Source organism: Ovis aries, chromosome 9, assembly GCF_016772045.2.
Source record: "Ovis aries strain OAR_USU_Benz2616 breed Rambouillet chromosome 9, ARS-UI_Ramb_v3.0, whole genome shotgun sequence".
NCBI classification, from domain to species: Eukaryota; Metazoa; Chordata; class Mammalia; order Artiodactyla; family Bovidae; genus Ovis; species Ovis aries.
The window spans coordinates 47,289,978-48,443,410 of NC_056062.1; the positions used below are offsets into that span (position 1 = coordinate 47,289,978).

At 39.8% G+C, this 1,153,433-nt stretch overlaps 5 protein-coding genes, 3 long non-coding RNA genes, 2 other non-coding genes and 1 pseudogene across 30 annotated transcripts; 6 read left to right on the forward strand and 5 right to left on the reverse strand.

The window, feature by feature from the left end:
* Positions 1-204: 204 nt before the first annotated feature.
* LACTB2 (lactamase beta 2) lies at positions 205-34,445 on the reverse strand. 2 transcript variants are annotated; one of them, XM_004011730.5, is made up of 7 exons: positions 34,294-34,445; positions 27,482-27,645; positions 19,518-19,644; positions 7,844-8,022; positions 4,658-4,806; positions 1,477-1,558; positions 205-840 (listed from the first exon to the last, which is right to left on the reverse strand). In XM_004011730.5, exons 1-7 carry the CDS (start codon positions 34,413-34,415, stop codon positions 797-799), a joined length of 867 nt encoding a protein of 288 aa, XP_004011779.1. In that variant the 5' UTR covers positions 34,416-34,445; the 3' UTR covers positions 205-796. The 2 variants fall into 2 exon arrangements, with proteins under 2 accessions (XP_004011779.1, XP_060249776.1); XM_060393793.1 differs by having other exon boundaries at positions 205-1,558.
* A 3,718-nt stretch (positions 34,446-38,163) lies between these two features.
* Positions 38,164-63,772, forward strand: XKR9 (XK related 9). The gene is made up of 4 exons (XM_027973467.2): positions 38,164-38,297; positions 43,155-43,683; positions 56,922-57,124; positions 63,076-63,772. Exons 2-4 carry the CDS (start codon positions 43,412-43,414, stop codon positions 63,702-63,704), a joined length of 1,104 nt encoding a protein of 367 aa, XP_027829268.1. The 5' UTR covers positions 38,164-38,297; positions 43,155-43,411; the 3' UTR covers positions 63,705-63,772.
* Positions 63,773-112,706: 48,934 nt separating this feature from the next.
* LOC101115217 (zinc finger CCHC domain-containing protein 9-like) lies at positions 112,707-113,987 on the reverse strand. The gene is given in 2 exon segments (XM_042254571.2): positions 112,707-113,779; positions 113,781-113,987. Coding segments are annotated over 2 exon segments (816 nt in total). The 5' UTR covers positions 113,940-113,987; the 3' UTR covers positions 112,707-113,122.
* Positions 113,988-118,230: 4,243 nt separating this feature from the next.
* Positions 118,231-118,303, reverse strand: TRNAC-GCA (transfer RNA cysteine (anticodon GCA)). Its single transcript has one exon. It is a non-coding gene; the product is annotated as a tRNA-Cys (tRNA).
* Positions 118,304-178,968: 60,665 nt separating this feature from the next.
* LOC106991338 (small ribosomal subunit protein eS1-like) lies at positions 178,969-179,842 on the forward strand (annotated as a pseudogene).
* Positions 179,843-215,635: 35,793 nt separating this feature from the next.
* On the forward strand, positions 215,636-464,556 carry LOC132657216 (uncharacterized). Of its 4 annotated transcripts, none has more exons than XR_009595063.1 (8): positions 215,636-216,751; positions 219,734-219,874; positions 220,613-220,742; positions 241,598-241,659; positions 249,096-249,118; positions 280,605-280,710; positions 353,562-354,238; positions 461,478-464,556. It is a non-coding gene; the product is annotated as an uncharacterized LOC132657216 (long non-coding RNA). The 4 variants fall into 4 exon arrangements; XR_009595061.1 differs by lacking the exon at positions 241,598-241,659 and having other exon boundaries at positions 216,059-216,751; positions 461,478-461,622; positions 463,083-464,556; XR_009595060.1 differs by lacking the exons at positions 219,734-219,874; positions 241,598-241,659; positions 249,096-249,118 and having other exon boundaries at positions 216,660-216,751; positions 461,478-461,622; positions 463,083-464,556.
* LOC114116494 (small nucleolar SNORD12/SNORD106) lies at positions 370,294-370,382 on the forward strand. The gene has a single exon (XR_003590398.1). It is a non-coding gene; the product is annotated as a small nucleolar SNORD12/SNORD106 (small nucleolar RNA).
* Positions 449,739-817,683, reverse strand: EYA1 (EYA transcriptional coactivator and phosphatase 1). Of its 15 annotated transcripts, none has more exons than XM_042254309.2 (19): positions 817,252-817,683; positions 803,774-803,881; positions 623,114-623,163; positions 621,426-621,544; positions 598,442-598,519; positions 586,155-586,224; positions 585,684-585,826; positions 581,821-581,943; positions 562,974-563,056; positions 562,367-562,553; positions 528,908-529,047; positions 527,389-527,472; positions 496,406-496,495; positions 468,417-468,475; positions 468,160-468,320; positions 466,901-467,015; positions 466,668-466,789; positions 462,443-462,543; positions 449,739-451,775 (listed from the first exon to the last, which is right to left on the reverse strand). In XM_042254309.2, the coding sequence occupies exons 2-19, from the start codon at positions 803,804-803,806 to the stop codon at positions 451,695-451,697; spliced, it is 1,839 nt and encodes a 612-aa protein (XP_042110243.1). In that variant the 5' UTR covers positions 803,807-803,881; positions 817,252-817,683; the 3' UTR covers positions 449,739-451,694. The 15 variants fall into 15 exon arrangements, with proteins under 15 accessions (XP_042110243.1, XP_042110240.1, XP_042110242.1 ...); XM_042254306.2 differs by having other exon boundaries at positions 581,821-581,958; XM_042254308.2 differs by having other exon boundaries at positions 585,684-585,829.
* A 6,326-nt stretch (positions 817,684-824,009) lies between these two features.
* LOC105607365 (uncharacterized) lies at positions 824,010-825,539 on the forward strand. The gene is made up of 2 exons (XR_001435123.4): positions 824,010-824,140; positions 824,222-825,539. It is a non-coding gene; the product is annotated as an uncharacterized LOC105607365 (long non-coding RNA).
* Positions 825,540-1,105,982: 280,443 nt separating this feature from the next.
* On the reverse strand, positions 1,105,983-1,107,846 carry MSC (musculin). The gene is made up of 2 exons (XM_004011735.5): positions 1,107,135-1,107,846; positions 1,105,983-1,106,242 (listed from the first exon to the last, which is right to left on the reverse strand). Exons 1-2 carry the CDS (start codon positions 1,107,642-1,107,644, stop codon positions 1,106,156-1,106,158), a joined length of 597 nt encoding a protein of 198 aa, XP_004011784.1. The 5' UTR covers positions 1,107,645-1,107,846; the 3' UTR covers positions 1,105,983-1,106,155.
* Positions 1,107,847-1,108,004: 158 nt separating this feature from the next.
* Positions 1,108,005-1,137,563, forward strand: LOC105607367 (uncharacterized). Of its 3 annotated transcripts, none has more exons than XR_006060834.2 (4): positions 1,108,005-1,108,509; positions 1,109,131-1,112,604; positions 1,112,990-1,113,808; positions 1,128,424-1,137,563. It is a non-coding gene; the product is annotated as an uncharacterized LOC105607367 (long non-coding RNA). The 3 variants fall into 3 exon arrangements; XR_009594956.1 differs by having other exon boundaries at positions 1,109,131-1,109,394; XR_006060833.2 differs by having other exon boundaries at positions 1,109,131-1,113,808.
* Positions 1,137,564-1,153,433: the final 15,870 nt, after the last annotated feature.

Genomic DNA, 1,153,433 nt, shown 5'->3' on the forward strand with positions numbered 1-1,153,433 from the left:
CTGTCCATGGGGTTTCCCAGGCAAGAATACCTGAGTAAATTGCCATTTCCTTCTTCAGAGGATCTTCCCAACCCAGGGATTGAACCTGGGTCTCCTGCATTGCAGGTGGATTCTTTACCAACTGAGCCAGTATATACTAAAACCTAAATTAATAAAACATATTGGTTGTACTAATGGATTACAGAAATAATTATTTATACACAATGACTTTAATTGGGAATTTAATGCTTTTCTATTACCAAACGTTGATTTACATGAATCACTTGTAGGATGCCATTAGAAGAAAATACATATGATATAGAGGAACAGAGTTGATATTTAATCATGATATGATTGAGAGAAACATGAAAACAAGCCTCTAATCTACTGATATAGACAAAGGTTGTAGAAAAGGAAGGATGACATTGACATCTGTGCTGTTAACTGAAGCAGCTGGGAAAAAAAAGTATTACTGACCACTGGTCATAGATAAATGATCTCTAAAAATAATACCCAGTTTAAATGACATAAAACTTATTATTTTAAAAGAAACCGTTACTTTGTTTATTGAAAATGCATAAACAATTGGATTTCTGCATTTTTGGTAAAATGTTATAAGAGCTTGGTTAGATAAATAGCTAATATTGTAGGTACAAAATGTGATTTACACATTTTAGAATAGATATAATGTTATTTAAAAGTATATCTAGGGTTATTTTCAGTGTTCCACAGGCTATATTCTCTGTAAATAATTCATAGTTAACAGAACATCTCATTCTCCAAAATCAAAACAACATAATCTTTCATTAAGCTGAAACTAAAGATGAGCTTTCCATTTCTTCTCAGGATCTGTGCTGCTAACTGTGGAAAGAAAATTACAGAGTAAACATTTAACAACAGACAAGTAAAATCACTGGATTTTAAGTTATCTTGTAACTAGAAAGAGCATTAATTCTTAAAAAAATTTTGTTGCTCAATATAAAGTTGGGGTTTCTCTTGCGGCAGGGGTGGGGGGTACAAATAACGTTGCTAAAACTTCTACACAGGATCCAACTTTGCACCTCTTGCTTTTTAAGCAGCAAACTTCTAAGATTATTAAGTTGACAAGTCAACACTAGTGAACAATTACAGAATTACTGCTTTAGTATCTTTGAGTTTACTACCTTTACTACTGCGAAACCTCTGGCTGTTCCCAAATCTACATGTAAAGTTCTTTGTGGTCACTCCGGCAAAAGCGAAGTTTTCTTCCCGCTACATTCGGGTGGGTGAGGACTGGAGCCCCCACGCAGGGCTCTCACTCCTGTGGGAGCTTTTGTTCTAATGCGTCGTTCCCTGGCCTTTTGCTACTAACCCTTCCTAATGACTGTCTCTCCCACTCACAGTGACATTCAAGGGAGAACTCTGGTAGGTGGTGTTTTTCCTCACAGGAAAACTAGTTCATTTGTTAACAAATATGTTCAGCACCCAAAATTAAAAAAAAATTAGAAGAATACTTACATATTTTTCCTTCTTTTTCTAATTTTTTCAAATGTAGCAAGACATTATGTTGGGCCATTTTATGTAAATGCTCGGGAGTATCCTAAAGGAAAGATGAGAGTACATTTTCATTTTTAATTTTAATTAATTTTTTCTGGCCATACTACACAGTGTGCAGGATCTTAGTTCTGAACTCTCACCCTCTGCAGTAGAAGCACAGAGTTCTTACCACTGGACCGCCAGAGAAGTCCCTACAACATTTCTTTTTCAAAAAAATAACATGGTTAATCTTTTTGAAATTTTTAAAGAAAAAAGACAAAAGATGACAGTCTTTGTTGTTGTTGAGAAGTACTTTTAAAAAAATATTTTAACTGAAGGATAACTGCTTTACAAAACTTTGTGGTTTTTCTGTCATACATCAAGAATCAGCCATAGGTAGGTCCATGCCCCTCCCTCTCAGACCACGCTCCCATCTCCCTTTCCACCCCACCCTTCAGCCTGTCACAGAGCCCGTTTGAGTTCCCTGAATGAAACGGTAAATTCCCATTGGCCATCTGTTTCACACAGGGTATTGTAAATCTCTATATTACTCTCTCCATACATCTCCCTTTATCCCTCCTCTCCTCCCACCTTGCCCATAGGTCTGTTCTCTATGTCTGTTTCTCTACTGCTACCCTGAAAATAAATTCATCAGTGCTGTTTCTTCAGATTCCATATATGTGTGTCAATATATGATATTTATATTTCTCTTTCTGACTTCCTTCACTCTGTGTAATGGGCTCTAGTTTTGTCTACTTCATTAGAACAGATTCAAATGCATTCCTTTTTATGGCTGAGTAGTATTCCATTGTAGATATGGACCACAGCTTCTTTATCCTTTCATCTGTCAATGGACATCTAGGTTGCTTCCATGTTCTAGCTACTGTAAATAGTGCTGCAGTGAACACCGGGGTACATGTGTCTTTTTCAGTTTTGATTTCCTCAGGGTATATGCCTAGGAGTGGGATTGCTGGGTCATATGGTGGTTTTCCTGGTTTTCCTCTGGTGATCATATGGGGGCTTCCCTGGTGGCTCAGAGGATAAAGTGGCTACCTGCAATGTAGGAGACCTGGGCTCGATCCCTGGGTTGGTAAGATCCCCTGGAGAAGGAAATGGAAACCCACTCTAGTATTCTTGTCTGGAGAATTCCATGGACAGAGGAGCCTGGTGGGCTACAGTCCATGGGGTCGCAAAGAGTCAGACATTACTGAGCGACTTCACTTTCTTTCACTTTCACGGTGGTTTTATTCCTAGCTTTTAAGGAGTCTCCATACCGTCAAGAAGACAGCTTTAACTCTAGGTTTTTATACAGTAATAACCAAAACTATTTCATCCTATATATGTCTCACTTTGGGTCACTGCTGCTGCTGCTGGTGCTGTTAAGTTGCTTCAGTCGTGTCCGACTCTGTGTGACCCCATAGACAGCAGCCCACTAGGCTCCCCCATCCCTGGGATTCTCCAGGCAAGAACACGAGTGGGCTGCCATTTCCTTCTCCAATGCATGAAAGTGAAAAGTGAAAGTGCAGTTGCTCAATCATGTCTGACTCTTACTGACCCCATGGACTGCAGCTTACCAGGCTCCTCCGTCCATAGGATTTTCCAGGCAAGAGTACTGTATAATTCACTAGCTTGTTGTATTGTTTAGATTCCACATTATAAGAGGTAATATACACTTATTTGTCACATACACTATTTGTCTTTTTTATTCTTTAAATAAGAATTTTTCAAAGTCAAGCTTCTTAACTAAATTGACTATCTCCATTTCTCAGCTCCCTGAAAATGTTTTGTTAAGGTCATCAAATTACATTTTAATGAAAATTCAAAGAATTCTTTTAAGTCCTCATTTTGCCTGAAATCAGCAGCACATCAGGCTTCTGTCCTTCACTATCTCCTGGAGCTTGCTCAAACTCATGTCAAACTCAGTGATGACACCCAACCATCTCATCCTCTGCCGCCACCTTCTCCTTCTGCCCTCAATCCTTCCCAGCATCAGGGTTTTTTCCAATGAGTCAGCTCTTTGCATCAGGTGGCTGAAGTATTAGAGCTTCAGCCTCACCATCAGTCCTTCCAATGAACATTCAGGGATTGACTGGTCTGATGGGACGTTAAAGACCTTTACTAAATGAAACTTACTCAGGTTCCTTTTCAAGTTCATCTTTAGTTACACTCTCAGGTATCTTATGGCCATGGAGTCTTAAAACCCAGATAATCTTATTACATTCTTAACCCCTAAGCTATACTGCCTACATCAGTTATCTAATACACATTTGCTCAGAAACTGAATCCTATGGATGGATTGCCACATGCTGCTGTTAAACAAGAATGTGCTCAGAGGCCACTGTGTGAGGGGCTCTTTCTCTACTAAATGACTCTCCTCATGCTCTTCTTTGAGGCCTTTCTCCTTTTAATCCTTTGGGCTTCCCCTGTGGCTCAGCTGGTAAAGAATCTGCCTGCAATGTGGGAGACCTGGGTTCAATCCCTGGGTAGGAAGATCCTCTGGAAAAGGGAAAGGCTACTCACTCCACTATTCTGGCCTGGAGAATTCCATGGACTGTATAGTCCATGGGGTCTCGAAGAGTTGGATATGACTGAGCGACTTTCACCTCCACAGGCACTGCTACTAATTCTCACTGCTATTAGCCAGGATCTGTCTCCAGCAGATCACCCCTTCTCATTCGCTGCCGAGTAGGACACTAGATAATCAAGATGGTCAGAGTAATATACGATTGTTGTTAGCCGCTCAGTAGTGTCCAACTCCCTGCTATTCCATGGACTGTAGCCCACCAGGATCCTCTGTAGCCTGATCATGGAATTTTCCAGGCAAGAATACCGAAGTTGGTTGCCATTTCCTTCTCCGTGTAAAACATAAATCATAACAAAGCCTCATCACCAGGCTGTTGGCAATGACCTCCTACAGAATGAAGTATAAAAGGCTTAATAAAGGCTCAGAAGGGTTATTCTCTGGGCCAGTGTTTATCAACTTCTGCGTTCTAGAAACTTGAGATTTGATGATCTCAAATCTATACAAGTGACTAATATTACTTAAAAAATTAACAGACTCATTCTGCTCCATGATGTGATGAGTTTACCACATTAATAATCTAGTGAATAGATTCTTCTATTAAAATTGTGGCTATGTACAAATAAGATAAACAAAATTTACCTTGTAAATACTTTTTACAAGTTCCATTGCTGTGAATGACTTTTCAAAGTTTTCATGAAATACTGTAAGAATCTGCTGTTCTCGGATGTTTCTGTGAGAAATGTACTGTAGAATTTTAGCTTCGGCATTATGGATAACTGGGCCATGTCCTGAATCAGAATAATTATAAAAATTATTTCAACCAAATAAAAAATTTTAAGTACAACTGAAGTTAATTCACTCTACTCAAAAAAATATTTCAAAGTGTACTGGAAAAGGCACACTAAATATACAAGTGAGAATTATTTGGAAAACTATACAGGTAATAAGAGATTTAAAAATTACATACCAAGATAAAAACTTTTAGAGAATTACGTCAAAATCTATATAAAATATTAGTGTTCATTAGAAAAAGGTAGAGTAACAATTAAAAGATAACAATAAAATTAACAATAAAAATAGTAACCACAACAGTAACAACAGGTAGTATTAACAGTGTTTATTATTTGCCAGTTGTTCAGTTGCTGTGTCCGACTCTTTGCAATCCCGTGGACTGTAGCATGTCAGGCTCCTCTGTCCTCCACCGCCTCCCAGAGTTTGCTCAAATTCATGTACTTGAATCAGTGATGCCACTCAACCATCTCATCCTCTGCTGTTCCCTTCTACTTTTACCTTCAATCTTTCCCAGCATCAGCTAATGAGTCAGCTCTTTCCAACAGGTGGCCACAGTGTTGGAACTTCAGCTTAAGCAACAGTCCTTCAATGAATATTTTGGGTTGATTTCCTTTAGGATTGACTGGTTTGATTTCCTTGCTGTCCAAGGGCTCTTAAGAGTCTTTTCCAGCACCACAATTGAAGAGTATCAATTCTTCATGGCACTCAGCCTTCTTTATGGTCTAACTCTCACATCTTTACATGACTACTGGAAAAACCATAGCTTTAACTATACGGACCTTTGTTGGCAAAATGATGTCTCTGCTTTTTAATACACTGTCTAGATTTGTCATAGCTTTCCTTTCAAGGAGCAAGTGTCTTTTAATTTCATAGCTGCAGTCACTGTCAACAGTGATTTTGGAGCCCAGGAAAATAAAAAGTCTGTTGCTGCTTCCATTGTTTCCCCAATATTTGCCATGAAGTGATGGGACTGGATACCGTGATCTTAGTCTTTTTTTTAATGTTGAGTTTATTTGCCAGGTACTGCTCTAAATGCTTGATACACTTTATTCTTACAAGAATCCCATGAAGTACGTATGTTTATTTCCTCCTTTCAACAGCAGAAACTGAGGCATAGGAAGGGTAATTAATCTGCCTGTAGTTACATAGCCAAGTGGAGCTGGGATTCTGACTCAGATGCTTTTAACCACTCTGTGTTCTTAACTACTATGCTTATCAAAGATTGAAAAGTGGAATATATAAAGTAACTTCATGGAAGTGATGAAGAGCTATTAACAATTCACAAGGACCACAGGAGAACTTTGAGTTTTATGTACAGGCTAGCAGTTCAGAAACATTGATACCCAGATAAGGTCATAATGAAATTTACCTTCTCTTAAAACAGTGAAAATGAATATATTACACCAATCTGCAAGAGAGGTTTTTTTTTTAAGATATCTGAGAACAATCACCAGGGGTAGGGGCTTCCTTGGTGGCTCAGTGGTAATGAATCTACCTGCCAATGTAGGGGATGTGGGTTCGATACCTGGGTTAAGAAGATCCTCTGGAGAAGAAAACGGCAACTCACTGTAGTATTCTTGCCTAGAAAAGCGCACAGACAGAGGAGCCTGGCGGGTTATAGTCCATGGGGTCCATGACTTAGCAACTAAAGAGTAACAACAAGAAACCAAAAGTAGACTGACCTGTTATATAAAGAGCTCAGGCTTTATGATATGGACTACCATTTACTAGCTGTATGGCTGTGAAAGTCTCTGAATCTTGGAGCTTATTTCTTCAGCTATCTGCTTCACTGAGTTTTTGTGAAGACAGCTTTGTGAAGATCCTGACACTGTACCTGCAGGTAGGGTAGTAGGCTTTAATATGTGGTAGCTATGGCTATGGAATACCATTGACAAATGGGCTCCTGCTGTACCAATAAGCCAGTTCACTGGATTCACTAAAGCCAACACTCCAAGAACCTGTACCAGGCACCCTCTCATTAGCTTTGCTCCAATGTGAGTGCATCAAACGTCTACTCTCTTCTTTTTCAAAACAGTTGTCAGCCTCTGCTTCTTTGATGTCATACATTAATCCAAATGCCTAGTCCAACCAACTGTATGTTTCCCACCCCTCAGCAGTGGGAACTCATGAAAGAATATGAAGGTATTGAAGACACTGTATTTACAGAGCTTTTCATGGCTCTCTGGCTCGGAACAAGTCAGAAGGACTTGAGAGAGTCAGTAATTGAGTCTCTTTTTCCCTCCTGGGTCCTTCTGTTGGGTCCTGTATCTTTCTTAGGTTTTAAGAGGGAGGGGAGATTCATACTGTAGAGCAGGGCAGTGATAGCTGATATACTAATAATAGGTATTTTTTTTCCTGAGGAACTGAAATAAATGTACAGTCTCACAGTTAATATGGAAAATATTGATTTCCATGCATGCATGCTTGTTACTTCAGTTGTGCCCTTCTCTTTGCAACCCTACGAGCCATAGCCTGCCAGGGTCCCCTGTCCGTGGGATTTTCCAGACAAGAACACTGGAGAGGGTTGCCATTTCCTTTTCCAGGGGACCTTCCTGACCCAGGGACCAAACCCACGTTTCTTAGTCTCCTGTATTGGTAGGCCGGTTCTTTACCACTAGTGCCATCTGGGAAGCCCCACTGATTTCCACAGTGTGAGTTAAAAAACTAAAGCTCAGAGGTCAAATGTTACTTGGTCACATGGCTAAAATTCAGTCCACAGCAGAAATCAAGTTAACAAAACTAAAGATAGCTCATGAAATGAAAACATTTTCTGGTCCCAATAAGTTTATTTCCTTTGTTTAAGAGTTCTATTAACAGCTGGGTAGATGTTAAAAAATAACCCTATCTTTAAAAAAGTTATTAATACAACTCTCAGTCTTCTTTTTAATTGCATTGCTAGACAAGACTTAGGGGTTAATTTAGAAAGAAGCAGTTTATATATATCTCTTCAAGGCTGAAGACACACACAAACCAAAAGGAAATCTTTCTCATCATTTGAAACAAATGGTTTGCTAGGTTAAAAGAATGACCCACCTGGATATATAACTTTAGCTTTGATTTTTAATAACTCTTTCAGGGAGTTCATATAATCATAGAGGTCTTCAAATACAGTTGTTCCTTCCCCTAGGATGCAATCTCCAGAAAACAGAGCATTTTCTTCTTCTAGGACTAGAGCCATATGATCATCAGTGTGGCCAGGTGTGTATATAACTCTAGTTCAAAGAAGAAATAGCAACAGTTGGAACTCGTAGGCTTGGAAGAAATTTTGAGTCATAAATTATTCTCTTCTTCTTTATGGAAAAGACACAAATAAATGATGTCAACACATTTTCTGAAAAGAGTGGAGTCTTAACCACTGGACTGCCAGGAAATCCCCTACATGAAGGTTTATGACCTTACCAATAATCAACCAGTTAAAAAACTAAGTCTAAATAATTTGTTCTGCAGGGTACTTGATTGCTCAGCCACATACAGGCAACCCTCTCTAGTGGTCATTTTTTTCTGTTGTTACTCCTGTACTTTGAGCTGTATACTTTGAATTACTGCAGATTTCACATTGTTTTCCTGTTTACCGTTCCACCTCACAAGGCTATGATCTCTGAAAGGCTGGACTCCTGTCTAATTCTCATCTTTATATTCCCAATGCTTAGCACTCAGTAGTAGCTAATATCAATATATTGCTTTCCATGTGCCAGGCACTGACTTCAGGAATTTACAAGCATTATACACTTAATCCTTCCTACTAGTAATGGGGTGGGTACTATTAACCTCTTCATTTTCTATTTTAGATAATGAAATCACAGGAGATAGCAAAAAATGTCTGATGGAATAAGATTTAAATTATGTTTTATTTAGCTTGAGAGGTTAATTATCCTTACCTCTTTTTTAAAATAAAACTTTATTTTTTGGCTGCAAAAACAGAGCTCTGTTTTGATTTTTTAAATTAATTATTTTATTTTTTCAGCTGCTCAGTGCAGCATGAGGGATCTTAATTCCCTGGCCAGGGATCAAACCCATGCCCTCTGCAGTGGAAGCATGGAGTCTAAACTACTGGACTGCCAAGGAAGTCCTTCTCTTTGCCTATTCTAAACAGTATTGGATTTTATTTGCCTGGAATACTTTAGATAATTTTTCTCAATAATGGACTTTTTTGGGGGGAAGATAGGGCAGATATAATTGCATATTTGCATTTATTATATAGGAATTGAGCATGTGTTTCTGGTTAAGACTGGATTGAACACCTGCATCTCTTCTTTTCCTAAAACATCAATAAATTACCATAAAGGGATATGTGAAAAATGGCATAAACCCATAGGAGTGAGGAGAATGGACCATATCATTAGAATTCTAGAAGCTAAAAGAAGTGAGGAGAATGGACCATATCATTAGAATTCTAGAAGCTAAAAGAAGACATATGAGTGAGAAATGACTTATTAGATGAGAGAAAAACTGACATCTAAGCTGGCAGATGTGAAAGCTGAGACCCAACCAGATTCACACTGTAGAAGTCTCCAGTCTCTGGACGTGGGGCACCAGGAATCTAGAAGTAGAGGGGGGAGTGGAGATTAAAGGAAGAAAGATTGGCTGAGAGTGTATTTAGCAAACATTCAGGTCTTCAGATTCCCCTCTCATTTGGAGCAGCCTGACAAGCACCCCAACCCCACTGAAGGAGAAGACTGGAGATTTAATCTTCAACGAAGGAAACTTCAATGAGGGTGAAACATAGACACCGACAGAGGTAGTGAAACTCTTCTAAAAACAGGAAGACCACGTGAATACACATGGATCCGCAAGCCTTCTTTCCACACTCAGCTCCTATAATGCTGGCAGCCAGGCCTTTACTCTTCATGAAGATGAGAAAAGTCTTTGCTGGGAAACATTCCCAGCTCAGGCAGAAAGACTCTGATTCCTATGTTGGAAGTTCCTCAACTAAACAATTCATCTAGATGGAGCCACAGGGTGGCGCACAACCTACAGGAGCCGTTTTCAGAGCTCCCAAAGAGCTGTCATCTCCCTTAGAAGACATCCTGGGGGAGGGCATGGCAGCCCACTCCAGTGTTCTTGCTGGGAGAATCCCAGACAGAGGTGCCTGGCGGGCTATACTCCACGGGGTCACAAAGAGTCTGACATGACTGAAGCAACTGTGCACACATTCACCCTTAGAAGACACTGGTAAACACCAGATCACCAGGTATCTGAAGAGAACCTTTCAAACTGAGGAGAGCAAATAAAAACAAGGAAACCAATTTAGAGGCTACAAATTATAAGGAAGAAAATTTCCAACAAAAACAAAAACACACACAAACCTCCCCTCCACAGCCACAAAGAAAAACAGCCCCACTAATGTCCTAGGAAAGATGAGAAGTTGCAACGATGAAACAAGAAAGAATAGTATGAACAGAGCATTTATGGGGCAAAAAGATCTCCTGAAAGCTAAAACTGTGAGAAGAGAAAGGGAAAAATTGGATTAGGAGATTAAAAACCACCCAGAAAGTACAGCAAAAAGGCAAAAAGGATAGAAACCAGGAGAAAAAAAATAAAAGTTAGGGGATGAGTCTACGCGTTCTAACAAAACAGGCGGGGTTTAATAAATGAAACAGGACAAAACAGATTACAGAAAACATCAGTGAACAACTTCAGGAAAATTGTGAGACCTGAAGGACACATGTTTCCAGACTGAAAAGGCCTTTCAAGGATCCACCATTATAAACTTCCTCCAAGGTATACCACTGGGAATTTCCAGAACATAGTGAAGAAGAAAAAAAACAGAAAGAAAAAAAACAAACAGGTGGTCAAAAAAGTTCAGCAATCTGAAAGGTTTCAGATTTCTCAGTCTTGATACTGTATTAACTAGAAGGCAATGAAATCTTGCATATGAAACCAAGAAGGAAAAAAGATTTTCAACCTGGAATTTACAAACAGTGCATTTTAAGTCAAGTTGGATTAAACAGAGACATTTTTAGATATGAAAGGTCTTAAAAATGCACTTTCTCAGAAAGCTATTGGAGGTGGGCTCCACCAAAACAGGAGTATCAAGAAAGAAAATTATGGGGTACAGGGGACAGGTAATCCAAGACTGGAGGGAGGCAAGGGGAAGCCCCAGGTGAGCATGAAGGGAATTCTGGGAGGATCATACAGTCAGCCTGGAAGAGACCCATCCAGGACAGCAAGTTAGGAGGCTCTGAGGGAGGTTCATCCAGAACACAGAAGTGCAAGAATCCCAGATACATTTAAACACTCTGAGAGAACATTTATGTGATTGGAGTTGAATTAATGATAAGTATATAGAAAATTATTCAAGTAACAAAACAATTATTAACTGCAGGAAAGCACGAAAGGAAAATTAAGCACAGCTTACTACATGGTTCAGCTGTAAATAGTATCTATAGTCCTAGTAAGGTTAACATTGAATACTGAGCTAACCAAAATTATGACCCCAGAAGACGGGGAGACAGGAATGGAGCCCGTAAGTAAGAGAAGTGTGAAAACCAACTCTGATTTTTTTCAGAGTGGGAAATTAATTTTTTAAAAAACAAACCTAGTATAGAATGGACTTTTGGACTCTGAGGGAGAGGGAGAGGGTGGGATGATTTGGGAGAATGGGGGGAAACCAACTCTGATTTTTTTCAGAGTGGGAAATTATAAAAAAAAAAAAAACTAGTGTAGAATGGACTTTTGGACTCTGAGGGAGAGGGAGAGGGTGGGATGATTTGGGAGAATGGCACTGAAACATGTATACTATCATGTAAGAAACGAATTGCCAGTCTATGTTCGATACAGGATACAGGATGCTTGGGGCTGGTGTACGGGGATGATCCAGAGAGATGATATGGGGAGGGAGGTGGGAGGGGGGTTCAGGATTGGGAACTCATGTATACCCGTGGCAGATTCATATCAATGTATGGTAAAACCAATACAGTATTGTAAAGTAAAATAAAGTAAAAATTAAAAAAAAATAAAATAAAAGTGACTAAGAAAAGTGAAAAGAAAAAAAAAAATTAAATGGGAAAGTCAAGATGCAGCAACGGATCAAACAGTCCTTCAAGATTTGTTACTGTCACTGCTCCACCCTCTTTCATTTTTTCTCCCTAGAGGTGTCCACTTTCACCCCCTTTGCTAATTATGTATGTCATGTGCCTGAATTTTTTTTGAGTGTGTGTGTCTGTCTGGCCTAAAAAAGCTACCTACCGAAGGTAATTCTGCATTCCTCTCTGCTTCAAGACCTTGAAAAGCCTACCTAATGGTCTAATAAACATATTTTCAAGTTTGGTTTTAGATTCTAGCAAGTTATGATGAGTAAACCTTCTTCTGGGCTTCCTATGTGGTGCTAGTGGTAAAGAATCTGCCTGCTAAGGCAGGAGACATGAGACTTGGGTTCAATCCCTGAGTCAGGAAGATCCCCTAAAGGAGGGCATGGCAACCCACTCCAGTATTCTTGCCTGGAGAATCCCATGGACAGAGGAGCCTGGCAGGCTATAGTCCATAGGTTTGCAAAGAGTTGGACATTACTGAAACAACTGAGCGTGCACATGCAGGTAAACCTTTTTTTAATAAAGTAAGTTAGATTACATGACTTTTTAAAGTCTGAAGTGAAGTGAAGTCGTTTAGTTATGTCCGACTCTTTGCAATTCCATGGACTATAGCCTACCAGGATCCTCTATCCATGGGATTTTCCAGGCTAATTGAGAATTTAAAAGAGAATCTATAAAAAATAGACAAATAAGTTTAAATTATATGTCTTATTTAAGCTTAACTCACAGGGCTATATTAAGAGTAAGCAACAATGAAACTTCACTAACAAGATGTGTAACTGTTAGCAACTAAAGGCTCAGTATTTTTATGGACTACCTCTAACAAACACTTAAAAGTCAGATAGTTTCACTATAATCTACACCAGAACTTAGGTAAAGAAGGAAAACTTATGACTGCCAAACCTGATAAGGCTGCATAAAAAGAAAATTAACTACCCAGTCTCATTAATTAATATTATTATAAAAATCTTAACCAAAATATTAGGTTAGCTAAAAAGTTTGTTGGGTTTTTCCCATAAGCTGGCATGGAAAAACTTGAATGACCTTTTTGGTCAACTCAATATTAACAAATAGAATGCAAAAGCAAATTTAAAAATAACATAGTGATCAAATAAAGTTTATAAAAACTGCAAGGGTGTTTCAATAAGATCCCTGATAATAATAATAAAGCTATGGAGAAAACTAATAAGACCACTGCCCTAGACATTGCAAAGATGACAAAATTCAAATCGTAACAGTATTTAAGAAAACTGACACCACTCTAATAGCATGAATGATAAATTAATAATAATTAGATTTCAACAAAGGAGCCCAAAATGCAGTACTTGGGTGGAATCTCAAAAATGACAGAAGGATCTCTGTTCGTTTCCAAGGCAAACCATTCAATATCACAGTAATTCAAGTCTATACTCCGACCAGTAATGCTGAAGAAGCTGAAGCTGAATGGTTCTATGAAGACCTACAAGACCTTCTAAGACTAAAACCCAAAAAAGACATCCTCTTAATTAAAGGAGACTGGAATGCAAAAGTAGGAAGTCAAGAGATACCTGTATAACAGGCAAGTTTGGCCTTAGAGTACAAAACGAAGCAGGTCAAAGGCTAACAGAGTTCTGCCAAGAGAATGAACTGATCATAGCAAACACCCTCTTCCAACAACACAAGAGAAGACTCTACACATGGATATCACCAGAATGTCAACACCAAAATCAGACTGATTATATTCTTTGCAGCCAAAGATGGAGAAGCTCTATATAGTCAGCAAAAACAAGACCGGGAGCTGACCATGGCTCAGATCATGAACTCCTTATTGCCAAATTCAGACTTAAATTGAAGAAAAGTAGGGAAAACCACTAGACCATTCAGGTATGACCTAAATCAAATCCCTTACGATTATACAGTGGAAGTGACAAGTAGATTCAAGGGATTAGATCTGATAGACAGAGTGCCTGAAGAACTATGGGAGGAGGTTCCTGACATTGTACAGGAGGCAGTGGTCAAGATGATGCCCAAGGAAAAGAAATGCAAAAAGGAAAAATGGTTGTCTGAGGAGGCCTTACAAATAGCTGAGAAAAGAAGAGAAGCTAAAGGCAAAGGAGAAAAGGAGCGATATACCCATTTAAATGCAGTGTTCCAAAGAATAGCAAGGAGAGATAAGAAAGTCTTCCTCAGTGATCAATGCAAAGAAATAGAGGAAAACAACAGAGTGGGAAAGACTAGAGATCTCTTCAAGAAAATTAGAACTATCAAGGGAATATTTCATGCAAAGATGGGCACAATAAAGAACAGAAATGGTATGGACCTAACAGAAGCAGAAGATATTAAGAAGAGGTGGCAAGAATACACAGAAGAACTAGACAAAAAAATTGTCATGACCCATTTAATGATGATGGTGTGATCATTCACCTAGAGCCAGACATCCTGGAATGTGAAGTCAAATGGGCCTTAGGAAGCATCACTATGAACAAAGCTAGTGGAGGTGATGGAATTCCAGTTGAGCTATTTATTTCAAATCCTAAAAGATGATGCTGTTAAAGCGCTGCACTCAATATGCCAGCAAATCTAGAAAACTCAGCAGTGGCCACAAGACTGGAAAAGGTCAATTTTCATTCCAAACCCAAAGAAAGGCTATACCAAAGAATGTTCAAACTATTGCACAATTGCACTCATTTCACACGCTAGCAAAGTAATGCTCAAAATTCTCCAAGCCAGACTTCAACAGTACGTGAACTGTGAACTTCCAGATGTTCAAGCTGGTTTTAGAAAAGGCAGAGGAACCAGAGATCAAATTGCCAACATCTGCTGGATCACTGAGAAAGCAAGAGAGTTTCAGAAAAATATCTATTTCTGCTTTATTGACTACGTCAAAGCCTTTAACTGTGTGGATTACAACAAACTGTGGACAAATCTTAAAGACATCACCTTACCTGCTTCCTGAGAAATTTGTATGTGGGTCAAGAAGCAACAGTTAGAACTGGACATGAAACAACAGACTGGTTTCAAATCGGGAAACGAGTACGTCAAGGCTGTATATTGTCACCCGGCTTATTTAACTTACATGCAGAGTACATCATGCAAAATGCTGGGCTGGAGGAAGCACAAGCTGGAATCAAGACTCCTGGGAGAAATATCAATAACCTCAGATATGCAGATGACACCACCCTTATGGCAGAAAGTGAAGAAGAACTAAAGAGCCTCTTGATGAAAGTGAAAGAGGAGAGTGAAAAAGTTGGCTTAAAACTCAACATTCAGAAAACGAAGATCATGGCATCTGGTCCCATCACTTCATGGTAATAGATGGGTAACAATGGAAACAATGAGAGACTATTTTTCTGGGCTCCAGAATCACTGCAGATGATGAATGCAGCCATGAAATTAAAAGACACTTGCTCCTTGGAAGAAAAGCTATGACCAACCTAGATAGCATATTAAAAAGCAGAAACATTATTTTACCAAAAAGGTCCATTTAGTCAAAGCCATTGTTTTTCCAGTAGTCATGTATGGATGTGAGAGTTGGACTTTAAAGAAAGCTGAGCGCTGAAGAATTGATGCTTTTTAACTGTAGTGTTGGAGAAGACTCTTGAGAGTCCCTTGGACTGCAAGGAGAGCCAACCAGTCAATCCTAAAGGAAATCGGTCCTGAATATTCATTGGAAGGGCTGATGTTGAAACTCTAATACTTTGGTCACCTGATGTGAAGAACCACCTCACTGGAAAAGGCCCTGATGCTGGGAAAGACTGAAGGCAGGAGGAGAAGGGGACGACAGAGGATGAGATGACTGGATGGCATCACTGACTTGATGGACCTGAGTTTGAGTAAGCTCTGGGAACTGGTGATGGACCTCAGAGAAGTCTGAGGTTTTGCAGTCCATGGGGTTGCAAAGAGTCAGATACGGCTGAGCAACTGAACTGACTGACTGAGATGATACCACTCTAATGGCTGAAAATGAGGAGGAACAAAGAGCCTCCTGATGAGAGTTTGAGAAGAGTAAAAAAGCTGGCTTAAAACTCAACATTCAAAGAACTAAGATCATGGCATCCAGTCCCATCACTTCATGGCTAATGATGGGGAAAAGTGGAAACACTGGCAGATTTTATTTCCTTGTGCTCCAAAACCACTGTGGATGGTGACCACAGCCCTGAAATTGAAAGACACTTGCTCCCTCGAAGAAAAGCTATGACAAATCCAGACAGTGTACTAAAAAGAAAGACATCACTTTGCCAACAAAGGTCCGTACAGTCAAAGCTATAGTTTTTCCAGTAGTCCTGCACGGATGTGAGAGTTGGACCATAAAGAAGGCTGAGTGCTGTGAAGAATTGATACTTTTGAACTGTGGTGCTGGGGAAGACTCTTGAGAGTCCCTTAGACAGGAAGGAGATCAAATCAGTCGATCCTAAAGGAAATCAATTCTGAATATTCATTAGAAGGACTGATGCTGAAGCTGAAAGCTCCAATATTTTGGTGACTTGACCTGAAGAGTCAACTCATTGGAAAAGACCTTGAGGCTGAGAAAGACTGAAGGTAGAAGGAGAAAGGGGCAACAGAGGGTGAGATGGTTGGGTGGCATCACTGACTCAAGGCACATGAGTTGAGCAAACTGTGGGAGATAGTGAAAGACAAGGAAGCCTGGCGTGCTACAGTCCATGGGTTGCACAGAGTCAGACATGACTTAGCCACAGAACAAGAAGAAAACAGAAATGAGTATAACTTAGAATGATTTCTCCCTTACCAAAAAAAAAAAATCAAGTCCTTATAAAAAATTCTGCTAAAAATGTAATAGCTATAAGGTACAAGAACATAAGCTACTAGTGTAAGGGGAGCAATTACTTTTGAGAGGCATTAAGAACTGACATTAAGAATTTTATGCCTTTATAGTTTCTAACTATATGCTTTATATATTGCAAACAATTACAATTTTATAGTTACACCAATGTCAAGTTATTAAAGAGATGTTAGAAATCATCTCTGGTCTGATTAAACCTGCTGCAACCTGTTAATGAAAGTATTCATGTTATATGAAAATGATTCCAGTAGGTATATTTCTAGCAAATATAAAATTATGAAGACAGTCTACAGAATGGGAAAACATTTGCAAACCATATATCTGATAAGGAGTTAACATCCAAAATAAATAAGGAACTCAAACAACTCAACGGCAAAAATCCAATTAAAAAAATGACCAAAAACTTGAATAGACATTTTTTCAAAGATAGATGAAAGACCAACAGGAGCATGAAAATTGTTCACTGGTCATTGGGGAAATCCAGATTAAAACCAAAATAAGATGTCACCGGATGCCTGTCAGAATGGCCATCACCAACAACACAAGAGATACGAAGTGCTGCTATGAGTGTGGACAAAAGGAAACGCTTGTGCATTATTGGCAGGACTGTAAATTGATACAGCCACTACAGAAAACAAGATGAAGAACTCTCGAAAAATTAAAAATAGAACTACATATCACCAGCAATTCTACTCTCAGGAATAGATGCTCAGGAAATGAAAACACTAACTTCCAAAAATATCTGTAGCCCAATGTTCACAGCAGTGTTATTTACAATAGCCAAAACATGGAAGTAACCTAAGCGGCCACTGACGGATAAATGGATAAAAAAGTTGTGTTATACACACACATATACACACAATGCAGGATTATTCAGTCATAACAAATGAGGAAATCCTACCATTTGGGACAATGTAGACGGACCTTGAAGGTATTATGCTAAGTAAAATACGTCAGACAGAGAAAGACAAATACAACATGATCTCACTTATATGTGGAATCTTAAAAAAAAAAAAAACCCATCAAACTCACAGAAAAAGAGATCAGGCATAGTTACCAGAGGTGGAGGGTGAGGGGAGGGAGAAATGGAGGAAAGGTAGTTAAAGGTACAAATTTCCAATTATAAGGTTGGTACAAGGCAAACAATGTACAACAAGGTGACTAAACACTGCTGTATGATCTATAAAAAAGCTGTTAGGAGAATAAATCCTGAGTTCTCATCACAAGGAGAAAATTGCTCTTTTTTTCTTTTTATTCTTCTTTCATTTCTTTTTATCTATATGAGTTGATGGATGTTAGCTGAACCATAATACGTGTAAATCAAACCACCATGGAAAAAATAGTGTCAGTGTGTATCATATCTTACAGACAATCCTATGAACAATCACAATAAAATGCATTTATGAACAGACCCAGTGGTGTTTTTTCTTTTAATTGAGAAAGACTCATTTGGAAAACCATTCTTTTCAGAGTCTGCATATGGCCTTTTCTGTCATAAAGTGCTTGCAATGCCTCTTTCTCCACCTGCTGGGTTGAGGGAGGTGAGCATGGCGACTTCGAAAGCAAGGACTGAGGGTAATGGAATCACAAAATGGAAGGAGCTTGAAACCTCACTTGCAGGAGAGTCCCTCACTATTCACTACCCACTTTTGGACTTTCTGTGACTGAGAACTAAACTTCTTCCGTGTTTTAGCCATTACCCATTTCTGGGTTGGTTGACCACAGCAACTAGAATTAACTAATATTAATTAGTGAAGCTAAGGAGTTGATTACCTGAGGTACTTATGTACAAAAAACCTTAAAATTTAATCTGTGCTATGACAAAACAATAAAGGTTATAGGAAAGTTAGGGGAAGGAGCAATGAATTTTGTCCAGAAAGGGTTCTGCAACTAAGTAATGGGTGGATTAGGTTTGAAGAATGAACAGATAAGAATCTGTCAGGGAGACAAGTTGAGGGGAAGGGGCAATGCCTGGTACGGGGGATGGTACGAGCCAAGGCCTGGATGCACACAATGTCCTTGTAACTGTGCCTACGAGGACAGTGATGAGAGCGAAGACCAGGAACCTGTGGGGCCAGACTGTCACACATCAAGGGAGCAAACATCACCTTGTGTGCAGGGAGCGCTATTCTACGTTCCAGGTGACACGAGGTACAAAGGGCTAGATTAGGAAGCCAGGAAGATTGAGTAAGAGGTAGTGGTTGTACACATGGTGAAAAAGGCTGCACTGCCAAATATTTCTGAGGTTAAAAACTAACCCGATTAAATGTAGCAGGCAAGGGTGGGGAGGGGAGAAGGAGGAATAATAAAGAGTGAAGAGGAGTCAGCTTCTATCTTAGCAGAAAAAAAAAAATTCTATAAAGTACTAAGAAAAGTAACTATTCTGAAGTCGGAAAGCAAGTACAGTTGGTGGGGGAGAGAAAACCAGAATTAGTTCAGCTTTGAAGTTGAATCTGAAATACCCTTTCAAATCCCTCAGACAGGTCTCAGGAGAGATGAGTCTGGCCTGAAATGTGTTTACTTTAGGGACGGGGCAGCCTTTGGAAATGAGAGCATGAGAGAGCCCTGAATTTACCTAATGGGAAGGTCCCTTACTCACCCTAGCGGGAAGCTACTCGATTTTTTAACATTTAAATTTGATTTATTAACAAAGGTCCTCAATTAATTCAAATAAACAATTTTAGAAAGGTAGATTGAGTGAAAAGTCTTTTCCTCTGCTTATCAAGCAACCTGTTGTCTCCGCCCAGAGAAATCAATGTCAGCACATCTTCTGTATCCTTCCTGAGATATCTTCACTCAGACAAGCAAATGTGATGAAATCTCCCTTCTCCCGCTTTTGTAACACATAGACATAGATCCCCATCCTGCCTTCCCCAGCTCAAGGACATTGACTTACCTTAGTGTGGCACCTTCAGTCTTAATTATATCTCCATCTTTCACATAAACATACTGTTGCTCTCCATTGCCTATAATTTCTTTTCTCTCAGGATTCCGTGGGAGTTTTTTAACGCAATAGGTAGTGTCTAGTCACAAAACATGTAAAATATATGAAAGTCACATTTTAAGTGATAATTCAGCCTTTTACAAGATCAACTTCCATAGAGCCACAAACTCTTGAGTAAATTAGCAGTAAGAGGCAACAGAAATTGGGATGAAGCATACCTCTGAGATGGTAACTATTTTTTCCCACCTTAACAAAGAGATTTTTATTCTATCATACCCTTTCAGATCCACATAAAAACCTTTGTGTTTTTCTAGTCACTCTTATTTTTATACAAAATTTGGAAATAGCACTTCACAGTCTCAGCTAGCTTTGAGATCAAGATGGGAACTGAATACTGTATAGCACCAGGAACTCTACTCAAAGCTCTGTAATAATCTATATGGGCAAAGAATCTGAAAAAGAACAGATATATGTGTGTGTGTATATATATATATTTATGTCTGTCTGTCTATCTATAAGATCCTCTGGAGAAGGAATGGCAACCCACTCCAGCATTCTTGTCTGAAGAATCCCATGGACAGTGGAGCCTGGGGAGGTGGGGGGGTGGGGGGGCTACAGTCCATTAGGTCACAAAGAGTGGGACACGAATGCATGCATAAGTGAATTACTCTGCTGTACATCTGAGACTAACACAACATTGTAAATCAACTATACTCTGATATAAAATGAAAATTTAAAAGAAAACGGGTGTTTAAGGAGCAGCAGTACAGAACCCAGAAACTTTTTTCTATCTAAGTGCCTGCTGCTGCTGCTGCTGCTGCGTCGCTTCAGTCGTGTCCGACTCTGTGCGACCCCATAGATGGCAACCCACCAGGCTTCTCTGTCCACGGGATTCTCTAGGCAAGAATACTGGAGTGGGTTGCTGTTTCCTTCTCTAATTTAAGTGCCTAACAAAATAAAAGAGATACGGCATCATGGCAGAACTTAATAATAAAAGGATGAGAGCATAAGGTTCCTTCTATGAATGCTGAAAGGAAGCCCCAAACCCAGGGCTGAGATATGAAAACATTAAAATGACTGTAAACCATAATACCCTCCCTGACACAAGGACAATCAATTACTTAACCAATCAACACCTGAGTGGGCAATCATATAACCAGTATATTACGTATAGTGAATACAAGCACCATGATCCCAAAGTGCTTAAAAACTGTCATAGTTGGGGAAATAAAACACAAACAGGCAATAATTAGAGGACTACACTGAGACCTATTTCATGGATATACTAAATGGACAATGAAGCTAATAAAAGCAACAAGTGTTTGGAGAAAGGAGCAACAGTTAGGCAGGGGTTCACAGACAAAACAGAACTTGAGGTGTGACTTACAGAATGAGTAGGATGGGAAAAGGTTCAGAGAAAGACCTGTGGGGAGTGGTGCTAGTAAAAGTACAGAGACAAGGAAGAGCTCTGTGCACGTGCCAAATGTGACGCTGCCTACTTGTCCATAGCAAAACAGTTCAGCTCAGTCCAGTTTAGTCGCTCAGTCATGTCCGACTCTGCGACCCCATGAATCACAGCACGCCAGGCCTCCCTGTCCATCATCAACTCCCAGAGTTCACTCAGACTCATGTCCATCGAGTCAGTGATGCCATCCAGCCATCTCATCCTCTGTCATCCCCTTCTCCTCCTGCCCCCAATCCCTCCCAGCATCAGAGTCTTTTCCAATGAGTCAACTCTTTGCATGAGGTGGCCAAAGTACTGGAGTTTCAGCTTGAGCATCATTCCTTCCAAAGAAATCCCAGGGCTGATCTCCTTCAAAATGGACTGGTTGGGTCTCCTTGCAGCCCAAGGGACTCTCAAGAGTCTTCTCCAACACCACAGTTCAAAAGCATCAATTCTTCGGCACTCAGCCTTCTTCACAGTCCAACTCTCACATCCATACATGATCACTGGAAAACCATAGCCTTGACTAGAGGGACCTTAGTTGGCAAAGTAATGTCTCTGCTTTTGAATATGCTATCTAGGTTGCTCATAACTTTTCTTCCAAGGAGTAAGCGTCTTTTAATTTCATGGCTGCAGTCACCATCTGCAGTGATTGTGGAGCCCAAAAAAATAAAGTCTGACACAGTTTCCACTGTTTCCCCATCCATTTCCCATGAAGTGATGGGACCGGATGCCACGATCTTCGTTTTCTGAATGTTGAGCTTTAAGCCAACATTTTCACTCTCCTCTTTCACTTTCATCAAGAGGCTTTTTAGTTCTTCTTCACTTTCTGCCATAAGGGTGGTGTCATCTGCATATCTGAGGTTATTGATATTTCTCCTGGCAATCTTGATTCCAGCTTTTGTTTCTTCCAGTAGCATTTCTCATGATGTACTCTGCATATAAGTTAAATAAGCAGGGTGACAATATACAGCCTTGACGTACTCCTTTTCCTTTTTGGAACCAGTCTGTTGTTCCATGTCCAGTTCTAACTGTTGCTTCCTGACCTACATACAGATTTTTCAAGAGGCAGGTCAGGTGCTCTGGTATTTCCATCTCTTTCAGAATTTTCCACAGTTTATTGTGATCCACACAGTCAAAGGCTTTGGCATAGTCAATAAAGCAGAAATAGATGTTTTTCTGGAACTCTCTTGCTTTTTTGATGATCCAGTGGATGTTGGCAATTTGATCTCTGGTTCCTCTGCCTATTCTAAAACCAGCTTGAACATCTGGAAGTTCACAGTTCACGTATTGCTGAAGCCTGGCTTGGAGAATTTTGAGCATTACTTTACTAGCGTGTGAGATGAGTGCAATTGTGCGGTAGTTTGAGCATTCTTTGGCATTGCCTTTCTTTTGGATTGGAATGAAAATTGACCTTTTCCAGTCTTGTGGCCACTGCTGAGTTTTCCGGATTTGCTGGCATATTCAGTGTAGCACTTCAATAGCATCATCTTTCAGGATTTGAAATAGCTCAACTGGAATTCCATCACCTCCACTAGCTTTGTTCGTAGTGATGCTTTCTAAGGCCCACTTGACTTCACATTCCAGGATGTCTGGCTCTAGATGAGTAATCACACCATCATGATTATCCGGGTCATGAAGATCTTTTTTGTACAGTTCTTCTGTGTATTCTTGCCGCCTCTTCTTAATATCTTCTGCTTCTGTTAGGTCCATACCATTTCTGTCCTTTATCGAGCCCATCTTTGCATAAAATGTTCCCTTGGTATCTCTAATTTTCTCGAAGAGATCTCTAGTCTTTCCCATTCTGTTGTTTTCCTCTATTTTTTTGCATTGATCGCTGAGGAAGGCTTTCTTATCTCTCTGTGCTATTCTTTGGAACTCTGCATTCAGATGCTTATATCTTTCCTTTTCTCCTTTGCTTTTCACATCTCTTTTCACAGCTATTTGTAAGGCCTCCCCAGACAGCCATTTTGCTTTTTTGCATTTCTTTTCCATAGGGATGGTCTTGATCCCTGTCTCCTGTACAATGTCATGAACCTCATTCCATAGTTCATCAGGCACTCTATCCATCAGATCTAGGCCCTTAAATCTATTTCTCACTTCCACTGTATAAGCATAAGGGATTTGATTTAGGTCATACCTAAATGGTCTAGTGGTTTTCCCTACTTTCTCCAATTTAAGTCTGAATTTGGCAATAAGGAGTTCACGATCTGAGCCACAGTCAGCTCCCGGTCTTGTTTTTGCTGACTGTATAGAGCTTCTCCATCTTTGGCTGCAAAGAATATAATCAATGTGATTTTGGTGTTGACCATCTGGTGATGTCCATGTGCAGAGTCTTCTCTTGTGTTGTTGGAAAAGGGTGTTTGCTATGACCAGTGCATTTTCTTGGCAAAATTCTATTAGTCTTTGCCCTGCTTCATTCCGCATTCCAAGGCCAAATTTGCCAAAGCAAAACACTGGCTGGAAATGTGGAGGGAAAGTGGGGTAAGTAAGATGAGCTCAGATCATGGAGGGCCTTAAAGTGCCCTTCACAGAACAGAAGGATTTAAACTTCACTGTATGTGGCTACTGTACACTCTTTAGTAAGAAAATGAAATAGTGTTAACAGGTAGATGAGTATGATGGCTGAAGGTGGGGAGACTGCAGGGGGAGAGGTAAGAAAGACAGGGGTGGGGTGAGGTGACTGCAATAAATCCACTGAAAGATAGTGAGCATCAGGGCTAGGGTGGCATTAGTGGAAATATAGGAGAAGAAAACATTCTGAGGAAAACTGACAAAGGATAGAAATCTGGCTGGTAGGGAGGAGACAGAAATACCGCAAATAAAATAAAACAACAGCAACTAGACCTTCCCTCTTCTCAGCTCTAAACCCCATTACTTTGCATCTTAAGAGGCAGAGGCAAAAAACAGTATGTCATGCTGGGAACTGACATTACACAATAAGGCTGTCTTCATTCTAGAGTGAGATAGTGAGGCTTTTTGTTTTTATTTAGTAATCTACACAATTTTGCCTTTCAGTGAAGCAGTGGAGATATTTTACCTCTAGTTATGAGATCTTTGGCAGACGACCCTTCCAAAAAACTCACAACTATCTCAAAATTACAAAACAAATGTCATATGATAAAATAAGTCTGTATCATAATGTGCAAATTTGAAAACACATATCCTATTCACAATAGCAATCTATACAGGCAAGATGAAGACAGGCATGCTGAAAGCAATCATATTATTACTGAGATGGAATTCACATACTATAAACTCGACCCTTTTGAAATGTGCAACTCACTATTGTTAGGTTTGTTTTTTTTTTTAAAGTATATTCAAAGAACTATACACCATGAGCACTACAAAATTTTAGAATGTTTTCAAATCCTCCTACTCAATGGCATTCACTCCTTATTCTTTCCTTCTCCCTGCTCTTGGCAACAACTTATCTAATTTCTGTCTCCATCATATAATTATTTAAACAGGAGGAAACCCTCAGTCATTTGTTAAGGTTTATGGATTATAACAACATTGTTGATGCTAATTATTTAAGCTGATACAAACATGTGATATTGCTCATGTATAATACTTTCTAATAAAAACACATTCTAATTGAAAAGCAGGAAGCAACTGTTTGACTCCTAAGGCTTGGATGTTAAACACATGGCAAAGGCCCAACTTTAGCTGCAAAATAATAATTATCAGAAAACAAAATATACTTTATAAGATTTACCCCAAACCAAACCAAAACACTCAGACAGCCAGAGGCCATCTAGTTCTCACGTCTGGTAAAATTCTGGTTCCCTGTAAGCCACTGCTGCTGCTAAGTCACTTCAGTCGTGTCCGACTCTGTGCGACCCCATAGATGGCAGCCCACCAGGCTCCCCCGTCCCTGGGATTCTCCAGGCAAGAATACTGGAGTGGGTTGCCATTTCCTTCTCCAATGCATCAAAGTGAAGAGTGAAAGTGAAGTCGTTCAGTCTTGTCTGACTCCTAGCGACCCCATGGACTGCAGCCGACCAGGCTCCTGCGTCCATGGGATTTTCCAGGCAAGAGTACTGGAGTGGGGTGCCATAGGAGTTCCCAAATCACATACTGATTGTATTTTACATTTTGTAAGCAGTTTGCTTAAGAGGCAGTCTTCCCTGGTGGCTCAGATGGTAAAGAATCTGCCAAGAATGCGAGAGACTCAGGTTTGATCCCTGGGTTGGGAAGATCTCCTGGGGTAGGGCATGGCAACCCACTCCAATATTCTTGCCTGCAGAATCCCCATGGACAGAGGAGCCTGGTGGGCTGTAGTCCATGGGGTCATAAAGAGTAGGACATGACTGAGCAATTAACTTATCTTCCCACAAAAATCTTATAAATGGCATTTATAATTTTGGTGTGTCCTGTTAGAAACATAGGTGGCTAGCACTGTAAAGTAGTTGAAATTTTCTGCCATGCTAACAGCTAAACAAAATTATAAAAAAATTTAAACTAATAATTAAAATATGGAACAAAAAAAGTGAAATGGAACAAAAATGATAGTGATTAACCATTGAGAGAATACAGAAATATATGGAACTTTGGGGAGGAGACCCTGAAAGTTACCTCTGAACAATTTTTTAGTGCTGAGCACCTCAAGGTCTGCATGTAGCTGGTCTAGTTTCCACAGAGTTCAGAATGAAACACTAGCCACATCTCAAATAAGCACTAAAGTTTTTGTGGCTATAAAGCTGTGTCAAATTTCTCCTTTTAAATCAATATAATAGTTAATTTATTAAATAAATATTATTTTGTAGGGAACTCAAACCTATTTTCATGTTTAATTTGAAGGAAGTGGGTCAGATGGCCATTAATAGGTGAATGGATACACACAGATGGTGGTATATTCCTACCATGAGTTACTGTTTGGCAATAAGAAAGGGACAAACTACTGACGCATGAAACACAGGTGAATCTCAGAGACAAAATGTGGTGTGAGCGAAGCCAGACAAAGAGTGGTTCTGTATTCTTCCATTATAGGAAACTTCAAAACACACACAAAACTAACCTATGGCAAAACGAAGCAGATGTGTGGTTGTTGAGGGTGGCCACTGGCAGATCTTTTTGGGGTGTTGGGAGAATTATCTTGATTGGAGTGGTCACATCAATGTTTGCCAAACTATACACTACACAAGGGTACATTTTACGTATGTGAATTCAAGCTCAATAAAGCTGATTCATGAAGGAGAAAAAGGGGGCCATAAGTATTTTAATTCATCACCCTGACCCTCATGTTAAAAGAACTGACCAGAGGTAATTAAGGGTCCTCAGTATAGTTTTTCACTTTGCAAAATTTAATGATGGACAAGAAAAACAAAGGCGAGGACAGGTCAGACTAAGAAAAAATAATTTCCTGCAGTGGATAGTCCCCTTGGATTGGAAGAAAGGAAGTGAGAAGGTAAGACAGGTTAGACAGGTTTTCACAATCGGCATCCTGGTGATATTGGTGCTGGGCCTGAGAACATCTTGGTGTCCCAATTAGTCTCAAGGCCTAAAAAGACAGTAATACAGATAATACTAGTTGAATGCTACGTGCATCCCTTGTGTGAATGAACTTCCTCAACTTCCTTGTCTTTCCAGTGCCTTGGACAGGCCAAGCACAGTACTGTTTCAGTATCTCTGGCCCTGCAATGCCCTCAGCCAGGTAAGCCCCGCTCTCAGACACTGTACAGCTTACCGCCTCTCCCTCCACCCTGGATCTCTCTGCCACTGCCCTCCTCTGCTTAACCCTTTCTCCCCTTGCTTTCATGTTGTCACTTTACTTTTCTTTGTAGTACCTGTCACCATCTGATCTATGATCCATTTACCATTTACCTTCCCTGTGAGAATAAAGCTCCATGTTTTGTTCACTGCTAGGTTCCTTGCATCAAGAATAGTACCTGCATATAGCAGTCACTCCAGTGTTTGGTAGAGGAATGGATGGGTGGATGAAACTATGTGTGTGATGGGATGAGGGAATGAGAAAGATGGTGAAGTGTCAGTACTTAAGAGGTTTCAAGGACAGAGAATTACCAATATGATACCCCTTCCCCAGTAGTTCAGTTTATCACGGTGACTGCCTTATGCTCTGGAAGACATATGGATAAGAACACACCCACCTCACAGTACTCAGGCCACGTGATCGGCACAGTGTTGGGCACACAGTAAACATTCAACAGTAGCTGCTTACTATTTAATCTGAAATAGTAAGTGTCACACAAACTAAATTAAAACTGACCTTTGTTATGGGCATCGGGGAAAAATACCACGTAAAAGAGATCAGAGGTAGAAAATAGGACTTTTCTTTCCTTCTTTGTTAAAATTGGGGCTAGTTTTCAAGTTACAGTAGTTTCTGAAAGTACCATTTAATTATGGGGTATTCAGTAAATGGTTTACTAGCTTACTTAGCTCTGTTAACTGAATTAAATGATCCTGAAAACACAGTTTTCTTCAATGCGCTTAATGAATATTTTCTGTTTACCATTATTGATGCTTTTACAAATATCTGCTATGCCTCCAGTATGATCACGGTGCCAATGGGTCACTATGATTTCCTGGATGGCTGTGTTAAATTCCGTCAGAGCCTGCTTTAAACAGCTGATATATTCTGGGATTGATGGTTCTCCAGTGTCGATGAGGATCCTCCTGAAAATTAAATGGAAGATAATCACACAATCAGAACACATAGTATCAATATATTTCTCACACAGATAATTTACAGCACGTGTAAGAAACTGCATAAATTGCCTTGCTTCTAAAGTGCTTGAAAACCAGATGCATATAAGCTTAACTATAATCATCTCACCTTAAGAAAATTCTTTGAAAAAACTTAAAAGCTAAATGCGAGTCTCAACGAGGAATAACAGCAATGACATTGAACACTTACATAGCATTTAAAAGAATAAAACAAGAAAGAAGGCACAGTTCCAGGGATCTTACATGTTTTTACAACTGTATTCCTTGTAACAAACTCTGAAGGTAGGCTTTTTATTATTATATCCAGAAATTAAGTAACTGGCCCAAGGTTACTTTGCAAAGAAATGGCAGAACCAACATTCAAGCCCAGGTATTCTGATGCCAGAATATGCATGTTTATTCACTCTGCTCTCGAGATTTTTTACAGCATCCTCAAATGTCTGAGCAATAAGGAAGAAGCTGATTCAGTGGTTTCCCTAAGGAAATGTAGTCTTCTGCACTATATACAAAATGAAGTACTGGGGTTTCCGTATGGGAAAGTGAGGGCAGCAGGGGAGCAAGGGGTGGGGGTGGGGGAATGTTTGAGCTGTTTCCTTCCTTTACTTAGACAACTTACTTTTTCTGCTTTGTGGTTCTGAACCCTCCTTCTGCTTTGTTTGCCCTTCCTCCCTGTTTTATCAACCTGAATATTCACTGGAAGTACTGACGCTGAAGCTCCAATACTTTGGCACCTGATGCAAAGAGCAGACTCAATGGAAAAGACCCTGATGCTGGGAAAGACTGAGGGCAGGAGAAGGAGGCAACAGATGATGAGATGGTTGGATGGCATCATCGACTCAACAGACATGAGTTAGAGCAAACTCTGGGAAGACGGTGAAGGAGAGGGAAGCCTGGCATGTTGTAGTCCACAGGGTTACAAACAGTCAGACACGTGAGCGACGGAACAGTACTGTTTTATGGGGGCAACAATCTTTCTCTCTGAAGTGAAGAAATAATGGGGACATTTTCCTCCTCAAGACCCAATTCACCAACTTCTTAAATTCATGCTGTTTCACAAGAATCCCTCTCAAGCTGAGGCTGGGGGAGACAGGATTCATCTTGATAAAAAGTCTGTTATTCATTTGTGCATTAATTCCTCAATAGCTGTTTATGAATGATCTACTATGTGCTATGCTTTTCTTTTTTGTTGCTTTTTACATTTTTAACATCAAAAATGTGTTATGCTTGTCTCACAAGGCAAAAACCCATCTTGCCCTGGAAAAACCTGAGTTTAAGTGTTAATGATATCTCTTCTGTGATTTCTGATGTTGGCTGAATTGCCACACTGGAAACTTCTGACAGTGATAACTGGATTAAAACCTTTAATTATACTATCCTAGACTTAATCTTCTGAGAAGGCAATGGCAACCCACTCCAGTACTCTTGCCTGGCAAATCCCATGGACGGAAGAGCCTGGTAGGCTGCAGTCCATGGGGTCGCTAGGAGTCGGACACAACTGAATGACTTCACTTTCACTTTTCACTTTCATGCACTGGAGAAGGAAACGGCAACCCACTCCAGTGTTCTTGCCTTGAGAATCCCAGGGATGGGGGAGCCCGGTGGGCTGCCGTCTCTAGGGTCGCACAGAGTCAGACACGACTGAAGCGACTTAGCAGCAGCAGCAGACTTACTCTTCACTGGTCGCATCAAATATTAAATTATATATTCATTTTGGGGGCTATCTGATGATTTATGGTATCTACAAGTCTCTAAGACAAGAGAAAACAAAGCTTTTGTTAAAGGTGTATTTTTTCTGCCAAGTTCATAGGACACCCTTAATACACTACCTGAAACACTATAGGCACTTAGGCACTTTTCTACTATGAATGAATGAAAGCTTTCTTTTTTCTCTTTTAATTAAATCCCATTTAAAACAGTAAGAAATACTATGTCTCCAGAAATTAAAAAAAATACCATAAGTGTTTTATTAAAGCACAACTTAATCAAGACTAAGTTGTATTAATACTTTACAAACAGGACCTCATTTTATTAAGCATCCTGCAAGGAAAAAATGAAGTTTCACTTTTCATCTACATTTAACAGTGTCTCTTGAAATGTCACTTTGAAGTTCTTGCCACCAAGGACTAGGGCCTGTTTCCTCATCCTTTGAGTAGGGATGTACACTGGGTTTTCCTATGGCCAATGGACTGACATGAAAGTGATTGTAAGCCTTTGCCTCTAGGTCTTTACATACTTCCTCTCATTCCACTGGAACCCTGCAATCAGCCAGTGAATACGTTAGGCTAGCCTGCTGCAGGATAAGTGACCAAAACACAAAAATAAAAACCATACACTGCTACTTTGGCTACGTGGGGAAGAACGGATTGAACAGGGACAAAAGTAAACGCAGACAGGCCAGTGAGAAACTATTTTAAAAGCATAAGCTAGAGTTGTACTGGCTTGGACAGGTTACCAGCAGTGGAAATGTTGAGATCTTTATAATGGCTTGGATATGTGTGTGCAGGAAGTAAAGAAAAGTGGACAAGGAGGGTACTTAAGTACTTACCTTGATTATATATGAGGATGGTTCTGTTTACCAAGATTCAGACAACTGGAAGAAGACAGGTAGTTTCGAGTATCCAATCAGAGATATAAAAAAGCAGTTGGCTACCCTTGTCTGAAGATGAACCTGGATTTGTCTACAATGCAGCTATAAATTCGGGAGTTATTAATGAATACAACAGGTGAAGCCCAGGAAGTAGTCAAAATCCTCTGGGTAGAGAATACAACGATGAGAACAGAAGAAAGAGTAAGACTGTCTCCTGAGGAACTCAACAGCTTAAAATATCTGGTAAAGAGGATGATTCTATAAAGGAGATTGCTGGAGAGTAGAATAGCTAGAGAGGTGAGAACAAACCAGGAGAAGGCCGTGTCAATAAATCAGGGAGTGGTCCACAGCATCAAAAGATACTGAAGTTCAAATAAGATGGGAATGGTAAAATGCCACTGGGTTTAGTGATACAGGAGCCACCAGTGATCTTAGTGGAATAGATGGATCTCACTTATCAGAATCACCTGGACCCAATTACTTTTCATTTCTAGCCACCTAACATCTACTAGACCTGCCTTTTGAGAAACCTATATGCAGGTCAGGAAGCAACAGTTAGAACTGGACATGGAACAACAGACTGGTTCCAAAAAGGAAAAGGAGTACATCAAGGCTGTATATTGTCACCCTACTTATTTAACTTCTATGCAGAGTACATCATGAGAAACGCTGGGCTGGAAGAAGCACAAGCTGGAATCAAGACTGCCAGGAGAAATATCAATAACCTCAGATATGCAGATGACATCACCCTTATGGCAGAAAGTGAAGAAGAACTAAAAAGGCTCTTGATGGACGTGAAAGAGGAGAGTGAAAATGTTGGCTTAAAGCTCAACATTCAGAAAACGAAGATCATGGCATCTGGTCCCATCACTTCATGGGAAATAGATGGGGAAACAGTGGCTGACTTTATTTTGGGGGGCTCTAAAATCACTGCAGATGGTGATTGCAGCCATGAAATTAAAAGACACTTACTCCTTGGAAGCAAAGTTATGACCAACCTAGATAGCATATTCAAAAGAAGAGACATTACTTTGCGAACAAAGGTCCGTCTAGTCAAGGCTATGGTTTTTCCAGTGGTCATGTATGGATGTGAGAGTTGGACTGTGAAGAAAGCTGAGCACTGAAGAATTGATGCTTTTGAACTGTGGTGTTGGAGAAGACTCTTGAGAGTCCCTTGGACAGCAAGGAGATCCAACCAGTCCATTCTAAAGGAAATCAGTCCTGGGTGTTCTTTGGAAGGACTGATGCTAAAGCTGAAACTCCAGTACTTTGGCCACCTCATGCGAAGAGTTGACTCATTGGAAAAGACTCTGATGCTGGGAGGGATTGGGCAGGAGGAGAAGGGGACGACAGAGGATGAGATTGCTGGATGGCATCACCAACTCGATGGATGTGAGTTTGAGAGAACTCTGGGAGTTGGTGATGGACAGGGAGGCCTGGCGTGCTGCGATTCATGGGGTTGCAAAGAGTCGGACACAACTGAGCGACTGAACTGAACTGAACATCTACTTTATACAGCAGAGCAGCAGCACTGGCACATTAACTTATCACAGCTCAGTTGCATGGGCTCAACATCATCTCTCTCGCTCTCATCTGTGAGTGATTCCACTGGCCATTCATAGTAGTCTAAGTAGTGCAACATCAAAGACGGTGAATCTGTTCTTCTCTCAATCAGCTTCAGGTTCTTCATGTCTTTTAGCACCAGCACTTTGCCACGCTGAGTGTGATTCTAGTGTTTAAAGATACAGTATGGATTTTTCATACAACATTGTCCCCAACCCCCGCCAATTTCTTCATCTGGTTTTCAAACAGAACCAGCCATCTGTTTCATCACTGGAGGAAAAACAGGCTGTGTTGAACTTTTTGAGACACAGTACACTGATCTCCTATGTTGTGTTTTCCTGAGAGACTTCCAAGGATAATTTTGACTATATGCAATTTTCATCTTAGGTACTGACTTTAGAACTCATTTAAGATGACACACTGAAAAGTGAAGAGCACACCTATAGACTTCCTGGGGTGAGTGGGTCTAAGCCAACCCCGACTCTATGCTAGATATCAGGTATTTTTTTCTGCCTAATTTTCTGTTCGCCTAGACCCCGGAGGCAGCGTAAAGCTCTGACTCTGCGTTGTTTATCCTGACTCAACTTTTTGCTTTCTGCTAGATGGTCAGTACTTCCAGATTCTCCAAGCTGCTGCTTCTAAAACCGATTTACCAGAAAAAGGCAAATACAGTGGATACTTCAAATGAAAACCCAATAAACTACTTATTAAACTGTTTATTAATCAACTAATTTTACTAATTGTAACATGTCTGCTGCTGCGGCTAAGTCGCTTCAGTTGTGTCCATCTCTGTGAGACCCCACAGACAGCAGACCACCAGGCTCCACCATCCCTGGGATTCTCCAGGCAAGAACACTGGAGTGGGTTGCCATTTCCTTCTCCTATGCAGAAAAGTGAAAGTGAAGTCTCTCAGTCGTGCCTGACTCCGAGCAACCCCATGGACTGCAGCCCACCAGGCTCCTCCATCCATGGGATTTTCCAGGCAAGAGTACTGGAGTAGGGTGCCATTGCCTTCTCCGTAACACGTCTAGTTCATGGCAAATAGATGGGGAAACAATGGAAACAGTGAGAGACTTTATTTTTGGGGGCTCCAAAATCACTGCAGATAGTGACTGCAGCCATGAAATTGAAAGACACTTGCTCCTTGGAAGAAAAGCTATGACCAACCTAGACAGCACATTTAAAAGCAGAAACATTACTTTACCAACAAGGTCTGTCTAGTCAAAGCTATGGTTTTTCCAGTAGTCATGTAAGGATGTGAGAGTTGGACCATAAAGAAAGCTGAGCACCAAAGAATTGATGCTTTTGAACTGTGGTGTTGGAGAAGACTCGAGAGTTCCTTAGACAGCAAGGCGATCAAACCAGTCAATCCTAAAGGAAATCGATCCTGAATACTCATTGGAAGGAGTGATGCTGAAGCTCCAATACTTTGGCTACCTGATGTGAAGAACCGACTCATTGGAAAAGACCCTGATGCTGGGAAAGATTGAAGGCTGGAGAAGGGGACGACAGAGGATGAGATGGTTGGATGGTATCACTGACCGATGGACATGAGTTTGAGCACGCTTCCAGAGTTGGTGATTGACAGGGAAACCTGGCGTGCTGCAGTCCATAGGGTCACAAAGAGTCGGCCACGACTGAGTCATTAAGTTTAACTGACGAGCACGTCCAGACTGAATAATTAAATTCTGGGCTCAAGGTAAACTATATCTTATTTTCAATTTTTATTATCTAGAGTAAGGACTACACAAAGATTGCTCAATGCACTTGCTGTGCAGTAACTGACATGTTACCGTTCCTCCATCATACCACTAAAACAGAATGCGTCTGAACAAGACAAAAATCTTGAAAATACAGACAGGTTATTCCATTCGCAGAATAATTTAAAATAGTTAAAAATATTTAAAATAAAGTCACACAACAGTAACAAGAAACAAAGTTCGCTCTTCTTTCCCCAAGCTGGCTAGCTTTTTCCCTGACTCGAGCAATTTGAAGCAAGGAAATCCTGCTCTCCGCTATAGAGTTAAGAAAAAGGCCTCAATACAACCTCTCGCTTTTGCGAACGGAAGTCAAACTCAGGGCCAACCACCAGTGAAAGTCAGGTGAGGAAAGTAAACGCATTCTTGGATTCTTAACTCCAAGCGATCCTAGTGTCTCAACAACTTAACCTCACTCTGGCTTTCAAAATCAAACAAAGTAAATTGGGTCTCGAAAACAGGAAACATGTCCGTTTTTCCTTAGCCATTTGTAAGTTAAGACAGTTGACTACCCCGGGTGGAAGTGATTTTGGGGAGGGGGTGTCCGAATCGGGGTGGGCTGGGGCAGGACCCCACAGTGCAGGCTGCAGGCGCACAGCGTCTCCACCCGCCGCGAGCAGTCCCCGCAGGCCCAGCTCCGTGCGTCCCGAGGGGCGGTAGGTATGATGGCGAGGGTGGAGAAACGTTTACCTGGGGCCGGTCCCCACCAGGTAGGTGTTGGTGCCCTGCAGGGTCATGGGACCCGGGTTACAGCCTAGGACGCGAATCACCCGACTGGACAGCCGTTCTATGCGCTGCAAAGTGGCAGCCATCTCCTCCCCTGCCGCTCGCCGCCGCGGAGCAGGCAAGACCGCCCAGGCGCGGAACCAGCAACAAGGCCGGGGGCGGGGCCGGCGGTCACCTGACGCCGCGCGAGTGGATGGGGCGTGGACCCGTAGCTGTGCAGGGGGCGGGGACATAGGTCACGTGGCGTAGCACGAGCGAAGTGGGCGGGCCGGGGAAATCAGCCCTGGTGCCGTGGGCGGGGCCGGAGATCACGTGTTGACGCGCGAGCCCAGCAGGTGGGGGAGTCGCGGACTTGCGGTGAGGCGGGCCAGTGGCACGTGACTCTAGCCGAGTTTCGTGGGCGGCAGCGCGAGGTTGTTCGCTGGCACGAGGCGCGCGGCGGCCTGAGGCGAGACTGGACTCCGGCCCTTGCGTACTGCCGCCTGTCACAGAGCCTGGTGGTTTTGCAGGAGTTTGTTTTCAGGCAGGCTAGTTTGTTCGACTGCGAAAGACACATTTTAACCCGGGAAGTCTTGGAATGGAGCAAGGGGTAGGCAGGTTTCGGGTTAGTTACAGAGCACGGAATCCCGGGAAGGGTAGCTAGTCGGGTTTTCAGGTCAGGGTGGGTGTGTGAGGAGGAACTGGTTTATCTTTTATAATAAATAGCAGTGAAAGTGAAGTCGCTCAGTCGTGTCCGACTCTTCGCGACCCCATGGACTGTAGTCTATCAGGCTCCTCCGTCCATGGAATTTTCCAGGCAAGAGTACTGGAGTAGGTGGTTTGTTTAGCACTTACTGCTGTGGAGAAGGCAATGACAACCCACTCCAGTACTCTTGCCTGGAAAATCCCGTGGATGGAGGAGCCTGGTGGGCTGCAGTCCATGGGGTTGCGAAGAGTCGGGCACGGCTGACCGACTTCACTTTCACTTTTCAGTTTCCTGCATTAGAGAAGGAAATGGCAACCCACTCCAGTGTTCTTGCCTGGAGAGTCCCAGGGATGGGGAGACTGGTGGGCTGCCGTCTATGGGGTCGCACAGAGTCGGACACGACTGAAGCGACTTTGCCGCAGCAGCTGTGCCGAGTGCATTTTACAAACGTTCAGTTTAGTCGCTCAGTCGTGTCTGACTCTGCGACCCCATGAATCGCAGCAGGCCAGGCCTCCCTGTCCATCACCAACTCCCGGAGTTCACCCAGACTGATGTCCATTGTGTCGGTGATGCCATCTAGCCATCTTTTCCTCTGCTGTCCCCTTTTCCTCTTGGCCCCAATCCCTCCCAGCATCATGGTCTTTTCCAATGAGTCAACTCTTCGCATGAGGTGGCCAAAATATTGGAGTTTCAGCTTTAGCATCAGTCCTTCCAGTGAACACCCAGGACTGATCTCTTTTAGAATGGACTGGTTGGATCTCCTTGCTGTCCAAGGGACTCGCAAGAGTCTTCTCCAACACCACAGTTCAAAAGCATCAATTCTTTGGCACTCAGCTTTTTTCACAGTCCAACTCTCACATCCATACATGACCACTGGGAAAACCATAGCCTTGACTACTATCTCCTTTAATCTTCACAATGTGAAGAAGGCAATATTTTTATGTCCATTTTACAGGCACAAAACGGAGGTTTGCAGACATGCCCCAACCTTGTACCAACATCCCACGCCTCACCTGCAGTGGGTTCAAGGAGCTCCGCTCCCTTTTGTGCCACTTGCAGTACCCCCACCAACCCCAAGACTAGGGGAGACGCGAGCGTGTGTGTTGGGGGTGTGGTCTTGGTGGGAGGTTGTGTCCAAGACATAAAGGACTTCTGTTTCTTTGTAAGGAGTCCTTTTCTAATCTGCTGAGCAGTTAACTACCCTAGTGTTAACTAACCTTCCCCATATTAAAAAACAAAACAAAACAAAACCAGTTACTGTTTATCTAAGGGAATGCACAGATCTCATAATCAGTTTCATTCCCTTATGGGCAATTGTATGTATGTAAAAGATGTGGAACACGTGTGATATCCTAGCCCATGCCTTTTTCAAAAGAAATGATAAATTGATACATTAGATGCTAGTGGTTCTAAAATTTAGGCCTTTTTAAAGATAATTATTTATTTCTAATTGGAGGATAATTGCTTTACAATATTATGTTGGTTTCTGCCGTACATTAACATGAATGCCCCATAGGTACATACACACCCCCTCCCTCTTGAATCCGCCTCCTACCCCATCCCACCCCTCTAGGTTGTAGGGCATGCATTTTTAACATCCTTTTTGGCAGGTGCTTCTGGAGAAAGGATTGTTGCTCTGTATGCAGTATTTATATTACAAATCGAAAGTTTAATATTCCAGATTTCTTGAAAACACACCTAGATTATGTGTGGCAAATTTCTTTCCCTGTGTCTTTAAGATGTACTTTTAATAGCAAAATGTTTCAAAAACCTTCATTGAAACAATCATGTGAATTATCTCCTTTGCAATGGGAAGGCAAGCAACAAGTCCTTTAAAGACTTCTTGGGATAATCATCAAAATTCCCTATATCAAGTATTTTCAACTCAACAATATTTATTTGTCTGTTATCAGTAGCTCTTCCAGCAAGAAGCTGGCTTCCCATTTTAAAACCTCTCTCCTGGAAAGTCAGCAAACCTTTGAGAAGAGAGTGGAACTATTTTTGTGGGCAGCTCAACTTTCTTATTCCTTAACTTTTTTTTTTTTTTTCTCGTGAATTAGAATTTCCCTTGTGCCTTCCATCTCAATCCCATTTAGTTCCTTGCCAGGGTCTTCATTTGGTAGATGAAGAAATGGGCCCAACAAATAATTTAAAAGTGACTTGAGTCGTAGAAGGAGAAGTTAGACACTAGCAGAAGAGCAGAACAGAGTGTAGGTGATGAACTTGGTTTAGAGGAGTTTAAGTTGAGTTCATTGTGGGATATCCCCATAAAGAAATCCACAAATAGTTAGATGTATGGCTTGAGCTAGGAAGAAAGATAGAGGCTGCAGATTCAAAACTGAGTCTTTGTGAATATCAATGTAACTTGAAGTTTTAAGTTCCCATGAAAGAAGACCAGTGAGTTTTACATTCTGTTCAGTTACAGTTACAATAATTGATCAGCTACCTCTGACATGTATTGTCATTGATGTGCGGGAATGTGTGTAAAAATGAATAGGATAGCTTTATAGAGGCTTATAACTAAAAAGGAGATGTACATGATAATATTTTAAAGCATATTCAGGTGAATCCTATAGAAGTATAGTGAAAGTGGTGAGATTGCTAGAAGGAAGGAGAGAAATTAGGATGATCTGAGAAAGCTTAACAGTAGTGGATGTTAGCTGATTCTTAAAGGATTGATATAACTTTTATCAGGTAGCTGGAGGAAGAAGGGTTTTCTGGACAGTAAATAACCAAGCAAAGGCTTGGAAATAAGAATTGTAATGTTTATTTTGGTAATAGAAACCAATGATCATATGTTCTTGGGGCATAGGGTTTGAGAAGGTATAAAATTTGAAAAATTAGGTAGGTAGGGCTCTATTAATAATACATTGTAAATTCTTTATTAGAGTATTTAAAATTCAGGAATCTCTCCCTTTCAAACATGAATTGTCCGTTTAGATATGCTGTGAAGCATATTGTATTTTTTAAAAGAATTAATTGATTATATAGTAAAAACTTGTAAACTCATCAGCCTTAAAAGGAGCCATGTAATTCCTTCCCCCAAGGTGATAGTTAAAAAAAAAAGGATGTACTATGGTCACAATGATATAGACTCTTATCACTGGATTAGAATATTGCACATGTGACTAACAGGTGATTTCAGTTTCATTTTGGTTTGGATCTTAAAGGTTTACACACTCTTTAATAATGCTTATTTTCTGTGAGGAAGAAAAAAAAATTCCCAGGATGAAGATTTTCCAGAAGGAACTTTGAATTAAAGAAGTCTTTTTATATGTGGCAAGTAAGTCTGTATATTATGTGTATTAAATTTGATTGACAAATGAGCATTTGCTGGTTTGTACTTCTTCAGGTATCTGCTTTATTGCAAAGAGAGGAAGAGAGCTGTACAGTGAGCAAAGTTTATATTTTTTGGCTGGCAGCCAGATAGTCACACAGGTGGGTTGACCTCTGAATGAGAAACTGGATTGAAACGCCTATTAAGTCAGTGTTCCAAATTCTCTAAGTGAAGTGAAATTTTGTAGATTGGCATTATTTCTCATAAGGTGGTATTGGAACAGTGATCAGTTGTAGGGATAAATATGAACATCCTTCATACAAGTTATCCGACTATGTGGTTATTGAAGGAAGTGCAGGCCCTTTTTTATGAGAGCTGCTATATTTATTAAGTACTTTGCTGTGTAGTTTTCTTTCCAGTTGGCATTATGTTCTGCTTCACTAAATTGGGAATTTAAAAGCTGCCAGATCAGATTAGTTTATTGAGTCTGATATTCTGCCAATAATGCAATTTCTAAGTTTCTTAGAAATTATTTTTTCCCATCTTGTAAATCTTGATTCAAATGGCTAGAGTTTTCCTTTTCCATGCCAGGTAAAGTAAGCTATATTTGTGGGGAGAGTGTTTAAGAATTGTGTACAAGGAGGTCTACCTCGTTTTATTGCACTTCACTTTATTGCACTTCTCAGATATTGTGGTTTTTATAAATTGAACGTTTTGGCAACCTGCATGGAGCCAGTCTACCAGTGCCATTTTCCCAACAGCATTTGATCTCTTTGTGTTACCGTGTTCAATTTTGGTAATTCTCACAGTGCTTCAAAATTTTTTTTATTATTGTTACATTTGTCACGGTGATCAGTTATCTTTTACAACTGCAAAAGGATTTTGTCTTGCTGAAGGCTGAGATCATGGTTAGGAGTTTTTTTAGCAATGAAGAATTTTAAAATTTAAGTATATACAGTTTTAAAACATAATTAATGTGTTCTTGCCTGGAGAATCCCAGGGACGGCAGAGCCTGGTAGGCTGCCGTCTATGGGGTCGCACAGAGTTGGCCACGACTGAAGCGACTTAGCAGCAGCAGCAGCAGCACACTTAATAGACTACAGTTACAGCTTAAACATAATTTTTGTATGCACAGGGAAACCAAAAACTTTGTGTGACTCACTTCATTGTGATATTTGCTTTATTGTGGCAGTCTGGAACTGAACTCATAGTGTCTCCAAGGCATGCCTGTACATTAAAATTAGTTTACTCATTAGAGATAACTCACACAAATACCAACATCTCTAAGCCTCAGTTTATGATCTGTAAAATGGGGCCGATGATAATCTTACAGAAATTTGTGAGAATTAAATAAAGTTTGTAAAACATTTCACACATAGTAAATACTCAGCGTCTATCAGAATACTATCTATTCTTCTACTATGGGCTTCCCTAGTGGTTCAGATAGTAAAGCGTCTGTCTGCAGTGCACTCCTGCATTGCAGGAGTTCGACCCAGGTTCGACCCCTGGGTTGGGAAGATCCCTTGGAGAAGGAAATGGCAGCCCACTTCAGTATTCTTGCCTGGAAAATCCCATGGACCTGGAGCCTGGTAGGCTACTGTCTGTGGGGTTGCAAAGAGTCGGACACGAATGAGCGGCTTCACTTTCACTCTTTGTTTTCTTCTACTATATATGGAAATATTTTTTTTCCTAAATAGGAAGCTTAGGAAATTGCAGTTTTTTTAGATGATGTTAAACAGGACTTGGATACATATTAAACACATCCAATATATTCATGTTAAGAAATTCATCAACATTTTGGGGAATTTTGTTCCACATACTCAAAATCTAGTACATTAGACTTCTGAACTCACTGTTCCTTCCACCTGGCAAGCTTTCTCATATAATAGCAATATGGCTAATTTCTTTACTCAGATGCCATCTTAGTGAGGCCTGCTCTGACCATTCTAATTAGAATTACAACCTGTGACGCACCTGCCTCTACTCCAACTCCCGATTTCCCTTAAAATGCTCTGTTCTTTCTGTAGCACTTATCACCTTCTAATATGATGTCTAATTTTACTTATTTTTATTATTTGATTATCTTTCTGTGCTAGGATGTAAGTTCCACAATGGCAGGGATTCTTGTTTCTTTTACACATGATACATCTCAAGAGCTTAAAATAGCACATCATAGGTATAAATATTTAATTAAACAGAACTTTTTGATGAAGTCTTATCCTGCTAAACTCCATGCTTAAAGTGACATGACATCTTTCATTTAAGATAAGAAACTGGCTGCAGGGAAATTCATGCCCTATTAGATGAGAAATACTTAGACTTAAAAAAATTTTTTTCCATTCTGTTGGCCACAACATTCTTGGTAGGAAAAGTAGCAATAATGACTGTTTTTTTTTTTTTTTACTGTAAGAACAGTGAACTATCTTTTAATATTATTCTGAAAACTTTTAAAAGAAATTACATACAAGTGCTAAAATGACAGGAACACTGCTAAGTATTAGATTGTGTGTGTTTTTTTAAATAACATCTTCCCCAATACATAGGGTGTTAATCTACTCAGGCTGCCTTAACAGAATCCAACAGATAGGTGGATTAAATAATATAAATTAATTTTTCCCATAGTCTGGAGACTGGAAGTCCAACATTGAGGTGCCAGGAGGGTTGGTTTCTGTTGAGGCCTCTTTCTTTGGCTTGCAGATGGCTCTTTTCTTGCTCTGTCGTTTCTTATAAGGACACCACTCCTATTGGGTTAGGGACCCATCCTTGTGACTTCTTTTAACCTTATTACCTCTATAAAGGCCTGTCTCTAGGAACAGTCACTTTGAAGGTTAGTGCGTCAGCGTATGAATTTTGAGGGAAACTGTTCAGCTCATAAATATAGAAAAGAATGAAGAACAAATCATCTATAATACCGTTAATTCCCCAGATGAAACTACTGTTAACGTTTTTCCTACTTCTCTAGTCCTATTTCCTTTACATTTTCAAAGCTTTGAGATTATAACAGTATTTTTTCCACTTAACATTCTTTAAAGTGAAGTCAAAGACTGCAAACTCAGATGCTTACAGGTATCAGGCAGACAGGCAAAGTAATAATGGTAACTAACAGTTATTAAGCTCTAATTGTATCATGTACTTTTCTAGAGGCTTGTATGAATTTTATATATATATATATATACATATATATATATAACCTTTCTTAACCTTAACAACAACCCTCTGAGATATATACCATTATTATCTCCATATTTCAAATGAAGATAAGGGATAGGGAGGTAAAAAGAACATGTTTAAGGAAATACAGCTATTAGATAGCTGCATGGGCACTGAGACCTCACTGTTGAAATGACTGAAGTGGGGTTACTGGCTACTGTGGTGAACTTGAGAGAGCCTTTGCCGTCTAGGGTGGGTACCCACTGCTCATGAAGAAATGATAGTCTACTGTAGCAGATCTTTGAGTTCTTTGATAGCAGTGAAAACTCTGGATTTTTATATGAAATCTTGGCAATTCATTAGTACAATTAAAGAAATCCCTGTTGGGTTGAACAGATGTCATCTGCAGATTGCATTCATGTTTATAAAATAGGCTTCATAATAGTAATATCTACCTTCTAAGTTTGGTGTAAGAATTATATGAAGACATTTTATTTGCAACATATAGGTCAATTCCTGGCGTGTAGTAACTGTTATTAATATTTTCTCCAGTCATCAAGATTCTTTAGAAGTATCATTTACTACTGTTTTTGTTTTAAGAAATTATAAAACACATTAGTGCATATCTGTTGTAAAAAACTCAAACAATATGAAAGAATATTTAAAAGATTGAAATTGCACTTGTTTCCCACTCCACTCCTTTCCCCTCTCCATGTATATTAAAAAAGTATATACTGCAACATGCTATATTTATCCTTCTGGTACTTGCTTCTTTCATTTAATATGTCTTGGAGACCTTGTGAAATCAGTTTATATGAAGCTACTTCATTCTTTTTAAAGGCTGCATAGTATATTCTTTAGTGTGAATGTACCATAATTTATTGAATTAGATTTCTCAATTGTCATTTGGGTTGTTTTCAATTTTTGCTGTTTTAAAAAAGGTTCTGCAAAGAGCATATACCTTTGTGCATGTTTGTAAATATTTCCCTAGGCTTGATTCTTAGATGGAATTGCTATATCAAAGCACATTAAGAATTTTCACAACTGCTGGACCTTTGTTAAATATATTTTTAGTAGCTTTGTGATATTTTACTTTATGAATCTATCATTATTTAATTCTTCTTGTTGATACATTTAGATTATTTCCAATTTTTTGCCACTATATATAGTCCTTTAGTAAATATATTTGTGAGTACGTTATGTTTTTTAAAAAGCAAATAGTCTGAGAGGAAGTTGTCAACTATTAAGTGTTATGCTCCGAGCCCGTATCTCTGAACTGACCGAGAGAGAGAGCAAGTCCACCACGGTACTGCAAGGGCAAGAAGGGAGTTTATCTCTAGCGTGCTAGGGCCCAAGTCTCATCCCACACAAGGGAATCCGACAAGAGCCCCGAACAAAGGAGTATGGTGGCTTATATACAGGCAGTTCTTTGTCTCAGTTACAGGAGTAGCTGGCGTTACATGATTGGCCAGGCAGGATGAGCGCATATCCTGTCTCTTTCTGGTAAACATGACTCAGGTCCTAGAGACCGTCGTTTGGTCCCTAACATTAAGTATATTTCTAACACTTTACTTTCCCAAAGCTATATATTGTAAGAAATGTATTTAGTGGTAATATATTATTTTTAGAAAAAGTAGGGCTTTGATAAAGTCATGGCCTAGGATTTTTAATGTTAGAATCAAGATTTTTTGAAATTTTTATGTTTTATTTTAGGTGTTTTCATCTGTAATGAAGATCACTGTGAAACAAGATTGAATAAAGCCTAGTAACAACTGGACTAGAGGTTTAGAATAGAAAGTTAAAATTAGTCACTTTGGTTTTAGTGTTCCAATTTCATAATGTTTATTCTTTAAAATATTTAGGGAGTGAAAATTAAAATTCAGTGCTATACCAAAGAATGCACTAATATGTGTTTTTTTCTTTATGTATGAGAGGAGGAGGTAAATAACCAAGAGATACAGTGATTCATAATGAAATATACTAAGTTGAATTTTATGATGTCAGTCCTTGGCATTATGATCTATGTTGCTGATTTAATTGTGGACATCTGGGTGTCTGTCAGATTTTTTCATGAAAGACAGTATGTTTTTGGTGTTTTAACAGTAAGCTTTATGCTCTTTGGAACACTTGTGGTCCAGTGTTTTAGTTATTCTTGGTTCAAGGCTGATTTAAAAGAAGCAGGCCGAGAAAGTCATCATTGTTTTCTTCTACTTCATTGCTTGCAAGGTGGAGTTTTTACAAGGTAAGCATATACTTTTGATCTTTACTACTGTTATTCTCTGATTCAGACAGAAGCTACTTTCTGTATCTGGTTAGTGAAATGTACGAAGTTTCTCTATTTGCATGTAGGACAAAGGTTACTTGCTTCTCACTAGCAATGCTTGCATGAGTCATTGTACTGTCAGAATTTCCAAGTTCATTAATAGAATGTTTTAATTTACCGAATTAAGTTGCTTTTTCTAATATATTATCACATTTTTATGAGAAAGAAAAGGACTCATTTCTATGTCTTGTGAATCTTTTCTCCTCTATTTTATATTTTAAAACTGATTATGTAAATACAGCCTATCACTTGCAACTCTGATGGAAAGAACTTACTTTTTTAAGTAACTTGTATTATTGATTTAATGAGATGAAATTTTTACTGCGTAGCCATGTGGTTAGCTAGGGTACAGAATCACTCAGAACTAAAAACAAACTTAAAAATAGAGTTGTTTAAAACCTATTTTATGGTTAAAGAAAGTAGAATCTAAATGAGCTTGGAGAATTCTGATTATCCATATATCTAATTTCACATCTCCTTTTCTTTCATTTTCTTAAGAGATTTAATTCTGTTCAAAGCAATATATGTATTAAAGGTAAGGAGAAGAATTAAAGACAAATATTAAAAGGATAATGTACTATTTTGTTACAGTTAGGTTTTGAATTTGAGCTATTTTAATAGTCATCTTTCCTGAGAAAGATGTTAGTGGTAGTAGAATTCTAGGTAAATAGTTATTTTCTCTCTGTATGTTATGTTCTGTCGTCTTTTTGTTTCCATTGTCATAATTGAGTAATTAGATCAGTCTTGCTGTTGTTCTTTAAAAGGGTTTTGTTTTCTTTCCCCTCTGGTTGCACTTATGATTTTTCTCCTTATATTTGGGTTTCTCCAGTTTATGATATATCCATGTAAAAAATTTATTTTTATTTCTTTCACTTGGGATTTGCTTGCTGTCTTGATGCTGTGAATTATTAGCTTCCATGAGTTCTGCACAATTCTCAGCCATTATCTTTTCTAACATTTTCTATACTATATTTCTGTCTCTTTTCCTTCTGGACTCCAAAAAAATTTAAGATAGATTTTCTTGCTATATCCAACATGATTGTTACTGTTAGATTGGTTATCTGAGATCTTTTTTGTTTCCTAATATAAGTCTGTATTGTTATAAACTTCTCTCATAGAACAGCTTTTGCTGTGTCCCATATACTTAGTATCATTGTGTTTTCATATTCACTTGTCTTCAGGTATTTTTTGATTTCCTCGTTGATTTTGTCGGTGACCCATTGATTGTCTAGTAGCATGTTATTTTTGTTTTTTATGCGTTCTTGTAGTTGATTTCTAGTTTTATGCCATTGTGGTCAGAAAAGATGCTTGATATAATTTCAATACTCTTAAATTCATTGAAACTTGTTTTTGTGGCTTGTCATGTGATCTATCCTGGAGACTGTTCGATGTGCACTTGAAAAGAGTGTGTATCTTGCCGCTTTTGGATGGAATGGTCAATATATAATCTCTTAAGTCCATCTGGTTTAATGTCACTTAAGATCAGTGTTTTCTTATCTGGATCTTACATCTCTCCCCTGATGTAAATGGGATGTCAAGGTCCACTATGTCAGTTTCTCTCTTTATGTCTGTTAATATTTGCTTTATGCATTTAGATGCTCCTATGTTGTGTATTTATATATTTACAATTGTTATATCTTCTTCTTTGACTGATCCCCTTATCATTATGTAAGTCTTTTTTTGTCTCTTGTTACATACAGTCTTTATTTTAAAGTCTGTCTTGCCTGATATAAGTATAACTACCTCAGCTTTCTTGTGATTTCCATTTGCATGTAATACTTTTTCCTATACTTTCTCTTTCAGTCTATATGTCTTTAGCTCTGAAGGTAGGTAGCATATACAGGTCTTGTTTTCGTGTCCATTCAGCTACTCTGTGTCTTTTGACTGGAGCATTCAGTCAATTTACATTGAAAGTAATTATTGTTAGATATGTCTTATTGCCATTTTGTTAACTGTTGCAGTTCTTTTTCGTTTTTTTCTTCTTTTGCTCTCTTCCTTTGTGATTTGATGACTGTCTTTGGTGTTATGATTTGGTTTCTTTCCCTTCTTTTGTGTATCTATTATAAATATTTGTTTTGTTATTACCATGTGAAAGTGAAGTCGCTCAGTACAGTCCAATTCTTTGTGACCCCATGGACTGTAGCCCACCAGGCTCCTCTGTCCATGGGATTTTCCAGGCAAAAGTACTAGAGTGGGTTGCCATTTCCTTCTCCAGGGGATCTTCCTGACCCAGGGATCGAACCCTGGTCTCCTGCATTGCAGGCAGACGCTTTTACTGCCTGAGCCACCAGGGAAGTCAACAATCTGTTTATCATACTGATATGTGATTATTTTAAGTTGATGATGTTTTAAGTTCTAACAGTTTGTAACAACCATGCACTTTTGCTTCCCACCACTCATATTTACTGTTTTTGATTTCATATTTTATATCTTTTAAGGCTTCCCTGGTGGCTCAGAGGTTAAAGCGTCTGCTTCCAATGTGGGAGACCTGGGTTCGATCCCTGGGTCAGGAAGACCCCCTGGAGAAGGAAATGGCAACCCACTCCAGTATTCTTGCCTGGAGAATCCCAGGGACAGAGGAGCCTGGTAGGCTAAAGTCCACAGGGTCGCAAAGAGTTGGACATGACTGAGCGACTTCACTTACTTTATATCTTTTTGTTTTTTTGTGTTCCTTAGATACTTATTATGGATATAGATGATTTTACTCCTTTTGTCTTTTAACCTTCCTATTAGCTTTATGAGTGGTTGATTTACTACCCCTACTGTATATTTGCCTTTACCAATGAGATTCTTCCTTTCATAATTTTCATATTTCTAGTGGTGGTCTCTTTTCTGCTTAGGGAAGCTTCCTTAACATTTTTTATAAAGCTGGCCTACTGGTTCTAAACTCTTTTAGCTTTTGCTTGTCTGTAAAATTTTATATCTCTCCTTCAAATCTGAATGATATCCTTGCCGAGTAGAGTATTCTTGCTTATAGGTTTTTTTACTTTCATCGCTTTGACTACATGGTGCCACTGCCTTCTGGTCTGTAGAATTTCTATGAAAAAGGCAGCTGATAGTTTTATGGGAATTCCCTTGTACATGTAACAGAGATTCTACATTCTTACTGATTTTTATGCTTAGTAATTAGAGATGCTGGAATAAGTAGATAGTCATTTGGAAAAATAAGTAAATTATAAGTGGACCTTCACACAAAGGTCATACTTAGCTTATGCTCTAGCATGGTATGTGATCTTGAAAAAAGTTTAGCCTGTTCTGTAATGAAGGTGAAATCTTTAGAAATATATTGGTAGAAACATAGAGAAGGGTAGAGTATTGGGAGAGTTTTAAAATGTTGCAGTTTATGTCTTCAGTTTCTCAGTCTTTGATATGACAGGACATGGGCGCTAACTCCTAATCAGAAGAAAATCTGAAAGCATAAACTGGAAGAGTTTTGTTTCCAGAGAGACACTAAGCACCACCCACCTGCAACCCGCAACACCAAACCCAAACCACAAGGACAAGAAAACAGATTTTTTTCCCATTTGCCATTTAAATGAATAGACCACAGGTTGTAGAAATTGACTAGAATGGAAATAAGAGGAAGTAATAACCAGTATATGCAACATAAGAACAGTAAAAGTTTTGATTCACTTTAGAGTTGGGATAATTTCAGGTTGCATATTATAGACTATACAGCTAGGTAAAATACCAGACATCAGGATAAATTTCAAATGACTCAAATATTTAATGCAAGAAATGTACTATTAGAAAACATAGGAAAATTCCTTTCAGCCTTGAAATGGAGAGGCTTTCTAACCATAACTCAAAATCCCCAAGCTATAAAAATTATAGATTTGACAATAAAAATTGCACACAATAAATAAAAATATCCCAACAAACAAAAGCAAAGCAAAAAGGAAAACAGTTTTCATAGGGGAAAATATTTATAATTTTTAATAGAAAAAGACCTAATCTTTTCATATTTAATGAGCTTCTGAAGTCAAAGAGAAAGAGGTCATCCTCCCGGTTGAAAAATGGGGAAAAGAATGAGGATATTTTTGAGAAGAGGAAATGCAAATGGCTCTTAAGTTGTCTGAAGGATACTATACCTCATTCATAATTTAAAAACTGCCAATTAAAACTTCACTGAGATACTTTACCTACCAGATTGGTGAAAATCCAAGTGATAATACACTGTCATGGTAAAGTATGGGAAAATAGGTATTCTTCTACTTTGTTGATGGGAGTATGGATTGATACAATCCATACCAGTTCATAAACAGTTTGAGCATATTTCAGGTGCACATATCTTTAGGCCAGAGGTTCCTCTTCTGGGAATCTATCATGCCTGCATACATGTAAAATGACATATGCATAGCTTTTCAGTTGTAGTATTGTTTATGACAGCAACATACTGGAAACAAGCTGTTGGTAGAATTTATATATCTATGCAATGTCATACTACAATAATTATTACAAAGAATGATAAAATACTTTATATACTGGAATGGCAAGATCTCCAGGATGTACTTTTAAGTGAAAAGACAGGGTGTAGACAACAGGTATGATATAATACAGTCTATTTTTAAAAGGTGGTAAAAAGGCATATTTACATGTGCTTGAATATGCATAAAGAAACTCTTCACAATGAAAAAAAGATCTTCATGACCAAGATAATCACGATGGTGTGATCATTCACCTAGAGCCAGACATCCTGGAATGTGAAGTCAAATGGGCCTTAGAAAGCATCACTATGAACAAAGCTAGTGGAGGTGATGGAATTCCAGTTGAGCTATTTCAAATCCTGAAAGATGATGCTGTGAAAGTGCTGCACTCAATACACTAGCAAATTTGGAAACTCAGCAGTGGTCACAGGACTAGAAAAGGTCAGTTTTCATTCCAATCCCAAAGAAAGGCAATGCCAAAGAATGCTCAAACTACCACACAATTGCACTCATCTCACATGCTAGTAAAGTAATGCTCAAAATTCTCCAAGCCAGCCTTCAGCAATATGTGAACCGTGAACTTCCAGATGTTCAAGCTGGTTTTAGAAAAGGCAGAGGAACCAGAGATCAAATTGCCAACATCTGCTGGATCATGGAAAAAGCAAGAGAGTTCCAGAAAAACATCTATTTCTGCTTTATTGACTATGCCAAAGCCTTTGACTGTGTGGATCACAATAAACTGTGGACAATTCTTCAAGACATGGAAATACCAGAGCACCTGACCTGCCTCTTGAGAAACCTATATGCAGGTCAGGAAGCAACAGTTAGAACTGGACATGGAACAGCAGACTGGTTCCAAATAGGAAAAGGAGTATGGCAAGGCTGTATATTGTCATCCTGCTTATTTAACTTCTATGCAGAGTACATTATGAGAAACGCTGGGCTGGAAGAAGCACAAACTGGAATCAAGATTGCTGGAAGAAATATCAATAACCTCAGATGTGCAGATGACACCACCCTTATGGCAGAAAGTGAAGAGGAACTAAAAAGCCTCTTGATGAAAGTGAAAGAGGAGAGTGAAAACATTGGCTTAAAGCTCGACATTCAGAAAATGAAGATTGTGGCATCTGGTCCCATCACTTCATGGGAACTAGATGGGGAAACAGTGGAAACAGTGTCAGACTTTATTTTGGGGGGCTCCAAAATCACTGCAGATGGTGATTGCAGCCATGAAATTAAAAGACGCTTACTCCTTGGAAGCAAAGTTTCCAAGACGCTTACTCCTTGACCAACCTAGACAGCATATTCAAAAGCAGAGACATTACTTTGCAAACAAAGGTCCATCTAGTCAAGGCTATGGTTTTTCCAGTAGTCATGTATGGACATGAGAGTTGGACTGTGAAGAAAGCTGAGCACCGAAGAATTGATGCTTTTGAACTGTGGTGTTGGAGAAGACTCTTGAAAGTCCCTTGGACTGCAAGGAGATCCAACCAGTCCATTCTAAAGGAGATCAGTCCTGGGTGTTCTTCGGAAGGACTGATGCTAAAGCTGAAACTCCAATACTTTGGCCACCTCATGCGAAGAGTTGACTCATTGGAAAAGACACTGATGCTGGGAGGGATTGGGGGCAGGCGGAGAAGGGGAAGACAGAGGATAAGATGGCTGGATGGCATCATCAACTTGATGGATGTGTTTGCGTGAACTCCGGGAGTTGGTGATGGACAGGGAGGCCTGGCATGCTGCGATTCATGGGGTCGCAAAGTGTCATACTCGACTGAGCGACTGAACTGAACTGAACTGAAAGAAACTCTGGAAAGGGTATACATGAAACTAGTAACCATGAATTGTTATGGTCATGAGGGAGGGTGAAGACTGGGTAGTTAGGTCATAGGAGTGGGATCAGTTCAGTTCAGTTCAGTTCAGTTGCTCAGTCGTGCCCGATTCTTTGTGACCCCATGAATTGCAGCATGCCAGGCCTCCCTGTCAGTATTTTCAAAAAGTTAGTAACTTCTTTTGATTTTTGATTTATGTGAATATTTTACCTATTAAAATAATTAAGAAGAAAAGGAAAAACTGAAGTAGGTTTGCTATTACTGTTAAACAGATACTTGATAAATAAACATTTTCCTCTTTTTGTCTCTTTTTCTTTGTTTTCTTGGTGCAGGAAGTGGCCCCAAACAGACATGAATAGTGAGGATTAAGCAAAAATTAAAGCAGTTCTTAAAAGTGGCCAAATTATCCAAGCATTTGTTTAAACTAAGTATGCAAAAACATGAGATATACTAAACTACAGATTCATTTCCCTACAAAATAGATACATTGAGTTTGTGTTGGTAGATGAAAGACAAGGATGTCAACATAAATTATTTATTCTGTATAAGTGTTTTGCTATTAAGTGTGTTCTTACTGCTTAGTGGTCTATGGAGTAGAACAATACATTTTTCAGAATATAAATTATATGACACTTTTGTATTTCTAGTTTATGTATGACTTGTGATAATACCTTTGTCTTTGCCAAAGGAGACTTTTTCCTTTGATGGATATATGAAAGGAATTTGCTTTATTTACAATATGGAAGTTATTATTGCTGTTTTAAAATAGCTGGTAGAAAAGTTCAATTTGTGTGAAAGAGAGTACAATGGGAGAAGAGTTTCAATTCCTCCATAGGTCCCTAGGCCCTTTTTTAAGGGGTTTCTTAAAGTGTGAAAGTGAAAGTCCTTCAATTGTGTCAGACTCTTTGTGACCCCATAGACTATAGAGACCATGGAATTCTCCAGGCCAGAATACTGCAGTGGGTAGCCTTTCCCTTCTCCAGGGGATCTTCCCAACCCAGGAATTGAACCCAGGTCTCCCACATTGAAGGCAGATTCTTTACCAGCTGAGCCACAGGGGAAGCCTGAGAATGCTGGAGTGGGTAGCCTATCCCTTCGCTAGCGGATCTTCCTGTCCCAGGAATTGAACCAGGGTCTCCTGCATTGCAGGTGGGTTCTTTACTAGCTGAGCTATCAGGAAAGCCCGAAGTTTCCTAAATGGGCATTAAATAGTTGAACAGTTTTTCCTTACCTATTCTTCTATTTAAAGCTCTTTAGAGAGAGGTCATCTGGTAATGTTCAAATTTCCTAGGGTGCAATATATATGAAACTTGAGAGTCTGGGCCCTTCAATCCCTAAATATGTGTGGATTTTCCTAGATATGTTATTGTTGTTGATTTCTCACTCAATTTTATTTTGATCAGAAAACATAATTTGTGTGATTACAGTCTTCTTTAATTAACTGACTTATTTCATTTCCCAGCACAGAGTCTAACTTGGTGAATATTCCATGGGCATTTGAAAATTATTTGTAACTTGCCTTTGTTGAGTGTCCAACTTTTTGAGATCCCATGGGCTGTAGCCCACCAGGCTCCTCTGTCAGTGGGATTTCCCAGGCAAGAATACTGGAGCGGGTTGCCATTTCCTTCTCCAGTAGATCTTCCTGACCAAGACATTGAACACTTCTTCACTATGTGTGGATTCTTTACCACTGTGAGCCACCTGGGAAGCCCCTCATTGAGTATAGTGGTCTATAAATGTAAATTAGGGCAGTATGTTGATAATGTCATTAAAGTCGTCTATATTCTCACTGATTTTTTTCTTTTGGCCTGTCTTTTCTTTCATTTACTGAGAGATGAGTGTTAAAATGCTCTAAGATAGTGGATTTATCTTTTTCTTCTTGTACTTTTGACAGTTTTTGCTTCATGTGTCTTAAAACTCTATTATTAGGTACATTCAGATGTGTTCGGAAAAATTGATTCTTATATCATTATGACATGATCCTCTTTATCTCTGTAAATGCTCTTTGATTTGAAATCTATTTTGTCTGGTGTACTGATATAGCCATGCTACTGCTAAGTCGCTTCAGTTGTGTCCAACTCTGTGCGATCCCATAGATGGCAGCCCACCAGGCTCCCCCATCCCTGGGATTCTCCAGGCAAGAACACTGGAGTGGGTTGCCATTTCCTTCTCCAATGCATGAAAGTGAAAAGTGAAAGTGAAGTCGCTCAGTCATGTCTGACTCTTAGCGACCCCATGGACTGCAGCCTACCAGGTTCCTCTATCCATGGGATTTTCCAGGCAAAAGTACTGGAGTGGGGTGCCACTGTACTAACTATTTTTTGTGATTGCCCTTCAAGCTGTCTGTATCTTTATGTATAAAGAGTGAAAGTGAAAGTGAAGTCATGTCTGACTCTTTGCTGCTCCCTGGAGTATAGCCTACCAGGCTCCTCAGTCCATGGAGTTTTCCAGGCAATAATACTGGAATGGGTTGCCATTTCCTTCTCCAGGGGATCTTCCCAACCAAGGGATCCAACCCGGCTCTCTCGCATTGCAGGCAGATGCCTTTTTACCCTCTGAGCCACCAGGGAAGCTCAAGATGTATAAAGAGAGTCTCTTCCAAATCACATAGAGTTGAATCTTAATTTTTTTATCCAGCTTGACAGTCTTTTATTAATTGAAGAATTTAATCTATTTCCATTTCATATATTATTGCAATTATTGATATAGCTGTTTTCTGGGCCTACATATTGTTTTCTTTTTATGTTTTCTGTTTGTGTTTATTGAGCTTTATGTTGTTTTTAATCAACTTTGGAAAATATTTTTGGCCAGTGTGTTGTCAAGTTTCATTTTTTTCCTGTCCCATTTTCTCTGTTTCTTTTGTGACGTCAATTACACCTTTGTTATGAGGTTCTGTTAGTTTTTTTCCTAATTTTTTCTCTCTGTGTTTTGTTTGCTAATTGCAGTATCTGGGTCATCTGTGGGTATGTTTCTATTAATTGATATGTTTCTATTACCTGGTTTTCTCCTTTAGCATAAGTTATATTTACTCTTAATTTGCATTAAGTAAATTTACTCAAGTAATTTTTTAATTGTGTAATGGGCATTGTGATTGATACCTTGTAGTGACTGTAATTTCTGTTATCTTCCATTGAAGAGAAAGCAAATAGCTAAATTATTGGTAAATTACCTTGATGTATTACAGAGGCTTGGTTTAAGCTTTATTAGGGAATGTCTGTTTTGCTTTTGTCCTTAGTCCTAAGGAGAGTCTCACAGACCTGAAATATGGTCTTTAATTCTAAAACATGGCTCTTTTGGGGTTTCAATAGGATGCCTGAAGTATTTACCAAGCTCCTTGAATTTGATGGATTGCAGACTCCAGACTCTTCCTTATGGTAGCTGCTGAAATCTCTGCCCAGGTCCTATTTAGACATTGTTCCTCAGTTCCTTGGAGTCTCACCCTACATATACATAGTAAGGGTTTGACTGGGGATTTAAGAAGAGTATATAGAGATTTGGGGTTTCTTTTACTCTGTGGCTCCCTCTTTTCTGAGGTCCCTATTAATTTCTAACCACTCTGGCAGATTCAGCCTCAGTCCTCTGACTCTTTGAGCCAATAATAATTTGACTTTCTGCTTGAACTGTGTCTGCTTTGTGCCATTTCGACTGTGCGATGCTGTTAGAGGAAAAGCCACATGTGCTTCTCATGTAGTATGGTTCCCTTTTCTCAAGGGTTAAGTGACCTCATGCTTCTTCCTGCTTTTGGTTGCTCTTTAGTGCCTTGTTATCTTTAACATTTTTGTCTATAATTTATCATTGTCATCAGAAGGAGGGTGAGCTTGATGCAAAGGAATCTATCATTACTAGAAGCTATTGCCTCTTTATCTCAAATAAAATAATACATTGTGATAAAATATGCCAAGAAAGCTCCTTCTGTTTATTTTTCTTTGGCCTCTTCATCATTTATCCCATAAAACTGAAACAATATCCTGTTGATTAAAAAATTATATTCATACTCCCCTTTGCATGAAATTATCCTTAGATAAGCAGAACTTTGTATACATTTGCCACTAAGTGCTACAGATTTGGACTTCCCTAAAGTCCCTGGAAATATTAATGTGCACATCTGTGAACAGCCTCATCTGTTTTTTTTGTTTGTTTGTTTATTTTAACAGGCATTGACATAGCACTTGACATGTGCCAGTTACTGGTCTAAGCATTTTACATATGTTAGTTCCTTTAATCCTCATATCAACCCAATGAGGTAGGTATGATGATTACTCCCTTTTTCAGATGAGGAAACTAAAACATTACTAGGAAGTATTGGAGCAAGGATTTGAATCTAAGTCTCCTGAGTTTTTTGGAGTAATTACTGTTAAACACTGTACTCTGCTAGCTCTCCCACTCTGCTGCCTATATTAATTTGCTCTGAGCATGTACCTATAATTTTTGTGTGTTTTTCAAGTTTTTCAGTAAGTGGTATTTATCCTCTTGCTTTGAAAGGATCGATACCTTTAAGAATAGGAACCGCATACTGTATTGCTTATTAGTCTTACATAATATACATACAGGAACTCCTTATTGTGCCAGATACCCAGAAAAAACTCAAACACAAATTATCTTATGAATCTGGCCTGTAAATCCTGGACAGTGTTAATCATTTTTTCCTGTGCTTTTATAATGTATCAATAGTATTTATATTTCTGTTGAGTTGTTATTTCTTCTGACTCTTATTGCAGCTAGCAGTTTATAGGCTTGATCCTCATACTAGGCTGTAAGGTCATTGAAAGTGGAGGTCATGTCTTCATCATTTTTGTAGACCCTCTACCCTGGCATCTTGTCCACATGGAATATAATGGACTATGTTATTCCAAAACTCTTATGATAAAAATATACTTTTATTTGCTAGGTAAAAAATCCTTGCATATTCATATATGTATATATCATGTTTACAATCAGAATATCTTATGTTTATATCTTTCAACTTTTCAAAGCCTTTTCATATCTACTGTCTCTTTATGGAAAAATTGTCATGAGTTTTTCATTTGTTCATTCCTTCAGCAAATATTTTCTGAGAGCCTGCTATGTCCCAGGACTGTTCTAGTTGCTTAGGATATGCCAATGAACAAAACAAAGTCCCTGCTTTCATGCAGATCTCATTCTTGTGAGAAGGTACAAATAAAAACATATAATGCGTCAAGTGGTAATAAAGAAAAATAATAGGATAAAGAGAATATGATGGATGGTGTGATCTGGAAACATATCAGTAAGGACATGGCATTTGAATAGAAGCCTGAATGAAGTTAAGCAGCAAGCCTGTAAAATCTCTGGGGTTTAGAAGAGTTCCAGGAAGAGGGAGTAGCAAAGACCAAGGCCTTTAAGTTGGAAAAAACAGCACGAATAGTACCCTGGAAGTGTGGGAGACTTGAAAGGGAAAGGCAGTGTTATAGTATGTGTGGGAGTCAGATTACAGGGGCCCTTGTAAGATGGGGTAAAGACTTTGTGTTTTATTCTAAATATTATGGAAAGCATTAGAACATTTTGACTGAAGGGATAGCATCTGAAATATGGTTAACAGGTTCAACCTAGATGCTGTATAGGGAACAAGAGTAGAATCAGAGAGACCAGTTATGAGGCTATTGAAGTAATCCAGGCCAGAGACATTGGCTGCTTAAACTAGGATGGAGGCAGTGGAAGTGATAAGATGTGTTTAGATTTGGATATATTTGGAGTTTGAGCTAAGAACCAAGAGAACCTGCTGGGGAATTTTTATAGGGTGTTAGAAAGAAATTGGAAATTATTCCCACATTTTGTTCTGAGCAACATGATGAATATTAGTGCCATTTACTGAAATAGGAAACATTGACAGAGAGAGCAGGTTGAAGCAGGATATATATCACTGTTGTAACTTTATATATGAGGAAACTGAGGTATAAATAAAGAATTTTGATAAGCTTTGGGCTAGAATCCTGATTGTCTTATTTCTACCCTCGGCTATTTTAAAAATAATTGTTTCGATTATTTTTGTCATTAATTTTACTTGAATGATGATAACTCATGTTAATTTTAAAAATTCCTTGTAAAGAAGAGCCTGAGCAAGGATGTTTTAGGAGTCTTTGAAGTTTTATATATTTTTCAGGATGCTGATGGTCACAGAGACTAATACTTTGTAGATTATGGAGTACAGATGACCCTTGAATAACATGGGTTTGAACTGTGTGGGTTCACTTATATGCAGATCTTTTCAGTAGTAAATATTACAGTACTACCCAGTCCATGGATATGGAACTGAGGACACAGAGGGCCAACTACCAACTATCGATTATGCATGAAATTTTCAACTGCACACAGGCTTGGTGTCCCTAACCCCCATGTTGTTCAAGGGTCAAGTAATTATTTGCTAGATTAAATTGAAAGAAGATTCAGTCTTATCTTCAACCTTGACATATTCGTAAGGGCATGTATTAATATCTGTCTTATAGTTAAGATAAATGCATGAAGTGGACATTGCAGTTTGTCTTTCAGAAAGTAGTGGTTAGGACTAGGAATCATAAAGGTTTGGACTCTAGGTCTGCTCCTGACACTCTGTGTATCTTTCAGCATATCATTCTAGTTCTCAGTCTTACTTTTCCCAACTGTTAATTGGGAATAATACCTACTCATGTCTCATAATTATTTTGAAGATGAAATAAGATCATGTATGCTTAACAGTGCTAGCACGCACTGACACATCAAACATCCAATAAAAATTGTGGAGTCTTGAATCTCAATACTACTGTGAAATGTTTACACAATTGTAGCAGATAAAGTTTGTGGGAAAATTCTAAACTTAAGCACATTTTTTTTTCAGAATTATTACGTATATGAACATACATGAAGAATCTGTTACTGAAGATAAATGTTCATGTTTACTTTACAGGTATTGGTTTGCCTTGAAACAAGGTTATCAAGTGGCTTTCAAGTATAGCAGCAAAACTGAAAACTTCGTGGAAAAAGAGATTAATGATAGGGTGACAGATTTGAGCATGCTAAGGCTGTTTGAGACCTACCTGGAAGGTTGCCCACAACTTGCTCTTCAGCTCTACATCTTTCTGGAACATGGTCAAGCAAATTTCACTCAGTGTAGGTCTTTCTTAATTCTTTGTGTTAGATGGATGCCACTGATGTCTTATGTCAACTGTGTAACTCTTTGGCAGGTTTTATATTTATTTTTATCATTTTTTAAAGAGTTATTTGTTATTTTTGAAAAGAAGTACATAGTTCAAATATCAAAAATGTTTAAAGGTGTACTGTCTCGCTCCCCTTCTTCCTATTCCTTCTCTTTGCCTAAAATGAAACTACTGTCAGCTTTTTAATGATTCTTTCAGAAAAATTTTTTTCAGAGCCTATCTTTATTCTCTTTTTTTCTTTCATAGGATGGTAACATGAAAACTGTCTTTTTTTTTTTTTTTTTACTTAACCTATGTCTTGGAGATCTAAACATATTGGTACAGAAAGAGTGCTGACATTTTATTTTTCTTATCTGCATAGTTTTACAAATTATAGGTGTATCCTGAATTATCTGACAAGCTTCTTTATGTTAATTTAGGTTGTTTCTAATATTTTACTGTTGGAAAAACATTCTGCAGTGAATAATCTTATGCATGCATCCTTCTGCATGTGTGAAGTTTATCCATAGGGTAAATTCCTAGAATTAGAATCATTGTGTACAAGTGCACCTGCTACAAAACAAATGTTAGTTTTGCAAATTGGTCAATATGTTGCTCTTTTATAGCAGATTTTCTCATGGTTAAATGTACATTTTAAAAGGACAGTTTGATATTTCTATTAAAAATATTTTAATAGGTGTTTATTTTGAGATGTTAAAAAACTAATTATTTACTAAAAATAGTTGCACTTTTCATTAATGATGAGGGTTCCATGTGGTCTTGGATTCACCTCAGAGTAGTAGCAGATTTTCCTCTCCCTTGGAGTTCTTTCTATGCTAGATTTTCTTGTGAGATGAGTTCATTCCCCTAAACAGTCTTCCTGTTCCCAGTTTCCCTCTAGATGTAGTCTTTTCTAATATTTTCATATCTGTTAGTGTAACATTGAAATGAGCCTACAGCGTATGAGATCTCTTTTTCCTTGTGATGCCCAGAATAGTTGTATATTATATAGTCCCTGAAGCTAAAGATCAACATTTAGAGCTTACAAGCTGTGCTTTGGTAGATCTGCTGATGTTAACTGTGGCTGCTTCTGTGTGGTGGGATTATGAATGATTTTACTTATTTCATCTTCTTTATATTTTTCTGAATTTCAAAATTTTTATAGTAACCATGTTTTGATAATCAGGAAGAAAAATTCAAAATGTAGAAAAAATCAATTTGTGTATAAAATGACTTCAGAAAACTAAACATATTCTTTTATCTTTATTCCTTCCTGAAAACATGCTAAAGAGGAAAGTAAAGGAGTGAAAACAATAAAACTCATAAGGATGAAGAGAATGTAGAGTAGAGTAGCAGACTAGAAATATCAGTAAATATTTAGAAGATGGAAAGCAGATGGAAAACTTGGGTTATTCAAATCAGTTCCACCACCACCAAAAGGCTAAATTATTTGAATCAATTCTCCTCCTGAAATTATCTGAAACAATTGGGTATATAGTTTCAAAATTCTTCGTAAAAGCTTAAAATAATCTAATACAACAGGCCAAAATATGCATGAAAGTGGGAGTGCAGCAGGGTTGAGGAGGACTGTGAAGGTATTTACACCCTGAGGAGTTTTACAGAAACTTATACACAGCAGATTCAGTTTTGATGGCTTCCCAGAGTCCGGAGGACTGGAGACAAAACTCAGGGTCCTCACGAGGGAGGGATATTTAGTAGAAAATCCTACTTGTAAAGCTGACATGCCAGAAGGCACCCTTCCTCTCCTCAGGGTAAAAGTGAAGCTACCCACTTCTAAATGAAAATTGACTGCATAAACAAAAATAATACTATGTGGCTAAGGAAAAGAATGAAAATACAAGACAGAAATAAATACAAGACAGGTAGAAGATGAATGGAGTTAAACTGTCTTAAATGCCTTATACAGTTCAGGAGAAAGGTAAAGCAGAAATGAATCTGGGCTTTTTAAGGTGTAAAATTAAACAATTAGAACCTGTTTTTTAAAAAAATAATATATTATTAGGAAGACAAAATTAGATATTATTTTATCTGCTTGGGCTGCCATAACAATACCACAGACTGGGCAGCTTAACCAACAGAACTACAGTTTCTCATAGTTCTGGATACTAGAAATATGAGATCAAGGGGCCCAGTCGGGTTGATTTCTGGTGAGGACTCTTTGGGTTGCAGATGGCCACTTTTTTGCTGTGTCCTCACATGTCTTTCCTCTGTGTATGGAGAAAAAGTGATATCTCTGGTGTCTCTTTGTCTACTTACAAGGATACCAGTCCTGTTAGATTCAGGCTCCACCTTTATGACCTTGCCAAACCTAACTTATCTCCCTAAAGGGCCTATCTCAAAGTGTAGTCACATTGGGGGTTAGAGCTTTAACATATGAATTTTGGAAGAATATAATTCAGGCCATAAAAGGCATGAAAATAAGCATTTTTTAAAATATAAAAAATAAGTAATAGCAAATTGTAGGGATAAGAAATCTGACCAATACCACAAATTTCACAAGAGAAATAAAAGTAATATCTTTTTCTTATTTTAATGCTCTTTAATACAAATTTTTAGTATCTGATTGGCTTTTGATTTGATAATGATTTTATAATTTCTGTAGAAAAGGAAAATTCAATCTTTTTTGTAGTACAGTTAACAGAATTTTTATTTTTAAATTTAGAAAAGTTTCTTTCAACTTCACAAATTATTGATAATGTTATATATATATTTTTGGATTATTGTCACATTTGAAACAAACTATACCAATTTATTCAATAATATGGTTTAAGATCAGGGTATATCAAGATTTTTTTTTTTGATGAAGTAACTGATTTTAAATACTGTTTGAATTGACAACACTAATTTATTGTTGATGTCTAATTTAGTAAATAGTGGGAGTCTTGTTTTTTTCTACTGGTGTCAATAATGTCGAATCAGAAGAAGTTAAAAAGAATCTGTATAGATGTAATTAGGCAGTCATTCCATACTGAGAGAAATGCATAAACAAAGGCATGGTTTGGCAAAGACAAGGAAATTCAGTTTGGATAAACTGTAATGTACAGATTAGATTAGCAAAATGAGCAGAAAAAGTATATTGGAAACAGGTAGGTAAGCAGGAAATGGAAAATAATGTCAAACAAATAGCGTCAGGTGGACAAGGATAGATCATCATACCTTAATGTTAAGGAATCAAAGACCTGTTGATGGCAGGATAGTGAAGAGTTAAAGCAAACTCCTTCAAAATCCTAGATCTGTTACTTACTCATCATAATTTTCCAAGCAAATCTTATAAACAAATCCTCCTAAACCTAAACTCTTCTCAACTCAATTTCCCTTTAGCTAGAGCCCCCAAATGATGACAGTTGGTTCAGTACACTTAGGGAAAAATGTGTAAGAGGGAAAATAGAAGTAGAAACAGGGAATTTAAGCAATTACAATTAAAACATCTTATTTTTCCAAATTTTATAAAAGTATATGACAAAGTGAACACATTGCCAGAGCTTTGTCAGGCTTGGAAGGAGTCTGGGCCAGCATGGGTCCCTGAAATTTAAGCTTCACTACCTTCATGATAAATCTTCCTGTGAGGTAGAAATTTTGATTAATTTTAAACTTTAATATGTTTAGTATACATGTTGTGATTTCTAGGGAAGCCTTCAAAGAATAAAAGCAGCGTATCTCTGAAGGACATGTGTTACTAGATTGAAAAGTTGATAAAATGGTCCACACCAAGCCCATCATTACAACATTTCAGAGACTTAAAGATTTTAGATTTGAAAGAAACTAAAGATTGTTTAAATATAAAGAAAGTGAATAGCTTTGAAATTCTTAACTGTAATACTTGAGATTAGAATTTAAAAGATAAATGACTTCAAGGTTTCATTGGAAAATATTTTTAAACTTTGAATTCTATTTCTGTTGAAACTGTATATCAAACATGGAGGGTAGAATAAAGACATTTAGAGAAATTCATGCTTAAAAGTTCAGCTTAGGTACAGTTTTTCTCAGAAATGTCTGGAGAATGTTTGATCCAACCATGAGAATGAAGCAAGAAAGAAATAATGGGAAACAAAATCAACAGTGAAGAAAGGTAAAGGCGAGTTCTGGGAAGACAGGAAAGCAAACCTTGACAACAGCTACCTTTGACCATAAAGATCATATTATTATTTTAAAAAAGCTAATAGATGTATCTGGGGAGTTTAATTAATTTGAAGAGTTTGCTAAAAAAATATTTATGAGTCATGAAATAATAAGCAAAGTAAGGAACAATGAAATGTTTTAAAAATATTGCATTGTATACTTGAAAGTTGTAATGTTGACCCACCAAAAATGTCATGGGGGGACGAGGTATTAGCTAACCTCGTTGTGGTCATCATTTTGTGTATATATGTATATCAAATCATCACATTGTAAACTTGCATATATATCAATAATATTTCAGTAAAGTTGAGGAATTTTTTAAAATTAATAAAATACTTAACAAAAAATTTTTTTAAAGGGAAAGAAATATAAGTAGAATGTAGTAACTTGGCCAAGCAGCTTTTAAATCAATAAGCAGTGTCTAAAGTAGATGAATTTAAAAAACAGCATAGTATGTGTTTTATTTAGAAATAGGGCAATAATGTGAGAAGAAATGCCAAGAGTTGATAGTGGTTTTTTTCTGAGGGTCCCTACTGAGAAGTGAGAAGGGGCAGAGCAACCTACTGCTTTTTTCCTATAAGTTCTATGACATTTATTGATGTTTAAAAATGAAGTATATGTACTAGATTTGGTAGAAATTAAAACCAGTTATAAAAAAGACACCACAGAAGGGCAGTTTGAGTGAACTCCGGGAGTTGGTGACGGACAGGAAGGCCTGGCGTGCTGCGATTCATGGGGTCACAGAGAGTCGGACACGACTGAGTGACTGAACTGAACTGAAGGGCAATTTAGGGGAAATGATGTTTTAATTCATATTTTTGAATTAAAGAAGAAGCAAAAGTCCAACTAATTAGGGCAGTCCAGAATGCTATATGCTAAAACCAGAAGAGTGGACAAAGTCATTTACAATCCGCTTCAATAGATAGGTTTGTCTTAAATCTGCCTTTCTTTTCTAATATATTGACCTCCAATGAGTTTAAATGGGAATGATGAGCATTCTGTATTATACTCTAAATTACTTCCTTCTAATTCCCTACTATCTTTGCTTTCAGTTTTAGGTCCCCAGCTTTGACGGTGGGATAATGACATGTCTTTCCAAAGTAGTAATTAGCTTGCTTTTCTGTTATTTGATGGGATAAAAAAATGGGCTAAAGACGTAAAGCCTATAGAAATTTATAAGTTTTAGATCATATTTGTTCATTTGATCTATCATCTTAAAGACATGGGAAACTGAGCTGTTAATACCTCATACTTATGTTAAAATTTCTCTATAACCTCCTTCCCTGTCTTCCTGCTGTTTTCTTTCCTGAATGCCATTTCTCAGTAAATTAGGTTTATGTCCAAGGCCAAAGTCAAAAAGACTGGAAAAGCTAGGACTATAACTAGTCTCTTAGAAAACTTCTGTAGTAGGCAGTTTGCATTGTACCAGGTGCTCAAGAAGATTTGTCCAGTGAATTTATTCACAGTCTGGTATGGTGGTTAAGTACACCAAATTTGGAATCGTGCAGATTTCAATTCAAATTTCACCTCTCTGCAACTTGCTGGCTGTGTGATTTGGGTCAAGTAATATATGTATTGAGGCTTATTCTCTAAGCCTCAATTCCCTCATATGTAGTACAGAAATATTAATATATATTTCAAATGATTAAATGAGATGAATATACAAAGTACCTGACTTGTGTTTGTGGCTGTGTATATACAGATAAAACATGTATGGTATATAATAAATAATATTGCTATTATTCTTCCTATAACTACATCTTAAAAAATTTTTTTATTTTGTAGATGCAGCCATCGTGGTCTCTTGCTGTGCTGTTTCTTGGTCGACTGTTGATTATCAAGTAGCTTTAAGAAAATCCTTACCTGATAAAAACCTCTTTAATGGACCCTGTCCCAAGCTTGTATATCTCTTTTACAAGTTGTTTACATTATTATCTTGGATGTTGAGTGTTGTGCTTCTTTTATTCTTAAATGTTAAGATTGCTTTCCTTCTATTGTTATTTCTTTGGCTTTTAGGTATATTTTGGGCATTTAAAGAACAAACTGATTTTTGTGTTTCGACAAGCATGGAAATCCTATACAGGATTGTTGTTGGATTCATTCTTATCTTTACATTTTTTAATATTAAGGGACAGAATACCAAATGCCCAATGTCTTGTTATTATATTGTAAGGGTATTGGTCACATTGGGGATATTGATTGTGTTCTGGTTTTACCCACTCTCTATTTTTAATGCAGACTATTTTATACCTGTCAGCATTACTATAGTTCTTTCTCTTCTCCTTGGAATTATTTTTCTTCTTGTTTATTATGGGACTTTTCACCCAAACAGAAGTGAAGAGACAAAACTGGATGAAGTTGATGGAAAACCAGTTCAAAGAGATTGTAGAATGAAGTATTTCCTCATGGAATAAGCTATTCACTTAAGAGATATGTTTGCTTATTTTTCATTTCATTGGTTAGTAAAGAAAAAGTTTGTGTATGTGTGTGTTGCTTATTTTTGCCTTTCTTAATTTGAGACCAGTTCTAGTACATTAATTATGACTGTTAGAGAGTATAATAATGTTTCTATTATTTAATTTCTCTATTGACTTGTAAAGTTGCCATCTTGAGCCTGAACTGAAAGAAAGGGTCTAATTCTCATAATTACAAGGTAGAAGGTAGAATTGAATTGCCTCCAACTTTTCCCTCATTGTTGCTGAGCTAGAACTGGTGTTTGTCTTCTTTCCTCTATTTTCTTCATCCAGTTACCTATCTATCTATCTTTTTTTTTTTCAGTGAGTTGGAGACAGATTGAGTAGAGGAAAAGGAAAAGGAGGGAAGAGGAAGAAAACAGAAAGTTAATCATTTAACCCATCTTAACCATTTTTAAGAATATAGTTCAGTCACAGTAATCCAAGTCTATGCCCCAACCAGTAACGCTGAAGAAGCTGAAGTTGAATGGTTCTATGAAGACCTACAAGACCTTTTAGAGCTAACACCCAAAAAGATGTCTTTTTCATTATAGGGGACTGGAATCCAAAAGTAGGAAGTCATGAAACACCTGGAGTAACAGCCAAATCTGGCCTTGGAATATGGAATGAAGCAGGGCAAAGACTAATAGAGTTTTGCCAAGAAAATGCACTGGTCATAGCAAACACCCTCTTCCAACAACACAAGAGAAGACTCTACACGTGGACATCACCAGATGGTCAACACCGAAATCAGACTGATTATATTCTTTGCAGCCAAAGATGGAGAAGCTCTATACAGTCAACAAAAACAAGACTAGGAGCTGACTGTGGCTCAGATCATGAACTCCTTATTGCCAAATTCAGACTTAAATTGAAGAAAGTGGGGAAAACCACTAGACCATTCAGGTATGACCTAAATCAAATCCCTTATGATTATACAGTGAAAGTGAGAAATAGATTTAAGGGACTAGATCTGATAGATAGAGTGCCTGATGAACTATGGATGGAAGTTCATGACATTGTACAGGAGACAGGGATCAAGACCATCCCCATGGAAAAGAAATGCAAAAAAGCAAAATGGCTGTCTGAGAAGGCCTTACAAATAGCTGTGAAAAGAAGAGAAGTGAAAAGCAAAGGAGAAAAGGAAAGATATAAGCATCTGAATGCAGAGTTCCAAAGAATAGCAAGAAGAGATAAGAAAGCCTTTTTCAGCAATCAATGCAAAGAAATAGAGGAAAACAACAGAATGGGAAAGACTAGAGATCTCTTCAAGAAAATTAGAGATACCAAGGGAACATTTCATGCAAAGATGGGCTTGATAAAGGACAGAAATGGCATGGACCTGATATAAGCAGAAGATGTTAAGAGGTGGCAAGAATACACAGAGGAACTGTACAAAAAAGATCTTCATGAACAAGATAATCACAATGGTGTGATCACTCACCTAGAACAAGACATCCTGGAATGTGAAGTCAAGTTGGTCTTAGAAAGCATCACTATGAACAAAGCTAGTGGAGGTGATGGAATTCTAGTTGGGCTATTTCAAATCCTGAAAGATGATGCTGTGAAAGCTGGATTTAGAAAAAGCAGAGGAACCAGAGATCAAATTGCCAACATCCACTGGATCATGGAAAAAGCAAGAGAGTTCCAGAAAAACATCTATTTCTGCTTTATTGACTATGCCAAAGCCTTTGACTGTGTGGATCACAATAAACTGTGGACAATTCTGGAAGAGATGGGAACATGAGAGCACCTGACTTACCTCTTGAGAAACCTGTATGCAGGCCAGGAAGCAACATTTAGAACTGGACATGGAACAACAGACTGGTTCCAAAAAGGAAAAGGAGTATGGCAAGGTGTATATTGTCACCCTGCTTATATAACTTCTATGCAGAGTACATCATGAGAAACGCTGGGCTGGAAGAAGCATAAGCTGGAATCAAGATTGCCAGGAGAAATATCAATAACCTCAGATATGCAGATGACACCACCCTTATGGCAGAAAGTGAAGAACTAAAAAGCCTCTTGATGAAAGTGAAAGAGGAGAGTGAAAAAGTTGGCTTAAAGCTCAACATTCAGAAAATGAAGATCATGGCATCTGGTCCCATCACTTCATGGGAAATAGATGGGGAAACAGTGGAAACAGTGTCAGAGTTTATTTTTTTGGGCTCCAAAATCACTGCAGATGGTGATTGCAGCCATGAAATTAAAAGACACTTACTCCTTGGAAGAAAAGTTATGACCAACCTAGATAGCATATTGAAAAGCAGAGAGATTACTTTGCCAACAAAGGTCTTTCTAGTTAAGGCTATGGTTTTTCCAGTGGTCATGTATGGATGTGAGAGTTGGACTGTGAAGAAAGCTGAGTGCCAAAGAATTGATGCTTTTGAACTGTGGTGTTGGAAAAGACTCTTGAAAGTCCCTTGGACTGCAAGGAGATCCAACCAGTCCATTCTGAAGGAGATCAGCCCTGGGATTTCTTTGGAAGGAATGATGCTAAAGCTGAAACTCCAGAACTTTGGCCACCTCATGCAAAAAGTTGACTTATTGGAAAAGACTCTGATGCTGGGAAGGATTGGGGGCAGGAGGAGAAGGGGATGACTGAGGATGAGATGGCTAGATGGCATTACTGACTCGATGGACGTGAGTTTGAGTGAACTCCGGGCGTTGGTTATAGACAGGGAGACCTGGCGTGCTTCAATTCATGGGGTAGCAGAGAGTGGACACGACTGAGCGACTGAACTGAACTGAATATACATATTTGCCACATTTTCTTTATTTATACTTCATTGGGTTCTTTCTACCTCTTGGCTAATTTTGAATTGTTTCTTGGATACTATGAGTATCTTTAGATCCTCTTGATTGTTTCTTAGAGGAATATATATATATATATATTTTCTTTTAGAAACTTAAACTCTGAACTCTAAAGAATCTTTATTTCATTACCCTTTAATGTACTACTTGGGAGTCTGCCCCTCATGTATATATAGTTCAGTCAGTCAGAGATTTGGGAAGAGTTAATACATGAAATGAGGCTTATGTTGGCTGTCTCCTTTTTACGATTTTCACTGTCACTCTTCAGTTTCTGTGGTCACTTCATACTCTGTGCTCTGGGACGTTAAACCATTAAGACTGCAGCTTTTCTATCTCGGTTTGTATACACAGTGTGCCGACGGGGGTCTATCTTTACTCAGTGCCATTCCTTCTTCAGAATGTTGACTGCCTTCCAGTGTCTGCCTGCATTTTTTCCAGATAGGTTTTTTTTTTTTTTTCATGTATTATCCAGAGTATATAGTGGGTTTTTTTTTTTTTGAAAAAGGGTTTAAGCAGTAAGAGTTATACCCATCTTTTTATTAATCAGTACCATTGTTAAGTCTTTCTGTAATGTCTGCATTTTTTTCTGAGATTTGCTCAAACATCATGTGTAAGTTCCTTTTGTTTAACATGGTATGATTAACAAAAAGATGGGTATAACTCTTACTGCTTAAACCCTTTCTAAAAAAAAAAAAGAAAAACCCCACTATATTTAAGTCTGTCTTATCCTTGTATAAGGACTTCTCTGGTGGCTCGGATGGTAAAGCGTCTGTCTACAGTGAGGGAGATCTAGGTTCGATCCCTGGGTGAGGAAGATACCCTGGAGAAGGAAATGGCAACCCACTCCCAGTACTCTTGCCTGGAAAATCCCGTGGACAGAGGAGCCTGATAGACTACAGTCCATGGGGTCGCAAAGAGTCGGACACGACTGAGCGACTTCACTCACTCACTCACTATCCTTATTTATTTGATGCTCACAAAACACTGGGCAATATAGTTATTGTTATCACTACCCTTTAGCTGACTTCCCTGGTGGCTCAGACAGTAAAGTGTCTGTCTACAATGCGGGAGACCCGGGTTAGATCCCTGGGTTGGGAAGATCCCCTGGAGAAGGAAATGGCAATCCACTCCAATACTATTGCCTGGAAAATCTCATAGACAGAGGAGCCTGGTAGGCTACAGTCCATGGGGTCTCAAAGAGTCGGACACAACTGAGCGACTTCACTTCCCTTACCCTTTAGCTGGAAAAAGCAAGCCTCATAGAATTTAAGTAACTTGCCAAATTTCACACAGATCCAATCTCATACTTTTGACCTCATCTAGTTTGCTTTCATTCTATTCTTTATCTGATAAATAGATGAACTGATCCATCAACAGCCTAGAGCTATAGTAAATTACACATAATTTGTAAAAACTATTATTAAATTATTTATTTGCCAACAAAACAATTTTTTAAAAGTTTGGTCCCAATATTTTTTAGCTCTAGTTCGGGATGGGGCTAAGGTTGTGTCACTGATTGAATAATTTGACTAACAATACATGTAATGAAAAGGGACAATTTATGTAATGGAAAAAAATGGGTAGAAAATAAAGTACATCTACTGAATATTGCAATCCCCACACCAACCTGGATTGAATATTCATTGCATTCAACAAATATTTTGTGATTGATTTTATAGCAATGAAATAAATGGGTCGATCCTGGATCCTGGTCAGATGTTTTGGCTAGTTAGCAAGCTCTTAAAATGAACTTTTAATATCTAATTATTTTACCTTTATTCATTTTATCTTATTTTCTATATCATTCAGCCATAGATTTATAGCACTTTTAAATCCCTCCTCAATTTAGTGTAAGCTTTTTCTAGATTATTCTGCACATATGAAGAGCTTTTGAAAATTTAGAAAAAGCATAGTAATAATTATGAACAATACTTATAAAAGAGCACTCATGCACTGTCCTAGTCAGAGTTCTCCAGAGAAACAGAACCAGTAAGATATATATGGAAACATCTAAGAGGGGATTTCTTGTAAGAATTGGCTCACATGGTTGTAAGAGGCCGAAAAGCCCCACCATCAGCCATAGACAAGCCGGAGAACAAGCCTGTGGTATAATTCCGTCCAAATCTGAAGGCCTAAGAATCATGAGGCTAATGATTTAAGTGCTGATCTGGGTCCAAAAGCTTGAGAAACAGGAGTCCTAATGATTGAAGACAAGTGGTTATGGATGTTATAGCTGGACCAGAGAGAGTGAATTTGTCATTCTTCTGACTTTTGTTCTTTTTAGGCCCTCAACTAACTGGATGATACCCACCCATGGTGGGGAAGCCATTTGCTTCACTCAGTTCATCAAATGCTAATCTCTTCAAGAAACACCCTCACAGACTCCCAGGATGTCTTACTAGCCATCTGGCACACTTAGCCCAGTTAAACCATAAAGTTAACCCTAACACGTACCTCTATACTTTCACGTTTACTGCAACTACAAATAGAATGCTTCCCTTAGATTGCCTGCTGCTGCTGCTAAGTCGCTTCAGTTGTGTCTGACTGTGTAACCCCATAGACAGCAGCCCACCAGGCTCCTCCGTCCATGGGATTTCCCAGGCAAGAACACTGGAGTGGTTTGCCATTTCCTTCTCCACTTAGACTGCCTGCTGCTGCTGCTGTTGCTAAGTCGCTTCAGTTGTGTCCGACTCTGTGCGACCCTGTAGACGGCAGCCCACCAGGCTCCTCTGTCCATGGGATTTTCTAGGCAAGAGTAGTGGAGTCGGTTGCCGTTGCCTTCTCCTTTAGACTGCCTAGTGGTTCTCAAACTTTAGTGTGCATCAGAATCACCTGGAGGGGCCATTAATACATACTGCTGGGCACCATCCACAGAGTTTCTTTTTAGAAGATCTTAGGTGGGTTTTGAACTCTGTATGTCTAGGAAGTTCCCGAGTGTGGCTAATGCTGCTGGTCTGCACACTCAACTTTGAGAACTGTTGCTGACTTCTGAAGGCTAATATCACTGTTAATAATTTAACATAGCCACTAGAGGGCAGTGGAACCATAGAAAAATTAGATGTGCAAGAGTCCCTGGTTTATGCTATCAGCTACAGTTTTGCCATAGGCTATAAGAAAACGAAAGCCAAACATTAATTTTCTGTGCAATATCATGAGGCTCATTCTCAACTGTAATGTAAATAAAATCTTGTCTTTGCGGTTGTGAGGGTCATAGAGACACAGTGCAGTTCTAACTCTGGCTGATGCTTGTATTGCAATCACAGTAAAAACTGGACTTTTCTAAGTGGGCATTTGCATATACATCTAGTAGTATTGGGAGTTAACATGAACAATTTGTGGTTCCCAGAGAGGTGACATTTTGATAATAGGTTTAGTTACGAAGATAATTCTACACTTAAATGGTATTTATTGTTTTGATACATGCACTTTTTATTTTGTGAAAGTGAGACCTAAGTACTTTTAAAAGTATTAAACCTAGTATACACTAAAACTCAAAAAACATAAAGATTCACAGACTATCAGGAATTTGTAATTCTTTTCTCTCAGATGTATTTTTTGATAGTACAAAAGGACTAGAGAAAAATCAAAAGATACAGTTTGCAGGGTTCTTGCTATATTGTCTTTTGCTTTGGAAGCCCAAAGTCCTGAATTTGATTTCTTGCCTTGTCATTATTACCTGGATGACCTTCATGATTTAATCTAAGTCTCAATTTCTATGTATGTAGAGAGAATTACATAATACAGCTATCTCTCTGGGTTGTTGAGAAAAATCAGCAAGGTATTTGTGATAGTGTTTTATATATTGCAATTATCTTTGGAGTTTCTATTTTTGACATACTTCCACCAGCAGTATATTTTGAACTTGGTTTTTATGTCATTGGAGAAGGACATGGCAACCCACTCCAGTACTCTTGCCTGGAAAATCCCACAGATGGAAGAGCCTGGTAGGCTACAGTCCATGGGGTCGTGCAGTGTTGGACATCACTTCACTTTTCACTTTCATGCATTGGAGAAGGAAATGGCAACCCACTCCAGTATTCTTCCCTGGAGAATCCCAGGGGCAGAGGAGCCTGGTGGGCTGCTGTCTAGGGGGTCGCACAGAGTCGAACACGACTGAAGTGACTTAGCAGCAGCAGCAGTTGATGTCATTATTTTACCATTGTAAAATTTCTCCTGGGCTCCCCTGGTGGCTCAGTGGTAAGGAATCTGCCTGCCAATGCAGGAGATGTGGTTTTGATTTCTGGGTGGCGAAGATCCTCTGGAGAAGGAAATGGTCACACACTCTAGTATTATTTTTTAAATTATGAAAGTGTGATAACACATTTACAGGAAACTTGGAAAATACAAACAAAGTTACATATGGTTCTACTATATATTACAATGATTTTCTTAAGTAGATAAGATTTTTAGTTGGAGTTTTATATCAAACTCTCAAAAATCAATAGAGTGAATAGACAGAAAAGTAGAAGGATATAGTAGACCTGAAAAGCACTGTAAACCAATTCAATGGGATTAGTATTGATAATTTTCACAGAACAGCAGGATACAACTTCTATTCAAGTTCCCATAGACTATAAGCCAGAAGACACTGGAACATATCCAGAGACGTAAAACAAGGTGCAAAAATTTCATGGTCTAAAGGTATCGACGGAGAAGGCAATGGCACCCCACTCCAGTACTCTTGCCTGGAAAATCCCATGGATGGAGGAGCCTGGTGGGCTGCAGTCCATGGGATCACTGAGGGTCGGACATGACTGAACGGCTTCACTTTCACTTTTCACTTTCATGCCTTGGAGAAGGAAATGGCAACCCACTCCAGTGTTCTTGCCTGGAGAATCCCAGGGACGGGGGAGCCTGGTGGGCTGCCATCTATGGGGTCGCACAGAGTCGGACATGACTGAAGTGACTTGGCAGCAGTTAGCAAAGGTATCGAAATCACAATCTGTTCTCTCATCACTGTGGAATTATGTTAGATCAATATCAAAAGATATTTGAAAGTAACCTACATTTGTGACATTTACCAAGAGAGATCTTTGACTTAGCCATTGAAAGCCTCAATAAAGTTGACTAAAAAAACACAGAGGGTGATTGCAGAGAAGGAAGCATTTAAATGAGAAATTAGTATCAAAATGAGAAATTAATATCAGGGATACTTAGAAAATTCCATATATTTGGAAATTAAATGTTCATTTTTAAATATGAGTATATCTAAAAAGTCATAGGGAAAATTAGAAAATATTTGTAACAGAATAAAAATGAAAGAGAATGTATCAGAATTTGTTGTATGTAGCTGATGCTGCTGTGTGCTGCCCAGTGCAGCTAAATACAGTCTCATGCTAATATTCTTTCCTTGGAAATCCCATGGACAGAGGAGCCTGGCAGGCTGTAGTCTTACTGTCCTTCTGGACAACAGAACACCTTCGCTATGATTGCTTTAAGATTAAACACAAGTTTTACCTTTTGAGTTTGTGTCTAGCAGTATGCACGCTAACTAGACTATAAGCTTGTGATTGTATTTCTGTGCCCCTCAGAGGTCTTTGTATAGCATTTTTGGGAGTTTCCAATAGCAACAGAGTACTGTTACTTTTTGTGAACCTCTGGAAAAGTGAATATATCTCATTCCATACACTACTAGGAAAGTCATCTCATTCCTGTTTGGAGCACGAATCAGTCCATCAGTTTGAGGGTTGTGTGTTCAATTCAGTGGTAGGATAAGGCTTAGTAAATACCTATTTCTTAACTGATTAATCACCACTCCAAAGAGTGATTTGTGTTTTTTGGTGGTCTGTGGGCTTCCCTGGTGGCTCAAAGGTTAAAGTGTCTGCCTGCAATGCGGGTTCGATCCCTGGGTCAGGAAGATCCCCTGGAGAAGGAAATGGCAACCCACTCTAGTACTCTTGCCTGGAGAATCCCATGGATGAAGGAGCCTGATGGGCTACAGTCCATGGGGTCGCCAAGAGTCAGACACGACTGAGTGACTTCACTTACTTACTTATGGATGAAAAGCAGTTTTTAAAAAATTTGTGTGAATATTACTGTTTTAGTCTGTTTTTTTTTAAAACAGCTTTATTGAGATATATAAGTCACATACAATTCACCTACTAAAAGTGTACAATTCAGTGTTTTTTACTATATTTACAGACATGTTCAACCATTACCACAGTCAATTTTAGAACATGGGGGTCACAAAAAAGTCAGACACAACAGCAATACAACAACAGCAACAACAACATCTTGGGGAAATGTTTATTTATATCTTTGCTGATTTTTTAGATTGGGTCATTTGTCCTCTTATTATTGACTTGTGAGGATTCTTCATATACTGTAGATTCAAGTCTCTTAATCAAATAGTTGATTTGAAAATATTTACTCTCATTCTTTGATGATGTCTTTTGAAGCACGAAAGTTTTGAACTTAATAACATGTAATTTATCAATTTTCCTTTTGTTACTCATATTTTTGTTGTCATACCTAAGAATCCTTTGCCAAATCCAAGGTCATGAATATTTGCCCTTATGTTTTCTCCTAAGAATTTTATAGTTTTTGTTCTTACCTTTATGTCTTTAATCCATCTGAGTTATTTTTTGTACATGGTGTGACATAAGAATCCAGTGTTATTCTTTTGCATGTGGCTATCCATTTGTCCCAGCACCATTTATCAAGAACTCTTCTTTCCCCATTGACTGGTCTTTGCACCCTTGTTGAAAATTTTTTGGCCAAAGAGCTACTGAATTATTTCTGGATTCTAAATTCTATTCTGTTGGTCTGTATGTCTGTCCTTGCACCACACTATTGTGATTCAGTTCAGTTCACTTCAGCTCAGTCGCTCAGTGGTATCCGACTCTTTGCGACCCCATGAATCGCAGCATGCCAGGCCTCCCTGTCCATCACCAACTCCCGGAGTTCACTCAGACTCGCGTCCATCGAGTCCGTAATGCCATCCAGCCATCTCATCCTCGGTCGTCCCCTTCTTCTCCTGCCCCCAATCCCTCCCAGCATCAGTCTTTTCCAATGAGTCAACTCTTTGCATGAGGTGGCCAAAGTACTGGAGTTTCAGCTTTAGTATCATTCCTTCCAAAGAAATCCCAGGGTTGATCTCCTTCAGAATGGACTGGTTGAATCTCCTTGCAGTCCAAGGGACTCTCAAGAGTCTTCTCCAACACCACAGTTCAAAAGCATTAATTCTTCGGCGTTCAGCCTTCTTCACAGTCCAACTCTCACATCCATACATGACCACTGGGAAAATCATAGCCTTACTGTTGCTTTGTTGCTGTTGCTAAATTTTAAAATCAGGAAGTGTGAATCTTTCTAGCTATTTCTTCTTTTCCAGGGTTGTTTTGGCTGTTCTAAATCCTTTGCAATTCCATCTGAATTTTAGAATTGGCTTGTCAATTTCTACAAAGAACTCAGTTGGGATTCTGATAGGGGTTGTTTTGAATCTGTAGTTTAGTTTGGTTAGTATTACCATCTTAACAGTGTCTCCCCGTCCTTAAATGTGGGATGTTTTCCATTTATTTAGATATTTAATTTCTTCCAATAATGTTTTATAGTTTTCAGAGTATGAATTTTATACTTCTTTTGTAATTTAATCCTAGATATTTCTTTACGATGCCATTGGGGTGGAATTGTTTTCTTGACTTCATTTTAGATTGTTCATTGCCAGTGTATGGAAGCACAATTGATTTTTGTGTATTGATCTGAAATCCTGCATCTTTGTTAAATTCATTTATTAGTTCTAATAGCTTTTTAGAGGTACCTTAGGACTTTCTATATACAAGAATGTGCCCATCTACAAATAGAGATAGTTTTACTCCTTCAAATTTGGGTGCCTTTTCTTTTTCTGTGCTTAGTCCCCTTGGCTAGAACTTCCAGTACAATGTTGAATAGAAGTAGTGAGAGCAGACATCCTTGTCTTGCTCCCCATTTTAGGAGTTAAGAGTTCAGTCTTTCACTGTTAATTATGATGTTAGCTGTGGGTTTTTGATAGATGCTCTTTATCAGATTGAAGGAGTTCCCTTCTATGCCTGGGTTGTTTAATATTTTTATCATAAGGCGGGGGTGACATAATTTTTGTCAAATTTTTTTGAGAAGATTATGTGGTTGAGATGGTTATGTGATTTTTGTTTTTTGATCTATTGATATGACCTATTATATTAATTGGTTTCAGATGATAAACCTATCTTGAATCTTTGAAATAAATCCTGCTTGGATTTTCAGCCATGCATCATGGATCTTCTGTTTCTTCTCCTTCTGGTATTGCCTTTATCTGTATGTTGGTGTGCTTAAGGATTTCTCACATTTCTCTGAGGCTCTGTTTATTTTTCTTTATTTCTCTGCTCTGTACTTTGGCTTACATAATCTCCATCAATCTGTCTTCAAGGTTACTATTTCTTTCTTCTACCAGTTCCAATCTATTATTGATCCCTTCTAGCAATTTTTTTTATTTGTTATTGTACTTTTATTTCCAGAATTCCATTTGATTCTTTCTACTGGTATTCTCTATTTACTGCAACATTGTTGGTATTCTTTTCTTCTTTAAATATGATTTTCTTTAGTTTTGTGAACATATTTATAATGGTTATTTTGAAAATTTTTATGTTGAATCAGGCATCTGGTTGCTCTCATAGGAAGTTTCTGTTGCCTACTTTAGTCTCTTTTGGAGTGTTAGTCATAATTTCCCGTTTCTTTGCATGCCTCATAATTTTTTTTTGGTAATTAGACATTTTAGGTAATATATTGTAGCAACTCTGGGCATTGGTCCCCTCATTCTGGGGCTTGTTATTGCTGTTTGCTTGTTTATTTGTTTAGTGATTGGCTGGGTTATTTTAGTTAAGTTTATCCTCTGTCACCCTCTACCCGCAGTATTAAGTCTCTGATGCTTCTAGGAACAAATTTAGGTTTGCCCAGTCATGTTGGGGTGACAGCAGCACTCACTGAATTTTTTCCACTCTGGCCCTGACCACACTCAGCTGTTAAAACTCTGTTAAGTGTTGGGTGGTTGCTGTATTAAAAAGAAAAAAAAATGCCCTGGGGCATAAATTCCTCTACAAATGAATCCAGTCAAATTATGGCTTTTTGGACAGAATAGTTTCTGAAATCAGTGTTTGATATTTGTTCTGACCCCAGGAAGACTCCTCCTAGATATCTTAGTCCCTAGTTGTCTCCCACAAATTAAATTAGCCAGTTTACAGTCTAGGCTTTTTTCTTCATCACACACACAAATCTCCTCCCAGTTGCCTTTCGCTACATTCTCCACTGTTTTTGAGAGTGCTCTTAGGTTAAATTTCTCCAAGTTGTGTTGCAAATGAAGTAAGTTTCTGTGGGAAGAGATCAGGAGCTACTTGTTTTATGACTGCTTCTTCCCTCAGGTAAAATCTCTGACCCAGGACTCTGGAGCTGTGGGTGGGGACAATGGCAAGCTTCTCTCTGTGTGATACCCCTATTATAGAAGCTTCAGTTCCACAAGTAGGATTTGGGTGAAAGTAGGAGCCCCCACCTCTTGACTGCACTTGCCTGAGACAGCTGGTGCAAGATGGGAAACACTGAAGTCTTGCTAAGTCTCAGGGGAGCCCATATTCCTGGCTGCAGGAGCCCTTGAGTGGAGTGTCTGCCTCATTGAGCCGGGTGTGGAGTAGGGAGAGTGGTCTTGATTCAGATAACACAGACTTTCACCTTTCTTACAGAAACTTTCTTGGGTGTTTTTGGAATAGATGTTTCTCCATTTGTTGTTTACACTTACTATCATTTCCTGAAGTTTTATTTGCTTACTTTTTAATAATTCTCAGTTTCACTAGGGAGTGGTTCAGCGGAGCTCTTTTGCTGACATGTCACTATTCACAGCAGTGTGTTGTTCTTGACAACTGTCCACTAACCTAACATTAAGAAGATTCATACAACTCAAGCCAATAAGAAAAATCTCTTGATTCATTGTAAGAATTCAAGGCCCTTCAGGCACCCATGTAAACATAACTCTTCTTTGAATGGAGTTGCTCAGATAATATAAATCCAGGATGCTCTAGGAGACCCAGCTCCCGGTTCAGTTCTTTCTATCTTTCTAAACACTTTTCTGTGATATAGAAATCTGTATGCAGGTCAGGAAGTAACAGTTAGAACTGTACATGGAACAACAAACTGGTTCCAAATAGGAAAAGGAGTACGTCAAGGCTGTATATTGTCACCCTGTTTGTTTAACTTATATGCAGAGCACATCATGAGAAATGCTGGGCTGGAGGAAGGACAAGCTGGAATCAAGATTGCCAGAAGAAATATCAATAACCTCAGATATGCAGATGACACCACCCTTATGGCAGAAAGTGAAGAAGAATAAAAAGCCTCTTGATGAAAGTGAAAGAGGAGAGTGAAAAAGTTGGCTTAAAGCTCAACATTCAGAAAACGAAGATCATGGCGTCTGGTCCCATCACTTCATGGAAAATAGATGGGGAAACAGTGTCAGACTTTATTTTTCTGGGCTCCAAAATCACTACAGATGGCGATTGCAGCCATGAAATTAAAAGACACTTACTCCTTGGAAGGAAAGTTATGACCAACCTAGATAGCATATTCAAAAGCAGAGACGTTACTTTGCTAACAAAGGTCCGTCTAGTCAAGGCTATGGTTTTTCCAGTGGTCATGTATGGATGTGAGAGTTGGACTATAAAGAAAGCTGAGCACCGAAGAATTGATGCTTTTGAACTGTGGTGTTGGAGAAGACTTTTGAGAGTCCCTTGGACTACAAGGAGATCCAACCAGTCCGTCCTAAAGGAGATCAGTCCTGGGTGTTCATTGGAAAGACTGATGCTAAAGCTGAAACGCCAATACTTTGTCCACCTGATGCGACATGCTGACTCATTTGAAGAGACCCTGATGCTGGGAAAGATTGAGGGCAGGAGGAGAAGGGGATGACAGAGGATGAGATGGTTGGATGGCATCACCAACTCAATGGACATGGGTTTGGGTGGACTCTGGGAGTTGGTGATGGACAGGGAGGCCTGGCGTGCTGCGGTTCATGGGGTCGTAGAGAGCTGGGCATGACTGAGCAACTGATCTGAACTGAACTCCGTGATACAGTGGTAACATGTTTTTGTCTTTCATAAATCAGGTTAGTCTCTCAGTTGTTTCTGACTCTTTTTGACCCCATGGACTGCAGCATGCCAGGATTCCCTGTCCACCACCGACTCCCAGAGCTTGCTCGAACTCATGTTCATCGAGTCGGTGATGCCAACGAACCATCTCATCCTCTGTCGTCTCCTTCTCCTCCTGCCTTCAATCTTTCCCAGCATCAGGGTCTTTTTTAATGAGTCAGTTCTTTGCATTATGTGGCCAAAGTATTGGCGCTTCAGCTTCAGCATCAGTCCTTCCAATGAATATTCAGGACATTCACAAATAGCAGCTGTATTTAGACAGTGTCCTTTTAAATTAGTCTTAATGACAAAATTTCTTGGGTTTAAGATTAGGGTAACTCATCAGTTAGCATTTTAAGCTGTCACTCACCCATTTGTTTATATTATGAGCAATAGCCAAGCTAGCAGGCATAGGCAGTGCAGTTCAAGAGTAACAGCAGAACACTGCATGTGTGACCTTACCCTATTGGCACTTCACGTGGAGCTGCCTGGTTGGTGGAGAGGCAAACCCCTGATGTGCTGGCCTGTGTTACCTGTGATTGTTAGTGATGGATTATGCAGAGGTCTGTCCAGCAGTCTGTGATACGCAGGATCCCTGAGTTTCTACTGCTGGATAGTGATGTGTAAACAAAAAGGGCAGAAGCCCCCTTTTAACTGTACCATATAGGAAAATGTAGTATTTTTATCACAGTATATACTCAAATATCTTAAATCATATGTTATCATTCTCTCTACAAAGGAAAAGATACTTTGCCTACACAGAAAGCAAAACTGTCAGCTATGGACTTATATAACAAGGAAAGTTAAAAGAAATAGTTTCAACAAATTTGGCAATATTGATAAGAGATGGAATTCTTAGATTTATGAAAATCACTGAGATCATATTTTTCTGCATCTTTCACTGGGATTAGAAAATCAAACGTCAATAAAATTTCCCCCTCTTAGCTATAATATGCAAACGCCTGCTTTAATTAAATACTTCATCCCCTCCCTTTCCGTGATTAGTACATTTGGGCTATACAAGGACTTCCAAAAGTCTTTAGAGTTAAAAGTCTTTCCAGTTTTCGGCTAAAATGGGTTTGTTGTTCTGCCATAATTGTCTTGTCAACTGTTTTCTTTTTGGTAATGAAAAAGATAAACTTTTCATGGCATTTTTCATCCACCTTAGGTTCATGCAATATACAGCTGAATGTGCTGTGGTCTAGGTACACTAAGCATCGTTAATAGGATTCTTTTTTTTTCAGGAAATATAATAACAGCTATTTAAAAAAGGGAGTAAAGGGCAAGGAAGAGAAGGAAAAAAAGAAAAAGGAGTCACTCTTCTAAGGACATAGTTCGGTCATGGGATGTATGCAGATGAGTTTTTTCCCCTTTTTATCATGAGGAGTGTTTGAAAATCATCTATCTGATAGTCCATACATCATTCTTGACCTTATCATTTTAATCCAACAGTAAATAGAAAACAAATGCTATTTTTTCCTTGAAGGTATGATCATGACATCTTGCAAAAGCATTTTTGTTAAGTTAAAGGTAATAGGCTCTATTTTTCCTTTTGTCATTGTGTCAGGGAGAGACAGCATTCCAAGGAGTTGTTTTAAATACCCTATCTGTATGCACTGTGACATCTGGTGGCATTGGTGAGCTCACCTGATGGACCACAAAGAACCCTGATTTATGAACCCATAATTGGGTTTCCGATAAACATTTGTCAAAATAATGTATTAGTTCAAACCAAAGCCTTCTTTATTTATTCATATAAAAGAGCACTTAACTTTCAACAAAGAATTGCCTATCATCAAAAACACTCTATAAATGAATCAAATTTATGAAGACACAGTTCTGGAGAGTGACTGCTCAGAGACTACAGCTTATTTTAACTCTTTAGAGGACTTAGTATTCTAACTTGCTGGTTTTCACCACATTCCTTCATATTTTTAAGTTTAAATAAAATATACTTCAATGTTTACTTGTCAAGGTACTTGTTACAAAATGAATCTAGTGACTTAAGATTTATTCAATTATGAATCTTTAGCATCATTTTATAGCTATCTCAAATTCTGTTACGACAACATATTTTTATCCATTCTTACTCAATTTACTTCTAAGTAAGAACAAAACATACATTGCCCTCATATTAGTTTGCCAATTGCTAAGGTTTCTGATAAAGATCAATGATCTTTATTTTAAATTTTACTTGTTTACTCTTTAACAGATTAGTCTTTGTTTCCATTGGAGTTTCACGTCAATAAGTAAGATATGTAATTTACACAGCATATATGTCTTGTATCCTTTACTTTATAGAGTATGTTATTACAGGTTACCTTATGAAGCATTGTTTTAATATTTAATAGTCACTATCTTTTTTATTGTGGCATAATATACACAACATAAAATTTACCATTTTAACCATTTTGAATATACAATTTAGTGACATTAAATACTTTACAATGTTGTACAATCATAATCAGTATTTCCAGAACATTCTCATTATCTCAGACAGAAACTCTACCCATTAAACAATAACTCTTCATTCCTTTCTCCCCACCAGCCAGCCCTAATAATATTTATTCTATTTTTTTAATGAATTTGACTAGTCTAGGTACCTCATATGGTTGAACCATATGTTTTTACTCTTGTGTCTAGCTTATTTCACTTGTAACATTTTCAAGGTTCACCTATCATATTGTAGCATATATCAGAATTTTATTCCTTTTTTATGGCTGAATAATATCCCATCATATGTATACACCATATTTTGTTTATCCATTCATCTGTCAGTGGACACTTGAATTGTTTCCACTTTTTGACTATTGGGACTTATGCTACTGTGAACATTCATGTACATTTATCTATTTGAGTCACTATTTTCAGTTTTTTTAGAGTGGAATTGCTGAATCATGATAATTCTATTTAATGTTTTCAGGAACCTTACTCTCCCCTTTAAAAAATTTATTAATAGTGTCATTCCTTTTGATAAATATTAGAGTCATCTTCAGTCATGGTATTATTTGAAAACATAAGTGTATAAACAGGTTAAGCCAGCTGTTCACATTAATAAGTATTTAAACAAACAACACTGATGGAGGGGCTTCCCAGGCGGTGCCAGTGGTAAGGAACCCACCTGCCAATACGAGTTAGATGGAAGATACATGTGTTCGATCCCTGGGTTGGCAAGATTTCCTGGAGAAGGCAATGGCAACCCACTCTAGGATTCTTTCCTGGAGAATCCCCTGAACAGAGGAGCCTGGCAGGCTACAGTCCATGGGGTCACACAGAGTTGGACACTACTGAAGTGACTTAGCATACACACATGCATGATGGTGTTCCAAGTAGAGTTCTAGCCACTGAGATCACAAAGATAAATAAGATAAGGTCCCTGATCTGAAGGGATTCTTATAGTCCCCAAATATTAAAAAAAATTCAGTCACTAGCAATAGTCTCAAGTCTGCTGTGAAATTTGATGAGCTTTATTTATTTGAGTTATGAAGCAGAAATAAGTTTTCATGCTTTTATTTTTTTTTAAGAAAATATAGAGGCACTATTGAAATTTTGAACCAAATGTGGTAGAGTTTTGGTAAAGAAAGGTTGATCCTGAATTATTTTGTGATTGGAGAATGTGAAAAGGGATTTACATGAAGGAACCTCAGCCTGGGGTTTGTGAGAAAGAGATTAGTGAGTGAAAATTATTAGACATAAGGTAAACTTGGTATATATTCTGCCTATAATTTGGGGGAAAGCTTAATGCATATTGGGGTGGAACATGGTCCACCACTACTTCTGAAGAATGGTGATTAATTTTGAAAAGTGTTCTGAGGCTGTGGTCTTGCTCACTTGTAGCTGGTCATGGGAACTTCTGGGCCTTTGCAGGATAGAGCAGGGATCATCCAGCTGAAGTTCTTTAAGAACCTATGGGTATCCTCTCAGTTTGTGCTCTGCTCCTTTTTAGCATTTCTAGAGGTTTGGACTTGAGGTCAGAATCACCCTTGTGGGCTTCACCTGAAACAGAATTTGAGAGTTCATGGCTGACTGCTCTGGCCCTTGGGAAGTCCTGGTACTGTTTTCCTTCTGTTTATAATAACTAATTTTCATCAACGGTGCATGTATTCAATTTACAGGTATTTGAACTTTTTAGCCTACATGGAAATCTCAGATTAAAAAGCAGATCTAGAACTTATTGAAGAAAAAAAGAAATTCTTTTCTCCTGCCATCTTGTAGTAGATAAAAGTCCAGTGAGCTGTCTCTGACTCTTGTTTGAAGCACAAATGCAAACAGCAGTGGTGCTTCACCTTAAACTCATCTTCGAGTATATTGGGGAAGGGAACTTATACCTGGCCTTGTATTGATCTTGAACATACACTGACTGATAATTGATGAGCTGGATTTAGTGGACACCAATTCTGGGTAATATATTGGCATTTGCTTCTGAAGTCTGCAATGGATACAACTCCTGCTGTAAGTTTAGACTCAGCTTGGTCAGGACCTGGTGGTTCATCCCATCTGGCATGGTTTTACTTCACCTTCCATTGATGCTGCATGGGTCTCAAGTCTCTGCCATGAGCTACCGAGAACACTGACTATCTCCTTATCCTCTTCTGTGGGTCTCTAGGTTCCTCAGCATGGAAGGCCCCACCATGACTGCTATCCTGTTAACTTTTTGCCTAAGGAACCTGTGGAAACCTTTGGGTTACTCCACCAGATGAGAGATTAGGAATGATAATTAGGCATCTTTTTTTTTTTTTTTTTAATTAGGCCTCTTTCTGACTATCTTTTTCTGCCTTCTTTACTCTGTTGGGGATGTATTACTTCTTTACTCTGTTCTAGCATAGTGTTGCCTTGCATAGTGGTTTTGTTCCTGAGACCCAAGGGGTAAAGAGCCCCTTTGCCTTCAATGTTCCTTTTATCTTACCTAACAGTCCACCCTGCATCCCCCCACTTCAGCCTGGAAAGTGTGGGTAGGAAATACTTTTCTTTTGCTGCTTCCCTTCTCTTCTGTCTTCCTCCCTCTTCCCAAAAGCCACTTGCAAAGGAAGAAATAGGTTTTCACACTTCTCATTGTCTAATCTGTACTTTTCTTCTGTGAAAATCTCTGGTCAAGTCAGCCAGATCTGCCTCTTCACCCATAAAGGAATCTTAAAAATCTTTTTTCTCTCACACAAAGCCTGACTTTGAAGACTGTTTCCTAACCTTGTTGACTTGAAAACTCTATTTGGTGGCTCTAGTGATTATCTACTTTTATTTCTGTTTATATTGATGCTGCAGCAATCCTATCCTCTTTACCCCACTTCCCAAGGAAGATGGATACTTTATGATATCTAAATAGTATGCAAAAGAGGAAAGCCTGGTAATATACTTCAAAAAATGTTACGTATGATGTCTATGGATCAAGCAGCTGTTTTAGTTCATCTGTCTTGTATGTGACATTAGCCTATAAGTAAAGATAGGGTTAGACTAGCTGCAAAGAAAGTGTGGCCTGGGTTGATTGATATGTAGGTTGGTAGTACCTAAAATGTCGACCTTCAGATCATCCATTCTCACTTGTCAAACCCTGTTTCCTAGCATTTGGATAAAGCAAATGGCTCAATCCTGCTGTAGCATGAATCTTTCAAGACCTAGCAAAAAAAGAATTTTGAATATTGGCAGATTTTTGCAAGATAATTTATTAAAAATAAAGTTGACTTATTTAAAAAAGCCAAGAAAATACATAGGTTTTAGATAAACAAAGTAAAATATACAAAATAAAAATTTTCACTTGCCTTGTGAAATGTTGAACATTTATAATTAGACTTTATTTAAGATGGTCCAGCCAAGCACCAAAATTATACATGGCAATCTAATGCTGTAATACCATGAGAATGTCTTTTTTTACATCATTACTGTTTGCTTTCTCTACCAGACTGTAAGCAACTTGAGAGTAAGACTGTGTCTTATTCACTTTGTTAATCCCAGGCTCTAAAGTGATAGATAATTGGAACATTGTAAATATTAACACCTATATGCTGTCTGTCTGGATCTTTGCTGATCTCTGAACAAAAGACTTGTGAAAAAGAACAAAACGAGAACAAAAAGGCAATTATATATCTCTTTTTAGGGTTATATGCTTGAAAAAGGCAATTATATATCTCTTTTTAGGGTTATATGCTTGGGACAACACTCCATGACGGGAGGGGGAACCTAATAATTTGAGTTTTAACTTGTATTAAAATGAATTGAATTTGAATGGCCCAATTTAATGCTAGTCAAGGCTTCTGGTGAAAAACAGATTTCTTAGCAATCTAATCTAGTTTATAACATCATGAAAGGCCTTCATTATCATAGCTTTCACAAGCCAACAAGCTAAGAATTCTAACTTTTATGAACCGATAGGAGTGTGAAAACACACAAGGTTTCATTTGATATACTACAAGTACTCTTGATTGTGATGTCTCCTGATATCATACTGAAATACCATGGCAACTTAAAAAAATATTTATACAAATGTTAAAAAATAAAATTAAAAAATCTTGTGAGATGAACAGCAAAAATCAGCCCTTTGATTTTTAATTTATGGCTTGCAAGTCTTTGCCTTTTAGGACTTGAAAATGTTTCAGTTTTTACCATTTATAGCCAGGTATGAAGTAAGGAGAATACTTTGGTATTGAAAGTTTGAAGAATTTTAATGGCAAGAATTAAGCATTGTTGGTTCCAAATGAATACGTGTTTTGAAAATTGTTATTGTTTTATATAAAAAAGTTATTTGTGCATGTAAGAGAAACACACTTTTGTGATAAACCTATTACATTGTCATTGTGCTATAACAGAAATCTTGTTACTTTGTAAAAAGCCCCAATATTATGATTACTGAGTGCTCAGAAATGTTCTTTCAGTGGTTATAAACAGGTCTGATCAATGAGGTAAGCAGTTCATAAATGTCTTTGAGGGATTTTTAGTTTGGGTTGCCCAACTGAAAAAGGATTACTATTTGGCATGTCTATGGATATAATGGTATGCTAGGCAGCAGGTCTGTGGCCTAATTTAGCCAGAGAATGTACATTAACAAATTGGCTCTGTCAATGATGGATTATGCCTGAAAGAAGTTAGCTGAATGCAACCTACTGGCCATGGTCATAGAGCAACACAGGTTTTTTCTTCTTTCCATCAGGCTGACTTTTCTCCTGGCTCAGCACTTAACAAGCTCCACATGCAAAACTGGATGATCCGGTTGTTGTAAAGCAGCCTCAATGTGTGCATTTTGGGAAAGGGAAGAAACACTTAGATTAAATTTTGTGTGTTAATCTTTTGGAATGTGTGTGGATCAGACTCTGGGAAGGAGATGGATAGCTTCATGGTGAAATGTTGGCATACCATTTCTAGCTTCTATTTCTCAGCTAAAGAGGGGAAGTGTTCTGCATCAAAAACAATGATTTATTTGCTACTTACAAAGAAAATGAATGGACAAAATGTCATTGTAATATTTGGACTTAAAGGCCACCATAAAGTCAAGCCACTTAATTAGTTCTTAAGCCAGTTGGTTGCAGCTAACTCTTCATTTCTTTATAATTTTTGTTACATTTAGTAAGAAGGCAGAATATGGCTGTTAGTATGGGGGTCACCTTTATGTAGAATAAAAATATGGAGATTTAAGATTTAGAGCAGTGGTTCAGTAGAAATGACTCCACACCATTCTTTGGGCACTCTTTAATCATACTTTTCAATTTTTCTTTGCATCACTCAGAGGTTGGACACATGTCGTTTTCAATAGCACATCTCTTCTTTATGATGATATACCAGCTTTTTATATTAAAATTGTCAACAAATCCTTACATTTTTGAGAAGAATAGCATTTGGATTGAATAACCAATCCATTTATTACTTATCAGGCTAGAATATGCTTCAGTAACAAAGAATGCCCAAATTTCAGGACTTAACAATACAAAAATTTAACTCTCACACTACGTGTCCACAAATAATGGGCAGAATCTTTGACAAATCTTCTGTCTGGACAGATGCTTTCATGATTACTTGGAAAAGGGAACATGTTATATCATGTCCTGGCTCTTAAAGCTTTCACGTCATAGCCATACACATTTTATTGACCACAGTGAAAGTGTTAGTCACTCAGTCATGTTCCACTCTTTGCCACCCCATGGATTGTAGCCCGCCAGGCTCCTATGTCCATGGAATTCTCCAGGCAAGAAAACAGGAGTGGGTTGCCATTCCCTTCTCTAGGATCTTCCCAACCCAGGGATTAAACCCAGGTCTTCTGCATTGCAGGCAGATTCTTTACCATCTGAGCTACCAGGGAAGCCAAAGCAAATCAGTATTTGCCTACACCAAAGTCTCAAGGATTTCTCCGATGTTTTCTTCTAGGAGATCTGTAATTTGCATTTAGGTTTGTGAGCCATTTTGGATTATTTTGGTCTGTGGTAAGAGGTAAGGATTGCATTTTCTCTCTTTCCAGATGGATTTCCAGTTGTTCCAGAACAATTTGTTGAAAAGACTGTCCTTTCCCCATATAGTTATCATAGCACCTTTGTAAATAATAAATTGACTATCTATTCATCTGTCTATTCTAAACTATTACTGGGCTGTCTCTCTTGGTCCATTGCTGTATATGTCTATCCGTAGGCCAGTGAATAGTGTTTTGATTACTGTATCTGTAAGTTTGAAATAGGTAGTGTTAAGTCCTGTAACTTTGGTCTATTTCAGTATTGTTTTCACTGTTTTAGGTCCTTTCAGTTCAGTTCAGTTCAGTTCAGTCGCTCAGTCGTGTCTGACTCTTTGCTACCCCATGAACTGCAGCACGCCAGGCCTCCCTGTGCACCACCAACTGCCAGAGTCTATCCAAACCCATGTCCATTACAGCTCCATAATAAATATTGTAATTAACTTGTCATCCTTTACAAAGAAAGGATAGAGTTTTGATTAGGCTTGCTTGCTTTTTTTTTCCTAACTTTTTATTTTGCATTGGGGTGTGGTCAGTTATCAACGTTGTGATCATTTCAGGTGAACAGTGAAGGTACTCAGCCACACGTATACATGTACCCATTCTCTTCCAAATTTCTATCCCATGATTAGGATTGCTTTGAATCTTTGGGCCAATTTAGGATGACAAGATTTACTTCTTAACTCAGTTGAGTTTTTCAGTATTTCCTTATCTGTATAGGTCTTTAAATTTTCCTCAACAATATTTTATAATTTTCAGTGTGTGTATCCTATTAAATTTACCCCTAAGTATTTTGTTTTTCATGATAATGAAAATGGAATTATTCTTTAAATTTCATCTTTTAATTTCATGCTAAGATATATAAATACAACAGATTGGTATATATTGGCCTTGCACCCTGTAAGCTTTCTCAATTCACTTATTAAATTTTAGTACCTTTTTGATATGTATTGGTGTCTTCTATGTATATAATAATTTCTTTTTCATGGTAAGATAGTTTACCTCTTCTTTTTCAAATAGTATGCCTTTTATTTATTTTCTTTCATTATTTCACTAGTAGGACCTCAACAGTGTTGAACAGAAGTTGTCAGAGCAGATATATGCCTTATTTCTGATCTTTGAGGGGAAAATATTGTCTTCACTATTAAGCATGATGTTAGTTGTGGGTTTTTTAGTAGCTATAAATCTTTAGTAGATGCTTTTTTATCAAATTGAGGAAGTTTTCTAGCCCCAGTTTTCTGAGATTTAAACGTTAAGATAGGTATTAAAGTTTCTTAAGTATTTTTTATGCACTGATTTTGAGATGCTCAGATGTCTTTTCTCCTTCATTCTTCTAATATGATGAATTACACTGATTTATTTTCAATTTATTTATCAATTCAATAAATCAATTGATTTATTTTATCAATCTTGTATTTTCAAGAAAACCCTATTTGGTCATAATGTATAACACTTTTATGTATTGCTGGATTTAACTTGCTTATATTTTATTAATAATCCTTGAAGACTTATCCAGGCATCATTAATTATTTATAATGCTGAGTAGCATTTTATCGTATGGATATACCACACTTTACATTGATGGACATTTGACTTGTGTTCAGTTTTTGGCTTTTCAAATAAAGTTGTTTTGAACATTTGTGTACAAGTCTTCGTATAAACATATGTTTCCTTTCCGTTGAGTAAATCCCAATAGGTGAAATGGCTGGCTATATGTATTTAACATTTTAAGAAACTGACAAACTATTTTCAAAAATGATTATATCATTTTATATTTCTACCAGCAGTGCATGAGATTTTCAGTTGTTTCATATCTTTGCCAACACTTGATATGTTCATTTTTTTAATATTAGACATTCTAATTGTTGTACAGTGATCTCTCATTGTGATTTAAATTTGTGTTTTATTAATGATTAATAATGATAAGCATCTTTTGATATGCTTGTCATCTGTATATCTTGTTTGGTGATGGGCCTGTTCAAATCTTTTGTCTACTTGTGCTGAATTTTGAGAGTTCTTTTTGTATGCTGAATACAAGTCCCTTATCAGGTATGTACTTTGTAAAGGTTTCTTCTCAGTCAATGGCTTGTTTTGTTATTCTCTTAACAGTGCCTTTTTGAAGAGTAGAAGTTTTAAATTTTGTTGAAGTCTAGTTAATCAATTTATTCTTTTATGGATCATACTTTTTGTTTCATATCTAAGAAATTTTAGCCTAATCTAGGGATCAGCAAACTATAGGTCTTCTATAGGGCAAATATGGGCTGCTGATTGTTTTACATGATCTGCGGTCAAGAATTTTTTAACAGAAATTTTTGTTGAGATAACTGTAAGTTCATGTGAAATTACAGCAAACAATAAAGATGCATCCATATAAACTTTCTCTAATTTCTCCCAGTGGTAGAAGTTTGCAAAACTGTGTAGTTTAATATCACATACAAGTTATTGACACAATCCACAAACCTTATTCAGATTTCTGCAGTCTTTCACTCATTTGTGTGGGTAAATACTTAAACATTTTTAAATGGTTGGAAATCAACCATTTCCAAATCAAAAGTGTATTATTTCTCAATATATGAGTATTATATGAAATTCACTTGTCCTTGTCCAAAGTAAAGTTTCATTGGAACATTTATTCCTTTATGTATTATCTGTGACTCTATAACAGAATGGGGTAGTTGTAACAGAAGCTATATGTGATAATCCCATTATCTTCCACTGTTGCTCAATGCACTATAAATTGCTGTGATGCTGTTGTAATGCTGTTGACAGCATTTTGTGTATCACATATCACTGTACCACGACATTATATTTACTTTTTCATCACCAGGGCATTCCCATCATGTCACATCAAGAAGAGAAAACTAGACTTTAAATATCATGCTTTTAAGGCACAGTAGAGTTTAACCATTTAAATTAACAATTTGTAAACAAATTAGGTGGTGAAGTATTTATTTATTGTGGAATGACTCAACAGCTGTGCTGAAAGAATATAATATATTTACATTGATATTACCAGACTGTTCATCATGATATTCCCAATACATAGGACAGAACAGTCAGGAAAAATTAGAAATTTTCAATGAAATATCTCATCATGGTAAAATTTTTTTCCAAAAATATAAAGTGAGATACAACCAAAACAAGCTTTCAAGTGGTCCATTTGTCAGCCAAGCAAGGATTTCTGATGGTGAGTTAATTAAATCTTGTTTGCAGCAACTGAAGAATAAATGTGGTGAGGGAAAACATTTAAGATTATTAGTTGTTGGGCAAAAGTGATTCTTCAAAGAGTTGACATTACGAGGGACATCGTAGTCAGTTTAAAATGAAGGCAAATGATTTCAAGTGCATTTCCTTGGCTCTTGATGAATTGAAAAATGTTATTGATATTCCTTAACTGTTACTGTTTATTCAAAGATTCAGGGCTTCCTTGGTGGCTCAGTGGTAAAAAATTTGCCCGCAATGCAGGAGACTCAGGGGATGCAATGCAAGTTCGATCTCTGGATCAGGAAGATCCCTGGGAGAGCATGGCAACCACTCTACTGTTCTTGCCTGAAAAATCCCATGGACAGAGGAGCCTGGCAGGCTACAGTCCAAGGGGTTTCAAAGAGTCAGACATGACTGAAGCGACTGAGCACAGCATTCAAAGAATCAATACAAAGTGATAAAGTATTAACCCAATGAAAAGTCATCATGGAACTACTACAGGTGAGAATATTTTCAAGTAAGTTATGAAAACATTAATTTAGTTCAACCTGAAGGGTGGTATTTGCTAAAATGTTGTACATCTGTTAGTGGTAAAAATGTGAATGAAGCAGGAAAGATTTGGTTGAACAAATGAACATAACTTTTGAAAATAAAACTTGTTTAAAGCCTTTGGTTATTTAGTGGTTCTCTGCAGGAAATATTAATATTTGAATCTGTTATTTGTTTTTGAAACAGTAGTTTTAAGAGTAGACTTCATGCACTCTCATGGGCTTCAATTGTGCATTCAGTGAATTTTTATCGGAAACAGAAGCAGAATATCCTAGCTTGCCCTTCCACACAGCAGTTCAATGATTTAGCAATGGTAGTATCCCATTGTGATTTTCTTGAATTAAGGGCTAAGACTGAAATTTTTCTGAAAGCAAAAAACCTCTTTGAATTGTTACTATTTAACACTGAATGGCTTTGGAAATTAGCTTTTGCTGTAACTTAACAAAAAGTTAATGTGCTTACTCCAAAATTACAAGGAAAACAGTGCATATATGAGTAAAGTATAAATGAGGCAAAGTCATTTTGATTTTTGTTTCTTGAATCTCAAGTAATGTCAGGCTTCTTTATACAGTTTCTATACTGTCCAGTGTTAAAACAAGAAATGAGACCTTCATTCCTATGCAGATTTGTAGTAGGTATCTTTTCCAGAAGCATTTTAAAAATTATAATGCAAAGGCAAGAGAAATTCCATATTTCATAATCCATTTAACTTAGTGCAAGTAACCTTCACTTAGAAGTAATCTGCAGTGTAATGACATGCTGAAAGAAAAATACGAAGAAAAGAATCTAGCAGAATTATGTAAATGCCTTCCAAGTGATGAATATTCTTAATTAAAATCATATGATTATGGATTGTTATCAGTATCTGGTAGTACCTATCTAAGTGAAAGACATTTTCAAATATAAAAATGTGTGAAATCTCATTGTGTGTGCTCAGTAGCTCAGTCGTGTCCAACTTTTTGCAACCCCATGGAGCCCACCAGGCTCCTCTGTCCATGGAATTCTCCAGGCAGGAATACTATAGTGTGTTGCCATTTCTTGTGCCAGGGGATCTTCCCAACCCAGGGATGGAGCCCTTTTCTCTTGAGCTGCCTGCATTGTAGGTGGATTCTTTACCACTGAGCTACCAGGGAAGACCGTATAATAACATCTCATTACAGATCAGCATTAAAATATGTACCTTTGCAATTTATTTTTTTACATTAATTTTTTTATATTGAGATTGAACTCACATATCATAAAATCATCATTTTAAAGTGCATACTTCAGTAGTTTTTAATATTTTGACAAGGTTGAACAATTACTGTTTCAGAAAGTTTACATCAGCACCAAAAGCCCATACCCATTTTGTTGTTCTTGTTCAGTTGCTAAGTCATGTCCTACTCTTTGTGACCCCATGGGCTGTAGCATACACCAGGCCCCTCTGTCCTCTACTGTCTCCCAGAGTTTGTGCAGATGCATGTCCATTGAGTTGGTGATGTTATCTAACCATACCCACTAGCAGTTACTAATTACCCCTTCCTCTAACTGCTATTTACTTTCCTCTCTGTATGGATTTGCTTATTCTGAACATTTAATATAAATGAAATTGTTTATCTGGCCATTTGTCTGGCTTCTTTCCCTTAGCATATGTTTTCAAGGCTCAGCCAGTTGTACCAAGTTTCAGTACTTGTCATTTTTATGGTGAATTCCTTTATATGGATACTCCACATTTGTTTATCCACTTACTAACTGACACAAATTTGAATAATTGGTAGAAATTGATTGAAAGTTTCTATTCTTTTTGCTATTATGAATAATGCTCCTATGAGCATTCATGTACAAAATTTTGTTTGAGCACATATTTTCAATTATCTTGAGTATATACCTAGTTGTGGAATTGCTGATTGTCATGGGTTGAATTGTATCCTCCCTCACAAAGGCCATGTTGTGGTTCTAACCTTTGGTGTCTTTGCTATGACCTTATCTGGAAATACGGTTTTTGCAGCTGTAATAAAATTAAGATGTTGGGTTAAGGTGGACTGTAATCCTATGATAGATGTCCTTATAAGAGGAGTGCCAAAGAATCAACACTTCGGAATTGTAGTGCTGGAGAAGATTCTTGAGAGTCCCTTGGATAGAATGGAGATCAAACCATTCAATCCTAAAGGAAATCACCTTGGATATTCATTGGAAGGATTGATGCTGAAGCTGAAGCTCCAATCCTTTGGCCGCCTGATGTGAAGGGCTGCCTCATTGGAAAAGACCCTGATGCTGGGAAAGATTGAGGGCAAGAAGAGAAGAGGCTGACAGAAGATGAGATGGTTGGACGGCATCACTGATTCAATGGACATGGGTTTGAGCAAACCCTGGGAGATGGTGAAGGATAAGGAAACCTGGTGTGCTGCAGTCCATGGGACTGCAAAGAGTTGGACACAACTTAGCAACTGAACAACAATAAGAAGAGGGGAATTAGGACATACAGAGACAGACATACATAAAGGGAAGACAGAAACACAAACTGGAGTGTGTTTAGCCCAATAATGCTAAAGATACTGATAACCACTGAAAGCTAGAAGAAGCAAGGGGGAATCTTCCCTAGAATCTTTAGAGAGGGCATGGTCTGAAATCACAGCCTAATTTTGGATTTCTAACTTTAGAATCTGTGAAAGAATAAATTTCTATGATTTTAAGTCATTCAGTTTATACTAATTTGTTTTGGAACCCCTAGAGGATCATATCACTGGGTCATATGATAATTCTATGTCTAACATTTTTAGGAAATGTTAAACTGATTCAGTAGTAGCTGTGCCATTTTACAATCCCACTAACAGGATATGAGGACTTCAGTTTCTCTACATCCTCATCAACTTTTTTTTAAATTGAAGTCATCCCAGTGAGTGTGGTAGCTGGTGGTTTTAATTTACATTTCCCTAGTGATCAGTGATTCTTAATGATCTTTTCAAGTGCTTGTTGGCTACTTGTGTATCTTCTTTGTGAAAATATCTATTGAAATCCTTTGCCCATTTTATATTGGGTTGAGGTATAAGTGTTCTTTGTACAACCTGGATATTAGATCCTAATCAGATATATAATTTGCAATATTTTCTCCCATTTTGTGTACTGTATCTTCACTTTTGATGTACAAAAGTTTTATGTTTTGATGGAGTCAGTGTAACAATTTTTTCTTTGACTGTTATTTTTGTTGTTATGTATGAGAAAAACATGCCTAATCAAGCTCATGATGACTTACACCTATGTTAGAGTTTTATAGTTTCAGCTCTTATGTTTAGATTTTTGATTAATTTTAAGCTAATTTTTGTGTATGGTGTAAGGTATGGGTCTGAATTCATTCTTCTGCATGTGGATATGCAGCCGTCTCAGCACCATTTGTTGAAAAAGTTATGTTTTCCTCGTTGACTGTTCTTGCATCCTCACCTAAAACAATTTGACTATAGATGAATAGGTTTACTTTTTTTTTTTAATTGAAGTATAGTTGACTTACAATGTTGTGTTAGTTTCAGGTGTACAATAAAGTGGTTCAGTTATACATACACATATCTATCTATTCTTTTTCAGATTCTTTTCCATTACAGGTAATTATAAGATATTGAACATAGTTCCCTGTGCTATAGGTCCTTGTTTACCTATTTTATATATAGCAGTGTGTATACCTCAGTCCCAGTCTCCCAATCTACCTCCCTCCCCAAAATTTTTTCTCAAATTAATTTTGGTAATTTGTGTCTTTCAATAAAATCTTCCACTTTTTCTAATTTATTGACCTACAACTGTTCATTGTATTCCCTTATAATCCTTTATAGTTTTGAATGGTTAATAGTAATATTTCCCCTTTCATTCATAGTTTTAATATTTGAATCTTCTTTTTTCCTTTTATAAACACCTGTCAATATTGTTTAACTTTCATAAAGCAATTTTACATTTCAACTTTAGAATCTCTATTTGATTGCTTCTTATTATTTGGATTTTTTAAATTGATAAGCCTCTATTCAATACAACATCATTTTAATAATGATATTTCTTTAAGCATTATCTTCTTATTCCTTGAACATTTTCAGCATAACTGATTAAGTCTTTAGTTTGTCCAGTGTCTAACGTCCTCAGGGACAGTGTATATTGACAACTTAATCCTGAGTTTGTATAATTCTTTCTTGTTATTTGCATGTCTTGTAACTTCTTGTTGAAAACTGGACATTTCAAATAATATAATGTAGCACTCTGAAAATTAGATTCTGCTCCATCTTCAGGATTTGGTATAACTGCCACTTGTTGAAGCAGTTTTTTGTTTAGCAGCTTTTCTGAGAACTAATTTTGATAAGCTTGTATCTTTTTTGTGTGTGTGTGCCCACTAAAGTTTCCACTGGTTAGCTTTGTGGTCAGGTAATGATTTAACAGAGATTCCTTAAATGTCTGGAATCATTAAGTCTCTCAGTATTTTTCAAGAGACTATAGGTGCTTTTTAAGGCAGCGACATTACTTTGCCAACAAAGGTCTGTCTAGTCAAGGCTATGGTTTTTCCAGTAGTCATGTATGGATGTGAGAGTTGGACTGTGAAGAAAGCTGAGCACCGAAGAATTGATGCTTTTGAACTGAGGTGTTGGAGAAGACTCATGAGAGTCTCCTGGACTGCAAGGAGATCCAACAGGTCCATCCTGAAGGAGATCAGTCCTGAGAGTTCATTGGAAAGACTGACGTTGAAGCTGAAACTCCAATACTTTGGCCATCTGATGCAGAGTAGACTCATTTGAAAAGACCCTGATGCTGCCCTGATGAGGGCAGGAGGAGAAGGGGATGACAGAGGATGAGATGGTTGGATGGCATCACCAACTTAATGGACATGAGTTTGAATGAACTCCGGGAGTTGACGATGGACAGGGAGGCCTGGCATGCTGCGATTCATGGGGTCGCAAAGAGTCGGACATGACTGAGCGACTGAACTGAACTGATAGGTGCTTTTTGAGGCATGCCTTCAATACTCAGCCAAGAAGTTTACACTCTACCTTACACTTCATTTTCTACTTGTGCAGAGCCTTAAGGTTAGTCAGAAGTGAGAGGTTAGGGCATTTTCAGGTCTTGTATTAACATATTTACAGCAGAGACATTACTTTGTCAACAAAGGTCCATCTAGTCAAGGCTATGGTTTTTCCAGTGGTCATGTATGGATGTGAGAGGCAGACTATAAAGAAAGCTGAGTGCCGAAGAATTGATGCTTTTGAACTGTGGTGTTGGAGAAGGCTTTTGAGAGTCTCCTGGACTGCAAGGAGATCCAACCAGTCCATCTTAAGGGAGATCAGTCCTGGGTGTTCATTGGTAGGACTGATGTTGGAGCTGAAACTCCAATCCTTCTGACACCTGATGTGAAGAGCTGACTCATTTGAAAAGACCCTGATGCTGGGAAAGATTGAGGGCAGGAGGAGAAGGGGATGACAGAGGATGAGATGGTTGGATGGCATCACCAACTCAATGGACATGGGTTTGGGTGAACTCTGGGAGTTGGTGATGGACAGGGAAGCCTGGTGTACTGCAGTTCATGGGGTCGGAAAGAGTCGGACACGACTGAGCGACTGAACTGAACTGAGAAGTGGATCTGCACAGTTTAAACACATATTTAAGGGTCAAATATAAATGCAAACATTTTGAATGGAGAGTTATCAGACAGGTCAAATAATAATTCTTTGGGAATGAAATCTGTTCTGCTCTCATTGGGCATGTGAGACGTGAATTTTTTCAAGACTGCTGCAGTTCTGGGTATGGGACTTGTACAAGTTAAAACAAAGCTTAATTTTTCACTGAGATTTAGATGTTTTTCTTGATTAAATGTTTCCTGGATTGCCGCAAGCCTTTGATTAATTCCCAGAGTTATGAAAAAGTTTATTTTGACAATTTTTACCTTTTTTTTTTTTTTGCTGCTTTTATGGAGAAGCAAATTTTTGGAGGTATTTACTCTGCCAATTTCCCTGATGTCACACTGTAATCAATTTTGATGTTAGGAAATACTAACTTTGACCTCCAACTAAGTAAAATATTACCCTCTTCAAAGAATTCCTTTGTTCATACTCTTATCAATATAGAGGGCCTTTATTACAAATAAATTTCACTTTGTTATTTAGTTCCACTAAACGTGTGGAAATTTTTTTCTTTCTTGTTATGTAAATACCTCTCGAATATCCTCATTTTTTCTTCTTGGTCCAGTGCTTAAAATATTTACTCTCTGGCCCTGTATAGGAAAAATTTTCTGATCTCTGGTCTTATCCAAGATCCAGATATTTTCTCTTATGTTTCCTTGAGAAATTTTATGGTTTTAAGTTTTAAATTTAGGTCTATGATCTATTTTGAGTTAATTATTGTAAACACTGCAAAGTATGGATCCAAATACATTTTTTTCTACATAAATATGCAATCATTTTATCACAATTTGTTGGAAAGGCTGCCTTTCTCCACTACTTTCCCTTTGCATGTTTGTCAAAAATCAGTTGTCTATGCATATGTGGGTTTAATTCTGGATTTTTACTCTTTTCCATTAATGTCTTGTCTTTACTATGCCTGTTGGTATTACCATGCCAATACCATACCTGTTCTGATTACTAAAAATTCATATTAATTCTTGAAATCAAGGAGTATAGGTTCTTCAACTTTATTATCACTTTTTTCGGAATTGTTTGGATATTATAGATCTTTAACATTTTTATACACAATTAAGAATTAGCTTTTCAATTCTACATGAAAGTCTTGCTGAGATTTTGATTGGGATTGTGTTCAGTTTACAGGTCAATTGAGAAGAATTGACATCTTAACAAAATTGGACTTCTGGACCTATGAACAAGGCGTATCTCTTCATTTATTTAGATCTTCTTTATTCTCTCAGAAACATATAGCTTCTAATTCCAGGGCCTTAGAATTTAAGAACTACACCTACTAAAGTGATAAGTGGGAGCACATGAGCTCTGACCTATAGGCCAGGTTACCTGCTTTTTCATTCTAGTTTCACTATTTATTAGCTATGTGATCTTGGGGAACTCATTGACCCCACTTTGCTTCAGTTTACCATTTATAAAATGGAGGAGTCATGGTGTGATAGTACTTATTCATAGGACTAATATGAATTAGTATATATATATATTGCTTAGAACACTTTCTGGCACAGTACTATGCAAAGATTAGCTTTTGAATGCTCTTATAAGGAACTCTTATATACATAATTTAACTTAAACTTTTACTGAAGGATGAGTATGCCTAAAACTTACTTATTGTGTTCTTGTGTGCTTGTGTGCTCAGTTGCTTGTCATGTTCGATTCCTTGTGACCCTGAGGATTATAGCCCACCAGGCTCCTCTGTCCATGGGATTCTCCAGGCAAGAATACTGGAGTAGTTGCCATGCCCTCCTTGAGGGGATCTTACAGACCTAGGGACTGAACCCACATCTTCTGCCTCTCCTGCATTGTGGGTGGATTCTTTACTGCTGAGCCACAGGGGAAGCCCTCTTATTGTATGCTAAGTAAGTCGCTTTAGTCATGTCCGATTCTTTGCGACCAGTCTGTAGCCTGCCAGGCTCCTCTGCTCATGGGATCTCCAGGCAAGAGTACTGGAATGGGTTGCCATTTCCTTCTCCATCTTATTGTTTAGGGGCAAGTAAAAATGAAAGATATATAGCAAGTGGCAATAACTGCAAAAATGTTTTCTGGTCAGCACAATCTTTGAATTCATAGGGTGGTAATGAGGCTAAGTGGCAGTAAAGTCCTTTGAGGCTTGTAAATATAAACAGTTTTATAATAATAATAGTTTACATTTGTAAAGAGCTTTTAACTACTTTCATGTGTATTATTTGAGCAAATGGTGACTGCGAATGGCTTTTTTCCCCTGTGACTGGCTTTTAAGCTATTACATAACAGAAGAGAAACTCTAGATTGCTAGCCAAAAAATATGAGCTAGACTATTTCTTTTTGATTTTAAAAATAAGTACACACGAACTTCCCTGGTAGTCCAATGGTTAAGAATCTGCCTTGCATTTCAGGGGGCACAGGTTTGATTCCTGGTTGGGGAACTAAGATCCCATATGCTGTAGAGCAGCCAATTCCATGCACCACAACTTCTGAGCCCAAGTGCCAACATAACACAGCAAAGATCTTGTGTGCAGCCACTAGGACCCAACGCAGCCAAATAAATAAATAATAAAATAAAATAAACACACAAAAATCCTTAACTTTAATGAGTACTTTCTATAACTTTAATGAGTGTATAACTTTGTATAACTTTAATGAGTGCTTCCCTCGTAGCTCTGTTGGTAAAGAATCTGCCTGCAATGCAGGAGACCCTGGTTCGATCCCTGGTTTGGGAAGATCCCCTGGAGAAGGGAAAGGCAACTGACTCCAGTGTTCTGGCCTGGAGAATTCCATGAACTCTATAGTCCATAGGGTCTCAAAGAGTCAGACAGGACTGAGCAACTTTTGCTTCACTTGTACATAACAATAGACTGTGATTTATAATATATGTAGCATAGTGGTAAAGACTACAAGACTCTGAAGCCTGACCCTTTGGGTTCAAATATCTGCTTGTCCCTTTCTAGACATATATCTATGGACAAGTTACTTAATTTCTTCATGACTTGGTTTCCTCATCTGAAACTAAGGATAATTAATAGTACTAACTTATAAGATTGTATGATGATTAAATGAATTAACATATATATGTTTATGCTCTTAGTTACATCTGCTATTTATTATTATTAGTAGTAGCCACCATAGTAGCATTTTGTTGTTATTGCTATCTATTTTTAAAATTTATTTATTTTAAATTGGAGGGTAATTGCTTTACAATATTTATTACTATTATTTTTTATTTTACTTTAAAATTTTGTTGGAGTATAGATGATATACAATGTTGTGTTAGTTTCATGTGTACAGAAAAGAGAATCAGTTATGCATATACATATATCTAATCTTTTCAAGATTCTTTTCCCACCTAGGCCATTACAGAATAACAAGTAGAGTTTCCTATGCTATACAGTAGGTCTTTATTAGTTAACTATTTTATATATACTTTATATATAAAGTAGTGTATATATGTCAATCCCAAACTTCCAATAAGTCAAGTAGAAAAAACATTTTCTCCATAATTCACATCCTGTTTACTACACATCATATTAAGATGACCATATCACATCTAGAAAGCTATATACATTGTCCAGTGATGTATCTAGTTTCTTCTCAGACATTTGGTATAAGAAAAAGCAAAGTATACCTTGGCTACGTTTTTATTGCCCAGGGGCAAAGTGAGTCTTAAATATATATGCTATTAAACACAGGTATCAAGTATAGAATCCTTTTGGCCTTGATGCAGAAGAAATTAGTCCTTCATTGTCTTTTAAATACAGTATGTCTATTACTTTTTAAATAATTTTTTGGCTCAACTCTGTCCCTACTGGGCACAGATTCTTGCTCTTTCAGTTGTATTGGATCATATGAAGTTGTCGTTTTTGTAGGTAAGAAATTTTTGAATATCAGAAATTTCAAAATGTTCAACGTCATACACAATAACATGTAACACATTAGGACAGCTACAGTTATAGAGAGGTGTGTGTGCATGTGTGCGTGTGTGTGTGTGTGTGTGTGTGTAAAAGATGCGAGGGAGGACATGGAAATTTGTGAGCATTTATACCCCTTGATATACCCCAGCTAAAAACCTTTATTCTAGCCTGTAGTTTTAGACACTCAAAATCAAACACAGTTGTCCTAGTGGGCTTTCCTACTTCCACATTAATGTAGAAAATAACATTTTTTAAATTATAAAATTAATGCTTACTTCTTATGGAAAATATAGATAATTCTCAAAAAGGAAAAGAAAACCATTTATGGTCCTATCCATCAAGATAACTGCAACTAACCTTTTGGTATATATACATCCAAACTGCATTATTATCATAGAGTTTACTTTCTTAAAATATGTGGGGTCACACTACATATATTTTTTGTATTATGTTTTTTATTCAGGTTTAAACATTTCAAAGAAAATAAGTTTTGGTCTTCTGAGGTTCTCAGCTCCATAGGTTTACTAATTATATGGCCAAAGGGAAGTTTTATTGCCTTTTTATGCCTCAGTTTCCACAATCTGCAAAATAAGGTGATCATTAAAATAAATTCAGTAATATTGTGAATGTAAAGTCTTAGCATACACCTGGCATAACATACACCTGGAGTATTGCTTTTATTATTAGATAAAAATTGGGAAGTAATGTAGAAATATAAGGTATAGTAAAGGCAGGTGGTAGATACATTTTCTATGGATAACAAACAGGACCAAGGAGTTACAAAACATACTTTTCTCTCTAAAACATGAGAGTTTTACCTTAAATGGGAAAAGAATTTGAAAAAGAATAGATACTTGCATATGTATTACCAAATCACTTTGCTGTACACCTGAAACTAACACAACATTGTTATTTAATCAACTATATTCCAATATGAAATAAAAATTTTGAATAAAAATAAATAAATTGGAAATATTAAAAAAATCAACAAAAATATTTCACCTAAAAATGAAAATATATAAAAAGGTTTTTATATAGTAATTGAACCTAACATGCATGGCAAATTATACCAATGTAAAAGCTAAATCCGTTGGTTAATCAAATAATAGGCGTTAGTTATTTCAATTTGAGCAGAGAAAGTGAGATAGATACTCCTTTAAAAATGTTTGGTGAAGGAAAAGTATAGGAGCAGAGTCTGTTGGGGCACTCTTGATAGGGAATTGAAAAGGTGATGTGAGGTCTATACCAGGCCATCACGATTGTGAGGGAGGCTAAGTGAGGAAAGAGGGGCATGGATGCTACAGATCTTGTTCAAGGTATTAATATCAAGATTCAGAGGCTTTGGTTTCTCCCAAAGGATGGAAACAAGTCTGGTTCTATGCAAGGATTTCTTCTGTATATTCCAATCCCAGGGCACATATTTGGGTAGTGGAGAGGGGTTTATGATAGAAAGGTGGAGGGTTGATAGATATCCACTCTAGAAGCCAGTTGGTCTTGAAAATATGAAGAATTTTTAAGAGAATAATAATGACTGATATTTACTGAGTGCTTTGTAAAATACACGATTCTAACTCATTAGAATATGCTTAAGAAGTATTAATTTATTTAATTTTCATTTCAGTCCTATAAGGTAGCTCTTATTGTTGTCCTTATTTTCAGAAGAAACTAAAGTACATATAGGTTAATCCACTTGCCCAAAGTTACATGTTAAGTTTAAAAACTTCAGTAGAAACCATGTAGTTTTGTTCCAGAGTCACATTCCAAACCACTGTGCACACTGCCTTTCAAGAGTTTGAGGGGTCCTCTGAAGGAGGTTATAGGGAAGGTATGTTTCAATATGGTTTCAGGATTATGAGTTTGAGGATGATGGTTATGGCAGACTCTACTAGTTGCCCAGCCTGTTATCAGTTTTCTTCTCTTCTTCCTTAGTAATAGAGATCCATTATTAACTGAGCGCATTTCTGCCCAGATGTAGAACACAGAACAAAATAAAAAGTATTTAACTTGAAAAAAAATTGTTACCTTGAAGCTAGATGTGGCCATGTTGACCAACTTCTAAGCCAAATAAATACAAGTGGATGTCTTGTGTGAGACTTAAAAGAGTCATTAAAAAGGAGGAGTTATGCTGTTGGTGTCTTTCTTTTCTCTTACTGATATCTTGAAATACATGTGATGACTAGAGTTCCAGCAGATATCTTGCATCATGAGGTGACCTTGAAAATGGAAGGAATGTGTTAAGGTTGGCAGAGTGACACTGTGGAACCCTAGAACAGCTACAGGACTGCTACTTCTGCACTTCATTTACAAGAGAGAGAAATACATTTTAATTTTGTTTAAGGAATGTTATCTTAGATGTAGTTGAATCTAATCTTGAAAGACACAGGAGGGAATAATATTGATAAGGCACAAATCCACTATTACAGGGTGTTCCTGAGACTGATCAAATGAATGAACCTCTACTTGGCCTTCAGTCCTCTCTATCCCTTGACAGCTTTTCTTATATTAATTGACTTCTAAGTGTTGGGGTTCCTCAGGTCTTGGTTTTAGGTCCCTTTCTCTTCTCTGGATATTTTCTTCCTAGGTCATATCTATTTACATGCCTTTATATACTCTGCTGGTGATTTTCATGTTTACGTCTTCAGTGTAGACTCTTCTCAGATACATACACACACACGCACACACACGCACACACACACACACACATATATATATATATATATATGCCTATTTGGTATTTCCTCTTGGATTTTTCACAGGAATTTCAAAGTTAATACGCCTCAAATGGATTTTTAATCCCCATCCCCACCTTGCCATTCTGGCTGATACCTGTTCTTTCTTTGTTTTCTCCTAAGTAAATAGCACCATCATTCAAGCCAGAAACCCAGGAGTCCTTGGTGATTTGTCCCTTCCCCTCAACCTCACCATCTTCCTTCAATCCATCAGTAAGACTCTCAAAGTCTTATTTCCAAAGTATATCTTGAATGTGTTTACGTTTCTCCATCTTGGCTTCCATGATCTCAGCCCATGCACCATCATTTCTTGCATAAACTACAATAATGGCATCAGACTGGTGTTTTTCTTCTTGTTTCATCTCCTTGTAATTCATTTCCACATACAATGAGGAAGGCAAATGGCCTTTTAAAACTGCAAATAGGTTTATGTCTGCCCCTTAAAATACTTGACTGGCTTCCCATTTTATTTATAAATAAAATCGAAACTGTCATGGATTACGAGGTCTTACATGTTTTATGATACTTACCTTTCTAATCTCAGTATTCTTCTTTTTGCTTATTAAACGCCATCTTCTGTGGTCCCCTCTCAGGTCCTTAGATGCTGTTCTCTTTTATGCTTTAGCGCTTTTGCTCGGGGCATCTGCTTGGAATGCTTTTCAATGTAATTTTTATGTGATTATCTCTATTTCAGCTTAAATCTGCAGAAAGTCCTTTCCTGGTCAACCTAAAAATCATTCCCATCCACTTACTATTACTTTCTACTACAGTGCCTTATTTATTTATTTTTCTTTTGGAGTACCTTTCTTATATTATAATTGCATTCTTTTAATTTAACAAATTACCTGTTTATTGACTGTCTCTTACCTAGACTATAACCTTCATGAATGAGGAGATTATGACTTATTTATTGTGATAAAGCAACATTTAAACTATGACTATTTCCCCCCATGTAACTAATATCTGGCACTGTTTATTAAATGAATGATAAAATGAATCTACCTAAAGGTTCTCAGAGATTCTGGAGAAATCTGTGAAATCTGGGGGGTAAATGGCCATATGTATTGGAGGCATTAAACAACATTTGTGCTGGGTCATACAGAATACATCTGATTGTCTGGGACTTCTGTTTGCATTAAATTGCTATAAGCAAATGTAACTGGGGGTTGAGTGGTCTTAGAGACTGTGCCATTTGCAATACCTCTGCTAAGTCATTACTAGAGAATTGGGCTACACACTGGCCTATTGACTGTGTGGATGTAGTTTGGCAAGGCCAAGGCCATGGCTGGCCATCTGTGTCTTAGGTTCTTCTTTCGGTCTGGAATGGTGAGACAAAAACACTCCTGTCTTTCTGAAGCTGATGAAGAACAGACTTCTTCCCTGGAATGAGGCCGAACGGTAATGTGCCTCTAAGGACTGCACTGAGTAAACCTTTAGAGCAGGGTACAGTCAAAACTGATTAAAATCACACTATTTCATAACACTGCTTACAGGCAAAGACATATACCAGGAAGCTGTGAAGAAAGAGAGCTGGCTGTCCAATCAACAGCAGCTTGGATCTGTTCTCTCACCCCTTGAGCTGTTTGTTCAGCACTGCATAGAAACAGATTTCCTGGTTCATTTGACTATTACACATTCAGCTTCCCCTACCCTGTGTCTGACTTAATGATAAGATTCCAGTAGACATCTAAGAGTTTCCCACAACAAGATTAAAAGTTGAGATAACACTTTTGTTTCTCTGTTGCTTCCTTGAAAGGAAATGTTTAGGGGTATCTTAGGAAAATTGAAAAAAAGAATTATACCTCTTAGAAGTCTTTAGTATGTTATTAACACATAAAGAATTGCCATTCTTTCTTTGAGAAAGTGGACAATATTTCCAAGAAGCTGTTCAGTAGTGTTCTAATATTCAATCTTTTCTGAGTGGTGATGGAAAGAGTGTTGTTCCTGGAATTCAAAGAAGGGTTCAAATTATGACTCTGTCACTTAACAATTTGAGGACTTTAGGAAAGTCGCTTAACATCTCTGAGCCTCAATTTCCTTAAGTAAAATAGAAATAACAGCTGCTCTACCTAACTCACAGACTTGTTTTAAGAATCAAAATAATGGATGTGAAGGTACTTTGTATCCTGTAAAGCTCTTTGCAAATGTAAAGTACCATTGTCCTTGCCAAGACTTTTTTCTCTCCTTTCCTTAAAGAAAATGTTGACTTTCTCCAACCACTAGTTAATCATTCCTCTAAGGCCATACTTTTTTTTTTTTTTTTTTACCAGAACAGGTGTCAGGCTCTATGATGAGATTTGGAGGAAAGTGGAGAAGAAACCCTAGAGTCTTGCAGGTGACCTGCCAGCCTTCAAAGAAAGGAAAGTTGGTTCATATAAAAACCTTTTCCTTGTCATATCTCTTCTGCCAAGGCCCCTAAGGAAATACAAATTCTGATAGAAAGCATATACTTGGGAGAATATTGTTAGTATATATTTATTGAAGGGGGATTATAAATGCACTCATTTAATAGACTTAATCCATTACTTCATTATAAAGGAAAACATACATCAACCTGATTAAAAATCAGTTTAATTTATTGTATTACATAACATTTTTACTATTTTTCCAAACAGTATTTTGATTAAAAGCAATAAATTTCATCAGGTCAGTTTTAATAATTTAATAGTTTAATGTCCTTTTATCTTAACTGTCCTAGAAGGTCTTGTCAAATTTTTTTCACATAGTTTGGGAAGAACAGGAATATTTGTGACCATGAGTAATACAAACAGAAGATGAAAGACTCTTTTCTTTATATTTGAATCTGATAACTTCCCCCAAACTATTACACTATTTGTATTTTCCTCAAAACTTAGGAATATACTCTAGTGAGTGTATTTTTTGTAACAAGTAATTTAGTATGTTAAATAATATAATAATTCATACTAAGAGGAGAAATGAGGAATAGATTAAAATGCTGGCAGCAGGAATAATCACTTTAACTTAATAACTGCCCAGGACAGTGAAATGAACACTTTCAGTACTTAGTTGTTGGTTCTGAGTAGTAAGTTTAGCTTTAGTAGCAAACATGAATTCTTTCCTTCCATCCCTACCCCCACCCCACTCAGATTTAAGGTTTTATCTATTCTTAAAATGTAAACAGACCAGACATCTTACCCACAGCCCCAGCACACACACCCAATGAGAAGGGCAAGTTCCTAAAAAAACTCTTTGGTAGGAAAATTCACCCTTTAAAAATATAAGATATTACCAGATAAATTAAATTAGAAAGCTTGAAGTTTTCAGTACATGAAATAAGGAGAACAGTCAGTAGTATTTCAACCCTTTGATATGAATAATAATGGATACTTTACCATTAATTTCCATTAATCATTGCTTGCTGCTAGAGCATTTTCAGGATCTCTATCTGCTAGTTTCAAGGAGAGATTAAAAAATGTCCAATTTACCTTATGGGGATAATATATATTCTAAGGGTCTATTTCTTTTGTGTCTAATGTTCTGTCTGGATCCTTTTAGACTTTATGATCCAGAGTTGTTGACTCCAGTTTCCCAGATAGTTGTCTTAGAGATGCAGCAAAATTAGGGATCTGACATTTATCAAGCTCTGGGTAGCCTTTATTTTACATATTTGGCCTAACTAAATAGATATTTCCTAAACTATGAATTAAATTGAAAATTCAATACCTTGGTTCTAGTCACTGCAGTTTGCATGAAAACACAGCACCAGCTCTTATGTGTATTTCCTTCCCTCCTTACCAAGTGAAGTTACTCAGTCATGTCCGACTCTTTGCCACCCCATGGACTGCCTGCCAGGATCCTCCATCCACGGGATTTTCCAGGCCAGAATACTCGAGTGGATTGCCGTTTCCTTCTCCAGGACATCTTCCCAACCCAGGGATTGAACCCAGGTCTCCCACATTACAGGCAGACTCTTTATCATCTGAGCCACCAGGGAAGCCCTCCTTACCAAAGGAGAGTGCAATTCCAAAGCTGAAGGGTACTTTTCCTTAGCTTCCTTTATCCCTGAAGAAGGGCCCAATACAAAAAGTTCTACAGTTTCTCTGCCAACCAGTCTATTTTTCTATTCCCAATCACTAGTTCCTTCTTTTTCTACTTATCACTAATAGAAATGACTTACAATTTAAATACTCAGGAACTCAAATTGGTTGCTAAAAGTATATGTATACAGGAGACTAGAATTTCTTTTAAGAAAAGATTGTTGCTGGGAAAAGATTCTTGTGCATGGGTGAACATATTTTTATTTAGTATTTAACGATGTTTGCCTATCTCTGTGAGGTAGGTTTATGAGTCTGTCCCATGAGAGAAGTTTTGGATGAGGATGGGGTGGTGGTAGGGGATGGAGAAGAAAGGTTGAGTCCTTGACCAAGTACATGGGGGTTTATATAAAGGAGTTGGGGTGATGCTGATGGAAGAGCACTAGAGATGCTGAAGATAAACTTTGCCCATCTCACTGTTAGGGGAAACACACTGACTGAAACCACCCACCCTGGCCAGGCACCATAGTAACCATTTGCATGAGTTATTGTACCACACAGGGTCCTGGTAAGGAACACGGAACTAACAAGCCACCACCAACCCGAAGAGTTCACAAAAGGTCAAAAGAAGATGCCACTGTCCTAGAACCTCCCACAATCCTTCTCACTGGCATCCATGTTGGCTGAGTAATGTGTATGCCACCTGGAAGGACCCTGAGTCAGATTGAGTGGCCAAAGACAATCCAGAAACTAATCCCATCACCATAAAACCAGAGACTGCGAGCCACTTGGCAGAGCAGTGCTCCTTGGTTCCCTTGCCTTCCTGTTCTCTGTTTGGGCTCTCCTTCCCAGTAAAGTCTCTTGCTTTGTCAGCACGTGTGTCTCTTCACACAAGTCATTAGTAAGTGTTAGACAAGAGCCCCCTTTTGGGTCCTGGAAGGGGGCCCCTTCCTGCAACATTACTACTTTCCCTAAAGTAGAAATAAGATCTCCATTCTCTAAGAACTTGAATTTCAGTTTCTGTAGCAAGAATTTATTGCAGTGGAATGGTGAATTATTAAGACATATTATCAAAATAATTTGTAGCCTTTTGAGAATTTTTCTAGTGAAAAAAGTTAGAGCACAGTATTTTTTAGAGGTAGATTGGATTAACTATAATACCACAGAGAACACTGGGAAAGGTGAGCTATATGACTGTGACTCTGAGATAGTGACGAAGGAAATACAAAAGATCATTTTCATTTAGGAAAAAATAGACCATTTTCATCCATGATATCTTTTAGAGAAGGAATATCTGAATACCTGGTTAACTTCATCCTTTATTATTGCCTCTTTTAATAGCATGGTATCTGGCAGACAGCAAACAGACAAGACTTATATGTTATCTTTAGCACAACTATAAGCACAAGATTATTATTTTCAGTCTAGAATCTAGAGAAGTTAAGGCCTTTGTCTGCTCTTCTCTTTCTCTCTCTCTCTCTTTTTTTTTTTTTGGTTAGGTTCTAAAACTCTGTTCTTAGCTCTCTATTTCTTAGCTTAATAATCTTATTTTCAAGTTTTTTGATAGCATTGTGTTCTTTTGTTAGGGCTGCCATAACAAAATACCACAAACTGAGTGGTTTAAACAACAGAAATTTATTTTCTCACAACTCTAGAGGCTAGAAATCCATGATTCAAGTGGTAGCATATTTGGTTTCTTCTGAAGCTTGTCTCCTTGACTTGCGGATGGCTGCCTTCTGGGTGTGTCCTCATATGATCCTCTCCTGGTGTGTATGGGTATTTTCTGTGTCCTAATCTTTCCTTCTTATAGGACACCAGTCATATTGGAATTAGAATCCACTGCTATGATCTCATTTTACCTTAACTACCTCTATAAAGACTCTATCTTCAAATACAGGTTTGAGGTATTGGGGATGAATACTTTAATACATGAATTTGGGGAGGAATTAATTCAGTCCATAACAACCACCTTGAGCAATGTCTTTTACTGCTTCAGGAGTTCAGATAGAACTCCTCAAAATAGGCCTATGTAAAAGACCAAGACAAGGACTATGAAGATTTGTTAAGATGATCATATCCTCTTGCCAACTACATACCAAGGACCAAAAGAAATTGAGCACCCAAGTCTAAATAAAGTTATATATTTTCATTCTCTCACTCTTTCTCATTCTATATAGGAGCCATGGGCAAGCATTTACACCTTAGAATACTAGGAAGAGCAAAAAAATATGTTTGGTGAATATCTATGATTACATGAAGAGAGCTATTTTGTAGTCTTCTTGAGTTGTGGTGTGTGGTTTTAGATTTTGGTGGGCTTGATTTAAATGAAAGAAGCACTTCTTGAGAGATGTAACTCTCAGGTACAAGGACTCATTAGAGCAACAAGTACTAACTAGTATTAATAGAGATGTTAATCATAGTCACTGAGGTCCTGCAAGATTTCAGTCCTTTCTCAACCCTTATAAGAAGGTTAAAATATTCAGTATACATGGCTTCAGTGGCAAGAGGATTTAATTTTGAGTTGAATCAAGTTCCACATTCATCATGGTTCTCTGAATTCTTTGTGGGGCTCTCTGAAACATGGAGATCTGATCTTTGAAGTTTTTCTAGAAGTTCTCTTTCTTTTGTTTGAGTTATTTGGTGAATGATAAATTGTTAATCTATAGCTCTTCCCCTGTTCCCCTCCCACCTTGCCCTTATCCATTACTGATCATATCCTCAGGCATTTCCCCTGCTGGAGTTCTCAGCGGACTTGGTCCATTTTCTTATCCTTACCTCATTGAGTAGCCTGCTCAGATATCTTGAAAATTTGTTAGCTTGCATTCTTCTCTGAATGCAGGGAGATTTATTTCCTCCTTTTATGTCTTCCTTCAAAGTTTTCCTGAAATAGAATGTTTTAAGCTCGTATAATTCTGTCACAGAATCCTGATAAGTTAGATAACTTTGGGAAAATTATCTTAAGGTTCTAGTAAAAAGGAGCTTCTCTTGAAGATTGACTCACTGGTTCTGTCTTCAGCTCCTGAAAATACCAAATTTCTATAGTTCTTTCATGGGACCACCCCAAAGAACTTCTTTTGTACAAGATTCAGTCACTTTTGTATCTTCTGAACAAATTGCACAGCCATGTCTGTGAATGTCATTGCTGTCCGCTAGAATTTTAATAGATAAGCCATGGGGAAAATCTACTAGACCCCTGGAAACTTGAGGATCCTTTGAAAATTGATTATTCATTTGTGGGATCTATGGACATGCTCTGTTAACTATCCACCTCTTTCCTCTTTCCTCCTCCCCTGCAATGACCATGCTGGAAAATGGAATTCCATTTTTAAAAGGGAATTTTAAAAGAGATTTAAGAATGAATTATACTTCCTTCAGAAAGGTCCAGTTTGTTCTATTGCATATGTGTGTGTGTGTATATATATATACATATATATATATATATATGATTTATTTTGTAACTGATTTTTAAGTTATGGCATATAGTAGAATAAATAATTTAGGAAAAATTAGACCTGAAAATAGCTAAATATATGTTGATAAAAGTACATTTCTATCATACTTATTTTGGGTCTTTGTTTTCTAAGGGAAGACTATATTTGTATAGTAAATTCTCAGTTGTTAAATTTTACTCCCATTTCCCAAGTTTTGACGGGTTCTTGAGTCAAAACTGAGTCTGGACTATAGGAATCATGAGATAAAATTTGAACTAACTAGTTTTGTGTAGTATCAGAAGCTTTATAAAAGGTTTTTAGTCTGTCATCTATCATCAGCAAAATTAAACATTGACTTCTTTTGATTTTTCTACTATTTTTTTCATTGTTGAGCATTCTTCATCCAATGACATATTAGATAACATAAATTTTGCCTTATTTTGGATAGAAGACAGCAGTAGAGCTTAATTTAAGTCAGACAAACTGGCTTAAATGGTTCTTATATTTAAATTATGAGAAATTTAGAGGCGTGGAAACTTTCCTTCTTCTACCAGTATTAAGTCTTTTATATTGATTTATGTTATTTATTTTAAGAATTATAATAGTTCAGGCTGGTTGATTTTGTAGGCTTTCCATTGCTCATATGTAGATCTTTTTCTGCTACAGCTAGTTTGATAAACTCTTCAGGTAACATTGCTGTTCTAGTCTCAAATGATGTGTCAGTAGAAATGGAACTTAGCCATTTGATATGTTGACATAAGTAAAGGATTAGCTTTTAAAATAAAAATGTTCATGTTATAACATTAAAAATGAATAAATTTGTAGTGATATAGACATATACTAAGTGTAGTTTAAGAAGAAAAATAATTCCTTGAAGCTATTTTTTCAGACCATTTTAAGAAAGGTTAACAAGTAAAACACAATGTGGGCCACAGACTCATAATATGTAGCTTCTCTAATAGTGCCTCAACTCTTAAAATTTGTTGGACATAAAAGCGGTGCTAATTTAATTAGTAACTGTGATTGAGTAAATCTACTGTAAAAATGGACTGTGTTCTGGTTTTTAACATGATACCATAAAAGTCATTTGAGATCTGCCTCTGTGGAACATTAAAGTCTCTTTGATGGAATATTTATTCCATGATTAAAAACTGTATTTATACATACATATATGCCATATATGTATATGTGCATATATGTATGACTTGTGTTTTTTGCATATGTATGACTTGTGTTTTATTTGCATGAATAGTTGTGAAATTTACTTCTTAGAAACTGATAAGCAGAAAAGAAATGTAGTATGACACAAACAAACCTCAGTCAAATCTGTATGTGACTGTGGTTACCCAAAGTTAAGATCTGAGATTACCCAATGCTCTTTTTAACTTCTACCCTGACTTTTTCCAGACATATGTAGAGAGAAGAGAATTAATATCTAAGAGACTACTGAGTGTAAGCATTTTACATATGGTACCTCATTTAATTAGAAAAGTTAATTTGTTAGCTGTATTGTGAGATCTTGAAAATATTCCTCAGGCCTTCTATTAAGCTGTAGTGTATTTTCATATGTCACTTTAGCAATCAAAGATACTTCTTTTAAAGCCAAGAAGTTCATTCCTTGGCCTCCACATACACTGTAATTAGACCTTTTGCAAAATGCCAAAAATCTATGACAGTTTAAGCAAAGTCCAGAGAAATGTCAGCACTCCTTATTAATGTATTTGTTGAAAAAAAGGAGTTCATTTTCAAATTGTTAATACATATGAAAATATGCCAAGAGAGGCAAGGTTTTAAGCAGGTAAAATAAAAATTTACTTAATTCTAACTCTGAATTGCTTAATTCAGAGTTAATCTAGAATTTAAACTGAACAGTACACACATTAAAATGTCAAATTCTGGATCCCATTTTAATATTTTTTATAATCCAGTGAACACCTTATTTATAAATGAAAATCACATTATACTTTATAAGGCTTTTTGCACAAGAATTTTGTTATTATTCATAACAATGTCATAAAATACAAGTGCGGGTATCATATAAGGCAGTTTATAATATGTAAGGTGGGAGCAATTGACTAAACAAGTTAGGATTTGTTTCAACTTGGCCATTTGGCAAATTTTTTGTTTTTAAGTTGCGTTGCAAGTTTTGAAAGAATTGACTAAGTTTGCTATGATTTTTAAGGATTTCACACAGCACACGTTTTGTTTTGTGGTGAAGTCTTCCATCTTCAAAGAAGATGGAGATTAATGGAAAGTTTTTTATGAATAAAAAAGTAAATTCCAAGTAGACTTGGATTTTAGATGCATGATTTAACTGTAAAACCAGCAATTGATATATCCCTTAGTTCACAGTTATGCAAACGCGTGATTGGTCTCCCTTCTGTAGCTTTAGTATATGTGAGAAAGAGGACAGCACTGGGGATACCATATGGAGATTGGAACAAGAGCTTTCAAGGTTTAGATAGGGGCTTTGAGTTGACCACCTAATCATTTGATTTAATGCATAGGAAGGACTTGTGGGGAATGCGAATAGTGGTTAGAAGAATAGAGTCTATAACAACCATCATGGTTACATTATCCCTAATGATGTTATCCATTGGGTGACAAAAGAGTCCTGAGAATAAAGACCAAGTTCCCATTCTAAGATCTTTACATACATAAATTTTTCCATCTCTACTTGTTGCTTCTCCACAATTTTTAGTTGTCTTCTTTTAGAAGAATTAAACTGTTTTCATTGCCAACAAAGTTCAATCTGTTTCTATATGAGAAGGATAAATTCTGCTATTGAAGACCACCATAGCTTTTACCAATATATGGTATAAATGACATTTCTTTGGGACTTACTATCACAAATTCTGGTGTAGTGGTTTATCTTTGAAATAAAAAGAGTGGAATTGATTTTCCAAGCATGAACTAAATCCTAGCTCTTCTACTTACCAGATGTGTGACCTTTTGTAAATTACCCAATCTTTCTTTGCCTCCATGTCTTTATTTGGGGTAAAGAAAATAATAGGACTTCTGTACAGATTAAACAGGAAAATACAAGTAAGGCACTTTAGACAATGAGCGCTAATTAAATGTTGGCTACAGCTATTATTGTTGTTGATCTTGCATACTTTTTTTTTTAAAATAGCAAATGAATTTTTATTTAATATTTTAAAAATACACTTTGTGGCAATTATAAATAAATTTCTAACATAATGATAAACTGATACTTGGAACCAACAAGAGGGCCACAAATTCACTTCCAAATGCAAAGCAGTTACCCTATGTTTAGGGATAGTTCACATTAATGCATAATTTTGTTTTTAAGAAAAAAATGATTGTTACAATCAGGTATATAATCACTTAGTTACACCTAAGTTCTACTGGTCAAAAATATATTCTTTTAGAAAATCCATTTTAAACATCTTACACTTTTTTTCAGTGATCTTCTCCAAACAATGGGAGAAGTGCCCCTTGATGGACAGAACTCAGGAATTGGTTTGATCACACCTAAATTATACTGATATCTATAATACAGGCCTCCAAGGGACAGCTCCAACTTGTGAAGCAGGCCCAGTTCAGAATGTTGAACAAACAACAGTACTAATCATCAAAAATTAACAACTTTAGGTATCTTTGTTTTGGGTTTCTGTGGTTTAGGCACATCCAAAATTTCTTCATAGTCTGCACTCATTCCCTTTGCCCAGCGACCAACTGTGACCATTCGATCTGAGTTCTGACTTTTGGGACAATCTTTCTTCATATGTTCCACAGAGCCACAAAGTCTGCAGCCACCACCATCAGCATAGAGTCCTTTGGGATTATCAGGACAAGATCTGGACAGATGCCCCATTTCCCCACAAACAAAACATTTTGCAAAAGGAAATTCACCAAGAGCTGGGTCTACTTTAGCCTTGCACTTGGTTATTTCATGCTCTGTGGATCCACACCTGTAACATATTCCAGTGCCCATTTCTTGGTTCTCAAGGGCAGCAGGGCAATCTGCAATCCCATGGCCAGGTTGTCTACAATGGAAACATACCATTGCATTTTTCTTTGCTGCTTGTCTTTTTAATTGTCTTCCTTCCTGACGACTGTCTTTCTTTAAAGCAACTTCAATTTCTTCCCTTACTTTCTGACTGTCTGTTGCTATCACCTCACCATTGTGAAGCATCTGTGAGTTTTGTCTTAAATATTCCATGAATCCATTCACATCTTCATTTAAATACTCCTTTTTCTTTTTATTCTTTTTGTGTTTTGCTTGGGGGGGCATCATTTTTAAGGGACAGCCTGTTGGCTTCAAGTTGTTTACTCTTTGGAAGATTCTGGCTGTGTCCCTCAGAGGACCCCTTCTTCATAGCCTCCCATGATGTTGCAGGAAAGGGTCGTTTGTTCTGTGTGGTAGTGACTCGTGCCCACCTGGTCATAGCTTCATCAGAGGGGTATCAATCTGGCGCTGGGGGCCCCCGGGGACCTAGCCTCCAGTTCCTGCGCCCTCCAGCCGCGCCCCAGGGAACGGGCCTTATTCCCCAACGCTTACCAGGAAAGCTGATCCTGCATACTTTATTGGATACTTTAATTTCCATGTGTCTTTGTGGGGTCCTTTTTTGGACCAAGGAGTTGAGTATATTTTTTTAACTTTTTGATATGTATTATTAAACTGTTTTTTCAAAAGATTCTACTAGTTTATGTTCCCAAAGGACTTATGAGAGTTTCTATTTCACCTGTACCAAGATACCATTACTACAATTTTGAATTTTTGCTGAGTAATACTCAAACATGATTACCACATTATGCTTTTAATTTTAATTTTCTTGATGATTAAATAGATCAATCTTAAAATGTGTTTATTTGTAAAAGGTCCTTGTCCTGTTTTTCTTTGCAGTCTTATCGTTTTGCTCATCTAGTTTTATGAGGCCTTTGTTTAAGGATATTAGCTTTTGTCACATTTGTTGTAAAGACTCCTTCCTTTTAGTTTTATATTTCATATGTATGGAAATTTTGTTTATATAGTGAAATCTGTTGATATTTTCCCTTGTAATTTCTTCCACTGAAAAGCTCCCATTCTTAAGATTCATGAAACCTGCTGGTTCAGGCTAAGTCCTGATTAGAGTAGTACAGAGCATTATTTGCTCATCAGTTTCAAGAACTTGGAGTTATTTATCTGTGTGAGCTTGAGAAGTCACTTACTTTTACTGTAATTAAAACATCACCAATTATCATAGCAAAAGTTTCCCACTAAATATAAATTTATATTTATATAAACCAACTAGATACCCATTGTCTGCTGATATTGCACATTATAGTTTACAGAACACTTCTAACATGCATTCTATAATTTTATTTCACTCCTCAAAACATCTTTACAGAAGAAGATGGATATTATTATATTTCCAAATCTCAGAAAGGCTTGGATTTTCTAACGTTATGCACCTAATAAACAGCAGAATTTGGACTTGAGTAATATACCAAGTAACTTTTTAAGGACCTAACTTTTTTGAATTTTGAAATTCCAAATTCTTGCTGTTTCAGATACCCACTAAAAAAGCGGAAAGGAAACATTTGTTGAGCTAATATTTATATGTGAGCCTCTACATTAAAGTATTCTTTAATTTCTTTTAAATTTCCCTTTAGCAGAAACTATATCATTTCCTATTAGTAAATACTTCTTTTCATTAATCTCATCTCCATGTTATAAACCCCCCCTGTTTTTTTCTTAAATCATCTTTCGGTAAGGTTGCATTTTTACTCCTTAGCAATCAGTGCTGATTTTTTTTTTTTTTTTTTTTTTTGCCAAGTTAGACTTCTTTCCTTTTCCTTCCAAAGAAAAAAACCTATGTTTGGCTCTCATAAACTTTCAGATTCAGGATGCTTTACATAATCATTATCTCCTTTAATTTTCAAAATAATATATAAGGTTAATATTATTAGGCTTTCCATTTTACTGGTAGCAAAGAGACTTAAACAGATTACCTGACTTGCTTGAGGCCTCACACCTAGTAAATATCCATACTTTAAACCCAGGTATTTCCCTGCTGCATCCTGCCACCTCCCTGGCAGGAATGACTGAAATTCTTTTCACCTGTTATGATCCCAGAAGCGCTTTTTCTTATGTGTCTGAGCAGCTGTAAATGCACTTCTTGGTTCCCATCCCATAAACCTAATTCCATCTCAGGGTCATTCTGCACAGCTTGACTTACACATAAAAATTAACTTTTAAGAGGTTTACTTTAGCTTGATAGCCATCTATTCACTGATCTAGAAAGCAGGTATCCTGAGTGCAATTTCCTTTCTATAAATGAATGCATTGCTCCACTCTTCTGTGAGCTCATTCTTATAGAGTATCACATTTGCATTATTGTTCCAGACTAGATGAGGGCACACCGACCTATAGTTCTCAAACCCTCTTGGTCTTCAAATTTCCACAAACAACTGAGCCTGGGCATTCAGAGAACCCAGACATTGATTTTTTTTCCCCCACTTTTGGAGGAAAAGTAAAAGAAAAGAGAAATAGAAAGTACTTGGCAAAAATGGCCACAAATTGATCTTGGAGTGGAAAAAAAGATTTGCAGAAAAAGATGAAAAGGGCTGAATTCCCACAACACAGACGAAAGATGATTGAAGGGAAAAGTATTTACTTAAAGAGATGATATTAAAAAGGAATTCTGCTGAGAAAGTTTAGTCGTAGCAGAATGTTTAATACAAAGTGTGTGTATATATATATGTGTGTATATTTGAACTTGGAATGCTGTGTAATCACTGAATTATTCTTATTAATAGTACTAGCTAACTCTTAGTTTTCCTGTGTGCTCGACAGTTACCTCATTTAGTTCTCAAAACAACCTTGTGAGTAAGGTACACTTTTATCTGTGCTTTGTAAAGATTTAGAGAGGTTAATAACTTGCTCAAGTTCACAGGACTGGTAAGTTGTAGAAATACTGAACAAATGATTAATAGCACTTACCATGCTCTGTAATTATTTATATGCTTACTACCTGTCTCCTCCACTAGAACAGAAGTCCCATGAAAGTGAAAGTAAAAGTGTTAGTTGCTCAGCCCACCAGGTTCCTCTGTCCATGGAATTCTCCAGGCAAGAATACTGGAGTGGGTAGCCGTTCCTTCTCTATGGGATCATCTTGACCCAGGAATTGAACCCAGGTCTCCTGCATTGCAGGCAGATTCTTTACCATCTGAGCCACCAGGGAAACCTATGTCCTATGAGGGGAAGCCAATCTTCCCCTCTTCCCCTTATCTTTTCACTGCTTCTCAAAACAATTTAAACAAAAGAGAAAAATCACATAATACTTCAGACATGCAAAAAATTAAAAAAATAATTCAATGGCTATTCATAGACGTGCCACTAGATTAAAGACAAGACATATCACCAAATGACAGTTGAAACACTCTGCATAGCTCCCCCAAATGCACTTACTTCCCCAAAGTAACTGCATATTTCTCTTTTAAAAAATAACACATATTTCTAAGCAATATAGAGTATCATTTTCCATTTAAAAATTTTGAACTTTTATTAAAATGTTCATATGCATATATATGTTTTTTAATTTTCTTAATTTATCCATTTTGGGCTGTGCTGGGTCTTCATTACTGGGTGGGGTTTTTCTCTAATCGCGGTGAGCAGGGGCTGCTCTCCAGCTGCAGTGCACAGGCTTCACATTGCCATAGCTTCTCTTGTTGCAGAGCAGGAACTCCAGGTGCATGGGCTTCAGTAAGCTGCCACACATGGGCTCAGTAATGGCGGCTCCCTGACTCTAGAGCACAGGCTCAGTAATTCTGGCACAGGGGCTTAGCTGTTCCATGATGTGGGATCCTCCTAGATCAGGGATCCAACCCGTGTCTCCTGCGTTGGCAGGTGGATTCTTTACCACTGAGCCACCAAGGAAGCCCCATATGTATATATTGTTTTGTAACTTACTGTTAATGTTTGTGAGATTCAACTAGGTTGATATATGACACTTTAGTTCATTCCTTTTCACTGCTACACGCTATTCTATTGTCATAACTACAACAGTATATATCCTTTCTCTGTTGGTGGACATTTAAGTTGGTTCCATTTATTTTAATGTAGTTCAAAGTCATCTTAGCTTTTCAATAACCAACTCACACTGTTAATTTTCACATGTGCTATCACTAATCTATGATTTTCCTATCTGGTTTCAGTTCATTTTCTGAAAAATTTTAATGTAAGGCCTTGTATTTTGCCCCAATTTATTTCACATTTAGATTTTTGAGGTGGATTTTTCACTTAAAAATTGATCTGGTTAAATCTAGCTTCATATAATTATTCAGCTTCTTAATTTTTTTTTTGGACTGTAGTTGGATCACCTCGTATTTTAACTTGCTTTCCATCTTCATGTTATTCACACATTTGATAAGCAATCCTTCTATATATTCATTTAAGCTATTGATAAGAATTATGTTGGGTAGAATAGGAACTGTTACAAAATGAAGCAGAATCTGCAGTTAACCATGCAGTTGTTTTCACTTGCCACAGATCAAAGCAAGACTGGTGAGTTTATTGTTTAGATCTCGATTGGAGAAGGTAAAACATGCTACTTTAAACGACCACTGAAACTGAAGTCGCTCAGTCGTGTCCGACTCTTTGTGATCCCATGGGCTGTAGCCTACCAGGCTTCTCAGCCCATGGAATTTTCCAGACAAGAGTACTGGAGTGGGTTGCCATTTCCTTCTCCAGGGGATCTTCCTGACCCAGGGATCGAACCTGGGTCTCCTGCACTGCAGGCAGACGCTTTACCGTCTGAGCCACCAGGGAAGCAAACAAAATGATGTGATCATATTAGAATTAGCTCTAAAATGAAAAACACCAGCATGACTTTCCTTGACTCTGTCTCCCTGGATTCTCACTCAAGCATCTGATCAACTAATCCAAGTCAAGGATCCTACTTGGGGAGGAATCCAGATCAGGATATTCAATCTGAGGATCTTTCTTGAATAATTAAACGACCAGAGAGTCAAAAAAGATCCTGGGATTGAATATCCTGATCTGGATTCTTCCCCAAGTAGGACCCTTGACTTGGATTAGTTGATCAGATGCTTGAGTGAGAATTCAGGGAGACAGAGTCAAGGAAAGTCATGCTGGTGTTTTTCATTTTAGAGCTAATTCTATTATGATCACATCATTTTGTTTTTTCCTTTTTTACCTGTTTCTGTGGTTTGAATTTAAGGTTCTTACATCTATCGACCACAAGGAGGAGCTATGGTCTAATAAGGGAGAGGCTTGCTTCATGCTGGGAGGGGCAACTCAGAAGATGCTTTCTCAGGAAAGGGGATATAGCTTGGAAAATTATAAAAAATGATATTCATCTAAGAACATTTAAATGCATAATCTAATCTTTATTTTCAAAAGTAAAAGAAATGATGCAATTACTTGTGATTAAAATAAAACTACTTCCATTAAGAAAAAAGTGTTTTCTTTTTTGGGCTTCTTTGGTGGCTCAGCTGGTAAAGAATCCGCCTGCAATGTGGGAGATCTGGGTTTGATCCCTGGGTTGAGAAGATCCCCTGGAGAAAGGAATGGCTACCCTCTCCAGTGTTCTGACCTGGAGAATTACATGGACTGTTTTCTTTTTCAACTAGTTAGATATGTGGGAAAGACCAGTTGGCTTATTCATCAATTCTTCACCTAGAACCATAAGCCTTAGAGTGAACAGGAATCTCAGATCACCTGGTTCACTCCTGTGCCTTTAGGTATTTGGGTATTAGGGTTTTAAGAAATATAATATGGGCTCAATAATCATTCCCTGGTGGCTCAGACAGTAAAGAATTTTCCTGGAAGGCAGGAGACCTGGTTGATCCCTGGTTTGGGAAGATCCCCTGGAGAAGGGAATGGCTACCCACTCCAGTATTCTTGCCTGGAGAATTCCATGGACAGAGGAGCCTGGCAGGTTACAGTTCATGGGGTCGCAAAAAGTCAGACATGACTGACTGACTGTCACTTTCACTTTCAAAAATCTTGTGTTGATGAATGAATGAATAAACGACCATTCATTAATGTAGGCCAGGTAGGTTAATTAAGTTGACTAAACAAGTAGTCAGCCAATGGGAGAAAGATTTGGGAAAAGGAGGATATCACACCAAACCCCAGGTTTCTAATTCCTTGGATTATACTTCATATACAAAATCATGTTGTCCCTTCTGCATTTACTGCTTAAATATAGTTTAAATGTAAGTTAACAAACTACTTTCAGCCATATTCAAAGATGCAGTAGGCTGCTTTGGGGATAGTGATTTTTTAGCCATTATTCATATATAAACAGAGGCTGACACAATCCACATGTTTTGGGAAGTCACTGAGATTCCTGCATTAGATGTCACTTTAAAATGGCTGCCCTCCATTAAAAAGAATTCATTTGAATCAGTTCTAATGAGATGGATGAAACTGGAGCCAATTATATAGAGTGAAGTAAGCCAGAAAGAAAAACACCAATACAGTATACTAACACATATATATGGAATTTAGGAAGATGGCAATGACGACCCTGTATGCAAGACAGAGAAAGAGACACAGATGTGTATAATGGACTTTTGGACTCAGAGGGAGAGGGAGAGGGTGGGATGATTTGGGAGAATGGGAATTCTAACATGTATACTATCATGTAAGAATTGAATCGCCAGTCTATGTCTGACGCAGGGTGCAGCATGCTTGGGGCTGGTGCATGGGGATGACCCAGAGAGATGTTGTGGGGGAGGAGGTGGGAGTGGGGTTCATGTTTGGGAACGCATGTAAGAACTAAAGATTTTAAAATTAAAAAAATAAAAAAATAAAAAATAAAAAAATATATAAAAAAAATAAAATGGCTGCCCTCAAAGATTCTTTTCACTTCCAATATTTTGGTTGATGTAATTCTATTTATTAAATTAAAGAAAACAGTTCATTACAGATAATTTTAAATACAGAGAAGAGTAGAAAGAATTTTACAGTCAATACCTGTATTATCTACCAGACAGATTTTATCATTAACATTTTGCTACCATTGTCATATAACATATCTATCCACTTCTCTTATTTTCTGGTGCATTTCAAAGTAAATTGTTGACATCAGTTTGCTCAGCATGTATAATTTATAAGTAGAATTCAACATTTGTTTCATTCTTTTTGGTGAAATTTTCACCAAAAAATGCAGAAATCTTTTTAAAAAAACTTTCTATTTTGTATTAGGTTATAGCCAGTTAACAAACAATGTTGTGATAGCTTCAGGTGAACAGGGAAGGGACTCAGCCATGCATATACATGTATCCATTCTCCCCCAAACCCCAAGCTCATTCAGGCTGCCACATAGCATTGAGCAAAATTCCATGTGCTATATAGTAGATCCTTGGTGGCTATCCCTTTTAAATATGACAATGTGTTGATGTTCATCCCAGACTCCCGAGATATCCCGTCTCCCCAACCTTCCCATGGGAACCGTAAATTCGTTCTCTAAGTCTGTGAGTCTGTTTCTGTTTTGTAAGTTCATTCGCAGAATTTCTTTTTAGATTCCACACGTAAGGGATGTCATAATATTTCTCCTTCTCTGTCTGACTTACTTGACGCAGTATGACACTCTCTAGGTCCATCCATGTTGCTGCAAATGGCATTATTTCATTCTTTTTAGTGGCTGAGTAATATTCCATCGTATATATGCACCACATCTTCCTTATCTTCTTCTGTCAATGAACACTTGGGTTTCTTCCACGTCTTGTCTATTGTAAAAAGTGCTGCAATGAACACTGGGGTGAATGTATCCTTTTGGATCATGTTATTCTCCGGATATATGCCTAGGAGTGAAAATACTGGATCATATGGTAGCTCTATTTTTAGTTTTTTAAGGAACCTCCATACTGTTCTCCATAGTGGCTATACCAGTTTACATTCCCACCCACAGTGTGGGATGGTTCCCTTCTCTGCATACCCTTTCCAGCATTTATTGTTTATAGATTTTTTGATGATAGCCTTTCTGGCTGATGTGAAGTGATATCTCATTGTAGTTTTGATCTGCAAAAAATGCAGAAATCTTAAGAGAATATTTGCTGAATTTTGACAAATGAATACACCTGTGTAATATAAACTCCTTTCAGACATAGAGCATTATCATCACTCTAGATGGTAGAGTGACCCTCATGTCACATCCCAGAAAATCCTTGTCTCCCACCCGGAGATAACCAAGGTAACCACTGTTTCTTTTTTAAAGATTAGTTTTCCAGTCATAAACTTCGTATAAACAAAATTACACTGTGCACTTTTTGTGACTGGCTTCTTTGGCTTAACATACCATTTTTGAGATTCATCAGTCTTGTTGCCTGTATCAATAGTTTGTTCCTTTTATTTCTGACTGGTATTTCCTTGTATAACTACACCACCAGTTTTTTTTAATCCATTCTCCTATTGATGGATACTTTATTTTTTCCCAGCTTTTAGTCATTACAAATAAAGTTACTATAAACTTTTTTTGTACCAATAATTTTACTCAGGGAACAAACACTTACTGAATACTTGGTATCAGTCATTCTGCTGAATGCATTCCCATCATTGTTGGATTTCACAGTCTCCTGACAACCTGCCAAACAGTTACAATTATCCCTACATTAGAAATGAGAACACTGAGGTTCAGGGACATTAAGTAATTGGCTCAAATTCATACATTCAGTGAACAAAACCAAAACAAAACTGGGAGTCAAAAGCAGTCCTATCTTTCCTTGAAGCCCATGTGACCTCAAAGATAGAGTGTTCTCTCTCTGATACTTGATTTGTCCTGGTCACAAAGTTCGGAGTAGAGTGAAGTTTATAACTCTAGGTTGGGCCTTTCTTTCTGCTGCGTCCTGCTGCTGCTGCTGTGTGGTTTCAGTTTGTCTCTTCTTTATGCCCTCTCCAAAGGTAGAGAAAGCAGGTCAAGGGTTTGCTTTTAATGAGACATTTTCAGATCCATGTGACTGTGACCTTGTGTCACTAGACTAAATACTGGGATAGCAATTCCTTTCACCTTTGCTTGCAGATCATGTTTTTAGCCTCTAATATTTTTGTTTATCCTTTTTAATTGTGATAAACTAAAACATATAATATAAAATTGACCAGATAAACTATTTTTAGTGTACAGTTCAGTAGCGTTAAGCATATTTACATTGTTGTGAAACAGATCTTCAGAACTTATTCATCCTACAAAACTGAAGCTCTACTACTCATTAAATTCTGATTTCCCCTGCCCCCAAGCTCCTGGCCACCACCTTTCTAGGAATTTGACTATACTTCAGAAACCTCATCTAAGTGGAGTCATATAGTATTTGTTGTAATCATACAGTATTTGTGTTGTATAACGTTCTCAAGGTTTATCCATGTTGTAGCATGTAACAGGAGTTTCTCACTTTTAAAGGCCACTTACCTTTTAATTTTTTTCACCTCCTGTTACTTTACATTAAAGAAAAGAGCACAAACTTGTCTATTCTGAGATGCTAGTTCCTGATATAGAGATCCTGAGATATTCTCAAAGAGAAGTGTTGCTCTGAAGAATGAAATGTAGGTGAAATAATATGACCTGATTTCATATTTCTTAAATTCAATGACTTGAAGATATACTGGGCAAATAGAGAAATTTCGTGGTCTAAAATCCATATTCTGTGCTCCAAAGGACTGAATTTTGCTTGCATAAATGTACCTAGGATATAAAGAAGTGTGCTTCCAAAGAATTTCACAAAAAAAGGGAATTTTAATCTTGGTTTTGAAGGCTAAATTTACAGCTTTGTGCTTGGAAGCTAGATTTTCTTTCTCATTTCTTTTTATATACTACTTAGAAATATGTTGCCTGAGAGACTAGGACTCTCAGGAGATTTTAAGGCTTGGTCTTTAAATATGTGCTCAGATAAACCAACATAGTACATTTATGTCTATCAAGCATGGGAGTTACAATCCCTTTAATGAAATTTTGTTAGTACTTGCTTTATCACGAAGACTATTTTATCTGCAGGATTTTAGTGTACCATTGGACAAAAACTGATATTCCAGTGAAATGTGTTTGTCTTCTATTTTGTTTCTCTTCTATTTGTTTTCAGAGATAACTTGCTCACCTTCCTAAGGGAAAATTTTATATCCATCTAATCAACAGAGAAGACAGTATCTTTCTATGGAAAGGAAACTACCACTTGCTGAATAATTGTGTGTGGTTTGCCGTAAGGCACAGTCCCTAAATTTCAAGGGTCTCAGTCCTTAAAAAGAGAGCCACCAGCAGATGGCAATCCCCCTACATGGAATCTCTTTCCAGACAAATGGCAAGTACCTAAGTCATTGGATACCCCCAGTGAAGTCACATGCCATTTCAGAGAAACCTGATAACTTTAACTGGGTAGGAACCCATTTAAAATTATCTCTCAGCTATTATCTCATCTCTTCGTTCCTCCTGACAGTTCTCCCACTCAGAGTTTTGTGTATATCATCCTAAAGGTCAAGAGTGGCTACTATAGTGAGTGCTTTGAATATGGTCCCTAGTTTTGGTATTAGGAGCAGATGTTTTTAACAAGCAACTTATGTTGATAGCTCTCCACAGTCACCTTGATGGGGCTATTTGCTGTACTTAAGTCTATGACCTCCTGCGCTTGGCCAATCCAATGTCTTGAGATGCTAAGTCTTGAATTAACAACTGAACTTGTTAATCAGTTCATTGGAAAAGATTCTGATGCTGGGAAAGATTGAGGGTGAGAGGAGAAGGGGGCAACAGAGGATGAGATAGTTGGATGGCATCATTGATTCAATGGATGTGAGTTAGAGCAAACTCTGGGAGATAGTGAAGGACAAGATAGCCTGGCATGCTGCAGTCTGTGGGATCACAAAGAGTCAGACATGGCTGAACAACAGCAACATGAGCAAAAGTTGAGGCAGAGAATGTTGTTGGTTGTTTTATGTAAATAAGAAACGTGGAGCTTTCTCCTCAAGAAAAGGCTGTGATTTTGAATTTGATTGTTTTACTCTCTCTGTGCCCCTCCTTTCATCTGTGGATTGGTGGTTGACTTCTATAATAACTCTACAGTCTATTGCTTACAAAAGTCCCCCTGTACTGTAGGTACTATAATCTTCCAGAAACTGGTTGAACTCTGGAAACTCTGTAAGATATTTGAGGCCTGTGGCTGATGCTTCATCTTTATGCATATCTTAAGATTTATTCTCTTTGTAGGAAATTTTCTATGATCTTGAGCCTTTTCCTTGATATATATGTATGAAGATGTTTTTGGCTATAACAGAAAACCCATCTCAAGTTAATTTAAATAATAAGGATAATTGTTATTTTCTATAATAGAAAATGGGGCTTCCGTGGTGGCCCAGTGGTAAAAAATCTGCTTGCCAATGCAGAAGACATGAATTTGATCCCTGATCCAGGAAGATTTCCTAGGGAAGGAAATGGTAACCCACTCCAGTATTCTTGTCTAGAGAACCCCATGGACAGAGGAGCCTGGCAGGCTACAGTCCATGAGGCTGCAGAGTTGGACATGACTTAGTGACTAAACAACAATAACAACAGCATAATAGAAAATCCTGAGGTAAAGCAATCTACTGCTGCTGCTGCTGCTAAGTCGCTTCAGTCATGTCTGACTCTGTGCAACCCCATAGACGGCAGCCCACCAGGCTCCCCCGTCCCTGGGATTCTCCAGGCAAGAACACTGGAGTGGGTTGCCATTTCTTTCTCCAATGCATGAAAGTGAAAGTGAAAGTGAAGTCACTCAGTTGTGTCCGACTCTCAGCAACCCCATAGACAGCAGCCCACCAGGCTCCTCCATCCATGGGATTTTCCAGGCAAGAGTACTGGAGTGGGGTGCCACTGAGATTCTTCTATATCTCCACTTTGTCGTTCTTGACTTGACTCCATCCTTAGACTTCTTCTTGTGATCATAATATGGTTTCTAGCAATTCAGCCTCATCTAGCATCCCCAATACTAAGTTGTACACATGTATATGTATATATATATATATATATATACACACACACACACATATATTCAGATTCTTTTCCATTATAGGTTATTAACCATTTCTTAATAAAGAAGTACTTCATCAGATTTCCATGAACTTCTTGGTTAATATAAAAATCACAATATGGTTTTACTCTATAACATATTCAACATTATTTCACTATCTAGTTGAGATTTTTAAGGGGGCTTCCCAGGTTGTGCAGTGGTAAAAAATCTACCTGCCAATGCAGGAGACACAGGAGACCCAGGTTTTATCCCTGGGTCAGGAAGATTCCCTGGAGAAAGAGATGGCAACCCACACCAGTATTCTTGACTGGAAAATTTCATGGACAGAGGAGCATGGATGGCTACAGTCCATAGGGTCACAAAGAGTCAGACAGGACTGAGTGAGCACACACAAGAAGCAATTTAGTTGGTAATAATTTCAAAGTTAAATAAAAATTGCAAGAATAGCACAAAAATCTCCTATATACTCTTTACCTAGAGATCCCATTCAAGTTTCAGCAACTATCCTTTTGATATCTTTTATAGCATAAGGATCCAGGATTACCACCTGCAACCAGTGGTCACAAACAAAAATTCTTTCAGTATCGAACAGTTCCTCAATCTGCCTTTGATTTTCATATCCTTGACTATTTTCAGGTCACAGATCAGTCACTTTGTAGACTGCCCATCAATTTCAGTTTTTCAAGTGTTTCCTCATGGTCAGATTATGCAGTTTTTGACAACAATATTAAAGAAGCGATGATGTGTTTTATCACTGCGTTCCAACTGGGTGGCATACAATGTTGACTCGCCCCCTTGCTGGATGTATAAATGCTGTTACTTGATTGCCATAGTGTCTCCACTATAAAGTTGTTTTTTGTCTTTGTAATTAAGTAAGTGTTTTATGTGGAAATTGAAAGTATATAAATACCAGGACCTACTGTATAGCACAGGGAACTATACTCAATATTTTGTAAAACCTGTCCAGGAAAAGAATCTGAAAAATATATAAATGTATATATAACTGAGTCCTTACTCTGCTGTATACCTGAAACTAACACAGCATCATATATCAACTATATACTTCAATAAAACTTAAATAAAAAAGAAACTACATAAATACCTTTTTCTCACCTCACCTTCATCCACTAGTTTTAGGATGCATTGATGTATCATGCTTAACTTAATTATTACCATGATGGTTTCTAAGTATGTTTTTTTTCTAATTCCATCATTTTTGTACATTTAATAGTCAGTGTCATACTATAAGCAGAGCTTCTGTTCTCACCATTTATTTATGTCAGTGTAGACTCATCAATTCCTATTTTATTCAGTGGTTTATAATCTGTTATTATCATTATTACTTGGCACACTGCATGGCATGTGGGATCTTAGCTTCCCAACCAGGGATGGAACCTGAACCCCTACAGTGGAGGTCTGGAATCTTAACCACTGGATTGCCCCTGTCATTATTATTTTGATGTTCAAACTGACCAGATTTTGCCTAAGGTGCCCCTTCAAGCTAGCTTCTGTGTCTTTGTGACATGTCTTTCCCACTCTTTGGAAGAAAAGTTATGAGCAACCTAGACAGTATATTAAAAAGCAGAGATATTACTTTGCCAACAAAGGTCCGTCTAGTCACGGCTATGGTTTTTCCAGTAGTCATGTATGGATGTGAGAGTTGGACTGTGAAGAAAGGTGAGCACTAAAGAATTGATGCTTTTGAACTGTGGTGTTGGAGAAGACTCTTGAGAGTCCCTTGGACTGCAAGGAGATCCAACCAGTCCATCCTAAAGGAGATCAGTCCTGGGTGTTCTTTGGAAGGAATGATGCTAAAGCTGAAACTTCCAGTACTTTGGCCACCTTATGCAAAGAGTTGACTCATTGGAAAAGACTCTGATGCTGGGAGGGATTAGGGGCAGGAGGAGAAGGGGACAACAGAGGATGATGGCTGGATGGCATCACCGACTCGATGGACGTGAGTTTGAGTGAACTCCGGGAGTTGATGATGGACAGGGAGGCCTGGCGTGCTGCAGTTCATGGGGTTGCAAAGAATCGGACACAACTGAGCGACTGAACTGAACTGATGTGGTTTAAATGGGACAATTTACTAAAGCACTTAGCACAGTACTCAAAAAATGTTAGCTATGATTATGATACCCAATTGGAGGGGTTGATTCTGGCCTTCTAACTGCTTTGACTTTCTTCTCTTTTCTTGGATGCCTTTGTTCCACATCATGAATATTTGCTCTAATGCTGAGAAAAATGGATACATGCAACTCCAAACAGTTGTTGATTAGTAGTATCTGAAAAAAATCTGAGATTTTGGATATTTTAGAGTGATATGATAAATTTAGGATTGTGGAATCTCAGACAGACAACTGAGGAGAGTCAGTATAATATTTTTAAGGGCAAGGACTCTGGAGCCAAATGGCATGGGTTTCAACCCTAGTTCTCCCACTCCCTAGATGTGTGATCTCTGACAATTTATGGCAATCCACTCCAGTATTCTTGCGTGGAGAATCCCATGGACGGAGAAGCCTAGTAGGTTACAGTCCATGGGGTCGCAAAGAGTCCGACACGACTGAGCGACTTCACCTTCACCCTGTGCGTTAGTTTCCTCATCTGGAAAATGGGGTTGATAATGAAAATAATCATTTTGTGAGACAGTTGTGAGAATTCAACAAGTTAAAATGTGTGAATGTACTTAGACTGGTATCAGCACTTAAGAATCTGCCTGCAATGCAGGAGACCTGGGTTCAATCCCTGGGTCAGGAAGATCCCCTGGAGAAGGGAATGGCTACCCACTCCAGTATTCTTGCCTGGAGAATTCCATGGGCAGAGGAGCCTGGTGGACTACAGTCCATAGAGATGCACACAGTTAGACCCTACTGAGGAACTATTACTTTCACTTCACTTCACTTCAAGCACTGTATACACATAAGCCATTCAACTACTGACCTATAGTGGCCTTTCCAAAAGCATGGGAGATATCCTGTGACCACAACCAAATTGTGCTTATGTCCCATTGTTTAGATGTCTTTTCCTTTGTTTGTAGGAAGCTGAATTTTTATAGTACACATATTACATATATATTACAATTACATACAGATGACAACTATATTATGTATATAGTTTTCTTATTTATCCATTCTATTGATACAATATGATTGATTGTGGTGTGGGAGAGACCTTTTCTCTTTAGCCTCATAGCCACATGTACAAGTGAGATGAGAGTGGAGGCAAAGCAGATCACTGATGGGATCCATTGGAGGATATCTGGATGGTTGAGAAGCAGCAATAGGTGCCTCTACTTTCCTCCACATGGCTCACATGCTTATAGAGCCATGGAGAACCAGGTCAGCTGAATGGCTTGACTCAATCCATCTTGTTTGTAGCATAAAACCCCACATAGTATCTCAAATCATTGGTGTTTTTTTTTTTTTTCTGCCTCACTGATTCATGCACTTGAGGTTAGAGCTTTGTACTTTAGACTTGAAATCAGTAGCAAAAGAGATGTTGTTTTTGAAGGGGTATGACAATATTTTGGTTAAATATCAGTTTTTTGAAAAATCTGTGTTGTTTTTGCTTATTTGTTTCAGATAAATTGGACCAGTACAGAGTTAAATGTTGAATATGATTGTTCTTTGAAAACATAGATTGTACTTAATATTGGTTTAGACTTTTCTTAGAGGCAGCATGATGTGATAAAAAAGAACATTTATTCATTAAACAAATATCCATTAAGCTCCTATAAATGCAAGCCAACTCTGCTGGGCAAACAGAAAGCATGTATATACATACACATTGCCTCCCCTACTCCCCAGGTGAAAAGATATTTCTTCTCTTACAATTTCCATCTGGTGGGGAGACAGATTAAGAATCATGTAAATAAAAAGTAATTATAACTGGAGTAAGAATGTGGTGTTGAGAGAATGGATATTAGGATAAATTTATCTACTCAGAGATCTGGGCTTCTCTGGTGGCTCAGATGATAAAGAATCTGCTTGCAGTGCAGGAGACCTAGGTTTGATCCCTGGGTCAGGAAGATCCACTGGAGAAGGGAATGGCAACCCACTCCAGTATTCTTGCCTAGAGAATTCCATGGACAGAGGAGCCTGGTGGGTTACAGTCCATGGGGTTGCAATGAGTCAAACACGACTGAACAACTTTCATTTCTTCTTCATTTACTCAGAGAGGTCATGGAAGGCTTCCTGGAGGCAGTGGCATTTGAGGTGAGATCTGAAGGATGAGAAGGAGATAACACTGCAGGGGCATCAGGGAGAGAAGGAAGGTGAATATTCCATTCAGGGGCCTAGTGTATACCAAGGTCTGTGGCAGGAGGAAGCATGGATTGTCTGAAGAGCAGAAGGAAGGTCAGAGTTGCCTGAGTTCAGAGGCAAGAGGAGTATGGTGATGTCACAAGGCTGTAGAGTGAGGTAGGAGCCAGGGCAGTTGGGCCTCATGGGCCACATTATGTACTTGTGTTATCCCAAGTTGGCTGGAAAAGTACCTCTTAGCTGTTGAGAGAAGTTTAGGTCATGGCTTATGGTATACAAAAAAAAGAAAAAGAAAAAGAAATGCTAAAAAGGCTTATAATTAGGGTTTTCATTTTAATGCTCTGAATATATAAAAATACAATTTAGTATAAGTATGCTGTTCACAAGATAATTAAAGGACTTACAAAAATTAGTCGAAAAATCAGTAAAGATCGGTAATGGGACACCGATTTGAAGTTGTATGGTTGAGCACCTTCTCCCAGTCCTGGCACTATGTCTCTGTGATTCCAAATGTCCTTATTTGGCGATGGTTGTTGTCTACTTACTCTGACCCTTTGCAACCCCATGGACTGTAGCCTGCCAAGCCCCTCTGTCATGGGATTTCCCAGGCAAGAATGCTGGAGTGGGTTGCCATTTCCTTCTCCAGGGGATCTTCTGGACCCTGGGTTTGAACCTGCATTGCCTGCATTGGCAGGCAGGTTCTTTACCATCTGAGCCACCAGGGAAACCCTGTCCTTCTTTGCGGGTAGGGTTAAACTTGAAGTTTGTGGCTTTTCATGAATATGAGCCTTCATGGTCTGCCTTTATGATAGGCTCTGAATTAGGAATTGTTGAAATGTTGCAAATAATGGAAAGTGATGTAGTCAGCCCTGCATGTTGAAAAAAAAAACAAAAAACAAAACCACAACACTGGATGTAAATTGAGCAAATTTTAAAGTGGACAGTGAGAATTTGGAAAGATCAGTTAGAAGATCTCTGCAGGAGTCCTGACTAGAGATGCTAGGGGCAGGTGTTAGGGTGATGACAGGAGAGCTGGAAAGAAACACATGGATTGTTTTAGTCTTTGTTTGGGCTTCCCTGGTGGCTTAGATGGTAAAGAATCTGCCTGAAATGTGGGAGACCCGGGTTTGATCCCTGAGTTGGGAATATCCCCTGGAGAAGGAAAAGGCAACCCACTCCAGTATTCTTGCCTGGAAAATTAGATTGAATATCTAGAACAACCGTGATTTTGGACTTTATAGAATAATGTCCCCATATTGGTGTTAGAATTAGATCACTTGACTGAAGGTAAGCAAAAATTAATTACACCAATACAGCGATTCTTTTTTCATATAATCATGTCTTTCCATGGTCCCATATCTGGATATACTTAAAATTTTCACTTTCCAAACAACTATTTGCATGTACAAGTGGTCACTTAGATATGGCAATAACACAACTTGCACATGGTAATATTTACACTTTGGCTTCGTTTTTAAGGCAGAAATTGTCAACCAACATTTATTGAGCACTTATTATGTTCCAAATGATAAAGGATTTTAATTTATGACCTATAAATTTGTATTTTTCCCCTACTATCTTACAACATTATGGTAATTATGAAAAAGATTAAACTATTCCAACTTAATTTTAAATAGCTTGAAAGTTAAACGTATGAAAATGTAAAAGGAAACAGAAGTTCTTGAATATTGTATAGAAAATGCCCTCTTTTAAGAATCTTCTTAACCTTTTTACCTTGCTTTCCCACTGTGTGCCCAGAATAATCGATTATCCATGAATGATCCTACAAGCATTGGAGTAAAAAAGGCAGAAAACAATGGACAAAGATAATGAAATTTCACATTTTGCCTTGGCTACCTTTTTTTTTTTTTTCCCAGCTAACCCAAGTTAATAAAACTTCACATAAAAGGCTTTGAAATTTCATCATGGGTTTTGTGAAAGAGGTGAAAGTTGACCTAGAGGCCTTGACCTGTATAACTTGGCGGCTACTGAAAGTCTAGCCTCATAATTCAGAGGTCCAGTGACAGCTTTGCCTATAAACTTCAGTCTTCATTTCACCAACTTCTTCAGGTTTAGTCTCCTTGAAAATGCTTACAAAAGTGAAGGATATAATTTCTCTGCTTGGGATAGCAATGGTGATGTTTATGGAACCGTTTGCTGTCTCAGGGGTAATCTCCCGGATCATTCAGATTAACCTTATCGGGTCTCTAGATACCACATTACCCAGAGTGGATGATCTCCAGAATAACCTTTCCAGATCTTAAAGTTTTAACCCTAGCAACATTTTTTATCAAAAAATCTTTCAACAGAATTTCATTGAAAACTATCCAAGTAGGCATGCTTGTTTCAGCCCTTTTGGTCTGAAGTGGCCTTTGCCAGGCAAGAAAACTTAGTATTTTCTGTGAATGATTATAACTAGAAAGTGGGACATCCTGATGTCTCCTGTTTAGTTTTTTCAAAGGACATTTGTTGTGCATCAAAATGTCTCGCTTCTCATAGTTGTTTAGGTTTTGAAATTGATTGCCTGGAAAAAAGGGAGGATTGCTTTTGTTAGTTCATTTAGTGGTAGAAAGAGTTTGCCTAAAGGAGTGGAGAACTTTCCCCAAGAATTTGTCCTTTGGACTGACAGCAGAAAGAATCTTTCATTCGTATTGATCAAAAGTCCTTCTGTATTTGTGTATGTGTTTGTAGGAAAGAGAGAAGTCAAAAGCCCTCTGAAACTGGGATTAACCCTGAAATTTTGTCCTGTTCAAGACATCTACATCCTAATAAAGCTTGCTGTTTTAAAATCTAATTTTAATTATATTAATACATATAATAAAAATTAATAAAAGTAAATTGTTAATAATAAATTACTTCTTAGTACTATAAGGCTAGAGCTTATAGTTTCAGTGCAAGGCTATGAATTTTACTGTCTTAAAATCAAAAAGTAGAAAAATGAAATAATTAAGCAGTTGTGAGTGAAATACAGTGAGAAGGTGAGCCCAGGTGGTTCACAGAAGTTTATGCGGAAAATCTTCATCTGATTTGAATGAATTTAAAGTGGTGGAGCAGAGCAGGGGTGGTTGATAAAACTAATTTCCTATCTATAATGGTCGGAGTACCTCATGGTGGTGGTGGTGGTTTAGTTGGTTAGTTGTGTATGACTCTGCAATCCCATGGACTGTAGCCCACCAGGCTCCTCTGTCCATGGTGGGTTGCCATACCCTTCTCCAGGGGATCTTCCTGACCCAGGGATTGAACCTGGGTCTCCTGCATTGTAGGCAGATTCTTTACCACCTGAACCACGATGATGTCAGTCAATAAGGATAACAGAAGAAAAATTCACTTTGGATTCTTCATCTTGAAACCTGGCCTATGCTTCTGAAAGTGAGCTGTTATAAACCTTTACCCAATGTACATTCATTTGTTTATAAAAATGAGTGTGCAAGTAAGCACTTGAGATTGACCATGAGAAAATGTTGGCTGTAGTCGAAGTCTTGTGAAGTCAGTGATGCTGGTTAGGGTGCTTTTTCACATATATGGCCAAGGAAACAACTGAGGCTATCTTGTTCATAAAATAAGAACCTATCGCTGATTTACTTTATAAAATAGCCACAAAGTGGCTAAGTGGTTCTAAACAAATCATGTAACCTTGCTGGCCTCCAGTCTTCATGTTTTTCTTATTTTATCCTCAGGTCCTAGTATAGTGCTTGGCAGTTAATAGGGATAAAAATGATATATGACATAAATGAGGAAGCTTGGATTGCTAATTTTTAGAATTAGAATTCTAATTTTTAGATTTCTTTTCATTTTTAAATTCTGTGATTCAGGTGTAGTAATTTTGTTTTCTTTATTCTTTCAGTGAGGAAAATCATGCCAATGTTTTTGGCAAAGCTTACCATCAGAATTAACTAGTATGATATTTTCCAAGTTATGGAGGTCCTACAGAAAAAGATAACAAGACCACATCTTCTTTCCTTTCAAATAGCTAGGATAATTTTTATTAATATTTTGTAAAAAAATAAGAAAAATATTTTTCATTGATCAAATGCCGCAATTATATCAGGTGCCACAGAGAAAATAGAACCTTCTTAGCAAGTTTGTAATCTGAATACAATTTCAAGGCACTTGTATTAGTCACTGAGTTTATTTTTTTTAATTTAATTTAATTTAATTTTTTCTGTGTTTTTTATTTTTATTTATTTATTTATTTTTATTTTTATTTAATTAATTAATTTATTAAAAAATTTTTATTTTTACTTTATTTTACTTTACAATACTGTATTGGTTTTGCCATACATTGACATGAATCTACCATGGGTGTACATGCATTCCCAAACATGAACCCCCCTCCCACCTCCCTCCCCATAACATCTCTCTGGGTCATCACCGTGTACCAGCCCCAAGCATGCTGTATCCTGCGTCGGGCATAGACTGGCGATTCGATTCTTACATGATAGTATACATGTTACAATGCCATTCTCCCAAATCATCCCACCCTCTCCCTCTCCCTCTGAGTCCAAAAGTCTGTTATACACATCTGTGTCTTTTTTGCTGTCTTGCATACAGGGTCGAAATTGCCATCTTTCTAAATTCCATATATATGTGTTAGTATACTGTATTGGTATTTTTCTTTCTGGCTTACTTCACTCTGTATAATCAGCTCCAGTTTCATCCATCTCATCAGAACTGATTCAAATGTATTCTTTTTAATGGCTGAGTAATACTCCATTGTGTATATGTACCACAGCTTTCTTATCCATTCATCTGCTGATGGACATCTAGGTTGTTTCCATGTCCTGGCTATTATAAACAGTGCTGCGATGAACACTGGGGTACATGTGTCTCTTTCAATTTTGGTTTCCTCAGTGTGTATGCCCAGAAGTGGGATTGACCCAGTCATTGAGTTTAGAAATGACCACATGCCAGTGTTTGAGAGAGTCTGGTCACATATGTTGTAGCACAGGAAACAGTCAGATTGTCATCAGCCCAGACATGGCCAGAGGGAAGAAAGTTCTCTAAAAGCCTATTCTATTAGTGAGGCTTTAGCATTGCTTTTTATCTTTTTGGTTTGGAATGGCAGCCACCATTTTGTGGTCTCAAAAAATATGGAAGCCAGGTGCTTTGCATTCCAGGCCTGGTAGTTTACCCTGTGAGGGTCAATCACCCATTTTGGTTTTCAGTTAATCCACTTTTGAAAAGTTGATAGTAGCATTTACACCATCAGTTTGTTGTGGCTCCAAAATGAATGACTGTAGAATAATCTGAGAAAGTTCTATTTCTATGACAACTATGTGGATATCCCCAATTTTTCAAGTCTGTGAAAAGATCAAAATAATTTAGAAACTCAGATTTACTAAAATATTCCAAGTGGAACTTGGACCATGTGATTTTATCACTCATTTTCCTTTGCTAAAAGCTTTACTAACAAAAGGAAATAAAAGGAAAATAAGTGCGGGGATAAGAAACAGTGTATTTATCTACTGGCTATGAGAAGTGTGTCATTTGTAAAGTCTCCCATAAGGGTGGTATTTTCTTCCACCGTTAGAGTGGCTGATGGAGTGGGTTGCCATGCCCTCCTCCAGGGGATCTTCCCAACTCAGGGATTGAACCCAGGTCTCCTGCATTGCAGGCAGATTCTTTACCATCTGAGCCACCAGGTAAGCCCAAGAATACTGGAGTGGGTAGCCTATCCCTCTGCAGGGGATCTTCCCAACCCAGGAATCGAAATAGGGTCTCCTGCATTGCAGGTGGATTCTCTATTAGCTGAGCTACCAGGGAAGCACAGTGTATGCTCCAGATTTGTACTAATTACACACAGGGATTCCAAGTAGAAATTTATACCTTACACCGTGTGTGTGTGCGCTCAGTTGCTAAGTTGTGTCTGATCCCATGGACTGTAACCTGACAGGCTCTTCTGTCTATGGGATTTTCCAGGCAAGAATACTGGAGTGGGTTGCCATTTCTTCCTCCAGGGGACCTTCCCTACTTTACTTGTAGAGAAACTGAATCAACAAAGAACTAACATTATTAATATGGGAAAAACCCAAGAGTCAGATGTTGGATAATGATTTACACTAATTTTTTAAATTCATGTATTCATTTCCTTATTCATTCAACCAGTATATTAAGTTCCAGGTACTGAACTAGGTGATGAGGATAAAGAAGATAACTAGTCTCATGTTTTTAAGTTTAATTTCTTTTTTCTTATTATTTACGAAGTTTAACAAATAAGAGGGTTTATAATGGGTTATTCTGATATTTCTGTTAATATGTACATTTCTATTTATTTATGAAGAAGCTTATTCTTTACCAGAGATCCCTATGAATGGGAAAACCCTTCAATACTCTAATATATCTATAATGAATAGAACTATATACAAATTAAAAAATAATAAGATATTAATACAAAGCATGGTGCTTGTATGAGTCTACTGCAAATAGAAGAATCTTTTTAAGGTTGAAACATGAGCTATGTGACTATAGTATTGACTCTTCTCAAATATTTAAAAGTGTGTGAACCATGAGTGTATCTTATACTAATTCTTTAGAGAGTATTTTCTTTTACTGATAACTGGCTTAAGAAAAATAAATGTATTAATTCCAGACCTGAAAAGCCTAGGGCTTCAGACTTGGTCTAATCCAGAGACTCAAATGATGTCAATAGGGTTAAGACTCTTTCTTGGCTTGGCTTTTTTCTGTATTGGCTCCATCTTTTGAGTGGGTTCTTCTTCATGGTGATAATATAGCTGTTAGCAGTACTAGCATTATGCCCTATTTTGCTAACAATTCAAATGGAAGATCATACTTTTTCTCCAATAATTCCAACCAAAATATAAGAATTGAGTTTCATTGACTCTGGTTGGTATGCCTTGGGTCACATGCTTAGACTTGGAGCTGGGTTGATGCCACTCACCCAAGCCACAGGAACTGAGAATGAGGAAAATCAGACTTCTGTTAGAAAGAGAGGGTATGAATATGGCTATCTGTTATATTACTTTCAGCAATATGTAGTATCTAGAAAGGTCCTGTTTGTCTTCTGCCTTATATCACCATGGCAGGTTCCATTCTGGCCTCTTCTCTCTGGCCCAGTGGACATATTTCCCTCTATCTTGCACATTTAGGTTTGCACATTAGTCTGTCTAAGAGACCATGGTTTAAACCAGGGATTTTTAGAAATGTGAAATCCTTAAGTGGAGAATGTTTCCATTTATAGCAGAGAAGTGGCTCTGTGCTATTTGGCCATATGGCTTGCCTTGGATGTGAAGGTATATATTCTTATGTCATCAAAATTCCTTGATTTTAGAGCAGGATATATGTCTTGTGTGCTCATCACAAGGAATTTTTAATATGGTATGTCTCCTTAAAGAAAAAGCATTATGAATTCATATAAATTATATTAGGAAGAGTTTTTCCTTTGAAAATTAAACTTTGCTTCTAACTTGATGGTTATACTTAATCTAATGGATTTTTGAGTGTTCAAAAATAGTTAACATCTGCTAATGACCTAAATCAAATCCCTTATGATTATACAGTGGAAGTGAGAAATAGATTTAAGGGACTAGATCTGATAGACAGAGTGCCTGATGAACTATGGACAGAGGTTTGTGACATTGTACAGGAGACAGGGATCAAGACCATCCCCATGGAAAAGAAATGCAAAAAAGCAAAATGGCTGTCTGGGGAGGCCTTACAAATAGCTGTGAAAAGAAGAGAAGCCAAAAGCAAAGGAGAAAAGGAAAGATATAAGCATCTGAATGCAGAGTTTCAAAGAATAGCACAGAGAGATAAGAAAGCCTTCCTCAGCGATCAATGCAAAGAAACAGAGGAAAACAACAGAATGGGAAAGACTAGAGATCTCTTCAAGAAAATCAGAGATACCAAGGGAACATTTCATGCAAAGATGGGCTCAATAAAGGACAGAAATGGTATGGACCTAACAGAAGCAGAAGATATTAAGAAGAGGTGGCAAGAATACACAGAAAAACTATACAAAAAAGATCTTCATGACCCAGATAACCACGATGGTGTGATCACTCACCTAGAGCCAGACATCCTGGAGTGTGAAGTCAAGTGGGCCTTAGAAAGCATCACTATGAACAAAGCTAGTGGAGGTGATGGAATTTCAGTAGAGCTATTTCAAATCCTAAAAGATGATGCTGTGAAAGTGCTACACTCAACATGCCCACAAATTTGGAAAACTCAGCAGTGGCCACAGGACTGGAAAAGGTCAGTTTTCATTCCATTCCCAAAGAAAGGCAATGCCAAAGAATGCTCAAACTACCACAATATTGCACTTATCTCACACGCTAGTAATGTAATGCTCAAAATTCTCCAAGCCAGGCTTCAGCAATACGTGAACTGTGAACTTCCAGAAGTTCAAGCTGGTTTTAGACAAGGCAGAGGAACCAGAGATCAAATTGCCAACATCTGCTGGATCATGGAAAAAGCAAGAGAGTTCCAGAAAAACATCTATTTCTGCTTTATTGACTATGCCAAAGCCTTTGACTGTGTGGATCACAATAAACTGTGGACAATTCTGAAAGAGATGGGAATACCAGACTACCTGACCTGCCTCTTGAGAAATCTATATGCAGGTCAGGAAGCAGCAGTTAGAACTGGACATGGAACAACAGACTGGTTCCAAATAGGAAAAGGAGTACGGCAAGGCTGTATATTGACACTCTGCTTATTTAACTTATATGCAGAATACATCATGACAAACTCTGGGCTGGAGGAAGCACAAGCTGGAATCAAGATTGCCAGGAGGAATATCAATAACCTCAGATGTGCAGATGACACCACCCTTATGGCAGAAAGTGAAGAGGAACTAAAAAGCCTCTTGATGAAAGTAAAAGAGGAGAGTGAAAAAGTTGGCTTAAAGCTCAACATTCAGAAAACGAAGATCATGGCATCTGGTCCCATCACTTCATGGGAAATAGGTGGGGAAACAGTGGAAACAGTGTCAGACTTTATTTTGGGGGGTTCCAAAATCACTGCAGATGGTAATTGCAGCCATGAAATTAAAAGATGCTTACTCCTTGGAAGGAAAGTTATGACCAACCTAGACAGCATATTAAAAGCAGAGATATTACTTTGCCAACAAAGGTCTTTATAGTTAAGGCTATGGTTTTTCCAGTGGTCATGTATGGATGTGAGAGTTGGACTGTGAAGAAAACTGAGTGCCGAAGAATTGATGCTTTTCAACTGTAGTGCTGCAAAGACTCTTGAGAGTCCCTTGGACTACAAGGAGATCCAACCAGTCCATCCTAAAGGAGATCAGTCCTGGGTATTCATTGGAAGGACTGATGCTAAAGTTGAAACTCCAATACTTTGGCCACCTCATGCAAAGAGTTGACTCATTGGACAAGACCCTGATGCTGGGAGGGATTTGGGGCAGGAGGAGAAGGGGACGAGAGAGGATGAGATGGCTGGATGGCATCAACGACTCAATGGACATGAGTTTGAGTAAACTCCAGGAGTTGGTGATGGACAGGGAGGCCTGCTGTGATTCATGGGGTAGCAGAGTCAGACACAACTGAGCAACTGAACTGAACTGAACTGAACTGAATGAACTCAAAAGGGAATCTGTATGTGTGTGTGTTTTAGTCACTAAGTCATGTCTACCTCTTTTGTGACCCTGTGGACTGTAGCCCTCTAGGCTCCTCTGTTCATGGGATTTCCCAGGCAAGAATACTGGAGTAAGTTGCCATTTCCTCCTCCAGGGGATCTTCCCAACCCCAGCAGTATGAGTTCACTCATACTGTTCCCAACCCAGGGATTGAACCCATGTCTACTACATTAGCAGGCAAATTCTTTACCACTGAGTCTCCTTACTTCCCTAAGGGGATCTATACAGCATAACAATGGTAAAAAGTTAAGATTTGTCTCTGTTTGATTTGTCTTTTATCACTTTGTGGCTTTTACAACTTGTGCTTTTCTTTTGTTTTTGTGATACATACTGGAGACATTTTGAGATCTGGATTGCACTACATTCCAACTATTAATGCAGCACTAATGTGTGATGAGTACAAACTTTATTACTGTGTATATGATAGGACTTACCATTTTCACCATTTTAATGTGCTAGGCATAATGCTAACAACTTTAACTTTCACAACAAGTCCACAAAGCAAATATTTCTATCCTCATTTTACGTATTAGATGATTAAGGCTTAGATAACTATTTTGATGTTATCTACAGGTGTTTTGTAGATGCCCTTTATCAGGTTAAGGAAATTCTTTTTCATTCCTACTTTGCAGAGGTATTTTAATCATTAATGCTGAGTTTTATCAAAGGCTTTTTTCTTCCTTAATTAATAGAATCTATGAATTTAAAAAGCTTTCTTAATGGTGAATTATATGAATATTTGATTGATTCTCAAGTATTGAACTAGTTTAATTTCCTTGGATAAGCCCCAGTCTGCTCATACTGTTGCTTGATACAGTTTGCTAATATTTTGTTGAGGACTTATGCCTCCTCATAAGGAGGTCATATGGACATTGGTCTGTAGTTTCTTTATAATGTCTTATTTCTGGTTTTGGTATCAATGTTATGCTGATTCATAAAATGAGAGTCTTTACTCATTTTTTGGAACATATGATGTAGAATTATTGTTACTTCTTCCTAAAATTTTTGGTAGAAATCTCCAGTGGAACAATCTGGGCCTATAGTATTCTTTGTGGGAAGGTATTCATTCTATAATAGATATTCAGGTTATCTATTTCTCTTTGAGTGAGTTTTGTTCATTTCTTTCTTTCAAGGCACTGGCTCATTTGAGCTTCAGTCAGTTCAGTTCAGTCATTCATTTGTGTCTGACTCTTTGCAACCCCATGAACTGAAGCATGCCAGGCTTCCCTGTCCACCACCAACTCCTAGAGCTTGCTCAATCTCATGTCCATCCAGTTGGTGAAGCCATCTTATCATCTTATCCTCTATTGTCCTTTTCTCCTCCTGCCTTCAATCTTTCCCAGCATCAGGGCCTTTTCCAATGAGTCAGTTCTTTGCATCAGCTGGCCACTGTATGGAGTTTCAGCTTCAGTATCAGTCCTTCCAGTGAATGTTCAGGACTGATTTTCTTTAGGATGGACTAATTTTATCTCCTTGCAATCCAGAGGACTCTCAAGAGGCTTCTACAACACCATGGTTCAAAAACATCAATTCTTTGGCACTCAGCTTTCTTTATAGTCCAACTCTCACATACATACATGACTACTGGAAAAACCATAGCTTTGACTAGACAGATCATTGTTGGTAAATAATGTTTGATTTTTAATATGCTGTCTAGGTCAACTCAGCAGTGACCACAGGACTGGGAAAGGTCAATTTTCATTCCAATCCCAAAGAAAGGTAATGCCAAAGAATGCTCAAACTACCACAATATTGCACTCATCTCACATGCTAGTAAAGTAATGCTCAAAATTCTCCAAGCCAGGCTTCAGTAATACATGAAACATGAACTTCCAGATGTTTGAGCTGGTTTTAGAAAAGGCAGAAGAACCAGAGATCAAATTGCCAACATCTGCTGGATCATCAGAAAAGCAAGAGAGTTCCAGAACAACATCTATTTCTGCTTTATTGACTATGCCAAAGCCTTTGACTGTGTGGATCACAATAAACTGTGGACAATTCTGAAAGAGATGGGAATACCAGACCACCTGACCTGCCTCTTGAGAAATCTATATGCAGGTCAGGAAGCAGCAGTTAGAACTGGACATGGAACAACAGACTGGTTCCAAATAGGAAAAGGAATACGTCAAGTCTGGATATTGTCACCCTGCTTATTTAACTTCTATGCAGGGTACATCATGAGAAACGCTAGGCTTGAAGAAGCACAAGCTGGAATCAAGATTGCCAAGAGAAATATCAATAACTTCAGCTATGCAGATGACACCACCCTTATGGCAGGAAACAAAGAGGAACTAAAGAGCCTCCTGAGAAAAATGAAAGAGGAGAGTGAAAAAATTGGCTTAAAACTCAACATTCAGAAAACTAAGATCATGGCATCTGGTCCCATCAATTTCATGGTAAATAGATGGGGAAACAGTGGCAGACTTTATTTTGGGGGCTCCCAAATCACTGCAGATGGGACTTCAGCCATGAAATTAAAAGACACTTGTTCCTCGGAAGAAAAGCTATAATAGACTTAGTTCAGTTCAGTTCAGTTCAGTTCAGTTGCTCAGTCATGTCCGACTCTTTGTGACCCCATGAATCACAGCACGCCAGGCCTCCCTGTCCATCAACAACTCCTGGAGTTTTCCCAAACTCATGTCCATTGAGTTGGTGATGCCATCCAGCCATCTCATCCTCTGTTGTCCCCTTCTCCTCCTGCCCCCAATCCCTCCCAGTATCAGAGTCTTTTCCAATGAGTCAACTCTTCGCATGAGGTGGCCAAAGTATTGGAGTTTCAGCTTCAGCATCAGTCTTTCCAATGAACACCCAGGACTGGTCTCCTTTAGTATGGACTGGTTGGATCTCCTTGCAGTCCAAGGGACTCTCAAGAGTCTTTGCAGCATGACAGTTGAAAAGCATCAATTCTTCGGCACTCAGTTTTCTTCACAGTCCAACTCTCACATCCATACATGACCAATGGAAAAACCATATCCTTGACTAGAAAGACTTTTGTTGACAAAGTAGTATCTCTGCTTTTTAATATGCTGTCTAGGTTGGTCATAATTTTCCTTCCAAGGAGTGAGTGACTTTTAATTTCATGGCTGCAATCACCATCTGCAGTGATTTTGGAGCCCCCCAAAATAAAGTCTGACACTGTTTCCATTGTCTCCCCTTTTATTTCCCATGAAGTGATGGGACCAGATGCCACAATCTTCGTTTTCTGAATGTTGAGCTTTAAGCCAATTTTTTCATTCTCCTCTTTCATTTTCATCAAGAGATTTTTAGTTCCTCTTCACTTTCTGCCATAGGGGTGGTATCCTCTGCACATCTGAGGTTATTGATATTTCTCCTGGCAATCTTGATTCCAGCTTGTGCTTCTTCCAGCCCAGCATTTCTCATTAAGTTCTCTGCATATAAGTTAAATAAGCTGGGTGATAATATGCAGCCTTTACATGCTCCTTTCCTAGTTTGGAACCAGTTCTTTGTTCTATGTCCAGTTCTAAATGTTGCTTCTTGACCTGCATACAGATTTCTCAAGAGGCAGATCAGGTGGTCTGGTATTTCCATCTCTTGAAGAATTTTCCTCAGTTTGCACAGTCAAGGGCTTTAGCATAGTCAATGAAGCAGAAGTAGATGTTTTTCTGAAATTCTCTTGCTTTTTCTATGATCCAGTGAATGTTGGCAATTTGATCTCTGGTTTCTCTGCCTTTTCTAAGTCCAACTTGAACATCTGAAAATCCTTGGTTTATGTACTGTTGAAATGTGGCTTGGAGAATTTTGAGCTTTACTTTTCTAGCATGTGAGATGAGTGCAATTGTGCAGTAATTTGAGCATTCTTTGGCATTGCCTTTCTTTGGGATTGGAATGAAAACTGACCTTTTCCAGTCCTGTGGCCACTGCTGAGTATTCCAAATTTGCTGGCTTATTGAGTGCAGCACTTTAACAGCATCATTTTTTAGGATTTGAAATAGCTCAGCTGGAATTCCACCACCTCCACTAGCTTTGTTTGCAGTGATGCTTCCTAAGGCCCACTTAACTTCAGATTCCAGGATGTCTGGCTCCTGGAGTGAACCACTCTTGATGACACCGTTGTGGTTATCTGGATCATGAAGATCTTTTTTGTATAGTTCTTCTGTGTATTTGTGCCACCTCTTCTTAATATCTTCTGCTTCTGTTAGGTCCATACTGTTTCTATCCTTTATTATGCCCACCTTTGTATGAAATGTTCCCTTGGTATCTCTAATTTTCTTGAAGAGATCTCTAGTCTTTCCCATTCTATTGTTTTCCTCTATTTCTTTGCATTGATCACTGAGGAAGGCTTTCTAATCTCTCCTTGCTATCCTTTGGAACTTTGCATTCAGATGGGTATATCTTTTCTCTTATCCTTTGTCTTTAGCTTCTCTTTTTTTTCTTAGCTATTTGTAAGGCCTCCTCAACCATTTTGCCTTTTTGCATTTCTTTTTCTTTGGGATGGTTTTGATCACTGCCTCCTGTACAATGTTGTGAGCCTCTGTCCATAGTTCTTCAGGCACTTTGCCTATCAGATCTAATCTCTTGAATCTACTTGTCACTTCCAGTGTGTAATCATAAGGGATTTGATTTAGGTCACACCTGAATAGCCTAGTGTCTTCCCCTACTTTCAGTATTCTTCTGAGAGAATACTATAGTCAAAATTTTGTTCTCCTGTATGTAATATTTTAGTTTTCTATGGCTTCTTTTAAGATTTTAAAAATTTATCTCTGTTGTACAGAAATTTGTTGTTATATGTCTGTGCATGCTTTTGTTTGGCTTTATCCTGTTTGGAATATGCTGAAAATGGACTCATTTAAAACTGGGAAAGGAGTATATCAATGCTGTGTATTGTCACCTTGCTTATTTAAATTATATACAGAGTACATTGTGAAAAATGCTAGACTGGATAAATCACAAGCTGGAATTAAGATTGCTGGGAGAAATATAAACAATCTCAGATATGCAGACGATACCACTCTAATGGCAGAAAGTGAAGAGGAACTAAAGAGCCTTCTGATATGGGTGAAAGAGGAGACTGAAAAAGCTGGCTTAAAACTTAACATTCAGACAACTAAGATCATGGCATCCGGCCCCATCACTTCATGACAAATAGAACAGGAAAAAGTGGAAACAGTGACAGATTTTATTTTCTTGAGCTCCAAAATCACTGCAGACAGTAATGCAGCCAGGAAATTGAAAGATGCTTGCTCCTTGGAAGAAAAGTGATGGCAAACCTAGTTAGAGTATTAAAAAGCAGGGACATCACTTTGGCTACCAAGGTCCATATAGTCATAGCCATGGTTTTTCCAGTAGTCATGTATGGATGTGCGAGCTGGACCATAAAGAAGGCTGAGTGCTGAAGAACTGATGCTTTCGAACAGTGTTGCTGGAGAAGACTCTTGAGAATCCCTTGGGCAGCAGGGAGATCAAACCAGTCAATCCTAAAAGAAATCAACCCTGAATATTTATTGGAAGGACTGATGCTGAAGCTCCAATAGTTTGGCCACCTGATGCGAAGAACTGACTCATTGGAAAAGACCCTGATGCTGGGAAAGATTAAGGCAGGACAAGAGGTTGACAGAGGATGAGATGGTTGGATGGCAAACCCAACTCAATGGATAAGAGTTTGAGCAAACTCAGGGAGATCGTGAAGGACAGAGAAGCCTGGCACGCTGCAGTTCATGGGGTCTCAGAGTTGGACACGACTTAGTGACTGAACAACAACAGCAACAAAAGCCATTTATTTTGGTGCACAGGTCTATGAGCCTTGACAAATGTGTAGTTTGTAGAACCACCACCACCCGCAGGACCTCGTTTTTTCACCCACCCCAAATTCCCTTTGTGCTGCTGCTTAGTTTCCAACGCTTTCTGCACTTCTGATCTTGGCAACCAATGATCTGTTATCTGTCTTACAGACCTGCCTTTTCCAGAGTCACACACAACCTTTAAAAGTGGAGATAGGAGACGTACTAACACATTTCCGTCACCATTTCCCATGACCGTCTCTATGTTCTGCTTGCTAGGGATCTAGGAGGATTCTGTCTGAAATTCCAGGACTGTTTCCTCCCTATCTAATCTCTGTGGACTCATGGATATTTTCTCATAGAGTTAGTAATCTTAGATCTTTGGCCAAAACATTGCTATGTTGTTTTGCATAAAAGTTTGTTCAGTTAAAAACAGTTAGTAGTGATAAGGTAGATGATACTTCCTATTTTACATTGCCTTTGCAAAAATCAGACATGCCTTTATGACAGTCTGGACTGACGCCATACCCGTTGCCATGACTTAGGTCTTCCTGTATGTAGAAAGTACCTGAGTCATGTACTTGTATATTTAAAGTCCCTCTCACCTCTTTCTCTTCTTGTCTCCAAACAGTATATATATGCTGAAAAACGGCAGAAAATTTGATGAGCATAGCAGAATTGGGAGGGAGACATAATTTAACTAGTATCAGTTCTTGTCACAGTGTAGAAATGGTTAACCATTATTGATATCTAGACATACCTTGGACACCACAATAATAATTTCTGGAAGTTTGTTATTTTTTATTATACTCAAACATGACTTTTAACTTGATTCTCTTTTGATCTCTATCATTTATTATAATATCACATCATATTTATTCTTTGCTTTGTCAGTTTTACGAAGGCTCTTGGTCAAAAATAGTAATATTATGATATAACCTGATCTGATTTGACTATTTGAGTTAGCTTAAATACTAAAAATAGAAAGGCATAGAAATAATTTGTGCCAGTTAAAAGGAAATTGTTTCAGAAAATTAACTGTAAGTTAACTTTTTATGATGATTGCCTTGTAGTCTTATGCATAATTTTCTCTTAATTTTCTGGGACATTACTAAAATAGTCTTTGGAGGTCTTGTTCAAGTTAAACCTATATTTTTTTTGGTAACTGGACAAGGTTAATTTTTCAAAAATTTTCTGTGGCACTGAAATAAACATAAACTATGTTCCAAGAGCCTTGAACAGAGACTGCTTCAATAAGGAGTAATTAATTCATGCATTCATACAGTAAACTTGAACTTGTGTGTACTAAAAGGCACAGATATTACCTTCACTTCATCAATCAATGCTAGGTATTGGGGGTATAGAAAGAAGACTTCATTCTCTGCCTTCAAGGAGCTCATAATAACAATGACAGTCTTCAAAAATATCTTTGTGAACAGTTATATTTTTATTCTAGTATAGTTGATTTACAATGTTGTTAGTATCAAGTGTATAGCAAAGTGATTCAGTTATACATACATATATATCTATTTTTTCAGATTTTTCCCTTATAGGTTATTAAAAAATGTTGAGTATATTTCCCTGTGCTATACACTAGGTCCTTATCGGTTATCTATTTTATTCATGAAAGTGAAAGTTGAAAGTGTTAATCTCTTGGTTGTGTCCGACTCTTTGTGACCCCATGGACTGTAGCCAGCCAGGCTCCTCTGTCCATGGGATTCTCCAGGCAAGAATACTGGAGTAGGTAGCCATTCCCTTCTCCAGGGGATCTTCTTGACCCAGAGACCTAACCTAGGTCTGCAGCATTGCAGGCAAATTCTTTACTGTCTGAGCCAGCAGGGAAGCCATATGTTAATCCCAAACTCCTAATTTATCTCTTTCTCCCCTTTCCCCTTTTGTTTCCCAGGTGGCACAGTGGTAAAGAATCCACTTGCCAATGCAGGAGACACAAGAGATGCTGGTTTGATCCCTGGCTTGGGAAGATCCCCTGGAGTAGGAAATAGCAACCCAGGGGGTCTCAAAGAGTCAGATGCCACTGAGCATACAACCATTAGTTTGTTTCCTATGTCTGTGTGTCTATTTCTGTTTTATATATAAGCTCATTTGTATCATTTCTTATAGATTGTACATATAAGCTGTATCATGTGGTATCTGTCTTTCTGCTTGTGGCTTACTTCACTTAGTATGATAATTTCCAGCCATGTTGCTACAAAGTTCACACCCTCTAGCAAGTCAGACAATGGTTTTTATTATGTGACTTTTGCCTATGAGCTAGTCTCCTCACACTCTTGGCTGTTGGCAAAACAGGCTACTTGCAAGTCCATATGATGTTTCCTCTTGTTTGTACATTTGAGCTCATGTTGGTCCCACCTTTGGAAAGCCCTTTTCTACTGCAAATGTCTACTTGTCCTTCAAGATACATGATCATTCTTTCCCTCTGTTTTCACATGTGGGTTAGCTGTCTGGATTAGATGACCCTCTGGTTCCCATAGCCCATTTGTTTACCTTTTGTATAAGATGTATCACATGACATTGAAATCACCTGTTTATAAATGAACTAGTTGAAATCAGGAGCCCAGCTTTATCTTTGTAACATAGCACTTAGTGCAATACTGAATATGTAGTAGGTGCTCAGTAAATGCTTGAGTTCAGTTCAGTTCAGTTGCTCAGTCGTGTCTGACTCTTTGCAACCCCATGAATCGCAGCATGCCAGGCCTCCCTGTCCATCACCAACTCCCGGAGTTCACTCAGATTCATGTCCATTGAGTCAGTGATGCCATCCAGCCATCTCATCCTCTGTCATCCCCTTCTCCTCCTGCCCCCAATCCCTCCCAGCATCAAGGTCTTTTCCAGTGAGTCAACTCTTCACATGAGGTGGCCAAAGTACTGAAGTTTCAGCTTTAGCATCATTCCTTCCAAAGAAATCCCAGGGTTGATCTCCTTCAGAATGGACTGGTTGGATCTCCTTGCAGTCCAAGGGACTCTCAAGAGTCTTCTTCAACACCACAGTTCAAAAGCAGAGGTTCGTGACATTGTACAGGAGACAGGGATCAAGACCATCCCCATGAAAAAGAAATGCAAAAAGCAAAATGGCTGTCTGAGGAGGCCTTACAAATAGCTGTGAAAAGAAGAGAAGTGAAAAGCCAGGGAGAAAAGGAAAGATATAAGCATCTGAATGCAGAGTTCCAAAGAATAGCAAGAAGAGATAAGGAAGCCTTCCTCAGCGATCAATACAAAGAAATAGAGGAAAAGAACAGAATGGGAAAGACTAGAGATCTCTTCAAGAAAATCAGAGATACCAAGGGAATATTTCATGCAAAGGTGGGCTTGATAAAGGGCAGAAATGGTATGGACCTAACAGAAGCAGAAGATATTAAGAAGAGGTGGCACAGGTATACAGAAGAACTGTACAAAAAAGATCTTCATGACCCGGATAATCACAATGGTGTGATCACTCATCTAGAGCCAGACATCCTGGAATGTGAAGTCAAGTGGGCCTTAGAAAGCATCACTACAAACAAAGCTAGTGGAGGTGATGGAATTCCAGTGGAGCTATTTCAAATCCTGAAAGACAATGCTGTGAAAGTGCTGCACTCAATAAGCCTACAAATTTGGAAAACTCAGCAGTGGCCACAGGACTGGAAAAGGTCAGTTTTCATTCCAATCCCAAAGAAAGGCAATGGCAAAGAATGCTCAAACTACTGCACAGTAAATGCTTATTAACTCACAAAAGAAAGTAGGGCAAGTAATATCTTTCCCATCATACAGATGAGAGAACTGAGGCTCTCAGGCAATGACAACTTCCTTAGGGTCTGCCCAGCTACCAAGTCATGGGGCCAAAACACATTTCTAATTTCTTATTGCTAGCTTCACTCAGCCTTTTCCCCTCACACCTCAGATTCCTCTCCAGCACAGCTGCAAGCCATCTGTAAGGGCTATAGTTACATGTTGTTACATGCTGTTGTGGAAGGCGCATTAAGCTGGTAGTTATGAAATCTGACCTCAAATCTCAGCTTTTCTAGTAATTAGGGAGGTGGACCCCAGTGTTCTAGTCTGCAAATGTGAAGATTCAATGGAATTCTTAAGATTTTTAAAAATTCTTTAAAAAGTTCTATCAAGTAGTTATTTTTACTTAATTTATTTTCAATCCCATTTATTAGTAGACCCTGATACCAAGCTAAAACACAGAAATGTGAAATAATTTGTTCAGAGACTCCCTGCAAACTGGTGGTAGAATAGGAAATGAGCCTCTGTTTCTTTTCTATTGCTGCGGTGATATGTTGCCACAAATTTAGTAGCTTGAAACCACACAAGTTTATTATCTCACAGTTGTGGAGGTCAGAAGTCTGGGTGGCTCAGCTGGCTTCTCTATTTAATCTCTCATAAAGCTGGAATCAAACTGTTGACTGGCCTGGGCTCTTATTTGGAAGCTCCAGGAAAGAATAGGTCTTCAGACTCATGCAAATTGTTGGCAGAATTCAGTTCCCTGCGGTTGTTGGACTGATGCCCCTTTTTCTTTTTGGCTACCACCTGGAGGTTGTTCTCAGGTTCTAGGGGCAACTCATATTCTTTGGCCTATGGCTTTCCTTCTTCATCTTCAGAACCAGCATCTGGGGTATACTCAATAACCTTTGCTCCCATTGCATCTCCTCTGACTCTCTGCTTTCTTCTTTTGCTTATAAGGGTTCATGTGATTATACTGGGGCTTCCTAGATGGTACTAGCTGTAAAGAACCTGCCTGCCAATGCAGTAGATATAAGAGAGTGGATTCAATCCCTGGGTCAGGAAGATCCCCTGGAGGAGGGCATGGCAAACTACTCCAATATTCTTGCCTGGAGAATCGCATGAGAGAGGAGGCTGGTGGGCTACAGTCCATAGTCACAAAGAGTCAGGCATAACTGAGGTAACTTAGCACACACACATGCACATGATTGTATTGTGCCTACTTGGTTATTCCATGATAATCTCCCTTTATTAAGGTCAGGTGATTAGTTGTCTTAATTACATCTGCAGCTTCTTTTCATAGCACTACCTATATTTAGCCAGCGGGTTGAATAGCCAGGGGATAAGAATCTTGGGGAACTCTTTAGAATTATGACTAACACAAAGCCCTACCTGATCTTTTTTGAAATACCTGTTTTTAAAAAAAAATTTTTTTTATTTATTTGGCGGTATTGGGTCTTAGTTGCATCACATGGGATCTTTCCTTGAGGTGCATGGACTCCCCAGCTAGGGTGCGCAGGCTCAGTCGTTGTGGTGTGTGGCCTTAGTTGTGCTCTGTGGCACGTGGCGTCTTAGTTCCCTGACCAAGGATTGAGTCTGCATTCTCTGCATTGCAAGGCAGTCTCAACCACTGGGCCACCGGGGAAGTCCTCCAAACTATCTGATTTTTAGGCAAAGGTGCTGGCCCTCATTACTTAGTTCCTAATACAAATTTGTTTTTCTTGAATACTAAGTAATTTTGAATATCTCTATTATTCACATAATGTAATTATAGATATATCTTACTACTCCTGGTCACATACACTTCATGTATGAGATAGCACAAATTTAATATTTATTTTTGATAGAGCAATTATTAGAGCCATCTCTCTGTTAATTCATCAAATGTTTATTAAATATATACTTTGTGTCAGCAACATTAGTTTTAAGTGCTGAGGATACAATGGTGTAAAAGTTGGAAACTACATACAAAGAACCCATTCTTGTATTTGTTCATCACATATCTACCAGCACTTATGTGTCAGGGACTCTTCTAGTTCTGGGAATACAGTGGTGAGGTAAAATATTGCTCTCATGGAATGGTTATCCTAAGTGAGAAATCTGAAACTAAATAGATGAACAAATTAAGAGATATTACATTCTTGAGTGGTTTATTAGTGCCATGAGGAAGATTATAGAGAGCAGTGAGGTGGGGAAATGGGGTGGGCGTGTTGTTGAGTATTGTTTTAGGTAGTATATGGTCAGGGAAGGATTCTTTTAGGTAGAGACCTGAGTAAAGTTTGAAAAATTTAGTTGGGAAGACATAAAAATAGGCCAACAATCAACAATAGATGAGGGAAATGCTATGACAGAAGTGAACATATAAGAAGAATGCTAGAAGAGGATAAGAGCAGACAGAGGACTCCATCTAAGTCAGAGGCCAGGGAAGCCTGGAGGAGGAGTTGATAACTAAGTCAACACTTGAAAGATGGGTGTGAATGACTACGACAGTCAGATGGAGAATGTGTTGAAGGCAGAGTGAGCAGCACATGGGAAAATATGCATGTTATGAGAGGCAGAAAGAAACTTGCCTGTGGTTCAGATTGGTTGTGCTTTGAGCTTAGTAAGTGGAGAAATAATGGGAGATAGGCTAGTGATGAAGGCTGGGTTGAATATTAAAGGATGTTGTTGACTATGTTCAGAAGTTTTATTATTTTTATTTAAAATTTTTATTTATTCAGTTTCTGGCTGTGCTGGGTCTTTGTTGCTGTACGTGGGCTTTCTCTAGTTGCAGCAAGTGGGGGCTGCTCTCTAGTTGCAGTGCACAGGCTTCTCATTGAGGTGGCTTCTCTTGTTGTGGAGCATGGGCTTTAAGTGCTCAGGCTCAGTAGTTGTGGGGTTCAGGGGGATCTTCCCAGACCGGGGATTGAACCTGTGACCCATGTGTTTACAGGCAGATTTTAACCACTGGACCACCAGTGAAGTCCCTAGAAGCTTTAGATGGAAGACTACTTGGAAGCATTTTGAGTCCAAATGTGACATGATCAGATTTATAGTTTTATAACATCACTAGAGGGCTTCCCACGTGGCCCTAGTGGGAAAGAACATGCCTGCCAATACAGGAGACATAAGAAACGTGGGTTCAATCCCTGGGTCAGGAAGATCCCCTAGAGGAGGGCATGGCAGAGCATTCCAGTATTCTTGTCTAGAGAATCTCATGGACAGAGGAGTCTGGCAGGCTACACTCCATACAGTCACAAAGAGTCAGACACAACATAAGTGACTTAGCATGCATGCAACATCACTAGAAGTAGTATGAAATATGAATATGAAAAGGCCATGAACAGAGGAAGGGAGAAAAGTCATAGCCATATATGAAAACTAGACTGAGATGGCTTTGGTGGGGACAAAAGGAGGGGGCAGAATTTAGAGATAATATAGGTGAAGGTCTTCTGAACGTGAGAGGTGAGAGGAACAGAATCAAGCATCTGCCATAGTTTACTGGACATGGCAAATTCATGGAGATAGGAAATACTGGAGGAGGAATAGATTTGGGGTACAAGTTGAGGAGTTCAGCTTTTGACATATTGAATCTGGGTTCCCAAGGGATAGTTAAATGGGCATTTTAAATAGGCAACTTAATATTCTTGTTTGAAGTACAGACTGAAGAAATTAAAGACCATATTGATGGTAGTTGTAACCACAGACATGAATGAGATCACCCAGGGAAAATGCATAGAATAGCAAGAGAAAATGGGCTTAAGAGAAGGGAGAAAAAAGAGCCTTCAGAGGAAACTAAGAAGAATTGGCTTCAGGTACATAATGTCACAAAAGCCAAGAGAGTTTCAAGAATTATTTTCTTTAATACCTTAAAAAATATACATCTTTTGAAATGACAAAGTAATTAAACAACAAAGATAAAATAAAATTCCAGCAACAGGGAATACCAACCTTCGTCAGAGTCCTCATTCCATTCCCCCAAAATAATACAGACCAGTGGAAAGTTTCGTAGTACAAGAAAAAAGAAACCATGGAAAATTTTAAATCACCAAAATGAATGGTCTATAAGAGTGTTTCTAAACAGTGATGGGGGACATTGCATCACAACCATTTGAGGTATGTGTGAAAAATGAAAATTCCTAGTCTTCATCCAAAATACTACAGAGTTATTTCAGCAGATAATGAGAAACATGTATTTTAAACAAGTTCCTCAAATGATTTTTATGTGCATTATCAATTGAGAACCACCCAGGTCTAAGAAACAGCAATTTTTCAAAATATATATTAATGTCAGCTTGAATAAAATAAAAAATATTACTAAACAGTGAAAAGTGTCATTGATAATTATTGGAAATACCAAAGAGGATCAATGAAGCAGATTGTAAATCAATATATAATAATATACCTTTTAAGTTTACATAGTAATTCGTAATAACATATTTCTACAAGAAGAATAATGACATGGAATTTATGACAGAAAAAAACAGAAAATTTTCCAGTAATTAAAAAATTATTGACTAGAAATAGAAAGGGGTAATGCCAAAGAATGCTCAAACTACCGCACAATTGCACTCATCTCACACAGTAGTAAAGTAATGCTCAAAATTCTTCAAGCCAGGCTTCAGCAATACGTGAACCGTGAACTTCCAGATGTTCAAGCTGGTTTTAGAAAGGGCAGAGGAACCAGAGATCAAATTGCCAACATCCACTGATCATGGAAAAAGCAAGAGAGTTCCAGAAAAACATCTATTTCTGCTTTATTGACTATGCCAAAGCCTTTGACTGTGTGGATCACAATAAACTGTGGACAATTCTGAAAGAGATGGGAATACCAGACCACCTGAGCTGCCTTTTGAGAAATCTGTATGCAGGTCAGGAAGCACCAGTTAGAACTGGACATGGAACAACACACTGGTTTCAAATAGGAAAAGGAGTACATCAAGGCTGTATATTGTCACCCTGCTTTTTTAACTTCTATGCAGAGTACATCATGAGAAACGCTGGACTGGAAGAAACACAAGGTGGAATCAAGATTGCTGGGAGAAATATCAATAACCTCAGATATGCAGATGACACCACCCTTATGGCAGAAAGTGAAGAGGAACTAAAAATCCTCTTGATGAAAGTGAAAGTGGAGAGTGAAAAAGTTGGCTTAAAGCTCAACATTCAGAAAACGAAGATTGTGGCATCTGGTCCCATCACTTCATGGGAAATAGATGGGGAAACAGTGGAAACAGTGGCAGACTTTATTTTTTGGGGCTCCCAAATCACTGCAGATGGTGATTGCAGCCATGAAATTAAAAGACGCTTACTCCTTGGAAGAAAGGTTATGACCTAGATAGCATATTCAAAAGCAGAGACTTTACTTTGCCGACTAAGGTCCATCTAGTCAAGGCTATGGTTTTTCCTGTGGTCATGTATGGATGTGAGTGTTGGACTGTGAAGAAGGCTGAGCGCCGAAGAATAGATGGTTTTGAACTGTGGTGTTGGAGAAGACTCTTGAGAGTCCCTTGGACTGCAAAGAGATCCAACCAGTTCATTCTGAAGGAGATCAGCCCTGGGATTTCTTTGGAAGGACTGATGCTAAAGCTGAAATTCCAGTACTTTGGCCACTTCATGTGAAGAGTTGACTCATTGGAAAAGACTCTGATGCTGGGAGGGATTGGGGGCAGGAGGAGAAGGGGACGAGAGAGGATGAGGTGGCTGGATGGCATCACTGACTCGATGGACATGAGTCTGAGTGAACTCCAGGAGTTGGTGATGGACAGGGAGGCCTGGCATGCTGTGATTCATGGGGTCGCAAAGAGTCAGACACGACTGAGCGACTGAACTGAACTGAACTGATAGAGTCAATATTTTTAATGCACTTTTTTGGGTTCACTATACATAAAAGCACATCATAAATACATAATCATAAATGCACTGCTTGATGAATTGTTACAAAGTGAGCATATCTGTGTCACTATGACCTAGATCAAGGCCAGTCCCTTGGGCTCCCCAGGTGGCGCTAGTGGTAAAGAACCTGCCTGCCGATGCAGGAGACATAAGAGACGTGGGTTTGATCCCTGGGTTTGAAAGATCCCCTGGAGAAAGAATGGGAACCCACTCCAATATTCTTGCCTCAAGAATCCCATGGAGAGGGAAGCCTGGCAGTCTCCAGTCCACAGGATCGCAGAGTCAGACACGATTGAAGCGATTTAGCAAGGTGGATTCTTAACCTCTGGACTATCAGTAAAGTCCCTCATTGAGTGATTACTGACTGATTTGGTTGATTAGAATCTATAGTAAGTGGGATGGATATCACAAACTTAGTTTATCATGGGATGCATTGCCCTACAGGTTTTCAGCCTTCATCCTTGATTACTCCCTTTGTCTCCTTCCCCAATCCAATCCTTCTAATGTATTAGAAGGCCTGCCTTCAGATTCTTCCATTCTTTCCCACCCTCAGCTAATCCATTTTTCACAAAGAAACCAGAGTGACCTTTAAAAAATTTAAGTCTGATTATTTCCGTCACATAAAATCTTTTGAAGGCTTCTCATTGCACTGAGAATAAAGTCCGGACTCCTTAACGTGGCCAGTAATGCTTTGGATGAACTTGCTGGGGTTTGCTTCTCTGGGTTCACATTCTATTATTCTCCCCTTCACTCTATGTCTACCTGTTCCTTGACCTCACCTGTTCATACTTCAGGGACTTTTCTTCACAGTTTAACTAGAATGCCTTGCTAGATCATTAGCTGGGTTAGTCTCACTTTCAGTTCAAATGATGCCTTTTCTGAAAGACTTTCTCTGATCATTCCTCTTTTCTTCACATTTTTTTACATCACTTTTTATTATTTGAAATTACCTTATTTGTTATTTGCTTATGATCTCACTCTAGTAGAATATTAGCTGTAAGGGGGTCAGAGCCCTTCTATATCTTGTTCACTTTTGTGTCCAGTTCCAATAATAGTATTGTTTCTGGCTTTATAAATATTTATTCAAAGAATAAATAAACACCATGGTTGAATTTATTCAGCTTTCTTCAGATTTTGGCACCTTGTAAACACAGATTCTCATGATCTTTAGAAGTAGAGCAGTTAAACATATGGTTGTTTTTAAAAGCCAGATTGCCTGGATTCAAACACCAGTTTTACAGATTGCTAAATGGTGTGGCATTGAGGAATTCACACATCTGTTCAAGCCTGTTTCCTCCCCTTCCTCCTCTCATGGGGCTGATACTAATTAGTGTTTTACAGCAAGGGTTATGATGAGGAATATATGAGATAATCCATGTTATGTGCTTAGAACAGAGTATAGTCAGAACAGGTACCTAGTGCTCCATAAATATTTGTTATTAATTCTAGTACAGGGAGTTATGTGGAGATATTGCCATAAATGTGGGTAGAATCCAGTCATCTGTGTGCTAAGCTTTCAGAAAGAGGGGGAAAGTTCTCCTGCTTCCAAATCTTCTACACGCCTGTTACATTGCATGACATTTATCTTTAGCTATTTTTTTTTCTTTCAATTTTGTCATGGTTTATCCTCACCAAGCAGCAGTACATGTTGGACAAGGAGAGATCAGGGTGGAAAACAGAAGACAGAGTGCCCAGAAACGGGGGAGGACTGTGTAGAAGGGAACCAACATGGCGGGTGCAGGGAGCAGACTAAGTCAAGCAGATCTAGAGAGGGCGAGACGCAGGTGAGAGACGGGACACACGGAGGGCTCCCATCCTCGGGGGGAACTGGGAGGAACAAAGCCTTTAGATACAAAGGATCTGGACCTGGGAGCCAAGCCAGAGATTAAGGAATAGATCCTCTAGTTCCTGGACTGGAATATAAGACAGTTAATGCACATAGCTCAGCTGGACTCAGGTTCAGCCAAGAGGCCTTGCAGAGCTCCTGTAAAGGGAACAATATTGGTCTCAGATTTGACCATTTGGTTAAAATATAGCTAGAGGTATTTAAGAGCTGGAATCTAAACAGTTCATAAGATCTTTAAAGTGGAAGCATAGTTGGTATAGTAACAAGGACTTGGGCTAGAGTCAGACCCTTAGGTTTCAGCTTTGCTGTTTACAATCTGTCCTACTTTGGGTAGATTTCTTAACTCCCCTGAACTTCAGTTTCTCTATTTGATGAAAAAGAAAATAATTATGTATGTACTTACTCTCTAAAATTATATATATATGTATATACACACACACACACATATATATATATACATACACATAGTAGAATTTTTTCAGTGAGCTAACCCATGGAAGCATTGCACTGAGTTCTAGGCATGGCATAGATGCTCAATAAATGAGTTTCTCTCACTACTGATTTGGTCATTCATACATTTTAGGTGACTGTTTTTGCATTTCTCTATTAATAATAGTGGGGCTTAGTTGGTAAGGAATCTGCCTACAATGCAGGAGACCCGGGTTTGATTCCTGGGTTGGGGAGATCACCTGGAGAAGGAAATGGCAACCCACTCCAGTATTCTTGCCTGGAGAATCCCATGGGCAGAGAAGCGTGGCAGGCTACAGTTCATGGGGTTGCAAGAGTTGGACACGACTTTGCAACCAAACCACCACCATCACCATTAATAATAGTTCTTTTTAATACTTTATTTTAAAAAAGCATAAGTTTAAAAATAGCATTACAGACAAATACTCATTGACATGGAAGAAAGTGTTTTTCTTAAGAGAAAAATAAAAAAAAATCAAAATATTTCTTAAATTTATTTTTGTAGAGAAAAATGATGGAAAAATCTTTGATGGATCATACAACATATTTTAACATTTTGTTTATCTTTGTGATAGAATTATAGATAATTTTTGTTTTCTCTCTGTAAATTCCAACACTTTCTATTATTACCATTTTAAGCTTTCCTATAATTATAATTAGAGGAAAAATAAAGGCACTTTTTTCAAGTAGAAGTGAAAAATACTTGTAAAAATAATAGCTCTTTTTGCCTGCCAAGGGCAAAACATTGTAGCAGTGAATAGGGAAGGTGTGGGACAAAAGAAGAAGAAATAATAGTGAGTGTCAGGCCTACATGGAGGATCCAGCGGGGTATCACTGATACGCTCTAGGGTTTTCCAGGGTTGTCCCCTGGCAAGTGGGAAGAGGCACTTGCCCAGTTAACTCCTTCTTGTCTTTCCCTTAAATTATTCTGGGAAGTGGTTTCTTATTTCCATGCCATATCACAGTGATTATAGACCCTCCCTTTACTCTTATGATTATTTGATGACTAGATATCTTCTTCACTGAGCTTCTGGCTCTATGGGGGAAGGGGACATATTTGTATGTGTTGTGTCCACAGTGTGAAAACTGACCAAAACAAAGTTCATGTAATAAGAGGGTACCAGGACTGGGAAGGGGAGCCCTAAAAAATTGGAATGTTGAGGTCATTTAAAACAAACTTCTCTTCCTCTATATTTTTCCTAGGGCTTTCAGAATTAATTGTGGCACAGATATTAAGATTCATTTTTGAGATCTTGGAGATTTATAAACTCATTATCTACATGATGGTAGAATTTCTTTCTGGAAGATCTTGATATCAGTTCAGTTGCTCAGTCATGTCCAACTGTTTGGAACCCCATGAACTGCAGCACGCCAGGCCTCCCTGTCCATCACCAACTCCCGGAGTTCACCCAAACTCTTGTCCATTGAGTCAGTGATGCCATCCAGCCATCTCTTCCTCTGTCATCCCCTTCTCCTCCTGCCCCCAATCCCTCCCAGCATCAGAGTCTTTTCCAATGGTCACCTCTTCGCATGAAGTGGCCAAAGTACTGGAGTTTCAGCTTTAGCATCAGTCCTTCCAAAGAACACCCAGGACTGATCTCTTTAGAATGGACTGGTTGGATTTCCTTGCAGTCCAAGGGACTCTCAAGAGTCTTCTCCAACACCACAGTTCAAAAGCATCAATTCTTTGGCGCTCAGTCTTCTTCCCAGTCCAACTCTCACATCCATACATGACCACTGGAAAAACCATAGCCTTGACTAGACAGACCTTAGTTGGCAAAGTAATGTCTCTGCTTTTGAATATGCTATCTAGGTTGGTCATAACTTTCCTTCCAAGGAGTAAGTGACTTTAAATTTCATGGCTGCAATCGCCATCTCCAGTGATTTTGGAGCCCAAAAACATAAAGTCTGACACTGTTTCCACTGTTTCCCCATCTATTTCCCATGAAGTGATGGGACCAGATGTCTTGATCTTCGTTTTCTGAATGTTGAGCTTTAAGCCAACTTTTTCACTCTCCTCTTTCACTTTCATCAAGAGGCTTTTTAGTTCCTCTTCACTTTCTGCCATAAGGGTGGTGTCATCTGCATATCTGAGGTGATTGATATTTCTCCTGGCAATCTGTATTCCAGCTTGTGTTTCTTCCAGCCCAGCGTTTCTCATGATGTACTCTGCATATAAGTTAAATAAGCAGGGTGACAATATAAAGGCTATCTATGCCTTGGTAAATTTCAACAAAATATGATATCTTAATAATAATTACTCCATCCCACTTAGGTTTAGGAATACATCAGTCTTTTTCAACCAAATAATATTGTATTTGTCAGAGTACCTAAGAGTAGAATCTTACATATTACATTGTTGTTGTTTAGTCACTAAGTCGTGTCTGACTCTCTGCCACCCCATGGACTGTGTAACTCACCAGTCTCCTCATGTCCATCCCCAGGCAAGAATACTGGAGTGGGTTGCCATTTCCTTCTCCAGGGGATCTTCCTAACCCAGGGTCTGAACCTGCATCTCCTGCATTGCAGGCAGATTCTTTACTACTGAGCCATGTGGGATATCCTACATATTACATTAATGATAGACAAAATTCTGTCCAAAAATATTGCGTGAGGTATGAGACTTACTGAAGAATGAAAAGATGAATTTCACCTTAAAAGTATACTTACCATACATTAAGTTCCTCTATTAATTTTTATCAAGTGTTTTTTCATTCAGTCATGGAAAATAATATGGAAATTAAACAACACTTTACTTAAACTAGAACTTTTTTGGTGCATTGGCACAAAAATGAAAATTGCTAAAGTTGAACAGCTAGAGATTTTTCTTGGAGAGTGGATATGAAATATGACATCTTATTTTTTGGTAAAACACCAAAAATAATGATGTGGAGTTAAGTGAGTTCACAGTTTTCTAATGAAAACAGTTTAGGGGAAAGAATGCATAAAAGTTAGACATTTAAGGGAAATTTTTGCATTTACCTATCTCAGATTGGTAGGAAATGATTGCAATGTTTTTCCAGGAACTTGTCTACATTTTTGAGTAATTGTTTTCATTTGAAGGAAACAAGAAAAAAAATTTGGATTCACTACAGTAAGCGAAATAAGCATTTTCTGCATGCTTTTCTTAGTTACAATTTATTGACCTTCACTGTGCATGAGTCCCTGGCCAAGGCCTTTAAATATATTCTCATTGTCTTCACAATAGTCTTATAGATGGAGAAACTGATTCTTGCCCAAGGCCACAGATTGAATAGGATCAGCCTGAATTTTCACTGAGATTTCTCTGAGTTTCCATTAAAACATGTTGCACTCTCCAAATTAAAATTCTAAAAATGTGAACATGATAAACTTAGTTTTAACTGCTAAACAGAATTCAAAGAAGCTAAAACAAAGTAGCTTCATCTTCAAAGTGTTCAATTAATGAGTGTATATGAAAAGATTTTAATATAAATGTTTTAATATAAGTCTTTGACAAATCTCTTAGCTAATGGGTCCCTACAGATAATGTTACTGATTTCCAATGACCATACTGGGACTAATTACCTGTTGAGCTAATTATTGTGGTGACATTTTTCTTGAATAGAAAGTAGAATGAAACATTTTGTCAATGTAAACATTCATCCATTCAAAATGTTTTCCCAGCGGATTATGGGGTACTACCTTGTTGATGAGATGAAGAGGCTGAGATAAATCCATTAAAAACTCCTGAAATTGGCTACTGGGAAAATCCCTTATTCAACAGAGAGAGGATAAGCAGTCCCTTAAACCAACAATGGCAGGATGTTCTCAGGGAATCAGGCCTGGCTCTCTGCCCTTGCGTTGTGTGGCACATGACAAACAGTAGTAAAAATTAGCCGTTATTGGCATTTGTCAACCCTCTGGTTCCGTGGCAGGAAAACGGAAACAGAGGCAATCACGCTCAATTTAAGTCTCTCTCGATGTCAGGCTTTTCGGAGACTCGCGCGGACATCAGAGGAGACTCAAAAAGGTTTACAGATGTGCAGTCAGCTATGACAGTGATGCTGTCAACGTGGCTCACGGATCAACTCACGATTAAGATATCAAAAGCGATCCCTGTGCCTTGCTGACAGCTGGTTCAATTGTTTGCACCTGTTTCCCCGGCATTACACATGTGTCTGGAATGGATTATTCTGGCTTGCGCTAGACAGATTTCACCTTTCCTCATCGTGACATCCTCCAGCAGCATCACTGCTGAAGACCAGAGGGCTCTCTACAAGGGCCCACGGGGGAAAGGAGCTGGTGTGCTTTTGGAAATGGGCTATCAGGGCTGACAAGGTTATCATTTAAGGTTGGTTCTTGATAACTAGTTAACAGGGATATATGAATAGTGCTGGCTTCCTCCACCAATCAGGGAAAGCCGTGAGATCTGACATCTGTCTAGTAGGGATGCTCTGTGCTCTTTGGATAGTAGTGTCACCAGGCATCCAGCCATCATGAGTCTCTTGTGGAACTGGACAGAAGAGTATGAGTCACGCTTGGTCTCCTGAACCTTTGTGTTACCCTCTCTCGCCCTCACAGGCAAATTCACTGTGAAGCTGACCAAGGTTAAGCTTCAGATTCTTGCAACTTCAGGGACCCTTTCCCAGGTTCTGAGAGCTGCCCTGGCAAGGGGTTCACATGGTTGCATGATTTCGTAAAATGTGCAAATGTAAGACATTTTAACCACAGTGGGTTAAGACTGCTGTTTCTTTCCACTTTGACTTCTCTGACATCCTTCCCGTCATGTGAAATGGTGTTGGAGTGGTTGTGGGCACTTTGAGTTTCTGGCTGAGGGGAAGTTGAGTTGGGGACACATTTAGTTTGGGTTTAGCAGAATATTTTTTGTGGTTTTGCAGTCACTTCCGTGTGTATTTGAATTATTGCTGGCTTCCAGGAATACTCCTACTGTCCATTATTTTTTTAATTTATTTTCTAATTGAAGGATAATTGCTTTACAAAATTTTGTTTTCTGTCAAACATCAGCAAGAATTAGCCATAGGTATACATATGTCCCCTTCCTCTTGAGTACTGTCCATTATTTATGCCTAATTTTGAATTCAGAGTCTATATTCTTTTTCTTAAGGTGGATCCCCTAAATTGTAAAAGTTTCAGCCTCCACAATATCTGATATCTCCTGATATACCCAGTGATCCACATCCTGTCAGTTCCATCTAGGACTCTGCTACACTGACTCTTGAAAAACTAAAAACCCCAATTCATAGTGTTTGCTGACTTCTGTGGCCAATTTCCATTGCTGATACCAAGCTACCAATGGTTTAACAACCAACTCACAAAATTTCTGAATATATAATTGACCCTTGCAAGCTGGTACAAGATGGCTCCAGGATGCTAGAATTCTCTCTAAGCAGTATTTCTATGAACTGGCCTCTTTTCTTGTTTTCATTTCTAATTATCTTGGTTCAGACTGTCTTCTCTCAATCCCATCCTCCCAAGACTATTGTTAACATTTCCTTATCATGCTTCCAGCTACCCAGCTGTTTTGAGCTCTGTCTATTTTCTAAAATATCACCAGATTTACTTCTTAAAATCTAAGATTGACCATGTGACTCTCTTGCTTTAATCCTCTTCTGGCTTCCCTAATATTGATAAGGGAGAAAGTAAACTTCTGACCTTGTTTACAAGCTCCTTCATGCTTTTACCGGTCTGTCTGGGCTCATCTCTATGCATAGCAACTAGGGCGTCCTGAATGAATTCAGTCCTTCCCGAACATGACGAAGCCATCACTTTTCAGTGCCTTTGTTCATGCTGTGCCTCTGCTTGAATTCTGCTTCTTTTCTTTCTCCACTTGGCAAACTCCTGTGTACATGTCTACACTGGTCTGTTTTACAGACTGTGGAAAAGTTTCTCTGCACTAGGGTCACCTCAAGGATGTCTTTTGAGGAGACTCACTGAATTCATAGAAGTCTACTTGAAAACCTAGGGCAAAAAGATGAACAAAAGAATGAAATATCTCTGCATAAGGAGTTACATTTCCCCAAATTCCCTGGGCACCTGGCCAAACAGTACCAAATAATATATGTTATCTCACTATATAAGACCACTTCTTTCTTTACTGGCTTTAAAGTCACTTATTATGGCAGGATTAACAAAACTGTGTTTCAATATGGACTCCTGAAGCCAGGAGTTTGAAAATTTAACCTCAGGTTTTCTGCCCACATCAGCTTTCAGAGGTAGTCATAAAAATGCTTTCTGCTTACTGAACCTATAGCCTGTGTCACATCATGTCATTCAAAAACCATCTGTGTCTCTTGTCCTTTCAGTTGCATTTCCTATGAAGATTACTTACCCTCATAAGCTCTGGGATCCTCCAGCAGGATTCTGACTCTACTTTTTATAGCACTTATGAGAATGTGTGTAGTCATCTGTTTATATGCCTATCTCCCATGACTGGACTATATGCTCTTTAAGAATAGGCACCATGTCTTTAAAAAAATTTTTTTTAATTTTAATTGGAGGCTAATTACTTTGTGGTGGTTTTTGCCATACATTGACATGAATCAGCCATGGGTGTGCTGTACATGTGTCCCCCCATCCTGAACGCTCCTCCCACGAACCCTCCCCATCCCATCCTTCTGTGTTGTCCCAGTGTACTGGCTTTGAGTGCCCTGCTTCATGTATCGAACTTGGGACTGGTCATCTATTTCACATATGGTAATATATATGTTTCAATTCTGTTCTCTCAAATCATTCCACCCTTGCCTTCTCCTACAGAGTCTGAAAGTCTGTTCTTAATGTCTGTCTCTTTTTCTGTCTTGCATATAGGGTCATTGTTACCATCTTTCTAAATTCCATATATATGCATTAATATACTGTATTGGTGTTTTTCTTCCTGACTTACTTCACTCTGTATAATAAATAGGCTTCAATTTCATCCACCTCATTAGGACTGACTCGAATGTGTCCTTTTTATAGCTAAGAAATATTCCATTGTGTAAATGTAACACAGCTTTCTTATCCATTCATCTGCCGATGGACATCTAGGTTGCTTCCATGTCCTAGCTATTGTAGAGAGTGCTGCAGTGAAATTGAGGTACATGTGTCTCTTTCAGTTCTGGTTTCCTTGGTGTGTATGCCCATCAGTGGGATTGCTGGGTCATAAGGGAGTTCTATTTCCAGTTTTTTAAGGAATCTCCACACTGTTCTCCATAGTGGCTATACTAGTTTGCATTCCCACCAACTGTGTAAGAGGGTTCCCTTTTCTCCATACCCTCTCCAGCATTTATTGTTTGTAGACTTTTTGATGGCAGCCATTCTAACTGGTGTGAGATGGTACCTCACTGTGGTTTCGATTTGCATTTCTCTGATAATGAGTGATGTTGATGTTGAGCGTCTTTTCATGTGTTTGTTAGCCATCTGTATGTCTTTGGAGAAATCTGTTTAGTTCTTTGGCTCATTTTTTGATTGGGTCATTTATTTTTCTGGTATTGAGCTGCAGGAGCTGCTTGTATATTTTTGAGATTATTTCTTTGTCAGTTGTTTCATTTGTTATTATTTTCTCCCATTCTGAAGGCTGCCTTTTCAACCTTGCTTATAGTTTCCTTCATTGTGCAAAAACTTTTAATTTTAATTAGGTCCCATTTGTTTACCTTTGCTTTTATTTCCATTACTCTGGGAGGTGGGTCATAGATTACTTACCCTCAAAAGGTTCTAAGGTTCTCCAGCAGGGTTCTCTCTGTATTTTTTATAGCACTTATGAGAATGTGTGTAGTCATCGGTTTGCATGCCTGTCTCCTATGACTAGACCATGTGCCCTTCAAGGATAGGCACCATGTCTTATTAATCTTGGTATTTTCAATTCTTGAGTAAAGGAGCCCTCGGTAGACATAGAAGTCCTCCTTCAGTGTGTAGAATAAAGAATGGATGGGTGGGTATATGAAGGAAAGGATGTAGTAGGAAAGGCAGAGGTCAAAGTAGGTGGGATAAGTTTTCCCATGTCCATCCATGTGGCAGTCAGAATACTCTGTTCCAAGATGATAGAATCAGACCACAATTCTAGAAATAACAATGAAACCTCTTGGTTTTGTCTGTTAATGTTTATAAGCACAATATCTTTATGAAATTGATCCTTATTCTTGATATGGTAAAATTTAAACCTTAAAAAAGAGATAGAGTTGGGATAAGAGGAGAAATTTTACTAGAATACAAGCCTGGCTTATGCACAATGTAGCTAAACCATGAGCAGCTATTGCATCAGTTCAGTTCAGTTCAGTTGCTCAGTCATGTCCGACTCTTTGCGACCCCATGAATCGCAGCACACCAGGCCTCCCTGTCCATCACCAACTCCTGGAGTTCACTCAGACTCACGTCCATCGAGTCGGTGACACCATCCAGCCTTCTCATCCTTGGTCGTCCCCTTCTCCTCCTGCCCCCAATCCCTCCCAGCATCAGAGTCTTTTCCAATGAGTCAACTCTTCGCATAAGGTGGCCAAAGTACTGGAGTTTCAGCTTTAGCATCAGTCCTTCCAAAGAAATCCCAGGGTTGATCTCCTTCAGAATGGACTGGTTGGATCTCCTTGCAGTCCAAGGGACTCTCAAGAGTCTTCTCCAACACCACAGTTCAAAAGCATCAATTCTTCGGTGCTCAGCCTTCTTCACAGTCCAACTCTCACATCCATACATGACCACAGGAAAAACCTAGCCTTGACTAGATGGACCTTAGTCGGCGAAGTAATGTCTCTGCTTTTGAATATGCTATCTAGGTTGGTCATAAAATTTCTTCCAAGGAGTAAGCGTCTTTTAATTTCATGGCTTGCAGTCACCATCTGCAGTGATTTTGGAGTCCCCCAAAATAAAGTCTGCCACTGTTTCCACTGTTACCCCATCTATTTCCCATGAAGTGATGGGACCAGATGCCATGATCTTCGTTTTCTGAATGTTGAGCTTTAAGCCAACTTTTTCACTCTCCACTTTCACTTTCATCAAGAGGCTTTTGAGTTCCTCTTCACTTTCTGCCATAAGGGTGGTGTCATCTGCATATCTGAGGTTATTGATATTTCTCCCGGCAATCTTGATTCCAGCTTGTGTTTCTTCCAGTCCAGCATTTCTCATGATGTATTCTGCATAAAAGTTAAATAAGCAGGGTGACAATATACAGGCTTGACGTACTCCTTTTCCTATTTGGAACCAGTGTGTTGTTCCATGTCCAGTTCTAATGGTTGCTTCCTGACCTGCATACAGATTTCTCAAGAGACAGGTTAGGTGGTCTCTTTCAGAATTTTCCACAGTTTATTAGTGTTATTTGAGAAAAGGGGATGGACAGGGCCAACTAGGGGAAGAGAAGGTAAGCTAAGAGAGGAGGAAAGGAAAGCAGTGTGCACAAAAATGCAGAATGGGCTGATATGATAATAAAGAAACACTTGCTATTAGGAAGAAACAGGGATGGATCACAGTAATAAGGGAAGAAATGAATATTTGGAACAGAAAGGCAGCAGACTAAGTAAAAAAAAATGATAGGAATTTCTGAAATGGATGAGAAGATTCACAGGCCCTAATTATAGACTGATGTACAGAGCACTTTCTTGTAGATTGTAAATATACATTATATGTTGATATTTCTGAACTTAAAGACAGTGTTTCCCAAACTATGTTCTGTGGAACACTACTGTCTTCAAGATGATAATAGTTAGTTTTGCTGGAAAAATATTCCATGTACCTTATAACCAAGCTTCTTGTAGATGCATTTGCTTACTTATATATTAAAGTAGCTGAGAATTTTAAAAATATTTTTCCCTTAAAATTTTTTTTTAATTTTTAAATTATTTTTAATTTTTATTTTATTTTTTTTTACTTTACTGTATTGGTTTTGCCATACATCGACATGAATCTACCACGGGTGTACATGAGTTCCCAATCCTGAACCTCCCTCCCACCACCCTCCCCATGTCATCTCTCTGGGTCATCCCAGTGCACCAGCTCCAAGCATCCTGTATCCTGTATCGAACATAGACTGGTTATTCGTTTCTTACCTGATAGTATACATGCTTCAATGCCATTCTCCCAAATCATCCCACCCTCTCCCTCTCCCACAGAGTCCAAAAGTCTGTTCTATACATCTGTGTCTCTTTTGCTGTCTCGCCTACAGGGTTATCATTACCATCTTTCTTTCTTTTTTTTTTTTTTAGTTTTTTTTTTTTTGCACTTCTTTTTTTTTTTTATTTTTTTCCATTCATTAGGTTTTCCTTTTTTTTTTTTTTAATTTTAAAATCTTTAATTCTTACATGCATTCCCAAACATGAACCCCCCTCCCCCCTCCCTCCCCATAACATCTTTCTGGGTCATCCCCATGCACCAGCCCCAAGCATGCTGCATCCTGCGTCAGACATAGACTGGCGATTCAATTCACATGATAGTATACATGTTAGAATGGCATTCTCCCAAATCATCCCACCCTCTCCCTCTCCCTCTGAGTCCAAAAGTCCGTTATACACATCTGTGTCTCTTTCCCTGTCTTGCATACAGGGTCGTCATTGCCATCTTCCTAAATTCCATATATATGTGTTAGTATACTGTATTGGTGTTTTTCTTTCTGGCTTACTTCACTCTGTATAATCGGCTCCAGTTTCATCCATCTCATCAGAACTGATTCAAATGAATTCTTTTTAACTGCTGAGTAATACTCCATTGTGTATATGTACCACAGCTTTCTTATCCATTCATCTGCTGATGGACATCTAGGTTGTTTCCATGTCCTGGCTATTATAAACAGTGCTGCGATGAACATTGGGGTACATGTGTCTCTTTCAATTCTGGTTTCCTCGGTGTGTATGCCCAGAAGTGGGATTGCTGGGTCATAAGGTAGTTCTATTTGCAATTTTTTAAGGAATCTCCACACTGTTCTCCATAGTGGCTGTACTAGTTTGCATTCCCACCAACAGTGTAGGAGGGTTCCCTTTTCTCCACACCCTCTCCAGCATTTATTGCTTGCAGATTTTTGGATCGCAGCCATTCTGACTGGTGTGAAGTGGTACCTCATTGTGGTCTTGATTTGCATTTCTCTAATAATGAGTGATGTTGAGCATCTTTTCATGTGTTTGTTAGCCATCCATATGTCTTCTTTGGAGAAATGTCTATTTAGTTCTTTGGCCCATTTTTTGATTGGGTCGTTTATTTTTCTGGAGTTGAGCTGCATAAGTTGCTTGTATATTTTTGAGATTAGTTGTTTGTCAGTTGCTTCATTTGCTATTATTTTCTCCCATTCAGAAGGCTGTCTTTTCACCTTGCTTATATTTTCCTTTGTTGTGCAGAAGCTTTTAATTTTAATTAGATCCCATTTGTTTATTTTTGCTTTTATTTCCAGAATTCTGGGAGGTGGATCATAGAGGATCCTGCTGTGATTTATGTCTGAGAGTGTTTTGCCTATGTTCTCCTCTAGGAGTTTTATAGTTTCTGATCTTACATTTAGATCTTTAATCCATTTTGAGTTTATTTTTGTGTGCGGTGTTAGAAAGTGATCTAGTTTCATTCTTTTACAAGTGGTTGACCAGTTTTCCCAGCACCACTTGTTAAAGAGATTGTCTTTACTCCATTGTATATTCTTGCCTCCTTTGTCAAAGATAAGGTGTCCATATGTGTGTGGATTTATCTCTGGGCTTTCTATTTTGTTCCATTGATCTATATGTCTGTCTTTGTGCCAGTACCATACTGTCTTGATGACTGTGGCTTTGCATTACCATCTTTCTAAATTCCATATATATATGTGTTAGTATACTGTATTGGTGTTTTTATTTCTGGCTTACTTCACTCTGTATAATCGGCTCTAGTTTCATCCACCTCGTTAGAATGGATTCAAATATATTCTTTTTAATGGCTGAATAATACTCCATTGTGTATATGTACCACAGCTTTCTTATCCATTCGTCTGCTGATGGGCATCTAGGTTGCTTCCGTGTCCTAGCTATTATAAACAGTGCTGCGATGAACATTGGGGTACATGTGTCTCTTTCAATTCTGGTTTCCTCAGTGTATATGCCCAGCAGTGGGATTGTTGGGTCATATGGCAGTTCTATTTCCAGTTTTTTAAGGAAGCTCCACACTGTTTTCCATAGTGGCTGTACTAGTTTGCATTCCCACCAACAGTGTAAGAGGGTTCCCTTTTCTCCACACCCTCTCCAGCATTTATTGCTTGTAGACTTTTGGATCACAGCCATTCTGACTGGGGTGAAATGGTAGCTCATTGTGGTCTTGATTTGCATTTCTCTGATAATGAGTGATGTTGAGCATCTTTTCATGTGTTTGTTAGCCATCTATATGTCTTCTTTGGAGAAATGTCTATTTAGTTCTTTGGCCCATTTTTTGATTGGGTCATTTATTTTTCTGGAATTGAGCTGCAGGAGTTGCTTGTATATTTTTGAGATTAGTTGTTTGTCAGTTGCTTCATTTGCTATTATTTTCTCCCATTCTGAAGGCTGTCTTTTCACCTTGCTTATAGTTTCCTTTGTTGTGCAGAAGCTTTTAATCCAACAACACATTAAAAAGATCATACACCATGACCAAGTGGGCTTTATCCCAGGGATGCAAGGATTATTCAATATCTGCAAATCAATCAATGTAGTACACCACATTAACAAATTGAAAAATAAAAGCCATGTGATTATCTCAATAGATGCAGAGAAAGCCTTTGACAAAATTTATCATCCATTTATGATAAAAACTCTCCAGAAAGCAGGAATAGAAGGAACAGACCGCAACATAATAAAGGCTATATATGACAAACTGACAGCAAACATTATCCTCAATGGTGAAAGATTGAAAGCATTTCCCCTAAAGTCAGGAACAAGATAAGGGTGCCCACTTTCACCACTACTATTCAACATAGTTCCGGAAGTTTTGGCCACAGCAATCAGAGCAGAAAAAGAAATTAAAGGAATCCAAATTGGAAAAGAAGTAAAACTCTCACTGTTTGCAAATGACATAATTCTCTGTATAGAAAACCCTAAAGACTCCACCAGAAAATTACTAGAACTAATCAATGAATATAGTAAAGTTGCAGCATATAAAATCAACACACAGAAATCCCTTGCATTCCTATACGCTAATAATGAGAAAGTAGAAAAAGAAATTAAAGAAACAATTCCATTCACCATTGCAACAAAAATAATGAAATACTTAGGAATATATCTACCTAAAGAAACTAAAGACCTATATATAGAAAACTATAAAACACTGATGAAAGAAATCAAAGAGGACACTAATAGATGGAGAAATATACCATGTTCATGGATTGGAAGAATCAATATAGGGAAAATGAGTATACTACCCAAAGCAATCTATAGATTCAATGCAATCCCTATTAAGCTACCGGTGGTATTTTTCACAGAGCTAGAACAAATAATTTCACAATTTGTATGGAAATACAAAAAACCTCGAATATCCAAAGCAATCTTGAGAAAGAAGAATGGAACTAGAGGAATCAACCTGCCTGACTTCAGGCTCTACTACAAAGCCACAGTCATCAAGACAGTATGGTACTGGCACAAAGACAGAAATATAGATCAATGGAACAAAATAAAAAGCCCAGACATAAATCCACACACCTATGGACACCTTATCTTCGACAAAGGAGGCAAGAATATACGATGGATTAAAGACGATCTCTTAACAAGTGGTGCTGGGAAAACTGGTCAACCACTTGTAAAAGAATGAAACTAGAACATTTTCTAACACCATACACAAAAATAAACTCCAAGTGGATTAAAGATCTAAACGTAAGACCAGAAACTATAAAACTCCTAGAGGAGAACATGGGCAAAACACTCTCTGACATAAATCACAGCAGGATCCTCTATGATCCACCTCCCAGAATACTGGAAATAATAAAAGCAAAAATAAACAAATGGGACTCAATTAAAATTAAAAGCTTCTGCACAACAAAGGAAACAATTTTCCCCCTTTTAAACCCAATTTTTCCCAAGCAGATCTTCCATCACTTCTTTCATGGAACATCTACTGAGATGTCAAAGAATGAAAGTTTTCCCCAAAACACATTTTTATGTATTTTTAAAATGTATTTAATTTAATTCACTTTAAGGAAACTAAAGTGTGACATCGAGGTTACCTGTTTATTTCGACCAATCTTAAGTTCAGTTTTCTTCTCTTTGGTGGTGGATGACTGCCCCACCAACTTGTGAGGATGAAGGGAAAATGCATGGAAAATTTTAAAACAGATGCTGGAAGGCAACATGACCAGACCACCAGACTAGGTGTCAGGAGACCTGGGATACCTGGGCTTGACAGCTAATGTTTTCATTAACAGCGTGGATTTAGGAAACTTGATGAACTTTAGGAATTTTACTTTCCTTTGAGAATACTTTCCTTTGAGTATGTATGTATTATATATGTTTGTATTTTCTATATCCTCCTAGGGCCCTGCTTATATAACTTATATGCAGAGTACATCATGAGAAACGCTGGACTGGAAGAAACACAAGCTGGAATCAAGACTGCTGGGAGAAATATCAATAACCTCAGATATGCAGATGACACCACCCTTATGGCAGAAAGTGAAGAGGAACTAAAAGCCCCTTGATGAAAGTGAAAGTGGAAAGTGAAAAAGTTGGCTTAAAGCTCAATATTCAGAAAATGAAGATCATGGCATCCAGTCCCATGATTTCATGGGAAATAGATGGGGAAACAGTAGAAACAGTGTCAGATTTCATTTTTGGGGGCTCAAAAATCACTGCAGATGGTGATTGCAGCCATTTAATTAAAAGACGCTTACTCCTTGGAAGAAAAGTTATGACCAACCTAGATAGTATATTCAAAAGCAGAGACATTACTTTGCCAACTAAGGTCTGTCTAGTCAAGGCTATGGTTTTTCCAGTGGTCATGTATGGATGTGAGAGTTGGACTGTGAAGAAGGCTGAGCACCAAAGAATTGATGCTTTTGAACTGTGGTGTTGGAGAAGACTCTTGAGAGTCCCTTGGACTGCAAGGAGATCCAACCAGTCCATTCTGAAGGAGATCAGCCTTGGTATTTCCTTGGGGGGAATGATGCTGAAGCTGAAACTCCAGTAATTTGGCCACCTTATGCAAAGAGTTGACTCATTGGAAAAGACTCTGATGCTGGGAGGGATTGGGGGCAGGAGGAGAAGGGGACGACAGAGGAAGAGATGGCTGGATGGCATCACTGACTCAATGGACATGAGTTTGAGTGAACTCCGGGATTTGGTGATGGACAGGGAGGCCTGACGTGCTGTGATCCATGGGGTCGCAAAGAGTCGGACACGACTGAGCGACTTCAATTTCTTTTTCTTTCTTTCTTTCTTGTAGCTCAATTGGTAAATGATCTGCCTGAATGCAGGGGACTGGGTTCGATTCCTGGGTTGGGAAGATTCCCTGGAGAAGGAAATGGCAACCCACTCCAGTATTCTTGCCTGGAGAATCCCATGGACAGAGGAGCCTGGCAGGCTACTGTCTATGGGGTTGCAAGAGTCAGACACAACTTAGCGACTTAACTACTGCTACTACTACTAGGGCCCTGGTATCTAGTATTTAAAGTAGCTATATATAGGGCTTCCCAGGTGGTGCTAGTGGTAAAGAACTGATCTGCCAATGCAGGAGACATAAGACACACGGGTTTGATCCCTGGATTGGGAAGATCCCCTGAAGGAGGTCATGGTAACCCACTCCAGTAATGACATGTGGAATCTTAGTTTCCTGACCAGCGATTGAACTCACAGTCCCTGCATTGGAAGTGCAGAGTCTTAACCACTGGACAGCCAGGGATGTCCCTATATGTATTTATATCTCATACATATACAAATAACTTGGTCTGAAAGAGTTATAAGATCCTGAGCTGGGGTTATTTGACAGTAAACTGAATACAAGGTGGGATACAGAGTAAGTGTCCAGGAGTGAGAAATAGAAAGCAGCTGGGAGGGCTACAGAGTAGAAAGGAGTATTCACAGAGGAGAGAGGAGGGCATCATTGACCACCTCCTGCTGGGTGAAGAACTTCTTTGTTGCTGAAGTGCAGAGCCTTGGGGTGGCATCTCCTTTCCTGTTTCCACCTACAGACTTATCACCCCTGTGTCAGCTTGTCCCTATCTTGGCTGCTTGTTTTTGCTGTTCAGTCACCCAGTCATGTCCAACTCTTTATGACCCCATGGACTGCAGCTTGCCCAGCTTCCCTGCCCTCCAGTATCTCCCGAGGAGCTTGCTCTAACTCATGTCCATTGAGTTGATGATGCCTGTGGTGACATCTGTACCTCCTGGCTTAGGTCATGTGCTGGTGACCATTGGCTCTGTGGTACATAGGAAATCCTCTCCACTTTTTTTTTGGTTTATTTGTTTCTTATATTGGAGTATGCAGAGTACATCATGAGAAATGCTGGGCTGGAAGAAGCACAAGCTGGAATCAAGATTGCCGGGAGAAATATCAATAATCTCAGATATGCAGATGACACCACCCTTATGGCAGAAAGTGAAGAAGAACTAAAGAGCCTCTTGATGAAAGTGAAAAAGGGGAGTGAAAAAGCTGGCTTAACTCAACATCCAGAAAACTAAGATCATGGCATCCAGTCTCATCACTTCATGGGAAATAGATGGGAAACAGTGGAAACAGTGGCTGACTTTATTTTTCTGGGCTCCAAAATCACTGCAGATGGTGATTGCAGCCATGAAATTAAAAGACGCTTACTCCTTGGAAGGAAAGTTATGACCAACCTGGATAGCATATTAAAAAGCAGAGACAGTAATTTGTCAACAAATGTCCATCTGGTCAAGGCTATGGTTTTTCCAGTAATCATGTATGGATGTGAGAGTTGGACTATAAAGAAAGCTGAGCATTGAAGAATTGATGCTTTTGAACTGTGGTGTTGCAGAAGACTCTTGAGAGTCCCTTGGACTGCAAGGAGATCCAACCAGTCCATCTTAAAGGAGATCAGTCCTGGGTGTTCATTGGAGGGACTGATGCTGAAGCTGAAACTCCGATACTTTGGCCACCTGATGTGAACAGCTGACTCACTGGAAAAGACCTTGATCCTGGGGAAGATTGAGGGCAGGAGGAGAAAGGGACAACAGAGGATAAGATGGTTGGATGGCATCACCGACTCAATGGACGTGGGTTTGGGTGGACTCTGGGAGTTGGTGATGGACAGGGAGGCCTGGCATGCTACGGTTCATAGAGTTGCAGAGTCGGACACGACTGAGTGACTGAACTGAACTGAACTGATAGTGATTAAAATGGGCTTCCTCCAGTATTCTTGCCTGTGAAATCCCATGGACAGAGGAGCCTGGCAGGCTACAATCCATGGGATCATAAAAAGTGTCAAACACAACTCAGCAACTAAACAATGACATAGTGATTAATAATGATGTGTTAGTTCCAGGTATCACAGATAAGTGGTTCAGTTATGACCATACAAGGATCTGATTCCTTTTCAAATTCTTTTCCCATTTAGGCTATTAAAGAATATTGTACTGAGTTCTCTGTGCTATATAGTAGGTCTTTGTTGGTTATCTATTTTAAATACAGTAACCCCATGATATTTCTTTGTGTGTTTGTGTGGTTTCCACTTTTTAAAAGGAGAATGGTCTGGAACTGGCCTGCTATCCCCCATGTATGTCACTAAGATTGAACTGAGCTCCGTGGCCTGATCAGTGATACATGTCAGTGTAGGGCCATCTGACTAGGTCTTTTGTTCCTAGTTTCCCATTGTTTTTCCATCTTCCCAGGGCCCTGTTATCGAGTCCCTCCTTCCATTTTTCTGGTATGACTTGAGTCCTGATTTGGCCTTTCATCTAATTCCTGTGTTTTCTTTATCTGCCAGAACTTAAACCAAAATCCGATTTTCAGGTTTTTATTAGGACACCTGACATGTGACAGTGTGGTCTTGTCATAGCTTCAGAGATAGTCATAAGCACACCCCATGAGATGGAGGTGTCTGTTGCAAAATAAAAATGTTTAAAATGTGATTCTTTATTTTTAGGTTTGTGAAATATATGCAAATGGCAAAAATACCTGATATAATTGGTCAAAATCTTATTGTTTTTCAGGAAATCAATTTTGTGGCCTCCCACCCCTACTTTAAATGATAACCTAGAATTGCTGTCATCTTCAAGCCTGGGTGCTTGTTCTTGGTTTGTTCCTCTACAGTATCCCTACACTATTAGTCAGGGTTAGACTTCCCTGGGCTTGGGATTGAATGACCAGAGTTTCCTTTCTGCCAAACTGTCAGACTCCAAAGTTAGTTCCAGCTTGTTCTCTTTTCCAAGATGGTTCAGAATATGATTGCTAGCCTTCTGCAAATAAGTATGGTGGATATAGTAGAATCATATCATGTGCACATTTAAGTGAAACAAGTCCAACTCTAGGATTTCAGAGAGAGAGGGTAGAAAAAATATCACAGATTCTACTCACCATTCCACAAATTGATTATGTATCTGAGTGTGAGCAGGAAATGGAAGGGAGAAATCTGTTTCCCTTGATCAGTCTTAGTTCCCTTTTGTTTCTCCATGGTGTGAGCATCTCACAGGACTAAATGTGACTATAGCATTGTTGTTCTTGCTTAGTTGCTCAGCATGTGTCTGGCTCTTTGTGATCTCATGGACTGCAGCACGCCAGGCTTCCCTATCTTTCAACATCTCCCAGAGTTTGCTCAAACTTATGTCCATTGAGTCAATGATGTCATCCAACCATCTCATCTATAGCATTAAAGATGTAAATTTTACTTACACATGGTCCTTAAATGCAATTAATATAATGTTTGTGGCTTAAAGTAATATTCAGTTCAGTTCAGTTGCTCAGTCATGTCCAACTCTTTTTGACCCCATGGACTGCAGCATGCCAGGCTTCCCTGTCCATCACCAAGTTTACCCAAACTTATGTCCATTGAGTCAGTGATACCATCCAACCATCTCATCCTCTGTCGTCCCCTTTTCCTCCCTCCTTTAATCTTTCCCAGCATCAGGGTCTTTCCAATGAGTCAGTTCTTTACCTCAGGTGGCCAAAGTATTGGTGTTTCAGCTTCAGCATCAGTCCCTCCGATGTATATTCAGTTCTGATTTCCTTTAGAATAGAATGGTTGGATCTCCTTGCAGTCCAAGGGACTCTCAAGAGTCTTCTCCAACACCACAGTTCAAAAGCGTCAGTTCTTCAGTGCTCAGCTTTCTTTATAGTCCAACTCTCACATCCATACATGACCACTGGAAAAACCATAGCCTTGACTAGATGGACCTTTGTTAACAAAGTAATGTCCCTGCTTTTTAATATGCTATCCAGGTTGGTCATAACTTTCCTTCCAAGGAGTAAATGTCTTTTAATTTCATGGCTGCAATCACCATCTGCAGTGATTTTGGAGCCCAGAAAAATAAAGTCAGCCACCGTTTCCACTGTTTCCCCATCTATTTCCCATGAAGTGATGAGACTGGATGCCATGATCTTCGTTTTCTGAATGTTGAGCTTTAAGCCAACTTTTCCACTCTCCTCTTTCACTTTCATCAACAGGCTCTTTAGTTCTTCTTCACTTTCTGCCTTAAGGGTGGTGTCATCTGCATATATGAGGTTATTGATATTTTTACTGGCAATCTTGATTCCAGCTTGTGCTTCTTCCAGCCCAGCCTTTCTCATGATGTACTCTGCATAGAAGTTAAATAAGCAGGGTGACAATATACAGCCTTGATGTACTCCTTTTCCTATTTGGAACCAGTCTGTTGTTCCATGTCCAGTTCTAACTGTTGCTTCTTGACCTGCATACATGTTTCTCAAAAGGCAGATCAGGTGGTCTGGTATTCCCATCTTTTCAGAATTTTGCACAGTTTATTGTGATTTACGCAGTCAAAGGCTTTGGCATGGTCAATAAAGCAGAAATCAATGTTTTTCTGGAACTCTCTTGCTTTTTCCATGATCCAGCAGATGTTGGCAATTTGATCTCTGGTTCCTCTGTCTTTTCTAAAATCAGCTTGAACATCTGGAAGTTCATGATTCACGTATTGCTGAATCGTGGCTTGGAGAATTTTGAGCATTACTTTACTAGTGTCTGAGATGAGTACAATTGTATGGTAGTTTGAGCATTCTTTGGCATTGCCTTTCTTTGGGATTGGAATGAAAACTGACCTTTTCTAGTCCTGTGGCCAATGCTGAGTTTTCCAGATTTGATGGCATATTGAGTGCAGTACTTTCACAGCATCATCTTTTAGGATTTGAAATAGCTCAGCTGGAATTCCATCACCTCCACTAGCTTTGTTCGTAGTGATGCTTCCTCAGGCCCACTTCACATTCCAGGATATCTGGCTCTAGGTGAGTGATCACACCATCGTGGTTATCTGGGTCATGAAGATCTTTTTTGTATAGTCTTTCTGTGTATTCTTGCCACCTCTTCTTAATATCTTCTGCTTCTGTTAGGTCCATATCATTTCTCCCCATTATGTACCCATCTTTGCATGAAATGTTCCCTTGGTATCTCTAATTTTCTTGAAGAGATCTCTAGTCTTTCTCTTTCTGTTGCTTTCCTCTATTTCTTTGCATTAATCCCTGAAGAAGCCTTTCTTATCTTTCCTTGCTATTCTCTGGAACTCTACATTCAAATGAGTACATCTTTCCTTTTCTCCTTTGCCTTTAGCTTCTCTTTTTTTCTTAGCTATTTGTAAGGCCTCCTCAGACAACCATTTTGGCTTTTTACATTTCTTTTTCTTGGGGATGGTCTTGATCACTGCCTCCTGTACAATGTCACAAACCTCCATCCATAGTTCTTCAGGTACTCTGTCTATCAGATCTAATCCCTTGAATATATCTCTCATTTCCACTGTATAATCATAAGGGATTTGATTTAGGTCATACCTGAATGGTCTAGTGATTTTCCCTACTTTCTTCAATTGAAGTCTGACTTTTGCAATAGGATGTTCATGATAAGTGCTATGAAAGTAATATTAATCTGAGTTAAAACTACAGGAAAACTTATTCTTCCTTTTTTTTTTTTAATGTATAATTTTTGCTGCTCCGGGTCTTAGTCTCATTCATGAGGGATTTTTAGTTGCTGCACACAAGCTCTTAGCTGCAGCATGTGGGATCTAGTTTTCTGATCAGGAATGGAACCCTGGCCCCTTGTGTTGGGAGTATGGAGTCTTTGCCTTTGGACCACCAGGGAAGCCCCAAAACTGATTTTTTTTGGATCTTTCAGAGCATTCCGTCCAATAGAACATTTTGTGATGATGGACAAGTTCTGTAGTTTCTAGTGTTCAATATGGTAGCAAGTCGCCACATGTGACTATGGTGTGCTTGATTTGTGGCTAGTGTGACAGAGGAATTAAATTAATAAAAAGTAATTTAAACAGTACAATCTCATGCTGTTATATAGAATAATGTTTGTTTTTCATTTTGTTTGGCTGATTACCACACACTTGGCAGTTTGCACATACTTATTTATTAATTCACAGTTCTTTAGGTCAGAAATATGGGCTATTTTGTCTAGTTTCTCTGCTTAGAGTCTCAAAAGACTGAAATCAAGGTGTTGGCTGGGCTGGGCTCCTGTCTGGAGGCTTGGGAAGAATCTGCTTCCAGGCTCATTTCAAGTTATTGACAACCTTCAGTTTCTTGTTGCTGTAGGACTAAGGTCATTGTTCATTTTCTGGCTGTTGGCCAGGGGTCACTTTCAGCAGATAGGGGCCAATCTCTGGTCCTCGCTTCCATCTGCAAGCCAGCAATGGCTTAAGCAAATCTGTGTGGTTCTTTCAGTCTCTCCGAATTCCCCTGCTAATACCAGCCTGAGCAAATATTCTGCTTTCAAAGTTCTCTCAATTGGGTCAGGCTTACCCCAATACTCTCTGTATGTAAAATCTAACTGATTAGGGGCTTTGCACCTGCAAAAAATCCCTTCACAGTGGTAGTCAGAGAGGTGTGTGATTGAATAACCAGAAAAGGACTCTCAGGAGGTCTTCTTCCAAATTTTGCCTACCACAGCCCCTTAAGATTTCTAACCCTTTTGGTCTTCTGAAGAGCATCATGGTGGTTGGCAAGAAAAAGTGCCTTATGAAAGCCAAGAAGAAAGTGGTTGCCCCATTTTCTGGGAATATTGGTATCATGTGAAAACACCAGCTATTCTGGGAAAACACTGGTCATGAGAACTCAAGGAACCAGAATTGAATCTGATGGCCTCAAGGGTTGTATTTTTGAAGTGAATCTCACTGATCTGCAGAATGATGAAGTTGCCTTTAGAAAATTCAAGCTAATTATGGAGGATGTTCAAGGCGAAAACTGCCTGACTAGTTTCCATGGCATAAATCTTACCTGTGACAAAATGTGCTCCGTGGCAAAAAAAAAAAAAAAAAAGTAGACCATGACTGAAGTTCACCTTGTTGTCAAGACTACCTATTGTTATTCGCTTTGTCTGTCCTGCGTGGGCTTTACTAAGAAACACAGTAATCAAATTCAGAAGACCTCTTATGTCCAGCACCAGCAGGTATGCCAGATTCACATGGAGATGATGGTAATCATGACCTGAGGGGTGCAGACAAGTGACTTGAAGGAAGTGGTCAGTAAATTGATTCCAGACAGCATTGGAAAAGACATAGAAAAGCCTTGCCAATCTATTTATCTGCTTTATGATGTCTTTGTTAGAAAAGTAAAAATGCTAAAGAAGTCCAAGTTTGAATTGGGAAAACTCGTGGAACTGCATGGTGAAGTTAGTGGTTCTGGAAAAGCTGCTGGGGATGAGACAGGTGCTAAAGTTAAACAAACTGATGGATATGAGCCTCCAGTCCAAGAATCTGTTTAAAATGCAGGCCTTTTTAATGATGACAAAAGGTCTTATTTGTGGCTAAAAAAAAAAAAATTTCCAAAAATTTGACTCAGCTTGGTTTTTGTAGTTTGCACTAACTTTAACCCCAACTCCCAAGTGAAATATGACCTCACAGTACATAGAGTAACTCCATTGCTTTGGTTTTGAATTCTTTCCTGTTCTCAAGAATCACACTGAAAATGTAGAAACCTAAGAGTTCATGGGTGTGGGTTGTAGGTGGGGCAGTGAAAGAGAATGTATTCCTATATCTACAAAGACTTTAACTTTTCACACTCTCTAGTTAAGATTAGGTTATATATAGATGAGATGGGCTTGTGTGGAGCTGGAGGATCGACAGCCACTTGAGAAGACTTGGCTGGGGGCTACCAAAGGACAACATAATTCACCCGTCTCAAAGTTACCTACCGCTTTATTGTTTGTAGGTTGCTGCTCCATGCCCTAGCATATTTTGAGAGCTGTTAAAGTTAATGACCCCCTCCACAGTTTGTTAAAAAGAGAGATCCTTTCGAAGTGATAAAGTGAAGTTGCTCAGTCATGCCCAACTCTTTGCTACCCCATGGATAGTAGCCTGCACCAAGCTTCTCCGTCCATGGGATTTTCAAGGCAAGAGTACTGAAGTGGGTTGCTATTTCCTTCTCCAGGGAATCTTCCCAACCCAGGGATCGAACCCAGGTCTCTCACATTGTAGACAGACGCTTTACCGTCTGAGCCACCAGGGAAGTCCAAAGTGCTATCAGTCTGTATTAATGGAAGCATTATGTTACGAACCAGAAAAAAATTATTTCCAGTGACTTGGCACTAGTCTTGCCTGAACATATTTCAACTGCTTTTAGTTTGGGATACCACATGTTGAAAAAGAGACAAATTAGAGAAAATGCAGAGAGCGACCAACATGATAAAATGTCTAGTTGAAGGTTCATGGCATGGTGCAGGGGACTGGTAATGGGATATAAATCCTCTCTCGTCAGCACGTCATTTTTAGCAGTGTCTATCTAATGGCTGTCATCACTGCTTAGATTCAGAGACCCGCTGGGGAGGAACTGATGGTTGAGGTATATTCAGAATGTTGTAGTTCATATTCCAAACAGCATCATCATCAAAGCTTTTTTAAATCTTTCCAAAGAAGTAGTGAAGGGTTAAACCCAGAGACTAAATCAGGTATTCACTTTGACCAGTTGGTTCCAAGTTTGGCTGGGTGCACACTAATTACCCTGCCTAATGGACTTTGCAATATTTGAATTAGGAGTGCAGGAAATTCTCTTTCTCAAGTTTAAATAAATATCCACAGTGGTTGAACTAGTTCCAAGAAGTTTGCAATTGGCTTCAAGTTTAAGTTAAAACAATTAGAATGCCAATTTATTTAACTACAGTGAGAAATACAATGACAATCTAAATGACCATGCTTGAGTTGATGAGACCTGTGCATTCAGTCCCTATAGGAAGATCTGCAGTGGAAGCCAAAGCATGATCTGGACATTGCTCCGTGCTGGCACAGTGTTCTTTAAATGATTCCAAAATAGCTGGATGTGTCCATCTACAGTTTTTGATTGAGTTTGGATGACTGGCCAGGTTGCTTGGTGGAATGAGGATGAAGCCTAGGATTCATGAGGTCTCTGTTTTAGCTGTCATTTAGAGTAAATCTGTTAGTAATTCACTAGGTGATGCTTGGTAAATAGGTAAAATAAAAACTGGTAAAAAAAATCTCTAAGATCTTTTACATATAAAACTATTTGATTTTATGAATATGCTCTAAAGGCAGCTATTATACCTAGATAGGGAACTTTCCCATGGCTCAGACAGTAAAGAATCTGCCTGCAGTGCAGGAGATCCAGGTTAGATACCTGGGTTGGGAAGATCCCCTGCAGAAGGCATGGCAAGCTCCTCCAGTATTCTTGCCTGGAGAATTCCATGGGCAGAAGGAGCCTGGCAGTCTAGAGTTCATGGGGCTGCAAAGAGTGGGACACAACTAAGCAATTTTCACTTCACTTTCACATATACATAGATAATTAACTTAGTTCTATTTGCTAAAGACCTTAAGGCTTTTTATAGATATCAGTCAATTCAATAAACAATTGTTCATGGCTTCCTGTGTGCAAATTATTGTTAGACATGGAAGTAAGCATGCTGTCTTCCCACAAGGAATTTAAATGGCTAATTAATAAGTGAATATTGTCATTGTGAATTAATGTAAATATTAATAGCTATGAATGATAGCATAAATATGATAGTATTATGTGAATACTGGCTGATAACAATGTAAAACAGAATTAAATAAAGCCAGCAATAATAGGGGTGCAGATATCTGTGGGACAGGTTATGAAGTAGAGAAAAATATATTTCATTTGGGAAGATTAGAGAAGAAATCACAGACTATAATATTTAAGCCGGACTTTTGAGGATAGGTATGTTCTCTTGATGAAAGTGAAAGAGGAGAGTGAAAAAGTTGGCTTAACTCTACATTCAGAAAACTAAGATCATGGCATCTGGTCCCATCACTTCATGGCAGATAGATGGGGGAACAGTGGAAACAGTGTCAGACTTTATTTTTTTGGGCTCCAAAATCACTGCAGATGGTTATTGCAGCCATGAAATTAAAAGACACTCCTTGGAAGGAAAGTTATGACCAACCTAGATAGCATATTGAAAAGCAGAGATATTACTTTGCCAACAAAGGTCCATCTGGTCAAGGCAATGGTTTTTCCAGTGGTCATGTATGGATGTGAGAGTTGGACTGTGAAGAAAGCTGAGCACCGAAGAATTGATGCTTTTGAACTGTGGTGTTGGAGAAGACTCTTGAGAGTCTCTTGGACTGCAAGGAGATCCAACCAGTCCAACCTAAAGGAGATCAGTCCTGGGTGTTCATTGGAGGGACTGATGCTAAAGCTGAAATTCCAATACTTTGGCCACCTCATGCAAAGAGTTGACTCATTGGAAAAGACTCTGATGCTGGGAGGGATTGGGGGCAGGATGGAGAAGGGGACGACAGAGGATGAGATGGCTGGATGGCATCACTGACTCGATGGACATGAGTTTGAGTGAACTCCGGCAGTTAGTGATGGACAGGGAGCCCTTGCGTGCTGCGATTCATGGGGTCGCAAACAGTCAGACACCACTGAGCGACTGAACTGAACTGAACTGATGTTTATCATACCTGGAGAACCAGTGGTCAGAGTTGGTTATAATGGGATGAGAAATTCAGCTTGCCTGATAGGAGAGGAGGCTGTAGGAAGGAGCTAGTGATATAGTAGCTTCAGGGCCCTCAGTTGCATGAACGATTTCTGCTGTCTTCTATAGGGCTGCCACAACAAAATTCCACAGGTTGGTGGCTTAAACAACAGAAAGCTGTTTTCTAGCAGTTCAGGCAGAGAAGACGATGGCACCCCACTCCAGTACTCTTGCCTGGAAAATCCCATGGACAGAGGAGCCTGGTAGGCTGCAGTCCATGGGGTCGCGAACAGTTGGACATGACTGAGCGACTTCACTTTCACTTTTCGCTTTCTTGCACTGGAGGAGGAAATGGCAACCCACTCCATTATTCTTGCCTGGAAAATCCCACGGATGGGGGAGACTGGTGGGCTGCCGTCTATGTGGTCGCACAGAGTCAGACATGACTGAAGTGACTTAGCAGCAGCAGCAGCAGCAGCAGTTGAGGAGGCTGGAAGTCCAAGATCAAGGTGCCAGCCTGGGTCATGTCTCTGGAGGCCTCTCTCTTTGACCTGTGCATGGCCACTCTCTGTCTGTGTCCTCTCATGGCCTTTTGTCTGTGTATGTGCATCCCTGGTGTGTCTCTCTCTTTTTGTAAGGACACCGGTTGTATTAGATCAAGGCCTCACCCTTATGACCTCATTTGATCTTAATTACCCCCATAAAAGTCCTATCTCCAAATAAGTGTCACTGGGGATAGAGTTTCCTATGAATGGAGGTGTTATATGCAACAATTTATAACAATGTCTAAGGCCCTGAGAGGAGCCCTAGCCTTGAATCCACATGAATACATACATATGTGAAAGGTGAGGGTTTTCCTTTTTTGTTGTTGTTGTATGCTTTAAGAGCAAACCTCTAGATAGGATAGGCTTCAGGGCTTTCCTTTCCTGGTGGCTCATATGGTAAAGAACCCACCTGTAGTGCAGGAGACCCGGATTTGATCCCTGGGTCAGGAAGACCCCCTGGAGAAGGGAATGGCTACCCACTCCAGTATTCTTGCCAGGAAAATCCCATGGACAGAGGGGCCTGGCAGGCTATAGTCTATGGGTTTGCAAAAAGTTGGGCACAACTGAGCAACTAACACACTTTCAGGCACCTTAAAACCTGGATCCTTCTGTCTGGGAGCAAGATATTCATTAGGTTCATTGTTCAGCAGAAGAGTAAGGATGCTGTATGGGCAAACTGGGCACATGAGTGGCTCCCCCATCATCTGACATGGGGGATATGGGGGCTGATGTGAACCCCAAGTTCTGATGAAACTATGAATGCTTTTAGATTGAGGGATCAGTACACAGGAATTAAAGGTGTGAGTCCACATCAATTATCCCAATTTCCTGATCCTACACCACTAGTGTCAAAATGAACTAACACTAATGGAAATCCAAAAGAACAAGACACAATGAAATAGCACCAAGGCATTTGGGTCATGATACACTGTTATCAAAGCTGGAGTAAAGTGCGGTCAGAGATATTTGGAGATGAAGTAGGAGAACCATTCTGATTCTTCTCTTCCTGACATAACACAAATATAAGTTAGATTTGGGAGAAGATTTCTTGGCCTCAGAATCAGAACAGTTAATGTGAGTGAAGTACAAGGACTTTCTGGGACAGGGCACATGTATTCTGTTCCTCTTTCTTCCTTTGAAGGTCCTCCATTCTTCCCATAACACTGTTTCTTGTCAGAATCAGCTGCAGTACTTGTGAAAAAGGAAGATTCCTATGACTAATCCCAGGCTGAGATGAATCAGAATTTTTGGTGAGTGGGGCCCAGTAATCTTCATTTTGAAAGTTCAGACTTGATTTTTTTTACTCTTTAGAGATTGGGATTTGTTGCCCTACATTCACATCATAGTAGGGTACAGCTCTTAATTTCAGTATTTCTATCATTAATATCTATTAATTATAATAAAACTACTACTCTTGGAGTGCTTACTATGAGCTCCATACTGTTGTAAGCAGGCTTCCCCAGTGGCTCCTGCAATGGAAGACCCACAGGAGATGTGGGTTCAATCCCTAGGTTGGGAAGATCCCCTGCAGGAGGAAATGGCAGTGCACTCCAGTATTCTTGCTTGGAGAATCCCATGGACAGAAGAGCCTGCTGGGTTACAGTTCGTAGGGTTGCAAAGAGTCAGACACCATGGAAGCAATTTGGTACACAGGCATGCACTGTTCTAAGCAACATGCTCACCTGATTTTCACGGTAAACCTTCATGGTGATAATATTCTTTCTATCTTGCACATTGAGAAGTCAAGGCTCAGAAAAGTTAAATTTCTCAAGGCTGCATAAGCAGTATTAGTCAAAAAAATAAAGGAGAAGAGCACGCATGCCTGAGACCCTTGCTGGCTTGGGTATTGCTAGTCTACAATAAACTGATATTCTGATGGGATGGAATGCAAGGAAATTCCTGGCACCTGTGGCAGAAGAAGTAGATTACATGCACTTTTCTTGCCAATGCTAATATCCCTCTAGGGCACTTAAGAGGCTATGTGGGCTTGTTTGGTTGGCTAATGTTCACATTTTTGGTTTGATAAGAAATTTAGGCACTTTGGGAACAAGATATATAGTTTTGGAAATTATAACCCCAAACCTATTATACGACAATCTTATTTTATTTTAGTGGGCTTCCCTGGTAGCTCAGACAGGAAAGAATCTGCCTTCTATGTAGAAGGCCTGAGTTCAATCTCTGGGTTGGGAAGGTCCCCTGGAAGAGGGCATGGCAACACCAGTATTCTTGCCTGGAGAATCCCCATGGACAGAAGAGCCTGGCGGGCTATAGTCCATGGGGTCACAAAGAGTCAGACATGACTGAGCCACTAAGCACATTTTATTTCAGTAGTATATGAATCAATAAATACAATGTTTTATTTTTGTAATGCAAAACAAAACAACTCAGAGTCAAAACACACTGGGAATATTGTGATACTCTATCCTTAAGTCCTCCACTTAAAATAATTTCCATTCAGTGGACCAAACAACATAATAAAGTTTCTTGAGGCAACTCTTGCAATTATCATGTAAACTTATAACACAAGCAATGTGTTTACTTCTTCAGCAAATTTGCACTTCAGTTATACCAAATGAAATAAAATAGTCATGTTTATTATATTTAGAATGACTGGAAACCAATTATAACAAATGGCAAAGGAAAAGAGTCCAAGTCAATGTAACTCATTTTAACAAATGTAGTTCTCCCTAAATTAAGAGGTCAATTATTTCATAGATGTTTTATTCTGTAAATAAAACTTTTATTGAATACTTTTAAATGTATTTATTGAAATATAGATTTCTGACTTTTGAATATTTTTTTAAATTTTAAAATGTTTCCAAATATGTTGAAAAATAAATAGAATTCACCTGCTATCTTTCCATTTGTATTTGGATTTTATAAAATAAGAAGCTAGAGACTTTTTCCACAATACACTTTCTCTGCCCAGGATTAAAAACTACTGGCTAGCTATTTGATATATATCATTCATCTTTCTAAGGTTTCTACTTTATGTGCATATGTATCTGATACCCTAAACTAGAATATTATTAAATGCTTTTATCTAGAATCAGTTTTAATTACTAAAAATATAGTATGGACATTTTCTAGGTCATTTCATGGAAGACTTTTTAACTCTTTGATGACTGTATATTGTTACCACTGAACCATTCCCTTATTAATTTTATTTTTTCCCTAATTTAATTTCCTCCTATCTTTGCTATTGTAAACATGTTTTTTCAATGAACAGCCTTACAAGGTATGCACATTTCAGATTTCAATAGATATTGACAACCAAATTACCTTCCACAAAATTTGTATATTTTTCCCATCTATTTGTATATTTGTATTTGTATAATTTTCCCATGTTTGCTGGAACTGGTTGTTTGCAATCTTTTTAATCACTGACAGTCTGTTGAGGACAAATTATATTCTGTTTTACTTTGTAATAAAGAACTGGATGATTCTAAATATTTTGAAATATTTAAAAGTTTTCTGTATATTTCTAAAAGGTACATGTACAGTAGAGTCAAGAAGAAGAAAAATAGATGCTTAGGATGAAAATAACTGCCTATTAAAAATAGTTAAAAATATTTTAACTCTGAAAATAACTGCCATCACATCTTTACTCCCAGATTATGAGCACATTTTATTTGCCAGTATGGGTAATTAGTTCAAAATATATTAAACCTTAACCTCAATTTTTCCTTCTTCTATATGGGAGCTAGACAGAAGAGAATACTAATTCTACTTGTTTGAGAAATTCAAGCTGTTTTGTTTTTACTGTTTGCACTTTGTTTATTGGAAACAATCTTCATTTTTATTGCCCTGTATTATAAATTATATTTTAAACTTTGAAATCTACATGAAACACCAAAGACTATGATTTTGGACAGTTTCTGACTAGTGTTATTCATTTGAGCTTTTTCACTTATGTTCTCATAAATTAAAACTATTTTCTTTTCTTTAGAATAAGTTATTGGATCTTGGTGGATAAGAAACTGAAATGAGATGCTTTTTACTCAATCAAACCAGCAAATACCTTTGCAGGCTTAGTCACAAGACTCAGCACGGAAATAATACTCGTCTCACAATCAGGTTAGAAATGATAACTGAAACCATGGAATCCTTAAGATAAGCTACCTGTGTAATCAGGGGAAATAGCTGAAAGCCTAATAGAAGGCTTTGTGTTGGAGGACAGTGATTGAAGTTCAAAAGGCTTAGCAGAGGTCAAGTTGGCAATGTCAGGTATTTCCCCAAGTTTACTTCATTCAATTAAGTTGGAACAATCTGCTCCTGTGAAAGAGTTAGTGGCTTTTCTTACACTGGGGGATGGGGGGCAGGGGCAGGCAAAGGGATGTTTGGTTTCCTCTGAACCAGAAGCTATGTCTGGGATAAGTTTTAAAAAGAGGTTGAGTTGATTTTTATGAAATCTTTGTGGGAAACTTATGTGCAGTACAATGATTGGAAGTCTAGTGGGTTTACTAGATACATTTAAAAGGGATGGAAGATGCAGTATTTATCTGCATGTATTAGCCAACAATACATGTATTAGCCAACAATGGCAACAATGATAGCAACTAAATTTGTTTCAAACTTACCTTGTTTCTAAATGTGATGACCATTCCTGCATCTGCCACATTAATTGAGCTGGTTTTCTTCCTGTTTAGTCTAAACTACTATTGATTGCTTTGACCCCTGCCCAGCTGAGGGACAAAATGCCCTGGATTGAGGGCTTTCTTAGGACTGCCTGTATTCTCAGCTCAAGGCTGCTTGAGTTGGATGGATTCTAGGGTAGAAAAGTGTCCCAAATTGCTTCCTTAAAAGGTAAGTTTCACACACTTCTGATACTGTCTTTTTTCTTGGTATGTCACTTTTTTTTTTTCCTTTTTGAAATGTACTGTCTTCTTTCTTAGAGTAATTATTTTACAAACATGAGCGAACTTTGTGGAGGAATAGAAATGGGACATACCCTGACTGCAGTGTATGATCAGATTACAAAGATAAATTGATACATGAGAGGTTCCGGAATACTGGGTAATTATGGCACATACCTCCAGGAAATTCACACACACACACACACACACACACACATGCACACACACACACACACACACAGCTTTAAACTCCTGCATATGTATGTGTATGTGATTATATAGATTTTGAGTCTAAGAAAGATTTAGGAGCTAGCACCCATTTTTAAGTTGAATAGCACTAAATGTCATTATCAAGGTGTATATTACAGTTTAAGACATATTTCTAAAAGCTATAATCCTAATAACTTTTCACTAGTCAGATACTGGGTGAAACAAATGTGAAAGTCCTGGGCAAAACATATCTATAAAGTCCCCAGATGATTATTAGAGGCCACCAAGTTTTTGAAGCCTAAAAAATAGTCAGTCTAGAATAATAAGTTAGTTTGTTTTAATTTGTTTGATTGAAGGGGACAACCAAGGATGAGATGGCTGGATGGACGCGAGTCTGAGTGAACTCCGGGAGTTGGTGATGGACAGGGATGCTTGGCGTGCTGTGATTCATGGGGTTGCAAAGAGTCGGACATGACTGAGTGACTGAACTGAACTGAATCTGTTTGATGTTGAAGGAACTGGGCAGTTTTCTAAAGAACCATGAATGCGTGGTTTTGGTAATGAATATGAACACTATAGTAAGAATTGCCTTCTCGGAGCTTCCTGGTATAATCCCCTGACTTGTGAGTTCCATTTTACAGGTAAGAAATTGATATTGTTAGAGTAATTAATCATAAAGTTAATAACTGAAAAACCAGCATTCAGTCCCAAGCCTTCTGGCTACATGTCCAGGGTTCACAGAACATTGATCTGAGTCAAAAATCTTTAGAAATCTTTTCCAGTAGGATCTCTAGTTTAGTGTTTTGTCTTTCTGTCATCCTCCAAGTAACTTTTGAGGTCAGTGTTGTTTCAGTTGAGGTACATCTCTTGAGGTGCTAGATGCTTAACTTTGTGTTGAACGGTAGGCTAAGCCTCAGAGGGATGAATTTTATCCTCCCTTCTTTGGGTAGATGAGATTTACTTGGGAACCATTCAAAGTGACCAAATGTACTTTGTGGACTCTCAGTGTAGTAGCATTTCAGAGAAAGTCATTTTTAGCTAACATTTTTGGGGAGGACTCTAGGAGAAGCAGCAGGATTTTATTTGAGTCTTAAAGAGTGGGATTCGGAAAGTTCAGGAGAGGACATTACAATTCTGGGAATAACATGAACAAAGGAGTGTCTGTATGTGAGTGTGTGTTTTGTAGTTGTTCAGTTGCTAAGTCTTGTCCTACTCTTTTCGAGCCCATGGACTGTAGCCTGCCAGACTCCTCTGTCCATGAGATTTTCCAGGCAAGAGTACTGGAGTGGGTTGCCATGTCCTTCTCCAGGGGATCTTCCCAGATCAGGGATCAAACCTGCATCTCTTGCATTAGCCAGTGGATTCTTTACCACTGGCGTGTACATGTGCATGTGTGTATTTAATCAAACTCACTGCTCAGGAGGAGACTGGTTCAGCTGAGGAGCAGTGAGGAAGAGGGCACAGGGTTCAGGAGATGGGGCCATGCCCTGTCCTTCAAGCAGGCCAGACTCCACAGACCAGTGAGGTGCTCGAGTTAAAAAGTGCCTTTGGAGTCACTGACCTCTTCTGATAGGTGTTATTTATTATTCTCTCACATATGTGCTCTTGGCCCCCACAAAATACTTTAATCTAAAGCTCCAAAATCATCTGTCATTGTCCAGAATAGAATTAAGTGCAGCAAATATGACCATCACTCTGAGACACTCATGGGATTTGGGATGTCGAAAAGACACAAAAGCCTCAGCATAATAGGCAGAGAAGTGGCAGGTTCCTAGCACAGGACTAATTTTTCTCTGGCTGTTTAGTAACAGGTGGTATTTATCTAAGCAGACGGGCCTGGGCAGCTGGTTGATGGGTTTTTCCAGCTGGACATCTTCTCTCCATTTAGTCCAACCACACCTGCTTCAGACAGCAAACAAGAGCCTTTCTCATCTCCAGTGTCTACGTGTTGGGGGCTGGGTGTAGACAAACCATTCAGCTTCCAGTTGTAGTGTTTCATGATGTCCGAGGATCCCATCTGGCCTCCGACCAGAAAAAAAGGAGGTTTTAGGTTTAGAGGTGGGCTTCCCCCTCGCCCCAGGGAGTAGATTTGCCCTTTTGGGTTGCTTTCTTTCAAAAAAGAGATTTCATCATTGACTGCTATCGTGTGATCAGATTTACCTCCCATTAAAACTTCCTTTCCTTAAAGCATGCACTGACATGACTGTGGCTGTCCCTTTGAGCTTTTATTATACTGCATTAAGGAATAGTAGAATAGTCTCATGAAAGATTAATCACTTCCTGTAAGCATCTTGTACCTGCAGACAGGCAATTACTGAAATATGTCTGAGAGAAAGCAAGGAAGGACGTTAAAATGTATCGGCCAGGTATTTTTTGGCAGTGTGACTACAAAACTTGCTTGGGTGCCAGCTTTTATGGAGCCAAAAAGGACTTCTGTGCTGAGTTAATGGATCATAGTTTGTTTTGTACACGAGTAGCAATGTTTTCTTTGTAATGATAGCCAGAACTTTGACACTGCACAGGTTATTTCTCTTGAGGCTGTGCAAGTGTGTGTATTCTTATTTATTTCCCTGTCTAAACTTAATGATAAATCAACCATGTGGACTAAATGTAATCCTGGCAATTTAGAAAGCCCTGTATTCCTAGTGCTGGACCCTCCAGATTGTAGGTGCTCAATAAATATTTGGTAACTGACTATCTCTATATTACAGTATTGTTTGCAACAAAAGAGTGAGATTTTAGGGGATGTTGAGGTCTTAAAAATTTCCCTAGCCAATATAGTGCTAGGTTCACCACTGGCTTGACTCAGAACTTGCTGTTTACTGACTATGCTCCAACCTCTGTTTTAGAGGCTGGAGATTAAGAAAAAGGACATGGTCCGTGCTTTGGAGAAGCTGGGAATTCTTGGCAAGGAAATAGTAATACAACAACATCCTAAACAAAAACAATATTTGTTGAGCACTTGTGTGTTGTTGACATGTAAGCCCTTTGTAAAATATGTATTCATTTAATCCAGATTTTTTGTTTACTATTATTCTAGTTTTTTAGATGTGTAAACCAAGACACAGAGAATTACACCTTTCTGTAATTTATTCAAAGCTATTAAATGGTAGAACTGGGACATGAATAAAAATATAAAACCAAGCACTGAATTTGTGGAGTGCTCTGATGGGGTAAGGACCAGTGCAGAGAAAAGGCTCCCTCCACTCAGTACAATGGGGGTTGGGGAAGTTTCAGGGATAGTTCATGTCCAAGCCTTTTCCTTGTTGCCTCCACTTTCTGGTTCTGGGATCTGGGCCATTTATTTCTCTCCAGATCTGATCCCAGTTTTTTCCAGGTCCTTCAATCTGGAGGGAACATTGTGCTCAACTTTGTGACATCTATCCACTGATGTCTTACCAAGTTACTCAGCTTCCAGCCACTCTAATTATGTCCTGCTGTAGTGGCAAGAAGGTGGACCCCTGCAGTCAGGCACACTTGGATGAAATCTTGTATTTTCTATTTAGAAGCTGTGCAATGTTGGGCAAGTTAACAGGATTAATCACACTTATTGCTTTGATCTCTTTAAAGGATTAATTGAGATAATACATGTAAAATATAGGCTTCCCCAGTGGCTCAGTGGTCAAGAATCTGCCTGCAATGCAGGAGACACAGGAGACATGGGTTTGAACCCTGGGTCATGAAGGTCCCCTGATAGGGGGAAATGGCTACTCACTCCAGTGTTTTTGCCTGGAGAATCTCATGGATAGAGGAACCTGGTGGACTACAGTCCATGGGGGTCTCAAAGGGTTGGACACAGCTGGAGCAACCGAGCACACATGCACATGTAAAATATCCATCATATTGGAGCTGCTCAATAAATGCTAGTTTTATTTCTCTTGTCAGACTATGCCTTTTGTTGGTCTGTTTCTCCCAGCACCTAGCATGGCTCCCCACAAATAGAAGATGATGAAAACATATTTATTCATTTGATTTTATGGGAAAGGAGAAATAATTTATATCAATATTATATTGTTAAATCATCATATAGACAATATCTCCCTGGATTGTTTTTCTCTTTTCCCCATCTATCTCTACCTTCCTTACTTAGTTTAAATCCTAGTTGTCTTTCAGGTCTTGGCTTCAATGTCTCCAAAAAGGTTCCCCTGCTTAAGTGAGGCTTTCCTTCTCCCTCCTACTATAGTATCTTGGGCAATAGGAACTGTAGGTACCAGACAAACTTTGTTATTATTATTGATTTTTAATTATTTAAAAATTTATTTTTTATTGGAATATAGTTGCTTTACTAATATTATGTTAGTTTCTGCTATACAGAAAAGTGCATTAGCTATACATGTACATATATCCTCTCTTTTTTGGACTTCTTTCCCATTTACGTCACCACAGAGCACTGAATACAGAGTTCCCTGTATAGCAGGCTCTCATTAGTTACCTATTTTATGTGTAGTAGTGTATATATATGTTGATCCCAATCTCCCAACTGTTATTATATTATTGACGTGAAATCCATTCAACATAGCAGTAACCACTTTAATGTGTACAATTCACTGGCATTCCATACCTTCCCAATGTTGTGCAGCCATCACCTCTGTCTACTTCTAAACCATTTTTCATCAGCTCAAAATAAAACTTTTTACCTGTTAAGCAATCATTGCTTATCCTCTCCCTGTCAGCCTTTGACAGCTACCAATCTTCTCATCTCTATGTATTTACCTGTTCTGGATATTTCATACAAATTGGATTATACAGTATGTAACCTTTTGACCTTTTGTGGGGACACCTTTGACTTAATATAATACTTTTGATGTTATGCTGCTAAGTCACTTCAGTCGTGTCTGACTCTATGTGACCCCATATAGCACCTATCATAAAAAGCTTCATCCCTTTTCAAGGCTGAGTAATATTCCATCTTGGGCTTCCCAGGTGGAGCTAGTGATAAAGAACTCACTTGCCAATGCAGGAGTTGCAAGAGATAGGAGTTTGACCCCTGGGTTGGGAAGATCCCCTGGAAGAGGGCATGGCAACTCACCCCAGTATTTTTCCTTGGGGAGTCCCATGGACAGGGGAGCCTGGTGGGCTACAGTCCATGGGGTCCTAAAGAGGAGATCAGTCCTGGGTGTTCTTCAGAAGGAATGATGCTAAAGCTGAAACTCCAATACTTTGGCCACCTTATGCGAAAAGTTGACTCATTGGAAAAGACTCTGATGCTGGGAGGGATTGGGGGCAGGAGGAGAAGGGGACGACAGAGGATGAGACAGCTGGTTGGCATCACTGATTCGATGGACGTGAGTTTGAGTGAAGTCCGGGAGCTGGTGATGGACAGGGAGGCGTGGCGTGCTGCAATTCATGGGATCGCAAAGAGTTGGACACGACTGAACCACTAAACTGAACTGAACTGAAGTGACTTGGCATGCAATATTCCATCTTAGATATCTAATACATTTTATTTATTCATTATCCATTGGTGGATATATGGGTTACTGTGAACAGTGCTATTATGAACATTTGTGTACAAGTAGTTGCCTGGTTGTTTTGAATTTTGGAAACATATACATGAGTGGAAATGTTGAGTCATATGGTAAACCTATGTTTAACTTTTTAAGCAACCATCAGCTTTATTATTTTCTAATTTCAACATGTTGCCCAAGTCCAACCTAAAGACAAGTCCAGGATCTGGAGTTAACTATAGTTAGAGAAAGCCCCAGTGGCAGCAGATCTTGAAAACACTGATTCAGGGAAAAAAGATACCAAAGATTGTATGTGCATGAACGCTTAGTCAACTTTAGTCATGTCAGACTCTTTGCGACCCTATGGACTGTAAACCTCCAGGCCATGGGATTCTCCAGGCAAGAATACTGGAGTGGGCAGCCATGCCCTTGTCCAGTGGACTCTCCTGACCCAGGGATCAAACCTGTTTCTCTTACGTCTCCTGCATCGACAGGTGGAGTCTTTACCATGAGTGCCACCTGGGAAGCCTCAAAAATGGTACATATAAATCTATTTTGTAATATTCAAGCTGGTTTTAGAAAAGGCAGAGGAACCAGAGATCAAATTGCCAACATCTGCTGGATCATCAAAAGAGCAAGAGAGTTCCAGAACAACATCAATTTCTGCTTTATTGACTATGCCAAAGCCTTTGACTGTGGATCACAATAAACTGTGGACAATTCTGAAAAAGATGGGAATACCAGACCACCTGACCTGCCTCTTGAGAAACCTATATGCAGGTCAGGCAGCAACAGTTAGAACTGGACATGGAACAACAGACTGGTTCCATATAGGAAAAGGAGTATGTCAAGGCTGTATATTGTCACCCTGCTAATTTAACTTCTATGCAGAGTACATCATGAGAAACGCTGGGCTGGAAGAAGCACAAGCTAGAATCAAGATTGCTGGGAGAAATATCAATAACTTCAGATATGCAGATGACACCACCCTTATGGCAGAAAGTGAAAAGGAACTCAAAATCCTCTTGATGAAAGTGAAAGTGGAGAGTGAAAAAGTTGGCTTAAAGCTCAACATCCAGAAAACGAAGATCATGGCATCTGGTCCCATCACTTCATGGGAAATAGATGGGGAAACAGTGGAAACCATGTCAGACTTTATTTTTTTGGGCTCCAAAACCACTGCAGATGGTGATTGCAGCCATGAAATTAAAAGACACTTACTGCTTGAAAGGGAAGTTATGACCAACCTAGATAGCATATTCAGAAGCAGAGACATTACTTTGCCAACAAAGGTCTGTCTAGTCAAGGCTATGGTTTTTCCAGTGGTCATGTATGGATGTGAGAGTTGGACTGTGAAGAAAGCTGAGCGCTGAAGAATTGATGCTTTTGAACTGTGGTGTTGAAGTCCAAGAGTCCCTTGCACTGCAAGGAGATCCAACAAGTCCATTCTAAAGGAGATCAGTCCTGGGTGTTCTTTGGAAGGAATGATGCTCAAGCTGAAGCTCCAGTACTTTGGCCACCTGAAGCGAAGAGTTGACTCATTGGAAAAGACTCTGATGCTGGGAGGGATTGAGGGCAGAAGGAGAAGGGGACGACAGAGGATGAGATGGCTGGTTGGCATCACTGACTTGATGGACGTGAGTCTGAGTGAACTCCGGGAGCTGGTGATGGACAGAGAGGCTTAGTGTGCTGTGATTCATGGGGTCGCAAAGAGTCGGATACGACTGAGCGACTGAACTGAACTGAACTGAACTGAACTGAGTTTTCCTTATGGGAAATAAAAACAATTCATAACAATCTGACTATGAAACATCCAATTGGGGGGGGGAGGAGTAACCAGTCTTAACGCAGCTCCCTAGAGTCCTCCCAACCCCTGGATTAACTCTGAGCAGCTGGACTGAGATTTCATAATTTATCTGGATTCTTCAGTTTGCAGTTTAGAGTGTCAACCCAAGCCCAGTCTCTATAGCACAAAGAGCTGTCTTCTACAGAGAACTCAGATTCTGACTTACTGAGCAGTTACTGTGTGGAAGTCACTGAAGCAGGTGCAATTTGGGGAGGATTTTGATTGATTTTGTTGTCTGTTAATTCGTTCAGTGAGATAAAGTAATAATTTAAGTAAAATTATAATTTTAGACATAAAAATTATTAATTGTGCCAGGAAACGCATGATGATGCCACATGAATGCTATGGAGGTTGGTCATGGGAAGAAGCAAACACTTCACCTGAGAATTATCAGAGACAGTTTTGATTAAAAAAAGGGGGACTTGAGCTGTTTTTAGGGATATGTTAGGTTTGTATCTGGGGCTTCTTGGGTGGTGCTAGTGGTAAAGAACTTGCCTGCCAATGCAAGAGATGTAAGAGATGGGAGTTTGATCCCTGGGTCAGGAAGATCCCCTGGAGGAAGACATGGCCATCCACTCCAGTATTCTTGCCTGGAGAATCCCATGGACAGGAGAGCCTGGTGGGCTGCAGTCCATGGTGTTGCGAATAGTTGGACATGACTGAAGTGACTTAGCACACATGCATGCAGGATTTGTATATAGAGAGAAGAAAATGAAGGTTATCTCCAGATATGGGATGGTCTGAGGCAAGCTTCTGAGTCTGGCTGTGAATTTGGTCCTGAGCAGGTTTATCCTATCAACAAAACTGAAAGCAAACACAATCACTCCAGAACAAGTGAAGAGAGACAGAGCATCTGAGGAGGGGAATACACTTCCTTAAGAAAACAAAGTACGAAATCTGAGTTGGAATTTGTGGCCAAGTCAATCTGATGAGGGAGGTTTATTGCTTAGAAACCCCAAGTAAAGGAACTGAGTTTCTTGGAAATTGAGTGTCTCCTCTGATCTCAAAACTAGATGTGAAAGTGGTTCTGATTGATAATGGTCTTAAAACTTCTAGGTTCTTCCTATACAAGTCTCCAGACTAATTCCAAATGCTACCCCCATGGAAAGCTAGTCATCACTCTCTCCGGATTCAGGTATGAATCTCCCTTTGATAAACTGTCTAACCACAAAACCAGTAGATGCTTTTGTTCTATAATTAAGCTACGTTCAGTTCATGATGATTAAATATTCACTTTGTTTTTCTTGGGGGGCAGCCTGGAGAAATGAAACCATACAAGTTGTGGACTGGAAATCACAGCAATTATATCCACTATGAAAGGAATGATGTTTTCTCCCAAACTCTCTAACTGCTACCTAGAAAAGAAGGCATACACCTGGTGCTCTTAAATCATAATTTCTGTCATTGAAAAGGGTTTTGGTTTTTTCATTTGGGTAAAGCGCTTCTTGAGCCATTCTGTTTTTATCCATGACTTTGCCTAGCCTCTGTGTAAGTTAAGAAAGTGTCTTAGGCAAGCTCTTGCTGTAATGGTGTAATCAGTCTAGTCCTAGGGTAATAGAGACACTAGATGCTTCCTTGTATCCTAGAAACACATCACCTTGCAGCTAGTTAAAAAGTGATCATAGTTGATAACTGTATTTGACTTTTGTGGTTCCCTGGGAACATTTTCTATGATCTGCCTGGATAAAATCTGGATTCAGATTAGAGTCCCTTTATGGCATTATGTTTTACAGGAGCCTTGACATTAATCTCTTACTTACCTTCCTTGGTAACCAAAAAACAGCCCACAGGCAAAGGAGAGAGCAATAGTCCAAGTGGCAGAGAGGGTTGGGAAAATCCCACAAGCAGGGACTGACTGCTTATTGCAGTGACAGCTGTATTTTGTGACTTTCATTGTCTTCCCCACTGCAGTTTCATTTAAGAATACTTAAGGCGCCAGCTGTGGACACTCAAAATCCTGAGGTTTAAACCAGGGCTCCCCTTACCAACTGTGAAACCTGGGATTGGCTACTCAATATGTCTAAACTTCAGTTTTCAAATCTGCAAAATGGGCATAGAAGTATCACTGACCTCTTAGGGTTTTCATTAGGATTAAACAAAATAATGTACATGGTGCATAGAGCAAAGTGCTTGGCACATTATAAGCTCTTAGTAGATGGTAGCTGTTGTTGGAAGTTTAGATTCACATCCTGTGGCCAACTTATAAGTCTTAGCAACTTTTCTCTCATATTCCCATGTTAAATGGGAAGTTTTATTTTGCCAATATTTTCCATACTTTTAGTAAATATGTGCATTATTACAAAGTTTGGAGAGATTTACATTTCAAAAATGGCTTATATAGAACATATGGGAATTTATAATAGAGCCTAGAAAATGTATGAAAATTGTATTTATATTGGCTAAATTAATACTTGAAGGAAAGAGAGGTTTTCTTTGGCACTGGGCTAACATTTTCTTTTTTTCCCCCATTTTTATTGAGATGAAATTGTCATAACAGCACTGTATTAGTTTAGGAAGTACAACACGTATAAAATTTTCAATCATTACTTACAGATAGAATTTAGTTCAGTTCAGTCACTAAGTCATGTCCAACTCTTTGTGACCCCATGGACTGCAGTACGCCAGGCTTCGCTGTCCATCATGAACTCCTGGAGCTTACTCAAACTGAAGTCCATTGAGTTGGTGATGCTATCCAGTCATCTCATTCTCTATCATCCCCTTCTCCTCCTGCCTTCGATCATTCCCAGCATCAGGGTCTTTTTATTTTTTAGTTTTCTATTTAAAAAAAAATTATTTATTTTAATTGGAGGCTAATTAATTTACGATATGTATTTGTTTTGCCATACATCAACATGAATCTGCCATGGGTGTACACGTGTTCCCCATCCTGAAGCCCCCTCCCACCTCCCTCCCTGTACCATCCCTCTGGGTCATCCCAGTGCACCAGCCCCAAGCATCCTGTATCCTGCATCAAACCTGGACTGGCAATTAGTTACTTATATGATATTATACACGTTTCAATGCCATTCTCCCAAATCATCCCACCCTCACCCTCTCTCACAGAGTCCAAAAGACTGTTCTATACATCTGTGTCTCTTTTGCTGTCTCGCATACAGGGTTATTGTTACCATCTTTCTAAATTCCATATATATGCATTAGTATACTATATTGGTGTTTTTCTTTCTGGCTTACTTCACTCTGTATAATTGGCTCCAGTTTCATCCACCTCATTAGAACGGATTCAAATGAATTCTTTTTAACGGCTGAGTAATATTCCATTGTGCATATGTACCACCGCTTTCTTCTCCATTCGTCTGCTAATGGGCATCTAGGTTGCTTCCATGTCCTGGCTATTATAAACAGTGCTGCAATGAACACTGGGGTGCGTGTGTCTCTTTCAATTCTGGTTTCCTCGATGTGTATGCACAGCAGTGGGATTGCTGGGTCATAAGGCAGTTCTATTTCCAGTTTTTTAAGGAATCTCCACACTGTTCTCCATAGTGGCTGCACTAGTTTGCATCCCCACCAACAGTGTAAGAGGGTTCCCTTTTCTCCACACCCTCTCCAGCATTTATTGCTTGTAGACTTTTGGATCACAGCCAATTTGACTGGGGTGAAATGGTACCTCATTGTGGTCTTGATTTGCATTTTTCTGATAATGAGTGATGTTGAGCATCTTTTCGTGTGTTAGCCATCTATATGTCTTCTTTGGAGAAATGTCTATTTAGTTCTTTGGCCCATTTTTTTGATTGGGTTGTTTATTTTTCTGGAACTGAGCTACAGGAGTTGCTTGTATATTTTTGAGATTAGTTGTTTGTCAGTTGCTTCATTTGCTATTATTTTCTCCCATTCTGAAGGCTGTCTTTTCACTTTGCTTTTAGTTTCCTTTGTTGTGCAGAAACTTTTAATTTTAATTAGGTCCCATTTATTTATTTTTGCTTTTATTTCCAATATTCTGGGAGGTAGATCATAGAGGATCTTGCTGTGATTTATGTCAGAGAGTGTTTTGCCCATGTTCTCCTCTAGGAGTTTTATAGTTTCTGGTCTTACGTTTAGATCTTTAATCCATTTTGAGCTTATTTTTTGTGTATGGTGTTAGAAAGTGTTCTAGTTTCATTTTTTTACAAGTGGTTGACCAGTTTTCCCAGCACCACTTGTTAAAGAGATTGTCTTTAATCCATTGTATATTCTTGCCTCCTTTGTCGAAGATAAGGTGTCCATAGGTGTGTGGATTTATCTCTGGGCTTTCTATTTTGTTCCATTGGTCTATATTTCTGTCTTTGTGCCAATACCATACTGTCTTGATGACTGTGGCTTTGTAGTAGAGCCTGAAGTCAGGCAGGTTGATTCCTCCAGTTCCATTCTTTCTCAAGATTGCTTTGGCTATTCGAGGTTTTTTTGTATTTCCATACAAATTGTGGAATTATTTGTTCTAGCTCTGTGAAAAATACCGCTGGTAGCTTGTTAGGGATTGCATTGAATCTATAGATTGCTTTGGGTAGTATACTCATTTTCCCTATATTGATTCTTTTGATCCATGAACATGGTATATTTCTCCATCTATTAGTGTCCTCTTTGATTTCTTTCACCAGTGTTTTATAGTTTTTTTATATATAGGTCTTTAGTTTCTTTAGGTAGATATATTCCTAAGTGTTTCATTCTTTTCGTTGCAATGGTGAATGGAATTGTTTCCTTAATTTCTCTTTCTATTTTCTCATTATTAGTGTATAGGAATGCAAGGGATTTCTGTGTGTTGATTTTATATCCTGCAACTTTACTATATTCATTGATTAGCTCTAGTAATTTTCTGGTGGAGTCTTTAGGGTTTTCTATGTAGAGAATCATGTCATTTGCAATCAGTGAGAGTTTTACTTCTTCTTTTCCAATTTGGATTCCTTTTATTTCTTTTTCTGCTCTGATTGCTGTGGCCAAACCTTCCAGAACTATGTTGAATAGTAGTGGTGAAAGTGGGCACCCTTATCTTGTTCCTGACTTTAGGGGAAATGCTTTCAATTTTTCACCATTGAGGATAATGTTTGCCGTCAGTTTGTCATATATAGCCTTTATTATGTTGCGGTATGTTCCTTCTCTTCCTGCTTTCTGGAGAGTTTTTATCATAAATGGATGTTGAATTTTGTCAAAGGCTTTCTCTGCATCTATTGAGATAATCATATGGCTTTTATTTTTCAATTTGTTAATGTGGTATACTACATTGATTGATTTGTGGATATTGAATAATCCTTGCATCCCTGATAAAGCCCAGTTGGTCATGGTGTATGATCACCTTTTTCTCAAGCGCACATGGAAACTTCTCCAGGATAGATCACATCCTGAGCCATAAATCTAGCCTTGGTAAATTAAAAAAAATTGAAATCATTCCAAGCATCTTTTCTGACCACAGTGCAGTAAGATTAGATGTCAATTACAGGAGAAAGGCTATTAAAAATTCCAACATATGGAGACTGAACAACATGCTGCTGAATAACCAACAAATCACAGAAGAAATCAAAAAATAAATCATAATATGCATAGAAATGAATGAAAATGAAAACACAACAACCCAAAACCTATGGGACACTGTAAAAGCAGTGCTAAGGGGAAAGTTCATAGCACTACAGGCATACCTCAAGAAACAACAAAAAACTCAAATAAATAACCTAACTCTACACCTAAAGCAACTAGAAAAGGAAGAAGAACCCCAGGGTTAGTAGAAGGAAAGAAATTTTAAAAATTAGGGCAGAAATAAATGCAAAAGAAACAAAAGAGACCATAGCAAAAATCTACAAAGCCAAAAGCTGTTTCTTTGAAAGGATAAATAAAATTGACAAACCATTAGCCAGACTCATCAAGAAACAAAGAGAGAGAAATCAAATCAATAAAATTAGAAATGAAAATGGAGAGATCACAACAGACAACACAGAAGTACAAAGGATCATAAGAGACTACTATCAGCAACTATATGCCAATAAAATGGACAACGTGGAAGAAATGGACAAATTCTTAGAAAAGTACAACTTTCCAAAACTGATCCAGGAAGAAATAGAAAATCTTAACAGACCCATCACAAGCATGGAAATTGAAACTATAATCAGAAATCTTCCAGCAAACAAAAGCCCAGGTCCAGACGGCTTCACAGCTGAATTCTACCAAAAATTTAGAGAAGAGCTAACACCGATCCTACTCAAACTCTTCCAGAAAACTGCAGAGGAATGTAAACTTCCAAACTCATTCTATGAGGCCACCATCACCCTAATACCAAAACCTGAAAAAGATGCCACAAAAAAAGAAAACTACAGGCCAATATCACTGATGAACATAGATGAATTCTAGCAATCAGAATCCAACGACACATTAAAAAGATCATACACCGGGGTCTTTTTAAATGAGTCAGTTCTTCACATCAGGGGGCCAAAGTGTTGGAGTTTCAGCTTCAACATCAGTCCTTCCAATGAATATTCAGGACTGATTTCCTTTAGGATGGACTGGTGGGATCTCCTTGCAGTCCAAGGGACTCTCAAGAGTGTTTTCCAATACCACAATTCAAAAGCATTAATTCCACGCTCAGCTTTCTTTGGCATTGCCTTTCTTTGGGATTGGGATGAAAACTGGCCTTTTCTAGTCTTGTGTCCACTGCTGAGTTTTCCAAATTTGCTGACATACTGAGTGAAGCACTTTCACAACATCATCTTTTAGGATTTGAAATAGCTCAACTGGAATTCCATCACCTCCACTAGCTTTGTTCATAGTGATGCTTTCTAAGGCCCACTTGACTTCGTACTCAAGGATGTCTGGCTCTAGGTGAGTGATCACACCATCGTGGTTATCTGGGTCATGAAGATCTTTTTTGTATAGTTCTTCTGTGTATTCTTGCCACCTCTTCTTAATATCTTCTGCCTCTGTTAGGGCCATACCATTATAGAATTTAGGAACCTTATCTAAGTATTATCTGGATGGTTTTGAATTGTCCCCTACTTATTCACTCATTCATTTATTCATTCATTAAAGTGTTTAAAATCTACAGGTGTCAATTTTCCAAACTTATGATTTAATAATTATTGGTCAAATATAATTTAATAATTAAATGACCAAATCTGGTAATGGATTAAGGCTTTTTGGCTGCCAGATGATCTTCCAAAGAAAAAGTGTTGAAAAATTAGGAGGAATAAACTAGGAGTGTGTGGATTTCATTTTAATTAACATATATTTTGATTCAAATGTTAAGGGAAAACTGGGACAATTTTTTTGAAGCCAGTTTTTTTTAAAGGTGAATATTTGGCTGAATACAAAGTGATATCAAAATAAAATATTAATATTTACATTTTAATAATGTCACCAACTGCCAAAAGATTATTTTTCTTTTGAACTGTAATGAAATGTTATATAGGTCTTTCTCTGCCAAAATCTGCTTTCTTATGTCTTTACCATGTGATTAAAAGACCTTGAGGAAAAAATTTCTAAGTGAAGCTGCATTGTTAAAATCCTGGGCTAGGACCTTGGAGATTTGGGTACCATATTTCCTGATAAAGACTGATGAAAATTTTCAGATATCACAAACTATAGAAATGGCATTTTAAGTTAAAGTCTGATTTTGAAACTTGATAATTTTGTTACTCTAGTGAATGCTGCTTTCAGATTTTTATTTTTCCTTTGGTAGGAAAAGTATTTTTAGTAAAGTTACATTCTGGTTAACTTTCTTATCAATTGGCATACATTGGTACTTTCAATAATTCAGAATTGTACTTCTGAGTATTTTCTGAAAAGAGTAAATAAAATGTCTCATAATTATCCAGACTTTGCATAATTCATAAAACCAACATTTTTTTGAGTTTTTGTGCAGAATATTCATCTTCAATGTATACATCAGGAAACTTGTACTTCTCAGAGAATGAGAGGATTATTTCCCCCTCAGTTAGGTATATTTCATCTTAGAGAGCTACACTGAAACCAGATTTTCATCTGAAGAAGAAGCTGTTACAGAATTATTAAAAGGAGAATAAATCCACCTTTATAATCAGATGGTATCCTAGTAAACAGTGTAAAATAGAATCATTTAGCCTAAGAGAAAAACAATGAGGTTGTTCTAGAGAACAAAGAATTTAGCAAACATGGGAAAACTCTGAGTCAAAAAAGAACAAATAATCTCTTCGAGAATATTAAGGATATAAAATTATAAGAGGAAAACGTACCCAGGAAAAAAAAGAAAATGAGAGCTTGGGGTCTTATCTGAGTTTTCAGTTCTTACTCCAGGCAGGGAAAATTCACCATGGCTACAGATCTTCTCTACGAAGACCACTCCTCATCTTTTTTTATGACCTCTGTTCCCTGCAGTCTCAGTTTACATCTTACAACAGCTCAGGCTGAAGAAGGAATTTGTTTCCTCTCAGCGACAGTTCCATCTCTTCCCAGAAGCCACCTTTCTGTGAGGGGATGATCAGTTAGCTGCAGCAAGTAAGGAGGAGTTTGAGGAGAGAAGAGATCAGAATGTTCACTTAGCATGAGCTTCAGAAGAAAGGGATTAGGTTGTCCCTTTGTATTCCATCCCCCTGGCAGTCAAGCAGATACACAGAAATCTCTCTATAAAATTATCCCCTGGGTCTGTGTCTTCGGTCTGTGTCTTCAGGCAGTGTTACAATTAAGCCTGTCTTGTAATAAAAAGAACTTTTCTGATACTACAGAAAATTGCAAATGCATGGCCATCTATGATGGATGCTATTATTAAATCCTGATCTGTTGGGAATTCAACATGAGGTGAAATAAACAACACAGGAAGAGAAAATATCTCCCGGTGTAGCCTTTGGTGCAGATTCTATTCTTTCTTTTTTAAAAATATTAACTAATCAATGTATTCGGCCACACTGGGTGTTAGCTGTGGCATGTGGAATCTAGTTTCCTGACCAGGGATCGAACTCCAGCCTCGTGCATTGGAATCACCAAGTCTTATCCACTGGACCACCAGGGAAGTCCCCAGATTATTTTCTTAAGGAACATTTAATGATTATAAAGTGTTACAGTGAAGTCAGATAGAGAAGGAAAAATATCCTATGACATCCCTTATATGTGAAATCTAAAAATAAATGATACAAATGAACTTATTTACAAAACAGAAATAGACTCACAGACTTCAAGAACCAGCATATGGTTGTCAGAGGGAAGGATGAGGAGAAGGGATAGTTAGGGAGTTTGGGATGGGCATGTGCGTATGTACTCAGTAGCTTCAGTAGAGTCCAACTTTTTGGAACGCACTGGACTGTAGCCAGTCAGGGTCCTCTGTCCATGGGATTCTCCAGGCAAGGATACTGGAGTGGGTTGCTATGCCCTCCTCCAGGTGATCTCTGATCCAACCCAGGAATCAAACCCACGTCTCCTGCATCTCCTGCATTGCAGGCTAGTTCTTTACCACTGAGCCACTGGGGAAGCCCTGAAGTGTACACACTGCTATATTTAAAATGAATAACCAACAAGGACCTACTGTGGAGCACATGGAACTCTACTCAATGTTTTTTGGCAACCTGGATGGGAGGGGGTTTGGGGGAGAATGGATACATGTACATGTATGGCTGAGTCCCTTCACTGTTCACCTGAAACCATCACAACATTGTTAATCAGCTATACCCCAATACAAAATAAAAAAAAATTTTTTTAAGTGTTACAGTAATGTTTTGGTATAATTTATACCCTAATGCTTTATTATTGTTAATTATGTATATTGAATCTTTCTAGCTAAACTGTATGTTATTATGTATCTTAGCATGTATCTCTTCATGTTTTATTACAATTATTTTCTTAACTGATAAAAGTCTGTAGTAGGTAGTGCAAGGGAAAATAATTAATAGCAAGACCTTGAGCATGACTCATTGTATGCTTGATGCCCAGAAACATGACGACCAGTGGATCCTGACTTGGTCTTATAATGCTAACTAAAGTCTCATAGAATTACATTAAATGAGAAATGCAACTTGACACTTCTGGCTTCAAAATTTAATTTGGAAATAGGGGAATCATGGCATCCCCAAATGGCACACGTCTGCTGACTAAGCAGTGCAAGATGCTGTAACTGAATCCTAAAAGTGAGGCTGGAAATAGAAATAATTGGAGAAAAGAAAAGAAAATTGTGTTAGTAAATTCAGCAACCACTAATCCCTGTTTTTTGATCAAAGGCGTCTAGACACTACCTAACTCCATTCTAACTTTTATGACTGCTGCAAAGGAGTGTGCATTCTTATTATCTTATTTACAGTGTCATAGGATGTCTGTGCAAACAAACATCTCTTGAACACTTGTGCATTTGTCAGAGTTGCCTGTTCTCTGGGCTTATTTAGAAATATGATTTGGTGTTAAAAGACTTCTTCTGGAAGCTGCACTCAGCAGCCTCAGACTTACTACAACTGAAAAACAGACATACCATGTTGTGCTTCATGCTGTGGGTCTCCAAATGTGTAGCAGACACTATAGACATCTTACCTCCGGGACTCTGATTTTGGGTGGATAATCTTGACCTCAAATATTTTTGTCCTTTTGTCCCCCTATCTCATTTATATTTTTCATGTCCTGAATACTTAGTTTTTGAAGCAAAAGTGTGATCATCAGATTTATGCAATCCCATCTTTCCATTGAAAAGAATAATGTCAAACATCTCTGAGAGAATTTATATTCCAGATACTTTGCTTATATAGTCCCTTCATCAACCTTTTAGAGGTAAATATCATTATCCTTGTTTTACAGATAGGCCAATTAAGAATTCAGGAAGACAAGTTACTTCTCTGACCACAGTGCTAGTAAACCAAGAAGTCAGGATTAAAATGAAGTCTGATTCTAAAGCTCTTGTTCTTATTACACAACTACAGGTTCAGGTCTGTCTTGAGAGTATGTTGAATGGGAGACCTCTGTGATGTGATTTGGCTGCCAAGTTCCCCTGCTCAAAAGCTTTTCCTCTGTCCAGGTATGTATGAAACCTTTTTTTGATGTAAAACATTGCAATACTAGGGAAGGGAATGGAAGTTCACATTCACAATTTATGTTAAATTAATTAACTGAATTACCCAGCAGGACTCTGAGAATGTGATGCAAAAGCAATGGGTTTTACTAACAATACAGAGAGTTCCGGGAAAGGCAACTGAACCCTTTGTCAGCTGAAAGCCAGGAAGAGGTTTAATTTGAAGGTCAAGAGATTTTGTGGGGGTCTGGTTTCTGCCACCAGGGGTCAGTGTGCAGGTGCTAGGAATGGAGGCAGGAGGCAGCATTGGGAAAACAAACTTGGATCAAAATGGGAAATGGAAATGGAAACTCTTTTTCAGTTAGTAAGACTTGGCAAAGAGCCCCTGGCAGGTTAACCCCAAACCGAAACTATAAATCAGAAGTTACTTAAGATTAGGTCCATCTGAAGACCTGAATGTATATATCTTGCCTAAATGAAAGCAGCATGGACCCACCATTATGATTGCTAATAAGGGGTACTTTAAATGACAATCTGATAAGTTACACAGAAAGATGCTGACAACAGTCCTCTTAAATTTATTAAAAATTCCTTTATTGATTGCATTTTAGAGTGATCACATGGCAAAGAGAACAGAGGAAGGTCAAAAGAAAGAGGAAGACTAAAAGGTGTATTTTATAAATTATTAAGATCTAAGTATAAGCATCTCATTTTTAAAATGAAAAAGTACTCTTAATGTGTTAGATAATTGTTAAAGGTCATTTCACTCTTTTATTCTTTTAGGTAAGACAATGTATGCAGTGAGAGGAAGGTAACTAGTGAGAGGAAGGTAACAAAGTGATGTTAATATCACTATTTAAGAAAATACATTCTCCAACAAAGTCACACACTTAGTTTTAATGCTTTCAAATATTTTAGTTTGCCCTCAGCTCATTTGGGAACTGTTTTGCTTAGATGCGCTAGGACCTGTATTTTGCAACAAATGTTCATACTCTTTTTGGTAGGCAGAGCTATTTGGATATATATATATATATATTTTTTTTTTTAATATGGTTTGAAAATCAAGAGGGTTTAAAATTTTTGTTAAAATAATGACTCTAGGAAACTGCAAGGTATTTAGATTTATTCTTATTTTCCTAAATATAAATATATTCATTTCGTAGCTGGGAAAACATATTCAAAATGGTAGTTTGCATCCTTCATGATTTAACAGAAGCATACGTTTGCAAAAGAGCACAGTGAAAGTTAATTGCTGTCTACTTGGAAAGCCCGAAGCAGCAGATTTTGCCTCTGGCAAGATAATTTTACGAAAGCGGGAACATAAAATGAGCCAGACTGTCTAACAACCATTACTGTGTCAGATGAAAGCTCCTCTCTCTCTCTCTCTCTCGTCATCATATACATATATATATATATGTGTATATGATGAACTTAAGGGGCACACATTCAAAATGATTGTTTATAACCAAAGCAGAAAAAAAAAAAAAAAACCCGCAAAACTGTAACAGAACACGCTGTATCAAAGAAATCTTCATTTGTGCCAGTGGATTTTGAGTGATGTATTTCTAAGGTCTAAAAGTACAAATTATCTGCTGGCTAAAATATCTTTCTGTAAGAGCTTTGACTTACTTCATGTAGGTCTTTCAGCACTGGGACTTAACATTCTGACCTAACATTTAATGTATTAATCCTAATTTTAATCCAATACCGAGGCTCTCTGTTGTATTGAATCATTTCAGGTTAATTCAGAATTATGTTGCTCCCACCCAGAATCAATAGACCCACTGTTGGTTCTCTGCAAAGTTGACCACCCAGTTTTGTGAGAATCTGCAGTGAATTAGAAAATCTGTCATTGCTGGGGAGACGGGGCAGCTCAGATATGGTCTGTCATTCTCTCTGGCCTATACAATACCTACCCTTTGTCTACCGTCTCCTAAAGTAACCTGGCATAACTGAGCCTGCCAATCAATGAGATCTTTATTCTCCTGGAGGAATGCCTTGCACACCAGCATTATTAAGAAATTTCTGGACAGTGTTTAGTGGCTGAAGAATAATCCTAGGTTCTATTAAAAAGCCATCTGGGTAATTAATAGCACATTTGTTCTCAGCCTCCTCCCAATTTGTCCATTAGTGGAATAAAAGCTCAGGACAAAGGGTAATGTGGTTCAGTTATATTTTACAAGAATTCTTCAGGAAGTTGAAAACACATGATAGTTTTCCAAAGATACATATGTTTATGGGCTCTTAGAGCAGCAACTAGGAAAATCCGTGAGCTTTAAACTGAAGTTTTCTGTTGCCACTGGCTATTTAAATGAAGAAAACTGATATGGAATATTGACAATCCAGTCTTAGAATCGACGAGCGTGCTGCTGGAATGTCCCCGAACATGTATAGACTAGGATGTCTCTGTCATAGTTAAGTTTAAAAAAATCTCCCTGAATATTTACAAATGTGAAAAAAAAACAGGCCTTTTATATCCTTTTACCCAATAGTTGGAGGCTTTTCTGAGCTCTCTTTTTAATGTATTTTCATGAGTAGTAGCCTCAGGCAGCATATTTCTGCACCATTGCCAAATAAACTCTGTTTTTCTTATTGATGCTTTCTATGTTAGCCTGCCTTTTTTCTTAACTGCATGTACAGAGAAACTTTGAAGTCCTAGATATTTGAAGATAAAAGTTAAAAACACCTCAGCAAATTTAAAATGAGGATTTAGTGTGTTTCTTTCTGTCTTTTAGATTTATTTTAAAGCAGTGATCAGCTAAACAGCACAGGAATCTGGAATTTATAGGGATTACATTGCCACAGAGTATATAAGTGTGTGTGTCCCCATGTGTGTGACAGGGGATGTGGTGGAGTAGGAATGGGGCCATGTCAAGGTCACAGCCAGTGTGTTTGCAAATATACTCCAGTAGCTTGGGAAGTGATTTGACAGAGACACAGAGAGACACACACACAAACAGAGAGAGAGAGAGAGAGAGAGGGTGGAGAAAAGGTGGAGAGGAGCAAGGAGGGGACAGGTGAGGAGGATGAAGAGACAGAAAATTTCTCTTAGATAAAGGTCTATATATTTCAAAGGTCTCAGATCCTGTAAGACATTAGTTTTAGTTACTTTTCACTATGTGCCAGGCTAAGTACTTACATGGATTACTTTATACAAGTTTTATAGCAATGCTATACAGTAGAAGTTTGCCTCCTTTTTAGATGAGACTCTGAGAGGCTGAGGTCACACAGCTAGTTAGCAATAGAAGCTGTGGTCCCTGCGGCATACCGCCTTGCTCCCTGGCTGTCTTTTTCTTTCTTAAACATGCAGTCCTCTGCATGGATTAACCCCTTCATCTTGAGTGCCCTTCCCCTAACTCTTTATATGACTGGGTTTTCTCTTTTTAGCAGCAAATATCCATTTAAGAAAACATGCTTTGGGAATTCTCTGGTGGTCCAGTGACTAAGGCTCCACACTTCAAATGCAAGGGGCTCGAGTTTGATGCCTGGTTAGGAAACTAGGGTCCCACATGCCACGTGGCAGAATTGTCCCCTCCCCAAGGACTCCCCCCTCCCCAAAAAAGTAAGAAAACATGCTTTGGAAGGGATAGACCTCAGCTGAGTCCTAGCTTGATTCATTCAATGCTTATTAAGTGTCTATTACTTCCCAGACACTGTTGAAGGCAAGATGGAGAGAGAAAATATTTCCAGCTCTTGCACTCAGGGACTTATAATTCTGTCAAGGGAGAGAGACAGTCAAATCCACAATTGCAAAATTGTTAACAATTCCTGAGGAATTGACTCTTGGACTGAGATCCGAAGGATGACATGGTATTATTAAAAAAACAGAGACATCACTTTGCCAACAAAGGTCCAGATAATCAAAGCTATGGTATTTCTGGTAAGCATGTACAGATGTAAGAGTTGGACCATAAAGAAGGCTGAGCATTGAAGAATTGATACTTTTGAACTGTGGTGCTGGAGAAGACTCTTGAGAGTCCCTTGGATAGCAAGGAGATCAAACCAGTCAATCCTAGAGGAAATTAACCCTGAATATTCAGTGCAAGAACTAATGCTGAAGCTGAAGTTCCAGTACTTTGGCTGCCTGAAGCGAAGAGCCAATTCATTGGAAAAAACGCTGATACTGGGAAAGATTGAGGGCAGGAGAAGGGGGCGACAGAAGAGGAGATGGTTGGATGGTATCACTGACTCAGTGGACATGAGTTTGAGAAAATTCTGGGAAATAGTGAAGGACAGGGAAGCCTGGTATGCTGCAGTCCATGGCGTTGTAAAGAGTCAGACATGACTTAGTGACTGAACAACAGTGACAGCTGTGGAGAAGCTCTTCCCCAGACAGCCATCAATCAGGAAATTACTCCTGTAATTTCCTTCCTTTTGGGAGATTTCACTGTGCCTTTCAGTAGCACTTTGACCCCAGGATGGCTTCAGTACCACAGATTCAGGAGAAGGTCTGGAGGGCTCCATCAACAGTGGTCTCTACTACATCAGAACAGCTTCAGGTATGGGCCATTCTGACCCAGCGAGCACATGAAGGAAACACAGTTTTATTCCTAAACAAAATTCTGTTTTAGAAACACAGACTCTGGGAGGAGCCAAGGAATGAAACTGTTTAAATATCCATTTGTGACTAAGTAGTTTTTCAATTTCACAGAGTTAGGAGGTCAGCTATCTCAGCTGCCAAAGTGTGAGGGGAACACAGAGTCAGAGGCCCCAGGGCTTCAGGGAAGTAGTTCTTGGCCAGGAGGGCTGGGCCTTTCCTTGCAGAACAAATATTTGTTAGCACTTTACACAAGAATACTCTTGAGCTCATTGTATTTACATTGCAAATGATCTGTAAATAGTAAAGCAGTTATGTGTACCTGAAATTTGTCATTTGTTTGAGGATACCATACAGATGATAGAAAATGAGAGAAGTGAGTTTTGGAAGGGAGCAGAGTGCCATGAAAAAGCAAACACAAAACCTCCAGCAGAACCTTTCTTGGCCAGGGCAGATACTTAAAAGGCCACCTCAAAATGAATCCCAAATGAACGCTGCCTCCAGTCTCTCCCTTGGCAGGTTAAGTGGACCTAGACTTATAAACCCAACTGTCAGAACAAGCTGTCTCTGAAAGGAGTAAATAGACAGCCCTACCCTGGCTCTAGTACAGTGGTCTCTGGATCATCACGGGGGAGTTTTCTGCCTGTCAGACCTCCCAGGGCTCAGCCCCTGTGGCCTATACCTCATTGGCAACTTCTGGAAGGGAAGAGAAGGCAGTCCCTGTCTGCTAGAAACAATGTGTCTTCAACCCTTTCAGGGGTTGGATTTTCAGGTCAACATGGGTAGATAGATTAGAATCATGTGTATAGAGCTTTCCTACTCACAGCTTCCCTGGTGGCTCAGATGGTAAAGAATCTGCTTGCAGTGTAGGAGACCAGTATGTGATCCCTGGGTTGGGGTTGGGAAGATCCCCTGGAGAAGGAAATGGCTACCCACTTCAGTATTCTTGCCCTGGAGAATCCCATGGACAGAGGAGCCTGGTAGACTACAGTCCATGGGGTCACAAACAGTTGGACATGACCAAGCAACTGACACTTTCACTGGTGACTCAGATGGTAAATCTTCACAATGTAAGGGAAAGTACTCCAATCTGTCTATGCAGTTTAAATTTTTATTTACCTGTATTCTACATAAGGCTTCCCTGATGGCTCAGCAGTAAAGAATCCGTCTGCCAGTGCAGGAGCCTCGGGTTCTATCCCTGAGTTGGGAATAACCCTGGAGAAAGAAATGGCAACATATTCCAGTATTCTTGCCTGGGAAATGCCACAGACACTGGAGCCTGGTGGGCTACAGTCCATGGGATCGCAAAAGAGTTGAACGTGACTTAGCGACTAAACAAGCAGAAAACAATTTCTACATAAGGATTATTCCTACATGGTGTGAAACTTCTGGAAGTATTTCTACCATTCTCCCAAACCTGTCCCCCAACTGAAACATGAAATCTCTTCATTCTTTCCTTTTTTTTTTTGACCCCACCACATGGCAAGATGTGGGTTCTTGGTTCCCTGAGCAGTGATTGAACTTGTGTCCTCTGGAAGCTCAGAGTTGTAACCACTGGACTGCCAGGCAAGTCCCATTAATGGATTTTTCAAAATGCTAACATTTTTACTTGTTTGAGAAGTTTGCTTACTTGACAAATGATTAGCAAACATATAATCCATCCATTTAAAGTGTACAATTCAATGTTTTGTACTATATACATAGGGTTATGTAAACATCATCACAATCTAATTTTACATCATTTTTTTGGTTCTCTATAGAAGAAAACCCCACACTCTTAGCAGACCCTCCTTATTCCTTCTACTCACTCCAACCCCAGTCATAGGGAACCATGAATCTACAATCTATCCCTATAAATTTGCCAGTGCTGGACATTTCATATAAATGGAATGATACAATATGTGGCCTTTGTGACTATCTTTTATCACTTGTCAGTTTTCAAGTTTCATCTGTTTTGTGGCATGTATCAGGACCTCATTTTGTTTTATTGCTGAATAATATTCCATTATGTGCTGATAGCACATTTTATTTTTTTCTTTACCAGTAAATGGACATTTGGGTCAGTTTTGCTTTTTGGTGCTTATGAATAATGCTAGTTTAAACATTCAGGATTTTTTCTATGTGGACATGTGTTTTTCTTTCTCTTGGGTAGATACTTAAAAACAGAATTTCTAGGTCACGTGGGAACTCTGTGCTTAACCTTTTGAGGAAATGCAAGGCTATTTTCCAAAAAGCTACACAAATTCACATTAGCAAAGGGGTTCTGATTTCTCCACATTCTCACCAGTAATTGTCTATCTAATGTTTCTTTATATTAAGCATTGTTCTTTCTAGACTACTATTTTTCACTTCAAATCCTTTTCTCAGGCCCTCTCCTTCCCTTCCCTGATCAAATCACTGATATGATAGCATGAATTAGTTTGTCAAATGGCTTTCTTGTGAGAGTGGGTGTTTACTTTGCTTCAGTGCATCTCTGTGAGAGGTTGGCTGGGGGGAAAGTGTGGGGAGATGTGGGGATTCGGCTCCAGAAGAATGGGGCCCATGAGGACTTTGTTTCACAGACTGTTTAGCCAAATGCCTGGGTTGGAGACAGAGTCATGGAATTTGGTTGGTAAGCACATCTCTGGTGTCTTGAAGAAAAGGGTGGAGGTATACTAGGCTAAGTACATTTTTTAAGATTTCTGGAACTCAGAGTAATCCAGCCTGGTGGAACTCTGTTTAAGAGCTCTAGCCAGGGATTTCCCTGATAGTCCCATGGTTAAGAATCTGTCCTCCAACGCAGGGGACGTGGGTTCAATCCCTGGTCAGGAAACTAAGATCCCACTTGCTCCGCAGAACAGCTAAGCCCACGTGCCACAATTAGAGAGCTTGCCTGCTCCAGTGAAGACCCAGCACAACCAAAAAAGAAGAAGAAGAAGAAGAAGAAGAAAGCTCCAGCCAGTCACCATTCACCACGACTCATAGTGAGGTCTGAGAATGCTTTCTCTACTGGTCCACAACAGAAAGGGAAATAAAAAATAAAATTAGTCCTTAGCCACAGTATGAGAACCACTGCAATGAACTAATGTTTTTCAGCATTTTCCTTCCTTCAACTATATGAGACTTTGATACAGGAAGGGAGGGGTCCAGAGCATAAGGAGAATCACAATAAGAGCAGGCATTTACCCAGCATCTCTAAATGCTAGTCTCTGTGCTAACCACTCTACTCACAGTGGCTGATTTAGTTGATACAATTACTACTTCCATTTCATTATGCTATTACTATTTCCATTCCATGGCACTGGGGTCAGGAGGTGTAAGTACCAGCTCTGTGGGTGGGTTTCCATCCTGATGGGTTAGCAAGCTGTGTCCTATCTTAGCTTGAAGCCTGTCTACTTCAGGAGGGTCTGCCCTTCTCATTAATTTGGAGCCTGTTCCAGATTAATTTGGAGCCTATTCTCCTCTCCTTGGCTCTCCCAGGGTTGGCCTCTGGCTCTGCCAGCCCTCTCTGCTTGCTGATTGACATGATCCCAGAAATAGGAGGAAGTCCTGTGATGGGAGAAGACTGAGTATGCATACAGAAAGAATCAAGGCAGGAAAAGAAACTGAGAGAGAACCCAGAGACATGAAGAAGAGCTTGGTTGGAGGCCTTTTTTTTTTTTCTTTTACAGATTTTAATCACTAAAGTACTTCCTGAGTAACTTCTATGTACCAGAGCTTGTACTGTCCATTGCTCAAGGTTCTGTGAGCCTGATGGATAATTTATTCTAGAAAGTCATGGATTATATTGTATATAGGGCATAAATAGATTTCTGAATTATTTTGTTATGGATATCTAATAATTCAGTCAGAAAATTCTTGTACTTAACCTATTTTTTTTTTAATTGCTGTGTAGAACGATTCCTGGACTTTCTGGAGAGATGCATAATTTGCCGGCTGGAGAAGACATCAGTCTTTTGTAAATCCGAGCTTTTTCAATTTAAAATGAAATCTTTGGCTTCGTGGGACTCTTCTCCAGGGGACTGTAAAGTGCACTGGTGTCACTATGTAATTTCTTCAACAAGAGATACTGCAACTTATTGCAGTATAGTTGCTTTACAATGTTGTGTTAGCATCCGTGCTGTGCTATGCTTAGTTGTTCAGTCATGTCCGACTCTTTGCAACCCATGGACTGTAGCCCACCAGGCTCTTCTGTCCATGGGATTCTCCAGGCAAGAATACTGGAGTGAGTTGCCATGCCCTCCTCCAGCGGTCTTCCCAAGCCAGGGATCAAATATAGATCTCCCACATTGCAGGCAGATTATTTGCGATCTGAGCCACTAGAGAAGCCCATGAATACTGGAGTGGGTAGCCTATCCCTTCTCCAGGGGATCTTCCTGACCCAGGAATTGAACTGGGGTCTCCTGCTTTGCAGGCGAATTCTTTACCAGCTGAACTACCAGGGAAGCTGTGTTAGCTTCTGTATAGCAAAATGAATCAGCCGTACATATGGGTATATCACCTCCCTTATGGATTTCCATAGACCTTTCTTTAGGGAAAGACTTGTAGAAATTATTGTGGAAAGTGGAAATTTGGGGGAAGAAATAGATGTTTATTAAAGAAGTGCTAAGTGGGAGGTAATCACATGGTCTATTTCTCACGACCTCAGGGAAAATCCAGGGACTTTTGCATGCTTTTGGAGTGAGGTGGGTATTTTCCTTTATCTTGGGTGAGATCAGGGCAGGCTGCCTGGCTATGTTTGGCTTACCTTTGAACCATGCAGCGCCCTTAACTCTCACTCCCAGCTAGTGTAGCCTGGGACATGCTGTTTATACCAGGGAGAAGAGCCTCTCATTCTCTCTGGTATTGTGGGAGGGCTGCGGTGAGGGGTGAGAAGGAGATGGAGTCTCCCTGCCTCCTCTTCTTAGAGAGTAACCATGGGGTTGTGGATCAGTTTCTTCTTTCTTTCCTCTGCTTGTATGTCCACAAAAGGTTACCCTGCAAAAATCAGTTTTTCAGCCAGGATCATCCTTGTTCCATGAAGATTTTCTAAGGTGGACTTGTGTTCCACTCCTTTGCACTGTTTCCCATCACTATAATTATTTTAATGATTTGTAAAGTGGTCTCCTTATTTAGAGATCTGAGGTTAGTGACCCTTAGGAATAGCAACTGACCTTGAGCAGACTTCCCTGAATTTATAGAACTGAGATGATAATTGAGTAGCCTTGACCCTCAAGTTCATTTCCATTCAGGGAACGTCAGTTCCACGCAGATGTGTTGGTCGTTGACATCAGGCACCTAATCAATGGTTTCAGGGAAACAGTTTCTCATGCATAAACCCTTACACATTTGCTGGCTGGAGAACAGTACTCTATGTTCCTTACTAGTCTTTCCGGTTAGTTGCAAGAGACGAGGTGTGCTATGTACAACGATTCCTGGACTTTCTGGAGAGATGCATAATTTGCCGGCTGGAGAAGACATCAGTCTTTTGTAAGTCTGAGATTTTTCAATTTAAAATGAAATCTTTGGCTTCGTGGGACTCTTCTCCAGGGGACTGTAAAGTGTACTGGTGTCACTATGTAATTTCTTCAACAAGAGCTTGTCTTGGGAGCATCGCAGTGGCTGGGAATTAAGAAACTTCTGTTTCAGCTCCAACCTCACTAGCAGCTTCTGTGTGACCTGAGGGAAATTAGTTAACCTCCTTGGATTTTATGTGCTTCAAAATGAGGGTCAGACCATTACCTCATAGTCTGGGCTCAAGACTCTGCAGGGAGCTGAAACCCAGCGCTATCCCCAGGTGAATGCTGCTAAAACCAGGCTTGTTCCTCGATTTGAAAAGCCCTCCCCTGGCTCAGAAATGCATGGTTACTCATCTGTTAGCCTGCAGTCCTTTTTTGGTGGGGGAGGGCACTTATTATATAATACCTTAGAGTTGAGGGGTGAGTCATGATTTTTAAAGGATGTTACATATTTAATCTTCTTATTTGATTTTCTCCATCCCAGGGAGGGCAGAATTTGTTGTCATCTCAATTCTATAAATTCAGTTTAGGGCAGGGAACTTGAAAGAGGAGTTAAAAGTTAGAATACAGTAGCATACAGGGCAATGCACATTCTTCCATAATCTGACCCCATGGAAGGACAGTTTCTATTTACATTTTCAATAAAAAGTACACTTTGGTATATACTGGATCCAGAATCAAAGTAGCTGAGTTTAAATCTTGGTTCTATCACTCAGTGAGGAACCTTAGGTAAGTTACTTTATTCTTCTCATTTTAAGATGGGAATAATAAAAGTACTCATCTCATAATGTCATTCTGTGGACTAAATAAAATTACGTATATATATATATATGAAGTACTTAGTATATTGCCTATTACATAGTAAACTTCCAATTATTATGTTGTTTTACTACATTTTATTTTCTTAAATACCATCAAGTTATCCTAGGACACCATCAGTTATTCTTCTTTTAAGTGTATACTTTAAATATATATAACACCAGTAGTCTTTTATCAGAAAAGTACAAAAAAGAAAAGATAAAAATAATCTATATTCTTTCCACTCAGATAATCCCTGTTGATATCTTAAAAATAAATAACAAAATAATACTCTTAAAAGTTTAGAAACACCAACTTTAATAGATGTGTATCATTAGTAGATTTGGTATTCTCATGAGAGAAATGTATAAAATGGAAAGTTGGAATCTTCTCCCTTTTTGCAGGGTAATTTCTATTACCTTTTGATTATTTCCAGAAAAACGCACCCTTTACCACATCAAACTTTGCCCTTCTCACACATAAGATATCATACAAAGCATACTGTTCTGCCCTTGCTTTTTTCCACTTCTATATCTGAGAGCTTTTCCACCAACAGATCTGTTTAGTTTTCTCTCATGCCCTACTTGCATTCCATAGATGATACATTCATGTATGAATAGATGTATCATAGATGTATCATAGTTTAGTTATCCTATTTCTACTGATGGACATTGGGTAATTTTCAGCTGTAGTTAGTTAGTTTGCAGTTTAATTATGTATCAGTGACTATCGCTGTATGCATGTCTTGGAGAATTTTTATGAAGTATATCAATAAGGTAAATTCCTAGCTATGGGTTTACTGAGTCAGCAGTTTTAGTTTTGATAGTTATTTGATAGATCCTTCTCTACTAATTTACATCAATTTAACACTTCCACTAAAGGCCATTTCCTTTACCCAGTTGCAGGTACTGGGTATCCTCCAACTATAAGCATTTTCAAGAGTAAAAAGTATCATTATGTGATTTATATTTCTGATAAGTGAAGGACATTATCTCTTTCTTGTTTGGATTTTGTTATGAGTGAGGCCAAACAGCTTGTCCTATATTTACTGGGTGTTTGTCTTCTTTCACTATAAACTGCATGTTTTTATACTTTGTCCATTTTTCTGTTAGATTATTTAACTTTTTCTTATTTATTTATGTGACCTTAAACACATAAATATGTGGTTTCGAGAGATATATTAAATCATATGAAAATTTAATTATGTCTTGGAATAAAAAATTTTGCTTAGGAGATATAGTAGATAAAAATTGTGTTTGCTGGCCCAGCCTCTATTTCCTCTTCTGAAAGAAGCCGCCAGATTTTCCTTTTGGATAACAGCATGTTTTTGCTCCACACGTTTTGGGTTTCTCTGTGTCTGGACATGTGATCTAGACTTGCACAGCAAAGCCTTTCAAATTTCTGGCCACAGTACAGAGATGAAGACCCACACCCAAGCAGTGAGAGACTTTCCATGACTTTGCTGTATCCATTTGAGGAAAGGCACTCTTTCTCTCACTCCACTGCAATTACTGAGAAGGGTAAATAGGATGCTTTAGGAAATACAAAACAGTGGAGCCTCAAGTCAGGAAGTAGGAGAAGACAAACATTGATAATTGTCTTGTCGAATACCATGGGCCTTCTGGATAAACTTAGCTTGACTAGGGAAGTTTGATAGGAAAGGATAAGCTGAAGATATGCAAAGGCAGGTGGGAAAAAAGCTATTAGGATGATTGAAATTCAAAACAATCCTGGCAGAGTTTCCTGTGCTATATACAGGGAGCTCTACTCAATGATCTCTAATAACCTATATGGGAAAAGAAATCTAAAAAAAGACTAGACATATGCATAATGATTTACTTTGCTGTACGCCTGAAACAAACATAACATTGTAAATCATCTATGCTCCAATTAAAAAAAAAAAAATCCTGGCAGGGTTGTGAATGCCAGGCAAAGTTTGTCCACAAAGGGGAACTGGGCACTTGTTTTGAGTAACTGCACTATGACCTCTATATTGTGAAATGTCCGAGTCTTAAATAGAGACTGGTTTACTAGCTGTTAGTCATGTTATAGCCTGCGGTATAAGGGACACACTTCCTGGAAATGTGATTCAATATGTCTGAGGGTTTTTTTAAAAAATGTATTTATTTTTAACTGAAGGATAATTGCTTTACAGTATTGTGTAAAGCACAGTATTGAGGGACAGAGAGGCCGGACACGCTGCAGTTCATGGGATCGCAAAGAGCTGAACACGAATTGGTGACTGAACAACAAATTGTGTTGGTTTCTGCCATGTATCAACGTGAATCAGCCATAGGTATACATATGTCTCCTCCCTCTTGAACCTCCCTCCCACCTCCCACTCCATCCCAACCCCCTAGGTTGTCACAGAGCCCTGATTTGAGTTTCCTGAGTCATACAGCAAATTCCCATTGGTAATCTATTTTGCCTGAGTTTTTAAATTTTTTTTATAAAGTCACACACATTGATAGCTACAGAAGCATTGGAAATGAAGGATGGCTTCTGTGTTTGTTTCTCAGTCTTCCTCTCCCTCCCTTTCTCTTTTAATTGGGAATCTCGGATTTGTACTTCATCATAATGTCAGAGGGCAAGGTACTACCACGTTACACATAGTTTAATAGCCAGAGTTCAAGATTAAAACCATGGAAAGCCAGGAGGTAAGAGTACAGTTTCATAATGCTGCTTACTTTTGGCCTTGAACACCAGCTTATGATCATATTCCTTTTGGCAAGCTCCAAGTTTAACTTTCAATAAGAAGAGTTAAGTGGTGAAAATGTGTAAGATAAACTCATAAAATTAAGTTTCTAAAACAAGAATTAGTGAAGTGAAAAAGCATAAAATCAGCTCAGAGTCAGGAAAGCTAGTAATTTATATCCACTTAAATATGGTTTCATTAAACTTTTTTTTTTTTTTTACAGTGTGATAGTAGGTGGGGTGACAGATCAGCAAAATCCAAACCACGTAATAAAACCAGCCCCACTGATGAAAGAGAAAAGTTCACTAAATGTTGATCAAAATGCTTTTCTCTCTTCAGGATAAACTCATTAGAAAAATCAGACTGGAACCATATGGGCTGAAGTTTGACCAATGAGCCATGGACTGAATTAAAGGGACAAGCTGTGTTGCCTTTTCTCCTTATAGGATCTTGAGGATTTGACTGTGAGGTGAGGCTAGGAACCAAGAGGGCCGCCTTCCCATTGTAAGTTCATCTATTTTGGTGAAAGACATTCTCCCCAGCTCCCCTTTCTTCTTTTCCATCTTTTTTATTTCTGTGTATAATAATGACTATATTATTTGGTATTATTGAAACTGAAATATTTTAAATATATGTATTTTTTCTGGCCCTGTGCCTATGCGTGCTTAGTTACTCAGTTGTGTCTGACTCTTTGCTACCCCGTGAACTGTAGCCCTCTAGGCTCTTCTGTCCATGGGATCTCCAGGTAAGAATACTGGAGTGGGTTGCCATTTGCTTCTCCAGGGGATCTTCCCACACTAGGAACTGAACCTGTGTCTCCTGCATTGCAGGCAGATTCTTTAACATATGAGTCACCAGGGAAGCCCTTTCTTGACTACTGTGGAAGCCAAATGTTCTCATTTTAATTACAATTTTTAACTTAAAAAAAAAATGTGGACCATTTAAAAAGTCTTTATTGAATTTTTGTTACAATATTGTAACAATATTTCTGTTTCTTCATACTTTGAGTTTTGGCTGCAGTTCATGTGGGATCTTAGTTCCCCAGCCAGGGGAGCTAAACCTGCACCCCGCCGTACGGAAAGGTGTATTCTTAACCACTGAACCACCAGAAAAGTCCTACATTTAATTATTTTTAAGAGAACATTTTCTAAGGGGTCTTATTACTTCTTTGGTATCTTTATTGGGCCTTACTATTGTTCTTTATGTCAGTATAATTTTGTGTCCACATAGTAAGTCTCCTGTTAGGCTGTCAGCTTTTGCGTATTTGTCATCCATGGTTGCTGCTCCAGAGAAACATCATCGCCTTTTCTAGCTTAAGTCCTCAGTATGAAGTGGTGACTATCACACCTGTGAGTCAGGTAGGGGACATATTTTTATAGCAAATTTTGGGTCATAGTGTGTCAGTATATTGTGGAGAGGATCCCCATGCTGAACACATAGTTGGATTAGATGGGCTTTAATCAGAAGTGCTTTAATTACTGGCTCTTCAACACTTAGTAGGTAGAATATGTTCCCCTTTTCTTGACTACTTTTCCCCTTTTCTTATTGCCTGGCTACTTTTCTTTCATTCTTGTGATCTTAGCCATTTCCTGTGGGGGACCCTCTGTGACTGTTCTGCTAGGTCTCCTCAAGTACTCATAACACTTGGACTTCCTGCATCATCACTAACTGTATCACATTTTACTCTACTTTCTTATGTAATGTCTGGGTTTCCTGGTAGAAGCCTTGCAGGCTGGCATTGAGCACATTAAGGTTTCCCCAGTGCTCTGCACATAGTAGGTGCTTTATAAATACTCGTTTAATAATGAGTAAATGCTCGATTCTTAAGTTGATGCAAATGTAATCACTGCCTTACCATGCCACACAGTGAGAGTGGATCACATTGGCAACAAAATGGTGATACCCGTAGCTTCAGAAAAAGGGCAGCTTATGCTACAGACTTTGATGTGTAAGAAATATCTTTTTATATGGATGAAATTACCTCTATTTTCTAAGTTTCTTTCCTGTCCTGCTATTAGTGCTCAGTTGCTTTAGTATATAATCCAATGCTTTCCGACCCACTGGACGGAAGCCCGCTAGGCTCCTCTGCCCATGGGGCCTCCAGGCAAGAATACTGGAGTGGGTTGCCATTCCCTTCTCCAGGAGATCTTCCCCGCCCTGCGAGTGAATCTGCATCTCCTGCATTGCAGGCAGGTCAGGTCTTTTTTTTTTTTTAATACCCCTGAGCTACCAGGGAAGCCCCTGCTACTAGTAGGACATGAAAACTATCATTATTGGGGCTCCCTTCCTTCTCATGGGCTAACCAAGAATCTGGAAGGTATATGTAACTGGTGCCTGGAGAAGTAAGAAGACCTCTAAGTCTTCAGTCTTTCATTGCCATCACTGCTGTTATAATTGTTCAGACCCACTCACTGCTCAAAGGTAGCCATCTTCACTGTCATCGGTCAAGGGGCACCTAGGGCAATTTCTCTACTTTCATAGTCATCACTCTGAAACCTTGCCACTATCCTGTGGGATCATCTCCGCTCTCTTCCCTGTCCTGTGAAATCTCTCTCTTATTTCCATTAAAACATTTGCTTTCTCCCTTCTTTCTAGCCCAGTCACCTCAAATAGTTCTTGTAAACAAAGACCTTGTAAAACAAAAGCCAGGAGAGGTGGTGAACTCTAAGCAATTTCTTCTCTGCCTTGCAATACAAACGCCACAAAGAAGAAGGTGAAAAGTGCAAGTGAAAGTTGCTCAGTCATGTCCAACTCTGCAATTCCATGGACAATAGAGTCCATGGAATTCTCCAGGCCAGAATACTGGAGTGAGTAGCCTTTCCCTTACTCCAGGGGATCTTCCCAACCCAGGGATCAAACCCAGGTCTCCTGCATTGCAGGTGAATTCTTTACCAGCTGAGACACAGGGAAGCCCAAAGAAGAAGGTATCCAGAGGCTATTTGTTTCACATGAGGAAAGGGAAAAAAGGGGAAAGAACAAAATATATATTAATAACCAAAAAATTAACCTTAACTCTTAAGGACTGAATTGAGTCCCACCAAAATGTTGGTCTTCCCTGGTAGCTCAGTTGGTAAAGAATCCACCTGCAATGCAGGAGACCCTGGTTCAATTATTGTGTCAGGAAGTTCCCCTGGAGAAGGAATAGGCTCCCCACTTCAGTATTCATGGGCTTCCTTGGTAGCTCAGACGGTAAAGAATCCACCTGCAATGCAGGAGACCTGTGTTTGATCCCTCAGTTGGGAAGATCCCCTGGAGGGGGACATGCATCTTCAGCATCAGTCCCAATCCAGTATTCTTGCCTGGAGAATCCCCATGGACAGAGGAGCCTGGCGGGCTACTGTCCATGGGGTCACAAAGAGATGGACACAACTGAGTGATTAAGCACACAAAACGTTGAAGCCTCACCCCCAGCCCCCATGTAACTATCTTTGGAGACAGGGCCTTTAGGCAGTAATTAAGGTCAGAGAGTCCCTTGGACAGCAAGGAGATCAAACCAGTCTATCCAAAAGGAAATCAGTCCAGAATATTCATTGGAAGGACTGATGCTGAAGCTGAAACTCCAATACTTAGGCTACCTGATGCAAAGACTGACTCATTGGAAAAGACCCTGATGCTGGGAAAGGTTGAAGGAAGGAGAAGAAGGGGATGACAGAGGATGAGATGGTTGGATGGCATCACCGACACAATGGACATGACTTTGAACAAGCTCAGAGAGTTGGTGATGGACAGGGAAGCCTGGTGTGCTGCAGTCCATGGGATCACAAAGAGTCATACACGACTGAGTGACTGAACTGAACTGAACTAAGGTCGTAGAGGTGGGATCCTAGTCCAATAGGGTTAGTGTCTTTCGAAGAAGAGGAAGAGAGACCAGCACTTGCTCTCTCCCCTACATGTAAGGATACAGTAAGAAGGCAGCTGTCTGCAAAGCAGGAAGAAGGCTCTTATCAAGAACAAAATATGCTGACAGAATCTGGAGGATTCTCAGTCTCCAGAACTGAAAGAAGGTAAATTTCTGATTACTGGGTGGTAAATTTCAGACCACCCAGTCTGAGGGGTTTTGTGTGTGTGTGTGGCGGCTCAAGCCGGTGAAGACATGGACTTCGTATTCCCGCCCCAGAGAGTCCCTGGGTTGCCCAAGAGAACCAGTCTATCCATTAGGTATCTTGGAGAGCATCAGACTCACCATGGACTTAGGAGTCTATGACACAGTTGGGAACTGAAAAAATACATTCATTAGTTTAAAATAAGAAAATAGCATAACTGAAACTAATAGCAAGTTTAATGAAGGGTGTATAAAGTGTAATATCATACCACTCACGAATGGCTAAACTTAGAATCCATAACAACTTTTATTACATGTGAAAATCATTTATAGGTTAGACTTTTCTCACTTCTCAAGATTTCCCAAGTACCCACCATGATTTCTGAGTATAATAAATTAAGTAAATTATAGTTGGGTGTCTCTTAGTCACTCAGTCATGTCCTGTTCTTTGTGACCCCATGGACTGTATAGCCCACCAGGCTCCTCTGTCCATTGGGATACTCTTATAGTTATTTATAAATAAAAAACCTTTTGGCTTTTCAAACCAAAGTGGTATTTAGTACAGGAATGTGAGTACACTCTTTTATGTTTGATATGGTGTGAGGTGAAATCCCTGAATTTCTAAAGGCCTGTTTCTTCAGCTCCCTCACTTCCTGCAGTGTCCGGGGTCCTCTCTGCTTGAGCACATCGTATAACTCTGATACTAACTGCCTGGAGTTAGTGCAGATATCACTGGGATATGCATGCGCTTCAACAAGGTTGCCCTCAATTCAGACACCAGCCAGAGGCAGTGTACACCCCTGCAGTGTGCACCCCATTTTGTTTACCCATTTATCTGTTAGATGTTTGAATTGTTTGCACCTTTGGGCTGTTGCAAATAGTGATTCTGTTGACCTATTTACATGATCTTCTCAAAGTATTCTTTCCTCCACCATGTCTACCTTACTGATGGGCCCATCAAAAACATTCTTCATTTACAGTGTTTGTAGTTTATAAAATTTGATTTTATAAAGGGAACTGAGGTAAGCAGGCCTGTCTTTGTTCAGTCCCTAAGTCGTATCTGGCCCTTTGTGACCCAACGGACTGTTGCCCGCCAGGCTCTTTTGTCCATGGGATTTCCCAGGCAAGAATACTAGAGTGGGTTGCCATTTCCTCCTCCAGGGGGTCTTTTCCACCCAGGGATCAAACCCACGTCTCCTTTCTGCTGCATTGGCAGGCAGATTCTTTACCACTGTGTCACCCATGCAGCCCCAAAATGAGCCTGTAGTGTGAGCCTTTCTGTTAATCTAGTGAGGAGTTAGGCTATAATTCATGTTTGTTGTAGCTGTAGGTGGCAGAGGCTTCAAAATAGTCTAGTGACCTGGTTTTCAATCTCTTCTCTTGACTCTGGGCTTCCCTAAGTAGTCTTCCTCAGAGAAAATCTGCATCTGGAAATTCCTTCAGCTACAATCCACTATTATTACATGGGAGCCCTGCTCATACAGTGGTAAGATATGAGGTAGGGGAAGCATTGACTAATCTTATGATTTAATCTCAGTCTTTTTATTTTTCTTTATTATTATTATTTTTTAATCCTGCAGGATCTTAGTTTTCTGATCAGGGATCAGACTCTTGCCCCCTGCAATGTGGGCACAGAGTCTTAACCACTGGACCACCAGGGAAGTCCTTTTTTCTTTTCTTTATTATAGTTGACATACAGCACTATATAAGTTTAAGGTATATGGCATAATGATTTGATTTACATACATCATAAAGTAATTATCATGATAAGTTTAGTGAACATTCATCATCTCATAGATACAAATTAAAGATGTAGAAAAAATTAAAGTTAAAATTTTTTTCTTGTGCTGAGAACTCGTTTTACTTTCAACAGCTTTCATATATAATATATAGCAGTGTTAGAGTAGGAGAAGGAAATGGAAGCCCACTCCAGTGTTCTTGCCTGGAGAATCCCAGGGATGGGGGAGCCTGGTGGGCTGCCATTTATGGGGTCGCACGGAGTCGGACACGACTGAAGCGACTTAGCAGCAGCAGTGTTAGATTATGTTGTATGTTGCATTCCTAGTACTTATTTTTATCTGATAACTGAAAGTTTGTGCCTTTTGACTTTCTTTCTCCAATTCCCCCTCCCCCAAACCCCTTCCTCTGGTGACCACAAATCTGATCTCTTTTTTGGAAGTTTTGTTGACCTACAACACTATATTAGTTCCTGTTACATAACATAGAGTAAATCTCAGTCTTTTGGTGGGCCTGTGTTGCTTTACTGTGACCTTCAAAGTGTTTCTTAGCTTCCCCATATAGTCAAAGCTATGGTTTTTCCAGTAGTCATGTGAGAGTTGGACTATAAAGAAGGCTGAGCACTGAAGAATTGATGCTTTCAAACTGTGGTTCTGGAGAGGACTCGTGAGAGTCCCTTGGACTGCAAGGAGGTCAAACCAGTCAATCCTAAAGGAAATCAACCCTGAAGATTCATTGGAAGGACTGATGCTAAGGCTAAAGCTCCAATTCTCTGGCCACCTGATGCAAATAGCCAACTCATTGGAAAAGACCCTGATGCTGGGAAAGATAGAAAGCAGGAGGAGAAGGGGCAGCAGAGGATGAGATGGTTGGATGGCATCACCAACTCAATGGATGTGAGTTTGAGCAAATGTGGGGTGATACAGAAGGACAGAGAAGCCTGGCTTGCTGCAGTTCATGGGGTTGCAAAGAATTGGACACGACTTAGTCACTGAACAACAACAATCCCTTATCACTGAACAACAACAATCCCTTGGCTGGGACAAGAAAGCTAGAGGGGCCTTCGGAGAAGAGCTCTTTTCCCCAGTGGACTAACGCTCTGATAAAGTCTTCCTTGAGAGTAAGCCTTTGAGATGGAGAATGCTTTGTATTTTATGGTGATTACTCTCCCTTGTCCACTGCCAAAGCAACAAGTGGCCTTTATCAGCTCTTCACTGTGGGCACCTAGTGGAATTCTGGAGGTGAAGCCCACAGACATGTGGAGGGGGCTCCCAGGACTGTTGTCCCCAGGAGTTTCTCATTCTGATGCTAGTCCACACTCAGCTTGCCTCAGTTGGTCAAAATTACCATTTATGTTTTCCTACCAGTTTATGGCTTCCGCAGCTTCTGCTTCAGGTAAACACATCTAGGGTGTGACTTGCTGAATTTACCTGTCTTTCAAAAGTATAAGTAGCCCTTTACCCTGTGTTCTTAGTTCTCTGATGGGTCAAAGAAAAGTTGTTGATCTTTAGTTTGTTTGACTTTTTCTTGTAAGGACAAGAGTGACAGCTTCCAGACTCCTTACATATCAGATATGAAGCCAATTGTTATTTTTAAAAACTTAAGAAATTCAAGAAAAAATTTTAATCTTGATAATGTACATTTCAGCTTCTCAGAATCCTCATGGTCATAAAGCTCTTCTCAGTGTCTCTGCTAAATCCTCAAATTGCATTGCTTCTCATTAGTCCCTTATCCTTTGTCCCATCTTAGTTAAAGTTGAGAACATCCATAAACCTAATATTCCCTCATTCATGAAAGAGACTTTTAGGTCTCTCCCAGCTTTATCTTCTCTAAGCTAAATAATGACAAATGTTCTAGACTTCCTAATGTCACTATTTTCTGAATATTTCTTTTGTTTGTTTGCTCCTTTCTGAGTCTTCTGAGCCTTCTGTGCTTTTGAACTCTGATTTTTTTGGGATCTTGGGAAAACTTGTAGCTTTATGAGTAGTTCTGGAAAGGCCTAGATTTTGAAACCTTTCAGGAATTTGTAGTGAAACTGGGGAGTCAGGAAAGTTGTATACAAGGGTTAATAAAAATAGAAGGTAGAAGGTGCTAAGTATATTTGGATGACACAGACAAGAGTGCTATATAATTCTGAAGATGGTGTATCTGTTGAGGGCTGGTTTGGTGAAAAAGTGGTTGTAGAGGATGTAAACTGGAACTTGGGTCTTAAAGGAACAGGAAGACTTTGATAAGTGGAAAATAGTCATTGAGGGAATTCTGAACAGAAAGACTAAAGAAGGCATGAAAGTGAAAGTGTTAGTCACTCAGTTGTGTCTAAAACCTTGCAACTCCATAGACTATAGCCCACCAGGCTTCTCTTTCCATGGAATTCTCCAGGCAAGAATACTGGAGTGGGTTGCCATTTCCTTCTCCAGGAAATCTTCCTGACCCGGGGATCAAACTTGGGTTTCTTACATTGCAGGCAAATTCTTTACCATCTGAGCCACATTCAAAGAATAAATACTTTGGTTGACATAGAATCCTTATAAGAACATACTGGGAAGATACCAAGGGACCTGCTTAAGAAGTATAGGATCCTTCCTGTGGGTGAAAGAGGCACTTTTAAGATATTTGACCAAGGGATGTCTTATTCAAGTCTGGGTTTTAAGAAGATTAAGATGAGGGTGGTATATTTGGCTGGATTGCTATGGACGAGTGAGTGGAAGAGAATTAGAGCAGGCATATTTAGGACCGTAATTGTCATACTTTCAAAAAAGAGTATAGGGCAAATCCATTAATAAGTACAGCGATGGCTACAGTAAGAATGATCAGGGTGCTTTTGTTGTTGTTGTTGTTGTTTTTTTGCCTTAACCTTTATTTCTTAATATCTAGAAATAGACACAGGCAGGGGTATAGTAGGGTGAACTACACTATCCTGAAAGTGGGAACAATCTCCCTCTGTAGATTCTTAGGTCTGCTCTGCTTCCTCTCTCTTAGCCATTAACTATTTCTCTGTCTAGTTTTGGTTTTTATCTTGTGGTCCAGATTTCTCTGACTTGTTATGTTGCTTGGCTGTGATTTTTAAAAGGAGAAAGGTTGCAAATACTTTTTGGCTACCATCTTGAATAACACAATCCTTGGGAGAGGCAGCTTAAACATTACCTCTGTAAATACTTACAACAACTTTCTGAAGCAAGGATTACCTCTTTCTATAGATGAGAAAATTGAGTAGGAGGTATACAACTGGTAAGAGGTAGAAGAAAATTCCAAACCCAGGTCTGTTTGACTCTAGGCTGAACTGCTTTAGGTTTATGGGGCCATCTATATGCACATTTCTGTTAAGTCTATTCAAAACTGTTCACTGGGTCACTGTTTCTGTCAAAGGATAAATCAAGTCACAGCAACAGGACTACAAGGCCCCATGTGACCTGCCACATCTTCCTCATTACTCTTTGATCTCCACTCCCTTTCATCTTCTCCACTTTTATGTTGGCCTCTTTGTAATTCCTTGTACCAACCAGGCTTACTTCCATCTTCGGGTTTTTGCACTAGCCTTTCTTGCAGTGTGGAACATCCTTAACCATAAATATCTGCTTTGTAATGACATCACCTTCTTCAAGTCTGTGCTCAAATCTTCACCTTTTTCTTTGGGACTATCCTGATAATCCTATTTAAATTGCAGTCTGCTCCTTACTCCATCACATCCAAATCCTCTTATTTTTTCTATTTTTTCCTCCACAGTACTAATCACCATCTTCTAAATGATACAATTTACTTTTTTTACAAATTATGTTTATCATTTGTTACTCTCAAGTAGAAGGGAGGCAATTTTTGTCCTTTTTTGTTGTTCATTGAAATATGCCAAGCATGTAGAAAACAGCATCTAGAAACCTAGCAATTACACACACACACACAAATCATCAAATGAATTACTTTTCTTGCTTTTGTATTTCCTATAATTCATCCTAAAACTACTTGGAGTGTTATAAAAATCATGTCACAGCTAGAATGTCTCTTTATGTATTCTCCTGGGAAGTCGATAAAGAATGTTTGTACAAGTTATTGAAATAGGTTGGATTTCTCCGTTTCAGATGTAAAAAGAAGATATGAAGTACATGGACTACCTGTTAGTTTGATATTCTTTGTTGCAAGTTCAAGAAAAATTATTAGGACCTGAAGTTTGCTATCTCTATTATTTTAATTAGTTGATCAGATTTTAATTGCCTGATAATTGTTTCACTCAGTATTACGCATTGCTTTTTTATACAGTGATTTAAATGACAAGATATAGTAGAGTTGTTTCCAACATCAGAAACAAAACTTAAATTGGATACAATGTCACAGCATTCCAGAGTTAGTACCTTTAAATGTGTCCATTGTGGAACCTGGTAGGGGTGGGGGTGGGGCTGGTTGGAATTGTTGCTAAAAGAATTTAGGAAATATGTTTTAGGTCATTTGGTGAGCAGGAATCCTCCACCCCTCAACCACTGAATCCATGTTAAGAAGCCTACATTATTTGTAACTAAGCTACTTTCAATAAAAAATTGCTAGATTAAACAACAGTCACCAAATCCAAGATGCTACCTCCATTGAAGAAGCATTAAAGCTACACTCTGGACTTCAGACTTCAAAAGAGCTCTTTTTCTCATAGTTAGTAATAACAAAGATTTCTAAGGCAGAGCCTTTTAGCACCTTGTATAATTCTCAGTACTTCATAGATCCTCAAATTTAATTGAACATATACTCTCTAATTATCCAATTTCAACATGAGGCATGTCTCAACTGAGGGCCTCCCGGGGACCTGCAGGCATTTAGCATGCTCTTTGGTGAAGGCGCTTCCTCTCTGAGTGATTAGAGGTAATGAGTTCAACTGTCTCAAGGAGTACAAAGTGAAAAGTGTACAAGGACTCTGCTTTTAAGCCTCCAATTATACTGATGGTTTGCCACCTCGCCCCTACCTTGTAACATAATACTTTCTGAGATGGAAAATGAATATTTCCCTATCGAGCTTATGATGTGCATCAAAATTTAGTTCCTGGGGTCAGAGTCAGATGCAGGCACCTCATTTTTCTTTAAAGGACCGGAGATAATGTGCATAATTTTGGGTCCATTTTTGGTCCATTGGTTCTCAAGTTTTCATTATAAGAATTGCCTGAAGGGTGTATTAAGTATATATACCTGCAAGGACTGGGATTACCTCACTGAAGAGAGGAGATCAGGAATTTGCATGTGTTAAGAAACTCCCCAAAGGGATTTACCTGTAGATGCTTTGAGCAACAGGAGAGCTTATCACTGGGTACCATTTGTGTGGAGTTTGAGGAGATCCATGACCATTACCATGTGTAATGCTATGAATATAGCTATTGGAGAAACTTATCCCCTACCGTACTTTTATTCTGTGTAGGCAGTGCCTAAAGATTAGTGAGAATGCACAAAATAAAGAATTGATACATCAGTGGAACTCTGATAAAGCAGATGGTAGTAGTCCCCCTCTTAGCTCTGGTCTCACTTTCTATGGTTTCAGTTACCTGCAGTCAACTGTGGCCCAAAAATACTAAATGAAAAATTGCCAGAAGTAAAGAGTTCAGAAATTTAAAATTGTGTACTGTTCTAAGTAGCATGATGACATCATTCCACTATGTCCTACGTGGGATCCCCAACTGCTGACACCATCTGCTCCTGATATCCACCTGTTGCCATTGTCCTGGCTTGATGATCCACGATCACCTGGAATAGATGACCCTCCTTCTGAGTTAACAGTCACAGAGTCAGTAGTTCTAATGCTATGTCACAGTGGCTATGTTGTTCATGTCACTTCATCTCATCATATAGGCATTTTATTGCCCTACATCATCACAAGAAGAAGGGTGAGTACAGTGCAGAATAAGATACTTTGAGAGAGAGAAAGGGAGACACATACCTCCAGAGAAAGAGAGAGAGGGACTATATTCATATAACTTCTATTGTAGTATACTATTATTATTTATTATTAATTACTGTTGTTAATCTCTTACTGTGCCTAATTTATAAAGTAACCTTTATCATAAGTATGTATGTACAGAAAAAAAAATAATATATGTAGAATTTGGTACTATCTAAGGTTTCAGGCACCCACTTGGAAGGGATCCCTCATAGGTAGGGGACCATTGTACATTGAATTGGTGTCAGAGTGAGAAATCTAATTTTTTTAAAAGGATTTTTTTAAAAAAGGATTTCCCCCCAAAGATTACTTTTTCTTTTATCTCATTGCATGCAAGCTTGCTTGAGCTTGAGCATAAATGAGCTAGCTTCTAATCTATTTTTGTCTCTTTCCACCATACCATGAAATCTATATGTCGCTCTTAATTTTAAGTTTTTATTTTGACCAAAGTCATGGAGCTAGTCTAGCCTACTGCTGGCACTTTAGACAGCCAGGAGAAAAAAAAAGTAATATAATCATAAGCCTGGAAAAAAGGAAAATGCCAGTATTCCACCAAATAGATTAGCAATTATACTAGTAGAAATAAAGGACAGACATGGCTTCAGGGAGTCCTTTTGATCTGTACTTCATGGGGGGAAAAAAAACCTTAATGTGTTCATACATGATTCTCAGTGACTTCTAGAAACTGCTTTTGTCACTGAAATACAGAGCAACCACAAAGTAACAAGAATCAGACAATTTTCCTCTTGTAGTAGCTGTTTCATGTCATTTACAAATTCAGACCATTCAAATTGTCACAGTAATTCAGTGACAAAGTGGTCAGTTTCAAACTTCAATGTTCACGTTTAGAAGGTAGCACCATAACCTCACAAAGACATGTTTCAGAGACATAGTCACTATATATTACCCATTATATATTTTAAAAATATGTCATTGAAGTAGCTGATGTTGATAATTGCTAATAAGCAGTTCAGTTCTTTCAGACTATTGTATCTTTTTTGCCAACTAGAAATAATTATGTATAAAAGTGAACCAAGTTCATTCTCATTTTCACTTTTTGTCTTCTCCAAGAAAAAATATACTAATTTAAGTATCCATTGAATTTAGCATACAGTTTATTCACCCCCAAAACTGTGAGAACATTTCAGCTTATTTCACATTCACTCATAAATTCTCTTTAGACAATTGTTTATTGACTCTTGACAGAAAAAATTGAAATTACTTAATTCATTATAGAAAATCATAGAGACAAAAATTATGTATCATTATTATATTAAATGATTTGAGCCCATCTCATTCTGTTGACAAAGAAATGGACAATATAATTCACCTGAGTGGCGAGTAGGCATTCGAATATTTTTAAAGCACCACGGTGGTGATTCTGTCACCAAAATTCAGTCTCTTTATACTGGTGCCAGATTAAACCTCAGAGACAAGAGTTTTGGGTGAATTAGAAAGAAATAGCTTTATTGCTTTGCCAGGGGAAGGGGGCCACAGCAGGCTAATGCCCTCAAGACTGTGTGTCTCCCCCTGGATGGGGTATGGAAGAGTTTTTTTTTTTTTCTTTTTAAATCAGGCATTTGTAAACAAGAAAGCATACATTAATTACATAAAAAAGCTTTCTGAATAGTAGAGTAAGTCATATTGTCGTTAGCAACAGCAAAGGAGAGAAGGGGACAGCGACGCGGGCACCAGAGTGGGGCTGTGGTTTTTTTCCTTAATTGAAAAAATAAAGTGTCGTTTGTGACTCCTGACTTAAAGCGAGAACAAGACAGCCCCCTACAAGCCCCGTGGGGAGGCACGGAAGGTGGGTGGGTTTGCCCAGCAAGCCGGGTGAGCCGGGGGCGTGTTCATCTTCCATTAGAAACAACCCAGAAAATAGGACAGCTACCGGTAAGGAAAGAGCCCCGGGGGAGGACCCATCATGTACACGTATGATACACGAGTGTAAGAGGAGAGAGTATTCACACGGTCGGTTTGTACATTGGCGAGTTCTGTATGAAAAGCAGGACAGTGTGAGTGAGTTAGCTGTTCCATAGATAAGAATGTTCTTGCTGTTGTTTTTTCCCTTCGTTAGAAAACTTCTTGCAGCATGGAAATAATGAGTGATTAAACTGAATACACGGTCATTCTGGTAATGGGTATTACAGACGGGGAGAGTCAGCAGCCTGTGGAAAGAGGCCTCTTTTGAAAGAAATGCAACTGCAGCTGCTAGGCCGGAGCCCGGGGCCCCTGCCCCCGAGGACGGGGACGAGGACAGACAGCCCCACGCCGGCCTTGCCGGGGGCCACCACGAGCTCTGGCAGGTCGTGGGACTCTCTCGGTGGGTGTGGAGTTGGGGCGGGGGGCGGGGCGCTGTGGAACCAGGCCGCCGGACCCACCGCCTCACCTCCGTTCTTCCCGACATCAGGGACCAAGCTGGGTGGTCGCCGCCCAGGCCCAGATGGTGCCAATGGTCGGATGTGCAGGTGAGCAGAAGGGAGAAGAGGCGATGCGTTGCCCTCGCATGCAATTTGGAAGAATTTGTCTCCCTCTGGAGTCTAAAAAGTCAGAAAGTGAATGGAGCAAACCAGGTGGCCTGCGATGGCGGATCCCAGGGGCCCTGTAACCTCACTGCAAGGTTCAGATGGCCGCAAAACACAGCCGCACAGAAGCACACTGACACACTTAAAGCTTCGCTCCAACTAAATCAGTTTCCCTCGAAGAAATGACTGAAAAACACAACTCTGGAAAAACAAGGCTGAACACAGCATTCTGAGCGTTGCAAGACACAACTGACTTTCTACATGACATGGTAATATTGCCCATTGGTGGATATAGTATTCAGTTAAGTTCAGTCACTCAGTCGTGTCTCACTCTTTGTGATCCCACGGACTGCAGCGCGCCAGTCCTCCCTGTCCCTCACCAACTCCCTGAGTTTGCTCAAACTCATGTCCATTGAGTTGGTGATGCCATCCAAGCATCTCATCCTCTGTGGTCCCCTTCTCCTCCTGCCTTCAGTCTTTCCCAGCATCAGGGTCTTTTCAAATGAGTCAGCTCTTCACATCAGGTGGCTAAAGTATTACAGTTTCAGCTTCAGCATCAGTCCTTCCAATGTATATTCAGGACTGATTTCCTTTAGGATCTCCTCGCTATCCAAGGAGCTCTCAAGAGTCCTCTCCAACACCACAGTTCAAAAGCATCAATTCTTTGGGATATAGTATGACGGAGGTTTAAAATTCCATGCATACAGATTTAATAACTGCAAAGAAAAACAGAATCAAAAAATTTTTTTAAAAAAGGAAAACAACAAAACAAATGCTGCATATACATGATGTCTCTTTGCACTGCACTTTAGAAGTGGAGCCAGAAGCACCCAACCAACCAAGGGCAGAACCCCACCAGTGACCTGATCACCGGCACTCTGCTTGAGGAGTCTTGCACTGTTCAAGCAGCAGGGTGTGATCAGCTCATGGATATTCTCCTGATTTCTTGGTGATGAGGTAATCTGGAGTCAGCATCAACAACCTTCTGGTTTCATCCTGTCTGAGGTCTGCCTCACCTGTGGGCAGCATATAATAAACTTCTTCCACCTGGTGAGGATCTCAGCCTATACAAAACAGCTCCAAGAACATGGCTGAGAACGTAAGCCATGGCCCTCGAGGAAGAACTAAATGCCCTTGATTTTGTTTAGTGGTTAGAGTATTACTGTTTTGCTTGCTTGACTGTTGTCCTTTCTTTCCACATTTTCTCACTTCTCTGATTAAATTGGTCCTTTGACTGAAGTTTTTCTATGGACAAGGAGCAGAATCTGGTCCTCCAGCAGCACACTGGAGAGGGAGGGCGTGGGTGGGGGTCTATTCTGGGAAGGCCTCATAGCCTGCTGCTCAGTTATGTTCTAATGCACAGCGGTGTAGAAACCCTGCAACTAGACACATAGGAGCTGTTCAGTGAATGAGGCGCAGGACCTCTGAGCAAGATGAGGCTTTTGTTAGTGCTTGTGCTATGAGGATGCAGTTCTTGTTGCAAGCATGCATTTGGAAAGTGACTTCCAACTTTTAATGTTTGTTTATTTACTTAAATAAATTTAGTATATTCAAATTTATTTTTATAATTTGATACAGTGTATTTAAATTAAAGCTGTAAAGGATAAAGTCTTTTAAAAAAAAAAGAATGGGTTATACAAAACTTGAGGCTTCCTTGGTAGCTCAGTGGTAAAGAATCTGCCTGCAATGCAGGAAACCAGGGTTTGATTCCTGGGTCGAGAAGATCCCCTGGAGAAGGGAATGGCAACCCACTCCAGTATTCTTGCCTGAAGAACTCAATAGACAGAGGAGCCTGGTGGGCTACCGTCAATGGGGTTGCAAAGAGTCACATGACTGAGCAACTTACATAAAACTCACCCTCTTGCCATAGCGCTGTACATTCCCCCCCCCCCCCCATTTGACAGGCTAAGTAGATGTCTTATCCATAACTAGAGAGTCAACTAGAGTCAGGACCAGTACTGCATTTTGTGGCCCTAAATGCTTGTTTCTTATCACACTGACAGACCCTTCTGCCTTCTCTGTGTCTCTTTTTGCGTGTGTTTTCCATAGCCAGTTCTGTCATACATTCAGCTGTGCACATGTCTGCACTTGCCATGGGAAGGTAAGTCCTTGTATGGTAGAGACAGTGCCGTTGGCCCAGCCTGTCCCCAAAGAGTCTGCCCGCAGCCGCTCTGCAGACATAGTGATTACATGTGGAAATGGGAGGTGCCTTTGAGGGCTAGGAAGAGGAACCAGAGAAGCAGTCAGATGGGCGCTGAGCATGACTCTAACTATCTCAGCTCTGGTTCTGGCCCTGCCGCTTACTAGTGGGGAGACTGGTGACCTTATTTTGCTACATTGTTAAACAAATTTATTTTATTGAAGCATAGCTGATTTACAATGTTGTGTTAATTTTTACTGTACAGTGAAGTGATTCAGTTATACATATATATATATATATTACATTGTTTTTCATATTCTTTTCCATCATGGTTATCACAGTATATTGAATATAGTTCCCTATGCCCTATGGCTAAGTTGGTAAAGAATCTGCCTGCAATTTGGGAGACCTGGGTTCGATCCCTGGGTTGGGAAGATCGCCTGGAGAAGGGAAAGGCTACTCACTCCAGTATTCTGGCCTGGAGAATTCCATGGACTATACAGTCCCTGGGGTCACAAAGAGTTGGACACGACTGAGTGATTTTCACTTTCACTTTCATGCTATATAGTAGGACGTGTTGTTTACTCATCCTGCATATAATAAGTTTGCATCTGCTAATCCCAAACTCTCAATCCTCTCCCCTCTTGGCAACCACAAGTTGATTCTCTGTGTTGTGACCCTATTGACTCTTAGTTCGCACATTAGTGAAATGGAAAAACTAAATCCCAGACTCTTCACACAAGGCCATCACATGGATCAAGTGACATGATAAAAATCTAAGTTTGTGGATTGACAGCTACTAAAAAACAAGATTAGGCAAGATGGCATGGCACAGTCAATGAAAAGAAATGGACTTGGGATCAGAAGGCCTAGCTTAAGTAACCTAAGTGACTGAAGTGACTTAGCACATGTGCACATATCATTTGACTTTCTGAGCCTCTATTTTCTCATCTCTAGAATGAGATTATTTGTACCTGGCATGCCTACTGGAACGATATTGCTCATTATGTAAAGAGAGAGGTACGTGCTGCTTAGTCAGTCGCATCCGACTCTCTGCGACCCCATGGACTCTAGCCCACCCGGTTCCTCTGTCCATGGGATTCTCCAGGTAAGAATACTGGAGTGGGTAGCCTTCCTCTTCTCTTCCCAGTCCAGGGATTGAACCCAAGTCTACTGCATTTCAGGCAACTTCTTTACTGTTCGAGCCACCAAGTAGAGGGCATTTAGCTGCCCCAGACGCAAGGGCTACAACGCTGAACAAGACAGCTTGGCTGCTGTGGTGGCGCCTACAGCCTCCTGGAGCAGACAATGGATTTAAAACTACTTTGTCAATTATAACCTGGTAAGCAAAGGTGTACTACTACATTAGCACTGTACTGTTACTATTACAAAGTAGAACAGCCTTCTAGGTAAACTGAAAAAGTTAACCATTTATTTTGACCTCTCATTCCAGTGTTCCAAATATAGGAAAACTCTCAGGATTTTCTGAACTGGTGTTCAGAGAATACATGAGATCAGCTTTAAGAAGTTGGAATTGTTTGGATTTCCATATTTAATTATCACATATGTATATAAAAATATCTAACAGAATGTTTTAAATGTTTACCAAAAAGTGGATATGATGACCCCCAGTCAGATTCTAAGTGTGTAATTGAATTCTGGAGATCATGAAGGCCTAAGAGAAATTCTAGTACTGTTTCCAGGCCACTGGGATGCCCTATAAGGAATTCCTTGTCAGTTTAGTAAGTATGGCCCCGATTCCATCATGTCCTGATAGGCTGTGCCAGAGGCCATGTGTGCTAAGTCACTTCAGTCCTGTCCAACTCTTTGTGACCCCATGGACTGTAGCCCACCAGGTTCCTCTGTCCATGGGATTTCCCAGACAAGAATGCTGGAGTGGGTTGCCGTTTCCTATGCCAGAGGATCTTCCCAACCCAGGGATCCAATCTGCCTCTCTTGCATTGACAGGTGGATTCTTTACCACTAGGACCGCCTGAGGCCATATAATTGTCCTAATGCCAGGGAGATTGTGGTTGATGATAGTTTAATTACAATAGTAAAGAAAACAAGGAATGGCCCATCATACCTGGTTAGAGTTTGTTTTAAAGAAGTTTTTTTTTTAAAAGTATAGTTGCTTTCCAAGATTATATTACTTTCAGGTGTACAACACAGTAATTTGGTATTTTTATAGGTTATACTCCTTGTAAAGTATAAAAGTTATTATAAAGTATTGGCTATATTCCTTGTGTTGTATATTACATCCTTAAATGTATTTATTTTATACTTAGTAGTTTATATCCTTTAATCCCCTTCACCAACCTTGCCTCTCCCTCCACTCCTTTACATGATTTTAATTTAATAGAATGTTTCAAATAACTGAGGTTGTGGTGGGGTAGGTTTCTGGCTTTTTCACAAGTAATTCAAGTCACATTTACATTAATTTTCTTCTCCATGTGTTCTGTCCCTCTACTGACAGCATACAAAAATTAGCTTTCTAATTTTGTTTATTGTATGTTTAAGCAAATTTATGTGAAATGATCTAAAATAAAAGGCAAAGTATTACATTCAATGGGCAATTTCTCTTTTATAAAGTCTTTTTGTTTTTTCTTACGGATTTTATTATAATTGCAAACAAACAAACAAACCATATTTGGCTTTACATACACAACTGGGTGAAGTACTAGTAGGAACTTCCCTGCTGGTCCAGTGGTGAAGACTCTGTGCTTCTGATGCAAGTGGCACGGGTTCCATCCTCGATTGGAGAAAAAAGATTCTAAATGCCGTGTGGCATGGCCGAGAAAATATTAAAAAAAGAGAAAGTACTAGTAAAGTGAAAATATTGAAATTCATGCTGTAAGAAACACAAGGATGAAAATAGAAACTAGAGGAAAGGCTTGGTAAGCTGTCTGGTTTAACTGGCACACCACTCAGATGCCTTTTCACGTGGGAACATGTTGCATTTGGTAAGTGAAGTTTCTCCTCCCTGGAGAGCAGGAGGTGGCTTCTCCAGCTAGTGCTGTGTGTGGCTAGTGGAAGCTATGGGCCTTGCTAGGTAGAAGTCTGCCTTTGGCATCCATCTGTGAGCCATGAGGGGTTGACATTTGGCAGCCATGTGCTGTGCTCAGCAATGTACTTCAAAGCAGACACTTCCCACAATTTTCAGGTTAGTGAGGACATCACAGTCAAGGCCTGTCTGTTGCTTTGAAAAGCATTGCTGTGTTTTGAATGTGATCTCTTTCACACAAAGCTTTTTTTCAGGTCACTAGGGGAACTGATGCTCAGAAACTCTGTTCAACTCTTGGGGTTGTTTTGTGCTGGCTTTAGAAGTCATCCGTCTGATACTTTCCCATATAACATGAAGGTCTCGCAGCAGGAAGCTTCAATGGCAAATGCTCACAAAGAAAAGAGAAGGGAAAAAGGTCCCATGAACCAGGGAACAATTCCTCAACAATTCCTCCTTTAACTGTAATGTGACCCATATCATTTCACCAAGTGCAGACAGAGTTACAGAATGAGAGTGTGGTATATTTTTCTGGCTAAAATTAGTTTTGGTGTTTTACTTTTTCAACCCAAAGCTTATTTCCTGTTCACCTTTCCACAAACTCTCTGATCAAGTAATGGATCTAAGACCTAATAATCCTGGGCACAGTTTTCGTCAGGGAGACTCTCCTGTGAAGGCTCTTGGCTATTTTCTGTGTCAGGCTTTTGTCTCCCGGCTTCTTGCTCCATCCTCAGCACCTGGAATGATCTGTAGCACGAATTAGGCACATATTTGTTCAGTGAGTGAACACAGATGTCCCCTTTGTCTAAATGGAAGATGTAGCTAAGGAGAACAAAGTTATCAACTTTACCAAAAGTGAGCGATTTGCATTTCTGAGAACCCACAGACTTGGTGTGATAACTAGTTCATTAAGCCTCTGACCTTCCCAAGAATACTTTCCAAGATTATTTCCTTGAAGACAAAATTTGTAAACAAATCAATATGTCACAGAATCTTATGTGAACTCAGAGAAGGCAGCATGAGCTATGTATGGAGAAGAAGATATTTAAATGTGATGTGGAAGTGTGCCCAGCTAACCAGAGGAAGATGGGGACCATCAGAGGAAGTGCCATGAATAGGAAGGACAGTACAACAACTACTAACTTAGTGTTTGAAACTCTTGGGCTTCCCCGGTGGCTCAGTGGTAAATAATCTGCCTGAAATGCAGGAGATGTGGAGACCTGGGTTTGATCCCTAGGATGGGAAGATCCCCTAGAAGAAATGGCAACCCACTCCAGTATTCTTGCCTGGGAAATCCCACGGACAGAGGAGCCTGATGGGCTATGGGGTTGCAAAAGAGTTGGACACAACTGAGTGACTAAGCATCAACAACATTGCAAAGGAAGCAAGGCATAGATGATATGGATTGGTTATGTGCTTTTTGATATGAGAGTTTTCAGGCCCTGTAGACAAAATAATTAACATAAAGGCAATAAATAATTATAGCATTAATTGGCTAAGGATAGTTCATGCAAATTGGAAGGAGTGGAGACTGATATTTATGAAGGATGTGAAAGAACCTGAGCCCTTACAGGCCAAAGGGTGGGGGAAGACTACTAAGGTACCAGACTTTGGGTAGGTGGATGGAGATGTCAGTGAGAAAATTCCACCTAAAAGAGTGAAATTGTTTCTTGAATAGGCCTCCAACTGGGGGCACATGCAGTGTAGAAAATAAAAGAAACAACGAACCAGGGAAATCAGACTCGATTAACCAGGTTACTTTCAGGGACTCGAACCAATCCAATAGGCATCTAGCTACCAAAAGAAAATGATCTGCTTCTCTGTTTCTTGGAGGCTTTTGCAGTGGAAAACAGATTTATGATTAAAACAAAACAAAACAAAACAGAACTGAAGCAGCTGTTTTTGTGGGTCTTAAACCCTGCAAGGGATATTTGTTTCCACATGGGTTAACTTATCTTTGTTTTTTTTTTAATAAAGCGATGGACTTGAGGAGACTTAGACACTAAGAAGGGTGTCCAGGGACCCTGCTTAAATGAATGGTGAGTCATGGTGGTAATAATAGATGGGGACAAGTGGATATAAGGTTCCAAAAACTTGGTTGAGGAACCTGTAATAATGGCTTTGTTCAAGGAATGCTACTGGAAGTTTCAGTGTCTTCAGTCTTGTTAAAACCAGACAGGCTTTACGCTGACAGTCCAGCCTGAACGGACGCGCCTCCTCCACTCAGCATCCGATTATGGGGCAAACAATTCTCTCTGAATGTCATGATGATCTATACCACAGTTGCTGGGTCATAGAACTTACATTCTATGAGACTGGAGGAGACATGTGGAAGAAAGCTATACTGTTTCAGCGGCCCAAGAGGAATGCCTGTTTGGAGAAAATTAGTATAATCCTGGGAGAAAAGTCAACCTATGGATTTTCTTACTTGATTCCAGTAACTTTTAGGTGATTCAGCACTGAGCAGGGTATGATCTCTGTTATGAGGAGCTCAAAGGACTGTGGTGAGTCCTCAACTAGCTTTGCTTGGAGGCTGTCTGGGGGTCATTCATAAATGCAGAATGAAAAGAATTAAAAAATAAAACCTCCTAGACAATAAGAAGCAAAGTAAATGAAAAATGTGATCAAAATAGTAACAAAGACTTTATTTAAAAGCTCAGCTGAATATAAATAGTATAAGAATGCCGGGGGGCCAGCATGAGGAACTCCGCCCATGGCAAAGGTCATGAGGAAGGAGGCTTGGCATACACAAAGGCGTGATCAAGCCTCAGGAAACCCCCTGTTCCCGAGCATCTAACCCCAAAACCAGAGTCTGTTTTATGGTCTCTCCTACACCTCTGACTTTACGGGGGGCTCTCCCCCATAACCATTTCTCTTAGAGAAGGAGTAAACGCACAGCTCCAAGGCAATAAAAATTCTTGGGCGTGACAAGTGTGTTTCAGCTTACGGACTCCTCTGAAGGTGATCTAGCCCACCTGTATAGGTTCCTCCGGCCACATGTGATTGTTTACAGCCTCCCAATCTGAGAGGCACAAGATGTTTTAGACTTACTAAAGGCAAATTCTTTTGGGGAGTTAGAAATTATTAGTATAATGGATTGGTTAGGAATTATATTGGTGAAGGGTTTTTCATTTGTTGTGTCAATAATTGTTGCTAATTCCCTGCTCTGGGTGGGACAAGGATGTCTCAGGTCAAACCTCTCTGCTGACAGACTAGCTTGTGCGACAGGATTATCCATACTGCTGCCACATGATTGTTTACTACCTCTTAACCATAAACAGCACAGAGAGTTTTGGATTACTTTGAGAGTCTTAATTAGCATAGGGCTTTTTCTTCTTGTTGAGTCAATGATTGCCGACAGGCCTCCATATCCTTAGGCACCTGGGAATATACTAATCAATGTATTTGGAATATAGCAAAGGAAATATAGTAGTTTTTGATGTTAGCAATACTAGACTTTTTGAGTTAATGGATTTTCTCTTTTGTAATAGATCACTGTACTTTGTTATAAATCACTGTGTCCTTGCTATGTAAGAATGTAACTTTATCATATCTTAAGACTAAATAGATCTTAAGGGGAGCATTGGTGAAAGGATTTTCAGTTGTTGGGCTGATGTTTGCTGCTAAATCTCCATGTTCCCTACTCTTATAATGAATATAACTAGCATATAGGATGAAATAAGTATTAACCTTTAAGCATATAGGAGAAATAAGTATTAACCTTTAAGATTAATCCTGTTAACCTTGGGTTACATAAATTCCTTTCTTGATTGTAACTCACTACACCCTCACCCTATAGGAATGCAACTTTATTTGGAGGGTGGTTCCTGGTTTAAGAGAAAACACCCTTGGGAAAAATAAGATTTTTGGTTATCAGAAAGAAAGGATCATAAAATGTCAGCAGGTCTCACTCATGGCCAGAAGATGATGTACCTTTTTTATACATTTATGTGAAGCACCTGATTTTGATAAAGGTCAGGACTGCTGACCCCCGCGTGACTCTGTATTCATCCCTATGTGTAACAAAAGGTATATAAGCAAACCCAAAAATAAAGAAATCGGATCAGTTTCCGGAAAGACTGATTCCCCATGTCACTTCTTTCTTGCTCCCGTTTTTTTGGCTGAATTCCCATCTGGAGCATGGATGCTATTCCACGTAATCCAAGTTATTCAGCCTCTTTTTCTCCACTAATCTTCCTACTACACTATCCATGTCTAATCTCTCTATCTGTGATTAAATATGTATTTTTCCAAAGACGCCGACTCCGTCCCCCCACCTTCGAATCACCCTGGATCCACCGGGGCTGAACCCCGGCATAAGAAGACTAATAGAAGAGTGAAAATGTGTCCGGTTAAGAAAGGTTGAAATATAATGTAAACCACAAAATAACGTCAAAGGTGAAAAAGTCAAACCAGACAATTAGAAAAATAATAAAACAAAATTTAAAAATATACACTGTTAAAAAGGATAAAAGTAGCCACATAAAAGGAAATTTAGGATGTTTTTCCAGGAGAATAGTCTGGAAGTGTATACAACTGCATGTTACATGTCATTATCTTTGGGTCAATGAGAGTATAGTTTTTAAAAATTATCCATTTTGCTTGTTTGTAAAATGTGATTTCTCTGAAATTATCCTTCACTGTATATGTAATTATAATTATAAGGAAAACTGGTTATGAAAAACATGAAGTTAAAATAAGTGGACAATATTTAGAAACCAAAAAAGCATTAAATTAGACAAAATGGTAAAAACCATAAGAGAAAGCAGGGAATAATGAATATTCCATAAACTGTACAAACCCAAAATTAAAATATTAAAAGAATTAAAAAGCGTACTATAAGCACATAAATATTTACAAAATTTAAGAGACTATGGGATTTTGGAAAAACACAAGATGAAAAGTCACAAAGAACTCTGGGGTTCAAGGCTCTTTTTTAGGGGCTAAGTTGGGGCACCCTCTTCAACCTGAGTTTCCCACATGGGTCCTTGGGGAGGAGGCCTCTGGGCAGAGAGAAAATCCCTGACCTCTCCATGTCTTCTTATGCTGAGGTTCCTGGCCCCTGTGACCTTTGGAAATAACCAACAAATGGTGTGGCAGACTCAGATTCCCCTTGCTCCATATATACACATAATAAAGCTATCAGGAGGGAAAGCACACTCAGTTTCTGAAAACGCCTTGAGCGAGGCAGCTTTGAGTCTGTGGCCATCTTTCACTGTCTTGGCAGTTTCATCTTGGCTTTGAGTGGCTGCTGCAGCATTTGGAGTCAGACACTGAACCATACACACCCCAAGAGAAGGAAAGAGAGAGGCACAAGAGAATGATTATGGATTAGGCATCCATACAGGCAGTGTATTGAGTTGGCCAAAAAGTTCGTTCAAGTTTTTCTGTTAAGATGGTATGGAAATAAACTTCCTGGCCAACCCAGTACTATTAATAGGACTTTCGCTGTGCTCTTTCTCTTTGAGACAAAGCTGGGTCCTGGGACCCTTCACTGCAGTGCTCATTGTTGTGTTAGTCACTCAGTCATGTCTTGACTCTTTTGTGACCCCATAAACTGTAGCCCACCAGGCTCCTCTGTCCATGGGATTTCCCAGGCAAGAATACTGGAGTGGGTTGCCATTTCTTTCTCTAGGGGATTTTCTTGTCCTAGGGATCAAACCCAGGTCTCCATATCTGCATTTCAGGCAGATTATATACCGCTGAGCCACCTGAGAAGCCCACTGCAGTGGTTGCACCTGGACAAATATCTCCTTGAGCAAGAGAATGCAAAGAAACTATAAGGAATTAAAGATAACCACGTGCATGTGCAATGGGGGCCAATTGTAAGATACAAAAAGGCCAAAACCCAACTGCCACTTGGAGGTGCCAGGAGAAAAAGCAAGGGCATGCGTGAATCTTGTAGACAGCACCTGCTGGGGTGGGCCGACCACCTAAGCCACCCTACTAGCCTGACCCACCGATCCGCCCCTGCTCTCACCCTATTTAAGGGACCAGTTTGCACCCCACCCTTAGAGAGCGAGCAAGGATGCCCTACATTAGCCCCTAAAAATGAGCCTTGAGCCCCAGAGTTCTTTGTGACTTTTCATCTTGTTTTTCCAAAATTCCTTAGTCTCTTAAATTTTGTAAATATTTATATGCTTGTAGTATGCTTTTTAATTCTTTTAATATTTTAATTTTGGGTTGTACAGTTTATGGAATATTCATTATTCTCTGCTTTCTCTGTCTTTTTTTATGGTTTTTACCATTTTGTCTAATTTAATGCTTTTTTGGTTTCTAAATGTTGTCCACTTATTTTCACTTCACGTTTTTCATGTTTTCCTCTCTCTTTCCTTCTCTTGGGGTGTGTATGGTTCAGTGTCTGACTCCAAATGCGGCAGCCACCACTCAAGGCCAAGATGAAACTGCCAAGACAGTGGAAGATGGCAGCAGACTCATAACTGCCTTGCTCAAGGCATTTTCAGAAACTGAGATTTTCATTTTCAGTTACTTGTTCTTCCTCCCTCTTGCTGTAGCTGGAATCCCAATGTAACAGGGCAGAACCTTTGTGTAGGGGTGTTGCTTATAAGCTTAAATTATACACAATGGCCCATCTCTGGGAACCTTGCTTCCCAGGTAATGAGCATTAAGTTAAAATACTTTTGTGTAGCTCACAGGGAGCATCTTGATCAGGCCCACCTATGAATGACTACTGCTGCTGCTGCTGCTGCTGCTGCTAAGTCGCTTCAGTCGTGTCCGACTCTGTGCGACCCCAGAGATGGCAGCCCACCAGGCTCCCCTGTCCCTGGGATTCTCCAGGCAAGAACACTGGAGTGGGTTGCCATTTCCTTCTCCAATGCATGAAAGCCAAAAGTGAAAGTGAAGTCGCTCAGTTGTGTCCGACTCCTAGCGACCCCATGGATTGCAGCCCACCAGGCTCCTCTGTCCATGGGGTTTTCCAGGCAAGAGTACTGGAGTGGGGTGCCGTTGCCTTCTCCGATGAATGACTATAGACAGATAGAAATTAACACATCCTCTCTGGAGGTGGGCAGAAACCAGGAAATGTTTGACTTTACTTCCTCCCCTTTTAGTAAGAATATGCCTGCAACGTGGGAGACCCAGGTTTGATCCCTAGTCAGGAAGATCCTCTGGAGAAGGGAATGGCAATCCACTCTAATATTCTTGCCTGGAGAATCCCATGGACAGAGGAGCCTGATGGGCTACAATCCATGGGGTCTCAAAGACTCAGACATGACTGAACAACTAACACACTTCCTGGTGGCTCAGCTGGTAAAGAATCCACCTGCAATATGAGAGACCTGGGTTCGATCCCTGGGTTGGGAAGATCCCCTGGAGAAGGGAACGGCTACCCACTCCAGTATTCTGGCCTGGAGAATTGTATGGACTGTATCATGGGGTTGAAAAGAGTTGGACATGACTGAGTGACTTTCACTTTCACTATAAAAGAAGCAAAATGGGTCTTTGGGTCATGAGTTTACTTTCTCAGTCAGCTGGTTTTCTGAATAAAGTCACTGTTTCTTGACCCCCAAATTTTGTCTATTTACTGGCCTGGTACATAGTACGAGCCTGGACTCAGTAATACCAATAAGGCTTTGCTGGAATTTTTCATCTGTTTCATCAATTTCTATTGAGTAAAGAGCCCAGGAATCCAGGTTGGTAACATTTTGATCTTCACTATATCTTAAAAAACTTTTTTTATCTTATATTGGAGTATAGTTGATTTACAATGTTGCCTTAGTTTTAAAAAAATTTTTAATTTATATTGGATTATAGTAGGCTCAGATGATAAAAGAATCTGCTTGCAATGAGGGAGACCCGGGTTGGATCTCTGGGTCAGGAAAATCCCCTGGAGAAGGAAATGGCAACCCACTCCAGTATTCTTGCCAGGAGAATCCCAAAGACAGAGGAGCCTGGAGGGCTACAGTCTATGGGGTCACAGAGTCAGACACAACTGAAGCAACTTAGCAGCAGCAGTATAGTTGATTTGCAATATTGTTTGTTTTTAGTCTTTATGAAATCTTATAAGGTAAATATTTTGATGCCAACTCTGCAGATGTTAAATCAGAGGTGTAGAGAGGTCACATCACTTGCTCAAGGCCGCATTCAGTAGCAGAACTCTGATTCTAAAACCCTGGGAGCTTTTAGCACACCCCACCACCTGAGAGTACTCCTCTCTAGATAAGGGGTTCCCAACCTCTGAGCCACAGATAGGTACCTCCTGTGAGATCAGCAGTGGCATTAGGTTAGAAATAAAGTGCACAATAAATATAATGTACTTGAATGATCCCAATCCTCCCCCCACACTCTTGGTCCATGGAAAAATTTTTTCCGATGTAATCTGTCCCTGGTGCCAAAAAGGCTGGGGACCACTGCTCTAGAGTAAGGAGGAAGCCAGTGAGAGTGGAGGATGACACTGAGGCCGAGCCAGAGCAGAGGGCATAAGAACACATCTTGGTTGTCCTGGTCCGTGTGGTGGCCAGGTTGAGAAGGCCCGAATGTCTCGGCTCTTCTCCTGCCAGTGAGGAGGCAGCCTCCAGCCACAGGGACATTGTGGAGGGACCAGAATCAGGCTGGCAGAGGTTCTCAAAGAGAGGCTGACAGACCAGCTGCACTGGCATCACCCGTAGGCTTGTCTGATATGCAGTCTCAGGCCCCACCCTGACCTACTGAGTTTGAATATGTTGGGATGGATACAAGAAATGAAATAAGCTCTTTCAGGTGATTTTCAAACAAAAGTGTAAGAACCACTGCTGTGCGGGACCAAGGAATTGAATGTGGGATTTGGAAGGAGGGAGCTTAGATGTTGGGCTTCTCCAGTGACTCAGGGGTAAAGAACCTGCCCACCAATGAAGGAGTCACAGGTTAGATCCCTGGCTCAGGAAGATCCCCTGGAGAAGGAAATGACACTCCACTCCAGTATTCTTGCCTGGAAAATTCCATGGACAGAGGGGCCTGGTGGGCTATAGTCCATGGGGTCACAAAAGAGTTGGACATGACTTAGCAACTGAACAACATCAGCTTAGGTGTTAGAAGAGAGGGTGGTAAGTGGATGAGGGCTCTGGGCTAAGTCTATAGGATGAAAGGTGGGATTTTGATGGGAAGGATAAGAAAAATTAGGCACTAGGACAATGGGATATGTCGTGGGGGTGGGGAATGGCCTATAGTTAAAATCAAGTGGAATCTCCTCTCATTACCAACAGCTGAGCAGCCTCCATCAGTCCTCCTCTCGCTGAGCCATGCTTACTAGGCTCAGGTGTTCCCACTTATCTCATGGGGTTGCTTTACGGCTGCAGAGCAAATCAATGTACATGTCCTTGACATACAGTCCATGCTCACAAACTAGTACTTGAACTTGGATTTAAATGGGGAGCTGAGCGGTGGAGCAGTAGAGTGACAGAGGGCTTCTTGTGTTTTCTCGGTGATTCTGGCCCACACGGCTGCTTCTGTCGTCAAAACGTTCCGTTCTGGCCTCCAGACAACCTGAAGTTACTGGGAAAGGTAAGTTCTCCACTTGGACTGATTTAAACAATGAAACAAGTATTTTGCCTGCCTTTTGTTGAGGCAAAAGCTAAGAACCTCCCCCAGAGATAAAAGGGACAGGTTTTGTTCAAATTGTACATTTTGAGCTGGGTGGAGAATGGAGCAAGGGGTTGGTGAATGCAGCCTCAGAAATGGGGAAGCATGTGCATGAGGAAAAATGTCAGGAGCTCAGAGGGAAAAGACCTGGATTTCAATCAACCCTGGTCTGTGACTTCACAACTGGGTGACCTCAGCAAATTTTTAATGTCTCTGAACTGTTGGTGGTTCTTCTTCTCTCTCTTTCTAAATAACTTATTTTGGCTGCACTGGGTCTCCATTGCTACTCAGGCCTTTCTCTAGCTTCGGAGAGCAGGGGCTACTCTCCAGCTGCAGGCGCTCAGGCTCCTCGTTGTTGCAGAACACAGGCTCTGGAGCTTTCGGGCCTCAGAAGTTGTGGCATGTGTGCTTGGTGGCTGCGTCGCTCTGGCTCAGTGGCCCCCCGCAGTGGGATCCTCCCGGACCAGGGATTGAACCCGTGTCGCCTGCATTTGCAGGTGGATTCTTACCACTAAGCCACCAGGAAAGCCCTGAACTGTAGGTTCTTGATTTCCAAAAGACAGCTATTTTGAGGATTGAAGAGAAGTGATAGCTGATAAGAAATGCTTCCTGAATCTCAGTTCTGTCTCAGCTTTTGCCCTGAATACAGTGAGGGGAGGGGAAGGGATTCCTGAGTGCGTCGTCCTCTGCAAGCTTTGTTAACACAGGCCCTTTTTAGAAGCCATGTCTTTAATGATCCCTTAAGTGTTTACTTGACACAGTTCGTCCCCTTCACTTGTCAGTCCTTCCCCTTCCCGTCTTCACTGGGCTGGGGAGACTGTTTGCCAAGCCAGCTGATCACTTTCTCTAAGCAACAGAGGACATTTCAAACCTTGTCTTCTGTCCTCATTCCCAAGTCAGGGCAGCACTTTCCGGTTCTTGGCATCTTGTGTTTGGATTTGGGACTGGGTTCCCTTTCTGGCCAGTGTGAGTAAGACTAAGACAAGAAGCAGCTGGGAGGCAACATTGTTTCATGGGCACTGATTTTATTGTAAGGCCAGGGGGATGGCGAAGTGGGGGATGGTTTTAGTTTCTGTAATAGCCTCCTCTAGAAGGATGGCAGGAGGGAAGGAAAAATCAAACAGTTGATCTGTACTCTTGCCCGGGGCTCCATAATTTGCCTTTTACTTTCTGCATTTTCATATTTGAGTCTGAAAAGCAGAGGGACCCAAACAATGAGCAACAGATGTCCTGGTGCAATCCGCACGGTACATGAATTCAGTTAGCATGCAAATTGTCATCCTTGGGCGATTCCTGGGGACTGCTGAAAAGACAACAGTCTTGCTTTGCAAAATAGATAGAGGGCATGATTAAAATGTCTGGATCCAATCATATGTTTAATTACAATCCTTTTTTTAAAATCTCAACTACAATGACTGGTAGCTATTATGACACAATATTGAAAATGTGTATGACGCATGGTGGCACTTGGAAGGCTGATCGGTGGTCTGTGTTTGATCAAAATGATCAAAGCTCCTTGCCATGGAGAGCCCCTCTCCTTCTCTCTCGTCTGATCTACTTAGACGAGCAAAATATGATTTACAGGAGACAGTTTATGTGATTTTCATTCCCCTAGAGCAGGGGCATAATTTTTGCATCACCATTTTCTCTTAGAAACAATGGGAGCTTGACAATGCTTATAAACACACAGTAACAGACCCTGCTCATGGTTGTCTGCAAGGCATCTCTCCTGCTTCAGCTCTCTCATTGACTTTCAAATGTTCGAACACTTGAATTTTATTATTGGTATGATCAGGAAAAAGACCAAAAGAAAATGAAAGTGCTAAGAGAAGGAACTCTTATTTCACCCTATCCATACAATCTGATTATATTTGGGGGACTTCAGAGAAAACTGAATTTCTCATCAGATGATGTGTTCAGCCTGAGGTTTAACTACTTGGTTAAGGATGAGGACTGAATTTCACTGTGTAAGTTGTGGAAGTGGCATCAGCTAAAGCTGCCTTGTGTCTGTTATGAAAAAGAATTTATATTGGAATTTTTTTTCTGTACTTCAGTTGATTCTGAAAGGTGGAGAAATAAGGCATATAATATGCTTCATTAAGTGGTGCTAGTGGTAAAGAACCTACCTGCCAAGGCAGGAGACATAAGAGTCACAGGTTTGATCCCTGGGTGAGTAAGATTTCCTGGTGAAGGGTGTGGCAACCCACTCCAGTATTCTTGCCTGGAGAATTCCCCATGGACAGAGGAGACTGGTGGGCTCCAGTCCATGGGGTTGCAAAGAGCTGGGCACACAGAAGTGGCTTAACACGCACACAAGCCATCGCTATAGTCAGTCTTATTTGAGGAAGAAACAGAGATAAAGAGATGAATAGAGAGGCAATAGAGATAGGGAGTTGGAGAGGGAGAGAGGAAAAAGGCTTGGGGAGGAGGGTGGCTAAAGAAAAAGAAATGGTTAGAACCTGTAGTCTTTTTATCAGCTGCGTCCTGTTACTATAGATTCCCAAGGAAGGGGGTGGGGGTGCATTCCAGGCTAAAAGCTGTTTACTGTCATAAGGCTTTGGTTCCAAACTCTTTTGTTCAAATTCTAGCTACAATAGCTGAGACAGACTCTGGGTGAATTGCAAACACTGATTTTTTTGGTTTTGTTTTATTTTTAAATCTGAAACCCAAGGTCTACCCTAAAGGCATGCTGAATGACCTATTTAGCTTTTACCCTAATTCAGCACTTTAGATCCTGTACCCATAGCTAATATTTATTGAGGTCTTACCTTATGCCAGGCATTGTGTTGCTAAGCCTGAGAGAGGTTTCTCATTTAGTCCTCATAAAACTCCCCTTGGAAGTATAATTTTTTCAATGATTCAAGTGAAGAAAGCGAGGAACTTGCCCTTGGTTAGGGCTCAGAACCTGGGGGTGTAACTACTATTTGGTACAGTGTAAGTATATGCAGATGAGGAAAAAGATAAACCTAAGGGAAAGACTGAAAAAGGCAATAGGTGAAAAAAGGTAATGTGTACTGCCATAGAGTCTTATTATATCACTGTTGTAGAAATTCTATTCCTTAAGCATTGGAACCAATTCTATTCCAGTCTCTGCTTATGTTCAATCTCACTCTCCTCTTTGGGAGAAGGATGGAGGTGGGGGTGTAAGATGCTTCCTGTCGTGAAGTGAGTGCTTTTGGACAGGGTGGAAGGTTGAAGTTTGAGTAGTTGGAGCAGAACTTGAGCTGGTCTTGGAGAAGTTATCTGGGTCAATAATGAGGAGTGTATGCTCCACTTGTGTAGGAAGGTAATTAGAAGGAGGGGAGGAGATGGTGTGACTTTTCATGAAGGATGGGGTCCAGGGTGGAATTCTGCAGGGCCACAAGATCATTCAGCAGACGTGGATGGCTTGTTTTGGGGGAGATGAGGGTTGCGATGGAGGGTCTTATATCAGGTTCCCTTAACTCCTTAAGTTGCAGGAGTTCCCCTTCCCCCTCTTGTGATCTGATAGTGGTTGAACAAGACTGGGTACTGTGACCATGTGGCCTGGAGTGAGCTCTCATTCAATCCCACAGTGGGAAAGATACCAAGATTGGCACAGGGGCAGAAAAGAACCTGGGCTTCCCATAATTTGATCCCACGATTGTCTGATTTTCACGAAAGCCTGCAGGGTTGCTATTGAGCAGAAGTGTTAATAGATCATAAGAAACTGAAAGTTGCTCAGTCATGTCTGATTCTGTGACCCCATGGACTATACAGTCCATGGAATTCTCCAGGCCAGAATACTGGAGTGGGTAGCCTATCCCTTCTACAGCAGATCTTCCCGACACAGGAATCGAACTGGAGTCTCCTGCGTTGCAGGCAGATTCTTTACCAGCTGAGCTACCAGGGAAGCCCATAATATATCATAAAGGAGCTTCAAAGAAGATAACCTGGACCTCCCTGGTGGTGCAGTGGTTAAGAATCCACCTGCCAATGCAGGGGACACAGGTTTGACCCCTGGTCCGCGAAGATTCCACATGCTGCAGGCAACTAAGCCCATGTGCCACAGCTCTTGAACGCTTGAGTTGCAACTACTGAAGCCCATGAGTCTAGAGGGTGTGCTCTGCAACTAGGGAAGCCACTGCAGAGAGAAGCTTGCACACAGCAACTAGAGAGTAGTTCCTGCTTGCCACTAGAGGAAGCTCATGTGCAGCAACAAAGACCCTAGCACGGTCAAAAACTAAATTATTTAACAAAAGACAACCTGCAAAAATTAATGTTGAAAAAGTGGCAGAATGTCTTGATCCTCACAGCTTCATGGATGTGTTAAAGAATATAGCTAATTTTATTTCCTGCGGAATACTTCCCTGTTTTGTTCATTGCTTTTCTTGATGCCATGTTGGGAATGGTCACTAAACATCAATCCTGTGTGTCATGAGCCCGTTGAATGTTTGAAGGGACTCGCAAAGAATTCTCCAGAGCAGTTTACATCTAGTCCCTGACTCTGTGCCCTCCAGTTGCAGCTACCTTGTGATTAGGAGCAAGACTTATAATTTAATGGTGCTTTACACTTTATGAGAGTGTGCCATCTGTGTGTGTAACCAAATATTCTGCCATCTATGGGGTCGCACAGAGTTGGACACGACTGAAGTGACTTAGCAGCAGCAGCAGCAGCAGCAGCAGCAGCAGCCCATCATAGTCAGACTCAGTTTTGTGTGGTTTTCCAGGGCTGGAGATGGATCAGCCCTGCTCATCACCTCACATTCTCCTGCATCTCTCCAGTAAAGCTTTGGGACTTCGGGCTCCAGGTTGTTCCGTGACTCTGGAGTTTTCACAAGTCCTAGCTCCTTCCGTGGGAGTTGATCTTCCCAGCACAGTGAGAGAAGCATCTGTTCCCCTTGGGGTTCATCTAGAACCTTTTCCAAAGGAAGCCTAAACATGTTCCTGGTTGAGAAAACTTAACACTCAAAACGTTTAATTTCGTTCACATTTTAAAACTCTAACATACTATATTATCATCATCTTGGTTTTCTGTGGCTGCTGTAACAAATTGCCACAAGCTGGGTGACTGATAATAGAAATTTACTCTCTCTGTTATGGAGGCCAGAAAACAGAAATCGAAGGACCCTAGAGAGACTTCTTCCTGGCCTCTTCCAGTGGCTCCAAGCCTTCTTTGGCTTGAGGCTACATCATGCCAGTTTTTGCCTTTGTTTTCACAGGACCTTCTCCTCTCTGGGTGTGTGCTTTTTCTTTTTCTGTCTCCATCTGTCACTGGGTTTGTTACCGAAAGGTATCTAATGGGATTTGGCTGCTCGCCGCTCAAAAGCCAGTAAACAGCCCAGGTTGGTGGAAAGGAAAATTGCTTTATTTCAGATGCTGGCAACAGCTGGAGGGTGGGGATAGGGGAGGCAGATATCCGTCTAAAGGCTGACTGCCCCCAACCCCCCAATGGCAATCAGTGGCGACAAGAGCTTTTATAGACAGGAGTGAAGGCGTTGGTGGTGGGGGCAGCTCGTGCAGAAACAGCACAGTCAGCTCTGACAGTCCTCTTCATTCATATTGGTCATTGGTGGTCTGACCAGCGTCATCTTGGTTGCTGTGCAGCTGCTGCTAAGTCACTTCAGTTGTGTCCGACTCTGTGCAACCCCATAGACGGCAACCCACCAGGCTCCCCCATCCCTGGGATTCTCCAGGCAAGAACACTGGAGTGGGTTGCCATTTCCTTCTCCAATGCATGAAAGTGAAAAGTGAAAGTGAAATTGCTCAGTCGTGTCCGACCCTCAGGGACCCCATGGACTGCAGCCTTCCAGGCTCCCCCACCCATGGGATTCTCCAGGCAAGAGTACTGGAGTGGAGTGCCATTGCCTTCTCCATCTTGGTTGCTTTAGGTACAGTTAATCTTCAGTTCCAGGGTCCATTTGTTTGAGTCTAATTCTTAGAATTGTGCATCTTATGTCATGGGTACAGTCTGGTCATCATGTAGTTAAATTCTTCCACCTGGTGTTTACTAAGAGAGCTCACAGGATGTGTCTTAGAACAAAATCTATAGCCCTTGAGAAAGAACTAAAGGTCCTTGACTGTGCTTAATGACTACATCATTATTGTTTGCTCTCCTTGGACTGTTTTCCTGTTTCTGCATTTCCCATTTCTCTGATTAAACTTACTCTTTACCTACAGTTTTTTTTACAGACAAAAGGCAGACACAGGACGTGGCAGGGGGCAAGGACTATAGGGTCTTGCTTCATTTCAGATTTAGTTCCCAATGCGAGTCTGAGTGAACTCCGGGAGTTGGTGATGGACAGGGAGGCCTGGCGTGCTGCGATTCATGGGGTCACAAAGAGTTGGAAACGACTGAACTGAACTGAACTGAACTGGATAATCCAAGATCATCCAGGATATATCTCCAGCAGATCTTCCCGACCCAGGAATCGAACCGGAGTCTCCTGCATTGCAGGTGGATTCTTTTGCCAGCTGAGCTATGAGGGAACCCCTAATCTCATTTCAAGGTTCTGCAAAGTATCTTTCAGGTGTTAGCACATGAACCTATCTTTTGGGGAGACCGTTATTGAGTCCATTGTAATCATGTTCTCTAAATAAGCTGCCTTGAGAAAATGTTATATTCAACAATTGTAATGATGTAGCAAATGTTTAAAGATATTTCACTTTTAATTTTTAAGATGTGGAGTGATTAAAGAATTTGCCTGGTCAGAGATTAGGAAAGATATTTTTATTTTCATTGGGTTTGAAACCTGGGACTGCTAATTACCAGCTGCAGACAGGTCTCTGCTTGTCATGGGAGCTGATCATTTTGGAGATTGGGAGGATAAAACACCACGTGACTCTCTTTGTCAGTTGAGTGGGATGCAGACATAGGCAGAGCAATTTGCTGTTAGACGGATACAACTTATGGAGTGTTTCCCTTTTAGGGGCCATGCTACAAAGATGCTTTAGGGTCCTTGTAACCACCCAGGTTTGCGTCATACCACTTGAATGAAATACTTTTAGTATGAAGCAAATAACTTTGAGTTAGGATTTCTTTATAAAAGATATACATAGACTTGTACTTGATCAAAAAACATCTAATAGTTAGGTGTTCCATAATGAAAAAAGACTCTTTCGTTGCATTTCTTGGCACATACTTTTGGCTTCGGAAATAGCTGTGTCTTGGTTTGGTCATCTGCACTGTGCCTTCTATCATTTGGCACTTCCAGCCTGTAGTAACTAAAAGGAATCAGCAGTTTATGAGAGCATGACAGACTAATGGGAGGGTAGATTTGGTCAGATAAACACATTTGACTGCAAAGTTTTTACCATGCCAAATCATACACCAGAGAAATCTTATTGCATAGCGATCATCCTTAAAGTGCTAAGACCACATTTTCAAAGCTATTTGTTTTAACACTGTCTCATTAGCTGATCTAAAAAACCTTAAAACTTTTGAGTCATTATTTTATCTTACAAATGTTAAGTATTCTTTGTAGACAGGAATTGTCTGCTAAAGTAATATTTGACATCTACTGAATCAAAAATACTTTACAGTGAAAGGCTGACATCTGTTTACTATATAAAAAAGGGTGCTGTGTATTTTTACTAGAAGAATTTTCCTTTAATAAGGCAGCCAAAAGCCATCTACACACACCAAACCAATTTACAGCCAAACCGGTTGAATACCAACACAGTATCATGGATGCTTAGCGATCCATTTTTTTCAGTATTACTCTGATTTGGTATTGAGTTTGTATAGGAGAGATGCTTCTTTTTTTTTTTTTTTTTTTTTTTTTTGAGTGAAAGGAGAGAATAGCAATAAAAAGGTCTGCGTTAATTATTCATTTGGTGAGCTTTAATCTCTTCCGTACTCTCAACTTTGATTTCATTATAATGGTAGTTGATCTTCCTTATTTAAGATCAAACTACCACTGAGTTCTTTTTCAATTTTTTAATCAAGCAGTAGCAAACAGTCTGTACATTTGGCCAGTTCTACCTGAGATCTAAGTCACTGCAATTAGGAAGAGACCAGACAGAAGGCAGTCAACTTGGTGGAGTTTAAATCTGTGTGTAATCTCATACAGGTGTTGCTTCCTGTGCTCTGGAAAAATCCCTCATCACAAAACAGGCCAACTGAGCCACACCTGGGTTTAAGCAGAACATCTGGACCCACTCTTTGCTACTCACTCATGTTCTTCAAATCTTCCCAAAACAAATGGCGCTTTAGCTCAAGTCTGACACCAGAGATTTGTAAACCCTATGTGCACTGCCAAATCCAGTTTGATACAAAACACAGCTACTTTTCTTGAACCAAGTATGTTACAGATATGATACCCCTATCATATATTTCAATTAGCCAAGCCTCAAATAATTTATGGGGGTCGTTTCTACCACTAGTAATAAATTTCATAATGGTATTAACAATTAGAGAATTTTTAAGGAAACTTGAAGTCCAACAACTATTAAATGCCCAAGCATTCATTGGTTATATGCTCTTTGTTTTCTAGTCATACAATCATTGGAAAATCCTGAAAAGTAAATAGGGGTTTAATTATAATTAATGAAATGCCAGTTTCAGTGGGTCCTGGTTTTCTTAAGAAAAATCATCTATCAAACTCCTAAATGTCTATTTTTTACTTAATGGAGCAGCTTAATTTTTTGATGTACAAATCTGGAGGTTTTATAATTAAAAATATGTATTACAGGTATACTGTGGGCTTAGCGTTATGCTGAAATTTACTGATTATGCTGTGATTTACTGAATTATGTTGAATTTACTGATCTAGCAAACTTTTGGTGTAATTTGTATGGCCTTAAATAGGGTCTTTCAGTAAGGGCTTTATGTGGAATTTTGGCTCAGATGGTTACTAGTGAGTTTGGATGGTCAGGATGAAGAATGAATGGTATGGAGTAGGTATACCTTTTCTGGCTCCCATAAATGATGCAGAAACAGTGGGGATTATGTGGAGATCATCAATATATGTGTACATTTTTGATAAACACACTTAAATACATCTTCCAGTGTTAACATTTTGAACTGATATTCAGTTCATTACAATGAGTTTGGTACACTTGTAATGCTATCCTGTATATAGTTTGAATTCCTTGGTTTCAGTAGGTATTAGCCAGTGTTAGTCAAAATCACTATCTCCAAGAAGGCTTGGAAGTGAAGAGGTAGGAGGGGTTAGGGATCAAGGGCATGGTGGGATGGAGGGAATGATGGGGAAGGAGAGGATTGCTAGTTTAGCAGGAAGGACCAAATGATACCTTATATTCCTGAAGGATAGAGATTGAGAGAGAGGGTACCTTTGGAATTCAGAGCAACTTGGATCCGATTCAGATCCTCCCAGTGTAGGGCTAATGGGAGAGCTCCCTGAAGAGAAGGTGTATATGCCTTGACTTGGTAGTGATGCCACTTGGCACTGAATCAGACTTAATGCCTCTTAGCCTTGGAGCCCAGTCACTCAAATAATGAAAGCACTGAAAGTTCCAAAAGTTCTCTGCAACATGATTTGTTTTTGATTGATTGGATGCAGGCTTACGATAGTAAATGTATGAACTAACTAGGACTTCAGGCTTGAGAATTCTCAAGTTGGTAATTTTTGTGAGATATTCTTTGAAAACCTTTGAAGCTGTAATCATTTCCCCCCCTCTGAACCTCATGTTTTTTGACGTGAATAGATAAACTACCCATCTCAAAGTTTAAGTTTTCTTGGATCAGCTTCTTATATCCAGAAGCAGTGAAGTTGAAAGGACTGCAGAGGGCGCAGGGAGTGGGGGAGGAGAGCAAAAGTTTTATGTAGAGACATGCAGACAAAGCGTGAGTGTGCAGAATGAAAGCTCGAGTATTCTAGAAAGTACGCAGAAGGTTGGCCTTTGTAAGATGACCAAGAAATGCAAAGGACTAGTAAATGGCAACCCACTCCAGTGTTCTTGCCTGGAGAATCCCAGGGATGGGGGAACCTGGTGGGCTGCCGTGTATGGGGTCACACAGAGTCGGACATGACTGAAGTGACTTAGCAGCAGCAGCAGCAGTAAAAGAAGCGATTGCTTGAAGCTCACACTTTGGAGAGAAATGGCTTTTACAAGAGGAAGATGTGATAGACTACAGCATGGGATCCCTGCCTTAAAATTGTGTGAGGGTCAAAGAATTTTTGGCAGGGAGAAAGAAGTTCCGAAACAGATACCCAATGGAGAGGCCATGGGAACTTCCAAAGACATAAAGTCAGCAGAGTAACCCAGGTTATAAATAATGGGGGTAACACATTGTCCTAGAGGAAGAAATGAGTTTTGTGAAGGCAGAGACCATGGCAGGCAATATTTCTTTTCCCAGCTCCAGCACAAGGCCTGGCACACAGCAGGTAAGCAGTGCTTGAAGAATGAATGGGGCTGGGGACTATAAAGGTATAAAATTGGGCAAAATCAGCAAGGATGGGAAAGTATTTGTTAGGCATTAGGATAAAAACAAAGAAAAAGAAGATGGTCTTCTGAATAAAAGAAACTATGTGTGCTAAGTTGCTTCAGTCATGTCTCAACTTTTGCGACCCTATGGACTGTAGCCCACCAGCCTCCTCTGTCCATGGGATTCTCCAGGCAAGAATACTGGAGTGGGTTGCCATGCCCTCCTCCAGGGGATCTTCCTGACCCAGGGATGGATCCTGGGTGTCTCCTGCTTTGGAAGGTGGATTCTTTACCACTAGGAAGCCCAAAAGAAATTGTAAAGGATAGTGCAAATTTGTTGGAAAATTAAGCCTGAACTCTTTTTTGGGAAATGTCTAAGTTTCAGATCATGTTTTCCAATCAAAACATACCTACTTGAGAATATAAACTCAAGATAAAATTCAGTGTCCCTGTCAGATAGTTTAGCTGAATATCATTCAGATCTGTGATTGATAGCTACATTCCATGTGTTTCTACAGCCCAAGAGGAAGGTGCTTATCTATTATCCCTAACATCTCGCTGCTTAGTAGTAGCTAGTTGATTCCAAGTTTGTTAAACACCTGAAGTATTTTGGTGAGGCTATGTAATGCTTTTCCATTCGCGTTCTAAAAATGTGTTCAGTCATGTCCCACTCTTTGTGACCCCATGGACTGCAGCACACCAGGATTCCCTGTCCTTCGCCATCTCCCAGAGTTTGCTCAAATTCATGTCCATTGTATTGGTGATGCTATCTAACCATCTCATCCTCTGCTTTCTCTCTCACGTTCTAAAAATGAGAATGCACACACACACACAAACATACACGTATAATTATTTCCTACCTAAGATCCAAGAGAGAAATACATTCTTCTTTTATTTAATTATAACCTATTCCTCCAAGTGCTGTCAATAAGGTATTTTATAGACGGGGACAAATAAAGGAGGACTTGATTGGTTAAGAGACTTGAGTCTGGGACTTCCCTGGTGATTAATTGGATAAGAATCCTCTTCCAACATAGGGGATGTGGGTTCGATCTCTGGTTGGGGAACCAAGATGCCAAATGCCACGTGGTGTGATCAAAAACTAAACAATAATTTAAAGAATTAAAACCCTGGGTCTATAGAATTTTAGTGAAATCCTTAGAAATGATTCTCCATCATCTTAATTCAGGAGACAAGCAGGACAAAGAGCCTGAAATGAAATGCTAAGGAAATCCAGCTCTTAATTTTGGTATTCACTGCAAGGATTGAGCTACAGGTATTATGAAGACCAAAACATTCAGGGTGACAGTCTTTATTCCTTCACAAGCCATATGGGAGGCTGCCTGAGAGATTTTCCTCCCTTGTGTGGCTGGTGGAGGTTCACGCCTGCGAGTAGGTTGAGTAGCTGCCTCTGCATGCTGGATCCAATAAAGAGATCAACCTCTTCACTTTCCCGCAGAGTCTTAGGTGGAACAGAGGTTGGTCTCAGAGTGATTCTTCTATGTTTTTGTTAAATCTCTGAGGTTGAGGTTGATTAACTTTTAGATGAAGCCACACTCTGAAATGAAGTTGAAAATGTCTTAACCTTCGAATAGGAATGGAATTCTCCCCAGTCATTACTAGCATCCACTGATGTTACAAATTTGTGGACGGATGTTATCCATTAAGGTGAAAGCAGAAAGAGGCTGTAAAGTTGACTTAGAAGGCTAAGTACTTTACCTTCAGGGAAGTGCATATGAAAATCTGTGCTGAACTGAATATATAGTCAAAACTTTGAACACCTGGTTCTTAACTGGCCAGGCAAAGTCATATAAAATACTGACATACCTTCTACTTACTGTTATTTTGATCTTCAGGCAGGTTACTCTTTTTATTATGGCTGCTTAGGAATTTAGCCTCAGTGATAGGTCAACCCAGACGGCAGATATTGAATGCCAACCATGTGTTGGCACAAAGCCTGGATGAAGTCTAGTCCTAGGTCCAGACTAGATTTCTCAGGACCTGGTTGGTCTAATTTTAGCCTGGGCAAATGGAAGTAATGGTTAAGTTCTTTAGTTCTTAACACTTTTTCTTGGTGATGTGACAAGTTGACATTTTTCAGAGAGCTCAAAGTCTGCAAGGCACTGCATGCCTGGCTTGGTTAGCTGGGCTGGTTGGAAACATGGCAGTAATGAGGCCAAGGTTCCATTCTCATCTGGTCCACGTTGCTTTGAAGGTGAAAAACAATTCCCTAGCCACAGGCTGTATCTCTAACACTGCCTAGCTTCTTGATTTGCCAATAATCGCCATGGTTCAGAAGGAGGACTACTATAGAGAGAGTGGTGTTCAGGGAAAATCCTCTATCATTCCTGGAAAAATAATTGAAAGTGCATGTACTGTGATGACAACTCAGTAGCATCATTTCTATCCCTGAACAGCCTCGTTAAGGTGACCACACATGAGAGAGTGGAACCTGAGACTACCTTCATAAAAATTAAATTTCCATGTGTGTGTTGAAATATATGAGCTTCCCAGATGACACTAGTGGTAAAGAACCCACCTGTCAATGCAGGAGACATAAGACATCTTCCCTGGGTTGGGAAGATCCCCTGGAGGAGGAAATGGCAACCCACTTCAGCATTCTGGTCTGGAAAATCCCATGGACAGAGGAGCCTGCTGGGCTACAGTCCATGGAGTCACCAAGAGTTAGACATGACTGGAGCAACTTAGCACAACACAGCATTAGAATGATGGAAAAGAATAGTGAATTTTTGTTGAGCATTTCCTGCCTATCTGGTATTCTAAGCTTTTCCACCTGTGTTAACCTATATAATCTTCACAATAGCTGTATGAAGTAGTCTCAGTAGCCCTATTTTATCCATAGGGAAATGGAGCATACAGACCATCATCCACTGATTCCAGGGGCAGATGACAGGCTTGCTCCAGGTCTTTTATATCCACCACTGCACTCCACTTGAGCACTGCCTGGAGGGGGAATGCATTAGCTTGCCAGTCGGCTCTCAGATAGGTGAGAGCTATCCAAGGACTAATCTTGGTTCACTGGTGAATGGGAGCTACCTAATGGTCTTTGATTTTATTGCTGAACTACCAAGTCTACCAATTAGCTAAAATTAGTCCATGAAATTTTCATTCTTTCCACACCTGTGACATGTTAAATTAAGAAAATGTGCACTTGAATGTTTCTTTGCAAATATCTTTGGGTGTTTTTGAAAAAGCCTTCCAAATTGAAAGGTATCTGTACTATCCATCCAATAAAACATCCCTTAAATTACTGCATGGAATAGAACTAGACATTCAAAAATCAAAGACATGACCCTCTGCTGCTTTCCTCCTGTCAGCCTCACAAACAAGTCCAATCTCCCTGATGGAAAAAAGAACCCTCCCATTGGCCCTAGTTTTCCAACAGTCTGTTCATATCCAAATGTCCTTGCTTTTAAGCTTGAGTTCTGACAGCCGCTCTTATTCCTTAATCCACTGCAATGTGTTTTACTGCTCTATTCTACTGAAATAAGTCCCTTGAACAGTATCACTCCTCTATCTTCTCTGGGTCCTTTAATTCCACCTGCCCTCTCCAGAATACTTGCTCTCACTTCTCAACACAGCTTTTATATTTGTTATGCTGTGACATCAAGGTAAGTTTCTTTTACCTCTCCTGTCTGTTTCACTTCCTCAGACTGGCTCATACACAGGCATTGCTTTACATTCTTGTCCTGAGCCCTCTCTTCTCCCCATCCTCTGTTCTTACCCTGGTTGATCTTCTTTTCACCCAGGTACCAAACAGTGGCTTGTGTCTGCAAGATGCCAAAATCTAATCTATGTCATCCTGAATTCTCTTCCAAGGCATTTTTCCATCTCCTTGTTATTTATTTTTCTTCTGACTGGCCTACCAATATTTCAGATTCAGTTTGTCCAAACTATGTCCCTGCCTCCAGACTGCTCTTGAACTTATGCCTTACCAAGCTGGAAATCTGACTTATCGTTAGCTTTTCCCTATCCCTCATTCCCCATATCCAAGGGTTTGCTGAATCCTGTTGATTCTATTTCCAAAAACCTTTTGGAATCAGTCTGTTTTCCAATTCTATGGGAATAATTGAGAATTTTTATCCAAAATTACTGAGCATCTACTGTATGTTAGGCATTAGGCTAGGAGTACAAAGGTAGATAAGAGTTCATTCCCCTATCAGGGACCCTCCAGTTCCAGAGAGGGGACAGAAGGAAACAAGTTACTAGTTCGTATGGTTTTTAGGGGCACCAAGGAGTGGTCATCCTTATGGCTTGGCCATCAGTATTCTTTATTCTAATTTTATTCTTTTGATTTTTTTATTCCAATAAAGAGTCTCCAATGTTTAATACTTTACTCTCTATGACATGAATGTATATTTTTGGGGTAGGGGCATTTTGACAAATCATCATTTAAAAGCTCTCGCTTAAGTAGTGCTTGGATTTGGAGCTCCCTAGCATGGCTATGGAAGTCAGCGGTGGGAAGAACTAGGCTTCTATTTTTAAAAACAAAGCATCTAAGAGGCAGGGATATTAACACACCCTACACTAACATACCCACCACCCTAACGTATGGAGTAAATGATTCATAGAATTGTGACTAGAGCTCTTTCTGTTCACAGAGGGCAGGAAAATATGCAAGAACTGGGAGAGAGAGAGAAAGTAACTGAGGGCATTTGTGATAGTATTAAAGAGTCATCTCTGGGCAAGCATGACCTTCCAGTTTCCATGAGTTCATACTCTGCTGGCCACACTAGGGCTCCTTCTGACGTTATCCTTCCCACCAGATCTTTGCTTTTACTTTGGTCTCCAAGTTACCAGAAGAGATGTTCTGGGGCAGGAGGAGTAGGTTCTTATGGCTACAGGAACTGAGATGAGACTTCATCATCAATTCTAAGAATTGGGGAAATACAAATACGATTCTTTAAAGAAAATCAGGTTTCTAATGTAAACTATTCTGTTATTTTGATATATTTGTTATCACTCATATTTCTAAAGAAACATAAAAGATTAAATGGAACAAACATTTCAGCTATCATTCTGTTCATATGGTCCTTGGAAATGTACTCAAGGAAATTTTGGGAAAATTTTCAACTACCAATTGTGTTCAGTGTAAGTTTTGTTTGGTTATTAATATAATGAAACACTCAGTTTTCTTTTTTGCCAAAATATGTAATCCAAAATGGAAGGTATAACTTCTTAACATCATATTCCAGAGGCTCTCTGGAGATACGTGATATTTTAGTGTTTTCTTATATAATTAATAATAAAAGACTATTTTGAAAATATATTACTGCCAATAGAACAAAGATATTAATCCTAAAATTACTATTCTACTTTCAGGGTAGGTATATTTAAAAATATTTATTTAAGGAAACCCAGCAATTGAAAACATCACCCTATTTTTCTGTAGAACTTTTAAAGAACATGGAACTAAAATGTGGTTTGCTTAGAAAAGTCACTGTTCTTCTTGGTACATTGACACAGTACTCACAACTCTATTTGAACATTTGAAGTCTGTTTTATCATGCTCTGGACAAGATTTTAGATTTTTTTTTAAACTTAGTTAATTGACCTATTTTAAACTCTTCTCACTATGTTCCCAGCCTGAAGAGCAGAGTGCTTTTCTAAAGTGCTGGATTTTTTATGAGGTGTTAAATCAACATTGCCAAATGTGACTTTGCGGAGTTCACTGCACCCTTATAGTAGAGCAATGCAGGCTACTTGATCATTTGTGTATCTTTAATTGCCCACAATTAACCCTTCTTATAAGGAAATGTGTGGGATGTCTTGGTTATATATAAATCATCATGAATAGAATGCGTTTGTATTTATACAGGACCGAGGCCAGCAATCCTCTCCACATATCCCTCCACGTATCCATTTATATTTGTTCTGCAGACTTTAAAATGTTGGCAGGACAGACTGCATGCATGGCATCTTGGATAGTGATGCATTCTTGATACACTGATGGAAAAAAAAAAAGGGTAAACCAGCTTGGATTTCTAGACTTTTGGAAAGAGGGGAAGAGAAGAATTTTGTTTCCAGAACATGGCAATATCTGTTACCTCCAGACAGTCCTCTCCAGTTCAGTGTAAATTGTCTCATATTCATTGTGTTCCATAATCCTCAAAGCTACCCTGAGAGCTGAAGAGGGCAAGTGGTACTCTCACGTCGTAGTAGAGGAAACCATGCCCAAGAGAATTGGCTTGAAAAATATTGACAGTGGTTTTCAAAGCCACTTTCCTTACTAGTACTTTCTTTATAGAAATCTCAGTGTGGTCTTAGGAAGTTTAAGACAAAGCTTAAACAAACCTTGACCTAAAATCACTTTAGAAATAAATAAAGAGAAACAGCAAGTAAGATAGCCTTTAATATTATTTCTCAGAATTATTATGGCTGGTAACAAGTATTCCAAGTGGGGACCTGGAACCAGACTGTTCGGGTGCAAATCCAGATTCTTCTACTATGAATGTCACTTAGGTGAATAAATATTTCTTTTCATAGTGATATCTTTATTCGGAAGAAAACAATGAAAATATTACCTTCTAGGGCTCTTCAGAAGATTAAATGTCAATACATGTAGCAGTCAATAATAGCATTCTTAACACTACTATCACTACTGCTACTGCTGCTGCTGCTAAGTCACTTCAGTCGTGTCTGACTCTGTGACTCCATAGACAGCAGCCCACCAGGCTCCCCCATCCCTGGGATTCTCCAGGCAAGAACACTGGAGTGGGTTGCCATTTCCTGCTATCACTACTACGTTGTAGCGCATGAGATTTTCCAAAGATGACAGTACCTTCCATCCCACATATTCTTCCACAATGTATCTTGCTACTCCCCACATCCAGAGGAGAGTCCGGTTCCTCTTTCCTTGAGTTTGGGTGGGTCTATGACTGCTTCAGAGCTTCCCTGGTGGCTTGGATGGTAATGGATCTCCTCGCAATGCAGAACACCTGGGTTTCATCCCTGGGTTGGGAAGATTCCCTGAAGAAGGGCATGGCTACCCACTCCAGTATTCTTGCCTGGAGAACTCCATAGACAGAGGAGTCTGGTGGGCTACAGTCCATGGGGTCACAAACAGCTGGACACGACTGAGCAACTGAGCACGTGCGCATGACTGCTCCAACACACAGATCACAGTGGGACTTGAATGGCTTGGTCATGAGAAGGGATGCACTTGCTGGAATACTCAAGCTTGGAGTCCTAGGTAACAAGGAAGGAGTCCGATTACTCTGAAGCCCCCATGCTGGGAGGAAGCCAAGTCACACAGGGAACCACACGTAAGCGCTCTGGTCAACAGGCCTAGCCTTTGATTCATCCTAGCCCAGACGTGTCAGTGAAGGAGACTGTGGGCGATTCCACCCTCCTGTTATCAAGTCACCTCCAGCTTTCCCAGCTGAGATCCCAGACATTGTGGGGAAGAGATAAACCTTTCCTGCATGCCCTGTCCAGATTCCTCACTCATGGAATCTGTAAGCATTAAAAATGCAGTTTCTGGTTTTGGCTACAAAATTTTGGATTTTTTTTATACAGTAATAGTACCTGGAACATGACATCTTTCCAACTCCATGAGCATAGTAATCATATGTCTTATTCATTACTTAACATTTGTCATCTAGCATATAATAGTTATTTGTTGAACAATGTATCATATTTTAAATAATTCCTCATTGTTGCACAACTAGATAGTTTTCTATTATTCTCAGTGATTCCACTTATCACTTGGAGTGAATACCTGAGAGTGGAACTGCTGAGTCTTGATATGGAGATACCAGAACATTTAATCACCATTATTGCCCATGAAGAATCATCCGTAGAGAGCCTATCAAAATCAAACCATCAGCATATACTTTAAAAGAACATGTGACAGTTAAATGCAGAAGACTGATTTATAAACCAGAATGATGGCTTTTGAAGAGAACACCAATATATTAAAACAGAAGGTTTGCTAGCCCCGGTGGTTCTTCACTTGATGTCTAGAAGTCTGAGAAAGTTGTGAAAAAGAGGTCTATACGTTGTATCAAATATTTGTGCAAGTCTAATTTATCTTATTTGCTCTTAAATTAGGGCAAGATGTTACAAGCATGATGAGTTCTCTCTTTTGGCCAGACTTATTTTGTGTTGCTCAGGGATTCCAATGAGGAAGTCAAAGGAACTTTGAGGCATAGTTTCTCTAGCAAATGCTGTTAGCAGAGTCACATATTGAATTGTTTCTGAATGCAACACATCCCATTCATCATTTGATCAACTCTGACAAAATATAGTGGTGGTAGTCAAATTTAAGGGTCCAGTAGAAATAAACATTAGTTTATTTATGATGGGGTAACTAGAGAAATTGTTTCCCCCTCTCCATTCACTGAAGAATAAACATAATAGAATGTATTGGGATTTGAGGTCAGAGAAAAAGAGGGTTAAATTCTAGGCAGCTCATCTGTAATATCGGGATATTATCTTGCTGGTTTTTGTGAAGGCTAAATGAGTTAACACATGAAAGATCCAGTCACAATGGATGACATAGAAGTATTCCATAAATGTTATTGGAATCCAAATTTACCTTTCTGTATATCTGTCACTGACTTTCAGAATTAGGGCATCCTTTTCCCTGGATAGTAATAATTCTGGAATTTTTCAAACCACAAGCTAGTTCAAACTTCTGATTTGTAAGATAGAGATAACATCTTTCCTTCCATTATTTGTATTACTGATAACCAAGTGAGCACCACATAAAAATCATCTCATAGCATGAGTTACTAGATAAGTCATTCCTGTTTATCTTATTTTAGTTTTAATTGCAGAAGATGATTTTTCTTTTATTTAATTGAAGTATAGCTGATTTACAATGTTGTGTTAGTTTCAAGTGTATAGCCAATGGTCAGTTATATGTATATTCTTTTTCAAATTATTTTCCCATTTAGATCATTACAAAATATTGAGTATAGTTCTCTGTATAGTTGGTCTTTGTTGGTTATCTGTTTCACATATAGTAGTGTGTACATGTTAATCCCAAACTCCTATTTTATCCATCCCCGTGTTCCCCTTTGGTAACCTTGTTTGTTTTCTATGTCTGTGTGAGTCTATTTCTGTTTATAAATAAGTTTATTTGTATCATTGTTTTTAGATTCCACAAAAAAGTGATATCATATTGTACTTGTTTTTCTCCGTCTGACTTACTTCACTTATTTACTTGACCTAATAACCTGTAGGTCCATCCATGTTGCTGCAAATGGCATTATTTCTTTCTTTTCTATGGCTAAGTAATATTTCATTGTATATATACCACATGGAAGATGACTTCTGACTCTATTCTTCAGCTCTGAAATTGTATCTTATCTTTCAGAACTTGTGTTTTTCCATGCATCCATAGAGGCCATGAGTTAAAATGTAGTTAGGTTAATATTCATTTGTGGCTTAGACAGTGAAGAATTTGCCTATAGTGCAGGAGACCCAGGTTCTGTCCCTGGGTTGGGAGGATTCCCCGGGGAAGGGAATGGCTACCCACTCTAGTATTCTTGCCTGGGAAATGCCATGGAGAGAGGAGCCTGGTATGCTACAGCCTGTGGGATCACAAAGAGTTGGACACAACTGCGAGAGTAACACTTTCACTTTCAGGTTAATATTATTAGAAGTCAACTCAGAATGTATTTGATTTTGTTATCATGTCATTGTATTGATTAAGAAACTGAAGTCCAAATGGATCATGTCTGAAAAAGCAGAAGCAAACTGAGTAACCATCCAACAAAATGTTCTCATTTTATGCATTTAGGGAGGGTATATATTTATTGTTTATAAATCAAAGACCACCTCTGAGGAATTCTGTCTTCTATTCCAGTGCTTTACCTAACAACTTCCCTGTGGTTTTATGTCATACATTAAAAACATTTCTATTTATTTTTGGCTGTGCTCGGTCTTCCTTGCTGCATGGGCTTTTCTCTAGTTGCAGCGAGCGGAGGCTACCCTCTAGCTGCAGTGCACAGGCTTCTCATTGCCGTGGCTTCTCTTGTTGCGGAGCACAGGCAATAGGACTTGTGGGTTCAGTAGTTGCAACTCCCAGTTTCTAGAGCACAGTTTCAGTAGTTGTGGCTCATGGGCTTTGTTGCTCTGTAGCCTGTGGAGTCTTCCCAGATCAGGGATTGAACCCGTGTCTCCTGCGTTGCCAGGAGGATTCTTTACCACTGAGCCACCAGGGCAGCTGCAAATCATACATTTGCTATTACCAAATTAATAATAAAAATTTAGACCCCCAACTGCTAGTTGAGGAAATGCTTCATACTAGATTTGAATAAGGTTCTTATGAAAACATTGGGCAAGATTTAGAAAGTTTGTTTGCTACAAAAGGAATTATAAAGTTATTTTGAGTTGGAACACAGGGTGACTTTATAGTGACAAATCTTCAGGTGATTGTTATAATCTTAGTGTCTTTTGTATACTTTTCATTTTGTCTTGAGTCTTAAGTCCAAACAAAGTCACTGGAATAACAAAAGAATGAAGTAAGTTCCTGGGTAGATTTGAAGCTCAGTTTGACTCCTTATATGGTTAAACTGTATTAAAGTTCCCATTTGTCTTTGGATGAGAGGAACATAAAAATGTACATTAATTGCTGATAAAAGTAAGAATCATTTATTGTCACAAGAAGGATCTGATTTTGTCTTGCTTACACAGGCACTGAGAGCAGGTGCATATTTACATCTACAGAATTTATGCTTTTCTTCCTTTCCCTGGAAGTGAATTATCAAAGTTTTTTTTTTTTCTATGCTCTCCTAACAAAATGTTATCTGATCAGAACAACTTGCCAATCAACCTTTGCCAACTCAGTAATAATCGGGACAGAATATATACTGTTAACATTGCTGAGACCACATCATGGGTTAAAATCAACTGCTTTCTTTAATCATCTCACATATTTGTTGTTCTGTTTTTTGGTGGTAGAAACTTATCATAAGACTGTGGGTAACTTAGACTAATTGTTTTTCTCCAGCAGTTCTCAAGAATAATTTTCCTAGCTCCCTTCCTACAAGTTCTCTCTCTTTTTTTTTTTTTTTTTTGGACAAGAATTTTAACAACTATAACTCTGAAAAGGGCTGAGGTAGAAGTGAGAATTTTACAAATGTTATTAGACACAGTTATATGTTTATTTTTTGCAGTCAAGGAACTAGAAATAGTAAAGCATAAAAGAAAAAGACTATTTGCTTAAAATAGAAGTCAGAATGCTGCACAAGAGCTGTCTATAATATTGGAAATATTGCTTGACTGTTTTGAATCTGTTCCAAGCCTCCTTAGCACCCCCACCCCACCACCTTACCCCAGTCAGGTTACCTATGTTGTTTGTTGATTACCTAGGAGTGGCAAAGGGGATTGTGAAGGGGGAAAGGAATAGAAATAAAAGTGCTTTCTTTGCAAAATAGGGAGTGTCCATTCAACATTTCCCTCTCTATGTATATGAAAGGAAATAAATTAGAAGACCACAGTGAGGGATCTCACCGATTATTTCTAATGCAAAATCTCTATGAATTTTAAATCTGCTGATTTTCTCTTTTCTTCTTTTTTTTTTTTTTTTTTTTTTTGGAGAAGGAAACGGCAACCCACTCCAGTATTCTTGCCTGGAGAATCCCATGGACTGAGGAGCCTGGTGGGCTGCAGTCCATGGGGTCACAAAGAGTCGGACACGACTGAGTGACTTTACTTACTTAATTTTCTCTTTAGGTGTCCAGATGAAGGAAAAGAAGATGCTATCTAGTGTCTGTTGTCCCATGGTGGCCAAGAAAGTTTAAGCCTTATGTGTTCCTCCTGCTTAAACCCTATAGTATATCCACATGATGACAGCAACATGGGAAAAAGTCCGCAACAAGTCTTTCTGAAATTTTTATTTCTTTTGCAATATTGTGTCAAATATCCAGCTGGATTTTCTTCAAGCTGGTTATTTGACCACTGTAGGGTAGAAGGGAGGTGAGAGAGGGAGGGAAGGAGAGAGTGACTGGTGGGAGGTTCAGATTATTTCATCCTGATCTTTTGCAACGTGTGGTGGTCAAGGCTCATTGACTCTACATGGTTGAACCACATGAAACTGCTGTTTTTATTGGTCAAAAAGGTTACATATCAGCAATTTCATATGCTGCAACTTGTTAGGCAGTAGTGAACACCTATGCTTTTGTTATTCCTTAATTTAGCAAGTATTTATTGAGTCCCACTTTATATAAGAGAATGTAAAACACCAAAGCCTTTTCTAGAGTCCCTTGACTGGGGCCTTGAATGCTTTCATTTCTTTTAAGACTACTTAAGTGGTCAAAATTACTTACTTTGGGAGTTAGTGTACTATCTTTCCTTCCCCCCACCTTTTGTCGTTGTTGTTGCTCTGCAGTGCTCTTGATTTTCACATACCAGTGGTTAACTTCTACATGTAATTTTCATCTTAACTTTCCATTTAACATGAGAAAAATATTCCATGTTATAAAATTTTCATAACTCTATTTCAAGGGCTATAAAATATTCCTTTAAGTGGATAGTTTATTGGCCACTCCTATATTTGGGGGACATTTAGATAGTTGGTAACTGTCTTTGTGCATGAAGTTTTTTTTCCTGTTTGCAGGTTATTTCCCTAGGATAGAGTCCCCAAAGTAGAATTACTTGGTCAAAGGGTATGAACATAGAAAAATCTCTTGATACACATGTCAACTGGAAATAGCTGTAGTTTTACTACTGCTTGATATATGAAGTTTGACTCCTCATCAGTCACAGGATATGTTAAAAACTGTTTAAAATGACTTGCTTACATGGTGGTCCCAAACCGTATTCAATGACAATGTCATAGTCCAGATAAAAGAAGAGATTTGGAATTGCTCATTATCAAGAGAACCAATAGCTTTTCTCAGAGGGAATGGCCTTTGAATAAGCTGATATCGAAAAGAAAGGCTAAGTTCCCAACACACACAAGATTTCTTAAAGTTCTGTTAGTAATTACTTTTGCCTTGAGGAAATGAGGGAAAAGGAGACCAAGTGTCAGCCTATGTTTGGGGAATTTTCTAAAGAATATGTTATAGTTTTCACACCCTGGGAAAGAAGAAGTAAAAAGCAGAATATGTTTAGGTTTAGTGTATTTTTGCTTAACATATATAATAAACCAGAGGTATTTTAGTATTGGTCAATAACATCTATCAGCATATTTTAAAATTCCTGCATATTTACTATAATGTATCTTCTCAGTTAAGGAAACCATTTTCCAAATGTTTGCCCTACAGACAGTATACTTTAAATCCAGTGTCTCAAATATTATGTTATATATAATAAAACTTCAGGTATTAAACAACTGACGAAAGGATAACTTTTCATGCTCAGAATATTTTGTTTTCTAAGACAAGAAAAGTCCGAAATACTTGACCCATGTAGGTACATGTACCCTTTAAACTATTCCTAGGTATTCTGGAAAACTAAGGTGCTACTTGGGCTTCCCAGGTGGCTCAGTGGGCTCAGTGGTAGAAAATCCACCTGCCAAGCAGGAGACTCAGGTTTGATTCCTGAGTTAGGTAGATCCCCAGGAGAAGGAAATGGCAACCCACTCCAGTATTCTTGCCTGGGAAATCCCATTGACAGAGAAGCCTAGCAGGCTGTAGTCCATGGGGTTACAAAGAGTCGGACACAACTGACCGACTAAACAACAAATCTTCCTAAATAAAGCAATTGGACTAATGCTACTGAGACTCTATAACTTCTATGGGTCTGAGGAGAAAACAAGCTAATGAAGCATAAGTGCCACAGGTGATGAATTTGGTCAGTGGGGAACTCAGGGAGAGGAGGAACCACAGGGTCAAGGTGTGACTGCGATGTGTGTTGGCCATCTTGCTTGTCCAGATGATGCTTAGAGACTGGCTTACCCAGGGCCCAGTGTGATTCAAGTGGGATCATTAACATCACATGAGCTATAGCTATATCAAGCAAGGGAAAATGTCTGGACCATGAAAATACTCTGCCTTGGGGCCAGGACAAAGCAACAGAGGACAGGTAGTTGTCAGGGTCTTTTGAGCCACGTCCGTGGGAGGCAGTAGAGTACAGTGGTTTGGAGCAGGGATCTAGACAGCTTAGGTCAGAAACAGGGTTCCACTTCCTGCTCGATATGTGATTTTGGGTGAATTCCTAACCTCTCTATGTTTCAGTTTACTCATCTGTGAAACAGGGCTAATAATAGTCCCTACATCAGGGTGGCTATGAAGATTAAGTGATTTAACACATGCTAAGTGCCTAGAAGTACATCAGGAGAAATGCTGGGCTGGAAGAAGCACAAGCTGGAATCAAGACTGCTGGGAGAGAAATATCAATAACCTCAGATATGCAGATGACACCACCCTTATGGCAGAAAGTGAAGAGGAACTCAAAAGCCTCTTGATGAAAGTGAAAGTGGAGAGTGAAAAAGTTGGCTTAAAGCTCAACATTCAGAAAACGAAGATCATGGCATCTGGTCCCATCACTTCATGGGAAATAGATGGGGAAACAGTGGAAACAGTGTCAGACTTTATCTTTTTGGGCTCCAAAATCACTGCAGATGGTGACTGCAGCCATGAAATTAAAAGACGCTTACTCCTTGGAAGAAAAGTTATGACCAACCTAGATAGCATATTCAAAAGCAGAGACATTACTTTGCCAACAAAGGTCCGTCTAATCAAGGCTATGGTTTTTCCTGTGGTCATGTATGGATGTGAGAGTTGGACTGGGAAGAAAGCTGAGCGCTGAAGAATTGATGGTTTTGAACTGTGGTGTTGGAGAAAACTGTTGAGAAGTCCCTTGGACTGCATGGAGATCCAACCAGTCCATTTTAAAGGAGACCAGTCCTGGGTGTTCTTTGGAAGGAATGATGCTAAAGCTTAAACTCCAATATTTTGGCCACCTCATGCGAAGAGTTGACTCATTGGAAAAGACTCTGATGCTGGGAGGGATTGGGGGCAGTAGGAGAAGGGGACGACTGAGGATGAGATGGCTAGATGGTATCACCAACTCAATGGACATGAATTTGGGTAAACTCTGGGAGTTGGTGACAGGGAGGCCTGGCGTGCTGTGATTCATGGGGTCGCAAAGAGTCTGGACACAACTGAGCAACTGAACTGAACTAAAGTGCCTAGAATGGTCCTTGGCATGTAGTAAATGCCAGTTGTTTTTTTTTTTTTCTTCTCCGTATATTAAACATCCAAAGAGGGCTACAGAAAGCTTTTGGCACATTTAAATGAATATGTTTTACAAATTCACTTTTAAACACACACAGTACAGTGACTATAGGGTGTCTTCATTTGGGAATTAAGTCAGAAGTCTAAATCCAAGGTCATTTGCGATGTGAAGATGATGAATGGGCTTTCTGATAAACTCCACACAAGGCCCCAGTGGTCAGGCCACTGCTTCCTTCCTCGATCACTATGCTGATCAAGTGTCTTTTCCTTTCTTGAGAGAGTGCACCACTCAAAGGAAGCATTTGTCGCACTAGGGAATGACTTTGATAAAGTGTCTCTGCCTACCCAACTTTTCCAGTTACTTGAGAACAGACACTTAGGGCAGAGAGCACATAGTTGAGGCTCCATGTGTTAGTGCTTCTAAGATCTGGTGGCTAAGTGATATGGAGCATGGTGCTCAGGACCAGGGGAGAAAGTCAAAGTGAGTCATTCATGGAAAATTCATAGTTCTCCAGGTGCCCTGACATGGTGCGGTTGAATGGCAGGTCAGACACTGGTCAGAGGAAATAGTGCAGAACAAGACAAAGGATTTCTTTCCTTTTTATTACTTTATTTACTTGTTTTTGGCTGTGCTGGGTCTTGTTGCTGCACGAGGTCTTTTCTCTTTAGTTGCAGCTACTCTTTGTTCCAGTGCCCAGGCTTCTCATTGCAGTGGCCTCTCTTGTTGCAGAGCACAGGTTCTAGGTGCCCAGGCTTAGTTGGCCCATGGCATGTGGAATCTTCCCAGACCAGGGATTGAACCCAGGACCCCTGCATTGGTAGGTGGATTCTTAACCACTGGACCACCAGACCCCCCATGCTTTGGAAGCTGTGCCTGAATTCGTCCATTTCTGGGTTAAATGTTGGAGATAGGACAGGTCCTTCTTTGTAATTAGATATTTGAAACAATACTGTAGAACATTCATACCTGTCTACAAGGTCTTTACAGAGGTCTAGAGGACTGCAAGTCTTGGTGAGACTTGCAAAATTCCTTGTGGATTAAGCAAAGTGGTGCCTGAAACACGGACCAAGGAATCTTGGCATTTTCTATATTCCAGAGACCAGATATCAAGGAAAGATGTGTTATTTCATTTCTGAAACCATAACACCTAGAGTTGCAACAAAGATTTTCTGTTGACTTTAGGTCACTTGTACAAGCCTGTAATAAACTGAAGACCTTTTGCTTTTTTTTGACAATTCTGTTGACCAACTATGAAGGCTGTTTTCATAGCTTTCCTCTCTCTTAGAGAATCATTTTTCCTTATTTCTCAATATCACTATCTCACAATAAAGCATCTTTTTATGTGATATCCAAAGTATCTTTGATTTTTTTCTTTAGTATATACTGATCTATAAAAAGTTAAAATTTATACATGATATTGGTTTTTACTTAAATTATGTCTTGACAGTCAAATGGACTCTAATAAACATGAAAGATAGAGTTACTTCAAAAAATGACTTAAGGTCAAAAATTTAACCATCTTATTCAGGGGCTATTAGCTATGTGTGAAAAGAAAAACTGTGGCATGTGAGTTGAAAAGATTCATTAAAATTCATGGCAAATCTCACTGGGAGTGAGTCAAATTGGCAACTGTTGTTAAAACTCAAACAGAATGTGTGTTATGCCTCTAGGTGGTCACTTATTTGGAATTTTTCTCTCACACACAAGCCATATACCTAGACTTTTAAAAATCATCTCCAAGTGTAGTACTTAAGCATGTTAAAGCTCCTCGAAAGTGAATTTCTCCATTGTTTCAGAAAGTTATTTCTGCTTTTACCTCACGCATGCCAGGTAGTTCTCTCAGCTGTTGGGATCACTCAGTTGGTGTGCTGCTGTGTGTCTGAAAGGAGGAGTAGTGAAACAGCCTCACAGATAAGAAAGAAACTAGTTGGAGCCATTGACAAAGATGATGGGAAAGATAAAAGACAACTGGAGAATTTACTGGAGTAGCATGAAAAATAAATTACCTGAGTGAAGTAATGATTAATGAAACCACTCTTAAGAATCAGCTAAAATTGTGCTCTTAAATACCTTTAGGAGTACTTTTCTTTTTGCTTTGTGATCAGGGACATACATTATAACATTACTTATGCTTTAAATTACTAATTTGGAAATGAATTTTTTTTATTAGACTGAAAAAAATTGGAACATACTTTTCCACCATTGCAAGATTCTGATGTAATTTCTTAAGTCCTGCCAATGGCCTTTGGAAGTATGAAACCTCCATGGTAATATAAAGAGTAATTTAATGTATTGTCAAAAATTATTCTTGAGGTTAATTTTATCATTCAAATTGCTGTGTATTGGTGACTTTTTGCAATGGATTACATTATGGACACAAGTAAGTGCCTCCAGTTTGTTTTGCTCACTGATCAACAGAAAGCTTTTTTTCATGGGGAAATGGAAGCAAAAATTCTGCTAGCTGTAAATATTTAACTTGAGCACATTTATAGAATAATGGAACTGCTGACCCAAAAGACTTAGATGAATGTCATGTATTTTAACTCTGGTGAAGGTGAAGAGAATAAAAAAGGGTAAATATAGGTGTATAAAATTGTGTGTGTATACTTTCTAGATGCGGGGAGGAGAAGCAAATAGAGTTCAAGAAAATAAAATACTCTTCCATTTCCAAACACTGTGTTTCATATTAAAGTAATTTATCACGAAACTATAAGTTATAAATCTTTAGCTTATGACTACAGCAAGGCCTTCAGCTTGAACCCAAGCTACACACACTCCATGATTCCAGCATATCTGACGTCTTGTCATGTGCTTATCTGGGGACTATTCGTAAAAAGTCCAAGAAGCCTCCTGAGAATGAGTGAATCATTAAGGCTAAGACAAGGTTGGGAAACAAAATCTATGAGCTATGGCGTCGGGGAGGCTGTTCTGCCTGTGTGTTGCTCATCTTTGTCTTTCACATGCCCTTGTTCTTCTTGGGGAGTATGCCAGATACCAGTGGAAAGAGTCATGGGGAAACCAGTAAAAGAGCCTTTTCACTTTTCTATGAAAATGTCATGCTGCAGTCCCTGGGGTGGCAAAAAGTCACACACGACTGAGCTGATGAAAATGTTTAAGCTATTAGTGAACATAAGGTAGTGACACTCTTGTGACCAGGTTGCAGAGTATGGAGGAAGTGGGGCCCTTGTATGGAACTGAGTGGGTTTTGTGCAGAGCACGACTCAGGGGGACGTGGGTTAATCACCTGCAGAATCACAGGCAAGGGCCTGGGGAGAAGTGTTCTCTTTAGTAGAAAGACTTGCGTGGTAAGGGTGACGTCATGGCCACTTGAGCCTGCTCTGACTTTGGCAAGAGGTGGCTTTGATGTGGTCCACACCTTGGGACATGGCTGGCTTGGGAGACTGGCTGGCTTTGGAGAGTTAACAGCCTCAAGGCCAGTAGGAGGTGTCACTTCTCCCAGTAGCAGGAAAAGTAGGATAGGAAGTAGGAAAGGTAGCCTGTGGGAGCTGGGAGGGTGGTGTCTGTGTTATAAACCCACTGCAGGTATCCAGCAGGGGCTCCCAGATGGGAAGAGGGGAGATCAAACTGGGGGAGAGAGCAAAACCAAAGGAGCAACAGCAAATTCTGTGACTTGTACTCTAGCACATGCCCCTCCAAGTTCATGGAGCCCTGGGAAAGTAGATGTTCTGTATTTTTGATATTCATTTTATATTGCTGAAAGTACAAGCCGAAAACTCATCATTTGGTAATAAAGAATATTTATGTCACTATTTGTTGAATGGCCATTAAGTGTTAGAAAATATCAATATTCACTTAAATGGTAGTGTACTGACTACTGCGTAGTTTCTTCACGAAGGCCGCTATGAGCCCAAGTCTGTAAAGGTGGTAGAACAGCCTGAGATTCTCAAGGCAGTCAGGCAGGTTCTCCTTTGTATGGATAGTATTTCAGGCAGCTGTGTCTGTTCTGTGCATACATGTCTGCTCTATGTGGCCACTTCATTTCTACTTAATGGCTTTTCAAATCAGAGACTGAACTAACTCTCAGAGTGAATGGGTGTCTCATTCCTTCCCTCTAATCTGTAACCCTCCAAAGCAATTCAATAACTATCATTATATCCGTCTGATAGACAGCAAAACTGAGGCTCACAGAAGTCGAACAAATTGCTAAAGAGGGCAGCCCGTAGAGGTAAAGTCTTAATTCAAGCCCAGATCTGTGTCTTCCTACAACCGATGATCTGTAAGGCGTTCTCTGAAGCAAATTGCTGGATCCCATTGTGAACAGAGGGAAAGGACCTTAGGCATTAGAGATTCCCTTTTAGTGCAATTGCCTCAGGGAATGTTAGAACATACCGATGGTGTTTTCTCAGATGTAGCAACCATGATTCAAAGGAGGAGCAACCGCATAACTAAATTATAAATCAAATTCTCCATTTTGGCATTTCTTCAAGTTGCGTCATTGATTCTCTTGACTCCTCCTATATCTAACTTTGTGTAAAAACTATAATGATGACTTTCTGGTCCTGTGAAAGAACACAGCCTCTAATTGAGGTCTGTTTATGAAGCAAGTCTACATGGGATTTGCCACAAATATGGAGAAATATGAACCCAAGTTTGTTTTTTTGGTATGTCTATTAGGATAATAGCTTTGTTCTTGATGTTGTTGTATTTATCTATATACAAACAAATGGAAAAACTTTATAAGAATTATACATGAGTATTGTCTCTTGTGCAGACACGTCATTTTCAGAAGTTGTGGGAAAGAAGATTGGGTAAGAATAGAAAGTGATTCAGAGTTGGCTTGGCAAACCTCGAGGTCTAGCACAGAACCAAATACTGCCCTATCTGGTTATTTAGCTCTCATGCATATGATATTTACTATCTAATTAAATTATAGACTCCTGATGATAAATGCCACCTCTTATTGTTTGTTTGTATATTCTACAGTATACTACAGTATCCTTGAAGCAGGAAATGGCAACCCACTCCAGTATTCTTGCCTGGAGACGCCCATGAACAGAGGACCTTGGTGGGTTACAGTCCATGGGGTTGCAGTCGGACACAACTAAGCAACTAACACATATACAGTACCCTGCTGCTGCTGCTGCTAAGTCGCTTCAGTTGTGTCCAACTCTGTGCAACCCCATAGACGGCAGCCCACCAGGCTCCCCCATCCCTGGGATTCTCCAGGCAAGAATCCTAACTCAGTACATAAAATTGCTTTTGTATTGAAAGGCAAACTTACAACTAACTTGGATCTTAATTCCCGCTAAGGCATAAGTTCTAAAACCACCTTCTCTGTATGCATTTCATTTGACCTTCAAAGTGACCACGTGTAGGAAACCAAGCTATTCTCTCAACCTGCCAGGCATGGACCAATTGTCAGCCTTCCAGGAAGCCTTGCCAGGCTCCTTTCTTTGGGTTGGATGTGTTCTCTTTGCATTCTGCACATACCGAATTGGAGGCATTAATCTCATCTTTTAAAAATTGATTTTATTTTTATTTTTTGTCTTCCCCAGGGGCCTGAGAGCTCCTCCAGGGCAAGGGTCGCATTTATTTCTTCACTCCCAAGTCCTACCACAGTGTGATAGGTGCTCAGGACACATGCGTGTGAATGACTGGTCATCACAGTGCTTTGCAAAATGATAATTCCTTTGTATGTGAAGATATGCTCATTTGCATATGGCAACATTTCTTTTGAAATGGTCAAACTAGCTCTGTCCTAATTTAGAATTGCTTAGGCTCCTCTGTCCATGGGATTCTCTAGGCAGGAATACTGGAGTAGGTAAAAGTCATTAGTTTTGATTTAAATAGAATGTGAGACAACTCTTGGAGTGGGAATCACAGAAATTAAATCCATGTTTTCAGTATGACCATGTTACTGAAATATTGCTCGGTCTCATCCCTACAGGCTTATTCCATTCTGGGAGGTGATGGGAGACCTCACATTCTGTGTGTATGGAATGACCGAAAAAAACAAAACAAAACTGAGAAATCAACAGTTCTCTCCATGGTGTGTAAGTATGACATTACTTGCTTGATTCTCATCTACAGCTGCTGTGTAGAAGGACTGTGGCTGTTTGGCTTTTCTTTTTAACCTAACTTGAGTGATAAGATGACTTGAACAATGCAATTCCTCTCTTCCTCCCTTGTGTTCAGTGGGCTGGGCTGTCAGTATCAGTGGTTTTCCATTGGTTGTGATGCAACATTGCTTAAGGCGAGCCTCCCTGAGTCTTTGAAATGTGAATTTTTCTCTTCTTGTTTTTCATTTTTATAATAATAGGAATATATTTATTAATAAAAAATATTAAGATAGATAATATTTTCTATATGGTCATTTACTTATTTTTAAAAGTAGTTTCAATTGGGTCCATTGTTTGGTTCTGTTTTGAACAGTTATGAGACACTTGATAAAATTACATTATCATGGCTTTAGTCTCAAGCATCTGGAGGCTACTTTGAATTCCCAAAATGGTTTCCTGACTTTGTTTGTGAATTCGGGCTATAAATCACAATATTGTTATTCTATTCTGGCTCTTGGTATAACTAAAATGTAGATACCTATATCCATATTCTATGCATTGAGGCAAGAGGTTTTTCTTCTCCATTTGTAATAACTAATAATTGGTAGTATTTTTCTGAAGTTGGGCCATGTGGTAAGTGCTAAAGGGTTGTGTTGGTGCAGCTTGCTGTAGCTGAATTTATGAGTTACAACTCTTAATCCAAATGAAATACAATTTTATTTGAGGTAGATCTGCAAGTGGGAGAATGACTATTAATTCTGCAATTCCAAAATAACTAATGTACTTGGTTTGAAGCCAGATACACTGTGAGTTCTGGATTTAAGTGCTCTTGTGGGAAATACAGAGAGAGACTTTAACATATGGATTCTCAGAAGAAAATGCAACTGTTCCATACAAGAAATATTGAGTTATTCTTAGTACTTTTTAATGTGTGGTTGACTATATATTTTTGAGTGGTGCCATTTTTAACACTTGGCAAGGCAAGTCAAAGATCTTCATTTCCTGGGGTAATTTTAATAACTCACCCATTCATATGGCAAGTATTTAGTGAGGATTGATGGGGTAGCTGTGTACTTGATTTGATGAGAAATGCAAGGAAAGTGGAGACCGGATCTGTCTTCATTGGATTCACAGTATTGTTAGAACTTACAGCTGATACAAGCATGTGTGTGTATGTACACGCCTATATGTGTATAGGTGTGTATATATGCATGTACTACATGTGTGCTAAGTTACTTCTGTTGTGTCCAGCTCTTTGTCACCCTATGGACCATAGCTTGCCAGTCTATGGGATTCTCCAGGCAAGAATACTGGAGTGGGTTGCCATTCCCTCCTCAGGGAATCTTCCTGACCTGGGAATCAAACTCGTGTCTCTTATGTCTCCTGCATTGTCAGGAGGGTTCTTTGCCACTAGTACCAACGTGGAAGCCTGTATGTAGATGTGTATATATGTGTTGTTGTATAGTGGCTAAGTTATGTCTGACTCTTTGCAACCCCATGGACTGTAGCCTGCCAGGCTCCTCTGTCCCTGGGATTTCCTAGGCAAGAATACTGGAGTGGGTTGCCATTTCCTTCTTCAGGGAACCTTCCTGACCCAGGGATTAAACCTGTGTCTCCTGCATTGGCGGGTAGATTCTTTACCAGTGAACCAGCAAGGAAGCCCGAACATATGTGTAAATGTGTGTATGCACCTGTGTGTGTCTGTATATATATAACAAGTAGAAAGCAAAGTGGAACTGCATGCTAATGTATCACAAATTCACACCGACTCCCTACAATGCTATGAGATTTTGAAGTACCTGCCTTTGAGGAGCTCATAATCTGGTGGGGTGAGTTGAACCAGTGGGTGGGGTGATCATCAAGGGTTGAGCCAACTCCCTTCTTGTGAGAAAGTGGTTGTCATAGCTCTAAGTTCTGCCTATGAAGGAGGTGTCAGAGAAGGAGGTGAGTGTGAGGATGTTCTTGGAAGAAAGTGTAACCACAGTGGGCTTTGTGTGCACACACTGAGACAGGGCAAAGAAGAAAAGAGGCTTCCACGAGCTCAGAGGCCTCCTTTGAGAACTGAGTTACATCTTGCAAGAAGTTCATATATTACAATGACAAATATTCATAATATTTTTAAATTTTAAATTTATTTATTTTAGTTGGAGGCTAATTACTTTACAGTATTATATTGGTTCGTAATTTATATGATCTATGTATGACAAAGAAAGATGAATGAAAAGAGAGGCCAGGCAAGAACATCCCCACAGGCAAAGGTGCAGGAGGTAGAAATTGGTACATAGGGAGCGTGGTTCATTGAAATAGAGGACCTTTTACTAAAAAGAACTCAAACGAGATGGATTTATGGGTGAATAGGCTAAAGGCTTTGGTCAAATGAGAAATGAGAGGTGTTTACAAAATACAAAACATGGGGGACTTCCCGGGTGGTCCGGTGGCTGAGGCTCTGTGTTTCCAATGCAGGGGCCCTGGGTTTGATCCCTGGTCAGGGAACTAGATCTCACATGTTGCAACTAAGAGTTCACATGTTGCAACTAAGATCCTGCATGTCGCAACTAAGACCTGGTGTAGCCAAATAGACAAATAACCAAACAAAATATAAAGCATGATGTAGGTGCAAGTGGCTCCAAGAGGAGACAGCACAGTATATTGGTTAAACACAGACTGAATTGGAATCATAGCTCCATCACCTGATGGCTTTGTGAGCTTGGGCAAGTTATTCATCATCTCTGTGCCTTAGCATCCACACCTATAAGAAGGGGAAAGTCACAGTTCTTACCTCATAGGATTGTTGTGAGGATTAAATGAGTTGATATTTTTAAGGACTTAGAACAAGCCCAGCACATTTATATACATCAATAAAATGATAGACACTAGGTAATAGAAACATATTATGGGTTCTTAAGTGGGAGGTGATAAAATAGTGCATGAGGACATTTATCCTGGTGATGATAGACAGGGCAGACTGGAGTGAGGGGCATACTGGAGACTGGAAGACAAGACAAGAGAATACAGATAACATGGATGTCTGGATGAAGACAGTAGGGGCTTGGAGTAGGCTGGAAGAAACAAAGAAATTTGAATAAAAGAGGAGTCCCCAACCTCTGGGATCTAATGCCTGATGATCTGAGGTGGAGCTGATATAATTAATAGTAATAGAAATAAATTGCACAGTAAATATAATGTGCTTGAATTATCCTAAAACCACCCCGCCATGGTCTGTGGAAAAATTATGAAGACATGCAGTCACTGGTGCCACAAAGTTTGGGTACTGCTGGAATAGACTTCATATTTCAAAGAAAGAAAGAATTGTTAGTACTTGGTGGGGGAGGTTGTGAGAAGTTGTAGCCAGGGAGGACTGGTGTCGAGGGTGTGAGAGGCTGGGAAGAGAGTGGTGCCATGGACAACAAATGAGGGAAGTTATGCATGGATGGACCTCAAAGCTTCAGCCATGAAATCTACAGCACTTTGCCTGAATGTGTTCAAATAGTAATAATCATTAGCTAGAATTTCATCTTCCTTTGTGCTTTTGTGCAATTCTTTGGCCATCTGTTCTGAGAACAATTGTAAATGTCAGTGCTCTTTGAATGGGAAGCAAATTCTAAAAGAAGAGATTTCTGATTTAAAAACATGTGCTTTGAGCATTTAATTCAATTAAAAATAAGAGAAGGCAAAGCCTTTTTAATCCCTTAGAATTTTACTGAATACAGTTGAAAACTTATTTCAGTTGGGGATGGAAAAAACCCCCATAAACAATGAACCACAATAAAACAAAAACTACGTTAAGAAATGACCCTGAGGCAAAGTCTTAAATCTTATAGGTCAATAGGTCAGTATCCTTCAAAAACTGTAATTATAGCTCTTTATTCTTCCACGGGCTTACTGTGTCATGTTAAGGTTATTCACTCCCATTACCATAGCCCATAATGTCACTTAAGGTATCCTTATGGCTTCTCCAGGTATTAAAGAAGCTTGATATGTTTTTGTTTCATTAATCTTTTCTCAGAGGCCAGTGATGAGTTCATCTGACTCTTTTCCATCAAGTTGAAAATTCTTTTCAATTAAAAACTCATCTCTACAGATGGTATTAGCATTAAGAGAGGCCTATTCTGTCTATAATAACAAATATTGAGATATTTCAGGAATTGCTCTATAAATCATTGGAAGTAGAATTGACTAAAGGGTTCAGTTGTGTGTGTGTGTTTTGTTCTGAGTGAATAAAATTTTGAACTGATGAGAATTTGGCCTGTATGCTTTATTGCTGCTGCAATGGATCTGTTTCAGGGCCTGGATGATTTTGTTGCACATTAATGTAAACTATTGTGAATATTTTAACTAAGCTATCAACTATGAAATACTTTATCCAAAACAGTATGATTATAAAGATGATAAGAGACATAGTTTAAACCAGGAGAGAATGCTCTGTTACAGAGGATTAGAAAGACTATTTATTGAATAGTATGGATTTCTTCCAAGCCCCCGTGTGCAGAAAGCATGCAATGCGTGAATAATTCATCTAGAAATTCTATCGTGAAGTTGTATCAGTTTCCACAGTAAAACCTGGCCATGGAGGAGGAAAATACATCAACATCTGTGACAAGCTCTATGAAGAGACAGTGGCAAAGCCTTTCAGGCACCAGGAGCAAAGCAAAATATAATAAATTCACTTAAGTGTCAAATTTGTGTCGGCTGAATAATGACACCATATGTCTGGGCGGCTATGTCACCATAGGCTGCTCTAAAAAAACACATGGCTTTATGGAAACGGCTGTTAGCCGGGGGAAGAAACCTTGCTGCCGACCGCCTTTCTATCAAAGGAAAAAAACAAAACAAAACGGAGGCTGTCCAGTAAATGCAGTTCTGATGATCAGAAATGACTTTTTTTTTTTTTCTAACCAATTTGCCAGCATCTAGAGTGAGCCTGCTATTGAGATTGGGACCTGAAGAGTTAGAGGCTGTCTTGGGTGTGTCCCTTCAGAAATGAATGGGAGTTAAGGCTTTCCAGTTCATCAGCTAAACTGCTCTGTGTGGATCCTAACAATATACCTTGTATTCATCTGGCTCTCTGAGCAACTGACTTCACAGCATCTTATAGTGATTGTCTCACCAATCCTTACAACATCTCCAGGAAGAATCAAGGACTCATATTTGCTCTAGAGCAAACTGAGGCTCAGAAAGCTTATTGGCTACATTAACCCTTAGGAGGCATGGTTCTGGAGACAACACAACCTTCTTTACTCCAGAGAGTCAGTGTTCAACTGGGCATGCAAGACGTGCTTTAAGGGAAGGAGGATTTGTCTTTCTCTCCTGGGCCTCTGCCTCCTTCTGATGGCATGCACAGTGTTGGCCGGGTGCCCACATCCAGGCTACATCTCCACTCCAAAGGCACTGCACGCTGGTCTCACAGCTGTGAGAGTGGTGATTCCACAGTAACACACTGGGATGCTGTTATCATACTCTTCATGCTTAAACACAGAGACCCCATTGCATGGTGATTGCGTCCTGGGTAATGGCTCTAAAGGTCCATCTAGTCAAAGCTATGGTTTTTCCAGTAGTCATGTATGGATGTGAGAACTGGATCATAAAGAAGGCTGAGCACTGAAGAATTGATGCTTTCAAACTGTGGTGCTGGAGAAGACTCTTGAGAGTCCCTTGGACATCAAGGAGATCAAAGCAGTTAATCCTAAAGGAAATCAACCCTGAATATTCACTGGAAGGACTGATGCTGAAACTCCAATACTTGGGCCACCTGATCTGAAGAGCTGACTCATTGGAAAAGACCCTGATGCTAGGAAAGATTGAAGGCAAGAGGAGAAGGGGACAACAGAGGGTGACATGGTTGGATGGTATCACTGACTCCATGGATATGAGTTTAAACAAACCCAGGGAGATAGTAAGGAACAGGGAAGCCTGGTGTGCTGCAGTCCATGGGGTTGCAGAGAATCAGACACGATTTGGTGGCTGAACAAGCAACAATTGTCCAGAACAATATTCTAAACAGCCTGGGACTCTGCAAAGCATCCAGTCTACTGCACACTGGAGTCAGCAGCTCCATCTCAGCTGCACACCACTACCTTCTTCTGTCCCTTGCTTTTTCATCACAATGAGTCCAATGGTACCTAAAGGAAATTGAGGCAAAGATAAAGCCTTTATAATGAGTTATGCTTAATTTTATTCACAAGGGCATAGGTAGGACCAAAGCAATTGTGTGACTCAAGCTGATATAAGGAAAATTACATATGTGTTAGTTTTCTACTGAAGACATTCCCCTAAAGAATTTAAAGATAAAAACTTTTAAACAAAGCACTCAACAAAAGGGTACATATCTGAGTCACTTGGAGGGATTCCCTGTGTGTGTATGTGTATATATGTGAGTGTGTTCTCAGAGTCTGATATACTAGATCTGGAGTACAGCCTGAGATTTTAATACCCCTTTCCACGGTGAATATGATGTGAAATACATGGTGCCTTAGAGGGTTGCACACACACTGGTGCCTCTAACCCTGCTGCTAGGGAGTACAAAACATCAAGTGCAAAGTGAAACAGATAAAAGAGATTTGTGGTTTCCTGGCCAGACAAAGGTGTTTCCCCTTCAGCTGCTGCTGCTAAGTCACTTCAGTCGTGTCCGACTCTGTGTGACCTGAGACGGCAGCCCACCAGGCTCCCCCATCCTGGGGATTCTCCAGGCAAGAACACTGGAGTGGGTTGTCATTTCCTTCTCCAATGCATGAAAGTGAAAAGTGAAAGTGAAGTCACTCAGTCGTGTCCAACTCTTAGCGACCTCATGGACTGCAGCCCACCAGGCTCCTCCGCCCATGGGATTTTCCAGGCAAGAGTACTGGAGTGGGGTGCCATTGCCTTCTCCACAGTGTAATATAAAGAAATGGAGGCGATATGAGAAGTGCAGCAGTTCAAATGGAATGGACTTTAAAACTTGTAAAGGAAACCTGGGGAGCAACCAAAGCTAGGATGTGTCTGAGGAGTCCCTTGTTCCACCACCATCCTTGTCCCATCCCAGTTCTCAGCTGGCTGCTTTCCCCTTTCTTGAAATCAAAAAGCAGAGATTATACACAGGGAAGATGGCCACAAATTCAGAAAGGGTGCCTACTTCTCCATCCCCTTGAACTTGGGCTGAGCCTGTGACTGCTTTAATCAACAAGGTATGTCAAGAGTGATGTCCTGTCATTCTCTCTCTCCTCTGTCTTTGCTTCTTTCTTACCACATTAGCTCTGAGATTACTTCCTTTAGAGACCCACCTGCCATACTGACAGGTGGCCCAAATCACGTGAGTCTGCGCTTGAGCATTTTGTTCAGCATTCTTAGCTAAACTTGTGGCCAAGAACCAACATCAACTGTCAGCTTGGAGAGTGAACTGTCTTGGGTGTTCCAGCTCCATTAAGCCTCAGTCAATCTCCCGTGGAGCAGAAGTACAGCCCATCCAAGCCCAGTCAACTCACAGAATCACAAGAATGAACAAATCAGTGAGGGTTTCATGCCGTTAAGTATTGGGATGGTTTGTTACATAGCAACAGATAACTGAGACAGTATTAGCGTGAAGGTAAAAAATTGGATCACAATTACAAACTTCAGTATAGTATTTTTGGCTGTACCTTCATCCGCTTGGTGGTAACTCCATTCCTGTCATGCTCTTCCCACGTGATTTGTCTAAGGGATATCTAAAACATCTAACCTGTGAACCAGTCCTTTTGGCTACCATGTGACCAAAAGGACTGGTTTCTGTGACCAAAATTGGCTGTATTTTAAATTCTCACTGATGACATCTCTCCTCTGAGATAATGTTTCTCTTCCCTCCTGACATAAAAAGTGGCAGCCTGGCCTTCACCAGAGTCTCTAAGAACCATGTTGGTTGTGAAGGCGACCCTGGACCCAAAGGTGAAGGCCTGGGGATCTGAATCAAGCTGCCAATCTCTGTTACTATTGCACTACTGGTGCCTCTGGAACTTGAGGAAATACTTTGTTATTTAACTAATGATGTAAGTCCCTATGTCTTTATACTTTAAAAGTGTTTGTTCAATTGAACTAAAGAGATAAGTCTCGCTGCTTAGATTCTTTATTATTTTTTAATGGGGAGGACTGAGATATTCTAACTTAGCCCTGAATCAATGTTGATAAAGTTGAAACATTTAGACTACAAAGAGACTGACAAATTGATTAAATGGGGTCCAGTTGTTGTTGGGGGTTGTTTAGTCACTAACTCATGTCCAACTCTTGAGACCCCATGGTCTGTAGACCACCAGGCTCCTCTGTCCATGGGATTCTCCAGGCAGGAATACTAGAGTGGGTAGCCATTTCCTTCTCCAGGGGATCTTCCCTACCCAGGGATCGAACCCACATCTCCTGCATTGCAGGGGAATTCTCTACCGACTGAGCCATCTAATCAGGTTTTTCTCAACAGAAATTCATGCTTTATTTATGTGAGCTAATGTAGCAGTCCTCAACATTTTTGGCACCAGGGACTGGTTTTGCAGAAGACAATTTTTCGACGGACTGTGGTTTTGAGATGATTCAATGCATTATATTTATTGTGTACTTTATTTGTATTATTACACCAGTTCTACCTCAGATCATCAACCATTAGATCCCAGAGGTTGAGGACCCTTGAACTAAAGGATTTGACTAGCTTCTCAATCCTCTAAATGAGTAGATGATGAAAGCTTTTTCTCTTTAGATGTCAGTGACAACTTTAACAACATCCCAGTCTAACAAATAGGAGATATTTAAGAAACAAAGATTGAAAATCCAGCTGAGAATAGATTTTAATCTCTAATGTGCTAATTCAATACATGTTCAGTATCACATTTTCTACACTAATATTTTGGGATTATTTCTGGGAAATATTTATATTATCTTTTTATCTGTTCTAAAGGACTAAAGTAAAAACAGATGGAAGGTATCTGAAGTATAGGGTCATTGATTGAAAATATGAGGCCATACACAAACATGAGATGAGGAAATGGGAAAACAAGAGGAAATAAATAAATATAGAGCAAGAGGATGTAAGAGGGAATGGCCTTCTGAGAATATGTGTATGAACAGCTCAGTTCTCATATATGTGGGTTTGGAAAATTGGAGGGAAGGAGAAAGTCCATGCTTCCTGGGTATCTAGGCATCAAGAGATTAATGAGAAAATGAAGGGGGGAACTTTATGCCTGAAACAGAACCCTCTTTGATGTTCTCCTCTGAGATTCTAGGAGAAATAAGATCAGAAAAGGATTCCACTAACTACTTAGGCTACTTACTCTAACAGTGATATGGTGATTGGACAATGATTAATCCCCTTTGACACTGATGCATTTCCAGTGTCATGAAGCATCTTAGAAAAATGGAAACATCAGAAAGAACTGGGAAGATGGACTCTTTCCATAACATTTTAACCAAAAAATAAGGTTTGGGGGGCTCCGTCTTCAGAAAGTTAAATACTAATGTTGGGGAATTGTTAAATATTTTGAAAAGTAAACTGAGTTCCTTTGAATTATGTTAGACTTGGTAGTTTTCATAGTAGAATATGAATAGGTTCCTGCTTAGTTAACTTGGCTGTTTTTCCTCCTAATGAACATCTGGTTAAATTCTTATATACAAATGTGAAGAAATTATATTTTTTGGAGATACAGTTCTAGCAGTCCACGGGACACTTGGAACTCTCTAACCTGCCAAAAGATGCTCTGATAACTTTCGAATTTTGAGACTCATTTTGTCAGATGCGTTGGCAAGAGGCCTACACTTGAGGAGTAAACCTTTTAGAAGTCAGACCCCTCAGCCAATTTGGAAGATTTTAAATTTTTGTTGGAACAATGAAGTTGAGTTCTAAACCCTTTCACCACATGTTATAAATATTAACAATGAAGGTAATGTGGGTGGTGGAGTTTTTTTTGAAATGGGAATTTCAAATTGGCTGAGATGATAATAAAGTCATTCACTGAGAAATAGAACAGGAGGTTGTTCTAATTTTATATTTGCCTATTTTTCATGAAGGAAAAGGGAACAAGAAGCAGCTTCAGCATAGTAATCAAGTTTATAGTCTCAATACTAATGGATATAATGGGTTAGGCCAAACTACACAAGTATTTATAGTTTGAAATTTTGAGGAGGCATATTGCTTAGTAGTTAAGAAGGCAGGTTTTATGGTCAGTTTCCCTGGGCTTAAGCAATAGTTCTGACACTTACAAACTATTTGAACTTGAGGCATATAGACATTAAGCAACTTGCCCAATTTTCTCACCCTAATGCCTGCTAGAGTTATTAATCAGACTTAGCTTATGAAATAGTTGTGAAGATTTATTTTAGTTCTTGGTATGATATCCAGGGTAAGACACAAAATGCTTAATAAATATTAGTTGTTGCAATCATTATTGAAAATAAAAAAACTGCCCATGAAATACATTTATTCGCTCAAGAAAAAGAATGTCTTATTTGTCAGAATTTGCTAGTATCTTTCAGATACTGGAAAAGAGAGTGGGGAGTTGAGAGAATTTCCACAATCATGCACATGACTTTCAGGAATTATTCCTTAAATGAGAATCTTATAATGCTTAATATGTTGGCTAATGGTTTTAACTTCTTTAATGTTGTTGTTGTCATTGTTTAATTGCTAAATTGTGTCTGACTCTTTTGCGACCCCATGGACTGTAGCCCTCCAAGCTTCTCTGTCCATGGGATTTCCCAGGCAAGAATACTAGAGTGGGTTGCCATTTCCTTCTCCAGAGGATCTTCCCAACCCAGAGACTGAAACTGTGTCTCCTACATTGGCAAGTGGATTCTTTACCACTGAACCACCGGGGAAGTCCTAACTTCCCCTGTAATGCAATTCCTTAAGTAGATGCTGGGCTATAACGCTTCTCTTACCTTGCTGGATATGGAAAATCTCCAGCATTCCCTTTATTTTATTACTGAACCAAAATTATGCTTCCATATTACTAGCCAAGCAACAGGGACAAGACACTCTGTAGCCCAGTGGGAACATGGCACACAGCAGGCAGGCACAGCAGAATGCAGAGGTCAGAAAATGTCATTCCTGGAGGTGAATGCAAGAAGAGAAAACTTTACAGATTGGTTGGTCATCTGCTCAACTTGCAGAAGCAAGCCCTTTGGCTGGAGTCTAATTTGTGTGTTGCCCATGAACATATTTAGTTTCCAAATTGTCATACTGGAGATGTAGGATGTTTCCCAAATTCAGTCAAGGGCTCTGGACATTTTGCCTGGTACTTTCAAAGTTATCAGGGTGTTTTGTTATATTTTTTCCCAGGAAAAAATGTTGAAATCTATTTAATACATGTAGATCACATATTTAAATAGATAATCACCTTATCATTTGGGATGGTGGTGGACCTATATACGAGATGGACCTATATATACCTATATACGAGATGGACCTATATATATACCTATATACGAGATGGACCTATATACCTATATACGGGATGGACCTATATACGAGAAAAGATAGGGAGGCTCATTTAGCAGTGGCTTGAGGACCATCCTTCTGTCCTCTTTGAGCACTATTCCTGGAAGTGGAGTTGGGCAGCACAGTTTATCATCCCTTGGTGGTACTTCTTGTGAGCATCACCCAACTTCCTTTTAAATGTAGATTCCTATGTGACTTCCTCTGGAGGAAAGAATGGTCTGATCACACTCAAGAGCCTTTTGGAGCCTTTGGGAGTTATACTTGTCACTGTGAATTAATTTATTGATGTTTTGAATCGGTCTCATAGGTATTTGGCTCATGTCAATATCTGAGAGCCAGTCACCCTCAGTCAATAGAAACAGAAAAATCCAAGCACTATACATTGGTGGAGTAGGAAAAAACAAGGGCTACAGGGCACTTTTCCAAGACACTATCATGCAGTGTGTCAGGGGCAGTCAGTATGCTCATTGACCTTGCTCACCTGCAGTGAGAGACTGGAATCTTAGGGCAATCCAGCCTTCCTTTCTTCCACCCTCCATCTATAATGATATACATTACCACACTCCCCTGAGGCCAGGCTGGCAGTGTTCTGATTTTTCATAAACTTGCAGAGAGTGGGAAGGAAGTAATTCGATTGACTAAGGAATTAGCAAGTATAGCTGCTGAGATCCTATGAGGTTTCTTAATCTCACCTCCAATTATGACATCATCGGCACATCATCAGAGAAGACTTTTGATGTGTGGTAGGTTTTCTTGGCCCCAATCCAATTCTATGAAAAACTGAAGATGAGTTTTTATTTCTTACATCTCAAATTCTTGGCAATTATCCAGAGAAAAACAGTATCAGAAGGTAGTCACTGTGTTTGTTTAAAGTCTGTCTTATTTAGCAGAGTGATATAAGACTGATGGCTCAGGAAATGTGTCTGAGAGCTACAGAAGAATGAAAGCATATCACAGAAATATGGCTAATATTGAAACATTTCCTCATCAACATGCCATTGTTTCCTTAACATTTTGGATCTTAATGTGATTCTAAGCATTCTTATCCTAGAAGAAATAAATCACTCTCAAAGTTGTTAGGGCCTAGATAATTAAAAGTTTTAATTACGTATATCCTATTTGTTCCCATAAAGTCTAAAGAAAATATTGACTATTTTAATCTTGCCTGTTTAATTCCCCTGAAGGAATATTATTAGAGAAAATCCATATACCTTTTAAGAATCAGCTTGAAATGAGGAATACTTGTCCTTGCTTTTATAAAAAGGGCCAACCAGGGAATTGCCTGGCAATCTAGCGGTAAAGACTTCCTGCTTCCAGGGGGCTGGGGTTCCATCTCTGGTTGGGGAACCAAGATCCTACATGCCATGTGGCATGGTCACAAAAAACAGTGAAGTAAATAAGAAAGATAAAAAAAAAATACTGTATATTTAAGCACATCTGTGGAATCTAGAAAAATGGTATAGATGATCCTATTTGCAAAGAAGAAATAGAAACACAGACATAGAGAACAAATGTATGGGTACCAGGGCATCCCTGGTGGCTCAGATGGTAAAGAATCTTCCTGAAATGCAGGAGACCTGGGTTTGATCCCTGGAAAATCCCCTGGAGAAGGGAATGGCTATCCACCCCAGTACTCTAGCCTGAAGATTTTCATGGACAGAAGAGCCTGGCGGGCTACAGTCCATGGGGTCGCAAACAGTTGCGCTTAACTGAGAGACTAACACTTTCACTTTCGGGGGGAGGGAAGGAGGGTGAGAGGAACTGGTAGATTGGGACTGACATATATACACTACTGACACTAGGCATAAAATAGATACTAATGAGAACCTGCTGCATAGCACAGGGAACTCTCCTGGTTTCTGTGACCTAAATGGAAAGGAGATCCAAAAGGGGGGAAATGTATGTACACACATAGCTGATTCACTCTGCTGTACAGTAGAAACGAACACAGCATTGTAAAACAACTACATCCAGTAAAAATTGAATAAAATAATAAAAACAAAAGGTGGGTGAGCCAACCCAACACAGCTGTGGCTGACAGAAGCTGCTCTGATTTACCTGTAGAAAGTGGCAGCAAACCCCTGAACCCACCCAGAAACTCCCCTAGGTCCCAAACCTGCCAGCCACTAACAAGGTGATTTCTCTGCACTGACACTCCCTTCCTCTCTGCCAGAAATGCAAAGAAGATGGGCAACCTCGTAAACTCCTGGCTACCTTTGCTACCCCTGAAGTCACAAGCTCTTTATTTATCTTTTCTTCTTGAACCCTGAGAAAAGTATATCAAAGTGACTTGGTCAGCCAAACGTTTGTGCACTTAGGAACTGGCACTATGACAAACGCCTGCTGAGAAGAGAAAAGATTTCTGTGTTTCTTAGTGTCATTTTCTCCCTTGAGATGTTTCCAGAGACTTGAAAGGAAGGCTGTACTGAGGAACTGATTAAATTGGCTCATATTAAAATCGAAAGTTGGTGTGAACAACCAGTCCTGTCTGCCTCTGCTCCCAGCCCAGCAAGCCCAGGTAAGTAGGATCACTTATCACAGAAATGAGAGCTGGAAAATACCATTCCTGGCCTCAGCCCCTTCTACCTGGCAAGGGGAGAGTTGTTCCCTGTGGTCTCCATTGTTTAGTCTGGTTGAATTTTAAAACATACTTCAGAAAGAGAGTGGCCCAAATTTCCTTGGGGAGTTCTCTCCTTAGACGAATACTAGTTTGGCTAATAAGTTGAAGATTTCTTTTGGTTTAAGCTCATCCCATTATTTCAAGACAGTCATTGCCTCTTTCTGTGCTTTGTGGTCTCAGGAAATTCTTGAGTTCTCCAGTTTCTCCACATCTGAAGAAGGGGAATTGTCTCATCATTAAAATAGTATTTGGAAAAGATGAGAGGGCGGGGCCATGGTGAGTGTTGAAACCATCTACTCCATGATGAGCTTCATGTGGCCTCAACATTGCTTCAGAAAATCTGCTGCTGCTGCTAAGTCACTTTAGTCGTGTCCGACTCTGTGCGAACCCAGAGACGGCAGCCCACCAGGCTCCCCCGTCCCTGGGATTCTCCAGGCAAGAACACTGGAGTGGGTTGCCATTTCTTTCTCCAATGCATGAAAGTGAAACGTGAAAGAGAAGTCGCTCAGTCATGTCTGACTCTTAGCAACCCCATAGACTGCAGCCTACGAGGCTCCTCTGTCCATGGGATTTGCCAGGCAAGAGGACTGGAGTGGGTTGCCATTGCCTTCTCCGCAGAAAACCTGAGTATTTCCCAAATCAGAAGAAAGTGCTGGTGAATCTTGAGGTTGGCCTTGCCGTGTGGTAGAGATGTTGAGCTCAAGTCCAAGAGGATGATCTGCATCCCAGGGTCTATCCTGGGTCCTGGGTCTGGCGGGCCGCCTGACCTGAATCCTTGAGTGAATTGAGAAGGTCGCTATGTTTGTAGGAAGCGCTGACCAGCACATCCAAGGCCTCTCTCCCTCTTCCAGGCTTTCCAGGTGTCCTTCACATCTCTCCACAGCCATTCTGTCTAGTGCTCTTACCTTCACTCATCCTCCCTAAAATTGTCACCCTGGAGACTTCCCTGGCCAGTCCAGCAGTTAAGACTTCACTTTCCAGTCCAGAGGGCAGGTGTTTGACCCCTAGTTGGAGAACTAAGATCACACATGCCTTGAGGCCAAAAGAACATTAAAAAAGCAAACAAACAAACAAAAACTCCAGAAACACTATTGTAACAAATTCAATATGTTGTTGTTTAGTTGCCAAGTCATGTTCAACTTTTTGCGACCCCATGGACAGTAACCTGCCAGGCTCCTGGCAAGAATACTGGAGTGAGTTTCCATTTTCTTCTCCAGGGGTTCTTCCTGACCCAGGGATCGAACCTGTATCTCCTGCACTGGGAGGAAGATTCTTTACCTTTGAACCACCAGAGAAACCCAAATTCAATAAAGACATTAAAAATAGTCCATGTAAAAAAAAAAAATCTTAAAATTATCACCTTGGAAAGTATTTGCTAAAGCAACCAAAGTGTAGAACTGATGCTGGGGTAGCACTCCTCCTGACCACTTCGGGGCATTTACCTTTAACAGTCTTCAGTGCCTTCAATCTGAAGGAGCACTCTTCTAACCCCAAAATTCCAGGTGCTTGGGACAGAAGTGGAAACTATTTTTTTAAATTTTGCAGAGATCCTGGAGAGATGGGGGCTTATCACAACCCTTCAGAAGTTATGCCATGAAAAGAAAGTGTTAGGCACATTTGAGAGCTCAGCAATATGATTTTTGAACTTCATTCCTGCCTCTGTGAGGCATGTACCATTACTATTCCTATTTTATGACTAAGCAAACTAAGTCTTGGGGAGCTTAAGTAACTTGGCCAAGATTCCTCAGTAAGAGATGCAATTGAAGTTGCACTTTTGTACTCTGACCCTAAACTCCATGTTTGTAAATCACCTGCAGTTTTAGTAGTGGTGGTGCGAGTGATTCTTGCCATGGCAGTGATGAGGGCTTCCTCGGCGGCTCAGAGGTAAAGAATCTCTCTGCAGTGCAGGAGAGTTGCAGGAGAGGTTTCGATCCTGGGATCAGGAAGATCCCCTGGAGAAGGAAATGGTAAGCCACTCTAGTATTCTTGCCTGGAAAAATCCCATGGACAGAGGAATCTGGCGGGCTGTAGTCCCTGGGATCACAGAGAGTCGGACATGACTGAGTGACTAAACAACAAACCACAGCAATGCACCAGGCGTGTAATAAGCCCTTCATGTGTGTTATCCAACTTAATCCTCAGGATTGTCCCATGAGACAGGTAGACTTAAAATATTCCCTTTTTATATACAAGGGAAATGAGGCACAAGGAGGCAAAGGTTATATCATTCCAGGGCATAGTCATGGTTACATAGCTAGTAAGTTGCAGAGTTGTGGGTTCAAAACCAAGCCCACCGACTCTAGCATCTGTGCTCTCCCCACATCCCTGCCTTCCTTGATGACTCACTATCTACACAGAGACAGAGATGGCCCTGCTACCCCAGTGGCCATGATGACATGCACACCTTCAGATGTTGCTCTAGAAACTGGTCCATTCATAATTTACTGTGCCTGCCGAGGACAGAGGCTGGCACCCATAGGAGGCAGCAAGATGACAGAGTGGACCCAGGACCATTTGGTTCATCATGTCTGTGCTCTTTAATGTCATCGCATCTAGTTCAAGTGGGGCCAAATTGGTCTCCCTTTAGTTTCTTGTCCCCACTGCATACCTAAAACAGTGATTGGAAAGCTAACCATATGCTATCTTTCAAAAGGTCTCCCAAATTGACACCACAAGGGTGATGCTAAGGAGAAAGAGTTTAATTGTTTTAAATGTAGAGGAGAGAGAGGGAGGCAGAGAGAAAGAGACAGAGAAATGTGGGGAATTCTAACATGCAAGTCAGCTGGGATAAAGATGCCAGGTGACTATATCCCAAACTATCCAGGAGAACCACTGGCCCAAGAGTGGAAGGAACCAGGCCAGATGCCCCTTAGTAACAAAGCTTCGGCTTCCCAGGTGGTGCTAGTGGTAAAGAACCTACCTGCAATGCAAGAGATGAAAGAGATGTGGGTTCAATCCCTGGGTTGAGAAGATCCCCTGGAGGAGGGCATGGCAACCCACTCCAGTGTCCTTGTCTGGAGAAACCCATGCACAGAGGAGCCTGGAGGTCTACAGTCCATGGTGTCACAAAGAGTTGGTCGTGACTGAAGCAACTTACATATGCACACAAACAGCTTGGCCATCAGTTGGGAAGATGGGATGACAATTCTGAGGATGAGAGTGTATTTAAGGGGCTGTGAGTGCTCACTCAGTTGTGTCTGACTCTTTGTGACCCCATCAACTGTACCCTGCCAGGTTCCTCTGCCCATGGGATTCTCCAGGCAGAAATACTGGAGAGGGTTGCTATGCCTTCCTCCAGGGGATCTTCCCAACCCAGGGATCAAACCCCCATTAACTCTCCTGCATTGGCAGGTAGGTTTTTTTTTTTTTTAACCACTGGTGCTACCTGGGAAGCCCAAGGGGCTTGTGAGTATGGATATAAGGAACTCCTCTACTTCCAGCTCTGTAGCATAAGCAACACTGCTTGATAACTTGCTCTTATCTTACAGGTGAAAAAGTTGTCCTTCCTCATTCTCCATCTCCCAGGCCTTTAGTCTTCCTGAGGTCCATCCTTGTGTTCTTTTGCAAATGCAATTGGTGGGAAAGAGAGTTTATTTCCTCAGGGATTTAAATCTGGAAGGCTATAGCCTGTTGCTGTTGGTGGCACTCTTTTTGTTATGGGACACCTAAAAAAAAAGTATCATGAAGAGCTGCAGGTCTGAGAGATGGAGAGCCTCTGCATTCAGATCCCTTCCTGCATAAACCAGTCTGATTTGAGGTTTCTGACCTTTGTCATCCAAAGAGGGGAAGAGGGGGTGGGAGAAATGGAAAGATTGGGACTGACATATATATACACTGCTATGTATAAAACAGATAACTAATGAGAACCTACTGTATAGCACAGGGAACTCCACTCAGTGCTCTGTGGTGACCTAAATCCAAAGAAAATCCAGAAAAGTGGGATATATGTATATGTACAGCTGATTCATTTTGCTGCACAGAAGAAACTAACCAAACAGGGTAAAGTAGCTATATTCCAATAAAGATTAAGAAACAGAACAAATCTAGTACTTAAAAGCTATTTGATCATTTGCTCTTTAACTCAAAGACTCCTGTTAATAAGTTGGTCATAGAATGTGTTAGATTAATGCCAGATCACCCATAGCTCAAGAAAATTTCTGTGCAATTAAGTACACTGTAGAGCCTCCCAGTGGAGAAGGCAATGGCACCCCACTCCAGTACTCTTGCCTGGAAAATCCCATGGACGGAGGAACCTGGTAGGCTGCAGTCCATGGGTTCGTTAAGAGTTGGGCACGACTGAGCGACTTCACTTTCGCTTTTCACTTTCATGCTTTGGAGAAGGAAATGGCAACCCACTCCAGTGTTCTTGCCTGGAGAATCCCAGAGACAGAGGAGCCTAGTGGGCTGCTGTCTATGGGGTCGCACAGAGTCGGGCACGATTGAAGCGACTTAGCAGCAGCAGAGCTTCCCAGATGGCGCTAATGGTAAAGAACCAGTCAGCCAATGCAGGCAGATGTAAGAGTCTTGTGTTTGATGCATAGATTAGGAAGATCCCTTGGAGGAGGGCATGGCAACCCACTTTAGTATAGTTCCCTAGAGAATCCCATGGACAAAGGAGCCTGGTGGGCTACAGTCCAGTGGGTTGCAAAGAGTCTGACACAACTGAAGTGACTTAGCATGCATACATGCGGTACACTGTGACAACCACACAATTCCGCAGTCAGTAGTACTCTATTTGCAGTTAGGGTGCTACCAGCCTTCAGGGGAATTTGTCTAAAAAAAAAAAAACAAAAACCAAAAAACCCAGAGTTTCCACAGAGAGGTTATGGTTTGGGTCATGTTTTTAGTTGGATTTGACAGGCGAATCTTTCTGAGCTTCTAGGGGTCTATGTGCTAATGGTGTGCCATTTCCAGGGATGGGATCAGGGGTGATTTTTTTTAGAAAGAATTATTTCTCTGTTAATAGAAAAATATTGCACATACAGTTTGGACTTTTTCTAGAGTTGTGAGATAGTCTACTGACCATAATGCTTCTTTTGTCCCCAAAGAAGCCCCTTGGTGCTGGAGAAAATGCATTTCCTCCTCTCAACCACGGGGATAATGATGCTGAGAGCTCACAGCTGGGCTTTTGCATGTATGCACACCTCATTTGTCTTCTTTTATAAGATGAGGTTCAGTCATCTGTCCTGTAACTTCTTCTTTCCTGTAATTGGGTTTAGCATCTTTTCTAACCCAAGTTATTTCCAAATTCTCCAATCTTGGGAGGTCAACTGTGGAGTTATTTGTCAAATAAAGTCATGATTGTCTTGTGATACCTGCAAACTGGGAGATGATGGTGACTGATAGCTTCCGGAGGCAAAGTGGTCCTCTCCAGAGACAGGGGTGAGGCTGAGGAATATCTGAGTGTAGACCAGATTTTTTTTTTCTGGCATATTTATTTCCTGTGTGTGCACACATACACGCCATTCACATGAGAGGTAAAACTGGGAAGCTTTCTTTGAATAAAAGTCCCTCAGGTAGGCTAATGACTCCACTTAAATCTAGAGTCATCTTTGTCCTCTATCTGACGGCTATACTTCTGGGTAGGAATTAGGAATTGTGCACGATGGGGGGATGAGAGGAGAAGCATGGGGCCCCTAAAGTGACTAAATTTACTAGCTACTCTGAATTGGCTTCCTGTATTTCATCTTGGGGGAAAAGAAATTCAGAGCAAGTGACAAAAAACGACTTCTGGCTTTTGAATACCCTCTGGGGGGAAGATTTCTAACCTTTCACAAATTCTTTAAAATAGAAGCTTGAAGAAAATATGCATGCTCTGGTGTGCTTTCCACAAAACTCTGCTCTAAATGTTAGTTGCACAAGGAGTAAATTATCCTGAAAGTTTTTGCATTTACCGTGGATCATTGGATGATTAATGCTAGCCCCCAACACCAACCTCTGCTGTACAGGATAGTGCCTAGTGTTAACATTATACTGTTTATTTAGAAGTTTGCTTAGAGGTCAAATCTTGGTTTGGGTTCTTATCACAAAATTATAAATAAGTAATAGTGGGAGGGACGTTTTGGAGGTGGTGGATCGGTTTATGGCATGTACATAATGTGGTATATACTTACTTTTCAAATCATCAGATTGCATACATTTATTATTCATAGCTTTTTGTAGCCAAAAAAAAAAAAAAAAAAATCAAACTGGCCCTCTTACTCAGCGGACTGTAGCCTACCAGGCTCCTCTGTCCATGGGATTCTCCAGCTAAGAATACTGGGTTGCCATGCCCTTCTCCAGGAGATCTTCCTGACCTAGAGATTGAACCCACATATATGAGTGTTTTTCTTCTCTTGTGTTCTTGTATGAGCCATTCATACACTATTGACCAGTCATATTCTGTTGAATATTAATATTTTGCTTCAAAGATTTGGTGACTTTGTAATACATTATTTTTAAAAATGAATTTTTAGACATATTTTCAGACAAAATCTTTCTAGATAAGAGTACAGAGAATAGTGTGATGAATTGCCACATACCTATCACTGAAATTTAATACATATTTGATTCATTTGAGGAAGAATTTAAAAGTTAATCATAGACTTTTAACATTCCGTCCCTAAATATTTATTTCCACGTTCATCTCTGAAAGAATCCTTCTATAATAACACTAGTGCCATCATGCCTATAAAAATGAATAACTTTTCCCAGTAAACATAAGTGTAAAGTTTTTTTAACTTTATGTAACAATGAAAATATTTTGCATGTTATGTTTTTTAGTTTGTACCCAGAATCTTCTCAAAATTTATATCACTGTCAACAGAAAGTAGGTTTTTTGTTTATTTGTTTGTTTTTTACATTTGGAAAAAACCTTGATACCACATTATGGAATGAACACATTCCTTGTGTTCCATCTTAGAGATTTTATTGAGAAGCTTATTGAATAAATCTGCATCTTTTTTCTCACATTCTTTAGCATAATGTTTTATTGTTCACAATACATGTGTTTTTGGCACCATGAATAATCATTTATTCCTTTATGATTTTTTTTGTGTGGGACTTGATGGCTTACAATGAGAACAGCTGAATCATCTCTCAAGTCATACTCCCGGTGTACATGAGAACACATGATACATTGAACTGTTTCCATTCTATGGGATTTAACTCACTAATGTATCGGGCGGTCAAGTATAAGAATTACAACATTAGACTTTCAAAGCTCTCTCTAAGGACCTTGTTAGGAACCATGTGTTTTCACAGTGTCTGTGAATGCTTTATAAGGACAGCTCTTTAAATGTGACTGATACAAAAGGTCATCTTGGACACTGGGGAAGAGCTCTAGAATTCCAATAAAAAGCATGTGTTGAGTTCCAGCTTACATCTTAGTCACTGTGTGACCTTAGGCCAGACAGTTGACCTCTCTGAGCTTCAGTTTCCTAACTCGTTAGATGGAACAAACCACAGAGTTATGCGGATTAAAGTTTTTGGCAAAGCATACTACTCTATTCACCCAAGTTGATAGGGATTGTGCTACAGACTGAACTATGTCCTGCCAAGTTCATGTGTTGAATCCCTTAGCCCCCAACATGACTGTATTTTGAGATAAGGTTTTTAGGGGGTAATTAAGGTTAAATACCGTTGTAAGGGGGCTTCCTGGTTGTCTCAGTGGTAAAAAAAAACCCTCCTGCCAATGCAGGAGATGTGGGTTCCTTCCCTGGGTTGGGAATATCTCCTGGAGGAAGAAATGGCAACCCACTCCAGTATTCTTGCCAGTAAAATCCCACATACAGAGGAGCCTGGCAGGCTACAGTCCATGGGTCACAAAGAGTCAGACATGACTGAGTGACTGAGCACAGCCACACTGTAGCATATATAAGAGGAAGCTTGGTCTAGAAGGATTGTATTAAATTTCTTATCTTGCCTTAGTTGTCTCTTGTCTGAGTCATCTTGGGCAAGTTACAAAAGATGAAAGTCTTTGGGATCTTAGTTTCCTAATTTCTAAAAGAAAGACATTTTAACAAAATATTTTTCAAGGTCTTACTTTGTCCTTGAGGTTCATTTGAGCATCATGATCTTTTTTCCCTTCACCTGATGCAACAGTGAAACACTTGAGAGTTATCTAGAAGGATTATGAAAGTGTGTACCATGATGCTGAGCCTCACCTGTCTTGAGTAATGTATGCTATTTACTTGGAAGTGAGCCTGCTGGCTTCTCTCTGGAGTTCTCTCCAGCCACCAGGTTTTCTGGTGTCTGGTCTTTATATTAAGCAGTTTGTAGGTAGAAATGATATATTTTTAAATTCAATAGACAGAAGCTATATAGTGAGACTATTAATTCAAGTAAAAGTATGTTAAACTTTACTTTATACCTTGAGAAAGTGTTTTGCTGATTTTGAGCCTGACCTTATCATAGTGATTTTAAACACACACATGTGCATACACAGAGTGGGTTTAGTTGCGGCCTCTCAAGATACATCACCCAGAACCTGTGAATATGATCTTACTTAGGACCATGGTACTTGCATGAAATTAAAAGACATTTGATCCTTGAAAGAAAAGTTATGACAAACCTAGACAGTGTATTAAAAAGCAGAGACATCACTTTGCAGCAGAGGCCCACATAGTCAAAGCTGTTTTTTCTAGTTGTCATATACAGGTGTAAGAGAAGGACCATAAAGAGGGCTGAGCGCCAAAGAATCAATGCTTTCAAATTGTGGTGCTGGAGAACACTCTTGATTTTCCCCTGGACAGCAAGGAGATCAAATCAGTTAATCCTAAAGGAAATCAACCCTGAATAGTCATTGGAAGGACTCGTTCCAAAGCTGAAGCTCCAATACTTCAGCAATCTGATGCGGAGAGCCGACTCATTGGAAAAGACCCTGATGCTGGGGAAGATTGAAGGCCAGAGGAGAAGGGGGTGACACAGGATGAGATGGTTGGATGGCATGGACATGAGTTTGAGCAAACTCTGGGAGATAGTGGAGGACAGGGAAGCCTGGCATGCTGCAGTCTATGGGGTCACAAAGTGTCAGACATGACTGAGCAACTGAACAATGATAACAATTTGCAGATGTAATTAAGGATTTCGAGAAGAGAGCTTCTTGAATTCTTCAAGTGGCCCTAAATCCAATGACAAGTGTCTTATAAGAAGCAGATGAGGGGAAGACACAGGAGAGCAGAAGTCCACATGAAGACATAGGCAGAGATTGGACTGATGGGGCCATAAGCCACGGAGTGCCTAGAGCCAGCGGAAGCTGGAAGAGCCAAGGAAGGGAACTCCCCTGATGCCTTCTGAGGGAGCAGGGCCCTCCTGACACTTGGATTTCAGATTCTGGACTTCCAGAACTATGAGATAATTTATTTATGTTGATTTTATATACAATAGAATATTACTGAGCCTTTAAAAAGAATGAAATAATGCCATTGGCAGCAACATGGATGGATCTAGAGAGTGTCATGCTGAGTGAAGTAAGTCAGAGAAGGAGAAATATTGTTTCACATCCCTTAGATGTGGAATCTATAAAGTATTAGAGCTTCAGCATCAGTCCTTCCAATGAATATTCAAGGTTGATTTCCTTTAGGATTGACTGTTGTGATCTCCTTGCTGTCCAAGGGACTGTCAAGAATCTTCTCCAGCACCACAATTCAAAAGCATTTATGGTCCAACTCTCACATCTATACATAACTACTGGAAAAACCACAGCTTTGGCTAAATGCACCTTTGTTGGCAAAGTGATCTCTGCTTTTTAATATGCTGTCTAGGTTTGTCATAGCTTTCCTTTAAGCCTCCTGGCTCATGGTAATTTGATATGGCAACTCTAAGAAATGAATACACATACTCTTTTCCCCCTGTACTTTCATTATATACAACTTTTCAATAGATAAATACAAAAAATAGATTTAAATGATTTGATATTTTACAGAAGATGGGAATATTTCTGTAATTAAGCTATAGATGATTCTGGCATTGAAGGGTAAATATTTATCACCACGCCAATATACTTTTGGTTGAATATTGGGAGGAATCTTCCTGGTAATCAGAGTTGGCTCAGTTTTGAAAGGCAGTGGTAATGTTAAGATTGGGGCTTTGTGTGTAAACGGAGTTTTTCAGCCTAGGGGACAAAATGACCCCCAGGTGAGAACTACTGCTTTCAAAGATAACAAAGTTACAGGCTCCATGATGAAAGGAAAAGTTCCTGTGAAAAGTATTCAACAGTACATCAAAAACAACAGAGAATTTTTTAAGCAGAACCATTTTCTTAACAATAATAAATGCTCTCTTTTCACTTAAAAGTGGATGTATATGAGAAAATAACACAGCTTTGATTATCATCCTGACAATTTTTAGTGTCGAAGAGGATCATCCTATTACAAAAGGGAGATCTTTGCCCAGAGTGGAAAATTATGTACAGGTATACATGTATGTATACACATACATGTGTGTCCATATATATACATACATGGGTATATGCATATGGGTATATATGCATTGTTCTTTAGTCACTAAGTCATGTCTGACTCTTCGCAACCCCATGGACTAGCCTTCCAGGCTCCTCTGTCCATGGGATTTCCCAGGCAAGAATACTAGAGTGCGCTGCCATTTCCTTCTCCAGGGCATCTTTCCAACCCAGGGATCGAACTCCTGTCTTTTACGTTTCCTGCATTGGCAGGAGGATTCTTTACCACTGAGCCACCAGGGAAGCATGCATATGTGTAAATGCTTTATTAACAAAGAGAGTTTCATAAACCCGCTTTTCCTACTTGGGAATTCTGAAGTTTTAGAGCATCATCATTTCTAATGATGAATGAGTAAAGGAAAAGCCTTTCAGAAAGCTCTCATTTCAGAAAGGATATGAGGTACGTTAGTATAAGAGGACTTTAACTGGAACAGAAGGGCCACCATTGGTTTCCAAGAGCCCTCATTTCTCACACAGATCTAAGATTCCCCCAACTAATAGGAAAATAGAATTTTATTCCTTTATTTTACTCTCTACAAAGTGCTTATTACCTATTTGGAACTTTGTAATCTGCCCCATGCAGTTCTATGAGTCAGACAGCTGAGAATCCGTCTGTTTACTCACACACACAGTTGCCTAATGTGTTCTACAAGCCACGTATAATTACAGTGAATGAATCTTTCTAAAGATACACTTGTGGTGAGCTTGGGTTCTTCTACTTCTAGAAAAAATGTTCATATGTGGGAAAAAAAGTTTCCTTGACATATCTAAAGTCTTATTTAATTCCAGAAATATTTATTTATCTTTACCTTTAAGATATACATTTCTAAAGATGCCAACAGGCTGAAGGTTGCTAAGGGCTGTTTCCCAGCTTGGGGATTGGACCCAATTCTCTGATCTAACAGCTACAGAGACTTCATCAGAATGATGAGATACCTCTTTCCAGAGACAACAGGAATCATGAGATAAGCTCTGGAAACAAATCAAGGATTTTTGTGGAAACAAATCCTGTGGTCCCAGGGAGCAAGGAAAACTGTAGGGAGTAGCTTTTTAAAATTGATATTTGAGTTTCATGAATCACAAGTGTTTCACAGATTGTCTACAGATGTTAAAAGGACTCCAGAGTTTAATTGACAAAAAAGTAACTTTGCACAGAGATACAGAAGGATGGCATCAGGCCATCCAAGCTACTGGGGTCTCTTGGACAGGGATATTTCTCTTTTGAGAAAAAAAAAAAAATGGAGGAGAGTTGTGTATGTGTTTGCCAAGTCACTGCAGTTGTGTTTGACTCCTTGAGACCCCATGGACTGCAGCCTGCCAGGCTCCTCTGTCTATGGGGTTCTCCAGGCAAGAATATTGGAATGGGTTGCTATTTCCTCCTCTGGGCATCTTCCCAACTTAGTGATCAAACCCATGTCTCTGACGTCTTCCGCATTGGCAGGCAGATTCTCTACCACTAGTACCACATGGGAAGGTTGGGGGAGAGTTAGAGAATTCTGTTTCTGTTAATAGTTTGCTCTCATTTGGGGAATTATTAGTGGCAAGTATGTGGTGGGGGCAGGGCAGTCCCCTGAGACTGGAGCCCAGTTTGGAGCCATGTCATTTGGGAAATACCTTTGCAGCCTGAGATCATCAGTAAGACGCACAGTTCTGCCTGCAGAGACCACCACAGGCTCTTGAAGAAGGTGGCACCTGCTCTTGGTCTGGGATCTGAGGCCACATGCTATGGCTCCTCAGTGCCAGCATGTCCATAGCCGTGTGATTGCTGGTGGTATGGGCTGGAGTTTTCCACACTTAATATGACCAGAACGTGTTCTGGACACTTTTGCTTGTAAAATGTCTGGTTTTGCCCACATGAGCAACTCCAAGCCCCAAAATGTAGGTCTCATGTGTGATTACCAGGATGGAACCCTGATGGAAAATTTGAACGTAAATACCAAAAACAATCATGAAAAAATGAACTTTTCTGGTAAAGAAATCAGGAAATGATTCAAAAGATACATTGTATAACCACCAATTGCTTCCCTAACTTTCACAGCAGCCTGCCTGGACATGAAGAGGGGTGGAGGAGACAGTACCAGCCGCCCCCACATTTTGATCTGAATTCCTACATCAGAATCACTGGTCTCTCAAGACTAGCTTTTCCCTGCTGAGGTCTGGGGGTGTCCTCTCTCTCAGCCCACCTTGGCTGCTCTTCTGAGGTAGGGGATGATTCATCTCAGCCTCAGCAGCTTGTCTCCAAGGCCCCTCCTCACCTCAGCTCCAGAGATTACTTTTGTTAGTTTTGGGACAGGGAACCCTGGCACCACAGAGTTATACACTTTTTGTGTCTCTAAAGCAGGAATGGCTTTTCTCCTCCCCCATAAATGCACCGTTAGGCCTCTCAAAACTCTCCTGCCGCCTTCAATTATGTAATTATCACAGTAACGGTAATATATAGGCTTCCCTGCTGGCTCAGATGGTAAAGAATCTGCCTGAGATGGAGGAGACCCAGGTTTGATCCCTGGAAAAGGGAACCCACTCCAGTGTTCCTGCCTGGAGAATTCCATGAACAGAGGAGCATGGCGAGCTATAGTCTGTGGGGTCACAAAGAGTCGGACGAGACTGAACACAGTTATAGAACAGAATCAACTTCTGAATCTCAATAAAGATTTTGCTATTTGTCTTCTGTCTCTCCTCATTGTAGAACATGGTTTTATGGGGTTGGGATCTCTCGCAGAAAACTCCAGTTTTGTATCTCCCTAGCTAATTCTGGAGCATTGTTGTTACTAGGAACATTTATATTTAAACCTATTTCTACTGGTAAAACATCCCACCTAACAACCTTGAGCATTAAACACCTTTTTTTTTATTTTTAGTTTTTTATTTTTTAAATTTTAAAATCTTTAATTCTTACATGCATTCCCAAACATGAACCCCCTCCCACCTCCCTCCCCATAACATCTTTCTGGGTCATCCCCATGCACCAGCCCCAAGCATGCTGCATCCTGCGTCAGACATAGACTGGCGATTCAATTCACATGATAGTATACATGTTAGAATGTCATTCTCCCAAATCATCCCACCCTCTCCCTCTCCCTCTGAGTCCAAAAGTCCGTTATACACATCTGTGTCTCTTTCCCTGTCTTGCATATATGGTTTACTCTTCAGCTTACAACACAGTTTACAGTATCCTCCCAAAGAAGCAGTCAAATTGATCACAGCCACCTGTTCCCTCAAACCCATCTTCCCTTACCTAATCTGCACTCCCACCTTGACCTTTAGGTAGAAGTACAGTATCAGCCTCTTAACCACTGCAGCACTCATTCTGAAGTCACAAACGTGCTTAGCTGTAATGACAGAGGCAGTAACTGCTAAATTTGTCTTTTAAACTAACTGGAATATTTGCCTGTGAATTTTTGAGTTAATACATTTTGACATCGACCTGGTTTTTTGGCCTTGATTTTCTTCATTTCAAATATGTACTCTTCGCTCCTTAGACCCATTGACAGAGGAGTCTGGTGCACTGCAATCCATGGGATCTCAAAAGAGTCGGACACAACTTAGAGACAGAGAACCTTAAAAAGGCCACCACTTTCCCAGTGCTCCCAGGAAACAACTTCCGTTTTAAGGATTTCTCAGGTGGTACTAGTGGTAAAGATCTCACCTGCCAATGCTGGAGATGCAAGAGACATGGGTTTGACCCATGAATCAGGAAGATCCCCTGGAAGAGGTCATGGCAACCCACTCCAGTATTCTTGCCTGGAGAATCCTAAGGACGTAGGAGCCTGGCAGGCTGAGCTTCTTAGAAATCCTCAGAACTAGTTCTCCATGTAAATGGTTCCACCCTGTCATTGTAAACCCTAGACTGTTGTCTTTATGATCGAATTGCTTGGGGGGGAAAAAAGTACCTTAAAGTGGTTTTCTTGCCACACTAGCTATAAGGTAAATCATTCCTCTGCTAAATCATTTCTTTTGCTAAGTTATCTACCTTTGGCAAGAGATCACAGAGAAACTCCAAACAGGGGTATAACCACCCTGCCTGCAGACCCATGGTCTGGCCAGAAGCATGCTCTCCTCCAGACCTCTCCACTTTCCTGTCACCCTCTTGCTGAGCAAGTCTGCTCCCTTACTCATTTGCATTCTGCATTTCTTCCTTCTCCCTGCATCACTAGCTCTCTAGCCCTTTCCCCGTGTTACTGTAATTATCTTCAGTGATGAAGTAAAAGAGAAATGATGAGCCAAGTGTGAACATGATTTTCCAAAGAAAACCCTTGACCGTTTTCCATGTATTTGTGCATTTGAGTCATGTAAACCTTTTTTAAAACTCTTGCATCCATGACTTTGTTTTAGTTCCCATAATTATCTCTTTTATATCAAGTATATTTAAAGTTCATTAAATTGCCTCAGCTTTGATGGAGAATGGAACTCCGTCAAACATGATGGTTTGAAGTGAGGCATAGATTTGCGGAACGATTTCCTTTTCTCTATGCATGGGAAAGATTATGCCACATTTAGCAAGCACCTACTGGAATTCTTAGCTGAAGTTAAATCATGCTAGTATTTTCCTTCAAGTTGAGGCAGCATGGTCGAGGCTGGTGAGTGATTCCATATAGGTGAAAACTTGGCGAGGAGCCTTTTAACCTCAGTCTGTGAATCTGAGCTGGGCCATAATTTCCACACATCCCCCTGAATCCTTCAGAGTACATAGGAGGGGCTAAGTTCTAAAGAGGGAGTCAAATTATTTCTATTTACTCAAGAACTGAACAGAGCTATTAGAAAGAAATCTTTAGGTCTTTTGTGGGATGAAAATAATTCTTCCACAGCTGCAAGACAGTGATGGAAGTTTTGTGAGCCAAGAGGAAAGCAGCTGTAAAGGGCTAGAAAAATCACCATGAGTATTTTTCCACTCTTATAAGTCATTAAAATTGGCTTAAAATATTGGGAGTGATTTTTCTTTGAAATGGCTCCTCCTACCATAACCAAATGGTCAACATAATGGTTTCTCTTCTTTGATTTTTAAAAAGTGGTACACTGAAGCAGGGTAAGTTTACTCAGAAACTTGACAGTGCTGGTGTTTCTAGAAGCATTCATATTCTTGGATACTCCTTCCTTTGGTGATAGAATTTAAAAGAGAATTGGTTTTGAGAGTCTTGGGATTTGATTCTATACTTGTCAGCTATGACCTGGACCATTCCTTTTTTGAGTTTCAGTTTTTTTGTCTGAAAAAGATGGAGAAAATCATATCAAATTGCTGGCTTGTTGAAGAGGTTATGCCAAAGCCTCTAGCTCAGTGCTTGACACACTTTAGGGATTCAGCAAGTGTTAAATGCCTTCGCCATGTTAGTGATGTTATTTTATTAACAAGATTATCTTATTATTTAGTGTAGTACACTAGATTTATAAAGGAGTAAAAGCAAGCATGATAGATGGAAGCAGCAAACCATTTCTTAGTAGAGATTAATTTAGCAGAACATATAATACTGGTGTAGATTGGCAGGTATAGTGTGCCTTCAGGGTTGATTCTTAGTGGTGAAAAGACTGAATCCAAAGGAAAGTACATTTTTTTTGGGGGGGGAGGACAGGTATTAGCAAATGTCTCTTCAAAAAGGCTGCTCCAATTTTGATTCCCCGCCCCCACAAAAGGATTATAGGAGGGTCTAATTCTATAAGCCCTGATCAGAGCTGGATATTTTAAGTGTTTTAATTTGGGGACCACTATGAAACGTAAGATTATCTATTATAAAGTAAGTGCCCTACATATGAACCTTCAAGTTGCAAACTTTCAAAGATGATTTCGCATGTCCAATCCTGTAAGTTACTGCATGTGTCTGGCATACATCATCGCATGCGAGCATCCTCTACACGTGGTTGTACTTTTGTGTACTTTACAGTACTTAGAGAGTATAGTAGTACAGTATCCTTATTTCAAGCGCAGGATGTCCAGAAGCAAGCGTAAAAGCAGTGGTGATGTAGCAGATACTACTGTACTTTTCAAGGTACCATTCTATAAAGTTAAAAACACTTTCTTTATTTTTTGTTTGATTGTTTTTATGTCTTATTTGTGTAAAAAGCATTATACACCTATTACAGTACAATACTATATAGCTTATCAGGTTAGCTCCATCGCTGTTGTTCAGTTGCCCAGTTGTGTTGGACTCTTTGTGACCCCATGGACTGCAGCACACCAGGCCTCTCTGTCTCTCACCATCTCCTGAAGTTTGCCCAAGTTTATGTCCATTGGATCAGTGATGCCATCCAGCCATCTCATCTTCTGGCTGGATGAGATGGTTAGTTGGGTACCTAGACTAACTTTGTAGGACTTACAAATGTGTTTTTGGAATGAAACTCATTTGTATGTAAGGGACTTCCTGTACTGGCAAAGCATTATTACAGGATTTAAACTTAAAAGTGCTGGGCAATTTCCAGAAGCCTCATTCATGAAGTGCTATCTGTATTTTTATAGCAAGATTGACTGTCTTCCTTCTGTTGGCCTGTCCTTTTCCCTGTTTTAATTGCTGGGTGAAAATACCCTCCTCCCTGTCTTCACTCCCATCCCCCAGATTTTATGTCCTTCCAGGCTCTCATAGAATCTTATTCCTTAGCCCAAAGTAACGCAAACAAGGGATAAGCTTGTTATCATCATGCCTCATTACTAGAGAAACTACTCTAGGCTAGTCCCATACAAGATCAATAGAGATCCTGATACTCTAACTAGAGCATGTATAAAAATCAGAGCATTGTGAAAAATAAAGATGCATGGGGTCTTCTCAATAGAGTCTCATTCTATAGGCCTGGATGGATCCTGAACATTTGCTATAGGTCACACAATAGGTGATGCAGGCAGCTCCCTAAACAGACAGTTATAGGAGATTTGTTGTTGTTTTGCAGTCACTAAGGCATGTCTGACTCTTTGTGACCCCATGGACTGCAGCACACCAGGCTTCCCTGTCCCTCATTATCTCCTGGAGTTTGCCCAAGTTCATGTCCATTGAATCAGTGATGCTATCCAACCATCCCATCCTCTGCCACCCTCTTTTCCTTCTACCTTCAATCTTTCCCAGCATCAGGGTCTTTTCCAATGAGTCAGCTCTTCACATCAAGTGGCCAAAGTATTGGAGCTTCAGCATCAGTCCTTCCAGTGAATATTTAGGGTTGATTTCCTTAGGACTGACTGATTAGCCAGCTTTTATCCAGCCAGGCTAAGTCTCTGTGAAGGTGTCTTTTATACTCATGAGTGACAAGTAGGCCCTGTGTATTAGGTTTTCCCAGTTACTGTCCCCATCTGCCTTTAGGCTGCGATGAGTTTTGGAGAGGTGCAGCTAAAAAGCCAACACCTAATGGCAGTTTAGAAAGTATTTTATTGGCTGGGTGATCACTTAGTAGCCTTGAGTTTCAACTCTGCCGAAACTCATTGGCATGGCAGTCTCACATATCTGACCAACCGCTCTCTGCCCTTCGTACTACCTGGCCTCATGACCTGAGAGGAATTGGCAAAACTCTCAGAGACAGCACTGTAATTATGATATGAATCGTGGCGTGGGAAAGGGAAGAGGGAGAGGAGGCATCTAGATTTAGTTTTTGTTTGTCTTGGAGTTTTACATCTCTTTAATCAAGTTTGTCAATGTTATTAACTGATTCAACCAGTCTGGTCTGCTGACTCCTGATTCCTTTAGCTGGCTTGAGCTGCTCCTAGCATGGTTCCGAATGCATGCATATAGTCAGTACGTGTTTGCTGAACATTCATACATGCATACATGCCTTCAACAAACTTCTATTGAGAGTGTGACTCTGGGCAGGCATTTGGGATATGATAGTGAAAAAGATAGGGCTTCCCTCGTGTCTCAGACAGTAAAGAATCCTCCTCCAATGCAGGAAATGTAAGAGACCCATGTTCAATCCCTGGGTTGGGAAAATCTCCCAGAGAAGTGAATGGCTACCCACTCCAGTATTCTTGTCTGGAGAATTCTATGGACAGAGGAACCTGACAGGCTATAGTCCATGGGGTTCAAAGAGCTAGACACAACTGAGCAACTAACACTTTATTATTTAGTGAACAAGATACGATGCTGAACAAGATGGACCTGGTCCTTGCCTAATAGGGTTTACACTCTAATTATCAAGTTCACTACCAACTATAATTCTATCACAAGTCCTACAAAGAAGAATGTATCAACACAAGCTTTAGTGGAAATAAGCAGTCTAACTGGAGGATTAGACTTAGAGCAGAATTCCTTCACAGCATTCAAAACCAAAAAGAAAGAAAATAATGAATCTTTTTGGTCAATATGATAATCTATTTCAGGGTATTTTAAGTCATTCTGAAGAAGAGCTCCCCAGGACTGATGAGTTTGTCTTCTAAGTGAAAAGACAGTGAAAGTTTCTCAGTTGTGTCCAAATATTTGCAACCCCATGGACTATACAGTCCATGGAATTCTCCAGGCCAGAATACTGGAGTGAGTAGCCTTTCCCTTCTCCAAGGGATCTTCCCAACCTGAGGATCGAACCTAGGTCTCCCACATTTCAGGCAGATTCTTTACCAGCTGAGCCACTAGGGAAGCCCAAGAATACTGGAGTAGGTAACCTATCCCTTCTCCAGAGGATCTTCCTGACCCAGGAATTGAACTGGGTCTCCTGCATTGCAGGCAGATTCTTCATCAACTGAGCTATCAGGGAAGCCCATGTCTTCTAAAGTAGCTGTATAATGTATAGGCTTCTTACCACAGCTACATGGTTCATTCTCAAATGCAGGTAGATGTCTTTGCCTGCTTTAGTCTAATATCCAGACATGTGCTAAGTTCCCTGGGATCTTTCCAATATGAGAGCTAATTTTAGGCCCCAGACTTGGATTCCCGCCAGTGTTCAGGACAACCTCCTGAATGTGCTCAGGGAAGCATGATAATTACTGTCTGGAATGATGATCTGGTTTCTGTGACCAGCATGCTTTACAAGCAGATGATCCATGGCTGGATGGCTTGTGAACAGCTTGAACATCCTTACATGGTGGTTTTTTGGATATCACCTCATGGCTGTATTTAGGGACATCTGTTATTGGGGATCCTGTGAAATAAATTAATTTGTGATTTAATGAGTCTGCACATGTAACCTGGATGCTCTCTTTCTCTTTTTTTTTTTTGTCTTTGCTCCTACTATGCAAATAAGTAGTTTTTAATACCCATTAAACTACTCCATAAAAAGTATGTGCTGTTGACCCAGTGACATACTTGAGAAGGATCTCTTATCCTCAGGGAAGAAGCTTCCAATATCTTATTATTGGTACCAATCATTGTAAGAGCAAGGGGTCAGAAGTGGTTTTAGAGCTGCCAAGTGAAACTTCCCTGAGCTAATTTCATAAAGATTCCGAAAACTCAGCAGTACTCCAATTTGAGAATATATAAAAATTAGAATGTTTATGATAGCTTTTGGCATCATAATTTGAGGTGTTCAGAAGCAATGGTTTATGCCCATCACAATCTGAGGATACTTCTTTAATATTATGGAGAGTGGTCTCCTGCTGCCTTTGAATTCCTGAAGTTACTCAGCGATTATCCAGGTCAACTCAACAAATATTATTAAAAACCTCATCTGTCCCAGGGGCTTCCCAGGTGGTGCTTGTGGTAAAGAACCCACCTGCCAATGCAGAAGACACAGGAGACAAGGGTTCCATCCCTGGGTCAGGAAGATTCCATGGAGGAGGAAATGGCGACTCACTCCAGTACTCTTGCCTGGAGAATCCCATGGGCAGAGGAGCCTGACTTGCTACGTCCATGGAGTTGCAAAGAGTTGGACAAGACTGAGTGATTGAGCACAACAACTGTTCCAGGGAGCCTGTGTGGGATGCTGGGAGGTGATAAAGAGCAAGTAGTAAAGTTTCCACCCTCAATATTTCATTAATCTGGGGAATTTGTGGCATATAAGTCTCAATGTAGATTAGTTACCAATATCAAGGTAGTTTACTGTAATACTCCTTTGGACTTAGGACAAGGTGGAATATGTGTGGCTAGTTGCAAGGGGATGAGTAGAACAATACGTCAGCTTCAATATTAGTGACCAGAAAGCATGACTTCATTTTATATCTTTCCTAAAATTTTTGTATCTAATATTATAAAGCAATTCAGAACTGAATGACATCTCTCTGAAAATTATTGCATTGGTCCACATTCACTTCTTAACTTTCAGGACAATTGTTGCCTCTCATGTGTGGCCACCCTTCCTGACCTCTTACTCTTTTTCCTCATCTCTCTCTCACTGTATCGTCTCTTTGCCTACAGCTGATAACGCTCATAGGAAAGGACTTTACCTTTGGAGAATCAGAACTTTTGACTATTATAAAACAACTAAAAATAAATAAATCAACTAAAAACATTTCTTTGCATCAGCATTTGAATCCCATCAGTTATTATATGAATTTCCTAAAATAGAAATGTACTTTTTGCACCAGGGAAAGGTGGGTGGGGAAGGGTAAGTGGGCTGCAGACACCTCAGTCTTTTCCCTTTTTTTAGGGGTTGGGGGGAGAGTTTCAGATCACGTTTTACATTTAGTGTAAAACTCAAGGAGATGAATGATTAAGCATCATTGAAACTAGGAATATTAGATTATTAGCCTTTCAACTGGTAAAATCTCCATATTAATAAAAAATTTACCTCTAATTGAAATTTACTAAAATCTTTGAGATTTGGGAAACTAATAAAAATCCATTTGAAAGTTTCTTAAAGAAGGTGGTTGATGACTTATAACCCATCAGACTTAAATACCTCAAAGTGTGCAAGCATGTATGAGCTAAGTTGCTTCAGTTGTGTCCTTCAGGAAGGAAGGCCCCCATGAACCATAGCCCACCAGTCTCCTCTGCCCATAGGATTCTCCAGGCAAGGATACTGGAGTGGGTTGCCATGCCCCCTCCAGGGGGTTTTCTTGAGCCAGAGATCGAGCCTGCATCTCTTACACCTCCCTGCACTGTAGGCATGTTCTTTACCGCTAGCACTTTCTATAAACAGCTTTTTCCCACAAAACCACAATACAGTCATCAAAATGATGAAATTAGTATTGACGCTGCTACTGTCTCCTCAGAATCCCTTCAGGTTTTGCCACTTTTATAGAGTCAGAATCTAGCATTGCATTTAGTTATTGTGTCTCTTTAAATTCCCCAGTCTCAATCTTCAGTAGGCTGTCCTGACAGCAGTTTTACCACTCTAGACAGTTCGGTGGCAGTTCTACCACTTGGCCAATGCCAAGTTGGCCTGTGTTGAAGCCTCATGGTGAAATGAAATTTATGGTGATTTTTTGCAGGGAATGAGGCAGAGCAACCTAAATCAGTCCTTATACAAGAGTCCAAACAGTTGTCTGGCTAAATTGATAGTTGATAGCCCTTGACTGACTTAACAGGGGGCCTCCATGGCACTACTGGGGAAGTGTAAAGAGAGCCACTTCTGGCAAGAAGGAAGGAGGGGAGACCCCAGCTCCTCCCACTGGGGAGATGGATGGAGTTTAGGATTTTAGGGATGGAAAAAGATGGGAGGTTGCTCCAGGTGATTTCAGGTGCTCACAGAGCCTTAATAAATGGTGCTGGCCTGACTGAGAATTCAAATTCCTACTCCCTGCATGAAAAGCTGGTTGGTATTTGGGGGCTTCTCTGCTGATGAATAGTGATGATCACTTGATGTCAGGTAATGTGAATGCTTAGTTTCCTGACTTTGTTTTAATGAACGAGTGTCATATTTTCTCAAGAGGACTCTTCCTGTTTTAGAATCTGTATTTCATAAAGGGAATTTGATAAAATGGAAAGTGTATGGCTTTGGAGTCAAGTGTACTGCAAAACAGGATTTGACTTCAAATCCTAGCATGGGCATTTGGTAGTGGCATGACTTTAGGGGAAGTTACAGAAACTCTCTGAGCTTTAGCTTCCTCATCTGTTGGATTGTGAGGAAAAAGCTCACCTTGTAGGGATCTAGTGAGGATTAGCGGTAATGTACATAAGGCACCTGACAAAATATCTGGCCAAGAGCAGGCACTGGATAAATTATTATATTGTTATTCATTTCCTTGAATCTGCCATCAGGGCTTCGGTATAATCCTCTGCAGTTATGATTAGGGTTCAGCTGTCTAAACTGAGCTACGGGTGTGGCAAAGGACACCTCTCCCTTGTGTCCATGATTCTCTGGGTGAGCCTGGGCAAAAATGTGTTCTAGAAGCAGCCTTTTTAATTTCTGTGACATGTGCCTTTTTTTTAAAAAAAAAAATTATTGTAAAAACAAATATCGTATATATGTAGAATGTAGAAAAATGATAAAGATGATCTTATTTGCATAGCAAAAATAGAGACACAGACATAGAAAATAAATGTGTGTATACCAAGGAGGGGTGGGATGAACTGGGAAATTGGGATTGTCATATATCCACGATTGATACTATGCATAAAATGGATAACTAATGACAACCTAATGTATAGCGCAGGAAACTCTCTTTGGTGCTGTGTGGTGACAAATGGGAAGGAAATCCAAAAAAAGGGGATACATGTATATGTATGGCTGATTCATTTTGCTGTACAGCAGAAATTAACAGTGTAAAGCAACTATGCTCCAATTAGAAAACTAAAAAAATTATTGTAAACACCTGATTAAAAAAAAATAAGCTCAACATACAGAAACCTCCTATGGCACCTTGGAACCTCCCAAGCAGGGCTGCAATTGGTTGCCTTAGCAGTAGAAAATCCCTCCAAGGCTGTGGTTCTACTTGTGAAATGTAAGTCTCCGAATTGTGACTGAGGTTTGAAAATGAAAAGACTCTTTTAAATAATGGTGCAGGCTGTTCAGATGCCTTGGCACTAGATGAAGTAGAGTTTAAGAGGATCTCATTTTGAACACGTTTTGGCTATAGAAACTGGCGCTCTAGACTTTTGTTGTTGTTGTTCGGGACCTTCTATTTTGTTTGTGGAAAAGCAGGCAGAAAAGTTCTTGAGGTTTGACTGGCAGTGAGTACCCAACTATTAGCATGTTACATGTATACCCCTGAGACGTCACTCCATGTACAAGATGGCTTTGGTTCCAGAACAAAGGGCACATCTATTTGCCTTAAAACGATACTTGATGGTGAACTCACTGCACATTGACTGTTCTGACCTTGGTTTCTTTAATTTTATCACCTCAGTATTGATTTACCAAAGGGGCCGGTGCTTCAGGGGACACAGAGGTGAGTAAAGTCTCCCCACCTCTGTACCCAGCTCTTGCAGGAGGGCACTGAGGGGCATACCCCATGTGTACAAATAACTGCTATACAAGGTACTGGATGAGATATACCAGCCAAGTGCCATGGAGATGCCAAGGAAGGCAATGTGAAATCCAGGGATGGGGACCTGGGACATATTCAGAGAGAAAGACTCTGGCTTTGTGGTTAGAAGATCACATATTGGGTAGCAGTCAAACAGGTAAGAGGCAAGTAGGTGTTAAATAAAACCATGCTCTGTGATTACAAAAACAATTTTGGACTAATAAGACCCTCAATCATTTTAACATGTAAGAATAGAAAAGGAAATGGTGAAGTAGGTCTCCCTAAGACACATCACAAAGACTCTTTCAGAAGGCAACATGGGATTTTTAATACAAAAGGTTACAGTTTATTCACTGAACCCCAAATATATAAGCCTAAATATATCTACCAGGGCTTCCCTGGTGGCTCAGATGGTAAAGAATCTGCCTGCAAAGTGGGAGACCTGGGTTCAATCCCTGGGTTGGGAAGATACCCTGGAGAAGAAAACGGCTACTCACTCTACTACTCTGGCCTGGAGAATTCCATGGACAGAGGAGCCTGGCAGGCTACAGTCCATGGGGTCGCAAAGTCGGACACGACTGAGTGACTTGCACTTTCACTTTTCAAATATATCCAAGTACACAGATTTCTGAAGACCAGTGGATCACTCTAGAGGGTAAATGGACATTTTTCTAGAGATTTTATTAGTCTCAGTGACTCATAAATCCACCAGCCTATATTTAGATCATAACACTTTCCACCCTAAAATAAGGCCAAGCTGGTTTTATGACATATTGATAGGTTCTTGACTGGCTTTCAAAAAACTTGATTTTTCTTTTTTTTTAAAAAGATCTACTTTTTCTTCCTCAAATCATTGGTTGCAGAAACACGGACAGACGTACAAATTAAAATAGGAACCACATCCTGTTCTACCCAAGTTTTATTCTGGGCCTGGACTAGCCTTTACATTTCTCCTTAGAGCTTTGAGTTCTTCTGACTGGGCTAGAATTTTACAGTAGAAAATTTTTCCATCTGACTTTGGCCCTTCAAGTAAACACTGCATAAGCTTTTCATTTTAAATCAGGCCGAGTTTGAAGGGAGTCAAAGCAGATATGTGGTTCCTGTCTCAGCCAGGAACCTCCCCTGGCAAGCAATCTCAGCTGCTCATATTCTTGAGCTGTGGGGATGGATCTAGGCAAAAAGTGATCCTTTTTTGTTGTTCGCCAGGGTGACTGTTGTTCACCAGGGTTCTTGACTGCAGCAAGGGGAGTGAGAATAAGCAACAGATTCCCTTGCTTTCTTTCTCACTCTTTGACTTGGGTGCAGTGGGAGACGGGGTGCAGGACAAGGTTACTCTTTAGATGGGGTGAGGGTAGGGGTGAATCCAGGAGTCAGGCTGGATGGTGGCTTAGGTGTTCATTCCACAAGCAGGCAGAGGGGGATGAAAGTCACATTGATTGACCTCATGAAGCTTAATATTGAGTTAGAGTGATTTCATTGTGTGAAGCAAATGGCAGCTTACTCCACTACTCTTGCCTAGAGAATTCCATGGACAGAGGAGCCTGGTGGCCTGCTGTCCATGGGGTTGCACAGAGTCGGACATGACTGAAGCAACCTAGCATGCATTGGAGAAGGAAATGGCCACCCACTTCAGTATTCTTGCCCAGAGAATCCCAGGGACAGAGGAGCCTGGTGGGCTGCTGTCTATGGGGTCACACAGAGTCGAACACGACTGAAGTGACTTAGCAGCAGCAGCAGCAGCAGCATTGTGTGACAGTTCTCACAGTAACCGTGGAGCCATTTTATAGGAAAAGAAAGCCAGGCTCAGAGATTAGGTCGTTTGCTTGTAACAGGGAAGAAGAGCTGACTTTTGAAGTAGGGTCTCATGTCAAAACTTAAGCTTTGGCTCTTTTGTTTATACTATATCACCACCACCACCACCACCACCACCACCATCATCATTATCTGTATCTGCTGTCCACCAGGCCCTGTGCAAGCTGCTTCAGATACAATAATGAATGAAAAATGGTGTTTTGCTCAGAGAACTCAGTCTAGTGAGAAAGCTGTCCTCCCAAGTAGTTCTGGCAGTGGGCCAGTGTGCTATAACAGGAGGCAAGAGAGTTGGTAGCAAAACCCAGAGCCTCTAGTATGTTGAAAGGCATCCAAATATCTATAGGTTAGTGGTCTTTAAGGTATGTTAGAAGGGTACCAAAAAGATTGTAGTAATTTTGAGTTCATTTTCGGACTCTGACAGCTGGTGATTAAAAAATAGACCAAAAAAAAAAACACCAAAAAACCAAAAAAACAAAAAAACCCACCCAAAGAAAATGCTTGGGAGTTCATTTTATCCTCACAAAATTCTTTAACTATTCTCAGTATTCATTTTCATGAAATGTTAAGTGTCTGGTATGATTTGAAATTTTCAGTTCAGTTCAGTCGCTCAGTCGTGTCTGACTATTTGTGACCCCATGGACTGCAGCATGCCAGGCCTCCCTGTCAATCACCAACTCCTGGAGTTTATCCAAACTCATGTCCATTGAGTCAGTGATGCCATCCAACCATCTCATCCTCTGTGGTTCCCTTCTCCTGCCTTCAATCTTTCCCAGCATCAGGGTCTTTTCAAATGAGTCAGCTCTTCACATCAGGTGGCCAAAGTATTGGAGTTTCAGCTTCAGCATCGGTCCTTCCAATGAACACTCAGGACTGATCTCCTTTAGGATGGACTGGTTGGATCACCTTGCAGTCCAAGGGGCTCTCAAGAGTCTTCTCCAACACCACAGTTCAAAAGCATCAATTCTTTGGTGCTCAACTTTCTTTATAGTCCAACTCTCACATCCATACATGACTACTAAAGGCTAAAAAGGCTAAAAACCATAGCCTTGACTAGAGAGACCTTTGTTAGCAAAGTAATATTTCTGCTTTTTAATATGCTGTCTAGGTTGATCATAACTTTCTTTCCAAGGAGCAAGCATCTTTTAATTTCATGGCTGAAGTCACCATCTGCAGTGATTTTGGAGCCCCCCAAAATAAAGTCAGCCACTGTTTCCACTGTTTCCCCCATCTTTTTGCCATGAAGTGATGGGACTGGATGCCATGATCTCAGTTTTCTGAATGTTGAGCGTTAAGCCAACTTTTTCACTCTCCTCTTTCACTTTCATCAAGAGGCTTTTAGTTCCTTTTCACTTTCTGCCATTAAGTGTGGTGTCACCTGCATATCTGAAGTTATTGCTATTTTTCCCAGCAATCTTGATTCCAGTTTGTGTTTCTTCCAGTCCAGCATTTCTCATGATGTACTCTGCATATAAGTTAAAAAAGCAGGGTGACAATATACAGCCTTGACGTACTCCTTTTCCTATTTGGAACCAATCTGTTGTTCCACATCCAGTTCTAACTGTTGTTTCCTGACCTGCATACAGATTTCTCAAGAGGCAGATCAGGTAGTCTGGTACTCCCATCTCTTTAAGAATTTTCCACAATTTGTTGTGATCCACACAGTCAAAGGCTTTGACATGGTCAATAAAGCAGAAATAGATGTTTTTCTGGAACTCTCTTGCTTTTTTGATGATCCAGTGGATGTTTCAAATTTTAGAAAGATACAAATTTTAATTAGATTTGTGATTTTAAAGTTTCAACTTAAAAATACTCCAAGAATCTATTTCTTTATATAATTTACAAAATTCATATCAGATTATACAATATTTTTCCTTCTCAATTTTGTCTTAGAAAAGCAATGGTTTTTCAAGCTAAAAGAATTAGAATATAGGATGATGCAAGGTCATAGGATGAACTAAGGGAGGGTTAAAATTCAAAGTAGGGTCTATGACTAATTGAATCATGTCAGTGATTCCGCCCTAAATATGGACCATACTTACCCAGATATAAATTTTAATAGGAATTTTAAAATAATCATAAATGTACCTTGTATAAAATCTAAATGTCAAATTCTTTATAAAAATATGTTCAAGACTTTGTGTCCAGGATGACATATAACTAAAATCTTGGTCTCTGGGATGACCCTAATTCTGGGAAAGATTGAAGGCAGGAGGAGAAGGGGATGACAGAGGATGAGACAGTTGGATGGCATTACCAACTCGATGGACATGAATTTGAGCCAGCTGTGGGTGTTGGTGATGGACAGGGAAGCCGGGCGTGCTGCAGTCCGTGGGGTTGCAAAGAGTTGGACACAACTGAATGACTGAACAGAAGTGACCTGGGGTGATTCTGCTGAAATTCATATCCTAGATCTGCTGCTTATTGGCTGTGTGGGCTTTGCAAGTCTCTGAAATTCTCAACCTCAATTTACTCATGGCATGCTGCAGTCCATGGGGTCACAAAGAGTCAGACATGACTTAGTGACTGAATAACAGCAACAAAATAGGGATAATCATAACAGCTATCATATTTTGAGCACTGTTTCAAACCTTTTACATATATTATAACAATTAATTTTCACTAATATTCCTATTTTGTTGATGAAAAACACAAAAATGTATAGAGATTAAGTAACTTGCTTAAGGTCATGCACTTAGAGTATAACCAATTCCAACCCTGTCTCACTGTAGCATCCATACTTCTACCTATTTAACCACTATACTAAACTCTCAGAATATATACCCTGGGGTATCTGCCTGTTAGGTTTGTAATGATGATTTTTAAAAATCCATATAAATGAAATTGGCTCATCAAATTAGATGATCTTATTTAAAGCCACAATACTTGGCACATTCATGTTCAATAAATGCTAGAAGATGAATTATTATTATTATTAGCATGACCTTTATCATTATTTGACTTTTCACTTGGCTGCCAAGATACATTTAAAATAAATAGATTCCCAGCTGTCTTTTACTTTATTATCATAACATCCATTGCAAAGTATGCAGTTGTTTCTAATTCAAGAATTTCTTTCTGGCATTTCCAACCTAGTGTTTAATATTAACAGGTACTTTGATATGTATAGTATCTAAATTGTGTCAGCAAAAAGCCATTGTCAATTTAAAAAAATTAAATGTCTAGTACAATTTATTTTTCCATCTTGCAAAGTCCTAAAATGTATTAGGAGTAACTAGAGATAATTGTTGTTTTTAAGTCACTAAGCTGTGTCCAACTCTTTGCAACCCCATGAACTACACAACACCAGGTTTCCCTATCCTTCACTCTCTCCCAGAGTTTGCTCAAACTCATGTCCATTGCAATGATTAAGAACCTAAATTCAGTTTTAAAAATTAACATGAAGCTGTGTTGAGAATAAGAATGTGCGTAAATGTGATGGTATATAAAGACTTGTGTCCACCAGAGAGATCGACGCATCTACATTTTTATATCAGTGCTGAATGCTTCTTCAAAACAGGAGGGTATCATTTAATACAGCAGCAACATGAAACTCTGCAGGGGGTGAGTGTTTCAATATTTTCTGTTGTCTCCTCCCCATGTCTTTTTCATGTTGGCTCCATGCTGAGTAGCTGCCTTCTGTTCAGCCTGTCTTAAGGGTCTCAGCTGTTGAAATCAAGATCTTCATTGTCATAAACTTGATGTTGTCTTATAACATGCCCTGCTAAGACCTCTGCTTGTGAGATTTTTGGTAGACAGAGCTTCTCTGTAATATGAAAAACATCCTCTGGCTTGGCTATTTTCCTGTTTCCAAATCCACAGCTCCATTCTGAAATCTGAGTTTCTTCCCTAGAAAAGCTTTTATTTTTCTTCTTTATAGCTGGCTTTCTCTTTTCTAACATCACCACACCTGTGTCATATTATCCTGTAACTGCACATTGAGTGCAAATGTATTTTTCTCTTTGAGGGATATAAAGTAACATGTATTCAGAAATATGAACCCATTTCTGCCTAGTCTATGTAATCAATCATTTCATGAATGAATGAAACTTTGGTCCTGTTCTGGTACTTTCAAACAGCTTCTTCATAATAATTCTAGATATTGATAAATTAGTATGCCATCAACTTGTACGGATATGGCTCCCTTATGTAACAAGGATGTGTTTTATAACAGCTTTCCCCTAAAAGATTTTAAATGCAATTAGAGAATGAGATAGGTATGTGTGGATAAATAAATAGCTTAGACTAGATGGCTTCTATGAATAAAAATCAGAAGTGAATTTACAACTGACAAATATGATTCCTAAAACCTGTTGGTTCAAGGAACTTGAGGATTTGCCTTCCAAAGATGAATCAGCTGTTTCTCACCTCTGTGACCAACTGGGAGCATATGGTGAAACCCAATAATTTTAGTATATAACACCTTTCACTCAAGCATCTCCCAAGACCTAATAGATACTGAGCTCCTGCTAGACACCAACTCAATGGTACCTTTCATAAAACAAGCCATGCTCTTAATCATCTCAATCTGAAGTAGGATTTTGGTGGTGATAGGTCTGCCAAGAAATCTTGGCAATTCTTATTTTCATTAGCTATTCTCTGGGTGGGGTGGGGGGAGTGGGGGATGGGCTAAATCCTGCATAAAGAGGATCTTGAAGGTTACACCAACATCCCCAGTGCCAGGGCCATGTGTATAGCATATTCACCACACTCTTGGAAAGCCTGGAGCCTGTGTCTGCATCTGGGCTTTCAGAAAAAAAAAAAAAGAGAATCTTAACCCCACACTCCAATTTCTACCTTGGTTTCCCATTTAAACATAATTAGAGCTCTTTTTTTTTGTTTGTTTTTAACTGGCTCAACAGTGCTGCTCCCTACTGTGGAAACCCTCTTTCTCACCACTCCTGTTTCCAAACTATTGTTTAACCACAATTGCTCATCATCATCCTGGGAAGTCTGCACTGTACAATTATCCCACACTTTTTCCATCCTGTTCTGCTACCCAAAACTCAGTGCTCATTTCTCAAGATTTCAGCAGCAGCATCCTCCAGTTAATAAATATTTATTGTGGGTCTGCCATGATAAGACCAGAGTAGAGATGGTTGTTATGCTTCCTGCTCTGAGTGTAGATTGGCAGACTGGAATGTCTACTCATCTATCTCTCTGTTTCTCTTGGATTCAGCTGGTCCTAATTTTCACATGTTCACCCAACCTATGCACATGTAAGTATTCCATGATCATGAAAAAGGATTTAATTTATAAATGTTGACAGGTCTTGACCATTAATAAGAATTGCATGGACCTTCCTTGGTGGTCCAGTGGTTAAGACTCCATGCTTCCAACGCCTCCACTGCATGGGGGTGTGGGTTTGATTCCTGGTTGGGGAATTAAGGTCCCGCAAGCCTTGAGCAACACAGCTAAAAGAAAAAAAAAAAAAAGCCAAAAAACAATTGAATCTGTAACAGGGGCACACATTTGGGAATCTGCTTTTACCTTCTGAAAGTTGTATCATTGTTGTTTAGTCATTAAGTCATGTCTGACTGTTTTGCGACCCCATGGACTATAACCTGTGAGGCTCCTCTGTCCATGGGATTTCCCAAGCAAGAATGCTAGAGTGGGTTGCTATTTCCTTCTCCAGGGGATCTCCTGACCCAATGATTGAACCTGTGTCTCCTGCATTGCAGGTGGATTCTTTACCACTGAGCCATGGGGGAAGCCCCCAAAACTGTATTAGGTCATAGATAATAAGTTACTCTGTCCATCTTTGGGCTTTTGAAGGCTAACATTTCAGAAGGAGATTGTTAATCATGTTTTGAATAACATATAGAAGTAAGCTAGATATGTTAATACTTTATTAACTACTAAGATCTGCCAGAGTTGTGTGTGTATGTGTTGCTGAAAGTATCTAGAGAGTATCACCCTGCCAATATTGAGGGCTAGGAAGGAAGATCTCAGGGCTCAAGAAGAATAAGTGTGGAGTACCAGACATGGTCTGAGAGTCAGCCCTGGCCCCTGCAGGAATGAGACTGTGGTGAAGATGGATCTGGGTTAGCAGGTCAGAGGTGTGTGAGAGTGATTTCACCCGAGGGAGCCACATATTCAGAGGGGCACCGGTGGTATGGCAAGAAGGCCTGTGAGATGTGACTGCAGAGAGCCAGGGGGTAGTTTGAGAAGAGTCTGAAGAGCTGGGCAGGGCTTGGGTCATCAGGCCTTGAGAACCACGTGAAGGATTTAGTTCTTCTGGACTATCATTTTCTACTCTCTACCATCTCCCATTATTATTGTTACTCCCATTATTTTTTGACTGCACCCCGCAGCATGTGGGATCTTTTTTCCCTGACCGGAGATCAAACCCACACTCCCCCTGCACTGGAAGCTGGAGTCTTAATCACTGGACCACTGGGGAAGTCCGTTCCACCACGATCTTCTAGGATCTTAAACTCCCTTCTCTTGATTGATCTTAAGCACTGGTCTTTGAGATTCCTCAGCCTCTCCCACTACTCCTTCACAGCTGGGAGCACAAAATTAAGAGCACAGAGCACAAAAACTGTTAATCTCAGGGCTGGGTAGAGCATGCTAAGGAAGAGACCGTACAGGAAAGGCCTCACAGAAATGGCAATATTTGATCACCTGCATTTTCCCAGATAGATATGGGCTTTGTAAGCCCAGATGTTGGTGTTACTCTGTGCAAAGTTGGTCGTCAGAGATTTAGCATCTTGTGGGGATGTGATCCGTTTGATCTGTTAGAAAGATATCTCTTAGAGGTAATCGGGAGAATAGCTAGAGCAGGGAGGGACCAGAGACTGGGTGTTCAATTAGGGATAGATTAGTTAATCTTGATAGATTAGGTCAAACATAAGAAGGACCTAAAATTCAGGGACTAAGTTGCACAAAGGATGCTAGATTGCAGAGATTTTTCAAGGAGAAGGATGTATAGGATTTGAGGACCAAGGAAAGCCAAGCGTGACTTACAAGAGTTCTTTCTTGGCTGAGAATAGAAATAATGAAGGCAGTATAAGAAGTGGTGATGTCAGAAGGAAGGATACACTTGGGGGTGAAAAATGGTAAATAAATGGAGGTGAGGAAGAAGAAAGAACTAGTGAGCTTTGAGATAGGTTGGGTTCAGTGTCTGTGACTGACTGGAAATCTAGACTGTCTTTAATTTCCCAACCCCCATCTCTCCCCCATTTCTCCTAATAGCTCACCAGCGACCCATTTCAGTCAATTATAGGACTTCAGTTGAAAGACTTCCAGATTTACATTTCTAGTTTCAAGCTCTCTCCTGACCTCTGGCTTGCATTCCAGATTCCTGCCACACATCTACACCAGAGTGTTCTGGGGGACTTCAAGTTCAACATATTTAATTGGAGTTCCATGTCCCTATCAAAGACCCCTAAATCTGTTAGGGTATCTACCTAATTCTCAAGACTCAAAAGCATTGTTTCCAATACTATCCCCATCCCACACCCAAACCATTGTCAAGCTTAGAAGATTATATTTCTATCGGCTGCTAAGCTTTGTTTCCCTTCTTCCCTATTGACGCCACTCTTGCCTTAGTTTGTGCCTTCGTTGTGACTCGGCTGTTCTCTCTATAGTCAGTCTTTCCTGCTTCCTTTCCATCCTACACATGGATGCCCAACCCGTTCTCCCAAAGCTCAGGTCGTCTAATCATGTTTCCTCTAGACAAGCAATCACAACACAGCTAACCAACCAAAAGAAGACAACAGAACCACACAGACACACAGACACACACACACAGCTTTGATAATTCTCCTTTGCTCTATAAAATGTCCAGTTTATTTTCAAAGGAAGTATGTTCTTTCATGCCTTGTTTCTAGCCTATGTTCCCCTGGTTTCTTCCAGAATGCAACGTCTTGCGCCTGATGCTCTATCCAGCATAATCTGCTTGCTGTTTTCTTCCTGTATTGAATCATTGAATTCTATAACCTATGTGGTTGCTGGAACCCTGATGAGAGGCCAGGAGGTGTACTCAACAAGTGCATTTGTATTTAGAACTGAGGTAAAATTAGCTGTGTCAGAGTGGATAGATACTTTCAGTTTTTTAGGGGGTAGAGCAGAACAGCAATGAAAAAGGTATAAAGCTTATTCCCTTTCATAGATTTATTAACACCTAAAAGTATCTTTGAAAGAAAATATTAGGACACATGTACCTCATCAGAGTGAAAGAAAGCTTTTACCAGGAAGGTTGGGTTGAAATAGAGTAGAACCCTCAGGTTCTAGATGTTTGGTTTATAAACAGTTTTGTAGATTTGTGAACATTGTTCGTAGGGCAACATGGGCAGCTGAAGGAATGCATCATTCTGGAACCTATTGTTAGTGTATTCTTTTTTCATAAGATTATTTTTGATGTCAACCAACTCTTTATTTATCTAACTTGTTATAATATTTTGCTCCTGTGTTATGTTTTTTTGGCTGCAGGGCACGTAGGATCTTAGCTCCCCAGCCAGGGATCAAACCCACATCCCCTGCATTGGAAGTGCAGCATCTTAACCACCGGAGTGCCAGGGAAACCCATGTCCGTGCACTCTCAATTTTCTTTTCTCTTTTCTTCTCTTTCCTCCTTCTCCCCTTTCTCCCTCCTTCCCCCCTTTCCAGCCCCCTTCCCTCCCCCTCCTCCCTCCTCTTCCTCCTCCTCCTCCTTCATCTTCTTTTTCTTAACTATAATATATAAGAATCTATTCCTCTTCTTTTCTGAGAAAGTTAAAATTATTAATTAGATCAGGGGTTCCCAACCTCTAGGATCTAACACCTGATGATCTGAGGTGGAGCTGATGTAATAATAACAAAAATAGAATGTGCTTGACTCATCCTGAAACCATCCCTTCCCATCCAGTCCATGGAAAAATTGTTTCCACGAAACTGGTCCTTGGTGCCAAAAAGGTGGGAGACCACTGAATTAGATTAGGTCCAGTATGTGCTTTGCTCACTTCAGAAATGTGGTATGTACAATTAAAATGAAAAATGTCCTCAGATATACAAAGGAAAAATACAGATAAGTGGAATGCTAAATCCTCAAACCTCACTTTAGGATATTTAGCTTCTACTTTCCTCCATACTAACCATTTTAGGAATTCTGTTATAAATAGTGCAATGAGATGGTTCATATTTTAACCCCTTCCCTCTTAATGTCAGGGAAATTTATAATTATAAAAGAAAACAAACAATACCAGCAATGAAGTCCATCAGTATTCTGCAAGGTGGATATTCAGCTATTGATGGAGTTGATTATAAATATTAGACTATGAATTTGACTAATTTTTCTAATTTACATCAAGCAACATTTGTTTAGAATCCAGGAATGTTAGGGATCTTCATTTCATGGCTGCAGGAGTGACCCATGGACTCCCTTCGTGGCCCACTGGTTAAGACTCCAAACTTTCACTTCAGGGGGCACAGGTTTGATCCCTGGTCAGGGAACTAAGATTCCACATGCTGCATGTACAGCTCCCCCCAAAAATAAAGAGTGACCCAGAAAGTAGGGTGATTTGTCTAATATTCCATAGTTATCTGGTGACATTACTGGGGTATCATTTAGGTGAGTAGTGATTTCTAGCTCAGAGTTGGGGTGGCCATTTCCCTGGACCATCAGGTCCTGAGTCCAGAATGTGGAGAAAGCTCATCAAAGGCCATGATGTATACAACTATGCTGCCCACTTCAGATTTCCCTGATTGCCACATTTTTGCTTTCTTCTCTGGGACAGTGAGATAATGATGGAGGCAAGGATGGTAACAACTGCCGTCAGAACTTGTTCTTTCCCTGAAGTTTCAGGGAATCGTCTTTCATGCGTTATATATTTCAGATGACATTTGAAAACTGAAGCTTGTCTGAATAAATAAAGTCTAGATAGCCTTTGTCTTTTTCTGTCTCCTAGGTGTGGTCAGTTCTTCTCAGTGATCTTATAAACAATAAATATTTTAATTTTTTTAAATTAAGGGTCAGTCTTAGGAGTAGATGAACTTTTCATGTGACCAGAGCCTATATATCACTGTAACAAGAGACTCATTAAAAACTTTCTAGAAACAAGTTCTTAATGTGTGCTTGCTTAGGAAAATAAATTAATGATGCATGCCGGCTATTTAATATTATAATTAGGTGTACATGTAGATACATCATCGATGTGACAGCAACACTTACTGGTAATGAATACATCATTAATGATCACTGATACTGTGAAGATCTTGCTTCATTCTTATTAATCCTTTATTGCGGAAAGGTGGAAAGTTCATTAGACCATATGCATAGCATATGTGTATATATAGCATATATATATATATTAGGTTAAGCTAAATGTTTCTATATATTTTAACTAGTTGTTTTCTCAACATGAAATGATGCTCTTCTATGGGATTGAAAAGAATAAAGGATGCTGTTGGAGGGAATGAATGGCAAGGAGGGAACCTGAGGTCATGTGAGGGGAAGTGGCATGGGGAGGGGAGAAGAGATCAGTGGATACGTGTGAGAGACCTGAGTGTGACCCCAAGGGCCTTTGAGGTCAGTACCTCATTATCTCGCCACTTACCTCTCTTTGCTTCTTGTATCATTACACAAAATTCAAAATTAAGTAGCAACCAAGGTCAGACAGGACTAGAGCGGGATGCTATATTCTTTCCATTCTAGTAAGATCTTCTTTCCTTCATTCAGCCCTTTGTTGCTTTTCTCTCTCTTGCCCTTTTCAGCTCTGCTTCATCTTTCCACTGCTTGAAGCTCTAGTTTGTCTTATCTGTGAAATGCAAACAATAACTCTGATGTTAGAATTAGAGACCTGCTCATATATGAATGAGCACAAAAGTAGCTCTACCCATAGATTCAAGGGCAGTTAACCTGGCAGGCTAACACTCATGGAATAGTCTTTCCAGAAAAAGAAAAAAAGACCCAAACAAACACATTTTATAACTTCAGGGGTGTTTTACTAAATAGACAAACCCCTTCAAAATTAGATTTTTTAAAAGTCTTTATCTATTCTGATTAATTTAAGAAGAAAAACTTGATTTCTACAGAACTTCTTTCTCCAAGATTATTTGTGTGCAAAAATTCTGAAGTATATAAGTTGTACAGGATCATGAGTGTTTGGGTGGGAATTGGGCTGTATGGCTTCTATTCTGCTATGCTATTTAGTTTTAGTGCCAAATTGTTTTATGAAAATCACATTGCCCTGACTCACTCATGCAGAATCTATTTGGTTGTAGGCCATGTTGGTTTACATTAACGTTATTTTAATTTTTGAATAAATCAGGATCTTTTCAGAGGTTTAATAGTCATTCTTAAAGAACCTTTGTTCCAAATAGGCCTCAAATGCTCATAAGACTATTTTCTTTTCATGTGTGATATGTTTGTTTGTGTTGGTTTGCATGGATATTGCAGTGATTTGCATGGGGAAATGAGGAAATTTGTTAAAGCATCCATCTCTGTTAAGCATGGTACTAAATATTTTTTTTGTTATCTTTTCACTTGTGTAAACATGGATTCCTATGAAGAAACTCAGCGGATGTTATTGGTCATTACTTTAAATTCTGGATATGCTCATTGTGTGCCATTTTTCTCTAAAATATGTTCTGCTGTTAAATTCTCTCCCTCCCAAATTATTCTTAAAGAGAGAATCCTCTTGCATAGATAAAGGCAAATATAAGATGTCTTTTCTTTAAAACTTAAGAGCAAAGCAGCCCAAATAAAGGATCTGTAAGAATACAAAATGAATCTTTAAAATTAATCTAGGGACAGACAGAGATCAAATGTTTCCAATTTATCTTGGAATTTGACATATGGCCTATTTACAATAAAAGATAATTGGGGTCAAACCTGATGGCCTTGTGGATTCTTCTGGCCACCCACCTCGCTTAGTGCAGACTTTACAGTGTCAGATAGCAGGTGCTATGGATAGGCAATTAGTACCAAACTCGTGGCTTTTAATCATTTTCTATAAGGCACATCCATATGTTTTTTTCTTGTTTGTTTTTAACTTGCTGTATTTCTTAGCCTGAACACTATGAGAGTTTTATACAGCTTTGGTTAGAATAATTACTCCCTAATTTCTTCAGTATTGTTGTTTAGTTGCTAAGTCATGTCTTAGTCTTTTGCAACCCCATGGACTGTAGCCTGCCAGGCTCCCCTGTCCATGTGGTTTCCCAGTCAAGAATACTGAAGTGGGTTGCCATTTCCTTCTCCAGGGGACCTTGCTCATCCAGGGATCAAACCCTTCTCTTCTACATTGGCAGGTGGATTCTTTACCACTGAGCCACCTGGGAAGCCCCTTCTTCAATATACTATTTGAATTTAAATACACCTTACTAGGTAGAAGCCTTTGCCACTTTTGTAAGTGTTACAGTTTTGTGAGCTATTGAAGTGGACTGAAATGAAGAATTATGATCTTTGTCAAATTACCTTTGTTTGAAAGATGCTACTCGATACTTCGCAGGTGGCACCAGCAGTAAAAAATTTGCCTGCCAATGCAGAAGCCGCAGGAAATGTGGGTTCAATCCATAGGGCGGGAAGATCCCCTGGAATAGGAAATGGCAACCCACTCCGATATTCTTGCTTGGAAAATTCCATGGACAGAGGAGCTGCAAGGAGGGCGGTATAGTCTATAGAGTCTCAAAGAGTTGGACACAACTGAACATGCATGCCATTGTGGAGAAACCATGAATAAGTATTTTTGCCAACGTACTTTTTGTGAAAAATTGTTTCAAGCACCAAATCCTGCATTCTCCTCCTCTGTAATGCAAAATACAAACAACAACAAAATCAAATTCTGCCTTCTTATTCAGTGGGCTATTCAGAGAGCTACTGGTAATGGTAAACTTGGCTTTCTCCCAAACTCCTACAAATCATAGAGATAAGCATGCTTATAGGATGTAGTTTCAGAGAAGGCAATGGCACCCCACTCCAGTACTCTTGCCTGGAAAATCCCATGGACGGAGGAGCCTGGTAGGCTGCAGTCCATGGGGTCGTGAAGAGTGGGACATGACTGAGCGACTTCACTTTCACTTTTCACTTTCATGCATTGGAGAAGGAAATAGCAACCCACTCCAGTGTTCTTGCCTGGAGAATCCCAGGGACGGGGGAGTCTGGTGGGCTGCCATCTATGGGGTTGCACAGAGTCGGATACAACTGAAGCAACTTAGCAGCAGCAGCAGGATGCAGTTTAGAGATGAATGGTCAGGATAAATGACTGTTATATATTGTGTGTATTTGTGGTGGCTGAATAGATAACTATAGACCTGTACCAGTTCCTTTCTTACAAGAACTATTACTGGCTACTAAACCAAGGACTCCAATGGTTATTTGGGGTTAGTAAATATTAAAGTAAATATTAGCCCACTTGCACATGTGTTTTGCCCTTGAGCCAGCCTCCATGAGTACACTTCTATGCATTCATATTTAGCTCTGAGAGTCCTTGACCTTGCCACTTTCTAGACAGAGGTTGTGAAGATTTCAAGTGAATTAGTTTTAAATAAAGGATCTGAAAGATATGATCACAAAGTATCCCATGATACTGTAAGCTAGTTTCAGTCAGTTCAGGTCAGTCTCTCAGTCGTGTCTGACTCTTTGCGATCCCATAGACTGCAGCACACCAGGCCTCCCTGTCAATCACCAACTCCTGGAGTTTACTCAAACTCATGTCCATTGAGTCAGTGATGCCATCAAACCATCTCATCCTCTGTCCTCCCCTTCTCCTCCCACTTTCAATCTTTCCCAGCATCAGCATCTTTTCAAATGAATCAGTTCTTCACATCAGGTGGCCAAAGTATTGGAGTTTTAGCTTCAGCATCAGTCCTTCCAATGAATATTCAGGACTGCTTTCCTTTAGGATGGACTGATAGGATCTCCTTGCTGTCCAAGGACTCTCAAGCATTTTCTCCAACACTACAGTTCAAAAGCATCAATTCTTTGGCGCTCAGCTTTCTTCATAGTCCAACTCTCACATCCATACATGACTACTGGAAAAACCATAGCTTTGATGAGACGAACCATTTTTGGCAAAGTAATGTCTCTGCTTTTTAATATGCTGTTAGGTTGGTCATGGCTTTTCTTCCAAGGAGCAAGCATCTTTTAATTTCATGGCTGCAGTCACCATCTGCAGTGATTTTAGAGCCCCCCGGAAATAAAATCTTTCACTGTTTCCACTGTTTATCCATCTATTTTCCAAGAAGTGATGGGACCAGATGATCTTAGTTTTCTGAATGTTGAGCTTTAAGCCAACTTTTTCTCTCCTCTTTCACTTTCATCAACAGGCTTTTTAGTTCTTCTTCACTTTCTGCCATAAGAGTGGTGTCATCTGCATATCTGAGGTGGTTGGCATTTCTCCTGGCAATCTTGATTCCAGCTTGTGCTGCATCCAGTCCAGCATTTCTCATGATGTACTCTGCATAGAAGTTAAATAAGCAGGGTGACAATATACAGCCTTGATGTACTCCTTTCCTGATTTGGAATCAGTCTGTTGTTCCATGTCCAGTTCTAACTCTTGCTTCTTGGCCTGTGTACAGATTCCTCAGGAAGCAGGTCAGGTGATTTGGTATTTCCATCTCTTTAAGAATTTTCCACAGTTTTTTGTGATCCACATAGTCAAAGGCTTTGGCATAGTCAACAAAGTAGAAGTAGATGATTTTGGAATTCTCTTGCTTTTTCGATGATCCAGCAGATGTTGGCAATTTGATTTCTGGTTCCTCTGCCTTTTCTAAATCCAGCTTGAACATCTGGAAGTTCACAGTTCATGTACTGTTGAAACCTGGCTTGGAGAATTTTGAGCATTACCTTGCTAGTGTGTGAGATGAGTGCAATTTTGTGCGGTAATTTGAGCATTCTTTGGCTTTGCCTTTCTTTGGGATTGGAATAAAAATTGACCTTTTCCAGTCCTGTGGCCACTGCTGAGTTTTCCAGATTTGATGGCATATTGAACACAGCAGTCTCACAGCATAATGTTCTAGGGTTTGAAATAGCTCAACTGGAATTCCATCACCTCCACTAACTTTGTTCACAGTGATGCTTCCTAAGGCCCACTGGACCTCGCATTCCCTGGTGTCTGACTCTAAGTGAATTATCACACCATTGTGATTATCTGGGTCATGTAGATCTCTTTTGTATTGTCCTTTTGTGTATTCTTGCCACCTCTTCTTAATATCTTCTTCTTCTGTTAAGTCCATACCATTTCTGTCCTTTAATGTGCCCATCTTTGCATGAAATGTTCCCTTGGTATTTCTAATTTTTTTGAAGAGAACGCTATTGTTTTCCTCTGTTTCTTTGCATTGATCACTGAGGAAGACTTTCTTATCTCTCCCTGCTATTCTTTGGAAGTCTGCAATAAAATGGGTATATCTTTCCTTTTCTCCTTTGCCTTTTGGTTCTCTTCTTTTCATAGCTACTATTTGTAAGTCCTCCTCAGACAGCCATTTTGCCTTTTTGCACTTCTTTTTTGGGGGATGGTCTTGATTATTGCCTCTTGCACAATGTCACGAACCTTCGTCCATAGTTCTTCAGGCACTCTGTCTATCAGATCTAATCCCTTGAATCTATTTGTCACTTCCACTGTATAATCATAAGGGATTTGGTTTAGGTCATACCTGAATGGTCTAGTGGTTTTCCCTACTTTCTTCAATTTCAGTCTGAATTTGGCAATAAGGAGTTCATGATCTGAGCCACAGTCAGCTCCTGGTCTTGCTTTTGCTGACTGTGTAGAGTTTCTCCATCTTTGGCTACAAAGAATACAATCACTCTGATATCAGTATTGACCATCTGGTGATGTCTGTGTATAGATTCTTCTCTTGTGTTGTTGTAAGAGTGGCAAAACTGTTAGCCTTTGACCTGCTTCATTCTGTACTCCTAAGTCAAATTTGCCTGTTATTCTAGGTATTTCTTGACTTCCTACTTTTGCTTTCCAGTCCCTAAAAAAGGACATCTTTATGGAGTTTTAGTTCTAGCAGGTCTTGTAAGTCTTCATAGAACCGTTCAACTTCAGCTTCTTCAGTGTTACTGATCAGGACATAGACGTGTTATTGAATGGTTTGCCTTGGAAATGAACAGTTATCATTCTGTTATTTTTGAGATTACATCCAAGTACTGCATTTCAGACTCTTTTGTTGACTATGATGGCTATTCTATTTCTTCTAAGGGATTCTTGCCCATAGTAGTAGATATAGTGGTCATCTGAATTAAATTCACCCATTCCAGTCCATTTTAGTTCACTGATTCCTAAAATGTAGACGTTCACTCTTGCCTTCTCCTGTTTGACCACTTCCAATTTGCCTTGATTCATGGACCTAACATTCCAGGTTCCTATGCAATATTGCTCTTTACAGCATTGGACTTTACTTCCATCACCAGTCACATCCACAACTGGGCATTGTTTTTGCTTTGGCTCCAGCCCTTCATTCTTTCTGAAATTATTTCTCCACTGATCTCCCGTAGCATACTGGTCACCTACCGACCTGCGGAGTTCGTCTTTCAGTGTCCTATCTTTTTGCCTTTTCACACCGTTTATGGGGTTCTCAGGCAGGAATACTAAAGTGGTTTGCCATTCCCTTCTCCAGTGGACCACGTTTTGTCAGAACTCTCCACCATGACCTGTCTGTCTTGTAAGCTAGTTGGTGTTCCTTTAAATTACAAAGTTTATTGATTCTTTGTTTAATACTGAACTCACATGCAGTATAATTTTTATTGAATGTGGATGAAAATTAAACTCAATGGGAATATTTATCTGACATCATCCTTTTTTCCCTGTGTATATTTTTAATTTATTTAATAAGTATGAAATAAATGTCAACTAGTGAGATGTAAAAACAGATAACCTGAATGTTGCTATTTTCTGAGCTCAGAGCAGACATCACTAATCAATGATCTTCAGTTTTGCTTGGTGGAGTCTAGTCATGAATTCCCCTCCCTCTCAGTGTACTTCTCCAGGAAGGCATTGCCACTAAAGTGGAGATGGGAAATAAGACATTTGTTACTTCTAATCTGTTATTTAGTCAGTTCTGTGCTAGGCATTGTAGGGAAACACAGGCATGAGACATAATTCTTTAAAGGGCTTATAACCTAGTTAAGGGAAAACAAAAATGCAACAATTAGAGAGCAGCATAAGGCTCCAAAATTATATTTTAAATGAATTGTAATTAGAAGAGGGCAATATTTTAGTTATCCATTATATGTTTAACCACACAGCTGCAATGTTTTTTCTGATCTAGTAGTTCCAAATAATATCTGCCCACTTCCTTGACTGATCAATAATTCCTGGATTTGGGTAGGTCTTAGAGAATATCTCTGTGCCCTTGGACACAATTTTGTAGATGTTTTGAAAGTAATTTTATTTTCTTTGTTTCTCTGGGACAACTTCATTTCAGGATTGACTTGGCTGAAGGTGAGAAGGTAGATAGCCTAATCAAAAGTTACAATGTGTTAATAAATTTCAAAGGCTTCAAATGTTTATGCTCAGAGATGTCTGTGAAGAGCCAATGAAAAGCTGAACTTAGAATAAAATCTCCTTAAATCAGAATAATTTGGAATTTATGATAATTTGGTCAAGGCCTGGGTGGATGGTTACCAGTATGTGAAGTATTTGAAAGGACCTAGAAAAAGTTAATGCTGCAAATGAAGTAATAAGATAAATTCCTTAATTATATAAGAAAACAAACTCTTTTTTAAAAACAATTTTAGAAGTATCTGATTTTACAGTGCAACTGCATGTAGTCAGAGACTTGTCTTTTGAATACTTTTTTGAGATGTAATTATAAATCCTTCTACTAACTAGTAAACAATGGCCTTTTCTAGGTGTTGGTTCTTAACCTCATTTGAACTCCATTATGGACTTAGAAATAACATCAAATTTCATTAAAAAAAAAACTTATTCAGAAATTATGCAAATTTTTTACCTTTTTGTATAGCATGAGATATTATATTTTGATATTGGTGGTTTTCTTTATCTTATTTCCTTTAAAAATTTATTTCCCCATCATACTTTATAGTTCAAAAAGAAGTATTGGATTTTAAAGGTCCTGGAAACCAGGTGGCTTAACATTAGGTATCCAGATAGCATCATAACGCCCTAGCTCCACTTCCTTCTGGAGTGAGGTAAGAGAAAAAAATACGAACTTTGAAGCCAGTCAGACCTGAGGGCAAATCTCAGGTTGGCCTTACTCTCTACGGGTGTCAATGTAGAGACTACATTTATTTCTGCATTTATGAAATGAGAATGATTTCTGGCATCATGAGGAATTATTAAGTAATGATCTAGTAAAATCACTTTTCTAAAAAATTTGGCATAGGACCTGTATATTAGTTAATATTCTTTGGGTTATAAGAAAAATAAATTGAGTCTGGCTAGTGTTACATAAAATCAACTTATTGTAGCTTTTGTATGTCTCTCTCTCTCAGAATTGAAGGTGTTGCTAAATCTTGGGCAGGGCACATCCCAGGCAAAGTTGGGGTTCTCAGCAGTAGGACTGCATGCATATTTTAAGAGGCTTCATTAGTGAGACTCAGTTTTAGCCCTTCTCTGTGTTCTGTGTTTAAATATCTGAATGACTGTGAAACTCTGTGATGAGTCAGTAGTCTGTGTCTTAGGAACCCCTGTAGATGTTTCTGATGATTGCCAGGTTTGAGGGCTACTGGTCTAATGCAGGGCTTCCCTGGTAGCTTAGATGGTAAAGAATCAACCTGCAATGTGGGAGACCTCAGTTTGATCCCTGGGTTGGGAAGATCCCCTGGAGCAGGGCTTGGCAACCCATTTTAGTATTTTCCCCTGGAGATCCCAATGTACAGAAGAGCCTGGCAGGTTACAGTTCATGGGGTTGCAAAGAGTTGGACACAACTGAGCGACTAACCGCACATGGTCTAATGCAGACCCTCTCCTCCTTACCCGGCTGATCTCTGCTGCCTCTAGTTAGAGCAGACTAGAACCAGAGAAAAGTTTATTTCCTGTGAGTCTGCAAGTATAACATTGTGATCTTCTGACTCTTTCCACTGGCATCATAGTACACGGAGGTGCTGTTTGAGATTCCTCAGATTTAAACTATAGTCCTTCTATGTCCCATAGGGAAGCAGCAATCTTATTTTCCCCACCCTCTGAGAAATCCCCCAGCTAAAACCATGATCTATGCCCCTACCCTCCATTCCTGAAATGGCACTTGGAGTATTTGCTTCTAATGCAATGGAATCAATCATTATTTGACTTCTAGGAAGAAGCATTCCTTTTTGGGACATTAACATCTTAAATCAACAGTTAAAAATCTTAGCCAAGAAGTAGTTACTTTGCAAATGAATCATTAGGTACATTCACAAGAAACAGCAGCTCTGCTACCCAGATGGCTTCCCAGATTCCTTATATTCTAACCATTAAAGAAATGGCAATATATTTAGGCTACAGGCCTAGAGTACATGTTGCATCTCCCAAGACAGTGTCCTCATATTGCCAGGTATTATCACTATAGCTGAGTCATAAGATCAGTGTCATCTTTCCAAAAAGTCATCTGTTTCTGCAGGACACCGAAAATGAGAAGACTATGAATACCACAGGGATTTAGTCCATTACCACATTATGTAAGAAATCAAAGCAGTGAATAAGGGATTAATAAATACCTGTACAAAAATGTTGACAAAGGAAGTGAAATTAACTCCAAAATAATTGCTCTTTACTAGGACTAGGACAAATCACTGCTCAAATTATGGGAGAGACTCAAGGGAATCAATCTATCACATATTCTCTAAGCCTGTTTCCTTGTTTGCAAAATGAAGATAATACCGACTTGACAGCATTCTTGTACAAACTGACACAGTGTTTAACATAAAGTTAAGACCTATTAAATATGAATTTATTTTCTCTTTCATATTTTATATTTAGTAAGTCTTAACTTTATGCTAAACACTGTGTCAGTTTGTACTGGGCTTCCCTGACAGCTCAGTGGGTAAGAAATACGCCTACAGTGGCAGGAGACCCTGGTTCAATTCCCGGGTTGGGAAGATCTGCTGGAGAAGGGAAAGGCTACCCACTCCAGTATTCTGGCCTGGAGAATTCCATGGACTGTATAATCCATGGGGTCACGAAGAGTCAGACACGACTGAGCCCTTTCAGTTTCTTTTCTCTAATTTTCCCAATACCTTATCACTAAACTAGGTCTGCAAAAGAGAGGTGACAGCAGCGAAAGCAACCTTGTGAAAGATTAGCTCTTTGTCATTTACTAGCATTTGGACTTTGAAATGGTTTTCTTTCCTGTCCTCATATATAAAGCCATGGAATTAAAACAGATGACCAGTGACAAAAGTATATTCTAAAATACATGTTCATATCATTAGCAGTCAGGAATCTAGAATCTGATATAGTAGAAAGTTAGGATCAGTCAGATCCGTAGTTAAATCTAAGTGGCTCTCAATTCTGATCTCCACCTCTGGCTCTTTCACTTGATCACTGGGTGGGCCTTTTAAGGCCCACTGAATCTCTGCATCCTCCTGTGTAAACCTCGGGATGATGTCCTACCCCATAGGGTTGCTATTAGTAAGTGAAGAAGTTATATGACCTTCCCTGGTGGCTCAGTGGTAAAGAATCTGTCTGTAATGTAGAAGATGCAGGTTCAATCCCTTGGTCCACATGATCCCATAGAAGAGGAAATGGCAACCCCCTCCAGTGTTCTTGCCAGGAAAAATCCCATGGACTGAGGAGCCTGGTGGGCTACAGTCCATGGGATCTCAAAAGAGCCAGACCCGACTTAGTGGCTAAACAATAACAACGAAGAAGGTATTTAAAGTATCCTGAACACCACTCTTCAGTGTGGCACTCTCTTTGATGATGTCAGTGTCCCATCTGCTTTGCACAATGTGGTGGACACTAGCCACATATGATTATTAAGCTCTTGAAATGTTGCTACTACAACTGAGAAACTAAAGTTTCACATTTTATTTAATTTTAATAATTTAAAGTACTAGCTGTTTAAAAATGCCTATGAGTCCTTTTCTATGATCTTTAAAAATTTTATTTTATTTAAGGTTCGATGCATGATACAGGGTGCTCAGGGCTGGTGCACTGGGATGACCCAGAGGGATGGGATGGGGAGAGAGGTGGGGGGGGGGGGTTTGGGATGGGGAAAACATGTACACCAGTGGTGGATACATGTCAATGTATGGCAAAACCAATACAATATTGTAAAGTAATTAGCCTCCAATCAAAATAAATAAATTAAAAAGTTTTTTATTTTACTTAATAATCTGAAGTTCTAAGGGCCTCCCGATGGCAGAGTAGGTAAAGAATCTGTCTGCAATGCAGGAGACACAGAAGAGATGTGGGTTCGATCCCTGGGTTGGAAAGATCCCCTGGAGAAGGAAATAGCAACCTACTCCAGTCTTTTTGCCTGCAAGACCCCATGGACAGAGGACCCTACTGGAGTACAGTCCAAAGGGTCACAAAGTGTCAGACATGACTGAATGACAAAGCAAGCATGAAGTTCTAACAGTCTTAAAATTGAATGTAAATGCTATAGATTGAATGTTTGTATCCTCCTAAATTCATATAGTGAAACCGAACCTCCAGTGTGATGGTATTAGGAGGTAGGGCCTTAGGGAGGTGATTAGGTCATGAGGGTGGAGCCCCCATGGGTAAGATTAGATAAAGGAGACCCCAAAGAGCTCCAGCACCCTTCTGCAATGTGGGGACACAGCAAAAAGAGCACCATCTATGAGCCAGGAACCGGGCTTACTAAATATTGAATCTGTTGATGCCTTAATCTTGGACTTTCCAGCCTCCAGAACTATTAAGGAATAAATTTCTGTTGTTTATAAGCCACTCAGTCTGTGGTATTCTGTTATAGCAGCCTGGACAGATTAAGACAGTAAATAAGTAAAACACCATGCACAGATTTTTTTTTCTTTTCCTCATCTGATCCTCCTAGTCTTCTTCCGTAAACAGAAACCTGGAGGAGAGTATAGGCCTGAAAAGGCTGGTAAGGCAGGTGATGTCCAGGGGAGAAAGTGAACTTAACATTGGGCAGGTCACATACGCATGCTAATTCACACATGGGTGTTAAGTGAGAGTCAGAGAGCCCAGTAGTGAACCCAGGGGTACAAGGCCAGGAACATCAGGGATGACTGTGGAGGAATTCCCCAAACACAGGGCTCTGTATAGGTAAACAAGGAGTTAGGAGGGTCAGCTATTCTCAGGTGGGGCATTCCCTGATTCACTGGGACCTAATACCAGATATCAGAAAGAACTTAGAATGGAACTCTACTTTGAATAGCCAGGAATTGGAAAATTGAATGGTTACTGGCAGATTGAGAGCTATTATACCCCCCGCCCCCTGCCCAAACTAACCAGTCATTAGGTCAGACAGACACAGCACAGGGAAATATAGCCATTATTTTGAAATAACTTTAGAAGGAGTATAACTATAGAAATATTGAATCACTATGGTATTCACCCGTAACTAGCATAATATTATAAATCAACTATATCTCAATTTTAAGAAATAGGCAATTGGTTTTTAATGATGATTAACATGCACACAAAAGTCATCCCAAGAAGCAATATGAAAGCAATGACATCAGCATATAATAAAGTGGAGTTCTTTCTGGGATCATTAATTACAGAAATTGTAGCCATACAATGGCTCAAACATCAGCAATCCCCAAATCTAATTCTCATAATCCTATGAAGAATATCACTATACATTTCCAGTGAACAACTTAATAGTAAGGGATCACAGATATAAAATTATGAAGATTTCATTGCCTCTACAATAAGCATTAGAAAGCATTTACTGGCATGTTGCAAAATAACATAAGTAATTAAAATACATCTACTTATTAAAATGTCAGAATAGTGATGCTATAGCCTCATTGTTTATTTCCTCATGGTTATTTGTAAAATTCAGTAACTTCAAGAAGTTAATTGTCCTTAGTGCAAAATGGAAGAACATGTGATAAATGGGTTGAAAAAATGACTGACAATATTGTAATAAAAGATAGGAATTTAAGTCTTCATTTGGGGAAAAAAATCATAAATGAATTAACCTTTTGCTAACATCAGTTGGAGAGCTATTTTGGAGACAGTTATTTAAGTTCTTGTTGTTGTTGTTTAGTCACTAAGTCATGCTGGACTCCTTGCAACCCCATGGGCTGCAACCCACCAGGCTCCTCTGTCCATGGGATTTCTCTGGCAAGAATACTGAAGTGGGTTACCATTTTCTTCTCCAGAGGATCTTCCTGACCCAATTATGAAATCTGCATCTCCTGCTTGACAGGCAGATTTTTAAGCACTGAGCTACCTGAGAAGCCCTCTTGCTGCTGCTGCTGCTAAGTCGCTTCAGTCGTGTCCGACTCTGTGCAACCCCATAGACAGCCTCCTACCAGGCTTCTCTGTCCCTGGGATTCTCCAGATAAGAACACTGGAGTGGGTTGCCATTTTACTTATGGGTAAATTATAGTCGTAGTTAACATGGAAATATTGGTTAAATCCAAGTTTCTATTGTTGAAAATATCAATATGAAATTCAAACATCAAAACTCAAAACTTTTTCACTTGTTTTAACATTAGTAGCTTCAATCAAACAGAGAACATGTAATCCAACACTGACAAATTGTATACGAAGAAGCTGTAATGAATTTGTAAATTATTTTTCCAAACTATGGATAATATCCAGTATTTGATTTTTTAAAAAGATTATTTGATTTTGGAATTGAATTTGGAGTCAGCTCTCCTGGGTTCTTCAGAGTGGTAGAAGAATTAAAGAACTAATGGGGCACCATACTGTTTTTCATTGTCTCCTGATGGGAGTGCCTTCCAACAACTTAATTGCTCTTATTTCACTTTCCCCAAGCCACCTAATTTTTATCCTTGTCCTTAATTGATCCTGCCATTGGCACCATATGTGTCAGCCCACAAGGAACAATGTCAGTATCATTTGCTGCAAGATGATCCTCACTCCAGGTGGTTTCAGGGCAAGATGAACAAAGGCGAATGAGAGAGTAATTTATTTTTTAAAAACTAGAATGCCAATTTACTAATGGACAATTAGAACTAGAACTGTCACATGGACTAAAATATGCATCAGAAAGAGTTGTGCTGATACCAACAGTCTGGTCAGTGTGACACTTATTATTGTTTTTGTAACTTAGGTGTTCATTTGATTGCAGGCTGTATAGAAGGAAGGCCAAATTTTATCCAAAAAGTGCTTGGTGAGGAAAGGAAAAATTTTAATTTGAACTTCTGTAGTATCAGGCTAATAATAGAACCTGGGGCCATAGCCATTTCCAAATGGGGTGAGTTTATTATGATTTTTAAATAGTGTACTATTGTGTACTGGAAAGTTCAGAGATCTTCATTTAACTACACTAGATCAAAGATAACCCAGACTCTATATATGGGAAACTGTAGCAAGATCATTTTAGCATATCTAGTTATTTGTTCAAGGATGTAGTTCCTAAAACATAGGGACATTAAAAATTAAAATTAATACCTTGAATCTTACTTGGAATAGAACAATCAGCTAATATGATGTACAAGACCTGATGTCTTGTACAAATCATAGTTGATGATAAAATATTCAGTATAAAGAATTTATATTTCACTTTCTGTGTTGAATGCAGATATGAACACTTTTGCATGACTATTTTGGTGCATTCATTTCTACTGTTATTTTAATCAGCTCAACAAATTCTTGTTGATTCTATAACATAATCTACTGTCTAAACAAAGAGTATTTATTAAAATTAACCTGGTATTTACCCTAACATTTTATTGTGTACCTGAAAGACCACATGCAAACACATGTTAGTAATTTGAATCCATTTGTGAAAATGATATATGTATTTGACTCTATCTAAATAACCAGCATTTTATTTATACTATTGCTAATATCTTATTTTCTTAGGCTTGTGCAACATTCATAAGTGCTGAAAAGTTTGAAGTTGTATTATTAAAAATGGATGTGGTTTTCTGTGAAGTTGATAGGGAGTATTATGGTTCTCCTGTGAAACACACATAGACACAAATACACATGGTTTTTCTGATTGTTTCAAAGATACAGAGAAAGGGTTGATGAGGAGTAAGCGAGATAGTAAAATGATTTTCAGTGATACTATATCCTTTAAAACAAATCGCTTGAGTTGTGTCAACAAGCAAGAAGTTAGTATAGTTGAACCTTGAACAACATGGAGGAGAGAGTGGTTAGGGATGCCCCCTCTGCACACTGGAAAATCCTCATGTAACTTTTATTAGCCCTCCTTACCCGTGGTTCTACATCAGCATATTCAACCAACCACATCCTGTAGTACTATAGCAATTGCTGTTGAAAAAAATCTACATATAAGTGGACCTGTGCAGTTCAAGCCTATGTTGTTCAAGCTTCAACTATATATTTAAAAAAAGCAGTACGACTGAGTTCAGATCATCTATCAGCAATCAACTCATTTGTTCATGCCCCCATTCATGTGCCAGGCTCTACACAGAGGTGAATGAAATTTGGTCCTGGCTGTTGTTGAGTACAAGCCAAGACAGGAAGATTATTTCTTTCAGCAATGAATGTTACTTTAGGACACTGATCTTAGCATATTCTTATATTATTATGTACTTTGGTCTTTCTCCATTCAACTTAGCTTTCTGTTTATCACAGCTCTGATTTTTTTTGTTTTAAACCTTTGCATTCCTTCACTGCACTCATCACTTCTCATTGAATTTCTCTGGATACATTTCCTGATAGATAATCAATCCTCTTCTTAGTTTTACTCTTTGATGTTTCTTAATTGTTCTCTTCTGGACCTCACAGCTGCCCATTGCCTAGTTACCAATCCTCTCTTAAACTGGCTGCCTCTGATGGGTCTGACATTTTACTGGAAGGTATACCATACATGGGAAGGTATGGGATCTATAGATCACCAAAATGGGCCCGGGTTCAGGTAAAGATGATGATCATGGTTGCATAGCCATGACCGTAGGCTGCTATTTCCCATGGAGGGAGAGCTTTCAGAAGTCATGGTTTTAAAAGACAAGTGGATTTGTCCCCATCAAAAATGGTCAAAATGCAGGAGAGGTAGAGGGGTAGGGGGAGAATAAGATTATTTTGACAGTTGTTTCAGAGTGTAACTTAGGATAAAAATTCTTAAAGAAGAGCTTCCCTGGTGGCTCAGTGGTAAAGAATCCGCCTGCCAATCCAGAAGACATGGGTTCAATTCCTGGTCTGGGACGATCCCATATGGCGTGAAGCAACTAAGTACATGTGTCACAACTATTGAGCCTGTGCTCTAGAGCCCAGGAGCTGCAACTACTGAGCCCATGTGCCACAAATACTAAATTAGCTCGTGTGACACAGCACCTGTGCAATGCAGCAAGAGAAGCCACCACAATGAGAAGCCTGGGCATTGCAACTAGAGTAGCGCCCATTCTCTGAAGCTAGGGACAAGCCCATGCAGCAACAAAGACCTGGCACAGTCAAAATTAAATAAACAAAATTATCTTTTAAAATGCTACAGAAGATTTTTTTAATTGAAGTACAGTTGGTTCCCACAACAAAGAAGCCTGGTGTGCTGCAGTCCATGGGGTTGCAAGGAGTCAGACACGACTTAGCAACTGAACAACAGCAGCTGATTTGCAATGTTGTGTTAATTTCTGCTGTACAGCAGCAGTGATTCAGTTACACATATATATGTATGCACATTCTTTTTAAAATATTCATTTCCATTATGGTTTATCATAGGATGCTGAATATAGTTTTCTGTGCTATGTAGTAAGACCTTGTTTATCCATTCTATATGTAAAACTACATCTGCTGATCTCAACCTCTCACTCCATCCTTCCTCTAACCACGCCCCCCCCCCCCCCCACCCCGGCCCTTGGCAACTACAAGTCTGTTCTCTATGTCTATGAGTCTGTTTCTGTTTTGTAGATAGGTTTATTTGTGTCATAGTTTAGATTCTACACTTAAGTGATATCGTATGACCTTTGCCTTCATCTGATTTACTTAGTATGATAGTCTCTACTTGCATCCATGTTGCTCCAAATGGTATTGTTCCATCCTTCCTATGGCTGAGTAGAATCCTATTGTCCATATTTGCCATATCCTCATTATCCATTCATTGATGGATATTTAGGTTGTTTCCATGTCTTGGCTATTGTAAACAGTGCTGCTATGAACATGGGAATGCATGTATCTTTTTGAATTAGAGTTTTGTCTGGGATACATGCCCAGGAGTGGGATGGCTGGATTATATGGTAGTTCTATTTTTAGTTTTCTGAGGAACCTCCGTACTGTTTCCCATAGTGGCTGTACCAACTGACATTCCCACCAACAGAGTAGGAGTGTTCCCTTTTAAAAAAGATTTTTTAAATCAAGTTTTGCTGTACATCAGTGGTCCCCAACTTTTTAGACACCAGGGACCAATTTTGTGGAAGACAATTTTTCAACTGGACTAGGGATGGAGGGGAGAAGGCAATGGCACCCCACTCTAGTACTCTTGCCTGGAAAATCCTGTGCACGAAAGAGCCTGGTAGGCTGCAGTCCATGGGGTTGCTAAGAGTCAGATACGACTAAGCGACTTCCCTTTCACTTTTCACTTTCATGCATTGGAGAAGGAAATGGCAACCCACTTCAGTGTTCTTGCCTGGAGAATCCCAGAGATGGGGGAGCCTGGTGGGCTGCCGTCTATGGGGTCACACAGAGTCGGACACAACTGAAGTGACTTAGCAGCAGGGATGGAGGAGATGGTTTGAGGAGGATTTAAGCACATTGCTTTTATTGTGTACTTTATTTATAATATTGCCTCTGATATGACAGGTGGTACTGGTCCATGGTTTGACAGGAGGAGAAGGGGGTGACAGAAGATGAGATGGTTGGATAGCATCACCAACTCAAGGGACATGAATTTGAGTAAACTCCCAGAGATGGTGAAGGACAGGGAAGCCTAGTGTACTGTAGTCCATGGGATTGCAAGGAGTCAGACATGACAGCAACTAAACGAAAACAACAGCTGATCCCTGGCTCAGAGGTTGGAGACCCCTGCTGTATACATATTGATAACATGTAACCTCTTTATCCTTTATAAAATTTAATTCAGGCGCTCCATTAGTCTTTGAGACTTTGCAGTTAGATTTGTTTGGCTGGAGCAATATCCCGAGCCTGACCTTAAAAGGAGGAAAAGAGTCTGGTTGTATTCAGGAAACCTGCACCTTGGTATCATCTGGGTGAACTTAGATTTATTCCTTGATGCTGCTCCTGATATGATGAATCATATTTGCTGTTGGTAGTTCAAGGAATGACACATTTTTTCCTTGATTGTTGGAATCTTTCAGGGTAAATGTTGCTGAACTTCAGATCCCAATATGTAGCAGGGTTTTGAAACTTTGGTGCACATAGCAATTATCTATGTAATTTTGAGAAATATACAAGCTATAGACAGGGTTTCAAACCAGACCTCCAGAATCAGTTTCTGGCAGTGGGACCTGCATGTATGAATTTTCAATAAGTTTTGTAAATATATCCAATGTTCAGGAAGGATTGAAGACTTAAGCTTTCATACCTTTCCTTGTAGTGGTCTCATCTGTGTATGCTAAGTCATTTTAGTTGTGTCCAACTCTTTGTGATCTTATAGACTATAGCCCACTGGGCTCCTCTGTCCAAGGGATTCTCCAGACAAGAATACTAGAGTGGGTTGCCATGCCCTTCTCCAGGAGATCTTCCTGACCCAGAGATCAAACCCATGTCTCTTATGTCTCCTGCATTGGAGGTGGATTCATTACCTCTAGTGCCACATGGAAATTCTGACTATGTGCTCTGCTTTTGACAGTAGGAAAAGCAGAACTGGAACTTAGAAACCTGGATATTTATGAGTGCTGAGGCTGCCTCTGCCAAGGGTGTACATAGAAAAGGAAAGCCGGGGACAAGGTGTTAATATCTTCAGTGGCTGTCCTTGTTGGGGAAGAAGACATAGAAAAGACAAAGAAGTCTTATTTTACTCATTTCTGGAGAGTGGAGTCAGTAGAGCTGATGACCAAGTGGTTATCAGGGATGTTCAAGAGAGAAAATCATGATGAGGGTGGAAGTTAGATTGCAGAGGTCAAGGGCCATTCTTCTCAATCCTTCTATGGAGATTTAAAACCAAAGGAATTTCTGATTCCTAGCCCAGATGTACTAAACTAGGATTTCTGGAAGAGAGGCCTGAACATCCGTAATCTAAATTTTTAGGAAGCTACACAGGGCGGGCATTTAGTAAGTGAAACCAGAGTCCAGGGGCTGGGGAAGAAGTAGAATATAAGAAGTAGGGGCAGGAATATGGAACATTCTTCCAAAATGGTGGTAGGGAGAGGGGAAAGGCAGATTGCCAAGAGGTAGGTTTGTGGCTCAGCTGGTAAAGAATCCGCCTGCAATGTGGGACACCTGGGTTCAATCCCTGGGTTGGGAAGATCGCTGGAGAAGGCAAAGGCTGCCCACTCCAGTATTCTGGCCTGGAGAATTCCATGGACTGTATAGTCCATGGGGTCGCAAAGAGTTGGACACAACTGAGCGACTTTCACTCCACTTCACTTCAGAGGAAGGTAGAGTGGGTGGAAGAAAAGGTTTTGTGCTTTTGTATTTTCTATGGAAAGAATCAAGCATGTTTGAAGGGCAAGAATGAGGTTACAGCAGCAACTGAGAAAGGGTAATTGAAGTTCTTGAGAAAATATCATCAAAGCCTAGCTTGAGGGTGGGGAAGGTGAGATCAACAATTGATTCTTGTTGCATTTTTAAAATGAGTCAGAAAAGTAATTGGTCCTTACCTGTGACTATTTTGGGTTCAGCTGTTTGCATGTTGCTCTTCAATGTAAACCCTTCAATCCACACCCCAGCACTGAAATGATGGATCACTATCAGGCTTGAGTGAGCTAAAATGGACCGGAAGGAGTGATGCTAAAGAAGTTCAGGAAAGCCTGAGAAAATTATTGCATGCTAGTCATTCTATGTGTACTCAGTCACTCAGTTGAGTCTAACTTTTTGCAACCCCATGGACTGTAGTATGCCAGGCTAATACTAGACTGTGTTCCCATTTCCTTCTCCAGAGGATCTTTCCTACTCAGGGTTGGAACCCACGTCTCTTGTGTCTCCTGCACTGGCAGGCAGATTCTTTACCTCTGCACCACCTGGGAAGCCCATAGGTTTATAGAAATGGTGATTAAGGAGACTTGAAGCTTCTGTAGATTTTCAGGTCTATTAACAGGGTCCAAAGCTTCTATAATTCTCCACAAAGATGGCCATTGATGCTGAGCAATGATTTTTCATCACATCGGAGTGCTGAGCAGCACTTATTTATGCTCTCAAAGAAAGTTACCTTTTGCCTCTAAAATGATTGATTTCTCATTTCAGTACAGTTCCTTTCTCCTGCATTAAACTCCAGGAAATGGGGGATGGTGTGTATTCAGCACGTATTGCAAGTAAATCATGAAAACCCTTGCAAACATACCTTATAGCTGTCAACTGAATTATTCTCAATGAATGGCTCTTTGGCAGTGTGTGTTTAAGCTGGTGATAATAAATACCCAAAAACGGGGGTCAAATTTTAACATATGTCCTGTACAGGCCATAGCTTATTTCACCTGGCTGCTATTCAATCTGCTTTTTTAGGTGCAGCAAACATAACCATTCAAAGAAAATAATCTAACTACTAACAAATGATTTCTAAGAAAATTTAGGGCAATGTGGTTGCTTTTTGTCACTGTTTACGCTTTTCTGCTCATTGTGGGGGATGGATGTATACTGCCCCTTTTATTGTATCAAGAATCTGTTAAGGGACTAAGAAATGCAGGTGAACCTATTTAAACTCATGACTTCAGAATTAGGCCTAAGTAGTTAATTTTGTTCGATTTTCTTCTCTTTCATCCAATGGTTAGATATTTTTCCAAGATAAAGTTAAAATCCACTGGTCCCTTAAAAAATATGTAAAATGGACACATAATTTACTTGTTGACTTTAGGGTCTTTTTGAAACAAAGGTCCAGGAGAGAGAACTCAAGGGGATTTCTTTTTTTTTTTTTTTTTTTTTTAGTTTTTTATTTTTTAAATTTTAAAATCTTTAATTCTTACATGCATTCCCAAACATGAACCCCCCTCCCACCTCCCTCCCCATAACATCTTTCTGGGTCATCCCCATGCACCAGCCCCAAGCATGCTGCATCCTGCGTCAGACATAGACTGGCGATTCAATTCACATGATAGTATACATGTTAGAATGTCATTCTCCCAAATCATCCCACCCTCTCCCTCTCCCTCTGTGTCCAAAAGTCCGTTATACACATCTGTGTCTCTTTCCCTGTCTTGCATACAGGGTCGTCATTGCCATCTTCCTAAATTCCATATATATGTGTTAGTATACTGTATTGGTGTTTTTCTTTCTGGCTTACTTCACTCTGTATAATCGGCTCCAGTTTCATCCATCTCATCAGAACTGATTCAAATGAATTCTTTTTAACGGCTGAGTAATACTCCATTGTGTATATGTACCACAGCTTTCTTATCCATTCATCTGCTGATGGACATCTAGGTTGTTTCCATGTCCTGGCTATTATAAACAGTGCTGCGATGAACATTGGGGTACATGTGTCTCTTTCAATTCTGGTTTCCTCGGTGTGTATGCCCAGAAGTGGGATTGCTGGGTCATAAGGTAGTTCTATTTGCAATTTTTAAGGAATCTCCACACTGTTCTCCATAGTGGCTGTACTAGTTTGCATTCCCACCAACAGTGTAGGAGGGTTCCCTTTTCTCCACACCCTCGCCAGCATTTATTGCTTGCAGATTTTTGGATCGCAGCCATTCTGACTGGTGTGAAGTGGTACCTCATTGTGGTTTTGATTTGCATTTCTCTAATAATGAGTGATGTTGAGCATCTTTTCATGTGTTTGTTAGCCATCCGTATGTCTTCTTTGGAGAAATGTCTATTTAGTTCTTTGGCCCATTTTTTGATTGGGTCATTTATTTTTCTGGAATTGAGCTGCAGAAATTGCTTGTATATTTTTGAGATTAGTTGTTTGTCAGTTGCTTCATTTGCTATTATTTTCTCCCATTCAGATGGCTGTCTTTTCACCTTGCTTATATTTTCCTTTGTTGTGCAGAAGCTTTTAATTTTAATTAGATCCCATTTGTTTATTTTTGCTTTTATTTCCAGCATTCTGGGAGGTGGATCATAGAGGATCCTGCTATGATTTATGTCTGAGAGTGTTTTGCCTATGTTCTCCTCTAGGAGTTTTATAGTTTCTGATCTTACATTTAGATCTTTAATCCATTTTGAGTTTATTTTTGTGTGCGGTGTTAGAAAGTGATCTAGTTTCATTCTTTTACAAGTGGTTGACCAGTTTTCCCAGCACCACTTGTTAAAGAGATTGTCTTTACTCCATTGTATATTCTTGCCTCCTTTGTCAAAGATAAGGTGTCCATATGTGTGTGGATTTATCTCTGGGCTTTCTATTTTGTTCCATTGATCTATATGTCTGTCTTTGTGCCAGTACCATACTGTCTTGATGACTGTGGCTTTGTAGTAGAGTCTGAAGTCAGGCAAGTTGATTCCTCCAGTTCCATTCTTCTTTCTCAAGATTGCTTTGGCTATTCGAGGTTTTTTGTATTTCCATACAAAGCTTGAAATTATTTGTTCTAGTTCTGTGAAAAATGTGGCTGGTAGCTTGCAAGGGGATTTCTTGATGATGCTCATACTCCCTGGTGAGAACCAGATAGAGCTTGTTATTAGTGCCTCCTATAGCGGACCATTCTGTTTAAACTCAAGGAGATGCATCTGCTCTACAGTAATGCCAAGTGATTCATGTGTGGTTCTCTTAGACGTTACTCTTGTGAGCAAGGGCTGGGCTTCCCAGGTGGCACGGTGGTAAAGAATCTGCCTGCCAACACAAGAGACATGGGTTCAATCCCTAGGTTGGAAAAATCCCCTGGTGGAGGGCATAGCAACCCACTCCAATATTATTGCCTGGAGATTCCCCATGGACAGAGGAGCCTGGCAGGCTACAGTCCATGGGGTCACAAAGAGTTGGCCATGACTGAGCACAGCACAGAGCACTTGTAAGTCTCCCCAGTTTTGAAGACTTTATTCCTAAATCCTACATAATTTTTAGAAGTTCACTTATTTATATCATTTATTTATTCTGCCAACAAATTGAGTACCCTCTGCTATGTGTCAGACACCAAATGAGTAAGAGAGCCTGACTGCAAAGAAATCATAATCTAGCGGAGAAAGCTGACTTGTAAATGATGCCAGGTTAGTCAATGGTACTTTAGAAATATTGTATTTTTTTGATGTGGATCTTTTTAAAAATGCCTTTATTGATTTGTTACAATATTGCTTCTGTTGTTTATGTGGCTTAGACAGTAAACAGTCTGCCTGCAATGCAAGAGACCTGAGTTCGATCCCTGGGTCCGGAAGATCCCCTGGAGAAGGAAATGGCAACCCATTTAAGAGTGGATTGGAAATCTCCGAGGATCGATCAGGAAGCCTGAAAAACTCTCTGATGGAAAAACTCTTTGACGGAACCTGCAGAAGCAATAAATAAACCCCAAGTCCCCCTTGCCCAAACTAAAGGGCAACGTCACGATGCAAGAATGTCTCCTTAAGCACCCCGACCGCCAACAATGGACCATTGCTTGGCATCTTTCCCTTCCTCTAAATCACTTTCAGTTTAAATGGAAGAGGCTTTCTGTTGTCAAAGGCTCATGGTAGGCTGAGTTTCTCTGCTGACCCAGCCCTGCCAATATCCAAGGTGAAGAACAAATGCATTATGAGGAGAAATCCATCCAGAGACTGATTTTGTTTCCTTTAACAGCCAAAGTGGCTTTCAAAGATCAATATGCCCTTTGCACTGCTGCCAAAAGCAAAGAGCCAGTGTGCCAAATTATAAACTGTAGGAGGGATAACTACAGGAGAGCCTGCCCAGCCAGAGTCCCCTGCCTGGCAGTCCGGCTGCTAGGAACCCGCTGCTTTTGGAGCCATCAATCTTCACCTTGTCACCACTGTGGTGACCTGGCCTCCTGGGCAGCAAGCACAGGTGAGTACCTTCCGCCTCCAGAGGTGCCAGCTAAGGAGCCTCTCTGACCTGGTCACATGCTTGAGTAGGAAATTAAATATGGTGACAAGCAAATGGTGTTGTCACTTCAAATTTCATTTCCAAGGGAGAAATGGGCCCCCGCCTGTACCATCTTTTCTGGATCTGCTGGAGAGGGTCTGGTGTTTTTTTTTGAGGTTTCAGGCAATGTGCTAGGGGTCCTGGTGGTGGCAGAGATATCAAAACCGTGAGAATGAGTTGAAGCTTATTTTGCAAGTAGCTAAATATGGTCTTTCATTAAGCAAATGACATTATTAAAACGTGTTTTTGATGGGCATTCAGGTGGGGAGGGAAGGAAGGAGAGAAAGGGAAGTCTCTCCTGAAAACTGTTATATTTCTCAAAATATCCTCACAAGAAACAAGGGTTACTCACTGGAGTGTGATAAAAATCTTAGGGAAAGCAGTGGGTAACTGACATTGAAGTAATTGAAACAAACTTTAAAACTGTCTAAATAACTTCTGTGAACAACCACAAGGAACTATTTTTCAACCAAAAGAGCTGTGGCTTAAATCTCTGAAATGACACTGCTGGAAATCCTGGTTACTTCACGACCAGGTTAGCGTTGCTGCTGGACTAAGGGTGAGTGGTGTAGAATGTGGTGGAATGTCGTTTGGGCCCATCTTTCAGCTGTACTAAATGAGCCTTGTGGATTGGCATATCAGTGAAATACATGGGGTCTTGAATTTACATGATAAACTTTTTTTCAGCTGTTATATATTCATTTGTTTGTTCATTTATTCATTGATGCAGTCCATGGTTAACTGTCTCCTAATCCACTCCAGGACTATTGCCTGGAAAATCCCATGGATAGAGGAGCATGGTAGGCTACAGTCCATTGGGTCGCAAAGAGTCAGACATGACTAAGTGACTTCACTCACTCTAATAGTGCAAAGCACCAGGCGAGGTGACTAAATCACCGTGAAAAATACCACAATCCATGACCTTAAGGTACCTAGCATCAAGTTAGTAGGAGACTGATGAGCATGGCTGATGAGGAAGCCAAGGTCTGATGCAAACTTGGAAGAGTTTGTGTTAAATAACTTACATTTTTATCAGTAAAAGTTGCTGAGAATGAGCTGGAGATGGTTGGCCATTTGAGGAGCACTGGAAAGGTTGGGAAAGGTCACAGCGAGAAAACTGATAGGGTGATCATTAACAAATGATCTTAGAGCTGCCTAGCGGTAGAGAGGATAGGTGCTATCAATAGGCAGCACTACTCTGTTTGGAGATCAGTTTGAACCTTCCTCATAAAACTGCCGCCTGGCAGATAATGAGGACGAGCAACACCTGAAAAAGTCTTGTGGGTTGGAGGTCATTGAAGATGGTTGTCCAAAACAGGATGCTTTGTCTTCTTAAGGGAAGATAACTCAGGAAGCATGACTTGGGAAATAATTTCCAGCCTTGCCAAGGGCATGAAAGAGGTAAAAATATGAACTAAGAAAAAGTCATTAACATGGAGATAAGAACAGAGTCATGTACCATGGAGGCAGCGGAGTGTAGCAGAATTGCTGGGGCTTATTGTAACTCTCTGTTTAACTTTTAGAGCAGGGGACCCCAGCCTCTAGGCCATGGACTGGTACCTCCTATCAGATTAGAAATAAGGTGCACAGTAAATGTAATGCACTTGAATCATTCTAAAACCACCACCCCCTACCCCGCCTCCACTCCCGTCCATGGAAAAATTGTCTCTCATAAAACCGGCCCCTGGTGCCAAAAAGGTTGGGGACTGATGCTTTAGAGGAACAGTCAAAATGTTTCCAAAGTGGTCATACCATTTTATATTTCAACCAGCAATGTAGGAGCACTCCAAGTTATCCACGTTTGTTAATTCTAGCTGTTCTAGTGGGTAGGAAGTATTATTTCATTGTGGTTTTTATTTGCATTTCCCTTATGGTTACTGATGTTGAGCATCTTTTTGCATTGTTAATCATTTGTATATGTTCTTTGAAGAAATGTCTATTTTGACACTTTGCCCATTTTTTAGCTGGTATTTTATTATTGAGCTATGTTCTTCGAGTAGTCTAGATACTTGCAAGCAAATGTTTCCTCCCATTCTGTGGGTTTTCTCAGTTTCCTGTAAAGCACAAAAGTTTTAAATTTTGATTAGATGCAATTTATTTTATTGCTTATTTTTTCTGTTATATCTAAGAAATCATTGCTTAACCCATGGTCCTGTAAAGACTCCTGAGTTTTTTCAAAGAATTTAATACCTGTAATTTTTACACTTTGGTCTGTGATTGATTTTGAGTAAATTTTTTTTGTGTATGGTGTGAGGTAGAGGTCCAGCTTCATACTTTTACATGTAGATATCCAGCTGTCTGAGCACAACTGAAAAGAACTGAAAAGAACATTCTTTTGTCTGCTGAATTGTCTTGACAATTTTGTCAAAAATAATAAATATACACCAAATGCAAGGGTATATTTCTGAACTTTTAATTGATCTACATGTTTGTAGACTACTATACTAACATGATCTAGGGCTTCACTTTTGAAATAGAAACTTTTGGAATCCAAATTTTCTAACTTTTCCTCTTCTGGGACCCTTATATTTCCAAATGAATTCTAGGATGAGTTTGCCAGTTTCTGCAGAAAAGTAAGCTGGGATTTTGATAAGGATTGTGTTTAATCTCTTAAATCAATTTGGGAAGTAGTAACATCTTAACTGCAGTCCATGGGGTCGTGAAGAGTCGGACATGACTGAGTGACTTTACTTTCACTTTTCACTTGCATGCATTGGAGAAGGAAATGGCAATTCTCCAGTGTTCTTGCCTGGAGAATCCCAGGGAAAGGGGAGCCTGGTGGGCTGCTGTTTATGGGATTGCACAGAGTCAGACATGACTGAAGCGACTTAGCAGCAGCAACATCTTAACAATAATAAATCTTCTGATCCTTGAATGTGAGATGTCTTTCCATTTATTTAAAATTATTAAAATTTTTTAAATTTTAATTGGAGGCATTTACTTAAGCCTTTTTTTGAATTTCTTTCAATGATAATCTTTGTAGTTTTCAAAGTATATAGATTTGTGCTTTATTAATTTATTCCTTTGGATTTTATCCTTTTGATGCTATTATAAATAGAATTGATTATTCATTGCCAATGTATAGAAATATAATCGATATTTGCATATCAATCTTTTACCCTGAGATCTTGCTGAACTCATTTGTTCCTTTTAATGGATTTCAGTGGCTTCTTTAGAACTTTTCTGTGTAGACGATTATGTTGTATGCAAAGTAAAAGTGTTTTACTGCTTTCTTTCCAATCTGAATGCCTTTTATTTCATTTTCTTACCTAATTTTCCTGGTTAGAACCTCCAGTAAGATGTTGAGTTAAAGTGAAAAAAGGAACATAACTTATCTTATTCCTAATCTCAGAGATAGATCATTCAGTCTCTTCATCATTAAGTATTATATTTGCTGTGGGTTTTTTGAAGATGCTCTTTAGAAGGTTGAAGTTCCCTCCTAGATTGAGTGTTTTAATCACAAGAGATATTGGATTTTGTCAAGTGCTTTCCTACATGACCATGCAATTTGTCTTTTATTGATATGGTATATTATATAAATTGATATTTCAATGTTAAACTAATCTTGCATTCATGGGCTAAATCCCACTTGGTTGTAATGTATAATCTTTTACTTCTGGATCTGATGATGTAATGATTGTTCAGAGTGGCGTTATAGGCCCCCCAAAGTGGCAACAACTCAATTTTTTGTTAGCTACTGAATGAATAGATGAAATTTGCTACAGCCATTCATTGGAATGTTAATCCTCGGTGTAAAGAAGTAAAATTCTAATACATGCTGCAAATTGGTTGAACTTGGAAAACAATTTTAAGGGCAAGTACCCAGTCATGGGTTACACAATTCCATTTGTATAAAAGGTACAAAATAGGCAAATCTGTAGACACAGAAAGATTAGTGGTTGCCTGGGGCTGCAGGGTGGGAGAATGGGAGGACAAGGGAGGGGAGGATTGTGGGGAAATAGGGAATAATCACTAATAAAGACAGCTTTTTTTGAGTGAAATTGTTCTAAAATTAATGGATGATGGTTGCATAACTTTAATATGTGAACATATTAGAAGATATTTACTTTTACACCTTAAAGGGGTCAATTGCATGGTATGTGAATTCTCTCTAAAATGGTATGTACATATAAAAAATGATTCTCTATGAACTAGACACCCCAAGTCTTTCACATCTATTATGTTGTTTAGTGATGACAGCAACCTTGTTAGAGGGGATTATTATTGCTATTTTACAAATGAGGAAAACGGAAGTTTAGAGACCTCAGTTAGGTAAGTAACTTGTTCCAGATCAATAACTTGCAAACAACAGATTAAAGCAGGCTGTGTGCTTGTGAAGCCCAAAGTTAACCTTGGATCTCTTCTAGCTGAGGAGACATCTTATTTCAGTCCAACTGACCTCTGTCTGCTGCATTTTTTCCGTCCTTGGTCATACACTTTCTATCAGTGTAGGGAAAGAAAAGTGGAGGCTAAAGGCCATTTAAATAACGTGAGTAGCCTTATAAATTTGTACCTAGTAAAGAAGAAACAGAATGATCGATGCAGGCTATTTAAGATGATAGCTCAACTCTCCATGTGTTTTTCAGTGTAGACACATTCTTCAGGAGAATTCATGTCTATAACTTTAAAAGAGAAAAAGACTGTTGGAGAGAAGAGCTAGTTTCAAACACTGATTTGTGCTGCAGTGAATTAAGGCCGGGGCATAAGTCTCTCTTTTTCTTTCTTAAAACACTTTTGCCATCTGGTTTCAGTGTCCCCTTAACATAGTTTTCAGGCTATGAAATTCTGTACATCTTTATGAAGCTCAAGACTTGACCTTTGAGAGGGAAAAGTCTTTCTTTATTATGCTGACACCACACATCATAACTCTTATTTTGCTTGGAGATCTCATTCACTGTCATCACCAACATGTGCAACAAGAGATACGTCATGTTTATGGCTAGAATATTCCTTTTATTTCCAGTTATAGTTTTCCCATAAAATCTCAACTGAAAATAATCTCCACACAGTCATTGAGTGTTATTGCTTGGAACAGAAATACTAAAACAATTTGCTTATTTAGGATCCTGAGTATTTCCTAACATTTTGAAGTGTTTTGGTCCTCCACAAAATATCTTTTCAGCCAGAGCAGTAGTAATGTAAGTCTGTGGCTTCTCTTGTCACGTATTTTATGGGATTGTGTTACCTCAATAATATGTTTGGTATTCCTCCCACGTGTATTGGCGTGCAATGGGTAAATAATTCTCTATTGACACTCTCGCCTAGATGTTTTATAGCTGTGATTGACATCCTCTCAAGAATTGTTCATTAAAAAATAAAATTTCCCAATGAGATCCAAGAGGGGTAAAAGGCAGGGCATGGACATCACACTGAGATGCAAAAAAGTACTTGTGCTCATCTTCAAAATTAGGTTTTTGTCTTTTACCTGTCATCTTTTTCTGTATGTACAAAGTTCACCCTTGAACTGGGTAAGCAGGTTGGGAGGAAGATCTTGCCCCAGGAGGCCAAGGGCAAGAGAAGCAGAAAGTCCTTGGAGAATACTTAAGGTCAAGCCCTGGGATCAAACTCCAAAGGATTGGGGTGGGAGAAGGAGGGTTGCAAGAGAGGAGGCAGAAAACAGTGTCCAGTAGGGGAGAGCTTGGCAGAACTCACAGCATAGGGGCAGAGGAAGGAGTGATCTGGACAATTTCCATGAATGCGGGTGATTGTCTAAAACTTGGTCTCTGTGATCTGATGCAGTGAAATGAACATGGCTTTGGAACTGGATTTGGATTCAAATTTTGCTTAGTTGAGCAAATAAGTGATTTTACCCCTCTGCACCTGAACTTCTTATCTATAAAATGAATATCTTCATGATCACATCAGTGCCATTACAATAACTACATCTTCCCAAATCCCTGCAATGTGCTATTTATTTTGCAAAGATAATTGTGTTCAATCTTCTGCGCAATCTAAGGAAGTATGTTTTATCTATCCCCATTTTGCAAATGGGGGACACCAGAGCTCAGAAGTTTTAATTAGCTCAAGGTGCTTTCTTATAGCTGGCAAGTCATGGAACCAATATTTTAATCCAAATCTGCTGGACTCCATAGTCCATTAGACTACTGGATTGGAATGACCAAGAGCACTCAGCCAGAGGAATCCTAGACTCTACTGTAGACCTGTGTGAGCATCTCTGGGGATGGGGCCCAGGATTGTACATTTGAACTCACCTCTTTAGTGGGTTCTTAAGTTCCCCATGAGTTTAACTCACCTCTTAAGTGAGTTCTTATGCTCCCCGTGAAAGTGCCTGCCACTCAGGGTGTGGTCTGTGTTCCAGCACCAGCAGTATTAGCATCACCTGGGAGGTTGCTTGGCTGCTGTTTAGTCACTAATTCCTGTCCTACTCTCCGTGACCCCATGGACGGCTGCACACCTGGCACTTGTGTCCTCTGCTGTCTCCTAGAGTTTGCTCAAATTCATGTCTGTTGAGTCAGTGATGTTATCTAACCATCTCATCCTCTACCACCCTTCTCCTTTTGCCTTCAATATTTCTCAGTATCAGAGTCTTCAATGAGTTGGCTCTTCACAACAGGTGGCCAAAATATTGGAACATCAGCAGTAGACCTTCCAATGAACATTCAGGATTGGTTTCCTTTAGGATGGACTGGTTTGTTCTCTCTGCAGTCCAAGGGACTCTCAAGAGTCTTTTACAGTACCACAATTCAAAAGCATCAGTTCTTTGGCACTCAGCCTTCTTTATGGTCCAACTCTCACATCCATACATGACTATTAGAAAACCCGTAGTTTTGACTCTGTGGACATCTGTGTGTATAGTGTAAATTTCCAGCCCCTATCCCAGCCCTGCTGGGGTAGAATATGCATTAGATCTAACAAGATCCCCAGGTGATTCACAAGGTTCGGGGGGACCTGTTTTTTCAGAGTTGTGAGGATTAGAAATACTATAAAGTGTGGCTGCTGCTGCTGCTGCTGCTAAGTCGCTTCAGTCATGTCCAACTCTGTACGACCCCATAGATGGCTGCCCATCAGGCTCCCCCATCCCTGGGATTCTCCAGGCAAGAACACTGGAGTGGGTTGCCATTTCCTTCTCCAATGCATGAAAGTGAAGTTGCTCAGTCGTGTCCGACTCTTAGCGACCCCACGGACTGCAGCCTATCAGGCTCCTCTGTCCATGGGATTTTCCAGGCAAGAGTACTGGAGTGGGGTGCCATTGCCTTCTCCGAAGTGTGATTGGGTGGTAGTTTAGTTGCTAAGTCATGTCTGACTCTTGCAACTTTATGGACTGTAGCCTGCCAGGCTCTTCTGTCCATGGGATTTCCCAGGCAGAATACTGGAGTGGGTTGCCATTTCCTTCTCCAAACTATAAAGTGTCTACCATATTAAAAGTACCCTTCGCTACCATTCCCTTTTTGGTCAGATTGAAGGTGTTCTGGGAGGACCTCCAGTATAGGGTGGAGGAAACGTCTGCTTTGCTCTCTCCTTCCTTTGGGATCTATGCCCAGTGCTGTTATGTTCTTTCTTACATCTTCTACCCATCCTTCCTTTCTGTTTTTTTTTAATATAAATTTATTTATTTTAATTGGAAGCTAATTACTTTACAATATTGTATTGGATTTGCCATACATCCACAGGAATCCGCCATGGGTATATACATGTTCCCCATCCTGAGCCCCCGCCCACCTCCCCATCCTTCCTTTCCCCAAAGCATATCATGCTATTATTCCTCTATCAACACTTTGGTGTAGAGTCAGAAGATATGGGTTTCACTCTTGGCTTGGCTAATTACTGTCTGTGATCTTGGAAAAAATTAAGTTTTGACCCTCAGTTTATCAACTGAAAAAAGAGGAAGATGATGAAAATAATACATTTGATGACACTAAAGAGTCAGTCCTATTTGACCCTATTGTTAGGGTATCATTTGGAGGAGAAAGCAAGAAACATTGGAAGGGAATAAAAGTATTTGAGTCTGTATTTTCTTCTAAACAAACCAGTCAGTTTGGTTACTGGATGTTTGATTTTAATTGGTATAATTGTTTTACAAAAAGTTGTGTTTAATATTATGATTCTAAGGAGAAACATCTCTCTCAGTGAGGTTGAATAACTCCCTATTGTATGATTTATATATTGATTCTTTAGTTCCAACATTTAACTCCACTAAATTCAGTCAGTTACTGGTGCAGTTTGGGATTGTTTTCTCTCAGAAGGGGCTTCCCTGATAGCTCAAGTGGTAAAGAATTGCCTACAGTGTAAGAGATACTAGAGACGTGGGTTCGATCCCTGGGTCAGGAAGATTCCCTGGAGGAGGAAATGACAACCCATTCCAGTATCCTTGCCTAGGAAATCCCCCGGACAGACGAGTCTGGCAGTACATGGAAACACATACATCAGACACAGCTGAACATGTGGGTGCGTGGTCTCTTAGGAAGGACAACAGAGGTTCCATTACTCTCAAGGCTGTGATTAGTTGATTTTTGTTTGTTTGTTGAAGTGGTCTTTTCGGTGCCTTTTACATGTATGTGTAGAGTTGTTTCTGATGGTGTTTTGAGGAAGAGCTTGACCCTGTCCGTATACATACCCCAGTTCACTTCTCTGGAGTAACCTTTTTTAGACATCTGTCTCTGGGAGCTTTTAAACCTAACCTTCTCAAGGAGGCCGTCATCGGATACAGGATAGGTTAGCTCCTCTTCTTTACCTCCTCTGAGCACCCGTGCTTCCTCTCTCTGAGCTGATTCATTGTTATTTCTTAGGGTCAGTGCTCTCTAGACCAGCGGTTCTACAGGGGGTGTTTGGCAACATCTGGAGATAGTTTTGCCTGTCACAACTGGGGGCGTGGCTCCTGGGATATAGGAGGTGGAAGCCAGGGATGTAGCCAAACCTCCTACCCTGCCCAGGACAGGTCCCCTCCCCCAACAAATAGTTATCCAACCCCAAACATCATGGCGCTGATGTAACTCTAGACTGATTTGTCATTTCCGTGAGGACCCCACCATGGCGAAGCCTGCGTTAGTCACCTCTGTCACCCTACCATGCAAACATACCTCTAGGAAGTAAGCATTCAAGAAGTGTTTGTTGAATTACACTTAATTAATTGAATTAATGAATGAAAAAGGATACAACTTTTCATTTAGCACACTAACTGTTAAAACACACAGATCTGCTTTTAACTGTAAGTAGGAGTATGAGGGAAGGATTCATCAAGTTCACTGCAGCACTCTGCTTTTCAAAGTTGGGTTGACAGAATTCATAACTGAGCACTGAAAAAGCTACGTCATACCTGCATTTCTGGAAACAAAAGTACATATCCTAAGATGAAGCATCACTGAGCCAGGAACCTGGACCATTGTGTTAACTTTTCCATCCTCTGAGTTGCTGATGTAACTGAATTGTGTGGCCCTGTCAGACTACTCTGTGGACCCTTGTGAGAAACATCTCCATAAGGCAGGCATGTACTGTAGGGGGTGGTGTTGAGAATTTAGCATTATTACATCCCATAGTGCTGCTTACTGGGCTTCCCTGGTGGCTCAGTGGTAAAGAATCTGCCTGCTAATGCATGAAGCCTGGGTTCGAACTCTGGATGGGGAAGATAACTATGGGAAAGAAAATGGCAACCCACTCCAGTATTCTTGCCTGGAAAATCTCATGGACAGAGGAGCCTGAAGGGCTACAGTCCATGGTGTTGCAAAAGAGTCAGACACTACTTAGCCACTAAACAGCAACAACAAAAGTGTTTCTTATTAAGGGATCATGGGAGAAATTGCCCTCTTGTTTCTGCTGCTTTTATCTTAAACATACTATGAATTACAAAATTGTGTTTCATTTGTTGCATTGGCTACTATGAAGCTTAGATATAAATTTGTGGCTCATTTTCTCCAAGTGTATGGGATATTATGATATGCTAATCTCATCTCTAGTTATCTTATTTTTTTAAATTTTATTTCCTTTTTACCTTTCTTCTCTTTAAGGTCTTTATTCCTCCCCATCCCTTCTCCCTTCTTTCCCTTTTTTCTGTCATGCTAAATGTGCCTTGTAAAAGTTTTTTTCTCCAAAAGGAACATTTTAAGATGTAATTTATTCCATATTTGTGTGCTTATTTTATTACAATTGTAGCTGTTTGACAAAGAAATTTATAGTATGCCTTGGACACACAAAACTTATCAAAATGGTCATCACAAATAAAGACAAACAGTATTTCTATTAGGTTAAGAACATGAAACATTCATGGCACTCTTCACTCACTGTTTCTGGACCCAAGCCCCAGGGAGTCATTCAAGGGGATGCCTTGGGGATATCTAAGAGACAGAGCGAGAAGAGAGCTAGGCCTGCAGTAATCATGTTGTCTCACAAGTCATGCAGCCAGGTTCCTTTCAACTTAGTGCATATCATGGCTTGGCACACATTTTAACTCATTTCTAAGCTTTTGAGGTTAGCTTTTGGGTTCAGCTGCTTTGGCTGTCCTGTACTTATGATCTACGTGAGTGGGCCTTTTGCTAGTGGGGCCTCTCTAGCTCCCTCAGTCTTGGGTATAAAAGTAATTACTATTGAAAAATAACTTAAAAATAAAATTCATGCCATTCTCTGTAAAATTTTGGGTGTGGGGGTGAGGTCTGGGACTGATAAGACAAACACTTCTAATCAACCACTGAGAGGCAGTGACTCTGACTTGGATCCTATGCGAGTGTAAGGACCTATGCTTTTTTTTAATGGAAATGGGATATTGTACATATTCCTTTGCAATTGTTAGTGTTCTCTCATTTGTGGTGCTGGTGATCCTTTCATGTCTTTGAACATTGTTCTACATTTTTAAAATTTAATACAAGATTTTTATGTTTAGAATTTATTTATTGGCTGCATAGAATGTAGGATCTTAGTTCCCCTACAAGGGATGAAACTGTGCCCCCTGCAGTGGAAGCATGGAGTCCTAACTACTGGATCACCAGGGACATCCCCTGTTCTACATTTTTATGTTTGGTGGCTTGATGGTATTCTGTTGTGTGGACATACCATAGTTTATCAACCAGTATTTAAGTTGTTTCCATTGTAAATACTACTGAGGTATGTTTTGTGTGTGTATATGTATATACGTGCTTTTTAAACAGCTTAATTCTGTGATCCAAAGTCAAAATGTTTCATAACTTCAACCTGAAGTTTACTTGAGACACAAATACAAATACATTGGTCCCAATGCAAAGTGATAGAGCAGGGTGATTTTATAATATGTATTTGCATTAACACCAGTTGAATGTCATTTTTATATTTAGTCAGAGAAATATTACAAGTTGTTTAAGAAAATTAAATAATGTAGGTAGTTATCTGTGTATATAGCATATACCTGTTTGGGCTAGGTTCATAAAGCTAGTGCTAAATCCTAATTTAAAATAACAAATTTCAGGTGGCATTTTTTCTTTTCAACCAAGAGGTAGGGTAAATATCTCCGGGATTGAGTTTCAGGGAGCAAATTGTTGATCAAAACTGATGTGCCTCCTTCAGGACAGAACAACCAAAACTTCTTTCCCATAAAAGAATTATGAAGACTATTTTATCTTCACAAATTACAAAAAAAAAAAGGGGTAGAGATAAAAGAGATGGAGAAGGAAAAGACAGACAAATCCCCATAGACATCTGTGATTTACAGGTGGGATTCAAAAGTCCTGCTGTGTGAAAAAGGCACCTTTATGAGGAAACTCTCCTCAGGTTACTTGGTCAGAAACAATCCAAAAGGACTCTGATTGAGCACACCCTTTCAGTATTGTTGCACTGCCACAGCGAATTAAATTCATGCAGGCTGACTTCATGCTATGCATCACTTACAAAATGTTTGCTTGTCTATGCCTCCCCTGCCCCCTCCACTTCTGGATGAACCAACCAAAAGAACTGGTTATGCTGAAAACAAGGGAAGAAAAAAAGTGCAGTGTTAGCGTATCTAAAATATAATAGAGGGACATGCTAGGAGACTGCAGCTATCTTGTTTTGGGGTTGGTTTTCCACTTAGTAGCATAAATATAAATATCTTGCTTCTTATATTCTGGCTGTTATGTAACACAGGAGGCTCGGCTGAGTGCTCTGTGATGACCTAGAGGGGTGGGATGGAGGGGATGGCGGGAGGGAGGCTCAAGAGAGAGGGGATATGTGTACAGATACAGTTGATTTGTGTTGTTTTACAGCAGAAACTAACACAACATGGTGAAGCAATTATCCTCAAAAAATTTTACCATACAGAATTACAAATAATACAGGAACAATAAAGCAATATGCTGACCTCCCTCTTTAATGATAAAAATGTTGGAATCAAGATGCCTTTTTTTTTTAATTAAAAAAAAAAGCTTTTTTTTTAAATTTTATTATTATTTTTTTTAATTTTAAAACTTTAATTCTTACATGCATTCCCAAACATGAACCCCCCTCCCACCTCCCTCCCCATAACATCCTTCTGGGTCATCCCCATGCACCAGCCCCAAGCATGCTGCATCCTGCGTCAGACATAGACTGGCAATTCAATTTTGATGCTACATAAAGATTGGATTTTTTTACGTTGTAAGTTTAGTTCATTTAAAATGTGTTCGTTTTTGCTCCACAGCAAAGTGAATCAGGTCTGCATATGCACATATCTATGCTTTTTGAGATTATTTTCCCATGTTGGTCGTTACTGGAGTAGGAAATGGCAACCCACTCCAGTATCCTTGCCTGGAAAATTCCATGGACAGAGGAGCCTGGCAGGCTGCAGTCGGACACGACTGAGCGACTGAGCACACACACAGTCATTACAGAGTATTGAAAAGAGACCAGATAGAAAGATTGGATTTTGCCTGACACATGGATTAGTTTGAATGGATTTTAAAACCAGGTGTTGAAAAAATCTCCTTGAAGCATGCAGGAGATCAGGAAAGATCATTTTCCCCCATGCTGAGATTTGTAAGCAGAGGCTCTGGGAGGCGTCTCTCGGTGGGGACTTCACCACTGTTGATTTGCAGCAGGAGAGTGAGATCAACACACGTGCCTCCTTGTTGAAGCACTGAGTCATTCTGTGTGCCCTCTGCCGCACCTTTTCAACGTTAGAAGCGTTTTTCCTGCAGGAATATGCTTAGAACTGTGTCTCTTTACCCAAGAGAGGGTGCAGTGGCGGCTGTCCGGCACCCAAACAGCTCTCTCTGTCCTACCATCTCTAACCCTGTCCTCACTGCTGGAGAAATATGCTGGCCTTGTGTAGCACATACTACTAATCAGAGCATCAAGCAGATGTCAGCTTTTGGGGATGACACTAAGGTGCAGCATGTAAACTTGGCAAGCCATGAAGCGACTTTGCTGTCACTCATTAAAAATACCTTTTTAAACTGAAGTATAGTGGATTTATATTGTTGTGTTATTTTCAGGTAGACAGCAAAGTGATTCGGTGATTTACAAATAGATTTTTTCAGATTCTTTTCCATTCTAGGTTATTGCAAGATATTGAATATAGTTCCTTATGCTGCACAGTAGGTCCTTGTTTATCTAGTCTCTATATAGTAGTGTGTATCTGTTAATCCCAAACTCCTAATTTATTCTTACCTCCCCCTCCTTTGGTAACCATAAGTTTGTTTTCTTTATCTGTGAGTCTTTTTTGTTTTGTAAATAAGTTTGCTTTTATCATAGTTTAGATTTCACATATAAGTGATATCATAAGATACTGGTCTTTGACTCCATTTATGATAATCTCTAGGCCCGTTGCCAGACTTTTTGTAAATTGCCTTTCTGTACACTCTTTTCTTTAGTATGAGGGTGGCTCTTGGCAATGCCATCAAGCCAGTCCGACTTGACGGAACAGGCAAATCTATGTTCAGTACAAAACCAAATTAAAAAGTCTCTCTGTCACATCTTCTGATCCGAGGTTGACTCAGGCTTTCCTTCAGTGAGTCTGAAGTAGAGGGGAATGGCTTGAAGGAAAGTGTTTGAAGACCTTGCTGTGTGTCTTTGTCTGTGTACAGCGTGTGTATATGTTATCTGTCTTGGGTCCAAGGGCAGGTCCGGCCTTCCCCTGCTGGGAGCTCAGGCTTCTGTTGGAAAGCAGGTATGCAAAACCTTCTTTAACTTTGCCTGCCACGAATGGTAAGGTAAAAAACACCCGCTGATGTTTAACAGATCTGTCTCCTAAGACACCGCTCCTCAGAACATGGCGTTTGTTGACTCTGGGCAAAGCTTTAGTATTTTCTGTGTGTAAGAAGGTTTGGCCAGTTGCGCTTCTGGAAATGGTCATATTCCCAAGCCAGAAATGTCAGTTACCAGTTTTCTTTCTTTATCTGTTCATTAAACCTTTTAAATGTTTTCTCTTTGCTTCCCAGGAACTAGCGATGACATGTGTCATTTTTCTATCAGTAAACTTCTTTAAAAGAATAAGCCTACGATCGTTAGCAATTCTGTGCTGTGTAGGGTTTCAAATATTTGAGGATTTTATTATTTCTTGTTCACTGAGAGCAAGCAAAATAGCTAAATGTGTACTATTGTTGAGCTCACTTAACCCCTATTTAGTATCAAAGTAAGAATCAGGGTGGTTATTTATATGTGAAGTTGGGTCACAATCTTATTTCTAAGAAATTTATTCAAGGCAATAATTTTATCCTTAACAACTTGTCAGAACAAATGAAAATTTGCTGTGTGGGTTTTCTGATCCATTTGAGATATTATGGCTCTGTGGGGGAAGCTTCTTCTTTCTGTGAAGATAATGAGAAAAAAAATTGTCAGGAGGCAGAAAGCAAAGAGTTCAGAAGTAGGCTGAGTGATCAGCAAAGCGATCACACTGTTGCTGCTGCTGCTAAGTCACTTCAGTCATGTCTGACTTGGTGAGACTCCAGAGACAGCAGCCCACCAGGCTCCCCCGTCCCTGGGATTCTCCAGGCAAGAACACACTATATATACTTATTTGTGATAAATAAGTCACAGTGTGGAAGACTCACTGGAACCCTGGTTCTGCTAGCTGATGCATCTCTGATCGTTTCCCCAGATGCCCCCACCAGCTATAAATCTCAGCCACTAGTCCCCGGAGGATCTTTCCATACCTGGTCCATTTTTGTGTCCCAGTTGAATTACCTGTTCTGTGGCTCCCCAGAGGCTCATATTCCCCATAGAGTATAATCTTCACACAGAGCTCCCAACAGCTCTATTCTCTCTAGATGATGGTAGCTCGGAGTCTCATGAGCATCTTCCTGTGTGGTTCGGAGCCATAGAGTGACTTGCAGTGGGCTTGTTTGGGAACCTGACATGGTGTGTTTTAGAGAAGTTGCAGATTTGTGACTCAAAGAGAGATCTACACATATCAAAATTGAATAAGGATCTGATTGATGAAAATTGGCCACTTTCACTTTCATTGGCTGAGTTCTCTGTTTGTGCGAGGATCTTTAGTTCACACACTATATACGTTTTCTTGTTCAGTCTTATAACCTATTTTCACTTTATGGATGAGGGAGTTGAAGCTTAGGAAGGTTGTCACTTGCCTAGGTTTCCTTAGCTGGGATGAGAAGTCGGTCCTGCCCACCTGTGTGACTCTGTGCATTCTTTCTGCTGGCCATACTGTCTGTATTCCCCAAGAGACCATCCAAACCACTTTCCCATCTATGATTTCCTGCATCTCTGCCCTTCCACAGTGTTCATCTCTCAAGACCGCAACCCTGGATTTGTCATCCTGCTTCCAAACGGGCACAACTGATCATCTGAGGGAGAGGGGAACCAAACTATAAACTATGCAATTCCTTGTAAATACCTCAGCTGGGTCCTCTGCATTAGTCCTCTCAGAGATCCCTGGTTAGTTTTCACTCCCAGTCCTCACAGAAGGATTCCAGACTATCACCACTCTCTTCCAACCCACCTTTTCACCTCTAAACTCAGCAAAGCCTTAAACTTCTGGGAAAAGCTGAGTCCATCAGAAAATTTCACACACTTTATTTACAAGGTAGTGAATCTTTACCTTTGTATTGCTGGTTTCAGGATATCAGTTTCAGGTTAAGGTCAATCCCATTAGCTGATGATATAACTTTATACCCCTGTTGATGGATCCTGTTGATCTAACTGAACTATTACCAGTTTTATCTGATGCATTGGGGAACAAACCCTGTTAACTGGATCAAATCTGTTACCTGGATCCTACAAAACCCCTTACCTCCTCCTATTTCCTCTGGGACCTTATTCCATTAATCCAACTGGTTCCCTGGTGGCTCAATGGCAAAGATTTTGCCTGCAATGCAGGCGCCACACAGGAGGCACCGGTTCGATCGCTGAGTTGGGAAGATCCCCTAGAGAAGTGGCAACCCACTCCAGTTTTGTTGCCTAGAGAATTCCATGGACAGAGGAGCCTGGTGGGCTATAGTCCATAGGGTCACAAAGAGTCAGACACAACTGAAGTGACTTAACACCCACAGCTCAATTCCTCTACCTTTTATTCTCTCGCTCTCTTCAGACATCTTCCCCTCAGCCTAAAACAAGCACATATCTTACCAAATAAGTTTAAAAGACCCATCCCTCCAGCTACCACCAAGTCTCTCTTTTCTTTTCATGAAACTCCTCAAAGAATGTTCTGTACAATTGGTCGTCAACATCTTTTCCCATTCTTTTGCCTATCAGATTTGGCTTTTGTATTCTTACCTGTTCTTATTAATCAGGATCCAACCAGGCCAAAAAATGAACCACTTCAGTGATTTGTTACCAATATATATATATATATATATATATATAATGTGGGGAAATTGATTAGATGGGTAGTGGAATAACTGAGAAACCAGACAGAGGATGGTGAGATATCTTAGATGCCCACAGCTGGAAGCTACTTCCACACATGGAATGGAGGGATGAAGTAAAAATGGTACTATCAGACCTTGGCCTGGAGATGATGCTAGAGGCAAGACTCTTAGGTTGACTGGCTTGTCCAGAGGGAGCTAAAGCCATTCAGGGAATTCAGTCCATGTACTGTCAGACATGTATCCGCAGCAGAGAAGAGAAGCAGAAACACCCAACCTCACTGTTCCCTTTGTCTTTTAATCTCTCATCCATATCAACCATTGGCTAAACTCAGCCCAGCTAGAGACCAGCTGACACTCAGTTCAGTTCAGTTCAGTTCAGTTGCTCAGTCGTTTCCGACTCTTTGCAACCCCATGAATTGCAGCATGCCACGCCTTGCTGTCCATCACCAACTCCCGGAGTTCACTCGGACTCATGTCAATTGAGTTGGTGATGCCATCCAGCCATTTCATCCTCTGTCATCCCCTTCTCCTCCTGCCCTCAATCCCTCCCAGCATCAGAGTCTTTTCCAATGAGCCAACTCTTCGCATCAGGTAACCAAATTATTGCAGTTTCAGCTTTAGCATCATTCCTTCCAAAGAACACTCAGGACTGATCTCCTTTAGGATGGACTGGTTGAACTTCCTTGCAGTCCAAGGGACTCTCAAGAGTCTTCTCCAACACCACAGTCAAAAGCATCAATTCTTTGGTGCTCAGTTTTCTTCACAGTCCAACCCTCACATCCATACATGATCACTGGAGAAACCATAGCCTTGACTAGACAGACCTTTGTTGGCAAAGTAATGTCTCTGCTTTTTAATATGCTATCTAGGTTGGTCATAGCTTTTCTTCCAAGGAGCAAGCATCTTTTTATTTCATGACTGCAGTCACCATCTGCAGTGATTTTGGAGCCCCCCAAAATAATCTGTCACTGTTTTCATTATTTCCCCATCTATTTGCTATGAAATGATGGAACCAGATGCCATGATCTTAGTTTTTTGAATGTTGAGTTTTCATACAGCTTTTTCATTCTCCTTTTTCACTTTTATCAAGAGGGTCTTCAGTTCCTCTTCAGTTTCTGCCATAAGGGTGGTGTCATCTGTATATCTGAGGTTATTGATATTTCTCCCAGCAATCTTGATTCCAGCTTGTGCTTCATCCAGCCCAGCATTTCACATGATATATTCTGCATATAAGTTAAATAAGCAGGGTGACAATATACAGCCTTGATATACTCATTTCCCCTTTTGGAACCAGTCTGTTGTTCATGTCCTGTTTTAACTGTTGCTTCCTGACCTGCATACAGATTTCTCAGGAGGCAGATAAGATGGTCCCATCTCTTGAAGAATTTTCCACAGTTTGTTGTGATCCACAACAAAGGCTTTGGCATAGTCAATAAAGTAGAAGTAGATGTTTTTCTGGAACTCTCTTGCTTTTCCAATGATCTAACAGATGTTAGCAATTTGATCTCTGGTTCTTCTGACTTTTCTAAATCCAGCTTGAACATCTGGAAGTTCTTTGTTCATGTACTGTTGAAGCCTGGCTTTTGGAGAATGTTGAGCATTACTTTGCTAGCGTGTGAGGTGAGTGCAATTGTGTGGTAGTTTGAACATTCTTTGGCATTGCCCTCCCTTGGGATTGGAATGAAAACTGACCTTTTTCAGTTCTATGGCCACCGCTGAGTGTTCCAAATTTGCTGCCATATTGAATGCAGCACTTTCACAGCATCATCTTTTAGGATTTGAAATAGCTCAGCTGGAATTCCATCACCTCCTCTAGCTTTGGTCGTAGTGCTGCTTCCTAAGGCCCACTTGACTTTGTACTCCAGGATGTCTGGCTCAAGGTGAAAGATCACACCATTGTGGTTTTCTGGGTCATTAAGATCTCTTTTGTATAGTTTTTCTGTGTATTCTTGCCACCTTTTCTTAATATCTTCTGTTTCTGTTAGGTCCACACTGTTTCTGTCCTTTATTGTGTCCACATTTGCCTGAGATGTTCCCTTGGTATCTCTAATTTTCTTGAAGAGATCTCTAGTCTTTTCCATTCTATTGTTTTCCTCTATTTCTTTACAATGATCACTGAGGAAGCCTTTCTTATCTTTCCTAGATAATTTTTTGGAACTCTGCATTCAGATGGGTATATCTTTCCTTTTCTCCTTTGCCTTTAGCATCTCTTCTTTCCTCAGCTATTTTTAAGACCTATTCAGACAACCATTTTGCCTTTCTGCATTTCTTTTTCTTGGAGATGGTCTTGATTACTGTCTCCTGTACAGTGTCATGAGCCTCTGTCCATAGTTCTTCACACACTCTGCCTATCAGATCTAATCCCTTGAATCTATTTGTCACTTCCACTGTATATTCATAAGGGATTGATTTAGGTCATACCTGAATGGTCTAGTGGTTTTCCTTATTTTCTTCAATTTAAGTCTGAATTTGGCAATAAGGAGTTCATGATCTGAGCCACAGTAAGCTTCTAGTCTTGTTTTTGCTGACTGTATAGAGCTTCTTCATCTTCGGCTACAAAGAATATAATCAATCTGATTTCGGTGTTGACCATCTGGTGATGTCCACGTGTAGAGTGTTCTCTTGTGTTGTTGGAAGAGGGTGTTTGCTATGACCAGTGCGTTCTCTTGGCAAAACTCTGTCAGCCTTTGCCCTGCTTCATTTTGTACTCCAAGGCCAAATTTGCCTGTTACTTCAGGGATCTCTTCACTTCCTACTTTTCACTCCAGTCCCCTATGATGAAAAGGACATCTTTTTTGGTGTTAGTTCTAGAAGGTTTTGTAGGTATTTGTAGAACTGTTCAGTTTCATCTTCTTCAGTGTTACTGGTTGGAGCATAAACTTGGAGTACTATGATATTGAATGGTTTGCCTTGGAAATGAACAGAGATCATTCTGTCATCTTTGAGATGGCACTCAAGTACTGCATTTCGGACTCTTGTTGACTCTGATGGCTATTCCATTTCTTCTAAGGCCTTCTTGCTCACTCTAGTGATATAATGGTCATCTGAGTTTAATTCACCCATTCCAGTCCACTGTAGTTCACTGATTCCTAAAATGTCGACTGCTCACTCTGCAGTCCATGGGGTTGCAAAGACTCAGATACGACTTAGCAACTAAACAACAAAATAAAACAGACAACTAATGAAAACACATTGTATAGTACAGGGAACTGTACTTAATGCACTGTGGTGACCTGAATGAGAGGAAAATCCTAAAGGGAGGGTGTGTGTGTATGTGTGTGTGTGGCTGATTCATTTTGCTCTGCAGTAGAAGCTAGCACAACATTTTAAAACAACTATATTCCAATAAAAATTAATTTAAAAATATGTATCTCTAGCCCAGACCTCTCATAAAATACAAATCTGTGTTGGCAGCTCCTGGCCTCCATGACCACTTTAAGTTGAACAGCAACAAAACCAAATTCATCTTTCTCTTCAATTTCTTCTTTCATTCTCCTCTGCTTGCTCCCTCATCAATGGATTGATTCACTACCTGTCTGTTAGAAACTGTGTGTGGTCGGAGATTTTCCCTTCCCTATAAGTGATCAACTTGCCTGCCAGAGTTTCGTGGATGCTGGCAGAAGGCGCAAGTCTCCTAGATCAGAGACAAAGGACTTGCTTCCTCAGGACATGATAAGCAGCATGAGCTCCATGGTAGTGTAAGTTTTCTTTGCCCTGCAAGACCCACAGGGATGACATGGAGTGATTCAAGTGAATGCTGGGCATGGGCTAGGTCTGCGTCACTGCCGTGGAGCAGGCTGCTTAGGGACCCCCAGCCTTTTACCATGAGCTTCGAGAAAACCCCCACAATCTGCGCTCCAGAAGGAAACATTATCACTGCTCAGGAGACTGAACAGTGAACATCTGCTCTTTGCTCTGCAGGGAGGCTAAAAGACAAAGGAGGGGCTCTCTTCTGAGAGGAGACTGATGCTTCTCTTTCTGTGCCTTGCTCCCGTGGTGACCTGTGTTTCCCTTGTCCTCTGGTTTCCTGTCCACCTGAAGAGCTCTTCTCATCCTTCAAGGCTCTGTCACCCGACCTGCCACCCTTCTACCTGTGTGACAGCTTTTCCATTCTCAGTGGTCCTAAGAAATCCCATATATTTATTTTTGTGTTTCCCCTGTGACCTGTTGGCCTTCTTACCCAGCTGCGAGTGCCTGGAGGGCCCATGCACTGTCTGATGCCTCTGTAGCCCTATGTTGTAGTAGGGTGTCTGGTGGAGCTCAGTGCCCCCAACCCCTGGGCCACAGACCAGTGCCATTAGGAACTGGGGTGCACAGCAGGAGTTCAGTGGGGACCAGCAGGTGAAGCTTCATCTGCTGTTCCCCGGTCACTCCCCATCGCTCGCATTACCACTTGAACCATCCCCCCACCCCCATCAGTGGAAAAATTGTCTTCCATGAAACAGCTTCCTGATGCTAAAAATGGTGGGGTTCACTGGTCTAGACAGCTCACTGTGCTTCTTCCACAACAATTCCTCTTTGGAACTATCAGAACATTAGTGCTTGTTCCTTCGCAGATGATCTAGGACACTGAGATGACCACATCTGTATTTCTGAGATGAGGCTAACACTGCAGAAGTACTAAATTGTGAGACAGTTAGGAAAACATGGTAAAGTAGCCATTACTTTGTTTTTCTGGAGTACATATTATGTGCCCCTGTGATAGCACTAGGCGGAACATCTACTATACTTCCTTAAGGAGAGAAATTACCCAGCTGTTCACCTGGTTTTGGTTATTTTACTTTCCTGTCAATAATATTGAAAAATATACCCATTTTTATTACAAGGATGAGAAAGAATGAGTTTGGAGTAACCTGTCTTTAATCAAATTTGGATGACATTTCAGGAGATTTTGCAGCTGGCAAGAAGAGAACCTGGCAAGCACATATGCACCCACATTTCAAAATGGTGTCCAATCCCATTTCTTGTTCCTTGAACAGAGTTCAAAGTTGGTCAGGCTTCTTTCCATTTCTGCAAATTCTGGAAATTCCAAAATCATTTTGTTCTAACCTCATTGGAAAAACCATGTAACTGTTTTCCTAATGGATTGATAACCAGTCAAGTATTTTGTCATGCATTTCACATAAAAAGTTAAATCCCATGCACTGGGGGATAAATGGAGGAAAAGCATAAAACCACGCTAAGTCCCAAGAACGGTGACTTTTACAAAATTGCTTTCGGTTTTATAAGAATCTGATATCTGTTATTTATAAGGCACATTACCTGTTTTTTTTTTTTTTTATTACCAATACAATCATTTGGATGATATACATTGGGCAGGGTGTTTGAGTCAGGTTCCTGGAAAACTGCTTAATTACTATTAAAGCTGATTAAATCTAAAGTTTTCTTTTTAACCAAGAAAGTAAAATAAGAAATATTTTTTAATGCTTTGTAGTCTGGAGACATGAGCTATTAAAACTATACTTTTTTAAAAGATGGTGAAGCCTACTTGTGGTAGAATCGTATTTGTTAAAAATACGGATATTGTTGAGCCTTTAATGAAAGGTCATGCAGAGTTTAAGCCAAATTATGAAGTCTGTCTCAAGCTGGGTCTGTGTGTTATAGGAGCCAATTAATGTTGGCAACTGTAGGATAGGTTGCTTAGGTGTTTTGGGGTATCCAGTGCACCACAATTTATGTCCATCTCTTTTTCCTGAATAGTGAATAGATTGCATTGAGGTTTTCGTTTGATTTCCTTGTGCACAGATCAATAAGCTGTAGACGGTTTACAACATTCTAGATATATAACCTCTTTGCTTTAACTATTTGCTGCAACCAGTATTTCTCACCCTAAGTCATCCTGTGAACGGAGTTTTAAGTTCTTTAAGGCAGTTCTGCGAATGAATGAGAGGAAGAGGAGCCAAGAGAGAGCAGCATGAAGGAGAGGGTGGTATGTGCCATAGCCAGCTGAGGGAGCGGGGTCAGGACTGCTTTGCTTTACTGAGTAGTGTTTGGAGATAATGGATGCATACTGTTTTTGCACTTTCATTTGGGCAAGAAAAATAATTCTTATAGCTTTTATCTTTACTTTAAAAAGCTGGATGTGCTTTTTATAGAAAATTTCGTTTGTATAAGACAAAACTGAAAAAAATTGTAAATCTTTGTTTCCTTTAAAATAATCCTTTTTGGGGGGCTCTGCTGTGTATTAGTTAGGGCATGCAGGATCTAGTTCCCTGACCAGGGGTTGAACCAGGCTCCCTGAATTGGGAGCACAGATTCTTAGCCAGTGGACCACCAGGAAAGTTCCCCCTCATTCAAAATAATCTTTTAAGGAAAAGTATATTTTGTAACCTCAAAATATGTTCCAAGGCCCTGGTTATCTCAGTTGATCATGTCCTTAGAAATAGGTGCTCATAGCTTGTTTCCTTGTTGGGGTGGTTTGTTTTCAGGCCATGCTAAGAAGCTATTTTGAAAATGCATGGTATTATTCATGAGGGAGACTTAACTTAGAGAATCTGTAATGCCTAAAACCTAATTGTTACCATTTCTTAAAGAAACAATTTAAAGATCCCATTGATAGTGGATAAATAGTTTAATCCCAAGCTATAAAAAATGATAGTGTGTTATCTTCTGAGATTTACATAATGGACTAAGACTTTATTCCTCCTTTTATATGTCTGTCTGTAAAATTTACTGTCACATAAAGCCAGCTCAGTGGAAGACTCTTAAATACCCCTAGACACTTACCTGCAATTAAGGTAGTTACCTCTATACATAGAGTGCCCTGGGTTAGACCACACAGGCAAAAGTGCTAGGATTTCCCCAGGTGTGGCCAGATGAGGGACTGATATGAAATATTTCATAATTTATTATAATTAGAAACTCAGATACTATATAGATACAGACCAAGAATTAAAGAACCACAAATATCAAAGTACAAAACTTTTTTTGTACCTTTTTTTTTCTTTTTTTTTTCTTTTATAGCTGTGTAATTAGAGTCAGCCTTGGGTTCTAGTCAGTTTCTTGCAAGGTATTTGAAGTTCTCATGCTAATTACTATTTTGTAATTCTGCTGATGGCTGGGCTTTTTTTTTTTTTTTTTTTGATTCTTCTTGTTGACATCAGCTCAGTAGTCTCTATGGATCTAAGAGGACAGCTATCTATAGTAAGTGGCTGCTTCTTCTGCTTTTTCCCCCTCCCTAAAGCTAAAAATACAGATTCTGTGATTATCCTTTCAGCCAATAATTATCTATGTTTATTAAGGGTATGAAGAAAGTGAAAGTGATAGTCAATTAGTTGTATCCGACTTTGACTCTATGGACTGTAGCCCACCAGGTTCCTCTGTCCATAGGATTTCCAAGGCAAGAATACTAGAGTGGGTTGCCATTTCCTCCTCTAGGGGATCTTCCTGACCAAGGGATCGAACCTGGGTCTTTTGCGTTGAAGGCAGATTCTTTACTGCCTCAGCCACCAGGGGAGCCCATATTTAGAGTATACTTATAACTTACTCTTTCTTCTTCATCAATATTCAATTAATGTTGAATAACTGATTCACTTAGCTCCTGAGGTTTTTCGTTTTTGAATATCCTTTCTGTTTACTAAATCTGCTTTATTATTTTTTTAATATAAATTTATTTATTTTAATTGGAGGTTAATTACTTTATAATATTGTATTGGTTTTGCCATACATCAACATGAATCCACCACAGGTATACATGTGTTCCCCATCCTGAACCCTCCTCTCTCCTCCCTTCCCGTACCATCCCGCTTTTTTTTTTTCTGGGTGACTTATGTCCTTTCATTCAGATATTTTATTCCTCTACATTTTCTTTCTTTCTTTTTTTTAAAATTGTCTTCTACCTATCTATCATCCATCCACCCACCCACATACATCCCACTTTATTTAAAAAAAAAATTAAGGTGGACTCTTAAAAGGAGTACAATATTTTTAACCTTAAAATTATGAAATACAGGCTGAATTTAAGTCAAATAGTAGCTTACTTCTGACAAATTAACTCCTGCCTCCAAAGTATGACATGAAATGTTTAATGATACAAAACAAGAAAGTAACATTCTTATAAATGATTTTCTAATAACAAATATGATGCTTTTTGATTCAGTAAGGAATCCAATAGTATCCAAAGGTAAAATTAACACTTTTTTTACATAAATGACAGATTCAAACATTGTTCTTTGGTTTGAAGGAAGTAGAAATTAGAGATTTTTTTAAAAAGGGTTTGAGATCAGTATGTTAAGAATGATTTGGTAGGAAAAATGGCAGCAAAATGGTAATTATTGCAAAGACAAGTGACATGTACAAAAGGAAAATTCTAGTTGTTAGAAGAAAATGAATTCAGCCTAGAGCTCTAGGAAAATCAAAAACAAGGATGTGTCAGACAATTATACCTGGCATAGAGCAAGATCATAATGTTTGATCACTTATGAAAGCAAGCAAATATATCTCTCCTTGAAAAGAATATTGATTGAGTGAAGGTACATAGAACTACACATTGAGCTGAATTGCTGTATTCTTCTCTAATCATAAGTATTGCTTAAAAGTACTCCAAGAAAGGGATGAATGTAGATTTGACAGGTTAGAATCTGTTGCTGTGCTGGGAATTATTAGAGCTATGCCTAATCACTATGAACCAGTACATACTCATTACAACACAGTATACATAATTGTTTTATCACAACTCATAATTATCTCTAGAAAAAAGCATAATTTATTAATATGCATACTGTATACAATGCAAATATGAAGTACACATGCATTCACATGCATAATATAAAAATATATATGGACTAGAGTATTTAGGATCGGTCAATATTTTTATCTTCCAAAGGTAAAAATCCTTCAGGAAACTGCATTTCAGTTGTACAGTTGCTCAGTCGTGTCTGACTCTTTGTGATCCCATGGACTGCAGCATGCCTGGCTTCCCTGTCCTTCACTATTTCTTGGAATTTGCTCAAAATCATGTCCGTTGATTCGGTGATGCCATCCAACCATCTCATCCTCTGTCATCCCTTTCTCCTGCCTTCAATCTTTCCCAGCATCAGGGTCTTTTCCAATGAGTCGGCTCTTCACATCAGGTGGCCAAAGTATTGGAACTTCAGCTTCAGCATCAGTCCTTCCAATGAATATTCAAGGTTGATTTTCTTTAGGATTGACTGGTTTGATCTCCTTGCTGTCCAAGGGGCTCTCAAGAGTCTCCTCCAGAACCACAGTTTGAAGGCATCAATTCTATTTTGTCATCCAGCTCTCACATCTCATGTACATGACAGTAATTATATTTAAAACAAAAAAAGTTTGCTTTTAGATATTACATTTTTATGGTTATGATCTGACACAAAGCCTTTGTCCCATCTGACCTGGCTCCATAGAGGGATTTAATCTACAGTCACAGCTTCTTTTCTTCTTACATCCAGAGGTGTGCCTTTGCTCTGTGTTTGGGGGAGGAACCCAGAGGGGAAGCTGAGGTAGCCCCAGACAATGGCTTTTCCTGTTGTCAGCTGACCCCAGATTATTTGTAGACCCAAAAGACAGCAATTGGAAGAATGGAATCCTTCCAGCTACTGAGGCTGGTGTCATTCATCGTTTCCTAAAACCATTTAATACTTAGCACCCAGAAAATTGTCCATTAGATTATGACAAAAAAGTAATCCCATGCCTTCTCTTTCCAACCCTGGATTTAGTCATTGGTACAGTTGATCAAATTGCCAACATCCACTGGATCATGGAAAAAGCAAGAGAATTCCAGAAAAACATCTATTTCTGCTTTATTGACCATGCCAAAGCCTTTGACTGTGTGGCTCATAATAAACAGTGGAAAATTCTTCAAGAGATGGGAATACAGACCACCTGACCTGCCTCTTGAGAAACCTATATGCAGGTCAGGAAGCAACAGTTAGAACTGGACATGGAACAACAGACTGGTTCCAAATAGGAAAAGAAGTACGTCAAGGCTGTATATTGTCACCCTGCTTATTTCATTTATGTGCAGAATACATCATGCGAAATGCCAGGCTGGATGAAGCACAAGCTGGAATCAAGATTGCTGGGAGAAATATCAATAACCTCAGATATGCAGATGATACCACCCTTATGGAAGAAAGTGAAGAGAAACTAAAAAGCCTCTTGATGAAAGTGAAAGAGGAGAGTGAAAAAGTTGGCTTAAAGCTCAACATTCAGAAATCGAAGATCATGGCATCTGGTCCCATCACTTCATGGCAAAGAGATGGGGAAACAGTGGAAACAGTGTCAGACTTTATGTTTTTGGGCTCCAAAATCACTGCAGATGGTGACTGCAGCCATGAAATTAAAAGACGCTTACTCCTTGGAAGGAAAGTTATGACTAACCTAGATAGCATATTAAAAAGCAGAGACATTACTTTGCCAACAAAGGTCCGTCTAGTCAAGGCTATGGTTTTTCCAGTGGTCTTGTATAGATGTGAGAGTTGGACTGTGAAGAAAGCTGAGCGCTGAAGAATTGATGCTTTGGAACTATGAGTCCCTTGAGAGTCCCTTGGACTGCAAGGAGGTCCAACCAGTCCATCCTAAAGGAGATCAGTCCTGGGTATTCATTGGAAGGACTGATGCTAAAGCTGAAACTCCAGTACTTTGGCCACCTCATGTGAAGAGTTGACTCATTGGAAAAGACTCTGATGCTGGGAGGGATTGGGGGCAGGAGGAGAAGGGACGACAGAGGATGAGATGGCTGGATGGCATCACTGCCTCGATGGACATGAGTTTGAGTGAACTCCGGGAGTTGGTGATTGACAGGCCTGGCGTGCTGCAGTTCATGGGGTCGCAAAGAGTTGGACACGACTGAGCAACTGAATTGACTGACAGTTGAACATAAAATCAGATAGTCTGGGGCACAAGAAAAATAACAATACATCTGTGAAGATGATGCTCCTTATCACTTCTCGAAATGGATGTTTCTAAAGATGATAAGGAAACCTGGATGGCAGGCCCCACAAGGAAATGTAAAGTGACAACAATTCAGTTCACTTTTTTCCACCTTCATTTATTGTTGGTCCAACAATATGTGAGAATTAGTGGATTTAACATCAAAATATCTATAGATACAAGCTCTTCTTTGAAAGCCAGTGACTCCTGACTCTCCCTCAGATTCCATTTTCATTTCTGAGTCTTGGAGAAAGGAGGGATTCTTAACCCTTCCAAAGTTCTAGACTCATTTTATTTGTGTGTTAATGCCAGATCACGTTCCTGTTTTTTTTTTTTAGTTTTTTATTTTTTAAATTTTAAAATCTTTAATTCTTACATGCGTTCCCAAACATGAACCCCCCTCCCACCTAACCCTGTTGGTTTTTATGTCCATCATTCTTAATTGCTTCTGTTTACTTTTGTGCCTTGGATTGAAGGAAAATTTAGGATAAATTTCTGAAAGTTATCTGGTCAGAACATGTCTCCTGAGAACATGCTTGTGTCAGTGGAGAAGAGAACTCCTGGCTTTAGTTTTTCATGCTAAAGGAAAGCTAATAGGCCTGAAAGGATCATTTCCTTCGCCCCCTACCTGTAAGAGGAAACCAGTTGATTTGATTTAATAATTGGTAAGTGGGCTTTCCTGGTGGTTCAGATGGTAAAGAATCTGCCAGCAATGCAGGAGACCAGGGTTCCATCCCTGAGTCGGGAAGATCCGCTGGAGGAATGGCAACCCACTCCAGTACTCTTGCCTGGAGAATTCCATGGACAGAGGAATCAGGCAGGCCACAGTCTACGGGGTCATAAAGAGTCAGACTGAGCAACTAATACAACAGCAATAGGTAAATGCATCACACATGAATGAAACCTACAGAGATATCTAGAGCAGCATTAAAAACAATAGGTTTGTGTTTCTCTCTAAGGTTCTCCTATTCACATTATAAGGAAGTGTGAAGCACATGTGTGGCATGGGGAATAAGAAAAAATTATCCTTGATTATACATTCAAGATTTTTCAAAAAACAATAGGAAAAAAACAGGAGTTGAGATTTACTTGGATTTCACAATGGTGAGCCTCAGATATTTGCTGGATATTCTACCCTCCTGGCTACAGCATTTCATTAAAGTACAAATAGCTGGGTCAGCTGAGACTGCTGCTTGTACAGTAGAACCAGGGGAGTTGCCCAAGATGCTACGCCAGTTCACGGATGTTAAAACAAGTTTGCATTTAAAATAAGAAACCATAACTAATTAACACCAGGCAGGTGGTCTTGATGGAAACTTAAAATCCAACTCGGGTCAGCAGGCAACAGGGAATACAGACTTGGCAGATGAAACTGTAACTGAAATGATCCCCACCACCACCACAAGACCCGCCAAGTGAGACTTGAGCCAATAGCCCTTCAAAAAAGCTTCCTGTGCCAGTCATTTCTGGGAAGATGGAGCCAAGGACAAATGACTGTAGATCTTAAAATGAGCATGATTACATTAAGATCTCAGGGCTTCCACCCCCGCATCCGTCCCCAGCCTCCCTGTACTCACACAGAGTTTTCTTAAATGCCAGCATCCTTCTGTGAGAGCAGAAATGGAGGCTGCTCCCCATGCATTTATAGTAATAGCTGGGAGTATGATGCAGGGAGGGCAGGAGAAGCTTTCAACAGAGGAGAGGGTGTGAAGTTTTGCTGAAATAAGCTGGAGTGGAGTGGAGGAAATATTTAGACCCCCGTTGAGCACCAGAGCAAAATCAGGTACCAATACGGGCCGAACAGAATAACAGCCTGAAGAGCTGAAGTGCTGGGAGTGAAAACCAAGTTTTACTGCCACATGATTGGCAAGAGAAAGAAGCCTGAGAAGGTGAAGATGAGATGGAGAAATAGAGAGGAGGGGGCTGTCTGAGGTGTGATTTCTATCACAGGGCCACGAAGAGATGACTCAGTGATGGATTCCTGCTTTGCTTGCTTCTCCTCCCCGAGGGGCACATAAAGTGGTGGGATGTCAGTGCCGGATGGGCCCTTAGAGATGATCCGGTTCACGGCCTGCGGTTTATAGCTGAAGAAGCTGTGGCCTGGAGGGGAAGTCTCGCCCAAGGCCACAGTGAATTCTTTAGCAGAGCTGTCTTGGAAACCTGAGTCTTGAGCCTTTCCGTTTGTTGCTCTTTTATTCAAGAAGAGCGGATGCTTTCACTGTTGCTGGTTCATTTGCTTTATTGATTAATTTCAAAGGCAAGAACAAAGTCTAAAGAAAACTGGAAATTGGGTAGCAATCAAAACAAGATGGATCATTCTATGTGAAGCGATAATAATTTGAAATTGATAAGTTTTAAGCGGTGAGCATTGTTCTGAAATGAGCACAGACTCGGTGGAAAATGGCTCTCTTTCAGGAAGATTTTACTTTTTCTAATTCTGAAAAAAATTGGTACACTTATTTGAGGAACTGAAAACAACACTGCTTCATATCAGCATCACTGAGAAATAACCACTGCTAATATTTTGCTATTTCCTTTCATTTTATAACATTATAAAATGTTACAACGTTTTATAAAAATTAAGATCATCATAGAATTTTTTAACAATCAACTTTATTGGATTGTTTATTTTATTACTCTGTTGTGTTTAACTCTGTGCAACTCCATTCCAGGCTTCCCTGCCCTTCACTTATCTCCCGGAGCTTGCTCAAACTCATGTCTATTGAGTCCGTGATGCAATCCAACCATCTCATCCTCTGTTGCCCACTTCTCCTCATGCCCTCAATCTTTCCCAACATCAGGGTCTTTTCCAATGAGTTGGCTCTTCACGTCAGGTGGCCAAAGTATTGGAGCTTCAGCTTCAGCATCAGTCCTTCCAAAGGAAATTCAGGGTTGATTTCCTTTAGGATTGACGGGTTTGATCTCCTTGCTGTCCAAGAGACTCTCAAGAGTCTTCTCCAGCACCACAGTTCGAAGGCATCAATTTTTTGGCCCTCAGCCTTCTTTATGGTCCAACTCTCACATCTGTACTTCACTACTGTAAAAACCACATCTTTGACCATACAGACCTTTGTCGGTAAAGTGATATCTCTGTTTTTTAATATGCTGTCTGGCTTTGTCATAACTTTGCAATGAACAAGCATCCTTTAATTTCATGGCTGCAGTCACTGTCCCCAGTGATTTTGGAGCCCAAGAAATTGAAGTCTGTCACTATTCCACTTTCTCCTCATCTATTTGAAGTGATGGGACCAGATGCCATGATCTTCATTTTTTTAATGTTGAGGTTTAAGCCAGCTTGTTCACTCTCCTCTTTTACCTTCATCAAGAGGCTCTTTAGTTCCTCTTTGCTTTCTGCCATTAAAGTGGTATCATCTGCATATCTGAGGTTATTGATAGCTCACCTGGCAATCTTGATTTCAGCTTGAGATTCATCTAGCCTATATTTCACATGATGTACTTTGCATATAAGTTAAATAAGCAGGGTGACAATATACAGCCTTGACGTACTCCTTTCCCGATTTGGAACCAATCCATTGTTCCATGTCTGATTCTAACTGTTGCTTCTTGACCTGCATACAGGTTTCTCAGGAGGCAGGTAAGGTGGTCTGGTATTCCCATCTCTTGAAGAATTTTCCACAGTTTGTTGTGATCCACACAGTCAAAGACTGTAGTGTAGCATGAAGCGAAGTCGCTCAGTCGTGTCCGACTCTTTGCGATCCCTTGGACTATAGCCCACCAGGCTCCTCCATCCATGGGATTTTCCAAGCAAGAATACTGGAGTGGGTTGCCATTTCCTTCTCCAGGAGATCTTCCCAACCCAGGGACTGAACCCAGGTCTCCCGCATTGTAGGCAGACGCTTTACGGTCTGAGTTACCAGGGAAGTCTTAGTGTAGCATACTGAAGTATAATTTCCATAAAATAAACTCATTTTTAGGGAAAATCTTGAGGATCTTATAATTGCAGTGAAAGCCCCATAACACCTCCTTGCCTGTCGTCTTATGCACAGCTGTACCAACCCCAGGAGCCTGCATTTCTTTCCTGGCTTCTGTCTCCCTCCATCAGAGGCTCTGTATCTCTGTCTGTCTATGTCTGTCTCTTTCTCTATCTTTGGTCCTCCAGATTCTTGAAGTCTTCATAGGGGAATCATAGATATTCCCTTCTCTCCTTGATTGTAATCCAGAGGTCCCTCTGTGTGGGCTAGTGCAGGGGAATGACGGGAGAGGAAGAAAAATCTGCACTGTTTCCAGCTAAAGATGTTATTTAGGTATTTTGCTATTCAATAGACAGTTTTGCTCCCTAAGAGAAAGTTTGTTTCTCTGCCTGCACTATGAGAATAATTTAGATATTTTCAGTGTTTAGTTTTTTCATCCAACAAATTGGTATGTTTCACTATGATTTTATTTCTGTTGTTGGTTTTTTGGCTCTTTTTTTTTTGCCCCAGAAACAGCCATTTCTTAATTCCCTTTCAGTCCTACATTAGACTTACTGTTGTGTTCTTCTGAGTCACGGTTTTCACCCTAAAACCATTATAGGTGCCTGTCTAGTAGTAATACTGATGGTGATGATATTTAGAATATAGTGCTTATAACATATCACATCACTGAATTCTTTGAGCAGCTTTGTGAAATAGGCCTTGTCATCCTCATTTTGAAGTTGAGAATATTATTAGCTGTATCTGTCTTTTGTTGCTCATATATTTATATACATATTAAATATTTTTGTTTTTTTCTCTTACCCCTTATCATTTGATGTAAAATTTATTAATAATGATGAACCTTATAGTATTTCAGTAACAGGACATCAAAGGTGAAATAGAAATGTTCCCCAAGAACTTGGCCTTCTCTTGTGGGGAAGAGGTTGGTGCGTTTTCAGTTGTATGAAGGAAAGCTGCCTTGTGGTATGTAGAGTTATGACTTTGCTACTCCCTTTATTTGGAGATTGTGACTTTTAAAGAGATGGGTGTTGGGTGCAAAGTTGACAAGGGGTGGACTTCTGTGGTCTTTTGAAGGACTCAAGTTAGGCTGTCACACCATTAGTCAGTCAAACACTGATCTGGGTGTTACTGTGAAGGTGTTTTGTAGATGTGATTAAAGTCTGTAATCAGTTGACTTTCTTGAGGGAGGTTGTCCTAGACAGTCTAGGTGGGCCTGATTCAGTCAGCTGAATATTAAGAGCACAGATGAGGCCTCTCTGAAGAATTTTGCCCATGGACTGTGGCATAGCCCATGCCTAGGACTTCCAGGTAGCCTTGCTGATGTTTTGCTCTATGGATTTCAGATTTTCCTAGCCAAGTCCCATAATCATGTAAACTAATGTCTTGCAATAAAATCTCCTGATACACAGTTCTTACTGGTTCTGTTTCTCTGGTTGAACTGTGACTGGAACAGAGGAAAAGAAACTCATCCACAGCCAGGCAAGCCAGTAAGTGGCATAGGTGGGACTAGCAGTCCACGCCCTTGGTTCTCCCTATGGGATGGCTTAGATGCCTTCCCTATCAGCTGCTGCTCTCCTCCCTAATCTGGCTGTCCTGGATCCTGTTTCATGTCCTCCACGACATTTACTCTCTGCAGAGTCATGACAGCAAGGAGAAGATTGTTGTTTATCATGTGTTTGTATTAGATACAAGTATATTCCTGAGCAGCTTAGGAGTTAGCTTGTGCCCTTTACTTTAACCAATGACTAGTCAATGATGACTATATATATTTTTGTGAATAATTCATTGAATAGGGAATGTGAGATTTTCAGAATCTTACTTAACATTAAAGTTACTAGCTATATGGAATTCATTTTTTCCTCATTAATTTCACTATAAATAACCACATGGGCTTTTCTACCCTATGTGTTGAGATTTTCACTGGATATAGTTCCTTGAAGAGGTATTCCTAAAATTCATTAGACTGAAGGGGACTCTTGAGTTTTGAAAAAGGGGAATACAAGCGATTTCTTGCTCTCAAAAGGCTTTCTAGAAAATTGTTGAGGAAGAGGCTCTTCACTGGAAACTGTGGGGCTGAATACTTCAATGGTTAAAGAACTGATTTTCAACTTATTAGATGCAGTGCCCCCCTCTGTAAAAGGCACAATTTTTTACATCACATTTGACATCTTGAAATGAGATTCATTGATAATATAACCAACAATATACATATTAAAAAATAATAATATATTAATAATACCCCAACTATAAGGTAACTGAAACTAAAGGAAAACAATGTATAATAAAATAACACCTATTTCTGAATGTTTGGGTATAAAGTACAGTGAAAAAGTAAAAGTGTTAGTCACTAGCTCATGTCTGACTCTTTTTGACCCTATGGTCTATAGCCCTCCATGGTTCTCTGTCCATGGAATTCTCTAGGCAAGAATACTGGAGTGGGTTGCCATTTCCTTCTCCAGGGGATCTTTCTGAGCCAGGGATTGAACCTGGGTCTCTTGCATTGCAGGTGGATTCTTCACCATCTGAGCCACCAGGGAAGTATGTGCTACTTCCCTGGAATGGGTATGGTTTTATGCTAAATGTTCCTTAAGGAGTCAGATATTTGCCTAGTCAGGGACCCTGTCAGTGGTGTAGCTGTAAGTGTGAACTGGAAAGACAAATTATACCAGTGGCTTGGTTGTCTTGAAGAGTGATGCAGCTGGTGATGTGGTTTTCTGATACAGTGAACAATTCTTGGTAGACTTCAGAACAAAATTAATTACAATTTTCCCTCGATTTGCATGGCGGTTGCATTTCAGGAAACATAATGAGATCTTAAGACAGTGCAAAAGTACTTTTTGTTTTATGTAATATTGGGTTAAGTTCCATGCTCAGAAAATTAAAACAGGTTTTTACAAGCTCCAGAGAGCAGAGAATTTCATCCACCCAGAACCACTGAATAAGAGGCAAACACATGGCATGCATTTAGCTAATATTTGCATGAATGTCTGAAAGTTTTTCATCTCCATGAAGTTGAGGGTGGGGGGCATTTGAAAATCACACAGGATGAGGGACAATTTTTCTCTGTGCAGGACCATCCCATACCCACTGAGTGGCCAGCATCTATTACCCTTGCTCACTAAAGACAGTGGTGCTTCTAATTATTCTGAGAGCTCACAAAGTTGCCACCACAAATTTCCCAATCGCCCCTTTGGGTGGTGCTGCTGAGAATCACAGAATTAAGCAATGATATGGGTACAGTATCTGTCCATCAGAAGCTGAGGTAAATTCACTCACAGAAGTGATGCCTGAGCCAGTGGTGATGGGGCAGCCCCGCTACAGGGACCTTCTGCTTTGAAGTATGTGAGCAACAGTGTAAATGTGACCCTGAGAGAAAAGTCAGGCTTTGGAAAGGGGTGTATGACTCAGGACACAGCCACCTCCAGCTCACAAGGACCTTTGTGCAAATTATAGAAAAATCCCCACTCTAGGCCAACCAGCTTGGATAAGAGCTCAGTTTGGTCACTGATATGAGTACATGCAATCCGCAGGGCCTGACAAGGAGAACCCTGCTCAGAAATCGGGTGTCTCTCCCAACCACTTGGCTTGAGCAGCCTTTTTATAGGATGCAACTTGCACACACCTTGCTGAGTTTCCACATGAGACAGAAATTAAGTGTCAAGAGCAAAAGATAAATTCATCATGGCATTGAGAAGAGAACTAAAGGGACTGAGCAATGAGCAAAAAAGCATAAGTGAAAAGAAGATAGGTTTAATGGAATCTATCAACAAGTTGAGGGCGTCATCCTCTCATACTTTGTGTCATAAAGCTGGGTTATACCAGTGACTTAGTCTACATAGAGTTCATGGAAATTTGGAGCATGGAGCATTGGTACTCATTGGGGTAATAAAGTCTTGAGGTATTTGTCAGAATTCTGCTAGCTAAATACACTTAATACACTTAATTGAAATGTACTGGGAAATCTATTTACAGTGTTGCTTGCTTGCTTAGTCACTCAGTTGTGTCCAACTCTTTGTGACTGGACTGTAGCCCGCCAGGCTCCTCTGTCCATGGGATTTCCAAGGCAAAAATTTTGGAGTGGGTTGCCATTTCCTTCTCTGGATTTACAGTGTTAGATGATTCTATATATTTTTGTGGGAACAATTATTCTTGTTGACCAGGAAATCAAACTCCAAAAATCAAAGCGCCTTCCTGGAGGAAACCTGAGAAGGTGTTTATTTTTAAACTAATCTTTATTGGAGTAGTTTAGTTTACTAAACTAGTTTCTGTTGTACAGCAAAGTGAATCAGTTATACGTATATCCCTCTCTTTTGTATTTCCTTCCCATTTAGGTCACCACAGAGCACTGAGTAGGGTTCTCATTGAGCTCTCATTCCCCGGAAGTAGGCATGGCAACCCACTCCAGTGTTCTTGCCTGGAGAATTCTGTGGACAGAGGAGCCTGGTGGGCTACAGTCCATGGGGTCGCAGAGAGCTGGACATGACAGACCGACTAACACTCATTGCGTTATCTATTTTATCCATGGCATCAATAGTGTATATATGTCAATCCCAATCTCCTAATTCATCCCACCTCCCTCTTCCCCTCATTGGTGTCCATATGTTTGTGTCTGTGTCTCTATTTCTGTTTGTAAATAAGATCATCTATGCCATTGCTTTAGATTCCACATATATGCATTAATATGCCTTGAAGGACATTTCCATAAGGCTACTATGGAACCCATAAGCCTGCTCTGACTTATGCCAAAATAGCACATACACACCCCTTTTTTGGGCCCTTGACTGCTCACGGCCTCAGAATTCTCACCCAACTTGACTAGACAGTGTAGAGAAACTGACAGATTTTTACCCTTTGTCTCTGATTTGTTGAGCCTCCACATGGATCACCCCTTTTGTTTGAACTCTTCATTGTCAGTTTCTTTCCTCATGACTTTGTTAGAGGGAAGACATCTCATTTCACAGGTGGCCCATGAGGAGACACCCCAGGACCATCAGGAAACATTCTCCCAAACATATGTAGGGTGGTTATATCAGTAAAAATAGGCTGAATCATGCTGTGTGAAAACTAACATTAAAAATTTCAGCGGCATAACAGAGCAAACTCATTTCTCTTTCACACAAAGTCCTCTGCAGAGCCAGTTCTCCAGGGAAGTAGTGGTTTGGGATTCTGGGCTACTTCCTGGTACCTCCATCTCCTTATGTTCTTTGATTGCTGTGGCATGGAAGAGAGTTAATAGAATATCCTGACCCAGCAATGTTATGCTTTGGCCCAGAAATGCGATGTCACTTCTGCTTCCAAGTAATTGGTTAGACTTGGGGAAATTGTTCTCCTGTGCCCAGAAGAGGAGAATCTTGTGTGAGTGAGCCTTAGTGGTGAAGGAATACCAGCCATGTGTATCATAGTAACGAAGCCCCATAGACTAGATTCACTGGAAAAGACTCTAATTGCTGGGCAAGATTGAGGGCATCATGTGAAGGGAGTGACAGAGGATGAGATTGTTGGATGGCATCACTAACTCAATGAATATGAGTTTGAGCAAACTCCAGGAGATAGCAAAGGACAGGGAAGCCTGGTGTGCTGCAGTTCATGGGGTCACAAAAAGTCAGACATGACTTAGTGACTGAAGAACAACAATGTGGCTTAAACAACAGAAATCAACTTTTTGCATAGTTCTTGAAGATAGAAGTCCAAGATCAAGGTGTCATCAAGGTGTTTTCTCCTGAGGTCTTCTTATGTTTTCCTAAACTGCAGAGCGCAGCTGATCTTTGAGTTTGTCCTCATTCCTACAAGTGGGATCCCTTCATTATGTTATTTGTTGATGGCTCGTTGGACCAAGCTATACCAAAGAAGAACCTGGATATAGGCTCTAGCTACATCCTTAGAGTTTGTAGATGGATTTTGACAAAGACTGAAGATGGGGGAATATTGTCTCTTCTGTCTTCCTACTTCTCCCATCAGCAACCTTTTCCAATTTTCTTGTGCTTCTCTTAGTGTTTAAAAACTGGGCTCATGCTTGTTCCTCTCCCACAAAGAGGTGCATTTTTTTCCCTCATTGTTCCCCCCTCCATCATGGAATTTTACCAGGACAGATATATTACATATCTGTTTATTTATCTTATGTATATCTGCGATCTATTAAAAAAGATAGTAAGGTTTTATTTCACCCTCTAAGAACCAGTTTTGCCCCCTTTATTGTCCCTGTTGAAAATCCATGTTCTGGGCCAACTGGATGAAAGAATGCTTGTCCAGGAGTTGGTCTAAGTTAGTGGGTGAAATGGTCAGTCCAGTGCTGTCTTTTGTGGACTTGAGACGCCTGCAGGCACTACTGGCCCTACACTGGCATGCAGGTTACCCTGTAGAAGAAGGTCCATTTTCACATATCTAACGAAGCCGAGCAGGGGTTCATCATGGTCCAGGCTATGGCAACCTTAAGAAGGGTTTGCAAAGTTGCTTCTTCTGAGATTGATTAGCTTCATGCCCCAGAGTATGGTTGCCTCCCTTCTTTCAGGAATGGTGATTTATATGAGAGTGATACTAATGAATGGTCACAGCCATCCTGGGCTGCATTTATGTGGGCCTATTTTTTTTTCTCTCATGGTTTTCATCAGGAAGAGCCCTCATTATGTTTAACTAGCTTAAGCAGCAATTTCAATATTAACTCCTCAGCATCAAGGGGTCCCAGAGCCCCAGCTGTGGCTAGGTGAGCCTAAAACAATACGGGATTCTAAAACATGGTCATCAATGTGTTTATATTTGTTTTCCTGAAGGAACTCATCCAGGAGCAAGGCTGCTTCCCTTTATCCTTTGTATCTGCTTGTATCTGCTTCCTCACACACTGTGATCGCTTCAGAAAGCTTGCTCTGAGGCCCTCACAAGGTCCTTGACCTATACTCTGAAGTTCCATCCACGTGGGTCATTTCGCTCAGTCATCTTAGTCTGCTTAGTGTCCTCTCATGTCAGTATTCTCATTCCACCCCTTCTGATGGCATCTGGATCTCCTAAAGGAAGCAGCCCCTTTAGTGTGGTGATTGGTGGGTCAGCGACAGGAACCTTTTCTGAGGTCTAGATGGACTGGCCTCCTAACCAGTGCGTGGGGACAGCACAGCATCGAGACTGTCACTGTTTGTCACAATGTATAGAATACTTGGGGCCTGGTTCAAATCCCTGTTCCATCACTTCCTGTGAGACCTTAGAAATTTTTCTCAGACTCAGTTTTCTCATCTAAAAATGGGGAAAGAATAGAAGCTACCTCACATGGGTGGTTGTGAGGATTCAATGGGTTAACACACACATGAAGCATTTAAACTATTGTCTGGTACCTCCTGAAGTACTTGGTAAATGCTGGCTGCTATTCCTACCACCTACTATGACGATGCTTCTGCCACCCCTATTGTTCTCCCCAAGCCTTGTGAGTACTCCTTCATCTGTGCACAAGGGATGGGAGGTGTGTTTTGAGTGTTTTTTCTCTTCTTTAACTCTGACTATAGCATTATAGACCCTGGGCCTCACTCATCTAACTTCTTCAAAACAATAACTCAGAAGTATATAGGTATTTGCCCATTAAATTCTTGCTGCAATTTCATTGTGTAGAGCTTCGGTTTTGAAATTAGATTGGAAACTCCATCAGATTTGTCATTCATTGTCAAATATTATCATGTGCCAGTAATCACAGTGGGGATAGAAGACTGAGTAAGGTATTTCCCCCTCCTCAAGAAACTTACGCTCAGAAGACAAAAAAATGGGTGGATACAAATCACTGGAATAATAATAATTAGAGACATTTGCTCCTTGTCAGACTGCACTGAGCACTTGTCCATTTGTTTTATAACTAACTCCTGAAAACAATCCTATGGCACAGGGAGGCAGAGGTCCTAGAGTTTAAGTAGTAAGTGAAAACGTGAAGAATTAAACCTTGGGCCTTCTGACTTCTGAGCTTGTGGTGTGACCATTCACAACACAAGTCATGAGAGTCTCACAAGTCTGCTGGTGGGATCAGAGGAAGGAGAAGTCTCTTCTAGCTGGTGTGTTTGTGCTGTAGGTGTGCTTACAAGGAAAGGTGTGGTGGCAGAGATAGCTTTTTAACAGTTCATTCCTGGGATTGGTGGGTAGAATTTACATGGGAAAGAAGCATCCTGAGAAGTAGGACCAGAATAGAAGTCCCAGACAGTATTGTGAAGCTGGGCATTTCTAGGGCCCTGGGTGTAATTTGTTTGGATCAAAATAAAGAATATGGGCAGAGAAAGTTCAACTGGAGCCATCTTAGGTTCAGACTCCGTAAGGCCTTGAATGACAGGCAGAGAGTTTGCATTTTTTTCCCCCACTGGGGTAGTCTAGGAGAGTAGAGAGAACCCCAGCCTTCCTAACTGGATACACCTGCATGTGAATTGTAAGTTCTTACGAGGCACTTGGGGAGGATGCCTCAAGCTCTCTGATCTTCAGTTTCCTCACTGATGACTTTAGTGAGGATTTTGTTCCTGCTTCTTTGTGGAACAGATGGAGGGATTCAGTTCAGTTCAGTCACTCAGTTGTGTCCAACTATTTCCGACCCCATGAACTGCAGCACACCAGGCCTCCCTGTCCATCACCACTCCCAGAGTTCACTCAGACTCACGTCCATCAAGTCAGTGATGCCATCCAGCCATCTCATCCTCTGTCGTCCCCTTTTCCTCCTGCCCCCAATCCCTCCCAGCATCAGAGTCTTTTCCAATGAGTCAACTTTTTGCATGAGGTGGCCAAAGTACTGGAGTTTCAGCTTTAGCATCATTCCCTCCAAAGAACCCCCAGGACTGATATTCTTCAGAATGGACTGATTGGATCTCCTTGCAGTCCAAGGGACTCTCAAGAGTCTTCTCCAACACCACAGTTCAAGAGCATCAATTCTTCGGTGCTCAGCCTTCTTCATACTTCCTGCCTAATATTATCACTGTGAGAATGACAATAACTGAGGCAACACACAAGCCCAGCAGTCCATAAATAGCAGCTACCATTATCATATTATTAGAGATGCATTGTTGAGGTTGTTGGGCAAGAGGGTGGTGTGAGTGTGGTTTTGAGGAGCTTTCTCTAGCGCATATGTCTGTGAAGAAGAGGAAATCCTGCAAGTGGGGAGATCAGCAGGAAGCCACCGAACCACTGAGATGCAGCAGAGAAAGAATGAGTGTCTGAAGGGAGGGGCCTGGGGTGGAGCCCTTGATGTGTCAGGAGTGGGGTCAGAGCTGTGGGCTGCCTGTGGGTAACCAAGAATCTGCCCAGGAAGCTTCTGTGTCATCATGTATCAAGGTACACTCAGATATTTTCTCAGTCCTTTTAAACCCATGAGATGTTTACAGTACAGTAGGGTAAAGCTTCAAGGCAGAGCCTAGTTCTAGATGATTCTGACTTCCATGCATCCTGGGCTTCCACCTTAGCACCCTGCCTTGCTTTCTGCTAATGAAGCTTCAGCTGTGCACTTCTCTGGCTATGTGTTCTGAGTCAATGGAAGCCGTATCACTGTCCTGATTTGGTGTTTAGAGCCAGAGAAAGATCCTATGAATATGTCTAATAACCAGTAACCACTAATAACCAGTAACCATGACCAAATTGATCCTCTCAAAAAGTTTTCCTTAGTACTTTGTTGACTTCTATACCACCAAGCTGCTATGCAGCCTGCCCCTTCCCACTTTATGAGTGCTGCTCATTGGGGTTGCATATTTCTGGTAAGTAATTGTTTGGATTTACTATATAAATGCACCTTTATTGTTCACATGCCTTGGCCACTGCATTTCTCTTTGAGTCTGGAACTGGCTTCTAACACGTGAACTGTGTTGTTTTTTTTTTTTTATGACTCAGTCACACGAACCTCTTTTGACAAAAACAAGAAGGGGGTTTGTGGGACAGGCTCTGTGAGCCCACCAGACAACAGGGGCCGCTTTGCCAGTGAGAGGTCAGCCCTGTTTCATGATGAGGCATGAAATATCAACAGCTGGAATTTTTGTTCTTAAGCCAAGTCGGAAGGAGGTGAGGCATGTTAAGACAGGGTGTGTGTGTGTGTGTGTGTGTGTGTGTGTTTTCTTCTTTTTTTTTTTTTTTTTTTTTAAAGAAGACTGAGGATACAGAAAAGCAGCAGCTTGGACAAATAAGAAGGAAGAATCATAAACATGTCCCACTAAGTTGGGGTCCTGACTTGTCCGCTGCAGCTCTGCTCTAATAGCACTGGGATTCCTGTAGCGGAAACCACTCACATGTTATCCCAGAATTTGCAAACAGCAAAGGGAGCTAAAAGATCCCTGGAGTCCACAACTGTGTATTCAGTATCCCAAGCCCTTTGTTAGGTCTGTTTCTAACCATTATTTCTATTTGTGGTTTTACCATTGTATTATCAATATTGACATCTGCCTTCAACACCCAACACACAGTAGGTGTTGTGTCAATTTTCATTTTAAAGTTTTTATTGGAGTGTGGTTGATTTAGAATGTTGTGTTAGTTTCAGGTATACAGCAAAGTGAGTCAGATATATATAAATCTCAACCCTTTTAGATTCTTTTCCCATATAGGTCATTACTGAGTATTGAGTTCTCTGTGCTATATAGTCCGTGGGTGTGTGTTCAGTCACTTCAGTCGTGTCCAACTCTGTGACTCTGTGGACTGTAGCCCACCAGGCTCCTCTGTCCATGGGATTCTCCAGGCAGAGATACTGGAGTGGATTGCCATGCCCTCCTCCAGGGGATCTTCCCAACCCAGGGATTGAACCCGTGTCTCTTACATCTCATTCACTGACAGGCGAGTTTTTTTTACCACTAGTGCCACCTGGGAAACCAAAGTTTTTAAAGTAAAAGTCCTGATGCTTGGACTCCTCTCCTATCTTATGACCAAACCCTGACCTTATATTCTGGTTGGTCCAACACTGAGTTCTCTGGCTTCTTGCTCTGGTTTTGCTTTGGATTACTTGTTGCTTCCTTATATTTACCTCTTCCTCTGGGACTCAAATCCTGCTCTCCTGATGATCTCCCTAGAGCCTGAAGTTCCTCTGCTCTGAAACACCTCTCCTCTGACTGTTACAGATTGTTTTGACACCAACTCTCCTCGCCCTGCCTGCTCCCCAGAACCCCGCACACACACACCTGCCATGTGTAGGCCCTCCCACCTCTTCTCCACCCCTGGGATCCGCTTCTTAGCTGCCCTAAGGTGTAAGGCTGTCTAACCTCTGACTCTGGCTTTTCCCACGCAGTGCATTCCTTCCACTGACTCTGACTTGATTCATGTCGATGTATGGTGAAAACCACCACAACACTGTAAAATAATTACCGCCAATTAAAATAAATTAATTTAAAAAATCTGTGGAAGGCAGCTGGACCTGGGGACATGGGTGTCCAACAAATGTCAGACTTTTTAATGAAAAATGTTTATCTGTGACTTCCAAATGAGAGAAAATTCTAAATCCTTCCTACATGACCTTTTCAGAGCATGTGCTTTGGGTCTCTGTGCTGTGCTGTGCTTATTCGCTCAGTCATATCTGACTCTTTGCGACCCCATGGATTGTAGCCCACCAGGCTCCTCTGTCCATGGGGATTCTCCAGGCAAGAATACTGGGGTAGGTTGCCATACCCTTCTCAAGGGGATCTTCCTGACCTAGGAATCAAACCAGAGTCTCCTGCATTGCAGGTAGACTCTTTACCATCTGAGCTACCTGGGAAGCCCACTCTGAGTCCCTAGTAGTGAATATATTTTGATGATCCCTAATCTCTCTTCAATAAGCTGAACAGGGACCTAACCACGATATTAGTACTGAGGGATGGAGAGAGGGAATTAAAGGAGGTTCCTATGCTTCTTTCCTCATTACTCACCCTATGCAACAGGGCAATATCTGAGGATAACTTTCCAACTCTTAGTTGAGGAAATAAATCAAAGCCTTTGGTGGAAGCATCAGAGTGTGACTTTTTCTCCCTGGTACCATCTCTAAAACTGACGAAGGATAAAGCACCATCCAGTACTTCTCACTGAGCCCTGGGATGCCAAAGGAGCTGAGGCACATGGCCCTCAAGGTCTGGAGAGCTAACCCAGAGTGGCAGGGAATAGACTGTGTTTCATGGTTTGACCCAGCAATTGCACCCCTAATTGGGCACACAGTTGCACTTTCATGCCATTTAAACACTTTAAAGAACCCGTACTCAAGACAGAAGGCCACTGTGTGTTTTCCTGAGGGTGCAGTGAGGGAAGAATGCAGGGGCTCTCTGAGCATAATTAGGCATTTAATTGCACATCTAGACTTCACCGATGGTTTTGCACGCACATTTGATTATGATTCACTTGAAAGCACCCCGCTGATGCTAGTCTGTCTTCCATTTCTCTACAAAGAAAATTAGGGAGGAAAATATTCAAAGCATTTAATTCTTAAGTCTTATTTCTTTCGTTTCTTTTTAGTTCTAACTTCCCTTCAAGTTTCTAGAGAGTTAAAACAACCACTACCAACAGGGAATTCCACATCTGACTCTTATAAAGCATATAAAACAGAATGTACATAACTGTGGGTAGTTTGCAATTAGAGCATAAGTATAGTACAAATGTGGTGTCGCTCATCTACTAGGAGCCCACTTCTTGCTCTCTACCCATATTTTCAGATTGAGAAATCAAGGCATTAGGGTCAAATCTTTGACCTAAGGCACTGAGTAGCATATATATGTCAGGAATATAAATTGCCCTTGACATCATGTTCTTTTCTGTCATCAAGCCAAAAGACCAGTGTTACGTGTTTAACTCTATTCTCCTATTGCAGATGTAAACAATGGCTAACCTCAGAGACTTGGGTTATGCAGAAATATAGACTTGGATATTTTGATCCAATTTCTTTTTCATACCCATCTTCTTGGGTGCAGCACCAAAAAATTTCAAATGAATACTTTGGAAATGAACTCATCTCTTTTCTTCATCCTTTCTGCCTTCCTAATTTGAGTACTTTGCAGAGATTAGTGTTTGGGAATTTTTGTTTTCAGTCCAAGTGTATGTTCCATACTTTTTAAATTGGCGTATTCCATTGACCAAAAGTCACTCAAGTTGTGTTGGCTCTGCTACACGTATACTGTTGGCTGCTGTGTCTCCTAGTTTTTCATAACTTGGCCATCCTCAGAGCAGTCTGTAAGGAGCCATCTTTAACCTAGTTTTGGCTTAATCTGACTTTGGCTTACTGCAGTAGTTAAGAATATCACCCAGAGGAGCTTCACAGCTGGGGCTAGTGGTAAAGAATGGCATCCAGGGTAGACATCGACTGAATGTAAGATATTGAGGGGTAGTTAGGCTATGTCTGAACCATCATCATGAATCTAGGGCTTCCCAGGTGGCTCAGTGGTAAAGAATCCGCCTGCCGATGCAGGAGACACAGATTAGATCCCCGGGTCAGGAAGATCCCCTGGAGAAGGAAATGACAACTCACTCCAGTACTCTTACCTGGGAAATCCTATGGACAGAGGAGCCTGGCAGGCTACAGTCCGCAGAGTGTCAAAGAGTTGAACGTGACTTAGTGACTAAACACAACATATGAGCCATTATTTAACTACATGTTCATCAGAGGTAGATTTGTACTGCACAGATAACAAATGCTTAATAGTAATATTAAATATTGATTTCTAATCCCTTCCTGCTAAGAAATTAGCAAAAATTCAGCCAGATACAGCTGGCTTTTCAAGAAGTCGCTAACAGGAGGTAAGTATGAGAATCACCAGTTTGGGGTGGTATGCCTCAAAATACAGAAACACAGGCCCTCTGAATCAGAAATCCCAGGGCAGGACCCAAGCCTATATTTTAAAAATGTTCCTTAGTGATTCTGATGCTTTTGCTGTGGAGAAGTGGAAGGTGGGGAGACTAGTTTCTGTTCTGGTCCTTCCTGAAATATATTTGTTCTTGCTATGGTGTTAGGTTGGGAGTCATGGAATTTGAAGACCTGAATTCAGCTGAAGACTGCACAGTTTATTAGAAGTTGTGAGAGGGACCTCCCTGGTCATCCAGTGGTTGAGTTCCTCTTAAAATGCAGGGGGTGGGGGTTTGATCCCTGCTTGGGGAGCTAAGGTTCCCCCTGCCTTGAAGCCAAAACACCAAAACATAAAATAGAAATAATATTGTAACAAATTGAATGAAGACCTTAAAAATGGTCCACATTAAAAAAAAAAATCTCAAAGTTGTATGCACCTGTGCCCCAATGTCCTTCTCTGTAAAAGGTGAGATAACAGGATCTGTTGGGATTCAGAGAGGTTGTATGCTTGGCCATGTCTGGCATCACATGGCAGCTTCAAGTCAAGTTCATCAAGTGGGCTGTTCCTATCATGAACTTGATGAGTTCGTGTCCTCCACATCCTATCCGTTGTCCTCTGCTGGAGCAATGTCTTACATTGGGGTCCTTATATTTTGCAGAGCAGTGTCATACCTTACTCCTAATGAGCAATGTGAAAGTAATAAAGAAGTGTGTGTGTGTGTCTGTGTGTGTGTGTTAGTGGCTCAGTCATGTCCAACTCTTTGTGACCCCATGGATGGTAGCCCGTCAGGCTCCTCTGTCCACGGAATTTCCCAAGCAAGAATATTGGAGTGGGTTGCCACTTCCTCCTCCAGGGGATCTTCTGGACCCAGGAATTGAACCTGCATCTCTTGAGTGTCCTACATTGGCAGGCGGATTCTTTACTACTGTGCCACCTGGGAAGCCCAATAAAGAGGCAGAACTTCCTTCAAATATGCCCCTTGCCCTAACTCTCTGCTTACTCTAATCCCAACATTGTTTGCCAGTCTAGTACAGGGAGTAATTTCCTAATGGGTCTGGGCAGAAAGTAGATTCTCCCACTGGGAGGAGGCATGCTTATCCAAAAACTGCCAGTGTGAGATCATTCTGCTATCATCTGTAGGATGAAGGGTCAGTGAGGATGACCACGTGATGTGAATGAACACGCTGTGCTGTGTGGGTGTGTTTGGGTCTCAGCGTTTTGTTTCCCAGCTTTATTGTCAGTTCCCCAGGGACAGCTCCCCCCACCCCATCCAGGGCTTCATGGGGCTCTGGGAACAGGGAATGTGTGTGCCAGGCAGCCCTCTGGCAGAGGCATGGTTTGTTTATCATTCTGGTTTAAATTGCCTCTCTTATGTACTAGTATTTATATGTATAACAAATGGGGACTGGCTAATTATGTGGTTCTTAGTAGGAATTGAGTCTCTGCTGGAACCAGCCCAATCTCTGCCCACTATTTATAGCCTTCATATGTCCCAAATTTTCCAGTTCTGATTTCAAATATTCTATCCCACTGTCTCCAGAAGTACACTTTATGCTTGTCAGACCACATGTCAATTTATGGTTTGAGAAATATAGTCACAGTATTATAACTGCCACCCCAAACACCACATTTTCTGACTGTGAGATTGGAATCCTGCCTTTTCAAAACAAATTGGACATACTTCGGAAGTGTAAAAAAAGATCTTTTCTTCTCCAAATTTTCTTGGTAAGCAGTTGACTCAAGACTTCACCTAAAAACCATGCAGATCTGGGATTAAATGGCTATAATAATAAAGAGCTTGATGACAATTGTTCTTGAGATGGTACCTTTCGCAGAGAATGTGACCAATCGATAGAGTAAACAAATAGTTTGAAAGGGTATATGGAGATTTTCTTTCTGTAAGCTACAGAACTCTGATCTGAATAGGCTGTGTTTCTTCCCCATCATACATGAAGGCAGAACTTCTGCTGCATGAAGTGATAAAGGGGCAGATTTCTAACACTGTTTGGTCCCTTTTTTGTATTGGACAAGATGCTGGACCATTTATCTTAATCCTCTGAAGAGGACCAGGGCATAGGCAGTATAATCTTCATGTCCCAGATGGGGGAATAAAGTCTGGGAGATTTAGAAGCATTCTTGGCTCACTCAGGTGGCAAGCAGTATAGTTAGAACCAGAACACGGGGCATTCTGACTACCAAAAAAAAAAAAAAAAAAAAAAACCACCACACAACTGTTAAGTCACTCAGTACCAAAAAAAAAAAAAAAAAAAAAAAAAACCACACAACTGTTAAGTCACTCAGTCTTGACTGACTCTTTGCAGCCACATGGACTGTAGCCCACCAGGCTCCTCTGTCCATGGAATTCTCCAGGCAAGAATACTGGAATGGGTAGCCATTCCCTTCTCTAGGGGATCTTCCCTACCCAGGGATCAAACCCAAGCCTCCTGCCTTGTAGGCAGATTCTTTGCCATCTGAGCCAATAGGGAAGCCCATGTCTCTATAGGCTTCTCACATTACTCTTCATTTCCCCCAGAATGATAATAGATGAAATTTAACTGGAATTACATCTCATCAGCCCCAAGTTCCCCATTATTTGCTGAGATATTTGCAGATGTAACCAGCATGATAAATGCACTATTGCCTTTGTCACTGCTTCCTACCTTGTGTCACAATACTGGTGTGGATGTCTGCGTTTGGGGGGACAGACTGTGAGTAGGAGTGTTTGAAGGCCACATAGAGAGAGTGTCTTATCCAAACTAATGCCTTATCCATGGTGAAGCCCACCAGTGGCTCTGCACAGCTGGACCAAATCTGGTATTTGCAACAAATAGCACATGAGCATGCCCTAGTCAATGGAAGTGTACTTCCACGTGTCTCAGAAACCAAGGGACAGCTTTCTTGCCCATGTCTCCCTTCCTTACAAATCCCAGCAGATATCACTACTAGAATTAGTACAAGATGGTGACTGCTGGCTCTAGAAAACCCAAAGTCTTTTCACATATGGCAACCTTTATGTCTATGGAAGATGATCTCAATAAAATGCATAGAAATTTAAAGAAATGGGGTATGACTTCTGTAAGAGGAATGGTTCTAGGATCTAGAACAGTGCCTCATCCAAAGTGAGTGCATTGTTGAGTAAATGAATGAGTTAAGAACTCAATGACTCTTTACAATTGTATTCCAGAGAAGTCTACAGACTATTGTAGCATCTCATAAACTGGCAGTCATGATGCCAAGGCAGAGAAGAGTCTTGATTAATCGTTTGTTGAGTGTGGTTAGAGGTGGTTCTATTTTCAGAGGGGCTACCCTGGTGGCTCAGGCTGTAAAGAATCTACCTGTAATATGGAGACCTAGGTTCAATCCCTGGGTCAAACAGATCCCTTGGTGAAGGGATTGGCAACCAGCTCCAGTATTCTTGCCTGGAGAATCCCATAGACAGAGGAAGGAGCCTGATGGGCTACAATCCTTGGGATCACAGAGATCCCTAGATGCCACAGGAAGCATGCCATCTGTGGAACTGAGATATCCCAGCACCTTGTGGGGTCCTGATATTTAACAGTCAGGTCATAGCACAATATCTGAGCCATAGCTTAGCCATGACTAAGAGAATCGCAACTCTGTTCTTGATTATAGAATATCCATAAATAGAAAAACTACCTATTAAAAAATATTGCTTTAGACTTAGTTGTTGAGAGAGCCAAGACAAATAACATGTGATCTTCCTGGTTACAATGATCACTTTATTGATGTTGCTGGAAGCTTTGCTTTATGAATAATTTTCTCCCACCTCCTCGTGAGGGTGCACTAAAGTGGCTTCTTGGGAAAACACTGGTAGAATTGAATGCTTATGACTTTTAAGCTGCTGGAACACTCTAAACAAAGTAAGTTACCGTTAGATAATCCAAAAGATTCTTAGGGAAACTGGGGCTGTATACTGACTAAGCTGTTACATCTTTTCATTTTAAAACTAAAAGTATGCCTGCCTCTGGGAAAGAAAAAGAAGAATTTGAGCATAAAATCAATAAAATGACCTTCAATTAGTCAGATACACTTGAAGTACTGTGCTGTTTATTTTAGAAGGGGGAAGAAAGCAAACAAATAGAGGTTTGTGGCCAGTTTTCTTTGTTGAACTATAAGAGAGATTATTTAAAGAAAAAAAAAGGATCATAAGCTCTTGGCTTTTGAATATGGCTGGAAATCCATCATCATTTTGAAACTCTTTCCACCACATGGCATGCTGGTAAACTTTGGAGTGAATTCTTGTCCAGAAAAGTAAGACTCCAGCCTCCACCGGTTATGGCAAAGATGAATTAAAAAAAAAAAAATGGAGGCAGCATTGTTTTTATTTGCTCTGTATTTAGTAAGACAGGATATATTTTAAAAATCACTTTGCTAGAGTGAGAAGTGAGGATTTGTGGATTAAATCCCTTTTTTTAAAATTGTGATTGGAGAAGGCAATGGCAACCCACTCCAGTACTCTTGCCTGGAAAATCCCATGGACGGAGGAGTCCATGGGGTCGCGAAGAGTTGGACATGACTGAGTGACTTCACTTTCACTTTTCACTTTCATGCACTGGAGAAGGAAATGGCAACCCACTCCAGTGTTCTTGCCTGGAGAATCCCAGGGGCAAGGGAGCCTGGTGGACTGCCGTCTATAGGGTTGCACAGAGTGGGACACGACTGAAGTGACTTAGCAGCAGCAAAAGTCACATAATACAAAACATACTGTTTTAATCATATTTAACTGCACAGTTCAGTGGTGCTAAGGACATTCACATTGTTGTGCAATTCTCCTTGACATCGATCTCACGAATTTTTTACCTTCCTAAACTGGAATTCTGCCCGCATTAAACATTTAAGCCCTCAGTCCCCTTTCCCACCCCAACCTCCCATCCTCCAGCTCCTGGCATCTACCAATGTACTTTCTGACTCTATGAATTCGACTATTCTAGGTACCTCATATAAGTGGAATCAAACAGTATTTGTCTGCACCTAATGTATATTGGAATGCATTTTTTAAAAATTTGGAATATTACTGCTTTACAAGGTTGGGTTAGTTTCTGCTGTACAGTAAAGATGGATTAACTCTTAATAGAAGTGAATTAAGCTTTTCCCTTTACCTCCCGGAGGGTGGCCCCCACCACAAGATGAAGAAGTGATCAGTTACCCAGGGATGGGCTTGACAACTGCTATATGGATAGAGACTGGTTCTACACCCAGGGGTCTCTCATAGAGGTAGTTACGGGAGGGATTCTCTCCTGCTGGTAAACTACTATTCCATCTGGCAAGGAGGTTAGAAAGAAAGGGAAGTAGAAGATGGGTACCAAGGAAGTGGGGTGATATGTGCCAGGCTACACTGCACACTAGCCAATGTCCCTTCTAAATGGGATTCTCAGGCTCCCTGGTTGCATCCATCATTTCCATCATCTCCAATCCACCACAAACCCAGATTTTGAGAGTAAGAAAGATAGATGATCAAGGAATGAAAAAAGTGAATGTTTAAAGGGAAATTTATAGCAAAATTGGTCTGGTTCTGTAAAAGAGACTGAAAAAATGATTGAATGATTTGACTGAATTTCCTGGAAGCTGATGGAGAAGGAAATGGCATCCCACTCTGGTATTCTTGCCTGGAAAATCCCATGGACAGAAGAGCCTGGTGGGCTCCATGGGGTCACAAAGAGTTGGACATAACACAGAAACTGAGTACACACACCTGAAAATTGAATTCCCTATCATCTAATTTTTTCTCACCTTGTAAAATATTTTAAAGCTGTTGTATAGATTCACAACTTGCCTAAGATTGTAGTTTTTTTTTCTAAGTTTCATTCAACGATGCAACTATTAAATGTTGTTCAGTCACTTGGTCGTGTCTCACACTTTGCAACCCCACAGACTGCAGCACGCCAGGCTTCACTATCCTCCACTATCTCTGGAGGTTGCTTAAGCTCATGTCCATTGAGTCAGTGATGCTATCTAACCCTCTCTTCCTCTGCCACCCTCTTCTCCTGCCCTCAATCTTTCCCAGCATCAGGGTCTTTTCCAATGAGTTGGCTATTCGCATCAGGTGGCTGAAGTGTTAGAGCTTCAGCATCAGTCCTTCCAATGAATATTCAGGGTTGACTGAATATTCATTGGAAGGATTATTCCTTTAGGATTGACTGGTTTGATCTCCTAAGTGTAGTTATAAGACATGGACGTTGCTTGATGCTGCTGAACTTGAAATGTGGGCTTTTTGAGGCGGAAGGATGTTGATGATGGGATGGATTCCATTTAAAATTTTTAAACAGTTTTGTTTTCACATGTGGAAACACCAGCTGCAGATTTAGTACTCCATAAGATGTTTGTGAAATCCAAAAGGAATTTGTTGGAACATCATGAAGTTAGGTGACAACTCAGCAGAGTGCCTAGGATGCAGATGGCGCTCAGTCAGTGTTAGTGGGATGAGTGAGTGAATGGCCAGGAGCACTTAGCATTCATTGAGGAGATGAACACAACAGTGCTCTTGACACAGCTATGGAACTCAGTCAATGGGTGGCCTGAGGGAACATTTTACCGTTACAATTTGTTATTGATACAACTCACGGGACAGCTGCTCATTAGAAGACAGGGAATTAATGAGGCCAAGGATCTCCACTGAATGCCTCTAGGGGCCAGTTATCTTTGTTCTGTTCCAAGGCTGCATCCACCACCCATAACCTTTGCCAGCTGTCACACACCAGGGCATGCTCTTTGTCACACAGAGGCCCAGGAAGGAGACAGTGAGCAGATTAGCTCAGGCCCACTACCACTCAGGAGGAATAAAGCTACAGGCAAGCACTCTTTAGAGAGGACCACTGCAGCAACGGGGTAAATGGAGAACAGTCTGTTTGGAGCTAACTGTGGCTGTCACCACATGTTGCGGTTGTGTGTGTGCAGTGCCTAGCACAGTTGACTGGAGACACCCTAGCCATGTTTGCTGAATGTGGAGTCATTCCAAAGCCCTGACTCTAGCAAAACGCTCTGTACACAGAATTCAAAATGGACTTGGGCATATTACAACCACTTACCCCTTCCAGAAACCTCCTTTTGCTAAACCCATATATTTCAGAGGACTTCAGCATTACCTAGTAACATTCTTGGAATAATGGACTAGTATATTTTCTTCCTGGCAAGCCTCACCTTGATCTGCATTATCATTTAGCCCCCATCTGAAAACACCATTCATTTAAATAAGCAATAGAGACCGAAATAAAATTCCATTCATGCTTAACTCTCCAATGTGGTTTGGAAATGCTTTCTTCTTCAGCCAGTCTTATGTTACATGCTGGATGGTCTTTTCTTTGACCACCTCATAAAAAAGGGCTCATAAATACTTTTCATGTGTTATTTAAACTAGCGGTACTCCCCGAGGCACTGCACTCCTATTTTTTTTTTAATCCTTTGTGTATTTCTAAAGCATTTCTAAACCAGTAGCAGAAGTAAAAGCATATTCTAACTTTGAGAGGGCCATGTCCTATCACTATCAGGCCACAAATTTCCTTTACTGATAAAAGAATTTACTTCTCAGCGAAATGTTGCCTGATTTATATGTTTTCTTTCTAAAAATAATCTGGTGTGAGCAGTAAGTGCCAGAGTTAGAACGTAAGTGTCTTTTCTTAACGCTCAGAAATTGTGACTTTTCAGTACAAGGACGTTCTAGGATATTTTGCTAAACAAGAGCTTATGCTCCCACAACAATCTATTAACTTCTGAATAATAAGGCAGAGAAGATAGAGGGGTTGATGTTGCCCTGCATACAGGCTCATCAGTCTGTGCAGCATGGACTTGATGCAAACCTGAAATGGTCCATCTCCCCTTCCTAACATGGCTGGCACTTCCCCGTGCCCTGACTCACACGTTTCTGTTTCCCTCCAGTATCTTAGCTCTTGTATTTTCATTATGCTTGTCCTTCCCACTCTGAGATAAATTTTCATTGGCTGCACCACTGCCTCCGATTACTATGTTCTTCATCGCAAGTTGACACGAATCCATCATTGCTCCTTACTTAGGTCATAGAATTATAATATCTATTAGAGTTAGAAAGGGGTTGACAGTTAGAAAGGGGAAAGACAGGCAGACTAGTCTTTCCCTCTAAGTACAGAAATTCTTCCTTTGATAGTCCTCATGGATACCCCTTTAGTATTTGTTCCCACCATTTTAGGAACAAGTAGTTTTCAGCTTTGCAGGTTGTACTCCTATGGCTCAAACTGAAAGAGAGCCTAAACATGGATTGCATCTTCAAGCCTCTGTTGGCACTTACCTTCAAAGTTTATGAACTCAGTGGAACTTTGTACCTAATTTTGCTAGACTCTTTAAGGATTCGAAAAATGTCAAATCTGGTGGTCTCACTGCCTTATTTGTAATCATCTTCCAATCTATAGATCTATAGATTGGGCTTCCCTGGTGGCTCAACAGTGAAGAATCTGCCTGCAGTGGAGGAGACCTAGATATGACCCCTGGCTCAGGAAGATCCCTGCAAGAAAGGAATGGCCATCTATATATTGCAATCCATATGAACAGATGTGACTTCTGGACAAAATTCATGGACCCATATTTCAAGTTGCTTTCTGGTCTTTACCTGGATTGGTTTTTCTTTTATTCATTTAGCAAATCTTTATTGTTCTTCTCCAGACATTATGCTAGGCACTGGTGGTACAGGCATGAACCAGACAACACTCTTGGTCTCTTAGAGCTTACCTTTGATGGGGTATTTAGACAGCAAACATATAACATGCCCCATAGGTTCCTCAAACAAACTGGCTTGGAAATTAACCTGACAGCTTCCTTCCTCTTTAACTCTTCACGCCCTGAATCTCTACATCCTTGCTTTTCAAATTGTGTTCCCCAGAGTAGCGGCAGCTCTGAGACCTTGTTACTGGGTTGAAACTTTGGGAAGTGGAGTCTAGAAATCTATGTTCTCATAAGCTCTCTAGGTGACTCTGATGCATGCTCACGTTTGAGAGCCTCTGTCTATGTGTAATCACTATATGGCAGTCCCTTGATATCTGCAGGGTATTGGTTCCAGGACCCTTGTGGATACCAAAATCTGCGGATGCTCAGGTCCAGTATATAAAGTGGTTCAGTGGGGTCTCTGCATCCACGGGTTCCACGGTTGGTTGAATCCATGGATGCAGAGCCTATGGATGTGGAGAGCAAAGTGTAGAGCCTCTCAAGTTAGAGCTGTCACAGCCTCTTGATTTCTCTTTCTCTTCTCTAGTCACAAAGTCTTGTTAATCCTCCTTAGGATCCTCTTCCAGGCTTTAAATTTAGAAGTTTCTTCTGCCATTGGAATCTGCTAGGTTTTAAGTTCAGACCCTTATATCTTGCCTGGTGTAACTTCCTAATTGGCTTCTTCCCCATCATTCACTTTCTCTTCCAGTGCATCTTGCATACAGTCAACAGAGTTATCTTCCTAGGTTAAAAATTTTTTTCTTGTCCTGAAAAGCAATAGTGATCAAACAAAAATTCCTGTTGTCTTCTGGTTACCTTCTGGATAAAATCTAAAATTAATGAGACATACTGAGGTCCTGAATTTCAAATGGAGCTGATCTTGCAGCCTTGCCTATGCACCCCTGTGCTTATTCCCTGATTTTCCCTGACCCCTGAATACACCAGCTCTCTATTCCCTTTTGTGATTTTCTCTGCAAATAGCTCTTGGTTGTGACTATGCAGTCACCACATCTCCTCCTATCCCAGAGTCCTGTCCCAGTCTTTTTCAGCTGGCGAAACTCTCCTTCTCCTTCCAAAGCTAGACCGAATGTCATCTCACCTCTGAAGCCTTCTTTGACTTCTCCTGGAGGGTGTCCTTGCTCCCCTGCCTCCCCATAGTGCTCTGTTCACACATAAGGGAAGCACGGCTACGTCCAGTGTCCATTCTAATCAATGAAGATGTGAGACACAGAGGCTGTGTGCTTTGTCCAAGGTCACACAGCCGGACAACAGCGGGTCAAGAAGGAACCAAGGTCTCCTGGCTGCTAATCCAGGATAGTGTCTTCTGTGTTTACAAATCCTGTTTGCTGTGTTGAGTGGTAGGAGTAGCGAGAAATTTTTCTTTTCTTTAGACACTACCAGTGAAATCCAGGACATTGTTTCTAATCCCACTTAAAGTGGGAGCCTTTGTTTTCGCTAAATTGAGAGCCGGAGAAACTTGAGGATCATTTTATGCTGCTGGAGTCTCCTGCTGAATTCCCATACTATCAAGGTTCTCTTACAACATCTGGCCACTTTACAGGGCATTTCATGGAGCAAATCAATTAACATTGAAAAAAAAAAAGTCAGGGCTGAGAGAAAGAAAATATTTGAATGGTAGCATAGCACTCTCTAAATTCCTGAATTGGGATGACTGAATTGCACAAAACATCGTAACTAATCACTTCTACATGATACAACTTAAACAAAATATAAACATTTTATTTTCTAATTTAGAATGGGATCATCAGATTCTTCAAACCATAAACAAAATATAGATATTATTTAATCCCAGTATCCTTAGCAATATTACTAGTTTATCCTCTCTCCAACAGTGGGGTCTGAGACCAAGACTGTTTAGCAGTTAAGACCCCAGGGGGGGTTCTTTTGAGGTATAGTCACTGGATTCTGTCTAAATAGTGTGGAAGAATCTTGGCAATGGCTACTGAATCACTTAAACAGTGCTTGCTGAAAACATAGAAGCTATTTCCAGTTGTTACGTTAAGTCCTGGTAAATTCACTTCAAATCAGTTGTTCCCATAGAGACTCAGTGAGTGTGTGCGCACACACAGAATTGTAAAGTCACTCATTTATCTCTGTTTTGAGCATGTAAACATCACAGTGCTGATATATCTAAAGGACCCAGAATAGTGTTTAATGCATAGTAGGTGCTCTTATACATAGGTTGTCAAATTAATAAAGGAGTGTGATTAAAGAGGGGCTTCCCTGGTGGCTCAGACAGTAAAGAATCTGCCTGCAGAGTGAGAGACCTGGGTTCGATCCCTGGGTCAGGAAGATTGCCCCGGGGAAGGGAATGGCAACCCACTCCAATATTCTTGCCTGGAGAATTCCATGGACAGAGGAGCCTGGTGGGCTGTAGTCCATGCGGTCACAAAGGGTCAGACATGACTGAACAACTAACCCTTCACTGTGATTAAATAATAGTGTTGGTGCTCTAATGGCTGATTAATCTAGTGTCACTATTTGATAAATTCTGTGATATTTTGGAAAGGATTTGAAGAAATCCTCACCCATAATAAAAGAGAAGAGCCCTTCTCTTATGGGGCTGGTGTAAGAGTGAAATGACATTTATGAAGGGGCTCAATCACTAATTAGCAGTTTTACAGAAATAAATATATTTAACTTGAGTCCATTTCTTTATCTGTTAAACTGGGTTTCAAATGTCTGGCTTCTGATTCTCCTAGGGTCCAAAAAGTCATGAATGTGACCATACTGTGAAATAGATGACCAGTCCAAGTTCGATGCATGAAACAGAGCACTCAAAGCTGGTGCACTGGGACAACCCAGAGGGATGGGATGGGGAGGGAGGTGGGAGGGGCATTTGGGACCAGGGGACACATGTACACCTGTGGCTGGTTCATATCAATGTATGGCAAAAACTACCTCAATATTGTAAAGTAATTAGCCTCCAATTAAAGTGGATACATTAACTTTTTTCTAAACATGACCATACTTGCTGTCAGTGCCATAGAATGTAAGATGCTGTTGTCACACACCTCTGTTAAGAGTTGACAAGCCGATGTCCTTCCCAGCCACCTATCTTGACCAAAGTGAGGAGCATTAATGAATATGACTTTGAGATCACAAGGTTTGTTTTGTTTTTATTCACCTCTCAAACTCAACTGAAATTACTATTAAGTACCTTTTAAAAAATTAAAGGCTCTTCACTATCACTTTACTGATACTAACAGTGCTGAGAGTAGAGGAGAATTTTCCTAGCTTTCCAGTTAATGGGAAAGGGTTTCCCTTCTTTTATCCACTCATGGAACCTCTTGGAGGGAGACGTTTTATCTAGTTATTTAACATACTCTTTCCCTAGTCCTTCCCCTCTAGACATTGCCTGCTCCGGACACACACATACAGATATTGAAGTGATACAGGCTTCACACTTAGTTTCTCTCTCTGCTTTCCCTAAGTCTTTTTTCATGCTGTGGATAGTAACGGACTATATATATTCTGTTGGAAATGAGAACATAACAGCAATTCCAACAGAGAGCCTCACTAGTTTGAAAAATTGAGCCAAGCTGCTTGACTTTCTAAACATTCCATCACATTAATACCTTGTAGGTCCATGGGGACCTTCCTCTAAATCTCTCCAAACACTTGCCCGAGTTTGGTTAATCCTCAGCGTAGCCATAGTGAGACATTCCCACATGTTGGAGGGGCTGTGAATGAAGCCCCCATCCAGGCCAGGAAGCTGCTCAGGAACCTGGATGGGAAAAGGAAGTTTCTACCCTGAGCTCTGTTGTCTCTCAGCCCATGTGGGCACAGCCAGTGAAGCCGTCCAGCCAGACCTGGGTAGAAGACAAGGAAGTTTGTTTCAAATAAAAATAAACTTTCAGATGAAACAAGAAATATATTGCTTTATTTTCCATAGCTGAAAGATTCTGTATTTGCCAAATGATAGAATCAAAAGACTCTGTCTGTAGTCAGCTGCTCTCTGTGGCCCCTGCTTGGAATTTCCCCTATGACCAAATTCATTAGTAATAATGGTATTCAACAAACATTTACCAAGAACATTCCAGGCATTTGTCCTAGGGTATTAGAAAAAATAAATGTGGACCAAACAGTACCTCTTGCCCTCAAGGAACTTGCTGTGTAAGAACTGAGAGAGACAAACAAATGATTAAAATAACATGGGAGAAATTTACATGCACCACACATATGCTTGTGAATTCATTGTTCAGTCTTAAAAAAAAAAAAAAACTTTGTTCAGGAAGCCTTTCCTGAGTGTTCTCCACCTAAAATTAGTCCTCTGACTTTCCCTAGACGTCTGTCTGGGCTTCCCTTGTGGTTCTTTTGTCTTCTTGATTATGAAACCTTGCATTATCATTATGTACATACCTTCTTTTCCTTAGTAATCTAAGTCTCTTGAGTATTCTGAGCACCTGGCACAGTGACTTCTACACAATTGCCACTTAATTAATAAATGTGAGTTGAATGAATAGATAAAGAATAAGTCAAAACTTGGCCAATAATGTAAGAGATGTTATACTTTAAAACATAACAATATAAATCTTTGCTCACCACTTACTGTCTTGGTGAGAATGTAAATTGATGCAGTCACTATGGAAAACAGTACAGAGGTTCCTTAAAAAGCTAAAGATAGAACCGCCATATGATCCAGTTATCCCACTCCTGGGCATATATCCAGAAAAGATGAAAACTCTAATTCAAAAAGATGCATACACCCCTATGTTCATAGCAATGCTATTCACAATAAACAAGACGTGGAAACAAAAGGTCCATTAACAAAAAATGGATAAAGAAGATGTGGTACATACCTACAATGGAATGCTACTTAGCCATAAAGAGAATGGAATAATGGCATTTGTAGCAACATGGGTGGATCTAGAGGTTATCATACTAAGTGAAGAAAGTCAGAAAGAGAAAGACAAATGCCATATGATATCCTTTATATGTGGAATCTAAAATATGACACAATGAACTTATTTGCAAAACAGAAAAAGACTCACAGACGTAGCAGACAAAATTAAGGTTTCCAAAAAGGAAGAGGGGTGGGGAAGGGATAAATTAGAAGTTTAGGATTAGCAGATACAAACTGCTATATATGAAACAGATAAACAAGGATCTGCTGTACAGCACAGGGAAATATAATCAATGTCCTATAATAAACTATAATGCAAAAAAAGAAAAAGTCTCTCTATATGTACATACACACACATATACATACCCACACACATATATATATAATGTGTGTATAGCTGAATCACTCTGCTGTATACCTGAAATCAACTATACTTTAATTAAAAAAAAATTTGTTCAGTAAATATTTCTAGTAGCTGGTCAGGTGTAGAAAGGGAAGCAAGGAGGAAGGACAGAAGGAAGGAAGTCTGCATGTGTATGAGCTGAACATCTATAGGGAATTTTCAACTATATGAATGAGACTTTTAAAGCAGTACCACTGATTTAAGTGGATTTTTGTTCTTATAATTCACTTCCATAGATAAACTGAACAACAGATGATGGGATTCCCAAATCATTCAAAGCTCAAATATCAACCCATATCCTGTGTGTGTAATTCATGTTATTCCTTTTTTTTGATATGACAAACTTAGGAAAGCTTATGCCCTATAATCTTTCCTGTTCAAAATTGGTATCTGGTGAATAAATTAGGACTCTTTAATTTTCTAAGGGTAAATCTTTGGTGCTACACCAGTCAATCTTGTCTATGTAAATATGAGGAGAACTTGTAAATAACAAATGAAAATGTATGAGGGACAGTAGAAATCACAAAACTCTATAATATGAAGCAGAAAAGCCAAGGTGTGCATTTTAAAAACTAGGCATAAGGAAAGATGTTAATTCTGGGAAATAACCAGCAGGATCCAGGTGTACAAATAAATGCCAGAGCCTAAGTGTATGGGTGATGACATAATATTAGCCATAATAGAATAAGCATGTGAGAAAAAAGTGTCAATTCATTTTTTGGAGCGCCTTAACCATCTGGAAGCATGCTTACATAGAGCTTAGTAACCGAATGTTTAATTTTCCTTAGATGGTTGCAGGACACATTTGGAACTTAGAACTGTGGCCGCCTACTCTGCTGGGTCCTTCTCATCTTACCAGGCTGGGGAGGTGGCTTTGCAGTGGGGTTTTGGCATGGTGGATTCATGGGCCAGACTGGGGAGAAGAGGGGCTACGTTTTCCCCCATGAGGAAGGTTGGAGGTACTTCGAATCCTACTGGGATTCCCTTTCAAGGAATACCTTGGACTCAACTGTCTTTTTCCTGATGGATCATGTTTTGGATCATCCCTTTCCAAGGATATAATCATGGCCTGTTAACATTTTTTTGGACTTTGATTTGGCTGGCAAAGACTCTGTTTTTGGAAACCTGTTTTCGCTTAATTTCATTTCCTCTTCCCTGTTAAGCACATCATTGAACCAGAAGAGCAGAACCTCTGATTTTTGAAAGTCTGTGTTCAGCGCTGCTGCTCCATTCATTTTGGGGAGAAAACTGAAACACACTTCTGATTTGTGTGGTTCTCTCCACGGGTAAGCCAGAACCCACACCCTGACCTGCCTGAGGTAGTTAACATAAGCATGGAAACAATAGTCATTTAATACTATCATAACATTACATAAGTCATTTCCTTCCCTTCTAGAATGTGAAGGGATATATGAGAAGCAAAGAAAAACTCATATTTTCCACAGGCCTCCAATTACCCTTTCATCTGTCCCAAAATATGGAGGGTGATGTTAAAACCTTGTGTGAGAATCTGGCAGGGTTTTGTATGTGTGCGTTGCCTCTGGTCTGGTTTCTAAAACCAATCTAGAGATCTGGAAGATTTGCCAGTAAGGGCCGATTGTTCCACAGGAGTTGTCAGTTTAATTCTTAGACAGTGGCTTTCCGTGCTTTTAAAGAATACAGAACATGGCATGGCAGGATTCCTGCTTACTCCCTTTTGGCAAGTGTGCTTGGCATCCCTGCAACAAACAAATGAGTGGCACCTTTAGAAAACGCAGGGATTTTATGATCTGAGAGAAATACGATGAAAAGGAATGAAGAAAAGTCTGAGGGACTGAAATTTATTCTCAGACATGCAACTTTGTGAGTCTAATGGGAGACAGCTTTTTCATTGCTCTCAAATGGGTAAAATGGATTGATTTCACTTAATTATTCATCTAACAGACATCTTTTGAGCTCCCGCTATGTGACAGCACTTGTTCAGTTGTCAATTCCAGTCTGACTCTGCGACCCCATGGATTATAGCACACCAGGCTCCTCTGTCCTCCACTATTTCCCGAAGTTTGCTCAAATTTGTGTCCATTGAGTCAGTGATGCTATCTTATCATCTCATCCTCTGCAGGCCGCTTCTCCTGTTGCCTTTGATCTTTCCTAGCGTCAGGGTCTTTTCCATTGTGTTGGCTTTTCACATTAGGTGGCTAAAGTATTGGACTTTCAGCATCAGTACTTCCAATGAATACTCATGGTTTATTTGCTTTAGGATTGACTGGTTTGATTTCCTTGCAGTCCAAGGGACTCTCAAAAGTCTTCTCCAGCACTATAATTTGAAAACATCAGTTCTTTGGTGTTCGGCCTTCTTTAGTCCAACTCTCACATCCATACATGACTACTGGAAAAACCATTGTTTTGACTACATGGACTTTTATTGGCACTATGTGACTGTACTGTTCTTACACTGATGATACACAGACAGACCTGGAGATTGTGCGGGTTTGGCTCCAGACCATTGCATTAAAGCAAATATCACAATAAAGCAAGTCATACAAAATTTTCAATTTCCCACTGCATGTGAAAGTGTTGTATACACTATAATGCAGTCTGTTAAGTATGAAATAGCACTATGTCTAAAAAGTGCATAGGCTTTCATTAAAGATGCTCTACTGCTAAAAAGGCTAACCATTATCTGAGCCTTCAGCCAGCCATACTCTTTTTGCAATAGTAACATCAAAAGTCACTGGTCACAGATCACCCTAATAAATATTATAACCATAATGAAAAGGTTTGAAATGCTACAGGAATTACCAAAATGTGACACAGAGACACAAAGTGAGCAAATGACATTGGAAAAATAGTGCCAACAGAGCGGCTTGATGCAGGGTTGCACAAACCCTCAATTTGTAAACAACGCAAACAAAAATGCAGTCCTTATGAAGTTGAAGTAAAGCAAAGCACAGTATAGCGAGGTGTTCTTGTAAGAGTTATTAAAACTGTGGGTGCGTGCTCAGTTGTGTCCGACTCTTTGCAACCCCATAGACTGTAGCCCACCAGGTTCCTCTGTCCATGGGATTCTCCAGGCCAGAATACTGGAATGGGTTGCCATTTTCTTCTCCAGGGTATTTTCTTGACCCAGGGATCAAACCCACTTATCTTGTGTCTCCTTCATTGTCAGGTGGGTTCTTTAACAGCTGAGCCACCAGGGAAACTAGGGCTCTCCTGAAACTTTAAGTAGTGAGATCATATAGTAGTGAAACAGTGTTTGATTTGAATAGAAAAAATGTTACTGGCACTCAACTTCCCTTTCAAAGTTAAAGTGTTAGTTGCTCAGTGGTGTCTGACTCTTTGCTAACTCCACGGACTGTAGCCAGCCAGGCTTCTCTATCCGTGGGATTTCCCAGGCAAGAATACTGGAATGGGTTACCATTACCTTCTCCAAAAGCCACCATGAAAGTAATTAGAGATTGACATGGTTCTTTGAAAAAAAATGACAGTGATGTGATGACTGATACTTCTTTTATGCTTTTCGACTTTATAGCTGTTATCTTCCAGTGTAGCTTCTGGAAGAGGTGGAATGGATTATGGTGGCACAAAGTGTAAAAGAAATAAGACATAAGCACAGGCTATGCACGTGGCAGCATTACTTCTGAGGAAGGATTTATTGGTCCAGCCAGGTGTTGGCTTCTATCCCTCAATGTGCCAGCTGGAACCCTGGTACCGCATCTCAGTCCCAGGCGTTTGATTCCCTTCAGTGGGCGTTGCTGTTCTGACACACGTGCTCCATGCAAGAGCTTATCATTGGCCAAAAGCGGCAGGACATGGCCAAGCTCACCACCTCCCCCCTCCTGCCTTCTCCCAGTGTCCTCGCTCACTGTCATGCCCCCCATAAACCCAGCATCAAGCAAATAAGAATATGCATAATCCTCAGACTCTGCGTATCTGTAAAATAGCAACAAAGTACTAAAAACATCTGGTGCTCACTGACAAGAGTGGCAGGTCTTGCCTAGAGCAGTCAAGGATCAGATCAGAGAGTAACTGGGCTTTGTAAATCGCTTCTCTCAGCATCCCCAATTCCCCACCCAATATAAGAAATATAAAATTAATAAACACACATGCGCACAGAGATTTTTCCCTCTTTTTTCACCATCTGATAGATATTGGGATAGATTTAGTGTCCCATGTACTTGCCAACCAGTGATTTTAGTGCTGATGTATTTGAGAAAGATGACTATTATTGAATGGATTTTACTTAAATACCAATAAACAATAAGCCTCCTTCCATAACATTATTCAGCAGAGATGAAAGTTAATGCCATCTTCTCCCAGCCCAATGCCCAAGTCAAATATGATCACTAATTGGAATTTTTCACTGGATTGAAACAGTCAACATCAAGCAGTAGTCCTACCATTTCTTTTCCACAAAAAAAAAAAAAAAAAAAAAAAGTGTTCTCATAAAAGGGAAGGGGAGAAATAATTAAAAGGATAAAAAACAACCCTTAAGTAGCATGTGCTCCCTTCTTTCCTATTGAGAAGAAATCGGATTCTCAGCTTGTTAATTAGCTTATAAATACAGGAGTTTCCTGGTTTTTCTCTCTTTGGTGGCAGAGTGTGACTTTGAAGTCAGCTTCACCGTTGAGTGGTTGGACGTTGAGCTAATGAGATTTTACTGTTTTGAACAGCTGGTCAGATTTGGAGGTCCCTTGAGCCTAAAGGCAACTGCTGATTTACAAGGATCCTGTAATATACGCAGTCGTGGCTGATGCTTTTGTTGTTGATTTAGGCTGGAGCAAAGGTGTAGATTTTGTGATGCCATAAAAACGTCAAGTGATTGATTTGAGAATATGTAATACCTATAGGTAGCCCCCGCCAAGCATCTTGTGTGGCTCATATTCAAGACTGTTTTAGGAAGGTTTGGGTGTTCAATGTGCCATGTGTTCTAGAGGAGGCCACTTTGGATGAATTGGCTGTTTACAGCTGGGTGGAGCTGCAAAGAAGCCTTTGAAAATTCAAACTCCCTCCTTCTCTCCCTTCCTTGTTGTTAAGGATGTTAAAAGCAAATTCCAGAACTCATATCTTGTTACCTCTACATCTGTGTATCTCTAAAAAAACAAACTGTTCTTCAAAAGATAAACATCATAATTCTTTGCTATCATCTAATACCTAGTCCATCTTCTTTTTGTTTCTTTTGAATTGTCTTGGAAGTATCTTTTAAAACTGTTTTGTTCATCCCAGGATCCACACAAAGTTACTCATTATCATTTGGTTGTTAAATCTCTTCATCCAGAATAGTGTCCTCTGAGGTAGATACTTTTATTCCCATTTAGAGATAGGAAAACTGAGGCCCAAAAGAACCCACAGGGAATGAAAGGAGACAGTGGTCTCTCCAAACCCAAATCCCTTCCTATACTGCCTCCTTCTCTTTCCTGGCACATTCATTCTTCCTGTTGAGGTTGGGTTGGTTTACTCTCTTCCTTTCCACCTTACTTTTTATTATTATTATTTATTTATTTTTGGCTGTGCTGGGTCTTTGTTGCTGGTGAGTTTTCCTCTAGTTGTGATGAACAGGAACTCCTCCCTAGTCGCAGTGAATGCTTTCTCATTGCAGTGGCTTCTCTTGCTGTGGAGCATTGGCTCTAGCCTGTGGGCCTCAGCAGTCGTGGCTCCTGGGCTCTAGAGCACAGGCGCAGTAGTTGTGGTGCACGGGCTCAGTTACCGTGTGGCACGTGGGATCCTCACGGATTGAGCCTGTGTCTCCTGCTCTGGCAGGCAGATTCTTTACCACTGAGCCACTAGGGAAGCCCTCCGCCTTACTATTTGATCCTCATTGCACCTTGGTAGAATTTCCGATCAGAGTTCAGCTTGTATTTCATTCCTGTTCCATGGGATTGGAGCTTTTTCCTGAATTATTTCAGAATAAAGAGTGGCTGAATCAAAAAAAGTCATGCAGTTTGTCCTAGAGCTTGGAGGTGTGATGCTGCTGTTTCCCTTGGTCACTTCCAAAATCTTTCTGGGTGCTTCAGTCAGCTCCCTGGTTCTTTATGGAAGAAGTGGAAGCTGCTGATGAGGTGATGAATAATTCCCTGGTGGCTCAGATGGTTAAGAATCTGCCTTAATCTGCAACATTGAAGACCTGGGTTCAATCCCTGGGTTGGGTAGATTCCCCTGGAGGAGGGCATGGCAGCCTACTCCAGTATTTTTGCCTGGAGAATCCCCATGGACAGAGGAGTCCGGTGGGCTACAGTCCATGGGGTCGCAAAGAGTCAGACATGACTGAGTGACTGTGCACACAGCACACACAAGACAAGTTTATTTCTCTATTCTTTTACAGAATTAGAGACAGGGCCTCTGTATTAAAGCCACTAACCAGTCTAGGTGCGTATTAGAGACAGGATTTATGAATCATGTGTTCACTAATACCGGTTCAGAACATAGAAGTTCCTTTCAGGTACCAGTGAGAGCACAGAGAGAGCCCCCCTGCTGCTCCCCTCGCCTTGGTGGGGTGGTGGGATCAAAGGAAAACACAGGAAATATTTCCCACATCCATAAAAGCCTAGGCTTTACCTCTCTTCATCTGGTCCAGCATTCCATCTCTCCCAGAGGCAACCCTACCCCATCCCACGCTCAGCCATGCCCTCGCATCCTGTTGAGGAATGGTGGTGTGCTTGAAACCCCAGTGCTGAGGTCTGCCTTGGCTGCGGCCTCTGGGTCTCCTCCGCTGATGTACTCATTTCCCCTCTCAGCCCCCAACCCCTCGCCCTTGCCGATGCTGAGCCCTGCCTGAGGTTGCCCCTGCGCTGTGGCACGGTGCACTTTGGACTCGCTGTGTGCTTTTACACCGAATGGGCCTGAGTTTAAACCACAGGCCAGCCACTTACGCCCTATAGGATCTTGTGCAAGCCCCCTACTCCCATCATCCCAGTCATGCTGTGCCTGCTTTCTGATGTCAGACCCAGGATGGGAAGATCTAGCCCGCAGGGTTAGGGTAGCTAGCTCTTTTTAAAAAAGATGTTTATTTGGCTGCACTGGGTCTTTGTTGCAGCACATGACCTTCATTGTGTTATGGAATCTTTTAGTTGAAGCATGAGAACTCTTAGAAGCAGTATGTGGGATCTAGTTCCCTGACCTAGTATCAAACCCTGGCCCCAAGGCCTTCACTGGCAGCACGGAATCTTAGTCACTGGACCACCATGGAAGTCCCAGTCCTTTCTAATTTTTAGTGTCCATCATAGAGAAACTGGTGTAATTTTTTTCCTTGTTATCTTTCCAGAGTACTAATCCTAAGACTCTAGATAGTGATGTTTCTTTGTAATAATCTTGATTTTATTTAGGTGACATAAAATACCCATTCTTCCATGTAAAACCTGGCACTTCTTCTGTTCATTCCTAAATATCCCTCTCTTGAATTTCTAGTAAGTTGTCATTTATTTGCCCAAGAATAGAGGGTCTAGAAATCCTCTAACAACTTATAGCTAACCCGGGGGAGCTGATGGCCAAGGACTTGGGTGCTGCTGAACTCTGCTTGAAAGCGGCTACACAGAGCCAAATTGTGATCTTAGGCATAGTCCTTCAGGCTGCCAAGTCTGCCGAAGACTCATGGAAGTCACTGAAAGCTATTATACTTGCAGCTGTGGCTTATTACAGGCAAAGGATACAGACTAGAATTAGTCAAAGGAAGAGATGTGTAGGGCAGAGTCTAGGAAGGTCCAAACACAAAGCTTCCATCATCCTCAAGAATGTGTTACTGCTGGGCATCAACATGTGACAGTGTACGTGGAATACTGCCACCCAGGGAGGTTCACCTGAACTTCAGTGTTCAGGGTTTTTATGGGGGCTTCATTACATAGGTATGATTGAGTGATTGCCCACACGGTTGATCTCAACCTCCTGGTCAACTGCATGATCTAAAGCCTTCACTCAAAAACACATGTTTGGTCTCTTTCAGAAAGCTGGTCACACCAGATGTTAGGGTGTGTCACAAATATACAGTAATCTGAGGTGTGAGCTGGCTACCTTTCATCTGGTGTGGCCAGCTTTCTCCCTGAACAAAGACCCTCCTATCACGGATGACATCAATTCCCTACCAGGAACTGAGGGCAAAAGCCACACCTCTTATTGGGAAAGTCCACATTCTTTACCAGACAGCAACTTAGTAAGTCTCTTTTCTGTGCTCACTCTTCAATTTCTGGGGCTGTTTTCCTGGCAAGTCAATTAAAATAAACCAGCAAAGCTGTTATTCTCTAACACTTCCCTTTAATCCTTGGACTCAAACATCATCACTAGCCAGATTAATGTATATGGCATTGTATTAATTCACCTAACACAGTATGTAAGACAAAGTTGGCATTCAGTAGACCAGAAGTTCTAGTCTGTGAGCCCCCTGAAATCATATGTAAAACTTTGCAAGTATGTTTACATTTGGGTTTGGGTGGGGGAATCAGGGTTCATATATTTCATCAGATTTCAAAGAGGTCTATGTTTCATAAAAGTCGGAGCCCTCCTGGCCTAGATAAAAGTGAGTTCTCTCCCCACACATCACCACTGTTGGCCTGTTTCTTCATGAGCTCTAGGAATTTTGTTTGCTAAGAGAAGGAAGCACGGAGGAGACAGTGAGTTCCTGGGCTGGCAGTGTAAGGGCAGTTTTGCTATCTTGGTTTACAAGGCCTCTTGGGTTAATTCTAGAAGCATCAAAGCAACCGTCTCTTCTGTCTTTCCTGTGCTCTGCAGGCCAAGAGTTTCTGGTGCTAAAATAAACAACTGGCACTTTCATTAGACTCCACAGAAGGAAGGAAGAAGTGTATGCTTCATACCTTTTACATTATATAACAACATTACTATGCGATCTTCAATTCTTCAATCTGTTTATTTAAACTTAAAAAACAGTACTAATGCTATAAATGAAATAAACCATGTCCAAACCTGAGCATTTATAATAAGCATGCAGCCAGTAATATAGCCCCTAAAATAATAAACCACTTGCCCTTGATGGTCAAGAGATACATAGAGAGAATAGATAAAGATCTCTATATATCACCTTTAGATTTCATTAAACTATAGCCAGCTGGGGGCGGGGACGAGAGAGGTTCTACTTAAACTATAGAAAAAAATTCCTCACACTTTATTTTGCATCCCTCAAAGCTTTTATATAATCATGAAAATTACAATTTGTTTGTCCCAGTCAGGACTCAACTTTGTTTTATTTTATGGAGAAGAAGAAATCTGGCTACTTTTCAGTTTGCTCTGTTTAGTTATTAAAACATCTTGGCTCTTATCAGACAAGGAAATAAATATTTGATGCTCAGTAATCCTGAGGCATTAATTGAGTTCTGCCCAGCACATGATTCAGTAATATATTCTGAGGGGATACATATGAAATAATTACCCTTGAAATGCATACAGTTTAGTGGAAAAGATTAGTGGTTCTCAACACTCACAGCATTTTACTATAGTTATTGATTTACATGTCTTTATTGTGGACTGTTTTAAAATCCCAATGGATTATTTTTGCATAAATAGAAAAATCTCTTTTAAAATTCATACGGAATCTCTAGGGGCCCCTAAGTAAAGTATAGTGAAGTGAAGTCGCTCAGTCATGTCTGACTCTTTGCGACCCCATGGACTGTAGCCTACCAGGCTCCTCCGTCCACGGGATTTTCCAGGCAAGAGTACTGGAGCGGGTTGCCATTTCCTTTTCCAGATCTATCTTCCTGACCCAGGGATTGAACCCAGGTCTCCTGCATTGTAGGCAGATGCTTTACTGTCTGAGCCACCAGGGAAGCCCCAAGGGGCCCTTAATAGCCCCCCAAAATCCTGAAAAAAAGTTGGTCTTATATTTCCAGATTTCAAAACTTAATACAAAGATAAACTAATCAAAACATCATGGTACTGGCATAAAGACACAAGTATAGACCAATGGAATAGAATAGAGAGCCCAGAAATAAACTCTCACATATACTGTCAAATGATTTTCCATAAGGGTGCCAAGACCATTGGAGAAAGGTCAATCTTTTTAAGAAATGGGGCTGTAGAAACTGAATATCCACATGCAAAATAGTGAAGTTAGACACTTACCTCAGATGACATGCAAAAATTAACTCGAAGTAGATCAGAACATTAAAGCTCAAACTATAAAACTCTTAGAAAAAAAACAAAAGAGAAGCTTTCATGACAATGAATGTGGCAGTAAGATTGTGTTTTAAGCTCTAGTAGAGAAGAGCAGTCAACTATAGGGCTAGAGTCAGAGACCTGGGCTCTGACCCAAGACCACCACTTTCTACCTGTGCGATCTTAAGCACATTACCTACTCGCCCTAGGTTTCCGCTTTCTCCTCTGTGAAAAGATGACAGTCATGAAGCAATAGTGGCAACTAGATAAATTAATGCAGGTATTTAATCAGTGCTAGTATCTGGCATAGAGCATATGATCAACCATTCCTGTCCATTTGGGGTAAGTGGGAGGTGGCATAATATAGTAGTTAAGTAGGCAGGCTTTGGAGTCAGATTTTCTAAGTTCATATTCTTGTTCTACTCTTTACCAGCTCCGTGACCTTTGGCAAATACTTTACATTCTATAACTAAGAATTAAAAAAAAAATTTTGAATACTAGAATTAACAACTACTCATAAAATTGTAATGATCAAATGAAAGAATCCCCTTGTCTAGCTCTTAGAAAAATAGCAGTCTCCAGTATTCTTACAGCTGCTATAGTGCTCAACACAGCATTGGACAAAGAATACGTGCTCATAAAATGAGCCATCATGCTGCCCTAAACAATAGTTTTTAGGAAGTGCTTAACGACAAGGGTAAATAGTAATCATAAGCTGTCAGGAAAAACAGCATGTGCATACCCTAATTCAAAAATAACTTTACTGCTAAAAAATGTTAACCATCATCTGAGTCTTCAGCAAGTTGTAATCCTTTATGCTAGAGCAGGGTCTTGCCTCTATATTGGTGGTGTTGACTGATCGAGGTAGTGGTTGCTGAAGGCTGAGGTGGCTGTGGCAGTATCTTAAAATAACGAAGTTTGCCACATCAATGGACTCATCCTATGAGGAAAGATTTCTCTGTAGCACACAGTGATGTTTCATAGCATTTTACCCACATGAGAACTTCTTTCAAAACTGGAGTTGATTCTCTCAAGCCCTGCAGCTGTCTTATCAACTAAGTTTATGTCACATTTTATATCCCTTGTTGTCATTTCAACAGTCTTCACAGCATCTTCAGCAGGAGTAGATTTCACCTTAAGAAACGACTTGCTTTGCTTAGCCATGAGAAGCCAGCCCTCATTTGTTAAAGTCTGATCAAGATAATGCAGCATTTCAGTCACAGCTTCAGGCTCCACTTCTAGTTCTCTTGCTATTTCTACGACTTCTGCGGTTAATTCATCCACTGAAGTCCTGAACCCGTCAAAGTTATCCATGAGAGTAGGAATCAGCTTCTTCCAGACTCCTGGTGGTATTTTGACCTCTTCCTGCTGGTTCAGATGGTAAAGAATCCGCCTGCAATGCAGGAGACCTGAGTTTGATCCCTAGGTCTGGAAGCTCCCTTGGAGGAGGAAATGGCAAACCACTCTAGTATTCTTGCCTGAGAGATCCCGTGGAGAGAGGAGCCTGGCGGACTACAGCCCATAGGGTCATAAAGAGTTAGACACAACTGAATGACTCACACACACACATGAATCACAAATGTTCTTTATAGCATCTAGAATACAAATTCTTTCCAGGAGGTTTTCAGTTTATTTTGCAGAGATCTATTATAGGAATTATTGTCTATAGAAGCTGTGTATGTGTGTTAGTTCCTCTGCTGCTATGTCACTTCAGTAGTGTCCGACTCTGTGCGACCCCATAGACGGTAGCCCACTAGGCTCCCCAATCCCTGGGATTCTCCAGGCAAGAACACTGGAGTGCGTTGCCATTTCCTTCTCCAATACATGAAAGTGTTAGTTCCTCAGTGGTGTCTAATTCTTTGAGACTCCATAGACTGTAGCCCACTTGGCTTCTCTGTCCATGGGATTCTCCAGGCAGGAATACTGGAGTGGGTTGCCATGCCCTTCTCCAGGGCAGTCTCCCCAATGCAGGGATTGAACCTGGGTCTCTTATGTCTCCTGTTGGCAGGCAGGTTCTTTACCACTAGCGCCACCTGGGAAGCTATAACCTTACAAAATATATTTCTAGTAAGACTTGGAAGTCAAAATTACTCCTTAATCCTTGGGCTCTAAAATGGATGTTGTGTCAGCAGGCATGAAAACAACATGAATCTTGTACATTTCTATTAGAGCTCTTGAGTGACCAGGTGCATTGTCAATGAGCAGGAATATTTTGAAAGGAATCTTTTCTTCTGAGCAGTAAGCCTTAACAGTGGACTTAAAATACTCAGTAACCATGTTGTAAACAGATATGCTGTCATCCAGGCTTTGTTGTTGCATTTATAGAGCACAGGCAGAGTAGCTTGAGCATAATTCTTAAGGGCCATAGTATTTTTGGAGTGGTAAATGAGCATTCCCAGGTGGCTCAGTGGTAAAGAATCGCCTGCAGTGCAGGAGCCATGGGTTTGATCCCTGCATCAGGAAGAACCCCTGGAGAAGGAAATGGTAACCCACTCCAGTAGTCTTGCCTGGGAAGTCCATGGACAGAGGAGCCTGGCAGGCTTCAGTCCATGGGGTTGCACAGAGTTGGGACAGAACTTAGTGACTGAGCACGCACACAGGCAAATGAGCACTTGTGTTTCAAATCACTGACTGCATTAGCCCCTACAAGAGAGTCAGCCTGTCCTTGGAAGCTTTGAATTCTCCTCTGTAGCTATGAAAGTCTAGATTGCATTTTCTTCCATAATAAGGCTATTCTATATACATCAAAAACCTGTTGTTGTGGCCACCTTCATGAATTATCCTAGCTAGATCATCTTGTTGACTTGCTGCAGCTTCTGTGTCAGCACTTGCTGTTTTACTTTGTACTTTTATGTTATGGACAATGGCTTCTTTCCTTAAACCTCATGAACCAACCTCTGTTATCTTTAAACTTTTCTTTTGCAGCTTCCTCACCTCTCTCAGCTTTCACAGAATTGGAGAGAGTTAGGGCCTTGCTCCGGATTAGGCCTAGGTTTGAGGGAATGTTGTGGCTGGTTTGATCTTCTATCCAGACCACTAAAACTTTCTCCATATCAACAATAGGGCTGTTTCACTTCCTTATCGTTCCTGTGTTTATTGGAGTAGCACTTTTAATTTCCTTCAAGAATTTTTCCTTTTCATTCACAACTTGGCTGTCTGGCACAAGAGGCCTCACTTTCAGCCTATCTTGGCTTTCAATATGCCTTCCTCACTAAAATCAATCATTTCTAGCTTTTGATTTAAAGTGAGAGATATGCGATTTTTCCTTTCACTTGAACACTTAGAAGCTATTGCACTGTTATGAATTGGCCTAATTTTGGAAGGAATGATGCTAAAGCTGAAACTCCAGTACTTTGGCCACCTCATGCGAAGAGCTGACTCATTGGAAAAGACTCTGATGCTGGGAGGGACTGGGGGCAGGAGGAGAAGGGGATGACAGAGGATGAGATGGCTGGATGGCATCACCAACTCAATGGACGTGAGTGTGAGTGAACTCCGGGAGTTGGTGATGGACAGGGAGGCCTGGTGTGCTGCGATTCATGGGGTTGCAAAGACTTGGACACGACTGAGAGACTGAACTGAACTGAACTGAATTTCAATATTGTGTCTCGGGGAATAGGGAGGCTTGAGAAGAGGGGGAGAGACATGGGAACAGCCAGTTGGTCGAACAGTCAGAACACAATATTTATTAGGTTCGCTGTCTTATATGATCATGATTTGTGGCACCCCAAAACAAGTACAATAGGAACATCAGAGATCACTGATCACATATCACCATAACAAATATAGTAATAGCCAAACAAAACTTGAAATACTGTGAGAATTACCAAAATGTTGTACAGAAACATGAAGTGAGCAAATGCTATTGGGAAAATGGTGCTGATAGACTTGTTTGATGCCAAGTGAAAGCCGATCAGTCGTGTTTGACTCTTTACAACCCCATCAACTATACAGTCCACAGAAATCTCTAGGCCAGAATACTAGAGTGGGTATCCTTTCCCTTCTCCAGGGGATCTTTCCAACCCAGAAATTGAACTGGGGTCTCCTGCATTGCAGGCAGATTCTTTACCAACTGACCTATCAGAATGCAGGGTAGCCACAAAACTTCATTTGTAAAAAATGCAATTATCTGCGAGGTATAATAAAGTACAGTAAAATGAGGTAAGTCCGTATATTAGTTTCAGGTGTAAAACATAATAATTTGATATTTGTATGTATTGCAAAATGATCACAGCAGTAAGTCTAGTACCATCCAACACTGCATATAGTTACAAATTTATCTTTCTTGAGAACTCTTAAGAACCACTCACTTAGCAACTGTCAAAGTACAATATAAGTAAATATAGTCACTACCTTGTACATAGTATCCACATGACTTATTTAGTTTATAACTGGGAATTTGTACCTTTTGATTCCTTCACCTAACTCACTCACTCCCAACCCCTCCTCTGGCAGCCAACAGTTTGTTCTGTGTATCTATGAGTTTGGCTGTATTTTTAGGGTTTGTTTTTCTTTTGTTTGGTGGGAGGGATTCAACATATAGGTGAGATCATAGTGTATTTGTCTTTTTCTTTCTGACTTATTTTACGTAGCACAGTGCCTTCAAGGTACATTCATATTGTTGCAAATGGCAAGATTTTATTATTTTTTAATATTCCATTGTGTGTATTCATATATACCGTATTTTCTTTATCTATTTACCCATTAATGGACATTTAGCTATTGTTTTGGCTATTGAAAATAATGCTTAATGAACATCATTTTGAATTAGTGATTTTTTATTTTTCAAATAAATATCCAGAAGTTGAATGCTGGATCATGTGGTAGTTCTATTTTTGGGGAACCTCTGTACTATTTTCCATAGTAGCTGCACCACTTTACATCCCTACAAACACTGTACAACCATTCTTTTTTCTCTACACCCTCTCCAACATTTGTTATTATTTTCTTTTTGGTAATAGCCATTCTGACTATGGTGTCAGAATGTGTAAGGTTGTGATAAGGGGTAAGGTGATATGTCATGGTAGTTTTCATTGGGATATCCCTGATGATTAGTGATGTCGAGAACCTTTTCATGTACTTATTGACCAACTGTGTCTTCTTTGGAAAAATGTCTATTCAGATTCTCTGCCTTTTTTTTTTTTTTAACTTTATTTTACTTTACAATACTGTATTGGTTTTGCCATACATTGACATGAATCCACCATGGGTGTATACAAGCTCCCAATCCTGAATCCCCCTCCCACCTCCCACCCCATATCATCTCTCTGGATCATCCCCATGCACCAGCCCCAAGCATCCTGTATCCTGTATCGAACATAGACTGGCACTTCGTTTCTTACATGATAGTATACATGTTTCAATGCCATTCTCCCAAATCATCCCACCCTCTCCCTCTCCCTCTGAGTCCAAAAGTCCATTCATACATCTGTGTCTCTTTTGCTATCTCGCATACAGGGTCGTCATTGCCATCTTTCTAAATTCCATATATATGTGTTAGTATACTGTATTGGTGTTTTTCTTTCTGGCTTACTTCACTCTGTATAATCGGCTCCAGTTTCATCCATCTCATTAGAACCGATTCAAATGTATTCTTTTTAATGTCTGAGTAATACTCCATTGTGTATATGTACCACAGCTTTCTTATCCATTCATCTGCTGATGGGCATCTAGGTTGTTTCCATGTCCTGGCTATTATAAACAGTGCTGCAATGAACATTGGGGTACATGTGTCTCTTTCAATTCTGGTTTCCTCAGTGTGTATGCCCAGCAGTGGGATTGCTGGGTCATAAGGCATCTCTACTTGCAATTTTTTAAGGAATCTCCACACTGTTTTTCATAGTGACTGTACTAGTTTGCATTCCTACCAACAGTGTAAGAGGTTTCCCTTTTCTCCACATCCTCTCCAGCGCTTATTGCTTGTAGACTTTTGGATCACAGCCATTCTGACTGGTGTGAAATGGTACCTCATTGTGGTCTTGATTTGCATTTCTCTGATAATGAGGGATGTTGAGCATCTTTTCATGTGTTTGTTAGCCATCCGTATGTCTTCTTTGGAGAAATGCCTGTTTAGTTCTTTGGCCCATTTTTTGATTGGGTCATTTATTTTTCTGGAGTTGAGCTGCATAAGTTGCTTGTATATTTTTGAGATTAGTTGTTTGTCAGTTGCTTCATTTGCTATTGTTTTCTCCCATTCAGAAAGCTGTCTTTTCACCTTACTTACAGTTTCCTTTGTTGTGCAGAAGCTTTTAATTTTAATTAGATCCCATTTGTTTATTTTTGCTTTTATTTCCAGAATTCTGGGAGGTGGATCATAGAGGATCCTGCTGTGATTTATGTCTGAGAGTGTTTTGCCTATGTTCTCCTCTAGGAGTTTTATAGTTTCTGGTCTTACATTTAGATCTTTAATCCATTTTGAGTTTATTTTTGTGTGTGGTGTTAGAAAGTGATCTAGTTTCATTCTTTTACAAGTGGTTGACCAGTTTTCCCAGCACCACTTGTTAAAGAGATTGTCTTTACTCCATTGTATATTCTTGCCTCCTTTGTCAAAGATAAGGTGTCCATAGGTGTGTGGATTTATCTCTGGGCTTTCTATTTTGTTCCATTGATCTGTATTTCTGTCTTTGTGCCAGTACCATACTGTCTTGATGACTGTGGCTTTGTAGTAGAGCCTGAAGTCAAGCAAGTTGATTCCTCCTCTCTGCTTATTTTTAAAATCAGAACTCAAACTCAGTTGAGTTGTGAGTTCTTTGTATACTTTGGATACTAACCTTTTATTACACGTAAGATGTATAATTATTATCTCCCACTAGTATGTTGCCTTTTCATTTTGTTGATGGTTTCCTTTTCTGTGCAGAAGCCTTTTAGTTTGTCTTGTTTACTTTTATAATTAGTCCTACTTTTTTATTTTTTATTTTACTGTAAGAGCCAGACATGACTGAGTGACTTCCCTTTCACTTTTCACTTTCATGCATTGGAGAAGGAAATGGCAACCCACTCCAGTGTTCTTGCCTGGAGAAGCCCAGGGACGGGGGAGCCTGGTGGGCTGCCGTCTATGGGGTCACACAGAGTCGGACATGACTGAAGTGACTTAGCAGCAGCAGCAGCTCTTGATGTCAAATCCAAAAATTCATTGCCAAGACTGATGTCAAGCAGTTTACCACCTATGTTTTCTTTTAGAAGTTTTATAGTTTCAGGTCCTACATTCAAGTCTTTAATCCATTTTGATGTAATTTTGGTGTATGGTATAAAGTAGTAGTCCAACTTCATTGTTTTCCATTGGCTGTGCAGTTTTCCCAAAACCACTTGTTAAAGAAGCTGTCTTTTCCTATTGTATATTTTTGCCTCCTTTGTCATAGATTAATTGCCAACATAAGTGTGGATTCATTTCTGGCTTCTCTATTCTGTTTCATTTATTTATGGTGTTTTAAATGCCAGTACAATACTATTTTGATTATTATAGCTTTGTGGTACAGTTTGAAATTGGGGCATATGATGCCTTTATCTTTGTTCTTCTCTCTCAAGATTGTTCTGGCTATTCACGGTCTTTTGTGTTTCCATACAAATGTTTTGAAATTACTTGTTCTATTTCTGTGAAAAATGTCATTGGAATTTTGATGGGGATTGCACTGAATCTGTAGATTGCTTCAGGTAGTATGGACATTTTAACAATTATAATTCTTCCAATCAATGAGCATGGAATATCCTTGCATTTCTTTGTATCATCTCCATTTTCTTTCATTAATATCTTGGTTTTTAGTGTTTAGGACTTTCATCTCCTTGATTAAATTTATTCTTAAATATTTTATTCTTTTTGTTGCAGTTTTAAATAGGATTGATTTTCTAGTGTTGATCTGCTAGTGAGTGGGGCCGGTTCCTAATACAGCTGACTGTGGGGTGTCCCAGCTGTGCTGTCCTGCTCGTGAGAGCTGGGTCCCAGGGTGGCTGGCTGAGGAGTCCAGGGTATCTTGGAGTTGGTGTTGGTCTGCTAATGGGCTGAGGACTAGACGGTCCTGGGTCTGGTACAGGCCTGCTGTCATGTTGGTGGGGTCCTGTGTTGGCCTGAGGCATCCCCATACTGGTGCAGACAGACTGGTGGGTGGAGTGGGGTCCTCCAGCTAGCAAGACAGAAGGAGGATTCAAAACAGCGCCTGCCAGCACCGGTATCTTTGTGGTAGTGTTCTTGGGGCTTATCTTTCTAGTGCAGGACCACTGGGCTGCGGTGCCTAATGTGGGGCTTGGCCCCTCATTCCTTGATGAGAACCTCCCCTATTGTAATTTTTGCCTGTTTGTGAGTCTCCCACCCAGGGGTGCGGATCTTGACTCTGCTATATCTCCTCCCTCCTACCTGTGTTGTTTTGCTTTCTTCATTGTATTTTTAGTTGTAGCAGGTCTTGTCTGGTAGATTTTGGTATGTTTCATTAATTGCTATGTATATATTTGTGATTTTCGGTGTGTTCATGAAAGAAAGTGAGCTTAGGGTCTTCTTACTCTGCTTTCTTCATCAGTTTCATAGCTTTTCCTCTTTAATTTCTGATTTTATTGGAGTAACCCCCCCCTTTGATGAGTCTACCTGAAGATTTGTAAATTTTGTTTACCTTTTCAATGAGCAAATGTTATTTTTATTTTTGCTCTGAGTTTTGTTACTAACTTCCTTCTACTAACTTTGGTTGTCATTTTTTCCCCTGGTGCTTTGAGGTGCAAAATTAGGTTGCTTACTTGAGATTTTTCTTGTTGCTTGATGTAGGCCTTTATCACTATGACAATTCCTCTCAGAGCAGCTTTTGCTGCATCTGATATGTTTTGATATATTTTCACTTTCCTCTGTCTCTTTTTTAATTTATCTTTTGCTTTCCTCTTTGACCCATTGGCTGTTCAGTAGCATGTCTCTACTCCACATATTTATGAATTTTCCAGGTTTCTTCTTGTAATTGATTTTCTAGTCTCATACCATTGTTGTTGAAGATATTTGATATGATTTCAATTGCCTTAAATTTCTTAAGGTTTGTTTTGTGCCTGATATATGAACCCTCCTGGAAAATAGAATGTTCCATGTATACTCGAGGAGAATGAGTATTCTTTTGCTTTTGAATGGAATGTTCTGTGTATAATATATATGTTAAGTCCATCTGGTGTAATATGTTGTTTCCGGTCAATGTTTCCTTATTGATTTTCTGTCTGGGTGACCTATCCATTGATATAAGTGGGGTATTAAAATCCCCTATTATTGTTTTGCCATCTTTTTCTCTCTTTAGGTCTGTAAATGTTTGCTTTACATATTTAGCTCCTCTTGTGTTGGGTGCATAAGTACATACAAATGGATGTCTGTTTTCTTCCCAAGATCAGGGACGTTTTCAGCCATTATTTATTCAAATAAACGTCTGCTTCTTTCTCTCATTCTCTCTCCTTTTTCTGGGGTCCCTATTATGTGAATGGGAGTCTGCTTGATGCTGTCCTTTAAGTCCCTTAAATGATCTTCACTTTTTTCATTCTGTTTTCTTTCTGCTGTTTTGTGCTGCTCCTCTTGGGTGATTTCCACTGTCCTGTCTTTGAATTCACTGATTTATTTGGACTGCTGTTGAACCCCTCTAGTGTGTTTTTCAGTATCGTCTTTGGGTCTTTGATGTCTATCACTAGTACTTTCTTGTATTTTCTATCTCGTTTTTAAAGTGCTCACTGTGTTCATACATTCTTCTTTCAATGCTTATGAACATTACTTTGAACTCTTTATCAGGTAAATTATTGTGCTTCATTAAGGTGTTTTTTTTTTTTCCCCCCTAAGGTTTTATCTTGTGGAACATACTCCTCTATTCCTTCATCTTGTTTGATTCTATGTTGGTTTCTATGCCTTAGAAGAAAGAGCCACTTCTCCCAGTCTTGAAGGGTTAGCCTTGTATAAGAGATACATCTTATCATTCAATCCTGCTCTGGTTCTTAGCTGTCTGTCAAACCTTTGTAATTGTCTAAGAGGCCTATTTTATTTTTAATGGCTCCCAGTAGTTAAGGGTGTTGTAAGGACTACAAGTGATCTGAAAGGAAAGATCTTAGCACTGAGATTCAGACTGACAGGAAGCCTGAACTTCAGGCAACACCTTTTAAAGAATACAAGTATATTTAGTCCTATGGGACCACAAGTATAAGCTCCATTGGCCACCAGAGCCAAGCATTCTAGAAATGCCCCTTGGGTGACAGTTGCAAAAATTTGGGCTTCAGATGAGTGTATAAGTGCCTTTCTGGGAGATACTGGCAAGGTATACTGAAGCAGAGGGAGAGAGCAAAGAGTGTGTCCACTGGCCTGTGTTTCCTGAGAGCATCTCCATCAGGGTCTAGATGTGTGCCAAACCAGAAGCCTGCCCCTAGTATTGAAGCTCTAGGACAAGCAAATAGGTTTCTTTTGCAGAAAGACCGGGAGTGTGTTTCTGTCTGCTCTCTGTGCCATGCCCTGTGGGTAGTAGCCAAGAACTGGGTTTCTAGTTGTTACAGTCCTGTGGGATCCAAGAACACAAGCCCGTCTGGCCATCAGAGCCAGGTGATCACGGAGTATCCTCTGGGTGGAAACTGCAAAAAGCACGGTACCAGATGTGTATAAAAGCTCCCCTCTAGGAGATACTGGTGCTCTGGAGCATAGCAGAGGAATAGCACAAAGACAGCATCCATCCTCCAAGATCTCTGGAAGGGATTTAGTCAGCCCTTAGATGTAGCTTTAATTAGAAGCTTGTCCCTCAGGCTACAGCTATAAGATAATAGGTTTGTTTCTTAGAAAGACTGAGTCCTGGGTCTGTTGCTTCTTATTGTGCTCTGGAGGGTGGGAGATGGTAGCCATTTAAAAACTCTTTCTCCATTGGCTTCAGTCCTGTGGGACTCATGAGTTTAAGCCTCACTGGTCTCCTCCAACATAGAGGTTCCTCTGAAATAGAGGTTCCACAGAAATCAGGGCACCAGACAAGGATGTAAGCTCCTTTCTGGATATACTAGTGAGCTGGACTGAAGTGAGCTGGAGAGTGCAGAAAGAATGTGTCCAATGGCCTCTGTTTACCAAGGGCACCTCTATAGGCCTCAAGATACATATGCCAAACCAGAAGGCTTCCCTTCAAGCCAAAACTTCTCAACATGCAGAAAGGTCTCTTTCACAGAGGAGTGTTTCAGTCTTCTGCCTGTACAGTACCCTGGAGATGGTAGTCTGCCAAGAGCTGTCTTTTCAATTGTTACTGTCCTGTGGGATCCAGGATCCAGAGCCAGGTGATTCAGTGGCATTCTCTGGGCAGTTCAGTTCAGTTCAGTCGCTCAGTCGTGTCCGACTCTTTGTGATCCCATGAATTGCAGCACGCCAGGCCTCCCTGTCCATCACCAACTCCTAGAATTCACCCAGACTAACGTCCATTGAGTCTGTGATGCCATCGAGCCATCTCATCCTCTGTCGCCACCTTCTCCTGCCCCCAATCCCTCCCAACATGAGAGTCTTTTCCAATGAGTCAATTCTTCTCATGAAGTGGCCAAAGTACTGGAGTTTCAGCTTTAGCATCATTCCTTCTAAAGACATCCCAGGGCTGATTTCCTTCAGAATGGACTGATTGGATCTCCTTGCAGTCCAAGGGACTCTCAAGAGTCTTCTCCAACACCACGGTTCAAAAGCATCAATTCTTCGGTGCTCAGCTTTCTTCAAAGTCCAACTCTCACATCCATACATGATCACTGGAAAAACCATAGCCTTGACTAGACGGACCTTTGTTGGCTGCTTTTCAATATGCTGTCTAGGTTGGTCATAACTTTCCTTTCAAGGAGTAAGCATCTTTTAATTTCATGGCTGCGGTCACCATCTGCAGTGATTTTGGAGCCCCCAAAAATAAAGTCTGCCACTGTTTCCACTGTTTCCCCATCTCTTTCCCATGGAGTGATGGGACCAGAGGCCATGATCTTCGTTTTCTGAATGTTGAACTTTAAGCCAACTTTTTCGCTCTCCTCTTTCACTTTCATCAAGAGGCTTTTTTGTTCCTCTTCACTTTCTGCCATAAGGGTGGTGTCATCTGCATATCCTACGTTACTGATATTTCTCCCGCAATCTTGATTCCAGCTTGTGCTTCTTCCAGCCCAGCATTTCTCATGATGTACTCTGCATATAAGTTAAATAAGCAGGGTGACAATATATAGCCTTGATGTCCTCCTTTTCCTATTTGGAACCAGTCTGTTGTTCCATGTCCACTTCTAACTGTTGCTTCCTGACCTGCATACAGGTTTCTCAAGAGGCAGGTCAGGTGGTCTGGTATTCCCATCTCTTTCAGAATTTTCCACAGTTTATTGTGATCCACACAGTCAAAGGCTTTGGCATGGTCAATAAAGCAGAAGTAAATGTTTTTCTGGAACTCTCTTGCTTTTTTGATAATTCAGCGGATGTTGGCAATTTGATTTCTGGTTCCTTTGCCTTTTCTAAAACCAGCTTGAACATCTAGAAGTTCATGGTTCACATATTGCTGAAGCCTGGCTTGGAGAATTTTGAGCATTACTTTACTAGCATGTGAGATGAGTACAATTGTGTGGTAGTTTGAGCATTCTTTGGCATTGCCTTTCTTTGGGATTGGAATGAAAACTGACCTTTTCTAGTCCTGTGGCCACTGCTGAGTTTTCCAAATTTGCTGGCATATGGAGTGCAGCACTTTCACAGCATCATCTTTCAGGATTGAAATAGCTCAACTGGAATGCCATCACCTCCACTAGCTTTGTTCATAGTGATGCTTTCTAAGGCCCACTTGACTTCACATTCCAGGATGTCTGGCTCTAGGTGAGTGATCACACCATTGTGATTATTTTGGTTGTGAAGATCTTTTTTGTACAGTTCTTCTGTGTATTCTTGCCACCTCTTCTTAATATCTTCTGCTTCTGTTAGGTCCATACCATTTCTGTCCTTTATCGAGCCCATCTTTGCATGAAATGTTCCCTTGGTATCTCTAATTTTCTTGAAGAGATCTCTAGTCTTTCCCATTCTTCTGTTTTCCTCTATTTCTTTGCATTGATTGCTGAGGAAGGCTTTATTATCTCTTATTGCTATTCTTTGGAACTCTGCATTCAGATGCTTATATCTTTCCTTTTCTCCTTTGCTTTTCACTTCTCTTCTTTTCCCAGCTATTTGTAAGGCCTCCCCAGACAGCCATTTTGCTTTTTTGCATTTCTTTTCCATGGGGATGGTCTTGATCCCTGTCTCCTGTACAATGTCACAAACCTCAGTCCATAGTTCATCAGGCACTCTGTCTATCATATCTAGTCCGTTAAATCTATTTCTCACTTCCACTGTATAATCATAAGGGATTCTCTGGGCAGCCAACCCCAAATTTGGGCACCAGACCTAAAACTCAGGATACCAGATGCATATTTTCTCCCCTCCAGAAGATATTTGCACTTCAGGAGCATAGCAGAGAGAGAGCACCACAATGGTGCTTACCAGCCAGCAGGCCCCTAGATGTGCATTAAATGAGATGGCTCAGGCTAAAGGCTTAAGATTCATGAATGAACCTCTTTAACATAGAGTCTGACTGCTTCTGATACAGAAGGGCTGCTATTGCACTGAGCCCTGGGGTGGATGAGTCTGTATGTGAGTCCTTTAACAACTCTTTCTTAGATGGCTATAGCCTATTAGTCTCATGGACACAGGCTCCATTGGCTTTTTAGTCTTTTTTTTTTTTTTTAATATTTTTATTTGGCTGCCCTGGGTCTTAGTTGTGGCACACAGGATCTTCGATCTTTGTTGAAGCATGCAGGATCTTCAGTTGCAGCATGTGGGATCTAGTCCCCTGACCAAGGATGGGACCTGGGCCCCTTGCATTGGGAGCGTGGAGTCCTAGCCACTGGACAACCAGGGAAGTCCCCTCCCCCACTGGCTTTCAAAGGTAGATTTGGGTCTTAGAAGTTGGGGTGCCCACTGTGGGGTTCAAATCCTTTACTCCTCAGGGAGATACTTTAGGTTTTGAATTCCCACAGTTGTGTGTTGCTGTGCCAGGAATGGAATTTATGGAAAGACTGTGTCCCAGCCTTTCCTGCCTGCTTTGATGGGGAATTTCTCTCATTCACCCAGTGTGTAGGAGTTGCTCGGCTAGGTTTCAGCAATTTTTCAGAGGGAGTTATTCGATATGTACTGCAGATCCAGGGTGTCCATGGGAGGAGATGGGTTCGGGCTCCCCTGTGTCGCCATCTGGAACCAGAACCCAAGCATTCATTTTTATGCCCTGGTCATGATTAGTCCAGCCAGGTAATTATTTTTGGTTCCCATTGCATCTCAGCTGCATTATGCCTAATACAACTTCTGGTGAATAAATAAATCAATAAATAATATTCCTCTGAATATATTCCCAGAAATTGAGTTGTATAGAGCTTATTTATTTAAAATCTAAGATATTAGTATATTTGATATGGAAAAGATATCAAAGAAAAATGAAATAATCGATTAGCATTTTTTTGGTAACACAAAAACATGCTTGTTGAGCTACACTACAAATCAACAGTACTTTCAACTGATATTCCTGAATATTTACCCTGTGATGGCCTGGATACTCTATTGGGATAGGAGATGAGGAATTGTTTTCACTCTAATGAGTTTAAAATGTTGGGTAGGGGGTTAAGAAATGTCAAGGCAACAGATAATACAGAATAAATGGCATAAAGAGTATGTTCCCAGTAATGCAGAGGAGTGAGCTTGATCAAATTTAGCAGATATTGCCAGTTTTACAGAGACTATACTAATGTATACTTCCACTTGTATTATCTCTTTTTCATTTCAGCCATTCTGGTATAATGGAAAGGTATCTCATTACCATTTTGCATTTCTTTGACAAACAATGAAATTGAGCAACTTTTTCTATATTTGTCAACCAGCTGGATATCCTCTTTTTTAAAATTTATTTTTAATTGGCGAGTAATTGCTTTACAATATTGTGTTGGTCTCTGCCTTACATCAACATGAGTCAGCCATAGGTATATATATGTCCTGAACCTCCCTCCCACTTCCCACACCATCCCACCCTTCTAGGTTGTCACAGAACACCTGATTTGAGCTCCCCGCATCATATAGCATATTCCCACTGTCAGTCAGTTGGATCTCCTCTTATAAGGAATGTTCATTCAAATCATTTACCCTTTTTTTATCTTGAGATTTATTTAGTTTATATTGATTTATAAGAGCTCTTTATATATTCGCTTTATGAGTACTTTATCAGACATATGTATTGTAAGAATCTTTTTTCACTATAGCTTGCCCCTTCATTCTTTCAATATTGTGCTTTGAGCAGAACACCTTAAATTTAATTTAGTCCAATTTATAAATTTTGAAGTGGTTAATGATTTTTTGTGCCTTATTAATCTGTCTGGAATTCATAAATATATTTTATATGTATTTTTCTAATATCTGTACCAATTTAAACTTGGATATACATCTCAAGATTTTATTTTTGTGTATGGTGAAAGTTAGGGTCAAGTTTCATTTTTTCCCCTAACGGAGATAAAATTTTCTGATCAACACCATTTATTTAATCATCTTTACTGTACTGTAGTCTCCTAGTCATCAGTGACAGAATATATGGAGTTTTCTTTTTTTATTCTTTTCCATTTTTCCTCATCTGTTCTAGTGCCAATACCACACTAATTGATATAGCTTTGTGACTGGTTTTGACAACTGCTAGTATAGGTCTTCTTGGTCGTATTTATTTTAGCAATCAGCCTGTGTTCTCTCTCTCTCTTTCTGTAATATTCAGTATTCTAATTTATGAACATTGTACATCCTTCCATTTATTTAGGGCTTCAACTTTTGTCAACAATATCCTTAATTTTTAGATTTTTGTTGCAATTAGATAATACACAATTTGGTATCTACTTGTACTTTTTTTGAGTACAAAAGCTGGAAAATGTTAGAAATACCTGCAGAATTTTTAAATAATGTGGATTCTAGATACTACCTCAGAACTACTGCAGCAGTATCTCTGGGAGCAGGGCTCTGAGAGTCTACAGGACCTTTCAGATTTCACAATACTTTGGGTGAAAATGTAAAAAATAGTGCAATTTTTTTGCATAATAATTTGGCAAATTTTATTGCATTAAATAGTCATACCTGTTAACCTTGCACTTATATATCTAGGAAGTTACTTTCTATGAATTATTTGTGCACATTTATAATACTCATCAGAGAAGGCAATGGCACCCACTCCAGTACTCTTGCCTGGAAAGTCCCATGGACTGAGGAGCCTGGTGGGCAGCAGTCCATGGGGTTGTGAAGAGTCAGACACGATTGAGCAACTTCATTTTCACTTTTCACTTTCATGCATTGGAGAAGGAAATGGCAACCCACTCAAGTGTTCTTGCCAGGAGAATCCCAGGGATGGGGAAGCCTGGTGGGCTGCCGTCTATGGGGCTGCACAGAGTCGGACACGACTGAAGCGACTTAGCAGTAGCAGCAGTATAAATACTCCTGGAGTTTCCCCAGTGACTCACAGGTAAAGAATCTACCTGCAACGCAGGAGCCGCAGGATACATGGCTTCAATCCCTGGGTTGGGAAGATCCCCTGGAGGAGGGCATGGCAACCCACTCCAGTATTCTTGCCTGGAGAATGCCATGGACAGAGGAGCCTGAGGGGCTACAGTCCATTGCGTTTGGACGAGGTGGACATGACTGAGTGACTTAGCATGCACAAGGCCCTCCCATATTTGCGTGTACATTTTTAGCCAAGATGGATTCTAGAGAAGAGGTCTATGGGTAGTCGCATCACTTACTATGAGGTGGCGCCCACCCACCCTCTCTTTTGACCTCCAAGGAGCACATGTATAGTCAGGCGGTCTCCTTAACTTTGAGAATGAGGAATATATGGTCTTCTATCTGGTCAATTCCAGCCTCCTCCATCATCCTGCTCTTATGGAGGTTTTGTTTAGCCTGAGGCCCTTCTATCTCCTGCCTCAATTCTGTTCCTTACTGTTCAAGTAAAAATGACCCAACAGCACCTTTATCTCAGCAGCCCCCCAACCCCATCCTGGGAATCACGACCTTCTCAGGACCTTGCTCCAGGCTGGGCACACAGTGGGTCTTCAGTACATGTGGAAAGATTACATGCCAAAGGGAACTATTTTTTCAGCATCTCATTTTCTTTAAAGTCTGTTGATGTTAGGCTGTTTGGAGCAGTCTGTTGTTTTTCCTGGTTCCTGCATTTCCCTTTGTTTTTCATGGAACGCATAGCACTGATTTCCTGTAAGGCTTTGCAAATAAATATCAAGGTCAGGCTGGGAGCGTTGCTGGAGTGATCCTGTCACCTTTTGATTTCACTGGGCCAAGAAATGCTTTCAACCCTGGAGGGCAGAAGTTTTTCAAAACAAGACTGTTCCAATAAGGGCGTGGGCTTCCTCCATCAGCGCAGGCACCCGCCTGCTTACATTTTAACTACTTGGAGAAGAATGGAAATTCTGCAAAACCCTTGGTATTTTTGAACCACTGAGTTGGTTAGGTGATGGGGCCTGTGGTGACTTCTCAGTGAGAGGTTGGTACAGATAGGAACATGGTGGGAAGCGGTGAAAGAGGCCCTTTCTGAAGAGACAGTGGAGGGGGCAGGGCCTCTTCTTCTCAGATCTCCTCTCCCCTTCTTCAGGGCTCACAGAGCCTTTGATCCCTGTGACTTGAGGGGGGTGGGGTGGGAGAGCTGTCCAGACCTCCTGCACAGCAAAGTGAGGGCAAGTGCAGGGGGATACTGTTCAATGGTTTAGTTCTTTTGAACGTCCAAGTTGACACAACAAACTCCCCCCTTCTCCTCCTTCACACTCTGTCTTGGTTTTTCTTCTCTTGTCTTTTCCTCTTCTTTAGTACTTTACCATCTATCTGAGGTGAGCTCCATGCTTGTAAACAGGGAAATGCAAGGGACACTGTCAGAGGGGTTTTGCATTTAAGGACCTTGGAGCACTCTCTGGGTACCTGGTTCATCCCTGAGGATGCAGTGTTCCTTAAGGGGAGGTGCAAGGAGTGGGGTGCAAGTTTGTGGGGACCCTTGTCCTCCTGAAGATGTTACCTGAAACCTGAGTTTGCCTCTTCTTGGGTGTTGAGCCAATAGACACAATCAAACCAAAGATGGGAAGAAGGAGGGATTTATTATTACTTGCAGCCAATAAGAAGAAGCCTGGGGATATTTCCCAAAGCAGGGCCTCCCTGCACAGCAAAACTGGGGAGTATTTACGCTAAGGGTCCATGCATGTTCAAGAATGGGCTTGGGCAGTATATGCATATTCATGAAGGGGGTTGAGCAGAGCAGAATTCAGCATAAAATTGGAGCAGATGTCTACAGAGTTCAGACTTTAGTTGCCTCAGGTCAGGAGGATCAACATCATCATTCTGTCCTTTCCCCATGGATGAGGGCATTAGTTCCTTGAAGAATTCAGATATATTACTCTGTATATCCATCCCTTGAGGAGACATAGGACTCTGCTTTGTCACTGTGCTTTATTTGACTGCCTTTTCTCTGTTCCTTCATTCCCTTAAGATCATTGATCATTGAGACCTGTTCAAGGTCAAGCATGTGGCCTGGCTTACATCACAAAATGCTGAGAACAACATGGCCCTCTTTTGTCAAGAAAGCCATTCATAGTTCTCATTCTCTGGGGACCCTGTGATCTATCTGCTTACAATATTACAAAGGTCCCGTCCCCTGTCTCCCACCCAGGTTATGTTTTTAGAGGATGACAGTAAGGGCCTCCACAGAAGGGTTTAGCTTCTTTAAAAACTCCTTCAGTCAATACCCCATCCCCCATTTTGAAATGGAAAACTGCCATTTTCTCAATTACACGTAAAGGGCTTCAGCCTGATTGATGCATTTCTTGGAACCATCAGGGAAACCTGGTTGCAATTCTGGCTCCTTTAAACAAGTCAGTGCAACACACACACACTCACAAACAGCAAAGTCTTCCAGGTTTGGATTAGAGAGAAAATTTAGAAAGAAGCAACCCCTTCCACATACACACACACAAAGAACCAACACCTTAAATACACACACACACACTTTAGAGAGAAAATTTAGAAAGAACCAACACCTTCCCCTTAGCTATAATCCTGACTGGATTTTACACAACTTTATACTTGGCTGGATCCAACAATATCCTTTCCAGTGTTGACTGGAGGTGGGGGAGGGCGTCAGCAAGGGAACCTTGGAAGCTGGCCCTACATATTAGAATTGCCCTGCCTCTGGGACGCCTGCTGTGTGGGTTCTGAGTTCCTATCCCCAAGGCTGCCCTAGGACAGACCCTCCTTCCGTCTTGCTTGGGTTATTGCAACCACCTCTTGATGTGTCCCAGCAACAGTTATTATACATCTCTCTCTCGTTAATCTGGGGAGGACTGGAGTCTAGGTTTAGTAGCCTGAATGCTGCATGCTAAGTCGCTTCAGTCATGTCTGACTCTTTGTGACCCCGTGGACTGTAGCCCGCCAGGCTCCCCTGTCCATGGGGATTCTCCAGGCAAGAATACTGGAATGGGTTGCCATTTCCCCCTCCAGGGGATCTTCCGGACCCAAGGATCGAAACCACAGCTCTTCCATCTCCACATTGGTAGGTGGGTTCTTTACCACTAGTGCCACCTGGGAAACCCTATCAGCTTCTTATTCTCTTATTTCATTCAGGCCAGTGAAAATGTCATCCCTTTAATGATACTTGTTTCCCTAGCCAACACTCACCACTCTCGCCTCGGGGCTTCCATCATAAACTAAAATTCTTTGCCACAGTTGTCTCCCTAGATTTCTGGTACTCTTTCAAACCAGTGAGGCCCTCATCATAGTCTGCATTTTCTCACATTATCTGTTTTCCCACTAGATGGCCAGCCCCCCAAGGACACCCCTGACACCAGGCACAACTCTTCATTTGCAGAAGGAATTCCCTAGATTCTGGTATGGAATTGAGTTGGGGGTCATAAGGGTTTCAGAGGCACAGGCATGGCCAACCAGGAATCAGAATGGCTTGGAAAGGAAGAGCCAGGAGCTGGGAACACACACTCCACACAGCAAAGCCTTGTGGGGAGCTGCTCTAGGTGGGGGTCTTTCCCTCACACCTGGTTGGCCCACAGCAGTGGCTCTCTGCCTTGGCTGCCACTCAAGCCCCAACCTAGACAAGGTCAATGAGACTCTCTAGGGAGGAAAGGGCAGGGCGGTGGGGGCCGGGGATGAACTGGGAGATTAGGATTGACACATATACACTATGATACTATGTATAAAATAGATAAGGCTTCCCAGGTGGCTCAGCAGTGAAGACCTTGCCTGTCAATGCAGGAGACACTGATTCGATCCCTAGGTCAGGAAGATCCCCTGGAGGAGGAAATGGCAACCCACTCCAGTATTCTTGCCTGGAAGATCCCATGTACAGAGGAGCCTGGTGGGCTGCATTCCATAGGGTCACAAAGAGTTGGACAGGTAACTGAGCACGCATGCACGCACATAAAATAGAAAACAGATGAGGACCTCCTGTATAGCACAGGGAACTCTACTTACTGCTCTGCGGTGACCTGAATGGAAAGGAAGTCCAAAAGGGAGGGGATGTATGGATATGCACAGTTGATTCATTTTGATGTGCAGTAGAAAGTGACACAACATTGTAAAGCAACTATATTCCCATAAAAATTAATTAAAAAAAAGAATCTATAGGAAAGGGCTCAGGGAGTTTTCTGAGCACCCAGGTGATTTCAAGGGGCAGCCCTTTGAGAACCACTGCTGCTGCTGCTAAGTCACATCAGTCCTGTCCGACTCTGTGTGACCCCATAGACGGCAGCCCACCAGGCTCCCCCATCCCTGGGATTCTCCAGGCAAGAACACTGGAGTGGGTTGCCATTTCCTTCTCCAGTGCATGAAAGTGTTGAGAATCACTAGCAGAAGGAAATTAGAGCTTGCAGTTGGGTGGGGTGGGGGTGAGGCTCTGATTTTAGGGAGTTCCCAGAGGTCCCTGCAGAGTCCTGCCGAAGGGGTAGCAGACAGAGGAACAAGGTAGGGGTGAGTTGGCGGACAGCACCAGGAAAACACCCAGAGAGCTGATCTCCTTTCACAGCCGGTGGGCATGCTGTCATCTGTGGATCCTGGGGCTTTATATCAAGCCATGAGAGAAGGCGGGATAGGCCACGGAGTGCTGGGGGCAGAAGCGGGAAGTGGGGGGAATCCATCATCAGGATGGTCAGTGTAGCCATGGTCCAAGGCAGCAAACCCAACCAGTCAGACAAGCCCACAGACCCAGAACCAAACCACTGTGTAGTGTGTAGCCGCTAATGCACTGGCTCTGGGCACACTCCGTCCCTCGACCAGAAAGTTCACTGCTAAGGGCTTTCCTCTGGAAGAGGATCCAGTTTTCTTCTGTTGCCAATAAAAATCCCCAGCGCTGTTCTTTCTCCTTTGCTTCCTTCTATTGCTTCTGACAGAGTTTGCCAGTTAGCTGAGGTCAGGATTTCCTTTTTACAAACAACCTGCTTTCAGTCAGTGGGGCCAAAAGGTTTCCTAAATTACAAACTCTTTCATTTCTTCTGCCACAAGCTCGCCTGTCAGCTTGGATAATTGCACAGAGCGGAGAGAAATGGAAACCTTTCTGAGAGACACTGAAAGAAGGAAGTGCTGTTGGTAGCTCTCTCCTTTCGGATTGTCAAAAATCCATCCTGAGCAGGATGGACAGGGTGACATGAGTCAGCTGAAGGTTTTGTGCCTGTGGGGACTGCTGCGGGGGCGGGTCCCAGGATCTGGGAGGGAATTCTTAGAGGCCTTAAATGAACACCCCGTGTTCGTGGGCACATCTCCACATTCTGTTAAGCAAATGCGTGTGTGCTAAGTTGCTTCAGTTGTGTCCGACTCTTTGCGACCCGGTGGACCGTAGCCTGCCAGGCTCCTCTGTCTATAGGATTCTCCAGGCAAGAATACTGGAGTGGGTTGCCATTCACTTCTCCAGGGGATCTTCGTGACCCAAGGATGGAACCCTGGTCCTCCTGCATTGCAGGCAGATTCTTTATCATCTGAGCCACCAGGGAAGCTCCTTCAGCAAATGGCCTCCTTTATATTCAGTTGAATTGGGGAACATCCAAGCCCTATTCCAGTTTTGAAAAGCAAATTTTAAAAGTTATTACAAAATGTATGTGTGTGGGCATATGTAAATGCGGATTAGGAGTCAAATTTTAAACCAATCTCTGGAAGGATAGCATGGAATTGAGGTGCTATGAGCATTCAGACCTCACTGAACAATTGTATTAACTGGACAGGATGTGAGATACCCTTTGAAAATGGAAAGGGCTGCCTAAGCCCTGGTGTGGAGCAATGGAGCCAGAGGAAAAGTCAGCTTGTACTGACCTGAGAGCCCGTGACCTTTTCATGATTCTGTGTTGTATCCAAGAGTTGCTCAGAGCCGTGACTGCCTGATTCGGCTATGACCTCTCAGAGCATTTAACTTGAGTTTTGTAATCTGTAAAATAAAAGGGGCTCTGCTGGACACTACTTAGGGCTCTCATCTAAGTCTAGTTTAATGTTGAATCAGGGGCCCCAGTAGAGGGTCCTCCAGGCTGTGTGCTAATGCAGGAGGCTGAGAACCTCTGGTCCTGCCTTCTTGCTTTCCTGTCTTCCATAGAGGGGGAGCAGCCAAGCTTGTGGGTAATAAAAGCACTAAGTCTGAAGTCGTCTTTGGAGGTAACGGACAGTTCCCGTCCTCACCTTTCCCTCTCCTAGCGACTCGGACCCACACTCCCTGTGCTCCTGTAGTCCCGTGGCCTCTCTGCTACACTCTCCTTCTCCCCACTCTGCTCAGGCCAGCTTCAGCCTGCAGGGTTCAGCTTTGGGGCAGGGTTTCCTGCCTGCCCTGCTTGCCCCACCTCTCATGTCCACAGGACCGCTCACACAAGTCTCTTTTATCATTGTGATGTTTTTCTAAAATTTATTCATTTATTAAGGGCTGCGTTGGGTCTTCGTTTCTGCTCAGGGGCTCTTCGTTGTTGTGAGGGGACTTTCTCTAGCTGTGGTGCACGGGCTTTTCTGCCGTGGCTCCTGTTGTGGAGCAGGGCTCTAGGGCACATGGGCTCAGTAGTTGTGGCATGAGGGATTGGTGTCCCGCAGGATGTGGGATCTTAGTTTCCCTGGACCAGGGACTGAACTCGTGTCCCTGCATTGGCAGATGGATTCTTAACCACTGGACCGCCAGAGAAGTCCTTTTTTTTTTTTTCTAATTAATTTTCATTGGAGTATAATTGCTTTACAATGTTGTTAGTCTCTACTGTACAGCAAAATGAATCAGCCATACAGAGACATATATCCCCTTCCTTCTGGATTTCCTTTCCATTTAAGGAACAGGATGAAAAAGTCATTAATTCCTGACCTCAAGCATTGGGATGGTGGCTATTAAAAAAGAATTGCTACTCAATGGTTGTCTTTTTCATCCTGTTTCCTAGACTTAGGCCTACCTGGTGGCTCAGACTGTAAAGACTCTGCCTGTAATGGAGGAGAGCCAGGTTTGATCCCTAGGTTGGGAAGATTCCCTGGTGAAGGAAATATCAACCCACTCCAGTATTCTTGCCCAGAGAATCCCATGAACAGAGGAGACTGGTGAGCTAGAGTTTGAGCTATGACTAAGTGACTGACACTATAACTTTCACTTTCCTTGACTAGTCCAGAAAAATGTAATCCGCTTGTAAATGGTCTGTGCCATCAAAGAGCTGATTCTTTAGTTGGAGAGAAAAAAAAAAAATGTCTATAAATACTTAGCAAGTATATGAATGAACAGCATTCAATAATTTGCCAAGTGGTGTCCCAAGCACTTTATTCATATGAACTTACTTGGTCTTCATTGTAATGGTCTGAAGTGAGTGATAGTCACTCAGTCGTGTCTGACTCTTTGCGACCCCATGGACTATAGCCTGCCAGGCTCCTTTGTCCATGGAATTCTCCAGGCAAGAATACTGGAGTGGGTGGCCATTTCCTTCTCCAACGGTCTGAAGTAGGTATTCTTGTTATCCCCATTTTACAGATGAGGAAACTAAGGCACAGTGAAGTTAACTTGGCAAGATAAAATGGGAAAGCCAGGATTTGAACCCAGGCAACCTGATTCCCTGGTGGCTCAGACTGTAAAGCGTCTGCCTGCAATGTGGGAGACCCAGGTTCGATCCTCTGGTCAGGAAGATCCCCTGGAGAAGGAAATGGCAACCCACTCCAGTACTCTTGCCTAGAAAATTCCACGGATGGAGGAGCCTGGTGGGCTACAGTCCATGGGGTCGCAAAGAGTCGGACACGACTGAGTGACTTCACTCACTCAACCTGCCTGCAGAGGCCAGTACCCCACTGGGTGTACTATCTGACAGTGGGTGGGGAGACGCTTTACTCTGGGGGTATCCATTCTCCTCTTGTGTCCCACTGCTCACTTCTTTCAACTCATCAGCCAGTGCTGTTGTTGCTATTGCTGAAAATAAATTCAAGTGTTCTTTTTCCCATCCTAATCTGAATCTGGCTGCTGCTCGCCTGGACCTGGCTGTTGGCCTAATGACTCGTTTCCCCAGTTCTTCTCTTGCCCTAGTTCTTCTCTCGCCCGTCTATAGTCCACTCTCCACCCAGCAACCAGAGTGGTCATTTCAAAGAATGTATCAGATTGGGTCACAGCCCCGTGTAGACCTCTCAGTGGCAAGCCTTTGCAAAATCATCTCTTCTTGGACCCATGAGTGTGATCCTCACTCTGAGAAAACAATAAATAGAAGTCTTCTCCTCCTAGGACCTTTGTGCCTCTCTTTTCTACACCTCATCTTCACACGCTGCCTGCTTCTTAGCAGCTGGTCTCAGTTCATCTGTCTCAGCTCTGTCCGTCCTTTCCAGGGAAGGCCTGTCACTTACATATATTCCCTGTTTTAATTTTCCACAAAGAATGTTTCCAACTAAATATATCTCATTCATTCACTCATGTGTCTATTCACACCTAGTCTGATGTAAGCTCCATCCACAGAAGCAAGGACCTCCTATCTGCAACATCTCAGACAAACACTCCCCCACCTCCACCATGGTGGGTACACAGTGAACCTTTATTGAAGGGGGTATTAGGAACAGTCAGTAAGACTATGGACATTAGAGGTAGGGAGAAGTTCAAGAGAAGGAGCTCACACTGTGTGCCATGATGGGAAAGAAGGTTCTGCAGGAAAGGCTCTGGAGACTGAACATGGCTTGGGTGGATGGAGGGTGGGGGAAGTCACTGATGGCAGTGGGGCAAGCCCTGAGCAGAGGTGAGGCAAAGATTCTTAGGGGCTGTTTAGTCTATTAAAGAGCTCAGTTAACATGGACCGGAGGTTTGTTCGTAAGAATAACAAGAGACAATGTTGGAAAGAAAGTAGAGACTGTATCTGAAAAGTCTAGAATGGCAGGGAGAGAAATGTGGCCTCTCATCTATGGACCAAAGGGTATCATGTTAGAAGTAGCACTTTAGAAAATCCATCCTTTGAGGGTATGCTCTCCCGTTGACTCTTTTCCATACTTTCTTCACCTGAGACCTAAAAGTCCCTCCACTCCCCACCCCTGCCTTTCTCTACAGACATTCTCCAAATGTCTCTCTTGGGCAACCGAGCATGCACGGACACTTCATTATTCAAGCCACTTGGCCAAACGTGTGCCTGTGAAAAATGAACGTCCTCGGCCTGATGAATGAGTCAGATCCCTGCATGTTTGATGTTCACGTGTTCTGTATGTGTGAATGTTGTGTTTCTAAGATGAAATCCCAGGAGGAAGCAAGTTGTGCTGTTATATAGCTCTTTGTCAGTGATGAAGCTGGCCAAATCTTAGAGATGTATGTTGTGGGCGTTCTTTACAGATGAAATGGAATGGAAACTAGTTTCCATTGCTGTCCCTTGGGTATCGAAGTGGCTAAATCTATGCTCTGACATCCAAGATACTTGATGCTGAATTCGGTTCCATAGCAGATAAATCTGAGTGAAGGTCTCGTTTATATAGTTTCAGAGGAAGTAAAGTTTTCCATTCATCTGTTCTTAATGGTGATCAAAGAGACAGCTGTTATTCTCCTAGCTTAGTTCCTTGCAAAGGCTGATAAAGCCATTACTACAGTTGTTCCATACAGCTTCCTTTTGTTGGACTATGACTGTTCTAACACCACCAAGATCCTGCTATTTTACAGAACCAAAGGATGAAGACAATACTGACAGGGAGCTTACAGTACTTCACAAATCAGTTTTATTAATTTAAACACAAATTGAAGAAAAAGTCTGTACACAGTTGTGGACACGACACACCTTTATACAGTAAGGCCAAGATAAACTTTTGTCTTTTCAGTTTGTAGAGTACAAAAACATAAAATGGAAAGGCTAAAAAACTGTTGACTTCTGTTTGCTTCAAGCAAGAGAGGAAAAAACAACTGAATTCAATGATTAAACAATTTGGAGATATTCACAACTGACTAATTCTAGCAGCAACATGAAACCTTAGGAAAGGATAGGGCACCTCTGTAGCTACTTTGGGTCAAAGCTGGTGGGTTTTTTTCCCTCCAATATACTATTAAAGAAAATTCATCCAAAAAGTAATTTCATGACAATGGAAGGCCTTTAGATGAGAGAAACTAGTGTCTAGATAAACTGATGGATTACTTTTGGCTAAACTTTTTAGGGGGTATTACAAAGGTGACAAACTTCATTTCTCAGATTTACGCTTGTCATATAATTAGAAGGGGGTTGAAAAGAGTAGCATTATTTTCTTGGTGATGATGACTGGATCATGTCCCACTGCTGGCAATGAACTTTTCTGGGATGGTGGGGAGTGGAGGGGTGGGAGGTGGAGGGAAAGAGAAAGAACATGAATGTAAGGGAGTAATACAAAGTTGTGCTGATTTGCAGATATGTGATGGCCTTCCTTAAACAAGAAAATATCATCTGGACATATGATAGTGTCCCTTTGCTAGTGTCCAATTCATGAACCATTTATAAAATCTATCCGTCATCTACATTCTTTCTGTGGGAAGAAGCATTTGAATAACTGTCCTTTGCCAAATAGTTATACTACATTAATGCTAAAAATGAAAAAGTGAGGTTGTAAGAGGACTTGTCTTCCCCTTCCAATTGTTTAAGACACTGATGTGTTATTTACCAAGGCCCTCCTAACAGTATTTAAAAAAAAAAAAGTACAGATTGGGAAAAAAATTAGAAAACAAAATCCTATTGACACTTGACATCCATGCTTTTGGTCTTGACAACATGATCTAAAAAAAAAAAAATCCATTATCTACATATTTATACCGAGTACTTGGAGAAGGCCCTGCATGTCTGTGCAGGTCCTCCTCATACTTCACTATCAAGGCATTGCTACCTTTCAATATCATTTTTCTAAACAATATGTAAAAGAAATCATCCATTATTACAAATTTACACCAAAAATTCTTTCTGTACATGATTGTCTCAGTGATGTACATATTATACGTTTAAATTAGACATATTTTAAACTACTTTGCAATGTGCTAAAATTCAAAGTACTTGCTGTGTCATGAGGCCAGGGCCTTCGATCGCTTCTGTCATGCTACTGTCTCTTCAGTTATCTGATGTCAAAAGTCTGTTTGCGTGAACTGTATGGTTCTTGAATTATACCTCGATAAAGCTGTGTTTTTGTTTTTTTTTTTAAAAGTCTGTTCATAAATAAGTAGAGATGTACAGAAGACCCTGGGTATGAGACACCAGAAAAAGTAAACCTTTACAAGAAAAATCCCCCCACTGGTACTCAGGAAACCCATCTCAGTCTTTGTTGTGCAATCAAGTTGGCTGTACTGGAGAAGCTGTGCTATGTCATACGGAAGATGCTAGAAACATTAAGCGTCTGCAGGTCCTTTCTTCACAGGTTCGAACCATGGTTAGTTAATGTGGCCAAGACACACGACACTGTGCTAGAACATTCTCATGGCTTATTTGCAATGGATTCACAGTACTAGGAGTCAACAGCTGTTCTGAAGAAAGGGGTGTGGTGTCCTTCATTTCCCACAGAGGTGGAGGTGAGGACCCACAGCAGCTGGGTGTCAAAATGCTGAAATGATAATTTGGAGTCTGGCGCCCACTTGGGACTCAGCTTGGTGGATGTGTCCCCCGGTCACAGGGTGGCTGTGCAGCTTCAAAGTGCGAGGTGACTGTTACAGGTACTCCAGCTCCAAGGCATGATGTAGGGCCATGAGGTCCGAGTGGCTGGAGACCCTCCAGAAGGGCATGGCGTGCTGCAGAGGGGCAGACAACGTGGTGAGGATGGAGAGCGCTCCCAGCACCAGCCCTGAAGGGCTGCTTTGTCAGCCCACTCCACTGCCCACCCCTCTTTATTCCGAACTGTGAAAACTGCCCGTTAAGATCTCAACAACACATCTGTTTAAAACAAAATCCAAACTTACTCCTCCCCTAAGAATGCCAGAGTGCATTTTAAAATGCAATTCGGGAATCTGTGTTTTTTTAAGAAGGTGATGGGTATTTCTTAAGCAGACCTATACTGCCGCTTGAATGCCTATTCCAAACTTCAAATAAAACCCAGTAGCTGTGAACAAAAATGTGTCAAATATTTGCCTTTCAAAATCTGGATCCACTGGAGCTTTCACGCTGCAAGTTTAAGTGGTTTTCCTTAGTTGGTAGTATTTTACATTTTACAAAATTTTAGTTCTAAAATCAAAATCTGATTAAAACAACTTTTTTTCATTTATTTCCATCAGGCATTGTTCACACTGACCTTGAAACAACATTACCATGTGAGAAAACTTTAAATGAACATCTAAGGTAGTTTTTTCAGCTTTTTTTTGTAGTTGTTTAAAAAATCAATCGAAAAATCTTCCTTAAATGATGGAGATATCTTTGTAAAACATCTGAATTAACCAGAGACAAGAAAAACAGCCCCCTTCCCCCTGCCTCACAAAGTTTCATCATCCATGAAAGATAAAAACATGATTATCAACTTTACGGCTCAAAAACATTATGATATGTACGTATCAGCAAACTCTTCTTAGATAAGAGAATCATCATCTTTTAGAGAATAAAATTCTATTAAGCCCACAGAAAACATTTTTTTTTTTACACAAAAAATAATGTGAAGGTCTGAGTATAATTTGCGATTATAGTTCTAGGGGTTTTTAAACAATTCAGACTATTAGGAGAATATGGCATGAAAACAAATAGAATTTGGAACTGAGGAGTTTTAGAGGGACTATCTAGATAAGTGACAGTAGAAGCTACTGCTTTGGTAGAGATCACATACCTATTGCTATTCTGGGGATGCAAAATATTATTACTTATTGATAATGTCTTTGTCTCAAGTGATCTGCTAAAAACATATACCATAGTCCAATGTCACATGTAGGCCTTTCTGGATTCTATACTATTTTAGGGTATCTCTTTTTGTTATCCTTCAATAACAGTTCAGTATCAAGTACTAGAGATCTTTTTTCAAATATGTATGATGTTCCACTGGGCAACTTTAGATCATAAACATATACTGTACTATTTTGCATTCATTCATGAGAGATTTTTGTGTTTGCAAGCATGGCATAGAAGACATCCCTGACCCACCCTTTCATAGTCTGTGGTTGAGTAGCAGACATGAACGGCAATCATGCAAGTTCACCTCAAAGGAGCAGGAGGAGGTGATTCCCGTTGCCTGGGGAACTGTGGGAGACACTTGGTAAGAGGAGAGGTAATAACTGAGCTAGTTATGAAAGGATGGTCATTCAGACGAGCACTGTACTGGCTGCGTGTGTGAAGGGGCAGAGGATAAAGGACAAATTCACTGTTTCAGTACTAGCTGTGTGAGAGAAAGACATGGCTCTGACATTATTGGCTGTAGGAGTCAAATGATGCAAGACCTGGTTAGTCCTGTTTAAGAGTTTATTGATAGTTATTATGAACATTTAATATTGAGTAATTATAAGATTGAGTCTAGGGAAGAGAACGGGATTCAAACATGTGTTAACAAATAATTATATTGCAAAATAACATTTTCTCTAAGTAGGCACATATCGATGTGAAGCTTTTATGGATCAACAAGAGCTTCCCAGGCCCAGTAAGTACAAAGTAAATAATTTTTTTCCTGAATCAGTGTTTAGCTTGGAACAAATATTTCTTAAATCAGAGAGTGATGGTGGCAAAAGAGGAAAAGAAAAGCAGGTTCTAGAATGAGGAGACCTGGGTTATACTCTCAACTCTGACTTTAGTAACATGGCTTTGAATCATGACATCTCCTTGGAGCCCTAGTTTGTTTATTTGTAAAGTAACGGTTTAGGGGAAATGACTCAGGGTTGCTCCTAGGTTTAATAAAGCCAATAACTTTTTCATTAAAGTATTACTTGTTCAGCACTATAGCTAGAGCAGATTTATAAAATAATATACATACATAACATATCCTCCCACTGCCAAGAACCAGCAGGCAAGACATATCTGCTGAACATTTTTATTACAATGTAAGGCAGTGTGGGATTAAGAATCAAAATGACCTAGCCAGCACATCAAGTAAGAAAAATAAAAGCATCAGAATTGGAAAGGAAGAAGTAAAACTATTTGCAGATGACATAATTTTATGTATAGAAAATCTTAAAGACACCAATGAAAAACTGTTAGATCTAATCAATGAATTCAACAAAGTGGCGGGATACAATATTAGCCTACAAAAATCAGCCTTTGTATACACTAAGACCAAATTATCCAATAATAAAGTGATTCCATTTACAATAACATCAAAAACAGTAAAAGTGAAGGATTTCTACACTGAAAACTATAAGACACAGATGAAAGAAACTGAAGACGACACGAATAATAGATGGAAAGGTATGTCAAGTGCATGACTAGAAGAACAGATATTGTTAAAATGTTCATACTGTGTGTGCATCCTTAGCTGCTCAGTTGTGTCTGACTCTTTGTGACCCCATGACTGTAGCCCACCAGGCTCCTCTGTCCATGGGACTCTCCAGGCAAGAATACTGGAGCGGGCTGCCATGCCCTCCTCCAGGGGATACTCCCAACCCAGGGACAGAACCCAGGTCTCCCGCATTGCAGGCAGACTCCGTACTCTTCTGAGCCACCATCTACAGATTCAGTGCAATCTCTGTCAAAGTTCCAATAGTGATTTTTACAGAAGTAGAAAAAACAATCCTAAAATGTATATGGAGCTAAAAGACCTCAAATTGCTAAACCAATCCTGAGAAAGCACAAAGTGGGAGGCATCACACTTCCTGATTTCAGGCTGTATTATAAAGCTGTGGTAATCAAAACAGTATATAATAAAAACAGATACGTAGAAAATGGAACAAAATCAACAGCCCAGAAACAAAGCCATGTATATATGCTTAACTAATAGAAGGGAGAAAAGAATACTCAATGGAGAAAAGATGGTCTCTTCAATTAATGTTGCTGGGAATACTGGCTATTCACATATAAAAGAATGAAACAACCTATAAAAGAAGGAAAAAACCTAAAAGGGACTAAAGATGTAAATGTAGGAAGCAAGAACCATAAAACTCCTGTAAGAAAACACTGGGGAAAAACTCCTTGGCATCAGCCTTGGTAATGATTTTTTGGATATGATACCTAAAGCACAAGCAAACAAAATAAACATGTAGACTATATCAAACTAAAAAGTTTCTGCACAGCAAAAGAAATGATTGACAAAATAAAAAGATAACCTACGGAATGAGGAAAAAAATTTGTAAACTATATATCTGATAAGGGGTTAATATAAAACTCAATAGCAAAACAATCTAAAAATTGGGCAGAATAGACATTTTTGTAAAGAAAATATACAGACGGCCAACAAGTATGTGAAGTAGTGCTCACCATCACTAATTAGTGAAATACAAATCAAAATCACAATGAGATAATCACCTCACACCTGTTAGAACAGCCTTCATCAAAAAGATAAGGGGTAACAAATGCTGATGAGGAGGCAGGGCAAAGGGAACCCTTATGCACTGCTGGTCAGGATGTAAACTGGTATAATCAGTATGGAAATGAGTATGGCGGTTCCTTAAAATATTAAAAATGGAACTACCACATGACTATACAACCCACTTCTGGGTATATACATGCCTGAAGGAAATGAAAATAATATGTTGAACAGATATCTGCATCTTCATAGCAGAACTATTACCATACTCTAGATATGGAAGCAACCTAAGTGTCCATCAACAGATGAATGAATACAGACATTGTAAGATTACACCACATATATATGCAGCTATTCAGATGGATGAAATGGGACTTAATGGACATGAATTTGAGCAAATTCTGGGAGACAGTGGAAGACAGGGGAGCCTGGTGTGCTACAATCAGTGGGGTGGCAAAGAGGCATACAGGACTTAGAGAATGAACAAAAACAACAACATGGAGATACTCCATCCGGTAACTAGAGCCCTGAAACTGAAACAGTTAACAATAATAGCCTAAACTGATGGGTGTGTGACTAGTTTATCGAGATTAGGCATATATTGAGAAAAATGGGCACCAAGACCTAAATTTTAGGAAGTAGCACATGTTTTTGGGTCATTAGAACCAAAATATTCCCTAATGGGAAGATGATGACATATCCTTTCTGTTCCTCTTGCCTACATGTGCAGTTTTCCAAATTTCCTTCTGCCACCTTTACAGTCTGGTATTTTGTGTTTATCCCTTCTGGTTATACATAAGATCATTAATATAAAAAGCTGGGCGTGTGAACATTCACATGTAATTTGAATTTTGCTGAATTATTAAAAAATAGTTCAAAACCATAAAAGCACATAGCCTTTGCCCTAGGCATTATACTTCTAGGAATTTATCCCACAAATATATTGATACCTGCCCACGCATGAACCACGTAAGAACTGTCTGTAATAGTAAATACTGGAAACCGCCAAAATGTTGAGCCCCAGGGGACTTGTTAAACTATAGCACATCAATGTAATGAAATTCTGATGTGGTCATTCATAAGCATTAGAGATACAGAGCTCCATGTGCTCCTGATATGAAATAACTACCAGGATATATATTAAGTGAAAAAAAAGGTATTAAAAAAAGTATATAATTTGTATAAAAAAATAAAAACTTATCTGTGCTTTCCTATGCATATATGTAGAAAATCTGCATATGGAGATACAAATACTTCACAAATTGTAAATAGATTATTCTGAGAATTTATGAAACTTTCGGCACAGCTTTGCTCTATGACTATTTGTATATCTGCATCCCCTCTGGACAAAGTCTGCACTTTAAAGATGAAATACATTTTAAGATCTGGCATATAGTTTGTGCTCATTAAGTTAAATAAGTGTAATGGCTTTAGAATAAAATTCTGTACTCAGTGTTAGTAATCCCTTTGTTTCATTTAAAACTAAAAGCAAAACTTGCATAAAAAATACTCTTTTTTTTTTTAACAACAGTCCTTATTTTTCTCCTAAATAAACTCAGAATCAAGCATTATGAAGCAGATTCTCAGTTTCATCTTGGTTTTGGGCAAGGTTTGGGATGCACAATGAAAACGGACATTTTTGATGAAGCCGTTGTTATTATGTAGAGTAATGGATGCTTCCCATACCCACTTCCCTCCATGTTATTCACAAGAGATTCATTTTAAGTGGTTCTCTGAAAAGTAAATAAAGTCAGAGTTATAAAACAAGGCCATTTTGCTCCAGAAACCAAAACTGCTGTCAGTGTGCAGAAGACTATTACTTATATTTTGATTTTTAAAAAATGCTTTAACTATTTTCACTGGAAGAATGTTAGGAAAACAAGAAATTTTATGGTTAAAAAAAAGCATGGCAAATTTTGATAACAAAAGACATACATACATCAGAGGAAGATATTGACAGGTAGGGAGATAGTTTCTCTCAACAGTCTTTCTAGGAACAAAGAGGTGCTTGAAGAAACCTCTTACAAGAGATCTTGTTTAGAATTTGCTTATTTCTTCTAGGGTGAAAAACTGAAAGCATTTCCTCTAAGATCAGAAATAAGAAAAGGATGTCCATTCTTACCATTATGATTCAACATAGTTTTGGAAATCCTAGCCACATCAATCAGAGAAGAAAAAGAAAAGGAATACAAACTGGACCAGAAAACTACTAGAGCTCATCAATGAATTCGGTAAAATTACAGAACACAAAATACACATAAATCTCTTGCATTCCTATATATTAGCAATGAGAAATCAGAAAAAGAAAACCTTAATTCAAAAAGATACACGCATCCCAGGGTTCACTGCAGCAAAATTTACAATAGCCAGGACATGGAAGCAATCTAAATGTCCATCAACAGAGGAATGGATAAAGAAAATGTGGTACACATATACAATGGAATATTAGCCACAAAAAGAATGAAATAATGCTACTTGAAGCAACATGGATGGACCTTACTAAGTGAAGGAAGTCGGACACAGAAAGACAAATACTATACCACTTAAACGTGCAATCTAAAAGAACAGTACAAATGAACTTATTTACAGAACAAAGTGTTACAGATGTAGAAAGCAAACTTATGGTTACCAGGGGATAAGGCAGGGGGAGAGAGAAATTGGAACTGACACAGACACACTAATATATATATATATATATAAAGACCTACTGTTGCAAAGAGTTGGACATGACTGAAGTGACTGAGCATGCACATATAGCCCAGGGAACTCTACTCAACACTCTTAATGACCTACATGGGGATAGAATCTAACAGAGAGTGGATATATGTATAATTGATTTACTTTGATGTACATGTGAAACTAACACAACATTGTAAATCAACTATACTCCAATAAAAAAAATTTTTTAAGATCTTTTTAGAATGTTTTTTAAAAAACAAAGGTATCTCTAACCTTTTCTCTTTGAAGGAATGTATTTTAATGATACAAATTATAGAATTAGATCCAATTACTGATGAAACTCCTGGAATTGTACTGGAAAAGAGAGCATCGGTGACAGAGCAGATTTTGAGCATAACAGAACAGGTAATTGGCAGAATACTTACTAGTTTTCATGCCTGGGCTAAAAAAAAAAAACAAACAAAAAACAATACAACACTACATCTAGCAAAAGAACTTTATTTAGGGAGATGAAAAATGTCTCCACAGGTAGGAGGCAAGAGTGTTGTACTAGATTTTTAAAAGGACACAGGAAACTAAGACACAAGCTAAATGGTTAAAACTGATTTAGAAGAAAAGCAAAATATTTTGATTTTGCAAATCATTTTAGTACCCACTCTTGCAGCACTTCACTGTTTCACTGTCAGTTTTATTTAGTGATCTGAAATGCTTGTGAACCAAATTACAAACTAGAATTAATGATTTATTTAAAAAATTTTAGTCATGAGTATGAAATGAGGAGAACATTTAACACAGTTCTATATACCTCCCAAAAGGAAATAAACACTGCACACTATAACAATTTTTCAAAAGCATTAAAATTATTTTTTGTAAATCAAATCATATTTAAGATATCTAAGTGAAGTTTGTAATTTGAAGGAACTTTGTGCTGAATTTCAAAGATATAATTGGCTTCATATCTTACTTTGGTAGCTTTCAAGCACTGTGATTTTGGCCAAAGTATTCACCTTCCTGTGACATCTGAATCACAGGTGCAATTTTTAGGAATCTGAATATTTCTGAAAAATCTGTACAATTTACAAACACATATAAAGATCTTACAACTCTACGTTACAGTTGCATTAGAGTTTCCAAGCTGGTAGGTCTCAAAGTACAGAGTTCCTTTGTAACAGAATAGTGCACTGATCACAAACACTTATCCCAAGAAGCTAAAACAAACTTGAAGCTACAACTTCTCATTCACGGTCAAACAATTTAAAGAGGATGTTCTTTGTAAGCAGTTGTCTAATTTTTTATTTTTTTTTTGGTACAGGTGTGTGTGTTTGTCCTGAATAAAAAGAATAATATGTCCAAGGGATAAATATTGGAAACAATTTTAACTGTTCTTCAGAGGGAATAAATACTCTCAGTACTGTTTCTACTTTCAATTCTAACATCAAACCAATAATTCCTTTTCTTTTTCCATGTTGTGTTCACCCACACAAATATCTAAGAAAGAAAATTTCTCAGAAAGGCTTAGGAAGAAACTGGTCTACAGAATCCTTGATTGGAGACCAAAGCTTTGACTTGTGTCTCTTTTTTTTCATATTAAGTCATCACTTTCATTAAACATTATTCTGTCTACCGCAAGCTAGAAAGCCACGTTTTGGCTTCTCTTTAAAATATTTTGCTGAATACCAGATGGAGAAGGACTAGCCTGGAGGGCACATTCACACCTTGGCCCTGGGCCATCCTGGCATGCAATTCTGCTCTTCAATTCTATGATGCTCAGAGGGGCAAAACTATTCCATGTTCCCATCGCCACTAGGAGGTCCTGTCTAGAAATGGCAGGGGATTACTCAGGAAAAAGACTTGAGTCTGGAGTTGCACCAAATATTCTCTTTAACTCTCCAGGGTTGAGTTTTGGGCACTTTACTTAGTCTGGGAAAGATTTCTTTTTATGAAGACAGCCCAAAGGGCTAACAGATGTACCTAATGACAATGGATGGCCATTGGTGAAGCTGGAATGCAGAGTGAGTGCTTAGATGGCAAATACTGCTTAGAATCAAGTTTTTAAAACGTGTGGGTGGGTTTCCACCAGTGCTGGTCACACTTGGGGAAACTGTAATCCTGGGCATATGGTGTATCTATGAATATAAGAGAAATAATCTATTATTTATAGAATTAGGGTCAATTTCTATGTTTTCCTGGTGGCTCAGACGGTAAAGAATCAGCCTGCAATGCAGGAGATGCGGGTTCAATCCTTGGGTCAGGAAGATCCCCTGGAGAAGGTCATGGCAACCCACTCCAATATTCTTGCCTGGAGAACTCCACAGAAGAGCCTGGCAGACTACAGTCATGTGGTCACAAAGAGTCAGACATAACTAAGCGACTTACACTTTCTATCCTTTTACTGGAATTCAGAGTTACTGAAGGTGAATTTACCATTTTGGGACTCTAAAGAGGCTGGCCATGTGCCATACTGCATCTATGGTGTGGTGCCATTTCTGGAATATACTGGAATATTCCAGAAGAGCTTGCCTCCTTTATGGAAATATATTGTCATTTCTATGAGTGAGGGTGTGGGCAAGAGATGGAAAAATTATCCTATTGGTTAATCTCAAAATATTTAATGCTCTTCAATTTAAGAAATATTAGAGCATGACTGTGCCAAGATTTAGGGAGTTGTAAAAAAGAAATGAAGACTGAGGGCCAAACAAAAATCAATCAAAATATAAGGTTCCCACCACTCAGGAGCTCATACTTAACTGCTGAGACAGGAACTCACACAAATAGTTAATAATAATGGCTGCCACTTCTTGCATACTTCATAGGTATCAGGCTCTGTTTTATATTTTAATAACTTATTTACCAGAGACATATCAATATATCTCTTGTTAGTTGAATGTTATTGACCGGTGTTTCAATATTCACTTATGTAACAAACTGCCACAGTTGCTAGTTTCTGCAAAAGTCCCACAGCCAATAATGTGTTAACTTAATCTAAACCTTAAAATAGCCCAACGAGCTAGGTGCTGCTATTGTCCCTATGTATAGATAAAGAAAGAGAAAGGTAAAGTAACCTGTTCAGAGCTGGTAAATGACAGCTGCAATTCAAACGCAGGCTGTCTGGCTCAAGAATCCAAGTTATTTCCCATAGCTTCTCCAATTAAGGACTTCCCTGGTGGTTCAGATGGTATAGAGTCTTCCTGCAATGCTGGAGACTTGGGTTTGATCTCTGGGTCAGGAAGAGCCCCTGGAGAAGGGAATGGCTACCCACTCCAGGATTCTTGCCTGGAGAACTCCACAGACAGAGGAGCCTGGTGGGCCTACAGTCCATGGGGTTGCAAAGAGTCGGACATGACTGAGTGACTAATATTTTCACTTTTTTCGCTTTCTCCAATTATAGAATAAGTGGTGCTACTCAGTTCTTACAAACAAGAGAAACAGAAAAGGTGGTATATAAACTGGATTTTGAAGAATGAGGAAGACATTCGGGCCCTGGGGAAAGGAGCAACAGCAGCGGGGGAGGTCCTGGGCATGGCCAAAGGAAGGTAAGCAGACCAATATGCCTACAGTGTAAGGTGCAAGAGTGGAGGAGACTGAAAGGTAGGTTGTTACTAGGTTGTGTAGACCCTGAATGCCTGGCTAAGGAATGTGGTTCCTCCTCCTTCCCCCTTTTAAAAATGTGATAAAGGACATTCATGAGAAAGCTTTTGCTAAAGGAAATGACAGAATTATACTTGCAGGGATGCAGAAAAATAGAAAGAAATATGATGGATAAACTGGGTCAAGAGACCTAATAGTTGGGTCTGCTTCCTTCTTCCTTTCTGCGCATCCCCAAAGGGGTAATTCACTGATGATGTGATCAAAAGAAGGTACTATACTCTAGGGAAGAAAAGTTTTGCATCCTAGCTCTGATCAGCTGGTAGAATCTTTCTGAACTGATATTTAGAAGGTTCTCTGAATTGATGTTTAGAAGGTTCATAGGCAGCATCCAGGCTTAGGTAACAAAGGTTTAATCACCTGGTGATGTCTGCCATGGGTGCAGAGAGGGGCATGCTGGCGTTAGCAAGCACATATGCTGTCTCTATTCCAGGTGACAGATCCAGAGCTAAGCCTCCTTTTCTGTTCCCCAAGTCCACATTCTGTGAAGATGAACCATCCATGACCCCTGAGCTTGTGAATATCACTCTTCAAAAAGATTATTTCAATAATGATTTAATTCTACTCTGCCCTAGATCAGTACTTACAGTTCTGGATGCATTCACAATCTGTTTCAGAGAAATGGAATGTGTTTAAATGATCCAGCTCAGAATTTTGAGGACTAAGAAAAATTAAAGGGCACAAGAAACGCCAATGAGGAACACTCACCTTTTTCGCCCCTTGTTCCTCTTCCACACCATCTCCTATGACAACATACACCACTTTTCTTCCAAACCTCTGAATTATTCTCTCAAAACAGCTTTCCTTTCCTAATGAACAAAAGTAAATGATAAAAAAATGTAAACTTTGGGCAAGTCAGCACTCTAGGACTTAAACTTTTTATATAGAATGCTGTTTTTATGCTTCTGATCCAACTCTATCATACTTGTGTGAACTAGGAAAAGCATTCTTTTACATGCCATTTGGGGAGTATGCAGAACAGCACAATACAGCAAAAACTGTAAATGAATTACCCATGTGGTATCCTGTCCCTGGGAAATTGACAGTTTTAGTACTTTTTCCTCTAAGAGTCATTTATTAAAAAGTAGGATCTGGTCATTTACAGTATAAATTTGGTAGAGAAAGTATTGTTTTGTAGTACTTTGACCCTCTGAGCTGAGACTAAACAAAATCATGCCATTCTGCCAATATATTTTAACTTGATTAAAAAAATATTTCACGATCTGTCAAACACTGAATCTAATATCTGATTGAAAGGCTATTGAGAAGGATGAACAAAACTGAAGGATTGGTTTTGTTATGGTAAGAGAAATCAAACACCGGACTTAGTTTTTCCCTTCATTTTCAGGTTGGAATACTTCTTTGAAAGACACTTCCAAGGCCAAATGTGTTGACTGGAAATATTCTTGGAAAACTGTTTCTGAAATGAATGTCATGTAATTTGGGGCCTTACCAGAGCATGCTTGTCTGACCCATGCTACAATACCTACAAGAGCATGCTTGCCTGACCCAGGCATCTAATGTTCAGTAAAGCAATTTCCTAGAGGAAAAGCGGGATAAAGGTAACAGAATACCTTTATCTGTCTATTATCTTTCCCATGTCAAGGCTTGGTTTGGGCTCCAGTGGCAGCTACGCTGTCAGCACATCCCTGTGGTTAATGCAGTCATTGTTGCTTTGTAGAACAGGAACTAGGGTTCCAAGTCCAGGGCTGCCAATAAGGTCATTTTAATGGACAATGGGACAGTTTATAGTTTTCAGATGTGAATGCTGAGCGGGACCTGTACCTCTTTCAAATAAGGATCAGATATACACACGAACAAATTGCTTGTTTGCTTAAACAAATGTCTGCTTTATATTTGTATTTTGTACTAAAATCTCTAGTTTGCATCTGACAGAATGAAATGGAGCCAGCCTTATTCAAAGATGTCATTTCAATGCTTCTGTAGTTGCTCACTAACCTGTGAAATATTAAATCACTTTGAGAAACAAATACAAAGGCTGGTTTTCACTGCAAAAAAATATACAACCGAACACTTGGATGTCATGAAACTTTCTTTTCGCCCTTAGAGCAAAATGTTTGCATATTTTTGTAAAGTTTCCTCTTCACGGGAAAAGGAAGGTAAACTCAATGTGACTTATAAAATAAAGCTGTGATGGACAAATTCTCACCCAAATACTATCTTCCTAATCAGGTTCATTGTGAATACACAATAAGAATTAATAAACTGAAGCTCACATTTAGAGGTTAATTTGAGTTCTTACATGGAATTTTGATTTTGATGAATCCATTTTGTCTGAAAGAACATCACAGCTCTCTGCTGAATGACAGACCAGTCCCTTTCCTTCTTTGATTTTGCCATTTTGCCTACAGGAAAAAATCCCTGGTTTTTCTACACTGATTCCCATATGACATATCTCATTTGATGGCAAGATTAGCAGTAATTAACAGGAGTTTCAATCTCTATTTTTATTACTAAAAAAAAAAATCACAGGAACATAATTCTACCACTGGTTTTGAGATCATTTCTACCACTGTACAGTATTTAAATTGAATTTTTATTCTATATTGAAAAAAATTCCAATATTGCAGACAATATGTTCATTAAAAATACTTTCTTAATTGTTATTATAATTTCCTATTATCCTCACATTTTCAGATTATTTGAGATTAAACTTCAACTTGCAAAACATGTAATATACTACTATTCCTTTCCTTCTAGGAAGTTAAGTACTATATCCCTTGTATATTATATGCTTATTTGGAATATGTTCTTTCTTTCATGTGCCACTAAAACCTTATCTTGGATCCCTGTTCACAAAACATGATTTCTCTTAATTGATACAGATAAAGACCTGAGTTAATGGAAATTGATTACTAATTTATGTGAGAACATGTAAAAATTCTGGGTATATCAGGCTACTAGGAATTCTTTGTTTTATAAGGGTCTTCTAGTTTTCTGTTCTTGGCCTTTCTCAGGAGGCAGCAGTCATTCTCAAACTCCAACTAGTTCCAACTTTATAGGGTTATTTGAATATCCTACAGGTTCTTCAAACTCACATAAGTAGGATCAAACTCTTATTTTTGTCATCAAACCTGATTGCCCCATCAGCTAATAGTGTCAATACTGATCCAGTTGCCTAAAAGAAACCTCTATTGTCAGCCTTCTTCTGAATAAACAACCATATATTCATCCATTTCATTCAACATTGAGTACCTACTATGTGCTAGGCCCTATGGCTACAATGATGAATGATACAGACAGACTCAGTTATCAAGGAGACTATGAACAAATAACTAAACAAGTAATTTTTTAGTGATAGTTTAGTAAATTCTTTGAAGAGAAGAACAAATCAGAGATAGATAGTCTGTTTTGCCTCTTTTTGTTTAGCCGGAAACAACCTTCTTCCCACTTACCAGGACACTCATCCTCTGTCCCTAGGACTCAATTATATAACATTCACCTCATCATAGCAACATATGCTGCTGCTGCTGCTAAGTCACTTCAGTCGTGTCCGACTCTCTGCGACCCCAGAGATGTCAGCCCACCAGGCTCCCCCGTCCCTGGGATTCTCCAGGCAAGAATACTGGAGTGGGTTGCCATTTCCTTCTCCAATGCATGAAAGTGAAAGTGAAGTCGCTCAGTTGTGTGCGACCCTCAGCGACCCCATGGACTGCAGCCTTCCAGGCTCCTCCTTCCATGGGATTTTCCAGGCAAGAGTACTGGAGTGGGGTGCCATTGCCTTCTCCTATAGCAACATATAAGGGCACTTAAAACCCAAATCTACCTTGCCAGCTACCCATGAATACTGCATATTAATCACCCAGAAAAACTCACAAGTCCCTTAGCAGGGAATACATTTTAATTTCTCTGTTGCTTTGTTCTCACTAGCCATCTGCGTTTATAAACTACCTATATATAAACTCTTATATACTCTTGTATACCCAGCTCAAATGTCATACCTTCCCTTTAACTTTCACTGACACTTGCCCTTCTGCCTCCTTCTGAGTGGGACTGAATGCTCCCCCAGTGAAGCGCACACTTGGGCACTTACTGGTAGGATCCCTCAGCGTGTGGAATGGTCTGCTGGACCTTAGACTCGGAGATCTACTCTCTCAACTTTACAAGCTATTAACTTAAACTGACTTACTTACATCTCTGAGATTTAGCTTCCTCAGCTGTAAAATGAAAAGGTTGCAAAGATGGACTTTAAATATGTAAAATGTTTAGTACAATTCTGGGCACCTAGTAAATACTTGATAAGTGTCCATTTATATACCACTGAATACTCTGTCATACTATAGTTATTTTGCTGTCTGTTTCCTGTTAGACAGTGAATTCCCTAAGAACAAGAGCCATGTCTTCTTTTAATTCCTACTTTTGTTTTGTCTTGGTTGATATTTTAAGTAAATTTCACACTAATCTTTCCTAACTACATTTTCTTTTTGTAAGAATCTAATTTTTTGATCCCCATAACAAAAATGAGAACTTAATCATTTACACATGTTAAAGCAAAAAAAAAATACTTCCAGTAATAATAATAGATTGGAGTTGCCTAATTAAAGCTATTAGTTATTTCTGCTTTGTATATTTCTATATAACTACTTGTTTTAGCTTATAAAATAATTTTTGTTGATGCTGCCTAAGAGAATAAAAATAATAATCTAAAAATGATGCTAAGTTGACTGTAGTAAAATGCATAAGTTTTAATGTCAGCCAGTGAAGTAAAATTTTCTGAGTTTAGCTACATGAATTGTGCTTTATATTTATCTTGATATCTAAAGGCAATTTTGACAATAAAATTGGTTTAAACATTATTCTAGTTTTCTGACATTTAGAATCCTGTAAATAAAATCCTATTTGTTGCCTTTCATTTTTACTAGCCTGAAAGCAAAAGGTTGACTGTTATATAAATGATTAAAAAGTAGCTTACCTATTTTAGTTGCACTGTAAATATTTTCTATTGGAAATACAATTCCTAAACCATATAGCAAGACTTTCGCCAATGCTGGGATAAGCTGAGTAGTTGTTACTAAAATATTCACACAGTTCGTTCTATGAGAACAGGAAAAAAAAAAAAGACAGTTGAAAAATAAGTCTCCAAAATGAACAAGCAAAGCCTGTCTTCAGGCAGAGGCCCTACAAAGTGACTTGGGGACAACTTACCGGGAGTGAATGAGCGTGAGGGCTTTTAGAGCCAGTGTCAACCAGGAGTCTGTCAGGGCTTCAATTTCAGCCCTCAGCTGCAACCAGGCTTCCCTCTTGGCTGGACCAAGCAGGCCTGTGGATTTAAAAGCAAAGGAACTACTTCCTTATCAACGAGTCTCGCCAACTTTATAAACAATAAACATTTAAAACTACTCTAATACCTCCCTCAAGCTTTACGTGTACTAAGCAATTTTTCACATACCATTCAACAAATATTTAGTACTGTAGGAGACATCTATTGTTTCTGCATTCCTGACATCCCTTTTTCTAGTTATAGAAGTCCTCTCTTCTATTGAGGGAGCCTACTCACCCCTATTTCTCCAACTGCATAATTTGCACAGAGACACAACACTATCCTCTGGCTCCCACAATAGGCATATGACCTTGTCTTGGCCACTGAAAGTACCTGGAACTTTTTTGTTGAATCTATTGGGAAAGATGTTTCTCTACCCCATGGAGGTGCTGGACTGGTTGAATAGAAGCCTGGGTCTACTGGTGGTCACTTTTGCCACCTTTTGGGAGGGACTGACCCCAGAGGAAATCACAGGCCAAGGATTACTGATTGCATCACCAGAGCATCTGAATTTAGCCATGCTGGAAACCAACAATCACCCTTAAACTTTTCATTGTGTGTTAGTGGCTTAGTCGTGTCTGACTCTCTGCAACCCCACGGACTGTGTAGCAGCCCACCAGGCTCCTCTGTCCATAGAACTCTCCAGGCAAGAATACTGGAGTGGGTTGCCATTCCCGTCTCCAGGGGATGTTCCCAATCCAGGGATTGAACCCAAGTCTCTTGCATTGCAGGTAGATTATCATCTGAGCCACCAGGGAAGTCAATATATTCCTTTTCATACCAAAGTCCTTTTGAAACACAATCAAAAGATGAACTAATACAAGCATCTACCTGATAGAAGGATGCTTTATGATTCATCATAAGTCCTTTAGGCAAGAGGTCAAGAAACTTACTCCAGTAAGTTTACTAACTCACACAACTGCTAAGAAAGGGAGCCAGGACTAGATTAGCCTGGCCAGGGCAGCTGGCTCTAAATCTATTACTTCTCTCATTCAATTACAGCAGAATAATCACTGGTTAGATGAAACTACTCTCAGCAAAAGCTGTTCTACCCCTAAAAATGTGATGTAAATGTATGATGCTCTGAGTATTTTATTGAGACTGTCTTAACCAACCCAGCAAGCTACTGGTGATAGTCACTTGCCTCCAACATTATTTTTGTAGGTATTGTAGATCTCTTTTACTCGTCTGTAGCGGAAGGCCAACTTTCTCATCCAGTCTACACCACCCCGGACACCGGTTGCCAAGCATAAATTAGCACTGGTTGCTGCAGCAGGAAAGCCATCTGTTCCAAAGTTATATGTGCTATTTAGATGCAAGAAAAGCCCAAAGTTAACCAAAGAGAAAGTTCATCTTAGTGAGCTGAGCAATTAAACCATAACTTCCCGATCACGGGCTCACCTTAGGTCTTGTCCGTTGTCATCGGAAGAGACGTCGTCTATATGAACTTGGTCACATTCCTAAAACACAATTAAAATTGATACATGTTAATTTTCAAAAAGGATCTACATTTTTTTGGGAAAAACCGTACACAGCTATTTAAAAACAACCACCTCCAAACACTGAAATTGGTAGTGTTTGCCAACCACGTCAATCAGTAGGTGGCAGTCTTGTTAAATTGACATTTTTACCTACTTTGGGTCCTTTTTCAATGTAAGAAAGGAGCAATGTCAATAAGGACTACTGTTACTCAGGTTCAGAAAACACATTTTTGTGTTTAGAAAGGAAAGTGATTGAAAACAATTAGCATATGTGTTCCATAAACCTCAGGTACCTGAAGACATCACACTGCTCTGAGCTGATTCAGTCAATGCCGAAGTGTAACTGAAACCAGACATTTCGGTAAATCTAACATGCTAGAAAAATTAAACCTGATGCTAACTGCCAATGAAATTATGACCTTTGATTGCTGTTGAGCCACACACCAACACAGCCTGAGGCCAGCGTGGAGCCCAGACCAGAAAATCTGTTACTAGTTTGCTATTGATTTGAGAGATGTGAGTTTTATTTTGCTCGCGCGTGCACATATGTGTGTGTGTGTGTGTGTGTAGGAAAAAAGCATGGGAGACTTCCCAATCTAAAAAAATTAACCATGAGGTGTTTTTTTTTCTTTTACTGTTTTCAAAACTTAACTTTTTTTTTTTTTACTGTTTTTCTCTTATTACATATTCATTTTAAATAGTGGATTTATGAATTGATTATAAAATGATTGGAACAGACCTGATTTTAAAATCCCACACCATGCATAAACTGTTTAGAATAGGGGGTGTAATTGTGGGTTAAAGTCCAGTTGGACGGGTTCACGCTGATACACCTGTTCACATGTAAGCACTCCTACATCTTACTGCTGTGCCCCAGCCTCCAGCATCTTTGTGGGAAGAGCAACACTCAATAAACATTTGCTGAACAAATGAAGGCAAACTATAATTTGGAGACAGACATGGTCTCTAGTCCAGAAACAAGTAATACGCACTTGGCATGTTTTAATATTTTAGCCATGATTCTTCTCTTGGCAGTCAGCCTCCAAATACCACAGTGGCCTTTCTGACACTATTTCCATTAAAAGTTTTAGTGAAAAAAATCTTATAAGAAATCTGCAGGCGTGCATCTTGTATTTTAAAAGGTTCTTTGGACTAAAGCTCTTGTCATCCTTCCCATAGAGTTCACCTCATCAAATCTATCCTATCCCTCTCGTGCTTGACATTCAATGTGTAACAAAGATGCCCGAGATAAAGCACCCTAGGAATAGAAAGTGGATTTTTATGTTGCCGGTTCCTTCTGCACAAATTCTTTCTCTCCATGGATTTGTGAGGAAGGGAGCAGGAGATAGAAGTAGAAAGAAACTCAAACCAGCTGTTGCTTAACAGAATTAAAATCCTGACCCCAACCTCTTCCTTCTAAAGCATCTATTTTCCAGGCAACCCTCTCCCAGCAAGCCACAAGTTCCAAGGAGGAAAAGGCTTTGACCTTGTAACCCGTCCCTGCTCTCCTGAGGTCCATAACCCCAGATAAGAAAAAAAAGGAATAAAAGTCTAGGAGGCCTCGCAGGCAGGACTGTGAATTTAACATTTTAAAAACAGGTCATTCCTGCAAAACTCAATGGGAAATTTCTGAGTTATTATACATAATTCAGAGGGTGAAAGATGAATGATAGTCGTGTTTTTTCAACAACGTACTTATTCTGGGTTTAAAGAATTACTAAATCGTGACTTTCTACCATCTAGCGATTTATCTAGACAGAAATACAAAAATGCCGTTGGTACACGACTCTGTTAGGGTGTGTGGTTAAAAAACATAAATGCGAAAAAGGGTACTCCCGCAAACAAACAGAACCCCCCAAAGCCTCAGTGCTGTTAATGCAGGATTTTTCTCCCCGGGGAGAAAGAACAGAGAGAGGGAGGAAGTTGAGGCATTAGAAGAGGAAAAGATATGTTTAAAAGAATTGAATTTAAGGAATCAAAGCTGACCCAAAGTTACCTGGTTAATTCTAGGGGTGGGAAGAATGCTTTGGAAAAACAGGGTGTTAAGAGGCTTTTCTTAAGCTAATGCAGTTGTAAATCTCCATTACTAACAGAGCAGCCTTATCTTCTAATGACTGTTGATGACTCTACCACAGCTATTGTCTGCCTGAATCCTGTATTTGTTTTGTCCTGCCAGCTTTCCTTAAGGCTTTTTGTTCCCAGGCTGGGCCCTCATTTGAAATACTGTTCAGTATCTTGGTTTACTCTAATTAAGGGTCAACTGCTCCCAGCCTTTTTACCTGTAGATAACCAAACTCACTTCACAATGATCTGATTAAAGCACAGTTTGGTGTGACAGCAACCACAAAACCCTGCTGTTTAGCAGAATTTCTTTTTAAACTTATTCTCTATTGGAGTATAATCGATTAACAATGTTTTGATAGTCTCAGGTGGACAGCAAGAGGAATCAGCCATACATATACCTTAGCCAGAGAATTTCTGTAGAATGATTTCAATCAAGAGAGATAACTAATGAGAATGTACCCAGGGAACTCTACGCAGTGCTCTGTAGTGACCTAAATGGGAAGGAAATCCAGAAGCAGAGGAGATGTACATATAGCTGATTCACTTTGCTGTACAGCAGAAACTCACACAACACTGTAAAGCAACTATACTCCAATAAAAAGAGATTAAAAAATCAAGAGCATTCTTAAAGGGCCTAGTTGGCGCTTTTAGGAATTAAAACATCATTAAAGTGTCTATGTAAAATGTGTTTTTGGAATGAGCTCTCAGTTTACTTAGCAATAGATAAGTAGTCTGTTGCACAAACTTGCAATTGATAACATGACTTGGCGACGGAACAACAATATGAAAGATGATAAGTCACTATTATGAGTTTACAAATGATGGTAAAAATGTCTTGGAAAATAAGCTGTGTATTTTAAAAAAAATTTTTAATAAGAAACTATAATATTACTATTTTGATGCTTACCCATAAAAAACTAATTCCTCAAAGAATGGAGACTATTAAGAGACTGAAATATCATTTCATTTCTCAGCTGAGCCCTGTATGTGAACTTGTACTCAGTGTACTTACTGTTAAATTAGAAAACTGCAGTTCCCTGCATTCTGATATCCTGAAATTATCTCCTCCATGGCGATAAGGCTTCCCTTCTTTCACTTTTCAGAAGCCATCCAGCTTTTTGCCTGTTTTCCTAAGAGCCTAATTTGAGGTTTCCATTTTTGCTGTCTGAATTTGGTTGCTTTTCATTTGCAAATCTATTCTAAACCCAGACAGTTAGGTAACTGAGGGATAGGAGAAAAAATGAAACCAATGAAACAACAACAGCAACAAAGTTTAAAGCCCCACTGCAAGAGTCTATAGACGCAGAAGACAATAATAGAAGCTTTCTATATTTTCAGGTGCCAAAATCTATGCCTACAAACCATAATTAGATGCTTAATACACAGAGTGCAGAATATATATAATTTCATGAGAAAATACATTTTTATTCCCAAAAGACTGAATGTGCTGAAAATGTAATTGAAATAAACTTCCAAAAAGTATGCAGTACGATTTTAAGGAATTCAAGCCATTACCGAATCCAAGTCTTGGGGTAGCATCCACATAGGGGCCTCCCATGGCCAGTGCAACCAATTTAGTGTTAATTAATTAATTGGTCAGGCATTATTCTGGCCTGCTGAGGCTTGAGACACCTAAGGGACCCCAAACACACATGGGTGTCAGGCTTGGGGTCTCATATAGGGGTGTGAAGTAGTCATTTCCTTGTCTCCTGATAGACTCTGCACTCAACATGGATCCGAAGTGGCTAATGGGTGCTTTGGGTTAAAAAGGTGATCATTTATTTATTATTGTGTCTGATTACTTATTAAGGAATACCTGTTCTGGGTATTGCGATAGATGCTAAGGATACACCACTTAACACAAAAATCCTTACCATCTTGGAACTAACATTCCAGTTGGGAGAGACATCCAAACAAGAAAACATGCAAAATGTACAATCTGTTAGACAGTGATAAGTGCTAAGGAGAAACAATATGGCAGGCAAGGGGATATGCAATGCTGTGGGAGTATCTGGGGAAACAGCTTTGCAGGACAAGGAAAGAGCAAGCGTAAAGGCCCTGAGGCCAAAGGGGGAGAGTTATATGGACCAGCAGGTGACAGGGACTGTCGATGCTGGTACTCTACTTCTGAATGGCTGTAGTGTGAGGGTGGGGGAAGGTGACCTTTTGGAGGCCAGCCATCCTTCTCTCTAGAAAATACCCCACAGATGCAAAGGGACTCTGTGCAGTTAATCAGCAGGTCTCAGAGGTAGGAAGGAAAGATCTTAAACAGTTTCTTTTAACCCTCAAAGTACAGATACGAGAACTGATGCAGGGCTGAAAAGAGATCAAGAGATAAGCAGAGAACTATTTGTTGTTCATGGCTTTCCAAAGGGATGTCAATATCAATGTTTTTGTATAAAGGTTTACATCATGTCATGTCAATACGAGAGGAGTATATAATTAACATTTTTATTTAACCAGTTTTAACACATACCCACATCCCTCAAAGAGCTTCTAAGAGTCAAGCCAGTGCTAGGCAAAGTTGTGGTTATCCTTCACTAGGTAAATTTCATAATTTTGTACTGAATTAGACATTGCTAACACATTGGGCCCACTGTTCTCACCCTGAGCTCAGTCCCTCCCTTTCCAGAAGTCCTAAAGCACCAGGAATACACCACCCACTGACACTGGATTACAAAGGTATCCTGTCTTGACAGTCTATATCCTATGAAGAATGGATTTTTCCTTCCCTTGAAGGGATGGATAACAACTCCAATAAGAGCTGTTTTCTATATTTGTGTGGTGGTAAAGAACTCCACCGGTTTTGGAAGAGGCATAAGAGAGGCGGTTTTGTTCCCTGGGTCGGGAAGATTCCCTGGAGAAGGGCATGGCAACCCACTCCAGTGTTCTTGCCTGGAGGATCCCATGCACAGAAGAGCCTGGTGGGCTAGTCCATGGGGTCACAAAGAGTCAGACATGACTGAAGTGACTTAGCACATCTGCAGAGGCAGGCCCATGGTTGTTTCTACTCACACAGACTCCTTTATTGAGCTGAATTACTGATAGTTACTTATGTTGGACACAAAACAGTATTTCAGGTTACAGCCTATTTTATGGCTGCAAATAAATGAAGACTCAGAAAAGCTAAGCAACCTCAGTGCTGAGACACTATACAGGCCTTTGATCCCCAAGCATTATTTCTCCCTAGGATCCCTGGATTTTGCATAATTTAGACTATGGCCCACTCCACAACCTAGGCCCCTGCTGGCTTGTCAGTTGTTTGATGTTTATGGGATTCCTGCTCCAGGATGTATCCTCACCTCTGTTTGCCCCATGCCCACCTGGGGGTCCAGCATTTGTCACCACTGCCCCTCTTTATGCCCAGAGCTCGGAGGTTCAAGCTCCATCCTGCAGTTCAAGTCCCACCCCTTCATCTCTCCTCTTGGCCTCCAAAAGATTGGCACTTCAGAGAGAAATTTTCCCAGGAGGAAAGCCATCATGGAAACTCGGTCTTTACAAGGGTGGAGGGGGCAGACCACAGGGTAGATGAGAGCATAGGTATTAGCATGATTTTGTCACATGTCCTACTAGAAGGCTCGAAGCCTAGGAACAAGGACTCGGTCACAGTCACAGTAGAATTGAATGAGGGCAGGTGGCAACCATCAGGGAAGCATGATGCTGAATCCACAGGCACTGGCCTGCAAGCTCTATTGTACCTGAAATGGCTCCTATGAGCAAGCATCCTTCAGATAAACCACAAACCCAACGCCCAAAGTTCAGCCTTGTCTGGCTTCCCTTTATGTGCCATGCCTTGTGCTTCTCACAGAGCAGTAAAATCAATAAAATCAGCAAGCTTCAGTGACTCTGGGCCCTCAGCTTACAGACATCTCAGCCCTTGTGGGGCTGGATTATAAAATGCTGACATGCATGGCTGGGGAAAAGTGCCAACCCATGAAGCAGCTGAATACCAGGTCCAGTGTTGGGAGCAGGAAGAAAGCCACATGGGGTCCTATCTCACGGCCATGCAGCAAAAGCATGGTCTCCCTCAGAACTCTGGTTGCACTGTTATTCTGCCTTTTTGGTTCTTTCTGTCATTATTCTTGGCACTGCAACTCAAGCTGACCTTTTTCCGATCCATCATCATCTCTGGCCTTCCAGGGCTGGGCCACAGACATGTTCTTTTGGACTGAGCTCCGGGAATAACTCAGATTTTGTACAGGGGCTCATATGCAAAATATTAAGTTATGGCAGAATTTTTCTGCAAATATTTATTCTGCTTTGATACCGTAGTGGTTGGACTTTTCCCTCAAGCCTCTCACTTGTGCCATAATTATGTAAAAACACACCATGCCATTCACGTTCATTTAGGAAAATTAATGAAAAGAATTAAGACAGTTACAATGGGTCTTATTCTCTGTGCCAAACACAGTGACATCACAGTCAGGATGCTGAGGCGTTTACACCCCTGAACCTGACACTAGAAACATAAACTCCAAGTAAACCTGCAGGCTTTGCATAAACAGACTTGAAGACTTGGAGGCAGTCTGCACGTTATGAAAGGGAACAATATAAAAATGTTACAAACATGGCTTGGGAGAAGTTGAGTTATATAAGCCCTGATTCTGCTGACTGAAGCGATATTTGCTCCATTTTCCAAATTTACCATGAGAAAACGAACACCATACTGCCGACTAATTGTTTCAATACCTTCCTTTATGAAGCAAAAATGGAAAGAAAAAGCATCCTCAGAGAAGGAGCTATTTCCATTGTGTCCGTGCATCAGTAAGCCTCCTGAGACTTGCTGGAGTTGGCCAGGGACACGGTGGCTGGGTTCTCTGCCCCCTTCTGTCATCAAGCAATTACATCCACTGCTCTGACCTCTCCACCAAACAATAAGATAACTAGCTTGACACCTTAGACATCTGCAAGTTACCAGAACGTTTTCCTTTTATTCCTAAATATGAAAACTATAATATTTGGAGTACAGGAGTATTTCTAGTACTTTTAAAGACAACTCACTCAAATGGGCTTCCCAGGTAGTGCTAGTGCTAAAGAACCTGCCTGCTAGTGCAGGAGACATAAGAGATGTGGGTTTGATCCCTGGGTTGGGAAGATCCCCTGGAGGAGGAAATGGCAACCCACTCCAGTATTCTTGCCTGGAGAACTCCATGGACAGAGGAGCCTGGCAGGCTCCATGGGGTCACAGTCCACGGGGTCACAAAGAGTCGGACACAACTGAAGCGACTACCACACATGGCACGCATTCACATTAGTTGTCTGGAAGGCAAGCGATTAACAGTGCTTTGAAAAATTAAAAGAAAAAACAAAAGATTCTCCCTGTGGATCTGCTCACACTACCCTCTTTCTAATAAAAAATCCAATTGTACAGATGGCATTACAAGGTGACCAGTATTTGAGTGACAGAGGTTTTTAAGGGAGTGATTTCCACGCGGCTTTTGGAAATAACTCCCGACTGCCTAGATATCTGCATAATTTTGTTGGAAAAATAAGGTAAGATGGGTCAACCCTAGAGATTTTCTGTGACTTGGAAGTTCTATGGAGGGGGGAGGGGTGGTCCAGAAGCAAACTAATTGATGGCAAAGATGTGAAGAGTCCTGCTCCTAATTCACTGACAATTAGATTCAGCTCCTTGAGCCCTGTGGTAAAAAAATTCTGTCTGTACGGCGTAGCACAGGGAAATGTATTCATTATCTTGCAACAACCTATAATGGAAAAGAATCTGAAAAAAATATACATATAACTGAATCACTTTGATGTATACCTGAAACTAACACAAGACCATAAATCAATGATATACTTTGCTTAAAACAGGAAAGAAAGAAATTCTGTCCATCAGTCAATGTGCAGAAACTTGGATTTTACTGGGATATTTTGCTCTGTATAAAAGAGGCTGTTCAATTAGGACACTGTGTATTTAGACTCACTGATCTAAATGGTAAGTCTAAATCATGCGCTTGTAGTATGCTTCCTAAAGCTGTGTCCAAACCCGCACTACACTTTCAAATGGATGCAACGAGAAGTCACAGCACTGCTGTGCCCTGTGCCTGTCACTGTGGACTGGTGGCATGCCTGTGGCACGGGCCGCCTGGAAAGAAGGCTGTGGGGCTGCAGCCCTGTTACTCTGGCTCTCAGCAGCAGGACTGGTCATGTCCGTCTGGGGTGCACCTTGTGACCTGTGGCCCGCCCTTGCTTTCCCACACAATGCTTCCTGGCAAAAGAAAAGGCTGCAGATTACCCATGGCTACAGCACAGGAGATGAAGAACAAAGGGAGTTTTTGAAATCTGCCTCATTCTGTTAGACAGTTTGGGGAACACAAGGAATTAAAATACAGCTGGACAAATTTATCTTTACATTCCCACTTTAAAACTATCTACTCAGCACAGCATCAGTGCCAACACGTGTTAATAAGTCAATATTTAAATATCCCGTTCTGTTTTAATAGGAATAGGATGACACAAATATAGAAGCCAACAAGGGGGGAAAAAAAAAACCAATTTCAAATCTCAAACTAGGTAAGAGGAATTTTAACATCAATTTTTGAGATCTGGTAATAAGATGCAACTTGTAGAGACATATGCTGTTTTTAATTATTGTTTCTTACCTAGAGAAACAATATTTTAATATATTTAAAGTTACAATATCCTGTAGGGATTATCTAAACAAAAGAGATATTTTTCTAGAATATCTCTAGTACCTGTATTTGAAATCCAAGACTTGAATTACAGCAGTTTCAGCAAAGGCAAGACATTAGCTATTTCAATCTTATTCTGTTTAGCTGAATATTCATAAAACATTTAGAGGATAAAATCTTTACTGAAAAGCATGTGAAGATGGCATGTTAAAGCAGAAGATAAAGTGCTTATGCTATGTTTTCATATATGTACAAGGATATACTAAATATTTAAGATCACTAAATAAAAATTATAGGGCTATCAAGCTTCTTATTAATGAATTAAAGAGAAGATGAGAACATGTTTTCAAATTTGTAATATTTTCTTATAGTATTAATTCCTTTAAAAATGTGCTCATTAAAAGTGAGATGGCATGATAATACCACCACAGCACACTTCTCCAAGAATCCCAAAGGAATTACACAAAGCTGGTTTCTTCTTAGCAAGTGGTACAAGGTTAATAAATATGTCAGTTTCACTCTGCTTGGAGTTCCTTCTTTCTAATCATGAATACCTTCTTTACCACATGGTCATATTAAATATATTTGTCTTTTTTCACACCCTCCACCTTAGGGTGAGGAAAAGAAGGCTTACTAATCAAAGCCAGACAGAACTGAAGATAAGTTTTCAAAAGGAAATGGGCTTATCTGAAATTGTTCAACACTGTGTCTCTAAAAGTAATGGATTCATTTAATTGATAATTATGGCATGTTATTACATTTGATCAAATGATATCAACACATAATTTTCCTTTCTTTAAAAAAATACAGTAAATTAAAAAATACAGTGAGTAAAAAGCACCAAGTGAAAAGGTATATGGTGAATGCCTAATAATTTAATGCTGCAAGATCCATCTTTTATTGATTATGTTTTGTGCAATAGCACAAAATACATTTCAGTGCATTCTGTACCCTTACCGCATGATACTATACACAGAAAGCTTTGGCCCAAATATAATAGCTTCATTTATAGTTCAGCTAATATAAGAAGATATGGCATTTTACAAATCTGCAGAGAAATCAGTGAAAATGTTCAGTTCAGGTTAGTCGCTCAGTCGTGTCTGACTCTTTGCAACCCCATGAATCGCAGCACGCCAGGCCTCCCTGTCCATCACCATTTCCCGGAGTTCGCCCAAATGTTATGTTATATACCTTCAAATACAAAATAGGGTAGTGCATCAATGTTTCATAATATGTCAAGTTGTATTACGTAGTTTTTCATGAAAATATCATAGTTTTAATTGTATCATGTAATTTAAAATCAAGTAGTAAGATAAAACAGTAAAGTCTGACAATGTACAAAATAATAATTCAGAGCCTTGAAAAAAAGAAAACTCACACATGTCTAATATAAATGTCACTCTTTTCACTGTCAGGACTACTCTTAAGAATAAGCCTTTGATTTACTGCTGAACTGATTTCTCAGTTTTCAATGGGTTTGCCCATCATTTTGCAAACATAATTTGTCATTGGCCACAGTGTTCTTTGTAATTCCTGTTGCCTTTCTTTTAGATCCATTATTCCTGCTGAGAGTATCTACCAAAGAAGAATTTTTCATAGTGACACCAACTCTAGTCTTGCTGTGAATAATCACATTCTCATAAAAATCATTTTTTTTTTATTGCAAACTTGCTGCCAGAAGCACGGAAACATACTCAAACCAGGAAACCTTTTATCCTTTCCTGCAATCACTTTCTTTTAACTGTCACTGCCATTTGAAGAAAATTAATCATGTACTAATTCATTCACCAAGCATTTAACTAGAAGTTTTCATTTACCTGGACTATTTCTGTTTTGATCATACATAAACCAATGAACTAAAGCTGTGATATTAAACAGGTCATATTTTAAGAGAGATTTTTTAATCTCTGAAACAATATTTCGCCCTAAAATTCAGTGTTTGCAACAAACACAAGTTCTGGTTTATTATCATTCCATGTCTATTGATTCATTTTCATTGACCTTCAAGCCATTTGTCTATAATCTTTAAAGGCATATTTCAATGTAATTGGTTTTTTAAGTGACTTTTTTTGCAGGGGTGGGAAGTAAAATTTAAAAGTTTATTTTTTATTTATTTTTTTTTTAAAGTTTAAAAGAGACCAATTTGTCAATTTTAGTTGACATATACAGCGAGATGACTTTATACTGGTAAATAGGACTCAATTTTGTATCAAAGAATGTGTAGCTCAGAATAACACCCTTAGTTAATAAGTGAATAAAAATTTTCCACGAGGATTTCCTCTGCCATATAATTATTGCTGACTCCCGAGAGAAAAGTTGGCAGAACCGGACGTAGGCACTTAAAAAAATAGGTTCCCCATGAGCTGAAGGAAGGTTCCATCATCACCTTCCCTCACTGTCAGCCCCTTCGTGGGGAGTGAGGACCTCTCAGGAGGCACTTTCTTACTCAAAAAGCTCTCTCTTCTCTTCTAAGTATCAGGGGGTCTGAAATTCCACCCCTTGAAATCTTCCCTTTTCAATCTTCTTTTATAAGACAAAGACTTCCGGTAAGGGTAAATGACTTAAGTAAGCTCCATTACTTTGTGTGAACTGTCTTATCTGGTAAATTTCCTCCAGCATGGGGGTGCAGGGGGCTCTGGTATGCCCCAAACCAATGCATGTCAATAGCAGAGGGAAAAGGAGTTGGGGGCTGAAAACTAAGGAAAAATTTTGTTCATACTCACGGTCTCACTTCCTATAAAACCACGCCCTTTTCCTATGATTAAACATTTCAAGCCACAAAGAATATCTTTTGGTTGTTTGTATATCATTCAGGAAAGTATTATATAGCATTAATATGGTCTATGCTATATATTACAGGACACACATTCTGTATTATTTCATTTTGTTATGTACTCAACTAACAATGACTGACCACCTATACCAGGCACAAAGTATACAAAAATAAATGAAATGCACATATAGCCAGAATGGCTTCATAAACATGGGAGGGGCTGGAGAGAGAGGGTACAAGTGAGTGCCACTAGAATTTTCTCTCAGGGAAGGAACTAGAATTCTAACAAAGCTATGAGAATGGAACATGGGATCCACCATGCTTCTAGCCCTTTTCCTTTCAATCCAGCCTGTGCATCAAATCACTGTCAGATACAGTTCTCTCAGAGTAGGTTTTGTCCACCCCCCACCCCCAACCCCTTGCCCCGAAATACAATTTCCACTCTGGAGGGTTAGCTTCTTGGTGGCAGGTGATACACTTCACTTCTCTTTCTGTATCTGCCTTTTAACCAGAAGGTGATCAGACGCTTGCGTGTGTGCTGAGTGGTTTCAGTTGTGTCCGACTCTTTGTGACCCTATGGACTATAGCTCACCAGGCTCCTCTGTCCATGGGATCCTCTAGGCAACAATACTGGAGTGAGTTGCCATGCCCTCCTCCAGGAGATCTTCCCAACCCAGGGATTACACTTGTGTCTCTGAAGTCTCCTGCACTGGCAGGTGGGTTCTTTACCACCAGCGCCGCCTGGGAAGTCCTAATAGATGCTTAGGAAAAATTAAATTAGAAACACTAAACATATGCCAATGCAAATGGGCATTCGAAGGCTTTTCTACTGAGCCTTAACCTTGCCCATCCAATGCCATGTCTGTCCCTCCTTCACAGCCCATCTGGAGGGGTCACATGCTCCCGGCAGGCCAGTCTCAGCCTGGTCTCCACGCCCCTCTTTCACTGGATAATGACTGTGTCTATTGCTTGCTGGAATGCCTTGTCTTGCCTCTCTCACCTGTCAAGGCAAGGTTCCTTTTCTTTGTCAGCCCTGACGAATGCTCTGGAGCTCGCTGAATAACAGAAGCAACAATCATTAAGAGCTACTATGTGTCTGGTCCCTATACTGCAAGCCTATCCCTTCTCTTGGGGATCTTCCCAACTCAGGAATTGAACCAGGGTCTCTTGCATTGCAGGCAGATTCTTTACCAGCTGAGCTACCAGGGAAGCCCATGTTATTTCCAACCCTCCCTTAAACTCTACATTTGATGGATAAGGAAATGAAGGCTTACAGAGATCGCTTCTGTGTATCCCAGCAGGTAGTAAATTCTTGGAAGGAAGAGATAACTTTTTATGGGTCTTTTTTCTCTCTTTTTTCTAAGTTGGACCTTATTTCTGCCTATTCCTTTCCTACGTGGACCAAGCACATGGATGATACTGAAGGAAACCTTCCAGATTATCTGACAGAATTTAATATGAAAGAATGGGTCAACCCAACTGGAAATTAATTGCTAACATTTTTACGTTTTGTCATTGCAGTGTTAAAAAGTTAGTAGTTTTAGGAAAATATATTTATTATCTTGTTTGATTGCAAAATGATACATACTCATATACAGCATTCATGAAAAACAGAAAAACATATAAAGGAAATAAACTTCAATTCCATCCCTCAGAAGTAAGCTCTGTTAAATTCTTCCATCATTCTTCCTGGTCCTACTCACTCACTCACTCACTCAGCCTTCCTCATGTTTTTCACAGAGCTTAAATTTTGATAGGTGATATATACCCCCTCCATCCCCCCCAAAAAAAGTGCTTCCCAGGTGGTGCTGGGGTAAAAAAATTCACCTGCCAATGCAGGAGATCCAAGAGACAGACGTTTGATCCCTGGGTTGAGAAGATCCCCTGGAGTACGAAATGGTAACTGCTCCACTATTCTTGTCTGGAAAATTCCATGGACAGAGGAGCCATGGAATCACAAAGAGCTGGACAGGACTATAAGACTGGAGCACAGAGCATTTACCAAAATAGCAGGTAAAGCTAGGTATCTGTTTTGTAGCTACTTTCTCTTCCACTCGGCAATGTGGAATAAATATCATTTTCTATCAATTAACCATCTCTATTATCTTTTAAATTGCTGAATACTATTCACAATTATACATGTTTCATATTTCTCTTAACCAAACAATGGCTGATAGTTCTTCAAACTGTTTTAAAATGCTGATAGCATTTTTTTTAACTGTTAGTAAGTAGGGCAATGGCTGTCCATCTTCCTTACGTTCTATTTTAAGCATCTAAAAGAATATTTATTATTAAAGATTAATATTTAAGCATCTTTGTGCACAAAACAGTAATCACTTGATAAACGTTTACGTGAATGACCAGGCTGATGAACAAACGTAGATTCATGACATTCAGTTATCTCTTTAGGCTATATTATACTTTCCTTACTTGACATTTTTCTTCACTCAAATCTCTGATCCTTGTTCTATATCCCTTCTGCTTAGAACATTCTTCTCTAAAGTTCACTCCATACAGCTCTGTCGATTCCTGTTAATCCTCTGTGGCAGTTTCAATGTCACCCTCATCTTTCTGAGTCCTTACTCTGAGCTTACATGATTTTAAACACTTTGAGAACACAGACGGATATCTGCATCTTATTTACTATCATCCCTAAAAAGCTTTACAAAATTCAGTTGTTTATTAACTCTAACATAAAGTTTTAGATTTTCTCTTGGATTTTGGGAAAGCTTCTGTCAATTTCCTTAAGGCCTTGACTTCTGCTTACAACAATTTGAATAGGTATGTGATTGAAAGCAGAGTGAATCTTTCATTTTTGGCATTCAGAATGCAAGTAATTTCCCCTATATTTTGAAGAAAGCAAAGACTATAATTTCTACTTTGCAAAGAGAAAGTATTATTTCACCACACCTCTACATGTTCTTATTACAAACATGCTAAATACTACCTTTCAACTATGAACGTTCCAAACTACTTATTTTTTATTTAGTAGGAACATTTTTTATCTGCAAATCCAGGAGGACTACATGAATGTGTGTTTAAAACAACAATTTCCACCAATTAAAAGGGATGGTATCTTGGACCTAAGATGTCCCTTTAACTTCTTGACAAAACACAATACCAGAAGATACTTCTTAGTTGATTGTTTTTCCAAGAGGCAAACAAAATCACCAGATAATGTTGATCAAAAAACAGCATCTTCTCTGCCTGCCCCGGTCCTTTACCTGCCTTACAAAGGAGTAGCACACAATTAGTAGCAAGAAGAATCTGGGATTGAAAAGCCTTTCCTTAGAAATGCTGTTAGCATACTGGACTGGCTGAGCCCAGATAGAGGCTCTATTGTAACTGCCCCGAAATGGGAGAAGACTCCAGGGACCACAACTTAAGCACATTTGGGGGAAGTTGAAGTTACAGGCTTTCTCTTGCACTCGTCAATTTAAAAAAAAAAAAAGAGAGAAAAGAAGACTTCTTTTTTCTCTACTAAGAAAACTTCCTATGAAGGTAAGTGAGTAAAATCTCCCAGACTGAAGATTACTGGGCACCTGTCAAAATGAAGAATCTAAACAAAAAGTCTGTCATAGGTGACACCAACAGGTCAGTTTCTCAGGATTTTTAAATAAACTGACAGCCCTCAGCCAATTACATGAATTACCAGCCGAAGTGGCATGTCTGTTCGGTAAGCAGAAAAGGCACTCTACATGCAGAGGCCCACCAGCTGCCAGGCACTGACTGGGGCTCCAAATATTCTCTAACTGTACTGCACCTCTGAACCATCTCTGATGCTCACCAGGGTTGATGGGTGAAGCTCATGCATTCATTGTTCAGGTGAGGCCTAAACTTGGGCCTGAACTTCAAAGAAGCGTTCACTGTTTCCTCAGACCATGCTGCGTCCTAGTTGCTTCATCCATAGAACGAAGCCAGTATTTTATTTTATTCTATTTTTCAGGAAATAAAGCCAGTATTTTAAATAACAATAAATGGAATATAACCTTTAAAAGTGTGAATCAGTATGTTATATACCTGAAACTTACATATTCTTATATGTCAATTATACCACAATAAAAAATAATAAAAAAGAGACTTTGGTAAAACTAGGAAGATAGCTTCACAGGCAGGTCAGTTACCAGTTTGTTAGAACATCCACTTTTGTTTTACACATGTTATCAAATGTATGTTGAGATTCTGTGTTGCCAAACAGAAATCTCACAAAGAGACCCCTGCTCTGGGACGTTTCTTTTTCACTCAATATGTTCTTCTTGGAATCTTAACCAATTTCATGAGTGACGACTTCAAACTCACTTCTCTCTGTTGAGCTTCAGACCTGCATTTACTACACTTGCTAGAGTCTGTCTGATGTACAGAACACACTTCAAATTCGACAACTCAAAAAACCTGTACTTAGCATCTTCCTCTTTGAGCCAGCTCACTGTCCTGGGTTTTCCATCTCTACCTTACTGTTGAAGCCTGAACTAAGATTCTGGTTTCCCAACCCAGTACATCAAATCTACTCCCACATTCTCTCCAGACTATTTTCTTAAGAGCTTCTCCATTTGCCCCCAGACTCTGTTCCCACAAACAAGCCCTGGTGATTTCTCCTCTAGAGTACTGATACCCCTGACTTCACGATGCAATTCATCTCCATAGCAAAGATAAGCGTTCATTCACGATTACCCTGGGCATTCATATGACATGGCACATCCTTCGCAGAGTTTACAAAGCCTCTCATAATCTGGCTCCTCTGTCCTCTTATCTCCCAACTGCTTGGCATGCACTCTGCTTTGTGTGTGTGTTTGCTGCTCAATCATGTGCAACTCGTGGCAACCCCATGGACTGTAGCCCGCCACGCACCTCTGTGCATGGAATTCTTCAGGCAAGACGACTGGAGTGGATTGCCATTTCCTTCTCCGAAGGATCTTCCCAACCCAGGGATTGAACCCCGGGCTCCTGAATTCCAGGTGGGATTCTTTACCATCTGAGCCAACACTTTAGATCTACTCAAACTGTTCCTAAATGCCGTGCTCTCTCACCCCAAAGGTTACATACATCATGTGGAAGTCGTATCTCCTGCCTTCTTGTCTCGTCACTCCTCCCATAGGCTGGGTTGGTGATCTTGGTTTTGGATTCTGCTATCATTACATGTTTCCATCACTGTGGAGATTCACTGTGATATAACCGTTCCCTTACTTTTCTGTCTCCACTTCCCATCCTGACTCCTGAGGGCAGTGACTATATTTCATCTCTTCTCCTCAATGCCTAGCACAGTGTCCAGGATGGAGTAAGCATGAGTAAATTTATAGCACTTTCTCTCTGTCACATGTGGTTGCGTGTTAGTTGCTCAGTTGTCTCCAATTCTTTGTGACCCCAAGGACTGTAGCCTGGCAGACTCCTCTGTCCACAGGATTCTCCAGGCAAGAATACTGGAATGGGTTGCCATTCCTTTCTCCAGGGGCTCTTCCCAACCCAGGGGTCAAACCTGGGTCTCCTGCATTGCAGGCAGATTCTTTACCATCTGAGTCACCAGGGAAGCTGCAATGTAGATAGACAGAGGCAGCTAAAATAATATTTTTGTCTACTCAACAATAGGAATTTACAAGTACATCCGTCTGTCCATCATCTAACAATCAAGCAATCTATTTACCCACCTACCTCCAAACCTTTTCAAAACAGATTTTAGGTTGCTTGAGCAACTACTAATAGTAGAGTACAACATATAAACAAAGCTAACAAATAACACATTGGAGACAATATGTTCTGTTAATGGGATCGGCTATATGACAATGGCGTGTGACAGCATCAACATGCCACTATTTCCTTTACGTTGCTGCAGAGAAATTGCCAGGTTATGGGACATGGCTAGAGAGGTTTGTGTAATGATACCAAGGTAGGAAATCTCTTTTCCCATCTTAGCTTTACTATTACCTAATCAAGATATGAAGAGCCAATTCATTGGAAAAGACTGATGCTGGGAAAGATTGAGGGCAGGAGGAGAAGGGGGCAACAGAGGATGAGATGGTTGGATGGCATTATCGACTCAATGGACATGAGTTTGAGCAAACGCTGGGAGATAGTGAAGGGCAGGGAAGGCTGGCGTGCTGCAGTGCATGGGGTCGCAGAGTCAGACACGACTGAGTGAACCACCACCACCACCACCACCACCGAGTGGCTTTGGGCAAAAATCACATCATTTCAATTGCCTACATGTGTACCCTGCAGATAAGAAGACTGAGTTTCCAGTGCTGACAGAGGTCAAGGTCAATGCTCTGTACTGATGTGAGAAGAGTTTCCCTTTAGCCAGCTTCTCCCTCTACGTCACTCTGCACACGGCAAGGCTCTGCTCTATGACACAGACACCACTAGCAAGGCCCACAAGTCAGCCTTCAAAACATGAGGCAAGAAGAGGACAAGAAAAGGCAATCAGCACAACCCAAGAAACACATTTCTTTTGGCCAAGAAGCCAGCATCCTTGTTTTCTATGAAGGGACAGCACAGGGTGAGGCGAGCCAGACACAAGAGCTATTTAACTGCCCCAAAGAAACCTTCTCTCTTGGAACTGGGGGTGGAGGAACAACGTAGAGGAGGAAAGAACAAAAGGAGTGCACTGGATCCATCTGCATTTGCAAACTGAACATCAGCAGAATTTCTGTTGTTTTCCAGTGTGATTTCTGTTGGAATTCTACATGGGAATTTTGGCAGCAAACCACTTATTATTTCAAAATTTTCATTCCCTATCTATTCCCTAAGCCACCCCCTCTTCTTTCTCCATGGCCCTACTCCAATTTTTGCATCAAAGATACTCACGAAAGAACAGCAGATTGGACTTCCTTAGTGCCTCCCGCGTGTCAGAGCTAGTTCTATCCACCTAACAGATGTTTGAGGGGGACTTTCCTAGCAGTCAGGTGGTTAAGACTCTGCACTTCCACTCCACTGCAGGGGGCATGTGTTCAATCGGTGGATGGGGAGCTGAGACACCACATGTTGCATGGTCCGGTCAAGGAAAAAAAAATTTAAATATGTATTTATGTACTGAATCGTCATACTGACCCTAGGATACTATCATTATCCAATTTTAAAGATAAGAAATTGAGGCACAAAAGGGCCCCTCCAAAATGAATGAATACTTAAGTTCAACCTCCAGTACCCTAGAATCGTAAGATGTGCTGTGCTATGCTTAGTCGCTCAGTCGTGTCCAACTCTTTATGACCCCACGGACTGCAACCTGCCAGGCTCCTCTGTCCATGGGATTCTCCAGGCAAGAATACCAGAGTGGGTTGCCATGCCCTTCTTCAGGGGATCTTCCTGACCCAAGGGTCGAACCCAGGTGTCCTGCATTGCAGGCGATGCTTTACCATCTGAGCCATCAGGGAAGCCCAGAGTTGTAAGATAACATGCTGCATAAATGCAGGGCTTGGAGTCAAGTTGGAATAGTTGATTATAATTATTCAACAATTTTCTAATTATAAGAAATAGTAACTACAGAAAAGAAAAATATAAAGAGAACTTATAGTTTAGTTTACGGTCGTGTTATGCCCACTGGTGGTAGCTTAGTTGCTAAGTTGTGCCTGACTCTTGTGAGCTCATGGACGGTAGCCTGTCAGGTTCCTCTTCACATGGAATTCTCCAGGTGAGAATACTGGAGTGGGTTACCATTTCCTTCTCCAGGCGATCTTCCTGATCCAGGGATCAAACCCAGGTCTTCTGCATTGGAGGCAGATGCTTTACGGACTGAGCCATCAGGGAAGCCCACTATCCAGAGATAAATCCTTTATTGTAGAATTTATTTATTTTTGGTAACATTTTTAATGTGAAAAATCTTTTATCTTCTTTTGGATGTATATACATTAAAAAAAAACTTAAACTGGAACTACACTGAATATCATTTTATATCATACCTCTTGCACCTCCACTGTGTTTTGCCACATTTTGAAAATATGACTTACAAAAAGAATAATATCAAAATTTCATCTCTTGGACAATTTCAATTATTTTTAGGACTTGTGATTAGACATTTACTTTTAAAAAGTTAATGTCTGCAAATTATTAAAAGTAGTGCTCACTGTAGACTATTACTTTCAAAATTTTGGAAAAAAAATTAAAAAGACATGGGAGAGCCTTCTACCTACCAAATCTGGTGCTTAAGCTTCCAGTGGACGAGTCAGGGTCCCTGCCATCAAGGGACTGATGGGGGAGGATAGAAAGGGACAGACAGAAAATCATGAGCTATGAGGGAGGTCTTTTCACAATGAGAACAGCCTCTTCTTCCAGCATCTGTACCTGGCGACACTTCCTTCCTTCTTACTGAAGTCCAGCTCTGTCACTGGTGTTCTGAACTATCCTCTTGCTACCCAAGGACTTGACTCTTTCCGCTGCTTCCTCTCCTTTCCACATAATTTATCATTTCTATTGGATCATTCCAACTGACACTCAAATATGTCTAAATTAGCTTCTGTTTTAAACCAACCTCCCCACACCATAATCCTATGATCCTCTCTACCTACAGCCCAACTCTTTGCATCTTGTCATTGTGGAAACGCCAATCAATCTTTCCTGTTTTCACTTCCTCAACTCTCCTTTTATCTTCAACCCACTTCCATTGGGCTTACATGTTCTGCTTAATGAAATGGTGCTTATCACAGTCATTACCAACCAATATCCTGGGCAGATCGAACAGTCACTCGACACAGTAGTGAACACCCCTCATTCTGGAAATACTATTCTCCAGGTCTTTGTGATGCCCCGTACTTTCCCACCTACCTCACTGTACACTCCTTACCACTTTCTCTTGCAAGTTCTTCTTTCTTGGTCCTATTTCTAATTGTCTGAGTGTCTAATGCCCAATCCTACACCCTCTTACCCTTTCCCCTTTGAGATGATATATCATCTTATGCCTTTATGACCCCCACTACACCTTCCCATTTGCTTCTCTCCTCTGAGACCCAAACCTAAATGTTCATAACCTCTTGATCTGGATGTTGAATAGGTATTTCAGACTTAATCTGCTCATTTCAGAAGAGTTGAGGACAGCTCTTTCCCCGGTCTTACTACTACAAACCCACCCTTCCTCATCTCAGGTACGATGACCATCCATCTAGATACTCAGGTCAACAGCTAGTGGCCATCCTTAACTCTACTTTCTCTCTCCTCCCACATCTTGTCTATTAGCAGATCCTGCCAGGGCTTTTGCCAAATTATATGTCAATCTTCCAACTTTTCATCATGTCTGGAACTGCTACAGTCTCAGCCAAAAGCAACTGTCTCTTAACTGGTCTCAATGATTCTAGTTCCTTATATAAGCAGACCAGTCATTTAAAAGTGTAAACACAAGTCTACCATATTCATGCTAAAAACTCTCTAATGGCTTCCCACTGCAATTAGAAATAAATCCAACTTTCTTTACTACAATCTACAAAGCCCTTTTTGATCCAGATCCTATAACTTTCCCCTACTCACTCTGCTCCAACTACATGGATGACCTTGTTTATTTCTTGAAGAAGCAAAATGTATTCCCACCTCAGGGCCTTTGCACAGGTCATTCCCTTTCCAGAATGTCTTCCTGCTGTTCCAGGTGCTTCTTCCCACCTTCCTGGTTTCTTTACAAATGTCCTCTCTTCAAAGACACCTCTTCCCAAACATCTCAGCTAAAGATATCCTAGTTTGCAACATCCCTTATCCAATACTCTTCTGATTTTCTTCCTACACATATCTCTACCTGAGTCTATTTACAATAAAAATGTTTATTTTCTACTTGCCCTCCAGAGTGCACGCTCCATGAGGGCAGTAACCTTGATTTAATCATTGCTGCATCCTTAGCACCTACAACTGTGCTTGACACCTAACAATTAATAAATATATATTGGCTAGTAAATGAAGTGTCTCAGTGTTAGAGCATCACAGAGAAACAGCATTTATAACTGCAAAAAAAAAAAAAATCCAAACTGGCAACATTTTAACGTATTTAACTCTGGTTATTGTATAATAAGTCATAAGTGCTAAAATCATAATCATACAGTATAGTATGATTTATTTTGCTGACTGTTCACTTTAAAACTTAAAGTTACATGCTGCTGCTCAGTCGCTCAGTTGTGTCCAACTCTTTGTGACCCCATGGACTACAGCTTACCAGGCTCCTCTGTCCACAGGATTTCCCAAGTAAGAATACTGGAGTGGCTTGCCACTCCCTTCTCCAGCAGATCTGCCCCACCCAGGGATTGAGCCTGTGTCTCCTATGTTTCCTAACAGCAGTTTTTAAAATTTCCCTCCAATTTCTTCAACATTCCATACTTTAAGAAAAATTCATAAATTAAACAAAAAATTAGGTTTACAGCAAAACTGACCAGAAAATGACAGTCTCCATACACTCCTTGCTCCCACACACGCATAAGGTCCCCTGCTGTTGACATCTCACAGAGTGGTACATTTGCTACAATCAATGAACCTATATTGACACATCTTCACCACCTGAAGCCCACAGTTTACATCAGTGTTCGCCTTTGGTGTAGGACATTCTACAGGTTTATACCCACCACTGCAGAATCATACTGAACAGTTTCACTGCCCTAAAAAGCTTCTGTGCTCCACCTAATTCATCTCTCTTTACTCCCACTCCCTGGCAACTAGCTGATCCACAGTTTTGCCTTTTCCAGAGTGTCAAATAGTTGGACTCATTCAGCATGTAGCCTTTCCAGATAATTTGCCATACATTTTAAAATCAAGGCTACACTGTACTGCACAGTCTATTTTTAAAACTTGGAGTTAACCATGAATATTTTCCCTATATTTAATAAGCAGTTTTAAAACAATTTTCAGTGAGGATGTATCATTAACCACTATTCATCTATTTTAGAATTTTTAAAATATATTTCTATATTTTATTGGTTAAAAAAAACTACCATGTGAGAGATACAGCGTGGAGTTGAATGGATTTCTAGAAAGCACTGAACCTGAGTTAGAATCTGCCACTCAGTAGCTGTGTGGCCTTACACAAGTTTTGTTTTAGCCACTCTAAGCTTCTCTTGGATATTCTATAAAAAGGAGATAATACCAGTGCTCCTATCCTAGAAATATAAGGGTATTAAGTGGAATAATGTATGTAAATCACATAGGACAAGTGTTCAGTAAATGTTTATTATTCTATCAATTCTCTGCCTATAACTGTTTTCTTAGAATAGAAGTTAAAAGTGAAACTACTGAGTAAAAGGATCAGTACATTAAGGTTCTGACGTATTATTATCAAGCCACCTTTCTGAAAACTGTACTAATTTATACCCTTATCAGTAACATAAGTGGTCATTTCACTGCACTCTAGAGACTATATTACTGATTTTAAATCTTTGCTAATTTGGTGGGCAAGAGGCTGAGGACTCACTCTGACATTTTTGATTACTAAAGGTGAAATCCAACATTCGTCTTTTCTTTATATATTGAAAATTCAAATGCTTTTCTCTTGTGAATTATCTGTTTACGTCCTTTGCTAATTTCTTTAGGCTTTCCTTAGTGCACTGCAACAATACTTTTTATTGGTTAAAAATAATTTTGTCTTTTAATATTATCTATAGTTTTCAAAAAATAGTGTTTGTTTTCTTCCCTGACTACAAAAGAAATAAGTATACGTTAGAGTTTGAAATATACATAAAAGTATAAGTAAGAAAACAATCAAACCTCTAACTGCAGATAAAAATACTGTTAAAATTCTACAGAACATCTTTCAATCTATTTTTGTTCCTCCATTAATTCTAGGTGAATTATACTTTTCTATTAAAAAAATCAACTTGCAAATTAGCTTACAGCTCTTCCACTTTTAGAAGCATAAACATTAGGACAGAACACTTCACTTCAGATCAAAAGTAATTAGCATTGGCATTCCTTCCTCTGAAAGAAGATTCTTTTCCTAGCTAAAAATCAATTTCTTAACAAGATATCAAAATAATTAACACACAATAACCTAAATTTTACAGTTACCCAAGTTTACTAGTTATTCTAATTTATCCTAAGGTTAAATTATAATGAAGCCAAGAGGTAAATTAATTTCTTTCCTTTATAAGAAAATTTACTGCAGCTTACTTCCTTTCAAGTGTGGCACTACTTAGAGGCTGTCCATGGTGCCCTTCCTTGGTCTTTGAGTTATCAAACCAGGTCTATTGAGATCAGAACCTTAGTTCCAGGCCTTTTCTTAATAAAAAATTATGAAAACGAGGAGCTATAAGAGTAAATGCTTTGAAAATCAGACCTGGGACAGGAGTCCACACGTTAAAGGCTCAAGAAAGGACTGTGGCATTCACATTGCAGAGCTCAACACCAAAGAGTCCTCTGGGCCATCTCAACGAACCAACATACTAGGAGTGCGAGGGAGAAAGCTACAACACAGCTCCACCCTTGACGAGGAGAACATGCTGCGCACAGCCCTGAAGACAAGAGGTGAGGTCCTTCTGAAATGGAGCAAGACCCTATGGTGCTCGCGCCCCCTGTCCCCTGCCTGCCGTTTCGCCTGGGGAAAAACTAGCTAAAGAATAAGTTTAATCAGAGAAGTGAGAAGGTGCAAAAAGGAAGGAAAATAGTCAAAGGAGACTAAATAATAATAATGTACTCATTAAGCATAGTCAAGGACCTTTGGTTCCTTCTCAAGGGCTAAGATATCCTGTGAGCTGTCTTAGAGATACTGAAACTCCCACCAGGTGGAAGAAGTTAACCACTTGTGACCAGACTGTAACCATGACATAAGCTGCCACAACTCTGAGAACCGGCCTCAAAGAAATGGGAACAAACGGACCCTGGAACTGAGGATTAACTGTATCTCAAACAATCAAGATGAAGCGGATCAGTCAACCGATGACCAGTTTCAAGAAGACTGTCAAAAGTGACTGTGCTGTTTCTACATGTAGCCCCCTCCCTCAGCCTATAAAAGTTCTTGCCCCCTGACTTGTCAGTGGAGAGAAGTCGGCCTATGGACACGCGCCCACCCTTCCCTCGGTTGTCAGCACTGAAATTAAAGCAAGCTTTCCTTTTGACCAACCTGGCCTCTTCACTGGCTTCTGAGCAGCGAGCAGCCAGACCCCACTTTCTGTTACACTTCTGCTTCCCCACCTCGACCCCTGTAGCCTGAGAAAGAATCTCAGAGGCTACCATGTTGATACAAAATCAGTTAGGATGGCAACCGTAATGTCAGCGAGATGATACTACTTAACACCAGACAGACAGAGAAAACTCAACATAAATTTGTGCCTTACTTTTCTTTAGACTTATATCCATCTTGATCAAATATCTTCCTGTAACTGTGGAGAAATCCAGTAGGAGAACCGATAAAAGGCAAGTTAAACTGAAATGTTATCATATTTGGAAGGCCCATCACCTTTCAATAAATAACCAACAGAAAGAGCTCTTTCTCCAATCAGTCAGAGAGAGACAGGCTCTACTCAAGAAGCTGGAAAAGAAATCCTCCAATTTCATACTGTCATTCATAAAAAATGACTTTCCATAATAAGCATCATAGGATTGCACTCGGAGACCTTTGGTAAAATGATACAGAGGGCATTAGACGTGGACATAGGAAAGCCAGGAGTGCATGGAACTCAAGTCTAAACCCTTCTCTGGCAGGGTGGGGGGCTGGAATAGTATTTTCTTTGATAATTGTGTCTCTCTGTCACTCATGTTCCTTCACATGTCAAGTACTTTTAATGGCTCAAAAAACCAAGATTTCTCTTTTCTATTTTTTTTCCTTAAGTGTCAACGGAATTAATTTAAATTGTGATTGCTTTTATTAAAAATTGTCAGTAAGCAAGATGACAAGATTTTTAAAACTAAAAATGGGTAACTTTTTAACACCTTAAAGTACAATGAAGATATTTGTAAATTACTTTAAAATCATATCTAAAATTTCCCAAGTAATATTCTAATAAACATTTTAAGCAACTATTTTTATAACATTAAGAATTGTCACTGGAAGCTCCTCACAGTGTTTCTTTATTCAGCATCTTTTATAAGTCACAGCTGCAAACTAACCAAATTATACAGACAGGCTGGCAAAAAGTTAAAATTTTAAAAGAAAGTGAGGCTACAGTCAACAATCAGAGTTCAGAAATCACACATCAAGCTAACCAACAGACTATTAATTTCCATAACATTACTTGTACTCTAGATCTTCAAAAGCTAAAAACATGTAATTAAAATATATTAAAATAGTAATGCCCCTTACCACAGTGCACTGCTAACTGGAGTGTGAAATCAGGCATTACCACATCATTTTTGCCTGATGAGATAATTTTGGTTTTCTAAAGAGTATTAAACTAACACATTTATTTTTGCCAGGAAATAATTTCACTCTTTAGTTTGAAAGAAACTATTACTTGTAGTAGCCATTCTCAGCTTTGTTGAATTACAAAAATATAAAATGAAAGATTGAAATAAGTTTAAGAACCAATTTATTTTTTAAACATTGTGCAAATCTAGAGCAATGGCTAAGTGAATCCTTCATTTAAACTTTTGCTGACACCTTTATATTACTCTCAGGTAAAATAATGTAAAGTCAACTGTGGTAAAGTTGACAAGCTTAAATAATTTTTCACTATTGATTTTTATATGTGGTTGAATTAGTCCTTTATCCTGTTTTCTACTTGACTTATAAGAAAGAGTCCTCAAGAATAAAATCTGGTATTTCAGTATCTTTATGGATCCTTAGTTCTTTTTTAAAATTTAGGCTTATGAAAAAACTACATCCATCACAAATCTAAACTAGGACTTTTAATATTTACTTTTATTTCAGACCTTCTCTGTATAGTTCAGCATGAATAATGTTAGTAAACAAATAAAAATCTGACTACTACATCCAAACTGAGTTTGGAAGCTTCTCTGTCTTATATTACACCAAGTTATTACTTTGTCTAACTTCTCACTTGTCTAACTTCTCACTTTTCACCACATAGTTCTGGCATCGCACAGACTAGCTTTGGCATTTTTAAGAAGGTAGAGTTTAAAAACAACAGAAAACTACTGCTAATTTCTTCTTGATGGACGCTATTAACACCTATTAATATCAGTAAGAGTAACAAGGCTGAATCCAAGACAAAATATCAATCTAGTCTGAATCATTGGAAACAAAAGGAAACTCAAGAAAGGAATTTTAATGTATTAGTAAAATATAGAATTTTTTGGTGCTGTTCTCTTATGAAGGGAATCACAGCCAAATATTAGAAACAGCTTTTGAAAATAAGTATGATTATTAAGCTTTTCTAAAGCAATTAGGAAATTGTCACTCCCCCTTGGAATATTTCTACCTTAAAAATAGTAAGGCCTTATATATAATTTCCTTAAGGAAAGCAAGCACATTAAATGCCAAAAAAAAAATCTGTATTTTACTCTATGTGTAAAAAGAAATATTTCACTAAAGGAATGGAGGAAAAATGAAGCACATTTAAATAATTTCATTGCACTGGAAGTTGCCAATTCGTCTGAGTAGTTTCATTGCAGATGAAAAGAAATCAAAATACAGGACAGATGTTGAACAAACCACATTTAAATTCTGTCACACACTAGCATTTTTAAAATGATTTTGGCTCATCTATGAAATAAGGTGCATTTTCCTTGATTTTGAAAAGGGGAAACATCAGGAAATATTTAAAGGCCAATTGCTGCCAATTAACTTTGATCAGTAAAAGTTCTATTTGAATCTTTCAGATTCTTCTGTCTGAAATAACATACATTTATAAAATCTAGCAAAACAACAACCTGATGATTAATGCCTCTTGGCAGCCCTACCACAAGCTTGCTTAATAGCAGGATTTAAATAAACAACTATCTCTATCAAGGAGAGAGTGAAAATAGGCATATTTTCTCATAGTGTAGACATGAAAACCAATATTCTTTATTCTGAAAAATGCTTCCAACCAAGATCAGCACGTTTGTCACTGCCCATAACACATTTTACTAGCCACTGTACAAAAATTTCCTCCTGAACTATAAAGGACAAATAAAACCATCAGCAGTTTGACATAAGGAATCCTGGCAATCCCAAGCATAGAGGCTTGACTAAACTGTTATACAACCAGCTGGACTAGCCTGACAGAAAAGCACCTGGCTCAATGTGACAGGAGTCTGACATGGATAACATATAACACATGCAAGGATCACTGAAGGTAACACATCTCAACAGTGATTATTAGCTGAGAAATCTGTACTCCTGATAATCAACACAGTTTCACATTAAAGATTCTTGCCATCAACTGTTAACCCATATCAATGGTTCCACAGAATCAAACTTTGAAACACAACAACCAACGTAAAGCAAAGCAAATTCCACGAAGGCAAAACACATCACCATATAATCAATAATTATGCTACCTCACCACTCCAATTATATGTTCAAAAATTAATATTCCACTGTTATTTCAGGACCAATCATGCATTTCCAAACACGCAACATGAGGAGTATATAAAAGAATCCTAACTTACTTCCAAATCATTAAAAAATAGATGAGTGTCGGCCAAGTTGAAAATCATTTCTTCCATTCGCAGTCCAAGGGAAACTGAAGTAGGTGGATCCTGAAAGAAGAATTTTACAGGTCAAGACCATATCTACATCAGGGTACAGGAAATAAAGTGTCTCATTGAGAGGGACTTTACATCAGGATAGGCCACAAGACCTGGGCTCCAGTCTTTGTCAGATTATGTGGCTTATTCTGTATTTGGACTTCAGTGACTTATTTCATTTGAAATGTGCCTCTAATGTTGTTGGTACTTTGCCTAACAAAGAAAATATAAACTCCAGGGTTACTCAGACATGTAGAGTGGAGGAAATTCACCTTCACACAACTGTTTCAGAAGCAAGGGAATCAGTGACCCAGGAAGACATGTTTTTTATGTTCTACTATAACTCATACTAACTACTATGGGCAAGAATCCCTTAGAAGAAATGGAGCAGCCCTCACAATCAACAGAAGAGTCTGAAATGCAGTTCTTGGGTGCAGTCTCAAAAAGGAACAAATGATCTCTGTTCGTTTCCAAGGCAAGCCATTCAATATCACAGTAATTCAAGTCTATGCCCCAACCAGTACTGCTTAAGGAGCTGAAGTTGAATGGTTCTGTGAAGACCTACAAGACCTTCTAGAACTAACGCTCAAAAAAGACGTCCTCTTCATTATAGGGCACTGGAATGCAAAAGTGGGATGTCAAGAGACACCTGGAGTAACAGGCAAATTTGGCCTTGGAGTACAAAAATAAAGCAGGGCAAAGACTAATAGAGTTTTGCCAAGAGAACACACTGGTCATAGCAAACAGCCTCTTCCAACAACACAAGAGAAGACTCTACACATGGACATCACCAGATGATCAATACCAAAATCAGATTGATTATATTCTTTGCAGCCAAAGATGGAGAGGCTCTATACAGTCAGCAAAAACACGACCAGGAGCTGATTGTGGCTCAGATCATGAACTCCTTATTGCCAAATTCAGACTTAAATTGAAGAATGTAGGGAAAACCACTAGACCATGTAGGTATGACCTAAATCAAATCCCTTACAATTATACAGTAGAAGTGACAAATAGACTCAAGGGATTAGATCGGAAGACAGAGTGCCTGGAGAACTATGGATGGAGGTTCATGACATTGTACAGGAGGCAGTGATCAAGACCATCCCCAAGAAAAAGAAATGTAAAAAGCCAAAATGGTTGTCTGTGGAGGCCTTACAAATAGCTGAGAAAAGAAGAGAAAGGAAAGGCAAAGGAGAAAGGGAAAGATACACCTATATGACTGTAGAGTTTCAAAGAATAGCAAGGAGAGATAAGAAAGCCTTCCTCAGCGATCAATGCAAAGAAATACAGGGAAAAAATAGAATAGTAAAAACTAGAGATCTCTTCAAGAAAATTAGAGATACCAAGGGAACATTTCATGCAAAGATGGACTCAATAAAGGACAGAAATGGTATGGACCTAACAGAAGCAGAAGATATTAAGAAGAGGTGGCAAGAATACACAAAAGAACTATACAAAAAAGATCTTCATGACCCAGATAACCATGATGGTGTGATCACTCACGTAGAGCCAGACATCCTGGAATGTGAAGTCAAGTGGGCCTTAGGAAGTATCACTACAAACACAGCTAGTGGAGGTGATGGAATTCCGGTTGAGTTATTTCAGATCCTAAAAGATGATGCTGTGAAAGTGCTGCATTCAATATGCCAGCAAATTTGGAAAACTCAGCAGTGGCCACAGGACTGGAAAAGGGCAGTGTTCATTCCAATTCCAAAGAAAGGCAGTGTCAAAGAATGTTCAAACTACCACACAATTGCACTCATCTCACACACAACCAAAGTAATGCTCAAAATTTTCCAAGCCAGGCTTCAACAGTATGTGAACCATGAACTTCTAGATGTACAAGCTAAATTTAGAAAAGGCAGAGGAACCAGAGATCAAATTGCTAACATCGGTTGGATCATCAAGAAAGCAAGAGTGTTCCAGGAAAACATCTACTTCTGCTTTATTGACTGTGCCTAAGCCTTTGACTGTGTGGATCATAATAAACTATGGGAAGTTCTTCAAGAGATGGGAATACCAGACCATCTGACCTGCCTCCTGAGAAATCTGTATGCAGGTCAGGAAGCAACAGTTAGAACTGGACATGGAACAACAGACTGGTTCCAAAAGGGGAAATGAGTACGTCAAGGCTATATATTGTGACCTTGCTTATTTAACTTATATGCAGAGTACATCATGAGAAATGGTAGGCTGGATGAAGCACAAGCTGGAATCAAGATTACTGGGAGAAGTATCAATAACCTCAGATACGCAGATGACACCTTATGACAGAAGGTGAAGAACTAAAGAGACTCTTGATGAAAGTGAAAGAGGAGAGTGAAAAAGTTGGCTTAAAGCTCAGCATTCAGAAAAGATCATGGCATCAGATTAAGATCATGGCATCTGGTCCCATCACTTCATGACAAATAGGTGGGGAACAGTGGAAACAGTGGCTGACTTTATTTTGGAGGGCTCCAAAATTACTGCAGATGGTGACTGAAATTAAAAGACGCTTGCTCCTTGGAAGAAAAGCTATGGCCAACCTAGATAGCATATTAAAAAGCAGACATTACTTTGCCAACAAAGGTCCATCTAGTCAAAGCTTTGGTTTTTCCAGTAGTCGTGTATGGATGTGAGAGTTGGACTATAAAGAAAGCTGAGTGCTTAAGAATTGATGCTTTTGAACTGTGGTGTTGGAGAAGATTCTTGAGAGTCCCTCAGACTACAAGGAGATCCAACCAGCCCATCCTAAAGGAAATCAGTCCTGAATATTCATTGGAAGGACCAATGCTGAAGCTGAAACTGCAATACTTTGGCCTCCTGATGAGAAGAAATGTCTCCCTGAGAAAAACCCAGATGCTGTGAAAGATTGAAGGCAGGAGGAGAAGGGGACGACAGAGGATAAGATGGTTGGATGGCATCACCAACTCAATGGACATGAGTTTGAGCAAGTTCTGGGAACTGGTGATGGAGGCATCACTGACTCAATGGACATGAGTTTGGGCAAGTTCCAGGAATTGGTGATGGACAGGGAAGCCTGCTGTGCTGCAGTCCATGAGGTCACAGAGTCAGACACAACTAAGGGACTGAACTGAACTGATAACCCATAATCCTGAGCTTCCCAGGTGGTGCAGTTGGTAAATAATCCACCTGCCAATGCAGGAGATGCAAGGGACACAGGTTTGATCCCCGAGTCAGGAAGATTCCCTGCAATAGGAAATGGCAACCCACTCCAGTATTCTTGCCTGGAGAATTCTATGGACAGAGGAAGCTGGTGGGCTATAGCCCAGTTCAGTTCAGTTGCTCAGTCATGTCTGACTCTTTGCAGTCTCATGAATTGCAGCATGCCAGGCCTCCCTGTCCATCATCAACTCCTGCAGTTCACTCAGACTCACGTCCATCGAGTCAGTGATGCCATCCAGCCATCTCATCCTCTGTCGTCCCCTTCTCCTCCTGCCCCCAGTCCCTCCCAGCATCAGAGTCTTTTCCAATGAGTCAACTCTTCGCATGAAGTGGCCAAAGTACTGGAGTTTCAGCTTGAGCATCATTCCTTCCAAAGAAATCCCAGGGCTGATCTCCTTCAGAATGGACTGGTTGGATCTAAGCCATGGGGGTACAGACAGTCTGACATGACTGAGCACCCATAATCAACATAATCCATAAAGTGTCTAAAACCACTGTCACAACTACCAGAAAACAGATACAATTTAGATAAATTTCAGAAGGACAGTAAATAGCAATTTTACTCCAGATGATAACTACCATTATTTTTTATTTATTCAGCCTGCCTCCCAATTTTGAGTGCACTCAAAATGGGAAGCGGTGGCCACTCTGACCAGCTGGCACCATGCCAACTCAGAAGGCTGATCTTGACATTCCTGTGACACTATTTAGTCATCAAACAGCCAGTACCACACACAGAGGGGAGCACCAGCATTCTCAACAGTGGCTTCTACCCAACACTTCAAGCCTTTGACACTAGTGATTGATGGTTTGTGCCACACAATCTATATCCTGATGACATCTGCCGGCATTGAGATGGGGAGTGTGGAGGTATTTAATGGTGTTACTATGTTCAAAATGCATCTCACCCACAAAGCAACAATGTTCACGGTGAACATCCTGACTGTGTGTGTGTAAGTCACTTAGTCATGTCCACTCTTTGCATCCCCATGGGGTACAGCCTGCCAGGCTCCTCTGTCCATGTGATTTTCTAGGCAAGAATACTAGAGTGGGTTACCACTTCCTTCTCCTGGGGATCTTCCTGACCCAGGGATCAAACATGGGTCTTCTGCACTACAGGTAGACTCTTTACCATTTGAGCTATCAGGAAAGCCTGCATAGTTAGTGAAAAGCAAACAAAAAATTCTGTCGAGAAAGTATTTAAGGATATAATAGTGAGTTTTTCAAGTTTTTATTGGCATTCTAACAGCAATACCAACTTTCACCTTTATGGCATTTAAAATTTTTCCAAAGAACAATAATTTCTGATCTACTACTTTATAATCACAGCAAACCTTTGGATGTACAGGTATCATTTAGTGAGAGAAACTATGACTAGAGAAATTACACCTTCATGTCACCCATCCATCTGGCTGGGGTGTAATATGTGTATCAACCAACTCTGAGTCTTGGAGGAAAGAACAAAAACCCCAGAGAAAGTAATAATCTTGCTTCCTAATACGGTCCAACATAAACCTTGCCCATTTTCTCTATTGTCTTCTAAACACATTGTCTTCATTTTAAAGCTCAAGACTTGCCCGTGTTTTACCCCCTACCCTGTAAGTATCTGAAGTGCATCAACAACCTAAAGCCCCATCTTCTCATGGGCTTTGATACATAGCAACAAGTGGTGGAAGAAGAACCTAGACCCAGGGGCCAAGCCCTACCCTTGTTCTTCTACTTTGGTGTCTTTAGCTCACTAAGCCTCAGTTTTTTCACCTAATAAATCAGATGGCTAGATAGCAAATACCAGATAGAATATTTTATCCCATAGAATTAAAAAAAAAAAACCCTCCATCTTTTAATTTGTCATAATCATAGGGGCTTCCCAAGCAGCTCAGAGGTAAAAGAATCCCCCTGCAATTCAGGAGCTACAGGAGATGCAGGTCGATCCCTGGGTTGGGAAGATCCGCTGCAGGAGGGCATAGCAACCCACTCCAGTATTCTTGCCTGGAGAATCCCATGGACAGAGCAGTCTGGAGGGTTACAGCCCATAGGGTCGTAAAAAGTTGGACACGACTGAAACAACTTAGGATGCATATGTGTTTATACACATGGGAGAAAGGAGGGGCCTGAGACGCACTGGGTACAGCCATGGGCCAATCAACTGTGGCCAGGAAGGCAGAGTTAACCCCATCCCTGCAGGACCCATCCCACTAGCTCCCGTCGACCCCACCTGCATGAGCACCTGGATGCTCTACCTTTGCAAGAGTCCCAGAGAAGGACAAGACGAGGTCTGAGGAAATACAGCAGGATGGTACTGCTAGCCTCAAATCCCCTCCCCCCAAGGCCTTCTCTGCCAGCTGACTGGCAGTGGAAAGGAGGCAGAAAACACATCATTGCCAAAAATCTGGGGTGAGATTGGCAAAAGGACTGAGCAAATACCCCACGGTTTTTGTAAGAAGGCATACAGAAAAGAAAAATACATAGGCCAGCAGAGTGTCCAAGAGCTGTGGGCGGAGAGACAAATAAAAACAATTCCTTCAAATTTCCTGTGCAATCAGATGAACCTATTTGTGAGGCAGGAATAGGGACACAGATATAGAGAATAGATATGTGTACACAGGGGAGGGGAGGGTGGGATGAACTAAGAGAGCAAGATTAACATATATATACCATCATGTGCAAAATAGCTAGCTAGTGGGAAGCTGCTATATGGCGCAGGGAGCTCAGCTCAGGGCTCTGTGATGATCTAGAGGGGTGGTATGGGGGTGGAAAGGAGGCTCAAGAGGGAGGGGATATATGGATACAGTTAGCTGATTCACTCTATTGCATAGTAGAATCTAACATAGCATTGTAAAGCAATTATTCTCCAGTTTAAAAAAAAAAAAAAGGAAACACATTTCCTATGCAATGATTTAGCCTTGATCAATCTTCCCCTTGAGCTACCACCTAAAATCAATGAAATTTCATAGGTTGTAGAAGAATTAAAAACAGTTTACAAGTGAGTAAAGAAAAACTCTTATCGAATCTTGGTTTTATAGGAAAATTGCTCACTCACAAGAATTCCAAGTAGCAATAAGCATGCTAGGAAAAACAAATGCTCAAATACAGCCCAGAGCAGAATGGATCAGCAGGGAAAGTTCAAATAGTTGTTTCTGAAACAAACACCTGACTCAGGTGTGTCCTCCTTCTCGTTGAGGCCAATATAAATACACTGACTTATCTCATAACCACGTCAATGAATCTTTTTATGTGGCCAGGTGGAAGAGACACATGGCAATTATTTAATTGGCAATTCTAGAATTTATGTGCCACGGTAGCATTACTTCTGAAAAACGATTATTTCTCCTTGATATGGTTGCTTATTTATACCACCATCAAAAGAATTACTCTATTGTTTGTGAATATACAGCATACTCTAACTTTTCTTCATAAATTACAGTAATGACCTGCGAGTCAGAATACTAATAAATTTTAAAGGCTCATTCAGTCTTGTGGTCAAATACAACACAGATGTTGGCCTTATTTACCTCTTAACGCTTTTCTCTTCTGTTATTAGCTGCCATTCCTTAACAGTTTTCCTACTGCCACTCCACCATACTATCAGGAAACATTACGACACCTAAAGAACAACCTGATGATGAACTGGAATGGAGGGATTTTAGAATAGGAAGGGGATCAAGTCAAAAGCAGTATTCCTCAAATATTTTAAAATAATCCACTGCAAAATCTAGTAACATCTCTCTCTGTCTCACACATACACACACACACAGCTGAAATGTGTGTTTGGCAAAATGAGACTTTCCATACTGTGTGGAGCCTGTTCTGCTATTTTCCATTTCATCGCCCATCAACGTGTCGAAGTCTATAGTTTGAAAAGCAGAATTCTAGAGAACATGTACTTTTGATTTCAGAGACAGGAAAACTAATTGGCAACTGTGTTATGACTTGCTTGTGATGCTGGGAAAGACTAAGGGCAGAAGGAGAAGAGGGTGACAGAGGATGAGATGGTTGGATGGCATCAGCGACTCCATGGACATGAGTTTGAGCAAACTCCACAAGACAGTGACGGACAGGGGAGCCTGGAGCACTGAAGTTCATGCGGTCACAGGGTTGAACATGACCGAATGACTGAATGACAACAACGGAGCTGTGAGGGTGCAAAGTTGCCTCACCCCAAGTGTTCTACCTGAAAGGAAAGGAGCTGGAAGAACAGACATATAACCATGGTCACAGATTTACTCCACATTCAAGCAACTGGAGTCCTCATATCAAGGTTAGATTCGATCTTCCTATTATAATAATCTTTTAATACTTTCACATTTTCCAAACATGCCTGATACAAGTCAAATGTCACAAAAGCTAACACTGAACAGTTAATAAATGAGTCGCAGCTTGATGGCTTATTTTGGCATATTTAGAGGAAGAAAGGAAAAAAAAAAAAAAACACGTTTTTTAAGACCCAAACTGAGACATTAAAATCACCATGTTTTTGGCTAAATCTTACTTTTCTTGTGCTTTGCAGTAACAAATTCCAGAGCTGCAGTTATGAAAGAGTGGTTTTTAAAACACCATTTTTTGCTCTATCACTTTTGAAAAATTATTTAGAACCTTGCTTCCACTTCAAAGAAATATTTCATTTTAAGTAAAACTTGTTGCCAAATGTTTCCATTCTTCTCTGAATTTGACTCCTCAGTGGTATTTGCCACTCCTGTCGAATTTCTCTTAACATTTCTCCTTCTCTGATGTTTGTAACATCATGAACTGTTTTTCTGAGCATCGTCCTACAATCAGATTATCCATTCCCTATCCCTTAAGTGATGTCAGTTCCTAGGACTGTTTTCATCTCTTCCTCACTCTATTTACACTGCCTACAGAACCCACACACTCACACCTTCACCCACCACCCCCATCCCCCTCTATTAAATCTTAGACCTCATTTGTAGGCCCATGTATCAAGCGCCTATTGGTCATTGATACTCGATGTACCATGCTGTTGTTGTTGTTCAATCGCTAAGTCATTTGCGACTCTTTGCGACCCCATGAACAGCAGCACGCCAGGCTTATCTGCCCATCACTGTCTCCCTGAGTTTGCTGCCCATTGAGTCAGTCATACCATCCAACCATCTAGTCCTCTGTTGCCCCTGTTGTTGTCTTCTCCTCTTCCACTCAATTTTTCCCAGCATTAGGGTCTTTTTCAATGAGTCAGCTCTTTGTATCAGGGGGCCGAAGTATTAGAGCTACAGCATCAGTCCTTCCAATGTACCATACAGTACTTGAAACTCAATGGGCTGCAATCTGGAGTCATCATATTCCCCACATTAAATGAATCACAACCTTCTGCTGCTTGGATCTAGAATTCATAACTTCCTTATATTCACCACCATTTTCTTTTTCCCCAGGCCCATATCTCTTTATCTGCAGTAGCCTCTCTCACTGGACTGGTCTTCTCAGGTTATCAGGATGAAGACATCAAGGTCTCTGTTCAACCCCCATGCCCACATCCTGCATCCTTGCACAGGGCTTCTCCCACTGACCCTTCATCAGTCCATGGTTTTCCTCCACGACTTCTCTCAGACAGGCTTGTCAGCTTCTGGGTACCACGGCTGTGTGTGCTCTTGTCTGTGGCAGAGTCATACCCCTGTATCTTTCTCCTCCATCCTTGAGACCATGCATAGTGTCTGGCCCAGGGCTTCCCCAAAGTTTGGTGCAGAAGTAAATGAATGACAGCAATAAACCGCAAGTATTTCAAAAAATTCTAATTAAGAAAAAAATATTAATTTTTATCTTTAGTTAGTGTCTAGTATCAGTGAAAAAAAAAACAAACCACACCTTAGGTACTTAGCTTAGGAGGAAAATTGTTTGACTCTCAAAATCATTCTATCTAAATACTATTAAACACATTCATTCATAATTTGTACTTGATTAAAGAGCAGCTCATTTTTAGAAACAGCTGCTTACAAAGCCTTTCTTATCTATGTGATACACTAAATAAGACTAGCCTAAGAACAGCATCCAATTATTTATTTTTTAAACTCATCAGTGATTATGTGTTAATACATCTTGTGAAACATATTATGACGTGCTCTGCAACTTAGTTCCCTAGTAAAAATTGAACAGTCCAGTGAAGAAGCTCAAATAGGGAAAATATAATCAAATGTTTTATCATTTTTCTGGTTTAACAAAGAAACACTGTAAACTTACTACAGTTCTTATGTCCAGGAAATTCTACTAGCTGTTCCTTGCCAAAATAAGACAAACAGTATTCAGAGATAAAGCTATTTGCAGCAACATGGATGAACCCAGAGACTGTCACACTAAGTGAAGTAAGACAGGGAAAGAAAAAAATAAATGTGATATCACTTATATGCAGATTCTAAAAAGTGATACAAATTAACTTATTTACAAAACAGAAATACTCACAGACATAGGAAACGTATGGTTACCAAAGGGGAAAGGAGGCGGGGAGGGAGGGATAAATCAGGAGTTTGGGATTAAGAGATACACACCAGTACATATAAAACAGATGAATAGCAAGGACCTACTGTATAGCACAGGGAACTATAGTCTATATCTTGTAATAACCTATAATGGAAAATAATCTGAAAAAGTATATGAATATTTATATATACATATATATATGAATCACTTTGCTGTACACCAGAAACTAACATAATATTGCAAATCAACTATACCTCAATTTTTTTTAGATGGCAAATGTCTGCTTAAAGTCATGAAAATAAGGTGAAGGAACTCGTTGCAATGCGAGGCTACTCAAGGTTGCTTTGTGTAAGTTGAAGATGGTTATGTCTACTGAAGAGAAAGCAATATTATACAGAAAAGTTAGGTCCAAGTCTAAAGCAATTCTTTTGCTCTCATCCTCTATCCAGTGAACCCCACAGCCTCAAGATCTTTTTCTCCTGTTTCTAGAACACAGAACTGCCCACAGAGACAAAAGTTATTATCATACTATATCCAGATCATCAGCATCACCCTGGCCATCGTCATTCTTTTATTGTCTGTTACTTGATTTTTTTTCAGCCTGATCACTGCCATTTACACTAGGTCTTCATGTGACGAAAACGCTTTGAAGAGAAGAAACTCTAGACAAAATCAGTGCATAGAAATGCGGAAATTCATCTTTCAGGGAGATTCATGTGTCAGTCTTGAATTAACATGTTGACAATATATACACTATTGATACTATGCATAAAATAGATAGCTAATAAGAACTAACGTATATACCTCAGAGAACTCTACTCAGTGCTCTGTGGTGGCCTAAATGGGAAGGAAATCCAAAAAAGAGGCTATATGTATATGTATAGATGATTCACTTCTCTGCACAGCAGAAACGAACACATTATAAAGCAACTATCCTCCAACAGAAATTGATTTTAAAAAGATTATATATAATGTGAATTAAAGGAAAGAAAAGGATGTTTATAAGTATATGTGAATATTAGAACATTGGAAGACTAGGATATGGGCTCTCGTTGACTTGTTTTGTCTTACAGATGAGCTAGGGCATTTGATAAGAGCTTCCCTGGTGGCTCAGAGATAAAGGATCCACGGGTTAATGCAGGATACATAAGAGATGAGGGTTTGATTCCTGGGTTGAGAAGATCCCCTGGAGAAGGAAATGACAACCCACTCCAGTAATTCTTGCCTGGAGAGAAGCCTGGCAGGCTACAGTCCATGGGATTGCAAAGAGTCAGACTCAACTCAGCCACTAGACAACAACAGTGTATGACTTAAGAGACTAAACAACAACAAAGGGCATTTGATAAGCTTCAAGCATCATTAAAAATGCACTTTTCAGTAAGCACAATCCACAGCAACTCAGAAATTTGATTTTGCCAAGACTCAACCACCAGACAAAGACACTGTTGTGACTGCAGGGCTGCGTCATTGTTTCTAAATTTCCATCTAGGAGTTCTCTTAGGATGACGAGGACTGAAACTCCTTTCATCAGAGCTTATGAGGGTGCCATCCAGTTCATCTCTTGACTGAACTAGGTCTAACACTGGCCCACACATGAGGCAGTGGCAGGAGTACATTTTTGCTACATGTCAAATAAATGGAAGTTTTCTAAGGTAATTGAGCTCCCAACCTGCAGGCATAAAGGGTAGAAGGACACCAGAAGTGTACATTCTCACGGTGGTCATACCATGCGCTTTGCAGTCATAGCATCTAGACTGAAATTCTCACTTTACCATTTACTAGCTCTGTGGTGGGCAGTTCAGTTACTTAACCCCTGGATTTCAGGTCCCAGATCAGCAAAATAGGAATACAACAGATTTGCTTGAGCTTTTTAATTGATGATATATTTAAAGTTCTGAACACAGAGCCTAGCAAGTATTAAGCTGCTGCTGCTGCTACTATGGGTGGTGGTGGTGGTATTTCTACCTCTACACTACAATAATAACTGCGGATCAGTCCAAACATGGGACACCATGTTCCTACTACAGAAAGGTACATAAACATTCTGCGTTCAGACTGGATGTGAAGTTCATGCTTTTGTAAAAATAAAGTCACCTCTAAATTTCTCATGCCAATATTTTTGAGGTGATTGTGTTTTTAAGAGACCAATATCAGTAGAGCTGATTTGTGTGGATGTTAAACTGGGAACATGCAGTGTGACCGCTCCAAGAAGCAATGCCACTGGTTCTCCCAAAAGATGCTAACCAAGCTTCTTATCACTAAGAGCAATGACCCAATTCTAGGAAATCAGCAGAGGTGTTGTCCCATACTCTGAAGATCTAGGAATAGAGGGGAAAGCCCTGTCATTCAGATAGGATCCAAGCACTACACCAATTCCATAGAAATCCAAAAATGTTCTTTAAGGAAAAAGCAATTACCTGCACAGCCAAGCAGTGTGATTTCTGTGGGTGGGTCACTTAATACCTATTAGCTTATACCCTTTAATCATTAAAGAGTTAGATTTTTGGACAGGAACTTAAGCAAAGCCCAAATCCATTGTTTACAGTCCAAATGACTTGGCAGACCAGGTCATGGCAAAATCTTGATAAGCCCAAGCTTATCAACAAATAGCTGGTAGTGACAAAGGGCAATAAACCATAATTACTGAGGTACATTCCAAATGTAGTACCCTCACTGTATAGTCCCTGAAATTTTTCAGGGTTCACAAAATGACTTTAGCATTTGAGGAATACATAATTCAGAGAGGCCTTGTTTGTGTTAGGGTCAAAAAATAAATCTGTGGGAGTACTTTAAGAATATCAACATCATACAAAATTATCTGCTACTATAACAGGAAAGAGAAGTAGGGCCTAGTATTAGTCGTTCAAAAAATAGCACCTCTGATTGGAGTCATGTGACTGATGACCAGGGAAAGGTATTCCATTCCTCAGCTCCCATGTGAGCATAGCATCCTTTCCCTAATGTAAATAGTTGATTACTCCCAAGATTACCATGTATATGCATTATACATAAAAGTAAAAGTCCCTCAGTTCTGTCCGACTCTTTGTGACCTCACAGACTATTCAGTCCATGGAATTCTCCAGGCCAGAATACTGGAGTGGGTAGCCATTCCCTTCTCCAGGGCATCTTTTGAACACAGAGATTGAACCCTGCTCTCCTGTACTGCAGGCAGATTCTTTACCATCTGAGCCACCAGGGAAGCCCATGGTGGCCACCATATATATTGTACATAAACCTCTGCTAGATACTTACACAGAAAATGCCTTAAGGCTAGATTTAAGCTTCAAGGAGTAGAATTGGATTTACCTTTAAAGTTAGCCACCAAGCATCAAGCACACCTACAGATTATTCATATTAGTTCACCGACTCAAGAGCTGCGGCTGGTAAACTGAAATTCACTATGCTGTTGAAAAGATAATGAAGGAATGGGGCACCTACATGAGCCACTAAGGATACCCATCTGTCTCCAAGAGGTGACCAGGAAGCCTTAGCCAGGACCTGCACTAATACTGGAGAGATATTCAAGGAGAGAAGATATTTAAGAAAATCTCCAAATTCAGAAAGCAGTTTAGGTTCACCTCAAACCTGCCTCAGATCAACCCTGAATATTCATTGGAAGGACTGAAGCTGAAGCTTCAATACTTTGGCCACTTGAGCGGAAGAGCTATCACTGGAAAAGACCATGATGCTGGGAAAGGTTGAGGGCAAAAGGAGAAGGGAGCAGCAGAGGATGAGATGGTTAAAGAGCATCAATGACTCAATAGACATGAATTTGAGCAAACTCTGGAAGATAGTGAAGGACAGGGGAGCCTGGCATGCTGTAGGCTTCATGGAGTCAAAAAGAGTGGGACACAGCTTAGCAATTGAACAACAACAACACTACCTCCCCAAAAGTAGCTATGGGCTAGTCATCTATTAAAAACACTGTCATTCTTTTTATTTCTTATGTGGGTCCACATATGCTTGGTTTAGCTGAGTTAATGAATTTATGGTTTAAAAACCCCTCAAACTGGAGTTTTCTCCTTCTTAATCAACTTTGAGTCAAGGATTTACAGGATAATTGAGAACACTCTACAATGGCTTGTTAAATGAGACTTCAATCAGAATGTTGATGTTAAAAAAAAAAGAGAGAGCAACCAGACATTGTGAAGTCACTCAGTAGTGTCTGACTCTTTGTGACCCCGTGGATTGTAGTGCACCAGGCTCCTCCATCCATGGAATTTTCTAGGCAAGAGTACTGGAGTGGGTTGCCATTTCCTTCTCCAGGGGATTTTCCCAGCCCAGGGATCGAACCTGGGTCTCCCACATTGCAGGCAGATGCTTTACCGCCTAAGCCACCAGGGAAACACAACCAGACATTCAGTTCAGTTCAGTTGCTCAGTCGTGTCCGACTCTTTGTGACCCCATGAATCACTGCATGCCAGGCCTCCCATTCCATCACCAACTCCTGGAGTTCACCCAAACTCATGTCCATTGAGTTGGTGATGCCATCCAGCCATTTCATCCTCTGTTGTCCCCTTCTCCTCCTGCCCCCAATCACTCCCAGCATCAGTCTTTTCCAATGAGTCAACTCTTTGCATGAGATGGCCAAAGTATTGGAGTTTCAGCTTTAGCATCAGTCCTTCCAAAGAACACCCAGGACTGATCACCTTTAGAATGGACTGGTTGGATCTCCTTGCAGTCCAAGGGACTCTCAAGAGTCTTCTCCAGCACCACAGTTCAAAAGCATCAATTCTCCGGTGCTCAGCTTTCTTCACAGTCCAACTCTCACATCCATAAATGACCACTGGAAAAACCATACCTTGACTAGACAGACCTTTGTTGGTAAAGTAATGTCTCTGCATTTTAATATGCTATCTAGGTTGGTCATAGCTTTCCTTCCAAAGGAGTAAGCATCTTTTGATTTCATGGGTGCAATCACCATCTGGAGTAATTTTGGAGCCCCAAAAGATAAAGTCTGACACTGTTTCCACTGTTTCCCATCTATTTCCCATGAAGTGATGGGACGGGATGCCATGATCTTCATTTTCTGAATGTTGAGCTTTCAGCCAACTTTTTTACTTTCTTCTTTTACTTTCATCAAGAGGTTTTTCAGTTCCTCTTCACTTTCTGCCATAAGGGTGGTGTCATCTGCATATCTGAGGTTATTGATATTTCTCCCAGCAATCTTGATTCCAGCTTGTGCTTCTTCCAGCCCAGCATTTCTCATGATGTACTCTGCATAGAAGTTAAATAAGCAGGGTGACAATATACAGCCTTGATGTACTCCTTTTCCTATTTGGAACCAGTCTGTTGTTCCATGTCCACTTCTAACTGGTGCTTCCTGGCCTGCATACAGGTTTCTCAAGAGGCAGCTCAGGTGGTCTGGTATTCCCATCTCTTTCAGAATTTTCCACAGTTTATTGTGATCCACACAGTCAAAGGCTTTGGCATGGTCAATAAAGCAGAAATAGATGTTTTTCTGGAACTCTCTTACTTTTCCATGATCCAGTGGATGTTGGCAATTTGATCTCTGGTTCCTCTGCCTTTTCTAAATCCAGATTGAACATCTGGAAGTTCACGGTTCACGCATTGCTGAATCCTGGCTTGGAGAATTTTGAGTATTACTTTACTAGGGTGTGAGATGAGTGCAATTGTGCAGTAGTTTGAGCATTCTTTGGCATTGCCTTTTTTGGGGCTTGGAATGAAAACTGACCTTTTCCTGTCCTGTGGCCACTGCTGAGTTTTCCAAATTTGCTGGCATATTGAGTGCAACACTTTCACAGCATCATCTTTCAGCATTTGAAATAGCTCAACTGGAATTCCATCACCTCCACTAGCTTTGTTCATAGTGATGCTTCCTAAGGCCCACTTGACTTCACATTCCAGGATGTCTGGCTCTACGTGAGTGATCACACCATCATGATTATCTTGGTCATGAAGATCTTTTCTGTACAGTTCTTCTGTGTATTCTGGCCCCCTCTTCTGCTTCTGTTAGGACCATAACATTTGTGTCCTTTATCGAGCCCATCTTTGCATGAAACATTCCCTTGGTATCTCATTTTCTTGAAGAGATCTCTAGTCTTTCCATTCTGTTGTTTTCCTCTATTTCTTTTTTTTTTAAATTTATTTAATTGGAGGTTAATTACTTTACAATATTGTTTTGGTTTTGCCATATATCAACATGAATCCACCACGGGTATACACGTATTCCCAATCCTGAACCCCCCTTCCCATCTCCTTCCCCGTACCATCCCTCTGGGTCATCCCAGTGTACCAGCCCCAAGCATCCTGTATCATGCATCAAACATGGACTGGCTATTCATTTCATATATGATATTATACATGTTTTCCTCTATTTCTTTACATTGATCGCTGAGGAAGGCTTTCTTATCTCTTCTTGCTATTCTTTGGAACTCTGCATTCAGATGCTTATATCTTTCCTTTTCTCCTTTGCTTTTCGCTTCTCTTCTTTTCACAGCTATTTGTAAGGCTTCCCCAGACAGCCATTTGCTTTTTCCCATTTCTTTTCCATGCCGATGGTCTTGATCCCTATCTCCTGTACAATGTCACAAACCTCCATCCATAGTTCATCAGGCACTCTATCAGATCTAGTCCCTTAAATCTATTTCTCACTTCCACTATATAATCATAAGGGATTTGATTTAGGTCATACCTGAATGGTCTAGTGTTTTTCCCTACTTTCTTCAATTTAAGTCTGAATTTGGCAGTAAGGAGTTCATGATCTGAGCCACAATCAGTTCCCGGTCTTGTTTTTGCTGACTGTACAGAGGTTCTCTATTTTTGGCTGCAAAAAATAGAATCAATCTGATTTTGGTGTTGACCATCTGGTGATGTCCATGTGTAGAGTGTTCTCTTGTGTTGTTGGAAGAGGGTGTTTGCTATGACCAGTGCGTTCTCTTGGCAAAATTAGTCTTTGCCCTGCTTCATTTTGTACTCCAAGGCCAAATTTGCCCATTACTCCAGGTGTTTCTTGACTACCTACTTTTTCATTGCAGTCCCTTATAATGAAAAGGACATCTTTTGGGGGTGTTAGTTCTAAAAGGTCTTGTAGGTCTTTATAGAACCGTTCAACTGCAGCTTCTTCAGTGTTACTGGTTGGAGCATAGACTTGGATTACTGTGATACTGAATGGTTTGCCTTGGAAACAAAGATCATTCTGTTGTTTTTGAGACTGCATCCAAGTACTGCATTTTGGACTCTTTTGTTGACCATGATGGCTACTCCATTTCTTCTAAGGGATTCCTGCCCACAGTAGTAGATATAATGGTCATATGAGTTAAATTCACCCATTCCAGTCCATTTTAGTTTGCCGATTCCTAGAATGTCGACGTTCACTCTTGCCATCTCCTGTTTGACTACTTCCAATTTGCCTTGATTCATGGACCTGACAGTCCAGGTTCCTATGCAATATTGCTCTTTATAGCATCAGACCTTGCTTCTACCACCAGTCACATCCACAACTGGGTATTGTTTTTTCTTTGGCTCCATCCCTTCATTCTTTCTGGAGTTATTTCTCCACCGATCTCCAGTAGCATATTGGACACCTACCGACCTGGGGAGTTCCTCTTTCAGTACCCTATCATTTTGCCTTTTCATACTCTTCATGGGGTTTTCAAGGCAAAAATACTGAAATAGTTTGCCATTCCCTTCTCCAGTGGACCACATTCTGTCAGACGTCTCCACCATGACCCTCCCATCTTGGCATAGTTACATCTGCATTGCTATTCCAGTGTTTGAACATATTTGATTTTACCTATCTGTGAAATTGCTTTGAAGGATGGTATGACATGGCAGCCCACTCCAGTGTTCTTGCCTGGAGAATCCCGGGGAGCCTGGTGGGCTGCCGTCTATGGGGTCGCACAGAGTCAGACACGACTGAAGCGAGTTAGCAGTAGCAGCAGCAGCAGCATGCACTCGTATGCACTCATAATTCTCATTTCATGGCTTTAATGGCAATTTAATCTATTTTTAATGGCAAAGATGACTGCTCCCTTGTACCTACCCACCCTCCTTGCCACCCCTCTTCCCACACTGAGACTGATTCAGAAGTGCTTTTAATTCATTTTCATTTACTTTCTTAAAATTCTGTTTTAGGCTCAGAGTATTCATGGTCCTTTGAGCCTCAAAGCAGTTTAAGGAACACTTATTTATGTTTTCTTGGGTTTTTAGAACAGGATTTAGAATGTTTTTGAGTATAAAGATAAAATACTTTGTCCTTCCTCTAGAAAACTTAAAGCTAACCATTCATCTAGCCATAAAAATATCCCTTCCTTTTATGTAACTATTTTGAAAGATATATTCCAAGGTTTTTAGTTTTGGTTTAATGCTCCAATTTCTCACTTCCACTGTATAATCATAAGGGATTTGATTTAGGTCATACCTGAATTGTTAGTGGTTTTCCCTACTTTCTTCAATTTAAGTCTGAATTTGGCAATAAGGAGTTCATGATCTGAGCCACAGTCAGCTCCCAGTCTTGTTTTTGCTGATTGTATAGAGCTTCTCTATCTTTGGCTGCAAAGAATATAATCAATCTGGTTTCGGTGCTGCCCATCTGGTGATGTGCATGTGTAGAGTGTTCTCTTGTATTGTTGGAAGAGGGTGTTTGCTATGACCAGAGAAATCTCTTGGCAAAACTCTATTAGCTTTTGCCCTACTTCATTTTGTACTCCAAGGCCAAATTGGCCTGTTACTCCAGGTATTTCTTGACTACCTACTTTTTCATTCCAGTCCCCCATAATGAAAAGGACATCTTTTTTGGGTGTTAATCCTAGAAGGTCTTGTCTGAAGAATCAATGCTTTTGAACTATGGTGTTGGAGGAGACTCTTGAGAGTCCCTTGGACTACAAGGAGATCCAACCAGCCCATCCTAAAGGAAATCAGTCCTGAATATTCATTGGAAGGACTGATGTGGAAGCTGAAAGTCCAATACTTCGGCCACCTGATGCAAAGAACTGACTCATTGGAAAACATTCTGATGCTGGGAAAGAATGAAGGCAGGAGGAGAAGGGGACGATGGAGGATGAGATGGTTGGATGGCATCACTGACTCAATGGACATCAGTTCGAGTAAGCTCTGGGAGTTGGTGATAGACAGGAAGGCCTAGTGTGCTGCAGTCCATGGGGTCGTAGAGTCAGACATGACTGAGTGACTGAATTGAAATCCCCTAAGTTTTACCGCAAAAACAATTACAATTAAAAATGGCACCAAATGTTAATAAGAGTTTCTCTTTATTGCTTATATATACCACATATAGTTCATTCTAAATATATATTATTGTGTGCTTAGTCGATTCTTTGTGACCCCTTGGACTGTAGCCCACCAGGCTCCTCTGTCCATGGGATTTTCAGGCAAAAACACTGGAGAGGGTTGCCATTTCCTCCACCAGGGATCTTCCTGACTCAGAGATCGAACCTGTGTCTCCAAATTGTCAGGCACATTCTTTACCCCTTGAGCTACTGTTAGGGGAAGCACACTGATTGACACCGCCCACCCTGGCCAGGCACCATAGTAACCAGTTGTATGAGTTGTTTTAGGACAGGAGGTCCTGTTAAGGAACACAGAACTAATAAGCCTCCACCAACCTGAAGAATTTGGGAAAGGTCAAAATGAGACACCACACATCTGACCACCTCCCAGAATCCTTCTCTCTGGAATTCATCTTGGCTGAACAAGGCACCACCAGGAAGGACTCTGAGCCAGAATGATTGGCTAAAGACAACTCGGAAACTAACCCCATCACCATAAAACCGGAGACTGTAAGCCATGTGGCAGAGCTGTTGTACTGGGTTCCCTTACCCTACTGCTTTCCACCCGGGTGCCCTTTCCCAATCAAATCTCTTGCTTTGTCAGCACATGTGTCTCCTCGGACAATTCATTTCTGAGTGTTGGACAAGAGTCCAGTTTCAGGCCCTGGAAAGGGTCCCCCTTCCTGCAACACTACCACCACTAGACTAGATATCTGGGCAATGTATTAAAAGAAATAACTGTTTGTATTGTTAATATAACTCCAGTTCCTATAGCCACACCTTTGCACATTTTGCCTTTTCATTCTTTTTCTTTAACCATATTTTTCTAAACGTAAAAGCAAAACAACAGCAGTGAAATAAATCAGGCAAAAGTATAGGCAATATACAGTTTTCCAATTTAAATTCTTTAACTTGAGACTTTTAAGAAATATTTTAATACCTAAGTTATTGTTCTATTTTAAGCATTCCAAGCTAGGAATTGGGTTCTTCAAAGCACCAATGATGCCAGGGGTTTATTTCACTGAAAGCCAAAAAATTAGTTTTGCTTTCAAATTTTTACCTATTACTATTTCCAATTTCCAAGTACATTTTAAATACATGATAAATTTCTTTTGCATTTCTCCTATTGAATAGGTACCCCATGACATCTATGTGATCAGATCTATACAGACTCCTGGCAATTGCTATTCTATTTTGGATCAAAAAGTAGAATCTGTCATGTTTTTACAATGCTATTTAAAGAATTTATCTTAGGCTAAAAGGTTCATTTCAGAAAGTCTGACTAGTACCTTGGGATATGGTACTTATATTTTAAATTTGTAGACTAAAAGGTAAGGTTCCTAAAAATTCTATTTGCCCTGACCCCGTGTGGGCAGTTAAGCCTCCAGTGGCGAATAATTACCGGGACTGATGTGGCCTAGTGAGGTGTGATGGGAAGGTTGTGAGCAGGTTTATGAGGATTTGCTGGTCAATGTGAAAATCTTGTAAAGTCTACTCAAAGCAACAACAATATTGGCCAGTCTCAATCCAAGGAAAGAAAAAAAAGCCATTCTGGACACGTTAAGCAACTCCTTATTTTCAATGCTAGTATTACAGCCACGGAACAGGGCCTGCATGCCATTGAAAATACATTCTCTTCATTCAGGACCCTTTGTTTTGGAGAAAAAGAAGCTGAAAAACAGGAATAGGCAGGCACTTTGAGTCCAGGGGTGGCTTATTTTCAAGGCCCCATGCTGGTTGCTCACAAGGGAAGGATTAAAGATAAGATGAGAAAATTAACTCCCTTACTGGAGAGAAGAAAAAAAAATGCTAAAATGTTATTTCTTTAAAAAATACTTCTAAAAGTGTTATGTAAATAATCTGTACAGACTATGAGACCCAAAGATTCCATTTTTTTCTCTAATCTGTCTAAAGTTATCAATACCATCAAAGGAATATTAACTTTTGCAATTTTATACAGCCCTATCATGTCAAGTTTTAGGAGCTGGGTGTAGTTCTGATGCCAATTAAGAAATAATCTGGATTACCAGGAAAGGAAGTACACACATGAGAAATAATTCATAGCTGAATTATTGGATGAATGACTTAAAAAAGTAAAAAAACAAAAAGCAAAAAACCCCACAACTTATGGTGGGGCTAATCAGGTTATTATTATTGATTAGATATGTGACACTGAACTGCTCTAATTTTCTCCTTATTTAAAAGACTCTTGCAACACCATGAAAATAATACCCAAGTAGAGAATAAGAGTAAGAACTTCACCATTCCAAAGATTAACTGTGATTGTGGAAAAAACCCAATGAATCCCAAACATGAGAGAGCTGCCAAGATGTGGTACAAAGAGGGAAGATGGAGAATAAAGCCAGGACAGATCTAGCCAAGTCAGGGCCCACGCAGTGCTGGCAAAAAGCCTACACAGCTAAATCCAATCAAAAGACCTATCTAGATTTCATTTGTAACCTCTCCTATCCCTCTCTCCTTCCTAGTGTTACAGCCATTCTCTCAGACCTTGATTATTTCCTAACAGGAGGACTGCAATAATCTTCTCTGCTATCAGATCAATCTTCTAAGTTGTACACGTCCATCATGGCTCAGACGGTAAAGCGTCTGTCTGCAATGCAGGAGACCGGGGTTCGATCCCTGGGTTGGGAAGATCCCCTGGAGAAGGGGATCTCCAGTATTCTTGCCTGGAAAATCCCATGGACCCAGAGCCTGGTAGGCTACCGTCCATGGGGTTGCAAAGATTCGGACACAGCTGAGTGACTTCACTTCACTTCTTCACATCACGTCACTCTACTGTTTCAATACTGTTCACGGTACCCCCGTGCCTACAGCACAAAACCTAAATGTTTAACAGTTTCTGTTTCCAAGCTTTTTCTAAACATGTAGGCATGAGGGATTTTATCAGCCAAAAGCGGTGTTGACCACAAGATCATGGACACATTCTTAAGCATCAGTTTTAATGTCTTAACCTTGAAGGGGCAGATGCAGAGGAAGTGAGATTACTTTTCCAAATTTTTTATTGGGTACATCCCCTTTTTGCAGGCAATGAGCCCATCAGAAGATAGATGAAATTCCTGATGTTGTCATTTAACAGATGAGCTTCTTTGGGGCAATCATTTAATTTTCTGAGACACAGCTTCTTCATTAGAAAAAAAGAAGGAACTGACTGGATGTTTAATAACTGTGAGATGGCAATGTAGGTTGTAAAAGCTGAACAAAGGGGCAGTATTTTTATTACCATTTCAGAACATTTTCTGCTACTCATCTTCTGCAAATACGATCCTCTATATATCCTTAATAGATATCCAGCCACTTTGTCGCTTATTTCCCTAAACGGTTATGCTCAGCTACCACCTCTTCCTGTCTGCTACCTGGAACAATAAAGTATTCACTATTTCCCACTCCCTCTTCTGAACTCCTCAAGGTAAGCAATAATAGCTTGTATTTAGAAAGTGCCTATGAGTATTTTTCTAGGTGCTTTATACTGCTTTCCCAAAAGCCCTGTGATTGCTTCCATTTTACAGTGGGAAGATTAAGACAGAACAAGTGAGACTGGATTATCTTCAATGGGCTATTCCAATGGCCTTAAAGCAAGGGAGGTCCAAAGCTGGTGATGGCAGACCAGTGTGGTGGCTGGAAAACTGGTGATTCATGTTTGTTCACTGCATTTCCTTTTACATGTATGGTCATGAGAAATAGACCTTTATTTGGGGAAAAAAAAAAAAAAAAAAAAAAGGACCATACATTTCAGTATGTTACTGCCAGTAAGGAGGAAGAGGCTGAAAGTTAAGGGAAAGAGAACCACTGTCAGAATAAGGGCAAAGGAAAGGGATGAAGGAGGCTCTTTTTGCTGGAAATCCCCTTAACAGCCAAAAATACTGTGCTAGTTCATTTTGAGAGTTTAGATTCCAGGTCATTTCACAGTATTCTGAAATTATATTGACAACCCTAATTTATTTAATCATTTTGATCTAACATGGCACTGATATGCAAAGTAGAGAATAAAATCAGGGAACGAGCCTTTGGAACTAAGTGGCCACTTGGCACATTTGGCACACAGCCCTAGGGCACTGCTCTGCCGGGATGACCAAAGCCACTACAAGGGTTTGAAAGTTCTGGGCTTTACTCATTTGTCAAATATTTCTCAGCTGAGAACTGTGGCTGTCACTGCCACCGATCCACTGAAATCCACTTTCTGTGTTTTCCTGGCCACACAACTAGGTTACATCTCCTGGTCTCCCTTGCACTAGGCCAAGAAAGCAAAGGTGTGTACCCTTCCTTCTAAGGCTAGTCCTTAAAGTGTTCCATTCACGCTTCCCTTGCTTTTTCCCCCTGTGGGCTAGAAAGCCGATGACGAGGTCCCAGAAGCCTCAGAAGCTATTCAGTGAGATAGCACAATCATGCTGCCTAGACCATACAACCTAGCTAATCCACTCAAGACCATTCAACAGGACAGAGATGTTTCTTTTGTGTATGAGCATGAGATTTGGGGCCTATTTGTCACTGCCAATTTGCCCACCCTGACAAATTCATGTGCTGGTTTGTGCTTCACTGGGGCCCCAGATGCAGACACATGATGCCTGCACTGAGTTTACTGTCTAGTCAGCCACACTGTGACTGTCATTGACTTTGCCCCGGTGTCCTGAAGGCAGGAGTAAAATTATCAACACAAAATTCAGAACATGATCTAGAACAAGGGCAGGCAAACATTTTCTCTAAAAGGACAGACAATACTTTAGACTTTGCTGGCCATATTCAGCCTCTGAGAAGATTCTTTTATTTTAAAATAAATAAATGAATATAAACCCTTTATAGGGGTTCCCTGGTGGCTCATACAGTAAAGAATCTGCCTGCAATGCAAGAGACTCAGGTTTGACCCCTGGGTCGAGAAGATCCCCCAGAGACGGGAATGGCAACCCACTCCACTATACTTGCCTGGAGAATTCCATGGACAGAGGAACCAGGTTGCAAAGAGTCGGACATGACTGAGCAACTAACACTAACTAACTAATAAGCCTTCAAAAATTCAAGCAGCATTCTTAGCTTGGAAGCGCTACAAAAACAGGTAATGAATCAGATTTGGCTTTGAGATACGATTTGTCAATCCCTGGTCTGAATTTTTAAAATCCAAAGGCAGGCACATATTTCATGACATGGAAAAACGGCATGAAATTCAAACTTGAGAACTATTAATATAACATTTGGTGATATGTATTCATTTACATACTGTCTGTGGCTCACTACCAGGGTAGAGCTGAGTAGTCATGATAGCATATGGCCCACGACATTTTTATTATCTTATTACCCTTTACCAGAAAAGTTTGTGAACCTCTGGTCCGGAGGTTCCAAAAGAGAGATCGTTCTGTGTAAGTATAACTAAATCCTCTGTAGTCCGAGGAAGACACTAGATGTCTAGCTGCTTTGATACTATGCTGAGAATCCAGCATCTACAGCCATCCTGGAAGGTGGTCTTCCCTCATTAGGGTCTGGAGTTTACTGTCATGCCCTGAAACAGACACAGCACTCTAAAGAGCAGCAGTCTTTACTGGCTACCTGGAATGTTCTGATGAAATGGGGTAAACTGCCGTCAAGTCTTTCTTCCTTCAATGTGCTGAATGATCACAGTAATACACTCACTAGGGAGGTTTAGTTGATCTAAACTTATTGTGACAACTGGGACCATCCTATAAGCCTGGCACGTTAGAAAACAAAAGCTTAGGCAGCAGATACAAAATCAATCAGTGATATATGCTGTATTTATTATTAGGTTATTGCTATTAGTAAGACATGGTGTTGGACCCTTCAAATTCATGACACAGCTAAATTTTTTTTTTAAAATACCTTCTAGTTTTACTGAGATATCATTGATGTGAGTGAATTCTTAAAGCAATTACAAGCAGTCAGATTTATGAATATGGAAACCAAGCTCAGCATGGATAAACAGTTTGGCCAAGGTCAGTGAACTGAAAATCAGAGCTTGAATCTGAGTGCAGCTCTATTTGAATTCAAATCTGATGCTCCTTCTATTACATCATAAGGCCTATCACATATTGGTACTTCAAAAATTTAAAGACAGTATCATATATTACCTACTGGCCACTATGTCAGATTCAAGGGTCTTTTGTTGCTGTTTTTTTTTTTTTTTTTTTTTTGACAGTCAAGGTTCAGCTACATTAAAATGCAGCTAATATGTATCTTATGTATCTAATATGTATGGTACTGTTTTTCACATTTGATCTCTAACCTCTTCTAAATTTGTTTCCTCATCTGTAAAATGGGTTTGGCAATAGCAGTTTCAGAGCACTAGAGTTAAATGAGTCCTGGGCACAGGGGAGATTCTTAATAAGTAGGGCCTACAATTGATGCTTTCAAGCTGTGGTGCTGGAGAAGACTCTTGAGAGTCCCTTGGACAGCAAGGAGAACAAACCAGTCAATCCTAAAGGAAATCAATCCTGAATATTCATTGGAAGGACTGGTACTGAAGGTGAGCCACCTGATGACTGGAAAGAGCTGACTCACTGGAAAAGACCCTGATGGTGGGAAAGATTGACGGCAGGAGGAGAAGGGGACGACAGAGGATGAGATGGTTGGATGGCATCACTGACTCAATAGACATTAGTTTGAGCAAATTCTGGGAGATGGTGAAGGACATGGAAGCCTGACATGCTACAGTCCATGCAGTCACAGAGAATCAAATTGACATAACAGCAGAACAACAATAATTAAAATGCTAAGCTTCATGCTGTCTTAAGTGTTCACATTTAGGCTTTTGTGTAAAATGAGGAGCAAGGCTCAAGACTCTGAAAACCTAGTCTAGCCCAAATCTGTATAAGACACAGGTGTTAAAGCAACAATAAAGAGAAAGTATTAAAACAATCAAGATACTGGGTATCATGAGAAGTCCTCCCCCAAGAAGGGACTCATGCTTGGGACATCAGTACAATGCTTACTTTAAATATAAATCTGGGGTCTGTGCTTTGATGTCAACAACTATATTATTACATCTACTTTAAAGAGACCATTCAATGAAAAAAAAGGAAGATTCTTTTACTTCAGTAAAATTGGGGAATTTGGATTCGGTTTGAAAGCAACTTTAAAAGATGCTAGGACATATTAGGAACAACAACCTAATTTACATTAACACCCATAGACTTCATTTTCCTTTTAATATGCTGTTTCTTTTCTCTTCCCTAAAGCTTGGACTGTACCTAGTACTTTCTTTTTGTTCCCAGCACCTTTGTTATAAAACAGCACTTCCTTATAACACCCAGCAGGCCTGCTTCGCACAGCTAGGATTACATGGAAGGTGAGACATTCTCAAACTTTTCTTGGTACATATTGCTGTAACATGCCCTAATTTTGCATTATATCAACCAGATCCTGTATCCCTTTACTGAATGGCCTACTCATCGAGCAGCCTAAGCTACTGTGACTAAGCTACTTCTCAAGTATCTGGTTCCCATAGAAACTGAACAGCAATCACATTGTCAGGCATTCACTGCTTTATATGCTTGCAGAGTAAGGCCCAGACACCTGCCCCCTTGACAAAGCCCAGTAACATCCCTGAACCTGTGCTCTAAGAGAGGTGGCTAGCCCCTGCACTGTCCTGAGACTTCTCTCCTGCATCATGGGTAGAAAAGAGCGATCCAAGTAATGATCAAAAGCATCAATTCTTTGGTGCTCAGCTTTCTTTATATTTCAACTCTTACATCCATGCATGACTACTGGAAAAACCATAGCTTTGACTAGATGGACCTTTGTTGGCAAAGTAATGTCTCTGCTTTTTAATATGCTATCTAGGTTGGTCATAGCTTTTCTTCCAAGGAGCAAGAAGAGTCTTAATTTCAAGGCTGCAGTCATCATATGTAGTGATTTTTGGAGCCCCCAAAAATGTGGTGTTGGAGAAGACTCTTGAGAGACCCTCGGACTGCAAGGAGATCAAACCAGTCAGTGCTAAAGGAAATTAGTCCTGAATATTCATAGGAAGGACTGATGCTGAAGCTGAAACTCCAGTACTTCGCTGCCACCTGATGCAAAGAACTAACTCACTGGAACAGACCCTGATGCTGGGAAAGATTGAAGGCAGGAGGAGAAAGGGATGACAGAGAATGAGATGGTTGGATGGCATAACTGACTTGATGGATATGAGTTTGAGTAAGCTCCGGGAGTTGGTGATGTACAGGGAAGCCTGGTGTGCTGCAGCCCATGGGGTCGCAAAGAGTCGGACATGACTGAGAGACTGAACTGAACTAAACTGAAATCCTGAACAGTGTGGTTATTATTACTGTTTGGAAGCACCCTTGCTGAACCACACATTCTTATAAGACACAAGTATCAGATCTTAGAGCAATTCTGCCAGATTCTAAAGTTCTCCAATAAAGAGATCATACAGCAAGCTTTCTTGCATGATTTAGGCTACAAGTCAACATCCTCAGCAAGGAGTCCTCAAAAGTCAGGAAAGGGGCATGTCCCACCAATCAGAGGATAGGGTGACTGACAGTGCCAAGCTCAAAGAAGGTGTTTGGGAAGAAATTGAGCTAAATGTGTCTGAGGACCTTCTCATCCTGAGCTGTGCACTGTTAATTCTAAATGTGACATCTGCCCCGACCACTCTCCACCATCTCCCATGGTCCCCTTCCAAGTGTCACCTTGCCTGGTCTGAGCAGATGTTTCATGGGCATTTCAAACTTGAGCAACACTGAATTTTCCATTTTCCCTCCAAATTAGCTCTTCCCCATCTCAACAAATTCATGAAAATTCTTCCAATTGCTCAGGACAAAACCCTGGGAACGATCTGATCTCCTGTTGCCTATTGCCCACTGCTGCTGCTGTTGCTGCTGCTAAGTCGCGTCAGTTATGTCCGACTCTGTGAGACCCCATAGACGGCCGCCCAACAGGCTCCTCTGTCCCTGGGATTCTCCAGGCAAGAACACTGGAGTGGGTTGCCATTTCCTTCTCCAATGCATGAAAGTGAAAAGTGAAAGGGAAGTCGCTCAGTCGTGTCTGACTCTTAGTAACCCCATGGGCTGTAGCCTACCAGGCTCCTCTGTCCATGGGATCATCCAGGCAAGAGCCCACTAGCAGAGTCCAGTTAAATCCTAATTCTTTACCTGCAATAGAATCCATAATCCACTCATTTCTCCATCTGCACTGCCAGTGCATCTGATCACCCTGAAACCTCCTCTCTGTTCCTCATCCTCTCTCTCCCTACCACTAACTCTCCACACACAGCCAATGGAATCTAAAACACTATATCAGATCTCATATCTCCCCTTGAAGACTTCCAGTGACTTCTTACAGTGCGTGAAATGAGATCAGTTCTGTTGACTATGGTTGGGAGGTGCTTCATACCTGCCCTCATCCCAGCACCTATCTCTCTTGACTCTGCGTCTCTTTCACTAAGCTCCGCAACATTATCCTCTTTGTCTCTCAAACATTAAACCCTTTCCTGCCTCTGTGCTTGCTATTTCCTCTGCTTATAAAACTCTTTCTCCTGATGGGCACATTATCCACTGGACTCTTTAGGTCATTCTGACCTCAGGCTCACGGGATCATGCTCAGTTAGACGTTCTCCAACCCGACTTTCTGAAGTTACTCTCTCTTCAACACCCATCAGCTCATAAAGGATAACCTTACATTTAAATATCCCAAATCATCTGTATTTGAAAGAATACATAAATCTAGCTTTGGGAAATTATAGAAGATAAAAATTTTAATCACATACCCTAGTATAAAAAAACTAAACAAAATAGTATGGGTTGAAGTCTTAAAATACTAATAGTTGACACTGGTAAAAATAAAATTCATGATATTTATAACATTTGGCTTAGATGTCAAGAATCCAAGTGAAAAATTCTAAGCTGCCCTTGGTTTCCATGTTAGGTATGAATTCCATGTGTAAACCAGTAATTTATGGTCAGAGAATGACACAAGGCCAGGAGGTCAGGGGATATTCACCACCTCTAAGCAGGACCCTTTCAATGGCTCAGAGCACACAGATCAAGACAACTCTCCTTAATCAATCCGGCCTCTAGTGACAAAGCTTTTAAAGACTTGAGACTTTCCGGATGGTTTTCAAATGTTGATTTCCTAAGTGTTTCCTTTTCAACACTTTTCTGTGAGTTCCAGGGGCCATCTCTCTTCCTCCAGGAGTTAGTTGTAGGGACATTAAAATGGTTCAGTTAAGATGATCTTCAAGACTCTTCCTACTTACTATACTTTGACATTTTAGGCATTTAAAGGAGCAGTTTTTGTAGAAATAGGGATAGTAATAATATCAATCAAAGAAATTATAAATAAAAATAACACAACTAATATTTACGGAATCCTTAATATGCGCTAGCCACAAAATAAAGACTTATTTTGAATGATTGACTCTATGACTTCTGCACAGCAAAGTAAACCATAAACAAAATAAAAAGACAGCCCTCAGAATGGGAGGAAAAACTTGCAAATGAAGCAACTGAAAATGGATTAATCTCCAAAATATATAAACATCTCATGCAACTAAATATTAAAACAACAAACAATCCAATCAAAAATGAGAAGATCTAAATAGACATTTCTCCAAAGAAGGCAAACAGATAGCCAAGAGGCACATGAAAAGATGGTCAACATCACTAATTATTAAAGAAATGCACATCAAAATTACAATGAGGTATCACCTCACACTGGTCAGAATGGTCATCATCAAAAATATCTACAAACTATAAATGCTGGAGAGGGTGTGGAGGAAGGGAAAATCTCTTCTACTGCTGGAAATGTAAACTGATGCAACCTCTATGGAGAACACTATGGAGGTTCCTTAGAAAACTAAAAATAGCCTTATTTTTTAAATAATCTGTGGTTTTGTTCATTATCTTCTTCTCATAGAAAATCTGTTTAACAATAAATTGGGAGATATTGTGTTTTACAGATATTTCTGACAGACATTCAAATGGTAGAATATTCTAGCTCTTACTAGAATAAGAGCATTTTTCTAGCCCTCCCCCTTTTTTTGTATTAGGTATATATTTAGGGTTAAGGAAAGGAAGGCTGCACTGTGATGCTCAATGAGCATCTCTCCACTTTCACCTCCAGATGCCTACATATCAAGCACTAAATATGTATTTATTGAAATATGATTTATTGAAAGGATGAATTCCTGCAAAGTCTGTAATGAGAGCATGACCATTTTATGAGTTATCAATTTTAACAGTTAATACTGAGAAACATCTGGAGTCACCAACACATATGAATTCAGTTCCTAAGACTTCCAACCAATAGCTCCAAGGATCTAAGACTTGTAATATGATTTCTTTACCAATTAAAAAAATGAAAAATATCATATTCACAGGATAATTTCTCTTAAGACACTTTTAATAACATGATTTTTGCATGAGAAAAAGTTATGGAATCAGCAAGGAAACAAAAAGAATTTCCAAGGTTTTGGGAAACCCAAATGCAGAACACTGAAATTAAAATTATATTCATGGAACGTGATCTGTAAAATTATTCTGTACCTACACCACCAAGATAAGTGTTGTAACAACTAAGAATTGGATATATTTGTCCTTTGTCATTCAGAGGCCAAATTTTTACAAACTATTCACATAAATTTAGCTCTACAGTGAAGGGACTAATAAAGACATTCATAATAAGTGTTTTGAAAATAAAATACTAACACTGTTAATCATGGAAGACAATATAAAGTGAACTATCTGCTCCCCTGAATATGCTGGGAATAAAGAGAATAAAAATATGTGGAAAATAAAAAAACACAACACAGAAGATCTTTCTATATCATCTATATATTCCACTATTTCACCCTAGAATAGCATCCGATCACCTTTATTCATTGGGGTCTAAAATAAGAATGTATTTAATTGCATAAAGTTTATCTTTCTGAGATCTTTATATTCTTAAGAGCCTAAAAAGAACTCCTTCTGTTAATGTATGGCTTTGTCTTATATATATATTTATTTCAATAAATCAAGTTACTTTAAGTCACATTCCCATTTGGATAAAAAATTCAATTGTAGGCAGATTTAAAGAAATGAACAAATGATGCCTCTTGGTACTCACCCTCCCATATCTGTTGGCATAGGACCCAGTGAGCAAGGAATGGAAAACGATGATTGTCTCGTCCAAGTCCCAGATGAACACCCTCTACAAAGGAAGCACCAGATCAGTGTGTCTTGCCCTTGGCTGAGAAACCTGCTATTCATAACTTCGACAAGGAAAGGTAGTCTTGAAATGGGAGACAAATGAAAAGTCTGAATTTACTATTTTTTAAACATTGATGGACATGAGTTTGGGTGAACTCCAGGAGTTGGTGATGGACAGGGAGGCCTGGCGTGCTGCGATTCATGGGGTCGCAAAGAGTTGGACATGACTGAGCAACTGAACTGAACTGAACCAAAAATGTTCCAAAGTGTATGTCCCAGCTTTTCTCAGATAAAACCTCAGATAAGATATAAGAGAATAAACAACCAGCAACACTGTCAAAAATACAGGAAAGAAATAAGACTACATGTTCTTTCGACTTCTGTAGTCACTTCTCAGTCTTAGTTCTAAAGACATGGAAAATAAACGAAAACGAGTTTGTTTATAACTTCTAAGACAGAGGGGCAATCAATGAAAAAATCATTCAGTTGATCTTTTCTTTGCCTCTGATCACTGTTCATTAAGAAGTGTTAAAATAACTAATCTTATGGCTTATTCTTAATAAGCCAAGTATCTAAAAATTGTATATAAAAACTAAAACTTTACATCTTCTATTCACCTTGTATTACCTATTGGGATGTTACCAAATGGATAGTATATTGTTCCTGCCTGATTTTATTGACATTTCAGAGTTAATAACTTAAGTAGACATAACCTGCATGCTCTTGGCATACTCTTGGGGTTTTTAGAATTGAATTATTGAAGGAACTCATTTCAAAAAGATCTTTGAGATATCACCAAAGGCTTCCATATTCCGCATTTTTCTTCCCAGCCCCACTCACACCAGCACATATGCATACACTCAAGTTCTGCTGGAAATCTGTCATCTTTTCAGCCAAAACAATCATGTTTTCTACCATCAGTTTCACTTGGGCAATGAAAAGAAAGTTAAAATCAGTGGATTCAATGTTTTGAAATCTATCATCCTGTAAAGTTTTATTTAATCTCTCCTGCTTTGAACTCCAACAAAGCATGTCTCAAAAGGTAATAACCACTTGTGTTTAGAACATTCTGGGTTTTCTTCCCCACAGTACACACAGTGTGCCTTTAATTTCTAAGTGAGTTTTATGAAGCATATTTAGTACAACACTTAATTTAACGGCAATGACACAGAGCAGTACAAGAGAACTTTGTCAAAGCAGAATGATATAATTTATGATGTTTCACTCAAGAGGAAAAATAAACGCTTTACCACATGAAGTGAAAGCTGCTTTATCTTTAATATGGAAAAAAGAAAAAAAAACTGGCTTATTTATGTTGATATGGAACGGAAAGCAGTAACAAAGGCATTTGGACACCTTACTCATAGCAGGTATACAGAATCTGCATTTAGCTTCTAAATCACTTGCTATTTACTCAGGCTTTGGCAATGACATACCTCAAGATCAGAATCCGGAGGAGGAGAAGGGTTATTGTTTCTTCGGCCCCGTCCACGTGACTTCCCATCTGAACCTCGACGCAATCGATCAGAATCTGAATCTTTAATAGGTGTTGACGGGCTATGGATTGTACCGTACTCTGTGGAAATACAGGAAGGATTCTCATCTCTTGTTGTATCACCATGGTGTCAAGATTAACCCTGTTCTAATTCACAGGGAAGTCGGAAGAGTAAAGCACGTTTCATTCTACTCAAATTCTCCATTATCTTTTACTGGCATTGGTAAATAATTTAAGAGGAAGTTGATGCTAGCCTAGCTTAGAAAAAATGTGTGATTAGAAATACTTAAAATTTAATGGAAGGTGGGAGACAACAGGTTGTATGGAGCTGGAGAGACTTCCTTTGTGGTTCTCTGTGATGAAACAATGCACCCCCGTCTCCAGGTCCACCTGCTCTCTCACCCCACAGATAGCCCCTGGCCATACAGAGAGGTCCACACAACTGCCTTACAGGGGCTCTTCCAATGACAGAAAGGCTTCTGGTTCATGGAAAGAAATGAAAGAAAGACCCCTGGGCCAGGGAAAACAGAATCAGATGGATTTTTCTTTGAAAATTTAAATTCTCCGTTTTCTCCCTCATTTTATGTGAGAACAAGGGGTGGGCAAGATGAGAGCTGATGTGCGAGCAACGCCACACTCTGCACAGTATTTGTCTCTTTCTGTGTCTTAGTCTCTTTGAACCAAATATCCCAAACCAGGCAGCACATTAAAGTCACTCATCCAGGAAACTCAGAGAAACCATGGAAACAATCGCACAGAAGCCACAAAATTAAAAACACCCCCCAGCATGCTCAGAGGAAGAGCTGGACAGTGGTTGTGGAGCTGGGAGGAGACTCTTACCCTGCTTCCAGAAAAAAAGACATCTACTCTTACCCTAGGTCGGTTCTTTTCATAGTCCATCCAGTTCACCCATCAGACATCTCTACCCACACTAACTCCAGATGTGCTGACTCCCCCCAAACCTCTTTGCCAGATCACTCTACTAGATATGGGTTGAAATCTTTCAGTCTAATATGAGAAATATTATTTTCATAGAGACAATGACACTACATCTCACCAAACAGAAAACAGCTAGAGACCTGGTAGCCATTGTTAACTGGTACTAAGTTACTGTACCAGTTACTCTATCAATTGAACAACAGTACAATTGTACCACTGACTCTAACCAGACCTTCCATGAGTCAAACTGCATGGTCTCAGTATAACTTCCAAGTTGAAGTGCTTCTGCAAAGCCTTAAGAGTCAGGGTAGATAGGAATGGACTTTGACAGATTAAATTTCATTTCTAAATCACAAGAGACAGCTCGATGTCTCTTGTTTCACCTTAAAACCTACTTGGTTCCTATAACTTTTAGATGTAGCTTCTCCATGTCCTCTGGCACAGCAAACCAGATGGCAAACTTCCTCATATAAACTAGTCATGTGGTTCTTGCACCCAGAAATCACCATGAGGACTTAACAAAGCTACTAGTTAATTACAGCCAGAAAATCCAAAACAACGCCACTCAATGCTCAATTTATGTTAATCAAGATGCATTTCTGAGCTAACTCATCTGGTAAAACTGTGAGAATACAGTGCTGCCTGGTCAACGATAAACATTCTCTAAAATCTGTATTAGATTCTTTTCCTGCAGAGGTCAATGTTTGTGGTAAATTCTCAAGATGTTCCAAACCAAGCTTCTCTCTTCCATGTTTTATAGAGAATCAGGAACTATGCACAGATTTATTTTTTATGGAGTTCATTAGATATAAAGTTGTGTTTTAAAGAAAACATCTTGATCTCTTTTTTCTTTAAACATTGTTCAATCTACATCTCCAGACAGAATCTGAATAGTCACTACCCTACACAGAACACACACCAATCCCTTTTAATAGTTTCAAAATGGCATATTTACTTTGTCTCTGGAATAGCTGACATCTAATTTGCCCTGGATGTCAAGCAATTGTTGTAAAGTCTATCTTGAATGGTGATGAGCTCTCTAGCTCTGGAAGTTCATCTCTGTGAAGAAGCTGAGGACACCAAGTAATGTGTTTTATACCTTGACTTCCAGAAAGAGATCATTTTGTCCTAAAAGTAATTTATCTTACTTAGGTTTTCTGAACTCAGATTTCCTCCAACTGACTGCCTATTCCTTTACTTCTTGGTGTTTACTTCTTTATCTTTTTTTTTTTTTTTAACTCAGTTAAATCTTTAAAAATACATTTTGTCTCAATTTGAAAATAGAAAAGCTAGAATGAAATCAATTACTTACTTCTGTAAACCTCCCTCCAAAGAAAACAAACTGAAAGATCAAAGTTTACAAAAACATTTTTACATCATGTTATGTAGTTTTTCCAGGTGAAGAAAATAAACCCTAAGAGATGGACAATCTGACATTTTAAAATATTAACACACACACACACCCCTCTTTATAGGCTTCAATTTATTAGAAGGAATATGAAATCTGAATAATGCAAGCTATTTCTTTTAAAATTCTTCCTCTTTGTTTTACAAGGTAATATGAAATGCTTCTACTCTCCTAACCAGCTTTTCTGTCTCTTAGTTCTCCTTCCTCCTACTAGGGCAAAACAATTCAACAAATAAATCTTCTAATCCACCATCTTATGTTTCATTAAAATCCTCTCTAAATTGTTCCACTTTACCCCCACTGAGATAACGGATGTGAAAACATTCAGAAGAGCATTCATTTCATTTAGCCAACATTGACTGAATGTTCACATTCTTCAAGGACTATACTAGGAGCCTGAAGTATAATGACGTACCAACCAGGTATGGTTCCTGCTTTCTTGGAGCTTAACATTCAGAGGAGGCCACTGATTCATGAATAAAAATGAGAGATTATCAAACAACAAGGAAAAGGTAATGAAATGGGAAAAGTAGACTGCTGGGTGACCACAGAGGAACTCCATGTAATTCAGATATGCAGGGTTACAGGAGTTTTCTGCTAATGGAAGCCAAATTTGCCAATGAAGAGGGTATATAACAGCTCCAGTCACAGATCATGTGTGAAGGTGCAGAAAGAGAGAGCATGTTGGACTTCCCTAGTGGTCCAGTGGTTGAGACTCTGCTTGCCAATGCAGGCGACATGGGTTCCATCCCTGGTAAGATCCCACATGCTACAAGGCAACTAAGTCCACGCACCACAGCTGCTGAATCTGTGCTCTAGAGCCCAGGAGCCACGACTACTAAGTTCATGTGCTAAAACTACTGAACCCATGAGCTCTAGAGCCCGTGCTCTGCAAAAAGAGAAGCCACCATCATGAGAGGCACACACACTGCAACTAGAGAGCAGCCCCCACTCTCCACAACTAGAGAGAAGCCAGCAATGAAGGTCCAGCATAGTCAAAGATAAGATTATTTAAAACAGAGAGAAAGAGAACATACTGAAGAACTGAAAAACAACCAACGTGACCTGACTCTACAGAACACAGGGATGAGGCTGGAGTGGCAGGCAAAGAATTCAACAAGGAGGTGATGTCATCAAACTTCGATTATTTAGATTGATGACTCCACCTCTAGTGTAGTGAGGGTGGAGACAAAAGAAGATGGAGAAAGGAAGAGATATCCTCACAAGGGGATAATTCAGTCATCAAGGTGATGGATGCTGGTGGCCCAGATGCAGGTAGCAGGGATAAGGGAGAGTTACGGATTCAAAGAGGTATTTGGTAGTGAAATCAATTACTAATGGGATAAAAAAAGGGGTGAGGATGATGCTCACACTAGTGGTTGGCAGCTTGGCAGATTCCAGTATAAGCACGGGGCTTAGGAAGAAGGGATGGAGAGAAAAAATGTAGGTGACAATTTAGGTCCAGCTTTGGATATATTGAAGAGTCTGTGGCATTTGAGTAAGATGTCTGATAGGCTGATAGCACCGAAGCTCAGAAAAGAAAGGTGGGTTGAGTTTAGATTTGGAAATTGATACCACATGTAGTGGTGCAGAGGTAAAGAATCCTCCTGCCAATGCAGAAGACGTAAGACATGTAAGAGATGCTAGTTCAATCCCCGGGTCAGGAAGATCCCCTTGAGGAGGGCATGGCAATCCACTCCAGTATTCTTGCCTGGAGAATCCCATGAACAGAGAAGCCTGGAGGATTATGGTCAATATGGTCTCAAAGAGTTGGATATGATTGAAGAAACTTAGCATGCACACATGTAGTGGAACAAATAGATGCCATAAAAGTTGGCTTAAAGCTCAACACTCAGAAAACGAAGATCATGGCATCCGGTCCCATCACTTCATGGGAAATAGATGGGGAAACAGTGGAAACAGTGTCAGACTTTATTTTTTTGGGCTCCAAAATCACTGCAGATGGTGACTGCAGCCATGAAATTAAAAGACGCTTACTCCTTGGGAGAGAAGTTATGTCCAACCTAGACAGTATATTCAAAAGAAGAGACATTACTTTGCCAACTAAGGTCTGTCTAATCAAGGCTATGGTTTTTCCTGTGGTCATGTATGGATGTGAGAGTTGGACTGGGAAGAAAGCTGAGCACTGAAGAATTGATGCTTTTGAACTGTGGTGTTGGAGAAGACTCTTGAGAGTCCCTTGGACTGCAAGGAGATCCAACCAGTCCATTCTGAAGGAGATCAGCCCTGGGATTTCTTTGGAAGGAATGATGGTGAAACTGAAACTCCAGTACTTTGGCCACCTCATGCGAAGAGTTGACTCATTGGAAAAGACTCTGATGCTGCGAGGGATTGGGGGCAAGAGGAGAAGGGGACGACAGAGGATGAGATGGCTGGATGGCATCACGGACTCGATGGACGTGAGTCTGAGTGAACTCCAGGAGTTGGTGATGGACAGGGAGGCCTGGTGTGCTGCGATTCACGGGGTCGCAAAGAGTCAGAGCGACTGAGTGACTGAACTGAACTGAACTGAACAACATGCAGTGTGTGTAGAAGAAATGGGCACAGAATGGTGGGTGGGGTGTGAAAAGGAATACCAAGGTCAGTGCATTATAGATGAAAGAATATGATAGCAAGGAAAGAGGGATCAGTAATTTCAGATCACCCAAGATATAATGAAAAAGGAAGACTGAATTCAAAAGTACTTTAGAGCCGAAGAGGTCTTTGGTATACATGGTGAAAGTATAGGTCTGACAAGTAAAGGGCTTCCCTGGTGGCTCAGAGGTTAAAGTGTCTGCCTGGAATGTAGGAGACCAGGGTTCAATCCCTGGGTCGGGAAGATCCCCTGGAGAAGGAAATGGCAACCCACTCCAGTACTCTTGCCTGGAGAATCCCATGGAGGGAGGAGCCTGGTAGGCTACAATCCATGGGGTCACAAAGAGTCGGACACGACTGAGCGACTTCACTTCTACTTCACTTTGGTGGATAAAGATGAGAGAGTAGAAAGTAAAAGAGCAAGCAGGGGGCAAAGCTCCTAAAATATTACTGATGACCTTAAAATGGCCAAATCCAATAACTTTGAGTCTTCAATCGTATCTGACCTCTCTGTGGCTGTGCTGGCCACCTGCTCATTTAAACCATGAACCCATTAGAATAACTGGACTTCCCATTCTTCTGCTCTTCACCCTACCACTCACACTGTACCTTCTGTCTCTTTGGCTACCATTTCCCTCTACATAAAGTTTAAATGTTCTTGATGTCAGTGATACTAAATGTGATCTGCAACAAAAAAAAAACAAAAAAAAAAAAAAAGAAAAAGGAGTTTGCAAAATCGCCATGTTAAGCAATGCAAGGCAATGCAATGTCTTGCTAAGATTTTTTAAAGTCAGCTCAAGTAAACAGCAAGCTTATTTATTACAATTACATACTGAAGCAAATCCCATCTCTCACCATGGACCAGTGATAAACAACTGGTGCACAGCCAGCCCCTGGGCAGACTATACTCTGAGAAGCAGTGCGCTAGAGTTTCTCTCCTTAGCCCTCTTATCTCACTATAGGCTCTAAGTAGTTTGCAGCATCCGTTAGAAAGATTTCAATGATAACCCAGGCTGATGATGGGCTAAAGCTTTACCTCATCTCTTTGATCTGACTATCCCACTGCTTGCCAGACCTCTTGATCTGAATATTCCATGAATACCACAACTAAAGTTGTTCTAAACTGAATCCTCCATCTCTGTTCTTCAGTCTGATGAGTGGTACATCTATCCAGTTTTCCAAGCCAGAATTTCTTTGGTAGCTCCATCAAATCAAGACTAAGTTCTGTGGCTTTTCTCTCCTAAATACTTTTGCTCCAAGATTAGGCCTTCGTTATCCTTTGTCTTAATTCTTGCAAATGGCTATTTCCAAGCTTCCTACCTTCAGCCTTTTACCTATCTTCTGCACCACTATCACAGCAAGCTTGAAAACCATTCAATGCTCCAAACCCTCCGGGGAGAAGGGGACAGGAAGAACAGTCTAGATTCTAAGACTCTGACCTGTGGACTCAACTGCCACATTTCAAATCATGACCCCACTACTTATTAGGCTTTGTTCAAGTTATTTTCCTTTTCTTGGACTCAGTTTCACCACCTGTAAAATGGAAATCAATGGCATAAAGTAAAACTACTGTGTAAAGGTATTTAGAACCATACATGACACTAGCAGGAGAAAGTCCTGCTGGGCCACTTTCTGACACCTTATCTCTAACTGATCTGACTTCAGACACATCTAATTAGCTCAGCTCTCCACAAGTGCCATGCTTTTCATGATTCTGCACAGTTTCCTTTTCTTAGAATGGCTTTTCTCCATACTTACTCCCCTCATCAGTCTGAGAAATTCCTAGTAAGCTCTGAAGATCAAGCTCAAGTATCTTTTTTGTGATTTTCCATCTACATCTTGGTTCCTACTTTGAATTTACTTTTATCTCTATTATAGGGTTATATAATTTTTGTAATCACTTATGCTCATTATGTGCTTATGAACTGCGGTGCTGGAGGAGATTCTAGGAGTCCCTTGGGCTGCAAGGAGATCAAATCAGTCAATCCTAAAGGAAATCAACCCTGAATATTCATTAGAAGGACTGGTGCGGAAGCTGAAGCTCCAATACTTTGGCCACCTGATGTGAAGAGTTGACTCCCTGGAAAAAAACCCTGATGCTAGGCAAGACTGAGGGCAGGAGGAGAAGGGGGTTAACAGAGGATGAGATCACTGGATGGCATCACTGACTCAAAGAACATGAGTTGGAGCAAATTGCAGGAGATGGTGAAGGACAGGGAAGCCTGGTGCGCTCTAGTCCATAGGGTCGAAAAGAGTCGGACATGACTTAGCAACAGAACAATAAATGTTCATTATAGAAAAACTTGTTTAAGCAAATGTCCATCACTCCTGCTCTTAGACAGCAGCCCTGGAGGTATTTGTTTTATATTCTGAAAGCACAATAAGAGTACAGAGCATAAAGTAGATAGTAAAAGACAAAAAAAAAAAAAAATCAATGATCAAAAGAATGAGTGTTTCTCTAGTTTTTACTCTATTAAATCTATGAAGATTATCTAATTATTTCTATTGGCAAGTCAAAATATTTACAAGTGGGAAAGAGCTAGAATTCTTTTTAAAGCTTATTTAAAAGTTAATGTTTACATATTCAATCATAAAATATTAAAATCTACACAAGATTATTAAAATTCTACATTTGTAAATACTACCAAAGAGTTCCATAAACCTTTTAAGAGTAAAAAGGAAAACAGAAAACTGGAACTCAGAAGAGTCCATCTAGTCCATCTGAGCTCCTAACTCCCACCTGAACCTTGGGGAAGGGATTTCCGTATTTTTTAGTCTTCAATCTCCTGGTTTGTCAAGCTGAGGACACAACCTGGATTACATAAAGTCTGATTATCTACAAATGTACAATATTTACCAAATTGGCTCAGATGGTAAAGAATCTGCCTGCAATGCAAGACACCTGTGTTCGATCCCTGGGTCAGAAAGATACTCTTGGAGAAGGGCATGGCTACCCACTCCAGTACTCTTGCCTGGAGAATCCCATGGACAGAGGAGCCTGGCAGGCTACAGTCCATGGGGTCACAAAGAGCTGGACATGACTGAGCAACTAACACACGCATACCCCAGATGATTTTGTTTCTCCCTACACACACACACACACGCACGCACGCACACACACACACGCACGCACGCACGCACACACACACCCTCAACTTAGTTTTTGTTTCTCCCTCTCACTCACGCTCAGAATAATGGGTCTAAAATACTTCAGGCAACTCTAACTCTCAGAGCCAGCAGGGTTTACTATCTACAGAATCTAGTCCAAACTCCTTACCCAGTTTTATTTCTCATGCCTCCCACGACATGTTACCTGCCTCCTCACTTATAGTGCCAAACAGTTTTTAAAAGGATTTTGTCCATTTAAATTGGCCAGTTTGACCACAGCCCTATAAGCACTGGCTGTTGCTGTTTTAAAGATGTCCTTACCATTTTATTAGGTGCAGAAAATAGTGCTTTAATTGGGAAATATTGGAGATGCTTATATGTATGTGGTTGAAAAGTAATTTCCCTCCATGAACTGTCCAAATTCTTTGTCAATTTTAAAATATTCACTTAATGATTTATATAAAGTTTTAACACCTTTTTTCATATTTGCAGACATTCTTCCAAGTGTGAGAACACCTCCAATTATGTTGACATTTCAAATTATGTTTTTCTTCAAGAAGTTTTTTATTTTGATGGAGTCCTGCTCCACAGCCTAAAAGCTTGATTGGCGCCTTGAAGATTTAGGAGATTGAAGATTTAGATTCATACTGTTCACAACAAATAATCTAAGGTTGCTGGGAAGTTCTGATCTAAATTTATACTCCTGGGAATATATATACCAGTGAAGTTGTAAGGAAAGTAGGGTCCAGGGCTCCTCCAGTTCCCTTCTCTGTGCTTTGGGATGATGGAGGCCCTCCTTGCTCAGTCCTAAGTCTAATCAATGGGAAAGACTATTCCCGCCAAAAATAAGTAAGTAACTGAGCTCCTTGCCAAGAGGAAGCTCTTGCGACGTGCATATGACACTGCATTCAGGCCAGGACAGCCACATCTCTGGACCCTGAATCTACATTAAAATGACACAGAAGTACAGAGCTTTGGGGGAAACGCTTTTTAAGATTATTTGAATTTAGTAAACATGAGACCTAGTGATCAATTTTTATACAGTTGACCCTTGAACAACTTGAGATTAATCTGCCTATAATGGATAGTCAGCCCTCTGTATCCACACTTTCTCCACTCACAGCATCAACCAATCTCAGATCATAGTCTTGTATGTGGTATTTACTAGTGAAAAGTATCCCTGTATCAATGGACCTATACAGTTCACACTAATGTTCAAGGGTCAACTGTATTCTGTTTGCTGCTAGGGAGGACTCAAATAAAAGGAAAAAAGTATATTACTTCCTTAAAAGCAGATATTGCCACGTTCAAGACTCAAGTATTCAAGGATATGGGGTGAGTAGGAAGAAGATGACAATCAACACTGAGGCACCCTGAACTTTGAGACTCTCAAGGTCAACCTAGGTACACACACAAATTATCTTAAAAGGTGGTTTATCAAGACAAAAATCATGAAGACTGAAAGGAAGAATTAATGAAGAATGAGAGAGGTTGATTCTGATTCAGTGAGGAAAGGTTATCATGGCTCTCTGGAGGCAGATGCATCAAGTTTGATGCTCCTGGCCACAGGAACCATATATGTCCATTGGGTATGTTTCTGTTAATAACTTTTATAATTGGTTTTCCTAGGTAAGGGAAAGCTGCTGGGTAAGGCTGAGTCCGATTACAGTAACCAAGGAGGATTGTATCTTACTCTAGATATAGATTCTGCAATCAACACAAAGTGAAAACCACCTATAATCAAAATTGCCCCCAAATTCTCTCAACCAGATACACTGAGTAGCAAAGGGTGGGACAGTGAGGGTACAGATCACACAGGCCCTCGTGAGGCATGGAATTGACCTGCCCACACTATTTAACTTCAATTCTCCTTTTTTAGGGAGAAGGCAATGGCAACCCACTCCAGTACTCTTGCGCCCAGGAAATCCCATGGATGCAGGAGCCTGGTGGGCTACAGTCCATGGGGTGGCGAAGAGTTGGACAGGACTGAGTGACTTCACTTTCATGCACTGGAGAAGGAAATGGCAACCCATTCCAGTATTCTTGCCTGGAGAATCCCAGGGATGGGAGCCTGGTGGGCTGCCGTCTATGGGGTCACACAGAGTCGGACATGACTGATGTGACTTAGCAGCAGCTCCTTTTTTAGAGTGGCAGGTGTCTGTACATTCTAATACAGAGGTCAGCAAGGTTTTTTTTCTTTTTTAGGGGGAAGGTAAAGAGTCAGCAAATGGTTTCGTGAACCATATGGTCTCTGTGGCAATGACTCAATTCTGCTGATACGGGCCAAAGGTAACCCCAGACAGGATGTTGGTGAAGGAGTACAGGGGTGTTTCAATAAAACTTTATTTACAAAACAGATTTGGCCTGTGGGAACATATAATTGTATTCATTAATGTAACCCTGTGTGATTATGAGATTCAGGCAAGTGACTGTCACCTAACTTTTCTGGGTATTATCACTTTTTCAAAAGTGTTAACCAACGGTGAATGGAAAAACTGTGTGGTAAAGACAGTAAGTGAAACATGTTGTTGAAACACTTGGAAAACAAGGTCCAAAACAAGGTGTTAATTTTAAGGGAGTTGATAACAAGTAGAAAAGGAATTTAATATATACTTTTGAAAAGGCCCCAGGTGTTAAGAGAGCTTAGCCATCAAGTCAAGCCATCACCCCTACCTTGAATATGCAAACAAGGTAAAGGAGGATAGGATTTTGCTTTTCTCATGAACACAGTAACTTGACATGCAAAACAGATTACAGATTCTCCTGGGGTTGATAAGGGCACCAGACACCTCCATCCTGGGAGGGATTCTGGGTTCTCATCTCCAGCAGAACAGGTCTCCGTGCAGGTACCAGGCCTGATGAAGCTGCTTTAAGGTGGGCACTGCTCCAGGTGTGCCACCCTGGGGACACTTGTTTCCTGGGCTCTCTGTAGCTGACTGAATTCTGTTACAGATGACCAGAGCAGGCAAGCTCCAGTGATACTGGATGATAAGCTAAGCTTGTTTCTGAGGAAAGAAAAATTCAAAGGCCCCGCCTGCCGTGGTCAAGCCGTACTGTTCACAACACAGTCAGCCCTCTGTATCCTCAAGTTTAGCATCCATAGATGAAAAATATTTTTTTAAAAATCCAGAAAGCTCCAAAAAACAAAACTTGAATTTGATGCTTTTGAACTGTGGTGCTGGAGAAGAATCTTGAGAGTCTCTTGGACTGCAAGGAGATCAGACCAGTCAATCCTAAAGGAAATCAGTCCTGAATATTCATTGGAAGGACTGATGCTGAAGCTGAAGCTCCAACTCTTTGGCCACCTGATGCAAAGGACCGACTCATTGGAAAAGACCCTGATGCTGGGAAAGATTGAGGGCAGGAGGAAAAGGGGATGACAAAGGATGAAACAGTTGGATGGCATCACCAATTCAATGGACATGAGTTTGAGCAAACTCTGGGAGATGATGAAGGACAGGGAAGCTTGGTGTGCTGCAGTCCATGGGGTCTCAAAGAGCTGGACACGACTTAGTGACTGAACAAGGAACAATTCACATAGCATTTTCATCATATTAGGTATTCTAAGTAATCTAGAGATGAGTTAAAGTATACAGGAGGATGCGCATAGGTTATATGCAAATATTATGACATTTTATAAGGGACTTGACAATCTGTGAATTCTGTATGGGGTGGAGGGCCAACAGGAACCAAACCCCCAGGATACTGAGGGATGATGGGACAGGAAAATTAGGAAGTTTAGGTGAAAGGACAAATGGAAAGGGGGCATGGATATGTCCGTGTTCTTTTCAAATACTCTTTTCACAATGAACACTCAGATTTTCTTTGACTTCCAGTGACCTCTGCCAACTGTATCTGACAACCATTCCTTCCCAGGCCTACCCCCTCAACCCCAGTCCCCTGACAACACTATAAAATGGATTCTCCTCTCCTATAAGTCATCCTGGAACCAACCTCTCTACTCAGAGATCCTCAGACTTAAAAAGTGCAATTTCTACTATTCTCAGAACTCTACAGAAGTTCCCTTGGTGGCCTAACCTTCACGCTTGCATTATCTGGTGACAGAGTCATTCCCATGGAAGACAAATGCTCACAGCAGAGCACAGGTGTATATATTCATCTCATTCAGTTAATTTGATTTTTTTTTCCCCCAGTAAAAGGGGAACAATGTTGGAAAACATCTTCAAGAAGGTCTTTTAGATACTGTTTTTGGAAAGCAACCTTTGAAAAAAGTCAATTTTAAAGCAGCTACAAAATCAGTCACCTTATGGTTGTGTGATGTTAGTCACTCAGCTGTGTCAGACTTTTTGTGACCCCATGGACTGTGTAGCCCACCAGGCTCCTCTGTCCATGGGATTTCCCAGGCAAGAATACTGGAATGGGTTGCCATTTCCTTCTCCAGGAGATCTTTCCGACCCAGGGATTGAACCCGGGTCTCTTGCATCGCAAGCAGATTCTTTACCATCTGAGCCACCAGGGAAGCCCCCACCTTACTCATGCCTTAGATCTAAACTTCCGTTCACACTGTCTTTCTCTGCTGGAGTTTGAGAAACGAATGGGGAGGATTTTCTTATGTCTTTTCTCTTTTAATCAGTCATCTATGCCACATCTATACTGACAATGAACCGTAACCTCTGATACTGACTAGTGTCACTTTTCCCACCTTCCCTTTCCCACTATTGTGATTTGGGGAATTCTGACTAGGGAGACACCCCTAGGGCATGTTTTCAGTGATGAAAGTTTCTAAACAGTGCTGATGCATCTGCTCACTTTCTTAGAACACTGCTATACCCTCATCTTTGTCTATCTGTGATGATGGCGCTTCTCTTTCAGATTTGACCTTTCTTTCTTAAACTTTTAAAAGAAATGTAAACATGTAATGCTATCTTCTCCTGAAGCCCTAGCTCCGGCCAGTGCCCCTGGGTCTACAGCCCACGGGCGTGTTTGATCAGATTCAGCCGGTAGCCCTGTACCAGGCCAGCTCCATAGATGTGTGGCCTGTGTACTCACATGGCGCCCCAGGCTCAGAAAAGGCCCTGTAAAACCCAGAAAAGGTTGAATGCCCTGCTGTGCTGTTTCTTTCTTTTTTAGAGTCTAGTGTTTATTTTATGTTATGGCAGGTACACATGAATTTCAAAAATTTAAGACATATAAAAAGTGGTTAGGGACTAACATTTGTATCAACAATCGATTAAGGTCTAAGATTGTTTATTATATAGCAGGGTACAACGGTAGTGCTAATTCTACAGGGCACCATGGAAATGAGTCTAAAAATCATCATTTAGGTTTTATACAAACAAAGTATTTGCTGCTGTTTTAGAATTTGGGGACATAGCCTGCTGTGCAGTTTTGAAAGTCCTAATCTATGAACAAAGGGCATGCATCTTGTGCCCTTTGGCCCACAAACCCTTTAGCCTTCCTGCCTGTGGCTGTCACAAACAAATGCCTGAGCCAGAGGAGCAGCTCCACCTTGGGATTACGTGCTTAGAGCACCTGCTTCGCGCCAGGCAAGATGCTAAGTGCAACAAGACAATGGTTCCTGTCCTGACGGAACCTCAGAGCTGCTGTGTTCCCTGCATATCAAGGCATCACATGGGACAGCTTGCCACTCAGGACCAAGTCTCCTTCTAGCCCCAAGCAAGAAACCTGCCTCCCCAACCACTGAAAAAATAAAAGCATCCACTCTCCATGCTTTCCACGCCTGGGTAAACCCCCTGCCAGTACTTTGCAGGCACTGTCTCCTCCTCTCTTGTTGGGAGGGACAAATTTCTGTGCTTCTGAAACCAACCTCTCATTTGGGCATGAGATCCCAGCCCCTGTCAACTACTTCAGCCAGTGTTCCTCTGGATCACATACATATGCATACAGACTGGATCTATATCCTGTCTGAAAAAATATCCCCAATTTTTTCCTCCAGTTTCTGCACCATTTTTCTATTACCTTGTAATGGACAGCAGAAATAAGTGAAAGAATTGGGGTTGCTGCATAAGTTTCTCCTCCTCCCATTCTCTTTTACGTCCATTCCAATCATGCTGTTTTCTCCAGCATGTCACCAACACTCCCCTCTGTCAGTAGCCCCAGGGATGGCTTTCCTTGGTGGTCCAGAGATTAAGAATCCACCTGTGAATGCAGGGGACATGGGTTCAATTCCTGGTCCGGGAAGATCTAACATGACTCAGGGCAACTAAGCCTGTGTGCCACAACTGCTGAGGCTTACATGCCCTAGAGTCCATGCTCCACAAGAGAAGCCACCACAGTGAGAAGCCCCTGCCCTGCAACCGGAGAGTAGCCCCCTCACGCACCGCAACTAGAGAAAGCCTGGGAGCAGCAACGAAGACCCAGCACAGCCAAAAAGAAAGAAGGAAATAGAAGCAATTCTTAAAGAAAGAAGAAAAGATCCCCAGGGATTCCTGCTCTGTCTTCTCCAATGGTCAAGTCTCAGGTTCCATGTTTTCAAGCCTTCACTGGCATTTCACCTGGCGGATCACACCGCACTCCCGTGCAACACTTACTTCCCACAGCCTCGTGCTCCCTCTGGCTCTCTCCCCTGCTGTATTCACACTCAGCGTCCTGCTCAACTCATCCAGACACGTCAGCTCTAAACGGCATCTCTGTTGACAAGTTTAGACTCTAAATGTTCCTGTGAGCATCAGACTTACTTATCCAACAACTTCCTTGCCATCCCTTCTCTGGATTTCTCAGAGGCATCTCAAACTCACATGTGCCAAACTGGAAACCCTGATGTCCCCAATTCCACCTTCTCTCCCTGCCATTTTCCCATATTAGTCAATGGCAAATGTGCTTTTCTAGCTGTTTGTACCCCAAACCACGGTCACCCATGACTCCTCTCTTACTCTTCACACTCAATCCACAGACAAATCCCAGTAGCTACACTCTTTAACCTCTCTCAGGTCTGACAGCCATCAGTGCCTCCAGCCCCAGCCCGGCTCCCACTACATCTCACCTGGACCACTGGAAGTATCTCCTACATGATAGCCCCCAATCCCCATCTTGCCTTGCCACAGCTCACTCTCGCAACCAGACAGATGCCTTTTAAATGTCATGACATCTCGCTACTTCTCTGCTTAAACATTTCTCAAAGCACTCAAAACAAAACCCAAAGTCTACCCCATGCCTACACGCCTGCTGTGATGTGGGCTCTGTTCCCCCCACCCTCACCCCCTCATTTTCCTCTGCCAATGCACTCCAACCACACTGGCCTTCCTGCCACTCCCCAAATCCACCAAGCACAGTCCCCAGTCCAAGCTTTGGTAATTCTGTTTCCTCTCCCAGAACAGTCTTCCCCTAAACACATAAGGTCTCTCTTCTATCTATCCCCTTTTGGGTATCTGCTAAAATGTCACCTTCCTGGACCACAGTTCAGCAATAGTTCACCTGCTCTAACTCTTCTCTTTATGCACCATGTCATCCTTCCAGGTACTTCTGACTACTAAATACATTTTAATATTTACTCATTGTCTGTGTCCACTCCAGTACTCTAGCCTGGAAAATCCCATGGATGGAGGAGCCTGGTAGGCTGCAGTCCATGGGATCGCTAAGAATCGGACACGACTGAGCAACTTCCCTTTCACTTTTCACTTCCATGCATTGGAGAAGGAAATGGCAACCCACTCCAGTGTTCTTGCCTGGAGAATCCCAGGGACGGGGGAGCCTAGTGGGCTTCCGTCTATGGGGTCGCACAGAGTCGGACACGACTGAAGCGACTTAGCAGCAGCAGCATTGTCTGTGTTCCTTGGTAAAATGTAAACTCCCAGAGGGCAGAGACTTTATTTTGTTCACTGCTAAGTCCCCTGTGTCTAGAACAAAGCCTGGAACATTTCAGAGGCTCAATAAAGTTTGTTGTTGGATGAACTAAAGCTGGCACATGGAGCATCCTTGGTTCAAAAAATGCACATGATCACATGATTGATATTCCCTGATGTAAAGTTTAATTTTCAAAACTCTCTTATAGGATCTCCCTGGCAGTCCAATGGTTAAGACTTCACCTTCCAATGTAGGGGGTGCTGGTTTGATCCCTGGTTGGGGAGCTAAGATCCCACATGCCTCATGGTTGAAAAACCAAACAGAAAACATAAACAACATTGTAAACAAATTCAGTGAAGACTTAAAAAAAAGGTGCATGTAAAAAACAACAGCAACAAAACACTCTCTTGAGGAATGTGTCACAGGTAAGTACGTATCTATGTGGCTTCACACTCATTCAGGGAGAATGTGACACACACGCTCAGTTCCTTATTCCATTTTCTGGGTTCAATCAACTTCATCTGGTACAGAACTAGGAGCTTTTATATGTATATATATAAAGTTATGACAAACCTAGACAGTGTATTAACAAGCAGAGACATCGCTTTGCTGACAAAGGTCCATATAGTCAAAGCTATGGTTTTTCCAGTAGTCATTACAGAAGTGAGAGTTGGACCATAAAGAAGGCTGAGTGCTGAAGAAATGATGCTTTCAAATTGTGGTGCTGGAGAAGACTCTTGAGAGTCCCTTGGACAGCAAGGAGATTAAACCAGTCAATCCTGAATGAAATCAACCCTGAATATTCATTGGAAGGACTGATGCTGAAGCGCCAATACTTTGGCCACCTGAAAGGAAGAGCTGACTCACTGGAAAACACCCTGATGCTGGGAAAGACTGAGGGCAGGAGGAAAAGGGGACGACGGAGGATGAGATGGTTGGATGGCATCACCGACTCAGTGGACATGAATCTGAACAAACTCTGGGAGATGGTGAAGGACAGGGAAGCCTGGCATGCTGCAGTCCACGGGCTCACAAAGAGTGGGACACGACTTAGTGACTGAACAACAATTCTGTGTAACATGTTAGTGCTGTCCCATGAAGTGAACAGTTCAAAGTCACCTCTCTGGGCTCAGGTATCTTATTGGAAATAATCATAAAGTGACTTCCAGCTTTAAAAAGCTTTGATCATTCAATGAAATTTAGTTTAAGTTTGTTCTGATTGAAGTGATACCATCATTGAGCTCATTCAAAAGGGTCTGTATCTCTAGCCTTGGATGGACAGCCCTTTCCTATCCTTTCTGTCCCACACTCATTTGCATCTTTGGATTCTGAGGATAAATTTCACTTCCTTTATTAGTTTTTTCTTCCAACACTTTACATAAGAAATCTCTGGTTCCTGAATTCTTCTGGACACTGTGCTGCTTCTCCTAGCTCTAAGGAAACATTTTAAAGACAACCTTTCTTAGAGTTGGTTGTTCACACAGGATACTCCTTAAGGACAGCGAATAACCCTCTTGCTCTCTGTATCCACATGGAACCCAAGAGTACTTGGTAATTAAGAGATGCTCAATAATTAGCCAAGGGAATGTTAGAGACCACCACCAAATCTTCATTCACAAGTGACAGAGAAAACCGTGCTTCCTGCCTTTCTTTCACCTAGAGAACAGTGTAACAAAATTTAATGGCAAGGTGGAGCAATACCTCTCAAGAGAACTGTACTTCCTCTATAACCTTTATCAACATCACAGCTGAGTCAAGGGAGGTAATTAGATGAACAAATGTACTGAAACGAACACATTAGGGGAAAAAAATGGGAAGCTGGAAAGGAAAGAGATCCCTCAGAAAGAAAGTGCTTAGAATGCCCAGAACATTTAAAATGTCCTCAGGGATGGAAAAGAAAAGAAACTGCAGAAGTCAGAAATGATGTCAGTGGTAGAGAAAATGAAAATACTACAATTGGCAACACGCTTTTTATATGAATTACCTGAATTGAATACAAGCCTATGAACTAGACAAGAAGGAATGAGATTCTGAACAGAGGAAATAAAAGATGGAGACGTGCTCTTGGGAGGCTATTATTAGGAGACTCTTGAAGGGGTTTTAGCCAAAATGGTGGCACTTAAAAGATGGCTGTAATGTAATTTGCAAAACAGGCGTTTTCTCAGCATGAGTAGTTGTGGTAAATCTTTTCTCTGGCCTTTATTCTTATCAAATAAAACATTTAAATTCTTCATCTTATTTTCTGAGTAATTCATATCCTACATTCACCAAAAAGGGTTTAAGATACCCACCAAATATATACACAATAACTCTGCAGCAATCTTTTGAAACAGTGAATGAGTATCTTAGAAGAAGACCGGGTTGGGAATGTAAATAAAAGGAAGCTGGGGGAGGCTGGTCAGTGCAGGTCTGCAGTCAGCAAAAATATCGGGTTGGCCATAAAGTTCATTCAGCTGTTTCCATAAGATGCTATGGAAAACCCAAAAGAACTTTCTTGGTAACCCAGTGACTCATGGGGGATAGAAAGTGAGACAAGACAATTTATCCACAGTTTTTGTAAAGAAACGAGACAGAAATACCTCACAGGATTGCTCATTGAGAGGGTGTGTGTGATACCAGAAACATGCCTTCCTAGTAAATAAAACAGCATGTTTCATAAGACTCTTAACTCCTAAGGCTGACTGCACTGGATTCCATATGGCTGACTTGGTGGTTCAGAGCACAGAACACTGACTTTGCGCATCTTCCTTATTTTAAGGATGAAACTGAAGGTTTCTAGAAGAACAGGGCCATTATTTACCTTTCTGGCAGCTGCCAGAAGCCAGTTTCCACTTGAGTTTTAGATGGCAATGAGGGAGGAGGCAATGATGGGTAAGTTGGAGGAGAGCGATACTTGGCTGCTGAGTTGAGACAAAACTCACAAGCTTCGCTACTAAGTTAGTTACACTGAGAACAGAAATCACATTCTCTTATGAAAATTAAGATGCCTTACCAGGAGAGAGTCCCAGGTGGAAGGCCACAGACCTGAGGGAAGGCCAATGATATTCCTCAAAAAGCTATTGAGGACCCATAGAGACCTACGAAGTAACAGGCCAACAAGCCTCCAAAGTGACCTGCCAATTTTATACTGGAAGATTTTTTAAGTGGGAGTTACCTCTCTTGGCAACAAATAACCAAACAACCTCATAAAATCCTTGAATAAATTACATTACACTATATAAGACTTTCAGTGACTATTACCTCACCAAAGGAAGTGCTCAGTTGTGTTAGACTTTTTGACCCCATGGACTGTAGCCTGCCAGCCTCCTCTGTCCATGGGATTTCCCAGGCAAGAATACTGGAGTGAGTTGCCATTTCCTACTCCAGAGGACTTCACAACCCAGGGGGATCAAACCCACATCTCCTGCACTGCAGGCAGGTTTTTGTGTGTGTGTGTGTGTGTGTTGGTTTTTTTTTTTTTACCGCTGGGCCCTTGGGGAAGCCCCTATCAAATGATAAGACAAGACTTAAAAGAAATTGATAACTTCAAGTTACCAGTCACAGAAACACATGTGTAAAATAAGCCAAGGCAAGTACGCTTGATGACTAGTCTTAGAGAAGTAATCGGAAGTCAGAGACCAACAAGTATTAACTAACTTTCAGTTCACTTGCTCAGTCACGTCCAACTCTTTGCGACCCTATGGACTGCAACACGCCAGGCTTCCCTGTCCATCACCAACTCCTGGAGCTTGCTGAAACTCAAGTCATTCAAGTTTGTAATGCCATCCAACAACTTCACCTTCTGTCGGCCCTTTTTCCTCCCACCTTCAATCTTTCCCAGGATCAGGGTCTTTTCTAAGGAGTCAGTTCTTTGCATCAGGTGGCCAAAGTATTGGGGCTTCAGCTTCAGCATCAGTCATTCCAATGAATATTCAGGACTTATTTCCTTTAGGATTGACTGGTCTGATCTCCTTGCAGTCTTATAGAAGTAATATATAAGAAGTCTTATAGAAGTAATTAGAAGTCCAAGAACAACAGGTATTATTTAACTTTAGGGAACTGTTTTGATTTCTGTCTTGCATGACCACTGCTTCTCTTTCACGAATCACTAATTGAGGTCTCCCAGGTAAAGCAGATCCTCAGTCAAGGTCTATTAAATAAGTTAAGAGAATTTTATCATCCCTGGAGTCAGGCCACTATCCACTCTCCAGCGCTTTATGGATGGCCTCAGAGAAACGTCTATCATCATTTTCACCTGCTTCAACTTCTGACTTAAACCCTCATTCTATGGGCAAGAAATAGATGCGCACACTTTGGAGGCTCTACCTCTGAAACAACCACAATGCACAACTCACCCCAGTTATCATCTTCAAGAGGGGAGAACTCACTGGCTCCTGAGGCCAGGGACCTTGCCCTTCTTGCCACCTCTATGTCCCCAGCGCACAGCAAGCAGTCACACATATCTGTTGAATGCATAACTGAAAAAAACAAATATCTGAAGGCCTAGATCTGCAGTCACTTTGTTCACCACCACATAATTTTATTCTCTCATTCATCTCATACACAAGAGTGGTAGTATCCTCGTTTCATAGAAAACTGATACACTACAGAACCAAGTGACGTGCCCAGAGTAAACAACAGAACCAGTATTCCAAGCCAGGTTAACCCCACTCTGAATCCCAAGTCACCACTCCAGTTTCTCTCAATTATATTCCAAGAAGTGTGATGCCCAAGAGAAGTTCACAGATATGCCTTGTGGGGGGTGAGGGTGGGGGGAGAGTGGTACCCAGGCAGGTGTGACTAGGAAACATTGTGCATTATATTCAATTCTTAATAAATATCACTGTATCAAAGGATCACAGAAGACTTAAAGGAACCCTGCTAGCTTTAAACCTGAAGACTCGTGACCCTAACTGATCCTACCTTGGGAACTCATTAAAGGACATCCATCCCAACTTTCTGGAGACAGCAGTGCTTCCTGGGGCACTGTGGGAAGCCTGTACCATGTCACAACATCTATCAAGGCTGCCACTCCAACTTGCATTCAAGAGATGCCGCTGATAGCAGGACACACCACTCTGGAAAAACTTAAACTTTTTGGACTCCTTATTCATAACCAGTAGAGTGAATGTCTCCCACTCCAGTACTATTGCCTGGAAAATCCCATGGACGGAGGAGCCTGGTAGGCTGCAGTCCATGGGGTCGCTAAGAGTCAGACACAACTGAGTGACTTCACTTTCACTTTTCACTTTCATGCACTGGAGAAGGAAATGGCAACCCACTCCAGAGTTCTTGCCTAGAGAATCCCAGGGACGGGGGAGCCTGGTGGGCTGCTGTGTATAGGGTCACACAGAGTCAGACACGACTGAAGCAACTTAGCAGCAGCAGCAGCAGCAGAGTGAATGTCTTAGGCAAAAGAATCTATAAGGTCACTCCTAACTTTAAAATTCAAAATCGTCCCTAGGGTTTAACTGCTCCAGGCTAAAGTTCCTTAAGTGGATTTGTACCTTGAAGAGACTGTCAGTTTGCAAATCAGCTATGTTCTAAATATTTTTGCATCAGTTGTTTGGAACTCAGAATCTATTTTCTCACAGACACATAGTAGACATGAGTTCCCAACCAAACCATGACCATCAAGTCTAATCAACAGTCCTGGTGAAAACCACACACACACAACACAGAACGTCAGAAAACTATACTCAGATATCGGCAGTTTCATCAAAGTGAAAAGTACAAAAATGTGTCTTAAAGATGTGCTCTAAAGAAAATGCAATTCTAACTTTATAGAGTTTCTGAAGGGGTAACAGAAATATTTTCAAATGTGTTGGAAGGTGATTGTACTGGATTAAGATTGCATGCTTGTCTTTTTTCCATTCACTTTAAAATGCACAGCTTCCCTTGAGACAAGAGTATTACCATCCCTATACTTAGTTCTCATCAACCATGACCTGTGAGTGGACCAAAAAAACAAGAACAGTCAGTAAGGTAGAGAATGAAGTCATTTGCAGGGAAAGGGTTATGGGATGTTGTGAAACTGTCTCCTAAACAGGTACGTGGCAGTAATTATTAAACAGGATAAATAGGGAATAGGAATCAGAGCAGATTTAGGGAAGTGGAAGGTAACAGAGAAAGTGTACATCTGGTTGTGGATCATTTAAGAGCCTACACACTGATATTATAATTCAGGAAACATAGTACAACATCACCTTAGATATATCGTATACCATTGTCCCTATAATTTCAGACAGACCTGTTATTTTATCAGCAAATAGAGTTCATTCAAATGGTGAACGTATATTTAAACTGAATACCTTCTAATAGAGGCTTTTAGTTGAGTGATTATGCTCATACGGGCTATGACTGATTAAAGAAAATGTACCCCATATAGCTACTACTTTTTATGATTCTGTTTACATTTTCATTTTTCTGCTTGCTTGAAATCTCAGACCCAGTAGTTTCAAGAAGCAGCATGCTTTCCTGATTAAGGACACAAAGTTGAAGCCAAACTTCTAGAAGTTAAATTCAGTGCTGCAGCTGACCTCTCCTTAGCTTCCTTGTCTATAAAATGTGGGTGATGATGACACTGCCTATTCCCCTGGGCCTGATGGAAATGAACTAAGTTCATACACGAACAGTGCTTGGAATGACGCTTGGTACATGGTAAGTGCTCAAAATGCACGTGCCATCGTTACGGGTGTGTTTTAAGTCACTTCAGTCGTGTTCGACTCCCTGAGACCCTATGGACTGTAGTGCACCAGACTCCTCTGTCCATGGGATTCTCCAGGCAAGAATACTGGAGTGGGTTGCCATGCCCTCCTCCAGGGGATCTTCCCAACCCAGGGATCGAACCTGTGTCTCTTATGTCTCTGGCATTGGCAGGTGAGTTCTTTACCACTAGAGCCACCTGGGGCCATCATTATACTGGCATATGAAATATAAAAATCAACAAAGCTATATATTGAATATTTCTCTGCATATTACTAACAGAAAAATGTAGGGTACAGAATATCTTTAAGGAAAAAGAAAACTAATAAAAAGTATACATACTTGAATATGAAAAAAGAAGTGCTCAGGGTATGTCCTATGTCTACGTTTACAGAAACAAAGTGTATCACTAGGAGACACAAGAAGCTCTGCTGGAAGAAATTAAGGGTAGGGAAGATGAAGGGGTTTTTATTCTTTTCTGTAAACCCTTGTGGACCTTTGTAATTTTGTTCACGCTCACTTATTATTATTCAATACACTGAAAAGATATTCATTAAACTTAAATTTATTTTGACTATGAAGCTAGGAATAAAACTGATAGCCATTAATCATCAATATCACCTCTATTGAAAAGTTAATCTCAAACTCATCCATTAAGCCATCCAATCCCAATTAAATGAAGTGGAGAGATGGGAAACACATACAACTTTCTATGTCCTTTGCCCAATCATCTCCAATTTAAAAATTTAATCTATATGAATGGATAAAGAAGTTGTGTACATATATACAGTAGACTATTATCCATAAAAAAGAATGAATTTGAGTCAGTTCTAGTGAGGTGGATGAACCTAGGGACTGTTACACAGAGTGAAGTAAGTTAAAAAGAGAAACACAAATATAGCATATTAACACATATATATGGAATCTAGAAAAATGGTACGGATGAACCTGTTTGCAGGGTAGCAAGAGAGAAAAGCAGAGACAGAGTTGTGCACACAGCAGGGGGAATGAGAGGGTGAAAAGGATTCAGGGTAGCATTGAAACATGTACATTACCATATGTAAGACAGCTAGCTAGTGGGAATTTGCTGTATGATGCAGGGAGCTCAACCTCGTGCTCTGTGACAACCTGGAGGGGTGGGATGGGCTGGGAGGTGGGAGGGAGGTTCAAGAAGGAGGGGACATATGTATATCCATGGGTGATTCATGGTGATGTATGGCAGAAACCAACAAAACATTGCAAGGCAAATTATCTTCCAATTAAAAGAAAACTAGAAATAAAATTAAAAAAAATTTTAATCTGTAAATGCTGATGTCCTTCAACTTAAACAAGGGGACTTATATTGATTTGTATTGGTCACAAAGCATACTTAAGACTTTACAGAAATAATGACTCACTTAGCTACAAAAGAAGATAACATGATAAATGTCTGGGAGATATGTAAACTAATTAGCTCAATAATATATGCTTTCTGATCTTTATTATTTTTATGCCAATTATCCATTACATATAAATATAAGAAAGAATGACATATTGGAATCCAAGTGTACTAAAACTGACACTAAGGCATCCTGATTTCATGCCAGCTAACTGAAAAAATTAGTCAAACTAGTACTGAGGCACATGGGTAAATGTGAAAACACTGGATTTTTCAACTTCCTAGAAACAAATCTAAAATTCAAAGGTATGGCAATTGACAACATTCCCGGCAAAAAAAATTTTTAAGTGAATTTTATAATTTCATTAAGGTTAACACCACACATTCCCTGGGGTCGGGGGCAGGGGGGTAGTGGATGACAAATAAATGCCATCAAGACAACCAAGCACAGGAACCCCAAACATCTGTTTTGTTTTCTCACATCTTAATAGCCTGGCTATTTTAGATACAAACATTTGTTTTGCTGACAATGTTTCCAAAACGCTGGTTCAAATTTTGTTGAAATAGTTGCTTTTTGAGCTGAACAAACAACAAACTGCAAACCCCTCTGAAGTCCACCAGGCATCTATGGAAAGGAGCAAATATGGCCTAAAGTTTTGCAAAACAGTTCATGCAGCAAAATATAGGTAATATAGATGTGGCATTCATAGTGTTCCCTGCATTCACTGGGAAGATGGCCGGCAGTCTAGTTTTTCATCCCATCTCACCAAGCTCCTGTTAGAGTTGAGAACTCTCCTGCCACTCTGCGAAAGAATGTTTCCCTGTGTTTCATGTGCTTTGCTCTACTTTCTAGGCCTTGGCAAGGATCAAAGAAGCAGAGGGAACAAATCGTTTCCCATGCATATTGAATTCCCTCTTATACTGATTTTTCCTCTGTCACTTGAAATTCAATATTGGCAAGAGTCCTGCACATCACCTTAACCAGTAAACTGTCTGCAGGCAGTCAAAGCATGAAAAGGGAGATTTCAACATTAAGGTTTTTGTAAGAAATTCAAATGAGCAAATTCTTTGAAAAAGGAACTTTCTATGTGATCCATGCTAAACTTCATAAATACATAATTAGCTTTTATTTCCATTTGATCTAAAATGATTATGTATTATTTAGTTTTCTCTCTCTCTGATTGCTTTGTACTACCCTAAAATTACAATGTTACAGGTGAATAGCCCTTTCATAAGAACTTGGCTTCAAAATTTCTGATCAACTTCAGTATTCAAGAGTTACATGCCTATTTTCCTCACCTGTAAATGGAAACACATAGTACTGACTTCATGGGTATGTTTATAAGATTACAAGTAATATGTTGTAAAGCTTTAAACACAGTAATTATACTTTTACTGTGTATTATTATTATATTCACCATCATAATAATTGTGAGATGTTCTAAGACTTTATGGGCAAGAATAACGTTTTCAAGCCAATTTAATTAACTAATAGCACAGTAATTAGATTACAAATGAGTACTCATATTTTAATTATACATATAAGAGTCATATAATAAAAACATTTTTTAAAGAATGGCTTAAGTGTTCTTATTAGAAAAGTCAATTTCAAAAGTCTCTTCATGAATGACTCTCAAAGTGGTTAAATTATCTTTATCTCATTTTTTAAAAAATGTATTCAGTTATGTTGGTAACAATATGACTTAAGATTTCAGGGTTCAGTTCAAGGAAAGAAAATATTCTTTTCATTTCAGTGGCTAAGAGATGATACTATGAGAGCTTAGATGTTAGCACAAAAGGAAAACAGCCTAAAATGTCCTTTTCTTTTTTCTTACTCTATATATTTTTAAACATAGAAGAAAAATCATTAACTTTGCAAAGAAAAATTGTTTTAAAAATAAAAACATGTTCTTTTAACATTTTAAAAGATATTTAAAATGAAAGCCATGATTTAAAAATTAAAGTAATATTGGATTTAATTTTGATATTATTTTACAGTATTTTGAGCAGAGTTTACTCTGACCAAAATTTTCTTATAGTAGATAATAGAATGTCAACGTACTATGTAATACCCTTCTCTCAGAAACAAAACATTCTCTGTCTAATTGGGAAGATGTGAATAACTGGATGGCTGTGATAAATGATATATACTGTGCACTATCAAATTTCTAAGATTTTTCTCCAGTAAAGTATATATAAAAGATATGTCTCTTTAGAAGGTAAGATTTCAATGATAGTGAAAATAAAAATAATCTGAACTAAATGAAAATAGAAAAAACCTATCAAATATTGTGGGATACAACAAAAGCAGTGTTTAAAGAGAACTTCACAGTATTGAATGTGTATGTTAGAAAAGAAGATAGATTTAAAATCAATTATCTAAACTTCAAGCCTTAGAAAAGTGGAAAAAGAGGGGCAAATTAAATCAAAAGCAGAAGAAATCCTAAAAATCCTAGAAGTCAGTGAAACTGAAAATAGGAAAACAATAGAGAAAAATCAATAAAACTAAAAGCTGGTGAGAGGAGAAGGGGACGACAGAGGATGAGATGGTTGGATGGCATCACCGATTTGATGCACGAGTTTGAGCAAGCTCCAGGAATTGGTGATGGACAGGGAAGCCTGGTGTGCTGCAGTTCATGGGGCTGCAAAGAGTCGGACACACCTGAGCAACTGAACTGAAAAGTTGGCTCTTTGAAAAGACCAAAAAATTAATAAACTTCTAGTTGGGTTAACCAAGACAAAAAAGAGAGAAGACACAAATTTATAATACCAGAAATAAAAGAGGGGTCCATCACTAGCAATTCCACGGACATTAAAAGGATAATAAAAGAATATTCTGAACAACTCTATGCCCCCACAAACTTTATAGATCGTAACATAAGAGAAAACCTAGAGTTTGGCAATGAGTCTTCAGATACTAAACCAAATGATGTTCCATGAAGGGAAAAAAAAAAGAGTTCATTCAAAGTAAAAACCTCTGCTTTGCAAAAGATAATGCTTAGAATAAAAAGACACTATATAGACCAGGAGAAAGTATTTGCAAAAGTACATGTGATAAAGGACATATCTGAAATATACAAATAACTTTTAAAACTCAACAACAAAGCGACCTGATTAAAAAGTGGGCAAAAGATCTGAACAGATACCTCATCAAAGAAGATACACAGAAGGCAAATAATTATACAAAAAGATATACTCAACATCATATTTCATTAGGAAAGTGCAAATTAAAACAATTAGACAGCAGAACACACCTATCAGAATGGCCCAAATCTGAAAGCTGACAAACCAAATGCTAGTAAAGATGTGGAGAGAAAAAGAGCTCTCATTTTTGCTGGTAGAAATGCAAAATGGTACAGCCACTTTGAAAGACATTTTGGCAGCTTCTTCGAAAACTAAACATACTCTTACTATACAATCTGGCCATCAGACTCAGGAATTTTCCGAGATGAGTTGAAAACCTATGTCCGTATAAAACCCTACATGAATGCTTATAGCAGTTTTATTTATAATTGCTAAAATTGGAAGCAACCAAGATATCCTTCAGTTGGGAGTGGGAAGGCTGGCATTGCTAGTTGGAGAGGAGGCACAATTTTTATGAATTCAATAAGTTAATTAAAATTGTGTTGAATGATCAGATAAGTTTCACTAAACTTCTCAAGGTATATGGATTCTTACCTATCTCCAAATGATATAAATTTTTTAAAGACTGTCAATGCATGACTAACAAATTCCTTTTTTTTAAATGAATGCAAAGGCACTGGTTTTAATTTTTAAAACTTGAAATTATTCTTTCATCTTCAAATTATGTTATTTTTAATGTATGACATATGTCTACTTAAAGGAGGATACAGCTTTCAATATTTAACTACAAACATATTAGAATAACTTATGAGCTTAAGATTCATAAGGAAGTATGTACTTATAACAAATACTGCATAATATCATAGACTTGAAAGATTACTATCATGCATATAAATTTTAAAATGTAGAATTAAAAATAAATGAGGCCTGAGAATTCCCTGGCTGTCCACTGGTTAGGACTCCACGCTTCCATTTACAGTTTCAATCCGTGATTGGGGAACTAAGATCCCGTAAATCATGAGGCATAGCCAAAAAAAACAACAAAAACATAAACTCAATTGAAAAAATGAGTCCTTACCTATTCATACTGAAAAAAGCCCTTACAAGGTCATCTTATTTGTGCATTATGATACAACAATTCTATGAACAATAAAGAACGGATATCATAAAGCATGGAAGAACTCATGGATTGTGGATTCATCTGTTCTGTGTAATTCCATGAAACTGAAAGGCAGAAACTTAGTTATACACGAGATAATGACTAAAATTTAACTTTCCAGTATTGCAAAATACTGACTTTAAACCAAATAGACTATTAATAGGAAAAAAAAGCACCTGAAATAATTTCAACCTAAATAAACATGTTATTTTAACTACTGTTTCAATCTCAAAACAAAAATGTTACGTTATATGTAATAAAACATTCTTATAATTCTTTAATGATTTTTATAGACTTTACCATCAACACTCTGTTGTCATCTATACTGTTCTATATGACTAGTAAGAAAGTAAAGGGAATGCCAAACAACTTAGGCTGAATCCACAGTCTTACTACAAATGTTTAAAAAATATATGAAAATTTCCTTGAATTTTTAAAGTGATCCACATTTCTTTTTCAATGTGTAAACTCACTAAACTTTTCACTCCTCACTATGTAACACAATAAAGGTTGATCCACTACACACATTTTTAGTGGGAAGTGCTGAATATTAAAAAAATCTGAAAAATATTATTTTTTCTCCACTTCAATTCATTCCTATTCTATAGCCATAAAGATACTGAAATTGAAATAAGTACCTAGGACATAAGCATACATTCAAATAAAACCTAAAATAAATCATTTAATCTTAAAATAAAATTATATATTCTTTTCAAAAATTATAATGTCACATTTTTCCCATCTGGTGTGGCTTGGTGCCCACTAATCCCCACTCTTTCACATGGCATCCCTTTTATAAACAAAATTCACTTAGAACAATGTCAAGTTTCAGACATAAAGTTTTATGATATGTCCAAATGGCCTTTTTATAAAGCTCTAATCAAACTTAATTTAAGAAATGACTAAGTCTTCAGTTTGTTTTATACAGTGCTCTTCACAACCAAAATGTAATTAAGTAAAATTATTCAGCTGTCTTCTTTTCTCAGTACCTTATTCCACAGACCCTAAAGAGACTTTCTGTTTCACATTCACATATCTGTCCTCATTTCAAAGTGCCTTTAGGTCCTCAAGAACCTCTCATGACCCAGAAGATTCATGTAAAAACACAAGCTATCTCTAAATTTCAATAAACCATTATTTCTTCTCTTGATACCTACGTGAAGTCAATGTGACAAGGAAGAGACAGGAAAGTTCTACAGTAACTTCTACCAGACATTCGATTCCTTTTATAACAAAGTTTACTTAAGTGTGATTATATAGATGCGAAATCTAATCAAAAGGCAGAAAAATACATACATGAGGTTCTATGAATACTGATTTTATATATGTGAACTGAGTGAATATTACATCAAGCTACTTTTTAAAACTGAAGTATAGTCCATTGGCAATGTAATGTTAGCTGCAGGTGTACAGCATAGTGATTCAGTAGTAATATATACACACACATATATGTTTATATTTAGCACAGTGACTCCATCTTATTTATATATGTCTTACATATTATATATTCTTCTTCAGATTCTCTTCCCTTATAAGTTATTACAAAATACTGAGTATAGTTTTCTGTGCTTTGCAATAAGTCCTTATTGGTTATCAACTATATATATATAGTAGTGTTAATCCCAGCCTCCTAATTTCTTACTTCTCCAACCTCCACTTCACCCTCTGGTAACCATAAGTTTCTTTCCGATGTCTGTGAGTCTCTTTCTGATCTGGAAATAAGTTCATGTGGGTTTTTTTCTTAAGTTTTCACATATAAGCCATGTCATAAGATAAAAGCTCATTTTTTTTTCATTTTTTTCTTAAATAAAGGTAAGTGGAATATGATAATCAAGATAAACATGTCTAGAGTTGAGATATGCAGCAGAAACTGTATTTATAGTTAGCTGGAATATAAGATTAAGAATGATTTAACTTCCTACTCTGGAACAAAACAGTGTCTACACCCATTTAAGAGAAAAAGTAGAATGATAAACACTTAAAGGAGTTTTGAGGAGGATCATCTGCTAACATTTACAAGGTAATCCTACAGTCTAAATTTAAATCAGCATCTATCACACAAAACTTTTTTCTCCCCATGATTTGGGATAACCACTGAGAATTAATTAATACTCTGATCACGTCATAGAATTAAGTTACATTGTAATTGAGTAACAATGTAAGACCATTTTAATATGACTGACTGGGCTCTGGCTTTAGGAGTAAAAGGCAAAGGGAAAAAACTCACGGCTTCTTTAAGGATAATAGTTCACTTCTAATCGATGAAAGGAAAGATCATATTTTTAAAAAGTTAAGGATGCAGGGCTTCAGTGGTGATAGAGTGGTTAAGACTCTGCACTCCCAATGCAGGAAGCCTGGGTTCGATTCCTCGTCAGGGAACTGGATCTCACATGCTGCAACTTAAAGTTCACACGCACAACTAAAAGATCCGGTGTGCTGCAACTAAGATCTGGCACAGCCAGATAGACAGACATTTTAAAAAGTTAAGAATGCAAGAAGCACAAGAGGATATTTAAGAAACCTAGGTGGAGGCCAATTCAGAAAATTAAGCATACACTATTAAGAGTTCCAGAAAAAATTAATGGAGGGGAAAAAGTATTAAAGACATAGTAGACAGACTTTTGGAGATAGAGTTTCATTTAAAAGGGCCCATCAAATGTACACTTGCTCCTTAAGAAAAGCTATGACAAGCCTAGACAGCATATTCAAAAACAGAAACATCACTTTGCTTTCAGAGGTCCATCTAGTCAAAGTTATGGTTTTTCTAGTAGTCATGTACACATGTGAGAGGTGGACCATAAAGAAGGCGGAGTGCCAAAGAAATTGATGCTTTTAAACTGTGGTGCTGAAATAGAAAGCCCAGAGATAAATCCACGTACCTATGGACATCTTATCTTTGACAAAGGAGGCAAGAATATACAATGGGGAAAAGATAATCTCTTTAACAAGTGGTGCTGGGAAAATTGGTCAACCACTTGTAAAAGAATGAAACTAGAACACTTTCTAACACCATACAGAAAAATAAACTCAAAATGGATTAAAGATCTAAAGGTAAGACCAGAAACTATAAAACTTCTAGAGGAAAACATAGGCAAAACACTCTCTGATATAAATCACAGCAGGATCTTCTATGATCCACCTCTCAGAGTAATGGAAATAAAAGCAAAAATAAACAAATGGGACCTCATTAAACTTAAAAGCTTTTGCACAACGAAGGAAACAATAGATGAAAAGACAGCCTTCAGAATAGGAGAAAATAATAGCAAACAAAACAACTGACAAAGAATCAATCTCAAAAATATACAAGCAACTCCTGCAGCTCAATTCCAGAAAATTAAATGACCCAATCAAAAAATGGGCCAAAGAACTAAATAGACATTTCTCCAAAGAAGACACACAGATGGCTAACAAACACATGAAAAGATGCTCAACATCACTCATTATCAGAGAAATGCAAATCAAAACCACAATGAGGTACCATCTCATGCCGGTCAGAATGGCTGCTATCCAAAAGTCTACAAACAATAAATGCTGGAGAGGGTGTGGAGAAAAGGGAACCCTCCTACACTGTTGGTAGAAATGCAAACTAGTACAGCCACTATGGAGAACAGTGTGGAGATTCCTTAAAAAAACTGGAAACAGAATTGCCATACAACCCAGCAATCCCACTGCTGGGCATACACACCGAGGAAACCAGAATTGAAAGAGACACTGGTACCCCAATGTTCATCGCAGCACTGTTTATAATAGCCAGGACATGGAAGCCACCTAGATGTCCACTGGCAGATGAATGGATAAGAAAGTTGTGGTACATATGCACAATGGAATATTACTCAGCCATTAAAAAGAATACATTTGAATCAGTTCTAATGAGGTGGATGAAACTGGAGCCTATTATACAGAGTGAAGTAAGTCAGAAAGAAAAACACCAATACAGTATACTAAAGCATATATATGGAATTCAGAAAGATAGTAACGATGACCCTATATGCAAGACAACAAAAGAGACACAGATGTATAGAATAGTCTTTTGGACTCTGTGGGAGAAGGTGAGGGTGGGATGACTTGAGAGAATAGCACTGAAACATGTATATTACCGAACGTGAAACAGATCACCAGTCAGGTTCGATGCATGAAACAAGGTGCTCAGGGCTGGTGCACTGGGATGACCCTGAGGGATGGGATGGGGAGGGATGTGGGAGGGGGTTCAGGATGGGGAACACATGTACACCCATGGCTGATTCATGTCAATGTATGGCAAAACCACCACAATATTGTAAAGTTATTAGCCTCCGATTAAAATAAATTTAAAAAAATAAAATAAACTGTGGTGCTGGAGAAGACTCTTGAGACTCCCTTGGACAGCAAGGAGATCAAACCAGTCAATCCTAAAGAAAATCAACCCTGAATATTGATTGGAAGGACTGATGCTGAAGTTCCAGTATTTTGGGCACCTGAAGCAAAGAGCCAACTCATTGGAAAAGACTTTGATGCTGGGAAAGATTGGGGGCAGGAGAAGGGGATAAAACAGGATGAGATGGTTGAATGGTATCACTGACTCAATAGACATGAGTTTGAGCAAACTCTGGGACATAGTGAAGGACAGGGAAGCCTAGCATGCAGCAGTCCATGGGGTTACAAAGAGTGGGACATGACTTAGTGACTGAACAACCACAGCCAAATATTGTGAAGTACAAAAAATGCCCTCTCTCAGAAACACTGTTATAAAATTCACAGTAGGTCATAAGTGGGAAAGGGTAGGCCAAAAGAATCACTGTCTTCCATGATTGATCCTTAGAGGCTATTTGATTTTTTGAAAAACATTAACTAGTTCATGACGATAAACATGAACTATAACTTTGCTAAACTTAACTATAACTTTAACTAAATTCAAGATGATGTCATTTATATTCATATGTCAACACATTTAGTTAAAGTTATAGTTAAGCATCCTAGCTAAATATTTATAATTATACATCCAAAAAGCTACATATATACCCTGAAAATGGAGTACATGTACAACTAAATAAAATCGCATGTATTTTTACATGAGATCATATCTCATCTTATTTCATGTAATTTTCAAGTTTATAACTTCATATGAAAGCTTTTAAGCAAATAAGTAAAAATAAAATTAATGTCACAATCATGCTGCTTGACTAAAGGCCTTGCCAAAACTTGCCAAAAGTGTGCAACCATTGCCATGAATATGTGACTGTAGAAAAATGCATTTAAACCATCAGAAATACAGCCTGCAGGACTAATAAAGGCAAGTAATTACCTGCTGCGGGATCTGTAACTGCTTGGCTGGTAATGCCGGATGGTGGCTCCTGAAGCTGGTAAGTGGCATTCGTGGACGGCGTTGTTGGGCTGCTGTTGCTACTCGTCATGTAATGCGCTGGATACGGTGAGCTGTTATAATACTGTGCATACTGACCCTGGCCGAAACTGGGATAAGATGGATAGTCCTACCAAATTAAACCACACAAGAACAATCAGTCAGAACACAGCTGCTGCCTTCTTACATTTCAGAGTATAACCGTAAATACGTTTGCATCTCTGCTTTCTCTGAATTCACAAAGGAACACACAAGCACACACTTACTGAAGTGCACAGACATGCAAACCAATTTTAGGTAAGATTGGATTCCCTCTTCATATTCTTCTATTTCAGGTTGCATTATTAGGCAAAATTTAACCAATCTGGAAACCAAATGACTCACCATATAGGACTACTAAAGACATTTTTTCAAGAGCAAAAAATCCATCAGAAAGCTTAAGAAAGCTCTCAGTTATAGCGTAATATAAATGGATCTTTCTTTATATAAGAAAATCATCTACTACTTTTTTTTTTTTAATTTCAGAAGTCAACCTGGCTTTTAAAATTACCTGCTGTGAGCTGTTAAATCCAGAGGAATTTGTGAGTGAATTATTTCCTGTATATAATCCTGATGATGTTGTAAAACTGCTACCTAAAACAAAATGAAAAGAAACATGGGTGACTAAGCTATGTCGAGCAATATGTCTATAGGAAATTAGTATTTAGATAAAGTAGAGCTGGGGTCCAAAGAAATGCATTTGGTTTATCTTGAAACCAGAATAAATTGCCAAAGCTAAAATTCTGGTTTCATAAAATGGCTGACAATTTTAGTATCACTATACAACTGAGAATTCATAAGTAAAGAGGTTTAAATAGGACATGAGGAACTCAAACTATGGACGAAATTATGTATTTTTGTAAAGATATCAGACACCTAGCTTTCCACTTCAATTTGTAAAAATGCATAGCATTTTCACATCTTTACATTAAATATGCTTTATTGTAAAGTAGTGGGATCAGATTAGATGATTTTTAAGATTCCTGCTAACTCAAAAACTATGATGCTACTTCCAAAAGTTCAAGATGCTTTCCAACTGGTACTTGTTATCTGAATGGCCCATGGAAAAAGCTGATTATTTTATTTCACAGAAGAGTAAATGGAAGCTCTTGGAGTACTTGATAAAACAAAGATTAGAGAGGAACACGTGCTGTGTAGGTAATATTCTATTTGTCGAATGCCTCTGTACTCAAAAACAAACAGCAGAGTTGTGCAGGATTCACACCAAAAAGCAAATCTTAGTTTTCTCCTTCAACAGATTCACTATCTTTTTGTTTAGTCATGTAAAGCAACAATATACTGGTTTTTTAATTGAAGTATAATTGATTTACAATGTTGGGTTAATTTCTGCTGCACAGCAAAGTGACTCAGTTTTATATATATACATACATTCTTTTCTATTATGGTCTATCTCAGGATATTGAATATAGTTCTCTGTGCTATACAGTCAGACCTTGTTGTTCATTCATTCTATATAAGCAGTTTCCATGTGCTAATGCCAAACTCTCAATCCATAGCTCGCTCACCCCACATTCCCCTTGGCAACCCCAAGTCTGCTCTCTACATCTGTGAGTCTGTTCCTGTTTCGTAGGTAGGTTCATTTGTGTCATTAGATTCCACATATAAATCATATGATATTTGTCTTTCTCTTTCTGATTTACATCCCTTAGTACGATAATCTCTAGGTCTATCCATGTTGCTGCAAATGGCATTATTTCTAGTTTATGGTTAAGTAGTATTCGTGTGTGTGTGTGTGTGTATTCAGTTCAGTTGCTCAGCTGTATTCAACTCTTTGTGACCGTGTGTGTGTATTCAGTTCAGTTGCTCAGCTGTTTATGGTTAAGTAGTATTCGTGTGTGTGTGTGTGTATTCAGTTCAGTTGCTCAGTTGTATCCAACTCTTTGTGACCCCATGGACTGTAGCATGCCAGGTTTCCCTGTCCATCACCAGCTCTCTCTCTCTCTCTCTCTCTCTCTCTATATATATATATATATATATGTATGTATACACACACACACACAGCCCATCTTCTTTATCCATTCATCTGTCAATGGACACTTAGGTTGTTTCCATGTCTTGAATATTGTGAACAGTGCTGCTATGAACATAGGGGTACATGTATCTTTAATGATATACTATTTTTAACTATTATTTTAGTGGAAGATTTTTAAAAGGCCAGGGATAGCAAATGTGTAAAAAATGGCATTTGAACATAAATTAAATAAGACAAGCTACTGGGCAATTTGGTCATAGTCAAGAATTTTATATACCGTTTTAACCCAGTAATTATATTGCTAGGCTTTTACTCTAAGAAAAAAATATGATCTATACTATGAGGTTAGTTAGCAAAGATGTTCTTCAGTGTTGTTTCTAATAACCAAACAGAGAAAGTAACCCCGAGTCCTTAATAGACATTATTCAGAAAATGGAATATTATGAAGTTGTTGAAATAGTATCATAATGACATTTAATAATGGGAAATTTTTTAAAACAAAAACTTAAGCAATGAAAATGCTCTTTGCGATCTCATTTGAAACATTTTGAATAGCATAAAGTATTTCCGAAAAGCACAAAAGTCTATGGAGGAGGGAATCTATGGTCACAGAATATTCGTGGAGCCAAGGATCATTTTTAAATTTTCTACTCAGAACCTGTGTTACTTTTGTAAATAGAAAAACCATTTTTAAAATAAAACTTCCGGCAAGTGAGCAGTCTAAGCAGTAAATGCGTTGGTGGTTTAAGGAGGATGTCTTCAGTGTGAACCACCTATTCACAGATGCCTTCAGGTATGATGTGCTAGTTAACATACATCAACTATGTACTTGGACTTCCCTGGTGGCTCAGACAGTAAAGCGTCTGCCTACAATGCAGGAGACCCGGGTTCAATCCCTGGGTAGGGAAGATCTCCTGGAGAAGGCAATGGCAACCCACTCCAGTATTCTTGCCTGGAAAATCCCATGGACGGAGGAGCCTGGTAGGCTACAGTCCATGGGGTCACGAAGAGTCGGACACGACTGAGCAACTTCTTTTCACTGAACATTCAAGTACTGGCCAAAGAGTCAGAAAACCGTAGAGTTTCCAGTTCATTACTTATGAGCTGTTTGGACGCTGGACAAATCACCTAACTGCTCTAAGATATCATTTCCCTAGCTGCAAAAACTCTATTTCATAGGCTTCTTAAACAGATCAAATGAAGTTTTGGAAAATATAACGAACAAGCCATAGTAACACACAAATGTTCAGAACCGTTACTATTTATTCCAGTAAACCTTTCTAAAATTCTCTACTGTATTTATGTATCTTCTCCCTCTTTTGACATTCCCAAACTAGAGAAGTATGGCAATATCCTTGCGTATCTAAAATTCTTTTCCTACTTACTTATCAAGTATCTATACACTTTGAAAAACCAGTCAAGGACCTGCTATTTTTATTAAGAAAAGGAAATATTTCCTAAGGTAGTTTTAAATGTTATCACAGAATCATATTTGAGGTTTCCTGATTTGTAAATTTTAGGAATACCAGTTGTTCAAAGTTCCCAGAACACCTATTATAGAAAAGCAGAAAGTTCTCACACTACTAGTACTTATTCCACCACAAAAGTAAGAGTATCACTAGATAAGTTTTTCATAGTGTTCATCTGCATGTAGCAATCACACAGTCATTAAAAAACTACTGAATATTGGGGTCATGGTGATAAATATATGAGGAAAGAAGAATGATTAAGATACAGGCATGGACCTCTAAGGCTTATCAGGTTAACATTAGCTTTTTTTTTTCTTTTTAAACAATGGACTTCCTGGGCATATGTATCCCTTCTATGTATCTATATATCAGGGAAAATTAATATTAAATCTATATATCTATATAAATATATGACAAACTTATAATGGACATTTTAAAAATTCCTTGTAAAAAACTCAAATTTATTGTGGATAAGAGTGTGACTATCAATACTTTTTAAACTTTATTACACACATTTGAGAGAAAAAATTACTCTGGGTTATGACTTGTGACTTTCATTTAAACTACACATTTTGGGGTTATGACTTGCTACTTTAATTTATATTACAAATTTTTGAACAGTAAATACTGACCTCAATAATCCCCATCCACTGAGAAAATGAATAAGATATAGAAAATATATTTTAAAAATGGATGTTTTCGTTCCATAACTTATTCCCTGGAACAAAGCAGAAAAGACCATGGAAGCTATATTGGCACATATAGGCCACTAGGGTCTGACCATGTAAATCACAGCTCAGTACTCTTAATGGTACCCAAGTGACTTCCCAGACTTCATGCTACTTCGACGACTGTACATTAGCTGGAATTCACCATAAGTTACACTCATTTACTGGCTGACTGCAGGCTGAGATTCCATTCCGTTTCATATGCAGGAGCAGGAGTTTAACGGCACTCCAGTGGCCTACGAGACTTAATGCAACTTCCACAAGGATCTATGTCAGGCAAAGGTAGACAAGCTGGGGAGAATCAGGCTCAGGCAATATTAATTTTTAACCCCCAGAATCAGACCAGTAAGGCCTCCCCACCCACCTCCATGTGTGACAAAGAGCTGCTAAACTTTTAGTCCAGGCCACCAGCACTGGATGTCTTCAAGAACCTCCTTTCCTAGTTTCCTGCCCATCTTCTGGCTCCATCCATCATGCTCCACACCAGCAGTAGAATACTTTCTCTAAGCTACATATTGCATCTTCTTACTCCCCTGTTCAAAAAGTAACGCCCCCTAGTACCCTCAGGATCAAATTCAAACTTATCAGGGCTTATTCATTCGGCCCTACCTGAGCTTCCCTGGTGGCTCAAATGGTAAACAATCTGCCTGCAATGCGGGAGACCTGGGTTCAATCTCTGGGTTGGAAGATCTGAAGGCGGGCATGGCAACCCACTCTAGTATTTTTGCCTGGAGAATCCCCACGGACAGAGGAGCCTGGTGACTACAGTCTATGGGGTTGCAAAGAGTCGGACATGACTGACGACTTAAGCACAGAACAGCACCTGGTGTGAATTCAGTCCCTTAGATTTCTCTTGTCTCTTCCTAGGAATGCTGACCACACACCCACACAGATACACACTGCAGCCTCACACATACTTTTTTATACTAAGAAAGTAATCACACTCATCAGGCATTTACAGAATGGAAGTTTCTCAGAGACTGTTTTGGGTATCGTCGCCCTTGAGCTGGGCTAAACAAAGCTCATAGGGAACAAACGAAGTGAAATAAAAGTCACTCAGTCATGTCTAACTCTTTGGGATCCCATGGACCATAGTTCACCAGGCTCCTCTGTCCATGGAATTCTCCAGGCAAGAATACTGGAGTGGGTTGCCATTCCCTTCTCCAGGGGATCTTCCTGACCCAAGGATCAAACCTGGGTTTCCAGCATTGCAGGCTGTTTCTTTACCATCTGAACCACAGGGAAGCCCCAGGGAACAAAGGGTCCCACTCTAATAGCTGATCTGATTCAGACTGGGTACCAGTACTACCAGATGAATTTCACCAAAGCTTAGAACACTGCAAAGCAAAGGCAAAATAGCAAGGACAATACTCCCCAAAAAGCTTCCGTGTGTATAGCTACTAAACCCACTTCTTACTCTACACAGGCCTGGGAGACAAGACACAATTGTGCAGAAGGCTGCCATGTACCAGACTTAAGATGAATGGTACAGGGGAGAAAGGGCAAGACATGACCAGGAAAAACAGACTCCCTTCTTCCATTAGGATCCAGCCTCTAAGAAAGCAGACCCCAACCATTTTGGCACCAGGGACTGGGTTCCATGGAAGATAATTTTTCCACAGACCTGGGGTGGGGGGTGGTTTATTTCAGGATGATTCAAGTGAATTATGTGTATCTTATACTTTATTTCTATTATTATTACATCAGCTCCACTTCAGATCATCAGACTTTAGATCCCAGAGGTTGGGGACCCCTGCTCTAAGATAGTTTCTGTCCAATTCGTTAAGTCTTCACTTACAATGTTAGATCACAGAATTAGGCTTAGTATTGAGAATTCATTTATCAAAATAAAATATAGAAGTATTTTCCTTTCTAGACACAAATGATTTTACATGAAAAGTCATCTCCAGATAAAAAGAGAACAGAAATATTCTATGATAAATTGTTTGACATTTTATGTAACATTATATCATTAAAAATCCCCAAAGTAGAAACAGCTCCCATTTAGAACCCATTATTTCTCACTCAAGGAGTTTGACAGAATTTGGTTCAAATGGAGCTCCAATAATGCTCAATATTATTCTTGGTAGAGTTGGGAATTAAGTTACCTTCCGAGCAGGGTGGCAGTGGGACACTTTCTTTTCCATTAGTGAAAAGGAAAATCTTACCTGTTTAAATAGTTTATTATTGTAAAAAAAAAAAAAACAAAAAACATAGCCATTATTCTTTTCTGGCAGGGAGAGGAGAAATTCCTTTCCTGACTAGAATACTGGAAAAATCTTTCCTTTCAGAACATCTCTAAGACAAAATTAATATTCATTCCATTGCTTTTTTTTTTTTTTCCTATTTTTTGGCTGAACTGCACAGCATGTGGGATCTTAGCTCCCAAACCAGGGATTGAACCCATGCCTCCATTCATTGAGAGTGTGCAGTCTTAACCACTGGAGCACCAGGGAAGTCCCTCCATTGCCTTCTTTTTAAAGTTAAGAACTTTTATATTCTGAATGGAAAGATTATATATGTCGTATTATGGAAATAAAAACTTTTCAAATTAGTTCAGTCCACAGCATGTATGGGCACATCTAATTGGCATTACAGACACAGTTACTATCCTAGAGGATGCTGTGGACCCAAAGAAGCCAATGTCAGGAGTCCATCCCTTGAGGAAAGTTTAAACACACACAATCTCATGAAAACACCACCATGAAATATCAGCTTGTGTTACCTGTGTAGGCACCATTAAGTTCTGACAGGGAGCTGCTCAGTCAATGAAACAAAAACATCTAGTTTGACTGAAAAGGACAATACACAGAAAATACACAAAGAATGTCAAGAAGGGTATTCTTGGCTCGGGGTGAGGATAAACTATCCAGAGAAGATCCAAGAGTGAGAAGTTTATAGCCCAGGAGAAAAAGAGACTCAAGGAAGGTGACAGAAGTTTCCTGATCATTTAAGAAAAGAATAACAGTTCAGGAAAAGAAATGGCACTCTTTATCACAAAAACCCAGGGATCTGAATGTTGATCATATTAGGACATAGGAAATGTTATGATTTCTGATTCTCCTTTTAAGGACTGCAGGAGGTGGGGGAAGCTGTTATAAATGCAAAGATGCAACTGGAGCTGGAAAAGGCAAGTTGGGGATGGAGGTGCCCAGGGGAGGAATATGCTGGTCAAGCTACTTCCTAAGGCTTGCCCGTCCACAGCTCACTATGTGAATTCAGGATGTTATCCTGAAAACTCATTCACTGTTGCTCCTCTTACGTACTGCTTCCCTCTATCAGTTCCCATTTCCCATCTTTATGATCTAGCCAAAGTCCTGTCTTCCCAATCAGCTTTCCCAGACAGTTCTTCTCTGTATTGACCTGACCTCTGGGAACGTGAGCTCAAAAATAATCGATACCATTGTTCTTGTACTAAACAAGCCTTCATTGGTCTTGTTTTCATTATGACCATAAGTTCCTTAAGTACATGTGTTATATTTATTCACTTGGCTCACATGGAGAAGAGGGCTTCCCAGGTGGCATAGAATTTATCTACCAGGCAGGAGATGTGGGTTCGATCCCTGGGTCAGGAAGATTCCCTAGAGAAGGAAATGGCAACCCACTGCAGTATTTTTGCCTGGAAAATTTCAGCGGACAGAGGAGCTGGCAGGCTACAGTCCAGGGTGTTGCAAAAGAGTTGGTACAACTTAGTGACTAAACAACAATAACATGTGGAGAAGAAGAAACCGTGTTCATTTCATGCCTTTGAAGAGTTTCATGGAGGCTCCAGCAGGAGACAGAGCTAGTTATTTGAAAGTTTCAATTCAAGATGGTAACGACAACAGCATCCAGAGACGACACAACTCTCATAAAGAATCAGGTATAGGAAGAATGGAAACCTTCCCGTAATTTTTTTTTTTTTTAATATGGTGAAGGTAGAAGGCCATTTAGAAGGGGGATCTGAAGGTCCAACAGACACGAGGAAAGAAAACATCTCTCAAGTTCCTTATTTATTCAGCAATAAAAATAACAGTGGGGAAAGGAAAAAATAACCATATAGTAATTGTTTATTTCTCAGATTTTTAATCAAGAGGACACACACTTTGCTTATTTCTTTTAAACTAATGGTGGTTTGTAAAGGCTTATCTTTAAAAAATAGATTATAATTACTATGTCAGATACAAATTATATGAAGAATATTAAACTCAGGGCCTATAAGCACCTTCTGGAAGGATTTTAAATGTCTGAGTTTCCAGAAAGAAAATCCCACAGAGTTTTAAATCAAATAAAATCTTAAATTGCCTAAAGCATCATGAATTTTGAACAGGTCATAAAATCTCACAGATGTAGCTCAGCCAGATATTGATGTATCATCGGTGCGTACATGCTGCTGGTGCTGCTGCTAAGTCACTTCAATCGTGTCTGACTCAGACTCTAGGGGCTGGTATCATGGGTATATGAATGAAAAGAAGAGAGTCGGTTGCAAATGAAAATTTTCAAATTCAGAATGCAGTTAACATTCTGTGTGTTTACTGTCCATTTATACTTCAGGATTTCCACACCCACTGTCTCAGGTCATGTCCCACATCGGTATGTGAGGTAATAATTATTACTATGGGCCGCCTGTCACTTTCTAAAAAGCACACAATGATTTCCTGGCCCCAGAACCCTGAGTTAGGGAGTGGCCACTAACTCCACTTTCAGGCCAGCGTTCACCATCCTGCCACACCAAATCCACCTGTACACACTCTGACTCAGCAGTGCTGAAGTGAGTCAGATATTGTGAAAAGTGGTATTTTTAGTTTTTAGTACTGAAGTAGAGTTGACTTACCATGTTGCATTAGTTTCTGATGTATAGCAAAGTGATTCACTTATATGTGTATTAATACATATTCTTTTTCCTATTCTTTCCATTATGTTAAGAAACTATTGTATAGTTTGCTGTGCGATCCAGTAGGTCCTTGTTTATCTGCTTTGTATATAGTAGCTTGTATCTGCTAATCACTTACATGTGGAATCTGAAATATGATACAAATGAACTTGCTTACAAAACAGAAACAGACTCACAGAGGTAAGAAACCAAAATTAGGGTTACCAAAAGGAAAAGGAATAAGCGAGGGGAGGGCAGGGTAGAAAAGTGGTATTACTTTTTGGCCACACAAACATCACACAAGGTGAGAGACAAGGACATCTGAGAAATTTTTCATAAATGAATCTGGAAACAAACTATCTCATTTCTAAAAGACTTCTTCATTATAACTCTTTTGAAGCTGGTAAATAATTTTAAAAGTAAATTATACAGTCACCCCAAAGATGGTATATTAGAAAGACTGGCTTCCTTCTTGTCACCATGAGGGGTTCCTACAGGGAAAGGGTGGTGGTCTCGTCAACCGTAACAAACAAGAAACAGTCCTGCTAGGAGACCCTGTGTGGCCACCCGGTTCTATAGGTGCTAAGCAATTATAGTTTAAAACTAAACTGATTCCTGCAAATCTTTATTAATAAATCCTAAGTACTTTTTCATAGTTAAGAATCCAGTCTATGTTGATTTATAACATGATTTAAAATGATAAATCAACATTTTGTGTGTGATTTAACCTAGAGAACACTGCCTAGCTATAACTTCAAAAAAGTTCCAAAAAAAAAAAAAAAAAAGGTAACATGTAGGTCAAAGGTCTACTTCACAGAGAACAAGGACTTGCATTAAAAACCAGAATCCCAGCCAACGCAAGAATGCTGGAACCTGCAGGGGCCTGTCTGTACTTACCATGTTTTAGAGCATTTTCTAGCACTTACTCAGCAAGCAGGATGCTATTTGTCCCCCGTGTATTTTCACAAAAGTCCATTTGCTTTTCTTCCCTGGCCTCTTTGCCATGGGCTATGTCCATCATCAGGCGCGATCTCTGCGGCAGAAGTCAGCGCAGCTCCCTGGGGAAAGGCCTCTGAAGGCCAGATGGGCTACTTTTTAAAACCAAAGTTTTCTCCTTTTCTTATAAGAAGGATTTTAAAGGACCAAGCCAAGGACTATTCCTTTTTATCTCAGTAATAATTTTTCTACGTCAAAGATAATTTTTAACTAATGTCATAAAGGTGGCAAAGCCTTACTGTTTACCTTTATTGATCTATTTCTCTATATTTTAATAAAAACCAGTTCATACAGACAAGAATGTGGATACTGATAACTAATTACTGCTATTACTGACTTCAAAGATTTCCCTACAATTTCCAACATTTGTCACTTGAAATAACATAAGATGTCAAAATAAGTAAAACCAAATATTCCTGCTAAAAAATCAACTTAAGCAAGAAAAAAAAAAAATCTGCAATGCAAAAATTTCCACAAACTCAAATATAAATGTGAGCAGACTGGCAAAGCAATTAAGAGAAATTGTGACCAACCAGGGCGAGCTGAAATGGCAGTTCTCCAGTTATAACTTTCTTCTGTCACTTTATGCCAGAAAGTGCAAACTTCAAATGCTTTATCAGAGCAGATTATTAAAAAGGTTTAGTAAATATTTCCTTAAAACTGTATATTTGCAAGCGAGGAAAAATATCATTTCTATAGGTAATGGAAAAATTTTAATAGTATATTTTGCTAAGCCATTTTGAAGTTCTAAAAGCTTCATAAACTGAAAGACTTCAGCTATATATTCAACAAACTACAGACAGGCAGACCAAAGGAAATCAGGGTGGTTGCCCTTATTAGATTATTATTGGATAGTTCCCACTTGATAACAAGCCCTATAGCAAGTAAGTAAGTTTCAGAGAACTATGGAATTGTCACCCTTCCATGTCCCATTAACAAATCTCTGTCCTTATTTATGGCCCTTCCTCACTGGGTGGGCCTCCAATCTCTTTAACAGAACAAACAACATTATACACTGAATACAAAGAGGGAGTTAGAATTTGCAGTTATTTTCTCCTCTAAGAGAGAGCAATAAAGCCTAAAAGAAAATAAACAAAGTAGGGTTTCGTGCATGTACGTCTGTGTAGTCCCTCTCATCTACCTAGGCAAATCCTGACACCTTCTTGCTACAGAATGACAGAATGTCCCCCACCTCATTGCTATTCTGGGGCAATAAAGCACTCAGAAAGGCGTTCTACACAACCACCGCAATTCTCTAACACCTCCATCCACTCCACCTACGACTGTGAACACAAGGCAGGACTGCTTTGAACACAACACGATAATAAACTAATCAAGGATTTTACGATGGGTAAATTCCAAATTCATTTCCCCAAACAAACAGAATTAGAGTCTTTATGAATCTTAACTTCTAACTGCCATTGTAACAGAGGCCTTTCCACGCCCAGCAAAACATTCGTGTATTTCAGATACTACCAGATAAAACAAAACCACGAGCTGGTCAACCCCTGCAAATGGCGATCAATAGAACTAAGTTATCATGGCAAGCTGGGTTTGCCTCAAAGCTGAAGCTTAACCAATTAAGAGGCCAGACTTAATTTGAATTGCTTTTAGTGTGAAAATTGTTTGCATTTTCCTTACCTCAAACAGATTGCTAAACAAAATGTCATTTTCTTCCCATGACTCAGCCCCAAGCTTATTATTTTTGGCTGTGTCACATGTTATGTGGGATCTTAGTTCCTTGACCAGGGATTGAACCCCGTGCCCCTGGCAGTGGAAGCACAGAATCAACCACTGGACCACCAGGGAAGTCCCTCAGCCTCAAAGTTACAAACACTCTCTCGTCTTCGGTGGCTGATGGTACTCTTTAAGTCTACAGTGTATAGGATGTGGGGGTAAATGAATGAACAGGAATGATAGCAATGGGTCCAGAACTTGTGGTTTTTAAAATACTATAACTAAAAGATTGATTTCAAATCAGATGCCTCTTTTATACAAAAGGAGAATAAAGTTTGCTTTTGACAAACTGGGCAGGTATTCTGTGAAACAGGTCGGTGAATCAAAGGCTAAAGTTGTTTCTCCTAAATGGTTTCTCTGCTCTTAGTACATGTAAGCATGTGTGTGTATACACACCCCCAACCCCCAGACTAACACAAACTTGCACCCTCCTCTTCATTCTTGTTGTCAGTGTCCTTTGATTGGCAGCATTGAAACCACTGTCTACAGGATCTGCGCAGTTGACCCAGGTGTCTCCAGGCACCCTTTGTCAGTCTACACTCCCTCATTCAGTTCGCTCATTTGCATGTTTGTCAATGGTGTGTGAAGAAAAATCTCATACCATCCAAATCTTCCAGACACAGAGACTGACCCTGGAGAGCAGGAAGATATCAAAAAGTAACAGTGAGGATTTCACCTCCTGGAGTGAACTCTGCAGTTGTCCATGAACAGAAACACTTTGTCCTTCTCTGTTACACTGAAATTTCTAATCTGTCACTGGATGCGCAAAAGAGATCCAATGAAAGCAGAGATAGAATTTTCCAGAATCTTGCAGCAAAGGTAAAAACAATCAGATTTTCCAGTCCCTGAGGTTTTACTCCATGGGCTTTTACTGTTAGTGCATATAAAGCAAAAATCCAAGCCATTTTGGCTTAAAACAGCATGTACTGGATTCACAGAAGCCTGCCACAGACAGAAGTGTTGGGCACTGGAGCTGGAAGGATTCAGAAGGTTTACCTGGACTAAATGAGGGCACCAAGGCTAGCCTAGTTCACAGGGCCAGGCAGTGCCAAAATGGCCACAAATTCCCAAATAAATCTTTTCCTTAAGTTCCATGAAAAAAAAAAAAAAAGCAGTGCTCAGAAATGAACTGTCTAAAAAATTTTTTTCTAGAGCTTCGTGAACTGGTATTTTTGACTAATTACATAGTGGGCTATGTGACGCAGTGTGTCTCAGCTATAAAAAGAGCAAATCTACCCTTCAGAAAATAAATGCTACGGGCAACTACATTTCTTTTTCTTTTTTTGGTAGTTTTCTATAAGTGCCTCCCCTATAGGTGCTGTCATGCAATTGAATAGAAACATGGCAGGGTCTGACAGTTCTAAGCCATTCTCCATTTTGATGTATTCATCAGCATTTTCAGCTTCTTATGCTTTAAAGCCATTGTTCAAGGTTACTGTAAGGATTAAATGAGACAATATATGTGAAATAATTAGAAAAGTCTTGGGCCTATGATAGGTCCACAATCAATGGTAGCTGTTATTCTGTGTTATGGACAAGAGTTTTCTACCTTGATACAGCATAGCTTGTCACGTTCCCATTGTCCTCCCTAATCATGGCTTCGGAACTAAATAATGTGGTGTTTAAAGTGACTTTCACCTCCATTTTCCCCATCAGTTCCTCTCAAAGTTGCACTGTGACTGTAGGGATTTCTGGGGCATAAGGACTGAGTTTCTACTTCTTTCCTTTCCATCCCTGTGTGCTAACTCGCTCATCGTATCCGACTCTGCGCGATCCTATGGACTGTAGCCTTCCAGGCTCCTCTGTCATGGGATTTCCCAAGCGAAAATACTGGAGTGGGTTGTTATTTCTTTCTCCAGGGGATATTCCCGACCCAGGGATCAAACCTGGGTCTCTTACATCCCCTGCATTGGCAGGCAAGTTCTTTACCACTGGCACCACCTGGGAAGCTCAGTCTTTGTCCAGGACCCTTCTGTGTTACCCATGGCTCCTGCTCTCCAGCACACACCACCACTGTGGCCAACACAGCCTTTCCTCTCTTCTGATTTTCTCCCTGTTCCTGGATGCTTTCTCTTGTTTCTTCTACATTTTTGTATCATGTACACAAGGCCTGACCTTTGCTGACAGTGATTTTCCTTCCTTGCCAGCATATTAGTTAGATCTGGCTCTTTTCTAGCTATGAGTATTTATTTGATTACTGGGTTCTTGGAACAATCCATGCTGGTTATATATATTATATATATCCAATGTTTATATTTATTTCATATATATATATATATATATATATATATATATATATATTTCTCCTGGGAAATGCAAGAGAAGGAGAATTTGGCAGTGCTTCCTAATCTGGAACTATTACATGATGATGATGATAATAACAATCACCACCACCACATCACTATCACAATGAACATAGTTAAATGAAACTAAGCATTTAAATGCTTACCAGTGCTAGATGTTGGTCAGGGTGATGAGTCATGTCTGACTCTCGCGATCCCATGGGCTGTAGCCCACTAGGCTCCTCTGTCCTTGGTATTTCCCAGGCAAGAATACTGGAGTTGCCATTTCCTTCTCCAGGGAATCTCCCCTACCCAAGGATCGAACCAGCATCTCCTGCATTGCAGGCTATCACTGAGCTACCATAGAAGCCCATACATGGGTAATCTCAATGAATTCTCACAATACTACAGTGGGTGTGTGTATGCACTCAGTTGCTCAGTTGTGTCCGACTTGGCAACCCTGCCGGGTTCCTCCATGGGATTCTCCAGGCAAGAATAGTGCAGTGAGTTTTCATTTCCTCTTCCAGGGTATTTTCCTGACCCAAGGACTGAACCTGCATCTCCTGAATTGGCAGACAGATTCTCTACCACTGAACCACCTGGGAAGCCCACTACTGTGGGAACAGACAATGTTCAAGACAAAGAAATGGGGTCATGAAGTTGAACCCCATGCTGAAGTCCCACCAATAGCAAGCACAGGGTGTTCAACAGGCAGCTTGACTCCAGTACCTACACTGTTTGCCGGAAAGCAAGATTATATCTTTAGTCCAACCTTCTAAATCTGACAGAACCAAAGAGGTGATCATCATAAATTCTACTGAGGTTAATCAGCACAACACCTTAAAGCATAAATGACACCATGGAATTAGTTCAAGTCATCTTGGTTACTAAAGTACTTCTAATATTGTGAAATCCTAATATGAAATCTTAGCAACTAAATCTCTGAATAACTCATCATATTTTATATTTTAAAGGTCAAAAGATCTTGGATAAAAAGCTAAGTAAAATATTAATACTCCCAAATCACTAAAATATGTATACTGTCATCCAGGATTCTAAGAATTTTTAACAGCTATAAGAGTGATATGAACAAAAATCACTGTCATCCATTAAGGATAACAGAATTTGGAGAATTTAAAAAATAACTTTAGACATTATAGAAAGTTTTATATTGAAAAGCAGTATTGAAAGACAAAGGTCAACAGATTCCCATGACTGGACATTTCATCCATTTTTTAAATAATGCACTTAATGTTTAAGAAATTCATATTAATCAGAGTTTAGTTATTTAGCCATATGTGACTACAAGTAGTCTACAGAATATCATGTATCATTATCCATCATCATTTTGGCAAGTTTCAAGTTAAAAGCATGGTATTCTCTGGCTTGATGTGTGAAAATCGTATTTTCAGATTACTCTAAAAATGAGCGAAGTGCCATTACACAAACATTCATATGAAATAAAATTTTAGTGAAAATGGGTTCTAAAATCCCACTGGGAAGACCATTCAAGCAGGGTATGCCTAAAAACACAAAAAGTTTTAATGCAACATCCCAGATGCAAAGAAATCTATGACTAGAGAGCAATGCTACATTTACTATATTTGGTTCTACAAACAGCCTTATTTCTGCTTTAAAATGAAGACTCTTTTCCTCCTCCAAGTTAACTATCTTTTCTTCTTCATTTCCATTCTTCTCTATACTCTAAAGCTATACTTACATCTGATAGCTAGCTAGTTCTCTTAGGAATTTTCTGCCACATAAGCTTTTGATCTGAGAGGAAAAGAGGGAGGGGACATATATATATATACATACCTATGGCTAATTCATGTCGATGTATGGCAGAAACCATCATAATATTGTAAAATAATTATCCTCTAATTTTAAAAGATCTTGAATTTCTGCAATATGGCCACTTGATAATAGTTATTGAAATAAACTTGAATAAATGAAAAATTATGAACTCTATCTCCAATATTAGGACATATGCCAAAACAAAAAAAGCAAAAGATTACAACTGCCTTAAAAAAGAACTCTCAAGTGCCGCCTTTCTTGAATTCCCCAAGATATAACCCTGTTTTTACTTCTAATCCTTCTCAGACTGACAATTGAGCAAAATATAATAGTACGTATGACTAAAAGAAGGAGGTGAAAAAAGAAAAGACACAGAGTACATGTCTGATTTCCTAATGTTAGTGTTTCATTTCACCAACATAATAAGTTTACTATGACATACCATAAACGTTTATAAACACTTACTCGCAATTTCTATACTCAGCGCATTGTAGATGGTAGCCAAGGGGCTGGCTGCACATGGGCTCAAGCCCAGGAATCACACATGTAGGTAATCTCTCTTCTCTGGAGGGCACTTCACCTATTTCATTTGGGCTCTTAGGATCCACTTCTCCTTTAAGAGAGCTGGATGCCCAGGGTAGAATAGGACCCACCACAGCACCCAACTTTTCCCCCTAACTCTCCCAAGACTCTGTAATTGCATAGTTCATTTATCTGTTTGGTTTCTCTCTATTTCACACAAATGAACTTTACAGACTTTGCTTACCTTATGAACCATTTCACTATTAAAGCCCAAGATGGTTCAGTTCTTCAATGAAGTCTCATCACTTTCTGTTCTTTTTATCCCTTTACTCAACTGACATTTAGCATGTACATAACCATAGTTCTTTCCCCAAGGCAGCTTTCAAGTCTTGGAATCAGGCACGAAAGTAATATTCTTCTAACAATAAACATCCATTGTAAGATAGGTTTAACTTTGTAGCCATCAAGTATTTTAAAACTTTATAATTCAGCCCTTTTTATACCAAAGGCAAAACAAATATGAAAAGATGAATGGATCTGGTCCCATAAAATTTTAGCTTCCCCAAGCAGGGAAAAAGGCTCTTTAAAATGGAAATGTATCTATTACAGAAAACATTATAAAACATAGAAATTTATAATGTTTTATAGAAAACATTATAAAATATAAAAAATATTTTATAGAAAAATATCTATAAAACATTACCAAAGTTTAAGAAGTGTAGTACAAGAAATAATCAGAAAAGATGAACATCACCATGTTAGAAAAGAAAAAATGGTTTATTAGCTCAACCTTCTAAAAATGCACATGAAAATAACAATAAAATCCCAGACCTTCCAATATGACAAATTTTTAAAAGTTAAATATTTAATGTGTTCACTCTAATTCACAACCCTTCCTTGTGTAAAAACATTACAAATCCATAAAAGAGTTTAAAACAATTTACCTAGCCACACTTAAATTTACTCAAAGGGAATAATTAAGGATGCACACAAGACATTCGTAGAATCGCTCTAGATGTCAGATAATGGATTAAATAAAATATATCTATGAAACCATGCAGCCATTAAAATGATGCTATAGAGTTTATTGATATGAAAAGATAAAAAGAGCAGGTTGCTAAGTGTCTTCAAACAGATGAATGGATAAAGATGTGGTGTGTATGTACACGTGTACACACACACACACACACACACACAGTGGAATACTACTCAGCCATAAAAAAGAATGAAATTTTGCCACTTGTAGCAACATGGATGGATTTGAAGGGCGTTATGACAAGTGAAATAAGTCAGACAGAGGAGGACAAATACTGTATGATATCAATTATGTGCTGCTGCTGCTGCTGCTGCTGCTAAGGCGCTTCAATCATGTCCGACTTTGTGCGATCCCATAGATGGCATCCCACCAGGCTTCCCCGTCCCTGGGATTCTCCAGGCAAGAACACTGGAGTGGGTTGCCATTTCCTTCTCCAATGCATGAAAGTGAAAAGTCAAAGTGAAGTTGCTCAGTTAAAGTCACCTCAATATCAATTATATGTGGACTCTAATAAATAAAACTAGTGAATATAACAAAAAAAGAAACAGACTCACAGATATAGGGAACAAACTAGTGCTTACCAGTGGGGAGAGGAAAGCGGGCCTACCCCTATCTTGTCCATTCCCCTTTGTCTCTCCCCACTGGTAACCACTAGTTTGTTCTCTTTGTCTGTGACAGAGGAGCCTGGCAGGCTACAGTCCATAGCATCACACAGAGTAGGACTCAACTGAAGCAACTTGGCACACACACATGCACATGTATGTACAGAGTACATGTACAACGAAGGGGATATAGCCAGCATTTTGTAGCAACTATAAATGAAATATAACCTTTAAAAAGGTTTATCACTATGTTGCACACCTATAATTTATGTAATATTATATATCAACTACACTTCAATAAAGAAAAGCAAATAAAAATTTAAAACATAGATATTTAATTCTACTATAATGTGTGCTCAATTGCTCAGTCATGTCTGGCTCTTTGCAACCCCGTGGACTGTAGCCCACTAGTCTCCTCTGTCCATGGGATTTCCCAGGCAAGAATCCTGGAGTAAGTTGCTATTTTCTCCTCCAGGGAATCTTCCTGACCCAGGGATTGAACTCGTGTCTCCAGCACTGGCAGGCAGATTCTTCACCACTGTGTCACCTGGGAAGCCATTTGACTATAGTTTGGCACTATTGAAAGGATATGATTTATTGAACTAATTAGTAGTAAATATACATATATGTATATTAGGAGAATGTTTAAATTATGTAAGAACAAATTTCAAGTACTTTACAGACACATTTGCATGACAATAATCTGCCAATTACAGTAATGCCTACTCTTGAAAGAGTTTGACAATATAAACTTTCAGCTGTCATCCTTATGATATGACATGTACTTAACATTATGTTTTGTCTACAGTTTCAAAATCAGAACCCAGGAATGGGTCCTTGGAAGCAATATCTTGAAGATACATTGAGTGGCTGTCAATTTGATCTCCTGGTCTTTGACAGATCATTTAGCCAACGCCTATCACAGTTCCATTTCCAGAAATGTGATAATGGAGAAAACATAGCCCCTTGAAAAAAGCTGAATGGCCACAAGTGCCAGAGTTTTTAGGATAGTCCACATTAGGATGCTACATCATTGACTCCTACTTTTTTCCATTCCTTTTTTCACTGATAGAAGCAAAGGCAGAAAACTTCAACGTCACAAAAAATTTTAGAGCTTTTTGAAAAAGAATGTTAGTGATCATCCTGTCTAATCCCTGGATGTTAAAAATAAGGAAATTTAGGCTCGGAGAATAGGTGTGTAAAGAGCCAAATGAGAACCAGGCATCTTGCCTCCAAGCCCAGTCCACTTAGCATCATCCACAACTTTTACAGAATAGAAGGGTCTACTTTAGAATCTAATTATCTTGTAGGGTTAATGAAAGGACGGATGTCAGTATGTATACAGACCTTGCATCTGGTAGCTGTACGGTGCCTGTCCAGGTTGAGGAGTCCCAAAGCTTGTGCCATAGCTGAGAAATCCTGTCTGCCCAGGTGACTGAGATTGTGATAATCCACCTTCAGTCTTGATGCCTGCCCACAATGCACCTAAATCAGTTAGTGATAGCTTATCTATCTGTTCATTTTCAACAGCTGGTGAGTATACAAAAACACTCCCATAGCTATCCAGTCACAAACTTTTCCCAGTATTATCTCAATAGCCAAGGCCAAACACGCTTAGGGAGAAATACCCTTAACTCTACCTTCAATTAAAAAAAAAAAAAACAAAAAATAGGATTATGACAGATTTGAATGCCTATCTCCACTGTTCTTTTTTGTTGTTTTCCTGAATTCCATTTTTTATAAAATTTAACTCCAGTGATTAGTTGTTACAAAATTCAGCTTCTATAATTAATTGTGTTGTTTTACAAGAGTTTAAGATCATCTTTATAGTCCAGAAATGGTCATAATTAAAACGAACTATATTGTTCTAAACACTGTTACGTTAATGTCAAAATCAAAATATTTTTTTCCAAAAAGCGATTAAGAGCCTCTAACCTCATAGCATTTTAAAAGTTTTTTCTTTACTCTTTCTACCACAATGCTGATTTTAGTACATAATTTATTTTCAGGTCAGAGGTAGCAATACTGGACATAGAACTAAGCAACACAGGAGGAAATCTTTTCCTAGGTATCCACAAAGTAAACACAAGGAAAGCAGAATAGTAAAGAATTCAGTCCTACAGAACAGCATGAAGGAAACCAATGGTTCCCTTTTTGCCCCTTCTTGTTTCAAGTATTTATTCAAATATAATTTTTTAAGTGTAACCTAAAGTACACATTTTTATGTATTTTTAAAAGTACACTTTTAACAAAATCACATAATATAAAAATAAAGTATTTGTGCCCCTAAATACTTCCCAAAGTACCAGGCTGACATCCTAATTTCAGGACTTGGGTTTGGCAGTATCGTTGCACAAGGCTCAGACTTGGATCATAATTAAAGACAGTCATGAAAGTTAACAACTGTCTTTAATTCCCACAGAGGGAGGGGAGGAAAATGTCTGCCAAGGGAATTCACATTTTGGAATAATTTTACTTTGCACTTAAGATAAATAATATCTTTGGGATCTAGAATACACAGTAGTCTCACTGTTTATTTCCATTTTAGGGGAATTTCATCAGTAGAATGAATTTAGGTACCTTTCCTAAGGCAGTGGAAGAATCTGACTCTTGGCTGAGAGAGCTTACTCTAATTTCTGAAGTATCTCTAAACAACCTCATAATGGCCTTGCATCACAGTCTTAACACAACCTTAGCATTTTAAAAAAATGTCACTTTCCCTGCAAAGGCAATCCCAAACCAATGAATAAGCCACACTTATAAATGGTCCCTGGAAAAACAGCTGCCCAAGACAGGTGGTTTGATGGCTCCAGAAACTCACTTCCTTTTCATAGGGTCACAATAGGGATTTTCTCCTCCTCTCTTTCTGATGCTATACTGTTGTACTTTCGGTCTTCACCTGTGCCAGTTCTGTTTTCAGCCTGGAGGCTCAGAATAGTAATCTCTGTGGTAAGAACAGGTAAAGAAAAGCAGGAAGAGGTAGAAAATGCCCACAGCCACATCCATCTCCGTGGCTTCTAGGTAGAAGCTGGCAAACTCATCCCACTGGTTGACTCCATGCAGATCCAGTGAAGAATGGCATGACCCCTTCCTCTCCATTGCTCTTACTGTGAAAACATTTGCCTATCTTTTCTCACTGGGTCTAATTAAAAAGTCAGGGGACACACATCCTCAGAGATAGTCAGAATTCTAAGACCATCAGAATCTTAACTATCAGTTTAGGGTTAAAACCCATAAATTTAAATTATGTGCTTTTCTTCTAGGAGCAAACAATGAAAAGAAAGCTGCCATATTTTTCCATGCTCTGGCCCAAGAAAAATAGAATGGCAGGCCAGAAGCACTAGGGCATCTCCTTGCCCTCAAGGCACAAAAAGAGAAGAAGGGGGGTGGATCAGGAAAGTGCTCAGGACTGAGAATCATTTATTCCCACATTTACAAGCATGGAAGGCTCTGGGATCAAGTCCTTCACACTAAGCCTTACTCTCACCACTTTCCCAATCCCCACCTACCATACGAAAATCCCCATTCTCACTTTATTAACCTTAGAACGTCTGTTCATCTCACCCTACTGGACCAACTATTTCAAACAACAGAGATATCTGTTGATGGTTTAAAACTAGAGGAGTCCTTACCCAGAAACTGGCAAAGGGCCCAACCATGACTGAATGGGGAGGAGCGAAAAAAAAAAAAAAAACAAGAGAGTTGTGTGGCTAGCAGCCAAAGCAGTACCAGGAAAGGCATCTTCTCCTGGCAGCACTGATCCATCTACAGCACTCGAATACTGTTTGCCCTAGAATATGCATTTATATTTCAAATCATCAGCTTATAAATAAGTTTTGAGAATATAAATTGGGGGATTGCCTTAATTCACATTATAGAATTTGAAGTCACACAATTCAAATCATGGAATCCTCTTCCTCCTTCAGCACAGGAACAGTTTAAAAGTAAATTACAGATAATCTGATCTATATTTAACATCATTTTGAGAAACTCAGCGAAGTCATGGAAATGAAAGATAATTCTAGGAAGTCCGTTTGATGGCTGTTTTTAAGTCTAGTTGAAAAACACTTCACTGGATCACATTCAGTTGTGATCTTTTAAAAATAAAACTATAAAAGCTGAAGTAATACATAATTTAGATTTTCATTTCTGTAAAATGTATATATGGGAAATTTGCTTGGGGTAAAGACAGGACAAAAAAAAAAACAAAGATAATTCACCTTCTAATGATCAATGAAATACCTAAAGAAGAACATTATTTGTTTCAACATACTGAGAAGATTATGAAACATCAATAGCAGCAGAAGCAAAATTAGAATATTGATCACAAAATAATCCACTAGTCTTTTCTTTCAGTCATTGCTTCCAAAATTTCATGTATTTTTTTTCTGGATCACTAGGTTTTATTTATTTTGTAATAAAATGCCAATAATTCATTTTTTTATATTCCAACAAGCTGCAATTTGTTTAAGATCACAGCTACCATTCCATGGAAAAGAAGGTATTTTTGGAATCCTAAGATTTTTAAGAATTAAACTCTGAAGTTTGGCTGGCTTTATTTTTAATTTACAGGTATTGACCCTGTTAACAATTGAGTTAAATTACACCAAGATAAAAATAATCTCCAGGTGAGAGGGAACAAATAAGGATGTGAGCTTTCAATGTTTCCTGATTGGGCTCTTTAAAGTTCAGCCCAAGCCACGATATAGATCACTTTTCCTAGCGGTTGATAACACTGACATATGAGACGACTACTCCCATCAAGTTTAGAGCCAGGGTTTGTTGAATGTGGCTTGTACTTCTCTAATCATAGCTCAGCACCTGATAAATAGGAAATGAATCTTCACCCCCAAAAGACTTCCTTCACAGAAGTTTTATCAGAAATATGCACCAGAATACTTTGGATTCCTGAACCAAGTGTTCAAATGGCAAATTAAGAATTGAGGAATGGGGGAAAATAAATGGGGGGAAAAAAACCAAAGAGCAAAAGAGCAAGTGAACCATGCTATCTATCTGCCACTTCTGACCTCAAGATAAGTAGCCACCCCTTCTTACAATGTTCATTAGAAACAATCATATTAAGAATTCAGACACAAAAGGTGAAAACCCCTTCTCAAGTGACCAAGAGCTCCATCCACTCCTGTGACACTTTAACACGTACAGGTGAACCCACTAGGCAACACCACTGCTAAAGCAACGAGATTACTCACCATAGGAGGAGATTCCATAGGGCTGTCCCGGCTGTGGGTACGTGGCGTAGGCTGTAGCTTGCTGCATTCCTGTAGTAAACTGTGTTTGCCCATATGCAGCCATAGTTTGTGAGGAAGGGGTAGGAAGAATATGTGGGTATGGTCTGCTATTTGTCAGAAATGACAGAAAATAGAAAGCCCATGCATTAGATGGAAACATGCAAGGTAACTGATTAACAACCAAATCACAAATTCTAGTTAAAGATTGTTTCTTCATGTATAACCTTCAACTGTCATAGACAAAGTACCGAAATATTTCAGTGTCCCTCCTAGGTGATGCTCCAAATAAATTTACGTAAGTACACTTAAGTCTCTATGAAACACACTTTAGTTTAACTTCAGGTGTAACATGTGGGCACAAGACCTGACTAGAAATAAGATAAAAGACTACTTGGAAAAGTTATCTATTGATTAAGAGAAAATACATCTTACTTGGAAGGATAAATCTGTGGTGGGGAGAACTGATGAGTTGGTCTTGGGCTGAAGCTGCTGCTCCCAATGGCTGGAAAAGAAAAATAATGCACAATCATGAAAGAAAAACACAAAATATGTGTTTGATAACATTGATATAGTTTCAGCTCTGGGTAGACCACATGACATCATAGACCTTTCTGACCTGCAGAAATAGTAATTTCCTAAGTTGACATAATAGAAAGTTAGACTATACTAAGGAACCTACAGACACTGATTAAGTGATTCTGATTTGACATCAACTCTTAGAAAATATACTCACAATCCTCTTAAATACCAGTCAGTGATGACTTTTACAGTGGCAATACTTTAAGAGCACAGGGAGTCCTGGCTACTGTTTGGAACAATGCACTGAAAGGCAGGGGATGAACAGGGCTAGGCAGGACCGCAAAGTCCTCTGGCCTATTGTTCGGATTCAAGGGGAAACACACCCCCTGAGACCATGGTACCAAGAAACAGTGTCTAGTCTCTCAAAGGAGTAGAAATAAGACAGATTCTCATTTTCCTGCACTGATTCAGCAATTTTTTAAAATAAAAATGCATTCCTATATGAAATTTCTCAAGTTGCAAATTCAGCCTGTTATTTTCTTGCTTGGAGGTAGATGTTCCTGTGCCTTTCAGAGATATGTGCTCCACTTCAGTGTCCAAGTCACAAAGTTGTGTTTTTGTATTTTTTTTTAAGAGAGTATTTAAGCATTCAAGCAGAATTTGATTTCTTTTTAATCACACAGACTTGACTCAGTAAGTCTCAGAAATGCACTAAACTCTCTTAGCAAATATTCTACACTCATTCTGAACTAAAGAAGCAAAAAGACATGCTTTTTGCTAACACAAGACCTTAAGATGTTAATTATTGGTTTCTATTTATGTACATAACTATCTACATGCATTTATCTATATACTCATTTACATACACACATTTACATATATGTACACATTTATATATGTATTGCCCCCTTTACCCTCAAATTCTTCCTGTTCTTTTCCTGGCGAAGGTGCATCTATGCTTTGGGTACAATTATTATATGATGTAATATGTTTGCTTTCTTTTTCTACTAATAATCACTGCAGAGGTTCTTATTATATTCTACATTAAGACTCTTTGTAAACTTCCACACACCTCAAGTTTTATATATTTCCACAACATCACATCAATACAGTTATGTTTTTCAAAAATGTAATTTTCTAGCTTGTGTTTCGGAGAATAGTGGTGGATTTGCATTAGAATCTTAAAACCTATGACTAATCCTTTCCCGGTAAAGAAGACTGGCCTAACACAGTGACAAGAGAATAGCTGGAGGTCAGTATTACTCTTCCGAGTTGCTAGATTTCAACCCTCTGGCTGTTGGTCTGCAAGAGACAGAGGCCGTATGAACAAGAGAAGGCCGGCTAGCCCAGCTGGTGTCCCCTCCCTCGTCTCTTGGCACGTGTTGGGTTACCACTCTGTTCCAGGCATTGAGCTCCATGCTGCAGACACAAACAGGCAAAGACAAGTCCCGGGTGTCACACATGGGGAGGCCAACACAAATATTGCAATTTACAGAAGGGAGAGGTTAGTGAAAGAATGCTTGGACCACAAGTGCTGCCACTGCCTGGGTCACCTGTGACTACAGTCTTTCTACTCCCCTCTTCTAGGCCTGGAAAGAGACCAAGGGCAGAGTAGATTTACCCAGTAGGATAATTACAGATGGAAAGGAAGTTTTTAAAAAATGAAACGACAACACAAGTATGTACTATAACACACAATGAACCCCAAAGCCGTCTGATGATAGAAGCCACAGAAATCCCTTTTATTCTTTTCAAGCTCTATCCCTGTATTTTTCAAATTGTGGGTTATGACCCAAGAAAAGACCCATGAATTCAACTTAATAGGCTCTTAAATTCATCTTAATAGGCTCCACTCAATAATTTTGTTTTTACAAACAGAATAATAGAAGCTATCAGCATTATTATACAGAGTAAGGTAGGTTTGGAGAGGCTTTGATTTAGATTATATGCATCCTCTATGTATGTACAAATGAGGAAAGATTTAGGAGGCTACAGAGTATGGTAACACAAGCGCGGGTTCTGGAATCAGAATTTAATTTCAGCTCAGATTCAAGATCCAACTCTTCTGTGCGGTCTTAGTCAAGTTGTTTGTTCCCTCTACGCCTTGACAGGACTTCACAGGTGATTCAGTGGTAAGGATCTGTCTCCCAAAGCAGGAGACTCAGGTTCAATTTCTGGGTTGGGAAGATCCCCTAGAGGAGGGCATGACAACCCACTCCAGTGTTCTTGCCTGGAGAATCCCATGCATGAGAAGCCTGGCGGGCTGCAGTCCATGGGGTCGAGAAAGAGTCAGACACAACTTAGCAGCTAAACAACAACAAAGCCTTGACATGTTCTCATGTAAAGTGATGGTAATACTACTACCACACAAATAGGCTGGCTATGAGGACTAAATGAAATAATGACAGAAAGTGAATAATACAAAGTTTGTGTAAGAAATGCTTACCATCTCAGATTCCTAAATTCCCACTGTCTTTGCCCTATATCTGCCCCTCCTTTTGTATTTTTAAGTCCACTCAAAGGACAGCATCACCATCTATAATATTCAGTAAAATGCTTAAAAACTGGATTCTTTGTCCCCATTTTATATACGGGGCTAGAAATTAAGTAACACGTCCAAACAAATAAGAAGGTTGGTATTTGAACTCATATCTGCCCATTCTTTCCACCCAAACATGCAATCTCCTCAATCCCTTCTTAGAAATCAGAAACCTCAGAATCATCCTATCCCCCTCCCCACATTATGTAACTCTCAAGTCAACCACCCCAGTCTGGAAGAGCTTGCTGAGCTGTCCTGCATTCTCCATTCCTACCCTCCAGTCCTGGGGTGGGTTCTCAGTAAGTCTTCCCTGGCCTGGATCAGTAGGCACTGAGCTACTCTCCCCGTATTCTACCCCCGCCCTTTGACTCTCACTACTGCCACCATATTGATCTTCCCTACATGGCAACTGCATGTCCATTCTCCAGCTTACAATATCTTAACTCCACTCACATTATCCATAGAAAAGAAAAAGAAGATCCTTGGCAGAATGCCTCAAGATATTGGTTTAGTTACACAGCATCCCTGGACTTGAGAACTGCCCATGCATGCCATGTATTTTCCCATCTGCCTTGGTTGCTCTTCATGTCAGGCCCTACTGTCTCTTCTTTCCTCTGCCTGTTAAACACTCACTTCTCCACTGGGACTAAAACATTTTCTCTTTAGGATAATGTCTTCCTCCCCTGTACTTTTTGGAATGTTGTAAACACTGGCAATGTGATGCTTAACCGCACTAACAAACACTGGCATGATGGTTAGTGTATGTAAGGTATAGGTGTTAGTTTCCTCTGCTAACCACAAGCTTCTGGGGTCAAGGACCTCCTATTCTCCTTTGTTTCCTGGCACCTGATAGGGCCCAGCATGTGGTGGTGGTAGTAGTAGTAGTAGGGGGGTGTGGGGGTATGTGTGTGTGTGTGTGTGTGTTAGTCGCTCAGTCGTTCAGACTCTTTGCAACCCCATGGGAATGTACCCCACCAGGCTCCTCTGTCCTGGTTTCTCCAGGCAAGATTACTGGAGTGGGTAACCAGTCCCTTCTCCAGGAGATCTTCCCAAGCCAGGGAATCAAACCTGGGGCTCTTGCATGCAGGCAGGTTCTTTACTATCTGAGCCACCAGGGAAGCCTTCAGCATGTGGTAAGTTATCAATAAACAATGTGTGTTTAATAAGACTGTGAAGTTTAGGTCAAAGGCAAAGTAGAATTTTTAAACTCATAATGACATGAAAGTTGTTATTTTAAGTTATTTATAGATATAACATATAATATAAATGGGGATCAATAGTCTTCCTTATTAAATAGATGCAAATAAGAACCTATGATGCTGCTCAAGTGTCCTGCTATTTCTCTGTGTGCACTTAAAACTATTGACCATGTAATGCCCTATGAACAGCCACATCCTTGGGGCTTTCTCATTGAAACCCCTATGATCTCTATGTAGCCTAAGGCCAAGAATCTTCTACCTTCTACCTACAGTACTTTTTCCCTTAGTTGCCTAAAACACTTTTAACTTTTTTAAAAACAATAGTCAAAGAATTCAGATTAAGTGTAATTTCATGAGTCCAGAATAGCCTAAGGCAAAAAGAATGCTCCCAGGCCATTTATCAAGGTAAGTAAAATGGCCCTCATGCCTTAGGTAAACTCCACAGGATGCAGGCCAGAGCCCTGGGGCAGAGGGACAACGGCTCCTTCTCTGTTATGGCACACTTGTTTCCTATCACTTCACACTTTCTCCTACCTCTCATGTGTAAATTAAAGAAGCTCCCCAAATACTACTTCAGGAAGGGAGAGGAGAAGGACCTCAGGCAAGTAAAATCCACAAGCTGGAGATCCTCTGAAAAGGCTGATAGAAATCTCAAAATTAGCAAGTCCTCAGTTCAGAGCTCCCCTGAGCCTCCTCTGGTTCATTCAGAATCATTCACCTGGACAATCAGCTCAAAAGCCTAAAAGCAAGTTGTAATTCTCCTCTTTCCCACATATCCTTTTATCTTAAGTCCAGCTAGCTCTCCCTCCCAAATATAAGCTAATGGTGACAACTTCCTTTCTCTCATCTGCCAACTATTCCAATCACCAACGTTGGCTGTGACCAGAGGAAAGGACAGCCAGGATACCCCCCTTCCCTCTACTCCTCTCCCCTAATAGGATCCTGGCACAATATATTCTCCCTCGGTGGCTCCTCCAGGAGGCACGTGAGCTAACATGTTCTTCCAACATCATCTTCTGAACTAGGAAACACCGGTCTCCCTGTTTCTCTTTACCTTCTCCTCATTCTTCTCCTAAAGAGGATGTTCCACATAACAAACAGTGACCTCTTAAAAACAGTAATTAGATCATCATGTCACAACCCCCACTTGCCCTCAACTCCAAACCCTGTTATCCTCCTATTTCACTTCGATTAACCCAAACTTATTCCCTCACTTCCCTAAGAGCTCTGCTCCAACGCCCTCTCCTCAGAGGAAGCCTCCCTCTAGAAGAGAGCCCTACCCCCACTCTTCACTATAGACTTTGATCTGCTTTTGTTTTCTTCAGAGTACTTTTCACTGCCTGTTTATTTACACTGCTACTTATCTACTGATCATCTGTCTCTTCCACAAGAATGAAAGCTCCATGAAAATAGTAACCTGCTTACTTTTTTACCACTATGTTGGCCCACAGCCTAGCACACTGCCTAGCACATAGTAGGTGCTCAACACATAACTGTTGAATGAATAAATCAGATCCCCAAAGGTAGATCTTTCTGTGAACAATTACAAAGAAATCATATTTTGTCACACAAGATGTTTTTTTCTGCTCCAGAAATTTCCAGTTTTCAAATACATCAGACATCAACTTTACATGATCAGTATCATCAACTGGCATGATGAAAACAAATGAATAACAAATTTGGGCTTTGTGGAGTGGAAGCAGCAGGTAAAGATATTTTGCAATGCCTCAAAATAAAGCTCAAAATAAAGATATTTTGTGATTATTTTCAATCGCAGTTGTTCTCATGACTGTATTTTTAAAACATAATAAACATTAAAATCATCGAAGTATTGCTTTTCATTCATCATTCTCATCACTGTATTTTTAAAACATAATAAACAACCTTGCATTTTTCAATTCAGCCACATGCATTGGAAAATCAACCTCTCCCCTTTCAGTCTCCCCACCCCAGGATACCTGGTGATTTCCCTGGAAAAGAGTAAGCCTCGCTGCCTCCTTAGAGATTTAAGATGCTAGAGCTCACTGAAGGACACAGGTGGAAATAGCTATTACCAATGTCAGGATGACTCTACTTCTTCATTACTTTTGATATCCATCTCCTTAAGATACCCTGAATATTTGAGACGTGAATTTTTAAGCTATCATGGAGAAGGAAGGAGGCATAGTGACCACAGAGATAAAGACCATCTTGGAGTTAATGCCTGGATATTCCTTTCTCCAGCCTCCTCTTCCCTTAGAAACCCTAAGTCCTATTCATAGTCACTCCAGCATGCCATGGTTTTTGCTTCTTTACTCATGAAAGAGAGGGAGGGAGAGAGTAGAGGAAGGAGGATAGGAGGAGGAAGAGGAAGAGAGAAGGGAAGAGAAAAACTAAACAATAGAAAATGGGTCCATCCCCATGTTGTTCTGTATCTGCTATGCTTTGACCCAATTACCCAGCTCACGTGATCCTTTCCTCTGTGTCCAACAATCAATCTATGGCAAACAAGATCCTCCATAGCTTCAGTCTCTTCACCAAACGATCTCTCCACCTTCCACTAAGCCCTTCAAGGCTCTAACTTTTTTTGCATCTTTTCCCAGTAGAGAAAAGATATCCTTTTTTTGCATATCCTTCTCCCAGATTCCAGAATCATAAAGACCTAAAAATACATCCTCCTTGTTGTTTCTCCCAAACCATTGTTTTTCTGCTGTCCCAGGAAATCCTCCCTTCTCTGAAGTTCACGACAACTCTTTAACACTTCCATAAATGACCCATCACCTAAGAACTGCCTGGAGTTTATAAAAAATTAGTATTTGACTGCGTCCTGACATCTCCCAACATTATCTTGGGTCATGCATCTAGTGTTTTCTCATTCAGTCTTGGCCTCAACTCTGGTCTTCTACTCTGGTCAACCATCAAGCTCAAGACCACATCATGGACTTCCTTCTCCATTCCAGTCTTAAACCACAAGAGCACAAACTGATTCATTTGTTTATTTACAAACATGTACTGACCACTGTCCATGGACTCCAATCCATGATGGCCACTGGGACGGTAAGTGTGAACAAGACAAAAGAATCTCTACGCTCACAGGGCCATGGTTTAGCGGAGGAAGTAAAGTGAGTGAAAGTTGATCAGTTGTGTCCAACTTTTTGCGACCCCATGGGCTGTATAATTCATGGAATTCTCCAGCCCAGAATACTGGAGTGGGTAGCCATTCCCTTCTCCAGGAAACCTTCCCAACCAACCCAGGGACTGAACCCCGCTGTCCCACATTGCAGGCAGCTTCTTTGCCATCTGAACCACGAGGGAAGCCTGGTGGAGGAAAGAGGAGGCAAAATAATTTTTAAAGGGTTGATAAAGGCTGAGGAAGGGAAGTACAAAGAACCAACTCGAGAAGCATGAGGTGGGGACCTGAGTTTTGAGATTAAAGAAGAAACATCCTTTTTCCACAGAATTTTCATTCCTTATTCCCATCTTATCTGTTCTCCAAGCCATCAAGAGAGGCAGACCCCATGACATGTTATATTCCCTCAATCTATTATCCTCTTCCTTCACTCTTCTCTATCTATTCTAGGAAGGAAAACAGTTATTTGAAACTAGTCTTTCACTGATGCCCTCAGTTCTCTTCTCATATTGAATCACTTCAGAGAAAAAAGTAGAAGCCATCATTCATTCATGTATTCAAAATTTATGTAGTAAATATCTGAGTTAGACTGGACATGGAGTAACAGACTGGTTCCAAATAGGAAAAGGAGTATGCCAAGGCTGTATATTGTCACCCTGCTTATTTAACTTATATGCAGAGTACATCATGAGAAATGCTGGGCTGGAAGAAACACAAGCTGGAATCAAGATTGCTGGGAGAAATATCAATAACCTCAGATATGCAGATGACACCACCCTTATGGCAGAAAGTGAAGAGGAACTGAAAAGTGAAAGTGAAAGTGAAAGAGGAGAGTGAAAAAGTTGCCTTAAAGCTCAACATTCAGAAAATGAAGATCATGGCATCCGGTCCCATCACTTCATGGGAAATAGATGGGGAAACAGTGTCAGACTTTATTTTTTTGGGCTCCAAAATCACTGCAGATGGTGACTGCAGCCATGAAATTAAAAGACGCTTACTCCTTTGGAAGAAAAGTTATGACCAATCTAGATAGCATATTGAAAAGCAGAGACATTACTTTGCCAACAAAGGTCCATCTAGTCAAGGCTATGGTTTTTCCAATGGTCATGTGTGGATGTTAGAGTTGGACTGTGAAGAAAGCTGAGCGCTGAAGAACTGATGATTTTGAACTGTGGTATTGGAGAAGACTCTTGAGAGTCCCTTAGACTGCAAGGAGATCCAACCAGTCCATTCTGAAGGAGATCAGCCCTGGGATTTCTTTGGAAGGAATGATGCTAAAGCTGAAACTCCAGTACTTTGGCCACCTCATGTGAAGAGTTGACTCATTGGAAAAGATTCTGATGCTGGGAGGGATTGGGGGCAGGAGGAGAAGGGGAAGAGAGAGAAAGAGATGGCTGGATGGCATCACTGACTTGATGGATTTGAGTCTAAGTGAACTCCGGGAGTTGGTGATGGACAGGGAGGCCTGGCGTGCTGCGATTCATGGGGTCGCAGAGTCGGACATGACTGAGCGACTGAACTGAACTGAACTGAACTATCTGAGTGCTTGTGTTGTTAAAGTGTTAGTCACTCAGTCATGTTGACTCTTTTGTGACCCCATGATCTGTAGACCACCAGGGAAATCCATGGGATTTCCCAGGCAAGAATATTGGAGTGGGTTGCCATTCCCTTCCCCAGGGCATCTTCCTGACCCAGGGATCGAATTCAGGTCTCCTTCACTGCAGGCAGATTCTTTACTGTCTGACCACCAGGGGACCCCAATCTGCCAGGTACTTTTTCAGGTGTCAGGGATACAAATGAATAAAAGAAGACTGAATCCCTGCCATCTCAAGCTTACATTCTGATGGGGTTGAGAGACCAACAATAAACCTAATACAAAACTGAGTGCTATCATTTGTCAACAGTTTTGTGTGTCATTTGGTGGACAGGAGATTCAGCATTTAGAGAGATCAGAAGTCTAGAGTGAAAGTTCTGTAACACCGAGTAGGGTGGTCAGAGTGGGTATCATCAAAAAGGTGGGATGTGAAGGTCAGGCAGGGATGGAGTCAGGCAGGTACCTAAGAGGTACCTGTCACCTGACTGCCCTTGCAGAGACCCTGATTAGAGGAAGAGCAGGAGGCAAGGGGGGCAGGCAATAGGATCTGCTGGGCTTGCAAGCTCATTTTAAGGATTCACCTTTCATTCAAAGATGAATGGGAGCTGCTGGAGGGTTTGAACAGAGGAATCAGGCAGGAATTCCCTCACTATCTTGCCGCCTCCTCTTCCTCTTCAAACTCATCTGCATTACTTCCCATTCATCTTTCCTGAGGTTTCTGTGGAAAAGCTATTCTTTTTCTAGGCTGATTCACTCCTGTTTTGAATGTAAGCCATTGCTATCTCATCAGGATTGCCTCTACCTTTCACCCCTGCCTCTATAAAGTTCATGTTGGCATCCCCGACCACTCTGACCTTCTAAATGTCATCATCAACCCTTCAACCCTCTTTCTAATGGACCATCATCTCTTCTTTTACTACCTATGGATGTGAAAGACATTTTTCTTTTCCCTGTCTCCACTTTCTCATTCATTAAGTCATTCATTCATTCAATAAACTTTATGAGAACATACTACCTGCGAGGAACTATGCTGAAGACACAGAGGCTGCGCACATGGGCCAGTGGGCACAAGGGGCAATGAAGCTCGCTCGTCCACTTTGTCCACTAAAACTGCTAAATCCATCCATTCTTCTCATTTTTTAACTTTCCTATTTTGAAATAATTTGACAATTGTAGAGAAGTTGCAAGAAGAGTAGAAAAACTCCCCAGATACCTTTCACTCAAACTTCCTTCCCAAATGGTAACATTTTCTGAGATTAGCTTTTATTCTCTCTCTCTCTATATATGTGTGTGTATGTGTGCATGTATGCACCTGTATAGCTCACATTTTTTGGAGCTGTGGATATGATACCTCTTTACACGTAAATATTTAGTGCATATTTCTTAAAAACAAGAAATTTCTTCACCACAGGACTGTGATAAAAATCAGGAAAAACATTGATGCAATGCAATACCATTATTCATAGATACTTCGGGATTCATAAATACTTTGGGATTATTCATAGATACTTTGAGAAAATGTGGTAATCATGTCTTTGCAGTATGTGATTGTTAACTTGTACTTTAAAATGATGCCTTTTAAAAAGTATGACTTTTATACATATGCTGTGCAAAAAAGTCATGAAAAAGGCAGAATGAATAAAATTTCTTGTTCACCACCAACTCCCAGAACTTGCTCAAACTTGTGCCCATCGAGTTGGTGATGCCATCCTACCATCTCATCCTCTGTCGTGTCCTCCTCCTCCTCCTGCCCTCCATCTTTCCCAGCATCAGGGTCTTTTCTAATGAGTCAGGGTCTATTCTAATGAGTCAGTTCTTTGCATCAGATGGCCAAAGTATTGGAGCTTCAGCATCAGTCCTTCCAATGAATATTGCCAGCACCCTATTTCATGTCTTCACTATTTCTTGTCCAGATGAAAGGAAAAAAAAAAAAAAAAACCCTAACTGTTCTCTACCCTTCTGTTCCCGAGCCTTCCTTTCATTCTGCCCACGTCATTCCATAAGGGAATATGATCACGCAATGCTCTTCCTCTGGGGCCACCCATGGCACTCAGGATAAAACACACACACCATATGGAACACACCTGCCTGTTTCGATTCTGGCCTCTGTCTCCCCATGTAGCACCCCACACCACCACTCACACCAGACACACCAAGAATGTTGATCCATCAGTGGCTCCTCCAAGTTCCACGCCTCTTTGCCTTGGTCTCCTCCAATGGAATGCGCCATCCGTCCGGCTTCCTCATCCTCAATTCTATGTGTGCTTTATTGCTACTCATTCTTAAAGGCTAAGCATAGGTATCTCCTCCAGAAAACCTTCCCTGACCAGCCCACTCCAACTCGGTTTCTTCCTGGGTGTTCTCAGGGGTTCCCAGGCTTCCCTCTGGCATTATCGAGCTGAACTGTGATGGCCTGGTGATTAGGTTGCCCTATTAAGCCACAAGCCAGGACTGTTCTCACACATCTTTGAATCCATAATAGCACTAAGCACACTGCTTGATATGAGTCAAATTCCAATAAATGCTTTATGAAAGAACTATAGGTATAACATTTTATTTCCTATTGCCTCTAGCTGGTACCATTAGCATAAAAGTTGTGCATCTGCAGTTTGTTTTATATCTACATATAACTCTTTTTAGTTGTGTTATATGTGAAATGATCCTGAGAGCTGGATGAACTCAATCACAAATTTACAGAAGTAGAGCATCTCCAATGGAGAGCTTTTATAAACCCAGCAGACAACCTGAAGAGGGTTAAAATTTGAAGAATTACTTCTGATAAAAATGATTTTTTAATGGAAAGAGTCCAAGCTGGGTAATTTGACAAAGATAAACTCAAATCTTCACAGTGAATTTATTATCACAGTCACTTTTTTTTATCAGGAATTTCAATATAATGGAGGTGAAACACAGATATTTTGTTGGAGGCAGACTTTATTGATGTGAAAGAGATGAAAAACCAACTTAAGGATCTAAAGCTGCTTTACAAAGTCTAATCTCTAGCGGATGTGGCAGTTACTTAGGAGGATGACTTGACAAGTCAGTTTAGTGGGTATCAGAAGCCAGTATTTTGATTGATTAGAAAAATCACACAGGAACTTCCCTGGTGGTCCAATGGCAAAGATCCATGCTCCCAGGGCAGGCAGCCCAGCTCTGATCCCTGGCCAGGCTCCCGTGTGGCTCAGCTGGTAAAGAATCCACCTGCAATGCGGGAGACCTGGGTTCGATCCCTGTGTTGGGAAGAGCCCCTGGAGAAGGGAAAGGCTACCCACTCCAGGATTCTGACCTAGAGAACTCCATGGATTGCATAGTCCACGGGGTCACAAAGAGTCGGACACGACTGAGCGACTTTCAGGGAACTAGAATCCACATGCTGCAACTAAGAGTTTGCATGCTTCAACTAAAAACCCCACATGCCACACAGCAAAGACCAAAGAGCCCGCATGCCGCAACTGAGACCCGGCACAGGCAAATAAATGACTAGTTTCCAAAAGGAAAATCACACAGATGAGAGACAAAAGGAGTCATTAACAGAATAAGGATAATTTAGAGATGAGAACTGCACCCATTTTGATTTTTTTCTCCAAAATTTTCAGCATCACAATAAATAAAAACATCAGAATTGCAAACATGTGACTCTGAGAAAATCTATACAGTATTACATAATACATTTGCATCTACACACACATATTTGTACATATATACACCACGAAAAATAATGTTTCATATTAATGTGAAAATCTAATGTTTATTCCTTACCTGAACCTGAGAAATTGTCTAAAGACCCGTCTGCTGTTGTTGAAACTATTTCACTGCTGCTCATTGGCTCTGTTTTAACTACAAAAATAAACAACATATGTCATGTATCCAATTAACAGTTATTTGTAAAGGCACAGTAGAGAAGATATAACATTCAAAAAAGTTTTAAGAAAATAATCTAAAAATCAACTCTTTCATATTAGTATGTAAATCAGATTGATATTCCTAATCTTTTTTAAAGGAATTCACCTTAAGTTTTTCTAAGGAACCTACTGTGACAAGTAACTTTTAAAAGAAACACTTTAAACTAAAAGCTGCTTTCTCAGTTATCCAGCATGGCTGAAAAACAGAGTGCTCACTTTAATGGATTATTACCACCACCCTGCCACACCAAGCCAACAATTCATCAATGTCTAATGTACACTTAGTACCAAAGCCACACTAAATATAAATGAAGCATAAATAAAATTTTCCATTTAAAAATAATGATAGCAGACAGTTTGTGGAAAATATAACCTTTGGTAAAGTCCCTTGGGTCTATAAACTAACAGTGATGGGATTATTACAGATAAGCCAGGTCACCTCTGGACCCTTTTTCTCCTAGTTTTATATTTTTTAAAATAAAAATGTAGAACCATTATTTTCCCTAGAAATTACTAGCAAAGTGCTATCATTGGAATTTGCCCAGCCCACTTTGTGGAAGGTATACATCCCTGTTAACAGGCTTTCAAAAAGAGTAACAATATTTTAGAGGTAACCTAAAAATCAATAACATGTATCCCAAAATGAAGGCCACAACAAGAGAATATTTGGGGAGGCTTCTCTCACCATGTAAATACATTCTGGAAGGGGGAAAGATAATGGAGAAAATGCAGCTTTTCCTTAACACCCAATCTCATATAAACATAAGGCAAAGGACAAATTCACCCTCTTGGGCCTTCAAATCTTTCACTCGGGCATAATGAGTAATTTAAAATACACATTATGAATAGTTGCAGCAGATAGTTACTTTCAAAAAATTAATTATTTAGACTGTCTCTAAACCAAGTTGAAGAATAAAATTAATTCAAAATGTTAATTATTTAGACTCTCTCTAAACCAAGTTGAGTCCAAAGGAAATCACTTCAACTGAGTGTTCCGATGTAGAACAAACAACAGTGTCATGGAAGTTTGCACTTTTCCACTCCTTTTAGATTGGAAGTCTTAGTTGATGCTGATAAATTCTGATATAAGCCTGTATTTCCCTCTTCTCTCCACGCCTCCATGAAACTTAACAGTATTGCTCTTCATACTCATTACACTGCCACAGATTCAAGAAGCCAGGGAAACCTGTGCTGGTGCAGTTTCCTGCTCACTTCCCCACATTCTTATCTTACTGCTTTAAAAAGAACTCATATAATGCCCTGTACATACAAAGCAATAGTTCTATTTCACTCTATACTTGACAGATTACCACTGGGATCTGGACTTAGTATCAAATATCACATGACCAGAAAAAGACCAGAGCTATGCCCAAGAGGAATAGGTCCTAAGAGCACCCACTATGTGTGAGATTAATCCCTTTAAATAATCCTACAAGTAGATCTCAGAAGACAACACACAAACTCTCCAGTTTCATGTGCAAAAACTCAAATCAGAGATATAAGGCAATTGCCCAAGTGGCTGAAATGGGATTTCATGTTAGCTATTTTTCATTCCAAGGCTGAAAACACTGGCAGTTAAGTGGCTCATCCCAATAATAAGAGCTACTTGACAACACAGCACAGCAATGGAGGCAGTGCCATTTTCTGTAGACATAACGGGAAGCAAAACCCCTACAGTCTTTGTATTCCTGGAGTGTTAATGCTTCCAGGCCAGAGAACTCACTGGCAGATCTCAAGTGGAAGGTCCACACTCACCTGGCTGCCCGGGAAAGATGGTGAGGAAGAAATTTAGTGTGAGATGTTAGCCCAGGCGACTCCTGAGTCTTTCCCAAATCTGAGGTCCTTGATTCTATAGATTGGACTGTAAAATTCAACTACCTTTGTACCCCTACGACCCACCCCAGCTACTCTCCATATTTGGCTTAATCAAGTAGTTTTCACTCCCAAGAGGCATATTTAATTGTCCTTGAGATGCCATTAAAAATATGCAAAAAGAATAGGAAGGAAAAGAAGGGGATACTTAATCTTTTAGGCCTCAAATCCATTGCTTTTTATCATTGTTCAAACATACTCATCTATATACTAAAGAATAAAGATTCCCTTTTCCTGATGAATCCATTTTTTTTTTTAAAGGCTCACTGTTTAAGAGAAGAGCCAGTACATAAAGTAACTACCATAATATTCATGATCTTATCAGGTACTGTAGGTCAAGCTGCCATCACCAGCCACCGGATGCTACAGAGACTGGTGACTTACTGTGATAGAAAATAGTTTCTGAATGAAAACCAAATAAACAGAGACCTCTTCTGGCTTTGGGCATGCCAAACATACACCCACAAGAAGATTTAAAAAGACAAGATGATAATCCTGTGGCCACCAAAGCTTTACATATCCTTACTAGTGCCATGACATTTATAAATATGTCATAAGCGACATAATAAAGCACCTTACCAAAGCTCTGAATTTAAAAACACAACATACTGGATTTTTAGTCTGAACATTTTAAGGTGCTGTTATGTCTGACAATAAGGATCCCCTCTACACTAACTATCTGAAAAGAAAAAATCTATGAATAACCTGTTTTCCTCTAAATAATGGTAGGATTCTTCTATCTCCACCACACTTTTTCCTTTGCTATATGATTTCATTCTGTCAGAAAACAGCAACTTTTATTCTCTTTTGCCCCCGACTCAAGAATCTGTCTTTTCTCTACCACTCTGAATTTTCAGTCTCCTAATTGATATTTAACAACTCATCCTTTAAAACATACTCAGATTCTTCTTCCCCACTTTAATCTCCCTGATCCTTTCAACAGCTTCACCTAACCATAGCATTTTAGGTTTGAGCTATACTGGGCAACTTGCTATATCCTCCAGAGGTACCACACACTTCCATCTATCAGTGCCTTTGAGCTTTTGTTCTGAAGGCAAATAATTCAAATACCCACCATAAGACTTTGGGAAGTTATTCCAGCTCTTCAACACTGATTATCTCATCTAAAAATTTAAGAAGTGGTATCTACAATGGCATTTACATACAAAATACACTCAACCATAAAAGAAAAGAATAAAATCTTTCCATTTGTGATAGCATGAGTGGATCTTGAGAGTATTCATGAAACAAGTCAAAAGAGAAAGAAACATTGTATGATTTCAATTCTTTGTGGAATCTACAAAGCAAAACTCACAGATAAAGAGAACAGATGCTCACAGATACAAAGTGATTGCCAAAGGGGGGTTAGAGGGTGGGTGAAATGGATGCAGGGGGTCAAGAGATACAAACTTCCAGCTGTAAGATAAACAAGCCATGGAGAGGATGACTATAGTCAATAATATTATACTGCATATTTGAAAGTTGCTAGGTTCCTGTCACAAGAAAAAAAAAATGTTATCTACATCCTAGGAATGCAGTAAGGATCCATAAAATGTATGTAAAGTACCTAGCATACAGAAGGAACTAAAACTATATTTATCATCATCATTAGTAGCAGTATTATATAACTACTATACTGAATGCCTTCCTCCTAGGGAATAGTACAGGGAACAACAGGGAATAGAGTTAAAATATATAATAAATAAGTGAATGAATGAATAAAGGAAAGAATAAAGAGTTAAAAGCACCAGCTTTGGAATTATCAGTTGAAGTTCAATCTAAATTTGCTATTAACAGTATGAACCTGGAAAAGTGACTCAATGTCTGTGTGCCTCTGCTTCCTCATCAGTAACTGGAGACAATACACTCATGAGAATATTTTCAAAAGATAAATGCTTATAAATCATTGAACACTGAGCTAGGTCCAGATGCCATGCTTTTACAGTTACTCTGTCATTAGAGTGTCTTATTAAGATGATGATGGGGCAGAATCTGTCACAAACTTCACATTAAACTGAAGCTTATCCTTTGAAAAGTAAATGAGAAGAATCTGAAGCTAAGTGGCTTGTCTATGATCAACCATGAAGCCATTGCCTCAGGCCAGCCAAAATCAAATCAAGGTAATTTGGATGTAACAAGAAGGCAGGACTAAATCATGATTATATTAAGAAAACATACACCTCTGTCATTACAATCTGTATACTCTTTCTGAAGAAATGGACTAGAGGAAGAATTTTGACCACGGTAATCGGGATAGAAGATTCCAGAAGAAAATGTGGGCATCTCTCTCCAGCACTATTCAGGGTGCATATACTATTATGTTAGAGCTTCCCAGGTGATGCTAGTGGTAAAGAACCCGGCTACCATGCAGGAAACATAAGAGACACAGGTTTGATCTCTGAGTCGGAAAGATCCCTTGGAAAAGGAAATGACAACCCATTCCAGTATTCTTGCCGGGAAAATTCCCAGGACAGAGGAGCCTGGTGGGCTACAGTCCATGAGGTCACAAAGAGTCAGACACGACTGAAATGACGGAGCATGCACGATACTGTATATGGCCCACGAAAAAGAGAACCCTGTTTTGATTCACCATAAATTTAAGTGGAGATAGATCCATCAGATCACTCTCAAGATCAGCCAACTAACCCATCATACCATGATTCCATGCTCATCAAGCACCTTCATTACTGATGCAACATCCATATCTTCTTTGCAACAATACCCCACTATTTGGTCTCAACAACTTCATCTTAAGGGACTATTTCCCTTCTGCCTCACCTAATTTTAAAAACAGGCAGCAGAACTATTTACAATAGCCAGGACATGGAAGCAACCTAAATGTCCATCGATAGATGAATGGATAAAGAAGATGTGGTATGTATATACAATGGAATATTCAGTTCAGTCGCTCAGTCGTGTCCCACTCTTTGAGACTCCATGAACCGCAGCATGCCAGGCCTCCCTGTCCATCACCAACTCCCAGAGTTTACTCAAACTCATGTCCATTGAGTTGGTGATGCCATCCAACCATCTCATCCTCTGTCGTCCCCTTCTCCTCCTGCCTTCAATCTTTCCCAGCATCAAGGTCCTTTCAAGTGAGTGAGTTCTTCACATCACATGGCCAAAGTATTGGAGTTTCAGCTTCAGCATCTGTCCTTCCAATGAATATTCCAATGGAATATTACTCAGCCATATAAAAGAATGAACTAATGCCACTTGCAGCAACATTGATTGTCATATTGAGTGAAGTCAGTCAAGATAAAGACAAATATTGTATGATGCCAATTATATGTACAATCTTAAAAAATGGTGCAAATGAACTTATTTACAAAACAGATACAGAGTCACAGATGTAGAAAAACTTATGGTTACAGGAGGTAAAGTGGAAGAAGGGATAAATTGAGAGACTGAGATAGATACACACACACTATGTATAAAGTAAATAATAAGGTTAATTAAACCAATACAGGGACTTCCCAGGTGGTGCCAGTGGTAAAGAATCCACCTGCCAATGCAGGAGATGTGGGTTCAATCCCTGGGCCAAGAAGACCCCCTGGAGAAGGAAATGGCAAACCACTCCAGTATTCTTGCTTGGAAAATTTCATGGACAGAGGAGGCTGGTGGGTTACAGTTCATGAGGTTGCAAAGAGTCGGACATGACGGAGCACATGTAAACACATCATCACATATGCATATGACTGTTAGGGTTATTGATGAAAAATTCTAGTTTGCTTCCCAGGTGGCACTAGTGGTAAAGAACCCACATGCCAATGCAGGAGGCATAAGAGACACAGGTTCAATCCCTGGGTTGGGAAGATCCCCTGGAGAAGGGCATGGCAATCCAGTCCAGTATTCTTGCCTGGAGAATCCCATGGACAGAGGAGCCAGGCGGGCTATAGTCCATAGGGCCTCAAAGAGTTGGACACGACAGAAGCAACTTAGCAAGCACTCACAAACCAATATAAAATAGATAACTAATACTGTACAGAACAGGGAACTCTACTTAATACTCTTTAGGGCCTGTATTGAAAAACAATCTACAAACAAGTGGATAAAAAGTATCTATATAACTGATTCACCTTGCTGTACACCTGAAACTAACCCAACTTGTAAATTAACTATACTCTAATAAAATTTAATAAAAGAAAAACCAAAATCTAAATAAATAGGCAGGTCTCTCCTAATTAAAAAAAATCTTTTCTCAACCGCTATCTATTTTCTCTCCCTTCTTTCATCACTAAGTTTTCTAAAAATCTGCCTTTGAACTTAGTATCTACTCTCTTTGCTGCTACTGTTGCTGCTAAGTTGCTTCAATCGTGTCCAACTCTGTGCGATCCCATAGACAGCAGCCCACCAGGCTTCCCCGTCCTTGGGATTCTCAAGGCAAGAACACTGGAATGGGTTGCTATTTCCTTCTCCATCTTTAGTCCTCTGAAATATCCCTTTATAGCTACTAGTTTATTGAAAGTATTTTAATTGCCTAATTCAAACTCTTCTCCATCCTGATTTTCCTTAATTTTTCTGTAGAATGGGCCTTCCTCTGACATTTTTCTCATCATTGATCAATACGACACAGCAATGTTTCCCTGTTCTCGTGTTTTTTCCTCTGGACTGTTCTCCTCTGCTTACTCTATGGTTCAATCATTGTACTTCCTCCTTATCTATCTAAATTTTCCTTCACAATCATGTCTTTCCTTGCAACTGTTTAAAAAAATCTCCATGTAGACAACTCTGAAATCTTTATCCACATGCACACCTTTTTCATGGGGACCAATCCTCATATTCTAATTGTGCAATGCCCCTGTCTGGATCAAGAGCAAATCAAGTGCTCAAATGCAATCTCCTCATCCTGTCCTTTTGTAGTGGTCATATCATCTAGACGAAGCATTTCACAGTGATTCCTCCCAGCAACTCTTTCCTCATACTCCACTGTCAATCTATCATCTCTACCGTTCTAATCTTTCGCAACCACTTTTTCCCCTAATTTCACAGTCACAAGCCTAATTACTATATACCTCTTCTCTCTGAAAAGCCAATCAATTGGCCTTCCAGTCTCTCTTTATTTTGAACAGAGATATTTATCTTTCTATAGACTAGATTGGAGCAAGTCACTCTGCCGCTGAGGTCTTCAACAGGCTTTTCATTTTCTTCCTAATTAAGTTATCGTAACTTTATCACTGGAAAAGATCCTGATGCTGGGAAAGACGGAAGGCAAAAGGAGGGAGAGGCACAGGATCAGATGGTCAGATAGCATCACCGACTCGAAAGGTCACGAATTTGAGTAAACTCTGGGAGATAGTAAAGGACAGGGGAGCCTGAAGTGCTGCAAGCCATGGGGTCACAGAGTCAGACATGAATTAGCAAGTGAACACCACCACCACCAACTTTATCATATTCTTAAGGCCCTCAGTAAGACCAAGCTTTTTTCTTTTTTTTGCTTTCCATGCCACTCCTTTATACACACTTTGTATTTGCATAACAACTAGTAACTTACAAGAATATGAGAGTACTACAAAATAGTCACATTTAATTATCCTAACTTTGCTATCTGACACTTATCTCCATTTTATAGACAAAGAATCACATGCCCAAACAAACACACCAACACTGGCCTACCAAACTGGCCTACCAAATGTTTAATACGTCCTCAGTTCCACAGTGTTGCTAGCGCCTTTCCTTCTGACGTTAAATGTTCTGCAATTTCCACTGATCGGAATCCTTCATGGTTCAATCAAAGTCCCACTTGCTTTGTGAAGATTTGCCTGATCTCCTACTCAGGGCTTATGCTTCTTTTCCTTGAGCCACTAAATCTGAGTTTGTACCTCATTTAGAACACACATCCTACTCAACCTTGCTTTACATTTCATAGTCTTATCCAAATATGCTATAGATTTCTTCATAGTTGGAACTCCAACTTTTTATATCCCTATAGAACATAGCCCAGTGCTTCACACGTAATTGGAACTCAATATTCACTGAAGAAATGGATGAAGGTAAAAATGTACAACTGACTTTGAAAAGCAGATAACTGACTTCATACCACTGGGCACATTGTACAGGGCAATTAAACACACTGTATATGATTAAACTGAAAATAACATTTTATTCCTCCGAAATTATCACTGTCAACTTCTAAGCAGGTTCTTATAAAACACTCACAGGACACATTTCCCTCATACTATTTTGAGCAAAGTATTCTTTGGAGAAGATATATTCACATAAAGGAATATCAATCGTTGGATTTTTTTTTTTTGGTATATTTAGAGAGAATCTTTCCTGATCTTAAAAAGAGAGATAAGTCAGTCACATATATTTAATAATAATTTGTGGGCATGATCAGTCCAAGGCAAAATATTAGATATTGCTGTAAGCAAACTTTACACAGAACTTTAAAGAGCTACACCACACATGATTATGCTGCACAGATAATAAATAACCTACAAGACAAAAGCATAACCATTGTAATATTAAGTTATAGTTTGGATTCAATGATAATATCACTCACAGATTTAATGAGTTTCCTATCTCAACTCATGAGGTAAAAGTAGAAACGTACGTTTTTTAAAAATGCATCAAATGACTCAAAAAGTGGCATCAAGGGATACCAAAGGCATATAGAAAAAGAATGGATAAAATTACATGAAGTGTGAAAGTAGAAGATAGCAATATTCCTACATTTATATATTTTATTTTAGACATAACTGAATAAGTAAAAGATTATAAGCAGCCATTCAACTATTTCCCCTTTATTGAAAAGAATATATATCCATGAATCAAATGATTTTTCTTTGGTTAATACCCATTTGGAAAACAAGGTATCCCTTTATGTTCAGATTGGTTTTACAGTCTGGAATATGATTATGAGTACTCTAAAATTTAAATTCGTCTTTTTCTTAAAAGGGGCTTCCCTGGTGTCTCATATGGTAAAGAATAATCTGCCTGCAATGAAGGAGACCTGGGTTCAATTCCTAGGTCTGGAAGATCCCCTGGAGAAGGGAAAGGCTACCCACTCCAGTATTCTTGCCTGGAGAATTCCAGGGAGAGAGGAGCCTGATGGGCTACAGTCCATGGGGTTGCAAAGAGTAAGACAACTCTTCAAAATAGCAATTCTATCTTTTGAAAACCAAATCAACACACATAGACTAAACTTGAACTTAAGGGTGTACCCAGCCAACAAGGAATGTTAGTCAAGCGAAACTCGTTATTCACAGAAAGTAGAGCATATTGGAAGGACACTGTGCAATGACTTATGTAGAGGTCTAGACTAATTGACGTTTTGGTGAAAGAAATGATACTTGGTAAATGATGGCCATTCCTTTGAAATATCCCTTTGAACGTTCGACTCAGTGGCTTCTAACCTTCTGGAGAATGAAGCCCTCTTTCTAACATCAAAATATTTCAGAATCCAGATGATAACTTATTTTTAATCTGCTGATTGAGAAAGTGCCAATGACAAAAACCCACTGTGAATTTTCAGACAAGAAAATCTGTTGTGTTTTCATGAACATAACAGAACCCATATATGAAAAAGAATTAAACATGTATGCGGCCTGGACAGGATTCCAGTTTTGTTGTTGTTGTTCAGGTTCCTAACACACAAAATTCAGGCAGATCTCATGAGCCTCCATTTTGCTGTACCTGTCTCCCTCAATCCAATCTACCCTTGAAATTGCTGCCAGATTCATACCTAAAACACTTGCACCATATCAACCCTCATTCAAAATATTAAATGGCTTCTCTACTGGCTCCAGGATAAAGTCCAAATTCCTTAGCCTAGTATTCAGGGTCCTCCACAGTTTAGCTTCAGATGATCCTTCTAACCTTATCTACTATCAATTCCTTTTTCAGCTCCACTAGTCTCCTCCCTGTCTCCCACACTGTCCTACCTTTGTTCACATTGGTCCCTCATTTAGAATGCATTCCATCTCTTCTCAATCTATTCAGGTTCTACCCATTTCCCAAACACTCAGCTCAGATTCCATCTCCTCCTTGAAGCCTGGCCAGACCTCAGCAAGCTGAAGAGCTCTTTTCTCTAAACCCTGAGAGCACTTTTGTTTGACTCAGTGGCTTCTAACCTTCTGGAGAATTAAGCCCTCTTTCTAACATCAAAATATTTCAGAACCCAGATGATAGCCTATTTTTAATCTGTTGATTGAGAAAGTGCCTGATGACAAAAACCCACTGTGAATTTTCAGACAAGAAAATTTGTTGTGATTTCATAAACATAACAGAACATCCACATATGAAAAAGAATTAAGCATGGATGTGGCCTGTTATTCTTAAATGTGCCATTTGATGACTTTTAACAAATACCTACATTTAGATGCTAGTGTGTTATAAGACGGAGAAGGCAATGGCACCCCACTCCAGTACTCTTGTCTGGAAAATCCCATGGACAGAGGAGACTGGTAGGCTGTAGTCCATGGGGTCATGAAGAGTCGGACACTTACTGAGCCACTTCACCTTCATTTTTCACTTTCATGTATTGGAGAAGGAAATGGCAACCCACTCCAGTGTTCTTGCCTGGAGAATCCCAGGGATGGCGGAGCCCGGTGGGCTGCCATCTGTGGGGTCACACAGAGTCGGACACGACTGAAGCGACTTAGCAGCAAGAACACAAGCACAGTACAAAGGCCTGAAAAGACTGCTCCAATTTTAAGAATTAAGGTAGCACTATAACAGTCTCAATTTATGGCACAGGCAATATTTATGTAGAATTTTCACCTGGAAGAGTAATAATTTTAAAAATAGCTTATGTTTCTTGAGCATTTACTACATGTCAGGCATTGTGCTAAGCACCTTACAAGTAATAGCTTATTTGCTTCTTGTGGCAATTTCATGAGATATTTACTATAATTGTCACGTTTGAAAGATGAGAAAACCACAGCTTAAAGATGTTTAAAAACTAGCCTAAGGTCACACAATTAGGTTTCAAATATCTTTGATTACCATACCTTTTATGAAACCACTTTTTATGAAAAGTCAAGTGTTGTTCAATGAGGGTTTTATCATCCTTAATCATGTCTCTGATGGAGAGCCTAACAATCATTGAAGGGCACAGCAACAGAAACGTCCCAGAAGAGCAGGGCATTAAGCAAAGGTGTATCAGTGCATGCTGCAATTTGGTGAAAGGTAAAACAAACTAGTGTATGAAGAACGGAAGCAGATGGGCTGGCTCGGGTTCAGAACCTCAATCATATCAATCTGGAAAAATGGTGTACTTGCCTAAAATGTAATCAACCTACCAAATTTACATCTCAGATCATACCCCTTTCCCATGCTTCACCAAACCACAGGAGCACCCAGACCTAAATCCTACCCATATTGGGTATTAATTGAGCAAGTACTTATGGAGTACTCCAGGTACTCAGAGGACCCGCAAAGGCTATCAGGAGAAGTGAGGATCTCCAGGGGAAGTAAATCTCTCTTTCCATGGAAACACTGCAGTAGCCATTCCCAGTAGATATGTTTGCTTAAAAAAAAAAAAAAAAGTCACCTGTATTATTCTTTACTAATTGTTGCTCTTCTTTGAGCAGGTTTGAACCTTTGAGTAGATGACAGGGACTGGAGTTAGTATTTTAAGTCTATAGCTGAAGAGAAGGTATAATTTGTTGTAGGACATGTATTAAGTGAACCTTAAACATGCATTCCTATATGTATTAGGTGGAGACAAATACTATTTGATTCCACTTATACAAGCCACCCAGAATAGTCAAACACCTACAGTCAGAAAGTACACTGGTAGATGCCACGGGCTGGGGAATGGAAGCATGCAGTGGGGGGATGGGGACTTAGTGTTTAATGGGGACAGAGTTTCAGTTTAGGAAGGTGAAAAATTTGGTAGATGGACGATGGTGAGAGTGCCCAACAATGTGAATGTACTTAGTGCCAATGAACTGTACAGTTAAATATGGTTAAAATAGTATATTTTATGTGACTTTTACCACAATAAAAATTTTTTTAAAAAAGAACCTCGAGCCTCCACTAGGTGAAATAGGCCCAGTGATAAAGGTGCAACCTCTATTTTACAGTGGGGAGGGCAGAGGCTCAGAGATCTTAGTCGCTCAGTCATGCCCAACTTCTTATGACCCCATGGACTGCAGCCCATCAGGCTCCTCTGTCTATGGAGTTCTCCAGGCAAGAATACTGGAGCGGGTTGTCATTTCCTTCTCTAGGGGATCTTTCCAACCCAGGGATTGAACCCATGTCTCTTATGTCTCCTGCATTGCCAGGTGAGTTCTTTACCACTAGCACCATCTGGGAAGCCCAGAACCCGGGCTTGTCTGGGATCAGAGATCTTACATGATAATAACAAAACAGCCAATGGATATTAAATATTTCTTAGAAGTCAGTGTGTTCTAAGTGCTTTACCGACTCATTTAACTATCCTCACATCCCGAGAGGTAGAAACTTTCATTTTACAGACCAGGAAGCAGAGATAGAAACAGTTCAGTAACTATTCAGCATCACACTCAGTCTCCAGCAAGTGGTAGGGCTGGTTTCCTTGTTTCAGAGCCTTCCCCCAGTCCTCTGCTCTCTCTCAAAACCCATATGTCAGTTACAGAATTATGACACTGAGATTTTGAGATTTTAAGCCCAGGTTAGTCTGACTGCAAAATCTATCCTTACTATCATGCAATACTGCTTTGCTACATATATATATATACATACACACACACATATATATATATTATCCATTCTCTGCTTTCCTTAGGGCAAGTATCAGAAATTTGTGCTGAAATGGTAATACATAAATAAGTACATGATTTCAGATAAAAATGCCCTCATAACTTCTTACCTGCAGTCTTTTCTCCCTACCTGTCACCCACTGGAAAAGACCCTGATGCAGGGAAAGACTGAAGATAGGAGAAGGGGATGATAGAGGATGAGATGATTGGATGGCATTACTGACTCAATGGAAATGAATTTGAGCAAACCCCAAGAGACGGTGAATGACAGGGAAGCCTGGTGGGCTGCAGTTCATGGGGTTGCAAAGAGTCACATACGACTGAGAAACTGAACAACAACAAATCATCTGTTGAACCAAAGTTTCAAAATACTACCTAAGTGTATTTCTCAGACCAGACTCAATCGCATTACTCTCCTGTCTGCAAGTCTTTGGGCCATCCAGCTCTTTCAGGATTGAATTCAAACTCCTGAACTTGGTACATAAGGCTGTAGGTTGTTCATCATCTGCTTGGGTGACTGTCTTAGTCCCATCTCTGTGCACTCTAGCCATATGTCTCACCTCTTCTGCCACACACAGTCCCCGGGATTAGAAATGGCTTTGCTCCTTCCTGGCAAAACATCCAGTGTTTTTTCTACCTCTCCTTCAAGATTCAGTTTAAGCATTACCGGTTTGCAGACACTATCCTCAATCACCACAGTCATGGCTGGGTATCCCTTATCCTCTGGAGAATACAGTCCTGATTATCAAGTATGGTGGTCATCTGACTGCTGCTGCTGCTGCTGAGTCGCTTCAGTCGTGTCTGACTCTGTGCGACCCTATGGACGGCAGCCCACCAGGCTCCCCCGTCCCTGGGATTCTCCAGGCAAGAACACTGGAGTGGGTTGCCACTGCCTTCTCCAATGCATGAAAGTGAAAAGTGAAAGTGAAGTCACTCAGTCATGTCTGACTCTGTGCGACCCCATAGACGGCAGCCCACCAGGCTCCCCCATCCCTGGGACAAACCTAGACGGAGTAAAACGCAGAGACATTGCTGACAAAGGTACAGTCAAAGCTATGGTTTCTCCAGTAGGCATGTATGGATGTGAGAGTTGGACCATGATGATTGGATGGCATCACCGACTCAATGGAAGTTAATTTGAGCAAACTCTGGGAGACGGCGAATGACAGGGAAGCCTGGTGTGCTAGTTTTGTGGGGTCACACGAGTCAGACACAATTTAACAACTGAACAACAAATGATTATCATCATTCACTTGCATTAGTATACAATAACAAATATATATTGACTGTTTATTCACTTCCAAGCTTTCTATCAGCTGCAGAGAACACAATAGTAAACAGGCCTATCCCTCCCTTTAAGGACTCATGAGCCTTAATAGCTGAAATACATATAAGAAATGAAGCTGTAGTTCCTCTATCGGGTAATAATCTTAGATAAGGTAACAAAAAATCTTAAGGCAGATTTAAGCATTTCAATAAGCACTAAGCTTTTGGGCTATGGGCAGTCTGTATTTTTTGAGTATAAAGGATGTAGGCTTTAAAATCAGCCTGACATGCTGTTGAATCTCTTTTCCAACACAGATACTATGCTGTATAGACTAATCACAAACTCTTTAAGATGAGGTGCAAAGAAGTTCTCCTAGTCTTTTTGAGGGTAAAACAAATAAGATAGGTGGAAGGAATGAAAGATCTGCTCAAATAGCTAGTGAGAACTCAGTCTACTCAGCCCATAGTCCTTATTTTGCTAAAATAGTATTTTTCCCACACAAAAGTTCCCTTACATAAGGTAACAGACACAGTGATAAGATAGGGAAGTATTTTAGATTTTGATTTAGATTAATTTTATGAAAAAATCTGATTTGTATTATAGGGAATACTTTAAATACCTCCTTGAAATGTGTATGGTAGAGTTTGCCCACCTTTTTTCAGAGTGACAGAATACCAGAAGCATGAAATAGAACTGAAAAATCTGCAAAATCAGCAAACTACTTTGTATTAGGTTGGCCAAAATGTTTCAAACACACTTTTTGGCCAACCAAATACATAGTCATAGTAAGAGTTTACTTATAAACTACTTGGGGTTCTGAAACTTAACATAAATCCTTGATTAGCTTCTCAAAATGTATGCCCTCTTTTAATAAAGGCAATATCTAGCAGTCTTTGAGGATAGCTATGTAACAAATGACTTTTTCCTACCCAAAGTGAAATGGAAAAATAGAAAATCTGCAATTATGTGATAATTTTCTATTATATTACATGTTCGGAGGCAAAAGGAGGAAAATAAATTACTCTTAGACCTTACCCCAAGTAAGCAAGATGAGAACAACCATGTGTGTGTCCGTGTGTTCTAAGTCACTTTAGTTGTGTCCGACTCTGCAATCCTATGGATGGTAACCCATCAGATTTCCCTGTCCTTGGATTCTCTAGGCAAGAATACTGGAGTGGGTTGCCATGCCCTCCTCCAGGAGATCTTCCCGACCCAGGATCGAACCTGTGTCTCATGTCTCCTACCACTAGCTCCACCTGGGAAGCCCAAGAATAAGCACACACATACACAAAACCACACCACTTTTATCTATATACTGCTCACCCCACAACGTCTTCAGGCACCCTCAGAAATTAGTAATTACTTAAAGCAGAAAATCCATGATCAAAGGGATAAGAATTAGCCTAAATAACTAGTATTCACTAAAGATTTGCGTATCTCTCTGGGGGAAACCATAAGTTTCTCCCAGAGACAGGATGCCCTTAGGTAGATACATCTTTCTGTTCCTATGAAAGTTTTAGCCCAGCTAGGGAAGAGGTGAGCCAGAACTATTAGGTATTGGGAATAGATGAAAACTGTCTATATTCAGGTCATTAGTTTATCAAGAAGCCTGGCCTCCTAGAAACTCTGAGCCTTTTCCATGCAGTATTGGAGTTCCCATATATTAAAGATACAGTTAGTGATATACAATCAACCAGGGTACGTTTGCTAACCTGTAAGCCCCACACGACACCCCCCTTTATTCCTCCCACTTGATCTCCTCTACTCCCTGTCATTCTCTCTCCTGTTCTTAGAACGTGCCATGCACATCCCAGCTCCTGGCGTTGGTCACTGCCCTTCTATGGAGCCCCCAACAAATGCCATTTAAAGCTGCTTCTTTGAGTTTTACTTGGTTACCATAAGCTGGTTCTCAAAGTCAAGAGACATATGACCAGTGTATCATCCACTTCCAAATATCTGCTGCTGCTAGGTCATGTCAGTCGTGTCCGACTCTTTGTGATCCCATGGACTGCAGCCCACTAGGCTCCTCTGTCCATGTGATTCTCCAGGCAAGAATACTGGAGTGGGCTGCCATTTCCTTCTCTAGGTCCAAATATCTTCCAAGGCTTCTGAGCCTTGGAAAAAGACTTCTGAGCTTCTGAGGCACAAAAGACTTCTGAGCAGTAGTAAAACTGCAAGCACTTTTTAAATTTCACAGTAATACTGTTTCAATCCAAATGTGCATATAATGACTATGATAATGAAAAGCAGAGATGACTTCCCATCTCTGTTTGATCCCAGGGAGGCTTAACAGAGACAGACGGCTGGTGGAATTATAATTAAGTCTAAAGCTTTGAAAACTAGTAAGAGACAATCCCCTAGAAGTGAACCTATTGATACAATATGCTATATGCGCCCAACAGAAGGAAGGAGTCTCATACACTCATGCACAAAAGAACTTAGAATCAGAGGAGGACTACCCTGGGGAGTTGTCCTTAAAATGAAGTCCTTCTGTCATCAAGGCCTTTGCCATTGGTCCTTTTATAGGTCTGCTGTTTGCTAGAGAATGTCTCCAGTCATGAAGACAGTGGGAGTACTGATATTTGGTATGAACGTATTAGAAAAGGTATTGGCAGATGGTGGGAACTGTGGTGCTGGAGAAGACTCCTGAGAGTCCCTTGGACTGCAAGACCAAAGCAGTCAATCCTAAAGAAAATCAATCGTGAATATTCATTGGAAGGACTGATGCTGAAGCTAAAGCTCCAATACTCTGGTTACCAGAGGCAAACAGCTGACTCATTGAAAAAGACCCTGATGCTGGGAAAGATTGAAGGCAGGAGGAAAAGGGGTCAACAGAGGATGAGATGGCTGGATAGCATCACCAACTCGACAGACATGAGCTTGAGCAAATGCCAGGAGATAGCAAAGGACAGGGAAGCAACGTGCTGCAGTCCATCGGGTTGCAAAGAGTCAGACACAACTTAGCAACTGAACAACAATTGGCAGATGGTGGGAATAACATTCTCTCCCATAAGTGATATACTGATTTGAAAACCTAGAGTCTGGACTCAAACAGCACTTGATTCAAATACCAGTGGTACCAATTACAAACCATGTGTCTTTCAACTTGGCATCTAACTTTCCAAGACTCAGTTTTCTTACATTGGGTTGGCCAAAAAGTTCATTCGACTTTAAGTAAAAAATGAAAGACATCTGTCATTTTCACCAATTACTTTTTGAACAACATATTCACTAACCAAACAAACATTCTGGAGAACTCAACAGAAGACAGTAATGGTACTCTGTTTAGTTGCTTAAATTATATCCAACTCTTTTGCAACTCTGTCCATGGGATTTCCTAGGCAAGAATACTGAAGTATGTTGCCATTTCCTTCTCCAGGGGATCTTTCTGACCCAGGGATCAAACCCATGTCTTCTAGAAGGGGTTATTATTTACATGTGGTCTAGAAATTTGAAGAGCACTTAGTAAGTCACTGCTGCTGCTGCTGCTGCTGCTGCTAAGTAGCTTCAGTCGTGTCCGACTCTGTGTGACCCCATAGACGGCAGCCCACCAGGCTCCCCCATCCCTGGGATTCTCCAGGCAAGAACACTGGAGAAGGTTGCCATTTCCTTCTCCAATGCATGAAAGTGAAGAGTGAAAGTGAAGTCGCTCAGTTGTGCCCGACTCTTAGCGACCCCATGGACTGCAGTCCACCAGGCTCCTCCATCCATGGGATTTTCCAGGCAAGAGCACTGGAGAGGGTTGCCATTTCCTTCTCCAATGTATGAAAGTGAAGAGTGAAAGTGAAGTCGCTCAGTTGTGTCCGACTCTTAGTGACCCCATAGACTGCAGCCCACCAGGCTTCCCCATCCCTGGGATTTTCCAGGCAAGAGCACTGGAGTGGGTGCCATAGCCTCTCCGAGTAAGGCACTAGTGTGTTACAAGTTTTGCTGATCATCCTCACAGCAAGTAAGACCTGCTATTGTCCCCATTATACAGTTGAGGAGACTGACACATACAGAAGCAAACACATCTGAGCTCACAGAGCCAGCAAATGGAGCTGAGGGTCAAACCCAGTGTCCTACCCACCATGTTGGTGATCAAAGGATCCTCTGAAGGTTAATGAAATGAATCATAGAATGGTCAGCTTAGTGACTAATAAGTTATTTATAAAAATTACCCATTATTTTTATTAAGTACCAATCGATATGTGAGAATTATTCCCATAACTATATATGCAAATATTAAATCTTAAATTATTTTTTTCATCCTTTCATGGCTTTTGCTCAAGAACACTTTGAAAGAGGCCAATTTTGTGAGTTTTAGAGTTTTACAAACTCTAAAAATGTCACTTAGAAGCTCTTTTACACACAGCGTCCCTTCATCTTCCAGAAACTAAATCATGTGCAGAATGTAAACAATAAAATTAGATTACCATTTTTCTATTGACAATAGAATATTTGACCACAAATATACAAATATAGTTTTTTAAATGTAGCCTCAAACCATAATTTTATACACATTCACTCTAGTTTCCATGTTTTTCATAAATAAGATTTCTTAAAAATACTCTGGTAGGATATAACTGTACTTTATGAAATTAAAATTACAGTGAGGAAAACAAATTCAAGATAATTTGCATTCTAAGCTTTGTAGGAATGATAAATCAACTTTAAACTCCTGATAATACAAATTTGTAAAACTGAATTAACCTATCATCCTAAAATATGCAATACACAATTAAATCAATCTTAAAATGCAGAAAATTTAGCCACCTAATTTGAGATTGTATCTCTTATCATCTTGGAAATCTGATATACCAATTCAAAATTACTATTCAAATTACCATCAGAATTCCTGAAACCCTATTTGCAGTAAAGATTCCAACTGCATCTGGTTTAATGTCACTTCAAGGCAAATTCCTCTGCTTTAAGACAAGTTTAGCCTCTTCTTGAGTTTGTATCTAAATTTACAATCGAGAAAACTCAGATTGAGAGCTTTTAGTTCCGCCCGCTCACACCTCTTTTTTGCCCTTCCCCACTCCTCACCCCCAGACAACCAAAAATAAACACTCACACTAGCAATACATGAACTGACCAATCTTAGGCTCCCATGGTCTTAAGACAGCCAGAAAAAACAAAGATGGAAGAATCACTGCTTTGCAAACAAGGCCTTAATTAGGTATGTAAATAAAAATCCCTTTACTGCTAGACCCGCAAGTCCTTCTGAAGAAACATTTCCCAGCTACTTTCCACATTTACACAACACAAACATCAACATGCAGCTTCTACTAAAGAGAGACCTGAACATATACCTATACGTTAGAAATCCTCTCAGATCAGATGCTCATATTTAACTGACGGAAGCATCATCGCCCAAGAGCCCAGGTCTTAAAAATTATTCTTTAATAATCTAATAACAAATATCTTTCCCATTCTGTCCCGGAAGACCAAAAGACTAGGAAAAAACTCAGTTAAAAGAAAAGCCACCATAACCATTCCATCAGTCTCTCTAAGTCAAGATTTAATTGTACAGCAGTAATCTACAATATTGACTAATTCCTTTGGAAACAAATTACTCCTAACAGTGCTTTTCTGAATGCAAGTCAAGCATCCACTTATGCTATGTTATATTCTTGCCTCTTTATGCTTTCTATTTCAAAGACTTATAAACTGGGTGATACCCACAGTTCACTACAACAATAACAATTCACAGAGAGGTTGGAATATACAAACATGCAGGCTTGAAACTTTTGAAACCTGAAATATTCAAGCAAGAAATCTCACTAAAAACATTTCAAGTAGGAAGTAAAAAAGCACAATGTCTGAGGTTGTAGCTCAGTGTCTTTATCCCTTAGATGAACCATGAAAATAGGCACTAGCCTGCAAGGACAGAACCTACAAACACTGAGTCTTATGATAATTTGGCAGCAGACTTAAGAAGAAACTTAATATTCTCTGCCTTGCCACTCCATTCCCTTCTTATTTGTTCTTGAGATGAAGTTATGGTTTTTGAGACAGAAGATTTTCATGTTTTCTTAGCCTCATAAGAGGAACAAGTGGTTGCAGGAAATTAAAAAAAAAAAAAAAAAAGGCCCTGGAGAAAGAAGACAACCTATCTAAGTGGAGCTAGGGTTAGCAACTATGTAAACTCAATGGAAGTTTTGTCAACCTAACTAAGGAGATGCATTGCAACTGGACTACCATAAAATCACTTTAAATTTCCACTGTGGCATAGAGAGCCTGAAATATCTATTATGGACTTAGGGGAGGTGATTGATATTTTAAACATTCTTTGAAAAGTTAAGGAATTTCTTGTGGCTTTTTTTTTTTTCATTCCACTAATTCATTGGTGAATATTGCTAGTTTCGAAATAAATAAGATTTCAAAAAAGGGATAGGAAAATCTATAAAGATTCTATTCCAGGAACGCTTGCAGACACTGAATTCACTGATTTTAAGCTTAACTCCTCTAGTGGTGACTGAAGGGAAAGACACACATGCCTTATGGAATATGTAAGTGGCATGATAAATTGATTCACAAACTTAATAATAACCCAGAACTTTCTGATGCTGTTTGCATCCAAACAGGCCTGTCACACAGATGGTGGGGAAAGTTTGGGTCCACGTTTTCAAACTGTGCGCTAAAATTGAATACCCCAGTCAATGGACTAAAACTTCATGTATTCTCTGGATAATTTATACTGATACCTCTCACCTCACTTTCTAACTACCATAACCCTTGTAAAGTACTCCAGTAAAGAATGCCTGTAAACAAAAGAGGTAAATATACAGGTATGATAAAAAACAGCAATAAGAAAAGAATGCCCGAAAACAGAGTCAGATGAGTAACTGGGTACTTGTTTGAAATATGACTTAGAAATGGATTTTTTAGGCCAAAGATAAATTAGAGTTTCTTTCAGGATAAGAAATAATTTCTAAGTGTCTCTCAGGCTGATGGTTTGGCAGGTTATATAGCTATCTAAGATATTCTCTCATTTTTGATTTATTATAGCTATGTAAAACTTTGATGAAGTACATATTCCTGAATATGAACATGATATCAAGCTATTAAATGTAAATATTCAGAAATATGATCATCTCACATGCCCTTAAAAAACCAACCACACATCATTCACACGAAGCGATGCAAGAGGCAGTTTCCAACACATACTCTGTTTTAATACTGTCTGATTCGTCTTTTGTAGATGATTTGCCAGTAAAATGAAGACAAAATGAAAACATTTTACCCCTATTTCTTCATATATGAAAAAATTAACTCTCATCATTTCACAATTATTCCTACCAATATGTATTGGTCTATTCCCTTAAGCAAAACAATTTAACATACTTAAAGCTTTGTTCTTTAAGTTACTTTAGATGATTGTCTTACTTGGACTTCACAGTGATGAGAATGACTGTAAAGGTTTCCATCCCTGGTCCCCTGACGCTGCCCTCGGTGGTCGCCCCGCCCGCCAACACTGGTCTGGGGTAGGCCAGTCCAGGGCCCTGCAGTGGTCTGTACACACCCCGAGTCCAGTCCATACAGCAACAGCTGCCATGCTCACATGTGAAGCCAAATTCCATAGGACAGAAAGGAAGGACTGCTGGCTTTTTATCTTATTTGCTCTATAAAACCTACTTAAACACTAGAGTGACTTTCCTATACATAACTGAGATTTCTTTTTGATTGCCTATTGATATGGACAGAGAAGAGTTTCCCATACAAATGAACCTTTTTCAGAGATTTTTTTTCTTTTTGGCTAGGTCAGCAAAGTTTCTTCTTTTAACAGAGACCATTTTCCATAATGTGAAGGTATTTACTCAAAAAGGAAAATACAGACTACTTACATGTAAAAACAATCACTGTCGCTATGAAAGTTACCAGTTAACTCCTATCAGAAACAACTGATTTTGTTATTGTATCTCTTACCAGAAATTTCATATTATTATCAGCTTTAAAAGGCTTTCCTCACACATACTGGAATACTGCACCAAACAAACAATTTTATGACATGGGGTTTTTTGTTTGTTTTTTAAGAACTATGATTAAAGATCATCATGGTGATTAAGAAATGATGATTAGGGTTTGGTTCATGCATGGAATTCTAAGATCAATCATCTATCGAACGTCTAATGAAACTTATGCTCTAAGGTCCTAAAGCTTGATAAGGAATAAATAAGCAAAAATATCACCTTCAAAGAAGAAAATTTTCTAGAGAATAAAATAAAAATAGATACAATACAAAACATACCCTTCTATGAAGCTTTAAAAATATAGTACTTAAAAAAAACATGCACACCAGCTAATGATACACACAAATAGCTTTACCTATATGTTTAGACTTAGGTATACATGCATTTAAATAGGTATTTCTACTTACATGAAATTTACATAAATATTTGTATGCATTATACAGAAATCATTGAACAGTACTATGTTTGAAATATATACTTAATCTTTACAAAGTAAATGAATTTCATATTATCTTCCAGATAAGGTTGTATATTTGTAAACAGTAAGTATCTTTTACTTCTTTATATTTTAACGGTGAAAGTCACAAGAATATTAGGCACACAAATTATTTTATTGCTATTTAGTGACACTCCAGGCCAATGCTGCATTGAGACAAATTGGGTTATATTTAGTAACAAAGGGAAAGTAAAATAAAGGAAATAATTTCAAATGTTCATGGCTCATAGAGCAAAATAATTACAATTGATCCTGTGCTGTGAAGAAAAATCGAAAAGGAAAAACACACTCAAAGCATAAATATGTCATGCACACACACACGTGTACTGTGCATATACATATGCATCTCTCTGAAATAACACCCGTCTATGAATGGCGTAATAACCTAGCAACATCAGCCCCTCACTGAGGGTGAATGCTGATTCATACGTCAAATGACCTAAACAAGAACTGGAAGAGCATTTTCACGGATTTGACAACTGAAATCATAGCCACCTAGGAACCCCGGGTACAGTGATGAAGAAACAAGGTGCAAAGTAAACAGTGAGAAGGCAGCCACTCACCTTCGGTGCCATTGGGAGTCATGGAATTACTATTTATATGAGAGTTATCGAGTTTGGGGGATTCACTACTACCACTCAGACGGCTATGCGGGCTGGTTAGATCCTGCATTTCCATAGACCTAAAGACAAGAAGCCTTCCGTTTGACAGATGTACCAAATTCATAACCCCACTATTTAATGCGCTAACGACTTGACACCTCCTTTGAAACACATTCGCACAAAAGTCCCATTGTATCTATTTTCTTCAACTCCAAATAGTTCCCTCTTACATTTTCACTTCAGCCATCCTTTCAAAATGTGGACTATTAAAAGATGTCACTGACCATACCTATCCAGCCAAATATCGTAAGGAGTGTTTTGGTTTTTTAAAAAAAATTTCTTTTTCTCTCCTTCAATAGCTCATCAAGTGCCAAGATCTAATGAGATGATTCCATCTGTTTTTATTATCAAAGAAAACAGACCATCCTACTTTTCTTTTTAGATGGGGGGGCGGGGGGAACCCTAAGGTGTTATTTTTCTAAAACACAAAAGTGTAAAATTGAAAAAAAAATTCACTTTTGTATGGAATCTCTTTCATCTAATAAATTAGCACTAGGAACTCCCTTATAATTTACCACCCAATTGTAATTTAATGGGTCTCCAAACCAAATAAAACACTTGAAGCCTATAGTCCAATGACAGGGAATGAGATAGCCCTGATGCATGTGTTTACTCTGGCAAACTGCTTAATTGTTCCTCTGTTTCCCTTGAAACAAATGCAGCATTAAAACATTCTGATGTCGGCTCACTTGTTTGCTTTGTGGATTACATACAGCCAGCCCAAGTGAGGAGGGATCAGGCCGGCATACAGTGAGTGCCCAGGAACATGAGCACTCAGGATACCTCAGCTGTCACCTACTTGGGGAAATCAGAACAATGCCATTGCCCTGCTCAAATTGGGGATTTTTACAACACAAAACAGCAAAATCTTCCCGGAAAGTTCTTAGGCTCAGCAGTTACTCTATAGGAGATAGAAGCCCCTATTCATGTTCACAGCTGCAGAACCATCCATTTCTATTTCACCTTTTCTTAATGAAGAGAGGAGACCATTTCTTTCAAGTGACTAAAAACACATCTAGATACCATTCTGTTCTCTGCCAGCCAAGTGTTTGGAAGTCTAAGGCCTATTCACTTTATGTTAAACTTTATGTTTTTCTTTAAAAAAAAAAAAAAAAAAGAGGGGGATTAATATTACATGTATGAAGCTAAGACTGTCTGCTCCTCACCCCCACCGGGTCAATAAAAGCTAGTCAATTTGGAAGTTGCGCTTAGACTGCAAATGTCAGCTTTTATAATAAAGAACGTGAACTGTTTTACTTCTAAAGTGAGTTTTGACTTCCCCCAAGTTTTTGGGATTCAAATGAGAAATGGCTTAAAAATCCAACTTTTCTCCCCTGATTCTCAATACATATTCAGAGTTTTCCTAACCCCAGAAAGTACAGACCCTAATCATTTTCAAATCCAGGCTCCTCTTCACTTTCTACATATTTAACTTTTTTTCTTTTACAAACACACTCACACACACACATTGTTAAGTAATTTCCAACCAAGGCTATTAATAGAAATAATTAAGAAATACTAGACAAAAATAGATAGGGGGTCACAGAGAGGTAATCTCCCCAAATGTCAAATATCAACAGTATCCTTACCTGCAACTTGAGGAAACAGCAACATCTGAACTGGTTTGAGATGTTTGCACCTGTGATCAGGGGTAAAAAATTAGAAGCTGTTGTTACTCTGCTTCAGTGTCAGCTCTTAATTATACAGAGCACATGGCTCAGGACGACAATGCTCTCTTTTAACCAAAAGAGAAAAGGGAGGATTCTGCAGCGGTGAAAGGCATATTGTCTTTAAGTTGAGGTCTCCACTGTTGTTTCCTCCTCCAGGTCTACCCTCCTCCTCCCCTTGTTGGGGGGAGGGGGGAGGCAGCCAAATGACGGGATAGTGATTCATCACTGGCCTATGACAGCTGCAAACGGGATTACCCCTCCCCCAATCAACATGCAAAGCAGCCTTACCCAGGCAGCTTGGAAAAGGTACTTGAAAAAAGATAGCTATTAGCAAAATGAGCATGTTTCACAGCAGCAGTTCAAGCATTAACCCTCCAGCATCCTCAGATCTTTCATCTTCTGCTATCACCAGCTGAAACAGAGTTCCCGCCCATGAGTTTGACTCCTGACAGTGTTTCTCCTCATGGTGATGGTTTTGTCCTATATTTACTATTTGTCATTGAACAGTTTACTCCAAACGGCTTCTGGGCAACTTGCAGGCTATGCCAGACTCAAGGAGAAATGGCCCAAGGCAAGTTCTTAATCATCATGGAGCCCTGCACTCATTCACCCAAGCAAACCGAAAATTCAGTGAATGTTTAAGTTCAAGGGAAATCCATGCCCGCCTGGTGAAATAGCCAGAGCAGTTCCCTTTCTGTTTAATTTTCCATCTTTTAAATCAGGAGAGAGAATGGAGAGTTGAATAATCAGTTCAGTATCTCAGCTGGCCAGAGTTCTGGTCTCTTTTGTCCCCAGAGGAATCTATATTTGGGTTTTTACTGAACAACTAACTTAGCCTGCAGGCTTTGCTAGTCCTCCGGAGGCAGCAAGGTGATAAACTCAGGTGAGGGTGGGCTGCTGGCTCACCAGCTCAGGCAAATGCCTGACTCTAAGGTAAAGAACATTCTGCATAACGTTTAAAAGGACTCAGAAATCTCGATCTTTGATGTGCATTTTCATTTAACCGGAACAGACATCAATTAGGGTTACAGAGCGAAGATGAAAAACCTGAAGCATCTCAAATGGCATAAAAGTTATCCAACCAAGTATCTTCTATTGAGTCCTGTTTTTTTTTAATTATGATTTATGACATTAAGTAGTACTACCTTTTGGCAGGAATAAAAGCATCATTAAAGTCTAAATATCTTGGTCTAATATTACATGAAATTCCTAGGTCTACTTTTTGAGAATATGTGCAGGAGGCAAAATAATTTGAAAGAGATGCCTGCGTATTCAATGAAAAGTATTTGAATGCCTGCAAGGTAGGTCACTTGACGCTAACAGCCTTCTGCAATTTTTTGTTAAATTTTCTCACCCAAGAGTAAAATGTTTCCATTTAGAAACTACAGTGATATACCTCAAGGATAAATTTCCTTTCTCCCCCATTTCCATTTTTATACACCTGGAATAAATTATAGGTGAGAACTAACTTCATTTTAAGAACTCTCTTGGCTTAATTATGTGAAAGAGTATGTAAAACATCCTTTCTATTACACGTTAAAATAATTCCTATTTTAACATTGGCTAGATACTATAATTTTAGAAACGTAAGGTTAGTTTCCTTGTATACTTTCAAAGTTTGATATTTTTATTTGAGGTTTAACCTATTCTATTTTAAATTTCAAAGTCAAATCTGTTAATAAAAAATGAGCTTCAAAACAGGAATTACTCTAACACGTTTTCTCACTGAAAACAAATGCATTTTCACAACATACTTTTTTTGTGTGCTGGCTAGACTTTTACTGTACTTTGTACAACTTTTGATTCCACATCCATGATCTTCATTTCATTAAGTATACTTCAGATATTCTTTTGTGTCTCAAGGATTATTTAAACCATGTGTTGTGTGTTACTGTTTTTAAAAATGACTCTTTAATCAAAATAACTTTAAAACAACTAATCCTCACTTAGGTTGGTCAGCTGAATCCACATCGTGGTCCAGGAAAAATAAATCTACTCTCAAGAATGCGAATGCAGACAACAATTAGACACAGATGTGAGCAAAATTAGTTACAGTTTACAAAATGCTACACTTCACATGCTTTTAGTTTTTTATGTGTAGTACAAGATTACAGCACAGTAAGGAAACATGGTCTTGTAATGACTTATCTAAAAAGAACACCTATTTCTGATTGGCGCTGATTTTCTCTTATGTTTGCCAAAATCTCTGGAAGGTTCTGGGTTTTCAAGGTCTCAAAACATAACGTGCTGCAAAAATAATTAATTAGGCACCTTTCCATTCAAAAGAGAAAAAAAAAATTTCATGGTTTTTAGAAAAATGCTGTTAGGCATTCAGTAAGCTCATGTTCTCTGCTTTATATCCATAAACCTAATATGTTCCTTGTCTCCTCCTAATCTGGTATTTTTTAATTCAAATGCTCCTAGGAGTGTAAAAATATTTCCCATAACATTATAAATGGTCATCTTAGATTACAATGAAGTCATTTCACTTTAATGCTTTTTAAAACTCTTTGTAGAGAATACCCAAGTAGCGTACTGACAGAGCTGTGAAAATACAGAGAGGGAAAAAAAAAAAGAACTTTTTAGAATTTCAATTCAAGAATCCTCAACTAGTAACTTTGACTTCTGATTAGTTAATGAGGTCTTTTAAGTTTGCCTTTTTTTCTAATTAAATTTCTAATTCTTCACAGATGTAACTTTTGTTGATGTTCAATTTGTCTCTCTCATTTTGTTAAACCTCACATAGTACTTCGCCAATCCATTGAATAGCCACATTAAATCTGTTAATACCATGCTCTTCAACCCCAGAAATTATTTCCAGAAGGCAAACTTGCTTTGAGAGATCATCAAACAAGACTTAAGGTACACATTTTATCACATTTTTCCCTACCACAGAGCTCAGGATGCAGAGCAAAATTCATGACTTTTGCACTGTTTATTATACTTTGCTAAATTACAAATCAAAAGCATCTGACAGAAGATCATGTATGAAGCCAAAAAGTTAATAATGTTCTGTGAAAAGTAAACTGTAAATGGAAAGGGATTCTAAATCTCAACAGCAGAGAGCAAATAAAATGTAGGTACTTGTCTAAATTATGGGTTTTCCATTGGCTCTTTTGCTTGCTAGAAGCAATTTTTATAAAATGACTATAATTTTAAACTTTTTTAACTCAAAAGAAATTTTCAAAGTGAAAGTACTGAACTTATCTAAATAAATAGAGTTGGCAGGCAAGCTAGTTTTGCCCAACCACAGATCAACGTGAGTACTCCCAAATTTGAAAGACAATGGCAATTTTCTAATCAGAATGTATTTTATAGAGGGGGAAAAAAAAGGTGCCTTAGGCAGAAACCTGCTTTTAAATCAGAATATATTCTTGCTACAATGTTCCTCAATCAATATTTCCTACCATGGTGTCAATGATGTAATAAAAGTCTAAACCCAAAATTGAAATGAACTTTCAGAAAAGGCAGATAGATGTCTTTTCAGTGTTAATACTTATCTCCTTCTTTATCAAAGACTCCATAAAATGAATGCTTTAAAACTCCTGATTTCTAGTGATATACACTGTATCACTTTTTAAAGTATCTCGTTTAAAAAGGACAAAATAGAGTTCCTAGGAAAACAAAAACAAGTACATATTTAAAAGACTGATTCTACCTACAGTCTTCAAGGACTGTTTTTAAAATTAGCATTTAAGATGTTGAATGTATCAATAATACTCTGATGACTGATTAAATGGAAGACGGGGTTTATTCTCATGGCAAGTTTCTTTTTTTTTAAGATATTCTTTACAAAATAAATTTCCAAATACAAGAGGAAACTCTGAGAAAATCATTGATTATATCTATCAAACACCCAGAGCAGTTGACTTCCCTTTACCATTCTAAAACTGAACAGTTGTTCTAAAACTGAACACTGGCTCAATCAGGCTGCTCTGTCACAGCGAAGAATTTTCAGGATTGAAAATCCATGGCTGTTTGCTCACTTACTGAACACTTCGGGCCTTAGGAGAACTTAAGCTGCGACAAAGTCAAATATCAAATATTTGATAATGCAGAAAAACATGACTTTTGCGTGCATATCTTCAAATCTCAAACAGTGGGCAAAAAAACTTGCACACGCCTAAAATAAAACCTACTCTGAAAAGACACATTAAAAAAACAATCCCCAGACTATAAAACTTCACTGTGTCCTTAACTAGAGACTTTTTGTACCCTTGTCATTTTAAGAAATGAAACATAAAAACGCTTGCCTACATTCAGTGACAGCTCTGAATTTATGGAATTCCTGCAAAAGCTGTGCTTAAATGTTTCAAAAACTCCTCCCAAGAAATATAAGCCCATGAGTCATTAGCAATTCATACATTCATTTTGAATGACAAATATTTTAAGTGGTAATTCAAAAGTTGAAGAACCTTGTTTTTAATTTCCAGGTCCATTCAAGTCCTATTAAGTGTCAATAAGTGAGAAATATCTTAATTTGCAAATGTTTATTATTTCACCTTTTGAAGATGAGCCCGTTTAATATAATGTTTGGGAAATTTGTGTATTGAAACAAAAGGATTTCCTTCCTTAAAAATGGGTTTCAATTTATTTTTGTTATCTGTTGTCCTTAGAAAATGTTAATTCCTTCCTCCTTTTCTCCAACCCACCCAAAATGTGTAGGAAAAGCTATCTCTGTGTTAAAATGGATATAGACAGATACCGCTTTCATCAATATCACATAGTAATAGTTGAGGTTTGTGCAGAAGAGAGATATGAAGTGATCCCTTTACAAGAGTATTGCCCTGCAAGAAACTTTTTTTTACATATAAGGCAACAAGTCATTGTTAACAATTAATTTCTAATTACCTCTTAATGATTCTAATCGCTCAGTTAAATTGGGGGTTAAGAACGTATACTTTTATGATGGAGCCCAGTGGCCCATAAAGCACTGGGCACAAAGTGTCATAATCTTCCCCACGCCCTAATGTTTTTCTTTTAAAACAAATCAAAACAATAACTCAAAGCGCTCTTGTTATCTTGGGCTTTGCCCACAGGACAGCTGGTGTCACGCAGTACAATTTTTCAAACAGTCAGCTTGTACTTACAGCGCTTTACATCTGCTGCATCCACCAGTTTCCTGGGCTCCTCCGAATTTTCTGGTTTAGCAAACCTCCATTCCAGACATAGTTTTTGCTCCTGGAGGAGGACGCGAGAGGGTCTTAAGGGCTCCCGGAGGAGCCCGGCGCCGTTGGAAGCGGAGCGCGTCCGCTGGGGGAAGCCGGGCCGCGGGGACCGCCGCCTGGGCGCTGCTGCAGGCTCGGGCTGCCGAGCGACTGAACGCACACGCTGGCCCCGGCGAGAAAACCGCCACACCGGACGGCAACAGGAAGGCTCCGAGTCGGAAGTGGCACTGGAGAGTTTCTACCTCGCCCCAAACTCGGAGCCATCAGCTCCCACCGGTCTGTTTAGCCAGCGCCTTGAGCCCCGCGCTCTTTCGTTCTCTAAACGGCAGCAGCTGATAGCATCTGAGAAGCCCAGACAAAGAAACAGCACCATCTCATCTCTCGGTTTGTTTGCGCAGCCTTGTAGGTCTGCCCGTGGAGCCTCGGGGCTTTTTTTTTGTTTTTGCAACGCAAACCACAGCTATTCTCTTGTCCTAACCTTATTGGTTTAAATGCAACAATTGAGAGGAGCCCTGCTCTCTCTGACTCAACCTTGCTGCTCCCAAAAAATTTATTATGTAAATGAACGCGCCCCCATGCTATCTGAATAAACAGCTGTGTGAGAATCAGGGGACACTGTCAACACACGTCTCTTGCTACAGCAGCTACCAATTACGAGCTTTGGGGAGCCGTTTCGCGTTATCTTTCATAGTTTCCCAAAACTTGTTTTCAAGCCCTGAAATTTAGAGAATCGATACTTTAAAAAAAAAAATTTTTTTTTTCCCCTGAATGTAACAACCAACAGGTCTGGGGGAAAATGAAAACTAGTATGGCTATTTCTATTTTAAATAAGTAAAGGGAGAGAAAAAGCAAACGTGTAAGCCATCAATATCAGCTTAACAATGAAAGCCTGGATGTTAGCTCGGCAGTGATTTCTAGAATGGCAAGTTTTACGGGAGCAATTTTTTTTTTTTTTTTTGGATATGAACCAGATACTATTTCAGTGTTGATATTTTAAAATGATTTGGGGGAAAAAGATTTATTTTATCTAGAATTCTTACAGTCTGTTCTTTTTAAGAAGAATTCTAACTAAATTCAATCTATGCATGCTAGTCTATAATGCTCACCTGGGTAGCTGAGCTATTCAGATTACAACTAAATTAAAGATTAAAATATTTACTTACTATCATGTTTTAGGCAAATAAATGACTTCAGTTATTAGATCAATGACTTAACCATTACATTGATTTCAAATATTTAAAGAAGGCATCACTTACATGGCTAATTATTATATTTGCCAGCCTGTATCATAATTAAAATATAAATGTTTATTTTTGATACTACTCACTCACCATAACCAAGTTTGTACTTTAAAATGGAATCTTTATACCCTTTGGATTTTCCTTCGAAGTATCTGACAGTAATACTATTCTATGGGTCTAGTCTTTCTATTATTAATAATAAGTATCTTCTTATTAAGGCTCCTGCCTTGGTATGAAAAAAACATTTTTAAAATCACAGTAACTTCTTAAATGATTTTATAATGCATTTCAGATCATCAACTCGTAAAAAAAATAGACACAATTTTACCTTACCTTTACTTTGCTAATTTGTAAATGAAAGCACCGTTCTGATGCAAACAAAACAAAAAGCTTCTAATGACCAAAATTCAATATAGACTTTCCCATCTCCCCCCACAAAGGGTGCCAATGTAAATTCCTCAGAAGAGAACATTCTGTTAAACCTAACAGACAGCTTAAACTGCTAATGCACCTAGGATTTCATTTCGTATGGTACCAGCAAGGAAACCTGGGCTAACCATCTACCATATTTGGGAAACCAGGTCAAAAATCAGTTGATCGCTATTGGATCTGTTCATGCAGCTAAATAGAATTATGTTACCACCTACAGAACTTTCTTAGAACAGAAGTATTGGTTATTTAATATACTAAAGTATATGTGCAGAAAATAAAATACTCCAGTGCCGTGAGATAAAATATAATGATACGTCAATTCAATCTATGATAGCGAACACCCGCACAGTAACTGCTTTTGCTATCATATTTATTTCTAAGCTTCATAAAATACAAAATTTGAGGTGCTGGTTGGAGAATTCAACTGTGTTTGAAACTTTACATTAAGCTATTGTGCCCATGCTTCCCATGGTTTAAAAATTATTTTAGCTATGAAAAGATAAAATATTATTTTTCTGATCATGAAAGATTATACTGGCAAATCCAGAAGACAAACTATGAAGTCATGACGAATATCATGTAAAGTATCTGACTTTTATATATAATTGCCTACACAGTAATCAAATTTATCATATCACATTAGTTTTTATATTGAAATTCAATTATTTTTATTTGTATAACCAAACGAATCACTTTAAAATGATACATGTCATTATGAAGAAGACGATGAAAAGCATGATGACTGTAATGTGAGCACTAATTGATATGATATTGGTCATGCTGCATAGTTATATAACAAAGAACTTAGTAATTGGCTACAAAAAATATGCATGTATACGATTTTTTTTTTTTTTTACTTTTCAAAAGCGTATGCCACTTTTAAATGCTTTCCTTTTCCTAAAGCAAAATCAGATGGCCTAAAAACAATTACATGCTTATCCATAAATTTTGTCTGGTTACTACAAATATATGATAAATACCATATAACTCACACCAAAATAAGTTATCCTCTGATAGATAGCCAAAATGTTAGTCATTACTAAGAAGATCTAGTTGGTAATATACTGTTAACTTCCTATTTCTAAATTTTCACAACTATAATTTCATGACTTAACCATATACTTTAAGGACCAATGTGTTCCCTAAACAAAATCATACCCCTTACAACAGAACTTAGGAAAATTTGCTGAAAACCCACTATTAGTAAAGACAGATAGATAACAGTAAAAAACCTACTATCTGACATTTCCTAGAAGAATGTCAACACATAAACATTATGAATAGGAGTAAAAAATAATGACTTTATCCCACTAAAAATATGACTAATATGACTTTACCCCACTAAAAAATAAATTTCATCTGGAAAAGGAAAACATTTGGAAAAGCCAGTTGTAACAAAATGTTTGAATATCCTCATAAGGATGATACCTTTCATAAATCTCCAAACAAGCTTTATCATATTGATATAGAACAAACTGTTTTCTGGTTATATAGATATTTGCTTGGTTATACAGAAGTCTGAAATGTTGACAGAAGTTGTTAGTTCTGTTCAATGAACAGAGAAGATTGAATAAAAGCATGATTACAAGAGTAAGCAAATATGCCTAATTTAAAAAGAAAAAATACAGGGTCCATTAGAACAATTGAAAAGGTAAGTTGGAACTTTTCTAAAACTATATGAATATAACAGTTGATTAATCCAATTAAATAGAACAAACAGTGAGAAAGCAAAAAAGCTGAAAACCTCTTCCCTTCCCCTTTTCCATTCCAGTAATGATCATAAAGTTCTTGAGTAGTTCTGCAGTTTTCGGTATAAGATAAACTCAGAAATTTTTTCTTCTATTTGTGTTTAGTGTTAAATCAGCTTAGAATTAACCATGCATGTGATTACCAAGTCTGATGCCAAGCATCTTTTACCTCTCTGTTTCTACCATTCTTTATTTTATGAAGATTCTTATTCAACAATAATGGTACAGAAAATTACATAATAGAATTAGCACTTAAAAATCAATGCTTTTTCTTCAAGAGTGTTGTCCTAGTTATTATTTCTTCCACATTCTTAAAATCAATAATACCTGGAAACAGTCAACATTTTGTGATTGAAACTGTTCAAAGTAGAACAGCAAATATTCCAAAATATTTGGTACTTCCAGAGCTTCTGCTTCCAGATAACTCTTTCTCATGGTCCATGCCATGGCTCCACATTTCTGGCTTGTAACAGAACCTTTGGCACACTGTCTGGATGGCTGACACTACCATCCTTGCTGGCATGCGGAGTGGCCACTTCCATGACCTACTCTTTCCCTGCTGGCGCGAGACCCGCAATGAGGGCCCTGCTCCCGGTAGCCTTCTGCTGAAACGCAACCAAGTAAAACATCCTCTATTTATTTTAAGAATGATATTAAATCTGCCAAACTGAATGTCTACCAGTATTTTGCTAAATGTTTCCCATTCAAACTCCAATATGAATAGCTTTTAACAGTGAATTTAAGGAGGCAATTACTAACTAATCACTGCACCATGGAAAATTATCGTAATAAAAATTAGAGTCTTTATACCAACACAATATGGAAATATAACCTATTTCCTGGCCCCCTAATAAGTACATTGGTTATTACATAAGAATAATAACCATTTATTTATGTAGGGTGAGAAACTTGCTATCTTATGTAGTAATGACTGCCTAGATGATGTTTTTTTAAAAAACTATTATTCTTAATTAGAAAGTTTGAGCAGTACTTGAAACTAATAATGATAACAGAAGCATTAGGTTTTTAAGATGAGAGAACAGGATGCTAGAGGTACTTCATCTAAAAGGAAAAAAAGGCATACTGGGTTTTCTATTTTAAAATCAACTGATTTCCCCAAATAGCAGAGTTACTTTTTCTTCCTTCTGCCAAAAATATGTAAATAATTGGTCTTGGAAGCATATGCTTAATCTGAGCAATAACTCTTTTGCTTTCTCACATTATAAAATGGATTTCTGTTGACATGAAGCAACCTGGAAAACCCAGGTTGTCTCTTCCACTTTTTTTTCTCTAAGCCAGGGGCAAAACCAATCTTGTCACCACCTCCCAATACCTTTAAGAGGATCTGGAAATTTGCTCTGTGTTTTCCAGGTTTCATGACAGCTAAGTTCACAGTTTTTAAATTCTTTGAAAATGATGACTGTCTCACAGAAGAAGGAAGGGAATTAGTGCTTATTGAGTGCTTACTACATGCCAGGCAGCAAGGTAGGCATTTTATGTACATTCTTCATTCATTGTAACACATAACAGCTGATCTGTATGAATCCTGTGTTGTTGTTTTTTTTTTAATATGTTCCCCACCCCTCACCCTGGCCTGGTCTCCCACTATTTGTTCTGGAATCTTCCTCCTTTCTCTAGCACCATCAAAGTTACCACTAAACAGCAGATGGAGCACTGGAACATCATTGTGTCCTAGCTGTATCATCATTTTGGAGCAAGATGACATCTAGTAAAGTTAATAAATCTAGAAAGGTGTGTGATATATTGGAATGGTATATTCAGTATAGAATAGACATCATCACTATACAATATCTGATTATTTACAAACACATACTGCAAGTTAGTGTGCTGGTTCAAAAATAAAGTATATACATTAAATGGGCTTCCCAGGTGGGGCTAGGGATAAAGAACCAACCTGCCAATGCAGGAGATGATGTAAAAGGTGCAGGTTCCGTCCCTGGGTCAGGAAGATCCCTAGAGAAGGGCATGGCAGCCCACTCCAGTATTCTTGTCTGGAGAACCCCATGGACAGAGGAGCCTGGTGGGCTACAGTCCTTGGGATTGCAGAGACGGACAGGACTGAAACAACTCAACACACACACACATGCACACACATTAAATAGTCAACAGAGGCAAAAATGTGATGAATCCTTTAACGTGAAATTGCCAAATCAGGAGATATATTTTTTCCTCATTATTTATCAAAAAATGTGAATTATCTTCCTAAAGCAGGATTATAAATATTTCCAACTTTTTCTTTATAATAAAAAGAGCAGCTAAGGGTCTGATCTTAGTATGGGCCGTTCTATCAATTTCTTCCTTTTTGTATTCCTTAATTTCATTTATCCAATGTTACAGTGCTTTGATCTTAATAACTATCATAAACAATTGATTTATTCATCGGGGAAATAATTACATTCAAAATGCACTGCAATTCTCCTTATGTATTTTGAGGTGTGGTTTAAGCACTCAGAATCAAGAGACTGTCTTATTGTTAACAAAGGATTTGCCAGAAAGGGACAAATAAAAAACCCCAAATCTAATAACCTATAAAAAAATTTTCTTCCTTCAAACAGCATTAACTTTCCCCCCTCTCTAGTCTCCCAAATCGGAAAAGAAAAAAAGAAGAATAACCTCTAAAGCTGTTTTAGACAGAAGGTCAGAATTCAAAGGATCGGTAACTCAATCCACAGGGTGCTGCAATCACATTGCTATTGGAAACACAACCAGAAGCAGCATTCTTCTACATGTTTTTATTAAGCCATGTCAATAGGTATACAATCTGGAGGTTTCTCTCTACTGTAAAGATTCATACTTGCAGGCGATCAAGTTGTCCTGGCTTTTTAAATCTTACTTGAGAATGCTATAGATTAAGGAAAAAATAGTCTCTGCCTTACATGCTAAGGAAAACAATGGCTTCGGTTTTTTTGAATAGTGAGAGTACCTTGATGTGGCCAAAAGGTAAATAAAGCTTCAAGTATTTTAGTCTTTAGATGCTCATAACTAATAAGAATTCTTATTTCAGATGGCATAATATTGGGACTATTAGAGTGATTCTTTACATGTGTGTTCATATTCTTTTAAAAAACGGAAGTCTGGAAACCTTGGCCGCTCCTCTTAGGGCTTCGTTTTAATATCACCAATGATTTGGTTTACCTGAATTACAAAGTAAAACCAAATCCAGAGTCAGGGTTTTTTCCTAAAATCATATATTTTAAATGTGTATGATTCTTAAAAAACAATGCCCCAATTGATAGGGAGTTACAGGCTGGTGTCTTGTTTTTTTTAATCAATACGAGGAAAAACAAATAGTTAACCAAGAGGTCAGAAAGCCAGTAGAGGAGCTCTCAACCGCGTGGTTAGCATCGACAGCCCCTGCTGAAAGATCCGCAAAACCCCCATTAGCTCTGGCCTCCTGGGAGAACTGTTCACTTTTCTTCCTGTCCTTGCCTGAGAGGACTGCTCATCCCCACCAACACCACGTGGCTGGAGAGGGCTATGGAGGAGGCGCAGAAGGACCAGGACACAAAGTGGAAAACAAGAAAGAAGTTATTTGAGACAATAATTAGAAAGTCAGCTCCATCTTAGGCCTTTTGCAAAGAATGAGGGTCCATGACTTTGACATTCTAAAGAAGAAAAAAGGATACCATTTTTAGATGTGCAAATTTCCTATGTTTTAAATTTACAGTACAGTTACTTGCATGCTCATCTCTTTTGGGAGGCATGGCATTTGATCAATTTAAAAATTAAAAAAAAGAATGACTTATCTCTCCACAAATACATTAGGTTCAGTTCAGTGCAGTCACTCAGTCATGTCCGACTCTTTGCGACCCCATGAACCACAGCACGCCAGGCCCCCCTGTCCATCACCAACTCCCAGAGTCCACTCAAACCCATGCCCATCAAGTCAGTGATGCCATCCAACCATCTCATCCTCTGTCATCCCCTTCTTCTCCTGCCCTCAATCTTTCCCAGCATCAGGGTCTTTTCAAATGAGTCAGCTCTTCACATCAGGTGGCCAAAGTATTGGAGTTTCAGCTTCAACATCAGTCCTTCCAATGAACACCCAGGACTGATCTCCTTTAGGATGGACTGGTTGGATCTCCTTGCAGTCCAAGGGACTCTCAAGAGTCTTCTCCAACACCACAGTTCAAAATCATCAATTCTTTGGTGCTCAGCTTTCTTTATTGTCCAACTCTCACATCCATACATGACCATTGGAAAAACCATAGCCTTGACTAGACAGACCTTTGTTGACAAAGTAATGTCTCTGCTTTTTAATATGCTGTTTAGGTTGGTCATAACTTTCCTTCTAAGGAGTAAGCATCTTTTAATTTCATGGCTGCAATCACCATCTGCAACGATTTTGGAGCCTAGAAAAATACTGAAAAACAAATATATTAATTCATGATTAATTGTACTCCAATGCTGAATTTGCCTGTTATTCCAGGTATCTCTTGACTTCCTACTTTTGTATTCCAGTCCACTATAATGAAAAGGATATCTTTTTTGGGTGTTAGTTCTAGAAGGCTTTGTAGATCTTCATCGAACTCTTCAACCTCAGCTTCTTCAGCATTACTGGTCGGGGCATAGACTTGGATTACATTCAGAAAACTAAGATCGTGACATCTGGTCCCATCACTTCATGTCAAATACATGGGGAAATAATGGAAACAGTGAGAGACTTTACTTTGGGGGGCTCCAAAATCACTGTAGATGGTGACTGGAGCCATGAAATTAAAAGACTCTCCTTGGAAGAAAAGCTATGGCCAAGAGACATTACGTGGCCAACAAAGGTCTGTCTAGTCAAAGCTATGGTTTTTCTAGTAGTCACGTATGGATGTGAGAGTTGGACTATAAAGGAAGCTGAGCACTGAAGAATTGATGTTTTTGAACTGTGGTGTTGAAGAAGACTCTTGAGAGTCCCTTGGACTGCAAGGAGATCCAACCAGTCAATCCTAAAGGAAAGCAGTCCTGAATGGTCATTGGAAGGACTGATGCTGAAGCTGAAACTCCAATACTTTGGTCACCTAATGTGAAAAATGGACTCACTGGAAAAGACCCTGACACTGGGAAAGACTGAAGGCAGGAGAAGGGGACCACAGAGGATGAAATGGTTGGATGACATCACCGACTCAATGAACATGAGTTTGAGTAAGCTCTGGGAGTTGGTTATGGACAGGGAGGCCTGGCATGCTGTAATCCATGGGGTCGCAAAGAGTCGGACATGACTGAACTGACTGATGATTAATTGCTGAAGACTATTTAAAAGAAGGAATCTACATCTCTAAGCTTTCTATTTACAGTTTCCCCAAATCATACCTATTACTAACCAATGAATGATCTAGATTTGAAAATAGATGTTTTAAATGAAATATTTCACTTGAAGACCTTTGGGAAGGAACATATGATAACCTTGATTTCCTTCCCCTATCTTTCTGTCTTTTTGGATTGTACGTGTATTATTGCTCAAGGTTTAAATGCTCTTTCCTTAAATGTGTAGAATTATTAAAATCTATCTACAATTAAGAGGGTACCACTCACTAGACTGAAACAAATACACAACATATTCAAGTTTTAATTCTAGCTGTAGCACAGGATTTTTTTCTGTGCCCTCTGTGGTTGTATTATGCATACTCTCCATTTATAATCTGTAACTAGGCCAAACAATAAAAATGACACAAAAAGGTTTCACACCTTTCCAAAATGGCATGAGGATAGAAGTGTTTATAGCTATGGTAAAGCTCTCATGATAGTAAAATAGCAATAGAAGACTAAAAATTAAGGACTTCCCTTGTTATCCAGTGGTTAAGACTTCTTGCTTCCAATGCAGAGGACATGGGTTTGATCCCTGGTCAAGGAACTAAAAACTTTCCAGGTGACTCACTGGTAAAGAATCTGCCTAGAAACACAGGAGATGTGGGTTTGATCCCTGAGTTGAGAAGATCCCCTGGAGAAGGAAATGGCAACCCCCTCCAGTATTCTTGCCTGGAAAATTCCATGGACAGAGGAAGCTGGCAGCTACAGTCCACAAGGTCTCAAAGAGTCAGACACAACTGAGCCCCACCCCCAGCCCTCCACACACACCACAGCCAAAAAAAATAAATTTTCAAAATAATTAATTGAATTACTTTTAACAACTGAATTGCCAATCAGTTTAATTCAATCAGTTTAATTAAACAAGCATAGAAGGAGTGCCTAGATGGGGCATGGTTGTTTCCAGTTTTAGCACAGCTTGGTACACATAATCTGTACTCAGTAACTGTTACTGTAATTAATACAGGCATACTCAACTACTTGAGAGATTATGGCTGGGGGTTTGTGAAGGAAAAATAATTTCCCTAGCTTCTATGTTTTCCTTTATTTTCCTTGTTGTTGTTCTTTAGTTGCTAAGTCGTGTCCAACTCTTTGTGAGCCCATGGACTGTAGCCCACCAGGCTTCTCTATCCATGCATGGATTTCCCAGGCAAGAATATTGGAGTGGGTTGTCATTTCCTTCTCCAGGGGATCTTCCTAATCCAAGGATTGGACCCACGTCTCCTGCACTGGCAACCAGATTCTTTGCCACTCAGTCACCAGCTGCTGCTGCTGCTGCTGCTAAGTCACTTCAGTCATGTCTGACTCGGTGCAACCCCATAGACGGCAGCCCACAAGGCTCCCCCGTCCCTGGGATTCTCCAGGCAAGAACACTGGAGTGGGTTGCCATTCACTTCTCCAATGCATGCAAGTGAAAGTGAAGTCGCTCAGTCGTGTCCGACTCTTAGCGACCCCATGGACTGCAGCCTACCAGGCTCCTCTGTCCATGGGATTTTCCAGGCAAGAGTTCTGGAGTGGGGTGCCATTGCCTTCTCTGGGGAGCCCCTTTATTTTCCTTACATGTTGTTATATTTTCCCCCACTGGCAACTCTAAAGTTGGACTGGGTGGGGATTATCATCTTAAGGGAGTTAATTTCATTCTCCTGTTCAAAACATACTTAAAATATTTTGTGGAACAAAATTCAGTCATGGAAAATGTGCTAGAAATTTGCCATCCTAATATTGTGGAATAACCAAACTGTAAAGAAACTAGGAAATTAGAAGAGACCTGGAATCACTGTATTCACCTGGTGTATGTGTTTATGTGGGACAGGAAAATGGCATAAAAAGTTCAGGTTCAGTTTTTCAAATACGTTGATTTAAGTCACACCCATCATATTCCTCCTGAAATGCTCTGTTACTCTAACATCAGTTTATGTTTCCCTTTTAATTTCTTAACCAGACTTCCCTACAGCCCAGTGGTTACAACTCTGAGCTTCCACTGCAGGGGGGCACGAGTTTGGTCCCTGGTGGGGGGAACTAAGATCCCAAATACCTCAACACGTGGCCAGAAAATGAAGAAAAACATTTTTTTTCCCAAAAGATTTCTTAACCAAGAAAGAAAAAATAATAATTTTTTAAAAGTTTAAAGATACACATCTTTAAAGTAAGCCTGTATCTTCTTCTTTTCAGAGATACCTCCTTGTAGATGTATCCATAATGCTGTCATTTAAAAGATTTTCAGCTTTTAGGTTATTTAGAAGTCTTAATTAATGAAGCTAGTGAGCAAGCCAGTCAGCCATTCAGCAAATATTTTTCATGCATTTAGTATCTGCCAGGAACTGTGGCCACTGAAAAATGAAGCAAGTAAACAAGACAGACAGAATTCCCACTTATCATGGATGCCTAAAAGAGACTAAATAAATTAAAAGGTGATCAAATGAACATAAGCGTTTACTTTTTTGCCTTTCTCTATGAACCCCACTAGAGCAACAGTAAATAGATATTTTTTAAAGCATAAATCCCAAAGAACAAAGAGAGCAGGTAGTAAGAAGATAGTAACAAGTGTCATGAGTGAAAAAGCAGGCAGAACACTGCTGACTGCTAACACTTAGCAGATCTGAGCAAGCTGCATCTAGCGCTGGCAGTGCCTAAACACTCAGTGAAAGTGCGAGTGGCTCAGTCGTGTCCACGGCTCCAGAATACTGCAGGCCAGAATACTGCAGTGGGTAGCCTTTTCTTTCTTCAGGGGATCTTCCCAACCCAGGGACTGAACCCAGGTCTCCCGCATAGCAGGCAGATTCTTTACCAGCTGAGCCGCAAGGGAAGCCCAAGAATATTGGAGTGGGTAGCCTATCCCTTCTCAGCTATCAGGGAAGCCCAGTAATGAGCAACCCAACTTACACTATCACCTTGGATTATCTATGTCTGATGAAAGCCTCTACCAAGAAATGTAGAAACCAAATGAACAGGAAAGCACGAGAGTGATGAGGCAAAAGAAAGCAAAACAAAAACAAACTCTCACTAAACTGAAATTCCCCTGAGAAATAAGATACTGCTACCATAAAACAAAATATGAAAATAATAATGATTTTTTTAAAAAAAGGAACATCCAACAACAAAAGGAGCCTTTAGAAATAAAACATAGGATAACTGAAGTATGTAATTCAATGATATTTGAAAATAAAATTGAGAAAGTTTCCCAGAGTATACAGTACAAGACAGAAAATAGGAGAGAACAGAAAACATAATAAAATGAGAAACTGTAAGAAGACATAGTGGTCCAACATCCAAGGGTAAAGTTTAAATAAATAATTCTTAAATATTCCCAGGCACAACAGTTTTCAGAGTTCAATGTATACCAAATAAAACAACTGGAAAAAAACACACACCAACAAAAATTATTGAAAACTTTCAAAACACTAGGAAAGAGGGTATCCCCTAAAATCTTCTAGAGAGAAAAAATAGATCAAATGCAAAGCATGGATCATGAATTCAAATTTCTTAGTTGGAACATGTATTTCTAGAAAGTAATAGAGAAATATTTCAAATCCCTTAAAGAAAAGTAACTCTCAACCTAGACTTTTATATCCTAACAAATTTTATATCAATAGGAAAATTGAGAACATTTAAGCTAAGAATATTTGCTGATATGTCAAGTCTCAAAACTTTCTTTTCCAAATATTCTTTCTCAGGAAGCTAATAGAGGGTATGTTGCATTGAAATTTGGGAGCAAAGTTCTTTATGAAATAAGTAAGTGAAATAGGAGCGAGAAGTCTCTGGTCCCTGGTATTGATGATAAGGAGAATTTCTAGGAGGATAGCTAGGAAACACGAGTTTGATCCTCATGGATTGGTAAGATCCGTTGGAGAAGGCAATGGCAACCCACTCCAGTATTCTTGCCTGGGAAATCCCAGAGCAGCCTGGTGGGCTACAGTCCATGGGATTACAAAGAGTTGGACATGATTTAGCAACTGAACATACACACACATATAATTTTGATTAAAATAAAAAATGCTGCAGAAACATAGATATTTTCTTGCCTCCGTGTGTGTGTGTGTGTGTGTGTGTGTGTGTGTGTGCATGCGTGTGTGCATGAGTCCATATTGGTTATTGACAAGCAGAAAAAAATTCAGGTAAAATTTAGTAAAGAAGGACATGGGGGAAGTGGTGGGTGCTATGTTAGCCAGTCAAGGAAAGCCTCTTTGAGGAGGAGTGACTTGAGTTAAGACACAAATGATGAAAATGTGATAGACATGTACAGTCTTGGGATGGGTGGGGAGGGGAGAGAAATATGGTCCACACAGAAGAAACAGCAAGTTCAAAGCAAACAGCTTGGCATACAAAAAGAGAAAAAGAAAGAACTGGAGGGTAGAGAACATGAAGGAAAGAACAGGAAGAGAGCTACTATGGAACACGGGGCATTGTAAGGTAGGTAAGGAGTTGGGATTTTATTCTAGGCATGATAGGAAGCTACCAGAGGAGTTTTTTGTTTGTTTGTTTGTTTCTCGCATCTATTTTGTTTTTGAGCATAAAAGTGGCATGATCTGATATATATGTAAGAAAGGCCACACTGGACAACAAGAGAGAGACAGAGGCAGGGAGGCATATGTGCTGTTGCCATAGTCCAGGAGAGAAGTAGTGATAATCTAGACCAGGGTTTTATCAGGAGATGATATGTAGTCAAATTTAGGGCATATTTTGGAACTAGAGCCAACAGAACTTATAGAATGGAAGTGGTTTTGAGAAATTAAGGATGACTCCAGTCTCCCTGTATAAACAGTAAATACCACTGATTTGACTTTCATCTCCATTCATTTCTTCTTTCTGCTTTCTTGCTCACACAATAACATGATCTAAACACAAAGAGCATGAATAATTAGAATCTAAATAGTTGAAAGTTAACTGAAAGTTTTTTCATGACTCTCTAGTTGAGCTAGCCTGCAAATCTTCTCCCCCTCCCCCACTCCTCACCAGCCTCTTTCCTGTCACCCATACCCTAGGCTCACTCCTGTGTGTGTGTGTTTATGTTTCCCCATACTCACCAGCCTGATATCAGTGTCTTTATCCCTCTTTTCTACTTAGTCTATCTCTTATCCACTGCTGGCTTCTGTCATCATGGTAGCCTATTAATTTTATACCCATATTCAACATGCATGCTAAGTCGCTTCAGTCATAACCAACTCTTTGCAAACTTACGGACTGCAGCCCGCCAGAGTCTTCTGTCCATGGGATTCTCCAGGCAAGAATACTGGAGTGGGTTGCCATGCCTTCCTCCAGGGGATCTTCCCAACCCAGGGATTGAATTCGCATCTCCTGCACTGGCAGGCAGGTTCTTTACCACTAATGCCAGCTGGGAAGCGCCCCCTAATTCAACACATATCTCAAAAAAAAAAAACTAATTCTGGGCTTGGCAAATGGGGCACTAACAAGGATGATGCAAGCAGAGTCTTGAATTCAGCTTGCACCTTGGATCTTATCCTCTAAACATGGTTACTCTTTGAATCTAGTCATCATGTAAAAAGCCATGTGGCAGAAGAGGAATCTTGGTCTACCAACCATCTCACCAAGGTTCTGGACATGAGGTTTGAATCCCTTTAGAACGTGGAATGAGGTATGTTCCCTTAACCAAAATCATTAATTGGTCTTAGTCATAAAAAAGAATGAAATAATGCCATTTGCAGTAACATAGATGGACCTAGAGATTATCATCCTAAGTGAAATAGGTTACACAGAGAAAGAAATTATTTGATGTCACTTATATGTGAAATCTAAAAAAATGACACAAATTAACCTATTAGAAAACAAAAACAGACATAGAAAACAAATGTGGTTACCAAAGGGGAAGATGGAAGGAAGGGATAAATCAGGAGTTTAGGATTAATAGACACACAAATTATATATGAAATAGACAAACAATAAGGATCTACTGTATAGTGCTCACTCAGTCGTGTCCAACTCTTTGTGGCCCTATGGACTGTAGCCTGCCAGACTCCTCTGTCCATAGAATTTTCCAGGCAAAAATACTGGAGGGGGTTGTATAGTACAGGGAACTGTATTTAATATATTGTATTAATTTATAATGGAAAAGAATCTGAAAAAATATATATGTAAAAGAGAATACATATATATATATATATAAATCATTGAATGGTCAATAATCAAGAACTAGTAACCTCACCTGGTATTCTCTTGGGATTTGGTAAGATCACATAACTCCAGGAATATACAGAAATATATTTAGTAAGGATATATATATGGGTTATATTTTACAATAAAAATGTAAAATGTGAAGACGTGAATGAAGAAATCAGACTTTTACTGTTAACATTTAAAGTTTGAGGACCAATGATGTAATGTATTTTATAATCATTGGGTGGTTCTGCATATGTTTCATCAATTTTTTAGAGATATTGAAAACCTTTACTACATCTTGAAATCACAGACTTATAATTTAAAATGACTAAAGGAATTTGATTAACTGAATGCAGTTAATGTTTAAAGAAGATTCAATTGATTAAACAAATAAATGAAAGTAATTTTTTTTGGGGGGGGGAAATAACCAGATTTATAAGTAAAAGAAGTTCTGTAAATTGACTTTTTAAGCTTTGGCCTAAACAACTACTTATGAAAACAGAAGTGAATATGTGAATTCCTTTCTATATACAAAAGTCTTCTTCAAGCATGAAAACTTATCCCAGTATGGAAGAGAGAAGGCAGCCAAGAATTTCTGGGTCTTCAGTGGAGACACAAAAGTGTCAAGAAACTTAATCAACTAGGTAAGGGCCTTTTGTGAAAATGAGGAAAGCACAAGTGAGTCGCTTGAGCCTGGAGAGCACTGTAGAGACCAAGGACTTGAAGAATAAGGACAAGCATGGTTCTGGACTGGACCAGACAGGACCAGCCAAACATGTGCCAGCTACCAGGGCAGGTGCACAGCAACCCAAGAAGGTGAGGACACAGCCATGTGAGCCACAGACAACACCCGGCACAGCATGTGTACCAGAGATGGAACAGCTACACCTACCCCCAGGCCATCCCCAAGGTCAGGATGGTACATGAATGAGTCCCTCAGGGCACTTAGATCACCCAGGAAGAAGGGTGAGCAAAGGAGTTCCAGGGCATCTAGAAATATCAGGGATTACATCCTGAAAGGGCCACCTGTTTACCTAAGAGATCATTACTTTGAAACATAAATAGAGGTGTTTAACGACTTTGGTTGTTGTTATCATAATTGCCATTAGTTTGTTTTGTTACTGTGTGCCTGGAAGGAGAATACCATCAGCGGTGGAAAATATAATTAATTTTCACTTCACGTCTGAGTTCTGCATAAACTGTCACTAACAGATGACATCGTTTAAGCACCAAACACCTTCCAAGAGCCAAACACCATTCTATCCACAACATAGGACCTGCATTGCCACACTCTCTTTATAAAATATAAATCTCATCCCCTCTCTGATCGAAATTATCCTTCATAGATTTGAAGGTCAAGTTCAAATTCATCAGTCTATCATAGGGGCCCTGGGCAATCTGGAAGGAATCTTCCTTCCTCAAGCTGAAGTCCTATCCTGCTGCTTATCCTTGTTTCTTTGTGATCATTCTGAGACACGAGTAGTTCCCAAACCTGACCCAAGGGTTCCTGCCTTTCTGTTGTTCCCTGTACCTGAAATTTTCAGTCCCTACCATCTTATCAGGGCTTCCCAGGTGGTGCTACTGGTAAAGAACCCACCCATCAATGCAGGTAGACAGGGGTTCAATCACTGGGTCGGGAAGATCTCCTGGAGGAGGGCATGGCAACCCACTTCAGTCTTCTTGCCTGGAGAATCCCATGGACAGAGGAGCCTAGTGGGCTACAGACTCACGAGGGTCTGTGGGTCACAAAGAGTCAGACATGACTGAAGCAGTTTCGCACACACACACCTATCAGAGTTCAGCGTGGCATCTCCCTGGCCATACTTCCCTCATAATCTTACCTCTCGCCCCATACTGTCACTAGCTAGCTTCCTCATAAACATTTGGATTACAATCTGTACCAAAGGAAACTCACATTCTTAGCCCCAAACCTGCTTCTCTATTTCTCTCTTCCACTTGGGGACACAACCAGTAACCCAAGCTGGACATGTTAAGGTTTTCCTGGACTCTTCCTTCTCCATATCCAAATCCAATGCCAAGTCTAGCCAATGCCACCTCTCCATATCCTGTCCTCAGTCTCCTTGACTCCCATCCTGTTTCTACTGCCCAGATTAGGCAGCCTCCCAGCTAGTCCCACTGCTCCAGCATTCTCTTCCATCCACACTGCAGCTGGCATCAACTTCAGACACTGGGATTCTGATGATTTCCCTGCAGCACTTAAGATCCTTTAACAGCTGACCTTACTCCATTATCAGAGATTAAAACTGAATCCATAAAAACAGCTTGCAAGGCTCTGCATAACCTAGACACTGCCCACCTTTCTAGTGTGGTGCCAGGATGACTCACTTGCCTTTTCTGCTCTAGCCCTAGCCTGTCATATACACTTCTCCTCAAGGTGCATGCCTTTACTCATATTGTTCCCATCATTTGAAATGTCCGTGGACTCTCCAGTTAGATACTAATTAAAAACAAGCAAATTAGTTCCATAATACCCGCAAAGAGTCGGACATGACTGAGTGACTGGACAGACCTCCAAGTAAGTTTCAATGAGAACAAAAAGGAGAGAGCCTTTAGCACTTCCTGTCTCTGCATTTCTTAGCACTTTCCTAATTTCACCTTGTACCTAGTCTAACAGGCAAGCTCAAGTCTTCTCCATGCCAACAATGACATGAAACTTCCCTTAACTTCTTTCCACTCATCTGGAAACTGGGTCCATGAGAAGGTTGACAAACTGGAAGAAAGAGGAAAGAACGGACTATAATCAGAGGCTAGGTTGAAACCTGGGACAAGGCACACACAAGCACTTTGTATACACAATATGGGCAATGACTTAGAAACAAGTGGTTTGGTAAAGTTTTAGGGTTTTTTAAAACAGTGAAAAGGTAGAATTTACTTTTACCAAGGCTAAGGTAATCATCTTTTAAAAAATATATCCTATGATATAATCTTTAAAGCCAGAATTCTATAGATGCGAGCGCCAATCCTGTAAACATGCCTTAGTGCTTTGCTTCTAAAATTGCTTTAAAGATTTCCTCCTTTCTATTTCTCTTAGAGGAGTCTAAAGATACTTCAACGTACTCTCTGCCTCAAACACTTCCTCCCATGTACACGCTCATGCATACATAAACACACACATGCACTGCCCCCCTTTCCCCCCACTCCCCCCTGCCATCACATGCACTCTGGTGAGCAGACACCATTTATAATTGTTCTCCCTCTGTATGTCATTTGGGATTTACTGGTATTTTCGTTAACAGGTTGATTCTAGGCTCTTGTAATATAAAAAGCACTTTGTATACACAACATGGGCACAGATCCAGAGTAATGTCTTTAAAGCCTGGGGCACTTTAAAATTTGTTTTACATCAAGCTAATCATGTTATGAATCTGCATTTTCATTATACATCATAACCATCCTTATTTTTCCTAATGACATACAAGATGAGAAGAAACAGAACGCATATGTTAAGGCTACCGTCTGATCTCCCATTTGTTAGAGTAAAACTAGACATTTTGGTAGAACCGCAGATGAATTACATAATATTTATGAAGGGATCTTATAATAAAAGTGAAGAAATCAAAACCAGATGAAAGCAGATAAAAGCTTTATTTTCATAATTAAAATTATATTACACTGAATTGAACGAGTACTTACACAGTGGTAACAAATTACTGTGTAGAATATCATGTTACTTTGCATGACAAGTTGCTAAAATATACACAAATTTGTGACATAAAAAATATCTCAAGGTTTCCTACCTTCACAGACAGAAATTAAATTAAAATGATCAAGTATCCCAACTGTTGTCCAAATGGTTAAAGTTATATTAGAGGTAAAGTATCCACCTTAAATAGTTAAGTATATTAAATTTAATTTTATATTCACTGCACATGTATTTCAGCACACAATATTATTTTATACTACAAACATTTCCTTCTAATTTTTTAAAGTTGCAATTTGTCTCCTTAAAAGGTATGCATTAATAGGAAACAGATAAGCCATGTTTATGTTTTAAAGGGCCTGGCATTTTCTCATTGACTAATAAAGGATATATATGCTTGTTTCTTAAATTACTACCCAAAATAAAGCAGAGTTGGTGATAAACTAAGGAATCTACATAGCATAGACAGTCAAACTAGATATAGACAAGACAATGTATCCACAAATTCACCTCAGAGGATTTTATGACTGAATGGCTCACACTGTCTAATTCAGCAATTCTGTGCTTCAATTTCTGTGCTAGGTCACAGTGTAGAATAAACCAACAGCTCATAGAAAGCATGTACATTTCTAGGCTCTTAAGAAAATTCTATATTGGAGGAATAACAATTTTTAGTATCATAGCAGTATAAAATTTGCCTCAGTCCATATTTTACAAGAATGGCAGAACAAAATGGATGTGGCATGGCAGACCAATATGAATAAGAAATCATAATTTTAAAAAATTTGAGGGGCTTTCCTGACGGTCTAGTGGTTACAAACCTGCCTGCCAATGCAGGGGGCATGGTATTGATCCTGGTTTGGGAGGATCCCACATGCTGTGGAGCAACAAAGCCTGCACACCACAACCACTGAAGCCCAGGCTCTAGACCACGTGCTTCGCAACACGAGAAGCCACCTCAACAACAGAAAGCCCAAGCACAGCAGCAAAGACTCAGCATAGTCAAAGAAATAAACGAAGAAAAGAAGTTCTAATGTTCTAATTTTGCGGGGAGGGGCACCTTGGCTTAGGAACCTTTTTCCCCATTGGTCAGTTAAATGAATATATGATATCCATTGTGCGTGTTAGTCACTTAGTCATGTCCAACTCTTTGTCACCCCATGGACTGTAGCCTGCCAGGCTCCTCTCTCCAAGGGATTTTCCAGGCAAGAATACTGGAGTGGAAGATCCAGGGGATCTTCCTGACCCAGGGATCGAACCCAGATCTGCATTATAGGAAGATTCTTTACCATCTGAGCTATAGGGAAGTCTGTATGATATCCATACTTATACTGTTACCTCCCACCCCCCACCTCATCCCATTCCCCCATCCCATCCCATCTTTCTAGATTTTTACAGAGCACCAAGCTGAGCTCCCAGTGTTTAAGATTACCTTTTTAACACCAATTTAAAAAATATTATATCATTTAAGAAAATGCAAATTAAAATGACATAACATTTTATTCTTAGCTCAACTACAATTAAAAATTCTGACAAATCTAAATGTTGGTGAAGTTGAAGCAACAGGAATTCTTATCCACTGCTTTTATGAGTTCAGTTCAGTTCAGTTACTCAGTCATGTCTGACTCTTTGAAACACCATGGACTGCAGCACGCCAGGCTTCCCGGTCCATCACCAACTCCCAGAGCTTGCTCAAACGCATGTCCATAGAGTCAGTGATGCCATCCAACCATCACATCCTCTGTCATCCCCTTTTCCTCACACTTTCAATCTTTCCCACCATCAGGGTTTTTCCAGTGAGTCAGTTCTTTACATCATGCGGCCAAAGTATCGGAGCTTCAGCTTCAGCATCAGTCCTTCCAATGAACATTCAGGACTGATTTCCTTTAGGATGGACTGGTTGGATCTCCCTGCAGTCCAAGGGACTCTCAAGAGTCTTCTCCAACACCACAGTTCAAAAGCATCAATTCTTCAGCACTCAGCTTTCTTTATGGTCCAGCTCTCACATCCATATATGACTACTGAAAAAACCATAGCTTTGACTAGACAGACCTTTGTTGGCAAAGCAATGTCTCTGCTTTTTAATATGCTGTCTAGGTTGGTCACAGCTTTTCTTCCAAGGAGCAAATGTCTTTTAATTTCATGGCTGCAGTCACCATCTGCAGTGATTTTGGAGCCCTAAAACATAAAGTCAGCTACTGTTTCCACTGTTTCCCCATCTACTTGCCAGGAAGTGATGGGACTGGATGCCATGATCTTAGTTTTCTGAATGTTGAGTTTTAAGCCAACTTTTTTTCTTCAAGAGACTCTTTAGTTCTTCTTCACTTTCTGCCATAAGGGTGCGGTCATCTACTTATCTGAGGTTATTGATATTTCTCTTGGCAATCTTGATTCCAGCTTGTGCTTCATCCAGCCTGGCATTTCGCATGATGTACTCTGCATATAAGTTAAATAAGTAGGGTGACTATATAGCCTTGATGTACTCCTTTCCCTATTTGTAACCAGTCTGTTGTTCCATGTCCAGATCTAACCGTTGCTTTTTGACCTGCATACAGATTTCTCAGGAGGCAGGTCAGGTGGTCTGGTAGTCCCATCTCTTGAAGAATTTTCCACAGTTTGTTGTGATCCACATAGTCAAAGACTTTGGCATAGTCAATAAAGCAGAAGTAGATGTTTTTCTGAAAGTCTCTTGTTTTTTTGATGATCCAGTGGATGTTGGCAATTTGATCTCTGGAAAAGTATATCAATTTTGTAAAAGAAAAAAAAATATCCTCACAACTAGCAATTTCATTTCCAGGTATATTTCCTAGAGAAACTCCTATACGTGAGCACAAAGAAAACTACATAAAAATATCTACTACAACATTGTTTCATATAGTGAAATACTTAAAAAATATGTATTCCTGCTTACCTGGTGGCTCAGATGATAAAGACTCTGCCTGCAATGTGGGAGACCCGGCTTTGATCCATGGGTTGGGAAGATCCCCCAGAGTATGGAATGGCTACCCATTCTAGTATTCTTGCCCGGAGAAGCCCTTGGACAGAGAAGCCTAGTGGGGCTACAGTCTATGGGGTCGCAAAGAATCGGACACAACTGAAAGACTAACACACACACACACATTCTTAAAACAGTAAATCAAGTTTAAGGATGATACTAGACTACTTTTTTTTTAAGTTTTAAAACATGCAATAATAAAAATTGCCTATAGATACACACTTGGAGTAAAACTATAAGGACATGAGTGGGAATGATGAACACCAAATTCAGAATAGTAATCACCTCTGGGAAGAAAGGAAGGAAATAGAAAATGAAGAAAATGAACCAGGGCATTCAATGCCTTCTTTAATGTTTCCTATCTTAAAAAAGAGTAAAAAATATTTGAACAAGACAAGACAAAAATATTTCATTTTGGCCATCTGGGTAGATGTACACAGGTATTAATTATATTATTATTTCTAATTTTCTGTATTTATAAAATATTTCCAAGTTTAAGAATAGACCATTTTTGGGGCTTCCCAAGTGGCTCAGATGGTAAAGAATTTGCCTGCAATGCAGAAGACCCGGGTTTGATCTCTCGGTCAGGCAGATCCCCTGGAGAATGAAACGGCAACCCACTCCAGCATTATTGCCTGGACCATCCCATCGACAGAGGAGACTCACAGGCTACAGTCCACAGGGTCACAAAGAATCAGACACGACTAAAGTGAGTTAGTACACAGACCATTTGTTACTATGCGTACATCACTTTATAAAAGTCCCTGTATCTCAGAGATAGCAACCACAATTTTAAGTATTTTTCCCTTCATAATCTCCTCTAGATCTTTAGGAGGGCATCGAACTTCCCAACCTCATTAAGAGACAAGTTTAGACCTCTGATGATACGCTATCTAGTAAGGTAATTGGTTATTTTCAAGTTATCATTATCAGCCTGCATATATTTTACATTGGTGTGTCTGTTCCATATTGAACATTTTTAGCAAAGTGTATTTGAAGAGCTTAACTTCTCCATGTAGATTTCTTCTTTTCTATGCACTGTAAGATTCAGGATGGGGCTAACTTATACCTTAGCAGGTCCCACTGTCCATTCACAGTGGGACTTTTCATCCTTAGGACCTGCCTCAGGTGGGGCCTACCCTGGGTTGCCTTCTCTGACTAACTGAGGCCAGGTACGGCTTCCTTCCTGGAATTTCCTTTGTTCTCACAATTATCTGGATTGGGGGATTTTTCACCCTGCTGTCTGTCAGATAATTCTACCTCCTCTCCTGAAAAACAGGCTTCCACAAAAGCAGCAAAACAAATTCTGCTTTTACCTTTTCAAGATCTTCTTGCAGTCCTATATTCACATGATAAGTATCTCGTGAAAGAATAAATGAACAAAAGAAGCTGTGAAAACACCAGTATCTATATGTCTATACTAGTATTATTCTTTAGCCAGTACTTTTGTGTCTTAAAAAGGTGAAAGGCAAAATCAACTTTGAATCCTTCTCTTATGTCAGTGCTCCCTGGAGGGAAAAATACAACCTATTCTTGAATCCAAGTTTTGAGTCTGAGGGCATATAGTTTGCAGTGTTTTGACCTGATAATGAATAGTTCTCAGAACAGCACTATTTTTAAGTGACATAGCAATTTTTAAGTAAATATTAACAACTCCTATACCAAATTGGGATGAGTAGATCCTCATAGATATAGAATATTAAAATATGATCTCAAAGATGTTTCTAACTTACTGTTAATAATTGAAGAATGAAGCTAATGGCTTTCTGGGCATAATGTTAGCCTGTATTTTCTAATAAGGATATAAATTTTGAATTACTATTTAATAAAATGAATGACTAGAGACATATTCTGGAGGAGTCAGACCAGTCATCAAGGAGATGAGCCCAGGATTCAATATAACAGAACACTCTCTAACCCTAAGAGAATGAAGGTCAATCTCAAACTGTTAGCCTCATAGAAGGCAGGAATTGGTAGAAATGTAGGTACAGAGGGAGAAAAGTTAAGAAAAGATCCTCAAAAATATTTTATGGGGGATTGGGGAGAGAAGGGATAAATTGGGAGATTAGGATTTACATATGCACACTACTATTCATAAAACAGATAACTAATAAGGACCTACTGTATAACACAGGGAACTCTTCTTAATATTCTGTAATGATCTATATGAAAAAAGAGAATATATATACATATATGTGTGCATGCTCAGTCACTTTAGTCATGTTAAATTCTTTGTAACCCCATGGATTATATCCTACCAGGCTCCTCTGTGACAGGATTTCCAGGCAAGAAAACTGGAGCGGGTTGCCATTTCCTTCTCCTTGCCAACTGAGGGGTCAAACCTGTGTCTTCTGCACTGCAGGCATATTTTTTACCACTAAGCCACCAGGGAGGCCCATATACATATGTGCATATATATAGGTATAAAACTCATTCACTTTGCTGTACAGCAGAAACTAACACAACATTATAAATCAACTATACTTCAATGCAAATTTTTTAAAAGTTACCTGTTACAGTAGCTACTAATTATACAGCAAGACCTTAACTTTATACATGCTTTGTTTTATTCAAAGAGTAATTTCACCCCCATGTAATCTTATTAGAGGCCACAGCAATCTGAGATTAGAAAGATGAAGTAACATGCCTGTTCTACAGATGAGGAAATGGAGGCTCAGGGAGGCTAAAGATAAAGAAGGAGAGTCAGAACTGACCCTTAAACCCAATATGTTTTACATTTAATCCAGTCTCTTTTCAAAATGCGGTAGTCATTCTTCCTCAGGTAATTTTCCTCCACTTACAAAATAATGCTTCTAAGCATTCTAATTAATAGTTGAGGTGGAATTTAGAAAAATTTGAAACTCTTCTATAACTGGATAACATCAGTTAGGGTTACACTTAGTTGTACAGTTTATTTCTGATTGCATAAATATTCATAGGGAAACACCTAAGAGGAATATTCAAAGCACTAAGCAATATAGTTCTTATTACATTAACAAAGATCAGATAGATAAATCCCCATTTACCACTTTGAAGATCTGTCTCTGACATTTTACCATTTAGATAGCTGTAAAGTATACTCCTGATTGTTTTGGGTTTGTAGTAAAAAAAAAAATATGCTTAACTGTACTAATCACTCTGATACCACTTAGAAAGATGTTTCTGTCTTCCAGTAATGCTAATTCTCTCCATTAAGTCAAATTATTCCATCACACTTCTTCAGTTTCTTTAATTTCACCATTTCCTGAATCTCTGAGTCTCAAAAATCTTAAACTCCCATTCATGTAAGATCAACAGTGTCTCCAAGACCAGGGTCAACAGTAATGATGTAGGTGACAAGCTGCAATGCCTTCAGGAATCAGTATGCGTGAAAGAAAAATGGGGAGGGGGCAGGGCTCAGTGCAGTGCAAGCTCTCATGAATGGGTCATTTGTCATTCAAACCAAATGGGTTGGTGTCATGCAGGAGTATGGATTTACTGTTACTGGATCTTCTGAGTGTTTGAGAGAGGCCAGAGAGCCATATCTTTTTCATAAGAAAGTTTCTAATCTTTAAATGTTACTATTAAAAATCATTTTTTAAACAGTGTATGGACCAACTTAATCTAAAGCAATAAGCATTTGTAAGCCTTGAGTTTACAATTGCTGGACTCAGAACATGCAGAATGGTGGACCCAAAGTCAGATTACAGTAGGAAAGGCTATCTTCTTTCACCGGTTACAATCCAATTCCTAGGCAAATTTAGGGGAAAAAAGTAGGGTGATGTAGAGATAAATAGAATGTTAGAGAGCTACAGAATGAATATGGAGAAAGAAATTGTTTGCTCATATCAACATAAGTGAATATTGATGAGAAGCCAAGAATAAGGAACTTTATAAAGGAAGAGCTATAACCTTCTATTTTATGATAATCTGATATAAAGACTCAAAAAATAACTGGAAACAATTTTTCATTCTGAATCAAACTACTTATATCATCCTATTGGGAAATGGTTCTAGACATAGATTTTATTATGTAGATAGGGATTAGTTCAATTCATGTCAATAAACATCTTATGGTCCCTCATGTGGGCAAACTGTACCTAGTGGTGAGAATATAGATGAATGAGATATTTTCCTGCCCTCACAAAGCTCATCATCCAATAGGCAACCATAGCACGATGTGACAGTCTTATGTGAAGGCTTCTGGGGGGGCGGGGTATAGGAAAAGATTAGGGAGCACTGAATAGGCAGATTGTGAAGATCAGTAGTGACTTACTTCAAGTGATCACGGAACTACATACTGAAGAACAAATGGAAGTCATTTAGGTAAACTGGCAATGACAAAACAAAGCAGCATTTGCAAAGGGATGGAACACTGAAGTATGTGGTGTCTTTATCAGTGTACAAGCAGAAAGCCATTGACAACATTAAAGAGAAACAAACTTTGCCATCTATTTCAGATAGATGATCTGGTGGACTTTATAAAGGATAGAATGAAGAGAGAAAAATATAGGGTAGATCAAAGTTGTAGTCCAGTTGAGGGATAAGGACCTAGACTAGAGAAAAGAAGATATAAAGGCTTTTGAGAGAAAAGGGAGAGATCTGAATAATTTATATGAGGGGAAGTAATGCCAGTGATTTACGAACTTCTGCTTTCAGATCATAACATAGATAGTGGTCGTGGAATCTAGAGGAACAGTTGTCAGGGAAGATAATAGTAATAATACTTTCAGTTTGGATGCTCTTAAGTTAGAGGTGCTTATGGGATATTCAGAGGGAGATTTTCAGTTCTAAATCTTGGGGCTAGGACATGAGCTGGAAATATACTTTTGAGAACTCTTAGAAGACAAGTGGTGGTTAAAGCATGAGAACAGTAGAGAATGTTTAAGGTAGGGTAAGTGTGCAATGAGAAGAACATAGAAGCCTAGGACAGCAGTGTAACTTAACAGACAAAGAATCATCAGAAAAGCACAGATAGAATATGTGAAAAGGCTTCAAGAAGTGAAGAAATAGTACTGTAGAACTAGTGCATGCCAGGAACTGTGCTGAACCTATACAAAGTGTCCATATTCCCAGAAGTTATGATTAAACTGATTTATCAAGGAAACTGAACTATCCCAAAAGGTAAAATTTCTTGCTCAAGTTCACTCTGGAATTCAGACACCTGTGATTCAAACCTAGTCCTGCCGCATTTCAAAGACTGAACAATTTCTACTTCATCAAGTTGCCAGGGATCTTCAAGGTCAAACAACAAAACGGTCAAGGATGAAAAGTGTTCAGAATCAGCAATACGAAGGCTGGTGGTAATCACAGCTAGAATCCCTTAGCATTTGGAAGGACTGGCAAGTCAAGAAATGGATTTAGCTTGGCTGTATTGATAGGAAAAAGAAAACAGAGGGGGACATGAGTTAGATAGTGAGGGTAACCATAGTCATTCAATTGTCTGTTAAGACAATTGTTTACAAGATATTCACTATTATAATGGCTCATGTATCATTTAATACAGAGAGAGATGGTGAAAGGACCTTTCTGGAAGGGTGACTCTACTGATCATCTCTACCTAGCTTCAATCCCAGCTGCATAGGGATAAGAACCAGAGATATTGATGATACTGTCCAATCTTCTAATTAATGCCACATGAAACAAACAAAAATACAGAGCTCCTATGACACTCTGATGCTGACGCCCTATCACACATGTTTGAGAAGAGAAAAATGAGCAGGTCTTTCTTGGCACTGTAGTTTAGATCAGAGGAAGTATATTTTAATAAGTCCGAGAATTGTAGTCAAAATCATCTTGGAAATGAACTGAATTATGTAAATCTAGTCTTATGTAGACTGGCCCTGGTTATCAAACATCATGCTGGCAACTTCACAGCATCCAGCTAGTTCCTGGGGATCTGGGAGGCCAGCCAGTTCCTGTACACAAGCCCCTCTGTAGACGAAAAGATGTAGAGTATTCCTTTTCTGGGCTCCCCTCACCCTCTGTACCAGGATGCCTGCCAATCTGGTTCACCTCAAGACTTTACCAAAACAATTAAGAAACAAAAACAGCAACCAAAAAACTTATTTTTTTTTAAAGGAAGAGAGGGAAAACAACAAAGTTTCTCCTACCTCCCCTCCCCAGAAATACATTTCTGCCAGGAAACTCTCATGATCTTTTCATTCTAGTGGCTTCCCTGATGGCTCGGGGGTAAAGAATTCGCCTGCAATGCAGGAAACATAGGAGACTTCCGTCTGATGCTAGCAAAGATTGAAGGCAAAAGGAGAAGAGGGCAGCAGAGGATGAGATGGTTAGATAGCGTCATTGACTCAATGGACATGAATCTGAGCAAACTCCAGAATACCGTGAAGGACAGGGAAGACTGGCATGCTGCAGTACATGATGTTGCAAAGAGTCATACATGACTTAGCGACTCAACAACAACAACAACAAGGTGAAAATAGGGTGGGGAGGAGTAATTTCCAGTTGAAATAAAAAATTTCATCCAAAATAGCAACAAAAATAACAAAGAACAAATTTAACACAAAAGATATGGAGCTTTATAATGAAAATAATATATTATTATTAAATGTTATAGACCAAACACAAGAGTAAACATAACATGCTCAAAGATGGGAAGACCTAATTTTCTACATTAAAAAAATAATTTAATGCTAACATATACAATAATATATCTTTCCATAAGATATTAAGAAAAACCTGAACAAAATTTTTGAGCAAACCAATAATTCAAAGCAAGGCATCTTGAATGGAAATAATGGCCCAGGTAAAATTACTTTAGAATTCACATGAAATTTTAAAATGTTCAAGAATATCCCTCAAAATTTTGAATTGAAGACTAAAACAGGACTTGACTTCACAGATAATAAAAGTTACTATCAGATTACTTTAATTAAAACAGTGAGCATTTGGCTTAGGAACAAACACAGAAATTAGGGAAACAGAAAGGGAAGACTATAAAAATAAATCCAAGTATGAATGGATATTAATTTATGACAAAAGTGACATTTCAATTCAGTGGAGAAGTAGAGTTTACTTAAACAGTGCAAGTGCAATTGGCTAAGGGAAAAAGTAAAATTCTGCTTGCATACTACACAAAAATTAACTCTAGATGGACTAACAATTCAAGCAGAAATTATTTTAAAAATATTAAAAAAGAAAACTAGGATACCAATTGTACATCTTTTGACTCTACGATTTTCCTATGCAAAACAGGAAACTCAAAAACTATAAAGGAAAAGAGCATAATTAGTACATAAAGGTTTTAACTTATTGCGTGGCAAAAGACAGTATAACTAAAGTCGAAAGGTAACAGGCTGGGAAAATGTTGAACAGAAATTGGGTTAATAATTCTAAGCAACCAAAATGCCACATTTGATTAGAAAATGACAAGCAATCCAATGAAAAATCATTCAAAGAACATGAGTGGGCAATTGGCAGAGAAAGGAATCCAAATGGCCAATAAACTTATGGAAAGAAATGTATACTTACGGGCAAGCCAAAGAAATTGGGGGGAAATGGGTGTGCAAGGTGTAACAAACAGTGCTAGCAGAGTTGTGAAGAAATGGAAATTCACATGTGATGAAGTTGGGATTTAAAAAAAAAAAAATGCCACAACATCTTGGAAACATGAACTGGTACTATTTACTAAAACTAGCTCTGAAGCTTGCAGATTCTATGGCCAGCAATTCCATGTCTGAAAATATATCCTATTGAAAAAAGAGAACTTCTGTTGCATCATTTTGGTAAAGGCAAAAATGGAATCTACTCGATCATCTATTTGATCATTAGAGGAATAAATGAATAAATCATAGACATTAAAATCACATGCTACTTCTAAAAAGAATAAGATAGAGCTATATCTATAAACCTGAAGGGATATGCGTTTTCAAGTCAGAGTAATGTGCATACTATACCATTTTTAAAATAAAAAACAGAAACTAGTAAACAATATCTATATATTTAGAAGGGGATGGAGAAAGTTAAGAAAGTACGCACCCCAAGGTGTCAGCAGCAGGTCACATCAAGAAAGTGTGAATGGAAGGGAGTTGAGGGAGGGTTATTCACTTTTTCTTTAAACAGAATTGGATTGTTTCACTTCTTAAATTACATAACTTGGCCTTTTTAATTTTAAAAACAAACATCAAAAATTTTAAAAATAATTGTTCTTGTTGGGGTAAAATTATAAGTTGATTTGGTGACAGCACAGTGATTGAGAAAGAAAGCATTGTGAAGTTAGGTTGAAAATGGCAGTGGGATTCAGTTTATGAAAGTGAAAGTGTTAGTTGCTCAGTCATGTCTGACTCTTTGTGACTCCATGGGCTGTATGTAGCCTGCCAGGCTCCTCTGTCCATGGAATTCTCCAGGCAAGAATACTGGAGTGAGCTACATTCCCTTCTCCAGGGGATTTTCCCAACCAGGGGGTCAAACCCAGGTTTCCCACATTGCAGGTAGATTCTTTACCATCTGAGCTACCAGGGAAGTCCAGACTCAGATTCAAAAGATTATAAAGGACTAACATAATTAGCGCTATTCAGGAATCTTTTGTGTTTAAGAAAGTGATCTAATAAGAAATGTACATTTAGAAAGCAATAACATTTTGGAATAAGAGCAGGAGATTTTTGGAGGAGTCCAGATCATAGAGCTAATAAAAAGTACCAGTAAGGAGAGGAAAGAGGAATATGGGAATAGTGTTTTTGAAACCACAGTCAGAATCTATTAACGGGTGTTGAACTGATAAAAATGATTTGTTATTAACATTTTTGAAAAGTGAAATATAAAATAGAATATTTGGGGGCATCACCCCTCATAAGGGTCATATGACTCCATAAAGTATTTTTCAGACACATAAATGTTCACACTGTGGTTTGCAGTTTAAAAAGTTTCAAAGCAATGCTTTTAGAGGTAAAAATGAAAGAACACATCAACTGATAGGGTGTGAAGTACAGGAAGAGAGAATCAAATGATGTTTAAGGTTCAGGAGTTTAGAAAATGAAAGGAAAATACACTTTTATCTTATTTCATTTGGCCATAGCCACCACCAGGAATCCATCTCTTTAACATCTATTCCGAGATGCCAGAACAAAATTAAGATTCAGGCCAATTCTTAAAAATAAGAGTAGTACAGAGGCCCCAACCTGGTAACATATCAGGCATTCCAAGGTAATGTTTAGAAATAGTCCCTCTCTTCCAGGACTTACTATTCTATCATTATTGTGTTCCCTTTTCTTTTAAAAAATTTCTTTATTGATTAATATTTATTTTTGGCTGCCCTGGATCTTTGTTGCAGTGTGGGCTTTCCTCAAGTTGCGGTGATTGGGAGCTATCTTCGTTGCAGTACAAGGGCTTCTCGTTGAGGTGGCTTCTCTTGTTGTGGAGCACAGGCTCTATTGTTATGGTGCACAGGCTTAGTTGCTCTGAGGCATGTGAGATCTTCCCAGACCAGGGATTGAACCCATGTCTCCTGCATTGGCAGGTGGATTCTTTACCACTGAGCCACTTCATTCCCTTTTCTGAATCATTGTTAATTTGAGGTCAGCTCTGTCTCTGTCTCTCTCTCTCTCTGTCTCTCTCCCTCTTTGTAAAAAGGAAATTCATTTAGAATAATGGTTCCTTAAGTCAGGACCTGTCTCGTCATCACTTTCCTCCCCATATTTACCTTTCCTCTCTAACCTTTATCTGGGTTGCCATCTCTTTATTATACAGAATGTCAACCAGTTAGAATTAAAGACTGGGCCCCTTTATCCTTGGAGCCACCTGCTGTTCCAAGCAAAACCAACTACAAAATTATTATCATCACTTAATTCCCTTACTAGTTCACATGGTGATCTGTCTCTTTTAGCACATAAAACCCTTGAATGCATGATTAAGTCTTTTTTGGTTTATACTGTACACAGCCTGAAACAGGTGAATAATGAATACACAATAAGCTGCTCATATATTCTAACTATATAACTTAGAAGCTTTCTCTTCATAAATGTCTATCTTTCCTGTATCTTAAACTTCTATAATCTGAGTCTTTCCCCATCTTATTCAATAAGCATGTATGAACTTCCCATATTAAATTATTTCATGTCACTGACAAACATTCTGAAAACTAGTCAAATTTTTCTGTCTTCACTGTCTCAACTTGCATTCACTCTTCAACTCTTAAAATATGGCTTTCCTGATCAAAACTTTAAATCCAGCTGCAATTTACAAGAAATACCATTGACAGGGGAACATAGTGCAATCCAGCAAAGAGGAGGTGGCCAAGATGTTGGAGTAAGAAGACGCTGAACTCATCTCCTCCTATGCACACACCAAATTTACAAATATCTACAGAGCAACTATCTAAGAAAACAATCTAAAGACAAGTAGAAAAGATGTCGCACAATTAAAGACATAAAGAGAGAACCACAATAAGAGCAACTCTTGGTTTCATTGATCTTTTAAAATTGTTTTTTAGTCTCTATTTCACTTATTTTGATCTTTATTATTGCCTTCTACTAACTCTGGGTTCTGTTTGTTCTTTTCCTAGTTTTCTTAGGCATAGATTTCATTTATTTACTTGACATTGGCTTCCCTGATGACTCAGTGTGTAAATATTTCACCTGCATGGCAGGAGACACAGGAGACGTAGGTTTGATTCCTGGGTCAGGAAAATCCCCAGGAGAAGGGCATGGTAACCCATTCCAGTATTCTTGCCTGGAGAATCCCATGGACAGAGGAGCCTGGCAGCTACAGTTCAAAGAGTTGCAAAAAACTGGACACGATTGAGAAAAAAAGCACACACATACACAATGAGAATGTGGGGAAAAGTGAACCCTCGTGCACAGTTGATGGGAATGTAAATCGGTACAACCACTATGGAAGACAGTCTGAAGATTTCTCAAAAAGTAAAAATAGAACTACCATATAATCAAGGAATTCCACTTCTGGGAATTTTTCCAAAGAAAACACAAACATCAATTTAAAAATATATGCACCTCTATGTTCGTTGCAGCATTATTACAACAGTAAAGTATGGAAGCAACCTAAGTGTCCACTGGCAGAAGGGTAGATAGAGTGAATGTGGTATCTGTACATGCAATAGAATAGTTTTCAGCCATAAGAAATGCAGTCTTGGCATTTGCAACATGGTTGGATCTAGAGGGTATTATGCTAAGCGAAATAACTCAGAGAAAGATAAGTACTCTGTGATCTCACTCATACGTGAAATCTGAAAAAAAAAAAAAAAGGAAAAAACAAAACAAAATCAGACTCACATATAGAGAAAAAATGGGTAATTGCCAGGACAGATGGGGTGAGGGATGGAGAAATAGTTGAAGGGAATTCAGAGGTATGAACTTCCAGGTATAAAATGAATTAATCATGGGGGTGTAATATACAGCATAAGAAATATAGTCAGTAATATTGTGATAACTGTGTGGTTACTAGACTTATTGTGGTGATCATTTCATAATGTATACAAATGTCAAATCGTTATGCTATAGACCTGAAACTAACATAAAATTGTACATCAACTACATTTCAATTTTAAAATGTCAATTAAAAATAGATAATTAAAATAAAATAAAATACATAGAGACATTACCAGCGCCATCCAGACTATGACAAAGTCTACAGAACAAACGACTCAATTTCTTTATCAGGAAATAAATGGAGGGAGGGGAAGTCAACACAGATCTTAACAATAGCAAACAAACTCAGTTCACAGGCCTCTTTTGATTCAAACAAACTCAGAAAGTATTTGACGACATTCATGCAAAGTCGTTGAAAATGACAATAATATTATTATAATAATATTAACAGTATTCAGCATTAACGGATTTTGATGATACAAAGAAATTATTATTCATTGATTTTAGGTGTATTGATGATATGATACTTGTATATTTTAACTGATCTTATTTTTAATGATACATGGTAAAATATTCAGGGATGAAATAATATGACAACTGAAATTTGTTTCAAAATAATACAGTAGGTGGTGGATGGAGGCATGTATGAAGCAAGGCCATGAGCTGATCATTATTAAATCTGAGTAAAGGATAACTGGGGCTTATCATATTATACTTGAAATATTCTGTAATAAAAATGTTAAAAAGAATCATGGCTTCCATTCCAACATCCTCCTTAAACTGCTCTGGGTATAGTCACTAGTGACCAAACTGGCCAACTTCATGAGTATGTTTTCAAGTCATTAACATGATCTGTGTAGTCCTGACTCTGTTACCTACCTCCTCTCTTGATTTCAAGGTCATATCTGTCCGCATTCTTCTCTGTTTCCTGTGCCCTGATTACAAAGTCTGGTAGGAATACCTCTTGGGGACCATGCTAGGGAAGGGGACTTCAGGACTGAATTAGAGGGGATGAGATGGACTTGTGTGAAGCAACAGAAGGTCAAAAGGTTGAGAAAACATAATCGTCATCCAAAGCCAGTAGCCAACATCATAGGTAAAAACACCAAGGTTTAATTCTACAAAATGAGGGGAGGAAAAAAATGGAAAGACTTGCAAAGGTAGTAGTTTGGAGGTTCAGAAGCGGAGCAGAATCAAAGATGAGCAAAAAGTCCAAAGATTATCTTTAAAATGTCAGTACAAGTGTGTACTGGAAAACCCTTCTTAAGAGTCTCCAGCATCTCTATGGTGGTGGTGATGACAGCCATAGGTGCTACACTGGGCCAAGAGCCTGTCTCTCCAACAAGAACCACTCAGACTCCTGCATGAGCAACTCCCGTTGCCCCTAGATATTCAGCAAGTATTTAAGTGCCTTCCATATGTTCAGTACATTATCCTTGTTCTGATTCTCATTTTACTTATACCAATTGTTTTTAACCTTTTGGGGGGCATGGATTCCTTTGGGAATCCAATGAAAGGTATGAGCCATTTCCCCAGGATAAAATGCCCATAAACACCTATGCACAAAATTTAGCATGACATTTATTTTATTGCATTGGAAATTTACTTTGAATATGTAGACTATAAAACAATCTTCATGTCACAAATCAACAACGAGTCATTTCTGATGATGAGAAAGAGAAACTGCATATGGTATATGCAAAATAAAAAGTAACCTAATTGTATTTAAAAGTACATCTCAATGCTATTATTTAACTCAATAGCAATGCTGTAATTGTCACACAGTTCATGATCCAGTACATTTGTAGCGCCTTTAGATATTCAATCAATTTGGAATTTCCATGGAGTTAGTAACTACTGCTCAAAGTCTTACTCCTAAAGGTATGCAGCAAGAAAGGAATTATTTTGCTTTGTTCAGTCTATTACTTGAAGGCAAGTATTACAAGTTGGATTTCCTAGAAAGTTGTTCAGTGGCTAAGTTGTGTCAGATTCTTTGCAACACCACGGACTGCAGCATGCCAGGCTTCCCTGTCCTTTACTATCTCCTGGACTTTGCTCAAACCTATGTCCACTGAGTTGGTGATGCCATCCAACCATCTCATCACTTGTAGCCCCCCTTCTTCTGCCCTCAATCTTTCCCAGCTTCAGGGTCTTTTCCAGTGAGTTGGCTCTTCACATTAGGTGGTAGAATCTAAGGTGATTAGCACTCGGTCAATTTATGAGGGTGTGCTGTTGGGAGCAACACTGTGGACAGGGAGAGAAAAGCAGGATATACAGACAGATGGACTGCACGTCAGCCCCTAGGAAGGCCTTGTCTACACAGCGGGAAGGTGCTTCAGAGGTAACCTGAGTTGGGGTTAGAAGCAGGACCATTATACTCCCATATTAAATAGTCCTTGGATGCCCACGACCGCTGGAAGGGTGTGCCCTCAAGCAAGGCTGTGCTTTTCAGCCAAAGCAATTCTGCAAGTGCACTGACAGCTGATGAACACCTTCCAGCAGTGCTGCCAGCGGCAATCTCAGCAGCTGGGGAGTCAGTCTTAATTCCTGAAGGGTGGGTCTAAGCAGCACATGACAGTGTCCACTACAGTAGGCTTCTACCAAGAAACATCACCGTTCTCTAAGACTACTTGAACTGAATTCCTACCCTGTCATTTCTATGTCCAATTTACACTCCATCTTTGACAAGGTGTGCAGTCTTTCTAATTTGGGCCACAGAGAAATGGCTGAACTGTTATCAAATGAAATGTCCATTTGATTCAAACCTTGACTTCTGCAATGCCTGTGAACTTCAGGAATTTTGGTACTCTGAAGAAGCAGAGAAAACCCTTCTGTTGTTTTCCCATTTCAGAACCAAATTTCTGGAAAAGATACAGCTTTAAATCTATAGCTCCAACTGAGTTCATGGCTGTCATGTAACATGATAATTTGGAAAATTCTTCAATAAAACAACAAAACCTCACTTGTTCTGGAGCATTGCATATACTCCATTGATTCACAGAAGATCAATATTTTTCTTTGACCAGAGACTTATAAAATAGAAATTGTTTTTTGATGGCATTAGTGTGCACATAACAGAAGAAAACTATAGACACCGGGTGCTCTGAGAGGCATCCAATATTTTATCCAGTTGCAGTCTGAACTGGAATCAGAGAAATATTTGTGATTCTTTGATGAAGGAACCACTTCAGGTTCTTCCTCTGCTTCTTTCACCATTTCCAGAGGACTTAAAGATCTCACTAATTTTGACTACTTTTATTTAGAAAGATGGCAATCAACCTTATAACAACAATAAAGATAATAATTATTGAAGTGAAGTTGCTCAGTTGTCTCCGACTCTTTGCGACCCCATGGACTGTAGCCTACCAGGCTTCTCAGTCCATGGGATTTTCCAGCCAAGAGTACTGGAGTGGGTTGCCATTTCTTTCTCCAGGGGATCTTCCCAACCCAGGGATTGAACCCGGGCCTCTGGCATTGTAGGCAGATGCTTCACCCTCTGAGCCACCAGGGAAGCTTGCTATGTATATAGTTCTAAGTGTTTGGCTCGTATTATCTCAATTAGTTCTCATAATAACCCAATGACACAAGTTCTACTATTACTCCCATGTTATAGATTCCCATTGATTGGCAAGCAGGTCAACACCAAATGATGCTAATGGCCAGTCTACATTCACTTAACTAACAAGTGGGAAGCTTGGATTTAAACACATGTGGTTGCCTGACTTCCAAGTCCACCCTCTTAACTACACTGCATGGTGTTTTAAGCATCTATCTGGGAGACAAATCAAAGCCTGGGAGTCATGCTAATATTTTTTAATGGAGACTACCTCTCACCAAAGAATTCTGCCTTGCCTGGTATACTTTCCCATGCACACACACACACACACACACACACACACACACACACACACACACTGCCTCTTCAGTATCACTGGCTCCATGCCTCTATCAATAGGACAAAGAAGCACTGGGGATACTCGCTGTATGCTTAGGAACAAAAGCACAACCAAGGATAACTGAGCTCTGTTCTACTTTTGGTAACATTTTCCAATTAAAGTCAGAACCAATACAAACAAGACAAATTTCTATGATCATAATAGCAGGATCTATTAGTTAACCATATACTGGAAACTAAGTTGTTCTTGTTTAGTCAGTAAATCATGTTAGACTCTTTTGCATCCCCATGGACTGTAGCCCGCCAGGCTCCTCTGTCCATGGGATTTCCCAGGCGGGAATACTAGAGAGGGTTGCCATTTCCCTTTCCAGGGAATCTGCCTGACCCAGGGATTGAATCCTCATCTCCTGCATTGGCAGGCTGATTTTCTACCACTGAGCCACCAGGGAAGCCTATTGGAGACTATCAGTTCAGTTCAGTTCAGTTCAGTTCATTTCAGTCGCTCAGTCATGTCTAACTCTTTGAGACCCCATGAATCGCAGCACGCCAGGCCTCCCTGTCCATCACCAACTCCCGGAGTTCACTCAGACTCACGTCCATTGAGTCAGTGATGCCGTCCAGCCATGTCATCCTCTGTTGTCCCCTTCTCCTCCTGCCCTCAATCCCTCCCAGCATCAGAGTCTTTTCCAATGAGTTAACTCTTCGCATGAGGTGGCCAAAGTACTGGAGTTTCAGCTTTAGCATAATTCCTTCCAAAGAACACCCAAGGCTGATCTCCTTTAGAATGGACTGGTTGGATCTCCTTGTAGTCCAAGGGATTCTCAAGAGTCTTCTCCAACACCACAGTTCAAAAGCATCAATTCTTCAGCGCTCAGCTTTCTTTACAGTCCAACTCTCACATCCATACATGACCACTGGAAAAACCATAGCCTTGACTAGATAGACCTTTGTTGGCAACTATACTCAATACCAAAATATGGGGATAATGACAAATACACATAGCTTGAATACGTATATTTTATACTTATGTAGAGTGTGTATTATTTACTCTTTCTGTGTCTCCCCTCCCTCCAGACCCATTCTCTGCTCTTCACCCTCTCTTGCCTCAGCAGGCTGATCTCTACAGACTATATCACCCAGGTTCCCATCCAATTGGCTTCAGCTGGACTTGGCCAGTGGGAAGCACCAGGTGGACAGTCAGAGGGCTAGAGGAGAGAGAGAGGGCAGGTGTTTCTACCCTGCTCCTCTGGCTTTGTGCCATGGTTCTCCCAGGCACGGCATCCCTCGGGGACCACAGCTCTTCCTCAGCTGTCCTTTCTCCATGGCACTCTTTGGCCATCCCAATGCTGCCAGTCTTCTTGTTGCCTCACTATGACTTATTGCTTTCTTCAACCTTTCCTACATCTGTGCAAATAGCTACTTTATTAAATGCACTTCATTTGCATTATCTGAGTGGAATTCTGTCTTCTGCTGGAACTCTGCTGTTGTTCAGTCACTAAGTGTGCCTGACTCTTCGTGACCTCAAGGAATGCAGCACACCAGGCTTCTCTGTCCTTCACTATCATCTCCCAATTTGTTCAAATTCATGTCCACGGAGTCAGTGATGCTGTCTAACCATCTCATCCTCTGCTGCCTGCCCTCTTCTCTGTTTGCCTTCATCCTAAATATTCATTGGAAAGGCTGATGCTGAAGCTCCAATACTCTGGCCACCTGATGAAAGGAGCTGACAGTGCAGTCTTCTTCTCATGCAGAGGACTCTTGAGAGTCCCTTGGACTTCAAGGAGATCAAACCAGTCAATCCTAAAGACAATCAGTCCTGAATATTCATTGGAAGGACTGATGCTAAAGCTGAATCTCCAATACTTTGGCCACCTGATTCAAAGAGCCCACCCATTGGAAAAAGACCCTGATGCTGGGAAAGATTCAAGGCAGGAGGAGAAGGGGATGACAGAGGACGAGATGGTTGGATGGCATCACCAATTCATGAGTTTGAGCAAGCTCTGGGAGATGGTGAAGGACAGGGAGGCCTGGTATGCTATAGTCATTGTGGTGGCAAAGAGTTGGACATGACTATGTGACTGAACAACAATATTAACATTTTAATATAGTATTGGTACACAATTGTATGATTTAAATGCATATTTTATTAGCTCTATAATTATTATTATATGTAAAATGTCCTCTATACTTGACATGTTGGGTAAGTGCATAATAATAGAAAAATCCTCTAAGATGGGCTACAAACTAGGAGCATTTACAAAAACTGGAAGTCTAGAACACTAGAATATCTGGCAGCAAGTCTCCTGTCTATTTTTCAGACACAGTAATTTTAATCCTTATTATAATTGTTTTTAAGAGGGCTAAAAACTTATTCCCATTAAGGCCTGCTAGGTATAGTATCCCAAATGTACTTAATAAATTGCACCTCCTTTGAAAAGAAAAGGTGATGGATTGAAAAATGTTTAGCTCTACCATGCATAATTGATAGGTTTCCTAGTGCAAATAAGTGTCTAATAAATAATTAAATTTAATCTCATTATAAGAGTTTTCATAATGGGATAATTTAATTAAATGAAAGTCAAAAAGGTTTCTAAGGGGTTGAAAGATGTTAATGTTGCTATATTTGGCTAATGGTCTGGGGATGCTATAGTGAAGAGCGTAATTCACATGGGTGCATGCATTATTTAATGAATCCCTCTGAGATGGAAGAAAGGACAGATCAATGATAACCTGTCGCTTTATCATTGCTTACAAGGCACATTTAAACAACCTAAGATATGTTAAAGGTAGAAAACAGTCAAAAATGAACAATTGTCTTAAAGGACAATGTAACTACATTCATAATATTATACTGGAAGCTTTGATTACAATACACATTTTCTATGCACTGTTATTTCTCTCTTTGATCTATTACTAAAATGAAAAATAATAAAATCTCATAAGCTGCTGGACAGTTAGGTCAGATTTGGCTCTAAGTGAAAGTAATAATGGAACAGCATGTATATCTGATACTAAAAAATTGATAGCTGAGTCAGGAGGGACCCATTAACAAGCTTTTTGAGTGAGCAGAGTTTTGTGCTTCAAGTCTCCAGAAGCACTTAGCCAGACTAGAATAGTAAAATTGTAGTCTAAGTAGTTATCTCAGTTACAGGTGATCAGTTATGAGTTAATATGAAAGGTGAAAGGCATCATTCTTCTATCAGATGTTACTTTTAAAACCATCATTTTGTGAGAGGCAAAGGTGCAAGCACCACAAAATTTGAGACAGGTGATCCAGTCAGGATTTTTTTTTTGTCCTACTAATAACATGGCCAATAACAATGTAAAGACTAGGCACACTCTTGATTTTAAATTAAACATAATTTCATATGGTGACCATGTCCAAATTTGCAGTTAAAAGAAGCACAGAATAAATTAGGAATTTGGGAGTAACATATACATGCTACTATACATAAAACGGGCTTCCTAGGTGGCACTAGTTTTAAAGAATCCAATGTCCTACCAATGCATGACATGTAAGAAACATGGGTTCTATCCCTGGGTCAGAGAGATCCCCTGGAGGAGGCCATGGCAACCCACTCCAGTATTCTTGCCTGGAGAATCCCATGGACAGAGGAGCCTGGCGGGCTACAGTTCATAAGAGTTACAAAATGTCAGACACAACTGAAGTGACTTAGCACACACACACATATTTAAAACAGATAAAAGAAGAGGATTTATGGTATAGCACAGGGAACTACATTCAATATCCTGTAATAACCTATATAGGAAAAGAATCTGAAAAAGAATATATATACAGAATATATATATATATATACATATATATATATACACACACACACACATATATATACACACACACAGGAAAAATACCTGAAATAAACACAACATTGTAAATCAACTGTACTTCAATAACAAATATATTTTTAAAAGTTTCAGCCAGGGGAAAAAAAACAGCACAAAACCAACACATTGGCCTTAGAATACAGGGTCTATATCTGGGGCAAATGGCCCATCTCCTGAAACCTGAGTCGTGGGGCTTTGTAAGTCTTGGGGAAAAGGTACTTTATTTACAGGGAAACTCCTTGTTTTCATCAAGGATAAGGAGATGGATGAGCAGTGGTAGCTATTTCAATCCCCAAGAGTGATCCATCAACTGCTGTAATGTTGTTGCTGTTGCCATGAATCCCATTGAAACTTTGATGCATCTATCTCCTGGATAGGAATTTATAACAGAATTATAGTTGAAAGGACTTGTGACGTCTCTTAGTTTCAGTAATTCTAGGCCAAGAAAGGTGACTTGCTCAAGGCCATCCAACTGTTTAATAGAATGAAATCTGAGTGTCAGTCTAGGGGTTATTTTTAACTTTTTGCTATGCCAATTGGCCCAAAGGATTTTTTAAATGATGGTGACATAATAAGTCAGTGTATCTCAAACTGTACACCCATCCCTACAAGCTTAAGAGTCTGTGTGGTGGGGAAGGGCAATTTGTGGATGGGGAAGTCCAAGAAGGCTGAGGAGATAAACGATGTACATTTTGAAAAATTGTTTGATGGTGGCAGCGGTCAACTGTGGGTTACACAAATACAGCGAATTGGCTTTATCCAGCTCTTCACTTGGCCTCCTCCAAACTTCCTCCCTGCTCGCTAACCTTCAATTAAGATATATGGGATGTCAAAAAGGTAGCTGAAACACTGAACTAATGTGCTCTCAACCGCTGTTGCCACTGCACCTGCAAAATGAACAAAGGTTTGCGTTGTCCACATGAATATGGGTGTGCAAAGTGTGAAGGCAGACAGGGCTGACCCTCAGATTTCAAAAACAGGGACATCAATATTCTAGGTACGTTGGGTAGTGTTGAGAGACGTGATTCTCCATAATGATTGATTTTTAAAGGTGATTTTTCTATTACGGTCAGATACTTCCCTTCAGTATTTTTAATCTGAATGTCTGGTTTCACTTAATGTAAAGATGAGAATTCCTTATCTGGGAATTTCTTATGCAGTAAATATCCTTTGCTTTGAATGACTCTGGAAAAGAAATGGTTACTTTGCTTTTGATAAGGAAATCTCCCGGTTTTATTTTGTCCTGTTTTACAAAAAAATCAGTGATAATCTGGTGAGTTCTTCTGGGGAAAGACAGAAGATAGGGGACAACTTTTCTAATCCATTCTTCCTCTGGGGACACTAAGGGTTTTATTCTCTAGGTCTGCTGTCTCTCCAAAAACTCTTCTATTGATTACTGATCAATAGAAGTAATCTATAATGGAAATGGGTATATGCAGAATATCTGCTTCTGGTGTTTCTCAGGCATAAAAAGTACATGCCCTCGGCAGACACACTCCTCATCTGTTCATAACCAGACTTCTCTGACTGCGGTTGTCAGTGTATTCTCAGGGGAAGGAACCTGTATACAGACAACTACCCTTAATAGAAATAAAACTATAAGTCTGATTAGTCTCATTTTACACTTGAAGATTAAAACTCAGACACCTGCAGACACTTTTCCAAAATTATAAAAATAAAAGGCAAAATAAGGATCTCAATTCTTTTTTTTTAAAAGAATATACTTTCCCCTTTATTAAAAGATGCTAAAAATACTATTGTTCAAGGACTTCCCTAGTGGTCTAGTGGCTAAGACTCTGCACTTCCAAAGCAGGGGGCCCAGAGGTCGATCCATAGTCAGGAAACTAGATCCCATATGCCTCAACTAAAATCTGGTGCAGCCAAATTAAATGAATTAATTAATTTAAAAAACACTATTGCTCAGAAAGGCATTACATTTTCATACTGCTGTGGTTAGAGAAAGACATGTATCTTTACTACCAATCCAAAGTTTCCATCTCTTACAGTATACAACCAGGTTGGCAAAAATATTCTTAAAAACTGTATTTAAATAGTGACAATAGCAGACTGAACATCTGAACTAATTTCCCCTGACAACCACAGTACAAACAGGATTGACATTCAACATTGCTGATTAGGATGTGACTTTTATGACTGTTCTTGAATGTTTTTTATCTTTACATTCTCCAATCCATTCCATTCTAATGGGATAGTATTTGGTTTTGGTCTTAAAATTTGCCAGAGAAATTCACAATTAAATTGCTTTTATTTCTTTAGAATATCCAGATGATAGTAGTAGTTTTCAACAAATGAGTACTATTTTCTTGGCTTTCCGGTTTAGTTACCCTCATTTCCTTCACATTGTAGATTGTATCTCTGCATGAAGGATTAGTGATCCATGACAGACAGCTAAGGAATGGAACAAATATCACCTCTGCTGATTTTATTTAATGTAATTCATGTATTCAATACTTCTATTTGAAAATGCCTAAGAAAATAATTTTGATATTTTCCCCTGTATATCCAGTTTTTTCATAATAAAATAGGTAACAGCAAACTATGAAAGATTTTTTATTCAAAGGCACAAATCCCCAGATAACTTTATCATGTACATGTATCATGTTTCCAGAAAATGTATAAGCAGAATCTGAAAAGAATTGAGTAGATGCAAGTTGTGGATAGCAGGTTAGGGTCACTTTCTAGAGAGGTTAACTGCTTTCATTTTGTTTCTTTATATATTTTTTTGTTATAATTCTTTTGTTACCTTAGTCTGACATTAAGAAACAGATTTACGTTTAGAAAAAGACCTCCTCTTTATAGAAGTTACAATTTTTCTGCTACTTTGAAATATAAGATAAAAAGTGTGAGGGAAGGAGTTAAAAGATACCTACTACTTCCTAAGCAAGACCTAGTCCAGGCCCAAGGATTTTTCAATAATGAATGTTGCCAAAGAAATACACATCTTGAGAGCTAAAGCAATCTGATCCCTTATAATGGTTATGATCAGATCCATGATCTCTAGTTAATAGATTCAGTTCTATCACATACTTGGGTCCTCAAAATCCAGTGATTCAGAGAGTTAGAAGATAGGGTCCTCAAAATCCAGTGATTCAGAGACTTAGAAGATAGGGAACAAGACGGTGGAGGAGTTGGTGGATGTAGAGTACATCTCTCTCCACAAATACATCAGGAATACACCTTCAGACACAGAAGTGCATGCAGAACACCAGCTGAAGCGGACAGGAGTACCCGACCAGTGGAAAAGAATATATAGAACCATGCAAAACTCAGTAGGACGAAGGAACTAGGGGGAAAAACAGGACTGTTAGAAGGACTGGACCCGCCCTCAGAAGGTGGCGGAACTGAAGCAGGGGTCTGATCCCCACATGGGGGCAATTGTCTGAGTCAGAGGAGAAACATTTAAGGCTGAGAGTGAAACAAAACAGTTGATCTGTGGCAGTCTAATGAAATGAGAATCAGACAGTCCTTGCCCCAGCCATACATACCCTGGAGGGACACAGGTCACCTATAAGGCGCAGTGGGTGGGAGCTGGAGTTTAGGGATTGTGGAGCAATTCCAGGGTGAGGGCTGCTGTTGACTGTGGAGAGACAGACTGAGGGGACGTGAGGGAGGGGATTGTGGTGGGAAATGCCTGTGGAGGAAAGCCAGGCAGCCAAGGAAGCAAGGCGATCCTGCTGAGTCATGCGTAGAGGGTGGAGCCATCACTATAGCCTCTCTCCCTCCACAGGCCAGCAGCAACAGCTGAGCAATAGAGAGGCTGGCCCATCAAACACCTGATGCACTGAACTACAGAGTAGGACCCCACCCAGGGTGCCCCTTTAAGGGCCTGATGCACCAATCTACAGAGAGGACCCCAGCCAAGGGGGGCCCCTCTATGTGCCTAACTTGTGGAACATCAGAGAAGGACCTCAGGCAAGGGAGCCCTCTAAGTGCCTGAACGAGTGGAGCTATGGGGAAAGACTGGCCAAAGATGCCTTCTGATCACCAGCTACAAGAGGCTTGAAAAAAGACTCTTGATAGGGCCAGTTATGTGGTGGAGGCAGTCCATGTCCCTGCACATGGCACCACCAGCGTCCCTGCAAGCCAAGCAGCTATGCCACCATCATACTCAGCCCTCACTGGGGCAGAGCTGCCACAGGCAGAACAAGTCTTGGGTCTACGCGTGCAGGGTTGCTTCGGTCTTGTCCAGCTCTTTGCGACCCTGTGGACTGTGGCCTGTCAGGCTTCTCTGTCAGAGAGTACATTCTCCAGGCAAGAATACTGGAGTGTACTGGCCAATACTGGTTTCCATACCTTTCTAGATCACTATATTTCCTGTTGCCCTAGCTGCCAACCCCCCTGAGATCCTGGTGCTGCCAGAACCCCTGTGACCCAAGAAACTGTACCTCATCCACACCTGGCCTTCACTGGGACAGACCCAAGTCCTCCAGGACAGCCTCAGGAGCCAACCCCAGTGGAAAACCCACATATAGAGGTGGAAATAAAACCACAACTGAAACCCAGGGGCAGTGTGGCTGAGGAAGAAGACCCAAAACATTCCCACCAGCTGTATAAGCTGCAGATTAAATCCACACAATCAATTAAGCACTCTGTCTATGGAATATATAAAAGGACATTGAGAGCTCCCACAAAAGAAAACGCATTAGTTCTGATAGCTGTGGACATTGGAGGCAAGAACACACAGGAGTAAGACCAGATTAGAATTTGAACTGCCCCCACAGCAGGTCCTGAGACCACAGCAGTGTTGGAGGGCATCCTGCAGAGGTTAGGTGGACTGTAACTCCCAGCAAGGGAAAGGACTCTGGGCAGCAATGACTCAAGAAAAACATTTATTATTCTTATGTTTTTACTTGCTCTATAGATTCTTTTCGATTTTTTCTCTTTTTTTTTCTTTTTTCCCTCCTGTTGTAGTTGTTGATTTTATTGGCATTATGAAATCTAATTGTGCTTTTGAGCTTTTTTTAATGCATAAATATTTATGCACCCAACATAGGAGCACCTCAATACATAAGACAAACACTAACAGACATAAAAGGTGAAACTGAAAGTAACACAGTAATAGTAGGAAACTTTAACACCTCACTCATACCAATGGACAGATCATCAAAACAGAAAATTAATAAGGAAACACAAGTCTTAAATGATACAATAGACTAGATGAATCTCATCGATATCTTCAGGATGATCCATCCAAATGCAGAAGAACACACCTTCTTCTCAAGTGTATACAGAACATTCTCCAGGATAGACCACATCTTGGGTCACAAATCAAACCTCAGTAAATTTAAGAGAACTGAAATCGTATCAAGCATCTTTTCCAACCACAATGCTATGAGACTAGATATCAGTTACAAGGAAAAAAACTGTAAAAAACACACCAAAAAATGGAGATTAAACAATACGTTTCTAAATAACCAACAAGTTACTGAAGAAATCAAAAGGGAAATTAAAAAAACTTCTAGAAACAAATGACAATGAAAACACGACAGCTCAAAACCTATAGGATGCAGCAAAAGCAGTTCTAAGAGGGAAGTTTATAGCAATATAATCCTACCTCAAGAAAGAAGAAAAACATTGAATAGACAGCCTAACTTTACACCTAAAACAACTGGAAAAAGGAGAATGAAAAAACCCCAAAAGTAGAAGAAAGAAAGAAAGAAATGAAGATCCAAGCAGAAATAAATGAAAAAGAAATGAAAGAAACAATAGTAAAGATTAATATTAAAAACTGAAAGCTGGTACTTTGAGAAGATAAAATTGACAAATCTTTAGCCAGACTCATCAAGAAAAAAAGAGAGAAGAATCAAATCAACAAAATTAGAAATGAAAAAGGAGAGGTTACAATAGACAATGCAGAAATACAAAGGATTAAGAGAGACTATTATGAACAACTATGTGCCAAGAAAATAGATAACCTGGAAGAAATGGACAGATTCTTAGAAAAGTTCAATCTTCCAAGACTGAACCAGGAAGAAATAGAAATTATGAACAGCCCAATTATAAGCACTGAAGTTGAAGCTGTGATCAAACATCTTCCAAAAAACAAAGGCCCAGGACCAGATGTCTTCACAGGAGAATTCTATCAAACATTTAGAGAAGAGCTAATGCCTATCCTTCTAAAACTCTTTCAAAAAATTGCAGAGGAAGGAACACTTCCAAACTCATTCTATGAGGCCATCATCACCCTGACACCAAAACCAGACAAAGACAACACAAAAAAAGAAAACTACAAGTGAATATCACTGATGAATATAGATGCAAAAATCCTCAACAAAATTTTAGCAAATGGAATTCAGCAACAGATCAAAAAGCTCATACACCATGATCAAGCTGGGTTTGATCCTGGTTTCCAAGGATGCAGGATTCTTCAATATCTGCAAATCAATCAATGTGATACACCATATTAACCCAAGCTGGGTTTGATCCTGGTTTCCAGGGATGCAGGATTCTTCAATATATGCAAATCAATCAATGTGATACACCATATTAACAAATTGAAAGATAAAAACCATATGATAATCTCAACAGATGCAGAAAAAGCCTTTGACAAAATTCAGCACCCATTTATGATTAAAACTCTTCAAAAAAATGGGCATAGAAGGAACCTACCTCAACATAGTAAAGGCCATGTATGATAAGCCTACAAGCAAACATTATTCTCAATGGTGAGAAACTGAAAGCATTCCTCCTAAGATCAGGAACAAGACAAGGGTGCCCACTTTCACCACTATTATTCAACATGGTTCTGGAAGTCCTAGCTATAGTAACCAGAGAAGAAAAATAAATAAAAGGAATCCAGATTGGAAAAGAAGAAGTAAAGCTCTCACTGTTTGCAGATAACATGATTCTGTGCATAGAAAATCCTAATCAGAAAATTACTAGAGCTGGTCAGTGAATTTAACAAAGTTGCAAGATACAAAATCAATACACAGAAATCACTTGCATTTCTATATACTAACAATGAAAAATCAGAAAGAGAAATTAAGGAATCAATCCCATTCACCATTGGAACAAAAAGAATTAAATATCTAGGGATAAACTTACCCAAGGAGACAAAGGAACTGCACACAGAAAATTATAAGACACTAATGAAACAAATCAAAGATGACATAAACAAATGGAGAGATGTTCTGTGTTCCTGGGTAGGAAGAATCAATATTGTGAAAATAACTATACTACCAAACAGAATCTACAGATTCAATGCAATCCCTTTCAAATTACCAATGGCATTTTTCACAGAACTAGAACAAAAAATTTCACAATTCATACGGAAACAAAAAAGACCCCAAATAGCCAAAGTAGGCTCGAGAAAGAAGAATGGACCTGGAGAAATCAAGCTCCCTGACTTCAGATTATACTACAAAGCTACAGTCATCAAGACAGTATGGTACTGGCACAAAAACAGAAATATAGACCAACGGAACAAGATAGAAAGTCCAGAAATAAACCCATGCACCTATGATTACCTTATTTTTGACAAAGGAGGCAAGAATATACAACGGGGACAAAGACAGCCTCTTCAATAAATGGTGCTGGGAAAACTGGACAGCTATATGTAAAAGAATGAAATTAGAATACTTCCTAACACCATACACAAAGATAAACTCAAAATGGATTAAAGACCTAAATGTAAGACCAGAAACTACAAAACTCTTAGAGGAAAGCATAGGCAGAACACTCGATGACATAAATCAAAGCAAGATCCTCTATGACCCACCTCCTAGAGTAACAGAAATAAAAACAAAAGTAAACAAGTGGGACCTGATTAAAAGGAAACTATAAGCAAGGTGAAAAGACAACTCTCAGAATGAGAGAGAATAATAGCAAATGAAACAACTGACAAAGGATTAATTTCCAAAGTATACAAGCAGCTCATACAACTCAATACCAAAAAAACAAACAACCTAATCAAAAAGTGGGAAAAAGACCTAAACAGATATTTCTCCAAAGAAGAAATACAGATGGCTAACAAACACATGAAAAGATGCTCAACATCACTCATTATTAGAGCGATGTTGAGCATTATTAGAGCAAATCAAAACTACAATGAGATATCACATCACACCAGTCAGAATGGCCATCATCAAAAAGTCTACATACAATAAATGCTGGCGAGGGTGTGGAGAAAAGGGAATGCTCTTGCACTGTTAGTGGGAATGTAAATTGATACAGCCTCTATGGAAGACAGTAGGGAGATTCCTTTAAAAACTAGGAATAAAACCACCATATGACCCAGCAATCCCACTCCTAGGCATATACCCTGAGGAAACCAAAATTGAAAGAGACACGTGCATCCCATTGTTCACTGCAGCACTATTTACAATAGCTAGAACATGGAAGCAACCTAGATGTCCATCGACAGATGAATGGATAAAGAAATTGCTGTATATATACACAATTGGTATATTACTTAGCCATAAAAAGGAATGCATTTGAGTCAGTTCTAATGAGATGCATGAACCTAGAACCTATTATACAGAGTGAAGTAAGTCACATAGAGAAAGATAAATAACGTATTCTAATGCACATATATGGAATCGAGATAAATGGTACTGAAGAATTTATTTACAGGGCAGCGATGGAGAAACAGACATAGAGAATAGACTTATGGACATGGGGAAAGGGGAGGAGAAGGTGAGATGTATGGAAAGAGTAACATGGAAACTTACTTTACCATATGTAAAATACATAAGCAACAGGAATTTGCTGGCTCAGGAAACTCAAACAGGGGCTCTGTATCAACCTAGAGGGGTGGGGATGGGGAGGGAGATGGGAGGGAGTTTCAAAAGGGAGGGGATATACATGTACCTATGGCTGATTAATGTTGAGGTTTGACAGAAAACCATAAAACTCTGTAAAGCAATTATCCTACAATTAAAAAATAAATTAATTAAAAAAATAAGAAATTAAGCATGATTGTTGGTTCTAAAATTAAAATTCAATGAACCTGAACTTTGCACTTAAAAGATCCTAAAATACTTTGCCTCAGAAGAACCTTGAACAGACATCATATATTTACATGAAGATAAAACTTTCCCCAAATCCAAGGCTCAAGCTAATAAAATAGGAAGCTCATTCAAATAAAAATTAATCAGAGAACAGAACTATTCTGACTGGGAATGTTGATCGCACTTAAGACAGTACAACCGTTGAATGTCACCTTACCTGCACAGCTGGAGAAGTGTTTATGTTTGCAGTCTGTACATTTTCTTTCTTGCTTTATGTGATTGATTCTAGTTCTCCTTGAACTTTCTACCTGCTAAGGGTTTTCACTTTAATTTGTATAAGGTGAGAAATTTTTTGTGGCATTCCAGGTGTCTGCCCTCACCCTGGCCTGATGCATGTTTCCCTATGGCCTGCCAGGTTACCCTTGCCTTCCCAGACCCTGGACTGGGAGCCCTTATGAGCCCTCTAAGCAGGACCCATCATCAAAACTCTTAGAGAAAATTTCCCATAGAGCTTCAGACAAGAAATAGCACTTCCTGATTAATTTTCTTCGTTTCAAAGAAAATTCATACTTAAAATTTTTTCTTGAATTGGGAGAGGTTGAGAAAGCAAGCAATCAACTTATGAAATGGTAAAATATCATGTGTAGAAATAAGATATGCTAATGAAGTTACTGGGCTTCCCTTGTGGCTCAGTGGTAAAGAATCTGCCTGCCAATACAGGAGACTTGGGTTTGATCCCTGGGGGAGGAAATGGCAACCCACTCCAGTATGCTTGCCTGGGAAACCCCATGGACAGAGAAGCCTGTCAGGCTGTTGTCCATGGGGTTGAAAAGAGTCAGACACAACTCAGCAACTAAACAACAACAACAAAATTACTAATCTAAAAAAAAGTTATTCTTATTTTTCAACAAGCCTATGAAATTTTAACATTATGTTTAATTCTTACATGTTCTGAAATATCCCTCCCATAACACACATGCAATGGGAAAAGTCTTCTGTGTACAACGTTCCTCATCGAAGAACCTTGATATTCATAGTTGCCTAACTCCTTTCCAAATTTGGATATTCCTGGGTCATATAAAGGTATCTTCTTTTAAAAAGTAAATTCTCCATGAAATCTTGGATGTATTTGTGTGTGTTTGTAAGTGAATATACTTGTTGCTTTGGGATCATCAGGACCATGCATCAGTATTATAACATAAACAAGCATGCTTTCTGGAATAGAAAGAAGGATAACATTCCTGGCAACTGACGGACAGGCCGGCACCGCTATGAGGCATGGCGAACGATGGGCAAAGAATCCAAAAAAGGAAGTTCTGAGACAAACTCAGCTCTAGGCTTGATGTCCAAAGGTCTGGGAGGTGGGAGGAAGAAAAAGTGAAAAGGTGAAAAGGTCCTTATTAAAGCCACAGAGACCTCACAGGCTGAATTTGATAGGACACAACTTCCTATTTTTTTGCTGGGATGCTTGAATTAGGGGAGTGAGACTAAGGAAGTAAATATGACATCACCAGTTCTGGTGGATATCTTATTATGCTAATAATAATGAGTATGCAAGTATAAATTAATCAACTTTAGTATAGCTTAAACTGACTGCTGTAGGTAATTTCCTCAGTATCAGTTCAGTTCAGTTCAGTTCAGTCGCTCAGTCGTGTCCGACTCTGAAATCCCATGAATCACAGCACACTAGGCCTCCCTGTCCATCACCAACTCCCAGAGTTCACTCAGACTCACATCCATTGAGTCGGTGATGCCATCCAGCCATCTCATCCTCTGTCGTCCCCTTCTCCTCCTGCCCCCAATCCCTCCCAGCATCAGAGTCTTCAAATGAGTTAACTCTTCACATGAGGTGGCCAAAGTACTGGAGCTTCAGCTTTAGCATCATTCCTTCCAAAGAACACCCAGGCCTGATCTCCTTCAGAATGGACTGGTTGGATCTCCTTGCAGTCCAAGGGACTCTCAAGAGTCTTCTTCAACACCACAGTTCAAAAGCATCAATTCTTTGGCACTCAGCCTTCTTCACAGTCCAACTCTCACATCCATAAATGACCACTGGAAAAACCATAGCCTGGACTAAACGGACCTTTGTTGGCAAAGTAATGTCTCTGCTTTTGAATATAATATCTAGGATGGTCATAAGTTTTCTTCCAAGGAGTAAGCATATTTTAATTTCATGGCTGCAGTCACCATCTGCAGTGATTTTGGAACCCAAAAGATAAAGTCTGACACTGTTTCCACTGTTTCCCCATCTATTTCCCATGAAGTGATAGGACCAGTTGCCATGATCTTCATTTTCTGAATGTTGAGCTTTAAGCCAACTTTTTCACTCTCCTCTTTCACTTTCATCAAGAGGCTTTTGAGTTCCTCTTCACTTTCTGCCATAAGGGTGGTGTCATCTGCATATCTGAGGTCATTGATATTTCTCCCAGCAATCTTGATTCCAGCTTGTGTTTCTTCTAGCCCAGCGTTTCTCATGATGTACTCTGCATAGAAGTTAAATAAGCAGGGTAACAGTATACAGCCTTGACATACTCCTTTTCCTATTTGGAACCAGTCTGTTGTTCTATGTCCAGTTCTAACTGTTGCTTCCTGACCTGCATACACGTTTCTCAAGAGGCAGGTCAGGTGGTCTGTATTCCCATCTCTTGAATTGTCCACAGTTTATTGTGATCCACACAGTCAAAGGCTTTGACATAGTCAATAAAGCAGAAATAGATGCTTTTCTGGAACTCTCTTGCTTTTTCCATGATCCAGCATAGGAAGTCATAAACAAGCAAGTCAAAACTTGCTTTTTAAAAGCAACTAATAGCTTTTGTAACTTCTAAGGGAATTTTAAATGACAATCTGTTCGTTCTCACATGGAGATATTAACAAGAAAAGCAAAATTATCACTCACATCTGAAGAATCCTCAAATTGTTAAAGCTAAGCGAGGACAGGAACCACATCTGAATAGCAGGATAGTAGATGTTCAAGATATATCTGATGTACCTGATATACAAGATCTAGCATTTGCCAAAAAATCTGGCCAAGGAAACATCACTGGAGTTGAGATGAGAGAAAGAGTCAGGGAACTGAGGGGATGAGGTATGCAGGTAACTACCAAGTCTAGACAGGTGAGATATACTATCTCTTGCCTTCTGGCTTCCCCACCATCCCCTAACTAAGTCTGCAAACTAGAGATCTGGTTTACTGAAAACCAAGTAAAAACATTCATCATGTAAAAAATCAGTCACTTATTTTGCTTCAAATCTAACCTCTTTTAATATGGCAGTGCTTAGACTCTTATTAAATTTTTTTATGAAATAGTTGTTTTTAAGAAAGTGACTTTTTGTGTACAACTGAAATTTTTACCCTACTTAAAACACAGAAGATATCCTGCAACCCTGAAGATTCCTAAAGGAGAAAAGAAACAGAAAGAAAGAATGAGTAATTTGACGCCCTGACCTGAAATGTGCATGAAATGGACTGTATAACAGTGTAAAATCCCAATTACAACTAGCGACTTACATGTGATTTCTAACAGAGTATTAAGCTAGTTGACTTTAAGGCAGTATCTTTCCTTTCCCTTCTTCAGAAAGACTGCTCTAGTCTTAGAAGCAATTTTGGAGCTAGGAGTTCTGTTCTGTTGAAACATTGCCATTTTGTTTGTCTTCTTTCCCATCTCCTGTTGCGTATTGAAGTTGGCCTTGATGTTGCTCTGATGGGAATTTCCACGAGGCAAGCCTGTCTTAACTATGACAGTTTGGGGATGCTTTCTTTCCTCCACTGTTTACTTAGCTTATTATATCGTCTCCCTGCTGTTTAGTGACCTGGTTGTAGCTTTGGTTTACGGACTTTCTTTTTAAATGATAAAGATTAAAAACAAAACAGAATAAATTTCCTGGGCATCAAACCAAAATACACAGAGAAATAAAAAGACACGAAACGCTTAACATAGTTTCATCCAGAGCCACCTATTCCAGTCTGAATTGTCTGTATTTTCATCAGTGCCTCACTGGAGGTCACTGAATAAATCACACAGTTCTCTCACCTTGTTGTGAACTAAGATTGTGTCTCCTTTGATACCTCATGTAATGCCTAGTGAAGTCATTGAAAAATTAATAACATGTTATATACACTAATGTTAATACACCAAATGTCTTATCCACCCTCTCCTCGACCCCACCCCCAATTTTTTTTTCTGTCTTTGTTTTTTCTTGATTTCTACCATGTGCGTGAGCGCTCAGTCACTTCCAACTCTTTGTGACCCCATGGACTGTAGCCCACCAGGCTCCTCTGCCAATGGGATTTCCCAGGCAAGAATACTGGAGTGGGTTACCATTTTCTCTTCCAGGGGATCTTCCTGACCCAGGGATGGAACCTGCGCCTCCTGAGTCTCTTGCATTGGCAGGAGGATTCTTTATCAATGAACCACCTATGAAGACTAGTCTGGCACACACATGGTTAAATAGAATACCAGATGCAGTTCAATATATATGCTAAAACATTTTTTTAAACTCCAAACCAGAAAACCTAGTGCATCTCAAAACTTGCTAGGGCTGGAGTAGTAATATAATTTATACTCTCAGGAAAGGGTCATGTGGGTGAGCCTTCATTGGCTTGTGACCATGTCTCCACTGAATGAATCAAATGAGATAGGTTAGCAAAAGTTTGGCGCATGGGAAAAAATACCACTGACTGATGGACTGAAATGGACTGCCCAGAAAAACTTTGTATAGTGGGGGTTTTTTGTTTGTTTGTTTGTTTTTTGAGGAGGTTGACAGGGAAGGTGTGGATCAACATTTTTTAGGGGTGAAGAGTATCAGTGAAATGTATTTAATATAACATCAGTTGCTGCTCTAAACCATTAATAGTAACCTACGTTGTTATGTGACAATGATGCAATTTTTAAAAATTCATGAAATGCCAGAATAAGATTTATGCAGTAGTTACAAAACTAAAATTATCCATGAATTTAAAAAGTAATGAACTTGCTTGTGTAGAAAAAAATTAGTAATGCAAAATACATGAATAAGATAAATTTTCAAGGCTTAAATTTTCAAATGCTTGGTTTTATTTAAATGCAGAAAAAACTGGGAAATTTTCTGAACAGAACAACAAAAAATATATAAACTTTCCTAGAGTAAGATCTGGTTGTAGCCAAATCTACCCCACTGGCTAGGCTAGCTACCTCAATCTGAATAAGAAACGCTGTTAAATTTAACAAAGCACATCTGTTTTTCATTTGAGGTGCATTCAAGTGTTCATTAAAGTGTCCTAACTGCTCTTTTCTTTTTCTATTTCACAATGGCTTTCCTTTCTAATACTATTGCAAGTTCAGCATGTGACTTAAAAAACCTCAGAGTCATTGTGGCATTTCCTTTGAAATATGCCAGGAGAAACAAGGGAGAAAGCTGAAATCTCTAAGTTTAATAACATTTTATTACCATTCACCTTTTCCATACTTCCTAGGGGTGTTTATTTTCTACAATTATTCAGCTAGGCTTCACTGAACCTGAATACCCCAGAGGCCTTCTCTCCTGTCTGCAGGGAGGCTCAGGAAAACTGAGCTCGAGAGTGAGTTATCGGCATTAGCCTCTTTGATGGAAGTATTTGGTCACCTTCTATAGGAGTAGAAATCAGTTCAAAATATAGTTTAAATGCAAGGCCTCAGATTGCTTCATTCTGCCAAATTCTTTTGAATATACAATTTATCCTGAATGTCAAAGTCATTATTTCTCAAACCTTTCTTTTGTTTTCTAGAAGGCATCAGCCCACTGAAATTCACAAATGAACTTGGATACTTATTTCCTTGAAGAAATAGAAAATGTTTCTAGACTTTTAGGGCAGACTCATCAGATTTTAACCAATAAATTGCATGTGAATAAAAGCAAAAATTTTAGTAAATTATTTAAGATGTTTAATCACTCAAGTATACCTCTAGGTTGATCTGAAAAAAAAAAAAGGTATATTTTTAAGCACACTTTAAACATGCTGCTAAATACATCTCTATAATAAAAAATCTTTGTATTTTAAATAACTAAGGTCAAATTTAAAATATACTACATTGGTGAGCACCTGGTAATAGAAGAAACATAGAATTATCTTGTGGTTGAAAAAGCAGCACAGAAATCACTGATCCAAGTATGAAACAGATCTTTGTTAAAGATCACTTAGCTAATATGATGAATTGTCCAAAATGTTATAGATGGAAAAACAAAGCCTGTCTCATGGCAAGCTCTCAGTAAACACTGGGCCCTCACAAATGTTTAAGAATAGAGAGGTGGAGGGGATGAGCCAAGAATCTATCATTCCCTTTCATGGAAAAAGGGATTCGTGCTATTTCCTGATAACGCTTCTGATTCCCTGCCCAATTTGCTCTTTGGGGATAGTCTTTCCCCAGGTTTATTGAGAGGTAATTGATGTAAAACACTGTGTTAAGTCTAGGTGTACAAAGTGATGATTTGATACAAAGATTTGTTGTAAATAGGACATTTTGCATAGACTGGTTCTCATATGTTTACCACAGCTATTATCTTATTCCTATTGAATACAAAGGTGAACTATAAATTAGCAATTATTAAAATTTTTCAAATTAAGTGTTTTTAATCATTTGGGCAAAAATTACTCTGCTGTTTAATTTTGGCATTATCAATATAATCAAATACTCTGGAAATTAGTTATAAAAACTGGATTATATATATATATACATATACACATACATATACACACACACACACACACACACATATATATATATATATATATATATATATGGTGGTAGTGGTTTAGTCACTCAGTAGTGTCTGACTCTTTGCAACCTCATGGACTGTAGCCCACCAGACTTCTCTGTCCATGGGATTTCCCAGGCAAGCATACTGTAGTGGGTTGCCATTTCCTTCTCAGGGAATCTTCCTGACCCAGGGATCAAATCTGGATCTCTTGCATTTCAGGTGGATTCTTAACGGACTGAGCTATCAAAGAAGCCCTAAATGCAAGTAAGTTAGTGCTAGTAAAAAATAACTTACAAATATTCATGAAACAATGTTTTGTTGATATGGTCTGAGTCACTGTATAAATTTGAAAGAAATGAATATTTTACTTAAAATGCATTAGTCCTATAATAAAACCTTAATTCATAAGTCTTATTTTCTCTGAGAGGCTCAATAATAACTAGTCTTTATCGAACAACTTCTATGCCAGCAGCCCTGCTACATTCTTTATGGGTATTATCTCTTTTGATCCATCCTATAACCATCAGGGAGATATCATTAAGATAACATAATTTTTATCCTCATATTACTGCTTCAGGAGAGTGATGTTCAGGGAGGTTAATACAATGCCCAGAGTCACATACAACTGGTTAGTGGCAGGACTGGAAGTCTTAATTTGCAACCTGCTAACTATACCTGATCACAAAAATGACCATGAGAAATCAGTAAGGCATTGAAATAAATTAGGTAAACGAATACTGGGAAACCTATATTAAAATCTTGAACTAGGGGAGATACAAATAAGATGGAAGTCATGAATCAATACTGTTTGGAATTGTGCCCTGAGTCATCAACCCTGAGTTGGGCTAAGAACATCCAGTTGAGTCATGCCTAGAAATAACCCGGGGTAAATAATTAATTCCCTTAGGAGAGGTTGGAGCCAGCCCATCTGGGATGCTGGCCAAGGGGCTGTTATCCCTGAAACCAACTGGGGCTGGAGCTGTGAAGGTTGTTGAAGCAGCCAGAAACAGAGGAGCCAAAGGATAAGAACAGAGTCTTCGTAGAGCACAGAGTTAAAAGCTACCTAAGGCATGTTCAGATCCAGCCCAAAACTTGAAGTGGGAGAAGATAAGGAAAAATCCAAAGGCTGGAGGAGAACAGGAAGCAGAGCCTAAGAACATAGGACAAGAGACCTTGGCTTTTGCTAAGTGGATAAAGCCTTTGCAGAGTCAAGGTAAACATCTCCAACTTTCAGGACATGAGAAGAATTTTAGTCTACCTTTGATAGTTATCTCCTGATATGCAGACTTCCTTGGTGGCTCAGACAGTGAAGAACCTGCCTGCTATGCAGGAGACCCAGGATGCATCCCTGGGTTGGGAAGATCCCCTGGAGGAGGAAATGGCAACCTACTCCAGTATTCTTGTCTGGGAAATCACATGGGCAGAGGAGCCTGGCGAGCTACAGTCTATGGGGTTGCAAAGAATTGGACATGACTGAGCAACTAACACCTTCACTTTCACTTTGATAGTTCTGGATAGCTTAGCATGTAATATCTAAATAGTCCACTCGCTAATATTAAATCAGATACTAGACAAGAAATCTGTAACTGCCTATTTGTTGTGTATGGATCATGTTCTCAGTCCTCTGTGAAGTGCAAAGAGAAAGAGAAAGGAAATAAGATACAGTCCTTGTCCCTTGGCCTTATATTCTCTCTTCCTCCAAACTTTATAATCACTCAGGGAGCATCTCTCACACTTGATGTATGGAGAGATTATGTCAACTCACTCTGCCTTTGAAATGTGTCTTGAACCCAATAATTTCTTTTTCTTTCCTTTTCCACCACTCCAGTCTTGGCCCACAAGCCTAGACTAGCAATTCCTAATGTTGCTTTTCTGTGGGTGACTAATTTAATGGAATATGTAGAAGCGTTACACTGCCAACAAAAAAAAAATAGCATTCCAGGGATAGAAAAGTATAGGATACACAGGTTAAACATAATTAAACAGGTGTCTTTACTGAGGAATAGCTTTGGACCTTTAAAATATGCTAATTAGCTTTGTACTTCCCCCAAAACACATTACAGATAGTCTCAACTTAACAATTTCTCAACTTCAACTTCATGACGGCGTGAAAGTGATACTCATTCAGTAGAAACTGTACTTTGAATTTTGATCTATTCTTGGGCTAGTGACATCTGTAAATACTTTCTCATGATGCCAGGCAATACAGTGTGCTAGTCAGCTACAAGATCACAAGGTTAGACAAATGATAACACTTTTAATCATTCTGGATCCAGAAGCCCTCTTACTACTCACTTGCAGAACACTTCAGTTCAGTTCAGTCGCTCAGTCGTGTCCCACTCTTTGTGACCTCATGAATCGCAGCACGCCAGGCCTCCTTGTCCATCACCAACTCCTAGAGTTCACTCAGACTCACGTCCATCAAGTCAGTGATGCCATCCAGCCATCTCATCCTCTGTCACCCCCTTCTCCTCCTGCCTCCAATCCCTCCCAGCATCAGAGTCTTTTCCAATGAGTCAAGTCTTCGCATGAGGTGGCCAAAGTACTGGAGTTTCAGCTTAACCATCATTCCTTCCAAAGAAATCCCAGGGTTGATCTCCTTCAGAATGGACTGGTTGGATCTCCTTGCAGTCCAAGGGACTCTCAAGAGTCTTCTCCAACACCACAGTTCAAAAGCATCAATTCTTCGGTGCTCAGCCTTCTTCACAGTCCAACTCTCACATCCATAAATGACCACTGGAAAAACCATAGCCTTGACTAGACGGACCTTAGTCGGCAAAGTAATATCTCTGTTTTTCAATATGCTATCTAGGTTGGTCATAACTTTTCCTCCAAGGAGTAAGCATCTTTTAATTTCATGGCTGCAATCACCATCTGCAGTGATTTTGGAGCCTCAAAAAAATAAAGTCTGACACTGTTTTCACTGTTTCCTCATCTATTTCCCATGAAGTGATGGGACCAGATGCCATGATCTTCGTTATCTGAATGTTGAGCTTTAAGCCAACTTTTTCACTCTCCTCTTTCACTTTCATCAAGAGGCTTTTGAGTTCCTCTTCACTTTCTGCCATAAGGGTGGTGTCATCTGCATATCTGAGGTTATTGATATTTCTCCCAGCAATCTTGACTCCAGATTGTGCTTCTTCCAGCCCAGCGTTTCTCATGAGGCACTCTGCATATAAGTTAAATAAGCAGGGTGACAATATACAGCCTTGATGTACTCCTTTTCCTATTTGGAACCAGTCTGTTGTTCCATGTCCAGTTCTAACTGTTGCTTCCTGACCTGCATACAGATTTCTCAAAAGGCAGGTCAGGTGGTCTGTATTCCCATCTCTCTCAGAATTTTCCACAATTTATTGTGATCCACAGAGTCAAAGGCTTTAGCATAGTCAATAAAGCAGAAATAGATGTTTTTCTGGAACTCTCTTGCTTTTTCGATGATCCAGAGGATGTTGGCAATTTGATCTCTGGTTCCTCTGCCCTTTCTAAAACCAGCTTGAACATCAGGGAGTTCATGGTTCACATATTGCTGAAGCCAGGCTTGGAGAATTTTGAGCATTACTTTACTAGCATGTGAGATGAGTGCAATTGTGTGGTAGTTAGAGTATTCTTTACCACTCCCTTTCTTTGGGACTGGAATGAAAACGGACCTTTTCCAGTTCTGTGGCCACTGCTGAGTTTTTCAAATTTGCTGACATATTGAGTGCAGCACTTTCACAGCATCATCTTTCAGGATCTGAAATAGCTCTACTGGAATTCCATCACCTCCACTAGCTTTGTTCGTAATGATGCTTTCTAAGGCCCACTTGACTTCACATTCCAGGATGTCTGGCTCTAGACGGGTGATTACACCATCGTGATTATCTGGGTCATGAAGATATTTTTTGTACAGTTCTTCTGTGTATTCTTGCCACCTCTTCTTAATATCTTCTGCTTCTGTTAGGTCCATACCATTTCTGTCCTTTATCAAGTCCATCTTTGCATGAAATGTTCCCTTGGTATCTCTAATTTTCTTGAAGAGATCTCTAGTCTTTCCCATTCTGTTGTTTTCCTCTATTTCTTTGCATTGGTCGCTGAAGAAAGCTTTCTTATCTCTTCTTGCTATTCTTTGGAACTCTGCATTCAGATGCTTATATCTTTCCTTTTCTCCTTTGCTTTTTGCCTCTCTTCTTTTCACAGCTATTTGTAAGGCCTCCCCAGACAGCCATTTTGCTTTTTTTGCATTTCTTTTCCATGGGGATGGTCTTGATCCCTATCTCCTGTACAATGTCACAAACCTCATTCCATAGTTCATCAGGCACTCTATCAATCAGATATAGGCCCTTAAATCTATTTCTCACTTCCACTGTATAATCATAAGGGATTTGATTTAGGTCATACCTGAATGCTCTAGCGGTTTTCCCTACTTTCTTCAATTTAAGTCTGAATTTGGCAATAAGGAGTTCATGATCTGAGCCACAGTCAGCTCCTGGTCTTGTTTTTATTGACTGTATAGAGCTTCTCCATCTTTGGCTGCAAAGAATATAATCAATCTGATTTTGGTGTTGACCATCTGGTGATGTCCATGTGTAGAGTCTTCTATTGTTTTGTTGGAAGAGGGTGTTTGCTATGACCAGTGCATTTTCTTGGTAAAACTCTATTAGTCTTTGCCCTGCTTCATTCCGCATTCCAAGGCCAAATTTACCTTTTACTCCAGGTATTTCTTGGCTTCCTACTTTTGCATTCCAGTCCCCTATAGTGAAAAGGACATCTTTTATGGGTGTTAGTTCTAAAAGGTCTTGTAGGTCTTCATAAAACCGTTCAACTTCAGCTTCTTCAGCATTACTAGTTGGGGCATAGACTTGGATTACTGTGATATTGAATGGTTTGCTTTGGAAACGAAGAGAGATCATTCTGTCGTTTTGAGACTGCATCCAAGTACTGCATTTTGGACTCTTTTGTTGACCATGGTGGCTACTCCATTTCTTCTGAGGGATTCCTGCCCACAGTAGTAGATATAATGGTCATCTGAGTTAAATTCACCCATTCCAGTCCATTTTAGTTTGCTGATTCCTAGAATGTCGATGTTCACTCTTGCCATCTCTTGTTTGACCACTTCCAATTTGCCTTGCTTCATAGACCTGACAGTCCAGGTTCCGATGCAATATTGCTCTTTACAGCATTGGACCTTGCTTCTACCACCAGTCACATCCACAGCTGGGTATTGTTTTTCCTTTGGCTCCATCCTTTCATTCTTTCTGGAGTTATTTCTCCACTGATCTCCAGTAGCATATTGGGCTCCTACTGACCTGGGGAGTTCCTCTTTCAGTATCCTATCATTTTGCCTTTTCATACTGTTCATGGGGTTTTCAAGGCGAGAATACTGAATGTGGTCCCTTCTCCAGTGGACCGCATTCTGTCATAAATTACATAATCAACACTTTGTAAAATAGGCTTTGTGTTGGATGATTTCTGCCCAACTGCAGGCTAATATTAGTGGGATCTGGGCACTTCTAAGGTAGACTAGGCTCAGCTATGGTGTTCAGAACATTAGGTGTATTAAATGCATCTTCAACTTGTGATATTTTTTATTTACCATGGGTTTATTGGGATGTAACACCACTGGAAGTTGAGGAAGATCTTGTTTATGACTTACTTACTTGCAAGTCCCTTCTTTTGAGGAAAATTTCTTTCACGCAAACTCAGGGAAGCATTAGGGCTTTCCTGGTGGCTCAGACAGTAAAGAATCTGCCTGTAATGCAGGAGATCCAGGTTCGATGCCTGGTTGGAAAGATCCCCGGGAGAAAGGAATGGCAACCCACTGCAGTATTCTTGCCTGGGAAATTCCATGGATAGAGGAGAGTTGGACACAACTTAGCAACTAACACTTTCACACTTAACACAGGGAAGCATTAGTCTGTATGACTCCTCTCTCCAAAACAACTGCACACATTTCATACATGTTGTTTTTCCACAGGTATTATTTTGGAGATAATCAGCCACCTGATCACAACTTTCTGAAGCTCCTCTATGTCTACTCTATGAAGTCTAAATTTGGCAACCTGTCAAGATAGGTCCCCTCCATTCTATTAGTCTAATCTACTCATATTTCCTAGGTTATCCCAGCCTCCACATACTTGTGTGTTATTTCTATTTCATAGAGCTGAATTATGACTACTCCATTAGTCTTGGTATTGTAAAGTTTATAAGATTTTGCTTAAGTATCATTGGAGTTTTTCCTAGTTGTTTCCTTCTTTGAATTTTTGCCATACTTATATTGTGCTATCCTTAAATAGACGTTAAGCCTTTCATGGTTAAGAAACGTGCTTTTTGTTTCGTTTTGTGTTATTTATATCACAAGGACCTAGAATAATGCTTTCTATAGGTAAATGTAAAAGATGACTATATAAGAAAAATAATAAACAATTATATTTTAGAATTTAGCCAAGCTCTGTTTGCTAAACCATCCACCGAACAAGAAGGCCGAATACAGTGTGCTTTCAGAATGGCTCACTTGGAAGGGCTTGTGGCCATTATACATCCTCATCTGGCATTCATCAAAGACACTCTATTAGTTTTCTAGGGCCACCATAATAAAATGCCACTGACTCTGTAGCTTAAAAAACAGAAACTTCTTTTCTTACAGCTCTGAAACTAGAAGTGCAAGATCAAGGTAACTTTGTTTCTTCTGAGGCTTCTCCTTGGGCTTGTAGAGAGCTTCCTTCTTTCTCTGTCCTTGCATGATCTTTCTTCTGGATATGCATGTCTGTGTATCGATCTTCTCTTTTTATCAGGACACCAGTTAAACTGGATTAGGATCCACCCACATGACCTCATTTTACCTTCTCTACTTCTTTAAAAGTCTATCTTCAAATACAGTACAGTTAGAATATGAGGTGCAAGGGGTTAGGACTTAAACATATAAATTCTGTGGGGACACAAATCAACTCATAATAGATGCCTTTGAAAAATGGATTCAGATGACTGGAAACAACCAGACTGAGACATTGAACCAAGACACATTGTTGCTGTTGTTTAGTTGCTATGTCATATCTGGCTCTTTGCGATCCCATGGACTGTAGCCTGCAAGGTTCCTCTGTCCATGTGATTTCCCAGGCAAGACTACTGGAGTGGGTTGCCATTTCCTTCTCCAGGGGATCGTCCTGACTCAGGGATCAAACCCACGTCTCCTGCATTGGCATGCAGGTTCTTTACCACTGAGCCACCAAGGATGCCTGAAGCAAGACTAAAAGAAAAACATCACCATAGAATTGCTCCAAATTTTCACTTAGTTTTTTAAGTTCATATCATTTACTCCAGAATAATATCTGGTGCATAGTCATAAAACTTTTGAAGCTAAGTGACTACCTCCTCCATTCCAGGAAACATAAGTTAACAGCATAGTCACAAAGAAACTGTTGCTGGGATCGATCAGCCACATGGTCAAATACCAAACTGCCCATACCCAGGAACTCTGCACAGAGGAAGGCCACCTTCAGTCCCAACAACTGTGGCTCCTGGAAGCACACAAAGTATATACTTGGCAATTTTTCCTTAGAGCTTCACATTTTTGCAGAGTTCTGATTTCTAGAAAATCATTGTCTATTGTATGTATGAAAAGGTAGGGAAAAAGATTTGAGGAGAAAAAAATATGAGAATTTTATAACTTTTTAGCATCTTCTAAGACTTCTTAGACTATTTCAATATTGTTGTTGTTCAGTTGCTAAGTAATGTCCTATTCTCTGTGACCCCATGGACTGCAGCACTTCAGGCTTCCCTGTCCTTCACTATCTCCTGGAGCTTGCTCAAACTCATGTCCATTGAGTCGGCGATGTCATCCAACCGTCTCATACTTTGTCACCATCTCATTCTCTGTTGCCCCTTTCTCCTCCTGCCCTCATCCTTTCCCAGCTCAGGGTCTTTTCCAATGAGTCAATTCTTCCCATCAGGTGGCCAAAGGATTGGAGCTTCAGCTTCAGCATAAGACCTTCCAAGAATATTCAGGGTTGATTTCCTTTAGGATTGATCTCCTTGCTGTCTAAGGACTCTCAACAGTCTTCTCTAGCACTACAATTCAAAAGCTCAGACTATTTCAATATAAGGCATTAAATAAGTGTAAGAATATATTTAGTGACATCCCTAGAGTCTGGCATACAGAGTAAAGTAAATCAGAAAGAGAAAAACAAATATCAAATATTAATGCATGGATATGGAATCTAGAAAATGATACAGATAAACCTACGTTCAGGCAGGAATAGAGATGCAGACCTAGGGTACAGGTGGACATAGGTGGGAGGAAGATGGGATGAACTGGGAGATGGGGTTGATGTCTGCGCACTGCCAGGTGTAAAACAGATAGCTAGTGGGAACCTGGTGTAGAGTACGGGGAGCTCATCTCAGTGCTCTGTGATGCCCTGGATTGATGGGATGGGCTGGGAGGGAGGTCCGAGAGGGAGGGGATATACATATATATATATAACTGATTCACGCTGCTGTACAGCAGAAACTAACACAGCATTGTAAAGCAACTATACTTCAAGGGGGGAAAAAAGAAAGAAAAAGAATTTACTCCAGTGTCACTTGAATGGTTTAAAATAAAACAGGAAACTTCCTCTCACATGGAGCTTACCTTCAAATAGAGATTGAGGCACAGAAGAAAGAAAGAAAGACCTTGTATATTATTCTAGTACAATAAAAACCAATAGTCGCCCACTGGAACTGAGAGAGCTGCAGTTTAAACAGAGACAGGGGAAAGTAAAATTTCATCAAAAAAGTTCCCTGTATGCATAGGCCAGAAACTGGAGTGGGAACAAGCCATGGGGATGTTAGGGGAAAGAACATTTTAGAATATGGATGGATGGGAACAGCACATGCCAAGGCCCTGAGTGGAAGTGTGCTTGGTGGGTCTGGGGAACAAGAGAGAGGCCAACATGGCTGAAGCAGAGTTAGTAAGGGGTGTGAGAAATAGACAGTGATGTTGGAGATATACCCGTGGACCAAGTCATTCAGTGTCTTGAAGGCCATTGGCTGTTCCTTGCAGGGATCCAAGTAACCATGGAGGATTCTGAGAAGAGGAGTCATAAGAGGACACGTGAATTTCAGGTGGGACACTTCTAGCTATGGAGAGTAGACTACAGTAGAAGGAGCAGCAAGTTGAGAGGCTATTTTAACAGCCCAGCTGGGAAATGGTGGTGGCTTGTTCCAGAGTTGCAGCAATGAAGTTGCTGAGAAGTGATCAATTCTGAATGTTTGTATACACACAACCGATTTTGCTAATGGATTGGATATGGAGTGTGAAGGGAAAAGCTGAATCAACCAGAAGGCCAAGATTTGGGGGCCCAATTAACTGAAGGATGGAGCTGCCACTAAATGTATATTTAAACATGTACAGCCTATGACTGACTCCCAGTTATAGTAATAATTTTTTAGATATTAAATTTCAAGTCAAAACTTAGAGAAATGACACGCTTTAGCCCCTGGCACACAGATTCACACACAGAGGCACTCCAAAGTCTCCTTGGTAAATACAATAATAAAATATGTATAAGGAATAGAATAAAGCATTTCAGCTTTCTATAAATCTGTCCCTCAAAGGACATTCTTTGCACATTACCTCAGCAATAAGAGGATTTTTGCAGAAGGAAAAGTTTAATACAATTGGATAAGTTATGGCATTAATTCAACTTGAAAGGCTATTCACATTGGTTCTTTTGGTGAAAGATGAATGGAGTAACATGGATTTCTTACAAAAAGAAAAATTAGAGGTTGCTTAGAAAGTTGAAGAAGGTTGCCACAGGAACAAGGTCTTTCAGAAATCTGGTGACAATGCCTCACCACGAATGCCGTACATTCTAACTGTGAAACTGTTCAGCTTCTAACTGAATACAGGTAGATGTGTTATTAGAGACAGGGGAAATTAACTCAGCAGCATCACATACAGAGGAAAAATAAAACGGTGATCAAAAAGTTATACTAAATCTGAATGATAAAACAGGAGAGTTGAGTATAATTTCTAGGAAAAGTATGTGTGCAATCAGAAGTCTAAATATACTGAAAGAAGGAATTCAAGTTTTCTTAAAGCAATTTTACCAAAGTAAGCACTATATAAGTAAGAAAATGTGTATGTGAGAGAGAGTGTGTGTGCTCAGTCGTGTCCAACTATTTGTGACCCCATGGACTGCAGCCTGCCAGGCTCCTCTGTCCATGGGATTTCCCAGGCAAGAATAAAGGAGTGTGTAGCCATTTCCTTCTCCAGGGGATCTTCCTGACCCAGGGATCAAACCCACCATCTCCTGCATTGCCAGTGGATCCTTTACTACGGTACCACCTGGGAAGCCAAAAAAATTATCTGTATCTATCTATATATACGCATATACTCACTTTACTCAATAGTATGTGTGTGTAGACAATACTTGTAGCTTCCCTTTTATAGAATCATAAAAGACTTCACAGTTCTGAAAATTTGGCAAATTCACCTTTCAAGTAAGCAAAGTCAGTTTCTCCAGATTTATACTTTCTGTCTATCTAATTCTTATCCATCATTCAATGCTCTGGGAAGCCACCTTGGATTTTTCCAACCCACAGTGGTTCTTCTTTGAACTCACTCTATATGATCCTACTAGAATGATCCATAATCACATGCCCATGACATCTCTTGTGTTGTATTTTAATGTGCTTCTATTATTTGTCATTTCAGTGTTTAACCTGTGCTAGCGAAATGAATTGTGAGCTTCTTAAGGGTAGATGCCATATGGCTTACTCCTTCCCAGCTAATTAGGTAGTATATAGGAGCATTAGGATGTTTTATTTAAATCTATAAATTGATTCACATATAGTTGGTAATAAAGATTCATTTTCTTCCTTTTAATTATTAAAATTATCTGTTGGAACATAAGCTTAGTAAAAGTCAGCCTTAAAATAAGAGTTTATCTTAGGGATAAAAATGTATATAAAAATAATCACTTAAGAATTCTGAAAGAAAAGAAAAGCTAATATTACATTAACTAGAAGGCTGTTTAGACTCTTTTCTATGATTTTTTCTAACCATGTTTGCAGTATTTTCTATACTGCTTAAAGGGCTTCCCCAGTGGCTCAGCAATAAAGAATCTGCCTGTGATGCAGGAGCCATGGGTTCGATCCCTGGGTCAGGAAGATTCCCCTGGGGGAGGAAATGGCAACCCATTTACGGTATTCTTGCCAGGAAAAATCCCATGGACAGAGGAGCCTCATGGGCAACAGTCCGAGGGGTCACAAAGAGTCGGATACGACTAAGCACTCACTCAAGCTACTTAAATTTTAAACCTATATATTAATAACTAGATATCAGTTCATGGCACATATATGGGGAAACAGTGTCAGACTTTATTTCTCTGGGCTCCAAAATCACTGCAGATGGTGACTGCAGCCATGAAATTAAAAGACACTTACTGCTTGGAAGGAAAGTTATGACCAACCTAGATAGCATATTAAAAAGCAGAGTCATTACTTTGCCAACAAAGGTCCATCTAGTCAAGGCTATGGTTTTTCCAGTGGTCATGTACGAATGTGAGAGTTGGACTATAAGGAAAGCTGAGCACTGAAGAATTGATGATTTTGAACTGTGGTGTTGGAGAAGACTCTTGAGAGTCCCTTGGACTGCAAGGAGATTCAACAAGTCCATCCTAAAGGAGATCAGTCCTGGGTGTTCATTGGAAGGACTGATGTTGAAGCTGAAACTCCAATACTTTGACCACCTGATGCGAAGAGTTGACTCATTTGAAAAGACCCTGATGCTGGGAAAGATTGAGGACAGGAGAAGGGGACGACAGAGGATGAGATGGTTGGATGGCCCCACCGACTCGATAGACATGGGTTTGGGTGGACTCTGGCAGTTGGTGATGGACAAGGAGGCCTGGCGTGCTGTGATTCATGGGGTCGCAAAGAGTCAGACACGACTGAGTGACTGAACTGAATGAAAAATGATATTTATAAATAATGTATTTAATGTTATCCTATAAAGGGGATTTATTGAATTCTATGGAGAGGATCCCTAGTCATTGCCTTTAGTATCAGCCCCTAAGAAAATCTTCTGACCCAACGCCTTCTCTCAGCAACATTCAATTCACTTCAGTAGGGCATGGATTCAAATACAGCAAAAGTCCAAAGGCTCTTGCTGTCTGTAATGCCAGTTTTGGAACTGTCTCTCCACTTCATAGTTAACAGTTTCCACTAAACTTAGGCATGATGGATTTTCAAGTATCTAAATATAGAACCATATTTCTCCCATGACACCAAGATCATTTTAACATTAGTCCTCTAAATCTGCTCCATACTGTCAAGAGTATCAAAGTATTTTTTAACTTGTAGTGCCATAAAACTGCAGGGCTGTAGGAATCTTCTAGCAAAACAATGGGAACACCTGACAATTCCAACATCTTGCTGATAGAACCTAAGCATCTTAAATGATGTAAGATAATGTACATGTGAATAGCCTATAAACCATAAATCTCGATGGAAATGCAAGATCAGATGACAGAGCCCATAGACTACCCAATTCAAGATTTACGTTTCATTCATGCATATTTACAGTAAGTAAAACCAAAAAAAGTTTTAAATAACCCATTGTAAGGAACATACCCAAAGAGGGAATCATTATTTGTATATGGTACACTTACACCACACCATCGCTCTTCCCCGACAGCACCATTTAGTACAAACAGAGAAATAATTTGTTTAGCTATATAATGAGGAGAGGCTGCACACAATAAAAGAAAGCATTCTGGTTTTTAAATGAATAAAAATTGATTGTGTCCCTATAAAAACTAAATTGGCAGAGTGTTAACTGCATTTCACATAAACATCTGCAGCGGGCTGCGCCTCTCTGCTGTGCTGTAATGCAATATGGGACCCAGGAATAAATGCATCCTCCAGATGAGTTCAGAGAGATTTTCTAAAAGTGCCTGATGAGATTGTAAAAATTGGATTAACCGGGACTGCTAATGACACTTAAAACAAAGGGGAATCTTTCAACCAAATTATTTTGCACTTTTCTCTTGATAAATTACATGCAAATGAGTGTTGATTGAAAAATGTTTGCCTTGAAGGTAAATTCACACTAATAAAGGAGAGGTCATCCTGCCTCCAACACAGTACCTCTCATCAGGGGGACTTTAAAATTAATCACATGATTTCCTTCCTGTAAACTATTTCGAGAAACTGTGTAATGATGTTAGAGACATTTATATCTTATCTTTAGTGCATTCTTGGGTATTATAAGCATAATATGCATGATTTTATATTATGTTAAGTTCCAGGTGTGTGTATATGTGCATGTGTATATATTCATTTTTTGTGTGTATCCTCTTTATATATAGTATAAACATATATCCATCTATACATGTATATATATACTATATATATTATATATAAGAATATATACATATACACTTTTAAGCTAACAGAGTTTTCCATTTTTTTCAGTCCATTAGTTGAAGAAAAAGCTGCTGTTTCAGGATTTCTTAGATTTCTGAATAGTTTCATCCTTGGCACAATGTTTTAGAAATTCAGTCCTGATGGATCAAGTAAATGTTTTTGTGTCATTTTTGCCCTCTACTAAAATATCAGTGGACTGTGTTAGAAAGAGCAGAGTTCAACTTCTAGTTCCCCTTGTGCCACCTTTAAAACCAGAAACACGTTTAAGAAGGAGCAGCTTTATAACCAGGATCCTGAAACTTATCCTTGAAGCCTCAATTTCCCCACCTCAAAAATACTTAAAATAATATACAGGTCTTTAAAATGGGTAAGATTATACATTTATCACTACCAATTCACTTGCTCATAATCCAATGGTCTTTAGTGAATTAAATATGTTAATTCACATAATATATGTATCTATAATAAATCTAAATCAATAAATGACAAGTAAATTCAGACATTTACTTCTATATGCATAGCGGTGTGCTGGGCACTGAAGAATGCCACAGACACAAGTCACAGCTCTTGTCCCCAAGAATCATCAAGTCTCATGGAAGAATTATGGGCATTTAAAATACTTAATAACATTATAATGAGTGATACAGGCAGGCAGTGCTGTTAGGGTTGATCAATGAAGAGTGATGAGGGGTGATGACTTCCTGAAGGATGGTAAGGGTTATTAGAATGATGCCTGGAATGTGGAGGGTGTACACAGGTGGTGAGAAAGGAGGGAGCATCCATATGAAGGGCCCACAGGAGCTGCAGGAAGCATAGCATGTGCAAAGATGTGACCAAGACTAGCTTGGCCACAGTGAGAGCTCCTGGGTGAAGGAGAGGAGATAGATCTCCAGCTGCAGCTTATGAGACAATGTAACAGAACTTTCAAGGAAGGGCCAGATCTGTGTATTAAGACGTGGAGAGTGTCTTCATTCGTTTTACAGGTCTATATAGCTTATAAACTTGGAGTCTGTAAGAACAACTGTGGAGAAGAAAGGATTGCCAGAACAGGCAGAGTCAAACTCAAACAGCCAGGCCATACTGGATCAGTCAGGTTTCAAGGAGCTGACCATTGATTCTCCATGGTTCTTGATTCTCCATCAAGGAATCAAGGTCAGAGATTTTGATAGAAGGATATTCAGTCACTAAAACAATGAGGCCACTAAAGGCCTAGATAATTTTGTAAAGCTGAACCTTGGAAAGGATAACATGTTTTCCATGTTTCCAAAAGAAGGTGGCACAAAAGCTGGGACTAGGACACAGGAGGCTTAATTACTTCTTCATCGCTCTTTCCTAGGGACCACTTCTCAAGTCCCCTGCCCCCCTGCAATTAGCTGCTTTACATTTTGAGCTTGTTCATCCTCCAATAAATGTTAAGGATTGTGACCAGGTAGTTACTCCAGCTGGGATAAAGTGATACACTTATGAGTAGTTTGCTGCTCTAAGCTGTTGTTTGACATTTACGAATTAATTGGAATGCTAGTCATCCAGCTTGTCTCCCAAGAAATATCCTGATGCTGTTAAATGTCTTTCCATTAGATTGTGATTATGAAACCTGTACTTCAGGGTAGATTCATCATTTCCATTTAACTCATTCAATAAAGACTCACTGGGCTCCTCCATCATTTCTTGCCTTCATGGAATTACTTGGCTGACCATTCATTCTGGTGTCAGTGTCATGAAAGTGGCATAAACTGTGATGGCTGTGTCAATCCTTCCCATAACAATACTCAGTTGCAAGAATATTTCCTAATTTATTCATTCCACAAATACTAACTAAGCACCTACGAGTGCTATGGGAGGTATAGAATAGAGAGTAGTGTTATGTTTAACAAGCAGGTAAATTCTCAGTTCCTCCACTAAATTAGCTGTGCACCTTAGCTCCAATGAGAAACACATTCATCTCACCAAGTAATTATGAGGACTAAACTGATTCAGACATGTAACATGTCTAGAACACAGTGCATGTTACTTCACAATAAATGTTAGTTGTCAGCATTATGATTACTATCTTTAGAAACTGGGTAAGCCACATCAAAGATCTCTTTGCGAGGAGGAGACATTTGTGTAGAATTCTGAAGGGTTAGTATGTGCTCAGTCATGTCCAACTCTTTGTGACTTAATGGACTGTAACCCACCAGGCTCCTCCGTCCATGAGATTTTCCAGGCAAGAATACTGGAGTGGGTAGCCATTTCTTATTCCAGAGGATCTTCCCAACCCAAGAATCAAACTCATGTTTCCTGCATTGCAGGCAGATTCTTTACCACTGTGCCACCTGGGAAGCCTTGAAGTGTTAGTAAGCATTGTCTGTTTAGAAGAAATAAGAGAAGGTCACTTGAAACACATTTAAAATAGCCTGTGAAAATAATGGAGGTGTGAGGTCAAAAGAGAGAGACTGCTCATTCTGGCTGGATTCTGAACATTTGGAAGTAGAAGCTAATTGCAAAGGCAGGTCCTAGATGCTAAGCTAAGGGGGTTGAGTTTTCTAGTTAAAGCTATAAGGAACCATTGGAAGATTTTATGATGGGGATGCAAAATGATCCATTTTGTGCTTTAGAAAGATCATTCTGGCAATGGTGATAAAAAACAATCATTCTGGAAGGTCCTGAGCAACAGGAACAGGAAGTGCTGAGAGACTGAGCTAAGATAGGGCTAATGCAAATGAAGACAAAGGACGCAATCAAGAGGAGTTTTGGAGGAAATCTTCATATGGCTTGATAACTAATTAGACCTGGGAAATGGATAAAAGAGAAGAACAAGATGACAAAAGTTCCAAACCTCAGGCAAGCAAGTCAGGGATGGGCCATTTTCTGAGATGGGAAAAGACTAAACATGCGACAGGTTTAGGGGTGTAATGATGACTCGTGTCCAGACCTGTGGAGTCTAAAATGCGGGGCAGGCAGGTGAGGATGTGCACTAGGCACCTGGACATAAACTTGGAGTTTATACATGAAGTTCCTATCAGTCATCTCTACCTGAATGTCACTAGAGATACACTAGTGAGTTCTGAGTTTCTAAATTGTAGTTCACAACATGAATATAGATAAAGTTGCCCAGGAGGAGTACATAGAAAATAAAGGAATATATAAATGAGAGAGAAAGAAGAAGAACCAGTTTCATGAGATGCAAGCTCCTACTAAGAACCCTAAAAGTCAAAAGAACAAATCAAGATTGCCCTCCTATGGACACACGCATACTTAGGAAGAAGCTCACTTAAATTCACAGATGGACCATTTTATAGAATAGGTTACATTAACTATGAAAGTCAACCTTTTTTTTGGCATTCATCAAAATCACTGACAACTCCAAAAACAGACCCAATATATTCATGCAGGAGAGAAAAGAAAAACAAAGGAACTTCGAAGATTTGGGGCCTAAGTGACAGGCCCTGTACCACAGCTAAAACAGGAATTTTCATAAGAGTTAATATTGCATATAAGTAGCAGACTGCAGTCAAGACAGAGATACAGCTATAATTTGCTTTTGGATTTACTTACATATTGAAGTTAAAACTACCCATTCAGATCGAAAGGTTAATCTCTATGTGTTTCACATAGAAACAATACTGGAAAAGCAATGGGGCAAATCTAGTGTTCAGACAGCCCCCACTACAACTTCTGCTTCATTGACTATGCTAAAGCCTTTGACTGTCTGGATCACAACAAACTGGAAAATTCAAAAAAAGATGGAAGCACCAGACCACCTTACCTGGTCTCCTGAGAAACTTCAATGCAGGCAAAGAAGCAACAGTTAGAACTGGACATGGGACAACAGACTGGTTCAAAATTGGGAAAGGAGTACGTCAAGGCTGTATATTGTCACTCTACTTATTTAACTTCTAGGCAGAGTACATCATGTGAAATGCTGGACTGGAAGACTCAAAAGCTGGAATCAAGATAGCCAGGAGAAATATCTACCTCAGATATGCATATGATACCACTCTAATGGCAGAATGCAAAGAAAACTAAAGAGCCTCTTGATGAGGGTGAAAGAGGAGAGTGAGTAAAAAAGCTGGCTTAAAACTCAACATTCAAAAAATGAAGATTATGGCATCTGGTCCCATCACTTCATGGCAAATAGATGAGGAAACAATGGAAATTGTGTCATATTTTATTTTCCTGGGCCCCAAAATCACTGATGACAGTAATGGCAACCACAAAATTAAGACACTCGCTTCTTGGAAGAAAAGCTATTACAAACTTAGACGGGATATTAAAAAGCAGAGACATTACTTTGCCAATAAGGTCTGTATAGTCAAAGCTATGGCTTTTCCCGTAGTCATGTATGGGCGTGAGAGTCCCTTGAACTGCAGGGAGATCAAACCAGTCAATCATAAAGGAAATCAATCCTGAATATTCCTTGGAAGGACTAATGCTAAAGCTCCAATACTTTGGCCACCTGATGCGAAGAGTCAACCCATTGGAAAAGACTCTGATGCCAGGAAAGATTGAGAGCAGGAGGAGAAGAGGATGAGATCGTTGGATAGCATCACTGACTCAATGGACATGAGTTTGAGCAAACTCTGGGAGATGGTGAAGGACAGGGAAGCCTGGAGTGCTGCAGTCCCTGGGGTCACAAAGAGTCAGACACAACTCAGTGACTGAACAACGGCAACCTTCTACTGATAAACTTGAAGTAACACATTATGGTATCTACACAGAGAATGATAAAAAAATATTAGCTTATAAATTGGGTAATTTCTGGACTTAAAATTCAAGTCCTCTTATTATACACAATATGACTGAGGACAAGTTAATGAATTTGTCCAAATATCAACTTTTTAATATTTAATTCAATCTAATAATATAGTTCACTTATAGTTTATTGTGCATAAGGATGATTTAGATAAATTATGTTGATAAATATATAAATATATTTTATATAAGTACATTATATTTATATAAATATATATTTTTTTATTGGAGTGGGGTGCTATTGCCTTCTCCAATATAAATATATAAAAATAAATATAACAGTTAATATTTATTTAGCTCTCAGTATAAGACAATGTGCTAACCTCTTTACATGTACCACCTTTTAAAAAAATCATTTTATTGAAATAATAGTTGAGTTACCCATGTTGTATTCATTTCTGGAATACAGCAAAGTGATTCAGTTATACATGTATATCATAGTTACCATTGTACCATCTTTTAAATCTCACAACAGCTCTCTAAGGGAAAGGATTGAACCATGAATCAACGGGTGTCATGGGGAACAAGAACGGTGGTGCTTTTTTTGAGGACATTTTCATCCTGGAGGCAACTTAATTGCTTTCTAGATAACAAGAGACCCAGATAATGGAATCTTATTTTGTGTTTGTATAAGCTATCATAACATATATGCGCATGACGTTCTCCAAGTTTAAATAGAAAGTGATTAAGATAGAAGCTTGTATCTTGGAAATTCTGTAAGGAGTATGCAACTTCTGGTTCTGCCTCTTGACCAGAGTGTGTCTGTAATACAATATGGACCATTTTACAGAGCAGGATGTATTAACTGTGGAAAAATCACAGGGCTAATACCCAGAGGGGGGTCATGTGTACCCTATTTAACATGTTCTGGCCAATTCTGATGTCATAGTCCTTTATCTCTGAAATACTTCTTTTTACATGTATTACAGTTTCCTTTTTATTCTCCTATGCTTTACACGCATAGTCAAATGAGAGCCAGTACAGAGCACTTGACTGTACACTCTCAATTAGTGAGAATCTATCACGCATGTGGTGCAGTGGTAAAGAATTTGCCTGCCAATGCAGGAGAAGCAAGAGATAGGTGTTTGATCCCTGGGTAGGGAAGATCCCTTAGCAGAGGGCATGGAAAGTCACTCCAATATTCTTGCCTGGAAAATCCCATGGACAGAGGAGCCTGGTTGGCTACAGTCTCAGGGGGTCACCGAAGAGTCGGACATGACTGAGTGAATAATCAACAACAGCAGCAATTACTGAGTGATATGACTCTGACTGCCATTGGGCTCACCCTCAAAATATGTAAGTTTTGAGACCCCTTAGTAAAAGATATCTTAACATCCTTAACATCAAATTTAAGTTTTGCCTTTATGTAAAGCAAAAAAATTTAAAAAACATTAGGAATGCTATAGTTTTAGAGGCTGAGTAGACAGCTTTCTAGAGCACTTTTTATAAATACTAATTTGTCTTCTCTGGGAAAATGAGATACACGATCTCAAAATTTTATTCCCAAAGTGACTATAAGCTGGAATCCTACATGAGGGCCAAAACTATGTTTTCTATAAATATCTACTGAGTAAATGAATAGTTGGATTGCTACAGGTATTAATTTTCAAAGGGAAGAATAAGTTTTCATTGTGTTTATCCCACCTATTATATGCCCAGATGACCTCTATCACATAAATTTACTGCAACATAGGTGACCAGTGTACATATGTGTTCTCCTCAAAGCAGAGAAGGAAAGCCTAATCTTCCTTTCTAACAAAAGAGAAGTGGCTCAGTCAGAATAGGAGGAGACGAAGACTTCCACGATTGGATCTAAACACGAGCCCACAGTCAGGCACTCAGTGTTCTGAAGAAAAGATTTGTGGGAACACAGATTCAGAAAAGAGAGCAAAAACAAGAGAGGTTAGTTCAAAAGCAAAAAGTACAATCAGAAATTAAGTATCATTTGCCAAGAATAGAATACATGATCAAAGACCAAAAGGTAGCAGAGAGTGTGACCAAGAAAGATTTGGTACTAAAGATAGAGATCATGGTATTGAGACTTTAGTCAAATAAGATGAAGACATAAAGACAGGAGGTCAGCCTTCTGGTGTTAGAAGGGAGTCAATTGGTACCTTTTTTTGCATAGTTCTTCTGTGTATTCTTGCCTCCTCTTCTTAATATCTTCTTCTCTGTTAGGTCCATACTGTCCTTTATTGTGCCCATCTTTGCGCAAAAGGTTCCCTTTGTATCTCTCATTTTCTTGAAGAGATCTCTAGTTTTTCTCATTCTGTTGTTTTCCTCTACTTCTTTGCACTGATCACTGAGGAAAGCTTTCTTATGTCTCCCTGCTAGTCATTGGAATTCTGCATTCAAACGGGTATATCTTTCCTTTTCTCCTTTGCCTTTTGCTTCTCTTCTTTTCTCAGCTACTTGTAAGCCCTTCTCAGCCAACTATTTTGCCTTTTGGCATTTCTTTTTCTTGGGGATGGCCTTGATCACTGCCTCCTGTACAATGTCATGAACCTCTGTCCATAGCTCTTCAGGCACTCTTTCTATCAGATCTAATCCCTTGAATCTATTTGTCACTTCCACTATATAATCATAAGGGATTTGATTTAGGTCATACCTGAATGATCTAGTGGTTTTCCCTACTTTCTTCCATTACAGTCTGAATTTGGCAATGTGTTCATGATCTGAGCCACAGTCAGCTCCCGGTCTTGTTTTTTTGCTGACTGTATAGAGCTTTTCCATCTTTGGCTGCAAAGAATACAATCAATCTTATTTCGGTATTGACCATCTGGTGATGTCCATGTGTAGAGTCTTTTGTTTTGTATTTGGAAGAGGGTGTTTGCTATGACCAATGTGTTCCGTTCACAAAATTCTGTTAGCCTTTAACTGTGTATAGAGTCTTCTCTTGTGCTGGTGGAAGACTGTGCTTTCTATGACCAATGCATTCTCTTGACAAAATTCTGTTAGCCTTTACCTGTGTGTAGTCTTCTCTTGCATTGTTGGAAGAGGGTGTTTGCTATGACCAGTGCATTTTCTTAACAAAAATCTGTTAGCCTTAGATTCAAGGCATGAGATCTATAAAAAAGATCTTTATAAACCCAGATAACCACGATGGTGTGATCACTCACCTAAAGCCAGATATCCCGGAAGTCAAGTGCGCCTTAGGGAGCATCCCTACAAACAAAGCTAGTGGAGGTGATGAAATTCCAGTTGAGCTATTTCAAATCATAAAATATGATGCTGTGAAAGTGCTGCACTCAGTGTGCCAGCAAGTTTGGAAACTCAGTAGTGGACACAGGACTGGGAAAGGTCAGTTTTCATTCCAATCCCAAAGAAGGCTGTGGTAAAGAATGCTCAAACTATCGCACAATTGCACTCATCTCACACACTAATAAAGTAATGCTCAAAATTCTCCAAGCCAGGCTGCAACAGTATGTGAACCATGAACTTCCAGATGTTCAAGCTAGATTTAGAAAAGGCAGAGGAACCAGAGATCAAATTGCCAACATCCACTGGATCATGAAAAAAGCAAGAGAGTTCCAGAAAAATATCTACTTCTGCTTTATTGACTATGCCAAAGTCTTTGACTGTGTGAATCACCACAAACTGTGGAAAATTCTTCAAGAGATGGGAATGCCAGACCACCTGACCTGCCTCCTGAGAACTCTGTAGGCAGGTCAAGAAGCAACAGTTAGAACTGGACATGGAACAACAGACTGGTTCCAAATAGGAAAAGGAGTACGTCGAGGCTGTATACTGTCACCCTGCTTATTTAACTTATATGCAGAGTACATCAGGCAAAATGCCAGGCTGGATGAATCATAAGCTGGAATCAAGATTGCCAGGAGAAATATCAATAACCTCAGATATGCAAATAACACCACCCTTATGGCAGAAAGCCAAGAAGAATTAAAGAGCCTCTTGATGGAAGAGGAGCATGAAAAAGTTGGCTTAAAACTCAACATTCAGAAAATGAAGATTATGGCTTCTGGTCCCGTCACTTCATGGCAAATAGATAGGGAAACAATGGAAACGGTGACAGACTTTATTTTTTTGGCTCCAAAATCGCTGCAGATGGTATTTGCAGCCATGAAATTAAAATATGCTTGCTCCTTGGAAGAAAAGCTATGACCAACCTAGATAGCATATTAAAAAGCAGAGATATTCCTTTACTGACAAAGGTCCATCTAGCCAAAGCTATGGTTTTTCCAGTAGTCATGGATGTGAGAGTTGGATTATAAAGAAAGCTGAGTGCCAAAGAATTGATGCTTTTGAATTGTGGTGTTGGAGAAGACTCTTGAGAGTCCCTTGGACTGCAAGGAGATTGAACAAGTCAGTCCTAAAGGAAATCAGTCCTGAATATTCATTGGAAGGACCAATGCTGAAGCTGACACTCCAATACTTTGACCACCTGTTGCGAAGAACTGACTAACTGGAAAAGACTCTGATGCTGGGAAAGATTGAAAGCAGGTTGAGAGGGAGATAACAGAGGATGAGATGGTTGGATGGCATTACCGACTCAATGGACATGAGTTTGAGTAAGCTCTGGGCGTTGGTGATGGACAGGGAAGCCTGGCGTGGCTGCAGTCCAAGAGTCGGACACAACTGAGTGACTGAACTGAACTGAATTGGTACCTAGGTGAACAGAGAGCTAACCTTGTACCAAGGACATGAGCATCCTTATGTTTCTTGCTCACAGCACTAAATCTACACAGAGAATCTGGAAATAGAATTATACATCTGAACTTATACCCTTAGAGGAGAGTATGCCCTTAACCACTGAAGATGGATTTGAACCGTCTGCCCCATTAACTAGATTTCGCGTCGTGTGAGGTAGTGATAGTAAAACTATCTTTAGAAAAATATTCCTCAAGTTGGCCATTACCAATCTATTTGTGGAAAATATGTAGTTTAAGGGCAATTTTAAAATGTAATATTTTTTCCAAGAACTAGAGATGTTAATTCAAACCATGTGTGAAATTGGAGAGAAATGAAACTCCAATCTGACCCAATCAAAAAGAGTCTCTGAGTTTTCACAAGATAATTAACCCACTGTTTTAACATTGCCACTAGTAGAATACCTTTTGTTTGGTTTAAGTTTAGTTTAGTTTTTAGTGCATGTGTGAGTTTTGAAAGATTTTGTATGTGCTTCTAGAATCTGGCTGAGTTCAGCAGTTCAAAATCCACCTTCATCATCCATTCCTTTTCTTTTTAAAAGTCCCTTTCCGTATTACTTCTTTCACTGTTTCTTACTATACTGCATTTGTTCTGGGAAAAGAGGTTGGATTTTAAACTTTGTCTAGTGATTTAATAGGAAAAAAATTGAAATTGGTAGCTGAAATGGAGATAGATTTTTATAGTAACAGAAAATCAAAGAATGACTAATAAAACACTTTGTAAAAAAAACTATCAATTAAAAATGCAAAATTGGACTTATGCTTAGAATATACTAGAGACAAAACAATCCTTTTGTCTCTTGATATCTAATGACAGTAAAAATGTAAACATTAGGAACTTCTTTTTTAGGTAATGACATTAATTAATATTAATTTAGATTCTATTTTCTAGATGTGTATTTTGCTTTAAGATTTTCCTTGTTATCACAGATCATTCTAAACATTTCAGAACTTAAGACACATGTGAGTCGTATAGGTCTTCATTTTGCAGTCATAACCTCCATTGTGTGCTGTGCTAGGTTGCTTCAGTCATGTCTGACTCTTTGCAACCCTATGGACTGTAGCCTGCCAGGCTCCTCTGTCCATGGGATTCTCCAGACAAGAATACTGGACTGGAGTGGGTTGCCATGCCCTCCTCCAGGGGATCTTCCTGACCCAGGGATTGAACCTGCATCTCCTGCAGCTCCTGCACTGCAGGCAGATTCTTTACCACTGAGCCATCAGGGAAGCCCAGCCTCAATTCTGCTCCCATTAAAATCACTTGCTCTCTGACACACTATGAGAATACAGTTGAATGAACAGGCAACCAGCCTCAGACAGAAGGCCTGAATTTTGTACTTCTTCCACTATAATGCAGTAGTCCTGTTTATCTTTTGTCACTCACTGACAAGTAAGTTCTCCATTTCTTTGGGGTCTTCCACTTCCTCAGCTTTCAACCATCTAAATATGTCTTGCATTAAATTATTGCTAAATGACTAGTGGTCATCATGCCCAATCCATTCTTTAAAAAGTCTGAAATATAAGCAACTGCAAAGTCTGCAAAAAAAAAAAAAAAAATCCAGAAGAACCTCTTGAAAAGTCTCTGTATGTGCTCCATGAATTACATGGCATTTCATCTTTTCACAAGAGCTATTTCACATGAATGACATTATCACGTAGTAGAAGAACTATTCCCAGTTGCCCACACTTCTAGACTATTCAGATTAATCTGACTCTTGCAACTTGCATTTACGGGAAAAGTTCTATCTAACTGCATTGAATTCAATTGTAGTAATTCATAGCTCTTGAATGTTAATGTATACAAAAGGATCTATAAAGATTCCCACAGAGGACCTCACCAGGGTAGAGATTGCAGTTAGTAGCTATTGGATTCACTATAAAGTTATAACCATAAGTGCATAAATTAAATTAAAATTACATTTCTCAAATGCTTTTTTAAGCTCCTTAAAAATGATTTTTGAAGTAAGAAAAGATCATAAACTAAAAATATGCAAAAGAAGAAATGACAACAGGCAATTAAATAGGAAAAATGTTCATTTGCATTAATGATCAGAGAAATGTTTACTATAATACTATTATTACCCATTTGGGAAGAATCTAAACCATATTTTTAATATGATGAGGGTATAGTAAAATTACAGATATTTTTATTTACTGATTATGGGGATTAAAAACTCGTGTTCTGGAAAATGATTTGGCACTGTGTTGTAGTAACTTTCAAAGGGTACATGATTTTAGATCTAATAATCACACACCTGTGTTAGTTCCTAACATACATGTGTTCATTATATCAATTAGCATCATAACAACCAAAATATCCAAAACTAGAGAAATATTTTAAAATTAGGTATGAACGGATTAAATATCATGCTGTCATTTAAAATTATATCTTCCAAAAGTATTTAATTATGTGAAATAATGTTTCAATATAAAGAAAACAAGAGCAGAATATAAAACCATGATCTGAGACAAATCTATAAATTATTTATGCACACAGACACATACACAACACCAGAAAGGAACAGATGAAACAACAATCTGGTTATGGGTTTATGAGAAAGATTTTTGCTTATTTTTCAAATTTTCTTTTTATTTTTTTCCTCTTATAATCAGGGTTCTTTAAAAAAATTTTTTGTAAATATTTTTACCTTTTACCAGAGATGATAGTAATCGTAAGTTTCCTCACCCAGAAAATTATCAATTGACAGAATGGAAACATTTTTACAAATTACCTTCTCTGATTTATGAAGTTTTTAGTCTTCCAAAATCAAGACATAATAGATGTTTCACCAACAATTAGCAGATGCACTAAGAGTATTTTATCTTAAGTCATGTATGTGAGTTTGACTCATTTCACCTCAATTATAGGCTCCTATTCAACTGAAGCTAAAATCAATATTTGGAAATGGTAAACTCTGAAAGTCAAAGTGTGCATACATTGCACTTTTCAGAGGAGGGAGTAATGCCTTGTTCCAGCTGTATTTATTGATACTTTAGTTTTAAAAGTACAAGAGAGAATAAAGGATATAAATTAAAAGACGCCTTTAAGAGTGAAAATAGCAGAAAATTTTAAAAGCTTATATCAGTGGTATGCAAATGTGGTTACTCATTCAAATCACCTGAGAACTTTCAAAACTACTGGTATTCAGAAAAAGAAATAAAAGGAATCCAGATTGGAAAAAGAGAAGTAAAACACTCACTGTTTGTAGATGACATGATACTATACATTGAAAACCCAAAAGAAACTATCAGAAAATTACTAGAACTATTCAGTGAATTCAGCAAAGTCGTGGGATACAAGGTCAATACACAGAAATCACTTGCGTTACTATATGCTAACAACAAAAAATCAGAAAGAGAAATTAAGGAATCAATCCCATTCACCACTGAAACAAAAGGAACAAAACATCTGGGAATAAACCTACCTAAGAAGACAAAAGAATTGTATGCAGAAAATTGTAAGACACTGATGAAAGAAATCAGATGATTTAAACAGATGGAGAGATATTCCATGGTCCTGGGTATGAAGAATCAATATTGTGAAAATAACTATACTACCAAATGAAACCTACAGATTCAACATGATCCCTATCAAATTACCAATGGCATTTTTCACAGAACTAGAACAAAAAATTTCACAATTCATATGGAAACATAAAAGACCCCAAATAGACAAAATAGTCTTGAGAAAGAAGAATGGAGCTAGAGGAATCAACCTTTCTGACTTAAGACTATACTACAAAGCTACAGTCATCAAGACAGTATGGCACAAAAACAGAAATACAGACCAACGGAACAAAATAGAGAGTCCAGAGATAAACCTATGCACCTATGGGTACCTTATTTTTGACAAAGGAGGCAAGAATATACAATGGGGCAAAGATGGCCTCTTCAATAAGTGGTGTTAAGAAAACTAGAGAGCTACATGCAAAAGAATGAAATTAGAACACTTACTAATGCCATACACAAAGATACACTAAAAATGGATTAAAGACCTAAATGTAAGACCAGAAACTATAAAACTTAGAGAAAAACAGGCAGAACACTCAATGACATAATCAAAGCAAGATCTTCTATGACACACCTCCTAGAGAAATGGAAATAAAAACAAAAACAAGTGGGACCTGATTAAACTTAAAAGCTTTGCACAGCAAAGAAACTACAAACAAGGTGAAACGACAGCCCTCAGGATGGGAGAAAATAACAGCAAAAGGAACAACCAACAAAGAATTAATTTCCAAAATATACAAGCAGCTCATACAACTCAATAGCAGTAAAACAAACAACCCAGTCAAAAAGTGGGGAAAAGACCTAAACAGACATTTCTCCAAAAAAGACAGACATCTGGCTAAAAAAAACATGAAAAGATGCTCAACATCACTCATTATTAGAGAAATGCAAATCAAAACCACAATGAGAAACCACCTCACATAAGTCAGAATGGCCATCATCAAAAAATCTACACACAATAAATGCTGGAGAGGGTGTGGAGAAAAGGGAGTCTTCTTGCATTGCTGGTGGGAATGTAAATTGATACAGCCACTATGGAATATGGTATGGAGATTCCTTAAAAAACTAGGAATAAAACTACCACATGACCCAGCAATCCCACTCCTAGGCATATACCCTGAGGAAACCAAAATTAAAAAAGACACATGTACCCCAATGTTCACTGTAGCTCTATTTACAATAGCTAGAACATGGAAGCAACCAGGATGTCCACCAACAGATGAATGGATAAAGAAGCTGTGGTACATATACACAACGGAATACTACTGAGCCACAAAAGCAACACATTTGAGTCAGTTCTAATGAGGTGGACAAACCTAGAGCCTATTATACAGAGCGAAGTAAGTCAGAAAGAGAAATACAGATATCATATACTGATGCATATTTATGGAATCTAGACAGATGGTACTGATGAATTTATTTGCAGGACAGCAACGGAGAGACAGACATAGAGAACAGACCTATGGACATGGGGGAGGGGAGGAGGGAGAGAGTGACATGCATGAAGAGAGGAACATGGAAATTTACAATACCATATGTAAAATAGATAGCCAAAGGGAATTAGTTGTATGACTCAGGGAACTCAAACAGTGGCTCTGTGACCATCTAGAAGGGTGGGATGGTGAGGGAGATGGGAGGAGGGTTCAGGAGGGAAGGGGACATGGATGTACCTATGGCTGATTCTTGTTGATGTATGACAGAAAAACAGAAAATTCTGTAAAGCAATTAATTATCCTTCAATTTAAAAAGTAAACAGAGTGGGGGAAAAAAGAAAACTACTAATACTCAGGTCAAATTCTGACTTATTTGGTCTAAGATGGCCCATGGACTTTGAAATTTTTTTTTAAGTTTCTAAGGAGACCAGTGTTAAGAATCAAATTCATACTTCCTGACACTTTCAATATTCATTATCTAAACAGAAATTCACTAAGTATTTGTCTTTTCATTTAAAACCTTTAGTATTAATCCTAAGGACTTCTTACAGCCTTTCACATGACTAGAGTTTGCTCTCTTTTGTCATTAGTCATATTCCATTAACCACCAAGAACTGTTGAATCTATTACTAAAGAAAGCTGTTAGGTATTGAATTGCTCCAAATATAACTACCTGTAATACACAGAAGAACGGTACAAAAAGATCTTCACAACCAAGATAATCACAATGGTGTGATCACTCACCTAGAGCCAGACATCCTGGAATGTGAAGTCAAGTGGGCCTTAGAAAGCATCACTATGAACAAAGCTAGTGGAGGTGATAGAATTCCAGTTGAGCTCTTTCAAATCCTGAAAGATGATGCTGTGAAAGTGCTGCACTCAATATGTCAGCATATTGGAAATATGGAAAACTCAGCAGTGGCCACAGGACTGGAAAAGGTCAGTTTTCATTCCAATCCCAAAAAAAGGCAATGCCAAAGAAGGCTCAAACTACCACACAATTGCACTCATCTCACACACTAGCAAGGTAATGCTCAAAATTCTCCAAGCCAGGCTTCAGCAATACGTGAACCATGAACTTCCAGATGTTCAAGCTGGTTTTAGAAAAGGCAGAGGAACCATAGATCAAATTGCCAACATCCTCTGGATCATCGAAAAGCAAGAGAGTTCCAGAAAAACATCTATTTCTGCTTTACTGATTATGCCAAAGCCTTTGACTATGTAGATCACAATAAACTGTGGAAAATTCTGAGAGAGATGGGAATACCAGACCACCTGACCTACCTCTTGAGAAATCTGTATGCAGGTCAGGAAGCAACAGTTAGAACTGGACATGGAACAACAGACTGGTTCCAAATAGGAAAAGGAGTACATCAAGGCTGTATATTGTCACCTTGCTTATTTAACTTACACTTATATGCAGAGTACATCATGAGAAACGCTGGACTGGAAGAAGCACAAGCTGGAATCAAGATTGCCGGGAGAAATATCAATAACCTCAGATATGCAGATGACACCACCCTTATGGAAGAAAGTGAAGAGAAGCTAAAAAGCCTCTTGATGAAAGTGAAAGTGGAGAGTGAAAAAGTTGGCTTAAAGCTCAACATTCAGAAAATGAAGATCATGGCATCTGATCCCATCACTTCATGGGAAATAGATGGGGAAACAGTGGAAACAGTGTCAGACTTTATTTTTTGGGGGCTCCAGAATCACTGCAGATGGTGATTGTAGCCATGAAATTAAAATATGCTTACTCCTTGTAAGCAAAGTTATGACCAACCTAGATAGCATATTGAAAAGCAGAGACATTATTTTGCCAACAAAGGTCCGTCTAATCAAGGCTATGGTTTTTCCAGTAGTCATGTATGGATGTGAGAGTTGGACTGTAAAGAAAGCTGAGTGCCGAAGAATTGATGCTTTTGAACTGTGGTGTTGGAGAAGACTCTTGAGAGTCCCTTGGACTGCAAAGAGATCCAACCAGTCCATTCTAAAGAAGATCAGTCCTGGGATTTCTTTGGAAGGAATGATGCTAAAGCTGAAACTCCAGTACTCTGGTCACCTCATGCGAAGAGTTGACTCATTGGAAAAGACTCTGATGCTGGGAGGGATTGGGGGCAGGAGGAAAAGGGACGACCAAGGATGAGATGGCTGGATGGCATCACTGCCTCAGTGGACGTATGAATGAACTCCGGGAGTTGGTGATGGTCAGGGAGGCCTGGCGTGCTGCAATTCACGGGGTCACAATGAGTCGGACACGACTGAGCGACTGAACTGAACTGAACTGAAGCTCCTTTAGTCAACTCGAAATGTGTTCAGTTCTTGGTGATGGACTAGATATGGATGATGAAGAAGAAAGTGGTAGAAAGGAGGTTTCTAAAGTTGAGAGCCTAAGCAACTAGGTAATGAGTGGAGTCACACTTAAAGAGAGCTGGAGGAGACGCAGGCTTGGAGGAAAATCTCCCGAGTCCAACTCTGTACATAGCTGAGTTTGAAGAGCTATTATGACATCAAAATAAAGATGTTTAATGAAGCAACTGGACGATGTATACAAAGCACAGAGGCCAGAAGAAAATGGATAAAGGGATTATTGAAGAATGGAACATTGCTAGATAAGTAAAGAAAACACCACTCCACTCATACACACATACACATACACACATACGAGGGGCAAGATTTTACAATATTAGCACGAGTGTTATTAAAATGATGACTATGGTCTCTAAACCTAGATAGAGAAGGATGAGAAGATGAGAAGAGACTAGTGTGTAGAAAGACACTGGAATCAACAGATTGCTTTATAAACTTCAAAAAAAGTATTGAGGCAAATTACTAAATGCAATCAGGTAAAACAAAAATAAAGCAGAGAGAGAAAGACTCATGATTAGCACTGCAAAATCATTTTATGTTTTCTCACCTCAGATGTGGCATTATTTTCTTCTTGACACCATTACATTGGTTTTTCTCATGCCTATCATGGTTGTGGGGATCATAGATACAGCCATGGAGAGTGTTGGCACACTTCTCTCTCTATTTCTATATGCTTTCCAGATGTGTTCACTTAGCATCTAAATAATGTTATGTCATTCAAATGTTCACTTACCATTGCTTATTTGAAAACTAGGCTGTTATTAGCAAGACTGGTTTCTAATCCCGGTTCTGTCACCAACAGTTAATGGTGATCGTATCATTTGTAAAATTGCTAAATTGATATCTCAGTGGTATCCTCCAGCTTTAAGATTCCAAAACAATGACTTTATGCGATAAGCTTGTCTACTACTATTATATTCACAGAGATATTCTGGGGAGGAGGGGCAGAGCCAGGGACAAACTTTAAAAACTTTTCCTACTCCAGGCTAGGTAAGAGACCTTCCACATTTTTCTGACATAGCCTGGGACTTCTCCCAATGTTTTCCCATGCTCATTATGGCATGCCTTCACTTTATACTTCAATTCTTATTAACTGAAATTTGCTGGAGAAATCTCAAAAATCTTAAACTACGTGACAACTTAAACACACTTCCCAGGTCCTTAACTGTAACTTTTGCTTTCAGTTTTTGGCAAGTCTCTTCCTAACCCAATTTCCTCTCTCTCATATCTATACTGGCTTTCAAAACATTTTCAACTATTTTGTCTTTAAGTTTTGTCATACTGGGCTTTTTGTAACTCCCCAAATTGGCCACATTGATCTTCATTCTCTTCAATAACATAGAATTCTAAAACATCTATGAATATGCCTTGATTCTCATGTCTTCATATTAACCTTGGTCTATACAGGCTTGTTATTTATACTTTTATTTTTGCTTCAAATGAATTTTCTTTACCATTGTTGACTTTTCAAATATAAATATTCTTTTTTAAAGCTTTTTCTTTCCCCTTTCTTATTGTTTTATTTGCATTCATATTAAAGACTGTACTATTCATGGTACCCTGAGACTAGAGATTAGTTATAGGCTATTTGTCCCTCCAACACTGTTCTTAATTTATTTTTATATTCCTGGTCAAAATTCCTCTCGTTTGTCCAATTAACTTCAGTTATATTTTTTTCTATGTAAAAGTAACTTTCAATTTATATATCCAATATCTGGCTTTTGGTAAATAAATTAATCCCACAATTAAGACTGTTTTCCAATTTTGCAAATGTGTTCCATATTATCAGCATTTGAAATTAGAGAAGTCTCTCTCTTAAGGTTTTCAAAATAGAGTCAGTTTCCTAAAATGGCTACTTTTTGTCACCTCCTTCATCTATTCATTAAACTATTTATCCACAACATATTTGAGCTTTTTTTTTTTTTTTTTTTGCTTTCTTCTCTGCAATCACCCTTTATGTTTTTTTCAGTCTAACTTTTATTGAGGCTTTTGAAAGCTAAGTTGAAGATCTCTCTTGGTGAATGTCACACTGCCCTTGAAAATATGTGGGTTATTTTCAAATATCTTTTGATGCTGATTTCTATAACAGTTTCACAGTCATAACAGACTCTATAGGATTTCAATACCTTTAGACCATGAAACTTTTGTACTTCGTTTTATGTCCCTGGATATGTTTCGGTGTCTCCTAGTTTACAGTCTATGGGAACCTGAATAGAATTTGTATCCTACTGTTGTGTGAAAATCATATAAATCTTAATTTGTTGAACTGGTTCACTGTGCTTTTCAGGTCTACTATATCTTTCTACTTCTCTGTATATTCATTATATTAATTTTTGAGAGTTTGATAGTGAAACTCCAACTAAAAATCTGTATCTACTTAAAAAAATTGTAATATAGTACAACAATATGTAACCTTGTTTTGTATTTTCCAAGTCTCCTGTAAATCATACTTCCATAATTTTAAAAAATCTTTAAAGTATTTGAGCATTTTTCATACCCAGAATCTGTGATACAAAGAAAATAAAATGTTTTCCACATTCTCCAGGCACTCAGTCTAGAATGAGGAGACACGAACAAATAACTACAACGGTGGGAACGCCAAACCACCAAATGTGATTCTTGACAGTGGCATCCGAAGGAACTTTAGAAGAAATAGTACCATCTCCATGACCTTTCTTAGATCAAGTATGTCAAAATATTAGGTATTTGCCCTGAGTATCAAGAGTTTTTTGAAGTTCCCAGGTGATCCAAATATGCAGCTTGAGTTTTGTGCCCTTGTTGTAAAAAAAACAAAGCAGAAAGCACTTATCACTGCCCGGAGTGAGGAGAAGAAAATGTATAGCATTTTACAGAGGCCAGCAGTGAATGGTGAGGACAGTACATTGGGCTGGGCACAGTTGAGAGGAAGCATTTCAGGTAAATAGAAGAACAAACACAAACCCAAGGCAGGAAAGAATATAACATACAAGTCAGTGTAGCTGGAAGATGGTGTGAATGAGGGGGTGAGGAAGAGACAGTCATCCAAAGATAGCACCTAAGTGGATTGTGAAAGGCTTCCAGAAGTTCACACTTAGTCTACAGAAAGGAAAAACCATTGTGGAATCTTCTTCCCTAATGCAGGGCTAGCCACCATGGCCAACACAGGACTGCCCTAGGAGAAACTGATTCCATGGACTTAGAAGAGGCTCAGACAGCATTGCTTCAGCAAACACTCCAGCTCATCTGATGGTCCTGAGTCTGGGAATGTGTGCTCAGTGACTAAGTTGTGATTGACTCTGTGACCCCATGGACAATAGTCCACCAGGCTCCTCTGTCCCTGGGAATTCCCAGGCAAGAATACTGGAGTGAGTTGCCATTTCCTTCTCTAGGGGGTCTTCCCAACCCAGGGATCAAACCAGGTCTCCTACATCAGCAGGCAGATTCTTTACCACTGAGCCACCAGGGAAGCCCATGAGTTTGGGAAATACTAACTTAAAACAATCTCTAGGGGATGGGAGAGTACCTCTAGGGCCATTGAAGTCTCAGGCCAGAAATTAACTTGGAAGTTTGGATTTTGTGTTAATCATATCATCTGAAGAAATCTAGTGCATAGGAAGAGAAGGAGAATATGCAAATAAAAGAACTGGCAGTAAATATGATATAGACTAGCAATGTCCAATAGAAACACAATGCGAACAAATGATTTTAAGTTTTTTGTGTAATTTTACGTAATTTGAAAGTTTTCTAATTGCCTCATTTTTTAAAAGACAGTTTTAGTAATGTATTTTATTGAGCCTAATATACCCAAAATACTGTTATTTCAACACATAATCAATATCAATCTTACCTGAAAGCAACCCTGAATATTCACTGAGCACGCATTCCTTGAAGCATCAGGGTCTCTTCCAATGAGCTGGCTCTTTGCACCAGGTGGTCAAAGTATTAGAACTTCAGCTTCAGCATCAGTCTTTCCAATGAATATTCAGGACTTATTTTCTTTAGGATTGACTAGTTTGATCTCCTTACTGTCCAAGGGACTCTCAAGAGTCTTCTCCAGCATCACAATTTGAAAGCACCAATTTTTTGGCACTCAGCCTCCTTTAAGGTCCAACTCTCACAACCGTACATGACTACTAGAAAAATCATAGCTTTGACTATATGAAACTTTGTTAGCAAACCGATGTCTCTGCTTTTTAAAATGCTGTTGAGGTTTATCACAGCTTTCTTTCCAAGTGAGGATTTACCACATAGCAAATACTGCTAACCAACCCAGCTATCTACTAGACTATTTCAGATGGGCAACTGATGGTAGAATCTGTTACAAATAAACAGAAGAATAGCATGCTAAGTATTAAAACATGGGTTATGTCATGGAGTCAGTCATAAGGGAAATCAACCCTGAATACTCTTTGGAAGGACTGATGCTGAAGCTGAAACTCCAATATTTTGGTCATCTGATGCAAACAGCTGACTCATTGGAAAAGTCCGTGATGCTGGGAAAGATTGCGGGCAGAAGGAGAAGGCATCAGAGGATGAGATGGCTATGGCATCAGTGATGCAATGGACATGAACTTGGGCAAACTTTGGGAGATGGTGAAGGACAGAGTGGCCTGGGTTGATGCAGCCCATCGGGTCACAAAGAATTGGACATAACTAGGCTACTGAACAACAACAACAGTGTGTCATGGAGGGGGATGATTAACCCATGGTACCAGTAGAGTTCTTGTTCTTCACTTTGGGTATTTTGTTGTTGTTCACCTTGGGTACTGCATAACCAAAATTGTTTTTATTATATTTTAAACGGTATCAGTTCAGTTCAGTCGCTCAGTCATGTCCGACTCTTTGCGACTCCATGAATTGCAGCACGCCAGGCCTCCCTGTCCATCACCAACTCCCGGAGTTCACTCAGACTCACGTCCATCAAGTCGGTGATGCCATCCAGCCATCTCATCCTCTGTCATCCCCTCTCCTTCTGCCCCCAATCCCTCCCAGCATCAGAGTCTTTTCCAATGAGTCAACTCTTTGCATGAGGTGGCCAAAGTACTGGAGTTTCAGCTTTAGCATCATTCCTTCCAAAGAACACCCAGGACTGATCTTTAGAATGGACTGGTTGGATCTCCTTGCAGTCCATGGGACTCTCAGGAGTCTTCTCCAACGCCACAGTTCAAAAGCATCAATTCTTCAGCGCTCAGCTTTCTTCACAGTCCAACTCTCACATCCATACATGACCGCTGGAAAAACCATAGCCTTGACTAGATGGACCTTAGTCGGCAAAGTAATGTCTCTGCTTTTGAATATACTATCTAGGTTGGTCATAACTTTTCTTCCAAGGAATAAGCGTCTTTTAATTTCATGGCTGCAGTCACCATCTGCAGTGATTTTGGAGCCCCAAAATATAAAGTCTGACACTGTTTCCACTGTTTCCCTATCTATTTCCCATGAAGTGATGTGACCAGATGCCATAATCTTAGTAAATGGTATAGACATATTTTATACATGCTTTTGCATATACAGTCCTTTTCATAATAAAAATAACTTTAAAAACGAGAGGCATGGATAACAGCACATAATTCTTCTGTTTGCTTTGCTAATATGCATTACAAAGATGGTGGTTAATTATGAGAAACCATAGTGAATGACAGCTCTCACTGTGTGATGCGTAGGTGAGCATCAGGCAGCCCTTCTGCAGACAAGAGGTCTCATCAGCACATCTCTTCACCTTTGCCTTCACCAGATCTCCTGAGGCTAGGGGCTTATTCCCTGCTTGCTACAGCAAAATCTCAGGAACTTTCCTTTCTTTTCTATGTGTCAGCAATTCATTCTTCACCCAGAAAAAGTTATATGACTCCCTCACTCATTAAAAGTGAAAGAAAAACAATTTTACATCAGGAAGAGATTTAAATTAGAAAAAAGAACAAGAAAGTGTGGAGGCAAATGCAGAGAGAGTGGGTTCAGCGCTGTGGCTTCCCACAGCTAAGTCTTCTCTGCCAGTCCTCAAATTATTACAATAACCACCAGACAATACCAAAGTCCCCAGGCTGATGTGTGGGAGGCCAGACTGTCCTTTGTAAATGTTTCATTTGAACTCACTCCTATAAATCAGATCACTTATTTTGAAGAACATGCCAACTACATGCCCATTTTCTGGTTAAAATTTTGATCATGGAAGTCCCTTCACAGTGACTGCACCACTGGCATTCCTATATTATGATTAGTTTCATTGATGCCATTTGCCACATTGTGTTAAGATGTTCAGAAATTCTTAAGTGGCAAGGAAAAAAAAATCTATTAATTCAGTCTCCTTAGAGAAAGGAGGAATTCTACATTTTAGGTACACAAACTCACATCAGTATTAGAAAAGCAGTGTTCATTTACCTCAGATATCACCCCAAATCTCCTGGAGATTCTAAATACTAGTTACAAAGCTAGAAAATGTTTATGAAATGTATTTTGAATTCAGAAAAGACCAGGCAAAATTATTCACAAACTGAAATACAATAATACCTTGTTTTTAAATCCATTTATTCAAATATCTATTGACCACCTATTATCTCCAAAAAGGATGGAAAGACACGGATTGTACAAAACAAAAGGTTATATTCATACTTCATAGGAGAAAAAAAAAAAAGGATTTACATGTGAAAAAATAGCCTAACAAAACATCCTGTTTAGATGAGTAAGTCTTGTTCTGAAAAGATATGCCTTTTTGGCAGGGAAATAATTTTATTTCATTAAAAAGTTCATCAAAAGATTTTAGGCTGGGCTTCCCTGGTGGCTCAGTGGTAAAGAATCCACCTGCCAATGCAGGAGACATGGGTTTGATCCCTGGTCTGGGAAGATCCCACATGCCATGGGGCAACTAAGCTAGTGTGCCAGAACTACCGAGCCTGTGCTGCAGAGCTGGGGAATCTAACCACTGAAGCCCACACGCCCTAGAGCCCATACTCTGCAACAAGAGAAGCCACTGCAATAAGGAGCCTACACACTGCAACTAGAGAGTAGCCTTCACAGCAACAAAGACCAGGACAGACAGAAATAAAATAAACAAATACATAAAGTAATTTTGTTTTTAAAGATTTTAGGCTAGGGCTGGCAATATTTCCAAAATCATGAGGAGATTCACCCTGAAAAGCTGTGGCAGCCTCAGGATGACCATGAAAATATCCAAGCAACAATTTCTTACCAACATGATATTTATGTCAGAGCACATATGAAAGGATCAAGCTTTTGTGTATATACAGGTGAGAACAAAACATACCCAGAGCCATACTTGTTCTGTAGAAGTCTACTGAAACACTGGCATTTGGCAAAGAGCATAGTACTTAACTGGCTTTACATTTTGCCCCGAGTGATGTTATTGGCAGTACTGTGACTACACAAAGTAACGTGACTCAGTTACATTCAAACCCAAAGCCTTCGAAAAGAGAATGATGCTATCATGCAGTACTTGCAAAATGTCCACAAGAATACATATCATTTATGTAAGCAGGTGTGGAGACACAATTTTGAAACAACATAAGGGGAGCCACACACACCATAAACTTAGGACCACAGGCATATTTTTTGGTAAAATTTTCCCCAATAAAGCACCTTAAAAGAAGTTTTCTGAATTCAACAAGTTATTGCTTTCTCATTAAAAGAGGACAAAAGTAATTGAGCAAGGAGAATACATTTATGTACATTTACAAGTAGAATTTCTGAAGAAAAAGAGAAACCCTGGAAGTTAAGTCACAGGAAACAGACTTACATTGCTGGTGTTCAGAAGTCTTCCATTTACCCTTCCCACTGGGATTTGGATAAAAGCCATTCAGACCCATCGGTTTAAGAATGACTTTTGGCTTAAACTTTGATGTTTACTAACATTGTGATTCCTATATGTTCCTTAGAACATTTATTTACATTATCAGATAAAATACCAGCTGGGAATAAATAGGTACACAGCCATATACTAAACCATTTCAGGCTCTTCAGGTTAATGAAGTTGTAAATTTATTTCATTCTGGTAAATTGCAGCCTGGTTCTCCTCTCAAAAGCAATAATCAGCTAAATATAAGACACAGAATTTATCGGCATTAAAAATATATCGTTACTTTTAAAATAAATGTAATTTAAGATATACATTTTAAACATTCATTTTTAAAATATATACCAAATTAATGTGTTTTTCAGAATCTAATGTTTTTAAATATCCCCTATGTTTAAGACAATGTCTAATGAATTAGGCATTAGAGTTATCTTTGCTGTTTGCAAACTATGGTATTATTGCCAAGTATTAAATGTGTTATAAGTCAATATCCTTCCTTTGTGGCATATTTCCTTCTGAGAAGGAATGACAATAAAAAAAAATTACTAGTACCTAAGAAAAGGAAGTGAATTTACTTATGTTCTTATATGTTTTTATTGTTTGTAAGGTTTGTTTACCAGGTTAATCAAGTTATAAGCTATTTCCTCCTTCCAAGGAAATTTGGCACCTTTGGAATCACAAATGATCTTTAGTGTCTCTAGGGTATCATTCAAAACTCACTACTTTGTAATTAATTTGGGGAGTTTCTAAATGGTTCTAAGTGCCTATGGGCCTCTTCCCATTAGAGCCATTGACTAGGGAAAAAAGCATATCAAAATACAAAACATCTGAAGTGGTCATCAGTTGGTATGGATACAAGCAGAAATGATACATTATTATGCATGAGTATATATGCACAGTTGCCTGAAATATTGAGAGCCTGATAATAATAATAATAAATTTGGGGACATTAGAATATCTACGGTATGAATTTCAGTAATTTTTCTGTAATACTTCATGGGATGCAGTTAAGTCTTGAAAAATTTGAATTGGTAGATGATTTACTAAGTCTCAATAGACTGGCGCCATGTTGAATTGAACTTTAGTGGGAAAGGTGTCTGTAGCCCTGAGTTTGAAGTTTTAGTTGCTCAAAGGCAAAATTTTGGTAGCACAACTGATTCAAGAGCTACACACAGTAAGACTGCTACTATGGCTTCTGTATCTCATTGTTGTTGTTGTTCTTTAGGCACAAAGTCATATCTGACTCTTTGTGATCCCATGGACTGTATGTAGCCTGCCAGGCTTCTCTGTCCATGGGATTCTCCAGGCAAGAATACCAGAGTGGGTTGTCATTCCCTTCTTCAGGGGATCTTCCCGACCCAGGGATCAAATCCACCTCTTTGGTATTGGCAGGCAAATTCTTTACCCTCTGAGCCACCAGGGAAGCCCTCTGTATCTAGTACAAAGACCAGACCACACCCATATTCAAAGAAACACAGAGCATTCTCTCATACACCATTTTAATATACTTGCATACATGAGATTTACGACTTGGAAGGAACTTAGATACATAAATACTTGACTGAAATTTATCTTAATAGGCAATAGAACATGCTATATATAGGCAATTCCTATATATAGCAATGGAAGTGAGTATGAAGTCGCTTCAGTCATATCTGACTCTTTGTGACCCTATGGACTGTAGCCCACAAGGCTCCTCTGACCATGAAATTCTCCAAGCAAAAATACTGGAGTGGGTTGCCGTGCCCCTCTCCAGGGGATCTTCCAGACCCAGGGATCAGACCTGTATCTCTTTACATCTCCTGCATTGGCAGGGGTGTTCTTTACCATTAGCACCATCTGGAACCCCATAGCAGAACTACTGTTAAAACTCTGATCTCCAGTCTCCTAGCCAGTAGGATTTCTACTACTCTTTCATCTGGTATGGTTTATCTCATAGCTTTTGACTTTATGTTTCTACATATAGCAGCTTCCAGGTTTGCAATTCCAGGTTTGTGGAAATCATGATGTAATTTTTCATAAATAAGTTGGGGTGAGGGTAATGGGAAAAATATTAGACTATAGTAAAAATTTACACCAGTCTAAAGAGAATTTCAATTAAGTCCACTGATCAGAACTTGTCAGATCACTGTTTTCCAAACAGTCACAAACATACATCATGAAAATGCATAATGTCACTGAATTATATGCTTCCAAGTGAGAATCCCTTAACGGCAAGGAGATCCAACCAGTCCATTCTAAAGGAGATCAGTCCTGGGTGTTCACTGGAAGGACTGATGCTAAAGCTGAAACTCCAATACTTTGGCCACCTCATGTGAAGAGCTGACTCATTGGGAAAGCCTCTGATGCTGGGAGGGATTGGGGGCAGGAGGAGAAGGGTACGACAGAGGATGAGACAGCTGGATGGCATCACCAACTCAATGGACGTGAGTTTGGGTGAGCTCTGGGAGTTAGTGATGGACAGGGAGGCCTGGCGTGCTGCGATTCACGGGGTTGCAAAGAGTCGGACACAACTGAGTGACTGAGCTGAACTGAAGTGCTTAAAATGAGAAATTTTATGTTATGTGCATTTGACTGCAAGGAAACATTCTTAATGCTTTGCTATTGTCAGTGCTGTTTTCTGCCTAAAATATCTTTCCTCCAGCTAGCAATGCCCACGTTGAGTTCTATGTCCCCATGATGCTTTCCCCAAATGCTCCAGCCTTTGGTATAACATGCTTCTCTGAGCTCTGATGACACCTATGTCCACAAATTTAATACTTAACTAATAGTTCCATTTATTTTTATGAATATCTCTACATCCTCATATTGTCTGTCCTAAAGTTAGTAGGGGCTACATAAATGATTCTTGAAGTCAGCATATTGCAATGAGGTTTAGCTAACTCTACTGTGGGAATTATCTTTGAAACTTGGTATCATATTGGGTCAAATACTCATTCATTTATTCTTTTATTCATTCAAACTAATTACAATACCTGGTATATATCAGGTATCTCTGTGCTCAGTCACTCAATCATGTCCAACTCTTTGCAACCCCATGGACTCAGGCACTGTGCTAGGTGTTTAATACAGACAGAAGAAAGATAATCCAAACTCAGCTTGCTCAAATCTCAGGAAGAGAAAAAAGCTGTAAACAAATAGCTATATTTCAATGGGCTAAGTATCAGGTGTGGGTGTTTTTTCAGTTGAACAAATGGTAATAACACCTTAAAACTATTGGTTCTGGAATCAAAGATGGATATACTCCTACCACTTAAAGAATGTTGATGGGAAGATAAATAACTTCTCTAATGCTTCAGCTTCCTTCCCTGTAAAATGGACATAAGATATCAATAGTACCCATCTCACAGTGTTGTCATGAGAAGCAAATGAAAAGATCCATGTGTCATGCTTAGCACATTAAAGACATCCAGTAAACATTAGCACTTTTTTTTTTTTTTTTTTGCCTTAGAATATGAACCTGAACCAAAAGGATTCTTTTCTCTATTGAGATCTGGCATAAGGCGTGTGTGTGTGTACACATGGATATGCAAATATATATCAGTTCAGTTCAGTCGCTCAGTCAGGTCTGACTCTTTGTGACCCCATGAATTGCAGCATGCCAGGCCTCCCTGTCCATCACCATCTCCTGGAGTTCACTCAGACTCACATCCATCGAGTCCGTGATGCCATCCAGCCATCTCATCCTTGGTCGTCCCCTTCTCCTCCTGCCCCCAATCCCTCCCAGCTTCAGAGTCTTTTCCAATGAGTCAACTCTTCACATGAGGTGGCCAAAGTACTGGAGCTTCAGCTTTAGCATCATTCCTTCCAAAGAAATCCCAGGGTTGATCTCCTTCAGAATGGACTGGTTGGATCTCCTTGCAGTTCAAGGGACTCTCAAGGGTCTTCTCCAATACCAAAAGTTCAAACACATCAATTCTTCAGCGCTCAGCCTTCTTCACAGTCCAACTCTCACATCCATACATGACCACAGGAAAAACCATAGCCTTGACTAGACGGACCTTAGTCAGCAAAGTAATGTCTCTGCTTTTGGATATACTATCTAGGTTGGTCATAACTTTTCTTCCAAGGAGTAAGTGTCTTTTAATTTCATGGCTGCAATCACCATCTGCAGTGATTTTGGAGCCCAAAAAAATAAAGTCTGACACTGTTTCTCCTGTTTCCCCATCTATTTCCCATGAAGTGATGGGACCAGATGCCATGATCTTCGTTTCCTGAATGTTGAGCTTTAAGCCAACTTTTTCACTCTCTTCTTTCACTTTCATCAAGAGGCTTTTAGTTCCTCTTCACTTTCTGCCATAAGGGTGGTGTCATCTGCATATCTGAGGTTATTGATATTTCTCCTGGCAATCTTGATTCCAGCTTGTGTTTCTTCCAGTCCAGCGTTTCTCATGATGTACTCTGCATAGAAGTTAAATAAGCAGGGTGACAATATACAGCCTTGATGTACTCCTTTTCCTATTTGGAACCAGTCTGTTGTTCCATGTCCAGTTCTAACTGTTGCTTCCTGACCTGCATACAGATTTCTCAAGAGGCAGGTCAGGTGGTCTGTATTCCCATCTCTCTCAGAATTTTCCACAGTTTATTGTGATCCACACAGTCAAAGGCTTTGGTGTAGTCAATAAAGCAGAAATAGATGTTTTTCTGCAACTCTCTTGCTTTTTCCATGATCCAGCGGATGTTTGCAATTGATCTCTGGTTCCTCTGCCTTTTCTAAAACCAGCTTGAACATCAGGGAGTTCATGGTTCACGTATTGCTGAAGCCTGGCTTGGAGAATTCTGAGCATTACTTTACTAGCATGTGAGATGAGTGCAATTGTGCGGCAGTTTGAGCATTCTTTGGCATTGCCTTTCTTTGGAATTGGAATGAAAACTGACCTTTTCCAGTTCTGTGGCCACTGCTGAGTTTTCCAAATTTGCTGACATATTGAGTGCAGCACTTTCACAGCATCATCTTTCAGGATCTGAAATAGCTCTACTGGAATTCCATCACCTCCACTAGCTTTGTTCGTAGTGATGCTTTCTAAGGCCCACTTGACTTCACATTCCAGGATGTCTGGCTCTAGACGGGTGATCACACCATCGTGATTATCTGGGTCATGAAGATATTTTTTGTACAGTTCTTCTGTGTATTCTTGCCACCTCTTCTTAATATCTTCTGCTTCTGTTAGGTCCATACCATTTCTGTCCTTTATCGAGTCCATCTTTGCATGAAATGTTCCCTTGGTATCTCTAATTTTCTTGAAGAGATCTCTAGTCTTTCCCATTCTGTTGTTTTCCTCTATTTCTTTGCACTTGATCGCTGAGGAAGGCTTTCTTATCTCTTCTTGCTATTCTTTGGAACTCTGCATTCAGATGCTTATATCTTTCCTTTTCTCCTTTGCTTGTCACTTCTCTTCTTTTCACAGCTATTTGTAAGGCCTCCCCAGACAGCCATTTTGCTTTTTTCCATTTCTTTTCCATGGGGATGGTTTTGATCCCTGTCTCCTGTACAATGTCACGAACCTCATTCCATAGTTCATCAGGCACTCTATATCAGATCTAGGCCCTTAAATCTATTTCTCACTTCTACTGTATAATCATAAGGGATTTGATTTAGGCCATACCTGAATGCTCTAGCGGTTTTCCCTACTTTCTTCAATTTAAGTCTGAATTTGGCAATAAGGAGTTCATGATCTGAGCCACAGTCAGCTCCTGGTCTTGTTTTTGTTGACTGTATAGAGCTTCTCCATCTTTGGCTGCAAAGAATATAATCAATCTGATTTTGGTGTTGACCATCTGGTGATGTCCATGTGTAGAGTCTTCTATTGTTTTGCTGGAAGAGGGTGTTTGCTATGACCAGTGCATTTTCTTGGCAAAACTCTATTAGTCTTTGCTCTGCTTCATTCCACATTCCAAGGCCAAATTTATCTGTTACTCCAGGTGTTTCTTGGCTTCCTACTTTTGCATTCCAGTCCCCTATAATGAAAAGGACATTTCTTTTGGGTGTTACTTCTAAAAGATCTTGTAGGTCTTCATAAAACCGTTCAACTTCAGTTTTTTCAGCGTTACTGGTTGGGGCATAGACTCGGATAAGTGTGATATTGAATGGTTTGCCTTGGAGATGAACAGAGATCATTCTGTCATTTTGAGACTGCATCCAAGTACTGCATTTCAGACTCTAAATGGAGTAGCCATTATGGTCAACAAAAGAGTCCAAAATGCAAATATGTATAACACAGTCTTTTTTTTTTTTTTTTTTTTTACAGTATCTATTAGCCCACTGGGGGCTTAGTAGTTGCCAGTTAGGTGCATCTCCAGTTCACAAGGGTTCCTCTTTCTCTAGGAACAGCCAGATACGCAAATATGAACTTCAAGTATATCGTATCACTGCCCTTAACCTTCCTCATGGCCACAACTGACTAATGTGAGAGCAGATGCATAACCTAGGCTGGATCAATCAGATTCTTTATCTGGAGCATTTGATCATTGAAACAAAGACATAGGAAAATGGAAGGTCACTACTGGATGTAAGAAACCTTAATGGCAAAACTTTGGAGTGATAGTCCCTGAATTGCACAAGGTATCACCCTTCTGGAGGTTTAGTAAGTCCCTCGACCCTGTGATCTGATGTTGTCTTTCCAAGAAAAACCCTCTCTTCTTCAGTTACCAGAGTCAGTAACTGCAAACAAGCATTCAACACAAAACTTAATTAATACTGGAAAAGGGTTCTCCTTTTCCTAGGATTGGCCAGATGGTTTCTCTTTCCAACCAAACTTGTGAGATTCTCGATAAACATAGTCTAATCAGTCAGTCTGTGCAACTGCTCTCAAATAAGATTTTAAAGAATAAAGGGGGAAATTGAGTGGTTGCTTTCAAATGATTTGCTTTCTACCATGGCTTTTACTTTAACATTTGATACTTAGGATAAGTCACTTCTCTTTCTCTTTACTCCACCAGCCAACAGAAATGATGAAATTCCTCTGATTCAACTCATAATCCAATGTGATTTCACAAGAAACAAGAAATCAACTCTGAACTTACTAGAAGAACTTAAGGCCTTTTCTCTAGAAGGTGAGATGCTTAAAGTATATAGTCTCTAGGGGCCTTCAGTGACTAACATACTAATTGATTCTGAACAAAATTGATTATACAATACAATTGTACAATTGTACAATCATACAATTGATTCTGATAAAATTAATATCAAAAGGATACAGAAAAGATTAATTATGCAAGAAATGCAAAGGCATTTCAGTTTTTTAAAATGTCTTACATATTTAAGGATGAAGGAGAAAAACATCCGTGTAATGATACAAACTTAATACTGCCTGGCTAAAAAAGTATGTAGAATTTTTTAAAAGTTGTATCTACTTAATACTTAATATGGTGGGAAAAAGTGCTTGATTTACCTTTAATTTCTGACTAGAGCTCTTTCTGGGCTGGCTCAAAATGTTGTAACATATTAAATAGCAGTGCCAATGGACATTTTAAAAAGGAAAAAAGGGAGAAAAACCTAACTCTTAAGACATTCATTCATTTTCCCACATCTTTTAAAAGTTTACTACTCTTACTTAACTCATCTTGGGACATCAGTGGTCCTCAAACAATGTGTGGTTCAGAATTTTATATTTGGTGGTCCTGGTTAAGCCCCGGAGACCAGCAATCCCTACAATAAAACCGATATTTCATAAGACTCACAAGACTCAATTAGCATAGAATCTGAATTGCTTCCTACTCTGGGGAAAGGGTTAGAATTCAGATCATTTAGATAATCTGAGCACAAATAGAAAACAATTGTTGCGAAATTGCCTTTGAAAATTCATTTCAGAAATGACAGAGGCATGTAAGCTTTATTTTCTGAATGTATGGAGAGTTTAATGTTAAAAATTCTACACAAAGCAAACTATAATAAAGCTGATTGATAGCTACTGACATATACACACATAATTTTCACACAATGATTGTATATGTGCATACAGGGCTTCCCTGGTGGCTCAGTGGTAAAGAATCTATCTGCCAATGCAGGAGACACAAGATCAATCCCTGGGTTGGGAAGATCCCCTGGAAAAGGAACTGGCAACCCACTCCAGTATTCTTACCTGGAAATCCCATGGACAGAGGAACCTGGAGGGCTAACAGGCCATGGGGTTGCAAAAGAGTGAGACATGACTTAGCGACTAAACAACGTGTGTGTAAGAATTGCGTATGTATAAGATTGTGTGTTTATGTACATGTGTGTATACATGCGTGTATAAATTAAATATGGGAAAAATAGTTTCCTTCTCATAAATAAAACACTAAAATTACTATCTCGTATTCACTTTCTAATTTTTGTGTTACTTTGTCCTAGTTATAGTTTCATCCCAGAGTAATGCATTAATAAATTTTGAAACTGTTTCAAGTTATTTAATTATGGGCACAGCCTCCCATAGCAGGGAGCTTCCAACTTCCCAGAGTATAAAAGGAATTTTGTTTTGTTTTGTTTCTTGCCATGTTGTGGTTGGTTGGATACTGGGACAGGATGGGAGAAGAGGATGTTATCATACAATTAAATTGAAGTCTCTGGAGTTGTGGCATATTTGTGGTTATCAAACATCTAAACTTTACTTCTGATTTCAAATCATGCAAAGCCCTTTTATGGCCCTCTATTTCTCCATTATAAACTGGTCATTGAAACTGGCCAATGCAAAATCACCCTTTGTATGCTTATGATAAGCATGGCTTCTTCCAACCACACAAGCAATTCTGCAGAAGGATCTACCATTAATACTCCCTAGGAACCAAGACGATTGCTTGCATTGGGAAGATTAATAGAAGCAAAGATCATTCAGAGCTTAATATGCATCTTATATTCAGCCATAAAAACACTGATCCTATTTTGCAGCTGCCTTTCTCTCTCTTAAGAAATCATTCTGTAAGCTTGTACTAGTCTAATGTTTACAGCTTGGTTTCTTTTTTCACTTAAAAATAAGGCATTTGGCCAACTTTAAACAATGCCTACTTCTAGCCAATTGCCCTTTTCTTGCTGTCAATGTTTTTATTAAAGGAAAAGCACATGACCAAATGCATTGTTTCGAATACCTTTAAAAATAAAACTGCAAGGCTCATTCAAATCAAGTAGCAGAGAAATTCTACTGAGATAGTGGTGATATCTAATAGGTCATCACTTCAGGTCCTTTCTCAGAATGGTATTCCCTAAATTCTTAATATCCTCCCTGTAGTTTTGGTTGTTGACTTAACCCTGTATGCAGTTTTGAATTAAAAATAGGTCACGTCCATGATCATTTAATTATTAATTATTACAGATAAGTTACTAAGCACTCAAAAAAATCATTATTATTACAACTGCCACTATCTAAATCCCCTACAATTCATAATCCCACTTAACATTCACAACAATCTAATTAGGGTAATACTATTATTTTTTTCTTACAGTGAAGATATTGAGGCTTGGAGAAACTAAGTATCTTATATAAGGTAATTGCCAGCCATTAAGTGACCTTATGGCCAAATTACAACTCAGGCTGCTTAAGCCACATACTTTAATCCTACACCATGCAAGTATTGAATACACATGTACTGAGCATATGGGTTTTAGATGTGGCTTTGGAAATATATGTGTATATGTAGATATGTACATGCACAAATGTATGTATCTATGTAGATATGCATGCATGCATCTGTGTATCTATGCATACACTTGTACATTTATTTGTATTGTCAGCTTACTATCTAGAGAGCAAAAGTAAAACACAGTATAACGGGGGTGGGGGGGTGGTGGAGAGTGCACACAATTGTTAAATAAATAGTATAAAGAAGTAACTGTCAAAGATTTTTCCAGCAAGACATAAATATATAAGACATACATGTAAAACATTCTCAATAAAATGCTATGGTTTAGATAAGCCGGCCCGGCTCCTCTGTCCATGGAATATCCCAGGCAAGAATATTGGAGTGGGTTGCCATTTCCTTCTTCTCAAATAAAGAAAGACAAATACAAAATTAGCAGTATTATAAAATGAACTTATTTATTTATTTAACAAATATTTGTTAAGCAAAAATATGTTGAGGCCTCTGCCTTCACAGAGTTAACAGCTGAGTGGGGTGGGGGGAAGGTATTAATCAAATAACCCTATAAGTAAAATTTCAGCCAAAGCCAGTGCCATAAAGAGAGCTGTAGGAGACAAAACTAGAGGCAGTTGTCAGGAATGTCAGTGAAGTTTCCCTTGAAGTAGCAATACTTGCTCATAGATCTGAAAGATGAGGAAGCAAAAGGTAGCCAGGACAGTGCTTCAGTCAGAGAAGACAGGCTGCTCAAAAACTCTGGCAGAAGGAAGAAAAGCAAATGAGAGGCGCAGAAGCAAAGCAAATGGCTGTGAGGGGGTCAGGTTCATGTGGGATATTGGGGGATAGAGTGACAGAAACCAAAGTATTAGATAAAGTAAGAGAGAGACTGGAGTAGCTACTAATCTGTTTTAGTCCATAAAAATCCATAGTCCATAAAAATTTTAGTCCATAAAAATTTTAGTCCACAAGTCACAGGAAAGAGCAACAAATCAGATGCAAATATCATAGAACTGATGCTATCACAATGTACAAGTTGAGAACAATATTAGTATATATTAATACAATGGTTTCACAAGAATCAGAGAAAGGGCATGCACCAAGAATCTTTGTGGGAATTGTGTATTTTCATGAATAGAATGGGACTTCTCTGGCCTTTAAAGAATGAGTATCCCCAGTGGTTCAGGTGGTGAAGAAACTGCCTGCAATGCAAGAGATCTGGGTTTGATCCCTGGTTTGGGAAGATCCAGAGAAGGAAATGGTAACCCACTCCAGTATTTTTGCCTGGGAAATCCCATGGAAAGAGGAACCTGGCAATCCTCTGAGATCCATGGGGTCACAAAGAGTCAGACACAACTGAGGGACTGACACTTTCACTTTCATTCATTAGACAGATGGAAAAGAGGAGAAAAGTGGGAAATCATAAATGGAGCAAGACCTAGGAGTATTCATTTACTGAATGGAACCAATGCCTTTACTCAGCATGGACTGGTGCTTTCTCATCCTGGCAAATGCCTGTGTGAAGGCTGTTGAAACTCCAGTCTGCATCTCCTTTGTTCATAACTTTTGGATAATGTGCTCTAGCCTATTATATTTAGTTCTAGACAAAATCCTGGCTGCCAGCTCCATCTGCCAAACTGGTCCAATAGCCTTTGTGTATGAGTGTGTTGGGAGCAAACGGTTTAGGAAAAGGAGTTCAGATTTAAATGGAACTTATCCAGTGCCTTTCAACTGGGAACCACTTTTCAGATGAATACACAACATTGACGGGTTCCATGGATGAGACTGATGGAATACAGAAACAAGAGCAACATATTCCATGGAAACAATGGAATATAGAAATAAGGACTACCTATTTTAAGCCACTCTGCCCAGCAACTGTGCCCATGAAGACACCCAGCTATCCCACAGCACCATGTTGCTTTACAATCTGGCAGAATAAAGCATCTTCCTAGAGAAATACATCATCAAGATCACAGCTATAATTCAAGAAGGTGATGGCAGCCCACTCCAGTACTCTTGCCTGGAAAATCCCACGGACGGAGAAGCCTGGTAGGCTGCAGTCCATGGGGTTGCAAAGAGTCAGACACGACTGAGCGACTTCACTTTCACTTTTTACTTTCATGCATTGGAGAAGGAAATGGCAACCCACTTCAGTGTTCTTGCCTGGAGAATCCCAGGGACGGGGAAGCCTGGTGGGCTGCCGTCTATGGGGTCACACAGAGTTGGACACGACTGAAGCGACTTAGCAGTAGTAGCAGCAGCAGCCAACTTTACAGATTGCTTTCAATAACATCCATAATCATTATATGTCATTTATAATGACATAAATTTCTGAAAGTGATAATGTATGTAAAAGTTATAGTTTTTCCAGCAGTCATGAATGGATGTGAGAGTTGGGCCATAAAGAAAGCTGAGCATCAAACAACTGATGCTTTTGAACTGTGGTGGTGGAGAAGACTCTTGAGAGTCCCTTGGACTACTAGGAGATCCAACCAGTCAATCCTAAAGGAAATCAGTCCTGAACATTCATTGGAAGGACTGATGCTGAAGCTGAATCTTCAATACTCTGGCCACCTGAATGCAAAGAGCTGATTCATTAGAAAAGACCATGATGCTGGGAAAGATGGAAGGCAGGAGGAGAAGGGGATAACAGAGGATGAGATGGTTGGATGGCATCACTGACTCAATGGACATGAGTTTGAGCAAGCTTCAGGAGTTGGTGATGGACAGGGAAGACTGGCATGCTGCAGTCCATGGGGGTCATAAGGAGTCAGACATGACTGAACAACTGAACTGAAACACTTCACTCCAGAATGCAGAGAATAATTTTTATAGTCAATGAAAAGACATACAATATTTTTTATTTATCTCTTCTACATCAAAGATACTTAAAGATCATTTATAATTGAAAAGAAAAAGGAAACACACATGCTTAGCAATAGGGGACTGGCTAAATAATTTACAGTCCATCCGTACAATGGAATACTCTGTAATGGCTGTTCAAAAAATGAAATAGAAATTTAAAGTTTTTAAGTGGAACTAACAACAGACTATTTAGTTTAAAAAATCAAGATACAACAAAAGAAAAAAAAATCAAGGTACATATAATATGTATAGTTTGGGTCAAACAAGGCTAGGTATACGTATTTGTATGAAAGAGTTCTGAAAAAGTAAGAAAGAAATTTGAAGGGTTATCTGGGGAATGGGACTGGGGATTTAGAGCAAAAGGAAGATTTGATTTTGTCCTGTTTGAATGTTTTTAAAGCATGTGCATATGCTTTTTAAAAATAATTTTTAAAAAAGCTAAGCTTGTCTTCAAATGTTAACTATTTGCTTTAAAGACATAGGCAATAATAATAATAAAAATGTAGAGCCAAAAAGTAGGCAGTAAATCACAGCAGACTTTCTTTTACTACATTATTGCTTCCTGCCCTCATTTGTCTCAAAGTCTAACTCTATAGGCTCAAAATAAGTATGACAGTATAATTGTTGGCAGACAAAGACAAAAGGTTTGGTTCCTCCTCCAATTTCCTTTTATGGCCATTAAATTCCTTTTTTTCCAATTTGCATAGCTGGGCAAATGGTTAGAGACTGGAGATTTTTTTATAAACAAAAATCTTTGCTGACTATAATTTTCATCTTTTTTTTTTATTACTCAGTTGATCCTGAAATAGAAACTTATATTATTATCCATTTTGTTTTTGACATAACTAAATTTCAAGCTAATAAATTCCTCAAGACATTTTAGTCTTCACTAGGTATACTCTTAAGAGTCATAGAATATTTTGAAATTTAAATTAGCCATTCAACAGAAATGACTGCATCAAATTATCCTATTTCTAAGTCATGATTCACCTGAAATTTTCAACCAAACTTCATGGTTAGTGAACTGATACAGGCTCAGTTATCTTACAAACAACTATGAATGAAGAAAATATGAGGTTCTGGTCCCCTCTCCCTACCCTAACTCTTCAATCCCTCATATCCACTTTAACCATGTGATGTTCTCCAAGGATCATGTCACATTTTTGCATTATCTGTTGGTCTCAGCGTACAGAGCTTACATAGAAAATTTGCAACACTCAATTCTTCTGGGACAGATATGACAAAAATCCAAAAGTACATCTATCTTTAAATCAACATGACCTTCCTAAAGCCTCAATAAATTGTAATTAAGGGATGCTGCAGCGGCTGCTGCTGCTAACTCGCTTCAGTCATGCCCAATTCTGTATGAAGATGGCAGCCCATCAGGCTCCTCCATCCCTGGGATTCTCCAGGCAAGAATTCTGGAGTGGGTTGCTATTTCCTTCTCCAATGCATGAAAGTGAAAAGGGAAAGTGAAGTCGCTCAGTCGTGTCTGACTCTTAGCAACCCCATGGACCGCACCCTACCAGGCTCCTCTGTCCATGGGATTTTCCAGGCAAGAGTACTGGGGTGGGGTGCCAGTGCCTTCTCCGAATTAAGGGATAATTATACCCAAATCTCTCACTACACTAATTTACCAAAGATCAGTAACACAGGTATATTCATGTCTCAAGTATGTTTGAACTGTGCACTTAGATTTGCACATTATCTGAAAGTGAGATTAAGAAAACAATTCTATTTACAATGGCATCAAGAAGGAATAAAATATCTAGATATAAACTTAACTAAGAAGGGGCAAAACCTGTATAGTGAAAACTACATAACACTGTTCATAAGAAATTAAAAAGAGATAAAAAATATAGAAAGACATTTCATGTTCATGAATTGGAAGACTAGCAAATTCTAACTGTCTTCTTTATAGAAATGGACAAGCTGATCCTAAAATCATATGGAAATGCAAGGAATCCAAAATAGGCAAAATAATATTAAAAGAAGAACAATTTTGGAGAACATATCTCCTAATTTTAAAACTTTCTATAAAGCTATCACACATTTCAACTGAGTTTGAGCAAGAGTGCCAAAGCTATTCAATGAAGAAAGAACCATCTTTTCAGTAAATAGTGCTGAGACAACTGGATATCTACATGGAAAAAAGGAAAAAAATTTAGAACCCTACCACTTATCATAACCAAAACTTAAAATCAAAGATCTAAATGTAAGAGTTAAAATTATAAAAATCTTAGGAAAAAACAAACATAGGTAAATCTTTGTGACCTTGGGTTTGCCACAATAGCATTACTTATATTAGCCAAAAAGTAGAAACAACCCAAATATCTATCAACTGGTGAATAAATAAGTAAAAGGTGGTATATCCATATAATGGAGTATTATTAGGCCCCAAAATGAGGGAAGTACTAATACATGCTACAACATGGATAAACCCTGACAATACTATGCAAAATGAAAGAACTCATACACAAAAGGTCACATATTGTATGATTCCATTTACATGAAATGTCTCAAATAGGCAAACCCATAGATACAGAAGGTAGACTGGTGGTTGCCAGGGGCTAGGAGGAGGGAGGAATTGGGTGTGACTACTGATTGTTATGCAGTTCATTGTTCTGCAGAATGGTACCCCATAATTTGTGAAATATTAGCAGGTTTCTCATTAAAATTAAGAACACAGCTTGGAGGGTGGCTGTTGTCATAACTATTTATCACTTTTTTGGGAAATTCTGGCCAGTGTTATAAGGCAAGTAACAGAAATAAGAGATCGAGTTTCTTTCAAGGAAAAGATAGAATGTGAAGTCAAGACAATAAGTACAATGAAATAAAGCATTACGTTTTAAAGTAAGGACTTCCCTGGTGGCTCAGATGGTAAAGCGTCTGTCTACAATGTGGGAGACCCGGGTTCGATCCCTAGGTTGGGAAGATCCCCTGGAGAAGGAAATGGCAATCCACTCCAGTACTATTGCCTGGAAAATCCCATGGGCAGAGGAACCTGGTAAGCTACAGTCCATGGGGTCTCAAAGAGTCGGACACGACTGAGCGACTTCACTTCAATTCACTAATTGTTATGCAGCTCCCTTTTTGGAGTGATGGAAATACTTCAGTATCAGATAGTGGTGATGGATTCACACACTGTGAATATACATAAAAGATGAAACTGTACACTTTAATATAGTCAAAATTGTGGGGAAAAAAAAGATTTGTACATTTCATTCTGTAAATTATAACTCAATAAAGTTAACATCAGGGAATAAAAATCAGCAACAATTATTTTTAAGAATGTATGAAAGCCTACTGAGGTGAAGAAAGAGAAGAAAAAGAACCACCTCCAACTTAATAGAGGTATCCAAAGACATTATTTGGTATAAATACATCACTGATGCTATATAGAAATAGCGCAGTTAGTGACTGTCTGGCAGAGTCATCTATAGAAACAAAGAGGTGGGCAACAGCAAGTGTTCTAGGGAAAAAGAAATCTGACTCCATATTGGATCTTTTAGTTTAACCACTGCATATTCTGTTGCTTTTGCTACAAGCAAAGAATGTTGCCTATAGCTTGAAATATATAGGATATTCATTCTCAAGACTCTGATCCTTAAAGGTGTAACTCTTGTCCATCATATAAAGACAAAAAGTTGCAGAATAGAGAGTAACATTTGTCTTGTTGGAGGTTTCCAAGACTATTGTGGCCTGACCTACGTAGACAGTTGTAAGGACAAAAGATTCCAGCACCAAGAAGTTTGCAACAACTGAGCATACTCCCTCCCCTTTTAGTATTCAGTTCAGTTCAGTTCAGTCGCTCAGTCGTGTCCGACTCTTTACGACCCCATGAATCCCAGCACGCCAGGCCTCCCTGTCCATCACCAACTCCTGGAGTTCACTCAGACTCATGTCCATCGAGTTGGTGATGCCATCCAGCCATCTCTTCCTCTGTCGTCCCCTTCTCCTCCTGCCCCCAATCCCTCCCAGCATCAGGGTCTTTTCCAATGAGTCAACTCTTTGCATGAGGTTTCCAAAGTACAGTATTAAAGAAGCCTAAATTCTAACTTAGGTAAAACGGTTCTTTGGAACACTACTCTACCATCTTCTTTATCTTCTGACTTTCAGAATAAAGCCACTATTCCTTGTCCCAATAACTCATCTGTCTATTGACTGGCCTGTTGTGTAGCAAACTTGAATTTAGTAATACAGGGATGTGGTGCATTCATACTTTCTACAACAGTCACTTTAAGAAAATTCTGCCCTTGGAAAACCCATGGCTACCCTGAAAATGATGGCGCGAATGAACAGGGCTTCATAAAAATTAAGGTCTTATTTTAAAGACCTCTTCCTCTGAACAGCCACTCAAGTCAAAGAAGGAGCTAGCAAGGGAAGTACTGCCTGCATGCCACAGACACCAGCCATATATAGGCAGGAGTGCTCTAAAAATCCTTCTCCAGTTATTGTGCTCTGACCTCCAGGAAACAGCTGCCAAACCCTAAGCAGGTTCCCAGGGCTGGTGAGAGGAGGCATGCAAGGGCTTCCATGGAAAGTCTAATTCGTTATAGCATCCTGGGCAAAGAAAACACAACCATCCCACAATAAGGCACTTTATCATCAGATTGATCAAAAAACCTGTGAATGGGTGGGTCGCTATTTTCATTCATCCATTTGACAAATATTTACCGAGCACTGCCATGCACCAGGTACGGTGGCGATACAAGAGAAAGGTTATTTTTGCATAACATTCTTCTGTGGGTATCAAGCAAAATGCAAAATGACAGGATCCTCAGCTTATAACCTTGCAATGACTCCTTGTTTTTCTGAGAAAAGCCAAAGTTCTTACAATGACCTATGAGGCTCCCAATGATAAGGGGCCACTACCCACATCAGCCATTCCTTTCACCCTTTTGGCATCTGGTCTCACCAGTTTCTCTAACTCTCTTTCTGCCATGGCAATCAGTCGTCTCTTTGCTAATGCTCCAACTCACCAAGCATGCTTCCTCATTCCTTCACTATCATTAGCTGTACCCACCTTGAAAGATTTCCCCTGATTTTCTCATAATTCCTTCAAGATTTTGCTCCATTTATACCTTCCTGATGAGACCCACCTACTACATCTTATTTAAAATAACAACACACTTGCCCCATCATTTCCTATTCCCTTTACCCTGCTCAAATTTCTTTTTCTATGTTCCATTTCACACATTATCAAATTCCCTTATTTACTATATTTATGGTACTGCCCCACCTCCTACTGTAATCTCCATGAGTGTAGGGATTAATCTGGGTCTGGATTGCTCACTGCTGTCTCTCCAGCACCCACAACAGCACATGCTTCATAAATATTTGTGAAATAAACAGGAGTAATCAATTCCAATACCTTTAGAATACTTTCTTTACAAGAAAGCCCCCTTGGACTGGCTCTTCGGGGACATTATGTTCCCACACCTGAAATCATAGCTGCAATCCTATGGCACCAGCAAATACACCCAGCCTCTGAGATATGAAAGACACTCTATCACTCTATCACTCAACAGTGGATAGCATTTCCCCAGATACCTGAACACCACTCAACTGTGCTTCCCATTTCTGCACCTCCCATTAATACCTGTCAGTGAGCTATGTGGGCAGACAAAAATGATTTCTATGTAAAATGTTTATTATGTAATGGTCTGTGTCTTCCACAAACAGTCCTAAAGAGACTGGAAACAATGAATTGGAAGAGAGTTGTTTTTACTCTCCCCACCCCCCTCCCAAATCATCTCTGATTCTTTATAATCCCTGGTATTTCAAGCAAGACGTGCAGTCACCTAAAATTTTCATTTCCTCCTCTTGCTCTTATTTCTTTCACTCCCCCCGCCAAAAAAAGAAAGAGGAAAAAAATCCCTAGTGCTTTACTCTTAAGTAAAGTTTATCCATAAGGTATTGTTAAAGTTTCCTTGACTTTGTTTGTAATTCTTGTCTAATCTCATACATTCACAGACTAAAAAACCCTAAAGCCATTTAATCACCACAGTTCTAATCAATAGGTAAGACTTCATTATTAAAATGTTCATTTAAAATGTGTGAAAAATGTAAATGGAGATTATCTGTATATGACATGAAATTATCAGACGCAAAATGGGGCAGAATAAGCCACCTTTGTTTGCCTTTATAAAACAGAACAAAAGCAGTAACTTGGCTGAAAGTAGATGCTATTCTCTATTCTTGTCACCAGCTAAATCAATTGTATATGTGCACTGTCTTGAACCATTTCAACTAAATCCCACTGATTTGTCTGTAAAACTGAGAGATTAAGATTAGCCTCTGAGCAATTTATTTACCTTCCAAAGTGAAAAAAAGAAAGCAGGCAACTTCAACCAAAGAGTAAAAATCCCATGAATGCCTTTCTTGTTTTCAAACCAGAGCTTAATTTCCCAGTCCTGTGGGGTACAAAATAATGTATGTCAATGGATTTAGCACTAAGGAATTGAAACATTATACTTGGTTCACCAAAAAAATCAGTAGAAGGGTAGTTTAAGCTTCAGTTTTAAGCAGATCTTTAAGCAAAATATCAACCTATTTAGAATATTCTAGAGCAAATATTTGTTACGTATAGCTACCCAATACAAACTCAAAGACTTTGCCTCCATGTGTATATTAACTATAAAAAGGTCTGATGAAATTTCTTTGAGTAAAAACGGCTTTTCTTAATGGGCCAGAATATATTAGATTTCTTTTTCTGATGAATGAACTTTCGAGAGCAAATGAGACAGCAAATATGCACAATATATATTTGCATTTGAATGAATAGTATTTTTGGTTAAGAAAAAGAGGAAGCAAATGTTAGCCAAGACTGTCATCACTTTTAAGATGAAAGTCACTGAATGACCAGAAAAGCATTTACACCATCTCCCACACTGTACTGGAAATGATGCTAGCTTCTAAGTGGTTATATTGAATGTGTGTGCTCAGTTGTGTCCAGCTGTTTGCAACCCCATGCATTGTAGCCTGCCAGGTTCCTCTGTCTCTGGAATTATTCCAACAAGAATACTGGAGTGGGTTGCCATTTCCTCCTCTAGGGGATCTTCCTGATCCAGGGGTCAAACCCACGTCTCCTGCATCTCCTGTGCTGTAGGCAGATTCCTTACCACTAGTAACACCTAGGAAACCCTTGTTATATTGAATACAAGAACCTATTTCTTGATTTTTTTTTTTCCAGAATCAATTCACTAATCCTACCAAAAATATTTTCCGAGTGCCTACTATGTGCTGGAAATATGCAAGATGCTGGATGGTGTAAGGAATAAAATGATACTGTCTTTGCCTTATGGTGTCTACGTTCAGTCTATGAATAGCTGCACTCATTCCCTTTACATGATGAACTGTATAAGCAAGAGGATACAATTGTACAGCAAGTGGATCAGTCTGTTGGCCATTTTCCCTGTAATTCAGCTGGACAGGCCTCCGCATAGCTTGGAAATGATCAGCAAGTTCAGCAGATGCAATATGGAAAACCGAAGCTAGGAATTTATCTTCTGATGGAGAAAAAAGGAGAAGGAAGAAATAAGGAAGAGGAGAAGGTGAAGAAGGAGGACAATTAAGAAGGCAAAGAGGGAAGGGAAGAAGGGAAGGAGGGAGGTGGAGAGGAGGGAGGGAAACAAGATGGGGAGGAAGTGGAGAGGGAAGAGAGAAGAGACAAGATATTTTAGTGAGTGGTTCAGCTTCAGGCCTGAAAAATGATTAAACAAAAAAGCTGCTTTCATTTCTATAACTTTCCTGTTTAGAAAATTAAGACAAGACCATACTTCTTTATCAGGGCATAAAAAGCATCAATAAAAGAAAATATTAGTAAAACAGACTTCATTAAAAATTCAGAGCTTCTAATCATCAAAATATCATTAAAAAGGCAAACAGGCAAGTGACAGTAGGAAAAGGTATTGACAAGACACATATCTAGCAAAGGACTTCAGCCAGAATTCATAAAGAATTCCTACAAATCAATAACAAAAAAGATTGACAATCCAGTATAAAAACTGGCCAAAGGAAGAGACACTCATAAAAAGGCAGTCCAAATGACCAATATGTGTATCAAAAGGTGCCCAGTATCATTATTAATCAGGAAAATGCAAACTAAACCATAATAATTTACTCAAGAAACTTAAAGTTATCTACCAGGAAAGTTAAAGCTGAAGGACAAATAATCTCAAGTGTTGCTGAGGATGTGGGGTTATGGAGTATTCATATTAATAATATTAATACCCATATTAATATTATTTTATTATTTATTAAATGATCAATAATATTTGCCTATGACAAACCTAGTCAGCATATTAAAAAGCAGAGACATCACTTTGCCAACAAAGGTCCCTATAGTTAAAGCTATAGTTTTTCCAGTAGTCATGTATGGATGTGAGAGTTGTACTATAAAGAAGGGTGAGCACCAAAGAACTGATGCTTTCAAACTGTGGTGCTGGAGAAGACTCTTGAGAGTCCCTTGGACTACAAGGAGATCAAACCAGTTAATCCTAAAGGAAATCAATCCTGAATACTCATTGGAAGGACTGATGCTGAAGCTGAAGCTCCAATACTTTGGCCACCTGATGTGAAGAGCTGACTCATTGGAAAAGACCCTGATGCTGGGAAAGACTGAGGGCAGGAGAAGGGGGCGACAGAGACTGAGATGGTTGGATGGCATCCCTGACTCAATGGACATGAGTTTGAGCAAACTCCAGGAGATAGTGAAAGACCGGGAAGCCTGGCATGTTGCAGTCCATGGGGTCGGATACAACTTAATGACTGAACAACAGCAACAACATATTAATATCTTGCTGGTAGGAATTTAAAGTGGTTCAGCTGCACTGGGAAACTGTACCATATACCTGTACATATACCTAACCTATCACTCAGTAATTCCACTTCTAGGTACATACTCAAGAAAAATGAATGCAGTTGATCACCAAATGATATCCACAAGCATGTTCATAGCAACTTCACTCATCAAAGCCCAAAACTGGAAACAATGAAATATCCATCAATAAGAGAATGAATACATTAAGCATATTTATATGATGGACTACTAGACAACAACGAAAAAGAATGAAATCCTAACATATCCAATGAGATGGCTGGATGGCATCACTGACTCGATGGACATGAGTCTGAGTGAACTCTGGGAGTTGGTGATGGACAGGGAGGCCTGCCATGCTGCGATTTATGGAGTCACAAAGAGTCGGACATGACTGAGCGACTGAAATGAACTGAACTGAACATATCCAATAACTGGAGAAAACTATGGAACAACAGACACCAGACACAAAAGAGACTACACACTATTGATTTATATCTATGTAGTATCAACAAGAGGGAAACAAATCTGTTTGTCAAAGTAGTTGTTACCTTTGTGGATGGAAATCACCTAGAAAAGGGGGTACAGAGGAGATGCTGAAAATATTTTATCCCTTCTTAGAGATGGCTATAAAGCTATATATAAAAATAAAAATCCATATTCCCATTGTGACTACACCCCCTAACAAGTCACCTGCTTCTTTGAAGCTGTAAACCACATCAGGATATTCCTCTGTCCAAAACTCACCAGTGGTTCCCATTTTACTCAGGGTAAAAGTCAAATTCTTTGTAATGGGGTAGGTTATTCCCACAGTACTTGGCCCCCACTACTCTTCTCATTTATTAATAAAAAAAAAAGTCCTATCTCAGGGCTTTTTCCCAAGCTATTCTTTAAACCTGGAATGTTCCTCCCTCAAATATAACTAAGCTACAAAGCTCACTCTCTCACTTCTTCAAGACTTTATTCAAATATCATTTTCTCACTCAAGCCTTACTTCATCTCACTCAAGCCCTATCTCTTCCTGCTTAAAACTTCAGTATTCATTTAAGTTTTTGTGGTTTGTCGGGGGCGGGAAGGGGTTGGTGAAATTGGGGAGGGGGCCGATGGTGAAGGAGGAGAAGGGTTACTGGACCCAATCACAATCAGATTGACAACAATGGAGAAGGAATAAAAAAGAAGCTGAGCTTTTTTGAATTTTCAAGAAACATAAATATACTTCGGCTTTTCAAAAAAGAAACACAGTTTTGTCAATGTGCAAAATTCACTCACATTCTTTCCCCTTTAGTCTTCAGCAAATATTTAGAATATACAGGAAGACTTTTTATGTGGCCTCTGGGGAAGCTAGGGAAAACCAGCAGGATGTGGGAAGAATATAACCATATCCCCAGTAGTGCCAGTGGTGTATGTATGTGTTTGTGTGTTTTCCTGGGTATGCAAACATATAGGATAGAAGACAAGCATTGAAAGCAGTGATGTAATGCATAAAAATGGGCCCAAATGCCAAGTTAACAAGAGCTTTTCCTTCATTGTGTTCTTACACGGACCTCCACACACACCAGAAAGATTGCTTCTCATTGGCTCAGAAAGTCTGAGATACTAGATTGGGAGTGGGGAACAAAGGGTGAAAAAGAAGCAGAATGAGACGGTGGATTGTTTTCTCTGTCGTGGGATAAAGTTTAGCAAAAGAGAGAAGGGCATCTGCTCTACAATTCCCGTATTTCTGGGACTTCCATGAAATCTATCACAGACATGCACAGGCAATTTCTGTATGAAATGTGGGAGACACACACAGACACACACAGACACACAGACACACACAGACACACACAGACACACACAGACACACACAGACACACACAGACACACACACACACACACACACACACACACACACACACACAGTGGTCAACTGGTTGACCCCTACTGGTCTAGGAAGGTAATTCAGCAAGTTACCCAGTTCTACATGATCTGATTAGCCAAAGCCACCCTTTCCCATTGGGCAAAGGGAAAGAACTAATTTCTGTCTCAAGAGTTTTAACAGATGAGGATGTGAAAAGAGCTTTCTATTTCAGAATAGCCACATCCTGAGGAAAAAGACAAACAACAGAGACAGCATGCTGCATTCAGAAAATTACAAGAATCAGGTTTGCCCAGCTGTGCACTGAAAAAGAACAAAAGATAGGAAAATAAGCACCAAATTAGTCAAAGAAAGGGAAAGTGCATGTTAACTGTGCAGTGCCTAAGTGTATACTAACTGCAAAGTTCCAGGCCAAGTGTCCCGTAACTTTTATTTTCCATTACAAAGGGTGGTCATGAGGACCTCATGTGTCAATACACTGACTGTAACGGCTTGGTTTTGTTAAAGTTATAAGTGACTTCCAGCTTGATACTTAGAATGAGGGGACTCCTGATCTGGGTACCAACCATGCCCAGGCCTACAGGTTGAAATCTCTTGGGGGGTCATTCATCTGCTGTGGGTTAGGATGATGGGCACATGGGTACCACAACTTCCCTGTCCCTGTCCCTGGGTCTACACTTTCATTTTGCAAATGATGTAGCCAGCCAATAATACAGCGAAATCTTCAAGAGATGGGACAAATCACATTCCTCCTACCACCAAGAAGGAAGTACAGATCCTCTCAGCCCTCAGCAGATTTGGGGGGCAACATATTCTATACAAAGAGATCCAGCTTCCACTCACTTCTCAAGTGACTTGAAACACTACCAGGGTGCTTTGCAAACAGAGGGTGATGTAAGTGGCCCTGCCAAATGGGCCAAATGACCTGGCAGGTCAAGTACTAGTGATATCTGTAATGGGAAAAGATGCTACATGGAGTGTACAGCCAGCGTCAGCAGAGGAACCATGGCACAGACTCCTAGGATTCTGAAGCAAGGCCATGGATCTATAGCAGGGAACTGTGATGTATCATTCAAAGGCAGCCCTCAGCATGCTGCTGGGCTGCATGTGTGTACGTGCTAAGTCGCTTATGTTGTGTCTCTTTGCAACCCCATGGACCATAGCTCACCAGGCTCCTCTGTCCATGGGATTCTCCAGGCAAGAACACTGGAGTGAATTGCCATTCCCTTCTCCAGGGGATCATCCCAGCCCAGGGATTGAACCTGTGTCTTTTACATCTGCCTGCACTGGCAGGCAGGTTCTTTACCGCTAGCGCCACCTAGCAGAGGGAAAGCCTCTGACTGTGGTGCCTTGTCTTCTGGAGCACCAGAACTTCTCTCAAGTAACCATATGACAGTCTAGTTTGCTTGTCTACAAAGAAGACCCTTTCAAGAGCCACGATTCTCAGTGTTCAGTACCAAGTACTTATTCTCTATTGTCACCTGACTGCAGACTTCTTGGAAAGACTGTCATTGGGGATCACTCTGCTGCCCACATTACCATCCCTGAGGACTGCCATTTCACCACATCCCTCCTTTCCATTTATGGCTGAGAACACAGCCCTTGGCTCCACCCTGACCTGTTCCAGGGAACTGGAGACTAGGGAACAGGGGCTGGGTTGGGAAGCACGTCTGTAAATTCTTCATAGGCCACATGTAAGCAATATGCAGAGCTTCCCAGGTGGCTCAGGGGTAAAGAATTCACCTGCCAAGCAGGAGACTTGGGTTCAGTCCCTGGGTTGGGAAGATCTCCTGGAGAAGGAAATAGAAGCCCACTCCAGTATTCTTGCCTGGAGAATCCCATGGACAGAAAAGCCTAGCAGGCTACAGTCCATGGGGGTCACAAAAGAGGCAGACGTGACTTGGTGACTAAAACAAACAACAACAAGCAATATGCAAAGCTCTGCACACCTTTCAGCATCCTTCAACTGTGTGTGCCAACCCCTCTAAACAGCCTCATGGTCATTCATCAATGGTACTGGACTCCAAGGATGTAAATCTGGGGATGATCTGACTGTCACCCATTTCAATCCAAACTGCTCATTAGTTTATAGTTCAGTCACTAAGTTGTGTCCGACTCTTTCTGAGCCCATGGACTGTAGCCCATCACATTCCTCTGTCCATGGGATTTCCCAGGCAAGAATACTGAAATGGGTTGCCATTTCCTACTCCAGGGCATCTTAAGGTCTCAGGGATCGAATTGAAGTCTCCTGTGTCTCCTGCATTGGCAGGAGAATTCTTTACCACTGAGCCACCTGGAAAGCCCAGCTTGTTGGTATATATTAAAGTTTCTATATTCACTGCTGTGAATAAAATATAGCTTTTCAAATTCAAACAGCAATGTTACATAAAGTGTCAAGATGATTTACTTCAATGAAAGATTCATGTAAATATTTACATGATCAGATATTTCATACTGAGAAAAACTTGTTACTTTTCATCTATCTGTAACTAATAAAAACTTTATTTTCATATTTCAAAAATTTCTACTTAGATCGGCAAAAATGAATCTATTAAATACAAATAATGAATTCATCCTACAAGTTGTGGGTGACGTGACACTGACAGAAAGAGCTTGGGAATGGAGAAGAATCACAGGCTGAGAATCTCACCACTGTTTTCTCTCATGGTTCTAAGTCACATAAGAACTTTTAAACAAGATAAGAATAAAAGGGCAAATGAACAAAAGAGAAAAGTAATTTAAAAACAAGGAACTAGTTTGAAAGCTACCATCCCAAGTTCTTAATCAGCTCTGGATAAATGGATTATGGTTTTTGTTTTCCTTTTTATTGTATTTTAAAAGTATATTTAGTTTTAAATTAAAATCTGCAGAGTTACTCTCTTAATCCAATTACAGGGGGTTTTCACCAAGGTCCCAGGCATCCTAAGGGCTCCAATGTTTGAGGTTAGGGCTTTTATGGGTCTCCTGGAACAATGCAGAGAATTCTGTTGGATGTACTTTTAATTGACCGAAGAGACCATAGCTCTTGCCAACTTTTTAAGAGACCTGTTAAATTCCCACCTTCCCTTCCAAAGATTGAGATCTCAGAAACCATGTTTTATAGGCGTTTTGGTTTGTGGGTAATCACTGCAGTATCAGGCTTTGTGGTTTGAGGGTGGGGCAGAACCATCACAGTGAGACTGAATGCCTGCTGTGGTTAAGACTTCAGACTATTAGACCTGGTAAGGAGACATGATGCTAATTTGGAGAAATCCCCTTTATAATGGTGAAGTGAAAGTGAAGTTGCTCAGTCGTGTCCGACTCTTTGCGACCCCATGGACTGTAACCTATCAGGCTCCTCTGTCCATGGGATTTTCCAGGCAATAGCACTGGAGTGGATTGCCATTTCCTTCTCCAGCGGATCTTCTCGACCCAGGGATAGAACCCAGGTCTCCCGCATTGTAGACAGACGCTTTACCGTCTGAGCCACCAGGGAAGTCCAAGACGGTCAGAATTCTAACAGTGGAAAAAGCATTATGCACACACAGTGTGTTTCCTCCTGAGAGTGCAACCTTAGACTGAAGGCATCATCACCTGGGTTGGAGCCTCCAATCCACTCACCAATGCTGGGGTGTACACAGGAGAAGCCAACGTGGTAGGAGGAGTCTTTCTCTTTCCTCATGTTCCTACTGTGGTCTTTAGTTCACGAAGCTTCCGCTTTTCTCCCCTGAGGAAAACATCTGAGAAGAATCTGTGGGGTACTTTCTCTGCTTGCCGTGTCGAGACTCCTCTCGAGAGCGGTAGCCCCAGACCCGACAGGACTGGGCAAGATATCGGCCATGTGCAGAGAATCTCTCACAGCATCTTCCCTAATATCCCCTCTACACCAGTCCACCTGGGTCGCATCCTGGAGCCCCCAGCCCAGGCCAGACTCTCAGTGTCAGATCTGAAGGCCTAGTGCTCTTTCTCTTTCAGTCTCCAAAGAATGCAAGCGTGGGATTCTGGGTAAGCACATCCACTCTGCAGACCCAAACTCTCCCTTCAAAGGGGTTGTCTCGAGGCCATGCTAGGGAAAGGGGGAAAGATTGGGTATTAGAGATACCAACTGTGTCAACTGACTTGCCGTTTTCTAAATTCAATGTGAAAAGTAAAAGTGAAAGTGTTAGTCCTTCAGTTGTGTCCGACTCTGTGACCCCATGGACTGCAGCACACTAGGCTCCTCTGTCCTTTATTATCTCCTGGAATTTGCTCAAATTCATGTCCATTGAGTTGGTGGTGCTATTTAACCATCTTATCTTCTGCTGCCTCCTTCTATTTTTGCATTTGATCTTTCCCAGCATCAGGGTCTTTTCTAATGAGTCAGCTCTTTGCATCAGGTGGCCAAAGTATTGGAGCTTCAGCTTCAGTCCTTCCAGCGAATATTCAGGACTGATCTCCTTTAGGATGGACTGGTTGAATCACTTTCCAGTCCAAGGAACTCTCAAGAGTTTTCTCCAATACTTCACTTCAAAAGCATCAATTCTCCAGTTCTCAGCTTTCCTTATGGTCCAACTATGACTACTGGAAAAACCATAGCTTTGACTAGACGGACCTTTGTCAGCAAAGTAATGTCTCTGCTTTTTAATATGCTGTCTAGTTTGGTCATAGCTTTTCTTCCAAGCAGCAAGCGTCTTTTAATTTCATGGCTGAAATCACCATCTTCAGTGACTTTGGAGCCCAGCAAAATAAAGTCTCTCACTGTTTCCATTGTTTCCCCATCTATTTCCCATGAAGTGATGGGATGATCTTCGTTTTTTGAATGCTGAGTTTTAAGCCAGCTTTTTCACTCTCCTCTTTCACTTTCATCAAGAGACTCTTTAGTTCCTCTTTGCTTTTCCTATACTTATCTACCATACAATTACTACCTTATTCTTCACTGTTCTATTTTCTACCTGTACCTATAATTAAAGCATTTTACCATAACATTATACTGTACCATAGGTTCTTACCAGAGAATATTATTTGAAACCCTCTCTTTTCTGTCCAAGTCCTCCAAAAGCTCAAGGATCTTTTGTTCATCTAAAAATAGTAAGACAATACAGACGCTAGACACAGACTGGAAGAAGGTATCTGCAATTCATATAACCAAGAAAGGACTCATATTAAGAATATATAGATTACTACAAATTATTAATAAAGAGACAAAATATCCAATTTTTAAAAATTATGCAAAAGACACTAACCAAATAACCAACAGGCATAAGAAAAGGTATTCAACTCACCAAGGAAATACAAATTAAAACCACAATGAGATAATACTACACAGTCATCAGAACTGCTAAACTTCTGAATGATTAACAACACTAAGGGTTAGTGAAGATGTAGAAAGATTGGAAAGCTCCAACACTACTGGTGGAAGTGTACATATAGTTTAGTAGTATCAGCTTAGTACTGTTTATTAGTATCAGCTAAATCTAATCATGAATCTTCCCTTTGGCCAGCAATTTCAGTCCTGAAAGAAATGAGTGCATATGTTCAGCAAAAGACATACATAGGAATTTCCAGAGCAGCTTTATTCATTATTTTAAAAAAGAAACAATCCAAATGTACATCAATGGCATTAAGGATAAATTAATTGTGATGTATTCATACAAAAGAATAACTCATAGGAAAGAAAAAAAACTGAACTTTTCTATATATTAAGAACATATATAGAACAACAATATATCAAACAACTTTTCTATATATTAAGAAAAGGGATGAATCTCAGACACTATATTGAGCAAGAATCAAAAGAGTAGATTCCGCATGAATTTACATGAAGCTCACTGAGAAGCACCACTTATCAATGTTTATAGAGGTCAGAACAGTGACAGGGCAGGAGTACGAAAGACTTTCTGAGCTGCTGCAACTATTCTAAATCTTGATCTGGGAGACAGTTTTAAACCAATGTATAAATAGTCACCTGGTTCCAAATTGAGAAAGGAGTACGTCAAGGCTGTATATTGTCATCCTACTTACTCAACTTATATACAGAGTACATCATGCGAAATGCCAGACTGGATGAAGCACAAGCTGGAATCAAGATTGCTGGGAGAAATATCAATAACCTCAGGTATGCAGATGACACCAATTTATGGCAGAAAGCAAAGACGAAATAAAGACCCTCTTGATGAAAGTGAAAGAGGAGAGTGAAAAAGCTGGCTTAAAACTCAGCATTCAAAAAACGAAGATCATAGCATCCAGTCCCATCACTTCATGGCAAATAGATGGGGAAACAATGGAAACAGTGACAGACTCTATTTTGTTGGGCTCCAAAATCACTGCAGATGGTGACTTCAGCCATGAAATTAAAAGACGCTTGCTCCTTGGAAGAAAAGCTATGATCAAACTAGACAGCATATGAAAAAGCAGAGACATTACTTTGCTGACAAAGGTCCATCTAGTCAAAGCTATGGTTTTTCCAGTAGTCATAGTTGGACCATAAGGAAAGCTGAGAGCTGAAGAATTGATGCTTTTGAACTGTGTTGTTGGAGAAGACTCTTGAGAGTCCCTTGGACTTCAAGGAGATCAAACCAGTCAATCCTAAAGGAAATCAGTCCTGAATATTCGCTGGAAGGACTGAAGCTGAAGCTGAAGCTCCAATAGTTTGGCCAACTGATGCTAAGAACTGACTCACTGCAAGAGACCCTGATTCTGGGAAAGATTGAAGGGGGGAAGAGAAGGGGATGACAGAGGATGAGATGGTTGGATGGCATCACTGACTCAATGGACATGAGTTTGAGCAAGCTCCAGGAGTTGGTGATGGACAGGGAAGCCTGGTATGCTACAGCCCATGGGGTTGCAAAGAGTTGGACATGACTGAGCAACTGAACTGAACTGAACTGGTCACCAACTCTACACTTGCAATTTGATCTTTACATACTTCACTACCTGTATGTTAGCTCTCAATTTTAAAAAGCCAACAAAATAGTAATAAAAACCCAGATTCATAAAATGACATTCATGAGAATTAACTGAAGAATATCCAACCCGTGATTTCTTGAGATGGTCTCAATTTTAACCTTGACTGAAAGCAGATCTCCACAGCTCCTCAAATTCATTCGTATCTTTAGCTTCCAATTAGAAATCTACTGAACTAAACATTAGAGCTATCTCCTACCCATGTCAAGGGCTTTGTAAGATACAAAGAGAAATCTGATGCTACTTTACTACAATGATGTTGTTTGAGGACATTTTCTACCATTCCCCCTTTATGGAGAAGCAGAAGAGAAAATTGTCAGTACTCATTTCAAGCAAGCTGTTTCTCTTGAGCAAGGTATGCTTTTATCTGATGGATGCTGTTAATTCCAAAGCTGAATTTCTTAATAGCCAGAAAAAAAGGGAAAACTTGCATCAAGTTACTAGTCACTCTTCCCTGACTTTCCCCCTACTTTTCAAGACATTGTCTTTTGGAACTTTCTGGAATGTTCATCTTTGTTAACTTCTTTTATCCCTGGCTTCAGTTGACCTCTATCTTTGTTTTCACTACACCTTAGTTTCCTTATATTTTCTTACTGGACTATCTGTTACTGTACTATGTAACAACCACTATAATGCTTTAAGCCAAGCAAAAATAAATATATAGATGCATATGACACAAACAAAAGGGAGGACAGTACTGTTAAATACTGTTCTCCACCTCACTAACCTTTTCACATAAAGCCTGTCTTACTCCCTTGCTGCTGCTGCTGCTGCTAAGTCACTTCAGTCATGTCCGACTCTGTGCAACCCCAGAGACAGCAGCCTACGAGGCTCCTCTGTCCATGGGATTTGCCAGGCAAGAGTACTGGAGTGGGTTGCCATTGCCTTCTCTGGTCTTACCCCCTTAGATATGCTCTAAGCTCTATGTGTGAGTTTCTGAACAGTTTCAGGTAGAAAGTAGGGGCATAACAAGCACCATTTGACTGCTTCTGTGCAATTAGAGCTAATGGCAATGGTTTCAGATCCTGTGGTGTGGAGTATGAACACATTTTTCAACCATGAAAGAGCTCTTGCTCTAGGCCTGCAAAAACTTGCACACCATTTGGAAATTGGGTTATTTTAATTATAGTGTCATAGAGAACGACATGTATTTTAATCAACTTCAGTTGACAATGCTGCAACCACATCATAGCCAATGCTGATTCCAAACCATCTCAAGAATTACTTCCAGGTTTGAAGAACTGGCGGCTTAACGAGCCCAGTTAGGAGCACAGCCTGCCCAGCTGTTTCCCCAATCCAACCTTGCAGGATCCAGGCCTTGTCATTAAGGAAGATTTCTAAGGATGAAGGTGCGGGGCCCAACGTGATCTCTAGGACTGGATCCCAGGCCCTGGGGTGGAGGCACCTCCCAGAGGCTACCCTTATCCTGACAGTTTTCTAAACTATGGGCAAGAATTTAGCTTCTTTGCCCTTCAGCACAGTCAGCAAACAGCACCAGAGTTTTGCTTGGCACTTCCTTTTGACAACATCTTGCAGTTTACACAGCTGGTCCTCTATTATAAAAGTTGTGGGTGACCTTTAGTACATAATAATGCCTTCAACTTTTGAGGAGCTGGTTGCCATTTTTGCCCACTGACCACAAGACTTCCTGAAGGGAGATTCTTCTGCACCATCCAAACTGACTGACAAGATTTCTTGATTTGCTTAATGAAGTAACCATGGGGTAGCTAATGCTGGAATAGTCATTTCAGAATTAAGCCTTACTGGTTCTTTGTGTGAATGTTATTCTACACAGTAAACAAAACCATAAAAGCTTCTACAATTTATGTTTCTAATGAAGTAATTAGAAAATTGGTTGTTTATAAACAGATACTTTAGATATATTATAAATGTTGGGAATACTGGCTACACCAGTACCAATGTATTTAGGAAACATGGAAATACTTTAAATATTTGATGGACTGGTATATATACATATGACATATATATGCATATGATATATATATATATGTATACTGTATGGCACGTATATGAGAGAAGGGTATGATTTAGAAAGTTTACAAAGTTAATATTCTTTGAGAAACTATTATATAATTATGTTTTAATGTCGTTTAAAACTCACAGTGAAAAGTTTTAACAGCTTGAGGAAATAACTTTTTAGAAGCAAAAATCAAGTAGAAAATAGTCCACAACATGAAAGGTTGTAACCCTCTTTTAAAACTTAAAGACTTTTCATGGAGGAAGTGATTTGCATGCTGTAAAGAAGTGCTGCCTAGAAAAGAGAGTACAAATGTCCTACAGAATCCCAGGAGTACTGGTTCCAAGACCCCCTCTCACCCCTCAAGATACCCAAATCCACAGATGCTCAAGCCCCTTACATGAAATAGTATGAAAAAGAGTGAAAGTGTTAGTCACTCAGTCATGTTGAACTCTTCACGACCCCATGAACTGTAGCCCACCAGGATCCTCTGTCCATAGGATTCTTCAGGCAAGAATAGTGGAGTGGGTTGCCACTTCCTCCTTCAGGGGATCTTCCTGACCCAGGTATTGAACCCAGGTCTCCTGCATTGCAGGCAGATTCTTTACTGTCTGAACCACCAGGGAAGCCCATAAAATGGTATATTTTGCATATAACCTACACATATCCTCTCATATACTGTGTCATCTCTATATCACTTGTCTAAGTGAAAGTGGAAGTCGCTCAGTCATGTTCAGCTCTTTGTGACCCCATGGACTGTATAGTCCTTGGAATTTTCCAGGCCAGAATACTGGAGTGGGCAGCCTTTCCCTTCTCCAGGGGATCTTCCCAACCCAGAGATCAAACCCAAGTCTCTTGCATTGCAGGCAGATTCTTTACCAGCTGAGCCACAAGGGAAGCCCTGTCTAAGAAATACAATGTAAATACTACGTAAATAGTAGCCAGTGTACAGCAAATTCAAGTTTTGCTTTTTGGAACTTAATGGATTTTTTTCCCCGAATATTTTCAACCCCTGCTTGGTTGATTCCATGGATGGGGAACCCACAGATACAAAGGCCAGTAAGAGAAAGGGGAAGGACAGCTAAAATACATGCAGCCCTCTGGTTACTAAGGTTGGATATCATTGATCCTTGGAAAGAAGGTCACACAAAATGAATCACGTTCTGACACTCAGATAACTGGAAAATTAAAAAATTAGTGACTGACTGAAGAAAACAATCCTAGGTAGAGCGTCAAAATATTAGCTCTAAAAGAAACCTAAACAGTCATTTGGCCCCATTTCTTCTGGGTTCGATCCCTGGATTGGGAAGATCCCTTGGAGAAAGAAATGGCAACCCACTCTAGCATTCTTGCCTGGAGAATTCTATGGACGAAAGAGCCTGGCGGGCTACAGTCCACGGGGTCACGAAGAGTTGGACACGACTGAGTGCCTAACACACACACTGACATTTAGCTCTTCTGCTTCCCACAATGTTGCTGTTTCTAACACTCAACAGCCTCCCCACTCCACATCCACGGCCGAATATTCTCCCTTCACAGCTAAAAGGCCCAGAATTATACCATTGTAGATTATCAAACTGGACTTCCCTAGTGGCTCAGATGGTAAAGAATCTGCCTGCAATGTGGGAGACCTCAGGTCAACCCCTGGGTTAGGAGGATCCCTTGGAGGAGGGCATGGCAACCCACTCCAGTATTCTTGCCTTGAGAATCGCCATGGACAGAGGAGCCTGGCAGGCTATAGTCCATGGGGTTGCAAAGAGTTGGACAAGACTGAGTGACTAAGCACAGCACAGCACAGAGTATCAAGTAAATAGTAATCTAATTGGTATACAAATGACAAAACTGTCCATAAGGAATCTGCACCTTTCTTTCTACATAAAAAGACTACAGGGAATTAACTACTAATAAAGAACTGTGTCATATGAGCTTTCTGAAATCCTTCTTATTTAATACCACATATAAAGATCACTTTATTCCCACTAGGGGAGAAATGTACTTACATTCTTTTGCACATTTTAAATATTATGAATTTCATTATACACTGTACATTATATTTTTTCTAAGTGAAACTTTCTATAGTGAATTTCAAGAGACCTTTTATGTTTACATAAGACTGAATAAATTACAAAAAATTTCAAAATAAAATTCAGTCTAATTTTTAAAATTTTCATTATATATTATAACTACATTATTCAAGTAGAATAGCTTTGCACATAATTCCAAAGCTTGGCTTTGTAGATCTGAAATTAGATAGTGCTTCATTTCACAAATTCCAAACAAACCTCAGAAACAACAAAATTTTAAGCCAATCATAAAATTATAAAAACTGTTGGGTCCTTGCAAACAGAAATGCTTTACACTGTAATGTTAATTCTCTTAAGAGTTCTAGTTTGCTGATTTCTTTAGATTATATATATCTTTCCCTCCATTTAATTAATGCATTATTTTAACCAATTTCAGCAATGTTATCCAAATGAAGACATGATGAATAATAGGTTATCAAGAAAAATTCTTTTTACTTGTGCATTCAAATTACTCTTGTGGCCTCAACAATATATAACCTAGCCAAAATCAGTATTCTTGTGAGCAAAGAACAGAGGCAAAATAATTTTAAGTAAAGTAGACCATTAACTTCAATCACCATATAACATTTGTGAATAATTTGCTCAGTTTCAAAAAGTGCAAGAAAAATGCTGCACATTTGAAATCCGGTGAAAGGTAAATGAAGACAAGGCCTAGAGCAAGCCTTACATGCCAAGGGTTACCAGGGAAGCAAATACACAGCTGCTTTAAGTCAAGCATTTATAATCTAAAGTATGTAGAAGGAAAACACCCTGTAAATAACAGAATTAAGCATGAGAAACACATATGTGAATATGTTTAAGCCAAAGTCAATAAAATATTCATTAAACAAGTTCACAGACAAAAACTGAACCATGAGTTTTGAAACTTGTAATAAGGTTCATTCCATTTCTTAAGGCCAAAGCAATACTGTATTTACAAACACAGCAATCAGAAATTCCCAAGTAGCTCGTGAATATTTTCTGTGCTTCTGGAAGATACCACGATACAGAACATACTCAGACAAACCACCAACTCGAACCTGATGACCTTGCAAAATTTATACTATTTTAAAAAAAAGGGAAATTGAGAAAAGCAAAATCCACATATTAGACAAACATTAACGGTTCTCTAAAATTTAACTGCCCTGAAAGTAATTCTTTTTTTCAATAAAATGCTTGAAATATTCAAAATTACTACCGCAGTGTGGCTACAATGATGTTATTTTTCCTTCCACAAGAAAAATAACAGCAAACAAGCTGTGGCAATAGCTCTGATTTGCTGTAAAATTTATTTTGAGAGTCCAACAAAATTTTAATTCTAGGAATTATCAGAACTACTAACATTTATATTTAGTTTTAAGTCAACATTCTTATTTTTGGTTATTTTTTCCTCCCTACCATAATTTACCCCTCAGAAGTCCTCTATTTAAAAAAAAAAAATCCATTCAAGTAACACACATGATTCAATAATTAGTGAATCTGAGTGGCCTTCCCTGGTGATGGGGCAATATTCTACAGCTCCCTCTCAACTCCCACTGTTAATGGAGATGCCTTGCCAGGAGATCTCTTCCCACCCCCTCCCAGCTCCCATCAACAACTGCCTGCAAGCCAGGTGTACACACTGTTGACTGAAAAGTAAAGTTTTGTGATGGGTAAGAATTGAATTATTATTTCTAAACACTGGTTTTATGCTGACATCACTGAAACTCAAACCAAGATTTTTACATTTTTAAGTCAAATTAACTTGTTTTTAGAGCTCATGAATTAAGACACTCAGTCGAATTTTTTTTTTTAATGTTCCAATGAATGATTTTTAAGAAAAGGCCATATAACTAAAGTGAAATAATGTAGAGGCAAGTCTGATAATCCCCAATTCCCATAAAACTCAACACCTGCAGCCCATGTAATAAATCAGTTTGTGAATCTAATTGCTCTTGTTCTGCATGCTTCCATGAGCCTGTATGGCTAAGCTAACACCATTGTCATAGCCTTAATCACAGCCAGGTTTATTTTTGTTGGCAGCCTTATGCAAATCATTGTATTATGGGTCTTTGCACTTAATTCACTCAGATTATACCCTGATACTGAAAACAGATTGTAACACAGGAAGGGATCTTCAAATTGTTTAATTAACTATGAGTTGTTATTTCTATTTATATCTAACTGAAATACTATAGCTCAAACTGTGTTAAATATTCATAGGAAAACAATATTCTGTTTCTAATTTGAAATACTTAAGCTTTCTGTAATTTAGAAGTTACAGTTACCCACAGAGAGAATATATCAGCATTTCTTCAGCGTTTTAAGCCAATTTGTCTTATTCTGTGAACTAACCTCTGGAACTAAAATTCATCAACAAAACACTAATTTACTAAATGGTACCTTAGTGGCCTAAAAGAGTTGTAGAAACTTCAAAATGGCCATAAATTTTATCCTCTGTCTTTAAATCTTTTACCACACAGTCTTTCCAGGGAACCACAGGGAAACCAATTGTATCAATCAATTACCACCAATTATTGTTGGTCTATTAAACTTTCAAGAACCAGAAAAAAAAAAAAATCTGGTATCTATCCCACATTGTTTACCTCGTTCACCTTTTCTAATGTGGGAAACTTTCTAGAAAAGACACCAAAAAAAGGTAGAAAGGCCACCAATTAAAATTTAATCACAACACATTCTCTTACCCATGAAGGAGACATTGTATATTAGTACCAAAATATTCTTGCATTAACAGCAGAACTGCTTTCAAACTTTTTCTTTTCCCACTGTGGTTAACCTGGTCTAGGAACTCTTACGGATGTTTTCACACCAGCTGAGAAGCAGTGGGTGAGGCACCCTGACATTCATTCCAGGAACACTCATTGTTCAGTGGACATAATGCTTTATGAGAATTAGCTACTGAAGCAGTCTACCAGAGTACGTGGCTAGAGAGGCTCAACACAGGGGTGCTCTTGGGATCTCTCCACACGTGAGGAAGAAAGATAGCCCCAAAGACCAGATGAGAAATCAAGGAAGACCTCTTCTATCGCTAGGCAATCAATCTTTATGTCTGTTACATGTGTTCGCGCTCAGTTGGGTCCAACTCTGTGTGACCCCATGGACTCCGTAGCCCGCCAGGCTCCTCTGTCTATGAAATTTTTCAGACAGGAATACTGAAGTTGGTTGCCATTACCTCCTCCAGGGGATCTGTTGCATACGTCTGTTACAGTATATACAACTTACATTCTTGGTAAAAAGGTAGCAATGAGTGAATCATCAGAGACTACATTGTAGTCATGAGAAGAGCTAAAAAATACATATCAAAAAAGAATGATCATTCATTGGACTCTAAGTGTCCATCACCTTCAAACCACGATTGGCCCATGATCTTGGAAGCCTCCTGCTGATCAAAGTATCCATTATTCTCCCAAACAGGAACCAGGTTGTTGTTCAAGTTTAATTTAGATAAATGCAAGATGTCTTCCTCCAGCTCTAGCATGCACGCTAGGTCACTTCAGTCATTTTCAACTCTTTCCGACCCCATGGATTATAGCCCACCAGGCTCCTCTGTCCATGGGATTTTCCAGGAAAGAATACTAGAGTGGATTGCCATTTCCTTCTCCAGGGGATCTTCCTGATCCAGGGATCCAACTCAAATCTCCTGCATTGGCAGGCAAGTTTTTACTACCAGGGCCACCTGGGAAGCCCTCCAGACCTAAAAGGAGAAGCAGATTCTATGCAGAATGGAAGGACTGGAAGACTAAACTCACCCAGCGGTTTGGTAAGAGGCCAGGGATCCTCTGCTTAGAGATTTCCCTCATACCCTAAATTAAATGAATAGCAACCAGCACCTATGGTCCAAATGAAAAGCAGAGGGTAGGTCAGCTGTCATAACCAGGGTCAAATCCTAACTGATCTTTCTCTTGCAATGACTTCTCTTTATACATCTCCAGTTTTATAAACTATTGAGCATGTTCTGTATAATACTTTCTAACAGTGGATTGCCTACTGAATGCCAAATATTGGCTGTTTTAAATGTATGGCATTTATATCTCACAGTAAGCCTGTGAACCAGGTATTAAAGTGAAAGTGAAAGTGAAGTCATGTCCAACTCTTTGCGACCCCATAGACTGTAGCCTCGGAGAAGGCAATGGCAACCAACTCCAGTACTCTTGCCTGGAAAATCCCATGGGCAGAGGAGCCTGGTAGGCTGCAGTCCATGGAGTGTCGAAGAGTCGGACATGACTGAGTGACTTCACTTTCACTTTTCATCTTCATGCTTTGGAGAAGGAAATGGCAACCCACTCCAGTGTTCTTGCCTGGAGAATCCCCGGGACAGGGGAGCCTGGTGGGCTGCCATCTATGGGGTCGCACAGAATCAGACACGACTGAAGCGACTTAGCAGCAGCAGCAGCAGCAGCAGCAGCAGACTCCAGGCTCCTCTATCCATGGGATTTTCCAGGCAATAGTACTGGAGTGGATTGCCAGGTATTACTGTTCCTAATTTACAAATGCAGAAACTGAAGCACAGAGCTGCTAATTGCTTCCTAGCTCTTTCCTAAATGATAGTGTTACTCACTTGGTCATGTCTAACTCTTTGCCAGGCCATGGACTATAGTCCGCCAGGCTCCTCTGTCCATGGAATTCTCCAGATAAGAATACTGGAGTGGATTACCATTCCCTTCTCCAGAGGATCTTCCCAACCCAGGGATGGAAGCCAGGTCTCCTGCATTGCAGGGAGACTCTTTACCATCTGAGCCACCAGGGATGCTATCCGTAACTGATAGAGAGACACTGAAGGCAGTCCGATTCCAGGGCCTGGTGAGACCCATGATGTGATGCTGAGCATATGAAAATAAATGAGATTCTGTCCCTGTCCACTGGGAGACCAAAGATTTTGTGCTTGATTATTTTCTGGTTTTCAGGAAAAGGGGTGAGTTGAAGGCTGTAAAAGCTCAACAAATTATTTAAATATGGATTGATATGACTCTAATAGATTTATGAATGGGTAATCTAACTTAATCAATTATTTTAAACTTATAAAACATAGGGTGACAGCAATCCCACTGCTGGGCATACACACCGAGGAAACCAGAATTGAAAGAGACATGTGTACCCCAATGTTCATCGCAGCACTGTTTATAATAGCCAGGACATGGAAGCAACCTAGATATCCATCAGCAGATGAATGGATAAGAAAGCTATGGTATGTATACACAATGGAATATTACTCAGCCATTAAAAAGAATACATTTGAATCAGTTCTAATGAGGTGGATGAAACTGGAGCCGATTATACAGAGTGAAGTAAGCCAGAAAGAAAAACACCAATACAGTATACTAACACATATATATGGAATTTAGAAAGATGGTAACGATAACCCTGTATGCAAGACAGCAAAAGAGACACAGACGTAAAGAACAGTCTTTTGAACTCTGGGAGAGGGAGAGGGTGGGATGCTTTGGGAGAATGGCATTGAAACATGTATAATATCATACAAGAAACTAATCACCAGTCTAGGTTCGATGCAGGATACAGGATGCTTGGGGCTGGTGCACTGGGATGACCCAGAGAGATGGTATGAGGAGGGAGGTGAGAGGGGGGTTCAGGATTGGGAACACGTGTACACCTGTGGCGGATTCATGTTGATGTACGGCAAAACCAACACAGTTTTGTAAAGTAAAATAAAGTAAAAAAAAAAAAAATAGGGTGAGAGGTGAGATGAGGTGTTGCAAAGAGCTTGAGATGGTCAGGCCATGAAGACCACCCTATGCAAAGGACCTTGGGATTTTTACTGTAGTTTTAATAAAATTGTTCTTTTTTTAAATATAAATGTATTTATTTTAATTGGAGGCTAATTACTTAAAATTGCCTTTTAAATCAATCATTCTGGTTATACACACCACATATAAAAGGAGCAAGAATGAAGACAGATGGATTAATGGCAATTACTGATATAATCTAGTCAAAGAACTTTAAGGAGTGAATCTTTTAAAATTGGGTGGTGGTAATTATGATGGACTTGACAGTAAGGATTGAGAATTACTCTGAAAGTAATAAAATTAGCAGGATTTAACTGATTGGATTTAAAAATGAGGAATTGGCAGGGGAGCAATAAAAGAAAACTCTCAAGGTGAATGGGAATGGAACAGAGATACACAAAGAGGTATGTTCATTTCAGGCAAGTTGAATATCTCTCCATATGCAAAGAATGCCCAGGAAGCATCTGAATGGATAAATATATACTCAGGGGAGAGGTGTGAATGTAAGATAAATGTGAAAATATTAACATATTTGTTCTTATCCACTGTAACCATCTTGAAAGGAAAAAAAGATTACATATATGTTGCCAGCAAACAAACATGCATAGCAACAACCTAATTCGAAAGACTGACCTCCATATATGAGGAAAATAGAAACCAGACTTGGTTTACAACTTCTACCACAACACCTAATAGCTAGGAGACAACTTCTTGTGGTATTTCCAGGATGAGTCTTCTGGATTTTTCACCCCCTCTCAAAGATCCCTCTCCCCAGGAGTTCCCTGGTGGTCCAGTGGTTAAGAAACCACCTTTCAAAGCAGGGGATGAAGGTTCAATTGCTGGTAGGTGCCACAACTAAGATCTGATGCAGCTAAATAAATAAATATAAAAATAAGATCCCTCTCGCCTTTTCCACCATGTTTCAGACTCTGCTTTGTCCTTTCACTCCTAATTTTCCACTGGTGTCCCAGTGTATCTACCTTTGGAATCTTTCTATCTGCTGGAGGAGTCCAGTGTATACATTTAGTCAAAAAGAAGAAATTGCCTGCCTGGAGTTGGTTTCTACTCTGGGTAAGCTGTCAAGCGGCTGTGCTGTGCATGCAATGTCACTTTATTTGTGTCTGACTCTTTGCAACCCCATGAACTATATATAGCTCACCAGGCTTCTCTGTCCATGGGATTCTCCAGGCAAGAACACTGGAGTGGGTTGCCATGCCTTCCTCCAAGGGATCTTCCTGACCCAGGGATCGAACCCACATCTCTTATGTCTCCTGCATTGACAGGTGGGTTCTGTACCACTAGCTGCCACCTGGAAAGTCCTGTCAAGTATCTACTTAACAATAAATAAAGGTCTCTTCTTCAATCTTGATATTTTTGTATTTTTGCTTCAATCAAGTCTGTGATCCAAATGAAGGGGAATTATCTATATTCTGCATTTTATTACCACTTCACTACAGCATAAGGGTTTTTATACACACACAGCAAGTTTTATTATGTCTTTATTTTCTATTGTAAAGAGTGAAGATGTCTACAAGCAACATGGATTCCTCATCTTAGCTGAACACTCAGAATTTTTACATTTTAAGTCAGACCCAAATGTAATCCATATAGAGGTCTAAGTGATGTGATTCGATGAGGGCTGAAATATTTTGTGCTAAAAAACGCCCCCTTAAACTCTAACCATTCCAATTCATGCTTACCTTCCCACCTTGGCCTCAACTTGGTGTTAATCCATAAAAGGTCACCACTAAAATGTAAATATGTCATATGGAGTAATAACTCAGCCAGCCATTAAGTTTTATTAGCATAATAGAATAAACTTATCATATTAAACTACACATCACTTGAAATGACTTTAAGAAGATAGTATATTAAACGTGGGTGGTGGGATAGAAGGAAGAGAATAGTCTAGAATATAAAGCAAAGTCTAGCATAAAAGGAGAGTGTCGGGGGGCGGGGGCAGGGGAAGGATGTCAAAAGAAGGAATAAACACACTTGCCTAGAGCAACCTTGCCCAGATGATGAAAAAGCACTTTCACTTTTGAGTCTCTGTTTTTGTTTCTTTTTTGAGATGACTTAAAACATGGTCATTATTTGCCTGAAATCCTCCAGGAAACTTTGAATTAAATATGTACATATTGTACTAGTTATCCTAGATATGTGATTGGGCTGCAATTATGTCAGTAAAGCTCTAACTACCAAAAGAAAATTGTACGGCGTCCTCTATCATGCCTGGACAAATTTAGATGATTGAAAGCATAAACTGGGCCATATTTTATACTCCTTCAATGTAAAGAAAAGGAAGAAAAACCTGAATTTGTACATGCTGGATGTCAAAACAATTCTGGGCTTTGTAGTGGAAGCAGCATGCTCCTTGGGGGAAATGAACACTCAGAAATACAGTAGCAATCCTGCCACAGCTATACAAAGCCAAGAAAATGGTCCACTAACAGAGTACTGTAGATTTGCATGAAGTTTGAAAAAACCGAGCTTGTAAGTCAAGTTTTCTGGAAACTGAAAATAATGTGCACTCAACTGTTTAAGCTACAGAAGTCTTTCTCATAATTCTCAGGATCAAATGATGGTGAACTGTGGATTTACAGGGGAAGTGTTAGGTACATGTAAGCAGAGCAACAGCCACCACTGTATCTAGTCTGTTTTCATACCAGAATTTTCAGACTCAGAGAAGCTCTGTTAATTCTAAGACCTACTAACACTATCCTTCATTTTATGAGAAAGTGTGAATTGCTCAGCTGTATCTTACTCTTTGCGACCCCATGATCTGTAGCCCTCCAGGCTCCTCTGTCCATGGGATTTCCCAAGCAAGAATACTGGAGTGGGTTGCCATTTCCTTTTCCAGGGGATCTTCCAGACCCAGGGATTGAATCCAGGTCTCCTGCATTGCAGGCAGATTCTTTACCATCTGAGCCATCTGGGAAGCCCTCATTTTATGAGACAAGCATGGCAAAGTATATATTAGATGCTTGATAAGTTTTTGTAAAATCTGAACCCAGAAAAACCAAAAGATTCTTACGACACAGCTCGCAAAAAAAACTTTCATCATTGGGATCGTCAAAATATGCAACACCAAAGTATTTCTTTCCCCTTATGATATTCCATCCAGACTAGATGAGACAAAAAGTACTTGTTGAATGCTAGAAGGACAGATGCCTGAGCCATGATGCTTCCTAGTCTATATACATCTTTTCTTCTGCCTGCTTTTCAGATCCTTTTCTTCTCATTATTTTTCTCATGCTCCACATATTACTTTTACAGGACAAGAAACTGTAAGGCTTCTCAGTTCTCAGTACCCACACTGGCAGGTCTCAGTTCAGTTCAGTTAGTTACTCAGTCATGTCCAACTCTTTGCAACCCCATGAACTGCCGCATGCCAGGCCTCCCTGTCCATCACCAACTCCTGGAGTTCACTCAAACTCACGTCCATCGAGTCGGCGATGCCATCCAGCCACCTCATCCTCTGTCGTCCCCTTCTCCTTCTGCCCCCAATCCCTCCCCAGCATCAGGGTCTTTTCCAATGAGTCAACTCTTCACATGAGGTGGCCAAAGTACTGGAGCTTCAGCTTTAGCATCAGTCCTTCCAATGAACACTCAGGACTGATCTCCTTTAGAATAGACTGGTTGGATCTCCTTGCAGTCCAAGGGACTCACAAGAGTCTTCTACAACACCACAGACCCAGAGAGATGTTATGGGGAGGGGAGGTGGGAGGGGGGTTCATGTTTGGGAATGCATGTAAGAATTAAAGATTTTAAAATTAAAAAAAAAATTAAATAAATGAAAAACAAAAAACAAAAAAACAAAAAAAGCATCAGTTCTTCGGTGCTCAGCTGTCTTCACAGTCCAACTCTCACACCCATACATGACCACTGGAAAAACCATAGCCTTGACTAGACGGACCTTTGTTGGCAAAGTAATGTCTCTGCTTTTCAATATGCTGCCTAGGTTGGTCATAACTTTCCTTCCAAGGAGTAAGCGTCTTTTAATTTCATGGCTGCAATCACCATCTGCGGTGATTTTGGAGCCCCCCAAAATAAAGTCTTGACACTGTTTCCACTGTTTCCCATCTATTTCCCATGAAGTGATGGGACCAGATGCCATGCAGGTCTAGACTTTAGTAATTCTAATTCACTCAAGATTTCTTACAGGATTGCCAGATTTAACAAATAAAAATATAGGATGCCTGATTAAATTTTAATGTCAGATAAACAATGAATAATTTTTCAGTATACGTATGCCCCATGAAACATTTGGAATGTACTTATACCAAAAAAAAAAAAATCTGTTGTTTAATCTGACATTAAAATTTAGCTGAACACACTGTATTTTTATCTGGCAATACTTGTTATTTGATATAATCATAGATTATAACTTAGAATTTAAAACTTTACAGTTAAGGACCCTCCAGCATAGTGATAAAGAAATTGGTATAACTCAGAGAGTAGCAAGCAGCCTTGACAACCACCAAGACTTTTAAACCCCTAGTCAAGAGCTCTTCAATAATCTTGCCTCTTTTTAAAAGCATCTGATTAAACTTACCTACTTGTCTTTATTTATTAATACCTGAGTACATGTCATTACTAGCTTCCAAGGGTAGAGAGTATTTTTATGATACTGAATAGTTGGTTCTGCCCTCACCCTCACCATTATAATAACGCCTTTTTTGTGTAATAAACCTGGTATTCAGTTAACTATTACCTTCATCATAGCACTTCAGACATTGAATTACAATTGATTCTATATATGTATTTCTTTCCAACAAGAATATATACTGCTTGAGGTCAGGATTCATTCCTATATGCTCGGTGACTAGCACAGAGTCCTGGTCTTACTAAATCTCTAAAGACAGTTAAACAGTTTAAATAAACAAATAGTGTTCAAAGGGAAAAAAGACAGCCTTCGGTGCTCCCAAATAAAGATGGGAGGCCAGCATACAGATCTATCCTCGAGGTCTACATACTTGGAATATTAAAATGCATTCTTTCACAGAGTTATCCTTGATGCTGTGATGGTTATTTTCTGTGTCAACTGGTCACAGTGCCCAGATTAAACATTATTTCTGGAGGTGTCTATGGGGGTGTTTCCAGATGAGATTAGCATTTGAATCAGTGGCCTTAGGAATGTCCCCAAAACGGGTGAACATCATTTAATCCATTGGGGACCTGACTAGAACACAAGTGAAGGAAGGAGAAATCTGCCCCTTTCTACTGCCTCACTGTTAGGCTGAGATATCTATTATCTTTTCATTCCTCAGACTAGGATTAACACCATTGGTTCCCCTGGTTTCTCAGGCCTTCAGACTCAGGACTTGAGACTGAAACTCACCCCTGTGACTTCTCAGGCTCCATAATCAAGGAAACCAAGTCCTTACAATAAACCCCTACTGGTTCTGTTTCTCAGGAAAACCTGACTAACAGTGCCATTGTTGGAATACACACACACACTACATGAGCCTTGGCGTTAAACTGATATTAGGAATACGGCTTCTATAACAAATGACAGTCAATGTTTGCTGAAGGTCAGTGACAACCCCAGTCTTCCTATAAAGCAGTGGTCCCCATCCTTTTTGGCACCAGCGACCAGTTTTGTGGAAGACAATTTTTCCACGAATCGGAGTTCGAAGGGATGGTTTCAGGATGGTTCAAGTGCACTACATTTATTGTGCGCTTTGTGAAAGTGAAACTCACTTAGTCCTTTGCCACTCTTTGCAACCCCATGGACTGTAGCCTGCCAGGCTCCTCTGTCCATGGAATTCTCCAGGCCAGAATACTGAAGTGGGTAGCCATTCCCTTCTCCAGGGGATCTTCCCAATCCAGGAATCGAACCCAGGTCTCCCACATCACAGGCAGATTCTTTACCAACCTAGCAACCGGGAAAGTCTGATTGCACACTTTATTTCTATTTGTATTACATCAGCTCCACCTCAGATCAGCAGGCATTAGATCCCTGAGGACCCCTGCCATAAAGCACAGCAAAAAAAAACCTAGACTTGAACCCAAATGACTCCAATTCTAGACCCATGTGCTTATTAATTAACTACCACTCTGCAGAGGTCCTCCTGATGGCTTTCATCTCAATGGTGCTTCCAGTTGTTGGACATTTCGATATCAGGTACTCCTTGGAGTGAAAGGCACCTAAATTATATCAATAGTTTCCATCGATAACATGATTGTTTCCTGGTTTAAATAACTTTTTATTTATTCTTTATGAAATTATCTTTTAGGAGGTGAACGTGTTCATGTATTTTGCTTTACCCATCTCTTTCTGGATAGGAATAATAATACAGATCACATTTTCATTTAGTCTAACTTTTAAGAATTCCAACTTAAAAAATATAACACTGTAGAAATAAAATCACTAACTGCATGACTGATTATGGGTGGATTTTTGCTGGTGTTCAGCTTGCATTCAATAGTAAGTGAGCTTTGCTCAAGTCACTAAAAAAAATCTTTCAAATTTGTAAATCAACTGAATTTTAAAACATGTAAAATACAGGTATGCTATTTAGATTTTTTTCAAGCCCCATTCTAAGATAGCTATCAAATATCTTTATAAGCCACCCAATGAGATTTCTATTACTCTCCTTGATGTACATTTTTGCTACTAAAATTCATATTTATATTTACATTTATTTTCAAATCTCTTATAAAGTAGATCCTCTAAAACTTGTCCAGAGAAAGAGAGATACAAAATTTCTTTCCTATCTCCACACTAATAAAATTCATTGGATATTTTTAGTTTCAAATATTCCAGGTCTTACTTTCACATCAGTTCTCAAACTTTGTTGTTATTGTTTAATCGCTAAGCTGTGTCTAACTCTGTGACCCCATGGACTATAGCCCACCAGGATCCTCTGTCCATGGGGATTTCCAGGGAAGAATACTGGTGTGGGTTGCCATTTCCTTCTCCAAGAGATCTTCCCAGACCAGAGATTGAACCCGTGTCTTCTACACTGGCAGGCAGATTCTTTACCACTGAACCACCAGGAAAGCATATTTCTCTAATTTTAGTGAACATCAAAATCAGCTGGGACGCTTATGAATGCAGACTTCTGGCCTCTACATCCAGAGATTCTGCCTTGGGAAACCTTGGGTGAAGTCTCTAAGTACCTTGGAGGTGCTTCTGATCCAGGTGGACCAAAGACTTCATTTTAAGAAACTCTGCTTTCTGTCTGCCACTATGGGACTTCACACAAAAATAAAATAAAATGAAGATTAATGCTCTGGTTCTCAACCCTGGCAGCACATCAGAATCTCTAGGTCTGGAGCCAGGCCAAGTGCCTTAGGTTTGGTCTAGAGTTGAGGTTGAGAACTACTGGCTCAATAAATATGAGGATTGACTAGAAGGTACCGTGACACAGCTCTTTAGGTTGCTTATAGAATATATCTTAATTAATAAGCACACCTTGTAGTTAGAAGTAACAAAGCAACAAATATACTTTTGTTAAATTTATTCATTTTTTCATTCCCTAGCAACTTGTAAGAGGAATAGATGACCCTCAGGGTGACCACCCACATAGGAGAAGCCACGTTCTCCCCTCGGGCCCAAAAAGACTGTGAAGTTTAGGAATGCTTTTACAGCAGCAGAGTTTGCCACCCTCCGCATTCCATAATTTTCTGATCTAACAGATTTTTGTGGGTGCTATAACAGCCATGGCCAGCTTGGAGAACACAGCCAGCTCCTTCCTCAAATAGCAGTATTTCAAATGCCCTGAAAACCAGAAAAGCAGAGTTCACTAGCACAGTCAGCTTTATTACCCCTTCCAAACTTCTCTTTGGATTACTTTGTAATTAAAATAGAGAAAGTGAAAAGATGGACTCTTCATTGACGTCCACGGAGAGGATTAAAATCCCACCACTGTAATTAGATGTCCCAAGGAAGATTCAAAGGAAAAGCATTTAGGAAAGGAAAGAAGTTGATTGGCAAAGAAGGTCTGTGACAGAGGCCAGCCTTTAGAAGTACCAGTTCAGGGTTCCATTCAATTCATGAATTCAATGAGACGGGGTGGCCCTGGTTTAATCTGTTTGTTTATCTCAGTATTCTTTTTTTTTTTAATGTGAACCATTTTTAAAGTCTTTATTGAATGTGTTACAATATTGTTTCTGTTTAATGTTTTGGTTTTTAGCCACAGGGCATAAGAAATCTTAATTCCCTGAGCAGAGATTGAACCTGCATCTCCTGCATTGAAAGGTGAAGTCTTAAGCAATGGACTACCAGGGAAGTCCCTATTTCAGTATTCTTTACTTCAAAGTATTCTCCCTGACTGTGAGATGTGATGCATACCCTTATACATCACTGCAACATGGAGGCAGATATTTGGGGGGGGGGGGGCAGTTCTTCTCAAATCTACATATATCTCTTACACTGGTAATTGTGATTTTTCAGTTTCAATTATATTACATAAGATGCACTCTGTGTGTGAAAAGTGTTTGTTGTTGTTGCTTAAAAACCAATGCTTGGGAAAATATCTTTGATACTATCAAATTAAAATATTTTCTGTAACCATATACCAGTATAAATTCCAAATTGATTAGATTTAAATGTAAAAAAAAAATGAAATCATAAAAGTGCTAGACAAAAACCCTGTGGAGAACTGCTTTATAACATGAAAGTGGGAAAAGCTTCTCTAACTATGAGACAAAATCCTAAAACCACAGAAGAAAAGACTGATAAATTCAACCACATAAATGTGAAAAGCGAGCCTGACAGATGAGGGGGTCACATGTATACCTGTGACTGATTCATGCTGATTTATGGCAAAAAACCATCATAATAATGCAAAGTAATTATTCTCAAAATAAAATAAGTTAAGTAATTTTTTTTAAAGTGAGCCTGACAAAATATAGATGAAAATAAAAGATAAGCAACAGAATATGCAAAAATATTTACAGATTGTATATAAAGGGCTAAATTTAACATGTTAAAAGCTCATAAAAATCTATAAGAGAAAGACTAGCAGATAACAATAAGAGGAAAGGATTAAAATTCATAGAAAAGGAAGAAAATTTGCTCAAACATATAGAGATATTCAACTCCACTAACAATAATAGCAACAATAATAACAGCCTAACAAAAGGTGGCAAGAATATACAGAAGAACTGTACAAAAAGATCTTCATGACCGAGATAATCATGATGGTGTGATCACTCACCTAGAGCCAGATATCCTAAAATGTGAAGTCAAGTGAGCCTTAGGAAGCATCACTACGAACATAGCTAGTGGAGGTGATGGAATTCCAGTTGAGCTATTTCAAATCCTGAAAGATGATGTTGTGAAAGTGCTGCACTCAATATGCCAACAATTTGGAAAACTCAGCAGTGGCCACAGAACTGGAAAAGGTCAGTATTCATTCCAATCCCAAGGAAAGGCAATGCCAAAGAATGCTCAAACTACTGCACAATTGCACTCATCTCACACACTAGTAAAGTGATGTTCAAAATTCTCCAAGCCAGGCACCAGTAATACGTGAACCATGAACTTCCAGATGTTCAAGCTGGTTTTAGAAAAGGCAGAGGAACCAGAGATCAAATTGCCAACATCCTCTGGATCATGGAAAAAGCAAGAGAGTTCCAGGAAAACATCTATTTCTGCTTTGTTGACTATGCCAAAGCCTTTATCTGTGTGGATCACAATAAACTGTGGAAAATTCTGAAAGAGATGGGAATACCAGACCACCTGACCTGCCTCGTGAGAAACCCATATGCAGGTCAGGAAGCAACAGTTAGAACCAGACATGGAACAACAGACTGGTTCCAAATAGGAAAAGGAGTACATCAAGACTGTATATTGTCACCCTGCTTATTTAACTTGTATGCAGAGTACATCATGAGAAACACTGGGCTGGAAGAAGCACAAGCTGGAATCAAGATTGCCGGGAGAAATATCAATAACCTCAGATATGCAGACGACACCACCCTTAGGGCAGAAAGTGAAAATGAAAGTAAAAGAGGAGAGCGAAAAAGTTGGCTTAAAGCTCAACATTCAGAAAACGAAGATCATGCCATCTGATCCCATCACTTCATGTCAAATGGATGGGGAAACAGTGGAAATAGTGTCAGACTTTATTTTGGGGGGCTCCAAAATCACTGCAGATGGTGACTGCAGCCATGAAATTAAAAGACGCTTACTCCTTGGAAGGAAAGTTATGACCAACCTAGATAGCATATTCAAAAGCAGAGATGTTACTTTGCCAACAAAGGTCCGTCTAGTCAAGGCTATAGTTTTCCAGTGGTCATGTATGGGTGTGAGAGCTGGACTGTGAAGAAAGCCGAGCACTGAAGAATTGATGCTTTTGAACTGTGGTGTTGGAGAAGACTCTTGTGAGTCCCTTGGACTGCAAGGAGATCCAACCAGTCCATTCTAAAGGAGATCAGTCCTGGGTGTTCTTTGGAAGGAATGATGCTAAAGCTGAAGCTCCAGTACTTTGGCCACCTCATGCGAAGAGTTGACTCATTGGAAAAGACTCTGAAGCTGGGAGGGATTGGGGGCAGGAGGAGAAGGGGAAGACAGAGGATGAGATGGCTACATGGCATCACTGACTCGATAGGCATGAGTTTGAATGAACTCCGGGAGTTGGTGATGGACAGGGAGGCCTGGCGTGCTGCAGTTCATGGGGTCACAAAGAGTTGGACATGACTGAGTGACTGAACTGAACTGAACCGAACCTTGTGCCAGGTAACAGTCTAGCTATCTACACATGTTAACGTATTTAATTATGAAAGCAACTCTATAAGGTAGTTAATATGCTTTTCAATAGAAGCATAGGAAATGGAGGCACTGAGAAGGTAAAAAATTTGCCCAATTTCTCAGAGCTGGTAAGGAGTGGAGCCCAAATTTAACCTTGAACAGCTGGGCTGCAGAGTAGGTGCTCTTAACCATTACACATACTTCCTCCTCTCCTAATAAGAGAAATGCTCATTAAAACCACATCGAGATTCAACAAGTTTTCCCACCCTCAGCCTGACAAAACTTTCAGTTTGATAATATACTGTCTAAGCAAAGTGGAGAACATAGGCACAATACCTTCAAGAGCAAGCCTGCAGTGGCTATAAAAATTACTAATGCATGTGCTCTCTGATGCAGCAATCCCACTCCTGGGAATTTATCCTACATATATAATTGTGTACATGCAATATGACATGTTTCTAAGATCACACAACTTTTCTTGTAATAATAGAAAATTAGAAAGCCTCCCAATGCACATCATAATGGCAAAGCCAGTCAACGGAATATGATACTTCTTCCCTTATGGCTTAGTCGGTAAAGAATCTGCCTGCAAAGCAGGAGATCTGGGTTCTATTCCTGGGTTGGGAAGATCCCCTGGAGAAAGGAAAAGCTACCCACTCCAGTATTCTGGCTTGGAGAACTCCATGGACTATATAGTCCATGGGGTTCCAAAGAGTTGGACATGACTTACCCTTCATACATTTATAAAATGGATAAAGCAACCCTCTTTATACTGATATGGAAAGATCTCCAAGAAGTAGTAAATGCAAAAAGCAAGGTACAGAGCAGCTGTCTCTTTTACAGGGAGAAGAAATAAGAATATATATTCATCCTGTGGGAAGGAAGCGAGAAAAGAGGATTCTGAGTTCCAAACCTGGGTCTATCCTTAAAGTAAAAGGCTTAGTCTACTAACAAAACATTGACATTAAATACACCTTATGTCTTTTAAGTTAAAGCAGAATAATAAATTATGAATTCACTATATTCTTACCCATCTCTTAACCAACTTGGTCAATGAATCTGATCATGGTTTGTTAGGTTTAAAGGTGATGCTCTGCCTAAGGGACCCTTCATGTTGTGGTGTCCAAGTGGGGTGACCTGTGTCTCTGTGCTTCTACTCTGCACCTTCTCCTTTGTTTGGATTCATCTCTCTCTCCATCAGACAGGAAAACTTATCCAAATTCTTCCTTGAGTCTTTAGTCAAACAATAAATGTACAGAAATCACCAGAACAAACTGTTTTTTTTCAAGAGGGCACTGTTTCCAGTTATCTAGAGAAAATACGTTTTGTTACCCTTAATCTACTGCACAATCAAGGTGGCCACAATATATTACTATGCCATGTTTCTCATAACAGATCATTTTGTTTGGCTTCTTAAAGTAAGCAAATACATCATTTTTCTGGAATTAGTCTAAATCACACAACTTTGTAAATATTAAAACAAAAACAAAAACAGGGCTTCCCTGGTGGCTCAGTGGTAAAGAGTCCATCTGCCAATTCAGGAGACACGGTTCAATCCCTGAGCTGGGAAGATCCCACATGCCGCAGAGCAACAGAGCCAGTGCGCCGCCACTGTTGAGCTTATTCTCTAGAGCCCAGTAGCCACAACTACTGAGCCCATGGTCTGCAACTATTCAAGTGTGTGCACCCTACAACCGATGGCACACAACAAGAGAAGCCAATGCAATGAGACTCCTGCACCCCGCGACTAGAGAGTAGCCCCCACTTGCCGCAACTTAGAGAAAGAAACCTCCACAGCAACAAAGACCCAGCATAGGCATAAATAAATAATTTTTTTAAAAAACCTTCAATGAAATCATTCCCCCACATAAAGTCAACTTTTTACAATTCATGCAATAAATTATTTATTTTAGAAACTGCTTTCATATAAAAAAAAAAACTAGACAGACTCATGCTTAATAAAGCTACTTTAAAAGTAGGCTAATATAGGAAGAAAGCCATCTCTAAAATATCTTATTCATCTGTCTAGAAAAGAGTTTTAGAACTTCTTAAACAGAGGAAACTAATGATATAGCACTGAAGTATATACGTTCCTTTCTGAGTGAACTTCAGTGCATCTCGACTTCCATGGACTTCCATTCTCAGTAGTATCTTAGCCAATGTGGTTGAACAGAATGTAAAAAGAAACACAAAAAAGAAAATATCTCTACAAGTTTCACTAAGGATTTACCTACAAATACACTATAACTGTACCGAAATGGAATGCCATTTTTATTTCAAAAATATACTTAGAGAAAGTTTAAATACATAGCATTTTTACTATACACTTGAATCTGTTACACTGGAGAGTACAATGTCATTGTTGTCAAATATAAGGAACCATTTTCTGGTTTAACAAATTTATATTTTAACAGTACAAACAAGAAAGTGCTATTCACAAACAAAATGCCATGAGAATTCAGAACCAAACCACAATGTTTCTAGCTAAGAGAATCCTAGATAAGGGGTATGATATTTTAGATTGTTATTCTGTAACTATATATCACCATTCCACAATAATTATTTAACCTATAATAAAATATGGTATTGTTTTATTAAAGTTGGGCTTGACCATGTGAGTTTCTTCAACCCACAGGATGTGAGTAGATGCGGCACCAGCAAAACCTTTAAGTGTGCTTGCTTTCACATTTGTGCTGTTTCAATAGTCATTACCTGGTAAACAAGAGAGAGAGAAAATCGATACCAAAGCAAACCTTAAAGCAGACACAGCCCAGTTCAGTTCAGTTCAGTCGCTCAGTCATGTCCAACTCTTTGCGACCCCATGGACTGCAGCACACCAGGCCTCCCTGTCCATCACCAACTCCCAGAGTTTACTCAAACTCATGTGCATTGAGTCAATGATCTCCAACCATCTCATCCTCTGTCGTCCCCTTCTCCTCCTGCCCTCAATCTTTCCCAGCATCAGGGTCTTTTCAAATGAGTCAGTTCTTCACATCAAGTGGTCAAAGTATTGGAGTTTCAGCTTCAACATCAGTCCTTCCAATGAACATTCACAACTGATTTCCTTTAGGATGGACTGGTTGGATCTCCTTGCAATCCAAGGGACTCTCAATAGTCTTCTCCAACAACATATTTCAAAAGCATCAATTCTTCAGTGCTTACCTTTCTTTATAGTCCAACTCTCACATCCATACATGTCTACTGGAAAACCCATAGCCTTGACTAGACGGACCTTTGTTGGCAAAATAATGTCTCTGCTTTTTAATATGCTGTCTAGGTTGGTCATAACTTTTTTCCAAGGAGTAAGCATCTTTTAATTTCATGGCTGCAGTCACCATCTGCAGTGATTTTGGAGTCCATGAACATAAAGTCTGTCACTGTTTCCATTGTTTCCCCATCTATTTGCCATGAAGTGATGGGACAAGATGTCATGATCTTCGTTTTCTGAATGTTGGGTTTTAAGCCAATTTTTTACTCTCCTCTTTCACTTTCATCAAGAGGCTGTTTGGTTCTTCTTCACTTTCTGCCATAAGGGTGGTATTATCTGCACATCTGAGGTTATTGATATTTCTCCCGGCAATCTTGATTCCAGCTTTTTCTTCATCCATCCCAGCATTTCTCATGATGTACTCTGCATATAAGTTAAATAAACAGTGTGACAATATACAGCCTTGATGTACTCCTTTTCCTATTTGGAACCAGTCTGTTGTTCCATATCCACTTCTAACTGTTGCTTCCTGACCTGCATATAGATTTCTCAAGAGGCAGGTCAGGTGGTCTGGTATTGCCAACTCTTTCAGAATTTTCCACAGTTGTGGTGATCTACACAGTCAAAGGCTTTGGCATAGTCAATAAGGCAGAAGTAGATGTTTTTCTGGAACTCTCTTGCTTTTCCATGATCCAGCGGATGTTGGCAATTTGATCTCTCGTTCCTCTGCCTTTTCTAAATCCAGCTTGACCATTTGGAAGTTCACAGTTCACATATTGTTGAAGCCTGGCTTGGAGAATTTTGAACATTGCTTTACTAGTGTGTGAGATGAGTGCAACTGTGCAGTAGTTTGAGCATTCTTTGGCACTGCCTTTCTTTGGGATTGGAATGAAAACTGACCTTTTCCAGTCCTGTGGCCACTGCTGAGTTTTCCAAATTTGCTGCCATACTGAATGCAGCACTTTCACAACATCATCTTTCAGGATTTGAAATAGCTCAACTGGAATTCCATCACCTCCACTTGCTTTGTTTGTAGTGATGCTTCCTAAGGCCCATTTGACTTCGCATTCCAGGATGTCTGGCTCTAGGTGAGTGATCACACTATCATGATTATCTGGGTCATGAAGATCTTTTTTGCGTTGTTCTTCTGTGTATCCTTGCCACCTCTTCTTAATATCTTCTGCTTCTGTTAGGTCCATACCATTTCTGTCCTTTATTGAGCCCATCTTTGCATGAAACGTTCCCTTGGTGTCTCTTATTTTCTTGAAGAGATCTCTAGTCTTCCCCATTTTATTGTTTTCCTCTATTTCTTTGCACTGATCACTGAGAAAGGCTTTCTTATCTCTCCTTGCTCTTCTTTGGAACTCTGCATTTAAATGGGTACCCGGCCTAAAATGTAGGTACCCAGCTGAGCCCAGCCAAGATCAGCCAAACACAGACAACCTGCAGACTCTTGGTATAAGAATACATGTCTGCTGTTGTAAGCCATGGAGGTATTGAGTTTGTTATATGGCATTATTGTGGCATAAGCCAACTGATGATGGGTTTTTAATTGAACATAAATATTTAAATTTAAATATGTCAATAGGAGAAAAGGGGTTCTCCAAGCTGAAGAACCATGTGACTAAAGACATCCCAACTATTCATCAAGATCTCTCATTCTTTCTTTGTAATAAGTCTTGCATCTCTTCCTTTCTTTTCATTCTAACTGTTTTGACATCTTTGAAGAATATGTTGAATTCATCTTCATATCTCACCCACTACTGTAACAGTCTCCTAAGGAGTCTTCTTCACTTAGCCTCTGTAAACTACCCTGTCCATAAAAGCCAGATTAATGGTGCTAAAAAACTGAGAGTTTAATTTCCTACTGAGAAACCTTCAACACATACTCATGCAGACTGAACTAATTTGTTGAGCTATTCTTCATTTCACTAAATATTGTTTGAGTACCTACTATATTCCAGCATCGCTACCAGATGTAAGCAATAAAAAGCCAAAGTCAGACATGATCCCACATGAGTAAGGAAACCAACTATTTCACAGCTATGAGAGAAGACCAGGATTGCAATGTGTAGAGAGCACAAAATCAGGGAACATAGTACCCCTTGAATGGTTCTTGAAAATTCACTCTACTAAAAATTTCAAAACAAACAAAAAAGAGTAATAAACACTAGACTCACTGAGATAGTAAAGAATATTCAGTACTTGAGATTAAACAGCTTTTAGGATTTTCATAAGATATTGTTATAAATCTTGACAATATCAAAACAATAGCTAGCAAAAACTGATGAGAGAGAAAGGGAGAAGTGGGCTAATTTTTATCCTCTTCTCTTTGTATGAAGGTAGTTTCTAATTTTTTGTGTGAATTATAAAAAATTCTCTTTATGTGGAGGAATAATAGCATTGAAAAAAAGGTGTGTGGTCTGTACATATGCATCAAGAAAAGTCTGGAATGGTATATATCTTTTATTATCAATGGTTATTTCTCAGTAGTAGGTAATCTAGCTGATTTGCTTTATTTTTAAATAGCTGTTCTCTGTATCAGGACATTTCATTTTCAATGTACTATTCGTATAGAAATAGAGCAGCCTTTGAAAACTTAAAGACATAAATGAATAAAATAGACAAAAAGCAGAGAACTATACAAAGACCTAGAATAAGACAAATCTCCATTATCAGCACTAAACTTGCCTCCGATCATACTACCTGGCAGCGAGGCAAAAAAGAACAATGAGGTACTTATAGTTAGTGTTGAATAAAAGAAAGCAGAAAAAGAATTGTTTTAGAAGAAAGAGACTGACTAACTTTAGTTGAGTAGCTTCTAAGTCACTTCAGTCGTGTCTGACTCTGTGCGACCCCATAGACAGCAGCCCACCAGGCTCCTCTGTCCCTGGGATTCTCCAGGGAAGAACACTGGAGTGGGTTGCCATTTCCTTCTCCAATGCATGAAAGTGAAAAGTGAAAGTGAAGTCACTGAGTTGTGTCCAACTCTCAGCGACCCCATGGACTGCAGCCCACCAGGTTCCTCCGTCCATGGGATTTTCCAGGTAAGAGTACTGGAGTGGGGTGCCATTGCCTTCTTCGAGTTGAGTAGCCACCAGAGGCCAACTACTCTATCATATATTTCTCGCAACTCCATAACATTCTACTAGTTTATTTTTCGAACAAGGAAGGCCAGATGAGTAACTTGATGTGAGTCACAAAGCCAGTCAACAACAATGGCCAAATGAGAACTCAAGTCACATGACCTGAAGGCCATGCTCTCCCTCAACAATCCTCCCCTTCCCAACGCCTAGATACTAAGTCTAAGAGAAATTAATCTCATTTATCCTTTTAGAACAAATGAAGTGTTCAGTTGCTGGCTTTGTAAAAGTATGCACTTAACCACAAGTTCACAATCAAGTTGAATCCAAACAACATCAAAATAATAAGCTAATTAATTATGCTCCAGCACATTTTTACTACTGATACAGTTTATACCAGGACATTACCATGACAGAAAAGTGCCAAGTTTAGAAGAAATGAAAGAAAACAGAAAATTATGTAAAACATTTCTTAACCTAAGCCTTTTCTTACACTAATCTGTACTTCACTGTCTTTGATGATTCTTATGCTGTGAGAGAAAACACTGTAAAGAATTAAAAGCAAACAAAATTTTCCAACTATAGTCCACTGAGTGTTATAGCCTCTATTAAAACTAGAATTGTATAGTATTTAGAGTACAGAGCAGTTTGCAATTCAAAGTTCCCTTTGAAATTTTAATTTTGTTTCTCATTCTTGACAACTAATGATGACTGTAATAAGCTAAGTATATCTCTATTTGACATATACACAAACATATTCTTTTCAAAAGACTGAGATTAATAAATAAAGTATATTTCTACTTTGAATAAACAGGGATCATGGTGTAAAAACATGATCCCAATTAACTGTAATAATCAGCCACTCTTTATTGTCATGATGGTCATTAGCTATTTACACACAGGTAAGTATCAGGAGTATAAAAAACCTACAGCCAGAAAGACAGTATTTTGGTGCCTCTCCCAATACTCGTGGTTTCTTTTTTCTCACATCCTTCCTTATCCATTCATTCATTCAAGCAACATGGACTGAGTAACCATCAAGTGCCAGGCAATATGATAGGCTAGCGATTAAGACACAGGACAGGTGCTCCTCTGTGAGCTCTTTGGGAGACAGATGTGTGAAGAGCTGGTTGTAAATCAACTTACTAATAACCACAGTAGAGCTCTTAAAGGATCACAAAAGAGAGAATCCAATGAGTTGATGTTACCAAAGCAGAGTTCACAGAGGGGTTGGCCTTTGACTTCAGAATAGGAGGAAGAGGAGGCTTCTATCAGGCTGAGAAGTGGGCACCAAATACATGAATTCAAGGGAAAAAAGTATAACTTTTAGAACCATGACAGTTAGTCCAAGTTGATCCTCAGCCAGTAACACGCAAATGATTATTTGCTACTAACAAATACAAATATCCTGTGACCAAAAACATAGCTTTTTAAAATACTTCTCCCATTTCCTATAGTACTGTGCTCTCTGAAAAGGAGGGGCATACGAGGAGGGGCATGGAGGAACCCTGGAGGGAGTTTAGGATCAGAAGAGGAAGGACAGGCCCCTGGACTTCCCCTACATAGACACCTTCACCTCCAAAAATCCTCCTCCATCCATCTCCTTCTACTTAAATCTCTAACTCTCCCAACTCAGCCAAGCTGCTGGTAAGGCAGGTTGAATCACAGCATCTCAGTTTCCATTTACTTATCAACAAAAGTAATCTGGATTCCACCCTTCACTATTCCATAAAGCCACTAGGACTAACGGGGTATTGTCCATTATGTACCTTTCAGTACTTATACCTCTTAATCCCTCAAAGGAACCTGGCACCATTGACTATCCCTCTTCTGCAAGTTCTCTATCTCTGGTTCATCTACCTCTCCAACTGGATCTCAGACCTCATACTTGGCTCCTCCTCCTCTCCCTGAATCTTATATCCCTCTAAACTGTCTCTTGTTTGGTCCTTTTCTTTCTCAACACACTTGTCCTGTCCTCTACTTGCTGATGACCCCAAATCTGTACTTTTAGTCCAGTCCATTCTATTAATAGAAACCCACGTCCAAACTTTCAAGTTGTGTACACAAATTACCCACAGATCTGCAAAACCTCTTAAACTGTGCAAAAGTGAACTTTTGATCCTCTGTCATTTGTAGTTAAACTTACTAAGATGAACTCCTCTTCTACATGAAAATCTTCTACATATTTAGGGGAAAAAAAGCAGTCCATCCTCACTAAGTCTTTTATTACCAAGGAGGCTGTCTACGGGGTTGCACAGAGTTGGACATGACTGAAGCGACTTAGCAGCAGCAGCAGCAGCAGCAGCAGCAGCAGCAGCAGCAGCAGCAGGGCTTCCCTGATGTAAGAATCGAATCGCCAGTCTATGTCCGATGCAGGATACAGCATGCTTGGGGCTGGTGCACAGGGATGACCCAGAGAGATGTTATGGGGAGGGGAGGTGGGAGGGGGGGTTCATGTTTGGGAACACATGTACACCCGTGGTGGAGTCATGTCAATGTATGGCAAAACCAATACAATATTGTAAAGTAAAATAAAGTAAAAATAAAAAATAAAAAAAGAATCTATCTGAAATGCAGGAGAACAAGATTCAATCCCTTGGTCAGGAAGATCCTCTGGAGAAGGGAATGGCAACCCACTCCAATATTCCTGCCTGAAGAATTCCATGGACAGAAGACCCTGGCAGGCTACATGGAGTTGCAGAGTTGGACCCTACTGAGCAACTAACACTTTCACTTCCAGTTCAACTACAGTGTTAATTATCCAGAAGTCAAAGTTATAGTAATTTGGAAAGAAGAGACAAATCTATGAATAGTGTTGAGAAAAATAAAGCTACCATGAAGTCCATTAGTTTATTTTAAAGAAATGATTAACTACCTTTAACCCAGTATTCCTCCTCATCAGCATATGTAAACATGATACACAATCACATTACAATGATATTAATAAAAAAATAGTATTACTTTTTAAACATAAAATATGACTAAGCCCATTGAGATATGTTGCTCAAAACACAGAGAAAAATACAAAATATTTATCTCCAAATTGAAAATACCTATATTCACTTACTAATCATGAGCATAAAGTAGTTTCGTATTTCAATTACTTAAATTTCTGATCAACATGCACAATTATTGATTCCTAATGGAAAAATATATGGGATGAAGCATATAAAGCTATTATCAAAATTAACCATTTCCAAACAGCTTTTAAACATTAATTTGTTAATCAGTTTTTTAAAAAAAGAGCAACACATATCTATATACATTATATTCAAACAGTGCTTTACTAATACATTACATATAAAATCCACACAAGATATATGTTTTTTAAAAGGTCAAAATTATAAATTCTATTTTTTCCCATGTCTCAAAGGATAATACACATTTTTCAATGTAGTCCTCTAGTATAAGCAACTTGCTATTGTTTAGTTGCTAAGTCGGGTCTGACTCTTTTGCGACCCCATGGACTATAGCCCACGAAGCTCCTCTGTCCATTGCATTTCCCAGGCAAGAATACTGGAGTGGGTTGCCATTTCCTCCTTCAGGGGATCCTTCCAACCCAGAGATCAGACCTGTGTCTCCTGCATTAGCAGGCAGGTTCTTTACCACTGAGCACCAGGGAAACCCATAAACAACTATTAGCTCCTAATTATCCTATGTTTTCTTTTACAATTAATTGGTATTGCTTTACAATGTTATGTTATAGAAAAGTGAATCACCTATATGTACACATATCTCTCCTCTTCTTTTAATTTTAATTTAGGTCACTCAGAGCACTGAGTAGAGTTCTCTGAGCTATACAGTAGGTTCTCATTAGTTCTCTATTTTATACATAGTGTCAGTGGTATATATATGTCAGTCCTAATCTCGCAGTTCATCCCAACCCCTCCTTTCCCTATCCTCCTACATTTTCATCTGCACACATTTCCCAAATCTCTACCATGTTCTTAGGTAGAGTCTTAGTTCTTATTACCAAAGATAGCTTAACTCCCCTTTCCACCTAAATTCATCAACATTGCTGGCCTCCAGTCAACTATTACTTAAACTTCTCAATTACTTTCTTTTCCACAATCTACTTCCCACAACTTACTAAAAAGCTGACGATTTTTAACTCAGAATTTTAGTAGCCAAAAGAAAAACTTGAAGATGGCATAAAGGTGAATGACAATACTATTTTGTCTTGTAACACCCAAAAATAATGTGAATGTCACCTTCCATTAGACCATTCTGCCTTCAGAGATTTTTCTTACATTTATCATGTACTTTTGCTTTGCAAGGGCTGCCAATAAAATGGAAAACTGGTACAAAAAGATGAAACTTGGAGGAAAAGTTTTGACAACTTCAGTAATGAGAATGTAGAGTTTCAATCACCCCAATTCAAAACTAGCAAACAAGCCTGAAAACAAATCAAAATCAATAAAATTACAATTTGTTTTTCATTTAAATTAATTCAAGACATACTTTACCAGTTTAAGAATGACCAAGTGTCAGCAACAGGATTGGCATCCTTGTGACTGCATCAGTACCTAAATTATTGTGTAAATCTCCAAAACTGTAAAATAAAGCTTAAAACCAGTTGGCCTCTCCTAGTATCCAGAACTGTTAGATTACAAGTATTATTTAATCCTTTTTCCTAACTAATGCTATCATATTATGTGCATGATTGCATATACTACATGCATAACATATGTTACATGCATAATACATGTGCATAGAATGTATTGTGTGAAAAGAAGTATTTCCTATTTCTGTCTTACAGTGCAGTTATTCAGTTACCAAATCCTACTTTTACTGTATTTTTTTTCACCAAAACCAGAAAAGGTATTTTTTCTTAGGCAACAATAAATATTTAACTAGAGTATAAGGAAGAAATCTCTTCAAAGTGACTTTGATCTACTCCTCTGACTTGGTCATCAAAAATCATTTGTTTTACCTGGATTCTCCTATGCTTCAGCTAATGTGACAGTTTGCTTTAAAGGATTAATGGCCTTAAATTCTGTTAATGTTTTGAAAATTTGACAAATATGAAATATCTACTCAGTGCTTCTTGTAAACCAGTTTAGTAGAGTAGGCTAATTTAAATTACAACCTCCTGTTTGTTTAATAAAATTTTAAGATTACAATGGCACTATTTTTAGCTGGTGATAAAGCAAAGCAATTAACTTTCTCTTCTTTTTTAATACTAAGAAAATAATGTAGGTATAGGTGATGAAAATGCAGAAATACTTACTAAAATACATCCCTGGGAGGTTTTTTATTAAGGGTATAATAATTTCGATTTTTGCCAGCAATTTAAGCTTAGTAAATAAGCTTCTGCTATACATACATACATATATATATATATATATATATATATATATATACATACACATACCTTGGAACTTTATTCTCAGTCTGGTCGCCTTCCTGATTACTAAGTCTTTCTAAATTAGAGCAGGCAATTTCTCTTTGTTTTACCTAATATTTGAAAATGGCAAAAAAAAATCCCCTGGGTCATTGAAAATTATCCTTTCATTCCAGCCGCCTGTTTCAAGTCAGTCAAAACATTCCAGACTTCAAAAGGAGGCTCTGCCTGCTTAGGCCATTCTGGTGTCCCTCTATGGTTGGCCTAGGAGGGATCGGTTATTTGGATAAATTAATTTCTGGAGCCTGCTGGCCTTCTAGAAGACCTCAGTGTCTGACTGCAAATTAGTTCTACTGAACATGAAGAAATCCCTGGACAGGCTAGAAGAAATAAATGGTGATAAAATCTAATACTACAATGTTTGTAATGTGATTTTATTCTGCTATGTAGCTTGTAAGCACAGCTAATGTTGAATTAAATATTTTAGATTTTTTTCAAAAAAGGCCGTGAAAGCAGAAAATCAGATCAGGATCCATGTAAGTCACAGCAAAAAAAAAGCTAAAAGCCAACTTTAAAATAAAACTTCCAGCAGGAATCTTTTATGAGAACAAACAAAAATGTCCCAGTTTTCCACAAAATCCATTACATTTTTATATTACTGATACAAAGCCCCTTGTCGGCCACCCCCTCCTCTGAGACAGGAAGTCATGCAGTTGAATTATGCTTTAGCCGGGGCTGTGAATAAACTGTGAGCAGCCCCTGAGTACAGACTTGTACAAGTGCCTAAGGAGAGCTTACCCTGAAGGAAGAGAAGTCCCCGAGCCAAAACTAACAAACAGGGCCCCTCAAGCGGAACAATGGTCCAGAAAACTCAGCAAAAAAGAAAATAAACTTCATTGGCAGTTTGTTTTTGACTGTTAAGAGCTTAGCTACAACTCTATCAAGATTTTTAAGAAGGTAAGAAATTTCACACAGAAGGCCTTCTCACAGCTGCTTGAGAGTTTATAGTGCAAATGTATCATCTTGTCTTGCCATGTCTAATCCACTTTAGGAGATACTTGTATCTTTTCTTTCCAAAGTAAACAGAACCACGCCTCAGAGAAAGAGATGAAGAAAAGCTCCTTTTCGCCACCTCCACACCCCCAGGCCAGAGTTCAGCTTGAGTGAGCTAAGCCCAGTTCTTGGTCAATTGGTGCTAATTCTATCAAAGAGGTAATGAAGATTAGAAATAAAGACTGAAGTTGGGAACATCATTTATACATTTTTTTTCTTATATGCACATGAGATAAATGAACCTCAAAAATGGTATTTTCAAGAATTTCTTAGGAAATTCATTTTAAAAATACATGTCATTCTAAAATTTACATAAGGAATTACAGTTAGTTGTCTCTGTAGTTAGTTGCAAATGTGTTCTGGTTCCCTAAAGTTCCGTGAATCTCAACATATAACCACATTGGCAAAAGTTCCTAAAAAATATTTATCATGAGACTAGATATATTTAAATGCCCCTCCAATCCTGTATGAGTCCCCTCTATTAAAAAAAAATCTCACTCTTATTTTTTTTTTTTTAACTCAAGCCAGCATTTGGAAAACGGAATGGCAACCCACTCCAGTATTCTTGCCTGGAGGATTCCATGGACAGAGGAGCCTGGCGGGGTCCATGGGGTTGCAAAGAGTCAGGCACGCTCCGTGACTAACACACACACAAGCCAGCATTCAGTTCAGTTCAGTCACTCAGTCATAGCTGACTCTTTGCGACCCCATGAATTGCAGCACGCCAGGCCTCCCTGTCCATCACCAACTCCCGGAGTTCACCCAGACTCACATCCATCGAGTCAGTGATGCCATCCAGCCATCTCATCCTCTGTCGTCCCCTTCTCCTCCTGCCCCCAATCCCTCCCAGCATCAGAGTCTTTTCCAATGAGTCAACTTATTACTTGGTGTTAAAGAAGAAAAAAAAAAAAATATATATATATATATATATATATAATGATTAATAATAGATGGAAATACCATCAATAAATAATGAGATTAAAAAACTATAAAAATGGCTGAATATAAGGTCTTTAGTCATATCCCTAATCGGTGCTCAATATCACATTTCAGTAACATGGAATTAAGGCTGATCAGATGATCATATTTGTGCACTGTATTCTAATTAACTGAAAATACTCACAGACTAGGTTTTTTTAGATTTGGAACTACACTTGGACAGCAACTCATGTATTTCTAAAGAAATAAGAAAAGTTAAAAGACTGTTCAAAGCAAAATGAAGATTCATCTGTAGATTCCCTGCAGAAATTTATAAAAGTAGAATGCATAGAAAAGCAGGCATTTATTAACTGCAGAAATCATTGTAGAATTCCTTTACCTCTGTAAAACTTAGAAGGGGGAAATACCATCTCAACACACTTTTTTAAACCATAAAACTCTAAATACAATTATTTTTACCCTAAATGCAAAGAAAAGTGAGGTAAATTGCTTGTGTTTTATAAACATTTCACAACAAAGCCTTGTTACACTTTTCTCTCAAGGCTGCATATATTTTCAAAGGTTTTTATTACTTATTCACAAATTATTAGTTAGATTTCACTTTTTGAGGTCAAATGTGTAACCACTGACCTGAACTTCTGTTAAAAATGAAAGAAAAAAGGAAAGGAACAAGTTTATTACTCTGAGTTAATTTATAACCAGCTAAAGCTTATACTGCTTAATCGTAGTACATAGTACATACATAGTACATACTACATAGTACAATTGTAGTACATAGTACATAATACATAATTTTGTTAGGTATTATAAAAAATAAAGGAATTTATTACTATGTTTTGGGACTCATGGAGGGCTTGAAAACTAGCATGAAATAGTAGAAGTATTTCTAATCTGTATGTGCTTTGTGTGAACCTTTCTGGAAAAATATAGCACATTTTCTTCAAAATTATACACTAACCCCAAAGGAACACAGACAGCATTATGCATTTTGCCTTCTTGAATATGGAAAAATCACCTTGATCCTTATAGCTCTACTTCCTATTTCATTAAGCACTAGGTAATAAATCATGGATTCACTAAATCTCAGCGGTGAAAGGGATTTTAGAGGTAATTCAGTTCCACCTTGTTCCCATGCAGGAGTCTTCAACAGATTATCACCAAGCAGTAATGAGCTAAGGTTATATGTCAAAAGTGCTTAGAACAGCCAGGCTATGTAGCAAGTGCCTAATAAATGTTATATATTCTTTTTAGTAATAGTCAGGCACTGCACATTTCCAAGGACCTACAGCTGACACCTCATAAGAAAATCAGCTCATTTCGTCTTTCCCTGGAACTTGTAGTGAACAGTATAGAATCTGCCTGCAATGCAGGAGGCACAGCAGGCATGGGTTCGATCCCTGGGTCAGGAAGATCTCTTAGAAGAGAGGATATGGCAACCTACTCCAGTAATTTGCCTGGAGAATCCTATGGCAGACTACAGTCCATAGGGTCCCACCTGGTTGGACATGATTGAAGCCACTGAATACACAGGCACACACATAGTGTTTAAGCACTATCATTGGTTCAATGACTCAAAAATTACAATGAATAGAGAATTTAGCTACTGATGCAAACAACTTTTTGGGCAAAAACTTAAAAGGACTTGGAACAATATCTCAATTTAATATGCAATATTTGGGGTGTTTTTTTTTTTCAGCAGAATACATTTATCATCTTAAAACTTTTCACTGAATTATAGGATCATAAATTTTATTTTTTCCAAATACCCTTCATATTATACTCTCTTGTCATTTTTTAAGGTTGGTGAGAACCTTGTAAGATTTTTGAGGCTGGTCTTCCAAAGTAATACCAAAATCTATTGAACGCTTACTGGCAGGACAGGTAAAAGCCACTAACTTCAGTTAAAATTGCAGCCTATTGCTTTTGTTCCAAGAAGGGAAGACAGCCTTCAGAGGACTCTAATGCTCCAAGTAACAACACAGGCTCATGGCACATGAGAATTAGCCCAAAACTTCCCTAGCTGCCATTGCTGATGGTTCTGTGAATTAGGATCCCCATTCAATAAGACACAGGAGACCTGGGTTTGATCCCTGGGTTGGGAAGATCACCTCACGCAGGAAATGGCAATCCATTCTAGTATTCTTGCCTGGAGAATCCGTGGACAGAGGAGACTGGTAGGCTACAAGGGCATGGGTTTGCAAAGAGTCGAACATGACTGAGCACACACACATGGCAATATCACAAATAGATCACGCTTTGAAAGATGTGAAAATCTTTGTTGGCTCTATTGTTTTAAGGGGGCAGCTGACTCACAGTTTGAATTTAACATATATAAATGAGAATGATTGGGGTGGTCCTAAGACGGTGGAGGAATAGGATGGGGAGAAAATGTATCCATTTTGACTGAAATCAATCACCATATTTTAAAAAGGCTATTCTAGGGTAAACAGAAGAATCACCATTTTTTAAGAGACAAAATCGATTAAGTTAAAATACAGATCTGATTTTGCTAGTCCATAGTAAATGATGATCTATTTTTTTCCCAAGTAATATGGAATCTGAGCAAACCACTAATTCTAATGTCTCATGTGAACCTTTTAAACAACTGAACTTTAGTAAAAGTCAGCTTTTTGCCACCAACAGTTTCCTATTTTGAAAACATAAGTGGTTAAATGGGTGCTAAGTCGCTTCATTCACGTCTAGCTCTTTGCAACCCTATAGAATGTAGCTCGCCAGGCTCCTCTGTCCATGGGGTTCTCTAGGCATGAATACAGGAGTGGGTTGCCATTTCCTCCTCCAGGAGATCTTCCCAACCCAGGGATCAAACCTGAGTCTCTATGTCTCCTGCACTGGCAGGCAGGTTCTAACTATCGCCACCTGGGAAGCCCCAAATGCAGGCATAACTAACCAATTAGGAACATTTTTCAGGGCATATAATTTTATATACCTGAACATGAAATATTTTTGAATCCAGTTTTTAAAGTTAACCCTCCTAGCCTACCAGATGAGGTCAGGTAAATGTATGTTTTTTAAATATTTCAGAGAAACATGGGTGGACAAATCACTAATGCAAACACCAAGATTAAAAAAAGTAAGATGTGTATTTGGACACTGTTTCTTATGCCAAGAAAATCTATTTCTGTTTTTTTAACAGAAATTAGAAATGAAATTTTAAGTAACATATCATTTTAGTCATAAATAATCTAGCATTAATTTTTTTCCTTGTAAAACATGAATGATATTAAGGTTATTATGTGGTTACCCAAAGCGTAAAATTTTATTCTTGAAAAACATCTGAGACGGCTATCCTTTGAAAGAAATACAACAGCGTCATTAAAGAAATAAATGAGCATATACTATATACCTTGCCAAATGATGGTTGATACACTAGAGCATTTGAGAATTTCTAGACATCAAAGTAAATTTCCATATACTTTAGGATTCCTAAAAGGAATTTTAGTTTATACAGGATGTAAGTAAAAATAAGAACTAGTGAACAAACAACCATCCATTTCAGTATTTCCACAGCCCAGAAGCAATGATCTTCCCCAGGTAGTAGTAAAAAAAAAAAAAGTCTTGGATCCTTTTCAACACTCTTTCCTTCTTTTTGTAAGAAAAAGGAAAAACAAAAAAGGTTTTTTTTCTTTTCATTACTGATTTTAATTCTTTTTTTTTTTTTTTCATTTTGAAATACAAGGTACCTACTATCTGGAAGAAAACAGATATATTTGCTGTCTTTTGATAAACATATAACAAATGTATGTATATTGCTTAATAATGGCATGCCTGTTCTTCTTTTGATCCTCTCAGCAATTCTGAAATACATAAGACTGAAATATTACCCTGTTCTAGAGATGAAGACCCTGGTGAGAAACGGTCAGAGAGATCTGCACCCACTCCAGCCAGAACTCCAGCTCCAGCCTCCAGTTGCCTGCCAAGCTCATGCTCTCTCCTGTACTCTCATGGGTATCCACTGACTCAAACCAATAAGAACACAAGCTCAGTTATCGCCTTTCTGATGTGAAATGGGGTATATGTTCACAGTGTTGAATCAAAGTGTTTAAAAATAAGAGATGTACTCCAATTTATGTTACGTTTGAATTTGGGAGAACTCTCAAAGAAATTTCAGGAATTCATTTGAAATATGGACATCAATTTATCTAATTTAACAGAATAGAGCCACTTTGGAAAGATTTTTTTCAACTGATAATATTTATTTGGAAAAAGCACGTGAAATTTTTTGTATATGATTGTCAGGTTATTTTGCCCACCTCCGTTCCTATATGGGCTTCCCAGGTGGTGCTAGTAGTAAAGAACCCACCTGCCAGTGCAAGAGACATAAGAGACATAAGTTCCATCCCTGGGTTGGGAGGAATCCCTGGAGGACCAGTATTATTACCTGGAGAATCCCATGGACGGAGGAGCCTGGCGGGCTATGGTCCATATGGTTGCAAAGAGTCAGACATGACTAAAGTGACTTAGCACACACCTTCCTATATTTACATAGTTAAAATGAATCTATGTTGCTATTTTCTTTTATAACCCTATTTTCATAAAAGGACATATGTAGGAATTAACTTCATTCTGTGCCCAAAGTGTCAGGAGTTTTCCATTAATGGAGGTTCAGTTAACAAGGTTTCATAGCAGTGATGTTTGCTCTCGGTGGACCTCTACTCTCATGAAACCTAAAAGAGCAAGAAAAGCTCTGAGCCTGATTCTGGTCTGGTCCCTAAGGTGCTCGGTTTCCTGGGCCCACATGGAGCAAAAACAGCTAGACTAGCACCTGTGAAGATTTCTTTCCATTTACAAAACCTCTGCTCCAGGCAATGGTAGTCATTCATTCATTCAACCAAAACATTGTTTTTGCATCTACAATGTGCAAAATAGAGACGGCTCAATGTCAGAGGGAGGGTGATTATGCCTGTCTCATATTCTCTGACCTCAAACAAATCACAGCCTAGAAGGCACGCAGATTTGTAAGTAAGGGGAGACAATTTAAGATAGAATAAAACATATGCTAATGAGCAGTTCAAAGCATTTATTACGTGTAGAAGAAAAACTTCAGTTTGGGGGAGCAGATAAAGATAAATAAATCAACATCTGAATGTACCCAGGTTGCAAATAAAATGCAATAGGAAAAATAAGAGTTTTATTAATTATATTTATATAAGTGAAGTATGAAAGTGTTAATTGCATCTGACTCTGCAACCTCATGGACTATCGCCCACCAGGTTCCTCTGCCCATGGAATCCTCCAGGCAAGAATAGTGGAGTGGGTAGCCATTCCCTTTTCCAGGGGATCTTCCCAATCCAGGGATTGAACCCAGGTCTCCTGCATTGCAGGCAGATTCTTTACCATCTGAGCCACATTTATATAATGTTTATATAAATACTGAGTAGAGAGAATTTTACTGCAAAAATAGGTTGATGAGATCACTGTATTAGTTATTTATAACTGTGTAACAAAACTACCCCAAAACTTAGCATCTTAAAATAATATGCATTTATTATCTCACACAATTTTTGAGAGTCAGAAATCTGGGAACAATTTATCTAAGTGTTACTGGATTATCAGGGCTCTCATGAGGATGTATTAATACCTTAGCTTTCTGCTGGGGCTGCTTCATCTGAAGGTTGAACTGAGGCTGAAGGATTCATTCCAAGAAGGCTCTCTCACATGGAGAGAGAAAGAAGGTTTCAGAGCCCTGCACATAGGCCTCTACACAAGGCTGTCTGAGGGTCCTCACATCATGGCAGATGGCTTCCTTCAGAATGAAGGACCCAAGAGAGAGCAAGAAGGAAGCCACAACAGCCTTCATGGCCTGGTATCTACAGTGGCACACCATTTCTTCTCTTTCTTCTGCTTATTAGAAGTGAGTCATTAAGTGCAGACCATACCCAAGGAGAGGGATTCATCACAAGGGGTTCATCATTAAAAGACTCCATGTCTTAAAGGGAAGAGTACTATAAACATATTTTCAAACCGCTACAAACACATTCAGGAATGGAACACAAAGTATACAAGTGTTTCTTTATGTATTCCAGTCAGTCAGTTCAGTCGCTCAGTCGTGTCCGCCTCTTTGCGACCCCATGAATCAGCACGCCAGGCCTCCCTGTCCATCACCAACTCCCAGAGTTCACTCAGATTCACGTCTATCGAGTCGGTGATGCCATCCAGCCATCTCATCCTCTGTCATCCCCTTCTACTCTGGCCCCCAATCCCTCCCAGCATCAGAGTCTTTTCCAATGAGTCAGCTCTTTGCATGAGATGGCCAAAGTACTGGAGTTTCAGCTTTAGCATCATTCCCTCCAAAGAAATCCCAGGACTGATCTCTTTCAGAATGGACTGGTTGGATCTCCTTGCAGTCCAAGGGACTCTCAAGAGTCTTCTCTGACACCACAGTTCAAATGCATCAATTCTTCAGCGCTCAGCCTTCTTCACAGTCCAACTCTCACATCCATACATGACCACAGGAAAAACCATAACCTTGACTAGATGGACCTTAGTTGGCAAAGTAATGTCTCTGCTTTTGAATATGGTATCTAGACTGGTCATAACTTTTCTTCCAAGGAGTAAAGCGTCTTTTAATTTCATGGTTGTAATCTCCATCTGCAGTGATTTTGGAGCCCCCCAAAATAAAATGTGACACTGTTTCATCTGTTTCCCCATCTATTTCCCATGAAGTGATGGGACCAGATGCCATGACCTTTGTTTTCTGAATGTTGAGCTTTAAGCCAACATTTTCACTCTCCACTTTCACTTTCATCAAGAGGCTTTTTAGTTCCTCTTCACTCTCTGCCATAAGGGTGGTGTCATCTGCATATCTGAGGTCATTGATATTTCTCCCGGCAATCTTGATTCCAGCTTGTGTTTCTTCCAGTCCAGCATTTATCATGATGTACTCTGCATAGAAGTTAAATAAGGAGGGTGACAATATACAGCCTTGACAATATACTCCTTTTCCTATCTGGAACCAGTCTGTTGTTCCATGTCCAGTTCTAACTGTTGCTTCCTGACCTGCGTACAGATTTCTCAAGAGGCAGGTCAGGTGGTCTGTATTCCCATCTCTTTCAAGAATCTTTTAAAATTATCATAGAAACATTTGGATATGATATTACATATAAACAAAATACACATGTACAGAAATGTGGACATCAAAGAACCTTTATCACAATATCAGTGCCACTATATAGATAACCTGTATGCTCCACAAGTAACAATATTCATTGACTAAAGGATGAAAAAGATTGCAAAAGAAACTATTAGGAGACCTAAAAAATGTGAAGATGCATCATATGAGGGTTCTGATATAATCCTGGAACTATGAAACTGGATCATCAAACTGAGCATTTAGTGGGTTGGCAAAGATGCTCTGTTTCCTGGAAGGTCATCCTACCCATCCCTTGGCAACAAGCACACATTTACTTTGTGATGCATAAACGTTATTAACTTTGATTATTCAATGTCATCTGGTTATGAATGAAATCACACTTCATTAGAACTAAAAGAGATCTCCTCAATTCTTCATTTTATAAATGAAGAAAATGAGGCTCAGAGGGAGGAAATAAGTCAAATCCAGGATAATGGAATGAGCCTGAGAGAAATAAAATGAGAAACCTTGATGGGGATGGGAGTACAACGGCAGAATCACCTCAAGTGCCAACAAGAACAAAGGTGGGAATCCTCCATTTATCTACAGGCACTAACATCACCCCGGGGTCCTGTTCTGTATTGTCAATACTCTCACACCACAGCTACAGATTTGAGTACATGCCACAGAGATCTTCTAGCCATAAAGCCCAAAATGTCTACTGTCTGGTTCATTACAGAAAAAGGTTATTGTATTTTTGCTACATTAAAATGGCTTTCTCAGAGAAAGACGAATATTATATGATATCACTTAAATGCGGAATCTAAAAAATAGTACAAATGAACTTATTTACAAAACAGAAGCAGACTCACAGAAACAGAAAAGAAACTTACAGTTACCAAAGGGTAAGTGGGGGAGGGATAAATTGGGAGTAGGTGAGTAACTGGGCTTCACTTATAGCTCAGTTGGGAAAGAATCTGCCTGCAATGCAGGAGACTGAAGTTTGATTCCTGGGTCAGGAAGATCCCCTGGAGAAGAAAATAGCAAGCCACTCCAGTCTTCTTGCCTGGAAAATCTCATGGACAGAGTAGCCTGGCCGGCTACAGTCCATGGGATCGTAAGAGTCGGACATGACATATTGACTAAACCACCACCAGGGGAACAACAGGTGCACACTACTATATATAAACAGCAAGGACCTAATGTATAGCACAAGGAACTATATTCAGTATCTTGTTATAAACTATAATGGAATAGACTCAAAAGAAAAATATAGAGATATATACATACTTGTATAACAGAATCACGTTTGTTGTACCTGAATGAACTACACTTCAATTTAAAAAAAAATAAATTAATTTCTTATTCTAGCTCACACTTTTGGTGACTTTTCATCATCAGACCTCTAAACCAGAAAGTGGTTTTATTTTTCTTTTAAGTATTTACACTGCCCTTCCTATCTCCAAAAAAAAAAAAAAGAAAAAGTCCCAAAGTCTGTGCCTTTTCCTTGGAAAGAGAAACACAAATGCCATCATCGCTATTAATTACTGCTCATACACATCCAGTTCTGAGCACCATGGTCACTGAGCTCTCAGCCTCCTGCATGTTAAGAGGGCAGGTCAGAGGCAGGTCAAGAGGCAGTGAGTCTTAATGGTTAGAATCCCTCTTTCCTTTCTTTCCAGCATCAGCCACAACCAATTTTCATCCTCGTCACACTCTATTTGTTTGATGCATAGGGAACAAGTGAGCTATTCCAGGACACAAGATGCCGATCAGCTCAGATAAACAAACGTTTACAGAGTGCATGTAAAGGGCTTGGCATTAAGTTTGGCCCTGGAAATATATAAACAAGTCACTGTCCAGGACAGGGAAGCCTGGCGTGCTACAGTCCATGGTGTCGCAAAGAGTTGGACACAACTGAGCGACTGAACTGAACTGTCCTGGCTCTGGGGCAGTTTTCCTGTCTAGGTTTTATTCTTCACCTCAAATACCCAACTGGTTATACAGCCTGGTACCCAATTTGAATTTTGACAGCCAATCTCTTCCAAACTCTCAGGTCACATTCCAATCCAGGCTCTTCTCTTCGGGGTGCCAACAAGCCTTGCCCGAGCAAAGGAAAACATTGCCTTATTCCCCTCAGCATTGTCTGACACCCAAGCTCATCTTAATCCTGTGAATGCGTGCCCATTACAGTTCAATTAAGAGAGAGTATCTCAGCCCCCTGGTCAAATCCATTTTAATTAAATAACAATGAGCCTCTTTAAAGCACTTACTACTTGTGTGCCGGGCATGGTCGAGATAATACTAGTAACATCAACAAATGTTAAGACAGCATTTCTGGCATGTCAGGCAGGATTCTAAGGATTCTCATACATACACATGTGTGCTTGCTAAGTACTGTCCTACACTGTAGCCCGGCAGGCTCCTTTATCCATGGGATTCTCCAGCCAAGAATATACATATAACCTCATTCAGTCTTCAAGCCACCCTGTGATATCAGTTATGACTGTCATTCCCGGCTACTGATGAGGAAAATGACCGCAGGGCACACAGATGCGCTCTACATCAGGCAGCCAGTGAGTATCATTGTAGCGCAAACCTGAACCCAGACAGTCAGACTCCAAAACCTGTGTTCCTGCTCACTAGCTGGCTTTCGTATGTTATTTCTAATCATACAGGAATGTATTATTATCCCTTCTTTACAAATGAGGATGAACTGAGGCTGAGAGAGGTTTAAAAACTTGCTCAAGTGCAAGGCAAAGGCTGAAGCAGATATGTCTGACTCAACGTGTCCTGCCCTTTCCCAAAAGATGGCCCATGGGGCTTGGCACTAATGGCTATATATACGCTTTGCAGTTGACAAAGTGCTTTGGCATATAGTATCTTATTTCTTCACCACAGAGACCCAGCAATATAGATATTATTTATCTCTGTTTGTAAAAACAAAATTGAGGCTTAGAAGTTGAAATAACTTTTCCAAGGTGCCATAATTAGTTAGCTGTGACTCAAAGCCAGGTATTCTGATTCTAAGCCAAGTTTTCCCTCACTCTGACCAACTGCCTTCCATTTTCAAGTTAGTTTCTCTTTGCCGTGCACACATTACAGCCAGTTTAGCCCCAGTTCTAGGCTATACTGTCTGGGGCTGAAAATGCAAAGCATTGCTTCTGTCAGATCAAGGGAGAGAAGAGAAATTGGCTTATTAGGGATCCAACTGAGAGTTGTAACAACTTAAGTTATCAGGAAAGAAGAACAGATATATATATATATATGTATATATATGTGTGTATATATATATGTATATATATATATGGCATCCCTTGTGGCTCAGCTGGTAAAGAATCCACCTGCAATGCAGGAGACCCAGGTTTGATCCCTGGGTTGGGAAGATCCCCTGGAGAAGGGAAAGACTACCCACTCCAGTATTTTGGCCTGAAGAATTCCATGAATTGTATAGTCATTGGGGTAGCAAAGAGTCAGACACAACTGAGCGATTTTCACTTTCACTTTCATATATATATTTATATAGGCTTCCCAGGTGGTGCTAGTGGTAAGAACCTGCCTGCCAATGCAGGAGACATAAGCTACATAAGGAGGAGGAAATGGCAACCCACTCCATTATTCTTGCCAGAAGAATCTCACGGACACAGAAGCCTATATATTTGTGTATGCTGCTGCTAAGTCACTTCAGTCGTGTCCGACTCTGTGTGACCCCACAGACGGCAGTCCACCAGGCTCCCCTGTCCCGGGGATTCTCCAGGCAAGAACACTGGAGTGGGTTGCCATTTCCTTCTCCAATGCAGGAAAGTGAAAAGTGAAAGTGAAGTCGCTCAGTCATGTCCAACTGTTCGCGACCCCATGGGCTGCAGCCTACCAGGCTCCCCGTCCATGGGATTTTCCAGGCAAGAGTACTGGAGCGGGGTGCCATTGTGTGTATAAATATATTCACCACCAGATATTTCCATCAAAATGATTAGCTTGTAGCTGATGCTACATCACAGGTTAAATCTGTAAGATGATGAAAGTGAAAGTGAAGTCCCTCAGTCATGTCCAGCTCTTTGGGACCCCATGGACTGTAGCCTACCAGGCTCCTCAGTCCATGGAATTTTCCAGGCAAGAGTACTGGAGTGGGTTGGCATTTCCTTCTCCAGGGGATCTTCCCGACCCAGCGATCGAACCCCAGTCTCCCGCATTGCAGGCAGACGTGTTTTACTCTCTGAGCCACCAGGGAAGTAAGATGATGAAACAGGTTTCAAACCACTGCCTCCATAAGTACAACCTGGGGGTTTCTTGAAGGCTCGTGGTAGGCACCTATTGGGTGGTCTGCCCAGTCCCTTCCCTGGGCATGAGCTGCAGAGTCATGATTCATGCAGGACCAAGCGGAGTTCTTTCCATATGGTGGATGGTTCAAGTAACATGTAAACCATGGTCGGCAGGCAGCCAACACTAAACAAGGGGAGTACAAAGGCCAGGTTATAAAGAAAAAGAGGACTGAAGAAAATAAGAAAATAAGCAGAGAAAAACAGAAAGAAAACTGCTTGAATTTCCGTTCTTGAATTTATGTTCTTGAATTTCCTTTCTTAAGGTTTTCCTTTTGTTCTATGTCATTCTTAACATTTTTTGTTTGTTTGTTTCCTTAAACTACTTCATGGCAAGTTCCACTACTTGCAATCAAATAAGCTAGAAATATTCAAAGTGTGAAGATGGAGGAAGGTGGGATGGATAAGCAAATGGACGAGGTTTGAAGCCTCACATTCTTATTAGGCTTTGTGATGGGTTGAACTGTCTCCCCTCCAAAAAGACAGGCTGAAGTCCTAATCCTTGGTATCTGTGAATGTGACTTTATTTGGAAGAAGGATCACTGCAGTTGCTATCGGGCTTGCCAGGTGGCACTAGTGGTAAGAACCCACCTGCCAATGCAGGAGACATAAGAAATGTGGGTTCAGTCACTGGGTAGGGGAGATTCCTTGGAGGAGGGCATGGCAGCCCACTTCAGGATTCTTGCCTGGGGAATGAACAGAAGAGCCTAGCAGGCTACAGTCCGTGGGGTCACAAAAGAGTCGGACATGACTGAAGAGACTTAGCATAACATAATCCAATATAACTAATGTCCTTATAAGAAGAGAAGAGACAGAGGTGAGGTGGGGAGAATGCCCTGTGACAATATGGTAGAGATCAAAGTGCAGTAGCTCAAATGCCAAGGATTGTCACAGATGTCCAAAAACTAAGGAGAAGCAAGGAAATATTCCTCCAAAGCTTTCAAAGAAAACCCTGCCAATACCCTGACTTGGGACCGCTAGCCTCTGGAACTGTGAGATAGCAAATTTCTGTTGTTTTAAGCCACCCAGTTTATTGTACTTTGTTATAGCAGCCTGGTAGAACTAATACAGGCTTCCAACAAGATGTTCCTGATAAAAAAAAAAATGAAAACTACTAAATTCCATATTTTTCAATGTATCTAAAAATTTAACTTAAATATCCCACTCATGATAAAGCTGGATAAATAAAACCATGACTAATTTATAATTTCCCAGCTAATTAGACTCATATGGATATCATATACTTGTATAACTATTTTTAGTATCTCTCCTTAAAGTGTCTTCTCACTGTTAATGAAATAAATATTTAAGTTTTCCATTTTGGTTAAAAGTTACTTTTCCTTTTTAGAATGTCCAAATGTAGGAATAAGGTACATACATATTTTAGTTCATGGTTTTCTTGCAAAACCCAGCATCTCAGAAAAAATTGCTATTAGCATTTCAAATTTACCATAATTTAAAGGAATGCAGGAAGTATAGTTATGAGAATGGAGCCCTAAAGTGTAATTATTCCAAAGAACTCTTAAATATTATCATTGGAAATTTTTGTAATAAAAGTAAATTAACTCTACCGTTTATAATAAGATGTTCCTTTGAGAGTCTTAGGAGACCTGATTCCCTCTACAGCTAACAATATAGCTAAACATATGTAGTGTTGGTGTTTATAATACCTGGCACTGGTATAATGGTTGCATTTACAGTGTTTTATTATGGACTTGAAGACAGCCAGATAACTTTTTAACCACATCTTTTTAGCAGTATTTACAATAAAAGTGTATTAGAGGTATATTGTACTTTTCCATTATCAAAGGCCTTTTAAGTATGTGACCCCACCTGACCTACAAAATTACAATTTTAAATAACAGAAAGTAAATATTATTATCTCTGTTTTCTAGTTGAAGAGACTGATGCGTAGCGATCCACTCCAGGTCATACAATGAGTAAAAATTAAAACCAAGTCTTTCAATCCCTGGGTGGGGAAGATCCCTTAGAGAAGGAAATGGTAACCCACTCCAGTATTCTTGCCTAGGATGTCACACGGACAGAGGAGGCTGGTGGGCTACAGTCTATGGGGTCAAAAGAGTTGGACATGACTTAGCAACTAAACAACAACTTCTGACTCTGAATCTAAAATATAGGTTTTATGATGCCAGGATTCTATCTAAACCAGACAGAAGGTTTAGGTAACTACAGAGCTCACGGCTTCTAAGGAAAAGATAGTGATTCATATCTCAATTCACTTTTTAAAAAAGAGCTAGTACATGCTTTTCTTATCTTGACATGATATCCCTGTAGAAATTCTCATAATCTAAAGAAATTGAAAGACGTAGCCTTAGCTTGGCCCTTTAATGTCTGTTTCAGAGGTGCCTACCTAGAAGAGGCCAACCTTGGCCCTGTGGAGAGAGAGGGGGCTGCACTTATCCCAGTGGGGCCCCTCAAGAGAGGATACTGGAGTGGCCAGAATTACGACTAATATGATGTAAAGCCCTGCAAACGCCTTCCTCTTCTTTCTGTACACATGAGGCAAGTTGAACAGTTGATAAAAACTACAAAATTACATGAGCTACTTCTTTCTAGATGCAGAAAAAACACAGGCAGTAAATTCCAGAAAAAGAAAGGTGGGATTTCTGATTTAAATGTTTTTTTCCAGGACTGTTATCTCCTTAGGATCAAAATAAGAAGATACTTCACTCTTGCCCATGATCTCTGGTCACATGAAAGATGTACTCCACAGTGCCACTATGGCCAAGAGGCTACCTTCTAGAAATACCGGGGGTACAGTATACTCTTGTGTTTACTCTGAATACATTGGCTTTCCCTAAGAAACATTTTGAAAGATGAACATGACAAGCAAGGGACATTTCATGTTTGGAAGTACAGGAATTTCTGGTACCAGGTCTTCTTTTAATTCTTTAGTTTCCTTCAACAACAACAAAACATAAAACCCAATTGAAAAATAGACAGAAAACCTAAATAGACATTTCTCCAAAGACATACAGATAACCACTAGACACATGAAAAGATGCTCAACATTGCTAATTATTAGAGAAATGCAAGTCAAAACTACAGTGTGGTATCTCCTTACACCGATCATCATTAAAAAGTCTACAAATAACAAATGCTGGAGAGGGTGTGGAGAAAAGGGAACCCTCCTTCGCTGCTGGTGGGAATGTAAGTTGGTAGAGCCACTATGGAAAACAGTATAGAAGTTCCCCAGAAAATTAAAAATAGAATTACCATATGACTGGGCAATCTCACTCCTGGGCATATATTTAGACAAAACTATAATTTAAAAAGATACATGCACACCTATGTTCACAGCAGCACTATTCACAATAACAAAAACAAGAAAACAACCTAAATGTCCATCAACAGATGAGTGGACAAAGAAGCTGTGGTGCATTTATATACTGGAATATTACTTGGTCATAAAAAAGCATGAAATAATGCCATTGACAGCAACATGGATGAACCTAGAGATCATCATGTGAACTAAATCAGAAAGACAAATACCACATGATATCATTCATATGCAAAATCCAAAATATGACATAAACGAACCTATTTACAAAGCAGAAACAGACTCACAGACATAGAAAATAGACTTCTGGTTGCCAAGGCAGGTGGGGAGGGATGGACTGGGAATTCGGGGGGTTTGCAGATGCAAACTATCACATATTGAATGGATAAACAATAAGGTCCTACTGTATAGCACAAGGACCTATATTTAATATCCTGGGATAAACCCTAATGGGAAAGAATATAAAGAAGGAATATATATATGTGTATAGCTGAGTCACTTTGCTGTACAGTGGAAATGAACATAACATTGTAAATCAAGTATACTTCAATAAAAAATAAATTTAAAAAATCCTTTAGCTTCCTGAGTTACCTTATTACTTTCAGCTAAGTTCTAGGCCCTTTTCCTATCTTGAGCCTGTTTCCCCACTTTCTGAAGGAAAGGGGAAACCTGAGAGCCAAAGAAAGTGAGCCTGGAGGAGCCCACCTGAGGCCCCCCACACAGGGACCTTTGGAAAGACTGCTCGCCCTTCGTGGTTGAGTAGGCAGGGGCCAAATGGCCCGGAAACTGCTTCTCCAATGCCACACACCGTTTGCCCTGGAGAAACATCACTCCCTAGTTTTCTACCTCCGAGGCTGCCAAGTATCTTTCAAGAATAAAACTGCTTCACTCTTCACGGGACAAAACACCTCTGAATGGTATGGAATGAGATGGCCCAATAAACACCATTTTGTTAGGATAGGCAAACAAAGTTGAATCATTATATTCTTTACCTATTTGTTTTTTATTTGTTTCAAGTCAGTTAATTTGTCTCAGTAGTAAATGAGAATTGGCAGAATATAAAATCTCCAAAGAAATATTACCTGCAGCATTTATTTGTTGAAACTGTTAGTGATTTACCAACACTCTGACTTGTCTCAATGTAAGGAGCAAAATTACATAAAAGGAGTAAAAAGTATTAAGTTATTCCTGCATTTATTTTTCACTTACTTGATATGCACTACAGAACTATTTTTCATACAATAAGAAAACTGAGCATCAGAGGCCCATAACAAGTTTAAAAGGACAAACAAATTAAACATGTTAAGGGTACTTTTCCATTTAGGGTGAAAGCTACACCGAACAGAATGATCTCGAAGTGCTTTACGTGAATTACCTCACAAGATGATTTAGGAGATCCATAAAACACACTCTGTAATTGCATACAGTATGACTGCAAAAGCACCTTGATAGCACTTGACCCTTTATTATTAAAATCTTAATCCATTAGCTGTTACTGCTTATTACATAACAACCAGTAGGTCTTGTAAAACACACATTTACAGGAACCACAACAGCATTACTAAAGATCATACTTCAGCTTTGTAATAATTCTATGGTGAACAAAGCTGAGGTATGAAACCACAGGACTGAAAAGCATCATAACTGATCTGAGACTTTCAAAGGCAAAGTCACGGAATGCCACCTCAAATACTGCTACGGAAAGTTTCCAAGAAAACAACTTTTTACTTACTAAAATAAGGTTTTTTAAAATTAAAATTGATTGACTTTTTCAAGTTCAAAATCACTCACAGGTTGTTTATAAAATAATCCCTAACTGGGGATATTTGCTTATGTGCCAAAAGAAGCCTGCTTTCTTCCTAGTATGAACCTGAGGAAAATTTACAAACCCTTTTTCTTGTGCTCACAAGATAAACAAACAAAATAAAACCAAAGGCTCTCCTTAATTTAAAGCCCACTCAAGAGTTTATCAAACTGTGAAACTACCAAACATTTTATTTTTTTACCACACATAATGCGTGCATGCACGCACACACACACACACACACACACACAGACGTGTGTGTTCATCAAAACAAACACGTACAAAACAATCCGAACTTAGACATTAATTTCAAGTTTCATGAGACAAATACATGTTTTCCCTGAGGCAAAGGAAAATAGAAGTCTAAAAATTACATTAAGCATATTGGTAAAATTAAATAATACTAAAGGTTAGCTTTTTACTCTAGAACTCTACTTTTGATAACTGATACCTTTAAGGAAGAAATAAATTAGATTTGGTTGATGAAATAGCACACTACTTAATTCATAACTCTAAAAATCATTAAAAATTGGGACAGAGCTTTTGAGGAATTTCCAGACACTCAAGTTACAACAAAAATAGTAATTACGATTTTAAGAGCAATAACTCTTGCCTTAGGACTGACATTCTGTTTACTTACAGACTGTCCATTTATCCCCCGGGGGTCTTCCATTGAAGATTTCTTCTTCCGAATTATATATGGGCTATTAGCTCCACACTTCTTCAAAGACTTCCAACACCCCAGCACCTGTGATGAACAGAGCATCAAGCAGCCGTATTAATTGTGTAGCATGAAATTAAGGACCGATCTTTACATCTGCAGCTTTCCATTCACTAGCGTGTATACACAAGTCAGGAATGCTTACCTTCACTGAATGAATCTTTAAAATAAATATTATGGGCTCACTGTTTATCACAGTCTACATGAGCCAAATGTGGCCGAATTATAGCTCAGTGTGTCTGCTGTCAGCAGCTGCAGCCCAAGTCAAAAAAAAAGAATGAAGAGGGCAGTGAGGGAGCTTTCCACACACATTATTTCTGAGCCCAACTATCCAAGAGCCTTTTTTTCTTTTCTTTTTTCTTTTTGAAATTGGTTTCTCCACACTATCTATCAACGTCAGCTGTACCACAATGCCAAGAGGAAATACTAACAAAGAAATATGATTGTAGTCTGAGGGAGAATAAAAGAGAAAAATCTAGAGTTGAGTGTTTTACCCTCAGGGCAAGGATATTATTATACTATTTCTTAGCAAGTTTACTTAGGTCACAGTTTCACGGTTGATCAATCCTGAAACTTCAAGAGACTCAACACCTTCAAGAAGAGTGGGATTTGGGGATGCTGCAAGATATAGACGACGAATGTAGTATTTTGAAATATATTCTATGGTTAGTTATCTTCAAATAGTATTAATATAGCCACAAGGCTGCCTAATTTCATTTCCTAACTCTCAGAATTAATTTTCATACTTAAGTTCAAATGAGGAACCAACAGAAGTTCTCAGTTTTTCTTGCTTGGTCTTAGCAACTAAGAAATTAATCTATACTCCTCACATCAACTTCAACACAGATATTTAAATAGACATGAAAATTTAAGCAAAAAAAAAAGAGAATCTTAGTATCACCTAAGGTAATATTACAGAACAGAGAACATACAGTCATGTAAACTTCAGAATCACTTCTTATAAAAGTACTTGAACTTCTGCCTGTAGGCATGGTAAGAAAACCACTACAGTAGAAGTTAAGAGATCTGAATTCAGGTTCTGACTCTACCACTAACAAGTGGAATAACCTCGGGCAAGTGATTTTGGTTCCCTGAGCCTCAGTTTTATTATTTGCAAAATGGGAGACTTTAACTGGATGAGAGCTTAGATTTTAGATTTATAATTTAATGAAAGTATGCATTTACACACATGATTTTCAGGTAAAATATTCCAAGCTTGGCTCATTTGGGATGTAATTTTGAAATGCTGGAGTAATTCTCATTTATAATACGATTTTTTGCTCACAATTATCAAGATTGGAAAACATATGCCTTATTCACTGTAAGCACAAAAGTGATGCTTTTTGGACAATATAAGACATAAATAACTAGCTCCTAAAATCTGGACAGTCCTTAGTAGAGCAGAATATTCCTGTAGTTTTAACAAAAAACAATGTCAGTAAATAAAAATCATATGGATCTATTTAAGTCCTGCTAACCCCAAAAAACACACTACACAACTCTATTTTGAATTGCACAAAATTTCAAAACCAAATCTTAAAATCTACCGCCATTGCTTTCAGAGGATTTCTTGCCTAACTAGGGAAGAGATATTATAGAAACCAGAGTTTTGTGTTTTTTTCCCCTCCATGGCTTTCTTTACTCTCTGGAGGCAAGTTAACATTTGCAGGTGATAAAGTAGTGTTTTAAAATAATGATAATAATTCTGCCTTACATTGGTAAAATGCTTTACAGTTTACAAAATGTTTTCACATAAATCTCCCACAGTGCATTTATATGTGGTGAGACAAAGTCCAGTCTCATTCCTCACAGAAGGGGGCAGGCCCAGGATAAAGCCCCCTCTGATTTCCCCTAAATTCCCATCCTTTCCATACCTGTCCTGAGAACATGTTTCAATCAAAGCCTGTATATTTGATATTCCAGGATTATTTCCCATGTGTTTCTTTTCCATATTTCCATATTGAACTTACTGAACAGTTTAAGGTATTAAGAATGGTCAAGTTACATGAGCATGAAAGGTATTTCATCTGTCATTTTACTTCTTCTGAAGACGAAACTATTCTGAACAAAATGCTATGTTTGTTACTGTTTCCTGGGCTAAAAAGAGAAGATTGAGATTATTGAGAAGCCAAAAGAGTCAGCATTCATCTAGTTCAGGTAGATGTCTCCACTAAGAAAGACTACGACTCACAAATCACAAAATCACAGAGACCCATGGACTTTATTTACAAATCCTCCTGCTTGCTAAATCAGCATAGTTGTTTCCAGATTTCTACATGTCAATCCAAACCATGAAATATATGCCATGACTGGGTCTACTGATATTTAGGAGCCTGGCTCTGGTAAGCCCTTAATTCCCGTGTTGGACTTGGTCTTTCATGGTTTATAAATAAGCCTGCCCCGATTATAGCACTTATCTAATGAGACTGTCATTATTTCTATACCTGTCTCCACCAGCAGATTGTAGCTCCATGAGGCCTAGGACCATGCTTCCCTCTCTTGTTCTGATCACATATGGCACTCATTAAATATTTTGAATGAATGAATGAATATTATTGATACATAACAACTTCTGACTACACGTAAACTATGAGCTAGAAGTAGATGAGTAGTTAAATGGTGGTGCTATCATTCAATCAACTTAAAAATGACTCATCACATTTTAGGTCTTCAACATTTGTTCAAATACCCTAAGAAACATGCTCAAGCAAAAACAGGTTAGTTGATTCCTATCTATCTACCTGCTTAGCTACATATTACACACATAGAGAACAACAGCTATTCATAAAACTATATAGACCTAAAGAGTACTTAGAGTTGAACTTCAAAGAGATTTTGTCTAAACTAAGGTGGTTCCTAGAAAAAAAGGAATAGAAGAATGTCCAAGGAGGTTGATCTAAGTGTAGGATGGAGAGGAAAGATGCATGCTGATGGAAGGATTGGTGACATGAAATTTATGGAGACTTGTAAAGCAGTATGGACAGGTGTCGTGGAGAAGGAAACAGCAACCCACTCCAGTATTCTTGCCTGGAGAATCCCATGGACGGAGGAGCTTGGTGGGCTACAGTCCATGGGTCGCAAAGAGTCGGACACTACTGAGCGACTTCACTTTCACTTTCACTTATGGACAGGTGTTGTGGTATCAAAAGTGTCCCCACAAGGCCAGGTGCCATAAGCCAATCCATATACATTGCATTCACAGCCCCAAGCCATGTGCCCACCTTGGCATCTGGTGCTGAGCAGAAGCAGGCAGATGGCAAGTGGGACAGTGGGAGGATCTGGGCAAGAAGAAACAGGAAGTACTGACTCTGAACTGACCTTTCCAGCACCTGAGGGAGCTATGCCTTCTTCAGTCCCAATCTTCTGGACTGTTGATGAAACACCATGAAACATAAACTTACACAGACTCTTCTGACACAAGATTAATGGAAGCCTTAAGAATTTCCTTTATATTTGGCACTCTCAGGGGAGTGGGGTAGGAAGGAGCCGAAATCATTGTAGACACACCAGCAAAGAAACAATGGCAAATAAATGTTAGATGTGTATGCTGATAAAAGATGCTATGGAAAACACCAAATCAGTACTACAATTTGACAAATCTTGCAATCACATAAGACTCCCTTTAGGGGCCCAAAGGCACTATGAAATTGTACCCCTGGTGATTACATTACAATGATACCTCAGTTCAGTTCAGTTCAGTTGCTCAGTCGTGTCTAACTCTTTGCAACCCCATGAATTGCAGCCAGGCCTCCCTGTCCATCACCAACTCCCGGAGTTCACTCAGATTCACGTCCATCGAGTCAGTGATGCCATCCAGCCATCTCATCCTCGGTCGTCCCCTTCTCCTCCTGCCCCCAACCCCTCCCAGCATCAGAGTCTTTTCCAATGAGTCAACTCTTTGCATGAGGTGGCCAAAGTACTGGAGTTTCAGCTTTAGCATCATTCCTTCCAAAGAAATCCCAGGGTTGATCTCCTTCAGAATGGACTGGTTGGATCTCCTAGCAGTCCAAGGGCACTCTCGAGAGTCTTCTCCAACACCACAGTTCAAACGCATCAATTCTTCGGTGCTCAGCCTTCTTCACAGTCCAACTCTCACATCCATACATGACCACAGGAAAAACCATAGCCTTGACTAGACGGACCTTAGTCGGCAAAGCAATGTCTCTGCTTTTGAATATGCTATCTAGGTAGGTCATAACTTTCCTTCCAAGGAGTAAGCTATAGACCCATATTTGGAAATGTATTTCATACACCACTGCAACTAACAAGCGTATTGTTAAAATACAGAATAGTTCTAGATACAGAAACTTTTTTGAGGCTTCCCTAGTGGTTCAGTTGGTAGAGAGTCCACCTGCCGTGCGGGTAGACCCAGGTTCAATCACTAGGTCAGAAAGATCCCCTGGAGAAGGAAATGGCAACCCACTCCAGTATTCTTGCATGGAGAATTCCATGGACACAGGAGCCTGGTGGGCTACAGACAATGGGGTCACAAATATAGGAGAAAAATACATCTATTCCATGCATTCCTGCTATAATTTAAACTCTTTCCAATTCTATAAACCCTTGCTACTTGAAAAAAAAAAAAAAAAGGGTTCTGTAAGCCCATATTCACTACTCCACATTGACACTTCCTATTCTTTTCCACCCATTTTCCAACTGCCAGGCAGTTGATAAAATAAGCAACAGCACCTCGTTTTACCTGTAAAAATTTTACTTTAGTTCTAGCTCATCACAAGTGTAAGTAGTGTGCAGTGTAGTAGCATATGTGCTCAGTTGTGTCTGACTCTTTGCGACCCCATGGACTGTAGCCACCAGGCTCCTCTGCCCATGGGATTTCCCAGGCAAGAATATTGGAGTGGATTGCCATTTTCCTTCTCCAGGGGATCTTCCTGACCCAGGGCTCAAACCTGCATCTCTTGAGTCTCCTGCTTTGGCAGGCAGATTCTTTGCCATCATCAAAAACATTCCGACTATTGTCAGATTGAAAGATTGGAAAATGAGAAGCTGAAATAAGTGTGCAAGTTACAGAGCCGTGAAATAGAGAAAGGGTCTAGTTAGGCAGGTGGATGGAACTGACTTTCCAGATTGAAGAAAAACAAGGTGAGGGTGCAGGTGGGGATTAATATGATTGGGAGGAAAATAATCCTTTCAAAATTTTTATACAACACATATATTTAAATTTTTCCTGCTGGTTCTAAAAAAAAGGGGGGGTTAGTTTAGATGACATATAAATCATCTCTAATGAACCAGAGACCCATCAGACACTGTTAGTAACTTGCAGCTCCTTGGATGAAAGAGTATTTTCATTACAACACACCATCACTTTCATCTTTGCCTTCTCACCAAGTGTTGAGTTTTCTAACATTCCTGAGAAGCAGAAGGAAACTAGTGGCTGAACACTGCTTTGTAGAAAAGAAAAGGGCTATTCTGAAATATGTCCCCAGAAGACCACAACTGCAGATTGAATAAACATATCAAATCAAGGGGTCTTTAAGAAAATTTACAAACAGAAGCCTGCAGTGAAATGAACCATTGGATAAATGACCTCCAGAGACTTCTTCAACTCACTATTCCATGAACAGCTGTGTCTCAAGGTGGCTTCTTCTTTGCTTTCCTCACCTTCTTCAGAAATACAGTTATATCAGGGGAAACAGAGATTTGGCATGCTCAGGTGAGTCAGATTCAAAAACCAGATTCTCACTGACCTTTCCAGTTGTTGGAAGGACCACACTCCCCAACCACAGAAGCCATTAAGGAAAATCAAGCTCAGCTCTATGTTGGTGAAATTCTATGGCTGGGGATGCAATTTCTATAGAAATAAATGTTGACAAGCTTATTTGCTTTTATAGCTTTTCCACTGATTTACTGGTGCTACTATTCTAATGTTTGAAGTATGAAGCCTCTGTTCTTTACAGAATATCTGAATAAATATGACCAGATTTGTGTTTTCACCATATGCAACTTCCTTCAGAGGAAGAATATAAGATAAGGGGATAACCCAATGAGCTGACACTAATTAGGAAAATGATGATATGTGTTTATTCACTAACTAAAGTTGAATTCAAGCTTTGTTTCCAAGAGTATTAGACCTACACACTATTTCATTGTAGTACTTTCTACATTATAAAGAAAATTCTAAACACACCTGTAATTCCATCAACCCAACATGTCTGTATGCATACACAATTTTATATAGCTGTAATCAGAGCAAATATTCACGCTTGTGTTTCTCTGGTTTCTCTTATCGTTTCCTAAGTATTTTACAGTCTGTACACTTATTATTTTAATGCCTGTGTAATATTCCATCAGGGAGATGTTTCCATAAAGTGGGATATTTGGGAATTTTTTCCGCTCTTTCACTATAGCATATAACACTTCAATATCTTTATTCAACAGGTTTTTTCCCTTCTTTTAATTATTTCTTTAAGCATAAATTCCAAATAGAATAATTAAAGGATCAAGAGGTATGAGAGCTAAAAATGCTAATTCTTTTCAAGTCAAATTCACTTATTTGGATTTTCCTCATAACAACACTGACCCTAGAGGAAGGATGAAGCACAGCACTCATATTTACAAAATATTCCAAGAAGGTTGCTACAAAAGAATCTGTAATCTTGACAACATTCATGAACCTCCCTATATCAGAGATTACCAAATTTTTGTCTCCATGACAAACTTTTTCATATTAAAACTATTGCAGGGTATTTCAAAGCTTAACTAAATCATTGATGCAGGCATCACTATGCTGACAAACGTAGGCATGGTTATCACACTCGTCACCTGCTTTCTTTCACTCAACATTGCTTTTGGAATAGAATCTGTTCTCACAGATTCAAGACAAAAAGTCAAAGTGGGGGACTATACTCAGCATTTTTTAATAACGTATAAGGAAAAACATGTTATTACAACCGTTATCACACCTGGGCTTCCCAGGTGGCGCTAGTGGTAAAGATCCCACCTGCCAATACAGGAGACCTGGCTTTAATCCCTAGGTCAGGAAGATCTCCTGGAGAAAGGAATAGCAATCCACTCCAGTGTTCTTGCCTGGAGAATCCTATAGATAGAGGAGCCTGGCCTGCTACAGATCATGGGGTCACAATGAATCAGACACTACTGAAGCAATTTAGCATAAGGAAAAAGGATCTGAAAAATAGATGCATCTATATGTATGTATAACTGAATCATTTAGCTAGCTGTATACTTGAAACTATCATATTATAAATCAACTATACTTCAATTTTTAAAAATCTTAAAAAAAAAACTTTAAAAAAAGTCAAAACACATTTCAGTAAACATGGGATCTTTTTACCATTTTTCTAATCATTTTCCCTCTTACCTTCAGCAAGGTAACTCACCATGTCACATGACTTAGTTGGTTGAGTCTCACAGCCATTGTCGTAAAATAATTTCTACTGAAGCACAGAAGAAGTCAATGTTTCCCACAATGACAACTGGTTGCAAGCCCATAAGGGATTGGAGGAGAGGTGTGCTATATAATAGCACAATGCTTGAGAACTACAGGCCCATAAATCTCTTATGTCATAAAGAAATTCAAGCATCTAAGAAAAAAATCTAAACCATAATTCCACGTGAGAAACTCATCTAAAATTTCACCAGGCTGTTGTATCAGTTCTGCTGCAGTTATTGAATCTGGGGCATTGCTAGTCCTCCACGGACACTGTTTGTCCACAATGGATCCAGAAATAGTTTCTCAGCCTCCCAAGACTCTAGTTTTACTTTTAAAATAACTTCTGCTCTTGAACAACTGGTAGCAAACTAAATTGGTTCCATTCAATGGCTGTTTGCTACTGTCCAAATAACTATAACTAGATGATGAATTTTCTTACTTTATTCAAGGAAAAGGGGATCTGAAATAGCTACTCCTTTGCTTTTGCACAGAAAGCTCTACCATCAAATACCTCTGAAGATGTTAAACATACATCACCAAAACTCATCCATAGGGGTGGAAAGCAGGGGAGTAGACCCAGGGATAAAGATGTGGGTGGGGTGGGGTTGGACTACAGAGGGCATGAGGGAACTTCCCAGGTGGCTCAGTTGGTGAAGGATCCATCTGCCATGCAGGAGACCTGGGTTCCATCAGATCCTCTGGAGAAGGAAATGGCTACTCACTCCAGTAGAAATCTCATGGGCAGAGGAGCTTGGCGGGCTACAGTTCAGGGGTCGCAAAAGAGTCAGACACAACTTGGAGACTAAACCACCACCAGAAACGTTCTATATCTTAATGGCCATGATCATGTGAGTATATATAACTGTTCAAATTCATTGACCTACACACTTTATAAAGTTGATTTTTTTAATGTGCCAAAATTTATATCTCGTATCAATTGTCAACCTCCTTTTTTCCCAGTACCATTAATGAAGCCACAAACGGTGTTGACAGTGATTGCCTTCTTCATCAGGGATGGTAAATTCTTGCCCCTCCAAATCAAACATGACATCAGTGCTGGTCTTTATCCAAATGTTCACCCACCAACACTCCCCCCTAAGGCATGCAACACCTATTTCTGCTTGACTGCTTAATCCACAATAAGTTCAGCTGTCCAGAACAAAAAAGCAGTTTTAGTTACAAAAATAAGGTGCAAACATATTTCTCAGGCTCTGATGTCACTTCTTTTTCTTTCATTTCTTGCTAAAATTCAAAGGCAATTTTAACCATGGATGGAGGCAGAGATGAACAGTCAGCTCACTATATAATGTATTTACTATAGGGGACCCAGATTCCTCATTAGACCTTAGGATGCATGCAGATTACATATGCAGTTCAGGAGCAACTGGGGAATAAATGCCTCACTGCTCTTTTACCCTTGACAATCACAAACAACGTTAAGCAAAGCAATTTCCTCATTTCCTGGCTGCTGACTCTTACTTTTAGTTGCACCTTGACAAGAGTACGGATTGCCTGCTGCAGAATAAGACTGCGGGATTGCAGTCTCAGAGGCCAAAACACCAAAAACAAAGACGGTGATAGAGAAAGCATTAAATGGTCAGAAAAAAAAGGCACTGACTCAAGGTTTCTTTGGATTTCGCTCTTCTTAAAATCAAAGAACAACTTACATTAGAGCAAACCTTGAAATGGTTAACAAAGCCCTCTCTCCTAAATTCACTAAGAGAAGAGCTACCGGGTGACATAATGTAATGAGAATATACATGGTATGGGATGTTGTGATGGAGCTACAGAAGAAAGCTGTGGAAACCAAATTCCATTTAGGGCAGGAATCACCCGAAGCCTCCCTGACTGACAGCCAACTTGCTTCTGCATCTTTGCTTCTGGGGACAGAAATTCACCAACTTGGCATGCCACTTGTACAGCTGGAAGGTTTAACATTTACGAGCCTTCCCCTTATACTGAGCTGAAATAGACCTATCAACACCCTCTCTTCTAGGGTCCATTTTTCTTCTGCACCAACACGGATGTATTTTAATATGCCCCTGATACAAAGTAATCCCTGAAACATCAGAAGATTACGATGATATTTCCTAAGATTACAATCCAATCTCCTCTCAAGCCCCCAAATTTAATTACTCATCTTTTTAGAAATTAGTTAATGCTCTGATTCCCCTCCCCACCCAACCCCCACCACAACATGTCTGTGGTCAGTGGCCTCTGGAGCCAAACACTACCAGCGCTTATGAGCTTAGGGACACACAAACTCTTCTGAAAACGATCTGAGATAGCCATTCAGTTTTGTGTAATATGCCAACCTCAAAACCATTCCATTAGTTTCCTTTTTGGAAGTCACTGGTAGAAATGATGAAGAACAGAAAGCCCCAGACAGCTAGTCCTGATGCAGCCAAGGGGAGAGAAAAAGACATAGGGAAGGTAGGGAGGGATCTGAGTCAGTTATTCTGTCACTCATCAACTCTGTAATCTCGGAAAAATTAATGAACCTTTTGGAACTTGTTTCTTTTTTTTTCCCCACTGTCTTGCATTTATTCACACAGACAATAAGCATTGATACAAATAATAAACACTGCTTTAAATACAAATAAATGGCCCTGGTTTCTAAATAAAACAACTCTAGATAATTCAAAATTAAGTATATTCTAAGTTCCTATTAAAAATAGAAGACTATTTTGCATTAAGTCATGTTTCACCATAACTTTTAGAGGAACTTAAGGATAAAACAGTGAATTCTATACTTTTAGAAGTCACCAGCAAAATGGAAGATAATTCTCCCACCTCCCTGAACTTTCCTCCAAACAGAAAGAGAGTTACTTGCATCTCAGACTGAGTTCATAAATGAAGGAAGAATAACATTTAAAAATATCGGAAAAGTGTTACCTAGGGAAAGGTTATAAAATTTCTTTGAACACCTTCTGTGAATTATGAAACCTCACTATGCTTAAGTTTTGGTTCAAGTTTCTTAAATTAATTTATACTTATGAAAGAAAGAAATGTTAGTCACTCAGTCGTGTTTGACTCTTTGGGATCCTATGGACTGTAGGCTGCCAGGCTCCTCTGTCCATGGAATTCTCTAGGCAAGAACACTGGAGTCAGTTGCCATTCCCTTCTCCAGATGATCTTCCCAACTCAGGGATGGAACTCGGGTCTCCTGCGTTGCAGGCAGATTCCTCTGTCCGAGCCACCAGGGCAGCTCATTTAAACTCATAGGAAAACTTGATGAGCTTGCTTCTTTATCTATACAATGACACCAATAATATCTAATAGGATGGAGAAGGTTGATAATAAATCCTACACATAGTACATACTCAATAAATGTGAGTGGATGATAATAATCATTTAGTAAAGGATGAAAGGTCATAAAACTATAACGCACTACGCTTCATCATTTCTAGTTTCTTACACACTGAAATTATCATAAGTCAATTGTGTAAGGATAGCTGGACACTTCAGTATTTCAGGTTACTAAGACAATTAGCGCAACAATCTTGTTCTTGTTATGCTCCCTCTCTTTAATTATCTTTTATGAACATTTTGACGTTTTTATAAGCTAAATAATCCTACTAATTGATGTTTTCATACTTATTTTGTAACATCTTATATTAACACTTTCCTCTGCCTTTTCCCCACGGCCTTCATATGTTCCAAATTGTGAAACATGTTAGCTTCTGCTCTCTTCCAAATAGGGAACAATCTGACTGAGTCCATTTGGCCTGACATCAAAGCCCTTTCCAGTCTGTCCCCAGCTGAGGTCCCTCTGCATCTCTCCTGCGTCCAGGCTCCCTACTCACCTGCAGTTTCCCCAGACTGTTTCCCAATGCCCTTAGTGATGAAAGCTCTCTACTCAGAGGACACACCTTCCACCCAGATTGCTAAACAGCCTTCAAGGCCCATCCAGTCCTGCGTCCAGGAAGCCTGTTCATATATTTCCCCATCCAAGTGCTAGTCCTATGAGTCACAATTGTCCACCAAACCGCTCCTTCAGGGCAGAAACCATCTGAATCCATGTAACAAGATGTTCAGTATATGGCACATTTCCCAGTGCTAGGCTGAATGGACACTTCTGAGCTAGAGACAGAGGACATTCAGGGTTCTAGGGTCTCTGAACAGGATGGAGGAAGGCCTTCCTTGGCCTCCATGGACATCCTGCTCCTCCATCAGTCCTGCTCTTCCCATTTACCCGGCATCCTCAGTGCTGACACCACTGATTCTTTGGAATATATAATCAACTTACATTTCTTAACAGGTCTGAGATCTTCTCTCACCCAATTTTTCCCCCAAAATCTGGACATATTTTATTTTATAATTGGAAGAAATTTGCTTTACAATGTTGTGTTGGGTTTTCACACTACAACTCAAATCAGCCATGCTGTGCTTGGTGGCTCAGTCGTGTGTGACTCTTTGCAAGCCCATGGACGGTAGCCGGCCAGGCTCCCCTGTCCATGGAGATTTTCCAGGCAAGAATGCTGGAGTGGGTTGCCATGCCCTCCTCCAGGGGATCTTCCCAACCCAGGGATCCAGCCCAGGTCTCCTGCATTGCAGGCAAATCACCCATAATTACACATATATCACCTCCCTCTTGAACTTCCATCCCGTCCTCCCCATCCCACCTCTCTAGGCTGCCACAGAGCGCCAGGCTGGGCTCACTGTGCTACACGCAACTCTGCACCAGCTTCTAGAAGCCTTGAGTTTTAGGAGATGACTTACCTAGCTAGTGTTAGTCAGTCTGGCTCCCAGAACAACAACAAAAAAAGTAGGTGTAATTGGCTTTGGAGGGCATGGCAACCCGCTCCAGTATTCTTGCCTGGAGAATCCCTATGAACAGAGGAGCCTGGCCATCCATGGGCTTGCAGAGAGTCAGACACAACTGAGCCACCAAGCACAGCATGGCCGATTTGAGTTGTAGTGTGGAAACCCAACACAACATTGTAAAGCAAATTTCTTCCAATTATAAAATAAAATATGTCCAGATTTAGGGGGGGAAATTTGGATGAGAGACGATCTCAATTGAAGTAAACAATGATAGTTGTTTATAACATTTGAATCATTCTCACCTTCCTCCGTCCATCTTCATCAAAGCTAAAGCAGAGATCCTGTTTATTTTTCCTCGCTTCCCTAATTATTCATAGAATCATAATACCTCACCCGCGTTGACCTCCTCCAAGTCATCTGCTACTTCTTTTAACTGGTCTCTTTGAATTGGACCAAACAATCCACTTTGGGCCAAAAGACGTAACTCCAGGGGCTACAACGCACTAAATGTTCGTTTGTCCAGACTGCTCCCCAAATATTTCCTATCACTGGAGCTTCAAGCACAAGCACCCGTCCAAGAGAGCAATCGCAACAGCAAATAAGGCCAAGGTGACCGCCCCCCCCTTTCCGTCCCCCGACTTCCCCATCAGTCATCACCTCCCCCGAAAGAAAACCCACCGGCCCCAGACACAGCCCTCACGTGAAGCGCCCTGATGCCGCCGAGGGCCGGGGGCGAGGCCCGCGTCCCCCAGCGGCCCGCCCGACGCGCGTCCCCATTATTGCGCGCGCGCCGCCGCACCCTTCCAGGTGGCTCCGCGTACCTGGCGGCGGTGCCCACGCCGAGAAGGAGGCCGAGGAGGCGGCGGCGCGGGGGGCGCGTGGCAGGCGGCGCGCGCGCGATCACAGGCAGGGGTCGGGGCGCCGCGCCTGGCTGCACCCACTTGTCTCCCCCCCACCAACGCCCCCCAGACGCGATCGCCACCCTCCTGGCGCGGGTGGGGCCGCGGGCGTCGCGGCCCCGGGCTCTCTTGGCCGCGGCCTCGGAGCCCAAGGGTCAGATTTCTTTTCACAACAAAGTCTCCTGGTCACCGCAACCCCACTGGAGGCCAAAGCCGGCCGGGCGGCCCGGGCTGGGGCGGGAGCGCGGCCGCCGGGGGCCACGGTGGGAAGGGAGCGCGCGAGGGGAGGGTGGCCGGCGACCGGGCCCGGCGGCTGGACTTACTCGGGTCACAACTTCGGCGACGCGGGGCCGAGGAACCGGTTCTTCCAAAACCAAACCGAAAATGGGTAACGGAGAGGCCGAGGCAAGAGGGGTTCTGTGCTGGTGTTTAGGGCCAAAACTGCTCTGGCTTCCAGAAATTCGAGCCAGTGGAAGCTTTTTTCTTTCTTTCCTTCTGAAATGCGCCTGTGCCTCCTGGTCGCGGGCCGCCCTTGGCGCGGCTCTAAGTGCTCAGCGACGCGGGGGCCGGTACTGGCGAGGGGAACCCTCCTTCCAGCACCCCGGGTCTTCGCAGTACCCCCTTCCCCTCCAACCGCCCTCCCCCCAACCCCCTCACTGGGCTCCAACTACCCTCGCCCGCAACCTGGAGTCTGGGCCTGCTGCCCACTCCCCCAGGGGTGACTCGGACGCCTGGGCCCTCGCGATGTTTCCACTGAGCCAAAGGGTGGTGGGGTTTTCTCTGTTAACAAGAAGGAACTAGGTGGAGGTGGGTGGAGTGACACGGTGATTTTTTTTTTTTCATGGTGGGGTGGGGAGGGTATAAAGGAATAAGCAGTCCGACTGAAACTTATCAAAACGTCCAGAATTCAAATAATTTTGCAATTGGTCTTAAAATCATGTACTCTTCTTAGAGCTAGGGAAACTGGCCCGAAGAGTGGTAAGTGGATTCCCCAGAATAGTGCTTGGGGGCCTGGACTAAACTTCCACGTCTAACCCTGTATCCTTACTATTAAATGTTTTACCTTTCTGGGCATCAAGGTACCTTTTGGGACGGTAGGGGAGAGATTCTGTCACCTCAGAGTCCCTTCGCATCTGTAATAGGGGCTAAAGAGACTCTAGATTCAACCTGTAAAGAATTTGAGCATTGGATGAAGGGTGTGTGTGTGTGTGTGTGTGTGTGTGTCTGTGTGTGTGTCTGTGTGTTTGAGAGAGAGAGAGAGAGAGACTCAATAGTGTCTGACTCATTTGTGACCCCATAATCAGTAGCCTGCCAGGCTCCTCTATCCATGCAATTTTCCCAGCAAGAATACTGGAGCAGGTTGCCATATCCTCCGCCAGGGTATCTTCCAGACCCAGGGATGGAACACTTGTCTCCTGCATCTCCTGCAGTGGCAAGTGGATCCTTTACCACTTGTGCCATCTGGAAAGCCACCAACGCATCCATTACAGGTAGGTAATGTGAGATATTCCTTCTTTGGGAACGTCCTCTTACTTGATTAGGATCCAATCACAAGCAGTGAAAGATATGCAAACACCTTCATGATTTGCTCTTATAAGGACTCAGTGAGCCTTCAAATGTTTGCACTTCTCTCTCCCTCTCCAATGTAATCCCTTCCCCACCCCCCACTCAATTATTCCCATCGAATGAGATAATGTAAGCAAAGAGGCCTCGGAAAGTGTAAAGCAGGGCATGAATACGGGTATTATGGTACACACTTTCAAAATCGGCTAGATTCACAAGAGCTTTGCTGTTTCTATCAGTCATTGAGTGTCTGTTGACTTGTAGTAGGTACCACAAAGTGCCAGGCAGAACAATGAGACCTAATCCTTCACCTTCAAAAACCACAGATTATAGATTAGGAGATAAAACCAACACCCTGGAGGTAATTGGAAATCTACGCAAAGACTGATTTTTGATCCTATCTGTTGAATGTTTATGTGTAGACAGACACAGTTTTCAAAATACACTGTGTATTGGGTGAAGAGGCTTCCCTGGTGGCTCAGTGGTAAAGAATCCTCCTGCCAAGCAGGAGACATGGGAAGATCCCCTGGAGGATGGCATGGCAATCCACTCCAGTATTCTTGCCTGGGAAACCCCATGGACAGAGGAACCTGCCAGGCTACAGTCGCAAAAGAGTTGGACAAGACTTACGGACTAAACAATGACAAACAACAGTTGGGTGAAGAGGACTTCAGGTAGAAGTCAGTGCATTGATGAATTATGTTATCCCAATTAGACCCCAATACCTTGTCCAAATAGAAACATTATACAGATCACCCAGTTGATGAGGATGGCTTTGCCTTTTTTAATTCATCACTTATTATTTCTACCCATTCACAAATACAAGGAATTTCCATAACATAAAGTGAATCCAGAATCTCTTAAAGCATAGGTGATCAAAAGTATTATTTCAACAGTGAGCACACAGTAACCCCAAACTACCAAATATGTGTCTGCTAAGACCTCATCAAAACCAATGAAAGTTTCTCTTGTTAGACTACAGGCTTGTTATTTTTTTGAAAAATCAGTATAACTCAAGTAAAATATAATTTAAAATGTTTTAATCTTTTAATACAAGGAGTAGTTTGATCCTTAGCCTTGGTCTTTTCTTTAAAAAAGAAAAAAATATATATATAACAAATTTGAAGCCAAATGTCCTACCATTTTATTTTTTAAACTTCTGGAAACCTCGATTCATATGGCCCCTGGATAAAAACAGATCTTCTAAATTTTGAACCAGTTTCTGAGTTTGAAGGTGTGGAGAATTAGTTCATTATTATTCTTTCAGAAATGCCAAGTGTTTAAAATATTGGAAATCCTAGATTCAGATGATAGAGTCATACTTAGAATTTTCTTTTAAGGAAAGTTGTTATTTGGGCAAAGTACATTTATTTCAGCACAGTATACAAATTCTTCATATTCTCCAAAACGGGAGTAGCAGGAGCCAATTTATCGAGTATAATGTATTCCAGACACTTGCTGGAATAAACAATGTTCTTGAGCCCCTCAGATGCATAGCCAGTAGGGAGCTGTTGACTACTTGAGGTTTTTGCACATCTCTCAGCCAAATCAGAAATCCAAATCCCAAATCAATCACAGGCACACAGTGTGGATTTACAGTCCTGCCTGGGCACAGGGTCACAATCTGCAAATGAATTATACCACCCAAGATAGGTTTATTTTTGACATAAAATATGCTTTTTTTTTCACTTGACGTGAATGCAACTATGAATAAAATTTTCAATAAGAATGTAAATGTCTTTTGCAATGCAAGCCAAAATCCAATAAAACATATATTCACAATTCTCCATTTGAGGCTACATGAGAGTTTATATTCATCTATTGATGTATATATAGAGAGATATTTATCTTCTGGATTGCCATGTGAGTAACTAGTAAATGCCATAAGGACTCAATTATGTATCTGTTGGTTTATATTGAACTTAGAACATTCAGCTGTTTACATGTCATAAAATGCTAATCCTAACTGCTGGCCTAACCAACATTGTGTGCAATAAAAAAAAAAAAGGTTTTTTTGCACAAAAATTCCTTAAATGTAGAGTTATACTGTGGCTTATGGCATAAATATAGAACACATGTGACAGAAATGTACATCGATATCCGAGTCCTCAAACTTTCAAATACAGATCCACAGAAGGCAGAGGGCAAAAATCAACAGGAGTTTTGTAGTTCTTTGAGCATGTGTATTCTGCCTATACTGACAGGTATGTTATGACTAGTCCTGATTCAAAGACCTCTCCCTCACACACACACAGCCCACAGGTTTTTAAACATTCCTTTGTTATTTAGTTTGGCAGTGTAATTTCATCTAGAAAATATCATTAAATGCACCAAATGGGAGTTTTCATAAGGAAAATGAAGATCCAGCCCACAAATTTAGATTGAGATTTACCTCAGAGCATCAGGGAGAGAGGACTGGACAGTATGGAAACAGCCAAGAGGGAAGCCAACTCTCCAGGTATGAGTTGGAAATGCTCTTATGTACAGGAACCATTAAAAAAAAAAAAAAAAAAACTTTTAAAAGACCAATCATTTCCCCCTTGCCCTGGCCTCTCTTCTCTCACTCAGTTAAATCACTGAGTACCATGAGGAAACATGTTAATTCCTTGAGTGTAGAGTATATCTCGATGGAAAGCATTATTCGAAAGCACTAGAATGATTATTCCAAGAAAAGTTATGCACAAGACTCAAGACGTGGTCCCTATACCCTATGGACCTTTATATTATAGAAAGTGCACGTCTTTTTTAGTCTACTGGAATATCTTATAATCTGAAAGTTAAATGTCAATGCCTATTGCTCCCTTAAAAAAGAAAGTGTGTGATATAAACCAGGGAAAAGTCTACTCACTACCCGGGAACTTATTACATGAGCCATACATTTTTGACCTTTCCATCCAATTCCTTGTTACATTAGGATTGGTTTTCTAAACCATGCTGACTCATGTTAGGAAATACATTTCCTCCTATCGAGACTTTTTAACGTCATCAAATTCTTTAATCACACCAGGGATTTTGGAAGTATGCAGTAAGAGGACCTGGGGTAAAGGGAACAAGTTTGTTTACTTTTATCTTTATGCACTTCTAGCTTAGAACAGCAAGTGAGGGGTGCAAGGCTAGGATTCTTGGCCAGGTTGCTACTAAAGACCTACAGATAATCTTCAGGTGATGTTTTACCCCTATCTTTTGTCTCATAAATAGTTACTATGGCAAACTTAATAGTACATTTGACTAATTAAAAAAAAAAACCACTTATGTTTTGTTGAGCTTTTCTTTTTAGGTGAGTCTTCCAAAGTGATTGAGATGCAATCCTTCTGCATATTTCATTTGGCTACATTTCTTCTGTTTTTATCCTCTTTCTCTCTTGGCATATACGTACTTTTCACTGTCAACCACTGCTGTAGGTGGAGCTTTCCTGAGCTTCCAGTTTGCTTTTATCCAGATCATTCTACTTGTTAACATATCCACTTGGAAGCTGCCTTTACCTTTACAAAGAGAGGATATCTAACAAGTGCTCTGGGGGAATATGATTCCTCAATGTGGAAGTCACTGTTTTCTTCCCCAAGCCCGAAGGCAATGGCCTGACTGTTCCTTTTACGTTCCTATAATATCAGATGACAAACAGGCATCAGATTTATTCTTCTTTCTCACAACTAAGAAATGTAAAAAATAGCACTTCTTCCTCTAAGAATAAAATTGCCGGTGCATTTTTAAAACATCCAACACAATTATTCCTTCAGTATAGTCTGGAACAGAACTGTATGCTTCACAAGTAAACTCTAATGGCCAGCGGAATGGATAATATTTGGTAGCTTGACTCATGAGGAGTATGGAGTAGGACCTCAAGTTTATGACATCTAGATTATATTTCCCCAGACCTATTGCTTGTACTTATCTAGGTTAAATATCATTTGCTATTTCCTGACCAAGTATTTGGCAGATAGCTGATAGTACTTTTATTGACTTTAGGTTTACAGTTGTAAATTACTGTTGAACTTTAAAAAAAATCTATTCCATGTTGTGAGTTCTATCATCATGCAAAAATAAAACTCAGCAGTTTACTTTGCCTTCAGAATGCCTAGGATAAGAAACCTTGAATTCATTGAGAAGAGGTAACATAAAGGGTTATTCTATAAATGTATAGATTGTGGACTGAAGCCCATTTAGATGAAGCAATCATCTCTCTCCTAGCCAACAGTACGCCTGAAGAATAGCACCAGAGGTAGCTATAAAGATAATTTTCTAACTGCCTTGCCTTGCATGCAAAGCCAAGCACCATCTAAGTGCCAAATTTAGTGCCAAAGGAGTAGTGAAAGGAAGAAAGCAAACTACCCACTGTTTGTTTGATAAGCATAAAATATTTAGAGTGAGGAAAATGATGTTTCCAACACTGTAATTGTCTCTATTTCTTAACATGTAACAAGAGGCATTGAGGAGATGTTCTAGATAATGAAAACCTAGTGTGTCCTTGAACATTACTCAGATATTCAGAGTTGAACTGCTGATTGAAGTTGACTTCTTTTGTCCCCATTTTTGTTTATGCCTGCTTGTTTCTTTTGTTTTGCTTTATTCTTGGCCTCCAAGTGGTTTCTCTCCTAACAGCAGACATTTTGTTTGCTTGCTTTGTTTTGCTAGGGTATTCTACTTTATCTACAAATGTTTGATAGCTTAAGCTATCCTTCAAGGAATAACATTTTACATTGCTTTGTGCATCATTTAAACTAGTGCTTTTATGTAATATTAAATCTATAAATTAACTGAACCAGAGCCAAAACCCATGATGTTTATAGTAAGTATAAAAGGAAGGAGTCTGAAAGAAAATTTCATTATTCATTTTTCAGAATACACAGCATACTGACAACTCATGGCAACTTTCCTCTAAAAGCTTTGTCCCAAGATTTCATGTTTTAATTTGCTGTAGATTCTGAAGCAGATGGTGAGCCAAATAATTTTCCTAAATCTAACACGATATAGATATTTTCCTTCAAATCATAAAACTGATTTATATAGGCAAGAGGAAAACTCAAACCACTTCACAATCAGCTAAGGAAACCGCTGATGATCAGCTGGGACAAAACGTTGGTTGGAGTGAAAAAGGAGTTATTCTCCCTTATGTAAGGAAAGATCGCTGTGGTCCCCGCAGTGTGACTACTTATAGCAATTTTTCATCTTTGTTGTTAAATAAAAATTCTCAGCAGTCTCAAGTCATTTATTCAATAGGTTTGGGTGTCTTTCCAGTACCGTGGGGAATTCTGAAGTGCAGTCAGGAGCAATGATATTGTTGGAGGCAAAATGCACCAACGAGCGTTTACTTGTACCCTGTGCGGTTGAAAGTGTACTTGCCTCGAGGCCAGGCACAGGGGGATATGAAAGTATGTTGAAATTTAAACGTGAGTTAGAAATGCTGATCAAACCGTTTGCCTCCGAAAGAGGGGTTCCCTGTGCAAGAATTCCTGCAAATGTAGCTGCAAGGATCAAACGTGGATGACTCATTTGACGTGAAAACGGAGCTAGGAAGCTTGAAAACAGGGACAGTCTGAGACAGTGAGACGTCCCGCGCGTGGGTCTGTGGCAACGTAGGAGGAATCGCAGGACCAAAGACCCTGAAGCGACTTGAGCTCGGTTCAGAGAGTTAAGCGAAATTCACCTCAGGTAGGAGGATTTTCTTTGCCGATTTCGCCTTCACATTACAGAAGTCTAGCTTCTTTCGTAAGACGCGTCTTTTTCTTCCAGCCCAGGACGCTGCGCATTTGGACTGGATGCGGTCTCGAAAAAGCCCGGAGAGACTCCGGTTTGCTGGGGCTGTGTGCAGGCGCGTCTGGTCGCTCTGCCTGCTGCCTCTACAATTCGATTTCAGGCCCCCTTTACCCCCTCGGCATTATTTTTCTGACGACTTGAGAGGGAAAAAAAAAAAAAAAAACCTATATAAGAAACTCGAGAAGAGACTCTGGGATGTAGAATCGCACACGTGGCCCTGCAAACTGGATGGGAGGGTGGGGGAGGTGGGGAGGAGAGAAGTGAAACTAGAAATGATGGTACTGCTTTAGAATTCGAGAATCTCCCTTCTTCTCTCCCAATACATATCCGTTTTTGGTTCTTCACAGCTGCCCTTATCCAATAGGTGTGGAAGAACGACCGCGACGCATCTACGGACGTAAATGTTGGAGCAGCCCACGCTGTGGGGATTTTTCCGGGGAACCTCAGAAACGGATGCTGTTCCCGAGGCTGTTTCTAAGTAGGAGTAGATTATTTCCCCCCAAAGACTATGAACAGCTCCTTTGTCCAAATCCGAGACACAGAAATGCATAGCTTCCCTCAAAGAGGACGTTAGAACCTCATTTATTTAGAGAGTCCCGAAGCCCTCGAGTATCAGAGAAGTAAAGATGAAAAGATACCTTTAGGATATGTTCTGGGTGGCTAAACAGGTAGGCAGAAGATAAAGAGAGTGGTTTTCTTCTGGAAGCTGTTTTGCTTCAGAATTTACCGTCTTCTTGCTAAAAGTATACATAATTGTTAACAGAATTAAAAGACAAACTTTTGCCCATATAGATGCGCCATTTGATCAATAAAACCGAACACTAACTTCCTTTGGGAAGGAAAGATAAATCAAAGTGCTACCGCTGATATCTCAATCAAGATTTAAGAAAAATTTCTCCCTCCCTAAGATAGTTCAGTGTTGTTTTTCTTTTCTAACATGAGTTCAGTTGAACAAAAGATGTTAAGATTGTAACGAAAACTCTGCATGATGTAAATGTTCAAAGAAAGAAATTCTAGATTGATTATATTCTGGGACCGCAATTATTACTAGATATCACTAAAACAGGAATCAGAGGCCCTGAAAGTAGGTCTCTCAGGGAGGAGGGGTGGGGGCGGGGGAGACTTTGGAGAACTTGCCCTCAATTAAAGAAAGAGAAGAAAAAAAACTGTATAAAATGTAAATGCAATAAATTGAGCTGAATTTTATTTTTCCAGGATTAAAATATGTATTTAGTAGGTTTTGAAGGCCAATTACCAATTCATAAATGTATCGGAATAAAAATTCGAGAGCAAATGCCAAATGCCTGTGGTTTATGTAAACGACATAAAATCGCGGGGTTTTTTTAATATCTAGATGGGTCATGGACGGATATAAAATGAAAGATAAAAATGAGTTGTTATGGCTTGTCGTGGATTTTCGTGTGCTTATTAATTTTCTTAAGTTTCCAACTGTTTGCATTTACAAACTTGACTAATATTCGAAGCTGCTGAAACTACAACAGACACTGTTTCCCTATCTCCCTTCTCAGAAGTACACGGGAAAAGATCACCCAAGAGATACTTCTAAGTGAGGCGCGTCCTCGCCGCCGGGTCTCAAACAATGGGTCGTGTTAGGCCACCTCTGCAAGGACGCTGAGTGTGGGCGGGGTGGGGGGTGGGGGTGGACGCGAGGGGACTTCAGCAGCCGGTTGCCGTCCCTCCTCCCTCGGAGGCTTTGAATAACAACCCACCCAGCACCATTCTTGGGGTGCTAGGAGGGGAAAAGACAGCGCTTGTTGGGGAGGGAGAAGTGGGAAATGGGATGTGATTTTTACCCCGTCTTGGTGAGGGAGGGAGGCTCAGGAAAGCCCTCTGAGACTGACGGATCCCCCGGAAGGTTAAGAGGGTTTGCACCGAGTCGCTCCGGCCGGCGGTGGCTCTGGCCTCCCGCGCGCCCGTCGCAGCCGCGAGCGACCAGGGCTGGGAAACCCGCTGCCTCCCCAGCGGCGCCTATTACCAGCAGCTGCTTCTGCTTAGCCCTCCAAGGATCAGTTTGCCCCAACCCACGGCCTCTCTCGGGGCTCCATCTCCTCCCACCCCTCCCTTTCCTTCCCCGCCTCCACCCCTCCCCCCGCCGTCAACGCCAACTCCGCAGCCGCCCGGCCAGCCGACGCCGCAGCGGAGACGCGCGCTCAGGTTCCAAGCTCTAGGATGCGGGAGCTGGGGGAGGGTGCGCGAGGAGCGAGCCAGGAGGACCCTGAGACTTTAAGCCCACCGAGGGAGGTTAGAAGAGGGCGCAGCGGTGGTGATATTAGGATACCGCCGGCGGGAAGGGAGCCGGCCCAGGCTCGCGCCTCTCACCCGCCGGGGCGCTCCAAAGGCGCCGAATGCCTGTGCGGGAGAGGTGGGTTCGAACCCTGCTCATCACCTGTGGCGTCCGGGATATAGAACGCGCGGAGAGGATGTGGGGCCGCGGCTGCCTCCGCGCGGGGTTCCTGGGAGCTTGGGAACAGCTTGCTCCGCCAGCGCCGGCAGTGCGCGCGGTGACTCCCCAAAGGCACCGCTCACCGGGGCGGCCCCTTCCCTCATCCTCTTGACTCCACTTCCAGCTTGGGCTAGAAACGGACACCCGCGAGGCGAGAGCAGGCGCTCACCAAGGTTCGGTGGAAACTGGGACAGGAAAGCCAGTGCTGCTCGGGAGGGCGCCGCAATGGGCGCGGGACGCAGGGCTCTGCAGCGCCGGGCGGCGCGGGCCCGCGCGGGGCACCACGGTGCTCCTGGCTCCGCGGGCTGCAGTCGATTCTCCTTCCAGCGCCAGGCGGGCAAGAGAGCCTTTTGGTGAGGACAGGCCGGGCCTCTGGCCCCAGGCTGTAAAAGGGGCTAATGCCGGCCGACTGGCTGCTGGCTGCACAGGCCTATTCTGACACCGAGAATGGTCAGACAAGGAAGGATGCGCCTCTGAAGAGAGTTTTCACCTAGGTGTGTCGTGGGATTTTGGAAAGCAAGCCTGCGGTGGCTGCGATGCGTTCGATTCCCGCACATTCGCACTGTTCTGTTTTCCCGGCTTACCACCAGGAAGAGCAGTATCCTGCCTGCCTAGAAGTGACCGAAGCTAAGGGCCTTCTCCCTACCCACTGCCGAGAGTAGGAGTCTCATCGGTCAGCTGAGGGCACACACATTCGCTCCACTGTCCTATTTGACAGCTGGAAGGGGTCTCAGCGACCTTGTAGTTATCCAGCCCTGCAGCTGTGCGGATGAAGAAATGACATTCCGAGGAGTCCAGTGATCTGCCCAGGTTGACTCGGCTGTATGCCCAGCCTCTGGAATAACGCCTAGCGTGGGGCGAGCCATTAGTCAATGTGTTATCAATGAATGATACCCAGCCAGGTGGTCGAAGACTCAGGACTCGAACCGAGGTCCGACTGCCAGTGCGCCCCCTTTAACAGAAGCGTAACCATGTGCCAGGTCGTTTCCCGCCCAATCCCACGCGTGTTCCAAGGCCAGGCCACAGCATCCCCGAACCCATATGCACCCCTGTCCACAGATTCCAGCGAACCGAACCCTTCGCTTTTCCTTACTGATCTCTAAGCGTCCATGATATCCAGCCCCCATCCGCACCCCCACCTCGGTTTTCATTTCGCAGTTCTGAGGACTGTGGGGCTTCCCTGGTGGCTCAGATGGTAAAGAATCTGCCCGCAAGGCGGGAGACCCGGTTCGATCCCTGGGTCAGGAAGATTCCCTATGCTGTGGGCAGCATCGGGAAAACAAAAAACAAACAAACAAAAAAAAACCCTGCCGCAACAGAAAATTGCAAGGCGTAAAACCTCTCTCCTTGGTCTCCTTTCTCCTTTAAGAATACTACCCCATACCCGTTTTTTTGACGACTTTAACCCTTGGCCAAGGTCCGTTTCAGGTAAGGGTTGGAGCTTTTAAAGGCCATTTGGGGGAAGCTCTGGTATCTCCTCCCTCCCCCACAGGGAACAGGCAATCTAAGTGGAAAAAAATTCTCCTCGCAGTGCTTCACAACTTAAAGAACCTCTGCCTCCCACCTCCCAGACACACTCCAATTGTTGCCATAAGCTAAAGCCTCCTAGAATTTCTGGGGTCACCATTTCTCTGGGGGAGCTGTGGGACACAGTCCGGAGGTGGGGGTAAACGAGAACAGGCGCGGGAAAGTGCTCAGTAGCCCAGTTCACCAGATCTCTGCTCTCTGGGGCTCTTTCTGCAAAGGCAGTGAGCAGGCGGAGCTGGACGCAGTCAAACGACGCCCAGTTACCACTCACTGGAGAAACACCAAGGCTAAAGCGTTTGAGAGGCTGTGATTCTTCTTGGCCAGCCAAGTGCCACCCGAAGACCAATAGAGCTTTTCCCCTAGAGGGCGGACTTGCCAGTTTTATGGAGATGGAGAGAGATGTGGGGGTGTTTGCGAAATTTATATCTGTAGCATACAAACCACTTTCTAACAGAAAAATGTGTGCAAAACTCGACACATTGGAGCAGCCCCTGCGGGAAAGGCCCACAGGACTTGACATATAAAGTGCAATGATCATTGAATGAATAAGCGTGATCATTTGCAATAATAGCAGTCACGTTTTCCTCTAGCGAGCCCTCAGCAGCTACCATCTTCCTTGTTTTTAAGACCGCTGTGGGACACTCGCAGATTATTTCAATTTCATGATTACCAACCTATCGAATGAGATACGGATAGAGTCTGACGTGGTTCGTTCAAACGCTGTTACCTCTATTTTCTGAGATTAACTCGGCTCATTGTGATCACACAAACAGGAATCCATATTTATATTCACAATTAAAGGATGCAAAGTAAAATACAGTTATTCTTGACAGTGGAAAGAAACTGGCTTCTTTGGAATTAAAAAAAATGGCTGGAAGAGATACTTCCAGATCTCTTTACCAATAATAAATTTGGGCAATACATAATGTCTAGGGAATAGGTCATTGTAACAGAGAAATCATAGCAGTAAAGCTATTTACATGATGCAGCTATTAAAAAAAAAACCCCAAATCTATTGCTGTACCTCTGTGTCCTCACAGGAACCCCTCATCTCTCTATTTTCTAATTTTAGTAAAAGTTCCAGAAAATATTACAAATCACTAAGGAAAAAAATGAATAATGGAATTTTCAAAGACTAGCTGTAGACACGTGCAAATCTCACATTTTCCTGAGGTTAAGCCTTTGCTGTCCCTTTCCGTTACACTTTAAACTTGAAAGAATATTTATAGGTAATCTGAAATTTTTGGTCCCACATCTCTCAACAAAGAGATTTTGTTTCACCTCTACCATATAAAACTAGAGACAGGACATTTTTGCAAGATGAGGTTTTTTTTCACTTCCACCTTTAAAAGCCACACACTTTGTCTTCCTAGTCTATTTCCAAGTACACTTCAAGCAAGCATTGTCAATATGTGAGTTGAAGCAATATAAAGACAAATCTCCTCTTAACCACCCATTCCATGGAGTCTGTGGAGATGCACAGCACTGTTAATTCCTCTGAGCTCCATCTGTGGGAATGATGAAACCCAGCCATTATGGAAGATTATGAGGTTAAATTAATTTGGTTCTTCCATTATACTGCAGTCTTTTGGAGATGCTTGCCATTTTCCCTTTAAATGTCATTATTTCTAGATCTTGTTAGCAGATGATGCAATTAAAGAGGATATAATGCTAATTTAACAATATAAATAACACTTTCTATCATGTATGTTGAAAAGATGCACTGAAGAGAGGACCAGCCACATTGTACCTGCCTGCCATAAACAACCAATGTAACTTGTGCTTTAAAAGAATAAAATAAAACCAGTCAGTGTGCATTGGATTCTTCAGTGAATTCTTGAATCAATACTTTTGTTTCATGTTTTCATGTTCTCAGTAATGTTAACGTATCCAGTTACAAACTCTTGCCAGTAAGAAAGAAAATATGCCCTGCTGTGTACCCTTCTAAACACTTTTAAAGAATCATGCTTTCTTTTCATTTGGAATTATGATTCTGATTGTCTGCTCTATCTTTGCAATCTTCAATGGATAATAAGTAGACACACTTAATTCCCTAAGCTAATCACCTGAGTTGAAAACCCGGGTTACATTAGCAGACCCAATAATATCTCTGATCTTGTGCAAAAGGGGCACATATAAGCACAAAAATAGCATTAATTATAATATTTATTCTGCCACTGCAGAAAGAGATCAGAAAGACCAGTAGGCTAATGATCTATACAGCAAGTATTAAAAACAGATGTAGTCCTGTTGCATTATAGAGTAAGAATGATTCTTAATAGGTGTTAAACTTGCACATTCCTAATAAAAGGAAATGCAATAGAATATTTTTATTCTTTTCAGTCTTTCAAGAATTATTTTGTTAGTTGTAAACTTAATAAAAACTTCGGTAATTCAATAGCCAACATTTCTAGCAAACAGATCACAGATCATAGATCATAAATAAAAGCCCTTCTGTCCACACACACACACAAAAAACCACCACTTTTTTCTTTGCCCGGGGTATTTCCAGCCTTTTCCTTTGTTTCCTACGAAATGGCTAACCGCTTTTAATTGTTTATAAGGGGCACTTCGAGATAGGAGATACGATTTGGCCCGTTGAAGTCACAGCCCGTCTAGGCGCAGGAGATTCGCCTTTGGCCTTATGCAATTCATGGATTTTTCTTGATGGGTGGAAGGGCGTTGCAGTCGATTACCAGTCGCAGCGTCCTCAGTTCAGAGATGTATGGCCAAGACGTGACGTTGCCACCCCTCCCTCCTCCACCCCGCGGTGCCTGAATTTGGGCAGACTTGACACCGGTGCATTTACTGAGGGGTGTTCGGCCTCGGACGAATCCCAGGTGAAGACAGCTGGCCGTCAGGGATGCTGAAGTCCGCGGAGAACGCGTGCCCGGTAACTGTTGGATCAGGCAGGCACCCGCAGACGCAGACGGCGAGAGCAAATAAAGCTGCCTCTGATTCAAGATCTTAAATCCTTGTCCCAAATGGGCGTGAAAACCTTTAAGTGGTATCAGTAGCCCAGGAATCTAAAAATGCAAGTGTATTTCGAACTGAGAACGTCTTTAGTTCATGGATATTTACAATTTAGGAAATGGTAATTGGGTTGAGATTAGGGGACAGAACAATTAAGTCTAAAACATTCCAGCTAACTAAAATATCTCGTAAACATAGCACTACACTATCGTATAGCCCGAAGTTTGCCACCAGCGACCAGAAAGCCACGCCTTCCGCACTATCCTTTTTTTCCATCTTTTCTCTTATGTCACTGGTCCCAAGTCAGTATTGTTTGTTAATTTCAGAAAAGAGGATCTAGATTTGGGACCTTGGAAAGCTTTATTCTTCTTCCGCTACTAGAGACTGAACTGCTAAGACTGAGGTTGTCAGATAGGAGTGGGGTGGGTTGGGAGGGAGAGAGAGAGAGAGAGGAGGGGCAAATTCTTTTAAAATGTAAGCCTGTTCCTCCCTCCCTCCCTTGCTCTCTCAGAGGAAGGGGGAGCTATAAAATTTTCCTCAGCACACGCTATAAATTGCATTTTGCTGAAAGTTTTAATACTTAATTTAAAGTCAAAGGATATTTTTTTGACCATTTTAGCTCTTGCTGTTCATCTGGGAGAAAGTCCAGGTGGCAAATTTAATGTAATTCAGTAAAATTTTCCAGCATAGCCTTATTGAAGGCAAACATCTTGAGTGGAACAGGTACTATTAGATGGAAATCAAAATCTGTTTTTGTTGACAGAGAGGCAATTAGCATTCATTAACATATTCAGAACTTTGAAAGTGGGTTCAGTGGCTATTCTGAGGACGGAAAGTCTTCAACAATAAATGCTGGAAAGGATGTGGAGAAGAGGGAGTGCAACGGATGAATAATTAAGAGCAAAATCACTCTTCAGAAAGTCCTTCAGGATACCTTTGGACAATCTTATCACTCAAGTAATGTTCAAAGTGAGCTGGGAGAGCAGCTGTTGATGCTTTTGTATTGTGAAACAGAGGTAAAGAACTAATCCAACACTTCTTGAAAGACAAGGAAAGAATGCGGATTCTGACACTTAAAGCAATTAGTCGCTTTGAATTAGCCTACAAAAAATATGAAGACTAATTCAAGGAAAGTTCTTCATCTTTTCTTATTTATAACATGATAGGAAATACCTTTAATAACTGCATTAACTGCCTTCTGATTCAGATGTATTTTTCATGCATTATCAAAATAATCTTCCATTATTTGAACACATTTTTAGAGAAATTCTGCAGAATGCAAAAGGAATTCACCTTGTTTTTAAAAACAGAAGCAAAAATGATCCTAGCGTAGGTAATACTTTTTTTTTTTTCCACATGAGATGTGATGAAACCAAGCCTCAGAACATTTTTTAATGTTGATAGAGCAGGCTTGAAAAAACTTGTCCTATAAATTAAGCTGTTCTGGGGGCAAACTCATGTTGTTTTTAAACCACAGAGTGGGTCAGTGGGTGTGGTAATACACATGGTTGAATGGTGAATGTATAGATTAAAATACATTTTGCCACACTAGTTTCCAGAGGATTGTTTTGGCCTGGTGTTCCAAACCATGAGCCAAAACTTTGGTCAGTATTTTGACAACAGAGCCAGGAAAAACAAAAAAGGCTTAGCCTGTGAAAAAGAAATGAAGATGTAGTGAAGGAAAACAGTAGTCTCTCTGCCACTGCCTTACTCAATCCATATGTGGGCTTAGACACAGGAAATACCCACCATTCACCGCAATCAAGCCAGAGGCTTGTGCATCAGAAAGTGCCTTGTGGAACTAATTGGACTCTATTAAGATTGTCATTGACATGGGAAAACATTTTGAAATTTTAAATCAGAACATGCGATGTACACAGAAAAAGATAACAGTCACATTGTTGGTTCAGAACTACAAATACAGGCATAGCACACATATGGACACGAAAGATTAGTATGCTGTATTCGGTGAGGTACTGTATTCATTATCATTCGGGAGCGTGTTTGTCTTACTTCATTTTATATGTTTGCTTTTCATCTACGATCTTTCCAGGATGGGCTGATTTCACTGAGTATATTCTGGCAACAGCTCAGAGCAGAGAAAATCTAAGCATTGCCAGTTGAAAATCATCATCAACAAAATTCACGGTACTTGCCACAATAGCAGAATTTACAGGAAAAAATATATAGTTTGAAACAATGAAACTTCCAGGGAAGTTTTTCACTCATGAGGTTGGATGAAACCACATGTACTGTAAGTATTCATGTACACAGACACATACAAATCTAACTTGGCCAACAAATCTTTGGGAAAGAGTATACTTCAGCATTTCCATTACAGACGTCTTTAAAAATTACCCAAACATGGTGTATGTTGGGAGCTTATCTCCCTTTTGTTCTTGCTACAGTCCATCATATTATTACCTTGAGGACGACCTACATTAGAGTGTATGTGCTTCGTTCTGACGACCATCTCAGTGTTGCGGTTGTCACTCACATTTGTTTTATAAATAAGGTGAACTTGTTAATATTTTGGGGCCTAAAATCTGTATTTGGTTTACCTTTTAAAAAATGTAATTTCCCGCCTTATGAGGAACATGCTATAATTCATTCCCTTAAAATTTCTGGAAGGCATGACTGTGTAGTCATTTGGGTCAAGATTTCTTTTATGTGAGGGGGTCAGTAACCATAGTCACATCCATTTTAAAAGATAATTGATGGTTAATATAGACAAGATGATCTCTTACCTAATTTTTCAGTCCAGTGTTTAACTGCCATTTTTTAGTAGGAAGCTTCTTTATTTTGTTAGTTTCAAAATGTCTTCTTTGTCGTGGGTCACTTCTAACGTAGTTCAGCATTTCTCCAATTTCAAAAACAAAATGATTGCAACGAGGGAGGGTATGTAATTTGTGTTGGTAAAGCTTAGATTTACCATGAAGATATTGCCAAAGGAAAGGGAAAGTTGGACGAGCAACAAATCATTGGAAGGCTTTGATGTGTACGTATGTGTGTGTTTAAATACCTTCATAATCTTAGTATTATGAAAATTGAAGTCTGACCATCTGATTGCCAGGTTCTTCATGTGAATTCTGAGATCTAACTGCAGATCTTTATATGAATTAACTCAATCAGTCCTTACAACAATCTTTTGGAGGAGGTACATTTATTATTCACATTTTGTGAGGAAATTGAGTCCTAGAAAAGTAACTTGTAGGAATCAGAACATAAGTGATTTCTTTGCAAATGATAAAACATGGTTCCAGTGGACTCCTACTTCAGCTAGAAAATGCGCAGAAAATATTAAAAACACAGCTTTTAAGGTGATTTAAGTGTCTCCAAAGCCCCATCCTCATTTAAAAAACTTTCCCAGCATTGGAAGTACCATGTGAAAATATCAGGGGCAAAGTAGGCAAAGATTTTTTTTAAAAAATAGCTACTGTGGAACTATATTACTCTATTAGTTTGAGATGATGTCATTTCCTTCCATCACCACTTTGTCTTTCATATGTATACATCATGTATACACAGCTCATGCCAGGTGACCATCATAGAAGAGTCTCACTGAGACAGAGAAAGAGAGGCCACCTGTAACTGCATGAGAATAAACTCTTGTGCTTTTAGCCATGTGGAGAAATTATCTTCAGCAGGAGAGTCAAGTACTAGCCTATACAAAGGGAGAATGGAAGAACACTACATTTTTTTAAATAAAATAATTTAAAGGGGGGAGATGGGATTAAGGACACTACCTGGTACAGCATCCTTAAAAAAGAGCTTTGTTTTGAAGCTGAGCAAGTCTGTAACCTTGCACAGGGCTGGGTCCTCAATGTCTCCATTCACAAAATGGAGCTATGCCAATCTCATTGTTGTTTTTAATTAATTTTTATTGGAGCATAGCTGCTTTATAAAGTTGTGTTTGCTTCACATGTACACATTTGTCCAGCAAAGTGACATATATTCCCTCCTTTTGGATTTCCTTCCATTCAGGTCACCATAGACCACTGAGTAGGGTTCCTTGAGCTATACAGTATGTTCTCATCAGTTATCTATTTTATACATAGTATCAATGGTGTACATAGGTCAATCCCAACCTCCCAATTCATCCCATCCTCTCTTTTCTGCCTGTGGTGTCCATATATTTCTTCTCTGTCTCTATCTCTGTTTTGCAAAGAAGATCATTTATTACCGTTTTTCTAGATTCTACATACATGCATTAATTTTCATTGGTTTTTGAACATCCTAGGTGACACTGTCCCTTAACTTGTTTAGCAGCCTGGTTTAAGGCACATGCTCTGGAATTAGACAGCTGGATCTGAATCCTGACTCTGTGAGACCAAGATCAGTAAATGAATCTTTTCAGCTTGCATTTCCTCTTCTGCAAAGTAGTTGTGAAGATAACCATGTTACCACATTGTATTGAGAATTAAATCAGGTAATGTAAATTAAGTACTTAATAGAATTTTTAGCAAAGAGTAGTTCTCGGTGAGTGCCAGTGTAATTACTGACATTACTTGAGAAACAGTAAAACAAGATCAATAGCATTTGAGTCCCCATGCCCTTTCTAATAATCCCTTTTAAAAATCCAAATAATAAACTTCTGTTTTCCGTGTAGTGGAAGCCTAGGTTCTGTATTTCCTTTTTGGTTTTTGCATTTGAACTTCATCTGTGAAATGGGTATTAGAATCCTCTAACTCCATCACAGTAAGTTTTTAAGATGTCATTAGGCCATCTTTGTTCAGAATTGAATTTCTTAAAATGGCATCTCTATGGTACTGCACATAAAAGTGCAGTAATTGATGAACTGACAATTAGTAAGACATGAACTATCATTTTGTTAGGCCAAATTCCTAACCTCAGAAACCCAGGGGGTAATTTTGCTTCATTGGTTTGAACGGGATGATAAGTTATCCAAACAGCTTTAATTCTAAGGAGTACTTTTAGGAAAAATCTTTATTTTAAAATCCATTGTGTATATACATAAATTTCAAGCCACAACTTACAAATGCCCGTGGAAAAGATAAGTGAGAGACAGGATAAAATAATATTTCCAGACTTAAAGGGAAGCCTGTCAACTGAGAATGTCATGGGTGACAGTTACATTGTAAGCCACCAATAAAAGATCAAGGCGCTCTGGACAGTACTTCTGTGTTCTTTATATCCTGACCTTTGTTATGGCAGGCTTGGAGTGATTTTGACTAAAAATCACCCCTGAGGGTACAATGAAATTTGCTCGTTAAACTATTTTAGTGTTTTTTCTGGATATCATGCATAACATGATGCTGTCTTTCTGTGGCGGAACCCAAAGCTAATAGCTTTTACTGATTCTGCAGATAAATATCATATGTCACCACTCATTAAAAATCTGTTCTAAAACCCAAGTTCCCATTAATAAACATTGTCTTTGTTTTCAAGTAATTAATGCAAAGAACAACACTAAAAACTTTTTAGAGTGTCTATAGATAGTTCTGGATAGAAAATTTTAACTTCAAATATTATACTGGAATTTTATAAGTTCATATTTGGCCCCTATGTATTTTCTTTATTTCTCTTAAAATATGACCTTAAGTGCGGTCCTGTAGTTCATTTATCTGTGAGTAACCTGATCATATATTTTATTTTCTCAGCCAGGATATTTTGAGAGTATTACCCAGAACAACCAGGACTGTCCTGTGGAAAAAGGGAGGGAAATTTGGCCTGTCCACAGCATAGTTTTAATCAACCTCATAATTTAATTCTGTAGATTGTGGAATAAGTTGGTGGTTTCACGAAAAAAAAAAGAAAAGCCACAGTTTTTACCAATTAATATTCATATTGATACCAGAGCATATTGAAAACAAATATACCAGGATCTTTAAAATCTAATAATTTTTCAAATTAGCAAGTGAGTTGTCAGAAGTTCATTTTATTCTAGACTATTTGTTGTTCTTTGAATTAGATTATATAGCCATTTTTGGAAAATACTAAATATGGGATACTAAGCCTAGCCTTTTCTCTTTGCATTATATTTCTGGCTTTAAAAATAGTATGTGGCCCTTACGAGGTATTCTGTAAATATCTGTTGAATGAATGAAAAAGTGGACCAAATTATTTTTGGTTAATCTGGGAATCTCTGGATAATTCAGAGCTAATCAACAAATGAAAAAAAAAATTATTCCAGATTTCTTTGTAAAAGGAAACCACATTCTACCTCTTTTTGGAAGGTACACATATATGAATATGACCACATTATTTACTAAAATATCAAGCCATTATGTACACATTACTGAAAGAAACCACACAAATCACTTCATAGACACAGAAATGCCACTTCAACAAAACGTTCAGCTTTTCTATTTTGTCTTAAGGGAGCCATTTTTATAACCAACATGTTTTTTCAAATTCTTGAGAAATAAGTATGTATCATCTAATAATATCCTTTTTTTCTTGACCATGAGATATTTATCAGTAGCTCTTTTTTCATATTTCGATACTAAAAACTAATTTCATCCTCCAGAAAATAAGAATTTTTTGGTATGTCTCACTTGAGAAGCATCATGTACAGATATACAGACAAGACAAAAACTTTATGACACATTATTATCCTAGGATCTCAAGGCTGGACAGCAACTGGAAGTTATGTGTTATAAATACTTGATAATTCATCTACCACTTTTCAATTCTTCCTAAAATATGCTTTATTTTCTTGTCCATGACCCAGCTCTGAGACTGGGGAAACAGAGACACCACTTTCATGAAGCGCTGGCAAGTAGCTGTCTGTTTTCTAACACTTCACACTGCTCCGGACCTAGGAGCGGTGCTTCTCACTGCTGCTCTCAGGTTTTTAGTCATCTCCTGTCTGAAGCCCATCCCATTTGGCTAGGCCGTTGGAAAGCTGGGCTTCCCAAGTGGCGCTAGTGGTAAAGAACCTGTCTGCCAATGCAGGAGACATAGGAGACTCAAGTTCAGTCCCTGGATTGGGAAGATCCCCTGGAGGAGGGCATAGCCTAGTCACTCCAGTATTCATGTCTGGGGAATCCCATGGACCAAGGAGAACTGGCGGGCTACGGTCCATGTGGTCACAAAGAGTCAGATACAACTGAAGCAACTTAGCATGCATGCATTGGGAAGTTAGAAACTTCTCAGCCACTGGAAGACACTGGCCTTTGGCTATGGTCCTTTTCCTCAAGCCCTGCCATCATCTTGAGTTACTTCAGGACCCACAGATTCAACTGCCATCACCAATGCCTCTTGATTCCTCACTTCTTTCTGACCTCAATCTCCACTTCACTTCAGTCCCTTAGGTTATAACCTCACCTCAGACACTGTCATCATCTACAATTTCTCTGCCTCCAGTATCACTAATTTTGAAATCCTTCTCTGACCATGACCCTCCTGCTTTCAGCTTATCTGTTCAACTATCCCCAGCTGCCCCCTCCCCCAAACAATGCAATGCTTTTTCCTCCTCATTTGGAACCTCTAGGTCACTGACCATTTCACTTTATACAAATATATTAGCCTTTGCTTTTTTCCCCCTTAATTTCATTCCTATCCAGATTAAAGCTTTCAAGCCATCGTTTTAGTAATGAAAACCATCTTTTCAATAACCTAAACTACCTCCACCTCTTATCTTTAGACTGTATTTACCTCCAAATCATTAGGTTTGGTGAATCTATTTCCTCTGTGTCCCACAACATGGCAGCTTGGTTCTACTACATTCATGGCCAACCTCAAATGCTACCTTTCTGATCAAGTCACTGCATTATTTTGATCAAGTCACTTTCTCACTTTCCTTAAACCTCCACACCTTTGCCCTATTCCCAGCAGATGACCTCACCTCCTACATGACAAAGAAAATAGAACCAAAGAGGAACGTGCTTATGTGTTTTTTAGTTAACACCAAATATACAAAAGTGCCTTTATTTATATCTATTTTATATTCTTTCTTTATTTTAAAATAGCCCCTCACTTTTCATCTAAAGCTAACTCCTTTGCCGTTTAGGAGGTTACAGTAGTTGTCTAAGTGGAATATGATGTCAGCTTAGAGGAAAAGGTGATAATTGGTTACATTCACAACATATTTGGAAGGTAGAATCCACAGCACCTTCTAGTGGCTCAAAGATGGGTATAATATGGGAGAAAGGAAAAAAATATACAAAGATTGATTCCTATGGGTTCTGCTTTGGCTATAGTAGAGCAGAATTTATCAGACCATGTACTAAGAACTGGAGAAATTGAATAAAATATTAAAAACATGGGTATAAAGATAACACAGAACCACCGAGACAGCCAAAATATGAAGCCCCAAGAACTACTTTCCTCCCAAAAAAGAGCAAGTACAGAGTATTAACCCAACATCCAGTGCTGCTTTTCCAGCTGAGACATTTACAAATCCGTATGTCAGCACAGAGGCTGAAAAAGTGAGCGGAACTCTCAGCGCTCTCACAGGGCTAGGGAGACAAAAATTAATATTTAGGACTCATCAGGATAGAGGGGCCCTGGAAAACACCTCAGATATTCTGTTGGGATCCCTAAAGGGCTTTACCCTATAAGTAAAACTGAACTATTAAAAAAAAGAACTGCAAATGGGTCAGACTTCCTAAGACTGAAAATCAAATCAGAATCAGCTCCAACACTGATGCCTTTCAGATTTTCTGCTACTTCCTGTAAATGCAAAAGCAAATTCTCTAGAGGAAAATATCATCCAGAGCCTCAACTGTCTGATATTTAACCAAAAATAAACAAGCATATCAGGAAATATAACTAAATAACTAAAAACCAAGAGAGTACAAGAAGATAAACAGACCATTTGGAGGTTCAGTTATTTGAATATCCGACACGAACTTAAAAAAAAAAAGAAAGCACTGACACATGTTTTAAAAATAGGCTGCAAGGTAGTGAAGTCCAGAAGATAACCAGATATTAAAAAGAAAGTTGAAGGCTGAAAATTTTAAAAAAATTAAGTACTTAACGAGTGCATGCTAAGTCGCTTCTGTTGCGTCCGACTCTTTGAGACCCTATGGACTGTAGTTCCTCTGTCCATAGATTCTCCAGGCAAGAATACTGGAGTGGGTTGCCATGACCTCCTCCAGGGGATCTTCCAGGGGTAATGGAATCTGTCCATCCACAGATTTTAATTATCTAACAAATATAAAGTCACAGAAAATAAAAAGAAGCTCATGCCTTGATGCATCATAGAGAAATGGCCAGAAACCAAAGACAAAGAGAAAATCTTAAAAGTAGCTATGGTGGTAGTGGCAGAGGACAGATTATTTGAAGAGTGACATTAAGCTACTTCTTAACAGCAACAAAGCTAGAAGATAGAGGAATGAAATTAATAATGTAATGCAGGAAAAAATCTCCTGACAACCTAGAATTCTTCATCCAGTGAAAAATCCTTCAGGAATAAAGATAAAGTATTTTCAAGTAAAAACTGAGAGCAATTACTACCAGAAAACCTACATTAAAGTAAATATCTAAGGATTTCTTTTTCCCCAGAAAGAATCAAAATCATCCCAGTTGGAAGATGAGAGATGCAAGAAAAGATAGAGAAGGGGAAAATAATAAAATGTTGGTAGATGTAAGTAAGTACTGACTGTATAAAATTTAAAAATAATGATGTACTGTGAGGATAAAATTTCATGGAGAGTTAAAACAAGAGTAATCTAAATGAGGATAGGGTAAATTAAGTGCTTGCTTTGTCCAGGATAAGGATAAGAGCACCTATTTACATGACACACACACACATATATTTTTTTAATGTAAGCTTTTCTTTATTCTTTCCTGCGCATGTAGTATTTTTATGGACTCCTTTTTATACACAGTTTTATTGAACTATAATTGACATACAGTAAACTCACAAATTTTGTAAGATTTAACGTGTATAAACACCCATGAAACAATCACCACAATCAAGATAATAAACGTATATCTGAACCCCAAGAGTTTCCTTGTGCCTCATTGTAACTTCCTCCCCTCCTCCAACACACCATTCCCAGGCTACTATCGATCGGCCTTCTAGCACTGTAAATGAGTCTGCCTTTTCTAGACATTTAGGTAAATGAAACCATACAATAGATTTCTCTTTTCTCTAGCTTCTTTCACTCAGCATCATTAAGATTTATCCATGTTATTTCATGTAACAGTGGTTCTTTCTATTGATGACTTGTATTCCTTTGTACGGATATCAATACAAATTTGTTTATATTTTCATCCATTGATTATGGTTGCTTTCCAGTTTTTGGCCATTTCATATAAAGTCATAACACTTGTGTACTAGTCTTAGTGTTGATATATACTTTAAAGTTAAGTGAAAGTTAAGTCGCTCAGTCGTGTCCAACTCTTTGCGACCCCGGGGACTGTAGCCCACCAGGCTCCTCCGTCCATGGGATTCTCCACGCAAGAATACGGGAGTGGGTTGCCATTTCCTTTTCCAGGGGATCTTCCTGACCCAGGGATCGAACCCAGGTCTCCCAAATTAGAGGCAGATGCTTTAACCTCTGAGCCACAAGGGAAGCATACTTTAATTTTTTTTTCTTTTTCAGTTAAGCATATTCCTACCCAAAGACTCAACCATTCTACCCCTAGTTATTTGCCAAGATTTAAATTATTATTATTATTAATTATAATAATAGGGAGTTATTGTTATATAACAAGTAGGGAGTTAGGGTTCCAGGTTTCCACATACTAGCACATGGTATAGTAGTCTTCAATTGTCAGCATTCTAACAGGTGTGGAGAGACATCCCATTGGTGTTTTACTTTGCATCTCCCTACTGACTAAACACATGAATCATCTTTTCACATGCTTATTTACTATCTGTATATCTTCTTGGGAGAAGGATATGTTCCAATCTTTTGTCTAAATTTTCAATTTAATTGTTTTCTTATTGAGTTTGAGAGTTCTCTGTATTTTCTGAAGCAAGGTTTCTTACAAATTAGATACGTGATTTGTAAATATTTTCTCCCAGTCTGTAGCTTCTTGTCAATCTCTTAACAGTCTTTCAAATAACAGAGTTCTATATTTTGATGAAAGCCAATTAACCAATTTATTCTTTTATGGATAATGCATAAAAGAATAAATACACAGAGTTTGTTTCTTGTAGGAAGTATACATTTGAGTGTCATTTTTTTCAAACCAATCTGACGGTCTGCAACTTTTAATTGGAGTGTTTAGACCAGTTATCATATTTAATAGGATAATTGACTTGCTTAGGTTTATTTATTTATTTAATTTAGGCTATGTTGGTTCTCACTGCTGTGCGGCCTTTTCTGTAGTTGCATCTAGAGTGGGGAGGTACTCTTTAGTCATGATGTGAGGGCTTCTCATTGCAGTGGCTTCTCTTGTTGCAGAGCACAGGCTTTAGGGTGCTCAGGCTTCAGCAGTTGCAGCTCCTGGGCTCTAAAGCACAGGCTCAACAGTTGTGGCGTAGGCACTTAACTGTTCCAGGGCATGTGAGATCTTCCTGGATTAGGGATGGAAACCATGTCTCCTGCATTGGCTGGTAGAATCTTCACTTCTGAGCCACGAGGGAGGCTCATTTGGTTGGGTTTAAGTCTATCATCTTATTTGTTTTCTATAGTATTTGTTTCATGCAGGACTGACTACATAATTTCGGGGGCCAGTGCAACATGAAAATGTGGGGTTCTTGTTCATAAATTATTGAAGTCTAGTTGCTAAGTTGTGTACGACTTTTGTGACCCCATGGACTGTAGCCCACTAGGTTCCTCTGTCCATGGGAACATGCCATTTCCTTCTCCGGAGGATCCTCCCAACCTAGGGGTCAAATCCTGGTCTCCTGCATTGCAGGCAGATTCTTCACAAACTGAGCCACCAAGGAAGCTCCTCATAAGTTATTGCTCATTTCAAAATGGCAGCAGCAGGGCACTAATCCAGATGTGGACACAGGTTTAAGTGTGACTTAAACCTCATATGAACTGCCCAGGACAGATGACTATGAACATGGCTCTGGTCCCATCTCTTTTCTCTTTGTTTTCTTTTTCTACCCTTTTTGGATTGAATGGCTTTTTAAAAATGATTCTATTTCAGCTCTTTTATAGATCTATGAACTATAACTCTTTGTTCTGTTATTCTAGTGATTGCCCTAATACATATATATATATAATGTATTCAAGTGACATACTACATCACATATACTGTAAAAACCTTACAACAGTGTGCTTTTATTTCTCCTGTTCCAGCCCCTCTGCTATTACTGCCATATATTTTACTTTTTGTATATATTATATACCATAATACATTGTTACTGTTTTGCTTTAAACAGTTGATTTTCTTTTGTGTGTTTAACTATTAAGAAAATGTGTTTATGTTTACCCATGTTGTTACTATTTCTGATTCTTTTCATTCCTTTGGGTAGATACACTCCTTTGTGCAGATACAAGTTTTCTTCCTGCTTTAAGGCCTTTCTTTAATATTTCTGTAATGGAGGTCTGCTGTCATTTAACTTTGTTTAACTTTGTTCTTCTCTTTTTTCCTTTACTTGTTTTTAAGAGTTTCTCTTTATCACTTCGGAGAAGGCAATGGCACACCACTCCAGTACTCTTGCCTGGAAAATCCCATGGATGGAGGAGCCTGGTAGGCTGCAGTCCATGGGGTCACTAAGAGTCGGACGCAACTGAGTGACTTCACTTTCACTTTTCACTTTCATGCATTGGAGAAGGAAATGGCAACCCACTCCAGTGTTCTTGCCTGGAGAATCCCAGGGACGGGGGAGCCTGGTAGACTGCTGTAAAACACATTTTGATTATGATTAGCTTTGATGTACTGTTCTTTGTATTTCTTGTGTTTGGTGTTATTGAGCTTCAAGAACCTGTAGGTTAACAATTTTCATTAAATTTGAAAACTTTTTGGTCAGTATTTTTCAAGTATTTTTTCCTCTCTCCTGTTTTCTTTCCTTCAGAGAGTGCAATGTTATGTATATTTGGCTGCACAAATGTGTCCTAAAGTTTAATGATCACCGATCTTCAGTTTTTTTTTTTTTTTTTGCAGCCCTTTTTCTCTCTGTTTCATTTTGGATAGTATCTGCTGTTATGTCTTCAGGTTTAAACATATTTTCTTCTTCAGTGTCCAATCTTCCATTTATCTGATTCAGTGTATTTTTCATCTCAATCATTTTGATTTTCATTTCAAGAAGTTTCATTTGTGTCAGCTTTAGACCCTTCCGACCTTAAAATGTTCATTTGTTTCTCTAACATTATAAAGCACTGTTTTAAAGCACTTTTCTATTCATCATTTATGTCATAGCAGAATCATGTTCATATAGGTTATATTTTTCTGTTTCTTTGCATGCCCAGTGACTTTTATTGATGCTGATCACAAAAGGGTGTATTATTTGAGTCTTAGACATCTTATATTGCCATACATTTTCTGGAGCTTTATTCTGAGGCAAAAATAATGTGGTTACATTATTTGGAATCAGTTGTGTCTTTTATGCTCTTGTTTTACCCTTTGTTACATGAGATAAGAGCAACATCTAACCTATAGTTAATTTCCCCCCTCCATTGAGGTGAGTTTTTTTTTGTTGTTGTTGTTGTTATCAGTGCTTCATGAATTACAAGGTTTTCCACTTTGGCTATTAGGACTTGTTTTAACCAGCTATGTTAAGACACACAGACATGGAAATGAGTGTCATGAAGGAAGAAGTTTTAATTCACTGTTCCCTAGAAACAAGAGGTGTGGCATGTCATGCATGGCTATGTAGGGGAAGCAACAGTGTCAGTCAGGAGGGAGAAAGAGTGGGGAAAGCATGGGTGATAGTGTGGTTTTCATGGAAATGAATACGTGAGGCAAGGTAAGCAGTGGACCAGACTTAGGATAACTTGAGTAATTAGAGTTGGCTCAATTGATCCTTAGTTGTCTGGTACTTAGCCCCAGGGAGACTGGGGCAGAGGCATATTATCTCCTAGAGTATGAATGTTCAATAAAGAAGACAGTTGGAGTATGGGCTTTGGGTTAGTTGGTTTACATATAAAAGGTATGCCTGCTGCTGCTGCTGCTGCTAGGTCGCTTCAGTCATGTCCAACTCTGTGCGACCCCATAGAACAGCAGCCCACCAGGCTCCCCCATCCCTGGGATTCTCTAGGCAAGAGTACTGGAGTGGGTTGCCACTTCCTTCTCCAATGCATGAAAGTGAAAAGTCAAAGTGAAGCAGCTGAGTCATTTGCTTCTCTAGGAATTAGCTGGAGAGGAAGGAATGGCTTCTCCTCTGTCAGGGAAGCCCCAGATGGCAGTGAGTCAAGAATACAGAAAATAAGAAAACAGAGTTAATATAGGTGCAGGCACTATTCCTGTCCCTGGTGGTCTGGGGACACTGTTCTCTTTAATATTCTGGGTGATTCTTTCCCTGGCTTTGGGTGGTCTTCCTCCTATGTATGTGCTGATCAGTGTATGCCTGCTCAGTGTATGCCTAGTTGCTCAGTGGTATCCAACTCTTTGCAACCTCTCGGACTGTTGCCAGCCAGGCTCCTCTGTCCATGGGATTTCCCAGGCAAGAATACTGGAGTGGGTTGCCATTTCCTCCTCCAGGGGCTCTTCACAATCCAGGGATTGAACCTCTGTCTCCTACAGGTGGATTCTTTACCACTGAGCCACCCATCAGTACCCAACCAAATACCTGAGACAAAACTTTTACAGATCCATAGGGCAGAGCTACCACCAGTTGGCCTCGGGGGTTTCCTTGTATCCCACAGTCTACAAAGGCTTACTGACCTGCTCTAGGCAGGAAACAGAGATCACCACAAGGCTTGACTCCTTGATTGCCTCTCAGGGATCACAGTCCTTGGTTTCCTTATGGCCAGTACCTTTTGAGATTTTTTTCATATATTCCATCTAGCTTTTCAATTGTTTCAGGTGGGAAGATAAATCTAGTCCATGTTGCTCAGTTTTGTTTGGAAGGAGAAATCAAACATCAGATTCTGAGTCAAGGTACACATTAAAATTTGTAAGCTAAGAACTAACAAAATATCTTTCTCCCGGATATAATTCCAAACGAATAAAGAAATAAATGGAAAAGATAATTAATCTGAAATAAGAATGGAATGAAAAAGTAATAGAAAACAAGCAAGATGAATAGAAAGTCACAGTAAAATGATAGGTTTAAGTCAAACGGTATTAGTAATTACATTAAAAGTTAAATATACTAAATTATGCCATTAAAGGAAAAAATAATACTGGATTAACTAAAACCTAACCAGGTGCAGTTTTCATATATACAACAAGAACAAAGGTTGACAAGAAATGAGAAGCATTTATCTCAGGTAGATAGAAAAAGAACTGCAGCTTAATCCAAAAAGAAGAAGGAAATAAATAAGACCAGACATTAATGAAACAGCTATTATGGAAAAAAATCCAAAAGATCCACAGCTATTTAAGAAGTTAATTCTGTAATTTTAAAACTTTAAGAATAACCAAAACAAACAAGACAAACTAGAACTAGATGGATCATTGGCAAACTCTACCAAACATTTACGGGAGAATTAGCACACAAACTTTTCCAGAGAACTGAAAAAGAGGGAACGCTTCCTATTTCATTTTTATGAGACCAGTCTAACCTTACTGTTCAAACCTGGCAAATCTGTAAGAAAGGGATAATTTAGGCTGATATTACTCATGAAGATAGATTCAAATGTTCTAAACAAAATATGTGCAAGTAGAATGCAGCAATATATATTGCAGACAATATATTATGACCAAATTGGATTGATTCCAGCAATACCATGCTGGTTCCATTTATGCATTTATAAAATGCATCAGTGAGGTTTGTCTCATTCTTTTAACAGAATAAAGGAAAAAATTATATGGTTATTTCAATTAATGCAGAAACATAAAATTTACATCCACTTATGATAAGTATTCTTTGCAAACTGAGCATGGAATGAACCTGCTTATCTACGAAGCACCTGTAGCTAACATTGGATTGTGAATCACATGACCAATAGGAGTTGGCAGTGTGATGTAGCTGCCAAAGAACTTGACCCAATCTTATATGGAAGCACAGTGCTCCACTTAAGGAAGGCAGTCCTACTTTACTTACTTCGCTACACCTGGGGTGCTGTGCCAGTTTCTTGGGTCCCTAGTCTACCAGGGACATAGACAAACTGGAGAGACCTAGAAAAGATGGTGAAGACTGTAAGCCATGGTAAGTAAGTAATGTTGAAAACAGCTAAGGAGAAAAGAGGACTTCACAAGTGGCCAGGGTTTTCTGGGGAGGAGGTCTCAGCTTACTTTTAGTGTCTTGGAAAAATATAACTAGTACTAGAGAAGGGTAGTTAAAGATAGATGCACTTAGGAACTCTACAAAAAAGAACATTTTAACAAATAAAACTCTCTGAAAATAAAAACCATCTGCTAAATTCTCTGATGCTGTTCGTGTTTATGAAGAAACTGCATGAGCCTTCAGCTGGGGTATTGCAGAAAGGGTTGGGATAAATTAGCAACATCTAAAAAGATGATTTCTAACTCTAAGTTTCTCTAATTCAATAACCATAGATCAAAATTTCAATGCTTTTTGCAAACAGGCCATTGCAAGTTTATTCCGTAATGTCCATTGGTTACATACACAATAGCCCTATCAGAGTGGCTCTAAGTATTAATTGTTTTGTAGCTCTTTTCTAAATTTTGTTAGAAACCACTGTTAAAAATTATTCTCCAAGAGACTATTTTGCTTACATAATCACTGATAACTCTAAAGTCATTTTAATAAGACTCTAGGTCAGTCAAAACCATGTTGCCCATGGTATTTCGAAGTTCATCACTTAGCTTTACTTTTGGAATCCGGATAATTAATGAATAAAAACTCAAGGAAGTTGAACTGGTTTCTCAACATCCCTGAATTTGCTTGTGACTTCTTGAACTTTTCTTCTCCATTATACTCAGTTTACATATCATGTTTCGTCTCTTGAGACTGGCTTTATTTCTAAACTGCCTTTCATATTTTTCCTCACCTTAACAGTTTTCAAATTAAATGACAGCAAAAAATAGCATTTAAACAAAATTTCTCATCTAAATTTCTTGAGAATCATTACCTCCTTAATGTACACATCTAAATTATTGGCCTAAATACCCACTATCTTGTACTTGAACTGTGTTCTTTTAAAGTCATCTCTCATTTCTATGGTTTCATGAAGATATGAATGCATTATATTGCTATTAAATTTTTCTATACATAAGCTCCCTAAAAATATGTAGGTGGTTGTAATATCTTGGTGGAAAATTACCTACTCATCACTGGTTCTTTCCTTAGCTCAGTAGGCAGAGAGGGTAAGTCACAAAGTAAAGACTGTAAACCAACTCTGCTCAAGGACCTTCATGGCTTTGTGTCCAATATCTGAAAACCACTCCTGGTCTTATGTTTTATCTCTTCAGAAACACCTAAGTGTGGAGGTAACGGTTAATGTCAAGGTTAGCTCTCTAATATCTAGATCCTAGTAATGTATCAAAAAGATTTATCCACATGGGTATCATTTCCCCCACCTTTTGTGATTTATTGTTTTTTCAGATTGACATGTTTAATATCATCTAAGTTTCCCTAGTTAGAATTCTTACTGTATTTCAGCTATGATGGAAGGAAGATTAAGAAAAGAAAATATTTGCCCTCTTCTTTTAAATACATCATTTTATTTTAGCAAATAAATATTCATTACTTTCTTTTTTAGTATTTTACTTATTACTTTATCAAACTTGCATTTTTAATATTATATGTTGTTGATACTGAGACTTTTTCCAAGTGTAATTAAATATGCCTTTAAAATAATTTTTAAAACATTTATTTGACTGCGCAAGGTCTTAGATGCGACATATGGGATCTTCAATTTCTGTTGCGGCACATGGAGTTTTTAAGCTGCAGCATGTGAGCTCTTAGTTGAGGCATGCAGGATCTAGTTCCCTAACCAGGGATGGAACCCAGACCCCTTGCATTGGGAGTGTGAATTCATAGTCACTGGACTACCAGGGAAGTCTCTAAAGATACTTTTAAAGACTGCTCTTTTTCAGTATTTGTTCTTACCTACACACAGATTTCAATATTGCCATAGGTATGGGCATAGTCTTAAGGAGTCCTTCCTGATTTATTTTTACGTTTATCTAAAATTTTATCTACTAGAAAGTATGTTATTGCAGTAGTTAATATAAACCTTAAATGGTGCTCAATATTTTAAACACAGCACTAATAACCCATCAAGTGATATCTGTAGGGAACACTAACCCTTAACATATCATTTGTAGATTTTCGCATGGTTGAGCTCACTACAACTTTCACAAACTGAAATATCTGAATGACTAAAATCAGGTATTTCAATAATATACCTATCTATTTGCTTCAAATTCATTTATTTTGAATTTCATCAATTAGGTCATAAATACCTTTATTATAATTTTGCTAAAATTATATTCTATATAATACATTATAAAGCATTCAGGAAAAACATATGGGTGTTTTTATCGTAACCCAAGGTTGGGTAGATTTTGGTGCAATGCTAATACGTTTTGGGTACCTTCCAAGAGCAGTTACTAAAATTCTAGAAATGCTGGAAGGAATTTATTATGACTTGTTCCTACAGCATGGACTCTGAAGGCACTGTTAGAGCAGTAAGTAACAATTAAAAATCAAAAAGTGTTTAGCTAGCAAATACAAATCAAATTTGACCTCATAGTAATTTTATGTTGAAAAGACCAAAACCATACTTAGGAGCCAGGTTTCCCAGACAATAGATCATGCTTAGCTTTTTCCCATCTTCATTTAATAAACTGTTTCTAAATAAATAAAAGGTGAATGAACTTTCAGCAATAGGGTAAGTTTTTAGAGAGGCTGATATAGAACATTTTCTCCCTGGGATATATAAAAAGAAGGTAATTCCAAATGTTTGTGTTTTATCTTTGGCAATCAGATTTGAAAATAATATGAGGAAGTGTAAATATCTATTACTCTAATGGGAACAATAAAAATGAACTCAACATTACCAAACCCAAGATTCAAGAATGGCACTATCCAAAATAGTGTGAGGTAGGGCAACTTAAATTTTAATTTTAATTAATCAAATAGCATTAAAATTTCATTTCCTCTGGGACTTCCTTGGTGGTCCAGTGGTTAAGAATCCACCTGCCAGTTTAGGGGACATGGGTTTGATCCTTGGTTCAGGAACCAGGACCCCACATGCTGCAGGACAACTAAGCCCATGAGTCACAACTACTAAGGCCTGGGCATCCTAGCCCACGCTCTGCAACAAAAGGCTGAGCACCACAGCTAGGGAGCAGCCCTGCTTATCGCCACCAGAGAAAGCCAGCGCACGGCAAAGAAGGGCTGGTGTCCCACTACAGAGCTCCAGTGCAGCCAAAAACCCCCCAAAACAATTCATTTCCTCAATTACATTTTGCCACATTTCGAATGTTCAGCAACCAAATTTGGCTACTGGCAATTGTATTAGTGCAGACAAAACATTTCTATCACCATAGAAAGTTCTATTGGAGAGCACTATTCTAGAGTACAAGAGAGAAAAGGTATCTGTGTCTTAAAGGAAAAGAGCCTAAATCCTATGCATTAATTGTATAATTGTATCCATAGCCTATTTGTCTTTCTTTTCTCTTTTTTCTCTTCTTCAATTTTTATTTAGCCATAAAAGCCATACTTGCCAAAAAGTCATTCTCCGGTCCTTTTGAAGAAATAGTATATTTTTGTGGAAAGCAAGTATTGCTGACGAAAGTTGATCAGTTCCTTAAAAATACCACCCCTCCCCCAAAAAGGAAAAAACACAGCCCAAATTTTACTAACTGGCAAGGCACTGAGAAGGTATACCTGTATTAAAGTCATAGAATTGGTTAACACCAAATCTTTATAGTGGTAAGGGAAAAAAAAATCATTAGTACACAATGTACATGGGCATGGAGATGAATATCTTACTGAGACTAGGTTGAATCTCCATAGCCTGGATTGCCATCCCTTTCAGTGCTGTCTCCAGGAAGAGTTCTGTCTGGTGAACCAGAAGAGGTGAAGCCACATAATCCTGCAGGTTGTTCATGGAGGCATGTCTTCAGGCTTGTGACTCGGGAGAGCAAGTGGAATCAGAGAAAGAGTTGGATATGGGAAGACGAGGGTGTCTAAAAAGCTCTTTAAGACAGAAAAAAAACGCTACCCCATGTGAATTCCAACCCTCAGAAACCCATTCCAGGAAAACCACAGTGACTCAGCAAGAAGAGTGAGTATTTGAAGAAGTATCTCTAAATTGGAGACTCCCAAACTCTGCATTTGATTAAACTCACTTAAGAAGAAAACACTCTCATTATGTGTTGGTCTATTAGCTTGAAATGATTAAAATGATATCATTACCACTTATAAATTTTATATCTCCCTTAAAGACTACATTAAAAAAACCCACAACATTTAAATGATACCATGCTGCTCTGAAAGGGAGTTTCTCCTCTCACTGAAAGAATACTCCCTTAGGGTCAGATTTACATCTCATGCAACGCCATGGGAGAATTAGACTCTAAGAAAGCAAAAGAGAATCCTCATAGAGTTACATAGAATGAAAATTTGGCTCAGCCATTATTTTTTAGATAGAAACTGATAAACAGAATAAAAGTTAAAATATACAGAAACGGGGAACCGAGGTAACAGTGCCAAAAGAAAAGGGCTTTTGTTGTTGTTGCTTCCAGGATTTTTTTTTTCCTCTTCTTTGTGCTATTTTGAGCAAATTCTCTCCTGGTTTCTTTTTTGCTTGTGCTATTAAGGCTTGCTAATATGAAAAACTGGGAGTTCAGACAAAAATAAAATGGTTCTTTGTCTAATTTACCCTTGATAATGATGAGCTCTGAGTTGCATACTACTATGCGTTGCAAACTGATCTAACAGTTGAGACGCCACACTGCCATTATTCCATGGGACACGCTAACCACATGGTGCAAGCACACACAGAATGTGTCTTCTAATTTCTTCAAGAGACATCACCCTGGGGCTTCCCTGGTGGCTCAGAGGGAAAGAATCTGCCTGCCAGTGCAGGAGACACCGGTTTCAATTCTTGATCCAGGAAGATCCCAAATGCCGTGGGACAACTAATGCCAGGCCTGGCAACTACTGAGCCCATGTGCCACAAACACTAAAGCTTAAAAGTTCTAGAGCCCATGCTCCACAGCAAGTAAAGCCATCACAATGAGAACCCCATGCACAGCAACTGGAGAGTAGCCCCCGCTTGCCACAGATAGAGAAAAACCTGCACAGCAACGAAGACCCAGCACGGCCAAATTATTAATTAATTAATTAAATTTAAAAAGCCGACTCATTAGAAAAGGCCCTGATGCTAGGAAACATTGAAGGCAGAAGGACAAGGGGATGACAGAGGACGAGATGGTTGGATGGCATCCCTGGAGTTTGAGCAAGCTCCAGAAGACAGTGAAGGACAGGGAAGCTTGGCATGCTGTAGTCCATGGGGTCACAAAGAGTCAGACATAAGGGAGCAATTGAACAACAACAATTTAAAAAAGAAAGACATCACACTGTGAAATGAAAATATCTCCTGACATATAAATAAACAAAAAGTATCAGAGCCATCAGAGATCTCTGGCCTTCAAGTGTGAATGAGGGCTCCCAAAACTGGGATCCAGTGGATGCTGCCACCCCCCATGGTGATTGCTGAGGATCTGGGGGAATGTAAGTAGCAAATCTGCCACTCCTTAAGGTGATCAAGGAAACAGGATTGGCCTCAGATAGGATGGCAACCCACTCCAGTACTCTTACCTGGAAAATCTCATGGGCAGAGGAGTCTGGTAGGCTGCAGTCCATGGGGTCACTAAGAGTCAGACACAACTGAGCGGCTTCACTTTCACTTTCATGCATTGGAGAAGGAAATGGCAACCCACTCCAGTACCCTTGCCTGGAGAATCCCAGGGATGGGGGAGCCTGGTGGGCTGCCGTCTGTGGGGTTGCACAGAGTCGGACACGACTGAAGCGACTTAGCAGCAGCAGCAGCAGCAGCAGCAGCTGAGGTGCATATGAAAGGAATGAATTCAGTGAGCCCAGAGGCTTACATCTTCCCATACAGAGAATGCTAAATTCCATAACTTCATACCTGATCTTTGATGTTCAGACTGCTTGTTCCATTTGTTGCAAACTTGTAGATGGCCTGACTTCCCCTACTGCCTCCTTGGAGCAGGTTTCTCAGAGCTACTGAGATACTGTCTCCCAGGCCTGGAGTCCTAAACATTCCCAACAAATTAAATAACTCTATTTTCAGGTTGTGACTATATTTTCAGTCGACACTCTGTGCTGGGACATCTTCAAGCTTGGAAAACCAATGTGATCTCATGCTTATTTGAAATGCAAATGTGAACCTCAAGATGTATATGTTGCAAGTGTAGAAGTTATGCTTTTCATTTTTTGCTTATACATTACTTTCTTGATTGTATTTTCTTTGTTTTTTCTTTGCTTCACTGCTAATCATAAAATAATCTAGCATATTTTTGTGGTAATTCCAAGAACAGATGAGGTGTACTCTGATTTGCTTGTGTGTTTGAGTCACTCAGTCATGTCCAACTCTTTGCAACCCCATGGACTGTAGCCCACCAGGCTCCTCTGTCCATGGAATTCTCTAGGCAAGAATAGTGGAGTGGGTTTCCATTCCTTTCTCTAGGGGATCTTCGAAACCCAGGTATCAAACCTGGGTCTCCCACACTGGAGCAGAGTCTTTACCATCTGAGCCACCAGGAAAGCCTCTGCTTTGCTTATTATTATTCAAATAACCTCTAACAGTTCTTTCTAATTAAAAAAAAAATCCAAAGTCTGGATTTCCCCTTCACTCTCGTAAAAAAACTTAATTTACTTTTGAGTTGCACGTAATATTTCCATGTTACGTATTTTGGGCTGGTCCTAAATTACTTTTGGATTGATAACGTTTGGCTGAAATTCAATTCCCCAACCATAAACCATCATAAAGAAGGTAGGAAAGGCTGTTTTACACTTGCATTAGGCAATTTTTACATATTCCTAAAATGCTAATTGTTGATTTTAGAGACCTGAAGCTAATCAATCCCATGGAGTTTGTAAAAGAATTACACGAAGCTCAAATCATTGCCTTATTTCTGTTGTGGCATTACCTATGTGTGGTTTCTAGTCTATAAGCTGTGGCTGATACATTCCAAATGTTCAGTTGTTTTTCTGATGAAGAATTCAATTCTCCTCCAGTTTAGAGCTGGAAAGACCAGACTTCTGTATTAGAGAGTATTCACTACATGCAGAACACTTCTGTAAACCCTTAAATGTCTTCAGTCAGTTCAGTTGCTCGGTCGTGTCCTACCCTCTGTGACCCCATGGACTGCAGCACACCAGGCTTCCCTGTCCATCACCAACTCCCAGAGCTTGCTCAAACTCATATCCACTGAATGTCTTACTATTTTCTTTATGATAAAAGAAAAATATATCATCTTTATCTTTATCTCTTATTGTCCCTACTTCACAAAGAAACTGAGCTCTAGAGGCATTAAGTGACTTGACAGAAGAGGGGAGGAGTCTCACAGCTGAAAAATGGCAGAACCACAATTTGATTCCCAGAAAATCTGACTGCAGGGAATCCATAACAATGGGAGGGAAAGCACATCTGGATATTTAAATCATCATAAGGAACAGTAAGGAAGCTTTTATATTTAGTTCCTGCTGCTGTTGCTACTGCTGCTGCTGCTGCTAAGTCGCTTCAGTTGTGTCTGACTCTGTGCAACCCCATAGATGGCAGCCCACCAGGCTCCCCCGTCCCTAGGATTCTCCAGGCAAGAACACTGGAGAGGATTGCCATTTCCTTCTCCAGTGCATGAAAGTGAAAAGTGAAAGGGAAGTTGCTCAGTCGTGTCCAACTCCTCGTGACCCCATGGACTGTAGCCCACCAGGCTCCTCCATCCATGGGATTTTCCAGGCAAGAGTACTGGAGTGGGGTGCCATTGCCTTCTCCGCCTGCTCCCAACTCCCTAAAATTTAATTCCTAACTACTAATTAATTCTCATTGACATCCACAACACAATCATGGCTTGCTTACTTAAGGATTGAAAGGAATGATGCTGAACTTAATGGACACCATGCCAGGCACTTTATTTGTTATTTCATATGATTAGCAAGAAAGTCCTAAAATGCTGTTTGATTTCCTATTATGCCAAAATAAAGCCAAGTTTCTTAGACTAAATATATTTGAAAGAAGAGATTATTATAAAAGCATCAGTAAGATTAGGAACAATAGAACAATTGAAGATTAACTGCTCATTTTCAATATTTGTCACAATATGGAGACGGCTGAGCTATATAAGCATATCATATTATGATAATATACAATAGATTTAAAAGGTGACAAAATATTTTTTTAAAAGGAAGAAGATATAAATCTATTACCTATCTATCCGTCAGTCTATTCATATATCCGCGTCCTTTCATCCATCTATTCTATTTTCATACAAGAGTCCTTGTAGAGAATCGTGGCTTTGTCACCTGTGCCATGGATAGCTAATAGCTCCAGATGTCTTTTAGTGGATAACTTCAATCCACAATGGTTGTGTGTCTTCATCAAACTTTTATTTCTCTGCTTGGTAGTTGCCCCAAGGAAGATGACAGAGAAAGAAGTTCTCTTTTGCAACCATATGGTTCAGCTTTTCTCTCTTCAGCTTCTCAAAGTCTCTCTTAGTATTGACATATTCCCCCATCAGGCTTTCCATCTATTCAACGCAGTTCAGCCTCTGGTCAATTGTAAAACCACCATCCTGCTCCAGTTAGAGTTGTTATTCCATATGAGCAGCCTGGTTGACCAGCTGGAGCAGGTGTGAATATTTATGCCTGTGTAGGGGGACAATGTGGTGCAGGCTAAGGGTGGGGCTTCAACTAAAATTTGTTGTAGTGAAAAAAGAGACTGAAGGAAATCCAAGAGATGGTGGTGGAGACATGTGCATGTATCAGGAAGAGTGGAGGAAACTGTTCTTTTGCCCAAAAGCAGTAAGCACTCACTCCTACCCTCTTACTGTAGGAAACTGTAAGAGGTATTTTCCCTCTTTGCTAGGAAGTTAGCCAGGACAAGAGTTGGTGATCTCCTCTAAAATATTATCATAATAGCAGTGATGCTGAACTATTCATATTTATATCTACAAGGTTACCATCCTGTCCAGCACATTGTTACTGTTTGATATGTGATTGTACAATGGTTGGCAGAGTGAATAGATGAATTTGTATGTTGCAGGGGATGCTGGATCCCAGATAAAATGTATTAGGAGATCGCAGTAAATGTGTTCCAGGAGGTGCTGGTGTATATGCACACCTTGAGGAAAAGCCTGAGATAGCAGTGAGTGTTGATGGAGTGTGTAAACATCCTTGGGAACCTGCTCGTCTTCAACTTCAGCCCCACTCTCTCGCCCACTCTCAGTTTTAAAGGACTGCATGTGATAATTCAGGGGTCACTTATGTGTGGGTGGAACTATCACAGAAAGGGAGTAGAGATTTAGAGGCCTCCTAATACAGCCACCCACTCAGTACTTCTCTTATTCATTGATCCTCTCATCAATCCATGAAACATTGTTGAAGACTTGCTGTCTATTCTAATAACTGTCCTAGGAATGAGGGATGCAAAGATGAATGACACTGTCATTGTCCTAAGAAATTTGCAGTCAAGTGGGGGAAGTAATTATAACAGTCTGTGGTAAAGCGTCAGGACTAAGAAATGGAACTCACAAAGGATATCTCGGGGTATCAGAGAAGACTTCCTGGAGGAAGTGATACCTGAATGAAGTGTTGAAAGTTGATTCTGCCTTAGTCAGTTATATATGCATACAAGAGGAGAGAAGGCTTCCCTGGTAGCTCAGCTGGTAAAGAATCCACCTGCAATGCAGGAGACTTGGGCTCTATCCTTGGATTGGGAAGATCCCCTGGAGGAAGGCATGGCAACCCTCTCCAGAATTCTTGCCTGGAGGATCCTCATGGACCGAGGAGCCTGGCAGGCTACAGTCCATGGGGTCTCAGAGTCAGACACAACTGAGTGACTAAGCACAGCACAGCACAAGAGAAGAGAAAAAGAAGGATAGTAGAGAAGAGTCCCCTACCTGGGGATTAGACACATGCCAAAATACAAGCAGGAAATATTTAGAAAACTGTGTGAACTTCAGTCTTATGAGAACACTGTGGTTAAGGTAGGAAATGGCAGGAGATGAGGCTGAAAAAATGGGCTGGGCTCAGACCTCCATGCTGGTGATGCTAGTTGTAAAGGACCCCGTTGCCAATGCAAGAGCCCCAAGAGATGCAGATTCAGTCTCTGGTTTGGGAAGATCCCCTGGAGAAGGAAATGGCAACCCACTCCAGTATTCTTGCCTGAAAAATCCCATGGACAGAAGAGCCTGGTGGGCTACAGTCCGAAGGGTTGCAAAGAGTCAGACATGACTGAGTGACTGGACACCGACAGCAGCAAGCATTCGATGTTAGACATTCAGCACAAGCACACCGATACACACACACACACACTCACAGATACACACATACTCCTCTCTTACTTGAGATTTTGGTTGTAAATTACAAAATCAACACAAACCTGATAGGAACTGGCTCTAAGCATCCAATAAAGACTTGAACACTGAAATCCTATGAATGATAGGAAAGGACCTAGGCTTCAGGAACAACAGGAATCAGGAAACTGAAAATCCTCAAGACTCTTAATCTTTCATTTTTCGTTGCATTTTTCTCTCCAGAAGGCTTAAGAAAAAACTGGGAACTATAACTACCAATCTATGCATGCATGCTCAATAACTACCAATAACACCTACATTTGGCATTTTATACCTTCAAGGACTGGACAGAAATTAATCTAACACTTGTTGTAAGTTAAAAAGCTAGATTATTAGGCAGTTTAGAGTATGGTGAATAATTCAGAATTTTCCTTGGTATGATGGGCCATTTGGAGATTTTATGGAGGGTAGTGAAAAGTGATGTGATCTGACTCAAGCTTTGAGAAAATCACTCTAATTGCTAATTGGAGAATGAAGGGTAGGCAGCATGGAAACCAAAGATGATACCAAAGATGATGATGGTTCAGACTAGAGTTTTGGAGGGGCCAAGAAATGATCAGATTGGACTTCTCTGGTGGTCCAGTGGCTAAGAATCCACCGCCAATGCTGGGGACACAGGTTCCATCCCTGATCCGGGAAGGTCCCACATGCCTCAGGGCAAATATGCCAGCAACTACTGAGCCTGTGCTCTACAGTTCAGGAGCCACAACTACTGGAGCTGGCGTGCCCTCGAGCCCGGGCTCTGCGACAAGAAAAGCCACTGCAATGAGAAGCCCATCTGCCACAACTAGAGAAAAAGCTCTCTCGAGACTCAGAGCAGTCAAAAATTAATTAATTAATTAAAATAAAGACATGGTCAGATTAGGAACATATATTCGATGTAGTACTGACAAGATTTGCTAATTCACTGAATGTGGGTATGAAAGACAGAGAAATTAAGGATGATTTTCAGTTTCTACATAAAGAACTAGGGGAAATGTTAGGATGAGGAATGGAGGGAGAGCATGTGGGTAGAAGAGCAAGGAATTCTGTCTTAAGTATGATAAATACGAGCAACTATGTAGCAGTTATCAGCTATTTACCTTCCAAGGATGTCACAGGGGAAAATGAATGTGCCTTGCAAATGATATACTAATTTGGATCTAAATTTTGAATTAAATTTAACATGCAATTGGATTAGAATTTAACATTTTGCATTTTTAGCTGATTGAATCAATGTTCTGAAAAAAAATGCAAGAAATTGCTCTTATAAGATTTTATATAGATCAGATTTAATTTCTTAAGAGTTCAGAGGAAGTGAGCCATTAGGCAGCAAGTTGATCCACAAATCCTACTAAACCCCTTAGTTTGTAGCCCCATCATCTCAATCTGAATTCACTGCTGCCAGACAGCTGGGACCTCGGGGAAAGGCTACTTTGAAAGCAGGGGCTCAACTTACTGCGTCTATCATATTGAGGGGGCTGTCAACCCTTCCACCCTTGGTCTTTAGTCTCTGGGACAAAGACTTGATTTTTCGAGAGAGTGAGTGGATTTAGGGATAGTGTTTGGTGTGATAGATCGGTATCTTTCTGTACTTTCCTAGAGGTGGGAAGGACTGTCAATTACTGCTTCCTTGTACATTCAGCCTAATTTCATGACAAGGGAAATTGGCCAGCTTGCTTCTGTAGGTGGTCCACTCCCCATTTTCATGTCTCCCCTTTGTGGCTTCCGTCTTCCAACAGCATCTTCATGACTGTGGCATGACCGCCTCTGTATCAGTGACTCCAGGGCAGGCTTGACAGTACCATCTGAGAATCTAGCCCTGATCTTTCTTTCAAGCATCTAGGAATGACCATGGTGTGCCTTCTGTCCAGGGACTCAATTTAAGAGTGACTTGGATCTGTGGTTTTCTGTGGAATCCTGAGAGAGAAGGGAAGGCAGGCTTGAAGAACCTCAGGCCTCCCACCTTCATGTCCACTAACAGCTCCCAGTTCTCTGTTATAGATTTTGGAATTCTGAATGAGGTTACATGTGGAACCACTAGAGGAGAAAAATGTTTGAAAATCACTGTTTAGACAAATATGTCTAAGACTTTCAAAACCAGGCCAACAGATTAGATTTGTGCCTTTCCTTTAATTTACCTCAGAAACATTTTGCAAAGAAGTAAAAACAGATCCAGGAGCTGAAGTACAGAAAATACTATCTGGCCCCCTTATCTGTGTACCATTTATCTCCACAAGTTGGGAGGGAAGAATAACATATTTTTCTCTGTTTGGCTCTGAGGGTTGGCCTGGGTTTTCAAAATTTCTTTTGGCTCTGGTTTGGCCTAGAATCCTTATCAAACTCTTACACTGTAGCAGAAAAAAGATTTAGTGTTTGCTACTCTATGGTTTTTCCTGTGGTCATGTATGGATGTGAGAGTTGGACTGTGAAGAAAGCTGAGTGCTGAAGAATTGATGCTTTTGAACTGTGGTGTTGGAGAAGACTCTTGAGAGTCCCTTGGACTGCAAGGAGATCCAACCAGTCCATCCTAAAGGAGATCAGCCCTGGGATTTATTTGGAAGGAATGATGCTAAAGCTGAAATTCCAGTACTTTGGCCACCTCATGCGAAGAGTTGACTCATTGGAAAAGACTCATGCTGGGAGGGATTGGGGGCAGGAGGAGAAGGGGACGACAGAGGATGAGATGGCTGGATGGCATCACTGACTTGATGGACGCGAGTCTGAGTGAACTCCGGGAGTTGGTGATGGACAGGGAGGCCTGGCGTGCTGCGATTCATGGGGTCGCAAAGAGCCGGACACAACTGAGCGACTGAACTGAACTGAACTGAACTGAACTGATTCATGTATTGGGGCTTCCCAGGTGGCACTAGTGGTAAAGAACCTGCTGCCAATGCAGAAGACATAGGAAACTCAAGTTTGAATCCTGGGTCAGGAAGATGCCCTGGAGGAGGGCATGGCAACCCACTCCACTATTCTTGCCTGGAAAATCCCATGGACAGAAGAGCCTGATGGTCTACAGTCCAAAGGGTCGCAAAGAGTTGGACACAACTGAAGCACGCAGACATGCTCTATCATTTACAAGTTTTCTAACCATTGGTGTTGACCTCTGTGCATGTAGTAAGAATAGGTGGAAGAACTAAGGTCTTTTCTTTCTTTCTTCCTTCCAATTACTGCTGAGTTTTCAGGATCAAGGCTTAGAAGTCATCAAAATAAAAATTCTCCCCCCATGATCTTTGTTCAGTTCAGTTTAGTCGCTCAGTCATCTCTGACTCTTTGCAACCCCATGGTGCAGCACACCAGGCCTCCCTGTCCATCACCAACTCCTGGAGCTTACCCAAACTCATGTCCATTGAGTCAGTGATGCCATCCAACCATCTCATCCTCTGTCATCCCTTTCTCCTCCTGCCCTCAAATTTTCCTGGCATCAAGGTCTTTTCAAATGAGTCGGCTCTTCGCATCAGGTGGCCAAAGTACTGGCATTTCAGCTTCAACATCAGTCCTTCCAATGAACACCCAGGACTGATCTCCTTTAGGATGGACTGGTTGGATCTCCTTGCAGTCCAAGGGACTCTCAAGAGTCTTCAACACCACAGTTCAAAAGCATCAATTCTTCGGCACTCAGCTTTCTTTATAGTCCAACTCTCACATCCATACATGACCACTGGAAAAACCATAGCCTTGACTAGAAGGATCTTTGTTGACAAAGGAATGTCTCTGCTTTTTAATATGCTATTTAGGTTGGTCTAACTTTCCTTCCAAGGAGTAAGCGTCTTTTAATTTCATGGCTGCAGTCACCATCTACAGTGATTTTGGAGTTCTCCCCGCCAAAAAATAAAGTCAGCCACTATTTCTACTGTTTCCCCATCTATTTCCCATGAGGTGATGGGACCGGATGCCATGATCTTCGTTTTCTGAATGTTGAGCTTTAAGCCCATTTTTTCACTCTCCTCTTTCACTTTCATCAAGAGGCTCTTTAGTTCTTCTTCACTTTCTGCCATAAGAGTGGTGTTATCTGCATATCTGGGATTATTGATATTTCTCCCAGCAATCTTGATTCCAGCTTGTGCTTCATCCAGCCTGGCATTTCGCATGATGTATTCTGCACATAAATGAAATAAGCAGGTTGACAATATACAGCCTTGATGTACTCCTTTTCCTATTTGGAACCAGTTTTTGTTCCATGTCCAGTTCTTAACTGTTGCTTCCTGACCTGCATATAGGTTTCTCAAGAGGCAGGTCAGGTGGTCTGGTATTCCCATCTGTTTCAAAATTTTCCACAGTTTATTGTGATCCACACAGTCAAAGGCTTTGGCATAGCAAATGATCTTTGTTAGGTGATGTGAATCAGCTTGGAGGTTTGAAAGTAAAAGTGTTAGTCACTCAGTCATTTCCAACTCTTTGTGACCCCATGGACTGTAGCCCACCAGGCTCCTCTGTCTATGGAATTCTCCAGGTAAAAATACTGGAGCAGGTGGCCATACCCTTCTCTAAAGGATCTTCCCTACCCAGAGATCAACTCCAGGCCTCCTGAACTGCAGGAAGATTCTTTACCATCTGAGCCACCAGGGAAGCCCAAACTAATCTGGGTGTGACTCAGATGGGACACGAACCCACAATCCTGGGATGTTTTATTGTTGTCCGAGGAAAACTAGAGTTCCATGGAAGCCAGCAGCTTCCTTCTGCCTCTTTCCTCTTACACTCCAGCCCCAGCCATTGTGTAACTGGGTTTACAAAAAGAAAAAAAAAAAAGAACATGGAAAAGTTCCTAAACTGCACTAACACAGGGGGGACTTGTAGTGCACCCAGAAATCCAGCGAGTCCTTCGGGAACCTGGCAGACAGATTCTGGCGTCAACAGGGCACCAAGCTCCAGCCCCAACTAAAGGTCTACAAACAATGAAGCTGTCCAGAGAGCCGGGAGGCTCTGATACCTGTACTTGCTCACAGATACCGCTTTCAATGCCTGGTCTGGGTCCCATCAGTTATACCTATAAAATGTGTTTCACAGGGCCACCATTAATGAGGTTCTGCTATGTGCTTGAGGAAGCCTTTTTTTTTCTTTTTTTCTTTCTTTTCTTTTTTCAATTTAGTTTCACTGGGCTGTGCATCTCAAGATCATTATGCTCTCTTCAAGTTGCTAATGAATTGAACTCAAGTAACCTTGAAGAAACAATATAAGTATAGTCAGACCTAATGTTAATTGCTTGGACTTCAAGGAAAAAATTTCAAACACATTTCCTTGAAATGATCTCTCTCTAAAACAACTGCTGACATTCCTTCCCAGGACACCACTTCCCCACCCCCGTCCACATGGTGACTACAGGGATTTGCTATGTCTTTATATGCCCAACTCACAGCAACCTCATGAACTGTAGCCCACCAGGCTCCTCTGCTCATGGAATTCTCCGGGCAAGAATTCTGGAGTGGGTAGCCAGTCACTTCTCCAGTGGATCTTCCGAACCCAGGGATCGAATCTGGGTCTCCTACATTACAGGCAGATTCTTTACCATCTGAGCCACCAGGAAAGCCCACTGTGTCCTTATATGACCCCACACCACCACTTAGAGATAACATGGGCCCTTCGAGGTGGTCCATCCACTAGCCACAGTTGACTGATTAATCCAAGAAAGATGCCATATCCAAGTCAGCTCACTGGGCCAAGTGTCTAAACTTGAGATAGACATGCAGAGGTCCTGCCTCTGTAGCTGGAAGATAAAATAAAATCATGGGCAGCTATATCTTGTGTCATTTTAGAAGGCTATTTCATATCAAGGGCCAAAGAAATCAACATGCAGGGAGCATCAGAGATTGATGGAAAGTGAGGAGAATGGCTTCATTTGTCCCGGGACTAGCTCCATCTCTAGCCTTCCCAACCTCTGGTGCTCTATTTCTTGTTTTTTTCCGTGTGTGTGTGTGTGTTTGTGTGTGTGTGTGTGTGTGTGTATGTGAGTGTGTAATTAAATACATTGCTCTCAGCTAATCGGAGGTTTGTTTCTGTAACTTGCATCTGTAAAAGTCCTACTGAATATGCTCTTGGGTACATCTTTAGGGCAATTTCTACTTTTAGAGGCCATATAACATTTATCAATCAGGCAGTTACGACTTACTTGCCTATGAAGACATATTAGATATGAAGCATTCTAGGCGAGAAAAAGACGGCATTATGAATTTGATGAAGTTTAACATTAGATTCTATATTCCTTACTTTTAAGAAGCTCACTTTCCTAAGAGTTTGACCTAGGCTCCCATTACCTGAATTGATTAAAACTGATTTCTCAGCCTCTTTTTTCCTCAGGCTTTATGTTATCCAAAATGCTTAACAAAAACAAACGACCTAAGCCAAATAGACTTAAGCAAAGGAAGAAATTAATTGTTGCCTATCACTAAAAAGCCTATGGTATATCTAGCCAGAAAAGTTTCAAAAGTGCTCAACTCATGTCATCAGGATTTGCCCCTCCATATTCTCCGTATTAGTTTAATTTTCAAAAAGCCTCTCTCCTCTTGGTGGCTTATTAGACACAGTATCTCTAGACCAAAATTTCTTAATAGTAGGTGAGTTTGGCTTCCCAGGAATATTTGACAAAGTGTGTTGACATTTTTGATTGTCACAACTGGGGACAGGGATGGGCAGTACTGTTGGCATCCAGTAGGTAAAACATTCTAAAGGGGTGTGCCTCAAATGTCAATAGAGGCAACTCAAATGTCAATAGAGTTGAGGTTAAGAAACTCTGCTTGAGGCATTCTATCACTAATGAAAGAGAGCTTCATTTTCTACAGAGATTTAGTGAAAGTTTAGGACTTATTGGCACTGGTTGGCTCAGCCTGGGTTATACCCTGAGAAAATCAATGTGGCCACAGAGTTGTCGTACTCTTATAGGCAGGTCTGAGTCCAAATATTATTATTACAAGGAAGAGGATTGTTGTTGTTTAGTCGCTAAGTTGTGTCTGACTCTTTTGTGACCCCATGGACTGTAGCCTGCCAGGCTCCTCTGTCCATGAAATTTCCCAGGCAAGCATACTACAGTGGGTTGCCATTTCATTCTCCAGGGGTTGAACCTATGTCTTCTGTGTCTCCTACATTGGCAAGTGGATTCTTTACCACTAGGAAGCCCAAAACGAGCCATCTAGGAAGCCCAAAATGGATCAAGGCAAGGGATTCAGTTCAGTTCAGTTGCTCAGTCATGTCCGACTCTTTGCGACCCCATAAATCGCAGCACACCAGGCCTCCCTATCCATCACCAACTTCCAGAGTTCACTCAGACTCACGTCCATCAACTCAGTGATGCCATCCAGCCATCTCATCCTCTGTTGTCCCCTTCTCCTCCTGCCCCCAATCCCTCCCAGCATCGAAGTCTTTTTCAATGAGTCAACTCTTCGCATGAGGTGGCCAAAGTACTGGAGTTTCAGCTTGAGCATCATTCCTTCCAAATAAATCCCAGGGCTGATCTCCTTCAGAATGGACTGGTTGGATCTCCTTGCAGTCCAAGGGACTCTCAAGAGTCTTCTCCAACACCACAGTTCAAAAGCATCAACTCTTCAGTGCTCAGCCTTCTTCACAGTCCAACTCTCACATCCATACATGACTACTGGAAAAACCATAGCCTTGACTAGATGGACCTTAGTCCGCAAAGTAATGTCTCTGCTTTAGAATATGCTATCTAGGTTGGTCATAACTTTTCTTCCGAGAAGTAAGTGTCTTTTAATTTCATGGCTGCAGTCACCATCTGCAGTGATTTTGGAGCCCCAAAACATAAAATCTGACACTATTTCCCCATCTATTTCCCATGAAGTGATGGGACCAGATGCCATGATCTTTGTTTTCTGAATGTTGAGCTTTAAGCCAACTTTTTCACTCTCCTCTTTCACTTTCATCAAGAGGCTTTTGAGTTCCTCTTCACTTTCTGCCATAAGGGTGGTATCATCTGCATATCTGAGGTTATTGATATTTCTCCCAGCAATCTTGATTCCAGCTTGTGTTTCTTCCAGTCCAGCGTTTCTCATGATGTACTCTGCATAGAAGTTAAATAAGTAGGGTGACAATATACAGCCTTGATGTACTCCTTTTCCTATCTGGAACCCGTGTGTTGTTCCATGTCCAGTTCTAACTGTTGCTCCTGACCTGCATACAGATTTCTCAAGAGGCAGGTCAGGTGGTCTGTATTCCCATCTCTCTCAGAATTTTCCACAGTTTATTGTGATCTACACAGTCAAAGGCTTTGGCATAGTCAATAAAGCAGAAGTAGCTGTTTTTCTGGAACTCTCTTGCTTTTTCGATGATCCAGCGGATGTTGGCAATTTGATCTCTGGTTCCTCTGCCTTTTCTTAAACCAGCTTGAACATCTGGAAGTTCACGGTTCACGTATTGCTGAAGCCAGGCTTGGAGAATTTTGAGCATTACTTTACTAGCATGTGAGTTAAGTGCAATTGTGCAGTAGTTTGATCATTCTTTGGCATTGCCTTTCTTTGGGATTGGAATGAAAACTGACCTTTTCCAGTCCTGTGGCCACAGCTGAGTTTTCCAAATTTGTTGGCATATTGAATGCAGCACTTTCACAGCATCATCTTTCAGGATTTGAAACAGCTCCACTGGAATTCGATCACCTCCACTAGGTTTGTTCATAGTGATGCTTTCTAAGACCCACTTCACTTCACTTTCCAGGATGTCTGGCTCTAGATGAGTGATCACACCATCGTGATTATCCGGGTCATGAAGATCTTTTTTGTACATTTCTTCTGTGTATTCTTGCCACCTATTTCCACCCAAATCCTGTGGACTTAGAGTAGGGGAGAGGTGGTTCCCTAAAGGAAAATAATGGTGTTCTTGCCAGAAAAAGAGTAATGGATGAATGGCAGTCAGGAACAGTAGCATCTACTAGAGCATCCTCAGTGGTAATAGTGACTCTATTAGATCAATGCATGTAACTGTGCCCATAAGAGAGATGTTAAGGAAAAGGATGCCCAGGCTATTATCATGTGAGCTCTAGAGACAGTATCCCCTTGTTTGTGGGTTAACCTAGAAGAGTAAAACAAGTGGGAGAGCTTCAGGTTTAGGAATGGTAGGCCAGTGGGATAAAGTTTAAGGGGCGAGTGGTAATATAGAGGAGCTTTTAAATGTTCATTGCCTTCTTTGTCTGCACTAAGCTGAGTCACAGCCATTATAGTGGCTCATTGTGGTAGGCAGAATGCTAAACAAAAATTCCCAAGATGTCCCAGCCTGTATGTATACTGTATGGCAGTATACACACTGCATACTTCCTATGAATAGGATGAATTTTGATCCCATATTTGGGTTCTATGATATGGACAATAGATGTTAAAATGAGGGATTACCTGGATGGGCCTAACCTAATCACATGAGCCCTCTAAAAGCAGGCAGTGTTTTCAGTTGGTGGAGGAGAAATCAGAGATTCAAAGCATGAGAATTATTTGAAGTTCTGTTGCTGGCTTGAAGATACAGAAGGTCAGGCAATGGCTATGTGTGTGTGTATCCACTAGAAACTGAGAGTGTCCCTGCCTAAGAGTCAGCAAAGAAGTGGGAATGCCAGTCCTGCTGATTCAAGAAGATAAGTTCTGCCAATAATCATGAACTTGGAAGGGAACTCTAAGGCTCAGATGGGAAAAGCAGCACTGGCCGTGTGTCCCATCCCAGTGAGACCCTGAGCAGAGAATCCAGTCATGCCATGTCTTGACTTCTGACCTAGAAAAATGGCAAGACAACAACTTTTTTGTTGTTTTAAATAGCTAAGTTTTGGGTAATTTGTCATGCAATAACACAGAACTGATATAGTTAGGTTTTAGTTCAAGATTGCCCATTTCCATAGACACATACTGCTCAAGTATTCTGTGGCAGAATCGCAGAAGTTATAACCCCACAGGCAACAATAAAGTTTGCAGGAGGGCATATTCGATTTTATGCTTACATGGACTTGGTATAGGAAGGACCACAGCTATTTTTGCCATCCACGAATCCGCTAACGGAAAATTAGCAGCATTGTTCTACCTCTTTTCTTTGCCCTTTCTTCTCACTGAATTCCAGCTATGATAAATTTGCCTTGCCTCTGGATTTACCTTGTAGTCTCACACCTTCCCACTCTGGGTCAAAAACTTTTCCCTCTGCCTGAGATGTTCTTCATCCTTGACTTTCCCTGATACATTTGACTTTTCCTTCAAGGTTTGGCTCAAGTATAATTTCCTCTGTGAAGAATTCCTTCCTTTCCCCAGCGCATAGTGCAACAAATGCCTTTAATCTCTCTGTGATTTAGATCTTCTTGGTTGACAATAAGGATTTTGAGAGCAGGAAGTCTGATCTGATTGATTTGGGCAATTCTCATGGCCTCTAAGCACAGGGCCTGGAATATCACAGGACTGTTGAATAGAAGTCTGCCCTGAGTCTTATTGGGTTGTCACTACAGTAGGTCATTGCTTATAACAACTGGGTATAAGATTTCTCAATTGGGCTTTGCTTTATCATGTCTCAGCAGCTTTGGGTGAAGAATCTCATGTCTCCTGGTAGTATCAATGCCTCACTATCCCAGCTGGTGATCTTGCCCAGATGAGTTGTTCTAGCAAGGACTTTTTCTCTTGCCTTCACTGAAATTGTCATTAAAAATTAATTTTTTTTTCAGCAGAAGTTCACAATTCCTGGGCATCAACTTCACTATAAGGCACACAGTGTGCATATAACCAATTTATTGAATAAATAAGACAGCAGAGCATGATTTCATAAAGAATATTTCTTACTTACTCACCTGTTGCTTACTCATGCTTACTCATTGCTTACTCACCCATTGCATGCTCACTCATTGCTTAATACAATGTGGGTGTTTATATATTTGGAAAGTGTAGTGTATGTGCCCTCAGGGGTCTGTGAGCTGGGAGAAATAGGACTTATGCTTGAGGACTGAGAAATTTGTCTGACTCAAATAGTATTAGTGGGCTCCCAAGCTCTAGACTGACATACAAGAGAGATATTTACTCTATTTTACTTAATCATCTGCTGACTATGCCTCAGATATCTGAGGCATATATATGTGTGATATACTATGCGTGAGAAAAGACTGATCTCTTACTCTTGGTACTGAAAAGAAATGTCAGCTCAAGTTGTCTAGGGCACTTGGGACTTACTTCAAATATATTAGCAAAATCTAACATTCTATTATTTTCACTGAAGTATAGGTGATTTACAATATTATATTAGTTTTAGGTGTATAACATAGTGATTCAATATTTTTTTAGATTATACTCCATTTACATTTATTTCAAAATAATGGTTATATTTCCCTGTGCTGTATATCTTTGTTGCTTATCTATTTTATACAAAGTGATTATATCTCTTAATCCCATACCCCAGTTTTGCCCTCCCCTCCTCCCTCTCCCCACTGTTATCTATTAGTTTGTTCTCTTTATCTGTGAGGCCATTTCTTCTTTTGTTGTTGTTGTTATATTCACTAGTTTGTTGTATTTTTTAGGTTTCACATATAAGTGATAACACATAGTGTTTGTCTTTCTCTGACTTATTTCACTAAGCATAGTACTCTCTAGGTCCATCCACATTGGTGCAAATGGCAGAATTTTATTCTTTTTATGGCTGAGTAATATTCCGTTGTATATAAATATTCATGTATATATCTTCTCTATTCATTCACCTGTTGATGGATATTTGTGTTCTTCCACATCTTAGCTATTGTAAATAATACTACTGTGAACACTGGGGTGTGCATATCTTTTCAAATTAGTGTTTTTTTTTTTTCAGACTCTACGTAGGAGTGGGATAGCTGGATCATATGATGGTTCTATTCCTAGTTTTTTGAGGCAACTCCACACTGTTCCATAGTGGCTGCACCAATTTACATTCCCACCAACAGTGTACAAAGGTTCTGTTTTCTTCACATCCTTGCCAACATTTGTTATTTATATTATTTCCTTGTGATGGCCATTCTGACAGATGATATGAGATGATATCTTCCTGTGATTTTATTTGCATTTCCCTGATGATCAGCAATGTTAAGTATCTTTCCATGTGCCTGTTAGCCTTGCACATATTCCCCTTAAAATTTTTCTATTCAGGTTTTCTGTCCACTTTTTTGATTGATATGTTTGGTTTTTTTATTTTAAGTTGTATGAGCTATTATATATTTGGCATATTAACCTGTTGTCAGCCATCATTTGCAAATATTTCCTCCAGTTTATTAGTCTTTTTGTTTTGTTGATAGCTTCCTTTTTGGTGTAAAAGATGTTAAGCTTACTTAGGTCCCATTTGTTTATTTTTGCCTTTATTTCTTTTGCCTTAGGAGGCAGATCCAAAAAAAAATTTTGCTATGATTTATGTCTAAGAATGTTCTGCCTATGTTGTCTTCAAAGAGTTTTATGGTCTCAGTTCTTATTTTTAACGTATTTTGAATTTGTTTTTGTTACTATAGAGTTAATATGTATATATTAACACAGAGTAGGAAAAAACGTTTATTTGTGCAAATATGGCAAATTAAAAAACAATTTAAATAATAAACAATAGTAAAAATAAGCCATTTAAGACATTGCACTAGGCAGAATTACTGAATCCTCATAGTAGCAAAACAATCCTATCTCATGTAGTTTGTGCTGAATACTTAAACTGGATAGAGAAGACTTTTAAAATGGAGACGCTCACGTGCTTCAAAGCTTTCTATAAATGTGCAGCCAGAATGTAATGTGAAGGTTTGTGTGTGTGTGTGTGTTTTTATGGGACTCCTCATAGCTAAGATATTTTGGAGGGTACATGACCATTTCTAGTCCTGAAAATAAAATCAGTCTAGTTGAAGTAAATAATTATGGTCAAGGAAAATAAGTTATTTGAAGTAGTCAGCTTCTAGTGAAAACATTCCAAGCCCAACAAGCAATTTTGTTCTTGTGTTTACCCTAGGACTCCATTACTACACCACAGAGACATGGGTCTTCTGTGTGTCTCTGTGCGGAGATTTAATTAACCATGAAGGTGCTTGATGGTGAGGAATCCTGCTTATTCATGGTGTTTTAACATCTATGAAAAGGAAATACCATGAGTTTCAGGTCTGGTCACGCAGCCATACGTTTCCATTCAGAAACAACTGGGAGGGGTGTATTCCTTAAATAAATAAACTGGCTGAAAATATGTGTGGCTGCCCATGAGATAAAATGACTGACAATTACCATTTCGATTGATTAAAATGACAATATTAGAAGGACTTTAAAAACATATACATATATATATGTATATGGCAAATGCTGAATAAATGAGAATATATCAGGATCCTACCCTTAAGTAAAGATTTTAATCAAGAAAGATCTTAGAAAGCAGTTGAACAATCTGAGGTCATAGACTCCAGTTGACCACTTGAATGTAACTTTAAAATATGCAATATAGATTTATACCCCCATGAAAAGTTATTTTTTGACAAGAATAGCCCCAATTTGGATTAACTAGAGGACTGGAAAAGAAGAGAAAAGCCATATGTGCCTCCACCAGCAGTAAAATATGAAACAAAAACTATAAATGTAAAGACTAGGTTTCCAGTGCTTTCAACTTCTACAACCTATTTGAAGAAGGCACAATACAATTTTCATATGTTACCTGGCCATGTGTTATCTGGTGGTCATTTTTCCCAGCTCTAGATACATTTTCAATTGCACAAACGAGTCACTTTAGTTTGCAGCCATCAGTTGGTCTAGACAGACAATTCTTTAGAGATTCACTCTCTTTTGATAAGTTTATCAGATTTCCAGCCTCATTTTTCCCTTACAAATTTCTACATACTCCTATCTCTCCTGCTTGCACATGTAATGTAATGACATTTATTGGTTGGTGAAGGTCATTCAGTGGCCTAAAGCCTTCGATATCAGCAGAAAGATCAGAAGAAAAGAACAGTCTATAGTGGATTCTGCACACCCACCAAACTTTCCTGTTGGGAATCATTCCTTCCTCACCAACCATAAGAATAACCATCCCCTACCTGAATCCCAGTTTCCTGAAATAGTGAATCCCAAGGGAAATCAGGTGACCCAAGAAGTAGACCAGTGGAGGAGTTAGGAACACACTCGGAATGATCCTGCACCTACGTTCAAGCCCTAATTTTGTCACTGCTAGATTTGCAATCCTAGGCAATTACCAACCTTCTCATATTCCTTTTCCCTGCTGTAAAAGGGAGAGTAATTGTGAGGAGTACATGAAAAAAAATGCCTAAAAATTTCCCTGCACAATGCTCAGAATATTATAATCAGCCAATAAATATTAGCTAGTCTTGCTAAAACTCAGATGCAATCATTTGAACCTCAGCAGGGAGATACTGGGAGCACGGCATATAAAAATTCTGTATTTCTACTGATATTTATTTGCTCTGGCAAGCTTTATTTTGTATGAGCACACACAAAAAAAGAGTTCTATCAATAGAGGGGCTTATTTAAAAAAAAAACAAAACAAAAGAGTAGGGAGAGCTTTAATCAAGTTGTGCTCAGGCATGGGGATATTTTTTGTTTATTTTCAGAGCAGAAGCACTGGGCTTTGGGAGTCCTATCCTGCCGGATGTGTGAGATATTTAAAAATCAATTCCAGAAACCAAAGTGGTGCTGTTCAAGACGCATCAAGGGGCAGATTTGAGCTACACGGGCAATGTAAATAATGTAAAGACACAAGTCACACTTCACGGTAAGCTGAACCAAATAAAAGGAGTCAGACAAGCTAATGAAATAATTAAAATTAGTGGAAAAGGACCGGTTGACAGCAAGAAGTCCATTTCTGTAGACAAACCACTTAGCTCTCAAAACATATACACATTCATATATGATGGCTACAAATGAGCTTGCGATTTTCCTCTGAAAGTATTTGAGCAGGAAATAAAATCTTTTCCCAGTGGATGAAATAACAGTCGTTTCTGCCAATCTAAGCAAGGCAGATTTAAATTTTATATGTGTCCAAGTGCTTGTTCCCCCTTAGTTAATAACCTGCATGGTGGAAACATTTCAAATGAAAGGGAGTTCACAGCCCTACAGCCCAGCTCTGAATATATCTTACCATACATGTAAACAAGCAAACCATTATGTTTCTTATTGAGATAAAGAATACAATGATAAGTGGGGACTTTTCACAAAACAAAGAGCTTCCTGTTGGGAGTGTGGATAATCTTCCAGAAAACCCTGTGTTTTGGCAAATCTCACCAGATTAATCTATTAGGCATCTCCTTTCATTATCAAATTTCTGCTGCCTATCACCGTGACTGCCTTATCAAGCACCCCTTTTTCAAAAGCAGGCCCATTCCTAAGATTTCAGATGCTGGCCTTCCTTGCTCAGAAAACAGGTGCCCCTACTGTTTGCAGGCAGCAAAGGGCTCTGCACAGAAGCCTGGGAAAGGGCAGGACTATCAGACTCTGTTCTACCTGAAGGAACAGGTAACAGAAAACTGTTGACTCAGTGAATAGAACTTAATTGGCATGCATTAGCCAGAAGTGAGTGTTTTTCCGAATTAAAATTCTTTCAAAATTTCCCACTGACAAGAAAAGCTTAGAAAAGAAAAAAACACAGAAGATTATTTTGTGATTATCCAATGGACAGCTTCAAACAAGGGAACTATTCTTTCTGGAATTCTTTTGTAAACATTTTGTTCACCCAAATTCATCCTTTAAATTAGGTATTGAGGTTTATGACAACTTCACAGAGTTACCTATAGGGCTTAATGTTATGTTGGGAACATTGTCGATATTTAGGAGGAAACAAATTCCATGGCTTTACAAAAGACTAATATTCCAAGTCAATTAGCATGATGTATCAGGTTTTCTGGTTTTCAGTATGTCTCCATTCGCCAGTCTGTCTTCTTTTCTTACTTAATAAAACCGGGCATGTGGTTTCTGACCAAACCTTTTGTGTGCTAGGCCAGGGTCACCCACCAACACAGGACAATGAAACCCACCGCTAACACAAAAGCTCAGTTTCTCTGGGGATGTGCCCAAATATGCATATATAAGCACCAGATTTTTTATATTACAGGTAATATTTGTAGTCTAGATATATGTTCTACTGATATTAAAAGTTATTTGCAGATGGTCATTCAGAGGAACACAGTCACTTTGTTTTGCTTAGTCAATGCCAGGATTTCTTCAACTTCTTCTTGTCAAATCTGTCCCCAGCAAGTTCTGGTCTTTCTAGCCTTATCCAGGCCCATCTGCATTCTCCAGCAAGTAGAAAGACTTCATTCTCTACTGTGAACTGAGCTCTTAAAAACTTGGCCGGTGTGTGCTTTACTGTAATAAAATCAAGGCATTCAGGAAGGCCACCGTACTGACAACCGGAAGATCCAGTCTGCCTGCAGCTCCCCTGCCTGCCGGCAGGATGCTCAGCACTTGGGTGCTGGCTCTCCAGGGTGGTAGGAAGCAATTGATAAGCGCATGCCTTTGCTTCCGGCCCTCTACAGCACTCGCTTTGTTTCATCTACAGATGATTAAATGGTCTACAGGGCAATTATGAACTGGAGGAAGGAACAGCCAACTCTCTCCAGGTTTCCTCAATCAGCGTGATTGAATTTCTCAAAGGCAGAGAGGCAGTAGCAGGAGGCTTTTCGGGGACTTTTCCTGGAAAATGTTCCTGCAGCTCAGAATTGAGCCTTTTTCATTTAACTGCTTGCTGTTTCATTTTATTATGTGCAAATTGTGGCTTAATAGATTTACAGTCGCTATAAACTCACAACCCTCAGGTTAGCCCAAGTGGCTAGTACTTATTAAAATGACTGATATGAACCCCAGAAAAGTGACGGCTACAAATTCTAACCAGAGGCGAGATAAACTCCATTTTAATAAATGGCATCCCCGCATCCTACACTCTTCCAGTCAATGGGGTAGTGTTTTTATTGCCCCTTATAAATGATAGAAAAATATAATACATTCATTTAGAGGGAGGAGAAATAATGGGAAAGTGCTTGGGAAAAGCTGAAATAGTTATCATGTCACAGTTGACAGGTAAAATCCTCTTCCTTAAAGACATTGGTTTGGAAATTTATACGGTAGGGAAATATGTATATTATGGGGAGGGAGGTGGGAGGGGGATTCATGTTTGGGAATGCATGTAAGAATTAAAGATTTTAAAATTTAAAAAATTAAAAAAATAAAAAAATTAAAAAAAAATAAAAAAAATTAAAAAAAAAAGAAGCAAAAAAAAAAATAAATAAATAAATAAATACAGGGTTTAAAAGGTTTCATTTTTTGTAAAAAGCAGACAGATATTGGAATGAATTTCTTTCCTTTCTGCATATAAAACAGCAACAAAACATCATCCTGTAGTCCAATACACTGCTTATTCTTTCTGTAGCAGCATCTCCATCATGGATTACCAACAACAACAGTCATAGGCAGACTCCCAGTGGTTGAGTCACTTATGTAATATGAGTGATGTTTATAGATACATTGAACTAATCTGTTACTCAAATGGGGCTTTGGAAAATAGCTTCTTTAAAACTGTGCAACTCCTTTGAGCAACTGGCTTATAAAAAGAATAGGTGTATAGGTGTCATAATACCCCTATATGGTTCCTGAAGCCCAGTAACTTGCTTCTTGACCTTGGACTCAGTGATGGAGGCTTCATTTTGGACCTTTCCAACTCAGGTTTTTCATGTGTTAAATGGACCTTTATCTTCTCTGATTGGCTCATGCCATTTCAAAAATCCGAAGTTAAAAAAAAAAAAAATCCAAAATCCCAGAAAAGAGAAATAGCTTTGATAAGTACAAAATGGTATACCAAGGGCAAATTAATGTAACTATAACACTTTGTCAAAAAGATTTCATTGGCTGCGTTGGATTAGTGGTCTAACCTGATTAGTTGTTTGTCAGTTGTTAAAAGCATCTATGGGGATTGGGATGGGACATGGAAAATGTGGCCTATCAGAGGAAGGACAAAAACAATGTAGAGGGAGAAAATCTTTTACATTGTGACCTAAGTTTCCAAGAAAATCACATCAGCAAAGACACATATTCAGGATTCTGTGAAAGGATATAGCCTTTTTAAGTGTGAGCAATCAGTGATTTTGAGACTACTGTTTGAATGCTCAGATCCAGGGCTGGGTAAGTCTGGACTGTTTCATGATTAAGCAGAACAAAGTGAGTCCTAATTTTACATGACATGTTGGAAACACACAAATCAGTAAACACTGAATAATAAGACTGCCATATGAAAGCTTCATCGGGATAATATAATTTCTCTTGGTATCATTTAGACTAAAGGAATCTTTTTGCTTTAAATTGTATAATAAAATCTATGATCAAATACTAATCTTAGGAATCTGAGTTCAAGCCACTAATTTAAGTGAATTAATTTTAAATATTTAAATAATATATTTTACTACAGTGTAATTTCATTGACTAATTTATTTTTCCTGAGTGTTTTCCAAAGGAAATCAACTTAATCTATTAGAGATTGGATTAAGTAATTAGCAAATTACTCAGGCTGCCAATTATCTATTTCAACTCTTAGCAAAATCTTTACAAGGGGGAAAAGGATGTGAAATTCTAGTCGGATTGCTTCCTTTTTGAAATTAGTAAAAGACTTGAAGCAGTTGGGGGTGAAAAAAGTTAACAAATATTTTATGTCAGTCAGAGGATGTGATACAGATTTTAATAAATTTAAATTCATTACTATCTTATTTGAAGATTGGCATTCTGTAATTAATTTGGAAATAATAATATGGATACATGACATAACCCACATAAGGCAATGAAGTAATTTAAAATGTTTGGGTAAAAATATGTTAAAGAAGAAACCAACCATATAGAGTGAGAAATACAAAAATGTTTGCTGAGGAGTTTACTTTATCCACAGTTTCTTTGAATTGTACTCAAAATCCCCAAGATGTTTTAAAAAATGTGTACAAAAAGCATTTAAATATTTAAGTTAATGGTTGCATATATATTTTTCTTTTGTTTACAAATTTCCCATCTTCCTAAAATCAAAGGAATATATAATTATTCACTGAGTAACATTATTTGGGGGAAAAAAAATCTCTGTATGAAATGCCCTTGAAATAACATCTGTTTAGTATAAGGTAGGTAGAAGAACAATCTTTAATTCATCCATCCACACAGCCACTTAAAGTCTAAGAATATGTAAAGTATAATGTGATTTGCTGCATTTTTGTTGTGAAACATAATATTAAAATGGTTCAGAAGCTCCCAAATGTAATTTTAAAATTGCATAGACTTCTACACTTCATTAACAAACGACAGATGTATAGATAATAAGGCTCTAGATTGGAGACTATGCTATTGAGCAGCTGTTAGCACAATGCGGAGGCCAGTTGCAAATCTCATCAATAGTTTCACTGGTTTCCACCACTTGAATGAAAAGTGATAATGTATAGATCTCGCAGTCATTAAGAACTTTCCGTTATTCCTTTAGGATTAATTTGCACTGACCCAGAATTTTGTATTTGCTTAACACAAGCCGTGGGTTACTTTGATGTTATCTGCTTCTATAAACAGTAATATACAGTCCTCTCCTGGGCTAAAACAGCTCTTATTCCAGTGAGAATTGACGGTATTAATCATTCTGAAGTCCAAGAGTACTGATCATAAATTGTATGCGGGGCCCTCACTAAGTACCTCCCAGGACTCTCATTTATCAGTAATTCCTCTTTTCCACCTGGATATAAATATATGAAGAGTAATTTATCTCAGAACTTGGGCTCTGTGATCTTCTTGATGTCTGAGTGACAAGAGAACCATTTTGTCAACAAATAAATATTTATTCTCCTAGCTTTTGAAATAAAGAGCTAAATTATCTGCCATTTCTAAAGCCTGATTCCCTCAAGTGGCCAGAATCGAAAATGCACGTGTTTCCCTGAAGTTTCACATATATGAAACAAACCCGGATGATGGCAGATAAAAGGAATCATTTTCAACAGCGTTAAAAATAAAAGATAGTAGCTTTAAATCATGTCCAAGATATCAACATAGACTTATTTTTTTACCATACAATAAGGCTAAAAAATGCTAGTCTACAATTTATGAACCATTGGGTCTGGAAAAAATGTCTGGAGAGCATTATATTTTTTAAAATGCAAACTTGCAAAGATCTGCAGAAATATTTATCTTAAACTAAAGCTGAACAAATAACTCAGCTTAAGATTAATACAAATCAAAAGAAAACACAAAAGTAAACTTTGTTACACAGGTATTATTAACAAAGTCTTCCTCCAACACCCCCTACAAATTAGCTGCCAAATCTGAGAAGTGGTTGAGTCTGGTATATATTTTTTAAGGGAAAATATCCTTATAAAATGCAGAAGAAGATAGGCAAGGGGGACAGTAACCAGAAAGGATATTCAGATGGAAGCCTTTAATTTCAGGAAGTGTTCATTTCTTCATATGACCTCATTTGGTAGCTTTTGGAATTTTTCATCACATAAGTGAAAGAAGGCAAACTAATACACACAGACTCCAACTCCTGAACACAGAGATATTTCTGCAACATTTCTGGTTTCATCCCAAGCATGGCTTGGATTTGTGAATTTTGAAGCTCTCCCTGTTTCACTGTGAACATTTGGCTTTGAAATTTTGCTAGGCTCCAAACTTATCAGTGTTGAGTTTATTTTATGTTAATCACCTTAAAAATCCAATCCTTAAAATGTCAATAGAAACAACAAAAATATAAATAAACCATTGCAATGAGCCAAAAAGACCCAATTTAAGAAGGTAAACCTAAAAAAATTTTGCCAGAGTGTAAACGGAAAGGATTAAACACTTTACAAACACAATCTTTTCTTTTTTCTAAAACTATGAACACCACAACTTCTTTTTCCAAACACGATCAAACACACACACACACACACACACACACACACAGAAACAGACTGTGGAAATACGTGATTCCCCAAATTATTCTACAAACCGCCATTTGACAGTCTCTTTTGGAAGCTTAATTTAGCGTATGCAGAGTCCTGCTTTCAAAGCCCAGCTTCCTTGGTATTGTAGCTCCTCATTAGATGAGATCTTCTTCTCATGTTAAAATCTGAGTTTGCCATTTGTAAATTGCATTGTTTGCAGAGTTCAACACTGAACTGCCTGAGTCAAGAATACCTGAGTATTCTTGTTCCTATCTAAGGATGCCCCTCCTGTTCCAGGTTTCCTAACAGGCTGAATACAAGAGCCTTACTAACAAAAATGTCTCCCCTAAACAGGGGCGATGGTGTTTGACATTCCATCACAAGACTCCATTTGGATTTTTCTCTTTGACACTGCTTTTACAAAACATAATTTCCAACACATGCTGTTAGCATACCCAAGATGCTGGGGAGAGGCAGGGAATGCGGAAGGATATTGCATGACCTCTTGAAGGATCTCTGCATGTATAGAGGCTCCTCCCACTCCAGCCCCATCTCCCCACTTCCCAGACTACTCCCAGTCACTCTGCTACAGGCATGGAAACATTTCATACCACCCCTGGTCTTTCACCATGCCCTGCATAGCTGCTTAAACTTTCACTTTCTCTCTCTTACACACACACACACACATGCATGTATTACAGTTTTAATGAACTTTTCATTATGCCAAGTTCTTTCGTCATTCTGTGTGTGTATGTGTATGTGTTTGTTCGTCATTCAGCTGTGTCTGACTCTCTGCAATCCATGGACTGTACCCCGGTAGGCTCCTCTCTCCATCGAATTCTCCAAGCAAGAATACTGGAGTGGGTAGCTATTCCCTTCTCTAGGGGATCTTCCCAACCCAGGGATAGTACCTGGGTCTCCTGCATTGCAAGTGGATCTTTTACCATCTGAGCCAGGGAATCACTTCCTAACTCCTTCGTATAGACTTGTTTTCTTCTCCCTGCAGTTTTTTTTTTTTTTTTTTTTTGCTTGTTAAACTCCTACTTTGTTCTTTAAGATCCAGTTCAAATGACATTTTCCCAGTGAAATCTTTCTGAGATATTCATTTATTATTTATTCAAGAATTATTTATTGGGTACCTCCCATTTGCCAAGAAGAGCATTTGGTGTGAGGATTTTAGTGGTAAGCAAAAATAGACCAAATTTTTGATAAGCTTAAGGTATAGTGGAGAGACAAAGTGAAAGTGAAAGTCAGTCTGTGTCTGACCCTCTGCAAACCCCATGGGCTATACAGTCCTTGCAATTCTTCAGGCCAGAATACTGGAGTAGGTAGGCTTTCCCTTCTCCAGAGGATCTTCCTGACCCAGGAATCAAACCGGGGTCTGCTGCATTGCAGGCAGATTCTTTACCAACTGAGCTATGAGGTAAGTCCAGTGGAGAGGCCTATATTCAGTGAATACATACAAACAAATGAGATTCTATACCTGTTAGTGCTATGGAAGAGTTTTTCATTGCCATGATCATCTGAAGAGGTAATGTTTGTGTGGAGAGTTGAAGGATGGATACAATTTAGCAAGTAAGGAGGAGGGGATTAGAGTGTTCTAGGCTGAGGGAATAGCCTGTACAAAGGTTGGGATGGGAGGGATTACAGCAAAAAGAAGAGAGTAGAAATAAGCCAGAATTGAATTATGCAATGATTCCTTATTTGAATCATTAAAAGTGTACAAAATAAAAGAAAAAGATATACTAAACTCACAAAAATTAAAATCTTTTGCATTTCAAAAGACACCATCAAAAAAGTGAAAAGATAACCCATAGAATGGCTTGTATCCAGAATATATAAAAAGCTTTTATAATTCAATAACAAAAATACAATCCAAGAAAAGTAGGGAAACAATTTGATCAAACATTTCTCCAAAGAAGTTACACAAATATTCAGTAAACATATGAAAAGATATTAAATTTCATTAGTTGTTGTTGTTCAGTCACTCAGCCGTGTATAACTCTTTGTGACCCCATGGACCACAAGCATGCCAGCCTTGCCTGTCCTTCAGCATCTCCAGGAGCTCACTCAAACTCATGTCCATCAAGTCAGTGATGCCATCCGACCATCTGACCCTCTATCATCCCTCTATCATCCTCCTGTCTTCAATCTTTCCCAGCATCAGGGTCTTTTCCAGTGAGTCAGCTCTTTCCATTAGGTGGCCAAAGTACTGGAGTTTTAGCTTCATCACCAGTCCTTCCAATGAACACCCAGGACTGATCCCTTTTAGGATGGACTGGGTAGATCTCCTTGCAGTCCAAGGGACTCTTGAGAGTCTTCTTCAACACCACAGTTCAAAAGCATCAATTCTTTGGTCCTCAGCTTCCTTTGGAGCCCAACTCTCACATCCATACATGACTACTGGAAAGACCATAGCTTTGACTAGATGGACTTTTGTTGGCAAAGTAATGTCTCTGCTTTTTAAAAAGGTTGATCATAGCTTTTCTTCCAAGGAGCAAGCATCTTTTAATTTCATGGCTGCAGTCACCATCTCAAGTGATTTTGGAGTCCATGAACATAAAGTCTGTCACTGTTTCCATTGTTTCCCCATCTATTTGCAATGACGTGTTGGGACTGGATGCCATGATCTTTGTTTTCTGAATGTTATTAGGAAAATACAAACCAAAATTATGATAAGATACCACTTCATACCCACAGAAACGGCTATAATAGGTAGATGGAAATAAAGGTTGACAAGAATGTGGAAAACTGTAACCTACATGGCTGGAGGGAATATATGAAACAGTAGAGGTATTGGAAAATAGTTTTTCATTAAAAAAAAAATAGGCATCATATGATCTAGCAGTTCCTCTTCTAGATATCTATCCGAGAGCAGCAAAAGATACATGTCCACCCAAGGATTGTGCATGAATGTCCATGGCAGCATTATTCATGACACCTCTAAAATAGTGACAACCTGAATGCCCATCAGCTGAGGAATGGATAAATAAAATGTGGTCTACCATACAACAGAATACTATTGTACAATAAAAAGAAATGAAGTATTGAAACATGCTTGCAACGTGGATGACCTTCAAAAACATAATACTCAGAGAAAGAAGCCAGTCACAGAAGGATGCTTATTATGTGATTATACTTACATAAAACATCTAGAAAACGCAAGTATGGAGTTGGGGTTTTCGGACCAAAGAGTAATTGTGTATGGATGCAAGATTTCCCCACAGGGTGATGGAAATGTTCTCTATTTAGATTGAGATGATGTTTGTAAAACTAAATATATCACAATTTTTTCAATTGTATACTTAGAACAGGTGAAGAGTGACTTCTATGGTATATAGATTATATTTTAATAAAGTAATCCAGAAAAATCAAAAGCCTGCACAGCTGGAACCCATATTGTGAAGGAGACGTGGGGGGACAGGACACCCGAGCAGGGTGATGTGGGGTCTTGGAGGCTGCCATATTAGAAGCTTTGTTTTTATTCTCAAAGGGGTAGAAGACTATAAAAGGATTTTAATCGATGAGTGATGATGATGTAATTAGATTCACCTTTTGAAGAACTCTATGGTAAAAGCACACAAAAAACTTGGAGTTAAAGACACACCAGGTAGATTGTATATGTGTTTATGTGTGTGTGTACATACTCACCAAGTCAATATTTCTAATTTCAGAGCTACCATATTCAGTAGTGACTTACTCATTTGTCTGCCTTTATCTATCCATTTCAGTCCTGAATATTCATTGGAAGGACTGATGCTGAAGCTGAAACTCTAATACTTTGGCTACCTGATGTGAAGAACTGACCCATTGGAAAAGACCCTAACGCTGGGAAAGATTGAAGGCAGGAGGAGAAGCAGACGAGAGGATGAGATGGTTGAATGGCATCATTGACTCAACGGACACAAGTTTGAGCAAGCTCCTTGCTGTTGGACAGGGAAGCCTGGCATACTGCGGTCCATGGGGTCTCAAAGAGTGAGACATGACTGAGCAACTGAACTGACTGATCTGTCCTTTTATCCTTTCTTCCTGCAGCTCTGGAAGATGGGAGTGATGTCTTATTTAATCTCGTATTCTAGTACCCAGCCCTTGTCTGGCATCCAACAGGCCCTCAATCACTATATGATGAACGATCTTCAAAGACCACTGGACCACAGAGCAACCTCAGCTTGACTACTCTGCTGATATGACAGACTGCTAGTCTTCTGTCCAGTTCGGTACTTTTATAACTGGAGTGACAGATCTCTAGTCAGTGCCATGCTTCCCACTCTGCCCTAAACTCTTTTGGAATCATTATTTTAGGCACATATAAGTAAGCAAACTGTAGTAACATGTTCTCTGCGAGCCTATTGCAGTTGTTCAAATATTGGCACAAAATTCTAACTTAGGTATTTTCCAAATTTTGTATACTCTCAGCCTGTAGTCTTGAAAGCCTGTTTCCACAGGCTGAATGTGATTTGTTAGACTGAATAAAATATTGGTAAAATTGATTATGCTACCTGAAACTGATGTATAAAGATATATATATCTTTATATATATGTATACATATATATATATATATATGTATACGTGCTAAGTCACTTCAGTTCTGTCCAACTCTTTGTGATCTCATGGACTGTAACCTGCCGGGCTCCTCTGTCCATGGGATTCTCCAGGTAAGAATACTGATATGGGTTGCCATGCTCTCCTCCAAAGGATCTTCCAGACCCAGGGACTGAGTCCACGTCTCTTATGTCTCCTGCATTGACAGACAGGCTCCTTACCACTGAGCTGCCAGAGGAGCCCATATGAATTACAGTGCACAATCAATTATATGAAATGAAGTGAAAGTCGCTCAGACGTGTCTGATTCTTTGCGACCCCATGGAGTATACAGTCCATGGAATTCTCCAGGCCAGAATGCTGGAGTGGGTAGCTATTCTCTTTTCCAAGGGATCTTCCCAGCCCAGGGATGGAACCCAGGTCTCCTGCATTGCAGGCAGATTCTTTACCAGCTGAGCCACAAGGGAAGCCCCAAGAATACTGAAGTGGGTAGCCTATCCCTTCTCCAGTGGATCTTCCCAACCCTATGAGCCTCTCAAATAAGAGGGTTTCCTGTCATATTATTCATACACAACACATACTCACTTGAATATGTGTATATATATATATATATATATATATATACACATATATATATATATAAATACTAGGACAGGAAAGCCTCTTTTTTGAGAGGCTTATATAATTGATTGTGCACTACAATTCATTTTCAAGGAAAGAAGGGAATTGAGATGGAAAGAAACTCATATCATAGAATAAGGAAAAACAAAGTGATTCCCACCCCATACCCTAGAGATAGTTCATGTTCAGCCCCATCATCTCCATTTCACATATACATGTGGTGTTTTGAAAGAGAACTCAAGTCCAGAATTAGGAGCATGAGACCCTGAATGAAATAAAGACCCTATTCTGTTGTATAAAGAGTCATAAACAAAGGGAAAAACAAAAACAGGAAAATCTTTTTGAAAATGAATCGGCTAGAATTATCTCCTACCATTTTACTTATTTAAAAGTCAATTTCATATGATTTGACAAAATTTAAGGAAATTATGCAAAAGAAATTGAACCCATGGCTCAGAGGGTAAAGCGCCTGCTCGCAATGCGGGAGACCTGGGTTCGATCCCTGGGTCGGGAAGTTCCCCTGGAGAAGGAAATGGCAACCTACTCGAGTATCCTTGCCTGGAGAATCCCATGGATGGAAGAGCCTGGTGGGCTACAATCCATGGGGTCGCAAAGTGTCGGACACAACTGAGCGAGCTCACTTCACTTCACTTCTTCATGCAAAAGAAATCAGTGAGCATTAAATGACTCTCATAGCACATTTATATATATTCTTTTCACTATTTTGATAGAACCTCTATTGAATCTATACTCCTGGAACTGCAGACTTGGGGTTCAGTGTAACATGTATTACCTAGGTAAGTTACTGGTTGCCGTACAGCTTTTCTTCCACACACAATTCATGATCTTTGGGGTACAGAAAGCCAGAGAGGCACTGAAAAAGAATTTGTCCAGCAACCATTTCAATCAAATGTTCTGTTTAATTTTTTAACAGTCCAAATTGACTGGTTATATAAATCAGCTGTTGCTGCATTCATATATAGGGAGGAACCATTGGTGAATGTTTTGATTTGCTGTAACTGACTGAGCTAAAATCTTTACTGCTTTAACCACTTTTTAAATCACTTTATTACATTTTGGAGAACTTTCTCCAATTTGCTTTTCTCATCGAGTTCAACCTTCAAAGATTGCCTAGTGTTCTAAGGTTTAGATGTTTTTGAGTAATTCAAAAGAAAAAGAGGCAAAAGAGGTAAAAATATGTTTCTTTCATTTTGCTATCAGTCAAAAATAAAAGCAGATTTCTCTCAGACTAGACCCCACCCACAAATCAACTTTGAGAAGCATCAAACAGTAATGTAATTTCAAAAGAAAATTTCTTAGAAAATAACATAAGCTGTTAATGATTGTACTGCTACACAATTTGGAATCTATCTGTAGCATAGAGCTTTTATCAAGTCCAGGTGCTGTTTTAAACATTTTAACTTTAATAATTTAGACTACAGGAATGATATAAACCATCTGTATCTTCCTGGTTGTAAGTAGTGAATTTCCTTCTCGCAGTTGGACTGCACTTACATTCTATAAGCCAAGGGGGCAGTTAGCCTCTCCTTGTACGGTAGCCATCTTTTGTAATAGAATCTGAAATAAGAGTATGTTGTGCATAGTTGTGTTATATGGTCTGAAACTTAAATAAATCTGTTTTGAACAATACTTAAACATTATTGTGCAGCTTAAAGTTAAGTTGTTGCAGTTTAGAAGTCAGGAAGATTTTATGAAGACCTCATATTTTGGACTATAAAGACTTAGAGCTTTTCATTAGTTATAAAAGTTCACATTTTAGCCATCCAGAGTAAAAATAAAATCCACCAACAGGTGTTAAGAATGGTCTACCAAAAGTTGTCGCTATCTCAGGCCATTTGGTGAGGCACACTTAAGCACATTTCTTAATGAATGCTCAAAGGTGCCATCAGAGGTGACACGATGGGTCATGAAATCTTCCCTGAGCCAGCAATTAACAGAGCTAGTGCTTCAGACATCTCATAAATAATCAGGAAGAGAGTTAAAGGCAAGGCAGAAGGGAACTCATGTCTGTAGCCTGAGACCACCTTCAGCAAGGGAGATGAGTCGGGTAGAACAAGATAATGCTTATCAGGATGCATTCAAGTATTGTGGAGAGTAGTTTAAAAGAGTAATGACCAGTATCAGCAAACGGAGCAAGGGTGCCGAGTCAGCGTGCAGAATCGGTAGTAAGGCAAGAGTCACCAAGAATGGGAAGAAGACATCGTAGGAGAGAGGGGTAGCACTTGATGTCATCCTCAGAGATCTTAAGGCAACATCAGGGTTTCAACTCCCAACATACCAGATGTCTTGGTGTGCTTGGCTAGGAGGTACTTAGGGCCTTGTCTTTGGGGTCAGGTGATACCATGGGACAAGCAGCCACCCTGCAATGCTGAGATTTGTGAGCTTCTGTCATCCTTGTACTCATGCAGCTTGTACCTTTCTACGCCAGACACTGCCATTTCAGGCAGGTGAAAACAAGACTGTTAAATAAAAGGAAATGTCTATTGGAAAGAACAATTCAGCAACTTTACACAATGATGAGTTCTGGGTTAATTTCAACATGCCAGGAAAAAAATTATCTAGCCACGCATGATAAAACAACTTTGACAGTTCGATGGAGGTCTAGTGTGTAGCGGCTGGCAGCAACCCGACCATGGTCAGCTGCGTGAAGGGGGAGCCAGGTGCTCCTTTGCTTCAGGAGAGGCATGGATGCCCACACGATAGTCACTACTGCCTGTACACTCCAGCAGAATACAAGACCGTGACCATGACCTGTATGGTGAAGGCACACTAGTCAGTACAGAGGAATCATGCCATTTAAGAGCCATGTGCTATCATCACTATACATGTATGTTCACACATATGTATATGTACATATATATGTGGTATGGGTATATGCACACACTTTTAATGATTCTGTAATTGGAAAATACATGATAAACACAAGGAACTGTATTAAATACTTTGTAATAATCTATAAAAAAAAGAACCTAAAAAAGAATGTCTGTTTATATATTTATCTGAATCACTTTGCTGTACACCTGAAACTAACACAATATTGTAAATCAACCATACTTCAATAAAAAATAAAATGAAGAAGACATATGATAGAAATAAAATTAAAACCACTAATACCCTTTCAGCTCTGAAATTGTTGCAGAGTGGAGAATATGTTTATCCTTTGAAAAAGAAACCCTGAAACTTTAAGGAAAAAAACACAGCTCAGTTCACTAAACATTTATTGAGCACCTACTATGTACAGGTTACAATTCACAAAACATAGGTCTGGCCAGAAGCTAGTGGGCTTCACCAGAATCTAGTGAGAAATACTTTATAAATAACTAACTAAAATATATGAAAGAGGGTGAGATGCTTCTAGTAGAGGTGCTTGCAATAGTAAGGTACTATGGCAGATGGGTTTATTCTACATTATTTTTGTAAAACATGATGTACTGTCTCACGTGTGTCACTGTTGTACCTAATGCTTAACGTCGTAGTGGAAATAATGGAAGTTGTCCAGTTCAGGTCAATTCAGTCACTGTGGGTTGGAGTATAGACACTTTAGGGTGAATAATTGACTCAGGCTTCAGGGTCAGTTATTGGAAAGGTCAAACTTCACGTAGAACTTTCTCCTCCCTCAAGGAAACTCAGAAGGTTGTTTGAGTGTAGGGGGTGGTGTCTGGTTGTCTGAGTGCTGCCTCTTTTCCCTCTGGTCCCTGCTGAGATGTCCTCTCCCCCGTGATCTGTGACCCTGGTTCCTGTCCTGCAGAGTCTGCAGCTGCTGTACCCAGCTTTATCTGCCTGTGGGGAGTGCCAGAATCTCCTGCTGTCTGAGCCCTAGGTTCCAGAGGTATGAGTCCTCTGTACCTTCTTTACGTCACCCAGCACTTGGAATACCTGACCTGTGGAATCTCCCTCAGACTAGGAAGTCTAGGAAATTGGGGATGGAGGTTGTTATGGAGGTTGGGCTATTTCTCACCCCACATATTTAATGCTGCCATATTTTCATTTCTATCACAATCATCTCATACAAAAGTTGGAAATACTGTGAGGCTGCCTGTTCCCAGAATCCCAAATGGGAAACCTGGTCAGGCTCCTCTGCTCTCAGCATCCTTATCTGGATCTCCATCTTGGAGCATCTCTTGCCCTTTGTAGGAAACCACCCAGAGGTGTCAGGGAACATGTTAGGTCACTGTCTGGGTTTCCTTTCCCTCCAGCCTCTTCCATTCATACTTAGAAAGGATGAGAAAATGACATTGCTTTCCCTGTGCTCTCCAGCACACTGGTTTAAAGACCATTTTTTGAAGTTTAAAGGAAGTGTTTGGAACTCAGGAAGAACTTTTACTCTAAAAAGCCAAGCTCTTGCAAATCAGAAGATCTTTGATTTCAAACTCAGGTACCTGGTTATTGTCTAGAATAGACTGTATTTTCAATTGCATTTATTCTCCCTAGAAGCAGTTAATGGATGCCTTAGTTAGGAAACCGCAGACACTAGTACCTCCCTTCTAGTACCTTCTTCCGTGTGAGTGGATTACTATTGTCTTTCATTGTCTTAATTATTTTACAACTTAGCAAGTTGTAGAAAACTGATGTAATGTAAATGATTCTTATTAAATGAAATACAAGTAAGATTTGTCTGGTGAAGACACAACCAATTAATGCCTGCTGACCACTTTGCATCCGTTAGCAAATTCACTTCAGCATCTGTAATAGCATAATATGAGGGTGAATATTAATTCTCCTTTGTGCCAGTTATAACAGCTAAACATTTTTGTTATTAATTATTGAGTTTAAGAATCTTTGTTATGCATTCATTTTATATTTGTATGAGAATTATTTTACTTTTTAAACATTCATTAACTGCTAAGGGGTTTAACATTTAAAGAAACTCATCAAATTGCTCAACTTAGACTGGTGGCTCAGATGTTAAAGAATCTGCTTGCAATGCAGGAGACCCAGATTCAATCAATGGGTTGAGAAGATCCCCTGGAGAAGAGAATGGCAGCCCACTCCACTATTCTTGCCTGGAGAATTCCATGGACAGAAGAGCCTGGTAGGCTACAGTCCATGGGGTTGCAGAGAGTTGGACACAACTGAGCGACTTTCACTACCACATTACTAGACAAGTAGTAACTGATGAAAGCGAAATTTGAACTTACATGTTTGATTCTAAATCCAAGCTCCTAAATGCTGTATTGCTCAATGACAAAAACATAAAGAAATCTGAAAAATATCTTAAAGGTTCCTATTCAGGTGTTTGAAAAAGAATTCCAGAAGTTTCACATGATTAATTTTCTTTACTACATTTGTTAATGCCCACTGAGAGATAATCTACTTTGTGCCTCTGATGAGAGATAATCTACCTTTTCTGCACTGCAATTTTAAAGAAAAAAAAATTTGTGAAATTCAACTTTCAATTTTATAAAAAGCAACCCACCTACCAGGTCAAATGGTTGTCAGGAAAAAAAAAAAAAACTATGGCATTTCTGGACATATATAGACTTCTCAAAGTACATTTTTAATGTACAAGTACTATGCACTGTGGGAAAAACTATGAGTCATACCTAAGAAGAAATATCTCCAATTTTTATGCCACATAATTAAATACTCCATAAGGAGATGAGGGAAAATAAAAGTAACATAAAGATAACTTAATATTTTCTCTGGAGAGAGTTTGGTTAATATCATCTCAAATTTATACCTAAATATCTTAAAAAGCATTCCTCGAAACATCACCTACATCCAGATATAGAACAAAGAGTCCTTTGAAAAGATCAGAGCAACATTTTAGCTGTGTCATTTGTCACCATTTCATAGTGTAACAAATATCACATTTATTCAACCACATTTGAAATAGACCCTCTTTTCTTAAAAAAATTCACAGTTGTATGTTTCAAAAGTGTTGAATTTTGCTAAACAAGCCTAACCACCTGTGTCAACTCATATTTTTAAATAAATTTTGAAAAATTCAAAGGGACAGTAAATACATATCTCAAAAAAAAAAGATTAGTTAGTGTTAGAAGTTTTTTTCTGAAAAGAATTATATGATCTTCATCTTAGGAATTATTTGAAAAAAGAAATGAATCCAGTTCTCTTGATTTTGGCTATATGATTGAATAACTTTAGAGGAATCTAAAGGGAAAACTTTAGAGGAATGTACTATTCCACTGTTTTTTCTTTTTTCAGTTTAATAGGAGAGGGAGGAAATATTGTAATACTCATTCTTCCTATCTAAGAGAACTCTAGGTTTTATTCAGGTAGTAAGTGGAGCCCCTTGATCTCAGTGAAAGTATACCCTCCTCAGTCCTAGGGGGAAAAAGGTATGACTGGTTTAATCAACACTGGCATAATGAGTTGGAGCCACCTATGCCCCTTAGCCAGTTTAGGTGTGAATGGGACATTCAGTTGCATCAAAGAGATATAATAAAGATTCTGTTGGGGCTAAAAATTAGACCTCTGTGAAACAGCTTTTTGTTCTTATCCCTTTCTTCCTTGATTGGGATACTAGAATAAGGTCACAATGACTGGAGCTGCAGCAGCCATTTTATGACCATAAAGCAAAAAACCAACACCTAACCTGATGATATTACTGAGCTCTCACACCAAATGTGGAATTGCCCATCCACCTCCCAACATTTAATGTAAGTTAATTCAATGTTTTTATTGCTTAAATTGCTGTTATTTGGGTTTTCTATTGCTTTTGCTGGAAGCATTCCTAATAAGCTCTACTTTTAATCTCCTAACACGTTTGCTTTTAATTTTCATGGCCAATTTTTCAATAGAGTAAGTTTGTTGTGTTGGGTCTTTGGTATCATTGTTCATATCCTGTTGAGAAAAACCATTCTGTACTATGAATAGAAACAGAAACACTAAGGGGATGGTACAAATTGTTGCCATTTGCTTGCTCTTCAAAGCCAGGCCCAAGGTGAACTTTACATCTAATGATCTCTTCCGGCTGCTCAGAGGGAATCTTAGCAACATGGACCACGATCACTTCCACAGCTAGGGAATTTGGCTTCACTGGAGAGAGAGAGTTCTTCGTTGCTTCCAGTTCCAACAAGGCCACACTGCTTAGCAGAGGTGAACACTTAATGCCAGAAACACCAACAAAGGAAGAAAAGCTTTCCTATAGCCATCCACCTGGAATACATTTTTAATTTCTCCCTTTCTGTTTTGGACAAAGTAGCCAATCTTGTGACTGCTAAAATCAACCAAAATTCTCAAAGGTATCCAACTGCTGGTTCATCACTTAGTTCAAATACCCCAGAACAATGGATTAATGCCTTTGGCAGAATTTGAAGACCCTTCCCTGGTATAATCACAACACACTTTTGAATGTGCTCTGAGCTGGAGCTTGAGAGAATATGGAAAATATTCCACTAGAGGAGAACATGGAAAAAAAGAATCCATTGTGTATCTGTCTTGACTTTACTATTTCATATTGAGGAATTCAATGGGATTTGAGTAGGTATACGATATATTGTTCTTTCCACTCTCCTGCTTAGAGACTTTTCTATTGTGAAACAACACTAAAATTTTATGAAGACCCTCAGGAGAAAAGCAAACTCATTTTAAGAAATAGAGAAAAACAATCTCTAGGGGAAAAAAGCAGTGGAAGACCATGAGGAACTGTGATAATTCCAGGAATTTGGAAAAGTTAACTTTTGTATTTGATGTATCACTGAGATTAGAGGCCCATCTTCAGTTTCAAACCTGTTGAGTAACTCTTTCTATCATTAGCCAATAAACATCTCCTTCATCACATTTTGTGATGCATTCCCAGGGTTATAGAGTTTCACTTTGAGTTTTTTCCCAAGGCTCTACTGCCTAAGGAAGGAAGGAGTTAATGCCTTTGGTCATCAGCAAAAAAGTTACAGGCAGAGGGAAAATACATGATTGAAGAACTGAACACTTAATTACATACAGAGGTATTAAAAGAAAGATACCTTGAGCCAGCAGGCCACAGGACAATGGATCAGCAGTTTTAGAATCTACTTCTGACTCTGTCATTGACTCAGGAGACTGGGAAAGTCCAATATATCTGTTTTTCAAAACTGTATTGCATCATGGCAATCCTCATAGACTCGGTATAAATGATACTTACTGAGCACCCAGACTCTAGGGACTTGTCATCAGAGCAATAAGTATACAGATGTTTGCTTTCAGATAAGTGGGAAGAACACAATATGAAATCAAACAATTATTCAAAAGCATTAACAAAGACATATACAGGAAAGAAGGAATATGCTCTGATACTGGAAATCTTCATTTTAAGGCTCCTGCAATGGTTTTATTTTTCCCTGAGAGTCTGTGCATATAGAAAGGGGCTAAGGTTTATGGAATATCATTTCCATGTGCCCAGAACTTAATACACTGTTTGCTCTGAAGCCCACGGTAGACAGTGTCTCTGTTCTACAAATGGGAAAGCTGTGGATGGCTTTGCCTAGAAACCTTGCTAAAGCTCCAAGTGTGGGTGGCTCTCAAGCCTGTACTTAATGCCTTTTACTTCATGGACCTAAAAGTATTTCCCAAAGGCGAATGTTACTGCCAACCAGTTAACACTGCTTTCCTATTTCCCCTTCCCCAGTTCAACTTTCTTAAATTCCCAAGTTAGAGCTGGAAATATGGGGATTCCCAGACTCCTTAAGATTCAACAGTACACAGTTGAGGTGATCAGATAGTCTCACAAATATGAAAATCCTCTTATAAGGTGAGGGAGGTCCTCTGGCAGAGGTAATTCAGACAGGGGACAGCTCAAAGACCTCGGTTTCTTGCTCTGTTCAGCTGTCTCTGAAAGAATTTGTCTCTTTAGCACGTGGTCTGTGAATGACAGGCCTTCCCTCTTCTGTCTCTGCTCCTTTTCCCTATGTAGCTTAGTAGCAGAGTTTACCATCACCTGTGCCGAAATTAAACTTGGGAGGCGCTGGACTCTAGCAAAGCATTGCAAAATCTTTTGCTTCTACAGCTTATCTGAATGGTTGCTCTACTGTTTCTTGATGATGAGTCTGTCCTTTCACACACAAACTCTAGCTCTCCTTCATCAGATTCTTTACCAGCTGAGCCACCAGGGAAACTATGGGACCACATACAATCTGGAGCAAACTTTGGAACACTGTGCCAGTCAGCATCCAACCAGAGAAGCAGATCCAGTAGGAGATAATATACAAGACACAGACCACAAGGAGGGCTTCCCAGGTGGCACCAGTGGGAAAGAGCCCCACCTGCCAGAGCAGGAGACGTAAAAGATAGGGGTTCGATTCCTGGGTCAGGAAGATCCCCTGGAGGAAAGCATGGCAACCCACTTTAGTATTCTTGCCAAGAAAATCTCACGGACAGAGGAGCCTGGTGAGCTACAGTCCATAGGGTCGCAAACAGTTAGACATGACTGAAGCGATCTAGCCCAAACGCACAAACATACCACAAGGCATTAGCTTAGGCTCTGGTGAAGGCTGGCTCAGGACTGTCAGAAAGGGAAGGAACTCACTGCATAGGCTGATATTGCTGTCCAAAGGTGGAATTTCTTTCTCATCAGCTCTTCTCTTCAGGCCTTTCAGCTGCTCAATCTGGCCCACTTGGATTATGTCAGGTAATCCTCCTTGAAGTCAACTAATTATGGGCTTTAGTCCCATCCCTGGGTTGGGAAGATCTCCTGAGGAGGAATTGGCAACCCACTCCAGTATTCTTGCCTGGTAAATCCCATGAACAGAGGAGCCTGACGGGCTTCAGTCTATGGGGCTGCAAAGAATTGGACATGACTTAGCAACTAAGCATACACACACAAAAAAGTACCTCACTGCTATACCTAGTGTAGTATTGATTGTATAACTGGAGACTGTAGCCCAGCTAAGTTGTCCTATCAAAAGGCCACTGCAGACATGGAGTATTAAGTTGTATCAAGTTTTCGAAAGCCAAAGGATGCATGAAAGCAGGTGGGAGAGCTGCAGCAGTACAGGGGAGGAAGTGGGGGTGGGGGGTTGCCAAGGTAAGGGAAATACTATGTCAGGACTGTCCAAAGCAGGCCTGTATTCCTCCTGCCTCCCACCACCTGCATGGGGTGGTGGGGCTCTCATTCCACTTCCATAGAGCTCTGTATTTACAACACTGTATTTACACATCACAGTGATACATGATATTCGTAAGAGATTTATGGGGGCTTAGACAGTAATGAATCTGCCTGCAATGCAGGAGACCCAGGTTCGATCCAGGGGTTGGGAAGATCCCCTGGAGGACATGGCAACCCACTCCAGTATTCTTGCCTGGAAAATTCCATGGAGAGGGGAACCTGGTGGGCTACAGTCCATGGGATCGCAAAGAGTTGGACCCAACTGAACAACTAACAGTATAATTATAAACTAATTCTGGCTCTTTGATGACAGGATAGGAAACTAGGAGAGTCTGCTTCAAGTTAAATATGAGGCCAAACAGCAGCAGAAGACACATTTGTTCTACAAAGTAGACACTGAATCTAAAACAAACAAACATGCAAAAATACTAGATCTCATTGACCCTCAAATACTTTTTTCTTTATTGAGCTTCTTTTCTATTGCATTTCAAAATGCTTAGCCTGGCAGTCAAATCCTTCTATTAATAAACATTACGTTTCCTCTCTTGTCTGGTGTTACTGAGATGGTGCATCTGTCATCCACATCTTACTGCTTTTGAACTTTAAGAACGTTGTATCCACTTTTGGGTAAGGAGTGTCCCAGGAGAATTATGGACTTGAACTATGGACTCAGGTTATGAGGATGACAGTGGTGGTGGAGCCATGAATTATGCCAATATCTCAAAGAAACTAATACAAATAGTACATTCATTTTCAAATAGTCCACTCAGACTGCTAAAAATAAATATACATTTAAACTTTTTGCTAGAATTCTGCTACTTCTCAGGAAAAAGACTGGTTGGAGAAGCCAAAGGTTATAACATTTGACAGTTTTAAGTAATGAGAAAAAAATGACCAAATGAAAGAGTGAGGAATGAGTGAAGATGTATGTGACGCCAGTGTTGGAGAGGAAGTGGAGAAAAGGGAACACTTGTGCACTATTGGTAGGAATGCAAACCGGCTCAGCCACTATGGAGAGTGTAAGGAGAGTCCTCAAAAAATAAAAAATAACTGCCATGTGACCCAGAAATTCCACTCCTGGGTGTTTAACTGAAGAAAACAGAAACACTAATTAGAAATGATATATGCATCTCTATGTTCCTTGTAGGGTTATATACAATAGCTACGATATGGATACAACCTAGATGCCCAGCAATAGATAAATGCATGAAGAATATATGGTATATGTATATAAAGGAATATTACCTGGTCATCAAAGAGAAGGAGATCTTGCCATTTGGGACAACATGGATGGACCTATTATAGGGTATTATATTTAGTGGAATAAGGTTAGACAGAGAAAGGTAAATACTGTGTGATTTTATTTATATGTGGAATCTAAAAAACAAAACAAATGAACAAATATAACAAAACTAAAATGGTTATAGATACAGAGCGTAAACAAGCAGTTGGCAGAACAGAGGGGGTTGGGGGAGGAAAGAAATAGGTAAAAGAGATTAAGAAGTACAAACTTCCAGTCACAATATAAATGACTCACTGCTATAAAATGTACAGTGTGGGGAATATGGTCAATAACTGTGTCTTTGTATTTAACCAACTTATCTTGGTTGATCATTTTGGGGGAGGACAGAAATAGGTAAAAGAGATTAAGAAGTACAAACTTCCAGTCACAATATAAATGACTCACAGGTATAAAATATACAGTGTGGGGAATATAGTTAATAACTATGTCTTTGTGTTTAACTAACTTATCTTGGTTGATCATTTTGAAATGCATAGAAATATCAAACTGCTATGTTGTATAACAGGAACTAATAGATCAACTGTACTTTCAGTCAAATAAGCAAACAAACTCATAGAAAAAGAGATCAGATTTATGATACCAGACATGGGCCAGGGTTAGGGGAGGGATTGGATGAAGGCAGTCAAAAGGTACAAACTTCTAGTTATAAAATAAGTACTAGGGAGTTAATGTAAAATGTGATAAATATAATGAATACTGCTATATTATATATGAATGTTATTAAAACAGTAAATTTTAAGAGTTTTCATCACAAGGAAAACTTTTCTATTTCCTTAATTTCGCATCCATATGAGATGAGGGATGTCCACTAAATCTATTATAATCATTTTATGATGTTTGTGAGTCAGATAATTATGCTGTACACCTTAAACTTATATAATGCAGTATGTCAATTATTTATCTTAATTCAACTGGAAGAAAATAAATAAAATAGGGATGGAAATAAGTAAAGAGGGAGGAAAAGGAATAAAAAGGTTAATCTTCCTTGATCAAAACCACTGATATTTCTTGAAGATTATGACATGAATGGTGAGGATGCCACGATCTCAGATGTGATACACAGGGACGGTCAAATCTATAGCATGGTTAGCATGTTATTGTTTCTTAATTTTTTATGAAGTTAAGATACATGATTTCTTAATATTGTGACTATTTCCTAAGTGTGGATTGTTAAAAACCTGGAATACAACAAAAGTAGAAAGGATGTGGGAACACAGATGGAATGACATAGTAATTTAACTTCTATGCAGAGTACAGCATGAGAAACGCTGGACTGGAAGAAAAGCTGGAATCAAGATTGCCGGGAGGAATATCAGTACCCTCAGATATGCAGATGACACCACCCTTATGGCAGAAAGCAAAGAGGAACTAAAAAGCCTCTTGATGAAAGTAAAAGAGGAGAGTGAAAAAGTTGGCTGAAAGCTCAAAATTCAGAAAACAAAGATCATGGCATCCGGTCCCATCACTTCATGTCAAATGGATGGGGAAACAGTGGAAACAGTGTCAGACTTGATTTTTGGGGGCCCCAAAATCACTGCAGATGGTGACTGCAGTCATGAAATTAAAAGACACTTACTCCTTGGAAGAAAAGTTATGACTAACCTAGACAGCATATTCAAAAGCAGAGATATTACTTTGCTGACTAAGGTCCATCTAGTCAAGGCTATGGTTTTTCCAGTAGTCATGTATGGATGTGAGAGTTGGACTGTGAAGAAGGCTGAGTGCCAAAGAATTGATGCTTTTGAACTGTGATGTTGGAGAAGACTCTTGAGAGTCCCTTGGACTGCAAGGAGATCCAACCAGTTCATTCTGAAGGAGATCAGCCCTGGGATTTATTTGGAAGGAATGATGCTAAAGCTGAAACTCCAGTACTTTTGCCACCTCATGCGAAGAGTTGACTCATTGAAAAAGACTTCGATGCTGGGAGGGATTGGGGGCAGGAGGAGAAGGGGATGACAGAGGATGAGATGGCTGGACGGCATCACTGACTCCATGGAAGTGAGTCTGAGTGAACTCCGGGAGTTGGTGATGGACAGGGAGGCCTGGCGTGTTGCGATTCATGGGGTTGCAAAGAGTTGGACACGACTGAGCGACTGAACTGAACTGAATAACTATCTTGTAAAACATGACTCCTGCAGTGAGGAGAAGGAATAATAAATGTTGTGCCTGATGGTGAAAAGTTTAGGGACTATTGCAATATATAACATTGTTGCAGTTTATTGGATTTGTTCTGATGTCATTTATTAAAGCATTTTATTGCCAAAACCTTATCTTTATAACTTCCATACCTGATCCTTAGTAAAAACATATCCTAAAGATATTTCAGTGCATATGATTAAAAACAAAACAGAAAGCCACTGGAAATATAAAGATTGCAAATGTTAAAAATGGGCAAACAGCTTTAAAAACACTTGCTCTAAATATTTACATTATGTGATATATTTTCAGAAATACTAGTAGAGTTGTCTTTATGTAGAAGCATCTGTGAATTCTTCTCAGATATCTCTACCTTTTCCTGGTTGCCCAGTCATACCAACTGTTCTGAGCCCAAATGCATGATTTTCTTCCCTCTTAAGCTATTTGGGTATTCTGTTTATGTTTAAAACCTTTGCATGCTTAATGCTAAGGACTTGGCCCTACCTTCATTCTGTTTATTTTCTAATAATCAAATCAAACTGAAATTGAATTCCTCAGTCTAAGAGATGGGACTTTCTGTCACCTTCTGGTTCCCTTGAGTTTTCTTTCTTGATGACAGAGAAATTGAGGCAGGATTACATAAGCATTGTTTTGGGGGGAGTTTTCCCTCTCTCTCCACATCACTTTTTTTCTTTTGCATCCAAAGATGAAGACTTAATTAATTCATGTGAAACTGAATCACAAATGGTGGAATGCTAGGCTACCCCAAGCCAGGGGAGGAAGAACAACAGTCTCTGGAGGATGGAGGCTCCTTTTTATATCCATATTGGAAGTTGCCAACTTTTTTTGGATAAAATCTGCTATAAGTAGATAGAGTACATGTCCTCCTACTTTCTCAGATTCTTCAGAGCTAAGCTGTAGATATTACCTCTTTAGCCTCTTGCCTGACCACATAGAGTGATCTTTCTTTTTGGAATTATTGTAATATGTGTGGTCTGAAAACAATCCAGATCTTGATTTTATATAGGCTTGTATGGCTCACTAGCAATTTATATATTCTTTTCTTGAAATGCAGTGAGATCATGTCTCTGCTTTCTTTTGCATCTCTGAATACAACTGGCATTGAAGACAGTGTAGCATAGACCAAGTTCATGTACTCTTTATCCTTTCCCTTTTAGATAGTCTACCTCCATCAGCTACCCTGGCAGTCTCCCATCTTATGCCTTTTGTTTCTAACTCTTTTTTTTTTTCTGTCAGTATGTAGCGTCTCGGTGCCTCTTTCCTTTAGAGTCTTATTATCTGTTCTGTAAGAGGGTGGTTAATATCTAATTAGTTAATTCTGTGAAATTAACTATACATATGTGAAATTAACAACCATATGAAATTGCCTTTTTTTTTTTACTTACCAAATAGCACTTTTAAATGATTTAACCTAATAGGTGAAATTTTATTACCTCTCACACATGACAGCTGGGGACACAAAATTATATTCCAGAGGAATGAATTCACAACAAAGTAATTTAGTAAAGTCCAGCAGGGGAAATATTTTGGGCATTAAAATGCTTTGACATCTCTCAATAACATTTGCTTGGCACTTAGCTAGTCTGCAATGCAGAAGGTTAGACCCTTGTCCTGGAAAAATACCACCAGGACACTTAATATCTGATGACTTTTTTTCTCCTCCGATGTGTTTCACAGTAACAATATAGGCTAGAAATTGCCTGTTTGACACCAAGACAAATGGAAAGAGCCACAAATAGATGAAAGGTTACTTTTGCTACCAAATCTCTCTCACAATCCTTAAGTTCAAATGAGTAGACTGAACAAGATTGTAGGAAATGTGGAGAACACTGGAGAATAAGGCCCCTTCAAGAAATTCTAAACTCATTAAAATAACTGTTTACAAACATTTGCAGAGTCATTTAAAATGACTTCTCTCTTTAGGGCCTTGAATAACCAACTTGTATGAGTTTTCCCACCTGTACACTGAGAAGGTTGGACTAGACAAACATGGGGCTTTCAGAGTTTATATTCTACAAAAGTCACTTTGTAAAGATTTCTAGGAAATGTTTCTTTATACCCTTGAAAGTAAAACTAGAAGTCATTAAAATCACATAATGCCAATATCCTATGCATTAAGTCTCAATTCTTACCTTCCTTGGTCTGAATTACTGAAGGTTCATTCATTCTGTTTTAATGGAGCGAATTCCTTTTGTGTTTGTAACAAAGCAGATTCCTATTTATATTGGCTTGTTACAGTCTGGAGTTTTTGAAAAGAATTTGTTCATATTTTAGAAAGCCAGATGGCCAAAAAATTGAGAATAGCTTTAGAACTCTTATTGAGGCTCTTCTGCTGCTGCTGCTGCTTCTGCTAAGTTGCTTCAGTTGTGTCGGACTCTGTGCAACCCCATAGACAGCAGCCCACCAGGCTCCTCCGTCCTTGGGATTCTCCAGGCAAGAACGCTGGAGTAGGTTGCCATTTCCTTCTCCAATGCCTGAAAGTGAAAAACGAAAGTGAAGTCGCTCAGTCGTGTCTGACTCTTCGTGACCCCATGGACTGCAACCTACCAGGCTCCTCCGTCCATGGGATTTTCCAGGCAAGAGTACTGGAGCGGGGTGCCATTGCCTTCTCCAATGCATGAAAGTGAAAAGTGAAGTCGCTCAGTTGCTCAGTCGTGTCTGACTCTTCACGACCCCATGGACTGCAGCCCACCAGGCTCCTCCGCCCATGGGAGTCTCCAGGCACGAGCACTCTTTTTAACTTTTAGGGCATCATGTTTAGTCTGCTCTAGTGGCACTTTTGTGAGCTTCCCAGGTGGCTCAGTGGTAAAGAATACACCTTCCAATGCAAGAGACTGATGTGGGTTTGACCCCTGGGTCAGGAAGATCCCATGGAGAAGGAAATGGCAACCTATTCCAGTATTTTTGCCTGGAAAATCCCATGGACAGAGGGCCTGCTGGTCTACAGTCCATGGGGTGGCAAACAAGTCAGACACCAACTGAGAGACTAAATAACAACGGTGGCACTTTTATTTTGCTTTAATTATCTCTATATCTGTATCTCTTATCAGACTATCAGCCTACTGAGGAGAGAAACAGCATATTACTCACTTTGTACCCACTGGAGAACCTAGCATAATACCTTGTGCATAGTAGGTGCTCCCCTGATAGTCATTGAATTTCCTTATACTATAATTGTAGAATTTCAGAGCCAGAGGAGAACCTCTGGAATCATCACAAATATTTTCCAACTAGGCTAGCTGAGGCCCAGAGGAGGTAAGTCATTGGCTCACTGTGATGCAGATGTTACATCACAAAGACCCATACCTGTTTCAGAGCCTCTGGGATCTAGCCCTGTTGGCTTGGTTTCAGAAATATTTAAGGGAGACCCACCTGAATCGTCCCTGTTCTGAATGGCTCCAACCATGATGTGGTTACACTTGCAAGTACAGAAAGCACCTTTTCCCCCCCTTTTTTGGTGGCTTGATTCATGGTGTAGCAGTAACCCGCTTTCCTGTTGTTATAGTCACTTTCTCCTTCCCCCCAAGTAAAGCATCTGTATTGTGTTGCATCCACGTGCGCCTCAGAGGAAATAGTGATTCGGTAACAGATGGATGGTCCCTGAAAATAAAGTTTGTTGATAAGTAGAGGCTGTTGCAATAGACCAAATCCAACAGACCTTTGAGTGTTGGTATAACCTCTCCAGACCCCAGCCCCACATTTCATGCCACATCCACACATCACCAAGCTCCACCAGCCTAGTAGGTTGAAGCGGAAGAGGCTCTTTAAAACTAGCCCCCTATGGTTTTGAAATTATATTGCTTGCTGTTTCCTGCTATAAAACATTAAGAGAACTAAAATATTTTCAGATGTGAGTTTTCATAGTAACTTCCTTTCATCTTATTGCAAGAGTAATATAAGTTTATCACAGAAAGAAAGAAAATACAGATAAGAGAGAAAAAAAAAAAAACAAAATAAAATTCAACTGGAATCCTATCACATTGAGACATGGAGATAACCAGAGCCAACATTTTGGTATATATGCACACAGAGTTATGTGTATTACATCGTTTTCACAAAATATTCTTCCTTGATAACACAAGTATAAATTTTTGTTAATGTACATCTTATAGTCCAGTGAATTGTTGTACCCTAGTTTATCAATTTTTTTTCCTGTTGCATGGGTGGACTATTTGCAAGCTTTCTGTATTTAATGATAATGTAAGCACATTTAGTAAGCATTATATTCATTGCTTTTTCCTGCCTTTAGCTGCTCTTGTTTTAGCATTTTAAAACCCTGACCAGATCATTTAAAAAATCTGTTATGCAGCATCACTTTTATAAGCTAGTATATAGCTAGAGATTCTGCTAAAATGATCTTCTTAGGAAACAGCACATATGAGTAGGTAGTCTGTTTCGCTATCATGTGTCTTTGAGTAATCCAGGCTAGCTCATGATAACTGGGAAATGAATACTCTGGATATACTGAGAATTTTCATATGAAACTTTCCAATGAACTTTACCCCAGCATGTTTTACATCACCAAATAATAGTAAAGCACAAACTACACAAGTACCACTAACCTCAAGTTGCAGAGGCATTTAATACCTCGTGGGTGCCCTTGACCATAAAGCCTTCCTTCAGGATTTAGCCATGGGCTCTGTCCTTGCCGTCCTTGCTGTGATGTCCTCCCAACATGTGGGCATTTTGTCCAGGCCACCATAACTCAGTAGCCTCAACCTTTCCTCAATTTTTTTCCCACCAAGCTACCTTCATCATTAAAATAAATTCCATGTCTTTTAGCTGTGGTAGTATTTTTATTAGACTTATTTTTCACTGATACTCTGATTACAAAGTTGCATAGATTTTGAGTGATTTATACCTAATTTTCTTTTCTTCTATTAGACCTGTTGTTTTTAGTACAATTTTCCAGGGTTTGAAGTTAGTTACTTGGAAACACACATATTGTGTAGAAGCCAAAAGCTTTATCTCATGCTGAGGCTTTTGAGTAGACATAGCACAATAAAAGTGAAAGTGGAAGTGAAGTCACTCAGTGGTGTCTGACTCTGCGACCCCATGGACTGCAGCCTATCAGGCTCCTCTGTCCATGGGATTTTTCCAGGCAAAAGTGCTGGAGTGGATTGCCATTTCCTTCTCCAGGGGATCTTCCTGACCCAGGAATCGAACCCAGGTCTCCCACATTGTAGGCAGACGCTTTACTGTCTGAGCTACCAGGGAAGCCCAGCAGGATAAAATCAGGTCACTAATAATTCCTCCCCTGATACCTCACAAAATGAGATTCCTTTACTCCCAACCAAAAGGAGAAAAAGTAAAAATACCACTAGTAAGCTGATAAGGAAACCAATAAAAATACATGACACAAAATTTAGCAAAAGAATATTTCAATGTGGTTTCTAATGACCACCCTTGTGCTTCAAAAACACAGTACCAGGGAAGGAAGCTAAAGATTCACCCTTATATGTCCTTGTGTGAAAGGAAGGCTTCTAAAAAATGAGTATATAATTTTAGAAAATTAGAGGAAAAAATTTTAAGACTAAGAGTTCCTAGCTATTACCATCAGCAGCTTACTAAAGATGTGGGGGAAAAAATTTTCTCTTTAGCAATTTTTAGGAGTCCATGCTTTAAAGATCCAAAGGGAGTATGCCCCCAGGGAATAAGATAACACTTCAGCTAGGGCTGGGGTGGGGTGGTTCTGAATCTGGGACAGGTCAGTTAAAAAAATCAGGAGGGAGAACAGAGCTTAGGTTATCTACCAAAAGTTTTTCAGTTTACAAAAGACAGGTAATAACATAAGTTCCCAGTTTATAAATGGTCTCTTGGAGTGAGCGGTAAAGTAGAATCAGGTAAAAGAGAGTAGCATGCAGAAAACTTTTCCACCTGTATTAAACTTTTTGGAAGTCTTGAATTGAGCTGTCAACTTGGAATATGAAAATAATTAGAAACAATATGGTAATCATGCAAATAGTTTGTCTCTCTCCTTCCAAAAAGAGGAAAAATATACATGTGACGAGATCTTTAATTTACTTATGGACAACTAAGATGTGTAAGGAAACTTTAGATTATTATTTTTCTATAACGGCTCTGGATTTCTTCAAGCACCCAACCCAATGGGTAGCAGCAGGGGAAAAGTCAGAAGAGTGCCCTGATACAGTAATTAATGTAGTGTTAGCCACTTAGTCACATGACTTTTTGTGACCCCATGGGCTGTAACCTACCAGTCTCCTCTTTCCATGGGATTCTCCAGGTATGAATACTAGAGTGGGCTGCCGTTTCCTTCTCCAGGAGATCTTCCCAACCCAGGGATCACACTCAGGTCTCCTGCATTGCAGGCAGATTCTTTACCAACTGAGCCACCATGCCCCTAGGTAAACACTCCATCTCTTTGGGTTGTAGTTGTCACTTGTCTTGTACACAGAACTCTGACCTGGCAATATAATTTTTAATTTCTGTAGTCATAAATATTTTAAAGACCTTTCGGGGGGAAAAATAGTCCTTTTATACCCATATATTTATCATTTGTGTTATTTTTTTCTTCATTCCTGATGATCTATGTTTCCCTTTCACCTGAAAAAAATTTCCTTTTAGTGTTTATTTTAGGTCATATCACTCCTGGGTGTTCTTTGGAAGGAGTGATGCTAAAGCTGAAACTCCAGTACTTTGGCCACCTCATGCGAAGACTTGACTCATTGGACAAGACTCTGATGCTGGGAGGGATTGGGGGCAGGAGGAGAAGGGGAAGACAGAGGATGAGATGGCTGGATGGCATCACCAACTCGATGGATGTGAGTTTAAATGAACTCCGGGAGTTGGTGATGGACAGGGAAGCCTGGTGTGCTGCAATTCATGGGGTCGCAAAGAGTCAGACACGACTGAGCGACTGAACTGAACTGAACTTAGGCCATATCTGTTGGTAATATTTTAATTCTTCTGAGAATGTCTACTTTGTCTTCATTCCTGAAGGGCAATTTTTTTGCTGAACATAGAATGACAGTTCTTTCCTTTCAGCACTTCAAAGATACGGTTCCACTGTCTTCTAGGTTTCATGGCCTCTGATGAGAAATCCACAGTCATTCAAATAACTGTTCCCCACTATGCAATGTATCATTCTCTGGCTGTCAGGATTTGTCTTTATCACCGGTTTTTAGCAGTTTTATTATTATGTGACTGGGCATGGTATTCTTTGGGGTATTCCTCTTATGGGTGTGAGCATCTTTAATCTAAAAGTTGATTTCTTTCACAAATTTTGGAAACTTTTTGGCCAAAGTTTCTTCAAATATTTTTTCAGCCTCACTTTTTATCTTGAGAGTCCAATGACACAAGTGTTAGACCTTTTGTTATTGTTCCACAAGTCCCCAAGATCTGTTCATATTTTTCAATATTTTCTGTCCCTTTTCTTTTCCAGGTTAGATTAGTTCTCTTTCTTTTTATCTCTATTTTGTTACTGAGCCCATTAAGTATATTTTCTTATTCTAAATATTTTTCAAATCAAAAATTTTCATTTGATTCTTTTTCATAGTTTCTATTTGTTGAGAATTTTATCTACTTCTTTCAATCATGTTCACCTTTTTCTCACTTTTTAAAGACTCTGTCTAATAGTTTCAGTATTTGGGTCTTCTTGGGACTGGCAACTGTTCACTGTCTTTTTCTTTGGGAATTTGTCATATATTCCTGGGATTTTGTTTGCTTTTGGTATATAAGCTTGGATTATATGCTGGGCATTTTGGATATAACCTTGTGAGACTTTGGCTTCTGCTAAAATCCTCTGGAGAATGTTGATTTTTTTGTGTTTTATGAGACAAGTCCAGCTGGGTTTTGTCTTGTGTTCTCTCAGCTGTGGTTGTAGTTAGGCTTTCTATGCCTTTGCTATGCTGTTTATATCTGCTCTGCATATGTATCATTTAGTGGTTAGTCTAAGATTTAGGTGGTAGCTTTTATCATAGCTCAGACCCTAAAGTCTTTGCTATATTCCTTACTAATGCAGCTGAAACTTGGGTTGGTTGATACCTAGATAGGGGATCCCTTTCTCTAGCTTTCTCCTCTCTGAAATTTCTTTCACTCTCTCTGGCTTTCAGAAGTCCCTTTTCCTAGCTCTCTGGCTAGAAATCTGGGATTTCTCTCATCTATTTAGCTCCTAGCACTGGTTTCACCCTTAGTGCTAAGCAATGAGATAAAGGAGAGACAAAAATAGCAAAGATGAGATGACCCAATGTTCTTCAGACTGCAGGAACCCCTTTATCCCCGTTCTGACCAAAGAGATCCATTTTCTTTTAGATACGATAGATGCCTTTTGGTCCCTGATGCTGGGAAAGATTGAGGGCAGAAGGAGAAGAGGGCATCAGAGGATGAGATGGCTGGATGGCATCACCAATGCAATGAAGATGAACTTGGACAAACTTCAGGAGATGGTGAGGAACAGAGAGGCCTGGCATGCTGCAGTCCATAGGGTTGCAAAGAGTCGGGCACTACAGAATGACTGAACAAAGTACCTTTTACTGCCACCATCACTTGGCAGTACAAATCCATGACTGGCACTGCTCTCAAAGAGGAACTAAAGGAGAGACAGAGGGGAAGAAAGAAAGAGGGAGATAGTGTGAGAGGGAGGAGATCCCCTGCCTACACACACTGTCTAGCTCACAGGATCCCCTTTTTCCTGTCCTCTTGGACACAGAGAGGTGTCCTTTGGAGGTCTTACTATTCACCCTGCTACTCTGTTTCAGGACATCTGTTGCCCTTCAGGTCAAAGTCAAAAGACAAAGGAGGGAAAAGAACCCAGTAAACTCATTGCTATCCCGGTCATTCTTCAAAGTTTTACTTCCTTCCCTAATTGGCATGCTACTGTTTACTTTTCAGAATGCTCATGTAATTGCTTTTTTAAAATTCCATCTGGAGTTGTTAGTTGAAATGAGTAGAAGGGATAGGTGGTAGTGGGCTTACTCCGTCTCAGCTGGCACAAGAAGTTCCTCATCTTTTTTATGAAAAATGCCTAGCCTTTTGGATTTTTTGTCTTTATCTCCTCTCCCCAGTTCTAAGATAATCTGGGTGATTGGAGAGATGTATGTGTTTTTGTGTATGTACATATGTGTGTGTTTATTTGTGTATACAAGTGCATGTATGTGCATAGGTATGTGTATTCTGCATAACCTAATGTTAGCAGTAGGGTATGGGTTCTCATATTCTCTTCTGAGTCCCCTGTATATCTGCATATGGGTTGATGCAACACTATGAGCCAGTGCCTTTGGGTGCTACTGGTCCCGTCTGGCATTCTGGAGGCAATGTTTTGGCTCACTGCCTAGAATCCATTATTCCAGTTATTTCCTACTGGTGTCAAGGTCTCCAACTATTTCATCTTATTTATTATGATCTTGAGCCTTTTCTGTACCTTCTCTGGGCCCCGTGAGATCCATGAAACATGCCTTGGGCTCAGCCATTTAACCTCTCTGCCTTGACACCTCCTCCCCTTGGCTCCACACCATGTCACAGGTGGCCATGTGGAGGCTTCTTCTAGGGGCTTCTGACCCCCTCGATGTGTCTAGGAAACCAAGTCACCTGGAGCACTCTTCTCAAAGGACTATTTGAAGAGCATGTTAAAAAGGAGATTCAGGTATCTCAGGCTGTATTTAACTTTGGACCTATCTCCACTCTGAGAGCTCATTATTCTATAAACTTGAGCGGGCAGGTATCTATAGTTCAAGTCTTTTAATATTGAATTAGTAATTTTGCTCTTGCTCACTGCTTTACTTTCCCATGTGAAAAATGAGACTAGTTAAGATTACTTTTTCAATTCTAAGATCCTCTGATCCCATAATCTGCTAGGGGTGATAATTTTATGTAACTGAGTTTCAAGTCAATTCAGTGAATATCCACTCCTTGACAGCTGCATACCAGGTCCCATGCAAGGTATTGAGATCAGGGTTTTACTCACTCTCCTCAGGCTGTCCATTGAGAGCAGCACATACCTGGTTAATAGGGACATGCTCAACCTGATTTTTAACACTGTGAGGAAAACCAAAACTAGCCCATTCCAAAATGTACAGTGTCTATAACTGGAAGGGTTCTGATGTTCTCTCTGTGCTGATTGATGTCACCAAATAGTTACCTGTTATCTTGGTGTGCATTTCTTCCTTGAAGAAGTAATCTAAAGAACCATTCAAAGGTACCCTAAAAACACTAAATCTCAAGGAATAAATGAAAAGATGTCTCTTTAAGAAATTGTGGAGAAATGACAATGGTGACAGACTTCTGATTCCTGCTGAGATGAGTAAAGCATGGTATTCCTTTATTTTTTTAAAATGAAACCAACAGTGATTGTGTGCAAAAAGTATCATCTAGAAGCACCCTCTCAGACACACTTATTTTCTGTTGCAAAATTATATATAAAAAATATCTTCGTTGTAAGTCACATGTTGTAAAATTTATATATAAAATATGAGATTTCAACTAACTACCCCAAATTAAGATAATGAAACTTTTGTATTTACTCAAGTTAAAAGAATAAAACATGGATTTTTTTATCACTGATTTTCTCCACTGTCCCATCTCTGCTGTTATTCACTCTGAGTACTGTTTATTGAATGCAGTCAAGGGGTGGAAAGTAAACAAACCGAGGAGATGCAGGTGTGTGATGTGATGAAATCTGATAGAGCCCACAGTCCTGAAGGAAAATAAACAGGAGCCATTGATTTAAATGAACTTAAATGTTGTCTGTAACCCAAAGGTCATTATCCTTCCTCTACTCCTTCCTTTATCTCCTACATACATGCCTTTAAGTGACACATAAACATTTGGATTTATAGGTAAATCTGGAGAAATTTCTCAGAAACTTAATAGATCTTGCTGATCACAGAAAATTCAAAATTAATAAAGCCAAGGGTGCCAGTCAATTTAAAAATATCAACAAGGAAACTTTGTCAAAACCTGTTACCTAGAATAGAATGCTGATCCAATTGAAACTATTTTGCATTACTACTAATTTTTAAAAGGTACCATTGAGAAAGCATTGTCTGAAATGAAACAAGCCTGATCATTGCAGATATGATTAAGAGAATCACAGATAATTTACTATGCTTCTTTCTACTGAAACCAAACTTAGCTCTATTAATAATAATTCTCTACTATTTCCTAGTCTCCAACATAATATGTTTTGAAATTTCTGAAAGTCATTTTTATTTGATTTACTGTGACAACTTTGAGTCAACAATTTTTGGCCCCCATGTTTTGAAAAAATCTATTACCCCCTACGTTTAAAAAAATTGTCTTTCAATTTTAGATGGTGTCAGGTAGCAGTCCCTGGTGGAGTCACTTTTAATTTGTATTCAGTATCCATTACATTCCCCGAATCAGTATCCCATGGAACTCTGCAGGATGGTAATAAGCATTACAGAGTTTTCTCTAGCATACCTGTACAACTTTATTGCGATAAGAGGAAACAGAGGAATCCATGGTACAAGATTTCTATACTTATTTGACTACAGCTTTTCTTTGCTGTCAGCTAGCAGAGTTTCTAGAAACAAGTGTTTTTAAATAACAATATTTAGTAAAGACATATTTTCCACCCTTTCCCCAATTTCTGTCCTCATTACATCATCAGAAATCTCTCTCTAACCTGTCTCCTGTACCCATTCATTCCCCATTGTCCCTCTCATATATTTTCCTTTCCTAAGTATTTGCAAGCTCATTAATGCTGAGAGATCTACCTCATTTGCATCCTCATCCAGTTCACCCTTCAGCCAATCAATGAGAAATTTCTTTGGACTCATCCTATTTTAAAGACCAGAGAGAAGGGGAATTGCAAATATTAACCTAATAAAAGGATTCCTTAGGGGATAAAGGGTTGACTGGGTCCTTTTATTTTTTCTTGTTCTATGCTAACTTAAGAAAAATAAAAAATGAAAGTATATGTTTCTTTTACCAGTTACTCCAACCCCTTTCTTCCTGGGAAGAACTAGCCAAATTTTCACCAAAGGGATAGTTGTATTTCAGGACCAGGTCGAAGTAGAGTTTCTTGGAAGATAATATCTTCTCTTTGAGGACTAGGTTAGTTTGAAGCTACACAATTAGTGTGTTTAGTCTAAATAGGGTGGGTGGAAGTGGGTCAGGGCTGTGGGTGTTTTGGGGAGCTCAGAGGAGGCCTGAATACTGCTGACATCAGTTAGGGCCATCAGTAGCCCCCATAATGCCCTCTTTAAAAAATGAGGAAGGTGCATTCTTTCCTCAAGGTAATACCTTCATCTGGCAGAAAATCTGGATAGTACACATTGTGGTAAAACAAGAGACTTTGCTGCCATCTGACAAAAACTTTGCTGTAATAAATACGTGTATCTACAATGTCAACAGTGCATACGGTGCCCCCTGGGTCATCAGTACCAACCTGCACAACTCTACATGGCAGCCCCCATTCTAGCCTTGGAAGCCGTGCTGAGGGTCTCTATGCTATGTCTTTATCACCGGATAGTCCTTTGATGTCAGAATTGGGAGCCTAACTTGTGTTTGAGAGGACACTGTGTAGCAGAAGAAGCTATGTGGAAAATGGAGGCTAAGAACCAAAGAAGGGACCCCTGCTCCAATTTTCAAGAGAAAGTCTGAGGACCCAATCCAGAAAAAAACTGTGGAGGAGGCCTAGGGGGAATTTCCTCAGATAATAAGACAGAGAGTTTTCCACTAAGAAGAGTAATCAAAGTGGCCTGCCTGTGCTTTGCTTCTCTTGAAAGAATAAGGGTGGGGCACTTGCCTCCTGATTTTGTACAGCCTGGAGCCCAGGGCTGTCACTGTTGCACAGCCCTGTAGGTAGGCAGGCTAGTATACTGTCAAGATGGTGACCTTTAGAACCACACTTTCCAGGTCTACGTACTGGCTCCACTGCTCACCAAAAAGCTTGACTTTCTGTGCCTGTTTCCTCATCTATAAATCAAGGATGTTAAGAGAATCTACCTTATAGGGTCAGTCTGATAATTAATGAGATTTTCAGGGAGTATATAAAATATATAGAACATGGCAAGTACTCAGTATCATTGCTTCTTACTATTGTTATCCTTGGCCAACTTAATCCCAAGCATTTCCAAATTCATTGGAAAACTGAAACTCCCAGAAAACGTAAGGAAAAAAATTAAGGGTACAGGTGGGTAAGGTGGGGGAAAGGGAGACTGAGGGGGTCACTTGGCTCTTAAGAGGTATAGTCCCTCCAGTACAGTAGAGAAGGAAAAGGCAGGCAGAGAGCCATGGTAATGTACATGTACATGCTATGGATGGAAATATTTTAAGCATTTGGTTCAGTGCTTTAGAAGCTAGGAGCAGGGGAGCCAATGATCACACCCAGAAAAACATGACTATTCTTGGTAAATGCCCAAGAGCCAGTAAGCACTGGTCTGGAAGCCAGACATTTATCCTGCCCTCTGCTATAAAACTAGAAAGGTATTTGCTCAGGACCTAAATGAACAATGGGAAAAATCAAGGGAAAGTCAGTATCTAGCCTTATAACAAAGATGGTCTCATTGTAGAATCAGCAGAGAGTTGCAATAGCAGTGGCTTATGGAAGAGCTTATTCAATGGCAGATACTATTCCAAGCCCTTCAGAGGGTTATCTCACTAAATTCTCACAAGGGCCTTTGAGGTTTATATTCTTATTGTCTGATATCACATGGTTATGTGTTAGTCAAGATGATTTAAGATTTATCAACAGAAAGTGAAAAAGGCATATTCTTTTCTATTTCCATATCAGTCAAATTCTTATATTTCTTTACCTTCTTCTTATGAATGAGGCTTAAAATTTCCACTCCTAGTATAGTTCTTACAAAATGCTCTTTTCCTTAATTTTTTAATATCTATCCAAGCTATATCTACTGAAAACTTTCCAATCCCTGTCTTATTTTTGCTTTTGCCAGATTTTCCCTGCTTTGATTTCTTATGAAGCTTGAAGTACAATTTTTTGGGCTATGAGCCAAAGAAAATATGTGCAACCTCATTCTTTCCCTTCTTTAAACATCTCTGGAAACTAGTGAAGTTTAGTTTAAAAATTTCCTTTTCTAATTATGTTCAAATTTTTGTATTTTTGCTATTTTTTTCTGTATAACCTCATTAGCAAAGAGGAATTGAAAATGGATACAGTCTAAATCAAAGTTTTTTTCTTGCATAATTGAGTTGTCCTTACATAATTAGGGATAAAAATGAAATTTATTATGCAGATACCTTACAGTATGTTGTTTTCTTAACAAATCTTTCCATTCAATAGGACTGGCTTTAAATTCCAAAGGATTAATTTCCTCTAAACATATTTAAAAATGAATTTTCCATCTTCTACCCAATGGCTTCCATACAGAATCTCCTATTTAAATATCAGTTTTATCACATTGAGCCAGCATTGAGTCCTTAAACTTGGGACCCTATTTTATTCCTTCTCTCGCTGCATTTATTCATTACAAAGTCTTGCTATTTCTTCATGCAAGTCTCTCAGTTTTATATTTCACACCCATTGCCATAGCCATTACTGCTGCAAAAGCTTCCATTACTGCCAGACTCCCACCTTTGTTACACTGACAATCTCTTAGCTGGTCCCCTTCCTACTCTCTGAATTTGTCTCAATGTATTGTTCATACAGCTACAGGCTTGGCAGTCCTTAAACATCAAAGAGTTGGCCTTCTGTAAATGAACTGAAATTCAACTGCAGGAGGGAAGCGTTCTTTTAAAAATTAAAGAGGACAATTTAGGCATATGTGAATATAATAGATATCAATGGAGCTGATGTTTAGTGACTTTTATACATGTACAAAGTACACATATATACATATATACTAATTATTATATATACATATATTATTTCATGTATGAAACTTGAATTACTGAAGAGTGGTAGGAGGGTCCTAGGTGAGTGGCTGGGATCACTAGAGAGGACTAAGGTATGGGCAAGGATGGTGTTCCTCCATTGGCCTTTCCAGCTCTCCCTTTCTTTTTCTTCCTTTTTCTCTAGCTTTCCCCCCTCCTCTTTCTACTTACTACTTTCCTGCTCTCTTCTTTCCCACTTCTATTCCTTTCACCATTTTACATTTTTCTCTTTCCCCCTTTTCTATTTCTCTCTTTCCTCCCCTTTGCAGGGACATGAATTCACTCCTCCTGGGGGCTCTGTGTGACTGTGCAGGATGTGATGACCATCCAGATCCAGGGGGTGAGCCTCTGTGAATGTGAACCACTGGAGTTGAGCAGTGCACAGCCTGAGCAGCCTTATACAGAAGTCTGTGAAGACAGTCCATTTTTAACTGGTTTGATGGCACATAGCTCTTTGATACATCACACATAAGATAAACATGGATGGAACTGAAGACTGGGAAAATGAACAAATTTTCAATATACCTGCAATATACCACTATCTGTATATGCTGAATACCAACAGGGTGCAAGGGATCATTTTGTGGGGCTGGGACACCATAGTGAATAAGACAAACAAAATTCCTGAAATGTGATAGAGAATGAATGAATGAATAAATACAGATATGTACATATATATCATATCAGACTGTTACAGTGTCATGAAAAAAATAGGGTATAGAAGGGTGGGAGGGAGCATGTGTGTTTTTGTGTGGGTGTTGAGGGATTGTAATTTCAATGGGATGGTCAGAGGAGTGATCTTCTTGAAAAAACAACACCTGACCATTATCTGAGGGAAGTGAAGAACTGCCAGGTAACTGGGAGAAGAGCATTCCAGGTCAAGTGAACAAGTTCAAAGCCGCAGGCAGGAGCAGCCTGGCAGCCTGACACCATGTTTGGTAATGAGATGAATCCTACTGTGACTACGAAAGCGACTGCAAGAGATGTGTGATCTGCTCATTTTTAAAACATTGATCCATGAGGTGGTGATATCATCAGTAACTCTCATATATTCTAGCTTTACCGCTGCTTCCCTTGGGTCCTCCCTGCTGTTTTGTTAAATGCCTTAGTGGTAAACAAAACTTTTCCAAGAGGATCATATTAAATCAAGTGCCTCAGAATGCTTTGCCATGCTTAGAAGATCTAAATAGACATTTCACCAACCATGACAAACAGATGGCCAATAGCCACATGAGAAAATGCTCAACACTATTAGAAAAATGCAAATCAAAACTACAATGAGTAACACCTTATACTGATCAGAATGGCCATTATTGAAAAGTCTACAAAGAATAAATGCTAGAGAGGGTGTGCAGGAAAGGGAACCTTCCTACACTTTTGGAGGGAACACAAATTTGTGCAGCCACTATGGAAGTATGGAAGTTCCTCAAAAAACTAAAAATAGAACTACCATATGACCCAGCAATCCCATTTCTGGGCATAACCCAAACAAAACTATAATTCTTAAAGACGCATGCATCCTATTGGAGAAGATGGCAACCCACTCCTGCATTTTTTCCTGGAGAATCCCAGGGACAGAGGAGCCTGGTGGGCTGCCATCTATGGGGTCGCACAGAGTCAGACATGACTGAAGCGACTTAGCAGCAGCAGTAGCAGCATGCATCCTATATTCATAACAGTACTATTTGCAACACCCAAGAAAATGGAAACAACCTAAATGTCCATTGGCTAATGGATAAAGAAAATGTGGTGCTTATATACAATGGAATGTTGCTCAGCCATAAAAAGGAATGAAATAATGCCATTTGCAGCAACACAGATGGATCTAGAGATTATCCTGCTAAGCAAAGTAAGTCAGAAAGGGAGTGACAAACACCATATGATGTCACATATGCGGTATAACATATCTAAAATATGAGACACGTGAAAGTATGCACGCAACAGAAAGAAACTCAAGACACAGAGAACAGACTTGTGGTTACCAAGGGGGAGGTGGTATGGGAGGGAAGAACTGGGAGTTGGAATCAGCAGATACCAACTAGTGTATATAGGATGGATAAACAACAAGGTCCTACTGTATAGCACAGGGTACTATATTCAATATTCTACGATGTCATAATAGAAAAGAATAAGAATATATACATATACAACTGAATCACTTTGCTGCACAGCAGAAACACACACATTGTAAATCAAGTATACTTCAACAAAATTAAAATTTTGGATAGATCAATAGCAGCCTTACTCTTTTATTCAGTTATTCAAATAGCAAATATTTATCAGGTTGCTACTACATGCCAGGAAAAACAGTAGGTTTCAGGCATACAGTGAACGAAAGGACACTATTTTGCTTTGGAGTCAGACAATAAGATGATTATGATAATAGTAATAACACATTGTTAATAGCACCAGGAAGAAAAAAAGCAAGGTTTATTGATCACATAAAATGAAGGGAGTAAGGACAAGTTGGTCCAAGAATGCTTCCCTGTAAGCCTTCTTCCTTAAGCCAGAGATGTCATTAGGACATTCGTGTCAAGGCATCTAAGGTGAGGGTGAGAAGCCTCCAGGCCTGTGGAGAGGGGAGGGAAGAACATCTCCGGCACTGAGTGCTTGGGCAGGACCCAGCAGTTCACATGGTGGGAATGGAAAGGAGGTCCCAGAGCTTTCTTATCAAGAGGGAGAGCCTGATGAGGTGAGGTTAGAAAAGTGACCAGGGACTAGAGCTGAAGCACACCAAACTTGCAGGACATGGAAAGGGGCTTGGGTGTTCTTCTCCATGCAGTTAGAAGCAATTGGAGCCTTGGGTGCAAGGGAAGAATATGATCTGATCTCCATGTTGCAAGATTTCTGAATGGAGACAGGCTTGGAAGGGAAGCTGAAGTAGAGGGACTAGTGAGGCAGCCATTGTGGTTCTCTGGGAGGGATGCTGGAGCCAGGAAGAGGAGGACAGTGGGTGTGTTTAAGATACATTTTGAATGCTGAGCAGAAAGGACTTGCTGATGGATTGAACAGTAGCGGGAGCAAGGCTAAAGAAGAGGCAAAGATGACTCCCCAGGTTTCTAAATGGTGTTGTCAGTCCCTCAAATAGGGAAAACTCCAAGGGCAGGGCACAGGTTTGGGGGTTTCCTATGGACTTTTCCCAGTAGATATTAGCCCCAAAGGGTAAGGTTCATTTACAAATATGTGGAAAGGATCTACTGTAGAAAGAGGGAGCCAGGCCTCCATCTCTCTCAGCCAGCTAGTGGCGCTTCTGCTGATAAGCTGGGTCCTAGAAGCAGCCCTGTCATTTGTCCTTGGGCACCTGCCTCCCAGGCCCTGGCCTGCAGCCTGAATGGGCAGCTCCAAAGTGTATGGAAGAGAGGGGTCCTGGCCAAGGTGTGCAAAAGCGTGAGGGCAGGGATGGGGATCTGCTTTCTGTTTTTGAGGCACAACAGCCCACTTAGATTGACAAGGATCTCACAGTCAAGTTTCACTCCAATATTGCCCTTTCCTGGGGAATGCAGTGAAAATCTCATCTTATGTGGAAAACTGAGAAGAATTTTTTTTGGGGGGAGGGGGCTCCTGCCCACAGAACTCATATCTAAGTCTAAAGACTCAAGGAACTGTTCCTAGATTGCTAGCAGGATGTGGCCGGTCACAGTATGAAGCACACACTCTACTAAATAGCTTTGCCTTGTGAAGAGTTAGGAAATCTGGACAGTGAATACCAGCCTAAATTTCTGTGGGCTGACGATTCCATTTCAAGAAGCAAATAGTCCCATGATCATCATTATCATTGTTGGAGAGAGCAGTTTTTAGTGTTTATGATTGCTGTTGTCAGTAGATAAAGAAAAATGTGCTGACTAGAAACTTTTAAAAATAAATTCACTCAGTTTTAATGGCTGCAACTCCGACGGCAAAAGAGTTTGCTTTCATTTATGAAATTATTTATAAAGTACTAAACAAGTCTGTTTAATAAATATTACAATAAATGAGGTTAAATGAACCTACATCGAATGCACATTGCATATATTAATAAATACCTGCTAAAACAATACAAATTATTCTTCTCTAGGATTTGGGATGCCAAGGTCAGACTAACTATATTTTCTCTTATGTACTCCTCACCCAAGCACGTTAAACAGAACTTGAAATTAAAACTCTTATTTTCCTATTATACGAATACATGTAGCTGCTTTAAGCCAGGTAATGAAGAATGTATATGGCAAGACATTTCTTTCATCAATAATATTAAAACATTATTTATAGGTAATACTCTAAGAGCAATAATTCTGAATTTGTTTGGTGGATTGAAACTCAATTCTGCAAATGACCTTTGGGAGATGGTGTGAAGATATCACTTCATGGAAAACTTGCAAGCATCTGACGGTACTTCCTGAATCCTGGGCCACGGAGGTGGCCACCAGGGGGCGCTGGCTTTAAGAGGGATTAAGAGACTGGAGGAGCCCTGGGTCCATCTGGCCAGGATCTGAGGAAGGGATCAGCTAAAGTGTGGTATCAGAGATTAGCCCCCAAAGAAGGCTGGTCTGATTTGTATATATCTTCTTAGAAAGTGAAAGTGTTAGTTTCTTAGTTGTGTCTGACTCTGCCTCCCCATAGCCCACAAGGCTCCTCTGTCCATGGCATTCTCCAGGCAAGAATACTTGAGTGGGTAGCCATTTTCTTCTCCAGGGGATCTTTCTGACCCAGGGATCAAACCCAGGTCTCCTGCATTGCAGGCAGATTCTTTACTGTCTGAGCCACCAGGGAAGATATGTAACGTTAGTCCCTCAGTCATGTCTGGCTCTTTGTGACCACATGGACTGTAGCCAGCCAGGGTCCTCTGTCCATGGAATTCTCTAGGTAAGAATACTGGAGTGGGTAGCCATTCCCTTCTCCAAGGGATCTTCCCAACCCAGGGATTGAACCCAGTTCTCCTGCATTGCAGGCAGATTTTTTACCATCTAATCCAAAGTTGGGTTTCTAACATTTAGGCTTTTTAAATTTCATATTCTAAATGTGATTTCTTAGTTTTCAAATAGGTAATATATTCTGTGATTCAAAAGGACCTATTGTTGCTTTTTAGTCACTAAGTTGTGACCTACTCTTTGTGACCCCATGGACTGTAGCCCACCAGGCTCCTCTGTCCATGGGATTTCCCAGACAAGAATTCAGGAGCGTGTCGCCATTTACTTCTCCAGGGGATCTTCCTAAGCCAGGGATCAAACTCATGTCTCCTGCGTTGGCAGGTGGATTCTTTACCACTGAGCCCCCTGGGAAGCCTTAAAGGATCTACTACAGCCTCCCAATGTACAGTCTTGCTTTCTTCTTTACTTCAGCCCTAACCTGCATTTCCCAGAATTCCTTTGAAAAGAGGTGTTGCCACATCCCTAAAGTCTAATCAATGACCTGTGGTGGGAGTGCTGGGAAGGAATTCTGGGAGGCCTCCTGGAAAGCAGGGGACTTCTCTTCTCCTCTTCCATCCTGCTTCCTGGAAAGGGGTCTGATGGTGGTGCTCTGAGGACACAAGTCACAACCTGAGAAGGGGCAGTGGGGAGCCTGAAGAAGTCTGGCTGGTTCTAACTTTATGGGACTGTAGCTTCAGTGCTGGAGTGCCTACCTCTGGACTTCTTTTACATGAGAAATACATTTCTCTTTCTTGCTTAAGACTTTGCTATTTTTCTTTTTCTCTTAAATGTAGCCAAGCTTAATTTGAATAATGAAAAGCCTTTTACCAAGTCTCCAAACAATGTAATTCTCCTCTTCCAATGATATTTTAGGGAGTAGCATATATGAGTGTGAGCTTCCCTGTAGCTCAGACAGGAAAGCATCCACAGCAATGCAGGGGACCTGGCTTCAATCCCTGGGTTGGGAAGACTGCCTGGAGAAGGGCATGGCAACCCACTCCAGTATTCTTGCCTGAGAATGCCATGGACAGAGGAGCCAGGTGGGCTACAGTCCATGGGGTCACAAAGAGTTTGGACACGACTGAGTGACTAAGCACACATATATGAGTGTGTGTGTAAATGTGTATATGTCTTGGGAAATGATTCATATCAACACACGAAAGGCCTCCTCATTCTTTTTTTGGACTGGAGATTTCATATGGATTAAAGTAAAGTATTGATGAACGCTGAAATTATTCCTGATCTTTGCTATTACAAACAATACTGCAACACATAACTTTGTACTTCTTGGGTTTAGATCCTGAGAGCTTATCTGTAGGATAAATTCCAGAAAGTCAAAGCACTAGGTCAAAGAAGATGCGCAGCTGCCCTTTGTAGATACTACACTGGTTCATCTTTTAGTAGCAACATATTATGATGCCCTCTCCCCTACCTCCTTCCTAACATGGTGTTACCAAGGAAGGCTGAATTTACATTCATTTTGGAATTACTTGAGGAAAAAGGATGGAAAGAATGACGGAAGGAGGAAAGAAGGAAAAGGAAGGGTTATGTTGAAACGCAGTGTAAATTTTACCTATAACATGTAACTATCCATGTTGCATGGAGGGGAGTGCTGTTGAGAAGCAAACTGGAAGAGACAGGCCTTCAGTTAATTGAATTCAGTTTTGTTATGGAGAAGTTGTAAGGATGAGCATGTTGGACTTAATCAGATGGCTTAAAAGCCAAGGAGTGAATTACGGTTTACGTGAAGCATCTACCAGAGATGTGTCTGCTGTGATTGACACACAGTTTCGTTATCATATCTTAAGAGGGGTGGTACTTGCATTGAAATTGTGGTTTGGAACAGAATAGCTCATCACAGGAGTCTGCTAGGTTGGAGGTCACCAGGCAGGAGCCTGGAAAAGCCGGGTGATCTTGAACAAGGCCTTGCCCTCTGTTGGAAGACTGGTTAGCTCTGGGCAAAGTCATGTACAGAGGCACCACCCAGAAGCTGCCGGCCTGTCTCTCTCTGCTTTTACTGCAAGTCCCTCCCCAGGGGCTCCGCATTCTTGGGCTATAAAGAGCCTCACAGCATGGGTGAGGGGAGCAGGCTCAATGATAATACCACAGTATAGGCATTAGGAATGGATCTAGACACTTGTGTTAAAACACTGACCTTCATCACAACCCTGGGAGGAGCACTGATCATCATCATCTCCATTTTACAGGAATTGAGGCCCAAAAAGGTTAAGTCAAAATCATACAGCTACTAAAGGCTAGGGCTACAGTTTTCATCTGAACAATCAGAATCTAGCGTTTGTGTTTATCTCACAACATTTTCCTGCCTCTGTGGCAGCACTATGCCCAGATTTGCTGATGGTATCTTAAAAGTCTCTGTATATCTGGTATCATTTGTAGCCTCTGATAGCCAGTGTTTTTCTCCCAAAAGCACAGTGGCCTGAGGGGATGATTAAGTATCTTCTTCCATCATGCTCAGAGGAGGAAGACCCAAGAGGATAAACACAAGGGAGGAAACAGAAAAAAACAAATGGGCCCAAGAATAGGTGGAGGGAAGAATCGGTACCAGAAAGAATCAGTACCAGAATGGAGCAGCAAAGTGGACTTGAATGAAGTGATAATTGCATTTTTCAATCCTGGAAATAAGAGAGAGAGATGAGAGTGTGAAACTGCAAAATGCATCGAGGCACAAGGGAGCCATTGTCCACCATGGTGGTCAGCCCCCCAGAGAGTGACTATGACAGTGACTTGGGGGTCCGCATTGCCTAGAACAGGCCTTGCATCTAGTAAGTGCTGCTGCTTCAGCTGTGGCTGTCTCTTTGCGACTCTATGGATAGTAACCCACCAGACTCCTCTGTCGGTGGGATTTTCCAAGCAAGAATACTGCAGTAGGTTGCCACTTCCTCTTCCAGGGGATCTTCCTGACTCAGGGATCGAACCATCTAGTATCTGATCAATAAATGCATGTGGAAGGGAGAAAGGATGTTTATAATAAGGATGCCAAAAACCAAGAGGAAAGAAGAATAAGACTAAGTATGAATCTAACATCCAGGCTTAGGAAACAAACAAACAAACCAGAGGCAGAGACTGGAGGGTGTACTTAAATTCAGAGGCCCAATCAGGATGCTTTCAGAGAAGGCAATGGTACTCCACTGCAGTACTCTTGCCTGGAAAATCCTATGAATGAAGGAGCCTGGTAGGCTGGAGTCCATGGGGTCGCTAAGAGTCGGATATGGCTGAGCGACTTCCCTTTCACTTTTCACTTTCATGCATTGGAGAAGGAAATGGCAACCCACTCCAGTGTTCCTGCCTGGAGAATCCCAGAGATGGGGGAGCCTGGTGGGCTGCTGTCTATGGGGTCGCACAGAGTTGGACATGACTGAAGTGACTTAGCAGCTATCAGGATGCTTCGGGCTGCAGGTTTCAGAAATTCCAACTCAAAAATGCTTGAAGTTCAACACAAGGAAATTTTTTATCTCACGTCTCATAAAGAAGTCCTGAATAGGGGACTCTTGGGGGTCAATCAATTCAGGGCCTTAGTCCTGAGGACCCATCCTTTTCTCTCAAAGCTCTGTCCTCCTCAGGCTGAGAGGGAGCCCACTGTGATTTCAAATCCAAGGGATCACAGTCCAAAAACAACATTCTGAGAAGTAAGAGGAAATACTCCTGCTCAGGGCCTTCTTTACTAGTGCAGAAATTTTCTCTAGAAACTACCGCTAAGCCAACTTTCTTTTCATCTCATTGTCCACACCTGGGTCATGCATCACATCAGATGCAACAACCCTTAGCCTCACAGGCCACCTAGGATGGGTGGGTCTGAGAAATACCAACTCTTATGAGAGGATTAAGCACCAAAATGGAATCCCACATTTTAGGAAGGAAGGACCAGGAAATGGGGGTCACATAGAGATGCAAAGACTCTATTATAGAGGTGTAACATTCCCCTGTGGGGATGTTTATAAACAGAAATAGATACTGAAGTTAAGTGTGCATTAAATCATCAAAAAATTAAACAACCAATTTAATAATTACCAGAGAGGAATTCTTATCTTACTTGGCTTGTATCTAAAGTTTCCCAACTTTGGTACTTACCCAACTTTGATACTTTCCCAATTGTAAATGGGTTTATGACATTTCAAAAAAATGATTTTCATTAAGAATATGTGTTGGTCCAAAATGGACTGATATATTCTAGAGAGGAAACCACGAGGGGGATGACAGAAGGCAGCTTTCACTCTGCTCTGAGCAGAGCTGGCAGACACTGGATGATAGACTCAGGTCTCCCTATGAATAACTTTGAAGGACAGATAAATGATGAGGAAAAAACAGCTGCATCTATATAAAGACACTGGTGAAAAAAAAAAGAGTGGTCATAAAGAGACTGGTAAAGAAAATCAAACCAACACATGCCATGCAATGTGAATCTCTAAGATTTCTGGACTAGATGTGATTTGTAATACTCGGAATAGAAAATTTTAGATACTCCTTCAATTCAGTATTCCTACGAAGTTCAGTTAAGTTCAGTTGCTCAGTTGTCTTCGACTCTGCGACCCCATGAATCGCAGCACGCCAGGCCTCCCTGTCCATCACCATCTCCAGGAGTTCACTCAGACTCACGTCCATCAAGTCGGTGATGCCATCCAGCCATCTCATCCTCTGTAGTCCCCTTCTCCTCCTGCCCCTAATCCATCCCAGCATCAAGGTCTTTTCCAATGAGTCAACTCTTCGCATGAGGTGACCAAAGTATTGGAGTTTCAGCTTCGGCATCATTCCTTCCAAAGAACACCCAGGACTGATCTTTAGGATGGATTGGTTGGATCTCCCTGCAGTCTAGGGGACTCTCAAGAGTCTTCTCCAATACCACAGTTCAAAAGCATCAATTCTTCAGGGTTCAGCTTTCTTCACAGTCCAACTTTCACATCCATACATGACCACAGGAAAAACCATAGCCTTGACTAGATGGACCTTAGTCAGCAAAGTAGTGTCTCTGCTTTTCAATATGCTATCTAGGTTGGCCATAACTTTCCTTCCAAGGAGCAAGTGTCTTTTAATTTCATGGCTGCAATCACCATCTGCAGTGATTTTGGGGCCCAAAAAAATAAAGTCTGACACTGTTTCCACTGTTTCCCCATCTACTTCCCATGAAGTGATGGGACCGGATGCCATGATCTTCGTTTTCTGAATGTTGAGCTTTAAGCCAACTTCTTCACTCTCCTCTTTCACTTTCATCAAGAGGCTTTTTAGTTCCTCTTCACTTTCTGCCATAAGGGTGGTGTCATCTGCATATCTGAGGTGATTGATATTTCTCCGGGCAATCTTGATTCCAGCTTGTGCTTCTTCTAGCCCAGCATTTCTCAGGATGTACTCTGCATAGGAGTTAAATAAGCAGGGTGACAATACACAGCCTTGACGTACTCCTTTTCCTATCTGGAACCAGTGTGTTGTTCCATGTCCAGTTCTAACTGTTGCTTCCTGACCTGCATATAGGTTTCTCAAGAGGCAGGTCAGGTGGTCTGGTATTCCCATCTCTTTCAGAATTTTCCACAGTGTATTGTGATCCACACAGTCAAAGGCTTTGGCATAGTCAATAAAGCAGAAAGGAGGATAGCAAATGTTATTAATTCAATTAGTAAACATATTTCCTGACTTCCTACTAATTGCAACACAGCATGGCAAAAGAGATATGTATCAGACACAGATGAAAGCCTTAAGAATTCAACGCATGCATGCTAAGTCGTTTCAGTCATGTCCTACTCCTTTCAGCCCTGTGGACTGCAGCCCACCAGGCTCCTCTGTCCATGGGATTCTCCAGGCAAGAATTCTGGAGTGGGTTGCCATTTCCTTCTCCAGGGCATCTTCCTGGGTTCTTTACCACTAGCACCACCTGGGAAGCCTGTCTTCTTTGTTTAAAAGGAGCTTTTTACAAAGTTGAGGGCAGCACCTTTAGCCATGGTGCTTCTGGACTCATTTGTCTTTCTCCCTGTCTGATGTGAACTCTTCATCTCTTCTATCATCCTGATCTCTGATATCATCCTCATACCCAAAACATCTAGTTTTTGGTTCAGTTCAGTTGCTCAGTCGTGATCAACTCTTTGTGACCCCATAGATTGCAGTACGCCAGGCTTCCCTGTCCATCACCAACTCCCAGAGCTTACTCAAACTCATGTCCATCAAGATGGTGATGCCATCCAACCATCTCATCCTCTGTCATCCCCTTCTCCTCCTGCCTTCAATCTTTCCCAGCATCAGGGTCTTTTCAAATGAGTCAGTTCTTCGCATCAGGTGGCCAAAGTATTGGGGTTTCAGCTTCAGCATCAGTCCTTCCAATGAATATTCAGGATTGATCTCCTTCAGAATGGACTGGTTAGATCTCCTTGCAGTCCAAGGGACTCTCAAGAGTCTTCTCCAACACCACAGTTGAAAAGCATCAGTTCTTCGGTGCTCAGCTTTCTTTATAGTTCAACTCTCATATCCATACATGATATCTCTGATACTGGAAAAACCAAAGCTTTGATAGATGGACCTTTGTTGGCAAAGTAATGTCTCTGCTTTTAATATGCTGTCTAGGTTGGTCATAACTTTTCTTCCAAGGAACAAGTGTTTTTTAATTTCATGGCTGAAGTTACCATATGCAGTGATTTTGGAGCCCCCCAAAATAAAGTCACTGTTTCCATTGTTTCCCCGTCTATTTGCCATGAAGTGATGGGGCCAGATGCCATGATCTTAGTTTTCTGAATGTTGAATTTTATGCCAGCTTTTTCACTCTCCCCTTTTGCTTTATCAAGAGGCTCTAGTTCTTCCTCAACTTCTGCCATAAGGGTGGTATCATCTGCATATCTGAGGTTGTTGATATTTCTCCTGGCAATCTTGATTCCAGCTTGTCTTTATCCAGTCCAGCATTTCTCATGATGTACACTGCATATAAGTTAAATAAGCAGGGTGACAATATATAGCCTTGACATACTCCTTTCTTGATTTGGAACTAGATTTCACACACTGCCAATTTATCAGTCTGTATTTTATATTGATGATATAATTATTCAATAAATGGAACTGATAATATTGTGTATCTGTTAATCTCATATTCCTAATTAATGCCTTCCCCACGTTTCCCCTTTGGTACATAACATAATATTATGTATAAAATAGATAAACAAGGATTTACACACAGGGAGCTATAGTCAATATCTTGTAATAACCTATAATGGAAAAGAATCTGGAAAAGAACACATATATATACATATATATATATAGACACACACATATATGTAACTGAATCACTTTGCTGTATACATGAGTAGTTCAATAAATAAATAAATGGAGTTGATAATGATGAAGCCAAGCTAAAATTCCTATCCTAGTAAAAAGCATGCAAAGAAACAATGGAAAAATGGGATCAAGTCCAAAGAGTACTAATGACACAATGATAGCAAAACATTCTTCCTGGAATGCCTGCTTAACCCAGTGATCTGTGAAGGCACACACACACAGCAGCTTTGCAATGTTGTCTAGTTTGTGTGGCCACTCAAGGGAAGTAGATGCTAATTTTAGTTCACGGCTATCAAAGTTTAGGCATCCTTAGTGACTCAGTGTGTAGTCCTTAAGCATAGGTTAAAAACAACATTCTGGGCAAGTATGAGTTTTTCACCTGGCACACATGGAGAAAGGGCTTGGACTTTGTTGGTTGGTGGAGAAGGACTCTCGGCATATGCCTGTTGATTACAACTGGAGAATCACTGATATATGAGTCTTGTTCCTTATTGAATAAAGACTTGTCCTATTTAGAAATGTTAACAGACGATGTATGATAACTTAAATCCTATCATGCAGTCAAGTTGTGGCACAGATTTTAAAAAGTGACCAAGTAAAGTGTGCTTCCTTGAATGGGAACAATCTTTCTCTCACAGTTACTCAGGTGTCAAACAAGTGACACCTGACACTCAGGTGTCAGGAAGTCAAATAACAAATTTAAAAGCCCTGTGATATTAGTGCATATCCCTGTAAATATTTGTGAGTTTCTTCCTTTTGCAGTACTATATTTTTAGTCCTCCCTTCCAACCCCAAACTGTGGCTCTTAAACTCATTTATAAATATTCTGACATGACTTGGTGCTTAGTTGTTCTATTCTGGACACCATGACTATTATATTAATAGCTATCAGAAATCTATGGTCTTCAACATAAAGTATGCTATCAGAATACTACTATATAATACACATCTTGCAATTGTCATCATCTTTACAGACACAAGGAAATGATCAACATTAAATATCAAAATTTGAGATAAGCATTCATCAATATAAATTGACAAACTTTTCATAAGCAAATGTATATCCAAATGTCAAAAGATAGAGGGAATTTCTGGTATTCACATTTCTCATACAACTGTTTCTATCACTTGTAGAAGTTACCTTGTTCTTCTCCCACATTTTCTCATTTTCATTTCTAGAAATCATTGACAATCATGAAACAGAAATCACTGATAAAGAGCTTCTTATGGTGGATCTGAGCCACCAACCAACTCTATGACTGAAATTGTGTGGTTTTGGAAATAACGCTTGCATTGAGATATAATTACCATAGTATGAAACCTACTGCTAAGATGAAAAGGGTGCTGTAGAAAGAATGTATGTATGGATGTGAGAGTTGGACTATAAAGAAAGCTGAGCACCGAAGAATTGATGCTTTTCAACTGTGCTGTTGGAGAAGACTCTTGAGAGTCCCTTGGACTGCAAGGAGATCTAGCCAGTCCATCCTAAAGGAAATCAATCCTGAATATTCATTGGAAGGACTGATGCTGAAGCTGAAACCCCAATACTTTGGCCACCTTCGTTCTTTGGCGAAGAACTGACTCATTTGAAAAGACCCTGATGCTGGGAAAGATTGAAGGCAGGAGGAGAAGGGGATGACAGAGGATGAGATGGTTGGATGGCATCACCAACTTGATGGACATGAGTTTAAGTAAGCTCTGGGAGTTGGTGATGGACAGGGAAGCCTGGCATACTGCAGTCTATGGGGTTGCAAAGAGTTGGACACGACTGAGCAACTGAACTGAACTGAGAGGAGAATATTACACACAACAGAAAACACTGGTATTTCTAAGGAAAAAGTGAATATAATTTAAGAAAATAATTTAAGAAATTATTTAAGAAAATATAATTGTAGATAATTTATTTTTTCTTTGCTTCCTGCATCATTGCTTCATGGACTTCACTGAGATTAAGATGCTTAATCTCAGGAGACTTTTCTGATAAAATGATTAATAAATAGACTAAATGATTCAGGCCTCAAGATATAAATGTGTATATATATATATATATAAATTATATATGTATAAATATCAATGACGCATTAAGTAAGCAAACCCTTAAGAAACTGAGGGGAAAACTGATTAAGTTGGGATCTCACAAATATTAAACCTAAATACAAAATGGAGACCAGATTTGCAAATCCTTTGTGCAGGCAAAAACTATTTAAGCCATGTAAACAAAGCTAAATCTAGGTTCAGTTTAGTTCAGTTCAGTTGCTCAGTCGTGTCCGACTCTTTGCGACCCCATGAATCGCAGCACGCCAGGCCTCCCTGTCCATCACCAACTCCTGGAGTTCACTCAGACTCACGTTCATCGAGTCCGTGATGCCATCCAGCCATCTCATCCTCTGTCATCCCCTTCTCCTCCTGCCCCCAATCCCTCCCAGCATCAGAGTCTTTTCCAATGAGTCAACTCTTTGCACGAGGTAGCCAAAGTATGGGAGTTTCAGCTTCAGCATCATTCCTTCCAAATAAATCCCAGGGCTGATCTCCTTCAGAATGGACTGGTTGGATCTCCTTGCAGTCCAAGATGAACATAAGCAAAACTTAGGTTATTTCATGAACATAAGCAAAACTTAATGTCTCTGATAATCATTAAAGAAATTTGTTATCTTTCTAACACTGGTAGGAGATAATCCTTTTAATCAATCCTCTGCTTTCTGAAAAACCCCATTCTAATAACCAATCATTATAAAGATTAAACAGCTTTCTCATTTTCACTTTATATGCCACTCTATGATGTCATACCCCTGAGCTTCATATTGGTTTTAAATTCGAAAGCTCCGAATTGGAGAACTGTTCTATGCACAATAAACTCTTACTAAACACTACTTACTGATACAGGGTTTTCATTTTGCTATTTCTGGATTTTTGAAAAGAGGCTACAGATTGCTGGAAGCATGCATGAGAACGGAATGAACTGTCTCATAAACTGCTTGATGAAGCACTTAATTTAAAGACAGGAGACTTGTGACTGAAGAAAAAAAGGGAAATAGAGCCAAACATAGATGCCAGTTAAGGAAAACGAATTGTAGTTGTAGGATTCCCAAGAAGAAAAGTACAACTTTGTGATAATATTAATGGCTTTTGACTGTTTAAGTACCTTCAAATGATTGCTTGGAGCCAGCAGTCCATTTGTTTTGAGGCAGCGATGTTTTCCTTTATCTTTAAGAGTGCATTGGATGCTTTGAAGTAACAAGGTCAAATCCAACCACTTCTGCTCAGACTCTGTGCAAAAATACTGGCTTTGAGTTTCCAGAGAACATGAAGAAGTCATTTCAGCCAAGGCTTTACCACCCAGAAGTCTTTTAAAAGACTTTCAGAAGCATCCCGAATTTGCACATTACCTCCTTGACCTTTGGAGCACCGGGTCAGAGCTGGAGCAAGTGGTTTCAATTGTCTGATAAGATACATCGCTTCAGTCTTAGCCTGGCGGAAGGTGAAACCAGCTGGTTTCTATCTCTTCTTCTCTAATCATTAGGCATTAGGCAAGCCATGAAAACGTTATCACGGCATTTTGTTAGAGTCACTACCAAATCGAGTAATGAATGGGAAAAACAAAATAGAAACAAAGCAAACAAAATGAGACTTTTCTAACAAAAGTCTAGATCCCAAAACAAGTTTGGTTTTTTTTAAAACATGACTCGAGGTTTTCTGAGAAAACATAACAAAAATTTTTGTTAAGAACTTTTTGTCTCTTCTGAGTAACTGACAAGCTTCCTTTTAACAGAAGATAGAGATTATGAAATCCCTTTTAATCTTCTTCTGGCCTTGGTTACTAGAAAGCATATGTTTAAGTGGTATCTTTTAATGACAGTACCAGAATTGTATATTTCATTTCCTATACAGCTATCACCTTTCTCTGTGTGATTTCCTAATGCCTTTTTAATTTTTAATTCACTATTATTTTGTCATTTTTATTTAAGTATTATCCTAGAAAGTTCATCAAGCTGAGCTGAGAATAACTTAATTATAGCAACAAAAACCAAACACAAAAACAAACAAGAGAGCATACATTGTACTGTAACTCCCAAACACTAAATTATTAATGACATTGAAATATAAGTCACCCTGGTAGACCCATGGAATATATCACTTTTTAACTGGCCTTTTGGGGTGTGTGGAAAATAAGTACTTGGAAAATATACTTGCTATTATCTATGATTTAAGAACATAATGCAATCTGATGCTTATATAAGGTAGTAGCTATTATATTAGGACTCTTTCAATTATATGTGGGGGAGAATCCAACTCAGCCTGACTTAAGGTAAAAGGAAAATACATTGGTTCATGTAATTGAAAAATACCAGGGTGAACTTGAAGTACACCTGAATCCAAGGGCTACCCAGTGTTATCGAGTCTGCCTCCCTCCCTTCTTTCCTCCCTGCCTTCCTCCCTGCCTTCCTTTCTCTTTCCCTTTTGGTCCGTGCTCCCTCCCATGTTGCCCCATTTACCTTGGAAGTCAGCTGCTTTATGATGGCATGATGACTGCCAGCAATAGCTATGTTATAGTTTATCTGCTCATTAACCCCATGAGAAAAAGAGATTCTGTATTTTTAACAGTCCCTCCCCCCAAAGGCCCTGTTATTGAGTCCAGCTGGTTCCAACTGGTTCACAATTTTTATTTGAACCTTAAGTCACATGCTCACCCATGGATCAGTTCTACTCCTACATAAACTAAGAATAGGGTATGGGTATCTTTAAGGAGAAAATCATGGTGCTATTATCATAAGACATAAGCAAAAATCACAAATGTTTGCTACGATATTTCACTCAGCCAGATCATTTTTTGGGATTTTGTTTTCCCAGGAAATTTGATTGCTGCCAAACTGCTCAGATTGATCAGCAAACTAGCCAGGGGAGAAAATCCTTGTCTGGATTATTCACATGAGACTCCCATTAACCCCTGATGAATTTATTGTTAATGAGTGACATAGACCAAATTTTGCTTTTTACCAAAGTTGTGCTAGTGTTTTAGCTTATTCAAATACTTACCTTCACACTGTGCTACAACCCTGCTAAACTATTTCATATTTCCTGCACTGTTTATAAGATCAGTTTGTTCTTAGCACACCCAGTGTTTTCACCTATTTTTTAGCCATGATATTTTGGGGGGGGGGGTGGTTAGATGAAAATTAGTATCTAATTGATGGACTCCTTCAATCTCTTATTCATCTTAGTTATTACAAAGAAACAAGTTATATATATATATATATGTATATTTTATATATACAAGGTATATATAAAATAAATAGTTTTATTCTAATAACACATGTTGAATAAAGACAAAAAAGGAAACACATAGTTGTGGCAAAAACGCAGATATCAGTTTAGCTATATTGTGTGCTTGAAGTTCATCAGGGAGGCAGAGAACAAAGTTCCAGAAATGTTTGCACCTTATTTAACTTTACAGAACAGTTTTGTTTGTCTGGATTATGATAGCAGTGTAGAATGGGCAGCCCCTGAGCAATTAAAAAAAAGTAAAAGTCATATCAAGAGTAGAACAATTTAGTAGTCTCTATAAGTAAAGTGAAGTGAAAGTCACTCTTTGCAGCCCCATGGACTGTTGCCCGCCAGGCTCCTCTGTCCATGGAATTATTCAGGCAAGAATACTGGAGTGGGTAGCCATTCCCTTCTCCAGGGGATCTTTCCAATCCAGGGATTGAACCCAGATTTCCCTCATTGCAGGCAGATTCTTTACCATCTGAGCCATCAGGGAAGCCCTCTATATGTAAAAGAAGTCACCCAATATTTATTGAGTGCCTATTCCATGCTGTAGGTTATGCTGAGTCTTAGTCATAAGAAAAGCTCAAAATACAGTCTACATAAATAATTCAGGGGCAACAAACAAATAACAATGACAACCATAAAAAAGGTAAGCATACCGGTAGCTTTTGGGCTCAAAGAGACCCAGGTTAGGATTCTGATCCTACTTAGTCCTGTCTGGGTGACCTTAGGGAAGTTACTTGACCTTTTAATTAATTCCCTGGCTGCCCAGTGGTTAGGACTCCATGCTTTCACTGCCCAGAGCATGGGTTCAATCCCTGGTCAGGAAACTAACATCTTGCAAGCCGAGGGATGTGACCAAATTAAAAAATAAAGGATCTGTTTTCTGATTTGCAGAATGAAGATAAGAATATCTACTTTGTAGGGACAGTGGGAATATTAAATGAGGCAGTGAGAAAAATCATAGCAAATATTTATAGAATCCTTAACACTTTCCCAGTTGGGTTCTACTTAATCTTCACATAACCCCACGAAGCAGGAACACTTGTTACCAACTCCATCATACACTTGGAGAAACAAAGAACAGAGAAATTAAGACCTTACCTGAAATGGCAGAATCAGGTCTTGAACGTGAGTCGTCTAACTCTGAAGCTCATGCTCTTTGTGGTTGATCTGGAGGTTTGCTTCAAGATTCCTCTTGAAGGAATGTCTTGTTGATCAACAGCAGCTGAAGGCCTCCAGCTCCAAATCTGACGGAGGACTCTCTCTCCTGCAGAGACCCCTTACCCAGGATCATATACTTCCGGGGCATGGGGGAGGTGGGTGGATCTAGTGAGTGAGCAATGGGAGGTTATAAAGATCACTCAGAACATTCTTTTTTTTTTTTTCTTTTTAAAGTCTTTATTGGATTTGTTGCAATATTGCTTCTGTTTCACATTTTGGCTTTTTGGCCAAGAGGCATGTGGGATCTTAGCTTCCCAGTAAGGAAATGAACCCGAACCCCCTTCACTGGATGGTGAAGTATTAACCACTGACCACCAGGGAAGTCCCCACTCAGAACATTCTGATGGGCACATTCAACCCTGTGCTTCCTGCCATGTTGGCCAAGTTTTTCTCAGCTCTGCATCACCATTAGATCTCTAACCACTCAGTCTTGCTTCTGTTGTCTTCCTTTCACAAGTGAGGATCCCTAATCTGATTACATGGCTGTCTGAAGTTGTTCCACACCTCACAGATGCTCCATTCATGTTAGAAATTCTTCTGTCTTTCATTTTGGACAGTTTCAACTGTGGTGTCTTCAAGTTTATTAACCTTTTCTACTGCAGTGTATAATCATTCCTTAACCCTAATCAATGCATTGCTCATCTCACACATTATTGTTTTCAGCTCTAGAAGTTAGATTTGGGTCTTTATAAGTATCTCCCATGTCCTTATTTAATTAATATACTGAATACAGTTAATTATAACACTCTTAACGTCCTTGTTTACTAGTTCTAACATGTATGTTTATTCTGGTTTGGTTTAGAGTGATTGATTTTTCCCATTATGGGTCTTATTTTCCTGCCTGGAAGTTTGCATGCCTGCTAATTTTTGATTATATAACATACATTGTGAGTCCTACCTTGTTGAGTGCTGGGTATTTTGTCTGCCTGTAAACATCCTTGGGTTTGTTCAGAGATACAATTAAATTATTTAGAAACAGTGTGATCCTTTCAGTTTTTGCATTTAAGATTCATTAGTCAGGACTAGAAGAACGTTTGTTCTACAGCTGATTTTTCCCCACTATTGTTGTTGTCTAGTTGCTAAGGTTGTTTCCAACTCTTTGTGACCCCATGGACTGCAGCATGCCAGGCTTCCCTGTCCTTCACCATCTCCCGGAGTTTGCTCAAACTCATGGGCATTGAGTCGGTGATGCCATCCAACCATCTCATCCTCTGTCTCCCCATTCTCCTCCTGCCTTCAATCTTTCCCAGCATCAGGGTCTTTTCCAGTGAGTCAGTTCTTCCCATTAGGGGGCCAAAGTATTGGAGCCTCAGCTTCAGCATTGGTTCTTCCAATGAATATTCCCCACTATTGAGGGAAACCCTTCTGAGCGCTTTATGGCCCATGTGTTATGAGGTTTTCCAGTCTGACTGTTGGCAGCACTATCCTAACCTTCTGTGAATGCTGTTGCTGCCAATCTGTCCTGGTGGTTCTTTCCATAGCCCCAGTTTCCTTCTTCACACAAATGTGCTGATCCATATTTGAGGAGGGCCCTCTGCAGATCCTTTGTTTCCTAGAGTCCAGGGTCTTGAAAACAATTGTTTTATATATGTTGTCAGATTTGTGCATTGGTTGTTTTAGGCAGGAGGGTAATTCTAGTTCTTGTCTCTCCATCTTGGTCAGAAGCGGAAATATTTCTCATTATATACCTTTTAAACATCTACAAAGTGTTATGAAAATAGGAAGTAACTTAAGATTTTTGGAATTCATGAAAAGTCCTGGAAATTCTGACTTCTTTTTCCAGTAGATACTGTGGTATTAGATCCTTGCCTCAGGGCCAGTTAATGCATCTCCTAACTCTTGAGAGTTGAAAGCTGAAAGCTCACAGATGTGCCCCTCGCTGAGAATTGCCTTCAGACACGGGGAACAGAGAAGATGTCTGGTATTCAGCAGAATACCAAGTATATCTCTTGGCACTCCTGGGCCTAGTTTTAATGTTAAATGGATGAGTACAGTCATCACAGCCTGTTAGGCACTTGGGAACCAGGGGCTCAGACCCCTCGAAGATCAAAGTCTGGATTACCACTCCCCAGCTAACTGCTTAGTCTGGTAGAGGTGCTTGCCAAGGAGGAGAGGACTCCAGAGGTGGTGGTATGGGGAAGAAGGATGAGTTTCAGTTACAGCTTTAATTAGAATGGCTGAGGGGTCTACAGTTCATCCTCTTAATCCCAAGTTTCCCAGGAAATAGGCCCAATCAAAGTTTTAGAAACCCTGTTCCCAGGTATAATAAACTTATTATAAGAGGAAAGTAGATCTAGGCAGTACAAGAGGTGACTATAGTTGATACCATGTGTGTGTGTTGTGTTTAGCCGTGTTGGATTCTTTGTGGACCCCCCCACCCACCACGGACTGTAGCCCACCGGGCTCCTCTGTCTGTGGAATTTTTCAGGCAAGAATACTGGAGTGGGTTGCCATTTCCTCCTCCAGGAGATCTTGCCAACCCAGGGATCAAACCCACACCTCTTGTGTCTCCTGCACTGGCAGGCACATTCTTTACTTCTGTACCACCTGGGAAAGCCCAGCTGATACGATGGTGTTCTGAAAGGTTCTTCCTTGGGGCCGAAAAACCATCACAAGCTGCTGATGGGCTGCTGATGCCTCACAGCTTTGCCCTTCACTGGGCATTGCCCCCCTCCCCAGCCCCCTCTGACCCCCCCCCCACCATAGGGACCTGCCTTCCCAGAGGGTGGCCCATAGCTAATAACCAACTGATGTGAGGGTACATCCTGACCCCCTTTCCCTCCATGGGAAACAATTCTGGAAAGCCATTCTGTTAAAAACACAATTGAGCTGGAGTGAGTGAGGGAAGCTGTCAGGTGTCAGAGTACCCAATTACAGTTACAAGCCAAAAGTGAAAAAATAAAGCCTTCCGCTACTTCCTGTGATGGTCTAAGCAAGAGGCTAAAACCAGAGAAAGCACCAACTCCCTCTTACCCATGGAAGGGCATACTAAGTGAGGGTCAGCTGGATCCATACTGATGTGGGCATCAGCTCACTCTTGAAGGAGCCCTGAGCAAATGGCTCTGCCAGTTTTATGACATCTGGGGTCAAAGAGGAGGAAGCCTAGGGGTAGAAAAATACTGGGATCTGAGTGAGAGTGGGGAAAAGTACATTCAAAGTTTCTCCCATTATAAAGGAGAAGTGATATATATATAATGATAAAAATATGAGATATATGATATATGTTATTATATGTGACATTATATATCTCATATTTAATATACAAGATAAATGGAATATTACCAGCCATGAAACAGAATGAAATCTTTCCATTTGTGACAACATGAATGGACATAGAAGGTATTACGCAAAGTGAAAAAAGTCAGACAGAAAAAGACAAACACTGTATGATTTTACTCATTTGGGGAATCTAAAAAACAAAACAAAAGAGAAACCAACTCATAGACACAGAGAGCAAACTGGTGGTTGCCAGGGAGGAGAGGAGTGGGGATAGGGGTAAAATAGGTGAAGGGGATTAGGAGGTACAAACTTCCAGCCACAAAGTAAATAAACCACAGGGATGGAATGTATCGCATAAGGAATATAGTCAATAATATTGTAATATTTTTATATGGTAAAAGATGCCAGCTATATATTGTGATCATTTTGTAATGTATAAAAATATTGAATCACTATATGGTACATATAAAACTAATATAATATGTCAATTCCAATTCCATTAAAAAAGCAAGAAGTAGCTTCAAGGAGTTCAAGCAGAGGGTCTCTCAGTGCATTTCTGAGAGGAAATGCATATCTATCAGTTTTATGAATGTGAGATAGGAAACTTGAATTTAAAATAATGATCTAAAAGACACTTTACCAAATAAGACTACGAATGCTAATAAGCACACAAAATCATTATTTATGAGCGGAATTCAAATTAAAACCATATGAGAGAATATTACCCACCCACTAGAACAGCTGAGATTTTAAAACACTGACAGTACCAAGTATTGACAAGAAAAAGGAACAATCAGAACTCTCAAACCTTGCTGCTGCTGCTGCTGCTGCTACTGCTAAGTCGCTTCAGTTGTGTCTAACTCTATGCGACCCCGTAGACAGCAACCCATGAGGCTCCCCTTCCCTGGGATTCTCCAGGCAAGAACACTGGAGTGGGTTGCCATTTCCTTCTCCAGTGCGGGAAAGTGAAAAAAGTGAAGACACTCAGTCGTATCCGACTCTTAGCAACCCCATGGACTGCAGCCTACCAGACTCCTCCGTCCATGAGATTTTCCAGGCAAGAGTACTGGAGGGGGTTGCCATTGCCTTCTCTAGTGGAAGTTAAAAAAAAATGATATAACCACTTTGGAAAACAGTTTGACAGTTTCTAATAATCATATAACTGTGTGACTCAACAATTCCACTCTTAGGCCCAAGAGCAATGAAAACAGATGTCCACAAAAGGCCTTACCCATGATGTCTATAATTTAATTTATAATAGTGAAAAATTGGAAGCAACCCATGTATCTGTCAATCAGTTCACTTCAGTCACTCAGTCGTGTCCGACTCTTTGTGACCCTATGAATTGCAGCACGCCAGGCCTCCCTGTCCATCACCAACTCATGGAGTTCACTCATACTCATGTCCATCGAGTCGGTGATGCCATCCAGCCATCTCATCCTTGGTCGTCCCCTTCTCCTCCTGCCCCCAATCCCTCCCAGCATTGGAGTCTTTTCCAATAAGTCAACTCTTCGCATGAGGTGGCCAAAGTACTGGTGTTTCAGCTTTAGCGTCATTCCTTCCAAAGAACACCCAGGACTGATCTCCTTTAGGATGGGCTGGTTGGATCTCCTTGTAGTCCAAGGGACCCTCAAGAGTCTTCTCCAACACCACAGTTCAAAAGCATCAATTCTTCGGCACTCAGTTTTCTTCACAGTCCAACTCTCACATCCATACATGACTACTGGAAAAACCATAGCCTTGACTAGATGAACCTTTGTTGGCAAAGTAATGTCTTTGCTTTTGAATATGCTGTCTTTGTTGGTCACAACTTTCCTTCCAAGGAGTAAATGCCTTTTAATTTCATGGCTGTAATCACCATCTGCAGTGATCTTGGAGTCCAAAAAAAAATAAAATCTGACAGTTTCCACTGAGTTGATATACAAATTATGGTATATCCACACAATGGAATCCACATAGTGGAATCCACAGTGAAGAAGAACAAACTACCAATACGCACAAGCATGGATGAATCTCAAAAGCATTATACTGAACAAAAGAAACCCAGATGAGTACCTTCTGTATGACTCTATATAAAAATGGGAATAATAGTTGTCTGTGGGCTGGGGATATTGACTAGAAAGTGGCAAAGGGGGATCTTATATGATTGAAATGTTCTATATTTGGATTTATATGATGGTTACAAGGGTATATAACTGATTACAATTGATCAAAATAAAAACATAAGACCTGTGCATTCTATAATGTGCAGATTTTTTAAACACATATAGTTGCCATTAAAAGTTAAAAGATTAATTCATTCATAAAACATTTTTTGTGTTTCTAACATCTTTTGCCTCTCATCATCCCTTACAAATAAATCTCCACTACAGAGCAGAAATGTTAGAAGTTATATTGCATATGAAGCAATTAAGTATTTTAAAAACTTTTCTTCACGACCCAGATAATCACGATGATGTGATCACTCACCTAGAGCCAGACATCTTGGAATGTGAAGTCAAGTGGGCCTTAGAAAGCATCACTACGAACAAAGCTAGTGGAGGTGATGGAATTCCGGTTGAGCTATTTCAAATCCTGAAAGATGATGCTGTGAAAGTGCTGCACTCAATATGCCAGCAAATTTGGAAAACTCAGCAGTGGCCACAGGACTGGAAAAAGGTCAGTTTTCATTCCAATCCCAAAGAAAGGCAATGCCAAAGAATGCTCACACTAACGCACAATTGTACTCATCTCACACGCTAGTAAAGTAATGCTCAAAATTCTCCAAGCCAGGCTTCAGCAATACGTGAACCGTGAACTTCCAGATGTTCAAGCTGGTTTTAGAAAAGGCAGAGGAACCAGAGATCAAATTGCCAACATCTGCTGGATCATCGGAAAAGCAAAAGAGTTGCATAAAAACATCTATTTCTGCTTTATTGACTATGCCAAAGCCTTTGACTGTGTGGATCACAATACACTGTGGAAAATTCTGAAAGAGATGGGAATACCAGAACACCTGACCTGCCTCTTGAGAAATCTGTATGCAGGTCAGGAAGCAACAGTTAGAACTGGACATGGAACAACACACTGGTTCCAAATAGGAAAAGGAGTATGTCAAGGCTGTATATTGTCACCTTGCTTATTTAACTTATATGCAGAGTACATCATGAGAAATGCTGGGCTGGAAGGAGCACAAGCTGGAATCAAGATTGCCAGGAGAAATATCAATAACCTCAGATATGCAGATGACACCACCCTTATGGCAGAAAGTGAAGAGGAACTCAAAAGCCTCTTGATGAAAGTGAAAGAGGAGAGTGAAAAAGTTGGCTTAAAGCTCAACATTCAGAAAACGAAGATCATGGCATCTGGTCCCATCATTTCATGGGAAATAGATGGGGAAACAGTGGAAACAGTGTCAGACTTTATTTTTGGGGGCTCCAGAATCACTGCAGATGGTGATTGCAGCCATGAAATTAAAAGACACTACTTCTTGGAAGAAAAGTTATGACCAACCTAGATAGCATATTCAAAAGCAGAGACACTACTTTGCCGACTAAGGTCCGTCTAGTCAAGGCTATGGTTTTTCCTGTGGTCATGTGTGGATGTGAGAGTTGGACTGTGAAGAAAGCTGAGCACTGAAGAATTGATGCTTTTGAACTGTGGTGTTGGAGAAGACTCTTGAGGGTCCCTTGGACTGCAAGGAGATCCAAACAGTCCATTCTGAAGGAGATCAGCCCTGGGATTTCTTTGGAAGGAATGATGCTAAAGCTGAAACTGTGTACTCTGGCCACCTCATGCGACAAGTTGACTCATTGGAAAAGACTCTGATGCTGGGAGGGATTAGGGGCAGGAGGAGAAGGGGACGACAGAGGATGAGACGGCTGGATGGTATCACTGACTTGATGAATGTGAGTTTGAGTGAACTCCAGGAGTTGGTGATGGACCGGGAGGCCTGGCGTGCTGCAATTCCAGGGTTCGCAAAGAGTCAGACACGACTTAGCGACTGAACTGAACTGATACACAATTTTATGCAGCAGGTTACTAAATATGTTGAATATTAATATTAACAGATTTGTGGTACCATTTTGGACAATCCTTGATACTAAAGATGAAGTTGGTATTTTTGTCAAGAAAGTATTTCAAACTTGTTAGGGGTGTTTTCACAGTGTAAACTTAAGATCTGAGGTCTATAAACTATACCTCATTAAAATTTTAAAAATGTAATTGCACATAAACAAGTGAGAGGGATCTACCACATACTTGTAACCAACGGGGTTCCCAGGTCTGTTCTAGCTTCATAGTCCCTATCGATTATGGGAATATTCAGGCCTGTAGGGTAGACTTTGGAGCAAAGAATTCCTACTCCCCATTGGACTAGGTGACCTCTGCTGGAACTACCCTACCAGAAAAAGGAGAGAATTATGAGCACATGTACTGAGTTGGGGACAGGGTCTCAGCCAGGCCAATTGGGTTGTGGTCAGCTCAACTGGAGTGAAGCTACTGAAATGCTGTAGTGGCCTCCACTAACCAAACATGTTTTTTCACCTCTTGTAAGGAAATGCATGACCACCTGATGCAAAGAGCCAATTCATTGAAAAAGACCCTGATGTTGGGAAAGATTGAGGGCAAGAGGGGAAGGGGCTGTCAGAGGATGGGATGATTGGATGGCATCACTGACTCAATGGACATGAGTTTGAGCAAGCTCAGGGAGATAGTGAAGGACAGGGAAATCTGGCATGCTGTAGCTCATGGGGTCGCAAAGAGTCAGACATGACTTATGGACTGAACAACAACAAAAAGTGAAATGCTATCAAGATGCAATGGAAGCAACAATGGAGAATAAGTGCCAGTAATATGTGGGGTCTCCCTGAGTTAAGTGGCATCTCTGTGCTAAGGTGTCAGTCGCTCAGTTGTGCCCAACTCTTTGCGACCCCATGGACTATAGTCCATCAGGCTCCTCTGTCTATGGGATTCTCCAGGCAAGAATAATGGAGTCGGTTGCCATTCCCCACTCCAGGGGATCTTCCTGACCCAGGGATTGAACCCGAGTCTCCTGCACTGCAGGCATTTTTTACCATCTTAGTGAGTTAAGTAGGGACAGTCTAAATTAAGTCCTTCATAGAGGAAAAAAATAAGAAAGGATTTAAAGTGAAAAAGTTAGTGGTAGGGAGTGGAAAAAAATGAGATAAAAGGTTTGGAAACCAGAAGAAACCTTTAAAAGCACCTCCCTGCAGATGAGCTGGTGATGGAGGACAGCACTATTTGGGATACTTTGAGTTGCCTTGGACAGTGGCAGGAAGTCATTTTGATTTGAATATCCTCTTTTAAAAACCTATGATTGTATCATGCAGATGCAGCAATCGTCTGTGTTTTGCCCACACTTCAAAGTCCTATTTTAAAGGGAAAGAATTATGAACACCAGAAATCTGGGATCTCCCTTTGAAAAATAAGCTAAAAGTAATTTGAATTAAAATGTACTGATTAAAATAGCCCTGTTTCAGATTTTGAGACATGCCATTTCTTTCTGATTATTATCTCTTGGTTACCTAATATAAACCACCCCTAGATCAAGAGAATCAGGCAGAAATTTTGTGATAAAACTCAGGAACTACTCACAAACAGCCAGAAACAGCTTCACAGATAGCCTCCTGAAGACATCTAATAAGTCTATCATAATCAGCACATGATCCACAAGAAATGAGAATAAGAAACAGCTGCTTTGTAGCAAATCCTAACTACAGTAGGGATTAATTCTAAACTCATGTCAAATTTAGTCCGTTTTCATTTGGGACAACAGGGAAAATCTTTGCCAGGCTAAGGGCAGTTAAGTATTTGTCAAAAACAGATGAAACCTAAAATGGTAATTTTGTTTTTCTCTCTGATAAATATTTCTGTGGAACAAGGACTCTTTTAATGTTGGAATAATCAATAAAGAAAGACATCTAAAAGTTTTTATGGTGATCTGCTTTTCCTGTTCGACTTCACTGTTTTTTTAAATCTGGTCTTACTTTGAAAATTCTTTAGTGGTGATGATTAATCTTTCTTCTGCCTTCTTTCTTTCATTTGTCTCTGGAATATATTCATTCTTTATAATCAAACATAATGGCATCAGTGAGGTTTTACTCATGAGTATGACCATTTCTGAGGATAACAAAATTGTAATTACGGTTCATACTTTTGGGTTCTGAGAACCTGAGCTTGAATCCCAGCTCCACCAGTTACAAGCCGTGTACCTTTTCCAGTTTAAAAACGTTTTGGATGTCAGTTATCTCATCTCTAAAATGGGAATAATGATAGCAATTTCTTCACATAGTCCTATTGAAATAACTCATGTGAAGAAACTGTTAGCATATGGTAAATGCTAGATGTGTGTGTTTATTGCTCAATCATGTCCTACTCTTTGCAAGCCCTTGGACTGTAGCCCATCCACGGAATTCTCCAGGCAAGAATACTGGAGTGGGTTGCCATTTCTTTCTCCAGGGGATCTTCCTAACCGAGGGATCAAACCCAGGTCTGCTACATTGCAGACAGATTCTTTACCATTTTAGCCACCAGGGAAGCCAAATGCTAAATAAATGTTAGCTCTGATGGTGATAGTAATAAGGCCAAATGCTCTAGAGGAGCTTTTGCATATTAATTTCACATGAATCACCTGAGGGAGAAGCAGTTAGAATGAATTCTAATTTAGCAGGACTGGTGATAGGTCTGAGAGACTGCTTAGACAACACTTTCCCAGGTGATGCTCATGCTGGTCCACAAACCACACTCCTAGCAAGGACCTCTTTCTCTTACTGTAGGCAATCTGGTCTGCTTTCTGATTCATTGCCATGTCACTTTTCCTTCCAATTCTTGACTACATGATTTAGTGAGATTTTATCTTCCAAAAGACCAAAACAACCAGGTTATAGTTGTTGTTCAGTTGCTCAGTTATGTCTGACTCTTCGTGATCCCATAGACTACAGCACGCCAGGCTTCCTTGTCCTTCACCATCTCCTGGAATTTGCTCAGACCCATGTCCATTGAGTTGATGATGCCATCCAACCATCTCATCCTCTGTCGTCCCTTTCTCCTCCTGCTTTCAATCTTTTCCAGCATCAGGGTCTTTTCCAATAAGTCTGCTCTTTGTATCAGGTGGCCAAAGCATTGCAGCTTCCGCTTCAGCATTAGTCCTTCCAATGAATATTCAAGGTTGATTTCCTTTAGGATTGGCTGGTTTGATCTCTTTGCTGTACAAGGGGGAGAGAAGTCAAAATTTCAATTACCCAGGTGTTTGTTCTACACCATGCCAAACAATGTCATGAGAGCCAGCATCTGAATCAGTGGCTGCTAATTCTCAAACTTTTGATTCAAATATTGTTGCTCTTACATAAGCACAGGCTGAGTCCTTAGATATTTTCCCCCTATTGATCTGGCCTATTGGCCAACCCTGGTTCCTCCACAATTCGGCTCATTTTGAAAGTGAAAGTGTTAGTCACTCAGTTGTGTCTTTGTGACCCCATCGATTGTAACCTGTCAGGCTCCTCTATCCATGGAATTCTACAGGCAAGAATACTGAAGAGGGTTGCCATTTCCTTCTCCAGGGGATCTTCCCTACCCAGGGATCAAACCTGATCTCCTGCATTGCCGCCACCGCAGGTTGCTTCAGCCGTGTCCAACTCTGTGTGACCCCATAGACAGCAGCCCATCAGGCTCCTCTGTCCCTGGGATTCTCCAGGCAAGAATACTGGAGTGAGTTGCCATTTCCTTCTCCAATGCATGCATGCATGCTAAGCCACTTCAGTCGTGACAGACTCTCTGTGACCCTATTGACAGCAGCCCACCAGGCTCCTCTGTCCACAGGATTCTCCAGGCAAGAATACTGGAGTGGGTTGCCATTTCCTTCTCCTCCCACATTGCAGGCAGATTTTATTTTACTTGTTCACAATTCTAGGTTTATAATTAATAGTTAGTACCCTCTATACCTTCACTAATGAGCCAGGACTTCAAGAAGTCTCTGAACCAAGTCTAGCCCCTTTGCAACTGTTTCAATCAGAATGTGTTGATGTTATTGTCCTCTGTCTACAGGTCTTCGTGCTTGACTCAACTACCCCTAACAGGTGGACAGAGGGAATCAGGGTAAATAACTCCCACCTGTGGATCAGGCTCATCCATCTCTTCCTACTTCACTCTGATGGTTCCCTGTCTCCAGCTCCCTTATTTATACTCTTGCCTTCTTTGAACACATCTCTGATTCAAAAACCTACAGTTTTTGTTTATCACTGTGGACTCTAAACCTTCCCCAGTTTTCCTCTCCAATGCTGACTTCTGAAATAGTCAGTGGAATTAGATCAGTGGAGCTTTGAGCCCTGATACCAGCTGCAGATGATAGACTTTCCAGGTGGCACGGTGGTAAAGAATCTCCCTGCCAAGGAGATGCCAGAGATGCAGGTTTGATCCCTGTGTTGGGAAGATCCCCTGGAATAGGAAATGGCAACTCACTCCAGTATTCTTGCCTGGGAAATTCCATGGATGACAGAGAGCACTCGACTGACCACAACAACCAGCTGCAGATATTACTTTATCATGTCTTTATTCTCACACTTGTCTAGCTACTGTTACTAGAAGATCTGGGCCATGGTAGATCAACTACTGGCATCCATGGGGGTTAGAATGTATTTTCTCTATGGAGACATCACCTGATTTTCAGCAGTTGTGGGTGGCCAGAGGCAGAACCACAAAGCTAACCCTGGTTCTTCCACAATTCAACACTGACTACATCAGGAAAGGTGTTCTTTTCCTTTTGGAATCTGTAGTGGGTGAGTTGGTGAGGTCAAATGAATTAACAGACATTGAGGAAATATTAGGACAGTGTACTTAATGAAAACAGTAGGGAATTCAGCATCAGATCAAGAATTGAATTGAATTTCAATTTCATTCCTTACCAGCTATGAAACTTGTGCAAGTTGTAATATACATACACATATATGTACATATATTTCTTTTAAAAAGAAAGTATTCTGATAATAGAAAACATTTTAAATATGTACTAAGTAACAGAACAGACTCTGAAATATTTGTGTACTCATAACTGTACTTCAGTAATTACCAGTTCATGGCCAAATCTTGTTTCTTCTCTACCCCCATCCTTTCTTCTCCTGGTATTATTTGGAAGCAAATCCAAAACACAGTATGAGTTCATCAGTAAGTATTTCAGTATATTCATCTCTAAGAGATAAGATCTCTTCAAAAAAAACTAACTGTAATGTCTTCCTAACAAAATTTAAAATTCTTTAATATGATCATATCCAGTAAATGCTCATATTTCTAGTTGCCTCATAATTGTTTAAAAACATTGTTGAAACGAAGATCCAAATAAGATCCATACATTGCAATTTGTCAAAATGTCTAAGATTGCTGGTAATTTATCTTTTTTCTCCAACACATTTCTTCCCTTAAATTTACCTATTGAAGAAACTGGCTTATGTGTCCTATAGTTTTCTATAACCTAAATTTTGATTAGTACAGAACTGTGCTATCATTTAATAGGTTCATTTATCCAATTTCCTATAAATTGGTATTTGGATCCAGAGGCTTGTTCAGTTTAAAATTCTTTATGTGTGTTGTTTTATTTTTTTGGCGAGAGTACTTCATAAGTGGTGTTGTATTCTTCCATCAACAGACACACAATTTCTGCTTCTCTCTTTTGTGTGGTTAGATCCACCAATTCATTGCATTGTTGTGTTGTTTAGTTGCCAAGTTGTGTGAGACTCTTCTGTGACCCCATGAACTGTAGCCAGACAAGCTCCTCTGCCGATGGGATTTCCCAGACAAGAATACTGGAGTGGGGGTTGCTGTTTCCTTCTCCAGGGTATCTTCCCACAGGTATCGAACCCATGTCTCCTGCATTGGCAGGCGTGTTCTTTACCACTGAGCCACCAGGGAAGCCCAGTAATGCATTAGGAGTTGCAAAATGATGATACTTGAAATCTGTCATTCCTCCTTCATTTATTAACTAGAATGTCTCTGTAAAGAGAAACCTTCTCTCATCCACTATTGGGTTATCCCAAGGTATGGTTTGCATATGCATATGCATTTAGTTTGCATATAAAACTGTATCAGGGGCTTACTGATAGCTCAGTTGGCAAAGAATCCGCCTGCAATGCAGGAGACCCTGGTTTGTTTCCTGGGTCCAGAAGATCCGCTGGAGAAGGAATAGGTTACTCACTCCAATATTCCTAGGCTTCCCTTGTGCCTCAGCTGGTAAAGAATCCACCTGCAATGAGGGAGACATGGGTTCGATTCTTGGGTTGGGAAGATCCCCTGGAGAAGGGAACAGCTACCCACTTCAGTATTCTGGCCTGGAGAATTTCATGGACCATATAGTCCATGGAATCGCAAAGAGTCGGACACGACTGAGCGACTTTCAATAATAAATATAGTTTGCACAGGAAAGGCCAGAATTTGAAAGGCCAGTGTTTGAAATAAAGAGGTGATACTTGAGCACAGTTCAACAATAGTTTAAGAATTCATATATCTCAATGTACTTGAAATGCTTCATCTGATTGCAATTATTATCCTTATTTATCCTAACCCATTTTTGACCGGTAGGTAACTTTTTGAGTTGATTCCTGCGTTCTTTGACATGACTTTAGTCTTCTTTTATAGTTTTATTGCAGTGTAGTATAATAATTGGTCCAGATTCATATACATTTCTTTCCAAAATCTGAAAATCACTGAAATCTCCATTGAATGTTCCTGTTAATGAGAAACTGTGTTTGGAGGTTATAATCGGCGAACTAAGAGTGTTCATTGCTACTGGGTTGCTCACTATTTCAAGGTCTTTTTAGCAAACAATGCTAGGAAAATTTCTGTTTTAAACAAAATTCATCACAAGTTTAGATGATACTTCCAATCCAAATTCAGGACTGGCAAGATTTTTATTTAATCTTTCTGATTTTAAGTCTGAATCTCCTTTACTCCATGCCCAGAATCTGAGTTCTGATGACACAGAATTATAGAATTAGAACATCAAATACATCTCATTTGCTTTCTCCCATAATATACCCACAATAATTTCAAAATAATAACTAAATTTTACTACCAACCATATGATTAATGAAAACAGTGTAAGATTTTTTTTCTTACAGTTTCAAAAGTTTTTCTTCTAAGATATATCATATTAAAAGATTGTAACCAAGTAACTATTTTTTAAAGCCACTTTGAACTTCTGGATGGTGTGCTACCAATGACTTTATCCACTTTATTTTTATTTTGTGAACTTTTTTTTTTTTTACTAAAATTTTTAGGATTAAAATATTTACATGGTCCAAGTCAAACCTATAAAATAAGTCTAGTTTCTATCCCAGACAGGCCCACCCTATTTCCTCCCTCCCCCTATATGCAACCACTCTTTTCATTTTATGTTTTCTTTCCTGTATTAGTTTTCAATTGCTGCCATAACAAATTACCACAAACTTAGTGGCTTAAAACAACACAAATCTGGTTTCTATAGTTACGTAGGTTAGAAGACTGACAGCTTTCACTGGGAAAAAATCAATTTGCCTGCAGAGCTGTGTGCCTTTCTTAAGGTTCTGTGGGAAAATCTATCTCCTTGCTCTTTGAAGAAAGGATGACTGTTAGAGGCCATCCACGTTCCTTACCCAGGGGTCTCCTTCCTCACCTTCAAAGTCATTCATCTTGCATCTCTCTCAGCATCCTCTGGTAGTCCCATCTCCTTCTGACTCCCCTCTTCTGCCTTCATCTTGATCCTTGGATTACACCAGGCCTACCTGAATAATCCAAGACAATTTCCCATCTGAAGATCCTTAATTTAATCACATCTGAAACATCCTTTTTCCCATGCAAGGTAACAGATTTGAACTTCTGGGGATGAGGACCTTGACATAATTGGGGTGATGATTATTTGGCCTGCACAGTCGCCCACTTTATAGATGAGTAGGTGCATACACACACATTTTCTCTGTCTTACTCTTTGCATGTGACATACATCCAGTCCATAATTGGGTTCAGATCTGTCTCCCACTTCCTCACTTGCTACAGCTGCATAGCATTTTATTGTGCGCATACACCTTGATGTATCTTACCAGCCTCCCCATTCATGTTTAGTTGGTTTTGTTTCTAGTTTGTGCTGTAACAAATACCCTACTGTAAATGGCTCTGTGCATTTCTTTTTTGTATTCTTCCACTGGGCCCATGGGATAGATTACTAAAAGTGAGTTTGCTGAATCAAAGAGGTAAAGTAAATATGTGCTTTTCTGGACTATAAGTTTCTTTCCAAATGATTATGTCATTTGCATTCACACCACAAAGGTATGCATGCTCTTGCATTTGAATATATCACTAAACTTTTGGATTTTTGCCAGTCTCAGCATACTTTTAATTTCCATTTCTCTTCTTGTGAGTATTTGTGTCTAATATCATATAGCTAAGAAATAATTTGAGTATCATTTTCTGTGTGTTTTATGTTTGCATTCCCAATCTATTTTTCTATAAAGTTTTCCATCTCCCTTTTCTCCCTTTTTGAAAGCTCTTTATAAACTAGGATATCTCCTGTTCTGGGTTTTATTTTCCCAGTTTGACTCTGCCTTTTCACTTTGTTTACTACCTATTTTGCTAGTCAAGAAGCTTTATTTTGATGTAATTGAATTGATCTATATTTACCTTTATTATTTCTGGATTTTGAAGCACTGCAAGGTATTGAATATAAACGAATTCACCTTGTTTCTCTTCTAATAGTTTTATAGTTTAATTTTGATATTTAAGTATCTGCAGTGTTTGGTATTTCTCCTAGTATACAGTGTGAGAAATGGGTCCACGTTCACTTTTTCGTAGGCTCTTCTGTCACTCCATTTGGAAGTGCTTTACCTTCTCTGTGCCTTAATTTTCTCGGCTATAAAGTCAGCATGCTAACAGTATTTCCCTCAGAGTTTAAATGAAATAGCATGTATGTAACACTTGGCATGATGTCTCTGTGTGTGCCTGTGTGCTTAGGTTGCTCAGTCATGTCTGACTCATTGCAACCCGATGGACTGTAGCCCGCCAGGCTCCTCTGTCCATGGGGATTCTCCAGGCCAGAACACTGGAGTGGGTTGCCATGCCCTCCTCCAGGGGATCTTCCCAACCCAGATATTGAACTCAGGTCTCCAGCACTGCAGGAGGATTCTTTACCATCTGAGCCACCAGGGAAGCCCATGAATACTGGAGTGGGTAACCTATCCCTCCTCCAGGGGATCTTCCCAACCCAGATATTGAACTCAGGTCTCCAGCACTGCAGGAGGATTCTTTACCATCTGAGCCACCAGGGAAGCCCATGAATACTGGAGTGGGTAACCTATCCCTTCTCCAGGGGATCTTCCCAACCCAGCTGAGCCACCAGGGAAGCCCTAGCACAAGGTAAAGTTTAATAAATGTTATCTATGATGACAGTGATGATGACATAGAAGATAATTCAGTGGTTCTAGCTCCTTATTCTTGTTCAAGGTCACATCACCCTTGATAATTAGTATAACCTTAACCTTTTACTGGGGCTTCCCTGGTGGCTCAGAGATTAAAGCGTCTGCCTGGAATGCAGAGGCCCCAGGTTCGATCCCTGGGTCGGGAAGATCCCCTGGAGAAGGAAATGGCAACCCACTCCAGTACTCTTCCCTGGAGAATCCCATGGAGGGAGGAGCCTTGTAGGCTACAGTCTACCGGGTTGCAAAGAGTCGGGCATGACTGAGCGACTTCACTTCACTTCTTCTTCAGCATTTTACTGGTGGAATGTTGTGTTTTGGTTTTATATTTAAGGTTCAGTGATTAGTCCTTTTCCCTGATTTGCTATCCTGGACATTCTTCCTTGATGCCTGGTCTAGCCCCTGGCTGAGTTTCCTAACTTCTCCCTAGGACAAAAGCCCTCTCCATCTTCCTGTTTCCAGTCCCCTTCTGTGAATTCACGCCCTTCATGAATTTATTCTCCTAATGCTGACTAATTCTCTGGAGTTCTAAAATGAACTCCCCCTCATCAGTATTTTTGGGATTCTGTCTAATTCTTGGGGGAAAATCTACATAATATATGTGAAAACTACTGACTCTTGCCCATCTAAAACCAGCAGGCCTTCCCTTAGAAGCCAGGTTTTTCCTGCCAAACTCCTCTTTGATGAACATGCAGCTGATTCAGAGTCTATCTCCTCTCCTCCCAACATGAAGTGGAAAGGGGCAGGGGTGTTACATGTGTTGGGATGGCTTAGCCAGTTACCAGGCATGTGGTTAGAACAGGGATTGTGTTTCAACAAGGCTGAACCTAAGATTAGGGAGATTATACTTTGGGTATAATCCTTACCACTTACCTGGAGCCAAAGGGTTAAGACAATCTAAGCCCTGTAGAAGAAAACAAAAGCCAGGACACAGGGCTACAAAATCAAGAGTATAAATTTTGCAAAAAGATGTGATTGTTTCTAACATCCAACTATATGATATGTAGCTGCACCCTTCTGGCTCAACGGGCCAGAAAGAAAGGACAGTTGCTTTTTCTTAATGTTCATCTTACCTGATAACTAGGGTTGGTTAAAAGCTTATTTCTTGACCGTACACCCTCCACATTAAGTGGAATTCCTGATTTTGTCACAGGATGGGACAAGCAATGTGTTTCAGCTGATAACTAATATCCAGCTTCATTAGACAAAGTAATAACTTGCAAGAAGTATAGATTTACATATCATCAGAGTAATCAGCTGCCACTGAATTGTGATTCTGGAATTCTTTGAAGATTTCCAAACTTAAAACATTCCTCTTTACACAGCTCTATTCCAGATGCTTAACTCTCCCACATCTGTTTGCAACATATACCTCCTACTTGAATGATGAACCTCCAACTCTATCTTCCCCACTTTCTTTGTCTTGATTGCTGCCAGACAACATTGAAGATATTAAAGATATAATTAATCCACTCTTCTAATTTAATCCCAATGAATCTTTCCCTCTGCTTTCAGAATTCTTTGGCCTGTTTTTACAGGAATACAGTTATGCTTGATGCTCAAATGAGGTGCCATATTTCTTTATTTTTATAATCCACTCACACAAATTTCAGCCCCCAAGATTGTTGAAAAATCCAGTGGTGTTTGTAATCTCCCACACTTCATAGTTCATGCCTCCCCCTTTGACCTGTCATAAGAGTCTAAGACTTAAACAGTTGAAGCTGCATGGAAGAGGAGCCTCTGGACATCAGGCCTCCTATTCATGCTAAAGACACTCCTTGTCTAGGTCTGTGTGGTCCATTCAAGGACCGGTACTCCTCTGATTCTATATCAAGCTTGGCCTCCAGGGCACTTGATGAAGTCTTGGAACTTGGACCCAGCCTCCACGTGGATTTGCACATCCGCTCCTGTAGGAAGTCTCACCTGTTTGCAAAGCTGCAGATGACCTGGAAGTAAGACCCTATACCTTTCCATCTGCCTTGTTTCTGCAGAGTCCAGGGGTTCCATTTACCCTGAAGTCATGAAGTCAAGAACTGGTGTGTGTGTGTGTATGTTTCTGTATGTGTTTCTGTGTGTCCTCAGGACTGCCCACCTCATTCGAATGCCAAGTTTAATAATAACTTCACATAGGGCAGAGTCCCAGAATTAACAACACAACACCTAACTGCCAATCTTTGGAGAGATAGCAGCAAACTATTCTTTTATACATTATGGGAGTTTATTCACAAAAAAATAAAAGTGATTATAACAATAATAAGCACCGAGTATTTCTACACTCAATTATTAATAATTGATACATCATCCAACATAACATACTATTGATCAGAAGATACATTCATACTTTATATACTATTTTGAAAGAAAAATATGCCAATTAAATTGTGGCATTAAAAAAAATAAATTGTGGCATTAGGCTTTTTATCACCCAGCAGCCTTAATTTATACTTACTGAATCTTTTCAGATTTACTTGCTTCTCTAATATCAAATGTAAGCTACTCTGTTTATGTGCCTTTCTGCATAAACAATAATCCTTTTTGCTTCAAAACTGAATTATAGGAAATTTGAATGACATTAACCCAACATGTTGCATATTAACTCAAATGAAACCGGGAACAACCATGATTGAGCTTCTATACCAGCAATAACAACAACATCCCAAATCACAGTGACTGCAAGACATCATCATGTGAGAGATACATCCTGATCTCAGGGATATTAAAATGTGAAAGCACATGCATCTTAGAATCGCTGGAATACAACAGATCTCTTTATGTATCTATGTATCTACATGTCTACCTCTGCTGCCTAACTTGCACCACTCACTCCCTCGCACCCTGTATTCCGGCCATACCAGTCCACTAACAATACTCTGCATATCACAAGCTACTTTATGCCTCTGTGCCTTTCCACCTACAGTGCCCACTTTCTGGAAGCCCCTCATCCTCCCTGTTCTTGACTGAAAGCTCAACTCTTATTCAAACCAGAGCTCCCATATTTCTTAACTTAAGAAAACTTCTCCCCACAAGCAAAACCCTTTCCTCATCCCCACGCCTCCCACCCCCACCCACTGCCTTGACTTTGTACCCATTTCTATTCCTGTGCTAACACAGAGGTGGGTTAATTCCTTTGTTCCACTGGAATTCCTGAAAAGCAAGAGTTGTCTTGTTTACATTTTGATTCCCTGATGCTTTGCATGGTGTTGATATGTGATAGGCACTAAAAAGATCTTTAGTAAATAATTGGATCATTTCTCAGATAGTCATCCTTCAACAAGAGGGGTATTTTTCACTCCAGAATGAGTGAATATGAACATACTAAGGATAGAGGAAGTGTCTGTGTAACAAGAGTAGGTAGAATCATGAGGCTAAAGACAGATCTACAGACAAATATTTCAACCTGTACAAGATAGACATGAGCCAATAGCATGTTCTCAGGTCTGATTTCAGCAAAACTGCTTTTTAGTAGTTAAGCAATCACCATTCTGGGCATATTTAGTGGTCCGGGTTAGGAAAAGAAAGAGGTTACAGTGTTTGGTGAAATCTTTATCAGTTAAGATCGTCTGTTAAGCACAGCATGTTTATAATTCTGATTTTCATGCATAGTTTAATATCAGCTTCATTAATCTTATCAGACTATTTTTTTTGACCTCCTGCTTGTGAAAGAATTCTAAATGAACAAAGCAGTTTTACATCCAAAAAAATGATGCTCTTGCAGATGTAAGGCATATGTTTTGATGTTACTTTGCTGTTAAAAAGAGTAATATCAAAAACATTTAAACAATATAGATGTGAAAGATCCCTAGTTTATAATAAATATCCTTCATGCTGTTATGAGGATCAACGGACAGACCAGTATTTATTTAAAATGTCTGTTGACTGTGTTTTATTCTCTTTTGAAGGATACAAGATACTCATAATGTCTGCTAAGTGTGGGTGTCTCTTAAATAGAAATTGCATAGTACAGACCTCATCCAAAGTAGCTGTTTGGATGAGAAAAATTGAGTACAGAAGAGTTTACATTTCTAAGCTGTTCTGATCTGCTGTGTATACTAAATATGACAAGCTTAAGTAGATCCAAAGTGGATAATATTTTTAATCTTCTGGCTATTTAAATAGTAACTTTAAAGTCTACGTTTTAGTTTCAAGCAAAAGTTATACACAGCATAGATGTTCTTTATATTTATCACCAAAAAAATCATATACACTATACTACCTCATTATATTTAGTATACAGGGAAAAATTGAGGAAATAATTTTTTTTGAGTACAGTTGGTAACTATTTCTGTGCCAAGGATGAGTTAATGTATATTACACAATCTTTTTCTTTTCATGGTTTCTTAATTTTAGGGGTGGCTAATCATATAGATAATTGTTTCTATCCACAAAATAAAACTATTAATGAGCAATAAACATTTCATCTGTCTCCTTCGCTGTTATAAGCACAGTTGAGTTGAGTTTAAGAGAAGTCAATTTAATATACATATGATATCTAGGAAATGGAAGAAATCTACTATAACTTACTAGCTTTTAAATATTGTGTTAAATACTGTATACCAGATATATAAAACATCAGTTAATACAGGGTTGTTGATATTGAAAGTCTGTTTAAAGCTCTTATGTAAAAATGTCATTTATAATGAAAATATAACCACAAATCTCTAAGATTTTTACATTTAAAAATGCAATTAATAGGGTAGTTTTATTTTTAGTTTATTGAGAAAACTCCATACTGTTTTCCAAAAAGGCTGCTCCAATTTACATTCTCACCAATACTGTGTGAGGGTTCCCTTTTCTCCACATCCTTGCATCATTTGTTATTTGTGTTCTTTGTGTTAATAGCCATTCTGACAGGCGTAAGGTGATCTCTTATTGTGGTTTTGATTTGCATTGCTCTGATGATTAGTGATGCTGAGCATCTTTTCATGTGCCTGTGGGCCATCTGCATTTCCTCTTTGAAAAAAATGTTTATTCAGTGCTTCTGCCCATTTTTTAATCGGGGTTTTCTTTTTGTTGTTGAGTTCATGTTGAGTTATATGAGCTGTTCATAGATGCTGGATATTAATCCCTTATTGATCATATCACTCACAAATATTTTCTCCCATTAAGTAGGTTGTCTTTCATTTTGCTTATGGTTTCCTTTGCTATGCAAAAGCTTTTAAGTTTAATTAGGTCCCACTTATTTATTTTTGCTGTTATTTCTGTTACTTTAGGAGATGGATTCAAAAAAATTATTGCTCTGATTCATGTCAAAGAGTGTTCTGCCTATGTTTTCCTCAAGGAATTTTATAGTATCTGGTCAAAGTATTTGGGTCTTTAATTCATTTTGGGTTTATTTTTATATATGATGTTAAAGAATGTTCTAATTTCATTCTTTTGCATGTTACTGTCCAGTTTTCCCAGCACCACCTTTTGAAAAGACTGTCCTTTCTCCATTGTATAGTCTTGCCCCTTTTGTCATAGATTAATTGACATAAATATGTAGGATTATTTCTGGGTTCTCTGTCCTATTCCATTGATTTATGTGTCTGTTTTTGTGCTAGCACCATACGGTTTTGATTTCTATAGCTTGGTAGTAGTCTCAGGGCCTCCCTGGTGGCTCGGACGGTAAAGAATATGTCTTCAATGTGGGAGACCCAGGTTCGATCCCTGGGTTGGGAAGATCCCCTGGAGAAGGAAATGGTAACCCACTCCAGTATTCTTGCTTGGGAGATCCCATGGACAGAGGAGGCTGGTGGGCTACATTCCACGAGGTCACAAGAGTCAGACATGATGGTGACTAAACGACCACCAGTACCGTCAATCTATCATACCTAACAGTGCTCCATTATGTAATAGGGTACTCAACAGGATTAAAAAACAATGCGAGTAGAGATCTCAACAAATATTAGCTATTCTCATTACTGATCTCTTAGAACCATATTTTCAGCTTAAAAAAACCCTAAAGGTCCATTTTAAAGGAAAACAATTCTAACAGATCCCAAGTTTTTATTATATGATTTTAATACATTTTAAATGTATATGAAAATAATCTAAATTCTGTATTGCTATAAATATTACATATCTAAAAATAAGAATATATTTATAAGATGAAACCCCTAAAATTCAACTTAATACTATTAATTTAACATTGTTTTGTTGAAAATGGTACGATACTAGCACAAATTCTTTTGAGATCTTTTGAGTTTGGCCTACCCTAATTAACATGTGCTATGTGATTCTTGAATTCTTCCGTTATTTAAAATATATTTGAATTATTTTAAAACTACATGTCTAAACACCACACTGACATGCAAAGTTCTCCTCTTTTCTTCTTAGCCTGAAGTTCAGAATGAATACAATAGTAGCCAATACTATTGAACAAACACAAGCACTGAAGCTGAGATCCAAAGACTAGGTGAGACAAAGACGGTTCAGCTAAGTTTTTGAAGATAATCATCTAAATAAATAAAAACACAGAATTAAAATATTCCCGTGGAAAACTTGCAAACTTCCCAGATGAGCTACACGGACCTTGATTGAGAAACTTAATATATCTTTGTTGAAATTGAATAATCATTCTTTAAAATGCTGGGGGGGATAGCATTACCTAATAGTTAAGCAATTTTCTTGATAAATTCCATGAAATCTGCCAAGTGCAAAACATCACTTTCCATTCTATACCTTTTCACTGAGAGTGGAAGACATTTCCTTCCCGGGGCAATAACAGCTCTGGCACACACATTAATCTGAGAACTCAGAAACTCTGACTTGGAATTCTGAATGCTAATGGTTGTGGGTGTAAAATGAAGTAATTTATGTGTCATAGCTAATTAAGATTACAGTGTTTCAAGGCACTTAAAATTCAAGTTCAAAGAAATCTTGGTGCTTTGGTCTGATAGGGGGTGTCAAGGAGCTTTTGAGAGGGCTTCCTGTCTACAGCAATTGGCATGCAGTAGCTCATTCACCACATCCTATAATTAAAATAGAACAAAATGTCCCTTTTTTTTCAAAGATAATTTACTCGTGACTTGCTACAATTTTATGAAAAAGTGGAAAGCTTTGGTGGGACTTCAGTTATGATCTTTTCATTAGAAAATGGCTTGGATTGAATTGAGCTGATGTAGATGAAACATGCAAGCACCAGCAGAAAGGAAGAGAGGGCAGCCACACAGGGAGACTGTGCAGCGTCATCCATCAGCACGAAAGACGTTCTACTCTGAACTGATGTCTAAACCATAACGATGTGGGCACACGTGTGAACTAAGAATTTGGTATAAGAACATTGATAGCAAGATATGCACAGTAGTTGAAAACTGGAAAGGACAAAAACAGCTAAGACAGTATAATGGTCAAATAAATGTGGTATATTCATATAATGGAAAATTACTTGGCATGAAAATGAACATATTACAGCTATATACAACATGAATGAATTCCACAAACAGTACTTAGTGAAAGACACCAGACACCAAATAATGCATTCTGTAAGATTTCATTTGTTTTTTACTTAAACAGACAGACTAATCCACAATGGCAAAACCAATACAGTATTATAAAGCAAAATAAAGTAAAAATTAAAATTAAAAAAAAAACAAAAACAAAAAACCTTAAGGTAGAGAGGGCTGACTGATGAGCCATAAGGCGGTTCTAATGGGATGGCAGTGTTTTATCTTTGAACAGTACTTACTGAGTATTCATAGCTGAGCTCCTTAAGCACTCTTTCACTTGTGCCATGGAATTATGTCTGCCTCAGTGGAGTCATTGCAAGGGTTAAACAGACAATATATGTAAAGTGATGCACACAGTACATGATGTATAATATAAGCCAAACAGCTATAATTGTCATCACTATTATTATCAGTGTTATGCTGTGCACATGTTTTGAAAATTTGTGTGGTTAACTGTGCTCTTAGAAGTGCTGTTTTGAGTCTCTGCTTGGTGTTAAATAATTTTCAAATAGTGAAGTACATTCCTGAAAAGAACTCTATGAAATGAGCTGCAAAGGTGTTATTGAGGGCACTGTTTATTTTAGTGTATGTGTTTTCTTGATAAGGACCTACAGAAGAAATTTTTTTCTGATCTCAAGAGGAAAATAGTGTACCTCTATTCTTCTACTGAGAAATGCATTTTGATTATTGTCCCAGTTTAATCTTACACATCTTCTGAATCTTGTAAATAGATGTGTCTTTTTTCTTGGCTTCCTATCAAATCTGCACTCTATCAAATGTGAAGAGGGAGGATACATTTTCTGGATAAATTCCATTTTCCTTAAATATTTGTTTTTATTTTGTTTTTCTCTCATATCTACATAAGCTGTCTGGAATTCTTCTTGGAGGAAGAGGAAGGTATAAATTAATAAAAAATAAAGAGCAAACAAATGACATTATGTTGCATTCATTTATGGAAATATCTGCTGAGACAGTGGTATTAACATAGTCGACATTCCATTAAAAATGTCCTGAATAGGGCTTCCCTGCTGGCTCCGTGGTGAAGAATTTGCCTGCCAATGCAGGAGACCAGTTTGATTCCTGGCCCAGGATGACCTCACATACCGCAGAGCAACGAAGCTTGTGCACCACAACTTCTGAGCCTGTACTCTAGAGCCTGGGAGCTGCAATTACCGAGCCTATGTGCTGCAGCTACTGAAAGCTGCATGCCCTGGAGTCCATACTCCACAGCAAGAGGAGCCACCGCAACGAGAAGCCTGTGCACCGCAACTAGAGTGTAGCCGCTGCTCTCCGCAACGAGAGAAAACCCGCGCAGCAACGAAGACCCAGCACAGCCAAAAGCAAATAAATGAATTTTTCAAAAAATGCACTGAATAAATGAATAAAAAGGTGATTTGGCATTTGGGGATGGCTCCAGAAGGAAGTGGAATCTGAACAAGGTTTTGGGAAAATAAAAATCTGTGGTATGAACAATGGGCTGCAATGGACTGATATGAGAGGTGGCAGCAAGAATGCAGTTCAAGCCAGAAAGACAATGTAAGTGTGGTCAACAGAACATTCTATCAGATTGCTCCAGAAGTATTGGACAAGAGGTATCTGTTGATGACGTGACGGGGGACCAGGGTAACAGCAGCAAAAATGGAGGATAAAGGGCAAATCAAAGTGAAAGAATTAATAGCCTTAGTAAAAAAATTATACAGAAAGTCCAAAAATACAAGAAATTGGGAGTGCCTTCACGATGGTTCTGAGCTTAGGAGAAGTTTGAGAGTTTTGCGGAACAACCAGCTAAAGAATAGGTAATAAAATAGCTCGTGAGATTCATGCAGAAATCTAGAAAATTCATTCCTTCTCTCTAATATACATAGATCAGCTTTTCTAGTGGCTCAGAAGGCAAAGAGTCTGCCTGTAATGCAGGAGACCTGGGTTCAATCCCTGAGTCAGGAAGATCTCCTGGAGAAGAAAATAGCAACCCACTCCAGTACTCTTGCCTGGAAAATCCCATGGACGGAGGAGCCTGGTGGGCTATAGTCCATGGAGTCGCAGAGTCAGACACGACTGAGCGACTAACACTTTCATTTTCACAATTTACATAAGTTACAAATTTAGAATTTGTGAATTCTGACAATCTAAGCTTTGCATTTCATATGTTAAATCACTGGAATGTAACACTGATTGGAACTGGGAGGAAGCCAAGATGAGTTAGCAGTGACAAATGAGTGGGGAATAAGGAAAAAAATTCTATTGTGATTTTAGTACTCTAAACACAGAACAAAATATTAAAGCACAGGAGAGCGAAAAAGTTGGCTTAAAGCTCAACATTCAGAAAACGAAGATCATGACATCTGGTCCCAACACTTCATGGGAAATAGATGAGGAAACAGTGGAAACAGTGTCAGACTTTATTTTGGGGGGCTCCAAAATCACTGCAGATGGTGACTGCAGCCATGAAATCAAAAGACGCTTACTCCTTGGAAGAAAAGTTATGACCAACCTAGATAGTATATTCAAAAGCAGAGACATTACTTTGCCGACTAAGGTCCATCTAGTCAAGGCTATGGTTTTCCCTGTGGTCATGTATGGATGTGAGAGTTGGACTGTGAAGAAGGCTGAGCGCCGAAGAATTGATGCTTTTGAAGTGTGGTGTTGGAGAAGACTCTTGAGAGTCCCTTGGACTGCAAGGAGATCCAACCAGTCCATTTTGAAGATCAGCCCTGGGATTTCTTTGGAAGGAATGATGCTAAAGCTGAAACTCCAGTACTTTGGCCACCTCATGGGAAGAGTTGACTCATTGGAAAAGACTCTGATGCTGGGAGGGATTGGGGGCAGGAGGAGAAGGGGATGACAGAGGATGAGATGGCTGGATGGCATCACTGACTCGATGGACGTGAGTCTGAGTGAACTCTGGGAGTTGGTGATGGACAGGGAGGCCAGGCGTGCTGCGATTCATGGGGTTGCAAAGAGTTGGACACGACTGAACGACTGAACTGAACTGAACAGACTGTACTATAAAAGTCATAAAACCAATACAGCCATTATTTTTAGTTGATTTTTATTCAAAACTATATGTTAGAATAAAGTACATGAAAGATGTAATAGTGGACAAATGGACATAGTCTTTGGGAACTTATAACTTGTATGTATGCATTATAATACTTACAGGGCTTCCCAGGTGGCACTAGTGGTAAAGAATCTGCTTGCCAACACAGGAGATGTAAGAGACCCGGGTTCAATCCCTGGGTTGGGAAGATTCCCTGAGTTGGGAAGATTCCCTGAAGGAGGGCATAGCAACCCACTCCAGCATTCTTGCCTGGAGAGTCCCATGGACAGAGGAGCCTCGTGGGCTACAGTCCATGGGATAGCAAAGAGTCAGATATGATTACTGGTTGAAGTAACTTATATAATATACACAACAATACTTAAAATATAAATATGTATTATAATAGTTGTATATAATATATAATTGTATAATAGCTATATTTTCAGAATCACAAGCCTAAAATAAAACCTAAATCTGAAAAATAAGTAGTCATAATTTGTATTAAAAGGTTTGAACTTTATTGATAAAATGGTTTCCATTCTCTTATGCTCTAAGAAAATATGTCCCACAAAATTACAAGTTGCTGTTTCTTCATGACTTTTTTTTGATAGATTTACAATCACATTAATATTCATAAAGCAGCATTACTAAAATAATGAAGACGTCATCCTTATTGATTTTTTTCTGAAAACTGCCTTCCATTTTTCATTCACACTTCATCTGTAATTGGGAGAGGGAAACTACTAAATTGATAAATTCTACAAGGGGAGAATATATCTTGAATATGAAGTGTTATTACTGTTGACAATCCAATAAGAGAGACACAATGGAAAAATTTATGGGAGTTCCTGAAATTGGCTGAAGCAATTTTCAACACACTGTATTTCATTCTTGGACAAAACTAAAGCTCTGTTTCTTACACTTTTTTTCTAGAAGTCAATGTATAAAAGGCAATAGATACTTATCCAAAAGTTATTTGGCATTATTCATGTCCACTTATTTATAAAACTCAAGTATTTGCCTTTTAGGACTTCTGATTGGGATGTCTGGCCGTTTCCTAATTCTAATAGGATTATTTTCCAGAGTGTGTAGTTTACAGAGTATTGTAATAAAGGTTCCATAGCTGCTAAACGCCTTATATTTTCAAACTGCCCATGGAGGGTACCTGGTAGTTACACCTTCTTGGGGTACTATGTGTTTGCTGAGAAGATGGAGAAACTTTAATTATAATTGCATGACCTTGAGAACTCACTTGCTTTGTTTTTCTGTTTTCCCAAGTTTCATTTCAATTTTTGCTCCCCTGCTCCACCCCTGGTTGCACAAGTTTCTCAGAAAAAGCTAGTCACTTACCTCAGTGTCTGCTTAGCCCTAATAAAAAAGTAAATCTTATTTTTCCTTTGCTTGAAATACATGTATCAATGAGTTCTTTCACTCAGCAGTCCTGAGGGTTCAGAATAAAAACTGCAGCTTGAGGTACAGATTTTGAGGCTGTATTTTTAAGAACATATCCTCATTTTGAAGATGAGGAAGGCAAGTTCAAGTGAATTTCCCAGAGCAGAGCTAGAACTCACAAGTTATATTCAAATAGCACACCAACAGTGAATGTTGGCCTCTTTATTCCTGTTTTCCTAAACTTTGCATTTTTTTCCCTCTTTTGGATTTATCCTTATTTTTCCTCTACATATCAGCATTGTAACTGATATCAGTTTGAGGTCAGATTAGGTCGAGAGTATCCAGTAAACTGAGAAAATAACACTAATGCTCTGAGCACAAAGTAAATTATTGTGTTATTTGTAGCTTGAAATATTATCTGGGGCATACTGTTAAATTTTAAATTATTTTAGTCTGTATTTCTACATTTTTACATTGTCTTTGAAAACATTAAAATTTTGTTCCTCAAAGATATTTTTGGGGAATACTGAAATTATAACAAGAACTAGATTATTTCGAGAAATTACAGTAGGTCTTTTTCTCATGTGTAGTATTCTTCCTTCCTGTTATTCCTGAAAATATCCAAAGCGAAAGTAGCTCAGTTGTGTCCGATTCTTTGTGACCTCATGAACTACACGTGGAACTGTCCATGGAATTCTCCAGGCCAGAATACTGAAGTGGGTAGCCTTTCCCTTCTCCAGGGGATCTTGCCAACCCAGGGATCAAACCTAGGTCTCCCGCATTACGGGCAGATTCTTTACCAGCTGAGCCACAGTGGAAGCCTAAGAACACTGGAGTGGGGAGCCAAGACAAAACCCACACCCATATGCATTCTCCAGTCTATTGTTCACACATGGTGTATGTTGAGCAAGTATTTGCTTAGCCTTGAAGAGGTAGAGAAACAGTCTATTGATCAGTTTGTAGAAAGGTGGCGCTTAAGTTGTCAGGAAGTAATTTTGTTCATGTAATTCTCACATTTGGATAGTTTTAATGAGGTTACATTAACCACTGAATGAAGTTCAAATCTGACTCTTAACTAATCTTCCAAAGTAATTCCTCACCCCATCTGCCTCACCCTTACCCTTCACCCCAGGTAACAGATTCACCTGCCAGCAGGCTCATTAGGTTAACACGCCTGGATGAAGCAGTCCAGGGAAATGAACACATACGTGATGCCTGAGAGGTGGCTGGGGAGAACTGGAGAAGGTCCATGTGTCCAAGATGGGGCAGGGACCGGCTGGCTGGCTCCATCTACTGTTGCCTCTAAGGAGGGTCCAGGGTGGCCAGATCATCTGCTTTTCTTTAAAAAAAGGCAAAGAGACAGCTATTCTAATTCTGCAACCTCCTGATTTCTTTCTGACCTTAGGCAGAGTAATTTTTATTCATCCTGCCACCATGTTGGTGAACCATTTCCCATCCGTTGACTGACAGTGTGCAACCTGCTGCACCCTAGCAATCCTAACAACTTGGACTTTTCTCAGAAAGCAGCACAATATCCTGCCTCGCAGGTTTGGTTCCTGTTGTTTCCTCTGCCTGAAATGTGCTCTTCCGCTTATCCATTTGATTGAGGCCTGCACACTCATCTTTTCTTTCTCATATTTATTTATTTATTTATTTTGCTGCTCCAGGTCTTCATTTTTGGCATGTGAACTCTTGGTTGCAGCATGTGGGATCTAGTTTCCTGACCAGGGATCGAACCCAGCCCACCTGCAACGGGAGTACAGAATATTAGCCACTGGACCACCCATTCTTAAACACGGGCTCAAGGACAATTGTGGACAAGCTTTTGTTGGCCTCCCTCCTCATCTGATCTCCAAAAGTCCCACAGAACCATTCCTTTTTCCTGTGTTTCCCTTTACATTATTTATACCCGGGAGGGGAGGGTGTACTACATTGGAATAAACTTAGCTGTGATCAATATCCATCTCCCCCACAAGATGTAAGATACATTTTATTTCTCTTCATGTCCTTGGTGCTTTATAGGTGATGCTCTTTATACCAAACAACACCAAGATTGGCCAATGCTTGTTGAAATAGCACATAGAATAAAGGGTTCTCACAAACTTCCCTACCTGCCTCTTCATCAGTCATCATTTTCTGTTCACATCAGAGCAACAAAGCCCAGCAGTCTCACTGATGAGTCTACAGTTTAGATTTCAGAGTGATACCTGCTTTGAGACCAGATTTTCATAACTAGTGGGACTGGTTTTGCTGTCTTGTGCAGTATGGATGGTCTTCCCAGGTGGCTCAGTGGTAAAGAATCCACCTGCCAAGCAGGAGACTTGGGTTTGATCCGTGGGTCGGGAAGATCCCCTGGAGAGGGAAATGGCAACCCACTCCAGTGTTGTTGCCTGGGAAATCCATGGACAGTCCATAGGGCCGCAAAATATTGTCAAACTAGACTTAGCAACTAAAGAGCAGCAGCAGCACTGTAAATACACACACAAGCCAGCTCTCAGGGGGCTTCCATTCTGGGAAATTAAGTATTTTTCTTTCATTCAGTATTATTTCAATACTGTTCATCATTCAAGTACCCTCAGGTGATTCTAGAAGCAGGTCAGCCAACACTCCCCTTTCCCATACTTCTATTTTTTAGGTGCAGAACCTGAGATCCAGAAAGTGAGGTAATTTAGCCAAAGATACACAGCAGTTCAGTTCAATTCAGTCGCTCAGTCATGTCCGACTCTTTGCGATCCCATGAATCGCAGCACGCCTCCCTGTCCATCACCAACTCCCGGAGTTCACTCAGACTCACGTCCATCGAGTCCGTGATGCCATCCAGCCATCGCATCCTCTGTCGTCCCCTTTTCCTCCTGCCCCCAATCCCTCCCAGCATCAGAGTCTTTCCAATGAGTCAACTCTTTGCATGAAGTGGCCAAAGTACTGGAGTTTCAGCTTTAGCATCATTCCTTCCAAAGAAATCCCAGGGCTGATCTCCTTCAGAATGGACTGGTTGGATCTCCTTACAGTCCAAGGGACTCTCAAGAGTCTTCTCCAACACCACACTTCAAAAGCATCAATTCTTCGGTGCTCAGCCTTCTTCAAGGTCCAAATCTCAAATCCATACATGACCACAGGAAAAACCATAGCCTTGACTAGATGGACCTTAGTCGGCAAAGTAATGTCTCTGCTTTTGAATATACTATCTAGGTTGGTCATAACTTTTCTTCCAAGGAGTAAGCGTCTTTTAATTTCATGGCTGCAGTCACCATCTGCAGTGATTTTGGAGCCCCCCAAAATCAAGTCTGCCACTGTTTCCACTGTTTCCCCATCTATTTCCCATGAAGTGATGGGACCAGATGCCATGATCTTTGTTTTCTGAATGTTGAGCTTTAAGCCAACTTTTTCACTCTCCACTTTCACTTTCATCAAGAGGCTTTTTAGTTCCTCTTCACTTTCTGCCATAAGAGCGGTGTCATCTGCATATCTGAGGTTATTGATATTTCTCCCATCAATCTTGATGCCAGCTTGTGTTTCTTCCAGTCCAGCATTTCTCATGATGTACTCTGCATAGAAGTTAAATAAGCAGGGTGACCATATACAGCCTCGACATACTCCTTTTCCTATCTGGAACCAGTCTGTTGTTCCATGTCCAGTTCTAACTGTTGCTTCCTGACCTGCATACAGATTTCTCAAGAGGCAGGTCAGGTGGTCTGGTATTCCCATCTCTCTCAGAATTTTCCACAGTTTATTGTGATCCACACAGTCAAAGGCTTTGGCATAGTCAATAAAGCTGAATTAGAAGTTTTTTCTGGAACTCTCTTGCTTTTTTGGTGATCCAGCGGATGTTGGCAATTTGATCTCTGGTTCCTCTGCCTTTTCTAAAACCAGCTTGAACATCAGGAAGTTCATGGTTCATGTGTTGCTGAAGCCTGGCTTGGAGAATTTTGAGCATTACTTTACTAGCGTGTGAGATGAGTGTGGCTTGGAGAATTTTGAGCATTACTTCAATAGCATGTGAGACGAGTGCAATTGTGCGGTAGTTTGAGCATTCTTTTACATTTCCTTTCTTTGGAATTGGAATGAAAACTGACCTTTTCCAGTCCTGTGGCCACTGCTGAGTTTTCCAAATTTGCTGGCATATTGAGTGCAGCACTTTTACAGCATCATCTTTCAGGAAATGGCTGTTGAAATCATTTTCGAGTATCAGATACAGTAAAAAAAAAAAAATCTAAATGGCTATTTCCTTTGTCTTAAAGGAAGCCAAAAGCCTCCCATCTGTACACACCCTACATAAACAATATGCACACACACACTCGCATGCATACACACGAATATTTGTAAACATTAGGGGTCAGCCACTCCTACCAGATTTTCATTTGTTTGATCTTTTCATCATTTTGTTTGGCACTATCGTGAGTTCGAGGTGAACTTGACTCTCAGGTCACAGGTTTAGACTTGTTTCACATCATGGAACTTCTCTAAAACATTTTGTTTCTAGAATAAAAAGTGATATAATTCAATTTCTGACAAAACTGAAGTAATTTTAACTTTCTTCTGCACCTTTCTATATTTTAATACAGTGGCATATTTTCATTTTACATTAAAAAAAGGAAATCTTGTTTTTAAGAAGGAATACAGATATGCACATGGTCAGTCTAACTTAATAGACATATCAAATTCACCATTTAATGTATTATTCTTTGGTCTACTTGTTTTTTCAAGTGGCCAAACTTTATATGACCTTAAAATGGTTGAGCTAAATTCTATTACAATCGAGACTGAAAGATACTTAAACACAAATGTATTTATGAGGTAATCATGGGAAAATAAAATGTACCCACAAGAGCCCCACAGATTTTTGTAGTTTGCAGACAGGCAACTCCGCTCTGGTTCAGAGAGAACTGCTTCAGGGAGTGGTTTATGATTTCTTGTCAACAAATTATACTTACTAGACTTCTGGGCTGAAGCCCCAGTTTTGTCATTTATAAAACATGGATAATAAGATCCACCTCTTCCTTCTCCCCCATGTCTGTTAGAGACACATTAGCTCTTAGGGGATAAAAACACAATAGAAAAAGAAGGTTCTATAATACAAACAGTTGGAAAATATTTCTGTTGTGCAGAGTTGGTTTGGTGGTGAGAAAGTGCTTTCACTATCTGGAAGAATCCTGAGAATATAGCAATATTCATTTATTAATTCAATAAATATTTTTGAGGGCTACTACTACTACTACTACTAAGTTACTTCAGTCATGTCTGACTCTGTGCGACCCCATAGACGGCAGCATACCAGGCTCTCCCGTCCCTGGGATTCTCCAGGCAAGAACACTGGAGTGGGTTGCCATTTCCTTCTCCAATGCATGAAAGTGAAAAGTGAAAGTGAAGTTGCTCAGTCATGTCCGACTCTTCGCGACCCCATGGACTGCAGCCTACCAGGCTCCTCTGCCCATGGGATTTTCCAGGCAAGAGTACTGGAGTGGGGTGCCATTGGCTAAGTGCCCAATACAGTCAGAAGCCTTGGGACTCTGATTTGGAATAAGACAAGGTTCTTGGCCTTGTGGGACTTACAATCTAACAAACAAGATAGACAACAAGTAAGGAACTAAGGAACAGGTAAGATAATCATGTAATGATAGCCCAATTAATACAAACAATAGTGAAATCACATAATTATTTTACAATTTACTACAAAAAGTAATAGTGCTTGGCTCTATGAAGGAAACTGGGTGCCGTAACATAGGGTAGCAGAAGGAAGCTTTTTAATGATTGTGCTGATCATAAAAATAATTTTTGTAGGTCTCATGTAGGTTGGAGTAGTTGTGTTTTGCCCTTTAAATTGGACTTGAATGTCCAATGAGAAACTCTAATGATACAAAATTAGCTGCAGTAAGAACTAATTATTAATTACCTAAAAAGAAGCACTTTTTAGTATTAGGGACATTTTGTTTCTCTGGATTGATCTCATCTTTTATCACACACATACACACAAGTAATCATTTTGCTTTCAAAGCTTTTGCAGCATCTTTGACTTTGCTGGAAATCTCAGAAAATTGCTGAACGTTTACTCAGCCCCTCCAGAGCCATTATAAACCCATTTTGTGAAAGTAATAAGGAGAAAGATGGGTGGAAAAAAGAAAAACAAATTTTGTCACTTGTGAAATATGCCAAGATCCAACCTTCACTAACCCCATTGTGTGAAACATTCAGAATATTATTGAGAGAAAGCTTACAAGTGTAAATATACTTATTCTCAATGAAATCAACACCATCCGACTGATTTGTAACTATTCCCTTAATGCCGCTATAAACTTTATTGCAGTGAAAACACTGGTTCTACAGATTGCTTTCCTCTTCCTCAGGATGTGTTTGACCTCTGTGGCATCACCACTATAAATCTCATGGCCCAACAACCCCTTGTCTGCAAGTGATTTCAAGTACTATCATAAAAATGAAACAGACAGACTTAATTTGAGTTCCAGACTTGAGGAAACTCAACTAAAATATTAGCATAATTTTGCTGAGGATGGAGGAAATTGTTAAAATATGTGTATTAGAGAGTGTCTGCAATTCGATCCATCTTTTTTTTTTCTGGCTCTTGGGTGCCACCCAGGGATTAATTTAGCAGCAGGTTTCCAAAGGGGTCTGTGAGGGCACAGACACTGGTCACAGGAAAGCAGAGGTGGAGATATTTGGGGTAGTGAGGGCTGAAGTCCTGAATTAAATTTAGGAATTAAAATAAATCTCCATATAGAGATTTTTGTCCCACTCAGAAAAACCTGGCTATTGGTGATGTCTTCCTTCCAGACATCCAGACACTGTAGATGATCTGGTCTATAAATAAGGAAAATCAGATCTTTAAAACACAGACTGGGTGTATAGCCACTTGGTAAAGACGAGCAGCAGGAAGCAACTGGCCAGGGCTTCCCTGGTGGTACAGTGGATAGGAATCCACCTGCCAATGCAGGGGACACGAGTTCGATTCCGGGTCCGGGAAGATTCCACATGCCTCAGGCAACTAAAGCCTGTTCCCCACAACTACTGAGCCCATGCGCCACAACAACTGAAGCCCACGTGCCCTGGATCCTGCACACCAAAACTACTGAGCGCTCCTGCGGCACTACTGAAGGCTCTGCGCCTAGAGCCTGCGCTCTGCAACGAGGAGAAGCTACCGCAATGAGAAGTCTGTGCATCGCAACAAAGAGCAGCCACTGCTCACCACAATTAGAGAAAGCCCACTCACAACAACAAAGACCCAGAGCAACCAAAAATAAATAACTATTTAAAAAAAAAAAAAAAAGCAACTGGCTGCCCCTTCCTAACCACCTTCCCATCCCTGTCCCTTGCTACAGTCCCTTGCCCCAATTCTATATTAAGACAGAGCTGGAAGAACTCTGCTTTATAATCACAAAGACAGAAGGCTGATTCAACCAGGTGATTCTCCTCATTTCATACTCACTAGACTGTTTCCTATCCTTACAACTCATGGGGTGAATAAGAACAAACACTGGCCTTAGCCTCACACGCCACAAATATCAATAGACATCTGATGCTGTGCTTGTTTCCAAACAGAGTTTTCTTTCTCCATAACATGGGTGACAAAAATAATACCTTTTACTGAAGATTTGTGTTGCTTTTTGGAGGTAAAGCAACATATACTCAGCTTAATGGGCCTTCTGTTTTCCTCTAGAAAAATATAATGAGCTTAAAAAGAACACTTCTCTATATAGTATACATATTTTTATTTTTACTGGTATGTATCATTTATATACTATTACATATACTGTTTATGTTGCTGAAGCTGAAGCTCCAAAAATTTAGCCACTTGATGTGAAGAGCTGACTCACTGGAAAAGATCCTGATGCTGGGAAAGCTTGAGGGCAGGAAAAGGGGGTGACAGTGAATGAGGTGGTTGGATGGCATCACTGACTCAATGCACATGACTTAGAGCAAACTCTGGCAGATAATGAAGGACAGAGAAGCCTGGTGTGCTGCAGTCCCTGGGGTTGCAAAGAGTCAGACATGACTTAGCAACTGAATAGCAACATATACATTTTATTTATTTCATGTGCGCTCAGTTGCTCAGTTGTGTCTGACTCTTTGTGACCCCATGGACTATAGCCTACCAGGCTCCTCTGTCCATAGCATTTTCCAGGCAAGAATCCTGGAGTGGGTTACCATTTCCTCCTCCAGGGGATCTTCCCAAGCCAGGGATCAAACCTGTGTCTCCTGCATTGGAAGGTGGATTCTTTACCACTGAAACACCTGGGAAGCCCCCATATTTTATAGGTAATATGTAATATAATCTATTTGTTTTATCATTTGTCTAGTCTCTCTTCCATTGACTTCTGAAAGGTTCACTCAGGCCAAGCTGAGTACAGGAGTAGATCCCACACAGAAGTATGAAGGTGAAATGGACTCCTCAAGCCATTGTGTCTTCCCCCTTCTCAGGTGCTATCATCATGGTTACTGAGGGAGGCAGGATCAGAGGACAGGCAGTTGAGAAAGAAGGAGGAAATATATTCTTCAAAGGACTAAGAAGGTGCCTATGAATGAAATGGGCGGGGCAGCCCAGGTTCTGGATGGGAAATGAGCACCGGCATGAACCCCCCAGTCTCCACCATGCACCTGCCCTCACCTAGTGCTCTGTCCACTCCCTCTGCCCCGGATCTGCAGCTTGGCTGAATAAAGCCGAAGGGTGGTGGTGATGCGACAGCAGGTGCAGAGGCTGGCCTGAGGCCGGTGGGGACAGAGTGCTCATCTACAGGAACTAGAAACCACCAAGAGGCCCATGAGTTGAACAAGAGGTGAATGCCAGCCAAACTGGGGACAAATGCAAGGAAGTTCACCCCCAAAGAGACTTTTAGAGAAAGCCCATGGACCTGTGGCCTTTTGATCAATCCTGTGTGATCTGAAGGGGCTGGAAGTCCTTCCAGCCACACCCCATGTCCCACCAACATTTCCTCCTGGTTTTCCTGATGCCCTCAGGAGGAAAGGGGATGGGGAGCCATGTTCCCAGACCCTCTTAGTCACATGCTGCTTTCTTACAAGGAATTGCTCTGCCAAAACCAAACTGATGATGAGGCCCTGCCACAAGCCCACCAAAGAGATTAACAGACCACTCCTGATGCAGTTTCTCATGACAGTATCACAATAGCAGGAAGATAAAATGCTTTATTTTTTAATACTTATTTTTATTTATTTATTTAATTTGACTGCAGCAGGTCTTAGTTGCCTTACGTGGGATAGTAGTTGCGGCATGCAAACTCTTGGTTTTTGCGTGTGGGATCTAGTTCCCTGACCAGGGCTCAAGCCTGGGTCCCCTGCACTGGACGCATGGAGTCTTGGCCATTGGACCACCAGGGAAGTCCTGAAATGCTTTAGTTTATGATGAAATCTTAACTCTTTGACCAATTTTTATAATTTATGGACTGTTTACATACATTAATACTAGGCACTGTGCTGTGCCATTTGAAACTTAAAATCTCTATTTAAAAACCTACTCTTATATTCTCAAAAACCTATTCTTACTATTGCCCTTTTTATATAGTTGTATAAACTCTGGCAATCAAGTACTTGCCCAAATTCATGTTGCTGGTAACTAGCAGCTAGGATTCATTTGGCAATTTAACCTCAAACCTTTTAAGCTTTTGTTGTTGTTCAGTTGCTAAATCATGTCTGACTCTGTGTGATCCCATGAACTGCAACACATCAGGCTTCCCTGTCCTTCACAGTCTCCTGGAGTTTGTTAAAACTCATGTCTATTGATTCAATGATGCCATTCATCCATCACATTCGCAGTCACCCACTTCTGTTTTGCCCTCAATCTTTCCCAGCACCAGGGTATTTTCCAATGAGTAGGCTCTTAGCATCAGCTGATCAAAGTATTGGAGCTTCAGCTTTAGCATCAGTCCTTCCAATGAATATTCAAGGTTGCTTTTCTTTAGGATTGACGGGTTTGATCTCCTTGCTGTCTAAGGGACTCTCAAGAGTCTTCTCCAGCATCACAGTTCAAAAAGCATCAATTCTTCAGTGCCCAGCCTTCTTTATGGTCCAACTCTCACATCTGAACATAACTACAGGAAAAACTATAGCTGTGACTTTTGTCGACCAAGTGATGTCTCTGCTTTTTTAATACATTGTCTAGGTTTGTCAAAGCTTTTCTTCCAAGAAGCAAGCATCTTTTAATTTTAAGGCTGTAGTCACAATCTGCAATAATTTTTAGTAGCTTTCTGGCAGCTTTTTAATAGCTTATCATTTGATACAATACCTGAAGTAACATATTTTAGAAATTCATATTGCAAATTAAAATGATTTGTCTCCATATGGCTTAAACAAACTAAATAATTTTCATATAGATTTAATAAATTTTAAATAAGCTCATTTCCATTTTTTAACACTATTATAGCACCATTGTTTTTGGAAATGCATTCTGACTTTGTATCAACTTGCACATATAATTTTCAAACACAAGCAACCAGTAACTTGGGTATTAACTAAATACATAATTTCCTGGGAAAAATTACCAAAATTATTACCACAAAATCTGAAATTTTAAATCTGTAATTTCTGAGATCCATTCCAGACCAGTTTATATAAAAATTTATGAAGTTTAATTCTTTTATCTTGTAACTGCTGCCTGTCAGGAGTGACGTAAATAGAAGCTTTGGATTCATCCAAAGTACTAACATGCTTGTTAGTAACTCATTGAAGCCCCAGGTTTCTGTAGTTTAAATCCTGAAGGAAATAACCTTACTCAGAGATTTTTAGCCTAAATATTAGCAAGTCTCTGATTCTGAAATGAGACACTTAGTGCACACTTTATTTTTCAAAGGCTTCATTCTGATGTATCCAGCTAGAAGAAATTGACCCCTGGATCCATCCTCAGATAACTAATACCTTAATAGGTTAAGTGAAACTTTTTATATTTTGTAACTGGATGTCAAAAATGATGAGTTTGACTGAAGCATAATAATTATCTGTCCTTAAAAATTATTGATCAAAATATCCATTTACTAGTTGATCATGGACAACAATGGCTCTCTCTAAAATGAGACAGAAGATTCAATTTTCATTATATTAATGGATGAGTGTTTCTCCTGCTTGTTATTGGAGGAAAAAATGATTCCAATTCATCTAAAAGCTTCAGTAGATTGTTGTACCAACTTTTAAAGGAAGAGCTGGACTAAGCCTCATTTCATCCCATTTAAATAAAAATTGACTGTGCCAAAAGGCCATCATTCCTATTCTAATGATCTGTGTTGCATTGTAATAGGAACTCTGAAGGAGAATGATATATATCAGATTGATGCTGAATTCCACACGTCAGCCTGAAATCATAGAGCAATATAATGGTGCCCAAATGGTGCCTAAATGCGTATGTGTGCTCTGGAAATGGACTCATTCCTGGGACTCAGGAAGGCTGGGAACCGGCCTCTTTGGAGATGATCAGATCTCAAGGGCCCAAAAAGACTATTGCAAGACAGTCAAGGATGTTCAGGAAGCAGAAGTTCAGTTCAGTTCAGTTTAGTCGCTCAGTCATGTCTGACTCTTTGCAGCCCCATGGACTGCAGCACAACAGGCTTCCCTGTCCATCACCAACTCCTGGAGCTTGCTCAAATTCATGTCCATTGAATCGATGATGCCATCCAACCATCTCATCCTCTGTCGTCCCCTTCTCATTCTGCCTTCAATCTTTCCCAGCATCAGGGTCTTTTCCAATGAGTCAGTTCTTGGCATCAGGTGGCCAAAGTATTGGAGCTTCACCTTCAGCACCAGTCCTTCCAATGAATATTTAGGACTGATTTCCTTTAGGATTGACTGGTTTGATCTCCTTGCAGTCCAAAGGGCTCTTAAGAGTCTTCTCCAACACCACAGCTCAAAAGCATCAATTCTTCAGTGCTCAGCTTTCTTTATGGTCCAACTCTATGGCCCAACTTTATGGTAGAAGTTCAACTACCAGCAAATAACCCCAAGGTTTACAACTTTGGAACTGAGCAAATGAACAAATCAAACAAACTGAGCAAATACACAAATACCCTAGGTCAGCACCTCGTCACTGCTTTGGAGAAGATGATTACCTTCTTCCTGGGGCCTGCTCAAATATTGACATGTCAAAGCTTTCCTTGATCACTGTTCCTCTTTCCTCAACTCTCTACTCCCTTATTCTGCTCATTCTTCAGACCATGTATCACTACCAAATACATTACTTAAATATATATGTGTGTGTGTGTAAATATATATATATTACTAACAGTTTCCACCAGTTAAACTGTAAGCTCTGTGAGGGCAGAGCTTTTGCTGAGATCACATAATAAGCATTCAGTAACTAACTGGTGGATGAATGAACTTTTGTGGGTCTCAATTTATCCCTCTGTAAAATCTTATTTCTCAAGATTAAACAAGACTGCTCCTTACCCAGAGTGGGTACTTTTTTGCCTATTTCTCGCACAAGTAAGAGGGATAACAGCTTCCATCTAGGAACCTCTGAATCACATCCTCTAATCTACATCACCATAAACATTAAAACCGCAGTCATATTCTTCTGTACCGGGCTTCCCTGGTGGCTCAGCATAAAGAATTTGCCTGCCAATGCAGAAACCGCAGGATGCAGGTCTGATTCCTGGGTTGGGAAGATACCCTGGAGAAGGACATGGCAACCCACTCTAGGTTTCTTGCCTGGGAAATCCCAAAGAGAGAGAAACCTGGAAGGCTATAGTCCATGGTTTTGCAGAGTTGGTCATGACTGAAGTGACTGAGGACATATTCTTGTATAGTTCATAGACAGAATAGTCTCTTCATTTAAGTCATTTATTCACTCAACAAACACTTATGCAGCATGCACAGGGGCTGCTCTGCTGCTCTGAAGTTTCCCAGCAGCTTAGAGTCCTAGAACCTTCATTTTCCTGGATCTAGAATGCTAAGATCAGATTGCTGTCTCTCGTGAGTTCTTTTCATTTTCCACAGTCTCTTGTTGGCATGAGAATTATGTTATTTTATCTTTCCCTTACTTAGAGTGAACCTCACTTCTTTCTTAAGTTACTTTGTCTAGAAAATCTTATTTGCCTATGGGAAAATTACAGCAAAAATTTTGATTTCAATTGTAGTAGCAGCAACCCTTGTTCTAACGTAACAGTCCTTAGCAAAACTTCTTGTTTGTAATAGAAACAGGCAAAATTTGTGAAGAAAGCAACCTCTAAAATATGTTCTCATCTTAAACACTCATGCAGCCATACATCTAGATTGAGTTAGCCAAGGTACCTACTGATGTGTATCTCAGGAAAACAAAAAAATTTTTTTTCACTTAAGTGGAAAGAATTGTAGTATCAATCGCTTCTAACAGTTGCCATCCTGATATCCTCAAGTCAATAACACTGTCATCTGGATAATTATTTGCTTCAGAAAGATAAGGGATGATGGTGACAACCTGGACAAAGTTCTACCCATGAATTCCTAAAACTCAGTTGATGGTTGTTAGAAACAATGGTACCTAAAAATCTGTAGGTTGTGAATAACTGGCCTTGATTTCATTTTAGTATTTTAAATCTGGGATGAAAGGAAAAGCACTGTGAACCACCTTAACTGATTTATCAGATCACAAATTCATTCTGCAAAATTCCTATGGAGTCTTGGCCAGGATTTCTTGATCCATTCTCACGGAAAAAAATATGTCTTTGACAAAGGCATGATGCTTTCCAATCTTTGCTTTTAAGCTAAGATATTCCAGATACCAAGATAATGCAATGGTCACCTTCAGTCAATGCCGTTTACCCACAAACGGAATGTTTTATGACCAAAGTAACTCATGCGTTCATTTGGGGATAGCTTTAATTTTTCTGGCAGTTTCTTTACTAAGTAACTCTCCATAGAAAATACAAGATGCAGAATCTCAAAATCTTGAATAATTTGGGTTATTTGGTTTGCCATTAGAGATGAATCAGAATTTACTGTATGATTAAAATGTCCAATGATAGAGGCACATTATGATTTGGATATTCAGTGGCAGATGGAGCACATATGAACTTGTTATCATTCTTTAGATTTGCGGGTGGTTTTTCAGTGAGAAATCTTTTGCCAGAAATGCAGGAGAGGTGGGCATAGTCCAGACAACTATGAATTTTAAGACAAGGCCTTGGAAGCAACTGTACATCTTCCTGATTCTGACAAAAATTGTTTTGTCAACTTGTATTTGACAGCTTGTATTTAGATATGTCTGCTCTTTTCCTTGAATAATAAGTAATACACATCTTTCTAGCATTGCGTAGCAAAACATATCTCTAACGCACTTGTACTAGGGCTCTCTCAAGATTACTTGGTAATGTTAAAATGTCCTGGAGTCCTAAGTTTTACATGTGGACTCTACTCTGGACATCAGCTTTCAAAAAAAAAAATACTGTTGTATAGTAAAACAAAGTTATTACAGAATAGAACCCCAGATTTAAATGCATTTTAAAGATGAAACATGGGAGTTCAAAGTAATTCTGACCTTGCTGTGCATCCCTTCTTTATAGGCCTTCAACTTTGGATCTTTATGATGCTCTTTCTGCTCTTGGGGACATTTAGTAGGAAAGGCTCAGAAGGGCTGTTACATGCTAGAGTATGAGGGCTAAGAAGTCTCAATGTGTTTTCAGACTTAAAAGTGAATGACCACTTCACTGCTTAGAAAACACTCCTTAGACTGCAATCTAACATCATGGAATGCCTTTTTCCTGCAGGCAATGATGAGGCTCTACAATGGTTGCCTTTTATGGAAGAAAAATGTGGTATAAATTAAATAGTACCAGAATGACCTAAAATGCTTAGTTTGCTTTTGGAGGAGGTGTATCATGGTTTATTCCCTCCTTCTTTATCTTAAATGAAGTAAATATTGTTTTTGGAGCTGTGATAGTATCACTATCACAGTTCTGATTTTACAGTTTTTTTCCCACTGATAGGTCAAATCAATGTAGGACTTTCTAGATTACTTCTGTGACTTTATTTTCAGCTGATACCATAATATAATTCACTCAGTTGTCCTGTAGAGCCTTGAATTCAACAGAGCCCTAAACCTTCTCTCCTTCCTGCATGCTAAGGGTAGGCAATTTTTTCTGCAAAGGCCCAGATACTAAATATTTCAGACTTTGTGAGCCATGAAGTCTCTGCGACAACTACTCAACTCTGCCACTGTAGCAGGAAAACAGTTACAGATGACATGTAACAAATGGGCATAGCTGTATTCCAATAAAACTTCATTAACAACAGTATGGAGGCAGGCGGGGGAGCTAGTCGACTGTAACTGAGAGCTGTGGTTTATCGATAACCTGTGCTGTGTTCTCGCTTAGCGGATCTACCACCATCCATCCACTCACCAATGACCAAACTTTTGCCTCTCCATTCATATCCAAAGATTAAGTCAGATATTTTACCTCCTGTACTAGTTTCCTAGGGCTGTTGCAACAAATTATGATAAACTTTATGGCTTAAAACAACAGAAAATTATTCTCTCACGATTCTGGAGACCAGAAGTTCAAAATCAAGGTGTTAGTCGGGCCATGTTCTCTCTAAAGTCTTGAGGAATAGTCTTCCCTGCTTCTCCCTGACTTCTTCCCAGCTTCTCTGGGGTGCTGGCAATCCTTGGCATTCCTTGGCTTGCAGCCACATTGCTCCAGTCTCTGCCTGCAGGGTCACATGTCTTTGTCTCTCTGTCTCTGTGTTTAAATTTCCTTCTTGAGAGGACACAATTCATGTTGCACTAGCGCCAAGCCAATCCAGTGTGGCCTCATCTTAACTTTATTCCATCTGCAAAGACTTTATTCTAAATAGTGTCATGTTTGCATGTTCTGAATGGATGTGAATTGCAGGGGAAATGGGAAACACCTGGTATTTTCTTATCTGTCCTCTACTTTCTATCTTAGCTACCACAGCCCTAGTTCAGATCTTTATCACTTCTCATCTCTTATCTGATTATTCCAGTCTCCTAATAGGTCTCACCTCCTGCAGTACCTAGAGTGACCATTCTAAAATGCAAGTATCACCATGTCTCTCTCCTTTTAAAAATCCTTCTTGGCCCTGTCATCTCAGCAGTGGTTCTGCATCTTTTTGCCAGCACACCTGATGAATGAGTTCCCTGTACGGCAACAACCTGTTGAGTGCCCACATCAAGACTAACTGCACATCCACTCAAGAATCTGCTTTAATTTATAGAGAAAAGTAAGTCATTTATATTATTACTGTTGATGCCATTACTTTCAACTCACCCCTGATTGTGTCAAACAATGTTTTTCAACCCTATGGCTTAAAACCACTGGAATTCTGGCTACAAATTCCTCCTTAATGGGACCTTACCAGCACTTCTTTTTCATCTTGGTCCTCAAACAGCTGGTTGACTGTGTTGTTTCTCATAATTGTTACATTCATACTCATTATTTGTGCCCTTTTTTTTCTGGAATAATACAGACTCTGCCTTCAAGCAACTTAAAGATAACACAATCTCTGGACCTAGACTATCATACTAAATGAAGTAAAACTCACAAATATCATATGATATCACTTGTATGTGGAATCTAAAAAATGATACAAATAAATGCTTTTACAAAACAGAAACAGACTCACAGTCTTGGAAAACAAACATATTTACCAAAGCAGAAGTTGGGGAGGGATAAATTAAGCGGTTGGGACTAATTTATATACACTATTATATATAAAATAGATAATCAACGGAGACCTACTATATAGAACAAGAAACTCTACTCAATACTCTATAATAACCTAAATGGGAAAATAATCTGAAAAAGAATATGCATAACTATAATATAATAATATTCAATGTAATAATATGCATAAAAAGAATACATATAATTAAATCACTTTGCTGTGCACCTGAAACACAATATTGTAAATTAACTATCAGTTTAGTTCAGTTCAGTCGCTCAGTCGTGTCTGACTATTTGTGACCCCATGAATCTCAGTACGCCAGGCCTCCCTGTCCATCACCAACTTCCAAAGTTCACTCAGACTCACGTCTATCGAGTCCATGATGCCATCCAGCCATCTCATCCTCGGTCGTCCCCTTCTCCTCCTGCCTCCAATCCCTCCCAGCATCAGAGTCTTTTCCAATGAGTCAACTCTTTGCATGAGGTGGCAAAAGTACTGGAGTTTCAGCTTTAGCATCATTCCTTCCAAAGAAATCCCAGGGCTGATCTTCTTCAGAATGGACTGGCTGGATCTCCTCGCAGTCCAAGGGACTCTCAAGAGTCTTCTCCAACACCACAGTTCAAAAGCATCAATTCTTCAGTGTTCAGCCTTCTTCACAGTCCAACTCTCACATCCATACATGACTACTGGAAAAACCATAGCCTTGACTAGACAGACCTTAGTCAGCAAAGTAATGTCTCTGTTTTTGAAGATGCTATCTAGGTCGGTCATAACTTTTCTTCCAAGGAGTAAGCGTTTTTTTATTTCATGGCTGCAATCACCATCTGCAGTGACTTTGGAGCCCCCCAAAATAAAGTCTGACACTGTTTCCACTGTTTCCCCACCTATTTCCCATGAAGTGATGGGACCGGATGCCATGATCTTCGTTATCTGAATGTTGAGCTTTAAGCCAACTTTTTCACTCTCCTCTTTCACTTTCATCAAGAGGCTTTTGAGTTCCTCTTCACTTTCTGCCATAAGGGTGATGTCATCTGCATATCTGAGGTTATTGATATTTCTCCCGGCAATCTTGATGCCAGCCTGTGTTTCTTCCAGTCCAGCGTTTCTCATGATGTACTCTGCATAGAAGTTAAATAAGTAAGGTGACAACATACAGCCTTGACATACTCCTTTTCCTATTTGGAACCAGTCTGTTGTTCCATGTCCACTTCTAACTGTTGCTTCCTGACCTGCATACAGGTTTCTCAAGAGGCATGTCAAGTGGTCTGGTATTCCCATCTCTTTCAGAATTGTCCACAGTTTATTGTGATCCACACAGTCAAAGGCTTTGGCATAAGCAATAATTCAGAAATAGATGTTTTTCTGGAACTCTCTTGCTTTTTCCATGATCCAGCGGATGTTGGCAATTTGATCTCTGGTTCCTCTGCCTTTTCTAAAACCAGCTAGAACATCTGGAATTTCATGGTTCACGTATTGCTGAAGCCTGGCTTGGAGAATTTTGAGCATTACTTTACTAGCATGGGAGATGAGTACAATTGTGCGGTAGTTTGAGCATTCTTTGGCATTGCCTTTCTTTGGGAATGGAATGAAAACTGACCTTTTCCAGTCCTGTGGCCACTGCTGAGTTTTCCAAATTTGCTGGCATATTGAGTGCAGCACTTTCACAGCATCATCTTTCAGGATTTGAAATAGCTCAACTGGAATTCCATCACCTCCACTAGCTTTGTTCATAGTGATGCTTCCTAAGGCCCACTTGACTTCACATTCCAGGATGTCTGGCTCTAGATGAGTGATCACACCATCGTGATTATCCGGGTCGTGAAGATCTTTTTTGTACAGTTCTTCTGTGTATTCTTGCCACCTCTTCTTAATATCTTCTGCTTCTGTTAGGTCCATACCATTTCTGTCCTTTATCGAGCCCATCTTTGCATGAAATGTTCCCTTGGTATCTCTAATTTTCTTGAAGAGATCTCTCGTCTTTCCCATTCTATTGTTTTCCTCTATTTCTTTGCATTGATCGCTGAAGAAGGCTTTCTTATCTCTTCTTGCTATTCTCTGGAACTCTGCATTCAGATGCTTATATCTTTCCTTTTCTCCTTTGCTTTTTGCTTCTCTTCTTTTCACAGCTATTTGTAAGGCCTCCCCAGACAGCCATTTTGCTTTTTTGCATTTCTTTTCCATGGGGATGGTCTTGACCCCTGTCTCCTGTACAATGTCACAAACCTCATTCCATACTATACACCAATATAAAACAAAAATTTAGAAACAAAAATGATGGTTTTTAGATGCAGCATGGTTACTAGACAAAGTATATGGAAATGCAAAGCAAATAAAAGTAATTTTTGTTTATCTGAAAAAAATGACAACACAGTCTTACCTTATCCTTGGAAATTTGAAGTTCATTCATGTAGTGGGACAAGTCTGACAAGGACAAGAGTACTTTGGGAAATAATATGACCAGATATCTGAATCAGGTCTATCCTGAAAAGCCAAGGCACGTGACTGTCCTAAGAAAATATAACAATATATAGCAGTTTTAAAAAATATATTTCCTCAATTTTCTATAATGACAAGATGCTATCATAACTGAATGTGGTACACAGAGGTCTGTGCCCTGGTCTCAGTCACTCACACCACTAGATCAGTTCTCTCAATGCCAGGACAGTTTGCCTCAAAGGGAAATCTCATCATTTGCTCCTTCCTGTCTTCTGGGTAAGACCCTTATTTTTAATATGCTAAAAAAGACCCTGCATGACTTGTTCCTATCAATGTGCCTGTTGTCTGGAAGCTGAGTCTCAGATTTGGTCCTTGGAGTGTGTGTGCTCAGTCATTCAGTCGTGTCTGACTCTTTTGTGACCCCATGTACTGTAGCCTGCTAGGCTCCTCTGTCCATGGGATTTTCCAGGCAAGATTACTGGACTAAGTTGCCATTTCTTCCTCCAGGGGATCCTCCAGACCCAGGGATAGAACTCTTGTCTCCTGCTTCTCCTGCATTGGCAGGCAGATTGTTTACCACTGAGACACCTGGGAATGATTTGAGCAAACTCCGGGAGATGGTGAAAGACAGGGAATCCTGGCATGTTGCAGTCCTTGGGGTCGCAGAGAGAAGGACGTGACTGAGCGACTGAACCACACACCTGGGAAGCCCTGTGGTCCTCAGTACTTCCTCAGAAATACTTGTTGAATGAATGAATGAACAGATGACTACATGGAAATTTTATAACTTCCAGAAAATACTTTAAAATAAGCTATAGCTTATTTTATCACAGATAAATCTCTTTGTTGGAGGAGGTCATCAAGAGGATGTGACCACTGGTTGACCCTGGAACTAGTCCCAGGCAATCAGAGGCTCCTCACACCTCTCCTGTCCTTGGAATGCATGCTCTACCTGCTGTTTCCACAGTGGGAGCCATTCCAAGGACACAGCTTTTGGAGAGGAAGGTATTGTTGAGACCGTCTGGATTGAATACATGACTGAACCCTGTTAAGACCTCCATATAAACTTTTAAGATTTGGTGAGCAGGTATAGGTACTCATATTGTGGCTGCTCAAGACTGGCCTCTTAAGATCCCTTGCTTATTAAACCTGCCACCTACCAATCTGGAATGGTCTGACCTCTTTCCTGGGTCTCTGCCTACACTCTGTTTGGGGACTAGTTTCAGATTTTACCAAGGAAGCTCTCAAGGTCGTGACTCAACATCCCTTTGGACACACGAGGAAAGTAAAACACAGAGAAACTAAATAACCTGCCAGAAAGTCACACAATATGAACTCTAAGTATTCTAACTTCAAATCCTGCTCCATAAAAAAATAATACATCTATTTCTACTTTATCATTATATGTGTTCCAATCAAGCTATGCTGCTATAGTCAACTTAGACTTTCAAAAACCATTGGCCTGTCAGTAAGTTTATGTAAATTTGGTATTAGAAACATTTAAGGGGCCCTATAAGATAAGGCTCTCCCTGAAGAAGGAAATGGCAACCCACTCCAGGATTCTTTCTGGGAGAATTCCATGCACAGAGTAGTCTAGTGGGCTACCATCCATGGGATCACAAAGAGCCAAACACAATTGAATGGCTAACACATACATACATAAGATAACACTCTGCACTTTTAAACACTGAATACCTGGAAAGTAATCTTTTATGTTCAATTCATTCATCGTAAAGCTGTTAACAATCAAATGATGATATCTCTATCAGGCTTTGTAATGTATAAATATCATGGCTAAGTTACATGATGTTCAAAGGTTTAAAAACACCATGCAAGAAAGTATATTTTCTCCTTCAGTTTCTACTTTAGCACCTCTCAACAGTCCTTTAAGTGTTCTCAGCTAGGAAACAGTTGCATGACTTTCTCTGGGTGTGACTAATGCTCTAAAACTGGCTTCTAAGAAAGATAGGACTTGTCTGGAGACGATGATGGTGGTGGTGGTGATGATGATGGAGATAAATGTCTAATAACTCGTTAAATTAAAGAAAAACAATTGTGGATCATCAATTAAACAACACTGTACAAAAGTTATCAAAAGAAACTGAAGCTAAAATGACAAGATCTCTGATTACTATTCAGTGCTAAGATTACACAGTCAAGGGAAAAATACAAAAGTAAACATTTTATCCTAATGTTGGAGAAAAAGAAACAGATTTGAAAAAAAAAAATTTTTTTTTAATTTGGATGGGGTAGCAGTACACACAAATCAGCATTATTTTTCTTCTGTCTTGACACAGAAATCAAGCTGCTTTGTGCTGTAGACATAAGCTTCATGTCAGTTTGCCAAAAGCATTATAGAGCACTGTAGGGAATACTGTAGTGAGCCTTGTTCTTGTGGGTGGATAAAAAAGAGGAATGTTAGAGACCAAACTCCCTCAGCTTCCCTCCTTACTTCCTGGCTTTCCTGTGCTCAAAATTTCCCTGCATCTTCATCCAACTTCTCCCCCACTTCATCTCTTTCCTCCTATTGCATCCTAATCTTTCTTCCTAATCCCCGTTCCCATCCTGAAACACTGCTGAATCAATTAACTGGCCCCCACCCCAGCCCCACTCACATTTGCTAATATATCCCCTCTTCGAAAGTCCCTTCCATTCGACTTGCCAACATGCTATTGTTTTCCTATCCAAACCCAGCTTTCTCTTGATCCCGCCATTCCCTCCAACTCTCTGTGCTTTCACTGTTCCTCCTTCAGGTCATGGCCAAACTTCTGGAAAGATGATTGTCCACCACATTGCCTAGCGCCTCATACCACTGATCCAACTCTCCCAGTTTCTTGAAACATTTCACTTCGAAACTCACTCACTTGGCTTCTATGACTCTCACTCCTCTCTCCTGCTTCTCTTGCTTCTCTGCTCTGGACTCCTGTTTCTTCTCCCACCTGATATTCTCTCCCTGAATGGAGTCTGTAAGGATCTGTCTTGGCTCCTCCATATCTGCCTCTGGGGCCATTTTCTTCCTTTCCCTCCTTCTTCCCTTCCTTCCTTCCGTCCTCTCTTTCTTTGATTCAGGAATTTCATCCAGTCTCAACTATGAATCTGCAGCTGGATAACTTTCCTGTCAGCACATGAAAAAGAGACAAAGAAAAGGGGAGAGGGCATACCCAGTGTTTGAAGGCCAAGCCAGAGAGCAGTGAATATTGCTCCAGCTCACATGTCATTTCCCTGACTTAGTCCTGTCACCGAATGTGGAAAGAAGGCTGAGTCTTTCGCTGAATGTCCCTGTCCTCTGCTAAACTCTGTTGCTAGGAAGAAAGGAAAACAGATTTTGGGGGAGGAGGGGCACATGAATTGTGCCAAGCATTGAAATTCATTGTTGGAATAATTCTCATTCCAATATTTTCTTCCAGATCTGGATTTTCTTCATTATTTTATATGTCTATGGATGGTACCATCGTCCGCACTTTTTAAATAACTGAGATATCTTTCATTATTGAAATGTAGTTCACTTACAGTATCATATTAGCTTCAGGTGTGACTCAATATTCCCAAAATATCTTTAATGCTTAATCAATATTCCCTAACTACCTCCCTCATTGTAACAGCCACAATTTTCCAAAGCATTATGTCGTCTTCCTCTGTTATATTTCTAGCTAACCACATCCTTTTCTATTTGCCTTAATATTTTTGAAGAGTTAGTGTTTATTACCATTTTTTTAAAGGCTCCTACCCTAGAAGTGCCTCTTCCTGGGTGGTGGTGGTTGCCAAGGTGGTAGCAATGCCCCTCTAGATACGCAAATGCAACCACTCTCAATATTTCGAGGTCAAGTTTAAATTCCTTTTCTGAAAAGCCTTGTTTCTTCTGTGAAAAAAATTCTCTCTCTCCTTGGATCTTCTGTAAAACTTTATCTTTACCTCACTTGTAGTACTTAACTCTTTATTTATTATATTAAAGCTTTTAGGTACATATCTTATCTTCCATGGTAAGCCCCTCAATTTGTGGACTAAAGCTAATTCTTTTGTGTATTCCACTTAGATTGTAGTACAACGCAGGACGCAGTGTGTGTGTTTAACAGATATGAGATTAACGAATGAATGTGTGAAGAATCAGTTCCCAGAGTATGATAAATGCAGCGAGTCTATTAAGATAATAAGTCATTGTGACAGAAGGACTGACAGGTTTTTGCTTCTGGAACTAATTTCCACTCAGTTAAAATATCGGTAAGACATTTAGGAAGACACATTTATAGTAATAGCAATTGGTATCATGGTCTTTTAAGTTTGTAACAGAGATACAGGTTTAAGAGTCATCATGAAAGTATTTTCTCCAACAGGACATACTTCCCTTATGATTATCCAAAATTCTTGTGCAGTCCTAAGTTTTTGAACTATTGTGGGTTTTTTTCTTTGTACTACGTTTTCCAGTTAAGCCTAAAAATATTGAAATAATTTTCATTCTAGTGATTATGTGGTGTTTTCAGTCACAGTCAGTAGTAAGGCTATGAAAACTTTCACTAGAAAGATCCTTTTCATAGTATTTTCCAAATGCATTTTATAACCTGGAGATATTGCAATTCTTAAGATAATTTCCCCCCAAAGTCCAGCATTTTTCCAAACAAGAACTCCAATTCTTCTGACATTTATGTATATGAAGCATTGGTTAAATGAAACTAACATTTACTTGTAACAGTTCTATATTTGCCTTCTGGAGTTAGGACAACATTTTAAAGTGGCAGGATCTCATAAATGTTTCATGGGAAATAAGAGAAATATGTTGTAAAAAATCACCAAACCGCGAGATAAGAAGGAAGAGGAAAAAGTGGGTGATCAATGAAGCACACTGGGATGATTGTGGAATAATTCTTCTAACTATTGACCATATTTTCAAAACTGATAAGTGACTTTCTGATCATATATTAGAGAATTCTGGAAATTGCTTTAACCCTTTCAAGAACCATATCTCTGTTATCTATGCAGCTAAATCTGGTCCTTTCTAAAGAGTCTACATTTTATTTTGGAGTCCCACACTTCAACTAGAAGTGGCTCCTTATTCACTGTCAGATCTTGGCAACTTTCCTTTTTCTGAACCTCAGTATCAATATCTATGAAAATGCCCATAATAGAGATTTCTCTCTCTCTCTCTCTCTTTTTTTTTTTTTTTTTAGTATCAAAAGGAATACATTTAGCCAAACAGGTTCAAGACTTATTCACAGAAAACTACAAAACATTTTTGCAGGAAATTAAGGACTGAAATAAGTGGAAAGACATTCCATGTTCAAAAGTTGGAAGACAATATTGTTAAGATGGAAATACTCCTCAAATTGACCTACAGATTCAATGTAATCCCTACCAAAACTCCAACTTCCTTTTACTGCAGAAATTGATAAGTGAAAGTAAGAAAGTGAAGTCGCTCAGTCGTGTCCGACTCTTTGCAACCCCATGGACATCAGGCTCTTCCGTCCATGGGATTTTCTAGGCAAGAGTACTGGAGTGGGTTGCCATTTCCTTTTCCAGGAGAGATTTCTATTACATTGATGATGGTGGGTACATAGACTTTCATTATTTTTGAATATTTGAAGTATTTAATTATAAATTTAATATGTGGCTAAAATATATGCAAAGGGTGTAAGCATATAAGGAGAATATGAATGCAAACTACCCAGTTCAGCACAATAATGGACAATTATTGACATTATTCCTAACAATGATGCTGCTACAGATGATTATTGTATTTCCTTAGCAATAATTGTGTTCAGAGGAATGCACTGGGCATTAGTATAAGCAGAGAGAGAGGACAGTAATTAAAAAAATAGTAAGACCTAATTATTAGAGAAATGTAAATGAAAACCACAATGAGTTACCACCTCACACCAGCCAGAATGTCCATCATCAGAAAGTTTATAAATAATAAATGCTGGTGAGGGTGTGGAGAAAAGGAATCCTTATACACTACTTGGAGTAGGAAATGGCAACCCACTGTAGTACTCTTGCCTGGAAAATTCCATGGACAAAAAAGCCTTGGCAGGCTATAGTCCATGGGATCACATGACTGAGCACACACACACATTTTACACTATTAGTGGGGAAGGAAACTGGTGCAGCCACCATGGACAACAACACAGAATCTCCTTTAAAAACTAAAAGCAGACTTAACATATGATCCAACAATCTCACTCCTGGGTATATATCTGGACAAAACTATAATATGAAAAGATAAAGGCACCCCCAATGTTCACCGCAGTACTGTTAAGAGAGCCAGAACATGGAAACAACCTGTGTCCTCCAACAGATGAATGGATGAAGATGTTGTATGTATATACAGTGGAATACTACTCAGCCATAATAGAGAGTGAAATTATTCCATATGCAACCACATGGATAGATCTAGAAATTATCATACTAAATGAAATAAATCAGACCAAGAAAGACAAATATCTGATTTTGCTAATACGTGGAATCTTCAAAAATGATACAAATGAACTTCTTTATAAAACATAAATAAACTCATAGACATAGAAAACACACATGGTTTCCAAATTGGAAAGCTGAGGAGGGATAAATTAGGAGTTTTGGGTAACATAGTTTATATAAAATAGATAACCAACAAGGACCTACTGTATAGCACAGGGAACTATACTGAATATCATATAATAACCTATAATTAAGAGAATCTATACAAGAATATATATATATATATATATATATATATATATATCTGAATCACTTTGCTGTACACCTGAAACAAACAACAGTGCAAATCAATTATGTTTCAATAAATTTTTTATAAAAAAGTTAAGACCTAATCCCAGTCCTCTGTGATTTAAGAGCTTTATTCTGGGACAATAGAATTTACAGACATGGAACCATTAAGTAACAAAACAAGGCAGTATATGATTATGGTCAAAATGAATGTTCCAGAGTTCAGAGACGCATGTGTTCAAATAATTAGAGTGTGTGTATGTGTGTGTGTGTAACACACATTCAACAAGACCATGCAGGACTTTAAGAAAGGAGAAACGTTCATATTTCAGCCTAGAATGACAGAGTACTCCAGAGTTTGCTTATTTAAGAAGAATTCTTTCAGGGGCTATTTTTTGAAACTCAGAGACCTGTTTGTAACAAGTCTTTCCCCTCCTGCCTAGAAATGCCACCCATATACTATTATCCTGACATATATGGTAAAGCATAAAATACACAGAAACCACGAAATTGATGAGTTAACAAAACACACATGAGCACCAGGAAATTAACAAGATGATGGTCCCAGGTTAGCAGGAGGCATATAGCATTCTGCTCCATGCGGTTTTCTGGCATGCTTATTAGACTCCTGGGCAAGGAAATGCCTCTACCTGGAGATTTAGACACTAGAATTGATACTCTCAAGCAAGAGCATCCTGTTGCTAATAAAAACAGTCTTTGTGTAGAGAAAGTAAAAGTGCTAGCTTTGTACACTTGTAAACCACCACTGGCTTGCCATTTACTATTCCTCCTTTACTCTCAGATTGAAAAGAGCTTTTAAATCTGATATATTTTAGCCTGGAAGGAAAAAAAAAAAAAGAGCAGGATTCTGTCAACCTAATCTCATTACACATGTAGCCATTACAGTCAAAATGAGTTTCCTCTGAGTAAGTTTGGGTGAGTTTCAAAACCAGTTCTCAGAGGAAAAGAGTCATTACATTAAAGTCATGTGTTGCAAGATGCCGCTTCCTATTGTACGAGAACTTTCACCTTCATGTTTGCTTAAGCAGGAGGGTGATAAGACAAAAAACCCAGATTTTGTTCAGTGAAAGAAGGGAAGACAAAACATTTAAAATGCATAATGTTAATACCTCATTGAAGGTTTTCTTTAACAAGGAGAAAGTACTAGCTTTGGGAAAATACACTCACAATTCTCTCTTGCTTCTATTTTATGTTCTACAGTCTCTTTATTGTACACTTGTTACTCAGAGTCACTTGCCAGTTGACCTATTCATTCCCTTCAATCATTTCACTTCTAACCTCTTCTTTGTTCTTTTATATAAAACTCTGTTCTCTCAAAATATAAGCTTTTTGATGGCAGGGACTTGGCTTGATGTTTGCTATATCTTTAGGAACAAGGTAGGTATCTTATCACTAATGGGTCTTCAATTAATATTTGTCTGTATATTGTCTGTATTCTGGAAACCCTCTCTCTAGTAACTCCCTATAAATTCAGTATCATAAAAGATGAAGTCCTCATTACACATTTTAATTAGTAAGGAGAGTAATGGTTTCATATGTAATGAGACCCGGCAGGTAGAACTCTGGGTTCTAAAACAAAAGTTCAGAAAGAGCTCCAATAGTGAGGCAATGTTGCAGAAAAGTCAACTGGTTCAGAATGTGGGGGAAAAAAGAACAAGTCCTTGAGTTACTGGGCATTTATTCTTTATTTCCTAGTTTTCTTTATAAGTCAATCAATGGGACTTTCCCATGGCCCAGAATCCATCTTACAATACAGGGACAAGGGTTCAATCCCTGGTCGGGGAAGATCCCACATGCTGCAGAGCAACTTAGCCCATGTGCATAATTCCTGAGCTGGAGCTGTAGAGTCTGTGTTCTGTAACAAGAGAAGCCACCGCAATGAGAAGCCAGCACACCGCCACTAGACAGGTCCCTGGCTCATGGCAACTAGAGAAAGCCAGCATAGCACCAAAGACCCAGCAAGCCAGAAGGAAATAAATTATTTTTTAAAAAGTCAATCAATGGGCTTTTGTTTGTGTTCAGTATCACTATGAATGGGCTCATTATTTTTACTGATGCTCAGTTGTCTAATCCTTGGCCAGGGGAGACTTTTCAAGCTGGCTCCTTGGACAAAACACTAGATCACCTCCCTGCTTTGTAGTTATGACAAGATGTGGTAGCCTCACCTTGTTCATTTCTTGCTCTAGACCTGTAATTGACTATCTCTTTAAGGAGCATTAGTTCTTTCCAGCAGGAAATGATACCTGGAGGTCACAATTTTGTGCAACAGGGATGTTCATTGCTCCTTTGTTACTCACTGTTCACGAGTTTCTTCTGTGGACACACTGGGGAGTGTGTATGCATATATGTGTGTAATCCTTGGTTATATTCCAGTTCAAACACAAGGATATAGGAATTTTATTTAACCTCATGAGTGTTACATCTGTATCTGCTTTCTTACCCAACAAAAGTCTTGGGGGGAGTTGCTTCTGGGAGATGTAATTAACAGATCTCTTCTGTGATACAAAGAACACCTCAGAAGGAAATAGAATGGAGGCTACAAATGAGCCCTTACTTGGCCTTCAGGAAAAACATTTTCCCCCTCTACTTTATTTCATTTTTATCCACTTTTTGGTTAGGAAAAAGGGATTATGAATCCAACTAATAACAATAAAATCAATAGCCCTTATCTAGCACTTATTATGCACGAGGCACTGGGCTAAAGTCTTCATATGTTTAGGGATGAGAAAGGGGTTCTTACTTCCACACTATTCTTTATCTGTGTTTAGCAATTATAAGACTGTGTGGGAAATAAAACATACTAACAGGCCAGTATTGCCTCATGAACTGATATATAGTTCAGTTCAGTTCAGTTGCTCAGTTGTGTCCGACTCTTTGCAACCCCATGGACTGCAGCATGCCAGACTTCCCTGTCCATCACCAACTCTTGGAGCTTACTCAAACTCAAGTCCGTACAGTTGGTGATGCCATCCAACCATCTTATCCTCTGTTCTCCCCTTCTCCTCCTGCCTTCAATCTTTCCCAGCATCAGGGTCTTTTCAAATGAGTTAGTGCTTTGCATAAGGTGGCCAAAGTATTGGAGCTTCAGCTTCAGAACCAATCCTTCCAATGAATATTCAGGACTGATTTCCTTTAGGATGGACTGGTGGGATCTCCTTGCAGTCCAAGGGACTCTCAAGTCTTCTCCAACACCATAGTTCAAAAGCATCAATTCTTCAGTGCTCAGCTTTCTTTACAGTCCAACTCTCACATCCACATAAGACTATTGGGAAAACCATAGCTTTGACTAGACAGACCTTTGTTGGCAAAGTAATGTTTCTGCTTTTTAATAGGCTGTCTAGATTGGTCATAGCTTTTCTTCCAAGGAGCAAGCGTCTTTTAATTTCATGGCTGCAATCACCATCTGCAGTGATTTTGGAGCCAAAAAAAAATAAAGTCTGTCACTGTCTCCATTGTTTCCCCATCTATTTGCCATGAAGTGATGGGACCAGATGCTATGATCTTAGTTTTTTGAATGTTGAGCTTTAAGCCAACTTTTTCATTCTCCTCTTTCACTTTCATCAAGAGGCTCTTTAGTTCTTCGCTTTCTGTCATTAGGGTGGTGTCATCTGCATATCTGAGGTTATTGATATTTCTTCCAGCAATCCTGTTTCCAGCTTGTGCTTCTTCCAGCTTGTATTTCTCATGATGTACTCTGCATATAAGTTAAATAATCAGGGTGACAATATACAGCCTTGACATACTCCTTTCCCGATTTGGAACCAGTCTGTTGTTTCATGTCCAGTTCTAACTGTTGCTTCCTGACATGCATACAGATTTCTCAGAAGGCAGGTCAGGTGGTCTGGTATTTCCAACTCTTGAAGAATTTTTCAGTTTGTTGTGATCAGCACAGTCAAAGGATTTGGTATAGTCAATAAGGTAGAAGTTTTTTGGTATACTCTTGCTTTTTTGATGATTCAGTGGATGTTGGCAATTTGATCTCTGGTTCCTCTGTCTTTTCTAAAACCAGCTTAAACATATGGAAATTCACGGTTCACATACTGTTGAAGCCTGGCTTGGAGAATGTTGAACATTACTTTGCTAGCGTGTGAGATGAGTGCAATTGTGCGGTAGTTTGAACATTCTTTGGCATTGCCTTTCTTTGGGATTGGAATGAAAACTGACCTTTCCCAGTCCTGTGGCCACTGCTGCATTTTCCAAATTTGCTGGCATATTGAGTGCAGTATTTTTACAGCATCATCTTGTAGGATTTGAAATAGCTCAACTGGAATTCCATCACCTCCACTAGCTTTGTTTGTAGTGATACTTCCTAAGGCCCACTTGACTTTGCATTCCAGGATGTCTGGCTCTAGGTGAGTGATCACACCATCGTGGTTATCTGGGTCATGAAGATCTTTTTTGTATAGTTCAGTTTAGTCGCTCAGTCGTGTCTGACTCTTTGCGACCCCATGAACCACAGCACGCCAGGCCTCCCTGTCCATAACCAACTCCCTTACTCTACCCAAATCCATGTCCATTGAGTTGGTGATGCCATCCAACCATCTCATCCTCTGTTGTCCCCTTCTGTTTCTGCCCTCAATCTTTCCCAGCATCAGGGTCTTTTCAAATGAGTCAGCTCTTCACATCAGGTGGCCAAAGTATTGGAGTTTCAGCTTCAACATCAGTCCTTCCAATGAACACCTAGGACTGATCTCCTTTAGAATGGACTGGTTGGATCGCCTTGCAGTCCTAGGGACTCTCAAGAGTCTTCTCCAACACCACAGTTCAAAGCATCAATTCTTTGGCAGTCAGCTTTCTTTATAGTCCAACTCTCCATCTATACATAACCACTGGAAAAACCATATTTCCTTTGTGTATTCTTGCCATCTCTTCTTAATATCTTCTGCTTCTGCTAGGTGCATAGCATTTCTGTCCTTTATTGTGTCCATTGTTGCATGAAATGTTCTCTTGGTATCTTTAATTTTCTTGAAGAGATCTTGAGTCTTTCCGATTCTACTGTTTTCCTCGATTTCTTTGCACTGATCACTAAGGAAGGCTTTCTTCCACTTTATCCTTTGTTCTTTGGAACTCTGCATTCAAATGTGTATATCTTTCCTTTTCTCCTTTGTCTTTAGTGTCTCTTTATTTCTCAGCTATTTGTAAGGCTTCCTCAGACAACCATTTTGCCTTTTTGTATTTCTTTTTCTTGGGGATAGTCTTGATTACTGCTTCCTGTATGATGTCATGAACCTCCGTCCACAGCTCTTCAGGCACTCTGTCTATCAGATCTAATCCCTTGAATCTTGATATATAGTTAGACTACATTTAAATGCCCTTTTTAATTTTAGCATCTTTTCTTGACCAAAATTTATGTTGTAAATGTTCAGCAAAAAGTAGCAATAAAATTTCAAAATACTTCTGATAAAGAATAAGAATGCCCAGTTTGTAATCTCTAGATATATCTTCCACAAAAAGGTATCTGGCTCAGAGAAATGTACAGAGAAAATATCTGGAATAGGAGTTGTGTAATATCAGCCTGAAAGGTCTTTTTGTATGAGAAAGAAAGGAAGTAACAGTGATTATTGGGGTGGTACTCAAAGGATTCAGAAGCAATTCTCATTGATTGAAGAGACAAGAGATAATTTGACCATTAGTGATAACAACTTCAGTGGATTGAAAGATACGGACTATGTTTAAATCCATGAGTTCACAATGATATGTGGGCGGGTGGCGAGAATGTCATTGGCATTAGAGGATGCCAGGGAATGAACTCATTCTTCTATTAATTGATAAAGGGGGAAAACGAGCATTTAATCTGCCTTTTCTGTTTAAATTGTACCTTGGGGTAACCAAGGGGTTTATGAGGAGGAATTCACATTTTTACAGTAATTTTTCGACCACATAAACGAAGATGGAATGATAGAGCATCATCACTTTTCAAAATGATAGTTAATGGACCTTAACAATAATCACCAAAGGCTGCAACATAATAAAACAGGAAGCAAGTTTTATGGGCAAGAAAATAACGCCCATATTGATAGAAGTACATAGAATCATGTGTAATTATTCTTGCCCCCCAAATCAAATTTAATTGACCCCTAAATCTAATTTCCTTTTGATTTCACTGGCCCAAGAGCACTGGCAGGAAAGGCAGATAATATTGTTTGTGGGCAGACACTGCTAAACTGGAGAGTTGTTGCTAATTCAGATTTTTATGTAGGATGACCTGGTGTGTGTGTGAATGCACACATGTACATGTGCTCACACGTACATGTGCTCACACATTTGAGGGCAAGGAGGGTAGAGTGTCACTTTGTTGAAAGAAAAGTGAAAGTGAAAGTCGCTCAGTCATGTCCTACTCTTTGCAACCCCATGGACTGCATCCATGGAATTCTCCAGGCCAGGAATACTGGAGTGGGTAGCTTTTCCCTTCTCCAGGGAATCTTCCCAACCCAGGGATCAAACTCAGGTCTCCCATATTGCAGGTGGATTCTTTACCAGCTGAGCCACAGGGAAGCCCCAAGACTACTGGAGTAGGTAGCCTATTCCTTCTCCAGTGGATCTTCCTGACCCAGGAATCGAACTAGGGTCTCCTGCATTGCAGGCAGATTCTTTACTAACTGAGCTATGAGGGAAGCCCTTGTTGAAAGGAAGAGGATACTGAACTTTCACTTGTAGAATTCTTCATTCTTAGCTGAGATAGCATCAGTTGTCAGTATCATAGAGGCGGAGCGTCTTAGGGAAATTCAGGAGGGAAGCCTGAAAGCTCCTTAAATGCCCAATAGCTACTATGATGCTGCTATAGCCCTAGGCAATAGAGCAATCCTGGGCTCCTATATCCTATATCTTTGGGCTCCTATATCAGTCTCAGAAGAGGAAGGAAAAGTTGTTACATTCCAACAAAAAGGGTTTAATAAAGGGAATATTTACAAAATGTGGGAGGCTAACAGGCACTGCAAGCACCTGGTAGTCAGCAATAGCAGGAGCCCCTACTACCTCTAGGCTGAAGGCAGCAGAGTGGGCAAAGTTTACTGGAATCCAGAGAGAACTGCAGCTAAAGCTGTAGATGAAAACGCTCAGACAGGAGATGCGGACTGTAGCACAGAAATTCAGTCCCTGCCAACCTGTGGCCTAACAGAGAGGGAACTGACATCTGTCTCCTTCTCTGCTTTGACCTCCTAGCCTCCTCTCATCACCTCCTGCTGGATGAACTGGACTTGAAGCCAAGTGGAAGCCACAAGGCAGAGAACCCACTGAGGAAGTACAAAGGTCAGGCTCCCAAGGTGATGTCGGCAGGTCAGCAGAGTGGGGAAGGGTGGAACGGCACACTTACAATGGCAGATGGAGGCCACCCACCACAGACCCCCTCCTTGTCTAGGGAAAACTCTCTGTTAATGGGTGATCCTATCACTACGAGTAATATATTGAATCTCTGACCCTGACACCATCAGCAATCAGGTCAACTTTTTTATGATTTTATGATTCTAGCTAGAAATGCAGGTTCTTTACCACCCTGCACAGCTCCAGTGATTCTTCGTATTTCCCTCCTATATTCTGGAAAATAAAACAGCAAACAGGCCACTCACCATTTGGTGGGGTCCAGTCCTACTCTCAGCTCACCCTTACTCTATTCCTCTTATTCAAGTCTGAACTCCCATGCCACTTCTTTCTTTGCCCAAGGCAGGTATCATCAATTGATCTTGGCTCTTTCTCCTGATGAGCTAAGATGCATCCTCAGAATCTTTCTTAAACTAATGCTTTGAGGAATCAAATCAATCAGTTAGAGTTGGGGTACAAGATGAAAGTCATTTCTCTCTTATCCCTGGCCTGGTGGGTAGCCTTGAGTCAGAGTTTTCCATGTTTTGTTGAACAGATCATTTCCCATGAACCCTGGAAAACTTATGCTACGTGCACGTTGTCTTTATCAACTGGAACAACATCACCATTATTAGCAGTAGTTGTAGCAGTATCATTAATTGGAAACCTTTCTTGAGCTTTCTAAATATCAAGACTTCACAGCTTCCCTTTTACTGTCAGTTTCTTTTCCTCTGTTAACCTTATGTGCTAACTTGCTTCATTTATGTCTGACTCTTTGCAACCCCATGGGCTGCAGCCCACCAGGTCCCTCTGTCCCTGGGAATTCTCCAGGCAAGAATACTGGAGTGGGTTGCCACGCCCTCCTCCAGAGGATCTTCCCGACCCAGGGATCAAACTCACGTCTCTTATGTCTCCTGCACTGGCAGGCAGCTTCTTTGCCACTAGCATCACCTGTCTGTCTTAGCTCCAGCATTTCATCCTTTTCTTCATTCACCACTTACCACTCTCTATCTAGGTTTTCATGGCTAGATTCTGACTGGAGTTTCAATTCTCTTACTTAGGTGATGCTGTTCCCTCAAAGGATCCATAATAGCAGCAATACTTCATATTTATAGAGTGCTTTACAATGTACCAAATACTCACACATATATTTATAAAAGTCTCTCTGATCAAAGGCAAACTTTTGGGATGTAATTAAAGGATTTTAGATTTTTGGTTTATGGGACTAAATTACTCTACAGATGCTTATTATCTTCCTATGGCTTTTAGTCACCTTCTTTAAAATAATATCTTTCTACCCACAAATTTCAGAGCTTCTTTTTCCTCACATATTTTCCTTCAATTACATAGGTAATTTTGGCTTTATAGAGTTGGTTAAAGGAAGTAAGCCTATAGAAAAATAAATGTATGAAAAAAACCTCTGACTTAGGAACTGAACTACAAATACTTTCTTCCTCCAAGATGATATTCAACAATTGGACTTAATGTAAACCCAAGTTCATATCGGTACTTCTTAGCAATTTACTTATGATTTAAGAAACCTATATACATTACATTTTTAGATGCTTTTTCTTAAGAAGTTATCTTCTTGAAGATATTCATGTTCTAACCCTTTCCTTGAAAAAAAAAAAAAAAGAGGGGGAATAGTTTGTTTGATACATTTTAGTTGGTCCTTAGAGAAAGTTACAGACGAAATTTACTACATTTCCTGTGGTCTTTTTTATAGTGGCTTAAAAAAATTTTTTTTTCTTTTTTACCTTTTTAAAGCCTGCTCCACAAATGCCTTTCCTCTTAGACACAATTTGTCCAAGTGCTCCTGCTGATATTGTAAAGCTTTCTACTACAATGAGTCTTTAAATGGGAAGCCTTCCTAAACTTTTAAAATAATGAGACCTCACCAGGCAAATTTATGATAAGGTTTCTTCTCTTCCCAGCCTATCCCATTGAATCTCACATCGATTCATATCTCACCATTGGTATTTAAGACAATGGCAATAAACAAAGAAAAGGGTTTCCAAAGTGTCCCCATCTTTTTATGAGAAAGAGGAAATGACTAAGTGATTTCATATTGGCTGATAAAGTCACTAGATATAATGTGATGTCACTATTAATCTTGAGTCCTGATTCTGACTCCTATTTTTTTTTTTTTCCTCCAGACTGTTTGCTTCCCTTTTACAATAAAGCCAATGCCTGTGATACCTTGGAAAATAGAAAAAGAAAAATGAGTTAAAATTACCATGTCTTTTATCCTCTTTTAATGTTCCTTCTGTTTCCCAAGGAGCTTCCAGGTCATGGTTAATCTGGAGTCTGCAGTTTTAACATTCTTATGATATTCTGTCTTTTCTATAATTCAGGGCCACTAATACCCCAGGGATTGTGTTTAAAACAGGAAGTTGCACAAGCAAATTATTATCTTTAGGAGGACAGATCTATGGCCAAAACATTGCAAAGGCCAACTGCCTTTTCTTCAGGAGCTAGCAGACGGAGGAATACTTTGAGAGCAGAACTAAACACACAGGACTGCTGCTTTCTGTCATAGCTCTGTTACCTCTCAGAGCAGCCATTGCTGAACTGAAAATAATAGTCACTTAAAGAAGGGCTTGTCATCTTCAACTGAATTGGCTCATATTTTTCTGTCATTTTCCTTCAATGTCTCCACCTTGCCCATGGTTCAGTGGTGACTTTCATGAAGGCTTTTCATTCGAGTTTTACTTCTTTTTCCGCTTCATTTGTTGCCAGTAGCTCCAACCTGTGTGCGCCTGTGCAGTAGGTTCCCAATTTTGGGGGTATGGGGTGGCAGCAGAGAACTCAGGTGAGGAGTTAGAAAATTGTGATGAAATCCAGCCTACCCTTCTTATACCACTCTGATTTCAGGACTTGAAGATCCCTGAATCTTACTTCCCATAGCCCACAACAGGAATGGGAGGTTAGGGGCATCTGTTGAAAGACACATGAAAAGGCTCCAGGGAGGATGTGAATAGCTTTCAAATTCAGCGTCAAAATTTCTTCCAGAGTACAGCTGAAAATTATCATTGCACAGAACTTTGGAAAAGTGAATGAACAGTAAAATTATTTTGTGATGAATGTGGTCATTGGCCATTTAATATAGAAAGAATGCAGTTCCAATGGTTTGCTTAGAGTGTGAAAGACCTGTGCACTGAAGCCCTGTGGGGTATGACTCCTGTCTTAAGATGTCTTTTGGCCTTTGGGGGCCACCATAGGTATGGAACCCAGTGGGCATTCAAGAACCTCTCATTAAATAAATAGGTGTCTAGCACCCTGAGTTCATATCGAACCCCAAATACATTTAGGCAAATTGTCATAGAAAAGAAAAATAGAAGGTGAAAAAGGAGAAAAAGGCCCTTTATTCAGTTGAGTTTCTCCAAGATGACTGGATACATGAGGCCCAGCAAAAGATGAACCTGAGGTTCAGAGATGCTTCCAAGTTTCTTCCACTTGCAATTTTTAAGGTAAAAAAGCTTCTTTTAAAAGCAAAGTATAACACTACGAAAACAGTGAATGTTTGATGTGGAAGTCTTTTAAACATCAGTAAAAGGAAAAAAAGAGAGAATGAAAAAACTTCTTTTATTATTTCAAAAACAGGGAAATGGTTTTGGATTTCTTTGACTACTTTAGAATTTAAAAGAATTTCCCAGGCATGAATAAAATCAGATTTTCATCAAAAGGCTTTTAAACAAAACTGCACACTTTTCTCCATAAAACCAAACAAATATTTTTCAGAGCAATATTCTCTTACACAAAAGATTTTTACAAATCATTAGAGTGTTCTGTGTGAGGAAAATAAAATTCAAAATTATTCCTTAAAATATTTTTCTTTCATTTTTTTATTGCTACTAGGAATAAGGAAGCATTAAAGAGGATGTATGACTGTAGATGAAAGCTACCCTGCCAAATATATATATAAAAAAATTCTTTTAATGTTTTGGTCACGAACTCTGACAATGATAAATCACTTTTCAACAGCTGCAGACAGCTGTTAAAGTCTAGAGCCTAAAACGCTTAATTGGGGAAGTGTGTTAAAAGTTAAAGGGCCAGTGTCTTTTTAAGGTACATGGAGACTTTCTTCGGCACACTCAAAACAGTGCATTCCAAGGTTTGGGAAAGAACACATTAGTCTCTGGATTCATTAAGTGTGAAACATTAGGTGGACAAATGATAAAGTGCTCTTATTTACGTATATGAGCAAGAAACAAGAGTTATTAAACATAACAGTGTTTAATAAAAGAAGACACTCAAGCTCCTTGATAAACAGTTTTCATATATTATTTGGTGATGTGACTGAGATTAGTGGTACTCTTGTATTTCAGGTGTTTGAACTGGATACTCTTAATCTCTTCAATGTGGGTCTTACTACAATAAATACATTTTCCCAGGATTAATTTATTGATCGCTGATTTCCAACCCTAGTCAAATCAGGAGAACTAGAAAAATTCTTTTTTAAATTTTTATAAATTTTTTAAAGTTTATTTTGTGATGCTTGTATTTCATTCTGACAGTGTTTGAGCAGTTATTTCAGGTAATTTAGGGACTTCACTTCAAATTTTTTCTTCATTAGAGTATTTAAAACTGATTTGCAGTGATAATATTTATTCAAGACATGCTTCCTGAGAGAGCGCCCTTCTGAAACAAGACTTTTGTTGCTTGCACGTGTGACTTTTTCCAAAGTATGTGTGTGTTTGTGTGTATATGTGCATGTATTCACTGCATATGTTATATATATTCACTGCTATATACATAATATGTTCATTACATATATAATATATACACTGTATAATATATAATCACTTCATATATGATATATAGCATACACTCACTGCATATATATTTTCACTGCAGTCATGTATATTTTTACATGTGTATGTGTGTGTGTGTGTGTGTGTGTGTGTGTGTATACTACTAAGCTCTGAAAGAACTGACCTGATGGTTTTGTTTTACTTTTTTTATGGGTACCAAGTGTGTAAAGGTAAACATCATATATCTGCTTCAAGCGGGACAGTCCCCATTGAGTAACTGTCGGTAGGTCATTTCTCCTCTGTACAACCCCTGACATTCAGGAAAGGGAGTACTTCTGTTTCACACTCCATAGCAAAGGTGATCTCTGGGAACTGTTTGCTGAGTAATTCGCTGTTACACAATACATCATTTTTATTGGTAATAAGGCAGATGTCACCAACAGTGGAGTTTGTCCAAGGCTGCCTCTGAAATTTCCTTTAAGGTATTGTGCTCCCAATCAGGCAGAAAATTGTCATCAGCAATTGCAGACTGAAAGACCACATTGCAGCATCCAAGGACTGTTTATGACTTTTCCAGCTATACACAAAGTGGGTGGTGAAGAGTGGCCTTGTGTAAGCGTATTTGTTCCAGTTATGATGTATCCATTCTACTAACTTTGGGAAGAAATATACCCTAAAAATATGTTGTGTGCAGTTTGTATTGTGTGAAGCAGATGAATTTATATAGAGGATGAGGGGGGAGAGCAATTTATAAAGTTTGTCTCATAAAAGTGTCTATTTGAAGCAATTTTACTTATTGCTTTGAAAAACTAAGATAAATGGCTTTAAGTGAAAGCTTTTATTGCAATATTAATTAGAGAGACAAGTTTACATTTTTCCTTCATAAGAATTTTGTGAGCAGTTCTTAACACACTAGATAATGAACCGTCACCTCAGGATCTATACTTGTTTACAAGTTCTGTGTTGGTTCAAATTCAATGAATTATTTCAAATTAGAGAAAATATTGTACTAACACTCTACACTAAATTTGTAACTTCTGTCTCTTACCAGTGTGAGATATTGTTGAGAGAGTGCCCTTCTGAAATAAGACTTTTGTTGCTTGCATGGGACTTTTTCCAAAGTGTGTGTGCGTTTGTGTGTATGTGTGTATATATTCACTGCATCTGTTATATATATTCACTGCATATACTATATACATGACATATTCATTACACATATAATATATATTCACTGTATAATATATAGTCAGTTATCTCACTAAGTGAAAAGTTAAGAGCAACACAACTGGAAAATAAATTTCATATATGCATCACATGAGTGGCTTGTCCTGAGCCATACATTCTCTTTTGGCTTTGTTGTATGATCAGGACTGTATATTTCTAACTGTGGTAGAGATATTCACTAATATTTCAATGGCTTTAATAAAATGAAAGTTTGTTTCCTCTCATATCACTGTCTAATATGAATGTTCCTGGTCAGGTGATTCTATCCCAAGTGATGATTCAGAGACTTGGGTGTCAAGTCCTGTGGTTCCTTTATCTCCAACACTTGGCTCCCAAAGCAGCCCTAGGGGGTGCTATCCTAGGGAGAGAATGGAAATGTTTGGAGCACTCATCCCTCTTGCCCATATTCTAATGGCCAGAACTCCGTCACATAGCCTGACTTAGATGAAAAGAATGCTGGGAAATGTGGTCCCTGATTAGCAGCTACTTTCTATAATAGCAATCCCATCTATGAAGGCAAGCAGGAAATTTTAGTGGATAGCTAGGGCTTCCCAGATGGTAAAGAATCAGCCTGCCAGTGCAGAGGATGTAGGTTTGATCCCCAGGTCAGGAAGATCCCCTGGAGTAGGAAATCACAACCCACTTCAGTATTCTTGCCTGGGAAATTCCATGGACAGAGGGGCCTGGTGGGCTACAGTTCATGGGGCCTCAAAGAGTTGGGCACGACTGAGCACACATACATAAATTTAAAAACTAACCTTAAAAAGAGACAAATGCTCAAACAAGCTTCCAAGAACAAGAAGACAAAATTCATCAAGTAAGGAAAATTTACTTTAATCATATGGATGACTTATGCTTATTAAGTTAAAAAAATAACGTGTGGCAAAACTACTGCAAAAGTATTTTTAAGTGCTGAACATTAAAACAGCAATAACTTAAAGTCTAGAGTCAATATTAGATGAAGCCAAATCTACCTGTTCTGCCACTCTTTGTCAAATTTACAATTAGACTTACTTTTGGAAATAAATGATTGTGTCTTCCCTCAGTAGTCTGAAAGCTTTATGAGAGTAGATCATTTAATTCCTAGCACCTAATGTAGTGATCAGCATATAATTGGCTATGCTATGCTAAGCTGCTTCAGTCGTGTCCGATTCTTTGCGACCCCATGGACTATAGCCCACCAGGCTCCTCTTTCCATGGGATTCTCCAGGCAAGAATACTGGAGTGGGCTGCCAGGCCCTTCTCCAATATAACTGGCTGCTCTTAATTTAATTAGTCTTCTCTTAATTTAATTAACCAGTTTATAATTGGCTCAGAGAGTTGAAGGAACAAGTAAATGAATATGTGGATGAATGAAGAGAAAGATATTTATAAAGTTTCCTATTAAACATATCCTGAATCTGAACATACCCTCTGTTTATTATTATCATTAAAGAGATAGAAATGTAAAGAGACCTTCTGAATTGGCATGGTAATGAAAAACAAAATGTGTAATGAAATGAATGAAAACAAAATGTTATAACACATTAAAGCTAAACTTCAAAATACGCAATGCAATGATGGGAATAATAAACATTAGACACATCTTTGCTAGACATGAGTCAAGTCAGAGTTCTGAGAAGATTTCAAACTGCGATTCCAAAATTATGTGGCAGGAATACACAAAGATAGTGTCAAATGCCCACCGGAGAGAAAGTAGTATGTTTGTATCTGGCTACACCACTGCACATAGAAGTTTTATAGAAAACTTGAAGCAGATTCAGGGAAATGTCACTCTGCAAACTGAGTCAGGGACTGCAAATTAATCCTTAAGAAAATTGTAAAAAGAACTAGTATAATTGAGCTTCAAGAAAAAGGAAAGAAGCAGCACCCTTCATGTAAAACATTTCACACTAAGACTTTAGGGAACTATTTTCTGACTCTTCTGTAGCCAGAGCAATAAAAAATGAATAAAATGCAGCAAGCAGGATCTATTATAAGTTAGGATAATTATTTGAAATTGAGATTTTCAAACCTTGTTACCGGCACTATGTTCCTCTCAAAAGCCTATAAGGACACAGATCTTCTCAGTGGGATGAAATGATTTCAGGGAACACCAGAGGAGGTCCAAGACAAAAGTCTCTCCATGACCTTCCCAGTACCCTTACCCTTCATACTGAATAATGAGAGCAGGTTAGAGAATGAAAGAGTGTTCTTTCTTCTATGGAAATCTTTTATCTTCATTGTAAATTTTCCCTGTGCTTAACCACAGAATCTGCTTACGTAGTTCGTGAAACACCTTCAGAGGTTTATGATTAACGGCGATGATCACAGCAGATTTATCTAGAATATGAGTGATAATGCAGACTTGTTTGTTCATATGAGCATAAAAAAAAATTGGCCTCAGAGACAAGAAATTGAGACTGTGAGGGAAAATTCATGCTATGAAACCAAAAACAGACTGAAATTGGTGCTAAGTTTATGAAACAGGAAGTTTTCAAAAATTAAGTGTATGTTGATTTAATATACTGAGGATCAAGTATCTGAGTACTGAGGAAGCTACAAAAGCTTCAGTTTTTGTCCTGAAGTTTTCAGATATCCTTGATCCAAGATAGAATGTGGAACTGCCCTGTGACCAGCTCATTCACTTTATTCATTTAGTGTCAAGTGAGTAATAACCAAATAACTATCATTGCATGTGTAGAGTCAAATGTTAAGTTCTATGGAACTCAAGAAATTTAAAACAGGAAACTCCTCCGTGCATAAGATTTGCTAACCTTCTTTTTATACAGTGTATTGAAAACTAGATTTAGCAAACTAGAAAGTACCTACATTTGTCCCACCCTAATGTAATTAAACTCACTTATTTATTCATTCAAGCAATAAATATTTATTGCAAGAGAAGTGAAGTCATATTTTATCTCAAGGAGCTTCTGGTTTGGTAGGAAATAATTCACACCAATACCTAAAATATTAGGTAACCTACTTTCAGTGTCTGCTATTATAGGTTGACTCTCTCAGCTTCACCGTTCCTAACCACTTGTCTTTGTTTTCCTCATTTATCATAAAAACTAGAAAGCCAAATGCTTGATTTTGCAGACTCTCTTAAAGCTAGGGGTGACCTATGACACAGTCTTCTCCAAAACAATGCAGGGCAAAGTATGTTAAGGGAGAGTCCATAAAAACTTTTGCTTTTCAGATAAAAACAGGCACAGTCTTTCATTGTCCTTCTATCTCTTCCTACCTGGAATGAGAAAAGTAATAGATGGAGACACAGCAGCCATCTTATGTCAAGAGGCAACAAGCACAAGAATGAAAATAACAGGGATGTTGTAACCTCCTTGCCGAATGATACCAGTGATCAGCTGAATCAACGCAAGCAAGGACCTACATCCAGATTTACAAATAACAAAGTCCTATATGTAAGCTACTATTAGTTGAACATTGTAACATGCAGCCAGATGTATTCCTAACTGACCCAGTATTAAGTCATGCCAAGAGATATCAAGCACTATTGTGGACCAAGAAGAGAAAGAAGGAATCTGCAAATCTTTGCCAAGGTGAGGGAGGAATGGCATTTATTTATATAACTTGAAGTCTCATCTCTTCTATTAGACCAAAAAGCTCTTTGAGAAAAGCAAATGTCTCACCTATCCTTGTATGCTTATGCCTAGTAATTAGAACAGTGTTCAGCATATAAGAGGTTCTCATAAATGTAAGTTAAATAAAGGTTTATATTCTTTCATTTATATTAAACATAATGAGAAATACCAGAAAATTGTGTTACCTAGTCCAGTTCTCTAAACCATTGCGACCATACATTTTTGTTGACATAATTCCATTAGCATACCACAAATCTATGTAGGTAAATACTTAAATTATGCATATCACAAAATACACAAAATAAAGAGTTAAAAGAATGAGATAAAGTAAATATGATAAACACTATGATCCCTCCCCTGACTTCAATAGATCAAGGTTAATGTACCATCTGGGAACATGCTTTATACATAGCTCCCCTTGGGGAATACCATTCCAAATTAAGAGTACCATAGAACTATTATAAGTTCAAGGAGCAACTGATGAGTCACATAAATTATATCAATATCTCAAATTGCACTATCATTGTATATCATATCCTTCTAAGTTTTTCAAGATTTGTAACTATAAGAATTGGTGTACAATGGCTAAAAATAAGATATTTCTAGGAATCCAACCAACTGATTTCACGTACATTTGCTCCAAAATGAAATAAAATGCACTTAGGGAACATTCACTGGGTCTCTACTGTGTTCTTGACACTATGTTGCGTGCTGGAAATGTAAACATTAATTGTCCCAGCTCTTCAGGAATTAATTGTTCATTGGCAAATAGGCAAATGAATGAATGAAGCACCACAGTTTCTATGACAGATGCTTGTCCCCATACAACAGAGCCACGAAGGGGCTACTCCAGCATAAAAGTCAGTGACACAAGCTGTCAAGGTCATTAAAATGGAGTTTGCATTTCATTTGCTAATTTTGCCAAGTAAAACATCCTTTATATTTTATTAACTAATAATAAATTTCTCAAATTACCTCTTACGATGAATAACATTTTTTAATTAACTTGTCTAATAATAGAGTATTTCTGGTCTAGAAGTGCCATTAAAAATTGTCTGGGAGGCACACAGCTGATTTTTTGGCATCATGCTTTGCATAGTACAGGTCAGTCTTAGAGTCAGTAGGAATTTGCTTTCACAAGTAGAAAAATGGCCCATATTTTAAGGTGATTTTATAAAACATCTCACCCTAGGGCCCACAGCATAGCTTCTAAAGATACTATGGAAATAAAATTTTGGCTAGCAATTAAAAAAAATATTATATTCAACTGATTTAGACATGAAAGTATATTTGCATTTTTGTATTAAAATAAAATTATATTTATTATAAGATTATTTTATACTCTACTGAAGAAAAGAGGTGATGAGAAAAATTTAGAAGAAAATTCATTGTTCCTTTGACTTTAGTCATGAGCTCCTTCCCCCTATCAGCACACTCCCAGTCATTCCTAAAATGGGTTTCTATACAGAGTACATCCCCAGTTTTAGATCCTGGGAGGTATAAGTCTCTTTGCCATAAGTCCTTTGACTTCCATCCCCTCCCCTCCCCCCCAGCCAACCCCCAGTGACTTTTCATTCAACACCTGCAAGAGCAAATGAGTTTCTTTAGTCTAAAATTGTCTAGACAGATACAAGGAGGCAGAGAGAGCACCAGACGGCTTTTTTTTTTAACCTGGTAATTAAAGCTGTATTAATTTACTCCATACCAGGTCACACTAAAGAGTTTTAAAATGGCTAATATAAATCCACTTATTTAGATCAAGCTATAGTGTTGAGTGTCCATTATCTGGTGGTGCCTGAACATTATGAATATCGTATTAGCAGAAATCCTCTCCTATTTGGCCCGTGATGAATATCTTGATGCTTACATTTGTCCTTTTCAAAGCCCTCAAGGATAGGCACATTTCTGCTCTTGGTGGCTTACATGAAAGCAGAAAGACCAATTATTAAATTCTCCCATTTTAGTTGCAATGTAAGCTTTGATTTCACCTTTGTGGCAGTTTTTCAGCTTTGGCAAGATTTTCATAGTAATTTTTATTCACAGAAAGAGTGACAAGAATTCCTCTCAGCTCAGTAATCAGTGGACAAATAGATGATCTTGGAAACTGGCAATCTGCATCTCCTCCTGAGGATGTCAGCTAGATAATGAAGAAATACATTCCAGGGTTCAGAGGTGACTATTTCTTGCATGTATGCATTCATGCCTGTGGATGTATATGCCTGTGTGAGATGCTATGAGTATTAGTGTGTTGCTGTGTTAGTGTTAGCATATTACTGTGTATTGGTGTGTTAGTACACGGGCCAGTGTGTATACTGGAGTGTGTGTGAGTGCATGCATATTTGAGTGTATGTGTGTTACTGTGTGCCAGTGTCTGTTTTAGTGTGCATGTTAGTGTGTTGGTATGTGTCTATTAGTATTTATATTGTGTGTGTATGTTAGAATACGTGTGCATATGTTGGGGTGTGTATGTATGCTGCAAAAACAGGGGCAAAGATTAACCCACAAGCAGGAATAGGAAACAAGCCTATTAATCAAGGAAGGCTATGTTCTGTTTGTTTGTTTTTTTTCCATGAAAATGCTGGGCTGGAACTATTCAATTAAATATTGGGGCAAAGAAAAAGTTGGGAATAGGAATAAATTGAGAGGGATGAAGTGAGGATAGAGAGTAAGATCTAGACAGGAAGGTAGAAAGAGAAAGAAAACAGAGGAGGTTGGAAAGGCAGCACCATGACCTGGGCCTATGTTGCCCTTGACTTCCCCACTAAAATATCACCATGGAGTGCTCAAGAAAAATGAGGAAAGGTCAAGTTCAACCCCTTGGTCTGAAGTCCATCTTACCTCCATTCTGCTTTGCTCTCTTTTTGAGGAACATTAATGACTAGCCTGATGAAGGACAGTGTGAAGCCCAAGACATTTGAAAGCTTCTAAACTGGTGATGACTTCCTGGAACTGGACAACAACACCCTGCTATCAATGCAGCAGTGGCCCCAGAAAGAACGGGAGAACTGTTCCCAAGATTAACTCTTTCTGCGGAGGGGACTGTGTGTGGGGGTGCTGAGTGGGGTGGGATGGATGGGAGAGAACAGTAGAGGAAAAGAGAAGCCCAGTTTCCACACAGAGAAGAGCCTTTGGAGCTGCTGAATAGTCCAATCCGTTTTCATGTGGAGATTTTACTAAAGGCATTACAATTACCAGTAAAGATTTAGTCATATTATTTATCTATACACACACACACACAAACTATATGTAAGAGCCTTGCCTTGCCAAACAAAAAATTTTATTGCATTTAAAAATAAGGGAGGGTAAAAAAATAAATGAGGCACATGCTTGCAAAGATAAACATTCATTGCAAACATGAAAATGTAGTTTGGACTGATGTCACGAGTAACATAATTAACTACAATAACAACAAAACCACTACAGGATTTGTGAGAACTAAAAGAAAACCCAAAAGACATCTGAAAGGTGATGGCTTTCTGATTTCGCCATTCCTCGTGCTCAGTCCCCACGTCAATCATTTCCCTCCCAGCAGTCACTAGCTGGGCTATTTGTCTGTTTCCACACTAATGCATCACGAAACATCATGCCCACTTGCCTGGAAAAGATACTATCTCACACATATGGGGCCTGCCTTTGATCTCTGTGGTCGAGCTAGAGGTCAGAGGCCTGCCTTCTCTAGGCCCTTACTTCAAATGATTCCTTTCATTTACTGAGAAACCAAACGTTAGCAGGGAGAAGGCAGGAAAAATAAAAGCCATGATTTAATAGCAATTTATGTGTTTGGCCTATTTCAGTTTGGGTTTTATCCTCTTTGGCTCACATATAATTCGTCATTCGTCCCCATTCCCCTGTCCTCCCTGCTCCACCATTTGTTTATTTTGGGCCCTCAGACAGATTGGCACTGGAAGGGATGCTCTTACATCCTCTTCGTCAGGTTGTGGGGTGCCATTGTGTTCTTCTAAAATGTCAGACTTAATTCACTGTCTCTTGTTGATAGGAAAAAAAATTGTGAGTAAGTAATCAAGCACAATTACAGACTGGACTCTGGTAAATTTAATGTTTTAACTGGTGGGTATAAATGGCTTTTGAAACTCACATGATTCATTGAAGGAAGGTTCTATCTGTACACAAATGGAGAAAGAAGGTAGGTGATGATAAAAGTTGGATCTCCAACTGGAGTGGAACTTAGACATGGAAAATATTTTATAACATTTTCTCTTTCATGAATAAAATAAAAATGATCATATCAGACTGTTGCACATTTTAAAAGTATGAATTTTTATGTTATAACAGTTAATTTGTCAGCTTATTAATGATAACCACACTGCAGAACTTCACAGCATAATACCAGGGAAGGTTCGCATTTATCGAGGGTGTCCCAGGTGACTCACACTCAGTAGGGTGCTTAGTTGTCTTTTATTCCAATCATCTTCACAATAAGCCAATGAGGCAGATATTGTTGTTCCCCTTTTAAAGGTGACAAGCAGTCAATCAGGAGTAGAAAGGAAAAGGAAAACTCCTTTGAGTCCTCTGGAATTGTCAGTTTGCCTCAAGAGACTGACTGCAATGGATGTGTTTTTACATCCAGAGTAGAAAATACTCTACTGTGTTTTTATAAAGGAAGGAAGGACTGGAGTGTTCAATTCAGTATTGCCATGCTTATATTATCGTGGCAGTTCACTGCTTTCCCTGCTGTGAATGCCAACGACCCTGCCAAGGGTCCTGGAGTCAGAGAAGAGGGAGTCTCAAAGCCAGAGTTAGCTAGCAACCCCTGGGCCCCAGTTCCTCTGTGATGCGGGTGTAAAGAGAGTGCCTACTTCACAGGGCGGTCATGAAGACTGGACAAGATGACATATGCGAAACCCTAGTGTACTGCTTTCTGTATTCCTATAGATGTGCGCCTCTGTGTGTCCCATACACACTCCAACATATATGTGTATATATATACACATATACACATATATATAGGGACAGGGAGGGAAACAGAGAGAAACTTGGAGGCTGACTGTTATGCCTGACCAAAGATGGCCTGTGGAGTGAAAGCCGAGACTCATGTAGCCAGCCATGTAGCAATCAAGATTTTTGCAGCTCAAAAATGTATCATGGGAACAAATTTCTCAAAAAATAAAAACTAAAACTACCATATGATCCAACAATTCCACTCCTGGGTATTTACTCAAAGAAACAAAAACACTAATTAGAAAAGATATATGCACCCTGATATCCACTGCAGCATTATTTACAATAGCCAAGACACAGAAGCATCCATGTCCATCACAGATGAATGGATAAAGAGGATGTGGTATATATATATATATATATATACACAACGGGATATTATTCAGCCATAAAAATTAATGAAATCTTGACATTTGTGATAACATGGATGGATCTAGAGGAAATTAAGCTAACTGAAATAACACAGATAGAGAAAGACAAATACTATAAGATTTGACTTATAAGTGGGATCTAGAAAACAAAACAAATGAGCAAACATAATAACAGAAACAGGATTATACATACAGAGAACAAACAGATGGTTACCAGAGAGGAGTGAGGTTGGGGAAAAAAGAAATAGGTGAGGGCAATGAAGAGGTACAAACCACCAGTTGCAAAATAAATGTTGGAAATGTACAATGTAGGGAATATAGTCAATAACTGAGTAATATATTTGTGCTGACATTTCATAACTAGATTTATGTGGTAATCACCTTGAAATGTATAGAAAAAGTCATTATATTGTATAACAGGAATGAACATAATATTGCAGGTCAATCATACTTCCAAAGGAAACATACAAACTCAGGGAAAGAGGTCAGATTTGGTGGGCAGAGAGGGGAGAGGGAACTGGAAATAAAGATATGGGGGAAATTTTTAGAATGTTGGACATTATACCATGACTGCAGCCAAGAAAGTAAAAAACTCTTGCTCCTTGCAAGAAAAGCTATGACAAACCCAGACAGCATATTAAAAAGCAGAGACATCACTTTGCCGACAAAGGTCCATATAGTCAAAGCTATGGTTTTTCCAGTAGTCATGTATGGATGTGAGAGTTGGACCATAAAGAAGGTTGAGCACTGAAGAACTGATGCTTTTGAACTGTGGTGCTGGAGATGACTCTTGATAGTCCATTGGACAGCAAGGAGATCAAACTAGTCAATCCTAAAGGAAATCAACCCTGAGTAGTCATTGGAACAATTGATGCTGAAGCTGAAGCACCAATACTTCAGTCACCTGATGAGAAGAGCTGACTCACTAGAATAGACCCTGATGCTGGGAAAGATTGAGGGGAGGAGGAGGAGGGGGCAACAGAGAATGAGATAGTTGGATGGCATCACCAACTCAATGGACATGAGTTTGAGCAAACTCCAGGAGATAGTGAAGGACAGGGAAGCCTGCCATGCTGAAGTTCATGGGGTTACTTAGCAACTCAACAACAGTACAGTGATTAGTTTATGGAGACTTTGGAAAAGAAGAACATAAGATTCTACACATATTATTTGCTTAACCATAAAAAGACAAACATGGAATTCAGTTAATCTGGTCTGAGCAGCTTTCTATAGGAATAGGAGGGCCATGTACTATCCCAGGTATGCTGCCTGGGGCTTGGGAAGTCTGAAAAGGACAAAGTCAGGCTACTGTAGCACCTGCTCAATTTTCTATCATGAAAGGGCAGGTGGTGTGGCAGTTAATAGCCTGGACTTTAGAGCCAGGCAGCCTTAGTTCAAATACCAGCTCTTTCTATTTGAGCTGGGGGAACTTGAGTAAAGCCAGCATCTCCACTTGCCCACTGGCACAGCACGCCCTGGTGTGAGGGTTACCAAGTTCATGTATATGAAGCACTTGGAGCACTGCTTGACAGTTTCAAGATTCAAAGGATGTTCTCTATATAGAGGCCAAGTGTCAGGCTGGATGGATGCCTCTCAGTGCCAGGAGCTGCCTAGTTTGTTTTTCAAAGCTTTCCCTCATGGCTCTCAGAATCTCTTGGAACTTTATTAACAAGAAAAGATGCAGAATTAAGAAGGCATGACGTGAGTTTTCAAGAGGCTTCTGGTGTTTGATTCATTCATTGTTAGGTTCTGAGAGAGTACTCCATACCTTGTGCCAACCGGGATACCATTTGCTTTCTCTGCTCCTAAGTAAAAACATTTATGATTCAGGAGAAAAGACTATAGTGATTCCATCTGACTGAGAGACCAGGAAGATTACAGGTTTTCAAGAAACAGGAGTTGCTTGGGAGCCAATGTCCATTTTTATTAGACGGTTCTGTCAAAGTATGAAATTTTAAACAATCTGGAAGGATAGATGGGAACTTGAAGCTAATCTAAGAGAGAACCTTCCATCACAAGACTATGAGCATGGGAAACAGAACACCATTTGTTAGCACTGTATCGCCTTAATGTGTTCATTCAGCAGCATTCACACTCACTTGACAGATTTGGGAAAGGAAAGCCTTCATGGTGATAGATTTTAAAGGGGGTTCCCCCTTCACCCTGAAATAGGTGAATCCCCTATTTGGGAACGCTCATTGCAGACACCTTAGAGAAGGAGGGCAAGCACACAGTTTCAGGTTCTCCTAGATTTAGAGGGAAACAGAAACTGCAACAGAGATGTGCATACCAGGCAAAGAAGTTAGAATCCGAGAAGCAGGGTCTGGGGCTCTGGACACCAGAAAAGCTGGTCCCTCCCCAGCTCCTTGTTAGGGCAGCTGAATTCTGTTTCTCAGGTGTGCATTCCACTAACACTGCAAAAAGGGATTAGCCCCGAAGCACCTGTGATCGTCTAAGCTCGGGCTTAGACTTGGAGCACAGCAAGATAAGCTTTTCCAGGAAGGAATTCTTGTTTAAACAGAACCCAGTGTTGTTTTCCCACGCTTTTCACTTACCACTGAGCCATCTTTTTCTTTTGTTTCTAAACAAACTTTCTGGGGGTCTCAAGCTGAAGCCCATCCTGATTCACTCACACTCACTAATCCCCTCACTTACAATAGTCTGAGGTCCTGAAAACCTGGATCTCTTACCCACCTGCTAGTCGTTAAAACAATTACATGGTTAGGAGCTCACAAACAAAGCAATTCATAATGGACTCGGGTCCTATTTCCCCCTGGTCCCCTGTGAGGGCGGATGAATTATGTCCTTGTCCCCTCCAGGACCGGTGTCTCTGGAACAATGACACACACATAAAAGCGCAGAAGCGGGGAGTCTTTTTTACTGCTCCTGTCTGTCTCCCAAAACCCTCACCTCACAGTAAGCTCTCGCTCCCACATTGTCATTATCATTTCCTTAGAAAATCCAGTTATTTTCTGCTCCATTGCATATAAATAAATTTTAGTTCCTTAGTTCAACATTTAGCATGTATTTGTTGCATGCTTACTGTCCTTGGTATCAGGGTGCAACTGTAAGTGGGCAAAGTCCTTGACCTTCTGGAGTTGATGGTCTCAGGACTATGTGGTTTGGCTGCAGCAGTGCTTTGCAAGCTGGATGGAAAGTGTTCCGAGGGTAAACAGGATGCCTTCTAGTCTTCTTTTTAGTAAAAGTGTGAATTTCAGTACCAACAGTCCTTTGCATTCACTTCATAACTTGTAAAGAATTCTGGTCCTGGGGCTCGGCTTTGTTACTCCCAGGAGAAAGTACTATCTCCACTGGGGTTGGTCTTTTGTGACAGGAGGCAGTCTACCTTCTATTTCTCAGAGATCTTCAGAATGACCCGTGGTATGACAGATGGTGTGGCTCCTTTAAATTCACTAAAAAAATTATTTCTTACAATAAAGGTCATATTGGAATAAAACATTAAAATGTACACAGAAGAACATAAATATTAACGTTAGAAAACAGGAAAAGGTAGCATTCTGGCTCAGGTGGGAGTGGGTGTGTGGGTTAAGGCCCTTTGCACAAGGAAACCTGGGAGCTGCCTTTTCACTGTGGCTTCAGCCAGGAAGTTGATCTTACTTCCCCTCCTCAAGCAAGGTCTCTGTGGCTCAAGAACAGAGGCTTCTGAAAGAAAACGCTGTGGACTCAGGAAAAGAGTGAGAGAACACAAGGCATATTTTTGGAGCTTGGGGTATGGAAAGCCTTTTTATATACAGCTGATAAATTCATTCAACAAACATGAGCCAAACATCTCTATGATAGGCTTTGTGCCAGGTGTTGTGTGAGGGGTGGTCTAGGGAGTGAGGATTGTATGTAGGGAAATAACGATTTTTCTTTTTTTGCTATGAATATTTTAATTGAAGTATGGTCAACTTACAATACTATATTAGTTTCAGGTATATAATACAGTGATTTGATAGATTATATTCCATATTAAGTTGTTATAAAATATTGACTATATTCCCTGTGCTATACATCACATCCTTGTATCTTATTTATTTTACACCTAATGGTTTGTATCTCTTAATCCCCTCCCCCGTCTTGCCCCTCCCCCCACCTCTCTCCTCAGAGCTACTAGTTTGCTTCCTGTCTGTTTTGGTTTTATTTACTCTATTTTTTAGATCCTACATATAAGTGAAAACATACAACTGACTTTTAATTTCAGGTGTGAACTTGGTATGGCTGCCAATACAACACTGAGAATCACGCAATAGTTACAAGGGTCCTGATATGAGGAAACGAGAACCCCAGTGTGTCCCACGGTGACCAAGAGCAATTAGTAACACAAGCCAGAGGAGAAAAAAAGTGGAGAGAGGGCGTTAAGAAAACTCAGATTTGACTAGAACAGAGACAGTTGCTGACAAAGAGATTTTAAAAATTTTCACTGAAGAGGAAGAGAAATCAATATAACAGCACTATCACATATAAGGTGTTATACATGATTATATTTAAATTAATTGCATAGTAAGCCATGTTCGTTCAGCAATAGATATGTATTGAACGTTAATACAACTAGCTCCCACCCTGAAGAATCACTAGGAGAGATTTTTATACTCAGAGCCCCCACCCAGACCAAATAAGTCAGAATTTTAGTGGTGGGGTACATATACCAGTACTGCTTTAAAAGCTCACCCACTGACTTGAATGTACATTCAAAGGTTGAGAACTATTGGCCTTGTGTGGTGGTTCTTGAGTCTCGCTGTATATTAGAATCACCTGGAGAACTCCTAGAGCGTACTGATTCTGGGTCCCAGTACCGACCAATTGAATCTGATTGTAGGAGGATGAGGCTTCCCAGGTGGCTAGTGGCAAAGAATCCGCCTGCCAATGCCAGAGATGCAGGAGATGCAGGTTTGATCTGTGGCTTGTAAAGATCCCCTGGAGGAGGAAAGGGCAACCTACCCTAGTATTCTTACCTAGAAAATTTCATGGACAGAGGAGCCTGATGGGCTACAGTCCATGGGGTGCCAAAGAGTTGGACATGACTGAGCAATTGAGCATACATGCACACAGGAGGAAAGGATCTGGACATCAGTAATTAAAATCTCCCTGGGAGATTCTAATGTTCAGCCATGGCTGTGAATCAACCAATACCAGGCACTCCTGTTAGGCGCTTGTAAACAGAAAATAAAGCTAGTGAGCAAACATAACATCATTTGTGTCCTCATAGAACTTCAGATTTAATGCAAAAGAGAGGTAAAGAACATCTTAAAACAATACAGTTATGATACACTGAAATAAGTATGGTGATAAAGACAAAAGATGGCAAGAATTGGAAATTATGGTGGAGTGTGAGGGAATGACTGAAATTAGGCAGAATGGTCAGAGGTGACATTTAACCTAGAAATTTAAGGAAGACAGAGTTCTAGTATTTGGAATTTAAAGAGAGTGGGGGGTGGGGAGAAGAAATAGGGAATAGATATTTCTAGGTAATCCAAACAACACATGCAAAGGGTGAAACAAAACTAGACATGTCCAAGGAAGGCTTCTGCCTGGCAGGGAATAAAGACAGAAATAAGTGATACAAGATGACCTGGAGAAACTTCACAGGGGCCCGTCATGCCATGTTAAAGAACTCGTATCTCACTTTAAGCTTAATGAAAGTGAAAGTCACTCAGTCGTCTCCGACTCTTTGCCACCCCGTGGACTATACACAGTTCATGGACTTCTCCAGGCCAGAATACTGAAGTGGGTAGCCTTTCCCTTCTCGAGGGGATCTTCCCAACCCATTGATCAAACCCAGGTCTCCCCTCATTGCAGGCAGTTTCTTTACCATCTGAGCCACCAAGGAAGACCTTAAGCTTAATAGAAAGTACCAAAGGCTTTTAAGCAGGCATGTGAGATACTTCCATTAGTTTTTTCTCAGTGGAGATGTAGAAAAATACCCCTACTGGCTGGTAACTACATGTGATTTTAAGTAACAGAGACCTAGAATAAAGGTTATTTAATACAGATAGTCAGTTTTCTCTTACGTAACAAGCATTCCAGGGCTGCAATGGTGGCTTCTTGAGTTTCTACCTCGACCTTCCCTAGAAAGTGCCTGTACCCTCAAAGTAACTTCATGATTGCAACATGGCTGATGCAGCCCTAGTCAGGATGCCCTAGCCAGGAGTAACAGGAGATGTGGGGGCATGGCAGCCCACTCCAGTATTCTTGCCTGGAGAATTCCCATGACAAAGAAGCCTGGTGGGCTATAGTCTACCGGGTCACAAAGAGTCAGACATGACTGAGCGACTAAGCACACTCAAACGGAGACTAAGATGCTGTGCTAACTAAATGCAATGTGGGATTCTGGGGTGGATCCTGGAACAGGATTAAGGACATTATTAGAAAATCTGGTGAAAACTGAACAAAGTCTGTAAGTTAACAGTACTGTACCAAAGTTACTTTTTTAAACTGTGGTAGCTGTACCATGGTTATGCAAGGTGTTAAAGCTAGGGAAATACACAGAAAGCTGAATGAAGGGTATATGAAACTCTGGAATATTTTTGCTATTTTTCTCTAAGCCTAAGAATTATTTTGAAATAAAAAGTTTTTTAAAATCTATGTGATAAACATAACTCCATAAAGCAACAACCAATACCACTTTGGTCTCCTAAATGCCATTTTGGACACCCAGGTAACATCTCATAATTATGTATTCTGAAGTTTACTAATGCAAGGGAGAAATGCAAACACTGAAACAGCAAAGTACGTTACCGTTAATGTATCAGTCATTACCAATCATCATCAGATGTTTAAAATTCTTCCTCTCTATTCAATTTCAGCTCACAGTTACAATTTAAAAAAGTAATTCTGTACTACTGAGGCTGTATCTAAAAATGGTTGGTGAAGAGTTGCTTTGTAATATTTTTGTCTGTTTAAGCTAACTTCTTACAATGTGACAGCTTCAGACAGCTTAATAAATAGGAATTATTTTCTTCTTTTCTTCCAAATGCCTTAAAATAATGTGCACAAACCTCAGTGGGCTTTGTTTAGACTTAAATCTAGAGACACATATAACTTGAGAAAATGACATTTCCACATATAAGTTCACATGAAAAATTGACAAAATAATGAGAAACATCTAGATGACAGTTTATATGAAATACTCAAACTATGTAAAGTATTCTAATTCATTATGAGTTTGTTAATTTTCTATCATTTTATTATTAAATGTGACTATGTGCTCAGTCTTGTCCGACTCTTTGTGACCCTGTGGACAATAGCCTGCCAGGCTCCTGTGTCCATGGGTTTCTCCAGGCAAGAATACTGGAGTAGATTGCCATTTCATCCTCCAGGGCATTTTCCTGACTCAGGAATGGAACCTGTGTCTCTTAAGTTTCCTGCATTGGTAGGTAGAATTCTTTACCACTGCACCACCTGGGAAGTCATTATTAAATAAATGTATTAATTTTTTAACTTAAAAAATGTTAAAGTACAGAGTTTAGCAGTTTAAGTATTATATTTTATGATATGAGTCAGCCCAATTATACAATTTTTTAAAACTATTCTCAGCTGCCATAGTGACCTACTTTTTATATCTGGGAAACACTGTCATCTAGTAAGTGAAAGTCTAAAAGAAAGTTAGACAAATACTTATTAGAGTTTTGCAAAACAAACAAACAAAAAATACTTGTAGGTGACAAGTATCTATAATTTTTTCTTTTCAAAATATATCTCTAGAACATAGTTACTTTCTATTAGTACAAATATAGTTCCAAAACATTTCCAGAAACTGATAAACATAGAAGATTGTAATCTTACTCAAAAATGTTCCTAAAATTCTACAACCTTGAAAATAAATAACTACATTTTTTGATAAGCAAATGCATCTATCCCAATAATAAAGGGAACTGGAATTTTCTTGTGATATTCTCCCCAAAGTAACTCATACTGAAGAACTAAAACTGCTCAAGGTTAATCAGCCTAATCTGAAAGACAGGAAGTTTACCCTTCATTTCCCAACTGATTCTCTTTAATTTGGAAGCTACACTGACAGGTGGCCTCAACACTTAGGGCATTGCAGACCACCTTGAAGGTCTCAGTGCCAGTAGCCTTTGAAGTCAGAATAATCAACAAGCCATTCGATATTTGATCAGACGAAACCTCCCCATGGAGAAGGCAGTCTCTCAGGTAGACTGATTGTCTATCAAGTACGAAGAACTCGATACAGTTTGCTGAACCAATTTATAGACTTAATAGAACTCTAAAACAGAGACAAATGGACATTACAAACTGATTTTCAGTGCTCTTACTTTCTACGTGTTATTATATTTTCTTTCAAGAGTACATAAAGCATCAACCAAAAGAATAATAATCCTTTACTAATAATGAAGGGAAGAAAAATAGTTTGTATTTTATGGGCAGATAAAGTTCCTCTTCTTATATTGGTACATGGTAAATAGTTAGATCAAATATTTTGAATAAGAGGTCAGGTATAGTACAAAGAAAAAAATTAATTCTTTTGCCATGATGTGTGAATAAATGGAGAAAAGAATTTTCATTCTTGGGAAGGAATTGATGCTTTCCTATCAGGACAAAATAAAGTTTTCTGGACTTCAAGTATTCTCTGTGATGATGGTTATTAAGATTTCTATTCACCAAATATGATTCCAACTGCATTTATTGAGTTCTTAGTTGAGTTTTTCTCTTAATTGGGCAGACAAATTTATGTCTTTACCTTAAGTGGCCAACACTTCCTGTTCAATTGAGGAATAATTTTATAATTGCATTGTGTGCTCAGAAAACGACCTAACACAATTTGCATGTATATTTGTGGCACGCACATTGTCACTGTTCATACCAATTACACTTAATATAATAGTCACTACAATATTCATATCAATTCAACTTGATACAATAGTTTCTAAGCCCCACCTATATTTCACTCACTGGACCAGGGGCTGGAAATGGAATTTCATGGATTGATTGTAGTGGCTTTCCCACTAGTATTGACAAATGCATGCGTGGGCAATCTCCCCAAAGTGAATGATGTGTTTGAAATCCTCTGCATGACTGCAGTTCTCAGAAAATCATTACTCTTGCCTGGAAAATCCCATGGATGGAGGAGCCTGGTAGGCTGCAGTCCATGGGGTCGCTAACAGTTGGACACAACTGAATGACTTCACTTTCACTTTTCCCTTTCATGCCTTGGAGAAGGAAATGGCGACCCACTCCAGTGTTCTTGCCTGGAGAATCCCAGGGACGGGGGAGCCTGGTGGGCTGCTGTCTATGGGGTCGCACAGAGTCAGACACGACTGAAGTGACTTAGCAGTAGTAGTAGTAGGAATACTTAACCTTATGGAATATGAAGAGATTCCCATTAGCAAAGACAGATGCTATGATTCATCACATGCATTGGAAAAAAAATACTGCTATTGTTAATGTGTATTTTACCTATGATAACCTTCTTGCCTCTGAAGAAACTCAAATACAGTGAAGGAAGAGATGACAATTAATTGGGTTGGGACTTCCCTGGTGGTAAAGTAGATAGGGATCCGTCCACCAGTGCAGGGGACACAGGTACAGTTCCTGCTCCAGGAAGGTTCCACGTGCCATGGGGCAACTAAGCCCATACACCACAACTACTGAGCCCATGCTCTAGAGCCACGAACCACAACCACTGAGCTCGTGTGCCACGACGACTGAAGCCCACACACCTTAGAGCCCACCTGTTGCAACTAGTGAAGTCCATGAGCCTAGAGTCTGTGCTCTGCAACAAGAGGAGCCACACAGTGAGAAGCTGGTGCGCTGCAGCAAAGAGTAGCCCCTGCTCACCGCAACTAGAGCATGCCCACAAGTAGCAACGAAGACCCAGCACAGCCAAAAATAAAATAGATAAGTTACCATAAAAAAATTAAAGAAGAAGAGTAATTTTTAAAATACAAATCAGTAGCACTGGAAATGTTCCAAATAGCTGAAGTCTCATGTCTCTGTGATGCTTGGATTCAATGACCATTTGTCTCATTGTTGGTGAGCATTTGCCACCTGGTAGGTGCCACATGGTTCTAAGGCAGACTTAAACACAGGCTCTAGAGTCAGGCCATGCATCAAGTTCCAACTCTGCCAATTAATAGTTGAGTGAACTTAAACTGATTACTTGAGTTTTCAAAGTCTTAGTTCCCTCATTAGTAAAATATGGGTAATATTATACCCACCGTAATCTCAGAGACTCGCATGAAGATGAATGAGAGTGCATGTGAGGTATTAGCACATAGCTTAGAATAGAATCAATATTTGATGTCCTGTAGCTTCTATTTTTATTTGGAAATGTTCAACTTTTCCTCAGAGCTACTTGGCAAAGCATATGGTATTTTTCAAGGCCCTCAGCTTCTGTACTTGTTGTTCCAATTTAGCTATTAAACCACTGTTGTTCTTTACCCCTTCCTGTTATTAATATATCCTAACTTCCAGAGCTCAAAAAAGATAGTTCAGGAGTAGATGAATTCAGGACTTTGAGAATCTTCTGTCATGAAATAGGAGAAACTTCTTTTGTTAAAATTGTCTTGAATACTATTCTGCAGGGGCTATAATGCAAAGACATTTAATCTAAGTAACAGGAGGAAAGTTGTGGTTGAGGAAATCTGGCTGAGAATAACGTGTTGAGAACAGTGACAAGAGACAGAGAAATCAATGACAGAGACTGTTAAAATAATCCAGCCACTAACTAGAGCAAAACAAAAGTGAAAGCATAAGGAAAATGAGCCCAATACCATTAACAAAATCACCAAGAAAGATCAAATATTTAGGAAAAAATAATCTGACAAAATATGCACAGGATCCATGTCCTGACAACTATAAGGCACTGATGAAAGAAACCAAAGACCAAAATAAATGGAGAGAGAAACCATATTCATTTATCAGAAGGCTCAATATTGTTACAACATTGATTTCCCCCAACCTGATCTACAGATTTGATGCATTCCCATCAACATACCAGCAAGGTGTTTTTTGTAGATATTGACAAACCCAATTAAAAAAAATTTTTTGAAAAGCAAAAACCCACAGAAAGCCAGAACAGCCAGAATCATTTTGAAAAATAAAAAGAAAGTCAAAGAACTACATGATTTCAAGAATTACTATAAAGCTGAAGTAATCATGAGAAGTGGTCCTAGCAAAAAGATAGACACCTAGATCATTGCTACAGAAAGACAGCCCAGAAACAGATATACATATAAACTGTCAACTTGGGCAAGTGGTTTTTGCCAAAGTCCAAAGACAACTTGGTGGGGGGAAAAATAGCTTTTTCCAACAAATCCTTCTGGGACAACTAAATCTCTATGTGTAAAAAATATGAACTTTAGCCCATACCTTGCATATATACAAAAATTAATTTAGAATGGATTATGGACTTAAATATATAAAATCCAAAACAATAAAACTAAAACTTCTAGATGAAAACACACATGAAATGTTTATTGCCTTGGTTAGGCAAAGATTTCTTAGATATGTACCAAAAGCACTATCCACAAAAGAAAAAAAAAGATAACTCAGATTTCATCAAAATACAAAACTTCTGTAAAAAATACCCTTAAGAGAATAAAAAGAAAAGCCACAGACTAGAAGAAAGTATTTGCAAATTACATATTCACAAAGAACTTTGTCAAGTATTTATAAAGAACTCTTGGGCTTCCCTGATAGCTCAGTTGGTAAAGAATCCGCCTGCAATGCAGGAGACCTGGGTTCGATTGCTGGGTTGGGAAGAACCCCCAGAGAAGGGAAAGGTTACCCACTTCAGTATTCTGGCCTAGAGAATTTCATGGACTGTACAGTCCACGGGGTCCCAAAGAGTCAGACACAACTGAGCGACTTTCACTTTCACTTTCTCAAAACTAAACAATAAGAAAATCAACAAATTAATCTGAAAAACTGAGCATAAGATTGGAACTGATATTTCACAAAAGAAGATAATAGGTTGGCACATAACCACATGAAAAAATGTTCAATATCATTAGCCATTAGGGAAATACTAATTTAAATCAACATGGTGGTGTGGTTCATGCCTGCTCTGTTGTAACCTACTTTTTTGCAACCCTGGTGGACTGCAGCCCACCAGGCTCCTCTGTCCATGAGATTTCCCAGACAAGAATATTGGAGTGGGTTGCCATTTCCTACTCCAGGGGGTCTTCCTGAGCTAGGGACAGAACCTGTGTCTCCTATGTCTCCTACATTGGCAGACAGATTCTTTACCACTGAGTCACCTGGGAAGTCCCATGGTATATCGTTAAAACCCTGTTAGAATGTCTAAAATTAAAAACTGAAAATGTCAAGTGATACAGAGCATACAGAACAACTGAAACTCTCCAGCTTTGCTGGTGAGAACACAAGTGGTGCAGCCATTTTGGGAAAGAGTTTAGCAGTTTCTCATAATGTTAAACATACATACTTGCCACATGATTCAGCAACTACATACATAAGAGATATGAAAACTTATGTATACACAAATACCTTGTACATGAACATTTCCAGTGTCTCCACTCATAATCACATACACACACAAACTAGAATGACAAACCAAAAAGAAAAAATAAAATTAGAGAAATAAAAAATACATTGGAAAAAATAAAAATGAAACTATACAAGAGCAAAAATAAATTAAAATTAAAAAATAAATAACTGGATCAACCCCAAATACCCTTCAACTGAAAAATAGATAAACTGAGATTCACCACACAATGGAAAACTACTCAACAAGGAAATTTTTTTCATTGAGAAAGCAACAGGGATGATGTGATGGTAGTATGATAAGTAAAAGAAGTCACACTCAAAAGCTACATACTGTAAGTTTCTATTTAATGACATTCTATAAAAGGCAAAATTTGAGGAACCAAAAATAGATCAGTAGCTGCCAGGGTATGAAAGTGGGAGCAGGGATTAATTACAAAGGAGTGGTGTGAGAAAATCTGAGGAAGTGATAGAACATTTCTGTATCTGAAATTGTTGGTTGTTACAAAACTATATGCTGAAACTGTATGTCTACGCCAATGGACCTGTCCAAAAAAGAGTTCATTCTACTGCACATACATTTTTTTAACTGAGTAAAATAAAACAGAAAAAAAAAAAGTCAAGGTGTTTGAGCTGGTATGGCTAAAACAAAATGATTAAAAGGGTAAAACACTATAAAAGATCTCAGAGAAGTAGAAAGAAAACCAACAATATGTAGAGTCATGGGAGGGAAAGGAAAAGAGCCTTTCTAGAAGCAGATGATAGCAAACGCAGTCGATAAAAAACGTTATTGTTGATTTTAGGAAGACCTGTTTGAGCAAAAGAGTTTGCCCATTTAGCAACTACTTTATTCTTTGCTAGGTCAGCAACACACCACTGTCATAAGGGGTCTGGCCTTCACAGGTGGCACTAGTGGTAAAGAACCCATTTGCCAATGCAGGAGACATAAGGGATGCAAGTTCAATAGCTGGGTTAGGAAGATCCCCTGGAGGAGGGCATGGCAACCCATTCCAGTATTCTTGCCTGGAGAACTTCTTGGACAGAGGAGTTTGCCAGGCTATAGTCTATAGGGTCACAAATAGTCGGATGTGACTGCAGCGATTTAGCACACAACGATAAGAAAAGACTAGGGTAGTTACTAGATGAGGCTTCAGGTTCAAGAGACGCAGTTTTAAAGCTGGGGATAGGCTTCAGAATGTAAGATACAGGGGCAAAGGATTCACAGAGGAAGGGGAGACTGAAGAAATTGATGGAAGGGAGGACATGGGCCCAGAAGACAAGAGAGAAGCTAGCCTGGAAGGAAGGGGAGTGAGAGGCCTCTTTTCTCTTGACTGGGGGAAAAGGCCAGAGCTTCTTAGATGGCGCTAGTGGTAAAGAATACACCTGCCCATGGCGCCTCACTCCAGTATTCTTGCTTGGAAAATTCCATAGACAGAGGAGTCTGTGGGCTACACCCATGGGGTTGCAAAGAGTTGGACACGGCTGAGCATCTGAGCACAGAGACAGTGAAACAGAGATACCGAGAGACAAAGGGCTGACCCTGAAGTGATTACTCCAAATGGCTCTGCACTTCTTTCTGTCTAGTGGTGATAAGTCTTCATACAGCTTATTTCTTACTGTGGTAACTTCTAAACGGCTGGTGTGAGTTTCTGTTGTTTTCGTTTTGTAGCTTGTCTTGAGTAAGGGAACCCTACTCAGTGAGGTATCAGGAACGTGTTAAATTAGTGCCCCCTTGTGGCCTCAGGGAAGAATGGGGCCCATTGTATTGAACACATCTGCAAACGCAAGCCCTAGAGTCAAGATGCTCTATAAAAGACCACATCCATTGGCTGTTTCTTCCCCCTTTCTGGCCACTTCATGCGAAGAGTTGACTCATTGGAAAAGACTCTGATGCTAGTAGGGATTGGGGGCAGGAGGAGAAGGGAATGACAGAGGATGAGATGGCTAGATGGCATCACTGACTCGATGGACGCGAGTCTGAGTGAACTCCGGGAGTTGGTGATGGACAGGGAGGCCTGGCGTGCTGCGATTCATGGGGTCGCAAAGAGGCGAACACGACTGAGCGACTGAACTGAACTGAACTGAAGGTAACGAGGATTTAGTCAAGTGTCGCCTTGAATAAACTGTTTGTTGTTGCTGTTTAGTCGTTAAGTCATGCTCAGCCCTTCTGTGGCCTGACCAGGGTCCTCTGTCCGTGGGATTTTCCAGGCAAGAATACTAGAGTGAGCTGCCATTTCCTTCTCCAGGGGATTTTCCTTACCCAGGGATCAAACCCACACCTCTTGCATTGGCAGGTGTAATCTTTACCATTTAGCCACCAGGAAGCGCAACAGGGATAATGTGCAAGGAGAAATGTTATAATGAGTAAAAATAATGTTCGAATGAATTCTACTTCCAGATGTGTTGAAGTACGTTCATAGCTTTCATTCAGACAAGACTTGTGAGTATATATAACTTCTGGCATCAACAGAAAAAGGAGAGTAAAAATGGTTCTGAAATTGCTGATGATTCCTAAGCTGTTACTTAATGGGCATCATTCATAAATCTATTTGTAAAGCTATGGACCAATGACTGAAGCAATGGAAACCAATTTGCTATGGTGTTTGGAATGAGAGACTTGGGATATAGATGTTCAACTTCAGCAAACTCCAGGCAATTTTTCATGAAAAGGCCTAAGAATTGATCAAATTTGACATATGTCACACCACGTTTGCCAATTAAATAAAAACCCTACAGAGACATACATAGTGCTTTAATTGCAAAAATAACACCTACAGTCAGGAGAAGTACAGCAAGAATCCTCATGATTCCCATTACCTCTAATTGGAATCAAACAGCAAAATCCCTGACCTCCACGAGGCATATTCATTTCACAGCTGACATTTGTTCTTTTTTTTTTTTTTCTCAGCTGATATTTTAAAATTATCACACAGGCAGAAAAACGTTTTAGGACTCTGTTTGGTTCAATGTTCTAGCCTTGACTTGTAGGATTACATTCAGAGGCCAGGCCGAGTCCTTTCTCCACACTACTTTAGAGCCATATGGCCAAATGAAAACACAATCAGGTCACGGTAGCTTTTCCTTCTAAGCCATCTTGTAAATGGGAAAGTGCTGTGGTGAAGCAGAGAGAAGTGTGAATTTCCACACTCAAAACCAGCAAACAAAGAAATAAATTACTTTATGGTTTCCATCCTTAAATGGAAACAAAATGGCCTCTCTTTGACTCATGACAATTTAGGCCATTTCATCCAAGTTGTTCCCAGAGGTCAAGCCCTTCCAGATCTGGAAATGATTTAATATGGCAAAAGTGAGCAGCAGGATGTACCCAAATGTTTATATTCAGGTTGACTGTAAAAGGCTGATAACCTGAAAGCTGAAATTTATAACAGCTTCAGGACTACTGTGGTATTTATTTCTTGAATTGGCCTGGTTGAGGATTAATGAATCTATTGAGAAGTACCATGGGGAATTCCCTCTCAGACTATTTGAATGGTGAAGAAGAATTAAAGTAATGTGGCTGGTAGCTGAAATGGTACCTGGTGACTTCACTGAGTCAAACAGCAGCAAACACCTAAATAAAACTAAAAACTGCAGTAAATTACCCTAGAAATTTGACCTGTCCAATTGCCAAATACACAAACATACATAAAAGTATAGACACAGTAACTTGCTTGTGATATTGTTCTCAGGAGCCATTGGAATTTTTTATGGAGAAACTACTTTATCGGTTCAGTTCAGTCCAGTTCAGTCACTCAGTCATGTCCAGCTTTTTGTGACCCCATAAACTGCAGCAGGCCAGGCCTCCCTGTCCATCATCAACTCCCAGAGTTTACCCAAATTCATGTCCATTGAGTTGGTGATACCATCCAACCATCTCATCCTCTGTTGTCCCTTTCTTCTCCTGCCCTCAATCTTTCCCAGCATCAGGGTCTTTTCAAATGAGTCAGCCCTTCACATCAGGTGGCCAATCAATACTCCAAACTACTGGAGTTTCAGCTTCAACATCAGTCCTTCCAATGAACACCCAGGACTGATCTCCTTTAGGAAGGACTGGTTGGATCTCCTTGCAGTCCAAGGGACTCTCAAGAGTCTTCTCCAACACCACAGTTCAAAAGCATCAAATCTTCAGTGCTCAGCTTTCTTCACAGTCCAACTCTAACATCCATACGTGACTACTGGAAAAACCATAGCCTTGACCAGATGGACTTTTGTTGTCAAAGTAATGTCTCTGCTTTTCAATATGCTGTCTAGGTTGATCAAAACTTTCCTTCCAAGGAGTAAGTGTCTTTTAATTTCATGGCTGTAGTCACCATCTGCAGTGATTTTGGAGCCAAAGAAAATAAAGTCAGTCATTGTTTCCCCATCTATCTCCCATGAAGTGACGGGAGCAGATGCCATGATCTTAGTTTTCTCAATGTTGAGTTTTAAGCCAACTTTCACACTCTCCACTTTCACTTTCATCAAGAGGCTCTTTAGTTCTTCTTTGCTTTCTGCCATTAGGGTGGTGTCATCTGCATGTCTGAGTTATTGATATTTCTCCCAGCAATCTTGATTCCAGCTTGTGCTTCTTCCAACCCAGCATTTCTCATTACGTACTCTGAATATAAGTTTTATAAGCAGGATGACAATACACAGCCTTGACATACTCCTTTTCCTATTTGGAACCAGTCTGTTGTTCCATGTCCACTTCTAACTGTTGCTTCCTGACCTGCATATAGGTTTCTCAGGCAGGTCAGGTGCTCTGGTATTCCCATCTCTCGAAGAATTTTCCACAGTGTATTGTGATCCACACAGTCAAAGGCTTTGGCATAGTCAATAAAGCAGAAATAGATGCTTTTCTGGAACTCGCTGGCTTTTTCCATGATCCAGCAGATGTTGGCAATTTGATCTCAGGTTCTTCTGCCTTTTCTAAAACCAGCTTGAACATCTGGAAGTTCATGGTTGACATGTTGCTGAAGCCTGGCTTGGAGAATTTTGAGCATTACTTTACTAGCGTGTGAGATGAATGCAATTGTGTGGTAGTTGGAACATTCTTTGACATTGCCTTTCTTTGGGATTGGAATGAAAACTGACCTTTTCCAGTCCTGTGGCCACTGCTGAGTTTTCCAGATTTGCTGACAAATTGAGTGCAGCACTTTCACAGCATCATCGTTTAGGATTTGAAATAGCTCAACCGGAATTCCATCACCTCCATTAGCTTTGTTCATAGTGATGCTTCCTAAGGCCCGCTTGACTTCACATTCCAGGATGTCTGGCTCTAGGTGAGTGATCACACCATTGTGATTCTCTGGGTTGTGAAGATCTTTTTGTATAGTTCTTCTGTGTATTCTTGCCACCTCTTCTTCATATCTTCTGCTTCTGTTAGGTCCATCCCATTTCTGTCCTTTATCGAGCCCATCTTTGCATGAAATGTTCCCTTGGTATCTCTAATTTTCTTGAAGAGATCTCTAGTCTTTCCCATTCTGTTGTTTTCCTCTATTTCTTTGCACTGATCAGTGAGGAAGGCTTTTTTATCTCTCCTTGCTATTCTTTGGAACTCTGCATTCAAACGTGTATCTCTTTCCTTTTCTCCTTTGCTTTTCACTTTTCTTCTTTTCACAGCTATTTGTAAAACCTCTTCAGACAGTCATTTTGCTTTTTTTGCATTTCTTTTTCTTGAGGATGGTCTTGCTCCCTGTCTCCTGTACAATATCACAAACTTCCGCCCATAGTTCATCAGGCACTCTATCAGATCTTGTCTCTTAAATCTATTTCTCACTTCCACTGTATAATCTTTATACTAAGGTCTATTTCATATAAAAGCAACCAGAAGCATGAAGTCCCCTGAGAGTAGTGCTAAATTAGAAATAGGAATCAATATAGACATAAATTTAGAAATCTGCCATATGGAGGATCCATGTGAGCAAATGAATGTCTCAAGATTTGGAACACAGCCATGAAATTAAAAGACACTTACTCCTTGGGAAAAAGGTTATGACCAATCTAGATAGCATATTCAAAACCAGAGATATTACTGTGCCGACTAAGGTCTGTCTAGTCAAGGCTATGGTTTTCCTGTGGTCATGTATGGATGTGAGAGTTGGACTGTGAAGAAGGCTGAGAGCCGAAGAATTGATGCTTTTGAACTGTGGTGTTGGAGAAGACTCTTGAGAGTCCCCTGGACTGCAAGGAGATCCAACCAGTCCATTCTGAAGGAGATCAGCCCTGGGGTTTCTTTGGAAGGAATGATGCTAAAGCTGAAACTCCAGTACTTTGGCCACCTCATGCAAAGAGTTGACTCATTGGAAAAGAGTCTGATGCTGGGAGGGATTGGGGGCAGGAGGAGAAGGGGATGACAGAGGATGAGATGGCTGGATGGCATCACTGACTCGATGGACGTGAGTCTGAGTGAACTCTGGGAGTTGGTGATGGACAGGGAGTCCTGGTGTGCTGCGATTCATGGGGTCGCAAAGAGTCAGACACGACTGAGTGACTGAACTGAACTGAATAGAAAAGGACAAGCAGAAGGTCAAGAGAGATAATGGGTAGATACAAATCTACCATCTCATTTGTCTTCATCACAACCTGCCATTATATATTCATTTAGTGTCTGTCCTCCTGACCCCACCCCTTAGGAAGCCTCCGTGAGAGTAGGTGTTTTGTCTTTTTGAAGTCCCAAGTTCAGTTGCTCAGTCATGTCCGACTCTTTGTGACCCCATGGACTGCAGCACGCCAGGCTTCCCTGTCCATCACCAACTCCTAGAGTTTACTGAAACTCATGTCCATTGCATCAATGATGCCATCCCACCATCTCATCCTCTGTCATCCCCTTGTCCTCCTGCCTGCAATCTTTCCCAGCAACAGGGTCTTTTCAAATGAGTCGGTTCCTTGCATCAGGTGGCCAATGTACTGGAGTTTCAGCTTCAGCATCAGTCCTTCCAATGAATGAATATTCAGGACTGATTTCCTTTAAGATTGACTGGCTGGATATCCTTGCAGTCCAAGGGACTCTCAAGAGTCTTCTCCAACACCACAGTTCAAAAGCATCAATTCTTCGGCATTCAACTTTCTGTATAGTCCAATTTTCACATCATACATGACTACTGGAAAAACCAAAGCTTTGACTAGACAGACCTTTGTTGGTAAAGTACTGTCTCTGCTTTTTAAAACTCTGTCTGGGTTGGTCATAGCATTTCTTCTGAGGAGCAAGCATCTTTTAATTTATGGCTGCAGTCACCATCTGCAGCAATTTTAGAGCCCCCCCCAAAAAAAATAAATAAATAAAGTCTGTCACTGTTTCCACTGTTTCCCCATCTATTTGCCATGAAGTGATGGGACCAGATGCCATGATCTTCGTTTTCTGAATGTTGAGCTTTAAGCCAACTTTTTCACTCTCCTCTTTCACTTTTATCAAGAGGCTCTTTAGTTCTTCACTTTCTGCCATAAGGGTGGTGTCATCTGCATATCTGAGGTTATTGATATTTCTCCCAGCAATCTTGATTCCAGCTTGTGCTTCATCCAGCCTGGCATTTCGCATGATGTATTCTGCACATAAATGAAATAAGCAGGGTGACAATATACAGCCTTGACGTACTCCTTTTCCTATTTGGAACCAGTCTGTTGTTCCATGTCCAGTTCTAACTGTTGCTTCCTGAGCTGCATACAGATTTCTCAAGAAGCAGGTCAGGTGGTCTGGTTTTCCCATCTCTTGAAGAATTTTCCATAGCTTGTTGTGATCCACACAGTCAAGGGCTTTGGCGTAGTCAATAAAGCAAAAGTAGATGCTTTTCTGGAACTCTCTTGCTTTTTCAATGATCCAGGGGATGTTGGCAATTTGATTTCTGGTTTCTTTGCCTTTTCTAAATCAAGCTTGAACATCTGGAAGTTCATGGTTCACGTGTTGCTGAAGCCTGGCTTGGAGAATTTTGAGCACTACTTTACTAGCGTGTGAGATGAATGCAATTGTGTGGTAGTTTGAGCATTCTTTTGCATTGCCTTTCTTTGGAATTGGAATGAAAACTGATCTTTTCCAATCCCGTGGCCACTGTTGAGTTTTCACATTTGCTGACAAATTGAGTGCAGCACTTTCACAGCATCATCTTTCAGGTTTGAAGTAGCTCAACTGGAATTCCATCACTTCCATTAGCTTTGTTCATAGTGATGCTTCCTAAGGCCCACTTGACTTCACATTCCAGGATGTCTGGCTCTAGGTGAGTGATCACACCATCGTGGTTATCTGGGTCATGAAGATCTTTTTTGTACAGTTCTTTTGTGTACTCTTATATATCTTCTGCTTCTGTTAGGTCCATACCATTTCTGTCCTTTGTTGTGCTCATCTTTGCATGAAGTTGTCCCTTGGTATCTCTACTTCAAAGCCTAGATCATTGCTTGTAATGCTGTAGGTACTCCAAGGAAAACACACGGAGCTGCTGAATGAGGTGAAGAAAAATACAAAGAAAAGAGATGAGAACCAGGAGAAAAAATGTGGGAAGAATAACAGAAATAGGTTACTCACTGCTGTCAGACAAAGCTGTAAGGGACAGATATTTAAGAAAAATTCTAGGAAAGGTCTGTATACAAGGACGATGCATTGTAGAGAGGTTTAGTGGAAGTGAGAGCAAGCAGGCCATGTCATGAGCGGCATAGCAAGCCTGCTACTGAAAAATGAGTCTCTTTTCAGTTATACAAAACATTTGTTAATTTGTAATGAAAAAAGCAGGAGGCATAATAACAGAATATGAGGAGGTATTAACATAGATATGTTCCCCAGATGGTCACCTTTCACCTTCCTTATGTGCTTTTTAATACAGCAACATAAATGTGGGATGGAATACAGGACAATTATTTGGAAAAGTTTCCAAAATTAAGATTGCTCATGTAGATCAGGATTGAAATGTATTTCGAATAGATTAAGTGATATTCTTTTGCAGCACACTGAATTTTCTGTTTTGATCAGGTTAATATCAACATGACTTTGTTGTTTGTAAGCGTTAATGTTGAGGGCAAGAAAAGTGACCCCAGAGGTTTCTACTGTACAGGGAAAGCAACCTGAGATATCTATGTGCTCTGAATATGTACAATGAGCCACCTAATATTTCTGAAGTATCATTACTGTTCAAGGGCACCCAGCCAGAGTAAGTGTGTGTACTGAAATTCTATGGGGGTCTAACTTGAGCTTGTGACAAATACACATAAAATCTAATATAAAAGGTCACCATTAAGTGTGTCTGTGTGTGTGTGTGTGTGAGAACAGTTATCCTGTTACTCACCAAAATATACTCAACCATAACTCCCCTCCAGCATCACAGCCAACAACCTCTAGTCACTGTGGCCTCCTGCCTGTCATCACTAGTGAGAGAGATGGAAGCCAACTGGGAATGAGCTGGGACATGGGTGCCTGGAACATACATACAGATCATCAGAGTTCTGACTGCAACTTCAGTGTGTGGGGGGCCAACTTGGAAAATGCTTAAAAATAGTGGCTTTTTTTTTAATGGTATGAATTCAGGAATCTGATCCAGAGAGGAAAAGAATAATGAACTGTATATTTTTAATACACAGAAGAGAATCCCAAGTGGGGGCTTGATTTGGGGGATTCTGTCTGTGATGGTTAGTGGCTGTTTTATGTGTACTTGAGAGTGGTTCAGGAGCCCCATGCTGAAGCATCACACATTGAAGTTAGACGTGAAGACCTCAGTGAATCCTTATGAAGATAAGGAACTTTGCTGTAAACTTTTCAAAGGAGACAGCATTTTGGAACATTTGAAATCAATTACACAAAAGGCCTATAATGAATCAGGTATATGAATTTTGAATTATCCCCAGTTGGGAACTTCTGGGCAAGTATGTGTAGATTTAAGGAAAGAATAGTCTTCAAAGAAAGCTCAAGTATCCAAGCATGTTGAGTCATCTGGCTTTGAATATTGTATTGTTTTCTCCATTGTCCAGATTTTTTTTCTTGGGCTATGATGCCATATTTAAAATAGGGTCATAATTAAGGAAACTTTTAGAGTCAAAGGAAAGGGGCTTGGAGATGGTTGAGTTGAGATGGAAGTGACCTTTTCCAGAAAGGAAGAGAGGCCCGGGAGTGTTGGGGTCAGGCAACCAGATTAGGGACTTCTGACCCCAAATTAGTGGTTTACCTAGTTCTACAACCCTAAATTAACCTTCCTGAGCCTAACATTTTTATCACCTGTAAAATAGGGATAATGGTATCTACTGTGCAGTGATGTTAATCAGATTAGCACTGATTTAAATAAACACCTGACATACAATTGGTACTCACTGTCATAATTGCATCTATCCCTTCACATTCCTTACCCAGAGCTAGCTGTACCGTATTGCATTGTATATATTGTAATGTTTATCTCTAGAAATGTGGTAGATAAGCACCCAACTAAATTTGATCTGAACTTTACATTTCAGATACATAACAATCTTTGGAGTTTAAGTAAGTCCTATGCAATTTGGAGAATATATTTAACACTAAAAAATTAGTTGTTACTGATTCAAAATTCAAATTTAGCTGAGTAACTGACATTTTAATTTGCTAAATCTGGCAAACCTGCCTACTCAGTATGTATTCCCTATTTATCTCTTTCTAACAGCACGTAGATTTTCATTCTGATGATGAACCTTCTCCTACGGTTCAGAGTCTACATGGCTTAAGGCAATCAACACTTTTCATCCTCCTGGCCAAAGTAACTGGGTTTTTTTGGTAGGCATGTGTCCAAGTCACAGTGAATTTAGGCCTCTTGTTTGGGACACAAAATTAGAAATATTTGCTCTCTCTTAGGTGTGGTCAAGAAGAAAGAACTCTGCACACTGTTGGTATTCATTTAGCTACTGTGTGAGGAACCGACCCATAGAACATACAAAGCCAGGGTTACAGCTGGGGAGTTGCCCTTCTGGGGCTAGCAGTGGAATCAGTTTCCCCTGAAGCACAGGGCTGTATGGGGAAGAGATGGACACCTGAACAAAACCCTCTTTCTCTCTTTTTTTTTCTCCTTTTGTTTAAGGAAGGAAGAAGGAAGAATTGATGCATCATAGGTAAGAGTATCCAGTACAGGATGAAAAGTGGAACTAAGAAAAAGCATGTCCTTCTGTGAGTTCAAGTGCTTTAGTTGCAAGTAGTAGAAAAACCTAACTCAGCTTAAACAATGAAGGGAATTTATAGGTTCTTGTAACATAAAAATCCCAAGGGTAGGTGAGCTTCAGGGGAAGCTGTTTATTTAACGGTGAAATATGACAACAGAGAGAAAAGGGGAGGGGGCTTCTTTTTTTTTTTAAGTTATCCACTGCTTCTATTTTTATGATTTCATAATTTTATGATGATTTGGCAAACTCAAAATGCAGCTGCACTTATTAGTTTCCCAAATTAATATTTATGTAACTTGATGGGGCCAAATTTTTAGTAGAACTTTACAAACATTTCATTGCATGTCAGTCTTATCTGTTTAGAAATGCAAGCATCACATTTTCCTATACACATCCCAGAATTACTTCTGCCAATTCAAGATTTCATGATAAGTTTGCATTTGTAAGCTTCATTTCCTGATTCCTTGATTTGTGCACTTGCAAATTACAATTCTGTGCATGTTCAATAGAATTAAGATAGTCAAAATTCTGGCCTATAATCCCCTTACTGCATGAATTTAGATCTCAGACATTTTATAATAATACTTTTCCCACAGCTGATTTTAATAAAATCTATAAAAATAATAATTATGAAAATAAAGAGCATATGATAAGAAATCTTCCTTTCAACCCAGCAATCATATTAAATACATTTGGGTGTAACAAACACATTCTTATATACATGAAGCTACCAATATGCATGTAATAGGAGATCTTTTATTTAGGAAGATGAATACTAGAAACATCCAAACAGTGGAATTATTCTGAAGTATTTTTTAAAATTTCCACTCATTAAAAACCAATATAATATTGTAATTAGCCTCCAATTAAAATAAATTTATATTTAAAAAATTATATATTGAAAGATTTGAAAATAATTAGCTAGATATTTTCCAGGGAGCAGCAGCTCACTGTTGCCCTGTAAATTGAAAGATAGCAGAGTAAAGTTGTCACCTGGTAGGTTTGTGGGTATCATACTATACTAACCACCTTAGCTCTCAGCTGATACACAGTTCAGAAGACAACAATTACTTTAAAGTGTTATTTTCCAGTCGTGCAAATATGTGTTACATAAACCATTCCTTAATTAGGATAATGGAAGGAAATACCCTGAGAATGTACCTAGCAGGATGGAGTCTTTCCTAATCGATGGGCTCCATTGGAATGAAGACATCTCAGACCCAGAAATACTACTGAACTAAGATACATTTCAGACCATCCCAGTGAATTCTTCCCTACTAGAAATAACATTGTATTAATAATTGAAATAAAAATGGCTCATGTTTACTGAGCTATTATTATGTCTGGAGCTAAGAGTTTGACATTCACAGCCCTGTCTCCACTTTGTGGATGAGCATTTTGCTAAGTCCAGAGAAATGCCAGGCCACTTGGACCAAAGTCTCTCTAATAGCAGAGCTAACAAGAACACAGGTCATCCTGGGTCATAATGGGGATCACACGCAGTAGGCTACACCCTTTAGACTGGAGCTTTGTGAGACAAGCACTCATGTTCCCATTGTGTAGAAGAGAGAAGCTAGTCATTTGCCAAACTCACTCACTCATCTTATCAGTTTTTATTAATTTAATATAAAAAGTTTAGGAATGCAGATGACCTCTCCCTTGACAAAAAGAGATGTTCCATGACAGAGCTAAGATGAGCTAAGGAAATTTTGTGGTATGACTGATTTGAAAGTGTTAATTTTCAAGAGAATCTTCAGCTTTGAAACTACTACTTTTTAGTCAGCATAAGCAAGGTAGCTTAATACAAGCAATAATATTCTAAACCCATATATTTTCCACCCGAAAGACAAAGAAATAAAATTTCACACACAGCATTAACTTTGAGAGATGCTTTCCTCATCATGCATTCAAATAGCATGCACAAGCTCTAGTATTGGCATTGCTGAGCAAATTGGTTCTTTTATGTCATTTAAATGGCACTATGGTCTTCCATTCAGGGTCTGGCTAAAACTCAAAAAACAACAAACTACAGATTAAGACCTTTCTTTTCAAATTATTCTTTTGTTCTGTCCAAGTTAGGGAAATTGGTATTCCAGCAGAAAGCTGCTGCTTTAAGCAGAACAGTCTATAACATGGAAAGATTCTTCCCTAGATTGCTAAAAGTTTTGCTGTTCCACTTTTAGTCATTATTACTACAATCTACCATCAAGACATCTCTTTCACAGTGGGGTCAGGAAAAGTATATGGAATCTTCTAACGGTCAGGTTCTCCATTTCCCTTTTTACTCTGTTCTCCTCCAGAAGTGGGGCAGGATCCAGAGTTTAACAACATGGGATTCAAAGTTCATGTGCATACATGTATGTGCACATGTGTTTTAACCTTTTTATACCTGTCACCTTGGAAAAGATCACTTGTCCTTTTAAACCTCAGTTTCCTCATCAGTACAAGAAAGCATTGGACTAGGTCAGCCACTCTCAAAGAATGGTCTGATAGCATCTGAGGTTTCCTAAGGCCCTTTCAAGCAGCCCTCATGGTTAAAACTATCTTCCTGATGACACTAAATACTGATTGTATTATTTTATTTTTTCACTCTCACACTTTCACTAGTGAAGAGTGCAGTTTTCTGGAACCTCTGTGCTATGTGATGATGTCATCAACCTGAATGTGTTCTTATGTAACCTTGCGTTTCAAAATCATTTTTAGTCTTAAATATCTAATACCATAAATTGCAATAAATACAATTCACATAAAATCTAATAGGGCTCTCAATAGTTTAGGAGTTAAAAGGAGTCTTAAACCTAGAGAGGTGGGATGGGGGAGCAGCAGGGAAGTTCAAGAGAAAGGGACTATATATATACTTATGGCTGATTCACATTGTTGAATGGCAGAAACCAATACAACACTGTAAAGTAATTACTCTCTAATAAAAATTTTTTTAAGGAATCTTAAAATCAAAAAGTTTGAAAATTGGTGGGTCAGATCACCTCTGCCTCAGTAATTTCCAGTGGCTTGTGTTAGGGGTTAAAAAGTCTTTTTCTTTTTTTAAGGTGATGATGGTAGATTTTAAATACTTTTTCAAAGTTCCTACTTGGTAAGAGAAAAAGTGATACCCTTTGTGAATACCTCCATTAAAAAAAAATTATTAAGCTACTAGTTTATATATCGGAGAAGCCAATGGCACCCCAGTCCAGTACTCTTGCCTGGAAAATCCCATGGATAGAGGAGCCTGGAAGGCTGCAGTCCATGGGGTCGTTGAGAGTTAGACACGACTCAGTGAATTCACTTTCACTTTTCACTTTCATGCATTGGAGAAGGAAATGGCAACCCACTCTAGTGTTCTTGCCTGGAGAATCCCAGGCACGGCGGAGCCTGGTGGGCTGCTGTCTATGGGGTCGCACAGAGTCGGACACAACTGAGGCGACTTAACAGCAGCAGCAGTTTATATATATATATATATATATATAAATATATATATATATATATATATATATATATATATATATGCAGCCCTATGAACCCTTTTTGTGACCTCCTGTGTTACCTATGATTTTCTGTGACCTTCTACGATTTAAAGACAAAAAACATTCATTTCTGTGTAGATTTGTTACTACCCAAATAGGTATTGATGGTGTTCTATGAAACTGTCCTTAGGCCCTCAGAGCATTTAGATAGAGATTGTACGTAAGTGAACGTATTTACACATGACCGGTTCTCTAATGTCAAATTCAACCCTGCTTTGTCTTTACCTGGGCTTTTCTAGATTTCCCACTATAGACTTCAAGTCAGATCCTGAGACTTGAGCCAAAAGCTCATTCCTCAAATATGATTTTAAAGTGTCAGGAAGATGGATTGATTGATAATAAACTCTTTCAGTAGGTGTGCAAAAAAAATGCCTGCTGGCCAATTCCAAGAGGAAAATTCCCAATTCAAACAATACTTCTCCTTGCAACACTTTCTATATTTGATGGATTACTTCTGGATAAGTTATAAAACTGAAAGTTCAATTTTAAATAGGACCTTTTATGCTTAAAGAATTGCAACTCAGGATAATATCAGTAAATGTTTTCTTTCCCAAACCAATCATAGGGTAAAATAGGATTATCATGTTCATTTAATCTACATAAAGTCCATAGCATTAAATGATAGATCAGCTGGTTGTTTCTAAAGCACTTTGCACTTTTGCAGTGCTGAAGGAGGCTTATTTATTCTTTACTTTCAGCCTTTCTCTTTAATTGGCTTTCCACTACATAGTGCTTTTTTCTTGATTTTTTTAAAAAAGAACTTCTTATTATTCTTCTCCATTATCTCATCTTTTTTCCTCCTTGTTGGACTGAAGTGACAAGGGGCCTTGAATCCATGATGAAAGAAAATGTAATTGAGCCTAGGGAGCTAACCACAGGAAAATCTGAGTTCAAACTCTGGCACTGTCTCCCCTTCATTATCAAACCCTGGAGTTCCATAATCGAGAAAATGTATATTGTTAGACTGCTTCATGGAGATGTTGTAAAGATCACTGAGTACATTTCCTTTAACATCACTAGTCCAAAGAGTGAGGCAGAGAAAAGCGTTTTTCCAAATGCACTCCACTTGAGTGAGGGTACAAGATCTTGGAAGCAGCTTTCTCCCCAGATGTCAGTCAAGTCAATAACAGTAGAAACAAGATGATTAGAAGTATGCTTTTTTCACTTCTAGGGAGTTGTAATTAGCTTAATTTCTTTTGGAGGGACTCTGAGGGACCTGTTGCCTAGGAAGGTAAGTAGAACCTGTTCTTACTGTGAAAATGACTTCATTCTAATATGGGTTTCAGATGTAGGTGAAAGGACCAGGGAGCAGGTCTTGATCTGATGTCTGCCTACACTGACCGCTTGTCTTTTAATTTGCTCTCTGGGAAATTGCTAGTTAATGATTTTCCATGCAGAATCCCTTTGATCACTGCAAAGTTCAACTATGCTCCCATGGAAAAACCCTAACAATGGTGACATCGCTGTCTACAGCCGTCTTCTCAGACTTGGCACTATGGATATTAGGGGGTGGATAATTCTTTGGTTGGGAGTGGGAAGATTTCCTGGGCATCCTAAGATGTTTAACAGCAATTGTGACCTCTACACACTAGATGTCAGTGGCGACAAACATGGATGTCTCCAGACATGGCCAACTGGAAGGAAAAATCACCCTCGATTGAGAACTGCTAGTCTATGGAATCAAAGAATGTTAGAATCAGACACAGTGCTCAGGGCTGGTGCACTGGGATGACCCTGAGGGATGGGATGGTGAGGGAGGTGGGAGAGGAGTTCAGGATGGGGAACACATGTACCCCCATGGCTGATTCATGTCAATGTATGGCAAAAACCTCTACCATAGTGTAAAATAATTAGCTTCCAATTAAAATAAATAAATTAATTTTTAAAAAAGAATCAGAAAAAATATTCACATTATATCATTCTTTGTTTCCTCTAAAATTGTATCTCATTTACCACTTGTGGTATACTTGATGATTTTAGGTAGAAAGCAGCATTGAAAAAGTGAAAAGTGAAAGTCGTTCAGTCATATCTGACTCTTTGCAACCCCATGAACTATACAGTCCATGAAATTCTCCAGGCCAGAATACTGGAGTGGGTAGCCTTTCCCTTCTCCCAACCCAAGGGGACCTTCCCAACCCAAGGATCAAACCCAGGTTTCCCGCATTGCAACCAGATTCTTTACCAGCTGAGCCACAAGGGAAGCCCAAGAATACTAGAGTGGGGAGCCTATCCCTTCTCCAGCAGATCTTCCTGACCCAGAGATCAAACCGGGGTCTCCTGCATTGCAGGCAGATTCTTTACCAACTGAGCTATCAGGGAAGCCCCAGAAAGCAGCATTAAATGGCACTGAATCTTGTTGTTGCTTTTGCGACCCCATTGACCCACCAGGCTACACTGTCCATGGGATTTCCCAGACAAGAATACTGTAGTGGGTTGCCATTTCCTTCTCCGTGGGATCTTCCTGACCCAGGGATCGAAACTACATTTCCTGCATTGACAGGTGGATTCTTTACCACTGAGCCACCAGAGAAGCCCACTGAATCTTGTAGTGGAGAGCAATCATATTTGCACGTATTCTCTGTAATTAAGAACAAAGTATTTAGTAGCAGAGCCTCTTCAACACTTCCCTAATATTTGCATATGGTAGCTGCCAAAGCTAGTGGGGCCTCAGGTGCACAGCTCTCAGCAGACATTATCTAGATCTTTTTATGTTATTTATTAAGTATGGTTATCTTCTGTTTATGATAAGTAGTACTGGTTCTCCATTTGCCCTCTTGATGTAAAACTATCTTTTAAAATTAAAGTATTTGGTAATCACATTGGAAAACATTTACTAATCACTCAATAATTCCACTCCTAGGTATTTATCCCACAGAAATGTGGATTTATAGTCACCAAAAGACATGTGAAGAATGTTCTAACAACCCTGTTCATGAAAGTCCCAAATTGGGTATTATCCAAATGCCCATCCACAATATATCGGAGATACTCACACAATGAAACATACATCCAGGAGAAGAATGAACCAAGAATGTGACAATGTAGATAAATCTCACAACCAAAATGTTGAGTCAAGGAAGCCAAACCAGGCAAAAACAACCTATTTAGTTAGAAGTCAGGATAATAGCAACCCTTATTGAATAGTGATTGCACAGGGCTTGAAGAAACTTTTGAGTACTGGTGATATTCTTCATTTGGTGGCATGGGTATGTTCTGTATATAAAATTTCATCTATCATATAATTATGATGTGTGTGTGTGTGTGTGTGTGTGTGTGTTATGGGCTTCCTGGTGGCTCAGATGGTAAAGAATCTGTCGGCAATGTGGGAGACCCAAGTTTGATCCCTGTGTTGGAAGATCCCCTGGAGAAGGAACTGGAAACCCACTCCAATAGTCTTGCCTAGAGAATCCCATAAACAGAGAAGCCTGGCAGACTAGAGTCCATGGGGTCATAAAGAGTCAGACACGACTGAGCTACCAACACATATGCAGACACACACACACACACACACACACACACACACACACACACACATGCATATACAGAATATACTAAATTTCAATAAAATTTCAAAATTAAAAGTAAAATAGTAAGTGAATTGAGACACATATTGAGCAATATTAAATAAATAAGTATACCTGGCATACATCAAATAAAGGATTGTGATGCTATATATAGCTTGTAAATGGCTGAAGCTGGGGAAGTTCTGGTTTTGTTCAACCCTGTGGAGTTAAAGACAGGACACTATGTCCAGGAAAAGGAGTGACCTCCCCAGAGTCCGCAGGCAATGAATACATGGTGACTCTGCAACTATACTCAAAGTGTTCACTCCCAGTTCAGTGCCTTCTATGACAAAACAGGCAGGTCTCCTACCAACTGGCCTCACTCCCTCAGTTTCCGGCCTCTGCTTATTCCTGCCTCCTCGTTCAGCCATTTGCCGTGGTCACACCCGCACTTTGGAGATGGCAAGTAGGAAACTTATAACGCCCTTCACTGTTTCTGCCCAGTTTCTCCAGAACATCTGGGTACCCGTGAGTCTGAGACAGTCACGGGACCCCCTGCACTCTCTGGGATGGTCCCTTCATCTTTCCCTGTTGGTTGAAATGAAGGAACACAGCAAACTGAGAGGATTCCCAGCCACTCGTACTCTCATTGTCCTCATAGAAACCACACTGATAATTTCTAAAGCTTGCCATTATTTTCAAATACTTCCAAAGCATTTCCAGGTATCACGGTTAACTATAAAAGCAAAATGTTAACACTGATTGTGAAAAAGGAGGAGGGAAGAATAAGGCACCCTCTTTCTTGGGAAAATACATCAATTTGAAAATATCCATACTGGATAGCAGTTTTCTCCACTCTTTTGCACCTTCTAGGAATGCTACTCTTGAATTTAGACCTGCGTGGTGAGGTGGGAAGGATGCTGGGTTTGGTGTGGCATGCTTTCAGAGAATCCATTTATCTCACAGCTCCAGATTCAATATCTGTGAGATGGGGACAAGAAAAATACACCCTATTTATCTTACAGGGCTGTCATGGAAACCATGCGAAATAAAGTACATGACAACATGTATAAAATGCGAATTGAGTTTGACTGTTTCCTCTGTTAAGCCACTCAAATACTTTGCCTCTCCTCAGTTCAGTTCAGTCACTCAGTTGTGTCCAACTCTTTGTGACCCCATGAATCACAGGACGCCAGGCTTCCCTGTCCATCACCAACTCCCAGAGTTCACTCAAACTCATGTGCATCGAGTCAGTGATGCCATCCAGCCATCTCATCCTCTGTCGTCCCCTTCTCCTTCTGCCCCCAATCCCTCCCAGCATCAGGGTCTTTTCCAATGAGTCAACGCTTAGCATGAGGTGGCCAAAGTACAGGAGTTTGGCCTCAGCATCAGTTCTTCCAATGAACACCCCAGACTGGTCTCTTTTAGGATGGACTGGTTGGATCTCCTTGCAGTCCAAAGGACTCTCAAGAGTCTTCTCCAGCACCACAGCTCAAAAGCATCAATTCTTTGGCACTCAGCTTTCTTCACAGTCCAACTATCACATCCATACATGACTACTGGAAAACCATAGCCTTGACCAGACGGACCTTAGTTGGCAAATATCTCTGCTCTTGAATATGCTATCTAGGTTGGTCATAACTTTTCTTACAAGGAGTAAGCATCTTTCACTTTCATCAAGAGGCATTTTAGTTCCTCTTCACTTTCTGCAAGAATGGTGGTGTCATCTGCATATCTGAGGTGATTGATATTTCTCCCGGCAATCTTAATTCCAGCTTGTGCTTCTTCCAGTCCAGCGTTTCTCATGATGTACTCTGCATAGAAGTTACAAAAGTAGGGTGACAATATACAGCCTTGACGTACTCCTTTTCCTATTTGGAACCAGTCTGTTGTTCTATGTCCAGTTCTAACTGTTGCTTCCTGACCTGCATACAGGTTTCTCAAAAGGCAGGTCAGGTGGTCTGGTATTCCCATCTCTTTAAGAATTTTCCACAGTGTATTGTGATCTACACAGTCAAAGGCTTTGACATAGTCAATAAAGCAGAAATAGATGCTTTTTTGGAACTCTCGGTTTTTCGATGATCTAGCAGGTATTGACAATTTGATCTCTGGTTCCTCTGCCTTTTCTAAAACCAGCTTGAACATCTGGAAGTTCATGGTTCATGTATTGCTGAAGCCAGGCTTGGAGAATTTTGAGCATTACTTTGCTAATGTGTGAGATGAGTGCAATTGTGCGGTAGTCTGAGCATTCTTTGGCACTGCCTTTGGGATTAGAATGAAAACTGACCTTTTCCAGTCCTGTGGCCACTGCTGAGTTTTCCAAATTTGCTGGCATATTGAATGCAGCACTTTCACAACATCATCTTTCAGGATTTGAAACAGCTCTACTGGAATTCCATCACCTCCACTAGCTTTGTTCATAGTGATGCTTTCTAAGGCCCGCTTGACTTCACATTCCAGGATGTCTGGCTCTAGGTGAGTGATCACACCATCGTGATTATCTTGGTCATGGAGATCTTTTTTGTATAGTTCTTCTGTGTATTCTTGCCACCTCTTCTTAATATCTTCTGCTTCTGTTAGGTTCATCACATTTCTGTCCTTTATCGAGCCCATCTTTGCATGACATGTTCCCTTGGTATCTCTAATTTTCTTGAAGAGATCTCTAGTCTTTCCCATTCTGTTGTTTTCCTCTATTTCTTTGCATTGATCAGTGAGGAAGGCTTTTTTTTATCTCTTTTTGCTATTCTTTGGAACTCTGCATTCAGATGCTTATATCTTTCCTTTTCTCCTTTGCTTTTCACTTCTCTTCTTTTCCCAGCTATTTGTAAGCCATTTTGCTTTTTTGCATTTCTTTTCCATGGGGATGGTCTTGATCCCTGTCTCCTGTACAATGTCACAAACATCCATCCATAGTTCATCAGGTATTCTGTCTCAGATCTAGTCCCTTAAATCTATTTCCCACTTCCACTGCATAATCATAAGGGATTTGATTTAGGTCATACCTGAATGGTCTAGTGGTTTTCCCTACTTTATTCAGTGTAAGTCTGAATTTGGCAATAAGGAGTTCATGATCTGAGCCACAGTCACCTCCCAGTCTTATTTTTGCTGACTGTATAAAGCTTCTCCATCTTTGGCTGCAAAGTATAAAGTCAATCTGATTTCGGTGTTGACCATCTGATGATGTCTATGTGTAGAGTCTTCTCTTGTTGTTCTTGGACGATGGTGTTTGCTATGACCAGTGCGTTCTCTTGGCAAAACTCTGTCAGCCTTTGCCCTGCTTCATTCTGTATTCCAAGGCCAAATTTGCCTGTTACCCCAGGTGTTTCTTGACTTCCTACTTTTGCATTCCAGTCCCCTATAATGAAAGGACATCTTTTCTGGGTATTAGTTCTAAAAGGTCTTGTAGGTCTTCATAGAACCATTCAGCTTCAGCTTCTTCAGAGTTACTGGTTGGGGCATAGGCTGGATCATCATGATATTGAATGGTTTGCCTTGGAAATGAACAGAGATCATTCTGTCATTTTTGAGATTGTATCCAAATGCTGCATTTCAGACTCTTGTTGACCATGATGGCTACTCCATTTCTTCTAAGGGATTCCTGCCCACAGTACTAGATATAATGGTTATCTGAGTTAAATTCACCCATTACAGTCCATTTTAGGTCGCTGATTCCTAGAATGTTGATGTTCACTCTTGCCATCTCCTGTTTGACCACTTCCAATTTGCCTTGATTCATGGACCTGACATTCCAGGTTCCTATGCAATATTGCTCTTTACAGCACCTTGCTTTTACCACCAGTCACATCCATAACTGGATATTGTTTTTGCTTTGGCTCCATCCTTTCATCCTTTCTGGAGTTATTTCTCCACTGATCTCCTGTAGCATATTGGGCACCTACCGACCTGGGGAGTTCCTCTTTCAGTATCCTATCATTTTGCCTTTTCATAGTGTTCACGGGGTTCTCAAGGCAAGAATACTGAAGTGGTTTGCCATTCCCTTCTCCAGTGGACCACATTCTGTCAGACCTCTCCACCATGACCCGTCCATCTTGGGTGGCCCCACATGGCATGGCTTAGTTTCACTGAGTTAGTCAAGGCTGTGGTCCATGTGATCAGATTGGATAGTTTTCTGTGATATGGCTTCAGTCCGTCTGCCCTCTGATGCCCTCTTGCAACACCTACTATCTCTCCTAATGGACTTTATATTTGGCGCTGTCTATGGGGTCGCACAGAGTTGGACATGACTGAAGCGACTTAGCAGCAGCACCAGCAACATGAAAATGGCAAGGCTCGTTTGCCTTCATAACGTACTTTAATGTGGCCAGGTTACAGTTGCTTCATTTATAATGGTGCGACCCCAGGCTTAAAGTTCTGGAAAAAGTTTTCCATTTCATTGTGATGAAAATGTGACTTCCGTCAGATTTACAACTACTATGTCCTTAGGATGATTGTTCTTCTAGATGGAAACACTTTTCTGCAGTTTCCCCCCATGATGAGCAATGTTGCACTCTGGAAGTCCAGCCAGCTCCGTGAAGAACAGGGCTTTATGGAAATTTCAGTGTGAATGGTATACCGAATGTTTCTGTATCAGTATTAGAAATTACGTACATGTCACAATAAATGATTAAGCTATTATTCTCAAAGGCTACTAAATCTCTTCATATATTAAATCACAGTGCAAACAACATTGATCAGCTTACATTACATTATTTGATTTCTAAAGGTAATTTTTGAAGCTTACCGCTAAGATTTTTTTATTTCACAGGCTGAAATTACGTCAACAGAAAGGTCTTAATTGCTGTCTTGTTGATTGTTTGGGTACAATGAAAGGCCCTTGTTTTTACTTCCATGTGACAGTCACATCAGTCTGAAAGAACAGGAAAATCTACTACGATGAAAAACTCTGCAGCAAAGGGACTCAACCTCTGCAAGTTTACAAGCTGTTGGATTTCAAAGGGCAGGAGAGGAAATCCTTCGGGCCGGAAGTTGACATGTCATTCTGTAGCCCTCAGCCTGACCTTCCCCAAACATTAGCTCAGACACAAAAGACACTCTGCTTCAAATGACTTTTTTACCTTCAGGCTGGTAACCCTATCATCTTCCTGAATGACACCTTGCCACCTTCCACCCTTGTCAGGAAGGAAACCTTTGAATTCTTTGAAGCTCAAAGCCAGTGATGTTCTTCACAGTGACCTTGAGGGGCTGCTCACTCCTTGGTCCTTGCCAACTGCAGATTAATTTCTATTATTTGGCCCCAAGAAAACTGTCAAGGAGCTATGGATTCATGTAAGCCTCTCTGATGGGCTGAGTCTATTTAAATTTATTTGCAGGTGAATTTGTTTGTGATTGATATTTTGTTGGGAATTCTAGAACTATCACTAGGCTATTTAAACCCCTCTCTATTAGAAAAATAGTGTGAAATATCAGTGGATGTGAACATATTTGCCTCCATGTAAGGACTGAAAAATTGTTAGAAGAAAAAAAAAAAAAAAGAGGTTAAACTCTTTTTTTTTAACTAAACCAAAAGAAGCAGAGCCACATACTCGATTTGAGGGCTGGCCTCAAATAGTTTCCTGTAATGAAAATTGGGAGGAGAGAAACAATCCAAAGGCAGTGAGAACCAAATTTGATTTAAATAAAGCTGTTAGAACCTTTAGTACTTCTAAAAACAAAGTACTTTTCCTTATTTTCCATTTTAAAAATCCTTTCACTTAGGATATGTAAGAAATTGCCTAGAGATTATTAAAAAAATTTTTTAAAAAAACCTTGTTGTATAGGCCATCCAACACGTTTTGCTTCTGAGAAACAAAAGAAAAAGCCCAGAGGTCCAACCAAGATACCATTCAAAATCAGAGTTACCAAAAAAAAAAAAAAAAAAAAAAATCAGAGTTACTAGGAGCTGAATTTGGAGATGCTTTTTACAATTTTGCGTCTGAAACTGAAGAAGGCCTTTGGGGCCCACAGAAGCCCCATGCACTTGTGCTGATCTTCTGTGTTTTAGGACCTCTGTAACCCTTCAGTGTTGACAGGTCTGTATGTGTATATTTGTGCATTTTAATTGAGGAGAAATTCATATCTCATCGAAATAACCCTCTCAAAGTGCACTGTATTCTCATAATGCTATACATTCATCACCTCTATTGAGTTTCAAAACACTATCAACCACAGAAGAAATCCCATCCCCATTAACCAGTCATTCCCCATTCCCACTAGTCTTTAAGGAACTACGAATCTATTTCTTGGCTGTCTGGATTTGCCTGTTTTGGGTATTTCATAGCAATGGAGTTATGCAGTATGTAATCTTTCGTGCCCGGCTTCTTTCACTCAGCATAATGTTTTCAAAGTGCATCCATGCTGGAGCATATATTAGTCCTTCACTTCTTTTAAATGGATGAATAATATTCCATTATATGGAGAGATCACATTTATTCATCTATTCATTTATTGATGGATCTTAGGGGTGTTTCCATTTTCAAGCTATGGTGAATAGTGCTGCTATGAACGTTTGCATGTAAATATCTGAATGGTGGTGGTAGTTTAGTCACTAAGCCGTATCTGACTCATGTGACCCCATGCACTGTAGTCTGCCACACCCCTCTCTCCATGGTATTTCCTAGGCAAGAATACTGGAGTGGGTTGCCACTTCCTTCTGAAATATTTGAATATTTGCTTTCAATTCTTGTGGTTATATATCTAGTAGTGGAAGTGCTGGGTCATATATTGATTCTAAGTTTAAACTTTTAAGGAACCACCAAACTCTTTTCACAGCATGTGCTCATTTACTTGTATGCATATAATTCATCTCTCTTCTTTGAAAATCTTTTTGAACAGGACTCAAGCAGAATAGACAAAACTTTAGGTGACCTGGTCTTCTTGAATCTTCTCAGTGTGGAGCGGAAGCAGCAGTAGTTATTGGTTCCATTTGGAAAACCTTTCTGGGGGCCTTATAATACATTTGATGAATTACTCAAACTCCAAATCTTTTTCCATAGGGGAGGACAGCTGTCATACTAGGGAAGTATTAAATACAGTAAACACTTACTATAGTGTGGTCTCTTAAGACCTGGGTCTGCAGTTGGAAATCTGCCCCCTTTCCTCACATTTGTGCAGAGCAGCAAAGTGACTTAAATGGATAGCCAACGGGAATTTGCTGTATGGCTCAGGAAACTCAAACAGGGGCTGTGTATCAATCTAGAGGGGTGGGACGGGGAGGGAGATGGGAGGGAGGTTAAAAAGGGAGGGGATATATGCATACCTATGGCTGATTCATGTGGAGGTTTGACAGAAAACAACAAAATTATGTAAAGAAATCATCCTTCAAAAAAAAAAAAAAAAGACCCAAGCTCCAGAGGCTGTTGAAGCACATTTCCTCCATCAGAAAAACCCAACAGACATCTTTGAACCCTACACATTGCCCAATTCATACATGGATACATAGTAATATGATGTTTTGACATTCTGGAAAGTCATCCAAACCATTGTTTAAATTTTGAGACAATAATTGTTTTTTCTCAGTCTTTCCTGGAGGCTCCAAGTTCTACAAGATGAATAAATAACTAAGAGCTTTTTAGCCATTTCTGCGAATTGCTTATTTTACAAAGATATCTCCAACCTTTAGCCTCCAAGCATTTCATTACCATTTGCAGGCGACTTAAAGCTCAACATTCAGAAAACGAAGATCATGGCATCCGGTCCCATCACTTCATGGGAAATAGATGGGAAACAGTGGAAACAGTGGAAACAGTGGCAGACTTGATATTTTGGGACTCCAAAATCACTGCAGATGGTGACTGCAGCCATGAAATTAAAAGACGCTTACTCCTTGGAAGAAAAGTTATGACCAACCTTGATAGTATATTCAAAAGCAGAGATATTACTTTGCCGACTAAGGTCCATCTAGTCAAGGCTATGGTTTTTCCTGTGGTCATGTATGGATGTGAGAGTTGGACTGTGAAGAAGGCTGAGCACCGAAGAATTGATGCTTTTAAACAGTGGTGTTGGAGAAGACTCTTGAGAGTCCCTTGGACTGCAAGGAGATCCAACCAGTCCATTCTGAAGGAGATCAGCCCTGGGATTTCTTTGGAAGGAATGATGCTAAAGCTGAAACTCCAGTACTTGGGCCACCTGATGTGAAGAGCTGACTCACTGGAAAAGACTCATGCTGGGAGGGATTGGGGGCAGGAGGAAAAGGGGACGACCGAGGATGAGATGGCTGGATGGCATCACCGACTCGATGGACGTGAGTCTGAGTGAACTCTGGGAGTTGGTGATGGACAGGGAGTCCTGGTGTGCTGCAATTCATGGGGTCGCAAAGAGTCGGACACGACTGAGCAACTGAACTGAACTGAACTGATTAGCACAGAAATTCTCTAACTCCCTGAGTCTTCAACCAGGCTAGAGTTTATTATTAAGCATGGATTTAAGAAGGAGTTCATTCTTTCTGACTTCAAATCATAATGACTTCTCCATCTCTGCTCTTTATTGAGAAGACAGCTTACTCTTGGAACGATTTTTCTTGGTTCTCAGAATATCACTGAATTTGACTCTTATTTACTACCTGATGGATTCAAACAGGGCCTCGTTTGCTACCTTCCACTCCCTGGTGGCTAAAGAGGTTTCAGTTGACAGTCCAAGTAACTAATTTATGACCCCAGACTATCTATCCTTGACACAGTGTAGTGCAAATCAGTGTCTTGATTATTTTTATACTGATATATTTAAAATATATATAATTTATTTTCTTCTTAGTCAACAGACCAGCTTTGTTTATGCTGATGTAGTCTGTTGTCTATTCTTTCCTTTTACCCTTAAGGTCATAAAGTCATTGAAAATCCTACTTCTACGCTTTCTCTTTTCATGAAACTAGGAAATGTTAATAAATATCACTTCTTTTCTCTATTATCTAAAAATGGGAAGAGCTCATATTCAAGAATTGTGTTTCCAGTGATTTGAATGGGCAGAGAGGTTATGGAAAAGGGATTGAAAAGGAGCAAACATCTTCTCCCAGGACTTCTGGAAAAGGCAATGTAATGGCTTATGTGTTGTTCCCAGAGACGTACAAGGTTGAGCTGGGGCAGGACCAACACTGGGGACAAGCTGAGTCACAAAAGAGCTGCTGGAGTTAATTGAACTGTGGAACAATTCACACTCTTTCCTCAACTATTTTCCAGATGTGATACAGGATGACATACGTGAAGTGTTGAGAACTCCAGTCAAGGGTCACGTCCTGTGTTATTAAGAGTTTAAAAATGTAGTTAAGAGGTTGGTGGTAGTGAAACCACCACCCAGAAGAGAGTGCAGATTCCCAGACACACCATCTTTGAGTTCCTTTCAGGCACTGCCAAGCCAGGCCCTCAGGTTTAGCCTGGCTAGGATGTGAAACAGTCTCCTTCTCTTTTCAGAGGGTCATGGATTCTGTTTTGATTTCCATGCTTTTTCCTGAAAGTGTGCCATCATGTTACTATACCTTCCCCCAAAGTGAGTCAGACGTGCTGACCATTAGAACACCAAAGTGGTGGTTCCCATAGCAGCCAGAACCGCATGGAGGCAAACAATAAAATACCAACACTGTTCTCAAACCAGCGGAGAACGACAATCACTAGAGCGAATCGAGGACAGAGTCACAGCGCTGTGCGTTTCTGGAGTTGACATGGCTTTTCCAAACTGGAAGAGTTGTCCCTCCTCCTCTGAAAGCATCTTCACAAAGTGAATATTAGAGCCCCTCAGACTTTCCAAGGAAGGACGCTCTTAAGTTTCCTCTTGAATGCACAGTTCTGCCTAGGATGACGTCACATGGTGGACTCACAAACAAGACCCCTTTGTGGTCTTTCAAAGTAAAGCCAGATGTTAGTTGCTGCTTCCACAGAGACTAAATGAGGTTTCAGGTAAATCAGATCTATGCATGATTATAAAATTGCATGGTCCATTTCATTGAAATCTGCACTGGTGCAGAACGTGGTCTCCATGGTACAACCTAAAAATGTGGAGTTGAACATTTACCTGGAAATATTTTCAGCTTTTATAGCATCATATTTGGGTGAAATAATTATAGTTGTAGAATATTTACTTTTGGAACAAGGAGACAGAAAAAACAAGTGTTCTTAGAACAACAACAAAAAAAGATTTTCTTGATTTTGTGTAAATAGGATACCAAAGACATTAAGTAGGAGACAAAAAAGGAAAATTACTGAACTGATATATTTGTGTGCACAACAAAGAGACAATATAGTTTAATGGTTAAAAACATATACTCTGGAATTATGCAGATCTGAGTCTGGGTATGTGCTTAACGTGGTCAAACCTCAACTGTCTTCTCTTAAGAGTAAAGTGAGAGTGATAGCAGTAGTTCCTATCTGTTGAGTGTTTCTTGTATGACAGGCATGGTTTTATCCTCATTTAATCCTCAGAACAATGGTTACAAGGTAGGTACTATTACTGTCTGATCACAAATAAGGAAACTGACATACAGATAGTTTTAGTTGCCTAAATACCTAGTAGAATTGACTTGTGGATTAAGCAGCTACTACAGCATCTGATACATATTAGCACTAATACATGATCCCTATAGATGGGACTGGATAGTTGGTATAATGTGTATAATTACTTTGTTTCATTTTGAAATGCATTTTTATACGTTTTTTTCTCCTTTTTCTTTTTCCCCAGTTTTATTGTATACCATAATTGGTATACAAAAAGCCACACATAATTAATGTATTCAATTTTGTGAGTTTAGATATATGCATATACTGGTGTTACCATCACTAGAATCCAGGCAATAAACATATACATCACCTAGAAGTTTCCCTGTGTCCCTTTGTTGATTTTTTTTAACAAACACAACATTAGATCGGCCCCTCTTAAAATTTTAAGTATAAAATGCCTTATTATAGTTATTATTATAATATGTAATACTTTGTCATTAACTATAGGCACTGTGTTGTACAGCAGACCTTTGAAACTTACTCCTCTTGTATAACTGTAATTTTATACTCATTTTCAAACATCAAATTTTCAATCCCAGAAACTGATCTTCCCTGAGACAAGAAATAAGCAGTAGGTCCTCAAAAAACAGATTTTCTTATGCTATTTCTTCTCTACCTAGAGTCACCATTAAACATCAAGGGACAGTATTCTTTAAAAAGCTGTTTTTATGCTACTCTAAAATGGGTTGTCTCACCTCCAAACTTTTTATAGTTTTTTGTTAATATATATTTTCGGGAGGGCATTTCACCACTTTCTCACCTATCATGGGGAAAGTACAGAGCAAACTTTCTTTGGGGAGAATTTTTTTCAGTGAAAAGGAAAAGCCTAAAAATAAATCTGAACAGTCCAAACATCCATAAGTGCTTTAAAAGCAAATATTAGGATCCCCATATTTATACACATCCAGAGATAGACATATTTTCCTTAAGTTTGGACAAGAGCCCAACTCTGGCAGTTTCTGCAGTGATGAGAAAAAAAATAAATGCACATGGAGCCATGATATAGTGAAACTCTTGGAAGCCTTATTGTTTCATGCCAGATAAAATAAAAGTGAGCTGATTGGGAAAGAATTCCTAATAATGCCAGCATCATCAAGAAATAGGTTAAAAGATTTTAGAGTGAAATGAGGGCCAAAAGAGATAATCATGGGCTTATTATATAAGTAATAATCTGTCTTCATGTTGTGGTTGTGGCCCATAAAACTTGATTCCTTTTTCTGGCAATAGGGACGAATGTGTGCTGACCCCCTCACAGTCTTCTTGTCTGGACCACCTTATGATGAGGGTCAGGAATTCATGGGTAATGGGTGGGCTCTGAGTTCAATCCAGAACATGAATCAGGGGCATGACTTTCTGCTCCAAACCTTGTCCTGGCCATGTTGCCATGGTATGTGTGTGCTAAGTTGCTTCAGTTGTGTCTGACTCTTTGTGACCCCATGGACTGTAGCCTGCCAGGTTCCTCTGTCCATGGGATTTTCCAGGCAAGTACACTGGAGTGGATTACCATTTCCCCTTCCAGGGGATCTTCCCAACCCAGGGCTCAAACCCACGTCTCCTGCATTCTGTTCAGTTCAGTCGAGTCGCTCAATCATGTCCAACTCTTTGAGACCCCATGGACTGCAGCATGCCAGGCTTCCCTGTCTATCACCAACTCCTCCACTAGCAGGCAGATTCCTTACCATTGCACCCCTGGGAAGTCCATGCTGTCATGGGGCTATAACCAAATGAGTTATCATAGGAAGCTGACAGCTCCAACACAGTATTTCCAGTTTCAAAGGATGTTGCATTTATGCTCATTGAACTCACACTTCTGAAAAGATAGCTCTTGTTAGGGCTGACATTCAGCAGGCATGGATGGCAACCCTAGCCCTTCTTCTGCATATGATATCCAAAAGTTACAGGTTAGTAAATATTTTGAATATCACCCGGAAAGACTGCATGGCACAACATAACCTGCTCATACAACATATCTGTCAAAAGTCTGAAAGCAATATTAGATTTTAAAAAGATCAATCGAAAATTAGACATCCAAAATCTGATGTCTAAAACTGGCCTTGTTGTATACTTCTAGATATAAGGTTTTTAATTTTTTGCTCAGCAGATGAATCTCCAGAGTTGCCAGCTGAGTATTGATAAGCGACTCTTACATGAAGGTATAGGCTTACACTGTTGAAGAAATGATTAAGTCAACCTTCTACAGCCATAGGATCTACCTGCTTAAGGCAATCACTGAATCCAAACTTCACAGCCGTTTCAAAGTATACATTCAGACATCACAGTTTTGAAAAACTTCCAATATGTTTGCCAAGTGCCTTTCCCCACAACCTTTTAATATTTGAACAGATTTAAAGGAAATCTAATCCATATGTTTCTGACTCATTTACACTTGAATCATAAATATATTATTATCTAAGAGCCATTCAATATCCAATAGCTTTCTGTCACCTACAAAAGATAAAATTCAAACTTCTTCCCTTAAAAACAAACAAACAAACAAAACACAACTTTGAGCAAACTAACATAGAAAATAGGTACAATTCTAGTTGAAAGTTTCTGTTTTGGGTTCATCTTAAACTTGGCAAGGGGTGCTCCTTACATGTTCCCTATTTGTTATGTTAACTTCAGAAGCATGCCAATTTTTCATTCTTTTACTATATAATTATTAACTTTAGTACCATTGTGGTTCCTGTTAATTCATTCCACACGTTGAATATCCTCTAGAGACCTTTATTTTTCAAGTATCTTTAAGCTTAGGTCATTTGGGGCTTAAGAAGTAAAAGAAATGGTTTTTTTGGGGGGAGCAATTTTGCTTTTTTTGGAATGTAATTTTTCAGCAAATAATTTCTTAAAAGGCATATACACTGTGTGATCCATAGCCAGCTCTGGATTATTTTTTCCTTCATTCTGAAAACAAACAAATAAAATTCCAGACAGCACAATCATTCTAGGAAAATCCTCCAAGGAGGCCAACAACCATTAATGCAGTGCTTGAATTTAAGGTGATTTGAATCGGAATCTGCTGTTTCCAACACACTCGTGAATAAAGAGGACTGAAGGTCTGGGAACTTAAGAAACACTAGTATTACACATTACTGTATGACAGCCAAAAAGCTTTTATTTTTTTAGCAAATATTATTTTTTCACTTTCTCCAAAAAGTTCATCTTGTTTAATGCATTTCAGTAACGGCCATAGATATGTTTCTATTTCTCACTGAAAATATTTCTATTAATTGCTTCCATGTGTTGGTATCCATGCTGATGTAAAGCTGTCTTTGCTGGGAAGCACCCAGTTATTTACTTTGACATGACATTTTAAGGATTCTGTCTTTTCCTTACATTTATTTAAGGGCTTCATATACTTGATGTAGTTCAATTGCTATCAGATTTATAGATCTATCTTAAGAAATAAAATGGAGCCCAAGAATCTTCAGAAGAATAATTACATTTGGCCCCTTGAGATATTCTATGCATGTTTATGTGATCTGGCAAGCGATCTCCCAATGCTTACTTATCATGAGGTATAATCAACACGACAGGAATATAAGAATATCCAAGCTCCATTAAACTATTTAATTTAAAATTTTAGAATTCACTTTTCCTTAAAAAAGGAAACCTATAAGCATTCAATATCCATGAAGGCTGCTTTTGATTTGGAGTTATATCAGAGGTTACTGGGCTTCCCAGGTGGTGCTAGCAGTAAAGAATTCATCTTCCAATGCAGGAGACATAAGAGATGCAGGTTTGATCCCTGGGTCAGGAAGATCCCCTAGAGAAGGAAATGGTAACTCACTCCAGTATTCTTGCCTGGAGAGTCCCATGGACAAAACAGCCTGGTAGGTAACAGTCCATAGGTTCACAAAGAGACAGACAAGACTAAAGTGACTAAGCATGCATGCACGTGCTTAGTGGAAGCACCTGTAGAGCTTATTAGAATATTAAGTGAAAACAGTGCAGACTACATCTATACGACACACTCATGGTAGTCTCACAACATGTGAGTCTGCAGTAATTCATGGTAGATGCAAAATCAGCGACATCACCAACTCAATGGATGTGAGTTTGAGCAAACTCCCGAAGATGGTTAAGGACAGGGAAGCCTGGCATGCTGCAGTCCATAGGATCACAGAAAATCAGACATGGCTGAGCAACTGAACAACAAAAAACAACACAGTCAAAACAATGATTGGTGTGGGTGGCCTTGCTTTGGTAACCAAATGATTTGTTGCCCCCACCCACCCCCATTTCAAGCCATTTCATCAGCTTATGCACTTGACTGACAGCATCTCAGGACTTCCTTTCTATTCTCCCACTTTCTCACCCTCACTGTTACAAGCAGGACATCCTAATCCCTTCCACAGCTCCCACTGACAGAGAGAGTAGTTTGGGATACATCCTTGCACTCATCCAGAGGAAAGAGAGCTAATATTTTTGAAGAACTCATAGCAATCGAGAAGGCTTTTGTTATCATTTCCCATGATTGATCCAAGTTGGAGAACACAGGAAACTTTCAGTAATGAATAAAATCCTAAGATCACAATGCTTTGCATTCCTAAGCATGCTTTGGTGAATCACCTACTCATTGACAATCTACATGGTGTAACTCACCTCTATGGCTTGGGTGTTCCAAGGAAACACAAAAGATTTTGTCAACTCCTTTTGTCACCACATTGCTTAAACATGCATAGCATGTGTCAAAGAAACAAATGCTGATACAAGCCATGCCAGGAATAGTTAATGCAACAATTAAATCCATGTTTTAGATTCCTGATCTTGTCTTAGAAATGAAAATTGCTCTTTTTGATTCCTACTTCAAGCTAGGGAAACAGAATACACATTTCAGCAGCAAAGGACAGTATTAAGAAAGTCTCAAACAGAAGCCAACTTCCTCAGAGCTGACATTTCAAGGCTTGTTCTTAAGGACCCATAGTCAAATGTTCAATTTATGTTCTGAAATCCTGACTCTGCCATTGGTTTGGCTCACAGCCTAGGCATGTCACTTGGATACCAAAGGATCACGAAAAAGTACTATGGCATATGAAACTGTAGGGTATTGGTGAAGGGGCTAGCCTGTACTTAGGCTCAGGTATGATTACAAACATGGAAATAGGGGTACCTATGGTGGTTCATGGTATGACTAGGGGGAAGAAAGAGAGGGGAAGTAACAGAAGGAATGACCAGGGGCCAGACTGAGATAAATTCTTTAAGCTGTGCTCTTAAGTTTATACTGTATTCTCATGGCCAAGGGAGCCACTCACATGATTAACCATGGGTTTGACAGTCATTTGGGCTTCCCTGATATCTCAGCTGGTAAATAATCTGCTGCAGTGCAGGAGACCCTGGTTTGATTGTTGGGTCAGGAAGATCCACTGGAGAAGGGATAGGCTACCCACTCCAGTATTCTTGGGTTTCCCTTGTGGCTCAGCTGGTAAAGAATCCACCCACAATTTGGGAGACCTGGGTTTGATCCCTGGGTTGGGAAGATCCCCTGGAGAAGGGAAAGGCTACCCACTCCAGTATTCTGGCCTGGAGAATTCCATGGACTGTCCATGGAGTCTCAAAGAGAAGGACATGACTGAGCAAGTTTCACTTTCACTTTGACAGTCATTTGGAAAGCTCACTCTGGCTAAAAATAGTATATTATTGAAGTCTGAGGTCAACAGAAGCACTATGGACCTTAGACTGTAACTCAGCATTATTCTACTAGGCTCAACAAGGAGGCCACCACTTCACCAATACCTGCATTTTAAATTCTGATAATTATAAAATAGAATAAGGCAGACAGTATTGCAAGAGTTATTTTAATGGCAAAAAAAAAAAAAAAAAGCTTGAAAACTAAGTGCTTCCTTTATGCACTATCTTCTGTCGTTATAAGAAGAGTACTGGAAACTTTTTACCACCTGATTAATCTTTAACACTGCTATTTCTATCTACCAAATTATCAAGTTTATACTAGGTGATAATAAATGTAAATTACTCCATCTTCTAGGTTAACTTTGGGAATGAGACAAATTCATCAAATTCTGTATAAGATGTCCTTATGTGACAATGACTCTGAATAAACTGCTAATGTCACTAAGAGATCAATTTCCTCTTATTCCAAATAAAATATTGTATGGAAGCAGTCTTTCCTTTGAATCAATTCAAAACCCATTCTTGGACCACTTGGCTCCTCTAACTCCTATTGGCCCCACTAATCTTTCTTTAACTGTAGCTCCTGGAAGGGGCTACTGGAAAATTTGTTATGGTGGCCAGAAACAGAAGGAGCAGAAGAGAGGCAACTTAATGCACCAACTGAAAGATGGTAAGTGGAGAAAGAGAGTCATTAATCTGCAACAGGGATTTTGTTCAGGGCAGAGAGAATTAAACTTGGCCCAAGCTGGGGAGAATAGTTGTTCTGTTATTGTTATTACTTCTGATTGTCATACATTCAATTTCCACTGGAAAAAAATATTTATTCCACTAGCTGCTCCATGGGACATGACTAATAAATAATAAATGGAAACAATAACTCCATTTGGTACAATTTATTTCAGTGGGTCAAGGCACATTTTTATTGCTTGCTGTCGAGGACCTTGTGTTTAGAATGTGTTCATGTGTCTATTTATCAAGAGACAGGTACGGGTATTGGCGGAAGAGGGGGACTAACAGGAACTAATCAATTCCAATCCCGTGGTTTCTTTTGAGTTCTCCAGCTGCCAATGCGCAGGCTGCATTCAGCATTCAAGAGCCCAGGAAACCACAAGCCCGTAAAACCTGCTTTCCTCTTGCAGTTCTACATCCTGTAGAAGGACAGATTTCCCTGGTTTGGGGTGCACCGTGACATTTGGTGGTGAGGAGGAGGGGGGCGCCGATGCTGGCCTTCAGAGAAAGCCTGGCACTGGTGACTGTTAAGCCAGCTGTCTGGCATCACATTACTTGGAAAACAACCCTTCATTTTTCACTCCCCTAAAGCTGGAGGGCGGTAATTCTTGGGCTCATTACCCTTGTCTGTAAAATACTGGAATGTGAGAATGTGCTGGAGTGGGTTTCAAAGCCGTCAGACTTTGTGGTCTTGGTATCTACTTGGGTGCCCAGCTCTGTGTTTTATGGAACCTTCGTCTTGTGTGCTTTGTGGGCATCATGATGGATAAGCACTTTGCTGTGGCCAAAGCCCAGAGGACATGGAGTGACCAGACTATCAGGCTGTCATTAAAAATCCAATTGCATAGAGATAGTTCTAGGCTATATATTGTAAAAAATTTTTAAAGGGTATAAAAGATGGGTAGATATCTGTATATATAAATTTTATATGTAATGTTCGTAGGGGAAAATTTGGAAAGCGACACAACAGCCATGTAACAAATAGCTCCTTCTGAGTTCTGGGATTTGGGTTAGTTTTGCACGTGTTTATTGCCTGTTCTATTTTAAGAGAGCCAACTCTGGGTTTAAGTTCCACACACCGCCCCCCACTGCCCCACAATAATAGCTGGAGACTTGGGGTCTAAATCTTAGCTTTTCTATTTGCAGAAATGGAAATAATAATAGTATCCACTATGAAATGAAATGAAACGAGGTTAGATATATAAAAAGCTCAGTTCAAGTCTGAGTTCACAAGAGGTACTCCATAAAGGTTGGTTATTGCTCATATAGTACTACTATGTTGGTGCTGTTGTTGTTATTGGTACCATAAGGCATTTCCCCAGTTGCGATTTCCTGCTCACATGTGTATGTCACTCTCAGACTCTGGGCCAGGATTGTCCCAGCAGCACTTCCCAAGAAGAGTGTACTGGTGGGTTCCAAGCCCACCTAGACCACTCACCAAGCTGACTTGGTCCATACTTTTTCTAAGAAAACCATATATTCATGTTTTTGTCTTAACTAAAGTGAAAATAATCTTCAGACCATGGTTACTCACCAGGATTCTCTGAGTTCTCATAAATCATGAGGGTAGTATTAAATGTCACAACAACTTAATTGAAGAGTCCCAGGAGAGAATTCTAGAGTGAACATCTTACTCTTCTGATCAAGTTCCTCATCTTTCTGAAACAAGGAGAAATAGCCTCTAGTGCACAATTCTTATAACCTCAAAGACTCTGAAAAAAAAAAAGGCAACAGATGAGAATTGCATACTTGCAAACTATGCTTCATTAGGTTGCTGGAAATCCTTCCACTTTCACATGATTCAAAATTGAGACATTTTGGAAAGGTTGTTGACATTTCAGATTTTGAGCCTGTCTAAAAGGTTCAAGATGTTTTACCTGAATCTCCTCTCTATAAAGAACCTGCCTGCCAATGCAGGAGATGAAAGAGATGCAGGTTCAATCCCTGGGTTAGGAAGATCCCCCTGGAGGAAAGCATGGCAACACACTCCAGTATTCTTGCCTGGAGAATCCCATGGATAGAGGAGCCTGGTGGTCTACAGTCCAAAAGGTTGCAAAGACTTGGACACAACTGAAGTGACTTAGCATGCACACCTCTCTATAAAGCCATGTAGACAAAGCTACATGCATTTCTCTAAGGAGAATTGATATTACGTGAGAGCATTTTCCCATGGATGAGATTCCAAAAACTTCGGTCATGTTATCCAAGAAGCAGTTACCACATAGCTACAGACTGTGTGGCTATAGATGCCCAGCTTCAACCCTGCACACACACTCAATGCTACATAAACAGTAGGCCCAGATCCATAACATTCTGTAACTCAGTCTCAGACGCAATCCAGAACCAGAGAGCGCTAGTTGCTCAGCCATGTCTGACTCTTTGCGACTCCATGGACTACAGCACATGGACTATAGCATCATGGGTTCCTCTATCCATGGACTTCTCCAGGCAAGGATACTGGAGTGGGTTGCCATTCCCTTCTCCAGGGGATCTTCCTGACCCACGGATCAAACCCAGGACTCCCTCAGTGGCAGGTGGATTCTCTACCATCTGAGCTACCAGGGAAGCCCAAACCAGATAAGAGCAGGATAATAACTCTCCAGCTGCACAGTCATGAGAGCCACTGTCCACAGAATCCTCTCGACTCCACATCCTTTTCCCCGCCATGGCGGTGGCCAGGGAATCCTGGTCCCAGTGAACAAGTCATGGCAGGATCCATCCACACGGTCATCCATCATCTGGTGCAGAAACCTCACCTTCACCTTCTCTGTTCAATAGATGTTTCCCTGAGACGACTTTATATATCTTTCACTTAAAGTCAAATTGTGGTGGAAAACACCATCTGCTTTAGACAAGACTATCTAGACATGATTTGCACGCATGCTAAGTTGCTTCAGTTGTGTCTGACTCTGGGCAACCCCATGGACTGTAGCGTGCCAGACTCCTCTGTCCATGGGATTCTCCAGGCAAGTATACTGGAGTGAGTTTCCATGACCTCGATGATCTCAAAATATTTTTGTGCCACTCTCCAGCTCCCCAGTCAAGAGTGACTTCTCCCTGGTTGGTCGGTGCAGTAAACGTGACTCCAGCAGCACCCCATACAACTTCACAGCCTGAGCTATTTGATAAGAAAATAAAAGTGAAACTATCCCCATGGAAGATACAGTCCATGGAATTCTCCAGGCCAGAATACTGGAGTGGGTAGCCTTTCCCTTCTCCAGGGGATCTTCCCAACCCAGGGGTCAAACCCAGGTCTCCCACACTGCAGGCAGATTCTTTACAAGCTGAGCCACAAGGGAAGCATTTGATGGGAAATGGCCTCAAAATTACAGTGAAGGTATGACAGGATGCTTGAAGACTGATGTTGGAGGGCTCAGGCTTGTTTTTTGACGGAGAGGGCTTCTGAGGGTACAACGAGGCAACCTGTGGAGCCTTGGGATTTTGAACTCCTGAATGTGAATGAGATCCTGTGTCTGTGGACATCAGCTCAATCCTTTTAATCCTCAAATCCTTAGATTTGATTCTGACAAGATCAGAGTGACAGGACATGGTCAGAAGCTTCATTCTTCACTTCTAGGGCTCTCTTGAGGGAAGACACATGTTGATGATCACAAAAAACAGAGAGTAGCAAAATAAATGAGATTTTTCCAATATTTAATAGGGAGAAACTTGTTGTAACAATAAATCAAGCAGTTAAATAAAGTAGTAGAGAGAGATTTGAAGTCTCTCTCAACACACATACAGGCAAATGTACAGAGAATTGGCATAACACTGGAAATTTTTTTTCAAAAGCCAAGACTAGAAAAAGGACAAGTCTAGAATTCCTGAATTGTGATGTAGAAGTGGAAAAATTATTAGATGTTATAGAAACACACAGTCAATGTTTCTGTTCACAAATGTTGACATTTTGGCTGCCAATCCTATCATTCTGAACTTTGCTGTGTACGTCTGTAGAATTAAAAACTAAGCTCCCAATTTTGTTTTTCTTCATTTGCCCTTCATTATAAACATGTTTGACTACTTCCAATTTGCCTTGATTCATGAACCTGACATTCCAGGTTCCTATGCAATATTGCTCTTTACAGCATCGGACCTTGCTTCTATCACCAGTCACATCCACAACTGGGTATTGTTTTTGCTTTGGCTCCATCCCTTCATTCTTTCTGGAGTTATTTCTCCACTGATCTCCAGTAGCATATTGGGCACCTACCAACCTGGGGAGTTCCTCTTTCAGTATCCTATCATTTCGCCTTTTCATAGTGTTCACGGGGTTCTCAAGGCAAGAATACTGAAGTGGTTTGCCATTCCCTTCTCCAGTGGACCACATTCTGTCAGACCTCTCCACCATGACCCGTCCATCTTGGGTGACCCCACACGGCATGGCTCAGTTGCATTGAGTTAGACAAGGCTGTGATCCATGTGATCAGATTGACTAGTTTTCTGTGATTATGGCTTCAGTCCATCTGCCCTCTGATGCCCTCTCACAATGCACACTGTCTTACTTGGGTTTCTCTTATCTTGGACATAGGGTATCTCTTCATGGCTGCTCCAGCAGAGTGCAGCCACTGTTCCTTACCTTGGACGAGGGGTATCTCCTCACCTCTGCCCCTCCTGACACTGAATGTGGAGTAGCTCCTCTCGGCCCTCCTGTGCCCGTGCAGCCGCCACTCCTTGGGCATGGGGTTGCTCCTCTAGGCTGCTGCCCCTGACCTCTAGCATGGGGTAGCACTTGTTGGCCACTGCCCCTGACCTCGGGTGTGGGGTAGCTCCTCTCCACCGCCACCCCTGAACTTGGGCAAGGGGAAGCTCCTCTTGGCCACCAAAGAATGCTCAAACTACCACACAATTGCACTCATCTCAAAATTCTCCAAGCCAGGCTTCAGCAATACAAGAACCATGAACTTCCAGATGTTCAAGCTGGAAATTGCCAACATCTGCTGGATCATTGAAAAAGCAAGAAAGTTCCAGAAAAACATCTATTTCTGCTTTATTGACCATGCCAAAGACTTTGACTGTGTGGATCACAATAAACTGTGGAAAATTCTGAAAGAGATGGGAATACCAGATCACCTGACTTGCCTCTTGAGAAACCTATATGAAGGTCAGGAAGCAACAGTTAGAACTGGACATGGAACAACAGACTGGTTCCAAATAGGAAAAGGAGTACGTCAAGGCTGTATCTTGTCACCCTGCTTATTTAACTTCTATGCAGAGAAAATCATGAGAAACACTGGGCTGGAAGAAGCACAAGCTGGAATCAAGATTGCCAGGAGAAATATAAATAACCTGAGAGATGCAGATGACAGCACCCTTATGGCAGAAAGTGATGAGGAACTAAAAGCCTCTTGACGAAAGTGAAAGAGGAGAGTGAAAAGGTTGGCTTAAAGCTCAACATTCAAAAAACTAAGATCATGGCATCTGGTCCCATCACTTCATGGGAAGTAGATGGGGAAACAGTGGAAGTAGTGTCAGACTTTATTTTTGGGGGTTCCAAAATCACTGCAGAAGGTGATTGCAGCCATGAAATTAAAAGACACTTACTCCTTGGAAGGGAAGTTATGACCAACCTAGATAGCATATTCAAAAGTAGAGACATTACTTTGCCAACAAAGGTCCGTTGGTGGTCAAGGCTATGGTTTTTCCAGTGGTCATGTATGGATGTGAGAGTTGGACTGTGAAGAAAGCCGAGCACCGAAGAATTGATGCTTTTGAACAGTGGTGTTGGAGAAGACTCTTGAGAGTCCCTTGGACTGCAAGGAGATCCAACCAGTCCATCCTAAAGGAGATCAGTCCTGGGTGTTCATGGGAAGGACTGACGCTGAGGCTGAAACTCCAATACTTTGGCCACCTCGTGCGAAAAGTTGACTCATTGTAAAAGACTCTGATGCTGGGAGGGATTGGGGGTAGGAGAGAAGGGGATGGCAGAGGATGAGATGGCTGGATGGCATCACCGAATTGATGGACATGAGTCTGAGTGAACCCGGGGAGTTGGTGATAGACAGGGAGGCCTGGCGTGCTGTGGTTCATGGGGTCGCAAAGAGTCAGACACAACTGAGTGACTGAACTGAACTGATAAACATATTTTAAAATACTGAGAGACTGTTTTGCTTGGAGAGATTTAATCATAATATTGAGGTACCTGATCCATCCTGGGTGGCAATAACCCCATTCCTCCACCGATTCATTCATGCAATAATGCATTCTTTCCTTCTTATGCAGGTATTCAAGTACCTGCTGAGATTTAGAAGCTGAATTCCACTCCAAAATAATCTCATCCTCCTCCTTAAATCATCCTCTTCTCTGATGTTGACCATCTCTGAAATGGCAACCCTGTCCATCACTCTCTCCTTTCCTCACTAAGCACCCCTTCCCAACACCATGACAAGCATCCTTGAAAATATAAGTACTGGTTAAACTGCTGACCCCTCAATCAGAGATTCTCTGATTTTTCTTTGAATCCCTCATACAAAGAAGATACATGGTCAGAGTAGGTGTTTAATAAAAATGGAAGGGATGGATGAAAGAAGGAATGAATGACTGGTTCATCCTCCAATGTCTCTCATATTCACATTCTCTTTCTTTCCCTGGGATCATAATTCAGGTGTGTAATCTCTTCAAGCAGACCACTGAAGTCACCTAACGGACAGGGTCTCCATTTCTATTTCCGCTCCATGACCATCCATTCCTGGCACCCCTTCAAGCACGTTTCTCAACTCACTATGTCTCATGAAGCCTTCAGAGCCAACTCCATTTGGCTCCAATTTATCTTTTCAGCCCCACCTCCTGCTACATCCCATTAAATTCCTGGTTTATCCAGTCCAGATGACAAAAATGGCTTTGCCAGTGTTTGAATCTCTATCTCTAGAATATTTCTGCCTGTGCACCCACGGCCCCTCCATCTCATCCAACCGACTTTGAAGGCTTATTTATACAATCTTATTAATTAGTAGTTTACTCTGTCCCCTCGAGGTAAATTTTACTTATAGCGTTCATCACATTATTTCTTATCTTTCAGATATTTGTGATCATATTTTATCTTCCACTACTAAATCATAATCTCATGATGGTGAGAACGTGTGTCTCATTTATGCTTTCCCCACAGTGTCCAGAAAATGCCTTATACATTTTAGGTACCCAATAAACAATTCTCACTGAGTTGAACACAGAAAGGCAATATAGTTCTTACTCTTGAAAGAATAAGGGAGAATATACATGAACGAACACAGTATAGTGAAAGCCATCAACTTTGGGCCCTGGAGATACTTTCTTACTAACAAGAAAATGCAGATTTATACCAGGTACTATTAATATGCCTGACACAGAGAATATAGGATCCTCCGTAGTCTAATGCTTCCATCCCAATCACGGTATCAGCAGTAAAAAGTTAAACATACATATTATTGAGCATTTTCAATTGCTAGTGGACTTAAAGATCTCTTCTAAGTCCCTCATATCAAACATGAAGATGCTGAAGGAAGTCCAAGGAGGTTGATGATGTCCTTGTACCTTTATTTTGTGCCAGATGCTGTGCTAAATGCTTTATATGCAATTTAACTTGAATCCTTACCACCTCATGATGTGGGGACAGTTAATAGTCCACATTCCATAGGCTGGAATGAGGTTTGCAGAGGTTCATAACTTGCCCAAGTTACATAAAGCAAGGAGCAGGCAGAATCAGGGTTGCAATACACATTGTCTAACTTACACATACTCTTTATTATGTGGGCAATGCAAGATCTTCCATGAGTTACAGGTAGGTATGAGATGACAGCTGCGAACTCCCAACATCTGCTTCCTGTCTCCTTCATTTATCACTTTCATTGGGATTTGCCTAGTAAATTTCACAGGTTTTAAGTGCTTAGGAAATGCAAATTAAAATCAAATAAACTTGTTTCATGCCCCTGCGTAGTAGGGGATATTCTTTATAATATACTATGTTCTATATAATATATTATATATATTCTTTATTCTTTGTAATCTTTTGCCTTTTGTGCTTTTCTCTGTTTGAAATTTTCTATAATTGGAATGGACATTTACATACTTTGCTGTGCTCAGTCTCTCAGTTGAGTCCGACTCTCTACGACCCCATGGGTTGTAGCCCACCAGGCTCCTCTGTCCTTGGGATTTTTCAGGCAAGAACACTGAAATGGGTTGCCTTTTCCTCCTCTGTGGGCTCTTCCCAACCCAGTGATCAAACCTGCATCTCCTGCATTGTCAGGCAGATTCTGTACCACTGAGCCCAATATACACAATACTATATATAAAATAGATAACTATTAAGAATCTGCTATACAGTACAGGAAACTCTACTCAATACTCTGTAGTGGACTATATGGAAAGAAAAAGTCTTAAAAAAAAAAAGAAGAGTCGATATATGCGTGTGTGTATATATATATAAAACTGATCCTCTTTGCTGTACACCTGAAACACAGCATTGTAAATCAACTATACTACAATAAAAATTTTTTAAAGGCATAAACTTAAAAGTTGATATTTTATAGTAACTATAAATGGAGTATAACCTTTAAAATTTGTGAATCACTATATTGTATACCTGTAACTTACATAATATTATACATCACCCATACTTCAATTAAAAAGAAAGAAAAACTTAATGAAAAAGCCTATGGCCAAAAATAAAAACAAAATAAAGTAGGATTTATTATTCTTTAACACTAGAGAACCATTCTCTAGGGAAGGACTGTATCAAAAGCTCCTTGGTAGGCTTTATCAGAAATAATCCTTTTTAAGATAATTTTCTACCAAGGCTCATCAAGGAACAGAATTTTAAATTTAGATAATGAACTGGGAGAAAAGTGTATCAGAAGATGAGGAAAGATCAGCATGTATTTGAGATGGAGGGAGTGGATTGCTACTATCTTATTCCCTTCACAGGCAGAGGCTGCCCTCTGCTGGAAGAAATAAGCCTTTACACTCCCTTATCTGATTAAACTGCAGAACTCTTGTTATCAGATGTGCTGCATAAAAGGTTGTAAGATACTAGGTGTAACGTTTACATTCATCATGAGAAAACTTTATTGCTGTGGATCTGAAAGGCAGAATATGAGCTTCAGATTGGTGGATTTAGTCAACGAGGTGATTTTCATATACATCTTAAAAATCACATTTTTACTTTACAATGACCAAATTTGATTTATTGGAATGCCAGAGCCACTAGCCAAGCACTTCTTTTACTCTCCTGTTGGAAGGAAGTACCAAGTTCCCATCACAGGATAATGGTCTAGATTCATAGTAATTGTTCAGCAAATACAAGTTTTCCTTATTATCTTTATCTCCATCACAGTCATATCAAGAGCAGTGTATTAATTTGCTAGCATGCCATAACAAAATACTCAGACTAGGTCACTTAAACAGCAGACACAGTTTTGGAGGCTACAAGCCCCAAATCAAGGTGCCACTGGGGTTGGTTTCTGGAGAAACATCTCTACGTGACTTGCAGACGGCCGCCTTCTCACTGTGTCTTCACGTGGCCTTTCCTCTGTGCATGTGTGAGGTAAGTAAGCTTTGGTATCTCTTCTTTGTGTAAGGATGTCAGTCCCACTGGGTTAAGTTCCACTCTTACGACCTCACTTAAACTTAATTACCTCTGTAAACTGCCTACCTCCAGATAGTCACGTTGAAGCTTGGGACTTCAACATATGAACTTCGTTATTTAGTTGCAAGTCATGTATGACTCTTTGTGACCACATGGACTGCATCACGCCAGGCTTCCCTGTACTTTACCATCTCCGGAGTTTGCTCAGACTCATGTCAGTGATGCCATCCAACCATCTTATCCTCTGTCACCCACTTCTCCTCCTTCCTTCAATCTTTCCCAGCATCAGGGTCTTTTCCAGTGAGTCAGCTCTTCCCATCAGGTGGCCAAAGGATTGGAATTTCAGCTTCAGCATCAGTCTTTCCATTGAATATTCAAGGTTGATTTCCTTTAGGATGGACTGATTGGATTTCCTTGATGCCCAAGGGACTCTCAAGAGTCTTCTCCAGCACCACAGTTCAAAAACATCAATTCTTCGGTGCTCAGCCTTCTTTATGGTCCAACTCTCACATCCACATGATTACTGGAAAAAAACACAGCTTTGACTATATGGACCTTTGTTGACAAAGTGATATGAATTTTAGGAGAACACAATTCAGTCCATAGCAAGGAGGATAATAAAAACATTACTTGGGTACATCTTGGAATGTACAGACAGGCTGGTTGCCTGTCCTTCTGACATTCGTCATTTAGGTCTACAACTAGGTAGAATGAGCACTCAGGCATGATAAAATAACCCCAAATTCCCTTGCCCAGTTCCCTGGATCTTCTAGCATGGAATTCACAGGCTAGCCTCCCACATTTCAAGATTTTCAATGAGGGGTAAAACAAGTTATGTTTAACACAAAAAGGAATTGAATAAATCTTAATTTAAGCTGAAGATTCAACAAGAAAAATCCAGTCCTCAAAGCCATCTGACTAATGGAAGTTTTTTGTTTTTCTGTGCTTTCATCTCACAGCTTAAAGCCAGAATGGATTCTAGTGCTGACCAACTACAGAACAGTCAGCCTGATCTTGTTTTGGACTCACCAACACTCCAAAAGAACTGAAGCAACTGTTGGTTCCTAGAGGGAACTGCTTTACTTTGTACTGGAAATAAATGTTACCTTGTGCCCACAGAAGAATTTTTTGACCTCCCAAGTTGCTATTTCATTCGCACGTCCTTTAAGATCCAAGGCACTATTTGGCATAAGGTAGTAACTACAGCCGGAGAAGGCAATGGCAACCCACTCCAGTACTCCTGCCTGGAAAATTCCATGGGCGAAGGAACCTGGTAGGCTGCAGCCCATGGGGTCACAAAGAGTTGGACACAACTGAAGCGACGCAGCAGCAGCAGCAGCAGCAGCAGCAGCAGCAGCAGCAGCAGTAACTATAGCAGAAACACTGAACATGCTAAGATCTTTGTGGATTTAGTTTTTAAAAATGTTAAACTTGGGCTAGAACATCAACTTTCCCTGGGTCCACCACCACATTTATTTTCAAAGAATAACTCAGGAAAATGGAATAAAACATCAACATCATTTCTATTTTGCTTGCAGAGATTTTAATTTTTCCAGTGCTTTGGAGGTAAGAAATCAATTAGGAACAAAGAAGAAATTAATGCAAAGAAGAAAGTGAAGCTCTTTGTTTGGAACAATGGGTTATCTGGCCTCCTCCTTCCCTTACTATGGAAAATATTTCATCCTTTGACAAGTAAGTAGTCAAAGCTTATTGCCATAGAGTGCTTTCCTTTTGGAAAATAAAAATCCTCGTGGTTTTAAAAATCTTCTTTGTCCCCAAATTGTTCCCATCAGTTTTTTTAAAAACTAAGTAATTTATTTTAATTGGAGGCTAGTTAACTTTACAATATTGTCATGGTTTCTGCCATACACTGACATGAATCAGCCACGGGTGTGCATGTGTCCCCATCCCAAACCCCCCGCGCACCTCCCTCCCCATCCCATCTCTCTGGGTTGTCCCAGTGCACTGGCTTTGGGTGCCCTGCTTCATGCATCAAACTTGGACTGGTCATCTAGTTCACATATGGCAGTACACATGTTTCAACGCCATTCTCTCAAATCATCCAACCCTCTCCTTCTCCTACAGAATCCAAAGTCTGTTCTTTATGTCTGTGTCTCTTTCACTGTCTTGCATATAGGGTAATTGTTACCATCTTTCTAAATTCCATATATATGCGTAATATACTGCATTGGTATTTTTCTGACTTATTTCATCTGTATAATAGGCTCCAGTTTCATCCACCTCATTAGAACTGACTCAAATGTGTTCTTTTTAATAGCTGAGTAATATTCCATTGTGTATTCGTACCTCTACTTTCTTATCTGTTCATCTGCTGATGGACATCTAGGCTGCTTCTATGACCTAGCTATTGTAAACAGTGCTGCAATGAATATTGGGGTACACATGTCTCTTTCAATTCTGGTTTCCTTGGTGTGTATGCCCAGTAGTGGGATTGTTGGGTCATGTGGCAATTCTATTTCCAGTTTTTAAGGAATCTCCACACTGTTCTCCATACTGGCTGTACTAGTTTGCATTCCCACCAACAGTGTAAGAGGGTTCCCTTTTCTCCATACTCTCTCCAACATTTATTGTTTGTAGACTTTTTGATAGCAGCCATTCTGACCAGCATGAGATGGTACCTCATTGTGGTTTTGATTTGCATTTCTCTGATAATGAGTGATGTTGAGCATCTTTTCATGTGTTTGTTAGCCATCTGTATGTTTTCTTTGGAGAAATGTCTGTTTAGTCCTTTGGCCCATTTTTGATTGGGTCCTTTATTTTTCTGGTATTGAGCTGCATGAGCTGCTTGTATATTTTGAAGATTAATTCTTTTGTCAGTTGCTTTATTTGCTATTATTTTCTCCCATTCTGAAGGCTGTCTTTTCATGGTTTTTGAGGGATAGCAGACACTTTAGTGGGCTTCCCAGGTGGCACTAGTGGTAAAGAACCTGCCTGACAATGCAGGAGATGTAAGAGACATGTTTTTGAATTCCTGGGTCAGGGAGATCCTCTGGAGAAGGAAATGGCTACATACTCCAGTATTCTTGCCTGGAGAACACCATGGACACAGGAGCCTGGCGGGCTACAGTCCATAGGGTTGCAAAGAGTCAGACACGACTAAAGTGACTTATACACAGACTTCAGTAACTTCGTCTTTTCAGCAATCTGGAGGGACTCGCTAGTCATGAGCCTTCTCAGCCAGGAAGCCAGACTCTTGAAGATCCAGCCTCAGACTCCCTTTTCAGACACCCCTGTCCTCCTCACCTTCTCCTCCCTCCCACCAACTAACCCACTGGTCCCTAAACATGCTGTTGTCATTACTCTCTTCAATCTCCATGCCTTTGCATGAGTTGTTGCTTTTGTCTAAAACACTTCAACCTCCCTCTTGTTTGCCTATCAAACTTGTAGTAATTTTACATTTTAGATTAAATCATCTGATCCTTTGGAACAGCTTCATGTTCATCCTTCACTACAGAATTCATTTTCATAGAACATATTTCTGGGACAGCACTTCTAATAATGAACGATAATGATTTCTTTACATAGTAACAGCTAGAATTTTTTTAGTATACAATATGGTAAGAACTCAGTGGTATGTTTTACGCGTATTATTTCTACTCCTTTTGTTAAATTCAACAGATGCAGAAACTGAAGCTTAGAGGCATTAAGTGATTTGCCTGAGATGCCATGAGTGTGTGGAGCTCAGATGCGAACCTATTTCCTTTCAGTTCACAAGCCACGTGATTTGTCACTAACTTACACTGCATTCTACTGACCATCTTCCAAGACGATCAGTTCCTTTATGTCAGGGTCACACTGAATTCCTTTTCGCAGTCTTAATGTAAAGCACAGTACATTTTATCTAAGTGTTGTGTTAGAATGTAGGCTGAATGAATAAGTGGAAATTAATGAAGCACTGCAAAAGCTTTCTGAAATAAGCATTATATAGTAAGAACTCTACTTTCTAAGGTTGAGAAAAGAGGTTCTCCAAGGAGGTCTACAAGAACTACTCCTGTTCCAACCCCATATCCTCTCCTCCCATCCTCTTCCCTGACTGTACCCTGTTCGCTGCACTTCAGTCTTTGTTGTTGTCCAGTCGCTCAGATGTGTCTGACTCTATGCGACCCCATGGGCTGCAGCACGCCAGGCCTCCCTGTCCATCATCAACTCCCAGAGCTTGCTCAAACCCATGTCCATTAAGTCAGTGATACCATCCAACCATCTCATCCTCTGTCATCCCCTTCTCCTTCTGACTTCAATCTCTCCCAGCATCAGTCTTCTCTAATGAGTCAGCTGTTTGTATCAGGTGACCAAAAGATTGGAGCTCCAACTTCAGCATCAGTCCTTCCAATGAATATTCAGGATTGATTTCCTTTAGGATGGATTGGTTTGATCTCCTTGCAGTCCAAGGGGCTCTCAAGAGTCTTCTCCAACACCACAGTTCAAAAGTATCAATTCTTCAGCACTCAGCACTTCACTCTAGCAGAGCTGATTAATCCCTACTTCCTCAGAACTGGCAGTGCAGCTGCCCAAGTTGCGCTTACTATTCCCACCCCTCTTTCACCTTCCTCACCAAGCCCCTTCTCATTTTCTACACATATAACCTGTGAAATCTAAAATCCCTGCCAATAACACTACTCTGGACTAATCAGACAAGGAGTAAAGTAAGAATACTAAGAGCTGTAAAAGATCAACCAGTGGGGCAGCAGTGAGGAGTGGTCAGAGGTGAAGGCTCTAGAGTCAGACACAGTTGAGTTCATTCGATGGTGCTGCCACTTTTTTGTTGCATCATTTTGGAAAAGTAGCTAAAGGTCTCTACATGTTATGGAACCATTGATCAAAACCACCTGCCTTGTCCAGGCACAACAATAACCAAATGCATGAGTTGTCTCACAACACGAGGTCCCAATAAGGAACATGTTGCTGACACCAAAAACTAACTGGGAGAATTTGGGAGGGGCCAAAAAGAAGGAGACTCCAGCCCATAATAGTCCTGCCCAGTAACTCTCACACTAGAATCTATCTTGGCAGAGAGATGAATGTACCACCAGGAAGGACCCTGAGTCAGACCAAATATGGGTGCAAGCAAGATGACTGGACAGAGACAATCTGGAAAGCCAATCCTACTACCATAAACCTTGAGACTGCAAGTCACCTAGCAAAGCAGATCTCCTGGGTTCCCTTACCCTGCAGCCTATTTCCAATAAAGTCTTCTGCTTTGTCGGTACATGTGTCTCCTCACAACTCATTTCCAAGTGTTAGATAAGAGCCCACTCTTGGGCCTTGAAAGGGTTCCATCTTCCAGCAACATACAGGACAATTTTTAAAATCTACCCATGTCCTAGGGTAATTCTGAGAATTCATGCCTCTAAAGCTTAGGATTTTGTACAATATAAACACTCAGGAGTGACCCCATAGATGGGAGCCCACCAGGCTCCCCCATCCCTGGGATTCTCCAGGCAAGAAACACTGGAGTGAGTTGCCATTTCGTTATCCAATCAAGGAATATTAGCTGATATTATTAATAAAAGAGGAAACTGTATCCCTTCATAGATGAGTGGTCTTGCCAAGGGCTTCTCTGGTGGCTCAGCAGTGAAAAACCTGTCTGCCAATGCAAAAGGCCCAGGTTCGATCCCTGAGTCAGGAAGATCCCCTGGAGGAGGAAATGGCAACCCACTCCAGTATTCTGGGAAATTCCATGGACAGAGGACCCTGGCGAGCTACAGTCCATGGGGTCACAAACAGCTGGACATGATTGAGGGAGCATGAGTGTGGTCTTACAGAAAGGAAAGAAAACCTCTCTCCAGATTTTAAGGCCCAACTTTCAGTGACCTGATGGAAAAAAGTAACTCCTGGGCTATGTTCATGGATGCAAGACTCACTGTCTTGCATACTCAGGTAAAGACTCATTGTCTATGAGTAGTTCCTAGAAAGCACATTGAAATTTGGGATCAGAAAGCAAAGACTATAGTCCTCCATCTAGTAAAACAGGTAACAACTCCACACCCTGTGATTTTTGGCAGAGATTGATTCAAGGGCAACAGTTCAGGAAAAACAGGCTATTTCCTGTTTTATGGAAATAGCTCATAAACACATGGGCTATACTCTTTGAACTCAAGTATGTCAGGCCTCCAGTGACTCATGCTCACAGAAGTTCTTAATTGTGAAGCAAAGACACTTAACAAGTGTTGAGTTTTCACGGAAAATTAATGACGATTTCTTTAGAGGTACAAAGAGGGAACATGGTAGGGGTGGGGAAGAGAGGAAACAGCATACAACAAGGAGCAGGGATCCATGGAGAGACTTAGGAAGGCAAGCAAGTTCATGTGCCCAACTCACAGTGAGGGCAAAGAATACCAAAACGTCAAGAGTTTGGAGCAGGGAAATGCTTGCTGCAGGGCCCTGTAAGGAGATGGGTGGCTCATGTCTTAAAAAAGAAAAAAGCCATACTCCCCAAAAGCTTTTAGCAAGCCCCTTTCTAGGAAAGGTGAGGGAGGGGTGTGGTTAGTTGTTGAAAACCTCTTGGTGTCAGATCTTTTGTTCTTGAGGTCAGGTCATGGTAGGGTCAGAGTATTCCAGTAAACCTTCACCAAAAATATTATTCTCTGTTCTGAGAAGAAAGGGCAGAGTCCCAAGGCTCAGCTTCCCTCTCCAGGTCCAGGGCCTGGCTAAGACCTGAATAGGCTGCCTGGGAGTGATTGTTCAGCACCCAGTCAATGTCCTTCTGCCACTGCCCAGGCCAACTCAAGAGGCAGATCTAAGCTGACGGCACCTTTAAGGCCGGCTCCTCAGACTCTGCTCAGCCAGGATCACCAGAGAGCCAGGCGCCCAGGGCCTAGCGGGCCCTCAGGCTTTTCACTTAAACTGGGGAGAATCATTTGTATTTGGCCTTGGAATATGGAATGAAGCAGGGCAAAGGTTAATAGAGTTTTGCCAAGAGAATGCACTGGTCATAGCAAACACCCTCTTCCAACAACACAAGAGAAGACTCTACACATGGACAGCACCAGATGGTCAACACCGAAACCAGATTGATTATATTCTTTGCAGCCAAAGATGAACAAGCTGTATACAGTCAGCAAAAACAAGACTGGGAGCTGACTGTGGCTCAGATCATGAGCTCATTGCCAAATTCAGACTTAAATTGAAGAAAGTAGGGAAAACCACTAGACCATTCAGGTATGACCTAAATCAAATCCCTTACAAGTATACAGTGGAAGTGAGAAATAGATTTAAGGGGCTAGATCTTATAGATAGAGTGCCTGACGAACTATGGACTGAGTTTCCTGATATTGTACAGGAGACAGGAATTAAGACCATCCCCACGGAAAAGAAACGCAAAAAAGCAAAATGGCTGTCTGGGGAGGCCTTACAAATAGCTGTGAAAAGAAGAGAAGCAAAAAACCAAGGAGAAAAGGAAAGATATAAGCATCTGAATGCAGAGTTCCAAAGAATAGCAAAGAGAGATAAGAAAGCCTTCCTCACCGATCAATGCAAAGAAATAGAGGAAAACAACAGAATGGGAAAGACTAGAGATCTCTTCAAGAAAATTAGAGATACCAAGGGAACATTTCATGCAAAGATGGGCTCAATAAAGGACAGAAATGTATGGACCTAACAGAAGCAGAAGATATTAAGAAGAGGTGGCAAGAATACACAGAAGAACTGTACAAAAAGATCTTCACAACCAAGATAATCATGATGGTGTGATCACTCACCTAGAACCAGACATCCTGGAATGTGAAGTCAAGTGGGCCTTAGGAAGCATCACTACAAACAAAGCTAGTGGAGGTGATGGAATTCCAGCTAAGCTATTTCAAATCCTGAAAGATGATGCTGTGAAAGTGCTGCACTCAATATGCCAGCAAATTTGGAAAACTCAGCAGTGGCCACAGGACTGGAAAAGGTCAGTTTTCATTCTAATCCCAAAGAAAGGCAATGCCAAAGAATGCTCAGACTACCGCACAATTGCACTCATCTCACACGCTAATAAAGTAATGCTCAAAATTCTCCAAGCCTGGCTTCAGCAATACATGAACCGTGAACTTCCAGATGTTCAAGCTGGTTTTAGAAAAGGCAGAGGAACCAGAGATCAAATTGCCAATATCCGCTGGATCATGGAAAAAGCAACAGAGTTCCAGAAAAACATCTATTTCTGCTTTATTGACTATGCCAAAGCCTTTGACTGTGTGGATCACAATACACTGTGGAAAATTCTGAAAGGGATGGGAATACCAGACCACCTGACCTGCGTCTTGAGAAACCTATATGCAGGTCAGGAAGCAACAGTTAGAAGTGGACATGGAACAACAGACTGGTTCCAAATAGGAAAAGGAGTATGTCAAGGCTGTATCTTGTCACCCTGCTTATTTAACTTCTATGCAGAGTACATCATGAGAAACGCTGGGTTGGAAGAAACACAAGCTGGAATCAAGATTGCCAGGAGAAATATCAATAACCTCAGATATGCAGATGACATCACCCTTATGGCAGAAAGTGAAGAGGCACTAAAAAGCCTCTTGATGAAAGTGAAAGAGGAGAGTGAAAAAGTTGGCTTAAAGCTCAACATTCAGAAAATGAAGATCATGGCATCTGGTCCCATCACTTCATGGGAAGTAGATGGGGAAACAGTGGAAACAGTGGCAGACTTGATTTTGGGGGGGCTCCAAAATCACTGCAGATGGTGACTGCAGCCATGAAATTAAAAGATGCTTACTCCTTGGAAGAAAAGTTATGACCAACCTAAATAGCATATTGAAAAGCAGAGACATTACTTTGCCAACAAAGGTCTGTCTGGTCAAGGCTATGGTTTTTCTAGTAGCCATGTATGGATGTGAGAGTTGGACTGTGAATAAAGCTGAGTGCCAAAGAATTGATGCTTTTGAACTGTGGTGTTGGAGAAGACTCTTGAGAGTCCCTTGGACCGCAAGGAGATCCAACCAGTCCATTCTAAAGGAGATCAGTCTTGGGTGTTCTTTGGAAGGAATGATGCTAAAGCTGAAACTCCACTACTTTGGCCACCTCATGTGAAGAGTTGACTCGTTGGAAATGACTCTGATGCTGGGAGGGACTGTGGGCAGGAGGAAAGGGGGGCGACAGAGGATGAGATGGCTGGATGGCATCACTGACTCGATGGACATGAATCTGAGTGAACTCCGGGAGTTGGTGATGGACAGGGAGGCCTGGTGTGCTGTGATTCATGGGGTTGCAAAGAGTCAGACATGACGGGGCGAATGATCTAAACTGAACTGAACTGAATAGGAACCAACATACAGTTGTCGCAAATACCAATTACCCCCTTTAGCTCCCAATTAACTCCCAATTGCCCCTCTTTATCGGAAAAGGCAATGGCACCCCACTCAAGTACTCCTGGCCTGGAAAATCCCATGGACGGAGGAGCCTGCTGGGCTGCAGTCCATGGGGTCGCTGAGGGTCAGACATGACTTAGCGACTTCACTTTCACTTTTCATTTTCATGCATTGGAGAAGGAAATGGCAACTCACTCCAGCGTTCTTGCCTGGAGAATCCTAGGAATGGCGGAGCCTGGTGGGCTGCCGTCTCTGGGGTCACACAGAGTTGGACACTACTGAAGTGACGCAGCAGCAGCAGCCCCTCTTTATCAACAGCCCAAACCACGGAGTGGGACCAGAAGTAATGATATGCAATATCCTTGCAACTTCAGCTGGACCAATATTTGAAATTTGAATGGAGATACTGAAGCTAGTGGAAACTGTTACCTTAATAGCACTGTCCGGTGTACTTCAGTTGCTGAGGCCTCCATGGGCCTTGACCCACAAAAACTACCGCAGCCCTTAGGTCAAGGCTTAGGCTTGGGTACGAGGCAGCCAGGCCAAGGGCTCTGGAGCTCTGCCAGACGCAACCCAAGCCTGGAGGGCTTCAGGAGAAGGCTGCAATCCACCTCACACCACACTCTCTGCCATGAGGACCACAGTGAGCTGACTGTTAGTGGAGCTGATCCTCAAACCTCAGAGCTCAGGGTCTCGCGAGAACAGTGCTCAGGGTCTCGCGAGAACAGTGCTGAGCGTGTCCAGATAATGACTGTGTGGCCTGCTCCACCCCTATTATAGAAAGGTAATAAGACCAACTGGTTTAAACTGTATTTCTTCTGCTGCTAACGAGCCATGTACTTCCTTTACCTTGGCCTATAGATTTCCCAACAACTTCTTTGACAAGTAAAGGAAACATTTTCCATTTCTAAGTATCCCTCTAGACTATAGGCTATGCCCCCAAACAATGGTTCCTTGGGGAGACGGGAGGTGGGGACAAAAAACCCTTTGTTGGAAGCAGCATAGTGTGGTAGTCAGAGCAGGAGCTTGAAGTAAGATGGAAGTTATTTCCATTTCAGACAGTAATTGCAGGGATTCAATGCAAATATCTATGAACCATCCTTAGCATGATGCTAACACTCAACCTTTGGTAGCTATTTATAGAAGGAAGGAAAGAAGGAATGAGGGGAAGAAAAAAGGATGGAAAAAAGAAAGAAGGGAAGGAGAGAAGGAAGAAAGGAATTTTTAAAGTAACCTAATTATATTTGTGTTAGATTCTCAATGCCCTATTATAATACATCTACTTTATATTATCTATTTTTTAATTGAAGTATAGTTGATTGACAATATGTCAATTTCTGATATACAGTGAGGTGATTCATATATATGTGTGTATGTATACATATAATTTTCAAGCTTTTCCATTATATATTATTGTAAGATATTGACTCTAATTCCCTGTGCTATACAGTAAATCCTTGTTATCTGTTTTACATACAGTGGTGTATCTGTTAATTCCATACTCCTAATTTATCCCTCCCCCTTCCTCTTTAGTAACCATGAATTTGTTTTCTATGTCTATTTGAAATACTAAGTAGAATGAGAAAACCCATCCATAGTCCATCCATTCCCAAATTCATCTTGCTATTCTAGGGATTATCACAGGTGCCTGGATGTATCAGATCATGGAACAGTTTTCATCTTAAAGGAGATTCTTGTTTTGGTTATAACCAATGGAAAATTCACCTCATTCTTCCCAGGGAGCAAGCAATTTGACCAAATTAAGCTGAGTCTGATTTTGTGAGCAATTCAAGCCTCATCTCAAGAAAGTTACTATGTAGAAATTGCTGGAGAGTGCCAGAGATAGATCCCTTGAGTTCCCACCCTAGAAGTGAAAACACTGCAGATCCCTCACTAACAAGCATCTGACTGTGCTTGAGAATGATCCACCTGTCCTGCTAGAAGAGTTGGCATTGGTGTCTCAGTCCTAATCCTAGGTAAGGAGAAAAGGCATTGAGAAAACTAGAATAAAATGGAACAAACTCACTCTCCGCATTTCCAACTTATAGGAATTGCTGTACCTTTCTCTCCTCCTTCCTCCTCAACTAGAGTGAAAGCTCCTGAGGCTGGGGAGCAGATCTTTTGCCAAGTGCCCCAGGCAGCAAATGCTCAATAAAAGTTTATGGAATTGTTGAGTTGAATTTACTGTGACATTAAAACACAACTTTTCCCTGGTGTGGGAGTGCCTATTTCTGCTCGGTCTTCTCAAGGGATTATATTTGTCCACCTCTACTTTCCCTGACAGTAGTTGGGAAAAAGGCACGTGAGTATTAAGTGGCTAAGTGCAGCAGTTGCTGCTGCTGCTAAGTTGCTTCAGTGGTATCCAACTCTTTTCGACCCCATGGACTGTAGCCCGCCAGGCTCCTCTGTCCATAGGATTCTCCAGACAAGAATACTGGAGTGGGTAGCCCTGCCCTCCTCCAAGGGATCTTCCTTATCCAGAGGCTGAACCGCATCTCTTAAGTCTCCTGCATTGGCAGGCAGGTTCTTCACCACTTGTGCCATCTGGGAAGCCCCAAACTGACAGAAATGGTCTGGACCTAACAGAAGCAGAAGATATTAAGAAGAGGTGGCAAGAATACACAGAAGAACTGTACAAAAAAGATCTTCATGACTCAGATAATCACGATGGTATGATCACTAATCTAGAGCCAGACATCCTGGAATGTGAAGTCAAATGGGCCTTGGAAAGCATCACTATGAACAAAGCTAGTGGAGGTGATGGAATTCCAGTTGAGCTGTTTCAAATCCTGAAAGAGGATGCTGTGAAAGTGCTGCACTCAATATGCCAGCAAATTTGGAAAACTCAGCAGTGGCCACAGGACTGGGAAACATCCGTTTTCATTCCAATCCCAAAGAAAGGCAATGCCAAAGAATGCTCAAACTACTGCACAATTGTACTCATCTCCCATGCTAGTAAAGTAATTCTCAAAACTCTTCAAGCCTGGCTTCAGCAATACATGAACCAGGAACTTCCAGATGTTCAAGCTGGTTTTAGAAAAGGCAGAGGAACCAGAGATCAAATTGCCAATATCCGCTGGATTATGGAAAAAGCAAGAGAGTTCCAGAAAAACATCTATTTCTGCTTTATTGACTATGCCAAAGCCTTTGACTGTGTGGATCACAATACACTGTGGAAAATTCTGAAAGAGATGGGAATACCAGACCACCTGACCTGCCTCTTGAGAAACTTATATGCAGGTCAGGAAGCACCAGTTAGAACTGGACATGGAACAATAGACTGGTTCCAAATAGGAAAAGGAGTACGTCAAGGCTGTATCTTGTCATCCTGCTTATTTAGCTTATATGCAGGGTACATCATGAGAAACACTGGACTGGAAGAAGCACAAGCTGGAATCAAGATTGCCGGGAGAAATATCAATCACCTCAGATATGCAGATGACACCACCCTTATGGCAGAGAGTGAAGAGGAGCTAAAAAGCCTCTTGATGAAAGTGAAAGAGGAGAGTGAAAAAGTTGGCTTAAAGCTCAACATTCAGAAAACGAAGATCGTGGCATCTGGTCCCATCACTTCATGGGAAGTAGATGGGGAAACAGTGGAAACAGTGGCAGACTTTATTTTGGGGGGCTCCAAAGTCACTGCAGATGGTGATTGCAGCCATGAAATTAAAAGATGCTTACTCCTTGGAAGAAAAGTTATGACCAACCTAGATAGTATATTGAAAAGCAGAGACATTACTTTGCTGACTAAGGTCCTTCTAGTCAAGGCTATGGTTTTTCCAGTAGTCATGTATGGATGTGAGAGTTGGACTGTGAAGAAGGCTGAGCACCAAAGAATTGATGCTTTTGAAGTGTGGTGTTGGAGAAGACTCTTGAGAGTCCCTTGGACTGCAAGGAGATCCAACCAGTCCATTCTGAAGGAGATCAGCCCTGGGATTTCTTTGGAAGGACTGATGCTAAAGCTGAAACTCCACTACTTTGGCCACCTCATGCAAAGTGTTGACTCATTGGAAAAGACTCTCATGCTGGGAGGGATTGGGGGCAGGAGGAGGAGGGGACGACAGAGGATGAGATGGCTGGATGGCATCACTGACTCGATGGACGTGAGTCTGCGTGAACTCCGGGAGATGGTGATGGACAGGGAGGCCTGACATGCTATGATTCATGGGGTCGCAAAGAGTCGGACACGACTGAGCGACTGAACTGAACTAATGAGAATGTCCAAACCATAAATAATATGTTTGCTGGAAATGAATAAAAACAAGTTAAGTTTTAAAAAGATGAATCATTGGGACTGTGTATATTGATAAAATCTTCTAGTCTCCAATCACTCTTAACTTCTAGAAATAATGGTATATGATATTCATAAATAGAGAATTCTTAGAAAATATATATTGAAAGGGCAAAACTTTTAAATATACCCCACAACCTTCCCTAGTAACAGAGAAGAGGTGAACAGTGATGACATCAGTGTAGTTCTCACACCCAACCAGAATTTACAGACAGAGAGCTCTTGCTGAGTGTTAATGGTGAAATCCACGTTAAGCCTAAACATGACATTAAAGACTCTGTAGTTTTAAGGCATTCTCCCCAGGTAGAAAAAGTCTGCCAGGAGGAGAAATGGTGTGTTCCAGAACACTTTGGTTTTGTGACTGCCACTCAGTTTGAAACGATAATTATATTACTAATAAAATTAATGCCCTTTCCGTTTCTTTTCAGAATCCTACTCAATCCTTTCTCCAAGGGGTAACCAGCACTGTCAATTGAGTATTTATCATTTCTACGCATTTCTGTTACTTCTGCTACTTAGGTGGGTGTCTCCAAGCAACATAGAGCATTACTTTGCCTGTTTCAACTTTATATAAGTAGAATCCTGCTCTGTGTTTCTGCAGGGTTGTTTTTTTTTGCTGCACATCAAGAAAAAGATTTATAAGCTTGCTTATATTCATTTTCAAAACTTCTGATCTTCAAAAGACCAGAGGCAAAAGGAATAAGCCTTAGATGGGGAGATGATAGTTGTAAAACTCATTAGTGATGATCACCACCCAGACACTAAGTTCACAACTTATGTCAGGTTGAAACTTGAGTCTCTTGCACTCCCTTTCCAGGCCTCTGGACAAATGCGCCCTACAGTGCCTCAAATGATAATGTCATTAACTCTGGACCCACAAAGCCTTCCTGTCATATTACAGCTGCTCAGTGATGAGAACAGATCAGAAATCAAGATCAAGTTCAGACCGTTTGTTTGGAGACCACCCAGAAAAGACGTTGTCTGTGCCAAGAAACCCACCAGCTAAATTAGACAAGCTAGATAATACCAAAGGAAAGAAAAAGAAACCAGGGATATGGTGAGTAATTGCTGGTGACTGATAAGCTTATAAAGGAAATCTTAAAACTCAAACTAAAAGGTCAGCTGAAGTGACAATCAGAGTCCTCAGCATTGTGGAATGTGAGGTCATGAGATAATCCACTGCGGTCACTGAACATGACCCCCCAGAAGATAGGTCCAACTTCTCTGCGAAACCTGTAAATATGATCTTACTAGAAAACAGTCTTTGCAGATATGATTAAAGAACTCAAGACAGGGTCATTCTGGATAATCCAGAAAGTGGAAGTGTTAGTCACTCACTCATCTCTGACTCTTTGTGACCCCCATGGATTGTAGCCCGACTCTTTGCAACCCTGTAGACTGTAACCCACTAAGCTCCTCTGTCCATGGGATTCTCCAGACAAAAATACTGTGGGTTGCCATTCCCTTCTGCAGGGGATCTTCCCAATCCAGGGATCAAACCCAGGTCTCCTGCATTGCAGGCAATTTCTTTACTGTCTAAGCCACCAGGGCAGCCCCAGGTGGAGCCTAAATCCAATGGCTAGTATTTTATAAGAGACGAAAGAGAAGACACAGAAGGGGAGAGGCATATGAAAACAGAGCCAGGGACTGGAGTGATGTGTCCGCAAGCCTGGGAACGCCTGCAGCCAGGAGGCACTGGAGGAGAGGAGCTTTGCTAGTGCCTTTGGAGGAAGTGCTGCCTTGTTGACGCACCTTTCTGAATTCATCAGAAAGCCGATTGTATCTTCATTGTCTATTTGAAGACAGCTGGCTTCCTCTGTTCTCTGTTAACCTCCAGACCTGATGAACTATCTGCATCTTCCACAAGCATAGTCTCTTTCAGTGACCCAAATAGGAACAGAAACTTGGGAAAATTAATAAAACCTCATACCAGATGGCTAGAGACATCATTAATTTACTTGGGGCCTGCAACTTAAAAAAAAAAAATTACAGCCTAGTTTTAATTTTACCAGTTTAATCTTAAATGGACATACATACGAAGTTATAAATTGGGGATAAAAGGATACAACTGTGCGAACAGAGATTAAACAGGTTAGCAGTAGAGTGTGTGAAAAACAAACTAAATCAACAGAGACTGAGACACAGGGAAGACTATGTGAGAACACAGGGAGAAGACTGCTGGATAGCCACAAGCCAAGAAAAGAGGCCCCCAAAGAAACCAGCCCTGCCAACACTTTGAGCTTGAACTTCTCGCTTTCAGCACCAGAGGGAATAAATTCCTATTGTTGGAGTTAAAAAAAAAATTGAAAATTGAAAATGACATGGACATGCTGATCAATAACAACAATTCTGGGCTGCATTAATAAGAATGTAAGAATGGAGCAAAGCAGACAGTAGACTGGGTCTACTCTGTCCGTTCCTGGAATCTACGCCATGCTAAGAGCAACATCTGCAAACTTAACTTACCCAATGGAAAGCAACTAAGCCTTTAGAGTGTGGGTGTCATGACCAATGAACAGCAGATGAAACAGTTCATGATTTTCAGCTTGGAGAGAATCTTTAGGGTAAATGTGATGCTGTCTTCTTGCCGTCAAAGGACCGTCACAGGAATTCGATTGAACTCGGGGTACCAGTGGGCAGAAATGGTGGAAGTGGGTGGGCCTTCAAGAGGCTAACAAGAGTTCATCAGGGAAGGGGTGGGTGAGGGGGGATCAAGAGTGTGTTGTATCATAGAAGCCAAAGGGACAGTTCCTGGCCAGGTGGTGTTTGTATGGAAAGAGACCCAGTCACCAGCACCATGCAAACTGAGGGAGACAGAGGACTTTTCTAGAAAGGGAGAAATCTTTGAAGACACTCACATTTGCATTCTGTTTTTTTATCACGTATCTATTCGTCCTGGAGTTTAGCTAATCTGTAAAAACACAATAACAAGAACAACAACTCATCTATCCTCTACATTTACTATGGGTCTTAATGGTCGTCCACTGTTGCCAACCACCTGTGAGGAAAGTTCTAGTTTTTTTTTTTTTAAAGGTTTTTAAACATAATATTATTTGTTTATTTTTGGTTTCGGTGGGTCTTCGTTGGTTGTGGCAAGGGGCGAGCACTCCCATTGTGTGTGGGCTTCCCGCTGTGGTGGGTTCTCTTGTTACACACTGTGCACTCTAGGAAGTGAAGGCTTCAGCAGCTGTGGCTCCTGGGCTCTACAACACAGGCTCAATAGTTGTGGTGCACCGGCTTAATTGCTCCATGGCACATAGGATCTTCCTAGACTAGAGATCGAACCCGTGTCTCCTGCATTGGCGGCAGATTCTTTGCCACTGAGTCACCAGGGAAGCCCAAGGGCATTCTAGTTTAATGGAGAAAGGCATCATCCCTTTTGTGCTCACCTAGGCCGGGTGCAGAGCAGCGTTCGTTCACGCATCACTCTCCCAGCCACTCTCTTAGATATTCACTTCATTTTACAGATGAGGAATCTGAGAGTTTGGAGCAGTTAACCAGCAATGAAAGAATTTAGTTGTTGCATAGTAATCTCCGCCACAGTACAAGGAGTTTTCCAAAATAACTTTAATTCTTACTCAGTTTCACACCCTCTTTCTTATGATACCACTCTTGACCACAGGGGGGAAGTATAGACTCATTTTAATGTGTTCATTTTACATGACCAGTTTTACCTATTCTTACTTTTACCTACTTTTAATCAAAACAAAGTGCAAAAATCTATATTACCATTTTTTAATGCTTCTGTTTTTATCCACAATATTATTTGGCTGGAGTGAAGAACCAAAATGGACTTCCCTAGTGGCTCAGATGGTAAAGAATCTGCCTGCAATGTGGGAGACCTGGGTTCAATCCCTGGGTTGGGAAGATTCCCTGGAGGAGGGCATGATAACCCACTCCAGTATTCTTGCTTGGAGAATCCACACGGACAGAGGAGCCTGGCAGGCTACAGTCCATGGGGTCACAAAGAGTCAGACACGACTGAGCGACTAAGCACAGCACAGCACAAGAACCAAAATGGACAGAGTGAATAGAACTCTGTACTGCACTAGACTGTGTGTTTTCCTCTTAAAGCGCAAACACAGAATTCATACCTGTGGATGCAGGTTTTCCATGAGAAGGAGCAGAATGATTCTAGTATTTTCATAAAGATGTAGCAAGTGAACCTACCACTTGCTGTTTGTTCTTAAAGACAAGGCCCAGGTCTAACAGGTATAAAGTGGCCATAATCATCCCCATTTATTTCTTGCAGGATTGTTGGAAGTTCAAATGAACTGATCATCACTGGTCCTTCCTTGAATAACTCCTGCTCCAAAAATCTTCTAGGAACTGTAACACTGCTAACAAATATGACCAAATGATAAGGCAAGTAATACATCTGTGTCTCATTCATAGATGAAGTAAAGAATCCTCCTGCAATGCCGGAGACCTGGATTCGATCCCTGGGTTGGGAAGATCCCCTGGAGAGGGGAAAGGCTACCCACTCCAGTATTCTGACCTGGAGAATTCCATGGACTGTATAGTCCATGGGGTCATAAAAAGCCGGACACGACTGAACCACTTTCACTTCACTTCACATAAACTAAGTACTTGTGGGTAGCTTCATAAAGCAGTTTTCCAGAAGGGCTCTGATAGCAAGAGTGTCCTTAAAAAATTACTACAGAGGATCTGAGACTCCCCAGATGGCCCATAGGTGAAAGAAATACGGACTGTGTTGTGGGTGCTCCTAACAGTTTGACACATGTGCATAGCCCAGTTTGTAAGCCTCTTTGGATCCCCTCAGCATGGCTAGGTCTCCAGAAAGACCCCTGCCACCAGCTGCTTTCTTGATGGTTGCAGAGAGAGAAGATACACTTCCAGGGAAGTAAATTTTGTTGCACTCCATAGCTGTCTTTTAGAAATGAATGATGGCTTATGGTGAACGATGTCGGATTCGTGATCTCTGAAGATTAAGCTTCAGGACCAGAGATCAGACTTGACCACTCAGGGCTCTTGTGTGGCAGAAGTTTTATTGCAATGAAAGGAGATAGAGAAAGCTTCTTATATAGACATCAGAAGGGGGCGGAGAGTGCCGCCGCCACAAGTGTTAGCTAGTGTTAGCGAGGGAGTTATATGCTTTTTAAATTCAGTTCAGTCGCTCAGTCGTGTCCAACTCCTTACAACCCCATGGACTGCAGCACGAGAGGCCTCCCTGTCCATCACCAACTGCCAGAGTTTACTCAAACTTATGTCCATTGAGTAGGTGATGACATCCAAGCATCTCATCCTCTGTCGTCCCCTTCTCCTGCCCCCAATCTTTCCCAGCATCGGGGTCTTTCCAAATGAGTCAGTTCTTTGCATCAGGTGGCCAAAGTATTGGAGTTTCAGCTTCAACATCATTCCTTCCAACGAACGCCCAGGACTGATCTCCTTTAGGATGGACTGGTTGGATCTCCTTGCAGTCCAAGGGACTCTCAAGAGTCTTCTCCTATACCACAGTTCAAAAGCATCAGTTCTTCGGTGCTCAGCTTTCTTTATAGTCCAACTCTCACATCCATACTTGGTTACTAGATAAACCATAGCCTTGACTAGACAGACCTTTGTTGCCAAAGTAATGTCTCTGCTTTTTAATATGCTGTCTAGGTTGGTCATTCTTCCAAGGAGCAAGTGTCTTTTAATTTCATGGCTGCAATCACCATCTGCAGTGATTTTGGAGCCCCCCAAAATAAAGTCTGTCACTGTTTCCACTGTTACCCCATCTATTTGCCATGAAGTGATGGGACCAGATGCCATGATCTTAGTTTTCTGAATGTAGTTTTTAAAATTAGTTATTATAGTAAATCAAAAGAATGTCTCAAGGCTGTAAAGATCTTACTAGACCCACTCCCATAATTTACATTTTAAGATAACAGGATTAGCCAGAAGGTTTTCAGGAAGGAGAAACTGTCCTCAAGCAGGATTGTTGCTATATAATCCTTAATACAGAGTTTAAACTGAGTTGTTTGTTGTTTAATCATCAGTTCTGGGCTTAAAGAAAAAGAAAAAAAAAAGTTATGTGACTAAGCCTAGGGAATGGAGAGAGAGAGAGAGAGAGAGAGAAAGATGTTTGTTCTTTCCTCCTTCTTGAGAATTCCAGACCCCTATCTCCACTTTGAGAGCCCCAGACACCTTTCTCCTCCTCTGCCGGGGTCCAGCCCCAGCGGATCCAGGGTAATTCGAAGGGGAGACGGAATCAGCGTCCTAGGAAAAAACGTATTTAATTACAGATATAAAGAGAGATTAGAAAGGAATAGTGTAGTAGGAAGATTAGTGGAGAAAAGAGGCTGAATAACTTGGTTTACGTGGAATACCAATCACCACCTACGTAGGCCACAGGTGTCTTTCCATTCTCCTGAAGGAGAGGAGGCACTGAGGCCTCCCCAGTCCGATCTTAGAACCCCAGGCAAAATTAGCAGGCTTGGTGAGTACCCACGTTCCAGATGGGAATTCAGCCAGAAGGGGAAAGAAAGAACGACATGGGGGAATCAGTCTTTCCAGAAACTGATCCGATTCATTTTTCAGGTTTGCTTATATACTTTTTGTTATACATAGGGATGAATACAGAGTCGCGCGGGGGTCAGCAGACCTGACGCTTGTCAAAATCAGGTGCTTCATATAAAATTATACAAAGGTCTTATGGGTTTTACATCATCTTCTGGCCATGAGGCCTGCTGACATTTTATGGCCCTTTCTGATAATGGTCAGTCAACCAGAAAACTTATTTTTTCCAGGGGTGATGTTTTCTTAAACCAATCACCACCCTCCAAATAAAGTTGCATTCTCCAACTTTAGTGGGTTACAATCAAGAAAGGGTGTAGTGGGTTACAATCAAGAAAGGAATTTACTTAGCCTAAGGTTTAACATGATTAATCTTAAAGGTTAATACTTATTTTTCCTATATGCTAATTATATTCATTATAAGGGCAAGGAATATGGAGTTTTAGCAGCAAATATTGGCTCAACAAATGAAAACCCTTCACCAGGATTCCCCTTAAGATCTATTTAGTCTTAAGATAGTGATAAAGTTACATTTTTACATAGCAAGGAGACTGATTTATAACAAAGTATAGTGATCTATAACAAAAGAGAAAATTCATTAACTCAAAAAGTATAGTATTGCTAACATCAAAAACTACTATATTTCCTTTTCTATATTCCAAATACATTAATATATTCCCAGGTGCCTAAGGATATGGAGGCCTGGCGGCAATCATTGACTCAACAATGAGAAAGGCCCTATGCTAATTAAGATTATCAAAATATTCCAAACTCTCTGCGCTGTTTATGGTTGACAGGTAGTAAACAATCATGTGCATAGTGGCAGGAGTATGGATAATCCTGTCACACAAGCTAGTCTATCAGCAGAGAGGTTTGACTTGAGACAACCTTGTCACGCCCAGGGCAGGAAATACTGGCAATTACTGGCACCACAAATGAAAATCCCTTTACCAATATAATTCCTAACCAACCCACTATACTAATAATTTCTAACTTCCCAAAAAGAATCTGCCTTTAGTAGGTCTAAAACATCTCGTGCCTCTCACGGTTGGGAGGCTGTAAACAATCACATGTGGCCAGACGAACCAGTACAGGCAGGCTGGATAACCTTCAGAGGAGTTCCTAAGTTGAAACACTCTTGTCATGCCCAGGAATTTTTATTGACTTGGAGCTGTAAGTTAACTCCTTCTCCGAGAGAGGTAATGGGGGTCAGTTCAGTACAGTTGCTCAGCCGTGTCTGACTCTTTGCGACCCCATGAATCACAGCACGCCAGGCCTCCCTGTCCATCACCAACTCCCGGAGTTCACTCAGACTCATGTCCATCGAGTCAGTGATGCTATCCAGCCATCTCGTCCTCTGCCGTCTCCTTCTTCTCCTGCCCCCAATCCCTCCCAGCATCAGAGTCTTTTCCAATGAGTCAACTCTTCCCATGAGGTGGCCAAGTATTGGAGTTTCAGCTTTAGCATCATTCCTTCCAAAGAAATCCCAGGGTTGATCTCCTTCAGAATGGACTGGTTGGATCTCCTTGCAGTCCAAGGGACTCTCAAGAGTCTTCTCCAACACCACAGTTCAAAAGCATCAATTCTTCGGCACTCAGCCTTCTTCACAGTCCAACTCTCACATCCATACATGACTACTGGAAAAACCATAGCCTTGACTAGATGGACCTTAGTCGGCAAAGTAATGTCTCTGCTTTTGAATATACTATCTAGGTTGGTCATAACTTTTCTTCCAAGGAGTAAGCGTCTTTTAATTTCATGGCTGTAATCATCATCTGCAGTGATTTTGGAGCCCCCCAAAATAAAGTCTGCCACTGTTTCCACTGTTTCCCCATCTATTTCCCAGGAAGTGATGGGACTGGATGCCATGATCTTCATTTTCTGAATGTTGAGCTTTAAGCCAACTTTTCCGCTCTCCTCTTTCACTTTCATCAAGAGGCTTTTTAGCTCCTCTTCACTCTCTGCCATAAGGGTGGTGTCATCTGCATATCTGAGGTTACTGATATTTCTCCTGGCAATCTTGATTCCAGCTTGTGTTTCTTCCAGTCCAGCGTTTCTCATGATGTACCCTGCATATAAGTTAAATAAGCAGGGTGACAAGATACAGCCTTGAACATACTCCTTTTCCTATTTGGAACCAGTCTGTTGTTCCATGTCCAGTTCTAACTGTTGCTTCCTGGCCTGCATACAGATTTCTCAAGACGCAGGTCAGGTGGTCTGGTATTCCCATCTCTTTAAGAATTTTCCACAGTGTATTGTGATCCACATAGTCAAAGGCTTTGGCATAGTCAATAAAGGAGAAATAGATGCTTTTCTGGAACTCTCTTGCTTTTTCCACGATCCAGTGGATGTTGGCAATTTGATCTCTGGTTCCTCTGCCTTTCTAAACCCAGCTTGAACATCTGGAAGTTCACGGTTCACCTATTGCTGAAGCCAGGCTTGGAGAATTTTGAGCATTACTTTATCAGTGTGTGAGATGAGTGCAATTGTGAGGTAGTTTGAGCATTCTTTGGCATTGCCTTTCTTTGGGATTGGAATGAAAACTGACCTTTCCCAGTCCTGTGGCCACTGCTGAGTTTTCCAAATTTGCTGGCATATTGAGTGCAGCACTTTCACAGCATCATCTTTCAGGATTTGAAACAGTTCAACTGGAATTCCATCACCTCCACTAGCTTTGTTCATAGTGATGCTTTCTAAGGCCCGCTTGACTTCACATTCCAAGATGTCTGGCTCTAGGCGAGTGATCACACCATCGCGATTATCTGGGTCATGGAGATCTTTTTTGTACAGTTCTTCTGTGTATTCTTGCCATCTCTTCTTAATATCTTCTGCTTCTGTTAGGTTCATACCATTTCTGTCCTTTATCGAGCCCATCTTTGCATGACATGTTCCCTTGGTATCTCTAATTTTCTTGAAGAGATCTCTAGTCTTTCCCATTCTGTTGTTTTCCTCTATTTCTTTGCATTGATTGCTGAAGAAGGCTTTCTTATCTCTTTTTGCTATTCTTTGGAACTCTGCATTCAGATGCTTATATCTTTCCTTTTCTCCTTGGTTTTTCTCTTCTCTTCTTTTCACAGCTATTTGTAAGGCCTCCCAGACAGCCATTTTGCTTTTTTGCATTTCTTTTCCATGGGGATGGTCTTGATCCCTGTATCCTGTACAATGTCACAAACCTTTGTCCATAGTTCATCAGGCACTCTATCACATCTAGGCCCTTAAATCTATTTCTCACTTCCACTGTATAATCATAAGGGATTTGATTTAGGTCATACCTGAATGGTCTAGCGGTTTTCCCTGCTTTCTTCAATTTCTGTCTGAATTTGGTAATAAGCAGTTCATGATCTGAGCCATAGTCAGCTCCAGGTCTTGTTTTTGCTGACTGTATAGAGCTTCTCCATCTTTTGCTGCAGAGAATATAATCAATCTGATTTCAGTGTTGACCATCTGGTGATGTCCATGTGTAGAGTGTTCTCTTGTGTTGTTGAAAGAGGGTGTTTGCTATGACCAGTGTGTTCTCTTGGCAAAACTCGATTAGCCTTTGCCCTGCTTCATTCCGCATTCCAAGGCCAAATTTGCCTGTTACTCCAGGTGTTTCTTGACTTCCTACTTTTGCATTCCCGTCCCCTATAATGAAAAGGACATCTTTTCTGGGTGTTAGTTCTAAAAGGTCCTGTAGGTCTTCATAGAACCATTCAACTTCAGCTTCTTCAGCATTACTGGTTGGGGCATAGACTTGGATTACTGTGATACTGAATGGTTTGTCTTGGAAATGAACAGAGATCATTCTGTCATTTTTGAGATTGCATCCAAGTACTGCATTTCAGACTCTTTTGTTGACCATGATGGCTACTCCATTTCTTCTGAGGGATTCCTGCCCACAGTAGTAGATATAATGGTCATCTGAGTTAAATTCACCCATTCCAGTCCATTTTAGTTCGCTGATTCCTAGAATGTCGACATTCACTCTTGCCATCTCTTGTTTGACCACTTCCAATTTGCCTTGAATCATGGACCTGACATTCCAGGTTCCTATGCAATATTGCTCTTTACAGCGTCGGACCTTGCTTCTATCACTGGTCACATCCACAGCTGGGTATTGTTTTTGCTTTGGCTCCATCCCTTCATTCTTTCTGGAGTTATTTCTCTACTGATCTCCAGTAGCATACTGGGCACCTATTGACCTGGGGAGTTCCTCTTTCAGTATCCTACCATTTCGCCTTTTCATAGTGTTCATGGGGTTCTCAAGGCAAGAATACTGAAGTGGCTTGCCATTCCCTTCTCCAGTGGACCACATTCTGTCAGACCTCTCCACCATGAGCCATCCATTTTGGGTTGCCCCTCGGGCATGACTTAGTTTCATTGAGTTAGACAAGGCTGTGGTCCTAGTGTGATTAGAATGACTAGTTTTCTGTGAGTATGGTTTCAGTGTGTCTGCCCTCTGATGCCCTCTTACAACATCTACCGTCTTACTTGGGTTTCTCTTACCTTGGGCATTGGGTCAGCCCCCCGTAAAGTCAGAGGTATAGGTGAGAGCATAAAACAATAAAGTAGGCAGACTCTGGTTTTGGGGGTAGATGCTCAGCAACGGAGTTTCCTGAGGCTCGATCCCACCTTTGCATACGCCGAAGCCTCCTTCCTCATGACCTTTGCCGTGGGCGGAGTTCCTCATGCTGGCTTCCGGCACTCCTCAGGGACCCCGGACTTCTTATCAATCTGCCTAGGAACTGACTCTCAGAAAGGGACCACTTCTGGAAAGAACTGAGGGCGGGGGCAGGCCATCAAGGCAGGGCTGTGTGAAAGGAGAAGTTCAGGGCCTGATCCTAGGTGGTGCCCAGGCAGGAGTAAGGGAGGAGACCCCAGGTGGCGCCGACCTCCAGGAAAGGGACATGGAGTAGGTGGGAAATCTCCTCCCCCAACCCTCCCTCAGCAGCCTTAGGGGACCCAGTGGCTCCTGAGTCCTCTCTGAGGACGTCCTCCTCGTCCCCAAACTGTCACCAGCTTAGCTTTGCACTACATGGGGTTTCATCTTCCTCCTTTCCTGCCTCGCTCCCATTTCCTTCCACTTACTAGCTTCTGTGATCCCAGATTCCCCACATAAGGTGTTAGCTCCAATGCTTTTGCTTCCGGCTCTGTCCTCTAGGGAATCCAGGATAAGACAGAGTGCTTCTGTTGTTTTAAAATGTTAAGCCTTCCAGAAGGTGTGTAACCTCGGTCTTTGTATTCACCACCGGAGACCTAAAATATTTGAGGGTGAAAAGGCAGAAAGTATTATGGATGTGAGAGTTGGACTATAAAGAAAGCAGAGCACCAAAGAATTGATGCTTTGGAACTGTGGTGTAGGAGAAGACTCTTGAGAGTCCCTTGGACTGCAAGGAGATTCAACCAGTCCATCCTAAAGGAGATCAGTCCTGGGTGTTCGTTGGAAGAACTGATGTTGAAGCTGAACCTCCAGTACTTTGGCCACCTGATGCGAAGAGCTGACTCATTTGAAAGGATCCTGACTGGGAAATATTGAGGGCAGGAGGAGAAGGGGACGACAGAGGATGAGATGGTTGGATGGCATCACCGACTCAATGGACATGAGTTTGGGTGGACTCCAGGAGTTGGTGATGGACAGGGAGGCCTGGCGTGCTGCGGTTCATGGGAGTTGGACATGACTGAGAGACTGAACTGACTGAACTGACTGAACTGAACTGAACTGAACCTCAGGGTTAATATATGTAGGTTAAGGCTTGGTGCAACTTACAAATTGGTCACTAGATGGCGCGCTGAACACATCCTTTCATGACTGGGCCAGTTGTATGGGGCCCAGTCTTGACTTTTAAAAAATATATATTTAATTTATTTTAATTGGGAGATAATTACTTTACATTATTGTGATGGTTTTTGCCATATGTCGACATGAGTCAGTCACAGGTATACACGTGTCACCCCGTCCTGAACCCCCCTCCCACCTCCCTCCCCACCCTATCATCTGGGTTGTCCCAGAGCACTGGCTTCCGGTGCCCTGTTTGAAGCATCGAATTTGCACTGATTATATATTTTAGTTTCTAAATTCAATTATTTTTTCTGATTGAATCCTGTGATAAGAGTTTGAGCTGCAGAGAGTTCCCAGAATGGAAGAAAATAATATAGTGTGGAAATATCTATTAACAGGTGTATTTACTGCCCTTGAAGATGAGTTTGAAAGGACTCATTTTCTTATCCTTGATAAAAATTACTACTTTTTTAAAAGAAAAATCCTTTTTGAGATGAAACTCACAAGGCATATTTTAAAGACAATAACGGCATTTAGTACACTGACAATTTGTGCAACTACGATGTACATCTAGTTACAAAACTTTTCCATCATTACAAACTAAAACTCTTTTAAGCAGGCTCTCCCCATACTCCCTCACTCCAGCCCCTGGCAACCAACCAATCTGCAGTTTATCCTGATGGATTGATTTATCTGTTTCATACAAATTTCATACAAATTAAATCATAGAATATGTGATCTTTAGTGCCTGATTTCTTTCACTTTGCATAATGTTTTCAAAGTTCATCCACCTTGTGTTATTTATTCATTTTTATGACTGAATAATACTCTATTGTATGAGGATACCACAATTTATTTATTTAGGGTATTTGGGCTATGTCCAACCACTGCTGTGAACTGTGCTCTTTTAAACATTCATGAGCATATATTTGTTTGAGTAATTATTTTCAGTCCTAAGAGTGGAATTCGTGGGTTGTATGGTAATTATATGCTTAACTGTTTGAAGAACTCTCAAACTGTTTTTCACACCAGCTGATATTTCTACCACCAACATTGTCGGAGGATTACAATTTTTTCACATCCTCACCAATGTCCTTTTTTGTTACTAGAATAATCGTCCTAGTGGGTGTGAAGTAATCCTTCATTGTGGTTTTGATTTAAATTTCACTAATGACTAACGATGGTAAGCATCTTTTTATGTGTTTATTGGCCACTAGTATATCTCTGGAAAAATATCTATTCAAATCCTTTGACCATTAAAAACAATTTGGAATTGCTTGCCCTTTTGTTATATTTAATCGTTGGCAATACGATATTAAAAAGAAATTGCTTTTCTTCTGTTATTGTTCAGCTCAATCAACTTCATATATGCTTAATCCTTACCATTCACTTGTGTTTTTTCATTTTGTTTTTTTTTTTCCCCCATTTCCCTTGGTATATCAATGTCTTTTTACTGATTTCTAAGAACTCATTTATGACTAAGGATGTCATGCTGTGCAAATGAAATACCATATTTTATTGCCATGAAGTTACTGTGATGTTTTATATATTGGTTGTGTATTAAAATATAATCATGTTGTGTTTTTTTAATAAAAGAATCTTTTATATACTCTGGTTACTAGATCCTTATCAGAACATAATTTGTGTGTGTCTTAGGGGCTCAGTTGTGTCTGACTCTTTGCGATCCCGTGGACTGTAGCCTGCCAGGCTTCCTTGTCCATGGAATTCTCCAGGCAAGAATACTGGAGTGGATTGTCATTTCCTTTTCCAGGGTTTTGGTATTATATCCACTGCCAAGTCCAAGGTCTTAAAGATTCACCCTTGTGTTTACTTCTAGTATTGTCATGGTTCTGGTTATTATGTTTAGTGCATAAGTCACTTATGCATTTTAAGGTAATTTTTGGTGTGAAGTAGAAGTCCAGGTTCATTCTTTGGCCTGTGGATGCCCTGCTGTCCCATGACCATTTGCTGTTGTTCAGTCACTAAGTAGTGTCCGACTCTTTCGCAACCCCACGGACAGAGGAAGACAAACCAGCCAGTAAGAAACAGCCAAGAAATTATCTCAAGTGATAAGGGAATGAAAGCTGAATCTTCAAGCAGAGTCTTTCTCTAATCCCAGATAGTTGAGAAGCCACATCCAATTTCCAAAATCCAAATTCATTTTCCTTCTCTGTAAAATGAATAAATTATTTTGGTTTCAATTATCATTATTAAAATTATAATTTCTTATCTGCTCATAGCATAAGCCTTTCCCATGCAGTTACACAATTTGGAAACCATAGTTTTTAATTGTTGCATAAGAGTCTGTGGTTATATAATCACAGTAGGCATTTAGATTAGTCTTTATTTTTAATTATTTTTAGCATACTGTGATGAAGCTAAAGTAGGTATCTATGAGACAACTTCTAGCTCTATAGTGTTGTGGCTTCATGATTCTATGAAATAAATACCACAGATTCTACTTAATTCCATGATTACTAATCCCTAATAGTAGGCAATGGCAACCCACTCCAGTACCCTTGCCTGGAAAATCCCAGGGCAGAGGACCCTGGTAGGCTGTAGTCCATGGGGTCGCTAGGAGTCAGACACGACTGAGCAGCTTCACTTTCACTTTTCACTTTCATGCACTGGAGAAGGCAATGGCAACCCGCTCCAGTATTCTTGCCTGGAGAATCCCTGGGACGGTGGAGCCTGGTGGGCTGCCATCTATGGGGTCGCACAGAGCTGGACACGACTGAAGCGACTTAGCAGCAGCAGCAGCAATCCCTAATAGTAATGGTTAGAAAACCTCTCTCTCAGATATTCTTAGGTTTACCCTGATTTTCGTGTCTCAGTTCAGATGTACCATTCCTTGTCCTGTCCTTGTGAAAATGGGTAAGAGTGAATCACCCATTGCTGGTGGAGAGTTGTCCCTTCTGAAACTCACTTCAGCAATTCCCTATTAAACACCTCTGATCTGATTGTCTATTCTAGGTAGAGTGGGAGTGCCTCCGGTGCTGTATTCTCCAAGATTGTAATTCTCTGAGTTAAAAGCCCCAATGCGGGGGACATAAGAGATGCGGGTTCAATCCCTGGGTCAGGAAGATCCACTAGAAAAGGGCATGGCAAGCCATTCCAATACTCTTGACTGGAAAGTCCCATGGAGGAAGACCCTGGTAGGCTGCAGTCCATGGGGTCACACAGCGTTGGACACAACTGAAGCGACTTAGCATGCACACATGACGACAGATTTACCTGTTTTAGTTCAGCCCATAGACAGCAGGCATTTTTCAAATCATCTTCATTAGGAGATAAAGAAGAAAGCATAACCAAAAAGAAACAGATGTCTTTGTAGACGGCAAATGCCTTCCCCCGTCTGCTTCAGTTGATACTGCCAGCTAAGCAGACAGACCCTGGCTCTTTTCCCAAGGTTCACACTGTTTAAAGCACTCAGAACCAGGTAAAACTCTGTAGACTCATCCACTGTTCCAAATTCACATCCAAGGCTAAGGTGGCCTGGTTGGTGGGCACCATTTTCCCACCAGCTTCCTTTATACCTGGGAGACATATTGAGGGAGATAACAGGATGGGGTTGATTAAGGCTTCAGATTCTGAACTAAAGAGAACCAGGTTTAAACTCTGAATCTATCACTAACACCCGTGTGGCTCTCAGCAAGCTCCTGAAGCTCTGTGGCATTCGGTTTTCCTACCTATAAATGAAGAAAGTCAGAGACTTTGTAATGTTGTGAGGAGAGACTTAAATGAGATACTGCCTACAAAGTACATAAGACTTAGTGTGTATACAGTGTTAGTGTGTCTCTTCCCATTTTAAAGCTTTTGTCCTTTGTTATACTCATGCAGTGAGTTTCTTTTCTGTCTGAGGGCTCCCAGGAACTATCAGATTCTGGGCAGAGCTGAGGCACCTCCTGTTTGGCAAGAATTAGTGTCATTGTCAAGCTGTGTCCTGGATGCCTGTGATGATTAAGTATCTCAGTTCAGTTCAGTTCAGTCGCTCAGTCGTGTCCGACTCTTTGCGACCCCATGAATCACAGCACACCAGGCCTCCCTGTCCATCACCAACTCCCGGAGTTCACTCAGACTCACGTCCATCAAGTCCGTGATGCCATCCAGCCATCTCATCCTCTGTCATCCCCTTCTCCTCCTGCCCCCAATCCCTCCCAGCATCAAAGTCTTTTCCAATGAGTCAACTCCGCATGAGGTGGCCAAAGTACTGGAGTTTCAGCTTTAGCATCATTCCTTCCAAAGAAATCCCAGGGTTGATCTCCTTCAGAATGGGCTGGTTAGATCTCCTTGCAGTCCAAGGGACTCGCAAGAGTCTTCTCCAACACCACAGTTCAAAAGCATCAATTCTTTGGCGCTCAGCCTTCTTCACAGTCCAACTCTCACGTCCATCCATACATGACTACTGGAAAAACCATAGCCTAGGGGGCTCTAAAGAATGGACTTTCCCAAATCACCATCATTTCACAACAACAAAAAAATAATTTACCCCAAGAGTTGTTGTTTAGTCCCTAAATTGTGTCTGACTCTTTTTTGACCCCATGGGCTATAGCCTACCAGGCTTCTTTGTCATGATTCTCCAGACAAGAATACTGGAGTGGGTTGCCATTTCCTTCTCCAGAAGATCTTCCTGACTCAGGGATTGAACCTGTGTCTCTTACGACTCCTGAATTGGGGTTTTTAGCTCACAGAATTACATAGTCTGTGTCTCCTGCATTGGTGGGTGGGTTCTTTACCACTGAGCTCCCAGGAAAGCCCAAACCAAGAGTAGCAGTAACTATTCTCTATTAGGACTAATTCATTAAATATTTATTGAGCGCCTCCTTTCTACTAGAAGATGGGGCTTATGATTTCATAAAAATTCAAAATGAAAAACCATGATCCCTGATCGGAATACATTTCCAATTCAGGGACAGGAGAAAGTCAAGCTCATGCAGAAGGGTGGCAGGGACATTGTTTCCAAGATGTGTGTCCTTGAACTGAGGAGTCCTCATCTCTCTCTCTCTCTCTCTCAGCTTTTAGTCGCTAGTGTACCAGCTTTGAATCTGAACCCCAAGACCAAGACCAAATGTGGTAAGAATCTTGTTAGGCCAATGGACAGTAGAGTTCCTAAATGAATGGAAGAGTTTCTAAATTCTGTACTCTTTCAAACTCTCCCTTTTAAACTTCAGTGATAAATGATGACTCACGATGTATACTGTCTGGCCCAAGTTAGAAACCTTGTAGTCATCCTTAATTTCTTCCTGTCTTTCGTCACCCACATCCAGTTCACAACCCAGTCAACTCAGTTCTAGCAACAAAATACCTCTTGAATTCTCCCCTGGCATTCTCCCATTACCCTCAGCCTGAGAGCTCGGCTTCTCTTGCTTGGTCTGCTCAATCCACAGGTCCTTCAGCCCATCCTGCACACTGCAAGCCAGGGAGTGTTCCAAGCATCCAGGCTCAGGTGACCACATCTCATCTCTAGATGTGAAACAACTCACAGGTGTGATGCTAAAGCCCCGACAGAGATGTTGAGAAATCACCAGGGTGAAACTTACTAAAGGGAAGCAATGGTGGCTCAGATGGTAAAGCCTCTGCCTACAATGCAGGAGACCCAGGTTCGATCCCTGGGTTGGGAAGATCCTCTGGAGAAGGAAATGGCATCCCACTCCAGTACTCTTGCCTGGAAAATCCCATGGACAGAGGAGCCTGGTAGGCTGCGGTCCATGGGGTCTCAAAGAGTTGGACACGACTGAGCAACTTCACTTCAAAGAGAGAAAAAGCTCACCAGATTCTCAGAACAACAGAGAGGGTTTCAACATTTCCTAGGCTTCTAGGAGTTTAAAGAAAGCCACCCTTTTTGTCTTCTTCTTTTTTTTATTTTTTTGCTGAAGGTTCTTTGATTTGGATCAGATTTTTCCACTATAATTTTTAGTCTGAGGCAGATTAACTACAATCATTGAACGCTTGTTCAAAGGTCTGGCCAGTCTCCTTGTCTCATTTGGAAAAAAAAAAAGAAAGAAAGAAAAACTAATGAAAATCTGTTTTCAGAAGGGAATGGCTTTATTTTTAAAAAATGTTTTTAAAATGTGAGCCATTTTTAAAGTCTTTATTGAATTTCTTATGATATTGCTTCTGTTGTCTTTGTGTTCTGGATTTTTTTTTTTTTTTTTTTTTTGCCTCAAAGCATGTAGCATGTGGATCTTAGCTCCCCTTGGATCGGACCCTTAACCCCGGCACTGGAGGGCAAAGTATTAACCACTGGATCACCAGGGAAGTCCCAAGAATAGCTTTAAACACCACAGTTTCCACACTTATTTGATTTCTACATCACGTTGAAGAAGCCTTCAGCACCTTTGTCAGACTGAGTATAATGAAAATGAAGAGTCTGTATCGAAGTTTCCAACTGACAGTTAAATTGTGTGGAAATAGCACAGTTCTTCTGTATGAGTCAAAAGACACCTGAAGAGTTTGATTTCACCTAAAACCTTTAAGTGAACTTTGTCCTTTTGCTCAGGGGTTCAGCCTCCCTTTGGTTCTGTACTAATGAACTGGATCACTGATGTTGGATGGAAGACCCGTAAGAAGTAGAGCATTTTAGAACTGAAAAAGACCAGAGGCTTCGTCTAGCTCAGGCCCCTCGTTTTTGATGAGAACCCAAGGTTGGAACAGTGAGTGATTGCCCCGGGCCACCCAGCTAGTCAGTTTCTCAGATAGACCCCACTTGTCACCCTCGGCAGACTCCCAGTGCTTGGCCAGTGCACATCGAAAGCAGCTGCAGAAAATAGCTGTCCTGGTGCCAAATTCTTATCTGTTGGTGTCCTTCAGATTGGGTGGGCTGAATGCCAACGGGAAGCTCAGAGTCTGTGAATTCTAATCCTGGACAGTTCTGGTCATAGGGTCTTAAATTTCCCTCCAGAGCCTTGGTCCTGGGACAGATCAGAGGAGAGCTGAAAAGCATGAGTGGGTGCGTCTGAATCCACGCAGATGGCTGGTGCTGTTTATAACCTCAACGTGTTATAATGGCCGTGGAGTCACTCTACCCGTGGCTGTGCCCAGCTGTCGTGACCATATAGATATATTTTAGAGACCTATTCTCCAAGTGAGCTACATGTGTTGCTTGTCGTGCAAATCAATACCCTGAAGATTTCAAAATTCTGAAAAGGCCAATTGAGGAGAAGTGAAACAGAGTCAGAGTTAAAGGCTGAGATTTTTCAGAGTTATGGGAACATAAGGGGCTCTGAATGGTCAGGGACTTAGCATTTTCTCCTGCATGCTGAGAAAATGACTTTTCTCAGGTGGTTATCTCAGTGTGATGATAACGGTGATAGTAACACTGATACTAATAGATGAACGTTTGTTGATGACCTACAATTCCAGGCACTAAGTGTTTGACATTCACTGTGGCTTTGAACCTTCATAAACAACCCTCTCAGGTAGGTTCTATTATATCTTCATTCTACAAGTGAGGAAATTGAGATTCAGTGATTTTAAGTCACTGGTAAGAGTCCATGCTCTCCACTGCCATACTAGCTGTGAACTTCAGTCTCTTGACCAGTACTGGAACCTCTTCATGGGACGTCTTTCCCCTACCTTGTCTTCCAGCCTCACCTGTCAGCTCTCTGGGAAGCCTTCTACAATGATCCAAGGCTGTGTGTTATACCCTGCCTCCTGAAAGGCCACATCCCTTCATAGCGCACAGCACCCCATACTTCACAGATCAGTCCATTTGACTGTTTCTCTTTTCCTTTATGGTTCTTTGAGGCAGGCAACTGTCATTCATTTCACTTTACCCAATGTTGTCCTGGCTCATTGCGGATGACCCCATAAGTGTTTCTTGAATAAATGGATGATGTAGAAACTGACAATAAGTTTCAGTTATCTATTGCTGAGTCATAAACCACCCCCAGTTTAGTAGCTTAAAACAACTCTATTATTAATGCATGCATGCTGAGTTGCTTCAGTAGTGTTTGACTCTGTGTGACCCTATGGACTATAGCCTGCCAGGCTCCTCTGTCCTTGGGATTTTTCTGGCAAGAATACTGGAGTGGGTTGCCATTTCCTTCTCCAGGGGATCTTCCTGACCTAGGGATCAAACCCATGACTCCTGTGTCTTCTGCATTGCAGGCGGATTTTTTACCTGCTGAACCATCAGGGAAGCCCTTGTTATTATTATCTTTCAAATTCTGTGGATGCGGAGTTAGGGCAGGGCGCAGTGGGACTGGCTTACTTCTGCTGTCCTTCCTCTGTGGCTCCTTCATTTGCCACAATATGTGCCAGAGTTGCCTCTGCCGGGATCATCGGTCTCACTGACCTTGCTCTCAGCAGGGCTCCTCCATTCTTAGGTGTAGACTCAAGGTTTCTCTCTTTTTCCTGTAGCTTCTCCACGTGGTCCCTTCAGGAAGGCGGTTGGAATTCTCACATGAAAGCTCCAGGATCCCAAATAAGTACAAGCAGAAGTGGCCGGTCCTTAAGGCTCAGGCCTGAAACTGTCAGAGAGGCACTTCCGCCGCCTTCTATTGATTACAGCAGGTCAGTGGACCAGCCCTACACAAGGGGCCTGGTTCATCAGGGACCATCTTCGGTGATTAGATACCCCATCATCTAGTGGAACCTAACCCATCCCAACCCAAGCCTCCAAAGAAATGGTGTTGGTTGGAAGAGGGCCTAGGCAGAGAAGGTAGACAGCTGAGCCTATTCCACCACCAGCATTTGAGGGACAACCTGTAATTAAAACCCATGAAAGTTAGGGATTTCCAGAGATTTCTGTTTGTGTAAACAGCCAGTCATACAGGGCCTGGTCAGAAACACCTCAGGTGTTCTGTTTAGAACATAACACATAGCCCATGTCCAGCAAGGCAGAGGTCTGAGACAGCATTAGGACTGTGATCTTTCCTCTCCTGACAGCTTCTTCCTTTCCTCTGTATATATTTGGTTTACCCATCTTGAGCCTTCAGGCTCCTGAGACCTTGGTTTGAAGCCCCTCCAGCACTGCCTGTTGCAATTTTGATTCTCCTTAAGTGGATTTAGCCTGAGGGGTTTCTGCTATTCCTTTTGCACAGATGATATGCTCTCCAACTGCCTGGCTCTTAAAACAGTTTCTTTAAGGATCAGCCAAGTGCCTTAGAACTCATGTCACTGAGTTTTTTATTTTATGGGATCCTTTCTTTGCATTTGAAGATGCTTGCTTCCAAAGCATTTGATGGCTCAGTGGTAAAGAATCTGCCTACCAATGCAAGAGATGTGGGTTAGATCCCTGGGAGAAATGGCAACCTACTTCAGTATTCTTGCTTGGAAAATCCCACGGACAGAGGGGCCTGGTGGGCTACAGCCCATGGGTCACAAAGAGTTGGACACGACTTAGCAACTAAACATCAACAACCAAAGCATTTGAGGATTCTCTGGGTTTTTGTTGTTGTTTGTTTTTGTTTCTTTCCTACTCTAATTATGCATGGCCAGGCATTTAGTTGCTTTAGTGATGTGCGCAATATAAGTTAATCGATATTATCATGAATAAATGTATCTTTCCCTACTTGGCAAACCTACGGATAAAAACAAATTCTTTATTGAGGACCACTAAAAGCAATGCCCATATTTCCTTAAATAAATTTCTTTATTAGTATGATATAACGGCTGTGATTCTAATATAGCCATAATATTTTTGTCCATAATAATATATGGACAAAAGAAAAAGGGATTTTGAGGTCTTGAACTTTGGCCATCACTTTCCCTTTCATCTGAAAAAGGGGGCCAGCTCTGAGGCTACAAAGTTAAGAGCCTGGAGGAGACAGGAGAGATGGGAATGAGGAAGAAAGAGTAGGAAGTGATAGAAAGATCCTTCTGCCTCCATGGAACCATGCACATGGTAGTCCAGCTGCTTTCCCTGCTAGATACAGGAAGAATGTATGGAGAAAGTGTTGCATGGAGAAAGTCCTTCACATCTAAGCTAGCATCCTAACCTCTCATCCTAAGCCATTCCTTGATGGCTCAGATGGTAAAGAATCTGCCTGCAATGCAGAAGACCTGTGTTTGATCCTTGGGTTAGGAAGATCCCCTGGAGAAGGGAATGGCTATGCACTTCAGTATTCTTGCCTGGAGAGTTCCATGGACAGAGGAGCCTGGCAGGCTATAGTCCATGGGAGTCACACCAAGAGTCGGACATGACTGAGAAACTAACACTTTCACTTAACCTCTCTAGAGAATCTTTCTGATCAAATATTTGCTTCTATATCCAATGTAGATTTGATCTACAGGCTCCTGTCCTACTGAGATGATTACAAAATCAAGAAAACATCAATCTTATCAATTGATAAGCCTTAGGAATTATATAGGCCAGTGGTTCTCAAACTTCTTTTTGCTTCTGGCTTTTTTTACATTAAAAAAATTTTTTTTAACCCTGAAAAGCTTTTGTTTATGTGGCTTCTATCTGTTGATATTTACTGCATTAGCAGTCAAAACTGAGAGAAAACATTTGCTAATTCATCTAAAAATAATAAGGAAGTAATTACATGTGAATGTAAATAACATATTTTCAATTACAATAACTATATTTTCCAAAACAGTTGAATGGGCAAAGTGGCAAAAAGTTTTATATTTATGCAAGTCTCTTCAATATCTGACAATAGAAGATAGCCAAACTCTCATTTCTACTTTCTACATCAATTTGTTGTGATATGTTATTTTGATTGACATATATGGAGAAAACCCAGCCTTACACAGATATGTAGTTGTAAAGGGAAGAAGTATTTTAATGGCCATTTTAGGTCACTGTGGATATTCTTTGATATAACACCAAGGCTTCTCGAATCTAGCTTCTGAAAGGTTGGCTGCAATACAGAATCATATCAATGAAAATTTTATACTCTATTATATCAAAATCCATTGGACTATCTTGCACTCCTGAATGAATTTTTTTTAATCCCATGGATAAGTTTTGATGGTGAGTGGTCTGATCTTTATTTTTTAAGAGGAAAGCCAAAGGAAAATTTCTCCTTAGTGACAACAAAAAGAAAGGTCAGTATAGGAAAACTGGTGTGGCATAAAACTACAAGGTGATAAAAGTGGCAGGGGGGAAAGACAGAACAAATTTTCAGGAGAGCGAAAGACATCTGAACTACTGTTAGAGGAAAGGAAGGAAATCAAAGCTTCAGTTTTTTTTTTTTTTTAATTAGCACTTATGGAATATTGCCTAGGTGTTTAATAGAGTTATTGTATTTAATCCACTTTTATTACTTTTGGGAATATAGGATGTATTTTTCTCATCTCAGAATCCTAAAGGAAATCAGTCCTGAATATTCATTGGAAGGACTGATGTTGAAGCTGAAACTCCAATACTTTAGCCACCTGATGCGAAGAACTGAGTCACTGGAAAAGATCCTGATGTTGGGAAAGATTGAAGGTGAGAGGAGAAGGGGACAACAGAGGATGAGATGGTTGGATGGCATCACTGACTCTATGGACATGAGTTTGAGCAAGCTCCGGGAGTTGGATGCATGCTGCAAAGATGCAAAGTTGATCTGTAACCCATCGTGGGGATAGAAGAACCACAAGGGCTGAGAAAATTCAAGGCACTGGTACTTTAGTGCTAATTAGGTTTTTTTACACCATTATGTATAGATTTCAAGTTCTGGCTACTTTCTAGACCTTCTTATAGTCACTGGATTTCAAGAAATTTTATGAACCATTTTTCACCATTGTGGGAGAGAGAAAAACAGATAATAAAAAGGACAAAATAGTGTAGAAAAGGAGATGAATGGTGGGTTGTTGTTGTTTAGTTACTAAGTTGTGTCCGACTCTTTTGTGACCCCATGGACTGCAGCCCATCTGGCTCCTCTGTCCATGAGATTTCCCAGGCAAGAATACTGGAGTGGGTTGCCATTTTCTTCTCTAGGGGATCTGCCTAACCCAGAGACAGAACCCAGGTCTCCTGCACTGGCAGGTGGATTCTTTACCACTGAGCCACCTGAGAAGCCTGAATGGTGGGTAGTTAATACAAAGATGCAAGCACTCTGATCATCCTCAGGTAGATAAACAGAAGTGCCCAATGAAAAGAGAATAGCCAGGTGCCCAGGTACAAAGGTGGTGCCCATAAGTTAGATGCTTGGCAATGAGAAGTCAGTTATGAACTTTCCTGGTTTTTGTCTTTCCAGACATTAGAAAAACAACTTTCTTGGTTATTTTTTTCAAAAGTATTAGCCAGGCTATTTACCTACTACCTATTAAAATAGGGTGTGTTCCATTTAGTTCTTTTTATAGAGAGGAGATGTCTTTCTTATTTATTTTTGACTTACGAAGCTTTTATTGCCAGAGGGGAAAAAAGCTGTGCCTCTGAAAAAATCTCCACTGTAAATTATAATGATCATTGTCACTATCTGTTGAAGGAGATATCAGATTGAAATAAAGTTGTAACTTGAAGCTCAGTGCAAAAAGAAAATGCCCCAAATCAATTCTTCATCCACAACCAAGAGAAACGCCTAAATGTTTCAAAATTACAGTGCCGAAAGTATTTCATGTAGAATATTCATCTTAGGAAAAGCCTGTGAAAGGGGATTTTTGTTCTCTTTGACTGAGTCAGTCTCACTAATAATAATGCTTTGGTCCCTCAAAAAGCCCCCGGAAAAGTATTTTTCAATTTACTCATTTGATTTGTTATTCAGTACTTTTTACATTTCTTAACTTTTTTTTCCTTCAACTTTTCTCTCACAGCAGTATAATCAAATCGAAATAACCCTAAGGACAAACTTACTTCTCTTTTTTTAATTTGCTGATTTCCCCAGTCCCAATTCCTGTTTATCCACCCCAAATCCCTAAAAGAAACTGATGAAGGGGAAAAAGAAGGAAGGCTTTGGGATGTCTTTCTACCCCTTAGAGCACATAGTAATCACCATATTCACTGGAGATCAAGAAAGCACAGTTCAAGGTACTTCAGGCCTCTCCCAGCAGTAACCCTTGCCCAGAAGTTTGAGCAATTTATACTGATTCATCTGGACTTACTAGAAATTGGCCTCTCTTCTTTTTTTAACTACATAATTGTTGACATAGAACTTCTTACTGAAACCATGGAGCAAAAAATTCTCGAGAAAGTTCTTCTCTTCTCTATAAATTGTTAGGTTATCAAGTGCAATAAAAAATGAGCTTGCAGAGAACACCACTCTGGATATGTGAATCAGTGAAAGCACCCCCTTATTGGGGGTGGGGGGCAGAGGAGGAGCAGAAAATCTGTGGGTTTGTCCCTGAAGTGTCCTGAAAGGATATAATCATGGTAACACACATTTTAAATATTTTATTTATGAAAATGTGCCCTAATATATTTCCTTGGTTTTTCAGTTGCTTTTTCCTGCTTATATTCACTGCAAGTAGTCTTTTTCTTTTCTGCTTCTACTCTGGTGGGGGGCACTTTTCTCTCACTGTTTTAATCCAGGCATCTCAAAACAGGACCCAGTCTTAAAGACTGGATTCCTGAAATGTCCCACCTGTTCAAAGTGGTCCCACCTGTTCAAAGTGGTACCACCTGTTTAAAGTGCCCCCCCCCTAAAATGTTCCCTTTTGCCAAAGCCTCCCCTTCTGTTTCCTTCAGTCATCAATAAGCCTTTAGGACACGGCTCACTGCCTTAGAAAGGATGCTTAAATACTGCTGTCACTTTTATTCCTGATGACCATCTTCTGAGGCAGCCACTGTTACTACCCCATTTGGTAGATGGGGAAAGTGAGGCTGAGGGGAGTTGCACAGTCACCAGTCTGTGGGGGGTGTGGCAGAGCTTGGATCCCCAAGGTAGCTTCTGCAGACTTTCAGGTTCACATTATAAGATAGGACACTGCCTCCTTTCCTTTATAAGGACCTCATTTGCTGGCAGCTTTGTAAAAGACCTTGACTCAGGGCTGGCTTCTAGCAGACACCCGACTCCCAAGAAGCTGGGTCCCCAAAACTGGCCTAAGTGGGGTTCCCTGGTGGCTCAGACGGTAAAGAATCTGCTTCCAATGCAGGAGACCTGGGTTCAATTCCTGGGTCAGGAAGGTTCCCTGGAGAAGGGAATGGCAGCTCACTTCAGTATTCTTGCCTGGAGAATCCCATGGTTAGAGGAGCCTGGCAGGCTACAGAGTCAGACACAACTGAGCAACTAACACACACACTAAGTGCCTTTAACCACTATGACAAGGTTTCCTGTCACTAGTTACTCCCAAGTACTCCTTTAATCAGAGATCCTTGATGCCACAGAAAGCTCCTGCCAACTTCTGCCACTGAAGACTGGAGTGCTGGATCCCCACCAGGGTATGAACAAAAGCCCAAGAAAATCCTGCCAGAAACCAGTTCTCCAGAGTTTGGGTTCGATTTAGTGCAACATAGGAAACCATGCTCCCTCACTTCCCTCTCACCTCCTAAACTCCAGCTATATATCTTCTCTCTGGTAAGTGAACTGCCTTTCGATTTCATAAAATAATGGACATACCCCAAATTGGGCATTTGTTCAGTTTCATCCTCCACACTTCTCTAAACTTTTAAAGGTCCTACAAAGAGAATGCTCCTCTGTAAAAAGACCTGCATTTAAAAACCCTGTGATGGGTTTCCCCAGTTATTACTTCCTGTGAAAATTGCGGGTGGCTGGATCAAAAGTCTACATAAACATTATTCAAAAAACCCAAAAACTCTCCTGAACTACAAATCAGTGCCAGTTAGACCCAAGACTCACCCCTACTCTGGATGTGTTGGCTGTAGGGGGTTCTCGAACTACTTGCAATTGTTAGCACTGTAGTGTCTTTTAGGCTGGAGAAATTCTCTTGTGTGTGTGTGTGTGTGTGTGTGTGTGTGTGTGTGTGTGTGTGTGCGTGCGCGCGCGCAAGAAAGAAGTACACTTATATTGCTTTGAAGAGTGTATACCTTTCTTTCCACGTGGCCCTGACCTCAAAAGACTATTAAGGGCCTTACAAGCCTCTAGTCTCTGGCTTCCAAGAACCCTTGCTTTAGGAAGAGGAATCAGAATCAGAGAAAAGGAGAGTTACACTTAAAATTGCAGCGATCCAAACCTGATCAACTCCTCCGCCTCCAACAATGACCCAATTCCCACACAGAGCCAAAGGGCAGCTCCAAGTTAATTCCCAGACCAAACTCGGGCAAAAAGACCACGTTTTGACGCCCCAGGGCACTCGGTTTTCACAAAGCGTTTTATTATTCATAAAAAAATAAATTTATTTACATTTGCTAATTATTGTGGTAGTGCTGCCTGGGGCGGCTGCACGTTCCGCCGCTTCAGGGTCTAGTACGGAACAGCCTCCGCGCCCCACCCCGCCGGGAGGAAGAATGGGGACGCCAGGAGGTGGAGTCGGAGGCGGGTGCCACCCGAGGGGGAAGCCAGGTGGGGACAGTCGGGAGTGGGGGGTGGGGAGGAGGCCTGCAAGTTGGTGTGGGAGGAGGGAGCAGAGGGAGGTACCCAAGCAGACGCGAGCCAGGTCGGTGGGGAGAGGCGGATGGGAGGCTCAAGCCTTAGAAGGGGAAGGGGCAGACCTAAGCCTGGTTAAGGGGAGATGCTCGCCTCGGGGGTCGGAGGGGCGTCACTGGCCCCCGGAAGCGCGACCTGAGGGAGCGCTCCGGGCAGACCCGATCGGGTGGGTCTCTGCGAGCGCTCTTCCACCTCTCCCCGAACCGGCAGGGCATCGTGCGTCCGGCCCAGAGGGGGCAGCCCTGTGGGAAACAATTCTGGCCCAGGTGTACCGCGCTCCTCTCTTTGCAACTTAAAAACACACCCCGATGTAGGGTCTGGCGTGAAGACTTCGGTCTTTGAGGCAGGTTGTCCAGAGCGCGTTCTGACCATGGTCTAACTGTGAGAGGCCTGGGCAGTGCAAAGTCGTGCCATCACACGGTAGATCTGGCTCAGTTTGGAAACTAACCCCTAGGCGGCTGCGCGCTGGGCTCTGACTGCACCGCGGGGGTAGTCTATACAGCTAAAGCCCGAGGCTTGATCTGGGTCCGCGTGTAGTGTCGTCTCCCAGACCCGTGGGAACAGAGCCGTCTGCGCCCTGCGATGCCAGGCGCACAGCCGACACCCGGGAACTGCCCATCCCCACCCCAACCCCCCCCCCCCGCCCGCCAACGCCCGCCACCTGTCCAGTTCATGGTCCTGGGCTGGGGGAGTCTAGGAGAATCCAATGGAACGTTCTTCCCATTCTCGGGGCGTCTCACACTGTCTCCCACCTCCCCCTCGTCCCCAAACCCGTGTGCTCAACCAATAATCACAAGTGAGTGCGAGTTCGATCTAAGCGGTGGTCCCACATAATCTGTTGGCCGCGGAGACTTCTTTGGTGTCAGAGTCGGGTCGTCCCGAGACCACAAATGGCCACGTCTGTAAAACCAGAAAGAGCATCAGATACCGGAGAAACGATCGTTTCAAACCGAAACCGCTCTCCAAACGGAACCCCGGGATATCCCTGGCTTTGTGCAGCTCCGATTTTATCAGTATTCTGGGAATTTTTCGCGTCTTCTCTCTAAACCAAGATGTTAATTTTACTGGATTTTGATCACGTAAGATGGGAGTTTTCCGTTCCTGCTGTCTTCACGGTGATTCCGCGAAATTTGCATGAATTTGGGATTTTGTGGCTTAGTCCCCTTCCCCCAAAACACACACACACACACACACACACACACACACACACACACATCAGCCATTCACTCCAAGAAGGAACTGGGATATGATCTTTCTCAAGCCGGGAGAGTTGGCAGGTCGGAGAGGGACTTTCCAGACAAATCCCGTTTGGGGAAACCTCTGCTATTTAAGAATTGAAAAAACCCAAAGGCTTTTAAAAAGGTCTCGGTCTTCCCTCCCTCCTTTCAGAAAGTAGGGCTGGTTGATTTAAACCTGTTAGACTCTTATCTGGAAAAAGTTAGGAAGGGAGATTTTTCGTTCTATCTGCAAAGGCACAGCGGACTCCAGTGGAACCTAGATTTACCCCGGAAGCAGGATATTAGCCATAGTGATAGTAACTATCAACCGGCAAAAGCGTCACGTACAATGATCAGACTGATGCAAACACAGAAGGGTGGATGGTTCTCTTCCAGGAAAACGACTGGCTCCTCCCGTAATTTGGGAGAAACCAAACTGGCCTCCTCACCACCCCTACCAGACCTTCCCCCGCCCCACTTCGGGTTCTTCTCAGCGGCCAGACTCTGCCGGGCGCCGGGAAGCGCGCTGGGCATCACTCGACCGCCCCGGCCCGGGCCTCGCGCGCGGCGCCTACCAGGTTCACAGGGTGCACGTAGCCGTTCTCGTAGCGGTCCTCCTGCAGCAGCTGCCGCAGGTGCGCGATGTAACTGGAAGCCAGCCGGAGCGTGTCCAGCTTCGAAAGCTTGGTGTCGGGGGGCACCCAGGGCAGGCTGGTCTTGAGTCTGGAGAAGGCTTTGCTCAGCACGCGCATCCGGGCGCGCTCTCGGGCGTTGGCCGCGTTCCTCTGCGACTGCTTGCACTCGGCCGCCGAACCCTTGGGCGGGAGGGGCTTCTTGCCGCCGCCGCCCCCAGCCACCCGGGGCCGCTTCCTCTTGCAGCCTCCCGCGCCGCCCGCCGCGCCCAGCGCACAGCGCTCCTCCTCGCCGTCGGGGTCATCCTCCTCCGCAGACGAGTTGTCGCTGGGCGACACGTAGCTGCGATCGGCGCCGCGGAGGGACGGCCTCTTGGAGACGGGGACCGGGTACCCTCGCTGCAGACCCCGCAGCTCCATCTCCTCGGGGTCGCTCACCGAGCCGGTGGACATCGTTGCGTCCCCCGCGCCCAGCCTTCCTCCCCCAGGCCAGTCTCGCGGCCTCTGCCTTCCGCTCCCTCGCGGAGGCGGGGGCCAGGCTGAACTCCGCAGGCAACGAGAGATCTGGGTCGTGAACCGCGGAGCCCCGAGACAGATCCGAGAGAGCGTGGCCGAGCAGTCGGCGCCTGGGCCCAGGCTCGGCACTCACTACCGCGCACGGCGCGTTTTGACCGGACTATTTATTCTGTACTCCTCGGAACAAACCACCCCGGGCAAAGAAGAGGGGGTGGGAAAGGGGGGCAAGAGGTGGGGCGGGGGCGTGGAAGGGGTGGGGACCGCTTTTCAGAGTGCCGAGAATCTGCCGGTGGGGGCGGGGAAGGGGAAGTCTCTTGAACTGGGATCTGGACCCCTGGGCTCGAGGGACCCATCACTGCGAGATGAGTGCTCCTGGGTGAGTGAAGGAGGGGACCTTGTTCGTACCCAGGTACCCACTTCCACCCCCTACTGATCTTAACGGAGCCGAAGATTGCCGGACACTTGGAAACCAGGATCGCGACCTCTGAGTCCTTCCCCTCTTGTCAGCCGAAATGTGTTTTCCAAGTTCATCACTCATAATGTATGACTGCCTATTCAAGCCCGGCCCGACAAAAGCGTAAAAGCTAAACAAGCAACACTGAACAATGGGCGAATTACCTCTCATTTTCCTCCGCTCTTTTCCTTAAACGTCGTCGTTTGATTTACAAAGCACTTTCATCTACAGTGGTTCGTTTCATTTTCCAACATCTGTGACTTAAAATGTTATTATCTCCACTTTGCAGAACTTGAAGCTAAGCCGCAGAGATGGATGTTAAGTAAAGGACCCCATATCGACAGGCTGGTAAGCAGAATATGGACTCCAAATCCGTGTGTAGAATCCCAGGCCCCTCGGTATTTCTGTCTCACAGCACAGGATGCTCTGCGTGCTGTTTTCTGCTATCTGGGGAGTTCCACGCGTTAATTCTGTTTTCAACACCAGAGTGCGGTGAGATAGAGGGTCCTGCCCGCGCTCTGAGTTACAGTCTAGGGAATCGATGACCATTTTCGATGGTGTGTTGAAGAGCATGCTCCTGGATTCAGCATGCAAAGTCAGCACAACCATCCAAAGTAAAACAAAACAAACAAGAAACCACGATAAAACAGAACCCAGAAGTATGCCCCTCAAAGGAGACAAAACATAACTGCGGTCTCCTTGTTTCCTAACTGGGAGAACCTTGGCAATACGTGGTCTGGGGCTGTGTGCTTCATTTTAGGAGTGGACATCAATGGCCAGCTGTTGAGTGCCTGCTGTGTGTCAGGCACTGGATTAGGCGTTCGGTGCACCCCTTGAGTAATTAAAACTAAAACAACAGCAAAATAATTAAAATTCTGTGAGTGGGTTTGGGTTGGCCATGCCATTCTGCACTGAGGAAACTGAGTCGTCACACCCGAATTAGGTATTTACCTGTCCTTTCCCTACAAGCCTACAGGCAAGCTGAGAGAAGCTTAAGGAGACAGATGGGCAGTCGACCCGGACGGTGCGGGCAGAAGCCGCAGGCCAGCCTCGCCCCGCCCACTCCTCCAGCAGAACAAATGCGCCGGGCTTGGTGCCTGAAGTGCCGCAACAGGTGGCTGGCCAGGGCTGACTTCATCACTCAGGCATCATCGTTCCACCTTCGTCTCTCAGGCCAGGCCTCCCTGTGGGGATGTTTTGCCAGACCCCTCCCGCTCGCCCCCGTTTGCAGAGGTTTTCTCCAGATATATTTTGCCATTTTGGGGAGGGGGTGGTGGTGGCGGGGGCTGGGAAGCGAGAGCTGGGGGAGGGTCTCCTCTGAGGTCAGTTGAGTAAAACGCTCTCAGTTCTCTCTGTGCTGGGAAAACTCAGGGAGTACTTGACAGAGCTAGAAATCTTTCCTGGACCGCTGCTTGAACTTGAACTTGACTCTAGGTGCCGGGAGAAGGAGGGGAGGGAGGGGCGGTTGGGGGAAGGAGAGAGGAGGGAGGGTGGCAGGGAAAGGGGAGCAAAAAGATGTAAAGGGAAGATCTCAGGCCGCTTTTTGCACCGCCTATTGATGACCTGAAGCTATCAGTATAAATACAGAGCCTCATACATTAGAGGCAGGCATATAGGTTTTAAAAAACGGGATTGTTTATACAGGTGCAGAACAAAGTCTTTCTTTGGAAAAGATTAATGGCAGGGAGACCGCTAGATTTTCTCTAAACAGTTACAAAAACTGTACCCAGCCTCAACGCCAAGCAGGTCATGGCCAATTTCTTTTTCTTGAAGGAACTGCCTGACCCCAACGATTCATGTTGTTGTTGTTGTTTTTAAAACTAGCTCTTTCCTGGTTTTTTCTTTCCCCTTCCTTCCTATTTTCTTTTCTTTCTTCCTTCCCATCCTTCTTTTCCCCTTCCTCCCTCTGATCTCTTTCAAGAAATATAGCCATTTCCTCTATTTTCCCATTATTTTGTTTTCACTTTCCCTTTCCCTCCATTTCTTTCTATTATATTTTTATTTCATTCTTTTTTTATTCAAGTTGCAGACTCCTAATGAAGATTAAGAAATGTATCTTCATATACATTGCATGTTAGTATATAACTGCAGTTTGCTTTAACAGGTTTGTAATGACATCTGATATTACACTTTCAAAATGCTTTTTTACTTTTCCTTCTCTCTCAGTGATTACAAAAACCTCATAAGCTGAACAGTGCTAATGTAATATCTGTTTTGAAAAACCAGCTGTTTTAATTGTTTCGGCAAGTCCCCATACACTGCAAATAAAAAATGAAACCTTTACTTTTGTATTTTAAAAGCAAGCACACTGAAAACAATTCCTATTTGCCCATGCTAATAACCTTTGAGATCTGTAACACAAATATACAGGTTTCTATGGTGTATATATTGATGATTTTGAAATTCTTTTAAGATGTTCTTTTTAAGTATGCAGTGGGAGGTGGGTTAAAGTTACATTATCAAACAAACATTAAATACATTTACTAATGGTTAAGACATTAATAATCCCAGCTCTCCTGCTTATTAACTGTATGACCTTTGGCAATTTTTTTTCGAGGCCCAGATTACTGATATATAATATGAAATATCTATCTTGTTGTGAGGAAGGGGGAGTCTGTGAGTAATGGCCTGGGCCACAGCCTGATGCATGAGAAAAAAATCAATAAATGCTAGTTATTTTTATTACTATGGATTGTGTGATGCCCAACATCACACATCTAGTAAGTGTCAGGGTCCAGAACTGACCCAGGGTTTGTAAGCGAGGGCTTGTTCTGGGTTTCAGGCAGCACCAGAGGTTTCTTCTCTTTAACTGCAGGCTTCTGTGGTTCAAGTGCATGGTCCTATTAACTGACGTTTCCCCCAGGCCTCAGAAAAGACTTCACTGAGAGAAACTGATGGGGCTACATTAGAAACTTTCTTTCCCCAAGTTTTCTCCCCATAAAGCCACAGAAATTCTCCCAGCCCCCCCTTCCCCTATTTGAAAACTGCTAAATAAATAAATATAAATAAAACTCCTAAATCAGTTACTGAAAGGGTTAAATGAAATTGTGGGAAAGTAACACACTAAGTATAACACTTAGTGCTTAATTTGCTGAAATATAAAATTCACAGGCTCTGGTTTTCTAAAAAGAGAGAATGAGGTCACAGACCACAGGAAAGGCCATTTAATGCCACACACCCACCCCTTGCAACCCCAAAGTAGGTACCAAGGCCATTTAATGTCACATCACTCCAAAGTAAGTGCTGGGGGAAGAAGTTTGAGGCTGTACAGATCAAATGGTTTAGAGTTTAGGGAGAGTAGGGACTGTGTCTATACTCTTGGACACCAAGTCAAAGCATGTACAAAGTAGGTGCTTAAGAAATGGTTGTTGTGGGAATGCATTTCCCATATGACTTTCCTGGTGGTGTCTCCCCAGATACTCTTGATGTTCTGGGTTGTCCAGTTGGCTGAACAAATTGCCTGTTCCTTTGATCTAGAAAAACAAGAGTCTAGACCAGCACTGGCTAATATCATTGATGTTAACAGCCACATGAGGCAACTGAGCACTTGGAATGTGGCTAGTCATGTCCAGTATTGTAAAATACACACTGGATATTGAAGATAACGTGAAGAAAAGATGTAAAATACCTAATATTTTAAAAAATACACATCAAACAATGATAATGTTTTGCTATATTGGGTTAAAGGAAGTATATTATTAAAAATAATTTTCCATGGCTTTGTATTTTTATAATGTGGCTACTAGACTTTGGGATTTACAGATGTGGCTCGCATTGTATTTCTGTTGGATAATTCGGGGATTAACGATGCAATTGTGCATAGAGTGTCTAGTGTTTGCTGTGGCAGGTGTTGGTGAGCCCGACTCCCGCCCACTCGGAAGGCACATTCTCGTGGGAAAAAGCACCATAATGCGGGAAGCACACATTAGAGCACGTCTGCTCTCACTAACTCCTGTCATCTCGCCTGCACCTCTCCACGTGTACCCTACTCCATCTAACAGGTCCAACCCCAGAACACGGGGAGAAACGCTTCCGGTGGGTTTGGGCTTCCGGTGGGTTTGAATTTCCGCAGCACTCCTCACGGGGAAAAGTTACACGGAGGCGTCCGTTCCCCAGGTAGTTTGGGCCACCCCACAGACAGTGGATGCCAGGGCTCCGGATGCCCAGTTCCTTGGTCTTTTCAGAGCATCCCTGGATACAAAGTACGACGTCCACGCGTGAGAGGCTCCGGGTCTGGCAGTGTGCAAGTCACGTGGAGCATGGGTCACATGGTATACGGTTACACGGTGGGATGGGACAGTCACGTGGGGAGCATAGTGTCGCCATGTTTCTTTGTCTCTCGAAGCTGAGGAGCTGATTGGGCGCATCCAGGGTGTCCCCACGCTCCCTGACCCGGAAGGAAAGGAACGCTCCTCACTTGGACCCTGACGGCCATGTGGTCAGGTGCCTGTGGGAACTGTGGGGTGTGAGAGATGAGTCTTCTGTTGTCCCGAAGGCAGTCGGTCCTCTGCCAGTTATTTATCCAAGATTTGCTGCTAGATTTTTGCCTCTGTGGAGTCCCTTGAGACCTTAGCCTTTAGAGAGGCTGGGCCTGGGCATGTCCGGTTTTTGGAGTCTGAAGGTGGAAAAACTGGAGTTAAGAATGAAAAAGGAGATTGGGAATGTGATCAGACCCAGAGACCTGATTTTCTCTGCCATTTAGGACAGAAGAAAAAAAAAAAAGTCCTCAGTAATTTGTCTTGATAACTAAAATGCAGGTGACTTTGAAGTAGAATTTTTAAAAAGCGATACGTGTGGGCGCTAACCAAGGTTTCTACAACCTTTCTAGGTTAGGACTAGAAAGCTGCGGGACTCCTACAGATGGACTTTCCTGATGGCTCTGCTGTAAAGAATTTGCCTGCCAAACAGGAGAGGCAGGTTCCATCCCTGGGTTGAGAAGTTGTCCCCTGAAGGAGAGAATGGCAACCCACTCTAGTATTCTTGCCTGGATAATCCCATGGACAGAGGAGTCTGGTGGGTTACAGCCCATGGGGTCACCGAGAGTAGGACAGAACTTGGCTGCTGAACAACAACAACAGATTCCTGCAAAAGACTTTGAATTCTCCATTAGCAGAGTTAAGCAGCCAGCCCAGCTCTCAGGAGGAAACACATGGTGATGGCTTGGCCTCTGGAGGTTTGTCTGCAGACTCTCTGGACTTCACTTACTTAGAGGATCCTAAAGGACAAGTTGGTCTGGGCTGTGATTGATGGGTCTGACAGAAGTCTTATTTTTTAAAAACCATTTGGGACAGCCTTCCATTCTCAGGCAGAAGCTGAGTCTCTAAGAAGTTTTTCTTTTACTGTTGATTTTTATTGGCAATACTTTGAAAGTGTGACAATACTACATTTCCAAAACATTGCTCCAAGCCTTGGATTTAACTGTGGAGTTAACCTAAGAAAAGATGACATCCTGCCATGTGGCACTTACTGGAAAGAGGTCTCTCTGCTGTGGACATTAGGAGATCTCTGCCTATCACCTCAGTGGCCTTGGGACACTTGCTGGCTGCCTTGGAGCTCTTTCTCTGTGTATAGCCCACCAACCAGGTGGCGGTGAGGGGAGCTGCAAACCCATGTGTAAGCTTCCCTGGAAAGTGCAGAACATTGTAAGGTCAGTTATTACATTGCTGTCTTCATTCTCTCTCCTAGGGACTCATCTTTGTCCTACTCTCTTCTCTCAATTGTGAGCCCTGCTGGGTATCACCCTCATGTTATCAGCCATCTACCCTCTACCCCCTTCCCCTCAGCGCCTCATCCCCTATTGAACATCAAGTGAAAACTAAATGCCGCCTGGCGCCAGAGGAAATTGTCCTGTAATAGATACTTCGTGGTGTCAGAGAGCAGGGATCCTGTGCACTTTGTCAACCAGTCCCTTAAACTCTTCTGTAAAAGGGAGCCTGGGTTATTTACATACAAACTTTGTTTCCCTGGCCCTAAGTCCCTCTCACTTCCAATTCTAAAATGAGCTCCCATAGGGATCAGAGAAAAGGGAGGTGTTTGGGGCAATGTGCAGACTTTTTCTGAATGTTTTGTCCTTTGGATTATTTGTGCTGCTCTGCCCAATTAGCAAGGATAATGAACCAGTTAGCGTTCAGGGGAAAACGCTGCCCTCTGTTAAGTTTCAAAGGTGAACTCCTTGAGGATATTTGGAAACAGAAGTAGATAAGGAATCTTCATGCCTGTTTCATCACCCTGTCCCTATTTCTTCCTAAATTGCCACATTCAGGCAACTTCCGTTAGGAGAGTAGCAGAATTAAAATTAATAAGAAAACAAAAAGACTAAATTGTCAACTCAGTGATGACAGAGACTGTGCCTTGTTCATCTGGGTATTCCCCCTGTCTGTAACAGACACTACTTAAGTATTTAATCATTGAAAACATTGAAAAACACAGGAACCCAATCTGATCTTCACCCATAATTACTGGAAGACATACTCAAACCATTATTTGCCCTTCACTTAACCAACTCAATTTACCCCTGTGTGCTCTGCTCCACTATCAGTACTTAGAGAGATCCAATTACATTTCTGATTACTTGAATGGACTTATGAAAACTATTCTCTGTTTTTGAATGTAGCTTATATGTCAGTTTACTCATAATGTAGTTGCCACAATCCCATTGTTAATTCTAAATAATTGAAGAATTATGTTTATTGTAAACATCCCAGCAATGAAATTTCTCCTTATAAAAATGAAATCTGGCTTTAAATACTATCAGTAATTTTTTTTCCTGATTGAAAAAAAGTCAGAATTTTTATAAAATTTCAGAGGGTCACAGATCTATAAAGCCTCACATTAAACCTTTATGTGTAAGGAGAGAAAGGCCCACACATTTAATGGGTGAGCAGAGCAGGGGATTCAGAGAAAGTAAGGCCATCATCAGTGAGGTGAGAGGAAAACCAAGATTACTGTTTTTGAAAGCAAGGGAGGGGTTTCAGGAAATAATGGGTGGGGACTTCCAGTTGAGGTGGCATGGTAAAGTCACGTTTTGAAGCTGCCCTTGTGCTCCAAGCACATGGCAATTAGTTAGTGTAAAAATAGGAAACTAGAAAGGCACAACCGGCTTCAAAGCAAGAAAAATACCTCCGTGGACCAGGAGTAGAACAGAAACTGAATGTTGAGTGCAGTTGGAGCTCCTGGCAGATCCTCCAGGCAAGAGCATCCAGGAGTTGAGTTCCTTTGCAGAAAGGGGGAACATCATTGTCCCCTGTGAGGAGGGGGACTGGTGTGGGTCACTACCTAAATTAGGATGGAGGTCCACCTTAGTGAGTGCAACCACCAAGGAAACAAAGAAAGCAAGCCCAGCTAGCCTATTGGCTCTGTGACTGAATCAGTTTCAATTTTTTTCTCTTAATTGTGGGTCACTTTTTCCTGCTTCTTTGCATGCTTTGGTGCCTTTTGTTTGGAGGGCAGACATTGTGAATTTTGCCTGTTGGTGCTGGATATCTGTGTATTCTTATAAATACTATCAATGTTCATTCTGGGATGCAGGTACTTGGAAATAGTGTAATCCTTTTCAGTCTTGCTTTTCAGATGGCTCGGTAGAAGGAATCAGTGGTGCTCATTCTAAGTTAATTCTTCCCCATACTGAGGGAAGACTCTTTGGAGCACTCAGCCTGAAGCCCTGTGCATCATGGAGGTTTTCCAGTCTGGCTGGAGCATGTGTTATTCCTGGCCCTGTGTCCCTACCTGACTGTTCCCTTTAATCTTTTTTGGTGAGAGTTCCTTCAGCTTCTGGTAGTTTCCTCCTGTGCTTGTGCTGGTCCACTGAAAACTCCAGGGGGACCTCCTGCAGATCTCTGGAGTTCGCTCTCTGTGCCCCTGCCTTCTCTCTGGTCTTCTGTTGGGTGAATTCTAGCTGCCTTGTTCTCCCCACTCTCTCAGCTCTGGCTTCTCCACTCAGGGGTGTGCCTGGGTTCTCCCTTTCTGCTTCTCACTTTGGAAACGTCTGTGATGGCAAGATCTGGGGCAACGGCAATGATTATAGGCCTTTCCTTGTTTCCCATCTCTTAGGGTCCACTGTCCTTTACTACCTCCTGTCCAATGTTTGGAGAACCATTGTTTCATCTCTTTTGCCTGTTTTGTGGTTGCTCCAGATGGAAGGGCGAGTCTTATCACTGGAACTCAATTTTGTCCCTAAGTGTAAATCTTTGAAATTACTTCTTGGTAGGAAACTGGTTTCTTTTTGGTTTGCTCTTAAGGGTTAGAATTGCTTAAGCGTGCTTATGTTTTGAGGAAAAATTAAAGATGTTAAAAATATGAGAAACAGGAGTTCCCCAGAGGAGGTGGAAGGAGATGGGAAAGTAGCTTTGATGAGCATAAAATACACCTCTTTGCCTGAAATGAGTTGAAACTAAATAATGTAGGATGCCACTGTAGATCAGGAATGGTTCTCATAGGAAGTTAAGAGGTTAGCCCCTGTGAGGAGGAATGAGGTATTGAGGTTAACAGAGGTGGGGGAATGTGAGGAGTAACCCTTTTGGAGAACAGAAAAAAGGACTGAGTAGGTGTAAGACTAAGTGTTTCAGAGTGTTAAGGGCCCTGATGAGGGACTTCCCTGGTGGTCCTGTGGTTGAGACTTCCTTCCGAAGCAGGGGCTGTGGGGTTCAATCTCTGGTCAGGGAGCTAGGATCCCACTGTGCCTTGGGGCAAAAAAAAAAAAAAAAAGCACCAAACCCTGAAACATAAAGCAGAAGCAATATTGTAACAAAGTCAATAAATATTTTTAAAATAGCCCACCTAAAATAAAAGAAAAAAGGGACCTGGTGAGTTTGAGCATTATTCTCATTAACAAATATGAAGTTTTCTAGCATAGTGGTTGATATATAGTGGTTATTAGAAATAGTTGAATCTTGATAATAAGATTCCCCATTTACATCTCTGGTAACAAGAAATTGCAAGAATAAGCCGCAAATGGATTCATTATGTTTTGATGAGGTAGAGAGGCAAGTTAGGAATACGGAGTTTAGGGGAGACACTGTTAAGGATTTAGATCAAGCTTCTATAGTCGGAGACCTGTGGTACACAGGAGGGAGGCAAAAATGAAAGTGTATTTTAATTTTTTTTTTTCTTTTGGGGTTAGTGGAGAGGAAAGGATTTGCAAAGACACAGTACCACTATGTTGCACAAGTTTTGAGGGTGTCATTGACATAGAATTCAATGTGGAAGAATCCATGTATTCAATTATCATTTATCTATTATTGATTTTTTAATTGAATATCTGTTTCTTATATTTTTTAGTTGTGCCTTGGCCTTGCAACCAGAATACATATATACATGCACATATGCCTACATACATGTAAACTATTCTTCGAAATTTAGGCTACCTGGAGAGATTAGCAGATTTTTTTCAACATATCCCACAGCAGTTTAGAACACAGCAAATACTGGGTATTTTAAATCAGTGATAGGCCCCCTGATGTCTTGATATCAGTTAGAGGGCACTCACTGGCATATGATAGATAGTTTAATGGGGGAGAAAGGGAGGGTGGGTCGGACTGGTCCCCAAATGCCCTTATTTTCTCACTCTGCACACAAAATTTCAGTAATCCTCTACATTTTATAATGAAGATATTAAGGTTAAGAGAGGCAAAGTCCCTTGCTGAGAAATAGTTGAAGGTGAACTCAGACTTCTAGATGAGGAGTCTAGCTCTGCATTTACCATTTCATGCCCATGATGGTTAGTTTCGTGTATCAGTTTGGCTAGGCCACAGTTCCCAGTTATTTGGTCACATGTTGTTCTAGATGTTTTTGTGAAGGCATTCCTCCTCTCTCTCTTTTGGATGAGCTTCACTTTGAAACAAATGGACTCTAAGTGAAACAGATCATTCTCTATCATGTGAGTGGGCCTTATCCTATCAGCTGACTGTCTTAATAGAAAAAGACTGACCTCCCTAGAAGAAGAAGAGGAGATTCTGCCAAGAGACCGTCTTCAGACTTGGACTTCATCTCTTTCTTCTGTGTCTAGTCTGCTGGCCTGCCCTGCAGATAATGTTCTTAATCAAAAACTGTTGAATCTTAAAGAATTTAGTAAGCAAGATAACGTGTACTATCAGGCACTCCTAAATTGGGAGTGTTATAATTATAAAGGGACTGTGAATCTCATAGTCCTTGAAATTTAGTCCTTATTTTAGAAGTCATGGAAAGATGAGTCTAGCCAGGAAGGAAACTGTCCCAGCTAACTGTAAGTATCGATGCACTGACTTTTCATGTTTTGTTTTGTTTTAATAGTATTATGCTACTTGGTTGAAAGATGGGTGAATTTTAATTACAAATTTTTCTTTACATCGTTTGGTTGGATGTAACGACTGAGTCTCTTTCTCTAATAGAAATATAATTCTCGGACCATAAAAATTCACCCTTTCCAAATATGTAGTTCCGTGGTTTTTAGTATATTCACAACATTGTACAATCATTTCCATTATATATTTCCTGAACATTTTTATCATCCCAAACTGAAACCCCATAACGTTTAGCAGTCACTCTTCACCTCCTGGAAACCTCCCTTCCACAACTTCCGGAAACCGCTGATCTCTCAGTCTTTGTGTATTTGTCTATTCTGGACATTATTACATAAATGGAATCATCTAATTCCATCTATAAGCCATCTGTATAGTAAACTATAGAGCTTTCCACCTTAGTTTATTTCACCAAGTATAATATTTTTCAAGGTTGATCCATATTTTAGCATATATTAGTTCTTCATTTTTACATGGATGGATAATATTCCATTGTGTGTATATACCAGATTTTGTTTATCCATTCATCAATTGATGGCATTTGGGTTGTATCCACTTTTTGGCTTTTATAAATAATGATGCTATGAGTATTTGTGTATGAGGTTTGTGTGAACATGTTTCCAAGCCTCTTAGGTATACATCTAGTGGTGGAAATGCTGAGTTGTATGGTAACTTTGTTTAACTTTTTGAGAATCTATCAGGCTGTTTTCCAAAGAAGCAAAGTAGAAAGGTTCCAATTCCTTTACATCCTCACCAGCACTCTTTATTGTACTTTGTTCTGATTATAGTCATTCCAGTGGGTGTAAAGTAATGTGTCATTTTGGTTTTGATTCGAATTTTCCTGATGACTAACAATGTTCAGCATCTTTTAATGTGCTTGTTGGCCATCTGTATATCTTTTGTGAAGAAATGTCCATTCAAGCCTTTTGTCCATTTTAAAATGGGATTATTTGTCTTTTTGTGGTTGAATTGTAAGTATTCTTTATTTATAATTAAGATTAGGATTACTAGAACCTAATCAAAATAATATGATTTGCAAATATGTTCTCCCATCCTGTGGGTTTGTCTTTTCATTTGGTAATATCCTTTAAAGCACAAAATTTTTATTTTGACAAAGTCCAGTTTTTTTCTTTGATTGCTTAGGCTTTGGGTGTCAGGTCTAAGAAACCACTGTATAATCTATGGTCACAGAGATTTACCTCTGTTTTCTTATAAGAGTGTTATAGTTTCAGCATTTATATCTGTCTCTGTGGTTGATTTGTAGTTACTTTTTGTGTATGGTATGAGGTAGAGATCCAAATTCTTTTCTCTTTTTTTGCATGTGAGTATCTACTTTTCCCAGCACCATTTGTTGAAAAGATTGTTCTTTCCTACTTAGATTATCTTGGTCTCCTTGACCAAAATGAATTGAGGAAAATGAGAATAATATTTATTACCAAATAAGGCAATATTTATGGACCCTCAATTCTGTTCCACTAATCTATATGTCTACTTTTATTCCAGTACCATAAAGTCTTAAATACTGTATCTTTCTAATCAGTTCAGTCACTCAGTCATGTCTGACTCTGCGACCCCATGGACTGCAGCACACAAGGCTATCTTTCTAGTAAGTTTTGAAATTGGGGATCTTTTTCAAGATTGTTCTGGTTATTCTGCCTCCCTTGAATTTCCACCTGAATTTTATGATCAGTTTGTCAGCTTTTCAAACAGCCAGCTGGGATTTTGATAGGAATGGCATTGAGCCTGTAGACTAACTGGGGAAGAGTATTGCCATCTTAATATTAAAGCTTCTGACCCATTAACATGGGATATTCATTCATTTAGATATTTGTTACTATCTTTCAACAGTGCTTTGTAGTTTTCAGGCCATAGCTTTTATACTTCATTTGTTAACTTTAGTCCTAAATATATATATTTTTATTTTTTATTAATTACTTTTTCTTGAAATATAGTTGCTTTAAAATGTTGTGTTAGCTTCTACTGCAGAGCAAAATGAATCAGCCTTACATATAAATATATCCCCTTCCTTTTTGGACTTCCTTCCAATTCAGGTCACCACAGAGCATTAAGTAAAGTTCCCTGTACCATGCAGTATGGTCCCATCAGTTGTCCATTTTATAGATACTGTCAGTGGCGTACTGTATCTGAGTCAGTCCCAATCTCCTAGTTCCTCCTACCCAACTCCTTTCCCTCTTGTTATCCATGCATTTGTTTTCTACCTATGTGTCTGTATTTCTGCCTTGCAAATAAGGTCATCTATACCATTTTTCTAGAGTCCATGTATATGTGTTGTTTTATAATATTTGTTTTTCTCTTTCTGACTCACTTCATGCTGTGTGACAGTCTCTAGGTCCATGCACATCTCTACAAATGACCCAATTTCATTCCTTTTTATGTCTGAATAATATTCCATTGTATACAATAAATGGAATTGTTTTCTTAATTTCCATTTTGGACTGTTCGTTACTAGTGTATATAAATACAGTTTATTTTTGCACGTTCTTGTACCCTGCAACCTTTCTGTATTCTTTTATTAGTTCCAATGGTTTTATAGTAGATTGCTGAGGATTTTCTGTATGTAGGTTTGTCATCTTCAAGTAGAGATAGTTTTGCTTGTTTCCTTCCAATTTGGATGCCTCTTTCTTTCTTCTTCTGCCCCCTCATTCCACCTTCCTCCATCATTCCTTCTCTCTTGCTATCTTGCATTTTCTCTTTGGTATAATTGTCCTTGCTAAAATGTTGAAAAGAAGAGGTAACAGTGTAAATCATTCTCTTATTCTTGATCTTAGGGGGAAAGCATTCATTCTTTCATCAAGAAGTATGATCTTTGTTGTGGATTTTTAATAGATGCATTTTGCATATTGAGGATGTATCATTCTTTCCCCAAATTGTTTAATACTTTACCATGAAGGGGTTTGGATTTTGCAAAATGCTTTTTATGCATCTATTGAGATAATCATGTGAGTGACTTTTCTGTACTTTATTCAATTGATATGGTGAAATAATTGGCTTTTGGATGTTGACCTACCAACTTTACATTCCTGGATTAAATCCTAATTGATCATGACATGTAATTCCTTTTATATATTGCTGGGTTTGGTTTGCCAGTATTTTATTTGTTGCTGTTGTTCAGTCACTAAGTCTTGTCTGACTTTTCACGACCCCATAGTCTGCAGCATGCCAGTCTTCCTTGTCCTTCACTGTCTCCCGGACTTTGCTCAGATTCATGTCTGTTGAATTGGTGATGCTGTCTAACCATCTTATCCTCTGCTGCCCCCTTCTCCTTTTGCCTTCAGTCTTTCCCAGCAGCAGAGTCTTTTTCCTATGAGTTGGCTCCTAGTATCAGGTGGTCAAAGTATTGGAGCTTCAGCTTTAGCATCAGCCCTTCCAGTGAATATTCAGGGTTGATTTCTTTTAGGATTGACTGGTTTGATCTCCTTGAAGTCCAAGAGATTCTCAAGAGTCTTCCTCAGCACCGCAATTCAGAAGCATCAATTCTTTGGCACTAAGCCTTCTTTATGGTCCAACTCTTGGTTTCTCAGGAGACAAGATATTTGTCTTGTAACAGGATATTTATGTCTATATCAGTGACATACGGATTTTGTTTTCTTGGTACATCTTTCTGTTGTTGGTATCAGGGTAATACTGGCATCACAGAACAAGTTAGGAAGTGTTCCCTCCACTTCTGCTTTTTGAAAGAGTGTGTGAATGTTCTTTAAATGTCTGGAAGAATTTACAGGCTTTTTTGTGGGTTATTTTGTGATTACTAATTTAATCTCTTGTCACAAGTCTATTCAGAAATTTTATTTCTTCTTGAATCTGTTTTTGTAGTTTGTGTCTTTGTGTGCATATAGTCTAGGTTATCTAATTTGTTGGCTTACAGATGTTTTTAGTATCTCCTTATAATCCTTTTCATTTTTGTAACTGTGTGTGTGTGTGTGTGCGCGCGCACGCACGCATGTGCACAGCCGTGTCTGACCAACTCTTTGCGACCTCATGGACTGTAGCCCGCCAGGCTCCTCTGTCCATGGAATTTTCCAGGCAAGAATACTGGAGTGAGTTACTATTTCCTCCTCCAGGGGATCTTCCTGACCCAGGAATTGAACCCGCGTCTCTTGCATCTCCTGCCTTGGCAGGCAGATTCTTTACCACTGCACCACCTGGGAAGCCCATTTATTTTTGTAAAGTCGGTAATAGTGTCCCGTCTTTAATTCTTGATTTTCGTCACTTGAGTCCAGTCTCTTCTTTTCAGTCAGTCTAACTAAAGGTTTGATTTCATTGATCTTTTCAAAGAGCCAGCTTTTGGTTTTGTTGATTATTCTTTATTTTCATATTCTGTATTTCCACAGTAAGCATTGTTTTCTTCCTTCTGCTTGTGTTTGGTTTACTTTACTCTTTCTTCTTCTGGTTTCCTAAATGTGGAAGTTTAGGTTGTTGATTTGAAATCTTTTAAAATTTTTTAGTGTGGGCATTTACAGTTGTGGTGAATAATTTTACATGTCAGCTTAGGCTAAGCTATCTCCCAGATAGCTGGGAGAACAGTGTTTCTGGATTCATCTGTTTGGGTCTCTCCAGAAGAGATTGATACTTAAATCAGTAGACTACATAAATGTGATGGTCCTCACTACTGTAGATGGACATTATCCAATCCCTTGAAGGGCCTGATTAGAACAAAAAGGTGGAGGAAGGGTAGGTTCACTCTTTCTGCTTGAGTTGAGATATCCATCTTCCCCTTGCCCTTGGACACCAGCCATCCTGGTTCTTGGACCTTGAGAGACTCAATTATACTACCTATTTTCCTGGTTCTCCAGCTTGTACATGGCAAGTGTGGGACTTCTCAGCCTCCATAATCCTGTAAGCCAATTCCTATAATAAATCTTCTCTTGTATGTATCCTGTTGGGTTTTGTTTCTCTGGAGAACCCTAATATAAATATCCTTCCATGTATGGACCATGCTTTATTATTTCTTTGCATGTCTTGTGATTTTTTTAGATAATCAAGACATTTAAAATAATGTAATGTGGCAATTCTAGAAATCAGAATTTCTTCCTCCCCAGGGTTTTACTATTGTTTATTTTTGGTTTTGTTTGTTTAGTAACTTTTCTGCACCAATCCCATGAAGCCGGTGTTCTTTTTTGTGTTTCTGCTTGGTTTCCACTTGATTATCATAGTGGTCTGCTGATTAGACAGGGATTTCCTTATATGCCTGGAACCAAACGTCTCGCAGTCTTTGCTGAGGGTCTCTCTGTGTGTTTTGAAGCACAGCTTCAAACCTTCAACCCTTAATCAGACAGGTTCTGCCTTAACCTTCTCTTCTTGTTTGCACAGAACCACCAGATCATCCAGAATTTAGGCCTTAAATTCAGGTCTTTCTTAAGCATGTACACAGCTCTGGGAATGTGCACAGAGCTACTTGTGTTTGTGGCTTTCTTAATTCCCAGAAGTATGGCAGAGCTTTTCAAAGCCCACATAGAATTCTCCTTTCCAAGCTTTTCCTTTTAACATTTTTGGTTAGCCTATTATTTTCCCCAAGCTTTATTCACCACCTTAGGCAGCTTCAGAGTTGAGCAGCTGCCTGTAATTTTTGATGAACGCACCTGGAGGAGAGACTTTTTGCACTGGCTGAGCTGAGTCAGGTCAAGTAAAGGCATCACTTCAAGTGGGGTCTTCTAGGGAACTAACAGTTCAGATAACGACAGTTCTTTTGGAATGAAGGTTAACAGAGCCCCACTTCATTCTTCTCCCTCTAGCGGCTGCCAGTCTGTTTTGTTTTTTTTTTAATTATTTATTTTTAATTGAAGGATAATTGTTTTACAATATTGTGTTGTTGTTTTTTTGCCATATATCGATATGAATCAGCCATAGGTATACATATATCCCCTCCTTGTGAATCTCCCACCTCCCACACCATCCCACTCCTCTAGGTTGTCACAGAAGCCCGATTTGAGTTCCCTGAGCCATACAGCAAATTCCCACTGGCTATTTTACTTATGGTAGTGTATATGTATCCAAGTCAGCTGAGTTTTACTATGATTGCGAGCTGTCAGTTTTCAAGGCTACTGTGGAGCTAGAGAGGAGCAGTGAGCACAGGGCAAATGAAAATGCCTCAAAACACACTGTTCTTACCAAGATTAAGCTGTTTGCCTTGAAAAACCACTACCCAGATTTCTGGGATCTTTTGGTCAATTTCTAGAATTCTTAAAATACTGAACCTGACAATTTTTTGTGAGTTTTCTAATTGCTTTAATGGAGAAAATGAGAGAATTTCTGTAGTTCCTTAATCTGCCATTATTGCTGACATCATTTCCTTTGCCCACTGAATTGTGATGTATTAATAGATTGTATATATCTTGAGATCCAATTAGAAAGGCAGTACATGAAGTGCCAGTTATCCTGTTCATGTATAGGAAGGAGAATATTAAGAGGTCTCACATATATTGAGGAATTTGCTGTCAGTCTTTTCTTGAACTTCTCTTGGTGCAAGAATCAGAGGAATCAAGGAGCAGCTTGTGTTCAGCAAGACTGTTTTCACGTTGCTCGTCTATCACATGGTCCTCTGTAGATCACACTCCTGTGCATTTGTGTTTTTGCCTCTCCATCTTCCATAATAGCTTTCCTGTGATTAGACTTCCCAGGGCAAGGACGGAATCATTCCACTGAGAGAGTCTGATGTAAGAACTGCTGTGTTCTGAAAACTTGCCCTGCACATTCAAGAGGGAAAGCTACTTAAAAGAATGGGTGCCCTTAACTGCTTGTGTCATTGATGACAACAGGGTAATATTATGTAGTACTTGTGTAAGACTGTTCTGAGGTGAATAAAAAGAAACAGTAGGTATTTAGTTTCTTTTCTTCTTATCTCCCTAATAATGCTTGCACATATAAGCACAAGTTGCCTGTGGCTAAGAAACAACAGTAATCATTTTAGCATATATTCAGTCAGTAAATTCTGTAATGAACCCAGTTAAATAAGTCCACTCTTTCAGCAAGGAGATGGTGAGAACTTACTATGGACTAGGCATAGGAGAAGACGATGGCACCCCACTCCAGTACTCTTGCCTAGAAAATCCCATGGATGGAGGAGCCTGGTAGCCTGAAGTCCATGGGGTCGCGAAGAGTCGGACACGACTGAGCGACTTCACTTTCACTTCTCACTTTCATGCACTGGAGAAGGAAATGGCAACCCACTCCAGTGTTCTTGCCTGGAGAATCCCAGGGATGGAGGAGCCTGGTGGGCTGCCGTCTGTGGGGTCGCACAGAGTCAGACACGACTGAAGCGACTTAGCAGCAGCAGCAGCCGCAGTCTTGGAGGTGATGAGATTGCCAAGATTTTCCAGTTTCCTGCATGTCATCTTGTTTCCTCTTTGTACATAAGCTTGCGAGGTGTGCGCAGGGCTGGGTACTCCCAGTCCTGTGGGGGAGGGTGGGAACACTGGCAGCTGCCAGGATGGCTGTGGCGGTGGACGGCTGGATGCAGGTGCACAGCCTGCCTCGATTTGACAGGCTTTAAGGCTCGCATTATCTCTAGTGGTATCCAATATCCTGACCAATACGGTCCTTCAAAACAACAGAAGCAACCCAGTAATGCGACTTCACCAGGGCATCCACTTCCATAATATTCACTCAGATCTACGTGGATTAAAACATCTGCAGTGTATTTTTTTGTATGATTTGCATGGTCCCCCATCCCAGCAGCTTAGAAATTAAATCATGCCCCTGACATTATGATGCATTGGTATCTGCATGACGTTTTTTTTCACTTACACCCTGTATGCTCTGTAAAGATTAGAACTTTCAAGGGTATGTAACAATTCCTTGCCAGAGCAGTTCAAGGGACAGGTAGTAACTGCTGGGTGAATTAACTGCAGTAGAAAGTTGGTGTAGAATTCTGAAGCTGTAGAATGTTCATTTGCCTCTGGTTTGGAGAGTCTAGTCTTGTTGTCTGATGAATGAACTTAGTCTCCATCCACCACTAACTAACTAGACCATGGATGAGTCACTTGAGTTTTCTAAATCTCCATTTTCTTGGCTGTAAATTAAAACGAATAACCCCTGCCTGGCAGCCTTATGAGGTGGTTTTGAGAATGAAATGATAAGAACGCATGTGAAAGTAGTTTGACTGTTAGAGGCAGATAAGAGCTCAAGATTACCTCTCCTCCCTGCCAGGTTCTCGCCTCGAGAGAGAAGAACCAGCCAAATGGGGCTTCAGAGTGCCATCCTGTTAGAGATGTAGAAAACAAAATTTGGGGCTTGGGAAATTGGAATTAGAGAATGTGGCTTAGACCTGAGGCCAAAATTGTGTCCCCTGCTTCCCACCTCAAATAAAAAGCTTCGTATTGGCCAAGAGAGCTGAATCGACTGGGCAGTGGTCCAGTCCGCTCACTGCCAATTCAAGGATGCTTCTGGAGGATGAGAGGAGCTGGGACACAGAACGGCAAGCAGTCCGCACACACGATGGTGGTGCGGGTCCTCCTACAGTGGTCAGTGCTCAGAGACAGGAAGCGCTGGCTCACCCCAGAGTAGGAGGGGCTTCTACTGCCTGAGCCCACGTGGTCAAAGAGAACTAGACATCCTGCCACCAATGAGTGGCACCTGTTTCCCTGCCATCTCCCCAAGCAGGGAAACAGGCTCTGGTAGAGGCCAGGCTCTGCCAAACAGATGAGCACCCCTTCTTCCTGAGGAGAAGAACAAGTAAAGGGGGGAGTGTTGGCTTCATCACTTTAGAGGGAGGAAGTGACTGGAAGTTTGTGGATTTGTGAAGGAGGGCATGAGTCCCCTCCTGTCGCCCAGTCACGGTGGTGAGGCATACAGAGGGATCAGGGTTTGCCTTTATAGGATTTGCCTATAAGTGAAAAGTCTGAGGGAGTTGTTTATTAAGGTACATTAGATGATATTGCCTGGAGAATCCCGGGGATGTGGGAGCCTGGTGGGCTTCTGTCTGTGGGGTCACACAGAGTCGGACATGACTGAAGTGACTTAGCAGTAGCAGCAGCAGCAGAGGATATTAAACAGTCCCCTCATTTTATAGGAAGAAGGGGTGAAGAGCAGGTGGGTGACTGGCTCAATTAGTTGACGTCTGTTTTCTAGTCTTCAGAAAGAAGATTAGGTCTAGAGAACAGAACACTTACCAGGGAGGGTAGGACTTGGGTGGTGTCCCTGGGCTGCCAGAGAGACAAGTAGGGGAGCTGGGGAGTGTGTTCTCAAACAGAAGTGTATGTGTGTGTTGTGTTCCAAGTTGCTTCAGCCGCGTCTGACTCTTTGCAACCCTGTGGACTGTAACTGCCAGTCTCCTCTGTCCATGGGGATTCTCCAGGCAAGAATACTGGAGTGGTTTGCCATTTCCCCTTCTAGGGGATCTTCCTGACCCAGGGATTGAACCCATGTCATTTATGTCTCCTGCACTGGCAGGCAGGTTCTTTACCAGTAGCACCATCTAGGAAGTCCTTCAAACAGGAGTGTACATGCTAAGTCACTTCAATCATGTCTGACTATTTGCTTTTGTAAATTTATTTATTTATTTATTTATTTTAATTGAAGGTTAGTTACTTTACAATATTGTAGTGGTTTTTGCCTTACATTCACATGAATCAGCCATGGGTGTACATGTGTCCCCCATCCTGGACCCCCCTCCCACCTCCCTCCCCATCCCATCCCTCAGGGTCATCCCAGTGCACCAGCCCTGAGTGTCCTGTCTCATGCATTGACCCTGGACTGGCGATCTGTTTCACATATGGTAATATACATGTTTCAATGCTATTCTGTCAAATCACCCCATCCTTGCCTTCTCCCACAGAATCCAAGAGTCTGTTCTTTACATCTCTGTCTCTTTTGCTATCTCACATAGGGTCATTGTTACCATCTTTCTAAATTCCATATATGTATGTTAATATGCTGTATTGGTATTTTTCTTTCTGACTTACTTCACTCTGTATAATAGGCTTCAGTTTCATCCACCTCATTAGAACTGACTCAAATGTGTTCTTTTTAACAGCTGAGTAATATTCCATTGCAAGGAGATCCAACCAGTCCATTCCGAAGGAGATCAGCCCTGGGATTTCTTTGGAAGGAATGATGCTGAAGCTGAAGCTCCAGTACTTTGGCCACCTCATGCAAAGAGCTGACTCATTGGAAAAGACTCTGATGCTGGGAGAGATTGGGGGCAGGAGAAGGGGACAACCCAGGATGAGATGGCTGGATAGCATCACGGACTTGATGGACGTGAGTCTGAGTGAACTCCGGAAGATGGTGATGGACAGGGAGGCCTGGCATGCTGCGATTCATGGGGTCGCAAAGAGTTGGACACAACTGAGCGACTGAACTGAACTGAACTGAATATTCCATTGTGTACATGTACCACAGCTTTCTTATCCATTCATCTGCCAATGGACATCTAGGTTGCTTCCATGTCTTAGCTATTGTAAACAATGCTGCGATGAACACTGGGGTACCTGTGTCCCTTTCAATTCTGGTTTCCTTGGTGTATATGCCCAGCAGTGGGATTGCTGGGTCATGTGGCATTCTATTTCCAGTTTTTAAAGGAATCTCCACACTGTTCTCCATAGTGGCAGTACTAGCTTGCATTTCCATCAACACTGTAAGAGGGTTCCCTTTTCTCCACACCGTCTCCAGCATTTATTGTTTGTAGACTTTTTGATAGCAGCCATTCTGACTGGCATGAGATGATACCATTGTGGTATCATTGTGGTTTTGATTTACATTTCTCTGATAATGAATGATGTTGAACATCTTTTCCTGTATTTGTTAGCCATCTGTATGTCTTCTTTGGAGAAATGTCTGTTTAGTTCCTTGGTCCATTTTTTGATTGGGTCGTTTATTTTTCTGCAATTTAGCTGCATGAGCTGCTTATATATTTTGGAAATTAATTCTTTGTCAGTTGCTTCATTTGCTATTATTTTCTCCCACTCTGAAGGCTGTCAGTAACACAATAATAGTGGGAGACTTTAATACCGTACTAACATCTGTGGATAGATCAACCAAACAGAAAATTAGCAAGGAAACACAAACTTTAAATGATGCAATGGAATAGTTAGACCTAATTGATATCTATAGGACATTTCACCCCAAAACAATGAATTTCACCTTTTTCTCAAGTGCACACAGAACATTTTCCAGGTTAGATCACATCGTGGGACATAAATCTAGCCTTGGTAAATTAAAAAAAAAAATTGAAATCATTTCAAGCATGTTTTCTGATCACAATGCAGTAAGATTAGATGTCAACTACAGGGAAAAAAAGACATTAAAAATACAAACATATGGAGGCTAAACAACATGCTTCTGAATAACCAACAAATCATATAAGAAATTTAAAAAAAGAAATTAAAATATGCATAGAAACAAATGAAAATATGACAACCCCAAACCTATGGGATTCAGTAAAAGCAGTGCTAAGGGGAAGTTTCATAGCAATACAAGCTTATGTCCAGAAACAAGAGAAAAATAAAATAAATAACCTAACTTTACACCTAAAGCAACTAGAAAAAGAAGAAATGAAGAACCCCAGGATTAGTAGAAGGAAAGAAATCATAAAAATTAGGGCAGAAATAAAGAGAAACAAAGGAGACTATAGCAAAAATCAATAAAACTAAAAGCTGGTTCTTTGAGAAGATAAATGAAATAGGCAAACCATTACCCATACTCATCAAGAAAAAAAGGGAGAAGAATCAAATCAACAGAATTAGAAATGAAAATGGAGAAATCACAACAGACAACACAGAAATACAAAGGATCATAAGAGACTACTATCAGCAACTATATGCTAATAAAATGGAGAACTTGGAAGAAATGGACAAATTCTTAGAAAAGTGTAACCTTCCAAAACTGAACCAGGAAGAAATAGACTATCTTAACAGATACATCACAAGCGTGGAAATTGAAACTGTAGTAAAAAATCTTCCAACATTCAAAAGCCCAGGACCAGATGGCTTCACAGGTGAATTCTACCAAAAATTTAGAGAAGAGCTAACACCTATCCTACTGAAACTTTTCCAGAAAATTGCAGAGGAAGGTAAACTGCCAAACTCATTCTATGAGGCCACCATCACCCTAATACCAAAACCAGACAAAGATGCCACAAAAAAAGAAAACTACAGGCCAATATCACTGATGAACATAGACGCAAAAATCCTCAACAAAATTCTAGCAAACAGAATCCAACAACATATTAAAAAGACCAAGTGGGCTTTATCCCAGGGATGCAAGGATTCTTCAGTATTTGCAAATCAATCAATGTGATACACCACATTAACCAATTGAAAGATAAAAACCATATGATTATCTCAATAGATGCAGAGAAAGCCTTTGACAAAATTCAACATCCATTTATGATAAAAAACCCTCCAGAAAGCAGGCATAGAAGGAACATATATCAACATAATGAAAGCCATATGTGATAAACCCACAGCAAACGTTATCCTCAATGGTGAAAAATTGAAAGCATTTCCCCTAAAGTCAGGAACAAGACAAGGGTGCCCACTCTCACCACTACTACTCAACATAACTTTGGAAGTTTTGGCCACAGCAACCAGAAGAGAAAAAGAAAGGAATCCAGATTGGAAAAGAAAAAGTAAAACTCACTGTTTGCAGATTACATGATCCTCTACATCAGTCAGTTAAGTTCAGTCTCTCAGTCGTATCCAGTTCTTTGCAACCATGTGAATCACAGCATGCCAGGCCTCCCTGTCCATCACCAACTCCCGCTGTTTACCCAAACTCATGTCCATGAGTGGGTGATGCCATCCAGCCATCTCATCCTCTGTCGTCCCCTTCTCCTCCTGCCCCCAATCCCTCCCAACATCAGGGTCTTTTCCAATGAGTCAACTCTTTGCATCAGGTGGCCAAAGTATTGGAGTTTCAGCTTCAGCATCAGTCCTTCCAGTGAACACCCAGGACTGATCTCCCTCAGAATGGACTGGTTGGATCTCCTTGCAGTCCAAGGGACTCTCAACAGTCTTCTCCAACACCACAGTTCAAAAGCATCAATTCTTCGGCACTCAGCTTTCTTTATAGTCCAACTCTCACATCCATACATGACCACTGGAAAAACCATAGCCTTGACTAGATGGACCTTTGTTGGCAAAGTCAAGTCCCTGCTTTTCAATATGCTATCTAGGTTGGTCATAACTTTCCTTCCAAGGAGTAAGCGTCTTTTAATTTCATGGCTGCTATCACCATCTGCAGTGATTTTGGAGCCCCCCAAAATCAAGTCTGACACTGTTTCCACTGTTTCCCACCTATTTCCCATGAAGTGATGGGAGCAGATGCCATGATATTCATTTTCTGAATGTTGAGCTTTAAGCCAACTTTTTCACTCTTCTCTTTCACTTTCATCAAGAGGCATTTTATTTCCTCTTCACTTTCTGCCATAATGATGGTGTCATCTGCATATCTGAGGTTACTGATATTTGTCCCAGCAATCTTGATTCCAGCTTGTGTTTCTTCCAGTCCTGTGTTTCTCATGATGTACTCTGCATATAAGTTAAATAAGCAGGGTGACAATATACAGCCTTGACGTACTCCTTTTCCTATTTGGAACCAGTCTGTTGTTCCATGTCCACTTCTAACTGTTGCTTCCTGATCTGCATATAGGTTTCTCAAGAGGCAGGTCAGGTGCTCTGGTATTCCTGTCTTTTTCAGAATTTTCCACAGTTTATTGTGATACAGACAGTCAAAGTCTTTGGCATAGTCAATAAAGCAGAAATAGATGCTTTTCTGGAACTCTGTTGCTTTTTCCATGATCCAGTGGATGTTGGCAATTTGATCTCTGGTTCCTCTGCCTTTTCTAAAACCAGCTTGAACATCAGGGAGTTCACAGTTCATGTATTGCTGAAGCCTGGCTTGGAGAATTTTGAGCATTACTTTACTAGCATGTGAGATGAGTGCAATTGTGTGGTAGTGTGAGCATTCTTTGGCATTGCCTTTCTTTGGGAATGGAATGAAAACTGACCTTTTCTGGTCCTGAGGCCACTGCTGAGTTTTCCAAATTTGTTGGCATATTGAGTGCAGCACTTTCACAGCATCATCTTTCAGGATTTGAAATAGCTCAAATTGAATTCCATCACCTCCACTAGCTGTGTTCATAGTGATGCTTTTCTAAGGCCCACTTGACTTCACATTCTAGGATGTCTGGCTCTAGGTGAGTGATCACACCATCGTGATTACCTGGGTCATGAGGATCTTTTTTGTACAGTTCTTCTGTGTATTCTTGCCACCTCTTCTTAATATCTTCTGCTTCTGTTAGGTCCATACCATTTCTGTCCTTTATCGAGCCCATCTTTGCATGACATGTTCCCATGGTATCTCTAATTTTCTTGAAGAAATCTCTAGTCTTTCCCATTCTATTGTTTTACTCTATTTCTTTGCATTGATCGCTAAGGCAGGCTTTCTTATCTCTTCTATCTATACTTTGGAACTCTGCATTCAGATGCTTATATCTTTCCTTTTCTCCTTTGCTTTTTGCTTCTCTTATTTTCAGTTATTTGTAACGCCTCCCCAGACAGCCATTTTGCTTTTTTACATTTCTTTTCTATGGGGATGGTCTTGATCCCTGTATCCTGTACAATGTCAGGAACCTCAGTCCATAGTTCATCAGGCACTCTGTCTATCAGATCTAGTCCCTTAAATCTACTTCTCACTTCCACTGTATAATCATAAGGAATTTGATTTAGGTCATACCTGAATGGTCTAGTGGTTTTCCCACTTTCTTCAATTTAATTCTGAATTTGGCAATAAGGAGTTCATGATTTGAGCCACAGTCAGCTCCCAGTCTTGTTTTTGTTGACTGTATAGAGCTTGTTCATCTTTGGCTGCAGTGAGTATAATCAGTCTGATTTCAGTGTTGACCATCTGGTGATGTCCATGTGCAGTCTTCTCTTGTGTTGTTGGAAGAGGGTGTTTGCTATGACCAGTGCGTTCTCTTGGCAAAATTCTATTAGCATTTGCCCTGCTTCATTCTGTACTCCAAGGCCAAGTTTACCTGTTACTCCAGGTGTTTCTTGACTTCTACTTTTGCATTCCAATCCCCTGTAATGAAAAGGACATCTTTTCCGGGTGTTACTTCTAAAAGGTCCTGTAGGTCTTTATAGAACCGTTCAACTTCAGCTTCTTCACTGTTACTGGTTGGGGCATAGGCTTGGATTATGGTGATACTGAATGGGTTGCCTTGGGAATGAACAGAGATCATTGTGTCGTTTTTGAGATTGTATCCAAGTACTGCATTTCGGACTCTTTTGTTGACCATCATGGCTACTCCATTTCTTCTAAGGGATTCCTGTCCACAGTAGTAGATATAATGGTCATCTGAGTTAAATTCACTCTACTTAGCCTCAATTTGTAAAATAGGGGGTAATATATTCTTTCTCAAAGACTTTTGACAATCATGTGAAATAATTTGTGTGAAGTATTCTAAGATGGGCTTCCAAGTGGCACTAGTATTATAAAGAACCTGCCTGCCAATGCAGGAGACATAAGAAACTCAGGTTTGATCCCTTGGTTGGGAAGATCTCCTGGAGGAGAGCATGTCAATCCACGCCAATATTCTTGCCTGGAGAATCCCATGGACAGAGGAGCCTGGTGGGCTACAGTCCAAAGGGTCCCAAAGAGTCAAACATGACTGAAGTAACTTAGCACTTATGCACCCTAGGAGAAAGCCAGATTCATAGTAGTTACTCAGTGAATTGTAGTTGGATTGCTTTACAGAAATTTATCTTTTGATGATAGAAATTCTCATTTGGCTAAGAGTAGAGTTTCTCCCTTGCTGACTCAGCCATAAAGAATTCGCCATCAATGCCTGCCAGTGCAAAAAATGCAGGTTTGATCCCTGGTTTGGGAGGATCTCCTAGAGAAGGAAATGGGAACCCACTCCACTATTCTTGCCTGGAAAATCCCATGGACAGAGGAGCCTGGTGGGCTACAGTCCATAGGGTCTCAAAGAGTCAGGCATGACTTAGCAACTAAACAACAGCCAGAAGTCTTTCAGTTGTAACTGGTTGTTAAATGTGCTGAGATTTTGTCTCCATCTGTTACCTTTCACTGTGTGGAGGCATTCTGGGTGGTCAAAAACTAATTCACGAACTCCAGCTGCTTCTTGGTTCCAGAGCCTACCTAATTGGAGGTTGTTATCAATAAAATTGGGCTTCCCAGGTGGCACTAATGGTAAAGAACCTGCCTGCCAATGCAGGAGACATGAGAGACATGGGTTTGATCTCTGGGTCGGAAAGATCCCCCTGGAGAAGGAACTGGCAACCCACAGCAGTATTCTTGCCTGGAGAACCCCATGGACAGTAGAGCCTGGAGGGCTTAAGTCCATAGGGTTGCAAAGAGTTAGACATGACTGCTGAGACCTGGCACAGCACCAACAAAGTTAATCTACCTGAGGCAAGAATCATTTGTTTTATAGAGAAACAGTGTCATCAAAAGGTAGTAAGTCCAGCATCTTTCTGCAGGACTACGCTTCCCTTTCAACATGGGACTCTCAAGCCCTTGCCACAAACTTGATTCAGATCAGGGCTGAGTACAGTTTAGCCAAGCAGTATCATTGAAGGGCATTAGAAAATCTAGTTAAGAGCTCAACAGTTCATCTGTGTAGAAATCTCATCCATGACATCTGGGATACCCAGTCAGCCTCAGAATTCCCTTGCTGTTGACATCAGTGCAAAGAGGTTGTTCTGCATTTGTGAAGTCCCTTCCTCTTGATCCATTGTCCTCCCTCCTCTTGTGTCATTATAATCATAATAAATTGGATCTGCATGCTGGCTGCCTGGATGGAAATAAATTTTATGGTTTTAGTATAATGGGAAAAGAGAAGAGACACGCATAATACTCATACTTGGAATTGCTAAACTTGGAGCCAATATAGTTATAGCCATAGCTGAGTCTGTGAGTTTGTATTTGGTATATGAATTCCTAAGTGCTACTGCTGTAAGTTATGTGCAGGGGGTGTCATTACTGAATTATGAATCTTCTGTACTAGAAGGCTTAATATTTTGTTCAGTGCTTTGCATAAAATTGTTCAAGTGCCATGAGTAGTCTATGGATCTGGCCATCATTTTTGAGTTGTTTGAGAAAAGTAGTCCCTTTTAAAGGCTTCTTGTTTAAGTTTTGTGAAAAAGCCATCATTGTATTTCCACTGATCATCTCTTAAGCTATTTGTGTTTTTACTTCTTTAAGGCATCTCATGTTGCAATACTGAGTCAATCTGGAATGTGGGTTTGCAAATTCAGTTCTGAGGAGCAGGCCAGCTGGGAGCCCTGCACAGATACCATGAGCCACTTCTGTGGGAAAACAGAAACCTCTCTCACCACTAATGACCCCTATAGAGACAATCAACTTTTTAAAAAATATATTTTTAATAGTAGTTATTAAAAATCTCAACTTTTTAAATGAAGATATTTCTATTCAAACATTTAGAAGAAATGAAAGAAAGCTGATAAATACACTTTTTAAATTGATGGTAATGTCAATCAGGTCAACAGTAGTTATTTAACCAAGACATTACATATCTCATCTACCCTATTTCACATTTTAAGATCACTCTAGGTAAGGAAATAGCTTTAAGAAAGTATATGTTAGATTGAAAATTGTAGTCTCTTTTTTGGTATTATGACCACAGTATTTTTCTGATAATTTAGGCATTAAACTCAATTTATAGGAGTGAAAAAAAATATCCCAGCATTTGCTCTTTTCATTGCTCTGTTTCATTTAGTGCTTCATTTTCACTATGTGAACTGTGTTTACTCCAGTAAACTACAGCCACAGTAAGATCTCCTCCATTATCTTACATGGAAATGTTCATTGGATAATATTTGTACATTGCTTTGAATTCCTCCAAAGTATGCACATTGTTCCCCAAATTCAATATGTGCTAAATAGGTCTCATAAAATACCCAAAATATTTTTTCACAATTACTTTAAAACAGCATAATTTTTGAATATATAAGTCCTGCTAACTAAAATATCTACCCTCTTTCCATTTCATCAGCATATTTACCGCCTACCTATTTTCTGTTTGGTTACATTTTATCACACAGACAAAATAAGTATTTCTAGACTAATGGAAACCAACAGTCACACTGAACCAATTAAAGCAAGCAGAGGAAAGAATTAGCTGAGAAAAATCTGTGGTGTTTTATGGATGAGATTTTATACACAATATCATACCTCACATTATCATAACTCACAGACTTCTTACTTTCTTAATGAGTGACAATAGCAAATCTGGAAAACATCTGCCTTGAAAAAGAACACTAACTGCTCTCAGCTTAAAAAATGTTGCTCGGCTATTACTGTATAGCAGCCATGCGTATCATATTGTGGTATGAGATGTCTTGGTTGTAAGAAATTAACATTCTCCTGTTTGATTTCAAATTGTCTAGAACAGAATCCCGGCATAACTCAAATCATTGTAAAGCCACAGTTGCAATAAAGAACATGATTTACTATTAAGCAAATCTTCAACACTGCTGCTCAATTCCCAGAAATCATTATGACTCGGATGAAGAATTTAGCAAACTGTTCTGTGATTTTGTGCTATCTAAAAAGAAAACTGTCAATATAAAAATGAAATCTAAAGCAACCTCTCATTTATATAGCTAACCATTTTGACTGGTAAGCATATTTTGGCAACACAAATAAAGTATTTTCTTTAAATTTCATTACAACCTCAAGAGCAGCTACCATCATAAATTTATCAAAGTAATTCTCTTGTGGTCCAGTGGTTAGGACTCAGTGCTTTCACTGCTGAGGCCTGGGTTCAATCTCTGGTTGGGGGACTAAGATCCCACAAGCCAACTGGTATTTGGAAGATGAAAGAATGACACTTTTAGGAGAAGGAATAAAAAACAACTCCAGCATCATTTGTGCATTGCATGTTCTAATTTTTCGAGTTATTGTTCAGTAGTTATGAAAGTTAAAAGTAGCTGTTCATTCATTTTTATTTCTCTTGAAAGTGGGAAGTAAGATCACAGTAAACTGCTTTCTCACTTTGAATATGTGTTCTCATTGTACTCATACTGTATTATTAATTTCTAAACCACCACGAAAGCATAGTTTGGCAAAATGCTAATTATTTCTTTCTTGGCTTAGAAAATAAATTTGGTCATGGAAAAGAATTCATTTCTGGACTATCTCAGATATTTGTCATCATCTTTTTTTTTTTTTCATTTCAGTAGCGATGCCTTGTTATTACGAAGTGTGAAAACTTTCATTCAAGAGTGACTTTATCCAAGACATTATCTAATGGAACAGCTGGTACCCTTGTTCATATTGACCCTGAACTGTTGAGAAGTTCACAGTTCTCACAGGCCTTTGACTTGCCTTTGTTATGAACAGAGCAAGGTCTGAATGAATTATATTAACTATTTAGCTCATTCTCTGTTATTTTATCTTATTTTAATTCTTTTGGCTGCACTGCGTGGCATGTGGGATCTTAGTTCCCCAACCAGGGATTGAACCTGCACGCCCTGCATTGGAAGCTAGGAGTCTTAATGATTGTACCACCAGGGAAGTCCCTTTTGTTATGTTTGATGAAATAATTCACATGAATTGAAGACAGAATTTTTCCTTATACCAACTGAGTTTTAAATTATACAGTTGATTTACTTTCAAACATTTTTGATTATCAGAAATGCTCTGAAAATATGCCCTCCAACTCATAATCTTATGTATCGGCATATGTATAGATACTGATATATATCTGTTTTTAGATAATTCTACTGTTTAGCCGAAAGCATAAGCAGATTTGAATTTTTAATCTTATTAGTTCCAGAAGACAAACCTAGTAGTGTGTAAAGAGGACTGAGCCAAGTTGATGGTGGCTTGAGAACAGGCTCTGAACAGAATCATACTGTTTACAGTTATCTTTTGCATGCAGGTGCATTGTGGGAAAGTAACCCACCTCTGAAGTCACATCATAAGAAATTAACAATGCTGTATTTGTTTCTGTTTAATATTTCTCATATTTCTTATTCTCATTCTGTAGGAATGCATTCTAATCCAAGCACACATTCTCATACATTCATTAATCCTTGTGCTCCAAAATGATTCACATGAAAACTCAAAATCAGATGGTTTCATGTGTTCCAACTTAGCTTTAGCTAAAACAGGGTCATCCTTGAACTTGTCATCTGCTGAGGTATTGAATTCCCTAATTCATTCAATTACATGATCTTAAGAATGTGGCCATTTGCCATTTCTGTCTCAACTTTGAACACATGTTTTTGCATCTAACTGTTCAGCTTAGGAAACCCTTAATTATAAATGACCTAATGGAAAAAAAGAGTAAATCGTTTAAGAAACTATCTAAGCAATACATAAAAATGTGATTTCTGTTTAAAAATAAAGTATTATTAATGTAATTTTCCTGGTGATGAAAAATTTTAACTCTTTAAAGCATGCTACTGCAATATCTGAATTACAAATTAATTGTTTAAAGAGTAAAATATGTCTTTAGTTTTAAGAAGAATTCTCATATACTTAATGAAGTTTTAATCAGGGTGATATTTTGAGAGAAAATCAGTTGTCATTTTTTCCCTAATTTAAAACAGTATACTAATTCTAGACTAATTTAATTGTAAAAAAAATTATTTTCACATGTGTATATTGTTACTCAATTTTCTTCTAAGAATGGACCAATGTTAGTTTCAGATATTTATAATTAAATGGTTGAGTCAAATTAAACATAATTTATCTTCTTCACTGGACTATAAACTCCTTAAGGGTGCAGATTGTGTCTTTTTCATTCCCCAGATATAGAAATGACTAGAACAGAATTTGGCATGTAGTAGGTGCTCATTAAATGTGACTGAATTGATCTAAATCTTTATGTGGCCAGATATAAAACACCTATTTTATTTTTATCATATAGCCTTCAACTAAAGAATAAAATATAAGCTTATACTTTGCATTTATCCCATGTCTTTTTAAAATCCTTTTCAGATCACTTTCACATAGTTATACCACTTGATCCTTTTGGAGTGATGAGTCTAATAAGTCTTATCAGTCCATTTTTCTTGCTTGAAGGCACACTCCTGGCTAATTAATTACACGGCAGGAATTGAAAACTAGGTTTTTTTCTTTTAAACACTTGTAGGCCCTTTGTCTGTTCACTGTCTTATGAGCAATATGTGGAATGGGTCAAATTGCCTCTTTGTAGAAAAGACTTCTTTCTTCAATTTAGAAATGAAGAGTGCTAAAAAGACTATCACTTCTACACAAACAACGAGGGGGAAAAATCCTGACAAGTGGAAATTAATGATATTTGAACCTGTGAAAGAATTGAGATTTCAGGGTGAACAACCACCCTGAAATATGGGGAGAGACAAATGCTTGCAAAGAAAGATGTTGCCAGATTCATATAAGCCAAAGAGAAGATTCGGCTAGAAGTTTTTAATGAATTTCTAAAGATGGTAATGATAACCCTGTATGCGAGACAGCAAAAGAGACACAGATGTATAGAACAGTCTTTTGGACTCTGTGGGAGAAGGCGAGGGTGGGATGATTTGGGAGAATGGCATTGAAACATGTATATTATCATATGTGAAACAAATCGCCAGTCCAGGTTCAATGCATGATACAGTATGCTTGGGGCTGGTGCACTGGGATAACCTAGAGGGATGGTATGGGGAGGGAGGTGGGAGCAGGGTTCAGGATGGGGAACGCGTGTACATCTGTGGTGGATTCATGTCAGTGTATAGCAAAACCAATACAATATTGTAAAGTAATTAGCCTCCAATTAAAATAAATTTATATATTAAAAAATAAAAACAAAAAATAGTATAAATAAAACTACAAATGCATGGAGGGGGGGAAAGAAGTGGCTGGAGCATAGTTTTTTTTTTTTCCCTATGCTATTTGAAATAGTGGTTTGAAATACTTAAACTTTGTTGTGATTTTAAAGGTGATATTGTAAAAAAAAATTAAAAAGTCTCTCACAAGATCAAAAATAAATAAAAAAAGCCTGGGTGGGAAGGTGAAGCCCCTGGAGCTGCAGACATTTGTGTGTGTATGGGGTCACAATCACAGAAGAATTTCCCTCTAGGAACTCCCAGGGCAGATTGAGGAGAGGCCTACGAAAACTTCCCCTGTGATATGGCTAGAACAGGGGAGGGAACAGAAGCCACTGCCAACACCGTCAGATTCACCTTCTGTATCATCTAAGAGGAACAAAAGCCTTACTATACAGGGAAAAGGAAACAAAGGTATGGACTAAGGCATCTGGGGGATAGCTGAGACCATGTAGACCCAGTATTACCCCCGAGAAGGAACAGGAATACTTAAGAATGTCACAGACCTGAGATCCGGGTTCATAATGCTTGCCTAAATCTGAGGCTTAATAAGAACATCTCCTTTCACCACTCCCATTATTCTCAAATAAAATTAAGAGTGGAATACAACTGGGAGAGCTGCAGGAGACAGAATCTGTCTTTTGCACAAAGGAAAAAAAATAAAACACCTTAGCCAAGTAGAAGACCCAGAGCCAAGCAGGAAGCAAGCTTCAAACCCAGCCCAATTCCTGACTTGATGGGCATGAACCCCTATACTAACAGCCCAACAGGGGGAAATGTATGCCCATCTCCAAATATAACAATCATGTATCCCAATATTTATTTTGTCTTGTACAATACATCCAACTTTAAACAAACAAAAAAAAATTAGGCATACAAAGAGGGAAGAAAAATCACAGTTTAAAATGACAAAGGAGTCAATAGAGCCAGACTCAGATATGACCCATATGTTGGACCTATCCAATAGGGGTTTAAAATAGTTATGGTCAATGTGGTAAAGGCTGTAATTGAAAAGGAAGACAACATACCTGGTTGAGTAGATACCTTGAGCAGAGACATGGAAACTATAAAAATGAAAATCCTAGAAAAGAATAATTCAGTAGCAGAGATGAAGAATTTTTTCAGTGATTTTGCCAGTAGATTTAAGAGAGCTGGAGAAAGAGCCAATGAACTTGAAAATGGAGCTAGGTCAATAGAAATTACCCAAAGTGAAACACAAAGAGAAAAAAGAATGATACAAAAGAGAACAGAGCATCCAATGGCTAAAGGACAATACCAAATGATCTAACATATGCATAATTGAAACTTCAGGAGCTCAGATGGTAAAGAATCTGTCCACACTGTGAGATACCTGGGTTTGATCACTAGGTTGGGAAGATCCCCTGGAGAAGGGAATGGCTACCCATTCCAATATTCTTGCCTGGAGAATCCCATGGACAGAGGAGCCTGGCAGGGTACAGTTCATGGGGTCGCAGAGAGTCTGATACTATTGAGTGACTAACACTTTCACTTACTTTAACTTTCAGGAGAACAAAAAGAGTAGAGGGCAGAAAAAATATTTGAAGAAATACGAGTAAGACATTTTAAAAAACCCAACACCTGTGAACATCATGCTGTAAATCCTGAAAGCTGAAGACAGAGAAAAAAACTGTGAAGGCAGACTGAGGAAAAAATGATGTTACACTGATGAACAAGGAAGAGAATTCCAGCAGACTTCTCATTAGAAATCATATAAATAAGAAGGCAATAGAACGATGTCTGTAAAGTTCTTAAAAGGAAAAATATCTGACATATCTAGTAAAAAATATCTTTCAATTATGAAGCAGGGGGCTTCCCTGGTGGTCTGGTGGTTAAGAATCCAGTTGCCTATGTATGGGACATGGGTTCGATCCCTGGTCCGGGAAGATCCCATATGCTGCAGAGCAACCAAGCCAGGGTGTCACAACTACTGAAACTGCCCTGGATGCTGTGCTCCACAGCAAGAGAAGCCACTGCAGTGAGAAGCCTGTGCGCTTAAGTGAAGAGTAGACCCTGACTGCCGCAACCAGAGAAGGCCCACACACGGCAATGAAGACCCAGCACAGTCATAAATAAATAATGATTTTTAAAAATTGGAAGTAGAAGCAAAGCCTTTCTCAGATAAACAAAAATTGGTGTAAATCATTACCATAGATCTACTCTGCAAGAAGTGTTGAAGTTTCTCAAGTAGAAGAAATATGATACCAGCAACTTGGATTTATACAGAGAATAAAGAATGAAGCGAAAATGGAATATTTTGTTAATTTGTACTTGTTCTAAAAGCTATTTAAAGGAAAACTTGTAGCAATGTATTTATTCCATAAATAAAAATGAAATGGATGACAGCCGTGGCACAAGGAATGGAAGGACTTGGGAATGTACTGTCACGTTGTATATGAAGTGGTATAGTATTATTTCAAAGAAAACTCATTAACCCTTACCAAGTTAAATATTAAAAAAGGTATCAAGCGTCTGTGAGGAAGACACTGACTCACCATGGTTCCTTCTTGCTGAGGAAGGAAGTCAGTCAGGAAGTTATGCTTCTGCCACGTGGCAGCCGTGGATTTTAATGCTGCTGGAATGACACTCGTGGACCCAGAAGTGATGGTTCACTGAAGATGTACCCTACCCATCCACCATATAAAATCCTTGGGGAAGATGTGTGCTGACTTGATCAAGAGGCTCAAAGGAGAAGAACCTTAAAGTGGAAAGGCTGGTTCAGATGTCTGCCAGAACTGACAATCACTATGAGAAACACTCTTTGTGGTAAAGGTTCTAAGACTTGCCAGCATTTCCAGAAGATTCTTAAGTGACTCATTCACTTGGACAATCCTTCTGAGAGAGTTAAGCAAATTACTTCTATTATTATTGAGCCAAGAGTAGAGGAAATCACCATTGTGTTGCTTAAATCAACTATTTTAATAAATTTATTATTAGTCATTGAAAAAAGAGGCATAAGTAGTAAATAATTGTACGAGATAAAATAGATCATTGAAACACTTTGTTGTTCAGTCGCTCAGTCGAGTCTGACTTTGCAACTCCATGGGCTGCAGCACACCAGACTTCCCTGTGTTCCCCATCTCCTGGAGTTTGCTCAAACTCATGTCCACTGAGTTGGCAACACCATCCAACCATCTCTGTCGTCACCTTCTTCTCCTGCCTTCAGTCTTTCCCAGCATGAGGGTTTTTTCCCAGTGAGTCAGCTGTTTACATCAGGTGGCCAAAGTATTGGAGCTTCAGCTTTAGCATCAGTCCGTCCAATGAATATTCAAGGTTGGTTTCCTATAGGATTAACAGGTTTGATCTCCTTGTTGTCCAAGGGACTCTCTAGAGTCTTCTCCAGTACTGCAGTTCGAGAGCATGAATTCTTTGGCACTCAGCCTCTTTATGATCCAACTCTCACATCCATATATGACTACTGGAAAAACCATAGCCTTGACTATACAGAACTTCATCAGTAAGATGATGTCTCTGTTTTTTTAATATGCTTAAAATGCTTAGTCATTCAGAAAAGGCAAAAAGTGAAAAAAAAAGCAAGAAGGGACAAATTGAACAAATAGAAAATGGCTAACAAGATAGTAGATTTAAAGCCAACCATAATGATAATCACTTTAAATGTCTAAATGCATCAGTAAAAGGGAGATTGTTAGATTGGATTTAGAAAGAAGACTCAGTTTTATGTTGTCTATAGGAGACTCACTTCAAATATAAAGACATAGATAGGTTAAAATAAAAGCATATACAGGCCCCCCTACTATCCAAAAGTAGAGTGTTCCTATGAAACCTTTCCTAAGCAAAAATGCCTTAAAGCAAAGAAGCATTTATCTTAAGACGCATCTTGCTAACAGATGCAAAAAATAAATCAAGATAAAGCACAAATGCTCATACAGTTCAGAGCAACGGTGGCTTCATGCTGGGATGTTGAATGTGCTTCCTAGGGAAGGAGTTTGGTAGTACCACTGGCTGCTGGGGGTGCCCTACCTCCATGCCAGAAAATAATACTGAACACTATGTATTGCTTATTGTAGTTGGTTTGCAATAGTGTGTTAGTTTTGGATGTACAACATAGTGATTCAGTATTTTTTTTATAGACAATGCTCCATTTATAAGTTATTACAAAATAATGGCTGTACTTCACTGTACTCTGCTATATAGCCTTGTTGCTTGTTTATTTTATGCATAGTCGTTTGTATCTCCTAATCTGCTTCCTACCAGGGCTTCCCTGAGAGCTCAGCTGGTAAAGAATTCACCTGCAGTGCAGGAGACCCCAGTTCTATTCCTAGGTTGGGAAGATCCCTTGGAGAAGGGATAGGCTACCCACTCCAGTATTCATGGGCTGGTGGTTCAGACAGTAAAGAATCCACTTGCAATGCAGAAGATCTGGGTTCTGTTCCTGGGTTGGGAAGATCCCCTGGAAGAGGGCATGACAACCCATTTCAGTAGTCTTGCCTGAAGAATCCCCATGGATAGAGGAGCCTGGTGGGCTACAGTCCATGGGGGTCCCAAAGAGTCGGACATGACTGAGTGACAGAGCACACACACGCAGTCTGCTACCCCTGTCTTGCCTCTCATCTCTTTCCTCTCCCACTTTGATTTTTGTCTGGTTTTGTAAGAGCAAAAACCCTCTTCATATTTTTTTTTGGTTACCTAAAACAGGTACTAATGGAGGTCTTTCAGAAAAGGGAAGTGTATAAAGCAGAAGATACCTGTACCAACTACTATGCCCTGTCTCCTCCATAAAAAAGCCAAAGCTGGACTAAACTATGTTAAATTCAGTCAAAGTAGACTTCAGAAAAAGAATATTGTCAGAAATAAAGTAGAACATTACATAATGATAAAGTGGTAAGTTCTGAAAATGGACCTAACAGTCCTAAAGGTATACATACCTAATAGGAGAGCTTCAGAAGACATGAGGCAAAAAGCTGAGAGGACAGACAGACACATCTGCAATTATCACGGGTGACTCCAACCCTCCTTTATACTTACTGATAGAACAACCAGGCCAAAAAAAAAAAAAAATCAGTAGGGACATAAATGATCTGAGCAATGCTATCAATCAACTGGACATGGTTGACGTTTATCACTCCACCAAAACACTTCAACTTCCCTGGTGGCTCAGATGGTCAAGCGTCTGCCTACAATGCGGGAGACCTGGCTTCAGTCCCTGGGTTGGGAAGATCTCCTGGAGAAGGAAATTGCAACCCACTCCAGTATTCTTGCCTGGAAAATCCCATGGATGGAGGAACCTGGTAGGTTACAGTCCATAGGGTTGCAAAGAGTCGGACACAACTGAGCAACTTATGACTATGAAAAAACTTCAGAATACACATTCTTCTTAAGTGTCCATGGAATATTCATTAATGTAAACTATATTCTGGGTCACAAATGAACTTTAACAAATTTAAAAGAACAGACATGGTAACAACTATGTCCTCAGATCATTATAGAATTATATTAGAAATTAATAAGAGAAAGCTGGAAAATTTCCAAATATTTGGAATTTAATACATTTCTAAATAACCCATGAATCCAAAAGGCAATCTTAGGGCAAATTTTAAAATGTTTTGAACTCTCAATAAGAGAAAAACAAAGAAGCCAGTTAAACCAGGCAAATTATTTTAACAGAGACATCACTGAAGAAAATACACAAATGCAAATAAGCATATGAAAACATGCTCAACATCATTTGTCACTGGGGAATTTCACATTAAACAAGATGTCATTACATGTGTATTCCAATGGGTAAAATGTTTTAAAAACTCTGATAATACTAATTGCTGGCAAGAATGAGTAACAAAAAGAACTCTCATTGTTTGTCTAAATATAAAATAATACAGCTACTTCAAAAGACGGTTTGGCAATTTCTTACAAAGCTAAACACAGTCTTATTATACAGCCACAGATCAGGCTCCTAGGTATTTTAATAATAATGAATAAATAATGACAGTTCCTCAAATTTTCTTCCAGAAAATATATGGAGTTCACTTAATAATTCATTCTACAAGGCCAGCCAGCATTCAGTTCAGTTCAGCCACTCAGTTATGTCTGACTCTCTGTGACCCCATGGACTACAGCATGCCAGGCCTCCCTGCCCATCACCAATTTCCCGAGTCCACTCAAGCTCATGTCCGTTGAGTTGGTGATGCCATCCAACCATCTCATCCTCTGTCATCCCCTTCTCCTCCTGCCTTCAGTCTTTCCCAATAGGGTCTTTTTCAGTGAGTCAGCTCTTCGCATCAAGTGGCCAAAGTGTTGGAGTTTCAGTTTCAGCATCACCTTCCAATGAATATTCAGGACTGATTTCCTTTAGGATGGACTGGTTAGATCTCCTTGCAGTCCAAGGGACTCTCAAGAGTTTCCTCCAACACCACAGTTCAAAAGCATCAATTCTTCAGTGCTCAGCTTTCTTTATAGTCCAACTCTCACATCTCTATGTGACTCCTGGAAAAACCATAGCTTTGACTGGATGGACCTTTGTTGGTAAAGTAATGTCTCTGCTTTTTAACATGCTGTCTATCATTCAGAAAATGAAGATCATGGCATCTGATCCCATCACTTCATGGGAAATAGATGGGAAATAGTGGAAACAGTGTCAGACTTTATTTTTTGGGGGCTCCAAAATCACTGCAGATGGTGACTGCAGCCATGAAATTAAAAGACGCTTGCTCCTTGGAAGGAAAGTTATGACCAACCTAGATAGCATATTAAAAAGCAGAGACATTACTCTGCCAACAAGGGTCCATCTGGTCAAGGCTATGGTCTTTCCAGTAGTCATGTATGGATGTGAGAGTTGGACTGTGAAGAAAGCTGAGCGCCAAAGAATTGATGCTTTTGAACTGTGGTGTTGGAGAAGACTCTTGAGAGTCCCTTGGACTGCAAGGAGATCCAACCAGTCCATTCTGAAGGAGATCAGTCCCTGGTGTTCTTTGGAAGGACTGGTGCTGAAGCTGAAACTCCAGTACTTTGGCCACCTGATGCAAAGAGTTGACTCCTTGGAAAAGACTCTGATGCTGGGAGGGACTGAGAGCAGGAGGAGAAGGGGCTGACAGAGGATGAGATGGCTGGATGGCATCACCGACTTGATGGACATGAGTGTGAGTAAACTCCAAGAGTTGGTGATGGACAGGGAGGCCTGGCGTGCTGCGATTCATGGGGTCGCAAAGAGTTGGACATTACTGAGCAACTGAACTGAACTAACTGACTGAGGTTGGTCATAGCTTGTCTTCCAAGGAGCGAACATCTTGTAATGTCATGGCTGCAGTCACCATCTGCAGTGATTTTGGAGTGATTTCTTGGGGGCTCCAAAATCACTGCAGATGGTGATTGCAGCCATGAATTTAAAAGACCGTCATTATTCCAGCCAAAGAAAGCCAAAGAAAGAAGCCAAAGAAAGAAGCCACAGAAAGAAGCCACAGAAAGAAGAACAATATCTTATATGACCATAGACCAAAATTCCTCAATAAAATGTGATCAAGTTGCATTCATCATTGGATAAAAAATATAATCTATCATGACCGAGTGAGGTTCATCCCAGAAATACAAGGCTAATTTCACATTTCATAACCAGTTAATATAATTTGATGCATTCATAGGTTGTATGAGGAACACCAAATGGTCATTTCAATAGATGGTGTAAAAAAAAGAATTTAATAAATTTCTACATTCTTTCTCGATAAAAACACTTAATAAACTAGGAATATAAAGGAGTTTCCTAAGCTAGTAAAGGGCATCTACCAAAAAAACCAAAAGACAACAACCCCTGCCAAAAACAAAAAAAGCCCAAACAAAACTAGACCTACTACCTATGTTACATTGAATGGTAAGAGTTTGTATCTTTCTTCCAAGACCAAGAATAAGGAAAATATGCCTTCTCCCCTCACTCTTTATTCTTCAGGCAAGAGTGCTGGAGTCAGCTGCCATGAGCTCCTCCAGGGGATCTTCCCGACCCAGAGATCAAAGCTGTATCTACTGTGGCTCCTGCATTGCAGGAGGTTTCTTTACCCCTGAGCCATAGGGGAAGCCCAAAGCTAATCTCTAAGAGCTTCCAATAGCTAAACCTGGAACAAATTTGAACAACAAAATGAATGGTATTGGATTATAAGCTAAGAAATAAAATCAGTATCTCTTGCATTTGTATTGATATAATTATTGAATAAGTACTTCCTTAGAGAATAATTCCAAATAATAAATGTAGAAAGGATGAGGGAAATAGAAAATAACCATCCGATCATCTTAGTAATAATGGTAACAGGCATGATCCACAGATGAATGTCACTGTTAGTGGGCAGAACTTTACAGAGAAACAGGATATTTACATAGCCTTGGTGTATCTTTCCTATGACATTTATTAATCACTATTGTGGTCTTAACATGTTTCCACAATTTCCTGATACCCTTCCAGGAGGTGGAGTTTAATCCCCCTCCTCTTGGGTCAGACATAGATTTAGTAACTTGCTTTCTAATGAATGAAGTATATAAAGGGGTAAAATGAATTTTACAGAGGAAAGACATGCAGTTAACAAAAACTAAACAATCAAGTTAACTGCACTAACCTTATTAGCCAGTAGTAAGTCAGGCTGATATAGTGATTTGTTATATGAGAAGGGTACTTGACTCTGTGATGTTCTTTCCTCAAATCTGTATTCCCTATCTAATGAGTGAACATCAAACAGAGAATCAGTCTACAAAAATATCTGACCAGCACTTTTCCAAAGTGTCAAGGTCATGGAAAAACAAAACAAAAAATAAAAAGGGAAAACTAAAACAGTCACAGATAGGAGAAAATAAAAATAAATGCAGCCTGGTGCATTGGATTGGATCCTGGAACAGGAAAGAGTCTTTCGTGGAAAAACTGGTGAAAAGTTTTGATAAACTATAGGTATGTAAGCATTAACCTGTGAGAAAGCTGGGTAAAGAGTATACAGGAACATTCTGTATTATCTTTGCAATTCTTCTGTGTATCTAAAATTATTTAAAATGTTTTTTAAAGGCATGTAGTAAACAGTTTTGGTATATGTGAGGCAATTTGACAGTGCTTTGATCTAGGCAAAGAAACATACAAACTAGCATAGCCATGTGCTCCGTTGCTTCAGTCATGTCCAACTCTTTGCAATCCCATGGACTATAGCCCACCAAGCTCTTCTGTCCATGGGACTTTTTAAGCAAGAATACTGGAGTGGGTTGCCATTTCCTCCTTCAGGGGATCTTCCTGACCCAGGGATTGAACCCCCTTTCTCCTGTATCTCCTGCATTGCAGGCAGGTTCTTTACTGCTGAGCCACCAGGGAAGTCCCTAGCATAGCCATAGTCATTTATATAAAAATAGTAGAGTGACAAAATAATTGTGGTGCAAAAGAGTTTAACATACTGCTGCCGCTGCTGCTGCTAAGTCACTTCAGTTGTGTTCGACTCTGTGCGACCCCATAGACGGCAGCCCACCAGCCTCCCCTGTCCCTGGGATTCTCCAGGCAAGAGCACTGGAGTGGGTTGCCATTTCCTTCTCCAATGCATGAAAGTGAAAAGTGAAAGGGAAGTCGCTCAGTCGTGTCTGACTCTTAGCGACCCCATGGACTGCAGCCCACCAGGCTCTGCCGTCCATGGGATTTTCCAGGCAAGAGTACTGGAGTGGGGTGCTTTATATAAAATATAAAAGATAGTGAAGATAATTTTGGTGCAGTATACAGCATGCTTAATATGCAAGTAGTTCTGTCCATCCCACAATTGTTTAATTAGTATCTATTTTTTTGTTTCTTTTAATGATACAATATCTAGGTTTGTACTACCCAATTAAAGTTTTTATAGCAAAAGAAAGTTGCTCAGTTGTGTCCAACTCTTTTTGACCCCATGGACTACACAGTCCATGGAATTCTCCAGGCCAGAATACTGACTGGAGTGGGTAGCCTTTCCCTTCTTCAGGGGATCTTCCCAACCTAGGGACTGAACCCAGATCTCCCATACTACAGGTGGATTTTTTACCAGCTGAACCACAAGGAAAGCCCATTTTTACAGCGATGGAACTGTTATAAATCTACTATTCAGTATGGTAGCCACGAGTCACATGTGGCTGTTGAGCACTTGAAATGTGGCTAGTATGACTGAGGGGGTAAATTTTAATTAATTCAACTTCAATTTAAACATAAATTTGAATAGCCACATGTGGCTGGAGACTCTCATATTGGACAACAGAGCTCTCTATATGATAAGTCCCTTGAGAGCAACAATATGTCTTACTCAGTTTTTATCACTTGTCTGAACAGTGATCAACAGAGATGTGTGGTAAATAAAGCTCACAAAGTCACTTTTTGGAGAGTCTGGTCTAGTGATTTTCAACCTGCCTACACATTAGAATCACATGGAAAAGTGAAAGTGAAAGTCATTCAGTTGTGTCCAACTCTTTGCAATGTATAGTCCATGGAATTCTCCAGGCCAGAATACTGGAATCGGTAGCCTATCCCTTCTCCAGGGGATCATCCCGACCCAGGAATTGAACCAGGGTTTCCTGCATTGCAGGCGGATTCTTTACCAACTGAGCTATAACATGGAGAGAGCTTTAATTTGTGATCTTCACCCCAGACAGTCACTTTAAGGCAGGGACTGGGGGAGCCAGAGAAGGGAAGAGATGTCCGGATGTAAGTATTTATTTTAAAAGATGTTAGGTGATTCTAATACAACCAGGGTTGAAAAACAGTTTTCAGTAAAGAAAGGATATATGACACAATTATCAAAAATGGATTTAGAGTCCCTACCTTTCTACACAGCCCAAGGTTTCTTACATTATCTAATAGATGGCAAAGTAAAACTATGTTTCATGCATATACTTTTAAACAAATAAGTGCTAAATAGTACTTTTAGGAAAAAGATATTGTATCATTTAGGCTATTATAACTCATGAAAAAATTGTCTTGCTGGATTAGACAGTATGTCTATATGTATATCTATGTGACTTCCCTGGTGGCTCAGATGGTAAAGCGTCTATCTACAGTGTGGGAGACCCGGGTTCGATCCCCGGGTTGGGAAGATCCCTTGGAGAAGAAAATGACAGTCCACTCCAGGACTATTGCCTGAAAAATCCCATGGACAGAGGAGCCTGGTAGGCTACAGTCCATGGGGTCGCAAAGAGTCAGACACGACTGAGTGACTTCGCTTTCACACTTTCATGTGTACTATACATATAATACACATAGAATATCAAGGAGAATAAGATATCTTGAACATATATCTCTGCAGTTCAGAGAAAAGCAGAATAGATGAATCACAAATCACAGATTTAATTGTTTGTTGTAGTCAGTTCAGTCAGCCAATCAGTTCAGTTGCTCAGTCGTGTCGGACTCTTTGTGACCCCATGAATTACAGCACGCCAGGCTTCCCTGTCCATCACCATCTCCCAGAGTTTACTCAGACTCATGTCCATCGCCTCAGTGATGCCATCCAGCCATCTCATCCTCGGTCGTCCCCTTCTCCTCCTGCCCCCAATCCCTCCCAGCATCAGGGTCTTTTCCAATGAGTCAACTCTTCACATGAGGTGTCCAAAGTAGTGGAGTTTCAGCTTTAGCATCATTCCTTCCAAAGAAACCCCAGGGCTGACCTGCTTCAGAATAGACTGGTTGGATCTCCTTGCAGTCCAAGGGACTCTCAAGAGTCTTCTCCAACACCACAGTTCAAAGGCATCAATTCTTCAGCTCTCAGCCTTCTTCACGGTTCAACTCTCACATCCATACATGACTACTGGAAAAACTATAGCCTTGACCAGATGGACCTTTGTTGGCAAAGTAATGTCTCTGTTTGTCAATATGCTATCTGGGTTGGTCATAACTTTTCTTCCAAGGAGTAAACATCTTTTAATTTCATGGCTGCAGTCACCATCTGCAGTGATTTTGGAGCCCCCCCCAAATAAAGTCTGAGACTGTTTCCACTGTTTCCCCATCTATTTCCCATGAAGTGATGGGACCAGATGCCATGATCTTTGTTTTCTGAATGTTGAGCTTTAGGCCAACTTTTTCACTCTCCTCTTTCACTTTCATCAAGAGGCTTTTTAGTTCCTCTTCACTTTCTGCCATAAGGGTGGTGTCATCTGTACATCTGAGGTTATTGATATTTCTCCCGGCAATCTTGATTCCAGCTTGTGCTTCTTCCAACCCAGCGTTTCTCATGGTGTACTCTGCATATAAGTTAAATAAACAGGGTGACAATATACAGCCTTGATGTACTCCTTTTCCTATTTGGAACCAGTCTGTTGTTCCATGTCCAGTTCTAACTGTTGCTTCCTGATCTGCATATAGGTTTCTCAAGAGGCAGGTCAGGTGGTCTTGTATTCCTATCTCTTTCAGAATTTTCCATAATTTTATTGTAGTAGAAAGTGGTTAAAGAGAATCACTGTTGGAACTTTTGTTTTGGGCCTATCGAGTAGATTTGTTACCTGGGTTCTAAATAGTGAATTAACAAAAGGAATGGAAAGTTTAAACCTAGCTAGGGTAGAAGCCAAGGAGCTGACCACCATTATTCCCTCACTACCGATGAATTTCCTCCTTCAGATTCCTGGATCTTTGTGTTTTAATTTGGTGTGTAGGTTGGGAGATTATATTTAAACCATTAAGGGATTTTAACTAGAGAAAGGTGAGAGCTGAGGGGTAATTGTTATTGGATGACAGTATAAGGTGCTATCAAAGATTCAGCTTCAACTTGGATAATCATTTATCTTCTCTGCCAGCTATAATCATAATCAATTACGTGTTCCTTTCCTGTTGACTTTTTTTCCTTTTCTTTTTTCTAATAGAGTGATTTGGGGGAATGGGGAGCTGAGAGCCATAAAAACCCTGTTAGTCATAGAGAATTATTTGTTGTGTAGAATTACTTATTACTGATGGCAAACGGTTTTTATGGGCCATTCCCTAAAACTTGGAAATGATTTAACTGGTGTAGCAGGAAAAGCATGGACATTGTACAGTAAGACCAGGTTTTGAATCTCAGTATTTTCACTTACTAACTATATAATTTTTGGGAATTTTATCTCCTTGAGTCTCAATTTCCTCTTTTACATGGTGGAATTATAATGCCTGTCCTAGTAAAGCTGTTGTGAAGAATAAATGAGCTAATATTGTAAGGTACATGGTAGGCACTTAGTGCGTTCTAGTTTTCCTTCCTTGATGACACCTCATGCTTCTCTCCACAAGATCACTCCTCTCGCT

What these genes read in the sequence shown, in the direction of transcription:
- MSC (XM_004011735.5), bottom strand. Translation starts at nt 1,107,644, where the DNA reads ATGTCCACCGGCTCGGTGAGCGACCCCGAGGAGATGGAGCTGCGGGGT. An exon ending in ACGTGCACCCTGTGAACCTG is followed by an intron (nt 1,106,243 to 1,107,134) that starts GTAGGCGCCGCG and finishes CTGGTTTTACAG; the next exon opens with ACGTGGCCATTTGTGGTCTC.
- XKR9 (XM_027973467.2), top strand. Translation starts at nt 43,412, where the DNA reads ATGAAATATACTAAGTTGAATTTTATGATGTCAGTCCTTGGCATTATG. An exon ending in CAAGGTGGAGTTTTTACAAG is followed by an intron (nt 43,684 to 56,921) that starts GTAAGCATATAC and finishes TTTACTTTACAG; the next exon opens with GTATTGGTTTGCCTTGAAAC. An exon ending in TCAAGCAAATTTCACTCAGT is followed by an intron (nt 57,125 to 63,075) that starts GTAGGTCTTTCT and finishes TTTATTTTGTAG; the next exon opens with ATGCAGCCATCGTGGTCTCT.
- LACTB2 (XM_060393793.1), bottom strand. Translation starts at nt 34,415, where the DNA reads ATGGCTGCCACTTTGCAGCGCATAGAACGGCTGTCCAGTCGGGTGATT. An exon ending in CTGGTGGGGACCGGCCCCAG is followed by an intron (nt 27,646 to 34,293) that starts GTAAACGTTTCT and finishes TTTAATTTTCAG; the next exon opens with GAGGATCCTCATCGACACTG. An exon ending in ACTGAAGGTGCCACACTAAG is followed by an intron (nt 8,023 to 19,517) that starts GTAAGTCAATGT and finishes TCTTTGAACTAG; the next exon opens with AGTTATATACACACCTGGCC.
- EYA1 (XM_042254305.2), bottom strand. Translation starts at nt 803,806, where the DNA reads ATGGAAGACCCCCGGGGGATAAATGGACAGTCT. An exon ending in GACTCCCAATGGCACCGAAG is followed by an intron (nt 598,520 to 621,425) that starts GTGAGTGGCTGC and finishes TTATTTTTGTAG; the next exon opens with TTAAAACAGAGCCAATGAGC. An exon ending in GATTTAACAGCTCACAGCAG is followed by an intron (nt 562,554 to 562,973) that starts GTAATTTTAAAA and finishes TTAATTTGGTAG; the next exon opens with GACTATCCATCTTATCCCAG.